The sequence below is a fragment of the Homalodisca vitripennis genome, chromosome 3 (assembly GCF_021130785.1).
Source record: "Homalodisca vitripennis isolate AUS2020 chromosome 3, UT_GWSS_2.1, whole genome shotgun sequence".
Taxonomy (NCBI): domain Eukaryota; kingdom Metazoa; phylum Arthropoda; class Insecta; order Hemiptera; family Cicadellidae; genus Homalodisca; species Homalodisca vitripennis.
Window position 1 is genome coordinate 37,278,875 of NC_060209.1, and position 1,094,968 is coordinate 38,373,842.

A 1,094,968-nucleotide genomic window follows, 5' to 3' on the forward strand; every position below is an offset into this window, starting at 1 on the left:
CATTAATTTAATGTTGCAACAATGAATGGACACGTGAGTGTGTAAGGGTGTGTGTGTGTGTGTGCGCGCGCGCGCGCGTGTGTGTGTGTGAGCGCGCGCGCTGTCAAAGTTGCAGGATTTAAGAATGTGGAAATATATTTTATTTTTACTCTATACATATTGTATTATAAATTGACTATAAACATGTAATTACATCACAACTATTAAATTGTCACCGATTTTATTGTTACTCCACTGTTTTATAAAAGGAGGAAAAAGATTTTATTTCCACTTTATACATATTATATTAAATATTTACTATAAACATGTTATTTTCGCAATCCCACACTATATACAGAAAGCTTTGCTCAGCTTCAATGAGTAACACAGCACGTTAATATCTATCGCTCACCTGAGGAGTACGTAGCCACACTTCCTCAGTGTTAGTATATAAAGTCAGTGTTCTTGCACACACAAGATAAGCCGCTAAGGAAATCAACTGCTTGTTTACAAGATACCTTCTATGTAATAAGATATGTTATACAAACAGCTTCCTTCCTTTTCAACAATATTTACCTGTTTTGTTCCATGACAACATACGTCAATTATTTATTTCGCATGATATTATTCCAAACCAAACCAAATTACTATTTAATTAGTATAATTAATTTTAAATAATCTTTTGAGCAAGATAAAAATTTTAACTAAATAAAAACAATTATATTTACTTTAAGGAAGATGAATTTTAAATGATTTTCAGTAATTGAAAACAATTTAGAAGTCAGATAGTTTTAGTTTTCAGTACATGTTCTCAATTGTTCATGTTTATTCAGTAACAGCGAAAAGTATACATTAAAAATTCAAATGATAAACTTTAAACTTTCAATTAAGTATTTCTATATTTATTCACCAATTCATTCAGTTCACAATGTAAAAATAAAAGTCTGTTTTGTGCTTCCAGCGATAACTAAATACATTGTATACTAGGGGACAAGGGCTGTAGATTTTATACTTGAGAGAGAGAGAGAGATGTGAGCATTTTTTCTCACATGCTCTTTCGGTTTAGTCATGAGTTTCAACTGATCCAAAAGATCCCAAAAGTTTATCCCAACTTGGTGACCACAAAGTGCCAGTAAGATCTACAAACTGGATCCGAGATGGCGAAAAATTTATTCATTACTTTCTTTAAATATTTAGGTCATCGATATGTTGTACTATCATTTCTCGCTTTTACCGTTCCATTGACTCTAACAATTACATTTCAAAGTAAATACAAGTGATCAAATTTTGATGAGAACTAAATTAATAACTACCTAAAACTTATAAATTATTTATACAATGAAAAATAGTAATACATGCTGTATTTATTAATACGCTTATTTTACTAAGACTGTCATACAAAACGTCTGTTATAGTAATAATAACTGTACTACCAACAAAAAAACTATTTTTAAAGTTTTGTTAATATACTAATTCATATAAATACCTCCCGCACATATTTACACTAACAATGCCGTTAAAACCCATTATAATTGTTTACATATTGCCATATCCAGGTGTTTTAACAAGTAGTCAGATTTCAAAGCCACCTTCATTGAATTTCCCCTCACAGACAAATACATCTGGCAACAGTATGTCTTTTAAACACTCGTTGAGTTGATTTTTAATCATAATTTAATGCTCTCCGAGAGCATTATTATTGGTTTAATTTACTGTAAATAGAATTATTACATTTAATTTGTAAAGGCAGTTGTTTAAATGCCGATGTCCTGAGCTACTAAACAAGAAGTTTCTTTCACTATGTTCATACAAATGTATGATCTGGATTTAATTCATTTATAAAGTGCAGTATATAACTGCTTCATGAACACACACCAAAGGAAGTGATAACGAAACACAATAAACCTAAAGGAAACTTGCGACAATACCAAGTAATTCACTTAAACAGTAAAATGCTTTGACTAAATCATATACAAAATGTTACCTAATTAGACTTTAGGTACACTTGTATCACAATGGACGTTATAAATGATATTAAAATCATTCTATCACACAATAATAAATGCCCATCAGAGTACAATGGCCCTCTTTCTTGCAACAATAAGTTCATTCTAATTCACCAAAACGTTTAACAGCCCTAATTTTAAAGAGTCTAGTAATAAGTACCCTATCTCGAACAGTAAAGAGGCAAAATTTCGATTACACTTTAGTTACTAGATGATCCAATTTCTTTCAGGTTGTTCAATTAAATATAATAAATATTAAAATTAGTATGGGAATCATATATAACATGTTTTATTCTTCTAATTGACACTTACGTGTTCAGTAACTTACTCTCATAATGCTTGAAAATTGATGAAATTGTAGCTTGTCACTGATCTATAAATTATAAGGATATATTTTTGAACAATAAATCTAAAGAATCATCTTGCCTAGTAAAGGATATCATGGGTGACTACAGTTAAAGAGTAAGTGTTAAGTGCCAGTATGTTTTATGTATATTCTGTTAGTAATTTTGAATACAATTAGTCCTCAGCATAACTTAAAATTTTTTTCTTGTATGGTAAACATATTTTAATACATATGTAGAAACAGGCAAATTGTAGTTTAAAGTTCGTGTTTTTTACTTGTAACTGAACGGGATTTAATGTTTCTAATCTACTCATTCTTTGGAATTAACACCCACTACTAATTAACTTTAGGATAATAAAATTCCTCATTAAATTTATATAAGTTCGATTGAGAAATCTTGGTGCATACTTCACAGATGTAGCTATAAAGTATATCGCTATGCTATATCATAGAATTTTTCATAACCTATATTAACTGTAATAGGTAAACCATTTTAACTACCTATCACTTATGTACCTATCACTAGTTCTTTGGGTAATTTCCTCTAGTATTGTGATAATTTAATGATTTTTCCTTTCTGACTGCCTTTGAGAATCGCTGGAGACTCATTACTCGCCGAGCAAAGAGCTCACGCCGATAAAAGAGAAGCTCGGACCAATGGAGTGTCTGGAGCTGACGTGTAATAAGTCGTTTGTGAATATGTGTAATACGCCTCGTAATTGTCTTTTTATGTGATAGAGTAGACACTGCTTTCTTATTACAGGTAATTTATATTGTAACCAAAGTCATTGTGACTCTATTTTGAAGTTTCTCCTGAAAAGCAGTTTGTAACTGAGATATGATTTGAAATGTAATCACATATATTTATTACGAACCAAAATCTACTATGTTACTTAGGGATTTTTGAGACAGGTATAAGATTATATATTAATCACAAACGACCAATTTGTAAAATTTCATTACAATCGGATTCGACGTTTTTACTTAATTGAGTAAAACACACACATAGACTCCATTAGGTTTTTATAATAGTATAATTACGGATTACACTTTATTTGTATTGTAATAAGTATCATTAGTATGATTATAGAGTTGAAAGGTTGAAAGTTGAAAGGTTACATTTTTAATTGTAATAGTGTTATAATTATTTTTCTGCTGACGTTTTGATGCAGTATATATTTTTGTTTAATCCTATTTCTTTTGTAATTACAAGGCTTCCAAAAATAAAATGATAGTTATTGCTAAATTAGTACAATTATGTGTTCAAAAATGTGTACTGAAGAAGAAGGAATTAAAGTCAAAAATGTTTACATTCTGCCAACTTATGAAACGAGAGCAAGACGAAGGAGCCGAAGCCTTAAGCAAACCTACCTCAAATTAGACTTTAATTAATTCAAAAAGCGTATGTTTACAAAACCAAGTTGTTTATTCTACAACATCCAACAGCCCATAACCACGACCATTTGTTAAATTATGAATTTAAATATTTGCAAATGAAGGTTAATAGCACACGCGTAATATCTGCACTATATTCTGTCCCGCGGATATAGGACACATGCCGTCATGAATACAAAATGACAGTGCAATCTTCATATTTTATATATTACCTTACCTATATATTAGTGTGATATTATTAGTATATTTTTATAAAACTTATTTATAATATAGAATCATATAGTGTTTTCAAACTTTATCAATTATTAAAATATATTACGTAGAAAATCATTTATTTAGGAAAACATCAGTTCACACCCGATGTTAATTTATTCCATTTAATATAGTAAAGAAAATAAACTTTCGTTTTTACTATAATAATAAGCGTACGCAACTGTTATTTATATAATGAGAAATTCAGTAATAAATCTTATTATTAAATATTAATCTCTTGAGCCGCTTACCTCCCATATTCATTTACGGCCTAATCTTCCCGCAAAATCTTATTTAATTATGGCATTTCAAAAAGTTAATAGATGTAAAACATATACACCAACTGAATATAGTATACAGTAATACATTTAGTATGGAATATCCATGTCAATTCAAGTCGAAAATACCATTCAGAGGTTTGTGGGAAAAAACATTTCCAGGTGCTAAATAATACTTGGGTTATATTATTAGTTTTTAGAATGAACCTAATTTTATTTAGTACAATATGTCATCGATTATATATTGTACCTTGAGTTATAATTAGTAACAATTTTATTACTTATGGGTTGTACAAACAAAATAAATTTATGAAATGACTCTTACTTGCAGACTGAGAGAAGGAAATATACAATCTTAGGCAAATTAATTTTTTTTATAATTCACATTATATTTCAGAATAATTCACAATTATAATTTTTGGGTAACATAGCTTGGGTAACATAGTTAACTGATAATAATAGAACTAACTCATGTAATGTGTTGTAAATTTAGACTCAAAGTAAATATATTGTGTTATAATTATTAATCACTAGTGCAAGTACAAAAAATAGTTAGAGCAAGTACCATTGAGGGACTTGGTACCAGTCATTGTGCACTTAGAGCAGCTAATGTGTCGTTTGTTTTTTAATAGCCATTAGCTGTCGGGGTAGACTTTGTGGCTTTTAAGTTATTCAAAAATAAAATTATGTTAAACCGATTGACAATTCTTAAAGTAATTGGACGAAAATATTAAACTTAATACAAATTATAATGATCACACGATTTCCCTATATTAACTTTATTTGAGTCCTGTGTGATCATCATTAATTTTATAAATTTTTTATTTGGTTTATTTCTTATACAAATTAAAAATCACCACAAGTTTCTCTTATGCTTGCAGGTAATTACGATGATGAAGACATACATACAGTTTTATAGGGTTTAAACCCCTACTCAAACCCCTATTAGTAGTTAATACGCATAAAAACAATGTATTTGTAGTATGATGAGGCCTTAAAATAATTCTTTTGTTTTTAAGTTATTTTCACTAGCTCACACTATATATACTGTAGAAAGCTGATAAAGAAGCTTTGCTCAGCTTCAATAAGTAACACAGTATGATAATATCTACCGCTCACCTGAGGGGTACGTAGCCACACTTCCTCAGTGTTGTATAAAGTCAGTGTTCTTGCACACACAAGATAAGCCGCTAACGAAATCAACTGCTTGTTTACAAGATACCTTCTATGTAATAAGTTATGTTATACAAACAGCTTCGTTCCTTTTCAACAAAATTTACCTGTTTTGTTCGATGACAACACACTTCAATTATTTATTTTGTATAATTATTGTATTTCAAACCAAACCAAATTCCTATTAAAAGAGTAATATTAATTTGAAATAAGTTTTTGAGCAACATAAAACCTTTTGTTACAAAATAATAAAAAAAAACACATATATTTACTTTAAGGAACATGAATTCAAAATGTTTTTGAATAGTTGAAAACTATGTTTGGGCCGGATTATTATAGTATTATTATTCAAATAAAAAACAATATTACAATTCACATTTGCTATAACTAGTATAACATAAAGTGGACATGATTTTGTAGAGATAATTATTATAATCCCCTATTCTTTTTTTTATATAAGGCCAAATCAAATGAGATATCAGTAAAATCAACACCCTTGAATTTAATCTTTCAAGGCTGGTTATATAAAATGAATTAGATTTCAATTACTTCTAGCTTTAGAAAACTCACTAGTGGACAGAAGCCCTACAGAAGAACGTTTTAAAAGTTATTCTTTTGTATTATTTTTTAGGTCACTAGAGATTAGATTAAAATGGCCTAAGTAAACCTTGATGGTTTAGTATTTGAAAGTTCGTATTATAACAATCTATTAATTTGTAAATATTTACACACCTTTCAAAAAACGCTAATCTACAATTATATAAAGCATAAACAATATATGTGGAGCACTTACGATAAGGTAAGTCCATCTGTATTAATTATTCATGTACTAACAACTTCACCATATATACTTTTTATACCAACCTACTTGTTCAATATTTCTTGGAATAAGTAAGTTATTTAGAATGAAAAAAATATGACAAACGTGTTTATGTTTCGAGAATGGAATATATTAATTAAATTAAATACATAAATTGTGTATCACTATTAATATAGTGTGCTCCATTACTATTAAGTCTTATTGATAAGTTTTAGAATCAAAACGAAAGATCAAATAAATGACGGAGTATCTGCCGTGACTGAGCATTCTTACACTCCAAGAGTCACACAATCTATCGGGATAAACTTTCCCTATCTTTGTTAAAGTGCCACTGAATCCCACCACCGACAACTTCTTTATTGGATTAGTTCCTTACTCCTTTGGCTTTCTATAAACCTTATTTAAGATCATTTGCTAAAGTAGGAGCTGAAAGATTACACTATATGGTTACAATATTTACACAATCAATCAGGGGAAATCTTCTTCATCTTTATTCAAATGCCACTGGATGCCATCAAATTCCACTAACCATTAGTTTAATAGTGTGTAGTTTATTTTATTAATGAGTAAACAAATCGATCAAGTAGCGAATTTATGTGCGATTTCATGAATACTCAAAAATAATACAGCATAAAACTATTAAAAAAACTCAATGTTTTAATGAGAATATTGGATCTTGTAATGAAGTTATCCCCAAATCAATTTATCGTAAAATTCGTGTGCTGATATGTATTGAATTAGTTTATTCTCTACTTAGCATTGTAGTATTATAAGCATAGTTATGATTTTCGACACTTACCTCACTCTTTCTATGGAAAATTTAGAAATGTATTGTCTCTTACAGGATGACCTACTTTGGATATCCATAAGTAGTCAGTTAACAGTATAGAGCACTCATTGTAATGTTCTTTAATTATCCCTTAAATCAAGAGGTCTTTTGAGGATGATTTGGAATGTTCAGGTTTCTTACCGAATTACCATTTTTGGAGTTCAAATCCATCAAGAAGAAAGGAAATAAAATTTAGAGAGTGCAGATATGCGAGTTTCATCGAGTGTTCACTATGCACTTCAAAAATTTAAAGGATGATTGAAAATTTTATGATTCCTTACCAGATGACTTCCATTAGATGCTAAGTAATTTCCAATCAGAAAGAAAGGATTATATAATTGTGAAACGTTTTCTTCTGACAGTACTTGTACTGTCCCCTAGAAATCGCTTTTTAAAACACTAAAATGAAGTTGAAAATCCATGTTATAATCTGATTATAGAAAACAAACACAGTACATTGTATAAATTTACCGGTTTTAATATGTTCACTTATCCTGAAACGTGAAGAATGTCCAGTACATATAACTCGAACAAAAACAACAACGATTAAAATGCCTGGGTTATATCTTTAAACCTTATTTTATTTTGTATGCCTAAGAATCTTGTACTAAGATATAAAGCAACTTAACAGTTTATCAATTACTCCTATTTATTATTAGCAGATTCATGTTGTATACCATAGCTGTATCAATTTTAACATTAATTATTTCATGAATCCATTGTTTGGCCTTCAATACTTTTTTCCTTATTCGTAAAAGTAATATACTAGTGTATACTTCATGGTTACTAGAACTACTGCACCCTTGTTCCGTTCCCTAAAACACATAAAGTACGCATAAAATGCAGCACTGGTTACTACTCGGTTCGTTAAATAGGATTTTAAAGTACAAATGTGTGGTACAGTACATAAAACGTGCTTTCCTTCCCCAACGATAATCATATATATTCTATATTATTTACAAAATTGCACATATATTACACTTTTTATTTTAAACTATAATTAAGATTCTTTAGATTTCATTTGGTTTTCTGCCACATTAGGATCACATTTAGCATTAGGACCACAGAATAATCCTTTTCATTCCGTCACTCCTATAATTATTTTCTGATATTCATTCTGCACAATATTACTTAAACCAGTTATTGTAATACTATTTATTACGTCTTTAGTATTTTTTTATTCGTCTTATAACAACTTCTCGGAAACAATCTTTCATTACTTTTTTATTTTCTAAACTCCATTTTAGAAAATATTTTTTTTTTATTTATATTAATGTAATATTCCATAAAATTAAAGAGGGTTAATTAAATAAAATTTTTCTTCAACGTTTTGTAAAGAAATATTTTGTTAGTGACCGTGAAAGTTTTGTATTGTAATATCTACTAACATCAAAACTTCATTAAACACAAAGGTTAACAAATAAGATATTTCTAAGCATTGAATGGGTAATTTAATTTGTTTGGCATATTCCTATAAACTTTTGTAAACCTGTATAATTCTTTGTGATATAATAAAATAAAAGAAAATTACACAATACAGAAATGTAGCATTGATTTTAACTATTTTAAAGCATTGACAAATTACATTTACAGATATGTATACACTATCCCTAAATTTTCTTACAGCCTAAGAATTGTTGTGTTTTTATAATACTTGTTGATATAATTTAAAATTTTGTAATTTCTGAGTCTTAAATGAAATTATAATGTTTTAGAATTGTGCGACGTAAGAAAATAAATAAATTGTTTAGCGAAGCGAATTTAAATTCATCCAATTTGTATCTCTACCCTCCCAGTCATTTAACACGTCACATTTAACTACGTTCAGTTCATTCACAAGCTCTGTTCAGTTTAAGTGTGTCGTAACGTTAAAGCGTTTCAAATTGGATTTTTATCCTTTCCAATTTCTCAATTTCTTCTAATGCCCGGCGGAAGACTTTCCTTCAGTTAAGAAAAAGAACAATAACTGTTTGTTAGACGATTACTTCCGTCGGTAGAACAGGTTTCGTGTAATATAATGTTCACAAGAAGTTGCATTGCCTTTAATACGCTTATATTAGACACAGTTTTTGAAAATTCGAATCATTTAGAATCTGCGTAGGGAACCAGAAGAAAATATGTTCTAATTTTAAACCAAGCCTTAAAGCCACGTCTGAATATTTAGTTTAGAGCAATGTCCTGATTTAAATAGATAGAATCATCATTATGTTTAGAACAAATAGAATTTCCATCTTAAAATAATAAAAAAAAATTGAATTGACCTCCAAATTTCATAAATTGGATGGTAAAATATGTACGAAAATAGTTTTGGTAAGAACCCATACAATAACATGCAGTCCAATCTAAATAAATTACACTTTATTAACTAATGTATTAAACACTACGTAAACTAAGCAATGCCCGGTTCTTCCATCATCTGTCAAAACTCAGGGCGAGAAATAAATCTGTAACTATTTTCCCTACGTATTATTAATCACCACTTCACATTGTGGTTAGCTGACAGAAACTAGTTACGTATTCTGAGCACGTGCATGGTAAACACTTTAATCAATAGAGTACAATGTACCTGACAATGAAATTCGTACTATATGAACGCCAAAATAAGGAATTAAACGATTTTCTTCCTTACGGGTCACATCTTAAATGCAATTTTTCGGTGGTTTAAACAGTTTTAAAAAAGTCTATTACTCATCAATATCGCCCGTGATAAATCATTCATAGCAGAAGTTCATGTAAAACTTTAAAAAAATACACGTTTGTGGAAGTTCTATTTAAAAACTTGGCTAAGGCAATATGGTTTGGATAAATGTACATGGCATTTCCATCGATTACTGGGTTAGATTACATGAACAATTTAATAAAGCCATTCAGTCGCTCTTATGTACCTGGCGATAACTGTTATACAGTAGATATACATTTCAACATTTCAAAAAGTACCGCTAATGTACAAATTTGTTTGAATTTCATTTTTGTTTACTTTTTTGCTCTTAATAATGTTTATTATGAAAACCGCATTTATATATGTAGCTTACTTACGTTTATAATATCTTAATGAATTCTAAATTTGAGTTCATATGTTTAAAACTTCTCCAATGACAATGAAATTTAAGAAATTAATCAAACCCAATAAACATTCTGAACATGTACCGTGTATACATATATATATATATATATGTGTGTGTGTGTGTGTGTGTGTGTGTGTGTGTGTGTTTGTGTGTGTGTGTGTGTGTGTGTGTGTGTGTGTGCGTTAATTATTATCGTACCTGTCATTAGAGTCAAATGGACTCGTAGTGGCCCTCCGCTTATTTTCTGCCAAGAAAGTTCATTTTGTTTGTGGTGCTTTGCTTTTTAATTACATTTGCAATGGTTCGAATCATTTTAAAGCCTGTTACTTACGTTTTTGCTATTTCAGCTACTTTAAATAGTATTTCCAATGTGTCAAAAGAAACCTACTTCTATTAACATATATACACACATTCACAGCTTTTTAATTTTCGTAAAATCCAAATCAATTTCATTTATTTTGCCCATTTATAAAATAAAGCAATATGAACTTGGACGGATATTTGCCTGTATATGGCAATAACAGATGGTATAGTAGAAAACATTTTGGCTGGAAGGAAGCAATGCTACTGTTGCTGACATCGACATAGGATTTTCCAAAAAACTGCAAATACCTTCCTCTTTGCCAAAAAACCAGTACGACTGTTACTGTATGTATACAATGGATTTTACCATACATGTGTTCTTATCTTATTACCCATATAACTGACTCTTATCTCTACAGTAGTTTATCACTTAACTATGAGTCTTACTCTCTAAATAATAACACAAACGTATATTTCTGTTGCCATCGGTGAGTCTGCCTTGTTCCTTGATCAATAACTTATAAATACCATAACATAGATATCTGAAACCTACTTCGGTTAAAAGCGTCCACTTCCTTCTCTTGTAATCTACAATCGGATATTTCTAGTTCCCTATTTGAGTTTAACTTGTTATCTTGATGAAAAAAATGTATATAAATAAAATATAAGACAGAGAAGCCTATCACGGTTTAGAGAGAAATCCTAACTAACTTTTATCTATTTCCGTCATAAGGTGGAAATCCTTATGCAATATCCTATCTTTATCCTTATCCTCTTTCACGCAACATTTCTAAATAATCGTCTATAAGGTTTGCTGTAATAGTAGTCTTTTTATTTTTCAGCTTATAATCTAGAAATAATGAGGCATTTTATTGTTCGTTTCACCGTTTTCCCTTATTGAACTAATACAATTTTGCACCAAATTTTAAGGAACCCCAACTGTTTAGAGTACCTTACGTGAAACCATTCACAGCTTTAATCATTGAGGTTCGCTTTATATTGTTGTAGTTTTATAATACTATTGCCAATGTATTACATATTACTAAATGTTAATAAAAACACAACTTTTTCCAAATTGTTTATTTTTTGGACGAGGCCTTTGATTTATAGACTGTTAAATACACCACTTTCAACAGAAAACTACAAGAAAGAACTAAATTACATCAAATCTATTGCTATGTTCAAAGGTTACACTACACAACTCATTGACAATATACTAAAACAAGCTTTAAAAAGAAAAAGTAGAAAAGATACGACAACTTTAAGACCACCTCAAGACACAAAACATGAATTTATTTGTACAACATACAGCACTTTTTCAAACCAAATATGCAAAACTTTTAAAAAGCATACAAATAAAACTGTCACTCACAGAACAAGCAACAAATTATCCCAAATTTTAAGAAACCCTAAGGACAAAATTTCAACTGATAGTAAATCGGGAATTTATTAAATGCAATGACTGTGACAAAATTTATATTGGACAAACTAAAAGAACAATAAAAACACGATTCAAAGAGCATTTATTACATACCAAATATGGAAGAGTTGACAAATCTGCTGTAGCCAAGCACTGCATTGAATCAGGACACAGAACATCAATTACAAATCTAAAATTAATAAAAGAAATAACAAAACCAATGAACTTGAATGCTTGGGAAACACTATACATAAACATAAATAAAGAAAAGCTCATGAACAACGAAGAGGGCCCTATTGAAAATTCCAATCTTCTTTCTTCTCAATTTATTCAAAAATTAAACTCTAGTCAAATATAATTTTTCATACTGGCTGAAATATTTCCAAAATTTTTATATTTACATTTTTACACCATATGTTATTTTAATATTAATTGTAACAAACAATGTATAAATATTTATTTGTGGAGTTGCCTGAAGATGAAACCTTTGGTTTTGAAAGGCCTCGTCCAAAAAATAAACAATTTGGAAAAAGTTGTGTTTTTATTAACATTTAGTAATATTTAAAGAATTTTCCAATTGCTCCAAGAGTCTACAATGTATTACATGTTTTATTAGACAAAATCTTGCGTGAAAGTTAGATATTGGATTTTTCATTGTTATCTGTAATACACTATTAATCAAGCATTGTATACTATTACTATTACTTACTTATTATAATAAGTACTTATCATTATATACAATTTAAACGTAAACAGATGTTTCAGCCAATTTTTGGAACTTCAGTTGAAAGTCTCAACATATGTTTAGTTTTGGTTATATTTGGATGATGATACATAAATATTATTATTATATTCTGAAATGAAAAATATTTCAGTAAAAAATTTTGGCAAATTAAACTTTCCTCTAATTTCATCAAATATTTTACAGAAAAAATCCAAATTGTTTCATCCATTCTAAATATTAGAGCATAACAGCAGGTTTTGCTAAGCGATTCATTTTTACTCATATGATTTTCCAACATTCACCCACTCCCAGCCACAACTGACATGTTATGTAGCTAAAAAAGAGTATTCCATGATACTTTAAATAAACATTTTTGTTAAGTTATAGCAATATACACAGTGTACTATTAAAATACTAGTACTAATATTAACGCATTAATTTTATCAAACATACTTTGATCAAAATATAACGTGAAGAGTATAAGGTACACAATATTTTACTGAACACGGTAAAAAAAGATTTTGTTTAAATACGAGTATCTAAACCAACCCAACAAAATTATAAAAAAATAAATATATTTATCGTACTAAAACGTTACTGGAATCTTATGATTGGAATCAAGCAGCATAATATTGAACTTATATGCTATTATTCTCATTTTAAAAAGGTTTATGAAATGGACCAATTCCTAAAGAAATACAAAAATACTCGGCTTGCTTGTCAACGGAATGTGTATAGAATGAAAAACCTCATTTCCCTCGACACTTGATACAAATATCAGCTACTACTTTAGGGACAGGTGCTTAATAAGCTTTACTTATCAATACACTCTATTCATAGTGTCTTGTAATATACTATACTATTTTACAGAGGGCTAAAATAATAGAATTAAATCATTGCTATATTTTTCTGTTTATTTAAACGTGGTAGATGAAACAATTTTATAAAATCTTATTTAAACTATTGATTGAATTCCATCAATAACGTATGTGTTATATTTGCACTTATTAAATTCATTATATTATTTTAAAGTTCGGTGCATAAAAAAGAGATATTACATAATAGAAGCATGGGATCATGAACAAACACAGTACCATATAAAAGCACAAAATGTACCTCAAAACTAGGGGATTTTGAAATATAATTAAATGTTCTAGGAGCAAGTAGATTTATTAGGAGAGCTCCCGTTTTATGTGTGACAAACTGCTTTCAGAGAGACATTAGGCTAATGTCCAGGGTGACTCAGTACATTTAGTCTGTTGATGTGTCACTTTCTAACTTTTGTTTCAAATTGTTGCGGAATGAAAGGACGTCAGCAATTACTGGTCAGAGCGAAGATAATTACTGATGTAATTGGAGTTTAAATAACAACTCTACCCGCCATCTCACTTTGCTTATATCAAAGCAGAAGTGTGATACAGGGAACACAGCGCGTACATTTACAAACGGCACGGTTGGAAATTCCTCTAGTCTCTTCACTCATGAAATGAAATGAGATGTATCCACCACAATTACGTCAATTATAAGCTGAAACTGTCTTAATATGTAAAATAGTCTCTACAAAGACTGAATCATTTGTGTGAGGACGAGCTCAGTTATCACACTTTAAACACATAATCAATTTAACTCAGAATTTTAAAAAATAGGTAATAGAAAACTGTATGAAAATGCGAGTATTTTACATTATACAAAGACTGTATTTTAGAAGAATATATTTTTATGTTTTTGAAAGTATATCCGATCGAAATTTTCTTACTGTATGTGTGCTGGGACGTCTGAGATATATATGGGTTATAAATTACACGTTATTTTGAGTCTGGTGGCGTAAATATTTTGATCATGTTTGTTAACCACGTGTATTGCAAGCAGCCACCTACGCACAAGTGAACCACACAACAGATGGCAGAAAAGTACAACAGTTTACTGAATGTAGTATTATAAGAAATAAGTTTTTTATTATTGTTACTAAAGTCTGAAGAAATTCGTTGGGCAATAAAAATGTTATATTTTTAATAGATCCGTCATGGGAATTTGATTTTTTTTACCAAAATATTTTTAAAGTACTATAAAATAACATAAATCCTACATTTTTAATGTTTCGTTTATTGAACTCTTATAAAGCAAGATTGTAGGGAACCTCCGTTACTAAAAATTATAATTAGAATTTTATAGCACAATCTATAAAACTGCTAGAAAACTAAATAACAGGGCACCACCTCTCCCCTTTTTCTTTGCGCTGATAGAAACTTAACACTCACGCATGCTGTTCTGATACAGATAGCCACTTAGTAGAAACTCACCAAAAGATATCTACATCTTACTATGGTTGTAGCTACTAGGATCATTTTGTAAGGTTACACTTTCCATAAGTTTCCCTATCTCACTTTGTTATCTGGAGAAAGTTCATGTCTCAGTAGCAAGAGACATACGCCCCAAACTATATGTTGGTATGAATACGTTCAACGTACTGGGGTTGCTCATGGAGGTGAAATTTGTTTTTCAGTCTAAATGTGACTATAGAATTATATGCAACCTAAATTTATAATTCTAGTCTGGTATGGGATATAAAGCATCACAATATACTTTGCTTGACGTATGGCTTTTACAGGAGTTTGGACTCCAGATCAGTCTATATATGACGACATCATCTACATGCTGACGATTTTTCTGATTTAGATAATTTATTAGTAATTTAAAAGCGGAAATTCAGTAAGATTTCTTCGATATCATTGGGACCTATACATATATTAACATCAGCCGTATCGTTGTTTCCAAAATATAATATCCAATATCTCATTAAGACATTAGAGACAAAATTTGGACTGACTTAATTTTAAGATACGCATATTTGTGAATTGTTCAGAACCACCTGACATTTTTCTACCGAAACCGAGTAAAGAAAGAAAGACAGTGAATGAAATATTTTTTAAATAATTTTTACCTGTATAAAGATGATGGTTTTAGCTACTTCTTGTGTTATATTATGTGTAAGTATGAGGATAAGTTGAATATAAAAGAAAGAACGATAAAAGTATCTCTAAATTTACAGCTTTGTATGTTTTCTTCTAGACTCTCAATAAATAGAATTACACGTTATTTTGAGTCTGGTGGCGTAACTATTTTTATCAAGTTTGTTAACCACGTGTATTGTAAGCAGCCACCTCCGCACAAATGAACCATGTACTCAGCAGCTGGCAGGAAAGCACAACAGCTTACTGGATGTAGTATTACAAGAAATAAGTTCTTTATCATTCTTGTCAAAGTATATAAAATTCTTTGTTCAATAAATATGCTATATTTTTAATAGTTCTATCATGGGGATTTGATGGCTTTTTACCAAAATAAAAAAAAATACTATAGAATAATACAAATCGTACACTTTTTAATTTTTCACTTATTGAACTCTCATGAAACAAGATTATAGGGAACCTCCCTTACTCAAAACAATAATTAGAATTTTATTGAATAATCTATAAAACTGCTAGAAAACAAAATAACAAGGGAGCACCACCACTCCCCTTTTTCTTTGCGCTGATAGAAACATTACAATCACACATGTTGATCTGATAAAGATAGTCACTTATAAGAAACTTACTTCAGTTGTAGCTATTAGGGTAATTTTGTAAGGTTATATTTTCCATAGGTTTCTCTTCTCACTTTGTTATCTGGAGAAAGTACGTGTCTCAGTAGCAATAGTAAATTTTCGCCCCAAAGTGTATGTAGGTATGAATAAGTTCAACGTACTAGGATTGCTCATGGAGGTGAAAATTCTATGCAACTTAAGTTTTAAAGTCTAATCTGGTATGTGATATAAGGCATCATAGTATAATTTGCTTGTCCAATGGCTTTTAAAGGAGTTTACACTCCAGATCAGTCTCTGTATGACGACATCCTCTACATCCTGACGATTTTTATGCTTTTAATAGTTAGTAATGCAAAATCGGAAAATCAGTCTGAATTATTCGATATCATTGGGACGTATATTAAATCAGCTAATCTTTGTTTCCAAAATATTTTATCCAATATCTCATTAAAGCTTAACAGTTTAAATCTCTCCAATGTCCAGAGTTCAGAATTCTCAATTCAATCATGGACGGATAGGTTTGAGAACAGCAGAATTTCCGCTCGACCAATTGCAATAATGAGTTTTATTCCCGATTAATTTGTCAGTATCCTCTTATGACTTCCACTGCAGTTTCTGCTTGACCAGTCAGATTGAAGGGTATTTGAGAGTTTTCAGATTACTTCTTGTGGAAAGCCTCAGTTTTCACTGATATCATACTCCATTAAAAACTCATTATTTCGAACCTTTAAAAAATTTACCCAACCATAATTTAAAGAAGGGCAACTTTTTATCTGTTATTATATCAAACACTAGAGAACAAATTTGGACTGACTTAATTTTAAGATAAGCATATTTGAGATTTATTCAGAACCACCTGACATTTTACTACCAAAACCGAGTAAAGAAAGAAAGACAATGAATGAAATCTTTTTACCCGAATTATTAACTGTATAATGATGAAGGATTTAGCTACATTTTTGTATTCTATTATGTGTAAGTATAAAGATAAGTTGAATATAAAAGAAAGAACGATAAAAGTATCTCTAAATTTATAGCTTTGTATTTTTTCTTCTATACTCTCACTAAATAGAAATATAAAATAAAAATAATTTCCTAAGGTATAATACATATTTCAGTTTTGAGAGAAATTTGGTGATGAAAATAACTTAGAATACCAAGAGGAAACACATTTAAAAAATGTAATTATTTTAGTGATCGTTTTACGAAACTTAATGAATAACCGCTACCGGATACCTGGTGTAAATATGCATTAGCCAAAGCAGAAAATAAAGCTTATAACCACAAACGACTATGCAGTAATGGAGGCCATAAAGCCTACTTTTCAAGTTTTGTGCTATCTTCATTTGCTTTGAAATTGCCTAGCTAGCAAACACAAAATGTCAATGAATCTTTTAACTATGTTTTATTGACAAGAATTCCAAAAAGTATCTTTGTACGAAGATACTTTTACAATTTAGAAAAATGATCAAAATTAAACATAGTGCATGTATGTTATTGTTATTTTTTGTGTACCATAATACAATAGATTCATTATAACTTGTTAGGGAAATCAGAAAAAAATCTCTTCAAATTTAAAGTCCTTATCTCAAATATAAACTTTAATATGTGTACCAAACTTTAAGCTTCTAAACATGATATATATATATATATATATATATATATATATATATCCTTAAAACATAATCAACTATTGCAAAAACATTTTCAAGTAAATCTCTCAATATATATATATATATATATATATATATATATATATATATATATATATATATACTAGCAGACCCGACAGACGTTGTCCTGTACACACGTCTTTAATGCGAAAATTTTTAACTTTGATTAATCTGTAACAATCTGGGCTGTTTTGATAAACAATGTCTATTTAAAAGTTATTACAATATCTAACTTCATCACATGTACCATTTAATCACACTTCAACCAACCCATAGTGTGTGTGTATAACATGAGTGATGTGAAATGTAGAGGATGTTTTAAATGAAAAACTTACTTAATCTGAAGGTAAAAAAGTTGAAAACAAACGATTTTATAACAGGTATATTTTTTCAATTTACAACTTAATTTATCGTAATGCCATTGAATGTACAATATTTTTTGTTAATCCTTCAGGAGTATACACAAACAAATTATATGATTTTCCGATAGGGCTGAAGTATATTAAGTGACCTCCATCACAATCGAATTATTGATATTTCTTAATAGCCTATATAACTACTATCAGAATTAGATTATAGTTATGTAAAGCCTGAAGTATAATAAGCGCCACCATCACAATCGAATTATTGATATTTCTGAATAGTCTATCTAAACTACCGAATTTCATTATAGTTATTTAAAATTACAGTATAGTATCGGAAATGGCCAACAGAATTTAATTTATCTAAAATACTAAATACGTATTCCGTATAGGGCTGAAGTATAATAAGTGGCCATCATCACAATCCAATTATAGATATTTCTGAATAGCCTATCTAAAAACTACTAAAATGACGAATTGAATTAGATTATAGTTATTTAAAGGCTGAATTATAATTAGCGGCCAACATCGCAATCAAATTATTGATATTTCTAATTAGCCTATCTAAACTACCGAATTTCATTATCTTTATATTTATATTTCTTGTGTGCGTGTGTATGGAGCTGAACTCCTCCTAAATGAGTGGACCATTTTGGAATGTTTTACATTGTATCCAGCAGAATGCGCTACAATCACAGTTTCAAATATTTTCTATTTTAATTCCAGATTTTCCTGACAGTTTGTGCTGCTATCAAATATGTGTGTTGTTTTGTAACATCGTGTAATATTGTGTGAGTGCTAATTGTAATATTACATTGATAGAGATTGAAGATGTTTGAAGTATATAAAAAAACTATAGTTATATATTGAAGTTATTAAACTAATTTTGAAAATTTTATTGAAACGAAGTGAGTATATTGGTCGCATAACTTAAGTAGCATTACAAATCAAAAGGTTGTGTTTCTATGTGTGAACAACTATTGTTAACAGTTTGGTCACATAAGTTCAAATTAAGTAGCATATAAATCACATGATTGAATAACTATTCGTCCTCTTCCACGAAGACGTGGCATTTTTCTGTAAAAATAAAAATTCTGTATATTAGTACACAATGAATATGAGTAACTTATTGAATATGTAATTTTAATTAAGTAACTTCTAGATAAAAATGTATAGCAACGTAGACTACGGAATCTAAAATACTAAATAAGTATTCCCTATAGGTCTGAAGTACAATAAGTGGCCACCATCACAATCGAATTATTGATATATCTGAATAGCTTATCTAAACTACTAAAATGGACGATCCGAAATTAGATTATAGTTACTTAAAGGCTGAAGTGCAATAAGCGGTAACCATCTCAATCGAATTATTGATATTTCTGAATAGCCTATCTAAAACTACTAAAATGACGATCCGAATTAGATTATAGTTATTTAATAGCTGAGCAGTATAATAAGCGGCCACCATCACAATCAACTTATTGATATTTCTGATTAGTCTATCTAAACTACTGAATTACATTATAGTTTTTTACAATTACAGTATAGTATCGAAACTGGCCAACAGAATTTAATTTATCTTATATACTAAATAAGTATTCCCTATAGGTCTGAAGTACAAACTACTGAAATTTCATTATAGTTACTTTAAATTACAGTATAGTATCAGGAACTGGCAAACAGAATTTAATTTAAAACCAATTCCTACATTATTAACAATAGTTATTGACACATGTGATTCTCTATTAGTTTAATATTACAATTTAGCACTCACACAATAATTATACGATGATACAAAACAACACACAAATTTGATAGTAGAACAAACTGTCGGGGAAAACTGTAATTAAAATAGAAAAACATTTGAAACTGCGATCGTAGCACATTCTGCTGGATCCAATTTAAAACATACCAAGATAAACAACAATTTATTTATAAACAAAAAATTAACTGATCAATCGCTGCACACTTAATATTTACGAATTTCAGTTAAAAGTGTATTTTACTAAAACTGCCAATTTTATATCTGGATAACCTATATTGATATTCCTGATTAGCCTATCTAAACTACCGAATTTCATTATAGTTATTTAAAATTACAGTATAGTATCAGAACTGGCCACAGAATTTAATTTAATTACCAATTCCTACACTATTAATAATAGTTATTCACACATGTGATTTGTATGCTACTTAATTTGAACTTATCTGACCAATTTTGACTGCAGATTAAAAATGTAAATTACAACAAATTATTTTAAATCCATTAGTTTAAAACTTGATTATCTAAAATGTTAACAATATTGTTATTCACACATAGGAAACACAACCTTTTGATTTGTATGCTACTTTAGGTTTATTTGAGGTAATGCGACCAATAATCTCTATTAATGTACTATTATAATTTTAGCACTCACACAATAATTTACACGATGTTTTATTTTTTAATTTCTTCTTTTTGCCTGTTGGCTTTTATAAACTTATAACGCGGCCACGTAGTACACTTTTTATAACTTCATTCTATTATATTTTAATGTTATTTGCCGTATTTACTTTTGAAACATGAACCTTACAAAACAACACACACACACATTGATAGCAGCACAAACTGTCAATTTCAGTTAAAAGCTAAAACTTCCAATTTTATATCTGGATAATCTCTATCCTCCAAAGTGAGTACATAATATATTGAAATAAGAAGTGGTGTTATTTTTATACGTTTATGCTTACTCTATGCTTTCAAGACTATTAGTGATTAAACTGTGTTGTAATATTATAATGTTTACATAGAACAATTGGTGAAAATTTAACTTTGCAATCTGCATTAGACTACTGATCAAGCACTTTATAATAATGTAATCTAAATGTAAACAAATGTTTCTGCCTCGTTGGTGAACTTCAGCTGAAAATATTCACAGCTGTTAAGTATCAGTTCACTTTGTATTACGTGTCGTAGCGCAGTCTGTTGTATCCAATATATAAAACACTCCAACATCAACAACAATTTTAAATTAAAAAATTTTATTATATTTGACCGAATAAATAACTATAATGAAATTCAGTAGTTTGGATAGGCTATTCAGAAATATCAATAATTCGATTGTGATGGAGGCCACTTATTATACTTCAGCCCTATCGGAAAACCATCTAATTTGTTTATGTACATTCCTGAAGGATTAACAAAAATATTGTACATTCAATAGCATTACGATAAATTAAGTTGTAAATGAAAAAAATATACTTGTTATAAAATTAGTAATTTAAATTACAGTATAATATCGGAACTGGCCAACAGGAATTTAATTTAAAACCAATTGCTACACTATTAACAATAAGTAGTTATTCACACATGTGATTTGTATGCTACTTAATTTGAACTTATGTGACCAATTCTGACTGCAAGATTAAAAAATGTAAATTACAACAAATTATTTTAAATCCAATTAGTTTAAAACTTGATTATATATAAAAACTGTTAACAATATTCACATACAGAAACACAACCTTTTGATTTGTATGCTACTTAGGTTATTTGAGGTAGGCCTATGGACCAATATACTCACTTCAATAAATTTGCAAATTGAGTTAAATAACTTTAATAAATAACTATAGTTTTTTATGCACTTCAAACATCTTCAATCTCTATTAATGTATTATAACAATTAGCACTCACACAATAATTTCAGAATGTTACAAAACAAACGCACAAATTTGATAGCAGCACAAACTGTCGGCTGGAATTAAAATAGAAAAAACATTATGGCTGTGTTGTAATATTATACTGTTTACGTAGAACAATTGGTGAAACTTCATCTTTGCAATCTGCATTACACTACTGATCAAGCACTCTTTACAAATTTAAAATATTAACTTTCTAAATTTTAAATTGTGAACAAATGTTTCTGCCTCTTTGGTGAACTTCAGCTGAAAATATTCCCAGTTGTTAAATAACAGTTAACTTTGTATTACGTGTCGTGGCGCAGTCTGGCGGATCCAATGTAAAAACACTCCACCATCAACAACAATTTATTATTAAAAAAATTAATTAAATAAACTATTAAAATTGGACCGAATTATGAATCTAAACCATTCTCGGATCCAACTGAAGACACACAAAAAGTTTCATTAAAATCGGTCCACCCGTTTAGGAGGGAGTTCATTAACATACACACGCACACCAAGGAATATATATATATATATATATATATATATATATATATATAAAGATATATATCAATTATTGTACAAAATATGACCATTAAAAAGATTAAAACTATTTAAATTCTACATGGTAATAATTTTGTATCTTAATTCTAAATCATGCTCTATAGTATATTATGGACACAGTTATCAATCAATTACTATCAATATTGAAGAATATTTTAATTTATTACTGAACAGAGGAAAGAATGTATTTGGTACGACCAGATGTGTTTAGTTTTATCTACAAACGGACACAAGAAATATGTTGTATGATATTTGGCTTATACAAGTTTGAAAAGAACAGGTGTTTTCGACGGAGGTTTGTTTGTTTACCTTCCCCACCCTTAAAATTCACCTCAACAGCAGCTAAACATGATTTGTTGGCCAAAATTGGAGCGAGGTTTCTATTAAATCTGGTGAGGTATAGCGTTTGACAACGTGTCTGATTACTTTTATACTAAAATGTGCTTCTTTTGGCTAGATAACGCTAAACTATTTAACTTACCAATATTGTATTCGCAATAGTCTGCTTATTATTCTCTATTTTCACTCAGTAAAAAGGGAACATACGTTCTATAGTATATGATCTACGAAACTAGGGTTATTATATCATGATAATTTTATGAGATGAATCGTAAACAAAAATGTCTACTTTGCTGTAAATATATCGGAAAAACTTTAAACTACCATAAATAAAATATACAATTCATTTTATCTGAAATTTGACCTGAAGAAATACACGTACTTTCTTTCGTGTCGTTTCAATCATTTACTCATAGACTGATCAATAAATTAAACATGATATATATGTATATAATATATATTGGAAAGAATGAAGGGATGAAGGAATTTATCCCATTAAAAATAAGAGATAATACAAATTTAGAATGATGTTCCGTGCAAATAAAGGTCTGTATATGCAAAAATACCTTAATAATTATCATCGTTATATAAAAACAAAATATGTTAAAATTTAAATTTAAATTGCTTCCTAAAACATGTTATTTACAATAAATATCAAAGCCTCAGGAATAGGCTTACATATGTGTTTGTGCGTAAGCCTGAATTGTATCGTGAGTAATGTCCGAGAGGCAAGTAATACATCTCTGCATCCATTAGAGTCAATCCATCAAGTACTATTTACCTGATGCTTTTGCTTACTGTAGGGGAGATATCCTCTTGAAGTGTGCACTAACTGAGTAAAATAATATTGATAATAATGTATAAATCCCTTTTTTAATTTTAGTTAATTCCATAGAATATGTAAGTAAACTATTTATTCCCTTTGAAGGAATCATAAATGAAAATTGTTTAAGAAATTTTGGAATGGTATTAACATATATGAACATAATCAAATAGCGGTATATTTTATGTTTACTTTAGTTTAGTGAAATTATTAAGGGCCCGTTACTGTTATTGTCAACTCAGACAATTATGTTATCTGAAAATTCACCCTTGTTTAATTAATAGTACTACATTGATAAATATCCCGTAGCGTTACACTAGTTAAACACAGTTTTACATAAAGGCTTCTGACGAGCCTAAAGTTTATATTAATCAACTCTATATATTTGCGGTAAATCTATAAAATACCTATTTACGTTGTAATTAGAACTATCGTTACTATCCACATCTCAATTTCACCCCCATAACAAGTCCCGCTTAATCTAAAACTCATGTTAGTTAGTGTCACTTTATCAACAGGTTTTATACAGTAACTAGAAAGGTTAACTTCCATATTCTAACCCACTTTAGTTTATGAAAATATCCAAAGCTATATAAGAAGAAATTTTATCTTAGCACAACAACCACTTTAGCATTTAAAGTACCCTCTTAAAACGTATTATTCAGAATACCAAACTTAAAATTAATTTTTTGTTTCATTTTTAGCATTGTGTAACATTGATGGTGTGTCCATTTTCGTTTTTTAACATATCAATACGCTACAGACTTAAATAGGATAATGCGTATAGTAAGAGGTTTATAAAACTGTAGACATAGTTTGGTTTATATAAATTCCACTAAAATACTACATGTTTTGTTGAATGTTTATAAAAACCGTGTGCAGGTACCATATTTAAAAATTTGCGAGATACTTAAAGGCTTAAAAATATATTATATATCAGACAGCTGTGATAAAATTAAAAGCCGTTTTCTATTTTGCTCTAAGTTGTTTTATAACTGATATATAAACATTCCCAAGCTATCAAAATACCTACATCATCTTGCAGCCTTAAGGGCAAAAAAAATTATATAAATAAAAGTTTGTTTATTTAGCTTTATGCCTATTCACTAATTTCAGAAGCAACAAGCTAAAAGTGTTTCCATTTAGCCCTTGTATTCTTCCGTTTTATATTGTTATTTAAACAAAGGGAAAAGCATTAAATAATTGAAACCCTACTAAAAAGTATAAAAAGAATATTAAATACGCGTACACTATATTTCACTTCCACAATGATAAGAAACTAGGAGTAGACATTTTATTTCCATGTTATAATAAATGTATCATAAATTTAGTATAGCATGTAATTTATGAAAGTTGTAGAGATTTGATAAGTAAGCTTTACTAAGCTTCAATAAGTAACTCAGTGTGATAATACACCTAACGGGTACACAGCCTAACTTCCTCAGTGTTCTTGCACACACAAGATAAGGCGCTGAGGATATCCACTATTGTTCACAAGATACCTGTTATGTAATAAGTTATGTTATACAAACAGTTTCCTTCCTTTTCAATAATGTTTACTTGTTTAGTTTTTGTTCTATTAAACACATTTCAATTATTTCCTTTGCATAATGCTAAGCCTAATCAAAGGATGTTATTAGTTTATAGATAACATAATTAGTTTTAACCCTTAAAGCGCTGAATACGCATTCCTATATTTTCCCCTAGCTTGCTATTTGTGTAAATAATAAATTATTAATTTGTTTAAAGTTCAATTTGATTTAATACTTCTAAAGTTAATATAGAAAGAAAAAACATAAAAACGGAATTTGTAAAGACAATTGTTGAAAATATGTAACTGTAAAAAAATGAACAGAAATAACGTAAAACACGCAACTCCACACAGGAAGAAGCTTACGCGCAGGTCTCGTGAACAGCACTGTCGCTCTCGTCACGCGGGAAAACGCGTAAGACGCGCCAGTCAGCAAGTCAGAATAGCGTTCCGTTGCTATGACAACCAGTATCGGATCGGTAACGGGTGGCCGAGAACAATAAATCGAGCGCAGTCGTTGTCTGAGGTTCGTACAACATTCTATTTCATTTTATCGGCAATTTTACGCAGTACAGTTCACGACAAAAAATAAAAACTTCGATTGCGAGATTTCCCTTAATACGCGTAATAAGGGTTAAATATCTGTTTAAAGAAGATAAGAAAGTTTTTATCACTAAATAAAAAAATCATTTTAACCGTATTTACTTTAACAAACGTGAATAGAGAACGCTTTAGGTGAATCGAAAAGTATTTATAAGTTAGATCGCAAAACTTATCAATAAAAGTCATACAATTTTCTATTTTATAAATACACAGCTCTATATATTATAATATTAAAGTTACACATATGGTTATAAGATTAATAACTTAATTAATTTTATTATCTTTCCATTTAATCGATTTATATTTATTCAAAACTTCATTCAGTTCACAGTGTTATAAAATAATAGGCTATTTCGGGTAGCCAGTAATTAAATACATTGTTCACTGGCAGCCAGGACAGGACTGTATATCGGTGTTTCTTTGTATGTTTAATGGAAAAACTGACTATAGTGGCGATGTGATGCGTATATAGATTATACACCTATATACGAGAGAAAAAAATACGAGAGTGAGTACACACTCACGTGCGTAAATATATATTGAATACTCATTACAAATTTAAATGTTTTTATTCAAATTGTTTGAGTATTCAATCACACAAACACCTACTGGATAAAAATTAGAAGAATTATTTAACATGTACATTGCTTAGATATTCAAACGAAATGATGACATATTTTCATGTCAAAAGTTCATCCATAAATGGATTTAAAAGTAATAAGAACTTAAAGAAGGTATTTTACTGTAATGATTGAAAAATGTTTCCAGAAATTCCCACAGAACGTAAACTTTCACACACTATCAAATAATTTTGTATCTTTATGAACCAATATCAGCCGTCGCAGTGTGTTCCAAATGATAATGAAAGTAATATTACATAAATGTTTCTATTGATGGCACTAGTAAAGAATTCATTTAGTTTATTCTGAATGTAATGTAACTACTGTTATAAAATTCCCTTTATTAAAATAAATAATAAAATTTACCGTTGTTTAAAACATTCCGTAGGGCTGTATCAGTTTCACTAAAACGTCTAGGAATATTGAATGGCGTACGAAATTGAGGGTAACTACTGATTATAAATAAAATAGTAGAAAGGAGTAAAAAATATTATCACAAAATCTTTTATTTGCTTTGTTTATCATATTCATGCTTCATTGAAGTATTCATAATTAAAAACTTAGTTAGTTATAGGCGCTGCAACTCACCATGAATGTATTTTATTAAAGCAATGATACAATAAAAACCTTTTCTTATTTTATAATTGCAACGTAATTCATAATCCAATGAAGTAAAAAAAATAACTTGACTTTTGATTATGCCGTTACGCAGTTATTCGTTGAGATTAGGTACGGAAAAATTGCTCTCAGCCACTCTTTCAATACAATCACGCGTCACAACTAACCCAGAACCCTCAGAACCAAAACATTTACATTTACTTGACAACCATATACTAACAGTACGATATACAAGATTAATCTAAGTTAACCAAAACATCATTCATATTTTTAATAGTTAGGACTTAATGTGTAACAATGTGACCCAGTATATATTTATAGTCTTGTACAATCTTCAAAATATGACATGTCATGTGACATTAAAGAATTGATTTTCTCCCTAAAGACTTTTATATTTTCTAAATTCCTGGATGAATTGATAAGCAGCGATACATTTTCAATCTAATGCCTCAATAGGATCATACAGTTATCTTAAAAATTAAATGTACAGTAACAGCGATAAAATTAAGAATTACGAGTTGAAGTACTGTCTAAAACTAATAAATAATGGATAACATTGAAACATACATGTTGGATTCAGTAATACACTGTAGATCATGAATATCAAATTTAAAATCGATTTTAGAAAAGAATAAGTGAACTATAGACGAAAAGTTTATTTCAAAACTGTAGTTAATATACTTAACAATAAGGCTAAGATTTCATCGTGCCTGATGTAAAACATCACGGGTTTCTACTATTGTACGTGATAAGTTGACGATAAGCACGATCACGAGGTGTCAATGGTCTGCCATATGCCACTATTTTTAAGTACATTCTTTTGGTTACAATGACTATTAATTTTTTGTTTGAAGTTTATTTTTGACGATGGAAGGACTGTGAAAGAAACAGGATTTTTCGGACATTTGCCATTTTTCATTGATACAAAAAATAAGTAACACTAGGATTCGAGATCTGCAATCAAATCTCTTTTTCAGGTAATTAACTAACCTAATACATAATTACAAACTAGGTTAAAATAAAACAAATCATACCAAACCGTTGCGGCACGCCTGTCAGAAATCACAACCACCATGTTGTATTCTGTAGTTCAGTTTTAATGATTATTGTCTTGTATAGTTTTTTATTAAGTGCATGTTGTAGAGTTAGTGAAGTTGACACACAACATGGTGGTTGTGATTCCTGACATAAGCGTACAAGCTTAGGTATGATTGGTTTATTTGATCGTTCAGTGAAACAATAAATCAGTAAAACTACGTTTCCAGATCTGCAAACTGATCTCTTCTTCAGGTAAATAACTAACCTAATACATAATTACAAACTAGGTTAAAATAAAACAAATCATACCAAACCGTTGCGGCACGCCTGTCAGAAATCACAACCACCATGTTGTATTCTGTAGTTCAGTTTTAATGATTAGTGTCTTGTATAGTTTTTCATTAAGTGCATGTTGTAGAGTTAGTGAAGTTGACACACAACATGGTGGTTTTGATTCCTGACAGGCGTGGCACAATGCTTAGGTATGATTTGTTTATTTTATCGTTTAGTGAAACAATAAATCATTAACACTGTTTCCCTAGATCTGCAAACCGATCTCTTTTTCAGGTAAATAACTAACCTAATACATAATTAAAAACTAGGTTAAAATAAAACAAATCATACCAAAGCGTTATGGCACGTCTACGTCAGGAATCACAACCACCATGTTGTAATTCTGCAGTTCAGTTTTAATGATTAGTGTATAGTGTTTTATTAAGTGCATGTTGTAGAGTTAGTGAAGTTGACACACAACATGGTGGATGTGATTCCTGACATAGGCGTGTTACAATGCTTTGGTATGATTTGTTTATTTAAACCAAGTTTGTAATTATGTATTAGGTTACTTATTTACTGGAAGAAGAGATCAGATTGCAGATCTCGAAACGTAGTGTTACTGATTTTTTGTATCACTGAACGAGGTCTGACTACTAATTATTCCTAACCATAATTTTAAATAATAAAAATATTTCCTTGTGTGTTAAACCTAATTTAAGACATATGTAGTAAGAGAGTACTAGAAGAATCATGTTTTTACATGCAACAGAACGCCGGTTAATGTCTCTAATTTTCTAGTTTTAATAATTATTATCCGTCACTAATGAACTTTAAAATAATAAAAACTATAATACAGATTTCGCTGTAAAGTATTTGGTTATGATATATTTTGCAATTGTCCATAGCCTATATTAACTTTAAAGTTATAGCCTTTTAACTACCTAATTCTAGTTTTCTTACCAATTTCTTCTAATATTGAGTTACTTGTAAAATTTTCCTCTCAATTCTGAGTTTTTATGAGCCATTGAGAGTCGCCTGAGACTCATTACTCGCCGAACAAAGAGCTCACGCCGATAAAAAAGAAGTTCGGACCAATGGAGTGTCTGGAGCTGACGTGTAATAAGTCGTTTGTGAATAGGTGTAGTACGCCACGTAATTGCCTTGTTGTGTGATAGAACAGTTATTGCATTCTTTTTAAAGGTGATTTATAATAGAATCAAAGTCATTGTGACTGTATTTTTTTATATTTCTCCTGAAAAGCAATTTGTAACTGAGATACAATTTGAAATTTAATCGGATTTATTTGTTTATCTATTCATACTTCATCGCGAGCTACTGTTTGAATTTTCCTTAGGTGTAACCCACTGCGAAATATACCATATTAGACTCATATTTATTACCAGCAACTACCTGCGTCCAAGCACGCAATTACATTTTAAAATCAATATCCCCATGAGCATATTCTAATATTCAGGAGCAGAAATCCTGAGATAAGTGAAAGCTTCTGAAAGACATTCCAGTTTCTTGATCCAATTCATATACATTATTAAAGATGGAGTCCTAGGTCGGAGATTAAAGCCGTTTTTATAAACCTCTTCATTCTTTGAACTGTTTTAAGAGATTTTGATCACCTAATTTCCAAGATTTTGATAAATTTATCATGAACTAGCCAAAACCTTAAAATGCTTTTTTACAAAAAAACTGGTTTTTACAGTGATTCACAACTTTTAAATATAACTTACCCGGTTTATATAAATTAACGCTCCTTAGTACGATTTAACCTTAGGTAGAAGCCGATCTCAATAGTTACAAACCCTTTAAAACATTAATGTAACGATTATTTCGTGTCATCGTCATCACGAAACTCGCTACAAGGTTTGTCACTCTGATGTGAGCACAAATATTGTTTTAGCCACCCAGAGCGCTATATCACTATCAATTGCATTGTGTTCCAGCCACCGCTGTTTATAGGTTCTAAGTCAATACATAGTATAAATTAAAGTCACTTTTTGTTTAGTTCTGTTTGTGCATCAATATTTTCTAAACTACACAACGGATTTTTAAACGGTTTTACTGTTGACTTCGTTATGAACTAGGAGAGGTTTCTAGGTATGATACATAAATATATTAATCATATAAAGTAGATTACAGTTTTAATAGTAAAAATTTATATATCTTAGTGTTTAGGAAAAAACAATTACAATATTTAAGGAATGTATTTTAAAATTTTGTAAAACAAACAGTTCACTAAAGGGGCATAAAAATTTATGTACCTTTAAATTTCACAATACATATTAAATATACAGTGCTTGATCTTTAGTGTAATACATGTGCAAAGCCAATATAGCCTAGTTACTATGTAATTCTCACTACATATTGAGGCAATGGTGAATGTAAACCATCTAATGCATTTACACTTCTCGACAACATTTATCTCCTAGAGAACCATATCTGCTAGGAGTATGAAAGAGCTAAGCTAATTGTCCGATGAAAGATTATCTATAATTTCAATAAAAAGGGTATCAAGCAGATATACTTACACGAAAGCTTACCCTTTGCAAATATGTAATAGTAGTAGCTACCCGCGGATCCGCCCTAAATTTTGTAAGTTTTTCACCTGTATGAGCCGTTCTAATGAATTATAATTCCGACGCCTATATTGAGTTTGCCTTCTTCCCACGATTAATAAAATATGTAGAGAATTTTATATTTATTGTCATGGTAATTTACTCCGATTGTAGTACTGTTTTCAATAGCTGATTTTGCCTTGTACCCGATCAAGAAATTCCTTAAATATCTGTTATACTAAATTGTCTCTTACATCTGCGTGGCTAGACTCACTCATCCGCTGGTTTTCATGTAATTTAGTTGGTGTTGCACGTGTATGACTATTGCTGTTTCGAGTTTATATATATATCCGACACCAATGTTGTTGTTGCCATGATCAAGAAAATACATCAAAACGTTTATATTTATGGCCATTTAAATTTACTTTTTTCTTAGTATTTTTTCCATACTTGATTTTAATTTCTTTACCAATGAAGAAAATTTATGTCACAGATCAAAGAAGACCACTTATGTCAAAAGTGAACTCTTTTGGATTTTATATAAGTCTTTAAATTTATAGTAAAAGTAAGTAATATTTTTCTTAGATCTAATACTTAATATTTGATGAATTTTAATGTTAGAAGTCCATTAACAATGACAAGTGTTTGTTTCTTTATAAACTGAAAATTATTATTCATATTTGAGAATATTTAGAGCTGGAATTTGTATATTACTTTAAATGACAGTCCAGCGAAATTTCGCCTGTCATAGTTCTTGCCAATTGCTTCAAAAATAGCATTTGGAGTTAAGTTCTGACCATATTATGTTCTTAGACATAGATAAGTGCTAATATTTAAAATTTAAAACTGTGTGAAAAATAATGGTTTTTCTTTTGAGAATGTACTCACTGTAAATGTAAACAAATTTAAATTACAAACATTGTTTAGACGGAAAAATTGGTTACATTAGACACAGTACTTCAGTTAATATATCACAACTTAGGAACAAGTTTTGATATATTAACTACCTTCAAGACCAATGGGGTAAAAGTCCGGAGATTTTTAAAAGGACTACATTCATCCCAGGGACCGTAAGAATATCAATAACAGTATAATTTCATTATAATCCGTTAAATAGTTTACGCGTGAACGTAAAATCAACAAACAAAGGCACTTTCGCATTTATTATATTATTAAGATTTACGTAGTTAATAATTTACTGTATTGTACTAACTAATTGCTAATTCCATTTTTTAGCATTGTATTGTATTGCATATTAAGATTTATCTAAGGCTATCTATTTTTTTTCTTTAGATGATGGTTTAAATGTATGTTATATTATTTAAAAAATACTTAAATATTTTTAGACCAGCTCTAATAATTTTAAAAAGTTTTATTATTATTTATTCGTATTACTAAGGAATTAACATATTTTTGTTACACAAATTTTTTTATTCGAAATAATGATTTAATTTCCATTTATAGTTGAATCAACAATAAAGTATCAAACTTCTGAAGTACTCGTCATATTGTTGGTACGTACAACACTTGGCCTACTGCTGGAGTGACAAACCGTGTACCAGGCGTCATAAAGCTGGCGTTATACTGTATAATATAACGTATACGTTGCAAATATGTCCATGCACTGTCAGGTTCATTAAGCGTTTTATGGTCAATTGCGAATATTTCATTAAAATTCTTGACATGTGTCATTATAACAGCTTTTGTGATATAACACTTTACATAATTGTATATAATAAAAGGTTAACTTTGGGGTGCATTTAAATACATCTAAATTTATAATCGAAATACAAACCATTCAGTAAAAATTGTAATAAGCATACATTGGACTATACCTTGTTCGATGAAAGTTAAAAAATAAAATATATATTTTGTTGACTAGCCAGATATCAAATGTTAAATTTGTGACGTCATGCATGAACTATTTTTTTAATTCGTCAGATGAGTACAAGATCTGAAATTTAAAGAAAGTTGTTACATCAAAACGGTTTCTATAAACGAAGGAGGAAATCATACAAGAAGTAGGTTGACAGCTTTACTGTCTAGGGACAGATTATGGGAGATATATTACCTCTGTGGACCACTTACATAGATAACTCAACCTTTTCCTTATTGCAATAGTTGACACAACGTTTATCTGTTAAAGCTTTAAAAAGAAGTTTCTAATAATGGAACAAATGAATATTAGAAAATATGTAAGCATAATGTAGAGTAAGTAATGAAATAAAGTTATTATTTCTTTAACGCTTAGTATTGATCTAAAAGAATTATATTTAGTAAGTATTTTTTCATGTGGTACTTAAAAGGTAATTCAATACTTAATGCGTTACTTTAATGTAAACTATGCAATATTAGATTTATTGCGTTGACTGTAATAATTTAGACAGCAACTGTCTTGAAAATTTTAATAGTCTCACCAAAGACTGAAATCCATGTTAATATTTCAAATCAGTTAAAGAATGTTTAAGTTGTTTTCATATGTATAAAAAGGCATACCAGAATATTTCAACGACTTATGCATATTACTAGGTGAAAAGGCATATGTTTTAGTTAGTTGATGTACTGATTTTAATAATCCTTTCATGTGCATAGGAAAGGAAAAAAGAGAAAAAAAATTAGAAATAAAATAATAAGATATGTAATCATCTCCTTATTATGCATCATTTCTCATGCTAAAATATCTCATTTAATGAGATGAAACTGAATCCATTAAGAATCAATTAACGGTATAGGAAGAAACAGACTAAAACTTCGACAAACCTTTTTTTCAATACATGAATGAAAATAATTTCTGAGATGTTTTTCTTTGCTAAAATGCTTGTTCTTTAATATTTTTACGATTGAATTTGGTTACAATATAATGTAAGTACATTAATTGAAGAATTTTGGTTCCTATTATAAGGATAGCTATAAAGAAACTTGTAGTGATTCTTCTCTGAAGTTAAAGTTCATTTTAAATTTTATTCCAATTATCATAAGACTAAGTTTCTCCAATAATAATTAATTTTAATAGTTATACGAACTAATACGGGTGTAATCAATGAAAAAATTAAATAAGTAGAACAAATATTATTTCAATTAAAACTGTAAATTTATAATGCATATGTGCAGAAACAATCAGCTACGAAATTAATAGTAAATATAGCTAATACAATAAATATTATCATTCATATATCAATAACGACTGAATTCGTTGCTATTTGTCAATAAATATGTTTATATTAAATATAGTGAATTACGGTTATTGTGTTTAAAAGATACTAATCAATTGTAAAATAAAATCTACCTAAACAAATTTCATTACATTGTAACATAATTTGTTAAAGGATTTTTTCGTAAAAAGCATCGGTCACAGATGCCTATAATATTAATGAGTTACATACTTTTCTTCTGTTAAATATCAGGATACTGAGATGTAATATCGTACCCTCTACCCTCTTCTGGTTTTTCGACAATGACTACGTGGACGAACCCAGAAACGGCCTTCAACGTGTCCTAGCTTCACAGCATTATCCCCTCCATGGTTTCTGCGGAGACATCACCAATCGATGTTATGCATATAAAAAAATAACATTTTTATTTTCTGTTTTCCAGCTCTTCAATGTAAAGAGTTGAATGCCATGAACACAATAAAAATTAAAAAATAAAATGTACAATTATATAATAGATACCCATATGAAGAACTTTTTTTTATTAATTTCTTAATAAAGTAGACATACTTTATAAATAGGGAAAAAATAACTAATGAATGTATAATGATGTTTAACTTAGTATCAGTTAGAAATGGTGAAAAACACTTTTCCGTACTCTAGATTTAAATTCAAAACAATTCGAATAATACACTTTAGCTGATTCAGCTCTAACTCAACTGTGTCTGGAATATCAAACTTGTGGACAGAACGTGCCGATTGTGATTCATTTATGCGCGGGGACGGTCCGCACCATAGTTCGGTTTGAATAATGATCGACTGACCGCATGGACTGACATACTCATTAACTTTATAAAAATCTCTCACAATCGATACTTTATCCCTGAAGCTTCTGCTACCCAAGTTATGAAAAATTGATTTGATCAATTAATTGAATATAGATATAACACCAACTACAAAAACCTAACTTGTGTAGCCTATTCAATTTCAAATATTTAAATTTTAGTTCTTGACCTTGAATGTAGCATTAGGGCAATGTTGCCGCTCTTTACCAATAAATCAAACGTTAAATTCCCTGGAAAGTTATAAAAATACGCAGTGGATTTTAATCAGTTTTCTCAGCGATTAGGATAAAAAATGTATTTACCTCTCTCAGCCTTAGAGAGAACCTTAAGGTGGATACGATGAGTTAATGAAATACATAAAAGCCTAAACCTTGGATGTGATTAACGATAATAAAGATAAGTATGTACCTAGAATTCAAACAAATACTGTATTGTAACTTATATTGTTTCATATAAATTTAATTTAATTGTACTAATAATAGTTTTACTATATGTGTTGTTTTAATCTGTAGATGATTGCTATTATTTTTTCTCAAGGCAGCCTCAGTTAGAATAGTTTTTAACCATATTATATCTTACAACTTCAAATCTAAATGCTAATGTGCTCGATTGGTTCTTTCACCAAGGCGCCGGTAATCCGATGTTTGCGTTTCATTAATTGTGCTTGTGTAGCGAGATCGTCTGCGGTATTACGACAGGCTTTATCGTGCGAAATAATTCTTCCCATTACATTTATGCCTATGTTTTTAGGACTTGGAACGAAGAAGCTAAAGTAATAAATTATACTACATTCATCCTGAAATTGTGACACGGACTATTCTTTTAGGGATTTTATTATAATTTATCTCCCTCGGGTACAAGCTTTGATGATATCAGAGTATTTTATGTCCTTAAGTCAATAAGATTTTTGTTATAAACCACTACGTTTTGTTTCATGTTCTAAGAGGAAAGTAAATTACTTGATAAAAATATAATTATAATTCAAATTTGCAATCATTAAGCTTAACTAAAGCGGGACGCAATGTTTTGAAACATGATAATAGAATATTGTATTATTGTTTAATATATACTTTAGGATGCAAAAACTTCAAAATTAAGATCCATTGAACGTTAGTTATGGCAGAGATTCTAACCGAGACCTCAGAATACCTAACAAAATTATACTTATTTAAGAGTATTATTAAACAGTTTTATTGTATTTAAGTGTATAGCTATAAAGTTTCCTTGCCGCAAGTTTTTATTACTGCAAATTAACTCACATTTAGAACGTTTTCGTTACAAATCCTTTAATATCTGTCTCAATAAATAGTATATTAAGTACTGAGTTCAATTGAAAAACGTACAGTTTTTTACTATTTAAATATGAATTAAAATATTTCTAGCCATAAACTAAATCTTTTAAAAGTTCCATTAATGAAACAGTAATCTTTATTGTGAAGACTACAAATTTGTTTATTATTTCCCTAAGTAACGAAAATAACTATAATTTTCACAATCTCATCTGTAGTGATAGTAGTTTTAGTTTCATACGATTAAAGAAAGTTAGATGTTTTACACATAAATCAGTAGTTGCCTTATAATTTGTTCCAAAAAAGAAATGTATCTAATCTTTAGGTATGAGAGTATTGTTTCTGAGGGAACGAAACAAAATTACAAAGGTTAATATCAGCATAAAATAAGGCATGAAGATAAAAATGGTCGATTACTTTGTGCACCAGCCTTTCCTTAAAATATATATTTTTATTTAAAATAAGAATTATATTTATATAAAATAGCTTAATTAGATGTAGGACCTATTATCATCAAGTAATGAAATACTGTTATAAAGTAAGAAACGGAATTCGGAGGATCTGAACATACACCCTATATTTATGTATATACATACATACATATATATACATTATTACAATTACACGTGTATTTTGAATAAACAAAACGCATTTATGTTAAGAGAATGGATTATATTAATTCAATAAAAGATATAAATTAATTGTACATCACTTAGTTCCATTGTTAAACCTTCTTGTCATAAAACATGGAAAATAAAACAGAAGAACATATAAATGACCCAGGTATCACCCGCGACTGAATATTATTACACTTCAATAGGCACACAATCTATTGGGGGAAAACTTTCTCTATCTTTGTTACAGCTCCACTGAATCCCGCCACCGACAACTTCTTTATTGGATTAGTTCCTAACTCCTTTTGGCATCCACCTTCTTCGGGATCATTTGTTAAAGTCGAAGATACAATATTACACTGAACGTTTCCTACTAACTCGAATTGACAAAACAACGCCACGTATTACTGAACAATAGTGTTTCTTAATTACACTTTGTATCCATACAAATATAAATCTACTCTCTACTGTTCCATGTAATAAAGCACGTAAATAAAAGTTTATATTTTACACTGGTTAAATGTACAACCCTATCTAAATAACACAATATTATATTGACGCATGATAACTCCCAGAAATATAATTGTTCTAATTACGAGGTGTATGATAGTCCATATTATATTCTAAGTTTTATACTGTATATTTAAAGTAAGACTATAGTTATTAATAATTATTAGTTTAAGTAAATAATTTAGTAAAACTAAAAATACTCAAGAAGATTATACTGGCGTTACCTGTGTCAGTCAGAATACTAATAATCACTTTATAATACTGTATTTTTAAACAAACAATTACAGTATTCAAATTAAATACTAAACTGAGCCTTTTAACTCTCTCAGTACCTGTGAAAAAGTAATATACCTAGAAATATATAATCTACCAAAGGAGCTATTTGGATATAAATATTGAATAATCATGACATGAAAAATCTCCTATGAGTCTTAAAAGTTATAAAAATACTTTGATTTCTAGTAAAAAAGCTAAAGGCTCCCTGATTACGTACACAAGATTACATGATTCCGTAAATAAACTTAAACCCTGCATGCAAAAAATAGATGTTTTTAATCATGCAGTAAGCATATAATGAGATTTTTAATTTAAAAAACATTAATGGAGAATTACAAACATCACTTATTATATATAAGCCACATTTTTCCCGCATTTACTGATTCAATTAGTGGGATGTATTTCTTAATAACAAATTGTATTATCGTGTAATAGTATAAAACGTTATTAACAGTAATATCTGGTCCAGTTACTAACTAGCTTTTGAGAACCGGTCGGTTTATTGTGAATGTGGCTTCCTAGTTATACTCGTATAGCTCGTAATACTATCTGACTTCCAGTTAGTCTTGGTGCTCTATATAGTTGCTCTATATCCTGGAATAAACCATATTTATAAAAATTTTTCTGGATGTTATTTATTCGGACGTAAGATACATCTAAATCATGTCTTATATATAAAACCTTTAGCATAAGAACTAGAACATTGGTATTGTTAGGGCTACAAAAGGAATAAGGCACTCTTCTTTTTTGTCAAATGAGTAGGATGAGTCGAGTTTCCTTTTAGTTTGGTGAATTCATATTCTGGTGCATCATTTCGAGAGCGTAGGGAATGTTAAAAAAAATTAACCTCTGACTGGAATTACACTGTGTATTTTATGTGTAAATTTAGCAAGTTATTAATTACTGTAGTTGATGAAATCAAGTTTTTAGTGTGCATAGTATCTAAATGAAGTTATTATTTATAATTTAAACAAGTTAAAACAATAATAGATAATTATTTAGGTTTTAAATGATGATCTGAATTTCAACAGTTCATTGCTGTTTCGCTTTTTTTCTAATTATGTTGTGTTTGCCTATTTTAAATGTTTGCCTGTTGTACTTATTGCATTATAATGATTTGTGGCAAAAAGAAGATTTAATAACATTAATCTCTTAATTTAAGTTGCTTAATCTTCGAATTAAAGAATTGTATCAGCCTTTCTACCACAGCGACCCTTTCCCAGGCCTCAAAACATCGAGCACTGCCATGTAACTTACAAAATTAAACATTGGACGAAATGCCAAATAGTCTTAAATATTTACGGCAATTCATAAATATTACAAAGAGCAATCTGCACTGATCAGTAAATTAAGATTTTTAATAAGCTATGTAAAATTATATTTCAAATATTCAAATTAATCTTTGTCGACTACTGCCGTGTAATTAAGCATGAGAGAGTAATCTCTAGTAAAATATTTATTTAAAGTTACAAACGCTTAGTATTATTAAATGTTCAATTTTTTTTATAAAATGTGACGGCACAGATGTTAATACTCATTACTTCAACTTAACCTCTAGGATACTATAGCAGTTTGACGTTAAACTGGATATCAATTGGAAAGAAAACCTAAAAGAAAACGTTATTGCAGGATTTTTGAACAGAAGACATCTTTGGAACTTTATTGCCATTGAACAAATCCTTTCGTGCAGAGAATGTAAAAATTATTCAAACATGAAGATATCGTAACCCCATTAAGTACGGGACAGATAACTTTATACAATAGACGATCTGAGGCTTTCAGGTCTGTGGCATCAATATCTTTACAATTCACCTCTTCCTTCAGACTAACTTAAGACTTTATTTTTATTAACTTCTAGTGTTCATGAAACAGAAAGATAACAGATTAAAGGGAAATCTTCCTTGAACTCAGATAATAAACACATAGCACCTTTGAAGACCTTGGAGTTAACATTAAATTCGTTAATTATTCCTAATGGCCATCTTGGATGCCTTGAAATTCTAAGGAATTCCAATTATAATTAATGATTTATAACAATTATTCAACTTGAGAATATTTTTGTTCACTCAAAATCCACAGACATTTTGGTACAAATTCAGGTCTTTAAAAAACTTCAGTTAACGTTAAAAGTCACTTTTCAACTCATCAAGAAAAGCCTTTCACTCCAAACACAACAGATATTTGTAAAATATTTCACCACCTCGCTAATAGTCTGAATGATATTATAAGAACGTTAGGTGTAACGGCTCAACAATGCTCATTGTGAAAGTCGCAATGAATATAGTTACGCAGTCAGCACCTGAACTTCTTGGCGAACTTGGCAATGGTTACAACTTTGGTAAGCCTTTAAATCCAAAAAATAAGGTGTGACGTTTCGCTACGTTTAACAAATAAGCTTTAGATAGTTACAAATATAATTGAGGTTGTAATTGCAAAGTTTAATTTTTATCCATGTCTCCCACTGTTGAGAAAGGAACGGTAGAGAGTGTACTTAAGCCCACAGTAACAAAATATGTACACAAAATTTAAATGTAATAATAACCCATCATCACCTTTAACGATTGGCCAAAAGATTTCCTCTTCACTCTATGTAGCATAATTACAATATTTGATGATTTTTACGTGCCTGAGTTAAACACTCACTTCCAGTATAAGTTTGGCGATACCCGTTAGACAAATTGTACTATCTTGGCTTCGAAAGCGAATTACCGTGAGCTATATCCCAGGATTTAAGTGAAGGATTTCGTGGCCAACATCTTAGACATTTCGAAATTAAAATCTTGCAATAACTGTCAGCATGCATTGGGATCAAGTTAAAGGGAATTATTATATTATGAAGTTTATTTGGGAACTTTGTGTTCATATACACGATGTTTTAAGGTCTATTGGAATAAGTATTGTTTTAATCCCCTTGTAGATAATAAGCAATTATGTAATTCGTTCTAGACAAGTGTCAGTACATATCAAGAGTGTTGTTACAATAAATGATTATCCGCTTTAAAAGACACAATTTCTGGATTGAAGTCAAGGGAACCGTGGCTCATTAAGGCATGTTAGTGATCATAACCCTGTTTTTCCTCAAGCTACTGTAAAAATGCCTTACCATAATGATAAGGACATCAACCCGTTTTGCGTTTATTACATGTGAGTTTTGATGTTTGTGTATTCACCGTTTTGTTAATTACGGTGGGTTATATAACAGTGATTAACTAGTATTTCCATACCGGTTTCGTATTAGCTAGATTAAAAATTACTTAACTTAAATTAAAGTACCTAATATCATTAGATACTTTGGGAAATCTATCTTTTTCAGTTCAAAACTTCATTAAAGTTCAACGAATATTAAGGAAACTTAAATGTACCCAATTTGTCTATTCTTTCTTGAGATTGGTGTTTTGTAACATATTTACAGGATCATTTATAACATATAGATTTAAAATTGAATCTAAAGAAAATAATCTAAAATATCTGATACATTTTTAGGTTTTGCCTTAATCTTTGCGTTAACCCAATAGTTTTTCAAAAGGATCATGAAATAGCTTATCGTTTCTAAAAACCATGTTTTGATTTCTGATTTATTTACTTGTAATCCACAGATTAATTATACAATTGTATGTTGAATATTTTTATGATATTATTTATTCTAAAATAATATCATAAAACATATTATTTTATTTATTATTAGTGTTACATTCACGGTGGTATAAATAGTATAGTCTTGCAGTTAACTGGTATGCATAAAGGAAAAACCAACTTAATATTTTACTTTAAATTTTTGTTAATTAAAAGTCTGTTTCTAATTCAGGAAGACTGACAAAGTATTTTATTTTTCTCACATTTCATGAATATGGTCCGAGAGGGAACATCTAACAACTGGTCATCAAGATAAGCATACATGTAAAATGTGTCAAATTAACGACTTCTAATGAGACAAAACTTTGATATAAAGAACACGTAGTTTAGCCAAATCTACGCCAACTTAACAGCTGTTTTGATCGTGTTAATTGACTGAGTGTCAGCGAAGTCTATCACTGAATATACTGGAAAAAGTTCGTTTATATCAGTCTATCTGACTATGTACACTTTATTTTTAGTTACAGCTGTTGAAATACAACCATAATTTTTGTATCATTAAATTAACTCTGCCCTCGTTATGAATAATATTTGTACAGTTGTATATTTCTGGCCAAACACTGCAATAGTAAGAAACTCTTGGATGTAATAAAATACGAAAGAGTTTAATATCATATTACAATGTATACCATTGTAATATTACACAGGATTCATATATTTATATATTGTGTTATATGATTAATAATATATTAGTTACATAATTTACTTTTATTTCCGGTAGTTCCTACAATTTAAGTCCTCTATTAAATAACGTAAAGAAAAGGGATACTTATAATTATTATTATTTTATTTAATAATAATTAAACTAATATTTACTTCAGATTTCTAATACGTTTCAGTTCGGAATATTAACTTTAGTAAATATTTTACAACCCTCAGTTTGCACCCCGCAGGACTGGCAGAGTTCCAACCCCAATCTTGGAGGGCGGCCTAAAGAGATTGGCCCCTCAAGGATGATGCATATCAATGAAGATCCGCAGTCGAGCATACCAAGCGGCAACATTGCACTTCCGCCTCGTTTCCCATGAAGTATTTTTATAATACATAGGTTGGGTTTCGAATAGCTAAACCTTAAAAATATTTATTAATACTTGTGAATAAATTTATCATACTAACTCGTAGATTATACTCCATAAAACACCTCAGTGATTTGAATACGAGGTATTTTATTTCCCTACTTTAGATTGCAATTGTAAAATAATGAAACGTAGCTTATACTTATTAAACTGTACTAATTGTAAACAGATTTTTCCTGTTATTAAAAATACATTTAAACATACCTGTTTATAAACAGGTTACTATCTGAACGATTCTAAAATCCAGGGATTGACAAAGTACAATTTTCTGTTTTAAAGGATTACGCCACACCACATGCAAAGTAACAGGCTTCGGTGCTAACTCAAATCCCAATGAGTGACATAAATCGAACTTGATGATGAGTCTATTGGTCTGTTTGTTTTCGAGATATCGCGCGGACCGGTAAGAAAGGTCAGGTGTATATCCAAAACGTCATTACATTAAAAATAAAACATTCCTGAATGAAACCTATAAATCAAAGGAAATGAATATAATATTGATGCTGTACACCTAAAATTTTTTATCATACACAAAAAACTTGTAAAATGTCAGAATTAAGTCGTACTTAATCATTCCTCCAGTAGTGTTTAAAAACTCACAATATAATAACTTTCAATGTAAAATGACTGCTCAAAATTTGCAAACAAAACACTGCAACTCTTGATTGAAAACTGGTTCCCAAGCGGTTCTTCATCAGTGATCAAATGTATTATTTATATGTATCTGATACATTCTAGAATTAGATTCTGAGTTAGAGAACAATATAAAAAAATCTAATTTGGGTCTTTTGTAAGCTAATTATTTTTGTAAGCTTCAAACACTGAATTTAATAGGAATATCTTCAATGTAACAAGGAGAAGAGGCCATTTGTATCAACATTATTACTGATTAAATAGACAGAACAGAAAGAGTAGCAAACAACAATGGATAAAACGTAAAGATGAAGAGTCGATGTCCGAGTGGTGTAATACGTCAGAGTTGGGATCTGAGTTAAGAGATAATGCAGGTTCAAATCCCGTATGTGAGTGTAGCACATTTAACAGTCCTGTCGACCACGTGCTTTATCGACTCTCCTCCTTGTTCTGTTTGAATATGTCACATATACTTACAATATATTATAAATTGGTAGAAAAACACTTCTATTCGTTTTACTTTTAACTTATTTTGGCTTACAGTACTTTGGGGTTTTCTTCCAATCATTTAGATAATCATTTTCTAGTTCACCAATTATTACTTCAGTAGAAACGTATACTTAATATCGTGAAATATTGCATAACTGAGATAGGCAGGTCCCTTTGAATTAAAATATATATTAACCATGGTATGGTTTTATTTTAAGTACCTACATTATTACATAATAATACTTATGACATAAACGGGGAGAAAACAAAATTATTACAATTAAATGTGTAAAAAATATCTACGAAAATCTTGCCTTTAATATAATTACAAGAGCAATACCTAATCAAAGTATTTATAGAGTTTATCATGTCTGACAAATACCGAATACGTTAATTAATTATTCTAATTACGATTTAATTTCAGTATGAATTTAATGTTATATTATACATTAAATTGAATATTTTCTTCTTTAAAACAGTAGATATTATAGTAATTACCTAATATTTGATGACTTGCTGATCTAATATATTATATTTATAAAATGAGACTTATAATCGACCAGTGTTAGGATTTCTCTCCACACGTACACAAGAAATATGTTGTATGATATTTGGCTTATACAAGCTTGAAAAGCCCAGGTGTTTTGGAGAGAGATTTATTTGTTTGCTTTCCCCACCCTTACCATTCACCTCAACAGCAGCTAAACGTGATTCATTGGCAAAAATGGGAGTGAGGATATTCTTCAAATCAGGTGTGGAATAATGTTTGACAATGTGTATTATATTTATCTATAGTTTTTAACTTCAAAACTAGTTATTACTTTATTCTCTATGATCTATATATACTTATATATTTTCACTCATCAGCATATATATTAGCAACAATCTTTATACCAGTTGGGAACATGAATTTTTTATTGTCATGATAAATAACATAAGAAAATAATAGTATTATAAATAAGTTTAATTGTGATTAAGAACGGAAAGAACTTTTGCTCCTTAAAAGCCGGCTGTTATACAGGCCGTCTTAGCTTAACTCCCGTTTAAACAATGTTAATCCAGAAAGACTATTACACCTTCAAATTCGGTTGTGGTATAACGAGAGTCGTCTCTTATCAAACACCTGATTATTATTTGTCCTATTTATTTTAGGTTTTATCGACATTTTGTTGTATACAAAGTTATTGTACTGAATTAAATTATATCGACTAAATACTCAAAACGTACACTCATGTATACTGTTATGGTGATGAGGTTACATTAAAGACCATTTAACAGTATTGGAATAATCTTTATAAGTACTGATACATAGAGCCCCTTATAAACAATGTTCCAGTAGTACGGTTATATAATAGAGGCCAGTCATTCCACTCAGGCTGGCCAGAGGCTAATAGAGAGACATACATCACGCCCAATCAATGTTTAATCCTTTCCCTTTAGTAATTTCTGTACATGGATCTCTATCAGTACCGGTAAACAGAGTACTGCTATATACAAGAGCTGCGGAATGGAGGTTACGTATTAAAATCGATTCATTCTTTATAGACTGGCTAGAGGATAATAGAACGCACTACGCACCCAAACAATATTTTATATTTTCCATTTCTTACAATATATTGTACGTGGCAAAGTTTTTATCAGTACAGGTTCGAAGAGCCCATTATAAACGGAGCTGCAGTAGTGAAGTTATCCAATTTTATTCAGGTTAGACAGAAGGTATAGAGTCTGTAGTATCTAAATAATATACATTGGTCAATATACGATGTTATTTAATTCTAAAGAAAACTTTCGAACCGTAAAAATTTACTGATAAATTTCAATCAATTAGTTCAACCAGCTGGGCCTCATCTTCGGCTAATTTCCTCTTCTTGTTTAAAATCCCGTATGATAGGCGATTGAAGAAATTAACGATTTTGATGCTGGTTTTTATCTCATATAGAACAAGGCGGTGATTTCCTAGAATGATATAGATATTACATGTTTGTACGTGCACATGCCATATCACCTCAGCAGTTATATTACATCAGCATATATTAATCACTTAGGTAAGTAGAATCCGAAGGTTCTTAAGAATTTTCGTGACTAGAAAGCCTCTCTAAAAGACTGTGAAGGTAGACCGGAATTCTGATGCTTTTTTGTATAACAAGGATTCTTTGGATATTTGCTGCAAAAGTTTTCTCCAGGTCTCTTCAGTGGGTTTCAGGAAATATATATGTGTCTGTTGTGCCAGTTATGGCCATTGATCAGATTAAGTATATAGGAACTATAATTGAATTGCTTGTATAGATGTGTGGAAGCTTGGTTAGTTTGCTCTTGATTAGAGTTATACCTAAGAATATTACTTGCCTGTATAGTGTTACATCTGACACCTGTGTTGCCTTGTCATAACGATTCCAAGTCCGATCTTGTTAGTTTTGGTTGGGTTTACAACCAAGTTATTACTACAAAAAGCATATATCAACTGAGATACACAAATTTGTTTTACTTGAAAGCGTTCCTGAGGGAGTCGTAATCCATCTCTGCATCCATTAGAGGCAATCCATCAAGTACTATTTACCTGATGCTTTAGCCTAATGCAGGGGAGGTCTCAACTTGGAGTGTACACTGAGTAAAACATTATTGATAATTTTACGAACATTGCCTGTATTGAATTGACATTAATTCCACAACCTATTTATATAGATTATTATTTCATTTTAAGGAATAAGAAATGGTGTTATCTATTTCATGAAATTTTTCACGACAAGAAAAAATTGGAACATCAACAAAGAGAGATAATTTTATATTTTAACTTTAATTTGTAATACACGAATTACTCTTATTTCCAAATCAAAAAACTATGGTATCTGAATGTTTAGCCTTGTATAATTAGAAATACTACATTTATAAACATCCCATGACATTTCACTAGTTAAACGTGCGCTAGTTACGCTCTGCGTAAAGGTTGTTGATGAGTCTGAACTATTATTAATCACATCCATCTTTCAGTGGTAAAACTATAAAGTATCTCTAGTTTTGATTTAGAACTAGATTTAATTTTCACATTTTCATTTCAGCTAACAACGAGTTCTGTTTTATTCAAATCATTAGTTCATCTTGATATTTTTATTTTTATTACAGAACTATTTTATTCAAAATATTCCTTATTACTTAAATGGTCGTAAGTATAACAATTATTAAATCAATACTTATGTAAATGGTGTATTTTGTTTTTTTATTTTTATTTTTACTTTACTAAAACTGGTGTACTATATGGTGTATATATATATAAACTCAATTTTTTAAGCAATTCATCCCCAGTTTCTTTGCTTATCGAAAGAAAGAAAGTAGTATGATACATCAAGACCAATTACAACTATTTAACCGGTATATAATTCTAGGATCTGCCACTTTCATAAGTTTCTTACATAAAATAAACAAGTATATGTTATGTCACTATGGGCTTTGTGTTTCATCAACAGAAACTCGTCAAGATTCATTTGAATACTATCCAAAAGTACTCCTAACACATTTTTCTAACTCTTATTGCTTATGCATCTTTTATAAAAATGGTTGTCTAGAGTATCTAAAACTTTTAAAGTTAACTTCCATATCTTACCCCACTTTAGTCACAACAAACCTAAATCTCTGTAGAATGAAATTTTTTCTTAACACAATAACTAAAAAAGTATTTATTATAGCAATACAAAAAGAGCACTAGATTCTAACTAACTAATGTTCCAAAATATAAAATTAAAATTGCATTATTTGTTATCAAGCCAAATCAGAACGGCATGGTGTGATAGATTTTTAATTTTAAAATTTTTTAACATAATAATACACTCATAATACTAAAATATTACAGGACAAAATTGGCATAGCAATGTAATAAGAGGTTTACAAAACAGTGGACGTGGCTTAGTTCAAATTAATTAGAAATTCATATTCGAAAATGTTTTTTATTTAAATTCTATCTTGAGATATTACATGGTTTTATTGCGTATTAATAAAAACTGTCTTCAGGAAACATCTTCAATTTTACGAAATATTTAAAGATTGTACATAAAGTATTTGTTTAAAGTTATCTGACGTGAAATATATTTTCTAGGTCATTAGCTTTTAATTTCATATTTATATTTAAATAAGTGTTTTAACACATTGAAGAAATTTGTAAACAAAGTGACTAAATTTAAAATAAAATAGCTTCACGAGATATTTAAGAACTGCCCATAGATCATTTTGTCATAACTATCTGAGGAGAAATCTAAAGCCATTTTCTGTTTCAGTCTTGGTTTGTTAATAAATAATCTATAAGCATTCAAATCTTGCAGCCTCAAGAGGAGACGAATAATTTTTTTATATAACAGTTGTTTTCAAAGGTTCATCCACTTGGCTCGCTGCCGCATTAACGTATTCAGTTGTTTCAGAAAGATGTGTTGTTTAATACCTATTTGATGTATCCGAAAGTATCTTTGACTTAAACGCACTTTGATAAGTTATCTCAACAATGTAAAAAAAGAAACATTCTTACAAAGTCCACTTAACCATAATGGGATTATTTACATCTATACTGCATCTCAATGGTTTATAATTCAAAGTTCACGTTCTTAATTATATGGTTTGGTAGTATTCCATACCAAACTACGTCACTAGTTTTTAAATTGCACAGCTATTTTTGCGTAAGTGTTTGAAGACGATAGTGTTTGTTCCTACGAAAAGACTAACCTTAAAATAAAACATCTTAACTGTATTTACTGTATGAAAAATGTGTTGAAAGTTTTTTGAAATAATTGAAAACTATTTTTTGAGTTTGATTGCAAGAACTAAAAATAAAATGTATTATATGTCCATTCATTCTATATGAAATAAATAATTGCAATAATAGTTGAATTCAAATTAAAAATTTCCCATTCAGTAGATCTACGTTTATTAATAACTTCATTCAGTTCAGAGTGCAAAACAAATAATAACCTCTATCGGATAGCCAGTAATTAAATACATTGTGCACTGGCAGTCGGGACAGGAATGTATATTGGTCTCTCTTTGTGTGTTTAATGGAAAACCTTGCAGCTGGCCATAGTGGTAACGTGATACATATATAGAATATGTACATACTATATAGATACTTATACGTGTTAGGTAAGAGAATAAACAAACATAAATTAACATTCTATAAAACATATTCTATAAAAATAAACCAAAGAGGTAGACTTATTTTGAAATCAAATCCATTTCAAGAAAAAAATGGAAAAGTAGAGGACAGTGATTGACCCACAGAACACAAAATCCCAAGAATTGATCCGGAATATAGTTTTTGTGTAAACCAATACCAGATGTTTATCTAGTATTATCTAACTTTTACTATAGAAGGTAGTTGTGACGAATTAAAACGATTATATTTTTTCTTATGTGTATTTAATTATTGTTATGAGATTTCATAGAACAAAATTACCTTTTGAACAAAAATACCTAAAGAAGCTTAAAACATATTGTAAAGCTGCCTACAATTACTTTACGCCAGTAAATAGTAAGTTAAACTCCACTTCACCTGTATCTTAGTGAAGCGAAAGAAATTATGCAATCCGAAATTATCAGCTATCCAACTGTCACGAGTGCACTTAATAGTGAATCTGATGAGAAGACGAAACGATGAGAAGACCTCTTCATCTAGATTACACTGGGTAAATTCTGGATAACCAGACAGAACTTTTTTTCTAGCCTATGTGTCTCTGATGTCGAAACGATACAAAGAGGTAATTCTGAAAGTCTTTATCGCTGGCTACTTATGAATCTCTTCAGATTCCAGGAGTCAATCTCTACCAGTGTCAGAATACCGCCGCTGCACTAATCAGAACGTGATATGAAGCAATATGAAGTGATATGATTGGGTTTGAATCAATATCCAAATTGAATCAAACCCATCGTTGAATCATTGTTCCCAACGTAGTTACATGATAAACACACACACACACACACACACACACACACACACACACACCACATCACATTTACTATAACAATCTATAGACTTCGAATTGAGTGCAAACTCCCTGGTAACTTCTAGTTATAAGCAAAATAGTTGAAATTAACCAAGTAAATCCTTTCAAACGTGTCATATCCTGCTCTGTTTGCTATTATATTGGTATGTTTGCGTTCTTCATTGAAGCATTAAGAATTTACAACGGAGTTATTTATGAAGCTACAATGGGGCATGAATAATTTATCTTGGTAGAATAAGAGATAAAAATAAAAATTGGCATCCTTGGTGAGAGTTCAGTACCAAATCTCATGAATAACTTTGGAATTAAATATATAATTATATTTCTATACATCGACCAATCAACCCGTATTACTCCTTTCATCCCTATATTTATGATAAATTCCTTCCTCAAAACAGGATAATAAAAAGCAGTATGAGAAATAAACGTATTAAATAGTACTAATTAAACAGTACCTACAAGAAGATAACAGATTTTAAGATTAAAAAAGCCCTTAAATTTAATTAAAGTTAATTCGAGCGTTTAATTATTTACTAGTTCTTGATCAAGTACTACTTTTTGACCAGAAAAATGTTTCGAGGTATATTTCTTACCAATTCATATACAGTAAGAAAATTAAAAACTATAATTATAAGAGTGTAGTTACACTCAAAAGTAAAGTATATATTATTTTTTCACAAAGGTAAAGAAAAATTACTGAACAGATGACGTTGTACAGTGGACAGTTTATTGCTAGCAGGCATCTAACAGGTGGCGATTATTACTTTCAACTTATGATTGATATCCATGCCTTGGAGAATCGAGTTATTGGGAATGGATCTAGTTCTCGTCAGTTATAGCAAACATGCTGTCAGTAGTTCAAAAAATATAAATACATACTATAATATAATAAATATATTGAATTAATTGGTAATTATAGTAATGAAGCAGTATTCTAATGATACAATAGCGAGTAAATTTATTGCAACAAATTTATTCATTTTACAGCTTAGTACTAATTAAGTTATTGGGATAGTGCTTAATAATCTACTAGTTCAGACATAGTTTACCGTATAAATATGTCATATCAAAAGATAAACTAATGATATAGTTACTTCAATTTTTCCATAAGTTGATTATCAGGTGTTTTTATTAGTTAGTGATAGGAAATTTGTTACTTCTGTTATTTTTCTTTTAAACATTTCAATAAACTAACAGTTTTTTTTTTTAACTTTCCGTGGCAAATTTCATAATACTTAATAAATTACGATGTAAATAGAGAGTGAAAAATTACTTTTTCGAATTTTATGACTAATGTTATGTTAGTTAACAACTAAACAAATTTAAAGTCCGTAGAGAGAGGCCAGAATTGATAATTAACCATGGAATAAACCTAAAATACAACTTGCGTTTGAAAAGAAGTGAAGAGCTTTTACTCAAACTTTGGCAGTAAAACCAACATAACTTCTGACCCAAGACTATATTTATATAAACAAGTTTTTACCTAGAAAAAGCAGAAAGTAAATAAGCGTGTTGACCTGTTTTCACAAGCAGGGACCACCTTTTCCATCCCCTGTTGAATACTTCACTTTGTACCTGAAGCAATACCATGAATGACCTTTGCATTGCAAACATTCCACGCTGATTAAAGATAAGTAGGTCACCAGAACTGGTTTATTTATATCCATCACTGTAAAATATTAACGATACATGTTGGTTTTGCAGATTAAAACCATGTTTTAAGAGCCGAATAAAAATACTAAGATTTACTTACAATTAAATATGAATTCTGTCTTATGTTTACATATTTAATTGAAAGATTTTATTTAAACTTTCTATAACAATGCTTATTTTAGAAAACTGTATATTATTAAAACCAAATAATTAATATTTCATAAGACAGGATATTTCCCGCAGAATAGTTCCCTTCTGGTAGGTATATACCATCAACTATGTAGTACAACTTGGTAGTATTAATTAGTATGTAGTAAAAACTATGTTAATTGAAATAAGGGCAAACCAATGGATGTCCGAAAATGGCACATCACTAACCGCAAATTTCGAGATAGTGTTTAAAATAGAGATGGTCGATATTTTTACTTTACAAGTAAGGATGTATGTGGGTGGGACTGCTTTAGGGGTAAAAGCTTTTTTAAGCATAAACAGAGGAAGTTTGTTTTTCTCTGGCCACTTTAACAGGAATATGATGGGAAAGAGTTAGGTTATTTAAGGTTTCTGCCTATAAAGGTTCCGCTATCCGATAACGCTTAAATTTATAAATCAGTCCATTTTGCTTAGAGTGGTTTAGTAAATCTATAAACATATTTATTATGTAAATAATATATTTTATGACTCTTATATTTAATTGCTACTAATATTTTAAAAGTCTTACTTTTGTGATATGTTTGAAATAAAAATTAAGAGATTTCGATTCTGTTTAAATAATAAGAATTAATGTTTGACAGTAAGTCTCAGGTTTCTCAGCTTACCTCTCGAACAGTATAGATTTTGTTGTTTGTAAGAGCTCCAATTAGATTTTCAGTTTTTTTTTGACCCAGGTCACCCGTTATAATTTAGGTTTTATTTACATGCAACTGTATTGGCAACTTTCAATTCAATGTACTCATTTCCGTGAATTTGTAACGTTTATTTTCTTAAATATTTATCATATTTCAAAAGTTGAGCCATAAAGTGAAAGGCTGATTCCAGTTATTAAAACTGTATGTTTCCGTTCTTTCAACGGATCGGTAGCAAATTATAGATATTTTCAAATTATCATTGGAGAATAATTCAATTTAAGATAAAAATCTCTTCTTTTTTCAACATTACCCAGCTGAAATAAAATATTCTTCAAGCATTTGGTGTATGCTCCACAGATATAATTGTCCAATACGTTAAAACTTATGGATTTATTGATAGCCTATATTGAATACAAAATATAAATTCAAATAACTACCTAACTACAAGTAAATATGAGTTAGCCTCACTACACCAAGTGTACATGTGTATTGTAATTCCATAAAACTAGCTCAAGCTTGACAGTACTTTACTTAACCAACTGTTCTTAATCATCATTTCCATATGTAAGTTTTTATTTCATTACCATTCATCAAACTATCTTTGTAAGTTTAGATTGGATTTGCAGATGGTTGTTACTGGATTAAAGGTGATATGAGGCACAAGTAATATAAGATTTCTACCACAAATCATATTTCTATTATACACATATATTGCCTATTCATAAGCATTTAACATTACTAAAAGTGCATGTGTATTTATTATATTTTCATATTTATTTTCTAATATCACACAATTTTGTATAATATTTTAATTATATCGCATATTTACGATATCAAATGTAGGGTAATAAGAACTAAAAGCTTTGTATTATTTGAATACTAAAAACCGGTTTATTGGGTGCTTTTTTATATTTTAATACTTTAGATGCTTCCTTTCAGTTCTGAGTTTCTTCAATCCATTGAGAGTCGCCTGAGGCTCATTACTCGCCGAACAAAGAGCTCACGCCGATAAAAGAGAAGTTCGGACCAATGGAGTGTCTGGAGCTGACGTGTAATAAGTCTTTAGTGAATAGGTGTAATACAGCACGTAAATGCTTTATTGATAGAGGTTATTGCTGTTTCTTAGTAAAGTTTTAGAAACAAAGTCATTGTGAATTTACTTCACTTCATTTGTCCTGAGAAGAAATTCGTAACTGAGAAGTAAATTAATTTTTATTTATATTTTTATTCATAATTAATGACGAGCTACTATGCAGATTTTCTTTTGGTGCATCTACTTCTGTATGATAAAAATAGAATGCCATAAATTTTTTATCATGTGTTATAATGTTATAATAAGAGTACTGGCATTAACTTACTTTGATGTAATATTTTAAATCCAAAAACTTATAAAATTTAAATGTATGTGTAAACAATACATGATTTCCAGAATGATGATTAAAATGAAAGCAATTATTTTTTAATGCATTAAGGTGTCAACATTCCTTCAAAGCCAGAACAAGACGAGAATGAAGCAACTTTGAGCACACCTGGCTTACATTAGAGTTTAATTAATTTTAAACGCAACTGATTACCAAAACGAGAAGTTGTTTATAGAAAAACATCCAAACTCTATAGACAATTAATTAATTTAAATATGAATTTAAATACTTGTGAGTGAAGTATAATATTAGCCCCCTTTTACAGGCTATACATTATATTCTGTTTCGATGCTACAGGACATCTTCTAAAATGGGAGCATCGTCTTAATATTTCTATTGCACTTTACCTTTATGTATTTGCAATATTATTAGTGTTAATTATATGAACCTCGGTTTCGTCATAACACCAACTTTAAGGGTGGGATTAATTTTGGTTTCTGCCTCTCTGGCTGTCCATCTGATCGTTAAATTGATAACGAACTAGCTCATAGTCATGGAATTTTGTACGACGCTTCATTTCTTTGTAGGCAACATCGATTTTTATGATAATGAATGTCACTGGATTGGATTTGGCTGAGCCTTAGGGAGCATTTATGCATTGGACTTTTGGCTGACTACTAGGGCAAGGAGAAAATCGTGGAGTATATACATTTTTAAAAACCTGAGTACAATCGTATAACATCTCAACATGTGACATAGTAACACAATATGTAGTTGAAGACTTTAAGTTATTCATAAAACCTCAGGAAACCTCGTTAAGTGACACGTGGTGTGGTGTATTTACAGTTTGTAGCATTATAAAAATCTATCTCTATACAACTGTATGAGCATAAAAACCAATGTTGGGAAATATTGTGCTCGGCTGTGTACTTAGTCCTTACAGCTTTATAAAGTGAGGTCACTTAGTTCAGCGCCATAAATAAACTTACGACGACATGTAACCTATAACCTTTATCGTGAGAAATTCAATGATGGGTTATGATAAAACACTTGGACCGTTTACCTCCCATATTCTTTTAAGGTCTAATCTTGCGCATCTCTCATATTTAGTTGTAGCACGTCCAATTTATATGGCTATAGTAGATCCAAATAGAAAGGGCCAAATTGTAGTTTGTGGATTGACCTAACATAACCAGCCGCCAAAAACAAATATTATTTTCTGGGTTCGTAAAGGAATATAAATTACTTGGAGAGATATAAGGTACATTTAATTTAACAAAACTAAATTAATAAACCTAATTAAATTATCCTTAATACACCATTAACTAAATCTTGTACTATATAAATAATATTTTTAATTATTCAATTAATTATTATTAATTATTTAATTATATACTTAATTATTCTATCTTAAAAAAGATTGTTAAATACCAAACAACTTTGCACGTTAATTAATACCATCACCAGTAAGGACAGTGATTGGAATTATAAACTATAAAATTAATATAGGTAGATAGTATTTAATTTTAGATATAAAGAATAATAAATTGTGTAATAATGGAGATTGATCATTCAATGTCATGAAATAGTCTGTATCTAATGGCTGATTTTATAATTAACTCATTTACTCCTTATAGAACGAATCTTATACTAACTAGTTTCTAAATGATGTATATATTTTGTGTTAAAACAATTAATAACTAGTGCAAGTACAGAAACTGCTTAGAGCAAGTACCATTAAAGGGTCTTTGTGCACTTACTGCATTTAACCTGTCTTTTGCTTTGCTTATTGGCCAAAAAATTAAAAAACGACAGTGAACACATACAGAATTACACACAATAACATATTACATAAAATTTTTTTTTATAACTCTGCCCTACACAAAATTTGAACAATCTAATTACGCAATACTTTGCTTCCAATTTTTTTATTATTTGTTCCGGCTATCCTCGTTTCCAAAGTAAACTGTTAGGCCTACTCCAAATACTTTAATAATCTTTATTTTTTAAATATAATAATTTTGTTGGGTGTCTATATCAGTGCCTCTTGTATCCTTCTGAAATTCCCTTCATTTCAATCTAATTTACTATTATGTGTGAAGTAAATAAATAATAGCCGAAAAAAATTTTCAAAAATAACTCTTAGTGTCAGAAACTTAAACTCATAGTGTCAGTGAAGTTAAAGCAGATGCTATGGTAAATTTTATTAACAGTATGAATAGGCAAGGTATCTAGTTTAAAATACAAATTATTTTTATCAATTTAAATTTATTTGCAAGCTTAAAATATACTAGTAGTAAGGTCGAGCAATACTGATCGTATTTTTTGACCCAGAGAAACTGAAAAAGGACAGATCCAAAGATCTTAAGTTTTTAGACTGGATTCCATAAGCCGCAAGGAGAATCAAAAGTTATAAAATAAGTTTCGCTTGAAAGCTACATACCTGCTCATATATTAGAATAAAGATTTTAGAAAAACAAAAGCTAAGTTTACCATCACTTGTAGTTGAAGTTCCATCATAAAAATTGACAAAATTGCATGGAATTCTTTTCCAAGAGTCTATTACATTACTATAAGTTTTTAATATAGGATTTAAGAATCCACTTGATTTTGTATAACAATTACAAAAGATATATATTAGCAATTCGTTTGCCGTATATTATAAACATAACTTAACACCAGTTTAATATTCTTGTAATATTATTAAATAATATTTATATTGCAAGCTTGTAATAAATTCAATAAACAAGATGAAGCAGCAATATTGAGTAAACCTTCCCTGAATTGATGTCTAATTATCTTCAAAACATTTTGTTTACAAAACAGAGAATCAGCTTGTCTCGAAGCATATTTCACGTTTACTTGGTGTAATATACGTAATTATACATTAAATTGTGTGCACGCGATATGTGATTATCACCACATCAGTATCCTCCCAAAGGATATTACAATACATATTGCAGCTGTTACAGTATTAGTTAATGAACCTGCTGATGTTATGGAAAGGTAATGTATGATAAACTTAAATTTACCTATCTATATTATATTTACATGAAAGCTGTGTACGATACCCAAACCGCTCGTAACGTACCAAATTTGAAACATTTTAGTTACTATGATATTAATAAGACATAATTTATTATGGATAAAGTCAAGTAAAGTGTACGAACTTTGCATAAAATATAGAGAATTTTTTTACTTATATACTTGCCATAACAGTTAAACGGTCAGTTTGATTCCGTGTGGGTATGCGTGTGTGTGTGCGCGCGCGCGCTCGTGTGTGTCAGGAGTAGTAATAATAATCTCTTTATTTGAATTATTAACAATATAACATTGTATCGCAATCGTCATAAACAAAAATAAATAGTCCTAACTATACCTTCATACACATTCACACTTACAATTCATACATTCGCTCAGACACATTCAAACTGACTCCAGATCCAAAGCAAACATATACATACCGACTCCAGATCCAGAGCAAACACATACAAACTGATTATTTAAATACTGTGCAAATTTAGACCTCCCAGCGGCTCGTCATGAGTTCATCGACAGAATAAAACGCTTTTGACACCAAAAGGCATTTGAGACGAGTTTTTAACTGATTTTGATTGTTGGAATTTGTTATACTCTCAGGGAGCTTGTTGATGAGTCTGACACCAAATTGTTGCGGGAGGTGTTGTGATAACGTCAATCTGTATTGGCTAGTTCAAAAACTGTCCCTGCCTCTTGTCCCATATTGGTGAACGTCACTGCCAGGAACCAAATCACACTTTGATCTGCAGTACGTGATCACCTCAAGAATGTAGAGGCAGGGCAAAGTCAGCAACCCCAACTCCCTGAAAGATTCCCTGCACGACTCTATATAATTAAGCTTTGCAATGATTGTGATTGCTTTTTTTTGAGCTTGAAAACTCTTTCCATTTTGTTCTCGCTAATGTCTACACTAATGCTAATTACATCTTTGCCCAGTAAGACAAGTACCACTGTAATGTGGGTGTGATCCACAGAGTTTAGGCAGGCTATCCTCAAGATGCATCTTCGGTATCATCCTACTTTATTAATGAATGGAATCTTTAGTTTACAACGATTCTTTTCGGGAAAAACCAATGTTCTCAAGATTTCCTGTACTTTAAAATGATAGGTAAAGGTTATAGTCGTTGATATAACTTGGAAACTCAGACGTAGGATTCTAACATACTTTATAGCGCTTTCTATAAATCTGTTAATGCTGTATACAAGTACATTAAAACGTGCATGTTCAAAAATACACAGAAAGCATCGTTTAAATATTTCGCAATACTAATATTAATTCTGGTTTATAGTTTGGTGTTGGTATTTATTCCCTTTTTTAATCTCATGTTGCGTGAGTTCAAGATCTCCAGAATTTCCGTATTTAATGCCCCCTAGCACAACAGTTTTATTTTCTGAATGCTTTGGTTTGTGTAGCTTGTACTTTTTCTCCGTAAGTTGTGTATAACAGTCTATCACAATATTTAACCATAAATTATTTCACTTTACACACAGGAAGGCTAAGAGCGACATCATTTAAAAGTTACTCTCATGAATTGCAAACACTTAAAAACATTAATGTAACGATCGTTCCATGTCAGCATCATCTCGAACTCGCTACATGGTTTGTCACTCTGATGTGAGGATAAATATTGTTTTAGCCATCCATAGCTCTATATCACTATCAATTTCATTGTGCCCAGCCACCACTGTTTATATATATTCTAAATCTGGAATAGAATAGTGCTAACCTATATGTGCATACCTTTAAAGTGTTGGTTTATAGAATACATACTTTTAAGAATTAAAAAATATTAATAATTGTATTTATATATTATACTTTATGTCCTTTTTGAAACAGAAATTCGAAATATTTAAGGTTATAGCGAAGTAATTTTTTACTATGTATACATAAAACATTAAGGATGGGCACCTAATTTGTAGTTTGATAGAATAATAATTTTACTCTAATTTCGATGGCTGGAACCTGATGAAGGCTGTAAAATACCGGATGGAAGGACTTCCTAGAAGTGGAGAGCTATAAGGGTCTTGAATTCTCTAAATCCCGATTGCTATCAGACACCGGGAGGTCCCAAATGCTGAGAAGTCAGAGATAAATGTTTAGAATTTTGACTCTGAGCGCACACCGGGAACTTCGATTGTAACAATATCCCCAGAGGCTGGTACATGTCACATTTTAGGATCTTCAGTGGTTGAGGGTCAAGTAAGATCTAATATACCAATGTAATGAACCTGACTCTTATAGACCGGGAGGTCCCAAATGCTGAGAAATCAGATATAAATGTTTAGAATTTTGACTCTGAGCGCACACCGGGGACTTTGATTGTAACAATATCCCCACAGGCTGGTACATGTCACATTTTAGGATCTTGAGTGTTTGAGGATCACATAAGATCTAATGTACCAATGTTATGAACTTGATTATTATAGACCGGGAGCTCCCAAATGCTGAGAAATCAGATATAAATGTTTAGAATTTTGACTCTGAGAGCACACCGGGGACTTTGATTGTAACAATATCCCCACAGGCTGGTACATGTCACATTTTAGGATCTTGAGTGTTTGAGGATCACATAAGATCTAATGTACCAATGTTATGAACTTGATTATTATAGACCGGGAGCTTCCAAATGCTGAGAAGTCAGAGATGAATGTTTAGAATTTTGGCTCTGAGGTGCACACCGGGAACCTCGATTGTAACAATATCCCCAGAGGTTGGTACATGTCAGATTTTAATATCTTGAGTGGTTGAGGGTCACGTAAGATCTAATGTACCAATGTTATAAACCTGACTCTTATAGACAGTGAGCCTAACGGTCTTGTCTATTGCCTACTAAATGGTTATGTACATGCAACAGTACATCAACCACGAGCTCTTTGAAAATTAACCATTAGTACCTTCAAAAGAAACTATTTTAAACAAAAATAAATTGCTGTCTAAATGTTTGTGTTAACTTTGCTACCATGTTTGTTGACATCATTGTCTATTATCTAACATTTGCGCTTTATATATGAATACTTATCCAAGCTGTAAAAAAATAAGTAAATTTTAAATTGAATAGTGGTTTATTTAGGTACATTGTTTTTTATAAAATACTTTAAAAATCTGATTTATAAAATATGTATTGAATATTAGTAATTTTAAATTAAGACATGAATTATTCAACAGATAAATATTAACAATAATTATGTTACAATTCTTCCACATTCAGCAACTAAAAAATCAGTATGCGTTGTTATATATGTAACTTTATGTAATTTATGATAAAATTTGCGTAAATATCAAAATACTGGCTATATAAAAATACAGATTTTCTATGTATAACAAATCTTTAACAAGAGCATGTTTCTTTGTGACTGTAATTTACTGAAGTAGTTAGTCAAGACATCTGACTTGCAAATCCCTTGAAGGGTCTAGTTCCATCCAAGAAACATTAAACCCCTTTAGTGTGGCTTACTGTGTTGTAACTGTAGAATTACAATTATTTCTTTTCACTAATTCACTACCTCTAACTATGACATAGCCTTATTAGAAATTTTACATGGAGCTTCACTTTTCTGTATTAACACGATAGACTGAGACTATATGCATAAAAATCCAGGCAAAAAAATATATAAGAATACAATAAATTTCTCATTGTTACCAAATCCAAGATATAAAGACAATCAAGCCTCCCCCTCGTTAAGGGTGTTTTATACAATGGTCAGAATGATCTTAGAGGCCAAGTTATAACTCGCATAATGTAATAATTTATTGTATGTATATTATAGTACGTGTATGTATGTATAAGTTTGAAATATATAGTACTGTAATTAATTGAAAATATACATCAATGGATGTACCAATAAAATAAGTAACGTAGTAACATGTAGTTATTTTATTACTTCCCTAAAAGGTTTGGTGATAGTATTTTGAGTTCAGGTTTAACTTTAACTTTTATGAAATAAAAAATTAGGCTTAATTTATATTTGAAATTGCCTTATTGTACTTTATCCTACCATGTCTTACCGGTCTTGTAAAGATTCAAACAACTGTAAACATTTATATGATTATAAATAGAAAACTCAAGGGGAACCGTGGATAGATATAAATAATAAAATATTGAAAAACTAAGTAATACCTTAGAGTAACCCGATAAAAAGTTACGAAAAGGGTATCACACAAACAGATAGGAAGGCATAGAGTCAGACCTTTGACCTTCTTGACCTCTAAATTAATACGGTCCCTCCATGAGTTAAGTGGAACCTATGTACTAAATTTCAAATTTCTAGAACCTTTCTAATTAGGACCATTGCAAGATGGATGGGCAGGCAGACAGACAAAAACACGATTTTAATCAGTTTCGCTTCGTTGCTAAATAACAAATAGAACGTGACTAACTACAATCGTGATCTATTTCGCACATTTATTCTTTACGCAAACGGCGTTGCTTTTTCTGGTTTGGTTTTATGAATTAAAATTATCTATTCCATAAATAACTTTTAACTAGTACTGCAATTACACTAGGATACAACGATGAATAAATTTTGTATTTTCATCAGATCTGTATAATATAAAGTCTGAAGACCCTATTGAAAGAAAACTATATTAAACAAACGCAGGAAACCTATCTCAAAAGGAATCTATCTCAAAACCCACATCTTATTGCATTACCCCTAAAACCCTTCTACAACAAGGGACAATAAAATTGATGACTGCGGATCGAAATACCTTATTTTCACCACCCACTCTTACAACCTGAAACCTTATTGCATATTGTTACTGTTATCCTGTTAAAACACCCAGTATTAACAACATTTTAAAGTTACCGCAGTAAAGAATGTTGTGTTTTAGATAAATACATTTGTCATCAACATCGTTAAGAGAAGTGTCCACAATGTACCTCATGTTGTAAAGCCTTCGTGATGTAATCGAACACAATATAAACAAACATAATGTTTCCCAAGATTTTCAGTCTGGTACGTTTATATATTATTCCGTAAACTAGTATATGATGGCAAAGAATGTGGTCGTAGACATGCTGCATTTAACAGCACATGTGGTCACAAATTTTTAAATTCCGAGAAAAAAATTAGAAATTTTAAACGCAGGCTTGTAAACAAATCTTTATTTCTTTCGTAATAACAAATAAAATAACCACATCATGTGAACATGAGTGTAAAATAGTTTTACATAAGTTTATCTAGTATCGATGCAAAGTTGAGCTGTTCAAAACACTGACTTTCTTACATTTTGAAAGAGTTCCACTTCTGCCGCTTATTATTATATTTTTAAATTCTGATTTGTATGAATCGGTTGTAGTTTTTTAGTGTTGTGTTTTTCTGGTCGAATTTCAGAAGTATAACCACGTGGTGCCTAAAAAAGCCGTTTCACAAATTATAAATGTTCTCGGAAAATAAAAATTGGCGAACCTACGTGTATTGGACAGAAGATCGTCATATCATACTCATATGGTCTATCAACCCTGATAAAATTTGCACTTTTATCGGAATCACCTGTATATGAGTATAAAAGGCAAAACCCTAACTCACTCAATCTATCTTAAAAAATTCTACACCTCCCGATATCTCAGAATGTTGAAATTCGTTACAGGTATGCCTCATGGCTGGGACAGAAAAACAAAAGCAATAACAATTAATATTGCTTGCTGGTTAATTATGTTTGGTGAACGGAACTGGTTTATTTATATACATTATTTAAAATATAAACGATCAATGTAGGAGTGAAAGATTTAAAAAATTGGTTTTTTTGAATTATAGATATTACTGGCAGAATATTATAGGCCTACTTACATGTACTTTTATTTATTATGAGTTCTTCATTATACTTACATACGCAACTCAAAGTAATTTTAATCATTTAATTTCAATGTTTATTATAAAACTGTACTTTATTTTAAAATAATAATTTAAATTTATTAGATAGGATGCTTACTCCATAATAAATCCCTTATGGCCGGTACATACCTGCCAGTATAACTTATACTGTAAGAACTGATATATCACTTCAATCTGGGCAATCAAGATATCCAGTAGATAATGGGTTAGATAATGGGTTAAAGAGGGCCGATCGATAGGTTTAGTTTAGAGAGAAGGATGTCTGAGTGGGCGGGCTCCCTTAGTGCTGAAAGCTTTTTAAAGCGTAAACTTGAGGGAGTATGACTTCCTATGCCCCTTTAACAGGAATAGGCTGTAGCAGAGTTAACATCCCTTCTTCCAAGGTACGTGACAAGTATCCTTCATCCCTCCCTATGTGATCTCGTCAAGGGAAAGCGACAGCTATCCCTACCCGTACTCACCCTGGTTAATCTAGTACACCTGAAGTAGCGCAAAGATCTTTTAGAACTAAGTGAAATGTAGGGTTTCCTTATTTTTTTGTTCAAATTAATCAAATCAGAAGGACATAGGACGCTTTATAGAAACTGGTAAAAAATAAACATGTGCAATTATTATATAATTTTTGCTAAATATGTTGTATTTTACATATCACGTAATTTTTTTTTAATGTGAAATAACGAGAATTACAAATTCATCATCACGGAGTTATTTTCTGGTATGAGCTTTGAGAGTGGGATGTTCCCAGTTGCTCTTTTGATGGTCACGCATCTCAACATCCTTCTAATAACCACAGAACCCACTAATTGCTTCCAAGTTTGACGACCATATACGAACAGTGCAATCTAGAAACTTGTTTGAAGTTGGCATGATGTCATAATATGTATTTGTAAAATATTTGAGTCTTAGTATGCAACGAGAGTAACTATTTTATTAAAGTTTATAGTGTTTGCAATGCGTCATGTTATATTGAATAAGTAATTTCATTCCCAAAAACAGTTACGTTTTCATACTGTTTAAATTGATGAAAGAGGTAAATTTTCTTTCTAATTCTTCGATAGGGTATTAAATTAAAGTAAAAATTAGGGTTAAAAGTAGGTAACAGCAATGCCATTTATGTTATTTCAGCAAGAATATAAGTAGGTATACTTACTAATTAAAACTAACGTAGTAGAAGGACGAAAAGATGTGTCGCGTAACAGGATTCTTTAAGTTTGCATGCAAATAGCTCATTTTATTATAAGACTTATTATTTATAAGACGTCAGACAGACTTACAGACAAACAAAGAAGTGTTACAATCTCGGGTACAGCAGAGAGAAATTGTATTATACTAAGTTATATACTTCAATGGCACTCACCCAAATCTTATAGTTCATCACATAACTCACTCTTGTCTATGAAGAAAAGATTTATTCAAAATTATGTGTCTAACGATAGTCTCAATAATTTGCTATATTATTACATTCACGTTTTTGTGTATTGAATTAGGTTTAATAGCACAGTTCACTATGTAGCTTTTGCTTTGGTACAACCCACTTTGGCATGATAACTTTAGAGTACCATAATTATTTTGACATGTAAAACAATTTGATAACATGTGTACTGGCAATAACTTACTTATTACGATGTGAACATTTATAACCCGAACACTTAAGTAATGGTATGTATTCAAACCTGAGTATTAAAGTGGAAGTTCATTTTTGGTGCATTTCAATGACAATATTCCTTGATCTCTATAAAAGAGAACTATACGAGGATGCAGCAACTTTTGAGAAAATCTACCTTTAATTACTAAAACTTTTGACAAAAACGAGAAGCTGTTTATAATAAAACAAACTCTATAAGCAACTTAATTAATTTAAATATAAGTATTTATACAAATGGCGAATAACAGCAGCCACCATTTTATATACTTTACTTTCCGACCCGCTGCTACAGGCTATATATATATTTGTCTATAATGAGAGCATCGTCTTCATATGTTATGCACTTCATTATTTGTGCAATGTTGTTAGAATAATTTAGTGAACTTTGGTTTCGTTATAACGTTCACTTCAGGGGTTGTATTGATTAAGTTTCAGATTGTCTGGCGATCTGTCCGAACAATATCTCTAGAACTATACCCTTGGACCTATAGACTTGATATTTTGTATGAAGAATTTCTATATAGACAACATCAAAGTTTGATTATAATGCGTGACACTCGTTTGGATGTGTCTGAGCCAAAAATGGCTGAATAGCTGGTCAGTGAATCAGTAGAATATTGCAAATTTAATTACAAAACTTATGAATTATATTACCGTATAAGCGTATAAAACGCATTTTTGAGAAATATATATATATATACAATTTCAAAATATATACAAAACCATACAGCCTCCACAGATAAATATTTTTCTGAATTTGTAAAAAAATACAAAAATAATTACAGATATATAATCTGAATAAAATTTTAATTTTAAATTTATTAAACCTAATTTACTTTTCCTTAAAACCACATTAATTAAATATTGTAGCATATTATTATAGATTTAATTGTTTTATCACTAAATAGAATGTAAAAGACCAAATAACTTTACAACATGTTCATGAATACAATCGCTAGTAAAGAAAGTGATTAAAATATACAGTGTCAAATACATTTAATCAATATTTAGCTGTACGTATAATTAACAATAATATCTATTGTATTGGTGATTGATAATAATATAAGTCATAAGAAATCGGTATCTAACGACTGATATTATAATTAACTTTTGTATTACTGAAGAACGGCTTACATGTACTAACTCAAGTATATCTAGTGTCTTAAAAGAATTCATAAAAATACCAAGTATCAAGTACAAAAAACCTTCAAACGGAAAAGTAAATAAAATTGCTATAACAAATACCATTAAGGGACTTTATAGTGGTCTTTGTGCACTTACAGCAGTTAACATGTTGTTAGCTTTGTTTATTGGCCATTAGCTTTCTGGCTGGCCTCCGTGGTATTTAAGTGATTGTAAAATAAATGAAGGTCTGTCTGTCTGGTTTAAATCTTACCAGAATTATAAATTACCAAACGAAAATGAAGATACAGAATTACACTAAGTAAGATGTTATATGGGAGGTATAATCACTTCTTGCCTCAGGAAACAGGCACTCCAAATAGTCTAATTATCTTTAATTTGTTTAATCAATTATTTAGCTTTTCAGGTGTCTACATCAGTGCATATTGAATCCTTGTTATATTCTCTTGATATATATGTAATGTAATATTATGTATGAAATAAAAGAACAATAGCCGAAAACAGATATTTAGAAATAATTTATAGATAGTCAGAAACTTTGAATGAAGCGAAAGCATGTGCATTAGTAAATTATATTTACTTCCACAATATGAATAGACAAAATATACTATTTAAAATTATAATTATTTTTATTATGTTGGATTTCGTTAGATGCTTATTCCGGTATATATTTATAGCCTAGGATTGGGCGTATATTTTGATCCAGAAGAATTTAATTCTCAGCAAAAAGGAGACCATCAGGTAATAATGATCACTAGCGAACAAATGAATGGATTAAAAATAAAATTACAGATTCTGTCAATATTTCTATAAAAGAGTATTATAATTTATATTTTACAGGCATAAATGTTATTTTTCCTAATTTTTTTCTTTTCTAGGAATAAGAATAATTATTTATGAATATTGTAATAAATATGCTTAAAATGTTATTATTTACTTGCAGTTTTATTAACGTGATTGCATAATATAATATATGAAATTTAAAAGGCAAAGTGTGATAGCTTTAAAAATTTTTTGTAATGGATTACAATTAAATAGTACGTATAAGTTATAAAACCCATTTCTTGTATAGTAGACTTATTGATATAATGTATAACTTATGAAAATATTTAATGGAAACTACGTCGAAAAATCCCACATAAATACCACCACACCAACAACAAATAAATAAATAAATAGCACACTAAAACAAAGCATTATTCAGTATTCATTTATTATTATCTATTATTCATTAACCATCATATATTACTATTATTCATTTTAATTTTGTCAGGTAATATTAGGCCTGTTGTTCGTGTTATATTTGGCTACAAAACATTATCCAGTATTAATTTATTATTAAATATTATTCATTAACCATCATCAATCACGACTATTCATTTTCAACTTGTGAGGTAATATTTGTCCTGTTGTTCGTGTTATATTTGGTTTTAGACAATCGGTATCTAGACTTATGAAATGATAATTTATGTTATACCCAATAACTATGAAAGTTACATCTAAATGTATACAATTTCATTCTCAGTACGAGATCTATAGAACACTGCCTGTTTCCTTTGTGCCACTCAAAGCAGATCCTACGTGTATTCTTGAGTAACAAAGAACAACTTTGACATTGTAAGCTTGTTTCAGGAAGCGGAAGTCTACCTGCCAACCTGACATCGCTTCCGACAGGTGAAATGTTACACTGTAAGTGCTGAGAACTCGGTGTAAGTAACAAGTCTGCTGCTTCGTGATGTAGTTGTATATTATACTTAACATTTATCGATAGTGAATTCAGAATATTTATTTATATCTATATGCAAAAACATAACGACTAATTCGCTTTTAGGAATTCATTACATACTAACTCAAGTTATCCTATTAGTTTTTAAGTTTTCATTTATAGTGTATCATATATTTAATTTGGTACTATAGTTAAATCATAACAGTTTACTTATAAAGCGTGCTAAACAATAAGACTAACTGCAGTATGCTTCTTTAATTAACATCTTCAAATAAATAGAGGTTAGAAACAATATTAAATACCTTGTTCTTATACTGAGCATATCATATTTATTTAATTTTCCACTGTATAATTTGGTTTGGCGATAAAATAATTGTATAACCTATTGTTATGGTATCATTTAGTTTCCTATGAATTAGCCTAAATTTCCAACTCCAGGGCTGAGTTTTCCTTGTTGCCTCGATCACGGATATGTGTATATATATATATATATATATATCCTTATATATATATATATATATATATATATATATAATAATCGTTTTTAATAAGCCTTGGATGATGTAAGTCTTGTTTGTTTTTTTGTCCTGAAATATAGGAAAGAATAGCTCGTTAAGGCATTATGGTGTTCATACATCTGTTTTTACTCAAGCTACTATAAAAATGCCTTAACACAATTATAAGGACACCAACCAGTCTTTACTTCAAACATATGTGCAAACATTTACAACTTTGTTCATTAACGTGGGTTTTATAACCATGAATAACTAGTATTTCCACCATGAGTATTATAAATATAAATTCATTTGTAATATATAGGTTTAACATTAAATTAAAAGAGAATAATTCGGTGGATTTGATATTATGGTTAGGTTTTACATTAGTCTTTTTTAAGATACACCGTGTATTTTTCTTATTTACAAAAACCACATCATGACTTCTTATTGTTTTACTTTTAAGTTTCGAATTTAATAAATCAATTTAAGATTAATTATTTTAATGATTCTTCTGATTATTTTAACATCTCATAGTGGTTTAAATAGTATAGTCTGTTCGTTCACTTTGACAGACTCCTTCAATTCAAGAAGAAGAAATCTAACTTAATATTTTACATTTTATAAATTAAAAGTGTGTTTCTATTCCAAAAAGACTGACAAAGTATTTTATTTCTCTCAAACGTTATGAAAATGATCGGAGAGGGAACAACCGAACACTTTCCAACAAGATATGCATTTATATAAAGTGTGACAATTTAATGAACTTTTATAGGACAACAACATTTTTATAAATATAAATTATTGTAGTTAAATCTTCCTTAACTTAAGGACTGTAAATTATATCAACTATATTTATAAATTATACTTGTATAGTTGTATACGTATTTCTGGCAAAATATTAAACTGATAAGAAATTCTAGGATGCAGAAAAATACTAAAGCATATATAAATACTATAACACATTGTAATTGGTTGCAATATTAGGCAAAAATGGAATATTCTTAGAATGTTTTCCATGTTTTATATACGAACAATTTATTCGTATTAACTTCTTTTATTTCCGTACAGTTTTACAATTTAAGTGCTCCTTAAAAACGAGTGAACAAACATAGCTACAATTAACTACAAAACTAATATTTACTCGAGAATTCTAATACGTTTTAGCTAGGAATATTAACCGTAGTAAATATTTTACAACCCTAAGAGTACAGCCCGTAGGACTGGCAGAGGTCCAACCGCAATCTTGGAAGGCAGCTTGAAGAGATTGGTCCGCCAAGGACGTTGCATATCAATGAAGTCAAGCATACTACACATCAACATTGCACATGCAGAACGTTAAACAGTGATGAATTTTATAAAACACAGAGGTTTGTTTCCGAATAGATAAACCTGGTGTATATTCACTACAACTTTGGAACCAATTTATCGTGTTGACTCTTAGGTTTTTTTAAATCCATCATACACATCCATAAGTAAAATCCTGCAGACCGGTCATTATTCTAATTGACTAGTTTTGTAACAATCATTCTTTTGATGTGTTTTCCACAATATGCTCCCCGAAAACCTTTACGTTGGTTAAAAAAATCGATGTATGAAATGTTTCCGTTGTTGTGTCAGTTCTAGTCTTTGATTTGTTAAGTGCATAGAAACTAGGATTTATCTTCTTGGATAGATTGTCTATGAGTGGAAGCCATGTTAATTTACTATCAACTAGTGTTATACCTAGGAATGTTACATTCATGTAAACTGTTTTACCTAGGACCTGTGTTGTCTCGTCACAACTATTTCAAAATCAAACAGTTTTGGTGGGGTAGGCAACCAAGTCATTACTAAAATATGCGTAATACCAATGTACAACAACTACTTACATATATTTCACGTGATTCACTGGTTTTTATTACTTGGAGGCAATCCCAGGGAACACCTATGCTTCCATTAAGTCAATGCATCAAGTATTATTAATCTGATGCTTTTGCCTAATGTGGGGCAGGTCTCCAACTGGAGTGTACATTAACTGAGTATAATATTATTGGTACTTCTATAATCAATGCTTTCTTCAATTTGCGTTAATTCCGTGACATATATAAGTAGATTATATTTCCCTATTTTAACAAACCAATAATAGCTTGTTTTTATTAAATGAAATTCCTAATAACAATTAACACATAGAACCACCATGAAATAGAGAGAAATTGGTATTTTTAATTGAATTATTATTTCATTATTAAAAACAAATAACTAATATAGACAACTCAGACAACTGCAGAGACTGAAATTTTAGTGTTGTGTGATAAAAAAAACTACGTTAATAAATATCCCATAAGGTTACACTCAAACTCAGTTCTACGTACGAACTGTAGGTTTGCTCCAAACTACTATTAATTAACTTCGTCTCTCTGGGGTAAATCTATGAAATTTATATTGATTTTAATTAGAACTAGATTTCGTATCCACACCTTCATCTTAACTAATAACGAATTCCGCTTTATTAAAACACTATTTTCTCTTAGGCTTGATATTATTATTGAAGAACTATTTAATTCAAAAGATACATGATCGCTTGGATCATGATAAGTCTAAACTTGAATCAAAGGACTATAAAATTTTAAATTTGGTGTTTTCGTATTATTATTGTTATTTTACTAATAATAATTGAATAACAATAATATTCAATCTCTTACCTATCAAAATAAAGAACATTGTATTATAAATAAGGAGCAATTAAAAATATTTAACCGTTATTTAATTCTAGGTTTAGCTATTAGTATTAATAGTAATAAAATATTATAAATAATATTGCATAAAATAAAAAATTGGATGTTTCACTATGGGTTTAATGTTTGAATGACAGGAAAACGTCTAGTCAAATGTCCTCTTATAGCAAAACACAATGCTACGTACGACGACGTTTTTAACACTAGATTTCATACTTCTATTCCAGAATATCTAACTAAATATGCATTATTATTTTTCATAGATAATTCATACATCTACGGAATGATGGGTTTTTTTAATGTGATAGTAATATACTCATAATACTTTCAAAAGTGTAAAAGTTTGATAATTAAAATAATAACGTTTAAATAGCCATAAACATATAATAAGAGATGTGTGTGAAATCAGTTAGAATTAATATAAAACTCGCGATGTAATGCACAACTTTAATTATATCTTAAGAAGTTACCTCGAAATTTAACGAGATTTTTAAAGATTGCACATTAATAATTTGTTTAAAGTTATCAGAGGTAAAATATAAAGCTGTTTTCAGTTTTACTATGTCCTTAGTTTTTGATTACATGCTTAGTTTTAAATAAGTGTTTGAACAAGATAAATAAATGTTTGTTCAAAGCGAATAAATGTAAATAATTAAGATAACATTATAGGAAGAATTAAAAAGGAAATGTATTAACAACCATGCATTCATAGCTCAACAAGAAATTAGTAACGAAAACTTAATATAAATTTCCCATCAGTAACTAAATTCATTCTTAATTTTAATCAGTTTACATTTTTATAGTATATTTCGGGAAGCTATAACTTAAATGCACTGCACACCGGCAGTCGGACCAGGACTGCAGTTTGGCCTCTCTTTGATATTATTAATATCATTGAGTCGCTTGACCTCACCTAATTGTGCACCTGATGAGATAATGAGACAATGAAATTATATTTTCATATACCTTACACTAGATAGATGCTAGGTTATTTACCTTTTTAAGTAATACTGGTCCTTCAACATCAATTATTATTATTAATGTTGCACTTTAAACGTTAAATCTAGTTTTTTAGGTCATTAGAGTGACTAAATTTTACATCAATCAAGTAAATAATAATATTATTTTTTACAAATATAAGAACAGCTCACTACCCAGACTGCTAACTACAGTTGTCATACTATTGTTAACAGCCAACTAACAGCTAGCGCTTATTACTTTCGCCTTATGATTGATATCTTGAAAAATCAAGTTATAGGGTATATATTCAGGTTTCTACGATTGTAGGTAAAATACTATCAGAAGTATAAAAATACAAATATATACAATACTTTAGTATAGCAAAAATATATAATTGTTTATTAATTGTTATGAAACAGTACTGTAATGATAAAACAGATTAAGTAATTGGGAGTGCCGATAGCCGAGCGGTCTAAGTCGTTGAACTTTGAGTCTGAGTTAGAGATAGTGCAGGTTCAAATCCTGTCTGTGACCGTTGCACTTTTTATCAGTACAATCAACCTCGTACTGTATCGACCCTCCCCCTTATTCTGTTTGATAAGATCCTTGCACAGGCCAGTGGCCCTTGAGGATGGGCAGAATAAGGCTTAAAAGGGGAATCGGCCTAAAGTCAATTATTCCACATCTTATAAGCACCTAGGTTACGTGCGCTAATAATTAATAATGTGATTGTTTAAAATTAATCGTACTCGAATAAATATGTCACATAAAAACAAGAACTGATTATAAAATAGCATAATTTTTTGATATAACGTACCTGTATGAGTATGTCTAACGAGTATATAACTAAACTTAATGAAGCCCAAATCAAATTCAACACCAGGTTTTTTATTAGAAAATAATACAAATGTTTGTTTACTTTCTGTGATTGTTCTTAAAAAATATCAAAAATAATTATTTATGTGTCGAAAATCTGTTTTCATCTCGAATTCTAAAGAGGATGTTCTTAATACATATGTAACATGAAACTGCTGAAAATTGTCCCTGAGAAAATAGTAAAACTTCGTATAAAAGATTTTACTTCAATAATATTCGTTTCTAACCCTGTTTCAACGCTTATTAAACATAGGTGAAGTGCTTTAGTTCATTCATATAAAACCAACCCAAGTTCGTAACCTAGAACTATATTTATAAAAATAAACATTCTCGTTGCTAACTCAGAATTTCACATACAAAAAGCAGAAAATAAATAAACGTGTTGACCTGTTTTCACAATCAACGACCACCTTTTCATCCCTTGGTGAATACTTCACTTTGTACCTGGAGCAATACCATGAACACCCTTTGCATGGCAAACATTGCTCGCTGATTAAATATGTCTAGTAACCAGAACTGGTTTATATATCCCTTATTGTATGAAGGATATGTAAACCAGCTTTTATGATTATAAACCTGTTTTATGGGGCGAATATGAAAACTATGATATTATATTTATAGTTAAAAAATAATTCTGACTTATGTTTACACATTCATTTTAAAGACGTGTTAAACTTCTTGTGCCAATCGTTATAAAAAAAAACTATACATTAATAAAAGAAACAATTTAAATTTCATAAGATAGCTTACTTACAACAAAATAATTCCCTTCTGGCTGGTATATTCCTAAAACTATATATTACAACTTATAGCGGATACAGTAAAAACCAATGTGTCACCTAAATTTGAACAACCCAATGTATCTCCAGAATATCACTAACCGTTAGTATACAAATAATGGGGTAAAGAGGGTCGATCGTTAGGTTTAGTTTACAGATCAGGTTGTCTGTTAGAGTGGGTTAACTTTCATGGTAGAAATCTTTTAAAACCTTAGAATGTTGGAGCAAATGTGGCCTCAACTTCTTTCAAGGTAACACGACACAGTGTCCCATAACCCTCTACAGGGGATGATCACAAGAGGTGCAAGAGGTGGCTCCTATCCTTAACCTTATTCATCCTAAATAATCTGTAACTCCGGAAGCAGTGCAAAGGTTCTTTAAAGATTAGGTGCAACGAAGTTTTTCATAATTTTCTGGCTCAAAGTAAACAAAGCAGAAAAAGATAGGTGATTCATAGTCCAGTGATAAATATTACAAGGATCTTAAATACGTCATCACTGAGTCACTTGTTGGTACGAAATTTTAAGAATTAAGATGTTCCCAGTGTGTCTATCGATAAAGTCGTACATCTCAACTTTCCTCTAATCGCCATAGAACCGACTAAATCTTTCCACGATTTTAGCAACCTTATAAAACTAGTATGATCATCAAACTTATTTGAAGTTAGCATAGAATCATAATATTTCTTCGTTAGATATGTGTGTGTGTGTGTGTTCGTAAGTAACGACAGTAACTAATATTTATTAAATTTTAAAAATTATAAGCATTATTATTTATACATATATATATATATATATATTTATTTATAAAATTAGCAATATACTTCGAGTAGCGTACAATTTATTGGACAGCTCTGCTTTAACTAAACACACTCGATTGCACTCAAAAAATAAGATTTAGAAAACTACCATTTTTAAAAGATATTTTAGTACATTCAAAATTACCTAAGCACAAAGGCAAAGAAAACGTGACAATTGGATCACATCCTTGCACTAAACCCAGGTGCTTAGTTTGCAACATGTACTCTACTTCAAAAACATTTACAAGCAGTTCTACACAAAAATTATACAGTATATTTGAAGGCTTATCATGTGAATAAAAAAATATTATTTATCAAATCAAAGCAAGTAATGCCCTAAAGATTATATTGGCTCAACAATAAATTATCTTAGAACAGGGATTACAGGGCACAGGTATGCATATAAACATAAAAAGACAGAGCAACCTGTAGTGGCACGTGGTTTAAAACATAATTTTAATTTTTAAGAAACATATTCAGTGAAACTAATCAGAATAATATCATAAAATTTAAGTACAAACAGTCTCAGAACCATGGAACAAGCCCATCAGCTCTTCACTAAATCAAAATTAACAAATGGATTAAATTTAAGGTGACTTAGTCAACAATGTGAAATTTAATAAATCAAATCATATTTTTACCATTATACATTTCATTCTTAATTTTCATCTTCTGTGTTGATGTTTTATGTTTATTTTATTTGTTCTTAAAGCCCGATTTATAATTTGTAATTTCTTGAAGACGGCTTAAGACGAAATATATCAAATTATTCATTTGAAAAATTGAAGATTTCGTATTGGAGATATATATAAATATATATATATATATATATATATATATATATATATATATATATATATATATATATATATATTATTATATTTATTATAATTAATAAATTATTGTATATAAATATATATTTAATATATTTCATTTATCGGGGCAACAAAGCAAACTCAGCTGTAGTGTTTGAAATTAGGCCAATTCACTGGAAATTTGATGTTACCTTACTTGGGCAAACCCTGATATCAGTGCCTGTCGCAATTTGTTTACATTGGTTGTCAAAATATGATGATATTGGATAATTTGTCATTGAACTGATATGTTTACCTGGTATATTGTTTCTGCAGTTTGAAAACTGTCAGAGGGCTCCATAATATTACAGCATTAGTGCTTTTACTAAGAATGATGCAGATGTAGATTCTGAAATTTTTTTTCAAAGCGTGGGTAACGCTGTTGTATTATAATATCATATGAAAATATTATTTTACGGTTAATGGTACGCAACAGATTATACAACTGTTTACTTGCCAAAACCAACTTGTACACTAGCAAATGAAAAAAACACGATTTTTGCTTTTTATGCGAAAAAATATTACAATTTGTTTCTTACTTCTATTTTTTTGACAATGTTTAAAGAAGCATAATGCAATTAGTCTTATTGTTTAGCACGCTTTACACATTCGTATTATTCTACTACTATAGTTTAAAAATAAATATATCATAAGCTATAAATGTAAAACGTAAAAAAACTATAAGGCCAACTTTAGTTAGTTTAAATAAATTTGGGAAAGCGATATTAATAGTAATGTTTTTGCATTTTGAAGTCACCCTAAATACACGTACAGTATAATATACAAGTTTACCCCACAATAGAAGACTTATACCAAGCTATTACCAAGCACCGAGCACTTACAATGACACATTTCACCTGACGGAAGCGATGTCAGGTTGGCACGTAGACTTCCGCTTCCTGAAACAAGCTTACTGTGTCAAAGTTGTTCGTTTGTTACTCAAGAATAAATGCAGGATATACTTTGAGTGGCACAAAGGATGCAGATAGTGTTTCATGGATCTTATACCGAGAATGTAAACTTATAGATTAAACATAAGTTTCATAGTTATTATATTATTTTGTAAGTGTTGACACGATAGTCTAAAGTATTATATTAATACGCCTACTATAAAAGAATACTATTTCATTTAAATTACCCTATTTAATGGTAACCTATCACAAAAATATTTGAAATTTTTTATATTTTGCTCTTTTAAATTTATACATCAGCTATCAAATTGATAAAACTCTACGTAACCAATAAGATTTTGAAACATGAAAATATGTGCTTCAAAATGTTATTTCTTAATAAATAGTAATTCATTACCCTAGAAAAGAAGAGAATTCAGAAAAATAACGTTTATGCTACTACAATAATTAGCCTATTGTTATAATACTTGTTTTTATGAAGTATTGATGGTATTAATAGCTTTATATTTAAATCCATTAAGTTTTGTTTATTTGAAATCAGAAAATATGATGATATTGCGACTTTGTAATTCAATGGCATTGTAAATTTCTTAAAGCATTCTAAAACATGATACCACGTTAAACAGATAGTACAGTGAGCAATAAATGAAGTACTTCAATAAATCTTCGTAAGGGTTTTTATTATTACATGTGAAACTGTATACTATTGAACGTTGGATTTTAACTATGATTATAAATTTATATCTGTGGAAAGAGTTTTAGTATTAAGTGTGGTTCCTCTTTTATATAAAATTTAAAAGAAAAATGTTGTAAATAGCCTTAAATCCTAACAAATAAAGTACTTTAATGAATAATATCTAGCATTGAAATTTGTTTAGCCCGTTTATAGGCTTGTTTTCTTATGACTTATACTTGGTTTGTGCTGGACATTGGCAGAGATATCAATAGCTATTTTCTAAACTTCTAATACATAAAACAACAAATAAAATAACTATGATGTATTGTTATACCATCAATGGCCTCAGTGTATTCAACCTTGTCGTAGTTATCACGTTCAAAAAGGTGTCATATATACCTTTACACATATTTGAATTAATTCAAATATTCTCAAAACTTTGTTGTTGTTTAATCAATGGGGTTTGTGCAGTACTTAACTTTCCAACTTTTAGTGAAATAATATCGGGTAAACCTGAGATTTAATGATTCTGTAGTATGTATATTTGTTGCTTCGCAAATATTTTGGTACAGGTTAAATTTGTTTCTATTTATGCTGTTGGCATTTCCAGCTGATACAATCTAGTATAATTATTGCTCATTCTATTACGTATAGCTTGTATACATGAAATTTATGATTGGCGAAGTTCATGTAACCGTAAATATAAACACGAAGTCTATATATTTGGCGAAGTTTGTGTGTTCGTAAATATAAATATTTTCGAAAATTCTGTTTTTGATACCATCTTTGTAACTATTACTATGAGTATCAAAGCTCCTATAAGTTAAAAAGTTTTCTTGACTAAACGTTTCAGAAAAGTTGCGTACACTTAGTGCCAACCCCAATATTGTACTACAGTTCAGAGACAAGTGTATTACATCAGATTTACTCTCCTGAACATGTGCTTCCACCACAAAGTGTATTGTTAAGCGATCTTCATTACATTTACTCCTAATTGTCTTTCGTGTAGAGGAGACAGGAAGTCTTAAAGAGCATTTAAAACAAGAGAATAGCTGCAAGAACATATTTGTGTCATTTTGAAACTTCAAATCGAATAAAATGATGTAATATACTCATACAGGCAAAAGTGTTCAATCACTGTGTGAGTGTAAACTAACACAAATAAGAAATCACTAAAATAAATTCAGAAAATCGAAAGTAGTATACCAATCACTGCCATGATATTAAAAATAATTGTTTGTTGGTAACTGCATTTATTAAATTAATTCAAATCACTTTAGTACCATTATATATTCATTTGGCTAAGACGTTGGGGTTTACCTGCAATTTCCAGTACAATTTTTGGAATAGGAATGTGAAGGAATAAATCAGAATATGTGTAGAAGATTATTGAAATAAATAAAATTTAAATACTTAACAATTAAATAACATATTACTTCAAGAATTGGGACATAGATGTATTTGCTCAGTAAGATATCTCATTATTACAATATATTAAGAACTTTGGATTTGTACGTAATTAATTAGTATAAAATTAAAAGAAATCCTTTCACGTTTGGTTGTTTGTAATAAGTTACTAGTTAAGACTATTTAACAAAAACGACAGGCAAACTTTATGATAAGGCGTTTAATATCCTATCGGAAATGAACGCGAGCTTCATTAAAGAAATTCAGTAAAATTTGTCCTACTTTATATCTTTTTCCTCCAGAAAGAACTAAATTATACCAAAAGGTCTGTGGATTCTGAATGAACAAAAGTATCTACAAGATTAGGTTGTTAGAATTAATTTCCTATAATTTAAAGGCGTCTAACATGGTCAACAGTGATAAATAACGAATTTAATGTTAACTTCAAGGTCTTCAAAGATGTTATATTTTCAGTATCGGAGTTGTTGGGAGATTTCACTTTATCCTGTTATATTTCTGTTTCTTGCACCCTGGAAGTTAATAAACCTATAGTAAAAGTAAGGTGCTAAGTTAGTTTGAAGGAAGAGGTTAATTGCAAAGATATTATTTATGCAACAGACATGATAGCACCGGATCGTCTAATCTATAAGGTTATCTGTCCCGTACTTATTGGGGTTCCGATATCTTCATGTTTGAATAATTTTCACATACTCTCTGTCGAAGGGATTTGTTCAATGGCAATAAAATTCCAAGAATTCCAAGTTTATTTCAAGTTTTAATTCGATTTGATATCCAGTTCACCGTCAAACTGCTATCAAATGTTAGTGGTATGATCAATGAACATACACATTACAACCACCATGAGCTACACACATAACACAGATGTTTTGGTGGTATATGAGCTACACATTTTATTCAAAAATAGGATATTTAGTAAAAATAAGCATTTGTAACTTTATATACATATTGTTTAGAGAGTTGTCTTTAAGGCTTCTTTACAGGACTGCAATAGTCAACAAAGATTAATTTGAATATTAATTGTAAAACATAGTTTTGCATTGCTTAATTCTAATTCTATCTAATGAATGTTTATTTGATTGAATAATCACAAATTTTGAATAAAAACATTGACATATGTAATAAGTATTGAATACATATTTACTCTTGTGAGATTATATATAATTTATAAAGCAACGAAAAATAGAAAACCGCTTTGATTTTACCACAACTAACTTATATACAGAAAGCCTTTAAGTATCTCACTAAGTTTCAAGATGGTATAAGCACATTGTTTTTTATAAACATTCGATAAAACATGTAATTTTTTTACGAACTAATTCTTACTATGTAAACCAAACTATGTCTTCAGTTTTATAAACCTCTTACTATACGCATAATGTTATTTAAGCATGTAGAGTATTGATATTTTAACAAACTAAAACAGACACACCATCAATGTGGCTCAATTAACCATGAAACAAAAAACTTAATTTTAAGTTTAATATTTCGAAAAGTGCATTTTTTAAGGTGCTGAAGGTGTTTGAATAGTAGTTGTGCTAAAAAAATTTTTTTTCGTTGTCATTATTATCATTGTCAAAATTAAGTGGGTTAGGATATGAAAGTTAACTTACGAGTATGTAGTTAATCTATAAAACTTGTTGATAAAATTGACATTAACCAATAGGAGTTTAAGATAAAGCGGAACTCTTTATTGGCTGAAATGATGGTGTGGGTAGTAAAGGTAGTCCTAATTAAAACGTATATATGTTTTTATAGTTATACCGCAGAGATATAGAGTTGATTATTAGCAGCCCATCAATAGCTTTTATGCAGAACTGCGTTTCACGAATTTTATGTTATGGGATATTTATAAATGTAGTAATTTTAACTACACTAGGGTAAACTTTCAGATGACATAGTTGTCTAAGTTGACAATATCAGTAACTGGTCTTTAATAATTTCACCAAACTAAAGTAAAGAGAAATCTATTACTTTTTTATTTTTTCCTATATATTAGTATTAAACCGAAATTTCGTAGATTTAATTAGCATTTCTGATCCATTCAAAGAGCAATTAACTTAAATTTTAGAAGGGATTTATAAATTATTATCAATCATATTTTACTCCATTATTGTACAAGTCAAGTGGAAATCTCGCCTACATTAGGCAAAAGCATCAGGTAAATAGTATTTGATGGATTGACTCTAATGGATGCAGAGATGGATTACTAGTTCCTCGAAAATGCCTCTCGATATAACTCAGACTTAGGCACAGGCATCCGCTCATGTAGGCCAATTCCTGAAGTTTAGAACTATACTCTTAATAATTATTATATTTTGTAAAGGAATTACACATTTAATTTTAAGGTAATTTTTTTATATTAAGGTGATATGTTATGTGTTTATTTATTTTGCATGTAAAAACCTAGATTTACACAAAATATCCTTCAAGGTTGTATTATTCTAATTTATAATTCCATGTAAAAAGGACCAATGCTTGACAGTTATTATGTATACATATTTAGTTGCACATTAATATTACATATTTAATTGTATCCTAATACTTTGACAGTATATATATATATATATATATATATATATATATATATATATATATATATATATTAATATATATCTTCCGATTATATGTTAGTTTGCTTATTTAAAACGCATATGTGACAGATACGGCCAAATATAAAATAATTGAATCGGAAAAAGTAAGCGCTCTGTGGTGTGTAATGGTAGCATATTCACCCGGCAAGTGAGAGATCCGGGTTCGACTCCCGGCGGAGCAAGTACTTTTTGCGATTCAATGTTTATTGAAATTAAATAAGGCTATTGCCATTTATATAATTTAATGTATATATATATATATATATATATATATATATATATGATATATCAGTATTTTTAATAAATGATTGACGATAGAAAGTGTATATAGATTTTCTTCAGCCTAAATTGCAGATAAAGCAAATTGACTATTTTATTGATGCTCTTTTAAAATGTTTGCACTGAGAAGTAGACATTGTGGTTTACGGTTTCTCTCCTTATTATTTTCATACTATAACAAATCGTTTTTCATAGGTTCGCAAACGCATGTTCCCTTTTATGAAGTGGAAATGAAGAATAATAAGCAGATTACTGGCAATAAAGTACACGTTTACATTAAAGATACATAGTTTAGCGTTATCTTGCAAAAATAAGCACATTTAAAAATTAAACTAATCAGACGCGTTGCAATCACTATTAAACTCCAGATTTTATAGAAATCTCCCTCCAGTTTTGGCTAACATATCGTGTTTAGCTGCTGTTGAGGTGAATAGTAAGGGTGAGGAAGGCAAACAAATAAATCTCGCTCGAAAACACCTGGGCTTTTCAGACTTTTACAAGCCAAATATCATACACCATATTTCTTGTGTCCGTTTATAGATAAATTCAAACACATCTGATCGTACCAATAAACTATATCTCTTCAGTAGGCTAATAAAAAAATCATTCTTCAATATCGATAGTAATTGATCGATGTCTATGTCCATAATATACTACAGAGCATATATAAAAATTAAAAAAAAATTACCATGCAGAATTTAAATTATTTTAATATTTTTAATTGTCATAAATTATAAAAATTATAATAAGTTAATAATGAACGCAGATTGAAAACTCTGTACTCAATCATTCGCTATTTTATTAATTTATCACGGTAACATATTCGTTATTGATTAGGCATGATAACATATAATGAGATTAGATATTGGGAAATAAGATACTGTTAGTAGAGGTTGGCATGACAGTCAATTCCATAAATATTTAGTGAACATTTTAATATATTTCTTTTCTCCAGACGAAGCACTGCTCACTTTATATTTTATGAAATGGAGTTTCAAAATTATATTTTTACAACTTTCAATTTTCCTATTTTATTATTACTTTGTGCTCAAATGGTAGGTTGCAGAAAAGGTTTAAATAAGAAGTGTTGTTACTTTCATACTTCCTCAATGCTTTTCAATTTAAAATATTTTGGGTAATAAACGTTCCTGTACCCCCCATGTCAGGAAAGCCTAAATTTGGAATAACTTTTTTCAGTTTCAATTTGCGATAAGGAGTTGATATTTGAAGAGGCTGCTTCTGAGTTCCTCACCAAGTTATGATAAATCAATTGTATTTTTGTACACCAAAAATAACAATAACATACATACATGTACTATGTTTAATTTTGATACTTTTTTAAAATTGTAAAGGTTATTCTTCGTACAAAGTTAATTTTTGGAATTCTTGTCCATAGCACATTGTTAAAAGATTCATTGACTGATTTTGTTTGCTAGGTAGGCAATTTCGAATCAAACTAGGATGGAACAAAGCTTGAAAAGTACGCTTTATGACCTCCATTACTGCTAAGGGGATAGTCGTTTGTGGTTTTAAGTTTTATTATATTTACACCAGGAGTCTGGTGGTGGAGGACACGAGCTACGGTTGGGATTACTGTCAGTTCAAAACTGGTGAAAATAAATTGCCCACAGAGCTTTATTAATTTTTATGCCATTAACATCGTTCCGTTCCTAACTGTATTTCTATAATAACTTTGCAATTCATCAATTATTTATCGGGCAGTCTTAAAGCTCTTTCAATCGGTTTTCTATCTTCCAAAAGTCTTTCTTTGGTTACAAACTTTTACATATGAGAACATATTTTTTAAATCATATCTCTATAAACTTTGACTTGTTCCTTACTGCCCATAATTGTTGGAGGCTTGTTTAATGGCTAAAAATCTTTATCCATTACCACTTGTACATTAATGCTAATAACTTCTAACTTTATTACTATTTATTATATAATAACTTCTAATTTTTAAGCTATTAGGTGCGGCGTGTGGTACTAATAATATGGAGTTTATGAAGTAAAAAACCCATCAGATTTGAAATAATTGTCACTTTTGACAATTAGAGCAGGTGCGGACAGAGCAACTTTTTCCATTACTGTTTTCACAATTAGCACTGAGCCGTTACACCTAACGTTCTTGTAATACGAGCCCTCCAGGAAATTGCTACGAGTGAAAATATTTACTAAGCATTTGCAGCCTTGGTACTCATAACCCTACCAGAGTAAAACCATTGACACAATTGGTGTAAAGATCAGGTTGACTGTGCAACTTTTCCATTATGACTTTAACAATTAGCGCTGAGCCGTTACACCTAAACACTCTTGTAACACCTTCCGGGATGTTTACCAGGCGCTCCAAAGTATTAAAATAATATGTTAGATTCTGAATACTTATAAAAATTTTATCGATAAGCATCCGAGAGTTGTGGGTAATATTGTTGCAGTTACTGTTTTAATATGTTTAAAAGAAGATGTAGTTACACCATAATGTGGTCCATATAATTGGATATTGTACAGGGACTTAGGGGAGTTAGATTTAGATCCTTTTTTTATGAGTTTCTACTAAGGGACTATCGTTATCAGAACAACATGTCAGAGTGCTATAACTCGATAAGCGCAAAGAAAGGGGGGTTTGGTTATGATACCTTGTTATTTACTTTTTTGTCAGTTTTCCAGAATATATTATGAAACTTGTATTATTGTTTCTAGTAAGGGACGATCCCTATAATCTTGCTTTAGAGTTTCGGTAGGGATAAAATAAAAACTTTTGTATTATCCTATGTTATGTTTCGAATATTTTGGTAAAAAACATCAAATACCAATGATGAAAGTATTAAAAAACAGCATCTTCATTGAACAACAAATTTTCCAGGTGCAACAACAGTAAAACAACTTATATATCTTATACCACTACATCCGGTAAGCTATTTTGCTTTGCTGTCAGCTGTTGTGTATTTGGTTTGCTCATGCGGAGGTGGCTGCTGCAGAGCTACTGGTACACTCGCAATACACGTGGTTAACAAACTTTATCAAAATATTCCAGGCCAAAAAACGCAAGTAGGGAATTATAAACCCATACATATATATCAGATATACCTGCACACATGCAATACAAATCCCCTCCCAAATACTTTCCAAAACATAAACCACATTCTTCAAAAATACTGTCATGTATGTTCACCTGTTTGAAGTTTGAAGTATAATGTTATTCTAATGCATATTTCTTTTAATTTGTAACTAATTATTATAAAATATATCTTCATAGTATTAAATTTTCGTTGCATAGTGAAAAATAATTGCATTTTTATATATTTTACCATCATCTATTTTTTTACCATTCTGAATTAAATTGATTAATGGTCATAAAGAATGGTAACTAAACTGGTCCCCAGAAACAGATGATCTTGTCTTTGTGGGGAGTAGTTTCCATATTAAGAGAGTGTCAGCTTTTAATGGATACTTTTTATTTTATTCCATGTCTGAAGAGAGAGAGGAATTTACAACTGTAATGTTTGTAACTGAACATGCTGTGTTGCCAGTACCACACTTCTGCTTTGATGTAAGCAAAGTGAGACGATGGGTAGAGTTGTTATTTAAACCTCAATTGCAACAATAATTATCTCCACTCAGATCACTAATTGCAGACGTCCTTTTTTTATTTTGTAACAATTTAAAACACAAGTTAGAAGTGAGACAACAATAGACTAAATATTCTGAGTCACCCCTTTTATTAGCCGTTGTATCTCTCTGAAAACAGTTTGTCACATTTTTAAATTACAAGAGAAGTAAGTGAACGCTTTTAACCAAACTACGTTTCAGAGATTTATGTATATATGTTTTATTGATCAAGGAACAAGGTGGACTTAGCTATGGCAACGAAAATATATGTTCGTGATATTATATAGAGTATGAGACCTATAGTAAAGTAATGAACTACTCTAGAGATAAGAGTAAGTTATATGAGTAATAAAATAAGTACACATGAATGGTAAAAATTTATCTATACATGCAATAGCAGTGATACTGGTTTGTGGGCAAAGAGGAATGTATTTGACGTTTTTTGGCAGATCTTATGTCGATGTCAGTGACATAAGCATTGCTTCCTTGCAGACTGCTCTCTACTGTAAAATCTGTTATTGGTATGTACAGGCACATTTCTACCCAAATTTATTTCATGCGTGAGCTACAAAAATAAATACAGTTTAATATGGATTTAAATAAATGTACAAAGCTGTAAATGTGTGTATATATTGTAATAGAAATATTTTTCTTTTCACATTGTGGACAAATATTTTACAGTAGCAGAGATAGCAAAAACAGAAGTACCAGGCTTTCAAATAATTTGAACCATTGTAAATTTAATTATAGAGCAATGCACTACAAGTAAAATGAAATTGGCAGAAAACCAGCGAGGACCCACTGCGAGTCCATTTCACACTTATGCCAGATGCGGTTATAACTACGTACGCATACATACACGGTACATGTTCACAATGCTTTTGGGTTGGATTATTTTCTTACACGTCTTAGACATTGGAGACGTTTAAAACATAAACTTAAATTAATAATTTATTAAGATATTGTAACCATACGTGTTAGTTCTATTGTATAAAGGTAGTTTTAATCATAAACGTTGTTAAGAACAAAATAAGTAATCACACATTAAATTAAAACCTAATCCTTACATTACTGTAATTGTTAAAAAGGTTGACATTTTTATATGTAAAATTTATCTTCAGTTACATAGGACCGAATGAATGGCTTTATTATAGGTTTATGTAATTTACCCCAGTATTCAATACTAAATGGAATGGCCATAGTACATTCATTCTAACCATTTTCCTGAGTGAAGTTTTAAATCGAACTTTCACCAATATTTTATTTTATATAAACCTCTTCTAAAGTTGTTTTACTATTGGAGATATTGTTGATTAATATAATTTTTTTTATTTGTGCAGACCGTATAAATCAAGATTTTAAAATAGGCCCCGTAATTAAGAAAATTGTTTAGTTCCTTATTTTGAAGTTCACATAGTACGAACGTCATTGTCAGATATATTGTATTATATTGATTAGAGTGTTTACCATGAACGTGCTCAGAATACGTAACTAGTTTCTGTCAGCTAACCGCAATGTTACGTTGTTTCGATTATATGTAGTGGAAACAGTTACAAATTTATTTCTCTCACTGAGTTATTACTGATGACAAAACACACTGTTATTTTATAGTTTATACAGTGTTTAATACATTAATTAATAGAGTTAATTTATTTTGGTTGGACTGAATGGTATTGTATGGATTCTTAACAATGCTATGTTCATACATAATTTCCCATCCATTTTATATAATATATGAAATTTGGAGGACAGTTAAAATTTGTTTATTTCAAGAGAGAAATTCTATTTACATATAATGAAGGTTTTATCTATATTTAAATCAAGACATTGATCTGACTTAAATGGTCAGATGTGGCTTTTAACCCTCGGTTTAAAATTATTTTATCGTTTCTTTTTGTTCCCTACGCAGGTTCTAAAATGGTTAGGAGTTTCAAAAACCATATCTAATAGAAACATGTTATAGGCAATGCAGCTTTTTGTAAAAATTGCACTATACTGAAATTGCTCTACTGATTGTAGTAATGATCTAACAAACGATTATATAGTGTTCTTTTTTCCTAACTGAAGAAAAGTTTTCCGCGACGCATTAGAGGAAATTTGAAAGGATAAAAATCCAATTTGAAACACTTTAACGTTACGACACACTTAAACTGAACAGGGCTTGTGAATGAACTTAATGTAGTTAAATGTGATGTGTTAAATGACCGGGAAGTTGGAGACCCAAAGTGGATGATTCTAAATTCCCTTTGCTTAACAAATCATTTATATTTCTATTTCCTCATAACATTTACTCTATAACATCATAATTTCGGTAAAGACTTGGAAATAACCATTTATTAAGTTATATTAACAAATATTAATAAATAACTACCGTAGGCTGTAAAATAATTTAAGTGTGGTATTTACATGTCTGTAACTGTATATTTGTAATTTTTTAACAGTTTAATAAACACTACATTAATGTATTAGGTATTTTTAGTTAAGTATATTATATCATGCAGGTTCATACAAGTTTACAGAGGTTCATACAAGGAAGCTGAACAAATGAAATTACTTATTCAATATTAATACATATCTTATTTGTTAACTTTGCACAACACACTGTTTTAATGAAAGTTTTAAACAACTATTTTAAATCAAAATCTTTCACGCACACAGACGAAATATTTCTTTACAAAACTATATATAAAAAACTATACATATACATATATATATATAATATATATATATATAACTGTAATATGCCTAAAACCCCTGTAATTTGATGGAATATTAATGTATTAAAAGAACAAAATGGTAATTGAAGATTTTCCTAAAAGTTGTTACAAGATGGATAAAGTAAATATGAACTATGTACTAAATAGTATTAGAATAACCGGCTTAGGTTATGTTGTACATGATGAATTTCAGAAACTAATTATAGGAGGGACAGAATGAAAAGGGATGTGTCTAATCCTATTGCTTGAGTAAATTTAATCCTCGTATATACTGAATAATGCATTAAATATTATGAACATTTAATGATATAAAAACTTAATAAAATTGAAAGTATCTCAGTTATATTTTTAAATATAAAAAGTAGAATATAGGTGTGATTTTACAAATGAGAATTTTATAAATTATATATAATAATAGTACGGTACGTGCATTTTCCGTTGTCTTTAATGTACCAAACATTCATAGTTCTAAATCCTATTTAACGAACCGAGTAGTAACCAGAGCTGCACTTTATCACTTTATGTATGCTTTATGTGTGTTTTAGGGGGTGGAACAATTATACCGTATTTCTTGTAACCATAAAGTATACACTAGTATTTTTCTATTACAATAAGAAGAAATTAATAGAAGGCTAAACAAAAATAGACTCATATAGTAGATAGTGTTAAGATTATATAGGGGTGATTTTTCTAAATGAGTCTGCACAATGTAATAATAATTGTTGGTAATAATAAATAGGATTAATTGATTAATTATCAAGTTGCCGTATATTTTAGTACACGTTTCTTAGGAACACAAAATACAATAAGGTTAAAAAATAACATTTAAATCGTTGCAGTTATTTTCAAGTTATATGTACTAGTCATTTTAGATTATAAACAAACATTCTTCACGTAGTAGGTTGAGTAAACACGTAATAAATTTACGCAATACAGTGTTTTTTCTATTTAATCAGATTATGACACGGATGTTCATTTTTAGTTCGGTATTTGAAAAAGTGATTCGTACTGGAAATGATGGGTATTGTTAGAAGGCTGCATTTCTGAACTCTGTATTTCCTTGCTTCAGAATGGAAATTACTTAGCATCCAATGAAACAATATAAGTCACATGGCAAGGAATCATCCATTTTAAACCATCCGTAACATTTTTGAGGTGCGTAGTGAACATTGGAAGAAACTCACATTTTTGAACTTTTTGTATTTCCTTTCTTCTTGATGGATTTGAGAGCTAAAAATAATGGTCATCCGGTAAGAAACCGTACCATTCTAAAATCACTCTAAAAATAATTCTTGATCTAAGGGATGATTAGAGTAAACGCAACGTGTGCACTATAATGTTAACTGATTGCTTTTGGATGGCCAAAATATATCATCCGGTAAGAGACCATAAATTCCTAAATTATCCATAGAACCAACGAGGTAAGTGAGAAATATTATATCTATAATTATTTGGTATTATCCTATATAGAAAATAATCTAGTTCAATACAACTAAGGACATAAATTTTACGTTATATTGATTTTGTGATCTTGTTATGAGACAATCTAATACTCTCATATTGAAAATATTTTTATAGTTATATGTTTATTTCTTTTTGACTATGAATAAACTCGGTACTTGATCGATTCATTGATCTGTTAATTAAATAAACTACCCACTATTCATCTAATTGGAATTCAGTGAAACTTGAACAAAGATAGAGAAGGTTTCCCCTAAATGATTGTGTGAATATTGTAACTATATTAAGTGTAATCTTTTACCTCCGACTTTAGTAAATGATCTTAAATAAGGTTTACAGAAAGCCAAAGGAGTTAGGAACTAATCCAATAAAGAAGTTGTCGGTGGTGGGATTCCGTGGCACTTTAACAAAGATAGGGAAAGTTTATCCCGATAGATTGTGTGACTCTTGGAGTGTAAGAATGCTCAGTCACGTGAGATACTCGGTCATTTATATGATCTTCCATTTTGTTTCTCAAACTGTACCACAAGACGTAAGATAATAGAACACGCTATATTAACAGCGATACACAATTTACGTATTTAATAGAATCAATATAATCCTTTCTATAAACACAAATGGGTTTTTTAATTGCACAACACACATTATTCTACTAATTTATATACATTCTAAATCTGTTATTGGAGTAGAGAGTAGTTAAAAAAAACATGGATATTTATAATCGATACAGCCATTCCTGGGGTGTAAATGGTATTATAACATCCAACTTTATTTAATGCTATAGATTATGAATGTAAACTACAGATACATACGTGTGTGTGTGTGTGTGTGTGTGTGTGTGTGTGTGTGTGTGCGCGCGCGCGCGCTCGTGTGTGTGATAGTCACATTGGTAAAACATATAAAACTATAAAAATAATTAAAAACAATTATATATATATATATATATATATATATATATATATATATATATATATATTAAATTGATAATACATGCCTAATTTTTACGTTGGACTGACGTAATCGCAAATTCTTCTGATTTGGTGGCGTTTATGCATTTTATAATTTGTAATTAACGTTTTTTGAAAGACGATTTTATATTGGTAAAATTAGTAGAGTCTTATTTTAAATATGATACCATGTTACGTTAATATTTGAATTTGTATCAAGCCGGAACTTTGAATACTAAACCATCAAGGTTACTTAGGCCATTATCATCTCTATTAGCCTCCAATATAATACAAAACATAGCTTTTGAAACCCTTGTTTGTCCGTTGGAGTTTTGCCAACCATCACGCTTTTTAAAGCTACATCTTTAATTTTCATTTATTTTTACACCAGCTTTTAATAGATTAAATTCAAAGGTACCGATTTTACTTAGACCTTATTAACTTTATTTTATAATAAGCCCACCATCTTCAAGTACAATGCACTGAGAATGAAAGAAACTTTCACGTAGTTAATGCTATTTTATTAGAAAGAAAATAAAAAATATTTTCAAGAGCAAAAATAGTGAGCATTGCACGTTTATAAAAGTATTTAAGTATTGCAGGAATTTAGAAAGACATAAAATTAATTGTGTAAGTTTAAAAACGTAAAAAAGTCAGTACGTTTAACGAAAACGTACTGACTTACAATGTGAACTCTTTTGCAACAAGAAAAACACTTCCCATACAGAAACATTAGAACTATTCATTCAAATACAAGAAATCTATTTTTTATACGTTTAAAGAGTTTGGTTTTCTGAGATCTCAGTTAGACGTTTTGCCATGCTTCTTGACGTTTCCGCATACTCAATTTTACATATAAAAATAACAGATGATTGTAATAATCATTTCTGAAAACATCGTGTTACTTTATTTTATGCTAATTATAGTGAATGTGAATTGTAATATTGTTTTTATTTAAAATATTTTACCTTTCTTAAGAAGCATTGAACATGTACGTTTGTATAATACAGTATGAGTTTACTAATTAAAATTGCCTGAATTTATTAAATTATTTACATTATATCAGAGGGAAATGAATGACTGTACGAGTAACAACTCATGAAGAATAGTCCATGTCAAAATTTCATTAGGATTGTAGTATAATATATAACTTTAATACTTCGTACTAAATCGTGAGACTGTATACGCAAAAGCAAGAAGTAGTAATTCGCACAATGAAGGCTGCCGTGATGCCGCTGACGATCTCGCTACACAAGCATAAATTAATGAAACGCAAACATCGGATTACCGGCGCCTCGGTGAAAGAACCAATCGAACACATTAGCATTTAGATTGGAAGTTGTAATTGCGCAGAGATGGCATCTGGTGTAAAACTAGTCTGACTGAGTCTGACTTGGGAAACAATAACAGTAATCAACTACAGATTAAAACAAGCAACATCTCATGGTATTTTTTCATATTCTTCTGTTTTAAATTCTTTAAAATTATTTATTTAATTTTTCAATCAAATTAAATACACGGACACAATTTATTGAGTAAAATTAAAAGAGTGAAAACTATATTTTTAATGTCTGTATAACTCACGAAAAGGGATTTTCCAGGATTATAACCATATTAAGTTTTTGTTTATTTAGCAAATTGAACGTATACCGATAAGGTATTTCAACGCCATTTTCTATTTATTATCGGAAAAACAACTACAAAAGGCATTTGCATATTTCTATGATTGTTTTGAGAATCGAACCTTTGATGTATTGGTAATACAGCATTAGCCTTTCCCTTATGCTGCGTTTAAAATAATGTTTTGACAGTTAAGTTTACTCTTACTCTGATAGAATCTGAGCAATAGTAATTTATAGTGATAGTAGATAATTTTGCAGGTGTTCAAAATTATTTTATGAATGAATTAGGTGGTTTACTTTGGTTTAGTTAAATTTTAAGTATTTGGTTGTTGATAGATTTTCAAAGTGTTCAAACAAATCAAGTAATTCAAAACTTGCCAAGTAGAAGTTCCAGGGATAAGTGTATCAAATGTGAGCGAGTGGCTGTTGCAGGGTAATAGTGGAGATATGTCAGTCATGCGGTCAGTCGATCATTATTCAAAACTCAACTATGGCGTGGACCGTCCCCGCGCATAAATGAATCGCAATCACGTTCTGTCCACAAGTTTGATATTCTAGAGATAGTTGAGTTAAAGAGCGGAATCAGCAAAATATTACTACTCAAAAGTCTTTGAATTTAATTTCGTGTGCTGAAATGTATTTCTCATCGTTATTGATTTTGCAAAAAAACAAATATGTATACATTACTGTACATATTATAGCTAGATGTTTTCGATACATTTTATTAGTGCTTATTATTTATTATTATACAATTATTTAATATAATTATATGTATCTACAGTATTTACAAAGTTAAAAAATTATTTTTTGGTAATTTTTTATGGTTTTATCACAACTGTTTATATTTACAAAAAACTAAAGAATAATATATTTTTTTAATATACGTGCTGTAGATTGATTATACAATGGTAGGATTTGATTTTTAAAAAAAGCTATGGTTGAAACGTTTAATCCTTAATACTTTTCGACAAATGTTTTGAAAACTACATTGTTATATCAAGTTCCTGTTGCGAGTAACAGCTGTTATGACGTAACAGCAGTTTATTGCTGTTACGTCATAACTGTGGAGATTGTTTTAAACTTATGTAGCTATTATAGTTTCAAACGATATTCAGAAGTTTATTTCCTGCGATATATCTTGAAGGTTTATAAAACATTCAAGTTACTACAGCTTTGGAGAAATTTACTCCTAAAAAACTCTGGTTATTGTGATCAATCTAATTTATATATTTAAACAATTATCGTGAAGAATACGCTTTAATTATGATATTAAATCTTTTAGCATGTAGTGACATGTTTTGTATATGAAATTTGAGTTCAATAATTACTCGAAGACTTAGTTTTTATTAGATTTGTTTTGTATAAAACACATGAATGGAGTTGGATAATGATGCTGCTGAGTCTCTTAATCTCAATATATTGTTTGGCAATTAATAAAATAAGTTATAGTTCTTACAATTTCACATCAGAATTTTAAGATAGGAAATCTACCAATACTACCTACATACTATATTTTAAATTAAATTATATTTAAATATAATTTTTAAAATAATTACTACAAAGGTAAACTTTCATAATCAGTTTACACATTACAAAGACATGTTTTATAAAGAAACATATGTTTCACTAAAGACGTTCTCAAAATGTTCCTCTCAAAATTTTTTATTAGTCATTGGAACAAGACAAATTTTCATGCTGTAAATAATTTGTATCGATAAAATACCCAGAATTCCTAAATAAACATGGGGTTCTCTGAGTTTTTTATAGCATTTTGGCAATATTGGCATTAAATATATGGTTATTGATCAAAGATTTCTGATCCAAATACCTTTGACACTTGCTTATTGTTTTAATACTTCCTGCATTCTAGTTTGTACTTGACATCTTATAATAGTATAGTTAGTTACGATTTTTCTTAATTGTGAACGATCATAGTGTCTTAAAATATAACATAAAGTGCAATCGAATTACGTGTAATATTTTAGTAGTTAAGTACGTTCAGTATTATGTCGTGTTCTGTAACTCAGGTACGGATACGGAAGTTTCTCTTTGATTTCGTCGCGTAGTTGCTAATACCTCCTTGATTTAGTTAAGCAGACTGTGTGTGTGTGTGTGTGTGTGTGTGTGTGTGTGTGTGTGTGTGTGTGTGTGTGTGCGTGTGAATGCTAAGGGGGTTAATGGAGATTAGCTTCCATTGCTCGTAACACATCATTGATTTCAAGATTTATTTCCTACAGCAAAAGATGAGTGTAATCTGGATGCCATTGTTAAACATATAAGATTATAGACGTGTTAAAGACAATGTTTGTTGAAATTAACTTAAACTTTAAAAAAAATCTAGTATTGTATAGTAAAGGACAATTTTTAAGCACCATATAAACATATTTTCTAAATAGATTTGTTTTTATTTTTATCAATCAATATAGGAATAACAAATTCATTTCCTCTGAATTTGTATGCTTTAGTGTATGCTTAGATATTTTCTAATATTTGCCTGTTCCATTTCTTTATAAGCTTCTTTTTAAGCTTAAAAAGATAAACAGCGTCATCTATTAAAATGACAAACATGTTGAGTTATCTATGTAAGCGGTCGTCCACAGAGGTAATACATCTGCTATAATCTGTCCCTAGACAGTAAAGTTATCAACCTGCTTCTTGTGTGATTTCCTTATTCGTGGATAGGGACCGTGTTAATGTGACAGTTTTCTTTATACTTTAGAACAAGAACTTGGATTTTATAGAATAAACTTCAAAATAGCTCGTGTATGATGTCACAAATATTACATTTAATTTACAGCTTGACCTTAAAATATGTAAATATTAGAATTTTTTAATTGTAAAATGTTCAAACTGATGACACAATGCAAAGGTTTATTTGAGTTTATTTTCACCAAATAGTAACTATTTAAATTACCTATTTCATTGTGTTACATTAATCCCTGATTTAGCCTTATATTTCAGATAACATTCTAAAATATTGCATTATCAAAGATGTTGTAGTGAAAAAGTAAAGAATTTTGATGCAATATTAGCGGTTTACCATAAAACGCTTTATGAAGCTTACGGTGTACGGGCATATTTACAGCGTATTCCTTATATTATGGTAGAAGACGGTACACGGTTTTTCACTTCTACAGTAGGCCAAGTGTTTGTACTAACAGTTTGAGGATCACTTCAGAAATTGATGCTTTATTGTTGGTTCAACTGTAAATGCTAGGTAACGTATTATTTTGATTTAAAAATATGTGTGGATTCATAATATATTTATTAATTAGTAATACGAATAAAAATTGATAATAAGAATTGATTCTTAGAATTATTAGTGTTGGTCTAGAATATTGGTTTTATGTTTAAATAATATTAAATGTCATGTACAAATAAGTCTAGAGATAAAACTAGACTTCGTATGTATTATCCTACAACCATTATTCTTTAAACAAGTATGCCAGATAATGTAATCACAACATTATGTAATCACAACACAATTAAAACGACGTTATGTGACAAGAGTTTATTACCCACAAACATATACGTGCAAAGACACGTGACTTCTAAATATGGAGTTTTTCTTAATACCCATGCTCTAGAGATTATAATCAGCACTAAATTCATTCAGCTGGCTTCTGCGTCTCTAAGAAGGAGACACATTTGCATTACTATATACGCTTATATATCTGCTATAAATACCTATTAGAGTTTAGTGCAATCACTCTATAATTCTTTTTATAAAATTTTTTTTAATGTTAAATATAATATACGTAACGTTTTATATAGGGTGTTAATTTGAAAACTTTCCTCGACTATTACTTGAATACTAAACAGGCTAATATTCAAGTTCAAAACTTTAATGGTGGTACATTTAACACATTTTATCTCCAAGAGTCTAAATCCTAATGGGGTTTTATGTGACGTACCGTAATTTATTGGTTGCAGTTTAAAAATTTTGACTTTGGATAAGGTAGGAGGAAGATGTTGCTCCCCATTTTTTTAAATATATTTTCTTTGTGATTCCCCAACAAATAATTATAACTCCCGCAAACTGAGTTGCTTAATATTTCATTGAATGGAATGTTTTTAAATTAAAAATGTGTATGAAGTACTGATTTTTAAAAGTAAGGCCATGTTTTTAGGAAATGTAATATAACAACACTTTGAAAGTATACTTGCAAGGTTGTGTTGCTATATCTCAGATTTAGCATAATTTTTAAGTGGGACACGAATCGGTGACTGGAACACAAACAAAATTGATACTTACTTAGCGCTCTGGATGGCTAAAACAATATTGGTCCACACATCAGAGTGACAAACCATGTAGCGAGTTTTGTGATGACTCTGACATGGAACGATCTTTACATTAATGTTTTAAAGTGTTTGTAATTCACGAGAGTGACTTCCCACCTGAGTTTAAAGTTATGTCCTACTGATCCTTCCTGAATTTAACTGGAATAAGTTATATTAAAAAGTTGCGAATCACTGTAAAATACAAACTAACGGATTAAGCGTTTTTAAGGTTTTGGATGTTGGATTATTTATTTATTGAGAACTTGGAACTCAGGTGACCAAAAAAAATCGTAAATAGTGAATAAAAGAAAGAAGAGATGGAACAAATTAGTAAATCTAGAATAGAGATTGAAGAGATTCATACACCGGGGAATCTCAAGACGGAAATTGATGAGACATCGAACTCGCGATATTAGAAATTAAAGCATAATATAGACCAACAGAAAAATACTATCAAAACTACTATTGACTTAGTCTTCCTAAGTAATAAATCCTATACTGCATATACTATTTTATTTTAATTTGATTTATTTGTCTATTTTGCGCCGTATATTGATAGTAATAACCGTATACACTTATTAATATGTCATCCTTTAATACGATCAATGTACACTTTTACAGAAAAACTTCTCTAATAATGGAGGGCGGGGGCATTCACATACAGACAATGAAAAATGTTATTACTCTAGACACACAAAAAGGAAAAAAACGAGCATTCCAACTACTGTGGGAAGAATTGAAATAAAAGAAAATGCATAGTGCATAGGGCTTTCTTATCCTTACCATAGTAGTAATCCATGTATGAAAATGTAGTAGAACCCAAAAACATTGAAACTATGGTAGATTACGAGTTTTTTGGCTATCGTATACATTTTTAATGAAATTTGCAGTATCCCGTATACATTACTGCTTTGAAAAATATTAACGATTTAATTCCTAATAATAAAACATCTGGACAAGAATTTAAAATACAAAGTATTCCTTCTCATAATGACACAGTACTGATGTGATAAATTAGTGAAAATAATAAATGTAATCGAATGAAAATTCTGAATCATAATACTACAAAAATGGATTCAAAAAATTAAAGAAATTTATTTACAGAGGCAGTATCAAAAGCCTTGTAATCCTATGGGCCAATGTATTTAAGGTATAAATAACATTTGACGTGCACTAATATGACAAAATACGTAGCACAAACACGTCTAATTCTGATTAAAAATTATGATATGGCCTCATCATACTGCGAAAAATATCGTTTTCATAAATATTAACTACTAATAGGGGCTTAGATAACGGATTAAACCCCCAAAAAGCTGTAATTACGTATCTATAATAGTAATTACCGCCAAGCAGAAGAGAAACTTGTTTCCAGTGCAAACAGACCTTGGATTTGTAAACAACCGCTTTAAAACTGATTAAACATCAATTAAAGGAAAGTAGGAAAGTTTACTTATTGTTGCTGCTTGCGCTGGTTTCTTTAATTAATTATAATCTTGCCATATAAATAAAGTAAATATTTAATCAATATCTCCAGAATATTTATGGCTAGAAAATATGGTTTATAAAGTACATAAATCTATATATATATATAAAATATAGCTATAGATACTATACTATATATATAATAGTATAGTACTATATATATATACTATAACACTATATAAGAGAAAGCCCTCTCTCACTTCTCACATCGCAGTAAGTTGTAAATTGTCAAACGTTTGCGTCACAGATTAAATAAAAATATTGTTGCATTTGCATTTTCATACAGATAAAATATTCTTATGGCATTAAATGGGGTTACAACCCTCTAGAACAACTATACTTTGTTTCTCAACTAGTCAACGTCTTAGAATGATGAATATATTATGTAGACATATTTTATGGTCACAGCAGACAATTATAATAACTATTTTCTTTTGCCATAGGTATTGGCCTTATCTAAATTCGAATCTAATCTGCTAGATATTTTTATTTGTTAGAGTTTGCGAATAAAGTAAGTCATGTCATATTCAACATCTTTTGATTTGTATTTTTGTGCAGAGAACTCATTCCTCTTAAATATAACATGCACTCAAACTTAGAGAGCCAATATCCAATTTCAATATATTTTTTTTAGTGTTAATGATCTATTTTGTATATTTATATTGTGGAGATAAACCACATTTACCAACTGCGTGTACCATGATTTCATTGTGTGCTCCAAACACTATAAATAATTCTAAAAATTTGTATTGGCCTAATTTTTATTTACTATACACATAATAATAAAGTTGTTAGAAAAAAATGGAATATAATCAGAGGATTGATCTAGAAATCTAGAAAGCTGACTACGTGTTTCCAAAATATAAGATTTTCAATACTATTTTTATCCGTAAGATGGCATTATAAAGTATTTATTTAACGTGTGAATTAATGCAGTTATTATCATATTCCTTTTCTTGTGGTAATAATTATTTTTTCTGAAATAGAAAGCAAGTAAAAAATCAATTCAAATAATGGTTATGACACAATTTTCCAGCATTATGCCTCAAATAAAATTAAGATCGGAAAATCGTATGATCATTATAATTTGTATTAAATTTAATATCATCAAATTCCTCCAAGAATTGTCAATCGGATGGATAATAATTTATATTACAATCACTAAAAAGCCACAGAGGCCAGACAGGCAGCTAATGGCCAATAAACAAAGCAAACGACACGTTAACTGCTGTAAGAGTACAAAGCCTCCTCTATAAAGGCCCTTAATGGTACTTGCTTTAACTATTTTCTGTACTTGCAATGGGGATTAATTGTTTTAACACAATACACTTCGAGTTAGTTAGTACCTTTACATCGCATTCTACAAGGATTACATGAGTTAGTTCTACTATAAATCTACTATAAATCCATTAAATCTAAAACGTTTTGTTACCTAAAAAATATCAATTTAAATAATCCTTAAATAAAATGAAAATTATTTTTAAATGCTATTTAGGTTAGTATATTCCTTTCTCTCACTTTGCAAGTAAGAATTATTTCATGAAGTTATTTTGTTTTATACGTCCCGATAAGTAATAAATTAATTAAAAATGAGAATTCAAGATACAATATCTAATTAATGCTATATTAGGCTAAATGTAATTAGGTTTATTCTAATACTTAGGCTTATTCTGTGTCTTCAAGTGTTTAGCACCTGGAAGTTTATTTATTCCTCAAATCCCTTAACGGTCTTTTCAATTTGGATTTACATGTGTATTCCATACTTTATGTATATTTAGTTACTGTAATTTTTTAAATTTTTCATATTTTTTTTAAATTACATTATTAAATAAGAAGCCTGCGGCAAGATTAGGCCTACATAAATATGGGAGGTAAACATCAGAAGATTTTAATAAATGATAATAGGACCTATTACTGAATTTCTCGCGATAAAATTTACAGTTATGTTTAAGGTTATTTTTATAGTAAAAGCGAATGTTTATAAAGTTTGATGACACTATTTGAATAATATTTATAAGGTTTATAAAAATATAAAAACAATATAACACAATTATAAAGGTAAAGTACTATTCAAATATAAAGGTGGCGCTGCCATTTAGGTTCATGACGGAATGTATCCTACAGCCGTGGGACAGAACAGAGTGCAGTACCACGGCATGAGCTATTAACCTTCATTTGCAAATATTTAAATTTGTAATTAAATTCATGGAAATGTTTACAGACCTCGGATGTTGTAGAATAAACAACTCGGTTTGGTAAACAGACTCATCTAGAATTAATTAAACTCTAATTCGAGATAAGGTTACTACCCCCTCGTCTTGCTTTCGTTTCTTAAAGTTTGCAGGATGTACAAAGCTTAAAAATTAATTGGTTCTTTTACAATACACATTTTTAATACGTTAATATACCTAATTCTGTAACAAATATAATGTAGTCTTGCAATTACATATGAAATTGGATTTTGTAAATATACTACATCGAAAAAAGCTAGCAAACGTAAGTATTATATAATTATTACACTTAAAATGTAACCTTGTAACTCTATAATCATAATACTAATACAAATTACAGGGTAAATATGGTATTATTCTAATTTATACTATTATAAAAAATATAATAGAGTCTCTCTCTGTGTGTTTTATTATTACTTAAAAACGTATAATCCAATCGTAATGAAGTTTTACAAGCTTGTTGTTCTTAGGCTCTTTGGTTAAAATATAATCCTAGACCTGTCTCAAAAATTCCTCTAGAATACGCCGCAGTGGTTTTTAAAACTCCCTGAACACTCTGTTATAAATGCAGACTTTGCTTAATCAGCAAACAGTAAATGTGTTTTTATCACCTATGTACAGTAAAGAATAAAGAATATAATCAGTTATACCTATTTAAATATGTAATAGTAAATGGTTGTTGTTATTCATTTGTCAAGGTCAGTTACACTTTAGCAGAAAGTTTACATTGCCAACCTCAGTAAAATACCACCATTTACAACATCATAACGTGTAACTGAAAACTAAGACTTCGTCTTTCATCACTTTTTAGACTTAGGATATCTCCACATTTATATAAAATTGTAACATTTTTGCTATTATCGTTAGCTTTATTAAGTTAAATATCATGAAATATCTAAAAAAAATAAAAGTTTACCAAAGGTTTCATTCTCCGAATTAATATTTTAGTATTTTACTATGTTTCTATTTTACTAATATTTTACTATGTCCTATTTTTAATATTTTTACATAAAATGGATCAAGAGCTTGGAGAAGCTTTCAATTATCACAGGATAGCTTGAGGTGCACTTTAAAAAGAATATTCTTATGGTCCTTCTTATTTAAAAAATAAAAGCATTTTGCAGTAGGTTACACCTAAGTGACATGGTAGCTCGTGGTTCGTTATGAATAAATAAAGGTGTTTGAATTTTAAATTTTATCTCAGTTTCAATTTAATTTCTTTTCATGAGAAACTGAGAATTCCAATGACTTTAGTTCTAATAGAAATTACCTTTAAGGACACAGCAATAACTACTGTATTACACAAAAAGGCAATTACGTGGCCTATTACACCCATTCACTAAAGACTTATTACACGTCAGCCCCAGACACTCCATTGGTCCGAACTTCTCTTTTATGGGCGTGAGCTCTTTGTTCGGCGAGTAATGAGTCTCAGGCGATTCTCAAAGAAACTCAGAACTGAAACGAATTTCCTAAGAATAAAATACTATCAGAAGAAAGTGTCCAAAAAACAAGACTTAAGTGTACGAGTGATAGTTTAAATTTTAAAGTTAACATAGTTTATGAAATACTCTAACTTATAGCATAATCAAATACTTTATAGCTAATCTGTAAAGCATACACAAAATACTTAAATAATATCTGAATTAAAAAACTAAGTTGTCTTGAATAATGGATTTTTTTCCTTAATTTAATTAGTAGCAGACGATAATTATAAAGAAAGAGAAGATTAGAGACATTAACTCCAGTCCTATTACAAGTAAAAATATGAATTTTGAGAACTAGTACTTACCTTTTACTTCATATATCTTACGATATATTTACCATACAAGAAAATTGTTTTGTAAATCATGCCGAGGAGTAAACTGCATTCAAAATTACCATTAGAGTGTACATTAAACACATTGGCACATAGGCCCACTAGTAACACCTTCAGAACCGTATAAAGTCAAGCAAAAAATCACGACCTAACACTTCCTAGTCACCCACGATATTCTACACTAGGCAAGTTTATGGCGATATTCACTGTCATAAAACTGATCCTTATAATTTATATATATAAATGAAAAGCTACTATGCCATCAGTTTTCAAACATATTTGAAGAGTAGGACAATGGACATATAAGTGGCAATAGAATGAATTAAACATTATATGTGTGATTTCAATACTATATTTAATATTTATATAGTTACTTAAACAACGTGAAAGGAATTTGACTATTTTAATAATTAAAGTGTGATCGGAAAGTTGCCTTTTTACTGTTAGAATCGTTAAAAGCATGGCTGTTAAACGCTGTGGTGAATTACAAAGAACTTTAAGAATGTAAGAAACAGGGCCATTGTACTGTTATGGGCCTTTGTTATCGTTAGATAGAATGATCTTAATATCATTTCGGAACATGTATTGTAAAAGCAAGTGTAATTAGGAAACGTTTTGTATATGATTTACTCAAGGCATTTTACTATTTAAGTGAATTAGTTGTTAGAATCATAATTTGCCTTTAGGTTTTATATGATTGGTTATCACTTCCTTTCGTGTATGTCCAAGTAGCAGTTATATACTGCAATTTAAAAATGAATAAAAAACAGATCATACATTTGTATGAGAATAGTGAAAGAAACATCTTGTTTAGTACCTCAGAGCTTCGGCATTTAGACAACAGCCTTTACAAATTAACTGTAATAAATCTATTTACAGGTACAAATTAAAATAATACTAATGCTTTTCTCTGAGAGTATTAAATTATGGGTAAAAATCATCTCAAAGAGGGTTTTAAAACACATACTGTTGCCAAATTTAATTGTCCTTGGGGAGAAATTCAACTAAGGTGGCTTGAAAATCTGACTGCTTGTTAAAACTCCTGGGTATGGTAATATATAAATCGTTATAATTGGTTTTAATGGCAACATGTATTAAATATTTTCATGTTATACATTATTTATTAGTTTTAGATAGTTAGTACTTTAGTTTTCCTACAAATTTGAGCACTGATATTTACTATTAAATGTATTTTTTTTGTAAAATGAACGGTTCTTTCAGGAAATGATATAAAAATATATTGCTGACCTAAACATTTAAAGAAAGAAATAGATGATTTTTTCGACAACTTTTATCAAGTTTTGAGATCGTACTGGTACTATATGGTCACCAAGTCGGGATTAATTTTTGGGGTCTTTCGAATCAGTTGAGACCCGTGACTCTAGCGAAAGAGCATCTCAGAGGAAATTCTCACACCCCCATACTGACGAACAACTCTGTGATCGCGGGTAAAAATGCCAGTGCGGCAGCTGGCATTTTTTTCATGCAAATACAAAATTCAGGGATTCTGTGTGGAAAGTTTCGTTAAATAAATAATAAATTGATAATAATAAGTTTCGAATCTTTACAATAAAAAACTTATTTAAATGACTTTTAAACATTTTGAAGATGATATTTCTGCATATAAATATGTCATTTTTTATTTTTATATCCAAGCAGTGTACTTGTTAAACTTGTCTAAAAGTTGCCTCTCGATTTTTATGTAATTGAGTATCACACACAGAAATATGAATACATGTTTACAGTTATACTACTGAAAGGCTATATTACACATTAAAGGGTATTTAATTATATTTATATTTGTACATGTGAATTCACTCCCTCTAACTCTTCCTCCCCCTCCACCTCACCACCTCACCCACTCACAACACTCTCCCTCCTCACCGCCCCTCGCGCTCTAACCACCTCTCACCATCTCCCCCTCTCACAAAACAGATGTATGTTCTATATATGTATTAAGTTCCCTCTATACGTTGTAAGTTTTTCCATTGAACTCACAAAGAGAGACCACTCTACAGTCTTGCCTTGGCTGACAGTGAATAATGTATTTAATTATCCCTAGTTGCCCGAAATAGGCTATTAATTTAAAAACGCTATGAACTGAATGAAGTTGTGAATGGATGTAGATATACTGAATAGAAAGTTTATATTCATAGGATTTTGAATTCAACCATTTGGTACTATATTAACTATAACATGTTGAGCTATTAATTAATGAATTTAAACAATTGAAAACTTTAACTTTAACTGATAACTTAGTCCATCTTCCTTAAAGCAAATGTAATTGTATGATTTTTTAGTTACAAAAATTAATTATACCATTTAAAAATGGATTTGGTGTGGTTTTTAATAAAATTATGCAAAATAAATAACTGAAGTATGTTGTCATTGAACAAAACAGGTAAATGTTATTGAAAAGGAAGGAAGCTGTTTGTATAACATAACTTATGACATAGAAGGTATCTTGTAAACATGCAGCGGAATTCCTTAGTGGCTTATCTTGTGTGTGCAAGAACACTGACGTTATACAACACTGAGGAAGTGTGGCACCCCTGAGGTGAACGGTATATATTATCATATTCTCTTACTGTTAACTACTTATTGAAACTGAGCAAAGCTTCTTTATCAGCTTTCTATATATAGTGTGAGATTCAGAAAATAACATGTTTATAGTAAATTATAATGCAATATGTTTGGAGTGAAAATAAAATGTATTCTCCTGCTGCATTAAAAAGTGGATTAAAAATAAACCATGCGACTTTGTAATAGTAGTGTTATAATTTATAATATAGTTTTGTACATTTAATGTGTATATAATATATCTAGTAAAAGTTACAGGATATTTATCAACGTAGTACTCTTAATTATGGAAGGCTGAACTTTCAGATACCATAGTTGTCTTACTACTTGACAATAACAGTAACAGGTTTTTAATAATTTGATTACTAAAGTAAAATAAAAAATTTTATGATGTTCCTGTACGTTAGTTTTAGTGCTACATTTTATAAAAAAAATTAGAATTTCTGATTTATTAAAAGGGAAAACGTATTCTACTTACACATGCTATTGAATTAATTTAAATTAAAAAGGCATTTATAACTTATCAGTGGTTTATTATCAGCGTTTTACTCAGTTAGTATATACTCCCCTACATTAGGCAAAAGTATCAGGTAAACATTACTTGATGGTTTTACTCTAATGGATGCAGAGATGGATTACTAGTCCCCCGGGCATGCCCCCAAGTAAGAAGAACTGGTGCATAAAAGTTACTATACACCAGTATTAAGTTGTACAGAAAACCTGTAACTTTGACAGCGCGCAGGGTGTGTGTGTGTGCCCATTCATATTATCATTAAATTACTGTCAAAAGAAAACTACGTGGTTTCAGCCGTGTTTCAGAGGTCAGTTAAAAATAGAACGTAAGTTGCCTTCCTATTAAGAAAATAATGCATTATAATAATAAGCATATTATTGGAAACAATATAATAATTCAAATTGAAGTTTGGTATTTTCCTGCTATCAAACTAAAATGAACACATTTAATAATAAAACCACACAGACCCGTTTGTAAAACGATATTCCACACCTGATTTAAGGAAATCCTCCCTCCAATTTTTGCCAACGAATCATGTTTAGCTGCTGTTGAGGTGAATGGTAAGGGTGGGGAAGGCAAACAAATAAATCTCACTTCAAAACACCTGGGCTTTTCAGGCTTGTACATGGATAATATCATATAACGTATTTCTTGTGTACGTTTAGAGATAAGCAAAATACATGTCAGTTATAAATCTCTTTCATAGATGTTTTTAATAATAAATTTTTTTATGTGAATAGTATACAAAATGAGAATTAAATTTTCATTTAATATAAAATTATTACCCTCCAGAACTTAAGACTGGTAATTTATTGAAAGTCAAATTATTAGTATTTAATAAATTCAGATTAAATCTCTGTGCTAAATTAATCATCATTTGATTAATTAATTAACATATTTGTTCTTGGATAGGCATCATAATGTAGACTGGCATTATTTATTGTGTTATTAAGTATATTGGATGTAGGATACTATTATTAGAGGTTGGCATGACACTTAGTAGTATACATATGTTGTGAAAACTTTATAAAACTGTAATATATTTGATCTCTCAATTTTAATCTGAGATATATTATTATTGTATAACCTTGGTTATATATTTATTAATTAGGTTTACTTGATTTTAAAGAGAAAAAGACTTGTAAAACACAAGATTGTAGATTGTAGGTGTTATCGCGAATAAAATAAATTAATCCGAATGAATTATTTGATTATTAACGAAAGATCGTATTCATCATACATGTGTAATTTTCTTACAAATTAGATTGTGTTTTTAATTTACCGTTTTTATTATTTTGCCGCATACTAAGTTTTCTTACCAGTACAATGTTTGGCAGATATAAAATCAAAGAAACGTAATTTGTAATAAAATTTTCACTTTCTTTTAAGGCTTTTGATTTTATACAAAATCTTATGTTTGTATTTTATATTATCAGCTTTAACTAGAAAATCAAATCATACAGTGTGCTTTAAACTTTAAGCACATTGTACGGATCTCGGAGACTGTAGGAGATGCAGTAAATTTTAAACGGACAAAGTTATGCGTAATAGCAAGACAAATACATTGATGTGGTTAAGTTAATGATTGGTGGCGTAATTCAATAGATAAGCTTAAACAATTATTTTTGGTCGAAAATCCTAAACTAAAAAATTCTCTTATAAGTTCATATAACGAAATAAATTTGTACGTGAAATCTGCATAAAACGTATGCTTATATTTAAATATTATAGTAAAATCTTTTTAAAACCAGCAAGCAGGATATGTGGGGTACCATTTTTTTTAAAGCAGCGATTTTTATTTTACTTAATTGAAAGACAGTAGTTTTGTTACTGTTTTCAATTTATAACATTGTTACATTTTCTTTGTGGTTTCGTAAAATAGTTCCCAAAACAACGTTTTTTTCGGTTGTTGGAAGTGAATTTGTATTCTACTATTCGGATAGTTGGTTAACCTGATTGATATTTAACGGCTGATAGTGTTGCAACTAGCTGTTAGGTTCAGTGAAAAACTTAGATAAACACTACTTTTCTGTGTAAGAATAAGACATAACAAATACTTGGTGTCGAGTTACAATTTTTATTAATGTTATAGAACCATAATGCGGATAAGCTTATTGTTTAATACGACTTAACAAAACAAATTCATATAATGGATTTTAGAAATACTCGTATATATAAAATATAATTAAATAAAAAAATTCACCTTTATATTATTTAACTGGCTAATACATAAAACATAATAAGTCGAAATTTACTGAACATGTAATGAATTTATAAAGACGATTATAATTTAAAGGATGTTTAAATTTGGATATACTTGAATAATCCCACATTGCTCTCAAATAAATTTACAGTATAATAAAGCAGTAAACTTTCCAAATTCTCAACACTTAAGGTGAAATAATTCACACGCCGGAAGTGATGTCAGGTTGGCAGGTAGAGCACCGCATCCTGTAACAAGTTTACTTCATGACAAAGTTGTCCGTTTTATAATAAAGAACTAATGTTGGATCTACGTTGCTTAGTGTTGAGAAAGCAGATAATGTTATTGGGATCTCATACCGGGAATGGAAATATAAATTTGAACATACGTTTCTTACTTATTGTATTACCATATCGACCGTTAAGCTAGACCAGGTTTGCCTAATATGCATGTGACTACATTAGAAATATATTAATTTTAACTTACATCAGGTAGATTTTGTATTAAACTATAGCCTATTGCAATCGCCCACTTAACGGAAATTTTGGCATAACTTCAACAAACGTGCACCAAAATCACTCTACCCCATTAAAAATGTATAAAGCTTCACTTAAGGTGAAATAGTGAGGCTTTCTATACCAAATTATACTACAGGTCACGTGGCGTGTTAAAAGTAATACATATTGTGCCCGCAGGTGGATTTATTTTGAGTTTCCTTGCCAGCTTTAACAAACCAATTAATATAAGCAATGATCAGTGAATAACATAATACATTCTGTTTTACATTTATAATAACAATATGAATATACTCTGTAATAATCTAGTCGTTCTTAGAGTGATTAATTTCAAGAATAAACATGTTGATTAAAATTTTGTATTTCATTTGTACTTATAAAAACTTATTCATTCCCCGAATTTAGGGCCCCAAAAAATTGCTCTTTACCTAAAGTACAACTGTTATGAAATGTTTCCGGAGACTGGAATAATTTCTGGCCCAGTTTTTATATAACGATGGCTTAGTGTGCAATTTTAAATTGCCTATAAATTACCTGTTGTACAATTATAAATCTTGGGTAACTGCTAGTTATTAAATAATGCATAAGTTGTAACTCTTTATCCAAGTTGTAGATATTATTATTTATTAATATCCATAGAAAGTGAGGATTCAAATCATAAGGACAGCTAACAGTTACATATTATGAATAACCTTCTTGATATTTTCTAAGTGATTTATACATCACCAATATTCTCTCGAGGAACATTGGAAATTTAATAATTTTTATGGAAACGTTTGTATAGGTATGTATATACTTAGTAGAAGTCTTGAACGAAGCATAAAAACCTATATTTGTAAAAATAATTTTACCGTTATTTAATTAAATTGCACCTAACGTTATATTTTGGATAAAAATAAACACAATAAAAAAGTAATAAAACTAATTTTACTATGCTGTTAATAATTAATATATAAAGCTTTCTTTCATTGTGGTACATTCTTTACAGCGTTTTGGTAATAAAACCTAATTAGGTGAGTTCTGAATAAATTAAAATAATGCGTATTTTAAAATTAAGTCAGGCAAAATGCTTTTTCTAAATTGTTGATGTTATAAAAGATAATTAGTTCTAAAAAAATAATTGTTCAGTAAAGGTTTTAAAGTTTTTATAAATAAAAAGGTTTAAATAGTATACGGTCCATGAAAATTGAGTGTTTCCACTAAAACTAATCTTAGAACTCTCAAATACCCTGCAATTGGACTGGTCAAGTTAAACTGCAGTGGAACTCATTAAAAGATATTGACAAATCAATTAGGAATAAAACTCATTATTACAGTCTGTCAGGCGGAAAATCTGTTGTTCTGAAACCTATCAGTCCATGATTGAATTGAGAATTCTGAATCTCTGGACATTGCAGGGATTTATAATGATAAGCTGTAATGGGATATCGGACATTATTTTTGGAAAGAAAGATATAGCTGCTTTTATTTAGACGAGCCCCAAGGATATTGCATACTTTAGACGGTATTGCCATTTTTGTTTTACTTATTTATCGAAAGCGTAAAATACCGCTGGGTTTCGAACTATGTTTATATACAGAGATACACTAGCCAAATTAGGAATTCAAATTATTTTCAAATCAAATGGACAAACAAACTATATTGCGGTGCTGTTAATTTTAGACCAAATTTCTTCAAAAACAAATTTCTTTAAAATTTAGGTAGTATCATCACACATAGACTGAAATTCAATTTTCATCGACATTGACAACACAAGTGATCACATCTTCATAGCTTCATACACGTTTGGACGAATATGTAGTCTTGATAAGTCGCTACTGAGACATGCACCTTCTCCAGATAAATTAAATGAAAAATGTCTTTATTTATAAAGGCAAAGTTGGAAGTAAAAAATCCTCTCTTTCAGTTAACCTCTAAACACAAATAAAATTGTTTAGAGAAAGATAAAATAATTCCTATTACAATATTGTAACTGGCATGTAAAAATAGATTAGATTTATTAATTGATTAGGATCCAAAATAAAAATTCACATTTTTAAATTAAAAATGTTGTATATTTGTTGAACTTTAACAAAATATCTTTAATGCAATAGGTAACTAATAACTGTACCCTAATTTTATCAGCTTACACTCTCCATTAACTCAGCTCACATGCTGTTAGCCCAAGTGCGACCAACAGTTACTCCCGTCCGCTCGCAATAGGAAGGCCCTAACTAACACTATGAGATAGGGAAACCTACGGATAGAGTAACTTTTTAATTTTAAATTTTATCTCAATAGCCGCAACTAATGTAAGATGTATATAGTTTCATTTTTGATGGTTTATAGCTAGGTGGTTACCTTGATCTGAACAACGTCCTTGAGTGCAAAGTCTCTGAAATATAAGGAAGAAAAAGAGGATTGGTGATGACACCTCATTATCCTACATAATGGTGTTTGTTAAGGCAAAAACTATATGCGATGTTTTACTAATATATGATGTTTTTTAACATTTTGGTACAACAAATTTAATTCGTATTATGAAAACTGTATAAAATATAACAAATTGATTGCTCATGTTCCAGACTCTTGTAATAATGATAGAGTGTTTCTTATAGAAATACATTCAGTAAGCTGTCGTGCTTTGCTGCCAGATAATGGTGCAATAAAGCCTATATTTTAAGACATTACTTAATTTGATTTGTTAAAGTAATTTGTTAAAAATGCTTTCATTCCAAATCACATAGTCTAAACGGGCTCGCTTAGATGTGTGAGTAAAATAATTTGGAACCCTTGCCTTTAACTGTGTTTGGAAGCATACGTACACCTCACATTGAAGGGGTTGATGTCATAATTTGTTTCAGTCGAGACAATCTGTTTCTAAATATATTTTAACTGGGCAGAAGTGTGAAGCAGAAATTTTGCAATCCTATAAGTAACCTTGATGAAAGCCTACAAAATAAGCTCTGATTATGATTTCTGATGTTGAAAAAAACCGACAAGCCCGAGTAAGCACCGTGACGAAGCTGGAAGGAGAGCGAGAACACCTGGAGGAACCCAATGATCGCAATTATGGAGCAACATGCCACTAAAACCACAAATACCCCATACCAATTGAATGTATGTTCTTTATCTTCAATTTTCCGAACGTTTATTTTGTACATTCTAGTACCTTTTGGTCTGGAATAGGTATACGGATATTCCTAAGAGAGATATATATATATATATATATTTGACTAGCTGTTATGAAATATACTTTCCTAATTGTTTAATAATTTTTAAGGACTAATCCTTTGTAAGGACTAGTTTACATATCAAGACAGTAATTGTTTTACGACTCTATTTTGGGATAAAATTTTTTATATTTCATGGGTAAAGAGAGAGAAATTTCCAACCGAAACGTTTGCAACTGTACGCAGTGTGTTGCAAGTATCACACTCTATCTTTGATGTAAGCAAAGTTAGATGGTGGGTAGAGTTGTTATTTAAACTCCAATTACAACAGTAATTATCTCTGCTCTGACCAGTAATTGCTGACGTCGTTTCAATTCTCAACAATTTGAAACAAAGGTTAGAGACTGACACATCAATAGACTACATATTCTGGGGTTATTAGCGGTTTCTCTCTGAAAGCGGTTTGTGACACTTACTACTGGGGCATTTTTAAAAAATCCACATCCTCCTCGGTCATTTAATAATGTTACAAAATCTCGTAATTTTCAGGTAAATTCATAACGATTTGGCGCTTTAATGTTATGTGCTTTTGGTCTTTGTTTGTGGTAGCATATTTTTAACATGTCATATGTTTCTTTGTTACACAGAGAATTCAAATAATATAATACATTTTATAAATATAAATAATAAATTATTGATGCTACTTAGTAAACGGTTTAAATGAGTTGAAGTTATTTAATTCAGAGAGGTCTTACTAAGAATTATGGCAAAATAATCCTAAAAATAATTTACGATGGGTTAAAATTGTTTTTTTATATAAGATCATAGAAACCAAGTGATTTAAAACACAGAATCAGGTTCTTGATTTAGTAGATCAGCTGATAATTTTTTATTTAATACAATTTTAGACTTTAATATTTTTAATGAAAAAGAAATATTGAATATTATGTTACAATGGGGTACCACGCAATGTATATATACATATATTTCTTTTTCATTAAAAATATTAATGTATATATATATATATATATATATATATATATATATATATATATATATATATATATATATATATAATTCAATTTCTATAAGTAGCAATAGCCTTATTTAATTTCAATAAACATTGAATCGCAACAGTACTTGCTCTATATATACAGGGTGTATATTATGTCTGGAAAACACCCAAATATATCCTTTAATAATTTTAAATATAAAATTTGAAACCTCTTACAAAATCGTGATAGAGATTGGGCATCATACTTTTTGGAAAAAATGTTTTGTTATTTTCACACCAATGGGGGACGTCCTGCCGAGGGTATCGTTGAATAATTCTTAATGGAAAGCCTATACCTTGTGATACATAATTTTAAAGGTAATAGCTTACTGAATTGAATGCCACAAACCGCATCTCAAGGGAAATTATTCTATCAGAAAAATAGAGCATTTTTACGTTTAGTATTGAAAATTTACTGATGTTCGACAATGTAATTTTAACATGGTTCTTGCCACAAAATGTGTTACACTAATTTTTAGCAATTTTTTAAATGTTCAATTTAAAATAAAAATAAAACAATTTATTTTTAAGCTTGTTTCATTAGTACAAATTTACCAGTTTTTATTACAATGAATAAACTTATGAGTCACCGCGCTTTCTCTGATTACTTCTATGAAATCTGTACTTGTTGTTTTCAGTCAGCAGGAAGGTTTAAAGAGACAAAGGTCACTAGCCTATGAGAAACATTATTGTTTTTAATTAATCATGCCTGATCTGGTCTACAGGTATTCAGTTTGTTGAGGCATGGAGCTTTTCACTAGACAGGTCCTAAGCTTGTTGGGAATTACAAAATGGACAAAGTCATAATCATTCCTGTCGAGTTAATTGCCAGTGTCTCTGAAGCATTGCTGTCAACAAGTTATCTAATTACAGTAGTTCAGTTTTTATTTGGCATTTTAATGGAAGTGTCTGAAAGAGAACGAATTACTCCTGTTGATGTTGCGAGGATATGGCGATCGTTCTCAAAGATCTTAATCGGGGAAGTTTGTAATTTTTGTTTAATGACACTTTCTCATAAAGGAATCCCATAAGTGTTTCAACAATATCCAAAAACTATTGAGCGTTTTGAAATGACAGGGAGTGTACGTATTCTGGCCAAAGTCGGGTAGGATACAATCTGCAACAGATGAAGAACAAAGCACTAGATGTTTATGGGCAAACATTTATTGAAGACCCACATACATCGCTCAGAAAAGCTGCACAGCAACATGATATGGCACCCTATGTCCTGTGAGTAAGATTTTGAAGAAAATTAATAAATACAAACCATTTAAAGTTTCATTTAGTCCAACAGATTAAGTGAGGATGATTACGACAGAAGAGTTGAGTTTTTGTGAACTTGTGATGCGCAAATGTGATGACAATAGAGATTTTCTGACCAACATACTATTTTTCTGATGAGGCAACTTTTTTCCTAAATGGCATTTGTTAACAGGCACAATTGCCGTTACTGGGCTTAGTGAAACCCACATTGGATTACTGAGTCCCATTCACAGTCAACCACAAAAACTGAACGTATGGTGTGGAATTTTTAGGTAACTAAATTGTTGACCCTTTTTCATTCAATGGAAATTTTAAATGCCGAACTTTACTGATACAAATATGCTCCAAAATGAAATAATCCCAGCTATTCAATATGTGCATCAGGAGAATACTTTGATAATGTATGGTTTCAGCAGGATGGTGCTCCACCCCATTATGGGAGGACAGGGTAAAGAGTATTTGGATTTATGGGTTTACCTCATAAATGGATTGGCCGAAGAGGAGAAATCGAATGGCCACCAAGATCTTCCGGATTTGTCACCAAATTCGATTATTTCCTAATGGGGTTCATTGTAAAATCCACCAATGTTTATAGAAGAAAGCCTCATAATTTGGAAGACCTAAGAAACAGGATTATAGAGGAGATTGCTTGATAACTAGAAGAAATGTTAGGCAACTCTGTCGAATCATTTACACAAGATTGGCTCATTGTCAAACCGTAGAAGGAACACAGTTCGAACAATTGCTTTGACACCAAAATGCAGGTAAAACGGTTTGTTGTAAGACTTTTCTAACAGCATACATTATTTTTTATTTGTAATAAGAAATCATAACATATGTATTTCCATATTTGTACTGTAATAAAAACTGGCAAATTTGTGCTAATAGAACCAGCTTAAAATGAAATTTTTGTTTTTATTTAATTGAACATTTAAAAAAAAAAATGCTAAAAAATTAGTGTAACACATTTTGTGGCAAGAACCATGTTTAAAATTACCATTGTTGAACATCGTGGCAAGCATCGGTTCTCCTACAGAGCGAATCTCTGCATTCGTAGATGACAACCTGCAACCCCTGGTAAGAAATCTTCCATCCTACATTCAAAGACACCGGACACTTTTTATCAAGACTCAGGATGTTCACCCCCCCCTCAAGGGGGCCCCCCCCCTCTTCCTGATGAGACGATTCTTGTGTAACGATAGATGTAGAATTCGCTTTACACTAACATTCCACATCAAGGTGGTCATGGAAGCCGCCACACAATTTCTTGAAAGAAGGCCAAAATAACCACTAAACCTTCAACAAACTTTTTAATCCTCACTCATTCATTTAATTTTAACAATGAATTAATTTCAAATTCATGATCAGAACAATCTCCCAAATTAAAGGAACGGCGATGGGTACTCGAATGGCCCCATCATACGCCAACCTTTTTATAGGGATTTGTAGAACAAAATTTTTCTTAAAACTCAAAATTTCCTTCCCTTTATTGTGGCTCAAGATTTTATAGATGACATTTTTGTAGTTCCTGGAATCATGGGTTAGAGAAACTTCATCATTTCCTTGATAGTTTTTAAAATAAATTTTCATGTCTTAACTTTAATTGAATATTAATCACAAAATCGTCACTTTTTTTGGAATGTTGAAGTTTTTCTAGAAAAAAATCAATATTTTATAAAAACCAAAATACATGTTAAGGGTACCAAACAAAATGAATTACTTGCATTACAGTAGCTGCCATCCAAATCATGTAAAAAAGTCCATTCCAAAAAGTCTTTCCCCTTAGAAGCCAAATCCTTTGTGTTTAACAACGATTCTTATGTACAAACGCTTCAGATTTCAAAATTTACAAAAAGCAAAACTTACTAAAGCTCTTTCCAACAGGGGATACCCTACAAAACTTTTGAACGGCAGCTCAGACAACCAAAAAAGGCTACAACTATTTCCAAATCACTTCCAAAATGATCCTAAATTTATAACAAAAATTTTATCCTGCTGGTTTGCACAATTCTATAGATGTGTTATGAAAATTGGCTATGAAATTTTACAAAACTCGCCCTTAACTGAGAAATTATTGTCCAGGCCACCTAGAATAGTATTTAAGAGACCTAAAAAATTTGAAGAAATATGCTTGTAAGGCCCAAAATTCATGTTGGAAAAAAAATTATGAAAATTTATCTTTTGGCTGTGAACCTTGTAATAAACCACGTTGTGGTATTTGCAAAATTATGGATAAGACCGATCAATTTTCCAAAGTAGTGTAACTAAAATAAACTTATCCAATAGCTGGTAAAATTGGGGACTGTACCTCCAACAATTCAATTTTACCAGCTAACCTGTAGGTATTGTCCCAAGGGACTACATTGGGAAAACCTCTAATTCTTTGCGGGTAAGAATGACCGTCACCGTTTTTCTATCAATCACAAAGACGAACAAAAAACCAGTAGCCTTTCACGCTATTCACCATAACAAAAAGGCTTTGAGGATGTTACAAACTCAAAGCTATAAGCAAAATTACTCCTTGTGAAAACAGCTCTCGATAATGATTTAAATTTAAGGAATACTGAATTGGCACACCAACTTATATTAAAATCAAAAAACAACCATATGGACTTAACATTCGGCTTAAATTATTGTTTTCCCCCCACCCCACTTGAATAATTAGATTGTGATACAAATTTACCTAAATTCCAAAATTATATATAGTTATATTATATTATGTATTTATTATTGTTTAAATTAAAAACAACTAATCAAACCTTGTGTACAGTCAAAATTGTATTTACATTTAGAATTGTTTAATTATCAGGTGTTTCTTCCTTTGTTTGTTTATTTTATTCTGTGTTATTATTGTGTACTTGAAAAAGTTGGTTAATACAAACGAAATATTGTACAAGATAATTGTAGTTTTCTTTTGAACTGCTTAAGAGACATATATATATATATATATATATATATATATATATATATATAATTTATAATTTTAAAACAACTTAAAAAGACGTATCCCATGTTCTATATATTTTTTTTATCTGTAAATGTTAGTTTCATGGTAACCAGCAGGGGTAATTAAAACATCAAATAATATATTATGGTTATTAATTTCTATCATTAGAGAGGGTGGATAAAACGATTATAGAGGTTTAGATACTCCATATTATTATATTAACAATGTGACTGTAATAACCAAAGTTAGTATACATCTGTATGGTACAAAACTGCACTGTTCGATTACAATCGCAAAATTGTTTATACAAATCTGCCACTTTAATTTATCTATAAAATAATGTTAACAGGAAAAAGAGAGGTCATTTCATCGTCTCTAGCTAAATAATTCAAATTTAAAATATCCGAATGATTAAAATAAAAAATATGTAATGAGAGAGAAAGGCAAATATTTATAACATAACGGTATACAGTTTAGTACAGTTATCGCAAAGTATGGCTACTTTTTCTTAGTATGATGTACTGAAACAATCACTTGGTATACCATGTTTAAACGAGCTCAACAAATTATACTGAAGGTTTGAAATTTGTATTTTTTCCCTCTTTAAAATGTGAAAATATCATTTACTGTTTATTCAGCACCATGGCGATTCAAGGTTTTGCACGTTATAACCTAATACAAAATTTGTTTACTGTACTTTGAACTATTAACATAATTCTAGATTAATGTAGCCAAATTACTTTCTTGTTTACTTTCAAGATTCAAGATTTTGTTTAAAAAAATCTGAAGAAAGTGTCAATATACTTTATTTATAAGTAAAGCTCATACAAGCGCCTGTCCCTGCAGTAATAGCTGTTATTTTTATCAAGTGTCGAGGGAAATATGGGTATATCTTCATATTTTAATTCCACTTCCTTCTTTAAATGAGGGTTTTTAATTCTACCCACAACCTGATGACAAGCAAGCCGTTTATTTGGAAGCCTTATTCCTTTAGTAATTTTTATGTTTCATAAACCTTTTCAAAAATGATAATAAAATAAATTACTAGCTTTTTTTGTAGCATACGAATATTTCCATATTATATTCTTTGATTCCAGTATGAAAATTCCAGTAGACGTTTAGTACGATACACATATTTATAACTTATTAGATTAGATTAGATACTCGTATTTTATCAAAATCCTAGTAAACTTATTTTATTAAACAAATTTGCATAAAAATGTGTACCTATAATTCTACAACTTATATTTCCACCGAGGTATATTTTTTTAAATACTCGTTTTAGCAGTTTGTATTTGTATTTTAAGAATAGACTGTGTAAATGACTATAACTTAACCAAACATTTAATGTAAAGTATCATGACGTACCTCTGTTTAGGTACATAACAATACAGTTGAGTCTAGACGTGGGCGAATAATGTAAAATCGTACAAATAAAAATTATTCGCAAAACCTGTTGCTGAAGTGTAATTTGTGAATCGTCTGAACCGATTCGCCTTTTTTTTAAATATTTGATAACATTTGAGGAAGGTTTAAATGAAGAGAAAAATTGAAAAAATTCACTGGAATACAGTATTTTAAAATTGGAATAAAATAGTAACAATTATGTTTAACTATCTAAATTTAACTATAACATTTATTGACACTTTCAGGTGATGTTCAAAACTTTGCTGACACATCTGTTTCGTTTTAGATTTTACAGAGTGTTAATTGCTTGATTTGCTTGATTATATTCCCATTGCTGGCAACGATTAAAAAACTATTATTTAACTTTTACGCCAGATTGGGTCTATTAAAACATGTTATGCATTGTAAATATTATAAAACTAATGTTCCCCTTAACCGTTAGATTAAATTTTATCCCACGCATGTACGAAATGATAGTATAACAAATTAAATTAAAATATATATATTTATATATAATAGATTTACAAATTTACTCTTATTTTTCTCGCAATTTGTGTGAAATTTGTGATTAGTGAATTGGTAGTTAAAAACTGTAGAAACAGAAGTACAGTTTCTCGGAATCTCGTGCACGCATGTGCCTAAAACTGTATTTATGCTTATGATATACTGAATGCTGCATTCACAGAACACATATACACTGTGTATCACGGTTTGGGCAGAGGATATAATGGACGGAATAATGCCAAAACTTCCATTCTATTATACTACGTCTAACCATTTTTGAGGTCTAAATCATTGAAATTTCTTGAGAGTTTTTTTTAACTATGTGTTTGTATTATCATATTTAGTATGAGAATGAATATGATGTTATAATATCAAATTTTGAATGACTTCGAGAGATAATGATCAGTTATATGAGTTATAAGAAAACCAAACATGTAAATAGTTTTTTCAAAGTGATGAATTATTCCCTTCCTCAAACATATTGTGTTGTTCGCAGTTTCTGGAATACTATGTATATATATATATATATATATATATATATATATATATATATATACATGCTTGTGTACGAACACACCTAAATATGAATATACTAATCAAATCGCCTGCAGTATCTGTACAGTAATGTCACCTAATCAGGTCACCTTAGCAGTTACACTGGTTTCTTGGCAAATATGAGAGTATTTGCCGTGTTTTGGCAGCGCTCATGTTGACGTCAGCGACAGCAGCATTACTTCCCTGCAGCCATACCGCTCTTTACCATTCTTTCTGTTCTTGGCATATACAGCACATCTCTAGCTAAGTTTATGTTGTTTTATTTTATGCTTAAGCCACAAAACAGATAAAGTAAATATTCGGTTTGATTTACTCTCAATAAGATACTGTTCTCTAAGGGATTGTATTAGTTTTAATTTTGATGTTAATAGAATACATACTTAACAATAAGTATTACTTTACAGGACTGCATCGTTTTGATATATTAAAGCTTATAAATGATATGATAAGAGTAGCCACAGGACTGTAATGTAGAATACGATAATAACAATTGTCTGCTCTCAAATTCATTTTGTAATAAAAACAATTCACGAAGGTTGTCTAAATAGTGAATTGTAATTAATTAATGCATAATTACACATTTTTTGCAAGGAAAGTACTGTGAATACTGGACTGTGGCAAATACCTAAAAACTAAATTACACGAACTCTTTGTCAGTTTATAGGAATATATGTCTACGCTGTGTACACATCATATTAATTGAATTGATTTTAACAAATGCATGTGTTTAATACGGCTTTACATTCTATTGAGGGCTTTATTTATATTCACAGACCTGTCACTTGGAATCTTGTCACCCAGGTGGTCCCTGACACGTCGTCTGCGAGTAATTGTGTGTCATTTGTGACACACTTTGGAACTAAATGACTAAACTATATTTCTTATACAATCATCCCACGATGAAGTTCTCGGACTCAGTATGTTCATGGAATTTATATGAAAAATCAGCTAACATCTTGATGTTAAAGCATGGAGATCTTCTATTGAAAATAAAAAGTTAAGGGATAAAGCCAAGAAGAGACTTCATAACGAGTTTAAGGAAAACCTTTGGACTAAGTGTAGATGAGGTAAAGCAAGCAACTGGTACAAAAAACGATGGGAGCACCTCACGTTGGGTTTTTAATGACCCTGTAGTTACTGCAGAAATAACCAAAGTAGATTATAATTTGATCACATCATTAGCAACCAAGGGATCAATTTCCAGCTTCCCGTCAGTCCATCCAAATTCCAAAGCTGCACTGAAGACACCATTACTTTTTACCCTTGGTACAAACTGCCTACAACGTCCATAAGATACTATTGCACGGTGCGGAGACAATAGAGTGCAGCATTATCTGTGAGAACTCTTTTTGAAGAAGTACAAGAACACAGCAACAAAGACTAAAGGTACTAAAGATCCCATATCCCATGAAAATTTTCTTGAAATGCAACTAATAAGGACATATTTTAGCAAATCAATGCTGGCTTCAGATCCAGTCATAACACATCCTCGCCCATCCTCAAAAAGGAAAACTTTAAATCTGAATGAAGAAGCACAAACATTGCTTTTATATGTTGACGAGGCATATAAATATCAGTGTAAACAATATTAATTAAAAAAGAAGTGATTTATCCCCATATACCTTAGTTAATATGTACCAATAATAATGAGTATTATTATAGTAAAATTACATTACGGGCAGAAAGGATAAAAAGCATTGCGTTTGTTATCTCTTTCCTTTTTTGAATTTTACCGATCAATGTCTTGCGTAAATTTATGATTTTCCAAATTTATATAAATGTTTCATATTACTTTGTATGCAGATTTAAAATTTGTGTTATATACTTTTTGCAAGAACAATACATTTCAACTATTATTATTTTAATGAGCTGAGGCTAGTACGATATCGTATTTTAAATTTATAAATTAAAACTTTGTCATTTTCATTGGTAAGATGAAACCAATTTCAATACTTTTTACCAGGTTTTAATATTAAGTATGCTTTTGATTCATATCTCTGAACAGCCACATAACTGAGATATACTGTTAAGTTTTTTTGTTCTTCGTAAAACTTGTATAACAATTAATATAATAATTGATTGTATGAATCAAAATCGGTGCCGGATACTATATGGATGGACGGAATATACAAATACATTCTGTTTTCTGTTTGAAATTTTATATTCAGGCTACTGTAGAACCATTTGTATATAGAAATGCTTTTAAAATCCTTAACTTGTTTTTCATAATTTTTGCACATAGTTTACATATTAATTTCCTGGAGGATTAATAAATTATGATAAAAGTAATTAGTTTTGGATTGAAATTCTTTCTTATACCATAATATAATTCAATTTTATTTATCGTAAAGGGATAAAAAAAAAATTATTAATATTTTTTTAATTCTTATAACTATTTTGTTTGTAATAACAATTTTACGCTACAGTGCTCAACAGTTAGTGGACCAGAAAAAAATGGATTGAATGGACCTGCCAATATTTTTATTGGATTCAGGAAGAAATTGCAGTACAAAATATACTCTAAATTAACCATTTACAATCAATATTGCACTTATGAAGGTCTTTATCCAAAATAACATGGATTTGCCCCACTGTGCGCCATGTTTAGAAATCGTGGCAGCAACACCGTAGAACTTAGTTGTACACCTATTGAGACACGTAGAACACAACTTCAATTATATTATCCTTTATTTTTATATTCTAGAGTCTATTTATCTCTGATGTTGAAACGATGTAAAGAGCTCGCTTTGGGCTTCTTCATCATCGACTTAAAATTATCAACTGCTGAAGGAAATGCAGAGGTAACTATTTGACTGATATAACTCAATTGTTAATTAAAGATTCACCATGTTTGTTTGGTAAAATATAATTAAGGAAATTTTAAGTTTTATATGTTACTTATCAAATAAAAGTATAAATTTAAATGATGATGGATTGGTATGATGAAAAAGGAGGAAAATAAAATAATATATTATTACATCCAGCCGATTTATACCTGTAAAGTTTTATATTTAATAATTACCGTATTATCCCACTAAACCCAAGATACAGTATAAATACGAATACCAATAAACATTTTAGAAACAAAAACATGTATTATAAATAGGTGAGTTAGGAAATGTGAGAGAGTAGTAAAACAATCAGATTGTTTGACAACAGGTGGTGAGCGAGTTGAAAGGCACAGGACATTTCAATGCGGAAACATGAAATATTGAACGTAAACTCGTACTTCTGACTATTGTACTGTTTTATTGTTTTTATTGTGTGTTCTTGGGCGCTATTGTCTATATACGGAAACGCTCTCATATTTGGTATATTTATGTGTTCTAGTGGGATGTTGAATACTGAAATGGTGAGCATTTCGTAACCCCATGACAGCATGTTTAAAGATTTTTTAAATATACATATGTTTTATTGTATATATATATATGTATATTGTATGTATATATATTGCATATATATATTTTAAATATATTTTACAATTTAGGAACTATTGATTATAAGTACCTGTGTACTTTTATCCCCTCTAACTTATTCTCTGTATTTATCAAGAATTATTGTTCTGGAATATAAATGTACGGACTTTAAAAATGACTTGTTATTTGGAAGAACTTTATTTTGTAATATTCCTCTAGGTTAATGGAGAACAAATATTTAAAGACAAGTCTCCTAAAATTATTTGATATATATATATATATATATATATATATATATATATATATATATATATATATATATATATATATATAATATAAACTTATAGTTCTGGTTAGTGTATACACCAGCACTCAAAATTATCAGTTCTATAGCTATGGTTCGTTTAGCCTACATCTTCTTTGTACGAGGCCAAATAGTCTGATACTAGTATCATTTTTAAGGTAAAGTAAATAATGGTCTAAGTTCAAGAGAGTACAAAGCTTTGTCCATCCATCATACTGTAATCAATATATGTATCTTTATTTTTATGGTATTCACATTTTTATTTATATTTAATTTTACATGTTATATTCATTGAAAATAGTTAACATCTACTACTTTTAGAATCATCTTTATGTTAATAAATCAAATTTAATATTTTCATATATATGGATACCACTGTTATAAGCCCTTTCATAGGTTTTTGAGAATCAACATACTAAATAAATTTCAGAATGTTTCCTCGAAAATATAACTAAAATTATCGGTAGCCAAAGTGCGTCTGATTTAACGTTTTCAGTCTAGTATGGAATGGAATTGTCATGATATAAAATCTTTCTTCTAGTGGTTTTAAATAATACAATAAACACCTGTCAGTTTTAAAATACCTTAAGGGGAGCAAATGTTTATTTCCTTATTTCGCGACCTATTAAGTAGGAATGATATATAATACAAACGTGGTATGAATACTTAACTAATTACTATTTTAGAAACAACAATAGTTTTATATCTTAGCCAGAGTCACTAAGAGTATCAATGTAAACTTTAAGTACTATTGCTTAAGTAGTTGACGCGTGAAAGCGTAACAAACAAATCCACATACGTATATTTATATATACATATATATATATATATATATATATATATATATATATAAAGTGTTACCGGTACTTTTATATTAGGTTTACATAAAAAACCACTTCTTCCTAAAATATATACACACTGGGAATATCAAAAGAAATAAATACTTATACATACTAAGAATAATTCTTTATTGGATGTAAAAATTATTACGAAGATCGTCAGCTCAAGAGCCTCAGCCTGATACCCGGGTTTCATTTGGACTTTAAACCTAATAGATTATTGAATCAGCTCGAAACAAGAAAGCTTACATCAATATTACATTTTCATTTATTACAAATCCTTAAATTGAAGAGTTTAACGGATATGTTTTAATTCTACTGCATTGTTTCTGTAATTAAAACATACGAATGTAAATTTCAATATACATGTATTAGCTATTAAGGTTATATGCTACGATTACATTTTTTGGAAAATTTTCTTTATGGAAATAAATCATTAGCGGCTTATTGTTAAAATATATCATAGTTTATCTTTGAGCTGCAGATTTATACTTTGAAATGTTTGTTCGTTATAAAAATTAACTAGGAAATCTGTAACGATATAATAAACAATTTAAAGCAGAAGACGTGGAGGAAATGGAACAAATCGAGCACTGCCCGAACAAATAATCAAGCGAGATATTTTGCCAAGGGGATTATTATGTTGAGTAAATGAAATTATCGGATATTTACAGTTAGCTTGACGTAGTATACGTACATTACAACTAGTACAGCTAGGTAGTGCGCACACATTCATTCTGCAATTCAGATGCCAAAAATTGTTTCTTGTGCTGAATTTCTTTAGCTGCCTATCGAAGTTAGCCGTAAACTGGTGACAATTTGTAAGGCCCAACGTAGCCCACAGCTCAATGATATGAAATGTGTCACCAATTAAACAATTTTGCGGTTTCTTTATACAAGGTACAGTATTTGTACGTCATACCACGTGTTACATAGGAGGCTTGGCAGAGGACGCATGCAGATGTTCACTGAGACATGTTTTACTATGTTAAACACTAAAATGTAACATGTTTTATCTCAGTCTATCAATAAATTTATTTATTCAATAATTTTTTGTTGCAATCCAGTATACCTATACGACTAACGCTGCAAATTTCATGAAGTGATATACACTATCATTGTACTTTTCGGAATACATAGATGTATAAACAATAGAATTTATCTTTAGTCATATGCGAGAGACTTAATTGCTTTATTAATTGGTTAAATATTTAACCCCAGCATCTAATGGAATTATGCATTCACTCTAACCAAATTCCCTTAGTGGAGTTTCTAAATTAGACTTTCAATAATATTTTGATTATTTTAATTTTATAAAAGGTCATTGTATTACTGGCTATATTATTGATAAACTTAATTCTGTAAATTGTGAAAACTCTTTTACAAACGCTTTTAAAATAAGACTCTGTGACGAAGAAAATCTCTTAATTCTTTATTTTAAAGCTCATAGAGTAAGATGTAAATTTTATTTTCAGATAGACTGTATTGTAATGATTGGACTGTTCATGACGAATCTAGGCAGCATACGTGGCTAATTTCTGTAAGGTAACTGCAGTTTTACGGGGTATTAATTACACGTAGTGGAAATAGTTACAGCTTTTTTCTCGCTTTGAGTTGTTATTGATTATGAAATACACGTTCAATGCATGTGTAAATTCTCTCCAGAACTATTTTTATACATATTTTCTCCTTGATTTATATAACTTAAGAAATTTGAAGGGCAGTTTTAATATTTTATTTTGAAAATTTGTAGAGGAAAATTCAATTTAACTTTTAAAACACATAGAAGCCTTTGTTAAAAAAATATATTTTTCACGCATAATTTCTGAATACAAAATGTTTTATTATAAATATAGGTAAATACGTTAATTTATTCCAAAATCATCTTTTCCAAAATTAAGACAATTTTATTTCTGTTTGGAAGTTATTTACCATATCATTCTATCTTAATTTTAAGGAATTTCCTAGTTTATTCTTTACTTTGCTTTTGTTTAATGCTTAAAGAAGTCCTGCACATTGATAATAATTATCAAAGACCGGAAAATAAATAGTAATTTAGTTCACATTACTTTCATAACAGGCTTAAAACACATTCATGGAATTCTTTTATACTTTTACGATTTATTCCCTTTTGGACACTTCATATTAGATTACTGGTACTAGTTTTACACCCGTCACTATGATAGGATGCCTGGAGGCCAATCTCATAGCCTTTGCTAACTTTTTAGATTGATATCCAAGTCAATATTATATGAATCTCTTATTTATTTAAAAGTATTCGACGTAATTGTATTGTAAAATACTTGTTCTCTACATCTTGAGAAAAGGATATATTAGGGTATTTTGTGTGGGACTGTATCCAGATTTTAACCCTAACTTTTGGATGCGTTGCATTTCAGAATATTTCATATATAGGGAATTGAAAGATGGGATACTATAAAGTCACAATGGTTTTCATAGACATTTTTTAACGATTTGTTGTAAAATAACATATTATTCTGTACAATTTTGCAGAATGCCCTAGGTTTAAACTGTTTATTAAACTTATACCGGTAGTTATCTGATCGACCTATTTCAGATATAAGCCTTTTTAAATCCGACATTTAAAGGCCACTCTCATTGTGGTTCTTTATACTTCAATATATTGTTTTATTTATAAGAAGATACGGATATAACAAAGGTAGGAATACACCACATTATATGTTGCGTAGCAGGCTTCGCTGAGTTTGCTTGCATTTAAATTTCAAGTGTATACTTCATTTCAGTGTTGAGATGTCTTTTACATAAATAGGCAAACTGATATACAGAATGTATCACATCATACTGAAATTTAATTTTTATTCCTCTCCCCCTCAGACAGCCGAAAGTTGAATTTTGCATCCTACTGAGTTATATCCTTAAATGACGATCAGCCGAATCCAATGGACGGACATGTGCACAGTAACTAATCTAAAGATGATATTTCCTAGATGATATCCACTTATAGTTAAGCCACTTGCTATGTCACTTGTTAAAAACGTTACATTGTTGTACTCAGATTCTTTTCATACATTTTTATGAAATGAGTCTAAAACAATATCCTTACAAAAGTTATTATTTTGCCTTAACTGACTAAAAGTTTTCCACTGGGCTATAGAAGAAATTGGAAAGGATAAAAATCCGATTTGAAACGCTTTAACGTTAGAGTACAATAAAAGTGAGCAGGGCTTGTGAATGAACTTAATATGGTTAAATGTGACGTGTTAAATAATCGGAAGGATGAAGTCCCATTCAGATGAATTTAAATTTCGCTTTATTAAACAATTCTGATTCCTATTTACTTCACTTATATGACATATTAATTCTATTAATTACATTGAATTATTATGTATTAAGAAGTATTATTAAAAACCCACTATACTGTAAGATAATTTAGATATTTAAATTCCAATTAATGTATATTTGTCAATTTTTATCAATGCAAAGTTTATGTAGTTAGGTATGTTTGATTTAATATATTATATCATACATTTGAGGTACACAGAGGGTTATTTGAGTATGCATAGCAAGTTAAATCACCCATTAAAAGTTTAAAATCATTTTATTTCGAACCTATGTATAACACAATGTCTTTAATGAGATTTTGGGGTGTATAACCAATTTAATCTAAAACATGTATGGTTACTTACGAAATCTGTCATTAAATAATGCCGTACTTCAATAAAAACACCATTTTATTTTATGGAACACTAATATATTATTAATAAAAAAGGAAATGAAGGGTTTTTCAAGAAGTTGTTACAGGATGCATAAACTAAATAGTATTAACATAACTGGCTAAAGTAAAGAATTAATTTTAGACAATAATTGTAGAAGTTAAGAATAAAAACGATTAATGTGTGCCCCTTTTGCTGGATTCGATAAAATGTAATACTTATATTTACAGTAAAATACATCAAATTGTAAGAAAAATGTAAGGGTAAAAACAATTCTGAGGTGGCTAAAACCCTAATTCGATAAAAAGCATTTTAGTTATAGGTGAAAATAAAAAAGTGTAATATGAGGTAATTTTGTAACAGAGAAATGATGTACATAATCTTGAATATCTTATAATAATAAGAGGGAATGCGTGTTTTCCTTGATTTACGAAATATTTGTAGTTCAAAACTCTATTTAACGTACCGAGTTGTAAGTATAGCTTCATTGTATGAGTACTTTTCGTGTTGGAGGGAACGGAACAAGAATACAGCAGACCTGTCACTATAAAATATACCTTTCTATATTTATTTTACGAGACAGGAGGAATGTATAGAAGATTTAAAAATGGACTCATAAACTAGACAATGTAAAATTTGATATAGCATTGCATTTTCTACATTAATCTGCATATACTAATATCTTCTACAAAAATTTATAAATAGAGGTGATTGATAAATTAATAAGTTGCAGGGTACCATAGTACAGAATTCTTTGAAATAGGGAATAATATAAGGTATAACATTCACCATAACACATTTTTAATAGAGATGTAGCATCGAAAAGGGTTTGATAAAAATATATACAATAATAAACCTTTTTAACACTTTTGATATATTTTTTTATTTCGTACGATGTACATTTAAAATTCTAAGAATTCAGCACCAGGTGCATTTGGAGCAAATTAATAAAAATAAATCATTGAAACTAAATTTTCATATATTTGATATACCTTGGTGGCTAAATTTGTTGCATTTTATTTTGTATCTGATCAATGTATATAGTTAAAAAGTCTATCTAATTATATTTTTTTTTAGAAAATCTTTGTCATTTAGTAATATTATAGGATTAATTTTGGCAAATTTTTTAAATTTATAAATGTTCAGAAGTTTACAATAGATGACTTTTGTTGCATGTGTATAAAACTTCAAGATTGTTTTCGGTGTTTGGGTATGTATGGCCGGTGTTATTTAAATGGTCAGCATATTTTGAATTGGATGATGTCTTCAATGCTTTTATATGTTCAATAAATCTAATTTTGAAGGATCGGCCGATTTTGTCCAATATAGTGGGATTGACAATCATTGCAATTTAATTTGTATACTCCACTGTTGTTAAATTTTGATTTTTGATTTTGGTTTGTTGAATTGCCTTTTCTTTTTAATATAAGTCCGAGGTTGTTAGAAGTTTTGAATGCCAATTGATATCCTTGTTTATAAAACGATTTCTTAATTTTGTAGTAACGTTTACCAAGGTAGTCTTATGAATGTATTTTATATCTGTTTAATTTTCTTCGTATTTTCTTTCTTTGTTTAATACTTTGATACAGATCACGTCACGAGAATATTAAATATTCTCACTAAGAAATCGAGTCTAGTGTTATTGTTTTACGTCTATTCCTTTGTAAATATCCACACTCGCACATAAAACTTGTCGCTACCTGATTGATTCGTTTACTCATGAATAGTAAACTACCTACTATTCCCATTATTATCCATTATTATGAGTAAATTTAAAGGCTAATGGGTTTTATTGGTAAATATGTATAATTTTAACTTTTGCTTTTATTATAAATTTGTTTTTATTTCTTGGATGTTTCGGTTACGGATGCACTTACTATATAATACGAATGTCAAATTGATAATAATCTATTAACTGAGTCTCCATTATACTGTCAGATATTTACTAAGTATATCAGCCCAATCCGTTTTGTTCACATACAACAATTCGGTCTTGTTAAATTTGTATAGGACACTCTGACAAATTCCAGTACTATCAATGAAACACTCAAAATGTTCTAGTACACCACTGAATACTTTTAAATAACTTGATAGTGAATATTTTATAAAAAGGTTAAGGAAGAATGTAAGCGAAGTATGTACCTGAAATAATTAAGCATAATTGGATAGTAATAACTCCTTCAATAACTTTGATGACGATCATCTTTTTGAAACAAGCTGGTGGATGTTGGTTAGTGAATTGAGAAAAACTGATTGAGTAGCATATGAGCGTTATATGGATCAGCAGTTTTCATCGAAACAAAATACTATTGTAAACATTGTTTTTAATTTTTTTAATTAACATTATAACGTTATAAACTCTTAGGGTAGAGCCCTATAGTCAGGTATTATATTTCAAATTCACAAAAAGTACATCTGTGGTGTAACAGATTTTTACTGACGCCTATTCTATAATAACTTTATATACCCTAACCTAACCTTAAAAAAATCCAGAAATTATTTTAATACTAGAGAAGATTGGTTGCAGGCATGATGTAATATTCTTAATAATGATTAAACTGTAACAAAATAAGTTCTTTGTTCCTGGTCAATTTTGCAAATACGCCAGTTATGAGAATACTTAAATTCTTAAGGTACTTTTTATTACTATGCATAATAATACCTTGTGAGGACTACAACAGATCGTGTCAACTAATGATAATTAAAATATTTAAGGTTTATGCCACAGTTGCAAAGTCGGTAGAGAAGTGCTGCAAAACTCAGTTATTGCTATTCTGTCCCTGCGTCTGCCGGCAAAACCCAGTTGTGGTTGATCCGCACGTTCTGGTACCCTACTCCGTTGAAAGGCTGATAAACCTCACCAATACAACTTGTTTCAGCCTTTTGTGTAAAAAATAAGGTATCGATATTAACTGTTATACCTCACATATTGATAAGTGATTGATAATGCCGCAATAACGAGTTACTTGTAAATTATTTATTATACTATGCAGCTGCGTATAAAATAACGTATACAAATTATAATGTATTTTAAGACAGGCACAAATCTTTGAGATTTATCAAGCAGGTGGGGTTTGGCGTGTAACCAACAATAAAAAATCTGATAAAAGCTGACATTAAAATTATTACTGTTAAAAAATTTTAAATAAGTGAAATTAAAAAATGAACTTCAAAAATAAAATGTCCTATATAAAGGGAAGTTTTTGAAAGTCCATAGGGGATAAAAGTCCTTAACATCTGACGGTAAAGAATTACTAGTGAATTAAGTGATGTTCAAGAAAGGTCCAGTCAGACTTTCCTCTATCTCAATCAGTTAAGCCACAAAACTTTGCACGGTCCACACTCTAATAATAGTGGATAGGAACAGAGAGGAAGCAATACTGTGTGTGATTTAGTACATAGGGACAGACAGGCTTAAGCCCACCAAACATTCTGGGAGTATAAACATTTTCACTAATCTAATTTGTTAAAATGTGATATCTATGGTGTTAGTACATAGTCTATGGATAATAGGACTTAGGTGAAATATATCTGTCTAGATAAGAACAGACGAAGTTTTAGTTTTGTTCATTCTCGTTATTTTTAAATCACTTCGTGAACATAAATTCTCGGTCAAAATCTGATTAATCCATTAGTACGTAAGTGCAGTATGTTATTAAATTGCACATCCTTCTTAATTAATTGACATGTAATAGAAATATTGGAACTTCTCACACAGCTTTACCCCCGGGTAATTTAACAAATATTTTCTCCAAACGTAGGTACTTTAAAAATAATCTGTCCAAATGCTATCGTATTATAGAGTCGTGGAACAAAATTAAATATCCTTTAAAAGAGGACAGGCCACGTTTTGTCATTTCTACAACTATAGAGCCACAGAACACCTTAATAATCAAAACATCATTACTTTGTATAAATTAAAGTAGCTTCTTATGTTGGTCTGTTTATGCATCGATATTTTTTAAACTACCCAAAGTGTTTTGATACGGTTTAAACTACCGGCTTTTGTATGAACTAGGGCGGGTTCCTAGATATGATAAATCAATATTTTACTGATATAAAATAGAGAAAGGTTTTGATAATGCGAAAATTGATAATTTTGACCACCGTAATTTTTAATGGTGACTATACTTTACGACTTATAACAAAACAATTTACTAAGGGTTTTTTACATTCCAAAAAAGAATACAAAAAATTCCAAGGTACAATATATCTATTTCCAAAGTATAACCCACAATAACCATTTCTCTCTACATTACATTTCCATTTTTCTCTTTACATTATTTGTAGTATTTCGAAACAGAGTAATACTCGAAAATTAATATGTAACCATATTATTAATGTTGTGGGATAAACCTACTATGTGAAACAAAACATCAGTTAAAGCATTATATAGAACAATGCGCGATTTGCGTATCATACATTTACCTATTGTCGGATGTTCAGTTTTGTTGTTATGTGTCTTTCGTCAAATACTGACGGTCATGACAAGAGAAACGCGAGCTGATTAGATTGATGCATCACCAAAACGATCATTATACATCTGCCCATATGTGAGTAAATTAGAACTTAATACTAATATTAGAGTTTCTTTGTCCAACTATGAAAAGAGGGATTTTTTCAGATTTTTTGGTCGAAATTGTAGTGAAAATTTTCCACAAAGTCAATGGTAGAATAAATGTGAACAATAGAAACCTTGTGTTTTGATAAATGACGTTCAGAAATTGCTACATAAAGTGTATCTCGAAATCAATAACATAACTTGTAAGAATATAGCTTGGTTCAGGGAGAGAGCAATTTTATCACCTAAAAACGAACAAGAAGACAAAATAAATACTTTTATTTTTTCAAAAATGGATTCACAGAATCAATCATACTATTCCATAAATACTGTGCTAAATCTTGTTGAAGCAGTTCATTTTCCTGCCGAATTTCTGAATTTCCTAGTAGCCCTCTGGAATACCTCGGTATAAATTAGTGTAATGTCATTTTACAACGGAATCTTAATCCCTTTAAATTATGTAATAGTAAACAATTATTGGTATTAAAAATTACTTACTGGATACGGAACTGGAGAAGTTTCATTTGATTCATTAGATTCCATGTTTCTGTAATAGCTACAAACTTACGATTTTCAAATTAAGCGGCTAGAATTTCCTGTGAAATTTTCATTCTTAATTACCATTAATAAGTCACAGAGTCAAACATTCAATGTTGCAGGGTTAGTTTTAAGCGTTTCGTGTTTTTCACATGGACAACTGTACGTTACCATTTCATGGTTAACTTCCAAGAATAACCTATTTGTTTTATCCAACCTACAAACTGCTGTAAATATTGTGTAAAAAGATATCTCGTAGTTATTAGTAGTAATAATAGTTTAATGTTTGATAAATGATTTTAAATAGATCTAATTTCATAATATAATTTGATTATTAAGGGGATTGATATTATTATCCAGAGTAGAACATTATATTATTTTGAGGTTTTATTAGAAGATTCTGATGAATACCACAATGTCGAAGATAAAAATCAATGATTGATAATAGGAATATAAAAAAATATATTTCACCCGTGTGAAGCCGGACCAGGTCGCTTGAAATTTTGTACAAGAATCTAATGATGCATGACTGTGTTTGTTAGTAAATCACATAAACACGTCCAGACCGATTGTACTGAAATCTTATACGAATAACCGAATGGTCAATAGTTGGAATTCCTGTCTATTCCTATTTCAAAAATACCTCCAGGATATGCCCTACTAGTCTCCCTTTTGGCTTGATTTGCAGATAGTAAATACGTTTTAATCGCGTTTTAAAGTCAATAATAAATATAAGGATAATAATCTATATAATTTTACACAGATTGTAAATGAGTGTTGTTATTCATCTGTAAGTCAGTCACACTATAAAAATGTCATGTTACTTACAGACTCTTTCATTTATTTGAATTTTGATATGTTATTCAACTATTGTAATGTTAAATAATTTGATGCATCATAGTGGTTAACCGAAAATAAAAGGGCTATTCTTCTGCAGTTTTCCTTTAGACATGTTTTCTCCACACCGTCCTAAAATAGTTTAATTGGTAGTGATATCGTTGGAGCTATTAAATAAATTATCTTAAAATATTGGAAAATATGCAAAAAATTCAGAGCGACTGTTAAAAACAGTTTCACTGTCATAGTTCAAGGCCCAAACTTTACAATTGAATCCAAAATGGATCATGAGATTGTAGTCTCTTTCAGTGACTATCAATTATCTCAGGATTGCTTGGAATTATATTGAAAATGTATATGTTCATTATGTCCACTTTAATGCTTTTAAAAACTAAATAGCGTGCGGAGTCATGGGCAACTGCAAATTTTTTATATACAGAAGAATGTTATACCCTAAATTTTGCTTTACCCCATACTCCACATTTAACCGATAATGAATTATAACTTATCCTCGTACTTAGTCAACATTTTACTGTGAGGGTATTTTTATTTATGACAAAATATAAAAAATAAAATCTGAGTATTTTTTTAGAAAATATACGAATATATCAAAACTATGAGATTATTTGTTTAAAACTTCAGTCCTGCAAACTGAGCCCAGTAACTTTAGATGAAGATTGACTAGGGTAGTCGGGATCTGAAATTGTGTTAACTTGCCGCAACCTGTACGTGATTGCCAGTCAGGACACTAGAGCACGGATCCTTCTAATTGATATCCATAAAATCTACGTACGTTACACTGTCATTAATTTAAAATATTTAGAAACAAATAATAGATGTAGACAGTATATATTATTACCTATATACATAAAACAAAGTCTAGTTCGTTACACCATTTATAGCTCAAGAATGGCTGTACTGATCACATTTATTTCTGATTTGTTGGGTTCGTCTCCAGAATAGCAGAATGGCTATAAAATATCGAAAAAATTAAGGCCATGGAACAAATTTGGTTAGTAGACAAAGAAATTTTGAATTTATCTCATGACTTTCTAGAAGTGGTTCACATTTAGAGTCTTGAAAGCATAGAGTAATCTTGATAGTAACAACCCGTTATATTTTAACCTTTATTGCAACCATTATAGATGACTGAAAATAAAATATCCAGATATAAAATTTAAATTTTGTTAAAATATATATCGAATTGTACATTTTAGCAAATTTTATGTAATTTAACACATATATCAAAGAAGTAGTTTCTATGTAACACTTACTATAAGTTTAAAGACTGCTTCAAAACGAATCTTAGTTGTATTTCGATAAAATTAGGCTTCTTAGGCCAAACTAATATAATAGTATAAAAAGATACAAAAAATTATATAACAGTCACTTTACCGAAATACTGATTCAATTAACATATATATATATATATATATATATATATATATATGTGTATATATATATATATATATATGTGTGTGTGTGTATATATATATATATATATATTCAAAATTAAGGAAATAGCAAATGACGAAAAAACCAACTATTTGGTATGCAACGTATACTTCCAATCAGGTTATAAGGTCATACGTGTTTTAGGTTAGTCTCAGTGTTCTAACTTCTTGTTCCAAACTAATATAATAGTATAAAAAGATACAAAAAATTATATAACAGTCACTTTACCGAAATACTGATTCAATTAACATTTAGTGCTTCCTCAAAACGCCAAGTACTAATGTAAAAGTACTTCTGCAAAAATTACATCAAATGATTTCAAATTTGTTATTGTCGTAGTAAAGTTACATCTGGCCTTCACGACCCTAGTATTTCGTCTGCCTGTGGAGAAGAGCGCTATAAACATAAGATGGCAGCAGCTCACCACTCAGTAAGGTGACTGTTAACCTAAATACATAACCGTTCTATTTAAACTAACGATTCAGCTAATACTCAGATTATCGTAGTATAAAACTGTCTACTCAAGAATGCGACAGTATAATGTTATATATATACATAAAATTTGTATAAATGGCAATAGCCTTATTTAATTTAAATAAACATTTAATTACAAAAAGTACTTGCTTCGCCGGGATTTGAACCCGGATCTCTCACTTGCCGGGTGAATGTGCTAGCATTACACCTCAGAGCACTCACGTTTTACGATTCAATTAATTTGTATTTGGCCGTACCTGTCACATATGTGTTTAAATAACCAAAGTAACATATGATCGGAAGACCAAATACCTTTCAAAGGACTTTTTATTTACATATATATGTACACACACACACACACACACACACACACACACACACACACACACATATATATATATATGAATATATTAACTAATAGAGAGAAGTTTAATTTCTTGAATAGTTATAGGTTGAATGTGTATATATTATGTATATGTACCAGAACACGAAAATATAAAGCAATGTTATTTTAGCAGTATTTTAATTGAAATACCAGTTTTTGGTTATAAAGTAATGATATTTTCACATTATTTTATGACTTATTCATTCATTTTTAAATAAATATATATATATATATATATATATATATATATATATATATATAATTAAGTTTTTGTGAAAATATGAAATTATAAGCCTTTGACTAGATACATTGTTTGAATATTAAATTTTTCATCTGTAATATTTACAAGTCCTGGTAATCATTTGGTACTATGCTATCATAAAAAATTAAGCAGAAAATTTCAATTATCTTTCACAAAAAGATAAATGGTTTGAAACGGAACAGTAAATGATTGCATTTCCTTACAGAAAAAACCCGGATAAAGGTTTGTATAACAGAGTGTCTGATTGTCATTTAATATTACAGTAGAACCTCGATAATTCGGACGTCAAAATTCCGGACCGTCAATAATTCGGATTTGTATCTAGCAAAAATTAAAACATCGTACCAACTGCCCTTGCACTATTTTCCTTAGCGTCAAGCGGGCGATGGCGAAAAGGCGCGTAGCGAGGAGACGGGGGAGCCTGTTATAAAATGTTACAGTACACTGTACTGTACAGTACCTATGGTTTTTGCCTGATTGATACTCCTTTTTACGTCACATACATACAGTACTGTATAAAGGCAGGAAATGAAAGCAGAACGGAAAGGCGACGACCCTGAACATGACACACAAGAACCAGGGCCAACTCATTCTGAAGCGTTTGTAGCGGCGGAGACCCTGATTTCATGGCTAGAGAAACAAAACAAGAGCTCACCCAATCAGCTGATTCTTTTAAATGAATTTAGGACTTAGTACTAAAAAACGAACCACTAATGCAATTCAAAAACCTATTTCACGTTTGTTTTTTAATCTCAAATAGTGTTTGATATTTTTACTGTACACATGTTGCTACTAACAAATTACAATACAGTGTTTGAACAAAAATTTGTTTTTGATTAATTTCACCTCTAAACCCGTTATTTTATGAGAGAAAATAAAAAATTTTAAAATGTTAAATACTACACACCGGCCTTTTTTTAAGTAATTTAGATAATCCGGATAGTTTAATAATCTGGACGGTGTCCGGTCCCAATTAATCTGGATTATTGACGTTCTACTCTATAAGCAAATTTAGAAAGATATTTAATAATATTTACTATGCAGCAAAATACTTTTTTCTGTTACTGGCTTGGAAGAAAAAATAAATTTAAAATTAAGCTTGACGTATTGAATTAAGCTTGTTTTAGAGTTTACCGTTGAAAAAACGCCTTCCTTTAATTTGCCATATGAAGAAAATAATTTCATTTTATAAACAAATAGCGAGCATAAGTGATAATGGTTAATAGTGAACGAAATGATATATATATCATAATTTTATGAAATAATATGCGTTGTGTAAAGAAAGTCACTCAAGATATGAAACTTTAAACAATAGAATGGAGTAAACTATATTGTAATCTAAAATATGTTGAACTAGTGAAAATAAGTTGAACCAATTATGTAACATATTTTCATGTACAACACCAAAAATATAAATCGTCCAATTCATTTTTGTTCAAAATAGACTATGTTCATGCTATCATAAAGCTTACAGAACCCATTACTTTTTAATTCAAATTACAAAAAGACTATTTATTTTCTCCCGGTAAAGATAAAGGTAGGTAATGGGAACTTGTTTATACTTCCCGTGAAACTTGATAAAAGCCCGAAACTTTGCTCGGCTTTTTTGTGACAAAACTCATTAGTAAATATATACTATGTAAATTTCATTTTAATTGTTTAAATATGATATCACGACAAAGAATTAGATTGATAATAAGTCTATATCCCATACAATATAGAAACCATAACCTTGTTCTTATATTATATATTTTTTAAACGTCAGTATATAACTGCATATAAATACGACTTCGATTTTGTACTATTAGTATATAAATAACATATGCAATAAATTTATTATAATATAAATTAAGGGGTTACTTAAAATTTCATTTAAATAAAGTATAGTTTAAAGAGTTCGTCAAAGTAATAGCCAACATTCTTATATCATTTGGAAGCAATACACGTTGTGCCTAAACAGGCCAATAGAATTCTTTTGAACTGTTGGTTTTGATAAAACATTACTTTATAAATCAAAATTAATTCCGTGACATTAACACACTGTTCATTACTGTTAACTTGTAGTCTGCAATCACGGACTTCTAAATTAGCAATGTCTAAGATTATGAAAATTGTCCGTATAGGCCTAGTATACATTTTTATAATTATAGAAGATTGAGATTATAATTATTTCAGGAGCTACGTGTTATCATTTGATTGCCCTTAAAAATTTGTCTGATTATAATTTGGTTGTGGATTAGTCTCTCCTTAAAAATCTGGTGAATTAAAATCAATGTACATTAGTTTATTACTATTCCTTTTTAATTACATCCCCCCTGGTTTTTACTGCCGCAGGCATCATAATCGTTTACATCTATTTATTCTTTTTTTATTTAGCTAAATACGTTAGTAACTATAAAAAGTAACTAAGAAAGTAATTTAGTTTAAAAATAACAAATTTTATGGAGACAGTCATAGAGTACTAAAAAATAGAGACTTTGGAATTATAAAAACGTTCTTTACAGGTTATTATCAGAATAATGAATGGACTCCCAAGGGAATTGGTAAATTATATAACCATAACCAATTCAATAATAAAGCAAAATGTATAGATATTTTACTATCTATTATCAAAGATGCTCTTTTGTGTTAAAGATAACTCTGTACTACGTCCTAGTCAATTTTAACTAGATATATGTATGTAAAGTAGTGTTAGATAAGTAAAATTGCAAACACAAGGCATAACTTAAAAGCCGTAAGTCCCAGACTAAAGACGATTCTATTCTTAACTATTCTGTATATCCAGAATTATTTTAATAGAACGTAAAATATTATAGGTACATAAAAAGTAGTCTATATCTACATGTATTTTTATGGATGCTATTCCCACTATGAGTAATCCAATTTAAGAGTGTGAGAAATTCCAGAGATATTCTATTTTATTTGGTGGAAGATAAAAAGAATGTGCTTTTATTTAGCGTTTCGTGGTGGAGGACATTGTATAAGTTTGATGCAACATGTTACACCTATTTCTTAATTCACATAGTGTGACTCTTTTTCTACGTAGCAAACAAGGAACTCGGATTCGACAGTTCCAAAATTTGAAAACCAAAGTATACTATGTAATATTTTTGTTAGCTTGCTTTTTAATACGATATTAAGAATGTAGTTGCTTAATACGTCACATTATTAGTTACCAAATATAGACGTGTCGAATTAGAAATATACTGTTTTATTAAATAAATAATTATGCATAAATATTTTTACTCAAAAAATGTTACGTAGCTTAAAAATCGAATGTTGAATTTTACTAATATAATATATCAGGATGCAAAGTCAAAAATAATAAATGAACCGCGGGCCTCAGAGCACTAATGACTGGAGTGATAAGGACTGAATAAATGATCTTTCCAGACACATTGTTACTTGAAATTGCGATAAATCTTTTATCAAAACTATATTAATTTTAAGTAAGGTTATTTCCTTCCATTAATTACAAAGTGTTAATAATGATTAAAATTAATAAAATGTTGTATACATGTAAATTATACTCTTTTAGAAATGTGTACTGAATTATGTTTATGAAATATAATTAATCGTATGTCATTTCAGAGCAAGTACATAGTTAATAAATATTTTTGAACATGTATATTTCATCTACCATTATTCTTCATTAACATCCTACCCACATAACGTTATGTGTAGAAAACACAGTTGCTCCATGGTGCTTAGAGATCGTGTCTGTCACATCGCAGTGCACTCAAATGTGTACTTGATGAGACAATGAGACTACCACTTCACCTATTTATAGGTGCCTTTCATGTCTAAACGATGTAAATGTTTAAGTTTTACTGACTTTCTTTAGATTTCTTCAGACGAATATAACTCCAGATTCCAGGAGTCAAGTCTGAGAAAGCGTTAGATACCAGACGCTGCGATAAAAAGAAGGTGAACTGGAGGTAAACTAAAAAATTAATTGAATCAACCCTCCCTACCGTAGCTACCTAAGTATTATGTTAAATTATAATTACTTACCAGTTACTCGCGGCTTCACATCCAATTTTATTTTTAAAGCCAGGAACGCCATGAACATATTCTTTTTAAACGTCATTCCAAACAATCCTGAGATAAGTGATAGTCACTAAAGCATATTGCAATATGTTGGTATATTTTAAATTTAAGTATAAATATGGAACCATGAACTCGGAGAGTGAAACCTTATAAAGTATATAATTTGGACCATTGGCTTACAGGCTACTCCATATCCTTATATATCTTCCGTTTAAATATATAAACCATTAATCGGTCTTTTTGGGTTTCAAACGCGTTCCTCATCAAAGTAAATATAAATGTAGGTGCGTTTCAAACCATTAAAACAATATTGGTAATTGTGGTGGCAACCAACTACGCTCGTTCTCTTCAATGCATGTACTACCAACGGGATCAAGTCCAATGGTACTGATTCAATTAAAGTTTTAACGTTCTATTCCAGATGAATAGATAAACAATGTCCTGTCCTTCCAGAAGTATCTAGAAATCTTTCTAATTAAGAAAACAATAGTAGACTCTTAAGCTTTATCTGATAGTCTGTAAAAGAAATATTAAAACTGAAATTTAATAATTTAAAATATTTATCTCATTGAATAGCCCTAAACCATTCGTTGTAAAATTACAGTGTGTCGGTCCACAGCAATTAGAGTAGCCATAGCCGCGGTAACGACTACCGTAAATCGTGGAGTAGACAACCACTACCTCGCTTAGTATGGTGATGCAAGTTCATGATCCACTTGGCTGATTGTACCACACATATTTAATGTGGCCCCCTATGGAAATATTTGCCTTTAATACTCTGGTATTGAAGTGATATTTTACACAAATAATTTACAGTCGTCCTCACGGCAAAGCTTCACACGTCAGTATATATATATATATATATATAAAGCTAATTAACCATACCTCCATACATTACGCAGATGAGAAATAGAGATAAGGCATTGTATTTCCGCAGAGTCATCTCACTGCGACTCAACCGCGAGTACCGCTGTTGATTATATGCGCCAGTCTACACAATACCGGTAGCACCTGACATTATGTGTTCTTGATTACTTCTAACTTAGTCACTGAGAGTAAACCTCGTAACGCATTAGTTTCTGCATACGTCAACTGACAGTGATGAAGTGGCTCTTTGATTATTTCTAATTTCTTTGTAATAAATACTATGCTGGAAAGCGTGTACCTAAAACGTTGTACCTAAAGCAGAAATTTTAGGAGTAAAAGATTTATTATAATATAAAATTAGATGTATGCATTATAAATAAATATTTTAAGCGAAGAAAGGTAAGAAAGATAATGCGTTTGTACATTTACGTATTATATCATCAAGTATGATTCATAAAATCAGTTTAGAGTACTTAATATTTGGACAGAGTCCTTATTTTTAATATCCAAGCTGCTGCAGAAGTAACACGATTCCCTCGTGTTTTGTAGTTATAAATACATATTACAGTGGTTATAAAAGTGGCTAGGAAATTGTGATTTCAAAGTAATACATTGTTATAATACTTTTTCCTGTGTGCAGTTTGCTTCATTAATTAGTACTAGCTCTCTATGTGCAGGGTTCACGTTTGTGTCACATTTTAGATGTCAGCCATGGGGTGGATGATGTCTACGGTGGAGATCTCCATTAATAATGAAAATTTAACATTGGGATGATGCTCTGATAGTATGGGAACCTTAGACAATTAGAATTTGTGTATGGAATACATTTAGTATACAACTGAAATTAATAGAATGGGGCACCTCTCTCTCATATAATTTTGTGTAAATGATTAAATTCTAATCTTTTGCAATACGTCCCTAGAAATTGCACAGTGATTTTTTATGTATATTATTTAATATTTTAGGTTTGTTTGATTATATGAACCTTTGTGTATACAATCTGTTGCATTCAGGATTACTGCAAAGAGAAAAAATTAAAATATTTTCTTCGTTTCTTCTATTTTTTGATAGCCATTCAATTTAAACATGATCAAATTATGTAGTATCGAACATCAGGGTCACCAGATATCTTTTGAACTGTCAGAGAGAAAACCCATATATAAATTAAAGTTTTACAACTTATTAGTTTTATTAAATATAAATATTTATTGAAAAAATTGTTTCACAGAAGTTTTCAATACTTAATGATTAAAAATGTTAGCGTTGAATAATTATAAAACAAACTTGCAGGTTACAGTTTTAAGTAAATTGGAATATACTCACGATACTGCACAATACTCATTAGAGTAAAGAATTCGAATTTGTACTGAGGAGTGTTTATGTGCGAAAATGGACTTCAAACTTTGTTATAACTTGTTGTTAATTCAATTGAACGTGCACAATAACAATATGGGTGTTATGCTTAAAAAAATGTTGATTTAGAGAGAGTAAGTGATTCGTTCCAGATACATTTATTTAAAAATGTATTATCAATGAAAAAAGATATTATTAGTTTTAAAGCTAATTATTTTTTTAGTGTATTTAAATAATCAATGAATATTTAGTAAACTATTATTATTAGGTATTTACTAACTTATTAACTAAACTATAAGCTAGAAGGTTGTAACCTTAGTAATACAGCTATATCAAAAGATGTATTTTTATACTTTATAAGACAATTAATAATAATTCAAATTGGAAAGGATAAAACTAAAAATTATATAATGTTTATTTTCATGTATTAATGATTCCATATTCAGCTGACAATGAAACTTAATGATATATTGAAAGTGAATTGAATAAATACATATAATATAATAATGTCTTGTGTAGAGGGAAATTGCAACAAATATTTAAGCTTACAACTAACTCATCATGTGTTGGAATATTAAATGGAATTGAACAGAATTTTCAAAAATCCGTCCAAAATTATCAATCTGAAAAACCTCCTAGTATTGATTAAATAAGAATAAATAATTTAATAATATTGATAGTTAATAATTAAATTTAATCAAACAATGGAGCGAACATTTAGGATAAGAGGCAGCAAAAATAGGATCACAAGCGGTTTCATCAAAACTACTCTGCATAATTTATGAAGTATTTATTGAATATTGCAAAATGTATATGGACGTTCTAACAAAGATATGTTAATGGTACGAGTTTTAGAGCTCCTCCGTTGGTAAACGAGTCCTATTGAAAACAATTTCCAAAAACAGCACGGCACGTCCTTCAAAGCAATGTGTTCTGATCAAAACAAACATCGCCACTTTATAAAGTAAGTATTCTGTTAGTTGCGAGAGTAGCCTACATATATTTTGTACAGTATGACATTAGAACCTCATAATGTTTTATATTTCTAGAACCAGAAAGCTTACATGTAGTAAACTTACAGAGTCCGGTTAAACAAACATTTATGAAGCCAGTATAAGTTTTAGCAGAAGCTGATATTCAGCTAGGCTTAGATATTCTATAGGCTATTCTCCTGTATATATTCTATAGGCTTAGATCTTATAGAAGTTAGGACCTCCATGGTGGTGAAAATGGCGAATTAGAGTACTCGTTAGTAAATTCTAAAATGATGAGACGAACACATATAATCCTTAATAAATCGTTGGGAATCTAACATGCATTCGATATTTATTATTTTATTCGAAATATATTATTATAACTAGAAGATTTTAAGCTGGATAGTTAACATGTTTTTCTGCATCCTATTAGTATGTATTACATTGGTATAAAAGTTATTAAATCCTGATATAACTGCAGTTATACGACGGGTAACAATAGTGAACTACAACAGTAATCAAAGCCAGTTGATTGCCCAACAAGCCGAGGACAATGTGATGTTATCAGTTGGCTCTCACTCAAACAACACCGGCTTATCAACTGATTGCTTCTATTGTTGGGGTAGGCTTGTACGTAGTAAAACAAAGTTATGGTTTTCAATAATAAATTGGTATGTTTTATTTACCCAATTTTACGATACACCATTAATTTAAGTATATTTAAATCTTTATTACTTTGTTTTAATTCAAAAGTATGCACCAGCTTAACGTAAATAAAAACGTGAAAGTGTATACAACTGCATTTAAATATTAAGAGCAATATTATTCTAGGGACTGGTACAAACGGAAACGATCGTTTTTATATTTTATCAGAATAGAGCGTGACTCAGTAAATTATAATGTATGCGCAGTTTTATAAAGAATCGGATGCGACATGCGTCACTGAACCGGCAAAGTAATGTCGGTCTACCACGTCTTAACGACGAGTATACAGGTAGTGACACTATGATGGCTGATGTTTATAAGACCTTGATAGCTCCTTAATATATTACTATTTCTGAGAAATTGTTTTTACATGTCAACCGATAATATGAAACAGATCTATAAGAAATGAATATTACTGGTTCTCACTCTAAAATTTGTACAACCATTTTCACGATTGTTGGTAGGCTATAAATAAAATGCAAGGTAGGTTTTTGACGTGACAACGTCTTAAATTAGGTTGCGGCTCGGAGTCACTCATGAAAAAGTGTAACGCCCGGTAACGTTACGATGCCCGTCCAGTGGGTCCGCCGCACGGGATCCGCACGGGATAAAGCAGATAACTGTGGGTCCGCCGCACGGGATAAAGCAGATAACTATGTTTATTCGTGAAAATGTGGAGTGATTAGATTCGTCATTTACAACAACTACAACAATAAAGGTAAATAATTGTACACTGATATTTCATTATCGTAAACTATGATTGATTGATTAATTGTTAGATTGACACAAAAGTTGAGAAACTGAGTTTATAGGTTATGTCATACTATTGACAAATGTTGATAGTGTTAAGTAAATTATTAGTTTAAATCACTCTGCAATCAATCGTAATTCAGTCGATTGAGAAGAAACAGCGCGTATTGCTAGTCAAACATTTAAAATAACAAATTATAACCTCTAACCTGTCATAACAGTGCGACCAAACAAACGAACTAAACCGACCAATCACCACGCGCGGAGTTAGAATTTAACTGTGTTTAGCAAGAATTTCAAATTCCAATTTTAGTAACTGTTTTATTCAAATTTACCATTTACAATAACAAATTTTAATTAATTTCAAATTATGTACAATGTTTTAGTAAACAAAATATATTTCTATAGTTAAAATTTGTGCAATTCTTATTTTCATTCAATTCCTTGTTCCTATTGTGCAATTTAATAATATTCATATCAATAAATATTCTACCGAGAAAAAGACGTTGTCACGTAAAATCTTCGCCCGTAAAACCGACTTTACAGGCAACCATAATGTTTTTTTTATATATATATAATTATATATTAATTATAATTATTATACTATTAATTCTGTGGGTATGTGTGTGTGTGTGTTCAAGTTCAAGTGCAAAGTTAGGCACCGAATTGTGTGCCTTCATCATTGAACTGGTTGTCTTGTAAGTAAAATGCCTGAATCAATTACGCCATCTGCTCATGGTAATATATCACTAGGTACACGCCATGTTGAATAATGTACAATGTGAAGTTCTTGCTTATTTCATAGCCTAGTCAAGAGAAACTTGACTAGGCTATAATAATGGAAGCGTACAAATTACAGACAATGTAATAAAAAAACAATTACAGCCACTGAGACTGTGCATCCACATATATGTTTCAAATTCGAAGGAGTTTTAACTAAATAATTGTCCTTATAAATTCAAAATTGTGTAGACAGTCTTAAGATCTTTAAAACATTATTTATAAATTTTTAATTAACAAACTTTAGTGCGTTTAATAGAGTCATTCACTGAATTGAGGACGGCAAGGATAGTATCCGTGCACGTGATCCTCAGTCATTATGTTAATGGAAATTTCTCTCAATAAACATTTTAGGAATTAAAAGTTTAACGAATTAACGATTATTAGCTGAAATTAATGATTAACTGACCTAAGCTTTCATATAAATACTTCTTGAAATCAAATTTAAGCTGTATATTTAAACAAATTAAATTTATATCTTTCATATTGCTTATAGGATCATTGCCTACTTTTCTTAGTAATCTTTATAAGATATGACACGATAGTTCTCAGGGACCAGCCAGTAAGGTTAAAAATATAATAAACTTAGAATAGCGATGCTGTTAAAGAATGTATGGGCAATAGGTTACAAATGAGGCTGCGGTAAGCCGCTGATAGTGCATTGCGGTGATGGAGCGCCTTCACATAGTTGTGTAGTAGCTGTAGGTATTCAGTTCCAGAGTACTTTGTTACCAGTTGTTGATTACTAGACGTCCAAAATTGTTTCAGCCAATGAGGATCTGACATTACATCTGCAAAACATTTCTGTCTGCGATATCGTATAACGGTGATTTATAAGAGGCACTGTTTGATCTAAATATGCAATTAACTACTAAAACTTTTCATTAACAACTAATGAATATTTTGCACCATTAAAAATTTCAAGATGAAATATAAAAATCTGAAATATGAAGATGTTTGTTTACGAATACGAGTGCAGGAAGCCATTTAACTTCGTCACTACGTTTCTTGCATGAATCACCTGAAACAAATATATTACAGCTTTTGAATGGTTAATATCCCATGTTTCAACTAATTTATCTCACCAAACTTTTCTTACCAAATTATCCATTACTTTAAACTAAGTACTTTACATATAACAGATATCCTCTTGAGCCAAAATAAAATAAAGGGTAACCAGTGGGAAGGAACCTCTTTGAAACAAACCAATAACTCTCACAGCTCGACACGCGATTTCTCAACGTCGGCCACAGACACAGTTCTCTCCGCTCCTGAACATATTCAATAGACTGTTTATACACTGCCAATCTGATCATTAAAAAGGTGTGAAATTCTGGTATATATAAAATTATAATTTGAATATATTTAGGGAGATGCTCATATTTTTCCTTAGGAACACTTAATTCGTTAATTAAATACTTGAGATACACTATGGTATTTCTGATTAAAACATTTTATGGCTTAAAACTGATGGCTGAGCATGATGATGATAATGTATTGCATTGTTGGTAGAATATAAAAGGTTAATATAATCAAGTATAAAGATGTACGTATATATACGACGCCACAGAGTGGTCGACATTAACGCAAAGGGAAATAATTTAAAAGATGAATTAAGTAATTAATTTTGTAGGCAAAATTGTGAAGAACATTGCAACCACACAGGTCCACCCCCAATACATAATTTAAGTTCATTATTATTCTATTTAGGCAGCAAAGTGGCAAAGGAAAATTTTTATTTGCATCTAAATATGTGCTGGTAAGTTTTATTTTGCGCAGTGAAACTTATAAGTAAACTTCGCAATATAGAGTATTTATTATTACGACCTCAAAGATCTCCGACCCCATGTGTTTCGTCTATTCGGTAAACGTTAAATTCGCTAGAATTGTTTATACTCACATACTGATTATATTATGTGGCAACAGTTTTTATGATAGTTGGATCATATTGCATCTAGCATTTCAGATCAAAATTTGTGGATAATATAAAATTCTAATTTTATGATCATTTCAATACCAATATCTGGAATAAATTAATTTTTAATATATGATACACATTATCGTTGAAAATTGTCTTCATATTTTATTGCAGTATACCTTAATATTTGTACAATGTTATTAATTTATATATATATGTATGTATATCAATGAACATTTTGAAAATTTTGCCTAAACCTTAACGAAATTCAGGTTTTGTTATAGCCTTTACTTGAAGGAGGGATTAATTTATTGTCTGTCTCTTTAGCTGTTTGTCTACACGTTACCTTAAGAATAAACTGACTCCTAAACTTGTGTAAAATTGTGTACGAAGCATAATTTCGATATAGGCCACATCAATTTTGATGATAATGCATACCACTCGATTGGATTTGCCAGAGCTTCAGTGAAAATTTTTACGTTGGTCTTGTCGCTGTCTATTGGGGATATCTTTTCGCAATCATATAAGATCTCACCATGTAACATAGTAGAACAACATGTATCTGTAGACTTTAAACTACCCATGCAACCTCAGCGTATTATGACACGTGGTGAGGTGTATTGCCAGTTTGGATAAATAATTACAAAACTATTAACTATATAACTGTATATACATAATAGGTCGCAGACAAAAGTCTTGGACCGTTTACCTCCCTCATTCTCTTACAGTCTAATGTTCCGCATGTCACTTATTTTGTTATATAAATTCTAAAGAAGGCGGGGATTTCAATAACTACAGTAGATCCAAATCGGAAGAGTTTTATTGGAGTTTGTGGAATAAACAAACATAAACAGCCACCAAAACATTCATTTTTTGTCTGGATTCATAACAGAATATAAATTACTTAGATATGTAATCTGCATTGAATATTTAGCTCTCAATTTAATAAACGTTATTCACGTTTTCTTAACACCATACTAACTAAATACTGTACTATAGGAATTATTGTTGTAACTATTTTATCACTAGATATAATTTATAAAACCAAATAACTTTATTACATGGCCATTAATAAACATTGATTTAAATATATAATACTTCAAATAAATGTAATTATATAATTGTAGATATAAATAATAATTTTGTCCATTTTAATCGAGATAGATGATTATATTAGTCTTTAAATACTCTATATCTAAATACCGATATACTTTCATTAACTCAAACAATCCCTTCAGAGCGAGTTTTAAAGATAATAACTTATGTAATTAAGTTAAAACAATTAGCTATCAATGAAAGTACAGAAAATAGCAAGAGCAAGTACCATTACGGTACTTTATAGAGGTATTTGTGCACTTACAGCAGTTAACATGTCGTTAGCTTTGTTTATTGGCCGTTAGCTTTCTGGCTGGACTTCGTAGCTTTTAAGTGATTAGAAAATCTCCTGTTTTACATCTTACCAGACTTGAAAATGACCAAACAACGAGAACACACAGAATGATCCTCACTAAGCATGAAAGGTCTTATAAATGTGTCCATCTTGAAACTTGAATAACTTGCGTAATTAATTAGTACGTACCCCAGTAAACGGGCACTTAAATTATTCAAATAATCTGTAATTATTTGCAGTCTAATAGTTACATTTTCAGTTGTATAGATCAGTGTATATTGTATCCTTCTTTTTTTAATTTTCCATTAAAATATTTTTTATAATATGTGAACAATACACGAAAATAGATTTTCAGAAATAATTTATAACGTTCGAAATTTGTTATAAATTGAAATCGCGTACTTTGGTAAATTTTATTACTTCTATATAATATAAATAGGTAATATATACAGTATATATATATTTTTTTTCTTTTTTTAATATCATTAACAAATTAGTAACATCTCAGTAAAAAAACAGTGCTTAAGATGATAACAGTTCTTAGACTGGATTTCCATAAGCCGTAAAGAGAATAAGAATTTACATACTTTAATAAGTCTCTATGGATGAAAACAACATATCTGCTAATATTGTAGAATAAAGATTCAAGTATGGCAAAGGCCTAGATTACCATAATTTGTAGTTCTACTTCCAGCATCAAAACTGACCAATATGCATGAATTCTCTGCCAAGAGTCCATTACATTACTATCCTGTGTCAATATTTTATTTATGAATCAACTTAACTTCGTTTAGTTATGACTACAGATACATACATTATATTTTGTATACCCTTCTTTATAATCACAATTTAATACCATTAAGTATATATAATACTCGTAATATTAGAAGTATTGTGTTTTTTTTACATTAAAAGTTTGTTATAAATCCATTAAACTAGAGCAAGCAGCAACATTTCATAAACCTTCCCTAAATAGGATTTCAATTACCTTCAACAATGGTTATTAAAAAAAGAGAGAATCCAAAGCATTTTTCAAGTATATTTACTGTAATTACAATAGAGATACATTTAAATATGTGCACCAAACCAGTAACGTCCCATAATGTATTTAATACCATCTCTGTAAATCAACTATTCTAAATTACACAACACTAATTAAAATACTATTAAAAACCAGATCTAGTGTATTTACCAACATTATTTATATGTAGGGAATTATTTTTTGGCTGCTTTTAAATTTGATATTCTTGCTCGGCGGTTATATTATTAATTAACAACCCTGACGATGGTAAAAACGGTAGTTTTAGAGACAAAGCAAAATTATCAAATAATACTGTACTTTTATTAAAACGTTATACGACATCCAAACAGTTCAAAACTACCTTATTTTGAATGATTTTCGATACTTTGACATTCTCAAACGTAATGTAGTATGAATGCATGTATATATATATATATATATATTATTTGTAGTGAATTACTTTACAATTAAAACAAATTGTTTTTAAAACATTGGCACTATATTTCGGTGAAAACCGTCTTCAGGTGCAAAAATTGTATAAAATTTAAAAGAAAACAGTACAAGCGAAAGTAAATAAACAGTGAATAAGTAATAATAATAAATACAGATGACATGAACTAAACAATTGTTCCATATGTTGATTTCAAATTTAGCCGTTTTTGGCTAAGTTATCTGATGTTGAGTCCATGTGGAATTTTGCTCTTTAAAACCAATTGGTGTGCTTGTTCTAATGTTCTGAGGTAAATTGGGTTTGAATTTGTATGTACTTGCCGAATAGGTTTGACTGAATATGTATTTTCAAAAGTTTCATTGTGATTTATACCATGAGTCACGACAGTTTTGTTTAAATCTTAGTGTTTATAATCAAATCGGTGTCCTGTCATTCTTGTCCTCAAGGTATTTGTTGTTGAGCCAATATACTCTGCTGGACATTGTTTACATTGAATTTGGTAAATCACATTTTTAGATTCACAAGACAAGTTGCCGATGATAGGATATGTTTTGCGTGTTTTGCTACTAGTGAATTTTGAAGAATTTGGTAACATTTTACAAATCAAACATCTTGGTTTATTATACACGGATGTGATCCTTTTTGTTTTGGTATTGATTTTTCATTGGTGTTTGTCATTGGTAATTTAGGTTTGACCAATATATCTTTAAGAATAGGAGGTCTTTTAAAGATTACTCTAGGAGTTGCTTTAAGAATATCATTAGTGGAACTAGAATTTTGTAAGGTATTAAATGCTATTTTAAGAATATTATTAATTTTGTGAAGCCCTGGATGGTATTGAACTATTAATTTTGGATCACTGTTTTCAAGTTTAGAATGTAGTGTTTTCTTTTTTACATTAAGTTTATCTTTAAGTAATTTTCGTGGATAACCTCTTCTTAAGAATGCGTTCATAATATCGTCAATGTATTTTTCCAAGTCATTTGTATTACTACATAATTTTTGAGCTCTGCATGCTAAACTTTTTGGTATATTCCTCTTGATATGGACTGGATGACAGCTGTCGTAGTTTAAATACTCCTAATTATTCGTTTGTTTTACGTTAATTTTGCTTTTTAAATGTCCATTTTCAATAAATACTTCCATATCTAAAAATTATACTGATGTTGAAGACGTCTCAAATGTGAATTTTAATTTGCTAAAATTGTTTAAATGTTGTAAAAAGTTGGTTAAATTATTCTTCCCATGTGTCCAAATAAGGAAAATGTCATCAATAAAACGTTTCCAAAATATAGGCTTGTAATTTTGACTGTTGAGAAAATCTGTTTCCCGGGAACACTCAGAGTTAAATACTTTTTACTCTCATGGCACACTGGAAACTCCGATAGTTACAAGATTCCCAGAGGCTGGTACCTGTCAGATTTTAGCAGCCTCAAGTGACTGAGAGTCACGTAAGATCTTATTACCTATTGAACTTTGATAACTGCAATGGAAATTTACCTGTATCTTGTGGCCTGTGGGCCAAACGGTCTTGTCTATTGCTTAAATTGTTACGTGCATTTAATAATACATCTTCCACGGACTCTAAAAATCAACCATCAGTACCTGAAAAGAAAATGTGTTAATCAAAATAATTTAATAGTTCTCGTATCTAAGTTGAGACTTGAATTTCTTATTTTATTTTATGTTTAAGCAGTAGATTATGCCTTGAGCAACAATTTATTTAAATAAAGTAGTTTTGATAACATACTTTAATTTTCCCGCCAATTTCCATTAAATATGTATGTAAACTTCAATTAGTAACCCAGCATAGGGTCACAGCTCGCTGTATTTTGTCAGATGAGTCTATTTTACTTTTTAGTTTTGTGAATTCATATTCTACTGCGTTTTGTCGAAATCCGAGAGAAATATCAGATTTAATTCACCTCACTTATTGAAATAGTGTATTTTATATGAAACGGTGGTAATTTATCGATTGGTAGACGACCTTAACTTTTGTTATTGTCTGCAGGGTATCTAAAACAATATTATCATTTCATATTTAAATTAGTTTTAACGATAGTATACAATTATTTATAATTTCAACGAAGATCCTAAGTTCAAGAATTTATTTCTGTTTCGATTCATTATCAATTACTTTGTCTTTAAAGGCTGTTGATCTTATTAAAATGATTGTTTTGTAAACAAGGAAGTAAATATATTAAACTTTATTATCCTAGTTTTACTTGATTAGTATTTGAATTACAGATTTCTATCAGCCTTATAAGCCTACTGAACTTTATCAATACTCAAAATAGCGATCATTGCTATGCAAAATAAAATTTCATTGTAAGACGTAGTGACGAATGTTATGAAATATTTTAAACCATTTATAAACACGAAACGGAAGAAGCTATTTAGCGCAGAAAAATAATTTCTACAATAAGCATCGTAATCTGTTTTAAAATATTCAAATTAATATTTGTCAAACCATTGCTGAGTTGTAATGAAACAGTAAATAATTATTTCTAATACAATTTTAAAATAAAGTTAAAAACGCTTAATTTTTCTAACTATACTTGTATATAGTAGAACATGCAAGGCAATTATTTTATATTATTTAATTTTATATTATACTTACTTATAATACTAGGAGAGTATAACGTTCAATATAACGGTTCAACGTTTAATTGGATATCAATTTGCAGTAAAAACAGCAAGAAGCGTGGAATCGTTATTACAGGACTTTCCGACGGAATACAGCTTTGGTATTTTATTGCCATTGAACAAATCCTTTCGTGCAGAGAATGTAAAAATTATTCAAACATGAAGATATCGGAACCCCATTAAGTAAGGGACAGATAACCTTATAGAATTGACGGTCTGGTGGTTTCATGTCTAAGGCTTAAATTTGTGTTTATTGTCAACCTTCAAAGTACCTCATGACTTTATATTTACTATCAGTTTATTAACTTCCACTCTCCAAGAAATAAACTAATCATTTCCCTAGATAATAAAAATACAGCATAAGTGTACCTTGTAGTTAACATTGTATACATTAAAGTACATATAATAGTCATGTTGGAGGCCTTGTTATTCTATGCAAATAATTCTGATAACTATTTATCTTGTGGATATTTTTGTCTATTCAGACCCAGATTTTATGTTCCAATCAGTTTTTTTTCAGTAACCTGAATTGACCGAAAATGCCACTTAGAAACTCATCACAGTAAGTCTTTTACTCCAAAAATAACAGATGTCTAGTAATATATTTTACTACCTTGCTAATAGACACAAAGGTATTCCAAGAGCATTAAGTGTAACGGCTCAACGCTAATTTTGAATTCCATAAACGTATTCCTAATTGTGAAAGTCGTAATGGATAAAGTTGAAGACTCAGCACCTGAACTTTCTTCCAAACGTGACAATGGTTTTAACGCTGTTAAACCTTTGAGTATAATAACAACGAATAACTAGTAAAACTATTATCCTAGATATTATTACCAGATCGTTAGATGTAACGGTCCAGCACTAACTGCAAAAGTCGTAATGGAAAAAGTTGAGTAGTCAGCACCTGCACTTCTTGGCGAACGTGGCAATGGTTTCAGTCATTAAAAACCTTTTTAATTCCAGTATATAGATAATTGAAACTGTATACTGTGAAACGGTACTTAAACATCTATCTATATATATATATATATATATATATATATATATATATATATATATATATATATATATATATATATATATATATATTGTATATAATATATTTGTGTGTGTGTTTGTTGTCCAGTATTCATCAAAATAATAAAACATGTAAATAACACAATTTAGTTGGTTTGAATATTATACAAGTATTACATATCGGTAGAATTACAATTTCCGTCAAATTCTTACATTTTTAGTTTCTCATTTGTTGTCCATTGTATTATTACCGGAAAAAAGACCAAAAAATTTGATCACTAATATTTACTTGCAAATTCTGATCGTTTAAGTTCGAAATATTATAGACTAAGTAAATGTTTTCCACCCCTAAGTTGAAACCCCGCAGGACTGGCAGAGTTCCAATCCCAATCTTGGAGGGCGGCCTAAAGAGATTGGCCCTTGAAAGATGATGCATATCAATGAAGATTCGCAGTCAACCATAGTAAGAGGCAACATTGCATTTGCGGCACGATTTTTAGTGATGTATGTTTATAACGTAGTAGTTTGGTTTGGAACTGCAGGACTAGTTGGATATTGATGAAAACTTGAGAACTAAAGTTGCGTACTAGCTCATAGGTTCGTATACTCCATCAAACACGTCAGTAATTTTATTTGAAACATGTAATATTTCTACAGTTGAATACAATTTCAAAAGAATGAAAGGTTGCAGATACATATTAAGTATCCATAGTACAAATACGATGAGTTTTTCTTTTATTAAGAAAAACGTGTTTACGCGTACCGCTTTATAAACAGGTTATAACCTTAGACGATTCTATTAAGCATTTAATATAATTGTATAACTTATTATATATTAGTGATATTTAGTAAGCCTCAAAATTTCACCTAAAAGGCTTCATTGCTTGTCTTACATTAGACTACATGCGATACTATGTCACATGATTGTACTCTGTTTCTGTAACATTTCAATACTCAGTCTCTTCGCCATTTTGCTTACCCATAAGGCCAATATAAAAATGTTTGTTAAGCCTAGCCAAATCCCATGGAATGACATGCAGCATTATCGAATGTAATAATGACTATGTATAAAAGAGTATATATACAGACATAAACTTCAAGAGGAATATCTAGTTAATGACGTGAAATATAACATACGAGAAAATAGTATCTCTATGCCATTTTAATTTAAAAATATTATCGTGAATCATTCCAAGGTCATACTTGTAGAAAGTTTTCTAAAACAACAATACTTATCACATGAAGTTTGAGAAAACTAATATATTACAATTTCATTTACGTGTGTAACAAATATCTACTATAATAGTAATTCAAATAGAAATACGTTGTCACTACCTATTAGCAACTGATTAAGAATAATGTTTCTTTTAAAAGGAGATCTATAACCGACTAGAACTGTTTGGCTAGAAAGCTCCACACGTACACAAGTAATATGTTATATGATTTTTGCCTTGTACAAGCCTGAAAAGCCCAGGTGTTTTCGATGGAGATTTATTTGTTTGCTTTCCCCACCCTTACCATTCACCTCAACAGCAGCTAAACATGATTTGTTGGCTAAAATTGGAGCGAGGATTTCCATTAAATGTGGTGTAGAAAATTGGTTGACAATGGGTATTTTATTTATTCGTACGATTATTCTTAATGTGCTTCCTTTAGTTACATATCTGTTAAATATTCAACTGTAAATTTTATTTATACCTTATTTCCAATAATCTATACTTATGAATTTTGTCTAAAAAGATTAGCAACTTTTGTTCCAACTATTATTAAAATGGACTGATTTTTTAAAAACATAACAATTTGAAAATAAAACTAAATCTCAAAGCGTATCCAGAGTGTCACTTTTGAAAAGCTCATATGATTGTACACAGTTTGTTTATTCAGATATTTTCTCATTTTCGTCAGGATTACCTATGAGACCAAAATAATAATTGGAGTGACATTCAATATCACTGAACCCATCATACCTAAAATATAAATGAAGCTTCATTTAATCTTCCAGTTATATATCAGCTTCATTTAATATCAGGTCATTTTCAACATATCGTGCGGACAGACAATAGATAGACCGACAGAAATGAAATTCTTAGCCTCACGAGGAACAGGCTTCGCTAAGGCTCACCCAAAATCCTTTTCCCCTCATCAAGTACTGTCCGTAGGAGCATCAAATATCATTAATGGTTTTCAGAGCCCTGTTATATACGGTGCTTTGGTGGTGAAAACCATCAAGGAATTGTTTCTTTTAAATATTGTTTAAAGCAGCGCTCTAAAAATACACTGCCATCGTCAGATTTTTATAAATTTTATAAATCTCACTTTAACTATGAGTTGCTTTATGTTTCAATATAAATTTATTAAAAGGGGACAGCCATAGGAACAAAGGAATCCTTCTTACGGTAATCTTGTCGCGGACAAGTTTGAACATGATTTTATAGAATGCGAACTATATAAATATATATTTTAAAAACGCAATATTGATGGTATCTTCATTATATGGACATATAGTCATGAAATATTACAAAATTGTTTGTAATTCTTTGTTATAACAATATACTCGTATTAATGATTTATTATCAGCGTTTTCTAACCTGAGTTATCCTAGCAAACTTGTAAACAAAATTTACTATCAAATGAAACAAATAAACTTTACTTTGACAATCATTCAAAATTGTTAAAAAAAATCCACAGAGGACTTTATAAAATTACCAATATTTTTTGACTAGCATAAAGTTTATTGGGCAGCTTTGCTTTCAACGAAAAAAATTCAAGATTATTATATCAAAACTCGTTCAAAAAATAAGATTAAGTAAACCACCACTTTTAAAGGGCATTTTAGTACACCCAAAATTTACATAATATTACCTGAACGCAATTAACACAAGGTGCAAGAAAACATAACAGTAGGATCAAATCCTCGCAAGAAACCCAGATGTTTAATATGGAACCTGTGCTCCACTTCAAAAACATTTACAAGTAGTGCTCCACAAAGATCCTACAGTATATTTATTACTTATCCTGTAAATCAAAAAATATTATTCACCAAATGCAATTAAATTTATCCCCTAAATATAATATTGGTTAAAAAATAAATTCTCTAAATCTAGGAAGACAAAGCACAGGTATGCATATAAACGTAAAAAGACAAAGCAACCTGCAGTGGCACATGGAAGTGAATTCCAAAAGAGAAATACCACAAAATTTAAGTATAAACAACCTAAGAACCTTGTAAAAAGACCATCAGCGTGTCATTAAATTAAAAATTTCTAAGGGTATTAAAATTAAAGATGACTTCAGAGAATCTTCAAAAGTTATTTTATAATCTGGATTTATTTACATGAATGTGCTCCGTTAAATTTAGTTTCCACATCAGAATAAGCTGGTAATTTCTGTTTTATATCATATTTTGTAAGGTAGGAGGTCTTTTAAAAACATGGAATACTTTTCAGAAATGAATCTGTCAGTGATGAATTATGAAGAATTTGTAAACAATTTTAAGAATATTATTAATTTTGTAGAGACCAGGATGATATTGTGTAATTAATTAAGGATCAATATAATCTGTCTTTGTGATATTATTATTGGAATAACTTTCATTGAACTGTTGCTTTTCATTCCATAGATTTTCAAGATAATCCCGTTAGGAATATTATTGAAGGAGTACAATGCATTGAAAAATTCTAAAAGTCTTTCATTACTTTTTTCATAACTTAAAAATGTATTTATATATATATATATATATATATATATATATATATATATATATATATATATATATATATATATATATATATATATAGAATATATATATTGTCTATAATAACGGATTAAACATTTGAGAACCTAAAAACTTCATATTTGGTTTGCTTATTACGTAAGAATAGGTGCGCATGGCTGTTCCTTTCTTTAATAAATAATACTTTATTTTAATCAAAAATAATTGAAAGAAAATATGAAATTTATGAGAGTATAAGTGAAAATGATGAAATAAGTGCTTAGTTTTTAATTTCCAGGCCTTTGGTTTAGAAAGTGTTTCACAACTTCCATACCTTTGGTGTGGTCAATATTCGTATAAAAGAACGTTAAATTAATCCTTATCAATATCACATTTGTTAAAATAGGTTGGGCTATTTCTCTTTAACTTTCAATAAAATTATCTATGTTATTCAAATAAAATAGTACAGTTTTTACAAACTCCTTTAGTTGCAAATCTACAAACCCCAATAATCTTTCTGCTGGGGATAAAATTGAGGCTACTATAGGACAGTCAGGTAGTGATATTTTGGTTTTTTCGACTTTAAGATATAGGTAGAAAACATGTTTAAAAATTTATATTTATTATAAATACCAAGTAGCTCTCTTGGCAAATCCCTATTTACCTTATGTATTATAGTATCATTAAGTTAAACCGTGAAAGCCACGTAAAAAATATAAATAAATGTGGAAAAGTTCCTTTGTTGAGTTTTAATAAGTAACACAGTATAATAATATTTATTGTTCTCCTGTGAGGTAGACAGCGTCACATGCTCAGTGTTATACGTCATTGTACTTGCACACTCAAGATAAGCCGCCGAGGAACTCCGGTGCTTGTTTATATGATAATCGCATCATGTAATATATTATTATACAGAAAGTTTCTTTCTCTTAAAAAAGTTTTACCTGTTTGGTTCTAGGAAAACACACCCAATTACTGTACGGGCAGAGGCGATGTTGTGTGTCTAGCTGTGTAATAATTGTTTAATAACATATCTGTTGAATGTCAGTTGCTAAATCATTCCCTAACTAAAATTTCTTCAAAGTAAATTAATTTAATCACATTGGGGCGCTTTACAGCTTGCACCAAAGTATCTTATTGGTTTAAAATTCTAAGCTTATGTTCTTAAATATATTGTTTACCATATTCAATATTTAGGCATATTTAGTTTTAAATAAGTGTTTCAACACGATGAGTAAATGTGTGTTGAAAGTGAATAAATTTTAAATAAACCATCTTAATTGTATCTACTCTCACGAACATGTATTTACTCTATTTAAATCATTTTGGAATAATAGAATACTATTTTTAAGTTAGATTATAAGGGTTAAAAGGAACATGTATTGAAAATCCTTTCATTTATATCCCAACATTAAATAAGTGATATAATAAATATTTGAATTCAAATATTTTTTCTACATTCTTTAGTTTTACATTTACTCATAACTTCATTCAGTTCTGATTGATTTTAAAATAATAGTCTATTTCGGGTAGCCAGTAATTAAATACATTGTGTACTGGCAGTCGGGACAGGAATGAAGATTGGGCTCTCTTTGTGTGTTTAATGGAAAACCTTGCAGCTCGGTATAGTGAGAAAATTATACATATATAGAGTATGTATGTAATATATTATATAGATACTAATGCGTATTGAGAGAGAGTAAACAGACCATAAAGATACATTAATTACCCCTTATAGTTCTTCATACCCTATTATTATTATTGAGCGAAATGAGTGTAATCAGTTTTCAATGTAATGAGATGATGAGACAATCAGAATATCATGAAAAACGATTTAATGCTGGAATTCACCATGAATATTTACCTTCGATATAATCAAAATTAAAAAATAAAATTAGCTTCCTGGTAAAATTTCCATATAAAATCTCATCAAAACGTGGTGAACAAATAGTCACAATAAACTAAAAGATTTTATAAAGAATAATGTTTAGTATCTTAATTGTAAAGATCACGGGATAATTAACTTAAAAGTATTTGTTCAGACATTATGTAACCATATTTTAATTAATTTTTTGATGTTTTACAGTTATTTGAACACTAAATAGGCTATACATTTTCTTAAAATTGTGCTATTTGATGGAAATAAATCAGTTACGTTTTTTGTTTTTATAAGCCAAAATTTACAGATTTTCCATAATTTTTATATTCACATCCTATATCTGTAACATTTGACATAAAATTGGACTAAAATGTACGCTATGTTGAAACCGGTAAAATGGGTTTTATATTTAGCATTAAGTTAAATAGTAATATGATTATTAAAATTACTGCCTGATTTAAGAATACAACTACATTACTTTTAAAGTTAAATTTATATAATGTGACATCGGGTAAAAGAAAATATTTCTTATTTCAATCCATTTAATCGTGTGACGTGTTAACCAATAACCCCTTTTCCCCCTCTGATCCATATATTTTTTATCAATCTCATCCTAAAAACTGGATATTAAAAAGTGGTTTGGTAATTAAGTGAGGCCAATTAAACAACAACCACATCTTCTTTATAAATTTCAAGAATAAAATGCTTTTAAAATAAAGTTTATTTACCTGGTCACGCCATGTATTTTTCTAGTTAAGACCTAGAAAAAATTGAGTGTTTTAATTCTACATCAATCATTCAGTCATCTATATAAGTAAAGAGAAAAAATGGCACTATATTTATGCGCATGTAGTTAAACTGAAAAGTTCAGCAACTTTTTTACATTACTTACATTACAAAGTTACATTACTTTATTTATTTTTTTACGATTTTGTGAGAAAAATATTGACCAGATGTCGTCCGACAGTGTTGACACATTATTGCATATAACAGTTGGCAACTATTACTTTCAAGTTGTGATTGATATCTTTATCTTGGGGAATCCTTTTACTGAGAATAGATTCCTTTCTCGTCAGTTATTGGAAAAAAAATTCTGTCAGTAGTCCGGTAATTAAAAATATATACCTTAGTATAATAAACACATGAAATTAGTTTGTAATTGTAGTACTGAAACAGTATTCTAATTTTTAATGTTGAATTTAGCTCCAGTTCACGTCAATCTTACATGCAGCATCTGAAAACTGATGCTTAAATCGGATTTGACTCCAGAAATCTAAAATCAACCCCAAACATCTTTTTGACATTAGAGACATCCAGACTACAAAACAGTGTATATAGGTAAATAGGTATTTTCATTACCTCATTAGATGTCAGTCTACATCTTAGTCTGCTTAATTGTTGCATATACCTAATATACTAAACTAATAAGAAAATAATGTTTATAAATATATGTAAATATGTTAAATAAATAATCTTGGCTCCACATGTCACCCAATATTTCAATGCTCTTCTAACTCTGGACATTTTCCCTAAGAACCTGAAGTCGAGCTTTTATTGCACCTATCCTGAAAAAGTGGTGATCCAGTAAATGCCAAGAACTACAGACCTGTTGCAATTCAGCCTGCCCTAGCCAAAAGTTTTTGAGTCCTTGGTCTTACGTAGACTTTCATTTGAAGCCAAGAACATCATCTCTCCAGCTCACACGGTTTTATGAAGGGAAGGTCGGCAACATCCAATCTCGTGACTTTGCAGAATGACATTACATCCTCCTTCAGATTGGGCCAGGTCGATTGCGTTTATCTTGATTTGTCAAAGGCTTTCGACAGGATAAGCCACATTCATCTCCTAGCAAAACTTAGGACTTGGGGAGTGACTGGATCTCTCTTGATGTGGTTCGAGAGTTACCTGGCGAATCGTCTCCTCGTCGTGCGTCATGCCGGTGAGACATCTTTTGCATTTGAGGCGGTGTCTGGGGTGCCTCAGGGTTCTCTGCTGGGGACCTGCCCTTTTTTCTATCTTCATTAATGACCTTCAGAATGTCGTCACATCGTCTAGCCTGTTAATGTTCGCGGATGACGCCAAGGTATATAGGGAGATATACACACTTCTCAAGACTGGCCTCTCTGCAATCTGACTTGGAAAGTGTCGTCTCCTGGTGTGTGCGGGATGGCATGGATATAAATTTCGCAAAGTGCTCTGTGGTCTCATTCCATCGCTCAGCTAGGGTCATAGTCTTCAACTACGAGATGGAGGGAACCATACTGAATCGCTCAAGTACAGTTAAGGATTTGGGAGTTATCTTGTCCTCGTCACTGAGCCCTGAACAGCATCTGTCTGCAATTACTAGGAAAGCCACTATTGCCCTCGGTCTTAATATTTAGGACTTCTCGAGATGGGTTTTCACCATGGACACTTCGTTCCCTGTACGTCCAGTTGGTTTCGACCAATATTGGAATATGTTCGCCTGTATGGTCTCCCTACCTGTTGGGTCAGGTTGAACTCGTTGAAAGAATTCAGATAAGATTCATCAGGCTGATTGGGTTGAGACTTGGATTTGCCTACGACGGGGTTCCTGTTGAAGATCTGCAACGCCACTTTGGGCTCCTACCCTTGAGCACCAGACGCCAAATTGCTGACCTGATGTTCTTGAAGAAGATTTTGTCGTCGTCTTGTGATTCCCCGAGACTTTTAGAGAGGATTCAATCTTCGTTGTCCTCGACCATCTTCAAGATCTGTGCAGCTGTTTGAGAGGGAATTCCTCGCTACGAAATATGCGTACAACAGTACAATACCGAGAATTCACAGGTTGGGAAATGGTCTTCCTGCGCATATTGATTTGTTCAGCATGTCCGACACATCATTCAAGAGGGAGGTCACTAAATATCTCTCTGGCCACACGTGAAAACTCTGACATTGAACGTTATATTTTGCTTGCTGTTTTTTTGTTTTTGTTTTTTTGTTGTTTTTTTTTTTTTTGTTAACACTTTTGTTTATATTTAATGGCATCAAACCCTGCATGTATTGTCGCATATTGTATATTTCACTAAATAGAGATGGTTTCATGTGAATGTTATATATTGCTTGCTATTTTCTTAAACACTTTTGTTCATATATTATTATAATAGCATCAAAATTTGCATGTATTGTAGCATGTTTTATATTTTGCTAAATGGAAATGGTTTCTTGTGAATTCTTTATATATATATATCAATGAACATAGGCTACGCTAATCTTTATTTTTTCTTTCGTATTGTATTTGTTCATATTGCATATGTATGTCTCAGTAGTATATAAGTAACTCTATATTTTATACGCTACCGGTACTTTAATTAAGTCTTTTTTTACGGTTCCACCTTCATGTTGCACTTGTTTATGAACTTTATTGCTGTTGTAATTTTTCTTTTTATTCACGATGTTGATGTTATTTGGCACTTGTTTTGCTTATTTTTTTGCTTCTGTTTGCTTTAGCATGTATGCATGTAAAACTATTTATGTAAGTTGTTTATATCAAGCCTCTTGTATTTTCCTCAATACCTATAACAAATGTGAAATGGTGTATACCGTATGTAAATAAAATAAATAAATAAATGTTAATAGCCACAGACTTAATTGTCTCGATATCCTATCAAAAAAATATTAAGTATAATTTAACAACTAAACGTTTTATGGTAGCAGATTTTTGGCTTCTTGCTGTTTAATAAGCGGAAATATTTACCTGTAATTAAATGAGTCGTGGAAAAAGAATAAAATAAGAAAATGAACTGAGACAGCAGAACTTTTATTGGTTTCAAAACGTGCCTATTGGGCGTAAAAAGCTTATATTCTGTGGTATAGTAACACGGTTATGAACTACAAGTTTATTTGAAGAAGGATAATATTCCTGGACCTGTCTTGGAATTTTATACTTCTTCCACTCAGCTGTTTGTCGCGCACCATTTTGAAAACACAAGGTAATATTGTATTGCCCTTTTTTCTATCAGCTAGAAATGGGTTTCTTTCTATTTCAATTTATTAATATTTCGCCATAGCAGCAAATACGATAATTAGTAAACATGTGTTTTTCCTTTCTTTGTATTTTGTATCAAAACGTGTTTGTCTCTGTTTTTATTTTTGTTCTCTTAAACTTATAAGTTGCACTTAGTCCTATAAGAACCTTATAGGACGCTGCTTGCGGAGTGACAGGATATTCAGTATGGGTAAGGTTAGAGGGTAGGGGCCGCCTCCTATTGAGATCTATAAAGAGCAATTAGGGCACTACAGCTCAAAGCCATGTCTCCCCGGAAGAAGGGGAGGCCAGCTCTGAACCAAAGCAAGCAGGGGGTGACACAACCTTGTTGAGGCTAGCAAAAACCTCTGAGGTTAGGGAACAAACCCCAACTCTAACAGTCGTCTCCCACAGTAGAGTAGACCTATCAAATTGCCCTTGAACCCCAGAATCTCGACATTTGTGAGTTGTGCTGCTCCTGGACATCCATAAGGTTGCCCAGATTTAAGTGACACATCAGTTTTTTCTGTGCTCAGTGGCAGGTTCAACTTGAAGGTATAAACCAGCCAGAAGTGATGCCTGCTGGGTAGTTCAGACTGTTACCTACAAGTTCTTTGTGCCTTATGTAAGTGACTCGATCATTGTTTATTAAAATGCCAGACTTGGAGCAATACGCGCGTGAGCCTAGGCGCAATATTGGCAAGGTAAATAACACTTATACTAAAGAAATTATGAAAATAGCAAGAAGCAAAGGTGAACAGTTTGTTACTGACAAGGGCAAAATTTTTGAAGCTAAAACGACTGGCCCACACTGTACTTGTCGAAAACTTTATATGCTAAATTTCTCTATAGACGAAAGGAAGGCTATTATAATTAATCTATATAATGGTAGGCTAAAATTAAAGAGATATATTTATTTACAATGCCTAATCCAGAGTCATGATGTTGCACGACATACAGGTAGACCAACATTACTCAAAAACAAGATATTGCTTGATTTAGATTCTTTGGTGTGAAAGGGAAGTTTACATGCCGTATCAAATAATGTACTTGTCGAAAACGTTGTATGTTAAATTTCTCTATAAACGAAAGGAAGGCTATTATTATTAATCTATATAATGGTAGGCTAAAAGTTAAGAGAGATATTTATTTACAAGGCATAATCCAGAGTCATGATGTTGCACGACATAGACCAACAACATATTAAACACAAACAGGCTTTTGCCTGATTTAAATATTTTGGTATGAAAGGGAAGTTTCACATACCGTATCAAATAAGTCAAATAAGAATGGGGGTGTTTTACGCATATAAAATCCGTTCTCTTTTAATTTAAAGATATATTGACCGTATTCTTTCGAGCATATACATGTATATGTGAGCACTGTATATTGTCTGAACTTGAGAAAACAAATCAGAACAGTCGAAAGCCACAAAAAGTTGGGTATGTTAATAAAATCTGTACATAAGAGCAACGATTTTCCCTTAAACATTAGTTTCTCTATTTGAATAAACATCGATTTTTTTTTTTATTATATCTAAAGCTTTTTATAGAAATTCGAAAATAAATTATACTGCAAATGTAGACTTTATCATTCCCAAGTAATATAAAGCTCTTAAGCGGAATTCCGAGAATTGCAAAGTAACCCTGTACTAATATAAAACGTAGCGAATATAATAATTTATATAATACAATAATGTATATAATAAACATTATTATAACAGTGCATTTTATAAATACATGAAAACAAATGTTTTGAATAAAAAGTTTTTATTATACGAATTAGAAAAGAATTGAATTCAAAATGTCGGACCGATATGTATCTACGAATACTTTGTTTACTTGTAATGACGTCCTGAGGTAAAATATGAGAAATGAAATGGAAGATCACATAAATGACTCAGTATCATCCATGACTGAGCGTTCTTACACTGCAGTAGTCACACAATCTTTCGGTAGAAACTTCCCCTATCTTAAAGTGCCACTGAATTCCACCCACCGACAACTTCTTATTGGATTAGTTCCTAACTCCTTTTGGCACACCTAAACCTTCTTCGAGATCATTTGTTAATAGTCGGAGCTACAAGATTGCACTGAAAGTTTTCTACAATACAACGCCATTTACGATTTGTCTCAGTGCCATTGATATAGCTTTTAACTTACCACAGTTATATCCGTGCTCTAATTAGGAGAGTTTATTAATCCCAAGCTCATGGTTATCGTTGCTTTCTCACACATGACCTGATGCCCCACAGATCCTGCAGCAAATCTGTTACTATTATAATATTACTGCTTTCAAGCTTCCTTTAGAAAACTGTATGGAACATACTTAATATAAAATTCTGGCCAAGTATTTTAATCCAAAATATAAGATCGCTTTTTTCTTGCAAAAATTACAATATATACCCATTTCCTCTGTCCTATTAGCAAAAAAGGATATACCAAGCAGCAAGTATTCTGTAAAAATTGAAATCGAAATGTATGCTTTATGAATCAAATAAATGCATGTAGTGTGTTCTGCTCTGCCGAGAGAGGCAATGGGATGATATTAAGTTAGAACATGTTAGAACTATTTCCCCGCAATTACAATATATATATATATATATATATATATATATATATATATATATATTGTATTTAGACCAATTTTATAAGTGGTCTGGATGTGCTTCTGACATAACGTTTATCTACATCTATTATATTAAGGAAATCATACTAAAACGAACAAAATCATACGTATTGCTATGAGAGCTAGAAAATGGATGACGGCTTTAGCACTGAGTTTTGGATCACATTAATTGTATCGAAGCAGTGAAGTCATTATCGATGGGAGGTAATTTATCGATTGTTGGACGAGATTAAATTGAAAGTCTGAAATCCAGCGATGCTAAAATTAGGTTTTTATGTAAGATTTAAAGAAGCTTGATGGATGTTCAAAAGATTCGATATTCGAAGATAATTCACAAACCGTATAACTTTTTTGACCCTTTAACAAATTAAATCATTCAAAACTTGTATTTTCAGATTATTTATACTGATTTTGTTAATAACATTGGTTCTTTAATCTTCTAATTTCAGGTGTTTCTTCTCCTAATTTATATTTGTTTCAGCATGTTTATTTTTTAGAAATTTTTAATTACTCAAAATGTGAGCATTACAATGCGAAGATTGGTTTTTGAACCGGACAGTGTGTTTCTCTTTTGTGGTAAAAAGTTTAATACGTATATCACCTATTGGCTAAGTTTCGATTATTTGAACATGATAACAACGATTCCTACGAGTGAAATGGAAGAGCATAAAACTAAAATATGCAACAAGCAGTTTAAATTCTTTTTGCTTTCTGTGTCTTATGGTTCTTTGTCGAACCATTGACGTTTGAAATTTGAAATAAAATATTCATATAGTTTTGCAAAGGTTTAGTTTTTTAAGTTCTATTGTTTGACTTTAATGTGAAGCAAATATTTCATGTTAAATTATGTAACTTATACCACTACAAGATTATAGCAGTTTGACTTTGAATTGGATATCAATTTGCAATAAACCAGACATTAACTTGGGTTCATTATTGCAGTATTTTCTCACAGAACACATCTTTGGAATTTTATTGCCATTGAACAAATCCCTTCGTGCAGAGAATGTGAAAATTATTCAAACATGAAGATATCGGAATCCCATTAGGAAGGGAAGGTAGCCTTATATAACTGACGATCTGGTACTTTCATGTCTGTGGCTTCAATTTTCGTCATCCTACGGATAAACTGCCAACAATACTATCAGTTAATTTACTTAAAGTTAGATCAAATTTCACGGCAATTACATGAGGGCGATTTAAAAAAACCTTTAAACTAAATACGTATAGTAATGATAAAATTATTGTAACTTCATGTTTTTTTGCTATCTTACTAACTAAAGCTCTCCCTGTATTTTAAGTCCCGTCGTTCAGCTATCCCGGCTTCGATATGTTTATTCATGTCGGGATTTTCCCGGGAATTGAATACGTGATCTCTGAGCTAGAGTGTCGAGAACGTATTGGTTAATCTACGCAGGATGACTACAGGAAAAACAATACAACACGTTCTTTTGAATATTATAGGTACGACAAATATTCAGACAATTGATAGGATAAAAATGTGGTATAGTATGTTTTTTGTCTATACATCTACTAGAATATTTTAATATAACATTTTTTTATATTAGAAATATATTAGCTCTGCTTATGTGCCATTGTAAAGCACAAGCAAAATACATGCCATAAGAAAACAAGACTTTTAAAAGTGCTAAATTAAATTTTGATGTAAGAAATATTTTTTTAACTATTGTTTATGTTTTAGTATTGTATAATTAGAATATATGAAAAAACTGTATATTTGTGTTTGAAAAATCAATTAAGGAACATTCAAATGTTTTGATTATTTGGTTTGGTGTTTAAATATTACATATTTAAATCTTATTTAGATCTGTTTTCTTACATTGTTTTATATAAAACCTAAACAGCATTTACAACCACACATTTTTCCACAAATATAAAACTGTGATCATGCTTAAAATTAAATTTTTATATAAAGTCTCTAGGAAAAAATAGTAAATGTTATCAAAAAGAGCTGTTCAAGTGCTTCATTTTTGACCACTTGAAAATCTCATAATATTTCTACATGGAGCCTGCAAACTCTTTAAGTAATGTACAATCCCGTGTCAATTCGAAGTCACAATTACTTATCACAGTTTGTGATTTCAAAAACCCCTGTTAAGGAGATAGAATTTAACATAGTATAAGATATGACTTTTACCCACAAATGTTTAGAAATTTCCCAAAGAGATAGCTCATAATTCCTGATTACTATACAATTATTTAAGTTACTAGTTATTTAATTAAATTTCAACACTTCACAGATTAGGAATTGACAATTAAAAGTATTAAAAACCGAATCGTATTATTTTTAAGAATAAATTAAAGTATTTAAACATATCTTAAATACTTCATGGAAAACCTCTTACAATACTAATTATACTAAAAAAGGTAATTGTTTTGATGTACTTAATTAAGATGAATTTAATTTTTTTCATATTAAAGATAGCCCAACCATACATCATTTATTGATATTTTATTTTCTTATTTAGACACCAGAATCAAATACATGAATGTTTCCAATGTATAGTTATGAGAATGTAATTTTCTTGTGTTTGTTTTCTTGCTATTGTATTGTGAGTCATCGATATAATTCTATAGACTGCATAGGTCTAGATGTACAAAATGAAAATGTAATAAGTATAAAATCTATGTCCTAAACTATACATTACCATTTCTTGTATTTTTCGCCACGCGAAGTAGATACTACATTTGTTCTTGAGCAAAAAACCGTCAACTTTGACTTAGTAAACTTGTTCCAGGAAGCGGATGTCTACCTGTCATCATTTCCAACGGCTGAAATGTTACATTGTAAGTGCTGGGAATCGGATACAAGAAGCAAGTCTTATTCTTCGTGGTATACTATACAGTTATTTTTTTTCGAAAAAAATTAATTACATAAAGCTATTTATTAATTATTTTGTATTAGTTATGATTATTACAAAAACCTTCAAACTTTGATATTATGCCTTATAAGAAAGAAAAGCATTTAACTGTACACCAGAATATATTATAGTGACTATTTTATATTATCTCCAATTAGTAATTATTCAATCCACTAGTGTAATATATTTTATACAGTGTAATATTTATATAATATTATTTAATGATCAAGTAGATATTTAAAAAGAATATATCACAGAAACAAAAATAACATGGACAAGTTAGTTTTAATCTGTAAATTATGAACTGTTATTGCTTCTGAAGCCAGCATCAGCTAGACGAGTTTTACACCAGATGCCATCTCTTCGCAATTACAACTTCCAATCTAAATGCTAATGTGTACGATTGGTTCTTTCACCAAGGCGCCGGTAATCCGATGTTTGCGTTTCATTAATTTATGCTTGTGTAGTGAGATCGTCTGCAGCAAAACGAGAGCCTTCTTTGTGCGCATGAATCTTTCTTCACAATTTTCCGTCTGTGTTTTTAGAGTTTAGAGCGAGGAGGTAAAAGTAATATATTATACTTCATGCCTCTTGGAATTGTGATGTAGACAATATTTATGAGATATTATTATAATTATTGTCCCTTGGAGAGAAAGCAAGTTACTAACAAAATCAGAGTATTCGTAAGTCAATATGATCTACAGTACACAAACGTACTTGTTTTTTTTAATACTTTTGGGGAAAAGTAAATTACTCCAAATAAAATCAATAATACCATTTACATTAGCTATCACTGATCATAACAAAACATGCATACGATGTGTTCAGAAATTGTAAATACAATGTAGTGTTTTTTTACGTAGGGAAACAAGAATTTCTAAATTAAGGAATTTAAGATGCATTGAATGTTTAGTCATAGCAAAGAGTCTAACCGAGACCTGTAAATACCCAACTCAATTATACTGATTTAAGAGCAATATTTCAAACTTAATTTTCTAATGGAATATCTAAGTAAGTGAAAACAGGTTTCAGTATCAGTGAACCACAAATATTCTAGCAGAAACTACACGGAGATTATTGACTTATCCTAGAAGAAAGTTATACAGTCAAAAGCAAACGAGATTCAGGTAAAAACTTATCAACTTTTAGCGTCTCCTATCATTGTTTGTATTTAAGTTATGTGCTATATTTAGTTGGGACATTTGGAGATTTTCTTTTGTTTCTTCAAAAATAGATTAAATAGATATTTAAATAGATAATTGGATCAAATAAATTTTAAATAGAAATTAAATTAAATTAAACGTTGTTTAGCATCGCAAAGAACATAGGAAGGATGTGAAATATTCGATAAAACAGCAAATTGCTGTAAACAAAATCCCTCAGATCAGGATCTCCCAAGGCCTGGAATTGTCAATAAGACGAAAGCGCCCTTGGCTGAAGGCTGGAGTGGGAGAATTCAGATGCCTTGGGAACTACTAGAGACCAGCAGTTACAAGTGATCATGTAGTCTCAGTTTCGGGTCAGATATTCTCACCATATTCACTATCCCGGTGTTTCTAGCAACTCAAAGCTTCAAGACATTATATCAAGGCAGGTATGGTCTCTTTGAAGCCAGTTACTTTTTGGTAACGGAAGAGTCTTCAATGCTGCAAGGGGCAATGAAAATGAGAGATTATATACCTTCTTTTTAATTCCCACACCATTCCAATCGCTCGAAAGATCCTCTAGGCTGGAAGCTTCTAAGTCCTGTTGATCTCAAAGGCAAAATGCTCCAAGCATTAGAAGGCTTCATGGTGGTCAGAAGCTCTAATGGAGCATAAACTGGGGTGTTCTAAAGTTTTTTTGTTTTTTTTTTAGTGTAAATAATATTAATGATTAGGTGGAATATGGCCCACGTAATCTGAATAGCTTAGTATTTTAAAACACAGGTTTGATACGAGCACAGACAGTTATTACAAATGTCATGGTAATATATATATATATCGTATGGGGGACAACGGCAGCTATCCATAAATAAATAAATTAAAAATTACAATTATTAAAAAGTACGTAAGAACAAAGTTCTTGAGTCATAAATTAAAAATAATATTAAGATCTCCCCGTCACAAAGCTAAATCCAAATTACTGAGCCAGTTTAGAGACCCATCCTCCAAACCACTTAGACCAGCCAGACCACCAGAAAACAATCGCAAAGGGCAGTCGTTTACAATGTGCTCCATTGTCTGAGAGTTTGCGCCACAATCACGTGTAGCTTGCTACACGTGCTCCCTGGGTAACGCTAAGCGAACAGCAATTTCTGGTAGCTGGACCGTCACTCTTGTGATCTCCCAGTTATGGCAGCTATCGAAGACCAAACAAACGGTCCTTCTCAGGGTCATGGTAATATGTTTACTATAACAATTAATCGACTTGCCTATATTTTAAACAACTGATTAAATAAAGTTAATCGATTACGACGATACAATTAAAAACTATAAACTTAGACCTTTTTATTAAGAATAATCTAACTATATTGATTACTCTCCTATTATGAGGTTCAAAATATCTTATCTAGCTGGAAAATGATTTTGTTAGCGATTCTAATACTAATTTAGAAAATATAGTTTATTTTACATGTTATTCAGGTAAAATCAGTTTACCTCAATAGCTTACCAATATCAATAGTTTACCATAATTCTGAGTTCTAGTTCCAGCATCAAAACGTACCAATATGCATGAATTCTCTCGAAAGAGTCTATTACATTACTATGCAGTGTTAATATTTTATTTATGAATCAACTTCACTTCGTGTAGTTATTACTACAGATACATTCATTTTAATTTGTATACCCGTCTTTATAATCACAATTTAATACCATTAAGTATTCTTGTAATTATAACAGTTAGAATTAGAATTATAGAGTTTTTTTTACATTAAAAGTTTGTTATAAATCCATTACACTAGAGCAAGCAGCAACATTTCATAAACCTTCCCTGATTAGAATTTCAATGATCTTCAACGATGGTAATTAAAAAAAGAGAGAATCTACTTGGATCAAAGCATTTTTCAAGTATATTTAGTGTAATTACAATAAAGATACGTTTAAATACGTGCACCAAACCAGTAACGTCCCATAAAAATATTTAATATCATCTCTGTAAATCAAGTATTCAAAATTACACAGCACTAATTAAAATACTATTACAAACCAAATCTAGTGTATTTACCAACATTATTTATATGTAGAGAATTATCTGTTTGGCTGCTGTTTGTTTACAGTTTAAATGAAGTTTTAGATTTGATATTCTTGCTCGGCGGTTATATTTTTAATTAACAACCCTGACGATGTTACAGACGGTAGTTTTTGAGATAAAGCTAAATTATCAAATAATACTGCACTTTTATTAAAACGTTATACGACATCCAAACAGCTCTAAACTACCTTATTTTGAATAATTTTTTATACTTTGGCATTCTCAAACGTAATGTAGTATGAATGCAATTAAGTACTGTGTAAGAACTTCGCATAGAAAAAATATAGAGAAATTTATTTAATTTTATTCTTGTCATAACAGGTATTTTGGTGTTTAGATACTTCACGTGTGTCAGGAGTAGTAAAGTAGTACAATGTCTACGTAAGAGTTGCAATTTAAATGTGGTAGAGTCGATGTGAGACGTTCAATAGTAAAATTGTACATGTATCTGATTTATTATGAACATAAATAAAGTCTGTATCAGATAATGAAATTTCAGTTTGTATTTACAATTTTTATATAGATGAAATAGAATGAAAAGTTTACGAAATAACTTCTAGTAATGTACTTACTTAATCATATTATACTGTAGTTGGGTGTACATTTTTGTCATATTTTAATTATACGGTATTGTATGGAAACAATAATTACCTTCCTTAAATGCGTACATTTAAAAGAATAATACAGTTTTTTTAATATTTATAAATATTCATAATTACAACTACAAACCGAATCCTAACCTACAAAAATTGGTATTTATCCACAGTTAAACATGTTTAAAGCAAAAAATTAACTCACTAGCAAAAACATTTCCAAAATGAACGGTAAATTTAGGTTGAATTTCAGCGAAATTGATGATGAAATGTGTGTAAACTCACAAACGTTAAAAGTCTTGAGACCGGATAGCCACTAAAGATCTTCAGAGAGATTTGTCATTAAATTTGATGTGTTCGCACAACAAATATGATAGAACAAAGGTGCTGGAATATTTTTTGTTAATAGTCAGAAATTATTTTAACGTAATGCTTATATGACGGTTAGAGAGAATTACTTATGATCGTACGAAACTATTTAGAATCCGGTAGTGAAGTTTGTATTAAAGAGTTACTGGCGAAGGAGGTATATTTACAATTGCAACATGAAGTTGATACAGTGTTGCAGGAAATACAAGATGTTCTATCATAAAAGCTATTCTCAAGATAAATCTTCGGTATAATCGTGCTTTATTATTAAATGGAAACTTCAACTTTCAACTCTTCAATCTTCAACTCTAAAACGAAGTAAAGATATATAATCATTGATATACCAGTGAAACCTAGACATACACTTCTACTTTACTATTGAGAATTTTTATAAACCTGTTATTACGATGTACGAGTACAATGAAATGTGCATGATCAAAATACACAAGAAGCAACTTTTAAAATATTTAGGAAAAGTAATAGTGGTTCCTGTCTGTTGTTTGCTGGTATTCTTTATTATGTTTTCAATCTCCCTTTCCGTAAGTTCAAGTTCTCCAGAATTTCCGACGTGAAGTCCTCAAGCACAACAGTTTTATTTTCTGAATCCTTTGGTGCTATTTTGGTTTTGCTAACTTTTAATCTTTTCCGTAGGTAGTTTGTTCCAGTTGCTCAAAGTATTTACCATAACTTATTCTACTTTACATAAAGAAATGCTAAGTGCGACATGATTTTAAACTCCGGTGGTAAGTCACTCCCATGAATTACAAACACTTTAAAACATTAATTTAACGATCGTTACGTGGGTCGCCATCAAGAAACATGCTACATGGTTTGTCACTCTGATTTGAGGACCAATATTGTAGCTATCCACAGCGCAATGTCACTATTAATATCTTTGTTTCCCAGCCACCGTTGTGTATACATTCTAAATCTGAATTAGAGTAGTACTAACCTATATATACTTTCAAAATGTAGGTTTAATATATTTCCATTACATTTAAATTCTTATAATTATAAATATATTATATATATTTATTTAAACGCCATAATGTGAAAATATTTAAGGGCTATAGCCTATTAAAGTATATTTCCTATTACTATATACCGATACAACATGATGGATAGACACAAAATGTGTAATTTTTAGATTATTGCGCTCTAATCTTGAGAGCTGGAACATGACATAGGCTTGAAAATACCGTAGGCTAGAAACTGGAGAGCTATTCAGGGGCCTGTTTCCTCAAATTGCCGAATGCTGTCAGACAACGGGAGATCCCAACTATGCCGGGAATTCTCAGAGTTAAATATTTAGACTTTTCACTCTCAAGGCACACCGGAAACTCCGATAGTTACAATATTCCCAGAGGCTGGTACCTGTCAGATTTTAGGAGCCTCAAGTGACTGAGAGTCACGTCAGATCTTATTAACTATTGAACTCTTGATAACTGCAATGGAAATTTACCTGTATCTTGTGGCCTGTGGGCCAAACGGTCTTGTCTATTACTTAACCCTTTAACGTTCCAGAACGTCATATTAAAAATCATGTGAAAATAGTAAGGATGTTCTAGAACGTCAATGAATTATGACTTATATTACAAAGTACTAGCGCTTATGTTTTTCCTCTATGGACGAAATCCGCCCCACTGTTCCCAACCTTAAATAACTGAGCGCAGTTTCCCGCGTAAATACTGTCAGCTGCTTTCAACTACAGGGCGGCTGTAAAGGTTTTCTCCGCACACGGATTCCCGCGATTTCTACTGTCACCAGCAATGTGGCGCTAACAACTTCTACAGTCGCATTCTGTTGCTACGCTGTAAACATTCACTTTGTGCAGTTTCTTCTACAATGATGAAATAGGTGTAGTTTATTGTTCTCAAGTCAGTTTCCTTTTGTGTTGTGAAATGGAATCCATAACGTAACTTACGTAGTGACGACATAAGAAGGGAGATATACGAGTGGAGTGAAGGAGATCAAATCTCAGACAATAACAATGACGTTTTAGGCTCCGACGATGAGAATGTGTTTGGTGATAGTGGGGATGAACAAGATGAAACCGCAGAAGATATCCTCGCTGCTTCTTACTTCGACAATGAACTTGACGTGGAGATACATAGAACCTGTATTACCAGTAAGTGATTCTGATATTTTGTCCAATTTGCAAATGGAAACATGTTGACTGTTTTGAACCAAAAGACTTTATATTTGATGATTCTAATTCTGGCCTACAAGTTGACTTTGAGGATAATATTGAAAAGGAAATAAATTTATTTCAATAAACTGTTCGATTACGATTTAGTTTCGCACATTGCTTCTGAGACTAATAAGTATGCCAAGCCAGCAAATGAAAAATGAGGCAGGAATAAAAGAATTCTCCAAACTCAGACGCTGGACAGAAACAAACTCCTGATGAGATGTATTGTTTTTTTGCGATTTTGCTTCTAATGCCCCATTGCAAGAAAAACTCACTAAGACTCTACTGGAGTACAGATCCACTCCTCAACACTCCCATATTCCCTCAGGTGGTCAGTCAGGATAGATTCCTATTGTTGCTTCGAGTATTACATCTTGACGACAATTCACTAGAGGCGGGGGGAGATAAATTATACAAAATCAGAACGGTTATCGAAACCCTACGGAGAAAATTTTTTGTAGCCTACTCTCCTAATAAGAACCTGGTCATCGATGAGAGCCTCATGCTATGGAAGGGTCGCCTGGGTTTCAAACAGTACATTCCGTCTAAAACGCAAGCGGTTCGGAATAAAACTTTATGTATTGTGTGACAGCAGTTCAGGCATCGTCCTTGACTTTATTGTTTATACTGGCAAGACCACTGACTTGTTGAATGAAAACGAAGACGTCTTAGTGTCAGCAAAGGTTATCAGAACACTAATGCAACCCTACTTAGGACGTAACCATGTGTTGTACGTTGATAACTGGTACATTAGTCCCGGCTTGTTCAACTGGCTTCTTGAAAATGAAACAGCAGCTTGTGGAACTTCCGGACAAATCCGGAAAGGTCTCCCTTGCTTACCCAAAAAATGAATAAGGGAGATTGTGAAATTAGGAGCCAAAAACACATGCTTTGTGTAAAAATGGTGTGACCGCCGTAATGTAACAATGCTAACAACAATCCACAAGCATGAAATGATTCCTGTGACTAAGCTTGGAAAGACTGTAAACAAACCAAGCTCTGTCATTAGAATATAATAGGATATGGGAGCAGTCGACCGCTCTGACATGATGATATCTTTCAATGACAGTGCAAGGAAATCAAAGAAGTGGTACCGTAAATTATTTTCCACTTGATTGATATGGTTGTTTTGAATACATACAACATGTTTGTCATCAAACAAAACAAGAAAAGTGGGTTTTGTGACTTTAGACTAAACCTCATCCGACAAATATTGGAAACACATCATCACAGAGTAATAAGGTATATACAGAGTGCTCGCGCCCATGCTTTCATGTGTTAACAACTTTTGGGCTGTTTGTGAACTGTCCGCTTTAGAGCGCGACGTGAGCTTGTGTCCCAGCGGGCGTTGCCATATCGTGCCCCGAAGGGCGGCGCGGCGCGGCGGTATGGAGTTGGTGGGAGGGGGGGTGAGTGATGAAGAGGGCCAGTATCCCTGTGTCCCAATCTGTCGCGCTCAGCTCACTGTGCCTTCGGATAAGCAACTGAAATATCAGTAACAGCCTTTCAAATTAAAGTTCCTTGGCATAAATGTAAATGAGAGAAGCCGCATAGAGTTATATTGCACAACATTCGATAAACTGACGGACCCGTTACAGTATTGGTTATTTCTAAATTGGCAACTCTACGATTTACACAGAAATAATGAATGGTCTCAAACAGTAGTACTGTATTTTCTGTGAATTAAACCATTAATTAGAAATTATAGCATCGTAGGTACAAAGTTAAGACTGCATTGCTTCTCTTCAGTAGTCCTGGATTAGTTACAGCTTTTGGAGCCACTGACCTAAACATTAAATATGACATTGATATATACTGAGATAGAAAAAATCAGTAACAAGAAAATGTATTATTTATTAATTCAATGCGAGAAGAATCTGACACAACAAACGAGGTATACACAATATTCACTAAAAGTGTTATCGTTATTAATTACTTGTTATTATTTCAACTTCATAATATTAAATCAATATAAGAGTGCATGTTAGTATTAGTAAGTAAGAGGTATGTTTTAGTAATATTTACTATTTTTTATTAAATGGTATTATGACTTCCGTGTAGTATAACATAGCATTTATTAAAACAGAAAGTTGTAACTGGAGAAGATACGCAATTGTAAAAAATTTTGTTATTTTGACATTTGAATTTCACAGTTACATTATTTTTCAAGAAATCTTCTAGAAAAATTTTGTTCAAGTTTATTTTTCATTATTTGACTGTCAAGTTGTTGATTTTGTACTATATGTTCTTTTACTAGCCAAATGAAGTTAGCATCCGGAATTTTAATTTTTCGGTCGATCGAATCATAACCTGATGTAGGAAAGTCATAAATTTAAAATGTTACCTCAACTCCAAACAGTTTTTGCTCGATTACAAAAAAAGTATGGTCGGGTGTATGGTAATTAATTACGGGTATGCAACTATCTTACTACAGCACACAATTTACATTCCATTGTTTGGTATAAACGTGGTTAACGGTATTTGGTTGTTCAAAATCAGTTTACTATCCAGATATTGGTTAAATACCGCACACTTCTTGGCGATACAGGCCGAGCGTTAAAGACCAGGCGGTACCCAGTAAAGAGGTGTGAGTCAACTCCATTTACACAAAGGCATAGTGTGTGATCAGTGCCCAAGAAATACTTTAGCTTTTAGAAAATTAGGCATTTTAGAAGATAAGCCATACTTCTTAACCACAAACCAAAATAAAGTGTTTGCACTGTATGACGCACCCCATTTATTAAAATCACTGCGAAACAATTGTTAACGTCTTCGAGAAAAGGTTATATCTTTTAGTGACATTAGAACACTCTATGAAATAGAGTGCAAAAGTTCAACGACGAGATCAGCTTATCAACTTACGCCAAGCACACATATGGCCAAACAATTTTGAAAAAATGTCTGTGTCACTTGCTGCTCTCAAGTTTTCAGCCATAGCGCCGCTATCAAAACCGCTGTTAAAACCAGCTAATAAACAGCAAAACGAGTTCAGATACCGCTGAATTCTTAGAAAAAATTAACTCTATTTACGATGCCATGAACAGCAAACAACTAAAAACAGTAAATCCTGACCGATGTGGATTAAGCAAAACTGACAGTCACACAAGAAACTTATTAATGGAAGGGTTGAAACTGTTTAAAGATTTGCGAAAATTAAATGCCAAATATCCAGAACCACCATGCTTCAAAGAATTCAGACTAACAATAAATGAAACGCTACTAACAACTATTTGAGCATGAAGAATGTCGATATTTGTTAACATCAAGGCTAAACCAAGATACAATTGAAAACTTGCTCTCCTCTATTCGTCAAAGGGGTGGGGTTCAATAGAAATCCAACAGTAAGAGTGTTTTAGGGAAAGCTTGCGGTTCGCTATATTGAATCAGTTGATGGAACCTCCAAGGAGTACATCGTATGATCCCGATATGGACGACCTACTCGATCTCACACAAACACTGGAAGGTGGTAATGATCAAGGTTAGTTCATAAACGTTTATTATTTAATATGTAATTAAATTAATATTTTGAAATTCACCTATTAATATTGATCTATAAGTGGGACTTTAAAATTATTAAAAACGAACATAAGGTAGTAGTGAGCGGTTTTATATCCACTTAACAATATTTTTATACTATAAAAAAGAGAGCTAGGAAAAATGTTATATCCAAAACATTTTTGTTTTTCAAAGACGTTAAAATTGATGTACTTTAAAAAATAGAAATGGTAATTTGCATTTTTTTATTTGGGTATAAACTATGGTTGTTTGTAAACGCTTACATGTTTCATGCAATTTTAAACTTAATTTTATTTTAAAATTAATTATAAAAAGTAAAAATTATTTATCTTTGCAACTGCAGTATGTGTGTTTTATACGTAAATTCTCAGTATTGTAAATTTTTTATACTGCCATTTTTTAAACAACAACAGATATTTCAGTTTCGTTCTGACAAGAATATTTGACTTATCAATGCCTTTACGACGAGAACCTGGAACCAAGCGCGCATGGCGCATGAAAGGTAGAGAGAATTTTTGTAATGTTCTTGAAAATTTTAACTACACAAATAAACTGTCAATAAACCAAAACACAAAATTATAACACGACATGTAAACTATTGAAAAACTTGAAACTCGAACCCCCCCTTTAGTTTTTGTAACACCCTGTGTTTAAAAGACCTGAAAATATTTTTATAATATTTCTAGTAGTGGTGTCGTTTAGTTTACTATGTAAGTCAAACCTTCTCTCACATTAAATTTCAAATGCATCAGGTGAAAACCCCTGTATCAAATGATAAACATATAATATAACACATATGACATATGTTCAATAGGTGATGAGGTTGCTTCTGTTACTGTTGGAGGAGACGACATTGACAGCCAATCCTCTAGTATTTCATCCAATGGAGGGGGGCCAGTTGTTGGATCGAGAGGAACATCACAAGAAGAGGATGTAGTCACCATAGAGACCTGTTCACAAGTGTATTTTGCGGGTTACATTGCTCATAGGTATTTCAAAAAATTTAAGTGTAGACAATGCTCTGCAAAAAAATGTTGCAACCTATCATCCAAATTAACGATCAAAAAAGAACTCTTGATTCTCAACAAATCCTTTACTACAATAAAAATTGATGAAACAAGTGGACTGTTGGCACCATCCCGATAGCCTTATGCACGTGTCGATGCTGCATTTAAGGTTTTAAAATGAAATATACTAAATCGGCTCATAAGTTAAATCTTGTTCGAAGACTAGTAAACATAACAGACAAAGTGGTTTCATTTGACTCTATAATGTGCAGTGCGTGTCAGCATAGTGACTTTCTGATGAAGTCATTTTTTTCAAATTTTTAGTTTCATAAGCAGTGCAAGTGGTCAAGTCCATTCTACGAAAAAGAGTGCTCTAGACAAAAACTTAAAGTGTTAAAACATGTATAAATCTTACAGCATGTTCAGAATTTGGAAGTAACTAGTAATATATTTTTGCCTGGTTGTGTTAGTTTTAAGAATATTAGTTGTAATGTTTTTGTAAACGCACATCTATTTTCCCAATAATAGAACGTTAATGTCATCGCATAGTTTTCCATTTTCAACACTATTACTACTTATGCATACCATTAATTAGCAGTATTTTATATTTAAATTGTTCAAAAACGGCGTAATTATACAGGGTATTATTGTAAACGTAGGGATAAAAAAGGTGTAAATTTTTAGTTCATGTCTCACAAGAAAGAAAAGTTTCCATAAATACGAGTATTCCGCAAACGCTCTCATCATTAGTAGTTTATTACTTAAACCGAATAATTTTGGACCACTACAAGAATCCCCACAGACCTGGAAAGTCAGGGAAATGTTTCCAAACAGGTGAAAAGTCAGGGGAAATGTAAAAGAATTATAAAAAAGTCAGGGAAAATCTTATGTCCATAAACTTAAGAATCCAGAAGCCTGACAGTTATTTAAAGTGAGCTGATATCCCGAAAATTAACATTTCTTTTATTTACACTTCTAACATTAATTGTTAAGTCAATCGGTCAAACCGTTTAAAAGTTCTAGAGAAAGAAGGTGGATACCTGGCAAGTGGAGCGGTTCCTAACTTATTTTTTATAGTAAATTTAATATTTTATTTTGACCTAACGCGAACTCTGAACAGTTTTAGTGCATTTTTGTTACACCTGAATCTTGTTTGATGGTTTTACTCAGATCCATAATTTAGTTTTACAATAAATTTATTTGGCTGTTTATAGTTTACTATAATAGGATATTATTTTTTTATCGACCATCAATAGAAATTTGTGCAACGATTCATCGGTTAAAGTAGACACTGAATCTTAATTGTAACATTAACAGATCACATTGTATTATATTTCTTTTTGTTTTCAATGTTGCAATCGTTGTTATTATTGAGATTTTGTATTTGATAGCTGTATTTACATCTTGCTTTGGATTCCTTTGTGTATTTTATTCTTCTAACTATGTTCGATTTGATGTTACTTGTGTGAAATTACGTAATTTGTTCTAATAGAGTTTCTAGCCTTACATTACTTAAAATACCCCATTATAACTGTTATAAATGCTTACTACTTTATGTATAATATTTATTAAATAATCGTATTCTCGTGAAAAGGGCATACATGATAAATCTGCTAACAATAATTCTAAACATTGTATTTTTATAGGAAACAAATAGTATTGTGAATGTACAATTTTATGAAGGACATTTTATTATTTGTGAAATAATTGTTCTTAACACCGTTATTGACATCAAACACAGTAAACTCTTTGTTGAATTTTATGTTTTTCTTCCACTACTGCTCCTGTAATGTAATTTCCCGTTTTTAATAATTAATTAGTTTATTACTCACTTATTTAGCGCAATTTTAGTTGTTGTAAAGCAAGTTAAATAGGTGCATATAAATGCAAAACAAAACAGGCAGGAAGCAAACGCTTGCTGAGTAGTAACGTAACAACAGGGCTAGGGGTTTGAGAGAAAAACCGAGTGCCGAGCCGACCGACTCAGATTCTTTCTCTACTACAGTACAGAGCACGCACGAAGTGGCAACACAGGGCTCGAGCAAGACGGTCCGCGAGCTGCCACCACACCCCTGACGTCGCCGCTCTGGCGGAGTCACTTTTTCCCTATGGCGCGAGCACTCTGTATATACCTTATTACTCTGTGCACATCACACTCCAAGAGAAGGAAGGCTGGTAGCCGCGGCGCCGAGAGTCGTGCCCGCCGCCAGCCGCTACCAGAGACCAACATCCGCTCCGCCTGACCGGCAGACACTTCCCCCGCCCACTGCCGACGCCAGAAGGTCAGACACGGAAGACACAAAAGAGATGCTACGTCTGTTCTCATTCCTCAAGCAGAGAAAAGAAGAGGAAGGAAAAGGATACAACGTTTGAATGTAAAGAGTGTGGTGTGCCACTGTGTATATATCCATGTTTCGAGCACTTTCACACAAAAAAACAAATTTTAACCTTTGTATTTTCTCAACAAAATTTTTCTTACTATTTTGGGAGTGTTATATGTTTCACATCCTTACTCCTATGAACAAATGATGTAGTGACGTTCCAGGGTTAAATGGTTACGTGCAATTAATAATACATCTTCCACGGACTCTTTAAAAATCAACCATCAGTACCTGAAAAGAAAATGTGTTAATCAAAATAATTTAATAGTTTCTCGTATCTAAATTGAGACTTGAATTACTTATTTTATTTTATGTTTATGCAGTAGATTGTGCCTTGAGCAATAATTTATTTAAATAAAATAGTTTTGATAAAATACCTTAATTTTCCCGCCGATTTCCATTAAATATGTATGTAAACTTCAATTAGTAACTCAGCATACGGTTACAGCCCGCTGTTTTTTGTCAGATGAGTCTATTTTTCTTTTTAGTTTTGTGAATTCATATTCTACTGCGTTTTGTCGAAATCCGAGAGAAATATCAGATTTACATTACCTCACTTATTGAAATATTGAAGTATTTTATATGAAAAGGTGGCAATTTATCGATTGGTAGACGACCTTAACTTTTTTATTGTCTGCAGGGTATCTAAAACGATATTATCATTTCATATTTAAATTAGTTTTAACGATAGTATAAAATTATTAATTACTTATAAATTATTATATAAAAAGATCCTAAATTCAAGAATTTATTTCTGTTTGAAATCGTTATCAATTACTTTGTCTTAAACTTATTTTAAAACTTTGGCTGTTGATCTTATTAAAATGATTGTTTCGTAAACAAAGAAGTAAATATATTAAACTTTATTATCCTAGTTTTAATTGATTAGTATTTGAATTAAAGATTTCTATCAGCCTTATAAGCCTACTGAGCTTTATCAATACTCAAAATAGCGATCATTGCTATGTGAAATACAAATTTCATTGTAAGACGTAGTGACGAATGTTATGAAATATTTACAAGCATGTATAAACACGAAACGGAAGAGGCTATTTAGCGCAGAAAATTAAATTCTACAATAAGCATTGTAATCTGTTTTAAAATATTCAAATTAATATTTGTCAAACCATTGCTAAGTTGTAATGAAACAGTAAATAATTATTTCTAATAAAATTTTTAAATAAAGTTAAAAACGCTTAATTTTTCTAATTATACTTGTGTATAGTAAGAAAATGCAAGGCAATTATTTTATATTATTTAATTTTATCTTATATTTACTTATAAGACTAAGAGAGTATAACGTTCAATATAACGGTTCGACGTTTAATTGGATATCAATTTGCAGTAAAACCTGAAAGGAGCGTGTAATCGTTATTACAGGACTTTACGACGGAATACAGCTTTGGTATTTTATTGCCATTGAACAAATCCTTTCGTGCAGAGAATGTAAAAATTATTCAAACATGAAGATATCGGAACCCCATTAAGTAAGGGACAGATAACCTTATAGAATTGACGGTCTGGTGGTTTCATGTCTAAGGCTTAAATTTTTGTGGTGTTATTGTCAACCTTCACAGTAACTCATGACTTTATATTTACTATCAGTTTATTAACTTCCACTCTCCAAGAAATAAACTAATCATTTCCCTAGATAATAAAAATACAGCATAAGTGTACCTTGTAGTTAACATTGTATACATTAAAGTACATATAATAGTCATGTTGGAGGCCTTGTTATTTTATGCAAATAATTCTAATAACTATTTATCTTGTGGATATTTTTGTCTATTCAGAATCCCCAGATTTTATGTTCCAATCAGTTTTTTTTTCAGTAATCTGAATTGACCGAAAATGCCACTTAGAAACTCATCACGGTAAGTCTTTTACTCCAAAAATAACAGATGTCTAGTAATATATTTTACTACCTCGCTAATAGCCACAAAGGTATTCCAAGAGCATTAAGTGTAACGGCTCAACGCTAATTGTGAATTCCATAAACGTATTCCTAATTGTGAAAGTCGTAATGGATAAAGTTGAACAGTCAGCACCTGAACTTTCTTCCAAACGTGACAATGGTTTCAACGCTGTTAAACCTTTGAGTCCAATAACAACGAATATCTAGTAAAAATATTATCCTAGATATTATTACCAGATCGTTAGATGTAACGGTCCAGCACTAACTGCAAATGTCGTAATGGAAAAAGTTGAGTAGTCAGCACCTGCACTTCTTGGTGAAAGTGGCAATCATTTCAATCATTATAAACCTTTTTAATTCCAGTATATAGATAAAAAGTAACAATAGTTGTTTTTTGTAAACTCTTTATTTTCTCTACTGTTTAAACGGTACTTTACCATTTATATTTAGTATACGTATTATATGTGTGTGTGTGTGTTTTTATGGAGGTGCGAAAAAATCTTCAACTATTTAGTTAGTTGAATGTTATACATAGTATGATATGATGGGTAGAATGTTTCGCTTTGATGATAAGCGACCATAGTATTAGAGAGAACATTACTATTTTTTACGTGCGCACGATTTCCAAGTTTGTTGTCCATTGTAATATTGAATAGAAAAAATATTACATAATTTGTTACCCTAATATTGGTACTTGCAATATCAGGATTGTTTAAGATATTGGGAACTTGAGAACTAAGTAAATATGTTCCACCCGAGTTTATACCTTGCAGGACTGCAGAGATCCAATCACCAATCTTTTGGGCGGCCCTAAAGAGATTGCCCCCTCAAGGATGATGGCATTCAATGAGATCCTCAGTCGACCGTAATAGAGGCACATTGAATTTGCTGCCACGATTATCAGTGTTGTATGTTTATATACGTAGTGGTTGGGTTTGTAACATGCTGGAATAGGTGGATATCAAAAACTTGAGAACTAATGTTGGTACTAGCCATTAGGTTCGTATACTCCATCAAACACGTCAGTAGTTTTAATTGTAATATATTGTCTTCCCTAACTTTGACATACAATTTCAAAAGATGAAATAATTGCTAGTTAGTATTAGGTAATCCGTAGTATAATTACGATGAGTTTTTCTTTTATTATAAGAAAAAACGTGTTTTACGCGTACAGTTTTATAAACAGGTATAAACCGTTTAAGGCGATTCTAATTAAGCATTTAATATAATTGTATAAGCTTTATTATATACTTAGTGATATTTAGGTAACGCCTCAAAATTTTGAATCCTAAAAGGCTTCATTGCATTGGCTTGACTTTTTAATTTAGGACTACAAATGCGATACTATGTCACATGAATTGTTACTCTTTTTCTTTAACAATTTTCAATACTCAGTCTCTTCGTTGCCATATGGCATTACCCCGTATAAGGCCTAATGTAAAATGTTCGTTAAGCCATAGCCAAAATCTCATGGTAATGACAATGCACCAGTTCGAGATCGTAATAATGAACTATATACTATAAAGAGTATACTTACATACCAAATAGAAACTTCAAGAGAAATATGTAGGTAGTTAATGACGTGAAATATAAACATACAGAGAAATAATAGTTTCTCTATGCCATTTAATTAAAAAGATATACGTGATAGTGAATCAAAACCAAGGGTCATACTTGTAAAAAAAAAGTTTCTTAAACAACAATAGTTATCAACGTACTTTGAGAAATACTAATAATATTACAATTTCTTTTTACGTGTATGTAACCAAATTTCTACTATAATATTTAATGTCAATAGAAACTGCGTTGTCAGTACCGTATTAGCAACTGGATTTAAAGAAGTAATGCTTTCCTTTCTAAACGGAGATCTATAACCGACTTGAAGTGTTTGGCCAGAAAGGTCCACAAGTACACAGTACTATGTTATATTGATTTTTGCATTGTACAAGTCTGAAAAACGCCCAAGTGTGTTTTCGAATGGAAGATTTATTTGTTTGCTTTCCCCAAACCACTTACCATTCACCCCTAACAGGCAGCTAAACATGAGTTTTTGGTTGGCTAAAAATTGGAGCAAGGATTTCCAATTAAATATGGTGGTAGAAAATTGTTTGACAATGGGTATTGTTTTTTCTCCGTACGATTTAATCTTAATGTGTTTCCTTTAGTTTACATATCCTGGTTAAATATATTCAACTCTAAATGTTATTCTATATTTTAGTTCCATAAATCTATACCTCTTCATTTTTTCTAAATGGAATACAACTTTTGTTCTCAACTATTATTCCAATATGGACTGGTTTTTTTAAATAAACAAACAATTTTTGAAAATTAAAACTAATAATCACAAAGCGTATCCAGAATAGAGGAAGTGTCACACTTTTGAAAAGCTCAAATATGAGTGTGCACTAACAGTTTTGTTTATTCATGATATTTTTCTCATTTTCATCATGTTTACCCGTGAGACCAAAATAAAAATTGGAGTGACATTCAATATCACTGAACCCATCATACCTACAAAGATACACCTGCAACAATTTAAGCCATCTTACATATAAATACAAGCTTCATTTAATCCTTCCAGTTTAATATCACTTCATTTAATTAATATCAGTTCATTTTCCAACATACCGTGCGGAACAGACAGTAGATGGAGACGACAGAAATGAAATTTTTGATAGCCTCACGAGGAACAGGCTTCGCTAAGGCTCAGCAAAAACCTTTTCCCCTTCATCAACTACTGTCCGTAAGGAGCATCCATATCATTATTGGTTTTTCCAGAGCCCTCGTTAATATACGGTGCTTTGGTGGTGTAAAAACCATCAAGGAGATTGTTTCTTTTAAATATTGCTTTGAAATCCAACGCCCTAAAAAATTACACTGCCATCGTAAATTTTTATAAATGTAATAATAGCTCTTACTTTAACTATGAATTGCTTTATGGTTTCCAATATGAATTATATTAAAAAAGGGAACAGCCTTGGGCGAACGGAAGAAAACTCCTTCTTACGGTAATATTGCCATGGGGGCAAGCTTTGGACATGATTTTTCTAGAATTCGAAGTATATGTTAAAATACGCTATATTTGAAAAAGGTCTTTTTCGATGTTATTTCAAGATATGGACATATAGTCATGAAATATTACAAAAAATTGTTTGTAATTTTTTTTCCCCCCCCTTTTTTTTGTTATAACAATATACTCGTATTGATTGATTTTATTATCACCGTTTTGCTAACCTGAGTTATCCTACAAACTTGTAAACAAAATATATGAAAACAAATAAAACTTTACTTTGAACAAATCATTTCAAAAAGTTGTTAACAAAAATCTACAGAGGACTTTATAAAATTAACCAATTATTTTTTCGACTAGCATACAGTTTATAGGGCAGCTCCTACTTCAACCAACAAAATTTTCAAACTCATTCAAAAAATAAGATTAAGAAAACCACCACTTTTAAAGGGCATTTTAGTACACCCAAAATTACCTGAACGCAATTAACACAAGATGAAAGAAAACATAACAGTAGGATCAAATCCTCGCAAGAAACCCAGATTTTTAATATGGAACCTCTGCTCCACTTCAAAAACATTTACAAGTAGTGCTCCACAAAGATCCTACAGTATATTTATTACTTATCCTGTGAATCAAAAAATATTATTCACCAAATGCAATGCAATTTATGCCCTAAATATTATATTGGTTCAAAAATAAATTCTCTAAATCTAAGATGACAAAGCACAGGTATGTATATAAACGTAAAAAGACAGAGCAACCTGCAGTGGCACATGGAAGTGAATCCCAAAAGAGAAATACCACAAAATTTAAGTATAAACAACCTAAGAACCTTGTAAAAAGACCATCAGCGTGTCATTAAATTAAAAATTTCTAAGGGTATTAAAATTAAAGATGACTTCAAAGAATCTTCAAAGTTATTTTATAATCTGGATTTATTTACATGAATGTGCTCCGTTAAATTTAGTTTCCACATCAGAATAAGCTGGTAATTTTTGTTTTATATCATATTTTGTACGGTAGGAGGTCTTTTAAAAACATGGAATACTTTTCAGAAATGAATCTGTCAGTGATGAATTATGAAGAATTTGTAAACAATTTTAAGAATATTATTAATTTTGTAGAGACCAGGATGATATTATGTAATTAATTAAGGATCAATATAATCTGTCTTTGTGATATTATTATTGGAATAACTTTCATTGAACTGTTGCTTTTCATTCCATAGATTTTCAAGATAATCCCGTTAGGAATATTATTGAAGGATTGCAATGCATAGAAAAGTTCTAAAAGTCTTTCGTTACTTTTTTTTCATAACTTAAAAATGTATTTATATATATATATATATATATATATATATATATATATATATATATATATATATATATATATATATATATATAGTTTATAATAACGGATTAAACATTTGAGAACCTAAAAACTTCATATTTGGTTTGCTTATTACGTAAGAATAGGTGCGCATGGCTGTTCCTTTCTTTAATAAATAATACTTTATTTTAATCAAAAATAATTGGAAGAAAATATGAAATTTATGAGAGTAATGACGAAATAAGTGCATGGTTTTTAATTTCCAGGCCTTTGGTTTAGAAAGTGTTTCACAACTTCCATACCTTTGGTGTGGTCAATATTCGTATAAAAGAACGTTAAATTAATCCTTATCAATATCACATTTGTTAAAATAGGTTGGGCTATTTCTCTTTAACTTTCAATAAAATTATCTATGTTATTCAAATAGAATAGTACAGTTTTTACAAACTCCTGTAGTTGTAAATCTACAAACCCCAATAATGTTTCTGTTGGAGATAAAATTGAGGCTACTATAGGACAGTCAGGTAGTGATATTTTGGTTTTTTCGACTTTAGGATATAGGTACAAAACTGATGTAGAATTGTGATTGAGAATTTATATTTATTATAAATACCAATTAGCTCTCTTGGCAAATCCCTATTTACCTTATGTATTATAGTATCATTAAGTTAAACCGAGAAAGCCACGTAAAAAATATAAATAAAGTGGAAAAGTTCCATTTTTTAGTTTTAATAAGTAACACAGTATAATAATATTTATTGTTCTCCTGTATGATAGACAGCGTCACATGCTCATTGTTATACGTCATTGTACTTGCACACTCAAGATAAGCCGCCGAGGAACTCCGGTGCTTGTTTATATGATAATTGCATCATGTAATATATTATTATACAGAAAGTTTCTTTCTCTACAAAAAGTTTTACCTGTTTTGTTCTATGAAAACACACCCAATTACTGTACGGGCAGAGGCGATGTTGTGTGTCTAGCTGTGTAATAATTGTTTAATAACATATCTGTTGAATGTCAGTTGCTAAATCATTCCCTAACTAAAATTTCTTCAAAGTAAAATTAATTTAATCAAATTGGGGCGCTTTACAGCTTGCACCAAAGTATCTTATTGGTTTAAAATTCTAAGCTTATTTTCTTAAATATATTGTTTACTATATTCAATATTTAGGCATATTTAGTTTTAAATAAGTGCTTTAACACGATGAGTAAATGTATGTTGAAAGTGAATAAATTTTAAATAAACCATCTTAATTGTATTTACACTCACGAACATGTATTTACTCTATTTAAATCATTTTGGAATAATAGAATACTATTTTTAAGTTAGATTATAAGGGTTATAAAGGAAAATGTATAGAAAATCCTTTCATTTATATCCCAACATTAAATAAGTGATATAATAAATATTTGAATTCAAATATTTTTTCTACATTAATTAGTTTTACATTTACTCATAACTTAATTCAGTTCTGATTGTTTTTAAAATAATAGTCTATTTCGGGTAGCCAGTAATTAAATACATTGTGTACTGGCAGTCGGGACAGGAATGAAGATTGGGCTCTCTTTGTGTGTTTAATGGAAAACCTTGCAGCTCGGTATAGTGAGAAAATTATACATGTATAGAGTATGTATGTAATATATTATATAGATACTAATGAGTATTGAGAGAGAGTAAACAGACCATAAAGATACATTAATTACCTCTTATAGTTCTTCATACCCTATTATTATTATTGAGCGAAATGAGCGTAATCAGTTTTCAATGTAATGAGATGATGAGACAATCAGAATATCATGAAGAACTATTTATTTAATGCTGGAATTCACCATGAATATTTACCTTCGATATAATCAAAATAAAAAAATAAAATTAGCTTCCTGGTAAAATTTCCATATTTCATCAAAACGTGGTGAACAATTAGTCACAATAAACTAAAAGATTTTATAAAAAATAATGTTTAGTATCTTAATTGTAAAGATCACGGGATAGTTCACTTAAAGTATTTTTCTCAGATATTATGTACCTAACCATATTTTAATTAATTTCTTGATGTTTTACAGTTATTTGAACACTAAATAGGCTATACATTTTCTTAAAATTGTGCTATTTGATGGAAATAAATCAGTTACGTTTTTTGTTTTTATAAGCCAAAATTTACAGATAATCCATAATTTTTATATTCACATCCTATATCTGTAACATTTAACATAAAATTGGACTGAAATGTACGCTATGTTGAAAACCGGTTAAAAATGGGTTTTATATTTAGCATTAAGTTAGATAGTAATATGACTATTAAAATTACTGCCTGATTTTAAGAATACAACTCCATTACTTTTAAATTTAAATTTTAACTTTAATAGGGTAAAAGAAAATATTTCTTATTTCAATCCATTTAATCGTGTGATTAACCAATAACCCCTTTTCCTCCCTCTGATCCATATATTTTCTAACAATCTCATCCTAAAAACTGGATATTAAAAAGTAGTTTTGTAATTAAGTGAGGCCAATTAAACAAAAACCACATCTTCTTTATTAATTTCAAGAATAAAATGCTTTTAAAATAAAGTTTATTTACCTGGTGACGCCATGTATTTTTCTAGTTAAGACCTACAAAAATTTGAGTGCTTCAATTCTACATCAATCATTCAGTCATCTATATAAGTAAAGAGACAAAATGGCACATTATTTATGCGCATTTAGTTAAACTGAAAAGTTCAGCAACTTTTTTTACATTACTTACATTACAAAGTTACATTACTTTATTTATTTTTTTTACGATTTTGTGAGAAAAATATTGACCAGATGTCGTCCGACAGTTGACACATTATTGGAAACGCCATCTAAAAGCTGTCAACTATTACTTTCAAGTTATTATTGATATCTTTATCTTGGGGAATCATTTTATTGAGAATAGATTCCTTTCTCGTCAGTTATTGGAAAAAATTCTGTCAGTAGTACAGTTATTAAAAATATATACCTTAGTTAAAAATTTAAATAAACATATGAAATTAGTTGGTAATTGTAGTACTGAAACAGTATTCTAATTTTTATGTTGAATTTAGCTCCAGTTCACGTCAATCTTACGTGCAGCATCTGAAAACTGATGCTTTAATCGGATTTGACTCCAGAAATCTAAAATCAACCCCAAACATCTTTTTGACATTAGAGACATCCAGACTACAATAACAGTGTAATATAGGTAAATAGGTATTTTCATTACCTCATTAGATGTCAGTCTACATCTTAGTCTGCTTAATTGTGCATATACCTAATATACTAAACTAATAAGAAAATAATGTTTATAAATAATGTAAATATGTTAAATAAATAATCTTGGCTCCACATGTCACCCAATATTTCAATGCTCTTCTAACTCTGGACATTTTCCCTAAGAACCTGAAGTCGAGCTTTATTGCACCTAATCCTGAAAAGTGGTGATCCAGTAAATGCCAAGAAACTACAGACCTGTTGCAATTCAGCCTGCCCTAGCAAAGTTTTTGAGTCCTTGGTCTTACGTAGACTTTCATTTGAAGCCAAGAACATCATCTCTCCAGCTCAACACGGTTTTATGAAGGGAAGGTCGGCAACAATCCAAATCTCGTGACTTTGCAGAATGACATTACATCCTCCTTCAGATTGGGCCAGGTCGATTGCGTTTATCTTGATTTGTCAAAGGCTTTCGACAGGATAAGCCCACATTCATCTCCTAGCAAAACTTAGGACTTGGGGAGTGACTGGATCTCTCTTGATGTGGTTCGAGAGTTACCTGGCGAATCGTCTCCTCGTCACCGTGCGTCATGCCGGTGAGACATCTTTTGCATTTGAGGCGGTGTCTGGGGTGCCTCAGGGTTCTCTGCTGGGACCTGCCCTTTTTTTCTATCTTCATTAATGACCTTCAGAATGTCGTCACATCGTCTAGCCTGGTTAATGTTCGCGGATGACGCCAAGGTATATAGGGAGATATCCACACTTCAAGACTGGCCTCTCTGCAATCTGACTTGGAAAGTGTCGTCTCCTGGTGTGTGCGGGATGGCATGGATATAAATTTCGCAAAGTGCTCTGTGGTCTCATTCCATCGCCTCAGCTAGGGTCATAGTCTTCAACCTACGAGATGGAGGGAACCATACTGAATCGCTCAAGTACAGTTAAGGATTTGGGAGTTATCTTGTCCTCGTCACTGAGCCCCTGAAACAGCATCTGTTCTGCAATTACTAGGAAAGCCACTATTGCCCTCGGTCTTATATTTAGGACTTCTCGAGATGGGTTTTCACCATGGACACTTCGTTCCCTGTACGTCCAGTTGGTTCGACCAATATTGGAATACTGTTCGCCTGTATGGTCTCCCTACCTGTTGGGTCAGGTTGAACTCGTTGAAAGAATTCAGATAAGAGATTCATACAGGCTGATTGGGTTGAGACTTGGATTTGCCTAACGACGGGGTTCCTGTTGAAGATTCGCAACGCCACTTTGGGCTCCTACCCTTGAGCACCAGACGCCAAATTGCTGACTCTGATGTTCTTGAAGAAGATTTTGTCGTCTCGTCTTGTGATTCCCCGAGACTTTTAGAGAGGGATCAATCTTCGTTGTCATCGACCATCTTCAAGATCTGTGCAGCTGTTTGAGAGGGAATTCCTCGCTACGAAATATGCGTACAACAGTACAATACCGAGAATTCACAGGTTGGGAAATGGTCTTCCTGCGCATATTGATTTGTTCAGCATGTCCGACACATCATTCAAGAGGGAGGTCACTACAATATCTCTCTGGACCACACGTGAAACTCTGACATTGAACGTTATATTTTGCTTGCTGTTTTTTTTGTTTTTGGTTTTTTTGTTGTTTTTTTTTTTTTTTTGTTAACACTTTTGTTTATATTTAATGGCATCAAACCCTGCATTGGTATTGTCGCATATTGTATATTTCACTAAATAGAGATGGTTCATGTGAATGTTATATATTGCTTGCTATTTCTTAACACTTTTGTTCATTATATTATTATTAATAGCATCAAAATTTGCATGTATTGTAGCATGTTTTATATTTTGCTAAATGGAAATGGTTCTTGTGAATTCTTTATATATATATATCAATGAACATAGGCTACGCTAATCTTTATTTTTTCTTTCGTATTGTATTTGTTCATATGCATATGTATGACTCAGTAGTATATAAGTAAACTCCTATATTTTATACGCTAACCGGTACTTTAATTAATTAAGTCTTTTTTACGGTTCCACCTTCATGTTGCACTTGTTTATGAACTATATTGCTGTTGTAATTTTTTCTTTTTATTCACGATGTTGATGTTTATTTGGCACTTGTTTTTTGCTTATTTTTTTGCTTCCTGTTTGCTTTAGCATGTATGCATGTAAACTATTTTATGTAAGTTGTTTATATCAAGCCTCTTGTATTTTTCTCAATACCTATAACAAATGTGAAATGGTGTATACCAAATAAATAAATAAATAAATGTTACTAGCCACAGACTTAATTTTCGCGATATCCTAAAAAAAAAATAGTAAGTATAATTTAACAACTAAACGTTTTATGTTAGCAGATTTTTGGCTTCTCACTGTTTAATATGCGGAAATATTTACCTGTAAATAAATGAGTCGTGGAAAAAGAATAAAATAAGAAAATGAAATGAGACAGCAGAACATTTATAGGTTTCAAAACGTGCCTATTAAGCGTAAAAAGCTTATATTCTGCCATATAGTAACACGGTTATGAACTACAAGTTTATTTGAAGAAGGATAATATTCCTGGACCTGTCTTGGAATTTTATACTTCTTCCACTCAGCTGTTCGTCGCGCACCATTTTGAAAACACAAGGTAATATTGTATAGCCCTTTTTTCTATCAGCTAGAAATGGGTTTCTTTCTATTTCAATTTATTAATATTTCGCCATAGCAGCAAATACGATAATTAGTAAACATGTGTTTTTCCTTTCTTTGTATTTTGTCTCTTGTCTTGTAAACTTATAAGTTGCACTTAGTACTATAAGAAACTTATAGGACGCTGCTTGCGGAGTGACAGGATATTCAGGATGGGTAAGGTTAGAGGGTAGGGGCCGCCTCCTATTGAGATCTATAAAGAGCAATTAGGGCACTACAGCTCAAAGTCATGTCTCCCCGGAAGAAGGGGAGGCCAGCTCTGAACCAAATCAAACAGGGGGTGACACAACCTTGTTGAGGCTAGCAAAAACCTCTGAGGTTAGGGAACAAACCCCAACTCTAACAGTCGTCTCCCACAGTAGAGTAGACCTATTAAATTGCCCTTGAACCCCAAAATCTCGACATTTGTGAGTTGTGCTGCTCCTAGATATCCATAAGGTTGCCCAGATTTAAGTGACACATCAGTTTTTTCTGTGCTCAGTGTCAGGTTCAACTTGAAGGTATAAACCAGCCAGAAGTGATGCCTGCTGGGTATTTCAGACTGTTACCTACAAGTTCTTTGTGCCTTATGTAAGTTTCTCGATCATTGTTTATTAAAATGCCAGACTTGGAGCAATACGCGCGTGAGCCTAGGCGCAATATTGGCAAGGTAAATAACACTTATACTATAGAAATTATGAAAATAGCAAGAAGTAAAGGTGAACAGTTTGTTACTGACAAGGGCAAAATTGTTGAAGCTAAAACGACTGGCCCACACTGTACTTGTCGAAAACTTTATATACTAAATTTCTCTATAGACGAAAGGAAAGCTATTATAATTAATCTACTGTTTATAATGGTAGGCTAAAATTAAAGAGATATATTTATTTACAATGCGTAATCCAGAGTCATGATGTTGCACGACATACAGGTAGACCAACAGTTACTCAAAAACAAGATATTGCTTGATTTAGATTCTTTGGTGTGAAAGGGAAGTTTACATGCCGTATCAAATAAGGAAAATGTACTTGTCGAAAACGTTTGTATGTTAAATTTCTCTATAAACGAAAGGAAGGCTATTATTATTAATCTATATAATGGTAGGCTAAAAGTTAAGAGAGATATTTATTTACAAGGCATAATCCAGAGTCATGATGTTGCACGACATAGACCAACAACATATTAAACACAAACAGGCTTTTGCCTGATTTAAATATTTTGGTATGAAAGGAAGTTTCACATGCCGTATCAAATAAGGAAAATAAGAATGGGGGTGTTTTACGCATATAAAATCCGTTCTCTTTTAATTTAAAGATATATTTACCGTATTCTTTCGAGCATATATATGTGAGCACTGTATATTGTCTGAACTTGAGAAAACAAATCAGAACAGTCGAAAGCCACAAAAAGTTGGGTATGTTAATAAAATCTGAACATAAGAGCAACGATTTTCCCTTAAACATTAGTTTCTCTATTTGAATAAACATCGATTTTTTTTGTTATTATATCTAAAGCTTTTTATAGAAATTCGAAAAATAAATTATACTGTAAATGTAGACTTTATCATTCCCAAGTAATATAAAGCTCTTAAGCGGAATTCCGAGAATTGCAAAGTAACCCTGTACTAATATAAAACGTAGCGAATATAATAATTTATATAATACAATAATGTATATAATAAACATTATTATAACAGTGCATTTTATAAATACATGAAAACATCTGTTTTGAATAAAAAGTTTTTATTATACGAATTAGAAAAGAATTGAATTCAAAATGTCGGACCGATATGTATCTACGAATACTTGTTTACTTGTAATGACGTCCTGAGGTAAAATATGAGAAATGAAATGGAATATCACATAAATGACTCAGTATCATCCATGACCGAGCGTTATTACACTGCAGTAGTCACACAATCTTTCGGTAGAAACTTCCCCTATCTTAAAGTGCCACTGAATTCCACCCACCGACAACTTCTTATTGGATTAGTTCCTAACTCCTTTTGGCACACCTAAACCTTCTTCGAGATCATTTGTTAAAGTCGGAGCTACAAGATTGCACTGAAAGTTTTCCACAATACAACGCCATTTACGATTTGTCTCAGTGCCATTGATATAGCTTTTAACTTACCACAGTTATATCCGTGCTCTAATTAGGAGAGTTTATTAATCCCAAGCTCATGGTTTTCGTTGCTTTCTCACACATGACCTGATGCCCCACAGATAATGCAGCAAATCTGTTACTATTATAATATTACTGCTTTTAAGCTCCTTTAGAAAACTGTATGGACCATACTTAATATAAAATTCTGGCCAAGTATTTTAATCCAAAATATAAGATCGCTTTTTTCTTGCAAAAATTACAATATATACCCATTTCCTCTGTCCTATTAGCAAAAAAGGATATACCAAGCAACAAGTATTCTGTAAATTGAAATCGAAATGTATGCTTTATGAATCAAATAAATGAATGTAGTGTGTTCTGCTCTGCCGAGAGAGGCAATGGGTTGATATTAAGTTAGAATATGTTAAAACTATTTCCCGCAATTACAATCTATATACTGTATTTGGACCAATTGTATAAGTGGTCTGGATGTGCTTCTGACATAACGTTTATCTACATCCATTATATTAAGGAAATCATACTAAAACGAACAAAATCATACGTATTGCTATGAGAGCTAGAAAATGGATGACGGCTTTAGCACTGAGTTTTGGATCACATTAATTGGATCGAAGCAGTGAAGTCAATATCGATGGGAGGTAATTTATCGATGGGATTGTTGGACGGAGATTAAATTGAAAGTCTGAAATCCAGCGATGCTAAAATTAGGTTTTTATGTAACATTTAAAGAAGCTTGATGGATGTTCAAAAGATCGGATATTCGAAGATAATTCACAAACCGTATAAATTTTTTGACCCTTTAACAAATTAAATCATTCAAAACTTGTATTTTCAGTTATTTATACTGATTTTGTTAATAAAATTGGTTCTTTAATCTTCTAATTTCAGGCATTTTTTTTCTAATTTATATTTGTTTATTTGCATGTTTATTTTTTAGAAATTTTTAATTACTCAAAATGTGAGCATTACAATGCGAAGATTGGTTTTTGAACCGGACAGTGTGTTTCTCTTTTGTGGTAAAAAGTTTAATATGTCACTTAGTTGCTAAGTTTCGATTATTTGAACATGATAACAACGATTCCTACGAGTGAAATGGAAAACTATAAAACTAAAATATGCAACAATCAGTTTAAATCCTTTTTGCTTTCTTTGTCTTATGATTCTTTGTCGAACCATTGACGTTTTAAATTTGAAATAAAGTATTCATATAGTTTTGCAAAGGTTTATTGTTTGACTTATATGTGAAGCTAATATTTCATGTTAATTATTTAACTTATACCACTACGAGACCATAGCAGTTTGACTTTGAATTGGATATCAATTTGCAATAAACCAGACATTAACTTGGGTTCATTATTGCAGTATTTTCTAACAGAACACATCTTTGGAATTTTATTGCCATTGAACAAATCCCTTCGTGCAGAGAATGTGAAAATTATTCAAACATGAAGATATCGGAATCCCATTAGGAAGTGAAGGTAGCCTTATATAACTGACGATCTGGTACTTTCATGTCTGTGGCTTCAATTTTCGTCATCCTACGGATAAACTGCCAACAATACTATCAGTTAATTTACTTAAAGTTAGATCAAATTTCACGGCAATTACATGAGGGCGATTTAAAAAAACCTTTAAACTAAATACGTATAGTAATGAGAAAATTATTGTAACTTCATGTTTTTTTGCTGTCTTACTAACTAAAGCTCTCTCTGTATTTTAAGTCCCGTCGTTCAGCTATCCCGGCTTCGATATGTTTATTCATGTCGGGATTTTCCCGGGAATTGAATACGTGATCTCTGAGCTAGAGTGTCGAGAACGTACTGGTTAATCTACGCAGGATTACTACAGGAAAAACAATATAACATATGCTTTTGAATACTATAGGTACGAAAAATATTCAGACAATTGATAGGATAAAAATGTGGTATGTGTTTTCTTGTCTATACATCTACCATAATATTTTAATATAACATTTTTTTATATTAGAAATATATTAGCTCTGCTTATGTGTCATTGTATAGCACAAGTAAAATACATGGCATAAGAAAGCAAGACTTTTAAAAGTGCTAAATTAAATTTTGATGTAAGAAATATGTTTTGAACTATTGTTGATGTTTAAATATTGTATAATTATAATATATGAAAAAACGGCATATTTGTGTTTGAAAAATCAATTAAGGAGCATTCAAATATTTTGATTATTTGGTTTGGTGTTTAAAGGTTATTTAGATCTGTTTTCTTACATTGTTTTATATAAAACCTAAACGACATTTACAACTACACATTTTTCCACAAATATAAAACTGTGATCATGCTTAAAATTACATTTTTATATACAGTCACGGGAAAATAGTAAATATGATCAGAAAGAGCTGTTCAAGTGCTTCATTTTTAACCACTTGAAAATCTCATAACATTTCTACATGGAGCCTGCAAACTCTTTAAGTAATATACAATCTCGTTTCAATTCTAAGTCACAATTACTTATCACAGTTTGTGATTTAAAAAACCCCTGTTAAGGAGATAGAATTTAACATAGTATAAGATATGACTTTAACCCACAATGTTTAGAAATTTCCCAAAGATATAGCTCATAATTCCTGATTACTATACAATTATTTAAGTTACAAGTTATTCAATTAAAATTCAACACTTCACAGATTAGGAATTTACAATTAAAAGTATTAAAACCGATACCTTATTATTTTTAAGAATAAATTAAAGTATTTGAACATAATTTAAATACTTCATAGAAAACCTCTTACAATACTAATTATACTAAAAAAGGTAATTGTTTTGATGTACTTAATTAAGATGAATTTAATTTTTTTCATATTAAAGATAGCCCAACCATACATCATTTATTGATTTTTTATTTTCTTATTTGGACACCAGAATCAAATACATGAATGTTTTCTATGTATAGTGTTATGAGAATGTAATTTTCTTGTGTTTTTTTTCTTGCTATTGTATTGTAAGTCATCGATATAATTCTATAGACTGCATAGGTCTAGATGTACGAAATGAAAATGTAATACCTATAAAATCTATGTCCTAAACTATACATTCCCATTTCTTGTATTTTTCGCCACGCGAAGTAGATACTACATTTGTTCTTGAGCAAAAAACCGTCAACTTTGTCTTATTAAACTTGTTCCAGGAAGCGGATGTCTACCTGTCATCATTTCCGACGGCTGAAATGTTACATTGTAAGTGCTGGGAATCGGATACAAGAAGCAAGTCTTATTCTTCGTGGTATACTATAAAGTTATTTTTTTTTAATTATATAAAGCTCTTAATTAATTATTATGTATTATTTACAAAAACCTTCAAACTTTGATATTATTCCTTATAATAAAGAAAAGCATGTAACTGTACACCAGAATATATTATAGTGACTATTTTATACTATCGCCAGTTAGTAATTATTCAATCCACTAATGTAATATATTTTATACAGTGTAATATTTATATAATATTATTTAATGATCAAGTAGATATTTAAAAAGAATATATCACAGAAAAACAAAAATAACATGGACATGTTAGTTTTAATCTGTAAATTATAACTGTTATTGCTTCTGAAGCCAGCATCAGCTAGACGAGTTTTACACTAGATGCCATCTCTGCACAATTACAACTTCCAATCTAAATGCTAATGTGTACGATTGGTTCTTTCACCAAGGCGCCGGTAATCCGATGCTTGCGTTTCATTAATTTATGCTTGTGTAGTGAGATCGTCTGCAGCAAAACGAGAGCCTTCTTTGTGCGCATGAATCTTTCTTCACAATTTTCCGTCTGTGTTTTTAGAGTTTAGGGCGAGGAGGTAAAAGTAATATATTATACTTCATGCCTCTTGGAATTGTGATGTAGACTATATTTATGAGATATTATTATCGTTATTGTCCCTTGGAGAGAACTAACAAAATCACAGTATTCGTAAGTCAATATGATCTACAGTACACAAACGTACTTGTTTTTTTTATATTTTTGGGGAAAAGTAAATTACTCCAAATAAAATCAATAATACCATTTACATTAGCTATCACTGATCATAACAAAACATGCATACAATGTGTTCAGAAATTGTAAATACAATATAGTGTTTTTTTACGTAGGGAAACAAGAATTTCTAAATTAAGGAATTTAAGATGCATTGAATGTTTAATCATAGCAAAGGGTCTAACCGAGACCTGTAAATACCCAACTCAATTATACTGATTTAAGAGCAATATTTCAAACTTAATTTTCTAATGGAATATCTCAGTAAGTGAAAACATGTTTCAGTATCAGTGAACAACAAATATTCCATCAGAAACTACTCAGAGATTATGGACTTATCCTAGAAGAAAGTTACACAGTCTAAAGCAAAATTGTGCAACTTTTAGCGTCTACTATCATTGTTTGTATCTAAGTTATGTACGATATTTACTTGGAACATTTGGAGATTTTCTTTTGTTTCTTCAAAAACAGATTAAATAGATAATATTAATAATAATTATAATAATAATTATATTAATAATAATAATAATTAAATATTTAAATAGATAATTGGATCAAATACATTTTAAATAGAAATTAAATTAAATTAAACTTTATTTAGCATCGCAAAGAACATAGGAAGGATGTGAAATATTCGATTAAACAGCAAATTGCTGTAAAGAAAATCCCTCAGATCAGGATCTCCCAAGGCCTTGAATTGTCAATAAGACGAAAGCGCCCTTGGCTGAAGGCTGGAGTGGGAGAATTCAGACGCCTTGGGAACTACTAGAGACCAGCAGTTACAGGTGAACATTTAGTCTCAGTTTCGGGTCAGATATTCTCACCATATTCACTATCCCGGTATTTCTAGCAACTCAAGGCTTCAAGACATTATATCAAGGCAGGTATGGACTCTTTGAAGCCAATTAATTTTTGGTATCGGAAGAGTCTTCAATGCTGCAAAAGGGGCAATGAGAATAAGAGATTATATACCTTCTTTTTAATTCCCACACCATTACAATCGCTCGAACGATCCTCTAGACTGAAAGCTTCTAAGTCCTATTGATCTCAAAGGCAAAATGCTCCAAGCATTAGAAGGCTTTATGGTGGTCAGAAGCTCTAATGGAGCATAAACTGGAATGTTCTAAAGTTTTTTTGTTTTTTTTTTAGTGTAAATAATATTAATGATTAGTTGGAAAATGGTCCAAGTAATCTGAATCGCTTAGTATTCTAAAACACAGGTTTGATACGAGCACAGACAGTTATTACAAATGTCATGGTAATATATATATATCGTATGGGGGACAACGGCAGCTATCCATAAATAAATAAATTAAAAATTACAATTATTAAAAAGTACGTAAGAACAAAGTTCTTGAGTCATAAATTAAAAATAATATTAAGATCTCCCGTCACAAAGCTAAATCCAAATTACTGAGCCAGTTTAGAGACCCATCCTCCAAACCACTTAGACCAGCCAGACCACCAGAAAACAATCGCAAAGGCAGTCGTTTACAATGTGCTCCATTGTCTGAGAGTTTGCGCCACAATCACGTGTAGCTTGCTACACGTGCTCCCTGGGTAACGCTAAGCGAACAGCAATTTCTGGTAGCTGGACCGTCACTCTTGTGATCTCCCAGTTATGGCAGCTATCGAAGACCAAACAAACGGTCCTTCTCAGGGTCATGGTAATATGTTTATTATAACAATTACTCGACTTGCCTATATTTTAAACAACTGATTATATAAATTTAATCGATTACAACGATAAAATTAAAAACTATAAACTTAGACCTACAATAGTCGAACTATATTGACTACTATCGTATTATGAGGTTCAAAATATCTTACTGTATCTAGCTGGAAAATGATTTTGTTTGCGATTCTAATACTAATTTAGAAAATATAGTTTATTTTACATGTTATTCAGGTAAAATCAGTTTACCTCAATAGCTTACCAATATCAATAGTTTACCATAATTCGTAGTTCTAGTTTCAGCATCAAAATGGACCAATATACATGAATTCTCTCGAAAGAGTCTATTACATTACTATGCAGTGTTAATATTTTATTTATGAATCAACTTCACTTTGTGTAGTTATTACCACAGATACATACATTTTAATTTGTATAGTCTTCTTTATAATCATAATTTAATAAAATTAAGTATTATTGTAGTATTATAAGTATTGAGTTTTTTTTACAATAAAAGTTTGTTATAAATCCATTAAACTTGAGCAAGCAGCAACATTTCATAAACCTTCACTGAATAGGAATTTCAATTACCTTCAACAATGTTTATTAGAAAAAGAGAGAATCTACTTGGATCAAAGCATGTTTCAAGTATATTTAGTGTAATTACAATAAAGATACGTTTAAATACGTGCACCAAACCAGTAACGTCCCATAAAATATTTAATATCATCTCTGTAAATCAAGTATTCAAAATTACACAGCACTAATTAAAATACTATTACAAACCAAATCTAGTGTATTTACCAACATTATTTATATGTAGAGAATTATCTGTTGGCTGCTGTTTGTTTATAGTTTAAATGAAGTTTTAGATTTGATATTCTTGCTCGGCGGTTATATTATTAATTAACAACCCTGACGATGGTAAAAACTGTAGTTTTAGAGATAAAGCTAAATTATCAAATAATACTGTACTTTTATTAAAACGTTTATACGACATCCAAACAGCTCTAAACTACATTATTTTGAATAATGTTTTATACTTTGGCATTCTCAAACGTAATGTACTATGAATGCAATTATGTACTTTGTAAGAACTTCGCATAGAAAAAATATAGAGAAATGTATTTAATTTTATTCTTGTTATAACAGGTATTTTGGTGTTTAGATACTTCACGTGTGTCAGGAGTAGTAAAGTAGTACAATGTCTACGTAAGAGTTGCAATTTAAATGTGGTAGAGTCGATGTGAGACGTTCAATAGTAAAATTGTACATGTATCTGATTTATTATGAACATAAATAAAGTCTGTATTAGATAATGAAATTTCAGTTTGTTTTACAATTTTTATATGTATGAAATAGAATGAAAAGTTTACGAAATAACTTCTAGTAATGTACTTAATTAATCATATTGTACTGTAGTTGGATGTACATTTTTGTCATATTTTAATTATACGGTATTGTATGGAAATAATAATTACCTTCCTTAAATTCGTGCATTTAAAAGAAAAATACCGTTTTTAATATTTATAAATATTCATAATTACAACTGCAAGCCTAATCGTAATCTAAAAACTGGGTATTTATCCACACTTAAACATGTTTAAAGCAAAAAATTAACTCACTTGCAAAAACGTTTGCAAAATGAACGGTAAATTTAGGTTAAATTTAAATTGATGATGAAATGTGTAACTCACAAACGCTTAAAAGTCTTGAGACCGGATAGCCACTAAAGATCTTCAGAGATAGATTTGTCATTAAATTTGATGTGCTCGCACAACAAATATGATAGAACAAAGGTGCTGGAATATTTTGTTAATGGTCAGAAATTATTTTAACGTAATGCTGATAGGATGGCTAGAGAGAATTACTTATGATCGTACGAAACTATTTTAGAAATCCGGTAGTGAAGTTTGTATTAAAGAGTTACTGGCGAAACAGGTATATTTACAATTGCAACATGAAGTTGATATAGTGTTGCAGGAAATACAAGATATTCTATCATAAAAGCTATTCTCAAGATAAATCTTCGGTATAATCGTGCTTTATTAGTAAATGGAATCTTCAACTTTCAACTCTTCAATCTTCAACTCTAAAACGAAGTAAAGATATATAATCATTGATATACCAGTGAAACCTTTACATACACTTCTACTTTTCTATTGAGAATTTTTATAAACCTGTTATTACGATGTACGAGTACAATGAAATGTGCATGATCAAAATACACAAGAAGCAACTTTTAAAATATTTAGGAAAATTAATAGTGGTTCCTGTCTGTTGTTTGCTGGTATTCCTTATTATGTTTTCAATCTCCCTTTCCGTAAGTTCAAGTTCTCCAGAATTTCCGACGTGAACTCCTCAAGCACAACAGTTTTATTTTCTGAATCATTTGGTGCTATTTTGGTTTTGCTAACGTTTAATCTTTTCCGTAGGTAGTTTGTTCCAGTTGATCAAAGTATGTACCATAACTTATTCTACTCTACATAAAGAAATGCTAAGTGCGACATGATTTTAAACTCCGGTGGGAAGTCACTCCCATGAATTACAAACACTTTAAAACATTAATTTAACGATCGCTAAGTGGGTCGCCATCAAGAAACATGCTACATGGTTTGTCACTCTGATTTGAGGACCAATATTGTAGCTATCCACAGCGCAATGTCACTATTAATATCTTTGTTTCCCAGCCACCGTTGTGTATACATTCTAAATCTGAATTAGAGTAGTACTAACCTATATATACTTTCAAAATGTAGGTTTAATATATTTCCATTACATTTAAATTCTTATAATTATAAATATATTATATATATTTATTTAAACGACATTATGTGAAAATATTTAAGGGCTATATTAAAGTATATTTCCTATTACTATATACCGATACAACATGATGGATAGACACATAATGTGTAATTTTTTAGATTATTGCGCTCTAATCTTGAGAGCTGGAACCTGACATAGGCTTGAAAATACCGTAGGCTATAAACTGGAGAGCTATTCAGGGGCCTGTTTCCTCAAATTGCCGATTGCTGTCAGACAACGGGAGATCCCAACTATGCCGGGAATTCTCAGAGTTAAATATTTAGACTTTTCACTATCAAGGCACACCGGAAACTCCGATAGTTACAATATTCCCAGAGGTTGGTACCTGTCAGATTTTAGGAGCCTCAAGTGACTGAGAGTCACGTAAGATCTTATTACCTATTGAACTTTGATGAACTGCAATGGAAATTTACCTGTATCTTGTGGCCTGTGGGCCAAACGGTCTTGTCTATTGCTTAAATGGTTACGTGCATTTAATAATACATCTTCCACGGACTCTAAAAATCAACCATCAGTACCTGAAAAGAAAATGTGTTAATCAAAATAATTTAATAGTTTCTCGTATCTAAATTGAGACTTAAATTTCTTATTTTATTTTATGTTTAAGCAGTAGATTATGCCTTGAGCAACAATTTATTTAAATAAAGTAGTTTTGATAACATACTTTAATTTTCCCACCAATTTCCATTAAATATGTATGTAAACTTCATTTAGTAACCCAGCATAGGGTCACAGCTCGCTGTATTTTGTCAGATGAGTCTATTTTACATTTTAGTTTTGTGAATTCATATTCTACTGCGTTTTGTCGAAATCCGAGAGAAATATCAGATTTAATTCACCTCACTTATTGAAATAGTGTATTTTATATGAAGCGGTGGTAATTTATCGATTGGTAGACGACCTTAACTTTTGTTATTGTCTGCAGGGTATCTAAAACGATATTATCATTTCATATTTAAATTAGTTTTAAAGATAGTATAAAATTATTAATTACTTATAAATTATTATATAAAAAGATCCTAAGTTCAAGAATTTATTTCTGTTTGAAATCGTTATCAATTACTTTGTCTTAAAATTATTTTAAAACTTTGGCTGTTGATCTTATTAAAATGATTGTTTCGTAAACAAAGATAAAGGTAAATATATTAAACTTTATTATCCTAGTTTTAATTGATTAGTATTTGAATTAAAGATTTATATCAGCCTTATAAGCCTACTGAGCTTTATCAATACTCAAAATAGCGATCATTGCTATGTGAAATACAAATTTCATTGTAAGACGTAGTGACGAATGTTATGAAATATTTACAAGCATGTATAAACACGAAACGGAAGAAGCTATTTAGCGCAGAAAATTAAATTCTACAATAAGCAGCGTAATCTGTTTTAAAATATTCAAATTAATATTTGTCAAACCATTGCTGAGTTGTAATGAAACAGTAAATAATTATTTCTAATAAAATTTTTAAATAAAGTTAAAAACGCTTAATTTTTTCTAACTATACTTGTATATAGTAAGAACATGCAAGGCAATTATTTTATATTATTTAATTTTATATTATACTTACTTATAATACTAGGAGAGTATAACGTTCAATATAACGGTTCAATGTTTAATTGGATATCAATTTGCAGTAAAAACTGCAAGAAGCGTGGAATCGTTATTACAGGACTTTACGACGGAATACAGCTTTGGTATTTTATTGCCATTGAACAAATCCTTTCGTGAAGAGAATGTAAAAATTATTCAAACATGAAGATATCGGAACCCCATTAAGTAAGGGACAGATAACCTTATAGAATTGACGGTCTGGTGGTTTCATGTCTAAGGCTTTAATTTCTGTGGAATTATTGTCAACCTTCACAGTAACTCATGACTTTATATTTACTATCAGTTTATTAACTTCCACTCTCCAAGAAATAAACTAATCATTTCCCTAGATAATAAAAATACAGCATAAGTGTACCTTGTAGTTAACATTGTATACATTAAAGTACATATAATAGTCATGTTGTAGTCCTTGTTATTTTATGCAAATAATTCTAATAACTATTTATCTTTTGGATATTTTTTTCTATTCAGAATCCCCAGATTTTATGTTCCAATCAGTTTTTTTTTTTCAGTAACCTGAATTGACCGAAAATGCCACTTAGAAACTCATCACGGTAAGTCTTTTACTCCAAAAATAACAGATGTCTAGTAATATATTTTACTACCTAGCTAATAGACACAAAGGTATTCCAAGAGCATTAAGTGTAACGGCTCAACACTAATTTTAAATTCCATAAACGTATTCCTAATTGTGAAAGTCGTAATGGATAAAGTTGAACAGTCAGCACCTGAACATTCTTCCAAACGTGACAATGGTTTCAACTCTGTTAAACCTTTGAGTCCAATAAAAACGAATAACTAGTAAAACTATTATCCTAGATATTATGACCAGATCGTTAGATGTTACGGTCCAGCACTAACTTCAAAAGTCGTAATGGAAAAAGTTGAGTAGTCAGCACCTGCACTTCTTGGTTAAAGTGACATTCATTTCAATCATTATAAGCCTTTTCAATTCTAGTACACAGATAAAAAGTAAAAATAATTGTTTTTTGTAAACTCTTTATTTTCTCTACTGTTTAACGGTACTTTAACGGTATACGTATTAAATATATACACATATATATATATATATATATTGTATATAATATATTTGTGTTACAATATATATATATATATATATATATATATATATATATATTGTATATAATATATTTGTGTTTGTGTTTGTGTCCAGTATTCATCAAAATAATAAAACATATAAATAACACAATTTAGTTCGTTTGAATATTATAAAAGTATTACATATCGGTAGAATTACAATTTCCGTCAAATTCTTACATTTTTAGTTTCTCATTTGTTGTCCATTGTATTATTACCGGAAAAAAGACTAAAAAAATTTGTTAACTAATATTTACTTGCAAATTCTGATCGTTTAAGTTCGGAATATTATAGACGAAGTAAATGTTTTTTCACCCGTAAGTTGAAACCCCGCAGGACTGGCAGAGTTCCAACCCCAATCATGGAGGGCGGCCTAAAGAGATTGGCCCTTGAAAGATGATGCATATCAAAGAAGATTCGCAGTCAACCATAGTAAGAGGCAACATTGCATTTGCGGCACCTTTTCCAGTGATGTATGTTTATAACGTAGTGGTTGGGTTTGGAAACTGCAGGACTACCTGGAAATTGATCAAAACTTGAGAACTAATGTTGTGTACTAGCTCATAGGTTCGTATACTCCATCAAACACGTCAGTAGTTTTATTTGAAACATGTTATATTTCTACAGTTGAATACAATTTCAGTAAGAATGAAATGTTGCAGATACATATTAAGTATCCATAGTACAAATACGATGTTTTTCTTTTATTAAGAAAAACGTGTTTACGCGTACCGTTTTATAAACAGGTTATAACCTTAAACGATTCTAATAAGTATTTAATATAATTGTATATCTTATTATAAATTAAATTTGTATAATATATAATATATATTATACAAATATATATAATATTTATATATGATGTAAATATAATTTATATTTATATTATATATAAATATTATATTATATTTATATTATTATACTTGTCCCGGCGGAGCAAGTACTTTTTGCGATTCAATGTTTATTGAAATTATTATATATTAGTGATATTTACCTGCAGTAAGCCTCAAAATTTCACCTAAAAGGCTTCATTGCTTGTCTTACATTAGACTACATGTGATACTATGTCACATTATTGTACTCTGTTTCTTTAACATTTCAATACTGAGTCTCTTTGCCGTTATGCTTACCCATAAGGCCAATGTAAAAATGTTTGTTAAGCCTAGCCAAATCCCATGGAATGACATGCACCATTATCGAACGTAATAATGACTATGTATAAAATAGTATACATACATATATAAACTTCAAGAGAAATATTTAGTTAATGACGTGAAATATAACATACGAGAAAATAGTATCTCTATGCCATTTTAATTAAAAAATATTATCGTGAATCATTCCAAGGTCATACGTGTAGAAAGGTTTCAAAAACAACAATATTATCACATGAAGTTTGAGAAAACTAATATATTACAATTTCATTTACGTGTGTAGCAAATATTTACTATAATAGTAATCCAAATAGAAATGCGTTGTCACTACCTATTAGCAACTGATTAAGAATAATGTTTCTTTTAAAAGGAGATCTATAACCGACTAGAACTGTTTGGCTAGAAAGCTCCACACGTACACTAGTAATATGTTATATGATTTTTGCCTTGTACAAGCTTGAAAAGCCCAGGTGTTTTCGATGGAGATTTATTTGTTTGCTTTCCCTACCCTTATCATTCACCCAACAGCAGCTAAACATGATTTGTTGGCTAAAATTGGAGGGAGAATTTCCATTAAATATGGTGTAGAAAATTGTTTGACAATGGGTATTGTCTTTCTCCGTACGATTATTCTTAACGTGTCTCCTTTAGATAGATATCTGTTAAATATTCAACTGTAAATGTTATTTATACTTTATTTCCAAAAACTATACTTCTGCATTTTATCCAAAAAGAATAGCAACTATTGTTCTAACTATTATTCAAATGGACTGGTTTAAAAAAATAATAACAATTTTTAAATAAAACTAAATCACAAAGCGTATCCAGAATAGAAGTTTCACTTTTGAAAAGCTCATATGATTGTACACAGTTTGTTTATTCAGATATTTTCTCATTTTCATCATGATTACCCATGAGACCAAAATAAAAATTGGAGTGTCATTCAATATCACTGAACCCATCATAGCTAAAATATAAATGAAGCTTCATTTAATCTTCCAGTTTAATATCTGTTCATTTTCAACAAATCGTGCGGACAGACAATGGATAGCCCGACAGAAATGACATTTTGTAGCCTCACGAGGAACAGGCTTCGCTAAGGCTTAGCCAAAAATCTTTTCCCCCTCATCAACTACTGTCCGTAGGAACATCCATTACAACATTATTGGTTTTCAGAGCTCATATACGGTGCTTTGGTGATCAAAACCATCAAAGAATTGTTTCTTGTAAAGATTGCTTGAACCAACGCCCTAAAAATATACTGCCATCGTCAGATTTTTATAAATGTAATAAATCTTACTTTAACTATGAATTGCTTTATGTATCAATATGAATTTATTACAAAAGGACAGCCATAGGAAGGAAGGACTCCTTCTTACGGTAATAATGCCATGGGTAAGCTTGGACAAATTATTCCTAATAAAATGTTTAAATAAAGTTAAAAACGCCTAATGTTTCTAATTATACTTGTATATAGTAAAAGAATGAATTATTTTTTTTATTATTTAATTTTATTTACTTTTAAGACTAAGAGAGTATACCAGTTCGACGTTTAATTGGATATCGATTTCTAGTAAAACCTGAAAGGAGCGTGTAATCGTTATTACAGGACTTTCCGACGGACAGCTTTTGTATTTTATTGCCATAGAACAAATCCTTTCGTGCAGAGAATGTAAAAAGTATTCAAACATGAAGATATCGGAACCCCAAATACGCGTAACAAATAATCTTATAGAATTGACAGTCTGCTGGTTTCTTGTCTAAGGCTTTAATTTCTGTGGAATTATTGTCAACCTTCACAGTAACTCATTGCTTTATATTTACTATCAGTTTATTAATTTTCACTGTCCAAGAAATAAAAAAATCTCCCTAGATAATAAAAACGTGACAATGGTTTCAACGCTGTTAAACCTTTGAGTCCAATAACAACGAATATCTAGTAAAACTATTATTCTAGATATTATGACCAGATCGTTAGATTTAACGGTCCAGCACTAACTGCAAAAGTCGCAATAGAAAAAGTTGAGTAGTCAGCACCTGCACTTCTTGGCGAACGTGACAATGGTTTCAGTCATTATAACCCTTTTTAATTCCAGTATACGGATAATTAAAACTGTATACTGTTTAAAACGGTACTTTACCATTTATATATATACTTGTTGTCCATTGTATTATTACCAGAAAAAAGACTAAAAAATTTGTTAACTTATATTTACTTGCAAATTCTGATCGTTTAAGTTCGGAATATTATACACTAAGTAAATATTTTCCATCCCTAAGTTTGCACCCCGCAGGACTGGCAGAGTTCCAACCCCCAATCATGGAGGGCGGCCTAAAGAGATTGGCCCCTCAAGGATGATGCATATCAATGAAGATTCGCAGTCGACCATAGTAAGAGGAACATTGCACTTGCGGCACGATTTCCAGTGATGTATATTTTATAACGTACTAGTTTGGTTTGGAACTGTGGGACTAGCTGGATATAGATCAACACTTGAGAACTAATGTTGCGTACTAGCTCATAGGTTCGTATACTCCATCAAACACGTCAGTAATTTTATTTGAAACATGTTATATTTCTACAGTTGAATACAATTTCAAAAGAATGAAATGTTGCACTTACATATTAAGTATCCATAGTTAAAATACGATGAGTTTTTTCTTTTATTAAGAAAAACGTGTTTACGCGTACCGTTTTATAAACATATTATAACCTTAAACGATTCTATTAAGCATTTAATATAATTGTATAACTTATTATATATTAGTGATATTTAGTAAGCCTCAAAATTTTACCTAAAAGGCTTCATTGCTTGTCTTACATTAGACTACATGCGATACTATATCTCACATGATTGTACTCTGTTTCTTTAACATTTCAATACTTAGTCTCTTCGCCATTATGCTTACCCATAAGGCCAATGTAAAAATGTTCGTTAAGCCTAGCCAAATCTCATTGAATGACATGCACCATTATCGAACGTAATAATGACTATATATAAAAGAGTATACATGCATATATAAACTTCAAGAGAAATGTGTAGTTAATGACGTGAAATATAAGATACGAGAAATATAGTATCTCTATGCCATTTAAATTAAAAAATATTATCGTGAATCATTCCAAGGTCATACGTGTAGAAAGGTTTCTAAAACAACGATATTATCACATGAAGTTTGAGAAAACTAATATATTACAATTTCATTTACGTGTGTAGCAAATATTTACTATAATAGTAATTCAAATAGAAATGCGTTGTCACTACCTATTAGCAACTGATTAAGAATAATGTTTCTTTTAAAAGGAGATCTATAACCGACTAGAACTGTTTTGGCTAGAAAGCTCCACACGTACACTAGTAATATGTTATATGATTTTTGCCTTGTACAAGCCTGAAAAGCCCAGGTGTTTTCGATGGAGATTTATTTGTTTGCTTTCCCCACCCTTACCATTCACCTCAACAGCAGCTAAACATGATTTGTTGGCTAAAATTGGAGCGAGGATTTCCATTAAATGTGGTGTAGAAAATTGGTTGACAATGGTTATTGTATTTGTTCGTACGATTATTCTTAATGTGCTTCCTTTAGTTACATATATGTTAAATATTCAACTGTAAATTGTATTTATACTTTATTTCCAATAATCTATACTTCTGCATTTTTTCTAAAAAGATTAGCAACTTTTGTTCCAACTATTATTAAAATGGACTGATTTTTTAAAAACATAACAATTTGAAAATAAAACTAAATCTCAAAGCGTATCCAGAGTGTCACTTTTGAAAAGCTCATATGATTGTACACAGTTTGTTTATTCAGATATTTTTGCATTTTCGTCAGGATTACCTATGAGACCAAAATAATAATTGGAGTGACATTCAATATCACTGAACCCATCATACCTAAAACATAAATGAAGCTTCATTTAATCTTCCAGTTTAATATCAGCTTCATTTAATATCAGGTCATTTTCAACATATCGTGCGGACAGATAGCCCAACAGAAATGAAATTTTGTAGCCTCACGAGGAACAGGCTTCGCTATGGCTCAGCCAAAAAACCTTTTCCCCTCATTAACTACTCTAGGAGCATCCCTATCGGTATTTGTTTTCAGAGCCCTATTATATACGGTGCTCTGGTGGTGAAAACCATCAAGGAATTGTTTCTTTTAAATATTGTTTAAAGCAGCGCCCTAAAAATACACCGCCATTGTCAGATTTTTATAAATTTTATAAATCTCACTTTAACTATGAGTTGCTTTATGTTTCAATATTTATATATTAAAAAGGGACAGCCATAGGAACAAAGGAATCCTTCTTACGGTAATCTTGCCGCGGACAAGCTTGAACATGATTTTATAGAATGCGAACTATATAAATATATATTTTAAAAACGCAATATTGATGGTATCTTCATTATATGGATATATAGTCATGAAATATTACAAAATTGTTTTAGTTATAAACAATATACTCGTATTGATGATTTATTATCAGCGTTTTCTAACCTGATTTATCCTAGCAAACTTGTAAACAAAATTTACTATCAAATGAAACATATAAACCTTACTTTGACAATAATTCAAAATGATTAATAAAAAACCGCACAGGACTTTCTAAATTAACAAAATTTTACGAGAAGCATAAAGTTTATAGGGCAGCTTTGCTTCAACGAACAAAATTCAAGATTATTATATCAAAACTCGTTCAAAAAATAAGATTAAGTAAACCACCACTTTTAAAGGGCATTTTAGTACACCCAAAATTTACATAATATTACCTGAACGCAATTAACACAAGGTGCAAGAAAACATAACATAGGATCAAATCCTCGCAAGAAACCCAGATATTAAATATGGAACCTGTGCTCCACTTCAAAAACATTTATAAGTAGTACTCCACAAAGATCCTACAGTATAGTTATTACTTATCCTGTGAATCAAAAAATATTATTCATCAAATGCAATGCAATTTATGCCCTATATATTATTTTGGTTCAAAAATAAAATCTCTAAAGCAAAGATGATGAAGCACAGGTACGCATATAAACGTAAAAAGACAAAGCAACCTGCAGTGGCACATGGAAGTGAATCCCAAAAAAGAAATACCACAAAATTTAAGTATAAACAATCTAAGAACATTGTAAAAATACCATCAGCGTGTCATTAAATCAAAATTTCTAAGGGTATTAAAATTAAGGATGACTTCAGAGAATCTTCAAAGTTATTTTATAATCTGGATTTATTTACATGAATGTGCTCCATTAAATTTAGTTTCCACTTCAGAATAAGCTGGTAATTTCTGTTTTATATCATATTTTGTAAGGTAGGAGGTCTTTTAAAAACATGGAATACTTTTCAGTGATGAATTATGAAGAATTTGTAAACAATTTTAAGAATGTTAATAATTTTGTAGAGACCAGGATGATATTGTGTAATTAATTAAGGATCAATATAATGTGTCTGTGATATTATTATTGGAATAACTTTCATTGAACTGTTGCTTTTCCTTCCATAGAATTTCAAGATAATCCCGTTAGGAATATTATTGAAGGAGTACAATGCATTGAAAAATTCTAAAAGTCTTTCATTACTTTTTTTCGTAACTTAAAAATGTATATGTATTTTATATATATATATATATTTTATATATATATAAATAAATTTATATATATATATATATAGTCTATAATAACAGATTAAACATTTGAGAACCTAAAAACTTCATATTTGGTTTGCTTATTACGTACGATTAGGTGCGCATGGCTGTTCCTTTCTTTCATAAATAATACTTTATTTTAATAAAAAATAATTGAAAGAAAATATGAAATTTATGAGAGTAATGATGAAATAAGTGCTTAGTTTTGAATTTCCAGGCCTTTGGTTTAGAAAGTGTTTCACAACTTCCATACCTTTGGTGTTGTCAGTATTCGTATATAAGAACGTTAAATTAATCCTTATCAATATCACATTTGTTAAAATAGGTTGGGCTATTTCTCTTTAACTTTCAATAAAATTATCTCTGTTATTCAAATAAAATAGTACAGTTTTTACAAACTCCTTTAATTGTAAATCTACAAACCCCAATACTCTTTCTGCTAGGGATAAAGTTGAGGCTACTATAGGACAGTCGGGTAGTGATATTTTGGTTTTTTAGACTTTAGGATATAGGTATAAAACTGATGTTTAAGAATTTATACTTATTACAATACCAAGTAGCTCTCTTGGCAAATCCCTATTTACCTTATGTATTATAGTATCATTAAGTTAAACCGTGAAAGCCACGTTGAAAATATAAATAAATGTGGAAAAGTTCCTTTGTTGAGTTTTAATAAGTAACACGGTATAATAATATGTATTGTTCTCCTGTGTGGTAGACAGCGTCACATGCTCAGTGTTATACGTCATTGTACTTGCACACTCAAGATAAGCCGCCGAGAAACTTCGGTACTTTTTTATATTATAATCGCATCATGTAATATATTATTATACAGAAAGTTTCTTTCTCTTCAAAAAGTTTTACCTGTTTGGTTCTATGAAAACGCACCCAATTACTGTACGGGCAGAGGCGTGTTGTGTGTCTAGTTGTATAATAATTGTTTAATAACATATCTGTTGAATGTCAGTAGCTACATCATTCCCTAACTAAAATGTCTTTAATGTGAAATTCATTTAGACAAATTGGGGCGCTTTACAGCTTGCACCTAAGTATCTTATTGGTTTAAAATTCTAAGCTTATTTTCTTAAATATATTTTTACCATATTCAATATTTAGGCATATTTAGTTTTAAATAAGTGTTTCAACACGATGAGTAAATGTGTGTTGAAAGTGAATAAATTTTAAAATAAACCATCTTAATTGTATCTACACTTACGAATATGTATTTACTCTATTTAAATAATTTCGGAATAATAGAATACTATTTTTAAGGGGGTTCGGTATGCCCTATCCTTCCCATGTTAATTTGGCCAATTTTATGTACCTTTTTCTCAGAAACCTTTAAAGCTATCATCATCAAACTTTAGGACACTACTATTTAGACCTTTGTTAACATTTAGAGCGGAAAAAAGTTAAAAAAAATAAGTTTTTATTTAATTTGTTATAAATAAAAAATGTATTAATTTTTTGTAAAATAATTTATAATTATACTTTTTTTAATAAAAATTTAAAATAGATTTTTATAATGTCTTCCGCTCTAAATGTGTGTACTGGTCTTAAGTACATGTGTATTTTTTTAAATGTTAATCTGATCAGTGGATCTTGAGAAAATGGTACATAAGTGATAAAAAAGTTAATTTTCGGGAAATCGCAGCTAAAGGCAACACACATCAAATAAGTGAATTCACTGACCTTTATTATAATATTAATGACATCCAGCTGCATAACTAGGGTTATCAGGATCCTCCAACTCTTCCCACTGATCTTCCAGCTTCCTCTTGGCACTTGAGCGAGCTTGCCTTGATTTTTTTGCGACTTCGGTAGCCATGCGTTGAGCTTTTTGTATGCGAGCTATGTCCAGCTTTTTCATTGCTTCACAAAAATTATGTCCAACAGTCATTCCAAGATGTTGCAAAACCATACATTTTGCCATATTTCCTTTATTGAAGGAACTTATGGCATCATACACTCCTAAGTGCAAGGTGTGTATGCCAACAAAGACAGTTTTTGGCAGGCGAGACCAGATTACTTGGTTTACGGACTCATTTGGGTTTTGTGACTTACCGTGGAGACATTTACGAAGCAAATCAGGTGCACTTTTTGTTAGTAGACAAGGCAGGTGTACCAACCCATAAATCTAAATCATAGTTTGGAAGAATACAACTGTGTTACTATAACAAATACTTCAGTTGCAATGGAAACACTAAATTGTTGGCATGTAGTATATTTTTCAAAATAAAAATAAAAATAGTTCCCATCATCGGATTTTAATAGTTTTTGCATTAAAATGTCAGGAATTAGTCATAGAATAATAAAATATTAAAACACGAAAATGTATAAAAATTTCATTTTTTGGATACCGAACCCCCTTGTTAGATTATAAGAGGTAAAAGGAAAATGTACTGAAAATCCATTCATTTATATCCCAACATTAAATAAGTGATATAATAAATATTTGAAATCTAATATTTTTTCTACATTCATTAGTTCTACATTTACTCATAACTTCATTCAGTTCTGATTGTTTTTAAAATAATAGTCTATTTCGGGTAGCCAGTAATTAAATACATTGTGTACTGGCGGTCGGGACAGGAATGAAGATTGGGCTCTCTTTGTGTGTTTAATGGAAAACCTTGCAGCTCGGTATAGTGAGAAAATTATACATGTATAGAGTATGTATGTAATTTATTATACATATACTAATGAGTATTGAGAGAGAGTAAACGTACTATAAAGATACCATGTAATGAGATGATGAGACAATCAGAATATCATGAAAAACGATTTAATGCTGGAATGTACCATGCATATTTACCTTCCATCTAATCATAATTAAAAAATAAAACTAGCTTCCTGGTAAAATTTCCATATCTCATCAAAACGTGGTGAACAAATAGTCACAATAAACTAACAGATTTTATAAATAATAATGTTTAGTATCTTAATTGTAAAGATCACGGGATAATTAACTTAAGATAATTTTTTTTCAGACATTATGCAACCATATTTTAATTAATTTTTTATGTGTTCCGGTTGTTTCAACACGAAATATACATTTTATTAAATTGTGCTATTTGATGGAAATAAATCAGTTACGTTTTTTTTATAAGCCAAAATTTACAGATTTTCCATAATTTTTACAATCACATCCTATATCTGTAACATTTTACATAAAATCGGACTAAAATGTACGCTATGTTGAAACAGGTAAAATAGGTTTTATATTTAGCATTAAGTTAAATGCTAAATATAACTATATAGTTATGCTATATTATGTTAAGTTAATATTATTAAATTTACTGCCTGATTCCAAGAATACTACTACATTACTTTTAAAGTTAAATTTATATAATGTGACATCGGGTAAAAGAACATATTTCTTATTTCAATCCATTGAATCGTGCGATTCAACCCTTCTGCTACCTCTCATCCACACATTTATTATCAATCTCATACTAATGCTGGATATGAAAAAGTGGTTTGGTAATTAAGTGAAGCCAATAAATTAAATAACAACCACATCTTCTTTACAATTTTCAAGAATAAAATGCTTTTAAAATAAAGTTTTATTTACCTGGTGACGCCATGTATTTTTCTAGTTAAGACCTAGAAAAAATTTGAGTGATTCAATTCTATATCAATCATTTAGTCATCTATATAAGTAAAGAGACAAAATAGCACTTTATTTATGCTCTTGTTGTTAAATTGAAAAGTACTTTAGCATAATAAACATATTAAATTAGTTGGTAATTGTAGTACGGAAACAGTGTTATAAGTTGAATTTAGCTAAAGTTCACCTCCCTCTTACGTGCAGCATCTAACATCTGATGCTGTAGCAGGGTTTACTCCTGCAATTTGAGTCATGTCCGTCTGAAGGGATCCAAAATAGTCGGTAGCAAAAACTCCCAAGTAATGTAAAGCTCTTAAGCGGAATTCAGATAATTTTAAAGTAACCCTGTACTAATATAAAACGTAGCCAATATAATAATTTACATAATACAATAATATATACAATGAACATTATTATTATTATGTATTTTATAAATACATCAAAACAAATTTTTTGGATAAAAAGTATATTATTTGAATTAAAAAAGAAATGAATTTAAAATGTCAGACCGATATGTATCTACGAATACTTTGTTCACTTGTAATAATGTCCTGAGGTAAAATATGATAAATGAAATGGAAGATCACATAAATGACTCAGTATCATCCATGACTGAGCATTCATATTACACTGCAGTAGTCACACAATCTTTCGGTAGAAACTTCCCCTATCTTAAAGTGCCACTGAATTCCACCACCAACAACTTCTTATTGGATTAGTTCCTAACTCCTTTTGGCACGCCTAAACCTTCTTCGAGATCATTTGTTAAAGTCGGAGCTACAAGATTGCACCGAAAGTTTTCCACAATACAACGCCATTTACGATTTGTCTCAGTGCCATTGATATAGCTTTTAACTTACCACAGTTATATCCGTGCTCTAATTAGGAGAGTTTATTAATCCCAAGCTCATGGTTTTCGTTGCTTTCTCACACATGACCTGATACCCCACAGATACTGCAGCAAATCTGTTATTATTATAATATTACTGCTTTCAAGCTCCTTTAGAAAACTGTATGGACCATACTTAATATAAAATTCTGGCCAAGTATTTTAATCCAAAATATAAGATCGCTTTTTTCTTGCAAAAATTACAATATATACCCATTTCCTCTGTCCTATTAGCAAAAAGGGATATACCAAGCAGCAAGTATTCTGTAAAAATTGAAATCGAAATGTATGCTTTATGAATCAAATAAATGCATGTAGTGTGTTCTGCTCTGCCGAGAGAGGCAATGGGATGGTATTAAATTAGAACATGTTAGAACTATTTCCCCGCAATTACAATCTATATACTGTATTTGGAACAATTTTATAAGTGGTCTGGATGTGCTTCTGACATAACGTTTATCTACATCCATTATATTAAGGAAATCATACTAAAACGAACAAAATCATACGTATTGTTATGAGAAGCTTTAGCACTGAGTTTTGGATCACATTAATTGGATCGAAGCAGTGAAGTCATTATCGATGGAAGGTAATTTATCGATTGTTGGACGAGATTAAATTGAAAGTCTGAAATCCAGCGATGCTACAATTAGGTTTTTATGTAGGCTTTAAATAAGCTTGATTGATGTTTAAAAGATTCGATATTCGAAGATAATTCACAAACCGTATGACTTTTTTGACCCTTTAACAAATTAAATCATTCAAAACTTGTATTTTCAGTTATTTATAATGATTTTGTTAATAACATTGGTTCTTTAATCTTCTAATTTGAGGTGTTTCTTCTCCTAATTAAATATTTGGTTCAGAGAAATCTTTAATTACTCAAAATGTGAGCATTACAATGCGAAGATTGGTTTTTGAACCGGGCAGTTTGTTTTCTTTTTTGTGGTAAAAAGCTTAATATATCACCTAGTTGCTAAGTTTCGATTATTTGAACATGATAACAACGATTCCTACGAATGAAATGGAAGAGCATAAAACTAAAATATGCAACAAGCAGTTTAAATTCTTTTTGTTTTCTGTGTCTTATGGTTCTTTGTCGAACCATTGACGTTTCAAATTTTATATAAAATATTCGTATAATTTTGCACTACGAGATTATAGCAGTTTGACTTTGAATTGGACATCAATTTGAAATAAACCAGACATTAACTTGGGTTCATTATTGCGGGATTTTCTCACAGAACACATCTTTGGATTTTTATTGCCATTGAACAAATCCCTTCGTGCAGAGAATGTGAAAATTATTCAAACATGAAGATATCGGAATCCCATTAGGAGGGAAGGTAGCCTTATATAACTGACGATCTGGTACTTTTATGTCTGTGGCTTCAATTTTCGTCATCCTACCGATAAACTGCCAACAATACAATCAGTTAATTTACTTAAAGTAAGATCAAATTTTCACGGCAATGACATAAGGGCGATTTAAAAAAAGCCTTTAAACTAAATACGTACAGTAATTATAAAATTATTGTAACTTAATGTTGTTTTGCTATCTTACTTACTAAAGCTCTCCCTGTATTTTAAGTCCCGACGTTCAGCTACCCCGGCTTCGATATGTTTATTCATGTCGGGATTTTCCCGGAATTGAAATACGTGATCTCTGAGCTAGAGTGTCGAGAACTTACTGGTTTAATCTACGCAGGATGACTATAGGAAAAACGATCTAACACGTACTTTTGAATATTATAGGTACGAACAAATATTCAAACAATTGGTAGGTAAAAATGTGACAGGATAAAAATGTGGTATGTGTTTTATTTCTATACATATACTAGAATATTTTAATATAACAGTTTTTATATTTAAAATATATTAGCTCTTCTTATGTGCCATTGTATAGCACAAGCAAAATACATGCCATAAGAAAACAAGACTTTAAAAGTGCTAAATTAAATTTTATTGTAAGAAATATTTTTTAAAACTATTGGTGATGTTCAGTATTGTATAATTAGAATATATGAAAAAACAGTGTATTTATGTTTGAAAAATCAATTTATTAAGGAATACTCAAATGTTTTGATTATTTGGTTTGGTGTTTAAAGGTTATTTAGATCTGATTTCTTACATTGTTTTGTATAAAACCTAAAACCACATTTTCAACCACACATTTTTCCACAAATATAAAACTATGATCATGTTTGAAATTACATTTTTACATAACAGTCTCTGGAAAAATATCATCAGAAAGAGCTGTTCAAGTGCTTCATTTTTCACCACTTGAAAATCTCATAATTTTTCTACATGGAGCCTGCAAATTCTTTACGTAATGTACAATCCCGTGCCAATTCGAAGTCACAATTACTTCTCACAGGTTGCGATCTAAAACCACTGTTAAGGAAATAGAATTTAACATAGTATATATGACTTTAACCCACAATGTTTAGAAATTTACAAAGAGATAGCTTATAATTCCTGATTACTATACAATTATTTAAGTTACAAGTTATTTAATTAAACTTCAACAATTCACAGATTAGGAATTGACAATTACAAGTATTATAAACCGAAATGTAATCATTTTTAAGAATAAATTAAAGTATTTAAACATTTTTGTAATACTTCATAGAAAACTTCTTACAATACTAATTATACTAAAAAAGGTAATTGTTTTGATGTACTTAAGATGAATAGTAATTTTTTTAATTTAAAAAAAGCTTAACCATACCCCATTTATTGTTATTCGATTATGTTATTTGGACACCAGAATCAAATACATGGATGTTTCCAATGTATATTTAAGAGAATGTAATTTTCTTGTGTTTGTTTTTCTTGATATTGTTTTGTAAGTCATCGATATAATTCTATCCCCCCCCACCCCCCCCCCCCCCCACCCCCCCCCCCCCCCACCCCCCCCCCCCCCCACCCCCCCCCCCCCCCACCCCCCCCCCCCCCCACCCCCCCCCCCATGACGGTAAAGAATTAACTAGTGAATTAAGTGATGTTCAAGAAAGGTCCAGTCAGACTTTCCTCTATCTCAATCAGTTAAGCCACAAAACTTTGCACGGTACACACTTCAACAATATTGGATAGGAACAGAGAGGAAGCAATACTACAATAGTACATAGGGACAGACAGGCTTAAGCCCACCAAACATTCCGGGAGTATAAACATACTCGCCTTCGGCTCGCTGGGGGCTACGCCCCCAGGCCCCTAAGTAGGGTGTTCGCAAATTCGAGGATAAGCGTATTTCGGGAACAGGTTAAGTCCGAGCATTCGATGAGGAATGTGGGCGAGCTTTTAAAAGAAATATTAATCTTGCAGGCATTTTTTTCCTTAATTATTTTTTATACGATTATGTCATAGTTATCTTGGAGTAAATAACGTGCAAAAATTTCATTTACACAGGTCAATCAGTTCTCGAGATATCGTGCGGGCACCTAGTTTCTAGGGTTAACACCGATTAAGGCAATAAAGGGGCAAGATTTTGCTCTGTTTGTTTGTAGTTTTATCAATTAAAGAAAATTAGTTTGATCTGAAGAAAAACTCACCAAAAGAACTGTAAATCAATGGTATTAGTACATAGCCTATGGATAATAGGACTTTGGTGAAATACTCGTATATATCTGTCTAGATAAGAACAGACTTTTAGTTTCTTTCATTCTCGTTATTTTTAAATAACTTCGTGAACATAAATTCTCGGTCAAAATCTGATTAATGCATTAGTACGTAAGTGCAGTATGTTGTTAAATTGCATAGCTCCTTCTTAATTAATTGACATGTAATAGAAATATTGGAACTTCTCACACAGCTTTACCCCTGGGTAATTTAACAAATATTTTCTCCAAACGTAGGTACTTTAAAAATAATCTGTCCAAATGCTATCGTATTATAGAGTCGTGGAACAAAATTAAATATCCTTTAAAAGAGAAGAGGCCACGTTTTGTCATTTCTACAACTATAGAGCCACAGAACACCTTAATAATCAAAACATCATTACTTTGTATATATTAAAGTAGCTTCTTATGTTGGTCTGTTTATGCATCGATATTTTTTAAACCATCCAAAGTGTTTCTATACGGTTTAAACTACCGGCTTTTGTATGAACTAGGGCGGGTTCCTAGATATGATAAATCAATATTTTACTGATATAAAATAGAGAAAGGTTTTGATAATGCGAAAATTGATAATGTTGACCACCGTCTTTTTTAATGGTGACTATACTTTACGACTTATAACAGAACAATTTACTAAGGGTTTTTTACATTCCAAAAAAGAATACAAAAATTCCATGTACAATATATTTTCAAAGTATAACTCACAATAAACCATTTCTCTCTACATTACATTTCCATTTTTCTCTTTACATTATTTGTAGCATTTCGAAACAGAGTAATACTCGAAAATTAATATGTAACCGCTTATTAATGTTGTGGGATAAACCTACTATGTGAAACAAAACATCAGTTAAAGCATTATATAGAACCATGCGCGATTTGCGTATCATACATTTACCTATTAGTGGATGTTCAGTTTTGTTGTTATGTGTCTTTCGTCAAATACTGACGGTCAAGAACAAGAGGAAGGCGAGCTGATGAGATTGATGCATCACCAAAACCATTATACATCTGCCCATATGTGAGTAAATTAGAACTTAATACTAATATTAGAGTTTCTTTGTCCAACTATGAAAAGATGTATTTTTTAGAGTTTTTGGTCGGAAATTGTAGTGGAAATTTTCCACAAAGTCAATGGTAGAATAAATGTGAACAATAGAAACCTTGTGTTTTGATAAATGACGTTCAGAAATTGCTAAATAAAGTGTATCTCGAAATCAATAACATAATTTGTAAGAATATAGCTTGGTTCAGAGAGAGAGAGCAATTTTATCACCTAAAAACGAACAAGAAGACAAAATAAATACTTTTATTTTTTTCAAAAATGGATTTCACAGAATCAATCATACTACTCTATAAATACTGTGCTAAATCTTGTTGAAGCAGTTCATTTTCCTGCCGAATTTCTGAATTTCCCAGTATCCCTCTGGAATGCCTCGGTTATAAATTAGTGTAATGTCATTTTACAACGGAATCTTAATCTCTCTAAATTATGTAATAGTAAACAATTATTGGTATTTGATTGGATACGGAACTGGAGAAGTTTTCATTTGATTCATTAGATTTAATGTTTCTGCAATAGCTAGAAACTTACTATTTCAATTTTAGGAGGCTTAAATGTTTTGTAACATTTTCGTTTTTAATCACCATTAATAAGTCACAGAGTCAAACATTTAATATTGCAGGATTAGGGTTAAGCGTTTAGTGTTTTTCCACATGGACAACTGTTTGTTACAATTAATTTCATGGTTAACTTCCAAAAATAACCTATTTGTGTTATCCCAACCTACAAACTGCTGTAAATATTGTGTTAAAAGATATCTAGTAGTTTAGTAGTAGTAATAATAGTTTAATGTTTGATAAATGATTATAAATATATCTAATTTCATAATATCATTTGATTATTAAAGGGATTGGTTATTATTATCTAGAGTAGAAAATTATATTATTTTGAGGTTTTATGGGAAGATACTCATGAATATCACAGTGCTGAAGGCAAAAATCAATCGAAATTTAAAAAAAAAACAGTAGCAGTCGTAGGACTGCCGATAGAAGTGAAAACGGAACTATTAAGTTGAGTGTAATTAAAAGTATATGCAAAAATTATACAGATGTACTGCTACTATAACGTATTGTTGACGTGACTCACAAAATTATACTTATCCAAAAAGCGTCCAACGCGCACATAATACAGTCAGAAATAGTCGATGTATTAGTGAAAGTTTTATAATAAACATCGGTGATTCTGAGACCAGCGATAGTGAAGAGGATAGTGACGCCAGTGATGTGGAGGAACTCGCCGCTCCATTGTAAAAAAGTACTGTAGGTATTAAAGAATATTATTTTAATGCAAAACAGTTCAATGCAATCATTATACTTGTTATAATTGCTCAATATTAATAGTTAGTTAAACATAGAATACAAGTGAGTTAACACCGTTGTAAAATAATACAGTTTTTGCGACGGATAAAGTATACAATTGCAATAACAATTAAACCCACAATATTTTTAAGACTAATAAATTAGTTAAATTAACTTGGTTCTTTCATAAAGGTATTTTTATTGCAGAATAAACTAATTTATTGAGTTATACGGTATCAGTGAGCCAATGCGCCAACTACAGTTCCGGCAGAAACGTTCACTCATCACTTCTTACGCTACTACAGGCTAAACTAAACTTCCAATAAAAAAAATGATAAATTTTAAAGGCAAATAAGAAAAAACCAGTACAGTTATAAAAAAACTTACTAGACACCAATTAAATGAAAAATTACATTACAATTCGAACGGTACTTGTTTCATTGAATTCCGTCAATCCAAGTAAACACAACCACGTTAAAGGTAGGCTTGCACAAGCCTGGAACAACAACCAGTTTGTCTTTTGATAGGGATCAGCTGTTTTACATAGAGTATTATCATTAGCGTGTCGGTGACGCGAACCGAGGATTTTACCCTCTACCAAAACGCTCAACGCGCCTAAAGAAGTTTTCACTTCAAAAAATAATATATTTGATCCTTACGATGCCGGATTGGACCGGGTTGCTAGTAATTTTGTATAAGAATCTAATGGTGTATGTGAGTGTTTGTTAGTAAATTACGTAAACAAGCCAAGACTGATTGTACTGAAATCTTAAATGGACATGGTCCTAGTTAGCATTCAAGCCTATTCTTATTTGGAAAATCCCTGCAGGCTATGCCCTAATAGTCTCTATTTTGGCTTTATTTGCAGATGGTAAATATATTTTAAACGCCCGTTAAATTCAATAATAATACGGATACTAATCGATATACATTTAGACAGCTGATTGTAAATGTTTGTTGTTATTCATCTGTAAGTCAGTTACACTATACAAATGTCACGTTACATACACAATCTTTTATTTGTTTCAATTTAGATGAGATTTTAATCAACTACTGTAAAATGAAATAACGTGATGCATCATAGTGGTTAGCCGAAAAGATAAGGACGTCTACTGTAGTCTTCCTTTACACATAAGTTTTTTCCACACAGGCCTAAAATAGTTCAATTGGTACTAATAACTTACCAATTAAACTAATTAATAGAAAATTCAAGAAATATAAGAGCGACTCTTAAAAACAGTTTTACTCTGAATGCCCAATCTTTATAACTGAATCTAAAATGGATCATGAGATTGAAATATATTTCAGTGACTATCACTTATCTCAGGATTGCTTGGAATGATATGGAAAATAAGTATGTTCATTATGTCTAAACGAAATAGCGTGCGGAGTCATGGGTAAATGCTAATTTTTTATATACAGAAAAATGTTATACCCTAACTATTGCTTTACCCCATACTCCAAATTCAACCGATAAAGAATTCTAACTTATACTCGTACTTAGTCAACATTTTACTGTAAGGGTATTTTGATTTATGACAAAAATATAAAAAATAAAATCAAAGTATTTTTTTTTAGAAAATATACGAATATATCAAACCTATGAGATTATTTGTTTAAAACTTCAGTCCTGCAAACTGAGCCCAGTAACTTTAGATGAAGAGTGACTAGGGTAGTCGGGATCTGAAATTGTGTTAACTTGCCGCAACCTGTACGTGATAGCCAGTTAGGATACTAGAGCACGGTTCCTTCTAATTGATATCCATAAAATATAGTACGTTACTTCCGTCATTCATTTAAAAAAGTAGAAAGAAATAATAAATGTAGAACGTATATATTATTACCAATATCAATAAAACAAGGTCTAATTATTTACACCATTTATAGCTCAAGAATGGCTGTACTGATCATATTTATTTATGATTTTTTTGGGTTCGTCTCCAAGCAAAATAGCAGAATGACTGTAAAATATCGTAAAAATAAGGCCATGGTACAAATTCGGTTAGTAGAAAGATAAATGTTGAATTGATTTCACGATTTTCTATAGAAGTGGTTCACATTTAGGGTCTTGAAAGCACACAGTAATCTTGATAGTAAAAACCCGTCATATTTTAACCCTTAGTACAACCATTGTAGATTACAGAGAATAACATAACCAGATGTGAAAAATTAAAATTTTTGTACTGATTGTACTGAAATCTTAAATGGACATGGTCCTAGTTAGCATTCAAGCCTATTCTTATTTGGAAAATCCCTGCAGGCTATGCCCTAATAGTCTCTATTTTGGCTTTATTTGCAGATGGTAAATATATTTTAAACGCCCGTTAAATTCAATAATAATACGGATACTAATCGATATACATTTAGACAGCTGATTGTAAATGTTTGTTGTTATTCATCTGTAAGTCAGTTACACTATACAAATGTCACGTTACATACACAATCTTTTATTTGTTTCAATTTAGATGAGATTTTAATCAACTACTGTAAAATGAAATAACGTGATGCATCATAGTGGTTAGCCGAAAAGATAAGGACGTCTACTGTAGTCTTCCTTTACACATAAGTTTTTTTCCACACAGGCCTAAAATAGTTCAATTGGTACTAATAACTTACCAATTAAACTAATTAATAGAAAATTCAAGAAATATAAGAGCGACTCTTAAAAACAGTTTTACTCTGAATGCCCAATCTTTATAACTGAATCTAAAATGGATCATGAGATTGAAATATATTTCAGTGACTATCACTTATCTCAGGATTGCTTGGAATGATATGGAAAATAAGTATGTTCATTTATGTCTAAACGAAATAGCGTGCGGAGTCATGGGTAAATGCTAATTTTTTATATACAGAAAAATGTTATACCCTAACTATTGCTTTACCCCATACTCCAAATTCAACCGATAAAGAATTCTAACTTATACTCGTACTTAGTCCAACATTTTACTGTAAGGGTATTTTGATTTATGACAAAATATAAAAAATAAAATCAAAGTATTTTTTAGAAAATATACGAATATATCAAACCTATGAGATTATTTGTTTAAAACTTCAGTCCTGCAAACTGAGCCCAGTAACTTTAGATGAAGAGTGACTAGGGTAGTCGGGATCTGAAATTGTGTTAACTTGCCGCAACCTGTACGTGATAGCCAGTTAGGATACTAGAGCACGGTTCCTTCTAATTGATATCCATAAAATATAGTACGTTACTCCGTCATTCATTTAAAAAAGTAGAAAGAAATAATAAATGTAGAACGTATATATTATTACCAATATCAATAAAACAAGGTCTAATTATTTACACCATTTATAGCTCAAGAATGGCTGTACTGATCATATTTATTTATGATTTTTTGGGTTCGTCTCCAAGCAAAATAGCAGAATGACTGTAAAATATCGTAAAAATAAGGCCATGGTACAAATTCGGTTAGTAGAAAGATAAATGTTGAATTGATTTCAACGATTTTCTATAGAAGTGGTTCACATTTAGGGTCTTGAAAGCACACAGTAATCTTGATAGTAAAAACCCGTCATATTTTAACCCTTAGTACAACCATTGTAGATTACAGAGAATAACATAACCAGATGTGAAAATTAAAATTTTTGTACTGATTGTACTGAAATCTTAAATGGACATGGTCCTAGTTAGCATTCAAGCCTATTCTTATTTGGAAAATCCCTGCAGGCTATGCCCTAATAGTCTCTATTTTGGCTTTATTTGCAGATGGTAAATATATTTTAAACGCCCGTTAAAATTCAATAATAATACGGATACTAATCGATATACATTTAGACAGCTGATTGTAAATGTTTGTTGTTATTCATCTGTAAGTCAGTTACACTATACAAATGTCACGTTACATACACAATCTTTTATTTGTTTCAATTTAGATGAGATTTTAATCAACTACTGTAAAATGAAATAACGTGATGCATCATAGTGGTTAGCCGAAAAGATAAGGACGTCTACTGTAGTCTTCCTTTACACATAAGTTTTTTCCACACAGGCCTAAAATAGTTCAATTGGTACTAATAACTTACCAATTAAACTAATTAATAGAAAATTCAAGAAATATAAGAGCGACTCTTAAAAACAGTTTTACTCTGAATGCCCAATCTTTATAACTGAATCTAAAATGGATCATGAGATTGAAATATATTTCAGTGACTATCACTTATCTCAGGATTGCTTGGAATGATATGGAAAATAAGTATGTTCATTATGTCTAAACGAAATAGCGTGCGGAGTCATGGGTAAATGCTAATTTTTTATATACAGAAAAATGTTATACCCTAACTATTGCTTTACCCCATACTCCAAATTCAACCGATAAAGAATTCTAACTTATACTCGTACTTAGTCAACATTTTACTGTAAGGGTATTTTGATTTATGACAAAATATAAAAAATAAAATCAAAGTATTTTTTAGAAAATATACGAATATATCAAACCTATGAGATTATTTGTTTAAAACTTCAGTCCTGCAAACTGAGCCCAGTAACTTTAGATGAAGAGTGACTAGGGTAGTCGGGATCTGAAATTGTGTTAACTTGCCGCAAACCTGTACGTGATAGCCAGTTAGGATACTAGAGCACGGTTCCTTCTAATTGATATCCATAAAATATAGTACGTTACTACTCCGTCATTCATTTAAAAAAGTAGAAAGAAATAATAAATGTAGAACGTATATATTATTACCAATATCAATAAAACAAGGTCTAATTATTTACACCATTTATAGCTCAAGAATGGCTGTACTGATCATATTTATTTATGATTTTTTGGGTTCGTCTCCAAGCAAAATAGCAGAATGACTGTAAAAATATCGTAAAAATAAGGCCATGGTACAAATTCGGTTAGTAGAAAGATAAATGTTGAATTGATTTCACGATTTTCTATAGAAGTGGTTCACATTTAGGGTCTTGAAAGCACACAGTAATCTTGATAGTAAAAACCCGTCATATTTTAACCCTTAGTACAACCATTGTAGATTACAGAGAATAACATAACCAGATGTGAAAATTAAAATTTTTAGTTAAAATATACTTTTAATTGTACATCTTAGCAACTTTTAAGTAATGTAAGGCATATATCAAAGAACCAGTTTCTATATAACATTGAATACAAGTTTAAAGACTGCTTCAAAACGAATCGTAGTGGTCTTTCGACAAAAGTAAGCTTCTTAGGCCTGTGTAAGTAGTTATACATTTTCTTAGGTAAATAAGAGTAAATATACTATAACAGAAAAAAAAATACTACTACTAGAGAAAACTATAATGGCTATAAATATTAACGTATCACGTATTTCCTTAATCGTGGCAATAAGGCAAACTCAATATCATTGTCGGAAATATAATTCGCTCGAAACGAAAGTTCCGTACATGATTAATGGGTAAGAAATTACGTATTAAGCCGTAGGTGCTAATATATAGCAAATGACGCGAAAGCTACTATTTTGTTTGCAACGTGTACTCCCAAGATCAGGTTTTAAGGTCGTAGATGTTTTCAACAAATATAATAGTTTAAAAAGATACTAAAAATTATATAATAATCACTTTATCGAAATACTGATTCAATTAGCATTTAGTGCTTCCTCAAAACGCAAAGTACTAATGTAAAAGTACTTATGCAAAAATTACATCAAATGATTTCAAATTTGTTATTGTCGTAGTAAAGTTACATCTGGCCTTCACGACCCTAGTATTCGTCTGCCTGTGGAGAAGAGCGCTATAAACATAAGATGGCAGTAGCTCACCACTCAGTAAGGTGACTGTTAACCTAAATACATAACCGATCTATTTAAACTAATGATTCAGATTATCGTAGTATAAAACTGTCTACTCAAGAATGCGATTACTTTTCACTATTGAATATATTAACTAATAGAGAGAAGTTTAATTTATTGAATAGTTATAGGTTGAATGTATATATATTATGTATATGTACAAGAACAAGAAAATATAAAGCAATGTTATTTTAGCAGTATGTTAATTGAAATACCAGTTTTTGGTTGTAAAATAATGATATTTTCACATTATTTTATGACTTATTCCTTCATTTTTAAATACATATATACATATAATTAAGTTTTTGTGAAAATATGAAATTATAAGCCTTTGACTAGATACATTTTTTGAATATTAAATTTTTCATCTGTAATATTTATAAGTCCTGGTAATCCTTTGGTACTATGCTATCATAAAACATTCAGAAAATTTCAATGTATCTTTCACAAAAAGATAAATTGTTTGGAACGGAACAGTAAATGATTGCTTGCTCCAAGATACATGTCGCTGTGGGTTGACTCAAGCTCTGATAAATTATCTGGGAATAGGATGAGAGCAGGGGTATTTCCGTATGGATTTCCTTACAGAAAAACCCGGATAAAGGTTTGTATAACAAAGTGTCTGATTGTCATTTAATAGTACAGTAGAACCTCGATAATTCGGACGTCAAAATTCCGGACCGTCAATAATCCGGATTTGTATCTAGCAAAAATTAAAACATCGTACCAACTGCCCTTGCACTATGTTCCTTAGCGTCAAGCGGGCGTTGGCGAAAAGGCGCGTAGCGAGGAGACGGGGGAGAGCCTGTTATAAAATGTTGCATTACACTGTACTGTACAGTACCTATGGTTTTTTGCCAACATTCTTATTGATACTCCTTTGTACATCACATACATACAGTACTGTGTAAAGGCAGGAAAATAAAGCAGAACGGAAAGGTGACGACCCAGAATATGACTCACAAGAAACAGGGCCAACTCATTCTTAAGCGTTTTGTAGCGGCGGAGACCCTGATTTCATGGCTAGAGAAACAAAACGATAGCTCACCCACTCAGCTGATTCTTTTTTAATGAATTTAGGACTTAGTACGAAAAAACAAACCACTACTGCATTTCAAAAACCTATTACACATGTTTTAAATCTCAAATAGTGTTTGATGTTTTTTTACTGCACACACATGTTGTTACTAACAAATTACAATACAGTGTTTGAACATAAAAGTAGTTTTTCATCAATTTCACCTATAAACCCGTTATTGTATAAGAGAAAATACAAATTTTAAAATGTTTGTGTACTTAAATAGTGTACACTGGCCTTTTTAAGGTAATTTCGATAATCCGGGTGGGGTGCGGTCCCAATTAATCCGGATTATTGACGTTCTTCTGTATAAGCAAGTTTAGAAAGATATTTAATAATACGAGCAAAATAATTTTTTCTGCTACTGACTTGAAAGAAAAAATATACTTAAAATTAAGCTTTAAGTATTGAATTAAGCTTGTTTTTAGAGTTTTAAACCGTTGGAAAAACAGTTTCCTTATATTCTCCATATGAAAAAAGAATTTCACTTTATAAACAAATAGCGAGCATAAGTGATAATGGTTAATAGTGAACAAAATGACATATGTACCATAATTTTATGAAATAATATGCCTTGTGGAAAGCAAGTCACTCAAGATATGAAACTTAAAACAATAGAATGGAGTAAACTATATTATAATCTAATGTATGTTCAACTAGTGAAAACAAGTTGAACCAACTATGTAACATATTTTCATGTAACATCACCAAAATATAAATCGTCCAATACATTTTTGTTCAAAATAGACTATTTTCATGCTATCCTATAGCTTACATAAACCGTTATTTTTAATTCAAATTCCAAAAAGACTTTATTTAGTTTCTCTTGGTAAAGATAAAAGTAGGTAACGGAAACATTTTCATACTTCCCCTGAAACTTGATAAAAGCCCGAGACTTTGCTCGGCTTGTCTGTGACAAAACTCATTAGTAAGTATTTACTATGTAAATTCCATTTTAATTGTTTAAATATGATATCACGACGAAGAATTAGATTCATAATAAGTCTATATCCCATACAATATAGAAACCATAACCTTGTTCTTATATTATATATTTTTTAAACATCAGTATATAACTGCATATAAATACAACTTCAATTTTTACTATTATTATATAAATAACATATACAATAAATTTGTTACAAAATAAATTAAGGGCTACTTAAAATTTCATTTGAAGTTAGTTTAAAGAGTTTGTCATAGTAATAGCCAACATTCTTATATAATTTGGAAGCAATACACATTATACCTAAAACAGGCCAATTGAAATCCTTTGAACTGTTTAATAAGATAAAACAGTACTTTATAAATTAGAATTAATTCCGTGACATTAAACACACTGTTCATTATTGGTAACTAGTGGTCTGCAATCATGGCCTTCTAAATTAACAATGTCTAAGATTATGAAAATTGTCTGTATACATGTTTATAATTATAGAAGATTGACATTTCAGGAGCTGCGTGTTATCATTTGGTTGCCCTTAAACGTTTTTTGTCTCATTGTCATTTGGTTGTGGGATTAGTCTCTCCTTGAAAATCAGGTGAATTAAAATCAAAGTAGATTAGTTTTATTACTATTCCTTTTTAATTAACTCTCCCTGGTTTTTGCTGCCGTAGGTATCAAAATCGTTTACGTCTCTTTATTCTTTTTTTATTTAGCTAAATGCGTTAGTAACTATAAAAAGTAATTTAGTTTACAAATGACAAATGTCATGGAGACAGTCATATAGTAGTAATACATAGAGACTTTGGAATTATAAAAACGTTCTTTACAGGTTATTATCAGAATAATGAATGGACTCTCAAGGGAATTGGTGAATTATATAACCATAAGCAATTCAATTATAAAGCAAAATGTATAGATATTTTACTATCTACTATCAAAGATGCTCTTTTGTGTTAAAGATAACTCTGTACTACGTCCTAGTCAACTTTAACTAGATATATGTATGTAAAATAGTGTTAGATAAGTAAAATTGCAAACACAAGGCATAACGTAAAAGCCCCAGACTAAAGAAGATTCTATTCTAAACTATTCTGTATATCCAGAATTATTTTAATAGAACTAAAATATTATAGGTATATAAAAAGCAGTCTATATCCACATGTATTTTTATGGATCCTGTCCCCATTATGAGTAATCTAATTTAAGAGTGTGAGATATATTATATTTTATTTGGTGGAAGATAAATAGAATGTGCTTTTATTTAGCGTTTCGTGGTGGAGGACTTTGTATACGTTTGATGCAACATGTTACACCTATTTCTTAATTCACATATTATCAATCTTTTTCTACGTAGCAAACAAGGAACTCGGATTCGACAGTTCCAACATTTGAAAACCAATGTATATTATGTAATATTTTCGTTAAATAGCTTGCTTTTTAATACGATATTAAGAATGTAGTTGCTTAATACGTCACATTATTAGTATACCAAATACAAACGTGTCGAATTAGAAATATACTGTTTTACTAAATAAATAATTATGCATAAATATTTTTAATCAAAAAATGTTACGTAGCTTAAAAATACGAATGTTGAATTTTACTAATATCTCAGGATGCAAAGTCAAAAATAATAAATGAACCGCGGGCCTCAGAGCACTAATGACTGGAGTGATAAGAACTGAATAAATGATCTTTCCAGACACATTGTTACTTGAAATTGCGATAAATCATTTATCAAAACTATATTAATTTTAAGTAAGGTTATTTCTTTCCATTAATTACAAAGTGTTAATAATGATTAAAATTAATAAAATGTTGTATACATGTAAATTATACTCTTTTATAAATGTGTACTATCTTATGTTTATGAGATATAATTAGTTGTATGTCATTTCAGAGCAAGTACATAGGTAATAAATATTTTTGAACATGCATATTTCATCTACCATGATTCTTCATTATTATCCTACCCACATCACGTTATGTGTAGAAAACACGGTTGCTCCATAGTGCTTAGAGATCGTGTCTGTAACATCGCAGTGCACTGATCTCAAATGCTGTCTTCACCTATTTATAGGTGCCTTTCATGTCTAAACGATGTAAATGTTTAATTTTTACTGACTTTCCTTAGATTTCTTCAGACGAATATAACTCCAGATTCCAGGAGTCAAGTCTGAGAAAGCGTTAGATACTAGACGCTGCGATAAAAAGAAGGTTAACTGGAGGTAAACTAAAAAATTAATTGAATCAACCCTCCCTACCGTAGCTACCTAAGTATTATGTTAAATTATAATTACTTACTCGCGGCTTCACATCCAATTTTATTTTTAAAGCCAGGAACGCCATGAGCATATTCTTTTTAAAACGTCATTCCAAACAATCCTGAGATAAGTTATAGTCACTGAAGCACATTGCAATATGTTTATTTTAAATTTATGTTTAGGTATGGAACCATGAATTCGAAGAGTGAAACTTTAAAAAGTATATAATTTGGACCGTTGACTTACAGGCTACTCCATATATTTATACATCTTCCGTTTAAATATGTGAACCATTAATTCGGCCTTTTTGGGTTTCAACGCGTTGCTCATAAAAATCAATATAAATTTACGAACGTTTTAAGCTATTAATACAATATTGGTAATTGTGGTGGCAACCAAATATGCACTCCTGATTATTCTAATATCTCTTTAATTTATGTACTACTAACTGGATCAGTTCTATTGGTACTGATTTAATTAAAGTTTTAACGCCCTATTGACGTAAACAAGCTTTACTCTGATAGCGACAAATGAATAAGCAAATGGTGTCCTGTCATTCCAGAAGTCTCTAGAAATCTTTGTAATTTAGAAAGTAATGGTAGACTCCTGAGCATTATCTGATAGTCTATAAAAGAAATATTAAAACTGATAGAGATCTCCTATATTTTGTAATGTAACATATATATCTCAATAGATGGCATTAAACCATTCGTTGTAAGACTAAAGAGTGTCGGTCCACAACTAATCAGAGTAAGCCACAGCCGCGGTAACGACTACCGTAAATCGTGTAGTAGATAACCGCTACCCGATCGCTTAGTATGGTGATGCAAGTTCATGATCCACTTGGCTGATTGTACCACACATATTTAATGTGGCCCCCAATGGAAATGTTTGCTTTTAATACTCTAGTATTGAAGTGATATTTTACAAAAATAATTTATAGTCGTCCTCATGGCAAAGCTTCACACGTCAGATATGATCTCAAGTTTCAATGCCACTACTTATTAAAAACACATTTTTCTTTATTAAACACACAAATCATCTCAATAACAGAATAGACGCGTACAATTCTTGAGAACAAAGAAAATCTTTTTATTTCTTGTGACCACTTTCATTCACCACTAGTACCTTCTTAGAACGCTGGGATGAGACTATAACGAACAACATTTTGTGTTCCTGAAATAAGAGAGTGAAAAATGTGTATGATTAATAATAAAATACACATATTATTTGCAAAATTCTATAGTTTTTGTTATGCATAGCTCCTAAAATTTCAGTAACTTTTAAATATTTCATGACAGATTCTAGGAATACTGCATTAGGTCCGTCGTAGTAATCTTAGTGACGGTATTTACGATGTAGTGTATTGAAGCTCTATCAACATTTTAAATCGGAAATAGACATATTTAATGGAACTTATTATTTCAGTATTTTTTTCTAAAGGTTTAAAAGAAAAAAAAATACCTACTCTTATTTGAAGTGTAGCGAGTGCTGTAGTAGCGATTGAATTGTTCCCTGTTAAATACATAATATGATGTTCTCAAAAGTCTTTTTTAGTTAAAAAATTATTACTTTCCATTATTTGCAATGTCTACCTGTTAAAGAAAACACATACATACGGTGGCCTTAATTGTGTGTTTCAGTCAAAATGCGTTTATTTCTGGCTATTTACTTCTACTGTTGGTGCTGTAGTGACGTTTCCATTATATAGTATATTGGTCTAAATAGTCGTTTATGTAAAAAAAACTACTTTTGGTCGTTATGGTTTATTTACGTCTAAGGTAATTTTAGGACCACAGTAGCGTTTGCAATGTTACTCTAATAAAGAAATTTAGGAGTAAAAGATTTCTAGAGCAACTTTCAACTTTAATACTAAAAGAATGTTTAATATATAAATAAATAAATGTGTATATATATATATATATATATATATATATATATATATATATGTATAAAGCTAATTAACCATACCTCCATACATTACGCAGATGAGAAATAGAGATAAGGCATTGTATTTCCGCAGAGTCATCTTAGTGCGGCTCAACCGCGACTACCGCTGTTGATTATATGCGCCAGTCTACACAATACCGGTAGCACCTGACTCTAATATGTTCTTGATTACCTCCTTACTTAGTCACTGAGAGTAAACCTCGTAACGCATTAGTTTCTGCATACGTCAAGTGACAGTGATGAAGTGGTAATGTTTTTGCAATAAATACTCTGCTGTAAAGCCTTGTACCTAAAACGTTGTACCTAAAGCAGAAATTTTAGGAGTAAAACATTTATTATAATATAAAATTAGATATAATGCATTATAAATAAATATTTAAAGCAAACAAAAAGTAAGAAAGATAATGCTTTTGTACATTTACGTATTATATCATCAAGAATGATTCAGAAAAATCAGTATAGTTACTAAATATTTGGACAGAGTCCTTCTTTGTAATACCTAAGCTGCTGCAGAAGTAACACGATTCCCTCGTGTTTTGTAGTTATAAATACATATTACAGTGGTTATAAAAGTGGCTAAGAAATTGTGATTTCAAAGTAATACATTTTTATAATACTTTTTCCTGTGTGCTGTTTGCTTCATTAATTAGTACTAGCTCTCTATGTGCAGGGTTAACGTTTGTGTCACATTTTAGATGTCAGCCATGAGTTGGATGATGTGTACGGTGGAGATCTCCTTAAATAATGAAAATTCAACGTTACTATGATGGTCTGATAGTATGGGAACCTTAGACAATTAGAATTTTTGTATGGAATATATTTAGTATACAACTGAAATTAAAATAGAATTGGCACCTCTCTCTCTTATATAATTTTGTGTAAAATGATTAAATTCTAATCTTTTGCAATACGTCCCTCGAAATTGCACAGGGATTTTTATGTATATTATTTAATATTTTAGGTTTGTGTGATTATATGAACCTTTGTCTATACAATCTGTTGCATTCAGGATTACTGCAAAGAGAAAAAATTAAAATATTTTCTTCGTTTCTTCTATTTTTCGATAGTCATTCAATTTAAACATGATCAAATTATGTAGTATCGAACATCAGGGTCACCAGATATCTTTTAAACTGTCAGAGAGAAAACCCATATATATATATATTAAAGTTTTACAACTTATTAGTTTTATTAAATATAAATATTTATTGAAAAAATTGTTTCATAGAAGTTTTCAATACTTAATGATTAAAAATTTTAGTGTTGAATAATTATAAAACAAACTTGCAGGTTACAGTTTTAAGTAAATTGGAATATATTTGCACAATACTCATTAGAGTAAAGAATTCGAATTTGTACTGAGGAGTGTTTATGTGAGAAAATGGACTTCAAACTTTGTTATAACTTGTTGTTAATTCAATTGAACGTGCACAATAACAATATGGGTGTTATGCTTAAAAAAATTTTGATTTAGAGAGAGTAAGTGAATCGTTCCAGATACATTTATTTAAAAATGTATTATCAATGAAAAAAGATATTATTAGTAATTTTTTAGTGTATTAAATAATCAATGAATATTTAGTAAATTATTATTATTAGGTATTTACTAACTTATTAAGTAAACTATAAGCTAGAAAGGTTGTAACCTTAGTAATACAGCTATATCAAAAGATGTATTTTTTATACTTTATAAGACAATTAATAGTAATTCAAATTTGAAAGGATAAAACTAAAAATTATATAATGTTTATTTTCATGTATTAATGATTCTATATTCAGCTGACAATGAAACTTAATGATATATTGAAAGTGAAGTGAATAAATACCTATAATATAATAATGTCTTGTGTAGAGGGAAATTGCAACAAATATTTAAGCTTACAACTAACTCATCATGTGTTGGAATATTAAATGGAAGTGAACAGAATTTTCAAAAATCCGTCCAAAATTATCAATCTGAAAAACCTCCTTGTATTGATTAAATAAGTATAAATAATTTAATAATATTGATAGTTAATAATTAAATTTAATCAAACAATGGAGCAAACATTTAGGATAAGAGGCAGCAAAAATAGGATCACAAGCGGTTTCATCAAAACTACTCTGCATAATTTATGAAGTATTTATTGAATATTGCAAAATGTATATGGACGTTCTAACAAAGATATGTTAATGGTACGAGTTTTAGAGCTCCTTCGTTGGTAAACGAGTACTATTGAAAACAATTTCCAACAACAGCATGGCACGTCCTTCAAAGCAATGTGTTCTGATCAAAATAAACATCGCCACTTTATAAGTAAGTATTCTGTTAGTTGCGAGAGTAGCCTACATATATTTTGTACAGTATGACATTAGAACCTCATAATGTTTTATATTTCTAGAACCAGAAAGCTTACATGTAGTAAACTTACAGAGTCCGGTTAAACAAACATTTATGAAGCCAGTATGAGTTTTAGCAGAAGCTGATATTCAGCTAGGGTTATATATTCTATAGGCTATTTTACTGTATATATTCTATAGGCTTAGATCTTATAGAAGTTAGGACCTCCATGGTGGTGGAAATGGCGAATTAGAGGACTCGTTAGTAAATTCTAAAATGATGAGACGAATACATATAATCCTTAATAAATCTTTGGGAATCAAACATGCATTCGATATTTATTATTTTATTCGAAATATATTATTATAACTAGAAGATTTTAAGCTGGATAGTTAACATGTTTTTCTGCATCCTATTAGTATGTATTACATTGGTATAAAAGTTATTAAATCCTGATATAACTGCAGTTATACGACGGGGGTAAACAATAGTGAACTACAACAGTAATCAAAGCCAGTGGATTGCCCAACAAGCCGAGGACAATGTGATGTTATCAGTTGGCTCTCACTCAAACAACACCGGCTTATCAACTGATTGCTTCTATTGTTGGGGTAGGCTTGTACGTAGTAAAACAAAGTTATGGTTTTCAATAATAAATTGGTATGTTTTATTTACCTAATTTTACGATACACCATTAATTTAAGTATATTTAAGTAGTTATAAAGTGTAGGTTCTGGGACAGGACCTTTGACCCCTGTTATCTCTCTGCGGGGGGTCCTTATCAGTGATAACCTTTGACATTTCCGCATATTTTAAGATAAGCACGTGCCAGATAACCTTGACCCCAATTAAAAAGCAATTGACCTCAATTAAATAACAATTAGATAAGCCCGCGAGGTCGCTACTATTGTTTACGTTTCGTTATCGGCACGCGCCGGTTCGTATCGCGAATTCTTCACCTCTAGGTCATGGACCTGATATCACTGTCAGGCGTCTGCCAACCAGTCCATCAGACCGATAAGGTTTTTGTCTCTTTAAAACTATGTGATGAATAATATAATGCAACGTTATCCAAAAAACAATTCTTCTAACTATAGTACGATTGACTCGAGAGTGTTTCGAGTTATATTTTTCTGCTTAATATGCATTTTGTAAGAATATAAATGGATTGACTCGCTATTGATTTATTATTATTATTATGTGTGTTAATCATGTCGGTAACAATGCCATATGTAATCTTCCTTTATGTTTTGAGTGTTGTGTACAGTCAACAAAATTTCTCTTCACAACACTGGGGTAATGGAAGTACACTTGTAGCTCACGCAATATCAAACAGAACAAGGATAGATTTACATTACTCACCTAAATCTCCCCATCAAGCGTTGTTCACTTTGAACTATTTCAATGTTAGTAGCCAAGAGACAACTAGTGGATCTGATGGAGAAGAATCGTTGTCATTTTTAATGAAGAGACTATGAATGATGCCCCGTCAGAACAAGGTGATGAAACGTTTTCTTTTGACGAAAACGACTCTACATTTAATGAAGACAACTATAGTGATGACACGACCACACTTGAAATTTTAAATGAAACAAATGACTGTTGTCTGCAAGCTGATGATTGCGCATATGTTAAAGAATCTTTACAAAAAGACATTGAGGAATACATCGATAGAATAGGACAGTTAAATAATGAAATCTCAAGATTGAATACAACAATTCGTGTCCTAGAATATGATGCTGAATTAAGAAACAAGGAATTGTACGAAGTGAAGTCACCCAAATATAGAAGTCGAAGATGTTACTGTCGGAGAAGAAAAGGAATTTTAAGACGTGGTGTCTAAGTCTTAATAAAGTTAGAAGAGCAGAAATAATCAACAGTTCAGAAGATTTACTAGAAAAACAATTTTATGTATATATGTTTAATATAAATATAACTTTTTACTGAGGTATTAATTTTATTTGTGTTAACGTCCCAATAAAGACAGAACATGATTGGTATAATATTCATTATACTAAGCTTTGATATCAATTGACCTGACCTCTGATAAATGTTTTATCTAACAACCAATTTAATTTTAAATGAAGCACTATTTGTCCTCTATTTACCCTTGTTTACTACATTTTGTCGACACGTGGTCACCTTAAACCTTTAGAATGTTTAAAACTGCAACTTTCTATCAACACGTGTTCGCCTTTAACCTCAAACGTCAGTTCTGGATGGGTATATAGCGTTCTCTTCCTCAGAGAGTTGATCAAGTTCAATTTTCGACTTCTACTCGTCCGCTTCTCACTTAACAAGTAAGTAGTAATCTTTCACTTTATAGTCAGTGTGATAGAAAATGGAAACCTTGCGGTGTTAACACAAGTTTTCTATTACACTTTAAAGAATTACAAGTCTGTAAATAATATACTTAGTGCTGTTGAGCAGAGAACGGAAACCTTGCGGTGTTAACGTAAGTTCTCTGTTTAACAGTTGTTTTATGTTAAAAATATTAATAAAAATTCACTTTATAGTCAGTGTGATAGAAAATGGAAACCTTTCGGTGTTAACACAAGTTTTCTATTACACTTTAAAGAATTACAAGTCTGTAAATAATATACTTAGTGCTGTTGAGCAGAGAACGGAAACCTTGCGGTGTTAACGTAAGTTCTCTGTTTAACAGTTGTTTTTATTTTAAATATTGAAAAAAAAACGTTAAAGATGTAAAATAACAATTGTTTACAATCTTACGCTTTTTAAAAGTATAAAAGATTAAAAATCAACTTTACTTAGAATAATATTTAGTGTAACACTTATTTGTTATTAATTATTTCTTTTTTTTTTATTAGAGAAAAATGGATTCCGACAAATGGTGAAGCAGTCTATTGACGTCAGAGAACCACGTGATTTTACAGCTCATCACTAGAAGAAGAAGAAGAAGAAGATGGAGTTCATAATAGATTTTCAAGGGTTTAAAAATAGTAACAATGAATTTATAGTAAAAGAACTTGCTCTTATTTCAACTGATGCACAAATATATGAGCTCCATTTATTTCAGCCACCGTGTAATTTTCATGAACTCGCACCACAAATACAAAAAACAGGTGCTGTGGTTGGAGAGACAATACCATGGACTGTATTGGGGATCTGGTTTTACAGAGTATAATTCAATGAAAGATATATTTTCAAATGTTAAAATAAACGGAAATGTGTATGTGAAGGGAAACGAAAAACAAAAGTTTATAACTAGTTTACTGTCAGATTTTTGTGTTAATGTTATTAATATAGAAGATCTCGGTTGTCCCAATTTGTCTATTTTGAGATCTCAATTTGTACAACCGAGTTCGATGAAAGAATGTAGTTTTAATCACAGTCCACACAATTGTGCTTATATTAATGTACATGTATTGTTGCAATGGTTCAATGCACAAAAGCTTGTGGAGAAACAAATGGAAAATGTCAATTTAGCCTTTAAGGAGTGTTTTCAAAAAGGATACAAACATATGTCGGCTGGTATGGTCAAGTTTATCCCAAAACATTTCATTGTAAATCATTCTGAGGATGTGGAAAATATATATGATAAACTACCCAGCAATTTGAAATGTGATATAGACATTGTCTTAAGCATGACATGTAAAGAACACTACCCGCATAACGTTAAGAAAAGACATTGTACGTACTGTTTAAATAAAGTTATGACATCATTATCTGTTCAAAGTTCATAGATAACAAATGTATTTTTATTAATTGTTCTTTTGTAATAGTCTTTAGTACGTGCGCTGTTCTAACAACAACAACAATGTCAGTAGATACCGTTAATGGGTGTTGTAACATTTTCAACTGTACTAAAAAGGACTTAACAAACTCTGGATTTTATCGGACAAAGTATTTTGAGAATGTTATTTGCTGCGGATGCGGATGGCAGTCAGACAGCACCAGACTAACTATTAGACATTTAAATTTCGTTCATAAAATCAACAATCCAGATTGTGACCTGAGTAAATTTATAAAGGAGGATTATAACAACTATTGCAAGTACAAAAGGTCTGTTGCTGAAACTGAGAAGGTTATGAAAGAGACTTTTATGATGTGGCCTAAATCATATCCTGCAATAGAAGAAATGGTGAGCACCGGGTTTTACTACATTGGAACTGGTGATTCGACTACCTGCGTTAGCTGCGGTGTTACTTTGGATCAGTGGAGTCCAGAAGACAATCCGCAAGAAGAACACAAGAGAGCATCACCTTTCTGTGAACTTGTCAAATAAAATACTATATCATGATATATTGTTGTTTTTATTTTTCACTACCAGAGTATAACTCATGATGAATACATTAGCTGTTAGAGCTTGGTATTGCAAGAGAATTGCATAAACAAGCACGTAGGAATTTTCATACTCGTCCATGTTGAACTTAAGGGTATTAATGATCTATATCAAGCAGATTTAGTGGAAATGATTCCATTTCAAAAAGAAAATAAGGGTTTTAAATATATAATGACAATTATTAATTGTTTCAGTAAATTTGCAATTGCTATACCGTTGAAGTCTAAAAGTGGGCTTGAAATTGAGAAAGTTCTAAAACCAATATTATTAAAATATCCTATGAAACATTTTCAGACTGACCAGGGAACTGAATGGTTCAATTCTAGAGTTAAATCGTTACTAAATAAGTACAATATAAATCATTATCATACATTCTCAGATAAAAAAGCGGTAATCGTTGAAAGGTTTAACCGCACACTGAAAAGTAAAATGTGGAGAGCGTTTAGTGAACAAGGTAGTTACCGCTGGCTCGGTTTATTACCAAAGCTTGTAAACGTATATAACAATACTGTTCACAGAACTATAGGAGTCAAACCTGTTGATGTAACAAATCTAAATGAGAGAGATATTTTATTAAGGATTGTTAAAACCCGTAAAACTCCTCAGTTAAAACAAAGATTCAAAGTTGGTGATCCAGTTAGAGTAAGCAAAAAATCTAAAGTGTTTACTAAAGGTTATTTTCCTCAATGGAGCAATGAAATATATACTGTATATAAAGTACAGTTAACGAAACCTATTACATATATATTAAGAGATGATAAAGGAAATGTCATTAAAGGAGGATTCTATCAAGAGGAACTAAGCAAAACCAATTACAAAGACACGTATTTAGTAGAAAAGATTGTTAGGAAAAAAGGTGATAAAGTTTTAGTGCGTTGGTTAGGATTTGATAAATCACATGACAGTTGGATTGATAAAGTAGATCTTCTATAATGAAGTTTGAAAAACAAAAAAATAATTTTTCTGTTATAAATTTAGATATGATAATAAAGGAGAAGAATTCAGAATACAAAAAACATCATGGTAAATTATTACCTAATTCTATAAGATGTATAATTTGCGGTCCTTCCAACTGCGGAAAAACGAACTTAATGTTAAATTTATTATTTTCTCCGCAAGGTCTGTTTTTTGAGAATATTTATATATTCTCGAAATCATTGTATCAATCAAAAGTATGAGTTTTTGGAATGTGTGTTAAAAAAACTTCCTGAGATTGGATACTTTTCGTTTTCAGACAACGATGAAGTCCCACACCCAAGTGAAGTGAAACCGAATTCCATAATGATTTTTGATGATGTAGCTTGTGGTAAACAAACTAATATAAAAAATTACTTCTCCATGGGAAGACATAATGATGTTGACACGTTTTATATTTGTCAAACGTACAGTTACATTCCAAAACAGTTGGTACGTGATAATGCTAATTTTATAGTTGTTTTCAAACAAGATGATCGTAACTTGCAACATATCTACCATGATCATGTAAACCCTGACATGAGTTTCGATACATTTAAAAACTATTTGATTTAGGGTATGGGATCAAGCAAACAATAAATTTATTGTTATCGATAGAGAAAGTCAAGTTAATAAAGGACGTTATCGATCAGGATTTGATACGTTTGTAACACTATAAAGGGAGAGGTTACAAATCGTTTTGCATTTCATTTACTCCTTCAGTCGATGTTTGACGATCAAGGAGTAAAGATGGAGAGTAAAGCAGCAGAGGAACGATCAATGTGAACCAATTGAGAATGAAAAAATTAAACAAATCAAAAGAAGATATTATCAAAGAAATTACAGAACTCCGGAAAAATATAAAACGAAAACATAGAACACTTAAACGTGACCTTATAGAAACTGAAGATATGTGGAAAAACAAATTAAAACCAATATCAGAAACCGTTACAAAAAACTAGTTGAGGAGGGTGAACAGCTTCAACAACAACAACAACAACAACAAGAAGTTAAGAAAGAACTTAAGAGGAAAAGTTTAGAAGACCATGAAGAAACACCTGCGAAACGTTACTTACCTCAACATTCTCAAGGAGTTAAGAGAAAGCCTCGCCTAAATCTTCCAACTCAACCTGATTATGAGAGTGATTATGAATATGATGATGGTAATAGTGAAGAGCTTCCTTCTGCAAAACGATTAGCAAGTCATGATTCTTATATGGAAACTGAATTAACAAATGATAATAACGATATTGAAATGAATACACCACCGCCGCCAAAGCAATTTGACGAGGAAATGGTATACGAGTCAACAACTGGACAGGAATTATTAAAAACACCCCAAGGAAAAAAACTTGCAAAGGAATTTGTAGAACGTGAGTTTAAGGGGAAAATTGCTAGAGATTATTTTTCTAAAACTTATACAAGGAGGTAAAACTCTAGACCATAATTATGGTATTCGAATCGATGGTGATTCTTGGATGATAGGAGACAAACGAATAGATATTCATGTTGATGATATTTTAATAGATGGAAAAAGATATAAAGGTACACCCGGTCTTTATGAATTAATAGTTATGAACATTCCAAACGATTATATTTATACTGAAGAGGATTTTAAATGCATATGCTGACATTTTGAGAGAAACTAACGTTTATAGAGTGAATTATTCAGCAACAGGAAAAATTAGATCTAACAGAGGAAGTAAATATAAAAATATAATTGCTCCTCTGATTAATCGAGTACCAACACTTGAAGAGCATCACATGTCAACATATTCTGATTTGGTAAATAAAGAAGCTACCGGGAGCGGTATTAATTTAATAAACACCGCACCTAATTATGTCTATTTTGACGATCCAAATGAACTTGTAGATCGATTGAGGTTATTATTAGCATCTCAACAAGCAGGGAACACAGGTCATTCAAATGAAATCAACTCAATCATTGAAGAACTACTTGAATTAGAACCTGTATTGTCAAAAAAAACGTTGTAGTGAAAAAATAAAATAAATATTGTTATCAAGTTGAATATTGTTCATTTTATTTCTATTCCTCACATGATATACATGTATCATGAGTGTTGATAAATTTGGTCACCATTCACGATCGACTAAGGTTCTTAGAGGTCCAAAAGGAGAAGGGTTCGAACTTACTACCGAAGGCAATTATGATATGCAAAATAAGAAACTGTGTAATGTCAGAGAACCTACCGAGAAGAACGATGTTGTAAATTTAAACTATATCAAAAACAATAGAGTTAAGGACCAAAGATGGGAGTTTGTTTAATGCAGAAAATCTAAAAATATCAAAATGTTGGAAAACCTTCAAATTTACAAGATGTAGTTAACGTGCAATATTTAAAAGATTCCATCGAAGACTGTTTAAGGATTGAAAATGGAAAGTTTGATGCGAAAAATAAAGTTATATGCAGTGCTAGTGAACCGGTTGAGGAGTATGACATTGTAAATTTAAAATACTTCAATAAACATGCTGTTAATGTGCAATATTTAAGAGATAACACATTAATACTTAATAAAATAACTAAAGAACTTGATGCAAAGAGTGCTACCATATCAAATCTGTCTAAACCTAAGTTTCTGTACGATGCTGTGAACAAATTATATTTTCTAGAAAATATTGCCGACATAACCTACGCAATTTATTATCAAATTCACAAAAGGAGTAAGAAAAAGATGACTAAATCCGAATGGATAAATAAAGTTATAAAATATAAAAACATAAATTGGCTTGATCTTTTTTCAGTTAAAGTAGAGTCCCCAGTAAGTGAAGACGTCTCTTAGATGTATTTAAGTAATGGCTGTGCGAAACAACCGCCTCAGTCGTTATTGTGGCTCCGGACTGTTAAGTACAATTGGAAAAACTGCAAGTGCTATTATAAATCGAGGAATTGACATTTTACCTTTTGAATTACATTTACCTGGAGGTTATCAGTACTGCGGTCCTGGTACAGATTTACAAAAGAGATTAAGTAGAAACGATCCAGGAATTAACGGTTTAGACGCAGCTTGTAAGGAACATGATATAGCGTACTTAAAATATCAAGATACTAATAACAGAGCATACGCTGACAGAATCTTAGCTGAAAAGGCTTGGAATAGATTTAAAGCATCAGATTCAAGTGTAGGTGAAAAAGCTGCAGCGTGGGCAGTTACAAATATTATGAAAGCGAAATCTAAATTAAGTGGTGGATCAATAAGGAAGAAGAAGAAAGCAGTACAGAAGAGGAAACAGATGAAAACAAATAAAAATATAAAAAACAATAAGAAAACAAAGACAAACAAGAACAAAACAAAGCAAATGAAAAAAACCTTAAAGGGAAAGGGGTTATATTTAAAACCGTATTCCGGATCAGGATTAAAAAAAAAAAAATATTCATCGAAAATAATAGATGAGCTTCCAAGTAAACCGCTATCACAGTTTGACATTTTAAAATGTGCTAAGCTTCTAAAGTTACCATACTTTAGAGGAGTATTTATGAGAGACCTGTTACCGCCTAAAATTAACGATAATGAATCTGCAGTTGTTAATTTAGATAGTATAAATGGAAAAGGTACACATTGGGTATGTTATGTGAAACGTGGATATAACGTAGAATACTTTGACAGTTTTGGCAATTTAAGACCGCCGACCGAGTTAGAGGATTATTTTAACAGTGGACCCCATCACGTTACAATCAAATACAATTACTTTCCGAGGCAGAAGGAAAATACTTTTAACTGCGGTAATTTGGGTTTAGACTTTTTGTTCGTGAAGAAATGATTTGTGTTACAGGAAGATCGTCTGATCTCAAGTGTACGTTGTTTCCTCCTTTAGATTTATCAAGATCTAATGACTGGGAAATGGGTTTTTTGGATTTAATGACTTACAATTCAATTCCCAATATTGAAGAAAATATCAATAACGTACTTTACATCGGCTCCAATACAATATCTCTTCCAACAGGATCTTATGAAATAGAAGACATTCATAAGTATATTAAACAATAAATTGAAAGAAATAGATCCGACTACAACATTCAAGTTAAAAGCAAACAACAATACACTTAAAAGTGAAATATGGTGTTCTAAGAGAATAGACGTTTCGAAACCTCACAATTTAGGTTCGTTACTTGGGTTTATAGATAAAGATATCAAGATATTGGATGCAAATAAATGGCATGTATCATCAAGTCAAGTGGCCATTAACAAAGTTGATATCATACGAATCACTTGTAATATTGTAGGAGGTTCATATAGAGACGGAAATCGAAGGACACGTATTACATGAATTTTATCCAGTGGTTGGACCTGGATTTAAAATTGTTGAAAGACCTGAATCAGTACAATATCTTCCAATTTACAAACAAAATAATTTATCAGAATTTAACATAAAACTAGAAGATCAGAACGGAGATTTAATTAATTTCAGAGGTGAAAACATTAATTTACGCGTTCACATTAGAGAGAAAGCAGGAAAATAACTATGGGCTTGGTGTTTAACTCAACCTCTCCATCTTCTAAAAAAAAAAGTTAGTTAAAACCTTTCATACTACACCAAATGTCAGTATTCCTCGAACAGTGAAGCCGTTAACATTGAGGAACCGCATATTTCTTAACTCACTAGGAATATTTAAATCACCTTTATCATCATGAACGGGATACTGGATATTGGTGAAAATGTAAATTTTGATGATTCAGTAATTAATATTGAATGGCATTCTCACAATCCATACTCTTCGAATTCATTAAAGAATAGTGATGAAATTAGAATTACAGTTCACCAACAAGATGTATACACATTACCAAGTCGAAGTTTCCTTCTGATTGAGGGAAAAATTATAAAGGTTGCGGACAATTCTGATGATATAACTACGGAGTTGGTAAATAATGCTATGTCATTTTTGTTTGATGAAATACGATACGAAACTGTGTGGTACAGAAATTGATAGAGTTAAAAATGTTGGTATTACGACTACAATGAAAAATATACTTACATCTCGCCCAAGTGATGTCAACTGGATGGAAAATGCTGGTTGGAAAATTACATCAGTAGAAAATTTAAGTGATAGAACTAACTTTTCTTTTTGTGTACCACTTAAATTGCTTCTTGGATTTGTAGAAGATTATAATCATATTTTATTAAATGTTAAACAGGAATTGGTACTTTTGAGAGCATCAAGTGATAAGAATGCCATCATTCAGAGTGGAGCTGCTTTACATGATTTTAAAATAAATTTGGCAAAAGTTATTTGGAAAGTACCTTACGTACAAGTTGAAGACAATATAAAATTATCTCTTTTAAAAGTTGTAGATAAAGATCAACCTATTTCTATTCCTTTTAGAAGATGGCAGTTAAACGAGTATCCATCTTTACCAGCCTCGCAGTTTCAAACATGGACAGTTAAAACTAGTTCAGTTATGGAAAAGCCACGCTACGTCATACTAGGTTTTCAAACAAATCGTAAAGATAACGCTGCTAAAAATGCATCTCATTTTGATTTTTGTCATCTAGAAAATGTGAAACTTTACCTCAACAGCAAGTACTATCCATATGATAACTTGAACAGCAACAAATCATTAATGTATGACTTGTATACAAGATTTCAATCTTCTTATTATTCAGGATGTGATGATCAACCTTGTCTCGATAAAACAACATTTTTAGCTAAAACTCCTTTATTTGTTATTGACTGTTCTAAGCAAGTGGAAACGTTAAAATCAGGATCACTGGATATACGACTGGAAATTCAAACGTCTGCTGCAATACCTGCTAATACGGCAGCCTACTGTTTGATCATTCATGATGCTTTAATTCAATATTTACCATTGTCTGGTATTGTTAAAAAAATTATGTAGATTTCTGTATTTATCAATAAAGGAACATGTTACTCTCTATTTCGATTTTTTCTTCTTTCCTTTTTTCTAATCACCTTGAAAGAAACATACAAGCGTATGTCATATATGAAAAGGTTGTGTGAATTAAAAACAAAGTTTTTGATTAAAAAGCTGTTTATTCTCACAATAACAAGCACAAAATGACAAGTCAAGAACTTACAAGCTATAATGACCATATGCTAGGGTGTTGATGTTGTTTGGACAAAACATATCTCTTATCATCCTTATTACTTAAAGCTAACTTGTTAATTTACTACAGTTTTTACATTGTGCTTCTTTGATTGAAAAGTTCTTACATCTCTTCTCATATTTTCATTTTTAAACAAACAATCTAAATAGTTTTGAAAAACTATAGTCTTATCCACGACAGCCTTTGAAATTCCTTTAGCTTTTTTCAATCTTAGATTATTGGATTCTTGTAAATAATCATCATTTGTTGTGCGGTAGGCATAAAGTTTAGGTCGTAAACCTACAAACTCTACAATTGGAATCCCTGTACATTCGTCTTTAAATTTGCCTAATGCTTTTTTGTTAGATGCATCAAAACACTTATGATCAAAAGGATAGTTGGATAAGTCGAGGTGTTGCTTTAGAATAGGATTCTCAAAGTCTTCATACAAGTCCTCAGTAAATACTTCATACAAAAAAGAATCTGTATCAAGATATAAAATGTTGATTTGTTTGTTACCATAAAAAGGTTTTACAATGTTGTAGTGAAAGTTATACATGTGAAGTTTGGACAACTCCAAGACAGTGAATCCTACATAAATTGGTTTGTTAAAACAAATCTTATCTTTGGATAGCTCAATAGCTGCAATATTTTCACCATATATTATTCTATTCTTAAAATTAGGCTTTGAAACTAACTTATCTACTCTTTTGCTATTAGTAACTAGTTCTAAATCAATTCTTTTCCTAATGTTTTCAATTGTTTTTCCAAACATTGCATTGTTTAGTAATTTGTAAAATTCTTTCTCAAAATCGTTTTTTGATTCTTTTCGTTTTTTAGTATTAAAATCTATGTAAGGTTTTAACCAACAACTCTGGGAAAACTTTAGAATTCTATGAATCTTTTTCAACACAAGACCGTTTTGCAAAGCTTGTTTTAAGTTTAAATAATGACAAACATATTTTTTTTTATCCGTTAATGTTGTTAACAGCTTGATCTGTTTTGATCCTGGAGGACGTTTGTTTTCAGGGAGAAAAGGTAAATCATTATGTTCCTCATGAAGATGTTGTGGATAAGATAGATCACACTCTAGAATGTAACCATTTTCTCCTTCATCAGGCTTTGTCATAACATCAAAATGTTTTATCGCTCCCTTTTTTAACCATCTAAAGTTTTCTTTCGGTATTGGTTGAGACATTGAAAAACCATACAAATTATTTGCATCAATGTAAGTAAGAAAACTGACATCTTTACCAGCATCAAAAGATGATCCTAAATAACTATTGTTAGCTTTTGCATAGCGTTTAACACATTGGGTAATTCCTCCTCTTATTCCCTTTTCGATAAACATATACATATCATAATCATGAATCAGCTCAAGTTCAACTTTAGTATACTTTAGCATAGCATCAAAGGTAAGACTAGGTAAGGTAAAATAATGTGCTGGATCTAATTCATAATTATTTATACAAACTAATCTAAAGTTTTCAAATACATCACAGAGTAACAACACATCGGTTTTCAGATACAAATCGCTATAATCACCGAGGGTTTGACAGTTAAATGTATTCCATACTTTTTCAGCATGTTCATAGTCCGTGTCCGATATTTCGCTTAAACCCATACTATTATAAAATTGCGCTTTAGCAGGGAGTTGAGTTACATCAAGTTTCTCCCAACTATCGGTAAACTCATATGGATACACTCCTTTTCTCGTTACAAGACACAAGTCTTCATCACGAAAAAAAACATTTTTGTGTGAATAAATTGATCATTTTTCAAATTTTTAACCAAAGAACTTAGACTACTTGCCATGAACCTAAAGCTATCTATGAACCTTAATTTAATACCGCTATCTGTGTGTTTTACATAAGAAATGTATTTCTCTTTGGTGTTAGGAACAACATCAACTTTATTTTGATCAAGTCCTAAATGTTTAATAATAAAATGGGTATCATAATTAGAACTACCGTGAATTATAACGGGAAGAGATTTTTGATCTTGTCTTTTTAAATTACAAGAACCGCATAACACTGCTCTGAATTTACCAGTTAAGTGACAATGGTCTCTACAAGGAGCATTAAGAGCCTCACTAAATTCTGTGTTACAACATTCACAGTGGGTGGCTGACTTAAATCTATCACTTTCTTCCCTAGTAAGAGGTAACATGGGTACGTTTACATTTAACAAATCACCAATCAGATTTGCTATAGATTTAATGTACTCTACAAATTTTAAACCGGCATTAGGACCTCGATAGAGATAGGGCTCATTAGGCAAACTGTTTACAATTTCTAGTGGTAACATATTTTCGTTGATAGCAAAATATGCACAGAAGCTCATTGGTTCATGTATTTCTTTTACTGTTTACATGTTGAGATTGTTTGTTACATTCTTCAGAGCTAGGTTTTTTTAGAATAGACTCAAAAATCACAATAACATACTATAGGTACTTTTATACTTAAAATGAAAGTTATTAAAAGATAAATAAATAGGATCATCCTCATTATCTGTAAGATGAGGCATAACAACCTTTACGGGTTTGTTAGGAACACAGTCTTTTCTATGTTTTTTTAACAGTTTTTTTAGCACGTAAGCCTTGAAAATGTTTTTAAACAACTTTTACAAAAAGCTGCCTTTACTTCATGTTTTGTCATTTGTACACGTACTAATCTAGAAAAATTATTAATATAACAATAGTGGCTTACTCCTACATTGTTAGAAAATAACAACAAATCTATGTGATCTTTCTTCTCAGTCTTAACCACTTTCAGAGGATACACCTCATTATTCTTGTTAAGTCCATATACGTTTATACTAACAGTCGGATTGTTTTTTTCAAATTTACCGACTTGATTTAGAGGTGTTGGAAACTGAATACCGTTAAAATTAAATTTATGTTGTAAATCAAAGTATCTGTTGTTTACGCGCTCCCTGTGCACACCTTTAACATAATGACATAAAATTGCCCACTTAAAGCACTCGTTATCATGTAAGTTCATCGGATTGATTACTGCTTTTTTAAGCACTATTGCTGATGGCAAAGGTATGAAAGTACTACCTCTAAAGCGGTTTGTACCTGCTGAATCGTACTAAAATCCCATCAATATGTAGAAGAGTCCACCCACTCCCTTTGCTTAACTGTTCACTCTCTTCTCTACAAATTTTTCTAAACATTTTTTGTACAACTCTGGAAATGGAAGTTTCTTCCAAAACCTTCTTGTTTCTGGTTTTGAATGCGCGAGGTGTTACCTCTTGGCTAAGAGGTTTTACATAAGTACACTCAAGCACAATATTAAACTTAATAGCATCACTTTCGGCTATGACCCTGTTAATTAAACGTTCGAGTTTATCCTCATGTTGTTGGAGAAAATCACAAATATTTAAAAAATTCAAATCACTGTTTTTAAGGAAAAAAGTTTTAAGTATTCCCTTGAAAGCGGTTTTTATCTCGATAAACTCATCAACACGAGTAACAACTTCAAGACGTCTCCGCTTAGTCAATCTTGTAGGTAGAGCATCTACTTCCATAGCCTGTTCATCACCGGCTAAACTGGAGTGTGATCTCTTAGCCATTGTAAAATTTGAATGTAAACTAATCTGAAAAAAAAAAAAAAAAAAATTCTAAAGTGGTTAAGATAGAAGAAAGAAATATCACTTAACTAACCCTATTTACATAATATGTTTACTTCTTTACTTTCTGATCAATCACCGTTAATTTTGTATTTTCAATGTTTTTAACCTTCTTACCAAAAATAGTTAAAATAGAAGACAGTTTTTTTAGAGCTTCCTTTTCATCACCTTTAGTGGAATCAATCAAAAACAAGCCTTTTTTGATACCATCTGCCAATACATGCTACTTGAACTGCAATATTTTAGGTCTTTTGTTTTAGTAATTTCGATTTTTATTAAATGCGTACCCTGCTCTCCTGGAGAAGTAAACCTTAATCTTTTCTTATTTTTTAAACATTGAAATTGTTGACTTAAGACTATTGGACCCTTCCCTTTCCTACTTCTAAAAAGACTATCAAAGTCTGATTCAGATTCCGTGTCTTCACTGCAAGAAGATGAGTCTGATGAAGACGATGAACTAGAAGAAGATGAAGAAGAAGAAGACGAGGAGGTTGAGGCTGATCGAGATTTCTTAAGTTTTTTAACAGATTTTTGTTTTAACTGTTTTGATCTACCTCTCTTGCTACTTTTCTTTTCTTCTTCTTCATTTTTAGATGAGCCCGAAAGAATATAATTTAAACATTGAATTACAGCATTAACTATTTCAGGTGTGTATTTTTTCCCTTTCAACGGTTTTTTACTTAAAATTGGTTTAAAAAAAGACATTACTTCATCGTATGTTTTAACTTCTGCAGTGAGCAACGGGACCTTTTCTTGATTAAGATCTACTGGGTTAATATGTACATTGGAATAAAAAACGTTCATAAGTTGTGTTAAGTCAAACACTAGGGCCATAGCGTCAAAGTTGTTTTTTAAAGTTTCGCATTTTTTTAGTCCGTTGACTGCCTTCTCCCACATATCCAAAGAATTTAACCCAATCGTATACAAATTTTGAATCAAAACTATCAAGCTGATCAACGCACCATCTACTTTTGAAGAAGAAGAAGTGCTTTTCTTTGGTTGGTCAACCACGGCATCAGATCTCATGGATTCATTGTCAGAATCCACGGTTTTCCACGACATGATGGGCTTGCTCCATTTTCTGCATTAAAAGAAAAAAAGAAAATTAGTTAACCTGTTAAACGCTTGCAAAAGTTAACAAAAATATAATATTTTATTTTAACTTAAATAAATCTTAAAAGTTTATAATTATTTTAATACTACACACCACTAGACCCAAACCCATGTGATCCTCTCACGGTCTCTCCCACGTCAGAAAGCTCACATAACTCAGGATACAGTATTAATTCACAAATTAGTTGTGCTATCCTGTCTCCTTTTTTAATAACAAAGTCTTGATTTGAATGATTAAATAGTACAACACCTACATTCCCCGTATAGTCCCTGTCAACTACACCTGCTCCAACATCAATGAAATGATGTAGAGCCAAACCGGATCTAGGTGCTATTCTACCATAACAGTTTTCAGGTAGTTTAATTGTTATATCTGTCTTAATTAATTGTCTGCCAAATTTCTGTACTACATAATCATAGGCACTACATAAATCAAAACCAGCAGCTGAAGGTGAGCTTCTATGTGGAGGAAAAGCGTTTTCAGTTAGACGCACGAACCCTAGTTGAGACTTCGACACTAAAAAATAATAAGTTTTACATTAATTAAAGCTGTTTATGATAATAATTATGTATGTCTAGCTAAACAGAGAACTTACGTTAACACCGCAAGGTTTCCATTCTCTGCTCCATAAAACTAAGTACTTATTATTATTTTAAAAGTGCGATAGAAAACTTGTGTTAACACCGCAAGGTTTCCATTTTCTATCACACTGGTCTAAAATAAATTACTAATAACAGAGAACTTACGTTAACAACCGCAAGGTTTCCATTCTCTGCTCCATAAAACTAAGTACTTATTATTATTTTTAAAGTGTGATAGAAAACTTGTGTTAACACCGCAAGGTTTCCATTTTCTATCACACTATTTTTATAGTTGTACTTACTTGTTAAGTGAGAAGCGGACGAGTAGAAGTCGAAAATTGAACTTGATCAAACTCTCTGAAGAGGAGAACGCTATATACCCATCCAGAACTGACGTTTGAGGTTAAAGGCGAACACGTGTTGATAGAAATTTACAGTTTTAATCATTCTAAAGGTTTAAGGTGACCACGTGTCGACAAAATGTAGTAAACAAGGGTAAATAAAGGACAAATAAAAATGTGATATTATCAGGAGAGCAGACGTTGCAAGCATGTTTCGGTGCATAATCACTGTTAACGGTGGATCAAACAATACCGCTTACTTTAAAATTAAATTGGTTGTTAGATAAAACATTTATCAGAGGTCAGGTCAATTGATATCAAAGCTTAGTATAATGAATATTATACCAATCATCTTCTGAGCTGTTGAATCTTTCACACTTCTATCTTTATTGGGATGTTAACACAAATAAAAATTAATACCTCAGTAAAAAGTTATATTTATATTAAACATATATATATATATATATATACATAAAATTGTTTAACTAGTAAATCTTCAAACAATCTTTTTTTCTTTCTCTGCAATTTGAAGTTTACGAATGAATTGTACCAATCATCTTCTGAAACTCTCTTCTAACTTTATTAAGACATCAAAACAAAATTATAAAATTATTTTTTTTACTAGTAAATCTTTCACAAAATTTTTATTACTCTCAATTATAAGTTTTATGAAAAGTTGTAAACCGGTCTCAAATCTTCATCCTTAGAGCTAGCTGCCACTACTTGAAACTTGAGAGTCTTGTACGCAGTTGTTTGTATCCGTTGGACGTGAAACCTGTGCTTTGTAATATTTTGAATCACCCCACGTCCAAGTCGAAGATGAAACGAAAGAGCTCTGAATTCGTTCACCTTCACGTCTCTCGTAGAATATTTGATACCTATTTCTCAAAACTCTTAAAATTGTAAGCTTTTCTTTGTTCTTCTGACATTTTAATGTTTTTTTTCTCCGCCAAAGTGGGATGAAAGTAAACAATAATATCAACTTCAATGACCTAGAGGTGAAGAATTCGCGATACGAACCGGCGCGTGCCGATAACGAAACGTAAACAATAGTAGCGACCTCGCGGGCTTATCTAATTGTTATTTAATTGAGGTCAATTGCTTTTTAATTGGGGTCAAGGTTATCTGGCACGTGCTTATCTTAAAATATGCGGAAATGTCAAAGGTTATCACTGATAAGGACCCCCCGCAGAGAGATAACAGGGGTCAAAGGTCCTGTCCCAGAACCTACACTTTATAACTACTTATTTAAATCTTTATTACTTTGTTTTAATTCAAAAGTATACACCAGCTTAACGTAAATAAAAACGTGAAAGTGTATACAACTGCATTTAAATATTAAGAGCAATATTATTCTAGGGACTGGTACAAACGGAAACGATCGTTTTTTATATTTTATCAGAATAGAGCATGACTCAGTAAATTATAATATATCCGCAGTTTTATAAAGAATCGGATACGACATGCGTCACTGAACCGGCAAAGTAATGTTGGTCTACCACGTCTTAACGACGAGTATACAGGTAGTGACACTATTCTGATGGCTGATGTTTATAAGGCCCTGATAGCTTCCTTAATATATTACTATTTCTGAGAAATTGTTTTTTACATATCAATCGATAATATGAAATAGATCTATAAGAAATGAATATTACTGGTTCTCACTATAAAATTGGTACAACCATTTCCACGATTGCTGGTAGGCTATAAATAACATGCAAGGTAGGTTTTGTATATATATAATTATATATTAATTATAATGGTTAATTATAATAAATATAATTATTATACTATTAATTCTGTGTGCGTGCGTACGTGGAGTTCTTGCTTATTTCATAGCCTAGTCAAGAGAAACTTGACTAGGCTATAATTATGGAAGCGTACAAATTACAGAAAATGTAATAAAAAACCACTACAGCCACTGAGACTGTGCATCCACATATATGTTTCAAATTCGAAGGAGTTTTAACTAAATATTTGTCCTTATAAATTCAAAATTATGGAAAAAGTCTTAAGATCTTTAAAAAATAATTTATAAATTTTTAATTAACAAACTTTAATGCGTTTAATAGAGTCATTCACTGAATTGAGGTGAGGACAGCAAGGATAGTATCCGTGCACGTGATCCTTAGTCATTGTGTTAATGGACATTTCTCTCAATAAACATTTTAGGAATTAAAAGTTTAACGAATTAACGATTATTAGCTGAAATTAATTATTAACTGACCTAACCTTTCATATAAATATTTCTTGCAATCACATTTAAGCTGAATATTTAAACAAAATGAATTTATATCTTTCATATTTCTTATAGGATCATTGCCTAATTTTCTTAGTAATCTTTATAAAATATGACACGATAGTGCTCAGGGACCAGCCAGTAAGGTTAAAAAATATATTAAACTTAGAACAGCGATGCTGTTAAAGAATTTATGGGCAATAGGTTACAAATGAGGCTGCGGTAAGCCGCTGATAGTGCATTACGGTGATGGAGCGCCCTCACATAGTTGTGTAGTTGTTGGAGATATTCAGCTCCAGTGTACTTTGTTACCAGTTGTTGATTACTAGACGTCCAAAATTGTTTCAGTCAATGAGGATCTGACATTACATCTGTAAAACATTTCTGTCTGCGATATCGTATAACGGTGATTTATAAGAGGCACTGTTTGATCTAAATATACAATTAACAACTAAAACCTTTTATTAACAACTAATGAATATTTTGCACCATTAAAAATTTCAATATGACATATCGAAATCTGAAATATGAAGATGTTTGTTTACGAAGACGAGTGCAGGAAGCCATTTAACTTCGTTACTACGTTTCTTGCATGAATCACATGAAACAAATATATTGCAGCTTTTGAATGGTTTTATCCCATATAATTCATGTTTCAACTAATTTATCTCACCAAACTTTTCTTACCAAATTATCCATTGCTTTACACTAAGTACTTTACATATAACAGATATCCTCTTGAGCCAAAATAAAAGAAAGGGTAACCAGTGGGAAGAAACCTCTTTGAAACAAACCAATAACTCTCACAGCTCGACACGCGATTTCTCAAACGTCGGCCACAGACACAGTTCTCTCCGCTCCTGTACATATTCAATAGGCTGTTTATACACTGCCAATCTGATCATTAAAAAGGTGTGAAATTCTTGTATATATAAAATTATAATTTTAATATATTTATGTTTATTGGATGCTCATATTTTTCCTTAGGAACACTTGATTCGTTAATTGAATACTTGAGATACTCTATCGTATTTCTGATTAAAACATTTTAGGGCTTAAAACTGATGGCTGAGCATGATGGTGATAATGTATTGCATTGTTGGTAGAATAGAAAAGGTTAATATAATCAAGTATAAAGATGTACATATATACGACGCCACAGTTTGGTCGACATTAACGCAAAGGGAAATAATTTAAAAGATGAATTAAGTAATTAAGTTTGTAGGCAAAATTCTGAAGAACATTGCAACCACACAGGTCCACCCCCAATACATAATTTAAGTTCATTATTATTCTATTTAGGCAGCAAAGTGGCAAAGGGAAATTTTTATGTGCATCTAAAAGTGTGCTTGTAAGTTTTTATTTGGCACAGTGAAACTTATAAGCAAACTTCGCAATATAGATTATTTATTATTACAACCTCAAAGACATCCAACACCATGTGTTTCGTCCATTCGGTAAACGTTAAATTTGCTACACTTTTTTATACTCACTTATTGATTATAATTATGTCACAATAGTTTTTATGATAGTTTGATCATATTGCACCTGACATTTCAGATCACAATTTTTTGGATAACATAAAATTTAAAAGTCATGATCATTTCAAAAACAAAATCTGGAATAAATTTAATTTTTAATATATGCAGCAACTTTGAGCAACCCTAGCTTGATAAGGTTTTATACGCGTCTGGTTTCCAAAACGAGAATCTGTTTATAAAAAAACATCCTAATGTACACGTATCAATTAGATGAGGTATGCATGTAAATACTCGTGAGTAACGATTAATGGCAGCCACAGGTGTATTTACATTATTTTGCGTCTGGCATATATATATTGCTCTAAAATGTTCATTGATATATATATATCAATGAACATTTTGAAAATTTTGCCTAAGCCTTAACGAAACCGTGATTTCGTTATAGCCTTTACTTGAAGGAGGGATTAATTAATTTACTTTCTGTCTCTTTAGCTGTTTATCTACACGTTTCTTAAGAATGAACTGACTCCTAAAGTTGTGTAAAATTGTGTACGAAGATCATTTCATATAGGGAACATCAATTTTGATGATAATGCATATCACTCGATTGGATTTGGCAGAGCTTCAGTGAAGATTTTTGCATTGGTCTTGTTGCTGGCTATTGGGGCAATAATAAGATCGCAGAGTAGATAAATATTTAAAAAGACTCTGCGCAATCATATGAGATCTCACCATGTAACATAGTAGAACAACGTGTATCTGTAGACTTTAAACTACCCATCCAACCTCAGCGTATTATGACACGTAGTGAGACGTATTACCAGTTTGTATACATAATTACAAAACTATCAACTATATAACTCTATGTACATAATAGGTCTCAGATAAAAGTCTTGGACCGTTTACCTCCCTTATTCCCTTACAGTCTAATTTTCCGCATGTCTCTTATTTAGTTATATCAATTCTAAAGAAGGTGGGAATTTAAATAACTACAGTAGATCCAAATTGGAAGTGTTTTTATTGGAGTTTGTGGAATAAACAAACATATATAGCCACCGAAAACATTCATTTTTTGTCTGGATTCATAGCAGAATATTAATTACTTAGATATGTAATCTGCATTGAATATTTAGTACTCAATTTAATAAACGTTATTCACGTTTTCTTAACACCATACTAACTAAATACTGTACTATAGGAATTATTGTTATAAATATTTTATCTCTAGATATAATTTATAAAACCAAATAACTTTATTACATGGCCATTAATAAACATTGATTGAAATATATATACTTCAAATAAATGTCATTATATATTGTAGATATAACTAATAATTATGTCCACTTTAATCGAGATATATTATTATATTAGTCTTTATATGTTCGATACTAACCACCGATATACTTTCATTAACTCAAACAATCCCTTTAGAGAGAGTTTTATAGATAATAACTTATATAATTGCGTTAAAACAATTAACGGGTCTTTTCTAGTATGTCCCCGCATTCTCTTTTTTAATTTCTATAAGTTTAGATTACGTTACTAGAGCTACAAATGTAATTTCTAAAGGTAATTGAGGTTAGGTTAGCTATGTTTTTGACAATAATTAGTTCGTAGGGTAGTAGTCCAGGTACTACTTCTAGTATAAACTCGTCTTATCTTATCAGTGATAAACGCGCGACGCTTATCTTTTGCCTGTAATGAAACCTGCGTTAGTTCTGTCTGAGTTTTGTGTGTGTAAGCGTCATTTTTTCTCTTCTTCAATAAAGCGTGGTGAGTTGATCTGGGCTTGAACTTTGCCAAGCTCGAGTTAATTTTTTTCCTAAAAGAGCAAGCAGCGCAAAGCGCTGCGCAGCGGGCAAGCATCGCATGATCTGAGTTTTGAATATGCAAGCTAGGGTCTTTTGGCGCTCAGTACAATTTTAAAACTCATTGCAAATCATATTAATATCGATAAGACTCACGCTATGTAATGATGAATGGAAAAAAACAGTTGGTGGCTATATAAATTAAAATAGAGAATGCGGGGACATATTAGAAAAGACCCCAATTAACTATCAGTACAAGTACAGAAAATAGTTAGAGCAAGTACCATTACGGTACTTTATAGAGGTATTTGTGCACTTACGGCAGTTAACGTGTCGTTAGCTTTGTTTATTGGCCATTAGCTTTCTGGCTGGACTTCGTAGCTTTTAAGTGATTAAAAAATTACCTGTTTTACACCTTACCAGACTTGAAAATTACCAAACAACAAGGAGAACACACTAATCCTCAACAACCAATGAGAATGATCCTCGCTAACCATGAAAGGTCTTATAAATGTGTATATCATGAAACTTGAGTATCTTGCGTAATTAATTAGTACTTACCCCAGTAAACAGGCACTTCAAATATTCAAATAATCTGTAATTATTTGCAGTCTCATAATTACATTTTCAGTTTATAGATCAGTGTATATTTTATCCTTCTTTTTTACATTGCCATTAATATATTTGTTATAATATGGAAGCAAATGAACAATACACGAAAATATTTTCAGAAATAATTTATAACGTTCGAAATTTGTTATAAATTGAAAGCACGTGCGTTGGTAAATTTTATTAATTTCTGCATTATATAAAATAGGTAATATATATAAATTTAAATTATCACTAACAATTTTGTAACATCTCAGTAAAAAAACAGTGCTTTAGATGATAAAATTTCTTAGACTAGATTTCCATACGCCGTAAAGAGAAAAAGAATTTACATACTTTAATAAGTCTCTCTCCGCATGAAAAAAACATATCTGCTAATATGGCAGAATAAAGATTCAAGTATGGCAAAGGCCTAGATTACCATAATTCGTAGTTCTACTGCCTGCATCAAAACGGACCAAAATGCATGAATTCTCTTCCAAGAGTCCATTACATTACTATCCTGTGCTAATATTTGATTTATGAATCAACTTGACTTCGTAAAGTTATTACTACAGAAAAATACATTTTAATTTGTATACCCTTCTATATAATCACAATTTTATACCATTAAGTATTCTTTGAATATTATAAATATTGAGTTTTTTTACATTAAAAGTTTCTTATAAATCCATTAAACGAGGGCAAGCAGCTACATTTCATAAATCTTCCCTGAATAGAATTTCAATTACCTTCAACAATGGTTATTAAAGAAAGAGAGAATCTACTTAGATCAAAGCTTTTTTCAATTATATTTAGTGTAATTACAATAGTGATATATTTAAATATGTGCACCAAATCAGTAACGTCCCATAATATATTTAATATCATTTCTGTAAATCAACTATTCAAAATTACACAACAATAATTAAAATACTATTATATACATATAAATATAAATATATATATGTGTGTGTGTGTGTGTGTGTGTGTGTGTGTGTGTGTGTGTGTGTTTTTCAAAATGTAAGTTTAAGATATTTCCATTAAATTAAAATTCTTATGATTATAAATATATTATATATATTTTTTAAAAACACCAAAATATTTAAGAGTTATAGCAAAGTATATTTCCTATTATTTTATACCGATAAAACATGATGGATAAACACCTAATGTGTAATTTTGTTCATTATTGCGCTCTAATCTTTAGAGCTGGTACCTGATATAGGCTTGAAAATACCGTAGGCTAGAAACTAGAGCGCTATTAAGGAGCCTGATTCCTCAAATTGCCGCTTGCTGTCACACAACGGGAGTACCCAACTATGCCAAGAACTAAATAAATATTTAGAATTTTCACTCTCAAGGCACACCGGAAACTCCGATAGTTACAATATTCCCAGTGGCTGGTACCTGTCAGATTTTAGGAGCCTCAAGTGACTGAGAGTCACGTAAGATCTTATTAAGTATTGAACTTTGATGAACTGCAATGGAAATTTACCTGTATCTTGTGGCCTGTGGGCCAAACGGTCTTGTCTATTGCTTAAATGGTTACGTGCATTTAATAATACATCTTCCACGGACTCTAAAAATCAACCATCAGTACCTGAAAAGAAAATGTGTTAATCAAAGTAATTTAATAGTTTCTCGTATCTAAGTTGAGACTTGAATTCTTATTTTATTTTATGTTTAAGCAGTAGATTATGCCTTGAGCAACAATTTATTTAAATAATGTAGTTTTGATAACAAAGTTTAATTTTCCCGCCGATGTCTATTAAATATGTATGTAAACTTCAATTAGTAACTCAGCATAGGAACACAGCATGCTGTTTTTTGTCAGATGAGTCTATTTTTCTTTTTAGTTTTGTGAATTCATATTCTACTGCGTTTTGTCGAAATCCGAGAGAAATATCAGATTTACATTCACCTCACTTATTGAAATAGTGTATTTTTATATGAAAAGGTGGCAATTTATCAATAGGTAGACGACCTTAACTTTTTTTATTGTCTGCAGGGTATCCAAAACGATATTATCATTTCATATTTAAATTAGTTTTAACGATAGTATAAAATTATTTATAATTTCAATGAAGATCCTAAGTTCAAGAATTTATTTCTGTTTCGATTCGTTATCAATATTACTTTGTCTTTAACTTATATTAAAACTTTGGCTGTTGATCTTATTAAAATTATTGTTTTGTAAACAAAGAAGTAAATATATTAAACTTTATTATCCTAGTTTTAATTGATTAGTATTTGAATTACAGATTTCTATCAGCCTTATAAGCCTACTGAACTTTATCAATACTCAAAATAGCGATCATTGCTATGTGAAATACAAATTTCATTGTAAGACGTAGTGACGAATATTATATAATATTTACAAGCATTTATAAACACGAAACGGAAGAAGCTATTTAGCGCAGAAAATTAAATTCTACAATAAGCATTGTAATCTGTTTTAAAATATTCAAATTAATATTTGTCAAACCATTGCTAAGTTGTAATGAAACAGTAAATAATTATTTCTAATACAATTTTTAAATAAAGTTAAAATTCTTAATTTTTCTAATTATACTTGCATATACTAAGAATATGCAAGGCAATAATTTTTATTATTTAATTTTATGTTATATTTACTTATAAGACTAAGAGAGTATAACCAGTTCGACGTTTAATTGGATATCAATTTGCAGTAAAATCTGAAAGAAGCGTGGAATCGTTATTACAGGACTTTCCGACGGAATACAGCTTTAGTATTTTATTGCCATTGAACAAATCCTTTCGTGCAGAGAATGTAAAAATTATTCAAACATGAAGATATCGGAACCCCATTAAGTAAGGGACAAATAACCTTATAGAATTGACGGTCTGGTGGTTTCATGTCTAAGGCTTTAATTTTTGTGGAATTATTGTCAACCTTCACAGTAACTCATGAATTTATATTTACTATCAGTTTATTAACTTCCACTCTCCAAGAAATAAACTAATCATTTCCCTAGATAATAAAAATACAGCATAAGTGTACCTTGTAGTTAACATTGTATACATTAAAGTACATATAATAGTCATGTTGGAGGCCTTGTTATTCTATGCAAATAATTCTGATAACTATTTATCTTGTGGATATTTTTGTCTATTCAGAATCCTCAGATTTTATGTTCCAATCAGTTTTTTTTTTCAGTAACCTGAATTGACCGAAAAGTTCACTTAGAAACTCATCATGGTAAGTCTTTTACTCCAAAAATAACAGATGTCTAGTAATATATTTTACTACCTAGCTAATAGACACAAAGGTATTCCAAGAGCATTAAGTGTAACGGCTCAACGCTAATTTTGAATTCCATAAACGTATTCCTAATTGTGAAAGTCGTAATGGATAAAGTTGAACAGTCAGCACCTGAACTTTCTTCCAAACGTGACAATGGTTTCAACTCTGTTAAACCTTTGAGTCCAATAAAAACGAATAACTAGTAAAACTATTATCCTAGATATTATGACCAGATCGTTAGATGTAACGGTCCAGCACTAACTGCAAAAGTCGTAATGGAAAAAGTTGAGTAGTCAGCACCTGCACTTCTTGGCGAACGTGGCAATGGTTTCAGTCATTAAAAACCTTTTTAATTCCAGTATATATATATATATATATATATATATATATATATATATATAATTGAAACTGTATACTGTGAAACGGTACTTAACCATATATATATATATATATCCTATATATGTACTTTTTGCGATTCAATGTTTATTGAAATTATTATATATTAGTGATATTTACCTGTAGTAAGCCTAAAAATTTCACCTAAAAGGCTTCATATATATATATATATATATATATATATATTGTATATAATATATTTGTGTGTGTGTTTGTGTGTCCAGTATTCATCAAAATAATAAAACATGTAAATAACACAATTTAGTTGGTTTGAATATTATACAAGTATTACATATCGGTAGAATTACAATTTCCGTCAAATTCTTACATTTTTAGTTTCTCATTTGTTGTCCATTGTATTATTACCGGAAAAAAGACTAAAAAATTTGTTAACTAATATTTACTTGCAAATTCTGATCGTTTAAGTTCGGAATATTATAGACTAAGTAAATGTTTTCCACCCCTAAGTTGAAACCCCGCAGGACTGGCAGAGTTCCAACCCCAATCTTGGAGGGCGGCCTAAAGAGATTGGCCCCTCAAAGATGATGCATATCAATGAAGATTCGCAGTCAACCATAGTAAGAGGCAACATTGCATTTGCGGCACGATTTCCAGTGATGTATGTTTATAACGTAGTGGTTGGGTTTGGAAACTGCAGGACTAGTTGGAAATTGATCAAAACTTGAGAACTAATGTTGCGTACTAGCTCATAGGTTCGTGTGCTCCATCAAACACGTCAGTAGTTTTAATTTAAATATGTTATCTTCCTACCGTTGAATACAATTTCAAAAGAATGAAATGTTGCAGATACATATTAAGTATCCATAGTACAAATACGATGAGTTTTTCTTTTATTAAGAAAAACGTGTTTACGCGTACCGTTTTATAAACAGGTTATAACCTTAAACGATTCTAATAAGCATTTAATATAATTGTATAACTTATTATATATTAGTGATATTTAGTAAGCCTCAAAATTTCACCTAAAAGGCTTCATTGCTTGTCTTACATTAGACTACATGCGATACTATGTCACATGATTGTACTCTGTTTCTTTAACATTTCAATACTCAGTCTCTTCGCCATTATGCTTACCCATAAGGCCAATGTAAAAAATGTTTGTTAAGCCTAGCCAAATCTCATGGAATGACATGCAGCATTATCGAACGTAATAATGACTATGTATAAAAGAGTATATATACATATATAAACTTCAAGAGAAATATGTAGTTAATGACGTGAAATATAACATACGAGAAATATAGTATCTCTATGCCATTTGAATTAAAAAATATTATCGTGAATCAAAACCAAGGTCATACGTGTAAAAATGTTTCTAAAACAACAATACTTATCACATGAAGTTTGAGAAAACTAATATATTACAATTTCATTTACGTGTGTACCAAATATCTACTATAATATTAATTTCAATAGAAATGCGTTGTCACTACCTATTAGCAACTGATTAAGAATAATGTTTCTTTTAAAAGGAGATCTATAACCGACTAGAACTGTTTGGCTAGAAAGCTCCACACGTACACAAGTAATATGTTATATGATTTTTGCCTTGTACAAGCCTGAAAAGCCCAGGTGTTTTCGATGGAGATTTATTTGTTTGCTTTCCCCACCCTTACCATTCACCTCAACAGCAGCTAAACATGATTTGTTGGCTAAAATTGGAGCGAGGATTTCCATTAAATATGGTGTAGAAAATTGGTTGACAATGGGTATTGTATTTATTCGTACGATTATTCTTAATGTGCTTCCTTTAGTTACATATCTGTTAAATATTCAACTGTAAATTTTATTTATACTTTATTTCCAATAATCTATACTTCTGCATTTTTTCTAAAAAGATTAGCAACTTTTGTTCCAACTATTATTAAAATGGACTGATTTTTTAAAAACATAACAATTTGAAAATAAAACTAAATCTCAAAGCGTATCCAGAATAGAAGTGTCACTTTTGAAAAGCTCATATGATTGTACACAGTTTGTTTATTCAGATATTTTCTCATTTTCGTCAGGATTACCTATGAGACCAAAATAATAATTGGAGTGACATTCAATATCACTGAACCCATCATACCTAAAATATAAATGAAGCTTCATTTAATCTTCCAGTTTAATATCAGCTTCATTTAATATCAGGTCATTTTCAACATATCGTGCGGACAGACAATAGATAGCCCGACAGAAATGAAATTTTGTAGCCTCACGAGGAACAGGCTTCGCTAAGGCTCAGCCAAAAACCTTTTCCCCTCATCAACTACTGTCCGTAGGAGCATCCCTATCATTATTGTTTTTCAGAGCCCTGTTATATACGGTGCTTTGGTGGTGAAAACCATCAAGGAATTGTTTCTTTTAAATATTGTTTTAAAGCAGCGCCCTAAAAATACACTGCCATCGTCAGATTTTTATAAATTTTATAAATCTCACTTTAACTATGAGTTGCTTTATGTTTCAATATAAATTTATTAAAAAGGGACAGCCATAGGAACAAAGGAATCCTTCTTACGGTAATCTTGTCATGGACAAGCTTGAACATGATTTTATAGAATGCGAACTATATAAATATATATTTTAAAAACGCAATATTGATGGTATCTTCATTATATGGACATATAGTCATGAAATATTACAAAATTGTTTGTAATTCTTTGTTATAACAATATACTCGTATTGATGATTTATTATCAGCGTTTTCTAACCTGAGTTATCCTAGCAAACTTGTAAACAAAATTTACTATCAAATGAAACATATAAACCTTACTTTGACAATAATTCAAAATGATTAATAAAAAACCGCACAGGACTTCCTAAATTAACAAAATTTTACGAGAAGCATAAAGTTTATAGGGCAGCTTTGCTTCAACGAACAAAATTCAAGATTATTATATCAAAACTCGTTCAAAAAATAAGATTAAGTAAACCACCACTTTTAAAGGGCATTTTAGTACAACCCAAAATTTACATAATATTACCTGAACGCAATTAACACAAGGTGCAAGAAAACATAACAGTAGGATCAAATCCTCGCAAGAAACCCAGATGTTTAATATGGAACCTGTGCTCCACTTCAAAAACATTTACAAGTAGTGCTCCACAAAGATCCTACAGTATATTTATTACTTATCCTGTAAATCAAAAAATATTATTCACCAAATGCAATGCAATTTATGCCCTAAATATAATATTGGTTAAAAAATAAATTCTCTAAATCTAGGAAGACAAAGCACAGGTATGCATATAAACGTAAAAAGACAGAGCAACCTGCAGTGGCACATGGAAGTGAATCCCAAAAGAGAAATACCACAAAATTTAAGTATAAACAACCTAAGAACCTTGTAAAAAGACCATCAGCGTGTCATTAAATCAAAATTTCTAAGGGTATTAAAATTAAAGATGACTTCAGAGAATCTTCAAAGTTATTTTATAATCTGGATTTATTTACATGAATGTGCTCCGTTAAATTTAGTTTCCACATCAGAATAAGCTGGTAATTTCTGTTTTATATCATATTTTGTAAGGTAGGAGGTCTTTTAAAAACATGGAATACTTTTCAGAAATGAATCTGTCAGTGATGAATTATGAAGAATTTGTAAACAATTTTAAGAATATTAATAATTTTGTAGAGACCAGGATGATATTGTGTAATTAATTAAGGATCAATATAATCTGTCTTTGTGATATTATTATTGGAATAACTTTCATTGAACTGTTGCTTTTCATTCCATAGATTTTCAAGATAATCCCGTTAGGAATATTATTGAAGGAGTACAATGCATTGAAAAATTCTAAAAGTCTTTCATTACTTTTTTCGTAACTTAAAAATGTATATGTATTATACACACACACACACACACACACACACACACACATATATATATATATATATATATATATATATATATATATATATATATATATATATATATATATATATAGTCTATAATAACAGATTAAACATTTGAGAACCTAAAAACTTCATATTTGGTTTGCTTATTACGTACGAATAGGTGCGCATGGCTGTTCCTTTCTTTCATAAATAATACTTTATTTTAATCAAAAATAATTGGAAGAAAATATGAAATTTATGAGAGTAATGATGAAATAAGTGCTTAGTTTTTAATTTCCAGGCCTTTGGTTTAGAAAGTGTTTCACAACTTCCATACCTTTGGTGTGGTCAATATTCGTATAAAAGAACGTTAAATTAATCCTTATCAATATCACATTTGTTAAAATAGGTTGGGCTATTTCTCTTTAACTTTCAATAAAATTATCTATGTTATTCAAATAAAATAGTACAGTTTTTACAAACTCCTTTAGTTGTAAATCTACAAACCCCAATAATCTTTCTGCTGGGGATAAAATTGAGGCTACTATAGGACAGTCAGGTAGTGATATTTTGGTTTTTTTCGACTTTAGGATATAGGTATAAAACTGATGTTTAAGAATTTATACTTATTAAAATACCAAGTAGCTCTCTTGGCAAATCCCTATTTACCTTATGTATTATAGTATCATTAAGTTAAACCGTGAAAGCCACGTAAAAAATATAAATAAATGTGGAAAAGTTCCTTTGTTGAGTTTTAATAAGTAACACAGTATAATAATATGTATTGTTCTCCTGTGTGGTAGACAGCGTCACATGCTCAGTGTTATACGTCATTGTACTTGCACACTCAAGATAAGCCGCCGAGGAACTCCGGTGCTTTTTTATATTATAATCGCATCATGTAATATATTATTATACAGAAAGTTTCTTTCTCTTCAAAAAGTTTTACCTGTTTGGTTCTAGGAAAACGCACCCAATTACTGTACGGGCAGAGGCGTGTTGTGTGTCTAGCTGTGTAATAATTGTTTAATAACATATCTGTTGAATGTCAGTAGCTAAATCATTCCCTAACTAAAATTTCTTCATAGTAAATTAATTTAATCAAATTGGGGCGCTTTACAGCTTGCACCAAAGTATCTTACTGGTTTAAAATTCAAAGCTTATGTTCTTAAATATATTGTTTACCATATTCAATATTTAGGCATATTTAGTTTAAAATAAGTGTTTCAACACGATGAGTAAATGTGTGTTGAAAGTGAATAAATTTTAAATAAACCATCTTAATTGTATTTACTCTTACGAACATGTATTTACTCTATTTAAATAATTTCGGAATAATAGAATACTATTTTTAAGTTAGATTATAAGAGTTAAAAGGAAAATGTATTGAAAATCCATTCATTTATATCCCAACATTAAATAAGTGATATAATAAATATTTGAAATCAAATATTTTTTCTACATTCTTTAGTTTTACATTTACTCATAACTTCATTCAGTTCTGATTGTTTTTAAAATAATAGTCTATTTCGGGTAGCCAGTAATTAAATACATTGTGTACTGGCAGTCGGGACAGGAATGAAGATTGGGCTCTCTTTGTGTGTTTAATGGAAAACCTTGCAGCTCGGTATAGTGAGAAAATTATACATATATAGAGTATGTATGTAATATATTATATAGATACTAATGCGTATTGAGAGAGAGTAAACATACCATAAAGATACATTAATTACCCCTTATAGTTCTTCATACCCTATTATTATTATTGAGCGAAATGAGTGTAATCAGTTTTCAATGTAATGAGATGATGAGACAATCAGAATATCATGAAAAACGATTTAATGCTGGAATTCACCATGAATATTTACCTTCCATCTAATCATAATTAAAAAATAAAATTAGCTTCCTGGTAAAATTTCCATATCTCATCAAAACGTGGTGAACAAATAGTCACAATAAACTAAAAGATTTTATAAAGAATAATGTTTAGTATCTTAATTGTAAAGATCACGGGATAATTAACTTAAAATAATTTTTTTCAGACATTATGCAACCATATTTTAATTAATTTGTTTATGTTTTACAGTTATTTCAACACTAAATATATACATTTTATTAAATTGTGCTATTTGATGGAAATAAATCAGTTATGTTTTTTTGTTTTTATAAGCCAAAATTTACAGATTTTCCATAATTTTTATAATCACATCCTATATCTGTAACATTTTACATAAAATCGGACTAAAATGTACGCTATGTTGAAACCGGTAAAATAGGTTTTATATTTAGCATTAAGTTAAATAGTAGTAATATGATTATTAAATTTACTGCCTGATTCCAAGAATACTACTACATTACTTTTAAAGTTAAATTTATATAATGTGACATCGGGTAAAAGAACATATTTCTTATTTCAATCCATTGAATCGTGCGATTCAACCCTTCTGCTACCTCTCATCCACACATTTCTTATCAATCTCATACTAAAACTGGATATGAAAAAGTGGTTTGGTAATTAAGTGAGGCCAATAAATTAAATAACAACCACATCTTCTTTATAATTTTCAAGAATAAAATGCTTTTAAAATAAAGTTTATTTACCTGGTGACGCCATGTATTTTTCTAGTTAAGACCTAGAAAAAATTTGAGTGCTTCAATTCTACATCAATCATTCAGTCATCTATATAAGTAAAGAGACAAAATAGCACTTTATTTATGCGCTTGTAGTTAAATTGAAAAGTTCAGCAACTAATTACATTTCTTTATTTATAAATTTTTTTACGATTTTGTGAGAAAAATATTGACCAGATGTCGTCTGACAGTTGACACATTATTGCAAACGCCATCTAAAAGCTGGCAACTATTACTTTCAAGTTATTATTGATATCTTTATCTTGGAGAATCCTTTTATTTGGAATCGATTCCATTCTCGTCAGTTATCAGAGAAAATTCTGTCAGTAGTCCAGTAACAATACATATATACCTTAGTATAATAAACATATTAAATTAGTTGGTAATTGTAGTACTGAAACAGTATTATAATTTTAATGTTGAATTTAGCTAAAGTTCACCTCACTCTTACGTGCAGCATCTAAAATCTGATGCTGTTGCAGGGTTTACTCCTGAAATTTGAGTCATGTTCGTCTGAAGGGATCCAAAATAGTCGGTAGCAAAGAACGAAGACGCCTAAAGCGAACCCCCGCATCGTTTCGACATCAGAGACATCCAGACTAAAAAGTAGTGCAATATAGGTGAAGAGGTAATTTCATTGTCTCATTTAGATGTCAGTCAACATCGTAGTCTGCTCAACTGTGCATATATCTGATATACCAAACTAATAAAAAAATAATTGTTACTAGCCACAGACTTAATTTTCTCGAAATCCTATCAAAACAAATAGTAAGTATAATTTAACAACTAAACGTTTTTATGGTAGCAGATTTTTGGCTTCTTGCTGTTTAACAACTGGTATAAGCGGAAATATTTACCTGTAATTAAATGAGTAGTGGAAAAAGAATAAAATAAGAAAATGAACTGAGACAGCAGAACTTTTATAGATTCCAAAACGCACCTATTGAGCGTAAAAAGCTTATATTCTGTGGTATAGTAACACGGTTATGAACTATTAGTTTATTTGAAGAATGATAATATTCCTGGACCGATCTTGGAAATTTTATCCTTCTTCCGCTCAACTTTTTGTCGCGCACCATTATTTAAAAGACAAGGGAGTGTTGGATTGCCCTTTATCCTGTCAGTTAGAAAGGGGTTTCTTTCTAATTCCATTCATTAATGTTTGGGCATAGCAGCAAATACAATAATTATTAAACACGTGTTTTCCTTTCTTTGTATTTTGTCTCAAAACGTTTTTGAGGTTATGCTTTCAGACTGTTTTTCTTTTTGTTCTCTTAGGACAAGAAAACTTATAAATTGCACTTAGTCCTATAAGAACCTTAGCACTGCTTCCGGAGTGACAGGATATTCAGGATGGGTAAGGTTAGGGAGTAGGGACCGCCTCCTATTGAGATCCATAAAGAACAATTAGGGCACTAATCTCAAAGTCATGTCTCCCCGGAAGAAGGCGAGGCCAGCTCTGAACCAGCCTATCCAGTCAAAGTATGCAGGGGGCGGCACACCCTTGTTGAGGCTAGCAAGAACCTCTGAGGTTAGGGAACAAACCCTAACTCTACCAGTCATCTCCCGCAGTAGACTAGACCTATCAAATTGCACTTGAACCCCAGAATCTCGACATTTGTGAGTTTGCTGCTCCTGAAAGTCCATAAGGTTGCCCAGATTTAAGTGGTGTCAGTTTTTGCTGCTCCCAGTGGTAGGTATAAACCAGCCATAAGTGATCCCTGCTGGGTAGTGCAGTCTGTTACCTACAAGTTTTTTTGGGTATTATTTAAGTGACTTAATAATTTTTAATAAAATGCAAGACTTGGAGCAATACGCGCATGAGCCTAGGCGCAATATTGGCAAGGTAAATAACACTTACATACTAAACAAATTATGAAATTTGCAAGAAGTAAAGGTGAACAGTTTGTTACCGACAAGTGCAAAGTTGTTGAAGCTAAAACGACTGGCCCACACTGTACTTATCGGAAACTTTGTATGATAAATTTCTCAATAGACTAAAGGTAGTCTATTATAATTAATTTATATAATGGTAGGCTAAAAGCTAAGAGAGATATTTATTTAAAAGGCGTAATCGAGAGTCATGATGTTGCATGACATAGACCAACAACATATTACTCAAAACAAGCTACTGCCTCATTTAAATTCTTTGCAATGAAAGGCAAGAATACAGGTTTGTCGCCAGGCTTACAGCAGTTGATATTCCGCAACAAATAAGGCGAATTAGAATGGGAGTGTTTACGCATATAGCAGTAGTTCCCTTTTAATTTACAGATATATTGACCGTATTATTTCGAGCATATATATGTGAGCGCTGTATATTGTCTGAACTTGAGAGAACAAATCAGAACAGTCAAAAGCTGCACAAAAATGGGAATGTTAATAAAATCTGTACATAAGAGCAACGATTTTCCCTTAAAAATTAGTTTCTCTATTTGAATAAACATAGATTTTTCATTTACTTATATCTAAAGTTATTTAATGAAATTCGAAAGTAAATTCTACTGCAAATGTAGACTTTATCATTCCCAAGTAATGTAAAGCTCTTAAGCGGAATTCAGATAATTTTAAAGTAACCCTGTACTAATATAAAACGTAGCCAATATAATAATTTACATAATACAATAATGTATACAATGAACATTATTATTATTATGTATTTTATAAATACATGAAAACAAATGTTTTGGATAAAAAGTATATTATTTGAATTAAAAAAGAAATGAATTTAAAATGTCAGACCGATATGTATCTACGAATACTTTGTTCACTTGTAATAATGTCCTGAGGTAAAATATGAGAAATGAAATGGAAGATCACATAAATGACTCAGTATCATCCATGACTGAGCATTCTTACACTGCAGTAGTCACACAATCTTTCGGTAGAAACTTCCCCTATCTTAAAGTGCCACTGAATTCCACCACCGACAACTTCTTATTGGATTAGTTCCTAACTCCTTTTGGCACACCTAAACCTTCTTCGAGATCATTTGTTAAAGTCGGAGCTACAAGATTGCACTGAAAGTTTTCTACAATACAACGCCATTTACGATTTGTCTCAGTGCCATTGATATAGCTTTTAACTTACCACAGTTATATCCGTGCTCTAATTAGGAGAGTTTATTAATCCCAAGCTCATGGTTTTCGTTGCTTTCTCACACGTGACCTGATGCCCCACAGATACTGCAGCAAATCTGTTACTATTATAATATTACTGCTTTCAAGCTTCCTTTAGAAAACTGTATGGAACATACTTAATATAAAATTCTGGCCAAGTATTTTAATCCAAAATATAAGATCGCTTTTTTCTTGCAAAAATTACAATATATACCCATTTCCTCTGTCCTATTAGCAAAAAAGGATATACCAAGCAGCAAGTATTCTGTAAAAATTGAAATCGAAATGTATGCTTTATGAATCAAATAAATGCATGTAGTGTGTTCTGCTCTGCCGAGAGAGGCAATGGGATGATATTAAGTTAGAACATGTTAGAACTATTTCCCCGCAATTACAATCTATATACTGTATTTGGACCAATTTTATAAGTGGTCTGGATGTGCTTCTGACATAACGTTTATCTACATCCATTATATTAAGGAAATCATACTAAAACGAACAAAATCATACGTATTGCTATGAGAGCTTTAGCACTGAGTTTTGGATCACATTAATTGGATCGAAGCAGTGAAGTCATTATCGATGGGAGGTAATTTATCGATTGTTGGACGAGATTAAATTGAAAGTCTGAAATCCAGCGATGCTACAATTAGGTTTTTATGTAAGATTTAAAGAAGCTTGATGGATGTTCAAAAGATTCGATATTCGAAGATAATTCACAAACCGTAACTTTTTTGACCCTTTAACAAATTAAATCATTCAAAACTTGTATTTTCAGTTATTTATACTGATTTTGTTAATAACATTGGTTCTTTAATCTTCTAATTTCAGGTGTTTCTTCTCCTAATTAAAGATTTGGTTCAGCAGAGAAATTTTTAATTACTCAAAATGTGAGCATTACAATGCGAAGATTGGTTTTTGAACCGGACAGTGTGTTTCTCTTTTGTGGTAAAAAGTTCAATATATATCACCTAGTTGCTAAGTTTCGATTATTTGAACATGATAACAACGATTCCTACGAATGAAATGGAAGAGCATAAAACTAAAATATGCAACAAGCAGTTTAAATTCTTTTTGCTTTCTGTGTCTTATGGTTCTTTGTCGAACCATTGACGTTTCAAATTTTAAATAAAATATTTATATAATTTTGAAAAGGTTTAGTTTTTTTAAGTTCTATTGTTTGACTTTAATGTGAAGCAAATATTTTTTTAAATTATGTAACTTATACCACTACAAGATTATAGCAGTTTGACTTTGAATTGGACATCAATTTGCAATAAACCAGACATTAACTTGGGTTCATTATTGCAGGATTTTCTCACAGAACACATCTTTGGAATTTTATTGCCATTGAACAAATCCCTTCGTGCAGAGAATGTGAAAATTATTCAAACATGAAGATATCGGAATCCCATTAGGAAGGGAAGGTAGCCTTATATAACTGACGATCTGGTACTTTCATGTCTGTGGCTTCAATTTTCGTCATCCTACGGATAAACTGCCAACAATACTATCAGTTAATTTACTTAAAGTAAGATCAAATTTCACGGCAATTACATAAGGGCGATTTAAAAAAAACCTTTAAACTAAATACGTATAGTAATGATAAAATTATTGTAACTTAATGTTTTTTTTTTGCTATCTTACTAACTAAAGCTCTCCCTGTATTTTAAGTCCCGACGTTCAGCTATCCCGGCTTCGATATGTTTATTCATGTCGGGATTTTCCCGGGAATTGAATACGTGATCTCTGAGCTAGAGTGTCGAGAACTTATTGGTTAATCTACGCAGGATGACTATAGGAAAAACAATACAACACGTGCTTTTGAATATTATAGGTACGACAAATATTCAGACAATTGATAGGTAAAAATGTGACAGGATAAAAATGTGGTATGTGTTTTATTTCTATATACATCTACTAGAATATTTTAATATAACAGTTTTTATATTTAAAATATATTAGCTCTTCTTATGTGCCATTGTATAGCACAAGCAAAATACATGCCATAAGAAAACAAGACTTTAAAAGTGCTAAATTAAATTTTAATGTAAGAAATATTTTTTAAACTATTGGTGATGTTCAGTATTGTATAATTAGAATATATGAAAAAAACTGTATATTTGTGTTTGAAAAATCAAATTAAGGAACATTCAAATGTTTTGATTATTTGGTTTGGTGTTTAAATTACATATTTAAAGGTTATTTAGATCTGATTTCTTACATTGTTTTATATAAAACCTAAAACCACATTTACAACCACACATTTTTCCACAAATATAAAACTATGATCATGTTTGAAATTAAATTTTTACATACAGTCTCTGGAAAAATAGTAAATATCATCAGAAAGAGCTGTTCAAGTGCTTCATTTTTGACCACTTGAAAATCTCATAATATTTCTACATGGAGCCTGCAAACTCTTTAAGTAATGTACAATCCCGTGTAAATTCGAAGTCACAATTACTTATCACAGTTTGTGATTTCAAAAACCACTGTTAAGGAGATAGAATTTAACATAGTATAAGATATGACTTTAACCCACAATGTTTAGAAATTTCCAAAGAGATAGCTTATAATTCCTGATTACTATACAATTATTTAAGTTACAAGTTATTTAATTAAATTTCAACACTTCACAGATTAGGAATTGACAATTAAAAGTATTAAAAACCGAAATGTAATCATTTTTAAGAATAAATTAAAGTATTTAAACATTTTTAAATACTTCATAGAAAACCTCTTACAATACTAATTATACTAAAAAAGGTAATTGTTTTGATGTACTTAAGATGAATAGTAATTTTTTTAATATTAAAAAAGCCTAACCATACCCCATTTATTGATATTTGATTTTCTTATTTGGACACCAGAATCAAATACATGAATGTTTCTAATGTATAGTTATGAGAATGTAATTTTCTTGTGTTTGTTTTCTTGTTATTTTTTGTGAGTCATCGATATAATTCTATAGACTGCATAGGTCTAGATGTACAAAATGAAAATGTAATAACTATAAAATCTATGTCCTAAACTATACATTTCCGTTTCTTGTATTTTTCGCCACGCAAAGTAGATACTACATTTGTTCTTGAGCAAAAAACCGTCAACTTTGACTTAGTAAACTTGTTCCAGGAAGTGGAAGTCTACCTGTCATCATTTCCGACGGCTGAAATGTTACATTGTAAGTGCTGGGAATCGGATACAAGAAGCAAGTCTTATTCTTCGTGGTATACTATACAGTTATTTCAGAATTACATTCAAATTACATAAAGCCCTTAATTAATAATTATGTATTAGTTATTATTTACAAAAACCTTCAAACTTTGATATTATTCCTTATAAGAAAGAAAAGCATGTAACTGTACACCAGAATATATTATAGTGACTATTTAATACTATAGCCAGTTAGTAATTATTCAATCCACTAATGTAATATATTTTATACAGTGTAATATTTGTATAATATTATTTAATAATCAAGTAGATATTTAAAAAGAATATATCACAGAAACAAAAATAACATGGACATGTTAGTTTTAATCTGTAAATTATGAATGTTATTGCTTCTGAAGCCAGCATCAGCTAGACGAGTTTTACACTAGATGCCATCTCTACACAATTACAACTTCCAATCTAAATGCTAATGTGTACGATTGGTTCTTTCACCAAGGCGCCGGTAATCCGATGTTTGCGTTTCATTAATTTATGCTTGTGTAGTGAGATCGTCTGCAGCAAAACGAGAGCCTTCTTTGTGCGCATGAATCCTTTCTTCACAATTTTCCGTCTGTGATTTTAGGGTTTATAGCGAGGAGTTAAAAGGAATATATTATACTTCATGCCTCTTGGAATTGTGATGTAGACAATATTTATGAGATATTATTATAATTTCTATCCCTTGGAGAGAAAGCAATGTTACTAACAAAATCAGACTATTCGTAAGTCAATATGATCTATAGTACACAAACTTTCGTGTTTTTTTTATACTTTTGGGGAAAAGTAAATTACTCAAAATAAAATCAATAATACCATTTACATTAGCTATCACTGATCATAACAAAACATGCACACGATGTGTTCAAAAATTGCAAATACAATGTAGTTTTTTTACGTAGGGAAACAGGAATTTCTAAATTTAGGAAATTAAGATGCATTGAATGTTTAGTCATAGCAAAGAGTCTAACCGAAAACTGTAAATACCCAACTCAATTATACTGATTTAAGAGAAATATTTCAAACTTAATTTTCTAATGGATTATCTAAGTAAGTGAAGATATGTTTCAGTATCAGTGAACCACAAATATTCTAGCATAAACTACACGGAGATTATTGACTTATCGTAGAAAAAGGTTATACAGTCTAAAGCAAACGAGACTCGGGTAAAACTTTTCAACTTTTAGCGTCTTCTATCATTGTTTGTCTTTGCGTTATGTGCGATATTTAGTTGGGACTTTTGGAGATTTTCTTTTGTTTCTTCAAAAATAGATGAAACAATATTTAAATAGATAAATGGATCAAATAGATTTTAAATAGAAATTAAATTAAATTTAACGTTGTTTAGCATCGCATAAAACATAGGAAGGATGTGAAATATTCGGTAGAACAGCAAATTGCTGTAAACAAAATCCCTCAGATCAGGATCTCCCAAGGCCTGGAATTGTCAATAAGACGAAAGCGCCCTTGGCTGAAGGCTGGAGTGGCAGAATTCAGACGCCTTGGGAACTACTAGAGACCAGCAGTTACAAGTGATCATGTAGTCTCAGTTTCGGGTCAGATATTCTCACCATATTCACTATCCCGGTGTTTCTAGCAACTCAAGGCTTCAAGACATTATATCAAGGCAGGTATGGACTCTTTGAAGCCAGTTACTTTTTGGTAACGGAAGAATCTTCAATGCTGCAATGAGAAGGGGCAATGAGAATGAGAGATTATATACCTTCTTTTAATTCTAATGTCATTCCAATCGCTCGAAAGATCCTCTAGGCTGGAAGCTTCTAAGTCCTGTTGATCTCAAAGGCAAAATGCTCCAAGCATTAGAAGGCTTCATGGTGGTCAGAAGCTCTAATGGAGCAGAAACTGGGGTTTTCTAAAGTTTTGTTGTTTTTTAGTGTAAATAGTATTAATGATTAGGTGGAATATGGCCCAAGTAATCTGAATGGCTTAGTATTCAAAAACACAGGCTTGATGCGAGCACAGACAGAATCGAAATGTATCATGGTAATATACTTATAATAACAAGCCATCAACCTGTCTATATTTACACACTTGAATAAATAAAGATTGAATTACAAGGATAAAATGAAAAAAACTCCAAACTTGAGCTAAAATCTAGAACTTATATTTTCAATTTTATTGTGGTAATATCAATATTACTTTGTTGGAAGCTTTACCAAACTCAAAAAGAAAAAGAAAATTTTGATAACCATAAGCCATACAAATAAACGGTAATCTTTATTGTAAAAACTACAAATTTAATGATAACTTTTTTTACTCTTTACTAAGAAACAAAAGAAATAATAGTTTTCAAAATCTTAACTTTAGGGACAATAGTTTTATTTTATACGGTTCAGCCAATGTAGATGTTTTACACATAAATCAGTAGCTGTATTATAACGTATAATAAAAGTAATAACATATATTTTGTAACGTATACATTCAAATAAGTGCTCTTTTGTGACTGAGGTTAATAGAGCAATGATCTGAGTGGTCAATAGCTGCAGAAAATCAGGTATGAAAATGGTCAAGTACGTGCACTGGCATTTTGTTAAAATATTAGTTTTTTTTGTAAAATAATAAGAATCTTACCTTAATAGAAAAAAATAAAAATAGCTTTAAAACTTTTTTTATTCTCAAATAATGTAAAACTATAAAAGTATATTAATGTAAAATAGCTATAAATAAAATACAAAGCATACATTAACACCATTATACATGTAGTTTAGTTAAACTAAAGGCATTTGTGTTGAATGGAAAGATTATATTATTAAACGAAATGCATAAGTTGTGTATTACTATTAATCTAGTTTGTTCCATTTATATACCCTCTTGTGATAAAACATGAGAAACAAAACAGAAGATCATACGAATGACCCAGTATCACCCGCGACTGAGCATTATTACACTTCAATAGTCACACAATCTATCGAAGGAAACTTCCCTTATATTTGTTAAAGTGCCACTGAATCCCACCACTGAAAACTTCTTTATTGGATTAGTTCCTAACTCCTTTTGGCATCCCCTGAACCTTCGAGATCATTTCTTGAAGTCGTAGCTACAAGGTTACACTGTCTATAGTCACAATATTCACACAAAATGTTTTTGGAGTGATGGGGAGAATTTCCTTATCTTGTAAAAGTGCTTCGGAATCCCACCACCGACAACTTCTTTAATAATTCTTTAATATATTCAATTAAATAATGGATTTTTCTTCTCTAAGTAAATAATCTGTAAAAATGTAATTTTTCAAGACATAAATCATTAAATAAAATATATAAACAATGATAAGAATCCTATAGACCTAATATAAACGTTATTGAAGCAATCTTCAAACTTATGTAAATAGATTTTTTTTTTTTTAGTGAAGAAAACTAAAGAAGGACATTTTATGGAATATTCTAAGGTTTTAGAACTACGTAAATGGTGTTAACCCAGGAAGCAACAAATGTATGTTTTAAATCAGGTGTTGTTAGCATTCAATGTGATTTTTAACGGCATCAACAACACAAGGGAAGTGATTCATAAAATCGCTTATTATATTTAAGAAATATTTTTCACCGCATGCACTGGTACCGTTCGTGGGACATATTTCTTACTATAAAGGAATATTATCATTGAAAAAAACATTAAAAAGTGATTAAGAGACATACCTAGTACAACCATTCAATACCTGTATAATCCTCTTTAATAATTACGTCGGTTTGTGACTCAGGTTTTTTAATTATATAGCTCATAAAACTATCTGACTGCCAGTTAGTCTTGGAGAATCTACAACAGGCAGTAGATGAGATATACAAAAACGTTCTAGAAGTAATTTGGAGTTTAAATCCATATAAATTATGTCATGTAAATACAACCTGTAGCATAACAAGCAGAATCGGGGTATTGCTATGACAGCTACAAAAGGCATGAGGGCTTTTTAGGTCTAAGCTTTTTTATCAGATGAGGCGGATTTTGCAGTTTCCTTTTAGGGGTTTGAATTATTAATCTGGTGAATATTTTCAAAATCGTAGAGAAGGTTCAGATAAAATTCACGTCTTGACTGTAACTAGGCTGTGAATTTTATATGAAAAAGTGAGAATTTATCTATTGGTAAACTACATCAAATTTATGGTATTTGCAGAGTGTTCAATGCGATATTATTACTTGCAATATAAATAAATTTTAACAACTGTATAAACTTATTTACATTTTAAATGATGATCAAACATTTTACAATTAATTTCTTTTTCGTTTCTTTATGCAATTTTTTTTGTCTTTCACTTATTTTAAAACTATGACTGTTGTGCTAACCAAAACTAAATTATTTTTTTTCAAACATAGACTTTATACATATAGACATAGATAGACATAAAACAGATTAGATTAACAGATAGATTAGAAAACAGATAGAATAAACATAGACTTTAGATATCTTTAACTTTAATCTCCTGATTTCAGTTGATTAATCTTCGAATTAAAAATTTCTATCAGCTCAAAATAGCCGAATATTTTAAAATATATACAGAAATTCATAAAAATAAAATTTAAGAAGATGCACTAGACAGTAAATGAAGTTCTTTAATAAGAAGTGTAAAATCTGTTTTTAAATATTTAAATTAATCTTTGCCGAACCATTCCCGTCCTATAAAGCAGACTGAGAGACTAGTTAGTAATAAAATATGTACGAGGCACATATTCTTATGTTAGTTACGTAAACATGTACCAATAAGAGATTATAAATGTTTGGCGTTGAATTGGTTCTTAAGTTGTAGTAAAAACTGAAAGGAATGAGGAATCTTTATTGCTGGATTTTCTGACGGAACATATACTTGGAATTTTATTGCCATTGAACAAATACCTTCGTGCAGAGAATGAGAAAATTATTCAAACATGAAGATAAGTAAGGGACGGATAACCTTACAGAATTGACGGTCTGGTGCTTTAATGTCTGTGGCATGAATATCTTTACAATTCACCTCATCCTTCAGACTAACTTAAGACGTTACTTTTACTATATGTTTATTAACTTCCAGGGTTCAAGATAGATATATTTAACTGGATAAAGTGAAATCCCCCTACATCGCAGATAATAGAAAAACAACATCAGATAACCTTAGCGTTAACATAGTATCCGTTAAGGTTTACCTATTGGCCATGTTTGAGACCCAGATATTCTATGGATATTTTTGTTCATTCAGAATCCACAGACTTTATGAATGAACAAAAATTATGGTTCATGATAGTGAAATGGTGATGGATAAAGTTGCGCAGGAAACCCCTGCTCTTTCTTCTAAACGTGACAATGGTTTTAGCTCTAGTAAACCTTTACCTCCAAAAACAACGAATGCTTAGTTTAATATTTACCTAATAGGCTAAAAAGTGTTCCATAAACGTGAGGTGTAACAGCTCAGAGCTTATTGTGAAAGTCGTAATGGATAAAGTTGAGCTTTCAGCACCTACACTTTCTGCCGAACGTGACAATAGTTTCATTCATTATAATTATTTTCATTTCCACAAATTACAGATAATAAGTACAAAAATTGTTATTTGCTATATATTTAATTGTTCTTCAGTGTGAAGGTACTTTACAATTTCCTTTTAATTGTTCTAAGACATATTTAAATAAATATCTTAAATTGCTCCTAATATGATTCAGGTTGTCATTTGAAAGTTTTAATGTTTACCCCATCCCTCCCAATATGTAAAAGTAAAATACGTATATTGCTTTTATTTCAAATGCATTGAAACTGAGATACTGAGTTATTTTAGCATATTTAAACATTATACACCAAATTTATTTAAAAATAACTCACCAACTTCAATGGTTTTCCAAAAGACTTCTTTCTCGCTTCTATATCGAATCATTATAACATTTAATAGTACGATGAACAACAATCATGATCACGTTTTTTATAAGACTGAGTTCCAGTATAAGTGTAGGGATAACCGTTAGACGTAATGGATTTTCACATCCATGAAACCAAATCCTATGAGCTGTATCCGAGGATCGTGGTTAAGTATTTCGTGATCAACACCGTAGACAACATTTCGAGATTAAAACGTTGCATTATTATCAGCATATACTAAAGTCAGTATAAAGGAAATTTATCCATTAATAAATTTATTTGGGAAATTTTTGTTGATAAAAATGAAGTATACAGAGCTACTGGACTATGATTTGTTTAAACGGCCTCATCTCCAACTTTATTAAGCCATTATGTGATTCGTCCCAGACAATTGTCAGTTCATAATATCAAGTGTGTTACAATAACTTATTTTCTTCTTTAAAGGCATCCCTGTACTTTGTTATATAACTTCATGCCTTCGTTTAAAAGAAAGGTTTCATTTCCTTCATTAGAAAACAAATAAATATACTACCGTAAAAACTTTTCATATACATCAATTTTATGAAATAAATATAAACTTTCATTCTGAATTTTTTTTAACTAATATACCATTGCGATATATCCTCTATTGAAACATCAACAAAAAACCAATTATGGCATACTAAATATTGTTAACTACAAGGTGCACCCGAAATCACCACATTTTAATTGGAAAATCTAAGTACTGACTGGTTAAAAATACATTTTTTTATAATATTTGTTATTTAGGGTTTTAAAACAGTGTTTAACACCTTTACTGCAATACGAGTAATGCACCGACTTTGGATGAGTGTGGATAGGAGAGCGTCCAGTTCCACCACAGTCAATGTGGTAACTAGAACTACTGATCAAGCACGGTATACTCGTACTTTATAGTTTCTGAAATGTAAACGTAAAAAAAACTTTCAGCCCCTTTAAATAATTTCAGGTCAGTGTATCAACATATTTTTAGTAATTAATTAAATAATTACGTTTTATAAATATTATCATTAGATATTCTGATTACTACTTAGGTGTTTCCGGAAATATTTCGTTCCTTTTACATCAACTTAAGAACTCCTTACATTGTGTTCATTGGCTGAGTGTCAGCAAAACCTACAACTTGACCAACTGGAAAAAGTTAATCTCTGTCTGTATGTATGTACAAATTACGCATAAATTCAAAAATATATACTTTAATGTTAGGTAAAGCTGTTAAATGTCAACTACAAATATGTTATACCTTGAAAAATCTTTGGAGGAACCCACATTTTATTATAAATTACACTTCTTTATTTTTCAATCTGCGAAATCATTGCACTATTAAGAAATTCCGGTATGCAGAAGCATAATAAAGCGTATAAATATTAGAAGACAATATAGTTAGTTTGAGTATTATACAAATATGATATATTTATAGAATATTTTCTTTGATAATAGACGAATACTTTAATCGCATAAATTACTATTATTTTAGTAAAATCCCTACAATTTATGTTCCTCATTTATTGTTCATTGTAAAATAAGAAGAACAAAAAATATACTAATATTTACTTGGAAATTCTGATACGTTTTAGTAAGGAATGTTTTTCTGAGCAAATATTTTCGAACCCTAAGTTTGCACCCCGCAGGACTGGCAGAGTTCCAACCCCAATCTTGGAGGGCGGCCTAAAGAGATTGGCCTCTCAAGGATGATGCATATCAATGAAGGCAAGCATGCTAAGCGGCAACATTGTACTTGCGGCAAGTTCTCCAGTGATGTATTTTTATAAACCAGGGGATGGGTTCTGTATAGCTAAGCCTAATGCATATTCCAAAACTTAAGAACCAATTTATCGTGTTTATCAAATCTGTAGGTTGCTAAGCTCCATTAAACACGTCAGTGATTTTAATTGAGGTACGTTATTTTCCTACCTTCAATTAAAAATTAAAAAGAATTAAATGATGCAGGTACGTATTAAACTGCACTACAAATAATATGAGGTTTTCTCTTGTTAATAAAACGTGATTACACAACCATATGTTTTCATAAATTTATAATAATCTAAAACGATTCTAATACGTAATTATTAAAATTTTATAATTAATTATATGCTAGAGTAAGCTATACTACATGTCACCTAACAGGTTTTCTGTTTGAGTTACATTAGGCTGATTAATTTAAATAATTGTCCTTGTAGTTGATACCAGGAACATTGTGGCAGACAATATGCTATGAATCAGACTAATAGCACCAAATTATTGTAACATCAAATCAGGTGTATATCCACAACCCCATTACGTTTGAAATAAAACGTTCCTGAATAAAATAGTTTACATATAACGCAAAACTGTTTATCATATTCTTGACGCCTAAAACCCTCTGATTTCCTATCTTACATATGTAATATTTAAATTGCTCAGCGTTAACGTATATGAATATAATAATAATAATAATTTAATGATAAATGAATTATGCATTTACGAAAGTTATAAAACTAACAATACAATACTGTTTAGTGTGAACCTTATATAAACTTATTCTAAAAATAAAACTATTGTGCAAAATTAACTCGTTAATGCAGTTTAAGTCAATGGAGATTATGATAAGATTTGTAAGTTAATGAACTTACAACCAAAGTAAAGTAATCTGAGTAGTAAAAGAACACCAAATTGTATTAAACTAGTTATATATTTATTTTGTTGTGAGTAGCGGAGACAGAGGGAGTGGAAGTGCGATTTTTTGCAATTACAAGCCGCTACAGCACACTGTGCCTGACTGCTCCTAAAACAAAACCCTGTTGTTCAAAAATATTTAGTTCAATATCAGAGTGGCAAGTTATTAAACACATAAAACAAATGACGTCTGGTGTTAGATCATGAATATGAAAATATATCTATATTTTATAATTTTATTTACATGTGTACTAAATATATACTATATTCTTACCTTCAATAGAAATACGCCGCCAATACGTAATAGCCACTAATTTATTTTTCTTCTAAAAGGAAATTTGTAACCGATCAGAAGTGATTAGCTTTCCTGTACACGTAAAAAAGTTATATGTTAAAGCCCAGGTGTTCTCGACAGAGATTTATTTGTTTACCTTCCCCACCCTTTCCATTCACCTCAACAGCAACTAAACATGATATGTTGGTAAAAATTGGATGGATGACTTCCATTACATTGGTGTTGAATATCGCTTGACAAAGGATATTGTATTTCTCCACAGTTATATTCTTAAAACGTGCTCGTTGTAGTTATATAATGCTTAAATATATACTTAAAATATAATTATTACTTAATTTCCAATAACCTACGAGTATTTATACTTCTCCGCTTTATCTAAGTAGAATGGCAAAATACCTTTTACCAGTTAATAAACATAGCCATTTTTCATATCATAATATCGAGAAACAATGCGAATCACCAAATATTAAGCACACAAAAACATTGAAATAAATCCATAACAAGTTTAATTATATCATAAAAATCACTCTACATGATGTTTAACCAAAAAAAGGATGTACTCTCTTTTGTCAGCTATTTATAAAAAGCTGTAAAAAGCAAGAAAATGCATTGGTTTCGAATACAAAAAAGCACCAGTACTACTTATTCACTCTAAAAAGTCTTGCGATCCATTACCTTCTCAAAATAGTTTTCAACACCAGGAGCTCGAGTAAGTGTTTGGTGAGTAGAGAGGCAAATCCAAGGTAAAATTTTGCGATTAAGCAACGGGTATAATACAGGCCAACTTGGTTTCAGCCCCATGTACAGTATACAGTGTTAATCCAAATTGGTACTTTAGTTACGGGTGTGATCTTAATTTAAACAGGTGACTAGTAAGATACTTTTGTTATTGTATTGATTATTAATATGTCAAATTTGTACAACTTGATCGATTTAATACTTAAAACGTACAGCCGTATGCATTGTTTCGGTAGTGAGGATGTATATAACATGCCGTTTTTCTAAATAGGGCTGATCAGAGGCTAATGTATATTATATATCACGACCAATCACTATAATTTATCCCCCTCATGAAATTACTGTACGCAGAAACTTCCCTATCAGTACTGGTACACAAAGCCTGTTGTATTGTTGCTGTGGTTGTGAGATTATATACCGTAGGCTATTCATCCCACTCAAGTTGGCCAGAAGCTAATTGTGCGTGGTTGTGACGTAATGAATAACAGGAAATTCAACCCACTCAGGCTATTCAGAGGGTATTGGATTTAAATATATCACGCTCAATCCATACATAATTATTTCCCTTTATCAATTACTTTACATGGGAGCTTCTCTTTCAATACCTGTACACAGACCCCTATTATTCATGGAGCTGCAGCTGTGTGGTTATAGATAACTGGCAATTCAACCCACTCCGTATATATATATATATATATATATATATTACATCATTTAGTCAGTTATCTAAATAAATAAATATAGCGTTCTCCAAATGCCAAAGTGTCTTTAACCCAGGAGCAAATTGAGCTACATGATTTGGTTGTGCATTGGTATTATAAAACTAAAGACCTGAGTTCTTCTGATGAGAGAAGAAAACACTACCTTTCTTTGAAGAGGCAATTTAGGGCTAGTGTGAGGGAAGCTAAGTCATCTAAAGTTAAACATTTACTGCAGACTTCCTCAAATAAAGTTAAGACTGTGTGGGACATAGTGAACGAGCATAGAGGTAAGGCAAGAGTTTCAGCAGATATCCCTCGAACCATCAAGGATAGTAATGGAGTCATTGTTAGGGATCCGAAAGACGTTTCCAACTTGTTCAATGATTTCTTCATTAATGTGTCGAATGCAAGTTCATCTTCCACATCGTTGTTTCTTCTTCAACAACAATCAAGTGCAAGGGTGTCTTCATTTTTCTTTTCACCTGTTTCTGAAATGGAAGTATCTGACATCATCAGATCTATAAAAGCAAAGGCTTCTTCTGGCTTTGACAATATATCATCGAAGCTTCTTAAATCATGTACGGAGTATTTTGTTAGGCCACTTGCCTATTTGATAAATTTTTCGTTTGAAAATGGCGTGTTTCCTGAAATTTTAAAGTTGTCTATAGTGAAGCCATTGCATAAAAGGGGACTGGTTGAGGAACTTGATAATTTCAGGCCTATTTCGATCGGATCGACATTTTCTAAGATGTTTGAGAAGGCAGTTTTGATAAGGTTAACGGCTTTCCTGGAGAGTAATAACGTTTTGTTTGACAAACAGTTTGGTTTTGTCAAGGGAGGCTCAACTGTGAAGGCAATGTTTGCTCTCTTGGATAAAGTTGTTAAAGCTCTTGATGAGGGAAAGTTTTCTGCTGGTATCTTTTTTGATTAGAGAAAAGCATTTTACATGGTTTCGCACGAACTTCTTTTGCAAAAGCTTGACAGAGTGGGTGTGCGTGGTTTGGAAAATCAATGGCTGTCATCTTTCTTGAGTCAGCGTAGACAAGTTGTGGAAATTCCATACGTTGACGTAAATACTAGGAAAATATGCTTTTCTGACGAGCAGATTGTCAAGACGGGTGTGCCTCAGGGCTCCATACTAGGACCCTTCCTCTTTATTTTGTATGTGAATGACCTCAGCAGTTGTGTTTCGAGGGGCTTGTTGTGTTTGTTTGCTGACGACACATCACTTGTAATTGATGAGTCTTGCCGTTTCAATATGGAGATGAATACGTTTGTTCAGTGTAATTCAATAGTCCAGTGGTTTCAGAGTAATGGTTTGGCCGTGAATGCTGATAAAACTACAATGCTAGACTTTTCGATTTCATCAAGACGCAATGACTCTTTGAGTGTTTGGGTTGGCGATGCAGAGGTTTGTTCTGAGCAGATGGTCAAGTTTTTAGGCCTAATTGTTGATAGGAATCTTACCTTCTCCTTTCACATAAATCATGTCGCACGTAAAGTCTGTGCTGGTATTTTTGTTCTTCGTAGACTTTCATCTTTCACGGGAACCGATGTGCTTCTGACGTCATATTTTGCATTTTTTTATCCCTACCTTTCATATGCTGTTGAGATTTGGAGTTTTGAAAATTGCAGAACAAAACATGTCTTTCTTTTGCAGAAGAAAGCGGTGAGAGCTATTGCTGGTATCCGTCAATCAAAATCCTGCAAATCACATTTTAAGAAGTTCAATCTGCTTACTTTTCCAAGTATATAATTATATTTACCACACATTGGTATTTTTTTAAGCAAAACCAGGGCATTTTCGAATCACTAATTCCACAGTCCAGACATTACCTCAGAAATAGCAACAAATTAAATATTCCCCCCATGCGACCTCTTTTTTCAAACATCACTGTTTTTATAATGCTGTAATTTTTTATAATTCTCTTCCTGTGGACCTAAAGAATGTACATGATGAAATGGTATTTAAGAGAACACTGATGGCTTTTTTAATAGAAAAATTTGTCTACACCGTCAGTATATATATATATATATATATATATATATATATATATATATATATATATATATATATATCGTATGGGGGACAAAGGCAGCTATCCATAAATAAATAAATTAAAAATTACAATTATTAAAAAGTACGTAAGAACAAAGTTCTTGAGTCATAAATTAAAAATAATATTAAAATCTCCCGTCACAAAGCTAAATCCAAATTACTGAGCCAGTTTAGAGACCCATCCTCTAAACCACTCAGACCAGCCAGACCACCAGAAAACAATCGCAAAGGGCAGTCGTTTACAATGTGCTCAATTGTCTGAGAGTTTGCGCCACAATCACACGTCTGGTCGTCAGTAATACCCCACTTGAATTTCCAGTGATTGCTTCTCCCAACCCCAGTTCGAAAACGATTCAATAAAACCCATTCCTTTCGAGGAATTTCCAAGCCACCCGCTGCTTTCGTAGGATCGGAAGCAATTCGTACACCGTCAGTGAATTTATTGGTAAATAGTCTGTATGTATAGATGTAAACTGTACTTGTATTTTTTTTAATTTATGACGCAATCCAATGCATGTTATATGTCTGTTTGGAAATAAAGGATATTTGATTGCTTGATTGATTGATAGTAAATAAAACTATAGTTTTGCACGTGTAGTTAACCTGAAAAGTTAAGTGAATAATTATACTATCTTTTCAAACAATATCCAGAAAATGACTGACCAAATGTCGACCTACGGTTGAAATGTTATTGCTAACTGGCATATAACAGCTTGCAGTTATTACGTTCAACTTATGAACGATATTAGTGCTTTTATATATATATATATATATATATATATATATATATATATATATATATATATATATATATATAGATATATATATATATATATATATATATATATACTACATCATTTAGTCAGTTATCTAAATAAATAAATATAGTACATAAAACTATAGTTTTGCACGTGTAGTTAACCTGAAAAGTTAAGTGAATAGTTTTACTATCTTTTCAACAATATACAGAAAATGACTGACCAAATGTCGACCTACGGTTGAAATGTTATTGCTAACTGGCATATAACAGCTTGCAGCATTACGTTCAACTTATGATTTATATTATTGCTTTGGAGAATCGAGTTATTGGGAATGGATTCCGTTTTCGTAAGTTGTAGGGAAAATGCTATCAGTAATAATAATAATGTCGCTTATTGTGAAAAGAAAATTTAAAAATTGTATCACAATCGTCCTAAATCTAACCTAACCATTCTCGCACACATGAACCTGGATCCTGATCATCACAGGATCCATGGTTAAAATATAGGCCTATTCTTATTCAGAAAACCCTCCGGGCTACGCCTCACTGGTTTCTAAAGTTAATAAAAATCCTATTTTGGTCTCTAAAGTTGTATTACAGATAAACGATATTATTAATTGGAAAAGTCTTTTAAAGAACTTAATATTTTTCTGTAAACATTATTTCATGACACAAAAAGAATAAGTTCAATTAATTTAAGTTCTATTTTCATGTGTTTAAATTTATTGCGTAAGGCATTCAGTGAGCTTTAAAGTAACTATACATCTCATTTCAATCTTTTCTGCAAACATAGAGCATGAAAATGTCTACTTAAGAAAATTAAATGTTTAGTGAAAGTGCACTTTTAACTGCATATTTTATAAAATATTAATTATTCAGTTCCTGGTCAATATTGCAGATATAAAACGCAACGTCACTGTCTTATCATAAATGTAATGATTGCTATAAAACCCATCTTAGTTATCTTTTGGTAAAGGTAGGCTTCTCAGACCCATATATATATACCACAGAGCGATTATTTTTCCGATTCAATTATTTTGTATTTGGCCGTATCTGTCACATATGCGTTTAAAAATGGCGGAGCAAGTACTTTTTGTGATTCAATGTTTATTGAAATTAAATAAGGCTATTGCCATTTATACAGTTTAATGTATATATATATATATATATATATATATATATGCACATATACATATATGTACATATGTGATATATGTATATATTATATATATCTTTTCTTGATCGGGAAACAGAGCACAATCAACTAGAAAAATACTGAGACCGAAGTACATTACAAAAGCCATGAATTTAAACTGTTTCACACATTTTTTTATCATGGCAACAAGGTAAAAATCGACATTGCCGTCATAAATTTTGTTCGCTCAATCCAGAAGTCCTCGTAAACATGCAAAGGCTACAAATTTGCATGTGAACAGCGGGATACTGCTACAATTAAATATAATTGGACATATATCAAACCCATTGAATTTTTTAAGACTTTTAAAGTACGTTAAAAGACATCGTTCAACTTTTTCTAAATGTTATTTTAGATCCAACAAATATGAAACTATTATATATAACATAAATCATTAATTAAATTCTAATATATAATATTATTGAGAGGAAAGTTTTAAAAAATCTATATCCATCTCGAAATTCATACCATATGTTCCAAATATGAATGTGACACGAAACTGCTGAAACTCGCCCTGACTAAAGTTGCAAAGCTACTACTTACCAAGCACCTATAGAATAATATACTTTTCTAGCAGTTTTCTCGGCGTCTTTTTAAAAGAAATGAAGTGGTTTTACTAAACTTTAGACAGGTAAAAACCAACATAACATTTAAGCGCAGCATTTCATCTATATATAAAATATTTTCTAGCTTACAAAGGTTTTCACCTACAAAAAGCAGAAAATAAATAAGCGTGTTGACCTGTTTTCACAACCAACGACCACCTTTTCATTCCCTGGTGAATACTTTACTTTGTACCTGGAGCAATACTGCAACGCCCTTTGCATGGTTAACATTGTACGCTGATTAAAAATGCTTGGCCACCAGAACTGTTTTATTTATTAGTCCAGAATTGTTAAGTATTAACGGCCAATGTAGATTACGAAGATTCAACACCTGCTTTATGATCCAAATACGATAAACTATATACTACACGAATATGTTAGAATTCTGCGTTATATTTATATATCCATTTTTAAGATGTGTTAGGCTTCTCATATTAGGTATTATTATAAACTTGTACATTATTAAATCAAATAACTTTAATTTCAAAAGATAATATACTATATATCCCAGAAAAAATCCATTCTGGCCGTACCAGTACAACTTATACTGAATACAGTAAAATCCGATGTGTCATTAAATCTGGGTAACGCAATGAATGTACAGAGGTAGCACATCAATAACCGCAGATATCGAGATAACGGGTTAAATAGGGTTTGCCAAGAGGTTTAATTTACAAGGAGGGGGCTCCCTTAGTACTAAAACGTTTTTGAAGCCTAAACATTCATGATAAAGGATTACGGCTTACTCTATCGTTTTTTACAGGAATAGGCTAGAGCTGAGGTAGCTCCCTTCTTTCTTTCAAGGTGTTATTCCTTGATTAGTACCCGTTATTCCTCCTCATAGGATTTCGACAAAAGGTGGGTTCTATTCCCAACAGCCATCCTGAATAATATGTTACTCCGAAAGAAATATATTAGGACTAGGAACATCGAAATGTTTCCTCATTTTCTTGTTCAAATGTTTTTAAATAGAAGAAGACCGGTTACTTCCTTTTTGTTACAATGCGTCATTAAAGAAGTACTACTGAATATTATACAATTTTCTAATTTACCATTTTTAATTTATGGCAGTGGTAAATTTTTAGTATAATATTTCGTTATAATAGTAAAATTTTAATAAAATATCAGTTTTATGAGTTAGTAACAGAAATAACATTTTTCCAACAAGAATACAAATAGGGATACTAACAATTTAAACTAACATGGTAGGGGAATACTATACCGTGACTATTTTGGATAAAAGGTTTCGCCAAGCATTAATTCAATTCTTCTTTTCAATTTCTATATTTACAGACAAATATTTTAAAAAGAAATTTTTCCATCTCTCCGGCAGAAGAGAAAGAAATCGTGTCACCTTTCCAAGAGGCAGGCTTCAATGACGCTCAAAAAATTATATAGTTGTTCTTGCAACTCATTCTGGTGTTTGTAGAAAAGAGTGTCATAAAATATATAAAGTGTGTGAATGGTATCTTCAAAACCATATGATGAAATTCCTAATTTTGTTTCATTTAGGAGGGGGATTTTGGGTTCATAACAGTGCTTAAATAATAAAATTTTCAGTGAGGTTAAAAAATAATACAGCGAAAGGGTGCACTGAAATCAAATCTTGTCACTAATATTGATTTTCAACTCTATTACTTTCTAATTTATTAATAACATACTTGTATTGATATTTCACATGTTGGAATATAATATTATTGTACTAAGCTTATTACAAAATATTAAGTAAGCTATTTTTAATTTGCCATTTTGGTTACCCATAAGACCAAATTCTTGCTAACGCTCAGAAAAAAAACATGAAGTGACATCCACTATAATTGTACTAAGTGTTGTCATATATAAATGAACCTTTATAAAACATATCAAGTCTATAGGTGAGATTTGGTTTCGAGATATCGTGTGGATACATAGACAGATAGACGGGCTAACATAATGATATTAATTAATTTTTCTACCCCACGAGTGATAGGCTGTGAAAAGTAATACATTTTATTCTAGAACTATGAAATTGTTAATGTATTTTAAGAATAACTGTTTTACAGACTTTAATTTGACAAGTTTAGTATTATACTAAGTAAGTACCTTCCACAAACATACACACCAACACTTTTAATAAAAAATATTATCCATTTATATTTTATCATACCCAGGAGTTTTAACAATAAATATATTTACGGAACAACCTTCACTACATTCATCAATAGAGTAAAATACATTTAACACCAAGTGTTTAAACAATGCTTGGGCTGATTTCTACTTAATGTTTCAAAGTTCTCTGTTTGTGAATTACACTTACTCCAACTGGTGAAGCCAGGTGATTAAATGACGTCAAATGCAAATATATGTAACTTCTCTGGACTAAATAGACAGTGTACTCTAGTTATATAAAAGACATCTTTATTTCTTTTACAATTTTAATTTATTTGGAAAGCGCTTCCACCGTTTAAGGCATCATCAGGTATTGTTTACAGAAAACCATATGTATGAAATATTAATAATACATGTGATAAAGTAGTTAGAATAAAATTAAAACTAATTATAAAGACTAAAACCTAATAAACTATAAAAGTTTTATGCAGAAAAATATGGTATGTAATTCATAATTTGCTAATGGATATCTTGACCCTAATAACTAAATATTGAACTGTATGAATTATTAATTATTTTATCACTAATTATAATGTATAAGACCAAATAACTTTACAAAACGATTACTCATACACTATCAATTATGAGTGAATATTTAGTTCAACTATAAAATATATCTTGTAATATCATATATAGTAATTAGTTTTAATTATTATATAAGACACAAATTATAAAGTGATATAACGAATATGTTATGATTAACTTATATAATCCTCATACAATGTATAGGTATAGTTTTAAATGTATACTATTCAAGTAATTTTATTGTGTTAATACAATCAATCACCGATTAAAGTACAGAAAATAATAGTAGGTGCTATTAGGAGACTTGGTAACGGTTTTGTACACCTACAGCAGTTAACGTGTCGTAAGCTTTGTTTATTGGCCATTAGCTGTCTGGTTGGCCTCCGTAGCTTTTAAGCGATTAGAAAATAAATTAAAACTTATCTTGTTTATATTTTTCAAACTTTGAAAACTTGAAGACACACAGGATGACTCTCAATGAGATTTTGCAATAAAGCTTTTATAATTTTGACCTAAATGAGTGTTTAATAACTTAAAACAAATAATTTCTCATTACTTCAGTAAACGGGCATTCCCAAAAATAAACATAATCTGAATTTTTTTAATAATGTAAAACAATAATTATCCGTATATTTGTCTATATCAGTGCATTTTGTATCCTACTTCTCTTGTTATGCAACTAATTTATTATTAAGTGTGAAGCAAATTAAGGAAATCTGAAAACATAATTTCAGAAATCTCTTCTACGAATAATCCAAATGAAGTGAAAGCAAAAATTATATCACCTTCCACAACAAAAGTACGACAATTTGATAAATGAATATTCAAATAATATTTATCAATTTGAATTTTGTGGAAAGCTAAAAATGTAGCAAATTTAATAAATATAGTAGACTGGGCGTATGTTTCATTCACGCGAATTGAATTCTTAGCACAAGATTATTCCATAATAAATAAGGGTTGTTACACGCAATCATAATACGCAAAGACTTATAGAAACTAAATTTATAAACTAAGTGTCTACGGCTGGAGAGCCTCATGTAGGCTGATCCAGCAGAATAAATACGCAAGGAAAATGCAAAGTTTACTATCACTCGTGGTCCATCTTCCAGTATCAAATCTGACAAAGGCGTATGAAGGCTTTCCACAAAGTACATTACGTTGAATATTACTAACCGGTGTTTATCTTTTAGCTAGGAATCCACTTGATTTTGTTTATTAATTGAAACAGAAATGTGCTTTTTATTTGTGTACCGTACTTTATAAACATAATTTACTGACATTACGTATTCTTGTGATATTGGTTAAATATTTAATTTCATTACATGACGAGTTTGTAGTAAATTCATTAAATGATCGCACGCAGCAAAATTGTGTAAATCTTCCTGGAACTGAGGTTTAATTACTGTCGTGGTTATTTACGAAACCAAGAATGTGATTTTACATCATTTTTCATTTTTAACTTTTTAATTGTTCATACTTATTATACATATTTAAACGAGTATACGTGAAATTTGATACATTCAACTGGCTTATTGGCTCATAGAATACCATTTTTATACTCCGCTCTAATAAATTTAGCTATCCTTAATAAGGTAAAATTATAAATAATTGCTTTCATTTACTTACGTTGCTTATTTCTACCTAATTGATTACTAATGTAATTTTAAAGTTTGTAACAACATTTTAAATTGTACATTCCTGTTTGTCAGTGTGTTGTATGGTATTAGCTAACGAAACTTGGTAATGTTACATTTAAATATAAACCTAAATTTGACTATTAATGATGTAGATTTTAATTAAAACTGTATATGATTTCCACACAGTTCGTAACGTACCGTAGCTTTAATAATTTTGGCTACTACTACATCCTCAAACTTAATTGACTATGTGTTAAAACTTCTTCTATTAAAAGAATTAGTTATAATATTATTCCTCTCTATGATTCATTGAATGTGTCAGGAGTAGTAAAGTCGGTGAATGTCTAAATTGCTTCCTTCTTCTCCGCGATTTAAAGCGTGGCAGAATTGATGTGAGCCGTTCTATAATAAATGTAAACTTAGGGTCTGATATTGTACGAAAATAATAAATTGTGTATGTGTAACAAAACAATGTGTTCACAATTTTGAAAAAGATACAATCCAAAATGCTTGTTTTATGTAAAATGTTCACTTCATTCATATTAGTATCGTGTTGACTGTAAACACAGTGAAGGAAACTGTTAATTCTATAAAATTTTAGTGATACAGTATTATATTGGAACAATAGTTACCACAATTTAATTTGCATATTTTAGCATTCCTTTCGAAGAGATACAATGCATTACTCCCTTGTTTTACATTTTATTTCAGAATGCACTTGATTTCATATATTGATACAGTAGAAATATATTTGAAATTTGTGTACCGTACTGTAAAACATAATTTACTGCCATTAAGTATTCTTGTGAAATTGATTAAATATTTAGTTTACTTAGATGGTGAGTTTGTAATAAATTCATTAATCGAGAGCAAACAGCAACTTTGAGTAAACTTCCTTCAATATAGATTTAGTTACGCGGTTGTTTACAAAACGGAAAATCTTAACAAAGTTAGTAATTTTTAATATTTATAAATATCCTAGTTACATAAACTGGCCAACCCTAGCCTCATCTGAAAGTTTTTTAAGGATCGGCTCCACAATTAAATATATTTATTGAAGTAAAACAGTTCATTTGCTTAAAATATTTACAAAATGAGTGAAAATTTACGTTGTTTTTAAATTGAAATGGTACACTGGGATGTTGACCAGAGAGGTCAAACTGATGGTGAAGTCGTACTCTGAATCCCAACGTGAAACCCTCGAGACCGGATAGCCACTATAAGCCTTGCGAAAGATTAGTCGGTAAAGTCGATATGTCCACACCTTGAGTCTAGTGGGGTGGAGTTACTGGAATGCTTGTTAATACGCAGACAATATTAAACCGTGACGCTGATAGTTTGCCTAGAGAGTTCACTAACTATCGTACGAGACCTTCTAGAATACGATAGTGAGGATTATATTATAGAGTTACTGGAATGCTTGTTAATACGCAGACAATATTAAACCGTAACGCTGATAGTTTGCCTAGAGAGTTCACTAACTATCGTACGAGACCTTCTAGAATACGATAGTGAGGATTATATTATAGAGTTACTGGAATGCTTGTTAATACGCAGACAATATTAAACCGTGACGCTGATAGTGTGGCTAGAGAGATTCACTAATTATCGTACGAGACTATCTAGAATACGATAGTGAGGATTGTATTATAGAGTTACTGGTGAAGCAGATGTTCATGAGGTTGATATAGTGTTACTGAAACTACCAGATCATCAATCATTATGGGACAAATTTGACCTTTTTATTCCCTAAAAGCATTGTTGAGCCTCAGCTGGTATTAAAAAAATATTTTGGAAAGATTAAAAATTAGAAATAAAATTAATAAATAACTTTTTAATACACTGTTTACAGTTTTTAATATAAATACTGAGCAATAAGAGATTTAAATAAAATAACTACAACATATCATGGAGTTTATAACTTCTTTTAGGTCTAAATTATACCCATGCAATGTAATAAAGTATCAATGTAATGTGGGTACCGTACAACCCACAGAGTTTAGGCAGCTTGTTATTAAGTTCCGCGTTTGGTATCATAGTACTTTAAGAGTGAAATTTAAGTAGTGAGAGGGAGCTTTAAGTTCATATTTTCGGGACAAAATAAATGTCCTTAAATTTTTACCTACGGTAAGTTAAGAGTAAGTAAAGGTACATAGTATTTGATATAACCCTGAAAACCATTACTTATACCTTAATTTTGGGCATTTTGAATTAATCTGCTGCCACTTAAATAATGGGTTTTAATTATCTATATACAAGTGCAACGAAAAGTGAATGTACAAAATATACAAAAAGCAGCGTTTAGCATATTTAGAAAAATTAATAGCAGTTTTGGCCTGTAGAGTGTTGGTATGCTTTATTTTAGTTTCAATCATACAACAAACCTCTCGAATTCTGAAGATCGACGTCTCTAGAATTACTGTCGTGAAGTCCTCTGACACAAGAGTTTAACTTTCTGAACTCTGTATTTTGGCTATGAATCTTATTCCGCAGGTTGTGTATTACAGTGATTCACAATATTTAACCATAATTTATTCCAGTTTACAAACAGGAAAGCTATGTGCGACATGATTTTTAAACTGAGGTGAAAAGTCATTCTAAAGAGTTGCAAACACTTTCAAACATTAATGTAACGATTGTTCCATGTCAGCGTCATCACTAAACTCTATACATGGTTTGTCACTCTGATGTGAGGATAAATATTGTTTTAGCTATCCAGAGCTCTATATCACTATAAATTTCATTGTGTTCCGGTAAGCGCTGTTTATAGAATCTAAATCTGAAGTAGAGTCATAATATATCGTTATGTTTATATTTTCCAAACTCTCTAAAAATGTTTAAAATCTATTATTGTATACTCATTATATTTTTATCTCTTTTGAACACGACGTTACGTCAAAATATTTAAGAGTTATAGCGAATGGTGAATGGCCACTTACTTTATATTGTATATAGTTTAATTACGATGTAATCTCTTACGAGTATTTATACCAGACATAGTATATTGGTATAATGATGTAGAATGGTCTTCTTCTTACCTAATGTACCTTGCAATACAAAGGAAATTCGGTAGGCACGTTCTATAAGTGAATGGAAAAGTCAAGTTCAATGTTGGTGCCTATTGGCCGTAATAGATAGGCCAACACTATTTTTCTCAATTAAAAAATGTTTGTACCCTTTGCTGTTGAACGAATTTTAAGAAAACTGTTAATGGAGATAATATGTAATGCATGTTAACGCAGGATGTGGTTTCAGCGTACTTTTTGGACAAGGAGGCGGGGAATCCTAGTATTAGAACAGTGTTATAAACAGTTACTTAGATGGACTTACAGTAGTTAAAAATTTACACGAGTTGCTTTAGATTAAGAACAATAATCAAGGATTATTCATACTATCTATAAAGACAATGAAGTGGAATCCCTGTAAGCAGTTTTAAACAGAACTATTATAAACGCTTTACGATGGGTGTATTTGAAAAAAAATTGAGAGGAATTTCTTGTTTAATAAATATTTGATAAATATCAGCTAAATATGATTTTTTTCAGCGTCCTTTGAGGTACTATTATCTAAATTATCATGTATAATACGTCCTCTTTATCTCTTCCAGGATTAATCACTTCTGGCTGGTTAATACATACCAGTTGAACCCACACTGGGCACAAGAAAAACCGATGTGTCAAACGTGGGCAACCTTTTGTATGTTGAAGTAGCATATCACTAACCGCAAATCTCTGACGTGTAATTCAATAGGTCTAGTCTACTGCGGGAGGTGACTGTTGGAGTTGGTGGGATTCGTTACCTAAGAGTGAAAGGTTCTTGCTAGCCAACACATAAAGGTGTGCTACCCCCTGTCTGCTTCTACTGGAGATGCTAGTTCAGAGCTGGTTTCCCTCTCCTCCAAGGGGATAAGGCTTGACATTAGTGCTCTATATTATTCCTCATGGAATTTGGCATGACGCGGCCCCTACCCACCCGTAGGCATCCAGAATATCCCGTCACTCAGAAATTAGCGCAAAAGGTGCAACTTTTTAAGATTCTTGTTCTAAGAGAAAACAAACAACTTTTTACTGGCAACATTTTAATTAAAAATTGTTTGTAAGTTATATTGAATAAATGATAGCAAATCAATTTTTTATTTTTAGAACTACACCAGAGGATTTACTATGAAACAAGAGCTGCCTGAGACCAAGAGCTACCCGAGAACACAGACTCATAAATGAACGTTCTATTTAATAAATAGACCTCTGAAAAAATGTACCTTCTAAACCCCAAACCTGCCAAATTCTAAGGGCTACAATATGGAAAATCGGAATCTGCTAGAGTAATATTTCAGAAGGTGAGTGATTACAGAGGTTGAGAGGCACAAGAGAACGGGAGCTCTCAAAGACTTGAGCTGATATAACCGGAAGTATTAAAAGGCCGAGAACTACCAGATGAAGTAACATAAAGGCTGTAATATATTAGAGGCCGAGAGGTTCTAGGTGATGAGAGCTTCCAGAGGCAATGAATTCCCAAGTCCAGAAAGACAGAGCGTGATGCTGATAAAGGCTGGGACTTGGCAAACACTGATTGCTGACGAAGGCCCGGACCTGCTAGAGACTGGAAGCTGGCAGCGGCCGTTAATCGCCATAGGCCGTTAACATGGTAATGTCATTAACTAAAAAATTATCTATTAATAAAATAATTAACACAGTACCCTTCAGTCACTTTTTATTACTGAAATATGATGATTTGGATATAAGTTCTTGTGTTGATGTTATAATGTTTGTATCATGAAGATAGTTTATCTTGCCATGTCTACTAAGTCACTGAGGACTTAATAGCTTTAAAATTGCTACAATAATAAATACAAACCACAAAAGCAAATTTGTAAAAATATACCTAATAAAATATTAAGAGCAAAGTGATATTACGCGATATTAAAGAACCGACAAAGCAAATGAAATAATTATCTCACAGAGGGATAGGATATAAACCCCTTTGAAATTTTGACCCAATAATCAATAAGGTTCATGGACCAAGACGAACCTATGTACTAAATTTAACAAGAGGTAACACAAGCTGGGTTACAGACAAGCTGATAAACGGACTGTCTATCTGTTTATATTTTTAATATAAATTTCTAGGATTTTTTCTGTGGGCCAAGAGTATTACTACGTACCATGATTAAAGTTTGTGACAATTATTTTAAGATATGTATCACACGAAGCCAACAGACGTATGTAGGCTTCTGCCCTTCTACTGTTGGCTCCAAATCAATAGAGTTCTTCCTTAAAACCAACATAAATCTTATGAACCTCCTAGAGAGGATCGTGGAACAGACGAGTGGACACTGAGATGATTTAAAGAAGTCCCTGTCGGGTCCTTAATAACGGTAAGATCGTGGCTAATTACAATAGCCATCAAGTATAACACATCCATGTTTCACGCAAACGGAGAAGATCTTCAAGTTGTATTCTGATTTTCTACATATATATAAACTATCCGTTCTACGGCTAACCTTATATAGCTAGATCCTAGAAATCGTAATGTTTCATCCTGCGCATTAATTGATTAATTTGAAAAGTGTTCTTGTGAGAGAGACACAGAACGGTATAAATTCTAACTCACACGTACTTTTCTTCCAAGATGACCTTCGGTTTCGTATCGAACTACACGTTTTTAGTTTTGCTTAAAATTATAATGGGTAAAACATTAATGCCAAACACCTACACAATAAGCCACAATAAAATTGATGAAGTGTTAATAATGTGGCTCGCGCTATGAAGCTTTCGTGATATCAGAGAACGCAACATAAACAGATCAAATACTTACTAAGATTCTCACTTCGGTACATTTACAATCACTTCTAAAATGGTAAGTGGAATCATTTCAATGATTTTCATCGTAGACTAGTCGTGCTTCGAAATTTCATTTGACGTAAATTGCACTGACGTCTGTTGAACGGGGATAGTATTACCAGCAGTGCACCAGGTATTTATTTTATAAATTTGTCAGGTAATAGGTATATAAGTAAATCCCGCCTGTGTGTTTTTAGCAATATATACATATTATCCAAATTTAACTATATTTATACAGTTGTAAAGAGTTCAGCTGTTGCAACGTGAAAAAGGTTATTAGTGATACTTTTGTGTCAAGTCGTTTCACAAAAGTCACTTCCGGTTTGGATGAGGGATACCATAAGTGGGTACGCTAGGCCAAACATCCTATATGGAGAAAAAGAAGGTGCATTCTGTAAATCAGATTAAATAATTTTCATAAATACATCTTATGGGGATTATTTGTGGCTGTATAATAAATAATATACATTTTTGAATAAATAACTCGTATCAAAAACCTCCGAAAACATGAACTTGGTGCAAATATTCATTTTGCTTCGCCAAATAATGGCTTTTGGAGTCCGCTTGTATCGCATCCTTCTCATGTAATCCTTACTCGGAAGGCTTTTCCGTAAATACTCTAAGAATGTGAATCGATTCGTTCTTGCCCTTCTACAAGTCATACTAAGAATACATGAAAAATCACAAATACATTTTAATCACCAATGAGTATAAAATTTCCTAAGTACTTTTCATATTATTGGTAACAAGTCGGCCTACTGCAGGAGTAACAAAACCGTGTATCAAGGATCATAAAGCTGGCGTTATACCGTTAAATATAACGTATACCGCTCCAAATACGTATACCTGTACACCGTTAGATTCTTAAAGCGTTTTAAAGCCAATAGCACTTATTTCATCTAAATGCTTGACTTTATGCATTATAACAGCTTATTTTACATAGTTCTCATTAAAAAGCTAACTTTATAGTGAATATAGTACGTATAATAGATAATAAAATATTATAATATATACTTATTTCACGTAAATGCTTTACTTTATGCAAAATAATAGCTTATTTTACATAGTTCTTATTAAAAATCTAACTTTACAGTGGATATAATACGTTTAAATAGATAATAAAATTAACCTTCTGTATGCAATCAATAACCTTGACGTACAAATTTGTTGTACGAGTTATTTTTAACATTTTAAGTATTATTTATAAACGATATTTTTTGTGTTTATAAAACGGTAAGTAAGCAGTTTTAGATATTTGTGGCACATTGAATAATAAAATATTAAAATTAATAACTTAAGACGTATAATACCTGCACCAGAATAAGATTTACAAAGCAGAAAGTGTCAAAAATAAAATGTTATTTTATTGAACAGACAGCAAAAAATGTTATGCATTTGACGTCGTACACGGAGAGTCTTACAAGTCATTGTGTGAATATAAGTCCTGAATGGCAAAGTTGTTACATCAACTCGGTACCTATCTACGAGTAAGGGAATCAGACAAGAGGCAGGTTGACAACTTCACTGTCAAGGGACAGATTATGGCAGATTTATTACCTCTGTGGACCGCTTACGAATACAACTAAACCGTTTCGTTTTTGCATAAATTCTTTTAATCTTTTTAAAAATCTGAATCCATTTTACAAAGTATCAAAATAGAGAAGTATTACATAATCCGTAACCATAAATTTAGTTATGAAAGAATATTCTTATTCCCCTAATTTCTTATACGTATTAGACAACAAATTTAATCAGCTATTTTTTCAACACGATGTTAAAAAATGTAATGTACTTTACCTCGAAGTTTAGATCGTTTTACGTTGACTATATATATATATATATATATATTTCGTTATGAGCCAATGCATGTTGTGAAACCATAACGAAATATTTCATAATTGTTAGACATTAAAAGGGATTTGTAAAGTACCAGAAGATTCTTCGAAAATTCAATTACAACATTTTGAACAAGCATATCAATTAGTCACTAAGTCAAAATTACCTTTTGGATTAAATAAGAAATGATCTGTTAAAATAGTCTAAAATTAATCTAGCAAATCTAAAACAATGTATTGTCTATTAATTTTATTTATTTTTATGAATGTACAACTACAAAACAACCAAATTGTCAATATTTAATTTAATTTTAAGCTGTTAGAACGCCTTTTGATATTATTATTCTAAATTTAATTTTAATATAAAGCCCTTTTTCGTATAATATAACAAGGAGTTTATAAAATTACACTATAAAAACAGAATAGAACATTTCAGCAGATTCAAAAAAATTATATGTTTACTTTTAAAGTTTACATTATATACACTTTTTGTATCCTTTTTGAAAACGACAATATAGTCGAAATATTCAAGGATTTATTTTGTCTTTTTCTTTTATTGTTTATATATATATATATATATATATTCCCAGCAATAGTCCATAACAATTTATATTCGCCAATGTAAAATTCTATGGAGTAAATGTAGGAAGCCATAGCGTGGTACGAGCAATGAAAGCCAATCACTGTTAAAATCATGTTAGCACTCACACGCACACACACAGGCAGCGTAATTTCATCAAGGAGGTATTATCAGTCACTGGGATCAAAGTGAAACTTCATGTTCCCTACCTGAACTAGCGTATACAATTTAATTTTGCACATACTTAACGATGATATGTTATTAATATACTCGTATGGCATATGATAATCATGTAATTAATAATCATAACTGAATTTCGTCCTAAAACATGTCTGGTAAAAACTGTAATGCACCTTATATTCCAACCTAATATTTCATATTATTTAGTTGATTCCTAAGTTTCCAAATTATTACTGATGTTTTTGATCAGAAATAGTTGGTCAGTAATAATCAGCGGAGGAGAAATATAGATTTTTTAAATATCATTTGTTAATGTTATTTCAGTTTCAATATTTTTGTTCGAATTTGTCTAATTTTTAGTCTTTACTATTTTTAATTAGAGATTAATTTCAGAGACCTAGATCCTAAAAACAACTGAATAGCCTGTACCTAAGTACACATTTTTAGAGTTTTCAGAAAATATGATTGAAAATTAGTTTACCCTATTAACCGCCTGTAATAACTATTTACCCATGCAAGTAAAGTAATGTAGACATAAACCAGTGCTAAGATAGTACTGTACTATACCATAAGTTGTCTTTGTTATCAAGATTAGAAACATTTGATTTGTTGACCACATTGAATTTCAATCAAAAAATACACACAGTATTACACAAACCTAGCTTCTGTAGCCTGCTCAATTCCAAATATTTCTTTTTCAGTTTTAATAATCCTACGATATATATTTATTTATTATATATATAATTCATTACCCGTAACTTAAAATGTAATTTAATCAAAATTCAACTCAACAACTAATGTCAATCTAAGTAAAAGTAATCAGCTTAGTGTACTATAGAACACGTTTCTGAGATGATATTCTATACCAGATTAAATAGTCGCACGAGAAATGTTTTAATACAAAACATTAACTGCCAAAACCTCGCTCTCTAAACAATACATAATAATTTAGATTCCCGGAAAAGTGATAAAAATATAAAAATGGGATTAAATACATTTCTCTTAAAGCAGTAAGGATACAGGGTTTGTCTGGAATGTAATAGGACTGAGTCGATTAAAAAAATTTATTGAGCAAATCGTTACAATTCTTAAAAACTTTCAAAATAGGCTCCTTCTGCGTCGATGCAGCGCTGCCAGCATTGAAGGCGTCACAGAAGGCATTCTCCGGAATAGCCTTGAGAGCCGCGGTACAAGCTGCTTGGATCCCCTCTGTCGTCTCAAAATGCTTGCCTTTTCAGGCGAGAAAACAAAAAAGTCTGGGGGCCACATCTGGGCTGTAGGGCGGCTGTAGAAGAGTTGGGATGCCGGCCTTGGTCAGGTAGCTGTTCACAAGAAAGGCGGTGTGAGCCGCAATTTCTGGTCGCCAGTGAGCACTTTTGTGACCATCTTCGCACACACTTTGCGCATGTGAACATGCTCCGTCACAATTTCATAAACGACAGATTTCGGTAAATGTAACATCTGGGCAATTAAACGAATACTTAGTCGACGGTCTGAGTTCAAAACTTACTACTACTTGCCACCGAAACACACCACTTCTTGCTAAAGCAACATCTGGGTAAGCCTGATTATATCAAATGTCTCTGTCGCAGATTTACCGAGTTTCACACTGAATCTAATCGTGTACCTCTTCTCTAACGAACGCTGCATTTTCAGCTTGCACCACTCACAGAAACACATCACGTGAAAATGCCTGTTCTGACTCTTCAGGTGCTCCGAGACAATTGACCAGCCGCTTGTTCGTTAGATAGGAACGCCCTCTACCGAATCCAGTCGGTGCGCGCACGCTCCGAAGTACAGTCTCGGCGAAAGAAAATCAGTCCTATTACTTTCCGGACAAACCCTGTATATAATTCAAATTCCACTCTCAGCCGCAGAAAATATTTTTACCGCGGATACGTTAAGTTAGTGAAACATACTGAAACTTCAACCTTTGATGTTATTATTTATGAGAAATATAACTGTAACCTATATAAATCATTCATCGAGTCTCATATTGTTAGAAGAATATTATTAGTTAGTTCACTAATTTAACTGTTATAAAATACTTTTTTATAAATATAATATAATTTAATAATGAAGTAAATATTTAAAATGAATGTATAGCAGGAATGTCAATACATGATATAAACAAAATGTTTTTATCTGTAGATGATGACTGTTATTGTTTCCCAAGTCAGCCTCAGTCAGACTAGTTTTACACCAGATGCCATCTCTACGCAATTACAACTTCCAATCTAAATGCTAATGTATACGATTGGTTCTTTCACCGAGGCGCCGGTAATCCGATGTTTGCGTTTCATTAATTTATGCTTGTGTAGCGAGATCGTCTGCGGTATTACGGCAGCCTTCATTGTACGTACTAATCCTTCGTCTAAATTTTCATTTATATTTTTGGATCAAAGTCCAATATGAAAAAAATATAAACCGTAAAGAAAAGGACGCACTATATTTATGCCTCCAGGAGATATGGGGTAAAAATTTACCCATACTCCCAATAAATGTAAAACTATTATAAAATTAGGGACGGAATTGTTAGGATCTCAACGTACCATTCTAATAATATAAAATCGAGCTAATCAATAGAAAACATAAAGACCTTAATATAGTAATTTGTATTTTAATTAACATAAACACAAATGGACTGGTAAAAATAACATTACTTGAATTAAATTACGTAAATTTTTGAACGCTATTCAGCTAAGAGTAGTTTTTTTCAATTTTTAGGGTTTCTTGTTGTAAAAAATAACTGAGGATCACGTAAATGGCCTGTTATCATCCACCACTGAGCATCTTTACACTCAAATAGTCAATCTATCGGGAGAACCTTCCTTATCTTTGTTAAAGTGCCACAGAATCCACCACCGACAACTTCTTTATTGGATTAGTTCCTAACTCCTTTTGGCATCCCCTAAACCTTCTTCGAGATCATTTGTTAAAGTCGAAGATACAAGATTATACTTAGAGTTTCCTACAAAAGGTCGTTAACGAATATTACTGAAAAGTAGTGTTCCTAAATAATTATACTTAGAGTCCATACATACACTCTACGTCTCTAGGTAATAAAGCTTGTAAATAAAAAAGGGATAGGTGAATATATCATATTATAGTGTTTTTCAACAACTGTGATCTCTTGGATGTTTTGGTTCATTCAGAGTCATATATGTTCTGCGTTTATGTAGAATTTTGTTATCATATTATTTAATCCTCAGATTCTATGATCCAGTTTAGCTACCTTAATAATCCTTAGTAACCTTAATAAACGTAAGTTGATTTAGCAAACTATGGAAATTATTATCGTTTCATAGTATGTCAAACATAAATCCTAGAGCTGTTTTAAAAGGATAAATATGAGTATATCTAAGAATATGTAAAGACATAAGTATTATCCATGAGGAATTTAGGGTCATACATAACACAATATTATAGCAATACAGAACAATGAACAAAATAATCATTGTCTAAACATATTATGTACAGTCTAAACCATAATCTGCATTTGTACATAGAAAATATGAATTGCGAAGCTAATTATAAACTGACGTTGCTCGAGTAGATTACTGCACAAAATTACACATAAGTTGTCTATCGTAGAATGAGTTGAGTCAATGTAAAACTTAAGCTCCACTTTACTTTCCTCTTAGTACAACATCTGGGATCTGACGCTGTCAATGGCTTGACTCCCGGATATCTAGAGTCATGTTCGTCTGAAGAGATCTAAAGATAGTCGGCGAAATGAACTCATTACACCGTTTCGACATCAGAAACAGCTAAACTACAAAATATAGTATAATGTAAGTGACGAGGTATTCTTATTGTCTCATCAGGTGCACGATATAATGATAATACCTCTTCACCTATTAATATTAGGTCCATACTGCGTACCGTCTCACAAGCTTACTAGGAAATAAAAGATTGTTTCAAATAAAGCGTAATTAGGAATTAATAAATTATGGAATACGCAATAAAACCATTTGATAAGTAACTTGTTTGTTATTTTTCCATAATCAGCACAAAAATTTCATAAAAACTGCTTCTTATATTCAAGACAAATTCTCAGCTGCATTCACTCATACTACTCTCGTGATTGATTTATTATTAAAAAAATGTTATAATCGAAAAAATTAAATCTTTATATAAATATATTATTAAATTAACTTATGTTTCACACTGAAAAAATGCAGTCAATTTTTAAAGGCAGTTCTACGGGAATATTCCAGCTTTCCTTTTAATATCCAGCATGATTTGGAAATGTTTACTCATCAAAAGAGATCAGCAGACATAAGATTTTTCTGGAAGACTGTCATACCTACACAATCCACCATAGTATCCCTCAGGTCCTGAGAACATAGTTCTTTAACTTCGAAAAAAGTACTATATATTCAATAGCTTCGATTTTCAAAGATTGTTAAATATCTACATTTCAATAATTTTATGCTTTCTTGACTAATTAACTGATTTAAAACTTGTAGTGTTATGGTTATTTATACTGATTTTGTTACAAGCATTGAACTATACTTTGAACTTTAATCTCCTCTATTACACTACAAAATTAAATATGTCGAGTAATTTCTTAGTGCCGAATATTTATAAATATGTACAGAAGTTCATAAGCTGCACGATGGCATTGAATTTCAATAAGTAGTGTAAACATCTGTTGTAATATATTCAAATTAGTCAGTCTAACCAGGAACTTTCTATAAATACAGCCTGAGACTAATGTCTAATAAGATATTTATATAAATTAAAAAATTTATTTTATAAATTTCATATTTTTTACTAAAGTGGAAGGCACATATTTTTATACTATTTCAATCCATACCACAACGAGATTATAGCAGTTTGACGTTGAATTGGTTACCAATTTGCAGTAAAACCAGACACAAACGTGGGTTCGTTATTGCAGGATTTTCAGACAGAACACAGCTTTGGAATTTTATTGCCACTGAACAAATTCCTTCGTGCAGAGAATGTGAAAATTATTCAAACATGAAGATATTGGAACCTCATTAAGTACGGTAGAGACAACCTTACAGAATTGACTATCTGGTGCTTTCATGTCTGTGGCATCAAATTATTTGCAATTTCCCTCATTCTTAAGACTAACAGCAAAGGATACTGTAAGTTTATTAACTTAATTTACGTTAAATTGTATTAGTTAGTTCATAACAATCCTTTAATAGAAATGGTCAACTAAATTTGTATTGGAAGGAAAGTATAAAATTTTTTTCGTCCCGCCAAAAAACGGTAACAGTATATGATTTACCGTCAAATATTCATATGAGGTAATATTTTTATTTATGATTCATTACTGAATAGTACCAAGGGACGTTCATTAAAGTTGTATCTATAGTTTTAAGAAACACAAAATTGTGTGCGAGGGCTTGGGGTCCCAATACTATATAAGGTTGTTTGCGCTGTTGTTTTGGAATTCCTTGAGTTATTATTTTATACGAATGTTTATTACATCTTGTTGTTTAATAATAATACACTGCTATTAATGATTTGAAGCCTTAGAGCAAGTTAAATTGTAATGGAAGTTATTGTGTCAAGACCTCAAAGTTTTACTCATATATATAACTGTATATATGTTATTATATATATATATATATATGTTAATTTGGAAAATGCAACACTAATATGATTGTTGGAACCTCTGGTATATTGGTTGTTTACAAGCCTGTTGATCCCAAGTAGGTAGAAATTTTGTACTAACTAAATATTCTAAAGACAATCAGATCCTAGACCAATAAAATAGACCGCATGAATTATAGCTCAGAAGGCCAGTTTATTACAAACGAGTGCAACCTTCAAGACAAGTTATGTGACGTCATTCAAAGTCTGTGGAATATTAGGTTACAATAAAATCCTCAGCAGGATCAGTTGCTCTCAAGGATGTTACTAAGAATCTCCCACTGGCTAAATACGAAACAAAAATTAAATTAAACAATTTTTCATAAGCTAAATATATGTTTTACAAACAGAATTATATTTTATTAGAATTTTAATGTCAGTTCGGACAATACAGAACCTCTTGGTCCTAGCTTACACCACCCTTGAATATCAATTTTTTGAACGACATAATAGGACATATATTTCATAAAATTTTATAATATTGAGCTATAAATCATGTGGTCTACTTTTATTAGTCTAGGATATGATCGTCTTCTTTCAATACTAGATCTTGTACCTATTAGTATGTATAGTATTGGATTTACGTACCCATATAGACTTAATCGTCGAGTTTAGTCACTGTGAAGGAAACAGGATTTTTCCGGACATTTGCCATCGTTCAGTAAAACAAAAAAATCAGTATCACTACGTTTAGAGATATGCAATCTGATCTCTTCTTCAGGTATATAACTAAACCTAATACATAACTACAAACTAGGTTAAAATAAACAAATCATACACCAAAGCGTTGTATCACCGCGCCTTTGTCAGGAATCACAACAGCCATGTTTTGTGTCAACTTCACTAACTCAAAAACATGCACTTAATAAAAACACAATACTAATCAATAAAACAGAACTACAGAGTAACCGTACATTCGTCTACCAACCACATACGACTGACCAGAGGCCAATAGCAAATAGTAATCGTTACGGCAGAAAAAAACAAGATGGGCGGAAATAAAAAGGGAGGGGTGACAGGAAATGGGCCTTAGTCACTGTGTGAAGTGACAATCGTATGATATGGTATGATACGTAATATTATGCACAAACTAATACGTATTTGCTTTGATTTAAGCATGGAAAGCAATGCGATATGCAAAGAGAAATAGTAATTAAACATTTTATATATATATATATATATATATATATATATATATATATATATATATATATTCGTTTTTACGAGTTTTTTTTTCAATTTATCCACAAACTTAGGGTACATGGTAATTGTATTAGTTAAATATGTTTACTGTTTCTCGGTATATTTAGGCCTAATCGATACTCGAACTCTAGACAACTTTCTCGAAGAATTCATAGACTAGTCAATTACTTACACGGAGTTTTTATTTTTTAACTCATTCATACTCCTTGTTGCTTAAAAACTTTAGAACTACACTCTCGTATTTATTGCCTTCTCCACCAGTAGCAGCGTCTGTCAGGTATCCTACTTCAATGCATTGCAAGTTAAACGTATTTACATATATACATTGTATTAAACTAAATTAATTTTTATAACTAAACTTACTTAAATAGTGTAATATATTACAAAACTAGTGTTGATAAAGTCTACGAAATATTCTTACGTAACAAAGCTCATTCCAAACGTTTACATTTTATGGACTTCCTATACGGATATACCTGTTCTAAAATACGTTTTGTGTTTGTCTCAAACGGTAAAATAATTATAGTTATTGTAGAAGAATACATTTTATATAAAGCTCTTGTAAGAACTGTTTTTTCAACATCCCTTGTCCATCTTATCTTTGCGTTTATTCGATTGGATACTTTTGTAACGTGTTAAGAGATTGTATCAATTAAAACTCACAAGTGAAATCTCAAAGTTTTTAAAAAACATAACATTCAAATGTTGGAAAAACAATTATGCAGTTGAAATTATAGTAACAAAAAAGGTAAAATATTTGTTTTAATCATTTTCTCCTTCATTAACATACTTTTCTAAACTGAGATAAAACATTGCAGATATATATAATAACACTGTTCCATATTTAAAAATGGGACAATGCAATAAAAATATTCTTAGATATTCCTTCTACTTTTAAAGGAAAGAAAAAACGATTTAATAATAAACTCAGGTTACTCTAGACTAGTTGCAATGTTTAGCGTCAAGGTTGTAATTAATCTCTACATCCCATATTATCTTCCAATACCAGTGAAAGGCAATCTCTTCAAGGGTAGCGTTGTGTCGACTGTCCGCGCAGAATCTTCTACTTTCCATTCGTCGTTTTCCGATAACCGTTACAGTTACGGAGCGAAGCATCAAGGCTGTTCAAGTTGCAAGCTCCCTCCTCTACTGACTATGCCTCAATATATCTCTAGGAAGGTTCCGTCTAAACGCTTTAAGTTTTGCATGAAACTGCATTTTCTACGCAGAAAAGAATATACTGTGCATGGCCATCTATGGTTTCGAACACAGGGTTTGTGAGGGAAACAGGGGCTTTCTGGGCATTTCCCACCTTTAGTGAAAAAAAAACATTTACGGAACAACTTAATTTTGAGGAAAACATATCAGATGTCTAGAATGATTCACCATTAAAATAATACAACATTGATCATAACCGAAACGTGTATGATTCAATTTTAAATATCCAATTTTCAGAGACAAATCTGAATCTATTCAGAATCGCTAAGGATAAAAGTAGAAACAGACTTCATTTAAACTCTGAAATAATTTTTTAATGCATGAAAAGAAATGGTTTAATGAGATGTCATTATTTAACTAAAATGTGCCTTCTGAAAGCGAATGACGATTTAATTTGTTTTTCAATTATATTTAAAATGAAAATTTATTTTTAGGAAGTACATTAATTTAGTAATGTTGGTTTGTATTTTAAACTGAAATAACAACAGACTTGGAGTTAATTTGTATGAGGCAAAGTGTAATTCCTCTTTTCATAAATATGATTATTGTAACATAACTTTCTGCAACTATAATTATTTACTAATAAAAGTATACGTCAATAAAAAATCTAATAAGTGGACACATGTTTTAAAGTAAAGTATTATTGTTATGATACATATTTTCTGATGCAATAAGCTGAGAAATCACAAACGATTATGAACTAATAGAATAAATAGTATTATTGAATTATCAAGAAGTCTTATTGAGTCGTCAGCATTTATCAGTTTGTTTATTACATCACTTTCAGAGTAAATATAACTATAGGGTGAAATAAAGTTGTCTTGTTTTTAATTATGATATTTAGATATCTTCGTATAACTATCTATATTGACAAATTTGCCTGTTAAAAAACAATTATTTGGTTTAACCCTTGTAACCTCTTCCGCTGAACACTAGTACACTGGCATTTACCACTGCCATACTAAGTTAAAATCAAGTAACAATATTACATTTTTATATTATCGACTATATTTTGACATTCTGGTGTTTCATGTATAAAGAAATCTCCACTTTATTTGCAAGTTTCCAAACTTTTTAAATGAATATATTCATATAACTTCGTACAGGACCCTATTTCTCTTGCTATTTCAAAATTGTTATTGATAAAAACATATACACTACTGAAGGCGATCAAAATTAATTGTTTTAATACCAGACGCATAGCATGTGGTAAAAAAAGGTTATCTAGTAAAATATCTATTCGCCAGCCAATAAAGCCTTCTACAAACAATTGCAATTTCCAATTTCTTAGATTACGTACAACTTTGAGTGACTGTATTTCTACTTGTAGCTGGATTTGCAGATTGTAATATTTACTCTGTTGTGGAGTTATACAAATTGAACATTGTTTAGTAAAATGCCAAACATTATATTGAGATTAAGGGATTTAGTACTAACATTACCTGCTTAATTCAACATAATATGTTTTTCAGAAGATTGATCCAATAAATCAAACTAATTAAATTTATTTTAAATTAACAACTTAAATCATAATTCAAAACTCACTTACTAACTATGTCGCTGTATAATAGCAAATATAAATATCTATAATAGCAAAACTATGATCTACACATATATTGATGAATGAAAATGGCATATAAATGAAGAATTTTTATACTATGTGTCCATATTACTCATGATACTCCCTTACTAAATATATTGTATACTGTTCTAGCTGAGAAATTTTATAAACTATCCAGTATATAATGCCGTCACTAAATCTGTACACTTCAATCAACTTTATATGTGAAAAACATTGTATCATGCTTCACAATCAAGGCATTCTAGTTGTAAACTGTATATGATATTGAGAGGTGTTTAGTTAAAAATGTAAGATCCCACAGAGGATAATATAAGTATTATATTATTATAAAAAGTACGTATTACGATTTACAAATTATGTGCACAATATTTTTCAGTTTAATATTGATGTCACAGTTGAGCAAACCAATCGATGGAACGCATATTACAAAATACCAATATTCCAGTTGCTAAATGTAAAGGGTTGAAACCATACAGGTCGATGAATCTTGAAAAAATTAAAGCTACTAATTATACCTTCGACAAACATCAAAAAGGAATATTTCCTGAATTTCTAAATATAATACATTTATTTTATAAATAACAAACACTAATAAAATATATAAAACATATTGGTTTTCACAACAAAGACTAATGATGAGAATTGCTTCTCCATACTCTAAATTTCAATTCAAAGGAACTCGAATAAAACACTTTAGCTGATTCAGCTCTAACTCAACTGTGTCTGGAATATCAAACTTGTGGACAGAACGTGCCGATTGCGATTCATTTATGCGCGGGGACGGTCCGCACCATAGTTGAGTTTGAATAATGATCGACTGACCGCATGACTGACATATCGCTACAATTAACCCTGCTCACAATCGGCTGTTTATCCCTGGAACTTCTGCTAGAAAACATTTAAATCATTCGTTTGATGAACCCATTGAGTTTCGATCAAACAATACAGACAGTATTACACAAACCTAGCTTATGCAGCATGCTAAATTTCAAATATTTCTTTTACAGTTTTAATAATGCTACGATATATATTTATGATTATCTAAAATCTATTACCGAATACTTACAATTTAATTGAATCAAAATCCAAACTTCTGCATAACTCAAGAACTAATGGTCAACTAAGTAAGTATAATCAGCTTAATACACTATACTACAAGTTTGCTAAGATTTTATTCTAAATCAGAGTAAAAATTCGCACTAAACATTTTCCATACAATACAAATCCTTAACTGCCAAAATTTGACTTTGATCGCAAAGGCGCAATGATACCGCTCTATAAATAATACATCACAAATTGGATTCCCGGGAAGGTTACAAAAATATGAAAGGGGATCTAAATACAGTTCTCCTAGACCTGTTAAGTATAAAGAATTAAAATCACATTCAGCCGTAGATAGAAATATTTTTACCGTTGATACGTTTAATAAGTGAAACAGACTTAAGGTTTAATATTTCAACCTTTGATGTATTTTTTCATGAGAAAGGAGAGCATGTAGCTGTAAGAAAATAAATAATTTTTTAAGTCCAATATTGATAGTATAAAGTTAGTCCACCACTTTACTACTACTAAACATAGTTTATTAATATAATTTAATTTAATAATAAAATAATACTTAAAGCGAATATAAAGCAGAAATAAAAATACAATGCTACGAAAGATACTTTTTACCTGTAGATGACAACTGTTATTGTTTCCCAAGTCAGCCTCAGTCAGACTAGTTTTACACAGTGATGCCATATCTGCGCAATTACAACTTCCAATCTAAATGCTAATGTGTTCGATTGGTTCTTTCACCGAGGCGCCGGTAATCCGATGTTTGCGTTTCATTAATTTATGCTTGTGTAGCGAGATCGTCTGCGGTATTACGGCAGCCTTCATTGTACGTATTAAACCTTCTTCTTAATTTTCATCTTTTGATCCATTTTCATTCAATCCTAGATGGCAAAAAATAACATATTCGTAAAGAATAAGAGGCACTATACTAATAAGAGGCCTCCGGGATATATGGAGTGAGATATAGTTTATACTATTATTTTTATTTCTTTTCCTGAAATATAGAGCAAAAATTATCTATAACTTAGCGCCCCCAAGTAAATGTAATGGTATTATAAAATTAGGGACGGAATTCCTAGGATCTCAATGTACAATTCTAATAATAGAAAAGCGAGCTAATCAATAGAAAACATAAATACCTTATATATACAATAATGTGTATTTTTATTAACATAAACACATATGTGATAGGTAAAATAATATTACTTGAATTAAGTTACGGCAATTTTGTAACGCTATTTATCTCACAAATGTTTGTTCAATTTTCATGATTTCTTGTGGTAAAACATGAGAAACAAAATAGAAAGATCATATAAATGACCCAGTATCACCCGCGACTGAGCATTATTACACTCCAATAGTCACACAATCTATCGGCAGAAACTTTCCCTATCTTTGTTAAAGTGCCACTGAATCTCACCACCGACAACTTCTTTATTGGATTAGTTCCTAACACCTTTTGGCATCCCCTAAACCTTCTTCGAGATCATTTGTTAAAGTCGAAGCTACAAGATTACACTTAAAGTTTCCTACAAATTAGTGAACAGTAGTGCTTCTAAAATATACTTAGAGTCCATAAATAATGTACACATACTCTATACTGCTCTAGGTAATAAAGCATGTACGTGTACCTAGGGGGATAAGTGAATATATCATACTATAGTGTTATTTCAACAACCGTGATTTCCTTCTAACTATGTCACACATAACTTCTGGAACTGGTTTAAAAAGATAAATATGAGTATTACTGAGACTAAGTAAAGATACAATTATTTCCCCTAAAGAAGTTGGAGTACTACATAACACAATATTGACAACATAACACAAAATAATGAACAAAATAATCAAGGTTTAAACCCATATTGTACAGTTCTCTCCACATTCAGACTTTTTCATAATCAGCATTAAAATTCCATAAAATCATATATTATATTTAAGGCAAATTTGGCATCGTGTTCACTCATACTACTCTCGGGATCTGTTTTTTTTTTTTTTTTTTTCTTTTAAGCAAATCCCTTTTTAAGCCTTATTCTGTCCGCCCTCATGGGCGACTGGCCGTGCTAGGATCTTATCAAACAGAATAAGGTGGAGAGTTGATACGGTACAAGGTCAATGGTACTGATAATGGTTACAGACAGGATTTGAACCTGCGTTATCTCTGATTCAGACCCAAAGTCCAAGGACTTTGCTCGGCCATCGGCACTCCCACTTATAACTAAGTACATTGTTATATTCGGGAAAAAATTAAAATCTTCGTTAAACTTTATTACTAAAAGTAACTTATATCTTACACAGACAAATAATACTCAATTCCTAAAGGAAATTCTACGGAACATACCAGCATTCCTTCTATTGTCCAGCATGATTTGGCCATTTTAATTCCCCAAAAGTGGTCAAGAGACTTAATATTTGGCTGGGACATTGCCATAACTATAAAATCCACTATAGTATAATTTTGCTCCTAAAAACTATTATCTTGTGACTCAAGCTACATAGCTCTCTAACTTCGAAAAAGAAAATAGATATTCAATAGCTTAGATTTTAAAAAATTAAAATTTATATACTTTTATGCATTAACTGATTTACAATTTGTACTGTTATGGTTATTTATAATGATTTTGTTACAAATATTGAACTGTATACTTTGAACTTTAATCTCCTAATTTCCTAAATGTGAGCTCTGCTATGCGAATTTTATATATACAAAATGAGATATATCGCGTAATTTCTAAGTGCCGAATATTTTTTTAATATTTACAGCAGTTCATAAGCTGCACTGAGCAGAAAACTGAAGTGCAATAAGAAGTGTACAAATCAGTTGTGAAATATTCAAATTAGTCAGTCAAACCAGGGACGTTCTATAAATAAAGCCTGAGACTAATGTCTAATAAAATATTTATATAAAGTTAAAAACCTACATTTTCTAAATTTCTTATTCTTTTACTTAACTGTGAGGCATATATTTTTGTACTAACTATTTCAACCTATACCATTACGAGATTATACCAGTTTGACGTTGAATTGGATACCAATTTGCAGTAAAACCTGAAACAAACGTGGAATAGTTATTGCGGGATCTTCTGACAAAACACATCTTTGGAATTTTATTGCCACTGAACAAATCCTTTCGTGCAGAGAATGTGAAAATTATTCAAACATGAAGATATCGAAATTGCATTAAGTACGGGACAGACAACCTTACAGAATTGACGATCTGGTGCTTTAATGTATATGGCTTCAATATATCTGCAAATCACCTCAACCTTTATACTAACTGCAAAGGATACTGTAAGTTTATTGACTTAATGTTAAAACTATCGCAGTAAATACATAACGATCCTTTAATAGAACTTTACTACTGAATTCGTATAGGAATAAACATGTAATTGTAATTTTATGTTTTATCTCACCAACTAAAGTGTAACAGTATAAGATTCACGTGGAATATTCACACGAAGTGTTATTTTTATAATTTATTAACAACAAAGTAGTACCAAGGAACATAAGTTAAAATTACACCTATAGTTTTTAAACACATGAAGTAGTGTGCGAGCTTCAACGGATTAAATCAATTAAAATGAAGAAGCATTTTTACTACACCTACTGTTCGAGTACATGATGGCTCAATGATTCAACTGCATCTAAACAATTATACTCTCAGACTATACTAGTCATTACAGTCAGTTAATAACATCTGAGAGATGCAATATATTATATTACTAGGTAATCCTCATTTAGCTTTTACAATCACTTCTTGTTTCTCCAACGTACGAACGTATCATGAACCTGAAACATTTAGCAATCGCTATGTCACCTCTAAACAGAAAAATTAATGTATTACTGTTTTTATATATTGTGTTTGAATATTATTAAAAGGTAATAAAATTTAAATAAATGTAAAATTTAGTAAAATATAGTATACATATTTTGAACGCCCAATAGTAATTACATATGGCGTTAAAAATACATTTGAGTTAATTTAATTTATTCATACCACGCGTTCTGACACATCCAGTGGGAGTTATTTTTTATTACACTATAAAGTTAAAATTATAACCAGTCATACATTTTACTCCACGTGTATGTATATCTATTTTCAAGCCCTCACAATTATCGTCTATTTCAGTTCTTAATAATCTTAAGTGACCTTAAAGTTTACTTAAAATATTATTAAAATCATCATATTTCATTATAAGAATAAGGTGAAAATAAGTATTCCTAAGGATAAATAAAAACATAAGGATTCTCCTTAAGGAGCTTGGATTCATGATACCATATAAGGTATGGTCTGCCTTCTATACTCTATTGCAGGATTCAAGGGGTAAATGTAAAATTAATTAGCCTCCACAAATCATGTCTTAAATTAGTTTAATGTTAGAACACGGTACACTTTAATCAATGAATTTCAATAAAATTATAAGTTTTAATTAATTAACCATTTAAAATGTTAGGGATAAAGTGTACGTTGTGAATATAATCAGCACTTAATAATTAATGCTGCAAAATATTAAATATAGAACCGTGATTTTTCTTGTAACATATCGCCAACATGAGAAACTCTTCATGGTATGTTGTTACCTGCCACCAGTTCTCCATTAGTAGATTAAAATATATATGAATAAGGTCCTAATTTTACATTACCGTAAATGTCTGGAGTATTTTAGGGCTTCCAGCTGGGGTCTATTGAAAACAAACTTCGATGCGTTATTTGGTTAGCAGTGTATTTTATAATTCCTGTTATTTGCGGACTTTTTGAAGAAATTTGTTGAGACTGTGGATGAATACAACTGAATTTTAGTGTAAGAGGAGGACGTGCAGTCAATAAATACCAAGAAGAGCTTAATGTTTTCCTTAGTAGAAAAAGACTCAACTGCATGTACACGGTTTAGGTTCCTAGCAGTAACAGGATAAAAGTCAAATGACATCATCTTCGTTTCATATCCATTTAGATCTGTAGGTGAACGTAGTAGTGAGCCAACCAATTGTCTGCTTCTTAGTTTCCTTATGGCATCTATAGCAGAAATCTCTAGCATGGCAGCTCTAAAAACATTATAAACAACATACTACACAATAGTTACTTTATTTAATAATTCTCTCTTATGATAAAACACCTTAAGATTAATAAGATTCTATTATTTTGTATTTGGCCGTATCTGTCACATATGCGTTTAAATAACCAATTTAAATAACATATAATAGGAAGACCAAATATCTGTCAAACAAATTTTATTTACATTAATTAAATTTGTTATATGAATGGCAATAACCGAATTTTAATTATTAAAAATAGATAAATTAGAGATTTTGAAAATACTGTCACGTAGAATAAAGCATTTTAAATCATTATAATGTACGAATAAAGCAGTAACACAACCTGGCGGGGTTCCTTAGAACTACACTCTTGTAGTTGTCGCCTTCTCCACTAGTAGCAGCATCTGTCAGGTATCCTACTGCAATGCATTGCAAGCAAGAGGAGGACGTGCAGTCAATAAATACCAAGAAGAGCTTAATGTTTTCCTTAGTAGAAAAAAACCTCAACTGCATGTACACGGTTTAGGTTCCTAGCAGTAACAGGATAAAAGTCAAATGACATCATCTTCGTTTCATATCCATTTAGATCTGTAGGTGAACGAAGTAGTGAGCCAACCAATTGGTCTGCTTCTTAGTTTCGTTATGGGATCTATAGCAGAAATCTCTAGCATGGCAGCACTAAAAACACTATAACTAACCAACATAATACACAATAGTTACCACATTTTTAATAATTCTCTCTTATGATGAAACACCTTAAGATTAATTTTAGCTACTTGATTTGCTCACAACTTAACACATCCAACATACCCTGTAAGCACACATCTTAGACGTTAGAGTTGTAGGAGGTGCTGTTCAGAGAATTTCCAGATTGCTGCGTTTGGAACTAAACGCCTGGAAAAAGCGAAGATGTTTTCATCCGTACACATAATCTTTCCTGGAACTTCGTTTTAGATTCAACTAGCAACAAAGTACATCAAGCACAAAGGAACCTGACAAAGAATGCTAGAGCTGTTCGAAAGGACTCATCTCCACAACCGAAACCGTATGGTCCCGAAGAAGCAGAAAGATTGTTGTGAAATTTCCACCTAAGTTGACTTTTACAGTTTAAAGTCCCCCAGCTGTATTTACAAAAACGAGTTCTGCTATTATGCTGTTATTTTCTATAATTATTAAGTACTTCTTGTTTGGCAATTTTCCATCTTATATTATTTATTATAGTTTATTTGTGGGGAGAATAGTTTCCGCTGTTACTTTTGAATTCCTAGAGTTATTATTTTATAGGATGTTTATTAAATGTTGTTATTGTTTACTAATTGATACATTGGTATTTTATTGTTTTGAACGTTTTAAATTCTCATGGGAAATTATATGTAAGGAGCTCAGACTTTTACTCTTATATATATTGCTTAAATTTGGACAGCAACACATTACTATGATTATTGTACTTTAGGATTATTGTAACCTCTGGTATATTGGTTATTTATAAGCCTGTTGATACTGAGATAAATGTTTTGTTGTATAAGATATTGCAGAAATATTTGACAAAACAGTCATAAAGAGCGTTATTGAACTCTTCCAAAGAGGTGGAAATTTATTTACAATAAAATTTCCTAAAGACGATCAGATCCTAGACTAATAAAGTAGACCACAAGAATTATAGCTCACACGGCCAATTTATTAACAATGGGTGTAACATTCAACAGTAGTTCTGTGGACTATTAGGTTATCTTATCCTTAGCAGGATCAGTGGCTGTCAAGGATGTCATTAAGATCTCCCACGTTGCTAAACACGAAACTAAATTGGTGGAAATATGTTTTATAAGCTAATTATCATGTTTTGACAAACAGTATTAATATTTTAGTAGTTTTATAATGTCAGGTTTGGCACTATAGGGCCTCTTGATCCTAACTGAGACCAGTAATGTATATAATTGTTTAATGAAAGAATAGGTCATATATTGCACACTTACCTACTTTCAATATTAGCCCTTGTAACTTACGTATACAGACTTATTCTTCGGTTTTCTTACTCTGTGAAGTGACATTTAAAATCTTACGATATGTTATGATACCTAATGTTATGCATAAATTAATAGTAGCAAATCTATTATTTAACCGTAGAAAACGATGTAATTTGCAAAGAGAGATAGTATGTAATAAGAATATGGCAAACATTAAAAAAATGGCGTACCTCTATGTTCTATATATATATATAATTTTTTTATAAATGCCAATAGCCGAATTTTTAATTTTTCCAATAAACGTAGAATCACATAAAGTACCGGAGAATGTGCTACCATTACACCACAGAGCCCTTACTTTGTACGATTCAATTATATTGTATTTGGCCGTATCAGTAAACATATGCGTTTTAAAAAACCAAACTAACATATGATCGGAAGGCCAAATACCTGTCAAATGACTTGTTTACATTTATTAAATTTGTATAGGTGGCTACAGCCGAATTTTAATTTTTTTCAATAAACGTAGAATCACATAAAGTACTTGTTCCGCCGCGACTCGAACCCGGATCTCCTCACTTGCCGGGTGAATGTGTGCTACCATTACTAAACGGAGCCCTTACTTTATAAGATTCTATTATTTTTGTATTTGGCCGTATCTGCCACATATGCCTTTAAATAACCAATTTAAATAACATATAATAGGAAGACCAAATATCTGTCAAACAAATTTTATTTACATTAATTAAATTTGTTATATGAATGGCAATAACCGAATTTTAATTATTAAAAATAGATAAATTAGAGATTTTGAAAATGCTGTCACGTAGAATAAAGAATTTTAAATCATTATAATGTACGAATAAAGCAGTAACACAACCTGGCGGGGTTCCTTAGAACTACACTCTTGTAGTTGTCGCCTTCTCCACTAGTAGCAGCATCTGTCAGGTACCCTACTGCAATGCATTGCAAGTTACAACTTATTTAAAGTTTAGATTATATTAACCTTCATAGGGTTTTTATATCAAACTTTGTGTAAACGATGTAATATATTACAAACGTATTTTTAATCAATATAGGTCACAATTACTACTTTAACCAAACTTAAATTCTATTATTGCAAATCTAGCGTTGTAAAATTCAACTAAATATTCCAACATACCAAGCTTGTTGTAAATGTTCACATGTTAAGGCATTCCTATAAGAAAATACCTGTTCTAAAAGAGGTTCTTGTGTCTGCCTAACATAGTACAGAATGAATTATAGTTATTGTAGAACAATTACTTTTACATATAAGCATCCATACTTTATTTTACGGTTTCTCGTATAACTATCAGTCTTATTACACACAATATAAATTCCAAGCTATTTTACATTCTAATAATATTATATAAATGCGAAATTGCCTTTGCTTCTTTGTCTTGCTTCCACGTGTAAACTATTCAAACGATTGTATTGAAATGTTACATGGACATTCTAAGGGTCCCTAGTGTGAACAAAGGCCTATTCCTGTTTCGAAAATCCCACCAGGCTACGCCCCTCTGGTGTCTAAAGTATCAAATAATCCCATATTGGTCTCAAAAGTTACGAAATATTAATTGGAAATGCCTGTTACATGTAATGAACTGTTCAGTGTAAACATTGCTTTATGATAGCACAACCATATTTTAATTGATTTAACCTCTGTTTACGATATGTTTACATTTATAGAGTGAAAGCATATAGTAAACTTGATAGTAAAACACTTCTTATTTTAACCTTTTCTGCAAATAATTGTTGTGAGCACAAAGTCAGAAAATATCCAGATAAAAACTAAAAGTTTTAATAAAAATATACTTTAAACTGTAACTTTTTAGCAGATATTAAGTATTATATGAAAAAGATAAAGTTACTGTCTATATTTTATTACAGTATTAAAGACTTTATACAATCTATCATAAATGTCTTTTAACAGAAGTAGTTCTTTAGTTAAAATCTATGTATGTATAGATATTTCTTGATCAGGAATCAAGGAAAAATCAAATATGGAATAAAACATATTAAAACCGGAATAAGTTGCAATGATTATAAATATACACTTTTCACAGATTTACTTGATCGTAGCAACAAGTCAGTCAATCTCAACATTGGAGTAGAAAATATAATTTCTTATAAACGTAGAAAAACAAAGAAATTGTGTGCGAATTAACAGGTTACTGCTAGTACTTTAATAATTTCATATTTTAGTAATTATTTACAATTCAAAAACACGTAATATATGTGATGTGTTTTTCACTGAAAAGAGAAGATAGATTTATTGGTATGTAAAACTGATCATAATTATAATCATGCAACTAATTTTTAAAGACATACTAATTTATTTATCTTTGCAGGTAAGTTTTTCTACAAGGGCTAATACAAAAGAATTCAACAAATAAATTGCAATGAGTAAAATAATTCGACTCAGTAAATGCATACACGAATTACAATTATTTAGTATCTCTTCCAGTAAATTGAGTAATGTGTTTCGTTGTTCATGCAAATGCAGGAGTTACAAAGTTAAAACAATTACATTATTCAATTTTGTTCATTCGCATAGAAAGGGCTTGGATATGCAGTTCACATTCATTGAACAATATTATTTAAAAACGCAATACGAGAGAATAAATCACTTTCAATACAGTGTATAAACATGGGCGTATAGTCCAGGATCCATGATTGTATAGTCTACGACCTGTTTTTTTCATGAGATGTGAAGAGAAATCTTTTCTAACAAAGAAATTTATCGTCAGCCACGCTTTTATTTGCAGAGGTCGAAATGGAGGGGTATAAATAGAATTGAATTATGAATCTTTTCTCGGAATTTTTTCTTATGAATCTTTCTTTTATTTTTTTAAATCCTTTTACATTTAAAAACAAACGTCAGACACATAGTAAGTTTTTTAAGGTTATTTTTGACGATGGAAGGATTGTGAACGAAACAGGATTTTTCCGGACATATGCCATCGTTCAGTGAAACAATAAATCAGTAACACTACGTTTCGAAATCTGCAATCTGATCTCTTCTTCAGGTAATAACTAACCTATTACATAATAATTACAAACTAGGTTAAAATAAACAAATCATACCAAAGCGTTGTGGCACTCCTAAGTCAGGAGTCACAATCACCATGTTGTGTATGTAACCTAGTTTACAATTATTATGTATTAGGTTAGTTATTTACCTGAAGAAGAGATCAGATTGCAGATCTCGAAACGCAGTGTTACTGATTTATTGTTTCATTGAACGATGGCAAATGTTCGGAAATATCCTGTTTCAGTAAGTTTTTATGTTTAATAAATACGTATTACCGTTCTATCTATGTAATTTTCTATTATTTATGTATGTGACCATCTATTTTTATTCTGCTAAAAATAGTTAAACGAATAATATAAAATTAACAAACTATACCATTATCGCAAATTGGCTCGTATTTCCTAGACTAATAGTGTAAGTTCTGTTGCTGAACATAGTAATAATACATTCCAAATGCATTTTAAATGTAATAATGTAAGAGTGTATTATTAAAACAACGTAAGGTAGTTATCGGGAAAAAACACCTTTAGGTTTAAACGTTAATATCTGTGTCACGATCTCAATATTTTTCAGTGCTATCAATTTTATCTCAACACTTTCGCTCGCAAGCGGCGTAAGGTTTACTCATAGACTACTCAAAAGTGTCAGAACTTGTAAGCTCTTTGGGAATAAACGTGTTATTATAATATTAGCTTATCTACATTTATAATGTACAAACCGGGTATTTTTTACCCAGCGACTTTTCCTGAATATTAAATTTTTGTTGATCTAAACACAAAGAACCAGATAAATTTCCAACCTCAATTGAAAAAACGTTGAGATCGATTCTTGCATCTGAACGTGATACCCAAAACTTTTAACAGTGTACTTATTTATCTTAACCTATGGACCATGATTTATGACTAAAATATAATGTTTGGTTTAAAAATTCCGACAGAAACAGTTAGATAAGAGAAAGGCAGTATTTACATGTCTAATACAAAGCCAATTCGCAGATATTGGTTACTGATCTTGAAAACTTCCTTCACACTCTAATTTCCTTTATATTCATGGACGTCCTAATCAGCAAGTTGTAGTAGTGTTTTTAGGTAACGGTAAAAGTGAAATATAATAAGCATAATAATTTATACATATTTAAACAAAGGATACTAAATGTTTGTTGTTGTTCATTTTTAAAAGTCAGTTACACTTTACAAATATCGTGTTAAGTGCCTCAGTCTTTATTTGCGTGGATTTGTTCTCATTCGGATTTTAATAAACTACAGTAAAACGACATTATTCATTACATCATAGTCTGTTGACTGAAAAGGCAAGAACTTCGACTTTAATCTTCCTTCAGACTTAAAAGAAAGTTAACGCTGGCTTAAAATAGGTCAGTTGTTTCTGAAGTCGTTAATGAAATATCATGAAATAATGAGAAGAAATGGGACAAATTTCAGAGGTACTTCCAAAGACCAGTTTCACTCTCCGCCTTCAAGACGCCATCTTTAAACTTAAATATAAAATAGATCAACAGATTTGAGGTTGATTTATCGGAGGAATGTTTGCAATTTTATTCAAAAATTATATGCTCATGGTGTCCCTGTTTATAGGGTGCCTTACAAAATTATATAGGGTGCTAAGCCCTGGGTAGCTGTTATTATTTTATAAAACACACAGTGGCCTTTTCGTATTGCCTTTTAAAAGTTAAGCGGCCCTTGTATTTTATAATATAACATTTTATGGCTATCGGTTTTCATTTTAAATAGACTAGCTTCTTTCATTTGATACTTAATTCTTAATGTTCAGTCTAATGCATTATATATAGTATTTAATTCACTGTTAATTAAATGTTAATGCGAATATTTATAATTTATGAGAACCTCTAGTGAATGACTGAATTATTGCTATTATAATACCAAGTTACATTTCGCTGTATCAAAAACTCTTTTGGCAACAAATAAGTAAGCATAGCATATTCTTTGAGAAACCATATAAGCCACATGTAACTAATTTTGTAACGGTAATTGCAAGAATATCATGAGTCAAAGCCTTCATGGAGCCCTTTTGTTGTTTAATAGATAGGATAGTAATTGAAAATACATTTGTTTCCTACCACATGGTAAATGTTTAAGTTCAGAGATTTCGGCAAGGATTATTTTTTTAGTTGCACCTGAACACTGTGGTAAAGTAGATTTCCTACACCGGCGCGACCCTGGTGGCAAATATCGTTACAACTGGCGATGAAGTCTTGTGATAGGTCAATTGTTTCATGTAAATTCAAATAAATAACTGATTATATCGATATACGTTATGATATGTTTTTGATTTTACTTTTGTTTCAATAGTACTGTAATGATATGTATGTAAAGAAAAAATTATATCCACTTTAAGTTATAAGTATACACAAGTACAGTGTGAATAAAAATAAATCACTGAAATAAACATAAGTATAACTTAGTGCACAAATTTATAATTAAGGTTAATCCAATAAAATTGTATACTATAAAAAAAACAAGGAAGTTAAAAGACATATGCTTCCTTCATGAAACCTATGGTTGCAGGTAGTTTACTTATTAAGATGTTATTGTTGTTCTGGTATTAGTCTGGTATGTTAGAAATATTATACTATTCATTAATTATATTTTATTTGTATCTATTTGATCTTAAATAACATTGAAATCCTAAAAACTTAATCTAGATATAGTAGTTTTATCCATAATAAATTGTTTTTTAATTTATCCATTTTTCACAATATTTAAATTAATTTGAAATTTACGTCAATAACATTTCGTAATGTGCACCTATGTAACTACTGTATAAAATATAATGGAACTCATTGTGTCTTATATTATGTTTAAGCCACTTTGGTCTGTTTATTTCTTTTATCATTTTGTGTTTTCACTTTACACAAAGTCAGAGATATCCACATATACAACAATATTGCTTCGTGTTCTATATTTACATTATTTAGTTATTCATCTTTTACATTTCTATGTCAACATTGAAACGAAGTAGAACTATTATACATTACAAAGTAAAACTATTTGATTATTATATTTATTAAAGATAATATAATTAATCTATTGGCTGAGTGTCCTTAAATTATATTACTCCATCACGCCAAAGAACAGTTACTAAATGTCGGCACCAAAACACTTCACTTCAAAGCTTTGAATTATTGTTCAGTCAAGAGGTCTATTAAATAGCTCTGATCTTGTACTTTGAATTTGATTTGAATTAACATTAGTTACGCATGATTATTTATAGTTAAAGTTACTTATTTACTTTAAAGTAAATTTAATGATAGGTTTAAATTTATCCCAATACCCATCAGGTGATAATTAATTCGGATCAGAACAGCTAAATGCTATTTTGTGGAAGAGTAATAGCTACCCGTTACTCGTTATCACGGAAGGATAGCGTTTGAATGTTTTAAACATTTTGAAATATTTTTCCATCCTTCTCTGATATTGTATAAACTACTGAGGATGAATATATACCACGCAATATTTTATTTCTTATGTGATTGATTTAACATCATAACATAAAACACAGTGGCTACAACAGTGAATAATTGATTATATTCATTTGGCACTTTATTAACTACATTCGATTAAGGACAAATACAACTTTAATGTAGTATTTATCCAACCTCTTACGAATATACAAAGTAGAGTACGCCTTAGCACATGTCGTAACCCGCTTTGCTGAGGCCGCATGCAGATTTTCATATCAATAGCAAATTTCATTCTCCAGACGTCCTGCGGACAGATATACAGGCAGCAATCATATATAGAATGTACGTTGTAGAGAAAAGAAGATACAAGCAAAATTCAAACTTATCGAATTCTTTCTCAACACACCTTGTCTCATGATACATTCGGACTTTTGTTTATTAAATGTCATTTCATATAAGTGTTTAAATAATAAAGGTCTACAACCAAGTCACTATAAAAATGTTCTCTTTGTTGGGATACTTAAACTACATCCTAATAATGTTTTAAATGGGAAAGTGCCTTTGTTTGGTTTTCACGCGTAATCTACTCAACCGACTGTAACCAATTTTAGATGGGTATTCTTACGGTTCCTGGGATGAATATAGGCGTATTGTTATTCCGTTATAAGCCCCATTGGTCTTTAAAGTAGCGAAAAATCCCATCCTATTTTCTAAAGTTGTGTAATCTTAATTTAATGAGCTTTCTATGAATTCAACTGTTTTGTGTAACCATTGTTTATTATTTTTAGTTAGTTTACAAATTCATAATGATTACATCTCTTAACAAGTTGCCATACATGTTCACACAGTTTTAGATTTCAGCGATTAGTTATGTACTAATCCACCTTATAAAATGTCCTAAAACAAGATGGTCAGAAATTTTGCTAGATTTCTCTTTTCAAACAATGTACAAATTCCACCTCTAAATGTTCTAAAATGTTAAAAACTTTTACTATAAATTGAAAGCCTGAAATAAAACCCATCTTAGTTCCCTCTTGACAGAAATAGGTTTCTATGATCTGTGATGTATATTTTATTGATTGCGAAATAGAACAAAATCAGCTACAGAACAAAACATACCAAGAACGAAGTAAATTATAATGGCTATAATTACAAACTTTTTGGCATATTTTCTTGACCGTGGCATCAACGTAATCTCAGCATTGGAGTCGGAAATACTATAATTCACTCGAACCAGCAGTAGTCAGTAGTCACGTGCAACGCCTACTAAACTGCATGCAAAGCGGCGGAGTAACTGCTAGCAGTGCAGATATAAGAGATAACGTAGTCTAACTTTTACGTTACATTTAAAGACTGCTATTAAACCTACCTAAGTTCTCTTTTACGAAAAGTTGGTATATAACGAGCTGTGTACGTATATACATTTTCTTGATCAAGAGAGAGGCAAAACAGCTTTGGAATAATAAACACTTAGACAGGAGTAAAATAAAATGACCGTAAATATACACTTTTTACTATATTCTCTTGATCGTGGGAACAAGGCAAACTCAACAATTTTATAGAAAATATAATTCCTCGAACCGGAAATGCGTATACACGTGCAAAACCTAGGAAATTGCGTGCGATGCCGCGGGTAAATGCTAGTGTGTTAATATTTCACATTTTTAAAATATTCTCATGGAAAACCAATGTAAAAATATTTGCTAACACTGAGCCAAATCCCACGGAAAGATGCGCACTACTATCGAACTCATTGTTCATCGTATACAAACGGAAAGCTTCATGTACAATTTCAAGTTCACAGATCTGTTTATTTTCAAGGTATCGTGAGCACAGACAGACAGACAGAAATGACATTTTTCCACCCTAAAGAGTCATAGGCTTCACTAAATATAGGCCAATAAGTAATCATATATAAGCTTCACAACTACACTTTAATTTAAATCTTACATTAAATCCATGAGCAGGGCTTTGTGTAAAAACATATGAAATGCACGACATTCAGAGCTTTAAATATATCTTCTTAAAATAATTTATAATGAATTATTACAATAACTTCCATTTTAAAATTTTCTTTATTACACTTCATTATGATTACGTAAATAAATTAACATTATTTAAAATCAACCGTATACAAATTTATTTTCGTTGAAACAAACTTTCTAAACCATTTTTTGTTGTCTGGGATCCCAACCATAAATATATTTAACACTCGACGACGCTGGCATACTCTAATGAAATATAAAATTAAATGAAACTCAACAAATATTTGACAAAACTTTAAAAACTATTTCTATTATCTCCCTTAAAACAAGATAGGAGTATTCATTGCCATATTTCAAGTAACAGTCTCAGCTAGTTGTGAGGCAATCATTCTGGATTATACTACTTAGAATAGAAGCTATCAGATCATTTCGAGTTCATTGAAAATTTTGTTCTCCTGATATCCAGTGGAAGATTGAAAAACAGCCAGATAGACAGACAACCAAGAGAAAAATATTTCGAGGTTACTAAGCCATAATGCAATTTGCAAATCCTAGGCCTATAGTTTAATCTATTATTAAAATAAGACCTTGCTGAAGCTGAGGAGTAATATATTTAGCAAAATACACACTTATGGGGAAGAGGAAACCAAAAAATTTCACAATTTCGTCAATAATTTAAGATTTTTTATTCCAAAACAGGTTCAATGATTTTTCTCAATCACTTGCAGGCACCATCATTGGCAGTACATTGACCGAAAAAATGAAAAATAAATTCCTATTATCAAACATCTGATAAAAATCATATAAATTCATTTCTATTTGATATCCAGGGATAAAGTTTAAATTAATACATTCTTTTTTTCCAAAACGATATCCAACTAAAGAAAAATAAAAATTTAAAAGGCAGTCAAAAAGACCAACGAACAGAAGCTCCACACAATTGGATGAAAATTAGTAATAAATTATCAGGAGGAGTAACGTTTAAAGATATAGTAAACAACTAACACACAGGTGGAAGCTTTGAAGTTTCACCCAAAATTTTAAATTTCAGAATGACGGTTCAGATGTTACGGACATTCACTGCTCAAATCCGATGATTATGTGACGAAAAAGTGCATTGCCATGGCAACAAAAAAGAGAGAAAGGGAAAGATGCAAACAACGTAGATGGGAAGATGTCCAAACATCTTGGCCTCAGCACTAATGACACGAGGCAACGAATTACATGGAGCTGCATGATTAGGAAAACTTCTCTGTGTAACGAATATATGCTAAAATCTTACTATTGAATATACTTACATGTTTTGTTATATATATATATATATATATATATATATATATATATATATATAAAATATAAGTATTTTTGTGTATAGAAATGTAAATAGATTGTATTTTTGCTTAAAGCGTTACCGATTTATATCCATGACATTTTGACCTTTTCCCTATTGATTTTGCAAGCGAACCTTTTTCCTTGTCATGTACATTTTCCTTGAGATTATATCGATAAAATTACCGCACCAGATATTTTTAAAGCTGTCACAAACAATGCTATGTGAACCATGGTGGGAAATAACTCACCCCTTAATACTTAAACGTTTAATATTCCGACCAACCTAAGGAAGGTGTTGAAAAAATTGCATTGTTAAGAAAACCCTTATTAAAATGATAGTCTGCAACAAAACTAATTAACTGTCAGGGTTCATGAAATGGCTACTGGTGTTGACTAAGTGGATTAAAATGACAGTCGGAAATACGTATTTCGCTAAACCACAATCCTGTTTAGTTGCTGCAATGCCGAGTATGCTGCTAGTTATGTTGTTGTATAGTGAATAGTAACAGTTTGTGTTTTAGATATTTGATACGGTTAAAGGTATTTAAATAAAATACATTATTCACAATAAGTCTTGAGTTTTAATAGGATACATTCTACAATCTCTTAGTTTATCCTAATAGCATTATAAATGCGAAAGTGACGTTGTTTGTTTGTTTTCTTTTCACGCGTAAACTACTGAACTGGTTGTACTGAAATTTTACATGGAAATTTTTAGGGCACCTTAGATGTGTATAAGCCTATTATTATTTTAGAAATCAAAACAGGGTATGTCCCACTGGTCTAAAAAGCAGCAAAAACTCCCATTTTTGTCTCTAAAGTTGTGTAATATGAATTGAAATATCCAGTTAAATGTAATAAATTTATCTATGTAAGCATTGCATTTTGACAACACGATCATATGTTTAATTAATTTCAACAATATTTTTAATTTGTTTATATTTACTGAGTGAAAGCATAACAAAATCAACAACACTTCTTATTTCAACATACTGAATAATTTATTTTGGATTTTTTGTAATGAACTAAATTGGGAATGAATACATACATGTAAGGTATTGCGTTTGGTTTCCTTAGACTTATGGCGGTATATTTATTGTAGAGTATAAACCGAGGGACTGGGCATTAGCTTGCTCAACAAACCATTCGCTACGTAACTACAAATTTAGAAGGCAAGGGAAGCAGAGAATTCATGATTGTAGGAAGTGGAACCATAAAGCAATACACGAGAAAATTAATTTATTCAATTCAATTCTTTTGTTGGAAAATCGTCGAGAGAACATCGCACCGATTATCTCACCGATAAGGTATATGATACTGATTGGGTATAAATATACTGGTATAATTCCTACACTGGACCGAGGAAATAGATATTGCAAGCAATGATGTGACATTTGGAAAGCAAGAATATGTACTTTACAATATCATGTTTCATCTTTACATATGGATAACAACTATCTTAATGTAAGTCTTGAAATATGTAAGTGTTATTGATATTGATTTTAGTTTTTAATTTTCAAAAATCAAAATTAAACCAAAACTAAAACACTATCTACATCCAAACAACTTAGGATACTATACTTTTTCGAATCAATCCTCAATACACAATTATATAGTAGATCTATTTATGGTTTATTGTGGATAAATAACAAACTCCAATTTGGCGTTGTAAATACAGTAGGACCTTGATATATCGAACCTCAAGGGGATTTACAAAACTTCGATATATCAAGAATTTCGATATAATGAGGTTCGATATATCAAGGCTGTTTGGGGCAGACTTCGATATATAGAGGTCCACACCCACTACAATAATACAGTACAATTAAGAATCGTACATTACTTTATCGGGAAATGTGAATAAGAAATTATAACAAGTATACCATACATCAATTTAAATTTATTTATTTTTTAACTAAACGTATAGAGTAATATTATTACATAAATATGAATATGAAATACTGTAACGTCTTAAAAAGTTATGTTGTACAGTATAAATACACAAGTCTGAAATATGGTTCTACTGTACTGTATTTTAAATGTTTAAAATGCTACTGTAATGTAGGCTTACGTACATGTTATAAAGAGTTTGCAAAACTTATTTTACTGTTGTTAAAAAAAATCTGAAATTGTAGTTTTGTCTACCTGTGAAAGTCACTTTGTCCAACGCGTCGTCTAAAATGGATAAAGACTGGATTATTTTGTCATCCATAGACGTCTTCTTTTGGAGGAAACTTCGCAACGTGTTGATGGCACACCGGGCATCGCGAAGGGTGGGGTCAGGCGTTTCGACTTCGTTGTCGTCATCATCCTCGCCGTCCTCGACTACACTGTCTTCTACACTCGTGTCCTTGGAAACGGATGCAATAATGTCTGCATCGCTTAATTGGCCGCAAGTAGCAAGCTCGTCATCGACGGCCACAAAGTCTTCGAAAGACAGCCCTTCCAAAGTAAGGGCCTGAGTCACTTGTCTCCACAGTGCAGGACTAGCAAGTTCACCGTTATCCGTTTCAACAATTGAAACAGTCTTCTACAACACTTTCCTCTTCTTCGTCAACTTGCTGTTTAAAGCCACTTTTCTTGAAGCAGTTCTTTATAGTATTTTCGGTAACATTGTTCCACGCCTTAGAAGCCATCACATTGCATCAAGTATGCTTATTTTTGTAGGGTTCTTGTCCTCGAGGTCACGAAGGAAGAGGCGTACAACTTCCTTCCGGTAAGTAACTTTAAATTTTTTAATTATTCCTTGATCCAATGGCTGTAGCTTGGATGTGGTGTTTGGAGGTAAGAACTCGATTTTTACGTTTTTCATTTTTGGGATGTCACCGTGAGCAGTAGCGTTGTCAATAAACAAGAGTATTTTTTTCTTCTTTTTCTTCATTTGTCTGTCCAAGTCCGTTAGCCATTTCTCAAAAACCCCTGAGTTCATCCATGAGTTTTTGTTTGATGTGTTGACCATTGGAAAGCTTTGAACCCCTTTGAAACACCTTGGATTTTTTAGATTTTTCCTATGATCAATGGTTTAAGCTTCACGGTGCCAATCTGATTTGTTCCAAGCAGCAATGTAACTCTTTGTTTACTATTCTTACCTCCGTGGCAAGTGTCACCTTTAAAAGTTAAAGTTTTGTCAGGAAGACACTGATAAAAAAGACCTGTTTCGTCGGCATTAAAAATATCGTCAGGTTTGTATCCCTTGACAAGATCAGGCAGTTTTTGCGACCATTCTGTGCAAACATTGTCATCGACACTCGCACTTTCGCCAGTCACCTTCTTGAAAATCACTTCATTTCTTTTTTTTAAAGTTTTGGAGCCAACCGTTGCTTGCTCGAAAGTCAGGTTTATTTAATTGCGCAGCAAACTGTGCTGCTTTTTTTCTTTTAAAATTGGGCCACTTACAGGAAGGTTTTTTATCACGGCACTGTTATAACCACTGTCATCTACGTCCTTGAATTCGGGTCCTTTTATTCTCTTGCACGAAGTTCCTTGGCGTTCATATTTTTCTCTGTTTTTCAATATGGTCGAGAGAGTATTCGCTGGTATACCAAACTCCTTTGCAATGTCACTTTTTTTCTTATTCCCCGCGTCCACAGTCTCTATAAGTTTAACTTTATCTTGATAAGATAGAGTTTTCCGTTTTGCCATCGCACTTTTAAACAAAACAGTGTCACAGTTGAAAATCTGCCACGCACAATAATTCCCTAAGATAACCTCAACTCGCACTAATCGCGGTAACGTCCAAATTTAAACTGAGAGTGGAGTGGTGATCCACCACTGGCGTCTACAGAAAACAAAGGAGTGTCGGTGGTGGGGGTTTCAAGTCTCGACATGAAAAATACGGTACCTACTCTACTTTGATGGTTGTTCGTTTGCACAACACGACAATACAGTACTAAAGTTCGTTTCGTTGATAAACTGAAAATTCGATATGTTGAGGTAATTATAAGAAAACTTCGATATATAGAGGTAAAAAATAGGCAAAATTATTGGTGAAAATTCTATATATTGAGGTTATTTACTTGAAATCTTCGATATGTAGAGGTAAAATTAGCATTGAAGTAAATGGGACATTCAAGGGGAATGACAAAACTTCGATTTATCGAGGAATTCGATATATTGAGGTTTCGATATATCAAGGTCCTACTGTATTAATAATTTTAACTGAAAGTGCCAATCCTGAAATAACAATTACTCACAATTTTGCTTAACGGGGGTCCTTTTAACGATGAACATTGAAAATAGTTATTTGAATTTCCACTTTCGAGTTGCTCTTCATTGATCTAAAATAGGTTGCGTTTTTGACATTGTAAGAGCTATTCAAACAAATACACGGAATACTGCATAGGAATGGCCGGCGAAGCCACGGGTATGTCCTTGTACGTTATAATGTTTACACGTATCGTACGACATGAACATCTAAGTACCTATAGCATGAAATATTCCTCTTTTCTTCACCCCTTAGATCAATATCATGTTAAGATTGTTTCCACAGAAATGGGTAATTCTTTAACTTTTTCACAATATATTATTTATTTTATAACATTTATTAGCAAAAGACCGTGCTCGAGGTATTATCTGTGTTTTAATTGTTCTCAAAATTATTATTAGCTATTTAATTAATTGCACTTTCTTACATTTTATATGGTTTATTTTACTTACAATAAATGATTGGGCATTCAGTGTGCAGATAATTTTGTTATGTATGAACATTGTACTTCTAAGTTAAATTCAGTTTTAATGTTTATCTCATTGCTTACTGGTGCCAATAATTGGTTTCTTTAAAACAGCCTTAAAGATTTAATATTGTTCATATAGCATATGCTAAAGAAGATAATGAGAACAGCGGCAGGCCTTACGTCAAGTATTACATCCACATGGTATAATGTATATTGATCTATGGTAGTTAAATGAATCATTTCAATTTTGTTTTTCCCAATCACTTTATGTAGTAGTACAGTAATGGTTGTGGTTAATACGTATATACGTGGTCTTTAACTCAGGATGAATTTAGAACCACGTGTCTCAATTTCGTGGATTTTATTTTTCTATCAGAGTCCAGAGTCGAATTTATGTTGCCTCATACTATAACAAACTAGTCATAAAATCCATAATACATAGGAAGGCGACATGTCGACAATCGGCTTGTCACGGAGAGGGAACTACCGCACATGTGCCACAAATTTTACACAGAACATTAGTCGTTATGACGCTGTCCAATACAGTCAACGGCTATGGTTCCATACGATGTGGTCACACAGGGGCACAAGATTGTATGAATGAACTTGGAAATCCCAAAAACAGAAAATGGATACATAATATTGAGAGTAAAATGTTAAATTTAGATCTACACGGCCGCCGGTGACTTTTACACATAGTACCTTGAATATGAAGGAAAGCTCCAACGTAGGTGATTATCATTTACAAATTTAGTATTCAAAGCCTAATTTCCACTAAGTATAATATTTGAGGTGGGGTATTTCAACCAATGAAATATACGGTTTTCTCAGTGAACACACCACTTTCTTTTATGAAAGTATCTACCCTGTAGGGGCTGCGCATTAAGATCAAATTCTCAGTTCCTACGTGTATTCTATGAGGATATCAAACTTATTCTGGTCTCACAAACATCTAATGCATCACAATAAATGTGTGGCAACAGACTGCTTTCATAAGTTCACGTGATTCATGACTAGTCCACCCAAAGTGTACCATAGGAGAGAAGACAGGAAGTACAATATTAGGATCGCAGGAAACACACTCTTAGGCAAAGTCTCGTAATAGCAACACCAAAAATAGGCACGTAGTACTCAAAAATTGCGTTTACAACATAATATGATATATTAATAGTATATTATTGGGTTATAGTATATGTGACACAAAAAGACTTTAAAATGTGAGAATTATAAAAAAAGAAAATACGAAAGAAACCTAGTGAAAAATTATAAAATAAGCTGAACCTATAAAAAAGCTAATATAATAATAAGGTTATATGCTCGAGGAGAATTTTCCAAGTGCAAATTTATTGGAGGGTTTAAATATAAAGTTTGCATTCCAATCGCTAGGTAACTTTGGTTCCCAGTATTTAAAAACTAACTGGGATATTTAAACATATTTTAACAATCAATTGGACCTCAACCAATTAATTTCTTGTACACACTATGACAGCATTAGGTCTAGAAACTAAAATAAGGTCGGAGGTGGCTGCCCATTTCCCACCTTGGCTCCGCGGACCATCACCTCTCTGTTCTTTTTGTTTCAGATGACACACGATCACTGGAAATGCCAAAACTGAATTCCTCGCCACATTTTGCTGGTACGTGTTTGGCATTTTTTGTGATCTTGTGATCGTTTGTGATTCCTTTGTAGTCGATGTCACAGTCTTGGGTTCTCCAGTCTGGAGTGTATGATCTTTGTGAACAATTTAGGCATCACGAGAAATTATGTGTGGCAGCCCATTACTGCACTTATTAGTTTTAAATTGTTATCATTAGGGGTTTTCTGAAACCTTAATAAGAGGTTAGATTTCAAGCCTTGAAACGTAATGTTATATTTTTGTACCAAATAAGACGATTTCTGTACAAATAACAAAATTAATAAAACTAGACAACTACAAGACTAAAACAAACAGTGCATATCGTTTTTGACAAATACACAAAGAAAAATTCGAGCCTTACAAATAATTTTGACAAAAATAAAGTTTAGCTATTTTAACACTTATAAAAAAATAAAATACATTGACGTATGGAAAGACGTTTTAAATTGTAAATCTTTAAACAATAATATTTTAAATAATAGTAATGCAGGCTATTATGCTCCAATGAGTAAAAATACAATATTGTGTGTTAAGATAGGTTTTCTCAGCTAAGCGCGTGTAACTAATCTTAAATAAAGAATAAATTATAGTTTGAAAAAATAGAAAACGCAGAAGGAAGAGACAACAACTGAAAAAATCTATCAAAAAATTCATATATTATGGAAAAAATAGGTTATTAATTACAGTAGTGTAAATAAATGTTCTATATCATCTATTGACAAACCTTATCACAAACCAGACTTCGGTCAGCGTGGGAGGCATTCACCCCAGAGCGGACAAACAGCCTTGCCCGCAGAGTGACTCACAATTGAACGATGATTTCCTTTTTCAGTTTCCATATGGTGTTAATGGTGAGTTTCTCGCCAAATTTAAAACCTCTCAGTCAACTCATTCGAAATTTATAGTGAATAACGACGGAAACACAAGAAGACGTATATCTGTTTTTCGTTATTAACTGGTGGGAGAGGACTGGTAACAATTACGGTCAAAAAATTACTTCGTGGTGGCTAATTTAAATAGCGGGTTTTCACAGATTTTCTAAAAATATTTCGAGAATTTTTTCTTTGTGTCGCGACCACTATATACGCAATAATTTTTGTAATAGTTACTGCTATACGACTAATAGCTCTAAGAATTTGTGAGTACACTTTTTAATTATTCCCCAAGGATCCACGTCTTCTGTAAAAGATATTCCAAAAACTTAAAAACATACATCAGATTTCTACACCAGTGACTAATTAAAAATAATTCGTTTGATCAATAAGCAATTAACATAAACAGCAAAATAAATCAGAGTAGGTGTAAAAATATAAACTTCACTCCAACAGTTAAGTATTTTATTTTAATTGGCGTTACCATTAACAAATTAATTAATACATTAACATCAGTTACCAATGTAATTTATAGTACACTACGGAGGTATACAGCAATTCAAGAGTATAAAATGGACATATATGGCTAGAATAAAAATATGTATCAAAGATTATCAGTTTACCTGCGGCTTTAAATGCTATTTTCAATCGAAGGGCCTAGACTTCTTAGTGAAAGCATTTTATGTAATATGATGGAGTCAGAAGTACACATATAAGGTTCATATTATTTCAATATCAATGGTTTGATAGATTCAAAAATATATTGTTGACTGGGTTCTATTGTAGGTTTAGGTTGAAAGAATTATACATATGAGTCCCGAAAACCTAATTTAATCAAAAAGTCTCAAATTTCGTCTCTTTGGATTCACTTTATGTCTAAGGAATTTCCAGTGCCATAGATGAGTTTACTTGTGCTCGAAAATATATACCAACTATCGATAAATAAGCAAGCGTATTCTTTCGGCTCTTTTAATTTACTTTCTGTCTCTAGAAATGTTCAATTACTACATTTATATTTTTGCATATTTAATACAAAGAAGAAATATATTGAGTGAAAAGTTTCTGATGTCAAAAGAGTCAGTTTCCAGCCGTTTTAAATTCACCCGAACTATTTTTTTGCGCTTCTTTTGTTGAGTTTGCTTTGCTGCCCTGACCAAGAAAACATAAACGTTTGTTGGTTTTACAAGACCTCACAGCCCTTACGTTCGACTAAAAAGTTACTGCGGTCACAAAGTGCCAGTTAAATCCCATTTAAATTCTCTTCCGGACAAATTTATTTACTGTTACACAGTTGATTTTATATTATTGCAAAACATATATTTTCGTTTTGGGATCTAGCGTGGATTAAAAGCATCTACTTCCGGTCAACGATGTTTATGGTGTTCTAAGTGATTTTAATGTTCTATCCCAATCAAGGAAACTATGTGCATTTAGTAAGCTTAAGAGGACTATTTTGGTAAAAAACGCATTTAATTCCGTCGCTTGAGTTCTACTTGTGGTATAAGGGAAAGATACTAACATCCCTTTTCTTTTTTAACAACTTTAAAAATTCCATATACCAAATTCAAGGGAGCCAACCGTTAAAGTTTAAATGTAAACTAATGTGACTGCCTTGGTTAACTTTAGGCTGAAAGCGTCAACAGATGTTTTAGTGTCAGTTAACTTTGAATTACATGTTCTCATTATAAAGTGTCCGGGAAAATGTTCCTGTCTTTCTCAAATTGGCAATTCTCAAAATCGAAGGACGTAAAGCAGTAGTAGACATATGAGTTAAGTATTATTCTAAAGTGTCCAAGTTAAAACAATGTATCATTTAATTTAAACATTTTAATTAAATATAATTTTAACTTGCTCTATTGTTTTTGTTTTGTTGTATGTAACAAATATTTACATATAAGTCTGAAACCCCTACTTTGATCCAAAAGTATCTATTGGAATTCAATTTTTTTCCAAGATATTTCAAATGCTATGATTATAGTTGGGTTTTTTTTTGTATCAATAAGGAAAATATAACCTACGTACGACTAAAACTTACTGCTGTCAAAAAGAGTCAATCAAGAAATATATATGTTGGTTTTCAAGATCTACTTGAGTAAAGACATCTACTACTACCACTTTTCATCAACCTCCAGTATGGGATATTTCGTGATATATTTAGATTTCCAATGAAGAAAATACATCGTACTACTAGAAGGTTACTGCAGTCAATTATGTCAGTTCCATCTGTTTAAATTGCCTCCCGGTCTAATTTATTTACGGATCCACATTTTGAGTTTATGTTGTGCACTGACAAAACTAATTAATACATTTGCACTTTTTGATCCAAATTATAGTAAAACGCCTTACTGTTATATAAAATCATCAACTTCTCTCGCCTGTTTTCTGCTTCCAGTTTACGGGGAATAGTGTGCTATACCTTTGATACTCCTTAAGCTGCAGTAAAGAGGGGGAGCCAAAATGTTTCGAGAACTTCACGTGCAAACATTCACAAGCTTTAACCATTAAATTTGGCTTAAAGAACAGAAATTTAATAGTACTTCCAATGTATTAGCTGGTTTTCTTGTCATTCATGGAATCTAAAGTAAAAAAAATTGATAATAATTCCGTCTTTGCAATGTATATTACGCTATTGGTTAAGCACTATATTTATATTTACAAAAATATTAATGTAAACAAATCTTTTCTGCCCCTTGAGGAACTTCAGAAGAAAGTTCCATGGTTCTGTTTCCTGTGGGGGAGGTGGAGATGGCAGTCGTCTTGAGAGACCTCAAGCCGAAGAAGTCCAGCGACATCAACGGAATGTCCGTGTGGCTGATCAAGCGTTGCTTCAAGCACATTTTGACACCACTTACTAAATTGATAAATCTGTCCTTCGCCCAAGGCGTTTTCCTTTCAGCTTTGAAGACAACAAGAGTGGTTCCGATCTTTTAAAAAGGATGATCCTTGCATCGCAAGTAATTACCGTCCTGTATCCATTCTTCCTGTCATGAGCAAAATTTTCGAAAAGGTTTTCATTAGAAGGCTTGAAGGTTTTCTTGAACAGTTTTGAAATTCTTAACCCTGAGCAGTACGGATTCAGGAAAAATATATCGACGATTGATGCTGTAACAAAACTCATTGACTGTGTTGTTGATGGCTTGGAGAGGCGAGAACAAGTGCTCAGCATATTTCTCGACCTTTCAAAGGCCTTTGACTGTGTGCATCATGGTACATTGTTGCATCAGTTAATGGACATGTGGTGTTCGAGGTCAGCCGCATAAATGGCTTTCGTCATACCTCAGTGGCAGAGAGCAGTGTGTGCAGATCGCGAACACCCTGTCAGGCAAAGTAAAAATGCAGTACGGTGTTCCCCAGGGTTCAATTTTGGGGCCCATACTTTTTCTCATTTACGTCAACAGATTGAATTCATCAATTCAAAATGGAGAGGTGATTCAATATGCGGACGATACGACTCTCTGCATCAGATCAAGTACGAAACAAGATCTTGAGATCAAAGCCTTTATTGAACTAAACGCATGCATCGAGCACTTTTCAAAGATAAATCTAAAAACTAACTATGCCAAAACTAACGTAATAAAATTTTGTCTCCGTCAACAAGAAGACGAATACAGACCAATTGTGATGGCGGATGAAGCTATCTTAGATGAAGCCGAATCCACCAAGTTTCTGGGGATGTACCTGGACAGGGGACTGACCTGGAGCGATCACATTGACAGAGTTTTGCTCAAAGGTTGCCTCAGCACTTATGTCTTACGCAATCTAGCAAAATTCTGCTCGTTTGATGTACACTTAAAACTGCCTACTTTGGCATAGTACATCCACATTTGACCTACGGTTTGAGACTAAGGGGCAGCTGTTCTAAATACAAATATGACAGAGTATTTAGAACACAAAAGAAAGCGGTTCGAATAATTTCGAAATTAAAACCCAGAGAGTCGTGTAAAATTGCCTTCAGGGAGCTTGGATTTCTAACCTTACCCAGCCTCTATATTCTCGACGTTACCCCTGTAATGCCGATTCAAATGTGAACTGGTTCAGGGCAGGGACGTCAATCAGTACGAGACCAGAGGCAGGAACAAATTTCAGGACAGAACAGCATAGAACGGCTATGTTCGAACACTTACCATCTCAAATGGGTGTCAAGTTAATCAATAAGCTCCCTGGAGATCTCAAACGAATTAATGAACCCAAACAATTCAAATCTCGATTAAGACACTTTTTGTTGTCAAAGGTATTTTTACTCCGTTGATGAGTTTACGATGGGCCGCTGGGATGAAAATTAATATTTTTTATTATTATTATTCTATTTATCCTTTTCTGATATCCAAAACATGCAAAATACAATATATTGTTAGGTTCACACATGAATTAACTGTGCCTATTATGATAGGTTTTAGTTTATAGATTTTTAAATCCAAATGTTGAAATGACGCTTGCAATGCAATTTTGTTATTGTTTTTACTGCAATAAAGAATTATTTATTATTATTATTACAGATTTTCTAAAAATACTTCGAGAATTGTTTCTTTGTGTCGCGACCACTATATACGCAATAATTTTTGTAATAGTTACTGCTAATACGACTAATAGCTCTAAGAATTTGTGAGTACACTTATTTAAATTATTTCCCCAAATCCACGTCTTCTGTAAAAGAGAAAATCTACTAACTTAAAAACAAACATCAATTATTTCAACACCAGTGCCTAAATAAAAATAATCGTTTGATCAATAAGCAATTAACATAAAACGGCAAAATAAATCAAGTAGAAATAGATGTAGAAATTATAAACATCACTGCCAACAGTTAAGTATTCTATATTTATATTGTGTGGCGTTGCCAATTAACAATAATAATTAAAAACATTTAATATCAGTATACCAATGTAGTTTTAAATACACCACGGAGTATACAGCAATTTAGAATATAAAATGGACAATATATGGCTAGACTAAAAATATGAATCAAAGTTTATCAGTTACCTGCGGCATTAAATGCTATTATCAATGAAGGGCCCAGACATATCTTAGTGACGCATTTAATATAATAGTGACGGAAGTCGAAGTACACGTAATTAAGGTTCATTAATTTCATATCAATGTTGATAGATTCAAAAATAAATTGTTGACTGGTTTCTATGTAGTTAGGAGTTGTATGAAATAATTATACCTATGAGATCCGAAAAACCTAATTTAATAAAATAGTCTCAAATTTCGTCTCTTTAAGATTCACTTTATGTCTAAGTGAATTTCCAGACTGCCATAGTTAGAGTTTACTTTGAGCTCCGAAAATATATACCAACATATCAATAAATAAGCGAAGCGTGTGAGTTTTCTTTCGGCCTCTTTTAATTACCATCTGATTTTAGAAAATGAGTTCATTAACTACAATTAATATTTTTGCCTATAAAATACAAAGAAGAATATATCGAGTACAAAGTTACTGATGTCAAAAGAGTCAGTTCCAGCCGTTTAAATTCACCCGACAAATTTTTTACGCTTCTCCTGTGCGTATGGCTGTTACCAGCCCTGTCCAAAGAAAACATAAACGTTTGTTGGTTTTACAAGACCTCACAGCCCTTACGTTCGACTAAAAAGTTACTGCGGTCAAAAAGTGCCAGTTTAAATCCCATTTAAATTCTCGTCCGGAAAAATGTATTTACTGTTACACAGTTTGATTTTATATTATTGCAAAACATATATGTTTGCTTTTGGGATCAAGCGTGTGCAATTAAAAGCCTCTACTTCCGGTCACGATGTTTAATAGTGCTCCTAAGTGATTTTAATGTTCTATCCCAATCAAGAAACTATTGCATAAGGTAAGCTAAGAGGACTATTATGTAAAAAACTGCATTTACTTTCCATCGCTTGATTGCTACTTTTGGTATAAGGTGAAAGATAAGATAACATCCCTTTCCTTTTTACCACGTTAAAAATTCCATACACAAATTCAAGGTAGCCCACCGTTAAAGTTTAAATGTAAACTCATGTGACTGCCAAGGTAACTTATAGCTGAAAGCGTACAACAGTTTTATGTGTCAGTTAACTTTGATTACACTGTTCTCAATTATAAAGTGTCCGGAGGATAATGTTTCCTGTCTTTTCCAAATAGAGGCAATTCTCAAAATCGAAAGACGAAAAGCATAGTAGACATATGAGTTAAGTATTATTTTAAAGTATCCAAGTTAAAATAATTTATCATTTAATTAAACCTTTACTATAATTTAAACTGTGCTCAATTAATGTTTTTGTATTTGAGTTATATTTTAAAAATATATACATATAAGTACTGAAAACCCTGGGGGGGGGGGAGGGGGGGGGGGGTGGGGGGGGGGGGGGGGGGGGGGGGGGGGGGGGGGGGGGGGGGGGGGGGGGGGGGGGGGGGGGGGGGGGGGGGGGGGGGGGGGGGGGGGGGGGGGGGGGTGGGGGGGGGGGGGGGGGGGGGGGGGGGGGGGGGGGGGGGGGGGGGGGGGGGGGGGGGGGGGGGGGGGGGGGGGGGGGGGGGGGGGGGGGGGGGGGGGGGGGGGGGGGGGGGCTTTTTTTTTTTTTTTTTATTATTTTTTTTTATTTTATGACCCAAAATGTATCTGTTGTGTGATTTCATTTTTTTGTCCCAAGATACATCAAATGCTAGATTATCATTGATTAATTTGTCATAGATAAGGAAAATATAACCCACGTACGACCTGAAACTTACTGCTGTCATAAAGAGTTCAAATCAAAAAATTATAGTAATTTGCTTTTCAGATCTACTTGAGTAAAGACATCTACTACTACACTTTTCATCACCTCCAGTATGAGGGATATTTCGTGATATATTTAAATTTGAAATGAAGAAAATACATCGTACGACAAGAAGTTAGCAGTCCAATTATGTACAGTTCCATCCGTTTAAAAAAATTGCTCCCGGTTCTAATTTATTTACGTGATCCACATTTTGAGATTTATGTGTTGAACTGACAAAAAAAATATACACCTTTGCACTTTTGATCCAAATTATAGTAAAGGCCTACTTTTTATCTAAAAATCCGTCTACTTATCTATCGCCTGTTTACTGCTTCCAGTTTACGGGTTAAGAGTTTGCTAAACCTTGATACTGCTTAAGTCAGCAGTATAAGCGGGGAGCCAACATGTTTCGAGAACTTCACTGTGCAACCATTCACAGTGCAATAACCAATAAATTTGGCTTAAACAACAGAAATTTAATAGTACTTCCAATGTATATAGTGCTGGTTCTCTTGTCATTGATGGGAATCTAAAGTTAAAAATAGATAATAACGTCCGACTTTGCAATGTACATTACCTTATTTGTTTAGTACACTATATTTCTATTTACAAAATATTAATGTAAACAATCTTTTCTGTCCTTGAGGAACTTCGAAGAAAGTGTCAAATGCTGTTGAATTCTGTTCAATTTTAATTGCGTTTCGTACCAATTTGAATTATTTTTCCAATTTTTAAAGATTTTGTTGGATACTTTTGTAATTTTCCATCCTTATAAACCTTCCTCGGAATAAACGAAAATTTAAATAATTATCAAAAATTGGTGCAGCTTTTTTTAATTAGCGCTAAGTGACACATTTAGCGACTCATTTTTATATAGTAATGATTGCTTCAAATAAATAATGTGTGATTTCCATGAGCAACGTTCATCAATAATATATTCCAGACCATTATGTGTTTTAATTGTTCTATCCAGGTATACTCGTCACAACATATCCCTACAGTAGACGTGGTTTTTATTTAAAATATAAGCGTCTTATATCTTTAATACTATATTGGTGCGCTCTCTAAAGAATAGTGGCTAATATTAACATAAATATTTTAAGCTTTATAAAATGTAAACATTTTTTATCTAAATCTAATCGTAGTTTAGCTCTATCATCACCCGAATCTTCAGAGGCGTAACATAGAAAGAAATCTACAAAACTAAAACATAATGTGTTAATTAAAACTATGAAAAAGTGCGGAGCTTTGTCGTACACCATATTTTAGTGTTGATTATTTTAATTTAATTTTAATGTTACAAATATACTTTGCAAATTTTTAGTACACTGAGATCAATCTAAAAGGCAACTGAATTAGCATTTTCAAAATTTTAATCCTCTAATACCTATTATTCAAATAGCGTATATTAAATTTTATTACGATATATGAGTATAGAGTTACAACGTAAAATATTTAAGAAACCAAAAGAACAAAACGTTTCAATAAGTTTAAAGTTGTCGTTAGGTATGTGCTATCAATACTACAAATATGTTATCAAGTGCTAACATATGTTTTTTTTATTTCATTATATAATATACCACACTATTTTATAGCATTCTGGGTTTTCACGCAACTCATTCTTTAACGGATTTGCATGAAACCCTCTTTGTACAGATATGAAAATCAATCAAAAGAATTGTTCATAACAGAATAGCAGTTGCTTCATGAATTATCGTGTGTCAATAGTGGTGTGGGTACAATATTTTGTAATCATTTTTTATGAAGTTACTGCAAACGCGGCAATTTGTATGAAATTGGCACAATCATACCAAATAACTGATCAGCAATTAATTTTGTGTGTGTTTTACGCAGCTTTCCTCGATTAAGGTACTTTTTGGTTTGGTTAAGTTTTAACTCTTACAGTCCCAGATTTCCGAGTAGCCTGTGCGGAAAATGTAGATATTAATAATTTGCGGGAAAATTTGGTAATCACAGTGTTAATTTAAGAATCATTACCCTTCTTTACAAATTCGCTGAGTTCTGAAAAAATATAACGTTTTGATGCATTAAAATTGAGTTTATTTTTCAATCACGCCTAAGGAAAAACCACTGAAGTTAAAAACGTGTTTTTACAATACTATATGTGACGTACCTCTTATCCCAAATCGGTATTTACATTTTCAAAAAATCCACAAGATCACATATGTAATTAATTTTGTAATAGTGTTTGAAAACATAAACAATTTTAAATTTGTGCCATAGAAAAAAACTGTCGTTGTCTACGGCAATGTGAAGTTTAAGCAGCAGAAGTACTAGCAATAACATGAGCTTAGTTCTGTTAGATTGTGAGGATTAAACAAAATTTTATTCATTACTATTATTTAAAATTAATTGGCTTATTTTTATGATACAACAGCCTTTTTAGGAAGATTGCAATTTATATTCAACAAAACATTTTAACACTTGGTCTGTCCTGTTTTACAGATATGGTATATCAGAGATACACTCTAATTCACAGATTTTAGGCTGACAGTCTGTTCTATCTACTGGCCTTAACAATATCAATAGAAACTGAAATAATGGACAAAATATATAAATAGGGTTTCTATGGAAATGAGTTAAATTAAAAAAAATAATAATGAAAATATAATTTGGTAAATATTATGTTATACAGACACTATTCTGTTTACATATAAACTGTTTTTCCATTCGATTTAGTGATTACATCCTAAAATTGAATCTAAAAACTACATAAATTCAGAACGAAACTGAGATTTACGTGAATTAAAGGCACGTAATAATTCACAGCCGTGTTATCCATCAACGGTCTATAGCACAATTAGCTGTGGTTTTCAAGTTTTTCCTTCGCTCCACAGGTAATATAACATTTTTCAATAGTAATCTGTAATACTTTAACCACATTTCAGGCATATTCCATTAAATGTTCCACAGAGAATCATATTCACTCTTAGGAGGTATCCAAGAATAAGTTTGCCTCTTTAATCGTAATTCTCCGAAGCACTGACATATAAACTTAGGCATTAAACGATTATGATCGTATTTAGAAATTTGTTCAGTTGTATATTTGGAATATATTCCACTAATCATCATCTACCTCAGAAATGATTGGTTAACTGCTTACCAGTGCAACATCCACTCCATTAAAACATGCCCCGTGTTTTATGTTTAAAGCACATATTCATGTTCTGAAAGATGGTTACAAAACCGGTTTAAAATATTACATAGTATGTCCCGTTTCTCCACCTTTAATTACTTTTCTCCAACTGATGCCATAGTTTAATATGTCCCGTATCCATTCTTTTTTTAAACTAAATAAATCCATTGCAATGCCTCCATATAAGTATAAGATTAGTTTAACCATATTTAACTTAGTAAATTTTCCATGCTTAATAAAAATTACCAAATGTTATCTAAAATTACTGTTGCCTCATATTTTTATTATGAAAGTTTTATTTTAAAATGACTCTTTAGCATGTATAAATATAAATTTATTAACTGATTTTTTTGTATTTTGAAGCTAATTATTATTGTGCTTTACAGGTGGTTAAAATGCAAGAACCAATATTCCAACTTTATAGTCTAAACTAATTTGTAAGTTTTCTGTATTTTTAATACGTTTATATACTCCATAAGTTTTTTATAAAATCGAAATTAACCTAATTAAAGATTCCTGCGACTTTATAACGAATCACGCAACCAGGTCAGGACATTACATTTGTCTGTTCATGACGAAATCTGCATAATTGACGAGCCGACCGGGTCAGGACAGCATACCAAGTACACCACCTGGCCGCAGCCGATGTTTGTGTCCCGGGTAGTAGCCAGGGTGTGGAACGGCCCGATGTTTTCAGCGCCTGATATGGAACATGCACGCGTTTTTCACAGCGTCGCCATAGCAACCCCGGCATCGATTACCCAGCGGCACTCGGTTCAGTTCTCAGTTCAGGGTGGTGCGCGCAGGGTGCGTCGCGATCGTTCTCCGTGGCTAACTCCTCACCTTCCTAATAGGTAAGTCAAAGCTTCCAAGTATTCTTGACCTACCCACCTTCTGCGGTGCGGCTGTAAAGTAACACCAAAACACATAACTAAGGGAATTACCTGGATTGGCTACTTATTACTACTCAATAAAGACATGGCAAGGCTGTTTGTAATTTCCCTTGACGTGATGCCGAAGGGTTTTCTCAACAATATGTGAATCGAAATCAAATTAGTTTACTGTCGTTGCCATAGCGTATGGTACAATCATGAATGTAATTGAAACTGATGAAAGTAATGTCATAGGTCTCTGTGAATTACGTACTCATATTTACATTTGATCCGTGTGTTTGAGACTATAACATTCTACACATTGTGTAGTGTCATGTACGTGTATGGCAATAACGTTTAATATTTCCTTACTGAAGTTTAATTATCAATATATTTTGTTAGTATTTAAAATACAATGAAATCTGCATTGCGAATGTAAATATTGCATATTACCAAGGAAACAATAACCCTCATTATTGTAAGGTGCTTAGTTGTAAGACGAAAGGACAGTTTTTGTAGATTTGAAAATGTTAGTAGGTTCAATAAAACTAAATGGTAAAATACTGTCAGGTTGTATGCTATTATAACCATGCGAATACTAGAGATTATACAAAATACACCACAAACAATGGTTGACGCGAAAGATTTCAATGATTTTTCACAAGCTCTGTATTTTTTTATAATTCCGTATTTCTGAGACATATTTAGGGGCAGTTTTCATAAAAGGCAATCTGGTGTATGGGTTATTTTCTATGTTATTTGCAGTTTACTAAAGGATGTATAATTCGGAATTTGAAGCATTTCCTTCTTTTATGTCATAAGAAAGATCTACTAACAACGATAAAAACTAGAACCTTATTACAAATTGCCTATAATTTTGTTTTCCTAGTATGAAGGTAGTGCCCTTATTATACAGGGTGTATATTATGTCTGGAAACACCCAAATATATCCTTTAATAATTTAAATATAAATTTGAAACCTCTTACAATCGTGATAGAGATTGGGCATCTACTTTTTGGAACAATGTTTTGTTATGTCACACCAACGGGGGACGTCCTGCCGAGGGTATCGTGAATATTCTTAATGGAAGCCTATACCTTGTGATACATAATTTTAAAGGTAATAGCTTACTGAATTGAATGCCACAAACCGCATCTCAAGGGAATTATTCTATCAGAAAATAGAGCATTTTTAGTATTGAAAATTTACTGATATTCAACAATGTAATTTTAACATGGTTCTTGCCACAAAATGTGTTACACTAATTTTTTAGCATTTTTTTAAATGTTCAATTAAATAAAACAAAAATTTCATTTTAAGCTGGTTCTATTAGCACAAATTTTCCAGTTTTTATTACAGTACAATTATGGAAATACTTATGTTATTGATTTCTTATTACAAATAAAAAATAATGTATGCTGTTAGAAAAGTCTTACAACAAACGTTTTACCTGCATTTGGTGTCAAAGCAATTGTTCGAACTGTGTTCCTTCTACGGTTTGACAATGAGCCAATCTTGTGTAAAATGATTCGACAGAGTTGCCTAACATTTCTTCAGTTATCAAAGCAATCTCCTCTATAATCCTGTTTCTTAGGTCTTCCAAATTATGAGGCTTTCTTCTATAAACATTGGATTTTAAATGACCCCATAGGAAATAATCGATTGGTGACAAATCCGGAGATCTTGGAGGCCATTCGATTTCTCCTCTTCGGCCAATCCATTTATGAGGAAACCTTAAATCCAAATACCCTCTTACCTGTCTCCCATAATGGGGTGGAGCACCATCCTGCTGAAACCATACATTATCAAAGTATTCTCCTGATGCAATTTGAATAGCTGGGATTATTTCATTTTGGAGCATATTGTAGTACAGTTCGGCATTTAAATTTCCATTGATGAAAAAGGGTCCAACAATTTTGTTACCTAAAATTCCACACCATACGTTCAGTTTTTGTGGTTGCTGTGAATGGGACTCAGTAATCCAATGTGGGTTTTCACTAGCCCAGTAAACGGCAATTGTGCCTGTTAACATTGCCATTTAGGAAAAAAAGTTGCCTCATCAGAAATTGAACATTTAAAAAAATGCTAAAAAATTAGTGTAACACATTTTGTGGCAAGAACCATGTTAAAATTACATTGTTGAACATCAGTAAATTTTCAATACTAAAAATAATCTATTTTCTGATAGAATAATTCCCTTGAGATGCGGTTTGTGGCATTCAATTCAGTAAGCTATTACCTTTAAAATTATGTATCACAAGGTATAGGCTTCCATTAAGAATATTCACGATACCCTCGGCAGGACGTCCCCCGTTGGTGTGACATAACAAAACATTGTTCCAAAAAGTAGATGCCCAATCTCTATCACGATTGTAAGAGGTTTCAAATTTATATTTAAATTATTAAATGATATATTTGGGTGTTTCCAGACATAATATACACCCTGTATATTATCTTTATGGGCACAAAAATGCTAAAACCATCAATAGTTGAATATTGAAATAGACATATTCAAGTATACATATACAGCAGAATCTCTCAACTAACAGATAAGGTGCTTTAGAAAAGTAACATGTTTCTTTTCACAGACCAAAATATGTGTTCTATATAAAATATATATTATATCTGCCATGCTTTATATTCCAAAATAAAAATATATAAAATGCATCTAAACTGTCAGCAAAATACAGTACGCATAACGTTTTATTTAATTCATACGCGTATCACACTAAATTTACGAGACAAACCATATCATTTAAAAAATACCCGTTTAATATGTTTCTTACCTTACAGTATTTGTATGTGAAATAATTAATATGGTTTTATTATACAGGTATTAAAAACATTTCTCATGGCGTAGTTATATTTCTAGTATTTGTTGTCATTACAATGCGACTGAGTTTAAAATACTTGTCTTTATTTACACAGAGTTAAAATATCAACTGTAATTAGTAAAGTTTACTGAACTTTTTAATGAAAACAGACAAAAGGAAGTAAAGTTAGTCTACCAGAATAAAACGTATTTGAGGTGACTCAAACAAAAGATGAAACGCGCCGTAGCTCCAGCGGATGGAAAACTGTTCTTTTAGAATATTTCATTTGTTGCAGATTTTTACAAAGGTCTTGTTTTACAAATGAAAACACAGATTTATTGACGTTGTCAAAGTTTTTGGTAGCTAAAATGCTTGTAAGAAATGTAAACAAACTATACGTAAACGAATTTTAGTAGTATTTGATAGAGTTTAATATTTTATAAATGCTTAATTACACGTTATCAGAGTGTAGCAGTCTGCAAATTTTATAAAAGGAGTGATAGAACCTAGAAGATTTTAAAGATTTATTGTTCATTAATACTTTAGTAAACGAACACCTTAGGTGATAGGCCTTCAAGGTTTTTAAGAAATATATGACGTCATATCTAACAGTTACAGTTTTAGAGAAAATGTGATACACGGGCACTTGTACGTTTCGATGTCACAGAATTTATTAACAGTCATCTGAAACAGAGATGGTTGCGGAAATTATTTATTACAGCAAATATTATTTATATACATAATATATTTTCCCTAAAGAGACTTTTTAGTAAATTGTATTTATATTTTAAATATGAGTATCCTATGAGAAAATACATATTAACTTTGGGTGCTCTTGCAAGTAATTTTTCTAGTCTACTATTGCCGGCATCACTGCCCTGGCGGGAAGCTTACGGAAGGTTGTACTCCCGCCCTAAAGTATTAATCACAGATTGGGTACCATTTGATTGAGCAGCAAACTTACTATGAATAGCTTTTAAAAGATAGCTTTACAAGCATCCCGAGCAATATGATAGGGATTAAAAATAATCATAAATATGTTTGTTTGGACGTCGTATGCAGGATTTAAAAAATAAATTTTAAATATGATGGTTATAAGAATTGTTATTAGTTGTATGTAATATTTATGTAAGTACTATATCCAAATTATTTACATTATTGAACACGTTATATATATACGAGTATAACTCAGTTACAAAGTAAATTTTCATAACACAGAGTAGTTTGAATTATAAACGTGTTAGCAATTAATGAAGGATGAAAATGGCAAAAACAGAATGAACGAATTTGTAAGCTAACAAAATATCATGTGAAATCATATAGCATTTTCAGTAAGTTATAAAGAAACGTGCTGAAGTTTTGCATTTATTGGTATAAATGTGGATAATTTCAATTTAATCTGGAAAATCACTTCATAGCAAGTTAAATATGCATGTACTATTAACTGTGGATTGTTTAATCCAAGCCAACAGAGAACAATGTGGTGTATCAAGCGAACGTTTTTTTATTCGCATACTTATCTGTCTGTGAAGTGTTTTTCGATTGAGTTTTAATTGACTGAGAAGAAGTAGAGCCTTGAAATATATATATATATATATATATATATATATATATATATATATATATATATATAAAAGCTCTACTTCTTCGCAAAGTCAATTAAAACTCAATCTAAAAACACTAACAGATAGATGAGTATGCGATACATAGGGATGAAATAATAAACGTGCAAATATTATTATAAGATGATCTTGATTGTAAGGTCTATACATACCCCTAAAAAATTAATTAAAATATTTTCAATTAGTAAAAAATAAATTTAATTTATTGTGATCGATGAAGTTTTAGTTTAAAAATCCTACTTCAAGTTTTTGACACATAATTATTATTAAATATAACGCAACACCAAAAGTCAGTAGTTCATAATGGAAGAATAACATTCAATAAAATTATTTCTCATATACAAGTAAAGATTCATAATCCCATTCAGATTGCATTTAAAAAAGGGTAATAGTGATTTTAATAAACTTAAACATACTTGCAAAACTGCAAACAAAATACTTGGAACGCAGGGTTGGTGTTTCATGCATTAATTATCTATTTCATTCCCTCAAGAATTTTGTTTTGAACTAAACAAGTAAACTTTTCTTAGTAAAACACTATAGTAACACAAACAGGCTCGCTAGTCCTGTTTAGAGGAAAAAGGTCACATACTCGTATGATGTTGGTTGTGGAGTTCTTACGATGATCACAGATTCCTAACTAAATTGTATACATTTTACCACCATAAGCTGTTCCAGAAGTGGTGTTTTTACACAAAAAGATGTGTGCTGTACGTTCTACAAGAATTATTAAAACCCATTTTGAAGAACAGCGTCAGATTTGGTGTTTCAACATTAAATTATAAGTATTTATAACTTTATTATAATATGGATAAAGTACAAAGAAATGTATGAAATTATCAAAGAAAGATATAGCATTTTCCAGTTGTGCAAAGGGGACCCTTCTAACGATAAACATAGAGATATGGCAAAAATTATTAAGAAGCTGGTTAAATAGTATAATTAAAGCTAGGAAACCGGTTATTATATACAAATTTTTGAAAACAAAGAAAAATACTCGTAAGATTTCGGAGAATATTAACCACCAACTGGACAGTGGGCATAAAAGCAATATAGACAGTACAATACTGGGAAATAACATGAATTACAACGAGATAGTAAATGGTTTTTCTTGGTATTTTACTGAAGGCGCTAACAGTCTAAATTATAATTGTAATTACAAGGACATAGATAAACACGACATTGAAATTTGCTCGTCAGAAGCTTATTTTTTACACATTAAAAGCTACCCCTGTAAGAATAATTACTCTTATTCCCAAAATTTGGAGAAATCACCAGAAAGAGATAACAAAAATTAAAGACATAATGATAATCGTACATAAGATTGATGAGCCATTATAAATCATTGATCTATCAGTGAATCAAGATATGTTTCCCGAATGCTAAAAACTATTCATTAGATTGATTCATACGAGTAAAAACAAGTAAGAATTTACTAACTTCAGAACTACGAGTATATGGAATTTTCCCTGTACTGGATCCTTGAGACATGTATTTTGTAACTAAATAATTATTTCTCGTTTTTTAACTCCTTAAAATATAACAAGTTAAAATTTGCTATGTATATTAGCAATAATTGTATTATTGCAAGTGGACCTCATCGTTAAGTTCTGCATAATTTGGTGTAGACAAGTCAGTTTATGTAGTGAATAATAAATTAAATAAATACATAGATAAATCTTATACCTCTTATAATCAGTTTTACAAATTTTAATAAAGTACGAATTATAAATCTGTATGAATCTAAGATAAATTATTTTACAATTTAAGTCGGTTTACAAAATTTTTATATCTTGTTTGCATATTAATTAATAGAGTATTTATCCAGACCATGAATCACAACCAGGTATGAAATTACGTAGCTAAATGAAATAAAATAAAAGCTCAATAATTCATAGCCATAGGGAATTACGTTTGTACACTTTGTTAACAAGGAAAGTTTAAGTGTTAACTACAAATATTAACTAAATAGAAACTATTTTTGCATAAATAATTATGAAAGATATTCGATACTTAAACGATTTAGCTACGATTTTATTGAAAATAGATTACAACACCGATAAAATGTGAGCAATAAAACACTTTTAAGAGTAAAGCTATTCTAAATATAATATCAGTCAGTGTTTTCGCTCGTCTGTCCCCTGACGAAGGTTTTCACTGGGAGTCTGCTCGTGACAACTTCATTATAAAAACTTTTTCTTTGAATATTCCTATCTCTTTCTCTTGTCTTATTTTAATTCTATGTTTCTCTAACATTGTCTCCAGGTTCTCAATAACTTAACTCGAAATAGCTCATAATAAATATTATAAATCTTTGTTTCCGCTAGTTTTGTGCTAATTCCATACTCTTAGGACTCTCTTGCACTATAATTACTAATTTTACCATTATAGTATATCACAATTTAAAAGATTCTATGCATCCATTACTGTGTATTAGTTTCCTACTGATTTCTCACGGAATATTATCTCTTTTACATTCCCTACACAAACAAATAGAGCAGGCAGTTGGTTATATTTAAGATAATGCTGACATTTCACAATATTAGACACCTATCTGACTTTTTATGCAATAACAAACAGGCACTAACCTTAGAGGGACGGCCTTGGTCGTTGACTTTGAATTCTGAAATGGAAGCCTGGGTCTTATATACCATTTTCTAAGTCTCTATTATTAGACATAATCCTGCAAACCAAACTTCATAAGCAATTATAATTACAAAATGGCAATTTTTCAACTTTTAAACGGCCGCCATTTTGTATTAGATAATTTTTTTATTAACCACTCTACCAAAGCATAGAGCACATTAAGTTTAAAACGTTATGATATAGGTAAACGTATTGAAACTTTGAATATTTATTAGAAGGAATAGTGTGGTATTCCAATATATGCCCTATAGGTATATTAAATAGATTTATTATAATATAATGTGATTACATTTTATCGTAAGTAAAGAAAGGTCTATGAGTTTTATACTATTCCAAGTTTTCTAAGTATAAACTTTTTTGTTTAGTGATGTGTAGGAATTAGAATAGTAAAACCAATAAATTATTTAATATTTGGAAATTTCCCTTGTGTACCTTGTGTTTTAAATAGTTAATAAAACCGTCTGAAATTGAATTGGTTTTCGTGATGATAGTTAATTAACCGGGTCGTGTTTAATAATCTTTTAACTCGTGCTACGGATGTAGCAAATATTGCTCCACAAACTTCTACGCGTAGCGCAGTGCCGTAGCGAACCTAGGACTCAAACAAGGACATATACAGGGTGTCCCACGAGTAACCTGACAAACTTCTCAAGCTGTTTCCTCCTATCAAAATAATGAAAAAGGTTCATATAAACATATGTCCAGAAACGCTTTGTTAGCAAACTACGGTCGGCAAAACATTAATCCCGGTTTTTGGGAAAGGACGGAAATAAAGCGAAACTGTTGTTTTTTATGGCGCAATGTTAGGCGTTACGTTTATAGGATTTTATGACAAATAAACTGAAAATTTAATAAAAATTTTTGTTTACTAAATTTAAATATTAAAATTGTAAACAAATTATTTTCTATTATTTTAAATACATCTAGAGTGTAAATTGAATTAATTTATTTTCTTTTGAGATAGAACGCAGAATCTACACCATGCATCTTTTTATATAGACAATTTTTTTATAAAATGCTATAAATGAAAAAGGTGATAATAAAAATTAAAATATGTGAAGTAATGAAAAGCGAAATATAAATCTGCTTTTGATAAATTTTTAGAAATATCGTAGTTATAATAGGTAGTACGAGTATATACATAGACAAAAAATAAATACAATAATATTCTATAAAATCTTAGTTCTTAGCTTTACCCGGCCTGTGGCTTTATCTGTTTGCTAATTCAGAACACGTAAAAACTCATTTCGGCCTCGCTGTGAAGAGTGACTTTCAAAAAATGATGTTTATCAAAAGAATACTAAACGAACAGAAATAAATAATAAAAATATCTTGGAGTAACGTTTGAGTTTTTGAAATACTTAATAATCTCTATGCTACCAATGCTACCTAACCAGTATTTATTAAACTTATATATGTTTTACGGATACAAAAATGATTATCATATACTTTACCACCGAAACTGGGTGTGTGTGTGTGTGTGTGTGAAGATAATAAATGTACTGTATTCAATTTATAAAATTTAAAACTCCCGCCATTAAATATAATAATTATTTTCCTGAAACTAAATTTTCATTGAGTCTTTTATTTTATTACAGACTGATATATGTATCCACAATCTGGACTAGTCGATAAAATCGACTATTACTATTTAACTAATGGTAGTAAGAGGTTTAAAATTTGGTATTTTATCCTTAATACGAAGGACCTTACTACCATATTGCCTACTTCGTTAGAATTATCACCTATCACATTAGTATTACAAAATTTTATGCAAATTTCATTTGAAATGCAATAGTTTAAAACCGATTATAAATTAACGTGTAGACTTATGCACTACAATTGTTTACAAATTAATTTGGTAAATTATATAATTATTTTAAATTTTAAGACAGTTCCGCATTTGGCGACCAATATTTCCAGTATTGGGAAACTCGTCTGTCGCCTGCAGACGGTAATTACAACAGCGCTAATGGCAGTGTCGACAAACGGAATAATAGAGTAACATGACTCATAGCAAATTGCCTTGTAAATGACCTTTCGACCTTTCACGATGTTCAAGTCAGCCTATAATTATCTATTGCATTCATGACTTCACTAATAGCATTTAGTAATAATCAATTACTTCTCATTATCGGTTAATTTCGATGCCATTAGAAACAACAAAGCACGACCAACCGACTAGATTGTAATTAAGTTTGAAATTCGATTTATGTACCAGATATACAGTTTATAAAACGATTCAGTATCCAACATCTAAACACATAAAGTGGGTTGATTGGCTTAATAATGTTTTCATTGTTCGAGTACTAACAACTAAACTATGCAAATATGACCTGAAAAACTAGTTGTTTTTGCAATCATAGACTACAAAACTACCCAGAGAGTCAAACGATAGTGATGTTGGTAGATATTTTTAAATAAGCACAAGTAAAATTATGTATCGTTATAAAGGCCTTAGTGAGATAATATCAGTATGAAAATGAAATTTAGAAAAAACAATTTGATTTATTTTAACATTTTGTAGAATGAAGGTGTCCACATGGTATCGTAAAGGTTGACAGGAAGACCGAAATCTTTAAAGAATTTAATTATATAACCAATTTTTTGACGCACATTGAGCCAAAAACCATATAGTTTGAAACATTTTTGAACAAATTTAGTGAAAATATTACTCAAAAAATACCTTCATTTGTTGTATGTTTCAAAAATATGTCACTATGGCAGATGTTTAATACATACTAAACCTTATCTATTGCAGTTTATTTGAAAGGTGTAGAAGAATTAGTTACAACTAATTTAATTAAAAAAGAAAAAAACAATAATTGCTTTTCCTTACAGCAAACAAACAACACAACAGCAATATAATACAATACTTAATCAGTAGTTTATTTTTTTCCTTGTAATTTGACGTCATATTGTAACATATAATGACGTCTTCAATCACCACTTCAAACAAAGAAGAATATTGTGATACTGTATTTAACATGTATGTAATATTCACTGGAATGTGGAAATATCTTTAATCTCATAGCTGTGGTTCTATGTTTTAAAAAGCCTAGCGATGTATAATTCTCTTTTACCAAAATTATAAAAGTCTATATTTTCTTTATACATTTATTTTGGTCACTTTCTTGTAATTTGACGCCTATTTTCTGAAAGGAACATAAATCTTCTAAGTTTGACGACGAATTAAGTAAAATGTGTAGGTTGCACTCATGTGAAGTGTTGGTGGTTCCATTTTTGTATTATATGGTTAATACTTATATACCTATAAAAATATATCTATATAACTCGATATTCGTATTATATAATTAATATCAATAGACCCTTATCACAAATGTATCGATATAAATATATTTTCGTATTATATTGTTAATCTCCATAGTTACTTGTAAAAAATATATTGATATTAATAGATTCGTATTATATGGTTAATCTCCACGGACATTCAAAACATATATATATATATATATATATATATTAAATTGTATAAATGGTAATAGCCTTATTTAATTTCAATAACAACATTAAATCACAAAAAGTACTTGCTCCGCCGGGAGTCGAACCCGGATCTCTCACTTGCCGGGTGAATGTGCTACCATTACACCACAGAGCGCTTACTTTTTCCGATTCAATTATTTTGTATTTGTTTTTTTTTTATATATATATCTAAATATATAAAAAAAAATATATATATAGATTTTCGGATTAATGGTTAATGGTTAATCACCATAAATAATTATAAAAAATAAATCTATATAACCCGATTTTCGTACTATATGATTATTCTCCATGGATACGTATAAAATATTTTTCAATAAATAAATGTTAGTGTTATATGGGTAATATCCATTGATACCTATGGAAAATACATCATATAAATCGATTTTCGTGGTATATGGTTAATACCCAAAGATACTTATAAAAACATATCGATATTATTTGTTTAGTATGATATGGTTAATCTCCTTAGACATTTGTCTAACATATATTATATAAATCGATTTTTAGTATTATATAGTTTCTTCTTAGATAACTACAAAAAAATATATCCATATACATAGATTTTCGTATTTTACGCTTAATATCAATGGACACTTCAAAACATATCAATATAAATAGATTTTCTCATTTAAGAAGGCTATAAACATTTTTGGATAATCACATATTTAGTAAAGTTTAAGGCAGCAAAATATGAGTACGTTATGGACAATTTAGGAGCGGATACAAAGTAGTTGCTGCTGACTTAGAAATGGAATTGATAACAGCGAGTGCTCGCGGGTCGTGACTAATGTCGAACCAACTCTAGCTTGTTACTAGTTCTGAGCACGGTGACTAAATTGAGCTATACTTCAGAAGTTTTCCCACAAGATCCTACATTATTTGCCAACACATTACAAACTTGACAGTTTCCATGAAAAATATAACGTGTTTCACCACCTTCATTTTCTGCATACGTATACTTTTTTAAATTCTTTCCATAACAAAAAAATAGAAAACATAGTTTTTTCACGTAAACCGGTATGATGTATACTTTTTCATTTAAGAACACTATTTATTAAGGCTTCGTAAAACATAAACGAGCTTGCCGCTGCAATCGCTTTCTTTATGACGCCTGATAGTTTCGATTACAATAGAATAAAAAATACGAGGAGTATTTCTATATTAAGTAACCCAGGATTTCTAAGACATTCAACAAACTTAACATCATTTTGCTTGGGTAGTGATATTTTCTTTTGTGAATCTGAATCATTTAATCGATTACCATAACAAATACTTTCACTTTCGTCACTAAACCTTTGTAAATGAATATAGGATTCTTTGTTTGAAGTTTGTTTGTAACAATGGAAGGATTGTGAACGAAACAGGATTTTCCGGACATTTGCCATCGTTCATTGATACAAAAAATCAGTAACACTACGTTTCGAGATCTGCAATCTGATCTCTTCTTCAGGTATATAACTAACTTAACACAATTACAAACAAGGTTAAAATAAACAAATCATACCAGAATGTAGTAACACGCGTAGGTTACTAAACAAAATACTAATTATTAAAACTGAACTACAGAATAAAGGTCACAATAAGTCTGCATTCGTCAACCTACCACCTACGACTGATAAGAGGCCAATAACAAATGGTGATCGTCACGTCAGAAACAAGATGGCGGCAAAGAAGGGGGCAAGAGTGGTCCCTTTTTTTATTATTGGGTCATGCTAGATGAACTTCTTAAAACCATACTATGACTCCACATTGGTTTATTACAAATATATTATCTGTTTGAAACTTTTGGTCTTCTTTTTATTTCATTTTTCAGAATTGGGACTTTCAAAGGGGCCTAATCTCGACTGATAGTTGACTGATTGGTTGGTCTGCCAATTTAGTGAATGTTGCCTCTATTAATTTCCTTTTCAAGAAATGAGGTTCCTGGTGTATTACGTTGGCTTCATCTCAATTTATATGATGGTCTTCGGACCAATAATAGTGTGAAATGTTTTCTGTTAGACCTTTATATGTGTTTTCTTGGTGTTCTTTTGTCCTTACGTTTAATGGTCTTTTCGTCTCGTCTATATATTTTCTATTTGAACTAGATTTCAGACTGTAAAAAACGTTTCTGGAATATGTGATGGTTTAATATTGTTTTATACATTATTGTTTTCACATTTTACTAAAAACAACAACAATTAAAAGAAGCATCTATGGACACGAATACGTTTATATATTTTGCTAATCAACTTTTATCGGGTTTATAATTCTCTAATCTCAATACTCTTTTCTTAGAGCTGGAAGTAAATTTTTTCTACCGGTCTGAACTTCATTATTTGTATAATATATTAAAACCTTCCCTTTTACTTTATTATGTTTTTATTATTAGACAACATTAATTAATTACTTAATTCTTTTCCTATTTATTTAGTTTTACTTTAAATCACTTTGAATTCGAAAGTTTCTCCTTTTTAATGAGGTAAACTAGTCTAATGATCTCGACAATAACGTATCACATTTTTAATTGCTATGATCGTTTCAAATATTATGTGTTTAAGTGGCTCCATCGAGCAACTGAAAAAGGATACCATGAAACGATGTTTCTAAATCATAGCGGTGGTTGTGCCTTAAGAAAGACATAGGTACTTCTGAATGGGGGAATATTTGAAATTACCGATGTTTCATTCTAGAAGATATAGAGTATATATGTTACATTTTTAACGTGAGATGAAATACAATTTTTTTTAACCCTCATGAACTTCACATATTTTCCTAAATTCATAAAATGAATAATTCTCTAAAGCCTTTCTCGCCACATAACTTTATACAAAGCATATATTTCCAGGCGATCTAATCTCAATTTCACGCTCTGTGGTTCCAACAAATCCGCATTGTGCCAAGTCGACCGTCACACTAACGTCGAACATCTATAACACTAATCACTGAGAGAAACACAATCCTTGTTAAACTTTCTCCATCATAATTGTATTTATCGTTACAACTTCATACAAAGCATATATTTCCAGGCGATCTAATCTCAACTTCACGCTCTGTGGTTCCAACAAATCCGTTTTGTGCCAAGTCGACCGTCACACTAACGTCGAACATCTATAACACTAATCACTGAGAGAAACACAATCCTTGTTAAACTTTCTCCAACATAATTATATTTATCGTTACAACTTTATACAAAGCATATATTTCCAGGTGATCTAATCTCAACTTCACGCTCTGTGGTTCCAACAAATCCGTTTTGTGCCAAGTCGACCGTCACACTAACGTCGAACATCTATAACACTAATCACTGAGAGAAACACAATCCTTATTAAACTTTCTCCATCATAATAGTATATATCTAATGTAATAAATGTATCTACCACATCATTTTGACAAGAAATGTCTTATCAAAACGTTGAATCTTGTCCTAACAATGGACATTTTGCGTCATTGACGAAAGTGATTAGGAAAAGGATTGTCCCACTTTCACGGACCCCAAAGTTATTTATGAAGATAATAATTCAAACATGTTTATTTACAACAATAGACAAAGTAATTTACTTTTTTTTACTTTTTAGTTTTGTAAATGTTTCAAAGCAAAGATCTTCGTACACATTTTAGAAACCAAAATATAAGGTATATGAGAGGAATTAACTCACTCTAAATGAGGTGACAGAAAAAAAAAGAAAAATGGTGCTCTAACAAATTTATTTCTTGTTCTAAGGTAGTTAGGATGTAACTAAGGATGTAAGAAATCAAAATATTCCTTTAATTATTAAATAATAGTTTATTGTGTAATGTTTAAAAAGAGCATGCCTGTAATATATATCAAAACTTAAAAATATTATAATATTACTTAGATTTTTCAACACAATTTTATCTTTAATACTAGTTAAAATTCTTAGAATCAACTATACTTTTAGAAGTTATCAACTCCTCTATAAAGTATTTCTTCCTTTGAGTAGATAGCTCTTCAATTTATTCTTAAAATCCTTCTCAATTTAAGTGTTTTCACCAGAATTTGGCTATAAAGCGAGGTACCAACATGTTGAACCAAAAAGGACTGGTCCATCACTATTATTTTCATTGGCAGACGGAGCATAAAGCGCTCTCAGCGTCAGCACTCTGAAACCGTTTCGGCAAGAGTCACCCTGTTTTAGGCCTCTCAAGATGGAACCCTTAAAAGGTTGCGATGTCTTAGACTTGACTCAATGAATAAGAAATTCACGGTTTTACGTAGCTACTTATTCCTGTGCGAAGCAATTGATTTTAAAAGGAAGAGCGAAGTAGAGATATTCCCACATACGGAGTCAATGAATATAAATGAGATTCAATTATTCCTTTAACGTTCAATAGATCCAACATTTAAGGAAATTTAAACAATTTTATTAAATAAATCCGGTTCTCAGACAACAAATAATTGAAAAATGTGTGGCTGCTTGCCAAATCAAACTAAAGGAAATCTTTGTTGATACAAATTCTCTCTAGCAGAACATAGTCTGCGACGAACCATGTATCTTTCTTTTGTAAATCCATAAATCTCGAGATAATTTTATTGAAGAGAGAGAAACGCGGAGGCGGAAGCAGACAGTCGCGCTCTGACGAAACAACTGTCAACAAGTCAGGCGCTGAGATGCAAAGTAGGTACACACTCGCACTGCGTGTTTAGCATACACAGTATGGAGAATATACTTGGAGATACGGTGTTTTTTTATACCTAGAGATACGATGAAATGTCCATCCTGTATCTTTATATATGTGTGCGTGTGTATGCCACTGAACTCCTCCTAGATGGCTCGACCGATTTTAATTAAATTTTATGTGTCTTCTAGTGGATTCAAGAATGTTTTAGAGTTACTAATTTAAGAATTTAAGCGGTTACAAATTACATTTAAAAGATACAAGTTTCCAAAGCGCCTGCACATTATAAACTGCAATTACGAGACAGTTACGTACGTTAAAGTGTTACACCACTTTATAATAAATTATATGTACGTGTAACATGCTTCTTTTTATAATATTATTGTAGTTTACACGATACCTCCGCCTACAAATAAATTTAAAATCGTTCATAATTCTGCTCATAATTATAACCTGTTGCTCTATAACTAGTAAATCTTGCTACACTAATATTAACTGCCGAACGACATGTCAGTACCAGATGTACAAGCTGATAAATACTTGTTCGAATTACACGATTCCAAGAAGATCGCTCAGAGGTCTAACCAACCAATCAAGTTTGCGCAGTGTTGATTATCGAACATGTTCAGTTCAGTTGACACAGCGATGTTGTATCCAGCACTGGGCGAACTATCTAAAACTACTCGTTTGTCTGATACTATTAAAGCAACTTCTAGATAGTTTATTTATCCATAACATGGGACTTTGTATTTTTTAAACAAAGTACATAAAAATAACAATTAAGTACCGATAAGAGAAGAAATATTAGACTAGTTATTACAATTTTTAATCTTATAACGAGGTGAGTTCTCAACAATTATTCACTTGTGGACAAATATAGAACTATAGAACTCGTGTGTACTGTAGTTTTGTAACTCAATGATTTTATAGTATTCCAATAAGTAAAAAAATAGGTCAAACAACAAACAGTATATATGATATCATCTTTATGTGCGGAATGTCTGGCTAACTGATGGACTCATTGTGTCGAGTTGGTATACGGCACTGTAACGATATACACCTGTCAACTAGTACACAGTAGGTGTGTGCCTCTCTGTGATAATCCATAAATATATCTGTGTGGAAAGCATCCAACTGTGTATTCCCCTCGTCACATTTTATTTATTTATAGCTTCACAAAAATAAAAAATATAACCTTATAAATAAATTTGAAAGTTTAGATTTGGGGGCCGTAACGGTTTTCTATTGTTTGACGCAATAACTGCCAAATCAAAAAATCCGAAACCTTGTATGAACTTAGTGTAAACGCTGGAATACTACATATGCTTATTGACATTTCAAAATTAGTATAAAATTCATATAATACACGAATAAGGATCAGAAATCAAAGAAATTTTTCTTCACGATTATAGAGGGCTCATGCACTTTACGAATTAATGCATCCAAGGGAACAAACGAATACAGGAAACCGTAGTGGCCGGGTACCTTCACGGTTATCGAGGGATTGAGGATATCTTCTGGAACTACTGCACCAAAGGCAAAAAAGAATACGAAGGGAGCATCAATGGCGTTTTAGCAGTGGGATACCTTCACAGTTATCGAGGGATTGAGCGTATTTCAGGAACTACTGCACCAAAGGCACAAAAGAATACGAAGGGAGCATCAATGGCGTTTTGGCTGTGGGGTACCTTCACGGTTATCGAGGGATTGAGCATATTTTCAGGAACTACTGTACCAAGAGCACAAATGAATACGAAGGGAGTATCAATGGCGTTTTGGCTGTGGTGTACCTTCACGGTTATCGAGGGATTGAGCATATTTTCAGGAACTACTGCACCAAGGGCACAAAAGTATACGAAGGGAGTATCAATGGCGTTTTGGCTGTGGGGTACCTTCACGGTTATCGAGGGATTGAGCATATTTTCAGGAACTACTGCACCAAGGGCACAAAAAGAATACGAAGGGAGCATCAATGGCGTTTTGGCTGTGGGGTACCTTCACGGTTATCGAGGGATTGAGCATATTTTTAGGAACTACTGCACCAAAGGCACAAAAGAATACGAAGGGAGCATCAATGGCGTTTTGGCTGTGGGGTACCTTCACGGTTATCGAGGGATGGAGCATATTTTCAGGAACTACTGCACCAAAGGCACAAAATAATACGAAGGAAGCCGCAGTGACGTAATGGTTTACGTAAAATTAATGATTTAAATGTTAGCACTTATATCGTGATAAAATAAGGAAATTAACGCTGCGATATTTTGTAAGTAATATCAATATATTTTATTACAGCGTTCGGTCCCCACCATCAAGAATCCCACACACCACAGTTTACTCTAAGTATCCAATTATTCTACAGTGGATATGGAGATTGAAATATCTTTCAACATGAATATGGTTTTCGTGTACCATTAAGAAGAACATATGGTTGACCCATTATATACTGCAGGAAATGTCTTGTGTATCCTTAGGTAAAGTAGCAGTAATAAAATTATACAATAGTGATACGGGCAATAATTAGTTTAATCATGGATTGATCATCAATAATCAACGATTAAATGAACATATTACTAGGAAATAGCGTACATAAAACAAACAGACCAACGGGATATCCTCTTATTTGTTTACCCTAAAAACCAGTAAAGCTCTTCCTTGGACGAAGAGGAAATTATGTACAAAGTTTCAAGTCTTTTTGGCCTTTTATCAAGAGCTATCACACATACGGACAGAAATACAAAATGACTGCCCTTTGATCTTTTTATCTCAAAATCAATAGATTTCTTCATTAACCAAGAGGAATCTATTCACCTAGTTCCAAGAAAATTTCTATAAATAGTTTTCGAACATAATATGAACGACAACGACACGATTTCAAGATGGGTCCTTTGTAATACACGCAATAAAGATAGCTCTTTTAAATTAAGAATATGTAAAGTTAAATAAAAAAAATATAATGTTGTTAAAGTGTACTGTAAACTTATGTTTTTCTTTCTTAACAAAACTGTGTTGTCATTATTCGGGTGAAATATTTAGTACCATATCGTATATCTGGCTCTAAAAGAAAAATAAATTAGAAAAGCCGTAACTTATACCAAAAAAACCGTAATGTAAGTCAAAATATAGAAACTGAATTTGAGATAAAACCCGTACGTATAATAGAAGTGGACTAAATGTATAATAAATTAACCTAAGTATGAAATTGATCAGATTTTCAAATTACTATGAATGAGAAAGACAAACACAGTACTATGTGGATTGGCTGAAAGGTAAACTCTTAGAAACAGTATTGACAATGGTGATATCTTTGAAAGCAACAAGTTTAATGTTTTGCTGTTTATGTATACGATTGTCATTATTTATCAATATTGGTGTATTTGGTTTATGGACCTCTCCTGTCGTCATATCAAAATATTTTGCTAATGTTTAGTAACCATAGTTTCAGCTGTGTTACATAGAAAACATTAATTACACACTGTTGCTATAAGCACATATTGTCTAGGATACCGATGTTACCCTTCAAATGTAAAACACACAACACATAACGGTCTCGGCCGATTAGACAAATATTTACGAAACAAACACATCCTGCTACACCGATCGGAGGGAGAATACTCACTAAGAATCACGTGACCCTAGGGGCTTTGTCCTGAAATGATCGTGGGTCTCACTCATTCTGCTCTTGATGAACTCATTGAATATGGTACTGTTGATGTTTCTACTTTTTTTATAGCTCCATATATCTCTTCTTATTCGTTTAAAAGACGTTGTTTTTTGCCTGCGTACATGAAAGTTGAATCATGCTGTGTAGGATAAGGTGCTCTAGTTTTGTTTATAAGATCCAGTCTGAGCAAAGCGTTTCTTGTGATTTGAAGCAAATTGAGAGAACTCATGATTTAACTCCAATCACAGAAGTTATCAAAGAGTTTGCTTTTTTGAAAAAAACTGAATGAGAGACGTCGATTCATAACTTGTAGAAATTTATGTCATTTATGAAACGATCATTGTAAACATGAATTAACTATGCGAGGGCATTAATCATTTGGAACAGAAGAGCTGTGAAGAGATTTTATCAAATAATCATCTCTTCACTGTTTAATCCTATAAGAAATACCCTTTGCGCAGAATTTGTTCTGTCCATTGAATAACGTTTCTCCGTGTGTAAGCTGGATGTCACATTTCATTATTGATATATTTCAAAGAACTGAGAAGAAACTATAAAGCAAAATTCCCAAAAAAGTATAATAAATAAAAATCGGCCGAACACTTTGATATATGAAATGACTGTAAACAGATCAGTTGATTGAATATAGAAGTACAAGTAAGAGGAAACCACTATATTTTTTATAAATATTAAGATTCTAGATTTTTGGGGGACGTAACATGTGCTTGATGAATAAAAACGCACTCAAAACAATACAACCTGGGAAATTGAATACAGAAACAAAGAGCTTCCCAGTTAGGGCGTGTAGACAGGCTGTGTAGTTGGTGCAGAGCACGCACAATTAATCATGTAAGCAAAGTTACTTGCTACATGTATGTCTACCCAGCTCCAACATGGAGTTGTACACTCCAAAGTATTAGAGTATAACATGAAAAACAACCAATGCATAATATACTTTAAAAAGTTATAGCATAGAGTGGGACTTGGGGTTTACTAAAATACATAATATAGTACTAAAGTTTCCTTCCCTGTAAATTCATGACTTGTTAGAAGTAGTGACACATTAGTTTTAAACACAAATTTAAAGTTTACTTTCCTATTTAAAGTTCAGGTTACCGTGGTAACCTGTTACCATGGTAACGTCACTAAACGACCCTCGATATATCGCTGATGTTGCAATAACGTATTACCACCCTTACTAGATATTATCACTTATTATTAGCTTAGTTATAAATATCACAAAGGTTTGTTTTTATTAATTTCTAGAGAAGTATTTGGCAATTTGAATATTTTTTATAATACGAGAGTAAATATTACCATATGTCCACCCTTCTCAACAAGTTTCAAAATATCCCTTTACGCTTAGTCGGAAGAAAGGGAGATTTCACATGGTGGCGTCACCTCGAAAAACTAAACTAAAGATAGAAGAAAGAAAGAAACTTTATTTCTCACAAATAAACATTACAGATACGATTTTTATAAAATTGTACAGACTAACCAAAAAAACACTACATTTACTTACACATAAACAATACATACATATGCAACTACAACTACTATTACACTATATATCACTATGAGAAATAAAGAGAAAAAAACTCCAAGGCAAAGCCTGTTTGGAGTAATAAATATCATAAAATTAACAGAAAACTAGCAGCTTTACAAAAAGTACAGTAATATTTTTAGTAAAACTTATTTATTTTTACTCTGCATGAAGTTCGTGAAATACGCTACTAAATTAATACAAAAATCTTAACTATACATAAAATAATCAACTAAACCTAAATGTAAAAAATTAAACAAATAAACATGGAGAACATAATGAACACAACTAGAAAATAAATTAAATGATGCATTATTATCATTATTGGAAACAGATTACAAGGAAAGGAACAATCTCATTTTAAACATTAATTTTAAAAAGTACTTCTTCAATATCCTTCATTGACAATAATAGATGCATTATTAGTTTTGATGTATGGTTAACCAGAATTTATGGAACGCTTACTCTCAATGTTGGGATGTTAATATTATAACCAATCATACTTCCGGACATTTATAAACTCCACAGTTTTGAAACTTTACAAGACCAACATTATTATAACCATATAAGTTCCTTTGTAATTTTTGGAATTGTTTTAGTTACAATTAGTCCAAAACTATGTTTATAAATATATTCACTTACAACGGCTCAGTTAGATGCATCTGTAAATTTTATCGGCTAACCATATTGAAACATTAAAATTATCGTACAATAAGTAGAAATAAGGCTTAAGTAGCAGGAATATTCCCCACATTTGCGATGTTTTAGTGGTATAAGAATCAGTTATTCTACGCTTGGAAATATGCTATCTGATTTCCTCCTCAGGTCAATTTAACACATAACTAAAATCTATGTTAAAGTAATCAAATCATACCAGAGTGCTGTGAAACGTAGTCAGCAATTACAACCACCATGTTTTGCGTACTCTAAAAACTGTAAAACATACATTTAACAAAACAAAACGAACCACTAACTATTAAAACTGGACTACAAAATAAACGTCACAATAGTCCTCGACTAGCCGACAAACGACCTAACACTGATCAGTGATCAGGGGATTGTGAATGAAAATCGTCACGCCAGAAACAATATGGCGGTAAAAAAGAAGGGAACGGGAGTGGGTTCTTTTTATCACTGATTCAGTCTAGATTTACTTCTTACAAGCATACTGTGACTCCTCATTAGTTTATTATAAAATAATAATATATTTAATACTATTTATTTCCTTGTTAGTTAATTTTTAAGAACAGGCATCCAAAGCGGCCTAATTTGGACGGATCGTTTAGTCTGCGTATTAATGCATGAAGTAAGGATTACATTCTTTTTAAAGAAATGAGATTTCCGATATATTATATTGACTTCATCCAAATTGATTAGGTGGACCAAGAAAGATTTGCAATTTTCTTTTCCACTAGCGTATTTTTCGTGTTTGCTTTGTTTAATTTTATCCTACGTTTAATGATCTTTTTGTCTCGCCTATGCATACCCTATTGTATCTATATTTTATACTTTAAACACAGTTTCTTTTAATCCTGTGTGCTATTTCAGGATTTTGTTTTCACTAGACTATGTCTAAGAGTATTAGGTGTTTTAACGTGCTTCTATTGCATTTACTACCTACTCTTCTAATTTTCTCTTTTATTCCCGGCACATAAGGGATTGACATAAACGCAAATTTATCTCTGTTCTGATATGATACTAACTCATGATTCTTTTGGTTCGTTTCCACTTTTCTTTTTCGTTTAGTGGTTTTATTGATAGTTTAAATATTTTCATGTGTTTTGTTTCGAAAAACTGTAGTCTTATAAGGTCACTCTTATTTCTTAAAAAACACACATAAAAAGGAAGTTTGTTTGGACTTCCATTTCCATTGTGTGGTCGATGGAAGGAGAAATACTGTTACTGTGATTCAAAATATTATTTAATTTAGTGTCTCATGAGTTACACATCCCTCCACCAAATCTTCGGTTATAAAAGAACTATATGTTTTTCCTAAAAAAAAACACGTTTTGACTAACGTAGAATTTTCAAACCAACTTTGTTGATAGGAAAAATAAAATCGCTACCATGGCGACGGAAATATCTTGGACCTGAATTACATTATTTTGAATGGAAGAAAAGTATCATCCACATCCCTCCACCAAATCTTCGGTTATGGAAGAACTATATGTTTTTCCTAAAAAAAAAAAAAAAAAATTTTGACTAACGTAGAATTTTCAAACCAACTTTGTTGATAGGAACAAGAAAATCGCTACCATGGCGACGGAAATATCTTAGACCTGAATTACATTATTTTGAATAGAAGAAAAGTATCATCCACATCCTTCCACCAAATCTTCGGTTATGGAAGAACTATATGTTTTTCCTAAAAAAAAAAACACACACATGACTAACGTAACTTTGTTGATCGGAACAAGATAAACGCTAGCATGACAACGGAAATATCTTATAACTGAATTAAATTATTTTGAAAACAAGTTGTTGCTATTTGATCGAAGTAGTTTTTTTAAGACCAAGGTACGTATACATTTTCTTCACATTGATAAACAAGGCAAATGTTAACAAGGCGCGGGAAATAGCTTAGACTGGAAGTATATTATAATCGCCTATAATAGGTGATTTTTGATGAAATTAGACTTTTCAGTCCACCATATATATGTATGTATTTCTTGATCAGTGCATCATTGCAAAAGTTGGTATATCGTGTGAAATACAATCGATTAGAACCAGAAATACTTCTATGCACGCTAAATCTAAATTAAGATCCTATGACAGTTTTTTTGATCTTTTGAATTCCTTAACCATGAATACTGACATATTTCGCACTGTGCACCTTCCTGTTAAATTCACTAAGGTTAATTTAAAAAACTATCATTCTTGGACTGTGACCTAAGGTATTTTTAGCGTTATTGAAATAGTTTGAGCTATTCATATCAATTTTGTGAAAAGTTGCAGTGAAATTTGTTTATTTATTAGTACACATAAACAGAATTTCACTGCAGGATCCTAAAATGTTGATCATTAAACTTATTCTAAAGAGAATCAACTGGCATATATTCCAGTAACCATAATTTATTTTCAGAGTGCTTTTATAAAGTCATTTAAAAAGAAAGATCTCTTTTCGTACCCGCCATAAAAAATCGCACGCAGACAGTCGCGGGTAAGTGCTAGTTTATAGTTATAGTGAAAATAAATGGTATAGTTGACTAGTTCTAAAATGGTATATGAACCTGAAGTAGTCAGGTAACTATGATAGTTAGGACTCGCCAGGCTTGATTAATCCGTCGACCATTCAGAGTTGTCTCTTAATTAAAGTTGTCGTTGATTCATTATTAGAGGAATGTATGGAGACTGACAAGTGCAAGCCCGTAGCAACAGCTGACGTGTTGAATTATACTGTACATGTCAACACTGTAGCGAGAAGTGTTTGTTTTAGAGTTTATTCAATTGTGAGGCACAAAGCTCTGATTAGATGACATAGCGTGAACAGAAAGCTTAAGGAGTATGATGCAGGTGACTACCAATATTTACCAACCTTGAAAATATGTATTAGTATACTTCATTGTATTAGTTAAACTCAAGTTAATATTAATGATTCCTAATTAATTCCAAATTAGAGTTTATTAATACCTCTAGTTATTTAAAATGACAATAAAAAGTTGATGTTTAAGTGATTGCATCCAAATCTATATTTTGTAATATTTGACATTATCTGAAAAATACCATCTATCTTCACATTTCAACATTATTCAAGTAATGCAGAGATGATAAATTGATTAAGGAATGATAAATAAATGTCCACTCGTGTCAAGAGAACATGTTTTAAATTTAAATGCTGTAAAGAGTTCATACTTATTCATCAATTTAACTTTTAGGAATATCCATAAACATAACTGGTTTCTAAGACTCGTTCTTACTGGTGTATGGGGTATTTATAAAAAAGGTTGTATGTTGACGAAATACGTTTACTATGAAAATTTATTATCTTATATTCAGCATAACTTAATTTTTTATTATAATTTAATAATTTTCTCCTAGATCGCACAGATTCACAAAGTGATTACAGTAATTTAATTTACATACAAGCAGTAAGCTAAAAATAAATAATAAACAGTTTCAGTTCACTAAACATTTTTGATAGCCGCATTTAATAAATTAGAATAACGGCCAAATAATCTAAATATAATCCAAAGTGAGAAAAAAATTGAAAGTGACTCAATTAAAATATTAAAAACTTTTACTACTTGTAATTAAATATTGTAGAGGCATAAAAAAAAACAAGATAATAATTCCAGACTCATTTAACATATAGGAAATTACAGAAACCACTATGTAATTTCAAGTTCTTTGGCTTTACACTTTTCACTATAATTGTTATAAAAGTAGATAATGACTTTAAACACCTAGCAAAATTTGTTTGTAGAACCAGCTTTTTGATTCAAGCATCGTACAGTCCTTTGAGTTGAATAACTTCATGCCTTTCAGTAAACATCCGGCAGCAGGTAAATAGCAATCGTTATGTTTAATCTAAAATATTTATATTTAATTACATTTATACGTATGAGACTCGTCGATTACACATTTGCCAAAACAACTCTTAGAATCATTATACTCTAAATACGCCACTAATTAATGAACAGTATGTACACATTTTATAAATAAGTTCTCCATAACCGTTGTTAGTTTGTTAAGACATAGCCTCATATATAAATTCATTTTGATTAAATGTTTAATGATATTATGGAACTATCTATCTATTTATATCAATTGAGTTCAATGCACACTATACGAGTAGATAGATAAGAACGGTTTGTGAACAGTGTAATGACAGATTTGGTAGACTATATTTCACAGTGAAGAGGTTAATATAAGAAATATATAATGCATGGCAGTAACGAAATATAGTTTACTTTTTAGCGTATATTACTTTTTGAAATGGATTTCTTTCAGTAAATATATTGCGAGTTAAACGACACTACTGCACTGTGTTTGTGCAACTGACAGATTCAATTTTAAACACGTTCAGCAGCTGATGTTGACTGATGCTGACGCAGTTGACACTCTTGTATTGACTGCGGCATTATAATGAACAGTCTACCAACATGGAACTATTTGACCATACTCATTGTCATACTCATATACGGATTTAGTGGAATGCATTCTGTTTGCCCATGTCCTATACCTGAAATAATAGCTCGGTTAGTTACAGTGTGTTGTGTTGAGCACGTGAATCGCATTTGTTCCCTAATCAAGTTTAAATGTAGAAGAGCATTATTTATCTGAGAGTTTAAATATTTTTTAAATTGTTACTAATTAATAAATTGTTTAGTTGTCCAAGTGGTTTAATCGGCTTTTTAACTGATAATGAACACCCCAAACATTGTTTATTCAGAAATATAATCCTTTTTTTGATAAATTCGTATTTTTTTACCTAACTCCCGTCCCACACCAATATGGCTGTAATTTCATGACCTCAACCAAATGTATTTTTGTCTGGATTTGTTTTATAGCACCTCAACTGTCTTTCATGGTTATTAGGAAAATAATCACTTTTATTATCAGTTTTAATATATTCCCTGGACCAGAACTCCGATATGGAAAGGGAACCGGCAAAACTTCATCTGTCATTGCCTGCTATTTTAGTGGTCCCCATGATATCTTGAAATCTAGTTGTGGTATCGCCTTGAAAGGTCCCATGAAGATTCATTTCTTCATGCCCAATATACTTGGCTCAGCGTCAGTAAGCCTGACTTTCTGCATTATATTCCTGAATAAATTGAGCCAGAGACTTGAAATGTTAGGTATCACTAAGGGGGATAATAAAATTCATCTACTGGATGATTATTTTCCGATGCGTATGTATGTGAAGAACGAATTGATGAACCATGGACTTGAAACTTGAAACGCAAGCTTAGTATGTGACGTATGGTCCGGTGTGTCATACCTTGCAATATTTAAACCCGTGTTTGGTAGTGGTAAAGAAAATACTTTCCGGAATAATCTCCATTCTGCTTTAGTCACTTCTAATTTCTACACTGGCTGAAATATTTCAAAATTTCTGTTGAATACAGTTGAGACTATTAAATACAAAATAATTGAATCGTAAAAATTAAGGGCTCTGTGTTTTAGTGGTAGTGCACTCACAAATATATGAATTTATATTTACACCATATGTATTAAACTTATTTTAATGTTACTTGTGATGTAAAAATTATAATTATTTATTTTTGAAGTTGCCTGATGATGAAACGTTTGGTTAAGATAGGCCTCGTTCCAAAAACAAAATAATATGACATTTTTAAGAGAACTTGATTTTATTTTAATTTAACTCATGAATATACATTTGTATTAATTGCTTGATATGTTTAACCATACTTATAAGTATGAAATTTCATGCTGATGATTAGTGATACTGTACCAGAAAAATAAATAAAAAATTGATATGTCTTTGAAATGATATTATATTACATAAAGTAAAGACCGCAGGTGATTCCAATAGAATAAATATGTATCATATTGTACCTCATCTACGTTACGTACTTTTTAACTTGCGTTCAACTGTTCTTCATAAAATATTTTAAATTATACTGGAAGATATACTGTATAATATAAAACTACCATAGAATCCAGATTATCACGATTTCTAGTTTGTAAAACAAAAATAAGATTTTTCCAGACACGGTTATGTGGATCTTGAATATATTTGTGCCATTTTACATTACTTCCATTTTTATATTTTCTCACAGTGGTTTTTTCCATGCAGTACTTTTTCTGCAAATATTGCAACTTGCATATATAAAGATTTTACAATATAAAAACCTGCAGTAATATTTTACACAAGGTGTACATTTTCAAATGGGCAATCATTTTGTTAAATAGAAGCTACTTATAAATGTAGCTCATTAAATTTGGGAATTAACCCACATTTCGGCATTAATTAATATGCATTAAAACATTGATTGTACAAATGTTTTGTTCTGTCATTCTGAAATAAAATATATGCATAAGATCTTAAATCTCAATTAAGATATTTATTTAGGTGTCATATATTCCAGATAGTTTTACCACATTTTAAGTATTCGAGGAACCACACAATAAGGAAGAGGGCGAGGGAATTAGTATTCCTTTCCGTATTACTGAGTGATTTGATTATATTATCTGACCTTTAATCAAAGATATTTTTAATATCTTCTATAATATATCAAAATCGTTTTGAAACTTCATCGATACCATGATATTGAATTACTGGTTTATATTGATCCAACAAATAACTACTAAACGAATAGTTATAAACTACTAATCAAATCAATACTCAGGGTTATCTTAAGTTTTAAATAAAAATAAAGAATTTTTTAAATCAGAGCTTTGCATGAAAAATAGAGAACTAAAATTCGTAAAACACATACCCATCGGATGTGAACCAAACCCAGTTTCAATATTCTGAAAACAATTTAAATACTGTATTTAGTATAAAACATTTTTTAATAGTGATTTAACTTTACGTATATTCGATATTTGTAAATTATTATATATTTTAGTTTATGTTTAACTTCTCCATAGAACTAACATTATTTAGTATAATCGTAATTTAAAAAGTGTACACTTCCGTTTATAATATATATTGTTATATTTAAAAACAAACCTATCCTTTGTCCTTAACGTCCTGATGAAATATTGTTCATCTGTAAGAGTTCAAACCTTCGAGACCTTTTGAAATGCTTTTTATTTTATCTTCGAGAATTTTTACCTTAGCTTTTAATGGGCTTTACCATGACTTCGGTATGAAATATAGTGATTTATGATTCAATATATTGTAATATATTAAAATAATTGTATGTTTTTTTAAATAAAAATCATTAGTAACGGTAAACGGGCGAATAATCCAATCAGTCAGCCGTGTAACAACGCGAAAAGTAACAGCACACACACACACACACACACACACACACACACACACACACACACACATCGCTGGACTGCACCGAATTGCTTGGCTAACCACCGGAAATACAAGCGTGAGTTCACATTGGATTTATTTGTTTGTAACCTTGGCTGAATATTTCTTCCATCAACTCCCATCACATTTCACAATAACATTAATATTTTAGCAATAAATGTTGTTAAAATACACAGTCACTTCGCCTTTGCAATCTGTATTAAAAAACTGATCAAGCAATGTGTACTTAATATTTATGCTTATAGGTAAAACTTACATGTAAAACATATGTTTCATCCTCTTAGATAAAACTTCAGATAAAAGAGGCTACAGCATTGTATTTTCAGTTAAATTTGGATTATGAAACATAATTATTATAAACATTTTTCATAATTCTGAAGTTTATCGAGAAACTCTTCCGATTTTTCTCTCTTCATATAAATCTTCCACGGACAGCGAATATTAATAATAAAATTAGTTCGAATACCAGTTGTTTTCGAGATTAGCGCTTAAGAAGAGGCTTAGAGATTTATTTTTATTTATAAGGTTAACCATTAAATACAATGTCGGTTTGAATAAGAAATTTAAACCTATACACAATAGTATTTTGTACAACTAATGCAAATGACATTTATAGCGCACAAGCAATATAAAAGTGAGTAACAGAACGTGCCTTAGAAAGAGAACCATTAATTTCAAGAGTGTATTGTGTACACTAGTACGACTGTATTCACTATTGTAAAATACACAACGTTTACTCAAGGATGTAAACATAGAGAGCATAGGATTACTCAGAATGTAATTTTGCATAATGGAAAAATATTTGAATACATTTCTTAAAAATGAAAATAGGAAGCCTGTTTAATTTTATGAAAATGAGTTTATCTTTTCATTTCATGTAAAACGTTTACTTAAATTATACTGTATTGTTTATTATAATATCAAAAAAGTAACAGAAATTACATAGTATAAGAGAATTTCATTTTCATCACAATATTTGATTTATTCATGTATGTATTTTCTGAAGCTTATTGTATCTTTTGAAGGTATTTTCTACCTGGAAAAATAATTTTCACCGTACACTTATACGTGAACCTCATTCAAGCACCCACACCGAACAAAATACCGTATACACTTATAATAATACACTTTTATAACTGCTGTATAATTAGTATGCTACTGAGGGGAATAATATTATACAAATAGTGAAATACGAATATATAATTGAAAAATATACGTGTAAGGAAAACAACACGTTCATATCTTAATAGTATTTACTTCAAATATATATTTCAGTCAGTGAAAATTTTTTTTGTTATCTAAATTCCTTTAAATAAAAAACCTTCACATACTTTAGGGATTGATAGGTTTTGTATATTGTAACAAAATTTTAATTACATTTAAATTTAAAATATGCGATTTCTTACTATTTCAAGGAACGTTTTAATAAATCTAATTTCTGTAGAGGCAATTTTTAATGATTTTTTCTCAATTGAATTTTTATGATTAAAATGAACCCTTGCTTTGAAAATTTTTCTCTGAACTAAATAAGTTTGATATTCGAAACGTGAGGTAAACAGGAGTAAGGAAAAGGATGACTCCGATTCTGACAAGTTAAAACGAGATATTATCGTAAAGCCTCCTTGATATATGGAGTCTACCCTGGCCCAATTTCAGCATGTTATTTCTATTATTGGTTTAGCTGTTGATAGGATTGTGTAATATCTATTCCTGGTAATATCAGTGTCATATATCTATTGATTACAAGTACGTTTATTATTAACGAGAGTATCGACATGCGGTTACTTAATTATTGCAAATTTGAGACTTGATAACGATGTTTTATTAGGTGTGTATCAGGATTTAAAAATCAGAAACTAGTTGTTTTAAGTAAATTTATATTTTTTATAAATTTAAGAGTATTTTTATAAATACGTATTTTTTATAAGCAACTAGCAATTACCCACGGCTTGCACGCGATTTTCAAAAGTCCGTCGCCTTCTCAATGAAAGCAATTGCGATTTAATATTATGGAATCAGTCAGGGAATAACCTTTGATGTTTACCTAACGGAATCAGTCATTATTAGTTTTATATATATATATATTTTGTTGTTGTTGTTTATATTAAAGAAAATTGGAGGTAATGTGAAATTGGATTGGGTTTTGTATTATATTCTATGCGTGCAGGGCATTTATAGTTGGAATGAAACATATTTACAAAATAACAAATAAGTTTTCCATGTTTCCATGAGCATGCAAGTACGTAAGTGCGTGCGTGCGTGTGTGTATTTCATGGTATAAAATATTTTAGCTATATGTGAGTTTGGTTTGTTGTAACGATCAATTAAATATATACATATGTTGTATTAAGAAGCATACTGAAGTAAAATTGTGTCTACTGCGGCCATTTAAATTCACTTCCGATTTAAAGGAAAATATATACTTTCAACGCTTTTAATCTAATTTCGGTACGAAAGACTAAGTTCACTGTAGTATTTCAAAATAATAGTTTGGTTTTATATGATAAAAGTGTTGTTTATTTCCGGAATGAAAGTCTGGAAAAGAATGGTTTGCGGAGACGTACTATTGTACATTCGTCTGTTTTGTTTTCTTGAGTCACGGGAAAGATTTCACATCGCTATGGAAAGAAAGCCAAACTAGTTTCAACTACCTCAGGTGCAAACATTAACACAATTTTATACAGGTGTATTTATAACTATGTTTAAATAGTATTTACAATGCATTATATGGTTTAAATTCGTCACTGATGTAATCTGTTGTAAAAGTTCCTATCTAAACATTGTTGTTGCAAACTGAATTACATCAATGATCCAGAGTATACTTAATGACTTTATCCATGGATAAGTGTTCGTATTAAAACAATATCACCTTAAGCACTTTTTTGCTTCTTCAGGGAAATTTAGTTGAAAGGTTTAATAGCTGTGTAGTATCAGTTTAAGTTTTAATATGTTTCGTAGGCCTAAATGTTATATTTTTTTAACTTATAACATTATTCGGGCAACTTTTTTCTTTTTATAAAAACGTTCCTCACACTTTAACGAATATTTAAAAGAAATAATTAGCCATATTTCTTCTGCCGATCTACAGATTAGCACTTGTCAATACATTTAACGATTGATTTTTATTTACCCTATAAGATAATTACCTTACAAAATTTATAAGAGATAAAATAGGGCCTATAGCTCTCAGGACACAAGATGATAGTCAACTTTCGTCATAGTTTCTTATACATGAGACATTCTTACTCCTGGAATATAACGGTTCTGTAATATGGCCTCTAGATTTTAGTGTTATGGGGTTCTAGGCATATAGGAGTTAAGAAAACTCTTGTAGCTTCGGGATTCTCAAATTATCCGGATTATAGATTTTGTTGGCTTCATTGTCTTTGGCAGATAGGGACTTTGTAATAGCTTGTTACAGGTCCTGCTTTATGGACACTCTTGGTCTTTGAAAGCTCTTAGAATCTCTGGCAAGTGGTCTTGGGAGGATCCTAGTCTCTAGAAATAACAAACTAATAGCAACTTAACCCTTAATGCTTCCAACCTCATTAGTTCAGACTTCTAGCAACCTCCGGCCTCGGGATATATCCAGATAACTAGTTTCCTCTCTGGCTTCCGAACTTCTCAGCTTGTACTAAGATTATCTGACCATGGAAACTTTCGGACGTTGGGTTTATTTAGTCTGTTAGAACATGCAAAGATTTGGAGCTGTCCGCGTGTAGAGATTGGCGCTAACAGGATCTCCTAGCCTCTGGAAGCTTCTACGCACTGGAACTTTCCAGAATCACTTACTGAATATCGATGACTACTGTGGTTTCGCGCATCAATTTAAGCATCTAAAAGAACAGAAAAATTGGTTTGGTTTGTTATAGGTCCTTTATAATTTTATGGATACAGTTGAGCACGAATTTGACTATAATAGATTTTTTAAAATATGTTATACAAAGTTAAAATGTTGAATCTTGTGACGAATAAGTTAATGATATCAGCAGTTTTGAGCTTAGGATGGGTGACTGGTGAAGTATGGTCAAACATTACAGTTAATAGCTTCTAAACCGCCAGATGAATAATTGTTGTCTCAAGAAAACGTTTAAAACAAGTCTGTGGTTGTTGAATATTTATGTAGCTGGCCTCCCCTTCACTTTACTGTCACTTCTACCAGGGCGCCATGGCTATGAAGTGTACTAAATTCGGTGTGTTTAACTAAACCTAAAAATATCATGTACGAGTAAATATGTTTTAAATCATGATTTATAATTTCCAGCAAGTACAGATAAATGAAAATGAAACGAAATAAATAGGAAAATGAAAACAAATGATAGAATAAAATTTGAAATCAAGATTCTTGTTTAATTAAATAAGTTTCTAGACAGATTATCGAATTAACTTTTCTCATGGAACTCCTGCAGCGATGGTGTTTCATTTATTGTATAAAACAAGAGTTTCTGGTTTTCTAGGGAGTTAATACCCACCAATCATTAGTGACCTTTCTACGATGCAGCAGTATGTGGATATTAGATTCTTAGGCTTAAAATGTTCTTAATATTTGCAGATATAGCGACTTAAAGACGAATTAAAATTTATATTGGTCTCCAATCAAAGGCACCGATACTTAATGAAACATATACATATCAGTGTTACTTCTTGGTTAGATGTTTTATACTTTCTGTTCAGCCCAATATGGATATTTTGTTACTTCTCACATGCAAATAATACAGAATTAAAACACATATTTATGACTACTACAGTCAGTTAGGCACTATAACACGTTTTTAAGGTTAGGAATAAATTGGCGATAAAATATATTACTAAACGTAAGAGAGAAACAACACAAAGACAGGTTAAAAGTAAAAAAAAAGTAAAGAATGTCTTATTTTACCAGACGAAGTTAGGGCTAAGAAGCCCTTTCTAACACTTACAGGTTACAGTAAGGGTTAGTTGATAAGAGTAAAATTTTTGGTCTGAATATGAGCACATGAAGTGTGATTTAGCTAATAATAATAATAATAATACATCGTGTACATAAATTTTTTAAATGAAAAATATTTGAGTTGTACAAATATATACGAGTAAACAAAATCCGACTAGACAGTCGTACCCTTTGTTTGAAAATCATATAATTTTGGTTATAGGTTTTTCTAAATATAGTTAAATATAAACCTAAGAACTTATAAATAATAAACAGGTAGTAGGATTATAAAAATAAAATTCGAACACGATGAGTTTGGGGTCTAAAATTAGAGATAAACAACTAGTGATGACTACGATCCTCCCTTTGTAAATGAATTACATTATAGTCTTAGGCTCCTTTTAGACGTGTCTTCGAGTCCTCTGAGCTAGCACGTTTTTAATATGATGTTGTTTCATTGATGGCTCATCTCGCCTGCTTTGATCTACGCATCATGTGTTCAACGGTAAATTTGTGTTGAATTATGCCGCGTTTATCGCCAGAGTATGAATTTTTTACTTTGTTCAATATTTTACGATTTTCCACCTGAAACAGAGTGTAGATCCCAATCCCCGAAACGTTGTGAATCTGTTGTCCTGGCTCTTGAGGATGAAAAGTGTACAAAATCCTGTTTTCCCTTTTTTAATAGTTAACTTTATAAACAGTATTTAAATTTGCGTATGAGAACATTTACATTGTTAAAATCTATTAAAATGTATGGTCGAATACTATTGCTCCATTTGATGTTATTAATTTTATCGTAATGTGTTACATTGTATTGCCCATGGTATAGATTTATTTTTAAAATTAAATCATTTAGTATATTTATATAATGTTTAGTACGTAGCTGAGTTTGAAACTAAAATTAAATAAATAATGAGTTATGTCTATGAATATAACAAACGGAGTAAATTAAATATGCGCTTGAAGTCTCATTGCTGAGAGTGTCAATAAAACGTAGTCACGTTAATGAATCCCACTAAAGAAGCTGTGGTGTCTTTGAGTGGTCGATGTGGAGAAAGTAATAAAGCCTCAATTTATGATAATGAGAGGACCGGGCGACATAGCATCTCCTTCTGTTCCTCTTTCCATTTCAAATATCCTCTCGTCACCGTGGTGTCCTTACTGCACCAGATGTCCATCACATTGTCACCTTTCCTAACTTTTGTAAGTCATTTTTAATTTATTTGTTTTCTTAAAACAATAGTTGTTTATGTGCTTAATTTTGGATTAAGGAAAGTTTTTATTTAGCTAGAAAAATATTAGATACATTTTCGTAAAGTGTTATAAATAATACTAATTAAATATCAGTTTTTATAAATATATATGAAAATATTTGTTGTTATATTGAGAACTGTAGTCGAAATTTGAAGTCACATATTTGTTACTACTGAAGACTTTAGATCTCGTATACTGTACATTACTCGGTGATTCAATTAAAATTATTAGGCGAATGAATTGTGTTGCAAATATTTTCTTTTTAAGTTCATTATTACATCAAAAATACTAATATGAGTACAATACAAATATCCACATAAAACGTGTCATGTAAGAGCCAAATTTAGAGAAACGAGATTAGTTTTACCCCATATAAATAACGGCAATGATTCAAAGCATTTTTTTGCAAATGTATATGTTTTGATAACATTTTAGAAGGTCACAATAAATGGAAAGAATATAAAAAATGTTTATTGGAATGAAAATTATCTTATAATTCACAGAGAATACTTTGGTTTAACATGAGCATAAGTCGGAAACTATATGTTGGGATACCTGGAATTTTGAAACTTACTGAAGTATATTAAACAATTAATTGGTCAATAAACAATCATAGCAAGTAAAGTGCAGCAATCCCATGGCTTAGTAAGTCTATGTAATATATTATCATTAACACTATATAATTATATTGTTGTATTGATTAAAAACGTATAAGTGTAGAACCGATTTTCCCTTAGGCAGACAGAATTCGCGTTCTCAGTGGAATTGGCACAGATTCTCTGTGTATGATTTTCTAGTGGGCAATGGCCACTTCGTCATGTATTTAGAAAAAAGGTGGGAGTGATTAAGGCGTTGTATTTACTTGATTGTGGGGGGGGGGGGTTACTTGCTTTAATTTTAATGAAGCCAAGTTCTTCAAAATGTTAATAATTGGCCGATATCATTTTGGGAAGAAGCTTCATGTTGATTATCCACGAATAGAAACAATGTACATGGAGATGGGGAAAACAACTTCTACCCGAATTGTTAGAGGAGTCCTTGCAGAGAACCTGCAGATCTCCTGTGGGTCACCCTGATTTTTACTTCTGCAAAAGTGCTTTCCTCACAAATTACGTTGCCATATTTATTCCAAAAGTTGCAATAAAAGGTATTAAATCAATACATTCCCTTTATTTGCTATATATTAAATGAATGGTTGAATGTTCCACTTGTACTTTTAATTTTTTCCTCTTCGTCATATATTTGCAATCTATATTTACCTTGAAAAGTAGAACAAAATGGTTTTGTTTGTATATATAGGTACAAAGAAACAAACATTTCAGTATTTGTGAACAAAGTACGCCTCTTAAAATTAATTCTACAACATTAATAATAATCGTGATACGTATAAATAACTATCGACTACGTTTCGATACGTAACGTTTTGAGAGGCGTGCTATAATCAGGTGCACGCGCTGTTACTTGTTCCTGTTATACGACTCCAAGGAGATCGCTCAGAGGTGTAATCAACCAATCAAGTTAGCGAAGTGTTGATTATCGAACATGTCAGTTCAGTTGACACAAGCAGTGCTGTATCAGCACCAGGTTAACTGTTGGAAAGTACCCGTTTGTCTTTTCTTCCTAAAACAATTCTTCACTTATATCCATTTTTGAATAGTTAATATGTTTTTTATTATACCAAACGAAACATTATCGATTAATTTTCTGAACAAAGATAACAAAATTTATCCAACTTTGTTTTTGTACCCTACTAACGCACTTTATTAACTTCTGCAAAGTGTTTCACATCATTAAAAATTTAAAAAATTCCAAATCATGTGGATGGGATGAAGTTCCAACTCACATATTAAAAGTATCAGCCTCAATTATATCAAAGCCTTTTGTTCTTTTCATTAATAATTGTTTTACAAATGGTATTTTTCCTGGAAAACTAAAATACTCACTAGTTAAACCTTTCCATAAGAAAACTGACATGTCAAACTACCGTCCTATAGCCCTTCTTCCAGTGATTTCCAAAACTTTCGAAAAAGTAATTGCTGTCAGAATTCTTAAACATTTTACTAAATATAACGTTTTGTGTAAAATCAATTTGGTTTTAAACCGAACTCATCAACAGCCTCAGCATTTTTTTAACTAATTGACACAATTTTATGTTCAATTGACAAAAACATCATACTGCATCTCTTTTCTGCGACCTTTCAAAGGCTTTTGACTGTGTTGAACACAGTATATTGTTAAAGAAATTAGAATTTTATGGCTTAAGAGGCTCAGTTCACAGTTTATTATCTTCATATTTATTAAATAGGAAACAAAAGGTTACAATTAAATTAAAAATATATCTTCTGTCAAGTTTTCTTCCCACTGGCAACTCAATGATCGTGGCGTTCCCCAGGGCTCAGTGCTGCGTCCACTACTATTTCTCATTTACGAGAACGATTTCCCACATAACCTAACTACATCATCTGTAGTTCTGTTTGCTGACGACACCAATTTTACTATAAAAACAAAATCTCTTGATGAATTAGAGAATAAAATTAATCAAGCAACTGACGAAGCAGGACAGTGGTTCTCAGCAAATGGGCTACTGCTCAATGAAAATAAAAGCCAATTATTAATATTGTAAACACTCCAATCGGCAAGCACGCATACTAACTTTAACCTAACTAATATTAAAGTAACATCGTCATGTAAATTTCTGGGTATAGTTGTGGATAATCAAATATCATGGAAAGAACATACAGTCTTTATAGAAAAGAAGTTACATTCAGCCTGTTTCGCATTCAGAACTATCTCTCATGTGGCTAGTTTAGATACTGTGAAAGCAGTTTACTATGGTTATGTTTACTCGCATCTGAGGTATGGGGTGGTATTTTGGGGAAATTCGGTGTTATCAAAACAAATTTTCAAAACTCAGAAATATATCATTAGAATCATGTTCAAACTTAAAAAGAGACAATCCTGCCCACCACTTTTTAAAAACCATAACATTCTCACTTTACCATCTCTATATATTCTAGAAATCCTATTACTATTTAAAACTAATAACAACTCTTTTCAAAAAATCAAGTATTGCACCATCATAACGTAAGAAATCAACCCTTAAAATACCCCATACACCGATTATAACTATTCGAGCAGGGTCCTTATTATTCAGCTCTTAAAATCTATAATAAGTTACCTCTAAATCTAAAGAAGGAGAATTCCATAAATGCATTTAAAACCCCTAAAATGCTACTTCATTAACCCGGCATACTATTCAGTTAATGAATACTTAAATGAATAAAAGTTGTTTACCAATCCCTATTATTGAATCTTTAGACCAGGTTTACTAAGCTTTGCATATATGTAACTGTTTCTTGATTAGTTTAGTTTAGTTTATTTTTAACATTGACAATTCATATGTTTATCTTTAGCTATGCTGAAAATTATAAACCTATGTGAAGCTTATAATAAATAAATAAATAAATGCACCTAACATATTTATTTAACATTGTACATCAACCATGGTTCCCAATGGTTTCAAATTTTCCTGTACATTTAATTAATAGTGATGTTTGCAAGTCAGGCCGTATTAAATAGTAGCAAATCCATATCCTTGACTACTTTTAAATGTACAGTAAATCCACTAATGCAATTTCATAGTCTTTTTTAAGTACAGTATTAGTTTGAAACGATATTGGAACACTAAATTTCGAATACTAAAATCTATCCTTTCCCTCAGTAGTATCCCTAATACACAAGGTTAACCGTACAAAAACATAAAATTAAATAATTAAGCGATGAACTTGCCACATGGAAAAATAAATTTGATAACAAATTAGTACGTCAAAGCACTGTGTTGTTTACTTCAGGTGTAACCTTAATTTAATTTGTGTATTTACTTAATCCGGATTCAGAATTAACTATTTGTTCAAAGTTTGTAACTGACGATGAACAATTTAAATGAATAATAGCATTTTTGATTTGTTCGATCGGTGACATGGAGCAGAAATCCTATGATCCTTTCAAATAATCCATCATCAATTACAAACTTTAAAATTAGTATTAACTTAATCCATCCCTTTGCGTTTCACAACGAGATGAATTTGATTTATAATGGTTTCAGAATTGAAACGTTACCATTTTAAGAAAGAAACAATCGTGTTTTTAAAACTGTAAAGGAAAATTCAAAACTATTAAAATGTTATTTGTAGCTACTGTAATAAGAGCTATCGTGGTTGAAGAAAATAGTAATAAATACTTGCCAAAATAACTACAATGTGGTTCGCAGTTTTGCTCTACTGGGGAAGAGCAGCTACTGATCACTATATAATACAACTAACTCCTTAACGTCATGGCCTGTTTTTGTTTTGTAGTTATCATCCTTACATCCTAGTGAACAATTCTTGTTAGTCCATTTAATATTAAACTAAATATTTTATATACAGGGTGTCAATTAAGTCTGGAACCTCTTTTTTAATTTTTGAACCATAATAGAAAGAAATACCAAAGTTCACACGTGCTTACTGGTGATAGTAACGCACACATCTGCCCAATTACCGACCGGATAATCCTTTTGGAGGACGGTCCACAAGGAGTCAGACAAAATTCTTAAATAGCAGCATAGGTCAAGTTTGGTATCAAATTAAAGGTCTTACTTAGCAGAGTACAATGCCGCAAACCGGACTTCAAAAGGTGGATTCATTCAGTAGTTATAGCTACTTAAATTTTAAAACAATTTAACAATGTAAATTATTAAATATTACAAGTAAACACCAATTTTTAAGTACCTGTGATCAAAGTAAGTGTTCAAAATGTTCCCCTCCCATCATCTGACAATGTAGTAATCGAAGCCAGGAATCAATAATTATTACCAATAACACAACTACTGTTAGAATGTGAAAGTGGCAGATTGAGTCATACACAGCATCCACAGAAACTTAACGTTTGGGCAGGTATTATAGGAAATCAAATTATGGGCCCATTATTGATCAATGGTAATTTAAATGGTGATTCGTATCTAGCAATGCTCCAAAATGAGATAATTCCTGCACTAAAAGCTGCTCTTGGTCGACAATTTCAAAGAATTTATTTCCAACAAGATGGCGCGCCACCACACTTTGCTCTCCTTGTTAGAGAATACTTGGATACAATATTCCTTCACAGATGGATTGGAAGACGTGGTGCAGTAGAGTGGCCTGCTCGTTCTCCTGATTTATCTCCGCTGGATTTATTTCTTTGGGGATACCTCAAAGATAACGTTCATCATACTAAGCCTCGAGATTTGGCGCACCTAAGAAATCTCATAGTCCAAGAAGCTCAAGATATTCCTCGTGACTACCTTCAAAATGCAGTGGATGGCTTTTACAACCGCCTACGACATTGCCAGACGATGGTAGGGGAACATTTTGAACACTTACTCTGATCACAGGTACTTAAAAATTGGTGTTTACTTGTAATACTTAATAATTTACATTGTTCAATTGTTTTAAAATTCAAATAGCTATAAATACTGAATGAATCCACCTTTTTAAGTGCGGTTTGCGGCATTGTACTCTGCTAAGTAAGACCTTTAATTTTATACCAAACTTGACCTATGCTGCTATTTAAGAATTTTGTCTGACTCCTTGTGGACCATACACCCCAAAGGGATTATCTGGTCGGTAATTGGGCAGATATGTGCGTTACTATCACCAGTAAGCATGTGTGAACTTTGGTATTTTTTTTATATTGTAGTTTAAAAATTAAAAAAGAGCTTCCAGACTTAATTGACACCCTGTATAGCCTACTATTTCATGTATACAGATATGAAATTTTCTCTTTTAAGCAATTTTTCAATTTTCTCTGTTGTGTGTTGTTATTGATTGTTTGTTATTGCTCTTTACACCTCTTTAGTTTATTGTTTCCCTTTATTGGGAGGCAAAGAGGGTTTGTTAATTTTTTTAATAGTCTATTTAGCTTGTTAATTACTTGTTGCCTCTCTACCTGTTGCCAGTAATGTTTTAGATTTTGTTGTTACATTTTAAATAGTTAGTCCTTAACTCATTATTCATGCAGGAATTAAATTTAACCGATAGTCGTTTTATATTACTGTAATTATGGCAGTTTTTGATGAATGGACAAATAGCCTAGGTGAAAGTAGAAAGGATATAGACCTACTTTATCTAAACATCAGATCTCTGAATAAACACTGGGACACCACTAAAATTACAAATTTTATCCAAAAATAGTAAGGCCTAAGTTTGATCTGATTATTTTATCTGAAGTGTCATGTGACTCTCATGAGTTAGCTTTATTTAGTTTGCCATCCCTACACTAAAGTGTCAAAACTTAGAGAAAACAAGGGGGGGAGGGGGGATTGTTTATGTTTGTCAATGACCAAACGCTTCAGTTTTCACAAATCACAGTTGATAACATAAGCACTTACGAACACATTACTGGAGAATTGAGTATAGTGGGATCGAAAGAACCTACAAATTTATTATTCATGCAGTGTACAGACCTCCCACCTCCTCTAGTGGTTTTTCACACTCCCACAGGCCACCGAAGAGCTAACTTATGCCCTCACGAAACTGCACACACTCGAAAATTTGATACTAATAGGGGATACCAATATAAATCTGAAGAACAAAAGTGATATAAATGTATTGATTTATGAGGCAGCATTAGCAGAAAGGGGCCTAGAAAGGGGTATATGGGACTACACGAGAGAGGAAATACGCCTGGGTAGTGTAAGTAAGATCATGCATAGACCACATTTATTATAAACTGATATGTCTATTAAAAACATTTTCACTGGTATAATTAAAACCAAAATTTCTGACCATTACCCTATAGTTGCCAGAATAGAGCTATTGGGAGGAAGAAAAAGAGACACTGAGGTTGAAAAAACTAAAATACTAAAAGAACCACTGCTAAGGAAACTCATAGAGAAAGAAACTTGGGATATAGAAGATACAACTAGTGTAAATGCAGGATTCGAGAAAGTAATAAATAAATTCATTAGCATCTATGACAGAAGTACTATTACCATAAATAGGACAGGTGGGAGGATTGATAAGCAAGGTGGACACCACGTAAGGACTCCACTGAAAGAATGGATGAACCAGGAAACTAATAAACTTAATAAAGGAAAGGGACAGAATATTTAGACTATGGAAAGGGGACCCCTCTAACATCAGATTCCGAAATTTGTACAAGAATTTACGAAATAGATTGAACAATAAAATAAAGTATAGAAAAAATTGGTATTACCAGCATTTATTCGAAGTCAACAAAAACAATTCCAGGAAGGTTTGGGAAAACATAAATTATCTTTTGGGAAGAACAACTAAAAATAATATTGATAAGACAATTGAGGTGGCTATGGGAAAAAACCATGAATAACAAAGAAATTGTGGATAGCATTGCCAATTATTTTTTAGAAGGCATTGATAGAATAAAACACTGCTGTGGGTAATAGAGAGGAATGTGATATAAATGACAATATGGATAACAGTGTATTACAGAATTTCTACATACCTATAGCTACTCCGAAAAGTATTGTAAAAATAATAAAAGGCATTAATGCTGACAAGTCCCCAGGAATCGATGGAGTAAGAATGAAAGACATTCAAAAAGCAATGGATGGTATCACCAAACCATTGACTATATTAATAAATAAATCATTAAAAGAAGGAATATTTCCGGATTGCTTGAAAACATCTATTGTTAGACCATATACAAAAATAACAGTAAAAAGGATTTTCAAAATTATCGTCCGATAGCCATATTATCATCTGTAGAGAAAATATTAGAAAATAAATGTATTAGAAAACTTAAATAAATACTTAGATGAGAATAAAATATTAAGTCATAAACAATTTGGATTTAGAAAGAATTACAACACTGAAATGGCATTAAAAGGGTTTGCAGATATAGGAAATAAAATTATGGACACTAAACTGCATGGATTGGCTTTGTTTATTGATTTTTCAAAAGCTTTTGATACTGTAGAGCATAATAAGATTGTTGCAGCCCTATTCAAAATGGGTGTGAGGGGTCCCTATTTAGAATGGTTTAAGAGCTATTTAAAAGACAGGAAATTTGTGGTAAAAGTATTGAACACACTAAGCGATGAGAGAAATATAAAGTACGGAGTACCGCAAGGAAGCCAAATCGGTCCAGCTCTTTTTATAATTTATTTAGATGAGATTTTAAGAAAGATTGAGGATTGTCACATTTTTGCTTTGCAGATGACATACTACTCCTGTCACAGCATAAAGATATAAGAATTGCAGAAGAAAATACTACAGAATAATTTTAAAAACACGTTAAACAAATGGACTCATGACAATGGCTTGATAATAAACAACCAAAAGACATGCTTAATGCATATTTGCCAAAAGAATATGAAAAATTGATAGAGTAGTAAATATTAAATACCATGATTGTGAATGTTTGCATGGTCATAAAACAATGTCAATGTGAGAGTATTAAATTGGTTGAAACTGTGAGATACCTGGGCATAACTGTTGACAATAGGCTAACATGGAAACCTCATGTAACTTTACTACAGAGAAAACTCGGCCCCTGTATTGCCATAATGCATAAACTGCAAAATAAACTTACTGAACCAGCAAAGATAGCAGTTTATAAGGCACTATTTCAATCAATAATCACATATGGAATAACTACCTAGGGAACAACAGCGAATAGGCCATTTAAAACCAAATACTAAATTTACAAAAAAGATGTTTAAGAGAGGGCACTCTACGGATATGAATTGGACATAAATGACAATCAATTGGACCAGCACTATAGTTTAAAGGGACAACTAACACCTAAAGGATTGTATATATTTAAAATTTTACAGATATATTATGAAAACAAACAATTTAAGGAAACCCTGGACAGAAGCTATAATACTAGGCATTTGGCTAAGTACAAAATACACACCCCAAGGACAGACTATGGGCGCAGGCTACCAGAAATATATAGTACCCAATCTATTTAATCAACTGCCTAGTGAAATAGAAAATTTACCAAATCTAAAGAAGTTTAAATCGGCAGCCTACATTTGGTTAAATACAGCTAGACCTCTATATCAAGTATAAAGACAAAACTTGCCATTTGTAGATGTCTTAGAAAATAGGCCTAGCCTGGCCCAATCCCCACTAGCCTGCACTGACATTCCACTACACTGCACAACACTCAAAACTATTTTCATTACTCAGATTCACTCTCACTGTACTAGACTGTTGTTTTATTCACACTACTTTATTCACCGACTACGAAAAAGGCCACTAAACAACCCACTTTACTCATGAGCAAACATAACATAAACATAACCCAAAAACAAAACATAACCTAACCACGATTAGCAGAAACTGTTTCGACCAGACGACACTACTGCACACAACTGGAGACAGACAAAGAGGAACAAATTCAGACAGGTATGCACGTATTACACACCACTGAACTCCTAGAAGAATATATTGTTATTATTAGTAGAAAAAATCGTTTTCAGATATCTAACCAAGTTATTGTAATTTATATTGTTTTTCGTTATGTAATCGTTATATTATTTTATTGTTATTGTTATTGTTATATTAAGTCAAAAACCATATTCATACAATTGCCAAATATAAATAGAAACGTGATGCCTGCCCTAAACCGCAAATAAATCGTCATTAGTAGTTTAATTTATTAAATTGATTTAAGCGATACAACTTATTAAAGACATTATTGCCAGTAGAAGTGGAGCAGTAGAAGTAAGGAAATATCGCTGGACCCTCGCCGACAAGTTTTTTATGTAACTTGGCGAGGCCAAACTGTGTAAAACAATGTAATTGAATAAATAAAATAAATAAAGCAGACTTTTTGAGCAAAGTTTGGATCAAATGTTTATGAAAACTATATTAGTTACAGAAAAACATATCATGAAATTATCTCTAGTATTTTCTAAATTGCGACCATTAAAGCATTTAAACTTTCAACATCTTAAACCTGTATTTTTCTCAAGAATTACAAGAAAACAGTTTTTACAACAGAGAATTCGTTAAATAACTCACTTGAAATTTCGACCTTATTAGAATAATGCAGGTTTTCAATATCCAGAGTGTTTTAGGGCAGGAAAAACAATAATCCATTTACTTTGAATCCGCTTGAGTATATTGTCCCTAATATTTCATTCCTAGTAATTAATCCTAGCAATTTTATGATTTTATTCACATTTTATCTGTTTACGAAGATCAAACTTAAATTAATTTCTATGATTTTGATGACAAATATTTTAGAGGGTGATGTGTTAAACAAAGAAAAGCCAATAATATACAGCTAAAGGATAATTAATTTATTACGCTATAATGTCTGTAATTTAGCATAGGTTTTTTTATTTATATCAGCTCAATTTAGAGAGAGAACTGCACAATTTAAAAGCAATTTACGTTTGCCATATTTATGAAGGCAATACGTGGAAAAGGAAAGAATATTACTCGCGCCACCTTAATTTGTATTCCTGGAAGTAATTCCATTTGCGTTTAGGTCGCTGCAAAGTAGGTAAGCTATTACAAGTTTGGACCTTCGGTTTCTTCGAAGTTGCCGATACTGCTTTCGGGGAACTTAATTTCACGGAGGCTGCCATCTTCTCCTTTTCATATGACATTAGTCATTGCCCATCATTTACATTTATTATTGCACTGAGCAGAAGTGTTAAAATCAAACTTTATTTCTACAAAACAGGATTTTTAAACATTTTAAATTCCCTTACTAACTGAAAAGGTCATACTTTAACGAAGGTCGAAATACGCCACATGTAATCGTAACAGGTTTCACTGAGGTTGATTACATAATTTAAAATTCACGAGTATGACTTATTTCGTTCTCGAGATTTCTTGCAGACAGATAGACAGAAATATAATTGGATAAAATGAAGATGACACGAAAATAACGCGTCATAGAACTAAAGTTTGATTGATAACTTAAATTATACATATGAAATCTTTCTCGATGTATATTGTCAAATAATACAAACAGATTTTGCTGGTTAAATTAGGTTCCATATCAGTATTTAAATAAAAAAAGAAATCTACACACCAATTTAGGACAGTTAGGATACGTGTGTTAATAAGTCATATATTCGAATCTCTTATGGGTGTATTGAGTTTGTTTATAAAATTGATTTATTCTGCCGTTTTCTGATTTCCATCATGGCTAGGCCTACTCATAAGACTAAAGTAAAAATATTTGCTGACGATCATGAAACACAGTGTTCCTTATATAAAAATTAACCTTCGTTCACAATTATAAGTCTATAGTAGATCAGTTCATTTTCTTGATCATGCGGATACATAGACAAATCGATAAACAGACTGAAATGAAATTTCTCCAGCACATCGCTAAGTTTAATCAGTAATTTCCAATTATACTTAGTCATACTAGCATTTCACCTGAAGAAACTAAGTCATACAACACAAAATTACATTCAGTTTACTTATTCAGACCAATAATTAAGGACTCAATGTGAGATTGGCTAAATATCCAACGGATAAGATAATGAGACAAAACAACTCAAACCGTTATTATTTGAAGGAATTTTGTTTAACGTAAATGAACTGCAATCCAATGTGCTTCTTTTAACTAAGAGAGATCCACACAATGATACTCAATAATTGTGTGAACCTATGACAATATAATTAATTAATTAAGACTAACCAGCGCGCACTGACTTTGCATTTTGAATTTGAAGCAAAATCTATTTGATTTAAATAATCTGGTAAGTTTTTGTTTTCAATTATTTTATTACAAAAATAGTTTAGTAAAATAAAAAAAATGAATCTCTACATAATCTCAACTCTTGAAAGTATTTGGATTACTTATGTGTTATATGTTGGTTAACACATTAAACTATATAAACTATAAATTACTAATTAAACTACAAACCGATTACTGTACGATTAAAACCTTACGTATAATGAATTATATGTATTACACTATACGTATTATAATAATTAATTATGTACTAGAAGGAATTAATAATAATGTTCTTGTTTTAAGTGTGTAAAGCTATGCATTGTTATAGTGGCCTGAAACAGGTTGACGCGATAGATTAATCCACACCACATGTGGATGGTCGGCCATTCATAGGTGGTCTGTTAATTAAAGTGGTTGCTGTCTCATTATTAGGGCAACGTATTAAGACTGACAAGTGTCAACCCCATCAACAGCTGATGTGCCTCATACTGCATGTGTCAACTTCGGTGGGTAATATTAGTATCAAAGTGTATTCATATGTCAGGCACTGGAGTTGCTTTAGTCTAATAAAGCGGGGTTTGTCAACAACCTTATGTTATCAATTATTTATAAATATTGATAATAATAATATAATAAAAAAATATACATTTAAAATAAATCAGTTTATTTATCTTTGAGTGAAGTTAAAGCAAATACAGTTTAAACGTATGATTGTACTATAAAAATAAAACTATATTTCGATACACTATGACAGTACTAAAATAAATAGTTCAACGGTTAAAACAAGTTTTTAAATAATTGAAGAAGACGGAAGCGACGATTGAAAATGTTTAGACCATCGCTAAACTGTGGGTTGTCGAAGCTACTAGGTAATTAGAATAAACAATGAAACTACGTTAAGAAATTCAAATTTATTCCTAGTCCAATGGCAATTGTATTTTTATGATTGGTAAGAGTTGCAGAATATTTATTAGGGTTTGAAATTAAAAAGACATTATTTCATGTCAATTCAACGATTTTTCTTAATGAAAATTATTATATAACTGCATTAAAATGACAATGACACATGAAATATGTCAGTAATATTAATGAGAGTTTTTCGTTATAGAGAAATATATACAAAACATACAATTTAAATAATTAAAAAAATGTTAGATTTATGTGAAGGCTTCTCTTACACTGACCTTTCAACGTATACATAAAACTTTGCTGAACTAGATGTAGATTTAGTATTATCGTGGGATATGTGAGAAAACTCACAAAAATATTTAAAGAAACAGATCGTTTCCCTGTCACAGCAGTTTCAAACTTTATTGTTTCAAACAGCATGCTTCGATAAATTTTAATTTAAATTATGCAGATGGTTACGTTTACATTTTAAGGTCTAAGGTTGGAGTATGATAGAATTTAACAAAATTACAGCTCAAAATAAGCAAAAATTCGTTTTACTATGAAAAAAATGAATCAATTAAACTATGTATACGGTAATTAGTGCGAATATAGGTTCTATGTATGATATACATAATTCTTCAACCCAATATTAATTATTCTTCTTGAAGTAAAAAATGTTTATTTTCCTATTCACTTATAAGTAAAACTAAAGTTAGTTATGCATACGAAATAGTTTCTAGGAAATACTTCAGAATCCTGCCTTTTACGTAGCTTCTAAAACTGAAAGTATTGAGTAAAGCATGAGAGGATATGGATATTGGAGTATTATTTATACTTCAATTCACACAAACGTAAATTGTGTTTTTAATGATTTACGTTTTTTAATGATTTGGTTTTCTCAGCACATGTTTTAAAATCTATTGCACAAGTCTTTAGATCATTAATTGCTTTATAAATTTCTGTTATTAAAATAACAAATATTTAAATTTTATGTGAACAAAATATTTAGGGGCATACAAATGGAAGAAACTGTCATTTCTATCACACAGTGAATGTGTAATATATACATTTTCTTAATAAGTATTTAATATATTTTTCTTTAATATTTACAATAACAATTCTTTCACTGAAGCATTTCATTGTTTAGAGATCAACAATTATTACGAGTATGTACTACTCTCAACACATTGAACCTCACTTGTGATAAACAGTTCTGGAATTGTAGACTCTTGGAGCAATTGGAAAATTCTTTAAATATTACTAAATGTTAATAAAAACACTACTTTTTTTCCAAATTGTTTATTTATTTTATTTTTATTTTTTTTATTATTTTTTTGACGAGGCCTTTCGAAACCAAGGGTTTCATCTTCAGGCAACTCCACAAATAAATATTTACACATTGTTTGTTACAATTAATATTAAAATAACATATGGTGTAAAAATGTAAATACAAAAATTTTGGAAATATTTCAGCCAGTATGAAAAATTAGATTTGACTAGAGTTTAATTTTTGAATAAATTGAGAAGAAAGAAGATTGGAATTTTCAATAGGGCCCTCTTCATTGTTCATGAGTTTTTCTTTATTTCTGTTTATGTATAGTGTTTCCCAAGCATTTAAGTTCATTGGTTTTGTTATTTCTTTTATTAATTTTAGATTTTTAATCGATGTTCTGTGTCCTGATTCAATGCAATGCTTGGCTACAGGAGATTTGTCAACTCTTCCATATTTCGTGTGTGATAAATGCTCTTTAAATCGTGTTTTTATTGTTCTTTTTGTTTGTCCAATATACATTTTGTCACAGTCATCGCATCCAATTTCATAAATTCCCGATTTACTATCATTTTGAAATTTTGTCCTTAGGGTTTCCTAAAATTTGGGATAATTTGTTGCTTGTTCTGTGAGTGACAGTTTTATTTATATGCTTTTTGAAAGTTTTGCATATTTGGTTTGAAAAAGTGCTATATGTTGTGCAAATAAATTCATGTTTTGTGTCTTGAGGTGGTCTTAATTTTGTCTTATCTTTTCTACTTCTTCTTTTTAAAGCTTTTTTTAGTATATTGTCAATGAGTTGTGTAGTGTAACCATTGAACATAGCAATAGATTTGATGTAATTTAGTTCTTTCTTATAGTTCTGGAATAACTGTCATTATTGTGCGTTTCAGAAATTATCCCATAGGACACTTACACAATTTAATTGCACTTTAATTTATAAATTCAGTGTTATGCTGAAAGTGCAGTGACGCTTGTGTAGGGTCAGCATAGTTTCATTAACTTATTTAATTAAATACAAAATGAAGGCGCTAAAATAAAACAATAATCAGTAATCTCACATCCTGACGTCAGTCTTACTGTCGTGAAATTCTCAGTCGTGGTTACAGAAGTCAGTGTTGGACAAACTATTCAAGGTAGCGATAATAGCCCTACGCATATTCGTGAGATGAACAGTATACGTTTATGATAAAGGAATGATTTATGAGACATATCACACAAAGATTGTTTGATAGTTATTTTATTTTAATAATTACATAAAGTAAATTTGGAATACTATACAAGGTAAAAGTACACCAGGAACCATGTCACGTAACAGACGTAGCTTAAGTTAAATGTAAAATTTAAAGTTAGAATATACGCAACTCTTGAGATATCACCGTGAGGTATAGGGTTGGTGAACGCTCAGCCAAATCCTATGACCAGAAATGCAAATTTATTTAATTATATCTTTTCCGTATACAAAATAACCGATAAAGTAGATTATTGAAGAACGAAACGAAAGTTTTACAGAAAAACGACACAAACCTCATTACATGTGTTTCTGTTACATGTTAAATGTCAAATAAATATACTTACGTATATTTAAAAAAGTATTCTCTGTGCAATTTACTCATTACCACTATGGTTGTCCATAAGACCAATGTAATGATATTCACTAAAACTATGCCAAATTTCATGGAGTGAAGTCCACCATTATCGACCTCGATGTTGCCTACATAGCAATTAAGTTTCATGCCAAATGTCAAGTCTATAAATCTGCCCTTCTCAAGATATCATTCGTACATGCAGACAGGCAGAAATGAAGTTTCAGCCTCTGGAGTGATAGGTTTCGCTAACGCATGGCCGGCTATGTAACATGTTTTTAATAAATGTAACAAAAAATGTTGGAAATTTTTCTGCAGTGTTTTTTTCAACAAGTGGTGTAGGAAAATCTTTGACCTATACGAAACTGGTGTAAGTCCAAATTTGGGTTAGTTGTGAGAGATAAAGCGAGGAGCAGTAGTACAGAGGGCGCTGGAGGGGAGGGGAAGGGGGTAAGATAACGACATGTAATCAGTACAGCGTGTGAGTAATGTGGGTTCCGCCGCTAGAGTGTTGCCATTAGGATGTAGCGCCTTCTATTAGTAACGGGGTGCGAAAAACCTTCCTAACTATCGTTTCTTGCTTGTTTTATAAAAAGCTCCATTTACTCATACCGGTGCAATGTATGTCAACGCAGAGCTAAATTAAATAATAATACTCCTACATGAACATATTGATACCCCATTACAATAGACAACTATTGAATAATATATAAAGTCAAAAGCAAAGTAGTCCGTTAAGTTGGGAATGTGAAAAGTTTCAGCCCTATCACTCGTAGGAGTGCAAAATTTAATTTCTTTCTGTCCAACTCTAGACGATATTTGGAAAAATCTAACATTCATACTAAATATTTTCTATGAACCTTTATTTCTACATTGGCAACATCGAGTTCACAAAATATTGTGTTAGCGTGCATTTTTAGATTGGTCTTTTGGGTAACCATTATACCAAAGGAAAAATAGTAGAATAAATTCATTTGTAAACAGAGGTACAATGATATGACAATTTAACATATGACATGTACTCTAACTATTCGTAAGGCATTTTGAACAAGATTTCGTCTGTAGTGTTTAAATTTTGCACGAAACTTAATTTCGACGTAGTCAAGAATATTTCATTGTGCAAATTCATCCTTATGAATTGTGGTTGAGTGTGTGACTAAAGAGTGTGCCACAAAGTCACTTTTGTCTGCCAGGGAATGTAAACATTTCTTTTCTGTTATGATATTTTTTTGTGGGTCAGCAAGACACCTCAAGAATGCGAAGAGCTATAGACTGCATGCTACTTCTACGACATATGGTGTGACGTACTCTTACATTGTGTTATAGATGATCATATAACAGTGATTAAGAAATTATATACAAACTATATTAATTTTAATCTAATATACTACCAAGTTTAAAAGTGGAACTGACTTAAAAATGGGATTCGTTGCTTTACGTTTCGATAAAGAGAATTCATATTATAACACACTTCGTATGAAATAAAACTTGAAACCGTTTCAGTACTCATTACCCAGATGCTGATTTTACTGACAGGCCAAATAAAAACAGCTCTTAAGCAAGTACGTAAGCTCAACGCATCTAGTCCTTAAATACATAAAAATCTATTTGGAGACCTTTCTTCCATTCAGTAAGCGAAGGATGATTGAGAGTAGAGGTCGTTATATACATTTTAAAACTGTATAAATCTGATAATCTGTAAAAGATTGTACCGATTGTAAAATGGGCCACAATGTTAAATGTAGTTAAATTATCATAAAGACAAACACACCCTCAAAAATGAATGTGTGGGAGTATTAATGAAGTAAAACGAAGTTTAAAAAAAATTCAACACAAATTACAACTATACCCTTCTCATCGCCGACGTCAAAACGATACTAATAATTTATATTAGTATTCTAATTTATAGAATACAACGGTTTCTTACGGCGATGAGGAAAAAATTGTTTGAAGATATCTGAAGACATTTTCGTGATATTCATAGATAGAAAGTTCCCAGCATCTCAGCGTCATTGTGGTGGAGGTAAGGATAGGGTTTAAAAGCAAGAATATCTTTATACATCACTTTTAGAGGTAGGAAAACTACGCCTCTAAAAAGTAAAAAACTGATGGTATAGGATATTATGGTTGTCCAAAGATATCCCTGTCTTTGTAAATGGGAGAGCAAGACTAGGTTAAATGAAAACAACGGAGACTAAATCTGATCCTATGTTAAAACTTATAAAGTAATAGATGTATTATACACCTAAAATCCCAAATGTAACAAAAATAAGCACGCAAAGAAACCCTAAATGAACGTTTATGGATCTTTCAACAAATTGCTGAAAGATCGAAAGAAACATTTTGTATTTCAGATATCCCGTTGTCATCCCCAATACACGAATTACAAAGAATAAGTGTAAAAACTTATATATCTTAAGTGAAGATTCCCTGAAGAGTGATTAAAGTTGAACATTTCTAGATCAGTATAGATATTTTTTTAGCGTAATTATAGAATCGTTTTTCGTCGCCATTGTGTAAAAAATATAATTACTGTAATTTCTCATGACATAATTTGATTAGTAAACAATATGAATACAGTATATCAGGTCATCCCATAGAAGTACCAACTAGGTAGGTACGTTCATCGCAGTGGATATGTTAATATTATTTACCTCTCCACTTAGAGATTACATAATGTTAAAATATTACGTATGTTGATGCCCTCACTTATATTATCACAGAGAAGTACCATCTAGGCTAGCGCGTTCATCGCAGTGGATATGTTAATATTATTTACCTCTCCACTTAGAGATTACATAATGTTAAAATATTACGTATGTTGATGCACTCACTTATATTATCCCAGAGAAGTACCATCTAGGTTAGCGCGTTCATCGCAGTGGATATGTTAATATTATTTACCTCTCCACTTAGAGATTACATAATGTTAAAATATTACGTATGTTGATGCACTCACTTATATTATCCCAGAGAAGTACCATCTAGGTTAGCGCGTTCATCGCAGTGGATATGTTAATATTATTTACCTCTCCACTTAGAGATTACATAATGTTAAAATATTACGTATGTTGATGCACTCACTTATATTATCCCAGAGAAGTACCATCTAGGCTAGCGCGTTCATCGCAGTGGATATGTTAATATTATTTACCTCTCCACTTAGAGATTACATAATGTTAAAATATTACGTATGTTGATGCACTCACTTATATTATCCCAGAGAAGTACCATCTAGGCTAGCGCGTTCATCGCAGTGGATATGTTAATATTATTTACCTCTCCACTTAGAGATTACATAATGTTAAAATATTACGTATGTTGATGCATTCACTTATATTATCCCAGAGAAGTACCATCTAGGCTAGCGCGTTCATCGCAGTGGATATGTTAATATTATTTACCTCTCCACTTAGAGATTACATAATGTTAAAATATTACGTATGTTGATGCACTCACTTATATTATCACAGAGAAGTACCATCTAGGCTAGCGCGTTCATCGCAGTGGATATGTTAATATTATTTACCTCTCCACTTAGAGATTACATAATGTTAAAATATTACGTATGTTGATGCATTCACTTATATTATCCCAGAGAAGTACCATCTAGGCTAGCGCGTTCATCGCAGTGGATATGTTAATATTATTTACCTCTCCACTTAGAGATTACATAATGTTAAAATATTACGTATGTTGATGCCCTCACTTATATTATCCCAGAGAAGTACCATCTAGGCTAGCGCGTTCATCGCAGTGGATATGTTAATATTATTTACCTCTCCACTTAGAGATTACATAATGTTAAAATATTACGTATGTTGATGCATTCACTTATATTATCCCAGAGAAGTACCATCTAGGCTAGCGCGTTCATCGCAGTGGATATGTTAATATTATTTACCTCTCCACTTAGAGATTACATAATGTTAAAATATTACGTATGTTGATGCACTCACTTATATTATCCCAGAGAAGTACCATCTAGGCTAGCGCGTTCATCGCAGTGGATATGTTAATATTATTTACCTCTCCACTTAGAGATTACATAATGTTAAAATATTACGTATGTTGATGCACTCACTTATATTATCCCAGAGAAGTACCATCTAGGCTAGCGCGTTCATCGTAATGCATATGTTAATATTGTTTACCGCTCTACCTAGAATGCATGATGTCATCATGTTATGTACGTTCGCGCAAACACAGATCATTCGAGCACTGTGCATGTAGATGGGTCCACCGCAGTAAAAGTGCTAATTAATAAAGAGTAACCAAATATTAAAAAAATGTATCAAAATATATATTAGGTTAGAATGCACCACACTACTGTGGTTTGTACTTCTTATTGTCATAACTATTCAATTCGTGTAGTTGGAGAGCATACATTTCTCCCATAACGTGCACTAAGGTCGTATTTATCATAAAGCCTTAAATCAAACTTAAAAGACGTTACTATTAGGAATGTTATCCAATTTCAAAATAATATAGTAGAATGTTATGTTTAGGAAGAAAGATGAGATTGCCCATTATTATGCTAAAATATTAGATAATTATTTTTCCTCATTTCATTTTATTTTCCAACTTCAATATCAACATTTTTCTCTAAGGTCGAGTACTTGTTTTATCAGGGTATATATCCCATGTCACGCTGAAAGCTCTAAGTGGTAACCTGATTAATGCAAGACATTTGACGTGTTACACTTTTTTATGTAATATTCTAGTTTAAAATACATAGAGTCCCTATTATTTTGCTTTAATGCACATACAAATAATATCACTCAGTAATATTTATTGAAGTAACCTTAGGTTACCATTGTACACCTAAAACTGCCTGGTAATGGTAAAAGTGCTCTAAATAACATGCTTAGAAGGGTTAAATACAGAGTGTTGAAAAAACAATTAAGATCTATTGAAAAGTCATAAAATGTAATGAGTTAGGTAGAAAAATGGAGTTTATTTTAGAATTCAGTTGTAAATAAGATTTTATGTTCTCAAAAATATAAAAATGTCCTCATGATGGCGGCCATGATAGCAGTAACTCACTGCTAAAGACGATATATACAATTACGGCACTTGCAGACTTTAGGACTCATTGCCTAAGGCAATCAGAAGGAGGAGAATGCAAAAGACATTATTTTTAATTATGAGAGGATTAAGGTCAGTAGAAGAAGCCTATTTGGAATCTCACAGGCAGGTGGTAAATTCGACGCGAGCAACTGGGCAGAAGCTCTTGGATCTCGAACCTAAATGGGTAGGTAGACCTTACTAGTGGTATAGGTGTGCGCAATAGGCTTAGGTTGACGCATTGGAGACAAAGTCTCCTTTATAACCCTTTTCGAGCCTAACCAAATTCCTGCTTAATTGCTTGATCGGTTTCTGCCGCACCCAAAAGTAATTTTTTGGCAACACCCTATCGTCTATTTTTCGTAAATAACTATTTTCATCTAAATGTTAACATCCATAATAAGATGCGACAAATGTGTTGAAAGAAGAACAACAAAATTTAATAAACCGTAATATGTTCTATCAAACACAAAGTGATCCAGGAAAACACTTTTTTTTGAATAGCTACTAAATGTCATCACAATGACAACATACCAATACGAGTTACACTCTTGTCATGAATGACTTAATGATTTTTCATTAGTCAATAACGTTCACTGTTGTTTACCTGCTAATCATATTACCATTTTCATAGTTAAACCAACTGACTGAGTTGTGCTTGTGCAGCTGACGGATTCGATATTAAACACAATCAGCAGCTGATGCGGACTGATTCTGACGCTGACGCTTTTGACACTTGTATTGACTGCAAGATTTTAATTAAGTGGTAACCGACATTGAACCATTGGAACTAATTAGAATACAATTTTGCAAGGTTCTTTCTGCAGTATTCACGATGCGTACACAGGGAATTGTTACTTTACTTTTTAATATATTTTCATACTTCAGTCTGCGTTCTGCCAGTTTCACTAAAAGTTATGGGTCAAAATGCCACAGTTTTTTGTAACTACCAACTACTTTAAATTACCAATTACGTAATGGTCATGTAAATCCATAGTAATATAAACGTTCTTACTGTAAAAAATTTGTGTTTGTGACATTTTCACCTTCTCTGGTTCTATGTATGTATTTTTTAACTATTAGCTTGCAACCTCTATCTGGGGGTTAAGCTTAAATTAATTTTCATTACTTGATCCAGTTGAAATTTTGCATTTAAACTGAAAAAATCAAGACATGTTATAAAAAAAAAACAAATTATAACGATTAAGTTACCAAGGCTTCGCTTCATTGGTCTCTAAAGTTGAAGAAATCTCCAAAATAAATGCTTCGGTGAATAAATATTTTGAATTTTAGTCAGATGTTCAAAGTAAATTTTGCATCTCTACTGTAGGTTTTATTAATAAACTGTTTTAAATGTACCAGCTGGTATGTTTATTGGTTTAATATTATCTTTGAAACGTATAGAACGCGATATAGTGTAAAAGTGTTTTTATATTTTCAACACACATAAACGTATGATTTTAAAAGGAATACAAAACATTATTATAGTTAGAAATTACTGATTACACAAATGAATTTATTTTTGTGGGTTTACGTTTTATTTTTGATGTAAAATTGGTTTGAGAAAAATTATTAGCTATTATTAATAAATTCTACGTTGCTAGTATTTCTAATTTTCCTGGCATAAATAATGGGATTAAAATCCATTCAGATAATCATCAAATTGGTTTAACGGTAACAACATCGCCAATGGACAGTGAGAAATTGTAGCGAAAAGAAAGTACAACACGACACAAGAGATGTTAAGAGAAAGATAAGCAAAAGCGCTAAAAGAAGCTTGCAAATGAGACAGAGGAGAAGCGATTACGCTTGGATAAAAGTAAAATGCCCTTAAAAACGAATCACAAGAAGAACGCGAAGCACGATTAAATGCTTATCATGAATGATACATAACAGCACGCTTACAAGAAACTCTACATGAATAAAGTATGAGTTTTTCATACACAAACAAATTATATTACTTTTTTAAAGAAATACATTTTTAAAACATGGAAAATGTCTTTCATTTTTATAACATGAGATGGTTGTTCGTAAATTTATTCATCAAACAGCGCTTATGATTTCCGATATGTATGAGATTAATTTAATCTCATAAGCTCAAAAAAAGTTTAGGTTTTTATATAAGGCAAAGTAAAAATTTTGAATAGGTTTTAAACATTTTAATAGTTGTTATAAGCTTTTCTAACACTCTTTTTCAATCTCTCATAAGTTCTTACTAAAAAGGTCAGTTGTTACTATTTTCATTCCTATTATATATATTTACTTTAGTAAATGTTATTGCAAAAAATTAAATCTATATTAAAAGAAACTATTCGTCTTAAATGTATTCATTATTTACATCTTCCTGTTTAGGGCAGGTCCGATAGAAAATGAAATATTCAACTATAATCAGCTTTGCTTCCGTGTCAGCAATTGATCTAATTGTAAAGCTAAGACGAATGCGACTCTTAACCCAACACAAATTTTCTGTGAGAACACGCTTTTATCTCCCTTTGCAAATACAAATATATATTCTTTTATATAAAAAAATTACCATTAAAAAGTACAGAAACGTTATTTTTCCAAATCTATTTGAAATCACAATGGGGTACTTACATGATATAAACTATCCGCCACCCCTCAATCTTGTGTTACAAGACTAAGATGACTCCACTACATACAATTTGAAGAGTTGGGGGGGGGGGTTAATTTGAAAGGAATATATAATGATTGCCTGGCTCAATGTGCGGTAGCTATCCACTTTGCTAGCCTCAGTATTACAATGTAAGAAATTTGTGACGGAGAATTTCAAAACGGTCGGTGTCCACTCTGCTTGGCTTCAGCAGTCAAATGTAGGAGATTCGGGAACGGAGAGTTTCGTTCCGGCAGGTGTCCACTCTGCTTGGCATTAGCAATCAAATGTAGAAGATACGGGAACGGAGAATTAAAACCCAGCCGGTGTCCACTCTGCTTGGCCTCAGCAGTCAAATGTAGGAGATTCGGAAACGGAGAATGTCGACCCAGCCGGTGTCCACTTTGCTTGGCCTCATCAGATAAATGTAGAAGTTTGGATAACGGAGAATTTCGTCCCGGCCGGTGTCCACTCTGCTTGGCCTCAGCAGTCAAATGTAGGAGATTCGGGGACCGCCCCGGCCGGTGTCCACATTGCTTGGCCTCAGCAGTCAAATGTAGGAGACTCTGGAACGGAGAATTTCGTTCCGGCCGGTGTCCATTCCGCTTGGCCTCAGCAGTCAAATGTAGGAGATTCGGGAACGGAGAGTTGCGTTCCGGCCGGTGTCCACTCTGCTTGGCATTAGCAATCAAATGTAGAAGATACGGGAACGGAGAATTAAAACCCAGCCGGTGTCCACTCTGCTTGGCCTCAGCAGTCAAATGTAGGAGATTCGGGAACGGAGAATTTCGACCCAGCCGGTGTCCACTCAGCTTGGCCTCATCAGATAAATGTAGAAGATTCGATAACGGAGAATTTCGTCCCGGCCGTTGTCCACTCTGCTTGGCCTCAGCAGTCAAATGTAGGAAATTCGGGAACGGAGAATTTCGTTCCGGCCAGTGTCCACTTTGCTTGGACTCAGCAGCCAAATGTAGGAGATTCGGGAACGGAGAATTTCAACCCAGCCGGTGTCCAATATGCTTGGCCTCAGCAGTCAAATGTAGGAGATTCGGGAATGGGGAATTTACGACCCGGCCGATGTCCACTCTGCTTTGCCCCAGCAGTCAAATTTAGGAAATTCGGGAACGGAGAATTTCAACCTAACCGGTGTATACTTTGCTTGGCCTCAGCAGTAAAATGTAGGATATTCGGTAACGGAGAATTGCAACCCATCCAGTGTCCACTCAGCTTGGCCTCATCAGATAAATGTAGGAGATTCGGGAACGGAGAATTTCGTCCCGGCCGGTGTCCACTCTGCTTGGCCTCAGCATTCGAATGTTGGAAATTTTTTAACAGAGATTTTCAATCCGGCGATGTCTATAATAATATCAATTATCCCTCACTCTTCTTTTTACTGCATTCTCTAACGTGGTACCACTTACCCTTTGGGCAAACCGAGCCAGAGGTCGCACATTCTTCTTGGCCCAAACGGGATAGAAATAATTTTTTTACACGCTATTAACAAGCTCTTTAACACTTTATCATTCTTTATGAAAGTAAATACAAAATCGAGTTGGAAGCTAGGTTTATAATTATTCGATTTAAACCCGGCCTCAAATTTGTAGCACGTTGAGGCTTCAATTTTGAATTTGGATGAGCAATTAATTTTGATTACCATGGAAATAATGACAAAGTTTTTGATTGTTACATTTTCTGTTTACAAAATAATATACTTAGTATTTTTAAAACAATAATAAGCTTATATTCATCCCAGTAACCGTAAGAATGTCCATATATAATTTCGGTACAATCTGCTGAGTACTTTACGCGTGAAAACAAAACAAACAAACAAATGCTCTTTTTGAATTTGTAATATTATTAGGATTATTCAGGCTACAGCTGTATCAAATTTACTTCTAATATATGCACCTACTGTGAAATTCTAACAAATTTATAGCTACCGACAAAGTTGTAAGGGTAGTAGTAGCATTTCTTGCTGCAGTGTTGCGCAACGTAGCACGGTACATGTTTTAAAGTTGTTTATAACTAAACTCGGCCTACCAGTCTAGAATTTCTTTGAGAGATATTTAAAAGCAATCTAAGGTGTTTATTCTTTGGTAATAACTTACGATTAGTGTCTACGTTTCTCTCCCTCCTTCAGATTAAACGTTTCACATGATTTATTGGCTGAGCGTTAGTAACACCTATTAATATTCTGCAAAATATTTATTTCTGACTGTCCTTCTGTGTGTCGCTATCCCAAAAATTAACCGATCTGCGTATTTGTAATTTTGCACGACTTCTATATAGCAGTGAATTAGGTAAGTGCATCTCACGCTTAGCGTTAGCAAAAGGTTTTACGAGATGGTCTTGTGAGTAACCATGATGACAACAAGAAAATCGCAGGCTCAGTAAATTTGAAAACAAGTTGAGTTTAAGCATATTATATTTTAAAATGTGAAGATTTATTTTAAACTGTGCTTAGCGAAAGGTCTCCATTCAAAATATTTTGAGCTTATGATGAAGTTAAAATTAAACATTAGTCCAAATCCTAAGAAATGGTATCAGTAAACAATCAATAGTATGAAACAAAATTACATTCGCTAGTGTTTTTGTAAGGATGCCTTCTGTCAAATGTTTGCCAACTCTACAATAATTAAAACCAGAGTTACATTGATATTGCATCACTTTCTTGATTACTTGGTGAAATGATGACAAAAACCGCTCTGTGTGGTTTGATATCTCAAACAAGTGAAACAAACTTTAATTCAATACAGATTTTATCTGGTGTGTTGACGGTAACAAAGAAAGAACAGTTTTACATGAGCCCAGGCTGGCCAGATGGGAGGTATTGAGTAAAGTTTTGCCATAATGTAACTTTGTGCCGTGATGCGGAGCTACAATGGAATTCGAATATCCCAGAAATGTGCGTTACATACCTGTAACTGTGTGCTAGAACAGAAAAGTATGGTCACAGCAGAATTTAGTTGCTTTCTGTATTCGTTTTGTCTACATTAATCTTGGACTTTTCTGGAAAAAGCAGTAACACTACTTGTTTGACACAGCGTTTACCTTCTTTCACATTGAAAAATATTCAAAATAATTACCACTTTGTACTAAAACAAATTCAAATACATAAGACCACGTTCTGACATACCGATTATTTTTTATTTATAAGCAATCTAAGTTTGGTAAAGATATGTGTTTACTGTGTAGAAATAAATCTAGAATAAAAAAAATATATAAGTAATTTAAAAACTGAACATCCTTGGGATCACAATATGGGATCCATCTGTGATGATAGTCTTTTAGGATTGAAATCGCCCAGTCAACGAAGGTTAGCTGCTCAATGGCCATATTCCCGGAGAGCAGAATTTTCCTATTCTAAGATGAGTAAATTAACAAAAAATCTCCTATTTTGCCGTGTTTTTATCGCTTGCTCCTTTTGCACATTATTATGCACTCCTTCCAGAAATCAACTGTATCTCTAAAAGTAATAGTGCACAATATGTAACATTTAACATATTACATTTTTGTATTGGTTGTATGAAGTTTAACCTAGAAACCAGTAACCAAACACACCATCTTCCAAGAACACTCATAAATTTTTGTGTCAATTATGGTATAAAACGAATGGCATATGCTAGTATTAGTTTCTGAGCAGCTAAGTTGTGATTAATGATAGCCTGTGATACGATAAACGATTTAAAAACAATCCCTTTTATACCATCTGGTGCTTCTCATATTCAGGAGATCAAATTAAAATTCGAAAAAAATAAATAAACTCCTTAAGATCTTTTATGTTGTTCATTCTCATTGTGAATACCAAAACATCAAGTACCGAATAAATAGGAAAGTGCGTGGTATTTGTGACGTTAGACAAACATTTAAAACTCCCTAGATATTTTAAATAAAGAATGGTCTTTAATTGTTAGTGGGTAAATTACTGTAAACAACCTTTGTATGAAGGTTTAAAAATTGACTAAACCCTTGTAACAACCTGAATAAGTATACAATTATTATTAATACAGCTCAGTATTAAGATTTAGTAGGCAGTATGAAGGAAAACCTAGAAAAAATTATAAAATAAATGATCACGGACTAATTGAACTCGATTCTCGCGCACAGATTAATACCCATGTGAGGATCTTTTGTAAACGTATATATAATGTTGTTGATGTATTTTCTTCTTCTTTTGTAGGTGTTCATCACAGAAACATCATCTCTAGTTAATTGTCATTTACGTACAAATTTGCTGAAATATATCGGTTGTAATTTGTCCTTTATTCAACGTGTATTGTTACATATTATTAGAGGGGATGTTAGCTATAAGCCTCAATGGGCAGTGATAATTTAGTCAGATTTAAATTATACCATATTTAAACAATAACTTCGATGTGTATATAAATTAAGCTATTAATAAACGATCGTTGCAATCAACAGTTATTTAATTTGTTATTGAACATATAACGTTTCACCATAAAAATTATACATCAATAAAATCAATTTCAAATGTAGATTAAAGGCATTAACTTTATTTTAAAGTAAGTTTTAAATCTATTTGCTAAACATTCACAGACAATGTTTCCGTAAATAAAGAATTCGTTTTTTGGCGATGGAACCACCACAAAAATTATAAGATCTTAATATTTTGAGTAAGTGTTTTATGTGCTTAATTCACACCAAATATGATTAACTTTTCAAAACTTTACAGCAGTAGGGAAACAACACGATTAATATTCAGTTGTCCTAACTTCAACATAAATCATAGATTTACTCGTAATATGGGCATCTGGGAATAAAAAACTCCCTTCCAATTGATGCAGATGCAATGAGAGTGTTCAAACCAGAATATTTCATATTTATACTCCTGCTTAAAGTTATTTATACTTTGGGCCATTATATTCAGTGAAATAATGATTGTAACGGTTTCTTATCTTTATACGCTACAGTTATTGCCTTATTCGTCAATTGAAAGAAGATAAAGTCCATTTGACAACAAGACGGAGCGCCGTCGCCTAACTGACAACAAAGTACTCGTATGACACTGGCTAAAGTACATTGGACCTAACAGCTAGATTGGCCTCTGAGGGACGAACGACACTGATGTTTCAGATAAAGTTTTAAATAAACTAGATTATTTTCTTCATAAACTGAAAACTATAAGCTTTACAGTAGTAACCGTTATTGTTCATAATTTCTGGTTCGAGATAATTATATTTCAGACGCTAATGCTGAGTTCGTCTTAATCCCACGATCAAGAATATGTGTTAAAAAGTGTATATTATGGTCATTGTAACTTTAAGATTCACAGTAGTAACCGTTATTTTTAATAACTTCTGGTTCAAGATAATTATATTTCAGACGCTAATGCTGTGTTCGTCTTCTTCCCATAATCAAGAACATGTGTTAAAAAAGTGTATATTATGGCCATTGTAATTTACTTTGATGTTAGTATTTTTTGTTCCGTTGATGATTTTGCCTCTTTTCTGACCAAGAAAATATATAAACATACACACCTCTGAAAATCCTAATAATTTTGGTTTTATAACAGTCTTTAATATAAAGTAAAGGTTAGACTACACTGCCTCTTATATCTGCACGGCTAGCAGTTACCCGCTCTTTTGCACGTGTTAGATTTCATAACCTTAGTGACCAAGGTGGGATTTTGTGGCTACTCCAAAGAACATTGGAATAATTTGAGTTACGTTTAATAAATAATAAAAATTACTTCAATATGGTCATTACTCATTATAATAGATAAAAATTGTTCATGTTCATATTTATCCTTCTACATTAATTTTGCATAAACTCTTAACGTTCATGATTATTCAAAAATTCAATTACAATTTTTATTACTTTCCTCTATGCCAGATCTAGTGTTTCACTACACAATATATGAAAAGTTAATACTCGCTTTAGAGCAACCAATAACATTTCTTAAATGAAAGGGTCATGTAGTCATTTAGGTTTCACCTTTTCCATCATATAGCAGCTATGACTGTTTTCCTCGTTTTATTTCCGCATCAATTTGCACATTTCTAATTACACCGTTAGCGTTTATTGAAAGTTTATAAAACGATGTCACTTAGCACCAACCGGAAATAAAACTAAATCCTCTTAAAATATCCAAATGCTTTCAATATCATTTAAAATCATACCATAAAAGCTGTAAGAATTTATAGAAAACAACTACAAATAAAGTTGTATTCATAGAAATTAATTTTTCTGTGAAAAATTGATGTTGTGTGGATATAACCACAGCTTTTCATCCTCCCGTGCTGGGCAATTTATATCGGATCCACACTCTTAATACTTTTTTATTTATTTATTTATGAAAAATTTTTTAACAGCACCGATAAATATCCAATAACGAACCTACTTATTGTAGAATTCTAACCTTTTCTTGGTGGGAAGAGCCACTTGGTGACCAGTATGTAATTCTTAATGATAAATTAGTTATACAGTACACACAAAAATTGTCGTTCTTTCATTGGAAAACAATCATGTAATGTATATTTTAAATTGATTTTGCCATTTTATAGAATTCAGTAGGTTAACGATGTAGACAACTAAACAGTTAAAGTAAGAACCCAGTCACATTTAGTTAACGGTAATATTTTTTGTATTTATAAAAACAAAGATATAACGGATTGAAAAAATTTGAATTAAATTGCAACAAGCTTAATCTTTGATTAATTATTTATTGTTGTTATAAAATACTATTTTACTATGTTAAGCTCATTTATAAAGTTAATTTAAAAACCCTTTTTTAGGCTGTGTTTTCTTCAATAAAAAAGTAAATATAAAAGTATTACATTAGTAAATCATGATATAAAAATTTAAGAAAATTTTAAAAAGGCAGAAAAAGTGGAAATGAAATGGACATCTACCGCAGTGAGGACACCACAGTGATGACAGGAGGATATGTGAAACGGAAAGTGAAGTTACGTCGTACATCGTCCACTCATTATCATTAATTGAGCTTCGTCACTTTCTTCATTTCAACCTCTCAAAGAAACCTCCACCTCCTTAGCCAGCAAGTCATTAAATTCACCAGATATATAGTGGGTGTTCACCATTCTCCGTGAAATAGTGTTTACGAGTATATGGAATAATTTTTTTTAATTAAATTTGTGTGCCGTATTTTACAGTGTAAACATGTGTGAAATGGCATGGACCAAGGGTAAAATTGTTAAAATTTACAACGAAATTATGGAAAGGTTACCGATGTTAATAATTCTTTATATATACACATAAATAATAAAATAACTTATTAACAAAATCATGTTAATACGATTATATCAATATTAGCTATTTTCTTCAATATTTATATTTCAAAACTTATAAACAATCATATTTTAATAATACTTTTCAGTAGTAAAAATGACTTATTTAATTCACACACCCATAAAAAGTCGAGAGCTACCGGCAAAGTTATACTATATACGGAGGAAGTTAGAGGATATCGTTGATTTATTTTAAAAACAACTAACAGGAATACTTATAGAAAATTGGCATGGTGAAATAGGAGAAGGGAATCTATAAACCAAAGGTCGTATGACAGAATCTCGTTTTTTAAATTGTCAGGATTGGAGAACTACTTGTAAAATTATGTGACAAGAAGCAAGTGAATGGGTAAATGTTGAAATATTTTTAAGACAACTAATAAGAAAATGTATAGAAAAATATATATGATGAAATAAGAGACAACAATCTATAAACCAAAAAGGTCATATGATAGAATCTCGTTTTAAATCGTCAGCATTGAAGTCATCCTGCTCACTAACCCCACCCTCCTTACTACCGGATATGAGATCTTACAGTCAATCTCTGCAGCGCGACTGAAGACAACGGTTCATTCTAAGCCTTTATTTGTTTGCATGGAAATCCATATAATTGTATTTAGAACGCAAACATACTTGCAATCAAGGTTTAGCGTAATATATTCTTGCCACATATTTATTACGTTATAAGATTGTATTTATCTCAAGACAGTAACGTATATAAAAAAGGATCAAAGTATTGTCGTTACTAATTTCAATACTATAAAACTTTTAGTTCAAATTTCATGAAATTTTTTATCAAACGGCATAAATCTTACTCACAAAGATACGAAACGTCTGGAAAAAGATTTATTGAGGTTTTAATGGTTTTAAACACTATATTTTTTTAAAGTGTTTTTGTTATCTCATTAATAAAACTCTTTACTTATCAATGATCAATCAGGGATCTCAACAGTAAACTTACAGAAGTAAATGGTAAAACAGAACCACTTTTTACAGTAAAAGACCTGTGCGTAGCCGTTTAGAACTAAACATTTTCTATACACCATTACTGTATATTATTTTATTCATAAATCTATTTCAATTAAACTTATTCGTGGCGCTTATTGAGATTATAAAAGAACTGCAAAAGTAAATTGGTCCACTGGAATTTTCATTGGCCGGTTCTTCCCACTTATATAATGATTTTTCATAACCACAGTGTGTTTTAAAATTTAAAAGTACTTAAGAGACTAAAACATTTTTTTTTATAATTAAATAAAAGATATTAAATTATGATAATTTGAACAGTATTATACCAGCCGATTAAGTGACAGACTTTAATGAGGCTCAATCATATTCCTTGGATGTACATGCATCGTCATTGAAATAATTATTTTCAATGTAGAAATATACCAAGTTAAATATAAAGTCTATAGATGGAATTCATTATCATAGGTAGGGTATAATATGCGTTACTATATCACATGTTAGTATTCATTTTGTTCCCAAGTTTATTTAATTCGCGATTTTCTTGTCACAATCATCTTTGCCTATAATACCAGGTAAAAGCATTCAATAGTGCTAAACCAAGTCCCATGGAGTGACATGCATCACCATCAAACTTGATATTTCCTATATAGGAATGAAGCCTATAAATTGTTGAAAGAATATTTATAGACTTGAAAGAAAACTTTCAAGTCTATAGATTGTTTGGTTTTAGTGTTATTGTGAAGACAATCAAGTTAGATAGAATGACAGACAAAGAAACAGAAATACACTTTTTCCAGCCAGTGACAGACAAAAATTCAAATTTCCTAGCCCCTCCAATTAGGGCTTTACTAACACTCAGCCCTCTAGTCTCTTGCTACAGCGAGACTGCCAGTGCATATTCCGCTTATATATTTTGTGTAAACCGTATGTTGTTTCAAAGCGCTCCACTGCATTCCACCCTCCGACTGAGGAAACGCAAACGTGAACTCTCCTGCTTTGCGTTGTTTTTACTCTTCTCTCAGAATTAAGTAAACATTTCCGTTTTATCATTGGGGCTCGTTGAAACAACAGAGCATGAGACAGCACAAGTACAAAACGCACAGGTTTTAAATGTGGAAGAAGCTTTTTAGACGATAATGTAAATATTTCATGATAGTAACGAAGTCATATATTTTATAGTACAATTCTGTAAATAATAACTATTTTAAAAAGTTGTGTAAAATAGTACAATAAAATTCAAAATTGTTTAATAATATCCCTAAATATATATTTCCTGAAGATAATAAAACGGGCAAAAAAGGTTTCCAATCATTTAATGAGGAAATTTTAAGAATTTAAAGTTTTGTATTTAAGGTTATATTGAAATCAGGCGCACTTAAAATATGGCCGAAAATAAGGACATACAATTTTTAAAGTATTTCTACAGAGAAAGGTGACATTTGCTAAAAAAAAACGATTTATTTAAACATTTTTTGTGATTTTCTTAAAGAAAACTTCATTAAAATGTATAATTTTCCTAAGTAAATAATATTTAAAAACATATTTGATATTCTTGAATCATAACACATAGGCATACTGTAAAAATGTTGCGCTTAACTAAACCAGTTATTCTCTTGGCCTCTTTGGCCCAAGGACTATGAACCCAATCACGAACCATTAATTTGCTGAATCAAACTAAAATTCCATCACTTGATCAAACTCATGGAAGGTAACTCAACGGGAAGTTAGGTTTAAATTTCAAGATTTTAAGTTGGAAATGCATACTGTAAAGTGAAATAATATCCTAGAAGTGTACATGTTCGTAAATTATACGTACGCCTATCTGAGTGCTAAAAGACAGTGGGACACCTCACCTTCACTGTAAGGCTGTAAGGAGTTACTGTGTTGGTGCACAAATTCATAAATGTTCTATATAAAACTTCTATAGCACGTGGTTTAAAAATAACAAAAAGTCACTTCGAGATGTAAATGAACTATAAAAAAAAATCATTTGCAAATTCAACCACCTTTTACTGTTTTTATGCGCCATTTTATCTTCAGTTACTGAAGTAAATCCTCGTGTATACACTTCACAGTTAAATAGATGACCAATCATCTAGACACAAATTTGACTCAAGAAGTTTCGAACGCTAAGGCTGTTGATGCGGGCAGACACTACTGTCTTCGTACGTTTGTCGTATAATATAACAGTGATCATTACAATTAATAAACAAACTATAAATGGTCAGGTGTTGGTAATTAGTAAAGATTATCAAAGACTACTCCGTAATATCAGAATATTGTATGATTTGTTTCCAACTATGGAATGTAACGTAAAGTGATCTAATAAATCTGCAGTAGAGTTTAGTGCCCATTAATTAGATGCATTAGGATCGAAAACAATACCGTTTGTTCCAAAACAACTTTAGCAATCTCTCACGGAGCGTGAACATGACACGTGATTTGTGACCCTGTCACAAAATCGAGCAATCAGCTTGTTTACAGTAAGGCGTCTCTGAATCTTATGTATTCTTAGGACTCAGGGCTGGTTTTACTTAATCTTTTGATAGTTCTACTGATATTATTAGCCAATTTGTTGAGTCACAATTAAATTTTATCTAGTAAAGACTTCAAGTCATAAAATCATGTATTTAAGACAATATTAAATCATATAATATTTCATTTGGGTGTGTAATATATTGAACGTCGAAAGATTAATTTGTTTTGTATGATTATTGTGCAATTTTAGTTATATCTCATTATTGTTTGCTTTACTGATACAGCTCGTGAACACTTTCCTACATACAATGCAGATTATATAAACACAGTCGTTCTCAGACATTTGCGGCATTAAGATTGATGACATCGTAAATATCAAAATGTGTAAGAATGTAAAGTTTTTTTTTATTGTTAAACATATTTACATAGAAAATCTAGACTGCAGTTCCCAACTATCAATCGAATGCAATTCATAGCATAAATTATACAAGTTAATTTGGACTTGAACTATACGGCTCTTTCTTCTATTTTCTGGGTGCAACAATTTCTCTATCATTAATTTGAAAAGTTGAATAGAATCACATACATTTGTTACAGTATCAAATATGAAACGCAGTAATTTTTGTCTGTTTATGCATTAAACTTTACCAGACGAATGAAAATAACATCTCGTACTTAATTTTACGTCCACGTAAATGCAAATCTTACTTCAAAACTACAATTTAACTTTATTACAAATTCTATAACTACGGCAAGACATATTACATTCTATCCAGGACACAATGCCAACATGTTTTACCACCATCATTTCACTTATCTTGATTGTATAAAAATATTAGTGGGAAACAAACTTAGTCTCTTTAAAGTTGACGCAACTTTCTTTACTGCCTTATCATGCGCTATGTCATGACTTTACAACACAGACGTGTTCAGCACACGTTTTGTCTCAACTGAAGTTTTCTTTAGTCTTATTAAGTTTCTCGTCCGACTGTAAAATACTGCCTCATGTCCTTCTCGAGTAACTATCCTATTTTCATAAATTCTATTTAGACTTTCATATTTCTAGAACTAAATTATTTGTTAATCTGTAAATATTTGTTGTTTTTAAGTATAATTATCATTAATATCCAATAATTTAATGCAAAAAAATGGTTGTACTTGTTATTATCATTATTTTTTACTAATAAAACATGTACAATTTTTAAATAACATTAATTATTCACAACACTGTTACTGAAAGACTTTTATTTACAAACGTAGGAGGCTTACCTAACGAGTATGTTACGTAATATTCAAGGACTTTACACATCATGTATTATATCGATTACATATATTTTATATTAACCTGTAAATAATATTACAAGTAAAAAAATGTGTCACCTGCCTTGAGTTATGTTAATATTATTAGTATTTTTAAAACAATGCTTTAGTTAGAAGCGTGCTACTTCTTTCACATTTATAGAAAATTCAGTTTATAAATTAATCTTTAGATTCTGTCTATAGAATTATTCGACTTGCGATATTACATCTTTTTGCGATGCAGGACATGTAAGTAATCTCATGTTATTGTGAATAAAATATTAGACTCAATGTTTATAAACACAAATCAATAAAAAAAGTTCAGCTGAACTGGCAAACTAGATAACATATTGACTTACATAACAATCTGCTTAACAATGTTTATTTTAGCTACAAAGTGCTAATTGCAGTAGACTGAGTTTTTTTGTAACTACAGTAGTGAGGAAAGAAGTCAGATTGCAGATCTTGAAGCATAGTGATATTGAACAGTATTGAATAGTATATGTCCGAAAAATTCATAGTGTTTGTGCCTATTTAAAATCCTTTTATAGCCTTATGTAAAATAATTTTTAAATGTAAGAATTTCTACGGGCATTTCCAATAACATTGCCTTCTCCTTGTCTTGAACATTGGGCTTAGCTGCACAGGCAATAGTAGGCTATAATACCTACTTATTACCTAATATACTTTCCTCAAAATCAAATTTTAACGGTTTCAATATAACTGAATTAAAGCTATACTTCATATGAATCCATTATAGATTAGTGCAACATTAGATTATGGACTATGGCAAACTAAAACAATACCTATATAGTTTAAGTTCTCTGTTTATAATGACCAAGTATGTACTTACTTACCTTAAATAGAGATCTCCCAAAAGAAAAGAAAATCTATAAAATAATTAAATAAAGTTTTTAATTATAAACTAAAACATGTGTTTTACTTTGTAAACTATTGAACAAAACCTGAGTAGCAATAATACCTACAGGTTAACTGCAGTATTTTATAATATCTGTATGGATACAACAGACATACTTAAACGATAATAAATTAAATTATTAACCAAATTTGTATTGATAATATAGTGCTACAATTAACTGTTTATATTCTAATCACTCAGGATGATTGGGGCGGTAAACTGCAGGAGGAGATATTTTCATAAAATAAGTGCCTAGAAACTTTCAACGTTATAATGGTTAGTCCAACTTATTTTCTTAAATTATAATATATTTTTGATATATTTATTCAATTACAGAAATAAAATATATTAACATCCTTTCAGAGTACTTTACTTTTTAATTTATTTACAATTGTGACATTTACAATAGAAGGGTTTAAACCAGCTTAATAGTGGGGCGGGTGGTTGTCATGAGGTAACAAAGAAAGACTAAGCAGCCGACAGGAACTTAAGTTACCGGTACGTCAAGAGAAGAGGGTGGCAGCCTCCGTGAAATTAAGTTCCCCGAAAGCGGTATCGGCAACTTGGAAGTAACCGCATGTACAAACTTATAATAGCTTACCTACGTTGTAACAACTTCGACGCCAACGGAGTCAATCTGTGGATATATAAATTTACGAACTCGATATTATTTTCTTACTTGACCAACCACAATATACGAGTACTTGCTTCAATTTAAAAGCAGATATAACTTTTTATTTTATTTATTTTTGCTTTGAGAAAAGCATAATTTTTCAGTATGAAATCAGTGAAAGTACTGTAATAAATTATGGTTATTTTTATGCAACTAGTTTCCTGAATTCGTTCATTACTACTTTATCTGGTGAAATAAACATCAGGTACGATGGTTGCCACAAAAGATTAAGTCTTTGTTTACATTTAAATCAGTATTGGTGATATCAATAACGTCTGGGTTTTCAGGGCAAAATATCAAAGGGCTTTTAAAATTATGATGTACAATATACGACGCAATAGGACAGTTATTACTTGTTACTTTACAGTTATTGGCACCAGGTTTGTAAAGGCTGAAGTAGAAGTTTAAATTAACGCCACAAAAATAATATATAGAATGGTGTAGCAGTAATAAGCTGTAACTTTTTTTTAATATAATGATATTTTAGTGAAAATTTAAGTCTTAAACTGCATTCCTTAACCTTCCACAGTTACATAAAATAACTTTCTTGTGTTGGTATACCTTTCCGAATGAAACCTAGGAGTTTATTTAATGTACAATGCAGTATAAGGCACTGGCAGAAAATTATTGCTTAGTATATCGTTACTAAATATATTTGTGTAAGGTACAATTTCCTGTTCCTTCACACCATCCCCAGGCTTTATGTAATCTGAAACGTCGTGTCGTAGTTTTAATCACTGAAATTTTCGATCGAAATCTTATCTTATCGTTTGAACAAAGTTATTATGGGGGGGGGGACTCAAAATCATTCTTTACGCCCTATAACAGACTAAATTGTTAGTTTTTGTGAATGAAAACTTCTACTCACCATGAGGCGAGCGCGTAGCCATGACATGATCGGTGGGAGGGGGGGGGGGGGAATTTGTATGCAGCACGCACCTTGCCTGTTTGATTTGTAGGCGCTCTGCACCAACTGCACTGACGGCCAACTCCACGCTGTAAATTCAGAAACTTCTAGTATTCTATTGCAGTAAATTTATTTTCACTTCTCACGTATAAAATATACAGTGTTGTCTCGGATACATTGAATTCCTGTATATAAATTTGTGTCATGTACGAGTATATCGATAATTTATAGCACTGCCGATAAGTAAAAGTAGTTTAAATTTGAAACAGATAATAAATTCCCTTAACATATCGACGTGATTTAGCCATCACTATCAAAAACTATAAGCAATTTGACTTAATCACACATTTTCTTACAACTTAATTCCACAGTCAAAAATGGTATTGCTTTACTTAAAAATCGCTTATTATTCTCTATTTTATCCTGAAAAATTATATATATAGTCATGTAAATTGCTCCTTAATTCTAGGTTTAGTGAGTTTAAAATCCACTTGTCCAAAGCTTCAAAATATACTGAAAATACAGGATAAAATGACCGCCACTAGTAGGATTAAAAACCTCTACCAACTAACAGATAAGCTAATAACGATTAACTAATCTTTCAATTACTTAATTTACTAATCTCATAATTGCTGTGCGGCTAAATAATAAACATAAACAAGTTTCAGATATTTTGTTTCACACTGCTTATTTAGATGTTTTAAAAGCACAATATACCTTTCAGAGTATCAGTTTGTAATCTTTCTTATTACATTATAATTTTATTCTTAAGAAGTAATTGAACTAATTAAAATATAGAATATTGTTTTTGTGAAAAGAGAAAATATTCTTCTCTTCCAATTCAAGACGGTAATTTTTGCTTTTAAAGGTGAACCATTGTGTAATGAATATATGTGGAAAATTTAAAAATTATTATTTATCAAACGGTTTTAGGAGGGAAATAAATAATTATTTTGTAAGCAATATTAATGTTTTTCTTTGCGTATGTGTGTAGGCGCGCGCTCATAATACCTTTAGACCGTAATTTTTATCCATATTTAATTACTTCTGGTTGTAATAGAAGTTACGATTTTTAACTTTCTTATAAATGCCGAGACACAACAAAGTATTTGAAATTGTCGTAAACAAAATTAGATGCCCAAAAAATCGCCTAATTCACATGATGAAGTTATACTCTCATTTTGCGCTTGAAATACTTTTGGGCTCTCTGCTCATCTGAACTTTTCATGTAACATTTTAACTCAATTAAAATTTAAAACCTTTTGTCGATCCAAAATTCAAAGGCCCATTTTTCAAAGATTATGTAGACGAATTACGCACTGTCCACATTTATTGTAAAATTTTACAGCACTTCTGCGCCTTTAATTAATGGAAGCGTCCAAATGATAAAATTTATAATTGTAGTCAATACATTGTAGTCAAGAGCATTACAATTACATTTCGGTAAATTAACAACACGAATATTTCCCCTTACTAATTTAAGGATCGAGAGTATTAAATACCCTTTTCACAGGTGATCAGGAGTCTTCATGTATAGCTGCTATGGAATAGAAACTCATTAAAAATGTGCTCCATTATAAAAAGGGTTTGTAGTCAAGCATTTTTATAAACTTTAAATGCTACGTCTTGATTCATATAGCATTTGCTTATATCGTTCAGTCAATTTGTAATAGTACAATACTTTTAATAAGAAACTTTTATTTTCTTACTTTTCAGTCACTAAATAGGTAAGCCTTAGATCATGCAAAAACCTTGCTGATCTCGATAGATTTTGTGTGACTGAAGTGAAGATTAATTTCGTCTTAATACTGATTGAATTTATTTCTAAGACTTTATTAAACGGAAATAACGTCCAAAAGAACTTAAGGAAAGTCCTGCTAACCAATACAACAAAGTAACTGATACATTTTTTAAGTCAAAGGTTATTTCATTAAATTTTACAAGTCTATTTACAAACTGTAAAATGTATATTTGTTATGTAAGAATTTTAGAGTTTTACTTTTAACTTTAATTTTGATCCTGAAATAAACATATTTCCCCTTTAAACCAAGAGAAACAAGTTACAAGACTACAGGTCCTGTCTATTAAGACTTATCACACTGACAACTAGGTAGAGGGACAGAAAACGACATGGTTTAAGTAAGGCCCAACCAGTTCCTTAATAGTAACGTGTAATAAAAGAAACATCATATTTTAATCTTCTATACTTCGATACTTTAAACTTTAAATGTGACCCAATCACTATGTCTGGTAGCTATCCACACTACAATACTATATACACAGACATCATAGAGTTAGAACATCACCAAACATGATCCTGCACACAATTTCCCTGACCGTTAGCGAACATTTTTAAATTGGTATGATGGGTATCCCATGATAGCGACGAGGAAAAAGCAGAACAAACTGAGTAGGACCAAGTTACATTTTAGTATGTAGCATAATAACACAATATAATGAAGTTAATTTGTTGGATTGGTTGGTTAAACCTTCGTTACCTTCTGTTGGATGCTTTGATACTACTTCATGTTCTCGATTATTTTATTTCATACAGACAAGATAAAGCTAATTTATGGTTCATATAATTTTATAGCATCTAGCTGAGCGTTACAAAAGCCTCTAAAACCAAATTGAAAATGTCGAAGTGTAGCGGGTACGGTGGTTATCGCAAAATATTCGAATCAAGCAATGTCATGCGTGGCTGCTGCTTGGATGGGTAACCGCTGAACGATTCTATCCTTGCAAGCAGCCCAACTTCCCGGCCTTGGTGGTGGTTTGGAAGTCACCTTTTTGTCGGTGTTCCCCAGGTTAGGTTTTAGAGAGGAGGTCTTAGCTCTATTGTCGTCTGGTAAAATAGGACATTTTTTACTTTAACATATAAAGAATAAATTGAGAATAAACTTGACGCACTGTACATTTTATATCATGGGAAACTTACACATAGTTATGGGAAACTTCCTCTTCTCTTTTTTTTATTCTGCCTACCTATATATACGTTTTTGCAGGGCTTGTTATATGATATTTGGCCTTACGTACTCCCAATTTGTTTGTAGTAAATACTTATTAGGCAAATTGCTTTGTTCTACTAATACGAGGGTTGTTCAATAAAGACTGAGACTGGGCCCGGGATTTCCCCATACTGCTCTGATAAGACATGATGCCAGGTTTTTCCAATACCTTTGGACCCTATTGTTTACCAACATTGACATTGAATTGCTTTATCTCTATCACAAAGCCATCAGTGCTCATTTGAACATCAGCTTGGTAAGTGCCGCCTCCAACGTTTTATCTGTCCAGTTTGCGTGAACAACGATATGTGATTAAGTTTTGTGTTAGACTCAACAAAACTGCGACTAACACTTATGAAGACATAAAGCAAGCTTTTGGGGATGACGCAATGTCTCGTGCTTCCTGTTTTCGCTGGTTCAAAGATTTTAAGGAGGGAAGAGAGGACCCAGAGTTGCAGGGAGGAGATGGTGCCCCAGTCACTGCTCTCACTGAGGAAATCATCAATACAGCAGTGGCAATGATCAAAACCGACCGACGTCTGACCGTCAGACAGATTGCTGAACTCCTTGACATATCGGTAGGTAGTGCTCACATAATTTTAAAAGACAATCTTAAACCTGTCTAGAGTGTGTGCTCGTTGGATTCCTCGTTTACTCACACCTGAAAAAAACAAAACCGTGTCGATGTTTGCCTTGAGTGGAAGCGGTTCGTTGAAAAAGATAGGGATTGGTGGAAGAGTGTAATCACTGCTGATGAGTCCTGGGTTTATCAGTATGACCCTGCAATGAAAATCCAAAGCACTGAGTGGGTAGAAAAAAATTAAGGTCGCCCGAAGAAAGCTAGGGCAACCAAATCTGCAAACAAAGCAATGGTCATTACTTTTTTTGACTATAAAGGAATGGTGTACACTCATTCAGTTCCACGTGGACAGACAATCAATGGAGACTATTACAAACAAGTTTTGGCTACATTAATGAATGATCACATTTCTCGAAAGCGTCCAGAACTTCGAGGAAAGTGGAAACTTCATTACGACAATGCGCGGCCTCACATTGCACACGTTGTGACAGAATATTTGGCCAAACGAAACATTAAGGTCGTGCCCCACCCACCTTATAGTCCTGACCTTGCGCCCTGTGACTTTTTTTTGTTTCCTACTGCAAAAAAGGAATTAAAGGGACGTCGTTTTGATTCGGAACAGGATGTAGTAAAGGCTTTGGAGATGATCCTGAAGAACATGTCAAAGGATGGCTTCTCTAACGTTTTCCAGGCATGGCAAAGGCGCTGGGTCAAGTGCATTTCACTTAATGGGGAATACTTTGAAGGTGAAAAATTTGATGTAGATCAGAATTAAATAATAAATGTTTTATAGACACAGTCTCAGTCTTTATTGAACAACCCTCGTAGAATAAGGTATAAGCAAAACTTGTAAAGAAGAAGCGAACAGTAAATTGACATTGATTTAACTTAAAAGCTATTATTTTATAGGATAGACCTTTCTCGTAAGAGCTGTCACGGACAGTCAGACAAGGTAAGGTAGTTGTTAGCCGGCAATCACCGGCTATTGTAGTAGCGCCTATGTGCCATTACAGCGTCACTTCTCCAACTAGACACAATGGACTCATCAGACGGCCAAACTAACCGCACACACTGATGACGTCATAGTCTCTCGTATTGTGCCTGACCTACATCCACGCTCTGCATGGTAACGCTACGTGCACAACATTGAGCCACTGTAACGACACTGCATCGTCATTTGTAGAGAAAAATGTAAACAGAATACGAATGATATTTGGTTATCATTACAACACGGTGCCGTAGTCATTGAATAATACAAATAATCTAGAATTTGTTACCGTCGATAATCAATTACCTTTTGATAAATTGCGTAGTAGATGAAATATTTTATAAATATACAACTGTGTTCATTTTAATGATGAATGATTTTAATGTGTTTCTGGAACTGGTACATTTTTCAATAGACGTTCAACGTCAAAACTTACTAGTTGGTCAGTTTCAGGGATTTTCACTCTCCTACAAAATCCCTAGGATTTTTAACAAAAGAGTATGTTTTTCCTACCAATGGTATTAACATGTCCAAAATACTTGAGACAATTCCCTGCAAGGTGAATCATGAGAGCTAATAATAGGCCGGAAAGAGCTACATTTGGTAATTTTGAAATGGCGAGAGGTTAATTTAGATCTTAAATGTTTATTTTAAAAATATTTTTTGTGTTTGCTACTTTACGTCCAAGAAAATCAGTTGGGTGCTTCTTTAAATTTAATTATTCTTGTTGTATTTATTTTGTATAATTCTTATGGGTTTTAGTTGGTGGCCGTTTGAAGGTTTACAAGAATAAGTATAGAATTTAACCACTATAAGTTAATATGTTTACAAATTTAATTTAGGATAAATTTTAACTAAATAAAATTCACGTTTTTATAAAGAGCCTTATATGCTTATAGCAAATTTTCTCTTGTAAGTTTGAAGATTATGGATCTTGTAAGTATTTCAAAGTGTTGCGATTATATTAACATACCAACATTGATATTTATTGTCACCTCGGTGTCCTAATTAAATTTCTTAGCTAATAATTCATAATAGTTATACATTTAAAGATGCCAGCTACATCTACCTTTCTTCCAACTTATCGGAAGGGATACTGTTAATTTGCCGCGGCCGGCGCCTGCTCGTTTGAACCCACAAACCGCCAGACTGCCCAAGGCGGTGTTGGCTCGGCAAGTTTTCCGAGTTAAGAATATTCAGAGTTTCAGTTTGGTTTAAAACCGACAAATTCTGAAACTTTTTCATTCTTACTGATGTAAAAAGTTGCTGCTTGTAAATATTTTTTCTTTATTTAACTAAAAGCAGAAATAGACCTGCGAAATTTAGATTAAAAAACCGTAATTGCAGTTTTACTAGCTAGTTTTCAGTTAAAGTTCAGTCGAGTATCTCTACTTTTTTAATTGGAGATTATGCTGAAACCTGTAGTTAAACCAAGTTTGGCGTACTGTAAAATAACGCTAGTTCTTGAGCACACTGTTTGTTAGTTTAAGAATTCATGCATAATCATACATTTTATTTCAAAGTAAATCCTCTACGATATGTGTTATCTGTACAGTTGAATATAGAATAGTCCTTTTAAGCCTTTTAAATATTTTTTCCACTAGTATCACATCTGCAAAGGTTTTTCCATTTACATGTCACTAATACATTTGCAGGAATGATTATTGCTTTCACACTTCTCGGCATTAATGTAAAATAATCTTATAAAAGCCTCCTATTAGTGTTTAGAACAATAAAAATGGTTACATAAAACTAAATCGCATTATTATTCGAATAATAAATAAATGAAACAAAAAGATTTTAGTAGTAAGACAGAATTGATTAGTGACTACAAATTAACCAGGTCTAATACAACATTGCTCGTATCAACTGAACTCACGTGTTCAATAATCAACACTTCACTAACTTGAGCTGAACAACATTGAGCTCTGTAACGACACTGCATCGTGTTTTACTTGAAGAGAAAAATGTATTTTTTATGATTTTTTTCTGTTTTAACCTAGGCTGCAGTAATGTGTTAGGTTAGTTATTCACCTGAAGAAGAAATCAGATAGCAGATCTAGAAATGTAGTGTTACTATTTTTTTGTATTATTGAATGGTGGCACTTTTGGTAAAAAATTCCTGTTCCTCAACATTGATTGCGACTGACTTTACGATTACTTTTAAGGTTTCAATATGGTGGCCGTTAAAAGTTACAGAAGTATATAACTGAACCGTTTAAAGATAATATATTTATCAACATATTTTTGGACTAATTGTAACTAAATAAAGTCCACGATTTGCAAAGAAATTTATGCGACTTCAGAACTATTGTCTCGTGAGTTTTTAAGATTATTGAGTTTTAAATGAATGAAAGTGTGAATGGTTTATTATATTAACATGCTATCAAACAGAGTTGTTGTTTCATATAAGTTGTGCAATTCAAACAACTAAACTAATAATTCAACTTTAGTTTGCCATTTCGAGATGACGTCATTATGTGAAATCTTCCTTTTTTCCGACTGAGCCGAAAAAAATATTTTACAACTTGTTCTCTGAGAAGGGTGAGCATATTGCAGTATTTGCTTAAATATTATAAAATATTCTATACACTGGTATAAAATTTAAAATATTCAAATGGCCAAATAACTTCTCTATAAATTAAAGAAAACTAAACGTTTATGACATATATAATGAACTTTGTAAGGGTACTGATACGTTTATTGGAACATCAACGATAAGCGTGGGTCGGCTGGTGACATGTTACCTTATTTGACAACGTTACTTTGGTATTAGGTTCTCGAAAAGTAACAGCATTTTCCGTCTGGACTTATAAACTCGTTTGGCATCATTAAAACAACACACATTAAAAAACATTGAGGTAATATACGTTTTATTATAGCATAACGAACTTAAATTTATATAAAATCATGAATTTATGGTAAAGGAAACTTTAGAGGTTTCCTTGTATTTCAGGAAACTCCATATTACCACTCTATGCTATAAAGTTTTGAAGTTTAGTATGCATTGGGTATTTCTATGTTATAGTCTAATACTTTGGAGTGTACAACTCCATGTTGGAGCTGGGTAGACATACATGTAGCAAGTAACTTTGCTTACATGATTAATTGTGCTTGCTCTGCACCAACTACACAGCCTGTCTACACGCCCTAACTGGGAAGCTCTTTGTTTCTGTAATTAATTCCCCATATTGTATTGTTTTGAATGTTTATTATTACACATCAAGGACATATCACGACTAAATGGAAACTTAGTCCTTAAATTTATAATCTGTATATTTTTAAAGAATACGGTGGTTTCCTCTTTTTTTACTACTATCTTTAATCAACTCCTCTGTTAATCGTAATTTCCTATTTCAAAGCGTTCGGCCGATTATTTTATTTTTTAATTTATCTTTATAGTTCCTTCTTAGTACTTAATATTTTATTTGACATTTACCTGTAAATAAATGCGACTTCCAGCATTTACAAAGAGAAACGTTATTTCATAGACAGGAAAAATGCTTTACAGAGGGTGCTTCTTAAAGGATTAAAGAGTGAGGAGATGATTATTTCATACGACCTCCTCACAGCTTTTCTTTCCCAAATAAGCAATGCTCTAGCAAAGTTAATACCCTACACACGCTTACAATGATAGTTTATGAATGACATACATTTCTTCGAGTCATAAACCAACGTCTCTCTTTCAGTTTTTTTCAAGAAAGCAAACTCTATGATAATTTATCACTTATGTGATTGGAGTTAAATCATGAGTTCTCTAAATTTCCATCGAATCACTCAAAATCGCTTTGCTCAAACTGGATTTTATAAAAAACAATCCACCACAGCAACTTATCCTTTAGCATAATACAACTTTCATGCAGGTTAGCAAAACACTACGTCTTTCTAACGAATGAGAAGAGATATGTTGGAGCTATAAAAAAGTAGAAACGTCAACAGTATCATATTCAACACAATTCTTCAAGAACAGAATGGCGAGACCTACTATAAGGTCAGAAAAAAGCCGCTAGTCACGTGATTCTTCATCAGTTTCGTCCCTCCTATCGGCGTAGCAGGATGTGTTTGTTTCGTAAATATTTGTCTAATCGACCGAGACCGTTATGTGTTTTACATGTCAAGGGTAACATCTGTGCCTACGGACTAGATAATATGTGTTTATAGCAACAGTGTGTAATTGATGTTTTCTATGTCGCACAGTTGAATCTACGGTTAGCATTATAACAATATTTTTGATATGATGGCAACAGAGGTCTATAACACAAAATAATGATCTAAAATTTCAATAATTTTCATCAATAGAGATGCATTATTTTTGTATTCCAAAAATATAAACACTGTTAAAACTTTTTCTCCAAGTTTATCTTTCAGCTAATTCACGTTTAAATGTGTTTGCCTCTCTCATTCATAATGTGTTGAAAATCTACAAAATTTCCTATTATAGGCTGATTCATTATAAACCTAATCCCCTTCTATTAGATATATGGTTTTTCTCTAAAATTTAGATTCTCAATTCTGACTTACATAATAGTTTTGTAGTGATAAGTGATAAGTTTTTAATACACTTTAACAACTTTATATCATTTATTGTACTCTACACTATTCTTAATTCAAACGAGCCATATTTATTGCATGTATTATAAATAAACCGTCTTAAAATCGTGTCGTTGTCCGTCCGTGTGCGAAAATCTTGATAGAAACATTCTATCAACCTTCAAAGAATAAATCTATTGATTTTGAGATCACAAAGACAAAGGGCAGTCCGTCTGTATGTCTATGGATGTTTCTGTCCATATGTGTGATAGCTATTGATAGAAAGGTAATAGAGGCTTAAAACTGTATACACAGTTTCCTGTTGGTCCATGAAAGGGCTCATCTGGGTTTAGCGTCAAACGTAAAAGGACGGTCCGTCCGCCTGTTTCCGGTCTGAACGCTACCTCATCTCGACGTTCCGTCGGGCAATTTTTGACGTTTAGTACTTTCTTGAACTAAACTTACATTTTAATCTCAAATGTTCACATGTAGAGACACTTTTCACAGAAGAATTTTTTATTAGATAAAATACAAATAACGAATAAAACTATTATATAAAAATATTAATTTCCTACTTATAGGTTCGTTTAAAAGTTCATCTCTTGATGCTCGTTCTAGGATTAATCTATTAAATTGCTAGTTCCACACGACATTTTCTGCAGTATAATAAGCCCTCCATAGGTATGTTCTTCTTAATTCTACACCAATGGCATATTTACATAGGTGATTGTTATTGAAAGATATTTTCATTTCCGGATCTACAGTAGAAAAATAGATGCTTAAATTACATTATGGTGCGTTCTGTCCTTCATAACGAAATATATTGAATTTATATACGAAATATCGAAGTGCCTTTTTTTATAAACGTGTGATAATTACCACATATAGACATACTCGTTCAGTGTAAAAGCTAACAATTGTAGCATCTATAAACGAGTACTATTACTGTACCGCATCTCCATTCAACACAATGAGTTCATCAGTTGGCCAGACTATCCGCACATAAACATGACGTCATATCATGACGTGCACAATTGATTAGTCAAAGTGAACGCCCTATCATTTACCTATACTAGAAGAGCTCTATTGTAAGCTACTTGTCTCTGATGTTGGAACGATACAAGTTAGTTCAGACAGTTCGATCTTGTACCTAGCAAAGTCGATTCCATCGACTGAGGGTCTTATTCGGTAGCAGCGACATCATTGAGGACAAGTAGCAAATGAATTGTTTCAAACAAATCGCTTCGGAAGAAGAACGAGCTTCACACATATTCCTTCTGAGTATTGTGGTTCTAGACATGTAGTGCAGTACACCATGTTACCTGCACATAGGCAGACACTGAAGTGTGCTCGTTGTGGCTGTACTATTGTGCTATCGCTGACTAGCTATTCCTTACAGAATGGATGATTTTGAACCAAATTTCAATTCCATAACTTACTGACTCCGCTCAGAATGAAAAACGGCGGAAAGATACTGGACTGCTCTTTTACTTGTACTCCGTGTTTTGATCCTACTAAATCTATTCAATTAGGTGTCGATCACAAACTTCAGTGATCAAACCTAAGACACGGTTTTCAGATTACAGATAACTTGGGGATGGCGTGAAGGCAAAAGAATTAGTAATAATAGATACTGTTAGACCTATTTTGTGTACTTATTGGAAAACTACCAAATTACTGAGTTTTAGACTACAGTACACATAAGTAGTATCTCGATATGACATAGACACAATGTCTTTCTGTATGTACAGGTAGTTAGTAAGATAATTTTTTACGATACACTCCATAGAATAATACGTTTATATACATGGCATTTCACGAGAAGTAATCATTACTTCAGGAAGTGCACAAATACAAGAAAAATTTTCATATGTATATATATATATATATATATATACTGTATATATATATATATATATATATATATATATATGTTCTATCTCGCTTTGCCCATATCTATTCTTTATATTGTGCGATATGAGCACGCTCTCACAGTTTTCGGTAACCCAAATGCTACTTAAAAGTTAATGTTTCTATTCTTAGAATAATATGCTCTTTAAACACAATTAAATGTACTGTTTGAGTTAAATATTTTAAATCATTACCCGTTGTTTACATAATGAAATTTCATTTACTCATAATCCAAAGGATTTTATTGCGTGCAACCAGCAAGGCTAATAGAGTATTAAAAGAAAAGAAAGTGGTTAACCTCAACCATGACCCAGTGTATTTTCACAATTATAACAATTTAAAATAATCAAGTTCATTAATCGAAAAACACGCCTATTCAAACAGATAAATGAATGTTCACAATTATTAAGAAATATTTCAAACATCTACGGCTTACAACAAATTAGTTTATTCTGCAAAGCGGAAGTCATTTTCAGAATCGTTCTTAGCACTATTTAAACGTCTAAGTAATTATACCTTTACCTTCAGGGCACATAGTAGCTTAGAATTACAATGTTTGTCCCGATATCTCTTAAGATATGATTTCATAATTTTTCATTTCAAAGAGTTGAAAACCCAACTTTTCATCCAATTAAAAAAATAATTCTACGTATCTACCTTTCTCAAGCATAATTTCACTTTTTAACGGATATTAATCATAGATTTATAGATTTTACGAACAGAATACAAATGTATTCTATTTAGCATTCTCCCTTAATGCCACAATAAAACTAGTTTTGATTACGTTGCTTATGTAATATGACTTTAGATATACGTTTATTAGAATAAAGATTTAAACATTGCATGAAGAATGAATCAACAAGATATTGAAAATCCATACACAAAGTGGCATCCACAACACTGTATTCTAACTAGTTCATATTTTATATAACTTAGAAAAAGTTTTCATGATTCCGTATCTTGAAACTGGGTACTTTCTTGATAGAATCATAAGATTTCTGCACTAAATTTAAAATTAAATTTTTTTACTAAATATGCGTGATCAATTATGGTCAATTTCCACATTATTTTTTTGTATTGAAGGAAAATACTTTAAAACAATTTTTTATGAACCTGAATATTTTTATTTAAAACATTTACGAAAGGTAAATTACTATCTTTGGTAGATTTAATTCATAAATAAAACGTAGTTTATAACCATTTCTGTAACACTTAAGTAAAGTACAGTGCCCAATGCTGAAAGATCTGTCAAGAGACTTCGTACAACTATATAAAATCGAGATAGGAATATAATGGTTAAATATACTATGAGAATTTACATTAGAATATGTCTTAAAAATAACTGATGATTCATTTAACATATTTACTTTATTGCAGCATTAGTTTGACAGTTCTTCGTCGTACTAAACTTTGTAAATTTCACAGGTTGACTTTGTAGAATAAATATCTCTAACAGAGGTCAGTATTAAATCGTGTCAATAATGCAAGGCATGTAACTATAGGGTTTACATAACTTTGAATTTAAAAAGTTTTGCGATATTGCAGCTAATTGACAAGACTTAACCTCATTTGTCATGTTATGTTTTACAAAGTTACTTAATGATATCACTAGACTAACCTGATATTCCAGATCCATCCATATATCTTGAATTGACAGGAACGATAAGAAACTAAATTTAAGATGGACTTTGTGATAAATGTATTCATGGGTTTAAGTGTTGAGGAAGCTCATTTCTGATTGGCAGCTGTAAGTTGTACTTTATTAAATACACTATTCAACATTAAACCCTTTTGATATTTAAAATAAAGGAACCGGATTGGTCTCTCAGTGTATAACTGTTGAGGAACCATCTCGTTATAAGCTTAAAAAAAGTACTAATCAAGTATTTCCTCTCTCATGGGTACTGAATTGTGATATTGTAGTGTGTTTAAAAAAATTCAAAGTCCCATGTTATGGATAAATAAACTATCTAGAAGTTACTTTAATTGTATCAGACAAACGAGTAGTTGTAGATAGTTCACCCAGTGCTGGATACAACATCGCTGTGTCAACTGAACTGACATGTTCGATAATCAACACTGCGCAAACTTGATTGGTTGGTTAGACCTCTGAGCGATCTCCTTGGAATCGTGTAATTCAAACAAGTATTTATCAGCTTGTACATCTGGTACTGACATGTCTTTCGGGATTTAATATTATTGAAGCGAGATTTACTAGTTATAGAGCAACGGGATTAAATAGATCAAATTTGTCCATTTTCATATATATTTTACATAAAATCCGAAATTTCATGATTATTTAAAAATGTTTGATTATGTTTTTTTCTAATATTTATTTATTTTACTCTGTACCACATTCTCTGGTACACTAAAAAAGACATGAAAAGTTAATTACTACCAATAAGATGGTTTAAATGAAAGGCTTTTTGTCCATCAAGAGCAGCAAGAATTATTGTGTTCCTTGTTTTTGTTTTCTCATCAGTTTCTACCTATTAGACCGTTTATTAGACGATTGTAAAACGATTCCATTCAGCACCAACCCGAAATAACTAAAGCTTCCTAAAGTATCCAAATGTTTTGCAATATAATTTGAAATTGTAACATTAACGCTGTACTATTTTAAAATACGAAATTACAATTAAAGTGTGTATTCATAACTTTATTTTTTCTGCGAAAGTTTGGTCACATCACCACTACACATGTGGATGAAACCAACACTTTTCATCCAGCTGTAATAGGCAATTTGTTTCGGATCCACATTCCTTGGAAATTTTTTATTTCTTTATGGAAGGTTTTTTAACAGCACCTAAGAAATATCCGATAACAAGCATTATATATTGTGGTATTCTAAAACCTACTTGGTACTAACAGTTACTTAGTGACCAGTATGTGACGGATAGCTTCCAAATACTTAATGAGAAAGTAGTCATGTAGTATAAAACAAAACTATAGTTCTTTTAACTTAAAACAACGATATAGGGTATAATTAGATTAATAATTTTAAAATTTCGAGAATTCAAAGATTTTACGATATTGACAGCTAAAAGATTTAAAGTAAGAAGCCACTCATAGCACAATTTACTTAATATTTCCCTTTCCTGTAGACATTGTTTCAACTGAAACAAAATTTTAAACAAATGTAACAAAGTTAAAGTGACTAAAAATCGACCTGTTTTAAGTTTCATATAATATAGGTATACCTATACAAATACAGTAACAGTTAAAGCTATATGAACAAAATAAGCCCAACATTATAGAAGAATTTCACTGAATTTTGATATTTCCCCAAGTAATAGACGCCTTTCTAAAATTATCATGTCCATATTCTAACCACGTTTCATGTAATATGATTAAAAATCGTAATTTATAATTATGGATATACGTCGGAATAAAATACTCATAAATGTAACCCAATGATCTTTATCCAAACCTTATTGTACAAATAAATCCTAGACAAATTTTAAATACTACTATTATAGCATGTTTTATCTTACATAAATTTTGACTAATTTAATTAAAAGTTACTTAAATACAACAATTTAAATAAACAATAGGGAATAGAAGATATACTCAAATTCTAAAATATGATTAGGATAAATTGTATTAAGATTTATTTAACGGTAATATGTACTTATAAAAACAAATATATTACAGATTGAAAGAATGAGACTTAATTGCAACAAGCTTGTCCTTTGATTAACCGTTTATAGGATCCTAGATAAATATTGTTGCTGATTTACTAAGGTTATTTAAATAACCTGTATTAGTCATATACCCATAAATAGCAATATTTTCTTCGACAAAAATAGGTGTAACGCCTTCCACATATTAAGTATGGAAATAAATATTTTGAGCTTTCTTAGATCCATCATGCTATAAAACTTTAAGGAGGTTGCAAAAGTCATAAGAAGTGGAAATGAAATGGACATCTTCGCAGTTAGGACACGTCAGTGATGAAAGGTATCGTCACGTTGTATATCATTCTCTCATTACCATTAAAAAGTAAGGATTCGTCACTTTCTACATTTCAACCACTCAAAAACACATTCACCTCCTTAGCTAGCAAGTCATTAAATTCTCCGGAGATATTGTGCGCTTTAACCTCTGAACACTGATTTTCCATAGAATGGTATTTATTTGAAATTTTAAAAAAGAAAACAATGTTGTGGTGTATATTACAGTGCAGCGTGTACATTCCTATGCAACCCATAGCAAAATTGCTAAAATTTACAAGCCAAGTTATACGACGATTAACATTTTTCAATCTGTCGTTTTTAACCTCATCTTTCAAATATAAATTCTACAGTTTAATAATAAAACATCCATTGTATAACATTCATGTACTGCTATTAACAACTTAGCCACTAAAAAGGAGAGATAAAGTATAGCTTTATTTGAGGACGGTTTGAATTTTTCTTTTTGAATAGTTTAATGTATACATTTACAAACAGCCAGGTAAAATTTTCGAACACTGGTTAGGAACAAATTCATAAATTTTGAGCTCTGAGCAGGTAATATAACATATCCGTGATTAACTGTAACTAATGAATAGCCTTTTTATTTGAAGAATGTGATAATATAATTAAATAATATCACTCATAAGGTTTTTATTTAAATACGGCTGTTTCAAATTAATAGTTTCAACCAATTAAAAATCAATTATATTTAAAAATAATTATTATTATATTTATATATTCAAATTATTAAATTCACTTGAAAGTATTCAGTCTAGCAATACGAAATATCAAAAACTTTGGATTTTAAAATTGTAAATTTTCACTGAGCCTATTTATATGCAGTCAATGTTTAAACAGAAATATAATTTATTCATAAAACAAATACATGTAAATGTGAAGATAATAAGAAACATTAGTATATTTGTAATAGTTATGGGGTGAAATACTCGTGCATAATCTGATGGATTGTGTTTTAAGACACATGTATTAGATTGGTAATGAAAAGAATGATTAACAATATCGAGTAAAACTTTTAAATAAGATGTGAATCAATATTATCTATTTTTGCAATATTTATATTTTAAACCATTAAAAAATTGTATTAATAATAATAATAAATATACCTAGAATGTTATATAGCAGAATCTCGTTTTGAATTGTTAGGATTGGAGTCTTCCTGTTCACTAACCCCACCCACTTTCCTACCGGATATGAGATCTTACAGTCGATCGCTAGAGCGTGATTGAAGAAAAGGGTTTATTGTAAGCCTTTATTTGTTTGAAGAGAAAAACTCAATTTAATATTCAGAATTCAAACAAAGGTGCAATCAAGGTTTTGAGTAATATATACTTGCCACATATTTATCACGTTATAAGATCGTATTTATCACAAGAAAATTACATAATACATAACGGTAATGAATGTCATAACAGTATTACAGTATTTTAACAGATTTAAAATTTTGGAAATGTTTGTTACAAGTTTCATGAACCATACCACAATGATTTACAAACATATCAAGCAATTATATATATCCTAAACAAAATGAGGCAAAATGTCCAGAAAACGTTTTGAGAATTGTTCAAAATGTAAACTATTTCAATTTTTTGTAAGTATTCTAAGTTACAAAACTCTTTACTTATAAATCATCTTATGAGTGATCAATCAGGAAGCTCAACAGTAAACTTGAAGAAGAATGTGGTAATTCAGGACAACTTCTTACAGTTAACAGTTTGAGAATTGTATGTTAGTGGTTTATAACTAAACATTTACCACACACTTTTACTTTATATTGATTTATTCATATATTTCCTTCAGTACCATTCATTGATATAATAGGACTCCTTAATTAATATAAAACTGTATATAATGTTGATTGGTGTGCGCTAAACATTTGTCTGAAGATTTGTAGTAACCATATTGTGTTAGAAAACATAAAAGTACTTTAAAAATATAAAACTTATAGATTTTTTACAAAATTAGATACAAGACATTGCATTAATAATGAGTAATGTTACACCAGCATATTAAATAACGGATTTAAATGAGGCTGAGTCATATCCCTTGAATGTACATTCACACTCATATAACTCATTCTTAGAATTCTAGAAATGTTCCACGCTAAATTAAAAGTCTACAGATAAAATTCATGAACATGGATAGGCTATAATATGCGGTACTATATCACAGGTTTGTATTTATAATGTTTACAAACTTATTTATTCCGCAATTTTCTCGTTACCATCATCTTTGCCTATAATACCAAATGTAAAAACATTCCTTACTGCTAAGCCAAATCCAAGGGACAGACTTTAATGAGGCTTAACCATATCTCTTGGATGAACGTGCAACGTAATAGAACCCATTATTTTCAACGTAGAAATGTTACACGATAAATAGCCAAATCTTATGGAGTGACATGCACAATCATCATTATTGCCTATATAGGAATGAAACTTTATGAAAACTCTCAAGTGTATGGATTATTTGGTTTTCGTGTTGTCATGCAGATAAACAAGTCAGATAGAATGACAGAAAGAGAGACAGAAATAACATTTTTCCAGCCATTCGAGCGATAGGTAATGATAACGCTTTGTGAGGACAGACAGACAAAAATGCACATTTTCTAGTCTCTCAAACTAAGGGCTTCACTAAAACTCAGGCAATGATGCTCGTATCTTGATAAGCGAGACTGCCAGTGCATATTCCGCTTATATATTTTGTGTAAACCGTATGTTGTTTCAAAGCGCTCCACTGCATTCCACCCTCCGACAGAGGAAACGCAAACGTGAACTCTCCTGCTTTGCGTTGTTTTTACTCTTCTCTCAGAATTAAGTAAACATTCCGTTTTATCATTTTGGGGCTCTTTGAAACAACAGAGCATGGGACAGCACAAAAACAAAACGCACAGGTTTGAGATGTGGGATAGGCTTTTTAGACGATAAGGTGAATATTTAATGAGTTTAAAAAACCCCTTTAAACAATAATTACATTCAGTGAAGTACCATCGATGTAATACTTTTTACGTTTTTATAAGGATTGGATAAATTATCAAGATTGTAATGGCTGCAAGAATGGTTCTTTATAATTAATCAGTACAGTTGATTTTAAAGGAGAGAGGGACATACATATGAATAGAAAGGTGTCCAATGAATAGTAAATTGGAATAGTATAAATGTATGTTTGTTCTGTTTGTGCTTTTTAATAATTAACTATCTCTTTTACATATATTCAACAATACTTGTATTGTACAGAGTTTGTAGGAATAAAGTTTGTAGTGTTTAGTTTTTATGACTCACATGACTCAAATAGAAAACTAAACTATAGCACTGTTATAAAAATCTAAAATCCAGTGAAGATGAAATGATATTGCAACGCCCAAAGAGCTATATTTTGTTTTACATCTTCTCTATGCCCTAAAAAGATTACATGTGATACACACGTGTCTTATGCCCAATGAGTAGTCAGTTCTCTGAGGTCTCTGAGGTTGTTCTTCTTGAAACATTTGTTACCAAGGTAGTCGTTACGGAACAACGGGTTGTATGTTGCATTACTCGGGGTAACAATGCAAACACTATATACCATAGAAAGTAGAATAAAATGGCCGGAAGTAAAAGATATTTTAACTCAAGGAGACTTTTCGGACCTATGAATGTAAATTCGTTTTTTGGCCGTGGCAACAATGAAAACGCTACTTAAGAAACCGAAAGTACTTTAGAGTGGAAGGAGTTACAATTGCCTTGTACACGCTTTGTGACTGACGTGGGACTAGGAATATATATATATATATATATATATATATATATATATATATATATATATATATATATATTAATCATAGTAACAAAGGAAACCGGTGAGTTAAATATAACTGATTCAAACCAAAAGTGTACGTCAAATAAAAACTAATGGGAATATAATTTTGAACCTCTTAAAATTAAACACTGAAATATGTAACACTGAGCATACCTGCTTCCGTTTCAAAATTATAAGACTCCATCCTCATACATCATAAGTGCTACCAATAACATTACTACAACTAATACTTTTAAAAAAGATTTCCACTCTCTTCAGGATGGGGAGCGTTCAGGACCAAAAAACATTGTTTTAAACTTAAAGTACAATTTTTCTGAAGAGGATCATGAGACTAGAATATCCTCTAGGCTCTATTATTTATTTTCAGGAGTGTTAGTTAAGCCATTTAAAAAGGAGGTGCCTTTGACGTACCCGTCATTAAATTGGTAATCGCAGTCAAAGCTGTGGACATGTGCTTGTGAAATAATAGAAGAATAACACTATATAAGTTAATTACTATCGCAGATAAAATTGCCGGTTACTTTTAAAAGTTATTGGACTTTTTCAAACTTAAATATAGATTTAAAATAACATGGAAATTTGTTAGTTTTTATCCAAAATAATTGCCGCATATAAAATTTAATTTGTTCTTATATGGTTCATAGGTTTCTTGCTACTCGTTAATATTAGTTTATATTAACAAAAATAATAACGCACGTTACGTTTTTCTGTATCATGTATCCAAATGATTGTATTAATAAGTCAAAGTCACTTTTGCTGTGTGAAGGTTTAAGGTCTAAAAATTGTGAAAAATAGTGCAACAAACTTTATCATTTTTATTAAAATCCCTTTAAAGTATCTTTCCTGAATTAAATAACTAAAAAAAACACATTTTTACTCTTGATGAGAAGATTTTATGGATTTAAGTGGATTTTTTATTTCAGTCCCTATAGAATTTGGTTGAAAATAGAGACACAAAAATTTTACAGAAATTCTGCAAATTAAAATAGAGACATATTTTTTCGTGATTTTATTTAACGACAATATGATTAAAATATAAATATATTCTAAGTAGATAATAGTTGAAAGAACATACGATTTCCTGGAATCATAAGACTTATGCATACCGTTAAGATGTCGCGCTTAACTAAACCATTATTTTCTTGGGCCTGTTAACAAATTTACCTAAATTCTTCTATAAATACTTACTGACATAAATTTACCCAATCAAAAGCAAATTACATCAGCTTAGCAAACTCACTGAAGTTAAATCAAAGGGAAGGTAAGTGTGAATTTCAAGATAACAAGTTTGAAATTCATGTTTTATAGTGAAAAAATATCGTAAATGTGTATACGCACGTAAACTATACATACACCTAACTGTTCGATTGCTGAAACCGAGTTCAATCGGAAACACCACAACTTCACGGCTAGGAGTTACTAAGTTGGCGAAAAAATTATATTTTTTTTTAAAAGTGTGATTTAAATCAACAAAAAGTTACTTCGAGATGTAATTAAATTATAAAACCATCATAATTTTGCAAAGGTAAAAAATATTAATATATATTATTGGGCCACTTTATCTTCAGTTAGTGGAACAAATTATTGTGTATACACTTCACAGTTTAATACATCGCAGAACAAACATCTAGCTACAAATTTGACAAAGAGTTTCGAACACTCAGACTGTTGATGCGGGCAGACATTCCTGTCTTCGTACGTTTATTATAAGTATATAATACATGTTACATTGAAGTATATAATGTAACAGTTTCCATTTTAATTAATAAGCAAACTATGAACGGTCAGGTTTTGAAAAAGATTATTCAAGGCTAGAGTTTTGAGTAGTCATACACATGTAGTCTCTGACCACCGCAGAAAATTACATTGCTTTATAACTTTTGTTTAAAACTATAGAACGCAATGTATAGTAAATCTAATGAGTCGATTTATGGTTAGGCATTTTTGTTATTTCCTGCAGTAGAGTGTGTTGTCCTATAATTAGAGGCATTTGGATCGCAAACAATATCGTTTATTTCAAAACAACTTTAGCAATCTCTCACGGAGCGTGAACATGACACGTGATTTGTGACCCTGTCACAGAGTCGAGCAATCAGCTTGTTTACAGTAAGCCGTCTCTGAATCTTATGTATTCTTAGGACTCAGGGCTGGTTTTACAAAATTTTTTGAAAGCTTTACCAGAGTTATTAGCCATTGCGAGGTTCGGTGGGTCAGAATTACAGACTATCCAGTAAAATTTTTAAATATAAATTTATGTATGTGAGATACTATTTTATCATGTACTAGCTGTTTCCCGTGGCTTTGTACGCTTTTCGTAAGCTTTGCCCGTGTATGAGCACTTCTGGTTCAAGTGAGTTATATTTCCAACGCCGATGTAAAGTTTATCTCGTTGTCACGATCAAAAAAATCTGGCAAAGGTGTATGTTAATAGTCCTTGTACACCTACATGTTCTTTATTTTAAAGTGGTAATACTTTAATCTTTAAGTTCAACCATAAATGTATTTTAAAGACAAATATACATCAAAACTTAGCACCTTCAAATATTTGGCGATAGTATATTTGGCTATTTTAACATACGTAATTGTCTCGTAATTGCAGTTTACAATGTGCAGGCACTTTGATAACTTTCATATTTTGCAGCGCCGCCTGATGGTGAGTTCCATCAATGGACATAGTATATTATCGTTCTACGTGAAAAATACATATACATACAAATATACATATTATATCGTATAGGTTTTAATGACTAGTGTGAAACTTGTTACAACTCGTAATTTCTTTCATTTACTGATATAAGTCATAAACACTATCCTACACACAATGGAAAGTAGATAAACCATATAATTTTCAGATATTTGCAACATTAAGACTGATTAAATCAACGAAATCACATAAAATTTTAAAAAATTGGCTAAACATATATACATAGAACTTCTAGGCTAAGGTTCCGAATGGATTCACTATCATTCGAATGCAGACCATAACATAAATTATATTTTGCATATAATTATAATTTAATTTGTACTTAATCCATACAGATCTTTTCTAGGTTCGCCAAGTTTTCCTGTCATATTAATTGACAGGATAGATGGAATCACATAACTTCCTTACAGTATCGTATGTGTAATTTAGTAATAATTAGTTTGTTCAAACATTAAATTTTACCAACGAATGAAACTAATCACACGTATTTTATGACTGGCCAAGTGCAAATATTACTTCAAAAATAACATTTAATTTTATTTGTTAATCTACAATTAAACGACAAGGCTTATGATATTTTATCCAGGATACAATGCTAAAATGTTGTTCCATCAGCCTTTCACTCATCTTGATTGTCTAAAAAATATTAGTAAATAAACTTAGTCTGATAAAATTTGATGCTACTTTGTTCCTTTTCAACATAATTTTAGTTGCTTATCACTCGCTATGCCGTGGCTTACGACACAGATATGTCCAGCACACGTTTTGTCTCCACTAAAGTTTTGTTTTGTTATTCTTGGTCTTATGAAGTTTCTCCTCCGACTGTTAATTACTTCCTTAATGCCTTCTAAAGCAAGTGTGCTATGTTCACAAATTTCATTTAAACATTCTTTTAAAGTGTAATGTTTTCCATTCCACAAAAAAACTACTTAATTTTTTTTATTTTTAATAATAATTTCATTATAACAATAATTATTTCACCATCTTAATGTACAAAAGTTATTATACTTCTTACTATTATTATTTACAATTAATAAACATTGCATATACTTTTATCAGGTGCAATCAAACTGGAGTTACATTACGTTTAAAATTAATTACCGTTATACAAAATGTCAATACCATTATTCACAACATTGTGACTCTTATTTAAAGATATATAATATCGAGTTTATTTATCTTACATGGGACTCAAGGACGTTACACACTACATATTATACCGATTACATATAAACACAAACAGGTTACTTACAAATATTATTAAATACTCTAATCTACCATATTATTGTCATACTAACCGTTAATGAATATTAAAAGTTTAAAAAGTGTCACTTGCCATGAATTATTTGAATCTTAATAATACTTTTAGTTATTGCGTTAGATACAAACGTGCTACGTTTTTGACATTAACTCACAATTTATTTTATAAAATGAATCTTTAAATTCAGTCGATATAATTTTTATATTCGTGATATTTCTACTTTCTTACGATGGAAGCTAAGTAAGTAATTTCATGTTTTTGAATAAAACAATGAAATTGATATCTCTGAGTAACACCTAATAAAAAAACTTCCATCTAAACTGGTACATTAGGTGACATATTGACTTGCGTAGCGATCTGGTGGGCAATGTTTATTTTACCTACACAAAGTTAATTGCAGTTGACTGAGTTTTGTTGTAACTTCAGTACTGAGGAAAGAGGTTAGATTGCAGATCTTGAAACGTAGTGTTATTGAAGGATAGCAAATATTCAAAAGATTGCTTTAGTTCTCATTGTCAACAACAAAATTCGAACGCATAGTGTTTGTGTATATTTAAAATAATATTGTAAACACATGCTTTAACATTTAAGCATTTTTGCGGCTATTTAACATAACATTGTTTTCTTCTTTTCTTAAAATTGGGATTACTAACCGATAGCAGGCTACATTACCTAATAATTACCTATATTAATTTTCTCAAAGTCAAACAGCTTCTATATATACTGTATATGCTTATATATATATATATATATATATATATATATATATATATATATATATATACACAGTACAAAAGAATGTAACCTTATTATGTGGACTGTAGCAAAGTAAAACTATGACCTTTGTAAAGGTTAAATCCTCCATTTATCATGACCACGTATGTACGTACGTAATATGGAGCACTCCCAAAATGAAATAAGTCTGTAAATGAATGAAATTCGTTTTGAAATTATAAGTTAAAATATGTGTTTCTAGTTTGTAAACTATGGAAGAAAACCTGACTAGCTTTATAGCTCCGGTTAAACTACAATATTGTACAATATATGTTTAGGTATAATATACATATTTAACATATAATACAGTATATGATTAGTCAAAAATGAATGTATAATATAGGGCTTCATTTAACTGTTTTTATTTAGATAATTCAGATTGATTAAGACGGCAAAATTCAAGAGATAAGTGATTATATAATATAAAGATTTCACAAATAAGTGCCTCAAAACTTATAATATTAAAATGGATAGTCCAACTTATTTTTAAATACTCCTTAAAATATGATATATCATTCTAGATTATTTCAAATTACAGAAATAAACATTCCTTTCAGAGCAATTAATTTTTTTGACGTGACAACGTCTTAAATTAGGTTGCGGCTCGGAGTCACTCATGAAAAAGTGTAACGCCCGGTAACGTTACGATGCCCGTCCAGTGGGTCCGCCGCACGGGATCCCCACGGGATAAAGCAGATAACTGTGGGTCCGCCGCACGGGATAAAGCAGATAACTATGTTTATTCGTGAAAATGTGGAGTGCTTAGATTCGTCATTTACAACAACTACAACAATAAAGGTAAATAATTGTACACTGATATTTCATTATCGTAAACTATGATTGATTGATTAATTGTTAGATTGACACAAAAGTTGAGAAACTGAGTTTTATAGGTTATGTCATACTATTGACAAATGTTGATAGTGTTAAGTAAATTATTAGTTTAAATCACTCTGCAATCAATCGTAATTCAGTCGATTGAGAAGAAACAGCGCGTATTGCTAGTCAAACATTTAAAATAACAAATTATAACCTCTAACCTGTCATAACAGTGCGACCAAACAAACGAACTAAACCGACCAATCACCACGCGCGGAGTTAGAATTTAACTGTGTTTAACAAGAATTTCAAATTCCAATTTTAGTAAATGTTTTATTCAACTTTACCATTTACAATAACAAATTTTAATTAATTTCAAATTATGTACAATGTCTTAGTAAACAAAATATATTTCTATAGTTAAAATTTGTGCAATTCTTATTTTCATTCAATTCCTTGTTCCTATTGTGCAATTTAATAATATTCATATCAATAAATATTCTACCGAGAAAAAGACGTTGTCACGTAAAATCTTCGCCCGTAAAACCGACTTTACAGGCAACCATAATGTTTTTTTTACTTATTTAACAATTGTGACATTTAGAACAGAAGAGTTTAAACAACCTTAATAGTGGGGCGGGTGGTTGTCATGCGGTAACAAAGACAGACCAAGCAGCCGACAAGGACTCAAGTTACGTCAAGGGAAGAAGGCGGCAGCCTCCGTGAAATTAAGTTCCCCGAAAGCGGTATCGGCAACTTGGAAGTAACCGCATGTCCAAACTTATAATAGCTTACCTACGTTGTAACAACTTCGGCGCCAACGGAGTCAATCTGTGGAAATAGAAATTTACCATCGCAATATAACTTTCTTATTTGAACACCCACAATATACTTGCTTCAATGTGAAATCAGCTACGATTCTCGTCATAAAAGTGTCCGTGTCACATTTTCAAATCAGTATTGGTATGTTCAATAACGCTGGGTTTTTCAAGAAAAAGTATTTAGGAGTTTTACAAATTATAATGTACAATATATCACGCAATATGAAACTGTTTATTGCCATTAGGCTTGTAAGGCAGTTCTTAACAGTAAGAAAACAATGTATGGACTGTTCTAGCAGTTATAAACTTAAAAATAACTTATGATTTTTTAAAGTAATTAAAATTAAAATCTCAGAATATTTGCCTTAACTTTCCAGATTTATAAAACATCATTTCGTTTTGCTGTTATACCTTTCTCAATGAAACATAGGATTTAAGTTCATTTACAATGCAATAAAATACAGGACAATAAAGACGTGGCAAAATATAATTACTTACTTTTCACTACTGAATATATTGCAGAAGTCTACTATTTCTTGTCCCAATATTTTTGTACTCTGGAAGCCGTGTCGTAGATTAAGTCATTGAAATTTTGTTTGATATTTATTTCAATTGTCCAGTAAGATCGAAACCCGGAATACCAATGAAAGCACGACTTTCATTCAGATTACAGAAAACTTATAGGTTAAATCTTTTTGGTTATTTTTAATGTAATGTTTTTATGTAAAATCAAAAATTGTCTTTTTAGTTACTCCAAAATTTAACAGCGAATACGTTACCGACAGTCAAGGAAATCATTGTAAGTTATCATTAATAATTATTTATTTTCGTGGATTTCTGATTGAATAGATATTCTAGAACTATTGCTTCCTAATATAGGCTTCAGAAGCATACAGAAATATATACGAATCTTACGCCGGTATACATAGACTAATCTAAAATAAAGTATTGTGAAAACGCAGATAAAATCAATGTGTAATTTTATCAATGCAACTTTTTCTTTGCATACTAAAAGAAACCTTGCGGATGGATGCACATTCATATTTGAAAGATTCAAATCTTTGCATATGATTATGACCCAAAAATATTGCTCCCGTGGAGTGACAAAAAGTTCAAAAATAATGTTTTTTATAGTTTTAAACTCTTATAGAAAACTAAAATATACTAAACATTAGTATTAAATTATTATTATCAATAAAATGTTAAATTTATTTACAAATACACGAAATATATCTCCTTATACATTACTGTGTCGAAAATATAAACGATTGTACCTCACAGTGGAAAAGATATAACGTATATAAATAGTAATGACTGAAAAAATGGTTTCACTTGATTAATATCTTGCTTTATAATAAATTATAAAATTTAATCAACCCCTTATCCTACGTGTAAATATTCTGTGAAAACAACGTTACCGGTACTGTGAAATGAGTAATGTTTAAGAATGTTATGCAGACATCAGTACTTTGAGCTTATTAATAGTAGTGAAAATAGGAGAAACAAAACGCCCTAGAATATTATTGTCCAAACACTAAGAAACTTGAAACTTAAATAATGGTGTAGAACATATTTAAAAGGATAACATACTATAGTTTGAAATCAGTGCTCAAGCAACTATATTCAAACAGAAGAAATATGGTTATAGAGAATCCCTAATATTCCGAATCTGGAGACTGGAAAACAGGCTTTGCATGGAAAGCCATCATATTCCGAACGCCATCTTGTGCCTGGGAGATAGGGTTGCTGGCAAAACCGTCGCTACGTACTCTGAGAGCCACTTTGACACTGGATAATTCGATTGCGACGAATTGGTGTATTGCCAACTTTATCATCATTTGTGATGGAAGCACAGCTGATGAAGTTTCTGTATAATAATAGTTCAATATTACAATCTGTCAAAATCCGTAGTACATTGGTGACAAAATTTTAATTTAGGTGATTGTTACAGAGATCTATCACAGAACGCTTATTTATATATATATATATATATATATATATATATATATATATATATAATATATATATTTATATATGTATATATATATATATTTATATATGTATATATATATATATATATGTATATATATATATATATGAAAATACATATTTACTTTGTATATTTGGATATTTTCATGACAGTATTTACCTTCATCTTGACGTCACAATTAGTTCTCGTTTGCATATTCAGATATAATAATAATAATCTTACTTAGATTTAGCCTTAATATTCTGCTAAAGAACTAGTAAATCGTTATGATATTTTTTGGCATTTCCTTAAAAAAATCGTTCATTAAAAAAATGTTAATGCTTTTTTTATAAAAATCTAACATTAAATCATTTACAAACGAAATAATAAATAGAACCTGTTAGACTAAGTTTTACTTTATTGATTGACAATTTTGGACTGTTAATATAGATCAATCTTTTTTGTTAGAATATTATTTTTTATAGTTTTTTTTATATAATTTTGTTCCCAGCTCGTATAAATACCCCTTTTGAAAACATATAATAGAAAAAAGTATTTTTGTATCATTCTCCAAGGAGTGGTAGCACTTGCAGTAGAACTTTTGGACACTTGAGCAGAATTTAAAGCCATTCTTAAATTAGGCCCAAAGACAAAAAACTGTTGAAGATTAGGATGTACATTTAATTTGCAGTATGTAGATGAAAGGAAATAACATTTTTTTATTTAAAAATAATCTTATTTTCACACAACATTCACCAAAATTACATTTCATTAAAATTACTAACAACTTATCCAGTTATATAAATCATTAAAAGCATGACAATACGTGCATATATTTACGACATTTACATACTGTATCGGTTTTTATTTGGCCCTTAAAACAACATTATATTAGTGTTTATAGTTAAAATGCATACAACTCGTGACATTATCAGCAATATTTTTTAATTTCTCTGTTTTTAGGGAACTTAGGCTATCTGTATGGGCAATGGTGTTAAAATAAAGTCTAAATCCTAACAAAATCCATCGCATCACCTTAAGAGCCAAATGTATTAGCGCCTATTTTGATTTTAGCCCCACATTGAAAACTTATACTAATACATACCGTACTTATAATACTTACAATATTATCTCATATTAGTCATGCAACTATGGGAGCTATCTCATTGAATAGAAATAGTTCAAACATATCGTAGAGATTTTTATTTTTTTTAGATTATTGTATTGAGTATTTATAAATAGAATGCTTATCTTTTTTAAACGTTTGAACTAAAAAAGTATAAACTTTATACGAAAAACGTTTGCGTGTAGCGTTTGGAAGCTTACATCTTACAATGAAGCATGTCCCGTAGTACTTGTATGGTTAAGTTAATAATGGTTTCTATGGTTAATAAGGATATAGAAGTGTGAACATTATTTTTATAGGAAACACTCAAGGTCATTTCTTTACAGCCGACCTATAACAGACTGCATTGTTAGTTTTTGTGAATGAAAACTTGTACTATAGTCTGTCGACACCATGAGGCGAGCGCGTAGCCATGACGTGAGCGGGGGGAGGGGGTGATATGTATGCAGCACGCAACTTGCCTGTTTGATTTGTAGGCGCTCTGCACCAACTGCACTGACGGCTGACTCCACGCTCGCGCTGTAAATTCAAACATTTCTAGTATTCTATTTGCAGTAAATTTATTTTCACTTCTCAAGTATAAAATATACAGTGTTGTCATTGAATTCCTGTATATAAATTAGTGCCATGTACGAGTATATCGGTAATTTATAGCATTAACGATGACTAAAAAACCATTGGAATTAGTAAACCTATGTTTCATTCCAATGCATACATTTAATTACTTATTAATTTATTCTCCAATGAATCGAAAGTAAAATGTATCGTAACAGATCACCATTAAAAAAGCAAATAGATAAATACATAATTTACTTGGTTGCTTTGAATTACTGCCAGTACATAAGTAGCACTGTCATGTGTGTATATTGGTTCATTCAAACCTACTAGTATTAACAGACTTCTTTCTGTCGAGAAAATATGCTCTCGAATAAATACTTATTATAGTAAACTCCCTCAACGTCAAATTAAACTTTAAATGTGACCATCTTACTATGTCTGGTAGCTATTCACACTGTTATACTTAATACGTAGGCACCATAGAGTTTGATATCACCTAAAATGTTATAATACACGACTTCTCTAAGCGTTAGCGAACATTTTTACATAGATCTGATAGCATCCAGGTATCCATGATAGAAACGAGAAAAACGCAAAACAAACTGAGTTAGATCATGTAACATTTCAGTAACGCAATAATGAAGTTCGATTAGTTGGTAATGCCTTTGGTACAGTCTGTCGGTTCCTTTTCTATTACTCTGTTGTCTCGATTTATTGTATTGCATAGAGACAAAATAAAGTTCAATTGTGGTTTACGCCCTTTATGGGATCTACTCTGAGTGTTACCAAAACCTACAACACAGAGTTGCCAATGGTGCAGTGTAGCACAATGGGCACGGTGGTTATCACAAGATAACCGAATCAAGCAACGTTGAGTGTGGCTGCTGCTTGGATGGTTGACCGATGAGCGATCCTACCCTTGCAAGCAGCCCACCTGCCCGGCCACTGGTGGTGGTTCGGCATTCACCTTTAAACCGGTTGACCCAAGGCTAAAGGTTAGAGAAAGGCTTCTTAACCCTAACTTTGTCTTCTAAAATAATACATTCTTAGACTTTGACATCTCAATAATAAATTGAGAGTAAACTTATCTTGTACATTTAATATCACTAAGAGTTATTGCAAAATTTCTCTTAGATTTGTTTTATTCTGCCTGCCAGTGTGTCCCTTTTCGCAAGACAGATGGAAAGTGAAGAGAGCTAATTACACAATTGAATTTGTCGATGCAATTGAGAGAAGCATGTTACGCGATATTTGGTCTGAAGTACTCCCACCTTGTTTAAAGTAATGATTTCTTGCTGAAATTTGTTTTATTCTAGTAATGGAGTGACTTATAAGCAACGACTTGTAAAGAAGAATCGAATGGTAAATTGACATTGATTTAACTTAAAAGCTATTATTTTATAGGATAGACCTTTCTCGTAAGAGCTGTCACGGGCAGACAGACAGGCAAGGTAAGGTAGTTGTTAGCCGGCAATCACCGGCTATTGTAGTAGCGCCTATGTGCCATTACAGCGTCACTTCTCCAACTAGACACAATGGACTCATCAGACGGCCAAACTAACCGCACACACTGATGACGTCATAGTCTCTCGTATTGTGCCTGACCTACATCCACGCTCTGCATGGTAACGCTACGTGCACAACATTGAGCTCTGTAACGACACTGCATCGTTATTTTTAGAGAAAAATGTAAACGGAATGCGAAGTTGTTTTGGTTATCATTACAACATGGTGTCGTAGTTATTGAACAATAAAAATAATCTAGAATTGTGTTACCGTCGATAATCAATCACATTTTGATAAGTTGCGTAGTAGATGAAATATTTTATAAAGATATAACTGTGTTCATTTTAATGATTAATGATTTTAATGAGTTTCTGGAACTGGTATATTTGTCAATAGTCGTTCAACGTCAAAACTTACTAGTTGGTCAGTTTCAGCCAACTTCAGGGATTTTCACTCTTCTTCAAAATCCCTAGGATTTTTAACAAAGGAGTATGTATTTCCTACCAATGGTATTAAAATATCCAAAAGACTTTAGACAATTCCCTGTAAGGTGAATCATGAGAGCTAATAATAGGCAGGAAAGAGTAACATTTGGTGATTTTGGAATGGCGAGAGGTTAATTTAGATCTTAAATGTTTATTTTTTAAATATACTTTGTGTTTTCCTAAGGTATCTGCTACTTTACGTCCAAGAAAATCAGTTGAGTGCTTCTTTAAAACGTATTTATTCTTGTTGTATTCATCTTTTATAATTCTTATGGGTTTTAAGTGGTAGCCGTTTAAAGGTATACAAGAATAAGTATACAATTGAACCACTATAAGTTAATATGCTTACAAATTTAATTTCGGATTCACGTTTTTATAAAGACCCTTATATGCTTATAGCAAATTTTCTCTTTTAAGGTTGAAGATTAAGGATCTTGTAAGTGTTTCAAAGTGTTAAGATTATATTAACATACCAACATTGATATTTATTGTCACTTCGGTATCCTAATTAAATTTTATAAGCTAATAATGCAGAACAGTTATACATTTCAAGATGGCAACCGCATCTACCTTTCTTCCAACTTATCGGAAGGGATACTGTTAATTTGCCGCGGCCGGCGCCTGCTCGTTAGAACCCACAAACCGCCAGACTGCCCAAGGCGGTGTTGGCTCGGCAAGTTTCCGAGTTACGAATATTCAGAGTTTCAGTTTGGTTTAAAACCGACAAATTCTGAAACTTTTTCATTCTTACTGATGTAAAAAGTTGCTGCTTGCAAATATTTTTCTTTATTTAACTAAAAGCAGAAATAGACCTGCGAAATGTCGATTTAAAAACCATAATTGCAGGTTTACTAGCTAGTTTTCGGTTAAAGTTCAAACTCGAGTATCTATACTTTTTTAATTGGAGAGTATCTGAAACCAGTAGTAAAACCAAGTTTGGCGTACTGTAAAATAACGCTAGTTCTTGAGCACACTGTTTGTTAATTTAAGAATTCATGCACAACCATATATTTTATTTTAAAGTAAATCCTATACGATATGTGTTATCTGTACAGTTGAATATATTAGAGTTTAAGCCTTTTAAATATTTTTTCCTCTAGTATCACACCTGCAAAGGTTATTCCATTTACATGTCACTAGTACATTTGCAGGAATAATTATTGCTTTCCCACTTCTTGGCATTATTGTAAAATAATCTTATGAAAGCCTCCTAATATTGTTTAGACCAATAAAAATGGTTACATAAAACTAAATCACATTATTATTCGAATAATAAATAAATGAAACGAAAAGATTTTAGTAGTAAGACAGAATTGATTACTGACTATAAATTAACCACGTCTGATACAACATTGCTTGTATCAACTGAACTGACATGTTCGATAATCAACACTTCGCTAACTTGATTGGTTGATTACACCTCTGAGTAATCTCCTTGGAGTCGTATAACAGAAGCAAGTAACAGCTCTGCTTGTGTCAACTGAACTCACATGTTCGATAATCAGCACTTCGCTATCTTGATTGGTTGATTACACCTTTGAGTGATCCCCTTGGAGTCGTCGTATAACAGGAACAAGTAACAGTAGTGCTTGTGTCAAATGAACTCACATGTTCGACAATCAATACTTCGCTAACTTAATTGGTTGATTACACCTCTGAGTAATCTCCTTGGAGTCGGATAACAGGAGCAAGAAACAGTACTGCTTGTGTCAACTGAACTCACATGTTCGATAATCAACACTTCGCTATCTTGATTGGTTGATTACACACCTTGAGTATCTCCTTGGAGTCGTATAACAGGAACAAGTAACAGTACTGCTTGTGTCAACTGAACTCACATGTTCGATAATCAACACTTCGCTAACTTGATTGGTTGATTACACCTTTGAGTGATCTCCTTGGAGTCGTATAACAGGAACAAGTAACAGTACTGCTTGTGTCAACTGAACTCACATGTTCGATAATCAACACTTCGCTAACTTGATTGGTTGATTAAACCTTTGAGTGATCTCCTTGGAGTCGTATAACAGGAACAAGTAACAGTACTGCTTGTGTCAACTGAACTCATATGTTCGATAATCAACACTTCGCTAACTTGATTGGTTGATTAAACCTTTGAGTGATCTCCTTGGAGTCGGATAACAGGAACAAGTAACAGTACTGCTTGTGTCAACTGAACTCACATGTTCGATAATCAACACTTCGCTAACTTGATTGGTTGATTACACCTCTGAGTAATCTCCTTGGAGTCGGATAACAGGAACAAGTAACAGTACTGCTTGTGTCAACTAAACTCACATGTTCGATAATCAACACTTCGCTAACTTGATTGGTTGATTACACCCCTTTGAGTGATCTCCTTGGAGTCGTATAACAGGAGCAAGTAACATTACTGCTTGTGTCAACTGAACTCATATGTTCGATAATCAACCCTTCGCTAACTTGATTGGTTGATTACACCTTTGAAGTGATCTCCTTGGAGTCGTATAACAGGAACAAGTAGCAGTACTGCTTGTGTTCAACTAAACTCACATGTTCGATAATCAACCCTTCGCTAACTTGATTGGTTGATTACACCTTTGAGTGATCTCCTTGGAGTCGTATAACAGGAACAAGTAACAGTACTGCTTGTGTCAACTGAACTCACATGTTCGATAATCAACACTTCGCTAACTTGATTGGTTGATTAAACCTTTGAGTGATCTCCTTGGAGTCGTACAACAGGAACAAGTAACAGTACTGCTTGTCTCAACTGAACTCATATGTTCGATAATCAACACTTCAAAAATTTGATTGGTTGATTACACCTTTGAGTAATCTCCTTGGAGTCGTATAACAGGAGCAAGTAACAGTACTGCTTGTGTCAAGTAAACTCTTCAAATCTCATCCCATTAATGTGTACTTCAGTCAGGAGTTCCGTCCCGCCAGTTTCCAGATTTCAAAGAATCCATGAGATCATGGAGGTCAAACATGTATAGAATAAATAATATTTCAGTGTCTTATTAATTTGCAGAAGAAATTTTTAATGATATGTCCTATCACAATATTTTGCATTAAATTGGGTTTAATTTCAATGTTTTAAAAGTATGATTTTACACACCAAGTATAACATAAAATTATATCGTATGAGATAGGATATTTTGGTTGCGTATGTTATATAACACATGTTGAAATATCAGAATGCTTATCGCTTCCATTATAATTACCTATAATACCAACGTAAAAATATTCGCTAACGCTTATCCAAAACAATAAAATAACATTCATCTTAATCGAACTTATTATTCCTCATATAGAAATGAAGCTGCATATAAAACATCATGTCCATAGATATTGTTTTAGATATCGTACGGATAGCCAAGAAGACAGGCAGACAAACATAAATAACATTTAACAGCCCCACGAGTGGTTGGCTTGGCTAACGCACAACCAATAAAGTTTAATGATTAAATTTACCATGGCATTTCATAAAAATTACTTCTTAGACGTATAGTCCGGGAGCCAAAAGAGGATTTTCATTCTATAAGCACAGAACCTGATTTTTCGTGAGGTCTATAGAGGAACATTACCAAAGAAAGGAATTGATCCTCAGCCCCTCTCGTTAGAGTAAGAATATGAGGATGACAAAATATTGTTAAAATATAGAAGATATTTTTTCTTATGGGTTATATTATTTATAGCATGAGTCATATAAAGCCATCCGTCAGATGGTGTAAATATTGTAAAATCAGCATCACCTAACTATACGAGTATTCAGATAAATTATTTAACTAAAAGTGAATACTTTGAGTCCCTTTTTTTCTGACAGTGGCGTTATTTTTATATAGTAGCCTGACTTTTGGTTTCCACATGTCAAGCTTAGAAATACATGATCTGAACAAAATTTTGTGTGATATTTTTCTATCTTTACCTGCCCAAAAAATGGTGCGGCTAAAAATTGATTTTATTCATTGAATAAATTTATATATCGTTTTGAAGAAACCAAGGCGTGCAGCTATACAATGCAAACTGGCTGTCATCTCCTAAGGTATTACGTTGTACTGATATATTTATGTACGTATATATTCGTAAATTATTATCACTTTTTAACAAGTCAGTCTATGTTGCACAGGATTTGTAAAATAAGTTCTACCAAATCTTCCAAATGCTAAAAGCCCCAGTGACATGAACGGAGCATAAAAGAGTTTAGTTAAAAATAAATTGAAAAGCGTTATAAGTGAAGAAGGTGGTAATGTAGCGGACATCTGGTGCGGTGAGAAAACCACAGTGATGAAGGGAAATTTGAAATGGAGAATAAGGACACACCATGCTACGACGCCGCCGTGTCATCCTTTCATTATCATAAATTGAGGCTTTATCACTCTACCTCGGCCTCTCAAAGGCAACATCACCTCTTTACTGAGAGTCATTAACGTGGCTATGTTTTATGAACGTTAAAATAATTAAGGTTCATATATTATTTATCAAACCACGAGTAACAAATATTATATTGAATTTAAAATAACAGTTATTGATTAGGGTGGTTCTAAAAGTTTATAGAATCAATAACTTAACTGAAAATAAAAATCCTAATAGTGAACATAATGTACAAATATTTACTTTTTTCAAATGATTCATTCAGTTGTATATGTAAATTATGGTTTTAATTTAATTTAATAATTAAATTTTAATTTATAATTTGATGGGATCTGAATCAAAAGAGGAAATTTATAAATACCTGCCATCGCTTCTAGTTTACATAAAACACAAGTTCAGCCTATCAAGCATAAAGTGAACCAAGCTATCAAACTATTTTTGAGCGATATCGTAAGTGTTTTGTAACATTTGATATGCTTTACCGTACTCAAAATATTAACTTTTCTTAGTGTTGAGAAATGTATTAAGAGTAATTTGAGTTGAGAGTGAATAATATCCATATTCGTGGATAGTTTGTGGTAGAAAACAAATAATTTTAGCTCGCTCCCACCGAAGAGATGATGTGAAAGTTTTGTTATTCTAGCAGTCCAAAATTCGTTTTTTTTTAGCCTTTTGCTTATTCCATTTTCAGCCGTACCCTGTACATTTTCGTTGGCTATTCGCTCTTACCATGTGTGTTGTATCAACAATAAACTAGACTAAAACGTTCCTTGTAATAAAATCCAGTATTACAAACCAGTTACGCGTTTCGGTATAGATACTATAACCAGAGGGTAAAACCACAATACATACATCGGCGTTAGCTCCATCTAGAATATTTGATAACATATAACACACACAAGACACAAAGGAAGAAAAACCGGCTGGTCAAATGGTCAGCATATTTCAGGCGCAGGTAGAGGTCTTCTACCTTGCACCGATACATAAGGGTTTACCAACCTGACAGAAAGTTTTGTGGCCACAGATAGGATCTGAACCTGCGTTATCTCTAACTTAGATCTAAAGTCAGAGGCGAAATGCAGTGAGGCCATTAGGTTTCAGAATTATTGTAAAAGCTTTGGGTTATAGAAAAAGATAAAATGTGTGGATTACATATTTTAATGTAATAATTCTGCAGAAGGAAGATCAATAGAAGATTTCTTACAATAATTCCACTATTGTTGAAGTAAATCTGGACGACTTTGTTTTGGTATTGATTTGGTGTACTTATGAAGTTCAATTTAATAAAAGAAACAACAATTTACCCCCAGTTCGTTAACCCAAGCGTATTTGATTAGTAGGTATATCATTGGCCATGACTATTAACAAACCTACCTATATAGTAAATCACTAATCTACAAATAATTTTTCACAAAAAACTTTATATATAGAAAAATTATCCTATTAACTTAAAGAAAACTTTTGAAAATGGTCAAACAGCGACGGAAGACCCTGCTAGAAGTGACAGGGAAATGAAGGGGAGGGTAGCTACATAAATATTCAACAACCACAGACTTGTTTTTAAACGTTTCCCCAGACACAACAATTATTCATCCGCTGGTTTAGAGGCTATCAGCTACATTGTTCCATCATATTTCAACGATGATTCATCTTCCGCTCAGTGCCTATGATGTATACAATCTATTCACAGGACATAACTGATTTATTTTTGTCCCACCAAAGAGATTACACATAATTTACTTTAAAAGTTGTCAGCTTTAGTAAGGTATTATTATTTACCTAAGTTTACAATGGAAAAGCTTAGTTTACATATCTTAATGAATTGTCACGCTTAATTAATTAATTGTAAATTTTTCATATTTCTTTGAATCAAATCCAAGATATTGTTCTAGTTTTATTCTTAAAATGGTGATTTTCCATAATGTAAGTTTAACAGAAATGTTCCATTAAACGTACGTGACTTTCTAAAAGACTTTCAAGTTTGTGTTAGTAAAGAATACATAAAAATTTAAGGCACTTATTTAGAGAGTGTCATGATGATAAAATATTGTATCGTGTTTTTCTAACAGTGAGGTATTGGGCCTAAAGAAAAGCTGACGTTGTCACTTCTATTTTCTTGTTAAGACAACAAGTAAAAATGTAAAGTTTTGAAGACTCTTGGAGCAATTGGAAAATTTTTAAATATTACTAAATGTGAATAAACACAATACTTTTTCAAATTTTTTACTTTTGAACGAGGTCTTTCAAAATCAAACAACTCATTTATTTATTTGTGGAGTTGCCTGATGATGAAACCTTTGGTTTTTAAAGGCCTTATCCAAAAAATAAACAATTTGGAACAGTTTTTTTTACTAAGGTTTATATTATTTATATAACGAGTTTTATGTTTTTTACTTTCAATTACAATAGAGTTCATTTTCCTTCTAATACCTCATAATAAATATTTAATCACTATTACAAATTGGTTACAAATGTCTCTTAGGATATAAAAACATTAAAAATAGCATATTATAAAAGGTAGATATAAGATTCCGTATAACGAAAACGTTATACGATAAGATATCGCTTTAACTTGTCAGAATCGGAGTCTTCCTGTTCCCCACTCCCCCCCCCCTCTCAACGCTCCGGATATGAGATCTGTAGAGTCGATCCCTAGGGAGTGGTTCTAGGGAAGGGTTCATTTCAGACCTTTATTTGTTTGAGCGAAAGACAATAATGCACCTTACGGAAGAGAAAATGTTTGAAATGTAAGGGATTTCTTAGGAATCCTTTATAAATCGTTTTAAATTGTCCTCTCTCTGAAAAGTTTGATTTCTTAATGTATGGAACATGTAGATATGCAAATTATGAGTGATGGAAATCATTCATCTGTAAACAAAGAAATCTTTATATATGTACACTTACATAGATCTTATTTTAAATGCTGCTATCAAGTTTCGCACAATTCATTACTATAAAACTTATAATTTAATTAACTCTCTTTACTTTATAGCCTTAATTATTTTTAAAACATTTTTTCAACGCATTTGTAAAATGTATTGAATAGATATTTTATCCTAATAACATTTATTCAAACATAAATATTAATTTAATTACTTATGTTCCAAATGTTTTACTTCAAATTCCTGTTATGTTTGAGTCATCTTTTTCTAAACAGTTTTACCAGTTTTTCACCTTTCGACATTTTCGACCTTTAAATGAGGTTTTGCACAATAAACGTTACGGTTTACCAGTTTTGTGTGAGTGTGTGTGTGCGTGTATGTGTTTTACTTAGAAAATAAATGGGAAATACTTCTCATTTCACTTAGTCATATGAGGACTTCTGACATGCTTCCAAAGTAACAGGTCGTTTAGGTTGGCCGCCTCCTATTGAGATTCCATGTACTCATTATGAAGAGGAATGGTTAGTACTACTCATGAAAGCTTGGTAAAAGGGTGGTTTAGGCCTCTTCTAGTCAAAGAAGTGAGCAGGGAACACCAACCACTCTTAATGTTAATACTACGGGAGTTACACTTCCATTAGTACCACTACTGTGCACTTATGGTTATAAGTGACATAGATTTTTCCTGTACTCAGTTTATGTTCAACTGGCAGGTATAAAACAGCCAGAAGAGAACCACAATAAAGAAGATGTAAGATTAGACATATATTTGAACCTAAACACTATTCACTCTTATAGAGTATTTCTATATAAAATTAAGGATGACGTATATGGAGAACCTACGGGAATTGACGTTCTATATAGGTATAAGTATCATTCATATCAATAACAGCTCTTTCAACAATAACGGAAGCAGAGGACTAATTACTGTATATCAGTTGTATGTTTCATAGTGTACCTAATAAAACTCGTTCGTTCTTAATAAAATTAGTCAACTTCAATCTAAAAGGTAGAAATGAGTGTTCAAATTTTCAAAAGTTTGACTAACTGCTATGTTCCGTATCTCAGGTAATCTCTAAGTACTTACCAATAAAACTACTTAGAGGACTGAAGCAAGACATTTTTTGCACCCTAAATGTTTCAACAAAGATATTACCTTAATTTGACGACTCAAATATCTTTGTCATTGGCATCTGATACCAATCTATCGAGTATTCTAGTTAACGTGTTTCTATAAATTAATCACTTTATTCACTTATTCTCTTCAGGTCACTATGAAAATTTCTACAAAGATCACATATGGAGTTCCCCTTTTTTAGTTTACTAGGTAAACTCTAGTATAATATTATTGTATGTAACACTATAGTATATTGCTGATCGCAAGCGAAGCCTGTCAGAAGTATATCTTGAGAACACATTGCTATACAAGTATTTCTAAAGGTATTAGAACGACACAAGAAATTATAAAACTACCCTACCTGTGTTTTAGTCAAATCATAGGAATTTTGCTTTGCTTCAGAGGAGAATATAGCAACTATTACCATAAAATAAAAATGTTTATTTTCGCAAGACCATACGTGGTACATACCATATTTCGGAACATACCATATTTCTAAAATGTTACTATACTTTTGAAAACATATACTCGTATTCCAAAATATTATTGGGGAATTGAGCAATTGTGTTTCAGATTTGTATTTAATTTTTAAGTTCAAACTTGTAGATTTACCTCCATACAACCAAAACTTTATAAAACAACACATATTTGTAATACTTTTTCAGATTCGACCGCTGTTTTACAGACTTTTGTATTAAATTAAGTATTTTTTCAATAACTATTTTAATTTCGTACTGTTACCTACTATTACAAGTGTTGAAACATAACAATATTTTCCTAATATTTCTACCGTAAAAACGTGTATTTAGGGATACAAAATTTGGAATATATCTACTATACCAAGTATAGACCCAATGAATGAGCAAATAAAATCAGTATTTCGAAAGTAACTATCATATTCTTCACTAACAAAACTTCTCGGACAGTCATGGTGTTTATTATTATCCTGAAGGGGCTATGTCCTTTACCCACCAAAGATGTTAATTATCTGCACTGGGTTAAGACATAAGCCACAGTATTAAATTATAAATTTTAAAGTAAGATCCGTCCATTTATAAGATAATATGACTAGGTTCCTAATTCATTATTACTATCTTAATGCGATTACCCATAGTCCATGTTTGATTAAAAATAGTCCTTGGCAATCATAATATCACTATCCTACGTTTTGTAAATAACTCTATATTCATACAGATGCTGAACTTATGATAATGGTTTTCACACTGGAGCTTTATCCACTTGCTCCCAAACATATTCAATATCAATCTTATGTTAATAAAAGAAGCCATAGAATAAATGCCTTTAACGTCACACCCGTCCAATTGGATATTAGTATACTGGGACCTTACCTCCTTTGGCTTTATTTTACTAATAAGGCTGTTGATTTTAGTACAAACCTACAAATATTCTGGTTAAGTTTAGTTAGGATCTCTTTAATACCAACTCTTCTTGTTTTATAATAATTGCTAAAGTAACTAATCATGGGATTTTCCTCGACTGGGCTTAGCTCCCAATTTCATGTTTAAGTTTTTAGTAACCTAACCTAACATTTTTATGTTTCTTGTTTCGTCAACAATTGGGCAGAAAATACTGCTATTGTAATATTTAAGGAAGGACAGATGATAAATTCAGGGTTGAGCTTCACTACATTCAGCGAAACAAAATTACAGTTACTCGACCTAAGGCAAAAGTAGAGTTTTGTTCTCGCTCTGACAGAACAATATATTGACTGTCCTGAAAGTCAAACAGTTCCTCACTAGTTTCTTTTCTATCTCGGTGTTTGACAGAAATGTACTACATTCTGCACTTTTATATGAATTATCACTATGTGCAGTAATAACTAAGTCTCCCATAAGGATTCTACTAATTATTTACTCTCCAATAAACAATATTTTATCAAAATACAAATATAGATAAATACTCCTTTTCAACAGGGCACAGACAATACCACGGTAGTGTATCCAGTCATGGATACAAACAAACATGTCTTATGTGAATTGAAGGTTGATGACGATCGGTTGACTAAGCAAATCTGTTCTGTGTGTGGGCAGGGGTTTGTAAAATGGAGATAGGGATAGGAAATACCCATACGCTGTTGGTTTTGAAAAATACCGACTGATTGTGCATTTTCATTGTAAGCTTTGCCAATCGACTGTGTACGTTTTAGATAGCTTGCATTAAAGTATGTATACATATTAAATGTAAATTACAAATTAGTTACACCACTGGAATTTTGGTTGTAATGGCTTACAGGTGCAAGGCATCTAGGTCTTTAAAGCGTAGTACGGTATTATTATTAAATACTTTGCATTGATTTCACAATTACTAGATAGTAAAATGTATGCAGTCAAATATATATTCACAATGTAATAAACAGGCAACATGCTTAAAGTTTTGAAACTATTTGGATAACCTTTAAAAATAAAGAAACTATAAAATACCTTTAGAATTTAATGTTAAAATAATCATATGATTAATAAATAATAGCTTTGAGTGTATTACGGTGACAATCAAAGTGGGCACCACCCTGGTGTCGAATCTCAGAACTGACAATAATAATCAGCACCCCTCATCCGAATGAAGACTTATCTTCATTGCTATAGCCAAAGCTCACACAAAGATTATGGAAAATGTTGTAAATTAACCCTAAATCATTAAAACTGATAGAACTGTAGAGAAATAATTAAATATTGTCTTTTAAACACTAGCTGCACAACGTGATACCACGTGAATATTATGCTACATAGACAATTTCTCAAACTACATTAAAAACACCAATTTAGATTCAGATGGACTAGAATGGAGGGAGAATCGTGCTTGAGCTGCAGTGGAATATCCCTGTAGCAAATATTTATACTGTCGAGCACACCTGCGTGCAGACTCCGTACAGTCTCCCTGCGGTTTACACAAGCCATCCTGAATTCAGAAACATAACATTGTGCGGTAATTGGGTGTTATATATGCTAATGGAATATTCACAAACAATGTCTACCAGTATTCTTTTTAATTATATTACGAATTTGAGGAGTTACGTAAAAAGTAATTAACTACCTGTTTTGCAATTTCAAACCTGAATCGGAAAGCACATTGTGTTCACTCTAATAATTGTTAACCACTGTTTTTGTGTGTTTAAAAACATTATTTATGCATTTTTTTAGAGATTTCATATCAAAAATATAGATTTATAACATTTTTTAATAAAATAAAACATTAAAATCATTTTATGGCACAGTTACATCTTAAGGACCTTAAATTACGTTCAATGTTGTAACTCCTAGATTTAAGACTGTTATACGACACAAATAGAAGTACAGTACATGTTTTATACATTTTGAGATTATTATTTACATGTTTAGTTGCTTAAACAAATTGAATTTCCCGAAAATATATGGTTAGTGAATTTTATTCATCGTTCTGAACAGAAATAAATGTAACAACAGTCAAACGATATCTAATTCACTTTGTAACAGATTTTAGTAGGCCTACACTAAAACTAATTAATACTAATTTTACATGTACTTCACCTGTTTCAGGAAGTCGTTGAATCGAGTTGAAAACATTTTTGTGAAAACAACATCGATATTAGGTGAGTAAATGGAGTTTAAATTTCTATCCTTCGTTTAAGCATGATAAACAGAAAACAATTCGGTATAATACTAAAAATATTAGTTTTTTTATTATTTAACTATATATTACATGTTAGTATGACCAAAGAAGAATTCGTCTAATTTATATGTTATTATGTTGATTTTTAATTTCATTTGAAACCTTGCTTTCATCATTTGAGCCAGTATTTCTTATCCTATCTTATCTTAAACAACACACTAGACTAGATACATTAATTCAATTCATTTTTATGATTTTATTCTACAAAGGCAGTTGATTACACTCTTGAAGAGGCCAAATTAATTAGGCACGCGGTCATCAGAGGAAGATGACCTCCGACATAAGCCGTTCCACGACGCGCAAACTAACAAAGGGTCAAGTGATCCTTTTGTTACTTCTGGTAAAACAAACACCTCTATTCCATCATACACACGAGTCTTTGTATCATTTTGTTCATCAAATTTCACCAATGATAAGCCTTCGCCTGGATAATTAAAAGTTGTAATTAAATTTATTGTAGTGTTTAGCTTTGTTTATTTAGCACCATTGTATTTGTAATGTATACAACATTTTACAAGTTATTGGATTTATAACTGCAATAATAAATTGTAAGCTTGGCAAAAATTATCATACATTATAACTTCTATGAATGGGGTGTCATTAGGAGTTCTAGAAAATATCCCCTATAGTTAAAATATAAATTATGGAGAAGTTTTTTTGTAAAACGTTGATGTACAAATTTAGATATAGACAGTGCATAAATAAAGAAATTTTTGCACTGAAAATAGTGTTGTAAGACATTTCAAATGAGCTTTAACACCACATGTTTATATTTTAAAAGGTTACCTCTGATTTGCTTCAAAACCGTTGGTGAATATGACCAATTTGTTTTAAAAAGTGTATAAATTTTTAAAGAAATCATCTGACTCTTTAATGGTTAGAATCATTTGGAATTTTATACTCTGATTATATATTTTTAATGTTTGTAACATCCTATTTATTGGGTTTCTATAAATAACTAGGTCATAACTCCATCTTATCCTGATACTACCCTTACTAAAACAGGAAAATAGAGCTGGATGACCCATATGGCAGGATCTATTGTATATATTGATTCAAATATTTTAAGCACTGGCCGATTCTTTTCCTGTGCACAAAGAATACACATATAAAATTAGTTTGTTTATTTTTTATTATATTGTTGGAGGCTGCACTACTAATATGAATGAAACACGCCAAGCTAAACTAGCCAATAAGGACCGATAAAAACATATAACAGAGTTATAGGTGGTTTGTACTTTTTATTTGTATTACAAACTTTTGAAGGCTATACTACTAATATAACATCAAGGGCACAAGCTTAACTAGCTATAAAGGAGTGATAAAAACATACAAAAGAGTTATAGGCTGTCTATACTTTTTAGCTGTATTAAAAACTTTTGAAGGCTACAATAAACTAATATTAAAAATATTTATTTTGTGACTTACCTTGTGTGTGCTATGTATAAAATATTGTGTCGCATCCACAAAATTATTCCTAAAAAATTGTAACCGTGATTATTTTACACTAGCGTTATAATAAAAATAAATTTGAAAACATATTCCTTTGTTAGCCTGGAATGGATGTGATGGTGGCGCCAAACCTCATCCACTCCAACCTTACCACTTTACCTAATTGCTTGTTCAGCTGCAAAACTCTCTGTTCCGCCCTCTCCTGCTCACAGTCATTAACTGAATAAATAGTACTTCAGTGTTTAAAGGCTGTGGTTAAACCCCTGAACGAGACTGTATTGCCGCTAGATCCATTTGGCAATTTACCAACTCCTTGGTTAGATCTCTTCAATTCGATTCTATAGCTGATTTTTGTTGTATAATAATCTATAAACTGGAAGCCCTCAAAAGCAAAAGGGGTTTGACCATCCAAATGGTTAACATCTTTATTAAAGCATATTTTAAATATCAGTAGTTCAGGTATCCATTCCTTTTTTAATACGTTTTACACTTCTAATAGTTTTATTATAACATTGTACCACAAGTTACCATTTACCAAAGTTTTTGTCATATAACCGACCGTAAGTATTCAGATTGTTACCTATAAGATATGTGATTTGTTTACTATTTTTGAATTTTTATTTATTCCTTATTACATTGATCAGCACTTTAATAAAAAATGACAAAGATAAATTCATAATAACAAAGAAAAGTTAAATAATGACAGTAAGAGGGCTAGGTCGAATAATAACGATTATTTAAAATTTATTTATTTCTCGTACTCCAGCAGGTTTGGAAACTGTTTATTTCATTTACGTTGATCGGTATGCATCAGAAAATTTACAATTCCAGTTCAAGTTTCCAATATCAAAACTCATCAATAAATCCTTGAACTTCAAATCCATATACTCTATCAAGTGATTAAACAGGATTCAAAACATATTTAAACGTCATATTTTGTTTTTCTTGCAACACAAAAAGAACGTTCCGTAGTAACCATGGAGGTTTTTAATTTGTGATAAAGAACGTTTTCATTTGCTCTACCAATATAAGTAATACCAATTCATATAAAAGTAATCCGTTTCATATAAAAGTAATACCAATAGACATTCAGAAGTAACAGTGAGATCCTTTCAATCACGCTAACACATTTCTGTTTGGACAACTCTAAAAAAAACAAAATGTATATGTTTGAAATTGAAACATCAAAACATCCCTTTTAGACACAAGTCCATAAGTAAGTATAATTGCATTACTAATGTCTCCGCTATTTGAATAAGTGGCTACAACGTAGACATTTCTTGGTTACGAATTCTTCTCTAAAATAGCATTACAAAAAATTGTTCTCTGCGTTAATTTCGAATACCTGTATACGATAGTTCACGTAACTAGATACTAGTTATACGAGTATCTTCAATATATATCACTATATTGGAATCCTGTTCCTTCAGTATGTTAAAAAATTAATTTAACTTAAAACTAGAATATTAGTAAATATATATTTCATAATGTTTACAGCATAACACATAAAGGAAAATGTTACCTCTATTTAATTGAAACATACGAGAAATCTGATTATTTAAAACGTTACTAATACGTTAGATATGGGCATTATCTATTTTGCATTTTAAAATTTTAATTCTAGTTTGAATCTCAACTTCTCGGTATATATGGCGCAAGTTCATGTAATTTTACTATTATGACTGGGTAGGGTCTGTAAAATTTGCGCTTATGCCTTCAAGCCGTTGAGAAATACTCAAGACTTAATGAGGACAGGCTATTCTTAGATAGCATTTTAAATATTCTGAACCTTCTCTGAGACAGACAACTAAGTTTGAATCGTTGAATTTGTAAGGACAACTGTCAACCCAAGACGTGTCTTGAGCATTTCTTTTCAGACAATATCCTAAAACAAGTCATCTAAGCTTATAGTGGGCGTTTTACTTTGCAACGTGAATGAATTTATAATCATTTTCCTCATTGTATACATTTTTTGTTTGTGTTTGACGTACAGTTTTATCTTATTTATGTATGCGGACGACATTTGTCACAGTATAAAATTGCGTACACCACATATAAAATAATATTCCTAAAGAGTGAACAACATCAGACTCACGTCAATTGTGTCAATGAGGTGACAAATTGTAGACTCATGTATGGAACTAGATGACGTTTTGGTGTAGCAAGCTACACTGTACCTGTTTTTTATTACAAAACTTTATGCAGCGCGTTTTATGTGCGATGTGGTTTAAATAACTGGTTGAAATCTCTTATTCTGACCAATTTACAGGATTTATATTTTAATTAATGTGTATGTGTTTACTCGGCCACAAGGTTTACCACACACCTGTTGCGTAACAGGTATTGCTGAAGGTGGCTTGCTAAAGTAAAAGTCTACAGCTATGTAGGTACGAACCTACTCAACGGCAGGTTTCGATGATGCTCAACCAGATTCCTTGGACAGACATGCACTAACACCGAACTCAATTAATTAGGCCTTATATATAAATGAGCTTTTATAAAACATTTCAAATATATAAGCCAAATTCGTTCTTGCTTTTTTATATATCGTGACAGACAGACATTTGAAATATTTTCAGCACCTCAAGTGAGTTTAATAACGGTGCATATCCACCCCTAGAATTTGGCTGCTTCTTTTCTATATTACTGTATGTCTGCCTGTCTGCAGGATATCTCAAGAATTAAATGAGGAATAAAAATTCTGCATGCAACTTTGGCAAACCCTGCTCTGCGGAACGTAGTGTGGAGTACTCATGCCTTTTATATCTACATTTATTCTGTAACCACAAAACGTTCGTCGTTAACACTAACTACTATTAATGTTAATCTCACTCCGAAAACATTAATGATTTTTCTCCATCAAATAGCGACTGAAACCTATATTATAATATTTGTTTAACTATTGTGTCTTTTAAAGGACATTAGCATGTATTCAAAAACCATCTTTTTATTTATTGATTTATAATTTATATGGTTTATGCATTAATGGTATGCAATCCGCTAATAACACTGCTGCTTGAGCAGTATTAACAAATTAAATGACTGCAAGATAAGATCTAAACATATTTATTTTCCTTTCGAGATGAGAATAAACTTGATAAAAACGTTTATCATCACATATATTCTCATTATTTAAATAAATGATTACTGATTACTCAACGGAACAGGATAAATTGCTCGATTCAGGAGAGCAGAATTAATTTTGTTATTAAAGAGCTTTTAAAGGCAATTAACATTTATACAGTACAGTTCTTTAAGATCGAATTTACTCTCACTGGCTAAGCCACACCTAATTGAAGTATTGATTGCTTCGTTGGAGCAAAGTGTTGTCAGAGAGTAATACTAATCATTTAATTGCCCTGGGATGAGCTTATCATGTCCAAAGTTATCCTTTGAGATCGCAACTATTCTGATTGGCTGATTGGATTCTCGATTAGGTGCTATTGATTACATCGGTCGAGCAAATAGCTACGGGAGAACAATACAAGTTCGACTTAATCTATTGTTAAATTACATAGCTTTAGGTATTAATTAACTGTTTAGGTTGACTTGTACCAGTATTCTCAAAAGGCGTTTTATAATGTGAGCTACTTTGTGGCTAATACTTGTTTTGCAGTCTTAGTAGTATCAAATCCAGGTTATACACTAGTACATGTTCGTAATAGGTTGAAAGAAGAGGATAAGGATTCGCCAGTTTTTTCATATTAAATTATATTAACTTATGAAAACACGATGTGACGATACATTCACTGTTATATCTGCAGTTAATAATTAATAATCAGCTTTGTATTGATACGAGACATAAATTAGAGAATTTCGTCAATTTATTTGCTCTAATATCAATAAAACCTGCTCTGTGAGTAGAAAAGACAGATTTTTCACTTACAACTTTGCAACTTAATTGATGATAAAAAAATCACTAATCACGAATGATAGAGACATAGGGGTAACTTGATCCATAGGTCTAGTTTATTGTGGAGAATTATTGTGGAAGTGGATGTGGCTCCCTTCCTGTTACAGACGTTAAGAATCCTACTAATGAGGGAGAACTCACCTTTGTTTATTCAAACTGAGTGCTATAAACTGGAATTAAAGCCTAACCTTGAAAGGAGACATGGCTGAAATTAAGTTCTCTATTAATAATTATTATAATTATTCATGATGGCTGTGCCATGGAATTTCGACTTTTGACGACCCCAACCACACACAATCAGCCTTAATATGCTGTCACTCCAAAAGCCATAAAAATATATTATTAGTTTAAGTACAGGACCCTTAATAGCTCTGGTTTGGCCATAATTGGACTTCCAATAAAGGCTTACATTTTTCTGATAGAGCCCAAATTATTCGCTTGACTAACCTCTTCCATCGTTGGTCTTTACACCTGTAGGCCATATTTGATGGAAATTGAGTTCAATAATTTGGAATCACTCTGTCAGGTATTTTAAATTACTCTTCCCTTAATAACGCACCAAAAGCAGTGTAGTTTATATTTTATTTTACCTTGCGGCTCTGTCCTCTTGGCTAAAGACGCGTTTGCAAACAATATGGAATGGCGTTACCTGTATAGACTTCAATATTTACTCCAGATCGTAAGAGAATAGCATTCTGATCTCCTTTTTTCTTCTTTTTTCTTGTATAGTAATCATCAGCAGTACTTGAAGATTGTGTACTCATTTACTTTTGCGGCAGAGGATGGATCTGCTCAAAAGTATGCTTAAGGTTCCTCGGTAAAGTCCATGGACGGGCATCTGACTTTTTTTCTAAGGAAAGATAGATAATTAGCGGATTGGCAAATTGTATTCATTCCTTTAAGTCAACAATCAATTTCCAGTTTGTGATTGGTTGAAAGCTAATGGAATAGGTTCTAAATCGCATTCCCAGTAAAACTAAGTATAGTAATTTATAATTACTATTGGGAGAATTGGTCAGAAAAACACTTACTAATTTAATGGACGGCTTTAGAATTAGGAAAGATCAAAAATATTATTACCATAGATGACCTTAGTACCTTTAAAATTGTAAGCCGGAGCTATAACTAAGTCACCTAAGTGCGATTCAGATAACCTTCCCTAGGAGAATACTTGATACAACAAGAAGGTGGCATGATATATACATATATGCACTTTACATTACTATAACATTGCCGTTTTATTTTATTTGTGTTGGTAGTAAGGTCAAAATCTGGTTTATTATAAATTACTGCTTGCATTAGAGAGAATATAAATACTGTAAACTTATTAACTGTCACGTATTTATTTTTAAGATATATGAAAACTTTTAGGACATCTACGACAAAAAATTGCTCTAAAACCAATTCTTATTAATAAAAAAAAATATTTTAGAAATGATAATAATGTTGCAAGAGAAGTTAGCTATTACAATCACCTATTAGAAGTTAGATATTAAATAATACATCGGTTAAAGTCCTTATAATTCAAATGTAAATACTTTGGTATCATAGTGAATGAATGATGCTAATGAATATTCATAGAAGCATAGTTATGATCATTTGTATAAATAAAAGTATATCACCTAAACACTAGAAAGAGAGATCTGCACATGTTCAGAACGAAAGCTCGTGATCACGCTGATTGGCCCAGTGTATAATGGGTACAAGGTAGATGGTCATAATTGCTTCGTCAGAGCAAATAGCTTTTAGAGAGCAGCAGTCATTACCTTTTGAGACGACATTCACATACGCCTAAACTAATGCTTTGAGTTAAAACCTGTTCTGTCTGGCTAAATCTACTCTCACTTAGACAGTATCACGAGTACTTAGGTAGTTTTTTATCTTAGCAAAAAGCGTTTACAGCCATTACCTCTTTTCAATTGAGACGGCATTTATATATTTATACATCTATTCTAAATGGCTAAAATCCCATCTCACTTGGTATCGTTTTTTTACAGTAAAATAAGTATTAGAGGCACAAAAATTTAGCTACTTCTATTTGAGACAACTTTATCATATTGCTAAACTAAATTTTTGTTGTACACCTATTCTGACTGGCCAAAATCTACTCTCACATGGTTTTGTTTAGTTTGATAGAGACAATGGACTTTAGAGGACATATGTAAGTATACATTTCCTTCTGAGACGATATTATCATATTGCTAAACTAAAGCTTTTTGATTTAAAACTTATTCTGACTGTCAAAAATCTAATCTCACTTTGGCATCATTTATATGACAATAAAAATAGCTTTTAGAGGACAACAGTATTTATCTATTTCTATTTGAGACAACTTTATCACATTCCCAAACTAAATTTTTAGTTTAAACTTTTTCTGACTGGCCAAAATTACTCTCACTTTATATTTTAGTTTGATAAAAACGATGAATTTTAGAGGACACCAGTAAGTATACATTACATTTTGAGACGACGTTGTCTAAACTAAAAATGTAAGTTAAAACCTATCCTGACTGGTCAAAATCTACTCTTACTTGGTTTCGTTTAGTTTGATAGAGAACATGGACTTTAGAGGACATCAGTAAATATAAATTTCCTTTTCAGACGATATTATCATCTATATATATAAAAATGAAACTGTTCGTGTGTAACAGCATCACTCACAAACGGCTGGACGGATTCGCCTAATTTTTTTTTTAATTTGTTCGTCTTGATCTGTAGAAGGTTATAGGATACTTTTTATCCCTTTCCCGATTCAGGATTCCGCCCCACTGGTTACAGAAATACCCGTAAGAAATGCATTGCAGCAAACATATGTTATTAAGTGAAAGAGTCTTTTCAAATTTTTAATCAGCTGTTCTTTGTAAACATATATAATGCGACAAAAAATATATTTATATATAAATTTCTTTACACTTATAGTTTTAAAGCATAGAGTAAGCTTAAGAGAAACGACAAATTTTGTTTAAACTGTTTCTGCAATCATAATATATAAAAATGAATGTTTGTGTGTTTGTCCTTTATAGACTCAGAAACTATTGGACCGATCACTATGAAAATTTGTATTTTTCTATGTAGAAGGTTTATACGCAATGCCCATTGATGTAACTAACCACCAGGCTGTACTGCAAGATATAAAAGTTATCAAAGCGCCTGCACATTATAAACTGCAATTACAACACAGTAGTTACGTATATTAAAATATCCAAACACTATTTGAAGGCAAAGAAATATACGGGCAAAGCTTAAGAGACGCGTGCGAAGCCGCGGGAAACAGCTAGTATTATATAAAGTAACACTTTGAGTTAAAACATAGTCTCACTGGCCAAAATCTACTCTCACTTAGTATCGTTAATTTTACAGAGAAAATATCTTTTACAGAGCAGCTAGCAGTATTTATCTACTATTTCCAGGGTTTCAGTTGAACACTGTACTACGGACTAAATTTACACTCAATTATATAGTATGGTTTATTTCATAAAAGCTAATAGCTTTTACAGGGCAGAAGTAATTACTCACTTCCTTTAGAGCCGACATGTGTATGTGTTTAACTCACACTCTGAGTTAAGCACTTCTATGACCGCCTGTTCACTTAGATAATATCGTTTTTCTTTCGCAAGAGCTTTCATAGAGCTGCTGTATTTTTTATTTTTTAATATTTTATTTTCCTTTGAAACAACTTTTGCGTATGTCTGGAAAGTAACGCTTTGATTAAAAACATATTCTGACTTGCTAAATCTGCTTTCACTTAGATAAGACATTTTTTTTGCAAACACACAGGATAACGCATAGAATTACACGAAATAAAATAAATATACTCAACAAAGTACTCCTAGATCATTATTACTATGAAATATTATAGCATTCATCCTTCTGTTATTCCATCTTATGTTATGTAAAGAAAGAAAACTAATTTTCAACGGTAAAACATTTGGTACAAAGAGATTATATTTAAAGGTTAATAATTTAAGTTTGTTTTTATATACAAAACCTTAAAATTTACGTAAAATTATAATAAAGGAAATATATACGGGGTAATTTTTGGGAGATGCTATGTATTGAATTAATTGAATGAATTTTTAAATATATATACTGGGAATTCCAAAAGCTTCAGCCCTATCTTAACACTTAAACATCAGAGAGGTATGATTTTTTTATTTTTCAATATCAAAGTGGTTGGTTAGTAAGCAATCGCTTAAATTACTCAGTAATATTTCAAATTAAAGTTCCTGATAATACATAAACAACGATAGAATTCCTCTCTGATAGAACTGCACAAAATAGGCGGGATTCGATAAAAGGTAGAATTCAATTTTTGTTGGATGGAATCAAGACAGAGATCAATAGTTTTCACCTCTTCACTATTTATCAAGTTAAACATTAAAAATAGAATAAATGGTGTTATCATTGTTAAACATATGTTTAAATCGTTTAAGGTTAATCGCAACATTTTGTGTTAAGTAGTAAATAAACTAAAAGTGTTACACCTATACAATTATTGCTAGTCTAATTTACACATTATAAATAATTTTGTCTTAATTTAAAATATATTTTGCTTTTTAATTTAGTACAGAAACTTCGTCAATGATTTTTGTAAACTTCACTGCCACATATTGTGTTTTATGGATCAGCAACCATGGATAGACGTGTTATATGATAAAGTGTTTGCGCTATAATAATAGTGAAACGAACAAAATGGCGGCCCTGAATCCCGGGTGGTATAAATGCGCAGACAATATATGAGGCGCGTCTACCAACTGGAAACCCGATAAGCCCTGTATTACCCGCTCCCTCCCTACCCAGACCCCCCGCTGCACCCCCCATCACATGGCTGTGTAGAATCAGCTGTTCACGGAAAGCTCCAATTTATCAGATAGTAACCGAGTCCAACACGAAATAGTCTATCATTATTATAGCTGTAATGATAAAAGGCCTTTGTGAAATTTACTTAATCATTAGCTAACAAGATAAGTAACAGGTTTTCACATGCAACTATAATTTAACAGAAGATTTTTCATTATGGTGACACAAGAAATTTTGACTTTTCAGAATGTTCATTTTTGATTATGCATCAAAGAATAAAATTTTTCCAGTATATTATATTCTGATTGGAACGTATTTCAATGTTAATTTCGGACTAATAACAGTACGATATAACAGGCTTTCTCGCTGTCATCTTTGTAGTCATTTTAATATTAAAATCTGGCAATAAAGCTAGGTCTTCTTATTTTATTATATATAATATTTTACCAAAAAATTTATTGGTATTTAAAAAATATATGTGATGTAGACAGTATTCTAAAAACCATTGTATTTTATATCTTATGATACGAAATAAATCTACATGAATTCAGAAAGAACTATTCAAGTAAAGATACGCGAATAAACCAGTAACCTAATCCCCAGACTTCCCTCTTTTATGTGATTTACTAAGTTTGAAACCCTTTTCTTAAATCACATTTTGGTGACTCAATTCAATTCTCTCGAAGTAACAAGATTTTGTTTGGGCGTATACTGGAGATTTTGGAGTTCTGCAGTCATTAAACCTACACACACTTAATTCAAAGCCGAGTAATTTCTTTGTTTTGTATTATTTGTAAAGCTGATGTACGTTGTAAGGGCACGTTGTAAAGTAGTAATAAAATAAGACGCTACTCGATAAAGAAGATTTTATTAAGAAGGAAACTCTGGAAAATCTCTGTTCAGACTGGCAAGCTAATAAGATGAAAGCAATTACTTAGAAAACCCAGTAGTAGCAGAATGTTTATATCGTTTAGGTCGGAAACACAAATAAGCTAATGATTGCTTCCTCCTTTAATAGGGTGAATAGTGTACTTTCTAAAACGAATTATGTACCTATATAAATAAACCTAGAAATTATTAATGTAATAAAGGAAATATTCAATTTCATTTATATTCATGGCATTATAGTTATTTAGTAATTAAATATTTTAGAGGTAATGTATCTAAAAGTTGGTTGAGCGGCTAATCTGATAGCACAAGTTCTAGGAACAAAAATAATAAAGTGTAATTCCCCTTTTTTTACTTCCTTTCTTGTCTAAATTTGAATGAAAGATTTTTTTTTGAAATGATAAAGGAAAAGTAACTCGTCGTTCCTGGTCATTTAAATCAGAATAAGAAATATATAATGATGCTAATTGTTTTACATTATTCGACTGATTAATGTGCTATTTCTATCTTTATAAAATAATTTCTGTTAGGATAATACAATTTAACAAAAATTGTTTAATAAGTCGATGTGAAATTATCCATTAGTAGTTAAATTTTAATACATGATATGAATATGCCACATCACGTGTAGTATAGCAGCATGTCGTATAATTGCATAAAATTTTTCAAATATATAACCAATATCATTTTTAAGATTTCCTAATGGCAGAGAGAGAGACAGATAGACAGACAGAGAAGTCAGAGAAACAATTTACACAAAAATTAAGCTCATCCAAATTTCATGGTCAGATATGCACTGTCATAGAACTCATTCTTATCAAAGTAGAAATGAACTTTCATGCAAAATATGAAATCTACGAAATTAATTAAGACTATTAAACTAGTGAAGCTCCGCAAATTAATTTAAATATTTTATTTCCGGTAGAACTAGCCTGATATACATAATAAGGTCATAGTAGTCAATTAGCTGAGCCAATAGAAGAGCAGTGTGTTTAAGCGGTAGCATTTAAACCCCTAAGTGATAAAACCTTGACTGAACCATTCGTTGCAACAATTGGCAAGCCCGAGACTGTCAAATTTATAAAGGGTGAAGTACATTGGTGAAAGTATTTTATTCTTATTTACCTCTATTTATAACCACTTTGGTTCTTTTTTATATAATGTAATGTATATATTTTTCTAAACTAATTAAAATGGAGCTATACATTTTGTACTTAGATCAAACAATTTCCTTGGATCTTTTCATAGGTAAAAAATATATTTATGAACAATATTCCATGAAAGAAACTTTGTTTTAATATTTCACTCATATAATTAATCTTGCATCATCGGATGAGAAATTCCGTAGGAAGAAATATTTAATAATAAGCTATATTTAATCTAATGTCTTTGGTTTCTAATAAGGCAAAATATACATATCAGCATAGCAATTTAACTTCTGTAATATAACTAAACTGCTTACTTTTAAATGAGTTCCTACAATATTGTCGGTACCTCATGTATTTCGGACACTGCATAAGTTACTCTAAAAGCAACAGGTATATATTTAAAAATTACTTACCTTTTACTCACATTTTATGCAATCATTTTTGCCATACAAAATCTTTCAGGATTAATTATGTTTATCAATTAAAAGAGCACCAAAACTAACAAGTGAACACTTATTGTTACAAAGAATTTTTTCATTAAACATAATTAAATAGTAATTCATATTTTAATAACATAAAAAATATGCCTAAAAACAACGAATAGGCTTTACCAACTAGCTTTCTACTTGAGTGTAATAAGCCTGAATAGCATAGTCAAGTATAGCCGTGTTATCATCCATAGCTGTTTTTAGTCATAAGGTAAAAGCATTACAGACTTGTTACAAGCATTAGTTACGTTACGTATCATTCAAAAGGTTTCTTATAAAATAAATTTAATAACTTTATGTCATCATTATGTATCGGCTCTTAAATAATAAGAGTGGGCCACTAGATAGCATTAGTGTTAAAGATAATATTGAATCAGAAACACGTTAAATTTGGCTAAATTTATAACAATATTTTAAGTATACGTATCACTTAATGAGTCTAAAATTAAATCCACGACGAATCAAGAGTTGTATCACATAATAAAATTTAATAATTCAATATTTATAGATTTGTATAGGTTCTTAGGGCTGAGAGGGATAAGAGGGAGGGGTGGGGGTGAAAAAGAGAAATTAAGTGAGAAGAGGGAGTGAGTGGTAGGAAATGGAGAATTCAAGTTTAAGACAAATTGTTTCTAAAACGGTCAAATCAACTAGCACTCCATGTAGGATATTATGTAACTTATCTTCCTTGAGTGAATATTGAGTTCCTATTAAAATTTAAAGACATCCCTCCCCATGATTATTCTAATCATATTTTTTATAAATCCATCAAAATGTCATTGAACATGTTTCAGTTGAAACATTATCATCCTTTTAAAGATTCTAACTATGGTATACTGAAGGAATATTGTATAACCAGTACAATAAAAATTACAATAGATAATGATATCGTATGGTTATATTTATAGGCCCAACTCGATGGTATCGATGGAAAGCGTACATTGGCACAACGTGTAATACATACAGTTTATCAGGTCTCAGTAACCCCTCCGAGAGTAAACACATCGTTGGCCCCGACAAATCACAACTGTTTGCAGACAAAAACAGTTTGGGGCGTGGGGATGTTTTAATTATACGGAAGCGAAAACAAACTGGTAGTGGGGACAGAGTAAACGTAACTTTCAGAGCTCGCAGGGCTCGGTTATTTCAGTAGTTGTTTTATAGAAGAATACCGACCGATTAGTAGGAACAGTGGTTTTTCAGATTCAGTGCAAACGTACTCAAGATAGAACGATATATTTAAAATATACATCTGTTTTATGGCTTTTGTATGATTTTATTTAGTGGTTGACATTCCTGAAAAGTAATTTTAACTTTAACTACAATTACATTCAAAACAACAAATTAGCAATAGTCAACAAAATTAACAGAGTGAACATCATCAGAGTGACAAGGTTGCAAATTGCCAAGGTTTCACGGATTCATTAGCTCTTAAGTTTATCTTAAATCATTTTTTAAATAATGATACTGATGCCTTACTATTTAATCATTTAGAGGAAGTAGAATGGCTTTAGCAGGATTTACGAACAAAACCGGTAGTAGTCGTTACTGGAAATTAAAAACCGATAAATTTTCAGCGTACTAAACCCATGTGCTAAAAACAACAAGCATTTATATCCTCTATTCATCCACAATCAATGATGCAATCTTACATTGTTTCCTTCTCCTACCGCGATCGTTTTCCCATTTGTCTTTTTTTGTCACATATGTTTCCCTATCTTTATTCGAACATTTATAGTGCATTCTGTATTTTGTTTGTGTGTTGTGACATTTAAGATGCTCCCCCTCATTCTAAGGTCTTTGAATACAGTCTTAAAGTGAATAAATCACTAAAATGTTCTAGGAATATTTATTATTAGCATTTTATTTTTAAGTTTTGTAACTGGAGTACTTAAATCGTATAGCATAAACATGAAATACGAAGAGTAAAAACAAAAATGTGACAGGACACGGTGTGAACTAAACGAGCGCTACGACATGACATTAAATGAAGCAACGCCGGAGCCGTAACCCGACGTAACGATAACTGAGAACGTGGGCCGACATGGTAATACAAGGCTTGGCTCTGTTGTCACGACACCAACTAATGCGCAGTTCGATTTAACTCTAATTAAGAATCCGGCTTAATACGACACGAAATAAAGGGGTAATACTAATGAATCTACCCCTATAAATATCTCACCATTTACGATAACTTCGGAAAATAATGTTTTTGCTGAAGTCCATATTTAGGCTAACAATAAAGCTGTAATTTATACCTCAAAAATATTTACATTTATACTAGATTTAATAAGAGTGCTACGAAATTGTATATCTTTGCATTGTCAATCTTTACAAACAGTGACAAAAACTATAAATAGAACTACAAAAAAAATAAAACTTCAATGGTTAAATGGTTCGATTACAACATAAACAATAATTGTAATTAAACAAAGTAAACATTATGAACTTAAAAACCAAACGACAAGAAATTTATTTATATCTGAATATTACTTTTCCCAAGTCTTTCCTTCAATAATTAAAACACTGAACTAATTATTAAGGATATGGTTAAAAAGGTAGTAACCGAAAAAGAACTACTTGTTTTTTTCATACCCCATCTTGTTAATTACACGATGACAAATGTCCTCATGAAATGATAAAACATTTAAAAAAAGAAAAGATAATTGACATTAACTAAAAAATAACAGAGTAAACCAGCTTTAGTACAGTGAGCACTTGTTTTTTTACATTATTTTGCCCGTCCTCATGGGCAACTAACCTGAGTAAGTATCATTAATCATAATAAAAAGGAGATTCTTTAAAGTACAAAATTAACAGTACCAATAACAATTTCAACGTTCACAAACATTATTTAAATTACTTCCTCGGACCCAAGTCGCACAGAATTAGCTCTTCCAACTACCCATATCTATCATAGACATGTAGAATACGTTTATTTCGTTAATTACGTGTTATTTCTGGAAAACAATAATCTTCTATTTGTTATTATATGTTTTGTCTTTTAATGAAAAACGCATATAGTCAATAACCTTCTTTAAGTTAAAAAAAATTATTGATTGAGTTAATTTCAGTATACCTTCAAATTACAATGAACATTGCGGATTTATATTTAGTTTTAAATTATAAATTATTTATACTATAAATTAAAAAAAGTTGAGTAAAATAAGAAACTGCTATTGATATTAATACACCAATCAGGTATGTTTGTACATATTCCACTTTACCTAATTTGTAACATGCCTTTTCTTGTTCTGGTGAAACAGCATTGTATCTTTTGTATAAAAGAGCAAATACTGATTTAATAAAAAAATAACCTTAAATTACGTACTTTGTCTAATCACTTTTCGTAATATTGTACTTTAATTAAAAATTCTAGTCATAATATTTATATTTTTGCATCCTTAATTCAAAAGCAACTTATACTTTCGAAAATCCAACAGCATACTCAAAATCATGAGGAGAAAACGTTTGATACCCTTATTTGACAATGAATATTCAATATTTACGAATCATGCATCCTCAAAGATTATTTGTTTTTGATTAGATGTATTTAACTAACACGAATAAAAATACGTGCTTGTTAGACGCATTTAACAACATTAAACTTTTTTAGTATTTTTTATTTTGTCATCTTCATAAAGTTCACATATTAAAGAGCATAAAAATACTACCTAAACAGTTCAAATTTTTCTCATATTAAACCATTGTGTTTTTAACACTCTCAGTCCCACATAAAGATTCATGGACAGTGTATTTACCCTTTGTTCGACACTGAACAAAATACGGTTCTGTAATTCTTAAGCGCTTATTAGTTTAACCTAGCTAACTATCTAATCAATTACAGTTAAATTAATCCACTTAAAATCTCACCATACGTGTAAGTTTTCACAAGTTCGTAAATTTTAATTTTAATGCATTACGTGGTATTTTTAAGCTATATTATTAACTAGTCCTGTAAAACGTTTAAAACGCAATGAAGGGCATTTGTTCAAAACATAATATTATTATAACCTTTGTATTTTCTCTCAATTCTAAAATCCAAATTATCACAAAAATTTACATTAAAGTAACGAAAGGTTCTCAAAATATATTTAATTTTACACCATATACGCATATTTAATATTTAGAAGTATTAACGCCTTCAAACTATTAAAGAAGGCTACATATGCACTTTAAAAATTACTTACTAGGAATATTTTATGTCCAAATTAGTTTATTGTTTTTTAAAATAATAAGTTTTGTCAAAAAACAAACAGAAAGACTAACAAAAAATAATTATATTTAAAAAAAACACATAAATACGTATACGAAATTTAAACATGGTTTTTTTATTTCGAATGAACTTTGATTCCCTAAAATATTGAGTCGAAACACCGTTCTTTGAATGATATTTTAACAATACTAAAGAGGCTGAGATTGATATGGCATATATAGTACTACTAGGCTTGTCTTTTTCTTAGGAAATTTTGAATTATGTATAATTTTCCTAACTGAATCACATTAGTAACTACCATTTGTACTTTGAAAACATTACCTACTTGCGTAGGTACTACGAGTAAATATTACCCTCTTGAGTTTCATTTACTTTTTCTGTTTCTACGATTATAGAAAATGCTTTTTGTGGCGTATCCAAATCAAAGAGAAACGTAAGGGTTGTTTAGTCTCAAATTGCCTTTCAAGGTTTGCGGTAATGTATCCATTTCCAATCCACGAGCTGGGCAACTACGGCAGTGAAGGGATCTGATGATTTCCCTGGAGGCTCTGAGAGTGGAGTATTAGAATATTCAGAGTAGGTTTTCCAATACTTAGTGACCTGGCAGACAAAAGTGTATTCCAATGAACGCGATATATAAAGCTTATTACTGCTGTATTGTAAACAACTAGTTAATATCCCGGGTAGTGTCAGTTTAATGTAACGGGTTGTGCATATAATTCTGCCACAGTATAATTTTAAGAGTTGTTCTTTTCTTAATAATTCTTTAATATTTACATCTGGACTAGAATTATTTTGTAACAAGAAAACCACTAGGATGAAGTAAAATATACTTTTTAATTAAAGTAAAAGAACAGCACTCTATTTTCGTGACTTGCTCAGTTATGTTTCAAATAACCAATGGCATGTAACAAAATGGAATAAGTGAGTAATGTAGATTATCTTGGACGTTATGCCGATGGCCGAGCTTAATGGGACGTTGGACTTTGGAACCCAGTTAGAGATATCGTGGTTTCAAACCCCGTTCCTCTCACAGGCCAGTGGTCCACGAGGACGGCCAGTACAAGGCTAAAGAGGGGGGCCATCTCCTCTTATTATATATAAAATTAAAAATAACATTTAAAATCTAAAATTTGAACTGAAATTTAACAATTGCAGTAATCAATAGTCTAATAATAGTCTGGGGCTCACAACTATCTAATAGCAATTTTGACCACACATATAAATATACATTATATATAAGTCCATGTTGGGAAGCAACACTTTCCCGTTATCAAGTGTGTTCAAATCTGCCATCTGTTAAATATTTGTGGGTTGCTAGACTAGAACTGTACTCTTCTCACTACGAAACTGTGCTTTGTTGTTGGAGAACATGTGGAATGGGCTAAGATGCGAGCCTTTTTCTAATAAACTTATTAGGTTACAGTGCTGAGTCAGATAAATCTAAAGATAAATTGTTCCAATATTTTATAATATAGCTGAACACTTTGCTTTTTCCTGGACACATCAAGCTCCTAGGCAGTTAGATTTAATCACGTGTGAAAAGGAACACACTGTGGTAGAATTTGCAGTTAAACAATAACATTATTATCTCTCCTTGTAGTCTCGGCCATAAGATAAGCATTCTCATGATGACAGTAGTATAATGTAGTCTTTATAACGTTTTAAAATTAAAATTTAAAAAAGCAAGTGGGGGAACCGACTTTGGTGGAGCAGAAAGTTGTCTTCTCCATAAAGCAGTATTCAGTTGACTCATCTCACTCACCATGGTGCACAATTACACTAAATTATAAAACTTTTAAAATAAATATTTTAGTATAAAATTTGAATCGGAATGGAACTGAAGAGGCTTGAGTAATTTATGTGGCACTGATATAAAATAAATTATTTTAAATTATGTATAAACATTTCAACAACTTTCAATAACTCAAATATAAATTGTTCTAAGAATGAATTAATATCAAATCGAATTTATTACCAATTTCAACTACTCTTAGTTCCTTTCGTGTACGTAAGGATTCAGCTAATGTCATGTGATGTGTGATAACAGCATTGTATAAGATTAAACATTTTAAAATGTATCCTTTCATCTTGTAAAACTTCAAATGTTCACAATTGTGAAATTATAAATGTCTGGCAAAACTTTGCTACAAGTCAAAATGTTGGACGCTTAAATATTATTGATATCAGCGTTATACAAAGATACAAAAACTGAACATCATTTTCAGCCAAATAATCTTTACAATAATGCAATCTTTACTTTTATTTACGTGTCTGTTAAGTGTAAGTATTTTAAGCCAAAATAGCTTTTTCGAAGAAATAACTATCGTTTGTTACTTATAACCACTTTGATACCCTTCCATTACAACCCCTCGCCTAAACTATGACGGCTCACGATTAGTTTCTTTTTTTTCAAGGTCGACCTCGCGAAAAACTATGTTGTGGTCTTTAACAATGTAAATTGGTTATTGGTTTCCGGAATATAAGGCATCAAAAAATTTATTGAAACAATAGAATTTATTTTTATATATAAAATATTTTATAACACAAGAAAAATTTTAGAGTGTGTTATTACCAAGATATTACACAAAGAAACATGAATATGAAACATTAAACAATCACCAGGAATAAAAAACATAAATTCATTATTTGAGAGCATTGCACTTAAAGGAGCATATTGTATGCCAGAAACTAGTTTCAAAAATTCCTATGGTATCTTAGGAAGAGATCTTTCGTTATCAGAGATAAAGCTCGCGGGTATATGGATGTAGTGAATAAAGCATGGTCTGAGCCTCTTTTCATTTGATAGATTTAAAGAAAGTTTTCTGTGCCTGAGAGCCGTAGTTGTAAAAAGGTTCCCTATAAAACATGACAATTAGCATTTTAATACACGATGTCAATAAAATAAATACTAAAAGAGGTGAATACTTTGGAGCAAGCTGTAAACCAAGCGCTTTATTTGGGCTACTAATATCTTAGTATGTCTTGAACTTTATTCTATTTTACATAGATGTTCAATGGTTTAGTTCTAAATCCATGGTGAGTAGCGCACACGTTTTATAGCTATGAAGACAAAGTCAAGTTTAACACATATTTACAGTATTATTGAGAGAGCAGAATTAGATATTATTTGTTATTTACACAGCTTGACATAGCGATTGCATCCCTTGATTCTAAAATTATTGCCCAAATTTAATCTTCTAGTCCCGTGGCAATATAATTTGAACGCAATGAAATTAAAATTAACGGGGTCTTTAAAATGTTATTTAGATTTTGTTTAGTTTAATGAGGATAAATATAAAAATTTAATGACATTGTTTGTGTAATGACAAAGCAACTTTCAGACAAACGTATAAGGTACATTAGCTTTATATGTGTTGACTAAGTAACAAAGGCTTAGGAACAAAAGTTGTATAATGATTTCACGAGCAGACTTAAAGTTCGTTGATGACTTTTAGAGAGCTCAATTCCCCCTGCATCACACCTAAGCCTCCATGGTACCATTTGACCTATTTTTTATACCACCAAATCTCTATAACGTTCTATTATACAACTCTAAAACTTGAATAGCTAGTAGAATATAATATTTTCTAGAACAGTGTGCAACTATTTCTTTATTCCACTGTATATTCTCTGTTATCTAGTCATAACCGGCTGATCAATTTCAGAATCAATATTACCTAACATATACAGGGTGTCAATTAAGTCTGGAACCTCTTTTTTAATTTTTGAACCACAATAGAAAGAAATACCAAAGTTCGCACGTGCTTACTGGTGATAGTAACGCACACATCTGCCCAATTACCGACCAGATAATCCCTTTGGGTGACGGGCCACAAGGAGTCAGACAAAATTCTTAAATAGCAGCATAGGTCAAGTTTGGTATCAAATTAAAGGTCTTACTTAGCAGAGTACAATGCCGCAAATCGGACTTCAAAAGGTTGGATTCATTCAGTAGTTATAGCTATTTGAATTTTAAAACAATTGAACAATGTAAATTATTAAGTATTACAAGTAAACACCAATTTTTAAGTACCTGTGATCAAAGTAAGTGTTCAAAATGTTCCCCTCCCATTGTCTGGCAATGTCCTAGGCGGTTTTAAAAGCTATCCACTGCATTTTGAAGGTAGTTACGAGGAATATGTTGAGCTTCTAGGAACAATGAGATTTCTTAGGTGCGCCAAATCTCGAGGCTTAGTACGATAAACTTTATCTTTGAGGTATCCCCAAAGAAAAAAATCCAGCGGAGATAAATCAGGGGAACGAGCAGGCCACTCTACTGCACCACGTCTTCCAATCCATCTGTGAAGGAATATTGTATCCAAGTATTCTCTAACAAGGAGAGCAAAGTGTGGTGGGGCGCCATCTTGTTGGAAATAAATTCTTTGAAATTGTCGACCAAGAGCAGCTTGTAGTGCAGGAATTATCTAATTTTGGAGCATTGCTAGATACGATTCACCATTTAAATTACCATTGATAAATAACGGGCCCATAATTTGATTTCCTATAATACCTGCCCAAACGTTAAGTTTCTGTGTATGACTCAATCCGCCACTTTCACATTCTAACAGTAGTTGTGTTATTGGTAATAATTATTGATTCCTGGCTTCGATTACTACATCGCAGATAATGGGAGGGGAACATTTTGAACACTTACTTTGATCACAGGTACTTAAAATTTGGCGTTTACTTGTAATACTTAATAATTTACATTGTTCTGTTTTAAAAATTCAAATAGCTATAACTACTGAATGAATCCACCTTTTGAAGTCCGGTTTGCGGCATTGTACTCTGCTAAGTAAGACCTTTAATTTGATACCAAACTTGACCTATGCTGCTATTTAAGAATTTTGTCTGACTCCTTGTGGACCGTCCCCCAAAGGGATTATCCGGTCGGTAATTAGGGAGATGTGTTCGTTACTATCACCAGTAAGCACGTGTGAACTTTGGTATTTCTTTCTATTGTGGTTCAAAAATTAAAAAAGAGGTTCCAGACTTAATTGACACCCTGTATATTCTTAACGAACAGAGCTTTTAAAACATCGTTTAACCCAGCTTTAAAGAACCTGATAGGAGCTTCACAAAATCGTGTCGTTACTTGTCCAGACATAGTCCCTATGTCATAATAGATCATAATAATGTCTAAAGTGGGGTCAGCTTTCCGTGAATGTTACGTTACTTCCTTAGATTTCACTCAGGTGTTTGATAGTGAGTTTGATATTTAACCATTGGAAACTGCGTAAAATGACTTCGTGAAAGGGAATATACAGGTTAAAGACGAATTCAAATGAATGCAAGAGAACTCTAAGTAATGTATGACATTAAAAACATATTAGGAACCTACCATTTTCAAAAACTGCAGAGACTTTTTTCAAGCGTAATAAATACAACCAGCAAACCAAACAATAACACTCCTTGCTAACTTTTACTACTGCTATGAGAATTAACTAGGTATTCTAAACTATTTATGTAAACTTACAAACACTTTTTAACCCTTTCACTACCACTGGGACACATATGTCCCGAGAGAATAAAAAAAAATATGGACACTAAATGATGCTAAATTTGAGGGCAATTTTGTAATAGTCACTACAGGTGGGTATTTTCACTTTGCTGTATTGGCACAATAGCTTGCTGGAGCACTCAGTTTTTATTTCACTGTTGTTTTGTTCTGACCATGTGGTTGCACTTTTGAGGTTATGGTGTTGATGTTTTTTGCTAGTGACTGTTTAATTCAATATAGTGAGTTATTTTGTGTCCCTAATAGCTACAGATAACCGTACTGTATATACAATCAATTTGTTTATTGATTTATTTCAGTGAAACTTGTTTAATTTGCCATATTCTTGTCTTTTTTTGTGCTGGGACACAGGTGTCCCCAGTGGTGTTTCAGTGCGGGACATATACGTCCCAGTGGTAGTGTAGGACCATGTCGCATTTAAATAGTAAAGACATAAGTAGTTTGCTAGAGTTTCCTTCAAGTGAACCTGATAGACCTTCGGAAGGTGATTTGATGTATGATAGCGACAAAGACCCTGACTATAAACCTTCTGACTGTTCTGAAAGTGAATGTGAACAGTTTTTTTGCTGACAGTGATAATGACGTTCACCAATCTGATTCTTCCGAAAAAGTGATGACGCTTCTGAAAATCCAGCTGCTCAAAAAACCTGATGATGCTGATGACGGTGGGCAGGTTTCTAATGATCCTGGCGAGGGAACTAGCAACCAGCCGGACACTGCCGATAACAGTCATCAGGCCACTGCAGATTCTGGTGAAAGAACAGGTACCCAGCCGAAAACTAACAAGAAGAATAGAACGGAACTAGGTAAAAATAAGCCTGTAGGTAACGAGAGACCAAAAATCATTTGGAATAAGGTAAAACAAACTTTTAAACCTAGAAAATCCTTGCCAATAAAAGTTAGGCCTATAATATTTAGCTAAAATCAACAGAGGTTCAAAGGAAATGACAGTATTTTTGGAAGTTTTCCCTAAAAGCCTTTTTATGTACATATCGCACTGCACAAATGAAAGATTATACATACTACAAAAACAAAAGAAAAAAAAATATAGCTAAGACAAATTATCATGAAATAATGGTTGTAATAGGCTGCGTTTTCATCATGTGCTACAATCGCTTACCAAACATATCTGACTACTGGTCCATGCAAGAATCCATGGGAAATGTAGCTATAAAGAAAGCTATATCAAGGAACAGGTTTTCAGATGTTGATGTCGAAGCTGTACTTCAACTGCCAAACAAACCTTGAGAATGCTACCAAGACTTATTATGTAGATGAATTAGTTTTCTTGTTTGAAACATACTTTTCCTAAGGCAAGAACAGAAGCAACATTTTTCAAAGCATTGATGAATCAATGGCTAAGTTAAAGGGTAGGTCGACCATGAAACAATATGTTCCCTTGAAACCCATAAAGAGGGGCATATAAAAATATGGGAAAGGTGCGATTCTGACACTGGCTATTGCTATGACTTCAATGTTTATGTAGGTAAAGATCTTGAAAATGTTGGACGGTTCATTAGGTGAAAGAGTTGTGGGCAAACTTTCGTCAACTGTAAGAGGTGACAAGGAAGGAAGTTGTGCTGTCATTTGATCGTTTTTTCACCTCGGTCAAATTGTTATGTGAAACACGCCATCCTAGTGTCGCAACTTGCATCGGGAACAGGGTAAATGTGCCTAAGTTTGAAAATAAACTTAAAAAATATGAGAGTGGAATTTTATGTTGTAAGGAAGGTGTAGTAGCAGTGTCATGGAAGGATTCTAAGCAGTTTGTTGTCCTGAGTAACTTAAACTCAGACACTGTGACAAGAGAATGCAACAAAATGGAGAAAGAAAGGATGTTACATGCCCTGAAGCTATTGCTTTATACAATGAAATAATGGGAGGAGTTGATATTTCTGATCAAAAAGTAGGTGTGTACGATTTTGATAGGAAGTCAAAAAAATTGTGGAAAAAAGGTGTTCTATAAAACTTCTTCTAACATCAGTTGTCAACGCATGGATTTTTGCACCAAGAAGTTCAACACAGGAAAACGTCTCTTCTGACGTTCATGGTGCCTCTAGCGGAACAGCTGCTCGCCGAAGGATCAACAAATACTTCAGTCAAAAGAAGAGCTAGCATTGGAAGAACATCAAAGAGAGTGAAAACAATGTCAAACGTCGGTACTCATTTGCCTGTGGAAGGACAGACCAGAAGAAGATGCAAGCGCTGCTCGGATCACCAGACAGAAAAACGAACAAAAACCATGTGCGCAGAATGTGACCTCCCACTTTGTAAAACGTGTGTTTTTCAATATATCACACTTAATTATGTAAAATGTATCTCTTCACGTATTTGTGCAATTTATTGGAATTGAGGTTTATTTTTATTTGTTGTAATAAACATGTGTTTTGAATAAATTACTAATTATTATTTACCTTATTGTTACCAATTACATACTTGTGTATACTACCAGTGGGACATATGTGTCCCGTGTTCATATACCACTGGGACACATATGTCCCAGCAAAAAAAAATTAAAAAACGTCTGTAAAAAATAGTAAACGTTAGAAAAAAATCTGAAAAAAAATATTTCTTGCATAATTTGATATAACGAATTAATTAAAATCAAAATTTCAAAAATTGAAAAGTGGTAGTGAAAGGGATAAGGACATATACGATGGTATTGAGATCAACCACAAGGGCCAGAAGAGGAAAAACGTCCACCTACGTTTTACTCTCAAACACGAATCCTGTGTTTGGTCTGTTTGTCTTAGAGTCAAAGTTTCTGGGGTATGACACCCAAAATAGTCTAACAACCATTACCATGAGTACAATTTTGATGAATAAAAGGAAGCAGTGCAAAAGCCTACTATCAATTATAATTGCATGTTAACTTCCTTTTCTTCTTTGGTTCAATTGATTTTGAAGCAACCAAATAAAATAAGTTTGCTTATGTATAAGTCTGCAGAGTTCAAAAACAACACAATGCAATAATTGCATGCTGTTTGGTGCAATTATTTCGTTGTTTTAAGCAAGCAGGTTTTTTCATATATACATATAGGAATATTGCAATCATAAAAACAAAGTTAATTAAATTTTAAGATTTGTAAAATTTCCAAACACTTCAGTTGTAAGTTACACTTTTGGGGTTGTTTGTAGATCACCTAGTGACTTTTTTCGTAAAAAGTAAGACAAGTGTACAATTACACTACATACTATATAAACATGAATATTACTATGATACGTGACTAGAGGGAATGTTTTAGCCCCTATGAACTTGTTTGAAATACATTACATTAAGCTAATTAGTTCAACACGCTGTCCTCGCAAATGCAAAGAGCTCCATTAACCTACTTAAACTTGGTTATTAGCACCAACACAAAAAACTTTGATTTCAGGGAATAAAACCGGTGTTTCACCACGTACCTTGTACTGTTAATGAACAGTAGCTTATTTTCAATAAGTAGCTGATAACCATTAACATTATAAATAGGTTATACATTATGTATGATTACAAAATATATATTTTGTCAGGAATATTATAAACTCTATTATTCAGCTGTTCTTAGCTAAGAAGGAGAATTAAACATACTTGTATAAATTACTAAATTACTATAGCCCTTACTCATACTTTAAATTTCCCACGGTATTCCAAGGAATGCATTGCTAATAGTTTTTAAATGTCGTCCAAACATTTCTTAACTACTTATTAGTTATTAAAAGTTATCCCAATTTTGTGAACTACACAAGTGTTATGAGGTTTCATTATAAATATTAAAAATTAAAAGGATATTGAGGTGTAGCCTCAAGGCCGAAGATCTTACTTGTTTATTTTGATATTTTTTTCACACGTCTAAAATAGTATGAATGTAAGTAAATTATTGCAGGCCTTTTTTAAAATATGAATCGAGTTCATGGAATCGAGTTCTTCTCTAAAGATTCTACAGGCATTAAACTTGGTGCGTGAGAAGGTTTCTTTGAGGCCAAAGGAAAACTCTCATGATTTTGAGATTAAAAGGTCATACTAATAATGTAAATACAAGTTTTATATTCTTCGTTGGTTTTATGCACGATGAAAATTAGTTGGATCGGTTGGTAAAACTTTCGTAACCGTCTGTCATGTCTTTTTTTAGTACTCCATTAAATCTATTTATTCAGATGCATGAAGTTTAAGTTGTTTTTAACTTCAAAAAACCACAGATGGAACCCTGCAGTCGGAGAACTACTGTTTTTAATATCCCACTAAAAGTTTTCAATATTTGTTGCAACCTATTAATTTAGAGGGATTTTTCGTTTCTCGCTCATACCATATGGTGGTATGAAGCAGATTTGTCGAGTATGTCGTACAGTTCTCTTCTAAATCGCGCACTTGATATTCAGTTTTAATATTATTTGGTTCAAACATCGCGAGAGTTCATTAACATTCTGAGTACATAGTATATTCGTTGGTCACCCCCACTAACTAACTGTTAATAGAAACAGTTCAGGCTACCGAGGAAAGTATATATATATATATATATATATATAAACCAATATAACATTTATAGCCCTAAAACAAACAGTTCTTGGATACATTTACTTTCCTCGGTAGCCTGAATATATATATATATACTAGCTGTTTCCCGCGGCTTCGCACGCTTTTCGTAAGTTTTGCTCGCGTATGAGCATTTCTGGTTGAAGTAAATTATATTTCCAACCCCGATGTAGATTTTACCTTGATGTCACGATCAAGAAAATATGTCAAAAATGTATTGTACATGCATAATGTATTTTATTACAAAGTGGTCTACCACTCAACCTTTAAGTTCAACCAAAAATTTAGTTTAGACAATTATACATCATAACTTAGCGCCTTCAAATAGTGTTTCACTGTTTAATATACGTATCTATCTCGTAATTGCAGGTTATAATGTGCAGGCGCTTTGAAAACTTTTCTTCATTTTATTCGTTTATATTCACGACATAAGCGAATAATTCAGATAATAACTATCCTATCTTCTAAGTTAGACTAAATTACGGATACATGTGAAATTTGATTGAAATTGGTTCAGTCGTTTTGGAGTTTATTGGCAACATACATCGTGACTCAAGATTTTTATATATATAAGATATATATATATATATGCATATACATATATATACATATATATATATATATATATATATATATATATATATAGAGAGAGAGAGAGAGAGAGAGAGATAGAGAGAGAGAGAGCCGAAATATTGTTTACTTCTGATAATAATAACCTATATGCTAGAAAACCTATATTTGCTCGGCGGGTTGAGCGCTGATTTTGGAACTTTTCAAATCACCATTTGATATCTCAGAGATGATGAGAAAGCTCTCAGGTTATATAGGAATGACGTTCCTCTAGGAATCCTTTGATTACTGTAAAAGAGTGACGAGATAGTATAATAATATGTATCGTAAATTCATTGATCAAAACGGTAAATGCAGTGTACCTATCAATATTCAACTATCAAATGTATCAATTCTTATGACGTAAGGTTTTAAGACAACAAGTTTCATTTCGCAACTATGTGGAATATTTCGTTTCTTATGACACGTTACATATCATATTTAGGAGGACTGCCATGAAAGGAAAATGTTTATAATATATAAGTATAAAATGAATTGTATATACGTGTGTCCCATGAAATTGGGCACCGCTTTTGAAAACTGCGTGGTATTAGCTTTGAGTTACTTTAATTTCGTATCATTAAAATTATTTTAAATTTTTAGTTCCTTAATTTTAGTGCAATTATTGATTTCGATGTATTTTTATTTTAACATTGATATTTTTATACATATGTTTTGTTAAAACCATAATAGTAAAATTGTAATTATTAATGAAAAATGAATAAGTAGTCTTAATCTTAAATATTTTTCCAGGAATCACTAATCAATTTCAATTTAGTTTTTTAAAATAAATTGTTACTTTGTGTAGTTATAAATGAAATACACAATATCCTCATAATTTTTGTTTAATTGAGCCTATTGGCAATTATTGAGGTTTCACATTTTCAGAAACACTATTTTTAGAAAAAAGCGATATTTTGCACACGTTAGATAGGATACATATTTAGATACATTGTACCGAATTCTTATTGCAAATTCATATATTACTTAAGAAAGTTTTAAAGTCATGTAAATGCTTATAAATCCCAGAAGATTGAAATTAGAACAGTTTTACACTAATACTACTTTAAACGAAAGTTTGACCGCGTCCATAGTTTTATAAATGTTAAAACATTTTTAAAAATCAAGATTCCACAAACTTTTTATACTACATTTTCATCATGGCTAATGTAAAACCGTTTTACTGATTAGTTAAAAAGCATACTTAATACAGATGAGTTTTAGTTTTGTCTTCGTAATCAAATTAAATGTAGGTGCCAATTAAAGGAATCAGATAAAAGGTTAGACTCTAAACTTGAAAGTAGTGTTCTGTTGTTGGAGCTGCACACTGATTAAAGAACTTCCTCTTGCACCTGTCTTTACCTTAAGAACAGTTTACGCCAAGACTCTTCACCTCTCCCTCTTTGTCAATTAGTTTGGAGAAGAGAAGGTGAGTGGGGGGGTGGAGGGGTGTAGAATACAGATTACAATCTTCCTCAGAGAACTCATCTCGTGTCAAATACTGCATGCTATCTATTGAGCAAACAAAAGAGGTTTGCTATAATATGTCTTAATCGTGAACAAGTCAGAAATATATTTCTTATGATTTATCTATGGTCTTTGTTCAAAATAATTATATAGCAGTATAGTATCCCATTATTATTAAATTTGAATCCTTGTCCATTGAAATTCGATGAAGCATTGTTTATATACCTGGTAATATTATACAAGTTTTCGGACATGATTCATCAGTATAGGTTATAAATTGTACAACCCAACGTTTGGAGGATTGGAATCTGTCCTCTTCGTCAAAAGAGGGGGGAAGTATTAATAGATACAAAAATAACGAACAGAAGGAAGCAAACAGAAAGAACTTCTGTTCGTTATTTTTGTATCTATTAATACCTCCCCCCCCCCCACCTGACGAAGAGGATAGATTCCAATCCTCAAAACTTTGTGTTGCACTTTTTTAACCCATAACGATGGCAAATGTCTGAAATCGTGTTATCCTTTCAAACCTTCTATCATCTATAACAACCTTCAAACGAAGAATATTATAAACATAACATTTTTCTAATTTTAATTTTAATAAAGTAAGTTTTCATAGATATCATATAAAAAAAGTTAAGTATAGGCCTTTTTTGACGAAATTTATTTAAAATTAAAAGTTTTGAAATAAACTAAACGTTCGGTGAGAATAGAATATTTTACATAATATCGCTCTTGCGAACAGTAGCAAGCCCTAAGTCAGTCCAGGTTAGTTTAAATTTACAAGCTCATGATTAATTTCGTTTAAGAAAATGTTTATCAGGAACAAACTATTGAATTTAATTAACTCTTAAGGATTATTATAATTACCGCTTTGTGGGTATAGTGGCTATCCCACAATAACCGAGTCAAGCAAATTTGGGCGTGGCTTCTCCTTGGATTGGTGAACCCTAACCAACCCTGTCCTTGCAAGCCCCCCTTCCTGGCCATTGGGGTGATTTCGTAGTCAATTTTAATTAGATGGTTCCCAGCGTAGGTATTAGAAGCTTCTCGGCCCTAACTTCACCTGATAATGTAAGACATCCTAATAATTAATAGCTTACACTAATTCCTTAACTTTTCTACATAATATCATTAGTTTGATTTTACTTAACTTCTAGCTCATTTAAAAAAATTAAAATTTAACCATTCTACTTAATTGTATGCTCCATATCATAGATAGTATTGACTAATTCAGAACAATAAAACATTTTGGAAAAGTAGTACATACGTTGGGTCACATTCCAATAGTGGCTTATGTTTCATAGAACAACAAGAAAACGAGAAATACAATTTTGAATTATAATAACTTATGTATGCCTTAAATCTCTTAAAGCAAATTAGCATTACGGTTTACTGATTCTATAATTAATTGGCAACAGTTTCAAACAAATATTGGTTTCGTCCGTGACTTCATATTTCTCGCTATTTGTTTAACACTATTGTCACACAACTCTAATTACACATGTTTCGTTTAACGATAGTACCTACATTTGTGACGAAAACGTTGTTAATTACTAAGAGACTGAAATTAGATTCTTAGTACAGTTTACTGCAATATTGAAAGCGAAATGGTCACGTGATAGGAACTCTGTAATCCAGCAGAACGTATGTAAGTTGCCGTAATCCTGTTGTGTCCATTGTGTAGAGCACTTCGGCCAGAGCAGTGTTGGGAGAGAACACTGTTATCCAATTATCTCGCATGGCTCCACATTCCATCGCCAAAATACAACAGTAACATCAGCCTCTGCTGCCTACATAAATCAGCAGACTTTCAGCTCTGTGTTGCCTTCACCCGCTGCAAACTGGGCTTAATGGTTATTTATAGCCTAAATCGTGTGTTTCGTTAAGAATAAAATTAATAAATCAGACCAATGAACGGTCTTAACATTTCGGCTTGATATAGTCAACACTGCACTTAGCTGTATTCTCTGTGCACAACCAGACTTCTATTGGTCAACCATGAATTACATTGTGTTGTTGAAAAAGTAGTAGTTCCATTATTGATTTCATAAATTGTTCTGAATAACATTAGACCTTTAGTGCAATAGTGTTCGGATAATTGCCTCTCCTAAATCTTTTTCCATTTTTAATTGTCTATTTTAATGTTAAGCAACTTTATTTAATTCATTTCAATTACTTCCAATCAGGTGTCTTACGTTACACGTTCCATGAAATACTAACTGCAAGTGCTGATATACTGCAATGGGGAGATAACTTGCTGAACGGATATAGTCCACTACAGAGGATGATGCGGTGGATGGATCTCCCATTAAGAAGAGAGATTACTAAGCTCTCCCAGGATGATTCACTTCTGGTTGATTTATACCTTCCAGTTGAACCTACACTGGGTACACAAAAATCGACTAAGCTGTATAATCCGGACAAGCCCTGGATGTCCAGGAGCCGTACATCACTAACCGAAAATGTTGAGATTTTAGGTGCAAGAGTAGATTGATAGGTCTGATCTACTGTGGGAGATGACTGCTGGAGTTGGCGGGTCTCCTTAAGTGTAAGGACCTAAGGGTTGTTGCTAGTCTAGGGTTAAGGGCGTCCCACCCCTGCCTGATTTGACTAGAAAGGCTAGTACAGAGCTGGCTTCCTCTTCTTCCAAGGAAACATGACCGAGATTATTGCCTAAAATCCTTCCTCGTGGATCTTGACAGGATAATGCCCCCTACCTAACTCCCTATCCAAAATATCCTTGCAATCCGGAAGCAAAAAAAGGTCCTTTTAGGACTAAGTACAATTTCTAGCTTCTTGTCATGAGAGAAGAAAAGTCTCCCACTGAATCGACTTACTCGATGCTATAATATAGTTTCCCCTTCTTCCTTCCAGTATAACAATGGCTCAGGTTGAGAAAACTGTTTGACCATACCCATTAAATCTAGGCAAGAGATAGCTTTAGTAATCCATCTCAAATCCTGAATATTCTCTCATTAGGGGAACAACATAGAATATTTTTAAATATTAGGTTAAATGGATTTTAAATTTACTATTTCTCATTTTAATCTTCATTATATTTACAAGATAGAAGAGCGCCATGCCATATAAGAGGTTTCACTGAGGCTCCATGATAATGCTCAAGTCTATAGGTAAATGTTTTATTATTTAGTCAAATATTACTTAATATGATATAAATACGCAATTTTGACAAAAGTTTTGTTAATCACTAACCAGCTGTAAAACTTATTTACGTCACAGCTCGAGAAATTCAGTGGGGACTAATTTGCTTATGGAATTAAATATATAGATGTACAGTACATGTATAATGTACCAAATTACAGTAAAAATATAACATATTAATGGTCCTGTACTTTGTCCTGTACAACTGTTCATTATGAGCACAATTAATGTAACTGATAGCATACTCTTAAAATGAACATATCCAAATACTATACTACTATGTTACATGTATCCCGAGGTGAGCCAATCTATCAAATAACAACTCTAAGGTTTACCACTCTGCAACAAAGAGGGTGCTTAGAGGCTGCTTCTTTATCTCAATGTTGGCAAGACTGCGTAGTCTATTCACCCCCGTCTCTAATGCTCGGCTTGATGGCTCTCCCGGTGGCTTAGACTTACCGGTTGCAATCGACATGAGCCATGCGCCTCTTTACTGAACCATATCTTTATTGCTACTCGTAAAAAGGCACATCATGATTCTCAAGTTATGTTCTTGTTTTGCTCCTTATTACATACTGACCGTACTCGATATGTATTACACGTACTTTACTTATATTACAATAATGTAAGTAAAATCCCAGTCCGTATTAAATCAACACAATAAATTTAACAGCACCATTTTTGATATAGCTAAAATTATACATACAAAAATATAATAGTGCTAGATGATACTAAGAAAAACACTAAATTTAAAATTCTTATCTGAAAATCTTTCCAAATTCTAATAACCTGTATACATTTTTTTTAAATTAACCAACATACATGTAAATATGTTTCTTAGATTACTAAATGACCCGAAACATCATACTCCGTCTCTAATTCACCTACAATAGGTGTAACTTTGGAGCATTTTTAATATCTTCCAATGTAAATAAAATGTTAAATTCTATTTGACTTTCATAAACACTAAGTATTGTCCTAAAAACATAAAAATTGTATTGTATATTTTTATATTGTACATAAATTGTATTCTCTCATAGAACAATGTCAGAAACGTTCATAATCTTGAAACCATCTAAGACATAAATGTTATAATCATAACGTTTCTTTCTTCAAATAAATACTTAATTTAATGCAATTAATTCGAATCTATGTTAAACTCTTTCACTTATAAGGGCTTAGTTCTACAGTTCAATAACTCTAAACGGCCAACCATCTTGAAACCTTAGAGAGCCATCGAAAAGAAAAGCATGAATATATTTTGAAATCGCTTTACAGTAGTAAGAAGGTCTCAATTTTTTATTATGATAAACTACGATGGTTATCGTGTTAACAAGGTCGGACACTCATAAGTTCACACACACACACACACACACACACACACGCGCGCGCGCGCACACACACACACACACACACATCCGGGGCCGAGGAGAAACTGCTACCGGACGCGTCTCCTCGAGCGGATAAGAGTACCCCGCTGCTCAAGAGCAGTGGGTAGGGGTGAAATAAAATAGCTCCCTTGGAAAAAACTCCCCTTTAGATATGAAGGGTTATTCACACAATTTGACCTAGTATTGAGATCTTTCTCTGCTGTAGCCCACTGGGAGTGCTTGCGCTCCGCACCGATTATATCCGTTGGTGTGAGCTGTGGCTGATGCGAGGTTGCTCTGCCGAAGTGTAAGCTGCAGCAGTTGAGCAGGAGCCATCCACTTCGGTCCTTGATCAGGAAGTACGCCGAGACTGCAGAAACGGAGTCTGCAGTGCTCCGAGCGAGTCCAGTCCGTCCGTGTTTTCTGGGACTGGCCAAGTGCCGACTGGGCCTCAGGGAACTGGGGTAGGAGTGTCGTCTCCGAGGGTACACCAGTTCCTAGTCTATGGCTACACGTTCCTTTGTGTACGATGCGCTGGTCAAATTAAAGTATGGCAGAATCCCAGGAAAATAAAAATGAAGAGAAGACAAATGGGCGTCATACCCAGCAAGAAGCGCTACTAGCTAACGTGGAGATGAAGAGGACGCAAGCCTTGGAGCGTCTTGGGAAGCTGGCCAATAAGCTGCAAGAGCTCATCCAATCGAAGGTCAACATCCACAAGGAGATAAAAACCAAGACAACTAGTTTTACTACCGCCCCCAGAAGATTTAAAAAACTGGACGAGGAATGGCAGGCAATAAGTGGAAACGACTGGTCCTGCAGGGTACGTAAAATTATTTTTCCCAACCTCTAAAAAACAAGAAAAAACACACACGTACACAAACTTCTACATGTACATTTTCGAATTATGGTAGTTTTGAGTTATTGGGGTAACTATCGGATAGGAAAAAATGGAAATCATATCTCAAAAATACTGTCATGAAGGTTATTGGAATAGGCAGATGTCTAAGAAATATTCAAACTTTTCAGCTTTTCTACGACATTTCTGAAAAAAAATTACGAGGTAAAATGTTTACCTAAAGTGTGTTGATTGGAAATGGAATGACCTTATTGCAAGCAAGAGTTGAAATCATAATAGTAAACACTGAGTTGGAAACATAGTTTAATTCCAATTACTGTGCAATATATTTTGGAGTTATTGGAGTTCAGAACCATACCTAACAAACTTTGTTCGTGTTTGAATGGGACACGTTAGTGCATTGCGCATATACATCGTACCGTCCAACTATTTATTTTCTGCGCCTATTTAGCCTTATTCAAAAATTTGTATTGCAAAACTTTTACTAAATCATTGTGTAAATAAGAAATACAAATGTTTTACTTTCAAAATTTTTATTTCCAAAAAAATCATACTAAGTAATTTGCTTAGTTTATTTAATAAACTTATATGACCGATAATTTTCAAAATCATGTCGCTGTCAATTTCCTAAAGAGTGTTCCATATTTTAACCATGGTAATATTGTTGCTTTTAACCTCTGGATAACATGAAGAAAGGTATTAACTTTATTGTCAAAAGGTTAAGGAGATGTTCGTCCTTCAAGAAGAGCAAATTTGTAAGTAAATTCGAAATAAAACATGTATAGTTTTGGATGTTGTACAAATTTAAATAGCAGTCTCCACTCCACTCATATTGGTATGCATATTCAACAAGTACTGATTTGGAATGTCCATGTTGACTCAAGATTACTCAGAGGTATACATAAGTTATTGAATCTTAAAAATATGCTCTATTGAAGTTTTAAAAATTTAATTTTTTGTTTTTATAAACCCTAACTTAAAATATGGAATTTGGCTTTGAAAAAGTTGCCCCTAATAATACTTTAAAGAGTTTTTACACTTCAAATAAAAGCTACTGGAAACTTTTCAACATTGATTTCAGAGAACCGTGTAGAACCTTTAGGAAAATTCAGTTTCTGACTTTTACAAACCTTCATGTTCTCGAGGTGATTCTATTCTGCTTCTCTGATGAGGTGTATGTATTTTCACAACTACCAGGTAAGAAGTAGGAGCAACTATCGAGTACGAAGAACAACGTAAACAGATTTATCACAGCTTCCCAAAACTAGGAAACACAAAAACCACATAAAAATATATAAATTCTTGCTTTGAGAATAGTTTAGTCAAAAAGTGTTTACTGTTGGCAAACTTGTAACGTCCATCCAGTATAAGTTAATCCCGTTGCACTAATAGAGGTTGTATTGTTGCCACAATTAAACACTATATACATTTTGCTTTGAGAAACGTAGTTTGTCAAAAAGTGTTTACTGCTGGCACTTGAAATCTTCATCCATTATACGTTAATCACGCGTTGCACTAATAGAGGTTGTATTGTTGCCACAATTAAAAACTATATACATTCTTGCTTTGAGAATCGTAGTTTAGTCAAAAAAGTGTTTATCGTTGGCCCTTGAAATCTTCATCTAGTATACGTTAATCCCGGTGCTAATAGAGTTTATATTGTTGCCACAATTAAACACTATATACATTCTTGCTTTGAGAATCGTAGTTTAGTCAAAAAGTGTTTCACTGTTGGCACTTGTAATGTTCATCCAGTATAAGTTAATCCCGTTGCACTAATAGAGGTTGTATTGTTGCCACAATTAAACACTATATACGTACATTCTTGCTTTGAGAATCGTAGTTTAGTCAAAAAGTGTTTTACTGTTGGCACTTGTAATGTTCATCCAGTATACGTTAATCCCGTTGCACTAATAGAGGTTGTATTGTTGCCACAATTAAACACTATATACATTCTTGCTTTGAGAATCGTAGTTTAGTCAAAAAGTGTTTACTGTTGGCACTTGTAATGTTCATCCAGTATACGTTAATCCCGTTGCACTAATAGAGGTTGTATTGTTGCCGCGATCAAGATAATATTCACATATATAGAGTTAAAAAGCGCTCTAAGGTAATAAAGCGTGCCTTTGCTGTCATTGTAATCTGCTTGGAATCTCATTTTATTTCTATACAGAAGAGTTTGCCTTGACGTTTATTTTTGCTCGTGAACGTAATGCACTTAAATTGGTTTTTCTAATTGCCCATTCCAGTTTAGTTCTAGTCTAAACTATTACCAATGGCGGTAGTCTGTCTCAAATTCCTACTTTCAAGGACAGCTAGAAATTTCAAAATAATAGGTGTTCTAGGGTTTGCACCGCCATTCCAGCCACTAAGGTGATTGATTATCATGGAACATGTTTGCTGTCTGATACGAAATTTATTTTCAAGGCATTTAAAATTTCATTATTGTAGGCCATAAAAACATTGTTCTAGGACTTTCAACCCCTTTTGAAAAACTTTAAATTTTTGACCTACAAGAAAAAGCTTTTTTATGTAAATCTTTTGAAACTCGTGTTTCTCAAATTTCATTATTCTTGACCGTCGAGAATTTAAAAATCTAAAATATTGGTCTTTTAGGAGTTTCAACAAAATTTGAACAAATTCAGATAGTTTATTTTCAAGAAATGTGTTTTTTTATATTTAAGTTCTGAGGTACGTGTATCAAATTCTCTCTTTCTAGGATATTTTAAAGTTTTAAAAACAAATATTTACTTGTTTTAGAGCTGTAGATGGCTTACATTCATGAAAATCCTGCTCTTTTGTTATTTAAATCCTGATGCAAATGTCTGTCATATTTTATGTTTCTGGAATATTGAGAAGTTGAAAAATTAGTGATGATTGAGTGAGGGTTTTGCTATATTATATATATATATATATATATATATATATATATATATATATATATACAGAGTGTCCAAAAAGTCCCGGGTCGGTTAAATATTTTTCTAAATATTTAAAATAGAGCAACAAAGCCTTACACAAAGCTACTGGACATAAAAATCTATTTTGTCACATATTCAGTGATCCGCTACTTCCTCAGGGGGGCGGCCCCCTAGGAGTCAGAAGAAAATCTTAAATATAAGCATAGGTTGATATGCATATCAAATAAAATGTCTTTATTAGTAGATTACAGAGCCGCAAACCCGACCTCAAACGGATAACCGAGTCAAAAATGACACCCTGTACATATATATATATATGTATATATATATATATATATATATATATATATATATATATATACTTTCATATATTATACATTTATATATGTGTTGTAGAATTTAGATTACCTTACTGCAATAAATTGTTATTTCAATTTTAGAAAATTAAAACTACGCTAAATTTATGCTAAGGTATCTTTTTAGTTTTATTGTCAAAATCTAAGTAAAACAATCGAATACAGTAAGGCAAATGACGTTAATGACACGACCACCGGATATTCGGATGAAGCACGTCCACCAATTAGCACGTCCACCTATCCTCTATTATGTGAGTTAGGTCGACTATGGCGAATCAAATGGGAACACTTAATGTTATTACCATAGTTAATCAAGTCACCTATCACCATATGGTGTTTTGTCATACGCACTACACGCTCAACGTAGTAACACATGTTGGAACAATGGAAATCAATTCTAAATATAGATTATTTCATTATTATTATTATTATTATTCAATTCCCCATTTCATTCTATAACTTAAATTCTTTATAATTCCAGCTTCAACGCCTATGAACTATTTATTATCGAGTCATCATAATTATAATCAGTTACTATGGTTCTATCTGAGTTTAACGTGTTATAAATGTATGTTTTTGTGTGCTTTTTACTTTCATTCTTGTTTAATTCAAAATATATTCCTCTGGAAAAGTTTTTAAATTACATTTAAATGAATTCATTTATTTAAAGACATTCGTTTCATTCACTTACAATAGCAATAATAACAGAGAAATAATTATAGAAATTAAGCGGTTATATAACTAATATAAAAAATTAAATAGTTGTATTTCAGTCAAAATTTTAAGTAAAAAATAATGATGAACTTCAAAGGATAGAGGTTTCTTGGTTTCTAAGTTTCACTCTGTGGTTTCTTAGTTTGAAAACAAACAAAACTGTTTTGTAAATCAACAAGTGGTTACAACGATATTTACACGGGATTACCTATTACATTAATGGATGCACATAACCATATCCATTTCAAATGGCTTGACAAACACTGCTGAAAATAACTTTTGATCTCTGGAAGCTGTTCCAGTTTCCTGATCAACTTTATTTAATAAAATATTATTTTAAGAGCAGAATGCACGTGTATTTCAAACTTCGTCGTTTTAGGCCGTTGGGTTGAAAAACAAAAATGTGGTTCTTTTTGGGGTTACAAACCTATTTCAGACCCTATTCGTCATTAATCTTTACGAAATCGGTTTTTTGTTCAGAGCATGAGATACATATTTGTCAAGTTTCATCTTAATAGGGTGTCGGGAAGGACAATAATTTAGATCTTTTATGGTGGGAACCCTATATAAACTCATAACGCATGATTGATCCTCATGAAAAATTTTTTATTTTTATGTTGAGAGCATAATATATGCGTGTGTCGAATTTCTCCTTTCTAGGACTGCGGGAAGTTTAAAAACAAAAGTAGACTATGGTTATTCTATGGGTTTCAATCCTATTTCAATCCTTATGGTTAGTCGATCCTTATGAAAAATACTGTATTTGTCTTTTGAGAATATAAGTCAAGTTGTGGGCCAGATTTACTTTTCCTGGTTCATCGATGACTTGAACAAAGTATGTAGTTTTTCTTAGGGTATTAACATCATTTCAACCCCTATGGACGTTTTATCTTTAAGAAATAGTTTTTTTTATTTAACTTATAAGGTATACGTGTACCATATTTCTACTGTTTTTTGTATCAGGAATTGGGAGAATTCGTGATGAATTAGTGAGACTTTAATTTGCTTTGCCATTTATATACAGAGATGGCATTATATGTTTAACATTTGATTCTTTAGTAACACAGTTCACCATCAATAACGTAACCTAACCACCAGACTTTAACAATGGCGTTGTTGCCTAGGTACAACGGTTATAGCGAATTAAGTCTAACAACGTAGAACGTTCTAAGCGATTCTGAATTTGTAAATAAGTCCCTTTCAGAAAATTGGTGTTGATTTGAAAGCCATCTTTAAGCTGTTGGTACCCAGTTTGAGTGAGAGGGAGAGGGCTTCTTAGCTCTAAATTTCCCTTGCTAAATAAGACTTATATAAATTTTTGGGACCGTATGAAGAATTTACTTTATTGAAGACAAAATATTGTATAATGAACATTATCAATACCCTATTTCATGCACCCTATTTCAAGATACCTTAAAAATAGAAATATACAAGACCTAGTCAAATATGACAATATCAAGGTGTAAAGGGTCAGAGATGCCCCGCTACTTTGAACTGAAACGGAGCTCTAACTTCCCGCAGAGATGACAATTACAAGGGTAGACGCCTTCACGTTTATTGGTGTCTCGGATCCTTCACTTAACGGTGTTTCCGTGACTTCCCAACAAAGGTTAAAATTACAGCATTACCATGCTGTACATTTGAAATATTTTAAAATTCGAATTAAATAAACAAAGTAATAGTAAACCACACCATGTGTCACGCAACAGACAATTTTTCGCTGAAACAATTTTTATGTGTAACAATTTTTTTCTCTAGGTGTCCTCTGGATAGATAGGTAGACAGAAAATCATACGGAAAAGACATTATTACATCACCAGATAGACAAAAATGAAATTGTAAGTCTATTGAGTGATAGATTTAATGACACTCATCCAAACTTCAGGGTTGGATGCACAATCATACAGCTCCATTGTATACGAAAAAATAGAGTTTCATGTAAATTTTAAACTCTGCAGATAAAAACTTTCTTGTAATATCTTGCAACATGCACATTCAAATGTTTCTTCACTAAGTAAGGCTTCATAGCTTTGTTGAAGTAATGAAAGTTGCCTGAGCTATGGAGGACACTACAACTGAAATTAAACCTTGTCGCCGACTTTTAACTTAAACTTTCAAGTCCATTGTTTTATTTTTATTCTATCAATAAACATTTCATAAAAATGAATACTCAGTTAGTTTACAAATATGTTTCCTCTGCTATTGTCACGTTGCCATTATCGTTACCAATTTTTAAATCCAGGGATCACCAAATGCCACGAGGTGATGTAACCCATAATAAAAATTAGTTTTTCCAGGTATAAATGATTTTCATGCAAAAGTGGGCCAGTTCGTCATCGAGCTGTCATGCAGATAGACAATTTTCATTTTTCCAGCTCCCTCCAGTCATAGACATCGCTAACGATCAACCAATTAAATTTAGGAAAGAAAATACTGTTGTCATTTCATTGCAGCAAAGTGGAACACTAGGCTGATATCAGCAAGGCAATATATCTGATTCTCACGAGTCCCAAGGTGAATGTTCTGTTGTGCTCGAATGAAATGTGTGGTTCATAGTCCTATCATTGTAAGCAATACAATACCGTACCTCGTGTTGTATTGCACTTCTGGGGATACCAACTTCCAGTATCAATACATTGTCTTTTTGTCCTTCTGAGATAAAAAATACATGATATATTATTTTGATAACAGAGTACAATCGTGATGTCCAACATCTCTTGAATGAAACCTTAGTTTATGCCTTTTCATTAAATAATATAGGATTTTATTAAATATATAGCAGTTGTTGTTATGGTTTTATTTTAGTACAAGTCGAGGTATGGTCTTTTTGAAATAAAGTGTAAACTTCTCAAGCAATTTTGAGCACTGGTCTTAGTAATTTTTAGTTATACTTTATAAAAGAGACTGCAATATTTAGGCTATCTATTTTAGTGATATTCAGAACAAATGTACACCAATGTACACATATATTTAACGACCTAGGGATTGTGCTGAAAGTGATAAAAACATTAAGGTGAGAGATATTTTTATGAAATCACATTAACCATAAAATTGAACTAATATTTTTTATGTACTTTTACCTTATTTAAAACTTAATATAATTTTCCAAAAATAAGTTGATATAGTTAAAAACTATGTGAAGAAACGTAACAAGTTAACAAGTTATCCATTAAACCATATCATTTTAAAAATTTATTGTTACTGATATACTTAAAGGATGCATACACGGAAATGATTTTTATACGTTTGCTTTTCCTCCCATGCGTTCAAAAATCATTTTGAAGAAAAATACCTAATAAGAAGTTTAATGACACTGTGGGAGTGGAGTAAAGGGAGATACAAAACAAACATTCCCAGCGACTTGTTATTTTAACTTATAAGCGGCTTCTCCCAATGTTTTCTCAGTCGCTTCTGAAAGCAGGCCTCTAATGGCTTCTTTGTTCTCCACTTCTGTCCCTTACATTAGGTGGATGTACATTTCTGTCGAATCAAAAAATGTTTCATATGACTAACGAGGTGTAATATCTGACCAATGAATTAGTGATAAGGAATGCAATAAGGTGCACTGATAACTAAGCTTCTTACCGAGGCATTTAAATTGTCACGCTAATATCACAAGGTTAAATGCAATGTGGCAAATATTATACTCTTAGTCCACGATTTATGTATAGAAAAATTGGTAGCAACAAATATAGCCCCTTTGATAATTTGGATAAATTAAATACCAACACTGTTCATGTTACCGACTCAACGGTTTGATATCCCTTCATCAAAGAGCACGCTCAAAGATATGTAGACTCATTTACGTATACACGAGGCTTGCATTATCAGTTGCTCGATAAACCGTGGTGTGCTTAAACCCTTCCCTTAAACCTCCGGATAATCGGATTAGATAATACGGGAATTCTACTATTTGTTATCTGATTGACCTTGCATATTTTATTAAAGCATGAATGTCACTGCGTGATGTTGAGGAATGACACTCGCCGTGTACACTGCATGACTTTATTGACGAGCCTGGTATTACAGCTGCAGTGGCTCACAGACCGCATGCTTATCAGATGTCATTTTAAAGGTTGGCCTAGATATCTCTAACAGGGTCTAATAATCATATTAGACACTGAATATAGATATTATTTTGATATGAACCAACAAGGCTTTCTCTACTGACGTAAGGAATCGTCTGTTTTCAAATCAATTTATTACAGGGACTTCATGACGTAAGGCTTTTAAAACACTGTGAACTCGAAAATATGAGTAAGACTAGTGTCCTACTAGTGTCTCTACCTTCTTTCTGCCATTCTTTAAGCTACAGGATATACCGGTGTATGAAGAAGTGTATCAAGGGTATCAATCACTGGATCGAACTTTGCTGTTCACAATAGTATATACTCTTACTTGTGAATACTTGATTATTTTTGCTGCAGAGCGTAAAAGATATAAATAATGGATTTTACTCAATAAATAGTATATAACACTAAATAGTATCGAAAATCCCTAATTGATAGATAAGGGCTAAGAGGTCTGGGTGGTACCACAGGTTTATGGAATATTCATACAGGCTCCTAAGAAAAATATGAATAATACGAAGTTCTTATGTGGGATGCCACTTAATATTCAGTTAGACATTCTCATTAAGAGAAGGAGCGTTTAGGTAAAACGAACATATAAAAAGGAAATCCCGTCCCTTATCACCTTTTAAAACTCTGATGTTGATGTGAATATGGTTTTTGCTGTGCTATGATTTTATGAATTCTCTTTCTGAAAAACAGATTTAACTGTGAATGAGCATAATACCTCACTAAAAGTAGACGATAGATTAATGATAGCTTTCTTTACTCCTGAGCAGATGCTCATTAAGCGATGGATCTTTCATTTGGTCATTTAGCATTCAAGTGGGAGAGGACTCATCCTTCAAGAACAAGGAGCCTTTTTGTCCCTTCTATTTTGAACATGAATAACTTTCATCTAAAAACTCGCTGTCCTAACTGAACACCAGCTCAATGACTGGACTACGTCAAATATTAGTATCAATAACCAGAGAAATATTGATATATTAATTTACTCTTTGCATTTGATCTAAAATAGTTCCAGTTTTACTCGAAGTCGAACTATTCAATCAAATACATGGAATTTTACAAGATGTAATTCAATGCAGTGTAATTACGGACTAAGCCCGTAATTTACAATGAAATATGTTAATTCGCAATTAAATATGTAATTCGGAGTGTTAAAGCTATAGTGAATTGGGTTACCATCTTACTGCTCAGGCGCTTAGTTATACGCTAAGTCCTAGAGCGTGTATACAGTTGCAGCCTGGAGTGTCCAATAAATTAGGTTCTCTTCCCCAGGTCAAACGCTGCAGAAGCATTTGATAGACACGAGGGGTAAAGCATCTGAGCTCAATATTAACGCATGGGGTGTAGTGATGATGAGTTACGTTACCCAAAGCAGTCCGCACCTTTGGAGTCTGGTACAAACGTATACTCTCTAAACTGGAACCACCGTGTAAGGTGAATCTTACTGCTTTGATCTTGGCACTGAAGATAAACTTAAAATCTGATGTTATAGATCAGATGTTGGTACAGTCCTAAATCTGTTCAATATCAACGTGTAGTATATTATAATCATTTATATCACTGAATAATTTATATTAATTATCTGAGAGATATAAAGATTTTTTAATACTTTTTATTGATTTTATTTCAAAATTTAGGAAGCTTGTAATCTAATTTTAAATTTACCAGCTTGTGAGGTAAGTCGGCTTTAGTAGTGGAACACCAGTTACTAAAGTAAATACACCCGTAAATACTGCTTTCTCTTATTTTCCCAGTTAAAAGAGAAAAGTTTGCGATGCATTAAGGCGGCTTCCAGCACTCACTTAACTTCTCATTTAAAATTAATCAAGCACTTTAAATAAATTGTTGGCTGAGCATGAGCGAGAGAAACTTATCACCCGAGAAGCTGAAATATGTAATTTCTGTTTGTCATATACATATACAAGATAGAGTTCTATAATGGGTCATGTCCAACAATGGGATTTTGTTGAGAGTTATTGAATCCTATCACTTAATAGGCTAACACAATTTCTCTTTAGTGTGCCGGAAGGATAAAAACATTTTTCTGCATTATTTTCTGTCTTTCTATCTACCCACAGAAGAACTCGAGAATAATCTATGTGTAGGTTTGTTACACACTGCGTAGTGTGGCGTACTCGTACCTTTTAATTTAAATTTGTATCATAAAAAAGTGTGTAGAAGAAAAATAATAACTTGGTATGTAAATTACATTGACTGATAATTACAAGTGAAAATGAAACAGCACATTGCAAGTCTCTTGTGAACCATGCATATTTATTTGGAGTATGAAATGTCATACACCAAATATAAAAAATATAAAATATTTTGGAGTGCGAGATAGAAAACCTAATTAAAAAATACACTTTTACTGTTATAATATCTTACTTTAGTGGTATAACAATCAGTACTCATTAGTTATGTATAATGTATGTAGTTATTTATAGATATGTATTTCAATAATACCTACGAATATATGTAAAGTAGAGTCCTATAATATAAGTGTTACACCAGTAAAGTAAGACATTATGACAGTAAAAGTGAATCTTTTTAAATTAGATTTTCTAACTCGCATTTTAAAATATTTTATATTTATAAATATGTTAGGGAAGGAGGAGCTGGCACGATTTTATTAATGTATACCTGTTTAGTTTTCTTTCCGACATCTCTAGAATTAATTGAGCTATAAAATTTGAAGTTTGTATTAAGCTACATTTTTATATAAGGACCATCGAGTTTGATGATGGTGTGTCTCACTCCTTGAGATTTTCATTAGTCTTATGGGTAAATATAATGGCTACGCAAAATAAAAACAGAACTACAAATAAATTTATAAATAAACTCAGTAAGAAACATATGTTATTTTAATTCATCACATATAGCCCAACCTATCCTCTCTGAACATCAAAATAATTAAATGACGACATTTATCACACAGTCCTAGTGAAGCCAGTATGCTACCGTTTACAACATGTGATTCGTTGATCCAAGTATTATTACACCAAATAAAAATAAGTAAGTATGTAAGTAAGATCCTCCAAGTGCATTAATTGCAGACAGTCGAGTCGTCGTGAACAGAACCTCCGCACTATGAATGAAACGTCCCCTTCTAATTTACAACAGACGCAGCTTCAAACATAAAAGCAAAATATCTTAGCTCGGTGAACAGCCAAACATACAACCTTGCACAAACTAAAGTGTATGTTACTGACTCGTTTTCCCTTGCGGCGCAATTTAAGCGTGTTACTCGAGCATCCCGAGTACCGAGGGTAATGACTGTTTACACTTACCAGAGGGGGTGTGAGGGAGGGGGGCTCTCTAGATAAAGACTTGTTGAGGACCCGGCAGGAATCAGAACCTCTGTACTCATCTAGTCACGTCCTACCCCTCCCCACCCTCTCCACCATCTCATCTACGTTTCCCATTCCAATACAAATCTTCGAGTCGAACACTTGGTTTCCTTAGTGGCACATCACAGACGCACCGCTTACTGATTTCGTAGCAAAGAACTGTTCGCAGTGTATTAACTTACTATATATTCAAGGAAAACTGATTTCTTTCTCGTTTGACTATTATTATATTGTTTCCAATAAGACGCTTATAACCCTGTAGGTTCGATTATAAGATAATCTCCAAGATTTAAATGCGTTTAATTACTTTCCCGTTATCATCAATTAGAATGACTATTCTGTAGTCAATTAACAAGTCAGCCCTAATGGTAATGAATTATACGAGAACATTATTCGTAACACCCCTTTAATAATTTGAAATCAGACAATATAATAATTTGGATAAATTGTACTGTTTTATTATAAGTTAACTATGAATGATAGTAACGATCCTCTTCAATGTAAAATAACACTGCTTAACTGTATTATGCTACCTCTTATATTACTTCCTTCACGAACTAATTGTATTTATCAACTCCTAATTGTCATTAATAATAAACAGCATTTAGTTTGTTAAAACCAAATATGCTTATTTAATAAATATGCAGTAAGCACTTATCGTGCAGGTACAAGATTAATCCCCATAAGGGTGTGCAGAACCTGTATTTTGACTATTGGATATTCTAGTTAAAAGGCTCTACTCGTGCTTGTCTAATGGACTCTAATAGTAATAAAAACAAAATATAACCAAGTCACTTTGTTGCAGTCAAATGGAAAATGTAAATATTTATTACTGGGGAGTATTTAACCAAGATGCTCTATTGACTAACCTCATTTAACTTTTGGAACAGAATAGTTGCATTTCTATTGTTTTTAACAACTAAATATTGTAAATATATAGCTAACGGGGTTTTCTAATAATAATGTTTTGTTGCAGGTGAGTTCAAATACATCAGGAAGAGGTTGTTACACCTGAGGGTATGTAATATATCCGCTTCTGTTCACGTTTTTTGTTTCTACTCTCTGCATTTATCGTAGCTACTAAGAATCCCAATTTATTGATTTCTTACAACCGTCCAACCACTAGCACATAAATTATACAATAGTTTCAGTGAGATTTAAAAGTTTACACAACCACTGTACAGCGAGCGCAAGTCCTTGACTTATATTATGTAGGTCTATTTCTATGTATTCCACGAAAAAGTAATATTAAATTTATTAAACGTTTCTCACTACGAATTTTTATATGTCTAGGAGTCGCTTTATAAACTTTAGGTATTTAGCATGCAATAAGGAAATTAAATGTACACCAAAAAGGTGGAAGCTTCCGAAAGAGTTTAATTTGTTGAAGGAATTTTTTGCAATTTTGACATGAGTACAAGAAACCTTTTCTCTTGAATTTTTAACATCAAGACATTATATTCTCAATATATTTTCTCACGACTACTGTACCAATAATAGTTGCTGGGTAGCTTTGTCAGAACACCAGTATCATATGTGAGTAAGTCTGTCAATATGTCACGTTTATTTATCATGTGACCCTGTATATCGTTATCTATAAAGTAAATGTTTCACTGAGGCTCCATGATAATGCTCAAGTCTATAGGTCTATAGGGTTTTATTATTTAGTCAAATATTACTTAATATGATATAAATACGCAATTTTGACAAAAGTTTTGTTAATCACTAACCAGCTGTAAAACTTATTTACGTCACAGCTCGAGAAATTCAGTGGGGACTAATTTGCTTATGGAATGAAATATATAGATGTACAGTACATGTATAATGTACCAAATTACAGTAAAAATATAACATATTAATGGTCCTGTACTTTGTCCTGTACAACTTTTCATTATGAGCACAATTAATGTAACTGATAGCATACTCTTAAAATGAACATATCCAAATACTATACTGCTATGTTACATGTATCCCGAGGTGAGCCAATCTATCAAATAACAAGTCTATAAGGTTTACCACTCTGCAACAAAGAGGGTGCTTAGAGGCTGCTTCTTTATCTCAATGTTGGCAAGACTGCGTAGTCTATTCACCCCCGTCTCTAATGCTCGGCTTGATGACTCTCCCGGTGGCTTAGACTTACCGGTTGCAATCAACATGAGCCATGCGCCTCTTTACTGAACCATATCTTTATTGCTACTCGTAAAAAGGCACATCATGATTCTCAAGTTATGTTCTTGTTTTGCTCCTTATTACATACTGACCGTACTCGATATGTACTACACGTACTTTACTTATATTACAATAATGTAAGTAAAATCCCAGTCCGTATTAAATCAACACAATAAATTTAACAGCACCATTTTTGATATAGCTAAAATTATACATACAAAAATATAATAGTGCTAGATGATACTAAGAAAAACACTAAATTTAAAATTCTTATCTGAAAATCTTTCCAAATTCTAATAACCTGTATACATTTTTTTTTAATTAACCAACATACATGTAAATATGTTTCTTAGGTTACTAAATGACCTGAAACATCATACTCCGTCTCTAATTCACCTACAATAGGTGTAACTTTGGAGCATTTTTAATATCTTCCAATGTAAATAAAATGTTAAATTCTATTTATTCTTACTTAATCTTGTTCATTAGTACTCATGTTCTGTTTTATATATTACATGTGAAGAGTATATAAATGCTGAAAATATCACACTTCTCCCAGCTCTTTAAATCAATCAAGAAAACTCATAGAGCAATGTCAGAAACGTTCATAATCTTGAAACCATATAAGACATGACTTTTATAATCATAACGTTTCTTTCTTCAAATAAATACTAATGTAATGAAATAATTCGAATCTATGTTAAACTCTTTCACTTATAAGGGCTTAGTTCTATAGTTCAATAACTCTAAACGCCCAACCATCTAGAAACCTTAGAGACTTGCTATTTTAATAAATAGATATTTACCTAAAGTGTGTTGATTGGAGATGGAATGACCTTATTGCAAGCAAGAGTTGAAATCATAATAGTACACACTGAGTTGGAAACATAGTTTAATTCCAATTACTGTGCAATATATTTTAGAGTTATTGGAGTTCAGAAACATACCTAACAAACTTTGTTCGTGTTTGAATGGGACACGTTAGTGCATTGCGCGTATACATCGTACCGTATAACTATTTATTTTCTGCGCCTATTTAGCCTTATTCAAAATTTTCATTGTAAACCTTTTACTAAATCTTTGTGTAAATAAGAAATACAAATGTTTTATTTCAAAATTGTTATTAAAAAAAAATCAAACTAAGTAATTTGCTTATTTTATTTAATATGATGTTTATATGACCGATAATTTTCAAAATCATGTCGCTGTCAATTTCATAAAGAGTGGTCCATATTTTAACCATGGTAACATTGTTGCCTTTAACCTCTTTATAAAATGAAGAAATGTATTAACATATTGTCAAAAGGTTAAGGAGATGTTCGTCCTTTAAGAAGAGCAAAGTTGTAAATAAATCGAAATAAAACTGCCATCCAGACTTGAAACAGCATATAGTATTTCTAGATAATAAGTTATATTTTTTCCTGTTGGTTCTTAAGTATCCCGTTTAATTAAATGGTTTTGCTACGTTTATAATTCGTTTTAATAATTGTTTTAATTTTATTGTGTCCTTTCAAAACGATTCACGTTTAAAAACGAATTTCTTTTTAGGAATGAATAGGGTTTAGTTCATTTCAGAGATAAATGTATGAACTAGCTAGATAAAATTAAATGCTATTAAACTATCTTTCAGGCGTCATGAAAAGTAGTGGAACCATGTATAGTTTTGGATGTTGTACATATTTAAATAGCAGTCACCACTCCACTCATATTGGTATGCATATTCAACAAGTACTGATTTGGAATGTCCATGTTGACTCAAGATTACTCAGAGGTATACATAAGTTATTGAATCTTAAAAATATGCTCTATTGAAGTTTTAAAAATTTAATTTTTTTGTTTTATAAACCCTAACTTAAAATATGGAATTTGGCTTTGAAAAGGTTGCCCCTAATAATACTTTTAAGAGTTTTTACACTTCAAATAAAAGCTACTGGAAACTATTCAACAGTGATTTCAGAGAACCGTGTAGAACCTTTAGGGAAATTCAGTTTCTGACTTTTACAAACTTTCATGTTCTCGAGGTGATTCTATTCTGCTTCTCTGATGAGGTGTATGTATTTTCACAACTACCAGGTAAGAAGTAGGAGCAACTATCGAGTACGAAGAACAACGTAAACAGATCTATCACAGCTTCCCAAAACTAGGAAACACAAAAACCACATAAAAATATATAAATTCTTGCTTTGAGAATCGTAGTTTAGTCAAAAGTGTTTATTGTTGGCCCTTGAAATCTTCATCTAGTATACGTTAATCCCGGTGAAATAATAGAGTTTATATTGTTGCCACAATTAAACACTATATACATTCTTGCTTTGAGAATCGTAGTTTAGTCAAAAAGTGTTTACTGTTGGCACTTGTAATGTTCATCCAGTATAAGTTAATTCCGTTGCAATAATAGAGGTTGTATTGTTGCCACAATTAAACACTATATACATTCGTGCTTTGAGAATCGTAGTTTAGTCAAAAAGTGTTTACTGTTGGCACTTTTAATGTTCATCCAGTATAAGTTAATCCCGTTGCACTAATAGAGGTTGTATTGTTGCCACAATTAAACACTATATACATTCTTGCTTTGAGAATCGTAGTTTAGTCAAAAGTATTCACTGTTGGCACTTGTAATGTTCATCCAGTATAAGTTAATCCCGTTTCACTAATAGAGGTTGTATTGTTGCCACAATTAAACACTATATACATTCTTGCTTTGAGAATCGTAGTTTAGTCAAAAAGTGTTTACTGCTGGCACTTGTAATGTTCATCCAATATAAGTTAATCCCGTTGCACTAATAGAGGTTGTATTGTTTGTAAACACTATATACATTCTTGCTTTGAGAATCGTAGTTTAGTCAAAAAGTTTTCACTGTTGGCACTTGTAATGTTCATCCAGTATAAGTTAATCCCGTTGCACTAATAGAGTTTATATTGTTGCCACAATTAAACACTATATACATTCTTGCTTTGAGAATCGTAGTTTAGTCAAAAAGTGTTTACTGTTGGCACTTGTAATGTTCATCCATTATACGTTAATCCCGTTGCACTAATAGAGGTTGTATTGTTGCTGCGATCAAAATAATATCCACATATATAGAGTTAAAAAGCGCTCTAAGGTAATAAAGCGTGCCTTTGCTGTCATTGTATTCTGCTTGGAATCTCATTTTATTTCTGTGCAGAAGAGTTTGCCTTGACGTTTTTTTTTTTGCTCGTGAACGTAATGCACTTAAATTGGTTTTTCTAATTGCCCATTCCAGTTTAGTTCTAGTCTAAACTATTACCAATGGCGGTAGTCTGTCTCAAATTCCTACTTTCAAGGACAGCTAGAAATTTCAAAATAATAGGTGTTCTAGGGTTTGCACCGCCATTCCAGCCACTAAGGCGATTTATTATCATGGAACATGTTTGCTGTCTGATACGAAATTTATTTTCAAGGCATTTAAAATTACATTATTGTAGGCCATAGAAAAATTATAAACAAAAACATTGTTCTAGGAATTTCAACCCCTATTGAAAAACTTTAAATTTTTGACATGCAAGAAAAAGCTTTTTTACGTAAATCTTTTGAAACTCGTGTTTCTCAAATTTCATTATTCTTGACCATCGAGAATTTAAAAATAAAAAATATTGGTCTTTTAGGAGTTGCAACAAAATTTGAACAAATTCAGATAGTTTATTTTCAAGAAATTTGTTTTTTTCTATTTAAGTTCTGAGGTACGTGTATCAAATTCTCTCTTTCTAGGATATTTTAAAGTTTTAAAAACAAATATTAACTTGTTTTAGAGCTGTAGATGGCTTACATTCAAGAAAATCCTGCTCTTTTGTTATTTAAATCCTGATGCAAACGTCTGTCATATTTAATGTTTCTGGAATATTGAGAAGTTGAAAAATTAGTGATGATTGAGTGGGGGTTTTGCTATATTTTTTAAATATATATATATATATATATATATTGCAGTAATAAGGTAACCTAAATTCTACAACTCATATATAAATGTATAATATATGAAAGTATATATATATATATATATATATATATATATATATATATATATATATATATACTTGTATATATTATATATATATATATATATGTTGTAGAATTTAGATTACCTTCCTGCAATAAATTGTTATTTCAATTTTAGAAAATTATAACTACACTAAATTTATGCTAAGGTATCTTTTTAGTTTTATTGTCAAAATCTAAGTAAATCAATCGAATACAGTAAGGCAAATGACGTTAATGACACGACCACCGGATATTCGGATGAAGCACGTCCACCAATTAGCACGTCCACCTATCCTCTATTATGTGAGTTAGGCCAACTATGGCGAATCAAATGGGAACACTTAATGTTATTACCATAGTTAATCAAGTCACCTATCACCATATGGTGTTTTGTCATACGCACTGCACATTTAACGTAGTAACACATGTTGGAACAACGGAAATCAATTATTAATAGAGTTTATTTCATTATTATTCAATTCCCTATTTCATTATATAACTTAAATTCTTTAGAATTCCAGCTTCAACGCCTATGAACTATTTATTATCGAGTCATCATAATTATAATCAGTTACTATGGTTCTATTTGAGTTTAAAGTGTTATAAATGTGTGTTTTTGTTTGCTTTTTACTTTCATTTTTTTAATTCAAAACATATTCCTCTTGAAAATTTTTAAATTACATTTAAATGAATTCATTCATTAAAAGCCATTCGTGTCATTCGCTTACAATAGAGAGAAATAACATGTTATAGAATTTAAGCGGTTATACAACTAATATAAAAAATTAAATAGTTGTATTTCAGTCATAATGTCGAGTAAAATATAATGATAAACTTCAAAGGATATAGGTTTCGTATTTTCTAAGTTTCACTCTGTGGTTTCTTAGTTTAAAACAAACAAAACTGTTTTGTACATCAACAAGTGGTTACAACGATATTTACACGGGATTACCTATTACATTAATGGATGCACATAACCATATCCATTTCAAATGGCTTGACAAACACTGCTGAAAATAACTGTTGATCTCTGGAAGCTGTTCCAGTTTCCTGATCAACTTTATTTAATAAAATATTATTTTAAGAGCAGAATGCACGTGTATTTCAAACTTCGTCGTTTTAGGCCGTTGGGTTGAAAAACAAAAATGTGGTTCTTTTTGGGGTTACAAACCTATTTCAGACCCCTTTCGTCATTAATCTTTACGAAATCGGTGTTCTGTTCAGAGCATGAGATACATGTTTGTCAAGTTTTATCTTAATAGGGTGTCGGGAAGGACAATAACGTAGATCTTTTATGGTGGGAACCCTATATAAACTCATAACGCATGATTGATCCTCATGAAAAATTTTTTATTTTTATGTTGAGAGCATAATATATGCGTGTGTCGAATTTCTCCTTTCTAAGACTGCGGGAAGTTAAAAACAAAAGTAGACTATGGTTATTCTATGGGTTTCAATCCTATTTCAATCCTTATGGTTAGTCGATCCTTATGAAAAATACTGTATTTGTCTTTTGAGAATATAAGTCAAGTTGTGGGCCAGATTTACTTTTCCTGGTTCATCGATGACTTGAACAAAGTATATAGTTTTTCTTAGGGTATTAACATCATTTCAACCCCTATGGACGTTTTATCTTTAAGAAATAGTTTTTTTTATTTAACTTATAAGGTATACGTGTACCATATTTCTACTGTTTTTTGTATCAGGAATTGGGAGAATTCGTGATGAATTAGTGAGACTTTAATTTGCTTTGCCATTTATATATAGAGATGGCATTATATGTTTAACATTTGATTCTTTAGTAACACAGTTCACCATCAATAACGTAACCTAACCACCAGACTTTAACAATGGCGTTATTGTCTAGGTACAACGGTTATAGCGAATTAAATCTAACAACGTAGAACGTTCTAAGCGATTCTGAATTTGTAAATAAGTCCCTTTCAGAAAATTGGTGTTGATTTGAAAGCCATCTTTAAGCTGTTGGTACCCAGTTTGAGTGAGAGGGAGAGGGCTTCTTAGCTCTAAATTTCCCTTGCTAAATAAGACTTATATAAATTTTTGGGACCGTATGAAGAATTTACTTTATTGAAAACAAAATATTGTATAATGAACATTATCAATACCCTATTTCATGCACCCTATTTCAAGATACCTTAAAAATAGAAATATACAAGACCTAGTCAAATATGACAATATCAAGGTGTAAAGGGTCAGAGATGCCCCGCTACTTTGAACTGAAACGGAGCTCTAACTTCCCGCAGAGATGACAATTACAAGGGTAGACGCCTTCACGTTTATTGGTGTCTCGGATCCTTCACTTAACGGTGTTTCCGTGACTTCCCAACAAAGGTTAAAATTACAGCATTACCATGCTTTACATTTGAAATATTTTAAAATTCGAATTAAATAAACAAAGTAATAGTAAACCACACCATGTGTCACGCAACAGACTTCGCTGAAACAATTTTTATGTGTAACAATTTTTTTTCTCTAGGTGTCCTCTGGATAGATAGGTAGACAGAAAATCATACGGAAAAGACATTATTACATCACCAGATAGACAAAAATGAAATTGTAAGTCTATTGAGTGATAGATTTAATGACACTCATCCAAACTTCAGGGTTGGATGCACAATCATACAGCTCCATTGTATACGAAAAAATAGAGTTTCGTGTAAATTTTAAACTCTGCAGATAAAAACTTTCTTGTAATATCTTGCAACATGCACATTCAAATGTTTCTTCACTAAGTAAGGCTTCATAGCTTTGTTGAAGTAATAAAAGTTGCCGTGAGCTATGGAGGACACTACAACTGAAATTAAACCTTGTCGCCGACTTTTAACTTAAACTTTCAAGTCCATTGTTTTATTTTTATTCTATCAATAAACATTTCATAAAAATGAATACTCAGTTAGTTTACAAATATGTTTCCTCTGCTATTGTCACGTTGCCATTATCGTTACCAATTTTTAAATCCAGGGATCACCAAATGCCACGAGGTGATGTAACCCATAATAAAAATTATTTTTTCCAGGTATAAATGATTTTCATGCAAAAGTGGGCCAGTTCGTCATCGAGCTGTCATGCAGATAGACAATTTTCATTTTTCCAGCTCCCTCCAGTCATAGACATCGCTAACGATCAACCAATTAAATTTAGGAAAGAAAATACTGTTGTCATTTCATTGCAGCAAAGTGGAACACTAGGCTGATATCAGCAAGGCAATATATCTGATTCTCACGAGTCCCAAGGTGAATGTTCTGTTGTGCTCGAATGAAATGTGTGGTTCATAGTCCTATCATTGTAAGCAATACAATACCGTACCTCGTGTTGTATTGCACTTCTGGGGATACCAACTTCCAGTATCAATACATTGTATTTTTGTCCTTCTGAGATAAAAAATACATGATATATTATTTTGATAACAGAGTACAATCGTGATGTCCAACATCTCTTGAATGAAACCTTAGTTTATGCCTTTTCATTAAATAATATAGGATTTTATTAAATATATAGCAGTTGTTGTTATGGTTTTATTTTAGTACAAGTCGAGGTATGGTCTTTTTGAAATAAAGTGTAAACTGCTCAAGCAATTTTGAGCACTGGTCTTAGTAATTTTTAGTTATACTTTATAAAAGAGACTGCAATATTTAGGCTATCTATTTTAGTGATATTCAGAACAAATGTACACCAATGTACACATATATTTAACGACCTAGGGATTGTGCTGAAAGTGATAAAAACATTAAGGTGAGAGATATTTTTATGAAATCACATTAACCATAAAATTGAACTAATATTTTTTATGTACTTTTACCTTATTTAAAACTTAATATAATTTTCCAAAAATAAGTTGATATAGTTAAAAACTATGTGAAGAAACGTAACAAGTTAACAAGTTATCCATAAACCATATCATTTTAAAAATTTATTGTTACTGGTATACTTAAAGGATGCATACACGGAAATGATTTTTATACGTTTGCTTTTCCTCCCATGCGTTCAAAAATCATTTTGAAGAAAATACCTAATAAGAAGTTTAATGACACTGTGGGAGCGGAGTAAAGGGAGATACAAAACAAACATTCCCAGCGACTTGTTATTTTAACTTATAAGCGGCTTCTCCCAATGTTTTCTCAGTCGCTTCTGAAAGCAGGCCTCTAATGGCTTCTTTGTTCTCCACTTCTGTCCCTTACATTAGGTGGATGTATTTTTCTGTCGAATCAAAAAATGTTTCATATGACTAACGAGGTGTAATATCTGACCAATGAATTAGTGATAAGGAATGCAATAAGGTGCACTGATAACTAAGCTTCTTACCGAGGCATTTAAATTGTCACGCTAATATCACAAGGTTAAATGCAATGTGGCAAATATTATACTCTTAGTCCACGATTTATGTATAGAAAAATTGGTAGCAACAAATATAGCCCCTTTGATAATTTGGATAAATTAAATACCAACACTGTTCATGTTACCGACTCAACGGTTTGATATCCCTTAATCAAAGAGCACGCTCGAAGATATGTAGACTCGTTTACGTATACACGAGGCTTGCATTAGCAGTTGCTCGATAAACCGTGGTGTGCTTAAACCCTTCCCTTAAACCTCCGGATAATCGGATTAGATAATACGGGACATCTACTCTTTGTTATCTGATTGACCTTGCATATTTTATTAAAGCATGAATGTCACTGCGTGATGTTGAGGAATGACACTCGCCGTGTACACTGCATGACTTTATTGACGAGCCTGGTATTACAGCTGCAGTGGCTCACAGACCGCATGCTTATCAGATGTCATTTTAAAGGTTGGCCTAGATATCTCTAACAGGGTCTAATAATCATATTAGACACTGAATATAGATATTATTTTGATATGAACCAACAAGGCTTTCTCTTCTGACGTAAGGAGTTGTCTGGTTTCAAATCAATTTTCTACAGGGACTTCATGACGTAAGGCTTTTAAAACACCGTGAACTCGAAAATATGAGTAAGACTAGTGTCCTACTTGTGTCGCTACCTTTTTTCTGCCATTCTTTAAGCTACAGGATATACCGGTGTATGAAGAAGTGTATCAAGGGTATCAATCACTGGATCGAACTTTGCTGTTCACAATAGTATATACTCTTACTTGTGAATACTTGATTATTTTTGCTGCAGAGCGTAAAAGATATAAATAATGGATTTTACTCAATAAATAGTATATAACACTAAATAGTATCGAAAATCCCTAATTGATAGATAAGGGCTAAGGGGTCTGGGTGGTACCACAGGTTTATGGAATATTCATACAGGCTCCTAAGAAAAATATGAATAATACGAAGTTCTTATGTGGGATGCCACTTAATATTCAGTTAGACATTCTCATTAAAAGAAGGAGCGTTTAGGTAAAACGAACATATAAAAAGGAAATCCCGTCCCTTATCACCTTTTAAAACTCTGATGTTGATGAGAATATGGTTTTTGCTGTGCTATGATTTTATGAATTCTCTTTCTGAAAAACAGATTTAACTGTGAATGAGCATAATACCTCACTAAAAGTAGACGATAGATTAATGATAGCTTTCTTTACTCCTGAGCAGATGCTCATTAAGCGATGGATCTTTCATTTGGTCATTTAGCATTCAAGTGGGAGAGGACTCATCCTTCAAGAACAAGGAGCCTTTTTGTCCCTTCTATTTTGAACATGAATAACTTTCATCTAAAAACTCGCTGTCCTAACTGAACACCAGCTCAATGACTGGACTACGTCAAATATTAGTATCAATAACCAGAGAAATATTGATATATTAATTTACTCTTTGCATTTGATCTAAAATAGTTCCAGTTTTACTCGAAGTCGAACTATTCAATCAAATACATGGAATTTTACAAGATGTAATTCAATGCAGTGGAATTACGGACTAAGCCCGTAATTTACAATGAAATATGTTAATTCGCAATTAAATATGTAATTCGGAGTGTTAAAGCTATAGTGAATTGGGTTACCATCTTACTGCTCAGGCGCTTAGTTATACGCTAAGTCCTAGAGCGTGTATACAGTTGCAGCCTGGAGTGTCCAATAAATTAGGTTCTCTTCCCCAGGTCAAACGCTGCAGAAGCATTTGATAGACACGAGGGGTAAAGCATCTGAGCTCAATATTAACGCATGGGGTGTAGTGATGATGAGTTACGTTACCCAAAGCAGTCCGCACCTTTGGAGTCTGGTACAAACGTATACTCTCTAAACTGGAACCACCGTGTAAGGTGAATCTTACTGCTTTGATCTTGGCACTGAAGATAAACTTAAAATCTGATGTTATAGATCAGATGTTGGTACAGTCCTAAATCTGTTCAATATCAACGTGTAGTATATTATAATCATTTATATCACTGAATAATTTCTATTAATTATCTGAGAGATATAAAGATTTTTTAATACTTTTTATTGATTTTATTTTTCTGCATTATTTTCTGTCTTTCTATCTACCCACAGAAGAACTCGAGAATAATCTATGTGTAGGTTTGTTACACACTGCGTAGTGTGGCGTACTCGTACCTTTTAATTTAAATTTGTATCATAAAAAAGTGTGTAGAAGAAAAATAATAACTTGGTATGTAAATTAAATCGACTGATAATTACAAGTGAAAATGAAACAGCACATTGCAAGTCTCTTGTGAACCATGCATATTTATTTGGAGTATGAAATGTCATACACCAAATATAAAAAATATAAAATATTTTGGAGTGCGAGATAGAAAACCTAATTAAAAAATACACTTTTACTGTTATAATATCTTACTTTAGTGGTATAACAATCAGTACTCATTAGTTATGTATAATGTATGTAGTTATTTATAGATATGTATTTCAATAATACCTACGAATATATGTAAAGTAGAGTCCTATAATATAAGTGTTACACCAGTAAAGTAAGACATTATGACAGTAAAAGTGTATTTTTTTAAATTAGATTTTCTAACTCGCATTTTAAAATATTTTATATTTATAAATATGTTAGGGAAGGAGGAGCTGACACGATTTTATTAATGTATGCTTGTTTAGTTTTCTGTCCGACATCTCTAGAATTAAGTCACCTGTGGAATTTGAAGTTTGTATTAAGCTACATTTTTATATAAGGAACATCGAGTTTGATGATGGTGTGTCTCACTCCTTGAGATTTTACTGAGCGTTGAGAACATGTTTACTTACTCTTATGGGTAAATATGATGGCAACGCGAAAATAAAAACATACGATAAAGAACTATAAATAAATTTGTAAAATAAACTGAGTAACTATCATATGTTATTTTAATTCATCACATATAGCCCAACCTATCCTCTCTGAACATCAAAATAATTAAATGACGACATTTATCATACAGTCCTAGTGAAGCCATTATCTTACCTTTTATAACACGTGATTCGTTGATCCAAGTATTATATCAAATATTTCTGAAAATTAGTAAGTATGTAAGTAAGATCCTCCATGTGCATTAATTGCAGACAGTCGAGTCGTCGTGAACAGAACCTCCGCACTATGAATGAAACGTCCCCTTCTAATTTACAACAGACGCAGCTTCAAACATAAAAGCAAAATATCTTAGCTCGGTGAACAGCCAAACATACAACCTTGCACAAACTAAAGTGTATGTTACTGACTCGTTTTCCCTTGCGGCGCAATTTAAGCGTGTTACTCGAGCATCCCGAGTACCGAGGGTAATGACTGTTTACACTTACCAGAGGGGGTGTGAGGGAGGGGGGCTCTCTAGATAAAGACTTGTTGAGGACCGACAGTAATCAGAACCTCTGTACTCATCTAGTCACGTCCTACCCCTCCCCCACCCTCTCCACCATCTCATCTACGTTTCCCATTCCAATACAAATCTTCGAGTCGTACACTTGGTTTCCTTAGTGGCACATCACAGACGCACTGCTTACTGATTTCGTAGCAAAGAACTGTTCGCAGTGTATTAACTTACTATATATTCAAGGAAAACTGATTTCTTTCTCGTTTGACTATTATTATATTGTTTCCAATAAGACGCTTATAACCCTGTAGGTTCGATTATAAGATAATCTCCAAGATTTAAATGCGTTTAATTACTTTCCCGTTATCATCAATTAGAATGACTATTCTGTAGTCAATTAACAAGTCAGCCCTAATGGTAATTAATTATACGAGAACATTATTCGTAACACCCCTTTAATAATTTGAAATCAGACAATGTAATAATTTAGATAAATTGTATTGTTTTATTATAAGTTAACTATGAATGATAGTAAGGATCCTCTTCAATGTAAAATAACACTGCTTAACTGTATTATGCTACCTCTTATATTACTTCCTTCACGAACTATTTGTATTTATCAACTCCTAACTGTCATTAATAATAAACAGCATTTAGTTTGTTAAAACCAAATATGCTTATTTAATAAATATGCAGTAAGCACTTATCATGCAGGTACAAGATTAATCCCCATAAGGGTGTGCAGTACCTGTATTTTGACTATTGGATATTCTAGTTAAAAGGCTCTACTCGTGCTTGTCTAATGGACTCTAATAGTAATAAAAACAAAATATAACCAAGTCACTTTGTTGCAGTCAAATGGAAAATTTAAATATTTATTACTGGGGAGTATTTAACCAAGATGCTCTATTGACTAACCTCATTTAATAACTTTTGGAACAGAATAGTTGCATTTCTATTGTTTTTAACAACTAAATATTGTAAATATATAGCTAACGGGGTTTTCTAATAATAATGTTTTGTTGCAGGTGAGTTCGAATACATCAGGAAGAGGTTGTTACACCTGGGGGTATGTAATATATCCGCTTCTGTTCACGTTTTTTGTTTCTACTCTCTGCATTTATCGTAGCTACTAAGAATCCCAATTTATTGATTTCTTACAACCATCAAACCACTACCACAAAAATTATACAATAGTTTTCAGTGAGATTTAAAAGTTTACACAACCACTGTACAGCGAGCGCAAGTCCTTGACTTATATTATGTAGGTCTATTTCTATGTATACAACACGAAAAAGTAATATATTAAATTTATTAAACGTTTCCCTTTATTACGAATTTTTATATGTCTACGAGTCGCTTTATAAACTTTAAGTATTTAGCTTGCAATAAGGAAATTAAATGTACACCAAAAAAGTGGAAGCTTCCGAAAGAGTTTAATTTGTTGAAGGTATTTTTTGCAATTTTGACATGAGTTGGTTATTACGAAAAACCTTTTCTCTTGAATTTTTAACATCAAGACATTATATTCTCAATATATTTTCTCACGACTACTGTACCAATAATAGTTGTTGGGTAGCTTTGTCAGAACACCAGTATCATATGTGAGTAAGTCTGTCAACATGTCACGTTTATTTATTATGTGACCCTGTAGATCGTTATCTATAAAGTACATGTTATTTGTACCAGTTATTTGGTTCCAAAAATATTTGTCTAATTAAACAGTACTGTTAATAATGGCAACTAGATATGAGCTATACACATGATGAGTTCATTTTTTAAATTATTTAACGAAAATAATTAATCTAATTTCTGATTGTTTAATCGCCAAACGAACTTTACACAGGGAAGGATAATATTTTATAGTCTGAACAAAGTTTTTAAAATAATCGATCTTTTATTTCAACTTAATTGTGAATGAAGCCTTCAGTTTTCTAAATGGTCCAGTAGATAACTTCAACATTTTCTGAGCGAAGGTTCACCAATATCATGTGCGAGCTTAAAAAAGTGTTTAAACCATTAACCTTTAATTTCAAAGGTAGAAAAACGCGAATAGCAGAATATTTTAAAATTTTGAAATACTAAACGGTTTTACTGTAAAGAGGAAACTATTAAAATACGTCAAAATTGTAAGATCTTATCGCTTGTATTTTAGTCTCATATAGAAACCACTAAATTGGGAAAGGGTATAAAAAGTGTACTAATTTTATTACATGCCGTATACGTGTATGATGTCTTACCTATTTAACCACAAATCCACTAAATAGTTTTTTGTAACCATCACTGATTTTACGTTTCGAGGCATCCTTTAAATTACAAATCTAATAAGCAATGCGTTTAATCTATACATTTTCCCTCGGCTGTGAAAAAAAACAAGGAATAGGTGGATTTATTTGAGTCTGATTTACTATTTGGGATAAACTGTATGCAGACAGGCAAAGATAAAAAACTTTGCCAAAAATACTAAAGAAAACATTAATAATACAGCATTTATATTTATTATTTTGACTATATATATTTTGTCAAAGAATATCATCACGTATCAAAAACTAAATATATCTTTATAGAAGTATATAACAATGCATTCAATATATTGAATGTCAAGACATCATTATTTCACAAAGCACTGGTCATTATAATTCGTCTCTCAAGGAGGCTCCTTGTATGATCATTTTAATGCTGTAACCGAATACCTAACAGATGAAAATTGCAATCTTGGACGTGATGGAGAGGGAAAAATGCATCCTTTATCACATTCAAGCTTCCATAGCTTAACAATATTTCTATGGCAATACATTCCATAACAGTAGTTTTTTTTATTTAGAGTTTTCTTAGAATGTAATTAGACCTAACTATCGCCATGAACATTTATATAATAAAGAAAATAGTAAAATACTATGGTAAACGAAAGCAATCAACTTTACTTTTTTAAATAATTTTTTAAGGATTATCATAAATATTATCTAGTAATCTAGTAACATAAAATATGTAACAAATACAATGCATACAAGTATTCCTAACAAGGGCTTTATTTCGTACATGTTGTATATCCATACGATTTACTATACACCTTGTGAATTCAATGTCAGTAATATTTCCGCCAGTCTTTATAAAGCATTTTAGATGTCCCATAATAATTTTAAACCTCATTTTCAAGAATTAAATTCGTAATTAGCTATTTAATTATTAATTATCTTCAATTTATATTTAAAACTTACAAAAAAAACTTCAGGTACTTAATGCATGAAAAAGATATTCTTATATTTTAAATTTAGTTATTTGTTGCAATTCATGTCATTTGAGATTATTTTATTTTAGATCTACTCCTAAAAGGTGCATTATTAAACGTAAAAATACTGTCTTACAAGATATAAAGGTTTATGAGTTTGTCAAAATTGTTCTTTCTTTACTTCTTTGAATTAATGTCCATGCAATAATTGTTTGCTCAACACTTAATCCAATACATCATAAATACCGTTTAAACAAAATATTGACGTTCCATTTTAAAATTTATGTTTGCTACTCATTAATATGTTACTACAGTTCATATTGAGATCCGGAGATGTAGAGGTTAAGTTTTAGTATTCCACCAGAGTTTCAAACCTTAAATAATATTAATAAAGTATTCAAGAACGCTCTGCAAATGTTTTTATTGGAGGTTTGTTTGTACCAATTTAATGACTAAGACCGCTTGATTTTTACATAATAAATAGTCCATTTACATATTTATATAGTTTTCTATTATGTTTTCCTCAAACATTATAAGGTAGAAGTACGCTATATCACTTGTAACGTAACAACATTCGTTGAGGTTACATTTTCTCGTGGTTTTCAGAACATGTTTTGTTTCTTTAAGTACTCATGAGGAAATGTGTAATGGCATATGTAAAATTATGCATTAGAGTGCACAAACCTGTAACAAAATTAAAAACGTAATATAAATTTGGATTTTTTGAGAGTACATCATATTTATGAAGCAATAACGATAACCGCAAATCATGGGAAAGCAGCCCCCAGCATAAAGCGTCGAGGTGGAGGTAGACACTAGCACCACCGCACCGGCGCGGCGACGCTTTTATTAACTAATGAATATGCAGACATCGTTCCAGCTCACTTCGCTCACCTGATTACTCTTTACTGGGGGAACTGTAGCCGTAAACAATGATAAAGATTAACGTCTCTATGTGATGTGTTTGTATAAATTAAGCACTAAACTTTTAGTAGCTTGACGAGCAGAAATGGTAAAGATCTTTCCTTTTGCAACCACTTTCATGATATCATTTCTTACTAAATACAGTGTTTACGATGTATTTTCCAATGACGAGTTCATAGGATACAAAATCAACCGGCACGACGTGGTGTTAAAACTCATTTTACATTCCCATACATATAATATATTATACATAAATATACAGGGTATTCGCTAAAGGGTGTCACAAACTTCTGTGGCTGATAGTGCTCATCATTTTAAACAAAAAATTCTTATAAAAGTACTATGTCCTACACCTGCACAAGCCGGAAGCAACATACATGTCTTAGTTGAGAGGCATTACCTATTTGATGATCCCGGCTTGAACAAGCGTACCTTTAAAGGGGTAGTACTCGCTAATGCAATGAAGGATTTAGTTAAGGAGAGAACTGTTGGAATTCGCATTAAATTTTTAAAATAGTTAGGCATCTTGTAACTTTTCATAACTGATGCAAAACATCTGATACCTTTCAACTGACAAAATCTTTGTTGCTCCAGGCTTGTGCAATCCTACCTATAAAGTGATCTAGCACACTTATGGGTTGACGGATTTCGTTGAAAAAAGTAACGTTAAATTTTTATAAAAATTACTAAATAGTTGGTATGGTGCAAGTTTTTAATAATTATACTTTTTTTGTTATTTGACTTTAAAAAAACCTTTCAACATGCACATTTTTTTATTAAATCAAATCACACTGTTCTTATTTTTTTTTTTTTCTTCTTCTTATTTATTAATACATATGCATAAATTTTAGAATATTTAGCTTCACTAGGCCTAGAAATTTTAATTTTCTATGAAAAATACAAAATCGTGGCTAGTTGCTAATCGACGTATTTCTCGCCCTATATTTATTGGACATCTTTTACTTGGAATGATGAGTAATATGACCCAAAGTGGTTTGTGACACCCTTTTTGAACAGCCTGTATATTACACATTAATTTTATTATAATGTAGCTATATTTATATAATTGCATTGATAGTTTATCACGTTAGATCACTGGATGGCGGCCCTTACAAATTTTAATAAATCCCATCACACGTATTGCATTTTAACCTAGCTAGCTTAGTTCTTGCGTTTACATGGCTTGTGTTACATGTTATATCTAATTTTGTCCCGGTCTTCACAACGTAAAAACATTGCTCACACAATTAACTCATTTCAATATATTGGCTTTGCTGTTCAGAGCCATCTTCATTCAGTCAACATATGCTAAACAGAAACTGCCAATGATATAATTATAGAGTTGGGGGTTTGACCTATATCTTGGTTTGCTCATTCTCAACCAATCTTTTCACAATATAAAAATTCAATAAATTGTTTAAAAAAAACTAATGTGAGACCTTATGATGAAGAAGCTACGCTCTGACTACCTGACACTATACGTATACAACGTTATCATTAGATGAAGTATCGACGTTAGTAGATTATTATGACGTATATCTGTCAATCTATGATAAAGACGCCATGTTGATCTCCATAGGTTCGTCATACAGGTTATTGGTTTTTTAACCTGTAGCCAACCACGATACAGCTGCAAACCCGTCAATCAACCGTATAAGCAGATATGTACTATAAGTAGTTTCGTAAACATAGAGGTCCACACAGCGAGGATTATATATTTCAAGAATTTAATTGAGTACGCTATGTTTTGACGGGATATGAACCATAATACTTTAACAAGGGTTTAAGCCGTATTTAATTAAAACATTGAATTTTCGAATAAATGGTTTCATATACCAAATAGGCACCTTTATATCTTGGTTTTAATGCCGCACAGTGCGAAGGTTACGTATATAAATACCCTTAATAATTTTGTAGGAATAAGGATAAAGATGTAAATATAATAAATATAATAAAAATGTATTATATATATATATATATATATATATATATTAAATTTCCATCTATTAATATTCGTTGTTAAACCTGTACAAATTAATCTTCAAGAGTATCCTATGTTTCACTTTTCAAAACGATAAATCACACTTTTTCAACCAGGCACATGTATGATTTGTAATAAAAATTTGTTTCTAAATTAATTTTGAAAGAAAAGTCTATGAAGAAGCTATGCTAATAAATTTATTTTTTAGAGTATTTATTAATTGTTCATTGTTCAAGTGATTTTCCAAAAAAGGTGAATATGATAGATTGATTATATACGTATATGTATCTTAAAATACTCTTTTCATGCAATATCCTGTTCAATTTGATAGCGATGATAAACTAATAATGATAACTTATTACAACGTATATCTTAGCATAGTCAAGTAAAATTAGAGATGCGTACAAAATACAAAAACCTTTTTTTCATTCTGTGAATAAAATCAATCATAAAACCGAAGCCATCGAGTAAGAAAGAACGTAAAACAAATATAATTCAACTGGCTCACTGATATTGTTCGTTATTTGTGAGCTTTCAGAGCGGAAACCACTCAAGTGTACAAAGAGGTCCATCAAAAGCAAAGCTTTCAAACCTGCTGTTAAAACAGAGGAAATATTATTCTAGTTCTTTGAGAGTGGGAATGACACTCGATTGTAGAACCACTCCTTGAAATCGTTTTCCATCAAAGCACGGAAACTTTTAATAGCTCTTCTGTACTTCAATGATCATGTATTATTAAAATTGTCTGTTACTGTATATTAAACTGGTATATTAATGTATTTCTTTAGAAACTCCAAACGTTATGTGTAGCATGCTGAGTGCAGACTTATATTTTCAACCCAATAATATTAGTACGATATGTGTCTACAGAACCAATGTTTTACTAGGTCAAAGTGATCAAAAATCTCATGAACAGAAATTGCTAGTGCAATTATAACAAGCCTTATTTATTTTCGGTTTGTATTGTGAAAGCAACTGGCATGAGTTATGGAGTGTTAATTATCAGATTAATTATTCTAAACGTATCGAATTCGACCTCATGAATGTTCCTTTAAAACAGAATGGTTACTTATTTTCAGGGATGGTATGATTCACCTTTATCCTTCTTATCGTCTGATCCTTCTTATGCATGTTCTTATATATCTTTGTGACCTCGATAATATAAATTACACCGTCACTTAAGTGTCTCAAAATTACAACTTGGATAACCTCCAGGAATAAAGCAATTTTGAAATTCTGTTGTGGATGTAAAACTTTTGTACAACTTGTCTTAAAACAGGAAACTCACGTGTGGATACGAGTCATATCAAAAACAAAAAGCTGAAAACAAAAGGGAAGCTATTATATAATTTGATTTTAAATGAGTATTATTAACAAAATGATTGTTTAGTAACCATTTAACCTGAGAGACATATACCTTTATATCAAATTTTAATTGTGTTGTGGTTTAATATTGTATTGAATGATAATACTTATAGCAATGGCTATAAATATTGAATTGTTAAGCCATGATATTGTGTTTTACAACAATATATTTCAGTTATTTATCACTCGTTAAAAGCCATTCAATTAATACGAACTTGTGTACAAAGTGGTACTAGTAGTCAAAACTAACATATTAATATTTTTGTCGTGAGAGTTGGTGGAGAAAAAAGCTATTTTAAAATTTAAAAATACAACGTTTAAACATACATTTTATTTTGTCTAAGTCGCATTTCCACTTTTTCAGAACAAAATCTCTTTACTCTTTCTACGAAGAAGCGTTTTATACTAAAATACTATAACACAATTTTGTATTGATTTGTGAAAGAAAGATTTAGTCTCAGTTTTTATTTTAATGTAGTTATAATACATTAGTCTCTAATAAATATGTTTCATAGATATTTAAATACTCTGAATGGATGATCTAGTGAAGAAATTGGGAGGTATTGTTCTATAACTTTCAAAGTTACTACGTGAAGGTAGCAGGAAAGTGTGTTTAGTAAACCCATTGTAGTTAGATTGAAAGCAGAAGAAATGGTTAAATTAAGGGTAAAATAACAGTTTCAGGTGAAAACCCTGTTTTCATATTAAACTAAGAAAATGGATTTAGTATTGTTAAAAAATTGAAATGGAACTTACCAATCCTATCATTCTTAACATTAATTATACACTATATCAAAATTAATTGCCATTAACATAAACATGACGTTAAACTACTAATCAGCTGCTATCCTCACTTTATACAAGCCTTATTTAATTTGGCCGAGACTTATGTAACACTGTTTCATCGTGGATAACCACCAGCAATTATGTTCTTTATCTTTAGGTTCAAGAAATGCAAAACTCGAAATATTTCTAACCATTTATAACCATTTAATAATACGTATAAAACTTTACTTTTGGTAATTCACTACGGGAAATTTTACTTTTTCTGTGCATTTATTCGATAATCACTATGTTTATTGATTATTGAATATTATGTAAAGCTTAACACAACAATGTTTCAAAGAAGATACGTTGGATATTTCGGTTTCACAAACAAAAGGTAAATACATCAGCTGTTTCTAGATCACTGTCATGTCTCAGATGATAGATGTATACCTGATATTTACTCTCCAGAACATGTTTCTCAGATACAGGAAAATCCTTTCCGCATACATAAGAGTACTTTCTTGTGAATACTTTGTAATATTCAATTGTATTTTATTTCAAATAAAATTTACAAAGCTATGTTCTGTATTATTGTAATACACAAATATAACCTATAACGGTTCATAAAGTATTATATGATTATTTTTAAATATCATATGAGTTAATTATTTTACCAAAATGTAAGTTATAGCCCATATTAAGTTGATACGTTACTGAAAGTAACGGTATTACTCACTGAAACAAGTTTTACCCTAAGGTAATAATTTTTTCTCAAAACTCTTTGAGCTTTTATTAGCCAGAAGGTAAATTTTTAATTTATATCATCAGTAAACAAATTTAACCAAAACTCCCTCACTTAATTGTTTTATATCAGAGACACTCAATGTACAGGTGCTATTAAGCTCTCATACTTGAAGATACACGACCGTTGGAAAGTGATCATCTAAGAATTCCATATCATCAAAGCCAGGTAGTTAGTTACCTCCAATGGAATATGGTGAGTTTTTTGGATGACGATATGTTCCAAAATATTGCTGAGATCATTGACGGTAATTTAAAAAAAGCATTTCCTCGTAATTTAAATCTTTCACGCGAAGTTTTGTGTTACTCCGGATATGTATGTCAAAAAGAGGAGATTTTTCTAGACATGACGTAGATTAGTTATTGAAAGAAAATAGTATCATTTATCCTTTCATTTCAGTGCGAGGATTTGATGGGTCATGCATATAAAAGCCTTAGCACTTGGCTGGCAGTAACATCCCCACTATCAGTAACAGATATCCTGGTGGATCGGGAATTCTTGATCGTACAGCATTTGTGTATTTGGTGTAATGTCGCTTTCAGAAGCATGTTCCGTTGTTCCTTCGTAGTAATATATTAATTTAGTACTATAAGGTCATAACATGAAAAACTTATTCCTGTTTGTTTACCAACACCATGGCAAATTTACCATCAATCTTCTCTCTTTGATTAATATAAATCATACTTTTATATAGTGTTTACCTCTTGTTAAAAAACGAACAACAAGATTTAATCCTCATTAATATTTGTAGAGGTTCTTCATGTTTGATCCATCAACATGATGACTGACCATAAAAGTTTAATAATATAATAGCTTGAATCTTTACAGGTCAACCTTAGTAAATTGAAAGGAACATAATTTAATCATCTTATTTTTCATAGCTCTACCAGATTTGGGTAATTTTGATAATGATCACTACTTTTATTAATTGTGAAAATGGATTGTAAATTTTCCTATAGCTACAGCTTACAGTCTAGTCTAAAAAAAACTAGTTCATTACAATAGACAGCATTGAAATTATGGAGGTTTTCAAATCATATTTTTCTGAATTTACTTAACTGAAATACTCTTGAAAATAAATTTAACACGAAAGTATCATTAGGATTGTTCTCACATTTACGTGGCGAACGGCGGAAGTGACCTCTTGAATATACAACAAGAGGTCTGCATAGACAACAAGTAGCGGTTACAGAATACACTCAGATGTCCTTCCATTTCTGTTGTTTTGTAGCTCTAATATCCCTCGAGGTTTTACAGTATATAAATAATACATGCTCATTTGTAACTCAGCACAACTGTTATTCCACGACTATATTATTAGTTAAAATGTATCTTTTATTATGGAACGTAGGCTGTCGTTCTCCATTTGTGAAACCGACAATATCTGTTTTAAAGATTTGTGACTGTGTAATATTAAATATAAACCGCATAATCCCCCACGCATCTTACATTAGGTATTATAATTTATGATTATTTTATTAACTAAAAAATTATATTTTCTTTCCATCTTAACAACTAAGATATCAAACAGTCATCTGTTTGAGGTATGTGAACGTTACTGCCTATGGCAAAAGAAAAGGTTTTGGTCAATCTATTTTATTGCCCATAAGGTTCATGTCTGAAATGTTAATATAAGTTGGAGTTTAGATGTTACATTTACAATCACTGATATCACAATGTCTTAAATTTCGCACCATTTTGGATCAATGTAGGGTTACAGATTACAGGTTCCTTAGATGCCGCGAAGTAGTGTTTTTTGTATTTATGCGAGTACTCCTTTCGGAGGCTTTCAGGCATAATACATTAAATACAGGGTTTGTGGTGAACTCTTTACATTAAATTTCTAAACTCTGTAATGATTGGGAAGGATTTTAATTAGTACATTCTCTGTTTGATATTAATATTAATATCGATTGCATATAGGGAACATATTTAGCCACAATAATTATCATTATTTGTTGCTACCCTTCATTATTCACGTAGTCCTGTATTGATCTAAATGTCTACTGTCTAGAGATAGTAATGTAACTTTCAAAATTTGATCATGGGCTGTTTGTAGAGGGAGTTATAACTTACCTTCACAGTTTCCAAAAGTGGTGAAAACACTCACAAAGAGCAAATGACCATACTCCAGAAATATTTGAGTCTTAAATATATGTTTTATTATCGTGTTCGTACTTTAAAATTTTGAATACCGAAGTGCAGGTTGGCGTACATTAATAAATAAATCTTAGCCTTTCACGGGTGATAATACTGATGTATTATTACACTCTGATGTGAGATACTGACATCTTGCATGGGACAAATAACATTGACTAACTGTTTGCACTTATATAGCATTTAGAAAAACAGCATTCATCCTGAACTTTTTTTTCTGTCATCACCAACTCGTTCAATAATATTGCACATAAAAATACATTCTTTGAACTGGAGATTCCACGAGGTTACGGAGACATGAAACTTGAAGACCATTAGGTTTTGCTTTCAAGAAATAATGACTACGTATTTTAGTACTAAAAACCTGCCTAAACTACCCCAAACAATAATTAACAAGTTGCGACAGTAATTAATCAAATACCACTTCATCAGAAGGGTTAACCACGTGCATTTGTGAATCACTTAAACTGGAGGTGATACCTCAGGCACAAATCAAGAATAAGAACCCTAAGTGTTATGATCGTTTTATTGTACAATTCTGTACTATAATTTACTATAATCAGTATAATTGTTTTTTGGAAAAAATAAAACATAATAATAAACTAATTCTGCAGAGTTTGTTATTTTGGCTGTGAGTAAAGTGTTTAAAAATTAAAAATTTGATCATTCCAAATATAAGACATTATATTATCAATAAACTGGATGTGCAGGTAGTAAACTAAAATGGAACTGTCCAAAGAGACGGTGTGCAGCTCTGAGCAGCTTGGTTGGAACAGCTGTCTCGGGTCAGTTGTTAGCTCATCTGCATGAAGCGTCCCTTCTGTTTCAAGTGAAACAATGAAGAACTATAAACCATTGTATCACACCTACACAATCAACCAATTCAGTTTAATCTGAATTAAAATCGAATTTAATAACTTTGATCTACATCCATATGACGATTTCCCCTTGCGTTGCATCTTATTGGTAATAATTAATCATTTTGACTAGCATTAACTTTATTACAATTAATCCGGATATTTAATATTTTCAGGGCAGACTGTGTGACAGTTAACTATTTAGAGTTTCTAAGGTTATTGCAAATCATGTAATGACGTCTAGTACAGATTTGGAAAAAATTCACCTTCAAGAGTTTGTGTAAAAGTCTATATGCCTGCTTCCCAAGTCACCAACATTCCAAAATATTTCTTAACTGTTAATTAAATTTCATTTTTTCGGCACAGGAATGACAATAATAAAATTATTTTAAATATATTATTGCACAAGGATTTTGCTAACCAATTTCAACTTAACATGCGTAACTCATATTACTTTACACGCATAACGATCCAATTCACTTGACAAAAAATTCACTTCAAACTCCGTGTTTTATAAACAATATAACAGTCTTGTATGCACTCGAAATCACCAGACAAATTGAGTTATCCAGCTCAATGAATGTCATGCCATTTTAAACTCCTAAAGTAAACATTATTCTTGGTATAACTTAATAACAAACCTCAAATAAATTAATATTTACGCAAATTCTCTTCCAGAACCTAATACATATTCAACGCGCCCAGAGGAGGTTGTTGCTGAGTCTTTAGGTGTGGTAATTGTTTACGTGGATCCTCCCTCTCCCCTACCGCCTTGCACAAAACAACTTGGTTTCTCTACAGATAATACTGGTTATTGGCTGAATTACCTTTTCTTCAAATAATATAAACTTTATTAATAATAAGATAAAATACAACTGTCGGCTGGAGAAGTGCTTAATTCAAATATTTGTAATTTATACTGAAATAAATATAAATATATATGCATATATTTATGCATTGGTTTCGTGAAATTTTTAGTTGGTCCAAAATCATCTACATGTCTGCTACTTTATAAAAAAAATTAGTTTATCACTCGAGGGACTGAAAAATTTGTATTTCAATCTGTCAGAAATTAAATTACTATAGGCTTAAATTTCTATTAGACTTTATTTCTATTTGGACACAAATGATTTTGATTGTGGCGATCCTATATGAGTTTTGACTGAGCGTTAGCAAACATTAATATATTGGTTTTATAAGTAATCATGTTGGTAAGGTTAAAAGTGCAAAATATATTTGTAAACCAACTGAATGTAATCATAGAGGATAGTAAGACTTGTAGAATAACTATCCGCTACATATTTCGAGAAATATCATCTGTAGACTTTAAAATACTGCACGAAAATCTATTTAGACATAGATAAGAATGAGTTGTATGATGAGCATCATTGAAACATGTAGCTATGCACAAATTCACTTTTATCTGCCAGAGGATGTAAACACCTCTGTTCTGTATTATTGCGCATCTGTCTGCAGAATATTTCTAGTAGGTACGCGTCATTTACATTTCTTAACCACTGCGTAATGTTAGTAAATTTCGTACGTAAAAAACGGTGCACGTTGTATTTCCTAGCTTTTATTAATTACTATTGTTGCTATTAGTTGCTATTTCAGTCCATTCGGCACTTTCAAAAGACCGATGAAACTTCGTTAACCGAAGTAATTAAAATAACTTGAGTTCTATTCTAACTATGTCTCATTATATCGGTCTAATTACGCTAAATAAGACGAATTCCACAAATCTCACGCTCTCTGAGACGCTAATAATGTAACCTCCAAGTTCCTCTAACAACCTACTACCACAGGAATTCTTTGGTTGTGTCCAAACTAGTGGGAAAAGGTACTTGGGTATCTAGCCAGCGTGAAAATTTCCTACGTGTTATGTATGATTTATAGCTCTTTTTTAAAAATATATGTAAAGAGAGAGAGAGAGAGAGAGAGAGAGAGAGAGATAAACGATGTGAGAGGCAAAACAATAAAATATTACCTACATCATATTCTTGAATGGTCTCTACTTCAACTTATGTACTACTATCATGTGAATGCAGCCATATTTTTTTATATTTTAAGAAGCATTTAATTGAGTTTTTAATATTCAATAAACGGAATCAATTTCTGTGAACGTACAATAAACCACTGAATTATTACGTTTCGATCTTTTTCATAAGAATCATAATTATATTAATCAATTGTAAAATCTAAAATAAACCACGTAAAGCAATAGTAATGAAATGTAACGGCTTTAAGTATTTTAACTGAACAACCAATTGCAGAGAGATTAATTATAATACATAATTTGCATTGTATGCGAGAGCAGCAGATGAACGTTGAATTCACTGATAGTAATAAGTAATCCGCATTATTTCTGCTCAGTCACAACAGGATATTATATTATTTGTAATAACATTTTACCATTCAACTTGACCTAATTTTTTGTTTGCGTATATTAAAACTCATAAACTTTGTTCCAAGAGAGAATAATACAAATTTTATTTCTATAAAAAATACTTATCCTAATTAAACAGAGAATGAAATTTGTTGGATGTAATATATTTGCACGTTTCATATTTACCAAAGTGGATTCCGGTTTAATTTCAAACCAAAAACAACGATAATTAAATTATTATCTTCACAAAGGCAAATTATTCCCTAACTTGGACTATTTTTATACAGGTAAACAATTTACAGGAATGGTTGCGACCAGATAAATAAATTAACTGTAAATCAGATTAAGTTTGAAAATTTGACGATTGTTGTTTATTTCAAAATACATAGAATTCATTATTTACTAGGCTACTATTTAACAATATAATTAGCTACTTTTAATTGCATTCTTGTTTGCATTGATTTTTATGTATAAATATTTCATACTGTAAAAATTACAAAGTAAATAATTTTCACGTAACTATGCAATATTAACCAAGACAGAGACATAATCTGAATAAAAACTCTTCTAAATTAATGGATTCCTATCTGATTTTTCGAAAACATGTATATATCAATTTAATTACTATCTGGTGATGAGTGATGAGGATGTATTATGTTTGCGGGCGGGTATTGGTAAAAAAAACATAGTTAAATTTTACATCCTCAGAACACATAATACAAACCATATTTTATGTAACATTAGAAAAGTAAACAGTATTTTTAGTTTTCTCCTTAGAAGTCTAAACGTTTTCTTTGTCTTTACTTACAGTTTACTTTTAGTATGTTATCTATAAACTTGGAAAGGATATCAGAATTTTGGATTTGCGCCATCCTTAATGTTGCAAAAATATAACAACGTTTCAAAGAAAAAGACCTACCCCCTTCTTCAAAAGATGTGTTAACCTTAAGTTTTTACAACTGAAGAATAGAGTTGAATAAATTATTCGAAAAGTAGTGTTCTTTTTTACCAAATCTGGTTGTTATTTTGATCATTACTGACGCTAACACAGACGTAAGCATGATCAATTAAGCAATATACGACACTTTGTTTTTAGCGAGCCTTATTTTTGCATTCTTAGTTTGAATGTTTAGTCACAAATAGAAAATATTGTCTACCTTGCATACTTTTAAAGTTAAAATTAATATTTTCCTAATATAATAGTTATTTGAAAAATAATTTAGAACCTTTAAACTAACCTTGATTTAATATGTCAACTCAGAGAATAACGCCCAGCAAATGTGCATACGATGCAGCATAAAGGGAAAACATAGAAAGAGCGGAGGTCAAAGGTTTTTCATATCAAAGGCCCATTATTTAACCCACTTACGTTGTGTTTATCGCCCTAAACAGCGGTATAAAACATTTATTAGTGTGAATGGCCGAAATGTTCACCAGGAGACAGCCCGTGAATACAAGTAATATATCGCCGAGCCACATTGCTGCTTCTACCACCAGACCCTGCTACCCATCATTGTTCAGGTTCTTGGTACAATATCACGGAACGTCTACAAATATTACAAATTTTGCAATAGTTTTACAATTTTTGTAATGTGTTTTATTACGTAAAACATTGTCATGTGATAGTTTTAATGTTTATTATGATTGAAGTTCAACACAACTTTCCAAATTTTATCATTTATATCAATTTTTGGAGCAATTGGGAAAAAAATGTAAATAGTACTAAATGTTAATAAAACAATACTTTTCCAAATTGTTTATTTTTTGGATGAGGTCTTTCGAAACACGCGTCTATGTCACTTTCAGTAAATTAATGAAGAGGTTACGGAATGCATAACTTTTTTAGCTCATCACTTATATGCAGCCTATGTAATATCTATTCCAAAAAGTCACAGCCTGAGACATACTTGTATTTCAACAGATCGTGTAATAAACTATTCCATTGACAATTTCATTCCCAATATATATATATATATATATATATATATATATATATATATATATATATATATATATATATATAAGAACGTTTTGGATGTGGATATATATATATATATATATATATATCCACATCCAAAACGTTCTTTATTCATATTTTTCATTGTTTCTTCAAAGCGAGGAAATATTGTACCTATTTTGCTCTTGCCAGTGATTGTGTAAGAAATTCCATTTTTATATTCCTTAGTATCATCAAGTATTCTTAATTTTTTCAATTGCACACTAACACTCAATAACATTGAACAAAATACAACTGAACGTAAAACAAAATATTTTTTATTTAAAATTTTTGTTTAAGTATAAACAATGATGGCCAGAATTAGAACATTTTTAAAACATATAAATATGAATTATATGATTTCCTCTTGGAGCAAAGAGGAAATTTTTTCCATGTAGAAGTAAGTGACAACTGACTAGGTCGATCCCACAAAACATAAGGGAGCTGCCAGACCTCGCATATTACCGGAAGTTGTATGAATCTCATTACCATTCGACCACGCGGGCAGTGTAGTTCATTGTCTTACCAGTAGTGTCTGTAGTGACAGCTGACTAGGAAGTCCCCACAGAACATAACTGAACCGTCAGACGTCGCATATTGCTGGAGGTTAGTGTAAAACTCATTACCATTCGACCACGCCCACAGTTATACCTGTCGTAAACACAAAGCGGGAAGTGTCTCTCGTTGTCTCACCTGTAGTGTCTGAAGTGACAGCTGACTAGGTCGTTCCTACAGAACATAAACTGAGCCGCTACCTCGCATATTACTGGAGGTTAGTGTAAAACTCATTACCATTCGACCATGCCCACAGTTAGACCTGTCGTAAACACAAAGCGGGAAGTGTCTCTCGCTGTCTCACCTGTAGTGTCTGTAGTGACAGCTGATTAGGTCGTTCCACAGAACATAACTGAGCCGTCTACCTCGCATATTACTGGAGGTTAGTGTAAAAATCATTACTATTCGACCACGCCCACAGTTATACCTGTCGTGAACACAAAGCGGGAAGTGTCTCTCATTGTCTCACCTGTAGTGTCTGTAGTGAGTGATAGCTGACTAGGACGTTCCCACATAACATAACTGAGCCGCCACTCGCATACAGTGTAAAACTCATTACCATTCGACCATGCCCACAGTTAGACCTGTCGTAAACACCGAGAAGTGTCTCTCATTGCCTCACCTGTACTGTCTGTGTTGACATTGACGCTGAGCCGCCAGTGCTGGAGGTTAGTGTAAAACTCATTACCATTCGACCATGCCCACATTAAACCACAAAGCGAGAAGTGTCTCTCAGCCTCACGTATAGTGTCTGTAGTGACAGCTGACTAGGACGTTCCCACATAACATAACTGAGCCGCCACCTCGCATATTCTGGATGCTAGTACCATGCCTACAGTTAGACCTGCGTAAAGACAAAGCGGGAAGTGTCTCTCGTTGTCTCACCTGTAGTGTCCGAAGTGACGGACCTAAACCTTGGTTGTTAGTGAGCCAAGTTGGTTCTAGCCCCGGTTAATTAATTTAATGGTAACTATGCATGTCATTTGCTCTCTCAATTACATAGAATTAATTATCAAAATATACATACCTGTACATTTTGAAAAAATAAAATTGATATTTTGGAGGTGTAAATCATTTGGTACCTTTATCTTTGACGCATTTCAAAATAAATATTTTTCCGTATTAACCATGCCTTTATCTTCTGACTGCTTTTGAGTAAGTTAAAAAAAAGCTTATTTTCTATTTAAAAATTATAAATTTTTTAGTATTACTGCTAAAATATTTAATACATATTTTGTAAGGTTTATGTTTGTCACATGGTACGTGGTTTTAACACTATTTGGAAAATAAAAGTTTGAAATCATTCTTTAAATATTTAAAAATTTCTCCATAACTGAATTAGTTAAAAGATTTCATGTTGTATGACTTTACGAATAAAACATCCTTGTAATTATGTTTACAATGTTAGTAAGATATCTTAATTAAAAATCGCCTTTATATACTGTACAATATTAAGGCAAATCACCCAGTTAGATTGTGAACAATTAGGCCACGTGACAGTAAGGTTTGGCAGCCATGACGCCCGTGCTGCCATTGTCAAGATCAGAAGCGGCCCTACTCACAGAGCCCTTTGTTGTGTCAACATATTGTCTGAGCAACGTCAAACTGACTTAGTGGTCACTTTTGCTGAAACGTCACCTTTACCTCGTCAACCTCGAATACGTGTTTGAAGAACGATAGGAAATAACAAAGGAGTACTATAATAAATTATGTCTTGAATTATTTTTTAACTCAAAGAATCTTTAAATGTCCTATTTTGTTACTTGTCAGAATTATGAACGTTTTCCACGTTAATAACTCATTATAGCAATAGAATTTTCTTTCAATTACTGGATTTAAAAGTGGGTTAATTTATGTCAAGAATGCCTAGCAAAACTACGAATGTATCAATTTTGTGTTGGAATAAGTTGTGTATGAACACGATATGCACTTATCAACATCCCTTGCTTAATTGTTATATAGAAAACTTCTTATAAAAATCTTTAGAAAATATCGAAAAACAAAATACAATAATCTATATTTTTCTCTTCTTTCTGTTTTATTTTAAAATGATTATTTTAAGTTGACTATTAACCAACATTGTGGAGGTATTATAGAATTATTACTTTAAACAATTCAGAAGAATACGTTTCGACAGCTAACTTCAATATAAAATACTCAAAATTCAACTTTTTCAAAGAAATACATTCTGCTGTAAATAGTGATGGAAAACACAATGCATCCTAAGGGAACCCCACCTCCGATTGACTCATTGAATTAGTTTCAACATTATCGTGTTACCCACTAAGCCATTGAATAACTGTCAATCACAGCTTAATTTATTTCAATTTGTTTACATTTTCAATATTACAAATTTATTATTATTTCAACAGCTTTAGTAAATATTTATACTTTTACAGAAAGTTGACAGCACTTGTACAGTTCAAATTTTAATTTGCATTGTGATTTAATTAGCATTTAAAAATTGTATTGTTATAGCGTAGATTTTTTTAATAACGATGAAATGCCAACTAAAATATATCTTATAAAATATCTAATATTAATTTTGTTTATTGACATATGTAGCGGTTTTTTCAATATAATAAATTATACACATTGTATGGTGATTTAGTTAAACTATATATTCCGCTTCATATTGTTACATGAAAACCAACTATTCAAATTATTATATATTCCGTGCTACCTAATATATTCCATTTCCACAGATATACAGTGATATACAACACGTGATGACAGTGTGTTACCTAACTTGAAAGGTCGCCAGTAAATAGTTCTTCGCTCTCTGGTAGGCCGGGTCTGAGTTATTACGATGCTATGTCTACGTCAAATACACATCTATACCCTGAGTATTGACTGGCCTCTCACCCTCGTCCCACCATCCCTCACAGTTCATCCCTTTCGTCCCCTCACTGCGGCTTAGTAGCAACTGAAAGTTACTCTTTTGCTATGTAGTCTACACAATGTTAAAATATGATGTGGATTCCAGTAGTTTTTCAATTTAAAACCAGTAATCTACCATGTTGTTCAGTTAACAGCACAAATTCCTACCTCAAGTTAACATATTGGGTACAGTAATTTACTACGGAAATTGGACTTTATTTCAGTTCGGTAAGAAAAATGAATTTTTATCACATGTTGGTCAGAAAAGTCTATAGCTCCTTTTCTCCCATGTCCACAATATAATGACTAAAAATTGTTGATATAAGTTTGGCTCAAAGTTTGGTTCAATATTTTTTTACCACAATGTATATCCCCCTATGCTTTAACTAAGTTTTTTAAATAAGTCACAATAGGTTTAATGAATATGAATCAATAAAAATGTTTAATCATGTCCATTATAGCACGTAAAAATATTTAAGTCATGTGATAAAAGTTTTAACTGCCTTAAAGAATATAGCAGGTCAAAAAATATGTTTTGTTAAAATATTTTAAAGTTTACAAGGAATCCGTACTGGGTCACAAAGTAATTTCTGTTTAAAAGTCCTCGTGCTCATTTGGAATAAATCGCCTAACTTTTGTGGTTGTTTTCTATTTTGTTTTTTTTTTCGTGGATAAGGTTTCGTTCCATGACGATAAGCTTTCCCTTCTGGTACCTTAACATTGCGGTCTTTTCATTTAAGTATAATAATACTAGGCTTCGACATTATAAACTCGCTTTTACACCTACCTTTCTCAATTCACAATATTCTAAAAAGTGGTAGTTAATGAAGTTAAAATGAGATTCTTAACAAGTCTCGTGTTTAAAAGGAAACGGGTGTTTTCTTAAAAATAGTTGGTCACCAAGCTAAATAATCAACAATAATTTTTTGACCAGTAGGAATGATAGTCCTTGGCTGATTCTTTCCAGAATAAGCAATACTTCACGTTTTTCCCTTGGTGAGTAAACTAGGCCACATTTTCTTATGCCGTTTAAAAAAACGCGAAACTTCCTGTCACAAGAATTTTATAAGTGTCCTCCAAATGGAAATAATTGCGTAGAAAATTTTGAACCTACCAATGTCAGTTAAAGCAAGGCACACTTTAGAAAATGCATGAGTTTTGTTTTGTCCTTGACATTTATTTGAAAATAGATTACGTTAGGTCACTGAATATGGTATATAAGTATCAATGTAGTGCGTCAAGAATGATGCTACCATGTCAGGACTTTAGCAAGCCTTATCTAAATGATATACATAACAGTGAGATAAATCTATTAAAATACAAAATAATTTCAATGTTAACTGCCTCTGATAAAATCTGTAGCATACTGTTCTTTTGCATGTAATAAAAAACCAATCCCATACAGTTTTTACTGTCCTTCAAAACTGTATTTGTCTCACGAAGAGCTGATTGGAACTATTCCTCTCAATTAATATGCACTATTCATTCAGAAACTGCAATTTTTATCAACATCATTCAAATGAGGAATTTTTACCCGTAACTTTTCATAAAACAATTGTTCTTCATAAAAACAACTGTTGGCTGTTTTTGACGTGACAACGTCTTAAATTAGGTTGCGGCTCGGAGTCACTCATGAAAAAGTGTAACGCCCGGTAACGTTACGATGCCCGTCCAGTGGGTCCGCCGCACGGGATCCGCACGGGATAAAGCAGATAACTGTGGGTCCACCGCACGGGATAAAGCAGATAACTATGTTTATTCGTGAAAATGTGGAGTGCTTAAATTCGTCATTTACAACAACTACAACAATAAAGGTAAATAATTGTACACTGATATTTCATTATCGTAAACTATGATTGATTGATTAATTGTTAGATTGACACAAAAGTTGAGAAACTGAGTTTATAGGTTATGTCATACTATTGACAAATGTTGATAGTGTTAAGTAAATTATTAGTTTAAATCACTCTGCTATCAATCGTAATTCAGTCGATTGAGAAGAAACAGCGCGTATTGCTAGTCAAACATTTAAAATAACAAATTATAACCTCTAACCTGTCATAACAGTGCGAGCAAACAAACGAACTAAACCGACCAACGCGCGGAGTTAGAATTTAACTGTGTTTAGCAAGAATTTCAAATTCCAATTTTAGTAAATGTTTTATTCAACTTTACCATTTACAATAACAAATTTTAATTAATTTCAAATTATGTACAATGTTTTAGTAAACAAAATATATTTCTATAGTTAAAATTTGTGCAATTCTTATTTTCATTCAATTCCTTGTTCCTATTGTGCAATTTAATAATATTCATATCAATAAATATTCTACCGAGAAAAAGACGTTGTCACGTAAAATCTTCGCCCGTAAAACCGACTTTACAGGCAACCATAATTTTTTTCACCTTCTAAATTTGAGGTTAAAATTATCATTGAAATAATGTAAATAAAACTCATACATGGTAAGTGTTCCTGGATATTTTATCTTGCATGAATTTCTCTTAGAGCCAATTCAACCGAGAGATAATTAAACTCGCCATTATCATACTTTTTACATGGACAAGAGTTTATGTGTGTATGATGAAAAGTTCATCTGGACCCATTTTGTTTACACAAGGTTGTTTTCTACGTTTTTCACAAGGTGACTTCCCGATGAGAAGCAATTTTCGTAATTACTTTTATTAGTCACGTCATACAAACTGAACAAAGCTTCAGGCTTCAGTCCACTAATTTAAATTCTCTTAGAAGAGCATTGTAATTAAAACTTATTACCTGCAAAATATCAATGACAATAATTATCATTATTTCCATAATATAGTCCTACTCATCTTTTTAGTGTTAGTTTGAGTACAATTTAATCTATGCGTTACAAGGCAACACAAAATTACAATACTAGCTAAGTCAAAACAGACATAATTTTATTAACAATATTGGAGGGAATAATTTGTTTGTAAAATAGGAAAGCATATAGTATATTTCACATACTAGCCGCAAAATATCATGAATTGATATGTTATTTCTATACGTGTGTATTCCGTTATTCTGAGGCATATCATTTCTTTAACTATTAAAAACTACTTCTATAACTAAAATTCAAAACAGTCAAGAGCTATAACAATGAGCATTGACAATTTTATTCTTTATCGGCAGTATACTTTTAAACCGTACTTACTCTGAATAAGAGTAAATAAAGTAATAAAATCCAACTGCTTAAGATTACGAAGCTTACCGTAAGCTTATGCTTTCTACTTTGTATTTTATTGACAATATTACTTTCAAACTGTACTTACTTTTATTCAAAGACGTAAATACGATAGCTGAATCCAACTGCTTAAGACAGCAAAGCTTATTGTAAGCGTTTGGTATCTTCCTGTAATCATACATAAACAACTGTGGTTTACACGGGATTAACAAAATTTATTCCATAATTTATTTGTATTATAAGTAAATTTAACTACATAATAACAAAACCATTACAAATATGTATATACATGTATGTATGTATATTATATGTATGTTATATTAGTGTTTATTTTGGACGCAAGTAACTGCTTTTATTGGTTTTATAAATACCTAAAAATTACATCAACTTGATGGTTGATATCTTCCTGGTGATATTAAAGTTTAATGTCAGTGATGGAAATGCATAAATATTGGTATTAGAAATATTTGATTTTTCCTTACATCAGGGTCAAAAAACTTCTCTCCAATTAGGGCATATAATGTAGGGTTTACTTTATATAAATATCACAAGTAGTTTTATTTAACAAATGTGTGGTGGGGAATTTATCTAATAACATCTTTATGTTTGATACCAGGGAAAATGTCTCTCGAGATGGGAATTTCCAAGTATACAAAACCAAAAAAACTTATTCTTATAGCGAATTTAAAAATAGGCCCTAATGAATAAGGACTTTTACTGCTGTATACCCTTACTTAATCCTGCTTCCCAACATGTGGTAAAAATGTACATTTAATATCTTACTATCGAAATGTTATTCAAAAGTTTTGAAGTTAAATCATAATTTTATAATTTAAATATGCATATGAGAAGGAAAATCCAAATTTAAAGTTATTGAGTCAAAAAACTTGAGAGCCCTGTAGTGACTTGATAGCATGTAAGCATATACACTTGTTTGGTTTGTAAGTCATGATTGGCAAAGACTTTCAGAATAGAGTTCCTGAAAATATGGCAAGTGAGAATCGACTTAATGTGTCAATTTCGTTCATATTTATTTTTAGATTTATGCAACTTTTGAATCTACCAATTGCATCAACATTTTACTTCTGAAATAGATTCCACCTCAATGACTTTTCACTGTGAAATTCATGACCCATCTTGACCTCGCAAACAACCTGGTGTCTACCAAAACCCATTTCATTCTCTAATATCAGTCATAAAGATTCCCGAGGTACTCTGTCTATTTTAACCTTTCAAATAATATGAATTTTTACTGTTTCTTTAAGGCACTCTCAAAATTCTGTCTCCTTTAGTGATCAAGGATTGAATAAACCCCATGGTGGAGGTACAGCGTCATTTCTATATAAAACTATTATTCCTCCTGCCATTGAGTTTGCAGTTAAGGGAAAACCGAACGAGAAGCTGTATAGTTGAGGATGTAATAAACCTCTAAAACACTGACTGAAAGCTCTTGTGTTGTGACCCACACAAAGTCAGTGCCTGAACCTGCCAGTGCCGCAGCATCCAGCATGTGACGAGGCGCCGTCATTTCAACGTAAAGTCAGCCTTTGTCAAGACCCTTTGTGTCGGTTGGCCTTGATTGATCAATGCATCGGCTGACAACAAATGGTCCTTTGTGACTACCTCAAAATAACATTTCTTTGCTCATTTTTCACGGAAATAGAATTGAAATATCGCTTGTATCCGAATAGCAGCTGTCGTTTCCTACTACTTATTTTTCTTTACAGATATGACTATAAAATATTCTTTCCGGCTCAGTTGGAAGAATTGAGAGCTGAAATAATTGATTTCTTATGTTATTATGTATAAAACACGTGCTCAGTATCTCAAAATACCGTTTGAGATACAAAAAGATTTTTTTTAAATGTTTAGGAAGTAATAGGCATTCCAAAAACATTTTCTAATTTTGTTTACTTATTTATAGTGATTTTTTTTTAATTTGGAGGGCCCGCCATATTAGAAAGAAACTGTGCACCAACGTGGTTAATGAATTTAGCCAAGATATTATAAGCTCGATTTCTGAACCAATTTCTGGGCGAAATCAACATCTTATGTAATCAACATGTACTCGACATCTCAAAAAATCGATAAAGACACAAAACCTCCTTATAACAACAAGTTTAGGCAATGTTATGAGCAATATAAAACCGTTTTATTTATTCTGTACGTCCATAAATAATGGATTTTCGATATTTTTAGTTTGAAACTTCACTATAAAGGAACAAAATAGCTTACCATGCTAGCCAATAAAGTTAGCCGACATATTAGGATATAGTTATAGGATCAATATTTTTTTAGCAAGTTTTAACTTGTTTCGGCTTTTTATTAGAACAGTTTTTTTTTCCACAATCCACTTTACTAATACTGTACACATATTTAGGAAGATGTAGCATACAAAAGCAACCTATTGTAATTGATCTCATAGTTGTACCGAACTTGCCTGCATAATTTCACCGAATGACTCTCACAGCTCAAAACCAACAAACCAAATATGAAACGTTAAGAAACTGTAATAGATCCCGTTAACAAGTAAAGCCATAACAAAGAAGTGGTATAGGGAAAAGGGAGAGGATAAGGAAGTTATAAATGAGTTTCTGATGGAGTTTCGCGGCCGAAGTTTGAGTATTAAAGCCGTATGGGGGAACCACTCCCTGCTTCACAGTATCTGTAACAGTGGGCTGTTTATTGTTATTGAGATAGAACTGGGAAGTGCTGGCTTATTAATCTTGTCTTCAACTTAGATGAGGATATGATTGGACGTTCCAACTAAAAATGAGAGTAGGTCTGAATTTTAATATACAGGGTGAGTTTTTTAAAGTGACCCAATAGCTAACTTTTTAATTACACGACTTAGCACCACACTTTAAAATTTGGAACTTGCTCAATTTTAAGTTTCACTCAGGGATACACTTTCAAATTTTTTGAAGATGGCCGCCATTTTCCTATATGGCGGTCAACTTTAAAATCTCTTATAGAACACCCAGTATTTTATGTTGTTTTTAGATTCTACTCAACAAAATAATACATTTTTGCTTTTGAGAGTTTTTCAATATCTCTAATGGTCCAGGAGCTACGTGGACTGGAAGTTTTCATAATTTTTGCCAATATGGCGGCCAACTTTAAAATATTTTATGGAACACCCTGTATTTTATGTTGTTTTTATATTCTACACTACAAAATAAGACATTTTTGCATTTTAGAGTTTTTCTATATCTCTAATGGTTCAGGAGCTACGTGGACTGCAAGTTTTCGGATTTTTTCGGACTGATGATAATAACTTGCAGTCCACGTAGCTCCTGAACCATTAGAGATATAGAAAAACTCTAAAATGCAAAAATGTCTTATTTTGTAGTGTAGAATATAAAAACAACATAAAATACAGGGTATTCCATAAAATATTTTAAAGTTGGCCGCCATATTAGTAAAAATTATGAAAACTTCCAGTCCACGTAGCTCCTGAACCATTAGAGATATTGAAAAACTCTCAAAATCAAAAATGTATTATTTTGTTGAGTAGAATATTAAAACAACATAAAATACAGGGTGTTCCATAAGAGATTTTAAAGTTGACCGCCATATTGGAAAATGGCGGCCATCTTCAAAAAATTTGAAAGTGTATCCCTGAGTGAAACTTAAAATTGAGCAAGTTCCAAATTTAAAGTGTGGTGCTAAGTCGTGTAATTAAAAAGTTAGCTATTGGATCACTTTAAAAAACTCACCCTGTATAATGAATGAATCTTTTAAGTTAAACTTTAGCGAAATTTAAGAAACGATATATTTAAATTACTGTTCTAGCAAAATCATTTCTTTTAAGTTATAATACCAACAAGGTAGCAGTACGCCGCACCGCGTGGCATTTACCGGCTTTGCACATTTATTTATTCTGCAATTTGCTTGCAATCATAGATACCCATAGAACCAGTGTAAAACTATTTGCTAGCGCTCATGCAAAATCCCATTGAATTACAAACACCATCATCGTTCGTTTTGGAGTTATCGTGCAGACAGTAGACTGACAGACAGAAATTTTTCCAACACCACGATTGATAGGCTTTGCTAACGATCAGCCAACATTTTTAAGCAAAACGTTTGTTTAAGGAGTTCTACCGTTACGATTTATGTTAAAACGCCTTGTTTAATAAAACACATTAACGTTTTAGAATGGTCTTAACTAATATAAGAAGGAATTCCGTAAAGGTCTTAATTCAACAATCAAGCAGTCCTTAATTGAAACAAAGTCAAATTTCACATTTTATTTAGAAGCTCACTAGATAACAACGTAGCACACTTTTGACTGCATATTTATTTTCCTTGGTGCCGACGATCCTATTAAAGTTTATAAACGTTGGAACCTAATATTACCAGTGTTCCCAGCAATGAACTTGTTAATCTTGTGTTTCATTACTAGAGATTACTTGCTATAGTATTCAAATGCAGGGAAACCTTATACAATATTTGTTACTAACCTGTACTGTTCAGCAATTAATAATACTTGGACATAAATTCATATCGACAATGCAACTCACAGGATTAAACTGTCCGTCTCTAATCAGGTCAACTCACTATCTTGTTTGAAGGAAAGGTCTAACACTAAATAGATGTATATCAGTAGAGTTTCATCAGGTTTAACGCTTCCTTTCAATAGGAAACAATTGCTATTTTATATTATCTCTAAAAAGGGGGTTTTATCCTATTGCCAACAAAAACACAGAAAGGTTTGTGTGTATAATATATACCACATTATATAGCCCATTTTCCTCTAATGCCATCCTTTAGGACACTTATGTAAAATTTAAAATTAAATATCTCTTATTTTTGTTTTAAATTTCCATTTTCCCCCATTAATTATTAAACTCAACCAGCTAATTATCGACAGATAAAAAAAACAGAAAATACGGAAAAGAAAGTTTTACACTATTAAGAAAACAAGAGATATTTGTGACAGCCTACCGAAAGGTTTCAACGACGCTCAGCCAAATTCTACAATTGGATATGGACCATCAGTTTATTCTTGTATAAGCAGAAATTAAGTTTTATACAAAACATAAAGGTTTAGAGATAAAATCTTTCTCAAGATACCTCGCCACATGATGTATCATATGTTTGTTAATTAAATAATTGGGTTTGATATAAATGTTTAAACAGTTAAAGCCTATACATCAAGTCACCCTAAAATGATGTTGTATGTGTGAGGTCAAATTTGTTAATATTTAACCAGTAAAAAGCCTCTTTAGTGCACTTAGTTTGTTTACAAATTTATTCATTCAGTTATTTTCTCATTAACATCAAAACCCGTAATGCCAATGTAAAAAGATTCACTGGCACTCAGAAAATTCCCAAGAAGTGGCATTAACCATAATCAACCACAGTGTTTAAAATATAAAATTTAAACTTAATGCACAATTTCAAGACTATGTTTATTTTCGAGATATAGTGTGGACACAGAGAGAGAGAGAGACAGCCCTTCAAGTAACATGCTTTGCTAAAGCTCAGCCAAAAAACAATTCTGAGCTCAGTACAAGAGTTCTCATGTTTGAAACATTTTTGTTTGTTCTTCTGATCGTATGTAATTTTGATTGTTTAAACACATATGAGAAATAATGTACTCGTAAAAAGTAAGGGCTCTGTGGTATAAGTATTGCTGTTTGTTTGCTGTAATCATACATATTTTTACGAATTTAAAGTATTTTAATGTAATACCATTTTTAATGCCAATAAAACTTAACAAATCCTTCCGTTAATAAAAATAAAATTAAATATGTATCTCAAGGGTTTTTACCACATTAATTACAAAAAAATACCAATAAAGGTAATCTGAAAATGACGAGAGAGTTTTTATATATAATAGCATGTATCTTTTTATAATTCAGTTATGTAGGCTAAGGAAAAAACAAAACGAATTCATCGTACACCACACACACACACACACACACACACACACACACACACACACACACACACACACACACACACACACACACACGTGCACACACGCGCACGCGCGCACACATACACACACACCATACATCGTATACTACATAATTGTCAAACTAAATATTTCAAATTTAATTTCTAGAAGTATATTTGGTCATCCTAGTTCTTAACACCAGACCTTTTTCTTATTCGATAAGATTTTATTATATTGTTGAAAACAAGCCCTTGATTAACAGAATCACTACCAACTATGATGCTACAACTAAATAAGCTGATGCTGTTGAATATTCAATTACCACTAGAAATGTACTGGCAGGTACATTTAGAAATACATATTCATAAAGCAAACGCGAACGAGAATTATTTAATAACTCTTGTCCAATAAAGTAATTGGATTATCGGTGGAAGCAAAGTGCAGTGTCCTTTTTATATAATGAACAATTTGTTATTGGAAACTAATTTAATAACTTATTTTATTACATATCCCTTTTAAGTATTTACTTGATAAAACCCAGTTTCAACTTTGATATTTTTGTCAAGGAAAATGTAATCAAGTGTATATATTTTTAAAAGGCGTAATTTCATTTTGGCCAAGAATTTCTTAAAATATTTTTATTAGAATACTGGAAAACCATTTTATATTCCAGCGCACCCACATGTATGTATTAACAAGATTAATAACAGATTTATAATATGTTATATGTTAACAAGACCTTTTGGCTCACAGGATTCAGATGAAAGCCTATTTAAGTTCGTAACATCCGTTTATTAAATATTTATAAATCCACTGTTTCTATGCACCAAAGGCAAAGAGCATGACAATCTCTATAAAAATATAAATATGATGATATACGATTAATAACTTAACGTTTACAACTTCAGTAAGAATATAAAATTATATTTCAAAAACACCTGCGATGATGTAATGAAACATAAATTATAATTATTAAGTAAAGAGAGTTTGCTTTTTTCTTGATTCAAGTAAGTAATGGTGGCCGCTGAAGCGCAGAAGTTTACTACTTTCTGTTGATGTCTTCATTGAATAGGCTGTTTTTTACGGCTCAACACTGTCAGCCAAGCTAAATTACAAGTAAGGTTTAGTAGAAGGCTAAAGCTTACAGAATCGTCTCTCCGGTTTAAAATAACAAATAATTCAATTTTAGGCAATAGTTTAATGCTTTTGAAGGATAAAGCATTGTTTTAAAGTAAAATAACTTTAATAGAATAAATGTTAATTTCTTATGACGGTCATCTATGAAATCTATTTTTAAATCATTCTGAATAGCCTACCTTTTAAAATTGGTAGTAAAATGTATAAAGCTGTTGCCTGTTGTTATAAATCTGCTTTCTTAGTTTTTAAGTTTACGTGGCTAGTGTCATAACTAAGACCTAGCTTTCCTGTTCGTTGAATAATTATATATGAAATTAAATTCTTGTATTTTTCAGTTTTTCTGTAAAAACAATATTTATGTTAACAGATGATAAACTGTAACTGCCAATAATACATATATATATATACACACATAATATATATATATATATATATATATATATATAGAGAGAGAGAGAGAGAGAGGAGAGAGAGAGAGAGAGAACTGAAAGGGGAAGGGCTTTATCGTGGTTGGATAAAGCTTATATTATCAGCAATAATAATATGATCAATGGTGTTTAGACAATTTGATCCTATCTTCTAAGTGGAGGGTTTGTATTTATTTATTGTTACTAAGAGTTTATTATTATTCTTGTAAAATGGCGGGGTAATTTTTAAGTACTTTTATTTCGTTGTCGTACTTGTAATTCTTCTGCATGTTTAATTTTGAATCAGAGTTTAAACACTCAGAATTTGAAATTGTTAAAAACAAGATATATATCTCTTACATATATACAAGGTAGAAAATACGCCAAATTACGTGTCGTAACAGGTTTCGCTGAGGCTACTACATACATAATAATTTCAAATCAGCTTATTTCTTTCTCAAGGTGTCTTGCGGAGAAATAGATAGGCAGGCAGTATCGTACTAAAGAGAAGTTGACACGAAAATTACGTAACTCAGACGTTTCTTGCAAAATTTATATTCTATAAAATCCGTATCAACTCAGCTTGCAACATGATATATTCATATTTTTCTTAATTAAATTGGGTTTCATATTGCTCTTTATATAATAAATATCTAAACACCAAATCACTATGAAATGATGTTGCATGTGTTGGAATAGTTATGTTACATGGGTTAATGTCACGTGTTTGAATCCTTATGGGTGCATTGAATTTGTTTACAAATTTATTTATTCTGCTTTTTCGCGTTGCTATTATGGTTACCAATAAGACCAATGTTAAAAAATTCGCTAACGCTCAGCCATATATCATGAAGTGACATGTAATATCACCAATTTTACTATTCCTCGTATATAAATGAATCTTCATGTACAATTTCAAGTATACAAGTATATGTATATCAGTTAGTGCTCGAGATATCGTGCGGATAGACGGATAGACAGACAGACAGAAATGAATGTTTTCAACGAGTGACAGGCTTTTCTAAAGGTCAGCCAATAAGTTTAAATTCGTTAAGATACAGTCATAACAAAAAGTTTAATCTGTCTATATATTAAATTATAACTTAAATCAATAGAGAGTTTACTTGAATAATTATTTCTTGCGCTGATTGTTTAATTATACGATGTAGGCCGCCAATTACAAGCGCTACAGTTACAAGTCTATTGGCACCACTTTGTGATCAAACCAACGATCGCGCTTAATGCTCGATTTAATTGACAACCCTCATCATGTTTTCAATTCAATATCGTAAACAAACATTTTCTGAAGTAAACATGCTGCTTAGTACGTCAAACGTTTATCCGCTTATCTAATTCAATTCATTTTTTCTGAAAGTTTTTGAAACATGTGGGAGTATTTGGCTGAAATGAAGTAAATAATGAAGAATAGTAATATTTGTTGTACGTGAAAATAAACTGATAAATACGAAAAGTACGCACTAAAATTTCAGATAATGAATATTTACTATACAAGTCCGTATTTCATATTTTGATTGCGTATTTAAAAAACAGTATATTTAAGTTACAATATACAAATATCTAGAACCGTTAAAATCTATAGCAGTTGTAATACTAGTTGCAAGAGCACTATATAACAATCTTCATGCCACCTAGATTTGTATTTTTGCGTAAACGATTCAATAAAACGATTGGTGACAATATCATACCTTAATAAATTAATCTATATATTCTATTCTGATTTGTTCTATTTCATACTTTATGTTGCACAATAATATTAAATTATAAATGTTGTTTAGTTAATTATTTGTTTGTAAATTAAAAAATAAAATATAATATCTTGAAAGATTTGGGCTCTTTTGCTTCTTCAAAACAGACCAATTTTTAGAAGTTGAGTTCTGAAACCTACTTTGTTTATAATTTTTTTAATAATTTGTGAAATAATAAGTACCTCAACCTACAAATAATGACAATAATAATAAATGAAATAATAAACCTATATCCAAGTTGAAAACTTAGAGATATAGGAGAGCATAGCCGTTTTCTAATTTCAATATAAGATTAGATTATTCCTAACTTTTCAATAACTATTTAAGAAACATTATAATTATAGTGTTTATAAAAAAATGTATGTTCCTTTATTAAAAGTATCATCATCTCTACTAAAATATAGTTTATGTAAGTTGGGAATAATTATAATTATAACTGGTAATGTACTTTTATGCAATAATTAATCAGTGATGAATTATGTTGTTGAATATACATTAGGATAAATCTCAAGAAAGTATTATATGTTAATTTTAAAGCAGTGCATTATGTAGACACTCGTTTATAACATCGTTAAGAGTTACCGAGAAGAATCTACCTTGTTCAGGTGAGGGCAGGGGGATAATCTTCATGTAATTAATTAAGTTTAATCAAATCTAAATCCGTCGATTTTTTTACTTTGAGCTTACAATTTAGATTACTTTATCTTATTGTTTTATTTTATACGAACAAGTTATTGTACTAGATGGAAGTCAAAGTAAGTATTTTCTATTTTGGGGAACGGAGGAAAGTTTTCGGAATATTTCTGAATAATCCAACAGAGACATCGCTATCGCATACATCATACTATGTAAGGTAAGAACGTCACTTTACTGGATTTTTAAAATAAAAATACAAGAATCATATTAATCAATCGTGATCAACCCACTGTTATTAAGCCATATCGATAAATAACGGATGTTAAATCGTAACTCGTTTCCGATATTGGACTGTAAGTTTAGATGAATCGTAATTGTATGCTGTTGCAAAACTCTATATTTTCTCAATATTATTGAACATAATTCAAATAATAATACAGTATTATAAATATTCAAAGTATTTCATTAGCCAACTTGTTTATTTATCCACTCAGTGACATTTGTAGGATCAGATTACAGTACCTATTAATAAATCATAGCAGTTGATATAGTATGAGGCATTCAATAGTGTGTCTTTAGATTGTTTAAACATCATTTATTTTGATCGTTTAGAGAAATAAATAAAATTATAAGTAACATTATATTGTGAATTAATAATATCTCTAGGGCTCCTTAAATATCGATGTAATTTTTAAATCTACGCTCTTCTCTGAACAACAAAACTATCGGCAAAAGAAAAATTAAAATTCTAATGATCTCTAGATGCCGTAAATAACTGTATTCCGTGAGTTTCCCTTGTTATATGAGAGTTGAGATGCCCTACACTGTATTTCATTCTGGATTTACGACCCGCGCTTTACCCTCTCTTGCTCCTTAATCTTTGGCTCAGCAACTGTGAAGCCGAGTTTACTATTTCTCGGAATTAAAAAATTACTGAAAATTCGTGATGTAGGCTAAATATTCGTATATTTGTAGGCTAAATTTTCAAACGATTATGAAAGCCTATTAAAGAACTCCTTTAATTAAGAAGTAAAATATCTTAAATTGTTATTAATACCAGTAGTTCCTAAGCCTTATTTCTTTATTAGAAGTTCATTTTGCAGGGTAGTAATCATAACTAAAAACTTAGTAGGTGTAGGTTTAACCCAAACAAATAGCGTAGGTGTAAAGTAACAACGTAATTATACTCCAACTAATTATGTTTTGAGGGCTCCTGCGTATATTAGTACGTATAAATCACCTGTTGCCAATTTAGAGTAACTTTAAAAACGTTCATGTTAATTTAACTCAGTCCTCGATCGAGGAAAAAGAATGAGAATTTCAGTATTAGCTAGAACTTAAACCTTTATATATGAAGAACTACTTTAATCGAAACACTTAAATGGAAAAGTGTTTACATGATTACGCACTGGAGTCCATTTAAGGGCCTTTTACAAGCGACATGGATACGGTGTAATATACGCTTATTTCCCTTGAACATGAAAAATTTGGAAATAGCATACACAATTTTTGCATTCATTTAGGATGGAACACAATACGTACTTACAGTAATATCTTACTCCCATGGATTAGCCCTACCAGGTTGTCCTCCTAAGTCTCTCTTTTTTCAGTTGATGGAATTATTGATGTGATCATTTCAAATTTAAAGGAATTATTTCATAGGTATTTCAATAAACACTTCTTATGACGTCTTTCTCACCACGCTGGATTTTCATCTCCAAATGAATTGTCATTGGCGATAGTCGTAGACATTACGAGATATAATTAAACATTCCAGAGCTCGCTTATAGGATTGGAGAAATTCCATATCACGCTTCATGCCGACATAAACCTCTAGCCCGGTATCATCTATATGCATTAAAGATAATCATTTATGAACGCATACCTAACCTGAATGTAGAGATATACGTTCCTGTGAAAATTATTTTTATTGGGAGATGACCTTACTTGCACCTTATATTAACTAATTTTATCATCTGTGAACGCTTACAGATTTTTGTTGTGGTAGTATTAGAACATTTTCCAGGATTGATTTATACTTATTTATATGTATATTTTGTTAATTTTTCTGAGAATAAACTATTTTGGTTTGATTTGATTTGAGATGCAACCCTGTTTTTTGAGTACCCCAGAATGTTAGTTAGAATGTTTACGAGAACTGACATGACGGTTTCTTCGTTTTGGAGAAGAAAATGGTGGATTTACCATCAAATAAGACAAAGAAGAGGGAGTTAGGGTCCTTCATGGTTCAAATCAATGAGAGAATGAGTTGAGCGATGAGCGATAGGAGAAAAATGTAATGCCTGGGCAGTGAACGGTAGATCAGGGGCACCGCGTGTTGCTTCCCCTATCGTCCAACTCTCCCATTGCCAGTTTCGAGCGTTCTCCATATGCACAATGCAAACATTAAACTTTAATCCACCCTCTCACACTCACTGCCACCGGTTACGGAACGTATCGTGACCGAGGCCTCAATGAGGCCACCGGCCTTCTTTCAATTGGAGAATGTTTTCGACAAAAGATAAATTTTACTTTAAACTGATCTGGGCAGGTTATAATTGCTATGTTGTACCTTTAAATAGTGTAACTAGTAATTTAAAATTATTTTTATTTCAGAAACGTATCATCTGTGAACGCTTACAGATTTTGGTAATGGTATTATTATAAAGTTTTCCAGGATTAATCTATCCCTATTTTTACTAAGCATTATTTTGTTATAGTAAGTTATTGCGGGTATCAGAAACGTTGCACCCTATGACATTTATACATAAGGCATAGCTACTTAAGATCCCTAACAGGTTTTATTTGGTAATATATTTTTCACGGAAAAAGGTATCAAGCATGTGTTCGGTTCACAAAATTAACCAATCATTGACTAATCTCCTTTTTATAGATTCCATTTTGATGGGTTTTATTAGAAATACAACGGATTATTCTAGTTTAGATACTTGTATAGCACAATGTCTCCAAGCGCTCTCAGGTTATCTATATCCCTAGGCGAATCTAGCTTCCCGTTCAGCTGTTATCAGTAAAATACTGGCAGTTTTATGATCAACAGCAAAATCAATACCGGTATAAATCTTTGACAACCATTTGATGCTGATATTTAATGATTTCTAAATATTTTATGATAAGTGAGTTTGTTGAGAGTTGTAATAATGTGACATTTGTAAATATAATAATGTTCAATTACTCAGAATGTTATACAATTATGAATCCACCTTCCTTTAGGCCATTAAGGTTGTAATCTCCTCATAGCAAAACAAAATTTTCTGTTTTAAATCGTGAAATATAACACGTAAGTTTCTTAGCTTTCTAAGTTAACCAGTGTCAAATTTATAAATTTCGAAAATTATAAAATATAAAATAGTTTAGACATATAGACATTTTCATATATTTATATATTTTAAATATATAGACATATAGTAGACATGGCGAGGCAGACCACCCGTACAGTTTGTAGAGCATTGCACAAACTGTTTTCTATTCTCGTTTCTACCTCACAGATTCTAATGAAATTATTTTCAACTTTTTAAAAGGTCCGATTTAGCACTGTTTAAGAATTTGGGTTCTTTTGAAATAATTTTCAAACGTAAACATGGTGTGTTATATATCAATTTAAAGGTCTACTTACACTTTGTTGCAAATGTTGCTCTAATTTTTGTGTAAAGCTAATTATGTTTAACTGTATTTACAGGGTATATCAAAACGTTTCAAAATAGGCCATCCCAATTAATCACTAATGAAGCATATTAGCGTATCTATATATAACAGCAACTATTTTTTCGTGCCTATTATTGAGCTAGTCTTCAATTGGTAATCTGTGGGGACCACTTTGCACTGCACTTTTAAAATTTTGCATCTTGAATAGCGCTTGCAGACTGTTCATATCTGCCTAACTATAGCTTAATTTAAAAACTGTCTTTACCAAACCGTTTGCATTGTACGATTAAAGATTTCCAACCAACACACTTATAAATTGTATATTTCTTTATAAAAATCATTTTCTTATATATTAAGCAAGCCTTAATCCTTTAATTTGAAAACTTTACACTTGATCAGTAGCGTTTTCAGAATAGGGTCTTTTTTTAAATCGTACTCCCTTATTTTATTATTAAATATTATTGTTTATTTTATAAACCATATTCCACTGGAAACTGTTAAATAATCTATACAGAATTCTCTTACAATTGTATTATTTAATTTTTAAACTCAAGCCTTCCAACCAATCCTTAAGTGAAAGTTAGCTTGGTGACAGTGTTGAGTTTATGGTGGACCCTAAAACAACACAGCCTATTTAATGGAGACATCAACTGAAGGAAGTAACTTCTGCTCATTAGAGCCCTCCATTACTTAAGAAAACATTTCTATTTCACGACATCATCATAGGTGTTGTTGAAATCTGTTTCTTTTCTTGCTAGAGCTTTGATGGTTAACATTTTAATTGAATATCATTACATTTATATATTTATTTCGGATGCTTACTGCTGTTACCAAATAAAAATGTTGGGACGTTTTTAACATAAATGGTACAGGTAACAATAATGGAAAAGTCGAAAAGGAGGGTGGCCTATGGCTGGAAGAATATATCCTGGGTCCAAGATGCAAAGTCGTTCAGGACTTTTACTTTCCTTGTCTTGTAGTAAATAAGAATGTGTTGTACTTCTATTGGTAAACTAATCACAATAATTTGATTATTTCGTTTTTGTATACTTTTTCATACGTGATTTTCTAATTTCAGGTCATAAAAATTGGATTAAGATAAATTCTTCCAGATTTTTGTGGAAATCTAGATAATAGGTCTGTAGCACACTTACTAATTAATGAGTAAATAAGCCATCCAACCATTTATCATAGCATTTCAAAGCCAATACTGTTGAACAACCTTTAGAGCATTTTTGTATGATTCATTTCCAGCAATATTAACAAAACAACAATGAGATTAAGGGTATACGAGTAGATAGGACTGTACAGAGAGGATCGATTCCAATACGTATAATACTGACCCCTACTGGTCTCCTGATTCCCACACTTGGGAGTTCCGGAAGGATTATCTGTCCCCAAGCAGCTCCTGCATCTCTGGCCATTTATCCCAACTAGTGAGGTTCAATTTGGTAATTAGAAAAACTCTACTTGTGATTCTCTAAACAGATTACAAGTTCAGACTCACCAACAATGCTACGTCCCAAGATGCAAGGACTATTTGATTACTCAAGCCGACACTACATTTTACTTCTGGGAAATACCCTTCATAATTTCGATAACCGGATATTCTAACCATTGGCTGCATGTAACCATATCAACACACGAACAAACGACTCTACCCCCCCCCCCCCCCACCCCCCCCCCCCCCCACCCCCCCCCCCCCCCACCCCCCCCCCCCCCCACCCCCCCCCCCCCCCACCCCCCCCCCCCCCCACCAAACTCTTTTTTTTTAAACATTATTGCAAATTCACCGATAATGTTTATTAGCTAGGGATTATATTTGTTAACTTCGAAATTACATTAATAAAGATGTTCAGAATGGTAAAAATATGGTAAAATAAAACTTTAAAAAATGCTTATGATTATGAATGAGCAATAATGAATACTTGGCTGAAAATTTATGTTTCTACATTAAATTGTGGCATATAAATTAATTTACCTGTCACATTGTTTATTTGTTATATGTTATCGTTCTTCAAACACATAACAGAGATTGACGAGGCAAAATAGGGAAAGGTGATGTTTCAGCAAAAGTGACCACTACGTCAGGTTAGATGTTGTTCAGACAATACGTTGACACAACAAAGGGCTCTGTGAGTAGGGCCGCTTTGATCTTGACAATGGCGGCACGGGCGTCATGGCTGCCAAACCTCACTCTCACGTGGTCTAATTGTTCACAATCTAACTTGGAGATTTGTCTTGATATTTGGTAATTTATATAGACGGTTATTACGATATCTGGCTTATGATTTCTGAAACCTATGAATCCGTCATAATATCAAATCAAATAAAATCAAAATTCTTTTTTTGTCGTAAGACATTGTACAGATGCATAGACATTGTCAATAAGCCGAAATACTAACTCTTTGTCACAATAATTAGAGACAAATTATAGTTTGAGTTAACTTAAAATATACTGAACCATTTACAAAAATTTACAAATTATGCCTTCCAGTTGGACCAATATCGAAAAAAAAAAAAAAAAAAAAATAAACTATTAAATAAATCAACAAACTATTTAAAATAACATATATAACAACAAAAAATATAAACATATGGTTAAAATCGCAGGGTAACAATACAAAGCCAAAAATTACATTAAACAGTTGTGTCAGAAAGCTGTAGGAATTCAATTAAAAAACCATAAAAGGGATTTTTTAAAAGCCATATAATTCAATTTTTATTAGGAATACCTGTTGCGGGTATTTAATTATAGTTGAACCTAGATTTATTATACACGTTCTTACACATAACAACATGACTTTTTCAAAACTTACTTAAAACGACAGAGCAGCAAACACATTTTTATTTTATTGCGGGTATTGTATGAGTGTATATTATCATTTAGGACCATGTCAGGTAGTTTTTTTAAGGAATAGCCAGCCAGTTCCAAATATGTAGAGGTTTAATTTCTGTAGTACTACTTTATAACTTTATAAAAATAGCTTTACTAATGATCATATGGATTTGAACCGTCAATTATTCGAACGACTTTACTTTTGCAATTTAAAAATTTTCTATAATTCAAGAAGGAGAGGCCCCACACAAGTAAGCAATACTTAATTATTGTATATGGAAAAAATCAAAGTAAGCCTTTCTAATATATTCAGATATTTACACAATTTTTCAAATCGACCCAACAAGTATAGCAACTCTAGATAGCCTAGTTTTGATATAGTCTAAAATGAGTACTCCATGTAAGCCGATGATCAACACTTAAACCTAAACACTTCGTACTAGTAACTGTTTCCATTTCCACTAGTCCTTCAACATAGACGGCCTTAAAGGAAAAAATTATACTTATCAGTTTTATTTTTGTTTAATAGATAACCGTTAGCTCAAAACCCGTTTCCTCCCGATTCTTCCATTGAGTTGTACTACCAAAGTTTTTAATCCTAGGAAGGCTACTGGTAACATTTACAAAATATGTATCATCAGCGTAAAGAAGAGCATTACTAGTAACAAATGTCGAGGTTAATCATTAATACTAATTAAAAATAACAAAGGTCCCAGGACAGATCCCTGGGGAACACCAAACCTCAAGTAAACTTCTTGTGACTGATCACCATTAATGCACACTACCTGCCTTCTATTCCTAAGATAAAGACTCAAAGAGTCTCAGAGAGACACCCTGGAAAGCCATAGAAATTCAACTTTGATAAAAGGGTCTGAATGGTCAACACTGTCAAAGGCCTTACTCAGGTCACAAACGGTGACCTGAGCAAAGGACGTTGCCTCAAAGGCCTGCAAGATTTGTGATACTAAATTCTTCAATAGCATCCAGAGTACTCTTACCGCTCCTAAAGCCAAACTGAAAGCTGGACAAAATAATCATATGTTTCTAAAAACAATATAACCTGGTTATAAATTATGACTTCAATCACTTTTTGATAGTACAGGTACAAAAGAAATAGGACCATAGCTTTCTGGTTTATCTTTGGGTCCCTTCTTAAAAACTCAGGAACAACTCCCTAGAAATAATAAGCTCCTCCGGGAAAATCCCTTCTTAAACATACTATTTACCCAAATTTGCTAAAAGAGTTGGAAATGCTTGGAATTATTTGCCCTTTTTGTCAAGGGGAAAAAATTATGTGTACATGTTGTACAAAATTCATTACTTGTTAGAGTAACTGAGATGTTTAACAGCCTTTAAGACATCATATGAAGTAACAGTATTCCACTCAAAACAAACACATATTATCAGGCCTATTAACTAGGACGTCCTAAGCTTACATTTCTGACACAGATTTTCAGCCCCTATAAAGGGCTGTGCAATATCTCTTTTATGATTTTTTCTACAGCAATCAATGCAACAAATTAGTAAACATATTTGGTTCAATCAATGGTTTGCTTGCACTTGAAAGATTAAAAATTTTCTTTAATTATAGCCCAAGCAGTCTTACACTTATTTTTGCTACACTCTATCAACTTACTATTAGGAGGCAACTTTAGGCAGCCAGAAATACTTAAGTCTAAACTCTTTTCTTAAAACCAGCAGCTGGACCTTTTACTAATATGCTTCCTGTGTTTTTCAACAGATAGTCAATGCGACACAACAATTTGAATTCATTAAATACGCTGTGAATTTAAATATGACGAATTTCTTTATATTATATACGCTTGAACTAAATCACTATTTTATGTATGTAATTTTCGTTGTTTTATGTTGTAATACAGAACAGTCTCTCTGTAAATTATTTTAATATTTAATAGGTATTTCTTTACACAAAATTCAACTTTTGCAAGCAGATTGTTTTGTCCTGGTATAAAGGATGAATAGGCACAGGTCACTTTTAGTTTCAACGTCAGGTCTAAATTATACTTAAACAACTAACGTTCGGCAATATGCGATATGAGCAGTTCTGTTTACCGTTTCTGTCAATGTCTGTTAACGGCCTAGTCAGGCTGTCACTTAACTTCCTGTTTCATGAAAGGATAAAAACAATAGACAGGTCCTCATTTTAGACATAATACAAGTTAATGGATCATTTAAACAAACATACATAATTGAATTGTAAATTGGGGCTGAATTATATAGTATATATGATATAACCAAGAATAAAGTTGAATCATAGGAAATGAATTTTTCAGTATAACAGTAATGTAATACAAATGATTATCAAAAGTGTTTTTTAGTAACTAACTATTCAGGGAAGTGGGCCATTGGACATAGGTAATACTAAAATTTAAGTCCGTAATATTACACTGAAAAAATTATAAAGTTAACTGGAAAACAAGAACTCGCTCAAAATTTGTAATGATTTTATACTCTATCTACAGCCTAATGTGACAAGAGCTGGAACAAATCAATGAACCGTTTTATGTACTTCACGGCGGCTTTCTCACCAATGAAAATTTCAGCCATTACACACTGATGCATCTTAATACACTCTGCATATATGCCAAAGAACCAGAAGCAATGATGGGTAGCAGGGCCCTAGTGGTAAAGAGAACAATGGCGGTTCGGCGATATATTACGTTGTATTATAACACTCCTGCATCTATGCCAAGAACCGGAACAAATATGAGTAGCACGGGTTCGTGGTGTGGTAAAGAGAAACAAATTCGGCGGCTCGGCGATATATTACGTGTATTATACACCTTCTGCATCCTATGTCCCCAAAGAAACCGGAAACAATGATGAGTAGCAGGGTTGTGGTGGTAAACGAGAAACAATGCGGCTCGGCGATTATATTACGTGTATTATACCACTCTGCATCTATGCCAAGAAACCGGAAACAATGATGAGTTAGCAGGGTGTGGTGGTAAAGAGAACAATGCGGCTCGGCGAATATAATTACGTGGTATTATAACACTCTGCATCTATGCCAAGAACCAAGGACAAATGACGGGTTAGCCAGGGGTCTGGTGGTAAAGAGAACAATGCGGATAGAGCGATCTGTATTACGTGTATTATACACTCTGCATCTAGGGCCCAGACAACCCAGATCAATGATGAGTAGCAGGGGCCTGGTGGTATAGGTAATAATACGGATAGTCGATGTTATTACGTGGTAATTTAATACACTCTAGCATCTATGGCCAAGACACAAAAATATGATGGAGTACGCAGGGTCTGGTGGTAAAGGTTAACAATGTGAAGTAGGCTATTTATTATGTATATTATACACTCTGCATCTATGCCAAGAAACCAAAAAGAATGATGAAATGTAGCAGGTGTCTGTTAGCAGAGGCAAGCAATGCGGCTCGGCGACTGTTATTCTCGGCCTGTCTCCTGCGTTGAATCATTTCGGCCATTTTACCACTAATTAAATGTTTTATACCGCTTTTTTAGTGTGATAAAAAACCAAAACGTAAAAACTGTGTTAAAAATGGTCCTTTTCGTACAAATAATATTTTCACCCGTTGGTCTTAATTGCACTAATTGTTAATTAGTCCTCATAGTTTTTGAGTGTTTATAATAGAAATGAAAGGTAATGTTTAAACCATGGATAGATATAGAAAGAATTGTTTAGAAATAAGCAAACCCGTGGGTGTGTTGTAACCACGTTAATTTCCATTTCATCTTCATTTCATTTATTGAGTTCAAACGGTAAACCCAATTTCGTACATATCAAGTAACAGGAATGGCATGCCAGAAATTTAACAAATCCAATTACATATCGCCAACACTTAATTGTAGATAATAGAAAACAATAATTATCAATTTTTATCCAAAGTATTAAAAACATAATATACATAAAAAATTAACGCCTACATCAAAAGTAAATAATCAAAATCGAATTAATTTATAAATAATGTGAAAATATTAAATAACAGCATAGGTTTAAATTTACCACCATATTAATAAAATAACTAAAAATACCACCTAATAAATAATCCTTAAACAAACAACATCTAATAAATAATACAATTTACCACCATCCAAATAAAACAAACAAATGGTAACAAACTGGCACAGCACAGACATTAACATAATATAACATATAAACCAATTAACACACAACATCAAAAATAAGATATTGAAAAAATCGATTAATATATTAATTAATATGACAAAATATTTTAAATAACAGGCTGAAGTTTAATTTAGCACCTAATAATATAATAACTAAAAATACCACCTAAATAAATAAATCCATGAATAAATAACATCTAATTAAATAATACAATTTACACCATCCAAAAATAAATAACAAAATAATTTAATTATAAATAATACGAAACACAATACATTTATGCAAAACAACCAAGAGCTCCATATCACAGGATATAAATCCAAAATATTTAATCATAACGGCCTTCGATTTGTATAGATCTACAATGCACATTAAATAAAGTCATTGCCTCAGAGATCCTCCGAAAGGATTTGCTTTGAGGACCCCAAAGAACTCAACAACCACCATTCACTATGTTTCCTTTTCCTCGTCATTCTTTGGAATACAGCTCTGTGGTGGGCGTAAAACAGAAGGGACATTAGCACGCCTGCTAGAAGATGTCTTATGGGAACCTCGGTAATTTTCGGAATTCGAAAGATCAATTATCAGACAGGAGATCGGGCAGTCAATGAGGTCCATTAATTATCTTGTGTGCAAGCAGTACGAGATCAGCTAGCTCTCTTCTTCTTTCAAAGAAGGGGCAGCAGCCCCAGGGAAATCCCGGAAAGACCCACTCGACAGGATACGTCAAGGTTATTGATAGCCAAGTTGCACTCCCATATTAGCCTTATGACCCTGACCTGTATTTGCTCTAGGAATTTAATAATATGACCACTTTGGTAAGGGTTCCAAATAGATTGAAACCATGTATTTCTAGTATAGGCCCGATTTAGAGTTTTAAATAGTGTAAGCTAAAGTCGATGGAGATCGGAAATCACCGGATATTCTGTTACAAAAAACCCCACAAGAGAGTTCGCTTTTGTTGCAGGACGTAAGTATATGTTGGTCCCATGGGTTTGAGGTTGCTGTTTCAAAACAACACCCAAGTCCCTTGCATTTGTTTGACTTCTACTTAGTGGGGAAAAGCCCGGAGAGTCTGTTAGTTCAAGGTGGTAATGGAGGTATGAGGAACCTAGAGTATGGTAAGAATTGAGCACTTATTGACGTTTCAAGTCGCATTGAATTTCCTCGAACACCAGTCCTCAATCCGCTCCAAGGTTTTCTTTGAAGGCTCTCGCAATCTCTCGAAACTTGTCACCATCCAGAAAAAGTTTAATATCATCCAGCAAACATGAGAATATTTAGGACGCTCAATGACACCAATATATATATGTCATTGATAAACAAATTGAATAGTATAGAGGCGCTAGGTGAGAGCCCTGAGGAAACACCCGGATGTCACCGGAAAAGGCCCAGGAGAAGGAACCCTGCAAAGACCCAACAATCATTTTCCGATCAGTTACAGTAACTAAGAGAGCCACTTAAGAAGAGAGCCAGCCACTCCATAACCCTCAATGTTTAGCAATGAGGAGACCATGGTTTTTATCCTATCAAAGGCTTTCCGAGAAGTCCAGCATTAATACAGTCAACTTGATGTTTATTGGAGAAAAGAGGATATTATGTAGTTTTGAAGGAGAATGAGATTGGTTGATGTTGACTTTCGCACTGCGGAAACCCATGTGCTCATCGACTATTTAACTTGTTTTGAAAACAAATGCAAGTCTGTCAACTACCAAAACTCTCAAAGTACTTTTGCATATACCGATTGGATAGCAATAGGGCAGGTAGTTGGTAGTTTTCTACGTCTGATCTACTGCCAGAACTTATAGAATAAAGGCGTTATGTAGCTGACCTTTCAAGTTTGCTGGAAAGGTCCCCATTGGCAAGTAAACAAGTTAAAGTCAAGTCGAGAGATGTGGAGCCAAAAACTGAAGCTACAGTACCTCAAAACTGCTAGCTGGTATTGAATCTGGCGTCCCATACCTATTTGTTTGGATCAAGATTATTAAGTTTCCTTTCCACTTGCTTGGGCAGTAAAATGTTAAACTATCCTAAATTTCAAGTTCGCGTGCCAAAATCGGGGGGGGAACAGAGTAACCAGGCAGAGCACTGTATTAGAGTACCACTGATGAGAAAAAATCAGCGAAAAGTTCACATTGAGGAGACTGGGGTCCTCTGACTCTACATTGTTTATATTTTAAATCGAGAGGGTGGTGTATTGGTGGACTTCATAATTATTTATAAGTAGGAACCAAAACACCTTTATGTTTTTCGGAATGGTTGGATTCTAAGAAATTGATGTAGTTGTGGTAACAGCCCATTGGCCAACCTCTTGCATTGGTCCTAAAGCAATCTGGAATTCATTTATAAAAAGAAAGGCTCGCGCGTTATCTTTGAAATGGCCTATGAGCTTTTTTCTTCCTATATAAACCATGTGCCTAAGCTGAGCACTGAACCATTTTGGGAAGGTAGATTTTTATTTAATGACTTACATTGGGGAAGTTTGGTATTCTAATTATGTCAGCCAAAAACCGCTGCAGAAGTCCGTAAAGCACGGCTCAGCCTGAAGGAAGGAGAAATTGCTGGGTAGGGCAAAATCCTGGATCCAGGCGAATGACTGCATCCAGGTGTTGCATCTCCTAAAGTAGTCATAAGTTGGTGAGTAGTGTTAGAAATGTGACGAGTATTCGATACTAGATCCACGGAAAAAAGACAAAACGTGGATGGGATTCATATCAGGGGGAATTATTAGCCTCATGTGGCAATAAGTACTTTGGGTGTTTACAAATGGGGTGGAAATAATATAGATCTTAAAACTAACTCCACGTTGGTTTCTAATTTTGTTGTTGCTGATAAAGATGAAGGAGCCTTGGCAAATATTAATTAGGACTTTGAGAAGATTGGCAGGGAGGCAACAGAGAGATTAGATCGTACCAACGTAGTTTTGGGTTGATTTGGAAAGTCAACCAAGGCAGAATAAAGTCTGTCACTGTTGAGGGTTTGATGGACGCAATCTCCAGTACAGCATCACCGAATCTGTTCATATATCGAATAGTGGCATGCTTGGCGGGATTATAGTGCTGTGCCATTTATTAGTGGTGATTTTTTTAAGTATGAAGTCTTACAAAAGATGCATTCAATATCCGTGGACAGTAGTAGACAGTTGGATGACTCAATTAATACGAGGACTTTATGGCAATGAAGAACTCCCTCCGCCACTTTCTTTTTGCGCTAATTTAGCGCTGGTTACTATCGCATCTGAATGTGGAAAAGTTTTTTAGTCCTAATTCAGGAATCGTGCAAATCAGGTGTGAGATTCGTCTCTACAAATACAAAAAAGTTGTCATAATATACTATACTAGTTGTTTGGCAGACCGTCTTTAATTGGGGTAACTTGGATCTAATCCCATTTAACGTTTGGTAATAGAGGGTATTTATATGTTTATCCGTTGACACTATGTTTAGTTTTTTTGAACGATTGTTGGTTCATTCCGTTGCGGATATTTCTGATAGTCAGATTTCTTTCACCATTTTCACTCTTCGTCCTCGAACTTCTTCGCGTAAGATTACTGAGGTATTTTATTTCATAGGGGGTTACGATCTCTAGCTAGGGAAGACATCCATCAAGACCTTGGTCAAGAGCTGATTTGTCAAGACCTGCAAACTTACCCAATAATTGATTAACCTCATGAATACTTTTACAGAATACAATCGTTGAATTGGCCGAGGCAATTACTTTTGACCTTCTTGCCAACTCTGAATGAATATGCAACTCATAATTCACAAGACCCTGGGCAAGAGATGACTCGAGCAATTTAGAAATAAAGTTTCACGGTCGTGGACTTTTTTAACATCTGGCTTGGTTTTATGTTTGTTGATTCAGGAAGCTTAAAAAGCAATCAGGTTTAAATGATCTTTGACGATCGATCATTAATTACTCCTGCAATGATATCATTAGGAGAATTGCCACCAGTTTTTTACAATTCTGCTCAGCTAGCAGTTAGACGTTTTCTTCAAAATCACGCATTCTTGTTCTCAAAGGGAAAAGAAAGTTTAGAACTTAAGTTCATCGATTTTTTTTGCGGGACATCGGCCAAGTTTGTCAATTTTCGATGATAGTTCAGCAACACTTTTAGTCAAATAAAAGACAATTGTTGAAACAAGAGTATTCAAATTAAAATACCGGTCCTGCCTCAGGGGATCGTTAGCTACTTTTAAAACTACAGTCAAGTCCGAGTGCATGTTCCATTTGTGAATATATTGGTATTACTACTAAATATCCGCTGGTAAGTCAGACTATTCGGCATCATTCTTATGCAACTCACGAATGGAACCATCGTTGGCAATCGCCGTCACAGTTTAATCCCCTCATCAGAGTTCAAGGACGAGCGTTATACACATAACGGACAAGAAGAAGTTTCTCATGACCGTATTCCCTGTAGCAATACTGGTGAATAAGATTTGGGTAGGAGGCAGCAAGTTTAGAAATAACGGCGATTAATATTTGGAGGACTGGAGACAGAGAGGAAAAAACACAACAAAACCGCACACCACTCAACAATAGCTACTCGATCCATCCACCGGCTGAATGTGCAGGTCGCTTATTAGTTATTTATGTACCATGCAACGGTGCAGAGGACGACGTGATCCATAAAGGCCAGTGGATGGAAAACACGTACGTAGGGGTTTTTTTTACTGGTACAGATTTTACTTTGACAGCAAGTTGTGACGGTCATCAAGAGTATATGGTTGGGAAAATCAAAGATAAAACTCTTAAGGTATTACGTTGATTTGTGTGAGAACACGTATGTATTTACCAGACATATAGGACTTAGCTGATGATAATGTGGATAATTGGTGTATGCCACTCAAGAATATGAACAGTAACTGATTATAAAACGGATTTGATACAACATTTTTTACTACTTATTAGGTAGTGTTGCTTATTACTCATTAGATGAAAGCAAGATATTTTACAAATCATATCTCTAAAAAGTTAAATTCTATTATTATAAAATGCTAAATCTAAAACGGAATAAAATCCCATTGAAACACGAAAGAAACCACAGTACAGACTATGAAATCGAGATATATTTGTAAATACATCTAAAACACTCAAATAATATAGGATTGCAATTATTTTTTAATCTCTATATGGTATATGAAATTTTCAATATATACATAATGAAAACGTGGATTAATTAAGCAGAGAGGGAAACTCCTTAGCTTCTACACTATACTTGAACTTACAATGGATGTACAATCTTTGTAATCCATAAATAAATAAATATTTTACTGTTATAATAACAAATTTTTTTATTATAACGGCCTTGGACTAAAGAATATTTTATTCCTTTGTATACACTTTCTACAAGAAATATACTTTTATATACTATTTACGAAAAAATATTAAAAATTGTGAAGAAGACTTTTTTTATCTTTATTTTATATACTCTTATTTCAAATAATATGATCGTGCCATCGACGAGCATAACTTTTTAAGATCTTGCACTAGTATACTTTATAATAAGCTTATGTTATTGAAGAAGTTTTATCTAGTAAGGTAGGATGTACTGGGTTACTCTCTCCAAATTATCACTGAATTTTGCCCCCCAACTATCAATTAGTCCTGAAACACATCCTTTTATTTTGGAACATGATGTCATACATAATTACAAACTAGGTTAAAAATAAACATATCTTACCAAAGCGTTGTGGCACGCCTAAGTCAGGAATCACAACTACCATGTTGTTTGTCAACTTCACTAACTCTATAAACATTCACTTAATAAAAAACTAAACACAACACTAATCATTAAAACTGAACTACGGAATCCAGGTCACAATACGTCTTCATTCGTCTACTAACCACCTACGACTGACCAGAGGGCGCTAGCCAATAGTCATCGTCACGGCAGACAAAAACAAGATGGCGGAAATAAAAAGGAAGAGGGGACATGAATGGGCCCTTTCGTTACTATAGGTTCATGCGAGATGAACTTCTTAAAAATCATATTGTGACTCCGCATTGGTTTATTACAAATATCTGATCCGTTTCATACTTTTGGGTTTTTCTCTTTAGTTAAATTTTTTTAGAATTGGCAACCAAAGCGGCCTAACCCATCTCGACTGATGGTTGACTAATGGGTAGGTCTGCCAATTTAATGTATGTTGCCTCAATTAATTTCCTTTTGAAGAAATGTGGTTTCCGATGTATTATGGTGGCTTCATCTGAAATTCATAGGATGGTCTTCAGACAAACAATGGTGTGAAATTTTTGACTTTTCTGTGAGACCATTTCTCGTGTTTTCTTTGTGCTCTTTTATCCTTACGTTTAGTGGTCTTTTTGTCTCGCCTATTTTGTATTCCCTATTGCAAACTACATTTTATACTGTAAAACAGTTCTTGGAATCCCGTGTGCCATTTTTTTGGTTTTTTTACGAGACTTTGTCCTAAGAGTGTTGTGTGTTTTAAAACGCGGTTCTAATGTTGTACTTTCTACCTATTCTTTTAATTTTCTCCGATAATCCCGGCAAATAAGGGATTGACATAACGCAAATTTATCACAATTCTATTTTTCTGACTCAGGAATGATTCTTCTAGTTCGTTTGCAATTATTTATTACTAATTGACGGTATCCATTGCTTCTGTGATCCGATTCAATTTTCTTAAATTTCTCTTTTAATCCATCTCTTTGCTCTATCAAACAGATAGTAGGCTACTCATTCTTTGACATATTTTTTGACGGTTGGATTGATAATATAAATATTTTCCTGTGTGTGTTATCTTTCGAAAAACAGGTGTCTTAAGGAAATCCCTATCTCTTAATACACACATCCAAAAAGGGAAGCTTGTTTTGGACTTCCACTTCCATTGTGAGGCGGATGGAAGGAGAAATACTATTAATGTTATTAAAAAAATTATTTAATTCATGTCTCCATGAGAAAAAAATAACAAAGGTGTCATCCACATACCTCCACCAAATCTTCGGTTTGAAATGAGCTGAAGCCAAAGCTTTTCGCTCAAATTCCTCCATAAAGATATTGGCGAAAATAGGAGGCAGTGGAGAACGCATTGCCATCCCCTCATCTTGACGGTAAATTTTACCCACTAACTCAAAATAATTGAATTGAGTGTGCAATAGTTCTAACAGTTCCATAATTACTGGCACGGGAAGTTTAGTTCTATCCTTTTATGTTTGGTCTTCTTTGAGACGTGATTTAATAATTTCAGAAGTTTCTGGAACTGGTACATTTGTAAATAGACTTTCAAAATCAAAACTTACCAGTTTGTCAGTTTCAGGCAACTTTAGGGAATTTTGACTTCTCTACAAAATCCCTGGAATTTTTGATGAAAGAGTCCAGATTGCAGATCTCGAAACGTAGTGTTACTGATTTCTTGTTTTACTGAACGATGGAAAATGTCAGGAAAAATCCTGTTTCCTTCACAATCCTTCCATCGTCAAAAATAATCTTCAAACAAAGAAATGATGTCATACCTAGAAAACATATGTGAATAATATTAATAAATTATATAAAGTTATTAACATGATGCAGAGATCGCAGAGTAACTATTTTTACTTACAGAATATTGTTTTTCATATTGGGTAATGAGCATTTCTATTGATTATTTCCTACTGATTGTACTAACCATCAGGCGACTCATCGAAAAAGATTGCGTTCATGTAAACAAATTCAATACCAGCTGAAAACTCCATTTTCGAATAAGGTTATATCACTAACAGTGCAACTATATGAGTAAAATTTTAAAATTTAAAGTGCTATGTTGTAATATAATACTCAAGTTAAGTGGTATTCATTCATCTTATAAATAAAAAATGAATTGCCTAATGTGTTGATAAGCACTAATCTAAAGATCGGCTGGACCAATTTGGCAAATCCTTTAAAAAAAAACTCGTTGCAATCCGACGAAGGTTTGTATGAGAAAAAGATCTGAAAAGTTACCTGGAGTATTTAATAATTCGGAAAAAATTGTAATATTTATGTTTTATAATCAAAGTTGAACTGACACCAAACAGCTATCAGTAAAAGGTTGTCACAGAGAAAGACATATTTGATAATAATTTATATTTTGGAACTGGAAGTGTACAGATATATAGACTATAAAAATACAGTGTAATCTGTGTCTCTCTAACGTCGAAACTATGTAAATAGTACATTTTGAACTTCTTCCGCGCCGATTTTCTTATCACTTAAAATAAAAATGATTCCAAGAGTCAAGTACGTGACAGCCTCAGATTCCAGCCAATGCACTATAGTATGTGGGGAGTAATTCTTGGTCATCAAACTTGCTTGAAATTAAATTAGACAGTTATCGCTTATACCAATTTTATATAATATTATTACATGGAGAACGTTGTTACGGTAGCGATCAAAGGAACCACAAACAACACACAAGTTGCTACTGGGGCGAAACAATTGTGCTATGTACAGTCCACTACAGTGTGACACAGACCGAGACTGCCCAGACTGTACAGTTAACGCATTATCCCTGTGTGTATAAACGTGTTGTGTTTAGATTCTTGGTAGAAAACATGAGTGTTCTGAGTTTATTTCAAATAATATTTCATTCATATTATATAATCTAAACCGCCTCAATATTTTGTTCAAAAGACAGGGTTTAAACATCTGGGTTTCGTGAAATACTTATATTGTTATTAAATTGATGTTTCAATAAATTTGAAATACTAAAGTATAAGTGTTATAACAAGTGTCACTGTTATAAGTTTTCTATTTGCTGAGTTTTAAGTGTTAAAACTTGTTCGTCGCAAGTTACTGGAGACTTTCCAGCCGCCATGTGTCGATCTCCTTTATTCAACAGCTGTATCAGTGTGATGTAAGCTACATGTATTACTTTTTGTACATGTATTACAAATTATATTAATATTTTGACAACATCTCTAGTTTTCATAACTTATTACTTTTTATTATTTTATTAAATGTGATCAACTTTATTATTCTTATCGATTACAACCTGTTTACCTCATATTATGTGGATCATGGTAAAATACAAAACTTTAAATATTTTAAAACTAGATTTATAACCTATTACAAAACCCATTGTATTTATTACTGAAAACGAGCAAGTGCAACCAATCTCATATCCTAGCCTTTTATGCGTATTTTAATGTGGGCGTGAATTCTTGTTTATTTGAGTTTGCTCTCCAGGCCAAAATCTGTACCTGTTTAAACAATTTTGAAAAATAAATATTGCCCAAGCTTTCCGTTATGAACTGTCTAGATAGATTTTTTCAACTTAGAAAAGCCCATAGTTTACAATTATAGTCCCAATTTTCGTAAAAATTGTAAATAAATCAATGAAATCTCAGAAACCAAATACAACCACCTATTTCAACATTGTGTTATGGAATCGTAATAACTTCGAAAATTTGAGTTGCCAATCATATTTCCACCCTTAAAATGTGTGTAGTAAGCAATCACTGAAATTGAAATATTGTGAAAGAGAAAATGTGTAAACCAGAAATGTTATAGACTGAAATGTATTTGGTTATTGATGATTGTATGGTTTGTAAATGTTTGGAATATATAGTTCAATAACACATATTCTATTGCCTTATTGACTGTAAAAATGTTAAATAATAAGAAACCATTATCTGCGCTTTACGTCATATTATAGTTAGTAACTAATTTTAATTGTTACTGGGCAGAAACAACTTGTGTTAGGATATAGTAACCTGATTCCCTTTTACTTAATCTAACGTAATTTCTTTGTGGCAATAGAAATTATTTTTTACATGTACTTTTAGAATTCATTTGCAATACAACGTGTTTTGAGCTGTAATAAATAACAATAATGTAATGCCTAGAGGATACATAGAAGACAAAAGTCCTTAAATTAGGATTCTTTAATTAGTTTTATTTCAAGTAACATTAATTTTATAGGCTAGGAATGTTAAATAATCCATGAACACTATTAAGAAATATAATTACAGCAATAATATGTGAAAATAACTTTCAACGAGTGAAGGATCAGAATACAATTTCTTAAAGATCTTCAATGTCATTTGCTGACATTTTATCATTCTTAGCTCGGGTTTCATCACTAATAAATCTCACCTCGTCTTACTTAATCTTGCTTCTTGATATTGAAGTGTAGATGTCAGTCACATATATGCACTTATAAAACTTATAAGATTCAGTAATAACAAGAATTTTAAATGATTAGTTACAATGTTTAAAATTGCAACTTAGCAACTACAATCTGCCCACAGCAGGTTAAAGTAAAAATTCATCTTTTGCCCAAAAACTTGTACAAATTAGAGGTGGCCTCACTGTCTGAGGTGTCGTTCTTGGGATCTGTGTTAACGCCTCGGTCACGATTCGATCGTTAAGCTGTGGCAGTAAGCGTAAGAGGGGCTGAGCGGTGGATTAAAGTTTAATGTTTGTATTGTACATATGGAGAACGCTCGACACAGGCAGTGAGTGAGGAACGATAGGGGCAGCAACACGCGGTACATTACATTTTTCTCCTATCGATCAGCGCTCAACTCATTCTCTCGTTGGTGTGCACCATTAAGGACCCTAACGCCCTCTTCTCGGCTAACTTGATGTCGCAAATCCACTATTTTCTTCTACAAAACGAGTCATCACATCTGGTAAAAATTCCATCTATCATTCTGGGGTACTAAAAAGACAAGTTGCATCTCTTATCAAACTGACAAACTGATGATATTCACCGAACCCAACTCTACGCCTGTTAATAGAGCACCTTATATTTTAAATTCAGTTTTCACGTAAGACTAAAAATTGGACAACTTTGGCCAGAGACTCTATTTCGCTTACTGAATAACAAACCAAAGAACGCTTGTATGGTGGCCACTACCATTCAGCCGTCCTGATGCTTTATCGCTTACCGCTCGTATCGTGGCAGAGACCTTTTAAAGATAGCGAAGGTTAAAATCCTGCACGTGACGGGAGCAGTTTTTATCAGTAACATCGACCTTGTACTGTATCAACTCTCTTTATTCTTAATTACATTTAAACACATACACCAATATTTAAAACTTTTATTTTTGTCAGGCCTTTCGATAGCAAGGCTATCTTCGTCAGACACATCACAAAACAACATCACTTTTGCGATGTGTCTGACGAAGATAGTCTTGCTATCGAAAGGCCTCACAAAAATAAAAGTTTTAAATATTGGTTTACGTGTTAAATGTAATTAAGTTAGCAGTAGCCAATATAAGCTCCACCTTCAACATTTCTCCTTATTCTGTTTGATAAGATCCTCGCACAGACCAGTGATCCAATAGGACTTGCAGAATAACACAAATTAAGGGTTGGCCACTTACTAAAAACTAAGAGAATCGGTCTAATTACTGAACCTCTTACCTGTTGCATATCAAAGCTTTGATGCACCTTTACTTCGACATGTAATTTAATGAGAAAATTTTTCATTATTATAGCAATTCATATTTTACTTTGCAATTTTGGCCCGAATGAAAATTTAAGTACTTTGATGAGAGCGTGAATAATATTGGAACATATTTCTACAGTAGCAATAAGTCTTTTAAAAATACTCAAAATTAGTATCAAAGTTGTAATTATATTGGATTTCTAATATATAATAAAAATGTGTTTCATTTATTCAATTCAGAACAAGATTAAGATTCCTGTAATTCACGTGATCGTCAATTACAGCGAGATAGAACTTTCCCACGTGATCCATGATGAACAATTTCATTGCATCAAACGGCATTGCATCATACATCATTCATAACACAAAGCTTTTATTGGATAAAACTGCGATATACGGCAGAAAGGACTGCCAATTCAGCGGGCGGTAAAACTTGGTGGATACGAGGTTGGCCAACTTTGTGGCGACTTGATTTGGCAACACGGCCGACACTGCTCTCTGGGATATACTGTAAACTTTAACTCAGTTAAGTGATTTCTTCCTAAATATTACACACTGTTTCCAACTTTCATCACATAGGTGGAAGCATAATGGAAATATATTGAGTAAAGGTCAAGAGTACAGATATTCCGGTTCCTGGAAGTAAATCTGTATAAATTAAATTAACTGATCGGGAGTCATTACGTTGTGGATCACTATGGCACAATTTGTAACGGAAAAATTCTCAAATTATGTTTTACGGGTAGAAAAACTTTACCTTCGATTACTAGTTCCAGTGTGTGAAATGATCCTTGTTTGCTTCATGGTGATCTTTGTCAATAAAAGTATAATAGCAGTGATAGGGGTGTGTACCGCAACCGTTAGAGCTACAGTAGTACTACTGTATAGCAATAAAGCTGACGGGCCGGGTTGGGTTAATAGCAACACATAAAACTTCGGTAGTAAAGTTGCACTTTTGTCTGACTTCTGCGCGTAGTAAATGAATTGTATCACAAAGTACTTCGACGATTTTCTCTAGAGGTCAATGTTCAAAAATAAAATTGTGTTCTAAAATATAATTCTGCAGGAACTGTTTAGTAAAAATATTACTTAAAAATTTAATTTGTATGTGAACTGGTATTTCACGAACAGTGATCCTTACCACACAGATTAAAAAATTATTAAGATCAAACTAGGAGAAGGAAATATAATTTTTCTGGACACTTGCCATCGTTCAGTGATACATAAAATCAGTAACCCTACGTTTCGCGATATAAATTCTGATCTCTTCTTCAAGTAAATAACATTTTTACCTATTTTGTAAATGCACTAGGTAGGTTAGTTATTTGCTCGAAGAAGAGATCAGATTGCAGACCTCGAAACGTAGTGTTACTGATTTTTTGTATCACTGAACAATGACAAATGTCCGGAAAAGATTATGTTTCCTTCACGATCCTTTCATCGTCAAAAACAAACATCATACTAGGATTATATATTACTATGTACAAGACAGCGCTGCTGAGAGAGGTCACTTAAAGGATGGTGGAGAGTGTGTTAAAAAATATTTATGTCCCTCAACTTCAGGAATTTAAAGGTTTGTAATTTAAAATCAATTAAACCTACTTTCACTCTTTTCATCACCTCAAAATGCGTAGCTTCTGTCTAGAAAGTGATAATTTCTCGTAAATAAAAAATTTAAGTTGATAGGAGTATCGGGAATACTTGTATGCACGAGTTTAAAATTTATACTAGAGGCAGAGATGACTACCGAACTGGGAGACACGCAGCGATACTCTATGAACATTTGCCCTCGCAGACAGATGTTCATTTTATAAACAAATTGCCAGATTCTATTAAAAAACTCCAAACGCCCAAGGTGTTACAGACTCGTTTAAAACACTTTTTAGTGTCACAACCATTCTACAAAACTAACGAGTTTCTGTCATACGAATGGGAGACCGCTCAATAAAACCATTCCATTGCTGGACGTGGGAGAATTGGAAAATGAATGGATGTATATATGAGTAAGTTGTATGATGGACTGTGATTTCTTGTGTGTCAAAATTTTATTCATAGATATATAATGAATTTTGCTATGCATTATAAGATGTTCATGGCAATTAGAGACTGATTTCATTTGTTTATACAGGACGTATGTGATCAGAGTAGGAAGACAGTGAAAACGGGAGATAGTAAAATTTCATACGTACTGTGGTGGAGAAGCATTCAAGCAACTTATATTTTGATGCGAAAACCTGGTCCATCGTTCCTGGTTCCGTTTCGAGTTTTGGACTCAAAGACTCTCTTCTCGTCCGCTCCTAAACGGACGAAAATCAAGAAATACTTAGAACTACGTCATAGTTTAGGGTATAGTTTAAAAAATGCTTTTAACTTGGAGAAGCCTTTAATTGGCCAATACCTGTAATTATTTGGATTCAATTTCTTTTGCAGTATCGGGATTATTGGCTGAGCGTTAACGAAGTCTATTAGTTGATGGTCCGCACGATATCTCAAAATGATATAACCTAAAGACTCGTTTTATATAGAGAACACTGCGTTTGATGATGGTGATGTCACACCATTAGATGTGACTGAACGTTAGCGAAAATTATTATATTTGCCTTATGGGTATCCATGATGTCAATGATAAAGTTGCAGAATAAATAAGTTGTAAGCAAATTCAATATAACCATATACGATTTTATCATGTGTATTTTAAGATGAATTAGCTGAAATAACTACTTCAAACACATGCAACATAATATTTTAGGAACGTCATGTGTAGTATAGAGTAAAATTGACACAATTTTGAAATGAAAATGGTGTGTGTAGTGAGTGAAATGACTTATTAAATAGCTATACAAATGTTACATGCCACCTCAAAGTCTGTTACAGAAAAGGTGGTATGGTGTACACCTACCTTGCGAATATTTACGATGGAATTAATATCTCAAAATATTTCCATATTAGAAGAAAAAAAAAAAAAAACATCTGGATGTTCGGTGAGCCGAAAAGGCTTTGTTCGTTGACATGCTTGATTAGAGTTACCACTAAAATCGTAACAGCTACATTAAACGTCCTGACGATGTATGTGACACATTCCATCTTTGTCGTATGTTGTAGATAGTGACACAGGAACGGGAGTTCTACGACACGTCAACCAAAATACCGTAAACGTGATATGGTCTGAGGAAGAGGCGTCAACCTGAGTGTATCGGTACTCAATGAGTAAGAGTCGTTTGTTCGTGTGTTGATATGGTGTTACATGCAGCCAATGGTTAGAATATCCGGTTATCGAAATTATGAAGGGTATTTCCCAGAAGTAAAATGTAGTGTCGGCTTGAGTAATCAAATAGTCCTTGCATCTTGGGACGTAGCATTGTTGGTGAGTCTGAACTTGTAATCTGTTTCAGAGAATCACAAGTAGAGTATTTCTAATTACCAAATTGAACCTCACTAGTTGGGATAAATGGCCAGAGATGCAGGAGCTGCTTGGGGACAGATAATCCTTCCGGAACTCCCAAGTGTGGGAATCAGGAAACCAGTAGGGGTCAGTATTATACGTATTGGAATTGGTCCTCTCTGTACAGTCCTATCTACTCGTATACCCTTAATCTCATTGTTGTTTTGTTAATATTGCTGGAAATGAATCATACAAAAATGCTCTAAAAGGTTGTTCAACAGTATTGGCTTTGAAATGCTATGATAAATGGTTGGATGGCTTATTTACTCATTAATTAGTAAGTGTGCTACAGACCTATTATCTTGATTTCCACAAAAATCTGGAAGAATTTATCTTAATCCAATTTTTATGACCTGAAATTAGAAAATCACGTATGAAAAAGTATACAAAAACGAAATAATCAAATTATTGTGATTAGTTTACCAATAGAAGTACAACATACTTTTATTTACTACAAGACAAGGAAAGTAAAAGTCCTGCACGAATTTGCATCCTGGACCCAGGATATATTCTTCCAGCCATAGGCCACCCTCCTTTTCGACTTTTCCATTATTGTTATCTGTACAATTTATGTTAAAAACGTCCCAACATTTTTATTTGGTAACAGCAGTAAGCATCCGAAATAAATATATAAATGTAATGATATTCAATTAAAATGTTAACCATCAAAGCTCTAGCAAGAAAAGAAACAGATTTCAACAACACCTATGATGATGTCGTGAAATAGAAATGTTTTCTTAAGTAATGGAGGGCTCTAATGAGCAGAAGTTACTTCCTTCAGTTGATGTCTCCATTAAATAGGCTGTGTTGTTTTAGGGTCCACCATAAACTCAACACTGTCACCAAGCTAACTTTCACTTAAGGATTGGTTGGAAGGCTTGAGTTTAAAAATTAAATAATACAATTGTAAGCGAATTCTGTATAGATTATTTAACAGTTTCCAGTGGAATATGGTTTAAAAAATAAACAATAATTTAATAATAAAATAAGGGAGTACGATTTAAAAAAAGACCCTATTCTGAAAACGCTACTGATCAAGTGTAAAGTTTTCAAATTAAAGGATTAAGGCTTGCTTAATATATAAGAAAATGATTTTTATAAAGAAATATACAATTTATAAGTGTGTTGGTTGGAAAATCTTTAATCGTACAATGCAAACGGTTTGGTAAAGACAGTTTTTAAATTAAGCTATAGTTAGGCAGATATGAACAGTCTGCAAGCGCTATTCAAGAAATACAAAATTTTAAAAGTGCAGTGCAAAGTGGTCCCCACAGATTACCAATTGAAGACTAGCTCAATAATAGGCACGAAAAATAGTTGCTGTTATATATAGATACGCTAATATGCTTCATTAGTGCTTAATTTGGATGGCCTATTTTGAAACATTTTGATATACCCTGTAAATACAGTTAAACATAATTAGCTTTACACAAAAATTAGAGCAACATTTGCAACAAAGTGTAAGTAGACCTTTAAATTGATATATAACACACAATGTTTACGTTTGAAAATTATTTCAAAAGAACCTCGAATTCCTAAACAGTGCTAAACTGGACCTTTTACAAAGTTGAAAATAATTTAATTAGAATCTGTGAGGTAGAAACGAGAAAGGAAAACAGTTTGTGCAATGCTATACAAACTGTACGGGTGGTCTGCCTCACCATGTCTACTATATGTCTATATATATAAAATATATAAATATATAAAAATGTCTATATGTCTAAACTATTTTATATTTTATAACTGTCGAAATTTATAATTTGACACTGGTTAACTTAGAAAGTGAAGAAACTTACGTGTTATATTTCACGATTTAAAACAGAAAATTTTGTTTTATTGCTATGAGGAGATTACAACCTTAATGGCCTAAAGGAAGGTGGATTCATAATTGTATAAAATTCTGAGTAATTGAACATTATTATATTTACAAATGTCACATTATTACAACTCTCAACAAACTCACTTATCATAAAATATTTAGAAATCATTAAATATCAGCATCAAATGGTTATCAAAGATTTATACCGGTATTGATTTTGCTGTTGATCATAAAACTGCCAGTATTTTACTGATAACAGCTGAACGGGAAGCTAGATTCGCCTAGGGATATAGATAACCTGAGAGCGCTTGGAGACATTGTGCTATACAAGTATCTAAACTAGAATAATCCGTTGTATTTCTAATAAAACCCATCAAAATGGAATCTATAAAAAGGAGATTAGTCAATGATTAGTTAATTTTGTGAACCGAACACATGCTTGATACCTTTTTCCGTGAAAAATATATTACCAAATAAAACCTGTTAGGGATCTTAAGTAGCTATGCCTTATGTATAAATGTCATAGGGTGCAACGTTTCTGATACCCGCAATAACTTACTATAACAAAATAATGCTTAGTAAAAATAGGGATAGATTAATCCTGGAAAACTTTATAATAATACCATTACCAAAATCTGTAAGCGTTCACAGATGATACGTTTCTGTAATAAAAATAATTTTAAATTACTAGTTACACTATTTAAAGGTACAACATAGCAATTATAACCTGCCCAGATCAGTTTAAAGTAAAATTTATCTTTTGTCGAAAACATTCTCCAATTGAAAGAAGGCCGGTGGCCTCATTGAGGCCTCGGTCACGATACGTTCCGTAACCGGTGGCAGTGAGTGTGAGAGGGTGGATTAAAGTTTAATGTTTGCATTGTGCATATGGAGAACGCTCGACACTGGCAATGGGAGAGTTGGACGATAGGGGAAGCAACACGCGGTGCCCCTGATCTACCGTTCACTGCCCAGGCATTACATTTTTCTCCTATCGCTCATCGCTCAACTCATTCTCTCATTGATTTGAACCATGAAGGACCCTAACTCCCTCTTCTTTGTCTTATTTGATGGTAAATCCACCATTTTCTTCTCCAAAACGAAGAAACCGTCATGTCAGTTCTCGTAAACATTCTAACTAACATTCTGGGGTACTCAAAAAACAGGGTTGCATCTCAAATCAAATCAAACCAAAATAGTTTATTCTCAGAAAAATTAACAAAAGATACATATAAATAAGTATAAATCAATCCTGGAAAATGTTCTAATACTACCACAACAAAAATCTGTAAGCGTTCACAGATGATAAAATTAGTTAATATAAGGTGCAAGTAAGGTCATCTCCCAATAAAAATAATTTTCACAGGAACGTATATCTCTACATTCAGGTTAGGTATGCGTTCATAAATGATTATCTTTAATGCATATAGATGATACCGGGCTAGAGGTTTATGTCGGCATGAAGCGTGATATGGAATTTCTCCAATCCTATAAGCGAGCTCTGGAATGTTTAATTATATCTCGTAATGTCTACGACTATCGCCAATGACAATTCATTTGGAGATGAAAATCCAGCGTGGTGAGAAAGACGTCATAAGAAGTGTTTATTGAAATACCTATGAAATAATTCCTTTAAATTTGAAATGATCACATCAATAATTCCATCAACTGAAAAAAGAGAGACTTAGGAGGACAACCTGGTAGGGCTAATCCATGGGAGTAAGATATTACTGTAAGTACGTATTGTGTTCCATCCTTAATGAATGCAAAAATTGTGTATGCTATTTCCAAATTTTTCATGTTCAAGGGAAATAAGCGTATATTACACCGTATCCATGTCGCTTGTAAAAGGCCCTTAAATGGACTCCAGTGCGTAATCATGTAAACACTTTTCCATTTAAGTGTTTCGATTAAAGTAGTTCTTCATATATGAAGGTTTAAGTTCTAGCTAATACTGAAATTCTCATTCTTTTTCCTCGATCGAGGACTGAGTTAAATTAACATGAACGTTTTTAAAGTTACTCTAAATTGGCAACAGGTGATTTATACGTACTAATATACGCAGGAGCCCTCAAAACATAATTAGTTGGAGTATAATTACGTTGTTACTTTACACCTACGCTATTTGTTTGGGTTAAACCTACACCTACTAAGTTTTTAGTTATGATTACTACGCTGCAAAATGAACTTCTAATAAAGAAATAAGGCTTAGGAACTAGTGGTATTAATAACAATTTAAGATATTTTACTTCTTAATTAAAGGAGTTCTTTAATAGGCTTTCATAATTGTTTGAAAATTTAGCCTACAAATATACGAGTATTTAGCCTACATCACGAATTTTCAGTAATTGTTTAATTCCGAGAAATAGTAAACTCGGCTTCACAGTTGCTGAGCCAAAGATTAAGGAGCAAGAGAGGGTAAAGCGCGGGTCGTAAATCCAGAATGAAATACAGTGTAGGGCATCTCAACTCTCATATAGCAAGGGAAACTCACGGAATACAGTTATTTACGGCATCTAGAGATCATTAGAATTTTAATTTTTCTTTTGCCGATAGTTTTGTTGTTCAGAGAAGAGCGTAGATTTAAAAATTACATCGATATTTAAGGAGCCCTAGAGATATTATTAATTCACAATATAATGTTACTTATAATTTTATTTATTTCTCTAAACGATCAAAATAAATGATGTTTAAACAATCTAAAGACACACTATTGAATGCCTCATACTATATCAACTGCTATGATTTATTAATAGGTACTGTAATCTGATCCTACAAATGTCACTGAGTGGATAAATAAACAAGTTGGCTAATGAAATACTTTGAATATTTATAATACTGTATTATTATTTGAATTATGTTCAATAATATTGAGAAAATATAGAGTTTTGCAACAGCATACAATTACGATTCATCTAAACTTACAGTCCAATATCGGAAACGAGTTACGATTTAACATCCGTTATTTATCGATATGGCTTAATAACAGTGGGTTGATCACGATTGATTAATATGATTCTTGTATTTTTATTTTAAAAATCCAGTAAAGTGACGTTCTTACCTTACATAGTATGATGTATGCGATAGCGATGTCTCTGTTGGATTATTCAGAAATATTCCGAAAACTTTCCTCCGTTCCCCAAAATAGAAAATACTTACTTTGACTTCCATCTAGTACAATAACTTGTTCGTATAAAATAAAACAATAAGATAAAGTAATCTAAATTGTAAGCTCAAAGTAAAAAAATCGAAGGATTTAGATTTGATTAAACTTAATTAATTACATGAAGATTATCCCCCTGCCCTCACCTGAACAAGGTAGATTCTTCTCGGTAACTCTTAACGATGTTATAAACGAGTGTCTACATAATGCACTGCTTTTAAATTAACATATAATACTTTCTTGAGATTTATCCTAATGTATATTCAACAACATAATTCATCACTGATTAATGTTATTGCATAAAAGTACATTACCAGTTATAATTATAATTATTCCCAACTTACATAAACTATATTTTAGTAGAGATGATGATACTTTTAATAAAGGAACATACATTTTTTTTATAAACACTATAATTATAATGTTTCTTAAATAGTTATTGAAAAGTTAGGAATAATCTAATCTTATATTGAAATTAGAAAACGGCTATGCTCTCCTATATCTCTAAGTTTTCAACTTGGATATAGGTTTATTATTTCATTTATTATTATTGTCATTATTTGTAGGTTGAGGTACTTATTATTTCACAAATTATTAAAAAAATTATAAACAAAGTAGGTTTCAGAACTCAACTTCTAAAAATTGGTCTGTTTTGAAGAAGCAAAAGAGCCCAAATCTTTCAAGATATTATATTTTATTTTTTAATTTACAAACAAATAATTAACTAAACAACATTTTATAATTTAATATTATTGTGCAACATAAAGTATGAAATAGAACAAATCAGAATAGAATATATAGATTTATTTATTAAGGTATGATATTGTCACCAATCGTTTTATTGAATCGTTTACGCAAAAATACAAATCTAGGTGGCATGAAGATTGTTATATAGTGCTCTTGCAACTAGTATTACAACTGCTATAGATTTTAACGGTTCTAGATATTTGTATATTGTAACTTAAATATACTGTTTTTTTAAATACGCAATCAAAATATGAAATACGGACTTGTATAGTAAATATTCATTATCTGAAATTTTAGTGCGTACTTTTCGTATTTATCAGTTTATTTTCACGTACAATAAATATTACTATTCTTCATTATTTACTTCATTTCAGCCAAATACTCCCACATGTTTCAAAAACTTTCAGAAAAAATGAATTGAATTAGATAAGCGGATAAACGTTTGACGTACTAAGCAGCATGTTTACTTCAGAAAATGTTTGTTTACGATATTGGAATTGAAAACATGATGAGGGTTGTCAATGAAATCGAGCATTAAGCGCGATCGTTGGTTTGATCACAAAGTGGTGCCAATAGACTTGTAATTGTAGCGCTTGTAATTGGCGGCCTACATCGCATAATTAAACAATCAGCGCAAGAAATAATTATTCAAGTAAACTCTCTATTGATTTAAGTTATAATTTAATATATAGGCAGATTAAACTTTTTGTTATGACTGTATCTTAACGAATTTAAACTTATTGGCTGACCTTTAGAAAAGTCTGTCACTCGTTGAAAAAATTCATTTCTGTCTGTCTGTCTATCCGTCTATCCGTCTATCCGCACGATATCTCGAGCACTAACTGATATATACTTGAAATTGTACATGAAGATTCATTTATATACGAGGAATAGTAAAAATGGTGATATTACATGTCACTTCATGATATATGGCTGAGCGTTAGCGAATTTTTTAACATTGGTCTTATTGGTAACCATAATAGCAAACGCGAAAAAGCAGAATAAATAAATTTGTAAACAAATTCAATGCACCCATAAGGATTCAAACACGTGACATTAACACACGTTGTAACACCTAACTATTCCAACACATGCAACATCATTTCATAGTGATTTGGTGTTTAGATATTTATTATATAAAGAGCAATATGAAACCCAATTTAATTAAAAAAATATGAATATATCATGTTGCAAGATGAGTTGATACGGATTTTATAGAATATAAATTTTGCAAGAAACGTCTGAGTTACGTAATTTTCGTGTCAACTTCTCTTTAGTACGATACTGCCTGCCTATCTATTTCTCCGCAAGACACCTTGAGAAAGAAATAAGCTGATTTGAAATTATTATGTATGTAGTAGCCTCAGCGAAACCTGTTGCGACACGTAATTTGGCGTATTTTCTACCTTGTATATATGTAAGAGATATATATCTCGTTTTTAAAAATTTCAAATTCTAAGTATTTAGACTCTAATTTAAAATTAAACATGCAGAATAATTATAGGTACGGCAACGAAATAAAAAACTTAAAAATTAACCCCGCCTTTTACAATAATAATAATAAACCGTTATTAATAATAAATAAACACAAACTCTCCCCTTAGAAGATAGGATCAAATTGTCTAAACACCATTGATCATATTATTGTTGTTGGTAATGTTAGCTTTATCCAATCACGATAAAGCTGTGCTCCTTTAACTCTCCTCTACATACAGATATATATATATATATATATATATATATACTCGCCTTCGGCTCGCTGGGGGCTACGCCCCCAGGCCCCCAAAGTAAGTGCTTAAAATTCGGGGATAAGAGGAATTCGGTGACAGGTTAAATCCGTAAATTAGAATTAGAATTTGTTGATTTTTATCCCAACTTTACAAAAGTTTTTGACTTTAAGGGCATTTTGTGACTTAACTGTAAGAGATACGACAAAAAGTGACTGGACCTTTCTTGTCGGAAATTTAATTTTCTCTTTCGATTTTACCCTCGGATTTGAAGCTACGATCTCTGGTTTAGTCGGTACTACGCTTAGGGATAAAAGTCTGCACTGGTCAGTTGTTGTTTGTAAAACAGATATAGTGTAAAATCAATTTAAAACTACCTTTATCAGATTATTAAGTTGATCAGGGGGTTTAATTTAATCAGGAGTTCATCAACCAGGAAATTCCCCAGGAGGGGGGTTTATGTTCTCGGGGGTTAAAGAAGGCGTGGTACTTTTCTAGTAAATTTGTGTCTGGGCACGAGGAATTTTTTATTCAAAATAAAAACGTTGATCAGGGTGTTTAAATTACTTCGGATATTATAATTCCACGCAAGAGAGTTTTTGACAATGAACTAATATTTCATAAAAAATTAAATAGAAAAAACACTCTGTCCCTATCTACTATTGAAGCTTCAATAACGCTCAGCCAACTCCCGATGTGGAGGGGGGGTTTATTCACTCGTTAACTTAGTAATACAAGGTCAATCTGGAACCAGCATGAAATCGCACCAATTATAGTTGCAAAATTTAAAACACCTAAAAGTGACGACAAAGAATTAGCCATTTAGATGGCATTTACCAGGCTTACGGAAAGATGATAAACGATAGAAAAGCTGCTGGGCATTTTTTGTAGATCCTATCAATAGCTATTTACAAAAAAGTTTTTACATTTAAGCTAGGGCCAACGGTTTGGCCACTATCGAGCACGAAACGTAAGTTTTTAAGTGGAATTTTTCAATATAATCACGTTTTTACGGCTAAATCATGGAAGATAGAGCAAAAGGTCAGTAGACCTTGTGTGTAGATCGCAATTATTTTGTATTAAAATCAAATTTTTTTAATCTGGGCTAGAACTAAGATTTTGTCTAAAATAGAGCCCAGAAAACAAAGTCTCACGTAAAACTCAAAAATCAAAAACTTTAAAACGCGTTATGCGCCAAACCGTTGAGGATAGGGCAAAATGTTTACTGAACTTTTTTTTTGTAGATCACGTGATTTCCTAAATCCCATTGAAAATTTATTTTGAGCTACGACCAACCGTCTAGCCGTTATCAAGCCCGGAATGTAAATTTGTAGGCGAAAATTTCCAAATCATTTTCATTTAATCGCGTTTTGTCGTCAAACTAATGGAGATATAGTAAAAAGGTCACTGAACCTTTGTTGTAGATAATAATATCATTTCTTAAAATCTACCCTATGTTTTATTTTGACCTCCGACCAATTTTTTTTCGCGCGCTATCGACCCCAAAAACAAAGTTTTTCACGTGAAAATTACAAAAAAACATTTCACATAATCACGCTTTTTTTTCGGCCAAACCAATGGAGATAGGTCCGCAAAAAGTCACTGTTTTTTCTGTAGATCGCGCAATGTGCTAGTTTATTGGGTCAATCAGATTTGAAGCTACGACCAACGGTTCGGCCGCTATCGGGCTCGAAACATTATTTTTATCGAAAAAAAAATCTCTGGAATGTCAAATGTTCGAGCGTTTTGTCGCTTAGCCATGGAAGATAGAGCAAAAAGTCACTGGACCTTTTTTTTTTGTAGTTCTACTTCATTCCTCAACATGAATTTTTCGTCAAATCCGAGCTAGTTCCAACGGTTCATAACCGCTATCGGGCTTACAAAAAAAGCCTGCAAGAGTAAAAAATGGCGGATTAAAACTAAAAAATCCCGGTTTTCTCAGAATTTTCCTGTTGATTAATCGAGCAAAAGGAACCTGCATGCAAAATTTCAAGTTTTCTAGCACTTCTAGAAGTAGGTTAGAATTTGTATACATTATCAGTGAGTGAGTGGTTTCACATGCGGCTGTATAGTATATTAGATATATATATATATATATATATATATATTATATAATATATATATTATTGGCAGTTACAGTTTATCATCTGTTAACATAAATATTAATTTTACAGAAAAACTGGAATATTCAATAATTTAATTACCAGATATATATAATTATTCAACGCAATATTCAACAGGAAAGCTAGGTTCTTAGTTATGACACTTGTCACGTAAACTTAAAAAAAAATAAGAAAGCAGATTTATAACAACAGGCAACAGCTTTATACATTTTACTACCAATTTTAAAAGGTAGGCTATTCAGAATGATTTTTAAAAAATAGATTTCATAGATGACCGTCATCAGAAATTAACATTTATTCTATTACAGTTATTTTACTTTAAAACAATGCTTTATCCTTCAAAAGCATTAAACTATTGCCTAAAATTGAATTATTTGTTATTTTAAACCGGAGAGACGATTCTGTAACCTTTAGCCTTCTACTAAACCTTACTTGTAATTTAGCTTTGGCTGACAGTGTTGAGCCGTAAATAACAGCCTATTCAATGAAGACATCAACAGAAAGTAGTAAACTTCTGCGCTTCAGCGGCCACAATTACTTACTTGAACCAAGAAAAAAGCAAACTCTCTTTACTTAATAATTATAATTTATGTTTCATTACATCATCGCAGGTGTTTTTGAAATATAATTTTATATTCTTACTGAAGTTGTAAACGTTAAGTTATTAATCGTATATCATCATATTTATATTTTTTATAGAGATTGTCATGCTCTTTGCCTTTGGTGCATAGAAACAGTGGATTTATAAATATTTAATAAACGGATGTTACGAACTTAAATAGGCTTTCATCTGAATCCTGTGAGCCAAAAGGTTTTGTTAACATATAACATATTATAAATCTGTTATTAATCTTGTGTTATACATGTGAGTGCGCTGGAATATAAAATGGTTTTCCAGTATTCTAATAAAAATATTTTAAGAAATTCCTTGGCCAAAATGAAATTACGCCTTTTAAAAATATATACACTTGATTACATTTTCCTTGACAAAAATATCAAAGTTGAAACTGGGTTTTATCAAGTAAATACTTAAAAGGGATATGTAATAAAATAAGTTATTAAAATTAGTTTCCAATAACAAATTGTTCATTATATAAAAAAGGACACTGCACTTTGCTTCCACCGATAATCCAATTACTTTATTGGACAAGAGTTATTAAATAATTCTCGTTCGCGTTTGCTTTAATGAATATGTATTTCTAAATGTACCTGCCAGTACATTTTCTAGTGGTAATTGAATATTCAACAGCATCAGCTTATTTAGTTGTAGCATCATAGTTGGTAGTGATTCTGTTAATCAAGGGGCTTGTTTTCAACAATATAATAAAAATCTTATCGAATAAGAAAAAGGTCTGGTGTTAAGAACTAGGATGACCAAATATACTTCTAGAAATTAAATTTGAAATATTTAGTTTGACAATTTATGTAAGTATACGATGTATGGTGTGTGTGTAAGTGTGCGCGCGTGCGCGTGTGTGTGTGTTGTGTGTGTGTGTGTGTGGTGTAACGATGTATTTCTCGTTTTGTTTTTTTTCCTTAGCCTACAATAACTGAATTATAAAATGATACATGCTATTATATATAAAAACTCTCTCGTCATTTTTCAGATTACCTTTATTGGTATTTTTTTTGTAATTAATGTGGTAAAAACCCTTCAGATACATATTTAATTTTATTTTTTAACGGAAGGATTTGTTAAGTTTTTATTGGCATTTAAAAATGGTATTACATTAAAATACTTTAAAATTCGTAAAAATAATGTATGATTAACAGCAAACAAACAGCAATACTTATACCACAGAGTCCCTTACTTTTTACGAGTACATTATGTCTCATATGTGTTTAAACAATCAAAATTACATACGATCAGAAGAACAAACAAAAATGTTTCAAACATGAGAAACTCTTGTACTGAGTTGAGAATTGTTTTTTTGGCTGAGCTTTAGCGAAGCATGTTACTTGAAGGGGCTGTCTCTCTCTCTCTCTCTGTCCACACTATATCTCGAAAATAAAAGTAGTCTTGAAATTGTGCATTAAGTTTAAATTTTATATTTTCAAACACTGTGGTTGGTTATGATTAATGCCACTTCTTAGGAATATTTCTGAGTGCCAGTGAATCTTTTTACATTGGCATTAAACGGGTTTTGATGTTAATGAGAATATAACTGAATAAATAAATTTGTAAACAAACTAAAGTGCACTAAAGAGGCTTTTTTACTGGTTAAATATTAACAAATATGACCTCACACATACAACATCATTTTAGGGTGACTTGATGTATAGGCTTTAACTGTTTAAACACATTTATATCAAACCCAAATTTAATTAACAAAACATATGATACATCATGTGGCGAGGTATCTTGAGAAAGATTTTATCTCTAAACCTTTATGTTTTGTATAAAACTTAATTTCTGCTTATACAAGAATAAACTGATGGTCCATATCCAATTGTAGAATTTGGCTGAGCGTTCGTTGAAACCTTTCGGTAGGCTGTCACAAATATCTCTTGTTTTCTTAATAGTGTAAAACTTTCTTTTCCGTGTTTTCTGTTTTTTTTTATCTGTCGATAATTAGCTGGTTGAGTTTAATAATTAATGGGGGGAAATGGAAATTTTAAAACAAAAATAAGAGATATTTAATTTTAAATTTTACATAAGTGTCCCTAAAAGGATGGCATTAGAGGAAAATGGGTTTATATGATGTGTTTATATATATTATACACACAAACCGTTCTGTGTTTTTGTTGGCAATAGGATAAAACCCCCTTTTTAGAGATAATATAAAATAGCAATTGTTTCCTATTGAAAGGAAGCGTTAAACCTGATGAAAACTCTACTGAAATACATCTATTTAGTGTTAGACCTTTCCTTCAAACAAGATATGTGAGTTGACCTGATTAGAGACGGACAGTTTAATCCTGTGAGTTGCATTGTCGATATGAATTTATGTCCAAGTATTATTAATTGCTGAATAGTACAGTTTAGTAACAAATATTGTATAAGGTTTCCCTGCATTTGAATACAATATCAAGTAATCTCTAGTAATGAAACACAAGATTAACAAGTTCATTGCTGGGAACACTGGTAATATTAGGTTCCAACGTTTATAAACTTTAATAGGATCGTCGGCACCAAGGAAAATAAATATGCAGTAAAAAGTGTGCTACGTTGTTATCTAGTGAGCTTTCTAAATAAAGTGTGAAATTTGACTTTGTTTCAATTAAGGACTGCTTGATTGTTGAATTAAGACCTTTACGGAATTCCTTCTTATATTATTTAAGACTATTCTAAAACGTTAATGTGTTTATTAAACAAGGCGTTTTTAACATAAATCGTAACGGTAGAACTCCTTAAACAAACGTTTTGCTTAAAAATGTTGGCTGATCGTTTAGCAAAGCACTATCAATTGTGGTGTTGGAAAAACTATTTCTGTCTGTCAGTCTGCTGTCCGCTCGATAACTCCAAAACGAACGATGATGGTGTATGTAATTCAATGGGATTTTGCCATGAGCGCTAGCAAATAGTTTTTAACACTGGTTTCTATGGGTATCTATGATTGCAAGCAAATTGCAGAATAAAATAAAATGTGCAAGAGCCGGTAATGCCACGCGGTGCGGCGTACTGCTACCTTGTTGGTATTATAACTTAAAAGAAATGATTTTGATAGAACAGTAATTTAAATATATCGTTTTCTTAAATTTCGCTAAAGTTTAACATTCATTATATATTAAAATTCAGACCTACTCTCATTTTTAGTTGGAACGTCCAATCATATCCTCATCTAAGTTGAAGACAAGATTAATAAGCCAGCACTTCCCAGTTCTATCTCAATAACAATAAAACAGCCCCACTGTTACAGATACTGTGAAGCAGGGAGTGGTTCCCCCATACGGCTTTAATACTCAAACTTCGGCCGCGAAAACTCCATCAGAAACTCATTTATAACTTCCTTATCCTCTCCCTTTTCCCTATACCACTTCTTTGTTACTTTTTTTTCCCCCCCCCCCACCCCCCCCCCCCCCCACCCCCCCCCCCCCCCACCCCCCCCCCCCCCCACCCCCCCCCCCCCCCACCCCCCCCCCCCCCCACCCCCCCAACGGGACATCTACTCTTTGTTATCTGATTGACCTTGCATATTTTATTAAAGCATGAATGTCACTGCGTGATGTTGAGGAATGACACTCGCCGTGTACACTGCATGACTTTATTGACGAGCCTGGTATTACAGCTGCAGTGGCTCACAGCCGCATGCTTATCGATTCATTTTAAAGGTTGGCCTAGATATCTCTAACAGGGTCTAATAATCATATTAGACACTGAATATAGATATTATTTTGATATGAACCAACAAGGCTTTCTCTTCTGACGTAAGGAGTTGTCTGGTTTCAAATAAATTTTCTACAGGGACTTCATGGCTAAGGCTTTTAAAACACGTGAACTCGAAAATAGAGTAAGACTAGTGTCCTACTAGTGTCGCTACCTTCTTTCTGCCATTCTTTAAGCTACAGGATATACCGGTGTATGAAGAAGTGTAACAAGGGTATCAATCACTGGATCGAACTTTGCTGTTCACAATAGTATATACTCTTACTTGTGAATACTTGATTATTTTTGCTGCAGAGCGTAAAAGATATAAATAATGGATTTTACTCAATAAATAGATATTAACACTAAACAGTATCGAAAATCCCTAATTGATAGATAAGGGCTAAGGGGTCTGGGTGGTACCACAGGTTTATGGAGTATTCATACAGGCTCCTAAGAAAAATATGAATAATACGAAGTTCTTATGTGGGATGCCACTTAATATTCAGTTAGACATTCTCATCAAGAGAAGGAGCGTTTAGGTAAAACGAACATATAAAAAGGAAATCCCGTCCCTTATCACCTTTTAAAACTCTGATGTTGATGAGAATATGGTTTTTGCTGTGCTATGATTTTATGAATTCTCTTTCTGAAAAACAGATTTAACTGTGAATGAGCATAATACCTCACTAAAAGTAGACGATAGATTAATGATAGCTTTCTTTACTCCTTGAGCAGATGCTCATTAGCGATGGATCTTTCATTTGGTCATTTAGATTGCAAGTTGGAGAGGATTCATCCTTCAAGAACAAGGAGCTTTTTGTCCTTCCATTTTGAACATGAATAACTTTCATCTAAAAACTCGCTGTCCTAACTGAACACCAGCTCAAGATGACTAGTCAAATATTGTATCATATACCATAAAATATGATATATTATTTACTCTTTGCATTGATCTAAAATAGTTCAGTTTTACTCGAAATCGTTCGAACTATTCAATCAAATACATGGAATTTTCAAGATGTAATTGCAATGCAGTGGAATTACGGACTAAGCCGCGTAATTTAGTAATATAATAGTAATTGCAATTAAACATGTAATTCGGAGTGTTAAAGCTATAGTGAATTGGGTTACCATCTTACTGCTCAGGCGCTTAGTTATACGCTAAGTCCTAGAGCGTGTATACAGTTGCAGCCTGGAGTGTCCAATAAATTAGGTTCTTTTTCCCATTTAAAACTTGCAAAAAAGTAGCCAGGGTAAAATTTACAAAATATTAACCATTTTATTGAATGATTAATTTTTTAAAAAATGATTTTTATTTAAAACTAAAATTTAAAGGACCCCTTTAAAAATCTTACTGCTTGATCTGGCATAGATCTAAAACCCCCTTTAGAAATGTTTTACAATCCTAACTGTTTAATATAACGGATATATTTAACATTAATTTTTTTTAAAAAATTTCTATATTATACGGGAAGTAAAAGATTATCTAAGGGTTTTTATCCTGATTTTCGTCTTTATCTAAAAAGAACTCGGTTTTCTATGTTTAAAGTTTTAAAAACAAAAATTACCCCACCTTTAATTTAATTTTAATAAAAAAATTTAAAAGAAATACTTGGTATTAAAATTCTTTGACTTAATATTAAATAAAGGGAACAGAAATTCATTCTTTGTTTTAAAATTTATTATATGAAATTATAAAACCTTTTTAAAAAATTTTTTTTGGAGTTCGAATAAAAAATTTTTACACTTTTGGGGTTATAATTATCCCTTTTAGTTTTTTTCACTCTTATTTATTTTAAAAGTATTATTAATTTATGATTTTTATTCAAAATACCACAAAAATATAAAGTTATTTATATTAAAGTGTTACAACCATTGTAAGCAGCCAAAAGGTTTTTTTTAAATTAGATTTTTCTAACTAAAAAAATATTTAATTTATAATTTTTCGAAGGGGTATTTAGATCCGTTTTAGTTTCCTTCCAAAAATTCAAAAATAAGTGAGTTTAAAATTTAATTTGTTAATATTTTATTGGCCCATGATTTGATGATGGTTATTACCCGAAAAATTTTATTTAGTTTATTAAATAAATTTTAACCAAATCCAGAACTACAAATAAATTTTTTTTTTGTAAAAAACCCAGTATTTAATTATACATTGCCCAACAATACGTTTATTTTTGACTTAAATTAAAGAGACATTTATATTGTCCTTATTGGCCAAAAAGCAAACAAAAACAATGTATTTTAATCCAATATTAACCAAATAAAAATAAAAATTTTTTTAAAAAATTATTAACAATAAATTAATTAATTTCGATGGAACCCCAAACAAGTTAAACGTTTAAAAATTTAAGAAAGTTTAAAAAAAAACATATTTAAACTTTGTGAAGAACCTAAATTCCAATGGTATGTTACTACATTTTCTTGGGCGAATTTAACTTTACTCGAGCACCCGGTTTAACCAATTAAACCTTTTAATTAAAAAGGGGGAAAAGGTTTTCTAAAATAAAAATTTTTGAGGGGGATAAAACCGTTAAAATTGTAAGCCCTTACCTTTTTATCTAATTAGCCATTAATAAAATTAAATTTGTAAAATTTGGTTTCCTTTTTGGGGCCTTAAAACCACTGCTTATATTTTGAAAGAACTTCGATTTTAAATTTACTTTTAATTATTAAAAAAGATTTCTTTCTCTTACATTTTTTTTTTTAAAAAAAAAAGGTAGGTTGATATAGTAATTCAAATTTTAAATGGTTATACTTCCGTACAAATTGAATAAATTTTCTTAGCAATTAAAATCAGAACCTTAATTAATTATTATAAAAATTTTCGTAAAGTAATATATTTGAATCAAAATATAATAATTTTAAAATTGAAATTGTTATTATATTAATTAAGAATGATTTTTTCAAGAAAATAACTGCTTTAAGTTTAAGGACCCTTTAAATTCTTCTTACAAAATTATAACAAAATTGCAAATTTAAACGATTAGGAAAAAAACCTTTACAATTAATAAAATCCCAAAGCATTATTTCAGGGAAAAAATTTTCCCCATAAGTTTGTATGTTTTTTACTTTTGAAATTTCCCTTAAAGGCTCATGACTTGTTTTAATGACAAATAGTAAATAACAAAAAAACCAACACTTTTTTATAAATTTTAAATTAAATATTATATAGGGGGATATTAACCAAATGACTATTACAACCTCTTTTAAAAATTTAAACAAGGGTTAATTTCTATTGTTTATACAATAATATTATAAAACAAACGAAATTCAATTAAGTTTTTTCCCAGTTTTTAAACTTTTAAAAGTTGTCCCTATTTTTAAAATATTCCTTTTATTTTGTTTCCTATTCTTTATATTATCAAATTTATTAAAACCAATTAATTATTCTTCAAGTAACCATGAAAAAAAAATCAAATTTTAATAGTTTTTAAATTTTAGCAACATGTAAAAGGAATTTTTATTTAAATTATTAGGTTTTTTTCTAAAATACCACAAATAAAGGTTTAAAATTTTAAAAACTTTCTTCCTTTTTGAATTTTTATATGAATATTTTTGTTTTAAAACTTTAATATTACTTCAAAAAATTAAAACAAAAAAATTGGGTTCCAAATTTTTTAATTTGTTGAAGTTTTTTTTTAAATTTATGAGATGGGGAAAATTTTGTAAGTTTTTAACACAAAAATTTAAATTTAATATATTTTTAAATATTAAAATAAATTGTTTTAGGGAGGTTTATTTACCAATTTAATTAAAAAAGTTTTCAAAAATGTCCATTTATTTATTATTTTCCCTTATTTTCTATAAAACATTTATGGTAAAGTTATTTGGTTTAAAATATTTTTAAAAAAGGTATTTTTTGGTGTTATAAAAATGTTTTCTTTTTTAAAATTTTTTTATGAAATTAATCAAATTAAAATTTTTTTGGGATAATGCCACAACTTTATACAAAAAAATATTTATATTAAAGGTTTTTAATAATCGTTTCTTATATTCAACAATTGTGAAGAAGCCCCCATTTTCTAAATGGTCGTAGAAAACCCAAACCCCAACGGGGGCACCTTTATTAACTAAAAAATTGAAATTTCCCATTAACCTTTAACCAAAATAGCGAATGGGGTAAAATTTTAAAAAAAACGTTTTATGTAAAGGTATTAATTAAGCAAAATTTAAGTTAGCTTGAAGCAAATAAAAAACCCTTTGGGGAAATAAAAAGTTCTTATTTTAATTACATGCGAAACGTGTATTTAATAATTATTAAACCAAAAACCCAAGGTTTTTTTTAACCATTATTTACTTTCACATTTTAAATTAAAAATATAATAGCAAGGGTTTTTAAATACTTTTTCCCCCTGGCTGAAGGACATAATTTATAAAGTCTATTTCTTATTTGGAAAGCCGGAACCAACAGCTTAAAAAAAAACTTTCCCAATATCGGGAAAACATTTAAAAGTTTAAAATTAAAATTTTGCAATAATTTTTTTAAAGAAAACATGGAAATCCATTAAATTTTTAAATAGAGGATTAATTTTCAAATATGAAAAATCGAATTCTTTATTTACAAAAATTTGGTTCTTCCAGGCCTTCAACTCCTTTAATGATCAAAAAATGGTGTCCCGGTTTTCTTAAAAGAAAAAAATTTGAAAATTACTAAATAGGGGTATGATTTTTATAATTAACTTTGTTAAATTTTACTTAAAAAAACTTTCCAATTCATTTTTTTTTAAATTTTTAATTTTTTATTTTTACTATCCATGAATTTATAAAAAAAGAAAATGTAAAATATAGGGAAAACAAAAATTAATTTATTTTTAAATAATTTTTAAGGTTATCAATATATTTCTGCTCCTATAATTAAATTTTTAAAATTAATGTAAATATTCCAAAAGGCTTTTTTTCATGTATATCCAAAATTTTTTATATAACTTTTTATTAATTTCATAATATTTCCCATCTTATAAGCTTGGGGCCCTTAAAATTTTAAATATTTCAAAAAATCGAAATTGCTTTTAAATTTTTAAAATTTCTTATTTATTTTAAAAATTTTTAAAAAATTATCTAATTTTGGGTTTCCCAATATATCAATTTTTTACCAATTATCATTTAAATTAGGGTTTTTTAGACTCTCTTAAAGTGCAAATACTAAAAAAAACTGCTTAAAAAAAAAAGGGTTTTTGGGGTTTTAAAATTTTTTTTCTCTTTAAATTCACAAAATAAAAAAATAAATTGTTTAAACTTAATAAACACTTAATAGTTTAAAAAAAATTTCCCTCCATTTTAAATAAGTTTCCATTAATATGTACTAAACCTTTTGGGAAGTTTAGGAGTAAGGTAATTTTGTAAAACATTTTTCCCAATTGTAATATTAAATTTTTTTTAAACCTTGCAAACCTTTAAGGGAAAAGGGTAAAATTTTAAAAAACCGATAAACATGATTTTACATAATATTCAATTAATAAGGGTTATATTTCCCCCAAATTTAAATTTGGATAAGTACGCTATTTTGAGTAAAAAATTTCTTTGGGGGTTTTTCCGTGGTTTTAAAACATGTTTTTGTAAAGGTTCATAAAAAGTAAGGCATTTAAATTTGTTAAGGCACAATTGAAAAAAAAAACGTAAAAATAATTATTTTTTTAAAGGAATAATTATAAGATAAAATAAAAAAATATGAAAAAATTTTAATAAACCCCATTATTAAAACTGAACCGACAAAACCTTTATTACAAATAATTTCAAAACATTTCCACTTTTCCCACCTGTTTATTTTAATAAAATTTGCCTAAAAATTTTAAAAGAAAGTCTATGTGATTGTTAATAAATTAAATTTTAAATTTTAATTGGGACTGTTAAAGATCTTTTTTCCAAATTTATGATAATTGATTAAATACGTGTTTCATTACTTTCAATGATATCTGGGTTCAATAAGGCAGAGGGGTTTAAACTAATTTTACTTATACAATTTTATTTAACATAAATATAGAGTATCGTACAAATCAAAACTTTTTTTCTGTATTAAATAAATTTTAAAAAAAATTCTCATAAAAGAACTTGTAACCCCTAAACAAGAAACATACATGTTTGTTAGGTTACATTTGATGCCCCCGGCAACAAGGGTACAAAGGGTTAACCCCAAGAAGAAGGTTTTAAGGGAAAACTGGGAATTTTTTCATTTTTAAAATGGGAAGATAGGATTTGAAAACCCTTTCCTAATTTTTCCAAAACACGGAATTTTTAATGCTCTTGTTCTCAATGCTTGTAATTATTTTGGTATTAAAACTGGGTTAAGAATTTCTTAAAAAATTTTAAAAATTTTTTAATCTATAGTTTATTTTCAATTTTAATAATTAACTTTTTTTTTAAAGATTTAATTTTTCAACTGCAAATTTTTAAATTAAACAAAATCATGTTTTAAAATTTTTTTTTTCTTTTAAAATTGAATGCAAAATTTTAGATATTAGTTTTTATCAAAAAATTAATTTCTAAAGAATGAAATTGGCTAATCCAATTTCCCCTTTTTAAAAGGAATTTTATTTTGGGAGGGTATGAATCCCCTATTTTTTTTGACCTTTACATTTTTAAATTTAATAATTATTGTGTTATTATATAATTCAGTTTTTTAAGCCCGAAAATACGGGGGCCCCCAAAATTTTAAAAAATTTCAACCTTTTGTTTTAAAAACCCCTTTGTTTGGTTTTAAACGGTTTCATTTTAATCAAATTTGCCCCGTCTTCAAAACAAAAACTTAAACAAAAACTGTTTAATATATTTGGTTTTTTGGTTTTAAACTTTTTAGTAACTATCCTAAAAAACTTTTCCAAGTTTATGGTTGGGGTTGATTATTGTTTTAATTTAAATTTTTAAAATATAAATTCAATAATTTGTTTTAAAAAAAAATTTAGTTTTTAAAAAACTCGTTAAACCATTTTAAATTATATACAACGTTATAAATTTTAAAAAGTACCCAAACTTATTAATTTTTGCGAAATTTTGTAAAATAAAGCGTTAAAACTAAAATTTTAATAACGTTATTTTTTTATTTTGCCAAACCCTTTTCCATCAAACAAAACCTTTTACCTTTTTACAAAGAGTTTTAAACTAATTCAACACAATTTGATATTTTGAAAAATTTTAGTCGTTTTTATTTGATTATAACCCATTATCTTAAAAGTTTTTCCTATTTTTTTAAAACTAAATTATTTAAAAAATTTAATTATCCCAAATAGCAAAAATGGTTTTAAATACCATGCAAGGGTACGTTAATTAAACCCAAAAAATTTTAAATAAGGGTAAAAAAGTTAATAAAATAAATTTTATTTTTAAATAAAATAATTATTTTTTAAAAAATTAATAAATTTTCCTTTTAACCTTAAAATTAATTTCAAATATCAAATTTTCACTTCAAAATCGTAAACACACTTTTCACCGGCCAATTATTTTTATAAAAATTTTTTTTAATTAATTTGAAAGTTTATGGAACAAGCAAAAAAATTTTTTTTATATTTTAGGTTCAGTTCAATGAATTTCAAAAAATAATAATATTTTATAATACATAATTATTTAAATATCTTTCGAATTCCTTTTCAATTTGATGCTATGATAAATATATGATTATTAAATATATTAGCTTACACTAAAATTTTAAAGGAAAATACGTTTTTTTCATTCAAAAATAAAATCATTCATCCAGTCAAGACGAAAACCAAATATAATTAACTGTTTACTTAAAATTTTCTTATGGAAACCTTTCCCAACAAAATAGGGGAATTTGGTTCAAAACAAAGTTTCAACCTGTTTTTAAACAGTATTTCAGTTCTTGAATGTAATAACCTCTTAAAACCCATTTTTTGCGAAACCCTTTCCCATCAAAGACAAAAATTTTATTTGGTTTCCCCCAAGATAGTATTTTAAATTGTCTGTTCGATTTTAAAGGGTATTATGATTTTAAAACTCCAAACTTGTTTAATCAGGAAACCTTTTTTCACCAAAATATATTTGGATATTTGGTTTACAAACCCAAAGTTAACTAGTGTCGGGATCAAAATCTCATGAAAAAAAAATTGTAGTGATTATAACGTATTTTTTTTCGTTTTAAATTGGAAAAACTTTGCATATTATGGATTATTTATTTTTAAAACAAAAGGTTAATTCACCTCTGAATTTCCCTTTTAAAACAGAATGTCATTATAGATTTTATTCCCAAAATTTTATCGTACGGATCCTTTTTTCAGTCAAAATTTTTGAGACTTGAAAATTTTTACAAAAAAGGAAATACCAAGCTGTCTATCACGTCATAGTTTAAAAAACCCTTTTAACCTCCGGGAAAAAAAATTTTGGAAATTTTTTTGAAGTAACTTTTGTACAACTTTTTTAAAAGAATTAAATTGGGGTATTTATTCAAAAAAAAAAAGCTAAAAAAAAAAGTATTAAATAAATTTAATTAAAAGAAATTTAAAAATATTTTTAAAAAAAATGGAGTTATTATTTTAAAAATTTTTAATTTGTTTAAAATTTGTATTAATGAAATACTTTTTAAATCCAAAAAAATTTTAATTTTAAACCCTGATATTTTTTTTCCTATGTTGTTTTATTTTAAAATTAATTTTTTTTTTTGGTTGTTTTTAATTTTTTCGTAGATTGGTTGAAAAAGGTTTTTTTAAAAATTTAAAATACAAGAAAAACAAATTTACCAAATCCATTTTATTTCAGACAAACTTTTTACTTCAGGGAAAAGCTTTTAATTAAAAAAAACCCCCAAATTTTATTTTTTGAAAAATTAAGCCGGGTTTTATTTAATGGTATATACATTGTTTAAATTTTTCATAGATATTTAAATATTTGAAATTAATTTAAAAAGGGGATTTTCTTAATTTAAAATTTTACGTGGGTTACCGGAAATGTTTAAAAATTTTTTAGATTAAAAGAGAATTTTAAAATTGGGGGGAAAATAAGTTTCATTTAAACCCTTTTTCATTAATTTAGATGGATTAAGAATTTTAAAAAAATTTGAATGGCTACACCACATCATAACAATTATCCTTATCAAATTTATTGCTTTTCATTATTAAAATTTCAAACAGTTCTTCCTCTTAATATTATAAGTTTTTTTAATTGGCAAACTATAACACTTTTCTTGTTTACCCCCAAACAATATTTTATCTTTTTTAAATAAAATCAATTTTAAACCTTTTAACCTTTAATAATACGAAAAAATTTACTTATTAAAATTTTAGGAAATTTCTTTTTTTGATCCTTTTAATTGATAATCAAAAAATTTAAATTAATTTTTAATTTTAAATTTAAAAGGGAAACCCAAAAATTTTAAAGAAAAAATTTAATATTTTTTTTCAAAACCAAAAAAATTTTATTTTTGATCATTTCATTTAATTAAAGGGATTGAAATTTCTTAGACATTTTCTAAAAAAAAAATTTTCTTACAAAAGAACTTGGAATATTTGGGAAATTTCAATTTATTTTTATTTATTAAATGAAAATTTTTTTAAAATAATTTAATACACAATATAATTTAAAAGGATTTAAAAATTTATGAAAAATACTGTTAATTAATTCCCAATGAAGGTTATAGCCAAAATTAGTTAAAATTCCCTTAAAGTCCCTTTTTTCCCCTGAAAAGTTTTACCTAAGGTTAAGTTTTCAAAACTCTAAGCCTTTTTAAACCAGAAAATTTTTAAATATTTTATAAAAAAAATTTTTTTAAATTAAACACTTTTTTTTTAAATCCGAAACTCTTTTACGGGTTGGGATTGTTAATATTAAATAAAACCGTTAAATCCCCACAAATTTTTAATAAAAGTTTTTTATTAAAACTAATAAATTTATTTTTTTATGACGAAATTTCCCAAAAATGTAATCTTTGAGGTAAATTAAAAAGTTTCCTTGGAAAAAATTTTTTTGGGTTTAATCTATTTTATTGCCCAAAAAGGAATTTTCTAAATATTAAGATTGTATTGAGAAATTACATTTAACCTTTATAAAATGCAATTTGACCATTTGATAAAAGGGGTTAGCATTGGTTCATTAAATCCCAATATGGTTGTTTTTCGGGATCCTTGATTTTTCGGGCATTTATATTTGGGTTTTCCCTTTAAAAAGTTTCCTATTGTTGTTGAAGGAATTTTAATTTAGTACTTTGGATATAAATTAAAAACATTCTTTTGGGAACAACACCACAAAATTTACCTTTAATTTCTCTCTTTTTTAAATTAAATCATAATTTTTTAAAATGTCCTTTTGTTAAAAAGAAAAAATTTTAAAACCTTTAAATTTGTTGGGTTTTAGTTTATCCTTACATAGTTTCCAAATTTTTAAAAATATAAAAGCAAATTTTTCCAGGTAATTATTAAATAAAACTTTTAATCTTATTTTATACCACCAGTTTGGGAAATTTTTAATAAAATAAATCTTTTTTTAAAAGGGTTGTAATCCTATTTTTAATTACATTATTTAAACTGTCATTTCAATGACAATTAAATTTAAATAATGTTTCATTATATATTAAGAAAAACTTACTAAAATTTTTTTTAATAACCGAAGTAAAATGGGTTGCCAAAAATTTACTACGCGGAATGATCGATTACAAAAAAGAACTTAAAAGAACAATTAGTTTAAAAATACCCCATTGTATTTAACATTTCCTTTTTACCAAAAATTAATTTTTACAGTAATTAAATAATACATTCTAAATTTAACCACCACGAATGTTATCCCCTTAATTTTTTATACCCCAATGAAGTAAGACATTTTATTTTGAGACAATTCTGTTTAAAATTTGGACTAAATAAAAATTTTTTTGGAAAAAAAACATTTAATAATATTAATTTTTTATTTTTAAACTAAAAAATTAAAATTTTTTATCTTAAAAAATAAAAATTATTACAAAAACGGATGTGGGTAGTAAACTTATGCCTTGCCAAAAGAAAGGTTTGCATTACCATTTTGGAAAATGTCGGTCTGAGTTTAAAGGTTTTGTTTAAGTAATGAAAATTTAAACCATTGTATCAAAATCCTTAAATTTCCACATTTTTGATTCAATTATTAAAATAATTCTTAGACCAGTATTTTTTATTTGGGTTTCCCCCTTTTCGGCTTTGGTAAAAAATTTAAAATCATTTTGGTGAACTCTTTAAAATTTTAAATTTTAATTTTTCGGGCAGGATTTTAATTAAAATTTTTTCTTAAGTATTGAATTTTATTGCTTGGGGAAAAATTTTTAAAAAATTACCTTATTTGTTGAAACCTTCATATAGTGTTTTTATGTCTAAATTCTATTTTTAAATGTAATTAATTTCTTTTTTTGACATGGTGTTAAAAAAATAACACCTTCACTTCTCAAAATTAAAAACTCCCAATAAAAATATAAATTTTGATCTAAATAAAAATTAGTTTCCCTTTTAAAAAATTTGAATCCAATCCCTTTGGTAATTAAAAAAAATTTAATCTTGGTTATAACTTAATAATACTAATTTAATTAAAAACCCTATTTTGAGAAATTTTTCAGTAACCCCAGAAATGTTTGACTTTTTAAAATTTTTAGAAACCCCTTATCCCCTAACTTCCAAAAAACCCAACTGTTTTTTCACATAAATTTTTTGGAACTACTTTCCAAAATTAAACTAATTAAAAAATAATTTTCTTCCAAAAATTTAATTCAATATTTTATACTAAAAAATTAAATATACCAAAATTTTTAAACAATTGGCGGAATTTAATGCCAATCATCAAAGGTTCACTTTATAAAAATATTTAACGGAGGTGAAAAAATTTATTAAAATTTAAAAAATTAAATTATAACGTTTATTAAATTTATAAATTTACTATTGGAAAATTGTTTTTTGGGGGAAAAAAAAAATATATAATTGCAATTTTTATTTGGTTATAAAATGTTTAAAAAATTTATAACCCAAAATATAAAAAATAATTATCAATAAAGGATGTGAGGTAGAAACTAGGAACTATCGGAAAATGTGACTTAACTGGGGAAAACTTTCCGGTAGATGTAGTATTGATGAGCGTCCTTCTTAGTGAAAAATAAACTTTAACCAATGTAAACACCTTTTAATTCATTTTCTGATAAATCAATTAAACTTTTACAACCCTAAACTTTCCTTTGTTTGATTAATTTGAAATAAAACGGTTGACTAGATTGCTTTTATAAATTTAAATTTCCGATATTTTATTTTCGGGGCAGATTTAACCCGTTAACTTTTAAAGCTAATTTATATAAAATATGAATATCATAACTTTGGAAAAATTTATCCCCAATTTGGAATAAAATTTCTAAAATCCTCTTCACAATAAAACCCTTAAAAAATTTTCTAAACTTTAAAAATTTCTTTTTTCCCAAAATGAAAATTACTTTTTAAAAAAAATTTTCCAAGGTTTTGTAAAATTTAACTTAAAATATTTTAAAAAAAGATAAACGATATTAAGGGCAAAAAATTAATAAACCCCTTATATCAAATCGTCTTATGAAACCAATTACCAAAAATTGGTAATCCAGCCAATATTTTTTTAAATAAAGAAACATATTTTTAATATTAAAAAAAATAATTATTCCCAAACCTCAAAAATTTTTTTTTCAATTTATATTTATTGTAAAATCTAAAAACCCCAAAATTTTAAAGTTCCCAAGATTTTTCAAAATAGGTGGTTAATTAACTTTATTGAACTTTAACTTATCCATAAATGTCCGCATATCTCAATCAAAAAATTTTTTATAAAAAAAATTTTTCCTTTCATACCATTTTTTTTGCGTATATTAAAACTATTAAATTTGTTCCAAAAAAAAAAATTTTTTTAAAAAAAAATTGTTAATTAAGAATAAATTTTTGTTAAATTTTTATTTATATTAAAATTATTGGTTTTTTCAAAAAAAATTATTTTTTTTTCCCAAAAAATTTTATTACGGGTATTTTAAAAAAAATATTTAAAAAATTTGGGGGAAAAAATTTAAATAATTTTGATAATCTTTAATTAAATATGAACCTTTATGGGGTTTTAAAAAAATTTTTTTTTTTTCCACGTTTTAAATTTTTTAAAAATTTTCAAGTAAAAAAAAAAATAAAAATAAACTAGAAATACCCAACCTACCTAATTATTAAAAATCTCTCAAATTTTAAACCATGAAATCATTAAACATATAAAATAAATAAAATGAGCGTTTTAACTTTCTTAAATTTCACTTTTTGGGAATTAAAAAATTTGTTCTTATTAATTCCCCACCTACTCAAAAAAACAATAGGTACCCTTGCATTTAACCAGCTACTTAGAAATTTCCGAAAAAACGTCCTTTATTTTAAAACTTTATTAATTACAAATGTTCTATTATTGAAATATCTAATGACTTTCAAAACCTTTAATTTCGTTAACCAATAATAAAATAACTTATTCAACAACAAAGTCCTAAAACCCCAAATTTCCAAAAAAGACCAAAAAATTACACCCCCAGAGCATTAATAAACCTCATTCCTTAAAATTACCACAAACTTGGTTGATAAATATGGAAAAGTACGGTTACTAACAAAAAAATTTCACTTTGTTATTTTAAGCTTATTTTTAAAATTATTAAGACAAAAATTTAAAAATTTTAATGCAAACATAAAATTTTAACCTAAAATCATTCTAAATTTAATTAATTATTATACATAATTAATAGCATATTTTTATTTTTAAAAGATTTAAATTTTACCAAATTAAAAAAAAAATCTGTGAATTTCAATCCACTTAAAAAACTTTCAAAAGATCATATTTATTAACAATTAAAATAAAAAACCACTAAACATGATAATAAATTCGCTTAAGGTTTTAAAAACAAATGCCGAAATTTAAATTTTAAATAAATTTGAAATTAGGGAAATCAGAGGACTTGTCCTGTAAAAAGAACCCGCATATTCCACTTCCTTTTTAAATTTTTGAAATAAAATTTTACAAATTTTGTATTTTATTTTGGAATTAAAAAAACCCAAAAATTGGGCCCAGTGAATATAATTTTATTTATATTAACTCAAAAAATTTAAATTTTTTTATTTAATTTAATTTTTTTACAAGGAAAAAAAGTTAATTTCAAAAATAAAACAACATTTTTAAATTTTTTTTTAAAAGGCTTTATCCCCTTTGCATTTTTTTAAATTAAAAATTTACGGGAAGGTTTGACTAAATTAATTAACTTAATCAGATTATTTAAAATTACAGGGGGGTTTTTTCATACTTGATTTCAAATAAACTATTTAATAAATTATTCCTTAATTTCTTTCCCCGTGATTATTTTTATTTATAAATTTTTTTATACTGTAAAATTAAAAGAAAAATTTACAATTTCATTTTTAAACCCGAAAGAAAATTTGGAAAAAAACTTCAAATAATGGATTTATCTGTTTTACTAAAATTTAAATTCAATTTTTCTACCTGGTGAAAGTATTTTATTATGTTTGGGCTTTTGGTTAAAGCCAATTAAATTTTACATCTAAAAATAATAAAAATATATTATTTTAACATAAAAATTTAACATATTTTTTTTTTTCCCTTCCTAGAAAAAATTTTCCCTTTTTTACTTCAGTATTTTTTAAAAATTCTTTTTAAATTTTTGGGAAAATCAAAAATTTTTATTTTTTAATTTGCAAAAATAATAATAACTTTAAAAAAAAACCCAACCCCTTAAAAAATTTTTTTAATTAATTTTTAAATAAAAAAGGTTGAAAAATTTTTCCCCCAAGAATTTCTTTACCAAAGGTGATTTTATCATTCTGAGTACAAACAAACATGATCATTCAAAACAACATAAGCAGCCTTATTCTTATTCATTTGAAATTTCATCACGGGAAAATATTTTCTTCATATTTTAGTAAAATTTTTCCTAAAATTAGTTACCAAAAATAATTGAATTTTTAAACAATTTAAAATTATGTTAAACTCAAATTAACCCCCCAGAAAATTTGATCTGCGTAAAAAAAAAGCGGGAAGGCTGGGCCCATTGTTTAAAGGCCCCTTTTTTCCCAAAAACATTGGGTTTCCCAAAACGGTGTTAAAAATTTTTATTATTAAGGCCAAATGTTCACCAGAACACCGTGAACTACAAGAAATAGTGCCCCATTGCTCCTTTTCAAGACGCTAAACATGTTCCTATTAAATACCGGGCTTTTCCCAAAAAATATTACAATTGGGAAAATTTATTACAATTGGAAAGGTTTTTATACGTAAAACAGCGGAAGTTTTAATTGTTTATTATGTTGAAAAAACTTCAAGGGTTTTTTTAAATAATGGAGCATGGAAATTTTAGTTATTTTATAAAAACAATACTTTCCAAAGGGATTTGAAGGTCTCAAACAGGTCTTCATTTCTAATTAATGGACTAGAATGCATAACTTTTCCTCAAATTTAAATAGCGCTATAAACTATTCAAAAGGTAAGGAAAAACCCATTACATTCACCATCAATAAACCTTCTTGACAAACAAATTTTATTTTAAAATTATATATTATTATAAATTTATTTATATAAATAAAAACGTTTGGGATTTGGAATATTTAAAAATTTATTTTCAACCACGCATTCATATTTTATTTTTTCCAAAGCGGAATGTCCATTTTTTCCCTGAGTGTTGTGTAAGAATATTTTAATTCCTAAAACATAATACTTAATTTTTTTTTGGGAAAACTCAAAAACATTGAACAAATAAACAACAAAAAATTTTTTAAAAAAAATGTTTAATTTACATGAGGCCAAAATGAATTTTTAAAAAATTAAATTAAATAGGCGAAAATTTTTTATGGAAGTTATGAAAACTATTATCGACCACCCAAACAAAAGGGAGCTGCCGTACCGAAAACGGGAATTTGTTTCTTCCTTGCCAACTGGGTGCAGTGAAGTTCTAGTCTTCCTAGCTTATGACGCTCCCGGCACCCCAAAGGAAGAAAAGGGCCTACCTTCGACACCCCCGGGTTAGGAAACTCTTAACCACGAAAAACTACATTCCCTGTGAAACCAAAGGGACAGCTGTTTCTTTCTAAACCTAATGAGGTCCCGCAATTAGGATTTATTAAAAACATAACTGAACCGTCACGCCATATTCCTGGGTAGTAAAACTCAAACGAAAGCCCATTCCCTTATGTCCAAAAGGGAAGTGCTTTTGTTCTCACCATCTGGGGCCAGCTCCTCTATACAAAAAAAAATTTTTTTTCCGATTTTCTGTAAAAAAATTTAAAAATTTTTAAAAAATTTTGTAAGGTTTTTTTTTTACATTAGGTTTTTTAAAATTTGGAAAAAAATTTAAATTTTTTAAAAATTTTAAAAATTTTTAATTTTTTTAAAAATTTCATGTTGTGCCCTTTACAAATAAAACACCCTTTTTAAATTTATTTTTTACAATTTTTAGTAAGATATTTTAAATTTTAAAAATCGCCTTTATAACTGTAAAATAAAAGGGGCAAATCACCCATTAGATTGTAAAAAATTTAGGCAGGGTGACATTAAGGTTTGGCACCCCATGACCCCCGTGCCCTTTGTAAAGACCGAAGGGGGCCCCTACCCCAAGCCCTTTGTTGTGTCAACATTTTGTCTAAAGAAACTAAAACTAACTTAGTGGCCCCCTTTTCCCTAAACGTCATTTTTACCTCGTAAACCCTCGAAAATTGTTTTGAAGAACGATGGGAAAAATAACAAAGGGAGTACTATAATAAATTATGTCTTAATTATTTTTTAAATAAAAAGAATCTTTAAATTCCTATTTTGTTATTTTCCCCAAAAATTTTAACTTTTTTTCCCACTTTAAAAAACTCATTAAAATCAAATAAAATTTTTTCTTTAAATTACTGGATTTAAAAGTGGGTTAATTTATGTCAAGAATGCCTAGCAAAACTACGAAGGGTATAAAATTTGGGTGTTGGAAAAAATTTTTTATAAACCACGATATGCATTTATCAACATCCCTTGTTTAAATTTCCTTTTATTTTAAAATTCTTATAAAAATCTTTAAAAAAATATCGAAAAACAAAAAAAACAATAATCTATATTTTTCTCTTCTTTCTTTTTATTTTTAAAAAAAAATTTTTTTAAGTTGACTATTAACCAACATTTTGGAGGTATTATAGAATTATTTTCTTTAAAAAATTCAGAAGAATACGTTTCGACAGCTAACTTCAAAATAAAATACCAAAATTCAAAATTTTTTTTTTAAAAAAATCCCTTCTCGTAAATAGTGATGGGAAAAAACCAATTTCATCCTAAGGGAAACCCCCCCCCGATTGAATTTATTGAATTTAGTTTTAAAAATTAAAAACCCCCCAAAACCCCCTAAGCCATTGAATAACTTCAATCACAGCTTTAAATTTTTTCAATTTGTTTACATTTTCAATATTACCAAAATTTTTTATTTTTTCAAAAAACTTTAAATAAATAATTTTTACTTTTACAGAAAGTTGAACCCCTTGTACAGTTCAAATTTTTTTAAATTTATTTTGATTTAATTAGCATTTAAAAATTGTATTGTTTTAGCGTAGAATTTTTTTTTTAAAAAAGATAAATGCCAAATAAAATAATTTTTATAAAAAAATATAATATTAATTTTTTTAAATTGGAAAATATGTAGCGGTTTTTTTTTTCAATATAAAAAAATTAACACATTGGTATGGTGATTTAGTTAAAAAAAAAATATTCCCCTTCAAAAATTTTTTTTCATGAAAAACCAACTATTCAAATTTTTATATTTTTCCCGTGCCCCTAATATATTCCATTTCCACAGATATCAGGAAATACCCCCCGTGATGACAGTGTGTTACCTAACGGGGACAGGTCCCCAAGTAAATAGTTCTTCGCTCTCTGGTGGGCCGGGGTCTGAGTTTTTAACATGCTATGTCTACGTCAAATACACATCTAAACCCTGATATTGACTGGCCTCTCACCCTCTTTCCCACCACCCCTCACAGTTCATCCCCTTTCGTCCCCTCACGGGCGGCTTAGTAGAAACTGAAAGTTACTCTTTTGCTATGTAGTTTACCCAATTTTAAAATATGATTTTGGATTCCAAAAAGTTTTTTAAATTTTTTAAAAACCCCGAAATCTACCATGTTTTTCAGTTAACAGCACAAATTCCTACCTCAATTTTAAAAAATTGGGGTTCAGTTTTAAAATACGGAAATTGGATTTTATTTCAGTTCGGTAAAAAAAATGAATTTTTATCACATTTTGGTCAGAAAAGTCAATAGTTTTCCTTTTCCCCCCCTGTCCACCTTTAAAATGACAAAAAAATTGTTAAAAATTTTAAAAAGTTTGGTTCAATTTTTTTTTCCCACAAGTTTCCCCATCTTTTAAAAATAAGTTTTTAAAAAAGTCCACAATGGGTTTTAATGAATATGAAACAAAAAAAAAATGTTTAATCTTTGTCCATTATAGCACGTAAAATAAAGTCATTTAAAAACATTTTTAAATCCCTTAAAAAATATAGCAGGTCAAAAAAATGTTTTTTTAAAATTTTTAAAAGGGGTTTTAAAAGGGAAAACCGACTGGGTCAAAAAGTAATTTCCCGAAAAAAAGTCCCGGGTTGGCTAAATTTGAAAAAAACGCCAAATTTTTTTGGTTTTTTTTCTTTTTTGTTTTTTTTTCGTGGTTTAAGGTTTTTTCCAAATTACGATAAATTTTCCCTTCGGGTCCCTTAAACCCTTTGGGTTTTTTAAAATTTTAAAAGTAAAATGGGGGAAAAACCCCCGCATTTTAAACTCGTTTTTACACCTACCTTTCTCAATTCAAAATATTCTAAAAAGTGGTATTTAATGAATTAAAAAAGGATTCTTAACAAAAACCGTTTTTAAAAAAAAACGGGTGTTTTTTTTTAAAAAAGTTGGCCACCAAGCTAAATAAAAAAATTAATTTTTTGACCAGAGGAATGAAGTCCGGGGGGATTCTTTCCAGAATAAGCAATACTTCCCCGTTTTTTCCCTTGGGGGGTAAACTGGGCCCCAACCTTTTCTTTTGCCTTTTAAAAAAAACGCAAACTTCCTGTCCCCCAAAAATTTTTATAAGTGTCCTCCAAAGGGAAAATTTTTCCCTAAAAAATTTTGAACCCCCCAATTCAGTTAAAGCAAGGCACATTTTGAAAATGCATGAGTTTTTTTTTGTCCTTGACATTTATTTAAAATAAAATACGTTGGGTTTCACTGTTTGGGAAAATTTTTAAGTTTTAATGTAGTCGCCCAAGAATGATCAAACCAAAGTCAGGACTTTAGCAAGCCTTATCTAAATGATATACATAACAGTGAGATAAATCTATTAAAATACAAAATAATTTAAAATTTTAAAACTGCCTCTGATAAAATCTGAAGCATCTTTTTTTTTGCTGTAAAAAAAAAACCAATCCCATACATTTTTTAAACTGTCCTTCAAAACTTTTATTTGTCTCACGAAGAGCTGTTTGGGAAATTTTTTTCCCCTCAATTTTAAGGCACTATTCTTTCCCCGAAACCCCAATTTTTATAAAACCTAAAATTTTTTTTGTTTTTCATAAAAAAAAAAAATTTTGGGGCTTTTTTTTCCCACCTTCTAAATTTGAGGTTAAAATTATCTTTGAAATAATGTAAATAAAACTCATACATGGAAGTGTTCCTGGTATTTTTCTTGCATGAATTTTTTTTAGACCAATTCAACCGAGAGAAATTAAAAAAACGCCATTAATACTTTTTACATGGAAAGAGTTTTTTTGTGGGATGATGAAAAGTTCATCTGGACCCCTTTTTTTTACACAAGGTTGTTTTCTAAATTTTTCCCCCAAAGGGGAATTCCCCATGAGAAGCCCTTTTTCGTAAATTTTTTTAATTTGTCCCCCGGGCATACCCAAAAATGAAAAAAGCTTTGGCTTCAGCCCCTAATTTAAATTCTCTTTTGAAGAGGGTTTGTAAATTTAAAAATTTTTACCCGCAAAAAAATAAAGACAATAATTTTCATTATTTCCATAAAAATAGTTTTCCCACTTTATCTTTTTTGTGTTGTTTGATACAATTTAAAACTATGCTTACAAGGGAACACAAAATTACAATACTACTAAGTCAAAAAAAGAAAATAATTTTTTTAACAAATTGGAGGGAAAAATTTGTTTGTAAAATAGGAAAGCCAAAAAGTATATTTTACAACAAACCGCAAAATAACATGTTGATATTTTTAAATTTCTATACTGTGGGTTCCGTTATTCTTGGGGGGATCATTTTTTAACTATTTAAAAAATACTTCCCCCAACTAAAATTTTAAAAAATCAAGAGCTATAACAATAGCATTGACAATTTATTTTTATCGGCCCAAACCCCTTTTAAAAACCCTACTTTTCTCTGAATTAAAAGTAAAAAAAAGTAATAAAATCCAACTGCTTAAGATTACGAAGGGTTACCGTAAGGGTTATGCTTTCTACTTTGTATTTTTTTGACAATATTATTTCAAACTTTTACCCCTTCCCTTTTTTTCAAAGGGCGTAAATACGATGCTGAATCCAATTTCTTAAGACAGCAAAGCTTATTTTAAGTTTTTTTATCTTTTCCCCCAAACATACCCCCAAAAAAAAGTGGTTTTTCCCGGGATTAAAAAAAAATTTTTTCCAAAAATTTATTTGGGATTAAAATTTAAATTTAACTACATAATAACAAAACCATTCCCCAAAAAAGTATATACATGTATGTATGTATTTTATTTTATGTTTTATTTGTGGTTTTTTTTGGGGCGCAAGTAACTGGGGGTTTTTTTGGGTTTTATAAAATAAACCCAGAAAATTTCATCCAAAATTGTGGTTGATAAACTTCCGGGAAAATTTAAAGTTTAATGTCAGTGTGGGGGAAAAGCATTTAAATATTGGTATTAGAAATATTTTGATTTTTCCTTTCATCAGGGTCAAAAAATTCTCTCCCAAATTTGGGGATATAATGTAGGGTTTACTTTATATAAATATCACAAGTAGTTTTATTAACAATGTGTGGTGGGGAATTTATCTAATTAACATCTTTATGTTTGATACAGGGAAAATCTCTCGAGATGGGAATTTCCAAGTAACAAAACAAAAAAAAACTTATTCTTAAAGCAATTTAAAAATAATGAATAAGGACTTTTACTGCTGTAATACCCCTTTTTAATCTTTCTTCCCAAATGTGGTAAAAATTTACATTTTAATATCTTTTCTATCGAAATTTTATTCCAAAAGTTTTGAAGTTAAATCATAATTTTATAATTTAAATATGCATTTTGAGAAGGAAAATCCAAAATTTTAAATTTTTTGAGTCAAAAAACTTTGGGGCCCTGTAGTGACTTGATAGCATGTAGCATATAAAACTTGTTTGGTTTGTAAGTCATGATTTTGGCAAAGACTTTCAGAATAGAGTTCCTGAAAATATGGCAAGTGAGAATCGACTTAATGTGTCAATTTTTTTCATATTTATTTTTAGATTTATACAACTTGAATCATATTGCTCAAATTTTACTTCTGAAATAATTTCACCTCAATGGGCTTTTCACTGTGAAATTCAGACCCTCTTGACCTCGCAACAACCTTGTGTTACCAAAACCATTTATTCATTAATATCAGTCATAAAGATTCCCGAGGTACTCTATCTTTTTACCTTTCAAATAATATGAATTTTTGCTGTTTCTTTATGACACTTTCAAAATTCTGTCTCCTTAGTGATCAGGGATTGAAAAAACCCTGGTGGAGGTACAGCGTCATTTCTATAAACTTTATTCTCCTTTCCATTGAGTTTGCAGTTAAGGGAAAACCGAACGAGAAGGTATAGTTGAGGAAAGTAATAAACCTCTAAAACACTGACTGAAAGTCCCTTTTGTTGTGACCCACACAAAGTCATTTCCTTAACCTGCCAGTGCCGCAGATCCAGCATGTGACGAGGCGCCGTCATTTCAAACTAAAGTCAGCCTTTGCAAGACCCTTTTGTGTCGGTTGCCCCTTTATTGATCAATGCATCGGCTGCAACAAATGGTCCTTTGTGACTACCTCAAAAAAAACATTTCTTTTGCTCATTTTTCACGGAAATAGAATTGAAATATCGCTTGTATCCGATAGCACTGTCGTTTCTACTACTTTATTTTTCTTTACAGATATGACTAAAATATATTTTTCCGGCTCAGTTGGAAGAATTGATAGCTGAAATAATTTATTTCTATTTATTAATATTTCTTCCCTATCTCAAAAATACTTTTGAGATACAATAATTTTTTAAGGAAAGAATAGGCATTCCAAAACCATTTTCTTATTTTGTTTACTTATTTATAGTGATTTTTTTTAATTTTGGGGGGCCCGCCATATTAGAAAGAAACTGTGCACCAAGTGGTTAATGAATTTAGCCAAGATTTTTATAAGCTCGATTTCTGAACCAATTTCTGGGGAAATCAAATCTTATGTAATCACATGTACTCGACATCTAAAAAAAACGATAAAAGGGCAAAAAACCCCCTTATAACAACAAATTTGGCAATGTTATTAAACGATAAAAACCGTTTTTTTATTTTACGTCCATAAATAATGGATTTTCGATATTTTTAGTTGAAACTTCACTATAAGGAACAAAAATAGCTTACCAAGCTAGCAATAAAGTTTCGACATATTAAGGGTATAGTTTAGGATCAATATTTTTTTAAAACTTGTTTTGGCTTTTTATTAAACAGTTTTTTTTCCACAATCCACTTATAATACTGTACACATATTTAGGGAAAATGTAGCATAAAAAAGCAACCTATGTAATTGATCTCATAGTTGTACCCAACTTGCTGTATAATTTCACCGAATGACTCTCACAGCTCAAACCATCAAACAAAAAATGAAACGTTAAGAAACTGTAATAGAACCCGTTAACAAGTAAAGCCATAACAAAGAAGTGGTATAGGGAAAAAGGGGGGGATAAGGAAGTTATAAAATGAGTTTCTGATGGAGTTTCGCGGCCGAAGTTTGAGTATTAAAGCCCGTATGGGGGAACCACTCCCTGCTTCACAGTATCTGTAACAGTGGGCTGTTTATGTTATTGAGATAGAACTGGGAAGTGCTGGCTTATTAATTTGTCTTCAACTTAGATGGGGATATGATTGGACGTTCCAACTAAAAATAGAGAGTAGGTCTGAATTTAATATAAATGAATTTTTTAAAATTAATCAACTTTTAGCCGAAATTAAAACCAAATTTTTAAAATTTGGATTGCTCATTTTAAGTTTTCCCCCAAGGGATACCCCCCCCTTCAAAATTTTTTGAAATCCGCCAAATTTTCCTATATCTAACTTTAAAAATTCTCCCCATGAAAACCCAGATTTTATGTTTGTTTTTATATTCTAACTCAACAAATAATTAAAAATTTTGCTTTTGAAAAAATTTTACAAAATTTTTTAATGGTTTAAGTTTCGTTTATGAAAAGGGTTTTTCCCTTAATTTTTGGCCAAAAATATGGCGGAATTTAAAATTTTTAAAACAACCCTTGTATCTTTATTTTTTTAACTCACTAAATAACGAACATTTTTGCATAATTTTTTTCTCTATGGCAGATCGTGGATCCATTAAGGGTTTTCGTTGGAAACCGATATAAATTTGCCAGCAAGAACTTTGAACCATTAGAGAGATTTTGAAAAATCAAATGAAACAAAATTTGTTATTTTGTTAGCAATTAATAATAATAAAAATAACATAAAATTAAAAAGGTTATCGTCCAAAAAATAATATTTTTTAAAAAATTCCATAAAAAAGTAAACAAAATTTTGAAATTTCATCAGGTTTTCCTCCTTATAGGAAAAAACCATTTAAATTATTAAAAAACCTTTCCAAAAACAAAAAGTTTATTTTGTTATAAATAAGAATCATTAAAACCCCCTAACATTTAAAATAAGTTTTAAAAAAAAGATTTTTTTTAAATTACCCCCCCTTAAATTAAAATTCCGGCCAAATTTCCAAAAAAGAAAGTTTAATCCCGAAATGAAATTTCTTTAAAATTACAACGTTCCCCAAAATTTACAATTGGTGCATAGTCGTTGTTTAATTTTAAAAATTAAATATTGGATCACTTTAAAAACCCCCCCTTTTATATATGGAAATTAAAAACTTTTAATTAAATTTAACAAATTTAAAGAAACACAATACCTAAAATATGTTATTTAAACAAAATTTGTTTTTTAAAGTTAAAACCCTGGTGCATTGGAGGTTTTTTTACTTTCACATTTTTTATTCTAAAAAATTTACTTGCAATTAAAAGATTCCCCTGGACCAGAAAATTTCCCAGGCTTAAACAAAATCCCATTTTAATTAAAAAACACCAATTTTAAATCTTTTTTTGAGTTTTGTGGAAAAGTAGATGAAAAGACAGAAATTTTTTCCCAACAACCACCGAATGATTTGTTAAATTTGCTTCGATCAGTAAATTTTTAACCAAAACGTTGTTTAAGGATTCTGGGGTTTAAAATTTATTTTTAAACCCTTGTTTAAATAAAAATTAAACCTTTTAAGAATTCTTAACCCTAATAAAAAAAAAAAATTGTAAAGGGTTTTCTTAATTCAAAAAAACCCAATAAAAGTTAATTGAAAAACAAAGTTTTTTTAAAATTTACATTATTTTTTTATGAAGTACTAAGGGAAAAAAAAAGAATTTTGAAAACCCCAAATACCCTTTGGCCCGCACGGTACTAAACAGTTTAAAAACTAATCTAAATTAAAAAAATTTTCAAATAAACTTGTTAATTTGTGTTTTCATTAACTAAGAATTTTCTTTTTGTAAAATTTAATAGGAAAAACCCCTTATTAAAAATTATTTGTTAAAATAATCTGTCTGTTTACAATTAATAAAAATTTCTTTGGCATAAATTTAAAAAACAACAAGCAAACGCAAAAGGAAAATTTAAAACTCTTGTCCTAAAGTATTGGTTTTTAACAATCATTCCCTTTTTATAGGAAAGGTTATTAAACTAATAAACTAAATTTTTCATATAAAATTTCAAAAAACCCGTTTAACGTTTTTCAAAGGAAAAATTGTCTATTTTAAATAATTTATCCTTTTTTAAAAAGGGGTTTTTTTATTGCAAAAAACCAATTTGGAACCCCTTAATTATTAACAAATTATAAAAGTATTTTTCAAGACCTTTTGGACAATTAAATTTTTAAAATTAAAATCCTTATTTTTTTATAAATTTTCCCCTTTTCCCCCATTACCAAACCAAAGCTAAAGACACTATAAAAAAAACAGAATATACGGGAAAAAAATTTTTACAAATTATTTAAGAAAAAAATTATATTTGAAAAACCTCCCAAAGTTTAAAAAACTTAAAATTTAAAGGAAGTTGCCTTTTAAATTTAATTCCGTAAAGCAGAAATTTAAGTTTTTATTTCAAAAATAAGGGTTTTTAGAAATAAAGCTTTCCAAGATAATCGGAATGAAATTTACATATGTTCTTTTTAAAATTAAATTTTTGGGGGAAAATTTTTAAAAGTTTTAAACAAAAATTTTTAAAGTAAATAATAATAAAAATGTTTATTTTTGACGGTCAAAATTTGTTTATTTTTAAACCCGTAAAAGCCCCTAAAATTTAGTGAAAATTTGTTTGTTTAAAATTTTTCTATTAAATTATTTTTCCATTAACAAACCAAATCCGTATTGAAAATTTTTAAATGAAAATTAAATCTGGCACTTAAAAAATTCCCAAAAGCTGCATTAACCATACACCACATATAATTTAAAAATATTAAAATTTAAATTAATACAATTTCAAGGGGAAGGCTTTTTGGGGGGTTTGTTTTTCGAAAATAAAAGTTGTGGACAAGAATCCACTTCAAGTAGGGTTTGTATTTTTTTTAAACTAAAAAAAAAATTCTTTTAAAACGGGGAAAAGAGTTTTATTTTTTTGAAAAGTTTTTGTTTTTTTTGATCGATTCATGAATTTTAAATTTTAAACAAAATATAAAAATAATGACCGTAAAAATAAGCCTCTGTGGGAAAGTTTGCTGAGGTTGCTTAATCATTTAACATATTTTTCTTTTAAAGTATTTTAAAATTTTAAAACCATTTTTTCGCAAAAAATTAAACAAAATTCTTCCGTTATTTAAAATAAAATTTAAAAATGTATCCCCAAGGGTTTTTAACCCCTTAATTAAATTTACAAATTCCAATAAAATAAACTAAAAATATCAGAAAGTTTTATTTTAATAGTAGGTACTTTTAAAAATTTAGTTTTGAACTTTTAAGGGAAAACAAAAAAATTCTGCTCCCACAACCCCAAAAACAAGTGAAAACACTCGCCCGCCAAACAATACAAAACACCAATTTTTCATTTTGGATATAATAATTGTCAAACCAAATATTTCAAAAATTTTTCAGAGTATATTTGGCATCCGTAGCAACAAAAGAATTTTCTTAACGATAAGTTTTTAAACCTAATTATTGTTAAAATCAGCCCTTTTAACTGAAAATTAAACTAAAAAATCATAGATTTACTTAAAATTTGCGCGATTGTTTAATTATTCCCCAAATTTCAACCCAAAATGTACGCAAGGTCTTTGGAATACTTTTATAAACCCAAACGCCCAACGGGTTAATTTAAAACTTTCCAAAAAAGTTTTAATTATTATCGTAAACAAAAAGTCATGCCCTTTTTTAAAAACATAAATTTGCTTATTAATTAAATAATTTATTTTTTAAACCCTTTTAGTAATGGCTTTAAAAAGTTTAATTTAAAATTTTTTGTCAAGGAAAATGTAAATCAGATAATTAATATTTTTAAAGCGTATTTCATTTTTGGAAGGATTTTAAAAAATATATTTTAATTACAATATAAAACAATATTCTAGGGGAAACCAAAAAGCATGTATTAAAATAATTTGAAAGATATTTAACAACCTGCCCCTTTTGCTAAAGGGTTCAATAAACATTTTCAACATCCTTAATTAAAAAAAATTGCTATTTAATTTGATTTATCGTGAAATAAAATAAATTTCATGAAGATTTAGATTTTGTGTTTGAAAATTTAAAAAAATACTTTTTTCTTTTGCTCATTAAAAAGAAAATTTTAAAGTTAATTTTAAACATTGTATAATTTTTTAAAATTTTTAAATTTTAAAAACACCAACACAAATTTAAAGAAATATAAAATTAAATTAAAAATAAAAGTTTTCTTTTTGGATTAAAAAAGGGGGCTAAAGAGCCGGTTTTCTAATTTCAATATGGTTTAGAATTTTTTTTTTTCATAACATTAAAAAAATAAATTAAATAGGTTTATAAAAAATTTAAAAGTTCCTTTAAATTTAAAAATAATTCAATTTTAAAAATAGTTTATGTTTGGGAAAAAATTTATTAAACGGGAAAATTAAATTTAAATAATAATAGTGTTAAATTTTGTTTAATTCATTTGAAAAACGAAATTTATTTTTTAAAAACAATCTTATTAGCCTACCTTTTAAAATTGGTATAAAATGTATAAAGCTTTCCTGTTGGGGGGTTATAAATCTTCTTTTTAAATTTAATATGTAGTTATACTAAACCGTTCCGATTTTTAATTTTATTTTAAAAATTTTAAAAAACTTTTATTTTTGTTTTTTTAAAAACAAATTATTGTTTCAGATTGAAGCCAAATAATTATATCATTATATAAATTGTAAATTTTTTTAATATTTAATAAGAACGAGAATGAAGAAAAAATGAGGAAGAAAAACTTTATCTGGATTTTAAAATAAAATACAATAATAAAATATCAATGTGTAACCCCCCAATTTATCATATCTTTAACGGAGGGGTTTTGTTTTTAAATTACTGAAGTTTTATTAAATTTTAATGTAAAGGCGTGGTTTTTAAATTTTTAATATTTCATTCAAAAAATTTCGTATTTAAAATTCTTCTTGACATTTTTTAATTTTAATAGATTTTTAACATTAAAATATATTAAAATTGGGTTAAAAGAGGATTATATGCCTATTGTTTACATATTTTTACGAGGAAAAATAAAAAAGTAAAATTTTGTAGGTTTCCTGGGCTCCAAAATATCATAATTTTAAATCAGCTATTTCTCTTACCAAAATTTTTGCAAAGAAAAATAAAATTCTAAAGAATTTACCGAAAAAAACGTATTCTGAGTTTCTTGCAAATATTAATTCTAATTAAATGTATCATCTATTTGCAAAATTATATTTTCCTTTTTCTTAATTTGAAATGTTTGGGTTTATATTTCTCAAAATTTAAACAAATACTAAAAAAATTCGTATTGAAATGATTTTATTTGGAAATTTTAAAAGTTTTGGATTAAAGTCCTTTTAATTAAGGGTTTCTTAATTTGTTTTTACAAATTTATTTTTTTCTTTTTGGTTCTTTTAGGTTACCTAATAACAATTTAATTTTTCCCAACACAAATATATTGGGTGTGTACAAGTAAATATCCAAAAATTTTATTTTTTCCTCGTATATAATGAACTTATACAATTTCCCTAATACTTTAAAAATCTCGGATTTTTCGTCGGGTGAGGAAAAAAAAATGAATTTCAAAGTGAACTTTTTAAACCCCAAATAAGTTTTAAATCGAAAATATAAATAAAAAGGTTTAATATCCTATAATTAAATTTATTAAACAATGGATTTTCGTGTAATAATTATTTCCTTGCGTGAAAAATTGGTTTTCATAACAAATTTGCCAATTAAAGGCACAATTTTACAAATTATTTCCCCTTTTTGGGTACCAACCACGTTCGCCCTAATTCTTTATTTCATTGAAAATTATATGTACATTTTAAATTTAAAAACAACATTTTTCAATAAAACCATGCTCTTTCTAAGTACATTTCCCAAAGTTTATTGGGGTTATCTAAATTACAATAATTTTTCAAAGGTTTTGTGGGAAACCCTTTAGGTTATGGGCTAAACTTAGCCCCGGATAAACAAATTAAAAAAACAATTTGAAACCCTACTAATTGAAAAGTAGTTTTTTAAAAGTGAAAAAATTGATTATACGACAAAGTATTAACTAAAATTTAAGAAATTTTTTTAGTATTTAAAAAATTTTCCGGAAATTTTTATTTTTATCGTATTTTGTTAAAAAAAAACGTATTTATTTTATTTATAATTTTTATTTCCCCAATTTTTTAGAAGTTAAAAACTACAGCGTTTTCTTTTGAAAAAAAGATTTTAAAAATCTTAAGCCCCCTAGAATTATTTTTGCAAACATTAATAAAAGTGTGACATACATAGGAAAAAATTAATTCAATAGTTTTAATTTGGGAGGTTTGCTTTATGTCCCAAATTATTTGCCAATAATTTAATGCACAAATTTTAAAATTTAAATTTTAATTAAAAAATAAATTTCACCTTGGGAAAAAATGTGCCTTTTCCTCAAAACAGCCATTTTTAGAAGTTTGAAAAATTCTTTAAAAACCCACTGTTATAATTTTTTTTTATTTAATTGTGAAATAATAAAATAAGTACCTAACCTACAAATAATGGAAATAATAATAAATGAATTTAAAAAACCCTTTTATCCCAAATTTGAATAAGTGTAGGGAAGAAACGTTTTCCCCAATTTATAATAAGGAATAGTATTAATTCCCCAACTTTTATTTTAAATATTTAAGGAAAATTATAAATTTTGGTTTAAAAAAAAAAATTACTTTCCTTTTTTAAAATTCATATTTCATTTATACAAATTAATTAGTTTAATTTTTAAAAGTTGCGCTCAGAAAATTAATTATCCCCGGGAATCTACTTCCTTCAGCAAATTTTAATTAAAAAACTGGAATTTTTTGATAAACAAAAATTAGGATAAATCTCAACAGAAGAAATATTTAAAATTTTAATTTAAAAAGGAGTTGTTATTAAAGTGACATTTGTTTATAAATTTAATGATTATTTCCGAAAAAAGAATCCACCTTGTTTAGGTTAAGGGATGGGGAATCTTCATGAAAAAATTTATGTTTAAAACAAATTAACACTTTCTTATTTTTTTTCAATTTTGAAATTAAAAATTAAAAATTAAAATTAACTTTTATTTATATTTTTAAATATAGAACAATTTTGTACTGGTGGAAGTCAAATAAGTATTTTCATTGACAAAAGTTTTCAATTTCTATAATCACAAACAAGAAATTTTTCACTTTGCAAATTCCGATACAATGTAGGAAGGTTTTTTTAAAAGATTTCAAAATAAAAAACAAGGTTTTAATAATTATCAAATTTAAAGTCACTTATCATTTAAAAAATGTTAAATTATGTTTCGATATTACTGTAATTTAATGTGTAATTGTATTTGTTGGAATCAAATTTCAAAAAAATTATTAACATAATTAAATAATTTCGTATTAATATAAACAAATTTTTTTTTGCCAATTGGTGTTTCAATTAGTAATTTGGGGACAATTTTACAGACTTTTAAAAATTTTATACTTGAAAATAGGTGAGCTTCAAAATTGCCAATTAGTTTTTAAAACTATTTATTTTGATTTTGTTAAGAAAAAAATAAATAAAATTATAAAAACATTATATTTGAATTAATTATCCTTAATTTCTTCAATTATCGACGTATATTTTTAAATCTACCTTTTTTTTATAAACAGAATTTTTCCAAAAGAAAAATTTTTAAAATTTTAAAGAATTTTCTTGAAATTTTTCTTTTAATTTTTAAATAGTAAAAACCGTGGTTTGCCTTGCATTTGAGTTGGGGACCCTAAAAAACGTATTTTTGGATTACGAACCGGGTTTTAAATTCTTGCTCCTTTAATCTTTTTTGGCTCACAAACTTAAGGAGTTTTATATTTTTCTCGGAATTGAACATTTTACGAAAATTCAGTCATGAAAATTTTTTGGCATTACTGCGTATAAAAATTTTTAGTGAACATTTCAAACAAAAATGAAAAGGCCAAAAGAATTTTAATAAGAAGAAAATTATTGAAGTTATTATCAAAATCAATCCTAAGGCCTTATTTCCCTTTTTTAGAAATTAAAAATTTTCAGTATAATTTAAATAAACGTATGTTTTTTAGTTTTACCCAACTAATTTTAATTCAGGTTAAAAAGGTTAAAGTAAAATTTTCTTTCCCTTAAATTTTGGTTTAGCTTGCGTATATTAGTAAATAAATCACCTTTTCCAATTTAAAGAAACTTTAAAAAACCGACATTTTTTAATTCATCCCAATCTAAAAAAAAGAGAAAAATTTCAGTAGTAATTACAGAATTAATCCCATATATAAAGAACCCCACTTTTCGAAACACTTAAATTGGAAAAAGGTTTTTCTGAAACTCTGAGTCCCTTAAGGCCTTTTACCCCATGGGTAAGGTTTGTACCCTTTGTTTCCCTTGAACAATTGAAAAAATTTGGAAGATCAAACAATTTTTTGCCACATTAAGAACTGGAAACCCAACATAACGGTACTTACCCGGTATTACCCCAAAATCTCTCATTTGGGGAAAATTAGGGGGCCCCCTCCCAGTTGTCCTCATAAGGGGGCTCCCCTTCCCTTTTTTCAAATTGAAATTGGAATTATGATGTACATTTCATTTAATGTAGGGAATTTTTTTTCATAATTAATTTAAAAAAACATTTCTAATAAGTCTTTTCTACACCACCATTTTTTATTTCCAAATTTAATTTCATTCCATAGTTTTAAAATTACGAGATTTTTAATTTAACCCATTCCAAGAAACCTCTATAGGTTAAGAAATTTCCTTTTCAAAATTATTATCCGCATTAACTTACCGGTATACCATAAAGGCATTAAATAATTTTTGTAACGCATACAACCTAATGTAGGGAAGATATCCCGTTTCTTGAAAATTATTTTTATATGGGGATACCCTTAAATTGCTACCTGTAAAATATAAAATTTTAATAAACTGTGAACCGCTTCCCAAAAATTTTTGTTTGGGGGGAGGTTTAGAACCATTTCCAGCGATTGAAATTTTTATCTTTTAAGTTCTTTTGTTTAATTTTTGAGAATACTATTTTTCATTTTATTGATTGAGATCAAATGTGTTTTTGAGACCCAAAAAAATTCTTTTTAAGAATTTTTACACAAGAAATACAGACTTTCTTTTTTTAAAAAATGTATTTAACCTCAAGTAGCAAAGGGAAGGTTTTTGGGGGTTAGGGTCCTTTTTCAAAGTTTTCCAAAAATCAAGAATGAAATTTGGGGTTGGGGTTTTTTTAGAATCGGCAAAGGAAAAAATGAAATTTATGCCCGGGGAGTAAATGTTTAAGGGGACGCCTGTGTCCCCCTATCATCCCAAATCTCCCCAAAATTTTAAACTCGTGTACAAGGGTTTTCCCATATCCATCAAACTTAAATTTAATTTAAAAACCCCCCTTCTCAAATCACTTTGACGGTTAAAGGAAGGTATTAAACCACCTCCCAAATGAGGCAAATTTTTCCCCTTCCCTTTTTAAATGTAGAATGTTTTGACAAAAGTATAAATTTATTTTGTATTTGGGAAAAGGGGTTATAATTGCTTGTTTTTTCTTTAAAAAAAAGTAAACTAGTATTTTAAATTATTTTTTTACAAAACTTTTCACTTTGAAAAGTTAAAAGATTTGTAAGGTAAATTAAATTTAAAGTTTTCTGAATTTTTCTACCCTAATCAAGGCCATTATTTTTTATAGTAATTTTATTGACGGGGATTAGGGAACGTTTACCTTAAAAGACATAAAAAATTAAAATTTTAAAATATGTTACTAAAATTCCCAAATTTTTTTATGGTAAATTATTTTTCAAACCCGAAAAAAGTGAATAACTGTTTGGTTCAACAAAAATAACAAATTTACTTTCTCCAAATTTTTTTTTGATTCCCCCCCATTTATTTTATGGTTTATTAGAAATTTACAAACAGATTATCTTTTAGATAATTGTATAAACAAAAAAAGTCTTTTCACAAGCGTCTAAGGTTTCTATAAACATAAGGGAATTTTCCGTTCAAAGCCTATTATCCCCAAGAATACTGGTAGTTTTATTAATTTTTTTCAGAACTTCCCAAACCGGAAAAATCTTTTCAAACCTTTTTCTATTTTTTAAATTTTGTTCAAATATTTTATGGGAAAAGTGAGTTTAGGAGAATTTTAATATTGAATTTTAAATATAAAATGTTTCCAACATTCCACAATTTTATACCCAATTTAACCCCTTCACCCTTTTGCCTTAAGGTTTTAATCCCTAAAAGCAAAAAATGTTTTGGGTTTTAATGCTGGAAATTTATAACACGTAAAATTCTTTGCTTTCCATAGTTAAAAGGTCAATTTATTTAAAATAAATTGAAAAATTTTATTTTAAAAAATAAAATTATTTAACAATTTTTATAAATTTTGATATTTTTAAAATTTTTTTGTATTAGAAATATATAACAGGCATCAAAACCTTAAATTTTAGGCATTGCAAAAAAAATTTTTTATTCTTTTCCCTCAATTTTGTCTAAATGATAAATTTGATATCAACTTTGTAAGGTTTAAATTTTGCCACTTTTAGTTTTTTTTAAATAATTTCCAAAATCTTGTTTATTACTCAATTTTATATTTTTAACTTTAAAAACTTTAAATGGAGGTTTATTTTGATGTTAACTTAAATGTTTAAACCTTAAAAAACATATTTAAAAAATAAATATGGGTTTTTGATTTTGGGGATTTCAAGAGGGATCCAAAATATAGAAGACCACGATTAAGATAAAATTAAAGGGTATGGTTTAAAAAATACAGGAATATTTTCACACTTTATTAATATTTTCCCAAAATTTTTGGTTATTGTGGGGACCAATTTGGGATCATTTAAAAAATTTGCATCCTTAATAAAAAGGGTTGAAAGTTCCCATATTTAAGATTCCCAAAACGTTTATTTAAGTTAAAAATTTCCAACCAAACCACTTTATAAATTTAATATTTTTATAAAAATTTTTTTTAAATAGTTAAATAAAGCTTAAAAAACCTTAATTGCTTTAACTTGACTTGTACGTTCTTTTTTTTTCGGCCCCCTTTTTTATTATTAAAAATTATTGGTTATTATTTTAAACCCCAAATTTCCACAAATGAAATATATATAAGAATTCTTTACAATTGTTATAATTAATTTTAACTCGCCTTAACCAATTTATAAATTATCTTTGGGAAAGTGTTGGTTTTAAAAGGGAACCAAAAAACACACAAGGCCCTAAAAATTTGGAGACATCCCCAAAATGGGAAAGGAACTTCTGTCAGTTAAACGCCCTTACCCCTTTGAAAACATTTTATTCAAGAAAAATATTCTGGTTTTTTTAAAATTCTTTTTCTATTTTCGCTAAGCTTTATGGAAAAATTTTAAATTTTGTTTAAAAATACTTATATTGTTATCTGTACATTGATGTATTAAACTAAATGTTGATATACTATAATGTATAGTGTGTCAAGTACAGTATACTGTTTAATTATTCAATTATATTAAGTTTTATGAAACTCTCCTAAGTTTATGCTTTACGATGTTATCTCTTTAATTATAAAGTGTCATATGTGATTAATACATTATTACTTTTTTGAATTTATACACTTATATTACCATATTTTGACTGGATCATGCTAAATTACATAACTTTTATAATTATTATAATAACTAATTTATTACATATGATAATATAGCCATGTTTTTTTTTGAACGAAAAATTACAAACTGTTCAATATTTGAAAATCTAGCACTTATATATAAAGCATGTATTTTTACGTACTGAACATTTATAGCTTGTATTGATTTTAGTTATAGCACTGTAGGCAAAATCTTTATTTGAAGTATTTCAGCAAAAATTGTAATTGTTTAACAATTTGACCAATTCTATTCCAGTTTGTATTATACTGTCTAGATAGAGTTATGTCACAAACTGAGAAAATCAATGGACATCTCTCAGAAACCAATTAAAACCACCTATTTTAAACATTGTGTTATGGAATAGTAATAATTTCGAACTTTTGAGTTTGCCAATCATAGTTCCAGTTCCACCCTTAAAATGTGTGTAGTAAGCAATCACTGAAATTTAAATATTGTGAAAGAGAAATTGTATAAACCAGAAATTTTATACACTGAAAGATATTTTGGTTATTGATGATTGTATGGTTCTTAAATGTTTGGAAATATATAGTTCAATAACACGTATTTTATTCCCTTATTGACTGTCAACCAGAATATTAAAATTTTAAATAATAAGAAACCATTATCTGCGCTTTACCTGATATTAAACTTAGTAACTAATTTTAATTGTTACTAGGCAGAAACAACTTTTGTTGGGATATAGTAACTTGATGCCCTTTTAATTAATCTAATGCAATTTCTTTGTGGCAATAGAAATGATTTTTAAAATTTAATTTTAGAATGCATTTTCTATATAACGTGTTTTTGAGCTGTAATAAATAATAATAATGTAATGCCCTCAATTATAGGATACATAGAAGGACAAAAGTCCTTAAATTAGTATTCTTTAATTAGTTTTATTTTAAGTAACATTAATTTTATATGAATGTTAAATTAATTTATGAACAGTATTAAGAAATATAATTACAGCAATAATATGTGAAAAATAACTTTCAACGAGTGAAGGATCAGAATATAATTTCTTAAAGATCTTCAATGTGATTTGCTGACATTTTGTCATTCTTAGCTCGGGTTTCATTACTAATAAATCTGACCTCGTCTTACTTGCTTCTTGCTTCTTGATACTGCACTGTTAATGTCAGTCACTTATATGCACTTATACAACGTATACGATTCAGTAATAACAAGAATTTTATATGATTAGTTACAATGTTTAAAATTGCAACGTAGCAACTATAATCTGCCCAGAACAGGTTAAAGTAAAATTCATCTTTTGCCCAAAACCTTGTGCAAATTAGAGAAGGCTGGTGGCCTCACTGTCTGAGGTGTCGTTCTTTGGATCTGTGTTAACACCTCGGTCACGATTCGATCGTTAAGCGGTGGCAGTAAGCGTAAGAGGGGCTGAGCGGTGGATTAAAGTTTAATGTTTGGCATTGTACATATGGAGAACGCTCGACACAGACAGTGAGTGAGGAACGATAGGGGCTGCAACACGCGGTACATTACATTTTTCTCCTATCGATCAGCGCTCAACTCATTCTCTCGTCACTTATTATAACATTTTTATTAATATTTTAGTGATATAACCTTATTCGAAAAAGAAATTTGAGCTGGTATTGAATATTTTTACATAAACGCGATCTCTTTCGATGACTGGCCTGATGCTTAGTGCAATAAGTAGGTAAAAAGCAAAAAAGAATGCTCATTATCCAATATGAAAAAACAATATTCAGTAAGTAAAAAATAGTTACTCTGCGATCTCGGCATCATGTTATAAACTTTCTACAATTTATTAATATTATTCACATATATTTCTAGGAATGACATCATTTTCCCAAATAAAACGATGTTTTCAGGACTTTGATAGTTCGAGGGCAAAATTCATTGAGAATTTGGATAATTTGGAGAGAGTAACCCAGTACATCCTACATTACTGGCTAAAACTTCTTTTATAACATCAGCTTATTATAAAGTATACTAGTGCAAGATCGTAAAAGTTATGCCCGCTGTAGGCACATTCATACTATTTGAAATAAGAATATATAAAATAAAGATAAAAAAGTCTTCTTCGCAATTTTTATGTTTTTCCTAAATTTTCAATTTTTTAAAACGTTAATAAAAAGTATAGCCTATAAAAAATATTCTTGTAGAAAGTGTATGCAAAGGAATAAAAGATTCTTTAGTCCAAGCCTGTTATAGTAAAAATTTATTATTATACCAGTAAAATATTTATTTATTATCAAAGATTGTACATCCATTGTAAGTTCAAGTATAGTGTAGAAGATAAGGAGTTTCCCTCTCTGCTTAATTAATCCACGTTTTCATTGTGTATATTGAAAATGTCATACACCATATAGAGATTAAAAATAATTGCAATCCTATATTATTTGAGTGTTTTAGATGTATTTACAAATATATCCCGATTTCATAGTCTGTGCTGTGGTTTTTTCGTGTTTCAATGGGATTTTAGCATTTTATAATAATAGAATATAACTTTTTAGAGATATGATTTGTAAAATATCTTGCTTTCATCTAATGAGTAATAAGCAACACTACCTAATAATTAGTAAAGATGTGTATGCATCGTTAGAATGTTTGTTTGACAAACATTTATATCAGTTACTGTCCATTTTGAATGGCATTATGTGTTACACCACGGTTTTGCTTATTTCTAAACAATTATTTCTATATCTATCCATGGTTTAAACAACACCTTGATTCCTATAAACTCAAAAAACATGAGACTAATACATGTGCAAAATAAGACCAACGGTGAAATATTATTTGTACGAAAAGGCCATTTTTAACACAGTTACGTTGTTTTTATCACACTAAAAAGCGGTATAAAACATTTAATTAGTGTAAATGGCCGAAATGTTCACCGAGACAGGCCGAGAATATATCGCCGAGCCGCATTGCTGCCTTTGCTACCAGACCCTGCTACTCATCATTCTTTTGGTTCTTGGCATAGATGCAGAGTGTATAATATACATATTTAAATAGCCTATCCACATTGTTACCTTTACCACCAGACCTGCTACCCGTCATTGTCCTGGTTCTGGCATAGATGCAGAGTGTATAATACACGTAATATATCGCCGGAGCCGCATTGTTCTCTTTGGCACCACACCCTGCTACTCATCATTCTTTTGGTTCTTGGCATAGATGCAGAGTATATAATATACATATTAAATAGCCTATCCGCATTGTTACCTTTACCACCAGACCCTGCTACTCATCATTCTTTTGGTTCTTGCCATAGATGCAGAGTGTATAATACACATAATACATCGCCTATCCGCATGTTTACCTATACCACTAGGCCCTGCTACTCATCATTGATCTGGTTCTGGCATAGATGCAGAGTGTATAATATACATAATACATAGCGTATCCGCATTGTTACCTTTACCACCAGACCCTGCTACCCGTCATTGTCCTGGTTCTGGCATAGATGCAGAGTGTATAATGCACGTAATATATCGTCAAGCCGCATTGTTCTCTTTACCACCAGACCCTGCTACCCGTCATTGTCCTGGTTCTGGCAAAGATGCAGAGTGTATAATGCACGTAATATATCGTCAAGCCGCATTGTTCTCTTTACCACCAGACCCTGCTACCCGTCATTGTCCTGGTTCTGGCATAGATGCAGAGTGTATTAAGATGTATTAGTGTGTATGGCTGAAATTTTCACAGCGAGAAAGCCCGTGAGTACAAAAATTCATGATTTTTCCAGCTCTTGGCACAGCTGCAGAGAGTATAAAATCATTACAAATTTTGAGCAATTCTTGTTTCAGTAACTTTATTATTTTTTCAGGTAACATTAGGGTGATATTTAATATTACCTATGTCCATGGCCTCTTCCCTGAATATTTATTACTAAAAACACTCTTTGCATAATATTTGTATACATTATTTATACTGAAAAATCATTTCCTGGTTCAAATTTACTTATACTATATACAAATGTAGTACGTCATAAACTTAAATTTCTTGTATTTGCGTTAGCCCAATACATTCAGTTATGTATGTTGTTAAATGATCCATTAACTTGCATATATCCAAATGAGACTGTATATTGTTTTATCTTTCGTAATACAGGAAGTAAGTGACAGCCTAACTAGGCTGACAACAGACATGACAGAACGTAACAGAGCTGCCTCATATCGCATATTGCCGAACGTTAGTGTTAAGTATATTATACCTGACGTAAACTAAAAGTGACCTGTGCCTTTCATCCTTTCACCAGACAAAACAATCTGCTTGCAAAAGTTAAATTTGAAAAATGCCTATTAAATATTTATAAATATACACTGTATACATAAAATATTGATGTAGTACAATATATAATGTAATTCGTCATATTAATTATATTATTCAGTGTATTTGATGTATTATGACGGATTCATAGGTTTCAGATATCATAAGTCAGATATCGTAATAAACGTCTATATAAAGTACCAAATATCAAGACAAACCTCCAAGTTAGACTGTGAACAATGACACCACGTGAGACTAATGTTTGGCAGCCATGACACCCGTGCCACCATTGTCAAGATCAGAAGCGGCCCTACTCCCATCACAGAGCCCTTTGTTGTGTCAACATATTGTCTGACCAACATCTAACCTGACGTAGTGGTCACTTTTGCTGAAACGTCACTTTTCCCTCTTTTACCTCGTCAATCTCTGTTATGTGTTTGAAGAACGATAAAATATAACAAATAAAAAATGTGACAGGTAAATCAAATTCATGTAGAAACATAAATTTTTAGCTAAGTAATCATTATTGCTCATTCATAATCATAAGCATTTTTTAAAGTTTTATTTTACCATCTTTTACCATTCTGAACATCTTTATTAATGTAATTTCGAAGTTAATAAATATAATCCCTAGCTAATAAACATTATCGGTGAATTTGCAATAATGTTAAAACCATTACCATTACCACTGGAGCAAACGTTGACCAGTAAGACTGGATAGTTTCTTGTCAAAATAAATAAAACATTAAAACACTAATAACACTGTCAAAAGGTTAAAATAAACTATTTACAACTGTCAAAAGGTTAAAATAAACCATTTACATGGAACATGGAGGCTGTTAGCGACCTCAACTAAATGTCCGTCATGTTGACCTCAAAATATTCTTCGATTTTATAAAAGCTTTTTGACACAACCCAGCCCACCACTCGACGTCCAAAACCGCTCCTATCCAGCCTGCGTACTTCTAGGGGCAACTTGTTTGAACACTCGCAGAGCCGTGATTTGGTGCGAACTCTTCATCTTGGTCAGTCTACAGCGAGGTATGTCAAGAGCTGACTTGCTCCTTACATTGTGGCTGTGGACATCACTTCTTCTTGTAATGAATCTTCATGTAACTTAATGTTTGCTAGACAGTCCACAATGTATTGGCCAGCAACAGTGAGAATACCTAGGGCCTTGAATAAAGGTTTGCAGTGATCGGTGTAACCCACTGGATGTTAAAATTCTCACTGCAGCTTTCTGCAGAAGGAGCAAACGTTGACAACTCGAAGCATGGCCCCAGAGAAGAATTCCATATTTTGATATGACTGTGGAACAGCCCGTAGTAGACGGAGAGAAGGTGTTCTGGCGGTAGTAGGTCTTTAAGCCTTCTCAAGAGAAATAGGACTCTGGAGAGTTTTCCTGCAGACAGCATCAATATGCAGCTCCCAGCTAAGTTTCTGATCCAGCAGGAAACCAAGCAACTTGACTGGTTCAGTATTTACAAGGCCAACAGTGTGACCGAGGCTGCAAGTGAGTTGCAGGGGTTGATAACTTACTTGAAATTCAAATAATTAAACCAACATTATTGGGCTCAATATATATGTACATAACTGAAATAATGTTTTGTTACTTACGTTTAGAAAAATTAAGCTGTGCAGTATATTTATATTATTATTATATTTTTACTGTTGTTTGACCAGACGCTTTTCATTCATTCTATTTCTAAATTATGAATATTTTTTTATAAACTTAAAACCACACTGTGATAGGACGACAATTTCAAAAACACCGAAAACATTTCTTATATTAAATAAAAAAATGGTAAGAACATTGTGTCATACGGAAGATTACACGTTTAAACTCTATAAAATGGCAATTTACTGGCCCATCACTTACATATTTTACAAATTGTTTAATTAGAATATTATAAATGGTGTGCAAATGTACAACTCATTCATTTTTGCAGTAGCGGAATGGTGAGCGTTATCGAAGATGAACTTCGCCCGATAGTCGGGCTTTTTTAAAGAGAAAACGAGTCATTTGTTTCTTGTTGTTATCAGTTTTGTTTCTATGGATGGATTTCAGTTTGAATAAATTGGTTTTAAGATCAACTTTAAATCAGTATTTAGTTTTTTTTTATGTTTGATATTCTTTGAACATTTTGATTCTCAGTAAATTTGATCACTTGTAAGTTTCTATCTCTCTTATTCGCTCCTGTCAAGTCTCGCAAAAACACAGATTTATTCATCAAATAAAGTGTTAAACATTTACCAACGAAGAAACTAGCAATACCTCAAAATTAGACAATTGTACATAAACGTATACGAGGTTTTCGTTTTAATATATATCGCTCACGGTAAGCTCTAAAAGTTGAAACTTAAAAATAATAAAACCATCATAAAAAGAACAATATAAAAAATTAGGCGGCAAAGGACATAAGGGTACTGAACAGTAATATTGACCAAAACTTCAACATTGAATTAAAATCAATTGGAAGGAAGGCAATATGGTGGCAAAACACCAAACAAATGAAAATAATCTTTACAAAATATATATCGCATTTTTACTAAAATACTTAAATTTTTATTGAACAATAAAAGGTTTTTAATATGAGTTTATTTTGGCAGATACCATGTAATAATGCAATTATGAAAACATATCGTAAACCTGATCAAAATAGACATAAAAATTATACAATAAAAAGTTTCTTCAATTTAAAAACAGATTTAAAATACAATTTTTATTATTACCTTATACAGTTTTTTTTTCAAATTTTTTTAATCCTTCTATCAAACGATAACCTGATAAACTCCATAACGTTTGTACATTCTGAGATGCTAATATATTCCATCTCCACAGACAGTAAGTAATATACAACACATGATGACAGTGTTTTGCATAACTTGACAGGTCGCCAGTAAATAGTTCTCTCTCTGGAAGGCTCAGGTCTGAGTTATTACGATGCTATGTCTACGTCAAATACACATCTATACCCTGAGTATTGACTTTGGCCTCTCACCCTTTTTCCACCAACCCTCACAGTTCATCCCTTTCGTCCCTTCACTGCGGCATAGTACAAACTGAATGTTTAACTATGTTTGATTCATTCGCCTGCACTCTGTGGCTATGTAAACAAGTAACGTGTATTGCTGACATCTCTCCATTTCAACAAACTATGTTAACGTTTAGCAATACCTTAATATTATATATTTGTACCCATATTGAAATATTTATAATGAAAATATTTTGATAAGTTAAATTACTCTAAGCAGCGAAGTTGTTTCCATTCTTTTATTTTCTCTCTAGGTTTTCATCAAGTTATAAATGTATAAGAATAAAAAATCAAGGTAAAATAAAAAAATACAGATGGTGATTTTGAATTCGTCAAGACTTTATTTTCATAAGTAAACAAATTATCTTTCACAGACTGGTCAGAATGTTCAATAACAGTTTGTTTGTCTCCATATCCACATTATATTTGGAATATACCATACCACGTGTCCCGTAACAGACCTCGCTGACGCTGGAGGCAAAAGTTCAAGTATAGAGCTCATTTCGTTCTCGATGTGCCGCCAGCCAATAGCCGAAGTCAACAGTGCCGGTCAATAACGCTCAATTCCATATAGTCTACATACAGATGATCTTTCTCGAAATATCTTTCCATACAATACATTCACAGTTTTATTTATTCACAGGCATAAATTAAAATATTCCAACCAGTTTTCGTGAAAGGTCTGTTAAGACCTATATACCTATAAATACATACTCCAAGGAAGACATCAACCAATTTTGGAAGCTTTAATTCCAAGAAGTAATTAGATTGTACTCGAAGTCCATTGAAAATAAAATATTTCAGGATTAAGTGAAAGATCACTTTTTTATTATTGAAAGTTAATTGAAGTTAAAAATCAATACGTATTGAGTAAATAGGTTGAACCACCAATGCAATTTTAATAAATAAATCATAGTTTATTTACTTTTACTTTTAGGACCTATGCTCCTATTTAAGATTTCCTTCTGACTCCTTGCGGGACGTCCCCATGAAAAATGATAGTTCCTTCAAAAAGTATAGTTTTAGGTGTAGTGTTGATGTACCAAATCTTGTTGATTTATCTGTTATCGTTCAGAAAATATTATTCCTGTGCAGGACTTTATGTACACCCTGTATAATGAACCGACAGAACTAATTGACTCCTGCTACATATAAAGTATAAAATATGCGGTAATCTTTGAATAATCAAATAAATCTCGCATATTAACTATTTAGAAGTAAAAAGAAGTTTCCAAACTTATACTCTATTGCCTACATCTTGTATATAATTAGCTATTTCTGTTTTAAATATATACTGTACAGTAATATTGTACTATAACGTAACTATAAAGGAGAGGAGCCCTATTTTCTAAACCGACAGCATAACAATTAATAAAATCTGTTTTCCACAGAAAAAATAAACGTTCTCTTACCTTAGTCAGAGGTTTACTTGCGTGTCTTTGTACAGATGAAGAACGCCAACAGGTTTTGTTAAGTCGCGTGTATTTGTATGAAAGTCCAACAACATAACATTTTGGGGGTTTTGTTGGATATGAAACCTAGGCCTTGTAAACCATCAGCATTAGTATTGTACATTCGGCGGGAAGGGGCTTTGAACCCGTAAAACCCCTCTCCACCACTGGCTAGAGCTTTATGGCATTCAGCACCTAGCCTGCCAAATAGACAAGCAGCACATTGACTGCATTTGAGAATACACATTACGCTTCTTTTCAAGCCGATAGAATGTTAGTGAATCAGTTAAAAGCTATAAAATTTCAATGGATGAGTGTTATTTATAACCCAGGCCCACAGACCAACGTTTTAGACCGCTCGGTTATCGGCACTCCCTATAAGTGGGAGAGTAATGATTCGTACTGGCATCTATTGGAAAATCTCCAACATCGGGCATCCTCATCCTTGAGCTCTGTTCCAAAATACTCTGTACATTAACCTTTTTTACAATATGTACAGGTATAGTTGTTTCAAACCTTCTCATTGAAGATTCTGTAAAATTTCAATGTCCTCAAGTATCGAGGATAGAATTCTCTACCTACTAGAATACTCTACCTTCCCATGGTATAGGTACAGCGTTATTTCCTATAATCATCTATCATTTCTACCACCATTGAGTATATGGTTAAAGGAAAACCCGAGTGATAACCTTTATAGTAGAGGATGCCATAAACCAATATAATAGTCACTGTAAGTTATTGTGTTGTGACCCACACAAAGTCAGTGCCTGAACCTGCCAGTGCCGCAGCATCCAAGGTAGTACGAGGCGCCGTCATTTCAAGGTAAAGGCAGCCTTTGACAAGACCCTTTGTGTCGGTTGCCCTTGATTGATCAATGTATTGGCTGACAACAACAACTGGGGTTTTGTGGCTACCGCACAAAACATTGCTCAGCTCACGTTTTCACAAATAGAAAGGAAAATCACTTGAATCCGAGTTTTAACTTTGGTTACCTATTATTAATTTCTCTTCGAAGATGTTATTTTAAAAAATAATGTTTTTTCAATCCTGTTTTTTTGTTATTATATTAAATAGATTCTTTAAAAATATAAACTATGTTTACTTAAAATTGACTACATGTATTATGTTTAAAACATTTTACTTACACTTATCAACAGAACCTTTACAGACCCAAATATAAAACGTTAAGAAAATTTTAATAGATATGCTTAACAATTAAAACCCATATCTCATATCACGGAAGTGTAGGACACAGAAAGGAAGAGGATAAGGAAGTTATAAATGAGTTTCTGATGGAGCTTCGCGGCCAAAGTTTGAGTATTAAAGCCGTATGGGGGAACCACTCCCTGCTTCACAACATCTGTAACAGTGGGCTGTTCATTGTTATTGAAAGAGAAATGTGAAGTATTGGCGTATTAATACTAATATCGCTGCAAAATATACTAGGTAAACAAGCTGATGCAGTTGAATATTTAATTAAAATTAACGTACTAGTAGTTAAATTTCAAACTTCATATTCATCAAAAAAGACCACTGAGAATTACTTAGTGTAGTGTGTGTTAATTGAAGAAAATGGATTATCGTTGGAAACGAAAAAGAGACGATTAATAATTTTTTATTTTAAGCTAATTATTGCTATTACATGTATAATTTATAGACGCATACCTATAACAAAACAGATGGTGAAAAGTTTAACTGTTAAAAGTATTAACATTTTTGTTGCTCACTTATCAACGCTCAAAAATTTAATTTCTGTCTGTCTGTCTTTCTATCCACATATCTCTAAAATGAACTGACCTGTAGACTTTAATAGTTTCTATGAAGCTTAATTTTTACATAGGTAACCACAGATTTTGATGGTGATACCATAGAATTTGGATGACCTTAATTGATGTCCATTTCCCAGTAGGATGACAAGATTTCTTTTTACCTGCTAGGGGGTGTAAATGTATTTTCTGAACGATAGTTTGCCTTTCCATCGGTCAACAGGACATCTCGAGAGTTAAATGAGCTGTGGGTTTGAAATATTCATGCAACCTAAACGAATAACTATTATGCGACAGGGAGTGTGATTCAATTTTACCTGTTTAATGTTCCTTTTTTGTTTTTCGGTCATCAAAGATACAATGCCTTGTGGCCTGGGGTACTGATAGCTCTTTGATAGTTAACCTGTATTTTGCGAGGTGGCTGATAAGTTTCTAATCTGGAACAGCAATAGTGCCAACTTAAATTAAATTTAAAATCATATCTATTACGTTTATTACAATAATCATTTTTATTATTGAGTGATCGGTTTACATGTTCGTTCTAGATGGAAATTTATCATGAAAATGTATTAAGGCACCACTGTATGTTTTCAATGTAACGTTAATTTATCTAGGAGCTCTTAAAACTAGTTTTAATAAAATGGTTTTACATTCAGTGCATAGAAATGTATACGTGTTATCAATAATATAATGTAATATTTTATAACAGCAAGTTGGAATGAGACGTATAATTAGGTTAATTACTACCTAAAATTAAATTAATGCTTGGTTAGTCATTTGTTTCAATTAATGTATAACAGTGTTCCAATAATAATTTCAGAAATGAATTTTATTAAAATAGTTTTATCAGTGTTAATTAATGTATAATCCTTGAAATTATATCCATCAATACATAAATATTGTGTATTAGAATTGTTCGCTATCTTACATAGATTAACGTGGTAAAATAATTGAAGTAATAAATATTAAAATTTTAATTTTGGCACGTAAGTTATTGCATTACCTTTAAAATAAGAACAGTGAGTTAAAATATTGTGTAATGATAAATGTAATGTTTTTTCACAATGTGTATAAGAGGTTTTAGTTAATTAAAATAATTTACAAAAATAAAGGATTTTTCAGCATTTTACAACTTTTAACAGAATTTTCTACAGTTTACTAGAAATACAGTCATAAAAAACTATATCCAAGCTGAAATGGCAAAACAATGTCCTTTTATTGATTCTTTTTTAGTTATTTTCATTCTGAATATCCACAAGTTCATAGTTTATATTGTGTTTGAACATAGGTAGTTTACATACATAAATCTATTTGTTCACATTCTACCTGTTATATATTTTGTTGGTTTTTAAATTAAACAAATTTGTTATTTAATATAGAGAGGCATTACAGCTTAATGAAACAAAATATTCAGTGCACCTTTTAACTTTGAAAAGTTTAATGAAACTCTGGTCTCGACTGGGAGAGTAATAGGGCACATCTAATTATTGTTTGTCGTGATGTCTCTCTGATATCCGAGGTTGGCTATGAACATTGGGATGTATCCGCACCAGTGGCAACCAAACCCTATTTCCCTTATGATCCTAAAGGCTCATACCACCAACGGAGGTATCATTTGATGCACTATGTGTGGTGATTCAAGCAACCTAAAAGCAGTTCATCAGATTTTTTAGGTATGTGTAGTAAGACATGCTGTATTAACTAACACACAAATTACGAGAGTCCAAGCATGTCCATTTGTTACAAATATAGAGTTTAAACCTCAGTGCAAGTTTTAACCTTAAGTCATACATAAGATCTCAAGGTAGTTTTCTCTCTTACGCGGTGATAAATATCGCGGTGAACTTGAACGGCTCGACCTCCCCGCCCAGCCATTACCGTGAGGTACTGGCAGTTTTACGATCAACAGTAAAATCAACATGGGTCTAAACCTTTGTTTACCGCTCGCAGCTGAGATATATTGATTTCTGATATCTCACATATTTATTCATTAAGAGATAGAACTGAGTGTTATTTTCAAGATATTTCTATATTGCATTAACATTAGTTTGTATCAACTCTTCTCAAAATAATACAAATTTTAAAATCTCCATCCTTAAAACCTTTAACAGTTTTAATGTTTTATAATAATTTTGTTTTCTCAAATATACGATTAGATATGATTACTTGGCGCTTAGTAGGATACCATACCACTAGGATTCGTATGAGTATGGATGCAAAATTTCAAGTTCACAACTAATTACATTGGTTTACACGTGTTACTATGTCTCATTTCAAAACTCATAATTGTTCACTATAACTTTATTCGTTCTGAAATTGTCTCGTTGCAACCAATGCTACCCATAAGGCCTACGTTAAGATGTTCACTAAGCTCAGGCAAGTTCCATGCACCATCATCAAACTCAATTTTATTATATAAAAATGAATCTTCATGCATAAAAAGTCTACAGGTTAGTGCGTTTTCGAGACTGAAAATTCTACTCATCAGAGCTTTCAAATACTTAAATAAACAAAAAATAAACTTTGCTTGCACAATTTTTTATTCCAAGACAGCTAAGCGGCCGTTGTTGAAATGTATTAATCTTTTCTTACTGGAGTTTTTAAAGGGTACAGTTTAAATGCTTGTGAATGCTGAGTTCAGTTCCAGTTGATCTTCCTTATTAAAATGAGTTTCTACAGCAGTTGAATTGTACCTTTATACACTATAAAATATCAAACTTCCCCTCCGAAATATCTAAACTTCTACTTTCCTTATGGAGTAGTACACATATGCTTCCCCCCTAATATTTAACCAAGATGGCCTTATATTGCTGACACAATACATATGTGTACTACCCACGATTAACTTTCATTACCGACAGGGGATACACAAATGAGAGCAAAGATCCAAGTAAATTACGGTCTACTCTAGTGACGATGATGGAGAGGCATGTGAGTGGGCTTTATGTCTGAGAGAAGATTTGCGTAGAGGAAAACCTTCATCCAGACCAGGAGACGAAAAAGAGATAACCCTGCTGATTTTTGTTTGATATCAACCACATCAACAGCCAGGTCCTGGGCTCCTACTTTTACAAATAGTACAAAACTTATGTGCATTACACATTCTTAACGAAATGGATGTTCTACTTAATGTTTAACTGAACTCCTTTCACAAGTATAGAGTTCAATTTCAGATTTATGCAAAAGCGAATTTCTGCATGCAAAAATAATAACGAATACACCTTTACTTATTCAATGTGTTCCAAATTTCAACATTACTGCTGATCAAAGTGAAATGGTTGTGCACGATAAGAGAATATACTGAATTTAGAAACGATAATGTCAGTAAAGTGCTCTTCATAAGTACATTTTGCTATTCAGTATTATCTCATAATGTTGTTACTCTGGAAAGCAAATCGTTGAAGTGCTGAGTGTTTAGCGTTCACTTACTCGCGTCAAAGTCAGACAAAGGTGGAACTTTACAGCTGAGGGTTTATGCTCTGCTATTAACCCAACCCGGTCCGTCAGCTTTATTGTTATACAGCAGTACTTGCTCTAATGTTTCTGGGATACTCATCTGTAACACCCACCGTATACTTTAATTGATAAAAGTATACGGTCAATAAAATGTTCTTGTTATTATGCAAAACAACAAGAATCATTTCCCACCATTATAATTGATAATCTAAAAACATTTCTACGATAATAACTGTCAATAAAACTATTTTAACGATTACATTTTCCAAAGAAACGTTATCACTGCGTGGATTCTAGTCAATTACTTCCTGGTTATTATTTGTACTAAGGGACATTATTAAGGTAGTGTCCACTCATGCCCTTCATTAATCTTGGTATGAGATAATTGGATGATATTTATGGAGTAATGTGTACTCCAAACTCATTTTCGGAAATAAATCACTTAACCAAGTTAAAGTTTATATCTCAGAGATCAGAGTGTCGGCCGTGTTGCCAAATCAAGTCGCCACAAAGTTAGCAAAGCCTGTATCCACCAAGATTTCTCTCTGCAGTATATCGCAGTTTTATTTAATAAACGTTTTGTTTAATGAGTGTTTAATGATGCACCTCTGTTTACTGGAATTAACATGTTCATGATACATTTTTTCAGGGAAGGTTACACGAATTACATGAATCGTAAGTGTGTTTTTAAAATCAAAGTAATGAAAGGCTACGTTTACAATAGTGTATGTTTAAAATCAGTAACCATAAATTTTGTAATACAAATATTAAATGCAGTTTAAGATACCTTAAAATGACTACTAGAATTATGAATGGGGTTTACTTACTGAATGAAACAAAGTATTGACACTTTCAGTTTGGGTTGAACGTAACATTTGAAAAATATGTCCTTGAATTATAACAACACTAAGAAAATCCCATACAATACCTTATAATTCTTGGAAGTAAATTATACTATGTAAAGCCATAATATGATTAATACCTAAATGTCATTTTTTATAATAGGTACTGTCATTTTCCATCAGCTGTGCTAGAATTAAGCAGATTGCTTTATCAAACGTTACTTGTCAAAAATAAACTTACTAGACATTAATAGACGTTAATAAGTTTAACTATACTATGTAAGATAGTGAGAGTTCTTAAGAGTATTTTTATATTCAGCAGATGGTCAATTTTAAATCAACGATCTAAAATTTTAACGTGTTTGTTCTTAAATATTCCTTTTACATTAAGCCACACTGACACTGAGGTTTTTATTGCAATTTTCTCATACTTAGTAATGTAAATAATATTTAAAACTCTCAATTTAAAGATATATTGATAATGGTTTGTTATGTGACTGACATCAATGACAGTTAACGATATCGGGAAGTAAAGAAAGTAAGATCAGGTCAGATTTATTAATGAGAAAAGTCAAAGAATGAATCATGAAAGGTGATATGTTGTCAGAACGTTTGAAAGCAACTCGTTATAGATTATTATTCTGACCTTTCCTTCTCTGAAAGAAACTTCCACATGCTATCAGCCTTATGATATTCCATAATATTGTTTCGTTCTTGCACTAAAACTAAAAATATTAGTAATCTTTTCCTCTTACTTTAACTTATATTTAACATTGATAATTTCAGCTCAAATCACATATTTATAGAAATTTATTCCATTAATAAGATGGTGAGCGGCTCTTTTGCCCCCAGAGAAATCATTTTGGATGAAGAAAAACAGAAAACACAGAGGAACAAATTGAAGTTTTCTAACTTAAACTTTGTTATTACACATCCACAAACAAAATTTTAAGTAGTTACTAACGTAAACATAAAGTAATGCGTAAGATACTAATTATGTTTCTTTTAATATTTATAGGTGAGAGTCAAGAGAACAGAGACTTCAATAATAACAACCATGTTTAACAAGAATTAGCAAAATTTACGTGTTCCATTTCCATTTTTTTACACTAACCATTGATGTACGATTTCCAATACTCGAATATTTCAGTGTTTAGGTCAATATTAACTCAAGGCATTATTTATGTAATATGTGCCAAATGTAACTTCATTCAATATTATTTAATTAAAACTAAATTTTTGTAATGAAAATAATAAACAGTTAATGCTCTTAAGTCATCCTTTGCATACAAATTGTAAAAAAATACATAAACGGGTTTCCTTTGTCTAGGGTTAAAAGTTGTGTGAAATGACTATTTTTTAATGTTTTTGATGGTTTTGAAATAATTAAATCTATTTTTTATTCTTTTCATCTTTACATACTATATTTAAGTACTTACCTGTTACCTCAAGTGAGCTTTATTTCTTCATTATTTTTTTTTATTTTGGCGAAGTAACACATTATAGCCGACGCTAACAGTTAATTAGAGAAAAGAGAAGGGCACTTTCCTTGCTGCTGGAAAGTCTCAAGAAACTTAATCGAACAAGTGATTTTTAACACTTAAAACTCGGCAAATAGAATCTTACAAAAGTTGAACCTTACATTACATTTCTATTATTGAAATTAAAATTATTAAAAATATCCATGGAGACAGAAGATTTTTTTTGCACTTAATTATGTCCAAATATGAAATTTTGAGATTGTGTGGAAAATGAATAATCAAACTTCGCATGGAAAAAATATCAAAAATTCCCGTATTCTTTTTATCAAAAATAATATCACATTTATTGCACTGTACAAATATCAGTATCCCTCTGTAGCTTGTGCTGGTGTAATGTGTTATTGTGATCTTCAATACTTGAGATTTGTGTTTGGGACATGCATCCTTGTACTCTGAACAACGCCTGGACTGGACTCCAAGCAGCTTTTGGGTATGTTGCCACCCTTGTTTCTTTCCCTTCTTTACTTCTTTCTGTTCTTTATTTTTTGTATGTATTAATAACTCCCCCACCTGACGAAGAGGATAGATTCCAATCCTCGAAGCGTCGTGTTATACCATTTGTAACCTATAATAATGGCAAATGTCTGAATCATTTATCCTTTCGGAATTGGTATATTATTGTTAAAGTGGATATCATTTTATATTATAATTACTAAACTACACAGTGTAGCCCATAAACCATTAAAATTTTTTATTATCATAACCATTATAAAATTCATTAAAATCTCAAAACAATTTACAAATATTTCTCAACTAGTTTGAGCTATTAACCCGTTTATTTATTACATGCTTTATTCTTTTTCTTCATTTAATATTTATTTTAATTACTTCTATGAGCTGAAATAATTCAGAGGAATATAAGATGGGTTGATAAATAATTTTGTTCCACATGAGTTACACTTTATTTCGAGACACAATCATTTCACTTCATCGTAGGATCATGAAGGTCTTATAAGGAAATATTGTTAATTCCAAATTACTAGTTTTTTAGTAACATAACTTCCCATAGATTGGTATATTCACTTTACAAAATGTAAGTGAAAGTTTCTGAAATATCTTTCAAAGAATAGAAGTATGATATAAAATATAAGGAAGTTTGTTAGGACTGGTCTGGCAGCTCTGGAGCAAACACCAGTCAGGTTGAATAGTTGAGATCGAAACATTGTACTTCTGACCTTTCTAATATTTTTCCTTCAATAACATCAATTTATCACAAAAAAGCTTGGAACATTTTTATCTATATTATATTTGGAAAAAGTTATGTTGTACTTAAAATAAAGTACAATATAGTTTGTATCTAAAACTTTCTCTAACTTATAGTAATAAACTATCGAATTATTATTTCTCTTTTAAACTTTCTTTCGTCAAAGAAAAATTCTTATTACATTTACAAAGGTCTTACAATCTGTAGTTTTTATGTAAAAAAGTGTTTCAACAGTGGCGCTAGAAAACCTTTTAATTGTTAGTAAAAATGCTTATATATATGACACGATAACATTATCTTTAAGGCACAATTTATAGTATGATATAGAAAATTAAGCGATTCACTTTTGTTAACTGTTATATGCAGGATTTTATAGAAACCTATTCCTAAATTCTTAACTGACACTCTCTGAAAACAATTGGCTATTGTAATAAGTAATTCAATTACCGTGTAAACCAATTAATTAATTAATTAATTTAACTATTTTCCCAGGTGTACTGTATTTTTTATTTAATTTAGATTTTTAATTAATTCTTCGAGCTAACTTAACACAGAGGAGTATAAGATCGTTACCAATTAAGTTGATACATGAATATGATTAAATATAATTACTTGGCACTTAGTAGGTTACCATAGGATTCGCTGAGTATGGATGAAAAATTTCAAGTTTACAACTAATTACATTGGTTTACACGTGTTACTATGTCTCATTTCAAAGCTCATAATTGTTTCACTATATAAATTTAATTCGTTCTGAAATTGTTTCGTTGCAACCAATGCTACCCATAAAGCCAACGTTTAAGATGTTCACTAACGCTCAGGCAAGTTTCCATGCACCATCATCAAACTCAATTATTATTATTTACAAATGAAACTTCATGCATTAAAAAGCCTATAGATCAGTGCGATTTTTCGAGGCAGTAAATTCTACTCATCAGAGCTTTCCAATACTTAAATAAACAAAAAATAAACTTTGCTTGCACAATTTTTTGATTCCAAGACAGATAAGCGGGCCGTTTTTAAAATATATTTGACTTTTTCTTAACTGGAGTTTGTAAACGGTACGGTTTTTAAGAAAATGCTTTTGAATCCTGAGTTCAGTTCCAGTTCATCTTCCTCATTAAAACGAGTTTCTACAGCAGTTGAATTTTAACTTTATACACTATAAAATATCAAACTTCCCCTCCAAAATATCTAAAACTTCTTCTTCCCTTATGGAGTAAGTACACATATGCTTCCCCCCCCCAAATATTTAACCAAGATGGCCTTATATTGCTGCACAATACATATGTGTGCTACCCATGATTAACTTTCATTTACCGACAGGGGGATAACACAAATGAGAGCAAAGATCCAAGTAAATTACGGTCTACTCTAGTGACGATGATGGACAGGCATGTGAGTGGGCTTTATGTTTGAGAGAAGAGTTGCGTAGAGGAAAACCTTCATCCAGAAGACGAAAAAGAGATAACCCTGCTGATTTTTGTTTGATATCAACCACATTCAACAGCCAGGTCCTGGGCTCCTACTTTTACAAATAGTACAAAACTTATGTGCATTACACATTCTTTAACGAAATGGATGTTCTACTTAATGTTTAAACTGAACTCCTTTCACAAGTATAGAGTTCAATTTCAGATTTATGCAAAAAGCGAATTTCTTTCTGCATGCAAAAATAATAACGAATACACCTTTACTTATTCAATGTGTTTCCAATTTAAACATTACTACTGCTGATCATAGTGAAATGGTTGTGCACGATAAGAGAATATACTGAATTTAGAAACCATAATGTCAGTAAAGTGCTCTTCATAAGTACATTTTGCTATTCAGTATTATCTCAATAATATTACTCTGGAAAGCAAATCGTTGAAGTGCTGAGTGTTTAGCGTTCACTTACTCGCGTCAAAGTAAGACAAAGGTGGAACTTTACAGCTGAGGGTTTATGCTCTGCTATTAACCCAACCCGGTCCGTCAGCTTTATTGTTATACAGCAGTACTTGCTCTAATGTTTTCTGGGATACTCATCTGTAACACCCACCGTTATAACTTTTAATTGATAAAAGTATACGGTCAATAAAATGTTCTTGTTATTATGCAAAACAACAAGAATCATTTTCCACCATTATAATTGATAATCTAAAAATATTTATACGATAATAACTGTCAATAAAACTATTTTTAACGATTACATTTCCAAAGAAACGTTATTACTGCGTGGATTCTAGTCAATTACTTCCTGGTTATTATTTTGTACTAAGGACATGTAATTAAGGTAGTGTCCACTCGATTGCCCTTCATTAATCTTGGTATGAGATAATTGGGATGATATTTATGGAGTAATGTGTACTCCAAACTCATTTTTCGGAAATAAATCACTTAACCAAGTTAAAGTCTATATCTCAGAGATCAGGAGTGTCGGCCGTGTTGCCAAATCAAGTCGCCACAAAGTTAGCAAAGCCTGTATCCACCAAGATTTTCTCTCTGCAGTATATCGCAGTTTTTATTTAATAAACGTTTTGTTTAATGAGATGTTTAATGATGCACCTCTGTTTACTGGAATTAACATGTTCATGATACATTTTTTTCAGGGAAGGTTACACGAATTACATGAATCGTAAGTGTGTTTTTAGAATCAAATCAAAGTAATGAAAGGCTACGTTTACAATAGTGTATGTTTTAAAATCAGTAACCATAAATTTTGTAATACAAACATTAAAAGTAGTTTAAGATACCTTAAAATGACTACTAGAATTGTGAATGGGTTTACTTACTGAATGAAACAAAGTATTGACACTTTCAGTTTGGGTTGAACGTAACATTTGAAAAATATGTCCTTGAATTATAACAACACTAAGGAAAATCCCATACAATACCTTATAATTCTTGGAAGTAAATTATACTAGTAAAAGCCATAATATGATTAATAACCTAAATGTCATTTTTTATAATAGGTACTGTCATTTTCCATCAGCTGTGCTAGAATTAAGCAGATTGCTTTATCAAACGTTACTTGTCAAAAATAAACTTACTAGACATTAATAAGTTTAACTATACTATGTAAGATAGTGAGAGTTCTTTAGAGTATTTTTATATTCAGCAGATGGTCAATTTTAAATCAACGATCTAAAATTTTAACGTGTTTGTTCTTAAATATTCCTTTAACATTAAGCCACACCGACACTGAGGTTGTAATGTGCAATTTTGTCATACTTAGTAACATAAAATAATATTAAATTTAATACTCTCAATTTAAAGATATATTGATAATGGTATGTTATATATGACTGACATCAATGACAGTCAAACGATATCGGGAAGTAAGGAAAAGTAAGATCAGGTCAGATTTATTAATGAGAAAAGTCAAAGAATGAATCATGACAGGTGATATGTTGTCAGAACGTTTGAAAGCAACTCGTTATAGATTATTATTCTGACCTTTCCTTCTCTGAAAGAAACTTCCACATGCTATCAGCCTTATGATATTCCATAATATTGTTTCGTTCTTGCACTAAAACTAAAAATATTAGTAATGTTTTCCTCTTACTTTAACTTATATTTAACATTGATAATTTCAGCTTAAATCACATATTTATAGAAATTTATTCCATTAATAAGATGGCGAGCGGCTCTTTTGCCCCCAGAGAAATCGTTTTGGATGAAGAAAAACAGAAAACACAGAGGAAACAAATTGAAGTTTTCTAACTTAAACTTTGTTATTACACATCCACAAAAACAAAATTTTAAGTAGTTACTAAACGTAAACATAAAGTAATGCGGTAAGATACTAATTATGTTTCTTTTAATATTTTATGGTGAGAGTCAAGAGAACAGAGACTTCAATAATAACAACCATGTTTAACAAGAATTAGCAAAATTTACGTGTTCCATTTCCATTTTTGTACACTAACCATTGATGTACGATTTCCAATACTCGAATATTTCAGTGTGTAGGTCAATATTAACTCAAGGCATTATATGTAATATGTGCCAAATGTAACTTCATTCAATATTATTTAATTAAAACCAAATTTTTGTATGAAAATAACAAACAGTTAATGCCCTTAAGTCATCATTTGCATACAAATTGTAAAAAATACATAAACGGGTTTCCTTTGTCTAGGGTTAAAAGTTGTGTGAAATGACTATTTTTTTAATGTTTTTGATGGTTTTGAAATAATTAAATCCATTTTTTATTCTTTTCATCTTTACATACTATATTAAAGTACTTACCTGTTACCTCAAGTGAGCTTTATTTCTTCATTATTTTTTTTATTTTGGCGAAGTAACACATTATAGCGACGCTAACAGTAATTAGAGAAAAGAGATGGGCACTTTCCTTGCTGCTGGAAAGTCTCAAGAAACTTAATTCGAACAAGTTTTAACACTTAAAACTCGGCAAATAGGAATCTTACAAAAGTTGAACCTTACATTACATTTCTATTATTGAAATTAAAAATTATTAAAATATCCATGGAGACAGAAGATTTTTTGCACTTAATTATGTCCAATACGAAATTTTGAGATTGTGTGGAAATGAATAATCAAACTTCGCATGGAAAAAATATCAAAATTCCCGTATTCTTTTATCAAAAATAATAACACATTTATTGCACTGTACAAATATCAGTATCCCTCTGTAGCTTGTGCTGGTGTAATGTGTTATTGTGATCTTCATACTTGAGATTTGTGTTTGGGACATGCATCTTGTACTCTGACAACGCCTGGACTGGACTCCAAGCAGCTTTTGGGTATGTTTGCCACCCTTGTTTCTTTCCCTTCTTTACTTCTTTCTGTTCTTTATTTTTGTATGTATTAATACCTCCCCCACCTGACGAAGAGGATAGATTCCAATCCTCGAAGCGTCGTGTTATACCATTTGTAACCTATAATAATGGCAAATGTCTGAATCATGTTATCCTTTCGGAATTGGTATATTATTGTTAAAGTGGATATCATTTTATATTATAATTTACTAAACTACACAGTGTAGTCCATAAACCATTAAAAGTTTATTTATCATAACCATTATAAAATTCATTAAAATCTCAAAACAATTTACAAATATTTCTCAACTAGTTTGAGCTATTAATCCGTTTATTTATTACATGATTTATTGTTTTTCTTCATTTAATATTTATTTTAATTACTTCTATGAGCTGAAATAATTCAGAGGAATATAAGATGGGTTGATAAATAATTTTGTTCCACATGAGTTACACTTTATTTCGAGACACAATCATTTGACTTGATCGTAGGATCATGAAGGTCTAAAAATGAAATATTTTTCATCCCAAATTACTAGTTTTTAGTAACATAACTTCCAAAACATTTTTATATTCACTTTACAAAATGTAAGTGAAAGTTTCTGAAATATCTTTCAAAGAATAGAAGTATGATATAAAATATAAGGAAGTTTGTTAGGACTGTCTGGCAGCTCTGGAGCAAACACTAGTCAGGTTGAATAGTTGAGGTCGAAACATTGTACTTCTGACCTTTCTAATATTTTTCCTTCAATAACATCAATTTATCACAAAAAGCTTGGAACATTTTTAGCTATATTATTTTGGAAAAAGTTATATTGTACTTTAAATAAAGTACAATATGATTTGTATCTAAAACTTTCTCTAACTTATAGTAATAACTATCGAATTATTATTTCTCTTTTAACTTTCTTCATCAAAGAAAAATTCTTATTACATTTTACAAAGGTCTTACAATCTGTAGTTTTTATGTAAAAAGGTGTTCAACAGTGGCGCTAGAAAACCTTTTCATTGTTAGTAAAATGCTTATATATATATGACACGATAACATTATCTTTAAGGCACAATTTATAGTATGATATAAAGATTAAGCGATTCACATTTGTTACTGTTATATGCAGGAATTTATAGAAACCTATTCCTAAATTCTTAACTGACACTCAATAATTAACACTCTAAACCAATTGGCTATTGCAATAAGTAATTCAATTACAGTGTAACCAATTAATTAATTAATTTAACTATTCCCAGATGTACTGTATTTTTTTATTTAATTTAGATTTTAATTAATTCTTCGAGCTAACTTAATACAGAGGAGTATAAGATCGTTACCAATTGTTGATACATGAATATGTTCCACACACAGTTAATCCTTATTTCGACACTTGATCGTGGTATTAGAGTTAGTATCACATAGTTTTTATCACATACTCAACATTGTTTTTAATTTAAAAACATTACAATTCTCTTAAATCATTACAGCAATATACGTACTTGTAGTTTTTGTGTCTATTACCGCTTCATGTAGTTGTGCCAAACTCTCGCGAAATACCCAGTACAAAACAGCTTTTGAAGACGTTTTTGCTATTTTTTCACGCTGGTGGTGCTTTAAAATAGTCTTTTTTTCTCTAAATTGGTCAGTTGATAATAGTCTTTGTAATAAACTGTATCTTTATTTAGTTTTTTTACATAATACATATTTTTGCAGCCCTGTTACTCGTTACGGGTTGAAGTTACATCCGACGTTCTTGGAACTAAGTTCTGGACGGATTAATGACCTAATTGGCACGAGTATAAATGTTTTCTCTCGTGAACTTTGTAGTCGAACATTTTGCTGCCAAGCAACACCTCGCGTGCATTGTCCGTAAGTAAAATTTATATTTTCGTATTATAAATTACCCGTTTTATGCGAGACATGTAATATAACGTAAAGTTGTAAATAGTACAATAACTTGCCTTGGTTTATGTTTTATTTGGCAGATTAATATGAATAATAGTGTGGTGATGTCCTTCTGACGAGACCACGTTGACACAAATCTTAGTTGTCTCGATAAATGGCTAATACCGTCGTGATCTTGTTTTAGTATAAATTCGAGTCTCTGAGTTTGATTTTAAGTATGACTACAACTTCGAGTGCTTCCAGCATTCATGTTTTAGACTTATAGTCTACTAATCTTCATAATAGTGATAATAGTCTTTGTAATAATATCGAATGCTTTATTAATGGTTTGATTATAAATAGCTTTGCTCTGCATTGCAAATTTTAAAAGTCTTCTCATCTCAATTTTGTTGCGGCTTAGAGAAAAGGTAAAGGAACGCCAGTTTTATTAATGAGGAAAGCCAAAGAAAGAATCTTGAAAGGTGATATCGTGACAGCACGTTTGAAAGCAACTCGTTAAATAAATATTACTCCGACCTTTCATTCGTGCAAAGAGAGTTTCGTATATTCCTCTTACGGTAGTACTTCTTAATTGTTTTTGCAAATTATTAAACATCCAAAAATTGCATTTAAATTAATTATATAAGATAAAATATATCATTATTACATTTCTCGTAGTATTAGGAGAAAAACGTAATGACGACTAATAAAATGTATTCTTGTTATATTAGTACATTATACATTGACAAATAAACTACTGTGATAAATATTAAAAATTAAAGCACGAATTTTTGAGACACTGAAACTGATATTCACCCAAGGATACATAAATTGTAAATATATAGGACTAAATAACAATTTACCCCTTATATACAACGATTTCACTTTCATACCACCGATTTGAGCAACTAACTATAATTCTATTTTGTGAACATGTGACTACACCACCATAATTTTATAAGTTCTTATAAACATTAAAGAAAGGATATTTTATACTCAATATGCTATTTATTGCTTAGACTATAGATTATTCAAAAGCAACGCCATGAAGGAACCTGCTTTATGACATATTCCAGGAGTTTCTTTACAAGCCTGGAGCCAAATTTGAACTAAAGATACCATATAAAGTACTACAAGAGAAAATGAGATTTTATTATATATTTCTATTTAGAAATAATCGTATGTACATTGTCTCTGTAGACAAACACATTGTAAAAGTTCAATGATATTTATTTTTCTTATAATATATTTTATAACTTGTACTTTACTACATTAAATTTTAATTTATAAATATTACCGTATATTAAATGAATTTACTCAAAAACTTATGTATGCAATTAAGCAGTGTTGAGTTTTCACAAGTTTATGAAACGTAATTTAAAGTTCAAGTTTGACTGGTAAAAATACGGGGATTTAGTCGTAAATGTTACGTGATGAAAATACAGGAAGATTGATATATAGCTTATGCCTTTTCTCTATCATGCCTGTCAATATACTTACAGAATATATTTTTTCAATTGTTTATGTTAAAATAAAATGATTAATGGTTTAACTTGGGAAAGTTCTTTTTAATTGTTATGAATAGTTTCCTCTTTCATTACACCTGTTATGAAACAAACTAACCACAAAACGTAACAGGAAGACTCATAGCTAATTAATAATTTATATTTATCCCCTAAACCTTCAAAAGAAATAATAATTCTTTGAACTAAAAGTAACTTTTATTGTAACCCTGATAACTAATTAAAAATTTGGTTATTTCATGTAAAGTTTAACATGAAGCTGATATATAATTAAAACGTTTGTACTTTATTATTGTACTTCTAAGTAAAATATGTAGAAGTGAACATAATTTTACTAGAGACCCACTTGCCATACTTGTAGTATGGAATAGGAGTTGCATTTAAAATGTAACATTTTGTATGTAAATTTATTTAAATAATGTGGCTAAATGTATAAATTCCTTTTGTTGTTATTTATATACTTTAAAATCTTAATTTATTTCAAACTACCCATTTTTAGAGAACCACTCAGACGAATAAATACTTTCGAAACCATAGTGAACATAGGTCACATTTCATGTGTTCATTAAAAACTTACAAGTAGTTGAAATTGGAGAAAAACACAAAAGTCAGTGTACATGTTTTTAATTTTCGGGTTCCTATAACCCTTTATCAGATAACCACTAATTAACAAAATAAACATAACTCAAACCAATAAATAATAAAACCAACTGATAATTTTAAACAAACAAATACTGTGAAGAAAAAGTTTCCTAATAGATTTGCTTCAGGAAGTTGAATTAAAAATAAATTATTTGTATTTAAAAATTCTACGCAATTCCGAGTATTTATTTATTAATTCAAAGGTGACCTGTGTATTTCACATATTATGACGGATTTATAAGTTTCGAACAATGGCCGGATGTCCTAATAATAAGTGCCTATATAAAATCTAAAATATCGAGACGTATCACCCAGTTCGATTATGAACAATTAGGCCACGTGACAGTAAGGTTTGGCAGCCATGACGCCCGTGCTGCCATTGTCAAGATCAGAAGCGGTCCTACTCACAGAGCCCTTTGTTGTGTCAACATATTGTCTGAACAACATCTAGCCTGACTTAATGGTCACTTTTACCTCGTCAACATCCGTTATGTGTTAGTAGAACTATAACAAATAACAGAGAACAAGTTACATTTGTTAATATGCCACGTTTATTTCTAGACATAGATTTTCAACTAAGTATTAGTTATTATTTATAAGTGTAAGCATCTTTTTGTAAAGTCTTCTTATTTTACCATAATTTACACCATTTTCAAGTTTTTCATGTGTTTCATTTGAAGTACTGTATATGTCCTAGCTAACAAATATTAGCGGCGTACGTGGAATAATTCTCAAAAAGAATCATTGATTACTTACTTGAAATGCACTCACCAACATCACATATACATACACACACACACACACACACACACATATATATATATATATATATATATATATATATATATATATATATATATACTGACCTTAAATAATATTTGTCGTTTTCTTATAGACATATATTCACAATTAGTAATTTTACTTGTGTGTAGAAGACATTTTAGTTTCAATAAATTTCATGTACGTTAAGAGTCGAAACTTAAAAATAATATACATATCATAAAAAACCACTATATAACAAGATACGACTAAAAATTTACATAAGCGTATTAAACAGTGATATCGAACTGAAGTAAAATACTGTATTAAAAGCACTTAGAAGGAAGACGACAATTGAGGCATATCTGCAAACAAATCAAATTACTCTTTTTGTGAAAAAAGAACGTGTTTACATATTTACTTAAATACTGAAACTATTTAAAACAAAAAAGAAAAAATGCATGTTTTGCATGTTATTTCCGAAACTATAAAAAGGTATTGTAGAACTGATCTAAATAGATATAAGCAGTATATAACAAACCGTTTTATCAATCCTAATTATAAATGCGAGGGTTCCTTTTAGTTTGTTTGTTTTGCTTTTCTTGTATAAATTATTTACCCGATTGTACGGAAACCTTACATGGACATTTATAAGGCCCCTAGGACGTACACAGCCCTGCTCTTATTTTTTACATTCTTCGGAGTACTCCCCACTGGTCACTACAGCAGCAAAACATCACACCGTGGTGCCTAAAGTTGTGTAATGTGAATTCAAAGAACCAGTTAAATGTATTCAAATGTTAAGTTAAACATTGTTTTGCGACAGCACGACTATATGTTTAATTAATTTAACCAATATTTGTTTACATTTATAGAGTGACAGCGTAACCAAAGTAACAACACTTCTTATTTCTAAATCATGGCAACAAGGCAAACCAATTTATTTATTCTGGGTCACAAAGCAATACACGAGACACTAAATGCAATATTTATGGCAGAAATTCGTAGAGGTTAAATCGCATCCATTTCTCACAGATGAGGTGTACGATACTGAATAGGTATATAAATACTGATATAATTCCTAGACTGGACCGTGGAAATAGTATGATATAGCGAGCATGGACTGGGAAGCAAGAACTTAACTGTATAACGTATTATATTTACATATGCATAGTAACTGTCATAATGTAAGTATTAAAATGAATTAGTATTAATGATGTTGGTTTTAGTTTTTAATTTTCAATAAAAATAGCTATGATTCACATAAAATAACTATACTCAATCCAACCTCATTACAAAATTATACATGGATCTGTTTACATTTTTTCTTGGGGAAAAATAGGAAATATAATTGCAATCGAAATCTAATTAAATTGAATTAGAGGTGCAAAACATGAATTAAGAATTATTCACAATGTTTGCTAAACTTCCGGTCGTTTCAATCATAAACACGGTAAACGGGTACCTGATGAACGGTATATGACTAATTCCAACTAAGGAACATAGGAACCTATCACATTTCATCACAAGTGCTTTCACTAAGAAAACTATGAACTTTGAATAAGAGTTACCCTATATTGATCTAAAATAGTTAACGTGTTACTGAAATTGTGGGAGCTATTCAAATATGTATACGCAATTTTACATAGACATTGCGGGTGACGCAGCGGGTATGTGCTAGTTTACAAATAAAGTTAAAAATTGCATTTGCAATACAATTCTTGTTATTCCCTTTGTGTTACGGGTTTTTAATTATATTGCACTCTTTTATCAACCTATGATAAGACAGTTACTGATTTTATTATTGTAAATTTGTCATAAAATCTGTTAAAATAAACGTAGAGACCTCTAGTTTGCATTATTGGATTTCTTTTTTTATTCCCTTTAAAATGAGGGGTCACATGATAGGGGTTTGTATTTGAAAATGTTTAGTTGCCCCCCTTTACCCCTCTTTATAAAAGGGGGGCAAAATTTTCAACAACTTGAAAAATTAAAAACTATGTTATAATAGGTAGGTTCAAGGTTTCACATAGATATCTCGGGCCGTTTAAATTATATCCAGGTGTGCCAGGACATAAAACTAACTCTTTATATTAGATCTCCACAGATATACAGTAATATACAACACGTGATAACAGTGTTTTGAATATCTTAAAAGGCTGAAAATAAATAGTTCTGCTCAAAATTTCGCTCTCTGGCGGGCTCGGGTCTGAGTTATTACGATGCTATGTCTACGTCAAATACACATCTATACCCTGAGTATTGACTTTGGCCTCACCCTTGTACCACCAACCCTCACAGTTCATCCCTTTCGTCCCTTCACTGCGGCATAGTACAAACCGAATGTTTAACTATGTTTGATTCATTCTCCTGCACTATGTGGCTTTGTAAACATGTAACGTGTATTGCTAAAACTTTTCCATATTAGGAAGCTATATTGTCGTTTAGAAATATGGATGAAATAAAAGCAGTATTTTAATTTTGATAAGATAAAGCACTCTAAACAGTGAAGCTGTTTATGTTCTTTTATTTTGTAGTGTACTATAGGAATAAAAAATAAGATAAAATAATGGCAATGGAGATAGCGAGATGGAAATTGCATGATTTTTAGCTGCACAATTAAACTAATAATCTTTCGCAGATTGGTCATGGTGTTCAATTCACATTATATTTGGTAGACGGAATAAATTACAAGTTTCAAAAGTAGCACGAATATCTACCAATTTAATACAAGATAGCCCTTCTTTAGTATCAACGCAAGTTTCTAAATAAATTTCCTAATAAAATACTTCTCTGTAATTTGACTATGTTACATTCTGAAAATACTAGCTGATAACTTCTACGTGTCTATTACGATATTCACCGTGAAATGGATGCTGCCAAAAATGATGAACGTAAAATCATTGACCACGAACCCGACTATAACTGTCCCAAATTAGTTACCTCTAAACAAAGATTAATAAAAACAACCTGCTTTATATGAAGGGTTAAGCACGTACAACTGCACTAATATCTCAATCATCAAAAACAAAAGGTTAAGAACTGAATTACTTTAATCATTTACTGAACATTACGTTGTCATTAATATTTACAGAATGTTCTCGTCCATATATCGTTACTATACAAAAAATCGTTACTTACACACACAACCTCTGGGAATTTGGTATCGTGGTCAAGAAAGGCCACTTTGTTTAACGGATATTGTCATACCTATGCCGAAAGTGAGTGTTAATATATGGCACGTAAAATGAGTATTTAGCGTGATTATTGTTTTATGTACTATTCTATAGTATAATTGTTTAAAGGATACTATATTGTTTAAAGGATACTGTATTGTTTAAAGGATAATATATTGTTTAAAGTATACTATATTGTTTAAAGGATACTGTATTGTTTAAAGGATACTATATTGTTTAAAGGATACTGTGTTGTTTAGAGGATACTATATTGTTTAAAGGATAATATATTGTTTAAAGGATACTATATTGTTTAAAGGATAATATATTGTTTAAAGGATATTATATTGTTTATGGGAGTACAATCCCCTTTTTAAGGTTTATTCTGCCACCCCTCTTGGTTCACTGGCTTGTGTGAGGATCATATCGAACAGACTGAGAGGGAGAATCGATACAGTACGAGGTCGAAGGCACTGCTAAAAAGTGCAACGGGCACATACAGAATTGTAATCTGCGTTATCTTTTACTCAGGCCCAAATTCCAACGTCTTATAATGCTCAGCTATTGGGTTTCCCTACAACCGAATTTCAGGCATCTATTGCAAAAACCCTAATATCGTGCAATCCCTATCCTTGATCTCGCATGCAACTAGTGTCTACCCAGACCAGTCGTACCAATTCCTGACAAATTCTTCAATCTTTCAAGCAATATGCACTACACCTCCTCATTCGAGTTACTCTAAAAATGTTCTCAAATAATCGATGATAGAATAAATCCCTTCCCATAGTAGAGATACATCGTCATAAATATATAAACTATGATTCCTATTACCATTGCGTAGGCCTACATAACGAAGGGAAAACCCTAATGGTAAACTGTATAGTAATGGATGCAATAAAACACTGTACAGCCACTATAAGACTATAAGTTATTGTGTTGTGATCCATACAAAGTCAGTGCCTGAACCTGCCAGTGCCACAGAATCCAGCATGTTACGAGGCGCCGTCATTTCAAGGTAAAGGCAGCCTTTGACAAGACCCTTTGTGTCGGTTGCCCTTGATTGATCAATGTATTGGCTGACAACAACAACTAGGGCTTTGTGGCTACTTCACAAAACATTTCTCAGCTCACTTCTCTCACAAATAGAACGGAAATATCGCTGGATTCCGAGTTCCATCTGTCTACCCACTATTCATTTCTTTTTGAGGATATTAATAAAAAAATTGTTAACCAATCTTTTTTTCCACAGTAATACATTTTTAAATACTGTACACTAAAAATAAATAACATAAAATTGGCATACTACATGTATTATTTTAAACGCTATTTCTACCCTTTATCAACTGATCATTTATACACCCTAAATATGTTTATAAAAGTGCATCCATCCACTTAACAAGTAAGCCAATAACACGGAAGTGGTATAGGGAAAGGGAGAGGATAAGGAAGTTATAAATGAGTTTCTGATGGAGCTTCGCGGCCGAAGTTTGAGTATTAATGCCGTATGGGGAATCCACTCCCTGCTTCACAGTATCTGTAACAGTGGGCTGTTTATTGTTATTGAGAGAGAACTGGGAAGTTGTAACTTGTTGATAATTTCTACATCTTGAATGAGGATAGGATTAATATTAAGTATAATTTTATAGAAAATTTATAATTATTTTATACATTTACAATTAATCTTTTTGGCATGATTTCTCAATGCAATGTTGAAATTATGTGGCATTTCATACACTGCATGAATCCAAAATATACTACAGAGAATCAAGCTGGTGCGGTTGAATATTTAAACTAAAATTTAAAATGTACTGGCAGGAACATTTACTAATCCATATTCATAAAGTTAAAACCGCCGAGAATTATTTAATAATGTGTGTTCATTAAAGTAAATGGATTATTATTGGAAGCAAAAAACAGTGAAGGCGAAGAATTTGTTATCGATGTTACACATATAAGACACATATAGCAATACGTATAACAAAAAATGGATGGTGAAACTGTTATCACTATTTACATTTTTGCTGCATACTAATTATCTGAGTGTCAGCGAAGGGCTGAAAAAATGTTATTCTGTCTATCTGTTTTTCTATATATTTGAGTGTCAACACGATATCTCAAAAACGAACTGACTTGTAGAACTCATAAAAACGTTTCATTTTTGAAAAATCAACACTTAGTTCAATGATAATGAATGTTCAGCCATAGAATTTGGAAGAGCCTAATTAATGCCCCACAAAACTCGCAAGATTTATTTTTGTCTGCCATGGGTAAATGTAATGTAAATTTTTTTCTGCATGGTATTTCATTTTTCATTTTCATGAAAATAAATTTTCATTAAATGTAATGTAAATTTATTTTCTGTATGGCTCATCCAAATTCCATGGTTAAACTTGCATTATCATTGAACTAAGTGTTGCCTTTTCAAAAATGAACCTTATACAGAAAATGGAAAATGAAACTACCATACAGAAAATAAATTTACATTACATTTAATGAAAATTTATTTTCATGAAAATGTTCCTAATTGATGCTTCACAGAACTCGCAATTTTCTTTTTGTCTGCCAGGGGTAAATGTAATGTAAATTTATTTTCTGTATGGTAGTTTACCTTTTTATCTGTCCGAGGGACATTTCGAGAGTAAAATGAGCTGTGGGTTTGACATATTGCATGCAACCCAGTGACATGAGCTGTGGGTTTGACATATTGCATGCAACCCAGTGACATGAGCTGTGGGGTTTGAAATATTGCATGCAACCCAGTGACATGAGCCTGTGGGTTTGAAATATTGCATGCAACCTAAGCGAAACCTGTTACGTGACACGGCTCATAGCTTACTTTTACTTTAATACTATAAATTTTCTGTTTTTCTGTCGTTAAGGATACAATGCCTTGTGGCCTGGGGTACTGGAAGCTGCGTACAGTTTGATAAATGAACTGTATTGTGCGAGGTGGCTGATAATCTAGGACAACAATAGAGCCAACTTAAATTGGATTTAAGATAATATCTTTTACATTTATTGTAATAGTCATTAAAGTATGAGATTAGTTTACATGTTTATTTCTGGATGGAAATTCTTGAAAGAAAATTTACTAGCGTAATCTGTTTGTTTTATGTATAAAGTTGATTTAGCTACTAGCAGCTTTTAAAACCTGTTTCATTAAAATACAGACATCTTAGTCAATTGCATCCACAGATACGTTTTATAACAATATAATGTAATAAGTAATAACAGAAAGTTAGAATGAGACGTATAATTAGGTAAATTACTACCGAAAATGAAATTAATGCTTGGTCAGTTATTTGTCTCAATTATTGTATTACAGTGTTGCAATAATAATTTTAGAGTTGACTTATATTACAATAATTTTAATAATTTTATAAGTGTTATTTAATATATAATCCTAAAAATTATTAGAAGCAATATATACATATTGAGTATTAGAATTTTTCTCCGTGTTATAGAAAAGAACATGCTGAATTAATTGAACTAATACATATTATGATTTTAATGTTGATACATTAATTACTTACCGCATTACCTTTAAAAAAAGAAGAATGAGTTAAACGTGTGTAATGATAAATTTAAAGTGTTACACACCGCGGGCAATAAGTGTTACAGTGAATTCAGGGATAGACAAAAATCTGGATTTTCTTAGTTTTTTTTAATAAAATTAACATAATTTTCAAAGACTACTGGAATTAGGTCATACCAAGAAGTAACCAAGTTGAAATGACTAAGCAATGATATTCTCTTGTTCTTTTTACTTATTTCCATCCTGAACCTCTACGTGTTCTTACTGTATATTGTGATGTCAATTGGGTAGTTTTACGCATATTCGTTTATTTGTTCATTTACTTCTTGTTATATATTTTTGGTTGTTGTTAAATAAATTACCTATTTCTTTCGTTATTATAGTTAGTCTATACAGTTTAACGAAATAAAATAAATGTTTCTGGTAATTGAAAAGTTAAGCTTAACTTTGTGGCCTCCAATTTGGTGAGTAATAGGGAACACCAGTTGTTTGGCTGGATATCTCTGATATCTGAGATCGGCTCTAGACATTGGGATGTTTATGCTCCTTTCACAACTAAACCTGTTTTCTACATCATCCAGAAGGCCGAACGCAGCCAACGCAGGTATCATTGAATGCATATTTTGAATCTGTTGTGATTATGAAAAATTAAAAGCAATTCACCAGATTGATTGCTATATGTATGTAGAAGACATGTTGTACAAACTAACACATAACTTACGACGTTATAAGCAGATGCGTTTGTTCTAAAAATTGAGTTTAAAACTAAGTGTAATATTTAACCTTTAGTCATACAACAGATCTCAAGGTAGTTTTCTATCTTACGCGGTGATAAATATCGCGGTGAACTTGAACGGCTCGACCTCCCCGCCCAGCCATTACCGTGAGGTACTGGCAGTTTTACGATCAACAGTAAAATCAACATGGTCTAAACCTTTGCTTACCGCTCACAGCTGAGATGTATTGATTTATGATGTCTCACATATTTATTCATTAAAATACATAACTGAGTATGATTTTCAAGATATTTCTAAATACTTTGGCATTACGTCAGATCTACCATTCTATATAAATGGTTAAGGGGGTAAACTCTCCACACAAAGAATTACCTTTAATGGTTTTAATGTGTTTTTATAAAATTGTTCCTCTAAGCTTGTTGATTTCGCAATGTCGATATTGGATTACTGCTATATATGATTGTTGGAAGGCCGATAAACTTATATATTTTCAACAGCATATAAGTCTTTTTGTAATAATACTATGTATTTCATTGGTAATTTATTAATTAAGAGGAATGAGTACGTCAGGTATGAAGTAAAATTTTGCTGAAGGTGCATGCAACGTTTAAAGGAAATAGACAAGTTAATTTTTAAATACTCTCAAATTAAAAGACAGAAAAAGCAAATTCTCTTATCCAAATGCAATGGAGCTACATGCAACACCATCGAAACTCAGGCTTTTTTTGTTAAGAGATAAGGCTTCATGCACAAATTAATCTCTCTTCAGATATCCTGCTGGTCAGTAGGCTATGCAAATGCTCAAAAAACACGATTTTACCTATTATTAAATTAAGTTACATGCAAATTCAACTCCATAACTCACTTCGATCTTCAGATACTCTGCAGCAAACAGTAAGTCAGTCATAACTTCTTCCAAACTCCCGAGTAATAGTCTTAGTTATAGTTCAGCCAATTATCCTTATACAACTGATAACGAAAGCTTTAGAGATGTGTTGGAAGTCATAGGCCTTTGGAGTATGATGCAGCGGAACTAGAAGTTAACAGTCATTAACCGCTATAACTTCTAAAGATGATCATTAAATTAAGAGGTATTTGGAAGTTGTTATGTCAAAGCGGTTCGCGCCATTAGTTACTTCGGTCTCTCGTAGACAGTGTAATTGTGAAACAGTGGATGATGGCGGATTTAGGTTCTTCTATGATGGTACTAAAGGCAGCTCGTGAAGAAGTGCAATTTAAGAGCAGTGTGAAACTGCCCATATATTCCATCCCTAATCTCTGCCCAAAGAACTAATCCTCTTACACGAATCGTAACCTGGTTTGTGAACTATTAATAACCTGGTTCCTGAACTACTTCTAACCTACTTCCTGAACCAGTTCTTTAAACTTCTAACCAATCCATGAGTGTAAGGTAGGCCTGGCTAACAGTGTTGGGTTTATAGTGGACCGTAAAACAACACAGGCTATTCAATGGAGACATAAACTGTAGGTAGTAACTCCTGCTCATCAGCGCCCTCCCTTATTTAAATAAAGAAAACATGAACTTTGATTACATAACTTTTATTCCAAGACAGTTTAGAGGCTGTTGCTGAAATTTCTTAATCTTTTTTGTTAGAGTTGTAAAGGGTGCGGTTTAAATTGTCTGTGAATGTTGGAGTCCAGCTCCAGTTCACATTTCTCTTAGTGCAGCGTCTGGGATCAGACGCTGTCACAGACTTGCTTTCTGTAATCTGGAGTCATGTCTAGATGAAGATATCCGAAAAATTCGGTAACGAAGAAGCTCAAAATGACCTCTTTACAAAATTTCAACTTCAGAGACAATTGACTAAACAATATAGCGTAATCTAGGTGAAGAAGTATTCTCATTGGCTCATTAGATGCTAAATAAATGCACTACGATGTTTTAGGTATGTATTAGATATCTAAGTGCGGTGGAGCAGCCGAATTTCTTCCTTTTAAAGCTTCACATGATATTTAAATTTTTATGTTTCTCAGCTCAGTATCCATACTGCATTATAATGAGTTTATTCAGCAGTTAAATTATACCTCTATACGCTGGAAAATATCAAACTTCTCCTACGAAATATCTAAACTTCTACTTCCCTTGCCGAATAGTGGACCTATATTTCTTCCGTCAAAATTTAACCAAGGCAAATTGCACCTTACATTGTTGATACAAGCCATCTGTGCACTAACAATGAACAGTTTTTATTGCTGATAAAGGATACACAAAACATAGTGAGGATCCAAGAAAATTATAGTTTACTTTAGGGACGATGATGAAGACGCTCATAAGTACGATGTCTGGAAGGAGAGTTGCGTAGAGGAACAACATTTTTCAGACACGGAGTCTAGGAAGAAGATATACTTGTTGCTTCTTATTTGAAATCCACCATATCAACAACCAGAGTCAGTTCCTGGGTTGCTACTTCAACAGATTACATAACACTTATGTGCCTTAGATATTCTTCTTGAAAAGGGTGCTCTACTTATATAAGAGTTATATGTAAGCGAAGGTCTCCGAATTAATAATTATACTATACAAAAGATAATAAAGTATACAAAGTTACTTAAATCAAAGTTGCATTATAATCTATGGGTTAAAGATATGACCCTGTCAAGTGAAATGTTTTTGAACACATAGTACTTTATTTACGGACAATAACCTCAATGAACCATCCCTAATAAGCAATTTGTTTATATATCATCTCATAATACTACTCTGGAAAGCACAAAGTTTCAATGCTGGGTGTTAGCATTCACTTATTCGCGTCAAAGTCAGACAAAGGTGCAACTTTACAGCTGAGGCTTTATGTTCTGCTATTAACCCAACCCGGTCCGTCAGCTTTATTGTTATACAGCAGTACTTGCTCTAATGTTTCTGAGATACACATCTCCATCTCAGACAGTAAACTTCAATGGATAAATAACAAGAATCATTTACCACAGTTAGAACTGATCATCTAAAATAAAATTGTCTACGTACAACATAGTAATTACAATTACTTTTTCCAGAGAAACGTTATTATTGTGTGGATTCCAGTACGGTAATATAAACCGTATTTATTATTAAGGTAATGTCAAATCATTCTCTTCATTAATTATAGTATGAGATAATTTAGTAATATTTATGGAGCAATGCGCAATCTAAGCTCATTTACGGAAATAATTTCAGATAAATCACTTAACCCAGTTAAAGTTTATATCTCAGAGATCAGTGTCGGCCGTGTTGCCAAATCAAGTCACCACAAAGTTGGCCAATCGCGTATCCACCAGGTTTTTTCCCAGCTGTATATCGCAGTTTTATTCTATAAAAGCATTGTGTTATGAATGGTGAATGATGCTTGGCTATTTATTGGAATTCAAATTTTCGTAAGAACCCTTCTGGAAAGGTTACACGAAAACAGGACTCATAGATGTATCTTCGAAAAGAATTAATGAAATTCATTTCGTATGAGGTAGTGTATGTTTAACACCAGTAACCATGTTGGTTGTAATACGAATATTAAATATAGGTTAAGATACTTTAAAATTCTAATTACCAGGTTAATTATGAGTAGGATTTACTTATTCAAAACAAAGCACTGACACTTTTAGTATCACTAGATGAAACTTAATATTTGAAAATATTTCCTTGAAGTGAAACGACACTATGGAAATCCCTGACAGTCTCTTATGTTTTATAAGTATATTAATCTGAAGCCTTATTTTGATTAGGAACATTTTTGTCGGATTTTTGTTTTAATTCATTTTCTATCAGCTGATATATTATTTAACAAAATGCTTTATCATAAGTTACTTATGAAAATAATGGATTCACTAGACCAACATATAAATATACTACATAAAATAGTGAAAGTTTACAAAAGTATTGTCATATTCAACAGGTGATTTTAGATGAACTGTTATTAATTTTTGCGAGTTTGTTCTCAAAGATTCCTTTTAAATAAGACATTACCAACCCTCCGGTTTGAATTACAACCTTATGATACCTAGCAATGTAATTTATATTCGAAAGTCTTGTTTTAATTTGTTACTGATAACGATCTGATATATGACACATCGATATTGCAATATCAGGTAGTAAGAAAGGTCGGGTGAGTTCAGATTTATTAATTATAAAAGACAAAGAATGAACTATGAAAGGTGATAACTTGTTGAATGTTTGAAAGAAACTCGTAACAGAATACTATACTGACCTTGCCTTCTCTGAAAGAAACTTCCACATGATATCCTGGTGATACTTCACAATAGTAAAAATAAATATCATTTCATGTACCATAACTAATAACATACAGCTTAGATTATGTTTTGAGGAAGATCTTCTTGTCCTTTTACATGTAATTATCCTGAAAATTGATCATTTCAGTTCAAAACGCATTATTATAGAAATGTATTCCTTTAATAACAGTAAAAACCGCCTCGTTTTCCCAAGAGAAATTATGTTAGATGAAGAAAAATACAAAACACGGGGCAATAAATTGCCGTTTTATAACTCAAACTGTGTTATTAAAGATCTACAAAACAACTTTGAAAGTAGTTACTTTCAGTTATTTGTCTTTTGATGTTTATCCTTAAAGTCAAGAGAACAGAGACTTCAGTAATAATAACCAGGTTTAATAAGATTAATTAAAATTGCCATGTATTTATTTAGGTAACAGATTTTAACCGAGTTTTAACTATTTATTTTCTTTGTTTTATACGGGAACTATCGATGTATTTTCAATCTTCAAATTTTCCAGTATGTAGGCCAATATGAAAACAACTAAAGAAAATATATGTAATATAGCAGAATTTAAGTTCCGTAAGTAGCATTTAAGTATAAAATTTAGCTAGCCAATATAATAAAAGATTGAATGCCAATAAGTTATAAATTTTATAGAAAACGTAAAGAATACATATACAAGGTTTTCTTTGGGTCTGGGTAAACATTGTCTGAAATACTATTTTTAATGTGTGTGTATCGTGTAATAAAATCCCATTTTTTATTATTGCCCATCTTTATAATGCTATATTAACTCACCAGTCACCTCAATTGAGCTTTATTTTTTCATTATTTTGGTGTTTTTGACAAAGTAACACATTATAGCGAAGCACATAAAGTAACTAAAGAAAAGAGATGACCACTATCTTTGCTGCTGGAAAGTCTCCAGACTCTTGCTCCGAACAAGTTTTAACACTTAAAACCGGGCAAATAGGAATCTCAACATTGAAACTTTAAATACCATTTACATTATTGAAATGAAAATTTCTTATAATATCCATGGTGACAAAAGTTATTTCCTTAAGTACGTAAATAGCATTTGTTTGGATACGAAATCTTGTAAATTTTACAAAATGAATAATAAAATTAACGCGTAAAATAAAATACCATATTTAGCACATTCCAATATTCTTTTATCAAAGAACATAAACACGTCTGTACATTGTAAAATAGTTTCGCCACTATAGCAACTTCAATGCTGTGGTGTGGCAATTCCCTAGATCGCTACTATAAAAACGAAGGAATGTAACATTTATCTAATTGATATAGAATTGTTTTCAACTTCTTCACGCCCAAGGAGAAAATATTTCACAACACCATCAAAACTTCAACCATACACCTTTCTATAGAAGCAAGGCAGCAGTATCCCACACCACATGTCGCATAACACGTTTCGTAAGTTGCATGAAAGTTTCAAGTCTATTAATAGATCATTTCATTCTAAAGATATTTAGTGGACAAAGAGGAAAGTATACATCAAACAGAAACGAACGTTTTACTATTTCCAGCAGGCATTATTGAAATGCTGTCAGTCTACATTTGGTTCAATAACGCTCAGGCAAGTTCCATGGTTTGACAAACATGATTATGGAAGTCAGTCCTTTCTATGTATAAATCACGTTTCATGCACAATTTTAATTATAAGATGAATATTTCTCGGAATATCTTTTTTATTGAATTTGAATAAATCAGTGTTTAACCAATAAAATTCTAGGCACAATAAAATGGTATTTTATGTGTTAAGATATTAAGGATAAATGTGGTAACATGTCACATGTACGAATCTTTTATTAGGTACTGAGTCTTTTTACACATTTTTTGTGTTTTCTCTTTACCATCAAGGTTACCCATAAGACAAATGTAAAAATAATCACCAACGCTTACCAAAATTCCATGGAGTGACATGCACCATCATCAAAGTCAGTGTTGCTAATATATAAATGAAGGTTTTTTATTCACTTCACTAAATGTAGAGGCAATTTACTGAAATATTTCTCAAAGAACAACACTACGTTCTAGAATAAAAGGCACTTTGTTTGGAGTGTTTGACAGCTCTGGAGCAAACACCAGTCTGAGTGTGGAATATTTGAAGACCGAAACTTCGCACATCTGACCTTTCTAACGATTTTTCCTTAATAAACGCCAACTTATCACAAATTATGTTACTGCAAGCTTGCAAAAGTGTTACTCCGTAAATAATTTCTTGGTGTGTTGAATAAGGCACAATATATAATTTATGTACAACGTTTTTCCTAATTTAGAGTAATAAACTTAAGTATTCACATTACTCTTTTAATTTTCATTATCGAAGACATATTCTTTATACTCAACCCACAAAGGTCTAACAATTTTTAAGCTTTTATGTTAAAAAATTTAATTTAAAAAGTGTTCAGCACTGATGCAAGAAACTCTTGTCATTATGTTAGTAGAATGTGTACGAGTATAAGTATTCCACGATAATTTGTACATTATCTTTAATGCACAAATTTAATTATACTGAAAAGATTAAAATATTTATTTTTGTGTAATTTTTTTATATCACACGCTGATTGTAATCTAAATCACTTATATTTAATGAAACTTCATTTTTTTCTCTATAATACCGGTGCCTATGACAAATCAGGGATTAAATTATATTTTAATAAATAATTTCATTAATTAATTAATTAACAAGTAATTAATAGAATGTATAATTATCTATTCAATTTAACAAATTACAAGATTTATTTTATTTTTTTAATTTAATATATATTAGAATTACTTCTTTGAGCTATCGTAATGCAGAGGAATATAAAATAATTACCAGTTGGGTTCGTAAGTGAATATGTTTCAAATGAGTTGCTTCTTATTTCGAGACAGAATCATTTTATTTTATGTTAGTATCATGAAGGTCAGGTAAGGTAATATTTTTTATCGCACATATGTCATACTGCAAATTTTGTCTTTTTATCACTTAAAACCTTATAACACTACATGTACTTGTAGTTTTCATACCTAATACCGTTTCCTAAAGTTGAGCCAACCTCTCTCGAAACACCATTTATATAACTTCTTTTGAAAGCGCGCTATTTTCCACACTGATAGCACTTACAATATTTGCAATATGAGTTATTGTGATAATAGTCATTAGTATAATCTCAAACGAAGCTATTCTATAGTCGTTAGTAATAGTCCAGTAAGGAATAGCTTTGCCCTGCATTGAAAATTTTAAAAGTCTTATCATGTAAATTTTGTTGCCGGCTTAGAGAAAAGATAAGGGAACACCGGTTTTGTTAATGAGGAAATCCAAAGAAAGATTCGTGAAAGGTGATATCCTGACAGCACTTTTGAAAGCAACTCGTTAAATAAATATTACTCCGACCTTAGATTGGTGGAACGAGAGTTTTGCATATTTCTCTTATCGTGGTACTTCTTAAATGTGTCTTCACATTATTTAACACCCAACCGTCACGTCCGTCACACTATAATTGGTGATACACGAGAAAATACATTTGCCGCAGCATTTGGTAAAACTGAATGTAGACTAAGGAAACTTATTCGCGTTATTATTAGCACATTACTAATTGAACAATAAACTGCTGTGATGAATATAAAAATGAAATCACGACTTCGGGATAGGATCTTCGCCAATGGATATATGAGTGGGAAATACCTAGTAGTAAATGACAAGTTCCTCCTCATTTACGACGATTACACTTTCAAGTGTTTGCTGGCGGTGCAGTCTAGTTGTTTTGTATTTATGCAGATGCCACTATATACAAGCCAGTCGTATCTCTCTATGTTGAGAACATGTGACTCCATTGTTAAAAACTCAAATAGGTCGTTTTATATTTTTTTATCTGGATTAAAGAAGGGCAATCAACAATTTTACACTTAACGTGCTATTTATAGTTTAGAAGACTCAGATGATTCAAAACAACACCTTGACGGGACAAGGTGTAAAATAATAAATAATTATTAACCTGCGATACCATAGGAATGCATTCATACAGGTAAGGTGTTTTTACAATGTAGGCCTATTTAGATATAATTGAATATTGACATAGTTTTTATCAATAAACACATTTTAAACTTTCAAACAAATGATTATAAAATAACACCGATTATAAAATTATTTTAATTAATTTTATAACTTAAACTTTAATTATAATAAAGTGTCATTTATAAATATTACCGTATAGTAAGTGAATTGACTCAAAATATATCTTCCTTATACAATTAAGCAATGTTGAGGTATTAAGTTTATGAGACGAATTTTCATCTTCAAGTTAGGTTGAAATCGTATTTGATTACAAACTAATCTGTCTTAGAGAACCACTTAGATGTATAGATAATTGTCCTATCGTAACCATACTTAATATAGATCAAATTTATAAAAATATTCAAATGAGTATGTATATTAATTTATCCTTCTTGATCCAGGAAGTAAGTGACAGACTGACTTGGCCGTTATGGCAGAACGTAACAGAGCTGCCTGACATCGCATATCGATGTAGGATAGCGTTTATTAGAACTGTCGTAAACTAAAAGCGAGCTATGTCGGGTCTTTTCCTCACTACATAAACCAATCAGCGTGTAAAACTTAAACTTGAAAACAGCCTATGTTTTAGTTATAAAATAGTGATTATTAAATACATATAACATAAAAATAATGTCATTCGTAATGTTTACGAGCATATTAAATCACAGGTAACTGTTTACTTGACGTCTCATAACTTGTTTATAGGTTTCGAACATTGGCCAAATATCGTAATAAGTGCCAATATCAAATCTAAAATATCAATACGTATCACCCAGTTAGATTGTGAACATTTAGACACGTGAGAGTGAGGTTTGGCAGCCATGACGCCCGTTGTCAAGATCAGAAGCGGCCCTACTCACAGAGCCCTTTGTTAAGTCAACATATTGTCTGAACAACATCTAACCTGGCGTAGTGGTCACTTTTGCTGAAACGTCACTTTTACCTCTTCAATCTCTTTTATGTGTTTGAAGAACGATAAAAGATAACAAAGAACCACCGTGATAGCTTCGTGTATTTATATGCCACGATGTATTGTATATATTTTCAACTATATTCGTTATTGCTCATTTATAATCATAAATATCCTTTTTAAAGTCTTCTAATTTTACCATCTCTTACTACTCTTAATTCATTTAATTTCGAAGTTAGCAAATAAAAGTCATAGAAAAAGGTATTATTGGTGTATGGAATAATTTTCAATGATTGATAAATTAGTTAATAATAGTTAAATTAGATAAATTAGTTGAAAAGCACTCACCAACATTACTGACCTCAACATATGTAACTGAAATAGTATTTGTTACTCACTTTTAGAAGAATGATGCGCATTATAACTATATTTTAACTTTAATTCCGTTTGGTCTGTTGTTTTTCATTCTCGTCATTTTCATAAATTAGGAATATTATTTATAATAAATGTTAAACAACACTGAGATAGCACTCAAACTGTGAATACTCCGAAAACATTACTTTTAGAGAATAAAACAAGTTAAGTAGAGTGTGTCCTGTCCTACGAAGAGCGTTTATGCACGATGACATGGACATTTAAGAGTTGATCTTTAGAAACTCTACACCCTTTTCAGTTAAAATATTAAAAATGGCTTTTTAAAAAGTATCTCATGTGTGCGTTATTTAATACAAACTTCTCCGGATACCCGGGACATCTTAAGAGCAAACGAGTCATTTGTTTCTTGTTGTTATCAGTGTGTATAACATCCGCTCACATTACGCTCTAAAAGTTGAAACTTAAAAATAAGGAACGAATCATAAAAAGCATTACATAACAAGACATTACCAAACAACCTAGGCATACAAAACAGTGATATCCAGCAAAAAGTCAACACTGTATTAAAAGCAGTTGGGAGGAAGGTGATATGGAGACAAATCTTCAAAAAATTAATCTTTAAAACCCTTTTTCACATATTTAATCAAATACTTTAATTATTATTGGACAACAAGTACTTTCTTAATATTATTTATTACGAAAGGACCATTAAATACAATTCATATTGTATATGAAGAATGCTGAAATGTCATTTATGCAAATATGAAAAAAATACTGTGGAAATTATCTAAAAAGATACAAACCGTATTATAACAAACACTTTCATCAATTTACAAATGAAGTTATAAATTACATTTAAAATACAATATTTCTTATACCCTTTGTGTTACGATTGTTTCAAACTATATTGTTTCCTTTTATCAAACGATAACCAGATAAACAACACAACGTTTGTACATTCTGATATGCTAATATATTCCATCTCCACAGATATTCAGTAATATACAACACGTGATGACAGTGTTTTGCATAACTTGACAGGTCTCCAGTAAATAGTTCTCTCTGGCAGGCTCGGGTCTGAGTTATTACGATGCTGTGTCTACGTCAAATACACATCTATACCCTGAGTATTGACTTTGGCCTCTCACCCTCGTCCCACCAACCCTCACAGTTCATCCCTTTCGTCCCTTCACTGCGGCATAGTACAAACTGAATGTTTAACTATGTTTGATTCATTCGCCAGCACTCTGTGGCTATATAACATTAAACGTGTATTGCTGAAACGTTTCCATTACAGCAAACTATTTTTCGTTAATATTATAGCAATAGAGATGGCTATTTTTAACTCGCCTGACTTTTATATGCATAATTAATGGAATCATCTTTCACAGATAGGTCAGGATGTTCAATAACTGTTTGTTTTTCTGCATATACATATTATATTTGGTGTAAGGATTGTGTCACAAGTTTCAAACCTTGCATGAATATCTATCTATTTTAATCCAAGATAGGAGTATGCAACACCACGTGTTTCGCAGTTCACGTGCAAGCAAAAGTTCTAGTATAAAGCTCATTCTCGTGGTTTCCTGCGGACAGATACACGAGAACACATTATACGAAAAGAGTTTTCACATTTTCCTGGCAAATAAAATTAAATTGTGTCAGCCTACCCGGTGATAGGCTTCAATTACCGTATAATATCAAAGTAAAAATAACAGAGTGAAAGTCAATGTTAAAAGTAGTTGCAAAGATTTGATTACAATACACTTTCGCGTTGTAGTACCCACCCCTAGTTCACCGGACTCTGGTGACGTCCTACTTTTCGGTACCTTACACGTAACGCAAATTTAAAATTTAATAATACCATATTGATACTACTAAAAACTACTTCTGCCTTTGCCTTTTAAATATTTAACTAAATTTGTTAAATTTTTTTAGATTGTAATGCCTCTTAAGTATACAACGTTAATGGTCCTACTACATATAAGTGTTATGAAGTTGGATGACGAAAACTCAGTACGAGATTAAAACACATATTGTAATAAAGTAAATTATTGAACTAAATGTACATAAAGTGAAAAATAAATATTAAGTAAATATAATAGGTTTTACCACCAATGCAATTTTAATAAATAAGTACTACCTTAAAACATTGAACATGTGTACTCTGTTATTTTTGCCACATATGTTGCTAACTACTAGTTGGTATGTGTTTTGAATTCTTAAATAAATATAATTAAGCGATAGAACTAAATGATACCTGGTATATTTAAGGCATAAATTTGTGCAATAATTCTTTACTGAAATATCATATCTTCTTTGTGTAGGTTAATAGAAGTTTTAAAACTAATTCCTCATTGCCTAAGTATTAAATTGAATTAGCTATTTATTTTTTTAATGTACAGTATAAGTGTGATATACGTGGAATTACAATTAGTTTTCAAATGCTGGAAACGCTTCGATGATCTGAAACTGGTGTAGTATTAGAAATGTTGCTTGGAAAAGTGTTTGATATAATATATAATAATAAAACTTTTAACAATCGTTATGTACTTTTGATTGTACAATGTACATTTCGAATTCAATGAACTCAACCTACAAGTACCTTAAGATGAATTCATTAATGTATATTGTACAAAAAAAACATAAAAAGTGTTAAAAGGTGTATTACTGTATATAGTATAGTATTAATTTTTAAGTGTTATTATTTTATTATAATTCTCTACTTTAACCAAGAAGAGCTCTTGTTTCTAAACCGACAAAACAATGATTAATAATGGTCAAGCAGCACATTGGGTGACTTTGTGCCGACAAATTACACTTCTTTCAAAGTCGATAGAATATTAAATAAACCGCGGAAAGCGATGTTATTTCAATGTATGAGGCGAGTGTTGGTGCAGAGTGCAAAAAATCATGAATAAAAAACTCTCTGAGGTGAACGCGAAGCTGTGACAATTATATTCTTCCTGTAAAAGGCTGAACGTTCGGTGTGGTTTACTACAGCGTAGTAGTCGATAATGGTCCGTCTAGCACTGACGTGAATTATTCCCCTTATTAATAAGTGCTGTCTATTGATTCAATGCTAACTGCAGTTAAAATTTACATGGATGTTGGGTTATACTCCTGTAGAAACTACCCACGAGCAACAATAGAGCTACATTATGTTCTAAACCTGTAAATTATATTGAAGAGGTAATAGATAGCACTCACTAAAATATTATCAATAAATAAAATTATGATTTAAATAATACACAACCATTATAGAGTAGTAACTATTCATAGACTAAATAATGGCTATAATTTCAGAATATCTTACTTACATTACTAAAAATTATTGTTTTTATTTTATACATATTAGGCCTATACTATATACTATACACCCAATTAAAATTCCCATCGTTTTTAACTTCTCTACAATTTTAAAATCCTTATACCTTTATTCTGTTAGTTTTTCCATAAAATTTCAAACGTCGATTTTCAAAAACATTTATATTATCAGTGTAATGTATTGGAGATTTAAATATTTTAGATTTGATTTTTTTTTAGAATAAATCAATAATGTGGCAGCAATTAGTTTTCCTATTCTGTGAAACTGTAGTGAACACAGACGCCATTTACGTTTGTGCGATTCGAATTCTATTTTCTCCAAGGAGTGTGTTACTCTCACCCGATAACTTTGATTGATTTACACCTATTTTAAATTATTTGCATCAACTCATTTGTGAAGCTTCTTCTTGAGTGCATCACGAAAAATTGAGTATTTTTATATAAAACACTGTTTCAAAACTATAACTGAAAATATTTATCGCAGCATAGTCAAACAAACACGACTTTTCGACAGCTAATGTAATAAAAAAACTAAATAACTTTCAGTAATCCTAAGATTTAACTGTCAAATGACATTTATATCAATGCATAACTGATCTTATATTATTTTTTCTAGCATTCATTAAAATCAAACTTTATCATTGTAGCCTGATTACAGTAAATACTTTTCTCAAACAACTTCTGCAAATTACACACTGACTAACATACCAATGTAATTCCTACTGGACAGTTAAAAACAATTCAATACTTATTTACCATTGTAATGTTAGAAATGTATCCAAGAGAATAAATTATAAGGAAATTATTTTACAGCTTACAGTATTCTACATTGAGGACTAAAATGTCTAACCGGTCACTTAGGATTAATAGTGCAGATAACGTAGTAGAAACACGCTGTCTCTTGGCTCCTTTCAGGCAATATTTCAAACACCACTCTTTTTTTGTGCACCACGACATTTGTGTTCTAGCAAAATTTTTTTAAGAAGTGAATAATATTTACATTACATTTTAAACTGTGATTATGTATTATTATTAATTTTTTTAATGTTTTCTTATTCTAAAACTACATGAAAGTTTTTCAAACACAAACTACATGTTTTTACGGTATTAAAGTTATTGGAAGCAATTAAGTAGTTCTAAATATATTTTTAATAATATTTTGAAAAGTTATAATTTTGCTTCTTACAGATACAAATATAGTGTGGGAAATTTTATAATATAATTATCGTTTAACAAAATGTTTTGTTTTTAAAATAACCAAGAAATATATTTTATAAATTAATATTATTTTAAGGAAGTAAAATATGCACTCTATACCGAAGAATGGGTGGCGTATACTAATAAATAAATCTTAGCCTTTAGAGCTAACAGTCTTCTATTATACACTCTGGATACTATGAAAAAAAACCTTTCTGAGACGAATACCTGATTAACTTAATAATTAACACAGCTTTTATAAGCAAACAATAGTTCTATATTTCTTAAAACTTCCTTTTTGTCCAAATAAATTCATTTCCAAATAAATTTCCTAATAAAATTGATATTAACATTTACAGAATGTTCTCGGCTATTTATGAATATACGGGTACACAAAATCAATACTTGCAGGCACAGCTCGCGGGAATTTGATTTCGTGGCCGAGACAAGACTTTTGTCTAACGAATATCATCACTCATATACCGGAAGTATATTTTTTAACTTAGCGATTTATGCGACTTAGCTTTTAATATAGCGATTTTAACTTAGCCAATACAAAACTATGTTAGCTATTATTATTTTAACAAACTATTCAATAGTACACTTATGTAAAGGAGAGTCCAATCTCCTTTTTAAGTCGTATTCTGCCAGTCCTCACGGGCCACTGGCATGTGCCAGGAAAACCATTATTGTTTTATACCTTGCCACTAAATATTCTCTCAAAATTTGTTTTCCTCAAATAATCGAAGATAGAATAAATTCCTTCCCATGGAAGGGGTACAGCGTCAAACTTATATTTACTATTATTCCTCCTAACATTGAGTATGTGGTTAAAGGAAAACCTGAGTTATAAACCCTGTAGTAGAGGTTGTAATAACACTGACTGAAAGTTATTGTGTTCTGACCCACACAAAGTCAGTGCCTGAACCTGGCAGTGCCGTAGCATTCAACATGTGACGAGGCGCCGTCATTTCAAGGTAAAGGCAGCCTTTGACAAGACCCTTTGTGTCGGTCGCCCTTGATTGATCAATGTATTGGCTGACAACAACAACTGGGGTTTTGTGGCTACCTCACAAAACATTTCTCAGCTCACGTTTTCCTAAATTGAATGAAAAATCACTTGAATCCGAGCTGCGTCTGTCATGATCTACTACTCATTTCTCTATTTAGATACTAATCCAAAAAATCTTCCTAAAACATGTTTATTTACTAATCCTGTTTTTCATCCTATACTAAATGAATTCATGGAAAAAATCTTAACTTACCTGTATTATTATTAAACATTATTTTACTTGTACCCTTTATCAACTGAACTTTTACATATCCGAAATATACAACGTTAAGAGAAGTGAAATTGATACACTTAACAAGTAAACCCATAACACGGAAGTGGTATAGGGAAAGGGAGAGGATAAGGAAGTTATAAATGAGTTTCTGATGGAGCTTCGCGGCCGAAGTTTGAGTATTAAAGCCGTATGGGGGAACCACTCCCTGCTTCACAGGATCTGTAACAGTGGGCTGTTTATTGTTATTGAGATAGAACTGAGAAGCTGTACCTTATTAATTTTACCTTCATCTTGAATGAGGATAGAAGTGAAGTTTTATAGAAAATGAATAACTATTTTTTTAATTTATAATTATCATTTGGCACGATTTTATAATTCAAGGCTGAAATTATGTGAGATTTCATTAACTGTATCACTATAAAATATACTGCAGAGAAACAAACTGGTGGTTGAATATTAAATTTAAATTAGAAATGTACTGGCAGGAACATTTACAAATCCATATTCATCACACAAATACCGCTGAGAATTATTTAATATAGTGTGTTAATTGAAGTAAGTGGATTATCGTTGGAAGCGAAAAACAGTGATGGTGAACAATTTGTTATTGGAAACTAATTATTGATATTACATGTACATTTTATAGACGCATATAGCAATACGCATAACAGAATAGATGGTAAAAAGTTTAACTGCAATTATTTATACATTTTTGTTTTCTACTTATTCACTCGAATGCGGTAAATATGACATTTCTGTCTGTCTATATGACTACCTGTCCACATGATATCTCGAAAACAAACTGACCTAGACTTGAAAGACTGTATGAAGATTGATTTGTAAAATGCCAACACTGAGTTTGATAACACATTGCACATTCAACCTTGGAATTTGGATGAACCTAATTCAAGCTTATAAACTCAGTAGAATTGCAAGATTTCTTTTCGTCTGCCGAGGCGATGTAAATGAGTTTTTGTATGATAGTTTGCCTTTCTATCTGTTCACAGGACATCTTGAGAGTGAAATGAGCTGTGGGTTTGAAATGTTGCACGCAACCTAAGCGAAGCCTGCTACGCGACACGGAGTGTAGCTTACTTTTAGTTTGTTACTATACATTTTCTGTTTAACTACAATGCCGTAATTCGTTAGGCATACAATGCCTTGTGGCCTGGGGTACTGGAAGCTGTGCACAGTTTGATAAATGAACTGTATTGTGCGAGGTGGCTGAAAAGCGTCTAATCTAATATAACAATAGTGCCAACAAATTGGGTTTAAGATAAAAATATTAAATCTATTATAATAATCATTTAAGTATAGGATTAGTTTACATATTTAGTTCTGGAGAGAACGTATTTAAAGAAACTTTAATAACGACGTCTGGTTGTTTGATATTAAAGTTTATTAAGCCACTTGCAGCTTTTAAAAGTTATTTAATTAAAATAATGGTTTTCATTCAATTGCATCCAAACATGCATGTTAATAATAATAATATAATGTAATAAGTAATAACAGCAAGTTGCAATGAGACGTATAATTAGGTTAATTACTACCGAAACGAAATTAATGCATTGTCATTCATTTTTCAATTATTGTATTACGGTACAGTGCTCCAGTAATAATTTTATCAATGCTTATAATCCTCGAAATTATCTATAACAATACATACAAATTTGGGTATTAGAATTGTTGTCTGTGTTACATAGATTAAGGTAGAAACAAGTGTTAAACAACTGAACTGATTGAAAAATATTGGAATTTTTATTTTGATATATAAATTAGTAATTGCTAACTTAAAAATAAGAACGGTGATTTAAAAACTTGTGCAACGATCAATTTAATGTGTTTCACAATGCGTGTAATAGTTTTTAATGAACTAAAAAGGAAAGTAACAAAACTATCAGGATATTAATATAACCTCTTTTCCAATTTTTAAGAGCATTTTCTAAAGTTTACTAGAATAAAGTCATAAAAAGCTACAACCCAGCTGAAATAATAAAACAATTTCATTCTCTTGAGTCTTTTTAGTTATTTTAAGTTTCAATCTCCACAAGTTCATAGTTTATATTGTGTTGAACATGGGTAGTTTTACACATATGCGTCCATTTTTAAACTTCCCTCTTGTTATATATATTTTTATTTGCTTTTGAATGACACAATTGTTTCTATAGTTAGGCATTATGGATTAACGAAACAAAATAGTTTGTGTATCATCAAAGTTTACCGTAACTCTGGCCTCGACTGGGAGGGAGGGTAATAGACAACAACCAATTGTTTGTCGAGGTATTTCTTGTTGGACACTGGGATATACGTATACGCACCTCTTACAACCAAACCGTGCATCATCCTGAAAAGCTCAAACCGACAACGTAGGTAATATGATGCACTATCTGTGATAATTCCGACAGCTTAAACTAACTTTGTGGTCTCCATTTGAAGAGTAATAGGGAACAACAGTAGTTCGTCGGTATGTATCTGATGTATGAGATCGGCTCTGGACATTGGGATGCATCTGCTCTTCTCACAACCTACCCTGTTTGCCGCATCATCCTAAAGGCTCATACCACCAACGCAGGAATTATTTGATGCATCTGTTATGATTCTGACAACTTAAACTAACTTTTTGGTCTCCATTTTGAGATCAATAGGGAACACCAATAGTTTGTCGGGATGTATGTGATATCTTAGATCGGCTCTGGACATCGGGATGCATCTGATTTTCCCACAACCTACCCTGTTTTCCACATCATCCTAAAAGCTCATACCACCAACGCAGGTATCATTTAATGCACCATCTGTTATGATTCTGACAACTTAAACTAACTTTGTGGTCTCCATTTGAAGAGTAATAAGAAAAACCAGTAGTAATTTGTCGAGATGGTGATTTCAGGCAATTGATTTTAACCCTAAGTGCAACATTTAACCTTGAGTCATACATAAGATCTCAAGGTAGTTTTCTCTCTTACGCGGTGATAAATATCGCGGTGAACTTGAACGGCTCGACCTCCCCGCCCAGCCATTACCGTGAGGTACTGGCAGTTTTACGATCAACATTAAAATCAACATGGGTCTAAACCTTTGTTTACCGCTCACAGCCGAGATATATTGATTTCTAATATGTCACTTTTGTATTCATTAAAAAACATTACTGAGTATGATTTTCAAGATATTTCTAAATTGTTTGGCATTGATATAGGTCGAAATTTCTCTAAATAATTAAGGTCCTGGATCTATCCACACCAAACATTACCTTTAATAGTTTTAATGTGTTTTTATAAAATTATTTGCTAAAAATTACATTAATAATGGAAATTTGTTTGTATGAATTTTATGACATACAGCAACAGTACTAGTATGAGTATTAACGCTGGCTACCCAATGTAATTTTTCATTTACACGGTTTCTAAAGTGCAACTCATTGTTTTCAAAGGTAGCATTGAAACTTGACAAACCGATTTAGGATGTAACGTTAAGAAATTCGTGTAGTTTTAGACCTTGTCCATTGTTTTATTACACTGCTCGAAATAATTTTTTAAGGGTACAACAGTAATATTTTTAAAGCTCATTTAACACTAAAAAACCTGTTACACGTTTCAAAAAATGGTAAAATTACTAGTACAACGTATGAACACAATCAAATAATTTGATAAATATATAATGTAATAGGTAATTCTACAGTAATATTTATTTTTCGATGTTAAATTCGAAACAGATAAAGCTTGTCAATTTAATAGAGCGTCAAGCGTAATAATTGGTTTGATCTACTAAGCGGTGCCGATTGTCAGAACTGCAACGCTTGTAACTGGAGAGTCTACAACTAATTCAGCAATCAGTGTAAGTTAATCATGTTTAATTAGTGATGAACCGTCTTACTTTGTTTGACGAAATCACAGTTTATATTATAGAAATAATAGGTAATAAGTAATAATAATAAATAACTCCCCTATTTTACTGCCTTACTTATAGAAATAAAATTTAATAAAATGGTGCAATTGTGGATGTTAAATTGCTATATAATTGGGTCTCTAACTTGAATCACTCACTTAACTTGGGAATCACCCAAATAAAAATATAAAATCTAAGTATTGCGCTAACTGGTTAAACGAGTGATAAATTTAGCTATTGTAGAGGTGTTTCTGTTTCAAATAAACTGTGCTCTTTTAAATAATTCTCTGGTTTTGAACTGAAAACAAAACAATTGGGTTTCTTTAAACATACCACATATTTAGAATCTAGAGATTTCATCGAAAACTACCAATTCCAAGCGCCTTGATTAATAGAATGATCCCAAAACTACTCCTCCGTTAAAAAAATGTAACCGTATACTTATTCAATATATTTGGAATACGATATATTTTGTAATTTTTAAAGAAATCCAACTAATTTGGTACTAAAACAGCACGTATGCACTTGTAAAAATGGGTTAACCTCCATCATTCATAACAAGGTCAAGGTTAGCATTTTAATTAAAAAGGCAAGATTGGAACAAAATTAGCATTGTTTAATTTTATGCAATACAGTAACACATTTATTTTACACTATTTTTTATATCATAATGTCTCAAGATCAAAGCTATTAAAAGTTACGAGTGGGAAAAGTCATCACTCAAGTGCTAATCAAGAGTAGAGTTTAATACGTTTTAGAAATTGCGATTTATATAAAACAAATTTCTTTCTATTACGTGTTTCAAATCTGCAGAACGTTTGTAAATTTTACCAAATGTTTAATAAATTGTTTTATTTTTAAAATGTTGTAAAAGTAATAAAAATATCTTCTTTTTAAAAACTCCAATATTTTCATGAAGGATTATACGCATAAAATGTTTTATAACGATAGGTAGCTGTTAAAAAACATTATGAAAGTATAAAATAACAGTACCAAAATCTGAGCAACATAATACACGAAACATGCTTAAGTTATATTCATCAAATCTAGCACAATATGTTTAATGTTAACTAAGTTGGTTTTTAAGCCATATCCATTAAATAAAATTTATTGATATTTGCATTAATTTCTGAAACATTTGATCTCCACCTATCATTTTCAATATGAACCAACCACTTGAATTGAAATAACGAGAGGAGTGGAAATAATCTCTAAAATTATGACATTTCATATCGAGTTTTATTCAATTACGTGCTAATATATTCAAAAATAAAGTGTAAAGAACGTTCTATATACAGTACTGTGTAACGTATCCGATGTACTATTTATTTTTTAAATTTTAAATTAAATAATTAACATTATATATGATACCGTGAAAGGCAACTAAATATGGAATATATCTCTCTTCCATTTGTGACAGAAGATATGTAAATTTTAGAAGCTTTATTTAGAAACTCGTTATACTCTTTTACACTTAGCATTTCTAAAACAAAATATTGTCTAAAAAAGTAATGCATGCAATGATCAGTTTAAGAAATGTACTAATACCAATACTATTGTAAGGCGAATATAACTGATTTTTTACCAAATACATAAACGTTCAATAAAATTTACTGAGAAGAAGGCAGAGTAGTGGAATAGGGTATATTTATTATTTTCTTTTTATAGATTAGGACTCTCCATTGTTACCATCAGAAGTTACAACTTTTTAAAAACGATTTAATTACAAAGAGACATGACATATTAATTACAATTTGAACATGTAACTTTTTGTACATAATTTAAACCTGGAAAGTGAATTAAGATTAACTTTAGCTTTCTAACCAATCCTTGAGTGTACAGGTAAGTTAGGCTAAGCTGACGGTGTTGGGTTTATATGGTCGACCATAAAACAACACAGGCTATTCAATGGAAACATCAAATTCTGCTTATCAGCGCCCTCTTTTTACTTGAATAAAGAAAAAATAAACTTCACGATCATAATTTGTTTATTCCAAGTCAGCTCAGCTAGTGGCCGTTGTTGAAATGTATTAATCTTTTCTTACCCGAGTTGTAAGGGGTGCAGTTTAAATTGCATGTGAATGTAGCTCCAACTCACCTTTCTCTTAGTGGAATCTGACGCTGTCACGGACTTGATTCCTGAAATGTGAAATTTGGAGTCATGTTCGTCTAAAGATATCCCAAAACGTCGTCAACGAAAAACTCAAAATGAACTCTTTACATAATTTCGACGTCAGAAACACCTAGACTACAAAATATAGTATAATCTAAGTAAAGTAAGGGTAATTTTCATTGTCTTATTTGGTGCAAAAATAATGCAAAATGGTGTTTTAGAAACGATCTCATAATTTCATAATTTCTCAAAAGCAACCGAACCTTTTACACATAACGTAGCTATTACGGGAATGATTGATTCAAAGTGAATCAACTTAGCTCCAGTTCACCTTCTTCTTAACTCTTTTCATGGTATTTATGTTTTGTGCCTGTCAGAGTACTAACCTTGCTGCATTAAATTTATTTTCTTCTGCGGTTTAGTTATACTTCTATAAAATATCAAAATTTCCTTCCGAAACATCTAAACTTCTACTTTTCTTATGAAATAGTACTCATATGCTTCCTCCCACAATATTTTAACCAAGATGCCCTTATATTGCTGACACACAACATCTGTATACTAACCATGAGTACGTTCTATTACCGACATGGGATATACAAATCATAACTAGGATGCAATTAAATTATAGTTAACTCCAGTGATGATAAAGGGCTTTATGTCTGGGAGAAGAGATGCGTAGAGGAAGAATATCCATCCGGACACAGAGACGAACAAGAAGAAAATAAACCTGCTCCTTGGTATTTGATTTCCACAATTTCAATAACCAGAGTCAGGCCCTAGGATGCTATTTCAACAAATTACATAAAACTTAGGTGCATTGACATTCTTCATGAAAAGAATACTCAACTTAATTTTCAACTGATCTTCTTCCACAAATATAGACTTGAATTTCAGTTCCAAACCCACCATTTATGTAAAATCGAAGTTCTCCATGCAAAAAAATAACACACGCGCGCGCGTTTGTGTGTGTGTGTGTGTGTTTTTAAAAATTATCTTTAACACAGAAAGTTGCATTAAACTTTCTGTTTTCAAGATTTTAACGTGTCTGCTGTACAAGTGAAATGCTTGTGCACAAAGAGATAATGCTGTATTTACAGACGATAACGTAAATTCTTAAGTAAATTATGTTTATTAAGTATTATCTTATAATATTACTATAGAATAAGAATAAGAATAATTTATTTTCACTTCTTTTGTACATAATTTTTTTTTTACAAAAATAAATACTTGTACAGTAAAAAGATTCTTAGAAAAAACAGAAATTACAAAATGAAAACAATAAAAGAGAGCACTAGCTAGCACTAAGAATAATAGAGCATCATGCCAGGAATGACTACAAAAAAAAATCTTAGTCACATTTACATTTAATGTAGGAACTAAACAACAACAAAAAATATTAATAAGTACCAGAGAAATTATTGCATATTACATACAAGTATTTATATTAAATCAAAAGTGAAAATTTAGGACCTCTAAGGTAAAAAACCTGTTTAGAGGCTCCATTGCTAAAATAGAAATAACAAAAATAAATATCAGCTCTCAGAGACATTAGACATATAATAAAAAGTAATCTTCTAGTGCTAAAACAAAAAATTTCATGAGTCTAAAAAGCTTATAAATTAAAGATAGCTTATACAACTTATATACAGCAATATAAAAAAGAATCTAATTAACAGTTAAATAAAAAAAATTAACTTATTCAGAAAAAAACCTAAATACTACGTTTGTATATTTAAAAGAAAGTTTACATCTTCAAATTCCATAAGCCACTGTTTCAGACGTTTTTAAGAAGGTATTCTTACCTTTTGATTGCTTTAAGAATGGGGGGATTTTATGATAAATTCTTGGAGCTATAAAGTTGAAAGTTTTTTTGTAAAAAAAGTGGTATATGGTTTCAGTAACAATGCTTGATTTGGATTTCTTAATATGCATTTGTAATTATTGTATTGTTGTGTGTGTCCACTTCTGTTATAAAATAGCTTTAAAACCTTATATATAAACAAAATTTTTTTAAAGGTAAAATATTAAGAGAACAAAATATTGGACGTGTTGTTTCATATTTACTCTTATTTGAAATCAGGCGTATAAAGAACTTTTGTATCATGTTAATTGGGTAAATATTTGAATCATAGGTACCGCCACCAAAAGACCAAACCATACTCTATTCTGCTTTGAACTAGCGAATAATAAAGCATTTTAAAAGTATTTTTATCACATATCCCTTTTTAGAAAAAAAGAAATACCTAATTGTATTGCTAAGTTTATTTTTTTAGTGATGAGATATGTACTTTCCATTTTAACTCTTGATCCAGCAACATTCCAAGATATTTTATAGTGTTAACTCTCCCAACTTCCTTACATGCTTCATGACAAATTTTATTTTCACATAGACACTTAATACATTTATAAATTACTGGATTGCTAAAATTAAACTCTTTTCTTAAACTAAATATCATATACTTTGTTTTGTCTACGTTTAATAACATGTGATTCTCTGAAAACCACCACTGAATTGCTTTAAGGTCCAAATTTATTTTATCTTCAACTGAATTTATATTTTTTTCTGTGTAACACAGGGCTGTATCATCAGCAAATGAAGTTAATTTCCCTTTAAATTTAGCATTGCAAAAATCATTAATAAATATTAGAAAAAGGATAGCACCTAGTACTGAGCCCTGTGGTACCCCCTTGGTGAATAACCTTCATTTCACTTAAACAGTCCTCAATTTTCACACATTGTTTCCTATTTAGCAAATAACTTTCAAACCATTTGTAAATAATTTCCTCTTATTCCAATTTTCAAAAGCTTATTCAACAAAATTTTATGATCAACAGTGTCGAAGGCCTTTCTTATGTCTAAAAATAATCCTGCTGTATAATTTTCTGTATTTAAAACCATTAAAAATTTCAGACAAAAAAATTTAATAGGGCATCTTCTGTACTCAGTGAATCTCTGTAACCAAACTGATTTTTACTAAAAAACTTTATTTTTATCTAAATAAGCAACTAATTTTTTCTTCATTATTTTTCTCAAAAACTTTAGAAAAAGTTAAAAGTAAACTAATAGGACGATAATTACTACATAAATTTGCCTGTCCTCCTTTATGAATCGGTTGTTACAACTGCTTCTTTAAGTTTTTCTGGAAAAAGCCCTGTTTCAAAACTAAGATTTATTAAATAAGACAAAACATTAAATAATTTCAGATAGATGTTTTTTAATCATAAAGGAACTTATTCCCGTCATTTCCTGGAGATATACCATTTCTTAAAGATTTTATAACATTTATTACATCTTGTTCACTTACATAATCTACAAAACATGGAGTTTAGTTGAAACTCGTTATTAAATATATTTTTAAAACATAAAATTTTGAAAATTGTTGGGTTTCTCTCTGTTTAAATTTAGATTTTCAGTAATATTTAAAAAATAATTATTAAATTCACTTGCAATAGCTTTTTTGTCTTTAATAATTATTTCCGTTATTAACAATTTCTGAACATTTTTCTTTTGATCTGCATTGACCCGTGATTTCATTTATAACTTTCCAAAGCTTATCTGAATTTTTATTACAGTTTATTAATTTTATTTTTATAAAAAGTATTTTTTAAATCCCTGATTTCTGTCCTAAGCTTTTTTTTATATGTAACATAATAATTTTTTAGAGTTTCATTCTGTGGATGTTTTTTAAGATTTTTATAAAGTTTATTTCTAGTTTTGATTTTTATACAGATATAATTATTTATCCAAGGTTTTAACCTTTTAATGCTTCTCCTTGGAATAATTTGTTTTTTTTACTTTTATCTATACAATTTGTGAGAATTGTATGGAAAATATCAAAAGCAATAGAGGCATTCTCTTCACAATACACTTCACTCCAGTCAACGTTATCAAGTAAGAGGTTCAGGGCACCGTAATCTATGCGATAAGCAGGTGGAGTCAGCTGTGGAAGCCCCTCCACCCCCTCCATCTGCACCATCACAATGACCTTCACTAAACAATGATCTGTTATATCTAAGGTCAATCACTTCTGTCTTTATATCAGTTCTATTATAGTCTGATATCTTAGCAAAAACATGATCTATGCATGTTTTAGAAAACTCTGTTAATCTTGTTGGTTCCTGAACTAGACTAGTAAAACCATTTCTTGCCAAAAGAATATTATAATCATCAACTACCTTAGCATTTTCTAATAAATTTATATTGATATCTCCTATTAAAAAAACATTTTTTAACTTATTAAATTATTGTTAAAATTATATATATGTTTCTAATTCGTCTATAAATTCTTCTTTAGTATGACTGTGAGTTCTATATAAAGCAAAAAATGGTAAAAAAATTTCATTAAAAAATTTAAATGTAATTTTTAAAATATCAGCAGTTACAAAAATTATTGGCTCTTTGTCTTTTATTTGTAACACCTTACTTACATAAACTACTACTCCACCAGCTCTGTACTCTTCATTGCAATTTATATTTAAGTTATAATTCTCAATTTCATAAAACTGACTCTCATTGCTATTGATCCATATCTCTGATAATATTATGATTTTCAGGAAGTTTATTCATATTTTTTAATTCTATCAAAAAAAGTTCAAAGTTCTGTCTTAAGCTACGAATATTTTGATGTATTATTTCAAAAGTATTAGTTAAACTACAACAAGATTGAGTGTGAACCATTTTTTAAGTTATAAATATAAAAATACAATTTTAAAGCACTGATTACAAGAACACTAATTTAAGTCTAATAAAACCAAGATTTTTCAAAACAATAACATAGTTAATTGTATGATTCATTTTTCCTTTCAAAAAAGGAGTTTAGGCCTAAAATAAATATTATAGAAAAAAAACAATCTTTAAACTTAACTGACTTAAAATTTACTAATTTGTTTTTTAACTTTTACAACTTACTAAAGTCATCCTGGCATGTTACATGTATCACTGGCTGTCCATCATCTCGTCTCATAAGTATCTTGCCATTTCGGACCCACAAATACTTAAAGTTCTTCGTCTTCTTTGCCTCCCGGGCCATGACAAAAAGTCTTCTTCTTGCTGGTGACAGTGACTCGTTTATATAAATTTGGCTGTCCGTAGTCATGTTGATGTTGCCGTGTAGAGAAATTCTTCTTGACCGTCCGTTTTTTCATTAACTCTTCTTTGTCAAGACGTCTCACAAACTTGACGATGATGGCTGCAGGTTGGTTATTCGGTCCTGATCTCCTCCCCAGTCGGTTGACAGGCATCAATCATGGAGTCCGTGATGGGCATGTCCAGCGCCTTTCCAACCTCCTTCACCACACTCACAACATTCTCTGTCTTCTCCTCTGGAATCCCGTGTATCTCTACACAATTACTTCTGGAATATTGTTCCATTTCTTCTACACGATTTTCAAGAGCAGCAACTTTTTTCTTCAATTGCACATTTTCCAGTGTCAGGCTTTCCATGACTTTTAAATATCCTTCCAACTTGGTATTTTGATCAGCTAGCATTTTTGTGTTGTCATCTATTTTGTCATTAAGATGTTTCATAAGCCCTATTGACATCCGATTCGCTTCTTTTTTTGAATGTCTCTTATTTCATTAACCACTTTCAAAAGATCTTCCAAGGTTATTCCTCCCTCCTTTGTACTCTGGGTGTCCAATCTCATGCTCTTCCTCCTTGTTGCTTGGCATGAAACACATCTCCACACAAGATCACCTGAAGAGATACATTCTATGTCGGCCTTACTCATTTTCAAGCAAGAGCCATGAAAATCCACCTTACAATCACCACAAGCCAGTTTGGTTTTTGTAGGATTGATCTTAGCATCACAAACACCACACTTAGACATTTCAAAAAAAAAAAAAAAAAATAACCAAAAATAAAAAATTAATTTATTAAGAATTTATAAATAAAAATATACAAACAAGAATGACGCTAAAAACAGGAAATTCTTATACAAAACCCATACAATGTAGACTCACATTGAACATAATCTGAACTTTGCACTAGGTTAGTAGAGCAAGAGATAAGCGATCCCGACCTGTCTGAGCGCTGACTCATCACTGGAAAGCACATAGTTTCAGTAGAGTATTTAGCATTCACTTATTCGCGTCAAAGTCAGACAAAGGTGCAACTTTACAGCTGAGGCTTTATGCTCTGCTATTAACCCAACCCGGTCCGTCAGCTTTATTGTTATACAGCAGTACTTGCTCTAATGTTTCTGGGATACTCATCTGTAACACCGACCGTTAACTTTAATGGATGAACCACAATAAGAACTGATATTCAAAAATAACATGTTTACAAACAAAATGTTCATTACAATTGGTGAAAGTTTCTGTAGAAAATGTATTACTGTGTAAATACCAGTACATTTACTTCCAGAAACATTTATTTACAGTGGTAAGTATATTATTTGTACTAAAAAACATTATTAAGGCAGTTTCAACTCATGCCTATCATGGTTTGAGATAATTGGGTGATATTTATGGAGCAATGCGTAATCAAACATCAGTTTCGGAAAGAAATTCAGGTAAATCACTTAACCGAGTTAAAGTTTATTTCTCAGAGAGCAGACTGTTAACCGTGTTGCCACAAAGTTGGCAAAACTCGTGTCCACCAACTTTTCTCTCTGCACAATATATCGCACTTTATTCAATAAAATCATTGTGTTATGAGCGATGGATGATGAACAGCTGTTTACTGTAATTAAAATGTTCATGATAGATTTTCTAGGAAGGTTACACGAATTACAGGAACCGTAGGTGTATTTTCGAGTCAAACTAATGACAGACATAACGTTTGAGATAGTGCATGTTTAAAATCAGTAGCCGTAATGTTTGTAATACAAATCTTAAATACAGGATAAGATACTTTAAATACGCTTATGACTAGAATTGCTTACGCAATAACTTTGGATTAAAAGTGACATTTTAAAAAGATGTCCTTGAATTGTAACAACGCTATGGAAACCCCTTACAATATCTCATATTTTATAGGTGCATTAAACTATCTGAAACCACATTTTTATTAATATTTCGAGTTTTATATAACTGTCATTTTCCATTAGAAGCGATATAATTTAAGAGATTTTTTTATCATACGTTAATTATTAAATAAATAACTCACTAGACATACGAATAACTATGCTACATAAGATAGTAAAAGTTCTTAAATGTATTGCAATATTCCACATATGGTCAGTTTGAGATTAAAACGTGTTCCTTCTGATTGCTGTAACATCACTGAAACTGGAATAGTTACAACTTTTTGATACTCAACGATGTAACTAATATTTGAAAGTCTCATTTTAAAGTGATACTGATAACGGTCTGATATACGACTGACATCGATTGCGCAGTACGAGAAGTAAGGAAAGTAAGATGAGACCAGATTTATTAGTGAGAAAAGTCACATAATGAATCATGAAAGGTGATATCTTGTCGAATGTTTGAAAGAAACTCGTTACAGAATATTATTCTGAACTTTCCTTCTCTGAAAGAAACTGCCACACGATATTATCCTGATGATATTTCATAATAGTGTTGATTTCTTGCACCACACTAGTATAATTATAGCTTATTATATTTGTTGATGAAGTATTTTTATTTTTTACCTTTACTTATCCTTAAAATTGATCATTTCAGCTCTAAACGCATTGTTATAGAAATATACTTCACTAGTAACAGTAAAAAATCGCCTCTTTTGCCCCCAGAGAAATTAAGTGGGATTAAGGAAAAGAGAAGACACAGGGGAACAAATTGCCATTTTCTAACTCAAACTGTGTTATTAAACGTCCACAACTTTAAAAAAAGGTTAGCATTATAAATAAATATAAGGTGATGCGGAATTCAATTACCATATTTTCTTTTATTATTTATGATTAGAGTCAAGAGAACGGTAATTTCAATAATAATCATATTTAATATGGATAAGCAAAATTTTCATGTATTTATTTGTGTCCTAAATCAAATTTAACTGTTTATTTTGTTCCTTTTTTTCAGCAGCAATTGATGTATTTCCAATATTGGAATATTTCAGTGTGTAATAAAAAAACTTAAGGTATTATATTTAATATGGGCAAGATTTAACTTCCTTATATAGTATTTAATTTTTTTTAATGTAGTTTTCTAATATAATAACAAACATTTCATACCAAGAAGTCGTAATTTTTATAGAAATTTCAAAATTACATATACGGGTTTCTCCGGGCTAGAGTTAAACGTTGTGTGAAATGGCTATTTTTAATAATTAATTGTGTCCGCTGTAAACTAATCGTCTTTTTTCTTCTTCTCGTCTTTACATAAATATATTAAATTAATTGCTAGCCTCTTCAAGTGAGTGTTGCTATTTCATTATTTTATTTGTTTGACGAAGTAACACATTATAGTAAAGCGAATAAAGTAATTAAAGAAAAGAGATGGGCACTATCCTTGCTTCTGGAAAGTCTCCAGAAACTTGCTCTGAACAAGTTTTAACACTTAAAACTCGGAAAATAGGAATCTTATAGCAGCGGAACATTATACACCATTTATATTATTAAAATTAAAATTTATTAAAACATCTATGGTGACAAAATTTTTTGTTCACTTACATATTTACAAACCTTTTTTATACGAAAACTGGAGATAGTTTGGAAAATTAATAATTAGACTTCGTCCAAATTCAAATACCATATTTAGCACATTCCCGTATTATTTTATCAAAAACCCTAAATACTATGATAGTACTGTTAGGTCATTACAGTAAACCGCTCACTTCGCAGTCTGGTGAATGTCACATTGCAGTGGACTGTACACAGTTTCGCTTCTGTGGCAACTTGTGTTGTTGTTTGGTTCCTTTGATCGCTACCATAACAACGTTCTCCACTAAGCAATGTAACATTTATCTATTTAATATAGCTTTAATAATATTATAAATAAATATATCACGTAAAGTGCTTCAAAACCCAAAATATTTTACAATACCATCAACTCTTCAACCATTCTAAATCTCTATAGAGACAAGGCAGAGGTACGCCACACCATAAGTTTCGTAAGGTGCATGAAAGATTCAAGTCTATTAATAGCTAAGTTCCTTCTCAAGATATCCAGTGGACTGAGAGATAGACAGACATCATACAGAAAAGAACGTGTTATTGTCTCCGACAGGCATTATAGAAATTCTGTCATTCTGCTGGGGATTGGCTTCAATGACACTTAGGCTAGTTCGATGGTTAAACACTATTATTGAAGTCACTTTAGAATAATATCTTTCTCGAGATATCTTTTGTACATTGAATTTGGATTAATATTAGTGTTTAACTAATAAATTTCAATTTACCTAGGCTCCATAAAATTATGTTGTACGTATTAGAATAGTTAGGGTAAAGTGTGGTAGTATTTCACATGTTCAAGTCTGTAATTAGTGTGCTGAGCTTTTTATCAAATGTGTTGTAATAGGCTGCGCTTACGTTTAGCTAATAAATGAACAGGATATATGAGCAAATCTACTTTTAACAATAGGGAATTTATTTGCAAGAACTATCTTAAAGCTGAATACGATGAATTCATTTTTAATTTTTTGGAATTTGTAATCTAGTTATATCAATATTCCGTATGAGATAAGTTGGGTTAAATCCTATTTTTTTAATCTACAAACTATACTGTGGCTTTATCTACTTTTTAATATAGAAAGAGAGCAGAGTTTACCTTTCTTTCTCAGAATAAAGCACTTGCATAATTCTTATGCATTTTTATATTTGTTATATTTGCTATATCTCTAGGAGTTTAAACACAGTCAAGGAAAAGTTGATGTCTAAAGTTGAGTTGATAGTGAAAATTGGTATATTATCATTAAAATGAATGTTACAATATACTAAAGGTTACAATGTTATCCAGAAATCATTTAATAGTTCCATTTTACTATCATCTCCTTTATCAATTAAAGCCATTAAAATATTATCCTTATATTTGTTAATAAGATAATTAATCTCAATATAATTTACAAAAGTTTCTCAATTACTTCTTTTTACTTCACAAAATGTAAGGGTAAGTTACTGAAATATTTCTCAAAGAATAACACTACGTTCTAAAATAAAAGGAACATTGTTGGGATTATTTGACAGCTCTGGAGCAAACACCCGTCTGAGTGTGAAATATTTGGAGATCTAAAATTCGTACATCTGACCTTTCGAACGAGTTTTACTTTAATAAAATCATCTTATCACTAATCATGTTACAGCAGGCTTGAAAAAGGCAGAGTTGTTCCGTAAATAATGTGTTCGTGTTTAAAGTAAGGCATAATATATATATATATATATATATATATATATTTCATGTATAAAGGTTGTCCTAACTTAGAGTAATACACGTTAGTATTCTTATTTCTCTTTTAATTTTCTTCATCATAGGCAAATTCTTAATACTCAAGGTCATACAATTCATTAATGTTTGTGTGAAAAAGTGTCCAGCACTGACGTAAGAAAATCTTGACATTATATTAGTAAATTATGTATATATATATATATATATATATATATATATATATATATTAGTTAGCAATAGCTATTCAGCAATAGCAATATCAATTCAGTTAGTTATTCTACAGTCTATTAATAGTTCATTTAGCAATAGTTTCACCCCGTATTACAAATTTCTATCACGTCAATTTTGTTGCCAGCTTAGAGAAAAAGTAAAGGAACACCAGTTCTATTAATGAGGAGAGCCAAAGAAACATCCGTGAAAGATGATATTTTGACAGCATGGTTGAAAGCAACTCGTTAAATAAAAATATTACTCCGACCTTTCATTGGTGGAAAGAAGGTTTTGCATATTCCTCTTATAGTAGTACTTCTTAATCGTGTTTGCAAATGTTGTAACACCTATTCATCAGATTAAAATTAATGACATACGTTAAAATATATCAATATTACATTTCTCGTAGCATTACGTAATACATATTGAAGAATAAGACATTTTTTTATTCACGTTATTTTAGCACATTACCAATTGAAAAAAAATACCAATATGAACTACTGTGATAAATATTAAAAATGAAAGAACGAGTTTGGAATATTAAATATTATCATTGAAACTGGTCTTCGCCTGTGGATGCATAGTAAGAAATATATGACCAATTCCACGTCAATTACGATGAATGCACTTTCAACTGATTGCTGGACGCTGTTATCCTCCGGTCGCGGATAGCAATTTATTCAGATATAAATTGTTATCTAGATTAAAGAAGGGTAATCAAACATTACACACTTAACGTGCTATTTGTAACTTTGACGACTCAGATGCTTTCAAATTCAACACCATAACCGGACAAGCTTTTACATCGATAAATATATTAACTTACGATATGAATGAACTAGAAGAGAAAAGGTGTTTTTTATAATGTAGGCATATTTAGAAATAATCGTATTGTTTTAATCTTTGTACAAAACACATTTTATAGTTTCAACTAGATTTTTATTTTAATGACTTTTACTTTATCAGATTTACCCTTTATTAGTTAATATATTACCATATATTAAATGAAAGTCCTCACACAATTTGATCGTATACAATTAAGCAGTGCTGAGGTGTTTCAGGTTTCTGGGAAGTAATCTTAACTTCAAGTTTGGTTGGTAAAAATACGGATCTTTAGACATAACTTTTATCTTATGTAAATATTTGCAATTTTATATACACCAAATGCTATTCAATTGATGATGTTTTTTAGAACATAATACACACTTATGTAACTTTGATAACCAAAAAGCATTACTGATAAAAACTGTGCTAAGAATGTAACGTGCTCTTACAATTGTTAAATTGTATGCGATAAATGTGAAAATAAAATAACGTCAGGCAACCTAAGAATTTGAGATCTTTGAGATTTGAACAAGATATGGCTACAAAATAAGGGCAAATGCATCTGCCGTCCGACGAGCCATAATGGAATTTCCTGCTCAGTTCCCAGTTACCTGCTGGGGTGCGTGCATCATGTAATACAGCAATGCGTATGTGTTGTGTTGTGGTTCTTTTATTAGCGTTTCTCTGACCTTAGTGCTGAGTCTCACGTATACGTAAGAGCTGGTAAAAGTCTTGTCTTTATGGTTTGAAAAAAGGTTAAGGTACAGAATTGATACCATCATTCAAAACTTATTGTTTAGGTTACAGAATATAATAACACCAAATTTTCGTTTAGTTTTGTTATAACTTCAAGTTATCTCAATGAATAATAGGATTTCAGAAACTTGCCATAGTTATAGGTAATAACAACGTAAGAGCAATAGGTTGCGAGCAATAGGTAGGTCTTTATACGTAATAAAGGGTATAACAACGTTTCTAGGATTGAAATCTATCCTCTTCGTCAGGTGGGAGAGTTATAAATACATACCAAGCAGCTTTTAGGTATTAGCTTTTAGGTAATATGTTTGAACCCTTTTCATTCCCTTCTGTACTTCTTTCTGTTCTTTATTTTTTATATATTAATACCTCCCCCACCTGACGAAGAGGATAGATTCCAATCCTCGAAACGTTGTGTTATACCTTTTATAACCTATAACGATGGCTAATTCCAGAAATCCTGTTATTATTTTTAATCTTCTATCGTCAGTAAAAACTTGACAACAATTCAAGTTGTATATTGTGAATAATTCAATAAGATCAATTAAAATTGTATTAAGGAAATGTTTAAGTTTAATGGTGGCATTCCAGTTTTAAACGTTTGTTGTTCGTGTTTGGAAAATACTGTGCAGTGAACATTACCAGAACACCACTTATTGCTTGATAAATTAAAAAACTCTTTGTTTATTCATTCAAAAGTTCTAAAATATTTAATAGTCTCCTGTAAAAAAGTATTAAACCATTACAAATATTATGATTGACACCATCAAGGTTCATAAATTATTAATTTAACAGCCTTTATTTCACAACCTTGGCTTTAGAAGACATTAAAATATCTCAAGTAAATATAAGCTGCCTGTATGGAACGTAATATCGTGGGTACGGAATGCAATAAAGGTTAGAGCCGGTGTCGACTGCTCTGAATACGCTATAGCGTCTGTAAAGTGGCTGTACTGACTCTGAGTGTATTGTGAAATAACCATAATACCTTTGCACATTGTTACAGAATTAACGGATTGAAATGTACATTGCATTACCATTATAAGAATATTAATTTCATTCATTAAATAATCTGTCCCAAAGTTGTTCTAACATCGACACAATAAGTCTTAGAAACTACTTTATCAGATGGTGTGAAACTGCGAGTAATTAACAGAAGCAATGATACGATTTTATTTAGTTTACAACTCGTATATGACTGGAGAGTGTCCGTACTATGATGTCTAACAGTTAATATACAATGTCAGAGCGTTCTATTAGGTAGCAGTGCGATAATTTTGGTCAACTGAAAAAGCTAATACAGTTACTCGTGGCTTCTCAGTACACACTTTTTAAAATGTATTCCAATAATATATATATATATATACTGGTGTCCAAAACCTTCCCTAAAATATACAATATATATTTGTGTGTGTGTGTGTGTGTGTGTGTGTGTGTGTGTGTGTGTGTGTGTGTGTGTGTGTGTGTGTGTGTGTGTGTGTGTGTGTGTGTGTTGTATATTTTTCTGGAAGGTTTCTCAGTACACAATTTTTAAGATGCATTCCAATAATTTTGTAGATAGATTGCGACAAATGATAAATATTCTTGTGCCCAAAACCTTTCCGAAAATATACAATACATATTTGCGTGTGTGTGTGTGTGTGTGTGTGTGTGTGTTCTGGTGCCCGAAACCTTCTTGAAAATATACAAATATATATATTGTATATTTTCGGGAAGGTTTCTCAGTACACACTTTTTTAGATGCATTCCAATAATTTTGTAGATAGATTGAGACAAATGATAAATATTCTTGTGCCCGAAGCCTTTCCGAAAATATACAAATATATATATATATTAGATCTGTGAGACAGAGTTCTAATGACAAAGACCATTGTCTTAAAGCTTATGTCTGAGGTAGGGTGAGTGTTTGTGTAAATTTCGTGCTATTGTGTGACATTTCAGGAGTTTATAGATTGAAGACCAAGAGATGAGGCCCTAATATTGTAGAGCATAACAGTACTAGCACACGACAAGACAAATATTTTTCCAAATCTTTGTGATCATTAGTAAGTAGCTTGTGACGTTTAATCAACTAGGCGTGTTAAGTTAGGAAAGACAATATTGAGTTCTTCCTTCAAGTCATATTTTATGGTGGTAAGCAAAATATTTATGTAATAATTTTCAATCTATTTCTTCTAAGTGTAACATTCTCTCGATACTAATTCAAAAAGACACATATTTAGTCCATTCATATATAACTATCTTAAGAATGATTAATCATGCAAATACTTGGAAACTTCTTTATGCCACTCATTTGAAAAATCTAAATAAACCCAGTTTTGCCAGTTAACTAACTGCATTACTGTTTCCTGGAGGAAAATGTAATTATTTTTGGAGTGTATTAAAATAAATCAAAGTTTAGAATGGATCAATCATTACAACGTTTAATAATGCAAGGTATTCACGAGTTGAAAATTCCACACAAACAAATATGATTATGAAATGTTTAAAAGAAATGTTATAGGGAGATATAGAGCAATGTTTCACAGAATCATTAATATACCGGTACTAATTAATTTTTAATATGTTCAAATAGACATATTATTTGTACACTTATACGAAGAGGGCAAATGTAACTATTTGTTGTCAACAATTATAAAGGTAACAGATATAACTATTGAGTGTCTTCGTTTACACAGACAACAAAATAATAACTATTGATTGTACACGTGTACAAAGAGATGAAACCTAATTATTGATTGTACACGCATGCAAAGAGAACAAAATAATAACTATTGCTTTGCAAGTGGTCTACTTTACTTATTTATGTTTTGTATAATTACCAACCCTTTCTAAAGATCCGCAATGACAAACCAGACTTGTGGGATTACCACACGTGTGTAGTTTAATTAAATTAATTAGGGTGTCACTGCTGTCTCTCAGGGCAATAGGCATAAATTTAGACTGAGATATATTTAAGGAAAGCAAATTTTGATCAAACCATTTTTTATTAGATATAGGTCACTATGCGCTTTTTGAAAAACCTCTTCCCAATTGGACCCCTCAAAAAAACAGAGCAGTATCGTCTGCAAAAAGTGAACTTCCTCTGGATTTCTGTTTTTACTACAACATGTTTGTGCCATTCATACAATACCATTAACTTTAATAATAAATTAATAACAAAGGCATTTTTATTTCACCCAAAAATACATTGTCAGCAATAGTTGTCTTGGAACTTTATTAATCAAAGTAATTGCCTGCATTAAAAATTGCCTTACTTTTACAGCCTTAAATAATAATGTTTTACTTCCGATGTGTGACTCTTAGTGCCATTATCAGTTTGGTTGTGTTCACAGAATGTGTCATGTAAAAGTGAGGTGTAAACCATGTAAATTGGTGTTTAAATTTAGCTAGAAACCATACTGTGCCAAGCAAGATTTTAGCCAATTTGGTTCTACCTCATTTTTTCTAATGTTGAGTTACAGTACTGCATCCAAAAAGAGGCCGTATAATAATAATAAAAACTGAGAAGGCACTTATTCATTTCTTGTTTTCATTGAATAAATTTCGACTTCATTTGACCACTCATAAAGTGATTCCTGAGGTTGCAGGAGAAACTTCTTTTCCTACTTCTTAAATTTTTAGTCATTGCTGATTTATTCTTTTAACGTAGCCAAAATTAAATAAAATTAAACATTTTTAAGATTCATGAAAAATTAAAGATTTCATTGGGAAAACAATTCCCTGTAGGTATACACATTTACTTTCTTGTATATTGAATACGCTATAGCGTCTGTAAAGTGGCTGTACTGACTCTGAGTGTATTGTGAAATAACCATAATACCTTTGCACATTGTTACAGAATTAACGGATTGAAATGTACATTGCATTACCATTATAAGAATATTAATTTCATTCATTAAAATAATCTGTCCCAAAGTTGTTCTAACATCGACACAATAAGTCTTTAGAAACTACTTTATCAGACGCGTGTGAAACTGCGAGTAATTAACAGAAGCAATGATACGATTTTATTTAGTTTACAACTCGTATATGACTTGAGAGTGTCCGTACTATGATGTCTAACAGTTAATATACAATGTCAGAGCGTTCTATTAGGTAGCAGTGCGATAATTTTGGTCAACTGAAAAAGCTAATACAGTTACTCGTGGCTTCTCAGTACACACTTTTTAAAATGTATTCCAGTAATATATATATATATATATTACTGGTGTCCAAAACCTTCCCTAAAATATACAATATATATGTGTGTGAGTGTGTGTGTGTGTGTGTGTGTGTGTGTGTGTGTGTGTGTGTGTGTGTGTGTGTGTGTGTTGTGTGTGTTGTATATTTTTCTGGAAGGTTTCTCAGTACACAATTTTTAAGATGCATTCCAATAAATTTTGTTGATAGATTGCGACAAATGAAAAAATATTCTTGTGCCCAAAACCTTTCCGAAAATATACAATACATATTTGCGTGTGTGTGTGTGTGTGTGTGTTTCTGGTGCCCGAAACCTTCTTGAAAATATACAATATAATATTGTATATTTTTCGGAAGGTTTTCTCAGTACACACTTTTTTAGATGCATTCCAATAATTTTGTAGATAGATTGAGACAAATGATAAATATTCTTGTGCCCGAAGCCTTCCGAAAATATACAAATATATATATATATATATATTTGTCAGAGTTCTAATGACAAAGACCATTGTCTTAAAGCTTATGTCTGAGGTAGGGTGAGTGTTTGTGTAAATTTCGTGCTATTGTGTGACATTTCAGGAGTTTATAGATTGAAGACCAAGAGTTGAGGCCCTAATATTGGTAGTAGCCATAACAGTACTAGCACACGACAAGACAAATATTTTTCCAAATCTTTGTGATCATTAGTAAGTAGCTTGTGACGTTTAATCAACTAGGCGTGTTAAGTTAGGAAAGACAATATTGAGTACTTCCTTCAAAGTCATTTTTTATGGTGGTAAGCAAAATATTTATGTAATAATTTTCAATCTATTTCTTCTAAGTGTAACATTCTCTCGATACTAATTCAAAAAGACACATATATTAGTCCATTCATATATAACTATCTTAAGAATGATTAATCATGCAAATACTTGGAAACTTCTTTATGCCACTCATTTGAAAAAATCTAAATAAACCCTGTTTTGCCAGTTAACTAACTGCATTACTGTTTCCTGGAGGAAAATGTAATTATTTTTGGAGTGTATTACAATAAATCAAAGTTTAGAATGGATCAATCATTACAACGTTTAATAATACAAGGTATTCACGAGTTGAAAATTCCACACAAACAAATATGATTATGAAAATGTTTAAAAGAAATGTTATAGGGAGATATAGAGCAATGTTTCACAGAATCATTAATATACCGGTACTAATTAATTTTTAATATGTTCAAATAGACATATTATTTGTACACTTATACGAAGAGGGCAAATGTAACTATTTGTAGTCAACAATTATAAAGGTAACAGATATAACTATTGAGTGTCTTCGTTTACACGGACAACAAAATAATAACTATTGATTGTACACGTGTACAAAGAGATGAAACCTAATTATTGATTGTACACGCATGCAAAGAGAACAAAATAATACACTATTGCTTTTGCAAGTGGTTCTACTTTACTTATTTATGTTTTGTATAATTACCAACCCTTTCTAAAGATCCGCAATGACAAACCAGACTTGTGGGATTACCACACGTGTGTAGTTTAATTAAATTAATTAGGGTGTCACTGCTGTCTCTCAGGGCAATAGGCATAAATTTAGACTGAGATATATTTAAGGAAAAGCAAATTTTGATCAAACCATTTTTTATTAGATATAGGTCACTATGCGCTTTTTGAAAAACCTCTTCCCCAATTGGAACCCCCCTCAAAAAACAGAGCAGTATCGTCTGCAAAAAGTGAACTTCCTCTGGATTTCTGTTTTTACTACAACATGTTTGTGCCATTCATACAATACCATTAACTTTAATAATAAATTAATAACAAGGCATTTTTTATTTCACCCAAAATACATTGTCAGCAATAGTTGTCTTGGAACTTTTATTAATCAAAGTAATTGCCTGCATTAAAAATTGCCTTACTTTTACAGCCTTAAATAATAATGTTTTACTTCCGATGTGTGACTCTTAGTGCCATTATCAGTTTGGTTGTGTTCACAGAATGTGTCATGTAAAAGTGAGGTGTAAACCATGTAAATTGGTGTTTTAAATTTAGCTAGAAACCATACTGTGCCAAGCAAGATTTTAGCCAATTTGGTTCTACCTCATTTTTTCTAATGTTGAGTTACAGTACTGCATCCAAAAAGAGGCCGTATAATAATAATAAAAACTGAGAAGGCACTTATTATTTCATTTATTGTTTTCATTGAATAATTTCGACTTCATTTGACCACTCATAAAGTGATTCCTGAGGTTGCAGGAGAAACTTCTTTTCCTACTTCTTAAATTTTTAGTCATTGCTGATTTATTCTTTTAACGTAGCCAAAATTAAATAAAATTAAAACATTTTTAAGATTCATGAAAAAATTAAAGATTTCATTGGGAAAAACAATTCCCTGTAGGTATACACATTTACTTTCTTGTATATTAGAGATTTTTTAACAAAGCCCCAAAAAACTATGAAAGATATGTATTTTATTATATTTTTTCACGATGTATATGAATGATTACTACTTAATAATAAAAAATCTTCAGATTCTATAAAATTGTACGTATTTATAAAAATGTAAGCAAACATAAGGAAAGCGGTATATATTATCGCCAATTAACTAACTGCATTACTGTTTCCTGGAGGAAAATGTAATTATTTTTGGAGTGTATTACATAAATCAAAGTTTAGAATGGATCAATCATTACAACGTTTAATAATACAAGGTATTCACGAGTTGAAAATTCCACACAAACAAATATGATTATGAAATGTTTAAAAGAAATGTTAATAGGGAGATATAGAGCAATGTTTCACAGAATCATTAATATACCGGTACTAATTAATTTTTTAATATGTTCAAATAGACATATTATTTGTACACTTATACGAAGAGGGCAAATGTAACTATTTGTAGTCAACAATTATAAAGGTAACAGATATAACTATTGAGTGTCTTCGTTTACACGGACAACAAAATAATAACTATTGATTGTACACGTGTACAAAGAGATGAAACCTAATTATTGATTGTACACGCATGCAAAGAGAACAAAATAATAACTATTGCTTTTGCAAGTGGTCTACTTTACTTATTTATGTTTTGTATAATTACCACCCCTTTCTAAAGATCCGCAATGACAAACCAGACTTGTGGGATTACCACACGTGTGTAGTTTAATTAAATTAATTAGGGTGTCACTGCTGTCTCTCAGGGCAATAGGCATAAATTTAGACTGAGATATATTTAAGGAAAGCAAATTTTGATCAAACCATTTTTTATTAGATATAGGTCACTATGCGCTTTTTGAAAAACCTCTTCCCAATTGGACCCCTCAAAAAACAGAGCAGTATCGTCTGCAAAAAGTGAACTTCACTCTGGATTTCTGTTTTTACTACAACATGTTTTTTGTGTGCCATTCATACAATACCATTAACTTTAATAATAAATTAATAACAAGGCATTTTTATTTCACCCAAAATTACATTGTCAGCAATAGTTTGTCTTGGAACTTTTATTAATCAAAGTAATTGCCTGCATTAAAAAATTGCCTTACTTTTACAGCCTTAAATAATAATGTTTTACTTCCGATGTGTGACTCTTAGTGCCATTATCAGTTTGGTTGTGTTCACAGAATGTGTCATGTAAAAGTGAGGTGTAAAACCATGTAAAATTGGTGTTTAAATTTAGCTAGAAACCATACTGTGCCAAGCAAGATTTTAGCCAATTTGGTTCTACCTCATTTTTTCTAATGTTGAGTTACAGTACTGCATCCAAAAAGAGGCCGTATAATAATAATAAAAAACTGAGAAGGCACTTATTCATTTCTTGTTTTCATTGAATAATTTCGACTTCATTTGACCACTCATAAAGTGATTCCTGAGGTTGCAGGAGAAAACTTCTTTTCCTACTTCTTTAAATTTTTTAGTCATTGCTGATTTATTCTTTTAACGTAGCCAAAATTAAATAAAATTAAAACATTTTTAAGATTCATGAAAAATTAAAGATTTCATTGGGAAAACAATTCCCTGTAGGTATACACATTTACTTTCTTGTATATTAAGAGATTTTTTAACAAAGCCCAAAAAACTATGAAAGATATGTATTTTATTATATTTTTTCACGATGTATATGAATGATTACTACTTAATAATAAAAAATCTTCAGATTCTATAAAATTGTAACGTATTTATAAAAATGTAGCAAACATAAGGAAAGCGGTATATATTATCGCCAATTAAACTAACTGCATTTACTGTTTCCTGGAGGAAAATGTAATTATTTTTTGGAGTGTATTAAAATAAATCAAAGTTTAGAATGGATCAATCATTACAACGTTGAATAATGCAAGGTTTTCACCCAGAAAATTCCACACGAACAAATATGATTATGAAATGTTTAAAAGAAATGTTATAGGGAGATATAGAGCAATGTTTCACAGAATCATTAATATACCGGTACTAATTAATTTTTAATATGTTCAAATAAACATATTATTTGTACACTTATACGAAGAGGGCAAATGTAACTATTTGTTGTCAACAATTATAAAGGTAACAGATATAACTATTGAGTGTCTTCTTTTACACAGACAACAAAATAATAACTATTGATTGTACACGTCTACAAAGAGATGAAACCTAATTATTGATTGTACACGCGTACAAAGAGATGAAACCTAATTATTGATTGTACACGCGTACAAAGAGAACAAAATAATAACCAGTGCTTTTGCAAGTGGTCTACTTTACTTATTTATGTTTTGTCTCAAATTAAAATAGCATAATTTGAACAATAACAGGAAACCCAGTATGGAAATTTTTTGTATCATATTTCGTGTATTGTATCATAATAAAGTGGAATGTTTTTTATTTAAATGCGTTTCCAAACAAACTAAAATTGGAACTCCAATTCGACACCCATTTAATTCTGTAGTATTCAGCAGTGCCCGGTTAGCTCGCCACAGGTTTTGTGGGCCACCAGTCGCCATTGAGCCACTAATTTGTTTAGCTCAGCCACATGCCGCTTGCAGCCACTCTAGCGGAAACATCGCCCCCTTTATATTTATTTAAACGGTAGAACTCTGATGTTTGAGTTAAATAAATGTTGCTTTGTCATCAAACTGAACGGTAAACAACAATTTAATGAAATGAGAATATTATGAACCTTAATATTGTGTGGATAAGTTTCAATTTCATTTCGAACATACTTCTAAAATCGTCTATTTGGTCCTAAAATATGAACTTTCTCTAGATTTCTGATTGTACTACAACATGTTTGTGCCATTCATACAATACCATTAACTTTAATAATTAATTAATAACAAGGCATTTTTATTTCACCCAAAATACGTTGTCAGCAATAGTTGTCTTGGAACTTTTATTAATCAAAGTAATTACCTGCATTAAAAATTCCCTTACTTTTACAGCCTTAAATAATAATGTTTTACTTCCGATGTGTAACGCTTAGTGCCATTTTCAATTTTAGACAATTTGGTTCTACCTCGTTTTTTTCTAATGTTGGTTTACAGTACTGCATCCAAAAAGAGGCCGTATAATAATTTTAAAAACTGAGAAGGAACTTATTTATTTCTGAATAATTTCGATTTCATTTGACCACAGTGATTCCTGAGGTTGCAGGAGAAACTTCTTTTCCTATTTCTTAAATTTTTATTAATTGCTGATTTATTCTTTTAACGTAGCCAAAAAGAAATAAAATTAAACATTTTTAACATTCATGAAAAATTACAGATTTTATTGGGAAATTAATCCCCTGTAGGTATATAAATTTACTTCCTTGTATATTAAGAGATTTTATAACAAAGCCCAAAAAAACTGCGAAAAATACATTTTTTTTTTTTTTTTTTCACGATGTATATGAATAATTACTACTTAATAATACAAAAACTTCAGATCCTATAAAATTGTACGTATTTATTAAAATGTAGCAAATATAAGGAAAGCGTTTTATATATATATATATATATATATATATATATATATATATATATTATATTATATATTATATATATAGAGATGTATATATATATATATATATATATATATATAGCGTATAAACCTTTTGTATTTTTTCATATTCATATTTTAAACAATTCATAAAGGTATCTTAGATTATTTTCCCGTGTGTCTGATTTCGATATGGCAATATTGCTATATTAACAGTCTGTGAATGCCTTGTGAGGTGATAACCCTATTCTGCTTTAGCTATCTTAACACAAGGAGTCTTATAGGTCAACAACTAAAAGGTTAACCTAAAGGAAACCGGTTGCACCACTATATAATAATATACTGCCTGAAAATGTCCCGTGTCCGTCTAGTATTGATATTAAGTATAAGTTGAACATTGAAACTAATTAATCAGAATTTGGTAGTAAGTATTAGTTATTAGAAGTGCTCTTATTCTCCCTGTGAGAACGCATGTGTGTTCCCTAATAAATTCTGCGAAGATATTCTGCGGTAGGTCATATCTACAAATTATTCCTGGCTATGCGTATGTATGGCCACGTCTTTGCCCGAATGAATTATATTTCCACAGGGGCATAGTTAAAACATATTTCCCCTGATTAAGAAAGAAAATAGTTATTATGTGTAATTTTTAGGATCTTGAATAGTATGGGAATAAAGTTGTCATCAAAGTACTATCTTAACTTTTATTCAAGACTGGGTGATTGAGCATTTAGTTTTTTAAACTTATTTAAAAAGTTAAAATATTTAACACACATTAAATTGAGCACGTTTTGTTAATTTACCGCAATCGGCTCATTGTAACGTGCAAATCGCCAGGCTGCCCAGGGCGGTGTTGCCTCGTAGTGACAACGAATGACAACAAGCTAACATAGTTCAAAACTGCTCAGACCTTGGCAACATACTCACTACTAAGACAACTGATCATATTGGGACTATACCATAAGATACTTTGTACCGGCTACTCGACGTCCTAAGAGTAAAAGTCATCGCAAACCAAAAGTATCCGATACATCAAAGTATCCACTTTACAGTAGGAAAAGTACTCGGACTCACTTAGCAGTAAGATTAACCGGAACATTTTAGAAGTAGGCTACTCTGTTGTACCGTAAATTAGTTAATTAAATTTCATACAATGTAAATTTCGCAACCTAATCAGCCAGTAAAATATAATATTATTTTACATCCAATGTTCCGGAACTAAATTATTGGGCGGAGTAACTACCTAATTGGCACGCGTATGAATTTTTTTCTTCTAACCCTTTGTAGCAGCCCAACTACGTAACCGATCAGACCTCGCGCGCTTTGTCCGTAAGTAAAATTTATCTTTTCGTATTATTAAATTAGCCCTTTGATGCCAAACGTATAAAATGAATGTAACGTAAAGTAAAGATGTGAATAGTAAAGTAACTTACCCTTGAAGATCTTTTATTTGCTTGATTGAGATATATAAAGGTTGTGGCGTCGTCCTTATGGCGACGAGAACGTTGTTATAAATAGTAATTTGTATCATTAAATGGCTAATACCGTCGCGAATTTGTTTTAGGCGAGTTTACGTAGCTGATGTATCTCACGTGTTGTTTGAATAGATGGCTACCACTTCTCAACTTCTACTCCTCTTCTAGAAATAACCGTTCTCAGACTACCGTTTTTTATTCAGTTTTCGTAATTAAACTGAACTTATAAGTAAACTTTGTATTTCTAGTATTTATTACTACGACCTCAGAAGTCACCACCCCCATGTGTTATCGTCATACGGTACACTGTAACGCATGATTTTAAATCAATACGAGTACATTTTGCAAAATACAATAATATACAAATCCATGATATACAAATGGGGGATTGATTTCTGGAAAGATGCTGTTGGGGGGACAGAATCCGTTCGCTCCCCCCTCCCCCTCTTCGGTGCGCCCTGCTATCGATTGCGTCTTACTATTTACAAAACCAACTTTGGTGTTAAACTTCTACGCTGCGCATCAAACCGTTCACGAGATGTCCGTAGGTTTTGAAACCCAAAACCTATCCAGAAAAATATTTTGGACCGAAAAATTTATTGAATTTCCTATGCTTTGTATCTATTGAAATCTGAAATCTTCCTATGCTTTGTATGCTTTCCTATATTATTGTATTTTGCAAAATGTACTCGTATTGATTTAAAATCATGCGTTACAGAGTAGCCTACTTCTAAAATGTTCCAGTTAATCTTACTGCTAAGTGAGTCCGAGTATTTTTCCTACTGTAAAGTGGATACATTGATGTGTCGGATATATAATTAATACATGGTTATCATAAAATAATGGTGCGATTTCAAACTGTTGAAAGAAAAACCGAAGTACTTACAGTTTCACGTTGTTTATTCATCTAATGTCTCGTCTGTAACAGTTTTTTTTACATAATGAATAGATTTCAATATGTGCGCTCTTAGTCACTCGACAAATGTCCAAAAGATACTCAACTGCTCTCCAAATATTCGTTAACATTACTTCGGTCATGGTAGTCATTGCTTCATTAATCCTGTGTTTTAAGTGTTTCAGATCATGATGTTTTATTATCAAACAACGCTTTTGATGTACCCCCACAAGAAAAAATCAAAAGGTGTCAGGTATAGATTCCTTGGAGGCCACAGCATAGGTCCTTGCCGGCCTATCCGTCGATCTCAAAATTTTACGTTAAAAGCGTCTGTCACCAATACACTTAAGTGTGGGGAGCACCATCTTGTTAGACATGAAGTTGATGAATGTTTTGGAGTTCATCTAGCTAAGGGAAGCAATAATTGGTTAACATGTCAAGATACAGGACTAATAAGTAAAGTCTTATTACGCGATTTTTCATCACACCACAACAAACATTAACTTAGGCGAATCATGTTTTTTCCAACAATTACGTGTGGGTTTCGGATCCCCATATTTGTGAATTATTCGTGAAATTATTGTGAATATTCGTAACACATCCCTCACATGGGAAGTAGCTTCGTCTGTAAAAACTATTTCATCTAAAAATGATTCGTTTTCACTTATTATGTCCAACATTTCAACAGTGAAATTTTAAAGGTTTACACATTCATTGGGTTTCAATTACTGCTGTATCTGGATCTTATAAGCGTGTAGTTTGAGTTTTTATGTAAAACTTTATGAACTTTTTTTAATATCTAATTCAACGCTTCTACGAGGGATGAATCCCAGGACTTTTTAATTGCCGATTAGATCAACCATTTCGTCTGGTACTTGTCTGCCGGTTTATTTCTGTTACTTAACTGATTCAGTTTCTTCGAATTGTTTAAAACAAAGTGTAATGTTATTTTTGTGTGGTGGATCTCTTCCAAATTCACGTTGAACTAAAATTACGGATTTTAATTCAGGCAACAATAAAACACATTTTTCTCTATCTTTATCTGACAACATAGGAAACTCACTCACTCACCGCAGCAATAATACAAGAACTGATTTTTAGGTTAGTACAACTTATAAATAAACTTTTCGGCTTAAGACTTTCAGAGACACCAATATAACATCTAGGAATTTCCCTACCATCTTCCTACGAATTACTGAAACCGTATCATTCTTTTATGATAACCCTGTATCCTGGCATTCAGTTATTTTGTAATCAGTGTATATCAGAATTTATTTGTGTTCATAAAAATATTCTCGTATACGTATTTACTATTTATTTATATGTCACATGAACTTTAATGTATTAAAACATAAATAAACTAAGGTACAAATGGTAACGTCAGGTAATGTCAATATAATGATAATCACAACAAACATACAGGTCCCTTTCAATGGGTAGAACAAATCCGTTTAATTTACGAAGAAAGAAATGTTTTATTCGTAAATTATTATATCAAACGGCAATAATATTTGACAATTTCAGATGGAAAATGTATAATGAAGAGGATTATTTGTTCGAAATAAATGGCTGATCCGTATCAAACTCGTAACTCGTTAGCTTGAATGACACTCAATGATTAGAGGTCTGACGATTTCACAGGTTGGTATTGATTCTCTTCTAACCAGTTACAAAAACTCTCGTTTAGTGCAATTATTCCTTATTTCGGTGGAAAGTTATAGTTCATTCATTATTAGTAGTAGAAAAAATAAACCATGAAATTATTAATCATTTTTCTCACTATACATAAAAATCAATTGTGTGATGGTTTTAATTGTATATATAATACAATGTGAGATTTATAATTGTAGGTAACATTCAAATTCTTTATAAAATCTGTTTTAGCTCTTATAGTTATGGGTGCATGTGTTTTGGATGCACCTTTCTTTATATTTACTTTTATTTCACGTACTCTGTTCAACTCCTCCTACTTTCAAACAATTTAATGTAGCTTATATCATTGCTTGTCTTAAATAATACGCTAATCCATACATTTTCCAGAAAAAAATAAACTGCATTCGTTATTTCTCATGTTTAACAGGTTAACTGATATATTTAATACAGTCTAAGGAGTCTAAAAGGAAAGCAATCATTTATAAAATATTAATTTTGACAAAGTCTAGTTCAAATCAACGAAAACATCAACTGAAAAGAAAATAATTTATTACTACTATGTCATTTAACATTGTTTTTAATCGATATGCAACTTAATTAATCATTTAGGGGTTTCTCAAACATTTAAAAACTACGATATAGCTGATATACATTAATCCGCACCTAAACTCTTACACACCTAACCTAATTTTATCCTAAAATTTCTTTTCGTGTATATACTACTGAGCTATAAAAAACGCAAAATTACAAAGCTATACTGATAATTTAACGTATATATATATAAGATTTTTAATATCAGGTTTAGTAAGTCACAAGTCAATCTGACTCCTTTGGTACTCGAGAAAAAGTAGTGATAGAACAAAACAGTTGATATGGAACGATATAAATACCGAGGTCGATCTCGGTTCAGGCGCACGAAGCGGCACATCTGGCTCGAATCCTCCGTCGGGACTCCTTTGAAGTTGACTAGGTGTCCATGGTTGGATGGGCGATTGGCGATACCCACTCTCAAGTTCACATTCTGAACGACTCCAAGATAGGGACAGCGACTCGTTTCCTAGGTCATTTCATGAACCACTCTAGCCACATGGAATTTACAAAGGGGCAATCGAGACAACACCCGCACTTTGTTGAGAAAGAAACTACTTACGTCAAACAACTGCGACAGGCCCACTCCCGAGGACCGTCCAGCAGACGCTATGCTGACTGAACAGACTGTAACGAGATGTTATTCGACCAATGGGAAACGATCACCTGATTTAACGTCATAGTCCAACTCAATCCAGCTTATTGATTAGATGACAAATCCAATCAGAAGACATTTTTTATAATTATTTTATATCCAAATTATATTAGATAGTAAACAGATCACATTTTTATAAAATATAATTGTAAATGCTATACACAATTCGTACCATGAGAATTTTGAAATAATTTCACTTAACTTTCCAATTCGTTGTTGATTGTGTGCATATTTCTGCTCGGCCGCAGCTGACAACGTTGCTATTCTCCTTAAATCATCCCTCGGTGGGTTACTGTCATTTGCAGTAGCTGGCGGTATTGAATATTCAATCACTACATGAGTAATGGTAGGTGCATTTACAAATCCATATTCATAAGCTAATACAGAACGAGATTACATCATAGATCCTGTATAATGTATTTTGATTGGACCGTCGCTGAACGTGTATTCTACAGCATCCTCTTCCAACAGTGGGTTAAAAATTAATATGGCGTACCGTATTGCGTAAATTATTTAAAAATATTTTTGTAAAATCGATACCACTCTTATTAGTTCGATTACAACTTTATTACAGATAAAGGAATAAAAAAACATTGCAGATACGATAATTATTCATGGATTTTATTGGTTTTTTGCATTGCATAGCAGTTGGGCTTTGAAGAGTTGTAAGCATGCTGATATTTATCTTTTCTTTTCTATTACCAATTGATATTGCCTGTCAAAAATATTTCACAATGGAAAATACTGTTGCTTCATTTTAAAATATTCTTTTTTGTAATGTTGATCTTTAGGTTTTCATATTTATCCAGAAATTCCTTAGTGAATTTACTAACAATATATATATGAGTTTCTTTACGGAGAGGCCGATCTCCTTTCAGTCTTTTCTGGCCGTCCTAATGGGTCATTGGCCTGTGAGAGGATCTTATTAGACAGAATAAGAAGGAGAGTCGGTACAGGACAAGGTTGGTAATACTGAAAAGTTTAACGATCACAGACAGGATGTAAACCTGCTTTATCTCTGAATTAACAACTCAGATCCAAAGTCGACGTCCTAGATCGGTCGGTCATCAACTGGGACCCATCTTGTTTTATCAGCCACCGATTCAGAAGAGTTGTTTTACATCTCACATGTATATATCTCACAAAATTCTAATCCAATAGTACTTTATCTTGTGTTGTAATTGTGAGCTCTCAAATTTCAATCTAAATGTTTGAAGAAACGACAAATAAGGACTTGAGTATGAGTATGTTTACTACAGTTTTCCAGAATAACTGAGCAATATCTTCATATGATTCTTCAAATAATTTGTGTTATTTATCAGATTGGTCGATGAACATACATTCATCTTGGTAACCAAACAAATATCGAGGAGCAAAAGTTCCACTAAGGGGAATGCTTGAGAAGTCAGACACGTCTACGGGGATTACTGCAGGGCGAGGTCGGTTTAATTTGGAATTACAGACGAGATTCTGTGGTTTCGACGGTAATTGTATTTGTCATTAGAAGGAAGGAGCTTTGCCATCTCCTTTCGTTCACTGACATTGTCTTTTACTTTATACGATGACATTGGAGCTTGATACGAAACAGTGGAATAAGACAGAGAATTTATAGCTTAATAACTAAATTTTGATAAATATTATAGATTTATATAAAAATGTACGTAAGTTTTTTTTAATAAATTCAAAACCTCACTGACGTTTACCGTGTTTGAAAATCGAATTTGTGTTTAAAAAATAATTTTATTTTAAATTCACATAAAAAAATCATTATAAACAACTATAACATAAACAACAACTTTGAAAAATATATAAATATTTTAAAATAATTATAGATATTTTATAGTTAATTCAGGATAGTACTGATTATTTGCTTGTGAACATTTAGATCCTAATAAAGTTGTCGAAAATGCTTGGTTTAGTTACGTTTTCATTTAGTACTATACTTTATTATTTTTAGTCAAAATTAGAATGAAAACTTTTTAGATCGGACTTGAACCCATTATACACCATTAACACCTGAGATGTCTGATTAATATGTACCCTAGACTTCTAGAGATCTGGGCTCACACTATTCTTTATTGCCAAGAACTGTAAGGTGACAGGAGCTCTCAGAGGTCGGTCCTCAGTGGTCCAGATTCCTACAGTTCGGGGTCATCCTGATACATGATGATAGATGCAAGTTGGTCGAGTAGTCCTGACACTTAGTGTTTATTTTGTCCATGAGGCGTTGTACACACAATGATCAATGCTCGTACAAGGTTTTAACGAGGTATCCAAGACAGTGGTGTCAAAAGTATAATAATAACAAATATAACAAATACATACCTTAATCTTATGAGTTTTAAGCCGAAAGCTTGTATTTTATTTTTGTGGAGAAAGAAAATTGTTCGTCATGATAATATTCATCTGTACTCTTGCAACTCCACCATACGAGTACATCCACACTCAGAATGGACGTAGGTCTGTTGCTACCCAAGTACAGCTACTCTATGTAGCTCAAATTTATAAGAGATACACCTCGTTTGCCTGAAAGGAGCTTTAGAGATAATGATTTAGATGAAAATAAAAAGTGAATTTAATTGAAGCAATTATTCTTCTCATTAATAATTCTAATTCTTATGTTTCAGGTCATCTGCAGTTCTAGGATTTACTGATTAATTTAAGGTAAGCTAAAATAATAATAATCCATGTTTCAATTTACTACTTTAATACTGTAAAAAGTTTATGGTTTAATACATTTTCGAATTATTTTCCATATTATTACATGAGAAACTGGAAACAACAAATGCTTTGTTGTACAAAGTTATTTATACTTTTGACGGTTGTATATAACTCTTACAGCTAGGCATTTACATAATTATCGCATTTACAACCTCCATTTAAAATGTATCTGAGAAAGGAACTGCAGCACTTTATCACTGAATTTTACATTATTATTTTCACAATACTCAATAACAAGAAACATGCTCCCATGTTGTGTTTTTTCTTGTTGAATTTTAATTAGATATGAGATTGAAAACAATGAGAGTAACTTTTACAGTTGAGATGTCTCTCTGCCAATAGTTGTTCAATCAATAAACCAAACTGTGTCACCAGAATTATGTAATTAGCTTAATCTCACACAAGTTATCAGTACTGTCTGAACTCCCTTGATTAATACTAATTACTGAAACCATTTGTTGAGGATATTCAGTAATTTAGTATTATCTTTTGTAAAATATTCCTTAATTAACACACATGTATTTCAATTTCAATTTGTTTTATAATTGAACTTTGCATAAGCAATGCATGTGCACGATTTGTATATTATGATTTAGTATATATATATATATATATATATATATATATATATATATATATATATATATATATATTTAATTCCGTAGCCCAAGTAGTAAGCAATAAACTACGATTATTTTATTCTGTTATTCTTTTTGATTAATTAATAGAGAAAATCAAAAACCAAACCAAAACTCCCCTTATAAATGAGCTAATTTACAAAATATTATATTCAAAGAGCCAATTTTATTTGTATAAGCACACAACTTGCGTTTTCTTGAAACCGATAAAAAATAAATTAATCGTCAATCAGCAGCGACCGTTTTGGTGGAGTCTGAAATGGAAGAGCATCAAAGGGGTCAAAAATATGAAACGATGTTTTTTTATATGATTTTCCCTGCTTAAAACACTTAAAACCCGAGTATCAGACACATATAGATATAGATATCTAAATAGAAAAAACTGAAAATCACAAATTTCAGTATCTCGAAATACAGTTAGCCAACGAATATTTAACATTTATTTTAGTTTCTGGCGATCGGTGTATTTTAAACTTATAAACATTTGGTCTGAGTAAGTTATTGATTCATATATTTTTACTCTTTCGATACCCTCCACTAAAAACTTGTGAGGTTGACAATCGATTCCTTGTTTAAGAAAAACTTCTCTATTTTCTCAAGAAAACCCAGATACCAATGCACTGCAGATGTAATGCAGATGTTGCCAATGGCGCTGTGTAGCGGGTACAACGGTTATCGCAAGACCGGATCAAGCAACGTCGAGCGTGGTTTCTGCTTGGATGGGTGACCGCTGAGCGATCCTGTCCTTGCAAACAGCCCGCCTGCCCGGCCGTTGGTGGTGGTTCGGAAGTCACCTTTAAGCCGTTGATCCCCAGTTTAAGTGTTAGAGAGGGCTTCTTAGCCTTAACTTCGCCTGGTAAAATAAGACATCTTTAATGTATAATCTTACAGTATTAGAAAAAACGGTTTATTGTAGTATCACTAGTATAAAGGAATACATTTTCTACTATAAATTTTTTATTTTGTGCAAGGCCTTCTGAATCAAAGATTCCATCATGTTTTTTTATATGATTTTCCCTGCTTAAAACACTTATAACCGATTATCAGACACATATAGATATAGATATCTAAATAGAAAAAACTGAAAATCACAAATTTCAGTATCTCGAAATACAGTTAGCCAACGAATATTTAACATTTATTTTAGTTTCTGGCGATCGGTGTATTTTTAAACTTATAAACATTTGGTCTGAGTAAGTTATTGATTCATATATTTTTACTCTTTCGATACCCTCCACTAAAACTTGTGAGGTTGACAATCGATTCCTTGTTTAAGAAAAACTTCTCTATTTTCTCAAGAAAACCCAGATACCAATGCACTGCAGATGTAATGCAGATGTTGCCAATGGCGCTGTGTAGCGGGTACAACGGTTATCGCAAGACCGGATCAAGCAACGTCGAGCGTGGTTGCTGCTTGGATGGGTGACCGCTGAGCGATCCTGTCCTTGCAAACAGCCCGCCTGCCCGGCCGTTGGTGGTGGTTCGGAAGTCACCTTTAAGCCGTTGATCCCCAGTTTAAGTGTTAGAGAGGGCTTCTTAGCCTTAACTTCGCCTGGTAAAATAAGACATCTTTAATGTAGAATCTTACAGTATTAGAAAAACGGTTTATTGTAGTATCACTAGTATAAAGGAATACATTTTCTACTATAAATTTTTTATTTTGTGCAAGGCCTTCTGAATCAAAGATTCCATCATCAGGCTTCCATCACAAATTCAATAATTTGAGAAGTGCCTGATTATGGAATCTTTGATTCAGAAAGGCCTTGCACAAAATAAAAAATTATATTGGAAAATGTTGTATTCCTTTATACTAGTGATACTATAATAAGACATCTTTACTTTACTTTTTTCTATACCGTTCTTATAAAATGGAAACGGCTCCTGGCTACTGGACTATTAGACTACTAAAAGCTGACTTATCTATATATTATGATAAATCTCTTTATTAAACTCGCCACAATATACAAGCATGTGGTTTTAGTGGCAATATATTGCCTTATATAAAAAGATTTTTTTACTTGAAAAGTTTTGGGAGCGTGGAAGGCTGTATAGCTGTGAACACTTTGATGAATGAGGTCTATTGTGAGAGGCGGCTGATAAGCGTACAGTCTGGTCCAACAATTGTGGCACCATCACAATGTTACTGTTGGAGAGGTTCTTCTATACCGTTATATTTTATCATTGATTTCTCTGGACAATAACATCATCAATCACTTAGAAACAATCAAAGTATCACACGATTGTACAAAAAAGGATTTTTGTACAGCTTATGCAACAGGACTTTGAATTATTTCATTCTAGAGGCCAACCCTGCCCGCTTTGCAGGCAAGTCTTGGCCCCTGTATGACCCAAGTAGCTTAAATGTGGTAAGATATTTTGATTTTTAATTTTAATGAACTTTTAGAACAACAACGCTGAATTTAAAGTATTAAGTTCACTCCAAAGTTTTGACTAAACTAGATTATTGCAAACTTGTATACATACATAACTGCACCGGTAATTTTTTAAAGGTACCGACCAGTTGATTGAGAGTTAGCGAACGCAATCACACGAAGGGCTGGTAACAGGAGCGGCGTTAGGGTAGAGCGCGGTTGGGCGACCGCCCAGGGGCGCCGAACGAAAAGGGGTGCCGGTAGTCTTTTTTCGTATGTAATTGAATTGCAGTTAGGGGGCGCCGAAGAAATCTCGCCCAGGGCGCTAGTAGTGCTAAAACTGGCACTGGCTGGTAACCCTTAATTTACGTCTGTCCACACAATAACGATGACGTATAGACTTACATTTTGCACGAACTTTCATTTAATCATACGCAACATCGATTTCTATGAGATTGCGTGTTACTCCATGCGATTTGGCTGTGCCTTAGCGAACATTTGGCGCACATTTGTCTATTGGGTGAACGTAATGTCAACGAGGAAGTTTTACAATAAATTAGTTTGTAAATAAATATACTAAATGTATCGTGTGATAAAAATATGTGTAGCCTAATGAAATGAACGTGTTAATTTTATAGTTATTTTACATCATGTTTGGAAAAGAATTAAAATATAGTAGATGTACCACGAGTATGGATTCCAAATAAAAAATACTTTTATACCATATTCGGGCTTTCCTGAAGAAGAGGGCTCAGTTGGTTGTTGAAGAAAAATATTAACTATTTCTGAAATTCTACTTTTGACATACATCGTTCAGGTCTCTTTATAGAAAATTAGTTTTTCAATTAGGTTTTATTCCCAAAAATCTTTGATTCTCGTCCAAGGTTGTCAAATGAGCTTCATATTTTGCGTACAACCTTATCGAATCCTGATACGTGATAACGTTATTGTTAGTGTTAGAAAGAATTTCAAAATAATTTAAGAATAAAAAAAGTTGGATAATTTCGGAAACTGTTAGAGTTACCTAAAATGAGTTTCATGGAACTTTCAATGCACAAAATTCGAGAGAAAAATGTTTTGTAACAAACTGGGTGTTTAATATTCCAGTTCTGCTACATGACTATTGTATTTGTCCATTCTGCTATTTGTCAGTCCCGAGTCCCTACAGCTCTGACACGTTTATGGAATACATTACTCTAACGGCTGCCCACTAACATAGTTTGAGAGACAAGTGTTCAAAATTCTAGCTCAGACACATGACTATTGTATGTGTCTTCTAATATACACCAAAGTGTAGGAGAAAAGCAATTATGTTAATGTACACGTTGAAAATTCTAGATGAGATGCATAATTATTATGTGTCTTTCAATATCGTACAGACATGTGAAAATTAGTTTTAACAGTGAGGTAAATTTTATACGATAACCACTCTTCTAGTGTCCGTTTATGTATTTTCTGCATAGTTATTGATTGTTTGAAAATCATATATCAAAATGAGTATATATATTTTTTTAGATTCCAATTGTTCTTATTTTGAATTAGATAAATTGATCCAATATTGTTGCAAATATATTTCTTTGAGTATATTATAATTTATTGCGCAATACTTACTATTTCTAGAGAGTACAATTTTATATCATAAATAAAGGCTTAATTTTGTAATAGTTTGTATGTAAAACGTAACTCAAGTAAAGTATCTAGACAACGGGACTTGCAACAGTCATAAATCTCGAATGAAATTTAGAAAGTGTATTAATATTACTGCTTGGCTCTTTGCATTGTTTTAGTGGACAACTAGTTGTGTCATTTACTATTTAAACACTCTTGAATGTTGATTTCTGTATTTTGGACACATCAAAATTTCATAATCTGGAGCTGGAATATTGAATGTGTATATTACAATAACTGCTCCCTCCCATCCCCGATCAATGTTGGAAGACCGTTCCTAGATTAATGTACCCTATAAACAAGTCAGTGTTCTAGGGAGTATATATGTATATATAGCAGACTGACCACATGCAATATTCATATATCTGAGCTAGGATATTGAACGTGTATATTAAAATAACTGCTCCCCCCCCCCGATCTATGTTGGAAGACCGTTCCTAGATTAATGTACCCTATAAACAAGTCAGTGTTCTAGGGAGTATGTATATATAGCAGACTGACCACATTGCAATATTCATATATCTGAGCTAGGATATTGAACGTGTATATTAAAATAACTGCTTCCCCCCCCCCCCGATATATGTTGGAAGACCGTTCCTACATTAATGTACCCTATAAACAAATCAGTGTTCTAGGGAGTATGTATATATAGCAGAATGCTCACATGCAATATTCATATATCGCAGTTGGAATATTGAACGTGTATATTACAATAACTGCTTTGCCCCCGATCTTTGTTGGAGGACCGTTCGTATATTAACGTACTCTATAATCAAAGCAGTATCCTCGGGAGTATAAATGTATATATCAGAGAGGTCACATGCAATATTCATATATCTAAGCTGGGACATTAAACGTGTATATTGCAATCAATGCTTGGCCCCGATATATTTTGAAGGACCTTGCTAAATTAATATTCTCTATAAACAAGCCAGTGCTTTAGGAAGTATAAATTGGTATGCAGGGTTATTTAAGTCCCAGGATCATTTAACCATGTATTTGAAATAAAAATAAATTTATAAAATAAATTATATTTTATTTGTATTTAAAATAAAATATAAATACTCAACTATACCTGTTTTAGCACAAAAACAGTATTTTTACACGTATTCAGTAGATTGCTACGCTCCCAGGGGTATGGCCGCAAGGAGTCTGAGGAAACATGGTTTAATAGGGGCATAGATCGAGTAGCATACAAAATTAAAGATCTTTATTATTAAAACAACATTCAAAAAACCTCTTCTTAAATGACTGGCACTAATTGTAATAGCTTATTGAAGTTTCGATACACTGTTATTGTTAGATTTTGTATCAATGGTTACAGATTTTCAGCACATTGTAATTTTGTTTGCAAAATAATTTATTCGTGTACTGATAAAAGAAGCTTCAAAAATTTAAACCATTTTTATTCAGTATTAAATTGATCTCTATTCTTATCAAATGTTCAAAGTTTTAAATTAAGTTCTCTCGGTATTGCGATAATTGCAATAAAAGTCTGACACTGCATTTCGTAGATAATTTTGGGAATTCTTTGTGCTTCTAATAGCATTTGATTTCTAAGATCTTTCAAATCTGGGCCTTTTATATATTTATAATCAAACCAATCTAGTGTGGATAAGTCGGAAGAAACTGACGGACCTGAGAATAGTTCCTCGTCTTCCCTTAGAGGGAAGGTACTATAATTTGAGCTAGTATTGCCTAATGTCATATCCATAATACGGTGGTAATACATCCTGCTGGAAGAGAACATCTTTGAAAAAAAATCCAGAATAGCTGCGAGTACTGGAAATATTTTTCATGTTGTAAAATACCATGAAAAAAGTCTACGTTAAAATTACTATTGATAAATAATCGTCCATTTGATCTTGTACAATCTTGTCCACACATTCACTATTTTTGGACGCTGTTTGTGATTTTAAGAATTATTAAATAAACACAAATTGTGTTTTATAAAGCCTTTTGTTAAGCATTTAAAAATTGTTTTCTCCCTATGTTGTGCTTGCTTTTCACAGATAATATAAAATGTACTACTAACAATGTTCTGAAACTCCAATAAACATCCATTTTGGTAACGGTTAACATTTTGAGATCAGTGTGTAGTGTTATTCTACGATTAAAGACCTTAATTTGATATACCACTTTACATATGCTCACGATAAAACATTTCTCTATCTTTTTGCGAGCGGATCGTATGAGAACGTAGTGGTTCGTTTAATATGTGTTAAAATATTAATCTTTTGCAAAAAAAACATTTATATTATTGTAGCTCTAATTGCAATTATTAAAATGTCATAAAGAATTAAGGGACTTAATTGACACCATGACACCATGATATAGATCATAGTAGACATTTACAATAGTCATATATCAGAACTGGGATATTGAACGTGTATATTACAATAACTGCTTGGCCCCTGATCTGTTGGAGGACCGCTGCTAGAGTAATGTACAGCATAAACATGTCAGTATTGTGGTGAATAGATTTTGGGACACTGAAATACATTATGATATAAAACACTGATTGTTTAAAACCCAAAATGTCTCTTTATCAAAAACGTTTTAAAAATGTACATGACACCCTTTCATTAACATACTTTCACTTGCGGCAAGTTCGATTTGTTTGAATATTAATTTCTTTGGCTTTGTGCCAAGTTTATGTAATGGTTGTGCTGCCTTGACTTCTGAAAGATATAAATGACTGATTAATTCATTAATATTCATAAGTACAGTGTGTCTCACATTTCTGACTTTAAATTGTTTTTTACTTTTATACGTTTTAATAGATCACTAGCACCAACATCAACATCCCTAATAATACTAGTATAATTATAATTATAAGTATAATTCAATGCAGAGTCATCATTTTTCGATAATAAACCACCTTTACTCTTGATTAATACATTCGAGATTTATTAAAATTCATTTCAGCACTATAGCGGATAGGTCAAAGAAAATCATTGTGTCACTAATTCTCCACATATTTGTAAGTAGACAACAAAGATCTTATAAACGTCTGGTTCTTGTTTCTTTAGGTATTTTGTTACCTCCATTGTAAACTTTAAATTTATGTATGTATTACACCCTTACTCTTGTTTAATACATACGAGATTTAATAAAATTTCCTTCAGCACCGTAGCCCATTGGTAAAGAAAACCATTGTGTCATTAATGCTGCGCATACTTTGTAAGTATAACAGATGGACCTTATAAACGTCTGGTTTTTGTTTCTTTAGGCATTTTGTTACTTCAACTATGGACTTTAAATTTAAGTATGTATTACACCCTTACTCTTGTTTAATACATACGAGATTTAATAAAATTTCCTTCAGCACCGTAGCCCATTGGTAAAGAAAACCATTGTGTCATTAATGCTGCGCATACTTTGTAAGTATAACAGATGGATCTTATAAACGTCTGGTTTTTGTTTCTTTAGGCATTTTGTTACTTCAACTATGGACTTTAAATTTAAGTATGTATTACACCCTTACTTTTGTTTAATATATAGGAAATTTAATCAAATTTACTTCAAGAACTTTAGCCGATCGGTAATAGAAATCGACGTGTCATTAATGCTCCACATATTTTGTAAGTATAAAACAAACATTATTCAGACGATTCAGCTCCAAGTCGCGGCACACTTAGACAGATAAGCTGTGTAATGATGACTGGCCCTGCCCCAGATGTAGCCCCGCCTGTTACAAGCGCTGCAGTTACACGTCTATTGGCGCCGGGGCGCCGCTTTGTACATCAGACCAATTACTACGCTCAAAGCGCCAACTAATCGAGAAGTGATTATATAGTACTGTACGTGATGTAGGGTAGGAAATCGAATCGGATAATCGATCATATTGAAGTGAATAGTTCTGTATGTATTACATTGTAATGATCAAATATGTAATAGAACTCATATCAGTGTTTAATTTACTATTATTTAATGTTTAGTTATGGGAAATGTTATAATTTACCATCATATAGTTGATTGATGAACTGTGTTAACTGACGTTATATTAAGGGACTGACATACGCAATACACTAATGTACTCTATGTTATATGACGACATCTAGCTGCCATACAATATATTACATACCAAACAGTGATTGTAACTCATAATAGTATATGATAAACATATATATGGTCTTTATTTCAACAGATTTTCTGTACTGCTGGTTTAGAAACATCAAACTAACCTACATCAAGACAAATTGAGAGTGGAACCGTATTTCTAACTAATTTAAACAAAGTTTTACTTATAGTATAATAACCATTGTTTATTTTGTGTTTTTATCGAACTATAACTGGCTCTCCAGTCAGTCTATGCTAAATCTTGAGGACAATTTTAAAAAAAGGCCTCCTTACGATTTACGCAAAAGCGAAACAAAATGGGTTATTTAAAATATGAAATTAAATTAAGTTTATTCCAGCAAAAATATATCATATAAAATTACCGTAAGAAAAATGCAAAATAATTTAAAATATGAAAAATGTCCTTACTTCTCGTCCGTGCAAATTTCATTTTAATTTAAAAATAATTTTCCTTCGGTTTTTCACCACATATTTTACAATACTAAATAGATTAAGCAATTAATTTTGTTTAATTTAAAATATGAATTGTTATTCACCCAACAAATTGTACTAAGTCCGGAATTGCTGCAGGTACAAATACGACTTTCTGTAACGGAATAATCACTATTTGAGTGGCGGAGTTCAGCTGAACCACAAATTAACTAATAGCAAGTGCATACTTTAATCATTGATTAATTACTGCAAGGTGCAAAGTCCGTTCATTACTTAGTCCGTACATTAGTTCCATTACTCTATACAAATATTTCTCTTAATTCTATTTCAGAGGAAGAACAAAATATGATACTATTCAATATTAATATTGTAATACAGGTGTTTTCTTTTGGCAAGAGAATTAGATCGTTGATAAATTTTGTTGAATCTCTATCCGTCCATCAAATATCATTTCTAATCAACCTACCTCGTATAGTATGACATACCTCTTTCATGTTATTTTGAGCTTTTTTATCACTTAACAAGGTTTATAGTAGACCACATTTATCGATATCGAGGTCCTTCATTATTAATTGTATTTCCAAATAGCTAATTGATAAGGAACTCATGTTCAGGTAAGATATCATAATCGAGAGCTTTTCCTAACTAGGAGTTATTTTCATTTCTCAGCATCCACATTGCCCTTACGGACAGGGGCGTGGCGTCATACCATCTCGGAGAGCCACAAATATTGATGGATAAACACCTCTGCATAACTTTAGTCAAGAGAGGACGAACGCAAAAATAGAACCCTTTCTGTTAGATTTTCTGCCATCCCGATAAGATGATACCTATACAGACCCATTGATGTTTATAAAAGTAACATAATGTTATCATAAATAATCTCCAACTGATCTCTAAAGAAGTGCATTTTAAGTCAGACTGTTGTACAGTACATCGCCATACTATGAAGTGTTTCATGCTTGTAGAAAGGTTGCCACAACCACCGCTACATGGAGCCAGCATGAAAATGGATGAATTTCGGATGAAGTGCTGTCATTTTCAATAGTTCTTGGATCAGGATTCACACCAACCGTACTGTTAGTATCTGGGAGTTAACCTGTCTAGTCCGACTGTCACTCGACACGTCATGTGTTAAAAACGTAAATACAGCATATTGTATTACAGATATTTCAGAATCTTACAGAGGAGGAATCTCCCAACGAAATTTTATAATTTCCTTCATATATTTTCTTTCTACCGCTGTTAAGATTTAGATACGAATAACATGAACAAGAAATTTGGATCCCCTGTCTCGAGCTGAAAGAAGAGTTGTTTGTCAATGTTGTGGTACACATTTGTCCTGACTCATGGGGATCGCTTCAAACACACAGCATGACGATGCTGAAAGCGATACGGAAGCTGCAGCTTTGTCTCTTATTGGTTTGGTTGTGTTACATGAGCTGAGACAGTGAGTAAGGATGCCATAAAACAAATCTGGTCAGTAAAGGAAGCTATGACACTCAGGGAAGAAGAGGAGTCTTCGAGCACTTTCTCTTCGAACGGATTCGTTCCTCTCAGAATCGAGTTCTTGGTAGATTTAGGTCTAACTTCTCAGCTGATTTAGTGATTCACGAAGAAATTCTCCGAAATCAGAGATACAGTAAATAACAGAAATTAACCAACAGAGCTGCAGGGGCTGTATAGGGTGAAATAATTCACCCATATCTTTCACATATAGAAGTCGGGTAAATTACACAGCGATCCCATTTTTGGTAGCTTTAAACTCATTTCCGCATTTTTTATAATGCTGTTGATTAAAAATTAAACGGTAATACTCACATTACTTTAATTAAGATTGATAATTGGTCTAGGTACCGAGCCCGAGGAGCTCTGACATGCAACTCCAGTAACGGTAGGCTGGCACGACACTGCGCGCAGGCAGGGTGGGTGGCAGCTCGCGTGTGCGACACAGCTGGACTGTGATAGAGAGTGTGCTGCCATTTATTGCCAGTTCAAGATTTGTGGTCGTCTCCATCTGCTGCAGATTGCCTTGTTGAAAGCTTTAATAGTTTACTGTTGTCCTATCCCGTATATCAGCACCATTGGTGAGGAGTGTAGAAACAGATGTCAATCCTACTCAGCCTTTCCTAATTATTTTCCTTTCTCTAGCCTATGCTTACAAAATAATTTTAAGTAGTAATACAAATGTTATTGCAGTCTTTAAAATACAACAGAAAGTAACCTTTAGTAACACTAGGCCTACTGGCAAACATGTACTTTTCATAATTTTCACGGAACGAACCTCAGCGAAGCGTATTTCGCGACACTTCTACGATATAATTATGTATGAGAAGACTATATATTTCATTCAATGCAAAACAAGATACGCTAATTTCTGACTAAGTTAATATTGCAATGGGTTGTGAAGCAGATTGTGTGATTATTCAATAGCTTCTTAGTGTTTCTTATAGTGATTGAATAGTTGATAATTATACATCATTGTTCACAAGGTTTTATAATTCATTAACATCACCAATCTTTTGCTATCTGTAATAGTACGCAACAACCATTCCTCGCATTTTCCTGTTATCTTTTATCTTCTGTGAATACTAAGTAACTAGCCTTTTAAATCATGAGATTCTTAGATTTATGAATCTCCATATATATTAAATAGAAAAGAGAATACAATCTCCAATAAATATAAATCGGTCGTCAACTAAATACTGGTAAGGAATGGATGTCGCAATGCAAATAAACTGCAACCGAAGTTAAACATTAATTTTAATAGGTTTCCATAATTTATTAATTACACCTTTGCATATCACATTTTAAAATGCTTAACCAGTTCCCCGTACACTGTCGCTTGCTAGTGATCTTTTTTCCTGACATTAAGTGAACGAATAGCGTGTTTTACTAGCATGACTGAAGCAGTTCTAAACTTAGTTCGTGAAACATTTCGCTTTATGAAAACACCCATTACCGTTACGAATTAAAAAAGTACTAGATAAGCTTCTTCTACATGACTGTAGAATAAAACCAGAATTATATGTAACTCCTACTAATTTACTCAGTTAAAACAATTGAATGTTATTTTTATAAGAGAATAAAAGTTTAAAAAAATATTGTAATATAACTTTACTAATTAAGGAAAACTGTATTCTCTTCAGCAAAGGCATTTAGCATTATAAAGCTTACTCTGAATATTACAATATTGTACTCTCAGAGCCTCTAGGGAAATCATCAGATCCCTTCATAGCTCTAGATGCCCGGCTCGTGGATTGAACATGGATATGTTACTAAAATCCTTGGAATACTATTCCAGATTAATGCCAGCCAGCTTTTTGTAATTTGCACAACAAGTAATTAGTAGAAAACTAATTGCTTGTGTCTTAGTATTCAATCATTATAATATATTTTCAATTACAATTTTTCCGTCATGAATGCTATAATAGTGCACATTAAAAACATCAGTTAGAATGTTAAATACATCATGCGTTTATTGAGCACTTTTATCTTTACAATTTGAACGTTAGATTTGATTAATCAAAAATTACCGTAAAGTAAAAAAGTGTGCATCCTTATGATGCTTGCTTTGCTCGATACGTTTCTTGTATATCATTTACGTAAAACAAATATTTTTTCATTCATAAACAAAATAATGTAGCTCTTATTTAGGCAAAGACGCTCTAAAATGTAAATTTGGTATATTTTGATGTTTTTTTACATTTAAATAAGTTTTTATTTCCATATAACATTTGAATTTTCAAATTTTTGAATATTTCTCAGATATTTATAAATAATATGAACCAATAATTTTTCCTGAATTATATTTATTTACATTGTAGTATTTGCCAATTAAAATATCTCAACTTTAAATCTCGCGTAAGCTAATATTTTAAGATTATAATTTCCTATCAGCTTTGAGTTTATAACATTCCACAAATCTTTCACAAATATTATGAATATTGAATAAAGATACTAAATCTTTCCATTTTCGTGTTGATTGTAGTATCCAGCCATTCTTATCCACAGGAAACTTCAGATTTATTCGTTGTACACTTTGGGATACAATCAACTAAAGGGTTATTAATTGCGTTTTTTAGTGGTACAATCAAAAATACCTAACAATTTGATCAGTTTTTTGAGTGATGCTATTTTTTGCTTGCAGCCACAACTGATAATTATTTCACGCATGCACTTTAAAGTTTACAATGTTTTAAATTTGGACTTCTATATTGTGATATCTTAATACATTTACAGAACTCAATTTGAAAAACTTTAATATACCTACCAGAATTTGTTAATACTATGTTAAAATTTTAATTTTTATTAGGATTGTTTTGGAAGTTTTTTCCAATGTTTAATTTGTCAGAGCTCACAGTTCATCACGTATGTTAGGATAGTCCCTAATAGGTAGTCTATACCCTTTAGATGATTTTTCTTTTATACAAGTATGTTTTTGTAATGTGTTTAAATTTATAGTATTACTAATAATTTGTCGACCGTGTAAGTATATTTTCCCAAAAAAGTATGTTCATTTCGGTAAAGTGTACCTTTTCTCGAATACTACAATAAGGTATGTGATTATGTTACAATGGAAGACTACGCCAGACAACGTACCGCATAACAGTATTGCCAACTTTCGAGACCGTTATCTCAACGAAATTTTGGCAAGTTACAATCCTCGCACTGGCCAGTAACCGTTGAGAAAGGGCCGAATAAGGCTTAAAAGGGATTCACCTAACTACTAAAAAAAGTACTAAAATTTATCTGTAATCATGCCAGGAAGACCATTGTCTTCCCGAACCTTTACGCAGTTTGAAGGCAATGGGCGTATACTGGAGGCCATCCTGAACAGTAAGTAGTATATCCACTAAAGGGGCATCGATCTTGCTTCTAAAAAACAGAGATTCATACAAACTTCAAAGCCAAATCTTAATTCGTTTCGATATATCCGAGAACAGACGACAGACTTCACTAATATTCAGAAAAATTTCATAAAGAAACATATACTATCATCAAATTCGGTCTTGCCTATTTAGAAAGCCTTATTCCAATTCCAAGCATTTTGCTTAATTAGGTATCGAGATATTCCTCTAAATAATAGGTTTCACTGATGTTTCCAAGATATAAAGTGGGTTTAGGCAAGTTCCATGAATGGGTATGCACCATAATCAAACTCAAATTTGCCTATGTAGAAATAAAGCTTCATAAAAACTTCAATTATACACCGATAGTGTACAACACATTTAGTTCTCTATGCATGCGAAAGACAAAGATAGACACAAAAAAAGAACTTTGTAAGCCTACTGCAGTGGCGTACCTAAAGGGGGTATGAGGTAGATAAAACCACTCTTCTCTCAAAGCCCTATACATAAAAAAATGGAGGTATAACAGCAATCACCTTGTTTTAAGTACAGAATTTAAATGTTTACTTAGAATTAGGCCTACCTAATTTATTTAAATTTAGGTTCATTCAAATTTATTCCATGCTCACTAGTGTGGTGTGCTTTTCAAATCAATTTCACTCTCCCCCAAACGACATCCTAGGTACGCCTCTGGCATACTGAATGGTAAAGTACGCTGAATTCCAAATGGATATTTCTTCTCGTTCATGAGATATCCTGTGGAAGATTAAACTTTACTAACACTCAGCCAATTACTAACAACCACAATTTAAACGGATTTTTATTTTCTAGCCAGTAAAGACTACTTGGATTTGGATTTACATTTTAGATTTTATTTTTTGTGCCCAGGTCAGTATTCGAACATCCAAAACAGGAAAAAGACCTATGCTACCGAACACTAACATGAGGATGAAATATTTCCAAACATCCCCGCGGCCGTTAATACTTTACTATTACTTAATACTACTTTCAGATTTTGTTGTTGGTAAAGAATAATTTTATCAAGTTCATTGGCTACAAATTAGTAGGAACGTACATTTGAAATGGAATATCTCTCTTCACTTGTTTGTTATAATACTAAAATATAAAATAATAAAGGTCAGAAATCTAAAATCAATACTAAGTAATTAAATGTAAAAAAAAGGAACATCCGGCCCTAATTTCGCTTCAATAAAGAAATGTTTCTATTCTATTCTGAAATGAGTAGCCCAGCTGGTCTCATTCATCCCGTATTGTAAATCATATTTCTGTCAGTTAAACATTTCAAAAGGCTACACTGTGTTTGAATATGTGTGGACTAGTATGGTTTATTCACAACAAGAATGGTTCCTATTGTTTTAACACGAGTCCGATATATTACTATAATTGACAACTGGGCTAGCGTGACTACGAGAAACAAACACGAGGGCAACTAAACCGAAGCCTTGTGGAACTCCTGGTCTCGTGACTGTCACTCATGTACAGCTTAAACTGGCTTTAACCCTTCGGTAAACTGTTGGTTGAAGTGTCTGACACTAACTGAAGGTCTGCCTTCAACCTGTTTAACGTTCGAAATGTTTTACAATACTTCATCTCACGTGATTGTTCATAAACATTTTCTTTTTCGTGAGAACACTTTTATTATTTACTATTCTCTTCACAGATAAAACTTGTCAAATTCAGATTATTGTCAGTTTTATATTTTTATTTTATTCCTATACTAATTATGTATTATCGGAGTATTTTGCGTCCATTACCTATTTACTATTTTATGTACTTATCAATCAGAGAATAAAACATCGGTTCTATAAAATATATTAGATAACAATTTTAACCATTCATTAAAAGGTAACTAGACAGAAAACATTTCTTCATACTGTGAATACAAAGTGATATGCACGTTTTCTACGTCATGTATGAATTTGTAAATGTAAAAATATTATGTATATTATTATATATGAAAAATACTTCTGCATTAGAATTATAATTAGATATGTTCTTTTTATTTTTTTTTATTTTTTATTTCACAAATTCAAGGGAATTATTTTTTTATTAGTGAAATTATATACATTATAAATATATATATATATATATATATATATATATATATATATGTGTGTGTGTGTGTGTGTGTGTGTGTGTGTGTGTGTGTGTGCGTGCGTGCGTGCGTGCGTGCGTGCGTGCGTGCGTGCGTGCGTGCGTGCGTGCGTGCGTGCGTGCGTGTGTGTGTGTGTTATTTGGAACTTCTGGGTTTTTTACATTAGTAAGATTTTAGCCCCATGTCTCTACAATAGGAATTCTTTTGAGGCCGTGCGAATAACGTATGGACTAGAGCAACGCCTTCAGGGCGGTCTGCTTAATTTACATAGCAATTACTTGCAGGAACCCACCGCTGTATAGAGGGGCTGCTTGTGCCATTAAAGCTTTATAACGTAGACATTATAGCGTCCATACCTGATCATAAAATACATATTCAATATTGATATATCATTATTTTATGATACCGACTATTATTCGAAATAACATAACAAAAACTCGTTAACATTTAGATTTAAAAAATCTTACTCGAATTTTTAACTATAACGGTTTTGTTATGTTTTATATATACATATATATATATATATATATATATATATATATATATATATATATATATATATGTTACGCCGAACGAAGTAAAATTATGCTGTAGCTTATAGCTCAGGATATGAAATATTAGTTAGTAAAAGAATTAACGTTTCAATATTAATTCCACAAATTTTTATACGCAACTCCACGTGTATTTTCATATGATACCATCGCATATGAAAAGCTCCACATATTTACTTAAATAATCACGGTGTTTTTATAAGATTGATGAAGTAAACAAAGCAATTTCAAAATTAATTAGTTTTCTTAGTGACTATGTAATAAATTATATAGGGAATTCATTTTTTAAGCCTTACATTTTTATGTATTATACACTTTTTTCATGTTGTCAACTAGCCTAAAAAGAGGATTCAATATTAACTCAATCGTTTTACGTAACATATACACATGTAAACCAGCCTAAATCAATGTTTTAAAGAATATAATAATTCTATCATGTTATATAATGTTTCAATATTAAAATTATCCAGCTCACAGTCTCAAAACTAGTCAGTAATAAAATTCAAACTGTTTAAAGATAACTGTTTTTAATCAAATTTAGTTTGTAATATACCTGTATTTATAGTATGTCCATTTAGTGAATTAGCAGCAACTTTGTATAATAATTTAAATTTAAAACGTGATTCACGCAATAACTTTTAATTACTAACTTTTTATAAGAGTAAAGTTTTTCTTGAAAGTGTAAACATTCATCACATAGTCTGCACACAGTTGTAGTAAAGCGAATTATTGTAATGCATTTAATGAGGGTTTGCAATGAGTTATTCAAAAAACAAAGCTTAACATTCTAATGTTTAACTATAGTTTTTTTTTTTTTTTTTATCAAAACAATACGTTTATTAAAGTAGTCGTAAGCTAGTGCACTCACTTTTCGCTGTTTTTACATCAGAATGCAAAGAACATTGACATTTTCTGTACTGAAAATCCTGTACTTTTACTAACACTACTAAATAGTTCCTTTTAAAAAAAATAAAACTAAACTATTACTCACCGACGAATGTTGATAACCTTCGTAGTTTATCAATAATGTGTAACTGGCAATAGTTCTGCATGCTTAGTTATTTTGTAAAGAATATCCCCAAACTTTAAGGGTGCCAATAAAATATTAATATTAATAATTGGTCATACCTTTTTTCGCCTTTTATTTACCTCTTCAGTAAAATAACAATGCCAATCTAACAAGCCGTATTACATGATTTTAGTCCCTCCTAAAACTTATTGCGTTAAGATAATTTTTTTAATGCGCTAAAAATAATAAATCTTTCGTAATTCTTATGTAAGATATTTTATTTAATGCGCTTGAAACACATTATTGTTTTAGTAACATACGATGAGAAAATCCTTAGTGCTTACTTATGATTATAACAATAAAGAGTATCATGTTTAGCGGTCCACAGTCCTACGTCTCCTGGGCTTCTTGGTAAATCCGACAATGGTAATCCCAGTCAATGTAACAGTAATTAAATACCCTTACCATTTAGCTTCTTTTGAATAGGACATTTCAGGTTAAGTTAGAATATTAAAGCTTTGTATGGCATCAACCAATACAACAAAGTAGTTTCACTTAAATTATTGGAAAATGTCGTAGGAATAATATTCCAAATACTAATCTGTTTAGTTTGTGTTTTTTTTCTCTTTACAGACGTTACAGTGGCAGAATATCAAAATTAGTTGATGATCAGCCATTGTAAAAGTTAGTCTTCCAAAAACTAGACCCCAGTGAAAGTGATATGTAAGGTAGTGAAACACTATAGTACGTTACTCAGGCCAGAAAAAACTACAATGACAAAAAGCCTTTCTAGCTGATAATGGAAAGTTAAAAACCACTGTACAAAGGTAGTCCCGCCAGGAACTTATATTCAGTTCACAAGACTACGAGGTGTGGTAGGTAAAGAGCTACTGTATACAGCCAGTCCAACGTGAGAGATATCTTCAGAATAACGTGATGTCTTTAGACAGATATCTTTAGTTAACATGACTACAAGGTATATAAGGTTTTGAGCCACTTTACAAGGATTGTCTAACCAGAGAGATAATTATAGTGAACGTGAATACAAGATATGGAAGGTAGTGAGCAACTGTACAAAGCTAGACCGACCAGAGAGATATCTACAGTGAACATGACTACAAGGTATGGAAGGTGTTGAGCCACTTTACAAGGATGGTCTAACCAGAGAGATATCTACAGTGAACATGACTACAAGGTATGGAAGGTGTTGAGCCACTTTACAAGGATGGTCTAACCAGAGAGATATCTACAGTGAACATGACTACAAGGTATGGAAGGTGTTGAGCCACTTTACAAGGATGGTCTAACCAGACAGATATCTACAGTGAACATGACTAAAAGGTATGGAAGGTGTTGAGCCACTTTACAAGGATGGTCTAACCAGAGAGATATCTACAGTGAACATGACTAAAAGGTATGGAAGGTTTTGAGCCACTTTTACAAGGATGGTCTAACCAGAGAGATATCTACAGTGAACATGACTACAAGGTATGGAAGGTGTTGAGCCACTTTACAAGGATGGTCTAACCAGAGAGATATCTACAGTAAATAATGACTACAAGGTATGGAAGGTGTTGAGCCACTTTACAAGGATGGTCTAACCAGAGAGATATTTATAGTGAACATGACTACAAGGTATGGAAGGTGTTGAGCCACTTTACAAGGATGGTCTAACCAGAGAGATATCTACAGTGAACCATGACTACACAAGGTATGGAAGGTGTTGAGCCACTTTACAAGGATGGTCTAACCAGAGAGATATCTACAGTGAACATGACTACAAGGTATGGAAGGTGTTGAGCCACTTTACAAGGATGGTCTAACCAGACAGATATCTACAGTGAACATGACTACAAGGTATGGAAGGTGTTGAGCCACTTTACAAGGATGGTCTAACCAGAGAGATATCTACAGTGAACATGACTACAAGGTATGGAAGGTGTTGAGCCACTTTACAAGGATAGTCTAACCAGAGAGATAATTATAGTGAACGTGAATACAAGATATGGAAGGTAGTGAGCAACTGTACTAAGCTAGTCCGACTAGAGAGATATCTACAGTGAACATGACTACAAGGTATGGAAGGTGTTGAGCCACTTTACAAGGATAGTTTAACCAGAGAGATATTTATAGTGAACGTGAATACAAGATATGGAAGGTAGTGAGCAACTGTACAAAGCTAGTCCGACCAGAGAGATATCTACAGTGAACATGACTACAAGGTATGGAAAGGTGTTGAGCCACTTTACAAGGATGGTCTAACCAGAGAGATAATTATAGTGAACGTGAATACAAGATATGGAAGGTAGTGATCAACTGTACAAAGCTAGTCCGACCAGAGAGATATCTACAGTGAACATGACTACAAGGTATGGAAGGTGTTGAGCCACTTTACAAGGATAGTCTAACCAGAGAGATATTTATAGTGAACGTGAATACAAGATATGGAAGGTAGCGAGCAACTGTACAAAGCTAGTCCGACCGCCTTAAACCACACTTCCTCCACCACCACCCCCTTACCCAACATCACCAAGTTGTCCAATATAAGTTACTACAAAGTTTTGCAAACTTAGAATCGCTTTGGGGACATCTGCTACGTTATTCTTCTCTGCAAGAAATATTGCACGACATTATCTTTTTTATAACACTTTTCCATCTTAAGCAAATGTCTAATGCCTTAAAAGGTTTTTTGTTTGGCCAACAAAATCAACAAGTATTGGTAAAATTGGGGTTTACCGTCTAATTATTATTGCCACAAGAATGTTATTTCTGTGATTTGTGAGGTAGGTTGAATAATATCATTTTTTCACAACACTAAAGATTAATTACGCCCATTTTTATATAATATTTTTACAGATGTTTTCAACCATTTAAATTGACTAGTAATAAATAAAAGGTAGGGAAACTCATATATTATATTCAGGTGTAAGAAAACTCTATATTAATACAAATGTTTCATTAATTTCATTTGCAATTTAAAATTAAAAATGGTGATAATCTAAATTATTCAAACTAAAATATCATAAAAATTATTAAATTTCAGGGCAGTCCAAAGAATAACTTTTTGTGGGCAATTTATTAACAAATCCAATAGCAGATACCAAACTATTTTGAATAAGTTAGGTTAGTTACACTGTTTCATTTCCAAGGCACTGTTGCGTTATTAGATTTACCTTGGCGTGAAGAAACTTGAGATTAAACATGCATGGTAAGACTAATAATAAATACGTATATTTTTTTAAGTTTAGTTTATTAGGTTTTAAAATAGTATTTATTACATCAAAATACACACATTTACGGACGGTAAACAAAAAATAAACATACTATTAATGGCATTTGATTTTTTGGTACAGTTTCCGTAGAGCTTTTATACATTATATATTTATGTGCAGGAAGTCCCAGAACTCTTTACTCTAATTAAAATGTATTTTACTATAATATTTTTTTATTTCTACTTCCTTTTTACCAAAATAAACCATAACCTTTCAATCTGCAATGCTGTTATGATCACAGTGTAATGTTATAATCAGCTGGTTGAGTAGCTAAGATAAAATCAGAAAAACAACTGATTTTATGGGTCACAAACAGTGCTGACAGTTGATGTTGTTTAGTACATGGCTTTTTAAAAGCGAATTATCTCCCTTGTTGATCAACCGATTGTCTAAAACTTGGTATCGGTGGATTTTTCATTAAATATCATTGAATTACTTTAACAAGCATACTACGGTACTAAAATATAATCTTACATTAATTTAACTGCATTTATCACTATGGTGATGTATATAATACATAGTATCATGACAGTAATAAGTCAGTGCATATATATATATATATATATATATATATATATACATTAAATTGTATAATGGCAATAGCCTTATTTAATTTCAATAAACATTGAATCGCAAAAAGTACTTGCTCCGCCGGGAGTCGAACCCGGATCTCTCACTTGCCGGGTGAGATATCATATATATATATATATATATATATATATATATATATATATATATATGAACTGGTGTTAATTAAATAATCATACCAAAATTTTTCTTAACATCATTAACTGAACATGCAACAAACGTTCGTAATACATCTACTGATGTCGCATTCTACGGTATTGATTACATTGACTAGCATAAAATCAAAGAGGTAATCCACACGAAGATATTATTATTATTATGATATATAACTCAGACAATACCTATCTAAGGAGAGTTACAAATGCTCTCCACATGGGTAAAAATTACACGAACTACTTTTGCTTGCATATTGTGTTGAAAGAAATTCAATTTTTATTTCTTGTCAAAATTCCCGTTTAAACGAATAAAACACGAGAAAACGTTCGAAGATAGGCCTTCTCGGCTAGTTTTTAATATGGAAACATGTTTTGATACTATTCCATCTCATAAGTTCTCATGTTTACTGTTTTTTTTTTTAACCTTTCTATAAATAGGAGCTAAATGCGTGTATGAAACCCTACCCCCAATATTTCAGTGGAAGGCAATATATTGCACCTGCAGGTAGACCGACAAGGGTAAAACCCACTTTGAGTCGAGATTCCAGAGATTACAATAACGTCAGGAATTCACCTTGCAATGTAAGGGGAATCCACAGTCTTTACCAACGCCAGCAATATATAAGACCACATAAAGCAATGTATCTCCCAAAATTGCAAATACTCTTAATATTGTTTAACCAATGCCTCTGTATTTCTATTGTCTTAAAATAATCATTTTAGTTCTCTAGCAATGCATGAACCAAAAATATAACTATTCGTTGGTAACCATCTACATTCTAGAAGAGTAACCAGGACCACGAATTTTTAACCCTATTCCACCGTATTTACAAGCTAATTACGCAACAGTTCATTTTTTTGTAAAGCTCTAAAAAAATGATAGGCTGTTTATGGTCGATGATATTAAAATAATTAATGTTTAATATACAGGTTTAAAAATTGTTCTCAGTAATCAGTAATTGTTTTCAGTAATTTACTATATCTGTTAGATTATTTGTATATGTCCTTACTTTTTAAAATCATATTTATATTCAGCTAGCGTTATTTATCAATATTGGGAATTACTGTATCTAGTTTGTTTTTGTTTGATTGTATTCTTATTGGAAAGCATTCTTGCAATCGTGATTTTTTCTATTAAATTCTGAACCACCCTTTTTTTGTTTTTGTTTTAAGTGGATTATATGTTAAAAATACAATAAGCTATGATGGAGCTCAATCAAACTATTACAATACTTTCATTTCATGTGTATAATTTATATTAAAATTTGCATGTGTTTTTAACTTAATTTACTTTTGCTGCTCCACATTACTTATATTATGATGTGAGAATCCTCCGATCACCTGGGAGGAATCTTATTTTGTTTGTCTCTTTTAACATAGAATAGTGTTCTTTTAACCATAAATTGTCCATATCCTTTGTTAGATGCAATATGTGTCACAAATTGTAAACGATCTTTAATCATGTGTACTTTTTGTAAATCCTGTTTAAGAGATAAAGTTTATTAGTATTATTACTATTATTTGATGTGTTTCATGAAAGAATTATCGTCACTACTAACTATTTTGTAATTTTTATTCTTTACTCTGGTAAAATGTTACGTTAATAGAATGTGGCTTTAAATTAATTTTTGTTTGTTGTACTAATCAAAAAATAATAACCAGTGAAACTCTATTTTATAAACTCTCATTTTCAATAAACTGTCCCTCCGCCCCAACTGACCGTCATGATCCCATTAAGCCTGAAGTCACGAGGACAATACAGTCCCATATTGGGCATCTATCGAGCAGCTGGGCACGACGGTGTGTTCGGCCATCCCTTCTACTCTATAATGTGTTCCCTCTCTGTGAAAGAGCACCGCTATGTCCTCAATATTTATTTTATATCAGCTTTCCATTCAACTGGCCTTTGGACACAATATCATGTGTAGATTTATTACGGTATTTATAGTATGAGTAAATCATACAAGGGCGGAATACATATATTTTTATTTATTTTACTGGCAAATTAGTATATCAAAAAGTAATAATGAATAAAGGCGCTACCTTTATGTATAACGTTATTATTTGTAAAATATAAAATGTTTAAAATCACTTTACTATAAACTTATTTTTAATCGCTTACAAATAAAACAAATACATACGATTTGCTAGGTTACCATCCGAATCCCACCGACATTGTAGTATTTCATAAGACTAGGAGAGTCACCGTAATATTTCATCCTTGTGGTAAAATACTAAATTATATAATTAGAGCGCATGTACTGAATTATTCTTACTAGTTTATATACTTTTATTGCTATTATACAGGGTGTCCAGCAACCATTCGAACAAACTTTGCCACATTGTTCAGCAGGCCAAAACTAACAAATAATGCAATATGACAGGTGCCCTATTTCACTTCGTTTAGCGTCTGTTTGTATGTGTTTTTGGGGGAAAAAATTACTACTCAAATACCACTTAAGATAGAGAATTAAAACTTAACAGTTATGTTAACCTACTGTTTTTCCTTTTCAGTGAAAAAAATAAAACAAATATCTCATTGCATTTCAAAATGGCGGCCGTTCAAAATTTTCAAATTGTATTAGCTTTGAAACGGCTACTTTGACAACAAATTCACCAGGATAACTTTTTCTAGCGTATTTTATTAAAAATTCAAAAATTTTTGTTTCAAAAAGATTGAATAACAAATAACTGAGTTACAGCACCAAACGTAAAAACAGGTTAAATCCATGCATTGCAAGTACATACAACAATGTACTGGATTTTTACGAATAAACTTTTTAAGGTTCTTTATTAAAATAGTGAACAATATTATAAACTGAAATTTAATATTTATTTTTTAAATTTGTTTTAAGGTAAATTTAAAAAAAGTTCTTAACCAATTGTGAATCCTGGTTTTTTAAATTAAAAAAAAAATTTAATAGGGCTACGTTATGGTTGGGTATAGGGTTTTCTTACATGGCAATTGTGTGGAACAGCGTAATTAATTCAATGTGTTTGAAAAATTTTATTGAACATGATATTTTTTATTAAGAATTCAATTCAACTTTTGGTCAATATCACTATAATACTGCATTAATTAAAAGCGTAGCATTTTTCATGGTAATTTTGTCATACTTCATTTAATCTTAAATCAATAACTCAAAAAATCTTTCCTTGTGTGTTATACAGTAGAAAGTGTAACAATTGTTTATTAAATTCACATGTAGGTTTGTAATGAGGTGAAGTTTTGGAATTAGATAGCAATTTAAAGTTCAGGTAAAATTATAAGATCCTTATATCCATGGAATATACTCAATAGAATCAGATGACTTAATTATAGTAATACTTTATGCTTTAGTCCTGGAGCGATAAACATAGATGTCGGGTTGTACGTAAGGCAGTCAGTGGTATCCCCTAGATTGGTGCTGCTTACGAATAAAACAATGCTTCATAAAATATGTATAAGTTGAAGCTTTCATGCACTGAAAACAAAAACGTTTCTGTAACTAGTAGTAAACAATGAATTATATTTCTTGTTATTTCTTCTTACCAATTGTATAGCAGGTAGTCAGCTAGGTTTCCTATAGTTCAAATTTACCCTACTAATCCTTTTCAGGTTGTTAATTTTTTTTAACGTTTCTGCTTTCATGATTTTCTGAAGTCAGTAATTTATTGTTGACAATAACATTTTTTCATTTTATAGTCTACAAATATATTATGGGACATGGAGATTTCAGTGTATTCATTTTCTAATCGACCTTATAAGTTCAAATAATGTTTAATCCTAAACACTGTATGAATTTATTAGTGTGATTAGTGCATAAGAGGATGTTATCAGTGAAAATGCTAATGTTACGCAATCAGTTTACAGTCATTCATTAACTAAGTAAAACCGGAGTTCTTGGATTTTTCATTTGAATATATGTATTCCAGATTTGTCTTGTTATAGACAGGTATATAGTGCGTGCAGAAACTATAGAACCTGGCTGGAACATCCGCTATTTTTTACTATAAAAGATAAATATCTCAAGTAAATATAAGCTGCCTGTATGGAACGTAATATCGTGAGTGCGGAATGCAATAAAGGTTAGAGCCGGTGTCGACTGTCTGCTCTGAATACGCTATAGCGTCTGTAAAGTGACCTTATGTAGGGATACACTGAATCTGAATAAAAGATAAATATCTCAAGTAAATATAAGCTGCTTGTATGGAACGTAATATCGTGAGTACGGAATGCAATAAAGGTTAGAGCCGGTGTCGACTGTCTGCTCTGAATACGCTATAGCGTCTGTAAAGTGACCTTATGTAGGGATACACTGAATCTAAATAAAAGATAAATATCTCAAGTAAAATAAGCTGCCAGTATGGAACGTAATATCGTGAGTGCGGAATGCAATAAAGGTTAGAGCCGGTGTCGACTGCTCTGAATACGCTATAGCGTCTGTAAAGTGACCTTATGTAGGGATACACTAAATCTGAATAAAAGATAAATATCTCAAGTAAATATAAACTGCCTGTATGGAACGTAATATCGTGGGTGCGGAATGCAATAAAGGTTAGAGCCGGTGTCGACTGCTCTGAATACGCTATAGCGTCTGTAAAGTGACCTTATGTAGGGATACACTGAATCAAAATAAAAGATAAATATCTCAAGTAAATATAAGCTGTCTGTATGGAACGTAATGTCGTGAGTGCGGAATGCAATAAAGGTTAGAGCCGGTGTCGACTGTCTGCTCTGAATACGCTATAGCGTGTGTAAAGTGACCTTATGTAGGGATACACTGAATCTGAATAAAAGATAAATATCTCAAGTAAATATAAGCTGCCTGTATGGAACGTAATATCGTGAGTGCGGAATGCAATAAAGGTTAGAGGCGGTGTCGACTGCTCTGAATACGCTATAGCGTCTGTAATGTCATAAAGTGACCTTATGTAGGGATACACTGAATCTGAATAAAAGATAAATATCTCAAGTAAATATAAGCTGCCTGTATGGAAAAGTAATATAGTGAGTGCGTAATGCAATAAAGGTTAGAGCCGGTGTCGACTGCTCTGAATACGCTATAGCGTCTGTAAAGTGACCTTATGTAGGGATACACTGAATCTGAATAAAAGATAAATATCTCAAGTAAATATAAGCTGCCTGTATGGAACGTAATATCGTGAGTGCGGAATGCAATAAAGGTTAGAGCCGGTGTCGACTGCTCTGAATACGCTATAGCGTCTGTAAAGTGACCTTATGTAGGGATACACTGAATCTGAATAAAAGATAAATATCTCAAGTAAATATAAGCTGCCTGTATGGAAAAGTAATATCGTGAGTGCGGAATGCAATAAAGGTTAGAGCCCGGTGTCGACTGCTCTGAATACGCTATAGCGTCTGTAAAGTGACCTTATGTAGCGTCTGTAAACGGAATGTGACCTTATGTAGGGATACACTGAATCTGAATAAAAGATAAATATCTCAAGTAAATATAAGCTGCCTGTATGGAACGTAATATCGTGAGTGCGGAATGCAATAAAGGTTAGAGCCGGTGTCGACTGCTCTGAATACGCTATAGCGTCTGTAAAGTGACCTTATGTAGGGATACACTGAATCTGAATAAAAGATAAATATCTCAAGTAAATATAAGCTGCCTGTATGGAACGTAATATCGTGAGTACGGAATGCAATAAAGGTTAGAGCCGGTGTCGACTGCTCTGAATACGCTATAGCGTCTGTAAAGTGACCTTATGTAGGGATACACTGAATCTGAATAAAAGACGAAACAAAAGGTTAAAGTTCTTGATTTAGACTTCGCAATCTACACTGTTCTCTAGTAAATATTCGTTATGTAACTATAACATCACTATTCACCTAAAGCTTAATGTCTCTATCACACATCCCGAGGCAAATCAGGACAGACGGATGCAGACAAGGACTCTCTGACAGAGACAGGACGAAGTCTGGTGTTTTCTTGAGTATCCTTGAAAGGCTCAGGATAAACGCCTCGTTAGCCGTCTTGTTACAAGCAAGAAGGCTCGGGGAGTGAGGGGGAGGGGTAAATCAGCCCCCTCAGCGTGGCCTGCTTCTCCTTCAAGTTGTTCTCAAGACTGGGACAAGTGGATCTGTGACTCAATAACTTCTACTGTTCGTGAAATATATTGTTCTTTTCTAAGCAAGCTCAAATATCATGTACTGTAATTGTACTCAAGACTGGGACAAATGGATATGACTATATCAATATCATCTACTATTCGTAAATATATTGGTCTTTTCCAAGCAAATACTCAAATATCATGTACTGTATCTATAGTAGTCATCAAGACTGGTACAAATGGATCTGTGACTACATCAATAACTTCTACTGTTCGTGAAATATATTGTTCTTTTGTAAGGAAACTCAAATAATATGTACTGTATCTGTAGTTGTTTCTCGAGACTGGGGCAAGTGGATATGACTATATCAATATCTTCTACTGTTCGTAAAATATATTGACCTTTTCTGAGAAAACTCAAATATCATGTACTGTAGTTGTTCTCAAAACTGGTACAAGTGGATCTGTGACTTAATATCAATATCTTCTAGTCTTCATGAAATATATTGTTCTTTTCTAAGCAAACTCAAATATTATGTACTGTATTTTTAGTTGTTCTCAAGACTGGGACAAGTTGATCTGTGACGCAATAACCTCTACTGTTCGTTAAATATTTTGTTCTTTTCTAAGCAAACTGAAATATCATGGATTTTATCTGTAATTGTTCAATTTAAAGGTAGGTTATAAAGTCCAATTCTCGTTGGAATGTTGTCTGTGTAAATTAAAAGTGTTTCATGAATAAAGATTAGAACTACATTAACTAAACGAAACCCTCGAAATCAAGCTGTAGTCATTCAATTAGGAGGCGATTTATAATTTTAAAATCTCACTAATACAACTATTTGTTAGTTGTTGCCGAAATAACTTCGTAAACCTTAGCAATTTAATTTTAAACCATGTTTTGTGAGTAATAGGTAGTATTTATTCACTTAGTTTAACATTGTATGTGATTAAATTGTAAGATAAATAAAATTTTTTAATTTTTCACTTAGTTTATTTCATTTCTTAAACCTCATTACTTGTATCGTCAGACACTTGTTCCCACTAAATATTATTAAAAACTGGAACACTACGTTTAGAGGTGTTCTTAGTGAGTATCTGTTCTCTTATTTATGCGTAAAAATCCGAAGAACATAATCAAGGTAAGGGTGTGCCATACCACGTGTCGCGTAACCACTGTTACACCCTCATTTTTGTTATAGAATTATGGGAATAGTTCTAAATCTCCCCGTACCAAATATATTATTAACATGCGTCCAAATCCTTTTTAGTTTTTTTGTGAAATTTGTACTTTTTACTAGTTAATCAACCAAATACAATACTATTGAGAATGTATTTCCGTAAAATTTTCACTATGTTATAAGTTTAATATTGTTTCCAAAAGTCTAAAATAAAAATATGTTTTTGGTTTGACAAAAATTGCAAATCTTCTAAGGTCAATGCGCATTTCTCTAAGTGTACTTAAAATAGTTGTTATTATTCCAATTTCTTTTAATGTACTTCAAGAGAATCCTGTTTCATGAAACATTTTATTTAAAAAATAAGTGGAGTAAAGTGTTAACCAAAAATAAAAACTTACAGGGTTAAACAATCGTTTAAAACTAAGTATACCAAGAAGATAATAGTTAAATAACAATACATTACCCATAATTAATTTTTTTACTTGGTTAAAGTGTACAATGTATTAGCATAATACTCACTAATAACGCATTTTGTTTTTAAACTCGCTTCCGAGTTTAAGTAAGAGTTGTAAGGGGTTGTTGGCACATTAGGGGAGTTGGGCCGTGACATTCAACTCTCATTAGCCACACGTGACTCCAGCAAGTGACCTTTGAACCACGGGCTTAGCTCCTCTGGTATTCTAGCGAGTATTGCTGTTTTGTATGCAGCGGGCACGCTTCAAGGTTCCTGGTAAACCTCTTTAAATTGTAGGCTCTATAATTTATTCTACATTAACACTAATCGAAACTCAGTGAAAACACAAGCACAGTTACAAACCCAATGGTGCTGACGAATCATAATTAAATTTAGCCTATGTCAGGACACTATGTCGATACTAAATGAGCACAACAAAATGGTTGGTATTAAATTATAAAACGCTCAATTGCATTTCATTTAAATATTTGATTTATACATACCTCTCTCTTCTGTTACACAACCTGAACTATCTAAAGTTATATAGGCTAGTATATGCGTTTTAAAAGTAACTTTAAAACATAATCCGAATAACTCTTAGATTTTAATTAAAAATAAATAGTTCTCCATCTGGGAGTTCTTTGCCTTTTGTAAGTAACAGTTTTTACATTTTTTGTCGATGAAAATTAGTGTTTTATGAAAACGGAAGAAGCTTCAAGATTGAAAATTTAATACGCTTCCATTATTCATGAGGGAAAATCACCAATAGATTTTTTGAACGTATCTCCAAAGAAAGGGTACATATTAAGGCAGGACTTGAACCATAAAAAGTGAATGGAATTTCTTTAGGTTTAATTGAGTTCATTAGCAGCTTTAAAAGTATTAAAATTAGTTATTTTTATCCATTTAAAAATTTTTTTGTTTACACTATCAAGCCGAATAAAACATGCTCTCAAGTCTCAGCAAATATAATTAATCACTTATATTTTGACAAAGTTTTGAGTATGTTTAAGTAGTAGTATGTTAAAAATAATAGAACTTCAAATTAATATTACTACATATTTCTATTACCGTCAGCGACAAGTCGAGAAAATACATTAAAACTTAACTGGTGTACAAAATTGCCTAAATGTTACTCAAATACGTTTTGATGAATTAATGAAAGTTATAAATTGGTTTAAAACCAAATTATCAGCGGAAACTTGATTTACGTAGTTGTATTCTGAAATGCTCTAAGTAGTTTAATACACGAGTCCTCGTTACTTTATTAAAAAATCTTAATACATGTATTTTATCTTGGAATTTTTATATTTTATATTTTTATATATATTTTTATATTTTATATTTTTTATTATTATATATTTTTTTATATTTTAATATTTTATCTTGGAATAATTTTTTTCCCCCAAACATTACGCATTTTATTTTTTTAGTTTTTGTTCTGAAATGGGTATTATATGTGCAAAATATATTGTGGAGAAGCTTTGGAAGTCTGAAAGTAGTCCAATGTGTTATGTGTAATTTTAAGTATTTTATATAATATAACTCACTAGGAAAGGGGTGCTTGCTTCTTGAAGCCAACGAATAGCAAATTAATGATTCAGTGCGACTGTCAAAACAGAAAGCAAACGAGTCAACTGTTAAATTAAAAACTGCTCTCTGTATCCGTGTGCAGAAGAGCGTGACAGCACGGGCGAGAAGGTTGCAGTGAATACGCTAATAGTCTTGTTCTCTTGTTCAGTGTCACCACACCTACAAGACAAAAAAATTAAGGATGAAGTCTCTTAAAAAAATTTTTGAGATAATGTATAGCAAACGTAGATTTGGAACCGCAGAACTCAGGATAAAATGTAACTAGTATAGAAATAAAAAAACTTGCCGTATGCATTATATAGATTGTATTCAATAGTTTAGGTTCCAATAAATATGTAGATAAGTTTAATTTAGGGTAGCTGTGCCATTTTAACAAAGCTATTTTACTATTATTTGAGTATTAGGTTTTATTTGAATCAGACACCATATAAATTATTACATCCGGTATTAAAATAAAATTATATATCAAATTTCAATAAAGATTAATTCAAAAATAATACTAGCAAGGAATATTAATGTATTAATTATTACAACCATAATTGTCTTGGCTTCTTAACTACGATAATCATCAATTTCAATCTTTGCTATTTCCTATTGAACATAACTTTGAAGTATTTGTTAATTTAATAGTTATTATATATTTGTAAATATTTAAAACTGTAAGTCTGATGTTTAAAAAAAGCATTCGCTCTTGACAATTAGAATTAATCAAATTTGAGTTTTTTGTTGTTAGAAAATAATTCATTTATATATACATTTAAAAGCTTTTGGGGTTAGCATAGTATTTATGTATTATATTACTTTAATGTAATTTTTTGTTTATAATACCTGTATAATCTGATTTATAAATAAAGAGACAAATTAATTAAAACTATATGGACTTCAAATAAAACAAACTCCCTTTCGAAAATTCCATATATGGTGTAATAAAATGAAAATTGAATAAAAGTAATAAATAAAAAAACCTAAATATATTTTAAACCCTGAAATCTTTTAAATTGGCTCGCATGTGCTCATAGTTCCATTATTGTTTTAGCAAGGAACTCCGGATAGAAGTCAGCACCTTTTTAAGACCTCTTGTTCTTGGATTTATATGGATTTAAAAGGATAATAAGTAAAAAATATAATACGTAATAAACTTTAATAAACGTGGGTTTTAGTACATACGTTTAGTTTTATTACATCATGATGTCATTTTTTATCATCTCTACACCGACCACTCACACATTCTCATACTATTATTCTTAGTCATATCGTGACCTATTCTTGTTCTATCCTCAGCCAAAAATTTTGAAAATCAGATAGGCAAGGTGACTCGCTGCAAAGAACTGTTCGAGAGGCTCCTGAGGGCCCTTGAGAGACTAGCGTAAATGCCTCGTTAGTCGCTCACTGTATGTGGGCGTGATGGTTTGTGGGGGGGGGGAAGAGGAAAACCCTCTTCCTTGTTTCCTCTCACAACTCGAGCCTTTCTCACAGCGTTTTTACCATAAAATGGTTGGCCCAGCTAGCCTAAAATGAAGAAAAATAAAACCCCCTCTTTTCTATTATAACAGTCATCCAACTAGTACAACATTACTAAGATTTTCCGGACATTTTCCACCTTTCAGTGATACAATACGATCAGTTCTGTTTGTTCTATTTGGTGTTCTATTTGGTTGGCCGGTGAGTGCAGACATAATGTGGCCTGTATCTGTATTTCAGTTTTAATAATTAGTTTTTATTTAGTACATGTTTTAGAGTTAGTGTGCATGGAATAAACACACAACATGGCTGTTGTGGTTCCTGACTTATGTGTGCCGCAATGCTCTGGTATGTGTTTTTTTTTTTTTTTTTTTTTTTTTACTTTAACCTAGATTGTAGTCACTTATTATTTTAGTTATTTACCTGAAGAAGAGATCAGATATCAGATCTCGAAACGTAGTAAACCGAGTGTATTGTAACACTGAACGATGGCAAATGTCCGGAAAATCCTGTTTCCTTCCCAATCCTCCCATCGTTAAAAACAAACTAAAAAACAAAGAATTAATCAGATATAATTTGAAATTTATAATTGCGTTATCAATGGCTTTACAAAAAAGTATTTAAAATACGTATATGTTTAAAAGAACATTTGTGGAGTAATTGGAAATTTTTTTTAATTTCATACAAAAAGTAATCACATAGTTTTCTATGAAAATCTCTATTATTTGTAAGGCCTTTCAAAATTAAAGAAAATCTCCAACTCCACGTCTAAACATTTACTTTTATATTTGTTTTAGATAGATGAAATGTAATGTAATGTTGCAAGGTAATACGGTAGACGTTACAAATTAACGGAACCTCGCAATGTACAGAGTCATTACCGGCTTAGAGGGCTCTGTTTAATTACATCATTACAAGTTTGATAGAGAATGTTGGACCTTTCAAAGTCAGCACCAGTTAGTGAACTATTTAACTATCCCTAGAATCCCACAGATGGTACTTAGATTAGAGTTGAATACATTGAATTCCAAAACTACTTCTTGTAATATGTGCGAGGTATACTTATATCTCCTAATTATAATAATGCAACCATTTTCATCCGTAATATATTACTTCTCAATACAGGTCTCATTTATAAAATAATTGTTCAATATTTCCCTGATCAGTATTTACAAGAATATAAAATTATTGTAAATTTTTACTGAAAAGTGCCTTTTAATATTGGAGTTTATTAAATTAATTCAAATCAGTTATTCTTTAAATAATGTATTTTGTTTCAATCATCAATAATTCCATTAAAATTAAAAGAAGAAATTAATATAGTATTCGTTATTTGGTAATCCTCCAACAAGTGTTGAGTACCAATTAGCTTTAAAATAATTAGTTTAAGTTTTAATATAATTATTATTTTACGTAAATCAACCAATTTTGTACTTTTACTTTCACATTACAATTACGACAATATCGTTCAAATAATCAACACTTTTTAAAACTAAAAATTTTACCACACGTTAAAAATTAATAATTTTCAGATACATAAAATGAAATACAGGTAGATCTTGCCCCTTCTGCCCAATTTTTTTCAGTTGAATTTATTAATAGTTCATTTTTTTTCAAACAAATGCTTTTTAAATAAATTAATATTTTTGGCCCAAATTGACATGTCTTTCAAAATTTCGAGATTAAGACTATGGATAGGAATTAATATGTTCAACAGCAGGCAACAACAGTAATATTAGACGTATTTTATAATTTAGAAAAATTATGTAATGAGTACAATAATAGTAGTAGGCAGATTTCTAAGAAATCTGCACTAAACAAATTCAGGCAGATAAAACCCACTACCTACAAAAAAAAAACCAGACTGTAGTTCCAAAACTAATATTGAAGCCTAGTTGCAAAACGTACTTACTTCCAGATAGCAGTAGTCTTAATACCATGAGTCTACTATCAACAATTTTCACACTAACATCCTGGATTCCCTAAATTCTCTCAAATTTCCACTCTCCGAGACGAGATCATGTGACGTATGACTCTGCAGGACAAAAGGATAATCTGTTAGTGGCCTCGACAATGTCATTTTGAGACAGGACCAGCGTTCACGATTATGTCAAATCGATATTTGGCACCTTCGTACCCTGGAGATCATTCAACACAGGAAATCCACTCTATATTATGGACTATTACGGACAAAATAATTCATATCGATAATACCTTTGTCGAAAAATTTCCCGAAGTCATAGTTCAACCGATACCAGGCAAAGCCAATCTCATCTTGATTTGAGGCTTCCTTTTTATGATGCATAAGTAGTGGCATGCTACTGACAGTATCATTTATACTTAGTGTTTGTACAATAGCATTCCTACTAGCATTTGGATAGGAAGATTATAAGAATAAATTACACTCAAAGACATGTTGTTCTGTCAAGTAAATGTTCTTGCAATTCAAGAATTTAGTATACGAACTTAGTTCAGTTGTTTTCAGGTTTTCAATCTCTTAAATATTACTCAAATTCGAATAAACCAAGTTTCATGTACTCTTAGTTACTATTTTAGTGAGGAATAAATTCCATAATGTTCACTTTTTAGTCTTTAAACAGATTTAATCATGTATCAGTCAAGCAGGATTATTTTTCATATACAGTTAGTGTTTTTGACTTCCCTTTCATCCATATCATGTTCGCATGGTAGGAATAAATTGAAAAATATTGAGAGACGGTAATAGCGAAAGAAGGAAACACATTGTCTGCTTGAGAGATTGTGACGTGCTGTAACATGTTTAGGACGTCTATTTATATTAAGTGTCTATTTATATTAACCTCGCTTTCTCCAAACATCTCCCCAGCTCTCTCACTATCTCTTTGTGGATTGTGTGACGATAATATCATTGACATGTCATACTCATACTTTGAATATATTTCTATAACGTATTGTGTCTTTTCTACAATCGGAAATGTATTCATATTATTTCTTTATAACTCGGTCATGGTATGGATTCCACATTCACACAAGTCATAAAATCGCGTGTATTTACTTTTTAAAAATATAAAAATAATAAAAAATAACTTTACTGCAGAGGTGAAGTTCGAACTTAGGGAACAGTGATTTTGAATAGTGTATTAATTTTGTGATGTGTTATGTGCAGAAAATATTGAATTAGCTTTCTTACGTGCTTCGAATTTCGGTTTGGAGCTCCACTGGTTGACAACATTTATGTACTCTGACAATCATTTTTCCATTTCGCAGTCAATTTTTAAGATTTTGTATGGATATATTTCCTTCTCGTTAATCAACAGTTTAGTATTTAATAATCCATTCATATGGTTTATGTTTCGTATCATTTACATAAATCATACTACCTTATACATAAATTTTGTAAAAGTAAATCTGCTCTATGTTTTACTAACCATTTTATACGTGGATTTTTCAATCAGTTTTGATTTTGGATCGTTACTAAGATACATTTCAGTGTTTAATTTTTTCAACGATGACATTGAATGTTGTTTAGTGTTGTGTACTGGGCCATTTTAACGAAATTAATTAACACTATAGCCTTTATCCTACCATAAACGATAAAACGCTCAGCTGAGGAAACGTAAAACCCATACAGTAAATGAGATACATTAACCGATAAGAAAGGAGATGAGAGTGATTCTGAGTGAAACAAGACAAAGTGATAAGAGATAAGAACTCTGATCCGCGGGTCGTGATGGCGCCTGGAGTTGGGCCAGATGTGGGAACAAAATGACTTTCTCTTACAGGATCATCATCAGCCTGATGAAAACTGAATATTTGAAACCCAATCACGACTCTTCCTGTTACACGGCTCTCTGCGTCTATCTCTGTGTCACTTTGTTCAAATACAGTAGTTTAACTTATACTTAATATATAGATAACATCTTTTTATACAGATAACATTTCCCATGATATAATTTACCAAATTGGAGAGACTATATATATTTTTATATATATATATATATATATATAGAGAGAGAGAGAGAGAGAGAGAGAGGGAGAGAGAGAGAGACTATATATACTTATATATATATATATATATATATATATATATATATATATATATATATATATATATTCGGCTATTGCCATTTATACAAATTTCATTACGTAAATAAAAGTTGTTCGACAGTATTTGGTCTTCCGATCATGTGTTAGTTTGGTTATTTAGACACATATGTGACAGTTACGGCCATATACAAAATAATTGAATCGTAAAAAGTAAGGGCTCTGTGATGTAATGGTAGCACATTCACCCGGTAAGTGAGAGATTCGGGTTCGAGTCCCGGTGAAGCAAGTAATTTTTGTGATTCAATGTTAATTGAAATTAAATTCGGCTATTGCCATATATATATATATATATATATATATATATATATATATATATATATATATAAAACATGCCATACAAGATTTTTATTTTGGAAATGTTTCTTGCAATATAACGACCTTATATAACACTTTCTAAAAATCAGATTGCGAATAAATAATAACAATGCTTTAATTAATTCCAGTTAAACTACCACTTTATAGTGGCAAGAGCGATAATTAACTAACCATCACCAAAGCCTGTCACTTGAGGGCTAGAAAAATTTGTATTTCTCTATGTCTGACTGTTACATGATATCTCAAAAAAAAAACACTCACCTATAAATTTGAAATTTTGCAAGACGCTATTTATACATTGCTATTTCTGTATAGACAACACTGTGTTCGAATTTGAGTTATGGTTGATGGTACTCTATTGGATTTGGCTGAGGGTTAGTGAAAATTTGTTATACTGTCTCATGTCTAAACCATGATCGTAATGAGAAAATAAATGAAGCTGAATAAATAAATCTGTTAAAGAACTGAGTACAGTCGTATGAGATTTTAACATAGGGCATATTAACACATTTAGCCTAATTACTTCAACATATAAAACACTATCTCTTGGTGATATGGTGTGTAGCCTATTATTATTTCACACCGCTATGAAACCTAACCTATCGAAGAATTTTAAGATTGCATCATGTTGGAAAAAATATCTCGTATAGACTTTATCAGTATTTATAAAATCTTTGCATGAAAATTCGTTTTTAAATAGACAAGAATGAGATGTACGATGTTGCAAATCCATCAATACAATTTGATGGCTGAGCGTCATTGAAGCCTATCATTCAATAGACAAACAACATTTCTCTTTCGTCTCCCGGATGGGACGTAAAATGTCTTTTCAGTATGATCTCGAGAATGAAATGAGCTATAGAACTTGAAATGGTGCATGGATCTTCAGCGACGCCTGTTATACGACACGTCGCGTAACTTTGCGTACTCATTCATTGCAATTTTACACTAAAATGTAATTTTAACTTTTCTTTTATCAATTGAATGTAAAAATCTTGCGAATCTCCATGGTTCGTTATAACATAATTCGTTCTAACAATCAACGTATCGTACGAGTATGTAAATTGTTCTAGAGCTGTATCGATATTAACCCAGCTTCTACCCTACTGCAAGTTACTAGGCTATGCATGGAACTAATGAAATAAGTAGTGTGATTTATTGATTTAAGAATGAAGACGGTGGGTGGGTACTTGTTACTATTTTAGCATGAGTACTTTTTAACGATAGTCTTTCAGTCTATTCTGCTCTCACTCCGGTATTTAAAGGACAATTACGTTAGTATTATTTTATCATGCTCTCTTAAACATAAAATACAGCTAAACAAATAAATCTTCAGTACTCTGTAACGGCCGAAAACATGTATAAACTCCACAATGCTTACATAACTATGATTAGCCTTTAGTTGAGAATCACACTTCTGTCTTTGTAGTTTATAAATATTTTAAAGAGATAAACTGGAGTAAGAGTATATTTATCTTCTAAACGCTCCCACAAAGAAGATACTCCACACAAGCAATTACTTCTGATTGCAAATACGGTTCCAGTTTTAAAGTTAAATATTTTTTTGTTAGTTTTAACTTAGCCAAAAAGTATACTCTTACTATAACATCTTTGTTTAAGGTTTATTTTTGACAATGGGAGATTTGAAAGGATGACAGGATTTCGGATATTTTCCATCATTATATGTTACGAAAAGTATAACTCAACGTTTCAAGGATTGTAATCTATCCTCTTCGTCAGGTTGGGAGTATTAATACTTACTGAAATAAAAAACAAAAAGAAGAAAAGAAGGGAAAGGGAAGGCTTCGGGCTGCTTGGAGTCCAGTCCAGGCGATTTCACTGCACAGGATGCGGAAAATATTTGATATCCTGTTATAATTACTATAACATTGTGTGGTTATATATACGCAATTTAAGATGTACTGATTGATGGTTAGTTTCGTTTCCACCAGATGTTTGCTTTAGGGTGTGGCATTAAAAGTAACTACTTCAATTTTCAAGTCATCTTTAATCAAACAAATCTCGTTATGATTTCAACGTCATATTTCTGGTGATTAAAACGTTCAATTAATAACGGTAAAATATTGGAGTTATTAATATTAACTAACATGTGTTAATTTTTAGGATACAAGTCAATTCTCAATAATAGCTTTTCACGTCTGTTTAATTGTTTAAAGAATTTTTTTGTTCTTACAAAACTTTATCTAGTTATTTCTACGAACAAAACTACTTTGTTTCTGTTTAAAACCAATTTTATATACCGCTATGAGGCGTTCACATTACATATATATTCACATTATTACATCGTACTGATAGTACAAGGTTAGATTGGCAACACAAAATCCAATGGAACGAACCCAATGTTATAATTAAAGGCAATATACTGTTGTACGTTGAGCAGTGTGTACCATATGAACGGAAATTGCTACACATTTCTAACAATGTACATACAGCCCCCGCCCCCTATGTACATACAGTAACAGTTACTTCACTACAGTCTGTGAACGTCGCGACGCCACCCCTCTTAGTGACCCACTTCCCCCGTGACGCCAATATATTGGACTTCTTCCAGACAATTCTTCTCAAATTGCTTTCTTTACGTTACATTTCCTGGCCAAGATCTCCGAGTTCGATAAGGGAACCCATTGTGATAGAATAAACTGGCCTCCGTGGCGTATCTCGCTCTACTTTATTTATTATCACTTCATATAGGTTCCTAATAAGTTCCTACAGTTTCCGATTAAACTTCCTGATAATAAAAACCTTAAATATAAGTTTAACGCTCAATCTTCTGAAATCAAATAAATCACAAGCTCCACATGCTTCGTATACGCCTTTCCCCTTTATGCATACTTATGAGTAAACTTATAGAAAATCTTATTTCAAAAATAAAGTGTTTCACAGAAAGCAATCTTTTAGAGCCATGTCCCTTTAGAATATTATAATATTGTTCTCTTTTAAATTCCACTTCGCTAATAATTAAATAACGCTTTTAGCTTAAAGAACTTTTTACAAACCTAGAGGCTTTTAGCATAAAACCTATGGTATCCATTCTTTTGAATATTTCAAAGAATATTACACATTTGTATAAATTAATAACACAAGTACGCGCCTTATTATCATTCCCTTATTACTAAACAGTAAAATTAATACTGGCTACATATCCCTGTTAGTACACGTAATTAGTTAATAGTCAACCATGACTTATCACCAAACCTCTTTTAAGTGAAATAAGTAAATTTGTGCATTTAGTTTTTAATGCTTTAAAATAAAATGGAAGCGCTTTAAATTCAAATATATAAATTTATATTCTGGTTAACAGCTAGCACAGAAATTAGTAGTTACAAACCAAATTTATAAGCAAATTAAATACTTAACTAGTACTAGCCATTTTTTTAGATTTTAACACCTTTCACCACAGCCTCTACAAAATATTATAATATACACATTATAATATATATAAATTTCATTAGTGACGAGCCAAGCAACATATCTGAGTTAAACCCCGGGATTGGCAGATCGAGTGATGACTTTGTTTATCAATTTTTATTTATATAAATATTTAAAATAGTATATAAACAACACTGACTTTATGCAGTTATAGATATCTACACATAAGTACATATAATTGTACATATATGTAACAAATATTTGTTATTATGCATGTTTAGAGTGGATAGAGAAATTATAAATATCCTATCAAAGTGAAAAGACTATGAATTTAAAAAAAATAATTATCTATAAAGGCTTTGATTCTAAATGTTCCATAAACAACACAAAAACTGGCACAACAACGTTAATTAGCGGAAAATAACCGAAAAATTCCCCCTTACTAGATATCTATTGGTTGGTTGTTAAAAAGTTTTGAATCTAAATTTTTTATTGAAAATGTTTTTTAAGCGTCACTTTTTTTACCTTAGGCCATGTAAGATTTTTCTATAAGTATATACATAAATGCGCTAACTATAAGTTTGTTATAATATTATCACACTTAATGTAAAATATTTAAAAAATCTAAAAAAAATTAATCAATGAAATTTTAAATTTAATTAGATCAATAAATCCATTTACTGTGCTATAGTATGTACATATTTCAAGTGCTTTCCCTTGTTCGTTTATTCAGAATATGGCCAAAAAATTATTGAGTTCGTGTTTACTTAGCATCACAATAACTTCTGTATCAAATAATAATGCACTTAGTTTTAGAGTGTATCAAGACTAAGTATATTTTTCTTGATACCAATACAGTACTCAAATTCCTTAAAAAGGAAAATGTTCTCATAGAAAGCTTTAATCTTTGTGTAGATAATTTATTTACTTTCTCATAGAAAAATCACTCTCAAATTTTGAATGTTCCTACGTTTTTATTATCACAAAAACTGCCAAGGTATGGGATGGTATTTCATCTGATTAGTTAAATCAAATGATTTTGATCGAAATGTATGTATTTTGTTTTTTCTGCATTGACTTTCATTTTGATTATTGAACTTCAATCTTATCCATAACGTAGCTATGGTGGAAAGGGATGAATCAATATGAATGTTTAGTTCTGCTCCAGTTCTCCTACCTCTTAGTGCAGCGACTGCAATCTTACGTTATGGTTGCTTCACCGTGCTAAAGATCGTGTCTAAAACATTGCAGTGCACTCAGTTGTTCATCTGATGAGACAATGAGAATACCTCTTCACCTAGATTACACTATATTTTATAGTCTACGTGTCTCAATGACGAACGATGTAAAATTAATTTCATTCATTTTGAGCTTTTTCGTCACTGTCTTCTTTTTGATCTCTTCAGATGAACATAAATCAGGAGTCAAATCTGCGACAGCATCAATTCCAGATGCCGCTCTAAGAGGGAGGTAAACTGGAACTAAACCCACATCTTATATCATTATATGCTTAAACCATTATTACTTATATACTTATACATTATTATTTATACTTTCAAAAATTATATATGCGTTATGTGTGAGTAGCAACTTTATCTGTAAATGCAACGATTTTATAATGAAATTCCTTAGTTAGCAATTCGTTAATAAAGAAAAAGGGTCGTCAAAATAACCATACTCTGAATAATTTTAGATCTGTTTTTATGTTCAAGTTTGTTGCCTATAGCTGTTAGAATGTTGTAAAATCAATTTAACGGACTACCTCTTATTCCAAATTTAATAATTTTTTTAGTATAACTTTTTGGCGCACAAAATCAAAACCCATCTTGAAATCAATAAATATTATTGTGGTATCATCACCGAAATTAAACCAAAATATTTTTTATTTTTAACTTTCAAAAGAGCATCCTTTATGTATTTACCCTCTTGAAACCCATACCATTAACTATTAACTGAGATTTGAAACTATTTTTAAATTTTTTCGAGAAAACCACAAAGAAGCATATGGTTGTGAGGTATTCATGTTCAAATAATTATGTGTGCAATATCCAACAACATCTAATCTACAATTAATTCTTCAGTACTAACATAAAAAATATTGAATCCAGATCTATAATTACATTATATGGTGTCTAATATCTCGTTGTCAGATGGAGAAAACACGAAGCGCACTGCTTGTGATATCCGGGGACTTTTTGATAGTGACCTAGACAATTAACGGATTAAACAGCAATAAAAAAATTTGCGTCAGGAACACCAGTTGGATTACTAGATATCTCGCCATCACTTTTACTCACTCTTTGTATCGTGGTCTTATTTACTGTAATTTTTAGGTTATATATTACTCTCAGATGTGTTAAGTGTCGTCGTTACTTTCTGTGTTTGGAATAATAACAGCATATCTAGATCCATATCTTTTTTAACTCTAGGTTTTTCAAACTTAATAATAATTTTAAAAATGCATATCTTACTGTTTTATTTTTTTACAATTAATTATATATCTTTCTTTATTAACGTTATTTATTACATTAAGATTTATTCAAGGGCAAATTAGTTTGGCTTGGTTTAGTTTTTATATTATTTGGATTGTTCTTCAAACTGTGTTCGGCTGTGATCTTTAATTAATTGACAAAGAAAAACGTATTAATTTAAATTTCCATTGTTACATTGAAATCACAAATTTCAATCAACAGTACTGAGCTTTGGTATTTCATGGTACAAAATATACTAGTTAATTACTTAATTTAAAATGTTCACCATACATTCTTTGCCTAATTCTTTCCTAATCTATATACATAAAGCAAAGTCAGGTTAGTTACACCATTTATAACTCAAGAACGGCTGTACTGATTATAATTATCTCTGATTTGATAGATTTGTCTCTGCCACGAATAGCAGAATGGTAGAATTTTCAACAGAAAACTCAGTCAGATAGAAATAGACTTTTATATAGTAGTATAGATTGAAACAAACTGTTAAGTTTAATCATCTGCTATGCGTAAACACTGTTTTATGGCAAACTAATCGTATGTTTAATTAATCTGACCACTATTTTTCATTTTTTTTCATTTATAATCTTGAATGCATACACTAAGCTTATTAGTAACAACGCTTCTTATTTAAAATTTTATGCAGCTACTGTTATGCAAAGAATAAGGAAATACCTATATAAACAAATTTAAAGTTTTTTTTTAATTATACTTTTAACTGTAAATTTTAGCAAATATTAATGTTCCATTGCTTGGTACTCTAATGCAAATACAATCACATTCTAACATTTACTATGAATATAAAGACTGTTAAAAACCCATTTTAGTTGTCTTTTGACATAAGTAGGATTTTTAAACCTGTGTATATATAATTTCCTAGATTGGGTAGACAAGGCAAAATCAACTATGGCACAAAACAATACTAGGACTGAAATCATTTTTAATGCCCATAAATAGACACTTTTGAGATATTTTCTTGATCATGGCAACAAAGCAAACTCATTGGCGTTGGTAATATAATTTACCCAAACAAGAAGTGCTCAAACACGAGCTATGCCTACGCAATTGCGAGCGAAACCGTGGGTAACTGCTAGTGTTAGCATATAAAGCTCGTTGAATTAGGGTCGTACGGAAACCTCTATCTACTCTATTGCAGATAAGTATACACTTGCTAATAATTTAAATTTGAATTTAGTATAAAAGTAAATAAATAGCCAAAAAAAACTATTGCATAGAAATAATAAATGAGTGGGTTTACGTGAACATTTCATGCCAAAAAGCGCTTGAGTCTGACATTAAGAATTTAACTACTACTCAACTTTCCCAGGAAAATTTTCCTCTCGTTTTCCTTAAAAATTTTCATCATTCACCAAGGTAACTAAAACCAATATCTTGGAGCTTGCTCTTCAGGGAATTCAGAAATAACTAAATTCCCAATAAGGAAATAAGGAAAGGTCAAAGGTTAAACATTTCAACCAGCCAGAAGTGAACTATTCTGGGAACAAATCCAACGTTATATCTAACGCAGCCCACAAATCCTTTGCGATCTGCATAACATCATTTTTTAGAGTTCCAGAGATTCCGGTTACTTCTACATTATTCTTCCAAGTGTACTGCTTTTGTAACCGAAGTCTCTTCCACTTCAGCTGTTATATTAGCCTATTTCACACGTACTACCTGAATGTCCAGCTTCAATACATGCAATTAACTATTTACCTTTTCAATGTTTTAATTTTATTTGTCTCTTCTGTAAGTTGAAACTTAACAGAAGGTGTCAGCTCAGACATTTCATTTTTCATTTCATCTGTGTACCCGATCAAACACTGTCTGATAAAAGCTGTAAAATAAAATTGGATCTTCACCTTTGGGATCTCTAGTAACCAGCAGCCTTTACACTTTGTATATCTTTGTATGATCTTGTTTTTGCAACTTCTAAGTCGTCTCTGCGTCAAGTGACGCGTAACATAACCTCTCAAACACCAGAATACATCACATCCACGTTGCCCTTATTGCAGACGCCACAGATATCTGATATTGCTAATCTCGAGTAAATAAGGCATTTTTTAAAAGTAATTTATTAAAGCTCTGTCAGTTATAATATACTATTATTATGCAACTTTGCTGCAATGAATGTTCGGATGCCTGACCTGGAATCATTGGCAGTCGAACTATAAATAGCTAGGTATAAAACTAAAGATAGTATTGACTTAACCAACATTTTAAATTAAGTAAATAAGTTCTATTTTTACTTTAATAAAAGTATCGTTTCTTGGTGTTGCCTGATTAAACCTTCTGTACGCTTCTACGAAGTAAGTTATTTTTAATTTCTTTGTAACTTAGTAACCCAACACTGCTTATTATCTCCAAGTGTTGCGCTCTGCTTCTAAGAAAAGATAAATTATTTGATTCCAGGAACTATTTAAAATGTTGAAAGATCTGAAGTAGTAGAAAGTTTGCTGAAGCCAATCCAGATGGTACATTACAGTTGCTCTCAGGCCCAGTGGGAGCACTCGTGTCGCATCTGCTGCTGGCTACTGAACTTTCCTGTAATTAATTGAGTTATCGACAACTTCAAGCTATTAGTGAATTCAATTACTGTCAACTTCCCGAAAGTTGCGTCTCGTGGTTTAACTAGGAACCGTGGCTTTTATGTGGATTTTTGTAAATATGGTTATAACACGTAAAATATTACATGTAAATCCGTGAAAATCAGAAAATTTGAAGAAAGTTTATAAAATGTTTAAATGTAAACAGTCTTTTAAAAAAACACACATGGTTAAATCATTTTTTTCAAATTCGGTATCATTCCAGGATTTTCTATAATGTTATTAATCCTTCTAATTTTATATGTTTTTAGAATATTATGAACGGTTATTTTACATTATAAGTAAAACGAACACTCGCAACTTTTTCGGAATGAAATCTGCTTTTGTACTTACTTAGTTATATAAAAATCCATAACATCAGTCCGTAACTATAGTAATAATGCAAAATAATATTACTCTAGAGGATGTGATTAAAACTGTAATTGCAATAATCTGCCGTACAAATACTCAAGAACCAACCTTCTTTTAGGAAGACCTCAATTTACTCCAAAAATATGACATACTCTTTATTTTTCTTATACAGGTTGTAATAAAACTCTCTATACAGACTTTAAGATACTGTTCCATGGACCAAGAAAAGCTAAAAACTAAAAAGCAACCAATTTATATATTTGTGTTTACCGTATGTCTGTCGGTATGTGTTTTTAGTTTTATTTTTATTTGTTATTTTAAAAACCAGTAGAGATACAAAAATACAAATTTGATACAATTATTTTTCTTACAGTAACAAATTAATTAATAAAAATTAATATTGTATTATCATATCACGTTTCAATATGGCGGACTGTTGAAGGTTTAAAGCTTAACACTTTCACTGTGCCGACTTTTGGAGAGCCGGGATAGTATTAATGTCGGTCCACTGTATTATAAAAACTAATATGAGTTTAAAAACATTTTGAAGAATAATAAACGTTTCTACATTTAATTACAAACATTTTGACAACTACATCGTAAAAACCGGTTTGTAAATAACTATTCTAATGCACGAACAGTAAAGAACATGTAAACTGTTAAAATTTTCCGTGAATTTCAAACTTAAAGATTTTTGATCGAGGTAACAAATTAAACTCAAACATAACGGAAATATTATTCATTCGAACCAGAAGTGTTATTTATATTCTAAAAGCGAAGCACTATATTATCTTTGATAAACAATGATCAAGGTATTTATTTTATCAATGAATTGTATTGTGGTTATGATCAGAAATAGCTTGCGCTCATTCTTTATATTAAAGAAACAGTTTTTCATAAATAGTGAGATGTGACTGAAACCTTTCAGCGTTCGTTACTCAGAGGGGCTTCTCATATTACATTCCAACCCCAGATAACAATCTTATTACATTTCTTTCTCGATGTAATGTAAAATGTTTGTGTACGTTCTCTCAATTTCTTTGAATTTTATATAAACAGTTAAAGTAGACAATTTTAATCTTATTTTCCGTAATATATTTACGATACTTGTCGATTTATGTGAAAATCTTTCGTATATTTTATATAGTTACAGACAGTTAATATGTAATTTTATACCTCAGTATAACTAAAAGCCATTGGACATAATAAATTATGAGTATGTTTTTACTTTATATTTTCAATGAATAAGAATAATATTGATCATTGATGTATAGTTTGTAACAAAACTCTCCACACGTACTTTAGAATACTACTCCATGGATGATAAGAAGATAAAAACTAGACGCAATTAATAATAATTTCAATATTAGGTATATGTATATAAATTATGACTTCAATTTAATTCAGCATGTATAAACTATTAATTTAAGAAAATCTAATACGTATGATATGAAATAATATAATTCTTCTATTTTTCCTTTGTGTAAAAACCTTCATTCACCTTTCATATACAATTTTTAATCCACAAATTATACCGTTCATATGGGAAACTAGTTTAAAAAATACTTCTAAACACCGTTTTCAATTCTTGCATTTGCTTGTGTTGCAGTAAATTTTTATGTTATAAATACTAATAACGAATAAACATATAAAATCAGTGGTTATTAAAACATCATTTTAATTCTAACTATTTTGTGTTTTGTGCCGATTCACATTAAATTTAGTGGATTATTTAAATTACAGTTATTGTAGGCTATTTACAAACACATATTTTAAGAAGCCTTTTATACCAATTAATTTTTGCCTTACTCAACTTCTTCCTTTACTTTTATTTTGGAAATATCATACTCCGGATGAATAGATTCTGATATTTGCAGTTCTAAATTGTGGAGCACTGTATTTATTCTGAGAATATCCACTAATTCAATGGATAATTTAAAAATAATTTTAATTCATACGAATTAATTTAAAAGTTGTCTAACTGAGGCGATGAGCTTGTTTAACTATTCCTTAGAATGAACTTTATTCAAGCTGATGAGTACGTATGAAAATGGATTACTGTACTATATATGCAGGATTTAAATCAAACAGTACTTAAACTGGTAGTAATAATTATAAGAATAACTATCAGTTATTAAAATAAAATATGTGAATAAAAAGTAAGTAGAGGTGTAGAAATTAACGTAAACAAATTTTAAGCCATCACTTTAATTTTTATTATCTTCCTGAGACAATTATAATACAATTAAATCTCAGCCAGAATATTTCTGTACGAATATTATTCTATGTACGAGTGAGACGGTTACAACGTGGACGAGTTGGGCAGTGTATTGAACCGTTAATACAGAGTGAGTCTGATAAGAACGATTAAAACTATAACAAAGAGCCGTGATTTAGGAGTATTGCGTTTTGTTTCTTTGTCATAGCTTTAATTGCTCTTTTATTATACTTTTCGAGTGCCTTATCAGATTCACTCTGTACGTATCAATAGGAATGGAATTTAAATGTGGCAGTGACCTAAATCTAAATATGAGCATCTCTGACCTTGTTTCATATCGACTGTCTATAATAAATATCTTTTATTGCTTTCTATAAATGGAATTGTTCAGCGATAAAGATAATACAGTTTAATAATATAAATTATAACAATAATAAGACCTTAAACATAACGAAAAGTTTTTCAGAACCGCTATAGTATAGATACATAATATATTCATATTCAATTTACATCAAAATAAAGAGATTATTTTATATTGCACTAGCTGTTTCCCGCGGCTTCGCACGCTTTTCGTAAACTTTGCCTGTATATGAGCACTTCTGGTTCAAGTGAATTATATTTCCAACGCCGATGTAGAGTTTGTCTTGTTGCCACGACCAAGGAAATTTGTCACACATGTATGTTTACAGCCATTGTAGACGTACACGTACTTTATTATAAAGTGGTCCAAACCTCAAGCTTTAAGTTTAACCAGAAAGTTATTTTAAAGACAAATATACATAATAATTTAGCGCCTTCAAATAGTGTTTGGCTATTTAAAATATGTAACTGCCTTGTAATTGCAGTTTATAATGTGCAGGCGTTTGAAAACTTTTATCTATTGCAGCGCCTGTTGGTGGCGAGTAACATCAATGGGCATAGCATATAAACCTTCTACATGGAAAAAATACACGTACATACAAATTTTCATAATGAACAGACAAATATTTTACGATTCCATAAAGGACAAACACACAAACATATATATATATATATATATATATATATATATATATATATATATATATATATATATATATAAACTGTTTGTTGAGTGTAGATATGAAACCATCAAATTATAAATTTTCCAATATTGTTTTCTTTATACATAAATTCAATTCATGCGGCATTGCTTCTGAATATATATTGGCCACAAGAGTGCCTGATATATTTCCAAAATTAGATTAAATACATTATATTTATTACAAATCTCCATTAGTCACTAGGATCTTTCCAAATTTATTCATATACACAACACGTATTCATATCCGTTACGTCTATTCCTATTTTACGAGTATTACTATGTACATCCTATTCCATGATACGCAATATGTTTAATTTTTAACTACGATGATTGTAGTCAGTGTCTAATGCGAGGTAAGATTATGCCTGAACTCATGTTATAACAGGCTTCGCTGAAGTAGATTAGCAAAATATCTAGTTAATAGCACATTTTACGCTAGAGAAATCCTACAGTCAGATGGACGTTCACGAAGAAACGAAACTTTACTGCCCTCAGCAGGAGACAAATTGGGCCAACGATGCCCACCAAGTGTCATAGATGGAGATGCACCGTCATTAAACTCATTATAGTAGTCTATGTAGTGTACTTCCATGCAAAATAAAAGTCCACATTTGAAATCCTTTTCGCTATATCTTACGAGAGGCTAGAAGCGTTAATACGAGCATATAACAGGCTTTAAAATGCCTATACTCAGTTTTTGTTATTTTCAAATTTGTTTATCCTACGATTTTCTTGTTGCCATAATGGTTATCCATAACAATGCAAACATTTTTTCTAACCCTCAACCAAATTCCATGGATTGAGATCCACAATCAGCGAACTAAATATTGTTACTAAGGTTAATGTAAAGTTTCAACTATCGTATATATATATATATATATCTCAGTTAGCTATGAGATATTCTGCGCAGAGACAGACAGACAGACGTGGAAGTTTTTTACCCACATGAGTGATACCCTTCGCTAATGTTCGGCCAAAAATTGTATTTACTCGTGTATAATTTATAACGTTAAGAGTTATATAGAGTGGATCAGCTGGTCCCATGTCACTGGACAGCACCAAACATAACACAGCAGCTGTCTATACCTGAACAGCCCTATCCAAGAGAGCGACACCTGTCTGATAGTGTGATGTGCAGTTAATACACACACATTTATTTTATCCAAATACACTATCAATTATTAAACTTCATTTTTAGAAGATGTTTAGGTAGATTTTGTATACATTTTCAATGTGATTGTACAATTGTGACTTGGAATCACCATTTACGGGAAATTTTCATTCAACATCGAGCATAACCCCTAGATCCCAAAACCATCCCCAGTCCCAAAGTATATAAGTATATTCGGAATAACGAGGATTTGAAACTCGGTAATGGTTAATAAAAAATCCTGAACAAGTTGAATCTTAATATAAAATATATCTTATATATATCTCGGCCAAGTTCCTTGACTTCGTTACGCCATTTCGTTTTAAACATTCACAACTCCACTATTTATTGGGCTAGAGAGAAAAATGAGGCTTCTGGGTACTAATGACACTTCCTAAACTCTTTTAAATTTACAGTTTTTTTATATAAAGGATGTCTTTCAAGATACTGGTTACATGTAATTAGCAAACGAATTTTTCGATCAAGAAAAACTTGATACAAAAATGTACATTATATATTTCTCATATTTACTTTTCGTATATTTCGTGTACGTTTATTGTCCAGATTGGTACGCTGTTTCGTTCTAATATAGTGAGAACTACAATTTGAAAACTTCAATATTTAGTTATTTTAGGACTAAAGCAATATAGAATGCCAATAACATTCCTTAAATGTGTTTTAATCAAACATGTTAATTTCTGTATATCGAACTGTTTTTTACATATTTAATACATGCAGATTTAATGGAAAACATTTTATTAATATTTTTTTGTAATAAAGTCTATGACTAAGACGGTAGTACTATTTATGTATCTATTCAATTACATGAACACTCTAAGAACTCTTTCAGTAGGCTTCTTAATGAACAGCTTTGAGCCTTTAATTATTACTTTGTCATTCCCCTCTTAATAAGTACCCCTAAAGACGATCTCGTTTGAGTATTTTTCTCAAGCGAATAGACTTGCAACTTGGGGATGTAGGTTTACGAGGGTCGAAACCTGAGAATTCTGTAATTAAACTTGGTTGTCACTAAAGGGAGTTAAGGGAGAGGAAGAGATCAATAGTAATCGAAATTACTGCTTACTTCCTATCTTTATAATAAATACCCAATTTTAAGAACTCACTATGGAAAAAAACGAATTATGCTCTTTTGTTTTCAGCTTACTACAGTTTGAACTTGTAGTATTATGCTTACTTCATAAATTTAGTGTATTTTAAGAGAGATATTCGAAGTAGGAAGCATGGAATTACCATACTTCAACGTACAGGTTTTTTTCTTTTCCTCGTCCTGCGACGAAGGTCTTGGTTCCACCATGAATTGACCATATTTCAGACATTCACACAGGTAGCTCGTTATGGACATCGTAGGGTCACTACGACTTTGTTATACCTAAACATTTAGTCATGTATTTGAAAATTTTTCAATAATAAATGTATTGGATGTATAGCAAAACCTCAACTGCTCGTTGTTGACGAAAGAGATCTGATTTATGTCCGCCTATCTGCTCAGTATCTGTCAAAAGAGCTCACTTAGAAGACGATTGAAATTACAGCCGAGGAAATACAATATGCCATTGAAAACCAGAATAAGCATATCACTGGGTAAAGCAGTTTTTATTTATTTGCATGGTTTTATACACGCATGAGAACTCGGGTTGAGTCTGCCTGTGTACAACAGATTTGTGTCTGCCTGTGTACAACAGATTTGTGTCTGCCTGTGTACAGCAGGTTTGTGTCTGCTTGTGTACAGCAGATTTGTGTCTGCCTGTGTACAACAGGTTTGTGTCTGCCTGTGTACAACAGGTTTGTGTCTGCCTGTGTACAACAGATTTGTGTCTGCCTGTGTACAACAGGTTTGTGTTTGCCTGTGTACAACAGATTTGTGTCTGCCTGTGTACAACAGGTTTGTGTCTGCATGTGTACAACAGATTTGTGTCTGCTTGTGTACAACAGATTTGTGTCTGCCTGTGTACAACAGGTTTGTGTCTGCCTGTGTACAACAGAGTTGTGTCTGCCTGTGTACATCAGATTTGTGTCTGCCTGTGTACAACAGATTTGTGTCTGCCTGTGTACAACAGATTTGTGTCTGCCTGTGTACAACAGATTTGTGTCTGCCTGTGTACAACAGATTTGTGTCTGCCTGTGTACAACAGGTTTGTGTCTGCTTGTGTACAACAGGTTTGTGTCTGCCTGTGTACAACAGATTTGTGTCTGCCTGTGTACAACAGATTTGTGTCTGCCTGTGTACAACAGGTTTGTGTCTGCCTGTGTACATCAGATTTGTGTCTGCCTGTGTACAACAGATTTGTGTCTGCCTGTGTACAACAGGTTTGTGTCTGCTTGTGTACAACAGAGTTGTGTCTGCCTGTGTACATCAGATTTGTGTCTGCCTGTGTACAACAGATTTGTGTCTGCCTGTGTACAACAGCTTTGTGTCTGCCTGTGTACATCAGATTTGTGTCTGCCTGTGTACAACAGATTTGTGTCTGCCTGTGTACAACAGGTTTGTGTCTGCTTGTGTACAACAGGTTTGTGTCTGCCTGTGTACAACAGGTTTGTGTCTGCCTGTGTACAACAGGTTTGTGTCTGCCTGTGTACAACAGATTTGTGTCTGCCTGTGTACAACAGAGTTGTGTCTGCCTGTGTACAGCAGGTTTGTGTCTGCCTGTGTACAACAGGTTTGTGTCTGCCTGTGTACAACAGGTTTGTGTCTGCCTGTGTACAACAGGTTTGTGTCTGCCTGTGTACAATAGGTTTGTGTCTGCCTGTGTACAACAGATTTGTGTCTGCCTGTGTACAACAGATTTGTGTCTGCCTGTGTACAACAGATTTGTGTCTGCCTGTGTACAACAGATTTGTGTCTGCCTGTGTACAACAGATTTGTGTCTGCCTGTGTACAGCAGGTTTGTGTCTGCCTGTGTGCAACATATTTGTGTCTGCCTGTGTACAACAGATTTGTGTCTCCCTGTGTACAACAGGTTTGTGTTTGCCTGTGTACAACTGATTTGTGTCTCCCTGTGTACAACAGGTTTGTGTTTGCCTGTGTACAGCAGGTTTGTGTCTGCCTGTGTACAACATATTTGTGTCTGCCTGTGTACAACAGGTTTGTGTTTGCCTGTGTACAACAGATTTGTGTCTGCCTGTGTACAACAGGTTTGTGTTTGCCTGTGTACAACAGGTTTGTGTCTGCCTGTGTACAACAGATTTTTGCCTGCCTGTGTACAACAGGTTTGTGTCTGCCTGTGTACAACAGATGTACGAAGAAATTTTGCTATAAATATATTCACATTGAAATCTAGGATTGTGCTCTTAACATGTGTTCTTATATTTTACATTAGCCACTACGAAGTTAAATTGGATAAGCGTCAAGTGGAGTCTCTTGATGACGAATACACAACACAAACAAATATACAACAATACACAAACAATCTGTATTAGTGTGAGTTTCCGACATACACAATAACTTTTGCGTGCGTTAACGTGCATTACTAAAATGTATTGTAACTACTAAGTATGAAACTCCGATATATGTCTGTTCTCCAAAGGGTGTCACAAACTTCTGTGGCTGTTAGTATACATGGTTTAAAACAAAAAGTGTTATGTAAATAATGTTATACGTTACGTCAAGAAATGTCTCGTTTAGCCGCAAGCCTCCATTTTGTATTTTTTATAAAACAATTATTACCTATAAACTAATGATAAGTCAAATATCAAAAAAACCTGTGTAGATATAAAGATTTTTACTAGATACCAACTATTAGAACATTTTTATTAAAATTACAAAGGTACTTGTATCAATGAAATCCGTCAATGTATAAGTAAGCACGACCACTTTAATGGTACGCTTGTACAAGCAGGGAGCAGCAAATATTTCATCTTTTGATATGCTGTATTTTGTCAGTTATGAAAAATGCACAAAATAACAACTATTTTGACATTTTAATAACAATTCCAGCGATACTTTTTGTTAACAATAACCGTTAACGCGTAAGCCAGCACGACCACTTTAAAGATACGCTTGCACAAGCTAGTAGCAACAAACAACTGATACATCTCAACTGTGGCGTTTTTGGCGGTATATCTATGGAAATATATGTGCAAAATTTGGTTTCATTAGCTAAAACTAGTTTTAGATATAATAATCTTTTTATAAAAACACAAAAAGGTGGCTAGCGGCTAAACGAGACATTTCTCGACCTATGTTTATATGGCATTATTTGTATGAAATTCTGAGTACTATCAGTCACAGAAGTGTTGACACCCTTTTGTGAACACTCTGTATATATATAAACTTCAGGCTGTATCCACTCTCCGGGCCAGGACGTTCCTAGTTGTGGAGCGAACGTGAAGCCTTCCCACACCATCCCTATCTCTGACGTATGTCAATCCTCTGATACTGTAAATTAAGTACATGTTTTAAAATTATATACATATATATATATATATATATATATATATATATATAAAATTATTAAAGGTAATAATAGTGATAATATTTATGACATACAATTCCGCCATGCTGTCCGAACCGGATTGCTTTTATTAGCCTGTTTAATAAGGCACTCAGCCAGAGAAATATCAAAAGCTAACAAGTAATACTAAACCAGCTCTTTCACAAGAACTGTTGTTAACGAATTCTTTTAAAAGTAAGCTATAAGCTATATTGTTATGATATCCTTCTTATGAACTAATTCAATAAGAACATGCCATGTTGTTAAGGCTAAATATAACGTATCAATTTCGTCTTATTAATTCTATAAAAGATGCCTAGAATAGTGTAATGAGTCACACATTCTGCCTGGAACTAAGTACGGGATTTGAATAACTAAAAAGCAAGGGCTTGTAATTAGGAAGCCAAGGTTTTAATAGAACACCTGCCTCGGCCTTAATGCGGGATTAAGAAAACACTTGCTTTTTACCTCCAACAAACAAGAGAAATATCTTGTTTTCTTCAGCTGAAATCCAATTAATTTATCTCATACTACTGCTTTCTGGTTATTTAATTTTAAGTAGTGATGATTACTTAATTGTAATAAGTAAATATAGCTTTGTTTTGAGTCCAAATATTAGTTGTTACGGACTTAGTAAGTAAGTTTTGATAAAGCAGTTAGACTATATCGTAATAAGTGGTGAAAATGTAATCTAATGCACTAGGATATGGGTTCTGCTTGGCTAGTGAGGACACCTATTATGTCCCCTCCAGTTGTGATATAAGCAGCGTATTATTTTTGATATTCCTTTATGTTTATACTGATTTTCTTGCTTTTTAATTTCGCTAACTACAAAATGAACATTTTAATTATTATTTAAGCATTATAAGTCGTGTTGAAATTATCTTTTAAAGTGGACGTCAGACGTCACTACCAAGCTAGCTAGTAAGCACACATGCAAAGACAAGAAATACTTTCTCACCATATGAAAGTTTACACTTGAATTGGTAAGAAAATTTATATTAACCTTTCTCAAAGTCTGCTCTATTAATTTTTATCAAATTTTGCATGTATAAACTTTTACACCACCCTAAAAGTCTTTAACCTAAAGTTATTCTTTATTTTGTGAAATATTTTTGTACAAATCAAACTAAATCAATATCTACTAATACTTTCATTTTGATTAAATTCTGGATGTAAGCCTATTTTATAATGATACTGTAAATGTAAATTGAAACTTTTCAGCCTTTTGTTAATGTTTGTGTATTTCATTTTAAATTCTTATCTACAGAATGGCGCATTTAAAAAATAAATAAAATTGTGTTTTTTTCTAAAAAAAAATATTTTACAGAAAACAGTGTTTACCCTATAAGAGCTATATCAACATACTCGTACTCAATTGTTATGGTATAAACTGCAATTTCATTACAATTCTTGTTTAGCCTTTAATAATTGTGTGCCTTTATTGTATGTAATGAATCACATGGAGGTGTGCTGTTAAAATGTATCTTACCATATTTCAATAGTTTCAGAATTAAAACCTAATATTGTGTGGTTGTCTATGCGTCCTTCCGTCTGTGACAACTCTTGATATAATGACCCTAGACTTGAAGCTTTTTGCATGGGTTCCTCTTTCACTAAGAAGGAATTCAATTGATATTTTTAATGTAAGGTCAAAGTTAAAGGTAAAAAGTAATATTATAATATGTTGTACGTTGATTTTACGGGTAACCATAACAATGCGAAAATCACTTCAAGTCATTTTTAATACAAACATAACTATTATTATAAAAAATGTATAACATTTCTCAGTAAGTTATAAAGACATGGAATGAAAGTATTTTGTTGGATTGGTTAGTAAAACTTTCATTATGTTCTGTTAGGACTTTCATATTACGTCAACGTGTCGGTTTATTTATGTATAAAACTGTACGTATAGAACTGTGATAGCGACAGAACCAAAAAAATATTTCAATCGTTTAACAAATTTTATACGTAATAAAACTTTCAATGTTTGGAATTTATATAGCATTTACCTGATGTTAATTGTATATAACAGGGAAGTTGCAAAAGTTTTACCAGTATTTCATTTATCAATAAAATCAAGTGAAAAGGATATACTGGAACAAGTTTTTAAGTAGACCACTCGGTCTGATTCGGTTGTTTGGTAACGTATTCTATAATCCAATCTATGATGATTATATTGTTTACATCCCCCAGTGTTCGGCTTAACCAGATGAGCGCGGTTGGTCGTGTAATGTGGTTATGTTAAGCTATTCAATTTCCCACAGTTTGGCACATTAACGTCAGCGGAGGAACTCGGACTCCCTGGGCGCAGCTCATTTAATTACGCCATCAAGAGTTGCTTACTCGTTTTAACTTATTCATTAATGGCTTACACTGTTCCAAACTATTATCATTCTCATGCATCGGCTATTGAAATCTCCACCGGCGGCGCGGTGATCCAAGGATTGCATTTACGATGAATGATCATTACATTTTTCTTCTGATCTTCATGATACTATTTAGGATGGTTTTTATAGTCCGTTTAAAATTTACCCTTCATATATAAAAATATATGTATTATCGTAAATTCATCTGTTGCTCTCAGAAATTCCTTTTAATATCGCACCATTCAGAAAAATGTACTCGTTATTATCCCTTTCAGACCACAAAAATTCGATACTAGCACACCAATAGGTATTATGAGACAGTTATCCCATAGGCTAACCTTTGGAATGTTTGGAGGAATTTTGAAAACCCTAGATAGCACACGCGAACTGTCTGGCTTAGCGCAGTGAGGTTGTATGAGGAGTGATGATGGCAGTTTTTCAAAATTATGAGCACTGAACCATTGTTAAGCATAATTTGCCTTCCCATAAGGTGGCATCCGATCATGAACGGATCCTTTATGAACGGATGCAGATATTCTCGAATAATGGTCTTATTCACAGGGTATGTGTACACGAGGAAACATCTTCACAGAGTGGGTTTCTATAGAGGTTTTCTCTGTAGGTTATGCAAGAAGTAAGACGAAAGTGCAGCAAACATGGTATTTCATTGTTCTGTTTTACCTACGGTTCGTTTTACGATATTTAAAAATCTGAGAAAGGTCGGTAGTCCTCAAAATATCTGATAGGTTATTTAAGCTTTTTGGGACATGAAACTGGAAGGTTGCATTTAATACTTTTATTTAGTAAGTCCTTGAGACTTAAGTGCTGAACAGCTAATAAGCCGTCCCTTAAATGAGGATTTTGGTGTTGACATACAATGGTGAGCAATATTTTAAAATTCGTTTATAACTGTCAATTATAAAATTCAATTCTTTTAGTGTTTCAAATTTGCGTTTATGTAACGACATCATTAGTGATGTCACATTTATAACATCTTTAATATTTGTTCTGAAGATAGACTATTCTACTTGTATATTTGGATAAAAACGTGACAGCACCTCTACCAAATGATCGAAACTATTTTCATTGTACTCGTACATAGCATCGTCCAGAACAGTAAGCTGGTAGGAAGAGTGATTGACAGGCATGCTCACTTTTTTACTTTATTATATTCTGCTCTTGTGGTTTTCTAAAACACCAATAACTCTATAACTCGAATTATTTATATAATTTTAATAGATTATTTCTGAGAATTCCTTTCAGTACAAGTATAAATATTAATTATAAATAATACTTTGACGTTATATTGTAAATTGTATCTCATATAACGACTGAATAAAGTTGATCTCGTTATTTTTTTAAATTTGGTGCTCTTGCAGTCTAAGATATAAAATCATTACTGAATGACTTGTTTTCTATAAATGGATTTTAATTGTTTTATAGTTACGCTTTAAACTACGTAGTTTTTACATATTTAAAAATATAATTCCCACTCCCACAAGGAAATATTAATGGATTGTATATACTTGTATCAGTTAGAATAAACTCGGTTACGTCCATTTAACGGATAAGTATAATATAAAAAGCAAGAGATAGCTCGGCTTAAAAGTAAGGTGTTTCTCCTTTACAAGATGATAAGCCCTGAGCTTCTTTTGTGATTTAAAGAGAAGATCTCTAATGGCTTTATCGTTGGAGTTATGGCTTCAGGATTACAACGGAGCTGGCCTTTACTCAAATGAATGTTATTGCATTCTTTCAATTCTGCGGATATTCTCTCAGGTGTTTATATAAACTGCTCTGAACTATTTTAAAACCTGTATAATGGATTTCACATTTTTAACGTACTATAACATGCACACTTCATATCTTAAATATAACTATTTGTTAAAAATCTGAAATCATAATTATTCAGATATAAATGGACATGTTGACACATGGACAAGTTAACAGTTATAATTCGAGCACATTGAAGTCAAGAGAGCGTGTGTCGAAAGCAACATCCGCTGACAAACACAAATTGGAATTTTCTGACACTTCTCAAATTATCACTCGTCAATATTGTGAACCGTGAAGAGAGGATTAATTTTATTCACACTAAAACGTTTTAAATGTATCAATATACGGTTTCGTGGAAGAGAACCTGAAAGCGTGAGAGGCCAGAGTGAACACGTCATCGCCTCACCAATAATGCAAAGTCCGATACTCATCTGACACGCTCTCCACCGTGTGTCCATGTCACCATGTGAAACTTGTGAACAAACCCCGGGGAGAAGTATCTGTACGCCAAACCTTCGGCTGACTGTATTTACGGCATTCAAACTTTCGATAAATATTAATCAATTATTTGATTTTAAAACATGTCACTCAATATCTTTAACACTGAAATCCATTTTGTTCAACGATTATTGATTATCATACAATAATATACACAAATTTCATTTTTATTTTAAATTCAAAATGTTAAGCTACATTCTACTGAATTTTGTATAGCGATAAGATACATGAATCTATTGTAAGTATTAGTACAGTTTTACTAAATTATATATCTATTTCAAAAAGTATTTAAATACCAAAATATTTATTTACATTTTTATCAAGGCTTGTAAATTTTCCACCACGAAGTTGTGTTCAAAGTTTAAACATCCTCAGAAATGGATATATTTAAGAAAGGATGAAGATTATTCAGTGGGAGATAAATTTACTAAACTTTAGTGGCCACAACTTAAGTTAGATTTTAAATAGCCCCAATATCCGATGAAGGTGCTGAATGAAGAATGTTTTTAATCAGTAGCTTCACTAATTACGTTTTGCACAATTACATAATCAAAAAAGAGACGAAGAAGTATGTACAGATAACGAGACACAGATAGGGGGTTTCTTACGGAGCATGACAGAATACAAAAAAGACTGTCAATCTTAACCTAGCAACTTTCTTTTTTGAAGGGACAATACAAATATTTCCTCACTAAACAGTTATTTACGGTGATTTATTAATATTATTGTTTACAACAACTTAGTAACAGAAGACTATAATATTTCAGAAAGAGTTATCCAATTAAAAGAGTGACAAGTACAGGACGAGAGATTACATGTGGTCTCTTAGATGCGCGAGAGGGGAACAGTAGCTGGCCTTGAGAGGGGCGGAGGGGAGCTAGCTCACAGACTGAGCTCGCAACTTCCCCCTCCACTCCACATGAGCAGTAGGCTACTGCGCATCTTCGGGCAGAGGACCACGTGGAATCTCTCGGCCTGTAATAGACGTATACCGTTTCGCCCGATTTGTTAGTTTTTATCATAGTATCCAAATACACTTAATCGTTGATATTTTCCTATAAGTGACAGACCAAATTTATTAGAACACTCGATTTTCGTTCTTCAGTCACAAATCTATGAACCAAAATTATACTATGAACATCTACCTCATATTCCTCGACGTTTAAGACCATTTAATACATTCATTTTCTTCTAGCTTCTAACGAAAAGGTAGAAGTTGTGAAAGCAAACTAGTGTAGTGATTCTTAGTACAGTGAAAAGTGCAAGGTTATCACTTAGTATATGAAATAATTAGCAAAATTATTGTTCAACAACCAAAGTGCCAATTACATGTTTCAAAACAAAAATACACCAACAACCTCAAAACATATTTTTTATCCATGTTTACGTTGAACAATAGTTTGTCTAGCCAATTTACTGTATTAGTATAGATTTATTTATTGACTTACTAACAAGAATACATTTGTTTTAGAATGCTGTAGTGGGCCCACTGCAATGTTGGCAGCACTGACTTTGATAGCCTGCCTGGCCTTGCCCTCCTGTCATGGCCGCACAGTCCAGGAAACCCCGCGCTACCACTGGCGGACAGGTAAACTTAATGCCTTTTTTCTTTCAGGTTTGCATGCGTATTTTTATTCTTAACGTATACTATTAATGGTATAAATACATATTCCAAAATAATAGTCATAATTCTCTGATAAGCAATTTGTCCATATTTTTAATACAGAATGCAGGATCAAATGCCATCTGTCATAAATAAACAAAAGAATTAACTATGATAGCAGTTTGTTTTTCAATTTCCTGATGACATAGAATTATTAAATTTGAAACACGTGTGCCTTATTTTCTCAACAGATAAAAAGTAATATTTTTCATGAATTCCGACAAGTCATAGGGGCTGAAAATAAATTTCCTCCTAGAAGAACTATTTTATTTACGAGCAACGCCATGTCTCAGAAATGTGAAATTTAACACACATGTGTGTTATGCCCACAACAGACTATCAGCATGAAAAGTACCTTATACCGGAAGTAGATTCTTATGAATGGAAGTATACGCTTTTGACCAAAGAAGACTCTTCAGACCTATATGTGTGTGTAGTTTCTTGATCAGGACAGCAATGCTAACGCTACTACGACACAAAAAATATCAGACAGAAAGTAAATTAAATTGATCAGAGGTAGTAGCTTTAGACCAAAATAGACTTTTGAGTCCACGTATTATATATTTTCTTAAAATGGGAAAGAATGCAAGCCCTACTACGGCACCAGATGTAGATTCCAATAACCGGAAGCAGTCTGTTTTTGACCATATTGGACTTTACAAACCAACGTTTTATATATTTTGTTAATTTTAGCAACAATGTAAAAGCTACTACTGCACCGGAAGTAGATTTCAGTAACCGGAATTTGTCAATTTCTTACCAAAGCACACTTTCAGACCAAACTTCTTGATCGGGACAACAAAGTAAACTCTACTAAGGTACCGAAAATACTGAAGACCGGAAGTTTGAATGTAAGTATATCCTTTTCAATGATATACATTTTCAGACCTATGCAAGTAAATGTTGTTTGATGGGGGACAAACGCTACGTTCCAAATATACTTTAGAATGGAAGAAATTATAATAACCAAAATTACTAACTTTTTGATGAAACTAGACTCTTCGTACTGACGACGTATGAATACGAGTATACTCTCTTGATAGATACACTACTAGGGTACCTGAAATACCTTAGACCGGAAGTACATTACTGTGAATAGAAGTAGACGCTTTTGGACCAAAAAAGATTAAACAGACTATGTATGTATATATTTTTTGATCGGGACAGTAATGCAAATGTTACTACGGCACCTAACATACCTTAGACCAGAAGCAGACTATTATGAAATAAGTAGACACTTTTTTGACAGAAGTAGACTTTTTATGTAGTAATCCAACGTATGTATATGTTTTTTTGATCAGGACAACAATTCATACGTTAACAGGGCACTGGGAGTAATTTATCCGGAATTTGATACCAAGGGCAGAAACAGACACTTTTTAACTAAAGTAGTCTTCTTAGACCGAGGATACATATCTTTTTAGTATGTCAACAAGGCAAACTCTACTATGGATTGTGGCAAATAATTTATTCCTGTCAGGAACGGTTCTTCACACGCTAGACCTGAAATAAGGGGCAGTGGAAATTTTGTTGAAGAATTAATAATTACAGCTTAGACCTCTTTAGAACTTGACAGCTCTATGTCTAACGAGTGAAATGTTTTCTACAGCCCAAGACAATTTTGTTACTATGTGTTCAGCCACTTTTGTATCAATTGGACTTATGCACTCAAACTGACACACACGCCTGTTTCTTTAACCTGTAAATCATTTATACCCTTAGCTATATTAGTAACTCATTACATTAGTAACATGTTACATTAGTATATGATACATTTACATTACATCTTACATTTTTGCACATGATAGTTTGGGGCATTGGACCTATAGGGCAGCGGTGGGACGTACATATTATTATATCTGAATTGATTACAAAATAGGACTGCAGTTCGATGGGGGACAGGAAGCGACATTGCCTGAATCATCATGAATCATATGGAAGCGATTTTATTATTATTGTCCGATTTATTTAATACAGTTAATTTTTTCAGGGATGTTTTCGAAGAATATTATCGGTTTAGTCGTCATTAATTGCCCATACTTTTGGTCATGATCCGATTTGGTGAATTTTTCATGAGTTTAAAAAATATACCTACTAATGGCACCTTTATTCAATGAAAATACAACTTAAAAACAGTTTAAAGAAACAGTAATTAAACCGGGAGCCATTGATCAATCTAATATAGTTGATTAATATAAACAGACAATAATAACTGCCAATTACAAAGACTTAAAAAGAATAAGTTTAACGAAAACTGGCGACCCATACAAACTTTACCAATATTTTACTATAACTATAGGTAACATGTTTCCTACAAATTACATGGCATACCACGTACACAGGAATTTGGGTATGCGTTAATAATTATTTTGGGCCAATAATGTTGTCTTTTTTAAAGGGGGTAATAAAAATCACAGTTTCATCCATAGCCAGTGAGTATCGCTATGACTCATGCTGATTGTTCAGGTAATTATGGGAACTTAAAGGAATAATAAGCATAACATTTGAGCTAAGAACTTATTTGAAGTCATTAGAGAGCATGACGTGTCTGGATCATAGGTCATCCAAGCGAAATTTAACCTGGACTCATGCATGTATCGAAATGACTCCCGTGGTGAGTCAAAGTAGGTGAGTATCAGTTTGATACAAATTGGTCTGAAAGTGTTAACATTGAATAATATGTACCATAAAAATGTCTATTTATGATTCAAAATAAATATTATCATATTACGTCATAAGTGCTTGCATGACGTGACGGTCATTCCTCCACTCTGGTTTAAATATGTAAAATGCTACTTAATCTGTTGGAGCTATCGATTTAAAAATTATGAAATGTGGTAGATTACGTTGTGTATTTCATTGGTACTCATAAAAATTCCAAAATCACTCTTCGACTTCAGTACCGCAAAATATGTCTCCCTACACCTAAGGTCCAATTGTTCTGAAGTGGGTCAGGAAGCTAGAATATCTTCCAGTGAACATCACTTATCTTCAGGGGTCTCTATTAAGTCTATTTAAATAGGATATGCCTATGACGTGTCTATTAATCAATATTAAGTCACGTTTAAAGCCGCTGGTAACTTCGGATACCGAGAATCTCGAGCGTTTCACGAGTTACTAATTTACACTTCTAGTGAAAGTATTTCTAAATCACATTCAATATACGGAGTAACAATTTCAAAACATTTATTTTAATATGAAGTTATTTATTTAACATTGTTATGAAATTAGGTTTAAGGAACCAAATTGTAAATTTGTGCACGTAAGTATTCAAAACTTTGCTCCCTTTGGCATTGCCGGATGCACAAAGTGAAAGCTGAAGGAAAAAAGAATTGAAGGGGCACTACCATGACTCAATAAACCATCCTCTCCGTGAATACAGTTTAAAGATACAAGCGAGCGCAGCGACCTCTAACTATTTCAAATAGAATCACAATGCACTGCACTAGACACAAAGTGTAATATTTTTGACGGCCTAGAAACCATCGAGGGCGAGTTCGTTGTGCACTGATGAGCAATATTACGATAAGGTATATAGACATCAAACTAAACACTGATTAGCAAGGACATACACTGTATTGTATTAGGTTTATAGATATTTATACTTTCAAACCATAAATGCCGTGAGTTCAAACAAAGGTGATCCACGAAGCAGGCATATGTCTCCTTTTAGGAAATTAAACTAATCGTAAACATTATATATGTGACAGTTTGGATGGTTTTATATCTGCGACGCAAAATGTACTATGTACGATATATATAAACTAAAACTTTCTATCCCAATCCAGTACAAAAAGGTAGCTCATTGAAATTAATTAAAAATTAATTGAGGCAAAACATGAACATCCACATTTAGAAGGTAAATAGTTTCAATTGAAAACCACTTTCCATACAATATACAATGTTTACTAAACTTTTAATGGGTGTTACTTGTTTCAGTAGTATGCATTTTTCATTACAGATAACCATTTCATCCTACAGGTATATTAATTTGATTGAAATTGTATAGTATTGTCATATAGTATTATAATGGTTTTCTACAACTGATTTCTGTTAGTATATTACATAAATATAAGTTTTAAAATTAAATATCGCTTAATTTTATAATATATTTTCAATAGAATAACCAAGTTTTTGGACGGAACTTCGACCCAAAACTTGTTGTATAAAATCGAGTTAGAGATGGGACACTTTGAAATGATTACTTTGTAACTAGATCAGTCGATACCCTGGAGAACGTGCACGATGGATGTGACACCACTTTAGCGACGGGGGGGGGGGTGAGTGCACTTTGCCACGTCATATGTAAGATTGTAATTAAATAAATACTTCATATCATTATACAGTTTGTTTTAAAAGTCCTACCCTCATCCCCCCCTCTTATAACTTTCTTATGAATAGAGATCAAGTGATTTACTTTAGGGAATGTTTATTTGATTAACTGAGGGGATATTTTGATATATCAAACCTTTTAAACCCCTCTTCCATAAAATAATAGGGTAGTTTAGAGGTAAGTCAAAATTTATAAATAGGTATCCCTAGCAAATGACATCTCATTTTAGAGGTATTATAAACAGGAATAATAATGACACAAACCAGAGGTCTCTAATGTTACTCTATCAAATCTAGTTGCTAATTAAAGTTTGAATGTTTTATAAAACTCCCGCAATATAATTTAAATATAAAGTTATTGTTCGCATTTAAAACATTCTCTCACTAGTTATTTTGTGAACTTACGATATCAAATCGTAAAACAAGTTATTACAAGAATCAACAAACATCAACAACCATAAATGTCACAGCATTTATTACGTTTTATTTTGTCCGACCCAAGTCCAGTAGGAAGTCCTGGGAATACTAATGGCTGGTTTTGCTGTGTTATCTCTTATTGGTTACCAGTTAGTATGTGAGACACATTCAGTATATTTACTATGTTACGTTTCATTGTTGTTTCGTATGTAATAAAAATGGCTCGGTCAAATGAGGATAAAATAGAGATCATATTGTTTTGTGGTGAAACTGGGAGAAATGATCACGAATACTTCATTCACTAATTAATTATTGAATGGTCTGCCTTACAATAACTAGAAATGTAATCCGTTAGACACATTGGCCTGTATCTGTATTCCCGCGAGTATTAATTTTGCGTTACGTTATATAATAGTTATTTAGTCGAGAACCTCTTGTAAATATTAATCTTAATGACTAATACACTAAATAATGAAAATGATTGATTTCTTCCCTTTTTATTTTTCATAATTACGTAAAGGCAGTAACGAAGATGCACGTGCTTCACCCTTCTTGTGAAGCAGATTTTATTTTATTAAATTATGTCTCGGCGTAAAGTTAGTTTTGGTTGTTTTATGCAGGTTCGTGGGAACATTTGTAATAAATAGTCGTTGCAGGATTATTTCGTGGTCGTCAACGTTTATGGAAATTATCCTTACTTCGTGGAGGGAAGATTTACGATCTTATTTATATTATGCAGTTATAGGGTAGTATTTATATTAAGAATCTATAATTTGGAACTATGAGTTGTAATAAAAGGAGTTATATGACATATAGGACTGTGTCTAATTTTAAGGTCTGTCAGCGATTCGTTCCAGACAAAATATCAGTATATAACACAAATTATTACAATACATTATTGTCAGCTCTAAAGATTTATTTTTGGTGTACAGTCACATGTACTTCGGTATAAGAGTAACATAAGAAATATTCCCAAATTACTTCTATAGTGTACAATAAAAAAAATATTAACTTTCTTTTTCGATCCACAATTCTTATTTATAAAGTACTCTTAAGTGAGTACCTTCAAAGTTAGATAGTATTAAACTATCAAGTATTGAGACCATTATATTGGTCTACTATTGTTCTAGGATATCAACTCTCTAAATCGTATTAGCATTGGTATTCGCTTTTTTCAAAGTCAATGAAGTTTCTCTGATAATTTTATTTTAAAACTGCAATCGGTTTTAGGAACATTTATTTATTCCTTGATAGAAGTAAGCTCATATGTTTAATCACAGTATCTTATGTGATAGTTGAGATCCTACAATGTGAAAGTCTCGTTCGCGTGGTTTTATTTCACGCAAGATTTCTGGAAAGTTACACATTATTAATATTTGGTTGATTGTGAAAAACGATATTTTTCGAATCAGTCTTTTTAATTAACAACATGGTCATTTATAACTTTGTCAAATAATTTACTAAGAAAATGCTTTGTGTAAAAATATATGTGAACACATTACACAAAGTAATTCTACACAATGAATTGTGTTTGTATTCTTCGAGCATATTTAGATTATACAATGAATATAAACAAGTCATTAATATAATCCTACGATTAGTGGATTCAATTCTATCGATTAGTGTTGACCCCAACGTACGATTAACTAAGACAGAGAAATTATTTTTAGCAAATCAAAGTTTGTGGAAGGGACTAAATGTTTTTTACGTTTTTATTCACTACATTTCAAATCTGTAAATATTTCTAGAATCACTGAGTAATAATCCATAGTACAATCATAATTTCTGTTTTTACAATTCTAAAAGCTTCACGATCAGATGAAGGGTTTTTCTCAAACACTAATCATCCTGTTTTCCTGATTCGGGAAATTACAAAAACTGTCCCCGACTAATTATAAAATGAAATTATTTAATTGGGTGCCTTTATTTTCAATGACCAGGAATTATCTCCTTTGAGTATAATTTTATAACTTAACTCGCGATTAACATACAGGTTGAATTGATAATCACGAAATCTGACGTCGACCAACACAACTTGCTAATTATATACGAACGTGCTGAAACATCAAAGCTAGTCTAATCAGCTTACCAGCCGTATGCTTAAGGATTACTACGGGGATAGCAGGAGGTCATTGGTTACAGCGTTATATTCATGCAACTGCTTCGTCATAAATCCGTCAGCGCTTGACACACCCTGCGCTGCCAAGGCAACCTGGATGATTTGTACACCCTTTATTAAAACATGACGCAAGGTAAAAATTCGCCAAGGAAGAGAGAGCTTTAGAATGCCCGAGCTTCAAATTTCATACGTGTCTAATTACATTTTCTAAGTTAAGAACTTATTTTTACTCTGCACTATAATATTTCAAACTATTTACATTTTTGATATTCTAGCCGCATACAGTGTGTTTCCAAATTTTATTCACACTGAAGGGATCTTGGAAACTGTAAGAGATACAGCATAGCTTAAATGAACAAAGTTGTGCGTAATAACAAAACCAACAAGTTAATGTGTTTAAGTTGATTATTCGTTGAGTCGTTCACTCGCTGCGCTCAAAAAACTGTTTTTGATCAAAATTTAAAACAGAAACAGCTATATTAAAACGTTTTTATATAAAATCTTTATAAAATTTCTTCTGCGTTTTAAATATTATGACAAATTTTTCAATACAAGCAATACATAGGGTAGGGGGGTGTATGGTTTGAATACATTGTTTTAATGCAACGAACTACTCTTTTCTTTACTCACAGGAAAGTACATTTTTCTGATTTAAAAAATACTATACATGTTGTACTTGTCTCGTGCTTTTCATAAAATGATTTTTAAAAACCTGTTTTTATATGGTTCTGTGGGGAATTTTTATTCTACAACTCGGATAGTTGGTAAAACTGGCTGATATTTCACTGCACACAGTGTTTGAATAAGCTGCTTATTAAGACTATAATATTTCAAATTATTTTTTAATTGATTAGCCAAATAGCATGTTAGTTTCAAACTATATCATAATTTAAAATGTTATAAAAGATAGAAATCATATAAAAATAACTAAACAAACTAATAATTTTTGAACACACCTTATTTTGCTCTGGCCCGCACGTTCCTAAGATTTGGCAGGATTGCATATTTATATTTAAGAATAAATCACACATAATTATATACTTTGATTATTTTTGTATAAAATTTACAACACACTTTATACGTATTTTCGCCAATTATGCAACTGAACTGTCCATATCTCGTTGACAAGTATCCAAAATGAAATCTCTATGTGAATAGGAGTTAAATTTACACAATTGGAACACAATTCAATCTGCTGTGTCTGGGAGGAACACGGTGACGTCAGCTGGTAGACTTCTACAGTCACGGAGTTGTCAGAGACACAACAGATGTTTCATGAACCAAACGTACCTCTGAACACAATAAAATATTATGTAGAGCCGTCAATAAAGTCAAAAATGCAGCATTCCATATTGTTTGGTTTACTCAGTAATACACTGTTTGATTTCTCATTTTCCATCTTAAAACTGAAACAAATTTATCTTTAACCTCGTATTTCATTCTAGTGTTCCTTATTTTGCTTGTTCGTGTCCATGCATGTATTTATTTTTAATTATTTAATACTGAAATTCCAGTTTTAACACCACTGTTAGTCGTCGGTTTATTGCAGTGTGTCTGCTCATTCACAATGGCAACAACAAAATTTGATTATTTGGATAAAAGGAAACATCCACAAAAATTGAGAATCATTGTAGATACTGATCTTGTGATGACGTAATATCATTGAGAGGGCGGTGTAACATAAATATCCGGCGGAAACGGAAGCGAGACGGATAAAAACCAGAATTGCGTAATCCCAGGTGTCTCATATAACAGAGTATAAACCCTCCCGGGGGTGTTTGAGAGCAGTAGGGTGTTTCCCTCGCGCCTCTCGTGTACACACAATTTTACTTAAGTATGCTTCCTTCCAATTATTTTAATCCAATTTTTTCTAATAGCGTACGAGTTATTTGAACAATAAATAAATCAATTACCCATAACAACCGGAGTTTCTTTATGTTAGGGTAGCAAATAATGGATATCATAAGAAAATAACATTCGAAATAAAAATATACCTTCCTAATTTTCAAATACAACCATTATCTATAGTTTGATTGGTCAATCATGAAAAACAGTACATAACGTTAATAGTGCATTCGTCGAAGTTTCTAGTGCTAATAAGACAATCAGCGAGCAGAATTGGTACATTTACTCTCAGTATTGAAAAAAGTTTCGAAGCTATCAATACAATACATTATTTCAATGTATATAATATTTATATTTCATATACGTTTTAACAATAGGTGCCAAAATAATACTGTTTTAGTTATGACACTTCCAAAATGTATATTTTAAAGGGTCAGTTAATTTTATTAACAATATGTTCATGAGGAATGTCAATTTAGAGAGAACTCATTCTGAATTTTAATTTGTAACTTCAATGAAAATTAGGAATATTTTATTAATCACACAATGTTGTTATGTTTTCTTATGACCGCCACTATGAATCGGTTAGTTACTGTTTGAATGTTGAAATGAATCGAATTGAGTTCAATTTGTAGAGTTTAACGTCAGGATTGTTTGTGTACAATGCATTCAATAAATTAAAAATTAGTAGTAATAAACTAAAATGAAGTATTAAATTGAACTAAAATAATATAATTTCATGTATATAAAACACAATGATTAGAAAACCAGTTAGGAAAATGTAACTAACTGTCCACTTTTAAGAAATTAAATTTAAGAAAGCAATGTACACCTGCTGCATCACATCGAGATCTCTCCGAGAGTCTTCTGTTGACTAAGGACACTTCTTCCGGCCATTTTGTTTTTAAAATGAACTTTAAATTATGGAAATCTATTCTGCTATCTAATGGATTGAAGAATTACATTACATAATTCTGAACTAAATAAAAAATAGAATTTTTGGATAAACATAGTCTAAATTTATTACGTACAAGGTTTTTTGTGTCCTGTATTGTAAAAGTGATATTAAACATCGAAATTACTTCTGTTTTGAAAAATACATAACATGAAATGGTAAACTAAGAGACTTGCCAATATACAACAAAGTACAACTTGATCGGAAAGATTCCCTACAGCTTTACCATTGGCCTAATCCTCAAACTATTTTCAGCTCCTCCTTCTTTTGAAGACACAAGTCTCTATTAAAGAAATTGGCATTACAAAGCCCTGAAAAATTACGTCGTACCTAATTCTCTACTCAAATAACCCACTATAACCCAGTCTGAGAGTTTCCTTCGAGACAAATAAAAAAGGCAGTTCAGGTCAAAAATTACTGATTTAAGCTGCTTTACAAGATAATCTATGTGTAAGTCTTATTTTAGACTGTGATCTAAGTGGAACTTAGATAAAAAGAACTGTAACCAATATTGAAAAAGGTATTGTGAAGAACATTTTACGAAGAAGAAAATTGTGTGGAAGGTTTAGCGTGGTTTGGGAGTGGAATTCTATGGAGTTCTATGAGTTAAGTTTGAATCCGATTGATATAGAGTTTATTTGTAGCTAACCAATGAAAAATTCTACGGGATGCTTAAAAAATGCTGGTAAAGAGGTTGATGATTACAGTTAACCCCTGTGGAAATCAAACAGGTATGATCTACAAATAGGTATACAGTTAGATAAAGCTAATTCGGTTCGCTAATAAGGAATGAAGGAATGAGGGTCATTTACATAAAGAATGAATAAAATAGGTCTCAGCACTGAGCTCTGAGGTATTCCTGTCTTTACTATTGGAAATACTGATAAATGAGTATTTTCATTTTTGAGGATTTAGATAAGATTAGATAACTAAAATCAACAATTCATTGATCCATTTCATTTCATTCAATTAAACTAGAAGAATCATTTTACTGAAAGGATTCTTTCTAAAACATAAATACTATATATATTTAAAGAATTTATTATTCAAATCCGGTCCTTCAAGTCCTATATTTTTATCACTCCGTGTACATAAAATCTGATTAAACTATTTTAAATAGATTTCCTATACGTAAACGCTGATCTTTCTTCTGTAATACATGTAGTATACATTATTAGTCTCATTCTGTTGTGTTTATTAGTAATCCTAATGTATTTTAAACTCCTTCCAATAAACAAGAGTTTCACAGCAATGCTTCTTACATATAGGTTTATTAAAACCATTATCATAACATAAAGTTTTATATTTAAGCTTACTCTTCTCAAGAATCGTTCAACAAGAATTTTTACTTTTATATAAACTGCTCACTCATGAAATACCAATGAGCTTTTTTTTGTCCAAATAAAAAATTATGAAATAAAAATACACAGACCATTTTCTTACTTTTTATTACAAACTGTGTAACTGTGGTTATAACAAATGGGGGTAACATTTTCATGATTAACTTCTAGTCTCTTCTTGCCTATTTCATCAAATGTACCAGCCTTTAACAGTTTCATGTGAAAAGTAAGAAAACTCTAGCAAAATGTTATGTTAGCTCTTAAAGCTTTATTTTGTTTTACTAACAATACTAATTAATTTACAATAAACTTTAAGATTACAAACTCCTAAAAATAGTAAAAGCCTTATTTCATTTAGTTTTTATAAACATAATTTATGACTTTTTTCATATTCCAAATTTTCCTCTTAAATGCTGAAACTATGACAAAATGAAAATTAAATTGATATTTACTATAAATAGTTGCGATATTTTCCTTAAAAAGTCAAACAAGTCAATTTCTTTAGGAAAATGGCAAGAGACAGCGAAGGCAACTTCATACGAAGAGACATGTCTACCAATGCTGTCAAAGGTGTCTAAGGCAGGGTTCACGTCTGTAAACCAACAGAAACTAGACTTTATCCTATAAACGTTACGTTTTGTCCAAACAAAGAAATCCATCTCTTAAACCCACTCTCTTTTACTCCTCTGAGTACTCACTTTTTGAACGGAGATTGATAAAATTTTGATAATAATTTGATACATTATAGCATACAGAGAAAATCAAAATATTCTTAAGAAGGTGTTGTTAAAAGCTTCATAACTGCAAATATATAATTAAAAAACTAAAATTGTTTAGGCTTTGCCAACATTTATGTAATAAAATGTTATTTGAATTTATAGGTGTTCATTTATACAGTGTGAGGTAAAAGTATGGATACACCCTGTTTAGTTTTTGATGGATAAAGATGGAGAGATATAACTCGGGACACTTTTCTAGGAAATAGAAGTGAACTTTAGTCACTTTTAAAACTTTTTCCATTTCCTCAAAATGGGATTTTGGGGGAGGGGGACGGCTTTTAAATGGTTTAGTCTGTAAAACCTAACTTACTGATAAAAAATGGACTACCCTGTATGTACAATACATATGTATATAAATGTATATACCATTTAGCATGATATCTCGAGAAAGATTTCATCTGTACACTTTGTATGAAAGTTCATTTTTACATATACAACAATGATTTCTATGATTGTGCATTTCCAACCATGGAATTTGACTGAACGTCCTTATGCCTGTCACTCACTAGGCTAACCCAATTCTCATTTTGTTTTCGGAAACATTTCTTTTCTGTTTTTTTTATCTGTCTACCTGTGCGCAGGACATCTAGAAAATGAAATTAACTCTACAGATTTTTAATTTTGCATGCAACCTTAGCGAAGCCTGTTACGTGACACGTGGTGTGGCGTACTCCTTGGAATTATAAAAATCAAATGTATAACAAATTTGATGATGCTCATACTCGTGTGACTACACCAAACCTCTATAACAAGTTGAATACAGATTTGTGATAAATCATATTAGAACTTATATTTAGTTCAATATTTGGTTTAATAATACTAAACTTGGGTTCATTGAAACAATTTCATGATACTATGTAAAATCACATATGATTGTACTCACTTATTTAGAAATTTGTTTATTTCGCATTTTTTTATTATTATGGTAACTTATAAGACTAAAAACTATTATTGTTAACGCTCGGCCAAATCGCAAAGAGTGACGTTGCACCATCATCGCACTCCTCATACAGAATCGAAAAGTTGTTCTAAGTCCATAGATACATTTCTTCGACATATCATGCTGCCAAAAAGACACATAAGGAAGTAAAATTTGTACAGAACCCCTTCTCCCATGAAATTTCAAATTTAAAATACAACTTTTTTCCTGTGCTTTTATACACTGGTGGTACAAAATAAAACATACCTCAAATAAATATTCAAATCAAACTTTCAACACAAAATGTATAACTGAACATACAGAAGTAATTATCTTATAGTAAAAACGAAAAATAGCAAATGATAGCATAAAAATTCTTATAGTTAACATGAAAGAACTTGATTAATTAAAAAAAATTTATGTCACAATAGAAATTAAAATACATCGAAGTCAAAAGATATTATTGAAATTCTAAAGAGAAACAGCATTTGTTAGTACATTTCGTTTTCTACCTTATATTTGTATAATTAAGAAACTCAAAGGAAAAAACATATTGGGCCTTTATAGGACTCTATTGACTTCTTTATAGGACTTTATTGGACTCGGCTTGAAAATTTTAGGTTTAAGTATTTTTATTTTGATCAGTTTTTTATAATGGAGATGAGAGGGAAAAGTCCCGTAGGCCAGTCAATGCCAGGCAGTCTATGTCCGTCTGTAGTCAACAGAGATAAGTGACTCAGCCTTCTCACTTCTCAGAAGATTCAACAACTCCTTAACATCTTCTTAAAAATTTCAATTCACAAATCTTAAACCTTTAATAACTATACAAAAGAAATGTATCGAATTATTTATAAAACGCCCTATGGTCACCCTTCTTTACCCCTTTTCCATGGACTTCATATACTTACTTTTAGAAATATGTTTGTTTCTAGGTTAAGTGATTAGTTTTTATAATAAGCAGGAAATGTGCTACAATTGTGGATTATATACAAAAATTACAAAATTCAGATGATTATTCTGTCCCAAAGCCTAATGTTAGTTATTTTACGAGAATATTTTGTTACCTAGGACCTACGTTTTTTTAACATGATACCTCCTAATTTCATGAATGTGAATAGTTAATGACTTATAAAATCGATAATTACCAATTAATTACTTGAACCTTATCAATAGTGTACAAGTGTTTAGTAAATATACTAAGGGTTGGATTATTAGCATAGAACAAGTAGAGCAAGCTTTCTCGTACCAGTAAGATTAAACGCCGGGGCGGCAAATCACGAATTTGACGTTACCAACGTATTCTGCTCACCCTCCTGAACAAAAAATATATATAGTACTATGGGGTGCAAATGACAAATAACATGATTTTAGGGGGTATATTGATAAGTGGTTAAGTTCCTAATGTTTTAATGTTCAGTTTGTGTGCTGTGTCTGGATAATCTGTTTACTTGAATATTATCTGCGGCCGGGACTGATAGCAGCCTGATAACGTACCTGTTATCTGAGTTCTCCGGGGCATGGGTCAGTTCTACACAAGATATCGTGTTCAGTAGGTCGGATTGAGTGAGTGCGTTTACAATGATGAATCAACCATCCACTAGTTCAACCAACCCTAGTGAATTGTGTATGTCGGAGTGTTTCGTAGGGCACGTAAAGAGTTTACGTTTTAACCGAAACGAAATTATCTCTTTTTTAATTGAACATGGAATTTTTTTAAATGAGTGTATGTGTTCGTCGTGCGGTCAAGTGGTGTTTTTAAACCGGGAGACTTTGTCGTTTCGTTGTGATAGACGACTTTTTTGTTGCTGCTGCTCAGCTGTATCCGCCAACACACTAATGGTATGTGTTCTCTGATCCATCTATATATTTGAGTTTTTCATGATTTATTTAGTTTTTTAACTTTGCATAGTTGCCTTTGCATTACATTTCAATTTATATTTTTGATCAGCCCCTCTAGTATTTTATATTTTACTGATAGGTACTATCTCGAGGGATGTTTTTCTTTTATTGACATCAGCGCGGGCTTCGGCAGCACCTTCGAAGGTGCTGCCGAAGCCCGCGCTGATGGCCGGAGGCACTCGTAATTAATTTTTTTCTCGAAATTAAGAAAAAAATTTATTTTTATCAAAATTCTGCTCATTTCTGTATTATTTTTCATTTACGTTTGCAAAGATGGCGGCGCAACCGATGACGTCATCACGAGGTTCAATCATTGGCCACAAAAGGTCACGTGACGCTAGACGTGGATGTAGAACATGGAGATATTACTGAAAAGTTATTTAATTTTTCATTTTCTAGAACTTCGTTATTTCTCATTTCCACCCCATCAAACCTTATACTTTTTTTTCTATATGACGATTCCAATAAGTTTTTAACGCAAAACTCGTATTTTTCCGCCCCGGCCGTTAATATGATAATTACCGTTTAGGTTAACTTTTAAATGATAACATACCTTGATACAGTATTCCAAATATACAAAATTTTATTCACTCTCACCAACACAACTACATGCCATATAGATCACAATAAACACAGTACAAATATAAAAAAATAAACACACGCACGCACGCACAAACCAAAGAACAAGCACGCACTGAACACTGTTTAACAACATAAGTTTTTTATTGGTTTGTATTGTTGTTCCTCAATTAATCTAGGTTGGCGACCTCCCCTCCCTACCCCGCCTGAGCTTATCTATCAGCTGTTCGGTCTGCTGGCACGGGGAGGAGATCGCTGCAATCTGTATTCATATCTCAATTTATCAATGTCTTTATTATTTTGTTATCTTTGCAATATGTTATTTAATAGCATTACTTACTGACACTGTCAGTATACTTCAAATGTACACATATTACTGAGTTTTGTCATCTTTCGTAAAATTTTGGATGGTTATGTATTTCATATTCTGCCAGCCATTAAAATAAGTTTAGATTTTGCCTTCCAATCAGGTTAGGCTTGGGAGATTCCTCTATGTTCTATTTATTGTTGGAAATTTAACAGTGAATGTACTTCTTTGTGTTATTATGTAAGATTTTATTTTTATGTACAGAGTGATTGTTTTCGGGTCGATATGAAATTGTAAATTTTCGTGTATACATGTAAAAGATTAGAGGAATAAAAAACATTATTATTATTATTACATAACTTGGACACATTGTCTTAAACATTAGCAAAGTTACTGATGGTGCGCTGTAGAAGAACCGAAACTACGGGAAATGTGTGTTCTTCTTTTACTACACAAGAAGTAACTGCCAGTGACTTACTTTGCAAACGTCTTGCTGATGTGACCCTCTGGTCCCCTAATGACCTCCCCTCCATCTCAGTTAAGTAACTGCCTTCATTAATTCCAAGAGAGGCTAAGTGGGACATGTTTTAAAACCTGTGTGACTTAAAGAGTACAATTAAATGTATTATTATTTAATAAACTTCTGCAACAATAAATTGTAGGCCTACATTTCAACGTGTATACGTCTTGTTGCGCAAAAACTACAAAACGTTCTTCATTTAAACATCTTTATGTTTTAATGTTTAATAAACTATACAAAACCATTTTAATTCCTACATAAAAGGTATAGTAACTTTAAAAAATGTTCCTGAATATTGTTATCCCATTTGCAATTATTTAATTTGCAAGAAGAGAGAATTTTCGTAGTAAGGCAGTTAACTGTATACAATCATGGGTGTCGTTTTAAATATCCTCAGGATATATATATATATATATATATATATATATATATATATATATATATATATATATACTTTACTAAGTCAGAAATTTTTTAAACTAAAACTCTAAATAGGATTATTTCTTACCCACAAACTTAGAAAATCATTCTTCAGTGCTTTATTATCATATATTATTTGGTATTCTTTATTAAAAATAGTGCAGTATATTTTTATCCCATATTAAAAACTTAATATAATACAAATAGTATTTTACAGTTTAACAGAATTTTATCTTTTGTAGTCGTTTGATGATATAAAATAATATGAAGAATAACCTATTAATAAAATTAAGATAGTCGTCACTGGCCTGAATATAAGCTCAGTAATCTTTATTATCACAAAGATTTGAGGTTTAAGTCTAAAACTAATGCAGAGATTTGGCTAATATAATTTTAATTTTGCACAAGAAAGATAGGATTAAATGAAGATACTCCACCTTTCATGGAATCGACAAAGCTCAATACCAAAATGGAGCTAGCAAAATTTATCTTGTATCTGTATGTTTACACGAAATCTCGATAACGAAATGAGGTACTGATTTAAAAATTTTCATGAATCTTCAGGAAAACCTTGTGGTGTTTGAAGCACTCTTTCCTTGTTGGATATTAAAGTTGTTACTTTTGACTTATATTTTTAATTGACAATAGAAGCTTCAATTTATATATTTTTTATCGAAGTTCCTCCTATGACCATAAAAATAAATAAAATGCTTACAATATCTAAATTGGGTGACTATGCACTTCTCTGGTTCTACCAAGAATTACATGATTGGCTTTATCTTAAATACTTCCCTGGCCGGAAACGACATTCGGAATATATAGAACTTCCGTGCAGGCAAAGTGCTTCACGATCACATATGAGAGAGTGTGCTAATGAATGATATCAATTTTGCACACGATCCAGACTTTCTCCGAGTTAGGTAATGAAATATGCAATCACTCACTACACAGCAGGATGTGAGCTTGCATATTGCATAACAAGATTACATGCTGAAAGGGTAGCGTAGTTTTGCTCCCTGTGGTTACGACAACTGATGTTTGTACTTATGCCATGCGGAGACAAGTAACACTTTGGTTTCATGTGTTCACTTCACTACTTCAGCAACAATGTTTCGAAGTAAACTATATTTAAATATAGAGCTATTTCATATTTTATTGTATTTTTACTGAATTTAAACTATTTTTTAATATTTGTAAATAATCTTAAATAATACCATTTACATAATCATTTGATCAGTAGTAAAATCAGTTTTTATATCTAAAGGTATTTAGGAATATCACCAATTTACTTGGTACTTGGTAATCCACAGGATTCTCCCAGTAGGGATCACTTCTGGCTGATTTATACCTTTCAGTTCAACCCTCCACTAGGCACAGCAAAAACCGATTTGTCACTTCAATCTGGATAACCTTATGGATGTCCAGGAGCGGCACATCACTAACCGCAAATGTCGAGATTTTGGAGTTCATAGGCAATTCGATAGGTCTAGTCTACTGTGGGAGATGACTGTTGGAGTCGGTTTGTTCTCTAACCTCAGAGGTTCTTGCCAGCCTCAACAAGGGTATGCCACCCCCTGCCTGTTTTGACTGGACAGGCTTGTTCAGAGCTGGCCTCCCCTTCTTCCGGGCAGACATGACTTTGAGACATGTGGTGCCCTAATTCTTACTCATGGATCTCGATAGGAGGCGGCACCTACTCCCTAACCTTACCCATCCTGAATATCCTGTCCTCCGGAAGCAGCGCAAAGGTTCTTACAGGACTAAGTGCAATTTATAAGCTTCTTGTCCTAAGAGAACAAAAAAATCCACAGGATTTCGGTATGAAATCGTATTTCAGAGATAAATGTTCTCTGCAATGTTGGTACGCTTAGCATTCCTCTAATTTCCTTTTTTTAGTAAAAATCCCTGAAACATTTTGGTTTCATCGCCCCAAAGGACAATTAATTGTGTAAGAGACAATTATTGTGAAGGCTTTTTTTGAGTTTGGATCGTCACATCTAGCAGCTCAGCCAAATTCACTTCAACTATCTCAGTAACACAGGAATATGAGCTTTCTGCATTTTTGGAATCGGAGTACGACGAGGGTCAACGGGAGAGAAATGTTGTGGTGTCACAATTTTGTTAACTCATTTCAGTGAAAAAGCCTTCTCTTTGATGCTCAAGCATTTTGGAGTTGGGTTATGGCAAGGTTCAACATGAGAGAATTATTGTCGAGTTACAAGTTTGTTAACTCATTTCAGTTGAAAAGCCTTCTCTTTGGTGCTCATACATTTTGGAGTTGGGGTATGGCAAGGATCAACATGAGAGAATTATTGTCGAGTTACAAGTTTGTTAACTCATTGCAGTGGAAAAGCCTTCTCTTTGGTGCTCACGCATTTTGGAGTCGGGGTATGGCAAGGATCAACATGAGAGAATGATCGTCGTGTTACAATTTGGTAATTTATCTCAGTGAGAACCCTCTAAAGTTTTCTCTATTGAGGTACAGGAATGTGGCGTCACAATGTTTATTAGTTTTTCCCAGTTATAAGTGTCGACACTACGATGTTTCAGACATGTGGGGCTCATGCTATGTCGAGCGAGGGTGTGGCGAGGGTCAACGGGAAAGGAAGGTTTGGTGTCAAGACACTCATCAGGGCCAGGCTGTCACCCTGTACCACTGCCGGCCCAGAGACGAGCCTTCTCGGACCAAGCCATGCTTCGTGGCTTGCAGGCATCATAAAGGTAAAGTACCCTTGAGATCGACTTTCCAAAGCACTTGTGGACAAATTTAGAAAAATGCATTTTATTTTACAAATTTTAATTTCAAGAACCCAAAATCTGAAAAAAGAGATCGTCTACAACAATCACCATGTCATCTATTCTGATAAGATTATTAATTCATTATGTTAATAACATAACTAATATAACACAACACAACATAATTAATAACTCTTATCACAAGAGCATATCTTTTTTATGAAAAACCATCATGAACTGAATCAAATATTGAAAATTGCGAATGTCTTCTTTCAGTAGTATGCATATTTCATAAATACTTTTTGGAAATATATACAGTGATTCAGACCTCTATAACTATATTTAAGGCATCGTTTCTGCGCAAAATTTAACACTGAATATAATACTTAAGAATAAGTATACTAATAATCAAAACATTTTCAGTTACTCGTGCTTGTACTCATTTTGTACAAATTTACTTTATAAATAATAATAATATGATTATTTTCAATTCCTATTTTTTATACAGCTTTATAATTATTTTTTTTAACTATAAGAAGAAGATGAGGAAACCCCTTATTGCTCTTGATCCTAAAAAGAACCTTTGCTCCTACTCACGGAGTGTCAGGATATTTAGAATAGAAAAGGTTTAAGGAGGGGTTCACCTCTTGTCCAAATCTATTCGAAAGGATAACGAGATTTATATCTCAATCATATCGCCTTGAATGAAGGATGGAAAGACCTCTGTCTTAGCTTCTTCCAGTTAAAGCGTACAGAGTAAAGCACTACCTTGTGTTTAGGCTAGCCAACTCCCACCAATTCCAAAAGTCATGCTCAGCAAAAAATGATCTCCCTTTAACCCAATATATCGACATTTACGATTAGGGGCGTGCCGTTTTAGGATACGCGTTGGATTGCCTAGATATAGGCCTAAGTGACACATTTTTTTCTCTGCCCAGTGTATACTCAACTGGAAGGCATAAACCAGCCAGAAGTGAACCGTTCTGGACTTAATTGAATAGAATTACAAAAGACTTTCAAAACCAAAATGTTTTCAATTTATAGTTTTGTAAATAAAACATGTAAAAATTGAATAACTTTTTTTTAATACAGCGTTTATAAAGGTAATCCAAGTGTTTAACAAGACTGTTTAATGTTTATTGTGCACAACTGCGGTATAGATGCAGTTCTGTCCAGATTCGAACATAATGTCGTGAGCAACCAGCAACTATCACCTAATTCTTAGAATGATTTTAACTTTAAATAAAAAGCTAGTTTCATCTTTAAAAGTAAGATTATAATAAATAACTATTCTTAAGCTTTCTATTTTAAACGTATGTAATCTTTCGTTGCATTAAAACCATTCAAAATAAACAAATATTGTATTTGTAACATTTTAATGCATTCTGAACTAAGTTAAAATACATAATAAATAAGTGTTATGATGAAACACTTGTAATGATGGTTTGAAGAAGATGCTTAAATTGTACTCTTCCGCCACGGTTACAAGCTACGAAACGATTTGTCATTGACTGCCAAATATTTTTATTCCCTTCTAGATTAATGGTTCCAGCTCTTACAATTATATCCTCTATTTCCATGTCGTTTACCGATGGGATCGAAAGCAAAAGTTCATTCAGCCCTCCCCAAATGTTAAAAGTGCAAATGCGTCAGATCTGTGAACTTCGGTGGCCATGGTGTCGACACTCGTTGACCACGCAACACCTAACACTGTATCTAAATGCCATCTTATATTATTTACAAATCATATCGGAACCGCATAACTTATCAGTCTGCCAACGTAGCATTTACCAAAAATCTGGAAGGATACTCAGCGGAAATACAAAACGTATAGTGGTGTTCAATCCATTCAGAATAATGCAACGACATAGGTTCAGACAACTCCTAAACATATTAAATAAAAGTCGGTTCTGACATCTTTTATTTACATTTTGTGAGAAATTTCTTTAATCCACACAAGACTATTTCTATTCTTGAATATGCCATATCGATTGTGGCAACGTTCATTCTTGTAAAGAGACTAAAGAAGTCACATCATGTTTTGTTCCAATAACTCTAAAGTTCTAAAGTTCTAAATCAATATAATTGGCGAATCAGATGGAAATGGCACGTATGTATTCAACCACTTTATAAAATCTTCCATAGTACGAGTATGTAAAATGCTTTCAATACTCCTATTGCTTATTGAGATATTTTCATCAACCTGATCTAATACATCAAATTGTACATACGTACGAATATGCCTATTACGCCTTTTTCCTCTCAATATGATTTTGAACGATTAACATCAGTAATAGATTTTATGGTTGGGCATCACTTTAGAAGATATTTTTCAACGCGTGAACATAAAACTACGAACAGTACCATACATCCAATGCATGCCAGAATACTCTTTGGTGATGTTACCCATTAGGTACTTTGAAAACAATGACAGTTACTTTGGTACTAGACATATCATCGCAAGCCTGAGTTGTGGCAAATAAACTTTTGTTTATTGCACTTTGGCCTGAAATGCATTGTTTAAACGTGAGTATAGATTAGTTTTTTATGGTAACAATAATATTAAAATTATTAATTGGAATTTTTTTACCAAAACAGCTAGATACATAGGGGATACGTATCGAGAGAAATGGGTGAAACAGGTGGTACAGTCTTTATTCCGGACAATCGGATGATAAAACTTAAGCTGGACTCCTAACAGTTTTCGAGTTATTGTATTTAAATACAAAACTTTTTCAACTAAGACAATATTTAGGGCATTCAAATTATTTTAATTTACAGTAAAAATAAATGTATTAATTGTACATAATTCTTTGCTTAATCTTTGTTTTTGACGATGAAAAGCTTGTGAAGGTCACAAGATTTTTTTCTTGACATTTGTCATAATTTAGTAACGCAATAAAACACTACGTTTCGAACGTATCGACAATCTGATCTCTTCCTCAGGTGGTGAAAGGCATAATTCAGGAATCACAACAAAAATGTGCGAATTTTGAGATCAGGTCCTCCATAAAAGTCAATCATTCAAACCATACCTACATTATGTGTAGAAAACAAGTAGTGCATAATTTCATGCGCACTACTAAAACATGGACATTATATAAAAACGTTAATTATTGAAACGAAATAAAGAATACAGGTCTGCGCTGAGTGACCAACCACTGAAAATTTACAAGAGGCTAACTGTAAACTGCCATCAAAACGGCAGAACGTTTTACATTTTTATTGTAATTGTAGGTTGTATGTATAAGGTTAATTATCCACCTGAGAAATTGATCTAAATAAAATAGATATCTAAACGCAGTGTTACTGTTTTTTTTTATCAATAAACGATTCCAAATGTCCGGAAAAAATGTATACAATACATAATACGTCATACACAAAAGTTGTAAACAATATCACCAGCCTCACTTGAGAATGTAATAAAAGTTTACTTGACAATATTTAATTATTCCATTCAAACTTTGGGAGCGTAATTGCTTTGTTTTCAGTGCTGGTGATCAAAGCAAGGAAAGTTCAATACCCGAGACAGTTTTGTATTCAAGAATGACGATCAGTTTAATTATTCATCATCCAAAGTAATCATAAAATTTCCCATCCTTTTCCTGTATTGCTGGAAGTTTTTGTTCGTTAAGCAATTTAAACTTTCAGTCTTTTTCTAGAAAACGTTCACCTCGGTCTTCTCAAATTTCATCCTAATAAGGCAACAGTAAATGTTTCAAATGATTGTTTTATATTTTTTTTACTTTCTTCAATAATCATAGTTTAGAAAGGGTACTGTGATGGCACAAAAATAGGAATTGGGGTGAATACAATTAATTGTTCACTAAACTTCAATATCAGTGTGACGAGAAAGGATAGCTGACGAACTCCTTAAAAAAGTGTTAGTCAGTGGGTCCACCTTCTGATCGTCCAGATAGGATTACAGGCGAAGTCAGTACGTACTTATTGAGATAGTAACACTAGCAGTCAGTGGGCTCACCTTCTGATGGTCCAGATAGGATTACAGGCGAATTCAGTACGTACTTATTGAGATAGTAACACTAGCAGTCAGTGGGCTCACCTTCTGATGGTCCAGATAGGATTACAGGCGAAGTTAGTACGTACCATATTGAGATAGTAACACTAGCAGTCAGTGGGCTCACCTTCTGATGGTCCAGATAGGATTACAGGCGAAGTCAGTACGTACCATATTGAGATAGTAACACTAGCAGTCAGTGGGCTCACCTTCTTATCGTCCAGATAGGATTACAGGCGAAGTCAGTACGTACCATATTGAGATAGTAACTATTGAGATAGTAACACTAGCAGTCAGTGGGCTCACCTTCTGATGGTCCAGATAGGATTACAGGCGAAGTCAGTACGTACCATATTGAGATAGTAACACTAGCAGTCAGTGGGCTCACCTTCTGATCGTCCAGATAGGATTACAGGCGAAGTCAGTACGTACCATATTGAGATAGTAACACTAGCAGTCAGTGGGCTCACCTTCTTATCGTCCAGATAGGATTACAGGCGAAGTCAGTACGTACCATATTGAGATAGTAACACTAGCAATCAGTGGCTCATTATCTGATGGCCCAGATAGGATTACAGGCGAAGTCAGTACGTACCATATTGAGATAGTAACACTAGCAGTCAGTGGGCTCACCTTCTGATGGCCCAGATAGGATTACAGGCGATGTCAGTACGTACCATATTGAGATAGTAACACTAGCAGTCAGTGGGCTCACCTTCTGATGGTCCAGATAGGATTACAGGTGAAGTCAGTACGTACCATATTGAGATAGTAACACTAGCAGTCACTGGGTTCACCGTCTGATCGTCCAGATAGAATTACAGGCGAAAATAATATTTTTAAAGAGTAACATTTATTAGATAAACCTTGAGCATTTAGCCATAGTTTATTCTTATATTTATCTTGAAAAAAAATATCTACATAGTTGTCACGTATGTTTTTTGCTGTAATCGGGTTTTAATAGATTTTCTTAGTTTATATTTATTCTATTTACAACTTTTAAGAAACTTTAAATTGTTTAATCTTGGTTTTGTAATATTAAGAGTCCAAAAATTAGTGTTCTGAAACTATATTACTAGTGTAATATTCAGCGTTGGCTTTAGAAAAATTTTATTTTTATGTAGGAAAGAAGATATAATCTATTATAATATATTGTTAGAACAAACTTAAATTAATTCAATAAAAGATATTTCCTGCTTTTAAATTTTAATAATCAGTTTTATGAATCACGACGTTAATTTCCATAATAGAGAACCAATATCCGCTGAGATCAACTCAATAACAATAAACAGACGCAATGTATTAGCACACTACAGTGACGCCGTAATGAACTTGTCGTATAATGATCTAGTTGTATTGCCACCAGTCCCGGTTCCCATTTACACAGACGACTATTCTCTATTATCTGAAGTTCCCTTTCTCTTGCCTCACCAATTTAAACTTTAGCAACGTGTCTCAACTTCTTTCATTACACTGTAAATAATGTTTAAAGTTGTATTTGACTTAGCAACTTTTATCGTCAGTTGTTTACGAGCTATTTTTCTTGCCTGCTTAAATTCAACCTCAAATACTTGGTTCTCCATCCTTATCCGCTTTCACGCGTTTCGAACAAATGTTCGAGCACATCCGAGTGAAAATCAGGTAAGAAATGTTTTGATATTTAATTCTAGCATTGAAGTTGTCTGAAATGTTATTTGAATATTCAAACCAAAGGAATAATTAAGTATTTCGAGTAGAAGGTTAATGATACCTGATGAAAATTTCAATAACTTATTATATCTGTATACGTTATCTATAATAAAAATTAAAGTATCCCATGTGAATTTCTGGAGAGAGCCACTACTCTCTTAAATTATAAGGAATCATGGTCTTTAATTCCGATGTTTGCCTATATAAGTATTCTGCAGTGCTTATTAACTATACGGGGCTCAAGTTTTATCCATGAATCAATTCTCAATCAACATGTTCAGGCAAGTTTTATACCTGTCCTGGTCGGGTACTGATGTATGGAGCATTTCTCCAATGCATACGAGTACACAATGACGATAATACACTAATACTTATTAAGTATATTGGCCATTCCTAATATATAAAATATCATACATTCCATAACGAGCTCTGGTACAACCATAAGACGTACTGCTAGCATTGTTGAAAATTGTATAAGCCTCTGGACTTATAATAATAAATAAATTTATTTCCAAATAACAACAAATAATTACAATAAATCCAACAGTAATGCAATAATTCAAAATAAGGTAAACATTACATAGCATATATAAAAAAAAACATAGTATACAAAACAAAAATGATTTGCTCAGGCTGACCAAGTTTACACTTACCAGCTAATTAAAAGGAAAATACAATGAACAGTATTTTTGTTGGTTGTTTTTGGAAAATGAAAACTCCAAGGCAAAGCCTGATTGGAGGAAATAACGTGTACTTATTGGATAAGATATTGCCGTCAAGTAATACAGGGCTCTATATTCCAGTATCATTGAGCCAACTCCCTAAGAATTTAAATAGTATATGAAATTTGAATTCTTATAAAAGACATTATTATAAATTATATAAACAATTTAATAAGTTAATAAGTAGGCCTCATTGAACAATATAATATGAGAGACTTAGTAAAAAAAAGTTGTATCTTGAGTTATCAAAATTAACCGCTTTAACTAAACGTAAATATCTAGAATATTAACATTAATAAATAAAAAATCCGGACCTATACTCAAGCACAAGAATTCTTTCACAGATCTCACTTCATCCATACCATCCAAAATCATCCATTACATTTATTAGATTGACAATTGCTTAACAGAAAATACATACCAATTCTGGATCAAACTAGAACAGGATAATTTTGAGGGCAATGGTTTTGGCCTTAATACTTCAACTTCTTGACTTTAAAAGAGACAAATACTTCTCACATTATTCTCAGTTATCATCAGTTAATTTCAGTTTTTTTATCTATGCTACGAGAATCCTCTATAGTAAAATGTTGGCATTAAGGCGCTATCTATCTAGTCCGATTAACCTCAACAATTGATTTGAAATTAACATTATTAGCAAAACTTGCATAGCTATTTTTGCTAAACTGTGCCTTTATTACCTACAACATAGTGGGAAAATTATATTTAGAATCTATCTAAACTCAACGTTTATTATATATAATATTAATTTTTTATAATGCAATATATTTCATATGTAAAAAGATTCAGATAGCAATACTACGTAAAACATCCTATTGATTCGTTCAGTTTTTTGTGAATTTATCTTTATTATTTTTTTGCCAGTTTAAACTCTCAACCACTTGAATCTTATAATACAACAGGTCCGGTCTCAGACAAATGAAGTATATTAATGTTACCTTAACGAGAATGAAAATACAATCATCCTATTTGTATTCACTTACAGTAAACTGTGCTGCGATTAGATTTACTAACGACTTCAAGAATTAATAGTTGTGCTTAATGTTTGTATAATCAACTGACACTTTCAGTGGTACTAAATTTACATTTGATTTCAGACTCAAATTATTTTTTTTATTCATTCTTTTATTTGTATTACAATGCAATTTGGTTAATAAACATATTGTAAAAATTTGTATTGTTTAGAACATTTTTACTGTTTTATTACCTTTCAATAATTTTAGTGCAAACAGTTCAAATATAAATTATGGAACAGATCCACGACTTCAGTTCTCGCTGGTTCGCTTTCTCTACTGTTACTTAAAGTCTGAGGAATTATTTTTGCTTTGAAGCGTTGCAAATAAATGATACACTATAATTCAAGTTTAATATAATTATTCCTTCTTGCAACTAAACATCAAGAATTGCCTATTAGAGTAAACTTAAATATAAAATAATAATGCCTTAATAATGTATCTTATTGTGACAAAGTAATCATTGAGTAATTCTTGAGATATTATGAAGCTACAAGGAATGAGAGGATGTGATTTATAGCAATGTAATACTTATAATTATCAACCACTACAAAAGAAACCACCCGAACTTCTTAATTAGATTTGTTTTTTTTATTACTTAAAAGATTATTTACTTCAGTTTAAACTTTTTATAATGTGTACAGATCATTTTTGGCCCCCTGTACTTCTAACGGATATTACTTTAAAAGTCCAAAAGCCAACGCAACCTTCTTTTGGAAACAATTAAACTTTCATTATAATTTGTTTTGATCATTCTGATAGTTGTTATAAACATTTCGTTTGTAAAACTGTAAGCAAAATATGTATTCGTAACTTAATTAATGAGTTGAATGAATTTGTTTGAAAATTGTTTCCGCGGAAGAAAGTTATTTCGACGTCCACGGCGAAGTTCTGACTAAAGAATGAGTTTTCTAGCAGGTCAGGTAAGAAAGTCAAAGTTCAGAAGAAACTTTATAAGACAGTTTCCGAACATTGCGAAGAAAACAATTTTCATTTGAATAACCAACTATGGAAGTTCTTTTTGCAATCCGTTCCTTAAGTATAATTGTTTCCTAGGTGTCACAATTAAGTGGAAATAATTGGTATTTTACCGTATACACTATTTCAATATTCAAAAATTATAAATCTGTAAATTAAAACAAAAATTAAATTATTTATCTAACTTTAAATACAATACAAAAATACACAACTTATGAAAATCTGAAGTACACTGTTTGATTTTACCTAATGCCTACGATATAATTTATTATCAGTACTTAGATATACTTTTATAACCTTAATAAGGTATAAAAGTATTTCAAAGTTCAGAAAATAATGTGGTACATTTATATAGATATTTATTTCCTTCACTTTATCGTTATGGCTCTTAAAATGTATAAATATTCCAATTTTATCAACAGTTACTTCTCCCAGTAAGGGGTTTAATTGTACTAACAATATCATTATTGTATTGATATGTGACAAGTTTGGGTATGAAATAATTCTCACACGTCGCCATTTCCTTCCTCTATCAAATTTGTGCGGTTAACGAACAAATCAATGGGGAAGGAAAGGAAAATTACGAATAAAAATGTAGGTAAATATTTTTACAAAACACGTCCACTCTTAATTATATAGCTAATCCCTAAAAAATTCCTAACAGGTCTAGGTTTGAAAATCTTAGAAATAGATTATCGAGGAAATCCACCGATTTACAGATATTACTGAATAGTTAATCCAGAATTTTATAGCTCCTGTTTTTTTCATATGTGGAACTATCTTTAGTTCTATAATTCAGAGCTAATCATTTGAATTATATTAATTCTCTTGTTTTGGATTATCGGTTTAAAATAATGAAATACAATTTATTTTTATTTATGTATTATAAAATTCGTAAAATTTTAGAAATACATTATCATTTAATGTAAAGTCATACCATAACGTAAAACAAAGTTGTATGGATAGCCTAAAGCCATTCTTCAAACATAAGAACACGCCTCGTTAACACAATTAATTTCCACATAAAAAACGAATAACATTAGAGAAATTACAGTGAGCTGATGTGCAGGGATGTAATATTTCAGAGAGGGGATGTCTCTTTTCAAATTGTTTCGTGAAATACATTAATGTAGGAAACAGAACGTGAATTTATACAAGAGAGATTGAATTAAGGCGCTTCTTTCAGAGCCCTGAGCGAAGTTTAATAAGTTGGCTTATTGTGAGGAGCCGAGAGTTTCTTGTGAGGGTAACGTTCTTAAACATAGATTCCGGAGCCATTTAGAAATATAAAAGAGGAATAGGGAAACGAGATATTTTTACAAGTACTATGGAGTGTAACATGATTATTATAATGAAACAATATAGTTCTTAAAGGATGGTTATAAATAAACAAAATTGTGTAACTTCGTTACTGTTTTTGAATAACAAAATGTAAAGGGACAGAAAACATTTGCGCTGCAGATATTTCTATAACTGCTTTAAGTAGTTTGTTGCGGAACAAAATTTAATAAAGTTACTTCTCTAAAATCTTTATTTTATATGATAAATTACTTATTATTATTATATTTATGCTTGGGTGTGTAAGTGTGTGTGTGTGTGTGTTTTTTTTTTTTTTTTTTTTTTTTTTTTTTTTTTTTTTTTTTTTTTTTTTTTTTTTTTTTTTTTTTTTTTTTTTTTTTCTCAGGGCTGAGAGGTATCTGTCATGTGGGAGAGTTCACTCTGCTATATTGATTTTTTTATCACCTTTGGCATCTAAATGCGTATCAGTGTCTTAGTTTATCGAAGTTAATAATAACTTATAATTATTTCTAAAATAGTGTTTTGCATATAAGTAAATGATTTTTATTGCATACGGTTCCTAATTGATGCTTGGGTGCTAAAATGCCTCTTTTCCACGTCATGTAAATTGTAATGTCACTTTTATACTTAAGAGCTTCTATACGCTACTTTAATTTGTACCTTAAAACTTTGACATTATAAATTTAAAATTTCAAGAAATTAATTCAACTATTATATTTACAACTTACCCATAATGTGAATGTTGAATTTATCTCCACTTAAGCTTCCTCTCTCAGTGCAACGTCTAAAAATCTGATGTTTGTCACAGACTCCTGGAATCTGGAGGTATGGTCATCTGAAGGGGCCAAGAAATCGGTCGGGAAGCACAAAATAAGCTCTTTACATAGTTGCGACGGGGTCGTCAGAGACACCCAAACTATACAAAACACAGGTTAATATAGGGGAAGATAAATTCTCATTGTCTCATCAGGTGCACAACTAAGTGCAATACGGTGTTTTAGACACGATCTCTGAGCACGAAAGAACAACCGAGTTTTCTACATATAGCGTAGCTATGGTGGGAAGGGTCGAATGATTTAACGAGTTCTTTTTAAGATTCTTCGTAGCCGATTTTCTTTTTGCTCAAACGAACATGATTGCTTTCATTAAAAAATCCATTTTCTTCCCTGCATTGCCAATAATAAATAAGAAGGGATATACTTACAAACAGCTTTCGTGTATACTCCACCTAATTACTTGTATTCTACAGTTTGTCTACTAATAAATACAGTTATATACTTATCAGTGCATAAAAGTCGGATTATTAAATTTTAATAACCACAAAAACCAAACCGTAATAAAATTAAATGGTGGTGCCAGAAACAAAAGGGCAACACCTGACAATCACTGTGGCTAGTCCCACCGCAATGAGGTATGGGACATCCTGATTCCATTGTGTCATGTTTGTGTTTTGTGTGTTTGTAACGCTAACTGTCGTTGTCACTCATACATTCTGTCGGTGTATTTTATTTCAGAACCGAAATCTAAAATATAATCAGTTCGATTTTGTGACTAAACTTGATTTACTAGTAATAAATAACACTTTTGTATTAATAAGTTGAGTTTGTAGGAGGAGAACGTTAACTGAACGATATTTATAACAATAAACTGTATCTCGTACAGTGTATATATCTGTGGCACGTATGTTAACTATGTTTGCCGCATGCAGAGGGATGCTGGGCGAAGTTATTTATTGATATCAAACATACTGACAGCTTCGGTTCGGTACTGTTAAGCTAACAATGCGTCAGGCCTTCCAGTTCGAAATATTGTTTAGTTATGTGAAATACTGCATATATAATTTATTGGACAGCATTATGAATTATCACCGTTATTACTGGATATATTGAAAGTGCAAATTGATATTACCGCACTTTTGAGTTCAGAATGGATTTAATTTTAAATCACTATGTAAAAAAACTACTTAAAACAGAATTGGAAAAACAGTTGTAATTCGCAAAAGAAGTTGTAAATACAGAAAACAAATTTGAACAGTTCATGAAATTTTCAGCGCAAAAAAGAAATTATTTTGGGTATTATAAAAAATTGTGGAAAACTTACCTTTGTAAGTTTTCTTCCTTAAGTTATAATGGTTAGATTATGTGCCTGTATAATCCATCGAATTATTTTCTTTCTTAACCCCACTTTCCGAATACGTTAGTTTATAATATCGTAAGTATGCGACGAATTGTTTTCTTAATTTGTCAACTTTCCATTGGCTATCCATATCGTATTTTAAGATTTTTTACGTAGCTGTGTGTTGTCTAAGTGGTAAATCCGTCCAACATATGGATCAGATTCCGTTGGCGAACTCTTTTGTATTGTTTCCGGTTGCCTAGTGGGAACATTATGCGTGACAGTAGGTCATGGGCAAGTTTCTGTTGTCTGACTCGATCCCTTTGTTTGAGATAAACAAAATATAAAACTCTCCGAACAGCAAGCGTAAAACTGAGAAAATTTTGCGAAAAGTTACGTTTTTGAACATATTAAAAATCTCCTTACATAAGCAGTATTTTAAGAATATTATCATTTGATTTCGTCCAATTATTCGGGCGCAAATTTTATAACGGCTAAGTTAGGTAAGGGTGGTTTTATAGTACTAGAAAACCCTTAGACGCCGGATAGAACAGTTGAGCGGGGTAAAATCAAGGGATCGGAAGGGAAAGGTAGTTTACGAGTTTAGCTCAGACCCGCGTCAGTATAAGAAACAAATGTTGAAGCGAATTCAGCAACGATGACCAACGGATCAACAGGCGTTCGAAATCGCCGACTCTGAAACAAAAGTCAATAAATGGAAGGAGTCAGCAGGTGAGGTAGGATGACTGTCCTCACACCTAAACGTTCCCAAAAACGATTGCGGCCTAGTTTGACTCAAGCTCAAAACTAATAAACATTGGCGCCAACGTACGTCAAGCGAACAGCGGCCTCCAAAGAAACGATAACCAAATATAAACTAAACACGAACACTAGATCGCTAGATATCGCTCCTAGCTTGACTAGAACTCGAAATAAAGGGACCCTGGTGCTAAGATACGTCGAACATCCCAACAGACTCGGAAAGTAACTATAAACCAAGTGAAAAGGAAATGCAAACTCCTCAGAATTACCAATAAAATCTTATTCATCTACTGTTTTTTCCAGATTTTTTTCAAGATTTATTGCCCGATATAAAATAACCTACCTAAATAACAATATAAATAGCGTTCTACGTACTGTTTATTACCTATTAAACGCCTTTAGTGGCTCGGTAATTCGCAGAATATGTGTCTAAAGGCAAGTCTAGAATAGCAAAATGAATATAAAATACGGCTATGACTTCGCTTCGTGCACCTTAGATAGTTGTATCGTGAGCGGAGAGAGAGGGCAAGCCAGCTGCAGCGTACTTACGCGTATATGCTGTAGTACCTTAGCCCTCCGCTGCAAGGCGCTGCGTCGTTGAAGCGATCTCCAGCGGATTTATGCCAAAACTCCGTGGTGAACGTTAACTGGTCGGTCTAGAACCCTCGAGCTGACGTATTTTGCGCTGAAGTTGTGTACTAAGGGGTAACTAACTATAGGTGACAGAAATTAAGTTTATTCAATTATTAATAAATAAAATTTATTTTCTTTTCAAAATAAAAAACTTATTTACTCCCATGTAAAAATAACATGCTACAAAAACACGAATTTAAACTAAACTATCTATTTATTTGTTTTCGTTGGGAATAAGGTAATTTCCATATTAAAACATGTATGTTCTGTCCAAACAAATTACTCTCTCGTTTAATTGAAAACTATACAGAAGTCAGTAAGTACGTATATGCAGTTTCACTGAGCTGAACATGTAATTAAACAAACTTACAGCGGTGAGAAGAACTTGTTTTACTGTTCCATAGTGAGTATATAATTTTGCAAAGTCACAACATTAAAGTATCGTAAAGTGAAACATTTAATAGATTAAAACTATTACAATAGTTACTAATTGATTATTAAATTAGGTAATAGTTTTGCTATAATAAATAACAGTGCATTTAATTAATGAAAGTTCCAATATTCAGATGTATTTGTTTTTCACCTGCACAGAGCAGAATATTTCACCAATGAATACGAAGATTTGACCAGCAGCAAGTAAGATTTTCAGTTTTAAAAGATAATAAAACTTCATTGATCTATCATTACAACACCAAAGAACATACTTCTAGAAAAAAACATTAAATATCAACTTTATAATAGTTCGATGTACTTTAAATTGCTTTCTCATAGAGGAGAACTTGTTCAAATTGTATTGTGGTCTTATCTTTAAACTCCATGCCAGAATAACGAACAAGGTGTGTTTGAAGAAAGTGTAACATTTTATGCTTACGGCTTTTTATGTAAATGCGTATAGTCCCATGGCCCTTGCCTGTAAAACACACAAGAGCCCGGGATGTTTTGTGTTTACAAGGAAAGTTTGTATTAGGCTTCTTACAGCTCCTAGGAGGCAGATAAATTCATGCTTGGCTTGTGGTGAAGAAGCCTCACACTGGCCACGCCTGGATGCTCTTTCAGTTGATACATGAAACCTTATTATGTTTACTTTCCTGGAGTAAAACCCTTGAAAATTTTATTTCTAGACCGACATATTATATTAATAATGTATTATTAATTTACTGTACTTTACTTACGACTTAATAAAATGTCGGAGACTTTTTAAAAACATCAAAATTAATTGAAGTGCAGTATTCTATCATTTATTGAACTCTTTGTGATTTTATTAGACATTTTTAACAACTCTAATGCAGATTGTATTTAATAATCAGTTTTTCTGAAAGGATATGCTATCAACATTAATATGTAGTTTGATATTTCTTATTCAATTGGTTTTTGTTGGAATGAATATTTTTTTTATTTTCAAAGAAAATGTTGTTTTTAGTCCTTTAAGATGCCACTTCTGAAGATATACAAAACATTAAAAATAAGCATTATTTTAAGAGGAATGGTAGGGGCATATATAAAAAACATGGCTGAAAATAATAATGTGAACTTCATACAGAATGTGTATTATATATAATTCCGAAAATTGATACGATTTTTATATTTTTTTAAATTTAATTTTATTAAGAAAACATGTAGTTAAATTCATTGTAATTTCAAAGAGGTATGAAATTTGCTCACTACTTTAACGAAATAAGACTTGAGGGAGTGACTTGTTTTATTCAAAAAAGGGTGGTTTTCTTAAGTAATATCTTATTTAAAACACGGAATTTATTTAATTACGTTATATTAATGAGCATGACATTCTCTGAAGTCTTAATTCATAAATATGAATTTATAAAACCAAATTCTTACATTCGGCCGTTTACTTACCTGACTAAAAATTGCCAGAATTCTATCTTTGATTATATTCTTCTATAATTAAACCCCTTTATATATATATATATATATATATATATATATATATATATTTGAAGTTAAAAATATTTTATTTACAGAATAAAAACATACAAATGATATACATTACATCCAATCGCCTAAAAAGCCCATATTGGTCGACATTATAGCCTACATAAAAAATGTGCTTTCATTAAAGAAAATTATCTGACTTTAAAAATTAACCCTACAAATCAATTTCATCACCTGAAACTCATACATTTGAAAGCATTTCCGGTATTTTCTATCGTTGAGTTCAGAAAAATCAAACATTAATCGAATACTGGTATCTGTTCACTTTCTCAGGTAACTATATAAACTAATCTCCACTTTATCGTTCCTGATGAGGTGGTTGCATCATATGCTCCTGCATTAACATCTGTGCAGTATATTTGTGGTTATTTTTAATGCTACTTTCTTCAGTGTTGGGCATCAGGTAAATGTTCAATTTTTTAAAGTTTTCTGTTTTTATGTAAGACTTTAGCTAGTTTATAATCATATTTTGATAGTTACTGTTGGTTTGTCCATTTACGCACATGTCTAATATTAGTCCTAGTTTTTTAGAAGAAGGTACATAAAGCAATTCACGAAACGTTTCAGTTTTTGTTCACATAAATATTGTCTTCTATTTTTTGGAAATTAACTATAAATTAAAATAATTAACCGCAATATGTGGCAGTTCTTTATTTTTATGTGAATTCCAAATGCTTCGCTTCACTGCTGCATGTTCACGCTTGTTGCAAACTGTGACCAGATGATTGATTATCTCTCTGTTACAGATCATCTAGAGTGGCGGGTGGGAGACTGGGGACCTTGCCTCGCTGTGGACTCGGAGCTCAGTAAGATGGGAGCCGGCTCCATGGAGCGTAACGTAACCTGTGTCCTCACTTCTCACGAGGGATTTCAGGTAGGATTATCTATCTGCTCTATAAACCTTGGTTTTATCCTTCTGGACACAGCTAAGCTCATCAATCCGTATTAATAGGAACCAGAAGGGGTAGGGTACGATAAGCGGACCTGGTTTTTTTATATCGAAGAATGTAATCATCGGTACCTAATATTCGCATCTCAAATCCTAGACTATCAATCGATATAAAGCATCTATAGTCCTAAATAACAATCATATGATTTAAATTAAAATATGAATTTAATATTTACAGTGACCAAACAAATTATTATAATCAAAATCAAGAAAACTTAAGACGGCCATATTTGCTCCTCTCACAGTTACAGTTGTTTCTTTCCCACAAATTTCAAATAATGGGTTTTTCGGTACGAGTCCAACATGTTGAAGTCACGAAAAACATGACATCATCTTTCAAAGCAATGTCGTGTATTTTTCTAAAATTGACTGCCATTTTTAATAATCAAATGTTACTTATATAAAATTGAAATATTACATTACGAGTATTATTTGAAAGTGTTTACAGCTGTTAGTATAGATTATTTAAGTTAATTATTCAAAATAATTCATCAGTATCGATTTATTATATCGATGGCTATGATTAAGTAATATCGTTTGCCAATTTCGATATAAAAAACCGGGTCCGCTTATTGTACCCTACCTGGATAATCTGAGACTATATAGAGAGTCTAACTATTATAAATAGAGCTACAAAACATCATATGTTTTTAGTGCACATAAAGGCTATTTTAAGACTCTAGTCACTACTTTTTTTTTTAAATCATTGTTTAAATTAAACAATCCTTTCCTTACCATGTTTAATATCGACCCTATCGCAGTTTCCTTAGGACATTTATACCCGCCATTCATTTTTTCTACGGTTTACAATTTAAATGAGCCATGGGATCGTTAAGACGATACCATTAAAAATTTACCCTTTCAGCTGTGAGTGTGTTTTTTTTTTTTTGTGCATGGCCTTTTTGAGATCAGCTATACGATATTAGTTACCTCTTATGCAACCATTACTCGACATCCATCATCTTATGAATAAATAAATACACGTAAATTATGTCTTAATAATAAAAGCATTTAATTTGATGCTCGAAAATCTTGCTCTGCATACATAATATGAGAATAACATAAAAGCTTATACAACCAACTTTATCCCTCCTATTTTGTGGCAAAACATTCGATAAAATTATTTTGAACCCCCAAAAAGTCTGTATGGGTATGTTGGGAGAGGGTGATGAGGGTTTTTGAATTTTTAAATGTAAGGGAGAGGCGTGCGGTTTCTCATTCCAAAGGCCTCTTGGCGCAGATAATTTTAAACAAATTCTTTCCAATTATCTTCCTGAAAATGTACAGGGTGTTAATAAAGTGAAAACAGCTTTAGCACTTTTTTGTTACTTGATTGAAAAACTTTTAAAGTATTACAGTATATTCTTTAATATTTATTAAGGAAACAATGGTAGATTCTAGAATTAACCAAATAATTATTTACAACATTATATATCTGTCTCCTGTGAAACCTAAACTTGGGATTCATTCATTTCTTTCAATATGGTGATAGTTCTTGCCATTCAAATTTTAAAATAAATGGCCTTTATAGAGTTGCAAAAACTCTATTGCCATTAGATTGTTGTCCTAACAGTATTTAAAACATGATTTGTAATCTATTTCTATTTTTATTTAACTCCTGGAACGTTCTGAAACATTTGTGTTGTTAATATTTTGTTGTAGACCTTTTTTAATAAGGTTGAAAATCACAATACACACCTTTACTTTTTGGCAGCTTTGTGTGTACGGTATTTCATTTAGCCTTGATATACTCGTTAGAACAACTAATTCATAATACATGTAAAGTCTTTGATATACGTATACGTTCATTCTTTCCATACTTGAATGACTAATGTAAATAAATATATTAACATAATAGTTCTCTAATCAGCAAAGATTATAACTATGATTAGTTACCTATTAGCTTATTGTTATTTAGAGAATGCGAACATTGTGTATCTTACGTTTTTTATTTATTTTAGAGGGGTGAGAAGATAAACTACTACAACGTAACCACGCCATGTTGAATTAAGTATACAATTAAATAGTCCTTTCTGTTCAATAAGGAGAAGTAAATACATTTTCTGACAACTGAAATATTATTAAATTATTCTTGTGAGATTTAAATCTACTCAATATCTATAAAACCGTCCGTAATATAAAAAAATTACACAATAAAGGGTTTAGGAAATGTTATAATCATTACAGAACAGATTTCTTTTTTTATTAAGGTTCTTAAATAATGAAGTTGTGAATTTAAAATGTTTAAACGGCCGCCATTATTGAAATAAGTGGAGTACCAAGCTGGCGAACGAACTTAGTTAGGTATTTAATACCTCAATTTTTTGTATTAAGTTTTAACTTGTTTCAACATCCTTATTTTAAATTAGAAGTCTCTAAGTTAATTCCATTAAACATATGCCATTTAAAGTTAGAATTCTACCTTGCTTCAAACTTTACCCTTTTTTATAAAGTAGTAATCAGAAGTTTGTTTCCCTAGCATCATTACATTTGTATAATCAAGACTTTTTCTTTGTGGTATCATCCAATGGCCCCGTCCATTTTTTCGTATTAAATCCCCAATACACATCCTTATAAATTATAATATATCTTTTATTTTTTAGAATCAAAAGCAATTAAAAAATTTTAATTATGGATGACGCATTTTTTTACATTTTATTTACTTTAAAATATATTCACTTTTGGAGGAGTGAAACATGACTAAAACGTACGCCCAGACAGGTTCGTTTTAAAACAAAAATAATAGTAAAAAATCTCATTAAACATACGCAGTTTGGAGTTAGAATTCTAACTTTCTTTAAAAAGTAATAGTCAGAAATTATAATGTTGAAACTGTAAGAAAATATTTCCTCACCAAACTTTTTATTAATTGCTGCTATCACTAGAATTGGATATTCAGCTGCTATAGCGTTGATTTATATAAAAAAACCTGTGTGTTGTTTTGAAATTTTTGTAGAACTTAGTCACAAGAGATGTTCTTTGCCGTGTTACTATTAAAGGAACACTTTATTACCCAGGATACTTATCGCTAACCACATTAATGTGTAAAATCTAGGAGCCAATATCCAAATTGTACAACCTAGTTTTTCGTGAAATCGAAGCAGAAATCTCTAAGAAAGGATTCTATCGTCAATCCCAATAGTTTTGGTGGAAAATCGAAATGAGACGGTATCTTTGAATGCAAACATGTTTGTTCTAAGTTGCTTGGACATATTTCATAGAGTATATTTAAACTTTAAACAAGCTAAGGCGAAAGCCATGCACAAATATGCAGTTTTTTTTTTATTTTCTATCTATTCAAACTAAGTCCGTCTAAATAAAAATTATAGTAAGCCAGTGCAATTTACTTCAACGAAGCTTAAGACGCACCAATGAGTTTACCATACAATAAATTTGTGTGAAATATAAAAGTCAAATGAAGATGGAGGTAAATATAATTTTACCACAGTGGTTAAATTTCAGTTTTCTATGTTCTTTATATAAACAAGGCCTTTACACAAATACATAACTTGACCTGTTTGTAACTTGATTGTTACATTTTATTTTTCATGGGTGACTCGAAAAAGGCGCCTTCACTCTGCAAGAACGCTGCAAAGCACTTGAAAGCCCCACTTTTTAAAAACAATCTTTATACAATATATTTGAAATTTTATTACATAAATCTTGATGTCTGCTGATAAGTAGACATAATATCACGATATTTTTCTCACCTAAGATAACGTAACTTTCATTAAGTTCATTACGATGCACTGAGCACTTAATCTTTAAAAATGGGTTATTGAGGTTATGATCACAAGTTTATTTTAATATTTTTCGAGTATTTCTATATTGTAATTGTTATAAAATGCCTTTCCAGATATTAAACATATATAGATTTAGTACCTTTAAAAACCTGTCATTCTATTATTTACATGTTTATAACTGTTGTACTAAATTATTGTATTCAAATCAGTTATCTTTTATTTTATACCGTTAAACCATGACTAAACGTCACTTCTGTCACAGTTTTAGTTACATATCGCCAGTGAGGTAAAAGTTTAAATTATACAAGTTTGGGTTTGTCATTACTAATCTAGTACATTGATATAACTTTCATCAGACACAATTGATATACTATGAACTAAGTAACAAGATTTTGAGAGAGAGAAAAGAATAGCTTTCCTTGCAATTAAAATACTAATTTATATCAACCCCAACTTGCATCGTTTAGAAACAATAGCCTAACTATACATATAATTTTAGATACGCAATTACCACGAGAAAGGTTAAGGAAAGGAAACACATTGTGGTGTAATTTGTGGAGCCTGTAAGCGGATTTCTGAGTGCACAATGTCGTGGCCACAATATACTGCTATTGTGTCACAATTGTTGCGTGTATCCTCACTGTACAATGTACAATAGAGAGTATCAGCCAAAGCGCAGTTTCTGCTACATCCCTGTTGTGTGTTTTCTTCTTCTTCTTCTTAAGTACTCTCTTGTAAAGGTACTTGACGATATTTATTTATAAATTAGTTTATTTCAACTTTCATATGTCTAGCATTGTGACTTAGGATGATTAGACACACCTAAGTTGTTATTTATAATAATGACTATCTTATTACTAATAACAAAAGTAATTAGTATACAAATAAACAAATAAATGAGAATACACAAAGTAAAGTGCTATTTACCTTCTTTAAAAGTAACACTACAATGATTATTCAGATTTATTTTCGTATGTATGGAAAAAAAATTTTTATTTCCAGTAAGGCGAATTTTTTTATCTTTTTTTATCTCATGCTGTTATCTGCATGTTTAGATTTTTTCATTTTTTTATTATAATTGGAGGTACAACATTACATTTTTTTTATTAACGTAGACATGGAACTTGCACGTATGCAAAAATTAACTTTCTTTTTAATGGCTGCAAAATAAAAACTTTGAAATTATAATTACAAAAACCAACATTAAACCATCAAACTGTCTACAGTACCTCGTTTGTCAAGGTCGGATGTAAATCTGTGGAAATAATTTTTATTTTCAAGTAGACATAATACATCATATAAGTCAAATAACCCATTTTAACAAGGCAACAAACGCTTTCTTTTCAGAAGCATCTATGTCTTTTGACATCAAATTGTTCGTTACTCGTTATTTTTAAGTTCAAACTAATATTTCACCTTTTTTTATTTCAATAAGCTACATTTTCATGCGAAATTATAGCTATTTAGGCTTTTCAAGTAGAAAATACAAAATTGCATTACTTAACAAAACAAAAAAGGACATGTTCTAGGGAATGAATGTGTTCATAATGATCTAAAGAACCATTCCCAGAGATCATAACCTACTAGATATTTATTAGAAAATTTTAACAAACTAATTAGTCAAAATGAATTGAAGTGCTCAATGCACGCGCAAGTCGATTTTAAATAAAACTTAGCAATGGTGAATGTCTAATAAACGTTAGAGCAAGGAATTATTTTAAAATTTTAGGCGATAATATTAATATGTTGTATATGTACTTGGACTATGCTAATTTTCCCATAACAGGCTTCGCGAAGTTAAGCAATCTTGCGGGTGGCGCTTATTTCAGACTTTGCGCGTGTAGGAGCTCTTCTGCTTTGAATTAATTATACTTTCGGCGCCAAATTTGAGTTTGCCTTGTCGAATCTTTGAAGAAAATGTATGTATGCCTGAGAAACCATATGCCTTGAGAAAAGAAATTTGGTTGAAGAGGCGTTTCTTCTAGCTTAAGATTTGGTTTTAACGGTCTTCTAGCTTAAGATAGTTCCGGTGACATGAATGGTTTTACTCCGATTGAAAAAGTATAGACTATACATATATGTCTATTTCGGTCAAAATTATTTAAATTCTGGCCCTTATAATGAACATTCAGTTTAATAGATATAGTTGGTGGTTAATTAATACTCCAACTTACGGCTGTGCCTTAAAATTTAATTAAAGCCTATATTACAGCTATGATGCTTCATTTCTCCACTTTACGTCTGATCGTTCACACTCTACTTCCGGTTTAAGGAGTAGATTGGAAAACTTAACTTTGGCTGCGCTTTATTATTCAATAGACCAACTTCAGTAATACATTTCTCAAGTATACGCCAACATGTTCTCGCGATAATGTGTGGACAAACCTACTCTTATATGCAAATACACGTACAGAACTTTCCGGACCGGTTTGATTTATTCGATTCGTTTCACTTAGCCAGTTATTGTGTTGGTAGATAAGATCTCTTTCCAGATTTTGTAGCGAGAGAAACTCCAGATTAGCTCACCACCAACTGAAAGTCCACGAGTATCTTCTATCACAGATAAGTTCAAGGATCATACGTTGTCTATCTAAAAAATTATAAAATCAAAAAATTGTAATTTAAACTAAAAATCCAATTAATATAATTTTATGCTATTCTTTCTTAAATTATTGAAACACAACTAAAACTAAATTATATTTCTGAAATTGCAACATACGTATTGATCCTTTTACTATACAAAGTGACTTTTTAAATATATTAACAACTAATTTGAATATGATATATTTCACTTTGTTTTGCCATGCAAATCTTAAATTTTGTTTATTTATTGTGTGACTGTCCTACGTTGTAATTTTTTATAAATAGGTTACGTGACACACTTTTTGCTATATTAAGTTGTTACTTGCAATTAAAAAATGTATTTTTCACACGTACATTTTTTTCAAACTATGTATAATAAGTTTGCTATATTCAAATTGAAATACTGTTTAAATGCTGTTGCTTTGTGAGATGAATTTTATTTACGTTTCTCAATCAGAATTTGTGAGACTATATGTTAAAAGAGCTCACATCAGGTTTGCGCTCATGTTAGTATATAAAAATGAATTTTTCGTTTCAATAACAAACAAAGATGTCTGTATGAACGTTCGTCCTGAGCCTAGCTTACTACTATCCGCAAAACACAAGATTTTCACAGATGTAATCCTTTCTCTCTCACACTCACAAACACATACCAGGATACTTACATGCCATACAGGTAGACAACTTACTCTGGTTCACTCTCTCTCACTCTCTGTTTTCATGATACTTATATTCCACGCAGGTAGTCAGCTTACTCTGGTTCGCGCTCTCTCTTTATTTTCATGATACTCTCCAGGCAGGCAGTTAACTTACCATATTCCATCTATACTTCTTTCAGAAATTGCATTGTATTAATTAAATGCATTTTCTCCTGCAATAACATTAGACTAATGGTTAAGTGATAAGACACAACATTTTATTTGACTTATTTGTCTTGTATACTAATTTCATTGTTCTGATCATGTATTATTTATTCTGTAATACTTCTTACAAGTTCTTTCAAGTATCATTCTGGCAATTTCCAAATATTTATTTAGTTTGAAAAACTATTTTCAAATAAATAATATACTTTAAATCTAAAATTGTATCTAAATGATTTTTTATGTACATTTTGATCATGGTAATTTACATTACTATTATTTATGACGGTATATTATTAAGAATGTATTTAAGTGACCATTATTCTCTCTAAATTTATTTTGAAAAATTGTCAATCTTAATTGTCATCCCTACTTTATTTAACGAAATCAAATATTTTTTCGTCACCTAAGGTTTTTTGTAGAATATTTTGAAGAGAAACACATTAATTAAACTGAACTAAGATATTCAGATGCAATATATTATATTTTAATACCGCGAGTTTGTTTTCCAATAATTATCTACAGTTTAGGTGAATTTCCTAACACTAATTATTGAATTTGGTCTCTTATCAGAAAAATTATTACAAGTCAGACATGGTCCTATATATCCAATGAATAAATATTTCAAAAACGGCTTTAAGCTTAAAGATTTTCTGTGAATTAAACAAAACTTTCCAATGTTTAAGGCCAAAGAGAGGCAAATTCTGAGTTAAAGACCTTTTTGCTGCTTTGTGATGTCTCCATACCTTTAGGGCCACCTTAAGAGTAAAATTAATTCCAACTCGCTATCAGAACAAAAAATGACAGGAATTACTAATATCTAAAGTTTAAGACTAATATCGGAGCAGTTCTCTTCCCATTATATTCATAGGTGTGACTCTAAATGCCTTCATTCTAAGATTTCCAGGAATTTTAACATTTTTATTACATTTTAATTGCTGTACTACACAAAAATTCACATGAAGAGAATATATTTTTTAGTCTTAAATTCATCCACAGCTCAATATCTATAGGAGAGATATAATCTAAAAGTAGCTTTGCACACAGTATTTCCTAAGTTTTTGCAAGTAAAAGGTGTCCGGCTTGGGTTAAGGAACACTCTTAATGTCCAAGAGTTTCTTTCGAACTAAAATTCACATTAAGAGAAAATATATTTTTTGAAGTCTTACATCCATCCGCAGCTCAATATTTGAAGGAAAGATGTAATCTTGGTGGTAACTTTGCACACGGTATTTCCTAAGTTTTTGCAAGTAAAAGGTGTCCGGCCTGGGGTAAGGAACACTCTTAATGTCAAAGAGTTTCCTGCAAACTAAAGCTAGAGAAGGAGCAGTATCTGTTTGGCTAAGTGCGAAGTGTTGTGTGTCAAAGAGGATTGAGCTGGCGCGACATCCTTTGTCCAGTCTGGGCCATGCTCTCTGTAACTTACTTTGCTACAGTTCACTGGTCCCTTGCAGATAGCTTAATCGTCTTAGTAATTATTTTACGCGACGAAAGTTCAGCGAGTTAAAGTTTGCAGATCGAGACTCATTGGCGTTTGTCGACATAGTAACTAGTTCGATGTTGCTTCTTCTGCGATAATTCTGTTCAAATAACTTTGCTGTAAGTTCGTCTAAGTTTAATGAAATTACATGACGAGGTTACTTCGATAATCCATTTATCATTTATATAATAGTATTTCTAACATTTTAAGTTGTTTATGTCTAACAAAATAATGCTATGTGTTTTTGAAAATGTTTTATTTTAAATGATATATTAAGAGTATTTCTTTACTTTGAGGTACAAAGGAATGAAATCTTAATCTACTCTTTAACGGATAACGTTTTGTTTTCTCTAGCTATGCATAAACTGCCAGCGTACTTTTTTGAGGGAAATATAAAAACATTATAATAATAAAAGTCTCATTAGCAGATATTTACAGTGAGCATCGTGTAAAGAACTAGACTTAGATGATTAAGTTATAGAAACCAACAAAAATATTGTGTGCAAATTGTAAAAATAAGGTGCACCCTAAATTGTACTCTTCGCAATCCCGCTAAAAGTTCCAAATTTTGAATTTTAAAAATGTAAATAGCATTGAAATAATCTTTATCCTTTGAATGTTTTGTAAGTTTGATAAGTTTAATTTTAGTTTTGAAATGCTCAGAAGAGGTTTAACTTAAAAAATTTGTTTTTATTTTAGTGTAAATTCGGTATCTGTATTTACGAATACAATTATTTTCATTATTTCATAAATATTTATCTAAGCCCACTAAACATTTATCGATTAATGTATCTCAATGATATTTATTTTTCGGTCTCTATTTACTAGTTATTGCATAATAAATATTGATTTAAACTTTTAATATTTTTACGAAATCAAACTAAAAGTGGAGAAGAGACTCCAAAAAAAAAATATTTTTATTTTTAAGATAGGATTTGAAACCATTTTAATGCTGAGTTTATTTAGTTTCTTACAATACAACAGGGAAAATCCTAACTTTATAGGATAATTAATAACGATTATAAACATTTTTATCAAGAAGCTGAAAAATTTCTAAAACTGGACTAGTAGGTGAAAGGATTGGCAATATTGGAGCCAACTGTGAACTAAACAACTGGCAGCGAAAGGGTTAAGTATTATATTATCTACCGAAAATCCTATCAAGTTAACATAACCATACGATTATAATAACTGCAACAATAATTCAATACAGTTACTCGTTTATCCCTATGGAAATGGAGCAGTAAAATGACGTATAACTCTTCGTACAGAGAGATATATGCGTGACCTCGCCAATAAGCAACGACACTGACATTGATGACTGACATTACTGGAGCGACAACACACATCCACACATAACTGCAACAACTCACAGTCATGTTTGCTCAATTTGTGTGGTCTCACTACCCAGTCCGTCGGGGTCAGGGGATGCGCTAAAAGGATTTGAACACGATACAAAATTCTAGTTTGTCTCTAAGTCGAATTATAAAATGTTGTTTCATATACAGCTATTTAAAAATGTATTTTTGTATGCAGTACTTTCAATGTTATGTAAAAGAATATAAGAGTGTTCCGTACAGTCTCGATAGTTCTTCAAGGAACGATCGAAAAGAAAAAAAGCAAAAAATTATTCTTGTTAACATCTGTCCCATTTTGCCTCATATTTATCTGGACGAGTGTGTTTTTGGTTTAAATATTCACATCTAAAATACTGTTCACTGACTTAGGACTTATACTACTAGCATAATTATTTTAAGCTAAATAAGTGCAAATTACAAAAAATTAATTATATCACTTTCTACTTCAACATTTTGGTATTTATAACCAAAATAAATATTTAAAGAAAGCTTTAAATCTTACGACATAAACTTAAACTAATGTTTTAAAATATAATCCAAACATTCAAGAACATCCAGGAGTTTAGAAAAAATTGTATTCTAATGAACGTCACTTTTCTCAAAATTCTAGTTTAAGTCTCTAAGCCGAATTACAAAACGTTGTTTCATATAAAGCTATTTTTTAAATGTTTTTGTACAGTACTTTAAATTTCACGTAAAAGAATATAAGAGTGTTTCGCACAGTTTCGATAGAAACCTCTGAGAACGTTAGAAAACACACAAAAAACGAAAAATTATTTTTACGAACGTATGTTCAATTTTATTGCCTCTTTTATATGGACTTGTGTTTTTTTTTTTTTTTTTAATTCACATCTCAAATACTGATTAAACGAACGACTTGGTAATTATTTTAAGCTAACTAAATGCAAATCATAAAAAATACATGATATCACTTTCTACTTCAACATTTTTGGTATTTATAACCAAAATAAATATCTAAAAAAAGCTATAATCATACAAAAAAATAAACGAACGTTTTAAAATATAATCAAAACTCTCAAGGACATCCCAGAGTTTCGAAAATTTACTTTGATTGTAATGATCGTCACTTTTCTCAAAAATTACCAGGATAGTTTTTTAAGGGTTCCATATTAGTTACTAGAAATTTACGTATGAGAAGCCACGTCTATTATGTTTGAGATTTGCTCTCGTCATGTCACCGCTACTGAGCTGTGAGACTAATATCATACTATCCCTATGTAAACTTAAGCTCAGTTTTGTCACCATTTAAAAGTGCACCAATATCTAAGACATTTTAAAATTATCAATAAAACTCGTTGGTATTCATGGTATGCTTTCAAAGAGATGTCCATTAGGTATTGTAAATGCGATGTTACCAACAATCTCTCTAAACTAAATTCAAAAAAGTAACGCATTTTTGGGCAGTAAAAAATTTTAAATTTCTTCAACAGTTTTGAAGGACATAAAATCGATATTGAGAAATAGAAGAAAGTGCCGAGATCAAGTCAATGAAGGGCGCTGATTAAAGGAAAGTTATTAAATTCCCTTACTTTCAATGGAGCACGAAACGTTGTTATCGTCAGTAATTGATTTTGCCATCAACGGTGAAAGGAAAGGTTCTGCCGAGATAAAGCTCAATTGATTTTTATTCAAATATTCCTCTGCCACAGCGTTCACACAACATTTAATTCTCTCACGGAAAAGAAAAGGTGGATTTACTTGAAACACTTCCGTAAAATATTGATTCACGTGATGCAGATAGTGCGTTTTAGTCTTTAATTAATTTGTTGAAGCTTACAAAGTGAAACACCATTTTTTTATGTATTTCATGGTTTCTTCACTGTGTTTAAACTTTTTACACCTCCTGCCACCTTTTCACACTCCTTTTAGTTGGCTCTTTTTATGACTGTTTCCATGAAATCTACGAAGCAAAATATACATAAAAAAACAGTTTCATACGCTTACTTAGTTAAGCTGTACCGGGTGTTCCATATTTTATGCACACTGACGAGATCGTGGAAACAAGGATATAAATGAAGTATTTTGTAACATCTCCTCCCAATACTAACGTTCTTTTATGATTTATTATAGTACACTTATGGGAAAGTATAGCATACGATATATGGTACTTTTTAAATCAGAAAAAAAACCCAATTTCATTTAATAAAATAAGAAAAATGGGGTATTGTTGCAATTAAAAAATTGATTCGAACCTTAGTTAGACCTTCTCCTTGCTGGTTTTGAAAAAGGTTTCACTTTAATACTTTTTAAAAAATACAATAAATTTCATAAAGATTGCACGTAAAAGATTTTTATTTACACCTCGTGCCACCTTTTCACATTCCTTTTAGTTAGTTCTTTTTCCTAACTTTTCCCTTGAAATTTACAAAGCAAAATACAAACAAAAATAGTTTTAGGCACATATGTATATTTGAAGGTATAACGGGCGTTCCAAATTTTATACACTCTGAAGAGACCATGGAAACAAGGATATAAAGGAAGTATTTTGTAACATCTCCTAACACTCTCTGCAATGCAATCAGTCAGGTTTACAAACAATCTGACTAGTAGAATAAAAATTCTTTCTAAGCGACCATACAAAAACGGGGTTTTATGATTTATTGTACTACACTAATGGGAAAGTATAGCATTTATGGTACTTTTGAAATCAGAAGAAAACTAATTTTTTAAATTATGATAAGGGAAATGGGTTGTTGCAATTGAAATATTGACTCGAACCTTAGTTATACCTTCTCCTTACTGGTTTTGAGGTTTCACTATAATATTTAAAAACTACAAGAAATTTCGTAACGATTTCATGTAAAAGATTTATACTTACACCTCCTGCCACCTTGTCACATTCCTTTTAGTTAGTTCATTTTCCTAAGTGTTGCCTTGAAATTTACAAAGCAAAATGTACATCAAACAATAGTTTTGTATGTGTATTTAGTGATGCTATACAGGGTGTTCCAAATTGTATGCACACTGAAGACATTTTGGAAACAAGTATATAAAGGAAGTATTTTGTAAGATCTCATCCCAATAATGACGGGTTTTTATGATTTATTATAAGTACACTAATGAGAAATTATAGCATATATAGTACTTTTGAAATCAGAAAAATCTAATTTCTTTTAATTGTGATAAGATAAATGGGTTGTTGCAATTAAAACATTCACTCGAACCATAGTGAAACCTTCTCCTTGCTGGTTTTGAAAAAGGTTTCATTATAATATTTAAAAACCACAAGAAATTTTATAAATATTTCAAGTAAATAAAAAACGCTCCGGTATAGGTACTAATAAAAAAGCTTTGACAGTTTAGTTTAACATTGTACCAAAAACCTTTTTGAGCGCAGCGATCGAATGACGCGACCAATAACCAACTTAACGATATATATTTGTTGGTATTTTTATTACGCACTACTTTGTGTGTTTAGTCTTTGCTGTATTCCTTATAGTTTTCCAGATTCCATCAGGGTGCATAAAATTTAAAACATCCTGCATACCGCTTTAAAAACTCAGACCGACTGAACAGTGTCCTGGTAACAAAAAACAACGCTTCCTATCAAAGTTGTATACGGATTACCTTCTCGCTTGAATGGATAGCAGAAAGTTTATAGAATTATTATTACTTAAGGACGTTAAGTGCTTATTTGGCGCGAAACTCTTCTTGACACATTACCAACTCGGTAGTGCGGATATTGTAGTTCCAAGAACGTCTCTATTACTGCACTTTAACTCCGACTGTAACTACGAGTACTTATCTAAGTTTCATTTTAAACAACTGATAACGAATTACTTTTTTTCACTCAATTACCTAATAAAATGCTGCTAATTTTTCTGTTAGCTGTGTCAATACTTTAAGAAATATAATAGAACAATTTAATGCTGACTTCAGGGTAAAGCAGTGGTTAGATGTTCATGATCTCAAACTCAATTCCAAAAATTGCTTTGCTTCCTCATACCTGAGTCCATAGTTGCGTCTGTTGGAAAAGGAGCTTCAAGGAAATGAAGTCTCTGTACCTGAAATCTTTGGGTCGTGAGGACTAATCCCTAAAAATATTTTAAATTCTCTGAGAGTCAGAGTTTTAAGTCCAGTACCATCGCATGGTTATATATTGTTAACATTTCGGTAACTTTGTACTATCCGGAGGCCACTATTTTTGGAAGATTATTTCATACCGGGGACATAAACACCTATATTATTAGATACAACAGACATTATTTGAATTACTGTAAAAATTGCATGTCACTATGATGATCGGTTCTTGTTTTCTACCTCCTAAAAGCAAGCAATGTCAGCGAGAAGGAGGTCACTCTGTTTCTATCTACTATTTGTTATTAGGCTAAATAAGTAAGTAAATAAATACGTAAGTATTATAAATATAAAAAATTAACAAGCCCTCACGTGATGAGTTTGAAATTAGGTACTATCTCGAGGGATGTACCTTCCCTACCTAACATCAAGTAATAAATCGTGATCTGACGTCGGAACATTTTGACGATCTGGGACGTTTTTTAGGAGTAAAGATCGCAAATGTCCCTGGCCATCAGTCCGGGTTTCAGTGCCTCCGGCGCCACCCCGCATTTCTGGGATAAAAGAAAAACATCCCTCGAGATAGTACTCAAATACAAGCTCAGAAAATATGAGGACTCGTAAAGGTTATCTTTAACTTTGGTATTACTAGTAACATATTTGAGATAACATAATCACACACTGCTTATATTGCATTATAAGAAATAGTAGATAAGAACAGAGTGACACCTTCGCTAACATCGCGTTCTTTTTTGGGAGGCAGAAAACAAGAACCGATCGTCATAACATCATGTAATTTTCACAATAATTCAAATAAAGTCCGTACTAATAATGTAGGTTTTTAGGTCTCCAGTAAGAAAAACTCATCCAAAAATAGTCGCCTCCGGATAGCACCAAAGTAGAAACATTTCAACTATTTATAACAATGTTTCAAATAATTATATAATTTGTTAATTGGCTGTTTAGTTCTCACGACCCAAAGATTTCAGGTACAGAGACTTCATTTCCTTGAAGCTCCTTTTCCAACAGACTCAACTATAGACTCAGGTATGAGGAAGCAAAGCAATTTTTGGAATTGAGTTTGAGATCATGAACATCTAACCACTGCTTTACCCTCAAGTCAGCATTAATTTGTTCTATTATATTTCTTAAAGTCTTGACACAGCTAACAGAAAAATTAATAATAATTAATGGCTGTTAATTAATAATAATTAATTGGCTGTTATGGTTTAATTAATACCAATTTGATTCTTCATTGATGTAAATCTGTTTGTAAATTCGCGTTATCGTAAACATAGAAATAAATTATCCTTGAAAGCAAGAATGTTTAATTAATAAAATCTATTAAGTTTCTTTTACACCCTCCCATCCTTTAAAGTGTGTTTAACACATCATGATATTAAATCCTGAGACTTCAAACAAAGTTTTTTTATTCTCCATGTTTGTATTTAGAGTTTGTCTTCACTTCTACAAACCTCACTTCGTAACTAAATATCATGAGCAGGCTAAAGTCCATTTCATGGAAATGCAGCCAAATGATACCTATCTTGTACAAAACTTGTTAAATGTACCAAGTTACTGAAAACTGAAAAGGAAACTCGTGCCTCGCATTACATTAGTAAGCATTGTACACATCGGAACGTCTTACTTGAACTTCCAAAGTACGGCGTCAATCAGGAAAGGCAAAGTTCTCGTACTTTGAGCACCGAACAAATTATCCACTATCTGCGTACTTTAAAAGTTTGTCTTACAAATGCTTCAAGGTCAAATTAGGATTAAAATCTTGGCTGTACTTTAGATGTTCTTTTCTTTCATTTTACTTTGTTTTTTCCAGAATTCTCTGCAGATCGACGAGGAGAACTGCTTGGTTGTGTCCACACGCCCGGAGACTCAGCGCGACTGTACGCTCCCGACTCAGCAGGACTGTGTGCTGACGGAATGGTCCGCTTGGACGGCTTGTTGTGATGGCACTCAGCATAGGACCAGGAGTGTACTCGTGGCCCCTCACTATGGCGGGCAACCCTGCCCTCAGGTATAGCCTCACATGTTTAATAAATAATAAATACATAAAAATGCCTTTATTTCTTAAGCGTTTCTCAGTACATAACTGTTTGTCAGAATAACTTACGTCAAATGGTATATGCCAAATAACTACTTATCAACTAAATAACAATAACATACTTTACAACACACAAAGTATAACAAAGATTACAAAACAGTTAAAACGCAATAAATTAAATATTTTAAGGCAAGTCAAATACAGACATGAAAATTATGTAAATATGGCATATAAAATTTCTAAAACCTACCAACTAATATTAAAAAAATCACTACTTAATATTCAAATCCTTTATTAACATCTTAGTTGCTGCTGTTATATAATTTCTTAACCATGCTAACAGCATGGTGTCAGGGAGGTCATTATACAAGGTTGGGCCAAAGTAGGGTTGAAACGTAGGTTTAGTCCGATTGAAGTAATTATGTAACCTATCACTAAGCCACACTGCTTAGTATTTTCGCTTAGTACATAAGACAAGTAGACAAGAGCTTAAGTCAACTTGAGCTTCTATTCCAAGTGAGAGATGTTTTCAGTTCAAAACTCATTTTATATAAAACTGCTGATTATAGTATCAAAGTTAGCCTTTTGTTACTTCACAAATTATCAAGGCATAAATGAAATTAGAATCCTAATAAGTATATTTCACCAGCACCTCCCCAACCACTTGGTCATCAGTTACAAGACTCAAGCACAACTGCTTGATAAAATATTTTGAGCTTCAGTGATTGTACCCGAAAAGCAAAAGTACAATTACTCTTTTTCTTTTTCTAATCTAGTGAAAAATTTTACCTACAAAACAAAGATTTTAGCTTCAAATGAACATACCAGAAACACACCGACAGGATAAACAGAATTTATAAGAAAACCCGATAATGACTTGCATTTCGAATATTCTCAAGGTTATTATTCATAATGAGGTAATATTTTCACCATATATTCTTGGATTCTGCTAAACCTTTCAAACACTCCCCTAACTAGAATCGAGTCAAACTTAAATTTTATGCCAATTTAAGTGATAAGTTATTGTATATAGATCGTCGATCAAAAGAAGGGGGTTATAAAGAGGAAATAACAAACCTTAGAAATAAAAAGCAGAAAAATTTAATTTTCTTTAAATGTTTTCAACACTTTTTGATTGCAAAATTGTTCAAATTGTTGTTAGCTATACTTAGTTTAACATTTTTAATCTACACCTAAATATCAACAAGAGAAAGTTTTTTCTTTAATATCATTAATTTCTGCAGGTGCAAAATATTTGTCATGTTAAATCAGGAATCAAATAATCTACCACATATTATTACACATTAAGGAGTAGAAATAGTTAATTATCGTAAATATCAAGACAACAATCCCGTGTAAACAAATAAATAGAATTTTGGCAGCAAAAATAGCCTAAGTAAGGCTTAATCAATAAAGTTCACTGTTACTGTATGCGTATTAAAACATTAATAATTTTTAAAGAGGACTATAAATTATAAGTAAATAAGAGGAGTACCAAGTAAGTGAAACTTTAAAATGTTAAAACGGCTGATAACATGTCTCAATAATAGGTAGAAAAAATTTAGATATCTTAATTTTTATTTCATTTTTATTGAATAATAAATCATTAAACCATCAGCGCACTTTACTCACAAGCCCTACTAGTAGTTTATATCGACATTGTGTTGAGGTACCATTCAAAACGACATGCCAGTCCGGTCACAAAAAACTATGCATACTCAAGGTACCTCAGTAGTTTTTAACTCAGACAGTTGTCCAATTAAAAGCACAAATCTCTGTGCTGCCAAGATCTACTGTTGGAGTTGTCTAGTGCTTTACATCGACATTGTGATGAGATCATTCCAAGAAAATATGCAAGTCCGGCCACAGAAACTATGCAGACCCGAGGTACCTCAGTAGAGTGGCCACTCTGACAGTTGTCCGATTAAAAGCACAAATCTCTGTGCTGCCAAGATCTACTGTTGGAGTTGTCTAGTGCTTTACATCGACATTGTGATGAGGTCATTCCCAAGAAAAATATGCAAGTCCGGCCACAGAAACTATGCAGACCCGAGGTACCTCAGTAGAGTGGCCACTCAGACAGTTATCCAATTAAAAGCACAAATCTTTGTGCTGACAAGATCTACTGTTGCAGTTGTCTAGTGCTTTACATCGACGTTGTGTTGAGGTCATTAACAAGAAAATATGCAAGTCCGGCCACAGAAACTATGCAGACCCGAGGCACCTCAGTAGAGTGGCCACTCAGACAGTTGTCCAATTAAAAGCACAAATCTCTGTGCTGACAAGATCTACTGTTGCAGTTGTCTAGTGCTTTACATCGACATTGTGTTGAGGTCATTCCCAAGAAAATATGCAAGTTCGGCCACAGAAACTATGCAGACCCGAGGCACCTCAGTAGAGTGGCCACTCAGACAGTTGTCCAATTAAAAGCACAAATCTCTGTGCTGACAAGATCTACTGTTGCAGTTGTCTAGTGCTTTACATCGACATTGTGTTGAGGTCATTCCCAAGAAAATATGCAAGTCCGGCCACAGAAACTATGCAGACCCGAGGCACCTCAGTAGAGTGGCCACTCAGACAGTTGTCCAATTAAAAGCACACATCTCTGTCATCAGCTCACTTTACTGTCACAAGCCTTTGTTATGGTTGTCTAGTTATTTAACCTAAATACGTTACGAACATTTATCATGCATGTTTTATCATACATACATTTATCTTGTTTAATTTATAACACTAAATCATCATTTGTTTGTAACTTTAGTTTTAATAAATTGCATTACTCATATTCTAGCAAGCGTATATTTGCAAATACGTGATATAATCCGCACTGTTTTGAGATGTGTAAAATTTAATTTTCTGTTAAAGCATTCAACGTAAATTACTCAACCTTCACACAGGAAACCTAGTGAATACTGTGTACGTGGGAGTTCGGCCCTCATAACTTTGCGTTCAGAGCGTTAACTAGTGTTTGTGCTTTCTCGTGAAAGCCTTTTAACTCTTAATTTACTAATAACTTACATATGTTTCCATTTATACTATTGGCAGCATTACTGCAATATTAACCTGTAACTTTTCAGGACCGTCGTTTTTATTAAAGATTTATTGAGCTTTTGGAATTTCCATATTTAGAACCACCAGTATAAACAATTTTGTCAGGATTTCCTTTCAACTTAAGGATTGAAGATTTTAATTCGTTGACTAAGAATATAAGTGTAATAGCTCATCCTTTCTGAATTACAGCTAAGCGAGTGGAGATCCTGTGAGGTGGAGGACAACAGCATAGAGGGCGGTGGAGGAGGCAGTGAGCCAGGGTGCGCGCCCCACACTGAAGGGGTACGACTGCGGGTAGAGAGGTGGGGAGAGTGCCGCCCGAGCCCTCATGAGGTGTGGGACGGCGAGAACAGTGACCACACGGACAACTACTACAAGCACTGGCCCCAGGTGGGGACCCAGAGACGGGAGTTCACCTGCCTCAACGTCAACGGTACCACTCTGCCTCTCAGGTCAGAGCATTTCCTCTTCCTGGTTAAGATTTTGTGGTGGCATGTCATTCTTAGGTCACATAAGATGTTGGACAAGAGCTTAATCCAAAGTATTCTTACTTTGGGTAGTCTTTCTTGTAACCTCGTCAAGGACCCTATCATGTATGGGTTTGTAAATGATGTTAATTTAGACCTCAGTACAATATGAATGGAATAAAACACAGATATACACGAAGTCATCTTGGAAAATGTAGTTGTCTTCAGTTATCTTGGCCACTGGCCTATTTACTACTACACGGTTTATAAAACTCGGTCAACCATTGGAAGGAAGATGATTACGTTAAATTCTTACATGTTTTAGGGGAGTCGGTTGACTATATAGCGCACATGTTAAATTAAATAAGTTTAGGAACATGTTTCTCAATAAGCAATAAACATATCAAGATAAGGTTTTTTATTTGAATCTGCTATTATTTTATTATCTACATTTACAGCACAGCAAATTTCCATAGCATAAATTTAAATATTAAAATTGTTTTTTATAAAAGTCAATTTTTATCAATTTTTTTAATAAATAACTTTTTTTAAATTATTATTAGACTACATACAACAATTTTCTTTGCTATAAACATTGCTCTAATTACAAGGAACAAAATTTTAAAAAATATCAAAATATGTTGAGTGGTTCTAGAGAAACGTGTTCCTAAACAAAGAAAAACAAGAAATTTTAGAAAACTCTTTTAAAGATTGCATATATACATAGCCAAAATATGCTGAAGCCATTTACATAATATTATATTTGGGTGTGATATTGTTGGCCGATTTGAATAAAATTTGCACCAAATTAAACATGAGAGTCTAAAGATTAAAAAAGCAAAAAAAATTTTTCTTGTTTTTTTTAGATTTTTTGTCAACCGACTCCCCTTTATAATATAAAATATTTTGACTCCACTTCACAAACTTGTAATAAATCACGTTGATAGAGATATTAACACTATTTTTATATCAATAACAAAGCATTGTTACATTTATTAGGTTTAATATCCAAATTTATATTTGTTTTATAGTTAACACAGCAATAATACCATTTCATAACCCGAATAAATTCGATAGTATTAAAATAATCAGAAATAATAACTTGATAGTAAGTGAATGCAATAATCTTATATTCCTGATCTTTGGTTTTATCGATGATGTGACCGAAACAATGTAGTTGCATCATGTGAGATAATGTCTCTTCCCCTTAAACCAAATGTAGCGATTGTAAATGCATAGTGGATCAAAGGGTTACTTTCAACCAAGGTTCGATAAACCTTTCACGATCCCTTGGGCTGTTTTACAGCGGCCTGCTCCGGTCTCACGTCTGCATTGATTACAGCCAGTTCAATAAAAATTACCGGCAAAGAACAAGGTGATTGATGAAACTGTAAAACTCACCAGACTAGACATAAGTCTGTACAGTATTCTCCTGATAACAGTTGTAATAATAGCTGTAAAAACACACATAAACACGTTTTTTTGGGTAACGTTCAAAACTTCCAGAGATAAGAATATTAAAATAACTAGATTTAGACGTAACAAATACGTGTGTGTGTGTGTGTGTGTGTGTGTGTGTGTGTGTGTGTGTGTGTGTGTGTGTGTGTGTGTGTGTGTGTGTGTGTGTGTGTGTGTGTGTGTGTGTGTCCTTTATAGAATCGTAAACTATTTTACGTATCATTATGAACATTTTTGTGTATATTTATTTTTCCACGGAGAAGGTTTATATGCTATACCCACTGATGTAACTCGCAACCAGACGACGCTGCGAAAGATACAAGTTTTCAAAGCGCCTCCACAGTTTAAACTGTAATTACGGAACACTTAAGTAAATTAAATAGCCAAACCCTATTTGAAGGCGCTATATTATGGCGTATATTTGTCTTTAAAATAAATTTCTGGTTGGCTTAAGTGTTAGACCACTTTATAATAAAGTAAAAGTAAAAGTAAAATTTTTTACAATGGCTATAAACATACACTTTGACGGATTTTCTCGATCGTGGCACAAAGCAAACTACGTTGGCGATAGAAATATAAATAATTCACTTGAACCAGAAATACACGGCAAAGTTTTCGTATAGCGTGCGAAGCCGCGGGGAACATCTAGTTCATAATAAAATAATATTTTCAAACTAGGTATAACAAGAGTTTAAACTTTTTAAACATGGTATATTTTGAGAAACATTGGATATCTGAAAAATATTTTTATACAACTCACCAGAAATGTACACTCCGTTCAAAATATTTGTATAACGCAGCAGTATAGACAGGTGATAGAAACATAAAACATCTACTATTAAATTAGAAGTTGTCTTTTATTCCAATGAACAGAATAAGCATGTTAACGAAACGTTAATGTTGAAGATGGCGCCTGTCCCCAATGAACTTCTGAAATAATAGTGCCCATCGATACTAAGTGGAAAGAGCTGTTAAAACGAAGGCTTGGCTTTCTGACAGGATTTTTCTGGTAAACTTCCGCATTATGGAACTTTAAAATATGAAACTGATGAGACAGTTATGAATGCAATAAATAAATAACCGAGAAACCTCGCTTGGTAACCAGAAGTCAGGCATGAATCTATATTGTTTAAACATTCAACAAATTCTTTAGCGAATTCCGACAGTTCAGTCATTCTTCAAAAGATATTTTGACCCTGAGAATTTCACTTCTTTGGTGATACTTTACAAAACTCAGAAAATATTATTCTCTTGTAAAGATTCGTGCAATACTTCAACCTAACAACTCCGTTATCGTTATCGTTATCGTTATCATACGAGTAGATGACTATCATGTGGGCTGTGGTGGAAACAAACACAGAATTTCGAGACCAATCTATGAAAGAGGCCTTGGTTACAATCTGCCTTTAGTTACGATGAACATTTCAACGAATTTATTCATTGTTCATTTATGATCGAAATATATCGTGTGCTAGTTGACTACTGAGGAAGAGTATGATCTGGCAAATGCGTGTAAAGACGGTGTTATGTTGTAGTACATTTGTTACAGTATCGTGTCACAAAGCCTTACCTACTACTGTAAAACTGTTCACTTATTTAATTGTTATTTACTCCATTACAGTGTAATTGTATTACTTCTTAATTTTCTGTTAAGCAATATATTACAACTACATAAACGCTTAGTAAGCTATAAATAGAAAGAAAGAAATTTATTTCTCAAAATACATAGAGTACAATTACTACAGTGATTTATGAAAACAAATACGTACATATTTGTGAACAATATGCAATACCTGTAAACAATATGCAGTTGAAAGACATTTTGATTCTTCCAAGGCACAGTCTGTTTGGAGGCTTCTTTATATTTGACAATTACTTTTTTTTAAATAACAGCTATAGTTACAAATAATATTAATAAATATATTTTATACATATTACATACATATCGCTAAACATAACATCATTTTTATAGTACAAACAAAGGACAATAAACAATACAAGACAATTTACACATCAAAACACTTCAAGAGCACTTATAAAACAAAATAAATTATATTTTAAACTGATGTACAAAATGCTTAAATAATATATACAACTAGCTGTTTTCCACGGCTTCGCATTGCTTTTCGTAAGCTTTGCTCGTGTATGAGCACTTCTGGTTCAAGTGAATTAAATTTCCAACGCCGATGTAGAGTTTGCCTCGATGTCACGATCAAGAAAATCTGTCAAAAGAGTATTGTACACGTACGTGTACTTTATTACAAAGTGGTCTAACACTCAAGGTTTAAGTTCAACCCAAAAATGTATTTTAAAAACATAATAACTTAAAACTTAGCGCCTTCGAATAGTATTTTGTTATTTAATATACAAAACCGTCTCGTAATTGCAGTTTATAATGTGGAGGCGCCTTGTAAACCTTTATTTTTTCCAGCGTTGCCTGGTGGCGAGTTAAATCAATGAGCGTAGCATATAAACCTTCTCAGCGGAAAAATACATATACATACAAATTGTCATAATAATCGGCCACATAGTTCACGGTTCCATAAAGGACAAACACACAAACATTCATTTATATATATATATATATATATATATATATATATATATATATATATATATATATATATATATATATATATATATATATATATATAGATTATAAAGATAGATTTAAACGCCAATATGAAAATAAAGATTCTGATAGTTCTGAACAGTGAAAAGCCACTGCCTTAACTTTTTAGAAATATGTTTACATTATTTAAATACTTTATAAAGTTGGTTATATAGAGATGGCGCTTGAAAATTGGAAGTATTTATAAAATAGAAAGTAAAAAATTTATTTTTATCATACCGTACTTTACAAATCACTGCTGTTTTTGTAATATACTTAAGTTAGTCCATAAAGCGGTTGATGTTCGTTATCTTATAACATAGATACATACGTACATAGAGTAAAATTACTACAGTGATTTATGAAAACAAATACGTACATACTTGTACAAAACTTGTGAACAATATGCAATACCTGTAAACAATAGGCAATTTTCTTTTTTTATAACAAACCAGCTGGTGCACAATATGAGTTTTTTCAGCACGTTAACTTTTAACTTTGTTATTGCTTCAGTACATGTCAGTAACGTTTTATATCTATATTTGAAAATCTCAACCATGTTGACTAACTGTGTGATATAGAATGTATTAAATATAATGTATATGTTTTTATTTTATTTCCCAAATCACTCAAAACAAAAGTGTCTTCACCGTATTGAACCCCAAACACACAATCGCCGATTGTGCCAAAAACACGATCCAAATGGAAAACCATCACTGCTGTTCCTAGTGATGAAAATACTATTTAATTTAATGTTTTATAACTCAAGCGACAAATCTTTCCCTGTGAATATGCATCCAGTAAAGATAGCACATACAATCTTATTATTACTGATAAAGCTACATAAATCCACCACTTTAATATGTCGTAAAAGTTAAAATTTAATTTAGCAAAGTAAAACTTTTCCATTAAAAACAACTCCATCTCCAACAGGATTACGGTAGTTTTCTAAATGACGGGACGGATTCAATTTTGTTTAAAAGCGAAGTCAGTGTTCGGACAGAGGAACAAATAACATTTTATTAAACTCCAATTACTGCAGTTAACTACGGTTAATTACTGTTTAACTGCCCGTCCTGAGCCCGGCTTATACGGTTTGCTCTGCAGGAAACTTCTCATTTAATAACATGAATGTCCCTGTAGTACTCTCAGCAACCAGAATAATTTAGTGCAATAAAACCATCACATCACATGAGGAGAGTCGAGTTTCCGGTTGTGCCAGTGAATTACGTCTACGTAAATTAAATTTCAATTCAAAAGATATGAAGCAAGTGGATCTTGTTTAATTTTCCCAGTAATTTAAATTTTATATTAAATAACTTATCATTTCCAAGCTGTTAATTTGTTACCTATATTTTTTCTTGGCTTTTCGCTTGCATGTTCTGAATTTTCAGTAAAAATCTGTGTTATAAAATGTAGAATAATTACTAATTGATTCATAGAAGAGTGGTTATTTTTAAATGCACCATAACTTTGGAATTCGATACTCTCATGCAGTTATGTGTGTAAATAATAGAAAATGTCTTAAATAGTGTCATTGAATATTTTAATTGTTGATTCTTGTTCTGACATAGAATCTATCCTTTTGGATAAGAAGTTAGGATTTCAAGTTGAATTTTTATAAAAACCATTTTACTTGTTGAAACCCATACAAACTTAAAAACCGGAAAATATTGGAAATTTTTAAAATTTGGTTTTGGATATTTTACAAAAACTTGAGGTTAAAGTATAAATTTTGTTTTATCACAGTTGATACATTTTTCTGAAAAAACTAGAAATAAAACATTTTCGGACCATGTAAATATCACTTGACGTTTCGAGGGCTGTTTCTACCCTCTTTTTCAGGTGCTTAATTGTATTAATACTATAACTTTCTAGTTATTGTCGTCACTACATTCTGTACATAATATAGAAATTGGTTGGTTGCTACTAGCATTACGCTATGATATACAAAGACGTCATACGAAATGACTTATACGATGATTTATAATGCCAAAAATACAAAAAAGTGTGAGATTACGAGTTCAGTTTCACTAGGAAACACTCCCTACAGAGAATACAGTACCAGGACATTCTACAAAGTTACCGTTACGACCTGTGCCATATGTATAGTGATCATACCTAAACTATAAACATTTTTCTCTTTATATTATGCTCTCTTATTTTACCCCAAAGAACTCAACACTATTATTTTCAGTTTTGAAGAATAATTTTAAAGATCTCAATTTGGGAGACGGAAAGTAATTTTTTTAATTCTTTGATATGAACAAGGGTAGTTTTAAACCTTTCATTACATTGAACATGTTGTTTAAAATAGAAGAATTATATTAAACTGTAGTATACATAGTTGGAAAAACATTTCTGTTTTTATGAACTTTTAAATTAATTATGACGCCATTCTTACTATAGTATGAGAGAGTACCTGTGTTGTCCAAGCTAATCACTGAGGTGCTATTCCAAGAAATATGCAGTAGGGGCATTTTTAATTAAGTTTTCTAAATTTAAAAAATTTTCAAACTTAAAATGTACTAAGAAGCCTAAAACTCAAATGTTTCAATTTCAACAAATAACGGTACGTCCAATGAAAGTTCTACTTAGCAAACACTTTTTTATTATTTATAGTTGTTGTCTATCTCAAAATATTCTTAAAATATGGTAGCTTAAAATAATTTTAAATTTTATCTAACAAAATCAAGTACCTCTCTTACAATATATGAGTTTTACACCGAAACAAACAACTTTATTTTAGTTTAACAATGTGGTTTCATGTGAGTTAAAAAGGATAGGTCCTAATTCAAAGCAATGAAGAAAAGACATAGGCCCCTAACAAGTGGCATACAGATTCACAACATATATATATACAGGGTGTCCAAAAAGTCCCGGGTCGGTTGAATATTTTTCAAAATATTTAAAATAGAGCTACAAAACCTTACACAAAGTTACTGGACATAAAGATCTATTTTATCATATATTCAGTGATCGGCTACTTCCTCAGGGGGGCGGCCCGCTAGGAGTCAGAAGAAAATCTTAAATGTAAGCATAGGTTGATATGCATATCAAATTAAAGGTCTATATTAGTAGAGTACAGAGCCACAAACCCAACCTCAAACGGATAACCGAGTCAAAAATGACAGCAGTTCAAAGATGGCTAGAGTTTGCAACTTAGGTTAATGTAACAAAATACACTGATGAGATTTTTGACTTTAACTTTCCTAACATTAAAAAATTGACATGAGGTGTTTCTTGAGGTGTTTGAGGGTCATTTGAATAACTCATTAAATTGTAAACAGTTTTGGGTTAGTAAAGTTAAAATCAAAAAAGCTCATCAGTGTATTTATGACGCTTTTTTTGAATATGCATTTTTGTGCGTCTGTTTTATTTTTAAATAAAGCTAAATTTCAATACCTATTATTAATTTTTTTCCTAAGTAATTCACATGAATCTTTTCAGAATTAAATGTTCTACAAATCTGTTTAAGTCAAAAAAAATCACCTTTATTTAACATTTATGGAAGTAATCTTACGTTAAACACAAAAAATGTGTTATTTCTTTGCACCAATTCTTGTGTTTTACGTAAGATATCTCTGAAAGTATTGCATTTACAGCTCTGGGACGAATTTTAATAAATTTGTCAGATATAAAAACATAAAAAACAATCGTATTTGTATCTTTGTAACTACCTTTACCATTTTTATACGGCCTGACTTCACCAAGGGTTCTGAAATCCGGGCGAAATCTTTCGCTAGGCGTAACTCGCTAACGAAGCGTTTCCGGGCATATGGTTATATGAACTTTTTTACTTGTTTTTAGCTATAGAATAAGCTCTCGAGAGATTGCCGTTTAGTTTTGAATCACCCTGTATATACACACACACACACACACACACACACACACACACACACACACACACACACACACACACATATATATATATATATATATATATATATATATATATACATATATTAGCATCGTTAACAGTTGTTTGTTGGGATAGTGTATGAGAGCTATAACTTTTGTTATATATTATAATAACAATGAAGACTACAACTAAAACATTATATACGTATTTGTATACAGAACATTCCACAAAATAATAATAATAATAAACATATTCTGTAATAGGAGATTTTACTATATAATTAATTCTTTATATGAGCGCTTACGTTTAATAACAGTAGATACATTGTTAATGAATCTCACTCTATTATGGCAGTGAAATTGTTTGGAAACATGATTGAAAGCATTGTGTCGGGCTAAATAAAGGGCCACAAGGGACGTTTGTGAGTTTTCTGCACTGTTTCCAGTTTCTGATTCATATTTTACCTGAATTTATTAATTTTACCTCTATTTTTATTCAAAAAAATAATAATGTAAGTTTTAATTACATATGTTTGCGTAATGTATGCTGCGTTTGTGTGTTGTTTGGACCCTTTGGTGAGAATAATAAACAGTATATGTATAATAAGGAAAACATTGTTTATTATTTATATATTTTTACATGTTCATATAATATTTTCATTCTAATTTAATTTTACCTTTCTAATGTAACCTAATTTAAAAGCTCAGTTTTTATTGTTATTTTTAACTCTAATTGAAACAAAAATATAAATTCATTACACTTTAGCCACACACACATTTAGTTACACTTCATTTTTTTATTTAATTGTCATCGATACTATGATTTTAAACTCGTCTCCAATATGAAAATATATCAATATATATTCATTATATAAATATATAAATAACGAAAATGTGTGACCTAAATTGTTTTGTTTGTGTGTTACGTAGATTAATATATAACTCGAGATTTTGGCTAAAACGTTTTATAGGACGAGTCCTGAACTGGCATTCTATTAAGTGCTTCTATTCTATGACTTTTCATTTCTTTCCATATTTTATTGAATTCGGGCCTTGATTTTGCGATAAACTCATAAAATCACTGCAGTTTTCGTTCCAATCTCTGCAATAACACAGCTCATTGTACGATTGTAGCTAAAAATGGTTTCTGACTTGGGCCTCTGCCTCCTTGTGTTCTTTAGCTTACAACCAACTTTATATTATAATTATTCGTGCAAGAGGGAGATTTTGCAAAATTAAGTGGACACTAATAATGTACGACCTCTGTAGTGTTCATTGAAAGATGCATTTTTATTTTTCGATTAATGTTGAATGTTCTGCTAAACTACGATCAGCTAACTAACGGATGGTGGTGAATAAGTTAATAATCATGTAAATATAACAAATCTATTGTAAAAAAATGTTTGGGCAGTCACCATCGATCTTCTAATTCAGGTTTTTTTCTGTTCTTAGAAAATTAAACTTTGATAATAACTAATGGATGGTGGGAAATAAGTTAATAAACATTTACATTAACAAATCTCCTGTACAAAATGTTTGGGCAGTCACCATGGATCTTCTCATGTAGGTTTTATCTATTCTTATAAAATCACACTGTAATGGTAATGTGTTATTAATGTTCTTGTGTTACAAAACAATAATAGTTACAGATTCTCGTATTCTGTTCTTGGCAAGAATTTAACTAAAACCTTTCCTGACAATAATACTCTTATCCGGAGAAATTTTAACATATAATTTAATTTAGTTGGCTTTAAAAATCCATAGTTATTCAACAACTTTCTAGAATGAATTACAAAATTCTACTGTTGAATGCATCGATAAACCAACTACTGCCATTAAGTAGTGACCAGGCACGATGAGAACGTAAACCTTCGTACCTTAGTCTAAATTATTTACAGGATATGTTTTAACGGACGACTAAACGCGTGAAATACATGCAGCTATCTCCAGGGAAGAGTAGATGCGGCTATTATTATGCATCGAGGGATAACGTTGTCACAGCACATGAATATCCGCTCGCTTTCCTGGAACAATAACATTTTTATTCTTCTATTTATTCGTGTTATACATATCCTCATATGTTTAAACATTTTTGGAACAATTATTTGGATTTTATATATAGAAAACAACAATTTCCAAGAGGTATGATTTTTGTACAAAATGAATAGTACGTTCTATTGTTACTGCAGTGTCATTTTGAGTATGGAAACAAATATATACATAGAAATAAAGTGTTACTATTATTTTACTAACCACTGCCTACCCTAATAATCAATTATTGGCTGAGAATTAGCAAAGCCTATTACGAGATGCTAGAAATGTTCTATTTCTGTTTGCTTTGCTATCTATAAGTCTGTTCGCACACTATCTTGAAAACAAACAGACCAGTTGATATTAAATTTTGCATGAAGTTCCGTTTCTGTGCAAGAAACAGTCAAATGATGGTGCATGTTAACGAAATTTTTCATTGATTCTATGGGTAACCAACATGACAACGAGAAAATCAAAGAGTAAACAAATTTCAAGATTTATTTTAACATGTAACAATTACAAATGTAGCTATGCTTGAAATTTGGAAACAGCCTCAGCAAAGTCTGTGACGATAAACGTCATGTGGCGTTCTGTTATCTTCAATTAATACGTTGTTTACTCCAACCTTGTAATTTAGAACGTAACTAAATAAGTTAAGAGTTTACTGTAAAATGGCGTGTTTAAGAATAATATAACGGACAAAATGGTTAAGCATTCATATATCGAGAGAATCTTTCACTGTAGACTGAAAACCTTCAAAAACTCAAAAAAAGAACAGAATTATTACACTTTTGCTGTATTAATTCCAGATGTTTCCGTAGTCTGGAAACTTCCTTTATCTTGGAATTTTTTGTCTCTGGTTGCTTCTACATTAAATGTGTTAGACGATTGGCTGCTCCTTCTGTCTTATGATATTTCCTAATCTCTAGATTAGGAATCTCTAGATTTCAGATGCTCCTGGTATCTGAAATAATGAATTTATAGATGTCTCTTACCTCTGGGAGGCCCGAACTTCTGGAAAGTCCTGGCATATGAAGCTTTTCACTACACATTTAGTAAAACTCGAAAGATTCCGTCCTCTACAATCTCCCAGCCTCAGAACGTTCTCAGCCTCCTGGCACTTCCTGTCTTTAAAATAACTTGGCTAACGGATACTATCGATCGTTTTGATTTCTCTAGAAGGCAGGGTTGGAAATTTTAGAACATGGATTGATCCTGGAATTCTACTCTTTTACAACCTGCCTTGCTAAAATGAGTGTCTCTATTTTTTACTTTCTGATAAAATCTGCAAAGAGCTTTGTGGAGGAAACAGATTTTTTTCAAATATTTTCCATTGTTCGGTGATTCAAAAATCAGTGAAAATACGTTTCGAGATCATCAATCTGATCTCCTCAGGTGGATAACTAACATAACACATTATTAAAATCTAGGTGTAGTATTAGGTTAGTTATTAAACTAAGGAAGAGATCATATTAAAGATCGCGAAACGATTTGTCACTGATTTTTTTATCAGTGAATAATAGCAAATGTCCGGGAAAAATCGCGTGTTTCCTTCACAATTCTTCCACCGTTAAAAACATACACTAAACATTTTATTATATGAATTTGGAATACCTTCCTTCGACTTAATATGTCTAAAAATATATCGTTTTAGTACATTGCAAAAATGTGCTATACGTTTTAAAACAACCTGTCAAAACGTTAAAAACTAATAGTTGAGTGGGTTTAAAAACAAAAATAATAGAAGGTATTTTGCTATCGTTAAAAAGATTGTAAATATTCATTTACTCTAAACCAAAGGAAGTAATGCATGTATGTTTTATATTAATTTCGTATTTAAATACGTTTCCACATTTTCTTTAATATAATTTAAAATGTCATTACTTAATGAAGATTAAAAATAATACTCTGGTCAAATTCCGACAACTTTCATTTCTTACTTCTAATTACGTACTAATTAATTCGTGTCAATCAAGACTAAAACTTGATAGGTAATATTGGAGAAGTTATAACTTATTTGAAAATTATATTTAATTTAAAGTTCTTATGAGAGTCGAAAAGTTGTTTTTGAACTTGCAGTCGTGCCGTGATTCCAAGGTCGAGAGGCTTGTTACTTTCAGGGCTCTCCTCAACACTTCTCCTTTTTGTTTTCTTTTCAATTCTTTCCAACAATCCGGTGCACATCCTTAGTTTAATTACTGCACCTTACTTTTCCAGTTCACTACATTCATCACACTATACAATAGTTTATTGCTGTAATTAACAAACCTTCCAGTCCTAATCCCCAGGTATATTCCTAATGTTCTAGGTCATTAAGGCGCAGGACCTAAAATTATAATATTTATAGCTAAACAATAAAATAATCTACATTTAATGCAATAATATAATTACAAATAATTGAATATAACTAGTCCTTATTAAAAGAAGTATGGAAGGCTTGTTGTCTTATTAGAGTTGTATAATAATAATTCTATAATAAATTTATAATATTATTACAATATGTCTTGTTTAAGTGATATATCTGTTATGTTTTATATTATTATGATGTATCAAACTGTATTTTATTGTATCAAAAAACATCGATTCAAACAATTTCTGACTCTATGACTTTCTTTAAATAATATTAATAATCTTACAATGATTCCAACCATTTCTTACTCAATTACTTTCCTTAAATAATATTAATAATCTTAATTGTTTTCCTAAATCAAATCCAAAATTATTTCAATAGTACAGGATTTAAACGATATGTTTAACCACTGTTCTATAACGGTGGAAGAATTACCCAATATATGCAAAAACGAAGTATAACATGATAATAGAAACTAAAAGGTTCTGAACCTAAATTCCTTTCAGCATTATCCCATCGTAACTTATGTCTGTTAATAAGGGATTAGCATTTTTACTAAGACTATGGAAACTGAAAGGATTCCCAATTCAGCAAAATAATTAAACAGTGATTAGAGACTGCGAGGAAAGTCGTTAAAGATTCATTGGATTCAAAATTACCGAGCACCTAATTCTCCCTAGGTTAATTTTGATATGATATGAATTGGAAAATGTCAATTGAGTATTTTAGAGGTAGAAGAAATATGATAAATCAAACCCTCTAATAGTAGGTATTTAATAATAAAGACACAGTGTTAATCCATATTGTTTTAAGTTAATTGTAATTATTAGTCAAATGTTCTTACTAATTAGTCAGATTAATCAACCCTATTTAATACAAGGTATGGATACGCTACACCACGTGACGCGTTACATGTTTCGCTGACGTTGCTCGCAGAATTTAGTCTATAGCTCATATTATTCTCCAGACGTTCTCCGGACACGTAGACAAACAGAACACCATAAGAATATAAGTTCTAACATTCCCCGACAGATAAACCAGACCAATCAGCCTAATGAGTGATAGCTACATATCATTCTACCTAAAACAAAAACATGATGAATAATATGTATCACTAATACTATTCAAAACACGTACTTGTAATGCGTAATTATATGATGTATAGTTTCATCTGAGTTCCATAATACAAACAGATACAATACTCTTATATTAAGGCGCTTAAAAAGAATTTAATAGTATTATAAATGTATTCGTACATTCAAATCCAGATTTCTTAATCACCATTGTACCTGTGAAAGCATGGGGTTTTCATTCAGTTTGTTATTCATGTAATCTCATAATGTGCTTTTAAACCAACCCTATCGACCCAATTTCCCTCGCCACAAAGGACGACCTGAGGTTCACCACTGAGCCCTATAATTCCTCCAGCACTTCCGTTCCTGGTTCCAACGAAACCATGCCTGCTTCAAACTTTTGAATTAATAAATTAAATTAACTCTTTGGTCATCCAAGTCTGTCCTTAATTAGAATAAATATCTATTTTTTGCATCCTATTAATGCATATATGTATTTATACTGCATTCAACGTGGAGTGATATCACAACTAAATAAATATAATCATACTATATGTGTTTTTGTGGCAAGATATACCAGAATAAGCCTCGTTTTAACCTTCAAATAACTATTAGATTACAGGATAACCATTGTTAAGAACAGGTATTGCAATTAGGACCAGAATTTGGGGGAAAACTCTCTTAATGTAGTCCTTGAAGGGCCATTCCGCAGCGACAGGAGTGACAGGTTGGGGAAGATTGGGTTAGGGACTATGTGCTGTCAGGATCAATCAGGAAGGATAACGGATACTATCCCAATCACGGCACCTTGGTAGAAGGGGAGCCTAGCTCAGTTCTAGCCAATTCCAGTCAAAGCGGGCAGGGGGACCGGCAAGACGATACTTAATCCTGTTTATGCATGGAAAACCTTAAACATTAAGATAGTTAGTGATGTACCGCACCTGAACATCCTTTGGGTTGCCCAGATTTAAGTGACATCGTTTTTTCTATGAACCAGTCAGATGTGAACCCTCCTGGGGTTTTTTCTAACAGTTTCTCCTCGTATCAATGTTAAAATTGTAACAGGTTATTTTTAACTTAGGTGGACACAAAATACAGTTATTATCTCAACGGCAATGGGGGAATAAGTATATGTCTTTATTACGTGTTTAAAATCTGTGTATATTTTTCTTCATCTTTTGAATTAGTTGGCAATTTAAACAGGGTTTATTAGTTTTTAAAATTAATATTATTATGTACGTTATTCTATGGATTAAAAACAAATTATAAAGATCTTTTTCTTAGTTTTTTGATCGTATTTTAATTCTACTTTTGGTTCACGGGAGGCAACTATCCTAGTTTATTTCAGTTAAGACTAGTTATGTACAAAATTGTAAATTTTAAATCAACAAAACCAATAACTTTTGCTAAAATTCATCGAAGAGGTGCCTACGATTGGATATGTGTGATGTAATCAGTGTATGTGGCTCTCGATTACATTTTCTTAAATTTCACATCGAAATGCAAACTTGGAATGCACTGGAAAAGAAGCTAAATAAAAGTGAGCTTATGAAAAAGTAGAGGTGAGAAAGAAATGAACTCTAGTAATGAAAAGGCTAAGGTATGCCGAAAGGTTTGGAGATGGTAGCATTAGAATACAGCGATCAATTGTAACCAAAGTAAACTTGACACTTCTTGACATGAAAGGCAAACTTGACAGACTCAAAAGATCGGTGAATTTCCTCAATTGTGAGTATGACGATCTTTTGAAGGAATCTTATATCTCACGAGCTGAGAATCGTGATCTGCAAAAGTTCTTTGATGTTCTGTAAAAGAAGGAAGCCAACCAGAAGAAACGAGCAGATAGATGGCTTGGACGTGGACCTTGCTGAGCTGGAACAGTGTGGGAGACGAGTTAAATAATTTATAAATACTCGAAGGGATTAGACATAGTTACCTGACAACAGTGCTGGAGAGTCTAGCGAAAGCCACATTTGTAGAATATCGGACAGAAGACATACATCACACACACACTGACTACATTCAGATAAGAATGGAGTAATCCCTAGAGTGTTGGTTACGTATTTATTACATACAATAAATATGTAATGTATTTGTAAATTACCTGAAGGTAGAGGTAACAGCCCTAAAACTCAAATGGAAATGTTTAGATACAAAACATAAAGCTATTAGGTCTACTGTATCAATTTCAGTTTATATTGATGAACTACTACTACTTTCTTAACTTTGCTTTCATATGCTTTCCAAAATAAACCCAGTTTTTATAATAGAAAATGAACTCCAGTAAGAACTCTGGGCATGAGATGGTAAGAACGAAAAGTCCGAAATACATGGCAGGATGTTATATGAGGTATTACAAGAGTAAGCTTTTAAAACTGTTCATCATAAAAAGCAGAGTTTATATGAGTCAAGGGAAGTGTTTAGACTATTTAATAAAATCAACTATTCAGCTAATTTTTTAAGGTGAATATGATAAAATAAGTATTTGAACTAATCAACTAATAAATATTTTGATGAATTTTGTTGGAATTGATTACAATTTACAATTTGTAAGTGTTCATAAAATGCCCCCAATCTGAAATTCACTATTGCAACAGAATCACCCAAATCAACTAAAATTTTTATATCTCACCTTAAATAGAAGAAACAACAGTTTTGAATGTAATGTTTAACTCCTTCAGTAGTGTATTCGACTTACATTCGGCATTCCACACACACATTCAAAAAATGGCTACTAGTAGTTTTATAATCTACCGACTCCTCAAAGTACAGCAATAATAATAAGATCATAATAAATATTGCCAATATTTTTTTCATCATAGCTATAACACTATGATGAAAAAGACATTACAGAAAAAAGAGGGTAAATACTACTCGACTATAAAACGAGAAATGAAAAACATGACAGTACATATAAATTGCGTATAACCTAACAATAAAACATTGCGCTAAAAAGGCCTGAATCTGATGGCATAAACATAGCTTTTACGACATCAAACTACACCAAAACCGTATTAAGATTTAAATCTCAGAACTCCGATGAAAACCTACAAACCGACATATATATGCTAACTTATTCCATTGTCCTAGTTTTCATACCGGACAAACAAACATAGTGTCTAGCCAAAGGTTTAAAGAGCATTGCCCGAAACGTAAATTACAGAAAAAGATTTCATCGTTCCATTTGATCCATGAGAATGGAATAAATCTAATAGAAAACGTTGAGAATAATATATTACGAATAATATGTAAGCATTTAAAAATCCTTGAGAAAGATTCGTTTTCAAGGAGAAGCCTAACAGTTCAGCTCCCATTATTTCTTCAATACAATTCTAAATCGTAACATTGACTCGCCAACCGATCGATCAGCTGATAACGTAGATTCACCAGAAACTGGAATCACCTACTGTTAATGATAATACACACGATCTTAAAACTCGTGTGTGATTGGCCAATCCACCTTTTTACACGTTCCATTATTTATTTATTTAGTTGTTATGTTTTGTGCTCTTTGTAAATTTTAAACTATAACTACTTCGGATGGACAGTCGTTGCATTTTTACACTTATTGACACCAGAAGATGACTCGTTAAAGGTCGAAACTTTTGCACTGTTTTGAAAATATGCGTTAGTATTACAGTAATTGTCTATGCGCCACAATATGATATAATAATATGGCAATTACATAATTCACTACAGTTTATACAGTAATAAAATGTCTACTCTTAAACCTACCCTTAATTTATTTCATTCTTGTAGATGTAAATAAGTTCAGACATTTCAAAATAAAATATTTTATTACTAATATTGATTCTTGCGCGACTAATCCTCCCCGAAAAGCCTTGGCATATTGGGAACACTTTACTGTAAAAAAGGAAAACGAGTTTAACTAAATCTCCACAACAATCAATGAGCTGCCAAATGAGTTTATCTAAAGGGAGCTTAAGGGCATGTCGAACCTAACTAAATTCCAGTAAGTACGGTACCTACGGATAATTAGCTGCCTGGTACATTAGAAGCAGTTGAATCTTTAACAACTTTCCCCCCAGTCTCTAATTACTGTTTCATTCCTTTTCTGAATGGGCAATCCTTTCACTTTCCATTGTCTTAGTAACAATGCCAACCCCTTATTAGCAGTCATAAGTTACGGCAGGGAATTCTTCAATGGAATATTGACGTAGAACGTTTTAATTTCTATTATCAAGTTATTAATATATTTTAGTGGTTAGTGATGCTTTTTCGTGTGCATAACTGTTATATAAAAACATCATCTTGTAAATATTGTACACTTGAAGTTTTTAGTAATAACAATAATAAACAATTTGTATTTATATAATTCTGTAAGTAAATAAATATTTAGATTATGGACATATAAAAGGAGAAACTCCTATTACGAACAATGTACAGTTGTAATTAGTGTTAGTAAGACGAATAATATACTGTAGAGACTATTATTGTGTTCAAACAACAAAACATATTTAATACTATCTCCACTAGTCTTATATGATACTCTGTGGAGGTATAACACACTCTACAGAGGCCAAATCGCACAAACCTCACACTCGAAGGTCCTGGCTCTGTGTAGGTAATGTACTCTGTAGAGGCCAAACCGCACAAACCTCAACTCGAAGGTCCTGAATCTGTGGAGGTAAAATACTCTGCAGAGGCCAAACCGTACACACCTCAACTCGAAGGTCCTGAATCTGTGGAGGTAATGTACTATGCAGAGGCCAAACCGCAAAAACCTCAACGTCGAAGGTCCTGAATCTGTGGAGGTAATGTACTCTGCAGAGGCCAAACCGTACACAAACCTCAACTCGAAGGTCCTGAATCTGTGGATGTAATGTACTATGCAGAGGCCAAACCGCAAAAACCTCAACGTCGAAGGTCCTGAATCTGTGGAGGTAATGTACTCTGCAGAGGCCAAACCGCAAAAACCTCAACGTCGAAGGTCCTGAATCTGTGGAGGTAAATGTACTCTGCAGAGGCTAAACCGCACAAACTTCAACTCGAAGGTCCTGAATCTGTGGAGGTAAAATACTCTGCAGAGGCCAAACCGTACACAAAACCTCAACTCGAAGGTCCTGAATCTGTGGAGGTAATGTACTCTGCAGAGGCCAAACCGCACAAACCTCACACTCGAAGGTCCTGAATCTGTGGAGGTAATGTACTCTGCAGAGGCCAAACCGTACACAAACCTCACACTCGAAGGTCCTGAATCTGTGGAGGTAATGTACTCTGCAGAGGCCAAACCACACAAACTTCAACTCGAAGGTCCTGAATCTGTGGAGGTAATGTACTATGCAGAGGCCAAACCGCACAAACCTCACACTCGAAGGTCCTGAATCTGTGGAGGTAATGTACTCTGCAGAGGCCAAACCGCACAAACTTCACACTCGAAGGTCCTGAATCTGTGGAGGTAATGTACTATGCAGAGGCCAAACCGCACAAACCTCACACTCGAAGGTCCTTGAATCTGTGGAGGTAATGTACTCTGCAGAGGCCAAACCGCACAAACTTCAACTTGAAGGTCCTGAATCTGTGGAGGTAATGTAATATGCAGAGGCCAAACCGCACAAACCTCAACTCGAAGGTCCTGAATCTGTGGAGGTAACGTACTATGCAGAGGCCAAACCGCACAAACCTCAACAGTCCTGCTGTGGAGGTACTCTGCAGAGGCCAAATCGCGCAAACCTCACAGTCGAAGATCTTGACTCTGTGGAGGTAACATACCTTACAGAGTCAAAATAGCACAAACCTCACAGTCGAAGGTCCGGTCTCACCAGTGATATTGAAAACTTACATGCGAAGCTTGATGGTGTTTGAGACATTAGGTGACGAACTGAATTAATTTAGTTATGTTTCTCTACGTTTTATTATACCTACCCTTACAGTGGCTTCGTAAAGTTTTGTCGTTTCCGTATGTCCGCCTAAGCGATAAATCTTTATATATAAAGACTTGAAACTTGGTGCACCAGTTGCTCTTGGTTCAAGGACCTGGATTTTTTAAGAATAGGCCTACCCCTTCTAAGACTTTTTCTACCTTCGGGTTTTGGGCACAGACAAAATTGTAGCCTACGCTGTCTCTAACCCAGATCCCAATTTCACCGGTTTAGACCGCTCGACCATCGGCACTTCCAAATGTTATTGATTTTGGGGACGAAAGGTCAAAGGTTAGGTCATCCTTCTCTCTGACTGTTCGTTGTCCGTATGTGCTGCAACTCTTGTAAGACAAACATTGGAGACTTGAAGTTTGTCTTCTTGATCCAAGGAAGAACTCTACTGATTTTTGAAAAAAGCAAAAGGGGAGTCCGCTTTCTGTGTGATAAATGTTTCGTTACGCTTCTTTGTGTCATTCCACACTTCGTTATATCGGTTTATTTTGTATAGCGAAATACAATTCGAGTTACTTTATTTGTTACATTTTAAAATATTGTGAAGCAGTAAATAAAGAATGGTTAAAAATGAGGAAGACTGACTTTTTTGGAACTGTTTTAGTGCTGACATTGAATACCAATAAGGCTAAATATAAATAGCTTCATAAGTTATACGTAATGAAGTAAATAATAGATTGGCTACTTCTAATCCAGTATATTTCAACACATTCATATCTAATAATGGGGAAATCATAGCATATTAGTACTTCAAGATTATCACCTCAATTGGAAAACTAACAAAAATTGATTATTTATGTGACAACCAGATCAAAATGGTGTATATGTATTTTACTAAAAAATAACCCAATCTTAGGTTGGTTAAATATCTCGTTACTTCTAGTTGTACGGGTGAATTATAAGGTAAGAAACTAGGAAAATAAGATGCAATAATTAAACTAAGGATGTGCACCGGATTGTTGGATGTACGTGAAAGGGAAACAAAAAAGAGAAGTGTTGAAAAGAGCCCTGGAAGTAACAAGCCTCTCGTCCTTGGAATAAATGTGCACTGCACGACTGAGAACTTCATCAAGAACTTTTCTGCTTTCATCAGAACGTCAAATACAAAACAGTTTCTTATAAAGTTTCGGCTTCTCTGTTGGTACCTACTAAATTCGTTTCCTTATTAACACGATCTAATTACTTGTCAAAAAGAAACAAAGGTCTGTACGACCAATTCTCAAAAAAAGTTTTATCTTCCGTCGTAATGAAACAATGACGCTAAAATATATTAAAATGAAATGAAATGCATAAAAATTATGATGTCATTAAATGTTACAGATTAAGAGTAAAACACCTGTCTTGTTTATTTTAATTCGGAGAAAGGTTGTTGAAATTTACGTTTAAATTTTTTATTGAAATATAAAAAACATCTTATTTCAAGGTCGAGCCATAATTGAAGTACCTATAACCTCGGAAGTACAACAAATATAATCTTAAGGTGTTGAACATTTAAGTAAGCTCGTTTCAAAATCTCTTATTTCAGTTTAATTTTACACACTGAGCGTTTTTCTAGTCTAGGTCAAAAGGATCAGGTAATATTATTAATATACAAATATAAATAGCTTTCTTTATCTGTTTCTGTTTTCAGTGTAATTTTATATGTTTATCACATCTATATTATACTTATAAGTGTTAAATCAAATAATGGTGTTTTGAAAATGTATAACAGTTTTAACATGGGAGACATGCAAAACGTATTTCCTAAGTTGTTTTACGTAAGCAGAAAATGAAAGCAAACTACAAATTAAAGTGTTTTATAGTACAGAAAATGCATTTTTCCACAAAATCTTTTATCTACGAAACATTTTTTTAAGGTTGTAATTTTTAATAACTTTAAATTGATATTTATTAATTAAGCTGAAAAATACAAAAATAAAAATTCTACTCAAAAAATTACTTATAAAAAACAAATTAAGTAATGAAAATAAATAATTGTTTGAGTTCCATACAAATATTACTCCTAAAAAATATTTAACTATTGAAAATTTTTTAATAAATGGCCTTGACGATTATATTTCATTTTTATTATTTGTACCAATGTGCGCTTAAAATTCTCACACCACATCTCCATGAAAATCTTTGTGTTAAAGTCAATATTGAATGTTCAACTATGGTAACCACAATACAGACCAAATGGAGGGTATGATTTTGTCGAAATCGGATTACCAGCGTATCTTGTGTTCTTTTCAATGCAGTTTTGAGGCTTTTTAGTTAAGATTGTAAGGCAAAGTCGATTTTCCTAAAACTAACATATACTTGAAAAGAAATGATTATAGGTCATCATAGTTTGTATAATCCCTACACTATCATGGGCCAAAGTGAATACGTTTTCTGGGAATGTTTTCAATACTGTCCTGAGAGTGGATGTTGAAGAGATATTGATAAGACCTAAGATATTTTCAGTGCCAGTACGAAAAAAATGAGGAAGGATTTTCTGTAAATCTGATGTATATGGGAGAAGAATATGACAGAGATCTTTAGCTAAGCTGATACATTGGCAACTAGTTAGAGGCTGGCTAAGAGGAAAGGAACTACTAAAAAACTAAATACATTCTTGTAACAAAGTATTACAAAGTGAACAAGAGAGTATTTGTCTTAGTAATGTTGTATCACTTTGGTATTACGTCTCGAATCTTGTTCGGCGTCATGTTAATTTTTTACGCTAAAATGCATTAAAACCATTCACAATGACTCATTTTTTGCATTATGTTAGGCTCTAATAAGACCTACGTATGCAAAATTATAAAGTTGTAATTAAAACCATTTGTGAACATACAGCACATTCAACCATAAACCCCAGACGAACAGATAGTATGGCGAGGCTAGTAAAACCTATGGTCGTAACCATGTTATGTGCGTTTTACAACCTATAACACATTTGCCTAAACTGTGCAAGAGGCTATATTCATTAGTGATATTTAAATTTTAGATTTCTTTCAACCGTTTCCATCATATAATGCTGAATCTATATTGTTCCTTAAATTTAAAGCAATGTATTTGAAAATTATTTCTCAATTTTAATGCCGTATTAATTAAAGGAATTCACAACCGATGTAGAATTTCTCAATCCATTAAAAATGAACCCGTTAACGAATTCAGTAACATACGTAATTGAAACATACGACTAGTACATGGGTCCATTGATGGGGTGTAAATAAGTAAGGTCAAAAGGAGTAACAACTTTAATACCTATTACACTAGTATAACGCGTTACTATCCAACTATTAAGGATTTTCTAGAAAACGTGCTTAATACCTGGAATAAATCCAAAGGCCTCTCAATGAAACAAGAAGCAGAAGAGTAGTTTATGTAGGTTAATGAGATTGAGAGATTCCAACTAGGTACAAAAACTTTTTAAATATCCTGCTTATGAATAGCATTTTTCGGTAAAACGGTTGAATCATCAATGGCTAAATTTTTATTTCCATTTAACTATAGTTGATTACTTTTTATTTTATTTTCAAGGTATCCTGATCTCCGAAGTCAGTTATGAGAGAACTTATTGGATGCAAATCAAATTTATTGATTATTTCTATACATGCAATTAAATACTCATCAAATTGCAAAGGTACTTATACAAAGGTTTACTTGGGTTACGTTTGCTCACACTGTTGCCAACGGCAGGAATCACAATACCTAATTACATCCCTTATATGAAATTTAAATATTCTGAGCATTGACATTACAAAGTATACTATACTGTAGATATACTGAAAAATACCAAGGCAGATGAACAAAATTTGACCGGAGCCGGGTTTCTGAATATGGTTGTGAATCATTTCTCCCTAGTAAATATAAACACTTCTGCTGCTTAGTTGAAATTCTACTTTATGAATTATACTAATTTTTTTAAAGCACCTTTTTCCTAAAAAAAATGCATAGTTCCTGTGTGTCTGTGTAAACTATTGTTTCAGGAATATAAAACCCTTCATGCAATACACACGCCCTGTAACAGCTATCAATGTAATACTATGTTAAGCATATTTCTTTTCATCATTTCTGTCTCCTCAAGATCTCTAACAATAGACCTATTGTTTGATTTAACATTCTTCCTGTAAACCCTCAGTTTGATAAATAATTAACTAAAGTAACTGTGAAATCTCATTATTTTATCAGTTTTATTCAAACGATATTAAAATCATTTGTTGTTAACAACCTCGGACAATAATATTACTAGTAGAACACCACTGTCCGCTCTACCAAACCGTAACCACGATTGGTGTTAATGTTTACAAGAAGCAGAAGTTTCATGATACTACAAATTTCGTAGGCCGTACACGATTAATCTGACAATCAATATTGAAAATAAAGTACGGCTGACAATCATTATCAATCCTACCATATGTAAATCTATACGATCAATAATTTTATCAGTATCGTTTGATCCATTTTCATTTTTCCAGTAACTTTAAAATGGCCAAAAACAAATGTGCGCTGTTTAATGTTCAGTTTAGTTGCTCAACGCAGTTGTTATATAAGGTTCAACTAGCCACCGACAAAAACTCTGAACAAACAGTTGAACTTCTAAAGTGGAGATTGGACAGATCCTAAACGACAAATGTGTCACTTTCGTTCTTTTAAATGCTGATAAAATTATGCCACATAATCAGTTTTTCATTCATCTGAAAAATCCATCCGTTATTACGCAATCAAAATACTGTGAGTGTTTATTAAAAAACGTGACAGTATGACTTTAGCCTTAGAATCTCCTTCATTTTGACTGTGGCATTTTTTTCATTTATTTATTTTTTTTTTTTGTGAAGTATAACGTGTAACGTGTTAAGGACATATTCTATAAGAATACATATAAAAAGTTGAAGTGATAAAATTTTATGCCTATGTTAGTGATTAAATCAGAAAAAATAATCTTTAATAGCTATTTGTGTTGACCTTTTTTTAATTTACATACTTAATTAATTACTGTAATTAAAGAAGTACAAAATTAATGTTTAACTGGTTTTTAGAACTAAAAAATCGTCTTAGGGTTAAAACTAACAAATTCACAGGCAAAAACTGTAATGTAATGCGTATAAATCAAATGTGTAATGTGTGCACATTAGGAGAAGTGCAGTGTGCACATACCCGGAACAATCCATGACGCACTGTCATATAGAGATGAAGTCACGCACACAACACAGTGCTGTACTTTGCGTTCTTGTTTCACGCATTGTTCGGCGCCTCAGAGACAATAACAAATCTGTAATGTGTGCACATTATGAAAAGTGCAGTGTGCACATACCCGGAACAATCCATGACGCACTGTCATATAGAGATGAAGTCACGCACACAATACAGTGCTGTACTTTGCGTTCTTGTTTCACGCATTGTTCGGCGCCTCAGAGACAATAACAAATCTGTAATGTGTGCACATTATGAAAAGTGCAATGTGCACATGACAACACATCGCATGATAGCAGATAGAGATGAAGTCACGCACACAACACAGTGCTGTACTTTGCGTTCTTGTTTCACGCATTGTTCGGCGCCTCAGAGACAATAACAAATCTGTAATGTGTGCACATTAGGAGAAGTGCATGTGCACATACCCGGAACAATCCATGACGCACTGTCATATAGAGATGAAGTCACGCACACAACACAGTGCTGTACTTTGCGTTCTTGTTTCACGCATTGTTCGGCGCCTCAGAGACAATAACAAATCTGTAATGTGTGCACATTAGGAGAAGTGCAATGTGCACATACCCGGAACAATCCATGACGCACTGTCATATAGAGATGAAGTCACGCACACAACACAGTGCTGTACTTTGCGTTCTTGTTTCACGCATTGTTCGGCGCCTCAGAGACAATAACAAATCTGCTTTGCAGCACAAAGCATTCCGCACGAGTGTGCCTAGTTAAAGCGCTTTTAAAAATGAATGTGTAAAAACAAAAGTATTGAAAAATCAAGACTGAGTTTTACATTCACAGGTTATACTTTAAAGGATATATCCATAATTCTTTTGACCCTTTTATGCTCTAGTAATCTTTGATGCTTTCACTGAAAACATAAGAGATTAATTATATGTTGTTTGTCAAGTTCATTCGGAAAAACCACCATCTTTTCAAAACTCCGATAAAAATAGTAGTGGCGTATTTGTAACGCTTTACATTACATCTCATTGGTTCTTTTGCTCTTTAAATTATTTTCTCGGAAATTCATATTTTTATTTTTATTGGATTTATTAAAATCGTTTTCGGATGTTTCATGTTAAATATCAATTTAGCATGTATGTACGACAGTGTGTGTGTATATATATATATATATATATATATATATATATATATATATATACACTTTTTAGTTTTTATATATATATATATATATATATATATATATATATATATATATAAACTAACAAAACTAGAAAACTACAATTATTTTATGTACAATATTTCGTTGTAATTACAACTTTATCAAGTACATTGTATAAACATAAACTGAATAAAATAAACAAACAAAAGAAGAAACACCTGATAATAAACTTTCTAAATGTAAATAACAATTTTGACCTTTTAAACATGTTTTGATTAGTTTGTAATAAAATATTATTTGGAATTTAGGTAAATTTTTAGATCAGAATCTAAGGATTCAAGTGGAAAACAACAATTTAGCGAATTTTAAGTCCATATGGTTCTTTATATTTTAATATAAGATGTGCAGTGATAGGAAGCATTGCTTTATTTGCTTCTAAGGATTAATCGTTAAGGGAAATGTATAGGAGGTTTAAGTGGGTTAGAGAGATCTGGGTTTGCTTATGAAGAAGTTAAAGCTTACGTCAAAAGTTGTAAACTTAAATACTTTATCTTGCAATTTAAGTGCATTTCTTTAAAGTCATAATTGTAGTTAAGTAATTAAATGTAATTAAATCGAAACCTTAGAGAATGATTCCAAAATGTATTGGAAGTTAGTTCTAGCTACAACTTTTATATACTTCATAGGGTGTATTTTATTAAGTCCTCGCTTATTCTTAACTCTGGACATTATCAGATTTTTTCAAAAGCCTTCGAGTACATACAAAATAAAAAAACAGCATTAAATAAGTTCAATACAATATTTTAGTTAGGAATATGTTTAAAGAAAGTGTTTGAGAGAGGAAATTGTGAAATGATACTGTTTTAGCTATTAATGAAATTAATTTCTTACACTAATGTTTTAAAATATAAAATCTCAGTACCAAAGACTATTTTTGCTATTGAAAACTTGCAGTTTTTTGCAAACTTTTGCAGTTCAGAATGGGCGGCACGTGGAAACTGCTAAAACGAAAATCCATTCCGAATGATATGTGTTCAATGTGACTTGTTTTTTTTTTAGTAAATATAAAGGTTCTAAGATTTTTGAAAGTTTTTGTCAAGTGGTTCAGATTTAAAATGTTCTTACAACTTGGCATATACTTGTTTTTACTCGCAACCCTTCTGGACCTAAGAAATGTAGAAATCTTGTAATAACAAAATTGATTAAAATTTTCCATGTAAAATTCTAAAATTTGTTGGCCTTTGCTCTTCCACACACAACAATCGGTGGTTAAAATAAAACTATGATCATATAATTATCGTCTACGTTTTCGCTTTTACCCATCATGTCACATTGCTAACACAAGGATAGTCCTGAAATATTTAGACCTCGCTTTGGATTATACCTTCAGTCACAAGATATAATCCAAAGTCGGATAATGGAAAACTTATTCACCACCCGTATAAGCCTAAGAACTAAGCTTACCATTCGCATATACTCAGAGTGTTTACGAAACCTCACGCAACATTGTCAGGATTCGCTCTTCGAGTCAAGATGGCGGTCGGTTGAGATTTTTGAAGGTTAATAACGTAAAAAATTATTAAGACTATGACTGTTTTGAAAACTACAATAAACTACAAGTTACTGCTCGTATAAACAAAACATTTTGACACCTTGATCATAAAAACTGATCAGTAGGCTAAATAATGCAAATGAAAGCTTTTATCCGTTGTAATACGCGGTTAAATACTCATTATTTACATTATTACAGCAACAATAACCGTGCATTACAACAGTTAAAAGCTTACCCACGTTATTTCAAAATGTATGTAATTAATCTTTAAGTTATATTTTTCTTTTATTACAACCTTAATAGTTGTTATTGTTGTATTTGTAGTTGTTTCAACCGCCCTTTGGAACGTAATGTGATAATTTAAATATTAATGTTTCTCTTGATTTGAAACTCCAAGAATAATTACTAAGCAACATTTAAATTTTTTGTCTTTAATGGTTTCTGAAATAAATATTATAATCTATTACACACATACATATAGACAGACGGTACACTAAGTCTTTTTGAACCAAACTTATATGACATTTTTCTTTGCCTTGACCAAAGTTAACACCCTGTATGAACTGGTGCCATCTTAGTAAGTTTTAATTAAATCGGGCTACATTTCTGAAGTCAAAAAGAAAGGTTGAAGTATGCAACAATAAACTTTTTAATTCTTTTGTATAGATTAATTTGCACTACGTACATTTCGAGTTCAAGAATCCATCATCAGGTACTTGTAGGTTAAGATAAATGAAGTAGGTAATTAAATAATTGAAACCAAACTGTCAATTTTATATGTATTCGTTGTGATATTGTTAAAAAGTCTATGGAATAGTAGTCTTTTGTTAGAAAATATTTGTCATTTAATAAAACATTAGGATTAATTTTGGCACTTTTGTAAATTTCAAAATGTTCTAAAGTGGACAATAGGATTTTTTCATTTGTGTAAAATTTCAAGACTGTTTTCGATCTTTGTATGTATGGCAGGGGTTATTTAAATGGTCATCATATTTTGAATTTGATGGTGTCTTTAATGCAATCATCAAACTCAATTCATTTTAAGTTCATTATATCTCATTTTGAAGGATCGACCGGTTTGTCCAATTTAGTGGTTTTGACAATCATTACAATTTAATTTGTACACTCCGCTATTGTTAAATTTTGAATTTAGCCTGTTGAATACTTTTGTTTTTATTATAAGGTCGAGGTTGTTAGAAGTTTTGAAAGCCACTTGATATCCTTCTTTATTAAAATGATTTGTTAATTTTGTGCCAGTGTTTACCAAGGTAGTCTGATCGAATGTATTTGATATCTCTTTCTTCTTTATTCTTATTTTCTTTCTTTTTGTGGTTCTTCGATAATACATCAATCATCCTCGGCATGTGTCCATTATTTTGTGCGATGTATTTAATAATATTTTTTTTCTTTATCAAAATCTTCAGTTTTCATTGGAATTTTGGTAATCTATCGATCATTGATTTGAATGCAGCGATTTTTGGTGACGTGAAAAACGATGAGGAAGGAACAACTAAATCTGTGTTTGTTGGTTTTCTGTAATTTTTTAAATTGTGCTTTTTGTTGATGTTGGTTATAGTCAAATCAATGTAGTATTTTGCATTATTAAAATAGTCAATTTCATTAGTAAAATTTAGATTAAGATTGATTTAGTTTAAGTATTTTTTGAAAATGTCTATTTTCCTTTCACTTCCTTTCTAACAAGTTATATTATTAATTTAACCTTTGCATAGCATGTATCCATTAGTGTACTCCCATGCATGTCTCTCTCACTATATACTGCCAAGAAATGAGTTAAACGAAAATTACGATAATGTGATTGTTGATTGTAAAGGTTTATAAAGTTAGTGTTAGCATTCAAAGTACGAAAGACTACTCAATAAACTTTACAAATGCAATAACCAGATTAATAATAATTATTAGTAATTATTTATTTCTTCATTTACCTTAACCTACAAGTACCTGATGATGGATTCTTTGAGTTCGAAATGTACATTGTACAAATAAAATCTATACAACAGTGTGAAAAGGTTCATTGTTGTACACTTACATCAAACATTTCTAATAAGAAAGTTGGTTGTGGTTGTGGTAATGTTTACGGTAACTGACATATTCACAAGACTACATCATAACGCATGGGCCATTAAATAGATTAGTTAAACATACACATAAACTTTTGCACGAGGCTTCATTTTATGATCGACAGAGATAAATAAACTTCTCGAGTGTGCCGAGAGCAGAGTGATTGCTGTACAGATTTCCATGAAATCTACCAAAATCAAAGCAGCACATCTCTTTTGACAACAACACGCTAATGGGAATGGCGTAAATGGCGACCCATTCAAGGTTTAAAGGCACCGGTAAAGACCTTCCGTTTTAATCACATCTCAGCTTCTCTTGCGGCAGAATTGCATCAGCTTCAGTCGGAACTAAATGAATTTCTGAATAATTGAACATTCTTGTACAACTCTGGATTGTTACAATTCGCATTTTAACCAAACAAAAGTTTTAACAATGTTTTGCCAGAACTCTTACACTTTTCACGATGGCTAACTTTCATTTTTTATCAGAAAATATTTACTGTCCTAGTACGTAATTTTTTTAATATCGTCATAAATTTGTTACCATTTTTGGAGAATGAAGAAATCATTTAAGTTGCTATTACTTTAATGAATAATTAAGTAAATTAATTATAACAGGTAAGCCTAAATAAGCGCCAGTATTTAATTTTGTTTTAATTAATAAATCTTTATTTTTAATATATGCCCTAACAAAACTTTCCAACCATGAGAGAATGAATAAAAAAATCCACACAACATGGATAAATAAACTTTATGTGTTATGGGAGGGTCTGTCGTTATGAGATAGATCCTAGTAAAATTTGTAATAATCGTTCGATCCATTCTCTCTTTAATTGTAATTTATGTGTGGCAGTCGCACAAACGTTTTACAGTTCCACACTCAAGGTTTAATATGATACTATTTGTAATCAGTTAGATCCTTTAGCCACAACCACAGTCACAAATACTTTGCACGAAGAAACACGGATTTATTATCATGCTTTACGGAAACTCCAATTGTACCCTGTGTTTGACCGGTTCCTTGCCATACCTATCGTTAGGACTAAAAAACAAAGAGATACCTGTTTTATAAGTACGTTCCACCAAATTCGGCTTATTATTAGTTATATAATATAAGTTCTATGACCATGTTACAAGATTGGTCGGTTAGAAATCACATTTGTACCTGGTATTCCAGGAGCCCAGAGCTAATTTGCAATGTATAAGCACGCAATTTGATTAATTTCTCCTAAGGAAAAGTAAATTTTCTACCGTGCCAGTTTGGGTGAGTTGGAAATTTAAGAGCATCAAAAGTGTTAAAAATATCAAATGATAATTTTTTCTCGTATAATATTTTTTCCTTGTACGTTTAAAATCATCCATCAGACATGTAAATAAAAGCAGTATAAAATCAGCGTCAGCTAATAATACACATATCATTAATGTGAAGAATTTCAGTCTCTATGTCTAGTTATGTGACTGTGAAATAACTATTATTTATGTGACTTACGGTTTGATTTCTTTCTTAAGGAAAGCTCCTCTATTGATTTCAAGAAACCCCAGGCTGTCTGCTTGTAAAGTGAAAATTAATCAGCTCCTGGACTATGGTGGATTTATTTTCTAAGTACTGCTGTTGTAAAATCTCAACATCGTTTACTGTAGAGGAAATAATATCTCAAACTTTTCAAACTTACGATATGTTCGGTGACGTCATCTCTCACAAAGATTCTGATCTCTTCTAATCCTGAATCAGTGGATACTTTAATCAGGTCAGGCTCATTTCGTAGACATCAGAGAATATTTCGATCAACATTTGCTCAACAACCTGATAGCACTTAGTCTAATAAATAACCATGCCATCTACCTAGCTGTGCTCTCCTCCATTTAATCTCTATCAACTTAAAATTTATGGTTCAACAAACATTCAACCCAGATAAGCTTATCTGCCTTTGGAGCGCTGCTATTTGCCTATTAAAGTTGGTTCATTCTATGACCTCATACCATTGATTTACCACGTTACTTCTTGTATTCTATTTCTAAAAATAATACAGGAAGTTCTTCTGAGTAGCCGTCTAAGAAGATTATTATTAAAGCAAAGCTAAATATATTTATTTAACTTTACACCATTATAAAAAACGTAAATTTAAATACTCTATTTGCTTTAAACCGTTATCTTTTGTAACGTATAAAAAGCGACAGTTGGATTCGTGCATGCTTACTCAATTTCTTCCAGAGTCGTTCATTTAATAAAAAGCTTTTAAGATGAGATAAGTAGTTGACAAAACTCATTTTGAAATCGTCAAAACTTATCCATTTTGTTAATTAACCGCTCCTGATTCCCTTGCGGGCGTGTCATTCTTAGACCGCAACTTTCCTTTCTTACTAATGACAGCGGTCTCTCTCCTTAGTTCTTCTGTCCAGTTTTATTATTATTATTAATTCATCGTAACAACAATGCAACTATACATATTCACAACATAAATTTTGATACATATAAATAAATATTTATTTTCCAACATTTACATACATGTTTACAATAAATGACAAACTTAGGAAGTCACTGACCAAAACCAAGTAGCTGGTCAGTCTAACAGACAAACAATACATAAATAAACAGTTTATACCTTGCTCTCACATAAAAAAATTAAAAAGTCAACAGACTGTTTTCCGCGACGTCTGCTCAATACTGCAAACAAAACTACAATCAAAATAAAGACGTATAGCAGATTTTTAGATAAATATAAAGTGATTATTAGAAAGTAATTAGATAATTTAAAGAATAAAAACAGTTGGAGAAAAAATACAAAAATACAATCTTATGCACTAAAATCATAAATAATTATTCAAAAAAATACATAAACAAATATATTAAAATAATTGAAAATGTAATTAATCTATTATATACAATTACAGAAAAATAGCAGAAAAATCACATACGTGCACGTACATGCATACGATAGAACATCCACTCATTCTAAAACAAACATTCCACACGCACACACTACTATGATTATGATACATTTTTACAAACCCATTTTAAAAATTATGTAATAATGATGTAATAAGTGGTTGCATAAAACTTAAATTAATACACTCGTTAAAAAAGCGATATCAGGTTTTTGTAAATAGCCAGAATTTTTGTAAGGAGCAGAATTGCGTGAATTGTGCTGACATTCTTATTCTAAAACAAACATCCACACGCACACACTGCTATGATTATGATACATTTTTACAAACCCATTTTAAAAATGATGTAATAATGATGTAATAAATGATTGCATAAAACTTAAATTAATACACTCGTTAAAAAAGCGATATCAGGTTTTGTAAATAGCCAAAATGTCTGTAAGGAGCAGAATTGCGTGAATTCTTTGTATATTACGTTGTTGATTTAATATGTACTATCACCAAAGTTTATTTCAAAATTATTCCTTCAGTCTACCACAACGCGAGGACATAGAAGGTGGAATTATCATTGTTCCGTAAACTTTCGATCTTCTCCAACTTTCTTACTAAATGCACATCCTGACCAAATTTCTGTTCAAATTACGAAGTCACTGACCAAAACCAAGGAGCTGGCCACTCTAACAGACAAACAATTACATAAATAAACAGTTTATACCTTGCTCTCACATAAAAAAAACTAAAAAGTCAACAGACTGTTTTCCGCGACGTCTGCTCAAGACTGCAAACAAAAACTACAATCAAAATAAAGACGTATAGCAGATTTTAGATAAATATAAAGTGATTATTAGAAAGTAATTAGATAATGTAAAGAATAAAAACAGTTGGAGAAAAAATACAAAAATACAATCTTATGCACTAAAATCATAAATAATTATTCAAAAAATACATAAACAAATATATTAAAATAATTGAAAATGTAATTAATCTATTATATACAATTACAGAAAAATAGCAGAAAAATCACATACGTACACGTACATGCATACGATAGAACATCCACTCATTCTAAAACAAACATTCACACGCACACACTACTATGATTATGATACATTTTTACAAACCCATTTTAAAAATTATGTAATAATGATGTAATAAGTGGTTGCATAAAACTTAAATTAATACACTCGTTAAAAAAGCGATATCAGGTTTTGTAAATAGCCAAAATTTTTGTAAGGAGCAGAATTGCGTGAATTGTTTGTATATCACGTTGGTGATTTAATATGTACTATCACCAAAGTTTATTTCAAAATTATTCCTTCAGTCTACCACAACGCGAGGACATAGAAGGTGGAATTATCATTCTTTCGTAAACTTAAGTTAACTGCAAACTTTCGATCTTCTCCAACTTTCTTACTAAATGCACATCCTGACCAAATTTCTGTTCTTGCCAAAAATTACAGTTTGTTACAGTGATAACACCATCTATCGGCTGAGGAGAGGAACATAGTCTAGACTGGAAGGTATTTCTGGATTGCCGGTTTACGAAGAACCAAATATATCCTGAACTTAAAACATAGATGGTTATCATGTTCTCCTAAATATAAAGCATAAATGGAAAATATACTTTTAGTTCTGTATAGTGAAAAATACTTATTTACCATGTACGCCTAAGAACACTATATTACTGTCAGGTTGTTAAGGCCTTACTGCCGGTAAACAATGAAAGGATTAAATCAATAATTTAGAAACATAATAGAATATAATTTAGGACCTAATAGTTAAAAAATGTTATAAAAATATACTTTATTTGTACAATAAAAAATCTATGTACCACATTTTTGTAACGACAAAAACAATTTTATTGAAACTGTTTCATTCCAATAGATTTTTAGTTCATAAGGTAAATGTTTATAATACGTTTACGTGACTGTCGAGATTTACAAACCTTCAATAAAAAAATTACAAATTTCTTAAAATATACTTTTTTAATAATTAAATTTAGTAGAGGAGAAACGTAGTTTAAAGCATTATGAATAATTATAAGATGTTTCGTGATTTTTCCGAATTGTAATTTTTTTGAATTTGGAATTTTTCAAATTGTATATTAATTTGTTTTAATTATGCTCAAGTTAAGAACAAATTAAAGTTTTATTATGCTTTATTTATTTTATTTTATTTGTTAAGAAAAATATGCTCAAGTTAAAAGACTGTTTAAGGCATTCGTATCTTGATTTACATAATGATTGTATTTGATGTTTTTGAGTTCACCAATTCCAAGAACTTGATCATCTCAGATTCACAAACTGAAGAGATCAAAGATAACCTGCCGATACCGATGTTATGATATCAGTAGATGAGAGGAGGTAGCGCGGTGCGCAGGAGAGCAATGCCCCGGGCATTGTTCCGGCGATCAATCCTCAGTAATGTATATAGAGGGCGGTATGGTACCACTACATATGTATGAGCATGCTAGGGCCGACCTATTATGAATATGGATTTGCGGGGATACTCGCCCAAATTAGAAAATAGAGTGCACTCGTTGGTAACCTATCTCGGATTTAAATCCCAGCCAAATATGGATGATCAATTACTCTATTTCGTTCCTGCAGGAAATAAATCACCCATTTAAATCACTATATTTCATCTCAAAGTTATTACTATATTTTATAAATTTCACTCCCACTTACTTATGATTATAGTATTCCTGCACCTTTGGTACTTATGTTATCTGTAAAATATGACGATAGCTCAACATTTGAAGGTTTGAAGACAACAAGGTTTGAAGACAATCATCTGAATCTGTGAAGGTTCGCAGCCTCCTCTATTTACTGTGTTTTGGAATCTTATGGCACACATTTATGGCTGTTAATTCTCGTTTTCTATCAGTTCATACATAGTTTACGTAGTTCAGAGAGTGATCAGCGGTTTGAAAGTAAAGAAAATATGAGAGAAAAGAGAAAAATATTTTTCCTCTAAACTTATCTTCAAACGTATGATAATCGAAATGAGAGATTCAGAGATGGTTTTGTGAAATGAAATTCATGCAGATTTCAGAGATAAGTTATCTGGAACTGTTGACAGGCTTCGCTCGTCCCTTACTTATACAATTCACAGAATATCCTAGCACAGACGTGAACTGTAGGTTTCTATTTCTATTAGTCATACATAGTCTACGTTGATCAGAGGTTACTCGAAGATTTAATAATAAAAGTGAGCCTAATTAAGTTAGGTCAGAAGTATAAATTGCTATTCTTGAATTAAACGCACTGAAATATGCTATGGGATACTAGGATCTCACACGATGAGTTACAGGCCCTTTGCTGAGGAACAGTAATCTCCATCCACCAGCATTAGTACCGTGAATAGGGAAATTGGAGTAAAAGCAGGAGAGTAATCACTAAGGAATGAAAGGTCCTTCTTAAAATCGTGTCATTGTCTTTCTGTCTGTCCATACTCTTGATAGAAAGGTCCTAGAGACTTATAAAGGTCATAGAGACGGTTTGAACCGTCCGATATGTAGAAAATTCGAAAGGACAATTGTTTTCAGCAAACATTTTTGGAAAGTCTAAGATCCATTCTTCCCTTTTTTGAAAGCTGACATTTTTGAAAGGGCCAGGAAGATTCAAACATTCAAGTTAGACAGCCGTGAATAAAATTACTTGATTCGCTCCACAGTCACAGGATTATGAATAAAACCTAATAGCTACTGGTAGTCTAGAAAACAAAATATAATTTACCACGTTAAATGAACGTATATTTTATAGTATAAAACTGAATTGCCAATCTAACAATCAAAAACTGTTGCTAACGCCTACTTCTCGTCAAGTATATTCTTTGACTTAGTGTGGTTCAACCAAATGCATTACTATATGGCGAACGGCAGACGCATGCGCGGCCCGCGCTAGCGTTGGCGCGATATGAAGTGACGTCTAACCTACAAACCTAACCTACATTGTTACTCTTCGTTAATGGCTACTGTTATTTATTTCTTTTCTTCACTTCATTAAGTAAGAGGTGTTACATATTGGTAATATGTTGTATATTTTATATAGTACTAGCGGGCCCGGCGCGCTTTGCTGCGCATTTCAATAATTTTTTGCAAAAGTTGCCCGCGGCTTCGCACGCAATTTCCCGTTGAAAACAGTACACTATATTCACTTATTCTTTTTCTATCACATTCTAAACATTGCTGAGATAATTGATAGTCGTTCCATCGTGAGCCTCTTGGGCGTATTATGAAGGTATGTACCATATTCCTGCCTCTATCTAGCTGTTACCCACGGCTTCGCACGCAAATCTTAAGAACCGAAGTCCTTATATTACTTAGTAAATTTTTTTTTTACTATAATAAATTTTAGATTAAATTAGTTATATCTCCGATGCCACGATTGAGCTTGCTTTGTTGTCTCGATCGAGAGAATATGTACACACGGAGTTTTTGAGAACCATACTTCTGTCAAAAAAAAACAACTAAGGTTGATTTTATAACATTCTTTATATTTGTAGCCAACGTAAGATAGTAATTATGATATCTGCATTGCTCTTCTGATCAAGCATGAGCATGGTTTATATTAAATAAATATTGCAGTTAAAGGTGAATTTTTACGTCAAATTTGAATTGTATTATCTGGATAGTAAAGTCTATGTTTAACAGTGATTGCAGAAAACAGTTTAAACAAAATTTGTCGTTTCTCTTAAGCTTACTCTATGCTTTAAAACTATAAGTGTAATATACGTTTACAAAGAACAGCTGATTAAAAATTTGAAAAGACGTTAACATATGTTTGCTGCAATGCATTTCTTATGGGTATTTCTGTAACCAGTGGGGCGGAATCCTGAATCGGGAAAGGGATGGGCATAGCTTATAAACCTTCTCCGTGGAAAAATACATATACGTACAAATTTTCATCATGATCGGTCCAATAGTTCACGATTCCATAAAGGACAAACATACAAACATTCATTTTTATATATATAGACATATCTATATTGATATGAATGTGGCAGTGTACCAGTATTGTGATGGCACACAGCTCCATGTAAGATAGATTTAAGAAGATGGTTTAGAAGAATACATTGTGTTGTGAACATGTGCCGTATTATTTAAATCCTATTAAATTCTAATTAATAAGTAATAATTAAAATATCACCTAAGTGATATTAAACAAGAGGTGTTAACTTTATTACAAATTATGAAGAAGTAATGTATTAAACATTATTTTAGGAATAAAACTAGAAGTGACACGTCCGTAAGTGAATTCGTGTGCTGTGAAAGTTCTAATATTATTGTGCAAAGTAGTAGTTAGTTCAGGCCTAATGACTCCATTCCAGTCCCGACATCAACTAATGGAAGATACACATTTCAGCATTTAGATTTTAAATATCCGATAAACGTTAACAGTGGAGTAAATTAATTATTTTTGCCAGAATGTTACAAAACGTTGCCGTTGTTGTCCTGGCATGTTGAACGTGAAATGGATAATATGTTTTCTTAAGATCTAAAAAGCTTAACACCTTTTGTCCAAATGCAGAGTAGAGGAACCTTATTTGTTACTGGATTTTCAAACTTTCAAAAAAAAGCTTTTGAGAAATTTTCTTTTTGTGAAAGCAGTGAATTCAATAAAGCTTCTTTTACAGGTTTAATGGCATTTAATCAAACTCCAATTACAGATCAGTTATCTAGCTAAGTAAATTCTCAAACGGTCAATGCACAAAAAGTTCTTATCAGCATTGTGTCCTTAATTCAGTATTTCGCCACTCGCACGCTGGTATTGAGAGATCACAATGGTAGTGAAGGAATGTTTCATGACCTTTTATAGTTGAGGGCAAAATGTATCCCTGAACTAAAGGAGTGGCTAATAAGAAAGAGATCGTGACTTTCTCACGAAAACAAAATTAAATAATGGAGGTCCTAGCTTTTGAGATGATGCGGAAACGCGAGTAAAATAAAACATGAATATTTTGCATTGATAGTATACGAGACAGTTAGCTATTCTTGAGCCTTAGCCAATTCAATGACGATTTTGAGGGGATTTGAAGTTTAACGGCCTATTGAAACATCTTCAAAAACTGGGAAACTCTAACCAAAATAATACATAATGCTCTGTTAAGATTTCAATTTGTCACCGAGAACTGTCGTGGCCAGTTTTATGATGAGGCTGGTAATATGACAGGGACTCAGGCTCGAATAAATTAACTAGAACCTCGTGCAACTTACATACGTTGTTTCAATGATTCGTTGAATTTAGCTGTTGTCGATGCTAATGAGGCTGTACCTCAAATCAAAAATGTACTAACAAATGTGTTTAACTTGCCAATAATTTCAATATCTCGGCCCAAATCATTTCTTTATGCTTAATTATAAACCAAATTAGAATAAAAATTCTGGTCTGACAAAATAAACTCTAAACAAAAACCCTTATATCCCACAAGATAAACAGTTATATTCAAATCCTTATATGCGATCAACTTACAATATCTGTATATTTTAAGTTCTCTTGAAAATTTCAAAACTGAAGATCCTAAAGGGAGTGTCTTACTATCATTTTATGCACTTGGATTTTCACTAGAAAATCGCAGTCTTGATTTTTGAAATAACTTACGAGTTTACCAAGAAGCTCCAGAAAACTGATATCAGCATATCTTATGCCTTGACTCAAATTAATTACGTGAAAAACAATCTTGAGGCCAGATGAGAAATTTCATGAACTTTAGAACAATTTGAACAAAAGAACAGTGGATTTGAATTTACTTCTTGTGATTATTCCTGTGTTCGCAGTGATTAGAGTAAAAAGTGTTAGCATCCCCTCTTCATTCCCATTCTCGGAGACAGAACCATATCTGAGAAAACAGTACTCTGATAGTATCTATAACTTGATGTAAGACATTAATATATAATGTCAACCTATATCAATAGGTTCTAGTGCAAGCTGTGGAAGAGAAAATGGGAGAAGTAACATGATTCAATATATGTAGCCATTTTGAATCTAACCTAGACAATACAAAATTCTTAAGTCAACTTTCTATATCATCAGAACTAGCAAAAAATAAGTGTTAGAAGTTTCCGTAACCTAACTGCAGTCATAAAACAAGAACCTTAGGAAAACAATAAATTTATATCTGAACTCATAAAAGTACTCAAGCTACTGTTGGTTTTCCCAGCATCATCAGCAACAGCTGAAAGAACTTTTTCTTACTTTCGTCGCTTGAAGACGTGGTTACGGTCAGCAACTACTTAAAGGAAATTAAATCACCTTGCCATCTTATAAATAAATACATATACATTGCCAGAAGTAGCATTAATAGCTGACACACAGTATAAAGGAAACATTGTTTACCAGATACAGCAATGCTGATTTTGTTAAAAATTAATTTCTACACAGTAATGTAAAGTTAAAGCGTTTGTAAATTCATCGTTCTGTAACATTTAATGTTATATACCATCTCGTATAAAATATACATGAATTTTTAGTTCAAAATATCGCGATAATCATAATTTATCGCTATTGTTAACGTCAAAAGTTTTTTTTATCGTGTGAGGAAATGTAGTGTATTTAATCATCTCAGACCAAACCCTACGGGTATAAGATTTTTACCCTTGTCTTTCCTTTACCATAGTTCAAGATTATGCAAACAGCGTTACAGCTGGTACTAATTATTAACCTCCTTCATTGCTTGATGATAAGATTATCTTAAACAAACTCGGAAAGTCAGTACTTGTACTGTTTCGACCTTTAATATCCTTTTATTACTCTTAAAAATATAGTCGTTGAACCTTCAATCACTAACGTTTGTTCTAAGTGAAATTACAACTGCTGGCACAGGAAACTAAGGATATTTAACTACGCTTCTTATTCCAGCGCTACAACTGTAACTAAATTTAATTACTATTTAAAAAGCACTCAGTAATGTAATAACCTGCACTTGCCTGGACTTGACTCTTTCATTTATGTAACTCCAGGTGAAGTCGCTTAATAGGAAAAATCTCATTAAGCATCTGCAGTAAGCGTTACGGCTGATGCACAGAGTTCAGGTTGACATTTAAGCAGTCACTTAATTGGCGTTTAGTATTTTAAATTTGGATTTTTATAGGAAAGAGATTCAATATTAGTACGCGTTAGCGAAATTTATACATTTTAAATCGTACCATCAATAATAAAACAAATATTAAACTGATTATTGTATTTTCATCTAAGAAATAATGCAAACAAATAATTGTTGGATTGTAAATGAGGTAATATTTCTTTATAAGCATTTAATGATAAATTAAGAATTTAAATTGGCTATTCTTGTCACAATTAATATTACCAGTAGGAAGTAGCTCGGAAGGAATTATCGAAATATGAATATTCATATTCATATCATAGGGATCGTAAGAATGTCCACGTAAAATTTCAGTGAAATCGGTTGAATAGTTTATGCGTGAAAGCAAAACAAACAAACAAAGGCACTTTCACATTTATAATATCACTAGCACATACCCCTTCGACCGCAATTTCTATCCAACATTCCGTGTATTTTTTTGAATAGCTACCACGATTTCATTAACACTTGAACTGTATTAAATCAATGTAGAAGAACATTTAAAATTAAAAACCAAAAAATCAACATCAACATTTGAATACTTACATTATGACTGTTACCATCGATAAGAAAAGATGATTCATGATATAGTAAAGTAATTGCTTCCCAGTTCAAGTTCGCTATATCATACTATTACCTTGGCCCAGTCTAAGAATCATATCAGTATTTATATACCTAATCAGTATTGTATACATTATCAGTGAGAAATGGATGCACTGTCACCTCGACGATTTTTTTTGTCATAAAAATTTCATTTAGTGTCTCGTGTATTGCTTCGTAACCCAGAATAAATAAATTGGTTTGTCTTGTTGCCAGGGTTTCGAAACAAGAAGTATTGTTACTTTTGCTATGCTTTCACTCTATAAATGTAAACAAATTTAAAATATTAGTAATTAATTGAGCATATGATTGTGCTGTCATAATACAATACTTACATATAACAGTTGAATATATTTAACTGGCTCTATGAATTCGCATTACACGATTTTAGAGACCAAGATTGAATTTTTTTGCTGCTTTAAAGAACAGTAGGACGAAGCCCGGAGAGATTTTCAAAAAAAGAATTGGCCTATATTCATTCCAGAGACCGTAAGAATATCCATGTAAAATTTCAGTACAATCGGTTGAATAGTTACGCGTGAAATCAAAACAAACAAAGGCACTTTCGCATTTATAATGTTATTAAGATAGGGTATCAACTTCCCAGTAATATTTTTTAAGATTTAAAGACATTATTACGCTCATTAACTGCATGTACAGCTATGACGCACCTAATGTTTGTTCCAGCATTATCCATGTGTATAAAATACGCAAGAAACTCGGTTGCTATTTAACCCAATGCTCAGTATCACAAAGGGAATAGACCCTTGTGTGGTAAACCGTCAACCCAGGGCGCATTCCTTCTCTACTAACTATTCTTTGCCAATAGCAACTCTAGACTGCACACATTAAAGCACTTTGGTATAAAGTGTTCTTAGCTCTACCCACAATTTTACTGCTTGTATTATGAAATTGCTATGCATCTAATTATAGTTAGTTGCGTCCCCTCATTTGAATAAGGTAATAATATTTTTTATTCGTGTAATTTTACGGAATAAAATACGAAAAATAAAAAATTTGCGTTGAATTTAATAATAGAATTAGTCTAAACAGTTAACTGAGTATTAAATATTTCAGTAAAACCTTTATACATTACTTTGTTTGACTGTAAAACTATTTTCTATTGCCATGACCTTTTGTGTTTTAAAGAGTGTTAGGCCAACCAAAAATATCACGAATCTGCAATAAAAACAACTATCTAAATGCCACTCGCTAGACTATACGTAACTAGCTACAGACCATCTTGTGTTTATATTGGGTGTCTTAAAAGTCTCTCCCCCCCCCCATTAACTTTCTTATGAACAGAGATGGAGTGATTTACTTTGGGGAGTGTTTATATGACCAACTGAAGAGATTTTTTATGCATGAAAGTTTTTTTCTCCCCTCTCTCAAAAAGGGGTATTTTCGGGTATTACAACACTCAGCAAACATCAAAGTCCAGTTAGTCTGTCAAAGTGGACTGAATGTGTCACGCATACTAACTGGTAACCAATAAGAGAAGTCGTGGCAAAACCAGCTATTGGTATTCCCAGGACTTACTAACTTACTTAAGGACTTTTGTTTCGGGTCAGACAAAACAAAACCTAATAAATGTTATGTTTGTTGATTCTTGTAATAACTTATTTTGTGGTTTAGTCTCGTAATTCTCAAAATAACTAGTGAGTGAATGTGTTATCTGCCTTACAATAACTTTAGATGTAACTTAAACTGTGGGAATGTTATAAAAAACTCAAACTTTAATTGGCCACCAAATTTTATAGAGTAATATTAGAGACCTTTAGTTTGCGCCATTCTTCTTCTTTTTATAATACCTCACTAGATAGGAGTTCATACTTAAAATTTTTTACTCAGTATTTTGAGTGAGTCAAACATTTTCATTAATCAAAAATCACCTCATTTGACCATATACACATTCCCCAAAGTAAATCACTCTATATCTCTATTCATAAGAAAAAAATAGGAGGGGGTTTTTAAGACACCCGATATATAACTGTTGGTTTTTTTAATTAATCGTGTTTTTTTTCTAAGAATAATACTAAACCTTGTATATTACTCTGTTATGTTTGATCGGATGTTTTTTGCAGAGTGTAGTGTCCTTTCTTTTTCAGTTTTACTAAGCTGTATACGTAACATAATGTTTCAATCGGATTTTACTATGCTCTATTTACAATATTCAGTTTGTTAACTAAAAAAAGTTAACTGTCGCCTTTCAGTTTTTCAAAAGCCTTTAGAATCAATGCATAAACAGTGACAAAGACGGGAGAACTGTGTGTTGTATTGAACCTCAATAATCAGTATTGTGCCACACGAGCCCGAGTCCAGTTTGGGTCGGTGTTGTGATTAATGAAAACAATGCATTGCTTTGTAAACCAGTTAACCACAAAATATAAAACAATCTATTGTTTTTACATTGTGTCGTTTGTTTTTCTTTGATTATTTCTACATTTAATTGTGTTTGAATCGACGATAGCAAAAAAGTTAATTCTGGACTCTGATAACACATTTTTCATTAAGACACCACTAATCTGTTCCAAAATAAAATTTATAATATAAATGTAAGTTTTGAATTATTTTGCATTGTTGGAATTAATGCATATTTTTAAAATCCACAAATAAATAAAATATATATCAAACGTCGTCCTTTTTTGCATTTATTCCAAAGTAATTTTCGGCTGTACAGAATCCAAACAGATGGTAGGATTTAGTAATATTTCAGATAGAAAAAGGGTTGGAAGGTCAATATGATGGCAGAGCCATACTCGCAGTATGTCGAACAAAAAGACAAATTTAGAACATTTGATTTTGAAATATTTGTTTTTAAATCATATCCTGCCGCATCATCCTAGAAGTTTGGAATACCAATAATCCTTACCTATTTGGCATTTACACTATTTTTTTTATAAGTAATCAGTCGTATTTAATAACCATCACACGCCCGCACCATGCATGGTTACTATCATATTAGTTAAAAAAAGGGCTTCTAATTTTACTGAGTAAAGTTAGGGGTAAGGAACTCTATTTAATACTCAACCTGAAAACCAAGGGTTTAGAGGTGACATCCGAACGTCCTGGGACGGCCGGGTTGCTTCTAAGAATATTTTAAGCCATCCAAGGAACAGTAACGCTCGTGCGGACGCTTGACTAACTTATCTTGTGATAACAAGAATGCCCAGCAGATAACAGTGCTGTTGTGGTAAGGTAAATTGACGATAAACTGTTGTAAGATAATGAACACTGTGGAACTTATCAGCTCATTGCTTTTGATACTAAATCAGTCCTATACAACGTACAAGTGCGTATTAACCACCGATCCCTTGTTACACGCCAATATTGGTTCGATATTGCCTATAGGATGACAATATAAATGCTGCGGTGAGCCTAACTCGACCACAGAGCCGCGCCACCTTGATATCGTGGCCGCTGCGGGGTTGTATATCACCAATATTGTATTCACACTTATTTCGGTGTGGGAGGACTTTTATACTAACTAGCGCCAATATTTGTATATGCTTTCTGGGTAACTGAAAGAATTTCTATTTTGAGTATTTGCTATTGTGGTGTAAATAATTGTATATTATGCATACTATGACTTAGTATACATAACCTCAAATACTAACCTGGCCAAACATTAAAGAAACTAACATTGTGGTAAAACATGTGTCAATTCAACCTCTCTCTGAAATGAAGAAAAACTCTGGGCTCTCAAAGCTATCAATACCTGAGGCGGTGGCGTTTTTAAATACTGAGTAGTCAGATTAATCCACTTTATTACAGCAGAACAGAAACGTAAAAGCTTTTGATTTCTTTAAAAGAATCGTTTCTTTAAAAGTGTCTTGTTTTCTTCAGAGTAATACATTAAATGAGCATCGTCTTTTGAGAGTATTCAAAATTATCGGCTTCTTATAGATGTACATTTATAAACTTATTGCTTCATTAAAATTGAGATAATTTTGTTTATTTTGCATACTAAAACATCCTTTAGTGTATAATAATTATTTAAAATATTCTACGTTATAACTTAATGTAATTACTCAATAACATTTACTCGCTTTAAAATAGCGCAATCGGTTTTTGTTGATTACACAAATTATGTATGTCTTTGAGATATTTACCGTTTCAGAGCTTAGCAAAATGTATAAAGAAATTGTATACTATCTCACGAGGATTTGTAACCATGTGCAGTGTAATTACAGTCCGATTTTATAATTAGGCCGATATAAACCGTTAAACATAGTGAAATGAGTTTGTTTCAGTAAGTACATGAAATATAACTAGTAGAGTGACATTTTTTGTTTTTAAATCCTTAAGAAAACTTTTTTTATTCTTAAAAACCAATTATTATAAATACGCCGTTTTATCAAGTTGTACTTTACTAAAAAAAAAAAAAACATAAATTCCATGAGTCATAAGTTAATAAAAACAACCACTCATTACAACTGTTTATAATTCTTTTACTTGTATATACTGTAAAATTGTCACATTATTATCTTCAGCCTTTTTTATTTGGTCTGAATACAAAATTATCTACATTTCAAATTTTAAAAAGCCCGTAATCCTACTTGGTGTGATAAAAATTCTACTTTTTCTCTCATCAGCAAATCTATCTTAACCATCAATATTTCCGAACAAAAATTAATATCACTATCTTCATAAATCAACTCTTAAGTGAAGAATTTTTAGAATTTCTTATAATTATAAACTCATCATGACTTATTTTTCATACCGTATAATTAAGGTTTATAAACCTCTGTGTGTGGACAGTAGATAATTTTAAAGGTTGTTTATTCTCTAGGCGATTCGTTATCAAAATTATCATGAAGGTCTTACTTGAAATGAAATGAAGCAATTTCCTTTGTCATTTTCCTTTCGGTCATTCAACAGAATTACCTATGTGCACTATTGCCTCATATTTCTGTTCTATTGAGCTGTGTTATTGTCAATTTATCCTTGTAATCAGGTGCAAAATAGCTTTCAAAGTTAAATGCCATAAGAAATAGAGCATTCAATTTCCAATTATACTGTTCCAAATAAATAATTAAACTTGTCTGTAACAGTAGTCGTTCAAAGTAATTATATCTGATTGAGACCCCCCATAGTGGAGGTTTCAAATGAAACTATTTAATTAGTAATGAACTGGCGTGCCTCAGGACAGGTTGTCACGGTTGTAATTATTGCTTGTTTGTACCTTTTCATTACCATTTCTCTCCTATAACTAAATCTAAATGTCAAAACTAGACCAAACTGAGAGAGGACTTTATAGTCTTTAATAAAGGTATGTTTCAATCCATGAAAATTTACTAAATCAGTGTGGATACTATACAAATAAATGAAGATTAAGTCGGGGTTAATTTTTCAGAAGAGTTCCAGAACCAAAAAGAGTTTCTTTGTATTTCTACTACTCCAAAAACTCTCTGGTTACTTTTCATTTAATCGAAATTAAGCTCTATTATGTTCTATGTAATAAATGTTAACCAAGTATATTTCGTAAACATCTCTTGAGCTAAGTTGGGGCCGTCCAGAGCGGTTTTCTACATAAATATCCTACATGTCCTAGAGCTATGAATTTTAACAAAAATATAAATGGACGTTCTATCCATCTTGAGCTAATGAGATGAACATCAGAGCCAAAAGCTAGTTTTTCACAACTAGACTTATGAATGCACTCATTTGAATCGCAATCATTATGATCCTGTTATGAACAAATATTAACCAAGGATCTATCCGTGAGTGATTTTTTGACCATAGGTTAAAGATAAAGGTAAAATATGTCTTATTACACCAGGCAGAGTTAGGCCTATGAATGGGTTTAGTTATGATTCTGGCACTTAACCTGGAGGTCAACTTATAGATAACTTCCGGGCGACAAACTGCTTGCAGGGACAGAATCGCTCAGCGGCCACCCATCCAAGCAGCAGCCACGCTCGACGTTGTTTGACTCAGTTATCTTGCTATAACCACCTTACCCGCTACACTGACTAAAGGTGGTGAACGACTGTAACCAAGACATTTTCTACACGGATATCCTAAACGACCAACTTCGATATAGACAATTTTTTTAATGATCATATATCATTATTGTTCTTGTTGGAAATTTGTTTAGCAGTTGTACCATAGGTCTTAACTGCATTTTCCGTCATTAAGAATCCTTAGCGCAAAACAATACAAAAGTTCTATTGTGCCACTTTTGGTCAAAAGTCTTCAATCAAAAGATCTTATCAACCAAAGGTAGTAGAGCTACAGACAGGAATATGTTTCAGTACTGGAACTTTACTGTAAGTCTAATAAATACTTTTTGGCTGAGCGTCAGTGAAGGTTATTACTCGAGGGTCTCGAAAAATGTCATGTCTGGCTGTCTGTCTGTCTGCATGATATCCCGAAAACGAACTTCTACAAGTAGTTAATACTTGAAGTTTTCGATGAAGCTTCATTATATATATTGGCAACTCTGGCCTTGATCTGGCTGAGCGTTATCTATTACTTTTACATTAGAACTCATCGTTAAAAACAGTTTAGACGAGAGAATATCAGAATAAATAAATTCGTAAACAAGCCGGATAAAATCATATCAGACTTTTTTTAACATGAGACATAGTAATACATGTAGCTTACGCATGCAGTGAAATAAAAAAATAGAGTGGAAATTAAATGTTAAACGTTGGTGATAAGACTTGATTATAGCGCATTCTGCCGTTATAAGTACAGTCAAACCGAGAAACCTAACTCAATAAACAAAATTACAAATGTATATGTGGCAAGATATCTTGAAAAATATCTCATCTGTTAATTTTAGTTTAGGGACAAAAACGAGATAAGTTACTGAGACCATGAGGTGGTAAATAAGGTTAAAAGAAAGGATTTAGCAAATTGTATTTCTATCTATTCCAAAAAAAACAACTGTGGAATATTATTACATTTATAAGCACTAATTACAATTACTAATTACAGTGTATAAATCTGTATTATATTGCAGCAAACAAAAACGTTTCATTTATTCCTTATGAAACCAAATAACTTTCGAGGCAAGACGCTCTTAATTAATTGCAGTGTATTTTCCGATACGACATTAGCCACATCGATATTTGTGTAAATACTACTGTTCTATTCTTGGGGTCAGAAAACAGAGAAATGGCGACCCCATATTTTGGTTATCAATCATGAGTAAGTGTACATAGAGCATACTGCGCACTTGCATATGTATGACCCTCTATGTATGTTCAAGTGTTCATGAATATGGATCTGGCAATGTGCAAATATTTCACCATTGTAAATAAACAGAGTATTCTGTGCCTTATTTTTTCAAATCGTACAAAATATATGATACCAACAATTAGAATATATCAATTATACTAAATTGCTATGCTGTATTAGTGGCATTATTATTAATACCTTTATTATTTTAGTCCTAAAAGCTCTTTAGGCAATAATGTATAAAAAGAAATGTCGGATTTTTGTAAAATAAAGTCTGGACAATTAAAATAGTATACTATATGTTTTAAAATGTAAACCCTAAATAAACAATCACATCTGATTTGTAACTTTAAGAGGTAGTATTTAAGGACAAACATAAAATTGAATCTTAAAATAAACATGTAATTCAACTTTCACCACTATAAGCCATTAGAGCTATCATGATTGAAACTGGTAGACAAATGGGAAAATGTGTCCACTTGCATTGATAGTAGTATTCGTGCGCCACATATGTCCCACTCTGTGCGGTAATGGCCACTCATATGAGTTTATTGCATGTCTATGTTCCATATATACCCATACCATAATTAGTTTTCTCTTTAGTAGGTTTATTTTGGCATAATAATCACAATAAATGTAAAACATTATCTATTAGGCTTCATTTTATGTTGATAGAAAAACTTATGTATAACGGTTATTACTTAAAACACAGTAGCCTACATAATAATAATATAATTTAAAGAAGAGATCCAAACATTCGTTGAACATAATCTTCACCCAAATTAGCAAACCCTATAACTGTTTTTAGCAAAATGACATATTTACGCCAATCCTTAGAGCTAAGTACTCTTCCTACATGTTAAACATACCTTAAGTCCAAAAATGTGTTAAATTAGCTGGCATTGTTTTTGAAAATCACGTGTATCCAGTATTTTATTATAAGAGTTGGCAAACCTGGTAACTTCAATGTGTGTTGTTCTACTCCGTAGACAAGTGGATATAGTCACAGCTCATTAAATGAGAGATCACGGGTTCAAATCACGGATTTAAATCAAGTCTTACGTTATGGGTATAAATAAAGGTTTCAAATCATGGATTCCAACCGGGATTTCAAATCACGGGTTCAAATCAAGAGTTTAAATCAAGGGTTCAAATCACGTGTCAAAATCATGGGTTTAGTCAAGGGTTCTAACCACGTGTTCAAATCAAGGATTCCAACCAGATGTTCAAATCAAGGGATCAAATCACGAGTCCAAATCAGGGTTTAATCAAGGGTTCTAACCACGTGTTCAAATCACGGGTTCAAATCAAGGGTTTAAATCACAGGTTATTATCACGAGTTTAAATCAAGGGTTCAAAACACGTGTCCAAATCACGGATTTAAATCAAGGGTTCAAATCACGGGATCAAATCAAGGATTAAAACCACAGATGCAAACTTAATATGACTGGAATAACAGCCATGTGGCTCAGACTAGCCATCCTTATCAAAAACTAAGGCTTAAGAGAGATCAAAACAAAAGTGAAAGAGCGCTATGTACGCTGAAGGTGTTTATTACTAATAGTTTTATTAATCTGCACGACAGTGATTAGCCGCTTGGAGGGGGAAAGTGATTAATGCGCATGCGCAAACCAAGCGCCGAGTACCGTGGCCCGATTGTACTAATTTTTAAATAAATTAACTTGGCCTTTTACCCTAGTAAGGTTTGAAAAGTTGAATGTTTTTAGAAACATGCATATAAGAAGTTTACAAGAGTTCACACTTAATGGTTATGGCGGAATTAAGAGTAATATGACTTAAATCGGATAAGCGTAGTTGTAGGAGCACTAGCGATGATCCAGATTACGTGGTACAGGATCATGATTTGCAGGGAGTAAACTGTGGAAGTTGTGGTATCTGGGTCATCAAAGTCATTTATTACATGTCAGTGGGTGATTAATGCTGTCACCTGAACAGCTTCCCTATTGTCTGGCTTGTCTCTCTCACACACTATCTCCCTCTCTGTGTGCAAGGGCTTTGACTGCTATTAGTATTATAGAATACGTGGAAAACAGGAATCTACACATTGATGTAATAAAAGTGGTCTTATTTTGTATCAAGTATTTTTATAAAAGTATACTAACAAGAGTGATACACTTAAACCTAAGAAATGCTTTTTCGGCTTAATTTAGATTGACAAAACATTACACTCCGTCATAAATTGAACTTTTCGACTATCCGAACACGATTTTTAACCGTCTTGTCCTAAACGAAGGTATATCAATCCTTGAAATATATCGAATTCGAGAGGACGATGAATTATTAAACACTTATTACAGTAATTTTAAGTAACTCTTAAGATGAAATTTGCTGAAGAAATGAAATTGATAATATAAATAAAATTAATTTTTATCATATATGTTGTATGCTGAACAAGTAAGTAGATTAAATAAACTTAAAACGTGTTGATGATAAACGCGTAAGCAAAACTTTAAAGTACTTCTCCAGATATATCACAAAAATATTAATGTTATCGATGTTGCTTTCTCAAATATCGTATAAAATTTTAAAACTAAAATTAATGAAAGTCTTGTTCTGAAGGATGGGTCTATTCCTGAGTTTTTCAAAATTGTATAATATGTCTCTGTATTCCTGTTAACTAATCTTCTTTGGGCTCAGCATATGAGCCCCTAGGTACACTTTCCTTGTTGCACAGATATCATGACATTCTAGCCACATCTGTTTCGCTGACACGTCTGCTTCTTCAGCATATTCATGAGTTTGGCTTAAATCAATCTTAATTAAATTTTTTTGAAGAGCGTTTGTCCTAGTAGAATTCAAAGTATTAATCCTACACACGCTTTAAATAGGTCTCGGATTCCACTACTGCCTTTGAATAAGGACGGATAACATGTTTTATTTTGGTCGTTTTAAGTCCTGAGACCTCTCTCTTCGACTTGGATATAACTCTCATTCAAAATAGTTTTTTTACTTGCGGGATTCCAGACAAACCTTTTGGAGCAAGTTCTAACATGAAATCTGTTTGAAGAGCCACGGTTTGTTTGCCGAATTGCGTCACCATTTTGATTCCTGGCTCATGTATTCCAAATATCCGGTTTTGAATTCTGGCTTAAGCCATGCTTGTGATAATTCATCATTTTTTAATGTAATTACCTCAAATTTTATTTACCGGTATAATCTACCAACACACGTGATCTCATCTTTTTGTATTATTGTTTTCATCTTATCAAGAGCATTAAAAGCGTGTGCAATTTACCTTTCACTGTTCCTACATTTCAAATTTCTTTTTCACTCCTCATGAATTATTCCTGAGAAACTGAAGAGTCACTGATTGCAAAATAAGGTACTTTTTAAGTTCTAGTTTGGTGAACTGAGTTTTGTTTTTATAAGAATGACTATACAACATTATACTGGTAAGGTTCTCTTGGTATGATCCCTTGTATATGTGATAATAATGGGGAAATAAAAAGTATGTCCAAATACCATTACAATATCCAATAAACTTTTAGTACAAAAAAAATCAAATCTGTAAGAACAAAGAAGGAAACCTTTCACCATTGAGGGGATGTGTTAGTGTGTTTGGCAACAGCCTGGGGCAGCACAATAGAGCCAGGCTATTCACTTCCCTCCCAATCAGCTTCCATTGATCTTTTACACTGCAAAGCCTTTCTATACTCAAAGCTTTAATAATAAATAAAAGTATGATGGGCTAGTGCCATTACGTTTTGTTTTACTCAATATTTGTTGTATTTTTGTGACTTTTGTACAAAGGATTTGTTTATTGATACTTTGTTTTTTAACCAATTTTGAAAAGGTTGTATTTTTCTGAAACGTATGACTAATATTCATATTCCATTTTTTATATCTCATCGGTGTTGTGAAAACTTCAAAGCCATTAATTTTTATAGATGATATATGAAGTCAGTTCAAAAGGAGATTAAGAAATCTTGATGATAATTTTCAGGTAGAACCGCGGAAATCTGTGAAACCCTGAAAGTCTTTTGAAAGCAAGAACTATCGTGGTTGGAGTTTTGAATTTTTATCGTATATAAGTCTTCAGCTCAAGATTTTCTCTGATATATTGTGTAATGTTTTAATCAATCTCACTGCACAAATTTTCGAAAAAACATGACCCGTTTAAATTGCGATATTTTCTTTGCTTTAGACAATTGTGTCTTAAAATTTTGAACTTTTGTAACACTTGGGCGTGCTCATCATGAATAAAATATTTGAAAATATTCATATTCCAACCATAGACTGCGTAAGTACAGATCTCCTTAACTATTAGGTAGGAGGTATAAAATGTCCATACTGTTTAGCTTTTGGCTTCATATTTTGTTAATAAATATTTGGTAATCTAATTACACGTGTTGGTAAAAGTCATGGGTCTTGAATCATATTTTATAGGTATGGAATATGAAACAGCTATTGAAACTTAGGATCTTAAATATTAAAATCTGGAAATATATAGGTCATAGTAGATCGTAAAAAAAATGTTTTGGCGAATTGTTTTAATATAACCGTTGGGATAACTAAAGTTGTGGTACTATGATTACTATTAAAAATTATGCTGGATTTTGGACTTATAAAGCATATTGCACACGTGTTTATTTTCCACTTTGCCATGCAAATGTATGTACAGTGAGTAAACTGAATATTTTTGTGTTAATAATGTTATTCAACGTAGTTAATGGTAACCAGATTTACCACATGATCAGTTTTTGCATGCCGTGAATTAGATCATGATGCAGTACAATATGGGAGGGGGAGAGGGTGAGGGTGAGAGAGATAAGATAAGTCTAGCCTCTGGCTACTTCTGATAAGCACTACACTTGGTCTCTATATCTTGCCATTGGTCAAATCACAGATTGTACAAAACTTATTCATCACACACTGGAATTTACGACGATGACGTGAAGGAAAAGCACGCATAAGTTTACAGTTAAAAGTAAACATTCAAAATTATTTTTTTAATCTTCATTTAAACTAGACCCTTTTGATTCTAACGTCCATATACATGAAGGTATACAAATTAACTTGTTTTAAAATAATATAAAATATAACAATACTGATACTATATTTAACAATACTGTATTTAACTATACTGATTGTAAATTGGCTAAGCCGTTGGAAGACAAAATAAAAATAAATACCGTAAATAAAATAAAATAAAAAACCTTTAAATTGCGCTATATCAAAATGCTCACAGTCGATCTTTCTGTTGAAGTTGTAAACTAAACTTTATGAAGTATTTTAGAAAAGTTATAAACCGTATAATCGGTTACAACTTGCTATGCTTCTAAACCATAAATAACAAATAACTACGTAGTTTATTGTTGAGTGAGACAGCACTGTTGTTTACTTTACTACTTGGCTCTTTTTAGTATTATTCTTCGCATCAGTACTTTTTTTATTAACCCTATTTAGTTTTATCCTTTTCCAAGTTATCCGGAGTAAATTTTCAAGTCCTGAAAAACCTTTAAATTTGTAAAATAAAATCCCATAATTTATTAATGTAGTGAGATAAAATAATAAAATGATGTGTGGTCTCTCATGTTTATCAGTGCATTAATATGAAGCGGATATATATAATGTGCCACACTAGAGCAAAATTTAAATGAAGGACGTCCAAAATTACTCTATCTTTATTGCATTCAAGGTAGCCAGGATATTAAAGAGACACAATATCAAAACTTTATTCAAGTCAGTCCAAAAGTTTAACTGTTCGAAACCAGTGAGAAACAAGGTTCCTCTGTGTACGTCGGGAGTCTACAAAACCCCATGTAGATGAGGCTCAGTCTACATTGGGAAACAAAACGTTTAATATCCACACGAGTGAGTGAACACATTAGACTCACGAAACGTCAAGATGTAGAGAGGTTGGCTATAGCAGACATAGTTGAAGACCAAACATGCAATAGAACTTCTAGAAGTACTTCTAGCAAAATCCCCTACTATTATCCAAGGGTAATAAGTGAAATATAGAAGTCATTAAGAAATATAACATTCCCATCGATTTATATCTTGTACTGCGTGACATTTGTTCACAAAAACCTCCACCTTTTCAAATCTCAAAATCCCCTACATCGTCACAATCTACGTCACTCCAATATGATTACCATTCCTGCCCATAGAACAAGTTTTTTTGAAAGACATTTATTAACCAGCGGCATTAAACTATATAATGCACTCACAGACTCTATGAAAACAAAAACAAGTCCTTCTTTTGAGAGGGAGGTCAAGCGGCATTTGGTACAGCGGGCTTACTACAGTGTCAGGGACTTTGTCGAGTGCTCTGGTCAGACTAGCTTATATTAAGCTTTATGTTAAGACTAGCCACCTATGTAAGCTTTAGTTTGATTTATTTTAGCATTAACAAAAACTTTAGTGCTGTTTAAATTAATCTGACGTTTTTATATTTAATTTTATTGGGCTATTCTGAAAATAACTTAATGTAATTAACTATTACATAATATTGTTGACGCTATTTTGCAGTGTTCTACTGTCTGACAATAAAGAATTTCTGATAAGAACGAATAAGCTTCAGCAACGAAGATATAATGTCTATAAGTTGGCAACCGATGATAAAAAGACACAATGATCATAGCTGATCGGTGATTGGTTAAGCTTCGACCAATCACGAGAAGCTCCGCCCCTTCAACTCGCCTGTACAGACGACTGCTTATTATTGGCAGTTTCGGTTTAACATTCTTCGGTTGAAGAAAGCTCTACATTACGGGATCGAAATATTTCAGGAAGATAATTGTGTGAGCAATGTTTCGACGCGATGTTACTGATGTTAGTTATAAGAGGATGAACTATTTAAACCGCGAAATAATAATCTAACTAACAATCTATACCAAATTGAATTAGTTAGCTCTGTGAGCTGGTGGTACAATTATGTTACTCCACCTTGTAATTTATATTATATAACCAATATCTACAGAAAATTGTTGACATATTTTCTTGGTTCAAATTCACACTTGGTTTCTTGTCAGTGTTGAAAACACTGTAAATATCACTAAATTTACATGAAAATAATTCTAGGTTGTTTCAAAAATAAACGTTTAAAAAATTTAAACCGTATATCAAGGTGTGTTTTAAACAATTCCTCAATAATATTTATCTGAGTTCTAGTTAAAATTTCAAACTGTATCTTCAGTTTTCATTCTATAAACATTATTTCACATATTTTCGTCGATGACGGATATACTTATGAAGATGGTTTTGAGGCTTGCCTCTCAACTTCACCAATCATTGTTCTCAAGGCCCAACAAAGGAACTCAACTTACACTGGCAGCTTGAATAAAGCGAGAACCTCTTGTGAGAATAAAAGGAGGGCTTTGCCAGAAGCTCTTCACAATCGATGCTTTATGCCCCAAAGACAATAGAGTTCGAACTAGACTCCCACGACCGACCTCGCTTCATGATTAATCATTTGCTTTAGTTCTCAGCCTAATTGTTTAAAGCAATCTATCATTTTAAAGCAAAATGTATTTTACTACATTGAATAATGGTTTTTTTTCAACTGAAAATTTTGGCAGAGGTTTAGTATTTAGTTGAAATTGTTCAAAATTGCATTTGATACCCATGAAATCAAATTAATGCATTTGAAAACTTATACATTATTTATATTCCCTCTAATCCATTATCCATCACGTTCACGTTTTTATATAACGTGAATATATAATATATATGCCCAATCATATTATATATATTATGATTATATGATATATATATATATATATATATATATATATATATATATATATATATATATAGACACAACATAATAGTAAGTATTCAATAATTTTCATATCGTTGGGTATGTTTAAGTAGCCTAAAGATTGAGCAAACATGACTTTTAAAAGGTTTTTTTGTATTTCATCGTTTTGACATCATCTCAGAAAATTGCTAGCAAGAAAAACCTTGCATACAAAAGTAGGTCAAGTTGCATTAACTATTAGGGAAAGAAGAACAGTTGTGTGGAAATGTTAATTTAGATTATACTGATTTGATTTCCTACAATGAATGATCGAATACTTTGTAACTTAAGCCATAAATTAAACAATCCACTCATTTGTACATAGTTTTAGCCAAAGTACATTTTAGTTAATACTAACTAACAAATGGTATAAAACAAGTAAGGTTTCAAAAACAATATACACTGTTTTACTGGCAAGTAGTGGAGATTAAGAAATTAGGAGCTAAGAATAATTACCAAAAGGAATTGTTAATAATGCACAGTTTTAAGTTTTAAATTCTAAACATCTTGTTTTTAATAGTTCCGTCAGTAGGTATACTTGAGTGGCACACTATACCACCGTATACACAGTAGTTTAAACGGATTTCTTAAGAAACATTGTTGAGTTGATTTCAGTCGTGTTTTAAACTTTTGTTACTTAGTTTGAAATGATGACCATGGAACCAAAAGTATTAATCTCTTATAACTTATCCAAGGGGAAGATATACTTTATGTAAATATTGTACCAGTATCATTAGAGTAACCGGAATTTACAAAAAAGTGGATTTTCTGGAATCTTTTCATGTAGTAAACGTAAAATCCCAGAAACCACAATTAGGGTGAGTTGTGTTAAATATGAATCAGCTGATGTGATTGGTAAAACTTGGATTTATTTTTTCTAAAACATTTCCCAATTATGTTTTAGATCTCTGTATAAAAACATGGGGGAGGGCTGAAGTCATATCTTCTTGGGTACACCACTGGTTAACAACCAAAATAAACGATAAAACTAAACCTAAATCATTTTCACAACAGAATTATTGTTCTTGGTTTTGCCTCTGTACAATAAGGATTAATATGTTTCAGCTCATGTACGAAGGAGAAGGGGGAGTCCTCGCTGCCTCCGAGAGAACGTGCCTGTATCCTGGCCCAGGACTGCAGCGTCAGTGAGTGGACAGACTGGGCAGTGGTACAAGAGGGCTGTGTGGACGCCACCGGAAATGTGAGTCCTTTACATCCACAATCCACTCATGAGCTAAACTGTTTTGTGGATGTGGTGGAGAGAGTTTCCAATATCCACAATTTCGAGTGCACTGTTGAATTTGTTTCGAACGTTCAAACCGTTACCGAGCTGCAATCCACAGCCTTTGACAGCGCACCACCACTCGTGTTACTAAGTGTCAAACATAGTTCACCTGAAATCGCTCGACAAAGCGATGTAAATTGAGGGGTACATTTCAATTTCAATTTTTTATTCCTATCTCTTTCCCTTAAAATGCTTTTGTGAAATCAACAACAAACATTAAAACATGATCTATATATATATATATATATATATATATATATATATATATATATAATTTCAATAAACATTGAATCACAAAAAGTACTTGCTCTGTCGGGACTCGAACCCGGATCTCTCACTTGCCGAGTGAATGTGCTACCATTACACCACAGAGCCCTTACTTTTTACGATTCAATTATTTTGTATTTGGCCGTTTCTTTCACATATGTGTTTAAATAAGCAAACTAACATATGATCGGAAGACCAAATACCTATCAAATGACTTTTATGTTCATTAAATTTGTATAAGTGGCAATAGCCTAATTTAATTTCAATAAACATTGAATCACAAAAAGTACTTGCTCCGCCGGGACTCGAACCCGGATCTCTCACTTGCCGAGTGAATGTGCTACCATTACACCACAGAGCCCTTACTTTTTACGATTCAATTATTTTGTATTTGGGCCGTTTCTTTCACGTATGTGTTTAAATATTATGTATTAAATTATTATATATATATATATATATATATATATATATCATTTTAAGTAAAAGAGATGGGAATACAAAATTTAAATTGAAATATAGACCCCCCAATTTACATAAATTTACTTTTTCAAAATGTAAAAATCCATAACAGTTTTTAATTGTGACTGTTTAGTAAATTATTTTGGTATTCCAGGGTAGTTTATTTTTTATTTTGTTCATAATTTGAACGTTTTAAATAAGTCCCAAGTGATCCTATACAATGTATACAAACATTTTCACTGCACTTACGTTGTAAACTAAGTTACAAATAATATCCGAATTTTTGCTATATTTAATTTATTATTACATTCTCGTATAATATTCTTCTATTTTACACGGTCATTAGGTTATATATGTAAATGTATATATATATATATATATATATATATATATATATATATATATATATATATATAAATGAATGTTAGTCTGTATGTCCTTTATAGACTCAGAAACTATTTGACCGATCATTATGAAAATTTGTATGTACATGTATTTTTCCAAGTAGAAGGTTTGTATGCTATGCCCATTGATGTAACTCACCACCAGGCGGCGCTGTCAAATATAAAAATTATCAAAGCAGCTGCACATTATACGCTGCAATTACGAGACAGTTACGTATATTAAGTAGCCAAACACTATTTGAAGGCGCTAAGTTTTGTATATATTTGTTTTTAAAATAGATTTCTGGCTTGGGTGTTAGACCACTTTATAATGAGATACATCTACGTGTGCAATGTCTATAAACATACACTTTTGACTAACTCTTTTGATCGTGGCAACAAAGTAACTCTACGTCGGCGTTGGAAATATAATGCACTTGCTCATACACGGTGAAAGCTTACGAAAAGCGTGCTAAGCTAGTTTTAAATAAATATTGAACCATTTAATCAATTCTATAACACTATAGACACTTGCAGATATCCTTGGTCGTTGCAGAAATGAAATATCTGCATTGTGACGCCAGAGATGCAGACATTGCTGTCAATGTTCTGGTGTGAACCGTCCCCATGCGACGCTCTGGAGCGACCTCAACACAAGTCGCCTCGTAGTATTTATTGTTACTGCAAATTGAACCATATGCGAACAGATTTCAAAGCGCTTTTGTTTCTGTTGTCTCCAGTAACAGTTTTTTCTGTTTGTTTCACGTGGACTCTTTTGTTTTTATGACATGTTAAATTCACCATAAGTCGATTCTACTGCCAATATCATTTTATTCATTTATTTTTATATATTTTTGTACTGATACGATGTGGGGTAGCACTTATAATATTTAGAAAAATTAAAAGTGTTATATTAGTTTTATAATACTGATTTTTATTAAAGTAGTAGTAACAGAGTATGTTGTTACATATTATATTTTAATGTAGAGCAAATCAAAACACCGGTGTTATTTCAATTCAAAACACAACAATGTTATCAAATTAATTTAATTTTTAAATGGTAATAATATTATATTTCTGTATTTTTAACAGTATTTTTAATTATTGTAATTGAATATTAAATACTTATTGCTAAGTAAAGAAAACTAATCAATGTTAATACTTTTGGCTTCATACCTGTACTATGTTACTAAATTTTAACCCCCACTACAAAGTTTTAAACAACATAATTATAAATGTTCAATAGCACGGCAAGAACATATGTCTTTATAATTATAACTAACAAAAACACAGTAGAAATAAGAACGGTGATTTTCTAAATTCACCAAAAATACAAAACTATTCAATCTGCCAAGAATAAGACATTACATCATATCAAATCAAATCAAATCAGGTTTTTATTGCCGGAACATTATACAACGCATGGCAAATGTCAAATGTTTGCTTTTTACTTGCTACAATTTTTGTCAAACACGCCACTAGAAATCTCATTCAAACATACAATTTTGCAAATATACCTACATCCATTAACTCACCAATTATTCCCACTTCCAGCGGCGAATGTTGTCTTTTTGCAAAGGAATGTGATCAAACAATATATAACATAATCATTTAACAAAATTGATTTCGTTATAATATTACATTTCTGTAAGTTATGATGGATCTAAACAAATTATTATGTGAAAGTTGTTTTTATCATAAAGTGGTTGCTTGTCATTGGCTTTGCGCTAACCAGAAACTTTGTTATTATTTAAGTAGAAGTAAATGCAAAAAACAAGGCTGTTTATATATACATATATATTGAACATGATTTTATATATATATATATATATATATATATATATATATATATATATGTATATGAAAAGTACTATTTAACTTTTTTTACGTAACTGTGGTATAGCAATAGTGAGTTATGTAAAACATCAGGTGTTACAGAATATCCGGTATTTCTCCATACATCACTGCCATCAAACGAACGTAATGTTTGCACTTTGCATTCGCCTCTCTGTCCCTGTTTACTGTTTGTCAGTCTGTTTGGCATTTTCCGTAAACAGTAGACAGCATTCATGTTGTGGTGCACAACGATTTGAACATCAAACTACTGTTTCCGTATTTAGTTACTCTCTATATTATCTGCAATATATGGACATTTCATTCAGTTACTCGTGTAGTTTAAAACAAATCTAAATTAAGTTTGACACAAAGTTATTTACAAATATATTACGTCTACACAAGTAAATTGGATTATTTATTGAGAAACACACAATCATCAAAATTTAACAAATCCTTCAATGAAATGATGTTATGAATGCTTTGGAGACATTTCATTATGTGGTAAAAGTCTGTGGTGAAACTCCTGTAATTTCCATAGGCATTCGAGCATTGTGCAATAATAATGGAATTTGAATGCTTCCTATTGCCCTAAATGATTTTAACGAAGCTTGAAAATATAACTGAGCGTTTTTAATTATGTCCCTTTAGAAGCAACGGAATTCAAGAAACTTTTGGTTAAGTACCTTGGAGATGTGATGGAATGCGAAGATTGACATTTCCTCCAATAATGACCACTGGTGTGCATTTTTAAGAACATTTCATAATGCAGATAAATGTTCCAAATGATACGCTCATTCATCATAGTCGCATAGTTCTAGGCTAGATACAGTGATGTGGCATCGGATGCATATTGAGATGGAGTTTCTTCCAGAAGTCATCGCTGATCACACCTTAGAACCTTAGATTTAGTAATCTAGCTAAATGTATCAAACGATGCACTTGTGTTGTTTTGTGGTCTAGGATACAATAAATCTGGTCAGATTCCGTTATATGCCCCCAACACAAACTTTTTCAATGAACTTAGAACGTTATAAAACGATGTAGTTGAGTAACAGAACTAACATTCCATGAATCAACAAGTATTGCGATCGGTATTGTTGTCGCTGTTATCTTATCTTTCTCGAGAATCCCGATTACGGCAGGTCGCGCGGCATCACATGATTATTTAAGTTTTTTGCACGGTACATAATTGCCTTTCCATTACAATTCAATTTATATTTCGGATCAGTCCCTCTAGAATTTGATATTTTACTGATAGGTACTATCTCGAGGGATGTATTTCTTTCGTTGACATCAGCGCGGGGCAGCACCGAAGGCGCTGATGGCCGGAGGCACTCGCATTTTGGGTGGCGGACTGTGATCAAGAATAAAAACAAGTTTTGTGTGTTTTTTTCAATAAAGAGTTTAGTTTTTGTTTGGTAGTGTTTGTTTTTGTTAAATTTTTGTGTTTGGAGAAATGTAGGGGTGTGGTCGATTTAATACGTAAGTACCCTTTCTTCTTAGCTAGTAACCAATTGTAATTCATTATAATCATCCGTAAATGAAAAATTAGCGTTGGGGGCATAATTTTACTTCTTTTACTCAACTACATCGTTTTATAACGTTCTAAGTTCATTGAAAAAAGTTCAAGCGTTGGGGGCATATAACGGAATCTGACCATAAATCTCATTCCGGGGGAATTTTTCTGTGTAAATGTTATCTATTACAACTCTCATAGGTTCTACAGAATTTCGTGTATGACACAACAATGTACAATATACCCAAGAGTGGCTGTGTTCTTACAACTCATCATATAGTTGATATTTAAATGTAAATCAGAAATAAGGGATTCATTATATATTTCCATTCACTATTGCTTTTTTCTCAAAATATACTAAAGATATTAATTAAATAACTATCACTTGGCCAATAAGAGAAGTTTACACAGCATTCGTAGCAAAAGGAAGCCGTAAGACGATCTAAGCTTGTGTTGTTGAGCCTCTATGATATTTCAAAGCACGCTTTAAACGTCTCTAACGCAGTGGAATATTAGCGAAGGATGAATAATTGTTTTACTATGCAAATAATCTGTATTGACATGACTCATTGGTCACTAACATTACCAAAATATATGCGAAAACTCCGCTCTTGACACCTAACATCATCAGCAAATACACTTATATCAGCCTTAACCAACGAGCTAAAGTGAATGAAACGCCAGTTTCTGTCTCATTGGCTTGATATTTTTGATAATCAGTTTTACTAGTTTTTGGTAGGATTAAGAATGTAGATTGCTTTGTTTATAGTTTGTTATTGACGATGGAAAGATAACAGTATTTCGGACATTTGCCGTCGTTATAGGTCATAAAAGGTATAACTATATATAATTAGCCTATATACTATACAAACTATATAGTGTTATGCCTTTTATAATCTATAACGATAGTAAATGTCTGAAATACTGTAGAGTAGCAAAAAAGTACAATATATGAAATTACACACAAAGACCATATTTATTTGTAATTTCACACACACAGCCAAGTGTCAGACACGTAAATTATAGTTACAACAGTGTTGGCAAACGAGCAACTGAAAAAGTTGTGAAAATAACGACTCTGGTAGCCTACAACTACTAATTTACAAAGATTGGCAGCTGGTTTTAGCTGTGTCAAGCTAAACTCTATCCTTTGGCAATTTTAACTCATTTCCTGCTCTCCGTTTTAGCTTTACTAAAAACTAGCTCGGTTGACAATTGATTCTTCCAAAAACGAAAAACTAAATAGGGTGTTTTTATACAATGTATTTTGAAATCGCCACGAGCCATCAGAAATGCTTTTAATTTAATGCAATTCATATTTCTGAGCTCCTAATAATTCTGGAAAGTCACCTTGTAGTACTTGGGCTAAATAATTAATTATTGTGTGTACATCATATATTTTGTTTCAAAACATCACTCTTTCAAATATAGGGAATACGAGTACATTACGTATGTACATTACGTAATATTGTGGTGATTGTGACTGACGCTGATATATTGTATGCTCTTGATCTAATAAATCCTTTAATAAGTATATAACTGTTTTAATGTTTTATTTTAAACTCTTATCCACAATGTTTAAGTTTGTAAAACGTTTTACTCTAAAAATGAATTTCTTCATATAACGTTCATATTGTAACAGAGATACTGTGCAGGATGTAGCGTTCTACAGACTGAAGTATTATATTATATGAGCTTGCCAAATCCCGGCTTGCAACGTCACAGAACGCTCTAGTACACCGTCAGTATTGCCAACATTATTGGATCTGAGCCACTCTTGAGATTAGCTGATTCAGCACAACACAGGTTGTCCGATTCACTGGATTTTTTGGATCTGTTGTAAGCCGTCTCAGACTTGGCTTACTTTCTCCCAAGTAAAAAGGATAATATTTCGATTAAATTGTTTAAAATACATAACTATCATATTTTATTATCTAAGATTAGTATACGATTGTCAATATGAAAAATAAATTATTTACAGCAATATTAATCAACTAGGAACATACCGCTGCGCGCTATGGGGAACAAGCACGCTTGTAACAGTAATTATTAGTATTAAATAATATATTAAATCTCACTCATTATGTATTTGTTTATATAATTATATTATATCGTGCCTAAGACAAAAATCACTACAACCGGGAGAACGAGATTCAATTTTTCACTTCTTAAATACAAAACGTATTTTTTATGAAAATCTGAGGAAGAGTTCCTTCTAAGAAAGGAATAAACCGCTACACGCGCTTATTTTGGTAGGAGTCGAGGTGGAAGGGTGGCGAAAGGGTTAAAATGACAAATTTTACATATTTTATATCTTTTGTACATTGAAACACTTAATACGCCTCGTAAATAATAAAATAACAATGTCAACCAATGAGAAAAGAAGATCGAAAGTAACTTTATCCAGTCTCTTTATCTAATTGGTTGACACTAGTTATGACTATTATGTAAGAGTGTGACGGTTTATTCTTATTTTGTCTAAGAAAAATTTCCTTTTACCCTTTAGTATTTTGGTAGTCCTTTGCTGCTTAACCATTTCGATATCCATTAAAACAAGGAAGGAGTACGCCACACTACAAGCTTCGCTGAGGTCGCATGCCAAAATTTCAATTCTATTGCTCATTTTATTCACGAAATATCCTCAGGCAGATAGACAGACACACAATCATACAAAAAAAGTTGACACAGATATGACGTATATGAACTTTCATGCCAAATTTAGTGTCTACGTATGAAATCTTCCTCGTCATACCTTAGAACATTAAACATTCAGATTTTTTTTTGTTTATTCAATTGGTTTTCATATCAGTGTTTAAATAATAAAAGTCCACACACCAAGTCATTTTATGTGTCGGGATAGTTAGACTACACGTATTCCATGTTTGAATCTCTAATGGTTGTATTGTGCTCGTTTACAAATTTACGAGATTTATTCAGCTATTTTCTCGATGCCATCAGATGGTTACCGTAAGACCAATGTAAAAATATTCGCTAATCCCAAGCTCAAGCCAAATCCCATAAACTGGCATTCGCTATCATCGAACTAAGATTCAAGATTCAAATATTCTTAATTCGTACAAGTATATATACAGAATTGCGTTACACTAAGTGTTTTACATATGGATGTAAGGCTCATGCACAATTTCAAGTATGTAGGTCAGTTCTTTTTCAAGATATCATGCTGGCGGACAGACAGATATGACAATGTTTCCAGCCCTAAGAGTGATAGCTTCGCTTAAAGCTCAGCCAATTATAGATGCTGATGATCGATTCATTTCTTTATCGATACCTATTACGAAAAACCAGATTGAGATTGAGTCTTATTATGTGAAACAGACCCCCGAGCTAATACGGTACATAAAATTGCGTTTCGCTGTTAGTGTAGATAGACACTCATTGGATAGGTCTAAAGACAAGCACATTACCTATGTGTTATGACATGGGCCTGAGTTTTAGTTTATCAACCTATTGTTGTTTTCTTATTAAGAGACACATATTGTGGTACACCAATAGAAACGAACTAAAACACAGATGATCTCTTGAATTTACTCTTGACTATTGAATTACACTTCCATGCTTGAGCTCACTGTTAGAATATAGTTGAAATGCAGTTTTAAAAACAATACAACAGTGTTAGATTACCTATCTATTATTTTCAGTGTTTCATTTGTAAGTAATTTAAGGATTTTTCAAGTTATGTATAGTATTTTCTTAGACGGACCAGCCTCGGATCATTATAATAATAATATATTTATTTAATTTCTCAAACAAGCATTACAAGAGTTATATAACAAACAATTAGAGCAGTACAAACCTAACTTAATCTAAATACCAGGTCTGACCAGTACAATGCTGCCAAATAATATAACAATGAGAAAAAACCCGTAAAAAGCTTGTAAGAGAAGATAAAGGTGAAACCTCCATGGCGAAACCTGTATAGAGGGACAATTAAAATTTTAAAATGTAAACAGGCTTACACAGTAACACACTTACAAAACAATTGTATTATGAAAAACTCCCAAACTTTAAACAAGTACATTGAAATTTATATTGCATTAGTTATTATTAGTTTGTCACTAACAAAGAACCACTAGGCCTGCATACAAAGTGCCATAAAACAGTGAACACAATCAGAATTTAAAACAAAATACAAACACATGTTATTCTGTCACAATGTTGATTTTACTGCTAAATACATTAAACATTGTCCTAGGTCTGGGCAGAAATCACGGAGCGTCGCAGGGAGGTCCTGAGACTACATGAAGGTCAAGGTCAGCCATGTCCTCATCTGATAGAGACAAAATCCACTACCTCCAACCTACCATTGTGTTCCCACAAGTAAGTACAGTTTTGGTTCTAAACTCACCAATCCTTATTTTTTTAATTTATTTGTGATGACATCGATCTAGATTTTAAATAGTCAAAAGGCCTGCTCGGCTTAAAAGGATTTAAAAAAGAATTAATGGTTTTATCATCTGAAATTGCAAAATTTAACTTTAAATCATTACAAAATTATTCTGCCATATTTGCTTGTAATTGCATTTTCCAGTCAAAGTGATGAACATGCATTTAAACTTGTTACTGAACATATACAAAACACAGATTTCTTGACAACCACTTCACTAAACTATTGCTCAAAATAAGCTATTAGTTATTTAACCACCAGAGAGAGACACACTATCACTATTTATTCTGCACACAGGTACAGATGGTTGGCCTCCAAGTGGAGTGCTTGCACACTACCCAATGTGATGGCTGAAGTGGTGTGCGGCGGGGGTCTTCAGTTCCGTAACATAACCTGTGTCGCGGCCCAGGGTGGCCAACCTCTCCCCACCAAATCATGCCACACCATACCCCCACCACCAACCGTTCAGAGGTAACTGGATGGTTGTTGTATTGTTTGTATGATTATAATATATTTGTAATTATTGTACGATTTTAATATGGCAATTAACCAATGTACCATTGACCTAAAGTAAACAAGTAGATTTTAAATGGGTTCAGTTTTAGAACTAACCTCAAATTTTCAGCCTTTCTTAAAATGTATGTGTTAATATCAATTATACTCATTTATAATGGTTGTTTTGCAGATACATGTAAAAGCAATCTGTTTCTTATTGTATATTTTGTTTTTCTGATTAAACTTAGTTTTATAAGATTATTAGCTTACCATTAGCTAACCATTGCAAATGGCCAACATCTGCATAGTTGCCAAGTACTGTAGTAAAAATCCCCATGATGTATTGTTAAAGATAATTTTACATGTCACAAATAGACTTTAAGTGATGAAAAAGCAGAATAAGACACATTAAGCAGTTATGAAATAAATGTTGAATGTATTTATAAAGTTGTAACAAATTGTAAACACTACGTATTTAAAAGTATCGGTCCAATTACTCACAGCTCATGAACATTAAACAAAAATATCAGTATCATTGAGCTTCATTATGGCCTAATGGTAAGGCTGCAGCAATCTATCTAAGAGATCCTGTTCATGTCCTGGAGTGGTCAGTAAAAACTAGCAAGTGGATTTGAACAGTTTTCCTTTAACAATTTTCAATGCCGTCAATTAAAATGCCTTTGGTGTTAAAAGAAGCCCCTGAAAAAGTTCCCTAACAAATATACACTGAAAAAAGAATGTTGTGTGATAAAAAATGTATCTAATAACTGAACTTATTTATCTTTTTGGATTGCTAATTAATTTTAAAAATTCGGTTAAAAAAGAATGTCCACCATTGTTCATTGTTGTACAATGTACGTCACTAATTAAACATGTTTGATGTATACAGATGTGAGGTGGCATGTCCTCGGGACTGTGAAGTGGGCCCTTGGGGACCTTGGGGGCCATGTCTACCCCTCCACTGTCCTCCGGCAGACGAAGCCAATTTGTCTTCTAAAGGTAAGTAATCACATTTACCTATAACAATTTTACAAATGTATGTAAATTATTATTAACAAACATAGCAGTTTTATTTTTGTGTACATGGTTTTAGGCACAACAAGTATAAATTTTATACACATATTTTAAAACTTAGGTTTCATGGTTTCTTTATTATATCGTGGAAATTAAAGCCGCATTGTGAAAGAAGTGAGTAAAGGATGGAAGTCATTGCATACAGGTCTACAAATAAAAATTCAAACTTTAAGATTTTCTTATATATGTACTTGCTGTATATTTGATATGATAAGGTTTAACTACAATATTACTACACTGAACATAGTTATCAGTATTTGAATAGAACTAGAAACTGATGTGGCCATGTTATTAGGAGATAACTAGGGTCCATACAAACATACCTATACCTGAATGGTCTTGAGTCTAATAACTGTTAGATCCATCTGTTCCATCGCTTACCAGGCTATTACATATCTTCTTCTCATGGATCAATCAGCTGTAAAAAATATTTAACTAAGCTACACTCATTTTATTAATTTCTTTTCTTATAAATATAGATTAATTACAATTGCGAGAAAGAAAATCAATTAAACAACAATAATAGTCATTTTTATCCAGAAAGTGCCTTTTACTGATTTCTTCAACATATGTCCTTTGGCTTGATTGTTAAAAACACATGTATAAATTTGTTTTAATGTTAAAAAGAGCTAAAATAGCATTGTGATAAAAGATATATACTGAGATACAATAAACATGTGTTCAATACATTTTATGGCATAGCTGTGCTGACACATTGTGAGCTAGTTACCTCAGAAGAATTTTTCTACATCACTAAGTTTTGGAATTCTGTCTTCTCTAACATTCTTCTCGTTAATCTGAACAGATTGCAATCTAGGAATTTATTATTAAATGTTACAAAAACACCATCGTTTTAGTCACATGAACTCAATAGTTCACAAAATAGACAGTGTAAAAAGATATAACAAAGTTTTACTTCTATGCATTTTGGTATTATGTGTTTTTTGTATTATTTATGTTTGAATAGATAACATTCCATTAAAAAACTCAATTAATGGATTAGATTGCTATGAATATTCAATTAGAAAAATACTACTAATTATTGAAAAATTACCAAAACAAAGACTAAAGTTAATTTGTCACATTCTGCTAAATCCCAGCACTATTCTACTTTAAATTTTTTCTTCATAATACACATTGGCTATTAGCGTTAAAAGTTAGCGGGAGCCACACATTATGCTACACTCTTCATCCACTAGTTGTTATCACCTATTAATACAGAAACACATTGGCTATTAGCATTGAAAGTTAGCGGGAGCCACAAAGTATGTATACACTCTTCATCCACTAGTTGTTATCACCTATCTCTGAAGAACATCTAAAATTCATAACATTTGGGAAAAGTGCATAATAGTTAATAATAGTTTTAAGGGTTGATACAAAAATTTTTCTTGCAAAGTTTATACTTTCAAAATATTTTTAAGTATGAAGTACTAAATAGTTTAAGATTTGTTTCTGAATAACCAATGAAAGTTTTTTTTTAAAGCACTTGGATGCACGTTAATTTATTAAATCTTTAAAATGAGACATCTTCTAGCCAGCTCTTAATAAGCAAAAAGAGATATAATTCATCAATTTCTACTAAAAGTCACTACTGTTAAGCTACGTATAAATAGCAAAAATAACATAGTATGTTTTAGTTCACAAAACTTTTGCTTTGGATTAGGATTGATTCACCTATATTGATGAATACAGGGTATATTTGGGATATAATTATAATCAAATCAAACAAATTATATTCATATTTTAAACTGTTATTATCCAAACATGAATTTTAATCATTCTCTCCGAAATATCCCATTATGTATATTTTAAGAAGCTAATTAAATTAAACTTAATTACTTATAAAACTATACATAGCTTTGAAATGACCAACAACATTTTTATCTGGTTTACAATGTAACATAGGTCAATAATCCAATAATAATAATAATAATAAGAGTAATGAGTAATATAATTATAATTCAGTTATTATTTAAACTATCCTTGAAATGTTCTATAAGAGTTCAATGTTTGCAGAAAAAGTATTGTATGCATTAGATTAAAAAAAAACAATACCCATTGTTTCCAATCTGATGTCACACTCCTTGGTAGTTTAAGCAAAATGCCCTGCCAGATGACTTTAAATACACAATCTCTACATCGTTCTACACACAAATGTTAACCCATACTGCATACTTATCACAATAGTAGATCAGCTTTTTATATTTTTTATACCAATTTTCTATAATTGAGGTATTCAATCCCAATCTCTTGATTTAGTTAATACAGGAGAGACATTAATAAAACTTAAAGAAGCTTTCAATTTTGGTAACAGGAAGAGATTCATTTCGTCTGTATAAGGACGTTCATTATTTCTGTTAAACTGTTTGTAAAGTTACTAAAGGGATGTTTGCTTATCTATGAAATGAGAGCAAGAGAGAGAGACAGAGAGAACTCTTGAGTGTGGGGATCTTTCTTGACATTGGCTCTCAAAGCAAGAGAGTTGGAGAGAGACAGAATGTTCTACAAGTAGCAAGCTACAAAGTGAATTTTAGAAAGAGCTTGAGTAAGCTTTTCACGGGCTATAACATTGCTTTTGTGCCTGAACCGGTGCTGAGGAATAAGTCACTTTGGTAATTCCATTTTCTGCTGAAAGTTACCTCACCTTTATTAAAATATCAGCCATGGATGTATTTCCCTCCCTTGTCTTATGAAATTCTTAAAAACCCACACATGAAAAATTTTTATTAAAAAGTATACTTTAAATATTAGAATAATTGTTAAAACTGTATCAAGTACAGTGTTGAATATAGAAAGTTCTTTTGGAAAATTATTTATACTTTATTTACAGTTAGACACTGTTTATTACATTTTTAATGTTTTTCAAAGGAGTAAAATTATTTAATGGTTTTAAAAGTTGAAATATTTAATACTGTAAAATAATTTCATATTGGAGAATTGTAATACATATTTAATGAAACAAAATGTTTTTCAAGTTTTTGTAACATACCAATACAAAACATTATATTCCATTGAAACTACTCCTCTGTTAATAAAAGTGTATTAGTACATGAATAATATTGTGATTGTGTACTAACACCAGTTCTATTTTACGCCTATAAATAAATAAAATATGGAATTAAAGCAAGAACTTATTTTGACTACTTTAGAGTGAATAAAAAGGATTATTTGGTTTCAATAACTTTATTTTAACTTTTAAGAGATTACAATCCTGAGACTAGTCTGTATTATTTGTATCTTGTCTTTTGAGATTGAAATTACAATTATTCTGATATGAGGTAAAAAAATGGAAGCTAATAAAAACGTTTTGAATGTTTAAAAATAAAGTGTAAAGTCTTTTAGATATGAGCAGTTAAATAAAGCGATAAAGAAATAGTGAAAAAGTTTGGTCGAAATGTGTAGGTACTTTGATCAAAAATTTTTACTTTATCTTCCAAACCAAAGGCACTATCATTTTGATGTATCAGGTATAAACTAGTGTGATGGATTTTCAAGTTGTTTCACTTACAAGTAAAAGATAGTATAGTTGGTAGTTTTTAAAACTAGATTTTTATTTGTATTTAATGCTAAAATTATGTATTCTCTTACTATAACAAATCGTTTATTTATTTGAAATAGTTTAAAATAACTAAACCTAAATAGAAATCAAACTGTTTATTTATATATAAAATTTGAAACTTCCAAACATTTTTATCTACGAGGTACAAATTTCTTAAATAATATAAAAGTTTCTGAGTTGATATTATTAAAATAATACTACTATATGAGTGAATTTCATAAGTAAAATCTGTGAGTGTGAAATAATCTGTCGTGTGATGTATGTAGGTCACCGCAAGCGGACTAGAGCTGTGGTGGTACCGCCCAGTGCACTAGGGTTGGAGTGTCCCTCACTGACAGAGGTGCAGCCCTGCCCACACCCAGCATGCTACAGCTGGACTGTGGAGCCGTGGGGAGCTTGCCAACTAGAGCCTGGCACTGGCACCAAGTGTGGCACTGGGCGTCGGACACGACGTGTGGCTTGTACCACTCATAGTGACGCCTCCGACTTCAAGGTGCTTATGTATTTGTTACAACATATTTTAAAAAAAGTAGATTATCCTTTTCACTCAAATGAAGCATTAAAATATGTTTTCAAGATCTTAGAATACGTACTGCCGATCACATGGGTGGTCAGTTATACTTATCACAGTCGTCTCTCTACCATTTTGAAATTTTGTAACATCATGTTATTCATAACACAGATTATTCAGAAAATAAAAATCCTTCTATACTCCAAAAACAATTTATGATGATCAGAATCTTCTATATAAAGTGTTTGTATTTGATCAAATTTATCTAGACTGTGGCAGAATCTAAAGGTTATGTCTAACTAAAAATTACATGCTTTATACTATAAACACACTAAAATAATGTATGCAATTCAACTGACTAGCACAAGCTTCCACCTATTCGTCATATATAACGTTTCAAAATGTGAAACTCGTACCAATTTTCAACAAATATCAGGCAATATAATGTTTACTGGTCTATAGAATTTTTTCTTAAAAAATTTTTCTTGAATTAACTTAATTTGTTGGAAAACGCCAAATACTAAATCAAACAGCAGTTTAATTTCAGGTCAGGAAAATCATCTATTGAAGCAATCAAAGTTGTAGATTTGATATTGCACAAATAGATATTCAGTGTCTTTCTTAAGCCGCGTTTACACCGGAGTTGGCAACCAATGATTGCAGACTTTTATCAGCAATTTTAGTCGAATGCCTTAAAACAACTGCAACTCGCATTGCCAACTGTAGTTGCAGACCGATTTTACGAGTTGGCAACCAAAATTTGGTTTTCCGACTGAAGTCGGTAAAGATCAAAGGCGGTTGCCACCCTCGGTCGGCAATACGAGTTGCAGTGCCAAATTGAGTGGCGACTTGAGTCTGCAACTAACCCCGCTACCCCCCACCAATCGGCTCCACTTGGTCGATAGGTATTTAACATTTACTCACCTGTATGTTATCCTTCAGGAAACATATCAAATCCTCACAAACATCTGGCACAAAGAGAGATATCGCACTTTTTGAAACTTTCAACAAATAACTGATGCTTGTATAAGAGTCGCCAGTTGCCAAAAATCGTAAAGTTATAGCTAACCTTTCACGCACTGGAATTGCTTTCCTGTAGTTAGTATCCTTTTTGCTAATTATGTGTCAAATACCAACAATTATACATTAAAAATCGTTGCTCGACATTCTTAAAGTTTTTTATACTGCCATTGCATCTCAATTCTCCCGTCAAAAGATCTGTATCATCTATATTTAAGTCATTCAATAGATCGCTGCCACTATACCTTGCTCTTGCCTGAAATGAAGGTCGAACCCAGAATCTTCTCCGTCTTCTCAATTTACCTAGAAACAACACACTCTGCCGCATCAAATACAACCTCTTCCGCACTCGACATTCTATATACTGTCTAATTTTTTGGTTGCAAGTTGCAGTAAAAATTAAGCAAACTGTGTTCATGGTTGCAGATACAAATTGCAAACTTCCATCGGCAACTAGCATCGGCAATTTTTGGTTGCCAATTCTGGTGTAAACGCGGCTTTAACCTTTAAAAGGAGTTTAGCTGTTTGAATCACCATATACTGTTCCACACAACTCTCTCTTTATTTCATGTGACCGAATGTGACCCTTAACTTGCCATCAGCTTCTCTCCATTCAATATGTGACAAATATGTTCTTTAAAACTCCATATTAACTATCATCTCTCTTAGTTTGACATCATCGTACACTATTTCTTTAACTTAAACAATTTTATCATTTTTGTCGTTGCAGTCACGCCTATCCTTAACATCAATCTTCAACTAAATTTATATGATCGCAGTTAAATTCAGTTGCCCAAAATGTTACCATGATAAATTAAGGTGCTGAATCCCAATACTGTCAGACTCATTTAAAATGTTGACATACTAGCTTTCAAAAATAAATATTCAAAATAAGTTGATGCTCACTTGTTTTATATTTCAACAAAAATAAATATATTGACTCATTTAACACCTTCACTCATGGTGCAACTGAGTGAGACCAACTACACTTAACATGCTTCTGCACTGTAAGGCACCTGTCACAATCAACATATTAAATAATCTTATAAATAAAAATAAATTGGAAAATATGTTGCTAAGCGTTCCTTTTGGGAACAGCTAGACCAATTCGACTAATTCTTTTTTTAAAGTATCCCTTGAAGTCCAAAAAAGTTTTTATGAAGAGGAAAATTGGAGAAGTTTTCCAGAATATTATAGAATTTGGAAAAATGATAATATTTGTAAACACAATCCAAATTTGACTGCCAGTAAACAGCTATTGACACTCTCAGATGAAGTTCGTAAAGAGGAAAAACCATTTATTATCACTTACTGCAATTTTAGAAAATATTAAATATACCTGTACAGTGCTTGATCAGTTGTGTAATGTAGATTGCAAAAACGAAATTGCTATCTAATTTTTACTACAGATTGCACAAGTGATGGATTTAAACCATCTAACACATTAGAAATATTATTTCACCTCTATTATAAAACCCATCTTAATGAAGAAAGCTGTGAATAATTGCACATTAGGTACCCAAATCTGGTTGATTTCCTTGAGATTGTGTATAATATTTTTAGTGTCCTTTAAGGAAAAACATGGGGATGGACACAAATATGCCAGACCTTACCATTCTTTCCCAGACTTCAATCCGTAAAACAAAACATCTGTCACACAAAACTTATTATAAACGATTATTTAAAAATATTGAATGAACTTAGTTTCAAGGATTTTCCACTCTTTCCCTTATACCGGAAGCAGAATACAAGGAATAGAGGAAGTAGATGCTATTTGGCCAAAGTAGCCTTTTAAAGTTTACATATGTATATATTTTCTTGGTCGAGACAACAGACAAACTCAACTGTAAATAAATTAGACAGGAAGTGAATTGTTGGAGTTGGAATATACACTTTTTGAACGCAGTAACTTTTCAGTCGTACGTGAGTGTGTATATTTTCTTCATCATTCTGAAAAGGCAAACTCATCTATGGCTCTTGAAATATCTTAGACCGGACTAAGATTACAAGGGCCGGAGGGAGACACTTTTTGACCAAAATACGTTTCTAAAACCTGTATATATATACAGGTTTTATATATACTCGGGAAAGCCGATTTCCAAGGGGTCAATCATGCCAGTCACTTGTAATGTCATGTGAAGGTATATTTATTATTTTCTTGATTGAGCCATTGGAACAGGCAAACTCAATGGTCTGATGTGGCATCAAAAATGTAATTGATTAAAACCAAAAATGTATGCTCCTACATTTTTGGTTCAATTCACAAAACAAATACAAACCAGTAAAACTTGAATCACTTAACTATGGTCACCAAAATAATAATGGTTAATAATGGTCCAATATGGTTAATATTTTTGTGAATAGAAAAATTAATAGTTAAGTAATGTAGATTACTCAACATTTGTTGACGGGTGTTAACTATTTACATGTTGAGGTCTAAAACTTTTCAGACAATCCTTATACACAGATATGGGACAAATTCAATTCCAATTCATGAATGTACAGTTCCTAAAATAGAATAGCGTCATATATATCATCGAACTAAATTATTACATTAATCTAAAACTATTTAGCAAACTATACACTACACTATACATATTTACGAGTTAAATCTTAAGTATTTCTACTTTATACTTTGATTCTATGAGGTGGTGGAAAAAATATTCTTCTAAAAAATATAAAGTTTTATCTATTAGAAAACATTTCAGTATGTTTTGTAAAATATATTCTAATTTTTTTCATCTATAACACTCTGAGGTATCTGTTTTAGAAATTTCATTCTCATAAAGCTTGGTTTCCTTTCATACATTTTTAAATTGTGACAAATTGTGATTATGTTTCTTTTATTTCTAGTACTATAGAGGTGAGATTCGCAATTTGTCCCTTGAGTAATTAGATTATTTTTGGCAATAAGAATTGAGTCGAGGATAAATTATCCATATGCAGTTAAAATTTGTAAAGATTTCAAATGCTCTTTTGTTTCATTATATTTAAATTTTAGTACATATTCCTCGTTTTTTTTTGTTTTAGAATACTAACCATATCTTTTTGTTGCTGAACAAAAAAGACATACCAAAAGACAAGTGAGAGTGAATATTTGCAAAATATAAATGCCTTAGCATTTTCTGATCACAAAAAAAGACATTCTATATAGTGAATGAATAAATTCCTGAGCTAGGTCCTCCAATGTATTCGAAATACAATAGAGCTGGTGAGATAGGAGTTGCATGGTAGTGAGCTTGATAAGAAAGGTTTCATAACAAAGCTGGTGTAATTATGATAATTATTTGAGGCTAGCAATGGAGAAGGAGGGGGTGATACATCTATATATATAAAAATGAATGTTTGTATGTATGTCCTTTATAGAATCGTAAAATATTTGACCGATCATTATGAAAATTTGTATGTATATGTATTTTTTCGACGGAGAAGGTTTATATGCTATGCCTATTGATGTATCTCGCCACCAGGCGGCATTGCAAAAGTTAAAAGTTTTTAAAGCGCCTGTACACTATAAACTGCGATTACGAGACAGTTAGGTATATTAAATAGCGAAAAACTATTTGAAGGCACTAAGCTTTGATGTATATTTGTCTTCAAAATAAATTTCTGCTTGAACTTAAAGCTTGAGTGTTGGACCACTTTATAATAAAGTACATGTACGTAGAAAATGGCTATAAACATACACTTTTGACAGATTTTCTTGATCGTGGCAACAATACAAACTCTACATCGTCGTTGGAAATATAATTCACTTGAACCAGAAGTGCACATACACGGGCAATGCTTACGAAAAGCGTGCTAAGCCGCGGGAAACAGCTAGTTTAATTATAAGTTGAACAGAAATGCTCAAAAACTATCTCGAAAATATTGACGTATCACGCAAGGATAGACACTATTGGCATGGTGCCATTATTAAAAGTTGTCACAAATACAAGTTGTAAAATATATTTAAAATAGTTCCAAGGTGTTAAGAATAAGGAATCTGATATACCATATAGTAAAGGTTTATGTACTTCAATGCAAATTAACCTGACTGTGTAATTGACTCGTGGTGGTGCTGGCAGGAGGTGGTGGCGGACTGGCTCTGTACACAGCTGAAGCCCCCTACAGAGGAACCTTGTCTGCTGCCCTGTCCGTACGACTGTGTAGTGTCTGGCTGGTCCAACTGGAGTCCTTGCTCTCAGTCCTGCTCCACACGTAACAAGATGGCCATGAGATATCGTAACCGCACCATCATTGCTCCTCATGGCCCTGGTAAGGTCATTCTTTACATTAAGGTTGATTTTTGTGAATGTTATGTACAAAGTAGAAATTACATGTTCTTACTGCTGAAGATTTTTTTTGTCTTCTTAAAATAAGAAGCTGAGAAATTCCTCTTTGCACTCGGTTTAAAAAGGACTTTTTTGATTTCTTCACGAGTGACAGGATATTCAGGATGGGTAAGGTTTAAGGTAGTAGAGCACACCATTATTTCCACACTAATGGATAACACTTGGAGAATCCCACCACTGCTTAAAAAAAAAAAAAAAAAAAAAAGGAATCCCACCAACTCAGTTTTTCCTCCACAGTAGACTAGGAACATAGCCAGGAAAAATTTTGGTGAAGTCCAGACAACTGATATTTTCCCGTAGTGGACAGAGAGTAAGGCCCCATTTTGTTCCTTAAAAAGTTCTTGACCCTTTTGTTTGTTGAGAACGATCTTACGTCAGTAATACTGAATTATCTAAATAATAATAATCGTTTACTAAAAAGGTAATTGAAAAATTTAAAATTTGGAGGGGTTCTGGATCCCTTGGACTCTCTCACTGACTACGTTCTTGCAGTAGGTTAGACCTATCGATCTACCCTTGCACCCCAATATCTTGACATTTTTGGTTCTTAATGTGCCACTCCCGGGATGTGGGGCTGCTCAGATTTAAGTGACTCATCGGTTTTGCTGTACCCAGTGTCGGTTTCAGGTATAAACCAGGCAGAAGTGAACCCTTCTGGGGGACAGAAGGTGTTCACAGAGAACTCAATTCTGTCATAGTATTAAACATTCCTATTTTTTTTTAAATACCGTATATCTTTTTGTTTCAAAAGTGTATGTGTGTGTAATTGATGTTAGTGTATGTAATTGCCATAAAATACAGAGTAGAGTGTCCTAATTTGCATTATATTGCATTATATGCAGTATTAGCCCCGTCTTTAGAATAGAAGACATTAGTATTATTATTATTATTAGCTGATTTTCAGGTTAGTAAATTCAGAAGACTACAATTCTCCTCCCCATGGTATCTGAACCACAAGGACTTGATCATACTGTCTTGATTCACTGTTAAGGTCAAAGTCACACATTTCAATAAAGTTTGGACTCACCATCCTGATGTATAGAGGTAGAAATTGTATAGTGTAAATAATATGACAGGACTCAAAAATTTTACCTGTACCTAGATGAATGGTATTACATGATCTTCTAATCTATTACACAATGTATGTTGTAATACAAGTAGGCTATATTGTACATATACTTGCATGGTACGTAATACTAATCACAATATGTCATGATGCAGGAGGTCATCCGTGCCCAGATCCTGACGAGATGCTGCAGATGGATGGCTGCAACAGTCATGGTTGCCACGGTTACAGTTGGCTCACCCTGCCATGGCAACCCTGCAATGCCTCCTGTGACTCCGGCGAGGGTGTTCAGCTGCGTGAGGTCTGGTGTGTGCAGGACAACCAGGACATGGTCAACGAGTCCAAGTACGGTTCTCTTTACTTAATTGGTGGTCTTGGTTAAAATTAAATTGGCTGCTTTAGAAAACTATGAGGGCTTTGTAATGTCAGTTTAATGAAATACAGTGGAGTCCCGCTAATCCGAACACGTGTAATCCGAACGTCGGTTAATCCGAACAGGGCCAGGAGGAATTATTTATAACGATAATGAACAGTTATAGGAACTAATTACATAAAAAATGAAAATGGGTGCATCATTTCGTACATAAACAAAGAAAACTTTAATTAAATAGACATACAGTATTTTATTAAGACAAATTGTGTACGGTACAGTACCTACATAAATAATGAAGTTAAATACAGTACCAAATTGAAACTTATAGGTTAAGTATGAGTTAAATTACTGTATTAAGAAGTGAAATCAAACAGAAATTGGACGTACAGTACTGATATTATTATTGAGTACAATATTAATTGTTAAAAGACATAAATTCAGTTATTGTCTTCTGTCGCATTAAAGAGAGTCTATTGGATGACACGTAGTTTCGTACAACTATTGAACGCGTGGACCCGTACAATATCCAGTAAGCTCACATTGCTTAACAATAGAAACTCTCACACTAAATACGGTAAATGTGCTTAGTATTCGCAAACACATATATTTGTCAAGAAATACAATGCAACAGTCAGAAAACATGTTTTAATAAACAATGTTGATAATTCTATAACAAAATAGACCCATTCTCAAGTTTAAAACCGTATTTTTCTGTAATTCTGGCTAATCCGAACAATCACATAATCCGAATAGGGCTCGGTCCCAATTAGGTCGGATTAACGGGACTCTACTGTAGTTTAAATTACTATTTTAGTCTAATCAAATTTCATCACATTACCATTCTTTACTGTAGAGCAAAACAATATGAGAATGAATGAGTTTTGAATTACTGTAGTCTTAATACTTTCAATGTTATATTTCATGCTATAACAGGGATTACTGTGGTTGTGCAGGTGTGAACTGCTGACCAAGCCTGTGACGGCCCGCAGTTGTGTACAGGACTGTCCAGTGCAGTGCGAGGTCTCCCCGTGGTCTGAGTGGTCTCCTTGCCCACCTCTTAACTGTCAGCCAAGTGAGTTTCTCTGTACTGGCAGAGAATAAAATGTCTTTACCATTCAATTTACGGCAGAACCTTTCTTCTTAAATTAAAAATTTAACTTTTGCTACATGTCTTGATTTGCCTTGACCAATGCTGAAGATGCTTACCTCTGTTGCCTAATATTTATGAGTCGATCGTCCTGTAAGCAGGTGCAATGAATTATACAGAGTGTCCTGTAAGTCTGTGGACTAAGGTATGCTGCGTTAATGCTCAGGTCAAGGCAAACATATTCCACCAAATGAGCATGGGTCTCCGATGCTTATTCTCCCATCTTTCTGTCTACATGGGTTTTTTTATAAAAAAATTATTATCTTAAAAAGTAATAAATTAAATTATACCAAATTTGGCTCAAATATTTATGATAACAATGCCAGTCAGTGTAAACAGTGAAAAGAATATTGTGAAATTAATTATCTTTAGTATTTTCAAAATGGCAACCATTACAACTTTTTAAACTTTGAATATCATAAAAAATTAGCTTTTTTTCTCAAAACTTGTAGGAATAACAGTTTTTTGAGGGTTTTTTTTTAAAAATTAAAATGATTTAAATCGAATAACAAATAATTGGTTTAGAGCAGATTTTATTTTACCGTTTATTCAGTTTTTGTATTGTTGACTATTCGCTGAGAACCTCAATGTGCGTCATGTCTTGTCATAGTAAATCTGCTCTAAAACTAAGCATCAGTTCATATGGTGAAATATGTTTACCTTGACCTGAGCAATAACACAGTATACCTTGTCCATAGAGTTGCAGGACACTGTATATCATCACAGAGATAATTAATGTTCTAAGCATAAAATGCATGTCGTAATTTCCTTATTCACCCAAAACATCTTATTTATTCTAACATCACATAATTAAAAGAAAATGAATATTACAGCCATGTGGCGAGTAACCTTAAAAGTTTTGTTCACATCTTTCATCAGTAAACAGTTAAATATCAAATATTCAATGTAAAGAATTGTGTAACCTTTACATACTAAGCTTTCTAAAAATTAAATCCTATTGGTGACATAATATTTTATATATGACACAAAAAAAGTTTAAATACAAAGTTATTTTTGCATTTTTTTCTATTCAAAACAAAGCTAAATCATACATTTAAATTCTAAAAACTGTTTGGGCAAAGAAGAGGTTAATATAAACAATTGATTATTAACATGGCTTATTTCACAGTACCATACACATAAACTAAAGAATATTTTAATTATTAGGTAAGGATATGTTTTAAAATCCATACAGATGTATAAAGTAATAATAATATTTGGTCCTGATTTTATTCTCATTATTTATTGTGATCTTCAATAACACAAGAAGCTTTTTGAGAATTCCATTATTTAAAATCTGTCAAATATGACTGCCACTATAGGCTGTATACCAGTCTTTACCTTAAAGAATTATATAAGCATGATAGAAATTCTCCAAAAGGGCAGTGATATTCAATATTGTTTATTAGTGGAACGTTCATAATCTGGCGATACCTGTTTTACCGGACTGTCTCTAGTGTTACATTACTTGCAATTGGCGAATTCAGTCACTGTCCGAAACTTTTAACCACTCTGCGGAGTGTGATTGTTGTTTTACCTGGGAATGAGTATTTTATTTGTGCAATGAAAAAACTACAATATTTAATTCACAAAGTGGATATTTCCAACTAATCAATATCTAAACTAAACCTTCATTTCAGTTTCTGAGTAAAATAAAATACCCACTCCGTGGAGTCAGCATTTTCATAATTCACTCAAAATACGGATTCCGTATTTTGGATTTGCTCAATAGCCGAAATGACTATTCCCATGATGTAGAAGGCATGTTCCAACACTAGTCTCTCAGCCCCTCCACTGTACAACATGTTCTTCTAACCATAGACATTTTATGTTGCAACTGTAAAAAGAAATGTTTGAATGATTGAATGAATCTTGTGCTTGCTTGAAACGCATCATTCATTGTAAATCAAAGTTTCATCATATTTCTATCTGTAATAATAATTAAAATACCTACATGAAACGCACATTAAATTTTTAATTTTGTTTAAGAATATTATTAAAATATAATGTTACCTGTGAGTTTTAAAAATTATTATATACAAGTAATAATACTTATATGATCATATTCATAATACAAAATCATGTAAATATATTATGTTGTTAATCAGTTAAATTTAGAAAAATAGAAACCCACAAATGCAATAAAAGTATGAATAAATCAATAAAAATGGAATTGGTAACAATAAACTTCATACAAACTTTGGACAGTCTATTCACGAGTTTGTCCCCATCCAAAAATCATTTTGGATATTAACTAAAAGTAAATTTAGAATATGCAACCTCGGTTTGAGTAAACGTAAATGTTTATACCATAGTGTGGGTATTTTATTTTACTCAGGAGCCAAAATGTAGATTTACTTTGGATATTGCGTAAATGAAAATATCCACTCCACAAATTGAATATTTTAGTTCGTCCATTACTTTAATAAAATACTCATTCCCCAAAGTGAGTAAAACCATGTTCATACTCTGTGGAAAAAATGTTTGTCAATGCCCAAATTCAGCAATTGTGTGTGACACATATAAATACATAATGGTTGCTGTCTGGAGTCTGCTAGAATTTCATCAAGTTCTCCTAGAAGGAATATAACTTTCTCTTTAAAATCATAGATTCTTCTTTAATTGACTTCTAACACCTTTTTGGGCTTATTACTGAAAAAATGTTTAAATAGTTGACTATGTTATGTATAAAGTCAATAAGGGTGTGACTGTGTGCCAGATGGAACAAGGGCAGCAGCCACAACCCAGTCCCGGTACCGGGTGGTGGTAGAGGGCTCAGACTGTGGACCCCTGGACGAGACCCGGGAGTGTTTCACCCCCAGTGAACCTTGCCCACGCCACACCTGGAGCACTGGGGACTGGTCTCAGTGTCAGCTGGCTCACGATGTACGCTGCGGGCACGGCCTGCGCACCAGAGGTACAGTACCATAACTCCTGAACATGTAGTAGCTCCGTCAGTCACTGTTCAATCTTATATAAAAAGTTACTTTTTTAATAAGCTAGGTTTAGATTTTTCCAGTACAACTAAATGTGAAGAGATGGACCCATAATTTAAACCATGTTTTGATAATGGAAAATAAAAATATATGTATTTAAAAGATAAAAAGTAATAATAAGTAATAATTTTGTATATTATTTGATTGAATATTATTTTTATGATGAAGAATTTGAATGCTGATAAGAGAAGCATTACTGTCAAAACAGGAACAGTACATTTTGAAGTTTAAAATGTGTTTGTTCAGAGGTTCAATTATGCATTGATGATAAATGTCGTCATTAACTTATATGTACTTAGTGGAGTTGAGTATTTAGAAGAAAAACCGTGAAGGAAAGTCAATTTTGAAAAAATTATAAAGTTTTATGATTATTATTTCACCATCTTTTTAAAAGTATAGTCAAGCATCTTATAATGTTTCTAAGTAAGATGGAATACATTTTTAGTAAATGCACATACCATTGTATTATGTTCCAGACTTGTGGTGCAGTGAGGATGGCTCAGAGCGGAAAGTCGAGCTGCGGCTATGCTTGGCCACACGGGCGACATTGCCTGTCACTGTCCAGCGCTGTCATGTCGACTGTCACGTGCCCTGTCAGCTGACAGAGTGGTCCTCATGGACTCTGTGTAAACAACCATGTTCAGGGGCTCGTTCTCGCACCAGGCAGCTAATAGGTGAGATAATAGATATATTTGAATAAATTCATTATGGCAACACCGTTAAATATTTAAATTGTACATTTGAATAGTTTTAAGTCATTTTAAAACAAGGAGTGCTTTATTGTAATTGCATGTGTACAAATTTCCCTTTCATCACCTAAATATAGACATCACTACACAATCTGTAGACAAACTTTATAATGAATATCAAAGTATTAATGTGTCTTTTATGTGGTGTTTTATATTTTTTATTATATGAGATTTCTTAATGAATAACAGGTAAGTAGTAGGCATATCCTTTTTTTAATGGCATAATAAACACTACTGAAAACCAGTGATGGTCTCTGGAAGATATTCCAATCCCCTGATCTATTTCAGAATAATTGGACTTTAAATTTATAAAGCAATGTTTATGGGCCCTGAAGTCGGAGATTGAAACAATTTTTATGAGTACCAATGAAATACAGAAATTTCTCTGTAACAGTCCATAATATTTGAATGACAACAGCCAGCTACAACAATTTCAGAAACATAAACGTTTTAAACCAAAGTTGAGGAATATACTGTTTGTAGTAATCGTAGATAAAGCGCTTAAAGCACAGTGATGGAGCACTATGATAATTTGGAATCGGAAGTAGTTTTTAAAGTACATAGTATATATTTTAAACATGATTATTTCAGAGTTCATTATTAAGTGGTTAAAAGTTGAAAAATTGCCACATGCTCTATTTTCATGTTTAGGGTGTGAGAAGCATTCCCGATTCAAATTAATTATATTTCACACATAACAGTAGAGTTTGCCTTGTGGCCATGATCAAAAAGTATATACATGCACAGTCTGAGAAGCCTACTTTGGTCAAAAAATTACTACTTTCCCTACTTTAGTCAAAAGTTATCCCTGAAATTTTTCGTCTTAATCAAGAGAGTAAGTGTTGGTCTAAAAACTCTACTTAGGTCAAAAAGTGACTACTTTCCTGCCATTGTAATCTACTTCCAGTCTAAGGTATTTCTGGTGCCAGTATTCTGTTGAAAGCATAATACACATATGTGTCAAACTTTTACCTTTCTAGAAAATCGGAAAGTTTGAAAACAAACTACAGTTCTTCTAAGGATTCTAATATTATTGGATTAATAATATTATATCAGTCCCTATGTGTGTATTAAAAATTTCGTCGTTTTAGGTGATCAGGAAGTTGAAAAACAAAAACATAGTTCTTCGAGAGGTTACAACCACATTTCAAATTTGATATTTTTGAAAATTGTTTATTTTATACATTTAAGTTATGAAGCACATGTGTGTGAAATTTCATTTTTATAGAACATCGGGAAGTTGAAAAAATTAAAATGTAGTTTTTTATGGGTTTCTAACCCTATTTCAATCCCTACGGGTGGTTGATTTTCATGAATAATCTTTAATTTGTCAGTTGAGAGCACAAATGTGCTCACAAATAAATGTGTGTATAAGACAAATGTGTATCAAACTTCATCTTTCTAGGACAGAGGGAAGATTTTTCGAAAACAAAGATTTGGTTTTTCTGTGACTCCAATCCTTTTTCAACCTGTATGGGTGGTTGATCTACATGAAAATACTTTATTTTTCTATTTAAATCATGATCATATGTGTGCCGAATTTTAACTTTCTGAGACATCAGGAAGTAGGATAATTAGTGATGAATGATTGAGGGCTAATCAAGAACTGTACACAATCCGTGAGATTTAATTTGTATAGTTTAAAAACGGACGAATGTAAAAGAATGCTAAACACAAAGGTAGTACCTAGCACAGTCTGGATGTAAGATTACAATATGGTATTGTAAAATTAGCAACATAGAGCAGCATTTCAGATAAAAGTGAATTTGAACTTGAACTTAGTTCTTTGAACTCTAAATCATGATACGATCCTGTATAATTATTAGAGCTAGCCACTCTGTTTATTTATGTTATTTACAGATGTGTATTTAAATACACAGATGTGTATCTACAGCAAGATCAGGTTGTGTTTTTCCTGTACGATTTTAGTATTTATGCAACACAAATGGGGTGAGGAAAAGTGTTTGTAAATTGATTGTAGTTGTGAAATTGATGTTGACCAGGTCTGTCGGAGGGTCATGCCGTGTGCCAGGAGATGCCCCTTGGTGGAAACCAAGCCCTGTCCATGTGAGATGTATGACTCTCGTCCCATCTCCAACTGGTCCAGCTGCCTCACCAACGGCAGTCTAGGTTGTGGTCTTGGTACCCGCTACAGAGCCGTCGGCTGCTACAATGACAAGGACCAGATGGTAGATCCCAGGTTGGTAGATTTCTGGAGAATCCATACGGAGAAAAAGTATAAATAATTTATAAGAATATGGTTTTCAAAAATGATTTTTGGAAACAATGATTCGCTGATACAAATCTATAAGTTTTTACTACATTGGACTAATAATGAATGAAGAATTACATTTTAGGTGCTGTATGTATGTCAGATTTAATATTTCTCATTGTAGCTAAGTTTTTATTGAGTTGATGCTAGATATCTGCAATATTCTCAAAACCAGAGATTATTGTCACTTCAGACTATTTTATACTAACAATAATTTACATGATTAATTGTTTATTAAATTAACAAAATATCCAGTTTAAATATCAAAGGTGTCATTTGGTCTCTTAATTAGTTAATATTTTATTAATCATCAATTCAAAACAGTTTTTTAGTTCTTATGAAAGTGCCAGTTAAAAAAATATTATGTACAGTTGATGATAAGTACAATATATTTTTAAAGAGTTTTGACATAAACCAACTACATCAGTGGTGTAAAATAGATGGTACCTATTATTAATGTCTTCTGATTCGCTGATACAAACCATGAATTTTTACTATATTGGACAAATAATGAATGAAGAATGACACTTTAGGTACTGTATTTTTAATGTCAAGATTTAACATTTCTCATTGTAGCTAAGTTTTTATTGTGTTGATACTTGATATCTGCAATATTCTCAAAACCAGAGATTATTGTCACTTCACTCTTTTATACTAACAATAATTTACATGATTAATTGTTTATTAGATTAACAAAAAAAATCCAGTTTAAATATGAAAGGTGTCATTTGGTCTCTTAATTAGGTCATATTTTATTAATCATCCATTGCTTAAACATTTTTTTTAGTTCTTATGAAATTATCAGTAAATAAATATGTTATGTACAGCTGATAATAAGCACAATATATTTTTCAAAGAGTTACAACAAAAACTAACTAGATCTGTGGTGTAAAATATAGACAGTTCCTATTATTAATGTCTTCTCTTCCACAATAGTATAGTATTTGCGTGGTTGTACAGTTTGTGTGGAGGTGGCAGTGGTCTGCAGGAGGAGCCGTGTCTGGTGCCGTGTCCACTGGACTGTCAGCTGAGCGAGTGGACAGCCTGGCGCGAGTGTAATGTGCGGTGTGGCCCCGGCCTACAGAACCGCACCAGGCAGGTATGTGATATCGCAAGGCTGATTTAAATACTTTATGGTAGTTTTGGACGTAGTAAAATTACTCCATTACTCAAAAATGTTAAACTTATTGTGGTTTAAGTTACTGAGGGATTATGTTTTGAGGTCTCTATATAAATAATAATTACCATGAAAATATAATATTGCCTACAGAACTTATATATTTTATTTTTTATGTTATTTATTTATCCATTCAATACTCCATTTTATATGAGGATTTTGGATTTGTATTGCTTTACTTCTTCCAGTTTTATATAACTTCATAAAACAATTTTATATTATTTTCTTATAATTTTTATTAAAAAATATGAGTTTTATCAAATGAGTGATTGATATGTCAACATTTTTACATCAACCAAATTAATTTTTATGAATTGCAGATCCTAATATATGCATTTAATAACATAAGATATGTTTGTTGCCTTGAGTTATCCATGGGGTTTTATTATATTGCCACATATTATATAAATTAACTCTGGTTGTCCTGGATGCAAGTTGACGGGATCAGTGTATTCCTATATAAGTGTACCAAACTCAAAATATGTTTTGCAAATTTTGTTTTATTCCTTTACTAATAAAAAAAACCCCTACTTTATTAATGCTATTTTGTGTTTTACAAGGCATTAATTATTGAATCATGACCATAATATTAGCTTTTAAGAGTTAAAAAGTTTTAAAAAGAGTTAAAATGTAAACCACAATAACACCAAACACAAAAATATGCTAAAATAAAATGAGCTGAAAGGGTTAAAAGTAAATCAATTTAATTGTATATAGTTTTTGTTGGTTTTTTTGCATTTCCCATGTTTCCGATTGAAATTATCAGTATTCTTCCAGGTGGTAATTTTAATAAATGCCTAATACCAAAAGTACATTTAGTTTTTATATAATAATTTGTTTTTTGTTCACCTGCTATGTAAATAACCGCTTTACCACATATTCTGTACCTTCCATGTTGTCTTTCAAGTTTCATTAATTTTGATCTGTTGCAAAATCAATAAATATAACAGGTTCCAACTGTTGCAACAGTGCTGCATTAGTACTAAAATCAAGGTTATATTAGGTTAACTATATGCAGTTTTCCTGTTCCTTCTTTAACATTGTAATTGAAATGAAAATCAATCAATAGCTATCAGATACTAATTGACATTAAGAAAATTCACAGAAAATGTTGTGATGAAGTTACTTTTCATCTCTTATGGACTCTTTCATATGGTGGTAGTACTTATCAATTCCAAATTCTTGCAATGTGACTTGTGCTGCAGGTAGTACAGCCAGGTAACGCAGGTGGGCGGCAGTGTGGACCACTCACCCAGTGGAAGCTGTGTCAGGTGCCGTGTGAGGTGTTCCAGTGGCAGGTGGGTGGCTGGAGTGAATGTATCCTCATACCGGCGGACCGCAAGCAAGGATGTGGCACCGGGGACCAGTACCGACAAGTGAGGTTAGTACAAAGAATTTCCCTGTCGACCTTGAACAGAAGTGCTCAGGAGTTTCCTCTACTCCTGAATATAGTAGCATATTTGAGAGAGGCAACAGACAGTTCAAATATCTCGAAGAAAGTTATTGGAAAATCTATAAAAAGTCAAGAAAAACATAACAAAAGAGCCAAAATAATAAGAGGTTATTCTCTGCTTTCTTAGGATAAAAGTTTAGAAATTTCATTTGGTCCTAAAAGGACCTTTGCACTGCTTCCGGAGTGACAGGATATTCTGGATGGGTAAGGTCAGGATAGAAATGCCTCCTATTGAGATATATGAGGAAGGATTTTGGGCATTAATCTCAATCATGTATCCCTGGAAGAAGGGAAACCAGCTTTTACAAGGCTCTTCAGTGAAAGCGGGCAGGGAATGGCCCTTATGTCTAGGCTAGCAACTGCCTTTAACACTTACGAGACCCACCAACTTCAGCAGTCACCCTCATAGTAGACTAGACCTATCGATCTACCCTTGCACTCCAATATGTCGACATTTGCGGTTAGTGATGTGCCGCTCCTGGACATGAATATAAGGTTGTCCAAATTTAAGTGACACATGGGTTTTTGCTTTACCCAGTGTAGGTTTAATTGGAAGGTATAAGCCAGTAAAAAATGAACCCTTTTGGTAAACAAGAAGAGTTTTGTGAAGATTTTACAAATTATAAATATTTTGATCATAGCCAAATATTCTGTCCGATTTAATGTAGATTTTACTAGTGTACATTTCTTGAAGATAGTACCGGTAACTAAACACTGGTAAAAGAGCACAGAGTTCAAGTTTAGGCAATCACTGTTGATCTCTCTTTCTGACTCAGTAAATTCAAGGATTTAGTTGAGTGTTAGTGTTATAGCTTTCTTAATCATAGTCTTTTCTATATATTTCTATTAATAGTATAAATATGTCAACTTTAATTAAGTAGTTAAATTTATATAAATATCTATTCTTAATTGTTAAGCTTACATACAGGTAGTGTCTATGATCAACTTTTGGATCACACTGTGTCAAAACATTGCTAACACAATTACAATCTGAAAATATTCTTTTCAATCTCGCTATTGAAAACCAAGTTCATTCAAGAGATATTAAAGTGAAAAAAACAATTTTTTGGACATTTTAAAACATAAAATTTAGATTATAAGAATAATCAGTGATTGCTGGGAAATTTTTAAGAGTTTTTGAAAAAACAGAGCAATAAGATTGAAAATCAAATGTTATTTCTTTTTAACACTTTGAGCTCCAAGCAAAACCTCATAGTGAGATGTGTTGCAACTACTTGTTACTAATTTAAGATCTTGTCTGAAATCTTTATTCAGATTAGAACATCATATTATAAACATTTTTTGTTATAAATATCTCACTAATTTTACATTCCATCTCTGCAAGTCTTTTATATTTGAAAGCATTATAATTATTGACTTTGGTGATAACATGAATAGTGAAATGAATTGGCTATTGAGGAAGATACATGATAAAGTAAGTATAACATGATAAGTATTGTGGATCGACAGGTGTGTGGACACGCGATCTGACTCACCAGTAGATGACGAGTACTGTGACTGGACCACCCAACCTGTGGACATCAACGCCTGTCACGTGGCCTGCCCTGGTGACTGTGTGCTCAGTGCCTGGTCCGAGTGGAGTAGTTGTCCAAAGGTGAGAAATTTGTTTTATTCTTTTATAAAAATTTTAAATGTCACGAATTTCATTGCTGAATTAATAGAACCAATTTAAACAAACAGTCTCCATAAAAATATTTTACTATATTGTATTCATTGCAAAATTAATATTTTTCCTGCAATTCGAACATTACCTAAATATCAAAATTTCAGATTTGAATTCTTTATTTGTCAGAATAATTTATTACAAACAGTAGTCAGAGTGCATTATAATAAATCATGCATAAAAAATAATAATATAAATTTAACTAGCAAACATTTCATCATTATCTAATCTCTTTGACCATTTAAAAAGTCCAGAATACAATAGTAATTCCCATGCAGCAGTGAGGATTTTAATGACTGTCAAAACTTAACCACGTCAGTTTCTGACCTCAGAAATGGCACTACAGCATTGTAGAGTTGGATATTTATGTAAGTTTGCGTTTTTCAAAAAAGGAAGTTTGGTGGTGTGGAATAGTCCGATAATTAGTGTTTGTAATAATAGGGACTAATGCTATAATTATAGGAAATATGAGAATTTCATTTATAAGGATGAGAGTTTAAAAAATACATGTTGAAGGAAAACGCAACAGATTATTGAGCTGGATGAAGTTTCTGCAAGAGTCCCTGGGAAAAAGGCAAAAGACTTGCATTGCGTTCTTCTGCAGCTTGAAAATGTGCAGTCTTCTCAAATCCAGTGCTCCCCATATCACCACAACATAAGAAATTTAAGGAAATATGAATTCATATCTTGAATTCAAGCAGGACCTGTCTATGAATATAAATTGCAGTCTAAAAAAAGTAAACAGACCACTAATGGTTCTTCTGGCAATCAAATCAATATGACTTGATAAAGAGTCTTCATCACTACTCAAACCAAGGAAGCTATTGCTGAGGTCAGCTTTACTTCTCTGTCTGCCAGGTCAAATTTATTTTTATAATCTACTATTGTTTATCATTAAAAAAAATGATTCTGTTCGTTAATTATGCTCTGACAACAATTTTAATTTCATTATAAAGAACCATTTTAAAGTTCAGCACTTATAATATACAGCAAGTAGAATAATTTTATCAGGATAGTGTTCTTCTAATAATAGGTTTTGTAGGTGCATACAGTATTTAAACATACAAAAAAATGTATCCAGTAAACAGAGATTAATCTATTACTCAAGATTAGAGGTATTGGCCATTAGAAAATTGATGAATATCGTTAAAAATCTTGGGAAGGGCAAACAACTTTTTCTGTATAGAGAGACTCATCAGCAAACTATTTTTAACAGGGCTGCATTGGAAACGGACAACAACAGCGGACTCGGTCCCTTCTGCGAGCAGCAGCGACAAGAGGTGCCACCTGTCAGCACACAATACAGACGCAGGCTTGCCAACTGAACATCACCTGCTTCACGTACCATTGGGTGGTAACCAACTTTAGCTCATGCTTACCGTTGGGTGGCAGTCCTTGTGGGGAGGGCATGACTACCCGAGCTATTTACTGCCAGCGGAGTGACTCCAGACCTGTGGAAGACAGGTAATAGTTCTTAAAAATATGATTATAAGCTTTTCGTTCTTTAAAGTGCATTATAAGTTATTCTTTTACTTGCCAAACGAAAGGTTTGAATAAATGTATGAAGTAATTATATCTTTTTAGTTGGTGCAGTGAAGAGACTAAGCCAACACCAGCAGAGAAATGGTGCTATGTTGACTGTCCGGTGGACTGTCATGTGGCAGAGTGGAGTGAGTGGAATGCCACGCAATGCCACTGTGGAGAAACAGGTGATGAGCAGATATTTTATATATATACCATATATTCTTGTGTTTGGCAGATTTTACAATCATAAGTTTTCAGCTTTTATACATGCAATATCTATAAGTAGCAATTGAAATATAACTCACATAAAATTATTTGAGTTGTTACAGTGCCCATTTATTGTTAATTATGTGTAATTGGTTTCCTATAGTAAAATTAAACCGCTTCATCACTGTCAATAAAGTAGTAAAAATGTCGTAATTTCATTAAACATATTATTCAATACATACATAGACACGTATTTTAGATAACACTGTATAAACCAGCTATGATGTTCACAAAATGACATGGAGTAAGACATGTTTAAAAGAACTTATACATTGAATATAGTAAAAAAACTGGTTAATTGCAAGAGTTACACGTTTTATTAACTGTTTTTAATTTTAAATTACTTAAGCACTTATTGGCTTATATACAAATATGTATGTACTTCTTATAACTTAAAACATCAATTTTTGTGTGTTATTGTGACAATGAGGAAAATGCTAATGTGTCACTGTACTCATGTTATTGTCAGTGTACTCATGTCTGTCTGATAGCCTAAACCTCTGTGCTCATCAGGTTTCACTTTCCCCCATATCTCCTTTAGCAAGTCCACATAAGTCTTGCTAGCCACTGGTCTTATGAGGACCACCTCCGAGCGGTCCTTCTTTGGAGCTTTTTGTTTTCATGGTGGAAAGGCTGTACCACCCCTTTCCCACCAGCATCTCTTATAACTTTCCTAGAGGTGGCATAAGAAGTTCTGATTGGCATCCCCAAACTCAAGGGAATGAATAATCAATCCACTATTCCAAACAGATTCCTCTTATCCTCAGACCACTTATTGGCAGTACCCATAAATATTTACCAGCACTTTTTCCTACCTCGGTTCCTGAGGCCTGTTTTTTAGTTTTCCCATCCCAGAATATCCAGATGGGAATACACCTGGTCAAGGACTAAAGTGGCTCCTGATCTTCAACTAAGTGACCCATCAGCAGAACAAGTTCACACAGCTTACCACTAGGAAACGTTTGAGGTTTCTCTACAGATGTGGAGCAATTCCAAGGTCATCCTTGACAGTGCCAAATCTCAGTGCAGTGTTATCAGTCTTTGGACAACCACTCTTGGGAAGAGAAAGACAGGATAAAGGGGTAAGGAGGGGAAATGAGAAGCTGATAAAGGAGACAGGATGGCTCCTATGGCTTCTCTGGCTAGTGAACCAGACAAGTCACCAAGTGTTGAAAAAAGTATTCAACCATGTTTTGGTACTTAGGCTTACACATAGTTAGACTAAAATCGTAGTTCATTTTAGTAATCTGCCATGGTTGCCTAGTCAAATAGTTGGAGTTAGAATCTTACTTGGAAAAGTGTAAAGTGGAACCTTTTCCCAGCTCAGGAAATTCTGTGCTCACCATCCATGTACCGGTACATAAAAATTATGTACCCTTGGGGGAACTTGAAACAGTGATAAAAGTGACAATAAAAACACTCTGCCACATACTTAAATTCAAGTAACAATTTCCTTACACTACCCTACATTTTTTCAACAAAGGTTAATTTAGCTTGTTCTGCTACCAGATCTATATATGGACTCTATTGTATAAACAAGTATTTTGCAGGTGTTAGCAGACATGCCTTCATATCAACCAACCCCAGCTCATCCGGTCGCCCTTGCCCCTCACCACTGGTTCAGTGGAAGCCCTGTCCAGCTGTGCCATGTTACACGTGGCAGACCGGGGCTTGGTCTGACTGCCAGCTACATGTCAGTACCACTATTCAACTTATCTATTACTGAATATTTCTCACGAATACAAACCAGATAAATATTTTTCATATGATACTCATAGATAAAAATAGATTATAACAAGTGCAATGAAATAAAATTCCGGATTATAAAATTATATATATATATATATATATATATATATATATATATATATATATATTTATATATATATATATATATATGAATAATTTTAAAAAGTCATAATGGATGTCTCATATGTAGGTAAACACATTTCAATTTTAAAATGGTAGACAAATTTATTTAAAACATTTAGTATAATAGTGATATTTTCATTCTGAATTACTCTTTTCAAAAATGACTTTTGGCATTTTTTGTTAAGAATTTCGAGTGTATGTATGTGCAGCTCCAAACTTAACTGTGTTTTCCTCTATTGCAGTCTATTTTATATGGTTTTCCCTTTCAAAAACTATAAAGAATATTAAAAACTGGATTAAAGTTTTTCAGAAGTGAAGGAAAAGCTTCAGACTTGATGATTATATTATCTTTTAGAGTATGTGTATTGACCACAAATATGACAATACGGGTATATTATCCCATCATTTTCAGAATTTTTATGTTCATAAATACTATGTAAAAATGTATATTTCAATGATAGTCCAAGTCTCCAAGTCCAAAGTCCAAGTCCAAAGTCCAAGTCCAATCCAAGTCCAAGTCCTTGTCCAAGTCTCATGTTGCATACCTAACTTACTTTAAATCATCCTAATTATTCGTTAAGCTTGACTGGTTTTCAAATTTTGCAAAAAATTATTTTTTAATATATGTATTCCTTTTCACTAAGCTACCAATCAGGTTTGTTACTTGCAGGCGCGGCTCCAGAATGACTTCTCGGGGGGGGCAAACCGTGCAGGTTGCCTACTTACAGGGGCAATAAAACCCAAAAAAAATCGTGAAATGAGAAACAGGGAATGGGGAAGTGTTTACACGAAGAAAAATGAGGGCACATTAATGGTACAGTGCAATAAGAGTATTTTATTCATGAACAATTCTAAAAACATAACATATCGAATTTCCAATTTCTACTACTACACTGTCAAGCTTAATTAATCCAAAGCAAATTCTAGCCGATGCTTACCACCTCTCGTCTTAGCAAATCTATCTATTACTTTTTCAATATCTACATTAACATCTCTGTGCGTAAGCATGAGGGCCAATCCAGTTAAGCGGTCTTGGCGCATTGTGCTTCTTAGCCACGTCTTAAGACGCCTCAATCCTGAAAATGACCTTTCTGGGGTTGCGTTGCTCACAGGGAGGGTAGTCAAAATAACTAAGAGGTGGTTAATTAACTGGTATGCCTCCTTATCGCAAGATTGAAGAACATCTGCAGATGACTTTGACTTTGGTAAGTTGTTTGGATCCCCTCTCGACCACTTACTGTACCATAATTCCAATTCGGCGCTGAGCTGCAGTTTTGCCATTTCAGGACTACTGCAAGGTCCGCCCGACCGCCACGCGCTTTGGCGCTCTCTGTTCTAGATCCTAAGTCTCGCGTAAAATGCCTAATTTTTGCCATCCGAGCCTGATTCTCGGGGGGGGCAAAAGCCCCGTGGCCCCCCCCCTGGAGCCGCGCCTGGTTACTTGTAACTTCTGGTAAACAGTTGGGTTATCATACAGGGCCTTCCTAAAATGAAGTAGGAAGCATAGTCTAACATTTTTATTGTCTATTCTTGAATCAGAAATCACAGTTCTCATAACTACTAATATAAACTCATGTATAGGGAGCCATGTGCGGCCACGGAGTGAGGAACCGCAATGTCACCTGTGTGCGAGGCGGAGACAACACAACAGTAGAAGCATGGCACTGCTCAGGCTCAGCCAACCGCAAGCCAGTGTCATGGGAGACATGTCACATCGCGTGTGACAGCGACTGTCAGCTCTCCGAGTGGTCTCACTGGTCACATTGTCATGGAGACTGTCTAAAGGATACAACAGGTAATCAACATTGTTTACCTTCCAGGTATTGTCTTTTCTTCGAAGGCTTGATCTGGTACAAGAGAAACAAAACATCTCAATCGCAATAAATACAAATTCCTTAGAAAGTTTTATTTTTTCTTACTATTCATGAACTTTTAACTTATAACATGTTTAAATACCTTCCTGGAATAACTTATGCACTCACAACACAGTGACATGGTGAAATAAATAAAACCTGTTTGTTAAGTCACTTTGCCTGAAATATAATCTTACATAATTTGAGAAGTTTATTGGTTTATAACAGGATCTTGTTTGATTATGTTTAATTTGTTATACTTAAATTCTTATTTGGTTAATCCACACTGATGTTTAATTTTTCAGTATAACTTGTGACTGTTATTTGTTTTTTTTTTTTTTGTTTTTTCTGTTCACAAACGATTAGTAATAATTTCCCAAAATTTGACAATATTAAATGGAGCAGATCACATAATAAGGCAAAGTTATCTAATTTGCCCATTTTTGGCTTTTGGGAGGTATTAGACATCCAATTAATTGACATTGATATAGGAGCTGCAAATAGAATGTTAGTTTTATACAAATCAGGAAACTTATCAGGAAATAAACTCAACAAAACACTGAGATTTTGTAGTGACAAGACCAGTATATACTCTGAAAGAGTTCCTGTTACGTCTATAGTCAACTTAAGTATTCTTTGCTCATGGCACTTTACTGTACTTAATGTTTATGTAATACAGAATTTTGATTGATTCATTTAAATTAAATTGCTAGATTATTTGTCTCTTTGATCATTCAAAGAACACAAAAATATTTTAGTTGAGTATATTATTTTATTTACTTTTGTAGTTTTATTTCCTGCAATTAAAAATTTGCTCTAATGCCAATTTGATCTTTACAGCAAAAATCAAATCTTAATAAATGCATAATTGATATGTAATGTAGTTGAAGGAGTTTTAACGGGTGATTCAAAAAGAGCGCCGGTTTTGAAAAGACAGGTAAATTTTATTTTATCGGTTGGCAACAATGTTTGACCTTGATTCTGATTCTATTTCTGACTACATTCCGATTGTTGACGCAGCTGATATTTCTCTCATTAGTGCATTCTGTGTCTAACCATGGAGCAGTTTACTTGTGCGCAACGAGTGTTACTAGTGAAAACGTTTTATCAGAGTGGAGAGAGTTATTCGGCTACTGTTAGGCGACTTCACGGTACTCTAGGATGTAATGAGGCACCGAATGAATCAACAGTTCGCAGACTCATGAAAAAGTTTCAAGAAACGGGTTCAACAGTCGACCTCAAAAGTTCTGGACGTCGTCGTTGTGCCCGAACTGAACAGAACATTGAGGTGGTTCGTGACAGTGTGGCTGTTAGCCCAGCGAAATCAATACGTCGCCGTTCTCAACAATTGGGTTTAAGATGTTCTTCTGTACGGAGAATTCTTCAGTACGATATCAAATATCACCCCTATAAAATTCAGCTGAAGCAACAATTGAAAGTGGCAGATCACCAGAAGAGACGACAGTTGATTGGGTATTGAGAAATTCACAGGAGGAAGAAAACTTCGCAATGAATATCATCTTCAGTGATGAAGCGCACTTCCAATTGAATGGATTTGTTAATAAACAGAACTGCCGTATCTGGGGTTCAGAAAACCCTCACATGATTAACGAAAGGGAAATGTATTCACAATGAGTGACAGTTTGGTGCGGCTTTTGGTTGGGCGGCGTCATCGGCCCTTATTTTTTTTGAAGATCAGGAAGGGCAAGCTGTGACAGTGAATGGAGACCGATACCGTACGATGATTAGGGAGTTTTTGTGGCCTCATTTGGATTAGACATTGACCAGTTGTGGTTTCAGCAGGATGGTGCCACCTGCCACGCTGCACATGAAACAATTGTGTTGTTCCGTGACCGCTTTCAGGATCGCGTCATTTCTCGTAATTCCGACCATCAATGGCCACCAAGGTCGTGTGACTTAACACCTTGTGACTTTCATCTTTGGGGTTATCTAAAGTCATTAGTTTATGCCAATAAACCCTGAACCATAAATTAGTTGAAGGAGGAAATTCGACGGGTTGTCGGCCAAATTGAAGTGGAAACTTGTCGTGCAGTCATGGCTAATTTCATGGACAGAGTTGTTGCATGCCAGCGTAACAGAGAATGACACATGCATGACATTATTTTTCATACATGAAATCGGAAGGATAGATGAACATATTTATGTATTTGATTTCAGATTTTCATTTAAATAAATCTCTTAATTTGATATATCGAAACCGGCGCTCTTTTTGAATCACCCATTATATTACAAGATGCTCTGTGTCTAAACTTTAAACATTTTCAAGAGGAGAACGCTGGAATCTCTCCAACTCTCTTCGCAGAATCAACAACTGAAAAGCTAATCCTTAAGATACATGTAACAATTATATCTAAACACATACTTGAATTTGAATCTTAGACTCTCTTATTATCCTATGTTCATTCATTCTGTATCTAAAAATTTAATTTTGCTGAGTCTCAACAATGTTACACTAAGAGCAAGTCGAGATAAACACTTTATTAAAAATGAAAATGAGAGCCAGATCCTGGATTTATGGCACAATACCAACAGTTGTGATTTGCTTTTAGGCTATGCCACACGATCACGGGCAGTGTTAAGGCCACCACAATCTAATGGAGGCGAACCCTGCCCTGAGGCCCTGTGGGAAACCAGAACCTGTGACCTCGGCCCTTGTCTCACCTTTGCTTGGACCATAGCACCAAACGGACAGATTGTGTGTCAACGATCAGACGGCCTCCATGTTGTTGGTCAGTTCTTTGCATTTAACAATAATTCTTAGTCAATTGTTTCATTATGTTATTTCATACAACTAATTATTAATCTACTGGTAATCAACCAAATTTTGGGTGTTGTTTCTTGGTGTACTAAAGCTTTCTACTAATTAACCAACACTTTAGTTTGAGTTTTTTAGTCTAATTTTGGGTTTTTATATTAAATTTTGATATTGACTATGACTATTGTAATGGGTTTTCCATTATTTTTTTTCGATTTTAACACACTGAATGTAACTGAGGGATATATTTTTGTTAGGCTTTTGTGGACCAAAAACTAATTTTATGATCTTCCTCTGTATACTATAAGGACCATTGGTGGCTCTCAGTTCTTTACTGGTTACAATATGTTCATGGCAATTCAATATTTCAACAAATATAGCCTGGAAGCTTACTAACTGAAGAGAGAAAAGTCATATAGGTCTTAGATGTTGCGTTTGCAACTATAAAATACAGAGTAGAGAAAGATTTTTTTAATTTTGACTACAACTGAGGAATCTATTTATGTTTAGTCTTTTGTGGACCAAAAACTAATTTTCTGATCTTCCTCTGTGTATTACGAGAGGGCCATTGGTGGCTTTCAGTTCTGTACTGGTTATAGTTTGTTCATGGCAATTCAATTTTTCAACAAATACAGCGTTACCTGGAAGCTTACTAGTATAACTGAAGAGAAAAAAGTCATATAGGTACTAATACTCTAATCTAAAACATCTAAATGTTGCTTCTGCAACTCTAAAAAATATAGCTGAGAAGGAAAATTTTGTTTGATGCTGTACGAGTATAATAGCATTAGGCAATAAAATCCAGTACTGTAATATAAAAGCTTGTTTTATTGCTTAGGTGACAAAGACCATAAAAAATACAAAAAGAACAAGACATGAATTGGTGATAAAGTATATCTCATGTGACTTACTTCCACCATTCACACCACCTCATATAACAAAACACATTAACAATGACATGAATCCTCTGTCATGAGTGTTTTCACCTTAGAGAGTTCACTGTAGTGCAGACAGCTACCGTGTGTTGCTGTGGCATTTCACCCGTCCTGGAATATTTTCTGGTTTTATTTGTAGTGTTTATTGTACCATGGAAATATCTGACACAAATAGACGGTTCACTTTGTTTGCATTATGATGACAAGGACACGGATAGTGAAAATTACTTAATGGACAATATATAAGAAATAACATAAATTTTAAAAAGACATAAAAAATCACTTTTATACATAAAAGAGTATATATCTAAACTCTTAAAAACCTGTCACTGTAAAAACCAATAAAAAAACAGCAAAACAACATAATTTTAGGTACAAAAATAAAAACATTAATGGGTTAATCTCAGTTGATAATTTGAGGTTCAGAGTAAAACACCATCATCCAATTAAAAATGAGGTGCCTTGAGCACACGTTTCACTGTAGTACCAACTAGTGCCCATAGTTAAAGGAGAAGGAAAAAAGTCATGGCTCGGACACCATATGTGAAATAACCAGGCCTGGTATAGTCATAACAGTCCTAGCCTTAATGCCTTGGTTCCACATTTAAAACTAGTAATAGCCACCAGAGTTCTTCATGAAGCTCAACGTAAAAGTTACATTTTAGTAATACCTTAATTTGAAAACTGAACCTTTAAAAACATAAATGGGTATAAGAGTTTGTTATTTTAACATTAGACATGTTAAAATGTTTTCAATGAAAAGTAGTACGATTACATTTAACAGAATAATCTTCAATATTACGGTAGGTACTGATATTTAAATTATAGAAACCAAAGAATTATTTAAGATATGTATTAAGTAATTCGGATTACTACTGATAATATTGTCTCTCACATTGGAGAGATAAAAGAGAGAATACTTAACGTAAAATACTGTATGTAATTTACACTTGGATGATCAGTTCTCTCACCATTGACAACATTATCTGTGCAGGAGGGTGTGACGGTAAACGTAAACCAACCTTGTGCGAGTGGAAGGGAGGTCGCTGCAACTGCATAGATGGTGCTGTCGTCCAACCTCAGTTTGCTTGTCTTGAACAGGCTCAGGTCCAAGCAAGACTCTACTATCCAAGTGAGTAGAAATGAATCTAAATGAGTTTTTCTCATTGTTAAAATAACAAAAATTTATTTACAACACATCTCTATCGGATTATCTCAATCCCTTTACGTGGATGTTTCAGAAGACGATGACCTGAATGTGTGGATGTTTGCAATGATCGGTATCGGCTGTGTGTTCATCGTGTTCGTGGCTGCCTCTATCTTCCTGCTCTGGTCAGTATACTCTAGTGCTCATCCCTGCAAGGAGAGTGCAGACGAGTGCCACCTCCTCGGCATCAACGACGGAAAAGCTAATCCTAATGATGATGATGACAGTTAAACCCGTCCTAAACTGTACTCCTAAACTGGTAGAAACTACTTGTTGTTAGATGGTGGCACCCATGTTAAAAATGCTGAATTGTATATTATTAAGTTTGGGGTTGTGATCAAAAGGTAGGCGTTTTACATAGTCTTGACCGTAATCGTTAACAAATTACCTCCCATTCAAAATACGGCATTTCCTTGGTTGTAAAAGTAACAAGAGTGCCACTATCTAAGAATTGACACAGGTCCTCTCTACTGGAAAGCACTACTCTTTTGTGCTGGATGACAAATTTTTATACATATCTCTTTTTACAGTAAACTCACCTATCACAAATGTTTATTTTACTTTACTGGAGGCTAGCTGCGGGGAGAATGCTGTTCGAGTTTAAAAAAAACTGTAGAGATATTTACTTTTGCTTTCCAGATAATTTTATTGATGTGATTTCTTAGCATAGTTTTTAATTAGTGTGTAAAACATTTGGTAAAATGAAGTTTTAATAATTTTGCAGTATTATCAATCTAATAATTAGTATGCATTCAGGGTTTTGTTTATTTATTCTTCTAATGTATCTTTATTATGATTAAAGGAAACATTAAATACTTTTACAGGTATAATATACATTTATATCCTTAACAAGTGAAATTTGCCATTCAATTTTACTTACATTATTGTCTGCTGTAAACTTATTTATCATCATTTGCCTTTGGCCATTCATCCGTAGATTAGACTAACTCACATTTCACCGCTTCAGCTGTCATTCTCACTATCTGTGTTGTTTTTCTGATGCCAAACTAACGAATCTAATGTAATATTTTCAGTAATACCGGAAGACAGTCAAACGTTCGGGCAAAGTAACAGTTGGCAGGCTACAGCCCCAGGAGGCTAACCACCACCAGCGGCTAACCTAGAGAGGTGGTTTATAAATTTTAGCAAAATCATTTGGTGCAGCTGAATTTTGTTGAAGGTCTGACCTTTACAGTCAGTGAAACAGGCCCTTCACCTTTCATTGGAAACAAATACTGCTATTAGTTCAGTGTGAAGCTGGTGTAGGTTTATTTTACAATTAACATTTATCATGGATATATTTTTAAAAACATTCATTAGATAAATGCGATTGTTCCAATAGTTTCAATTATAGCAGTCAAACTTTATCCCTAGATAAATACAATATTTTATTATAAGGGTTGCAACTAACAAAATTGGTATTGTAATTCATATACGCTTGCTATAGTAAGACAAACAACAAAAGAAAAAACATAAAAAAATCATCCACTCTCTTTCTTTCCTATCTCTTTTTTTAAGTCATGATAACAAATATTTTTTGTGCTGACAGCCAGTCTCCCACTTCGCAGGCCTGCAGCTTACATATATCAACTCAGTTGCGGCTCATCCATAAGGGCTTTGGGGTAGAGCCCCTCTCCTCCCAGTAAAAACCAAAAAAAATAATATTTATGTAATAATCCAACTATGTAAAATGGAAAAGTGCCTATTTTGTCTACCATCAAAATGTCATTAGCAAAATATTTGAAGCCAGCGCTTCCATCACAGTATTCAAGGACGCTGTCAGAGCAAAATAGCAAAAGCTATTGGCCAAAGATGGTGAGGCATATATATGCTTTTGAATAGGAGCTTTTGGGCAGAGCCCTCACTGCACTACTGCTGCTATCTATTGGGTGGTGAATGCAACTACGTGACACATAATTCATGATAATGCGATGACATCAATCTTTTATATGATTCCTATCTTCTGCTATAAGTATAATTAATAAAGGCATAACCATTTATGTTTATTTACCAATGCCAATTTTAGAGTATAAAGAATAATACGTGTAATAATGTGTTTTGAATAGCCCTCGTATAGCTAAGTAGGGTAATAATATAACAGAACAAAGTATTTATTTTTAAGCTATCTTATCAAAATAATATATTCCATCCTACAATATTTAAAACGTATTTACTATACAAAACATTCGTTTGAATTAAATAGTTAATAATAGTTTGGCGCTGGAACAAGAATTCTTAACAAATGCAGTAGGCTATGCTTAAAAATAATGAACTTTATATCGTGCTGAAACCATAAATGAGCCAAGATATCATAATGTTCATACGTTAAACTTATTTAGTGACATAACAACATCAAATTTAATGTTTATTATAGCTAAATGTCTTAAAAATCACTTTTAATTACTCACTACTAAAAAAACTCTCTCACTGTTTGTTAGGCCACTAACGGGTGTAGTGCCCATGTGAGGAGCCCCTCTGGTGTTCATGCCTCTGAACCGCCACTGTGATAACTAGTGTTTCATTTACAACTACTAGGTCAGTCAAACATTGATTAAAATATTTAATTTTCCCTTGCAGAGTACATGGGTATAGTTCTTTGAATAAAGCAATCTAGCAAACTGGCATTACAACTAACTTTAGTTCTAATTCGTACTTCTACCCACCACTCCATGCACAACAAAGTTCAATTTCCCCTGGGTATTGTTCCATTATAGCAGAGCGTATTCAATTATCTTGATTCCTTTTATAATTGGGTAGACAAAAATACATCTAAATTTGAATTATTTTAGAAACTGATTGTTTAATTGTCTTTAATTTATGTTAAGTGAAATAATTCGTAAGAAACTCAAGATCTGTTAAATTATTATAATATATGTTTAGGTGAATGGCCTGTGGCAAAGAAAATAAGTTTAACAAACAATTAATAGCAGATTTTGCTAAATTTGACTGATTGGCTCTATTGGTCTTCAAACATTGTTCTCCAAGTGGGTATTGAAAATAGTTTAAACAAAACCAAATTACTGATGGTTAATTGCCTGTTTTACAGCAGAAAGTGTTAAATTGCTCAATTGTAGGTTTATATGCTTAACCATGAACAGTATTTAAATGAATTCAGATTTCACAAATTTTAGATTGATAAATTTGTAGTAAAAGGGAATTCACTGAACACAGACGTCTCCTTTTGAATGGCATATTTCATTTCTTCACCAAAAGTAGTATGACGTATTGAAAGCTTATAAAGTATTATAACTTATTTGTATATTATTATAAATGACTTTACTTATAATAATTTAATTCAAGGTAATAGTTTTGTCTGTTATTACAGTATATTTTACACCCAGGATATTACTGTTATATTTTACTGCCAGTATATAATTAGATGAAATAACTGGTTTTGGATTTATACAGATTCACTGTACATTGTGATGTTCACTGATTTCCCTTCTTAGGTAGAATTCGAACAAGCCTGTACGATAGAGTAACATGATCTGGGCTGCAGCGTTCAGAATCCGAGCCACTTCTAACACACAGTTGTTCCTTGTTGAGATCAAAAATTATGAAAGTTTCAATCCTTTTGCAGATTTTCACACCACATACGAATTGCTTGGTTAAACATTGATGATTTTGAGAGCAGCATCGTAAATTATTTTACAGGTTTCAGATGCAATGTGAGAGCCATACTTTTGATATGATAAGTTGATTCAGAAATAGATTACAATAGTACACAACACCACATCATGATTGAATTAATTGGTTGTTTATTGATACAGTTATTAATTAGGTTTAAACACCAATCAGTAACCAAAAAACTGTTGCCAATGGAGCGAGTCACTGTAAAAATTAAACTCAGAACATTGTTACTGTTGAGATCAATTGTTGTTTCAAGAGATCAGTGATAACATTCCTTTAGAATAATAAGAAACTACACGATTTATAAACATAAACATGAATATTTGGGGGTTTTTAACATAAAATTTACTGTAACAATTGAAAAATTACAGTACTGTGTATTTATTAACTTTTACAGTTTTAATATTTGGTTTTTCTGTCATTAGAGTTACATTTAACATCAATATACTACTGAACTAGGAGTGTAAGAGTAAATATTTAGTTTAAAACGCTTCTTTTCTTCTTTGTTTTCGTTTAAATAATGAGTTTAATTTTGCTATTGAAGTGTTTTTATAGAATTTATTACTCATAGAAACAATGTTTTAAAATCTGCTACCATATGCTTTACACTTATTTCAACAACTGCCTGTTTTAAAGGCACCATTCCGTTTTTGTAACCTAAAAATAATTTTTAAATGTTAATAAATATACATTTTGCTTGAAGGCAAAAACAAAATCACTGTTTTCTAATCTAGCGGAAAAATTTCAACTCATTTCATTAATTTGAGAAATGTCTTCGCTTACAACTTCTTTCAATTAACTTGCCTATTGCCTCAGTATGAACGTGAGTGCAAGAAGGGATTTTTACAGTTTATAACAAATATTACTGTGAAGTGATGAGGACCATTGGCACAGTTTAACAGTCTCCCCGTGTTGAACCCCCCACTGTCACCCCCCCCCAGACATGTCACCATCCTACTCTATGTGTAACTGTAACACTGACCACCCCTCCCCTTTTGCTGTGTTAATGTTGTATAAAGTGTCAAATACAGTATTTACAGCTCCACTACTGCATATCCATTATTTCTTTATTACACGGATATAGTTTTAATTCCATCATCTCCTCTATGTGTGATTATTAGTGATATCTATGTTTTATACAATATTAGACATTTTATATGTATCATAGATATGTTTTTGTACTAAAATGTTTTATGAAAACTGTAACATAAGATGATGTAAAGCACGGACTTAAGCAACAAACAAATCAGTAGCAGCGTAGACAAATTTGTAAAATAGTTTAGCTGATCGAATTTTGTCTTTATTTTCGAATCTGATAGTACAATAAAGCACAAATCTATTTTTGAAGTCTTTTGTGAAGGTAGATTCTTTGGATTTACCCTTTAGTTTTGGAATGATTTTGTAATTTTTCTCTCTTTTGACCTGTGCGTTTGTTGTTTAAGAACCTGGAGGAGATTCGAATTTCTTGCGACGTCCTAGAGTAGTGGATTTACCTTGTACAAATCAATTTCATCTTTGTAATACTACCAACATGAGGCTTTTACAGATGATCAGTTCTGAGCTTCTGCTTGGTGGGGTTTCTTGTAAAGAGACTCCTGTTATTGTTTGTGGTTGTGATTTATTTGTTAACAACTTAGTTTTAGACATCGAAATGTTACTATTGATATATTGTCCTGATAAATGATCTGATTCTGTTGATTCTATCTGTGTTAGCTGTTACTGTTATGTTCAATGTTATTTGTTGGATATGTTGATGTAGTAGTTTTTTATTTTTATGATCTATCTGTTAAGTCGTTCTCAGTCGTACTTCAAAATGTTCCTCGACTTAACACTGTTTATCAAGAAGAGAGAAGTTTTCTTAAGGTTTGCTTGAGTTTCAAGATTTTATTTTTAAAAAAGATCCAAAATAACACACAACAAATTGAATTGTCTACTGAAGAATATAACCAATAAAATATTTTACTTGCACTTTTAATGCAAATATACTTTATATTACAATTTTAAATTTAATTAATAGCATTATTTTTAGTATGTGGGTTGTATTATTACCATCCAACTGCAATAGAAATATTTATTAAAGTGATAAGTTAAAGTTCTGTAAAGAACACTAATCAATCTTCATGTTACAGAAATTGTTTGAGTATTAACAAAATAATAATTTTAATTCAAACGATAACAATTCATGTTTTTACAAACTGATAAAAGGTAACATATATTTGATGAGTTTGAAATTCAAAATGAGATAAACAGTCACAAATTTTGTAGCTAAATAAGTACTAATGTAATTAACAACTTTAGTAACCTAAGTAAACTAAGTACAACAACTAAATAGGAGATTTTAGTACAAATTAAAAAGTCTGTTACGTTTCTGTAAAAATATTTTATGATCCATTATAATTCAACAAGTTACTTTCTCAAACAAAAAGAAGAAATCCTGTGCAGCGAACTACATTTGTTTGTCGACTTAGGTACTTAATACACAAATAAATGTTTAATACAAAATAGTTTGGTAATTTTTACCGCTTCAATATGCTGTTTTCTCATGTAAATGTCATGTTCTACAAATTAAAACTATTTTATCTTTCTTTTTTTGAAGAATACACGAGTATCACTAATGTGTAAAGTTTTTTTAACAGAAAAAGCAATGTATGTTTCTTTCTTTGTACTATATAAATCTATTATAATCTAATGTCCATTCACTGTCTAAAATTACAAATTTTAATAAAAACAATATCCCAAATATCTTAACAAATATTACAGTTTATTACAGGATTTTCAAACTACTAAATCTGTTTTACCATTAACAACACTTTTCTAAATAATAATTTTGTACTTATGAAAACAATATAAATTGTATGGAAAAGTTTTGTTGATTTTTATCTGAACACGTCGTCACCTGCCAGTGCCATGATCTGTAGGTTGTCACTTCGAACAGCTGTCACGAGGTGCTCTAACATGGTTGTGTCTCATAGATTAGTCGTTGGATCGTTCTAGATTTTATATTTACTATCAATTAATTACTGTACATAATTATATGTCTAGTTTGTGTTATATTTTAACGTTTATGTTCCTCAGGCACATGTTAATCTTACTAACTAGCACCGTGTCAACAAATGCATTGACTTCAGACGTCGTCTGATGTATCATATTTTCACCCCCACCCCATTGTTACATCGAACCATTGTTTGTAATGTATTGTCTACCAACGTCCAAGATTCGTAGTTACTTTATCTCATTGTAATATGACTCATGTTTGTGCTGATATGTAAAAATATGAGTTTTTATTTATTATTATTATCAATAAGTTGAAAAGCACAAATAAAACATTATAAAAATTGCTGAAAAGTATCAAAACTAAAATGTACTACCTGAAATTAATTTTTTTTTCCTTTTAATATTTAGCTAAGTAAAATCATGCTTAGTATTCATTCTTAATCAACTGAATTACTTTGAATTTTCTTGTGTGTAAAGTAAACGGCTTAGTGAGTTATTTGTTTAATAGCATCAATCATTATTCAGGCCAAGCAAAAACGCTAATGCGATCTTTAAGTTAACGGCAATGTGTTTAAGCTAATTTTGCTGTAAGTACCACATAATTTCCTGCCAGATTAGGAAAACGCTGATGGTTTAAAAATGTTTTCCGAGGTAAAAGTAAACTTAATTCGTATATCTACATATCTGGCCTATATATTTTGTGTAGACAATAGACAATATTTGTATGTGTATAAGCTTGTATATAAATGTTGTATACAGTAAGCTAAAACATAGTGGGAACTGTCCATTTACCTTACTTTTTGTATGTTTATTGTCATGTATGTTATATATATGAATATAATAAAATAATAAATTTAACTATATGTTTCGTTTTATTTAACTACCTTATGAATTTACTTTGAAAAGGCTGAATCATCAGGGAATATTTAGACCTATTGTCTTTATTTATCTGATTAACGATAATAATCACCAAAACATATAATTTTTTATCAACATAATCTAGAATTTTATAAGAAAAAAAGTAAGGAAGTCGCGGGACTGACCGACAGAAGTGACTACTCCTTATAACAGGCTGTAAATATATAGAGTATGTTTGCTAATTATAAAATGGTTCTTTTTATATATTAAAATAATATGATTTATTAAATTCTTCACATAAAAAAAGTTTTATGTTTTCTATTAATTGTATACATATTTCTTAAATATTTTTTACATTTAATATATTACAATGATCACTAACTTCTAAATATTAAAGTAATAAATATTTATACAGTTACATTATTATCGTTTATATTAGTTTCTAAAATCTGGTCGGAATCATTTTCACTGCAATCTTGTATATCCAAAATAATTACTTTATTTTCATCGTCAATACATTCTAAAAATGAAATTATAGGTTTATGAAAACTGAAATAAGAAATAAAAATTCTGCAATAAAATCTTGCTAAATATCTTGTAAACACAGCGTCTATTGTTGTTCCATATCTTGTACATAAGTTTTTATCCTTTGACATTGTTTTTTATATTTATAATTTAAAAATTAAATTAATAGTTTTTATGTTTCTTTAGCATAATTTGTTTTATAATCTGTTTTTTCATAATTTATTTTTTAAGTGAATGTAATGTAAGGCCCAACGTAATTGAGTAAAGTTTATAATTTATTATAATCAACAGAAAGACTCATTTTCTTCCAGGATTAAAGGACACTACAGTTTAGTTAGATAGAAAAGATCTAATCAATTAAAAATTTTGTTTATTTATTTCTAATCCTTTTTTAAATTCCCTAAGGATGAAACTATTAGTGAACTGGAATAGGTATTAATATTAATCATGCTGAAATTTAATTTATAATTCAATGAGCTTTAAATACTGCTGTTAAATGATACATTAAGTTAATCAATTTTGTGTTGGATTCATTAATAAATAAATTAGTAGTTAGTATATTTATTCAAACCAGTATTTTACCATATGTTTTAGTCTCATTGCAACAATTGATTGGCATTGGAAGATTTTTAATGTATTAGGCTAGTTGCACACACACCGATTTTGGACGACCGATTTTTTACCGGCCGTCCAAATTCCAATAGTGAACTGAATGAGGGAACGGAACCTGGCACACACGCCGACAGCTGATCGGCGCCAGTTCACATTGGAATTTGGACGGCCGGTAAAAATCGGTTGTCCAAAATCGGTGTGTGTGCAACTAGCCTTAAATTCAACATAGCTATTAATAGCAAAGTATGAATTGATTTTGTAAATTTTAAGAGCTTTTAAATTGGATCTTAAAGTAACATAATCTAAATACCATAACCAAGGAAAGTACCTGCAGAAGCAGGGATAGATCCAGATGATACGATATATATATATATATATATATATATATATATATATATATATATATATATAAATGAATGTTTGTGTGTTTGAACTTTATGGAATCGTAAACTATTTAACCGACCATTATGAAAATTTTTATGTATATGTATTTTCCCACAGAGAAGGTTTATATACTATGCCCATTGATGTAATTCACTACCAGGCAGTGCTGCTAAAGATACAAGTTTTCAAAGCGCCTGCATACTAAAAACTGCAATTACGAGACAGTTAGGCCTATGTATATTAAGTAACCAAACACTATATTGAAGTTATAATGTATATTTGTCTTGAAGATAAATTTCTGATTGAACTTAAAGTTTGAGTGTTAGACCACTTTATAATAAATTACATGTAAGTGTATGACGGCTATAAACATACACAGATTTTCTTGATCATGGCAACAAGGCAAACTCGACATCGGCACTGGAAATATAATTCACTTGAACCAGAAGTGCACATACATAGGCAAAGCTTACGAAAAGCGTGTGAAGCCGCGGGATACAGCTAGTAACTCATAAATTACACAAACAATAACTACTAAAAAAGGAGTACTTTTGTAGCTCTTATGACAACTGCTCTGGTATAAGACCTGTTGTTTTTAACAATAAATTAGGTTGTTCTAAAATCGTATGATTGTCATTAAGTGGGCATTGCAGCTTTCATAAAACAAATTCTCAATTATTTCTTTTTTTGGCTTCAGAAGCAATTCTTTCAGCAGTTGTGTGGTTAACAGAATTGTGTTCAAAGGGCCTTTTACTGAAGTCAAGTGATATGTTTTGCTTCATTTGTTGAAAGATACCAAATAGTTACACCACTTTTTTATATGACCAGATGCTCTTCTTTAAAAGCTCTGAGTTGGACAACTGCTTATCAAATCCTACAACCAAACTTCTCATTGCAACAATCCAACCAAGAAAAAACATACTCTTTTGCGTTTCCACATCTCTTAGGTCCAAAGAAAACAACAATTATAAATATACTTACCACTAGTTGTAAAATTTTGAGATGATGATCTTGTTTATTTTGAGATGTCAACAAATCTTCAGTTTAACCTTTTTTAGTCTATGCAGGTAGGCCTACCACAACAACTACAGAGTTTGGTATGATTTTGGTTGTATATTTTCATCAGTAGGAGTGATGGTTATGCTGTCGCTAAACACATTCAATCATTTTTATGGTTTATTTAGCGATAAAACTCGCTTTTACAAAACAGCAGAATTACAATAGCATAAAGTTAAATGTACACTACAAAATCTACTAGTTCCTTATATAATGTTGTTTGTTATTGTGGTTTATATTTCCCTTTTAATCTCTCCTAACACATTTTTCATTAAGATCAACTTTTGTTAGTTCCTATCAGGTGTTTATATAACGGTTTGTGTACGTTTTGGTAAAGCTGTCATTCTACTTTGAAAGCATGTGGAAAACATAAACATGCATGATGCTCCGTGACGCGAAATGAAAGATTTTCCATATGCAAAAGATACATCCATAGCCCGCCAAAAGAAATAATCACTTCAAAAATTATTTGCATGAGAATTATTATAACAGTGAGGGGTTAAGTTTTTATCAATAATAAAAACGAGGAGATCTGTATAAACTTATAAACAAAACTCAAACACTTCTTACAAATAAGGTATTATATTTTAAAATAATAGGGTACAATCTTACTCACTATGGGCAGTACTCAACACAACATTGTCAGGCTTTTGTTCAAGGACTTAGAACTAAACATACTTAACAAATATACAAAATATTCTTAGGAGTGAAAATAATCTTTTCTTATCTTCTTTGTGCTTAGACCTTTTGGGTACAATACCACGTGCTTTTAAGCAAGAAGTAGAACTATTCTATACAATAAATCAAACACAGTAATACATAATCAGCATTGGAAAAATTTGTATTTTTACAAATTACAAGAGTTATCTAATACTTGGCCACCTTCATGGAATACAAAACACTCAAAAAAGGAACTCACTTCAACACAGGTAATTACCTCTTTTACAGATGTTATCACGCTTGCAGTGTTCACCTTCTTCATATCCATGTATACTTTAAGTTCTAACAACTGCTACTGAACCACAGCTACCTTGTAAGATACAGCAGTATGATGTTAGACGCAACCACCTCAGTTTCACAGCATATCTGTATCACATGCGTGCCATTCTCTGACAAATGGTAACCAGCTCAGATCTAAAAGTGGTCTTCCTCTTATCATTCTTATACTTGACAGTTGGTTTCTAAGTGAATGAGATGAACAAAATTCCAACCTGAGATTCTACTTAAAATTAAAGGAACTAGCATAAAGGATGAACTGGAGTTAGACCTATTGGAAGCTCAAGAAAAAATAGTAGCATGTATATTACAATACAAGAACAAAAATATAATTGAATTAAAGTCAAACAACTTTATATGCCGACATGCTGCAATCATCTGGGAGGCATCTGTGTTCCAATTAAAACTTATTTTTATCTCTTGATAATTAGGCTATTAAAGTCAATAATATATTTTATTATGAACCCAGCTATAAGCCAGGCAATGAAGCTGCTCACTGAATTTTCCTGTACTCTTGACCCATTATGTTTAATTGATAAAGATTTTTGAATTATTCCAATGAATAATAATGATGATGTTAAAGTAGATAGAGTGATTAGCTGGAGCTTGCTGGTTTTCAAAAAGAAAGTTTTTTATTTATCGTTTTCATTTATTGACAGAAGTACGAGACCGAAACTGCATAAACTGTGATACACAAATTATGCAAATATTGATCACTAAATCACATGTGTTGTTTCAATCATGTAATTAAGACAATAAATGGACCAAACCAAAGCAGAACAATGATCATGATTGTGCTTTGTTTTGGTAATGGCAGTGAAATGTTTTATTACAGATTTCACTTAACTGATTGTTTAAAGAAGAATTTCATATTTTTCAGCTCACAATATGATCTTAAAACAAGCTACACTGGCGTATATACTTAAAAACTGATTAGCCATTACAGTTGAAGAATATCAAATAGGGGTGTATAAATACAGTATTTTTGAAGTTAAGCATTCAAAGCATTTTGTTGAATTAGTGGTCAGAGATAAATCCAATGAATGCAAATTACAAAGAGAAGCCCTTATGCTACTTTGGAGTGCTAAGATGGAGTGATTTTGGATCAAATTTCTGAAAAGATAACACTTTTCAAGTTGAAGTTGAGGATCCCACCCCTCCCGGATCTCATACATCGCTAAAGAATACTGTATTCTATGCTCCCAGATCTTCTAGGGTTGATTATACTAATTTTGTCTCTGATCCAGTGCTTTCCAGAAACTGTAACAAAGAAAACACATTTTTGTAGTTAATTACTATGGATCCCAAAATTGGACACAAATGGGCTGTTAATAATTAAACTATAAGAATGGTGTTTTAATGAATTGTGTGTGATCTTAACTTAAAAATGAAAAGAATGACATATGTTCATTTTGTTGATGCAATATTGAATTCTTGTTCAATAACGACAATAAATGAAAAGCATATGCTAAAACATTTGATAATAAGTTGCAACTTATTCATAAATCAGTAAGTATTCACTAGCCAAGAAGAGAGTGTGATTTTAAAATGTGAAAACCAACTGAAAATTATTGTTTTAATTTCATTGTATCTAACATAACATAGCTAAAGTTATTATTTATTTATCATATATTAAATTTCATTAATATATGAAAATAATTACAGCTGTAAATTATTATCATAATTACTAGCTATGTAACACTTTTTCATACATGAACAAACATTTTAAAGAGGTACCAAGGTAACATTACATTAACTAATAAGTCTTATAATAATTTTAACTAAATGATTTGTTAACCAAAAAATGTAAAATCGCATAGTGTTTTCACATAAGTTAATTATAGATAAGTTCCATAATCTTGTTATCTGTATAAGCAATTTTTTATTTATTGTATTCATTTCATACGCAACATCTTTGACATTAAAAGACAATGGACTTTTGCATACATATGAATATTTTACTCATACCATAAAAAATCTCATTATGGATATTACTACGACCATGCTGAATGTTTTGTATCGTGTTGTAATCCATTTTAATCTTCGAGCAATCAAGGACGGATCTTGTCCTAAATTTCGGAGGGGGCAACCTGAGTTTTGGTTCAACATTATCAAGAGCAGGAAATATGGAATTTCAATGCAACAAAAAACATTTTTAGAAAGAAATGTACTCATACTCATGAAAAAAGTTTAGTTCATAATATTATTTTTATTTTTTATGGTAACAATATGAGAATAATTTTGCTTTTCCCTCATAAACATAATTTTTCAAAATATTGGAAGGGACCATGGAACCACATGGATCCCTACCCTGGATCCGCCACTGCCAGCAATTAACTCATTTTGATAAATTTATTATTTTGAGTATTTGTTATTTCAATTAGAGTTTATTCAACATAAAATGTTTAATACTTTTCTGTAATATGTGGTGGATTTCACTTTCTTAGGTTCCTGGTCTGAAAAACTTGTGTCCTCCCCTTAACACATTGTTTGTAAGTTTTATGAAAATTATTCTACCAAAGGTAACAAAACTAATAAACCCATAATTCTTATTAAGTATAATATTTTATTGATTTTGAAAATTATTAAAATAAAATACATACTGTTTGAATAATAATAAAAAATCAACAAGTATATACCAAACTAAACAATGTAAGTCACTAACCAATTGACTTTTCTTGCTTTCTTTGATGGAAAGTTCTTAATAATGTAGTCAAAATTTCAGATAGCACTTCCGCATTTGCATTGAAACCAGTAAAAGAGTTTAAGATTCTATTTAATTTTTAGTTTGATGCCCTTTTGGGTGCTATTGGTAAATCCACAAACGTCTGTATAATATAATAATTTCTTACTTTCTGTGATTTCTTTAACCTTTTTCCAAGATAAACTCAATACAGCTTTTAAACAGAAACAATTTAAACTATCTTTACATCAGATAAACTCTTGGCAGAAATTGAAAGTTCAAAGGTACTGTATCCTTGTCCTCTAGTGCATTGCATTCAACCATAAAGTGTTTACGTACCGACTGTCTGTAATATTGTCAAGTCTATAGAGCTACATACATTGATTATTGTAAAACTGTTATTCATCAGAGTTATACTATGCAAACACACAAACTATGGTGCTGATACATTTATACTAAACTTGTTACAAATTGAACACTAAAGTATACTATTTGAAAGATAAATGAGAAAGGGGAATGTAAAAAATGTAAGAAATGATTGTAAAAGTTGAGGGCAAAAGAAGGGGACTAAGACCATGGGCATACATAAGAGAGGGATTCAGGGAACTTAAGTCCACTCTGAAATTTTGAAAGAAAAACAATAAAATTGTACCCTGTAGTTTGTTTTAAGCTAGGACACATTTATGAGGAGTTAAATTCCCTACTCAACAGTTTATCTGGAGAAGATTCTTGAGACTATTATTTAAATGTACAGTGATTGACTTTAAATTGAGATGAGTAAAACAATTTTTCTTTCAAAATATATCAAAGCATTCGCCATTCTCTAATCTACAATTGTAATCCAACAAAAATAACGTGGCTGACTATCAATTTTTTATTAGGAGAAATTCTTCGTATGATACTATGTCTTTCCACTCTACTTTTACAGATATTGAACAGGATTTTTCAGATATTTGTAGTAGGCTACCCTGGACACACTAATCAGGAATCATACGCCCATGAAAGGTTTGGGTAAAAACTCAGAGTGTTAGTTTAGTGGTGATCTTAAAACACTAATTATAGAGAAGAAAACTTGCTATAGATTGTTCAAAACTGCCCTGAACGCTGGTAACAATATTGTGAGGCAGAATATCATTTCTTGAACTTTCAGACGTCGAGGCGAAGATGCAGGAAGCTTAGTGATTCCTGTTACATGAGCTATTTAGATCATGTTAAAACTGCTCTCCCCACAAACTCAAGGATGTTCTGGAGTTTTATTAACAACTTAAACAGATCTTCCAGTATTCCAAGTACGATGGTATATAATGGAAATACTGATGATCGTAAAGAATGTGTAAATTTTTCACTGATTTCTTTCCTTCCTTTTTGCGGCTGCTTCTGTAATTACAATTATTGTGTGCCTGGCGTCTTATTTTATTGCTTCATCAAACTTGACCAAGTCCTGTTCAAATTGGCTAACTGGATGCCTCAAAAGAATGTTGGCCTGCAATAAAATGCTATCAAAGGAAATATTTCCAAATGTCTCCAAGAAAAGTTTTGTGGTGGCAATATTTAAGTTAAGGAGGTAACGAACTATAGGCCAATAGCTATACAGAACATTTTAGCCAAAGTGTTTGAATTCCTTGACTTGTACAATGTCTTCTTTTACTTTAAAAATATCCTGTCTTAAAACCAACATAGTTTTTGTACTGGATAATTATCAGCTACTAACCTGTGTTAATTTACCAGTACTACATTACATTTGCTTTTTCTATATGAAGTCAAGTCAACATAGCTTTTCTGGATTTCACTAAAGTCTTTGACAGGGATAGGCATACTCACTTCATAGCCAAACTTCAAACCAATGGAATCCTTGGGTCTCTTCTTCTTTGGTTTAAATGTCATCTTTCAAACCAACAGCTGCTGGTCAAATTTGCTGCATCAACTACTTTAGCTTTAAATGTCATTTGAGATGTACCTCAATGCTCACGTTTAGGACCCCTCCTATTTAACATTTTTATTAATGATATTGTGACCAAAGTAGATGTGGGGGTATTGTTGTTTGCTGATGATATGAAGCTTTTCAATGAGGTCTCTCGTAGTTGAGATAGCCATCTTCAGCATAACATTGACAGAGTTAATCAATGGTGTGAGGAAAACTCTACGGCCTTAAACAGAAGTAAATATTGCCTTGTGTCTTTCTATTGTCGTAGATAGCCTATTCTTCATAACTATTCCTTGGGAGGTGACTACATTATATGATGATTTGAAGTTCGTTATGTAGATAATTATAACCTTTGATACCGCACTCTGTCCACAGATGCACATTGAGGATGTGTATTCCACAGTCAACAGGAAGCTCAGCTTCCTTTACAGATTTCCTGCAATATACAAACTCAGTATGCAAACTCTAACAATGTTGTATGCCACTTTAATTCGTAAAATTCTTGAATACCTGTACTGTTATGTGGTTTGGTCTCCTCACTATAATGAATATATTTCGCTTTTAGAGAGGAGATTTTTGCGTTTTGTTGGAATGAGAATTGGTTTCCCCCATCTTGAAGTGCTATTTGAAGATCTTGCTGATCATTTTGGACTCATATCCTTATACAATAGAATGCCTTGGCAATGAACTTTTCCCTGAACTAGATTTCTTTGAAGAAATGAGTGTCGTCACTTCAGAAGGGTTCTCCAGTTTTGAATCGCAAGTGAGCGAAGACTTCTCTATCGTTTTGATTGGGTATTTTTATTTTTAAAATTGTTGTGATGTCTGCTTCTTGAGCTTTTGCATTTTATATTATTGCTGTTGTATTTAATATGTTTATTATGTGTTATATATTGCTGCAAAATGGTTGCACCATTGGTAAATAAATACATTCCATTATCGATTTCACGAAAAACCTTTTAGGTTTGGTTGGTTGACCCGCGTGCAGTGAAGAAGACAGTTGGGGTTTGGCAGTAGCGCAGTGCGTCATTGCTAACTATTTTTTCGTCCGAATGCGCATTAACATTAGCCAATAAAAAAAGAAATCCCAAATATTCTAGCTACAGCGTACAAAGTATATTAAATCATGAACACATCAAACTTAAAGATGTCAGCTCTATCTGCAAAAGGAGTTGGAGTCCATAGCCGCACCGGCTGAAGAGGGAGTCGCCTTTACAGTGGTCACCAAAAAAACAAGTAAGAAAAAGAAAAGAAAGCCCAAAAAACACGATAAAAAAACTCACAATTCAACAAAATCTCAGACCGGGACAGAAAAACAAATAAAAAGCGGCAACCCTGAAACAGCTACAACAATTAAATTGCAGTTTAAGAATGTGACTGTGATAGGGGACAGTCACTCACGCTATATCGCCTCTCTAATGCGCAGAAGTACAAGAGGAACAAACATCGGTGGATTCTGCAAGCCTGGCGCGGGTCTGTTAAGTGTAGCCCCGGCCCCCACCCATCCACCAGACCACTGCTATGTACTACTGGCCGGGACAAATGACGTGGCTGCTGGGAACCAGGACATCATCTTCAGCAGACTAGAAAAAATTGTGGAAGACTGTTGTTCGTCCTCCGCGCTCCTGGTGTTGTCGCTGCCTACGAGGCACGACCTGCCCTCTGACAGCCCAGTTCACCAGACCACGGCTCTCGTCAATAATTATATTGCCGAGCTGTGTATCCGTTACGAGGGCGCGGAAATGCTGGATATCAGCAAAATGGATCGAAGCCACTTCACCCCACACGGCCTCCACCTGCGTGCAAGTGGCAAACAACTGTTGGCCGACCTCATACTTCAGAGGATCGCCGGTATGATGCCTCGGCCCCGTCGTCGCGTCACAGAAGTAACTGCGCCGATCCGTTCGACACCCTTGCAAAGGTTGGACCACGCAGTCACCCCGACACCGCCCGCTGACCCCTGCGGACCGCCGTCGCCGGCCCAGCCGAGATCGCCCGCCGCCCATACGTCGCCAGCTCCTCCTGAACCACCAGTCCGGACCATGGCCTACGACACCTTCGCCGAGGCGGTGAAGAGCCAACGCCCAGCCAACCTTCACTACAGTGATAATTCTGGACAAAAAAACTGTCAGTTTTTAACCAATGCAAAAGAAGGATAGACACATCAGAACCAGATCGTCAAAATTTGCGTCAAAAATTCCACAAAAAACATCAAACCAACAAAATTCAAAAAAGATTTTCTCGGTTGTGCATCAAAATGCACAGACTGCCACCAACAAAGCAGACGAGCTGTCGCTCATGGCACGCGAACTGCATCCTGACGTTTTTGTTATTTCTGAACATGGTTTCAAACCTGAAACAGTCAGACTGTTCAGGATTGACAACTATAAATTGGCAACATCTTACGATCGAACTCATTTTAAAGGGGGAGGTGTGGCAATTTTCGTTAAATCCGATATTGAATTCCTTCCACACAAGTTGACTCACAGTTGTGATTTAGATTTTGAAGTGGATGGAATAAAAATCGACCTGAACTCTGATGACAAAATTACAATTATTGGCTTATATCGTTCTCCAAACGGATGCAGCAATATTTTTTTTGAAAATTTTGAAAATCTTCTAAATTCCATCTGTTTGAAGTCGTCAAAGTTTATCATAACTGGCGACTTTAACATTGATGTTTTAGACCACACCAACCCCCTGACCCAGCGGCTACGCGACATCCTAAATTCCTTCGGATTGATCTGGTCAGTAAACACGCCAACACGAGTGACCGCCACATCGAGTAAAGCCATCGACAACGTCATCACGAACATTCCAAACGCCTCAGTCACTGTTTTCAATGCGGCCATCTCTGACCACTTCGCTCAGGAGACCACTATCAGTAACTTTCAGCCAGAAATTGAACACCCGTCATCCAAAATAAAAAAAAAAACACTAGCTCGGAAAACATTGCCCTTTTGAATTCGTTTTTAAAAAATGAGTCCTGGTAGTTTTTAGACAATCTTGAAAGCGTAGATGAAGCTTACACCGCTTTTCATAATCTTTTTGTCTATCACTTAAATGTAACTTGTCCTTTCAAAAATTTTAAAGAACGCAAACAAGCAAAACAAAATTCTTGGGTGACGAAGGAGATTTTAGAATTACGAGAACGGCTAAAATTTTACCATTCGATTTACATTAGCACCGAAAATGAACAATTTAAAACATTTTTTAGAAATTTCAAGAGCAAATATCGGAAAACAATAAAATCTGCAAAAGCACGTGAAATTGAAACAAAATTGAAAAATTGCGAAAACTTTTCCAAAACTGCTTGGGGCATTATTAAAAATGTAACAACACAGCCAAATTGCTCAAAAAATTCCCAAATTCCAAAGCTCAAAATCCAGGACGAAATTATTTCAGATCCCTCTAAAGTGGCAAGTGAGTTCAACTCATTTTTTCATCTGTGGCATCACTTGACCCATCTTTCAAAGGCCTCAATTGCAGCGAAGTGTCATCGATGGGACCGGTCTCATCCATGGCACTGTCTCCTGTGAGTGAGGAAGAGGTGGCCCGCGTGATACAATGATTGAAACCAAAAAAATCATGTGACATCAACGGCATGTCTGTGTGGCTGCTCAAACGTTGCTCTAAGCATATTTTGGCTCCACTTACAAATTTGATCAACTTATCTTTCGCACAAGGCATTTTTCCCTCCCTTTTGAAATCTGCGAAAGTCACACCCATTTTCAAAAAAGACGATCCTTGCCTTGCAAGCAACTATCGTCCAATTTCAATCCTCCCAGTCATGAGCAAAGTTCTTGAAAAGATTTTTCTTGTCAGATTTGAAAATTTTCTTGATCGTTTTGAAATCCTCTGTTCCGAACAATTCGGTTTCAGAAAAAAACAAATCCACAATCGATGCGGTCACAGACCTAATCGATACAGTTGTCGATGGCCTGGAGAGAAGAGAACATGTGCTAAGCATATTTCTAGACCTCTCTAAAGCATTCGACTGTGTACATCACGAAACACTGTTGTACCAGTTGACGACATGTGGTGTTCGAGGTCTGCCGCACGAATGGATCTCGTCTTACCTCAGGGATAGAAGCCAGTGTGTGCAGATTGCGAATAACCTTTCAGGAAAGGTTCAAATGACTTACGGTGTCCCACAGGGATCTATCCTTGGACCTGTCCTATTCCTTGTGTACGTCAACAGATTGAACTCATCGATCCTTACAGGGAAGATGGTTCAGTATGCTGACGATACAACTCTCTGCATCAGAGCAAAAACAAAACATGAATTAGAAATCAACTCATTTTTAGAACTGAATTCATGTATTCAGTATTTTTCAACACTAAATCTGAGGACCAACAGTTCCAAATCAAGCGTTGTCAATTTCTTTCTTCGGCAGCAAGAACCTGACAACTTCGCTGCCGTGATGGCGGATGATGTTCTAATAGAAGAAACTGATTCCACCAAGTTCCTCGGAATGCACCTAGATCGAGGGCTGACTTGGGACGATCACATTGACAGCATTTGTTCAAAGGTTTCCTCAGGCATTTATGTCTGACGGAACCTTGCAAAATTCTGCTCTTTGGATATACTAAGAACGGCCTACTTTGGCTTGGTATATCCACATCTGACATACGGTTTGAGACTGTGGGGCAGCTGTTCTAAATACAAATTCGAACGTGTATTTAGAAGTCAAAAGAAAGCTGTCCGAATCATTTCAAAATTGAACTTCAGAGATTCATGCAAAAACATCTTCAGGGAGCTTGGATTGCTGACTTTGCCCTGTCTCTATATCCTGGAGGTTGTCCTGTACTGCCGTTCTAAGTGTAACTTGGTTCAAGGCAGGGACGTTCACCAGTATGGGACTAGAGGCAGGGACAACTTCCGCGTTCAACAACACAGAACTGCAGCATTCGAACGACGTTTACCGTCTGAGGTTGGTGTCAAGCTAATCAATAAGCTCCCTGAAGAGATCAAACAATTGAATGACCAAAAAAAATTTTAAACTCGACTAAGATACCTTTTGGTGTCGAGGGTGTTTTACTCAGTTGACGAGTTTATGGAGAGCCGCTGGGACGAAATTCAAAACTAACACGATCAATCCTCTTGTTCTGGTGTGGCAATGGCAGGATTGTCTGGTGAGAATGAAGATGAGAGTGAATGAGAGAAACATGTGACTGTGTGCGTGAGTGAATGAAGTGTAGGCCTACCTTTGTATTATTTAAATATTCTGTGACGTTTGTATGCAATTTTATTATTGTTACCGCAATAAAGTTATATTATTATTATTATTATTAAATCATAAGAAATTTCGGGTAGTCAAGAATAAACTTTATAATTTTATTATTATATATTAAATCACGTAAGAACAAATAGTCACAAAAGATAGTATGAATAACTTGTTCAGTTTTCAATTCCAATCATGTCATATGATAATATTTAAAGGCATCGTTGCTGTTGCTGTAGTTTATGTATCTCCACATAATATTTGTATCGTAATAATATAAAATTATGAGTTCATGACAAATATGAACATTTAATTATAATTGTTTACGACTCTGGTCTGGCAATGCAAGATGAAAAATACTATAGGAAAGAAATAAGTATATGTTTTATATAAAAATATGAGTAATCAATAGGCCTAGATATTGATTTTAGGCTGTGGTTTCCTAGACGCGTAATAGATGCGCTGCGTATGCGTATCTAAGACGCAGCACACTTGTCTTATGGGGTTTCCTATAAGCGGTTTCCCAGGCAACGTATCAAGTGCGCGCGCATCAATAGCTGCGTATTTGGCTTACTGCTTTCAGAGCAGTCAACTCTGAGATACGCTGCGTAACAAACATGTCTTGTGCAATATCAAAATTAGAATTGGGGGGATATGTCGCCGAGAAGGTAAAATTCTCAAACAATGACGACGAAGAGTTGATTAAATTGGTCTCTTTTAACCAAATATTATGGAAGTTGTCATCCTGACTATAAAAATAATATAAAGAAGGACATCATATGGAAGAAAATAGGAGTTTCGCTGAATAAATCAGGTAAGTTGTTCATATAACTATATTTTTTACATTGTAAATTAACATGTTTGCTACTATACAACTAAAACATCCTTGAGGGCCACATAAGTTCGTCACTTTGTAGTTTTCTTATGTTTTTGCCATTCTTGTACGTGTTTTTTGTAATACATACTGTTGAAATACTCCATGAACATACTCCTCACTTTAAAACCTTCAGATCCGCCGGTTCCATGGTATCATGTTCTTTGTTGGGACCTCATCCACAACGACATGTGTAGGAGTTTGGGGGTTGTTAGCAATTCACTCGTTCCTTAACATGTTGTGGAGGCAACAACACACAAATATTACACCAAATCTACTGTATCAGGTTTCAAATTAATTGGGGTAAAGAAGATTCTAAACACAACACACATGATTCCAAATGCCCTTTCAGTTACTCTTTGGGCTCTGCACAGGGCGTAATTGTAGTTCCTCTTAGAGGAGTCTGCCACAGCTTGTTTCTGGGTGAAAGGTTTCATCACATGTTTATCCAGTCTGAATGCTTCATCACCGACAATAACATGAAGAGGCTTGATGTCTGATGCTGGCCAATTTTCAGGTGGAGTGAAATATTCCCCGTTTGGCACCTTAGATCCCATTACTGACATTTGGAAGATTCCTGCATCTTCTTCCTTTCCATAGGATCCAACATCAATGAGAAGAAATTTGCAGTTAGCATCCACCATAGTAAAGAGAACGATTGAGAAAGATCCTTTAAAGTTATGAAAAAGACTTCCAGACTTGTCAGGAGATAAAATTCGGACATGTTTCCCATCGATACCTGCTACACAGCAATTTCTTTTTACGTGGAGTCATGTTACGCACAACCATGTGTATTCTACGCAGTCTAGGAAACCACTGGACGGCGGCTGCGTTTCCGACCGAGATACAAAACGCAATGCATGTAAGCCGCAGCGCATCTATTACGCATCTAGGAAACCACAGCCTTACAAATAAGTAGGCCTTTTCCAACTCCTTATTCATATAGCACCTGATTAAGTTCAGCACTCGTATTTTTCGCCAATTGAATATGTAATATTAAGAGAGTCCCTGATTCAAGCTCTGTGTCTGTGCGGCGAGTGAACAGTTTGACAACGCATCATATCTCTGGTTGGCTGAGGCCAAGAAGCGGGCCGTACGGTCCACGCCCTCAACCGTCTTCTTTGTTGCACTCTAGTCTATTGAAATTGGCTCTACTCTCTCGGACTACTAAGCTTAGCATGTGCTCGTTCAAGAAATCTGTACGCGAGCCATTAGCTTTCTTGAGGAAACTACACACATAGTACTATATCTAGTTATTATACATAGATGATTAGGCTACACACACACCGTTCTTGCTAAGTGGTGACACTATTGTAGTTTCAAAAATGTTTCTCTCTCCACGATTATTGTTAACGCAGTGTTGGACTGATAGGCTTCTAGGCCCTCGGCAAGATTGACTCTACCCCTCACCTTTTCATACTGAATGAGTCTACATAGTTCGGTAGCAATTTTTTAAAACACCGAAAGGTAAAAAGGTTAAAAATTGGCATTATATGCTCACAATTTATGTGATATTTATTCTGAGACGAAAACACTGTAGCAGTTTTTATTCTACAAATATCTAGATATATTATATACCGGGTACTTCATACTCGTATTTTATTATAAGGTACTATTAGGTAAGTAATGTTATTATATGACTCCTTACATTTCTGGACGGTAGTCTTGATTCTATAACAGGTATATCAATAACAAAGAGTGACTTCGATACAAAATACGATACCATTTGACGGCTGAGACTTATTTGGCATTCTTAAATGTGTAAACCTAACTTGAGTAATCATTATTAAAACCTTGGTGTTATAAGAGCTTTCTTCGTACAATATGAATGTAATTACTGTATAAGTATAGTAAAATATAAATGAATCGACTAATTCATTGTAGTAATATCCTACTCATAGCCTATCTGGTTGGGTATTTTTGTTCTTTGTATCAAAATAAACACATTACCTTATATTTATGAGTCGAAAAGTTGACTCAAAATATTGGGATTCGTTCCCTTTAATGTAGTGTATCTCTAAAGTGTTTATCGTTTTTAAACTTTAGTAAGTGGGTGCCTCTTGTTTTGGAGAGGTATCTTCTCAAAATAGACAATGAACACGCCAAAACTAGTTCGCGTTGAGTTATAAATATTCTCGGAATCTCCTATTTCCATCTATAACCGTTAAAAACGATAATTGGGAGCCCGATGTTTTATGGCGCGTATTGTTTGTTTGATTGCGAGGTAGTTTTAAGTGGAGTGTATCGAGAGATTAGGGGAGGGGGTTGGGGGGGGGTTGAAGAGGTTTTAAAGCTCGGTTGAATGGTAAAGATCGATCCATTCAAGAGGGGTGAGGGGAGGGGGCAGTGACAAGGCCGCTGCAGCGGTAGACATGGTAACCATCAGCTCATCTGTTCTCAGCATCACCTTTGCTGCTCTGCTCGGAGCTCCCGCCCCGCCCAACGGCTCGCTCGCTGTCTTGTTGACAGGGCTTGTCGCTTGTGTTGTTGTTTATCAATCTGTGATGTCAGAACGTCTACCGGGCAGGTCTTGCAGCTCACAATGATCTCAGACTGTGAGTATTCTGAACGATCTAAACCATAACGTCTGTCAATCTGTATAAATCAACAGACAACTTGTTGCTTTAAAATTAAAATTGTTAGCAAACTGGGCCAACTCAGTTGATATTAATAAATAAATATTCTTAAACAGAACAGCAAACGATGTTTTGTGTTTGGGTGCCATTCAGGTAGATGTTTCTCCAATGACACTTCTAATCGCTCTTTACTGATTTTGGAGTTTATAAGATTAAAAATAGTGGATGCTTTTAACCTCTTATAAATCTTTTGCTATCAATAAAGCTAATAAACAATACATCTCTCATACATAGTGTATACATTTGATTATCAAAACATGTAAACACTCTCTTAACAACTCTACTTTATTTCAGAAACTTTTAGGAATATTGTTAATTCGTGTTTGTTGTTATTGTATTATACAACTACTAGATTTTTAAGCATATATTTGGTTGTTAAAGTTATTAGCATCTCTGTTGTAAATTTCTAGCATTTTAAATTTTATATGTACAATATTTTTTGTAAATGTATCTTAAATTAAGCTATCCATTAATATTTAATATTATTAATAGTTTATTAATATTTAATAATAATAATTGGCTCAACGTTTAGTGAAATCCATTAATCAGAGGGTTGGAGACTGGATTTCTATTATATGATTATATGAGATCAGTAAATCTTTACAAAACAGAGCTAGTAAAAATTCTATATAGTTGTTATACAGTGTTATAGATTTAAATTTGTAACAACTTTTGTCCTGTTATGAGCTAGCCCTGAATTATAAGTCTTGTTTTCTTTCAGAAGTTTCTTAGTGTAAAATACATTTTATCTTACTATAAACTTACTGCTAAATACTTTTAAAAAATATTTGTACTACATTCAAAACTATTGTTATTTTAAAAAAATGCATGTCAAATTGTAAAAAACCTGTGTAAGATCAAAATAGACATAAAACTAGCTTTAACAAAATAGACATAACGAAACACAACACTTAGCACAATATCTGTTGATCGTAAATAACTATTAAAATATACTTGTAATGTTGAAATAAACATACAATAAATCCTATGGTTGCAAATGAGGAGCAAAATGCATTTAAGAAACAATTGTAATAATGCCATACAATTTATTTACTATTATTTATTTGTTTATTATTTAATAACTAACCTCATTATCACTGAACATATTTAATATCAAATTAGTTATATTTCAGCTATGAACTCTGTAGAACAAAACTGGAAAAAATGTTTAGTAAATATTTATTAGTTTTTATAGGATTTTTGATCTTTTAAGGTTTAATATGATGCTGGAATGACATTAAGAGAGTAAAAAACAATAACAGAACCAGAATACGAGTGAACAAGAACACTCACCATAGTTTCTAATTGATTGATTACAATCATCCCTCTCATGATGATGGAGCCTTTCCCTTGTACAGTTGTATTGAGTACCATGTTGGCTATTCATTAAGTTCTATTGAGTACCATGTTGGCTATTCATTAAGTTAAATTTTATATTAAAGTTGGTGGTTCAGTTTTATATATAATTTGACCAATTACCACACAGTGGTAAAAATTTCTTAGTTACCTCACAACATACCGTAGCTAAAGACTTTTTTTAATAATCTAAAATGTGAGCTTTTATCACTTTTGTATCTAGGCAATGTTTGCAGAATTACATTTTTAGAAACCACTTATCTGCATAAGGCTATTTAAATCTTGTAAGGTTTTGGGACAACAGAGCTTCCAAATTTTGGAAATAATATTATAACATGTTGGCCATGAAGAATTAACATTCCATCAATGATCCACCTTCAAAACTAACATTTTCATTTTGATATTTCAAAATAAAAGTCACGGTTGAAATCTACCTTTCTTCAAACTGAGCCTGAAGGGATGTTTTACATGAAGTTGCGTTCACTCTAAAAATTTTATAAAAATGAGTTTGTGGTGCACTTTTATAAACATATTTTTGAAATGCTATCAGGCCCATACTCAGAATGGTTTTTTCATACAATTTTACTGGGCCAGTCCCCGCCACACGTCTATTTGAAGGGACTGTGTTGACTGACGAGATAGCTCAATCTGATAACTGTAATGCTATTATAGGCTAAATTTGTAATAAAGTTGATTACAATTTTGAAGAAACTGTGACTATTACTTTTAAAGTCATTACGATCATGTTCAAACCCTGAGTAGTGAATATGTGTATTTACTTTATTCACTGCCCTGCGTCCTGCGTGTCTGTGTGGTTGTGGTGGTTGACTGGAGGGGTGGTGTGGTGGGTGTGAAGTGGTATAACATGGGTATGGTGGCAGGACATTACGGGACCCAGACAAATACCCTTTTTTAGGGCACGCCAAAGCTGAGTACAGCCCTGGATGCTGTGCAGAGGTTATGTATATTTTGTGTAATAAAATTCCAAGTTATTGAAAAACTTGTTATTCTCTGATCATTAACAATCTGGAATTTCAAAATCTGTCAATACTACAGCACTACATAAGAATAAGTAGCAATTTTTTAATTTCTGTTATAGATAGTTCCTAAATTCAAGCTCAGACAACGTAAGCGCTTTTAAGACTATATTATCAACTTCACCTTTTTTCTCATGAACTGGAATTTAATTAACCTTTCCCCTCTCATTCTTAAACTGCATTGAAGGGATAAAGTAATTAACAGTTGACTGTTGCAGAGCAGCCCATTGTCTCACTGCTCCATTCTCAGCTGGCGACTAATTAAAGTAAGGATTATTGGCATTCTTCTACTCAATAATGGATACCATTAGATTAGATTACCTTGCACTGATGCAGCTGTATCTACAAATGCCAAGAAAATATAGTATTTTGAAACTTGTGTTTAAATACTAATATGCTGTATCTGCCAAACCCTTTCACATAATTTCTTGATAAATAAGGTAAACAACGCTTTAAAATGTACAGGTTAATTATTACACAGAGAAAATCACGATTAATTCAGGTGTTGTTTAAATTAAAGTGAATTTAATTTAAAATTTAAAAAATAATTTAGAATTTAGAATTTTTTAAACTTGGAATTTAAAAATTAATTTAATGTTACAAGTTATTTAAATTAAAATAGTTAGTTGTAAAATTAATGTCTTTTAATGAGCTTTAAAAATATTTATTGAACATTAAATGTACGAGATGGTAGATTAAGAACGTGTTCGTCAAGTCTTTGTAGTGAATATTGTCAGGGTTACAAGAGAATATTTTTAAAGTTTAGTTAGTATACAAAAGATTCAAACTGTGTGTGTGTGTGGTATTTTTTATTTTTACATTTACAGACAAATTATTATTCAATGTTAATAAATTCAAAATGGTTCATTTCAGAAAAATTCTAAATAATACCGCTGTTAAATATTTAACATTATCAGCCGTTGCAACTAAATCAACAATTAAATGATAACTTAATACATTAACCTATAAACAAAACTTGAAACGACTTGAACAAACAAATTAACATGTTAATAATAATGCAGAAGAACAAGAAAAACAAGAAAATGCCTATGCATAAATAACTATTTAACCACAGAAACAAAAGCTTGATATTGTGGAAAATAGAAACAAGCCTGTGTAGTTACCGTTGTTGACTGCTCTTGATGATATTGCACACAGCACATTCTGTAGCTAACTGCCACATAATACTGACAGTACATCAGCTGACCTCTCTAGTGTTGACTGGAGTATTAACAACACTGTCAGTAATGTTTACGTTTAATCTGTACATGGCACTTGATTAGCTTTTACTAAAGTAAAATATTGACTTCACAATTTAAAACTACTAGACTCAGCCAAAGAAGCATTTACTACATAACTGAATCTTCTCAATGGTAATATTATAGATATATCAACTACTAAAACCACCAAACCAGAGTGATAAAAATGAATTTTTATGAATTAAAAGTAAACTTATGCACAAGATAGCCTCAAAATACCTGTGTGGCAATTATGACATTGGAGTAAGATTCTGAAGTCTAAAATATACAGGTATGTCAACCAAATGGTACCATGCAGGATGTCTGAATGTTGCAGAAAGAGCTTAAAAAATTGACTTCTCAGGAAACTGTTAATTGGTATTGTACAAAATGTAGGGTAGATCAAATGAAGGCTTATCAAATGATAAGATATCTGATAGTGATTCACTAAATAGCTCAGGAACCATTCAAAAACTTACAAATAATTTGGTTGAAAAAATTTTCGAGGAAACTAATAATGAGGAAGATGAATTTCTAATGGCTGCTAAAATGGGGACTACATATTATGGACATCAGGAATCAGCCAAACCTGTAAGCAAAACCTTAACACCTTGACAGAAACAATGATCTTGGCAGACAATACACCTGTATCATCCCTGACCTCAGTATCCAATATATCCAACTTGTTTGGCAGTTTAAATCTAAAAATACGGTTTATCAACTTCACCACTAAACTCAAAATCAAAGAGTAGTGAAGAAGGTTATCACTAACTTCTTCATTAAACATATTTTTTTAAGAACAAATAAAAAATTACAATTTATAGAGTGCAGGGAATCTTTAGAAGTAAAATAGAACAGACTGAACTAATATCCAATCAACCTCAGAACAAGTAGACATTAGATCACCATTTACACAGAGTGCAGGCCGCAATATTCTCTCATCCACAACCTAATCTATTAAAATCAGTCACTAACACAACACCATGTATCACCTTTTTTTAGAGGAAGCATTCAACAATTTATTAAAATTAAAATATTGACAGAAAAGCAAAATATATCCATATATCAGGAAGGAATCTCTCTTGTACATAAACTCAAGCAAGTATATAATCCAGAGGCAACAAGAACAGGCTATTTCGAGTTTCTTGGTTTTACGTAAGATATGGCATAGCTTCTTGGGAAGGAACAACTTCCAAAAATTTAGAGAGAGTCTTTTTATTGAGTTAATTCAATAAAAAAGATATGTTCTATGTCAAGTAGCTCTTGGTTACCAAGGAGCTGTAGGGCAGCATTTATTGAACTTAACGTTCTAACTGTTGTGGCATTTTATATACAAGAAGTTATCACACAGTCTCTACTTTACATCCAAGACATTCTCCACCATAACACAAGACATGCCTCAAACTTTGTCCTACCACTCCATCACCTTAGTCTTTACAGCAAAAAACCAACATGTGCTGGAGCAAAGCTGTTCAACTTACTGCTAAAAGAATTAAGGAACACACCATTACTACAACTGAAGAAACGATTGACTGATTGGCTGATGAAGAGACCCTGCTACTCAATGGAAGAATTCGCTAAAGAAGTAACATCAAAAGAAGACACTATTTTTTACTAAGGTAATAATAAAGAAAAGCTCTCAATCTTCAACTGAGTACGCTGTAGCACAGTGACAGCTGAAACCTGTTGTCTGTCTGTGTCTGAAGAGACGATACAACATCAAAAAAGCTTCACTAGGTGGAGTATCTACTCCTTTGCCATCACACGGTTTTCCAAGGAGGCCACAGCATATAACACAGTGGTAGTATCCACTATGCTTTAGCAGCCATGATAAAGTAGGCATAGTTTTCAAAGGAAACAATTCGTTTCAACTCTAAGGAGTATATCTCAACTCAGAGTATAGAGAAATCCCTCTCTAGTGAGCAAGAGGATCAACTTGACATGCTGATTGACTAACTCTCCATCTACTTTCCTTAGTGTAAAGATGATTTGTTCTGTCTTATCATCATTAAGTATTAACTCATTTGCTGAGAACCAGTCACCAGTCTTTTCCACTAATAGAGCAGAGTCATGTTTCACATAATCCAGAGAGTAACCTTTAACCAGTGATGATGTATCATCTGCAAAGAGGACAGACTCTTGGGGGAGGTTGGATGGAAGATCATTAATTAATCATAATGACAAATAGGAGTGGCCCCAAAACAGACCCTTGGGAAACACCTCTAACCACTTCCCGCATACCAGTAGAGAAACCTCCCACATACAGATTTGTCCGTCATGTGATGGGCACTGCTAAATGAGGTTGAGAAAGTCCCAGATGGGATGGAAGCTTGTGGGATTCTTAATAGCACTTTGAGATGTCTGTCTCTTGTCAGTTGTGTGAAGAAGTGCGAGACACTAGGATCATGGATGGTGTATCCCCTTGTATCCATGAAGAGATATACAAGTTATAAGTCTGTCAGATTGTATTAGCCAAGAAAATTTAAGTAGTTGAGTTTAGTCTCCTACACTGGCTTGGATGGGACTCGAAGAGAGCAAAGCTCTTAATCTTCCACTGAGTATGATGTAACACAGCGTATGGCTATATGTATTTCTGGTATAGAGATTTAAGAAGATTTATAGAGATGGTGATATTCAGTACAGTTTTAAGGACCTTTTTCTTTATTTATCCACAAAACTATGATTTCTTACTATGTAAAATTTATTTATATAGTGGTTAAACATTTGAAATTGTTAAAGAAAGAAAGAAGATTGTGTACGAGGTTGTTAAAAAATGTGGTCTATATTAAATGCCAGTTAATCATACAATCTGAATAGTCTCGTCTATTATGTTTCAATTGATAATAGTTCAATCTTTATAACTTTGGATGAGAATCTTTGGATAGATGCAGTGCAGACCATTTTGTAAATAATCTATTAGGCTATAAATAGCAGAAATGTAATTAGAATAGTTTGAACAGTTACAGAAGAAAATTTAGATTTTTTTACCAATAACTTGGTTTTTGAGTAAATTTTAATACAAATATGAAATAATCTATATTTGTATGGTACTACCTGAATCGGATATACATTTGGATATGATGGATGTAAGCTTATTGGGAGTCCAGACAACTGATATTTTCCCATAGTGGACAGAGAGTAAGGCCCCATTTTGTTCCTTAAAAGATTCTTGACTCGTTTCTTTGTTGAGAACAATCTTTCAGCAATACATGTCAGTAATACTGAATTATTTAAATAATAATAATCGTTTACTAAAAAAGTAATTGAAAATTTTTTAAATTTCCCCTTGGACCCTCTCACTGGCTACGTCCTTGAGTTCTGAGGATGGACAAATTGCCCCTTATATTTTGGATTGAAATTCTGTCATTAAAAGCCATACAAATATTCTTGAATGTGCTAGAACTATATAGTTGATGAATATAGATGATGATATCATTTAGTGTTAACAAACACATTCGTAGTTATTTTTCTTTTTTAAAGTTAAGTTCTGCAAAACTTAAATGTTTGTCTTTTTCTCTACATCAGTAATTATTTATAAACTATATGTTACAGAAAGTTGCCAATCCTTGCTAGAAGAAGACAACCAACATGACTCAAACATTAAATGGAGGAGTTGCCTTTTCTATTGAGAAGAAAAAATTGTCTTTTGCTTCAAAGTAAGTTCAATTACAGTGAAACTTCGGTAATATAAATTTCAATGTATTCATGAAGATTTGAGTTGTCAAGAAAAATGTAATAGTGAAATATGAAAAACCAGTAAAAATGAAAAACACAATTTAGAGTTATTGAGTAATATAATACTTGGTAATATAATATAGCCTAATACATTTATACAAGACTTTCAACATCAAACAGTACTTCCAAATAAGGCATAATTCTAGCCACAACTACTAGAAGTGATACAGTTTTTAGAAATTACAATGTACTATTTATTATCATAGAAATTTAAAAAAAATACTGTTGTAGATGTAATTTAATTTTGAGGGAAATATTACCTAAGAACTAGAATTAATTATGAACATCATTTTGTTAATTTGAGTGAGTAGTTATAGAATAATTAAGTGATTAATATCACTTTTGTGCATGTAAGCACTGGCAGCAGTAGTGTGTTCCACATGGGGGATGATCAGCCTACCACACCTTCTGCGCTGGTGAAGAGGTTGTGTTCACTGACTCAGGTGCCTCTTAATCCTGCTGTTAACATCCACTTCTCTGACCTCACCTATACCGTGCCTGACAGGAAGAGAGGTTGGTAATTTGAAAACTTAATAAAGATTGCACTTTCAGTAATTTTAGAATTTTTGTAGTTTTTAGAAACATTTTAGAATTATTTGATTACCATTTCAATAAGAAACAACAAGGAAGTAAGAGGGCCTTTTTTTCAATTTCCGATTTCATGCCATGACGGCCAGACAAGCTGGAGGTCTGCGGTGAGCGCAGTATTCAATCGCGCATCTTTTCTGCTACAACATATGTCACTGCTGACTTCAGGTAGTCAGTTTGCGCTGAACTACAGTCTCATAAAAATGATCGCCTCCATTGATTCTTCCGCCAAACGTTAATTGAGAAGCATTTTTTGTTTCCTGCAAGCAGGAGGGAATACTGCAGCAGAAATCCATCTAAGAATGTGCCGGGTTTACGGATAAAACATCATGAATGATGGTGTTGTGCATGAATCGTATCAAAAGTTTAAAGATGGCCGAATGTCAAACTCAAGGAACGTCAAAGCTGAACCCATTCAGCGAGTTTTGTTGGTGTCAGTCAACATCTTTGGCACAGCAAGCACAAATATTTTTGTAGCCCAAATGTTCTCTTCAGATCAAGAAGACACCCTTAGTTAATTTACCAACGTTCTGATTTTGGGCCACATCAGTCACCACCTATATGACTGCGTCAATAGTACACTTATTTTATGTGTGAGTCTAAACTGCTATTTGATAAGAGGTTGTTATTGTATAGGAAACTAAATAAATGTTTAAGAAAAGTGTGCTCCTAAATTTTGCTAGGTGGTGATATAGATCTATGCCTGGAGAGTTCTGCTTTTGAGCCTTTCTGTAGTACTGGTTTCAGGAATGCAACTTTCAATTTTGAAGGGAATATCCCATCTATAAATAATGTATTTATTAAAGTTGCAAGTGGTACACAAAATATGTTTAGCACACGACTTTATTTCAAAGTTTGTAATGCCATAGAAGTCTTGTGGTATTGAGCTCTTTAGGCTAAGTAATACACCAATGACCTCTGCCGCATCAGTGAGACTCATGGGCAGACTATGAGCTTGAGAAGAGCAGTAACCAGTACCATCAGCGGCCATCCTCAGAAATGGCTCTCCACCACCTTTCCCTTCGATTATTCACATCAGAAAAATATTAATTGATCAGCGAGAAGATACATTTAGCGTTGGTTACTATACTGCCCCTGATACTTTCGTCTTGTTATCAGAATGAGAAATTCTTTCAAAAATAGATTGTGACGACTTTACAGCAGATACAACCCTGCAATAGTTTCCTTTGTTCTCAGTAATATTTGAGGTTTACTTTACCTTTCTTTGTACACTCTGAAGATAATTGGCAAAAAAGGTGCCATTTACGTCTAATAAATTTTTACTAACGGTTTTAGTTAACTTTTCATTCTAACTCAATTAGTATATTTCTGTTAAACTTTAAAATTGATTATTATAATGTGATGTATTACATTAGCACGCCACATAAGTACTCATTGACAATGTATGTTCCAATTCATTATGATTTGACAGGCTCAAAGAGGCTTCTCTCAGGGCTGAGTGGATCTTTCTTCTCTCAGAAGCTATCAGCCATCATGGGACCCTCAGGAGCTGGCAAGAGCACACTTCTCAATGTGCTTGCTGGATACAAGTTAGTGTTAACATAACAATTCATTATACCATACAATTTATTATTGCAACATAGAACTAAAGACCATCTAGGTGATTGCCTGGACAATAACATTTTTTATGGTCAGAACAGAGAGCGTTTGCGTGAATGCCCTTCCAGATATTTGTCAAACTTTAAGTTAAGTACAGGACATTTGAAAAAGAACTCCCAAGTTTTAAGTATAAATTTAATAGGGAATTAATAAAAAATTACATTAATGAGTACATATCATGGAAGAGAATTCCTTCAAGTTTTGTTTAATGTTTGAAGACTTCAACATGGGATCCATTTGTTGCCCTGCACATGTAGAGACCAGAGTCCACTTCTTGCCACGTATTCACTAACATTTCAGGTGTAACTGTCCCAACTGCCACATTAATTTATTTTTTGTAAATGATTAATCACACTGTACACATTTTTTTATGTGGCCACAAAAGAAAAAGTACAATGAGGTTAAGTCTGGACTTTGTGGTGGCCAAGATACTGTGCAGCCCTGCCTATCCACCTTGAAGGAACAGAGAACAAAAACAGCACTAGTCTGGTCTCAAAGTCAAGCAGACCTGCCAACTGCAGGGGAGCCAAACTTGGAGAGTTGATGAATCAAACACCACCAAATCGGATAGTGTATTTTATTGTGTACAGATTCTAGGACACATTAAAACTATGGAGTTCTTTTTCAAACACTGTGTATAATTTTTCAGCAAAATTTTTGGCTACAACATATGTATGCACAGACGCAGATAAAGGTTACTAGTAGTACTTTATTTTTACATCATGAGTTTCAAAGAAAACAAAACAGAAATAATAGATACATTCAATACTTAAAAAAAGAAGACTTTACCTAAACTAAGTTTACTTCCAACTCTTTTTTTAACTAAGAGGAGACAAAGAGAAATTTCTTCAATTACTGTGTTACCACACTCTGGATTACTGTAAAATGGTTAAAAATAGTGACATAATACAAAAAGGTAAACAGGACATACATGAGTCTTTTCAAACCACTAAAAATATTTTTTATTCCAGCAAGCTAACTAGTGGACTGAATATGGTTTACATTCTATAAAATTCTTTGTTTTATACAAGCTTTGAAATAAAATGACACAAGTAATTGCTTGTTAACTCAGATATGTGCTTGAAAAGGAGAAATTTTGGGTTTAAAAAAATATGTTTGAATCTTTTCTTGAGTCTAGATGATTTTTCAACAAACAGATAAGTTTAGTTTTAAAACCTTACTAGCAGTTATCCACGGCTTTACATGCAATTTTCAAAATCAAATGCCATAGCTTTCCTAGTGAAAGCATTTATGATGTAATATGATGGAGCCCTACCATTTATTTAAACATAAGTAGGCATAAAAAATACATGTTATTTCAGTATCCATGGTTGAGAGATTAAATATGTAAATAAAATTTTGACTTCTATTTTAGGTTTTATTAAATGAATAAATACATACATATAAGTCTCAAAAACCTAATTTGATCAAAAAGTGTCAACTTCCGTCTGCTTAGGTTAATTTTCTAAGGTATTTCAAGTGCCATAGTTGAGTTTAACTTGTGCCCTGATCAAGAAAATATATACTTTCGATTAAAAAGCATCTACTTGGACAACAGAAAACTTACTGTGGTCCAAAAGAGTCAGATACAAATTATTAAATTCATTTCCGCTCTAATTTATTTACGTCTATCTTGAAATATATACATATACGTAGGTGCATTTTCCAGGCACACCTCTCGCCCTTTTTATACAGAAAAAACAAAAAAAATCTTACTCACCGTAAAAAAATTCAAATGAAAATATTTATACTAGTTCCTTATTATCATTGTATTACACTGTTCATTGTAAACAAAGTAATACTAAAATATAATTAGGTTTGCAGCAAAAAACTATTTATGCAAGACTGGAAAACAAGGCTTAACGTTTAAGGAAAATACTAAGGGCAGTTGGAGAGTTAATATCACCAAAATATTTAAAAAATTCGATGATTTGATGTTTAGCTTCACTAAATGCACTAGTACTTTAATAAAAAACAACTCTAAATGGTGTTTGCTATGGTATATGCTGTAAATAGAGAAATATTAATTTAAATTCTTATTTTTCTGTAAGATTGTAGCACTTACCTATCACACCTGGGTAAGAATTACATTTTATAAGTGAGTGATTCACTGGGCCATATGTAGTAACCTTGTGAGGTGAGGTGTAGGTGTAGTAGGTGTTGAGGAATAGGATATTATCATATCAAGCTGGCACAGAGAACAGCCTGGCCACCCATAATTCCTCCTGAGTTGAGAGGACAATCACATAATTTTGTTTTTTTCTCTTAGGACAAGAAGCTTAAAAATTGCACTTAGTCCTAAAAGGACTTTTTGCGCTACTTCCGAAGTGACAGGATATTCTGGATGGGTAAGGTTGGGGGTAGGGGTTACCTCCTGTCAAGATCCATGAGGAAGAATTTAAGGCATTAATCTCAGTCATGTCTTCTCCGAAGAAGGGGAAGCCAGCTTTGAACCAGCCTCTCCAGTCAAATCAGGCAGGAGGCAACATGTTCTTGTGCCCTTGTCTAGGCTAGCAACAGCCCTTAACACTTTGGGAGCCCCACCAACTCCAACAGTCATCTCCCACAGTAGACTAGAACCTATCTACCCTTGCACCTCAGAATCTCAACATTTTCGGTTAGTGATGTGCCATTCCTGGACATCCATTAGGTTGCACAGATTTAAGTGACACATAGATTTTTGCTGTACCCAGTGTATGTTTAACTGGAAAGTATAAGCCAGTCAGAAGTGAACCCTCCTTGGGAACATAATTTTTATTAAGTGCTAAGAATTAATCATATATGGTTTTTTTGCTAGGACCAAAGGACTCTCAGGCTCAGTCCTCCTCAATGGAACAGACCGCAAGGCTCTGCGATGTTACCGCAAGATGTCATGTTACATTATGCAGGAAGATCAGCTGATGCCTCACCTCACTGTGTCAGAAGCCATGACCATTGCAGCTAATCTGAAATTGGGCGATAATTTCTCCACAAAAGGAAAGTCAATTATTGTAAGTTTTACCAAGAAACAAAATAAACTAGTTACTGTGTTTCTAATATGTCTAAGAATGTGTTAGTCATATGTTCTGTGTAGCCTCGTGTGATCTATTGTCATCTAGATATCATGAGTGATATAACAGAACAAGGACAGGGGATCCTGTATAGACCTGACATTGGTCTGTGGCTCTGTAATGGGGTAGTTAGCAATACTATTGTAACCTGCTTTAAAATTAGTCCAATGACATTTAAGACCGTGTTGCCATATCGCGGCTGAACATTACCTGTTTCCACTATAATGTGGCTACGATCATGTACTCTCTGCTTGATTTAAACGTTTGTTTGCAAAACAGTTGAATGAAATCAAATTTTTATTTATTTGTTTATGACAACAGCCAATGATGTTAGTTTATTGCAACAGATGTTGGACGGATGATTAATGTTCCATACACGTAACTGATAAAAGTGTTAAGCGTGGGGATATAGAAGGGATTTAGACACACCAAACCACATTGGACTATTTTTGTGGGATTTGCTCTAAAAGCCCTACAGTTATGAGCTGCACCTTGCTCATATTCAGATTCAGATTCAGAAATTCGATATTCATAAAACAAATGCACAGAATGTACAATGAATAGAGTCACATAAAGAAAATTATAGTTAATAAAAACAATTATCTAACATCAACTTATAAAATATAAACTAACATAAGCATTAGTACTAGGATTACTATTATAATTTTTAAGTGTATTTTATGTACAGTTGCTGGAATAAACATTCATTCATTATAAGTTATGGTAATAAATAGTTATCTTATACATATACACAAACACATACATACATAAATATATATACACAGACACATACATATAGACATGTTGATCTAAACCAGTCAATTAGCCCTTTCAAAAAATTCTTGGAATGAATACAGATGTTGAATGAATATTGATTTGATAATATTGTATTTTGTAAAAACAACTATAACGTACATGTTTACCGATATTGAATTTAAATCTGATGGTTAATCTGATGAATTTTACAAACCAAAGTGAAACTTTCAACTAAACAGTATTTAACTACTTTGTTAATAGCAAGATGTGTGTTTAAATTATTTTTTTCTGTTTATGATAAGGAATACAACAGGATCTTCTTCAAGTAAACCATATTATTTATTTCACAATAAGTTATTTTACTTAAAGTGTGAAGCCAGAAAAAGATTTTGGGGAGTCCAAACAACTGATATTTTACCCTAGTGGACAGAAAGTAAGGCCCCATTTTGTTCCTTAAAAAGTTCTTGACCCGTTTCTTTGTTGAGAACGATCTTTCAGCAGTACATGTCAGTAATACTGAATTATTTGAAATAATAATAACCGTTTACTAAAAAAGTAATTGAAAAAGTTGAAAATTTTTGGGAGGGATTCGGTTCACCTTGGACCCCATCTCTGGGTACGTCCTTGGTGTGAAGGATGGACAAAAAAAGGACAATTGCCACACCCATCCCACACAATTACATCCACCCAAAACCTAAATTAGTATCAAACAAATTTTTCATTTCTTAATCACATTTTGTACATACAAGTGTGAATAAAAAACTTACACTGTGGTATTTATAATATTAACAGAGCTTTTTTTAAAGTGAATTGTATTTTTGACTTTGTCAGAGTTTGTATAAGATCACTGTAGAATTAGTAATGAAATATTTTAATTAGATATCAGTGAACCTTGAGTGCCATTAAGTTTTCGGAATTTCATATATGTGTATAATTATAAAGCTGTAACTTATTTCTCCCAAATAGGCATAGTCAACAGAAAATAAAAAGTGATATTGAGAGTGTAAAAATTTTCAAACTTTATTTCTTTCAGGTGGTCTTTGAATTAGTTTAAGTTATTACTTGGATATTGACCAAGTAACAAATTTAATGCATCCAATTCTCCTAAAATTTCTATAGGGAAATAGGAAAAGTATGACTTGATAGAATCTAAATTCTGTTTTAGCCTCAAAAGTATACTATTTGAAATTAGCTAGACTAATCAGACCTAGACTTGCAGGTGGATGAGATCTTGGAGACACTTGGGATGACAGACTGCAAAGACACCCGCACAGCTGACTTGTCAGGGGGACAACGCAAGCGGCTCTCCATAGCTCTTGAGCTTGTCAACAACCCACCAGTCATGTTCTTCGATGAACCCACCAGGTCAGTTATATAAATGAGCATAAGATTTCTTTCATTGATATTTTTCTTTTTAACATTATTATTTTGAAAGAGGGAAATTGTTTTATAATTACTGATATCAAGAATGCTTATGATCATCTTTGCAATCTAGGATATGATAACTAATAATACCCTGTTGAATTCAAAAACACCAGGACTTTATACAGTAAGATGGAATGGTTTGCAGTTGTGCAGAGTCCTCCCATAGAAAAATTACCTCAGAAATGTTTTAGCCATCTTCATTCAGGAATTATTTTTTTTACAGTGGACTTGACAGCTCAGCATGTTTCCAGTGTTTGTCACTGCTCAAGTCCCTGGCGCGTGGAGGTCGTACCATTATCTGCTCAATACACCAGCCCTCGGCCCGGCTCTTCGAGATGTTTGACTACCTGTATGCTCTAGCAGAGGGCCAGTGTATCTACCAGGGCAGAGTGGATGGTCTAGTGCCATTTTTGTCTAACTTAAGCCTTCACTGTCCCAGCTATCACAACCCGGCCGATTATGGTGAGTATCCCGATATGCTGTACCACAGTAATGTGGCAATGATCTCAGTATATTAAAATTATTGTTAGAAAAGGTAATTCATGTAGTTTTATTTTAAGTATGTTCTCTAGTTAGACACTGCAACTAAAATATAACAGAATACATAATTCAATGTTTTTTATTATAAAGTTTTACAGCTATTGCATGTATAAAGCTGAATGATAAATAAAAATAATTCATTGATTTTATTTGTCTTAAAATTGTTACAAATAATAAAGAAAATATTATTACTACCCATGGACGTAGTCAGCGAGGGGATCCAAGGAGTCCAGACCCTTCCCCAAATTTTCAATTTTTTTCAATTACTCTTTTAGTAAACTATTATCTCTATATATATAAAAGAAAGTCGTGTTAGTTACATTATTTATAAGTCAAGAACGGCTGAACCGATTTGGGCTGAAAAATTGGTAGGAGGTAGCTAAGAACTGGGAGAAGGACATAGGATACTTTTTATCCCGTTCCCGATTCAGGATTCCGCCCCACTGGCCTCTAAAAATTACAGAAATACCCGTAAGAAATGCATTGCAGCAAACATATGTTATTAAGTGAAAGAGCCTGTTCAAAATTTAATCAGCTGTTCTTTGTAAACATATATAATGCGACAAAAGAAACATAATGTTTATATCATTTAATTACTATTTTTAAATTTCTTTACACTTATAGTTTGAAAGCATAGAGTAAAAAAACTGTATCTTGAAATAAACAATTGCCTGAATTCCAAAATGTAAACAAACAACTGTAAATTTGATTGACACTTTCACAGCTGGCTGTGTCATTTTTCTGGGTTTTACTCAGTCAAACAAAATGAAATCATGGCTACTGACATATAGATTGTCCTTTCATTTTTACTTAATAATCAGTCAATCATGAAGTGATTTTTTTTACCTTTGCAATAATCTGTTGGTTTTTAAAAAAGACAAACAACTTATTACTTCGATTGCTTTCGGTTCGGATAACTTTGTTTCGCACGCAATTAAACGATTTGCGAGTGTTTGTGAACATTGAGAGGATTATTATATAGATGCCGCGACCCAGAAGATCAAATCTGTCTCAACAAAAAGCCGTAATGCAAGAAGGCTTCGTAACGTTGTGAAAAATTCTACTGAAGAAGAACGTGAAATCGGACGGGCAAGAGCGTCGTGTTGGTATGGCCCGACTTCGTGCTTCTCAATCTCAAGAGCAAAGAGAGGAAGCCCGTGAAAACAGCTCGCTTGGCTATGCGAAATCGGCGAGCTAATCGTACTGATCAACAACTAGATCAAGTTCGACACGCAAGAAGGAATACATCAGCTGTTGATTTGAATAGAGCATCATTTAGTTATGATTGCACTTATGATTACAGTTCGCATGTATCTGTACTTATTGGTCCCAATGGATGTTGTTTGTGGGCATTGTAGTGCATTGAAGTTTGTTGGAGAGTCGCTTGGATTGTGTTGTCTTAATGGCAAAGTAAAATTGCCAATACTGACTCCCCCTCTTGATCCATCACTAATCACAAAAATAACAATTGGTTGAGTGAGCGAGCAATCTTGGCAGCTAAGAACAAGGATGTGGATGACTTGGACTTTTAATTCAGAGTCAAATTGATGGTTACTCTGCAAACATTCAAATCTATTGATTGCGTAGCAAATGAAGATGAGGCACTAACTATCCAACTGAATTTTTTAAACTCTTTGGATGTGCCCCGGCTTACCACCCCATAATTTACTTTTGAAGGTTGGTGCAGTAGTCATAATGCTTCGCAATCTAAATCAACCAAAATTATGCAATGGAACGCGTTTGGTTGTAAAAAAATTGATGATAAATGTGATTCACGCGACGATTCTTAAAGGAAAATTTAAAGGTGAGGAAGTTCTTATTCCAAGGATTTCGATGATTCCTACCGATATGCCTTTTGAATTTAAACGAACTCAGTTTCCGATTCGTCTTGCATTTGCCATGACGATCAATAAATCACAAGGCCAATCTTTGAGCGTTTTGTGGACTAAATTTAGAAAATTACATGTTTTTCTCATGGACAACTATATGTGGCATGTTTACGTGTCGGCAAACCATCTGCTTTATTTCATTCTTGCACCTAATAACAAGACAAAAATGTTGTATATCACAAGGTACTCGACTGAAGAAAGAGAATCAATATTAATAAATTAATGTATCTGTGGCTTTGCTGCTTATTGCGATTTAAATTATTTTAGATAACTTACGAATTGTGTTTTTTATTTTGTTTTTTCTATTTAAATTTCAGATTAGTTGTGAAGGAAAAAAAAATCACATAGGACCTAATTTGATTTATTTTTTACTTTGTCTTTTATTCTGCACATTTCAAGCACCAACGTGGATGCTGTGGACCCTTTAAGGCGGTACGAAGTTCGCCGGGTCAGCTAGTTATTTAAATAATTCAGTATTACTGACATTTACTGCTTAAAGATCGTTCTCAACAAAGAAATGGATCAAGAATTTTTAAGGAATAAAATTAAGCCTTAGTCTCTGTCTACTACAGGAATTATTAGTTGTCTGAACCCCCCTTCTCTCCCCAAATGTTTTCCTGGCTGCGTTCTTGTCACCACCAAAAAATATAAAGGATCATATTTTTCAAAGTGTTTCACTGTTTTGTTTTCTTATTTGAAACCATCATCTCACATTATTAAAAAACTTATTAACTGATCATGATAACATGATTGAAAGAATGCAATCATTGGTTGATTAAATAAAATTGTTAATACATCCTTTTTAGGATTATTATTTTAGGATTATGTAAATAAATCAGAGTAAAAACACACCATTTAACAAATGTTGCTTTACTAAAAAACTTATCACACAATTTCTTAAAAATCCTCCTGTACACACAGTACAGTATATAAAATTAGTTCCTTAATTCTAAAGTGCTGGCTAACTTGCATGGAATGCTATTGTGAGGTTGACCAAATTTTGCTAGATGCAAAAAGAGAGAGTCATCCTGGAAGAAATCATTATGGCTATATGTACACTAACCTCAATGGTATTTTAGTTTCTGCATCATTACTTGTAAGGTTAAAGACAGTATCTAAATAGTATTATTTTGGTTCCCATATGCCAAAATCAACAATTACAAATGACGATTTTCACGAAATTTTCATATTTTGATTAACAATAAATTAACCAGTCAAACTATATCTTGAATTGAATAATCAGTTATTTTATTATTCCATTGGTTGCAGTGATAGAAGTTGCCAGTGGAGAACATGGTGATGTTGTTCCCAGAGTGGTGAATGCTGTTAAACAAGGCCAGTGTGCTCCCTACCTAGAACCTCAAGCTCTTTTGGCTGGAAAGCTAGACAGTGGTCTGTTTTAATTTTAATAATATAAGTTTACTGGTCAGCGTTGTTAGAGTAAGGCGTGTTTACCATTAAAGTAATCAGATTAACTTAGACAGTGACAATTATTTGCTGAAATTTTGAAGGTTTCAGATTTATAGAATTAAACATTCTAAATTCTATAAATACACATTGGTGGTAAATTCTATTTCCATAGCTTTAAACCACCTATTGAATCCCTACTTTTACAGGGTGGGCAACTCATTAAAAGTGGGTCAGAATAAACTACTGTCTATCTTAGTTGCCAGCTTTTTAACTCAAAGATTTATTCAGTAAAATTATTCTTTGTGTTTCCTACAATTAATAAAAGCTTCTCTGTAGTTTCTTTCTAAGTAGAAAGTCATGATTTCACAATATTATGACTATTGATATGTCAAAGCTGAATCTCAAATCTAAATAAGACTAGTCCCAGACTGCAGCTGATTAGCAGTATGTAAAATTACTTTAACTACCTAATTAATCACTATCACATGTTATTGTCTTTATTTCTGAATGAAAAAAACGTAGATAAGTAAAATTAATTACAGTGGATTCTAAAAATAATACTTAGGTCACAGTTTGTATTTTATATATTTATTGTCATGCATCAGCTGCATAGTCTGCTGTGACTACAAGCAGACTACAGCTAGTCTGCAAATTACAGATCGCTAAAAAGTATTATTTTTGTACTTGAAAAACATAGACAGATAAAATAATTACAATATACGAGTATTTATAAATAATATTTTATTTACAATTTGTATTTTCTACATTTATTTATGTGCATCGTCATTCAGGGTCGGATTTAGAAAAAAGCAGGAATATCCCTCAATGAAACGGGGCCCCTCCCCCCGAGAAAATTTGAAAAATAGTTGGAAAATGGATATTTTTAAGGGAATTTACGCCAAATATTCTCTATTGTCTGGCCTGAAAATATTAATGCTTCATCAGTTATAAGATAATGTTTGTACCCATATGAATGAGAAAATTTTAGACATTAGACAACTTTATTATTATTACTTTATGTAAAGTAAAGCCACAAAAGTAAACATAACTTTAATATTTTAATGTACATTGGTAAATTAACAAGAAAAGTGCAAGTCAATATTTAGTACTTATGAATAAATCTTTAGTCATAAATTACATGTATTGCAAATCACGTAGATTTTTAGAAAATAATCACTAACTTTTTGTACTGTATCATTTAAATATTCAAGAACTGCACATTTTACAAAAAAAAAGAAAATAAAACTTTTGGATGAGTATCAATTATATCTATGAATTGAGGCATTTCCCCTTACACTAAGATAGAAATAAGGGTGTGAAAGTGCATGAGATTTAACATTTTTCTTATAAGAAATACTCAAAGTCATTTTATTACAGCTGGCTCCAAAGCATTCAAAATGAAAACTGAAGATGCAGGAAGATAAAACCAAAAACAATCCAAAACTAGATGTTTCACTGAACTTAGTAATTAGATCGATTTAACAAAATTTACTAGTCTTACACTAGATACTGTTAATGGTACTACTAGAACCATTGGATCACACTATGAAGAGTTGTCCCAGTGACACTTTGTGTATTTTATCTTTTGTCTGGGTTAAGCAGTATAGACTGAACAGTTGTATTTTTACCTATTTCAAACTACTAACAGTAATGTGTTCTCAGATTCTCCAAGCGAGAAGACTGTATCTGCAGAAAAAGTGTTAAAGTCAGATGAAAGCTTATTCCCTGCCAGCTTCTCCACCACACATTTGGAACAGTTTTGGATTCTGTGGAAGCGAACTTTTGTTTGCACCATTAGAGATATGGTAAGAATATATTTAATTTTATTAGTTTTTATTTCATTTTTGTAGACCTACTATATTGTGTTTTTCTATGTAATAATTAGAGTTTACTTTTCAACTTTTGAATTTATTTGAAAATTTTGAATATTAATTTTTAGCTCCACTTGATGCAGAGTTATGTAAAAATACCACTTTTACTTTCAACACGAAAGTGGTCATGTGCATGTGCCAGAGAATTTTCCAACTAGATTTAAAAATGTGAACTAATGTCTCAGGGTACTGTCTTTTTTTGTGCCCTAAACTATGTTATTTTGCAGAGATGTTTGTACAGAGACAGGTTTGTAGAGTTTAGATATATAATTTTTATGCATAAAAGTTATTTTTTGTGTTTTTTTTTTCAAATTTTTGTTATCAGAACCAAAATACTACAAATGAATTTCTTTTTGTTACTGTTAAAATTTAATTATTTGAATTTTTTAATATAAGGTTAATTTATCTTTTCTTTGTTAATTTGTTTTAACGCTCATATGTGATTCGATGTCACAGTCAACGACAAGACTATATTACTAGAATTGATTTGACTGTATCCACCCACTAATTTGCTGTGAACTTGTTTGAAATTTGAACTGAGTAATACCGATCTGTTACACAGTTGTCTGCACTGTGTGACTACAGCGAACTCCTCAAGGTGCAATCACCCATAACTGAGGACCAAGAAAGTGTTGACTTCTATTACAAAATGCCAGAATTAATTGCGCATCACACGGTTGTCATAGAAATGCTTCTTGCGTAATAATATGGCAGACAACATAATAAAACAGAAACAATATAATGATGCATAATGTTATGTCAATTACACAATTTTATGCAATATTTATGAAAGTAGTATTACGTCAAAAACCGTGAAGGTTTTAAACAACATCCAAAACAAGGCAAACATAAAATGGTTGCTCTGCATTTGTGTTCAGGGTCTTAACAAATAAACTTGTAACCTATTGCCTGCCAATTGAAAGACTAAAGTATACTGTGAAGAGTTAAATCTGTACATTTTAATAAATTACTAAGAAATGCAGGACTTTGTGTTATCTGGAGGCCACTCTGTCCCAATATACTACTTGTTATTACATGATATAAGTAGGTTTGGATTAGGTTATCGTAAATATTTTATTAATCGTACCTAAATTAAAGTTAACCTTTACAAGCGCTCATGTAATCTGAGCTATAATTTGCGTACTATCTCAAGGGATGTTTTTCTTTTTTCGCCAGAAGAGCAGTGCCAGCAAAGTCTACACTGATGACCAGGGACCATTCTGATTGGTATACCTACTTTCTCAACCTCAGATCACATGCCAGATTGTTCAACGTCATCTGATGTCGGAAAAGTTGGACAATCTGGAAAGTAGGCAAAGATCGCAAATGCTCCTGGCCGTTAGTGCGGACTTCGGTGTCTCCTCACTTCTGGTGAAAAAGGAAAACATCCCTTGGAATGATACCTTAATTCAAGCTCAGATCACGTGTGCGCTTGTAAATGTTAACTTTAACTTTTTCTATCTATAGTACATAAGTATGTATTTACCTACTTATATAGCCTATAGCAAATAATAGATAGTGACAGAGTAGCCTCTGGATAATATCAAGGTACCAAAAATGCTCTTGAACAGTGTTGGATTTTCTACTAGGAATTAGCATGTTACTAGCGAGCTATTTTATTAATTAACTGTGCTATGTTGCAGTCTCTCTTCTGGGTACGTTGTTCATCACATATAATCTGTGGATTGCTGATTGGTATGATCTACTTTGAGATTGGTAACGAAGCATCTAAAGGTCATTAACAACTCTGGTTGTCTCTTCTTCACTGTTCTTTTCCTGATGTTTACTGCCATGATGCCCACAATCACAACTTGTAAGTCTTACAAGTTAAGTAAGTCTTTAGCCATATTTTAAAGAGAGTGATTACATTCATGCTGAACTTGTAATATAAAACAAAGGAACACAACCAAGAAAATAATATGAGGAATATAAATTATCCAAATTATCACGAGGTTTGACCGTAAAAAGTGAAAATGTACCGTACTTACATTTTATACTATACAGAAGTTTACTATAAAGTAGAGGTTCCGTTTTAACTTGATTAAGGGAATCACTCCATAGTTTTTACTAAATTAACTAATGCAGAGTTTTATCCACAAAGAGGTGTTAAGTTTTTTGTTTATTGAAAAGATCATACTTTATTAGGTAAATTGAACCTATAAAATTACTGTTTTGCTTTGTTATAAAAAAAGTAGGCCTATATGGTAAATATTTTCACTATGGTCAAATGTCCAATTTTTTTTAAACATAACCAAGGTAGACCTATAGTACTTCAAACATAACAGAGAATTTTTAATTGTCAAAAATTACAGATAAGATGTAATATATTTCCAGATAACTTTATATTTATACATGTTTAAGTGTTCAATGTTAGCTTCAGATGATAGGTTAATGTTGGAATATTCATAAAATGCATTCCTACCCTTTTAACAGAACAGATGGTGAAGGTTTTTCTTCACAAACATCAGTGAGAGAAACTGACAGATTCCATTTTTTCCAAATTCCAATTTTTCTTAGCAATCAATTGTAAGTGTGCGAATCTGCCATTCTATGCTGTGATCCTCAGAAGATATAAGAAAAATTTTCAAACAGGGCCAATTTGCAGAACTGTAGTTCTTTTGATTCTATACTTTTGCATGAGTGCCCCAATTAAAAGTTTTATCAGAGCTGAATGCAAGGGAGACTAAAACCTCTACCTTGACTCAATTGAAATGAAAGAAATTAATTACCCAATACTTCCATACAGCAGGGTATTCTTGAATTAAGGAAAAGTGCACACCTGCAAGGACGTAGATAGTAAGGGGATCTAAGGAGTCTGGACCCCCCAAATTTTCAATATGTCAATTACTTTTTTAGTAAATGATTATTATTAATAAGTAATTAAGTATTACTGACATGTACTACTGAAAGACCGTCCTCAAAAGAAACGGGTCAAGAACTTTTTAAGGGACAAAATGGGGCCTTACTCTCTGTCCACTACGGGAAAATGTAAGGTACTCAGTTGTCTTGACCCTCCTCTCCCATTTTTTACTGGCTACGTTCTTGTATGGCAGTATACACTGATATATTTTATTATTTAATTTTCTAAGTATTAATAATATATAAAACAGTGTGATGGCTTTATGGAATAGTTATATTTTAATATCTCATATTGTGCTCAATAAAATTATATGTAACACTGCATGTTAGCTGTTGTCAGAATATTTTGGAAACATTTTCCTGAAAGCTTATGAAGGTAAAATTGAAAAGTGTTCAAAAGATTAAATACTTAATTTAGTATTGATGTTTTACTCTTATGAATTTTTAGTGAACATGGTTAAATATTTATTGGTACATTAATAATTTGCGTCGCTTTCCATTTATAATTTAATAATGCTATCATATTATAATGGAGTTGAAAAAAATATGTTTACTCCTTTTTGTCCTGTACTTCCTGAAATGTTGAATATTTCTAAGAATAAGAATTGAAATAACGATATAATTTTGTTTCAGTTCCATTGGAGAAAAGTGTCTTTATCAGAGAGCACATGAATCATTGGTACTCCCTGAAGTCATTTTATCTTGCAAAAACTATTGCTGATATCCCATTTCAAGTGAGTTATTGTTGTTCTGTACCCTTAATATACCTGTGTACTCTATTGTATTAATCTATGTTACTCGATGCTGGTGCAATATTTATGTCTTAGTTTTATCCAAAATATTCTGTGAGAAGACTTCATGAATAGCAGTTTTTGTTTGATAAATAAATCAATGTAACAGAGTCTCAAAGGACCTAACAGTCTGTAACAAAAGTCTTACCACCAATTTAACAAAGTAACCATCACTGTCACTTGATAAAATTTCATCTGATTGTACTCAGTTTGTTCATAAATGTGTTTAATTTGTGACTTGTTTATCTCTTATAATTAATTATGGTTGCCATAAGACCAATCAATGTAAAATATCTGAGTTTCCTTGTATCTTTAATTTTTATCTTTTGACCCCAAAATCGGTAGAGTTCTTCCTTGGATGAAGAGGAACTTACGTACCAAGTTTCAATTCTGTAGGACCAATTTTTCAAGAATTTCACACCGACACGACTGACAGATGACACGGTTTTAAGAAGGTCCAGAATAAGGAGGATGGCTCGATAGGCACAGATAGAAGCATTTTTTTTAAGTGTTAGAAGATGACCTCCAAAGCTGTGCAGTGTCAGATTTTTCATCATACCAACTCAAGTATCGGAGTGAAGTGAGTTATAAAGGATAAATAGTCATGGGTACAATCATTATTTTCACACTTATTTCTATTCATATTCCCATTTGTTCCCTGTTCATGTAGCTAGCAGTACAAAACATTCTGTGAACAGCAAAATATTCCATGGTCAATAATAATTTGTATGTGTCCTACTCACATAGCAAGAATAATTCATTGTTCAAGCGTAATTTGGTATTAAAGCATAGTTTTGCCAACCCTATCAAACTGAGAGATTTAAGTATATTATCCTTCCTGTTGGCACTTAATTCTGTAAAAATATTTTTTTTAAACTAATATCATGACTTGAAAATTATTTCTGAAAGAAAAAGAGTAGAGTATCGTAAAAATTGGCAATACACTTACTATAAGAAACATATAATAGTAACAGTTGACATGTTAAACATCACATGTAAAGACTGTTATGGAATGCTGAGTAACCTAATAAAAAATTATATATTATAGCTCAAGTAAATTAGTAAAAAAGTAAGATCCAAAGCTAAAAACAGTCCAAAATTATACTCATAAAATGGTAGTAAGATTAGCATGTTTCAGTGTGGGAACCACTTGAGCTGTATAGAAAGTACTGACACCAGTATTATTGAATTTTTTTATTCAAGTCATACAACTACTATTGTTAAGAACTTATGTACTCAGTTGTAATAATTCGATAGTAAAAAGGGTAATGTGAATGATCCTTTCAAGTATTTTACTAATTGTAACAGCTTTATGTGAGTCATGATTTTCATGACAACATTAATATTAATTTGTTTTATTCCAGATATTGTTCTCCTCAATGTATGTCACAATAGTATACTTGCTATCAGCACAGCCAAACGAGATGTTCCGATATCTCATGGTGTTGTCCATCTGCTTCCTCATCTCCCTAGTGGCTCAGAGTCTGGGTCTCTTCATTGGAGCAGCTCTCACAGTGGAGGTGAGTCATCATAGACAGTAACAACAAAGTTGCCAAATAGACATACACATAAGCAAGTAACTTTGTACGAAGAAGGTTAACCCTATGCACTTGAAGGCAATATTATAATTTTTCTTTGGAGCTTGTATGGCAGCTCTACTGGCCACCACCATTTTATCGGAAGCGCAGATTAATTTTTGCCGTAATGTTATCTCAGCTTATATGTCTAGCTGTGCAGGCCAAGATATAATATGTCCGTAGCTCGTAAGGCCAGTACCATTGGCCACTAAATATAGCAGTTGTTTTCTAATATTCTCTTTGTTTTATAATGAATGGTGAGGGCTGAAACCTATTGGGCAGCTTTATTTTAAAGTAATTTTTAACTAAAGCAGTAAATTTTAAACTGGCCTATAATTTGTCTCTAAACATTGACTGTGCAAATAAGACTAATGACATGAAGTGGGCCTAAAAATTAATAGAGTGGGTGGATCTTTCAAGGCACCCTGTTTTTGAGCATTATGAAGAAATGCCTTTGTACTGACGTAATGTGTTATACAATTTCAGAAAGGTGTGTTCATCGGGCCAGTTATAAATGTGCCCATCCTGCTATTCTCCGGTTTCTTCGTGAGCCTCAGCAGTATCCCAAGCTGCCTCCGCTGGGTGGCTGATGTCTCGTACATCCGCTACGGGTTTGAGGGCACGATGACAGCAGTGTATGGCTTCAATCGTACCAGCATGCACTGCTCCGAACCCTACTGCCACTTCAAGATCCCAGCCAGATTCTTGCAAGAGATGGATATGGACAAGGCTGTATTCTGGGTGGATTGTTTGGCCCTACTGGGATTCTTTTTCTTATTAAGAGTGTTTGGGTACTTTGTGCTCAAGTGGAACATTTACTGCAGAACATGAAAATTTGTAACTGTTTTCAGTACGTTAATAGTGTGTTGTGTGGGTAAACTTTTTATTGTAGACCAGACCAGTGCTATTTTGATTGTTATTAATCTATATTTTCATACTTGGGTCAAGAGGATCTCAACTGAAGATTTACGTATAATGTTCATACAGGCATGGTAATCTTAAAAGGATGGTTTTTCATTCAAACAGTTTAAACAAAGGGAAATTCCTGAAAACATTCAGACAGGGCCAAACTGGTGGTCCTTTTTTATTGTAAATCCAATATCCTGAACCAATTCAGCAGACAAACATTTTATTTTATCCTGCTGTACCAAATATAGCAAGATAAAAAGAGTTAAGGTATGAGGTATGTTTCAGTGATGATACTCAAATTATTATCAGTAACCATTATTCCTCACCTTGCGGCCTAGCCATATCATTATATAAATGACAAACAATATAAAGTGGGAAAAAACATCATTAGAAGTGATGTATTTGTATATAAATTGGCAAAAAATCTGAAAATATGTTACAAAACTTATATGAAGAAAAATTATACTCGTCATATTGCCACACAGAGTTCATAAAATTGCTGTAACAAATTAAATTTATTAAAGACATATGCAGTCAATGCAATAAAGTTATTAAATTTTGTTTTTTTTATAACAAAATGTTATACTGCAGAATGTGGAATTAATTTTTAACTTTTATGTATTGTATGGTTTGTTTAAAATTGGTTCAATTAACTCGTTGATGCCTATAGATAGAAACAACTTGTATAGTTTATTTTTAACAGAATCCCAGGATATCTTGGCACAATTAAAATTAATCCATAACAGCCTAGATAGCATATGGACATAGTAGTATGCACAGTATTTACACCTAAGTGTGGGTACTCTCACTTCAAAATCTGGGCTATTACGAGTTAATTTATGTTCTGTTACACTACTTCTCTAGCATTTTGAGTGCTTTAAGTCACTGTTTAACTGAATATGGGATTTTTGTTTAATACTTCTCTATTGAATATCTATAGAGAAGTTCACTTGATTAGATGGAAAATCAATATCTGCTGTGACACTTTTTCAAAAAATATCTTCTTTTAATAACTGCTTCCAGTTATAAATCAATACCTTTTATTTCTGGTTTTAAATGTTGTATCAATTACCATATTTTGATTTTCATCAAAATATCTACTCTGTTTTCAATATTTATGTTTCAAAAGGCACAAGAGATTTATGTTGAAACATTTTGCTTTCTTTTGAACTCTAGAACATTTTTATTACTTTTTGGATTATTTGTGACAAGGTTATTCTTACAAAAACAGGAATCAAATATGGGCTCTATACCCTTAAGGTCTCATGTCCCTTAATTTCAAACTTTTCATTGGAATTAAATGTTCTACAGGATATGATTAAGACTAAACTTATTACAAAATTAATACTTCCATATCCCTAATTTGATCTAAAATTTCAATTTTGCTACAGTTTGCATTTGTGCAATATTTCTTACCTTGGTTACAACTCAGAATAGATCAATAAAACATTTCTATCTTTGAGTAATTTGAAACAACTTATGTGTACAAATTGTGTTCAACTCAATTTTTCATGATGATAGATAATACTAAAGGGAACAATAGTTATATCTCAGCTACTAAGTTACTACATTGTTAATAACAAATTAAAAGCGTTTAAGAATTCCCAAGTGATTTACACAATTTTAGTTTGTAAAAGTTTTTGATGTCTCATTAGTTTCAATATGGTGACTATACACAGATTTGAGAAGTATGTGTAACTGTAATAATCAGAAATATGAGTGTACACAATAAGTACCGTAATTTCTAATAAATTCCCACCAAACTTAGTATAAAAAATAGTATTTAAACTTACCTTAGATAATTAAGTTCATTAGTTAACCTCCTTCAGAGAAATGTTTCAGGATGGCAGACATGAAACATTTATATCTTGGCAATTTCATAATATATACCAAAAGTAACGTTTTTGGGAACAGTATTCAATTTAAAACAACATTTACTCAGTTATGTACAAAGAATGTAATCTATAAAAAGACTATGGATACTTTCCTTGTTACAATCATGAAGTTTGTAAAATTTACTGAAGTTTATAATATTTTGTGTTGCCATTAAAAGTTCAAAATCACTTTGGTTTTGAAACTTACACTTCACAATATATCCTCCACAATTTGTATTTTGTCATTACAATACATTTTGTATTATGTTATTTATCATGAAAGCATAGTAAAACTTAAAAGATAGTGTCATAAAATGTTGAAAGTGTCTCGTAATAACTGTTAAGTAGTGATGAAGCATTGTGTTCACTTGATATGCAAGTATTAATTTTTTGCAAACTTGTGATATTGATAATTTAATGCGTATTTGTACCTTTTAATATCTAATAAGCTTTAAACCATAAAATTATCTATTTTCATGTCTTTTCACTGCTGTTATAAATGAATTGAATTTAAATCTTGAAAATAATTTAATACATTTTCTTATGTATTAATTTATTAGCTACATTAAGTGATTTTTACTTGGAATTTATGTTAGTATTCGTGTTGAATTATTAAATATATGTGTCCGAAAAATGTATGAAAAGCTATTTGTACAATGTGGGTGTTAAAGTTGTGGTATTCACCCAAATGCACAGAGATTTTAGATAATTTTTACATGTCATTACAATACTGGTTGTTCATGCTAGAGGTATCAAGAAATATTGGACACATACAATATAAAAATGTGCTTTTTTATTTTCAAACAACTATGTTAACATGTTATAAATACAACCAAGAGTGATATGTTACTCAGCAAAGTTCAATATGATCACCATAAGTGGCTCTCAAGTGGTCTAAACAGTACTCGACATTCCACCAAGTGTTTATGAGCATTTCCAGCATTGTCCTTTAAACTGCAGCCACATCCCAAACCCTTAGTTCCCGTTAACTTTGTACTCTTATTTGATAAACAAAATCTTTGATGAACCCCATCCAAAAAAATCTAGATGGGTAAGATTTGATCTTGCTAGCCATACAATAGGCCCTCTTCTGCCCATCAAACAACCAGAAACACAACAATGATGTTCGTTAAAAAAAATCCTGACACCCAACAGATCACCTGTTGGGGTCTTTCCGGAATATGGTTTGGTCTAGAATTTGAGATACTGCAAAAATGTTGAATATATCCAAATACTGTGTCATGTTACTGAATGTTCTATAAAACAAAATTTACTTTTAGTGTGTCTATTTCTTGCGTTACATGGGAAATCTTTTTACCCAATATAACAATTGTATCTGTTTATTATTCCTTGTGTATGGATTAAAAAGTCAACAGTGGTGTTGCAGTCTACAGTAAAAGTAGAAATATTGCATTTTTAAAATTTATTTGTAGTCTTAAGGCATTGTGCAGGAAATATGACCCTTAGTTTAAATACACCGTCTTGATTCTACTACTTTTTGTATGTACGGTAATTGAAATCGCTAAAAATATATGTTAAATAACCCTGTGGAGGAATTTATTTCTTGATATCTCTAGCCTGGACACTCAGTATTTTACCTAACCCCATGTTCAGAGTGTTCTAAAAGTGTCTTTCAAAACAAAAAAGCCTAGTTTCTGTCTCACAACTTCAAGTTACAAGGTTTGTTGATGTGAACACTTAACTCACTACCATACCCAGCATGCATGTTGTAATTGAATGTAACACAAAATTTATTTGGAGTAAAACAAGAATACAAAGTTTATTTATACAAATATTCTGAATGCAAGTAACTGCAACATTGCACACACATCATCAGTAGAAAACTTTTTACCTTAGATTAGACTCACAGGATGCTAAACCATTGGTTTGTGTGTTTTAATACTGAATAACTTATTCTGAAAACTTATGCTAATGTTCTTTGGGGGCTGTTGAATCCTGGTTATGGTCAATAACATGATAGCATGGTATAGCATGTGGGGTTAGGTCAATTATTTTTATAACAATTTTCCCTACAATTTCATAACAAATCTTGTGTTTAAAATTACATTAATTTATATCCTAAATCTCGTCATAGGTATAATGCAGAATAGATGTAACTGTTAAATAAAGTTTGAAAAATTACTTATTCATTCCTTCTTGAGGTGTGATTACTTGTGTGATAGAGTTTTTTAATGACAGTGTAATATGGAAATTGAAAGAAAATACTTTAGTACTTAGAAGTGGATTTGCTTTATATTACATTTTCCCATATCTTATGATATGATTTTTGTGTTCAATAAATAAAAATACAAACCTAATAACCAAACCTATAAAGCTGTGATCGTGATGATTTGAATTAATTCTCTCAATATTAATGTTTTTACATATTACAACTTGTCATGAACATAACATTTTTGGCTTATATATTTTCATGTGTGAAACTGAAATGTTGAAAATTGTAAAAATAGTTTGTTAATGTTATTGTTGTTTCAATATGTGTCACCTAGAAAACTGAAGCATCATTACAAACAACATGAGTGTTCATAATAAATAGTAACATGTTCTTTTAACCAATTCTCCACCAGGTTTACCAGAGGATAATTAAGAAAAATAGGAACTTTAGAAATTTTTTGGTATATGCGTAAACATCACAATAACTGAAGAAAACCAGCTCATGCCATCTTACCCTTAACTACTGTGAATAATTGGAGATGTGCTCTATTACCAAAAGTTTTTTTATAAAAATAATAAAGGTGTGACCTAAAGACCTCAAAATATAGAGAATTTTTTATTTCGAATTTTGAAATTTTATTTTTTTGTGTACCAACAAATAAAAAACTAATTGTGTCACATAACACTTGGTTAAATACTGTCACAATAATTGTATTATTTATATTACTAATTTGTATTATGGCGAAAAGTGTCATCTCACATAGCTTAAAACTGATTTTTTGGTGCTTGATAGTTTTTAAGATTAGAGAAAATTCTATATAAATAAATTATTTACTTTTGTTAAACATTACAGTAGTGTTGTAAACATGTTAATTCTCAAACAATAATCTAAATAAGTTTGTAGTTTGGTAAACTAGAAGTAAATAAATCCAAAACAGATAATTTAAATACTAGTACTATTTCAAAGAAGTGTGAATGTTACATGGGTCTTCCTCAAATACGTGTTAGTAGAATATCCTGTGATTTGAAAACGTGTTTCTTGATATCGTTGGATACTAGCGAAATCAACTGAATATTTTCTGACAAAGTATATAACTTATCTAGCACAGCATAAGACTAGAGTCAAGACCCCAAAGTCTTCAAAAATGTTATGACTTTCACTCATCCTGGACTACTTCTGTAGAACAAATCATCTATAAAAAATTGTTATACTAGCTGGGCCCTAAAAAATAACCCATATCAAAAAAATTTATTTCATATGTATGCAAATAGTATACATTGAACCTTTTGATTATAGACCTTAGTGAGGTTGTTATAGGCACAGTAGATATAACGTGTGTAGACAGATGTATGGGAGCTTCTTACAAAGATGTACAGGCCTAGGCCTGGTAGAAGTTTCTTGTTTCTGTTCGTCATTACCTTACCTAATTTGACCTTGAAATTGTGATCTATTCGATATCATAGCATATTTTTAGTATGGCTAGTTCCATAGGTAAATTAAATAAAACATTTCAAAAGGTTAAATCGCTGAGTAGAAATGTTTTGTGCATTCTTGTTAATATAACACTGCCAATATTACATATAGTGTTTTCATCTGCCATCAATAGTGTAACTTGAGGCAATTTCTTCACAAAATCTTGATTTATTACTGTGCAGCCTTCTTAAAAAGAAAAATGGAACAAAATTCTATTACTGCTTTACTAAACTGAACTGTTTCAAATGCTGCTCTGGACACAATTGTGTATTTATGATCTGGTTCACTTATATTAGTTTCTAGGTTAAAAACCACTTCACTCTGATTTTATTATTTAGCTAATTTTATTAATTCATTTAAGTATTGTTTAAAACACAGATGTCTTTCAAGAATCCATTTCTGCTGGACGGCTTGAGTAAGCATGTTTGAATTTTTGTTCATATTTTATTTACATGCATCTAAAAGTAATAAAATACGCAAATAGACGATCAGATCCAAGATTCAATGTATTTCTATAACAATAATTTTTATATTTTAACAATCTTTTTGGTTAACATTACATTAAACTGAAAATGTCTCAAGTTACAATATTTTACAGTAATTGTCTGTTTAAAATAATAAGTTAAAATTAAATTTTATGTTTTGGATTTTGCATAGTGAGAAATTACATTTTTATTAAATATTAATTATTGATAATTTGTTCTTTTCTAGCTTTTGAGTGTGTGTTCTTTACAAGTTATTTTAAATAAGATAAATATGTGATGTCTGAATGGCTTTATTTGTTTTGCTTAAAGTACAATATTTATATTTTATACGCTTTTTGTAAGTGCAGTACATTTTTAAGTGATATTTTGTACAAATGAATTTAAAGTAACCTATCCTTATCTTTGATACCATGTGTAGAACTCGAAACTGGTTTTGTATTTTTGCCTGAAATAAAGTTTAACAGTTTTTGCATGGTCTGTGTTGTTAAGTATTAACCCAGATAAAAATAAACTACCTGTACAGTTCAAGCTGTAAATTTGCACCCTCCCTAAGTTCAAAACTGTCAGTCAAATTGTTGGGTTTTACCACACGATTTTTCCCTACGTAGGCTACTCTTGGGGATGTCAATTGAAACACAATTTTTCCAAAACTACCTAACTGATTTGGATGAAGCTTTAAAAAAATGACTTCCCCAAATTGCTCCCACCTAAGGTTTTTGTGGATTGAATAAGTGTCTGATCAGGAAATCACTTTTAAAGTTTTACATACAAAACCAAATGAAGAAGCTAGAAAAAGCAATTTGTGGAGATATGGTTTTCTTACATTTATAATTTGGAAGATTATGGTAGGGCAACGAGACGGAAAAAGATGCAGAAATGTAGTTTTCTTCTAATGCCCACACCTTAGATCACAGATGGTAGGAGACATAAAACTGTTTATAGTAATGGTTGGAGTGACATCCCCATTGGAGGCAATATCAATATCAATCCTGAAGTAATGGGACAGTATTGATCCCAGAGTTTCAAATTTTCCAAATCACTATGACTTACCTCATAGTTACTGTGGGAAGTTTCCTAATCTTCATCAGGGTTCCTGGTAATGCTCTTCCAGAAGTCCTTTAAATTACATGGAATAACGAGATGGAATGAGATGCAGAGTTGTAGTTTTCTTGAAATGACCATAGCTTACATCACAGATGCTAGTTAGGCAATATTAAAATTTTGTTCTGGAGTAAGAAAACAGGATTGAATGTGAAGATTGGGATATTCAAAATCACTATAAGGTACCTCTGAATTACCACGGGAAGTTTCCCAGCCTACATCAGGGTTTAAAAAAAACTCCTGTAGAAGTCCATTGAAACAGGAAATGTTTGTCATACAAAATTTTAAGAATACCATCTAAACTGTACGTGTGCATATGTTTATAAATATAATTTCTAACCGACTGCAATCGAAGTCCTCATTTTTCAAAACCATGTAGACGGGTACGTTTGTGCGTAACTCTTTCAATCGTTCAGGTTTCAAAACGATCAAGTTTAAGTTTTTGAAAGTATTGTACCAACCAATAAAGCATCATCATGCCATCATTGTATTTATTAATTTTCTATTAAAATAATGTATCTTTAATTTGACACTTAAAGATTGCAGCCACATATGTAATCTACATTTCTTCCAAGTGTGGCGGAAAACATTATTATATATTATCAAAGTTGGAGAACAGCACCAAGATATTTTGTTTCTCAATACAATTAAAAAAGGGATTTTCCAGGTATTGTATAAATAATTTAATCATACGAAAAACATTATATTTATTAAAAATGAATTGAATATTCTAGTGGATAAGTAACAGTAACTTATTTTTTCTGATATAAAACATCAAGTTAAGACTATACTTTAAAAAGTCCATAATCACTTTGGTCTATTGCATACTACATTGTATCTCAACACTGAAAACAATTTATAATACTTATAATAGAATAAATAGAATAACATTTACAATCTTAACACTATCATTAATACTGATCACCATACTGATTAGCACATTAACAATTCCCTATCCCTTTTTCCAACTAAAATGCTATTCACCTATATTCAGATCTTGACAGTCTTAGCTTAAAAGTAATATAACAAGAAAAGAAACAATGGCAAGAAATCATAAAACAACCATTTATAAAACTAAAACTATAGGAGATTTTAACATTCACTCAGTTACCTGTAAATAAGATAAGATAAGGTTTATTTTAGCAAAGAAGGTGTTGGAGTTATAATTATTATTTCATCACTATAAGCAAAAACGGTTTAAGCAGTTAAAATAAGACCAATATGTGAGGATGACACACAAGTTTCGATTTCCATCTAATACTGAAAAAGCACTGTTGAGGAGAGGTATAAATATTTTTTGTCATTCTGCAAAAACCTCTATGTAACCAAACTCTTCATGATATTGCATTTAAAAGTGATGTTTAATAAATAGATTAAGACACAAGAGTTTATATGCCTCAAGAAATCTCCCAAGATGAGCTAGATAATAAAGGAAATTTGTAAGTGCAAAGCCTCTAAGAAAAGCTATAATTAACTGATTTGCTTAAAGGATCAAATTAAATACTGTAACATATATTCTACAAGCCAAGAAAGTAATGGTGAGGTTGCTGGGTGAAGTAAGAAAGAAATCTTATAGTAAGATACTAATTTAGGCATAAAATACAAAATACTTGCAGCATTCTTCTTTATATGGTTTGCTTGGATAGTAGTTATACCAGAAAATAATTAAAACCAAGTCTAAAGTGTTCACGACTAACCTCAAATGCAAAACTAATTTTATCATTTGAATGTATTAAGTTTTGCCTTTGCTGTATAACAATAAAAAGTATTGTTCTTATTTTGTACTAAAGGTTTTCCCAGTCCATCATAAAATTCTTGTGTGTGAAAGTTTCACCAAACTTGTAAAAATTAATTATGTACCAAATACATCAAGTGTTGGTACTAGTGATATGGAAACATAATAATTTTGGTTTTCAAACCAGTTATTTTAGGACAGTGTGATGAAAAATAGGCTTATTAATCACAAAACAATCTAATTTTCCATTAAATACTAAATTTTGTCATTTGCATCAAATGATTTTTTTGTTTTAACACTTAAACACTGAATTAAATATTAAAACTAAACTCAGTTGCACATTCCTAAACATTGTAATTTATTCATACCATAGCATATCAGATATTTAGAGTAAAATTGTTTTATTCTAAATATTTACAAATTAACATACTGTGTTTAGGTAGTGCAAAAGAGTTTAGTCAAGTCATGGCAAAGTTATGAGCTCATTCGACTACAGCCTTAACTTTCACTCAATTAGTGAATCGCTGAAGCCTCTGTGGCACTCTATCGTAGTGGTAGTACGAGTTTGGGTCGGTCTCTACGAATTCTGCATCTGGATCTATCATGACCAGCCCCTGCCTGTCTGCGTGCTCTGACACGTAGTCGTTGACGTCAATATCACTGCTCAGGTCGTAATAGTTCTCCTTTTTATTTGGGGTGAAACTGTCCACGGAGAACTCTTCACCACCTTCAGAGACGTAGTTAAGGCCTTCGATTTCATTGAAGGAGGGGTCGATGTCGTCACTCCATTCATAAAGGACCTGACAAGGACAGTAATGTAAAGCGTGCACTCGCTGACTCTCTTACAGTTTGCTCTCATCATCAGCTGTTGTTAAGTTCAAGACTCCAGCAATGGGATAAAGAATTAGGGCTTGATATTTACTACCTAACTTAGGTAATCAGATATGTTTACGATAAATAAGTGTGGTTATCAATTTAAAAGTGTTATAATATTTTAATGATTGAACGACACATAGGTAATCTGAAGGCTGTCTATAAATTCAGAAATTAAAGGGTTTCTGGACTTTTTACTTGAAACCTAAATTGAATGTTATGAACTGACCTACAAGCCAATTTGCCAATCACGCAACCTAGTTTTTCCTGAAACCAATACAGGAACTTCCCCTAAGAAAGTATTTGATCATTAGCCATACTAGTTTTGATGGAGGTCGAAATGGGGAGGCATCGAAAGGGTTACAAATATGAAACGATAAATTTTTCTGAGATTAAATGTTTTCTACCTTAACACTTGTGTAAGACTCGTAAATAAATGTTAAATCAGTAACAGCCAACCTGTATGAAGTTGCTACATGTATACAGATTCTGAAAGTGATAACTTCCAACCTCCCTATCTTCTGTAGTTTTCTGACAAATCTGATACAACAAACGGTTGGTTTTGAGTGAATAAAAACAAAATATGGTCTTTAAAAAATACTATTGGTGATTTTTTTTTAAATTTCTCTATTGATTTCAAGAAAATCCCAGTAGTGTGCTTATACAACGCAAGTTGGCTCTTGGCTTTTAGAATAAAATGTGTAAGGTAGGAAGAGAACAGCTGATACAAATATATTGTGTACAGCTGCCAAAGTGTAAGAGAGCTGAAGTAATTTGAGCATATTGCATGCAGCCTTCACCAGGATCTTCACTTTACTAATTAATATCTTGAAATTGATGATGAACCTTGTCCAAACAATGTCATAAATACAAAATAAATTATTACAAATTATCATCAGGTAAAATTCTGTTAATGGAAACCATGCATATATTGACTTAACATTTGTATTTTCACCCTGTTCTATATTAATAGTAAGAGAAAAACAATAACATGATATCAGTGTATCCTGCTCTTTTCAATAGATAATTTTATTTCATATCTGAGTATTACGTATAGTTTTAAGTAGAAAACATCTTGCATCTGAAATAGTTTAGGATTAGATTAGTCCACAATATTCGTTTTTGCAATGTGTTTTAACTATCATTTACGTTTTCCACCATTTTAGTGACAACATTTTTGTTTGTGCTAATACTAACGATATATGTAGGAAAGAGATTGTAAGTACAATATATTGTAACTCATATTAATAAATGAGCAAAGAAAGCCTGAATAATGTGGAAGGAGACAAAGAGTAAAATAATCAGTAATCCATGTTATATTTTTTTCTTTTGGGTGTAATAAAAAAGAAGTAAATATTTCCTCACCTGTTTTTAATTTTTTCAACATAAAACAAGTTAAAATTTAATGGGTTGCAAACATATTATAAATCTCCAATGATATTTGAAGAGGAAAACATATTCTAATTTCTGGCACATTATTTGATTGGTTGTTTTAGTATATTTAGAAAAATGCCAAAATTAATCACTTTGAATGTTTTTTTTTTTTTTTCTAACACAATTTTGCTTTTATTTGTTCCAGAGTAAGCTTATACAATATTTATTCTTGCGTTTTATGGGGGAAAGTGGAATATTTTAAATAATATCTTGTATTGGGACATATACAGGTGTACATAAAGTCCTGCACGGGTATAATATTTTCTGAACGATACCAGATAAATAAATAAGATTTGGTACATCAATACTACACCTAAAAGTCTACTTTTTGAAGGAACTATCAGTTTTCTGTAATATCATGGGGACGTCCCGCAAGGAGTCAGAAGGAAATCTTAAATAGGAGCATAGGTCAATATGGACATCATTTTAAAGGGCTTGTCTAGCAGAGTTTAATGCCGCAAACCGCACTCAAAAAGATTGATCCAGTACAAAATGGTGGCTGTTCAAAGATTTTACTTGGGTTACATTTTATTAGTAGTCATAACCCCAGTAAAGCAAAACTGCAACCAAACAAATACTGCAGCTAACTACTACATTATGCTGGTCAGTTGTACAGAAGTGAATTATGACATTAGTTATCCTCAAGGGTTACAAATTTGGTCCTAATATATTGATAACGGGGGAAAACCTGAAAACCAGTAACAATTAGAAATCTCAGCGACCTATAACGATCGGAAACACTTCCTGTTTTCATAAAGTGTTGAACAGTTCTCCCTACAGTTGTTCTAGAAATTGGCTGCCTCTCGTGAAAGTAGTTATTAAATAAATGGCATGCTTCTTCGTGTGATCGTCTGTTATTTCCCCAACCAACCATCATAAGAAGTGTTATACGTTCACGTTCGTCAAGCGACATAGTGTAGTTGAAGAACTACAAGCAATACGACAAACTCTTTTGTACTAAAGCTGTACCAACGCCGAGCGTGGCTGCTGCTTGGACAGGTGACCGCTGAGCGATCCTGTCCTTGCAAGCGGCCCGCCTGCCCGGCCATTGGTGGTGGTTCGGAAGTCACCTTTAAGCCGTTGGTCCCCAGGTTAAGTGTTAGAGAGGGCTTCTTAGCCCTAACTTCGCCTGGTAAAATAAGACATTCTTTACTTTACTTTACTGATAAAATGGATGGACAGCACTACTAAAACAAGAAAACTAGAATAGCCTACTATGAATAGACTGGCTAATAGGAAAGTCCTAACTGCGACCCAAAGATAAGAGATTTCTAATTGTTACTGTTATCAGGTTTTCCCCGTTATCAATATATTAGGACCAAATTTATAACCCTTGAGGATAACTAATGTCATAATTCACTTCTGTACAACTGACCAGCATAATGTAGTGGTTAGCTGCAGTATTTGTTTGGTTGCAGTTTTGCTTTACTGGGGTTATGGCTACTAATAAAATGTAACCAAGTAAAATCTTTGAACAGCCACCATTTTGTACTGGATCAATCTTTTTGAGTGCGGTTTGCGGCATTAAACTCTGCTAGACAAGCCCTTTAAAATGATGTCCATATTGACCTATGCTCCTATTTAAGATTTCCTTCTGACTCCTTGCGGGACGTCCCCATGATATTACAGAAAACTCATAGTTCCTTCCAAATGTAGATTTTTAGGTGTAGTATTGATGTACCAAATCTTGTTTATTTATCTGTTATCATTCAGAAAATATTATACCCGTGCAGGACTTTATGTACACCCTGTATATATTTGCTCTGAAGTTCTTAACATGTCCAAATAAACGTTATGAGTATAAAATTGATATATCCTATACATTTGAGCTCATATTTTGTTACTCTTGTTTCATAACACATTTAAAAAGTTATGTACAATAATACAACATTTTGGTTAAACTAAATCAAACACATTCAGCAGGCAAATTCACCTCTAAAATCTACATACTACTAAATTAAGAAGCGAACAAACTGTCCATCACCAGTTATGGGTTATATAAGGTTTAATGCATAAAAATAACAAAGTTGTAATAATAAACAATATTTATTTTCATAAATATAATGAATCAGTACATTAATATTCTGTTATTATAGTTGGAATTAATGTGATCATAAAGCTAAAGTAATCACTACCTCATTAAAACAACTAAAAGAAGCTTCTACAAAAGTATAAAACAAACTCAAACTTGCATTTAGAATTTTAAAACAAGCAAAAATCCAAATTAGGTAGGCTATCACACTTTTACACACAGTCCACACTGTCTTTTAGTTTTAGTTCTGGACGGTAACAATTTACTTTAGTATGGCATCAGTCGCACTTGAATCACAACTTGAGTTCCTAACCTAAAAGTTAAGTAGTGTATATTATAGTTGAGTTCAAGCAAGCAGATCGTCCACCTCACTACCTACCTTCTGGTTAGGGATTTCGTTTGTTTCTTCGTGTTTGTCTTCTTCGAGTTCGGACTTGCTGGTTGTGGGTTCGGGGGCTTTGGGTTCCCCAGACTTATCCTCAATCTCCGGAGAGCCTTCAGGGAGGAGCTCAGTATCAACGTCAGGACTCTCAGAGGGCTTGACTTCGACGACCTTAATGCGGAACACTGCTCCAATGTTGTCATCACCACTGGAGAATGTTGTCTCGTTCACAGTCACAACATGGCCATCAATCACCTAGTACAGCAAACTCAAATATTTATAAAAGCACAACAAATTCAAAACAAAAAGCAATATCTATTATAGGCTGTGTTTAAAGTATGCAAATAGTGTTTAAATACTTTATTTATGTTTAAAATACTTTTTATGTCTAGCTTAGAATATAAAACGAGGTTCTTTTTTTAACCGATCTCATGGGTAAAACTGGTATCATTTGCCTCCGTAGTAAACAAGTGGTAATAGATAGAGATAGTGATGTAAGAACAGTAAAATTTTGACAAATCTGTTAAAAGTTGTGGTGTTTTATAAAGTTTAGAATGAGTAATTTTAACAATTAATGATTGAATGTGGTTTTTATTCTCTCCAGCAAGAAGTCGAGTAAATCTCTCCTGCACTTAAACGTAAAAGGTCTTCTGTGCAGTCTCTGGCATGACAGCTGACAGGATATTTGAAATGGGTAAGGATGGGTGGAGATTGGTATCACCTCCTGCCAATATCCTAAGGCATAGATAGTGGACACCATCTTGGTCATGTTATCTTGGAAGGAGGGACAGCAAGCTCTGGTCTATCCTAAGTAATCCTAAGCGACCTGGGGAGTGTCTCCATCATTTTTATGTTTGCTAGAAACCCGCAACACTAAGGGAGAATTCTCTACTCCAACAATCATACTCCACAGTAAAATACACCTATTTATCCAGTATCCTGGTCTTGTCATTTGTGACTGTGACATGTCACTCCTGGACATCCTTTATGTTGTATGCTACTGTTTGTGCTGTACCTAGTGTAGACTCTACTGGGAGGTATAAACTACCCAAAAGTCAACCCTTCTAGGGCATATAATTAGGTCTGTGAGAGTATATAATGATGTGTAACAAATGGGGTTTTCTATGGAGACATCTTCATGCATTTAGTAAAGACAAGCAGATTTTGTGTGGGAGTACATTTTTTAATAGAATCCCATGATGTATCTGTATCTTATCTTAAAGTATGTTATTAAATTGATCTGTGTGTTGATTGTGTATAAAATTAACTACATGTGTAATATCCACCATTCAAAAACATTAAATGGGCTCCACCATTCTCTTACAATTTTTCAAATTGCATTTGTATCGTATCCTTTCTCCCTAGTTTCATACAACATTTCTAAAGCATTCATTACAAAATGTTTCACTGATTCAATATGGAGACTGCCCGTAAAGAAATGGAGAGGCACACCAATGTCATTAAAACCTCCTTTTTGAATCGAAAAGTTCAGGTGCTTAGAATCATTTTCATAAGTTAATAAAATTACTTTTTGTGGAAGTTTAATTTTTAAACTCATTAGGGCCAATTTAAACTCAAGTACTCATATTTCTACACTAATGCCTTTGTGTGTTGGGAACAAAGTACCAGAGTATGGTTAAGAATTTGGGAGCTGTTAAAATCTTTATGATGTTTACATTTTGAGGCATTATAAAAATCTATTACTTATTTGAGTACATTATTTATTATGTCATTGATAAATCAATGTACTTGCAATTGTTCCTTTTAAAACAGTGATGTAACCAATTACACAGGTTTTTTTATTTAAATATAATATTAATGGCCTCAAATACCAGAAAATAATCATTAAGAACTTCTAAAAAAATTAAGAAATCCCTCCATAGTAACTCATGTTCACTAAATTAACAATGTTTTATAATATCTGAAGTTATTGATTGCACTGAACTGTTTAGTAGACAGTTCAATTAATTTTAATCGACCGTTGAAAATATTATTCATTTCTGTCACTAGCATATTAATCCTTAGACTACTAAATAACAATTGGTTGTAGCGTTGAAGATGGAGCTTGTAAGATGGAACCTTGCTATCGAAAGGTCTCACAGAGTAAAGAGTTATGAATATTGGTTCTTGTGTTTTTCAGTGTTGTAGTGGTTGAAACTATTTGTTGTGACATAAGATGTGTCCTAAAAGTACGAACAGATCACTTATAGCGTTCAAAAACAGTTAACATTTCTGTGATCCATACAATATATCAGATTAATACATTTGCAGTGGATTTCAAATGATACATATTACTATGGATTAGTTTTCCTTAGTAACTGATCAAAAACAAATATTTTCAAACTACTATACTCTTTTAAAAACTTTTGCTTGTATTTAATAATTTAGTGTAACTCAATGGTAGAGATAGATTTTATTGGGATGAGATAACATTCATAGAGTGAGTTGGAAGAGAAAGAGAAATAGAATATTTGGCGATAAGATGACTGGATACAAGGGGACAAGTATAAAAAATGGAGGATAAAGTTTCTTGATTATCAGTGCTTATCAATTAATTAAACTCAGATAAGAGTTAAGAGCAGCTTTAGGAAAGCAGCTCATTGATGTTTCTAGTCTTAAAAGCTAGCATCAATTTTGAGTTGAATTACCATTTGGACAGGACTCAGTACTATTAATTTTTTTTACTCTAATTTAGACAATTATAAAATTGATCCATCAGTCTTAGGAAAGAAAAGAAATGACTGTTAAGTACCTTGGTTGTGGATGTTGACTTGTTCTGTGGCAGATCGTCTTCTCCAATCCTGGTGCCAACCTCTGTGCCATCAGGATGATGTTGCTGGTGGTGCTGGATAAGGTCTGTCAGCTGCTTGCGCATCTCCTTCAGCATGTCTGCAGAATAAAGTCAAAATTGTATTGTGATTTGCCTTTGTGGTAAGGATACATTAAAAGAAATCTTAAGTAAAGTAAAGTAAAGATGTCTTATTTTACCAGGCGAAGTTAGGGCTAAAAAAACTCTCTCTAACACTTAACCTGGGGACCAACAGCTTAAAGGTGACTTCCGAACCACCACCAACGATCGGGCTGGCGGGCTGCTTGCAAGGACAGGATCGCTTAGCGGTCACCCATCCAAGCAGCAGACACGCTCGACGTTGCTTGATCTGGTTATCTTGCGATAATCGTTGTACACGCTCACTACGCCATTGTCAGGTATTTTGATAAGTAAGTATAAAACATTGATATATACTGGTATGGCATTTCAAACCATACATTGCTTGAATCTTGAAATAATTTTATGTTATAGAACGTGTATCAAAGCCATGTATGGAACTGTAAACATTGGGACGTATATCTAAAATATGAATGCTAAAATATTTTAAAGTTTTATCAAACATAAAACACGTTTTCAAACAAAGCGAAATGTCGCAAAACAGTACGGTAACGGGTGTCAACTTGTGACATTCGCCACCAGCATAACTAGCATTAGCGAACGTTAATTGACGAGGTCAATAGCCTACCTTGCATCTGAGTCATGAAGTCGTTGACCTCGTCACCTGCAGGGCCAGCGGGGGCGTCCCACGGACGGACGCGGAAGAAGGGGTGCTGCTCAAACGGGGGTGGTACCAGGTCGTCGGCCAAGCCGAAGCTGAAGGACGGTCGTCGTTCTCGGTTCAGGGGTACAACGACAACCTCGGCGTCGTCCAAGCTCTCATCTTCCTTCGCATCTTCCCGGGTACTCCCTAGACAGGAACAGGAAAGTATAGTAATTAACATAACTCTAAATATTGTTGAAAGGAAATTACTGAAACTTTCCATATTTGATAGCGAGACATTGAAAACCAATTTGTAAAGGAACGTATCTGTTACATCATCCTACAGATTATAAACAATATACAATCAATTTCAATACACTACTAAGTTCTCGCAGCCCACTTCAATTCTTTAAACCACCGTAACGTAATAATTGCTCCCTAACCTAAAAATAGGAGATTTACTACCTTAACACCGTAACTAACCATCCCATTGAAATATAAAAATAGTTCTAATTTGAAAATATTAACAATTAGTAAAAAGTGTATGACAATAGTCTTTGTTTGTTGGTGTTGCATTTTTCGTCCGCTTTCTCCGTCGACTTGACTAAATAAGTTGCAAGACACTTGGGCAGTGGGCATTGTTTCGATAAACACTATCGATGTTGTTTATCTATTTCGACGATAACCATGGATAGTTTATCTCCATTGTTACAACAGTTTGGTAGCAACTGACTTAACTTGCCACCACTTGTAAACGTCTTAGATGCCGAAAGAACTAATCAGAGAATCTCGGAACTGGCAGTTGTTATGTATAGGAAGCACATAAGTGCTCTATGTACGAGAATGTTACTAAAAGAGCAGCGATGTATACAGGATTTGAGTTTGAAGAACAAACCAACAACTATTTAATATTTAAATATTATCCGACCCTATTATTAGCCTACTTGGCATGTTACAATGCTATGACGAATGCACTTGTGACATTTTCACTGGAAGGCCGAAGTGGTACAGAGTTCAATAAAGTCACATGATCAGAGTTGAGCGAATTTGTGATTTACGCACAGACAAATCCCTTAAAGTTCTATTTGTAGTTCTATAACAAGTTGTGGGAGAAGTGGAGTGATTTTTTAGCCAATTCAGTCCGCGCTGCCGCTGCCGCCTGGAACGAACTAATTTCCGTGACAGAACGCTTATTTTCGCAATGTTGGTTGGATGCCACGGCCACCTCCCACCATCGGGATGAGTCAACGCACGTCACCTAACCGGATGTACTTCCAAGGCCTTCGTGATCGCAATCCCACAGCCCGCACCTCTTACACCTTGCCGCCACAACAATGTCGATGTTGTTAACAGAGCGGGTTCGTGTCATCACGAACAGTATAATTCAATCACTCGGCTGTAGTTAGGGTTAATTAACCATAATACCGTGTTATATACGTGCGATTCGTCATCAATTGTAAAGAAACACTGCTTCGTAGATCGACACCAATTATGTTGCGGAGATGGATTTAATAACGTGTAATAGGGGAAAAAAATCGAATTGCTTCTGGGATTTCCAAGGAAAACTTATACACCAACAACTAAAAGCATATTTCAGAATCTACGCCTTGATTTTGTATTAAGAGCCGACTGTTAAAACAGTTCCTGATCGTAATTCTTTCTATATATTTGTATGTTCTCGTTACACATAATTATTTCCTGTGCATAATTACAGGAACGCAATTACAATATTTAACATTATAATATTAATATAACTACCATAGCACCGCATTATTACAGGTATACATTAATAGCCTTTAATATGACACATCACAAGATAGGGGTTGCAATTTGAAATTTTAAAGTTACCACATTCTACTTCCCTTTGAAAAGGGGGGTGAAATTATTGTTACCTTAAAAAATCTAAAACAGTAATTTAATAAGTCTGGTGAAGGTTGTACATTGATATCTCAATCCGTTTGGAATATATCCAGGCGTATCAGGACTTAATTTACACCCTTAGATGTAAGGGGTTGTTTGCCCATAACTTTTGCTAGGATCGTCATAGAGATGTTTTGTTCATGTCATTGTGTTTCTTTTGAATTTACCTTTCAAATGATATGTCACAAGATATGGGTTGCAATTTGAAACTTTTAAGTGACCCCATCTACCCCCCCCCCCCTCTTGAACAATAGGGGAATCTTTTTATCCTTCAAAGAGTTCGTAAAAGTATTTTAATAAGTATGGTGAAGTTTTTACATCGATATCGCAATCCGTTTGGAATATATCCAGGCGTATCAGGACTTAATTTACACCCTGTATAGCCTGTTCATACACAAATAAAATGGCATTGGATATAATGAATCTACATTCAATTATATATATATATATATCGTTGAATATATATAACGTATACCACCCCTACTTAAAAGATCACAAACGAATAATTATTGAAACACTTTTAAATTAGGAATTTCATTCGTTTATTTAAGATTCTATTGTTCACAAATTTTCGTATGGAAAGACTCCAGATTAAACTGTAAATCCAATCCTGAACAGTAAAAGGAGGAATAAAGCACATTCAGTCTGCCTACGCTCAAAGTTTTAAAACTCCTCACGCCTTTAAATGGTTTTCTTTTTCTCCTCCAGCTCAACTATTACTTTCCGACGATCCAGTTGGGTTCATATACCATTGTTTAAATTGAATTGCGTCATATTTTATGATATTCAACCACGTGTCATGTAAGAGCCAATGGTAGCAAAACAAATCTTGGCAGGAGTGGTCCGGACTTGTCATTGCTATAATAGGAACAAAGCTGGCGCTGCAACTTACGAATCTCATCTCGTACTCGTTGTCTGTTTGTATGTTACATAAGCTGGACTCTATTAGCATCACTAATATAACGAGACAATGTGTTCGTCACGCGACAAGGGCAGGGATATTTACATAAACGCCTTGGTGTTGGCGAGCCTGCGTCACCCATTCACGAGAAGTGTGGCCCAACGTGCCGAAAATAACCTAATTCAGAAATATGCGCCAACGCTTACAATTAGATTGTTGACAAATTCAACGTAACGCATGAATTATTTTTGGATGGATACTAATTTGATAGTTATTTTTAGCCACTTTAATCACTGGTGAGTTTCTCTGTATCTCCTCTATTATTGTATCTTTATAAATAATATTGGGTCGAGCACTGAACCCTAACAGTGAAATACGCCGATGCGGACGAGGTCCCTACCATTCCTAACCTGAACTTAGAAGCGTTGTCTGATGTTATCACTCGACATGACAAAGCAAACATGACAAGAACTCGACTAAATGCCAGTGTTGATACACACAACACGTCTGATTACACACACACACAATAACGTACATGAATAACAAACAGTGTAGCAAACATGATTTCAAAGTGTGTTTGTACTCAAATGCTACAAAGGTAAACAATGGGGTGAAAGACGTCAGGGATCGTTCATTGCAGAGATAATAGCTGGTTCTAAACAATGTTAGCTCGTACTTCTTCCGTATAATATAGCAAAAATAATGAGCTACGAGTAAAATTGACATTGAAGCAAACTTTACTACTAACAGTTAAATTATAGTTCACTCAAATAATATTAACAAAGGATTAGTACCAAACCGAATCACTCCACGGGTTGGATGGGCACAAGGACGGATGCACCTTATCCGAACCAGTTTATCTGGTCGGTAACGGCAACAAGAGGTCGTGTTGTGAATACAGACTTCGAGAATGCCCGACAACCGGTCCGTGATGCATGTCTGACCTTGACAAGGTCACATTCACACGGCTCTCTTACACGGCATTACTCTGAACATTGGTGCTCATCGCTATCCACGAAAGTGAGGTTATGGTCGGTCTAGCCTTCCGCTTAGTGGAACTTGTACCTACTCTCGCGTGACATCAGTACCAAGAACCTGGGTCAAGGGACTTTGCTGCCGTCAGCACATAAGTGAAATGTGAAGCTGTTATAATGTGTTTTATTAATTCATACACATTCCCCTGAACCGCCTCACGGCCGGCCTGTGACTACCGATCGTTAGAAACTCGTTGGAAACTGTAAATCAGGAGCAGTCCTTAAACGGAATAAAATTAAAATATGTATTGAAGTGTTTGCTTCAACACATATCGAGACAAGCATTTCTTGTCAAAGTCGAGCGTTAAACCAATATCTATTCACTATTGAACATAACGGCTGGAATAACGACCGTGACAGTGTACATAAAAATATTCTTTTTTTACCTCCAGGTCAGAGAGATGAAGAACAGCAACAGTGTGTAATACACGAAAAAGATGGGTTGGACCAGAAGTACCCGGTAAATGTCAGTCTAGAGCACTCAAACCAGACCGTGAACACAGAAGAAAGTGGTTTTCTCATTCTTTCATATGAAAGCTAACAAGTTTTCTCTGTGGCATCATTCAAGTTTGACAGCACAATCACAGTTTAATCAGATGTTACTCAAACAAGTATGTAAACCCCATAGTAACAATATAATAAACTTTTGAATAGAATATCATGTTTGGAGGAGTAATAGGACATTTTCAGATAAAATTATAAATATTTAGCGGCACTATCAAACTTAATCCGCCATAATTTCATGCAAACAGACTTGATCAAACTGATCAGGTTTGACCAAGATCGTTTTACACTTGGCATCAGAATTAATAAAGAATCAAATCTTTCATAGGCTCATTCACGTGAGTTATTGCAATGAACGCATCTCTCGTGCTTAACAACTAACTAATAAATAAGTGATAACTAGCAGTAGACTGGTAGTCTGAGTTAACAAGTAGATGTCAAACTGAGTCAGGTATCGACATCGTACCAGATCGTAACCGACCGAGCTGGTTGCTACCGGTGTTGGCTTATTATCGAATTCGGTCCAATCTTTGAACATTAACCAATAATATTTAACCACCACTTCCTGTATACTATCGTTATTGTTTCGTAGCTACAAGTAGAGTATCGATGTTTAAATATTTAAAACTACTGTAATCGTTCACAATGAATCTGGAATAATTATTTTGAAACAAATTTTAAAACATACTTTATAAAGATGCATGTGGATTTCTAGGTAAGAGAGGTATCAGTACACAAAATTCAAGAGAGTATGACTTAAATTCAATCTAACAATACTTCAGTAGAAGAGTAAAAAAAAAACATTGTAATACAAGAAGGTGTGTTTTTACATTCTACGTTTTATTATTTTTTTATATTCGTTTCCATTCCTGTCTTTGGATATATCGAGCAAATAATTACAATGTTTATGCAAGTTAAAACATTTATTCAAACCAGGATTTTAATAATTACAGTAAAATAAGTGATAAACGTGACCCTAATTAAGAATAGGCGAATTATTGTGTTATTTATTTGCGAGAAATGTGACCTTACAACGCCTGTTGAAGCAAAACTTATCAGTCAGTGCTGAGTTGGACTGTTCAAGAATTCAGTCGTGAAGGTGATAATCGAAGCTATCTCCAAGGTCAAGGCCTACGGTGGATAAACAAACCGGGGAATATCGCATGGCCATTGTCTACAATGATTAATTTATTATGTAACAATCTTCATGAAATACAGTCACGACTTTACTGGCCACTTGGACTGCAGCCAAAGGCATGGCGCTGCGGTCATCAGCTGTTTGCCTTCATCAGTCTTGCCAACTACAGCCAAGTTCGCTCTGTTTACTGAAGCCTCTTTTACCGGGAAGTCAATCATTGTTATTTACATTCAACAAACTGTTGTACAGATATATTCAGGGAGGATTTAAATTTGCTCTACACATCGTATCCACTTGCACTAATTCCATTCCGGTTGAAATCCAGCTCCAGGATATCCAGCTCTTACTGACCGTACCCTCTCATTTTTATAAAATCAAATTTTAAGTTTATTTTAGAAATCTTAGGTAATGACATCCACATTTAAATATTTTCAAATTCTATGCACGCCTAATTAATTTTAAATTAGTATTTAATTTGGTAATTTTACTCAATTGTTTTATTTATATTATTCCATCATACGTAATATTAATTAAATTTTTGATCAGTGATTGATAAATAATAGTTTTATGATTTATAAATATCTAAATAAACAAACCTTAGGTGTAACTAAGTAAAAGCTGGGGGATAATATTGTATTGATCTTTTTAGTGTAGGATAGTACTCGTATATTGCTAATCACAATAGATATGCAAGTTAATTCAAGATATAAGAATATGACTTTTACAAAAACATTTAGATTGATATAAGAAGTGCTGACATGTGCGATCTTAGCATTGCTTTATTTGACAGCTATTGCAAAAGTTCCGTAACAATTGATGAATACCTAAGCTTAGGATAACGGAACAAACTAATTACGGGTTTAATTTAGGCTTCAGTGTGACGTTTCTCTTAATACAGGATCTAAAATACTTCGTTTGTACGTGGTTTTAAAATTCAACTATTTGAAAGAGAAACCGCATGTAAGAAATGAAACCTTTTAAGACAACCGACAATGTTATGTAATCAGTTACCCGATAATTGTAACGATCTACTCGTACATTGTTGGCTTGTTTCCAGAATGTTGTAACAGATATTCCCGTGACAAATAAAATAACAATTTTACACTATTTCCTTATCAATAACTGTGCAGGAACAAATATTTACTATTTTTAGTTTGCAATAACAATTATTTTGTATAATTAACTATTTCACTGTAGTGAACTAACACGCTATGAGACTTAATTTAATTAATTAATGTGCCTTAATTACGTGATCAACTATTTCATGTAGATAGCCTAAATTAAAATCCGGTCGTAATGAAACGTATTGAGTTTTCCCCCCGTAAGAACAATACCAAACATGATGCAGTTTTACGGCCTTATTTTCAATCGTATTGTTGAGGGAGATGTCTCTTTTAAAATATAATATTAGTACACATCCAAACGTTTTGTAGAATTGTTTTATCAAGTGTATATTTCTTGAGTATATAAACGATGGCGTGCAAACAAGTTGATCAATTTTTTCAGAATAACTTATAACAATATCGAAAACAACTTTAAAATGAGACATTATACATCATTTTACTGCTAAAAATAAGGTCGTATGAATGTTTATTTAGCAATGTTCTTATGCGGCTACAACCAAGATGGCGAATACTTCAACCGGATCTTAGGGTTTCTTTTAAAGTGACATTTTCAATTAAAGCTTTATATGAATTGAATTGGGCACCAACTAAAAACTAATCTAATGATTGTGAGATATGTATGTCCTATGTACTGAAAGCTTGAACTATAATAGTGTATAGACATGACTATAGTCTACGTCTCGAGAAAGTTCACACACCCCATTTTTTTGCTACTCTGTAGCGCGTTGCTGTGCCAGTGGATGTCAGACATGTATGTCCTATGTACTGAAAGCTTGAACTATTAATAGTGTATAGAACATGACTATAGTCTACGTCTCGAGAAAGTTCACACACCCCATTTTTTTGCTACTCTGTAGCGCGTTGCTGTGCCAGTGGATGTCAGACATGTATGTACTATGTACTGAAAGCTTGAACTATAATAGTGTATAGACATGACTATAGTCTACGTCTCGAGAAAGTTCACACACACCCCATTTCTTTGCTACTCTGTAGCGCGTTGCTGTGCCAGTGGAATGTCAGACATGTATGTACTATGTACTGAAAGCTTGAACTATAATAGTGTATAGACATGACTATAGTCTACGTCTCGAGAAAGTTTCACACACCCCATTTCTTTGCTACTCTGTAGCGCGTTGCTGTGCCAGTGGATGTCAGACATGTATGTACTATGTACTGAAAGCTTGAACTATAAATAGTGTATAGACATGACTATAGTCTACGTCTCGAGAAAGTTCACACACTCCATTTTTTTGCTACTCTGTAGCGCGTTGCTGTGCCAGTGGATGTCAGACATGTATGTACTATGTACTGAAAGCTTGAACTATAATAGTGTATAGACATGACTATAGTTACGTCTCGAGAAAGTTCACACACCCATTTTTTTGCTACTCTGTAGCGCGTTGCTGTGCCAGTGGATGTCAGGACATGTATGTACTATGTACTGAAAGCTTGAACCTATAATAGTGTATAGACATGACTATAGTCTACGTCTCGAGAAAGTTCACACACCCCATTTTTTTGCTACTCTGTAGCGCGTTGCTGTGCCAGTGGATGTCAGACATGTATGTACTATGTACTGAAAGCTTGAACTATAATAGTGTATAGACATGACTATAGTCTACGTCTCGAGAAAGTTCACACACCCCATTTTTTTGCTACTCTGTAGCGCGTTGCTGTGCCAGTGGATGTCAGACATGTATGTACTATGTACTGAAAGCTTGAAACTATAATAGTGTATAGACATGACTATAGTCTACGTCTCGAGAAAGTTCACACACCCCATTTTTTTGCTACTCTGTAGCGCGTTGCTGTGCCAGTGGATGTCAGGACATGTATGTACTAATGTACTGAAAGCTTGAACTATAATAGTGTATAGAATGACTATAGTCTACGTCTCGAGAAAGTTCACACACCCCATTTTTTTTGCTACTCTGTAGCGCGTTTGCTGTGCCAGTGGATGTCAGACCTGTATGTACTATGTACTGAAAGCTTGAACTAATAATAGTGTATAGACATGACTATAGTCTACGTCTCGAGAAAGTTCACACACCCCCATTTTTTTGCTACTCTGTAGCGCGTTGCTGTGCCAGTGGATGTCAGACCTGTATGTACTATGTACTGAAAGCTTGAACTATAATAGTGTATAGACATGACTATAGTCTCTACGTCTCGAGAAAGTTCACACACCTCATTTTTTTGCTACTCTGTAGCGCGTTGCTGTGCCAGTGGATGTCAGACATGTATGTACTATATACTGAAAGCTTGAACTATAATAGTGTATAGGACATGACTATAGTCTACGTCTCGAGAAAGTTCAAACACCTCATTTTTTGCTACTCTGTAGCGCGTTGCTGTGCCAGTGGATGTCAGACATGTATGTACTATATACTGAAAGCTTGAACTATAATAGTGTATAGACATGACTATAGTCTACGTCTCGAGAAAGTTCACACACCTCATTTTTTGCTACTCTGTAGCGCGTTGCTGTGCCCAGTGGATGTCAGGGACATGTATGTACTATATACTGAAAGCTTGAAACTATAATAGTGTATAGACATGACTATAGTCTACGTCTCGAGAAAGTTCACACACCTCATTTTTTGCTACTCTGTAGCGCGTTGCTGTGCCAGTGGATGTCAGACATGTATGTACTATGTACTGAAAGCTTGAAATACAATAGTGTATAGACATGACTATAGTCTACATCTCGAGAAAGTTCACACACCTCATTTTTTGCTACTCTGTAGCGCGTTGCTGTGCCAGTGGATGTCAGACATGTATGTAATATGTACTGAAAGCTTGAACTATAATAGTGTATAGACATGACTATAGTCTACGTCTCGAGAAAGTTCACACACCTCATTTTTTGCTACTCTGCAGCGCGTTGCTGTGCCAGTGGATGTCAGACATGTATGTACTATGTACTGAAAGCTTGAACTATAATAGTGTATAGACATGACTATAGTCTACGTCTCGAGAAAGTTCACACACCTCATTTTTTGCTACTCTGTAGCGCGTTGCTGTTGCCAGTGGATGTCAGACATGTATGTACTATGTACTGAAAGCTTGAACTATAATAGTGTATAGACATGACTATAGTCTACGTCTCGAGAAAGTTCACACACCCCATTTTTTTGCTACTCTGTAGCGCGTTGCTGTGCCAGTGGATGTTAGACGGCGCCAAAACTAGGCCCAGCCCAAAATAGTTGGCACTAGGTCGGTAAATAGGCTTTCTACATGGACCAGATGCACAAATGAATCCAATACTACTTTACGCTTACAGAAATGTAATAGATTTTATTACACTGCTCAATTAGACACTGCCTACCACAACTTTTTTTATTAAAACAATGTTCACTTTCGCAAACCCGCAACGAAAGGAAGTTGGGCATATTCGTTATCATAGTTTAAAGGCCGCAAAGTGATAACGCCTTTTCTTTAATTAATCAGCAACCTCTGTAGCCTCGAGAACTAATGAAATATTGAAATCATTCACAAATTGGCTATCCATCTTGAACTCTTTGCTTCCCTCCCTCTTAATAAACCTTCGATAATCCTGTTCAAAATGTCAAACGGTGGCTCTCCACATGCGAAAAACACAAAAATCCAAATATATTCGAATCAGTATTTTCTTTTTATTTGTTGTGATCAAATTCAGAAACAGAAGTCGAGAATCGTACAACACGTCAATTATATCTACTATTTACAACAATGAATAAACAGCATTATGTTGCCATTCTAGCTTTTTGTGCATCTCCCTACTATATAAAGGGGATGCACAAATAGCTATACTAGAGTTTTTGCAATAGCCTCTAAGTCATCACAAAAACTCTAATTTGCACTTTTACGTAACGCTTTGCATGTTTTGTTTCTATGGTCAGACGCTCCGGGCAGGATGTTTTGGGGTCACCTTGCCGATTGCGTCACCGCATCACAAACATCATATACACACACGTACGAGTAGAGTAATTGCTGGCAGGCGTGTGATGTCGCAGTCACAGATCATACCCACGCCTTGGCAATTATCGTCTCCGGAGGAAAGGAAGAGTTGACTTTAATTGTACAAACTGGACGTTCCTTCCATTGTTTTACTTCTTGCAATTTTTGTTCAAAAGAAATGTGTTATTTGCAAAGTTTCTCTTGGATTCTAATGTCTCTACACGTCTTGTGGCATTCTAAGTATGATTTCAAAATAAGCTAATAACATTGTTTACTTTGTATCTTTCAAACTTTCATACAAAAAAGGGATCTATTATAGTAACTATATTTCTAAAACAGGTACTGCCTCAAATTTACTCTTACAGTTCGTGAGTCCAAAGACACAGATTTTTTAAACAAATTATAAGGACAAAACAGAAGAATTTATCCCAAGTCTATCATCGCGTCAACTGGATACTCGACAACTTGGATCTACAGTTATCTATGGACATAGAGAAAGCTAGAATTGAAGAATGCCATGAGTCACCACATTAAAGATCCAGTTTTAAATGTGCCACTTGTGTAGGGTCTAAATTAAGCTTTTATTTTGTAGGGCGCCGGCGTTACAGTTTTATGTAGAACGACGACTTAAATTTATCGCTGCTCGTGGAACACTATTTACGCTTCAAACCATATTACAAACAAATATTTCTGAGGTTAGGACGGCTAACGGAATGTGAAAATTTCTAATTTTAATGTATGTACATTCATCAGATGCTTAATGACAGGTCATAGATTTTTTCAACCAAAATTTTAATTATTTAGAATCCATAATATGACACTGATTTTGTCGTTGAGAAGAATATCTCACCTCCTGGGAGAAGTTACGACAGACAATTCAAAAAGCTATTTTTTGGAAAAAATTTACGAACTGAGTATCACGGAAAAGTATCAAAACGAATCAAATTTATATTCCAGTTTGTTCATGCAAGTTAAAACCCATCTACTCGTAAATATGTAAAAATGATTTGTGTCCACAAATCGCATGAAGTATTATATTTGCTCAGTAAAAATATTGTTAGTAACGGGAAAACAGGAAAATAAATTTGGCCACAGAAATGCTGCTTTCCAACACAAATATCGTAAAAGTTCCAGTGATCTTTGCTTAATTTTCTTATAGACCATACATAATTTGAAAATGCAGTACGATTTCGGATACTTGCCATCGATATTCATTATACAAAATTTAACATACTACGTTTCGAGGAATGAAATCTACCCTCTTCTTCAGGCCATCGTTACAGGATACAAAAATTATAACACTACGTTTCGAGGATTGCCACACATTTTAGTTCTTAAGTTTTATGTACTTATGGGGTTTTGACACCTGAAGAAGGGGATAGATTTCAATCCTCGAAACGTAGTGTTAAATTTAACGATTGTAAATGTCCAGAACCCTACTATCCTTTTATTTACCAACATGTTTGGACATGAAACTACTTGCAATCCGACGCGGAAGGAAGGTCAGCCTAGAGTAGGTAATCTGCCGAGAGTCGCAAAAACACGAGAACTACGGAATAGTCAGTGACCGGACACCCAAGTGCTACTACAGGTAGTCATGCTACAATCCACGGTCAGTGATCATATTCAGGATGTCCGGAAACTTGTCCGTCTTTCCAGGTGTGACGTAACCAAATTATGGTTATCAGACACAGTCTGTGATTGTTGCTGCATAGGATGTGCTATTAAACGTGCCTGCAACGTTTTCTAACTCCCCATTATAGCTGTGATTTCCCAAGTTCTCTAGTAAACAAGTAAAACATAAATCATTTCATTTCAGAAAACAATATTATCGTATCAATTGAAGACATTTTATGGAAGTTCCATGTCCACTAAAATAACAAGGAACATATCTCACGTAAAATGTATAAATTTAATTGAGCGCCATAAGTTACAAACTCGTTTTCATTAGGAAGTTTTAAAACTTGAATAAACAATCTTATCACTTCCAAAACCAACCAATTAATTCCTTTAATTCAAATCTTTCTTATTTTATACGCTTACGGTATTTATAGTCTAAAAAATATTACGGGAACAATTATGTTAGTACACACCTGTAAACATAAAAAATATACAACTGAACAATATTGTCCCATGAAATTACAAACATTTTAAAATAAAAATAGTCTGTATCTAAATTCCATTAACATACTTCTTATGCCCAAACCTTAGAATAAAACAATGTTTGCAATTGAAAACTAAATTCAAGACATGTTTCAATGGGTTTCTGTTTTGTTAACCCTGTTGTTAAAGCTTGTCATGACTTAAAGTTTTCATCCAAAACGACCCCCATTAATGTTGTTTTGCTCATTTTCGCTAAGCAAACTGGTGCAGCATCCGGCAAAATTACATGCCTAATACACATAGAAAAAAACAGCTATATAACTGTTTCACTTACTTTTGACACTAAATCGCTTTTGAACGAGATGCAACCTATTATAGCCTAATTAAAACACACTTTTCAGATATAACCGGTTTCGAAAAAATCTTTTACACTGGGTGTCTTAAAAATCTCCCACCTCCTGTTAACTTTCATTTGAATAGAGTTGAAGTGGTTTACTTTGGGGCATGTTTATATGACCAACCGAGGAGTTTTTTTATGAATGAACACTATTGACATCCTCTCCCCGCAAAAAGGGGTAGTTAGGTGATAACTCAAAATGTTTACATTATTTTTTATTATCTTATTGTACCAGCTTTTATACGCCAGTTTATGATATTTAACCCCATCACTTCTTAAAAAAAATTTAAAAAAAGTTTCACAACCTCGTCTCCCCAAGTGAAGAGATAATTGGCTGAAGCGTACTTCAGTAGCCTACATATTCTTTTTTAAGTTATTTTCAAGGCGAGAGAATTGATAAACTTATGAAAATGACATACAAAACAAGTAATATACGTGTTTTTAATCAATTCCTACTTTGTATTCAACTAACACAGTAAAATAAATATTTATATATAATTTTTTTATAATTTAGTAACAATTATATTTTATTATAAGTATGATTATTATCACAAATAAACAATTAAAAGACCACTGATGAACAATTTCATTATTTTTCATTCATATTTTTTCATTAAGTTGGCTTTCATACCAGTGTATAATTAAAATCTACATACTCTTACCATAAGAGGACGTTGGGGGTAGTTACGCTGCACGTGCTAACATGTTAAATGTTAAAATTCCATACGATTGTTCGCAGTTTGTTTAAATCAACTAATCACTGATAATAATAATAATCATTAATAACTAAAGCGAGTGAATTTAGAATCAGGGTAATGGTAGGCATAAAATTAGGTAAAATTAACGTAGGGGTCCCTCAAGATGCCATCATAGGACCACTTTTATTTATTTGTTGTCTTAATCAAATACCCATTATTTTATGTTTACTAGTACAAAACAAACAGTAGTCATGAAGGACCGTAAATATGAGAGCAACGGAGAAGCGCTAATATATTTCTCCCTTAGAGTAATTATTGATGCTAAATCACGTGAATGTGTGGTCCTTGTTATTTATTGTTATTTAAAGATTTTAGCATCATACATTTTTATCTAAATATACCGAATCTAGGAACAAGCTTTGAATATTTATAATTGAAATTGATCCCATAACTTTAAAATGTTTGTTTTTATTTAATCGCGAATGGTTATTTTGTGATCCAAGTACTCTATGTATGTCTATCTGGTTGGACAGTAATAATAACCATAACAAATTAAATAAATATTTCGAATTATTAAAGGTTTAATATTAAAAAATAAGAAGTAAAGCTGTTTGAATACTCACTGGGGTAGGCGATGGCGACTGCGCACAGGGCGAACACACAAAGCAGAACGCACCTCATGTTTCTGGCACCGGCTGTATGTGTAACTGTATGTGTGTGAACTGTTACTGACTAACTGGCGGACTGATGGTGGCGGTCGTCCGGGAGCGGTTATATGGCAACAGTGACGTCAGGTGTGGTCGACCAATCACAAGCCGGCTCTGGACACGTCATCCAATCACAGCATTCCTGGAACACCTATTCTTCGGATCTGGGAACAGGCAGATGAGAAAATGGTACGGTTTGTTTTTGTAATAAAAATTATGATTAATTGACGGCCGATGTTTTGGTAGAATTTATACTGGGAAGTTCATATTGGGAAGTTCCTAGTTGTTGTAAAGGGCCACCAATCCGTAAGGTTAACTATTCAATTCTTATGTTTGTTTTATTGATGTTCTACGAATAATTTGTTTTTATTAAAACACAACATTTCTTTTAAACCATGTTAGTAGTTTTCTTCGCAACCTTAGAACTGGCCAACTTTCAAAATTTGAAAGCTGAATAATCTACGTCATAAATATTTACTTGTTATTTATTTTTATTTTAACGGTTCCACCATTTTTACAATATTTTATGACAAAATAATACAGTTAATATGACAAATATGTTTCAATGTAACTTATTAGGTCTATAACCGGCCGTTTAATGAGAAAGACATAAAACACCTATGGAATACATTTTAACAATTATTGATGAGCATAATTGTTGCACACTAATAACATAGTTGCACATGTTGCAAATAATATTGTGACACTGAAAAACAGGAAAACTAACAATTCGATAAAACTTCAATAGAATAACAAATAACTAACATAATCAACAATAAATTAGTAACAATAGATTAACAATAACGATAGCAATAGTATGTACAGTAACAATAATATTAGTAACAATGCAATAATTTAGTACATGCTAAAAACAGCTAAAATTATAATAAATTAATAACAATAGTAATGCTGAGAAGACTTTAACTTTAAGTGATAATGTGAGAAAAGAAAGACTTAACTTGAAAAATGCATGTTGTTATTGCCAGGGCGGTCATTCAATGTGTGTGTGTGTGTGTGTGTGTGTGTGTGTGTGTGTGTGTGTGTGTGTGTGTGTGTGTGTGTGTGTGTGTGTGTGTGTGTGTGTGTGTGTGTGTGTGTGTGTGTGTGTGTGTGTGTGTGTGTGTGTGTGTGTGTGTGTGTGTGTGTGTGTGTGTGTGTGTGTGTGTGTGTGTGTGTGTGTGTGTGTGTGTGTGTGTGTGTGTGTGTGTGTGTGTGTGTGTGTGTGTGTGTGTGTGTGTGTGTGTGTGTGTGTGTGTGTGTGTGTGTGTGTGTGTGTGTGTGTGTGTGTGTGTGTGTGTGTGTGTGTGTGTGTGTGTGTGTGTGTGTGTGTGTGTGTGTGTGTGTGTGTGTGTGTGTGTGTGTGTGTGTGTGTGTGTGTGTGTGTGTGTGTGTGTGTGTGTGTGTGTGTGTGTGTGTGTGTGTGTGTGTGTGTGTGTGTGTGTGTGTGTGTGTGTGTGTGTGTGTGTGTGTGTGTGTGTGTGTGTGTGTGTGTGTGTGTGTGTGTGTGTGTGTGTGTGTGTGTGTGTGTGTGTGTGTGTGTGTGTGTGTGTGTGTGTGTGTGTGTGTGTGTGTGTGTGTGTGTGTGTGTGTGTGTGTGTGTGTGTGTGTGTGTGTGTGTGTGTGTGTGTGTGTGTGTGTGTGTGTGTGTGTGTGTGTGTGTGTGTGTGTGTGTGTGTGTGTGTGTGTGTGTGTGTGTGTGTGTGGTGTGTGTGTGTGTGTGTGTGTTTAGTCTCTACTTACGATATACCTTTACAAAGTCTTTTCTCGTACTCCTAATACTAAAAAACATTAAATGTCATATTTATACACATCCGTCTAAGGCCTATCACTTACAATTTCATAAGGAAAACACAATAGTTATGACTAATCTTTAAAACAAGGTGCACGACTGGTTCAACTTCGGAGGTTGTTTTCCTGTGCTCTTCTCACACTCGTAATAATCGTTCCATGATTTCTAGATTCATAGTTTAGTAACTTGTTTCAAAAACTTTTCATAAAAGAGAACATTTCTTTTTTATCCCTTTAGGCACAAGCTGCACGATATTTATCAGCGATTTCCTCGCCATCAGCGAATCTGCTAGACAAGCTCCTCCAGGACAGGGGATACGGAAATAATTATTTCTAATTCAATTATAGACACGTTTGCATTTTGTAGAACAACCTGTCTTAAGAATTCCCATCGGGCTTAAAGCGAGCATCCATTTCATGGCGAGTAGTGTTGTAGTATAACATTAAAATAAAAGAAATCACAAGAAAGGTCTCAGATTTTCAACGAGTGCTAAAATATATTTTACTCACTTTATGGTTATGTTATAAATGTAATATACATTGTCTCTGAAGAGGGAAATATACATAGAAAACAATGTGTTGTAAATATTTTTCAGATTTTCAAAATTATAAAATAATACATTAACCATATAGCAAATTGACGTAACGTCACATTTCAAAATATTCAGAAACAGGTTTTTCGGAAATTTGCCATCGTTCAGTGTTACAAAACATCAGTAATACTACATTTCTAGATCTGCAGTCTGCTTTCTTCTCTGATTCTGTTCCTTCGTTTACCTGAAGAAGTGATCAGATTGCAGATCTCGAAACGTAGTGTTACTGGTTTATTTTATCGCTGTACGATGGAAAAATGTTCGAAAAAAGTCTGTTTCCTTCACAACCTTCTATCGTCAAACACAAACTTCAAACAAAGAACAATACAGTATTGGAACATGTTAAACATACAGAAAATAAATCTAACATGAAGTTTCAAAATATCGTTACCGTTTTTACCATTTCTCACCATTAGGAATTACTATTCTATTAGGATATTCTATGCAAAAGCCACTCAACCTTAGTTCCCTCCATTATTTCCATGTTACTTAGTGCATTTTTTTACTTTATCTGTAATATTCTCGCTTAGATAAAAGATAAATAGACTATATTTAGTGTGCGAGATATGATGATCTGTATTGTAATAATTATTAGCTCAGTGTTATTATCAACACTGAACGTTGTAAAACTTTACATTTTTATTTTATTATCTATTTATGAAAGCATTAAACATAACGATCTGCCAAAATTTATCTTGAGTTTTCTATTTTTCAAAAGATTAGAACACATACTTTGCATACTCTGTTGGATATTTCAGCCACACGATAATCAATTATTATTGTTTTCCTTACTGTTGCAATCTGTGTAGTAAACATGCAGCTCACTAATCAGTGTTATCTGATCGTGGCGATAACACTGACCTTCACTTAAGTTCGTTGGTGCACTTTGATTATGATGAAATTTCCTGAATTAAGTTAAGAAAATGAAATGAAATGTAGCAATGTGTTGCACCAAATACGTTTGATGTTCGTAAGAAGAGGAAATGTAATTTGCATGACAATAACCTTAAAATATTCAAAATTTAATATCTAATATGTACGGAGTTTTAGAGATGTAGAATCGCTAATATAAACCACTGTTGAACACGTAGTAAATAAATATTCAAATACAAATATTATAAGTTTAGTAAAAATATAATTTTAACTGTGCCTATTAGCAAATATTAAGCTTGGGCAGTACTATAATCCAGATTTTAAAGACAATTTATTATCTAACTTGTGATATAAAGACATACATTTATAGTAGACCCATCTTAGTTGTTTTGCAGAAACTCGTTAACAATATTGTAATATCGTTATGGCTTTGTAATTCTACAATACGTAGGCTAGTATTTATTTGCCTTATTAACATGTGTTTATCAAAATAAAGTCTAACTGATATTACAAAGTTAAGTTGATCATTGATCCGTTTATTTCTAAGATTCACCAGGAATGTCAGTCATTTTGTGTTTAGAGTCTATTTCATGAAATAAAATCCAGAATTAAAAAGTACAATATTAACCTAAATTTAAAAAAAATTAAAGGTTAACAAAATCCAAAAAGAATAATGTACCTTCTCTATTGTCTGGAAAACATTTTTCAAATCCCGTTTACAACTGTAATATTCCAACTTTGGCGCCTTGGCTACATACATTCTAAGCTTCAAAGTACACTTAGTTACCCAGAATTTGTAGAACTTGCCAAAGTGTGTTACAACATGCTGAAATAGTGTGACCTGTATTTATTAGTTCAGTTTATAAATAATTATTGATATTGTTGCAAGGTTTAGAAATAGTGTGCAGGCGGTTGCAACACAACCTGTTTGCTGTGATGCGCAACTTATGCGTGTCATGCATGATCTGTTTATGTTACCCTAGATAGTAGCTATGTATTAGGTTAGTTATCGATCCCAGTGTAGGATACTGAGTTTTTTGTATTACTAGATGATAACAGATGTTCGAAAAATCTCACGAATCTTCTACTGCATAAAAAAAAACTTTCACAGTTAAAAATAGTATGTCAGCCATTCATAACAACATGGTATAGTAAAACAAAATGCCACTGCATTATCCTCTTTGCCGACTAACAATATATGAATGGGGGTATTTGTCAGGTCTCAAACTGTACAATGCTGGATATGATCAGATATCAAAATTCATTTCACAAATTTATAGTTTTCTTACAACGTAATCTTCTTATAGTTGCCTTACTGAACTGCTGATTACTATGGATGTTGAGTTTGGCTCCAGTTGGTGTAATCTAGCTACGCTCGGTGTAGAACACTCAATAACGTAGTGCACTCAATTGTGCACCTGGTGAGACAATGAGAATACCTCTTCACTTAGATTACAGTTACTTTTACGGTATATTATGCCCCCTTCGCACCACAGCTGCGTTATGTGTTGATTAGTGCTTATAGTATTAGCAAGGGGACTGCGGCTGGTTACAGGTAGCGCGCGCGCGCGCACACGCACACACACACACACACAGTGCAGGGGATTCTGCCCCATTTCCGTTCTATTATTAACCTAGTGCACTTCCCCTATCAAACTAATAATTTATTTGTTTAAAATTTTGTCCTACCTGGCCCTTCAGCTTCAAAACCTATTTGTTAATACTATATATGAATATTGCAATCAGGGGCGTAACTACTAGGAGGATGAAGGGGGTACACCACTTACTCCCAATAGCTCTACAAATAAATTAAATTTTAGTGTAAAATCAGTCCAACGTGTCTGAAATGCTAAAGTTAAAAGATTTACTTCGCAGTAGGCAAATACCGAGTTTACGAAAAATACGGGAACAGGATTTTATTTTTTTTAACTATTGCAATTTCATTTAAAAAATATTTTTGTAAAGGTCTACGTTAGAGATTTGCATAGGCCTCCTCCCAGACCGTTTCCAAATGTAGTGTAAAGTCATTCACGATTTGAAAAAAAATTCTATTTTGTGTGCTGAGAGGGGTTTCTTTATTTTATCTATCACAAGGAATGACAAATAGCCTAAGCTTTATTCAACAAGCTCTAATTTGTAACTAAACCGCCGCCATTTTGGTTAGAGTGAACCTTTTCACGTCGGGTTTGCGGGATTAATCTTTAATTTAATGTACAACTTGATCTATGCTCTCATTTAAGATTTTCTTCTAACTCCTTGTGGATCGTCCCCTGTACTGTATGATGGAAAAGATTGATCTTTGCTTTAAAGAGTAGATTTTTAAATATAGTACTTACGTGTAACACTTCGTTGCGTTCTCTGCAATAGTTCAAAAAATAAAATGCCGTTCGCGGACTTTTTCTAGACCCCCGTATAATTAATACAAATTTAGATGCCTATTCAGAGTTATTCCATACTACCCGACATGGTTAGATGTATTCTTCAAACTCTTCAATCAGATTCATTTTTCCATCCATATCCCCAAACCCAAGTCCTCAGATTGCAGTTTTTATATTAAAAGTTACCAGTTACCTGTTGTTGCATTATTGTTGCTGATAATTTTAGACTACGACCATGACCTTTTTGCAGAAAATTTGTCTACCGAAGATACAAATTGTCTGGAAGCTACTCGATTGAACTTCACTTTTCTTGTATATTTTCACAGAGCAAATCATCCGGTGAAGTTATGAAGAGCATATCTAGACACCCTGCATTGTAAGGCTCGTGTTACACGATGATAAGAAGCCTATATAAATTTTAGTTGATTCCAACTATTGCATACCATACACATCACCACTTTAATAATTTATTAAATATTTATATTTAATTGTTATAGAGTAATATCTTATCGATATGTTTATACTTGAAGTTCGGACCTGTTTTAACGTTTTTAAAACATTACGTAACTAAATATGAAAGACACGTTTTTCATCAACTTAATACATAATACTTTGTCTTATATTTAGTCGTGGGGATTTTTATTATTTGTGAAAAACATTTATTCGAACTAATTCTATTGCAAAGCACTCAAAAGATAACTTCTTGAACTACGTTCGATTCTTGGAACGGGTCATAAAACAATGAATCACAAAATACTGCGCGGCCGCTTATCATACAAAGCAACTGAATTTATTAATCAGACTATTCCTGGAAGTGGTAGTATTATCACTAACGCTGCAATGCATAAAGGCCTGACACGAACAGCAGTTTATTGTTTTCTGTGGTTGTGTGCAATGTAGGCCATGAAATTCCTTCATTTGCAATCAGAACATAGTGGGAATTTTAATTACACACATTCTTCCATATAAATGTGTCTTCTTAAATTTCTTTGTTATAGAATCCTAATGATATTATTATAAATACGAAAGAGCCTTTGTTTGGTTGTTTTGCTTTCACGCGTAAACAATTCAACCGATTCTACTGAAATTTTACATGGACATTACAAATTTACATTTTACATACGTAGGGTCCCTGGAATGAATATAGGCCTATCCCTCTTTCGAAAATCTCTCTGGACTACACCCTACTGGTCTCTAAAGCAACAAAAAAATCCATCTTGGTCTCTAAAGTTGTCAATTATGAATTTAAATAGCCTGTCAAATGTAATAGTTCTGTAGAAATATTTTATTATGACAGTATGATCTATATATATAAAAATGAATGTTTGTATGTTTGTCCTTTATGGAATCGTGAACTATTGGACCGATCATGATGAAAATTTGTACGTATATGTATTTTTCCACGGAGAAGGTTTATAAGCTATGCCCATCACTTTCCCGATTCAGGATTCCGCCCCACTGGTTACAGAAATACCCATAAGAAATGCATTGCAGCAAACATATGTTAACGTCTTTTCAAATTTTTAATCAGCTGTTCTTTGTAAACATATATTACACTTATAGTTTTAAAGCATAGAGTAAGCTTAAGAGAAACGACAAATTTTGTTTAAACTGTTTTTGCAATCACTGTTAAACATAGACTTTACTATCCAGATAATACAATTCAAATTTGACGTAAAAATTCACCTTTAACTGCAATATTTATTTAATATAAACCATGCTCATGCTTGATCAGAAGAGTAATGCAGATATCATAATTACTATCTTACGTTGGCTACAAATATAAAGAATGTTATAAAATCAACCTTAGTTGTTTTTTTTTGACAGAAGTATGGTTCTCAAAACTCCGTGTGTACATATTCTCTCGATCGAGACAACAAAGCAAGCTCAATCGTGGCATCGGAGATATAACTAATTTAATCTAAAATTTATTATAGTAAAAAAAAAATTTACTAAGTAATATAAGGACTTCGGTTCTTAAGATTTGCGTGCGAAGCCGTGGGTAACAGCTAGATAGAGGCAGGAATATGGTACATACCTTCATAATACGCCCAAGAGGCTCACGATGGAACGACTATCAATTATCTCAGCAATGTTTAGAATGTGATAGAAAAAGAATAAGTGAATATAGTGTACTGTTTTCAACGGGAAATTGCGTGCGAAGCCGCGGGCAACTTTTGCAAAAAATTATTGAAATGCGCAGCAAAAGCGCGCCGGACCCGCTAGTTCTGTATAAATATTTTATAATGAATGTTTGTCCTTTATGGAATCGTGAACTATTTGAACGATCATTATGAAAATTTGTATGTATATGTATTTTTCCACGGAGAAGGTTTATATGCTATGCCCATTGATGTAACTCGCCACCAAGTGACGCTGCAAAAGATAATAGTCTTTAAAGCGCCTGCACATTATTAACTGCAATTACCTGACAGTTATGTATATTAAATAACCAAATACTATTTGAAGGCGCGAAGTTATGATGGGGAATTTCTCTTTAAGATAAATTTCTGGTTGAACTTAAAGCTTGAGTGTTAGACTACTTTATAATAAAGTAAAGGTACGTGTACAATAGCTATAAATATACAGACACTTTCTTGGTCGTGGCAACAAGGCAAACTCTACATCGGCGTTGGAAATCTAATTGACTCGTACCAGAAGTGCACATACAGGGGCAAAGCTTACGTAGAGCGTGCGAAGCCGCGGGAATCAGCTAGGTATTTGATATTTGTTTACATTTTACAGAGTGAAAGCATAACAAAAGTAACAACACTTTTTATTTCAAAATCAACAAGTCAAACCAATTAACGTATTCTGGATTTTTTTACGTAATAAACTAAATTGGAATATGTACATGTATGGTATTGAATTTGGTTTTCATAGACATTTTGGAACGGAATATTTACAATAGCTGAAGGAACAAAGACAAAGGGGATTGGGTATTATCTTTATCCAAAAAAAACCATTCGTTCTGTGATTAGAATTTTAAGAAATTTTAAAAGCTAGCGCAGTAACTCCGTGATTGTAGCAAGTAAAATCAAAATGGAATTCACGAGACAGTAAATGCAATTCACGAGACAGTAAATGCAATTCACGAGACAGTAAATGTAATTCACGAGACAGTAAATGCAATTCACGAGACAGTAAATGCAATTCACGAGACAGTAAATGCAATTCACGAGACAGTAAATGTAATTCACGAGACAGTAAATGCAATTCACGAGACAGTAAATGCAATTCACGAGACAGTAAATGCAATTCACGAGGCAGTAAATGCAATTCTTACGACAGAAAATCGTCGAGGGGACATCGCATCCATTTTTCACTGATGAGGTATACGATACTGATTTCATATATAAATACTGATATAACTCCTAGACTGAGCCAAGAATAGTATGATAAAGCGAACATGCGTTGGAAAGCAAGAACATGTACTTTACTGTATCATGTGTCATCTTTGAATATGGATGACAGCTGTCATAATGTAAGTATTAAAATTTTTTAGTATTATTGTTGTTGACTTTAGTTTTTAATTGTCAATAACAATACCTATATCAATACAATTTAGAAAACTGTACTTTTTTAATCCAACATCATTACAAAATTATATTTAGGTCAATATAATATATTGTTTCTTGGGGCAAAATAGCAACCTCCACTTTTATGTTTGAAATATAATTAATTTGACCTAGAATTGCAACATCTAAATATGAATTACTAGCCATTTTGCTTAACCTCTGGGTGCATAATATATGAATAATTTCGTTTAAAAATATCATAGGACCCTATCTTATTACACCACAAGTGCTTTCACTAAGAAAAATATTAACTTCGACTTTGGAGTTCCTCTATATTGGTAAAAATAGTTCAAGTGTTACGAAATCATGGAAACTATTCAATATAATACACGGAATGTTGCGTAACAATTTGGGGCGAAGCAGCGGGTATGTGCTAGTTTAAAATATTTTTAACACATTCACTGCTGAAGACGCCTTTAGGCGTCAAGCTGGTCTTATGGTGTGTGCGGCTGACGCCTTAGGGCATCAAAGACCTGTTATGGCGCGCACTTTTTTCCCGCCATATTCTGGCGCAGCCTGTCAGTTATTTGTTACCAGTGATACAGTAAAATTGCATTTGGAGGTTATATTACATGGTGTTATCGATAGTTTTTTTATTACATGTTATACATCGTATAAATATGGGTGACAAAAGGAAAAGAGACTTTCGTAATCCTGATAACTTAACGATTAATGAAAAAAACTATTATTTGTTAATTTTAATATTGGAAGACATTATACAGGTGTGTATTTTATTATAATAAACATTTGTACAATATAAAATCGTTATATTATGTTCTGTATCAAAAATACATCAAACGCCCATAGGCGTCATCAGCACACACTACAAGAATGTTGTGTTATGTGCTGATGACGCCCATGGGCGTCATTATTACTTTTTATTAATTTTGACTAAAAATTATTATCAATATGCATTTTTAATACTAATAAACAATTACAAGTACTAAATTTAATTTTTTATATACTTATATATGTATTTTTAGCACACGGTGTAGGTGTAGATGATATGGTCAGCAGTGAATGTGTTTAAAGGTAAATATTGGATAAAAATAATAATCACGAGGCCATTTGGTCTTTATACTTCTATGTTGGGATAAATAGTAGTTGTATCTTTTTCAGGACAAAATGTGCAGTTTCTGTTACGATTTATCTTTGTTTTAGCTTAAAACTATTACCATTGTGTTATGAATTACCAGCACTAAAGTATTCATCAGATTGCTACTTTCGATGCAGATAACACTGAGGATCTGATGTGTATGTGTCCCTGCCTGCCACATTGCTAGACGAGGACGTGCCCATGTCCAGATCTTGGAGGGCGATGGCAATCTCTCACAGTTCCGTGGAACGCAGGAAACGACGATCAGAGGTAATCGTTGTTTATTGTCTGCGTCGTTTGTTACCCTTGGTGAGCAAACAGACTGCTTACGGGCTCGTGTTTGGTCGTAGGACTCTGCATCCAAACGCTTTTCTCAAAATGTTCACTGGAGGTTCAGAAATAAAACCCAAACCTTGCTGTACTCTATCGTTTAAATGCTCAAAAAGTTTACACTTTACAAAACATATCAAAGGATATCAGAATCACCTATAAAAATATTGAAACAACTAAAAACCGTTTAGATGCTTATTATTTATTTAAAATTAAAAACCTCCCACTACTATACGATCAAACAAAATACAAAGCTGCATAAGGTTATTTGTTATAGGGAAAACTTATGGAAATTTGACTACTGACAGCTCTTAACCTGTAGCCTGTTTTAATGTTGGCTGGCAAATATATAAGGAAACGACAATTTTTGAACACTAGAACAGTTTGAGATCAAGAAATTACGGTTTTGTGATTAATATGTTTTTAGTTTAACCTTCTTTTGAGGGTGACATTCGTTCCATTGTTTCAATACATCTTCAATTTTTTTTAAATACATCCTCTCATTAATAGGCGAGTCGTTAAAAAATACACTTATCTTTTGTACTATGTTCAGATTTATTGACGAGGAATTCATCTTCTTTACATCCTTAGATTGAATTGAGATATTGGGTGGATTTTTGTGACAATCTCAAAATACATTATTTTACACGCAAAACCGCGAATAAACCAAACTAGTTTCAGGCCGTTATATAAAAATGTACCTACTAAATTTCGTCACATATATTAACATATAATTGCCTAGGAATACAATTTACACAATGTGAAACCTACCAAAAGAGTTCAGCCACTTCTAAGTTACCCGGTTTACGTCTGTCGACACATTGTTTATACATTTAATTAAAATCTTGAGATTAAAATTAAATTCTTTCACTGGTAAGATTCATTTACGGTAAAAAAAAATGTTAAAATCATCTTCGCAAAACGCAATACAGTATAATGGTTCATTTGAAACACCGTATCTCTCTGTAATACATTATCAATTATTTTGCAGAGTAATTGGTCACACGAGGGACTAGATACATTTGATTTCTGTTTTTCGGTCTGTCCACACAATATCACAAGAACGATCTGACCCATAGACTCAAAATTTTACTGAAGTTTTATTGCTACGTAGTCAACATCGAGTACGATAATAGTGCATGTCACTCCATGTAATTGGGCTGAGCATTAGAATCGCAGAATATACTTTTTAAACAAACTGAGTACAATAGTATGATATTTTATCATGTGACACAGTAACAAGTGTAGTGAAATGAGCCATAGGCTTCAAATTTTGCACCTTATTTGAAAGCATTTTGATGATTGTGCGAACAGCAAAAACAAAACAAGCTGTGGCCGTCTCCACTAGCCCAGCACGGTCCGATATATGGATTTTCAATAGACTGTATATTTTTAAATTAATTAGCTGATAGCTTTTATATTTTTTATGTTTGTATCTGTCAATAGATTTACTAGTTCTGTCTTTGTAAATATTCAGACCTCCTTTGGTTTTTATTGATAACATCCACTATAATGTAATGTCCTTTGTTTGAAGTTTGTTTTTGTCGATGGAAGGATTGTGAAGGTAACAAGATTTCTCCGGACATTTGTCATTGTTCAGTAATAAATATTAGTAAAAAAATCATTAATACTACGTTTAGAGATCTAAAATCTATTATCTCTTTCTCAGGTGAATAACTGACCTAAAACTCAACAAAACTCTAGGTTAAAATAAACAAATCATACCAGAGCGTTATGACACGCATAAGTCAGGAACGACAACAATGTTGTGTGTCACCACCATTCACACTACCTCAAAAACATGCACTTGATAAGAGCCAAACACTGGTTATTAAGACTGAAATAAAGGGTACAGGCCACAATAGGTCTGCACTAACCAACCAATACAGAGAACTGACCAGAGAGATACCAATAGTAAATGGCGATCGTCACATGGACAATTGACAATAGATACTACCATGCAAGGTTAATCACGAGAACTAATTATGGGCCAGAGAGGGATGTTAGTTGTATACGTATGGAAGACCATACGTATGGAAAGTTTTAGAATGGTGAGGAGTTAATTTAGATCCTAATTTATCTGAGACATGCACTATAGGTATGTAACGAAATAGTTGCGGCTTTATTTAAAACTGTATTTTTGGCAATATTTAATCTTTGGCAGTTCCGTGACCTTTTCTTTGTACGCTACTGAGTCAAGTACAACAATAGCGATGCCTTAAACAGCTTACAAGATTTTGACCGTGTCGCTTTTCCCAAGGATAGACTAAGCCTTTTCCTCCTCACAGCCTTTTGTCAAACTGGACTTTGTGGGGAGGAAAAGACTAGCCCCACAACGAAACCGGTCTCTCTCTTCCTCATATAACTGCAAAAAATGACTCGATTCCAGTTACGAAATCCAGCAGAGCCTTTGCCGATTTTTTGTATCACTGAACGGTGGCAAATAATGTTTAAAAAGTCCTGTTTTATTTATAATTTACTGCCTATTTCAGTTGTTATACAAATCGATAATATATTAATATTGATGTTGTACTAATCCGTAAAGAGTCACTGTATCTATATACTATGGTACGAAGCAAAATACTTTGTTTATCTTAAGCAATTTGTAACAGTGTATTTTAGGAAGAGGCTATAACAATTGAATTCCTTCCGGCACAACTATTATTCCATCCTTGCGAAAATATGTCCCGGAAAACCGATTCGATATTTGCGAGTTATTTTCTCTCCCTTTGTAAGGGAGAAGCCATACACACCCGACCTCTGAATAACTAGTATCGGGAATTGAACGCCACGAAGTACACACGTAACCTTTCCACTATCCTGTCTTCTAACTCAATAAATATCGTATAAGATGATGCATTACATAGTCATTAGAAACATGTTTTACAAAAACATTGTTTAACTTTGTTTTAAAAGAAAGTAATAACAACCTATTAACAGCTTATGACTTTTAGGAATCAAACACTCGATGTAGTGTAGGCCTAGATTTATTGTTGACATTTCGTTTTAATTGTAAATATTAAAATTCTGATACCAATATATTCTTATTTACGAAGTCTATTGATTTGTTGATAATTCAATATACAGGGTGTTAATAAAATCCTTTGCGGGCTTGATAATTCCCAGAATAATTACAGGTAAAGCAATAACACTTGATACATTACCACTGCACCTATAATGTACTTTTTGAAATAACTACCATTTTTGTCTTGTCAGGGGGTTGACCCGCAAGGAGTCAGAAGGTAATCCTGTACTTCAAATTAAAGGTTTTTATTAGTAGAGTACAATGTAGTAAATCCTCGACCTTGAAAGGTTCACTCTTTAAAAGATTATGCTGGTTTACATGTAAGATATAGTGTGCAGTGTAAAGTAAAGATCACGTCAAGTCTAAAAGCAAATCTAAATATACCACGCAAATACATGCGAATTGACTTTTATTCTTTATCGCAGTTGCTGGTACTTAATTATATAAATATAATGATAAGTTACATTTTTGTATTTTTTTTATAAAACGCCACTTTACATTTCTGTTATAGATCGAGAACCTGTAGTACCACTAATATTCACAACAGAACTTAATTTCTCTAATAATTCTGTTTTTTAAGTGATGAAAGGGGCAACAATCGCTCTTAAAATTGATTACTCGATTAAAATAAACTATTTATTTTCTAAATAAATCCCTGCTGAGTCCACGAGCAAGTGTGAATTCTGCAACTATGGAGAGAACGAAAGAGACGTGTTTGTTGAAAGTCTCTGAATATATTGAACAGTTCAGAGCTGTGGTTTGCACCATACTACAGTTGGAGGAATTTAGCTGTGCTCGTGCAGCCCTAATACTACCCTTTCAACAAACAAACGCTATATGTGTGGCGGGTTGCGTTTACGTGCTAGCCGCTGAGATGAAGGCGCAAGAATCGCTTAACGAATTTAAACTCACGATTTCGATTTGCCGATTAGTATTGACACATACGTTATTTTCAAAAACACGTTAAACAACAATATAACAACTTAAAAACAAGGATAAGTCCTATTATTGTTATTATTTGGTATTCTCTTATTATTTAATTTACAATCACTTCAATAATATTTAGTTAGTTAAAATGCTAGAATATAATTTTCTAATAATAAATGTTACTTACAATGATTGTTTTTTTCATTCAGTAACACCTTTTCCTTTATCCACTTCATAAAAAAACAGACTGATTTTAGCGAGTGTGATGAGTTATTTGGACCAATACGATTCCTGAAAGGAGGGTTTTAACCATGAGTCATAGGCAATGTTTTCGGGACGCAGCGCATAATGCTACCCCGCCACCCCTCCCGCCTATCACCACACACTCAGGGTCACGCGCACAGCTAAAGTCCTCGAACTGTACCTTACGTTAAAAGAGGAGCGGTTGCATTCGTAAGCAGTTTTTTTTCAACGACAATAATTAATAACTGTCTCATTAATAATTAATTACTGCTTACATACGGACTCTTCTTTTCTTATTAAAAAATACGAAAGTTTCCTCTTCGAATTACTATTATTTAGAGTAATAGTTAGTTTTATTTTTAATTTTTCTATAATCTCTCAGCTGACGTCTAATTGAGTTGGGGGCTTGTTGCATTATTTTTTTCTGAACATCAGGTCTATTCCATTTGTTGTATGCTGTGTTGTTGACGCTGGCTCTTCACATTGCTAGTTGATTTGTTTAGTTTATTTATTTATTTCCTTTCAACGGTCAAAAACCAATTTACTTTTATAAAATTATGATAGATGATTAAATAATAATTAAACAATACTAAAAGAAAAGAGCCAAACCAAACATGCAACTGGACTCTAAATCAAATCTAGGCATAATTAACAATAAATAAGATATATAAATTAAAAAAAAAAACTGTGCAGTACTGTGTACTTTAGTATTATACACAGTTTTCCGTCTTGTGTGGGTTGTTTGTATATTATCGATGAGTGAATTACTTTATTACTGTTAGTGAAGTGTCTTCCTGAACTTGTTTTGGTACCACCATCGTTCTTACTTCAAACAACGTGCGTGACATTTAGGTCGAGATAAGGTTATATGATAGGAGAAAAAAAGGAAGAAAAAGGAAATAAAAAGAAAGAAGATGTTACATATGAAAGACGTGGTGTAATTCTCTAATAAACTGTAAGTACCGGTAGGTTTTAGTACACTAATAAGTGCAGAGTGTTAGTTTTTGTCCGTTTTCTGGAAGTTAATCTTTTATCGCACGGGGAAGCAAATTTCTCATGTTCTACAAAAGATAAATGGATGATTTTTGTTCATCCTATTAAGGACTATCGACTCTAGTATGAGGGTGTTTAGTGCCATTCAGATACTTTAAAAATCGATTTTAAATAATAAAAAGTTTTTAAATATTAAGTAAATAAAGGAACCATGTTTATATATATATATATATATATATATATATATATATATATATATATATATATATATATATATTCAACAGAATCATAACAATACAACACAACAAGCACTCAAGCACTACTTGAACAAGCAAAATATCTTTGGGAACAATAAAAAAATCATACCTCTATAATTTACTCCAGCTTGAGAAATTTTATTCCTCGTAATCCCCTTACAAAACGCTCAAAACCCCACCTCCGCCCCTTTCGATGTGATGAAAAAAGTTCCACTTTCTTTCAACAAGATATAGAATTATACACATTAGAGTATAGTTTGAAAAAAATTAGGCAGTAAATAAAAAAAAAATCACTTTTTATATGTCTTTCTCCCTTAAGTGCATCAAGCTATATAAAATATTACCTGAAACAAAATTATCTTACATATCTTTGACCATTTCATTCCTCCTAATTTAACAATTACTTCCTTATGAAAAAGTCCTCTGCAGATTTCAAGAAAACCATAAATGTGATTTTACAGTGCAAATTGACTTTCAGCTACTAGACTATAATTTACTAATATTGTTTACTTTAATTTATTTCTTATCTTAGCAAAAGCTGTCGTACAAAAAAAGGTATCACATGCAGGTTTACGCTGACATAATTCGAATTGTGTTTTAATTTTCTAAATAATATCAAACTTAATATTGCTAAAAATTAATTAAATAATAACATACTGAGGTCACCTCCGTTTTTCACCTCTGTTGTGAGAATAGGGTACACTGTAGAGGTAGATATTGATCGCCTAAGGTAACTAAATATTATAAGTCGAGTAGACTGTGCAACTGTGCCCAAATTGGCTGTATAACGCCACACTCTGTCTGTTGCGATAGAACAACGGTCAGATAATGAAATGTCCACGATTTGCAAGAAACTCATGTTTCCAACAAATTAGAAGAATACCGGATGACGATACCCCAGAAAAGCTCAAAAAAATGTTATCCAGTTTTGACGCAACATTATATACGGAAATAAGTCGATTTCTGACAACCATGAAAAGAAACATATAGCTTAATCTAGAAATAATAATCGAAGGCAATCGCATATAAAAACAATGCAAACATATGTTTTAAGTGAAAATTGACTTCATGGTGTAATTCCGTCAGCCGTAAGGCATTTAGAAATAAAAAACGACTATTCAAACAATCATGTAACAATATTTTTCAGCTGATTTCCAAAAAGGTTAATGAAGCCTTTGGTCTTCGTATGTAGACAAAGCTTATTTTCCCAAACATAAGTAGGACCAATAATAATATGATGTTTTATTCTACATGGTGTTGGTTTCCCCTTCGAATTGTATTTTATGTCATTATTGACGAAACTAGAGACAAATCATACACCCTGTTATTAATGATAGAAGATTGAGTGAATAATTTTCTAAAAAAAAAAATTGGAACCTTAGATCAGCATTATCTTGACCAATGAGTGTGTAGTAGTGTTTCATTAATTTCTTTTAAACTAGATCATTCATATCTTCGTTCGTAGAAGAGCAGTCAGTAGGCTACATCTTTGAATTTTATCATCATCTTCTGTAAGCGGAAATTGGAAAACAGGATGTGACTTTTGTAATTCCAGTGAATATCTCAATCTGGATGAGTGCACATTACGGAAATGCATAACTAAACTAAGCGTGGGATTACGCGTAGGGCTTCGGCCGTTAAGTTCCCCGCTACGTGGGAGTGTCGCAGCATCTACAATCATTTTCCCACGCGTTATATTCCTCTTGTACCAATACGTCGACTTTAGAAGTCAAGATTTTGTAGGCAGAAATACATAATTGAGTTGTACAAGTTTAATATAATCCTCCACCTTTTCGGGGTTTTTATATTTTTAAACATAGGCTAATCTACTAACCACGGGAATACATTATAAGTAAATCTTGAATCTGTTAAGCAAGGTGTTCTTTGTGTGAATTTTATTTTTCACGATGGAAGGATTGTGAAGGAAACAGGATTTTCCGGACATTTTCCATCGTTCAGTGAAACAAAAAATCAGTACGTTTCGAGATCTGCAATCTGATCTCTTCTTCAGGTAAATAACTAACCTAATATATATACAATTACAAACTAGGTTAAAATAAACAATTAATACCAAAGCGTTGTGACACGCCTACGTCAGGAATCACAATCACCATGTTTTTGTGTGTCAACTTCACTAACTCTAAGACATGCACTTAATAAAAAAAAACTATACACAACACTTATAATTAAAACTGAACTACAGAGTACAGGTCACAATACGTCTGTATTTATCTACCAACCACATACGACTTTTGTTTCACTGAACGATTGCGAATGTCCGGACAAATCTTGTTTCCTTCACAGTAAGGTGTCTTCATTAACAAATACAATTTCTAAAATTCTTATTGTTTAATATTTTTTAATAAATACTTAGCAGTTACCCGCGGCATCACACGCAATTTTTTAAATCGAAGGCCATAGCTTTCTTATTGACAGTCTTTATGATGTAATATGATGGAGCCCTATAAGGTATGTAATATGGATATAAGGCTATTTCAGTATCCACGGTTGAGAGATTTAAAACGTAAAAATTTTGACTGACTATTTTAGGTTGTTGTATGAACAAATATATACTCATAAGTCTCGAAAACCTAATTTGGTCAAAAAGTGCCAATTTTTGCCTGTTTAGATTAATTGTCTTCTAAGGCATTTTGAGTGCCATAGTTAAGTTTGACTTCTGCCCTGTTAAAGAAAATATATACCAACAAAAACCAACTTCAGTTAAAAAGCGTCTACTTTCGGCTCTTTTAATTTACTTTCTGATGGTTCTTTTTTTGTTCCGACAAAGAAAATATATAACTTACGTACGAATGAAAAGTTACTGCTGTCCAAAAGAGTCAGATACGACCGATTAAAGTCACTTCCGCTCTAATTTATTTACAGTTTCACAGTTTATTTTATGTTATTGCACTTATGAAGAAAATAAACACATATGTGGGTCTTCGAATCCAACTTAGTTTTAAAAGTGTTTATTAGCAGTGTATAATGTTTCCGGTGCTATAAGTAATACTGATTTTTACATATTTATTCAAAATGCATCTTCTTCCGTCGCTTGTATTCTGCTTCTAATAAAATGGGAAGAGTTTACCATCCTTTAACTATAGTAAAATTGTTGAGGGAGACAACTAGTTCCGAGATTCTTATATTCACAGCTTTGTTCATCAAATTTGGAACGCCGTTTAAATATTATGTTCAATGCAATAGATAGTGTATTCCTTACTGGTACAACTTATTTATGTAGAAAAACGAAATGACGTTTGTTAGTCTCACTAAAACTCTTAAAAATAAAAATGTATTAGTAACTTTGTTTCAAATAAAAATTACATAGTAAATTTGTCTTTGCAATCTGCATAACACTACTGATCAAGTACTGTATAATTATTCAATATTTAAGTGTACACTAATGTAACTACCACTTAGGTGAATTCCAGCTTAAAGTATCAACAGCTGTTTAGGGTCATTGAAATTTTGGATTACCTGTCGTAAATATTCTAATTATTTTCCAGAATTACTAGATATTCTAAGAAACCTTTTAATGTTTCTCACCTTTTAAACCTTCCTTGGATTCCTACAAAAATTTCAAAACCAAAAGTGACCAAATCGTTCCAACCGTTCTCGAGTTTTAGTGAGATTAACAAACGTCGTTTCATGTTTATATGGTTTTTACCTGGGGACGGTTCGATTACTCCACTGATCATTGGCCCAACGACCCTCCTGAAAGAAATCTAATTTGTACAGAGGGTCGTTGGGCCAACGACCCATTTTACAAAACAAATCAGTCCGATTACACCACTGATCGTTGGGCCAACGACCCTCTTATTTAAAACTAAACTAATGTTTGGGTCGTTGGGCCAACAAATAAATTTGTCTTTGCAATCTGCATAACACTACTGATCAAGTACTGTATAATTATTCAATATTTAAGTGTACACTAATGTAACTACCACTTAGGTGAATTCCAGCTTAAAGTATCAACAGCTGTTTAGGGTCATTGAAATTTTGGATTACCTGTCGTAAGTATTCTAATTATTTTCCAGAATTACTAGATATTCTAAGAAACCTTTTAATGTTTCTCACCTTTTAAACCTTCCTTGGATTCCTACAAAAATTTCAAAACCAAAAGTGACCAAATCGTTCCAACCGTTCTCGAGTTTTAGTGAGATTAACAAACGTCGTTTCATGTTTATATGGTTTTTACCTGGGGACGGTTCGATTACTCCACTGATCATTGGCCCAACGACCCTCCTGAAAGAAATCTAATTTGTACAGAGGGTCGTTGGGCCAACGACCCATTTTACAAAACAAATCAGTCCGATTACACCACTGATCGTTGGGCCAACGACCCTCTTATTTAAAACTAAACTAATGTTTGGGTCGTTGGGCCAACAATCGGTGGAGTAATCGAACCAGACCCGTTTACCTGTCCAACGTATGCAAGTGAAATTTATTCTAATTTACCTTTATTATTTAGGAGTAAAGGTAGATACGAGTTATTGTGAACCTTGTTCATGTATTGGTATGTATTTCAACAAATATTACCAAAATAAATGTCGAAGAGATTAATTAAATAATTAAAAATAACACTGACAAAACATCGTAAACAATATTGAGTTTTTGGTCCAATAATAAAATTGGTAATGGTTTAACATAACCTTTGCAAGAACCAATAAGTTTTTATGAATAATAATAATGTAGTATGTCTTCGTTAGACATTGCAAGTTGATAAGTTACCAATATGTATTACTTATTTGAAAATTTTAACCAATTACAACCTTATATAGAAATCTAGAAGATACATATATGTGTGTGTGTGTGTGTGTTCTACAATGATATGTAGGCTAAGATGACGCAGATATAGCAAACACGTTAAAAATGAATTAAATGGTAAAATATTTATCCGGATTTCGAAATTTCTTTGTATAGTATAATATCGCATTTATAAAATTAATCCTGAACAATTTTGAATACCTTCACTGAAACTTCAAAGGCTATACCATATTGAGATTGGCCCATCATTGCCCCTCGTATACGTATCCCGGGACACAACACATTATTATTCCACTACAAAGCAACCAATTGCGGTTTCATTATTTTTTTAATAATGCGTCTCATCAACAAAGACCCATGTAACCCTTGAAACGTAATGAGATATTTGTCACTTCGTGTTTTACCGACTGACCTCCAGAATCTGAACGGAAGTAGGACGGGTACTTGCATTGTAAACGAACAAAGGGTACAGGAGCAATGGAAAGTCGGGTGTGCCATAGTGTTAAACGTTGTCATGACGACGACGACTAGACGCTTTGCTCTTGAGCTGTAAGAGCAGGTTGACGATACAGAACTTATGTTATTTCTTTACCAAAATCCTTGATTATGGATCCTTCGGATCCCACAGAAGGATTCATAATCAAGATCAAAAGTGTACTACGAAAGTTGAGCGCGATGCGTTGGTTTTGTATTTACATCACGTCCCATTATCGCTCGGTTTATTAGCACGTATTTTGTCGTAAAATAAGCTTACTGTATTTACGACAGTTACTTAACTCTGCGTTTCATCTGGTTCAGAGTACCATTATAGGCATATTAGATTTTAGTTTAATACCTTTATAGTACACATTTCTACCACCTGAAAGAATTTACGCATGTTTGTCACTAAATTCAATTCATTAATTAATAGTTTGCCATTAGTTACTTAAAAACCTTGAATTACACTTCTGTAATTTAGTATCAAATGTACAATTCAGTGACAAATCGACTAAACTTAAAAAATACTTTTGTCTTTTTGTTTGGAAAACCATATCCGTCTCATGTCAACCTTTGTACTCAAGCTTACCAACAGCCCAAACCCTATTTCACGGAGACAAGTATTGGCAGACAGCCGGTAGGGTGGTAGCCCTGCCGTAGCGGATGCGCGTACGTTCAACGCGCACGGTCAACCGCATCCTGTGGCCGCGCGGTATCGACCGCTCTCTACCGCCCGCTGCTGTACTGCTGTAGTCTCGGTGTACAGAGTCAGACATGAGTGTTAGACGTTTCTCGCACGCTGATGACAACCGCCTGGTTGACAGCATCAAGGGGTTTCCGATACTCTACAACCACGAGCGCTTCTTCACTTCCAAGAACGGCTCGCTGATAAAGGAAAACTGGCGGGCGGTCGCGACCGCAGTGGGGAGAGACGGTGAGTTGACTGTCTAGTATTGTAGTATCGTTACATTTTATATTCAAAAATGTTCGTCGTCTCTCAGAACTTAAAAAACTCTTTTCATAAAAACTCAACTCGGGTATCCCTACATATTTTTTCTCAGAAAGTGAAATTCATTGTTCTATTCTCTTCGACATAGTCATCAAATCCTTATCTCTTTTTTCAACTACAGCTACAATTATAGCTTACAGTGGTCAATACTCCAAACAATAAAAAATATTCAAATTTTGGATTTTTTACGATTTTAATATACAGATTGTAAGATTATATATTTATTAAAATAAAACGAATGTTTAGATTTTTAGGGTTAATGCAATTGTAACGCCCATTACTGAGCTTATCTAGACCGTTATTTCAGTGTAATTCTTACACTACCATTTTAACATTCTTCATAGAAATAGCACTATTAAAATTGTTATGACTGTTGACAAACAATACTTCGGTAAGGCCAAACATGGCAGTAAGTCTTTCTCGGATCTAAAGTATAGATAGATACCCGAGTTTGGAAGTTAACCACAAACTAATGAACAGAGCTACAATAACATGCGTTACATTAAAATTTTACTTGTTAATTTCTGCGTTTAGGCATATAGAGGACATAATTTACAAACAATAACTTCCAGTTTTTATTTCGATAACAACGAAAAAGGTACCGGCGGCGTTTCTAACCAAACTGCAACTTTGAATATTCATAACTCGGAAACCGGTGACACAACAGAATCAAAATTTGTATACAGGATGATTAAAAGAGTACTAGTATGAAATTTTAGAATTTTAGAAATATACAAAACGATCTTAACTTTTATTTTTGACCGGTTCAGAAAATTCAGCATTGGCCAGGTTCTGAAGCTCTGGAAGTGATTATCTTGATATTTTAATTGGTTGTGAGCACTTTTTAAATCGTTTAATTTATAACACAGATTTAAATGGGCAGGTTTTGTTAGTTTGCAACGGCCTGCGCTTGCTTGTTTGAACGTGTCAACCGCCAAACTGCTGAGGCAAACCGTCCTCTGCATATCTGGATCAGCATCCAGACCAGGGCCCTGAGCCAGACTACTGACGCAGCTGTTTGGCGTGTTGCTGCGCCCACCTAGGGGTTTTAATTGTCTCCCTCACCTTTTTAACAAATAATCTAAAACAGAGTTTATCTGGTGGATATTTCTTTGTATTATTTGGGAATATGGCCTATCCAAGATTCCAGAAACTTTACACTCTCAAGCCTATTCTCAAACGAAATGGTCAGCCAAAACCTATAACTGTCCAATAGTTATTAAGTGTTATAATTCAGTTATCGCGCTACGGACCCATTGTATTGCCTAAGCAGCGATGTTCTACTATTATACTAGATTAAAATTTCCCTCAACGCACAATGGATGAACTTCTCCAGGGATCGCGCAAAGAATCAGATTTTAAGTACTTTATTGTCTGGATTTTCAAAACCATTTGGGTAATATATCAATATAGGATACTGAGCATTGCAAATTACACATTATATATTTTTCTGTAGGCATTCTTTTTTAATAATAGGCCCTAAATTAATATTAATACTGTTACAATCGTCCAAAACATTAATTCTTAAAGAAAGATTATTAAAATTCACTAGCGTTTTATTCACTAATATAAACTGTAAATTAACTAATATAGTATATTTTTCACTATCAAAAATATAACAACCACAGTTAATGAAATTAAACTAAAACAATGGATGAATAAAACCAGTGTGAATATTTATTGTGAATATTCCAAAATTTTTAAATGTATAATATTAATCCCATTGTTCTTAAGAATATTCCCACACCCCTAAAAATAAATCCTGGGTATACCAGTGACGGAAGGTGCTATTTGATATGTTTTACAGAAGATATATCAATATTAATAACAACGATAATTGGAGATATCAATAAATGAATACTTTCTCGAGAGACCGAAACTCGTATATCCTACTTGCGGTTTCATAGAAGGCTGTGCAAATCAGGATATATATATAATGAAGATTGTTACATGGGGTATACATTTAGACGTATCAGCATAAATTATGTTAAGATTTTCTCTAAATAATACATGCTATGTGTTTGATATTAATTTATATAATGGATGGACACTATATAATAAGACACTAAAAGGACATGATATAGCGCCAGTTTTATCACTACAAGAACATAAAGTTGGTGAGATTTGTTTATTTTTCTATTCATTAATCAATCAGTATTTCACAAATTTCCCAGTGTAAAATTAATTTTCATAAATCCTAAACAAATACTTCTAATGGAACAGGTAGATAAGCACAATAACCGACTTATACGTATCATATAATATAGCGGTCTGCTTTCAAACTGTATCTCTTCGTAATTTATTTACTAAATTATTTTTTAGTTTGGTCCAAATTTGCCGCCGACTTCAAACAATTTTGTTGTATTAAGTTTGAGTAAATGTTGTTACTAACAATTTTTATAGTTCCAAAGTCGGTTTATTTGTGTTTAAAATATTGCATTATCTTATGCGTTTTAGTTTGTAATGTTTTGTATTCTATTATTAGGAATACAGATGAAAACGCTCAGAGACTAGCATCTAAGGTATTGTGACCGTGACTGGAAAACATCAAGTACTTAGCAATTTTACATGGTTCATTCATTTAATCAGACTGATGAATTTTAACCAGTTCTGACGATTGTTGCTCCACATTCCGCGGCGATAGATTCTAGTGTACTGCAGATACCTAGAACTCTGAAAAAATGAAAAACTTCCCTTTCCATGCCTAAAGAGAGTCATTTAGAGAAATCGAAATCTCTGCATTCTGCGCTGACTGGCTGATCTAGGAGTTATAATGAATGTAAACCCCAAATGGGTTGCAATGCCACAAATAAAAGTTTTCCGTAACATTGCTTTGTTTTTTACAACTAAGTATGGGCTTTCCAAAAAGGGGCATCGTCTGGAACTGTTAATAAAATATGAAACGTCTCCTACCATCGTTGAAGATTGTCGTGTTAACTTAAGGAAACCCTATCCTTCCTCTGTGATCCAGACTCTACACTCCATCCTCCCTCTCTGCTCCAGATATTCCATTCCATCCTTCCTCTGTGATCCAGACTCTACACTCCATCCTCCCTCTCTGCTCCAGATATTCCACTCCATCCTTCCTCTGTGATCCAGACTCTACACTCCATCCTCCCTCTCTGCTCCAGATATTCCACTCCATCCTTCCTCTGTGATCCAGACTCTGCACTCTATCGTCCCTATGTGATCCAGACTCTGCACTCTAACCTCCCTCTGTGATCCAGACTCTTCAATCCATCCTTCCTCTGTGATCCAGACTCTACACTCCATCCTCCCTCTCTGATCCAGATATTCCACTCCATCCTTCCTCTGTGATCCAGACTCTACACTCCATCCTCCCTCTCTGATCCAGATATTCCACTCCATCCTTCCTCTTTGATCCAGACTCAACACTCCATCCTCCCTCTCTGCTCCAGATATTCCACTCCATCCTTCCTCTGTGATCCTTACTCTACACTCCATCCTCCCTCTCTGCTCCAGATATTCCACTCCATCCTTCCTCTGTGATCCAGACTCTGCACTCTATCGTCCCTATGTGATCCAGACTCTGCACTCTAACCTCCCTCTGTGATCCAGACTCTTCACTCCATCCTTCCTCTGTGATCCAGACTCTACACTCCATCCTCCCTCTCTGCTCCAGATATTCCACTCCATCCTCACTCTGTGATACAGACTCTGCACTCTATCGTCCCTATGTGATCCAGACTCTTCACTCTATCCTTCCTCTGTGATCCAGGACGGATTTCACACGGCTTCCAACACAGAGGCCATCCCAAAACTAAACACGAAAATTGAGTAAATTGTAGTAAAGTGATGTCACTCATCCCTACAATCTATTGTTTGGCTTTTTCACGACGGGCTCCATGCAATTCCCAAATTTAATTAATGATTAAATAATAACAAAATTAGTAAGACCGTAGTGAGACCACCGGAGGATGGGCTTTTGATTTAACAATCGATTCATCAAAATGGGTCCAGTTAATTATTTCTGGATGGGTGTAAACAAAATATACAAATAGGTTAATAAGAGACCTCCTCATTTTTGTGAAATTGATAGAATATGACACAGTAAAAAAGAGTAACGAACAATTATGCATCAAAATACGGTAAAATTTCGAAGAAACAGATTTGGTAGGCTACTCAAAACTGCTTGAGAGTTGATGATGTTACTGCAAAATATTTTCAAGAAATCTTTTAAGTTTATTACATTTAATTTTAGCCCTAATACATTAGGTGACTAATCGTATATCTAATCTTATACTTCATGTACACTTGTTTCCATATTTGTCCAATACGACATGTTATAAATAAATGTCCCGATCAGATCGAAAGCAAGTTAAAACAAAACATAAATATAAAACAGCCTAAGTTAAACGAGGTACATAGAGTAGTACATGGTATGTATGGAATCTGATCAATATGTATGATCTTCACGACACGTCACGTTGCAGTATAATCAGTCCCAGAATTGATTTATGTACCTCATCATTAGTTTCATAAATTTTTCAAAATTCTTTATACCATTTTATAGTCTTCACGGCCAATGTGATCACAGGGAATAAACAGTTATAAGAGGGATTAAGTAAACTTTACGGTGAAATGACTCCCCTACTCAACCTACTTACAGAAATAAGGACCTTCTGTACTCAGCCCTTCCGCTCTCATTACTTGCTCAGGTAAGGGCACAGTAATGATCTCGCCTGCTCAGGACCCGACCACTTACATGGCCACTGTGACCTTTAACCTATTGATTTGACAAAAATGTAATACATTCATTAAGCGCTTTGCTATTACAAACTAACCTTTCATTTTGAATATTTTAGTATTTTCAAAGACAATTTTACTTAAATATACCATTTCTGATACAGAAAAATAGAAAATTGAATTTTGATTTGTTCTCGAGGAGAGGTAGGAATTTGGATTTGACGCAGAATTTCGGGACATCTTAAATCAGGTCTAAATAAAAACTGTTTAAGATAGAGAAAAGAACTGTTTACAGTGTGTACAAGAAAGATGACTGGAAGGAGTCACATGTTTTCTTATTTATAAATAATATTCGTGGGAAAAAATGTTAAAAATCGTGTCAGTTTCATAAATCATATTTAATTTTAAAAATATGATTTCCTTTAATCATAAAAGGGTAAACAAATCATGTCCTATCCGAAGTCATTAATAACTCATGCACGTAATGTACAACTTTAAAATATCTATATTTAGCTGTTTTTTGGAGGGGGCTGATTAAAAAATTGTCTAAAATTCATTCTTTAAAGTACAGTCATTTTCGTGGATTGATCAAAAATGATTTTCCTTTTTCTTTCCCCAGGGAAGTTAAAGAGCTATTAATAAAAAATAAGAAAATTGTCCAACAAAAATCGATTTCAGCACCTTAAACGGTTGGGACTCTATTTAATTACATTTTAAATGTACTACGGCCATAATACTTAATTTTGTTCAAAAGCATACACTTGATACTTTTCTGTGAACAATATTTTTTTAACCTGTAATCAGTCAAATGATATTGAAAACAGAGTACACAGTATTAATTGGAACAAACAAGTTAAAGAGTTAATCAGGTTGTAAATTATTTTTATTCTCAACTGAAGAATAGAAAAGCGTATATAATTTGATATTACAATAGATTTACATGTTGTGTACTTAAAAGCGTTAGTACATTACGTTCTATTCTTCTACAGATCACAAAATAGTGATAACTTTTTATAGTAAATCGGGCCGGGCACACGTTCTTGTCTGTACATGTGGATGTGTGTGTGTGGGTATGCTCGCGTGGGTCTGTCCACACAGTATCTCGAGAACAGTTGACGTACAGCGTAGTTGGGACTTTTCACTCTACCTCTGGTACACCGGAAGTAGATTACAGGAACTGAAAGTAGACGCTTCTCAGACCTACGTATTATATATTTTCATGATTGGAGCGACTAAATTACTCTCCGCGATCCTAAACACTCTAAACCGGAAATAATTTGTAAGCGTAGTCATGATTGCCTAACTTCGCCTACCCTGTTATGGGAAGAATGAGCTTACCCCTAGTTTATAATTCGCGTATTGCAACTTACGCAAACTTAATGAATAACAAAAGTTGTTTCACAGTATATACTTTGTTTATTCAAAGACCTGACAGAAACGCTAATAATTAAATCACAAAACACACATAACAAGATTTCAACATGTGTATTGGTACTTTCATTGATTGATTGATTGATTTATTTCCAAAATGTATGTACAGAGTAAAATAGAATACATAACAAATATCTTATAGGAAATTATCCCCACATGGGCATCAGCCTGTGTGTGGGGAAACGAGTTCCTCAGTCTGCACTACCAATAACACACAAAAAACTTAAATTAAAATAAGGGAATGAATTGTCATTAATAAAAACATTTTCATTAACAAATGAAAAATGTAATTTATAAAAACTTGTAACTTACATAAAAAAGAGCAATCAGAAAGACTTAATTAAAAATTAGCCGATATAAGTAAAGAGAGACTTGGACCACACCTACTTATACCTACTAATTTATTGTTTTAAAATTAGATGAAAAGCTCTGTCTTGTGCCAAATGGTGTTTCTTCGAGGGAGTGGGTGTATTGGTTGCCTCGCTTACCGAGACTTGAATCCTTCATTTTTTTATTGAGAGAATTACGTGTATCACGTGATTAGTTTAATAGGAAGGTTACGGATATTTTTCGTTAGGTTTCACGAGATAAGTATGACACACATGGTCTGCTGTATTGTTATTGTTATTAGTTAGTATTAGTTAGTATTGTTATAAGTTATTTTACAACCCATAATAATGGAAAATATTAGTGTCTTTGTTATTCATTAAGGCGTTTTATACTGGATGTCTGTGTCAGGCCCTTAAATATTTGTAATTAGTACAACTTAAAATAAAGTCTAAACTATTTGTGTTCAAATTATTGTTTTGTTTAATGCCATCAATGGATCTTCATCTAATTGGAAACTACGCCAATAAAAGGGAATTGCCATTAGCATAACGTGTCTCCCCTTGGTGACAAAACTGTTTTACAAGATAACTAAAATATGCACCACTCAGACACAGCATGTGCATAATTAAAGACTACTACAACTACATCTAAATAAACCATATTATTGAGTTATTTACATCCAAGCAATGAATTAAGGGCAGTATAACAGCTAAAATATGATTTGCAACAAGTTGGGGCTTCTGAACAATTTATTTTGTAACCTCAGAGCTCTAACACAACGTAGAAAGGCAAAGACCCACATTCTATTCGTTAATTGATCACACTAGTCTAACATAATTTTATGACAAAAATTTTGTAATCTAGCCTCTTTCATTCCAATATTCGAGAATGTTTTTGTACACGGTGGGTGATCTGAAAATATAATAATATTATAAAGGTGTGTCATCTTTAATTGATACAAAAACTTAAATGAATTTTCAAAAACTATTATCTCTTCTTTAATGTTCAAGCCCTTCATGTTCTCGTGTCTCATATTAGGTATTAGTGCTTGAAGAATATATCACTTATACGCGGATCTGTGACAAATGTGGACAGCGACATCTGCAGACATATGGGACCTTTTAAGAAGGGTCGTAAGTATACAACCCAAGGGCATAGTGACAACGACAATTTTGTGGCGCGGAGTAGTCTGAGGAAAGGGTGGAGGCCTTCATTGATGACAAGCAAACAATATGCTAAGCTCAGGGGGTGAACAAGGATTTCGTTCATCTGTAACTGGTGAAAGATAATTCGCTAAACTCTCATCCAATAATTTTAAATTAAAATTAAGTTCTTGACAGTAAAAGTAGATTTTATGCGATTATTAATGATTATTTAAAATAGTTAGGAGATGTTTGAAACACATTCTTAACGTTACGTTATCAATAAATATCTTGTGGAAAGTTTAAAAATTATAAGATTTATAAATGAGGTAATCTTTTTGAAAAATAGAAATACTGGTGCGTTTTAAACCTTGTATTGAAAATTTAACATTCCGTAGGCGTTAATTAAGAATTTAAAATAAACTACGTATGGTAAAACATTGCAGTTGTCCGTGTGTTATGATGATTGATTAATCATTATATTCATCATTATTTTCCAAATTTCCTTATTTAAAATACTCCATATCCATATTCCAAAATGGGAAGACACACATGCCATTACACATGCAGAGCCTTTCGAAGTGATAATGTATATATTTATTGACAACACTTATGGGTGCATCTGTTGCTTTACGCTCAGTTTTAGTTTGTTGTTACCAGTTGTTTAATATGTTGACAGAGGAAGCGTGCAAGAAGCGCTGGAGAGACATAAGGGATCATTATTTCAAACTAAAACGAAAACAGAAGAAAACAGATTCCCCGATTGTTACAAGATGGCCAATATTCGAGAAACTTTCCTTTCTGGACAACGCCAGGCGATATAAACGGTAAGGACTTTGTAATGTTAGCTTAAACCACTCTTTGTTTAATAATTTAACTAACCGGAAAATTGAATGTTACGTGTGTATATATTGAATCCCAAAACACACGTAATAAGCTTTCAAAATGTGTGTTTAGTACTAATTGTATGTATGGGCTATAATATCATACGCTAATCACGTGATATATACATATACAGAAAATATAGACCTGTTTTATTCTTATATTTAAACTAGCTGTTTCCCGTGGCTTCGCACGCGTCTCTTAAGCTTTGCCCGTATATTTCTTTTGCCTTTCAAATAGTGTTTGGCTATTTAATTTACGTAACTGTGTCGTAATTGCAGTTTATAATGTGCAGGCGCTTTGATAACTTTTATATCTTGCAGTACAGCCTGGTGGTGAGTTACATCAATGGGCATTGCATATAAACCTTCTACATAGAAAAATACAAATAAATACAAATTTTTCATAGTGATCGGTCCAATAGTTTCTGAGTCTATAAAGGACAAACACACAAACATTCATTTTTATACATTACTAGCGGGCCCGGGCGCGCTTTGCTGCGCATTTCAATAATTTTTTGCAAAGTTGCCGCGCGGCTTCGCACGCAATTTCCCGTTGAAAACAGTACACTATATTCACTTATTCTTTTTCTATCACATTCTAAAAAATTGCTGAGATAATTGATAGTCGTTCCATCGTGAGCCTCTTGGGCGTATTATGAAGGTATGTACCATATTCCTGCCTCTATCTAGCTGTTACCACGGCTTCGCACGCAAATCTTAAGAACCGAAGTCCTTATATTACTTAGTAAATTTTTTTTTTTTTAACTATAATAAATTTTAGATTAAAATTTAGTTATATCTCCGATGCCACGATTGAGCTTGCTTTGTTGTCTCGATCGAACGAGAATATGTACACACGGAGTTTTGAGAACCATACTTCTGTCAAAAAAAAACAACTAAGGTTGATTTTATAACATTCTTTATATTTGTAGCCAACGTAAGATAGTAATTATGATATCTGCATTACTCTTCTGATCAAGCATGAGCATGGTTTATATTAAATAAATATTGCAGTTAAAGGTGAATTTTTTACGTCAAATTTGAATTGTATTATCTGGATAGTAAAGTCTATGTTTAACAGTGATTGCAAAAACAGTTTAAACAAAATTTGTCGTTTCTCTTAAGCTTACTCTATGCTTTAAAACTATAAGTGTAATATATGTTTACAAAGAACAGCTGATTAAAAGTTTGAAAAGACGTTAACATATGTTTGCTGCAATGCATTTCTTATGGGTATTTCTGTAACCAGTGGGGCGGAATCCTGAATCGGGAAAGGGATGGGCATAGCTTATAAACCTTCTCCGTGGAAAAATACATATACGTACAAATTTTCATCATGATCGGTCCAATAGTTCACGATTCCATAAAGGACAAACATACAAACATTTCATTTTTATATATATAGACTAGCGGGCCGGCGCGCTTTGCTGCGCATTTTCAATAATTTTTTTGCAAAAGTTTGCCGCGGCTTCGCACGCAATTTCCCGTTGAAAACAGTACACTATATTCACTTATTCTTTTTTCTATCACATTCTAAAAATTGCTGAGATAATTGATAGTCGTTCCATCGTGAGCCTCTTGGGCGTATTATGAAGGTATGTACCATATTCCTGCCTCTATCTAGCTGTTACCCACGGCTTCGCACGCAAAATCTTAAGAACCGAAGTCCTTATATTACTTAGTAAATTTTTTTTTTTACTATAATAAATTTTAGATTAAATTAGTTATATCTCCGATGCCACGATTGAGCTTGCTTTGTTGTCTCGATCGAGAGAATATGTACACACGGAGTTTTGAGAACCATACTTCTGTCAAAAAAACAACTAAGGTTGATTTTATAACATTCTTTATATTTGTAGCCAACGTAAGATAGTTAATTATGATATCTGCATTACTCTTCTGATCAAGCATGAGCATGGTTTATATTAAATAAATATTGCAGTTAAAGGTGAATTTTTACGTCAAATTTGAATTGTATTATCTGGATAGTAAAGTCTATGTTTAACAGTGATTGCAAAAAACAGTTTAAACAAAATTTGTCGTTTCTCTTAAGCTTACTCTATGCTTTAAAACTATAAGTGTAATATATGTTTACAAAGAACAGCTGATTAAAAGTTTGAAAAGACGTTAACATATGTTTGCTGCAATGCATTTTCTTATGGGTATTTCTGTAACCAGTGGGGCGGAATCCTGAATCGGGAAAGGGATGGGCATAGCTTATAAACCTTTCTCCGTGGAAAAATACATATACGTACAAATTTTCATCATGATCGGTCCAATAGTTCACGATTCCATAAAGGACAAACATACAAACATTCATTTTTTATAATATAGATTACTTAGTTACTGTCAAAAAATAACAACAATTTTTGTCGCATTATATATGTTTACAAAGAACAGCTGATTAAAAATTTGAAAAGACTCTTTCACTTAATAACATATGTTTGCTGCAATGCATTTCTTTACGGGTATTTCTGTAACCAGTGGGGCGGAATCCTGAATCGGGGAAAGGGATAAAAAGTATCCTATAACCTTCTACAGATCAAGACGAACAAATTAAAAAAAAAAATTAGGCGAATCCGTCCAGCCGTTTGTGAGTGATGCTGTTACACACGAACAGTTTCATTTTTATATAATAGATAATGTAAATACCAATTTTCGTCTAAATCTGTCTACTAAATAGGGTTTTTTTGTGATTGCTATGTATCGCGCAAGAGGCTTCGCTGAAATGCAGTACCTACCAAATTCTATAGTCTGTGGGTCATTTCATTATTGATAGATGGGACGACCCACAATCATACGGAAGACAAACTCCTATACACCCCGGCAAACAAAAAAATTGTGTAAGCCTAGGAAATACAACATCATAGAACTCGTTCTTGTCTATATACAAAAGAAATATCATGCAAAATTTCAAGTCAAGAGAAGAAATCTTTCTCGAATTATCTTGCCACATGATATAGGATGTCACATGTTAAAATATTTTATGTGTGTACTGAGCTTGTTTATGAATTTATGCTATGTTTCAGATATGTTCTCATTGTCATCATAGTTACCTACAAAACCAATGTAAATATATTCGCTAATGCTCAGCCAAATCTAATGTAGTGACATGTACCATAGTTGAACTATGTGATCTTCATATAGGAATTAAGGTTAATGCACAATTTCAAGTCAGGTCCTTTTCTAGACATTGTCCGTACACACAAACAAATAGGCAGGCAAAAACGAAAGTTTACTAGCTCATTTTAGTGATATGCATCTGTAACACTTAAACCAACAAATAAGACACATATTTCTGGGCCCTCATCTTATATTCCATCGTTATTCTCTTTAATAATTAGTATTGCAAAATTAAAATACTCGTAGGGAGACTGTCATCTTAATTCAACTTATCATATTTCTGTTAGGTATATTTGGGGCTTAAGAAGAACAATAAAACTCTTACGACAACAGTTATTTCACCATTTAAGGGTTTGAAATTCCTCACTATATTTGATCAAAAATAGTTTTTACATGTGTATACGTAAATACACGGTGTGTGTGTGCGTGCGTGTGTGTGCGTGCGTGTGTGTGTGTGTGTGTGTGTGTGCGCGTGTGTGCGTGCGCGTGTGTGTTTGTGTGTGCGTGTGTGCGTGTGTGCGTGCGTGCGTGCGTGTTCAAGTTCAAGTTCAAGTTCAAACATCTTTATTCAGAAAAAAATATTATAATAATACATGCATTATTATACAATTTCATGCAGATACTGTAAACAAATTAGTACATTACTTTAAATCAATATGATGATATATTGATTTAAAGTAATATACTAATTTGTTTAAATCAATATATCATCATATTGATTTAAAGTAATGTACTAATTTGTTTACAGTATCTGCATGAAATTGTATAATAATGCATGTAATACATTATGCAGCTTTCACAAAAACACTCCCAATGCACCCGAGAAGGCGCGTGCGGGAGGCAAGTTGGCATTAATTTTTAATTTTAAATTTGGCAGTCACAAGAGGCAGTTAACCAAGATTAAAAACCTTAACACATTATTATGATCATTTTATGAGAAACAGCAACCATCAATCGTACAATAACAGTGCACCTCAATGCAGCAATATATACATTAAACAATCAATAGCATAATAATAATAATAATAATCTCTTTATTGCATTTTAAAACAATTTAACATTGTATCGCAATCGTCATAAACAAAAATAAATAGTCCCAACTATACCTTCATACACATTCACACTTACAATTCATACATTCGCTCAGGCACATTCAAACTGACTCCAGATCCAAAGCAAACATATACATACCGACTCCAGATCCAGAGCAAACACATACAAACTGATTATTTAAATACTGTGCAAATTTAGACCTCCCAGCGGCTCATCATGAATTCATCGACAGAATAAAACGCTTTTGACACCAAAAGGCATTTGAGACGAGTTTTTAATTGATTTTGATTGATGGAATTTTTTATATATAGCAAGAATAAATATCTGAATAGATAACAATCATAATTATAACATAATAAAATAACAGTATAAATAACATCTAGATGATAAAAAAGAATTAACTAACAATAACAAAATGATAACGATATATATATACACACATATACATACATACATATAAATATATACATATACATACACATACACACGTACATGCATATGGTATTAACAGTAATAAATAAGCAAAACATTATAAATAATTAATTAAAAAATACAAATGAAAAACATGATGTGAGAAAACATTGGTAGGTATGGGAAAACCTCTGTTCACACTATACGGTGTCTAGAACAAATTGTAAACACTTCATCTTAAACTTAGGTTTTCCCTCAAACAGTATGTTGTTACCATATGTTTCAACCAGTTTGTTAAATAATGTTGGACCAAGATAGGAAAATTGATGTCTAGCAGTTTCTTTAAAATAATTAGGTACTTGCAAAAGATAGAATTGGGTAGCTCTTGTTTCTCTATGTAGTGTTTTCACAGGATATTTTTGCAAATGTTTATGAATGTACATGATTGCGGCCAACTTATATAATTGAGTAAATGATAGAATATTATTGTCATTGAACAGATAACTTACTCTATCCATACGCTTTAGACCATAGATTGTTCGCACAGCATGCCGTTGACACATTATTAAAGGTTGAAGTAGGGTAATGTAAGTACCACCATAATGTATAATGCCGTATCTCAATGTGCTTTCAAACCATGACATGTATAACTGTTTCAAATATTCACTTTTTAAAAAATTGTTTCATGTGGTATAGGGAATAATTTATTTTTCTCAATTTCTTTGCTAAATACTGTATATGACTTTCCCACTTTAACTTACAGTCAACATACATGCCTAGGTATTTAACACTGTCAACTATTTCTATATTGGAACATTTACATTCATACAGGCATTGGTGACTATGACAAAATAAGTTAAACATATTATGTAGATCCGACTTGGGCTTATCAATATCAAAAAACAAAATACACTTAGTCTTGGATACATTTAATAACAATCTGTTTTGAATTAACCATTCTGACACCTTAGCTAAATCCCTATCTATTTTAACCTTGAGAGCAGCTCTGCTGCCAGCTGAACACACTTAAGGCTGTATCATCAGCATACGCAAACAAAGATGAGTGTAGGCCTGTATCAAGTAGGTCGTTTATGTATATCAAAAAAATATATGGGCCTAACACCCCTCCTTGAGCTGTCCCGTATTGTAGTTCTAAGCACTCGCTTAGTACATTATTTATTTTTACAACCTGTTTTCGTTGTTTGCAAAAAGATACCAACCAATCCAAAGCTGAGCCACCAATGCCACATTTCTTAAATTTTTTAATCAAAATATCTATATCTAAAAGGTCAAATGCTTTTTTTAAGTCTAAATAAATAGCTAAAGTAAATCTATGGGCACCTACAGCACTAGTGATACACTTTAAATGTTCCTCTAAAGCCAAGTCTGTTCCTTTACCAGGTAAAAACCCATACTGATTACCAGAAAATAAATTATAATCTTGAAAGTACTTTAACAGTTTTCCCTTAATAAAAGTTTCAAATATCTTAGCAACTGTGTTTTAAAAGATATATCGGACGATACGACGAGACCTCCACATCATCCCCTGCCTTGTACACAGGTACAACCACAGCAACCTTAAACTGATCAGGAAATATGCCCTGTACAAGAGACTTTTCATAGATACAATGTAAGAGAGGTACAAATATATCAATGTTGTTTTTTATAACTACACCACTTAAGCCATCTAACCCAGAGCTGCTCTTATTTTTCATTTTCCGAATTATACTGTAAATATCCATTACATCTAAATCGAATTTATTAAACAGAATATCATTCATAGTGTCTTCCTGAAAAAACATATCACATCCAAATTCATTCCTTTTAAGATCTGCAACAATGCTAGTGTAGTAATTATTGAAAGCGTTGGTAATAAAAGCCTCATTTCCTGCAACTTTAACTAGACAGTCATTTACCCTTATGCTACCTATATGTCTTTTTCTTTTGTTTAGTACTTTCTTAATAACATCCCAGTACTTCCTACTATCACCCTCACAATTTGCTATTAATCTAGAATAATAATTTAGCTTTTCATGCTTTATACACTTACGTACATATGTAGACAAATCATTGTATTCCTCTCTTAAACGGGCATTGTTCCCATTTCTACACAAATCTTTATATAAGACATTCTTCCAATTTATGAGATTGACTAAATAGTCTGATATCCACTCTTTTCGCCTTTTATTCTTGCTATTTACCCTTTTAAGAAAACAAGAAGCTTCGTAACAAATATTGTATATTTTATAAAATTCTTGTACTGCTGTATTTACACCTAGGCTATTCTTAACAGTACTCCAGTCTGCAGAAGCCAGCTGCCTACTTAACTTACTATAATCTACAGTTTTAACAAAGCTAGAATTAGTTTTAATAAAGTCAGAGCCTAAAATAATAACATTTAATGCGTAATGGTCTGTTATTCCCAGCTTTACAACGCTGCAATTAAACTGCAAGTTTTTTGAGTTTCTTATCAAAACATGATCAATACAGGATTCACAGTTATTCATTACTCTTGTGGGAGTATCAATGCAGCTCTGATATCCAAACGCTGAAATTAAATTTAAATATTCAATAGCAGAACCCTTATTTTTACCTTTCAAAATACAAACATTTAAATCACCTATAATCATTGTTGGATCATATGTTTCTTTTAAGATATTTTCAAAATCATTTACAAATAATTTATAGGTTAACTTACATTGTCTATAGATACAATATAATGACAAATTTGAAGGTATGTTGTTAATGCTGACAGTCAATATGACGTTGATAATCTCAGCAGTGGAAAGCAAGATAAGGCGGTGTGCGCGTATGCGCGTGTGCGCGCGTGCGCGTGTGCGTGCGCGTGTGCGCGTGTGTGCGTCAAATCAAATCAAATCAAATCTTTTATTGCTCGCAACAATTTCTTCACATTGTATGGCAAACGTCATAATTATTTCTAACTTTTAAACTCTCATACCACACAACTACCACATTCAAACTTACATAACTTTCATACATTCCAGTCTCTTTCATCCTTCGCCAATTTCAACCCACTTACAGCGCTGGAGTCAGTTATCGAATTGGGCGGTCTCCCAGTTAAACGCCAGAAATTCGTCAACGCTGTAGAATGCCTTTGACACCAGAAAACGCTTAAGACGAGTTTTTGACGCCTTGGGCGTTTGGGCGTTTTTCATAGAATTTGGCAATCTGTTGATGAATTGAACACCTGCCTGCGAAGGCAAGTGCTCATAAACTACCGTTCTGTGTCTTCCAGTTCGGTAGTTATCTCTGCCTCTAGTCTCATACCCGTGTATATCACGTCCCCTGGTAAGGGCACATTTAGACAAACAGAACAAAGATGTTTCTAAAATGTAGAGACAGGGCAAAGTCAACAGTTTCAAATTTTTGAATGCTGTCCTGCACGACTCTCTGAAATTCAACTTTGCGATAATACGAATAGCTTTTTTTTGTAATTTGAACACCCTCAGGAAATTGTTGCCTGCACAGGCCCCCCACAACACCACCCCATAGGAAAGGTGGGAGTGAATTAGCCCATAATATGCCGCAATCAATACCTGACTGGGGCAATACCGGGCCAAGGACCTCAAAACATATATTCCTGAGGACAGTTTGGTACACACATGGTCAATGTGGTTGTTCCATGTCAACCCTCGATCGAGGAGTATTCCAAGGAATTTAGCGGAGTAGACTTCTTCCAATATGGAATCTGCCAACATGACAGCTGACCCACATTGGGAGTCCACTGGGCGCAGCGCGAAATTTAGCACGTTGGATTTAGAAGAATTTGTTTGAAGGTTGAGGCTGTTAAAATATTGAACACAGTTGTTGATATCGACAAAGGTTTGTAGTTCCAAACCTTCTTGTGAGTTATCTCTGAAACAGAGAGTCGTGTCATCAGCATACTGCACGATTTTGCCATGCAGCAGCGATGAATGTACGTCGTTGACATACAACAAGAACAGGATTGGGCTGAGTATAGATCCCTGGGGAACTCCATAGCTCAGTTGCATTGGTTTGGAAAATTGGTTTGAGATCTGAACCACTTGAGCTCTCTGACTTAAAAATGATTTAAGCCATAAGAGCGGCACGCCTCTGATGCCATGAGATTGTAGTTTGTCAAGCAGTATTTCATGGTCAACGCAGTCGAACGCTTTAGATAGGTCAAGGAACACACTTAATGTGTGATCCTGACGTTCTAGCCCCTCTACAACCATATCAACCAGACTCACCACTGCGTCTATTGTCGATTTATTTTTCCTGAATCCAAATTGGTGTTGAGAAAGCTGGTTGTTTTTATTTAAGAAATAAAGCATTCTCGCTAGAAAAAGTTTTTCAAATATTTTGCTTAAAATAGGCAAAATTGAGACGGGCCGATAGTTATTTATTGAACAGGGGTTTTCTTTCTTGAAAATCGGATGCACTTTTGCAATTTTTAGGAGTGAGGGAAAAACTCCTGAGTTAAAAGACAAATTGACTAATTGAGTCAGTGGTTTTACAATATGCCTTGAGCATTTTTTAATTAACCACATGGATCTCAATTCTAGATCATTTGATTTTTTGGCAGGGAGTTCTTGAATAATTCTATCAAGCTCTTCCTCAACTACGGGAGTCAGAGCCATTGAGGCTATTGGACTCTGTCTACGCGTGGGGTTCCCCTGTGGCATTGATGGAAGAGGGCCCCGTCAACAAGCAACAGACGCAAAGAAGCCGTTAAACTCGTCGGCAACCCTAGAAGCATCACTCACAAGTGTGTCCCCAATTTTGACTGTGATTTGCTTGAATTCTTGATGTTTATTGTTAATGATGCCCCATACAGTTTTGGAAACGTTTTTTGAAGAAATAATTGATTTTGAGACATCATACGCTTTTGCAGCTTGGATCACCTTTCTGTAAATTTTTTTTATACTTTCGAAAAAAGATTTTGAACTGTTCATTGGCTGACTTTTTGTTTATTTCGGAGAAAAACTTGAGTTTTTCTCTCGAAACCAGAATACCTTTGTGTGATCCAAGTATTTTTTATCTTCTTTGGACGAACTTTAACCGTTTTTGTAGGGCAACAGGTGTTGAGGTAGAAACTCAAACATTCATTGAAAGTTTGGAACTGCTGCTCTACGGGATGTGACAAATTTAGAAAATTCCACTTTTCTTTTGAAAGGGAAGCGTTGAGGAGAGCGATATTTTCTGGCCTTGTGTCTCTTATTGTTTTGATAGTTTTTGGCTCTCTCGCGATTTGTTTTCCACTAATGACAGCCTCTTGGCCATAGTGGTCGATAGCTGTGTTGACCACCGACACTGTGACATTTTCAATGTTCGTAATGATATTATCAATAGCCGACTGTGTTGTGGCCGTCACTCTCGTTGGAGTTTTGACCAACAGTTCAAGGCCAAATGACCTCAGCAGATCGACTAGTCGCTTGGTGGATGGATGGTTGCTGTCCATCGCATCCACGTTGAGATCACCCATCAAGACGTAATCGTATTGATGGTTAGTCAGGTCAGTGAGTAACGCTTCGAATTTTGAAAAAAACTGATCTTCATTTCCACTGGGAGACCTGTAAATCCCTATCACAATTAATGTTGACCTGTTAGTTTGTACTTTGATCCCAACTACTTCGAAATCTTTCGCGGTCGTTACTTTGATTGGAAATTTTGTGAAAACTAAATTTTGTCTCAGAAAAATTGCTACACACACCACCTCCTTTGGAGTTCTGGCGACAGTACGCTTCTGCCAATTTGTAATTTGGAATTTTGCATAGTTCAAGGTTTTCGTTGTTAAAACCGTTCTCGGTTACAACGAGAATGTCTGATTTCAGCTCCTCACACATCAGCTGAATTTCATCCAATTTGTTGGTTGCGTACTGAGCGTTTTGGTGGAGTAGTCTTAGGGAACCTTGAACATGTAATTTTTGATTTGTCTGATTTTGCCGATTTTGGTCTGTCAATTTAGTCCTTTGCTGTAAAGTGGGCTCCCTAAAAAAACTGCGTGTGTGTGTGTGTGTGTGTGTGTGTGTGTGTGTGTGTGTGTGTGTGTGTGTGTGTGTGTGTGTGTGTGTGTGTGTGTGTGTGTGTGTGTAAGCCCTTATATATAGTGTCACAATCCACTATAACTAAATTAACTACCTAATTACACACGAGTTTTTTTTTTCAAACTGACACAGTCAATAATTATTGTCACAAATCCAGCTGTCAAGGTTATTGGTGCTTCCAGAACATTCAACACTATCGCTCCGATAAGGAGGGGCGCAGTGGCCGCATCGAAGAAACCAACCCTCTGACCGCTCTTTTTCAAACGGCGTTATTTACCTATTATCCCTTTTTATCGGAGGTTGGCCCGTTTGTCTGGACCATTCTCCCAAATGTTCGTAACAATTCATAACTATAGAATATCTTTCCCACAAAGACTTCATACCTGTTAGTGGGGGAGAGTTCCTTCCTAACATTAACTGCAATCTTAGTTTAATACGGACATTAAAATAAGTTAAAGGTCGTTAATCTATAAGAATATTTTAAACATAAATATACTGACCGAAAAATCTTTGTTGAGACAGAAAAAAGATTATGGTAGATGATAATTTCAGTAACTTTTATTATTCTCTCTAGAATTTGTATTTAACATTTTCATAGTAATTATTATTTCAAAACTAAAATACGTCTGCTATCAGCGTAATTAAACATAGAAGGCAGTACATTTAAATATAGTTTCATCTACAAGACGTGAACAAACAAAGACAACCGCACGATATATTATTGACTTGCAACTGTCCGGTTTCAGGGCCAACTGGAGCCACTTGAGCCACGCGGACCTGGAGGAAACTTCTATCGAGATCTACGGACCGGAGACCATGTTCAAAGTGGAAGCGGACAGTGGGAGCGAGAGTGTCCAAGGGACCGAGTCGCCGTGTCAGATGGAATATGTCGGAATCCCACCCCCGCCGCCGGCCACGAGTTTCTACTCACCGGAACTCCCGTCGGGCGCGGAGCTGCCAGGAGGCTCGGACAACCCGGCCGCGGAGGAAGACGACGTTGATTCTTTCATGAGGAGTATCGCGCTCACCGTGAAGAAGTTCCCTCCGAGAGTCAGGGCCGAGGCCAAATTCAAGATTCTGGCGGCGGTGACTGAACTGGAGTTCCCTGGCCGGTGGCAAGACCCGGCGGACTCCACAAAGTCCGACAGTCAGTAGGAGTGATCTAATGTGCACCTGAAAGTACCTGAACAGTGATATTAACATTCCACAATACACACCCTTCAGCACTTCACTTTGTTTACCAGAGAATGTAGAAGCGTACAATTCGAATATTAATTTCAGTGCAGTTATTTGTTAAAGCGCAGTACGTAAGTTAGACGCAAATGATTAATTACACTGTGAAGAATAATTAATATACCATTATAAATTTAGTTAAATATTGTTTGTTATTGTCAGTAAACCCCATTTTCCTTGACTTGTGTTTGTGTGGAACATTGTATTATAGTCTGTATTTATAATATTATACTTTTATTTTTAGGAAATATTAGCAATGTTTTTAATAGTATCGCTTTTTATTTTCTTCTTAAAATACTTGGGTAACTATTTTACTTGTGTATGTGTTGTAAGCTGCGTTTACACTGGTAAGTTAAATTGCAAGATCCAGCAGAAACACAATAATAACATAACCTTTTTACACTCAACAGTAATATCTGGGCAATGTTTCATATTGTCCGACACCCTGTATAACAGCACCAGTCAAACTTTGCAGTTTATTCCCTTGGTTACGTAATACGTCTTACCGTGGATTAGTGATCTATCACTGTCCACTGACGTGACGTGGTGGCAATATCAAATGTTGGTTTATTTATTCACAAGTTGAGGAGGATTTCACGGTTTTAAAACCAAATTCACGGCTTATTAAAGGGTTTTGTGGTAAACTGAATTTATGGCTCAGTCATGGTTTTCACGATCCGTGGGAACCTTGTATTAGTCAAAAACATTTGCCTCATTATAGTATTTTCATCCCATAAAATATATATTACTTCAGAGCTATGGAGGGGGGTGGGGTTTGACCCCAAAAACCCCTTCCCACGTTGCGCCACTGAGAGCAGCTTTGGATCTGAGTTAGTATTAGCGCAGTTTCAAATCCTGTCTGTGACTGCAGCACTTTTATCAGTACTTTGTCAGAGCCTCAGCTAGAGTGTGGCGGGGGGGATTTGACCCCAAAAACCCCTACCCACGTTGCGCCACTGAGAGCAGCTTTGGATCTGAGTTAGTATTAGCGCAGTTTCAAATCCTGTCTGTGACTGCAGCACTTTTATCAGTACTTTGTCAGAGTCTCAGCTAGAGTGTGGCGGGGGGGATTTGACCCCAAAAACCCCTTCCCACGTTGCGCCACTGAGAGCAGCTTTGGATCTGAGTTAGTATTAGCGCAGTTTCAAATCCTGTCTGTGACTGTGTAGTGTATTTAGTGTGAGAAGTACTAAGTTGGTAGGTATCCATAGTGATATTTAATGTCTGCACCAGTGATGTTGGCAGTATGTATTGTCAGGCGATGTAACATACGATGTGGTCTAAAAGAATAAAGAATGCTCATAGGCTGCTCTCCTGTGACGTCACATCACGCCACTACCCTACAACCAACGGTCCAAGCTGGCCAGCCACTGAGAGCAGTCATGTAACCTCCGCGTCCCGTCCGTTCCTTTACGAGTCCTAGAGCAATTACTCTAAATGTGTAGTTTAATTATTCTTCCCGACCCATAGAGATTACAGTGTCGACCCGCATACATTACAGACTGCAGCACTTTTATCAGTACTTTGTCAGAGCCTCAGCTAGAGTGTGGCGGGGGGGGGGGGGGATTTGACCCCAAAAACCCCTTCCCACGTTGCGCCACTGAGAGCAGCTTTGGATCTGAGTTAAAATTAGCGCAGTTTCAAATCCTGTCTGTGACTGCAGCACTTTTATCAGTACTTTGTCAGAGCCGCAGCAAGAGTTTGCCGGGGGGGGGGGGTCGTTAGACCCGGGTGTCAAAATTGTAGGGTTCAGTCGTTGCGTCACAAAAGTGTACGCGTAGTTTTTTTCAGCCTTCACGTCATTCGCTTTACCCAAGGATAAAAAAGTATAAATATCTGAGTTTGAACGTTTACTACAGACTAAATAGTACAGCTACAATAACGGGAGTCGTATTAAAACTTGGCTTGTTTATTCAAGATCCAAGCTAAAATAAATTTTAAATTTAAGCCAAACTGCAATTTGAACATTCATAACTCAACATTCATAACAATTTGAGGTTTGATTAAGACCAAATTTTGTACAATATAAACACAAATATAGTTGAGTATGTAATCTTAGAATTATTGCATATGAAGAAAGTTGTTATTAAACTAACATCCTAACTTTTGTTCTTGACCGAGCGGTTAATAAAAGTCGGTATCGATCACGTTAAATAGATTTCTTAAAATCATTATCTTAGGCGTGTAATTTTTTTAAGCTGCTATTTAAAACTATTCATTTTTTACACAAATTTAATTTAATAAAATTTTGTTATATTACCACGGGCAGTGCCTGCTTGTTTAAAGCACAAACCGCCAGACTACTAAAACAACACAGGGCAGTAAAAATAAGACAACAAAAGTACGAGTTAAAGTTCAACATCGTTTCTTCATTTGTCATTATGGCACGATTTTCAAATGTTATACCCGTCGTCAAATTCATAGCCTCAAACTGTTGCTGCTAGTAATTTTATTATAAGTAAAATATCAAATTGAAGTTTCAACAAATTTAAAATATTTTATACACATTTATAATAAAAGAGTAAAGTTTCAAAATAGTTTAAATTTAATTCTTTAAGTTTCTTAAAATATTCATTCCATGTAGTCTACAAAGTACCTTTGTCCTTGCTTCCGACGTGACGGGATATTCAGGATGGGTACGGTTGGGATAGAGGCCGCCTGTGCTGTTTGTGTTGTTTTGTGTCTCGTGTACCTGTCAACATTTCTGAAGAAGTTATTGAGAAATTTGTACATGTAGACAATTTTTTTAATGGTAGAGAAAAAGCTATAACTAGAAACAACATTAATTGGACAAACTTCCTTAATTACTCTGCAACATTTATCTATTCTTGTTAATTTACGCTGAGGGTTTAAAATGCGTCTTTGTCGCAAGTTATACCACAGAAGGGGAGCAAACTGTCCAAATAATTTTGACAAAATGACTTGCGATTCTTGCTTCCGACTGTTAGCTCCGCCAGAGGGCGTCCAGTCTAAGGAAACCCCACTTTTGTCCACAGCGCCCCCGCTCTGCGTTTTATTTGGCTAAGGCACTGAGCTCAAATAAACAAAATCGATTTAAAGCGCTTAAAAATCAGAGCAAAGATTTGATGACAGTTATCTAGGAGACTTAAACAAAGAGGAACTGGTCAAAGAAATGGAAGGTTTTAAATGGCATGACCTTAAAATGGATAACAATTTAAGGAAAGTTACACCTCAACCGACTTTTAGATTTGTTAGTTAGAAGCAACACTTAGACGAAGGTTACCCGAACATCACAACACTAGACGCCCATGTCCCTTCAGTGGAGAGCAAGCTGAAATTAATTTAAAACATTTGAAAAGTACTATGAAACAAAAATAATCAGTTTGAGTACAATTTATTACGCATGAATTGAACATCAAAGAGCATAAACATTTAATTTAACATAATCGATATATTTACAGCTAGGAATCTTAAAAAATTAAATTCCATTATGTTCAAAACAATACTCATTCTTTTTTATTACGTTTCCAGTTTCCATGCTGAGCTTGGCGTGGTTTTTTATAAATCCTCATGCCTTTGTTTCATTTATAAAAACATCTAGTGGATTATCTTAACTTGAAAGAATGTCAAATATTAGTTCTTTTGGTTGTACAATTGTGAAAACTTTGGAAATAGTAAGCAATATCAATGTCCCAACGTACAGTATAATCATGACAACATTTTCTTTTGACATTTTTTAAATGTACGTAATTTAACTACAGATACCAAATTGTTTTAGTTTGTCCTAATCTTTCTAATAAACAAAACTGAAGATATATAATTGGTACAAAATACCACGATAATAATAATAATAATATTAATAACTTTTGGATTATTTACAAGCTAGTATAGAGCAACATAAAAGCACATTTCTAAATTGGCCAAGTTGTTTAGAGGGAAACGGCGGCAATTTTGCACTTCCCCAACTGGAAAAATATATAGCGGTAACTCTGGAACTTGTACCGTATCGTCTCTTCCCTCTGTTTGATATTCTCGCACAGGCCATTGATCCCTGATGACGTAGAGAAAAGTAGACGTCTGAAAAGTAGATAGGTCTCTCCTTTTCTTTTATATAAATAAAAACTGTGCATTACATTCTGACATGATTGCCCTTAATCAATGTTCGTCTACACTTCTAACAACGTCTACTGATTAAAATTGATAAATTCCTTTTTAAAACCTAATTTCCTAAACATTTCTTGCTAACCGTTTCAATTCCATCACTTATACTCAGAATCATTCCTTCTTGAACAATAACATTAATTCACTCAAACACAGTGCAACTATTTACAAATCAGATAATAAACATGTTAATATTTAGGTAACTAGTCGTAATTTATAATAAAACTGCACAAAAATTAAGAACAGACATTGTAACCATTAAGACATACTAATTTAAGACACAAAGCTAGAATAATGTGTACGATAGATCTAGTGCAAGGCATAAGTACGCGACACCGCGTGTCGAATAAGAGGCTTCGCTGAGGTTCAAGTCTATGGCTACTCCTGGTACTATGTAAGCCCAATGTAAAAATGATAGCTTACGTTCAGCCTAATCTCATGTTGTGTCATGCACAATAATTATCAAACTCAATGTTGCTTATACAAGGTAATTTACGAAAATGTGCAGAAACTGTGGGAGCTCATTCTACATGAAAAACAACGAAAAAAGTGTATATAAACATGAGTACGCAAATTCTTCGTTAGCGAGTTACGGCTAGCGAAAGATTTCGTCCGGATTTCAGCTCACCAAGTAAATCAAACTCCTCCTATAATTCTGGTAAGTTAGATTAAGGTGCGAATTAATTCATTTCTTACGGTTTTTGACCTGATAAATTAAATAAATCATGTCCCAGAACTGTAAGTTAGGTAGTTCTTTATAAAACCAGTGTCAAATTTTTAAAAAATAGAGTGAAAGACAAATTTCTTTCATCTTTGAACAACGATAACTTTTTTCATCAAGAAACAGAAAAAATTTTTAATAAAACTTGTATAAAATTGTATTCTGCACAAAACTGTGTAAATAGTGTACAATGAGTAAAATAAACTTTTATAGCGTCAGTTCGTTCTTGAAATATCGAGGGTAAATACGACGCTACGCTTCGCTAACGCTCAGCCAATAAGGAATATTTCAGTGTTTTATTGGTAAAATTAATATCATGCATTTTACAAAAAACCTACATAAAGCAGACAACTGAGATACGGTCTGGGTGTAGAACAAGCCAACATGACGAGGCGGTGCGCGTGACATCTAGACATTGCTGAATCACTGTTACTGTGCGGAAATCTGTTATCAGTGTTGGCCTGTATGAGTAACACACGTATTTATCGCTGTATCGTGTTTGCAGCCATAATACGAGTAATTGTTCTAGAGCAATCTTACTGACTAAGCAATACCTGCTTCGTTATTCATTCCGGAATATCAATATTGTGTTTACTAATAATAACCTAGAACTGATATTTAATAATATAATTTATGAATATTATGTCACAAAGTACGGTAAGACATTTACTTATTTACTTTAATAGTATTAAAGTAAATTTCGGACATTGTAATAATAAACTAACTATATTGTACATATAAACACTATTTCCATATGTAACTCCAAAGACGATCGTAGTACAATGTAAACATTAAATATGGATAAAATTAATAAATTGGTCATAATTTAAATTGGTACACTAATACCATAGTAATAATAGGCCTAAATACCATACTACGGTGGCATCAGTTTTAGCTTTATCAGTCTATCAATTCTTAACGAATGACTCAAGTAAAAAATATTATATATAAATATTTTCAGAAAGTTCCATAACATTTTAAAGCCTTTGATCAGACGGTAACAATAATATTTATTATAATTATGAATTTAGACTATAGTGAAAATTGCAGAAAATTTAAATTTTGTAATACTGGCCAAATACTCACGTTTTTTAGTAAATGGTTAAAGAAAATCAGTCCAAAAATTAAATAGAGCCAAAAAAGGAATTGTAAATAATGTTATTCCTACAATTGTATTCATCCACTTCATGGCAATCGCGTCAAAACAAATTAGCATCATTTTATCCATCCAAATTGTTTGATGATATGTATGTAACTAGACCATAATAGTAGTCATTTTTGCTGCTACGTATCCAACATTAAAAGCATTTCTAAATAACCAAATAGTTACTTCATTTAATTGTTTTTACTCGTTCATAAAAAGTTCTTTGAAAAGACAATGACACTGTGATCACACAAATTTTCACTAAGTCCTCCTACAAAGTATTATGATACGAAACTAGTTTATTAGTTGTTATTCAAGTTAGGTTTTCACTTTTCAACTGGACAATATTATTAATCCGTTCAGCTTTAGGCAACTCTATACAATAGTACCATTGACTATATGCATATGTTGTTCTCGTTGATTTTCTTCAACTTGGTTTAGCAGTCCATTATTCTAGAATGTAAGGCAAACGTAAGAAGAAGCAGTGAAGAATATGTACTGGTAAAACTTAAGAGGAATTTAACTCGATTTATATGTAAAGGCCTATTTTATGTTCATACACATTTTACAACAGCATATTTGACAAGTCCAGTCATCCGTTTACAGTAAAATGGCAAAAGGAAATGCGTTGCAAAACACGCATTCTTTGTGACTCTGGCATTGAACTTTGCGCTACTAGCAGTGACGTATATCGTCACTTCTTACGTCACGGATCACCTCATGCGAAGCGTGGGGCGAACACCTAAACACGTCTTGGTCAGCTGTTTCAGAGAAACATCTACAGCTCCGAACTTGGTGACTAAACAACCAAGAGCAAGGTCATGGTTAGCTGTTCGCACATAAATAAACCGCCCATAGTAGGGCAAAGGAACTCGCTGGCACGCGGTCCCATCGCGCTGGCGGCTGACAGCTAGCGGCGGTGGGCGATTGTGTTATCGGTGTACCGAGAAGTCTGCGGCCTGCGCGGTTTGCGCAAACTTCCGGCAGACCAGGGTGACTAGTAGCTATACTAGTAGATTGTGCTGTAGACAGGAACAGATAACTGTCTTCACTGGACAATGCAATTTATTGTCTACAAGAATGTATACAGACACGCCAAGCCCGTTTCTTTCCTGACAGTCATACAAGTCTTCTTTACACTTGTGTTTTGTTAAGGTACCCCTTGAAAAACCTTTATTTTGTTTTCTAACATCCTAATGTCCTACAAAGATGAAATTTGGCACACAAGAGCCTCACGATTTACAAAGAAACCCAAAAACATTTCCATGAAGATCAACCACCCATAGCAATTTTAAAAGGATTGCAACTCCTAGAAACCTCTCATTTTTGTTTTTCAACTTCTCAATATCGTACAAAAATTAAATATGACATACACGTGTTTAATATCCTCCACAGAGAAATACAAATTTGTTTACTACGATAAACCACCAATAGGTGTTGAAATGGGGTTACAACCCCTAGAATAACTATATTTCGTTTTCCAACTTCCCGATGTCCTAGAAAGATGACATTTGGCACACACGTGCCTCACGACTTGCGTAGAATACTGAAAGGTGAAGATCATCCACCCATAGTGGCTGAAATGGAGTTGCTACCCTAGAAGAACTATCTCTGTTTTTCAACTTCCCGGTGGCCTAGAACGTTGAAATTTGAAATAAACATGGCTTTAGCTCTTAACAGACAAATTAAATATTGTCCATGAAAACCACCTACCCATACAGGCTGAAATAGTTTAGCAACCCCTAGAAGAACTATATTTTGTTTTCGACTTCCCGGTGTCCTAGAAAATGAAATTTGACAACACACATGTGTATTGTGAAATCAACAGACTTCTAGGTAGTAGATTACAATGTTCGGAGGTAATGTCTTTTTCACCGGACTACGCTTTTTAGACCGATGTAGGTATACATTTTCTTAATTGGGAAAACGAGTCAAACGCTATTACGGCGTCATCAGTACCTTACGACGTAAGATCATAACAATGGGCGGAAGTAGAGCTTCTTTATCGAAGGATAGTTTCCAGACCTGTGTGTTCATATATAGTCTCTTGATCAGGGTAACAATGCAAACGATACTAAAGCACCGGAAATACCGTAGACCAGAAGTAAATTACAATGTGCGGAAGTAGTCCTTTTTTGAGTAGACTTTTCAGACTAACGTACATACAGATACATCCTTTATCAGAACAACAATGCAAAGGTACTATGGCGTCGGAAATACTTTAGAAAGGAAGTATATTATTATGAATGGAAGTAGACGTTTGTTGACTGAACTAGACTTTTCATACCAATGTATGTATTACTATTTTGACTGGGACTAAAGTGCAAACGCTACTACAACACCAGAAAAGGCCAGTAGCAGATTAAAATAGATGCTGTTTTATTGAAGTAGACTTTTCAGACCTACCCCTGAACAACAATGCAATCGTTACTGGAGCATCGGGAATAACTAAGATAAGAAGAAGATTACAAGAACCAAACGTAAGACAATTTTTTCGATTAAAATTCGAAGTAAATTAATTAAACATTTAATAGTTTTTTCATAATACAATGTTTGCATAGAACAGTTGATTACATTTAGCAGGCTCCTTCAATCAATTAATAGAATGTGATTGCACACATTTCTTATAGGAATTTTCGCAACTTTAAAAGCTAGTGGGGCGGAGCCCTGAGGCTGGAGAGAAAAACCCTTCCTTAGTGAGCGTCTACGGCATAAGATAGACCTATGTATTAAATTTCATGCCTTTCATTCATGGATTTTGCTGGACGTTGATGAATCAGTTAGTGAGTCAGTCAGGAAACCTCTTTACACACACGTGTACATACATATATAACAGTAGATTATCTGAATCTTACTGTGCCAACAACGACCTGGTACATAACACCATGTCACACTAACCTCCAAACACTTGAAATGGTATTCGACATTATTTAACTAGGCACAGTACATTAAACACACAAATATTTATCCAATTGTGTTACTTATCCAACAAATTGTGTTGTCTTTCTTGTCGCTACTGTATACTAGCTTACTCCCGTGTACATACTAAAAATACTCCAAAGAGTGTAGTCTATTTCCAGTATGTGACCTGGTAAGGAGTCAGTGACACCGATATAGCCGCGACACTGCACTTTGTGCAACATATGAATCAGCTGTTAGCCGCCATTCACGGTGAAGTGCACACCCCAGGTATGGTGGAATATACTGTATAGTTGCGTGTCCAGTGTGGGGGAAGTACACTGAGAGTCACAGACCGGTCTTCCACTGCCGACGTTCTGTTGTGACACAGTACAGTCATGTGGCGATAAAAAATAGCCTACCTTGCGAAAGGTCGGGCGGTAACCGTAAAGTTTTGAAATATGTCCTGGGTTGGATCAGAGATGGATAGTTCAAGTTTTCTACCGCGCGGTATGTCATGGTAAAAATATTTTTTTTTAGTTTCTTAATTTTTTATTCAGAAAAGCCATATTTGATTTTCTCAGTTTATATTTGTGTATTCAAAAAAATTTTAAATCATTACTTGTAGGACTATATTCTTCAGCATTTTCCCCCTTACAGGTTTATACTAAAATTTAAGATTTTGAGATATTCAGCTTTAAAATGTTAAAATGACCGCCATTTTTAAAAGGAATGGCGAAAAAAGGTTTTTAAGGAATGAATATCTTAACTATAAAGACCAACTTCTTAAATAACTTTTGAAATATTAAGTTTTTGTAAAAAATACAAACAGACGGATAGACGAAAATCGAGCGAAATAGACCAGAAACGTTTGGCAAATACGGGACACCCACCCTGTATTAGAATTATAGGAAAGTAATGGGGATAAATGGTTTGCAAGCGATTCTCGTCATGCTCGCATGGAAGTTTGTGTATTGTGAGATTTTTTACGCTTGCATGGTTTATTAGTGTAGTATACTGCAGTTTGTTGGATCAGTAAACATAAAAAGTGGGACAGACAAGTTCTGTGTTGTAGTAGTAGCCCTGAAAATGGCCAAATCACTGCAAAAGAAAGACTGTATAGTGATAATTATATTAAATATGGATTTATTTCCACAAAAACTGTTATTATTTACCTCAATGCTGTTTGAGTAATTATGCCAGGCAGCCTAGACTTTTCAAACTCAATTTCACTGGCAGTTTTCGAATGGGAAACGAGAAAGTTGTTGAAGATACATTTGTCACTGCAATTTATCAACGAATTTAAAGACCTTGTATCCGGCAATTTACGTTGACGAGAGACCCATTTTAAACCGATTTGGATGTACTTCCTGACCACATTTAGGAACAGGCAATTGGCATAAAATGTGATTCTCAAGCAAAGGCGGAATTCCGAAACAAGAGTATTGAATACATTTGGTTGAGTTATCTTTCAGTTGCTTTGGAAGCTGCAACGTTGTTAGTACAATTCTCAGCCACACACCTTTATTAGTCTGGATTTTCTACATTAACTTATCTAAATTCAAAATATTGAGCATAAGTGGATGCCAAAAGTGACCTAGATGTGCTTTCTCGTTGCTAAAACCAGATACTCAAAAACTTGTAAAAGACAAACGGTGGTAACCTTCTCACCAACTTACTAAGTGATTGATATATTAGTCTTATTAACCACCTCTTGTAGATTCTGTAAAAAGAATTTGTATTAATATGTTTTTCACTGTTAATTAACAAGAACAAGAAGTGTAAGCAAGACTATTCAAAAAGGTGTTTAAGGTAATAAATATTAAATGTTTTGTAAAAAAGATATATCAAATATTTAATTTTTAAACGTGCAAATCTAAAATCTACTCTAAAGATTTAAATCTTACAACTGACGGTAGATGACGGTAGAAGGGAGGCGTTACCAATCTTCAGTGTACCAAGTGAGGCACAAATCTTGAAAGTTTGAGAACTCTGTTTTATAGTACTACATAGGTATAGCGCTTAAATATCAATCACTGTTTTGAACGTACGTTGTCTGTATTACATAGGTTATACTGTTAAAAAGTTATTTTTCTTAAATAAATCACATTTGAAACAGAAGTAGGAAAAATATAATCGTAATTCACTGCATTTTTTATTCAAGGACGATTCCTCAAAATACATATATATATAGATGATGTATCAGAATTATCGTAACGAATAAATATTTATATTACAATTTGTTAATATTTATAATTAATATTTATTACCTTAAACACCTTTTTGAATAGTCGTTGCTTACACTTCTTGTTGTTATATATATATATATATATATATATATATATATATATATATATATATATATTATGTTTGTGTGTGTGTGTGTGTGTGTGTGTGTGTGTGTGTGTGTGTGTGTGTGTGTGTGTGTGTGTGTGTTTATTTTTCCACTTAGAAGGTTTATATGCTATGCAGCGCCTGTGCATTATAAACTGCAATTACAAGACAGTTATATATATTAAATAGCCAAACACTACTTGAAGGCGCTAAGATTTAATGTATATTTGTCTTTAAAATAAGTCTCTGTTGGAACTTAAAAGCTTGAGTGTTAGACCACTTTATAATAAAGTACAATCACGTGTACAATGACTATAAACATACATTTTGGCAGATTTTTTTGATCGTGGCAACAGGTAGGTACACTCTACATCGGCGTTGGAAATATAATTCACTTGAACCAGAAGTGCTTATCCACGGGCAAAGCTTACGAAAAGCGTGTGAAAACGCGGGAAACAGCTAGTCGTAGTACAAAATATAAATTGGGTAGTTGGTAACTGTTTGATGGTATAACGTGGTTTAGTATTTTCAATACCTTTTCACTCGTTATACTTTAAGGTACATGTGTGAAACTTCATTGTCTCTCATGCGGGTGATGACCCCCATAGCCCCCTTTGGCTACGCCACTGAGATTTAATATTCTTAACGATCGTTTCATTTCTTACTTTTACTATGATTATTATTATTGTATCAAATTTAACCCCTTCAATTTGGCTGGGGCTCGGTAACGAGTGATGAACGATAAGGTGAGGCCTCACGTTGAATTATATAGATCACTAGGTATTAGTATTTGTTGCTATATAGTGTATTAAAACTGATCCAGAAAGTAATTGAGGTGTGAAGTTTTACTAAGGAAGGCGACGATCCGTGTACAAATGTAGCTTCGATGTTCTTGCGGATAAATCAATACTAGTGATCAGCGGACTGATTATCTGACCTGATTATGATATCCTGTATTAGTTTTATTTGGGATCGTCTGCGACAAGAGGAAGTTAGCCAATGAAAAACTGGGTGAAGTGAACTAAATTACGTGTTAGGGAATTGAGCAATGGTAGGGGCTAGGCAATCGTCATGAAATGGACTTTTCGTTTGGACTCAACTTTAGGTTCACTCATTGACGATTTGCCTAGGAACATAGAGCAGGCTTTTACATCTCCCAATACTTGCCACTTAACAACACTGATTCATATGCTACTCACTCTTATTAGAAATTGAAAGTTTATGAACAGGAGTTAGAAACATTAGTACATTTATCAAAGAAATTTGGAAAGTTTAAATTTTACGAACACGATTTTGTCACGACTGTAGTTCAAAAAAGAGATCATGTGCGATGGGTACATATGCTGAGGACCTATAATCTCTCTTGGATAAGATTTATAACTCTGCTTAGGAGTGATTTTATATATATGCAACTAACGATTGTTACTAAACTTTAGCATTCATTTCAAGTCATTGAAAAGAAAGTACATTGAGTGTTTTTATTCGCGATTAAGCTATCATATGATATAAGGTGCAATAATCTTCATAGTTCAACAGTTTTCTGTTAGAACATGACACGTATAAGACAAAAATAATTGATTCTTGTCGATACTTACTTCCGCAACTATGCATTTCAACTTATGCATGAAATCACTTATGAAATCCAAGGAAAGTTGTTAAGTGCAATCTGAGATTTTATAGAGATAAACCTCCAGGTTCAAAACTGTTTCCGTGAGCATGGGAATGCCAATGGTTTGCAGTTTCAGTAGTCTGGTTGATACTAGACAAAGGCTACTCGAGGCTAGATGTTTATAAAGGGTGAAATTACTTCCATAGGCCAGAGCGTTTTCGAGGCTGGAAATTCCTGGGGATTCTGTCCATCCAACGACCGGAGTTCCAAGGAAAGGATAATGTTAAAGGGTGGAGACATGGTTTATCCAGAAAATGGAAACTCAAAAAGACCAGATCGTTCTAAATATTTGATACTCCTAGAATATCATGGTGAAGCCAGATCAAGTACTCCAGGGCAGGCCCCCAGAAACAGAGAACCTTTAGTGATCAATGACTTGAGACTGATCCACTAATACATCGTAATAACCCTAGAGGTGGGAGAAGTCTAGACTCTAGAACCAAAACTACTAGAAAGACTACAGAAAGATTGAGTTTTAATACAGTTTAAGTTGCCCCGCAGATGATGTACACTGAGAAGTCTGAAGATTCAGTTCTAGGATTTTTGAAAGGTCAAGATTATGCCATTTATTAGATAGATAAATACTTTAATCTTGTAGCGAGCGAACCATGACTTTTTTACTGTTCAATGTTTAATCTACAAAGGCATCTATTTTTATAAACCCTAGCAGAAGTTTAACGAAAACGTTCAATAGCATGGTGAAGTGGGCTGCTTCCTTACTCAGTTCATGTTGGACCACGGTTACTTTGGATCGTACCTGTACAGGATGGGGAAACGGAAGTTGTCTGCTTGCGTTTTTGGAAATTCACTTTGGGATGAAGCGGGACATACCTTCTTTAGTTGAAGACGATGGTCAGAAGAAAGGACGGGGCTGATGACACAGTTGCAGGAAGAAGATCTTCAACCGCAGACTATCATTGGAGTTATGCTTCGAGGACAGTAATGCTGGAATATGGTGGCCAAATACGTGGAGAAAGTCCTAAGGGTGAAAAGGTCCCTCTAGATCGTGAACAACAGCTAATCTAGAAAAAAAGGAAACCATATGGGAGATTGAACAAGGCTCAAACAAACGGCCTAGCACGAAGTATTGGGAACACAATTTCCAGCCTGGCCCAAGAAGAGGAAGGAGTGTTCTTTTGTGGGTATGCCTTCACGAAAAACTTGTCCGAGACCCCAAATGTTTTTGCTTGGTTACGGCAAAGCCAAGCGTTGGTACAGTAACAATTTTTTTCCACACCTCCTCATCAAAGAAATCTGTATAAACCAATATTTCAGTCTTGTGATGTTTAATCTTACCAGTGTATGCCTGCCCACCTGCTGTAGCGGCTAGCAAACGTGGGAGCGTGCCAAACGTAACCGGAAGCTCACGTATATCTAGGTGCAAGGAACATAAATAACGCGGGGAGTGGCGTGACGAGACCAAGCTAACAGGAGTTGATGGGAATGTTTATGTCGTGATGTTGGCACTGAACTCAAGCAAGGTATGACAACATGTAGCCTGCGGTAAGCTAATAACAAATAGAACAGATTTGTTAGTCAGAGAAACTTATGCAGATAATACTGTATGGCAGTTTGTTGAGAACTAAAACTGATCAGCCAGTGTGCCTCTGACTGGCAGACTGACTGCGCTTGAAAACTATTACTTATATGTTAAACGTAGACACTTTTAACTTCTTTACTTTTGGTCATACATACAATTAGGGGAGTCCAAACAGTTTATATTTAGGGCCTGAGAATTCCTTATTTTTTGTTGCACGATGCGTAATAACTGAGATATATCCATTCCTTTTTAATAGTTTAACGGTTAGTATATATTTTGTATACCTTAATTTGTTAGAACAATTTGAGATTAAAAGTAAAATATGACGATTATATTGCTGAAAATTAAAATATACGACAAATGTACGTTATTTCCTCTAGAATGTGTTTATTTTAGATTCGTATAACAACTCTACTATATTCCAAAACATTTATTGAGACATTCTAATGCATTTTTCATCAAATAAATAAAACGTAAACAAAAATAAGGATACAAAATGTTTAAACAATTTCAGAGTAGTATACTTGGAATTCACTGTAAAAATTGTTAATGAAGCAATAAAGTCAATAAACTAAACGATACGATGGCATGAACTGATAAGGTTAAACAAAAACGCTGCATTTATTTATCATGCAATTTATAACTAAATCGAATTTTAGTTTAGTCGTTAGATATTTCACTTATCAAAATATTCAGCAAAGTCAATTACAATGAAGACAACACTAAATATTTATACTACCACAACACAAACGCCATTATAAAACAATGGTTACACATTCCGGTAACGGCCAGTACAGAATGGCGGCAGCAAACGAAGAGAACGGCCGAGGATCAGGGTTTACAAAACGCTGTCCTCGAACCCAAAACAAAATAGTCGTACTGAGAGCTAACGTTCTTCTGTTACTGTTTCACGCAAATACGAAAACATCCAGATGTTCATAACGAATATACAATCAATCATTTGTTTTCCATAGGTCCAATATATCAGACTTGTCAAATAATAATGTTACTAAAACTGGTTACAAAAATATATTATCGGACCAAATTTTAATTTACAGGTTATGAAAATGTTGTATTGCTCTTTCCAATAATACCCACCGAACTTGCTTACGAACGATACTTGCCGAATAACTAATATGTACTTGGTGAACAAACGCTATTTCCATTGAAGTTGTGTGGTTGCCGCGATGATGCAGCTTTTTTGTAAAATGTTTACTTACTTTGAACGACTGATGTGTTTGTATATACAGCGTATTTAAGAATACACGAATTATAAATTCTGTATTTTCGACGATTACCGACATTTTGGTAGGCAATTTTAAGTTTTTAGACAGTTGTACTACATTCAATTGCATTTGCAAATAAAGTAAGTAAGTAAGGTAATTGAAATTTTATGTAGGCTGTTTCCAATCTTGCCACTCGGAGGGTAAGAAAATATAAAAAGTTAAACAATAAAAATTATTTGTAATCCCTTATTTAACGTTTCTATAATAGTCAAGTTACAATGCTTATACAAATGCAAATGACCGCCATCCTAAAATTTGTTATTGTTTCCGACTAAAATATTTACGTGTATTTTAATGTATACGGTTGAATAGACAAGAAATAATGAAACAAATGTGATATAACAAAGGCTAAAAGAAACTGTATATCGAATTGCTCGTTTTCGTTTTTGGTACATTTTAAACATTCCAACTATTTACTGCTCACTGCTCTGCTGAACATTCATTTCAAATCAAGGGCAGAGTACGATAATCGGACCCGGTTTTTATATCGAAATTGGCAAACGATATTGCTTAATCATAACCATCGATATAATCAATCGATACTGATTAACGATTTTGAACAATATTAACCTAAATAATCTATATCAACAGCATGCTGTAAACACTTTCAAATAATACACGTAAGGTAATATTTCAATTTTACATAAGTAGCATTTGATTATTAAAAATGACAGTCAATTTTAGATAACTACATTGCTTTGAAAGATGATAGGACTCGTACCGAAAAACCCATTAGGTATGTGACATTGTGGGAAAAAACTTTAACTGTGAGAGGAACAAATATGGTCGTCTATATGATTGTTATTGAGGACTATAGATACTTTTATATCGATTGATAGTCTAGAATTTGAGATGCAAATATTAGGTATCGATGATTACGTTCTTCAATATCAAAAAACCGGGTCCGCTTATCGTACCCTACCCCAAATGGATTGTACTTTCGTTATACAAAAAGCACAACAATTGTTAAATCCTGATGAATGTATCTCCTTCCGGCTTAAAACAGTCAGACCTCTCTATAATAAAATGAAGCTATGCGTTGTGTGGTGGAAAATACCCGGAATCTGCAAGAGAATTTGTTCAATAACAAAGCCAAGCCCTTCAATTCTATAGTGATGAGAAATATACGAGTCAATAAAAACATAACTACTGCTATCAAATCCAAGGCCAGTACGTATTACAAAAGGAGTGTATTGTAATTTCTTATTTTGTATTGTATAATTTGGACACCAAAAGGTTGCCTACCTTATTCTCAAAACTGAATATGATAGAAGTAAAAGGTAAACACAAAATATGTAGTAGATTATGTAGTAGAAACATTGACACAACTTGTATTAAGCTTTGGCTAAAAGAATAACAATGATTAGATTAAGATAGAGTAAACAAGATTGTTTTGATGTTTGGATAAAGTTGATTTTGTAAGCAGCTGAATGTGACAGTATCAGCTGGTATGACCACAATCATCTGGTATTTAGAAATCCCACTAATATTATAAAAGTTTGAATGTTTGGATATTTGGAGGTTTGTCCTCGAATCACGCTGAAACTGCTATACGGATTGTGCTGAAATTTGGAACAGGTATAGTTTTTGGTCTGAATTACCATTTAGAGTGCTTTTTACCACCCATAACACATTCATTTCACCAAATAAAGTCGAATTCAAATTGAAAAATTAGTTTGTTTACATTCGAATGTTATGAAAAGAACAAAACGTAATAACGTTTCATAATTCAAATTAATCTGGCACTAAACAGCTGTTGACAGCTATAATTCGACAAACTTTCGGAAACATCTGTTTACATTGCTAATGAAAATAAAAAGATAATGGCGGGCGACTTATTATGCCAAACACCGGGGGTGAATTTAAACGACCAGAACAGAACCATATTGACCGCAGCAACTTTTTAGTTGTACGATACACTTTCGTCGTTGGGATAAAAAGGCTAACTCTTATTGTTACTGAAGCCATCGAAGAACTTCAATAAATTATCATGGAATGTGAGTGGGAAATACTAATCTTATAAAAACTGTTTCACTTTACGACTTCAGGATCCCAAACCTCTGTTCTTTAAACTTAAATCTAAATTGGATCAGGAGATTGGAATAGCTTTGAGTGACCATCGATTATCTCTAGACTGTTTATTACGTCATAGAAAAAGAATACATAGATATATTGTCCAGTTTTTCAACAGAAAATTGCGTGCGAAGCCGCGGGTAACTGCTAGTAAGTTATAAAGTCGCGTAACTAGGTATCAGATATTATTATCAAAAATAATTATTTTCATTTATGAGTTTAAATTGTAGGAATGAAGTGTTGAAATGTTTATGTGTTTTATATATTATTACTTGTTAAGCTTATTAATTGAAACTAATATTTTATTTATTCTAATTATTATTTAAACCTTATTAGTTGATTCTTAATACTACTGATTGATACTGGACTATTAATCAATAATAAGAAATATAATATAACTGTGAGCTAATTTTAAATGTTTCTAGTGGTTATGTAATTAATCATTGTACTATAAATAAGTTTCATATACTAGTAATTAACATTATAGACAATATTTATTCCCTTTTAGGCTTTTAAACTTATTATTGTACAAAGTATAGGTATTTGTTATGATACATTTCTTTTATATCAAGTTTTTACAGAATATACCGAACAACCTAATACAAATAGAGCTACAATAATTATGATATAGTTGTCACATTGCGTGTGGCACGTGGTCTGGAGTACACCACCTTTGTGTAACATAACAGACTCAAATTTGTAGTAGTCCTGTTGTATTATAATTATCATTGCTAATAAAGAACTTAAAAAGGGGTAACATTTGGTAACAATTAAAAGAAATATGTAGTAGCTTAAAATAATACTGATTGTTCCAGGAACTTAACCATCGTGGAGGCCTATGGAGTCTGGACCCCCTAAATTTTAAATGTTTTAAATTACTTTTTTAGTAAACGATTATTATTATTTAAATAATTCAGTATTACTGACATGTACTGCTGAAAGAGTTATCCCAACAAAGAAACAACTCACAAACTTTTTAAGGAACAAAATGGGGCCTTACACTCTCTCTCCACTGCGGGAAGATATCATTTGAATGGACTCCCCCCCCCCAAGTTTTTCCTGGCTACGTTCTTGGATGGTTCTTCTTAAATATTTGTAAAAAGAAAACCCCAATTACCTTCCAATAACAGTCATCCATACAATTTCTTCTTATATTTTTATGCGTGATCGCATCTAATGTTAAAATCGGTTGCCACTTGAATAGTTGTGGTTGTGCGATATCCAGCGACAAATGAAGGAAGAAGCAATCTAAATACGTTACAGAAAACTATCCAACATAATTGTGTTATATTCAGTAATTCTTTGTTTTAAGTTTGTTTTTGATGATGGAAGAATTGTGATGTGGTTGGTCGCCGAATGCAGGCCTATTGTGACCTGTTTTATAATTAGTGCTGTATTTTGTTTTTATGAAGTGGGTGTTTTAAAGTTTTTGAAGTTGACACACAACATGGTGGTTGTGATTCCTGACTTACGCGTGTCACAATACTCTGGTATGTATTTTAACTTAGGTTGTAATCATGTGTTAGGTTAGTTATTTACTTGAAGAAGAGATCAGGTTACATATCTAGAAAAGTAGTGTTACTGAATTATTGTATCACTCAACTATGACAATGTCGGGAAAATATCCTGTTTTCTTCACATGTTGAGTAAACTCTGATAATTTTTAATTCAAGTCACAGGAATGAGGTAATTACTATAAAATTAAAATGGATTAAAAATTAAAAGAATTTCTGCCAGACAATCCCAATATGGATGCAAGGTCTATTTTCTGGAAATTGAAAGGTAATAACAATTAGTCAAATGTGATGTTATTTATTTGAACGTGAACAAAATCAACTGTTCAAAATTTATTTTACAACAGCTTTTTTAATGTTGTTTTCATTAATTTAAAACTTAATGACAGTTTTGTTGAAAAAAAAACATTCAAATTATAAATACGTTGAACTATAAATGCCTCTTCCGGGAATTCGATTGCTCAAACAAAAATCACTACAACTGCAGTTTTGGTGTATTGAAAATCCCGGAACCTTCTTTATTTTCGCCAGTTATCGAACTTGTTTAACTTAATAACCCTGCAAGAAAGGTTTATTCATAATTTCTGTGCGCGTTTATTGTTTGAAAAAGAAACACAATCCGACGCGGAGTTCACAATTTATTAGTACACGTTTCACCTCCATGGTCCTAAGTGTAATTTCGAGAGCTCCTCAATTTGGATCCATAAGAGCCGATACGTATTTTTTGAAAAAATCGAAAGGTACTTTACCTACCGCTAATTTATTCGAAAATTAAATTGTTACCATGCATAGTAGTTTTACGTAGTTTATAGATTATTACAGCATAAACCACTAATTGCTGTGTTATCCATTAATTTATTTAACATACTTTCAACTGGAGGAGTACAATTGATTATGCTTTAATATTTGTGCTCATCCTTGCAAATTATCAAGGAATCAATCAATTAAAATTATCTATTCGTTTGTTCTTCATTTTTAAACTGACACGTTAACTGCCGATCCAGGTAGAAAGTAATTGGACTCGTTTGGAAGTAACAGTAGCTGGAACATATAACTGTACCTACTCTGTAACATATGATTCTAAGGAAGTACGACTACATTGCATGGTTACCGTCGTTCTTGGATTTAACAGTGAACAGTAGCTGGAACATATATAACTGTACCATTTTAGGAGTACTCTGTAACATATGATTCTAAACAAGTACGACTACATTGCATGGTTACCGTCGTTCCTGGATTTAACAGTGAAAGTAGCTGGAACATATATAACTGTACCATTTTAGGAAGTACTCTGTAACATATGATTCTAAGCAAGTACGACTACATTGCATGGTTACTGGATTTAGCAGTAACAGTACCGTAACATGTAACTGTACCATTTTGAAGTACTCTGTAACATATGATTCTAAGCAAGTACGACTACATTGCATGGTTACCGTCGTTCCTAGATTTAGCAGTAACAGTACTGTAACATGTAACTGTACCATTTTAGAAGTACTCTGTAACATATGATTCTAAACAAGTACGACTACATTGCATGGTTACTTGGATTTAACAGTGAAAGTAGCTGGACTGTACCATTTTAGGAGTACTCTGTAACATATGATTCTAAACAAGTACGACTACATTGCATGGTTACCGTCGTTCTTGGATTTAGCAGTAACAGTACTGGAACATGTAACTGTACCATTTTAGGAGTACACTGATATGTATGATTCTAATACTAATACTAATACATTTTGTGCTCGGTTACTGAAAGTACCAGGTAGAAGTAGAAACCACAAGAAATAGAAAGAACTAACTTCACTTTCGTAGTTGCTGCATAATGGTAAAATTCAAATATTTTGTGTTTTAAACAAAACTGAATTATATGTGTAGTGCCGTGTATTTCGCAAATTATATATATATATATATACATATAAAGTTTAAATTTATTATATTGTATTATGACTGATTTCCGAAATAATTGTTTTTTAGTCGAAAAATACTGCTAGGCAATTGATTATGTTTAAATAAAATTCTCATGGGGGGCGGTCCCGTTCGTCCCCCCCCCCCCGACGCGCGACGGTGCGCCCCTGCACTAGAAACCAATGTAATTCAGCAATCGATAAAGTAACAAACAATACATCAGTTCAGAACAGTACGACGTACAACTATTGTGCTGTAAAACTCATAGCTGTTTCTCGTTACCAAGGTGACCACAATAGGTAATAATTTGTTATCATTTCTGTTGAATTAAAAGTTAGCTGTAGTTGTCTCACCGACTCGACCGCGTGTTGCATAACCCAACTTCAGAGAACCACGCAGGTTGCAACTCACGTCGGGAAACTCGAGACCGCCACGGTGACCTTGGCGATGATAACAAGCTTGTAATCATGTCTTATAAAACAGCCTCCAAGTAGCTCGGGCTTCCTGTCGTGCTGGTAGCGAGGGCAAGGGTTATATTGTTACTTTTAGAAATAATACCTAACCTAGAATAATTCACTTGATTTAGTACACGAAGTAGATTCGGCAATCAAAACTAGAGGACTAACATTTTCACAACGGTTTGATTGTATGTGCTAGTGTTGTCCACCAAAGTAAAAAAAGCAATAGTAATTCTATATTCAAAAATTTTTTGATTTTTTTAAAGGTGATTTTAGGCACCTATGTAAAATTGTTATTGCATACACATTATTATTATTTTAAATTAAGTTATTAATATTACAAATTATTATTTTATACACATAAGGTATTTGGTATCAATCGAAGCTCTTATACTCTAAACATAGTATACATATATGTATATGTATATCTTTTATTTGGGGGCCCACACTTCTTCGAGATAGTACTCGAATTCAAGCTCAGATCATATGAATACTCCAGTTTACCTTCCTTTTATTTCACTGTCTGGTATCTGACGCTGTCTCAGACTTGACTCCTAGAATCTGGAGTCATGTTCGTCTGAAGAGATCCAAAGAAAGCCGACGACGAAGTAGCTCAAAATGAAACATTTACATCATTTCGACATCAGAGACACCTATAAATAGGTGAAGTGGTAGTCTCATTGTTTCATCGTCTTATAGTCAATTATGTACCTAATGAGACTACCACTCCAACTATTTATAGGTGTCTCTGATGTCAAAACGATGTAAATATTTGTTTTGATGTACATTTTTAAAATGAAGAAATTAAAAAAATACACTTTTATGCATCTTTTTTAAGATTATCACGTTACAAACCAACATAACTCTGATTCTATAGAGATAATAAAGTATATATATATATATATATATATATATATATATATCTGTGTGTGTGTGTGTGTTTGTGCGTGTGCGTGCGTGTGCGTGTGTGTGTGTGTGTGTGCGCGCGCGCGCGCGTGTGTGTGTGTGTGTGATAAAGATTGTTATTTTCACAACTCTACACTAACTAACTCGTGTATTAGTGAATAAATACGTAGTAAAGTTATTCGTCCGCCATTTAAAATAAAAAAACGGTAGCCTAATTAAGTTGCGTTTTAACAAAGTGTTTTGTTTACGGACTTGTTAAATTAGGCTACTCGTATTTATAATATTACATGTAATGTTGAAAATGGAGCTTGCATGGGTTTTTCTTACCTTGTCCACTTACATTAAAAACCACAACAACCAATATTGATAACTTTTTATTTTGTGAGGCCTTTCGATAGCAATGCTATCACAAAATACACACAATATTGTGATGTATCTGAAGAAGATAGCCTTGCTATCGAAAGGCCTTACAAAATAAAAAGTTATCGATATTGGTTATTGTGATTTTTCAATGCAGTGATTACACATTGCATGTGTTTACATTTGAATCGAAGTCCAGACCGACAGATTTTGGATCAAGTTGTAGGCCCTGCATAAAACATGTCATTTTAACTGTTCGCAAGGGTTTTATTTTGTGGGGAAGCCGTTTAGTTGATAATTCTGCGTCAATCTGCTCTATCACAATGGATTTGAGTTATCTTATATGACACGCTTGTATGAATATGTGTGTACTGTATACAACACGAATCTTGATCCCCATATTCATGGATATCTTTATTTTTTGCTTGTTAAATTTAGTAAAATTATAAACCATCTGACAAAGTTCTATGACAAAAGCTACGTCAAACGGTGGGGTGGTACTCACATGTGTAAACTTTGGAAGGACTCCTCATCTGGGGTTATGACAGTAAGTTATCTGCCAAAATAGCGAAGAATTTGTTTAACTAGTGCTTAAAAGTAATTACAAGTACGTAACCAAAATAAAGTTTGGGCGGGAGTGGTTGGAGAGCAATAAAAAACTTGGTCTTATAAAACTCCAGTTTTATATCAACATTAATATGGTGCACTTCAGATGGGAGGGGTGTTTGAACCCCAAACTTCTAATTTCATCAAATAACTTCAAAGTGTGAACATTATCATATTTTGGCTCAGTGATGTTTACAGTGGCTTAATAAATTAATCACATTTTCTATTACATTATACCGATTACATGTAAATTCCATAAGAATGTTTCGATCACCAAGAACTGATCGAGAAAGATATGCTAAAGCAACTTTAAACTTGGTACAGAAATTGATCTCATAAGTATCTCGACCACGTTCATTCACTAGCTTAGTACTTACGCTGACTCTATAGAAATAGTACCAAATATCGCCGCCATCGCGCTACCAGTCAACAATGCGTGCTGCTTTATTACATAGTTCAGTTAACCGCGCATAGATAGCAGCTCTGCAGATCGTCTTTCTCAAATCACTATACGCATTCCCGCGTTGTAGTATCCTCTCTGCTCACCGGAAACTAGCTACCCTACTCTCCGCCATCTAACACAAGGCGCTAAATTCAAATTCATCCACAATATTATATTATTATGTTAAAAAAAAACTTGTACATTTTGCTGACTTTGGTCTTTGACTTTCCAAAGAACAGACTTTACACCCATACAGGTATTCAATGAAATGTTATTCAGTAAAACTAGTTTTGTTATTTAAAGCATATTACTATTATACTAATGTTATTCGGTAAAACTAGTTTTGTTATTTAAAGCATATTACTATTATACTAAACCTTTCTTCAAGAGTTTTAATCTGTTATAACCTCGAAGTACTCATTACCTCATTTTCACCATTAAATTTAAAATTTGAACATTTTTTTATAATTGTCAGCTTTTACTCAATATAACCTGTGTCTAATAGTTTCCTGTAATACTATATTTATAATCAAAGTTTCCTTCCTTTAATACTAGACAGAGCACAACCACATTTCAGGTGACACAGATTGTAGCATTGGATGGTATATAGACTCACGGATGTAGGCAGCGAGGAGATCCAAGGGGTCTAGACCCCCCAAATTTTCAATTACCTCAATTACTTTTTTAGTAAACGATTATTATTATTATTTAAATAATTCAGTATAACTGACATGTACTGTTGAAAAATCGTTCCAAACAAAGAAACGGGTCAAGAACTTTTTAAGGGACAAAATGGGGCCTTACTCTGTTCACTGCAAGAATATATCAGTTGTTGGACCCCCCCCCAAATTTTTTTCCTGGCTATTTTCTTGTATAGACTGATACAATAATCAAGGTTTTACCTCCTAGAGAAGTTCTGTCAAATTTGTCTATTGTTTTCGACTTTGCATTAATCACTGCCATGCAATATAGTCTCATTCAACATAAACCTGTGGTTTACAATACATTAAATAAATATTAAAATAATTACGGAAATGTGAATAATTTATTTTAACAATGAAAACTGCAAACGATGGTTAATATTATAGATCTCAGCTGTTGACATTCAGAGTAAAACAACATCAGCCTATTAATAAAAATGAGGTATCCTAACTAGTGGTCTTTTTGGTACAGTACCCAACTAGTACGGTACCCATAGCCGAAGAAGAAAAAAAATGGTCCAGTCACCATATGTGAACTAACCGGATTTATCCTCATTCATCGAGAGCTTTAACCATTTAATTCACATTGGAGCATCGGGGCCACTGTAAGAACACCCACAAGACTGTGATGGGAGCGCCGAGTCTAATTGTTTTAGTATTGTGATATTACAATTCTTAGATTCTTTTATAAACTTTTTCATTGTTAGTTTATTAAATAATATTATTATTTATAGTTTTATTTTTCTTGTTTTTACTGGAGAAAAAGCTCTGCCTCAGAGCCCTTATGGATGAGCCTTCACTCGTTATAATTATGCGTATGTTGAATTTTCTACTAGAATAATATGAATTTTGACCTTCATAGTCGATGAGTTTTTTAGATTCAACTACTGCGAAGTTGCAGTTACACATACCAGGACTGTTTTATGTGTCACTTTTGCATTTCTCATGGTCCCTTCTACAGATGAAATTGTCTACTCAGTAGAAACAACACTTGAGAATTTTACAGCTGTCCTGTAGAAACAGAAGAGATCTGAGTGAACTGACAGAATATCACAACTTGCTGAGGAAATCAAAGCTGCCTAAAGTGAATTTATCGACAGAGAAAACAAATTTATTGCGTGCTTTAAAAGAAGACAAGTCTTAAATAATTCTGGCAAGTGGATAAATGCAAGAAAACAGTAGTTATGGTGAAAATCTATAAGTTGACAAAAAAGCTCTTTTTAAATAGTTAAAAAAACATACATAGGGTGTCACTTTTTGAATATATATTAATTCGAATTTCAATACAGGATGAAAATTATTTACTTGGCAGTTGTGAACTTGATCTGCTCTGCACCAAAATACTAATTCCAAAGATTGAATAATTAAGGAAATAAAATCCCAAGAGAGCGGAATTACTTTAAATATTCCTTCAAACGACAATTTGGTTTTTGATAGTAACTTTTATGCACAAAAAACATTCATGGAGTCACCTGTAGCAGCAAAATAATTTAAATATTAAATTTACCATAGAAGTTGAAAACATCATGTGTTTATCACTTTTGGACATAAAAACAAGGATGAGACATTCAATTTTTAGGTAGCTTACACACACCAATAGACATTTAAATGCTCAATCTCAACATCATCCAGTCCAGAAGTTCAGGATATTGAGTACATTAATTAATCATACTATTTACATATAAAAACGTTATAGGGAGTATAAAGAATAAGACATTACAAAAGGCATTGTAGGAAAATGGATACACTCAATACAGTTAATAAATTTGAAAACAAATTAGGAAAGTAATGTGTCATAAAGTGACACGTACTTACATAATAAATGCAAATAAAAATTAGTAACGTCTAAAACTGGCCTACCTTTTTTACATTTAAAGAGAGATTGACAAAACAGACAGATTAATAAAAAAAAACATAATATCAAAAAGGTATTCAAGCCAGTTTAAAGAATAAAGAACTTTACTTTCGGGGTCTAGTAATGAACACAATTCTACTACACCCCTCACACAGTATTCCATATACAATTTTTGAAAATTAAAGTAATTGAAACATTAGAAATAATCAAGACAGATAATAACTTAAACAAAAAATGGCGCATTCGATTATTATGAGGCATATTCGTAATGTAAAGCCGTTTGCTTATATTTAAATATTAGCGCTTTAGATCACAATTTTACTCCTTGCAGCACCATCTACTGATTTATTAAGAAGCTGTAGCAGCATTTGCTTTGTTTCAGATGTTGTCTGCGTATGTGCATACAAACAACGATGTCTGTGACAATCGTTGATCCCGTCAGCTGTCAAGTGCGCTCTGTGATATGATTCTTGTTTAGCTACCTAAAGGAGTTTTATTCTTGTTTAGCTACCTAAAGGAGTTTTATTCTTGTTTAGCTACCTAAAGGAGTTTGATTCCTGTTTAGCTACCTAAAGGAGTTTTATTCTTGTTTAGCTACCTAAAGGAGTTTTATTCTTGTTTAGCTACCTAAAGGAGTTTGATTCTTGTTTAGCTACCTAAAGGAGTTTGATTCTTGTTTAGCTACCTAAAGGAGTTTGATTCTTGTTTAGCTACCTAAAGGAGTTTGATTCTTGTTTAGCTACCTAAAGAAGTTTCTTGGTGGTAAGGACTTCAACACTGATGACAAGGTGAAAGAAGCAGTTAAACATTGGTTATTGTAACAGGTGGCAGACTTCTACGACCTCAGCATTTAAAAGCTTGTAGAACGTTATGACAAATGTAAAACAAAAATGGAGAATATGTTGAAAAATAATGAAAGATGTCAGAGATTAAATAGATCCAAGTTTATTTGAAAATTGTGTTATTTATTTTTTATTAAGAAATCAGACCATACTTTCCAAATGACCCTTGTAGATTAAGGATTTTTTTGAAAAAAGAAATTTTTCATTAAATTTAGATAAATCTAATTATATTTCTTTTTCTGCAAAACAATTCAGATCAAATTTTAACCGTGAAACTTTTTTAGACGACAAACTTAAACAAGTAGACCACACAAAGTTTCAAAGACTTACAATAGACAAGAATCTAGCTTGTTATAAACATGTAGATAATGTTCCTAACAAAATATCTACTGGTCTATATGCATTATGACAAGTGGAAAAAATTAGCAATTTAAATACACTTACAGGTAAATTAATATATTTCTCATTGATCCACTCACATTTAGCTTAGGGAATAATCATTTATGGAGCAACAACGATAAACCATTTAGATAGGTTTTAGTTCCTATAAAAAGAACTTTCAAGTCATAAAACATTTAAGATAACAGATTCTGTTACATACACTTAACACTTCTTATACTTTACACTTCTGTCAGCTGCAGGGACACTTTTCAAAGCCTTGGAATTCTAACTGCAGTTTCATTATACATCTTGGAGACAATTGATTTCGCTCCAAGTTCTTCCTTTTCAAGACACAACAGTATCCATAGCTACAACACAAGGCACAACATCAACTTTAATCTTCCTACCCACAGAACTTCCATCTTCTCAAAAAAGCCCTCATATGCTGGAGCAAAGCTATTAAATATGCTTCCACAGTCAATAAAGGAAAGTCCACTCTCCGCATTGAAGAAGAAGCTGCGGCAGTGGCTTGCAGACACTCCATTGTACAGTCTGGATGAATTCACTACTTGTGCAAGACCTCATCTCGACAACGCCACTCCATATTAAGTTGCATACAAATGAATTGTAATCATCAATTGTTTGACACCATTCTGTGCTTAAGGCTCATGAATAAGTGATCTGTATCTGTCATATATTTTTTCTGAACTTGGAATTCTGGCATTATATGGTTTACATATATTTTAATCAAAAATTTAGGTAAAACATTTTTTTAATCCTATACTAATAAACATAATAATCATTTTAATAAACATAGATCAACACAATCTCAAATTTTCTATAAAGAAAACATATTACAGAAATGTGACGTATATACGTAATTTACCAACAAAATTTATAATGGAAGCATATCTGTTAAAATGTAAAAAAGAAGTAAAAGATTATTTAACTAAGTTGTCTCTATCTTCTTTTGACAATTCTTTAAATACAGCATAAAAATCAATTAATTAATTTAAAGAAGAATTGTTAAGTTGTAAGTTATTAATATTTAAATGAACTTATGTTACCATTGGGAATGACAAAATGTTATACTAGTAACATTAAAACGTCAAATAAATTAAAAATTCTTCAGGTAAATATAGAGTGTGTGAGAAACAAACTACTAGAATCAGAAAGCTTCTGTAAGGAACATGACATTGAGGTGATCAGTCTGTCTGAACACTGGCTCACTTCAGAACAGGTGGATATATTTACACCTCAAGGTTATGTTCCAGTTAGTTTTTTTTTTGTAGAAATTTTTTCACAAATGGAGGGTCAGGAATTTTAGTAAAGCTGGGTACTGAAGTTGGAGTGATTGAAATGAATGAGTATTGTTTGGAAATGGATATTGAGTTAAGTTGTGTAAAATTAATTTCACAAAATTTGTTTGTTATTTCTCTTTACACCTCAAGGTAACATTAATACATTATTTTTTTTTATTTGAATTGGCCATAAAGAAAATTATATCTAAAGAAACAAAAGTTATTGTCTGTGGAGATTTTAATATAGAGATGTTGCAAAATAGTAACCAAAATTCGATTTCTAAACTTATTAAGATCACTCAACATTTACTGTACTTATTTGGCACCAACAAGAGCTAACTCTTGCATAGATAATATATTGGTAAATTTCTCTAATGATTTGTATACTGTAAACTCTGTAGATGGCCACTTTGCAGATCATATTCCACTTGTAATCAGTTTAAAATATAGATAACCTAGACTTAAATACATCAAAAAACCAAATTTCTAAACATTCTTTCGTTCTCAAAGTGTAGAAAATATTGAATTTTTTATTGAGGAATTGAAGAAAGAAAAGTGGAATATGATCACTGATTTTGAGTTAGGAAAGATAAATGTTTCAACAATGTTTGATAGTTTTTTTAGGCACTATATCAATCTATGGCATTTTTGCTTACCATTAATTAGTAAAAACCAAGTTAATAGTAAACTACACTGTAGAAAAAATCAAATAAAATGGTACAATTGTGAACTTGCTCAGGAAAGAGATTATATGTTAAGTTTATATAATATGTATAACAAAGGTTATTTTTGACGATGGAAGGATTGTGAAGGAAACAGGATTTTTCCGGACATTTGCCATCGTTCAGTGAAACAAGAAAACAGTAACACTACGTTTCGAGATCTGCAATCTGATCTCTTCTTCAGGTAAAGAACTAACCTAATACATAATTACAAACTAAGTTAAAATAAACAAATCTTACTAAAGCGTTGTGGCACGCCTAAGTCAGGAATCACAACCTACATGTTGTTGTCAACTTCACTAACACTAAAGACATGCACTTAATACAAAACTATACAAAACACTAATCATTAAAAGTAAACTACGTAGGTCGTAGGTGGTCAGTAGACGAGTGCGCATTGTGACCTGTTTCCGTAGTTTACTTTTAATGATTAGTGTTTTGTATAGTTTTGTATTAAGTGCATGTCTTTAGTGTTAGTGAAGTTGACAACAACATGTAGGTTGTGATTCCTGACTTAGGCGTGCCACAACGCTTTAGTAAGATTTGTTTATTTTAACTTAGTTTGTAATTATGTATTAGGTTAGTTCTTTACCTGAAGAAGAGATCAGATTGCAGATCTCGAAACGTAGTGTTACTGTTTTCTTGTTTCACTGAACGATGGCAAATGTCCGGAAAAAATCCTGTTTCCTTCATGTATAACAAAATGTTGAGGGATGGATCAGAGCAGACTGAGTTAGCTTACAATGCATATCTCTTTTGTAAAAGAAGCTATAGGGCACATCTAACCTCTGACAAAAAAATAGCCTGTAAAAAGTACATAGACCAAGCACAAAATAAGTGCAAAGCAGCTAGGGAGGTTATATCTCAAGAACACTCTCCAAATTCTACTAGAGACATCACACTTGACCCTGAACAATTAAATTATCACTTTAAACATTCTGTTGATGAATTGGCAAGTCAAATTCCAGACACTAACATTTATGATTTACTAGGAAGTAGACTGATCAATCCAAATTCCTTTAATTGGAGAAATATTAATTCAGAACATGTACAAAAAATAGTTTCTAAATTCTCAAATTCTAAAAGTTCTGATGTTTATTGGATTTCTAATCATTTATTGAAAAAAACAATTGGTTTAATAAGGAGCCGCTTTCTTTCATAATAAACAAATGTTTAGAATGGGGTTACTTTTCAAATATGTTAAAGATATCTAAGATCACACCAATTTACAAAAAAAGGGATAAAAGTCTTCCTCAAAATTATCGCCCAGTCTCAGTTGTCCCTATTTTTTCCAAAGTCATTGAATCCATAATTTATATTAGAATAATAAATCATAAACTAAAACCCTTTTAAATTCTTTTATTTCAGACACGTGTTTCGGTATAAACCATCTTCAGTGTGAACATTAACCTCTAATTAAATTATAAACAAAACAAATAAATATACACCTGTCGACTATTTTAAACAGATGTTAAAACTTATATGACACAGTTGTAATTTTGATTAAGATTCTGTGTTTGATATTTTTTCAAAGATAGGATTTGTTTTATTTTTAAATTGCTATTTAATATGTTGTGAGGATCTTTTTTATAATTTAGATAAAATGTGTAATTCTTCTTAGTGTTTAATTTTTCTCCTTTCCTTTCGATATCCAAAATTTCCATGTTCTTTTCAATATTTTTGTAGTTATGTCCAGTTTCTAATAAATGTTCAGCGAAATTTGATTTATTGTAGACATGTTGTTTGTTTTCAAAGCTTGTATATGTTCTTTAAACCTTTTATTAAAATTTCTGCCAGTTTGTCCAATATAGTAGCTTTCACAGTCACTACAGTTAATTTTGTATACTCCACATTGTTTGTATAAATCTTGTTTGTCATCTTTTTGGCTTATTTTGTTTTCAATTAGTTTAAACGTATTATTTCTTGTTTGGTAACTGATGGAAAAATTTTGAATTTTTGAAAGGTTTTTCGAACAGCTTTGTTTATTTTAGTATTGAAAGGTACACATATATATTTCTGAATTTCATTTATTATTAGGATTAGGTCGTATTGTATTGGTTTTATTGATTTTTCTTGTTTTTTTCTGAATCATTTTGTCTACAATATGGGGTTGATATCCATTTTTGACAGCTAGATATTTTATGATTTCCATTTCCTTAGTTTTATTTTCATCACTCATTGGTATATTTAACATTCTGTTTATCATTGAGTGAAATGCTGCTAATTTGTGTTTCCATGGATGGTTAGAGGTTGATGGTATTAGAAGGTCTGTTTGGGTTGTTTTTCTATAAATTTCAAATGAGTGGTTTTCCATTAAGATTAGAAATGCTTATATCAAGAAAGTTAATTTTGACTTTTTGGATTTCTTTTGAAAACTTAATTGTTTGGGGATATAGAATTGAGGAATGTTAAAAACTGGTCTGCTTGCTTCTCATCTCCTTTGAAAAGACATAAGATATCATCAACATATCTAAACCAGTAAATTATTTTATCTTTAAATGGATTAGTAACACTCATTATTTTTGTTGTTTTCTAAATGTTGCATATATATATTTGCAAGAAGGCCTGAAAGAGGAGATCCCATTGCCAACCCATCTTCTTGGTTTGTAAAAGTCCTTTTTGTATTGAAAATAATTTTGATTAACAGTAGACTTTGTCAATGATAAAATATCGTCAATTTCATTCATTTTCAAGTTGAACTGTATTTTATTAGATTATCTTTTAGAATGTGCATTGTTTCTTGTTTTGGAATGTTCGAGTACATGTTGTTAACATCAAAGGAAATGAAGAACGAGTTTAATGGAATTTGAATGTCTTTAATTTTGATTTGCCAGATTACTTGAATTTAATATACTGTAATTGTCTTCAAATTGCATGTTGGTTTTTTTATTTTGTTTATTTAAAAATTTACATAACTTACCTTGTAAGTAGGAAGCGTTACGAAAGTTGACTACTGGTCTAATTGGAATATCCTGGTTTATGAGTCTTTGGTTGACCTTTTAGTGTAGGAGCTTTGGATTTGTCATTTTTGAGTTGATATTGCTCTGCTTTTGTTAAACTTTTGCATTTAGTTATTGTGGAATTTATTAAGTTTTGTGTATTCTTGGGTTGGGTCCTTTTTTAATTAATTTTTTAAGATTGTTGCTGTCAATGAATGTTTCTATCTTTTCTTGATATGTTTGGCTGTCGATAATTACTACTGTATTCCCTTTGTCGGCTTTTGATATTATACAGTTATTATCTTTTAGTTTTCTTGAGATGGACGATACTAATTTCATATCATTATTTGACGTTTTAATTAATTTTGGGAATTTGTACTTTTAAATTACTTTTGTTTAGTTCATGGACACGATTATATCGGAAAGGTTCTTGGAGTTCTGAGTCTGTTTTCTTTATGGCTGTTTCTAAAATTAATTAGGTCATCTTTGATTATTGGTATTTTTATGATCCAGATTTATATTATATTTGAGGGATTTATCTAATAGTGCCATCTCATCATCATTAAATTGAATAGATGATAAGTTTTTTAATTCTTGGGGCAGAAATCTGATTATCATCCAATGTATAGTGTTTTGAATTATTGTCTTCCTGTAAGTTAATCAATTTATTAATCTTATTAAGATTGAACCTGTTTTTCTTTAAAATAATAGGTTTGATCCATTGCTGTGTATTAATATCAATTTCTTCAATGCTCTCTTGGTGAAACGTTAATTTGATTTCTGTTTTAATATCTTCAATTGATCTGACTATTAGATTCATTTTTGCATATAAACTGTTAATTTCTTCTTTTTATCCATATTATTTTCCCTCTTTTTTAATGCTTTTAGCGCAGCTCTTGATGTAGATTTAGTTTTTTTAATTGAACATAATTTGGAATAATAATACTAAAATAAACAAAGCTGTTCGAAAAACCTTTCAAAATTCAAAATTTTCCATCAGTTACCAAACAAGAAAAAATACTCCGTTTAAACTAAATTGAAAACAAAATAAGCCAAAAAGATGACAAACAAGATTTATACAAACAATGTGGAGTATACAAAATTAACTGTAGTGACTGTGAAAGCTACTATATTGGACAAACTGGCAGAAATTTTAATAAAAGGTTTAAAGAACATATACAAGCTTTGAAAACAAACAACATGTCTACAATGAAATCAAATTTCGCTGAACATTTATTAGAAACACTGGACATAACTACAAAAATATTGAAAAGAACATGGAAATTTTGGATATCGAAAGGAAAGGAGAAAAAATTAAACACTAAAGAAGAATTACACATTTATCTAAATTATAAAAAAGATCCTCACAACATATTAATAGCAATTTAAAAAATAAAACAAATCCTATCTTTGAAAAAATATCAAAACACAGAATCTTAATCAAAATTACAACTGTGTCATATAAGTTTAACATCTGTTTAAATAGTCGACAGGTGTATATTTATTTGTTTTGTTTATAATTTAATTAGAGGTTAATGTTCACACTGAAGATGGTTTATACCGAAACAACGTGTCTGAAATAAAAGAATTTAAAAGGGTTTTAGTTTATGATTTATTATTCTAACATAAAAGATAACCCTATAATGTGGAGTTCATAATATAACCATAATTTATAATAAATTTAGTAATTATTTTGAAACAAATAACCTCCTTTCTGAATCTTAATTCGGATTTAAGACAGGCCGTTCAACACTTGCTGCAGTAACCAAAATAGTTCGTGAGGCATTGCAGGCATTTGAAAATAAGCAGTCAGTTTCTCCTTCTCTATTAGATCTGAGTAAAGCATTTGATTGTGTTCCATTAAATAGTATTTTAACTAAATTAGACTTTTATGGAATATCTTCAAAGTCTATGAAAATTATAGAGTCGTATTTAATAAATGATAGACAGTATGGAAGTTTAAGAGTGACACAATCATCATTAATACATGTTTCCTTAGGCGTTCCTCAATTTTCTGTCCTTGGACCCTTCTTTTTCCTTGTGGTAATTAACGATTTATCAAAAAATGTTGTGGTGTGAATTCTGTCATCTATGCTGACGATTCAACTCTGTTCTCCTGTTATAATAATCTGGAAAGTTTAAAGGCTACAATGGCTGCAGCTCATAGTAATGCTCAGAAATGGTTCACAACAAATGAACATCTCTGCAATGAAAGTAAAACACAGAACATATTGCTTAGCCTTTCTCAAAACGATCACCAATCTGTCAAATTACTGGGAATTTGTAATGACACGAAATTGAGTTGGAACGATCATTTTAACGGATTAAGCAAAAAACTTTCGAGAGTCGCTTTTCTGTTTTGGAAATTAAGATCTATAATATCTACTGAGTACCTTAGGACAGCGTATTTTGGATTATTCCAATCACATATTGCTTATGGCTTGATATTATGGGGCCATTCTGTAACAGTCTCAGATCTGTTAGTAATCCAAAAAAGGGTTATTAGAACTATTTGTCATGCTGCACCATTAGATCATTGCAAATGCCTATTTATACAATTACCATACAATTACAAATACCTACCATAATTAATCTCTACATTTACTATATTATATTATACACTAAAGCTAACCTCAGAAACTTTTTCATTAGAAATCAATTTCATACACACAATACCAGAAATAAAAATAAGCTTGACATTCCTCAACATCGACTGACCAAATTTGGAACACCCATATGGTAAATTGTGTAAGATTTTTTAACAAGCTTCCAGAAATTGCTCATATTACTCCCATAACTAATTTTAAAAGAAAATTTTATTTGTGGCTTTTAAATAATCCATTTTATTCAACTGACAAGTTCTTAAATATCAATGTCAATATTCAGTTTTAAATCATTGGGTTTTAATTTTGAAATATATGTTTATTTTACAACTGTAAGGTAAATGTTTTTGAGTCTCTTAAATCTGTTTTGTGGTTTTCAATGATGGTTTGTTTCTATATTAGTATGTTTTATACTAAAAGTGTATTGACAACGCTTATTTCATTGTATATATGATCAACGGCAATAAATATCTTATGTCTTATTGTTTATTTATATGTTTATATTATTATTAGTATGTAGTTATGTTGTAGTGAAACTATTCTTTGTACCTTGTACATATTATGGAATAAAGTGGTCTGACTATTGACTACGGTCCAATTACAATCATAGCATAGTCCATCCACTCACTTTTATAAGCGGGTTTGCATTACTGCATCTGCCAATATTTTGCTGACCATTTAAATATGTTGGCTTAAGATGACTCTCCGCAGTGTGAAAAAGATTTAATTGTGCTAGCAATGTAGCAACATAATGTAAACCATCACACTTAGATAATAGCCAAATTTAAAGTAACATAATTTTGATTTCTGTGTATTATGTAATCTGGTCCATTAACACATTTATAAAACAAACGAATCAACAAGAAATTTAGTTGTATAGAATAGATTTATTATTATATGGTTGGTTAGAGTCTAAATTACATCTACTTCATACAAATCATTAACAACATA

At 31.8% G+C, this 1,094,968-nt stretch overlaps 5 protein-coding genes across 5 annotated transcripts; 3 read left to right on the plus strand and 2 right to left on the minus strand.

The window, feature by feature from the left end:
• The first annotated feature begins 349,545 nt into the window (after nucleotides 1-349,545).
• On the plus strand, nucleotides 349,546-940,895 carry LOC124356798 (thrombospondin type-1 domain-containing protein 7A-like). The gene is given in 30 exon segments (XM_046808007.1): nucleotides 349,546-349,610; nucleotides 464,515-464,567; nucleotides 717,226-717,262; nucleotides 778,039-778,155; nucleotides 797,212-797,382; nucleotides 813,344-813,471; nucleotides 829,443-829,640; nucleotides 832,908-833,170; nucleotides 889,978-890,113; nucleotides 898,872-898,996; nucleotides 899,361-899,534; nucleotides 900,448-900,557; nucleotides 904,461-904,687; nucleotides 909,793-909,982; nucleotides 911,281-911,470; nucleotides 912,452-912,570; nucleotides 915,365-915,562; nucleotides 916,118-916,315; nucleotides 918,394-918,428; nucleotides 918,430-918,590; nucleotides 919,623-919,761; nucleotides 921,045-921,220; nucleotides 922,763-922,907; nucleotides 924,193-924,440; nucleotides 924,561-924,685; nucleotides 926,318-926,460; nucleotides 928,221-928,434; nucleotides 931,063-931,242; nucleotides 933,198-933,335; nucleotides 933,445-940,895. Coding segments are annotated over 27 exon segments (4,422 nt in total). The 5' UTR covers nucleotides 349,546-349,610; nucleotides 464,515-464,567; nucleotides 717,226-717,262; nucleotides 778,039-778,061; the 3' UTR covers nucleotides 933,642-940,895.
• Nucleotides 940,896-955,434: 14,539 nt separating this feature from the next.
• LOC124358148 lies at nucleotides 955,435-955,815 on the minus strand. The gene has a single exon (XM_046810440.1). The coding sequence runs from the start codon at nucleotides 955,813-955,815 to the stop codon at nucleotides 955,435-955,437; it is 381 nt and encodes a 126-aa protein (XP_046666396.1).
• A 1,790-nt stretch (nucleotides 955,816-957,605) lies between these two features.
• On the plus strand, nucleotides 957,606-990,940 carry LOC124356799 (ATP-binding cassette sub-family G member 1-like). The gene is given in 14 exon segments (XM_046808008.1): nucleotides 957,606-957,726; nucleotides 964,991-965,094; nucleotides 965,529-965,686; nucleotides 967,194-967,311; nucleotides 970,179-970,371; nucleotides 972,407-972,552; nucleotides 972,836-973,074; nucleotides 976,311-976,433; nucleotides 978,114-978,256; nucleotides 979,966-980,052; nucleotides 980,054-980,135; nucleotides 981,815-981,915; nucleotides 983,337-983,492; nucleotides 984,036-990,940. Coding segments are annotated over 13 exon segments (1,959 nt in total). The 5' UTR covers nucleotides 957,606-957,726; nucleotides 964,991-965,026; the 3' UTR covers nucleotides 984,381-990,940.
• Nucleotides 990,941-992,254: 1,314 nt separating this feature from the next.
• On the minus strand, nucleotides 992,255-1,016,083 carry LOC124356800 (icarapin-like). The gene is made up of 5 exons (XM_046808009.1): nucleotides 1,015,932-1,016,083; nucleotides 1,001,536-1,001,757; nucleotides 1,000,773-1,000,909; nucleotides 998,018-998,275; nucleotides 992,255-994,099 (listed from the first exon to the last, which is right to left on the minus strand). The coding sequence occupies exons 1-5, from the start codon at nucleotides 1,015,987-1,015,989 to the stop codon at nucleotides 993,809-993,811; spliced, it is 966 nt and encodes a 321-aa protein (XP_046663965.1). The 5' UTR covers nucleotides 1,015,990-1,016,083; the 3' UTR covers nucleotides 992,255-993,808.
• A 21,965-nt stretch (nucleotides 1,016,084-1,038,048) lies between these two features.
• Nucleotides 1,038,049-1,058,837, plus strand: LOC124356801 (transcription factor Adf-1-like). The gene is made up of 3 exons (XM_046808010.1): nucleotides 1,038,049-1,038,274; nucleotides 1,046,639-1,046,786; nucleotides 1,058,206-1,058,837. Exons 1-3 carry the CDS (start codon nucleotides 1,038,115-1,038,117, stop codon nucleotides 1,058,612-1,058,614), a joined length of 717 nt encoding a protein of 238 aa, XP_046663966.1. The 5' UTR covers nucleotides 1,038,049-1,038,114; the 3' UTR covers nucleotides 1,058,615-1,058,837.
• The last annotated feature ends 36,131 nt before the right edge of the window (nucleotides 1,058,838-1,094,968 follow it).

Bases quoted from the DNA above. Each gene is read 5' to 3' on its own strand.
- LOC124356800 (XM_046808009.1), bottom strand. From the start codon at position 1,015,989: ATGAGGTGCGTTCTGCTTTGTGTGTTCGCCCTGTGCGCAGTCGCCATC. The intron at 1,000,910-1,001,535 runs GTAGGCTATTGA...TTTATTCTGCAG, and splicing joins CTTCATGACTCAGATGCAAG to ACATGCTGAAGGAGATGCGC. The intron at 998,276-1,000,772 runs GTACTTAACAGT...TTGCTGTACTAG, and splicing joins AGTCAACATCCACAACCAAG to GTGATTGATGGCCATGTTGT.
- LOC124358148 (XM_046810440.1), bottom strand. From the start codon at position 955,815: ATGGTGGATGCTAACTGCAAATTTCTTCTCATTGATGTTGGATCCTAT.
- LOC124356801 (XM_046808010.1), top strand. From the start codon at position 1,038,115: ATGAGTGTTAGACGTTTCTCGCACGCTGATGACAACCGCCTGGTTGAC. The intron at 1,038,275-1,046,638 runs GTGAGTTGACTG...ATATGTTGACAG, and splicing joins GACCGCAGTGGGGAGAGACG to AGGAAGCGTGCAAGAAGCGC. The intron at 1,046,787-1,058,205 runs GTAAGGACTTTG...GTCCGGTTTCAG, and splicing joins AACGCCAGGCGATATAAACG to GGCCAACTGGAGCCACTTGA.